A 982,163-nucleotide genomic window follows, 5' to 3' on the forward strand; every position below is an offset into this window, starting at 1 on the left:
GGCAATTTTCTTTACATCTTTGTATAGAGCCTCTTGAAATGGCAAAGGCTGAACATTTGGGCACATCAGAGAAAACGTCCAAAATAATGTCAGTTAGAAAAGATTTAACTACATTTTAATTCAAATGATATTTTCTATTAATGCCAGGGCAAGAAACCTATTGTACAGCGAAGTCCACTTCATTTGCTTTATAGAAGAGCTGCCCAAATACATTCACATTTGAGTCTTCTTTAGTGATCATTTCAATATTCACTCTACAATTAATGCTGCTTTTTATGAGATTGTGGAAGGTAAACCAATTCCTGTTCAGCTTCTAGGTACTGAATTTATTATAAAAAGTTACATACTTAAAACTCTCATAATGAAACTGAGGTCATCAAATGATATTAACCTGGGATTAATGTTGATTAAAGCTAGTTACTCAAATGATACCATTGTGTCTATTTTTCCTTCCTGAAATAGAATTAGCACCATCTCTATTACAATTCTAAAAATATTAAATCTATTGAGAGATTCAAAGACTGGTTTTTCAGGGTTTTTTCTCTTTTATCTTACTTTTCTTGAGACTGTGCCAAACAAGAAGTCAATAAATATTGCTTGGTGATTTAAAACAGAAAGCATACCATCTCATACATAGAGAGTGTCCAATAAGTATTTATTAAATAAGTGATTTTTTTTTCTATTGGTTAAAAAAGCTACTCCACTGTTTTGAAATGGTTGGTGAGGCTTGACAAAGCAAACACTTAAATTCTAAGAGAAACCATTGGACTAACAACATGACACCTCTGAGTGCTAGGCTTGGATCATCAGTTCTGATCTCACTATGATTTACAAGACCTTTTCTTTTTCCTTGACAAAGCTACAAATGCGATTTCACCATGTAAGGGCACTGACATTAGCCACTTTGCTTGTCAAAACACTGAAGACATAGAAATAGCCACTATTGTAACTACGATATTTTTAAATGGATCAAAACTACTTTTAAAATGTCCAATTTTGTCTACAGTATGAACAACATACTAAGTGAATCAAACTTCAAGTTGGTTTAACTGCAAAATGATTTCCTTTACTTGAAAATATTTTTTCCCTGTAATGGGTATCCAATATTTTACATGCTAGTAGTTTAAGCAGAATTTAATTTAAAAAGAAAATAAAACAAATGTCTTTATCCTCCAGGATTTTGGGATTTTTTTTTGTTTTGTTTTTTAGTTTTTAAAGAAGTCAAGGTCTACAACACAGCTGAAAATATCATCTATCCTATTCCCCAGCTTCTTAGCAAGACCAGGCATCCCTGAAAAATAATGGTTAGACCAATACATCTTAAGAAAAGAAAAGTCTTACAGGACTTAAAATGTAAATTCATCCAAATACTTAATCTGAATTCTTCCGACTTAAATCTAAGTCTATTTCCCCAATGGTGGAGTACAGGTTGGGGTAGCAACCAAACAATATTTCTTAATATCCCTCAATATTCTGTAATTTCTCTCAGGTAAAATCCTGGTAGTTATAAACATTTCATTAAACCACATTTCTATCTAATTATTAAAATTAGATAGAATGCCTTCAGCTTGTTGGATGTATTTTTATGACGGAATTTATGGAAATATATGAACAAAATCAGATATATGGAGAAGCTGGGGTCTATTCTAATGAAAGAAGTACCCATATAAATGAGATTAAGGAACCATCAAAATGCTAAGATGACCTTGTTTAGTATCACTACAATATCTTTCTAATACTTGTATTTTCCTTGATATATTAACAAAATTTAGCATGCCATTTTGCTAGAGGAGATACCTCCTTACTTTGTTTCATGTTTTTTCTCACATGTATTCTCAAAAAATTATATTTCATATTGAAATTTTTCTGGTTTCATAACTAGGCTGAGAAAAAAACCTTTCTGGAGAGTTTGATAAAAATCTATTTTACAGTTTTTGAGTTATAATGCTATAAAAAGGGTTTTTCTTGAAAAGAAATTTTGCAGATGCTTTCTGTTACTTTCAAGCAGTTGGAATAACTTTTTTTCTCAACATATTATTGATTTTCTATAAAAGGATGTTCAGAGATGAAGGACACAGACAAATATTATAAATACATACCTGCCTAGAAGAAAAAGAAGAGACACATGTTTTAAAATGACAAGCCCTACACTTTATTCAAGGGAGAAAACACCTAAATGGCTTAACCCCACCCCCACCCCGATTTAGTGTATAATCCTGAATAGGGATGTGTAATTTGCCTTGTTGAAAAATTTGTTTATGACACATAGTTATGGATGTTTGCCAATAGCTCAATGTGTTCGTTAACTTAGGAAACGTGCAGAATAGTATAATGCCTCAAATGTCTCTGTACTTCCATTGTCAGCACAAAAAAGGAACACGCTCCTGCCATAGACTGCATGGCATCCTGAGTTAGCCCAGAAAGTAATGACTCTCAGATCATCAGGACCAAAAACTACTGAACAATGAAGGGCTTTACAGGTTTTCAGAGTAAACCCCAATACCCATCCATTAAAGTCTGGAGAAGCACACTGAATGATGTGTCACTTCTTCTTGGTTCTTGGGCTTCACCCAAATTCAATAAAGAAATATCCCACTAAGAGAATTCTTTGGGTCTCTGTTGCTTCACCAAATAAGACCATTACTAATGAAGGAGAGGAGATGGGGGGAAGGAATTACTTTGGACTTGGAATATTTAAAGAGTATTGAATATATATTAGCTTGAACTACAGCTAAAGTTAACAGAACCAACTAAATATTTCAAACTCGATATTTGAAAAAATTTCTCTGCTAATTTAAAAAAGTAAACAGCATTGAGGATTAGAGTGAGAAAGTACCTAACTGTAATAAGAAGTCAGTAATAGTAAAATAATGGGTGATTTCATCAAGTTTGTCTTTATTTTTTTCCCTGATTCACACAGAATAGAAACCTTTTATACAAAATAGAAATCAAAACTTACTCCTAAGAATCCAAAAGAATTATCAGTAATGGAAATATATATGCATATATATATATATGTGTGTGTGTGTGTGTATATACGTATATATATGTGTGTGTGTGTGTGTGTGTGTGTGTGTGTGTGTGTGTATATATATATATATATACGTGTATATATATATTTTTTTTTCAACTTAAGTTCAGGATACAGAGGTCCATAAACTTAACTTTTTTTTTTTTCTTTTAAAGGGGTAATCTATTGTTTGATATTTAAGGTCATTTGATTTCCTGCCTTTTGATATTTTTGAAAGTTCAACTTTTTGGAGTTAAAGTTTGCTTTGTTCAAAAAAATTAGCAGCTAGAAACTGAGAATATTTGATATGAAGGAAGCACATATTTCTAAATTTACAGGTCACAAATACTGTAACAAAAATTCAGCAATAAGACTGGAAAAATGCTCTTCAAAGCAATTTTCCATTTAGGCAGATTTTACTTATAAAGAGTTTGGTGCCATACATGAAAAGAGAATGACCAAATCAAATTATTAAGACCCCAGGATTCCCAGACATGCTGAAGATGGACAGATTATTCAATAAAAATAGCTTTTTCATCACAAGTAATAGCAAAAGTTTTTCACCTCTAGAAAGCAGTTGAATCAATGTATGCATTTTATATACTTGAAAGCTACCTTTAGTTTGAAGTGATGAAACCACATTTTACATCCCATTAGTGCTACAAAGCCAACAAAACCAGGCAAAATCCAAGCAGGGTTCAGTTCTGGCCCACAGATCATCAACAAAATAGCCCGTTATACTTGAACCAGAGATTCTGTGTGGCAGATGAAGATAAAAGATGTAAAATAAGCAACAAGTCATTTTCCAATCCAAGGTTAAGTTGAAGAACGTGAAGCTGGGTGGGTTGGAAGTGGGAAATGGATTTGGAAATAGAGAAATCTGACCACATAAGACTCCCCAAATTCTATTTTCTGGCAAATCACTTTTAGAGTATTTAACACAAATGGCCTCACTTTCCCGCTGAAACCAGCTGTGTAGAACCAAGAGAGAAGGAAGCAATGCCTTGCTTCACACAATTCAAAAACCTCTGGGGAAATTCAGACTTGATTCTGTTTAAAATAAGAAACATATGACAAGAGGGCGTGGGGAATGGCAGCAAGAGGTTTCAGCATCCTGACAAGGACATCAGCCCATGAAAGAAAAGTGCCAGCAATAGGCAAGCAACCATAGTTTTTCCACCTGATAGCTGTCAGCCACAAATGGAAATGTCCTATTTTAAGCTTTGAGTATTGGTTTCTTTTAAAGGGAAAACAAATGGCCAATGTGTTAAGCTTATATGCAACACCAGTTCCAGGGAAATCATGATGGACAGCAAAATGTGGCTAAAATAAATGTAAAGGAATGATAGAAGTGGCAACATTAGTTCAACTTGGATAAGAATCAGGGCCACAGTTCAATCACAGATGCAATGATATTGCTATAGTTGTTGCTGTCAGTTCCACAATTATTTATTTTTTCCTTACTGGGGCTTAAAATTTCGTAAGATTTTATCTTGTTTCTTTCTAGCAAGTCATACAAAAGCTCTAAAGAAGAGATATATTTAAGGGTTAATTCAATGCTACAGAAGAAAAGACAGATTAATCTTTATATAGGTATACACGCACACATACATATATATACATATACATGTATGTGCCATTCCTTTGCTAAAAATCTTTCAATGATTTTCCACAGTTTACTGAATAAAGTTCAATGTTCTTAGCTTATCATTCAAGCTTCACAATCAGAAAGCTAACTAATCTTCCTTTCTGGCTTTATCCTATATTCCTCAGTTGCAAGTATCTCTAGCTTTACTCTAGACCCTTAAATGGCCTCACTCTTTCCTAGTTCACTATCTTTGTTGAAATATTTCTCAATGCCCAGAGTGCTCTTTACATCTATCTATTAAGGTTTTACTCATAATTTAAAGCCAACACAATTGCTTCTTCTTTTTTACAATCTTCCTTTATTCTACACCAAATCACTTTTCAAAGCACTTTAAGTTCACTATTTTGTCAACTGAACATATGTTATTTTACAGTACTTATTTGTACATGTAATTTTTCTTTCTTGTAGTCAAGAGTACAAAGAGTGTGTATTATCTAAATTTTTTGTTTTCCTAAATACCTAATCTCTTGAAGTTTGCAATTGGACCTGTGATTTCATTGGTACAGGCAACACTAGGATGATGAAACTCTATCAATGTAGGTCTATACAATCTATGACTTAAGAATCTCAGAAAGCCTTAGAATCTTCTAAGATGCATGTAATTTGTAATTGAATGTATTACCTTAAATGTGAAAAACACTATATATAAAACAAGTAATGTTATTACAAATAATGATGATATTAAATAATCAGACATAATCAATCATGGCTCAAATGCATTCCAGCCATAAGAAGCTCCCATAAGGTTTTCTAACAGATAAAAATCTTTTAACAAATGAAGAAATTATTTAATGGCCAGTGATTTACGAAGACCCAGAAAAGTCAGCAAACCAAGACCAAAAGATAAATTAAAATGATTTAGTTTAGGAAAGAGAAGGTTTGAAAAATCTGGACAAAAAGTTTGAAAACACTGTTAACAAACATCACATTTTCTTGGAATATGCATTGCTTAGGCTGAAGGTGACCTTTCAAATGGCCCAAGCAATAATACCAAATACACTGATAATGCCAGACCATGATTCTAAGGGGGTGGAAAAGGCACTTGACATTTCTGTCATTTAATCTCTCATTCCCTTTTCTTAATGATGTGATATGATTAAAGAGATAGTAGATAAAGAAAAGGGACTGATAATAACAGTAGATGAAGGAATAGCTTTTTCCTTTATCCCTTATCCTTACTCTTGTTGACTGTTAGCATGCTGATATCAGCTTTCAAGAAATCCGTGTCATTGTTATAGCATTTTGTATATCAAGGCCAAGATATTATTTTCAGTTGTTTCAACTGTATTTGACTCTTTGTGACCCCCATTTGGGTTTGGTTTTTTTTTTGATAAAGATACTGGAATGGTCTGTTATCACTTCTCCAGCTCATTTTACAAATGAAGAAATGAGGTAAACAGGATTAAGTAACTTGGCCAGAATTACACAGGTAGTGAATGTCTAAGGCCAGAGTTGAACATAGGAAGATGAGTCTTCCTGACCCCCTAGGGCTCGTACTCTAACCATTGGATCACCTAGAGTTGCCCACAAAATCAAGATGTGAGTACAAAAAAAAACAAAACAAAACAAAAAAATCACTGGTTCAAGATCAAGACTTTTTTTTTCCTATGGCTTTATGCTTGGCTGAGACAGTTCGTTTAAAATTAAACATACTTTCTTGGAACAAAGTGCCATATAAGATTACTCAGTCTTAGGAACCAAAAATCCATCTGAAAAAGATGAAAAGAATAAAAAGCTTTCTGAGGGCTTTAAAAACTTATGTTAAACAATCATAGATTTAAGGGCAAGTAACTAACTTTGACTACTAACAGAGGGATGAAAGCCCAACCTCTAATGCCTCTAATATATTGATATTCATGCTTTAATCATCCCTAATATTCAATGCCTCTAGACTTTATTACTAAAAAGTTTTGTGCGATTGGTTCATATACAATGATATGGCTGACCATGCTGTTTGTAAACTGACTAAAGTTTAAAATGGAAGTTTCCAACCAGAAGAGAAACTATAGATTATTCATTCTGTGAGTAGAAAATGCTACAAAAAATGTGAGGTAGTAGTAATATAGCTCCATTAACTAGTCACCATAAAATTCATCTATCCATATGTATGGCAAAGGATATATATATATATATATAGAGAGAGAGAGAGAGAGAGAGAGAGAGAGAGAGAGAGAGAGAGAGAGAGAGAGAGAGAGAGAGAGATTCAGAAGCTTCCAAGATTAAAGAGATGATCAGACCCTAGCTTTTTTCTTCACCATTTAGCAGCAAATGCTCTCTAAATAGGTGATTTTATTCTGTATTGAATCAGCATCCATTAAAGTCTACAGACAAAATGAATGTATTTGAAGCCAAATTTATTAAAATAAAACTTTGGTATAGTCAGCTAGCTTTTGGTCTTATGAAAAGTTACAAGTAAATAGCTTCTGAAATGATCTTCTGGGCATTTCCATGCATATGTTCTGCCCATTTTTTGGTGATTTAGGGCTTCAAGCCCATTGCCAGTCCCATTAGTATAATGCTCCACAACTAGAATGCATATTCACATACACACACAAAAAAAGCATTTACTCAGAGTTGGAAGTTCCTGATACTTCATTTAAAAAAATCTCATCTCCCAGTTAGGATTCTTACAAGGTACAAGGTAAGTACAATTGAGGAGACAGTGGTTAAATCTAGTTTATCATTGATTTAATCCTACAACAAATAATGGTTTCCTAGTGATATAATGATTTGTGTATACTCAGTGTTGGGGCATATAAGGAGGAGCTCTCAGGGCCAAAAAGGACAAGCCCACTAGAAGCTCTTGGAACCTCAGCCAGGATTTGGTTGAGCAGATTCAGAAGCCAGAGAAGGCAGTTGGGCAGAACTAAGGAAGACAGAGAAGTGGTGGCAGGCTGTCTTGTGGAGAACACTGAAACCAAGATCTGGAAGGCCTCTAGAAGACTAGCCGAGCACCACGTGAAGGAGATAAGATTTTGAAGGACACAATAAAGGGTTTGGACTTTAATACCTAGCTGCATTTGGGGTGATTACTCTGAACTGAAAGAAAGGCTGCTCCCAGAAGGCCCTCAAGTAACCTGCTCTCAGGAAAATATTACATTTTAGAGAATATTACATTTTGGCACTGGAACAGGGACAGACACAATCCTGATTTCAGTGGAAAAGTCTCTTTGACCTAGAAATTAGGGTGAGTACAATAAGGAAACTTTGTTAAGGGCTAAAGTAATATTTCAGCTAAAATGGGACAGATGTTTAGAAAACAGCCTTCTTTTTCAATTCAAGGAAAATGTGTAGAGACATTGTCAGACTTATAAAAAGCCAAGGTTTGATTATAATTTGGGAGCAGATCACTGAACTTTTAGAAACTGTACAGTACACATCTCCTTAGTTCTCTAACGAAAAAGAATTGGGTCCAAATGAGTGGAAATTAGGAGAGCAACTATGTCAATTCTACAATGAAAATGGATCTGACTCAATTTCCAAAGACACACTTAATACATATAATTTAATACAACTGGCTTTAGGAAATTATGTAATTTATAGCATAAGGAAAAAGACGAAAGAACAGGAGGGGGAGGAGCCAAATAAATTAGGTGAAGAGGATGAAGAATTAGATAAGAATGGAGTTAAATACAATTTTAAGTGTGATGCTTCACAGCAGGAGAAATTAGGTCATTCAACATCCCTTGACCTACTTCTCTCAATTAACCCTTCGTGGGTTGAGAGAGGAGGAGGAGAGGGAAAGGCAGTGACACAAACAGTACCACCTATGAAGGAGCCTATGACAAGATTACAAAAAGCACTGGTTAAAGCAAAAAATGAAGGACAGGGTATATCTGATTTAAAAATAAATGCATACCCTGTGATTAAAGAGCTTGCTTCTTCAGGTCAAAAAAGGAGAAGATATACTCTTTTTGATTTGGAAAAAATTAAGGATTTGAAAAAGGGTTGCATTCTTTATGGGGCTACATCATCTTATGTTAAGATGTTACTAGATAATTTGGCTTATGAAATCCTAATCCCCAGTGATTGGAAATCCATAGCAAGGACATGTGTAGAACCTGGACAAAACTTGTTGTGGCTTTCGGAGTATCATGAATTATGTAGGATTCAAGCCCAATGCAATAAGCAAACTGGAGTTAATGTACAAATCACCTTTGACCAACTAACAGGTGAAGGTCAGTGTGAAGAAAATTCAGCACAGATTATGAACAGCTTATGAACAGATTGCTACTGCTGCAATAAAAGCTTGGGGCATCCTCCCAGGGAAAGATGAAGGTAAGCCTTCACAAAAATAGAGCAAGGTCCCGATGAACCTTTTGATGATTTTGTGCGACATTTGCAGACAGCTGTCACAAGAACCATTGGAGAAAATGCAGCTAGAGAAATAATGATAAGACAATTGGCTAAAGAAAATGCCAATGAGATTTGCAGAAGAATTATATGGGGACTACACAAAGATGCTCCTTTAGAGGAGATCATAAAATGCTGTGCCACAGTGGGCACAAGGGCTTATTATACCCAGACTATAATGAACATGGAAAAACAGGGTCTCTTATGGCAAGGGACTTCTAAAGAAACTCATTGATGTTTTCAGTGTGGAAAGATAGGACATCTGAGAGCCCAGTGTAGATTTGGAGATAGAGTGAGAAGACAGTCTGAGAGAAAACCCAAAACCCCAAGTCCAAAATGCCACAAGGGCTTCCACTGGGCCTCAGAATGAAGATTGACCTAGGGAAATGAGAGGTGGGCCCAGCTCCAAGACTTCAATCAAAAGACAGATGGTACATGATGATAGTTGAGGTTACACTTTTAGAAGCTCAATACTCCGATGTGATCAATCAGCTGAAAAGCAATCACATGGCAGAAAGGGATTACATGATCTAGCAGCCAAAAAGCCATCAGATGGCAGAAAGGGATTACAATTGGGGAGAATACAGACTTATTTTAACCCAACAGAAAGGCAGTGTCAGTACGAGCAGCTCCAATGTAATTGCCAGGTGATGAAAAGAGATTTAGAAAGTGGTAAATAGAACGGACTAGATAGGTTAACTGCTTGGGGGAGAGGATTTGCTTGTATTCCTACAGATGGAGAAGGAAACAGATGGGTGGCAACAAGCACCTGGAGAGGGACACAAAAAGAGAAAAACCTCAAAACAAAGGAAAAGACCTAAGAACAAAATTTGCAGGAATCATTGGATTCCCTAACACAAGATGAGACTATTGCAGGACTTCAAAATTTGCAGGAATTATTTGGGTTCCTAGCATATGAACTAATGGACAATAGATTCCTTTTGGACTATTTCTAGGACTTATGGACATGTATAATTTCCTCATGTTGATTCATGTTATTTGTTACATCACTACTAGCCTGTGTTATATTGCTATGTGCTTATATAATTTATGTAATTATGTGTAATACCTCCCATATTGATAGATTTATGTATACCTGTTTCAAGTGAGCCCCTTCAGAAACCCGCTAATCTGATTTGATTTCCCATTTCCTTTGATGTTTTCATCTCCCTCCCTGAGATGTCAGGGAAGGCATGATCATTTTCTTTTTTGGGGTTCTCACCTCCTTGAGAAGTCAGGGAGGTCATGACCACCTATATTCTAAAAACAAAAGAAAGCAGGAGATGTTAGGATTCTTACAGCTCCCTTTGAATGCAATGACATCACTAACAGCTTTTCCCTCTTCTCAACTTTGCTTTAAAATTTACAACATCTTAAATATTGGGTAGATAATGTATTATCTGTCATTTTCATTCCTAAATCTAAGTTTGGGGATCTTTTAGCATTATAAATGTTCAGGGGAATAAGGAGAAAAGAAGAAAAAAGTGTAAAGAGGAACCTGCTTCATATTGTGGTTTTCATATTTTGGCCTAAGTTATTTGATATTCCCTTATACATACATTCTCATTATTAAAGGGAAACACTCTAACAAAGACAGCTATTATTACAAAGGTGTCATTAAGATCATCCCCAATTTATGATGTGATTTGTCTATTAATTTTTCTGACTCAGTTTTAAAACTTTAATGTATGCTCTATAGGTTCAATAAAAAGAGCACTACCTCCCAGATCTTTTGTTCAATATTTCATTGATGAGTTCTTCACTGATAATATGTATCTGTAATAAAGTCCAGGTGACTAACACTAAAAAGTCCATACGGGATACTGAATCAATAAGGAAAAATTAATTCCCTAGAAATAGGGATATAAGATTTATATGGCATAAATGCTGACTTTATATGCATATAGTCATGCAGTGAAACTTACTTATTCAGCTAGTGGTAATTCTCTAAATAAGTGATCCTTCTGACAAATAGTCTTCAGCCGTAGGCTTATATACTACTATTTGCCATCAAAGTCAATAATAACACAGTATTTTATTTTAAATGCAAAGCAGTATTTGATAGTATGCAGTGTCGATGATGCCCTTTTCATATAATACAATACTTTGAGCTGTGCTCTTCTACAATTAACACAGCTTGCCTTTTCCAAGCATGCATAACATGTAAGTCGACATCTTCAGTGTACATGCTGCACCAAACCTGATACAATGAACCCTGTGGAAATATTCATGGTTCCAGTAAAGAAAACAAGGATCTTACAGTCCAGGGGTCCTCAAACTTTTTAAATAGGGGCTAGTTCACTGTCCCTCAGACTGTTGGAGAGCTAGACTATAGTAAAACAAAAACTTTGTTTTGTGGGCCTTTAAATAAACTTCATAGCCCTGGGCGAAGGGGATAAACGTCCTCAGCAGCCACATCTGGCCCATGGGCCTTAGTTTGAGGACCCCTGATACCTTAAGGAATCATATTATCTTTACCCTTTTAGAAAAATTTATCTACTTAAAAAAGGATTATTGAGTCAAACTTGATCATAGGTACATTTCCAGTATGATTCTGATGTTTATTACTTATGAGGCAAGTAGTAGAATACACTAAATAAGAGAAAAGAGCAAACATGATAAATCTGTATCTTTTTAGGCTTTGGACTGTATGCAGGGACTTTTTAGCAGCAGACTAACTTTCTTAATTGTTTGGCTGAGGTTAAAAAATTAAAATTACTTTGCCTTCCCTGGAGCTCACAACAACAAGCCAATAGAATATAGGCAAAATGAGCCTAAAATTAATAATTCATGCCAAGTAACTCACATCCAAATGTGACCAATGTTTGATCTCATGACAATGCTATTTGGGAGGTATGGAGCAAAAATGAAGATGATCTTACATGTGAATCTGTTACAAACAAAGCCTAAATCTAAAATTAAATCCCTTTGGAGAGGATCCATCTTGGTGCCAATGTGTTTACTGTCTTCAGAATAACTTTATGATGTGTCAGACAAACTTTTCCTTATCACATTCACATACATCAGCAGTAGTACTTCTGCTTCTTATTCTTTGGCTACTACAATTGTCACATTGAATCTTTTACATACAAAGTATTACATTCTGATAGAATAATAAAATGGCTCCAGAAATTACCTATGATGTTACCAATAAGAACACCTACTGCCTCTGAAGTGGATCCATAAAACAGAAATCTAAAAATTACTAAGAGGACCCTTTCACTCCTGCAGTCATCCAAAACCAAGAAACATCAACATTATTAAGAATTTTTTAATCACAAAAGAAGCATAATGATCTTTTCTAGTCAGAGGCAATATTGCTTCTCATACTTAAAAGTACTGTAACATTTTAGTTAGACTGGTCTATTTGTTATTCCCCATACATGGTATTCTATCTCCTATCTCCCTGCTTTTTTATACAGTCCTTCATATCTGCAACATGCTTCCTTTCCATTTGTGTTTCCCACCTCTCAGAATCCCTAGCTTCCTTTAAAGAGTTTCATCACACAGGCCATCTCCTACCTTGGTGGGCCTTCTCTCTCCCCACTCTTTTGAAGCTCAAAGCAAAGGCATTTTTCTGAAATAGCAGTGTAAGGAAAGTAGTGATGAGACATCTCCCCCTAATCCTGGGATCTGTGCTCACAAATTCATATGGCAGCAGTGGGAAGAGGAGACCCACAGAGAGTCACATGTAGGAGAACAAGTATATCTCTTACCAGCATCTGACTCCTTTCTTCTTCCTTGACAGATATTGTCATGCCAATTGCTTGGGAAATCTGCTATCAGCATAGCATGTACTGGCTTTAAAGTCAGAGGACCTAGGTTCAAATATCACCTCTGACATTTAGTTCCTGTGTGATCTGGAACAAGTCACTTAATGTCATTCAGGCTCAGTCTTCTCATTTTTAAATGAAGGAGCTGAAGTAGAAAGTACCATGAGATTCCTGTTCTAGATCTCCATTTCCATGAGCCACTCTTTTCACTGGCCCTATCCAGGAAAGCTCTGGGAAGGTACTCATCACTATAGTACTGAAAGGAGACTGCATCCAGGTACCTTTATTGCTAATGACATCATGCTGACATTTTCTGTTCCAGAGGTTTCATGAATGGTCCTGGTGAAATCACCTGAGAAGGTGGATGACATAAGCCTTGAAGCTATAAAGGCTCTCTGACACTTCCATACCAGTCTTTGTAATATAGCACAGAGCTTGATGATACATTAAAGGTATGCTTTCATATCCTGAAAGACCATACTAACCTCATTAGACTCAACAAACATTATTAAGTGATTACATATCCAAATCACTATGCTAGGTATTGAAGGAGTAGTAAAATGAATAAGAAATGATGCGGGTCTTAAATTCTAGCAGGGAAGATAAGGCAACCAACCAATTCATATTTACTAAGAACCAAAGAGCATGCAAATGCTGGTGATTCAAAGTCAATCATCAAACTACGCGTGCCTTCTATTCTAATGGAAGAGAAAATAAATGTATATATAAGTATATAAGAGATATATACAAAAATAGATACAAGGTAAACTCAGAGAGGAGGCACTAGTAGCTAGTGAAGAAAGGAAAGGTCTCTAGTAAAACCTGACACTTGAGTTGAAGGAAACCAGGGATCCCCTAGAGGTAAGAAGGAAGAAGACTGCCAGTGTAAAAGAATGGAGCATCTTATGGAGGACCAATAGTCACAACAGGATGGGTGGACTACAGTGGGAGCTAAATGGCATAATGGATAAAGCACTGGGCACGGAAGAGAGACCTACATTCAAATCCAGCCTCAGATGCTTCCTATTTATGTGATTCTGGGCAAGTCAATTAATCATGGTCTGCCTCAGTTTCCTCAGCTATAAAATGACAGTAATAGTATTTCTCTCACACAATTACTGTGTATAGTATTCGATACTATACACATTTGTATATAAGAAAACATTTGTAATGCACTTGAGTGCTTAGTAAAGTGATTAGTAAATACTCATTCTTTCCTTTCCTCCTTCCTTCTTCATTGATCACAAAGTGGAGAAAAATATGTAGGGAAATGGGACATATAGAAAAATGCTAGGTTGTGATGAGCTTTAAACGCCAAAGAGAGGAATTTATATTTGATCTAGAAGGGACAGAGTCACTGGATTTTGTCAAATAGAGGAGTAAAATGACTGATGATTATGAGGAGATTAAAGTGGAGAAAGACTTGTAATAGAAACACCAATTAAGATGCCCCTCAATAGTCCAGAGGAAAAGTAACTAAATTATCCTGTGGCTGTGTTAAGTGGAAAGTCAAGGATGACACTGAAGTTGCAAAGGATTATTGGAAAGGTTATGGTGCCCTAAACTTAATAATGAAATTCAGAAAGGCAGTAGTTTGGGGTGGGGGAAGGAAATGAATTCAGTTTTGTATATTTTAAATTTGAGATACCTATGGAATTATCCAGTTTTAAATGCCAATAAGCAAATGTTCACATGGCACTAGACCTTAGGACTAAAACTAATTTGGGAGCTTTTATGGAAATAAGAAGACAAATGAGCCAGTTAGAATCTATAGAAAAAGGAGAAAAGGGCCCAGGATAGAGTACCAAAATATACATACATTCACTGTGGATGATTATCAGCAAAGAAGACTGAAGTATTGGTCAAAGAGGTTGGAAGATAACCATGAGAGAACAAGATTATGAAAATCCAGCAAGAATATCCAGGAGGAGAAACTAGTCAACAATATTTCAAAGGATATTACTGTTCTGTAAGAAATAACCAACAGAATGATTTCAGAAAGGCCTGGAGAGACTTACATGAACTGATGCTGAGTGAAATGAGCAGGACCAGAAGATCATTATATACTTCAACAAGAATATGATATGATGATCAATTCTGATGGATGTGGTCCTCTTCAACAATAAAGATGAACTAAATCAGTTCCAATAGAGCAGTAATGAACTGAACCAGCTACACCCAGGGTAAGAACTCTGGGAGATGACTATGAACCACTATATAGAATTCCCAATCCCTCTATTTTTGTCTGCCTGCATTTTTTATTTCCTTCACAGGCTAATTGTATGTTTTTTCAAAGTCCGACTCTTTTTATACAGCAAATTAACTGTTTGGACATGTATACATGTATTTAACTTATACTTTAACGTATTTAGCATGTATTGGTCAACCTGTCATCTGGGGCAAGAGGTGGGGGGAAGGAGGGAAAAAGTTGGAACAAAAGAATTTACAACTGTCAATGCTGAAAAATTACCTATGCATATATCTTGTAAATAAAAAGCTATAATTAAAAATATATATTTCAAAGGTGAATATAGGAGAAATGAAAAAAAGGAATTAGATTTATTCATTAAGAGTTAACTGGTTAGATAGGGACATAATTAACCATTAAAGAATACTAAGTGTGTCGGTCACAAAGCAATTATTAAACACTTTGCTAGAATACAAAGAAAGGTATAAGTACAAAGTACAACAAAAGCTCTGAGGGAAAAAAAAAACACAAATATTTCTGGTTTATTCTATATAGTCACTCAGAGATAAGGATCTAATAACCAATCACAGGATCACAGGGAAGGGAATCCTTCAAGACCCAACTCAAAAGCTCCTCCCTTTTCTGATTCCCTAACTGAAAGTTTTCTTTCACCACAGTGTCTAATTGAAAGCATTTAATAAATCTTTTTGACCAAATGAATCCATATTTCTAACAAAACATCTTCTTTATCTCTCCTTTTGCACTTAACATGTGTGCATCCTTGTTTCATGTTATTTGAGTTAATGTTCTCACTTCTTGACCTCCAACCAGCTCTTCTTCCAATTAGACTACAAATTCCTTCACGGTAGAATCTATGTATTATTTTAATTTTGTCTCCCTAGTGTCCAGGCACAGGGCTAAATGCCTATAGAGAAGGCAATGAATAAAGGTTTATCAAATTATTTTGTTAAATTGTTAAATGTTAAAAATGTTGTTAGATTTTCTTTCTCTAAGATAATAAGAAAGCATGAGATGGTGACTAGAATTCTAGCCAAGAGATCAGGAAACCTGAAGTAAATTCTAGGTAGGGCCCAATTGGCTAGGTGAGCTTGAATAACTAGGCAGCTAGGTGTTTCAGTGGATAAAGCATCAACCCTGAAGTCAGGAGGACCCAGTTCAAATCTAGTCTCAGGCATTTAACACTTCCTAGCTGTGTTGACTCTGGGCAAATCACTTAATCCCAATTGCCTCAGCAAAAAAAAAAAAAAAAGGAAACAAAGACAAGCTAATATGATTCGGCAGTTTTGTCAACCATTAGGCTAACTACTAAGATTACAGAATTAAGTTATTTTTTTTAAGTTTATTAACCACAAATTGTTATCTGTAGACTAAGAGCCTCAAAACTGGGTATAGCTGTTTTATTTTGTTCTTGAAGAGGACCAGAATCACATCAACATGTTGGAGTCAAAGTAAATGTGTCTGACTATAGCTGAGCTTAGAAGGCTCTACCACAGGTCAGACACAAGAATTCACATGAACATTTGGAATGGAGATGACTCTAAATTTGTAAATCTCACTTTTCTTTTGAGCTACTGCAATTCCACTTCACTCACTGAGCACAATGCCTTCTTTGATGTGAGCATACCATGTTGGATGGTCCTTTGCTAGTATCTCCTATGTCTCATAATCGATTTCAAAGTTCTTCAGAGAGATCCTGAGAGTATCTGTGCATTGAATATTCTGATTTTCATGTGACTACTTACCTTGTGAGAGTTCTCTGCAAAATAATCTTATAGACTAACATATTGTTATTTGAACATCATGGCCAGCCCATCAGAGCTCATTTGCTGCAGTAGAGTTGGAATGCTTGGCAGTCTAACTCAAAAAGTTAAACTTGGAAGTTTAACTCAATTACCCTATCTTACTACCAGGTGATCTTCAGAATTTTCTTGAGACCATTCAATGGAAGTGACTTGGTTTTCTGGCATGGCACTGCTATATTATTCAGGTTTAGCAGGCATGCAATAAAGTAGTTAACACAATGACTCTGTCAACTCTTAGTCTGATAGGCAGTCTAATATTTCTTCTCTCCTACATTTTTCCTAGTTGAAACTATGAGTTAGGTCTGGCAATGCATAGATCAATCTCATCATCTATGTGTACATCCCTGCAAAGTAAAATGACAGGATTAAGTGAACTTACCAAAAGCATTTGATATTTCTCCATCAGCTTTAATCACTATATTCCATAAATAAATTGTATGGTGTTCACTGGGGTAGAATTTGTATTTTTGGTGTTAATTGTTAGCCCAAAATGAGAACAAAGAGTAGGGAATAAATTCATACTTTATTGCATCTCACCTTCAGAGGTTGCATTGGGGGCACAATTATCTGCAAACAAACAAAAAAAAATCATGCAGCAAATTTCCCTTCACTTTAGTCTTGGCTTGTAGCCTTTTCATGTTAAATAATTTACTGTCAGTGCAGTAGCTAAGCTTGATGACATTTTTGTCCTCAGTGAAGTCATCTTGACAACATTGATGAAAATATCATATTAAACTGCATGGGAGCAAGCACACGATCTTGCTTCACTCTATTAGTCACTGAGAAAGTACCAAAGCATCAACCATTATTCAGAAGCCATAAAAGTATGCTATCATGGAAATGGCATATAAAATTGATGAACTTTTTAGGCAACCAAAATTTTGCCATAATTTTCCACAAACCCTCATGCTTGACAGTATCAAAGGTCTTGATCAAATAAAAGAATGTTATATACAGACTTCTGTTCTGCTTCTGGCATTCCTCCTCAAGTCTGTCAAGCAGGATTGCTGGGCTCTTTCTGAAGTCACACTAGCTTCTCAGTTAGATATTTTCCAGTTGAAGAATCAGCTTATTAAGGAGGACTCGAGCAAGAATTTTGTCAGCAATGACTAAGAAAGAGTCCTTCCCTGTGGTTGTCAAAGGTTGGAAGGATGAGAATATTTAAGATTACCTAGAATTAATAAGGAGGGGTAAAAGTGCAAAACACAGAGAATGAAAGATATTGATGTGGAAGCAAGTATATCATTAAAATGGATGATTTGGAAGCTAAAGAGCAGTTAATATGATTTCTAAGACTGTAGAATTAAGCTATTTAAAAAATTCTATACTGTCAATGATTATCTTTGATTTATTAAGTACAAATTGGCATTTGTCTATAGATTTAAGAGAACTTTAAAACTGGAAGATACTTAGGGATCACCTGTTTTATTGATCCATGAACCAGCAGCTTTCTGTAGTTAATTTTTTTATTGATTACAAAACTGATGTTACAGAAGTTCTTTTTTTTTTTCTTGCTGAGACAATTAGTGTTAAGTGACTTGCCGCAGGGTCACACAACCAGGAAGTGTTAAGTGTTTGAGGTCATATTTGAACTCAGGTCCTCCTAACTTCAAGGTTGGTGCTCTATCCACTATGCTACCTAGCTGCCTCCTACCCTAAATTCTTAAAAATTCATTTTAACAAAATGATTACTAATTTCTGTATTTTGGGCCTTCTACTACCAGATCCCTCTTCTCAACTAAAAGTTCTAGGACAATTAGTTAAAGAGAGGCTCTAAAGTAAAGCTGCAAATGGTGCAATAGTCAATGATAAAGAGTTTATATTTTTTACTGCTCCTCAGTACAGTTTTGCAGGGCAGAAGCATTGATTTAGTGCAATCTTTCTATCTACACCAGCCAGCCAGCTCACTGTTAAATGCCTTCAAAATCAAAATAAAAACAAGAAACTTCACAATCATATCTCTATGCTGCTTGAAGAAGACTAGTTTAAAGTATCCATGGAAACAGCAAGGGAGTAGGAGGTGGTTCTGAGACTCAATATTCCACAAGGCTGTAACTACCACAAAGCAGTTTAAAAAAAAAAAAGCCTCTGACTTTGAGAGGATTCAAATGATCCAGGAATTAAGATATTATTTTTAGCAAAGGGGGGAAAAAAGCATACACAGCAAAAACAACTTTTGTCCAAAATTTTACAAAAAATGTATAACAAATGATCAGATAATAAAATGGAAGCACTCCACAAACAGACAGACTGCTACCACACCAAAGGAAATATTCCTTTCTGGAAAACACTTATGAAGCAATAGTGCTCTCTACCATAGTCCACAACCTCTACTTTCTCACAGAAGACAAAGGGATCTAGAGAAAATGGTCTCTAGTCTACCTTTCAACATAAGCAAGCAAAGAATTTACCAAGAAGTGACATTATAAAGTTTATAACAACCTGAAAAATGAATTACAGTTAGAGACAGAAAAGAACAGTAAAGCCTAAGCCTATCATGCATGTCATTATTTTTTCAATAACAGGGGAACTACTCTATGCCCTTCCTCTCCAAACTCTCCCCCCTGCCCTGCCTTGGCTAAGTATGGAAGGAATACCACAAACTTTTCAAAAAGAAGGTGGCTTTGCCAATGAAACAACAGAGAATTTTAAATTTCCTGAGTTAAATGGGGAAACACTCAAGGATGCCAAAACATTAGAGTGAACCAATTCTTCTAGTCAACAAAGACAGAATGACAAATACTAAATAGAGTACTAGACTTAAGAGGGTGGAAGATCTAGGTTCAAAGACCACTTTGGACTTTTTCTGGCTATGTGGCCAATAGCAAGTCATTAACTTTTCTAAATTTCAGTTTCTTCATCTATAAAATGAAGATAAGAAACTTACTACATAACTCACAAGACTGTTATGAGACTAAATGAAATATAGATTGCATGTCAAATGTTTTGTGGGTAAGGGTCAGATTTCTAAAACTGCTAGCTTGGATAAGTAGATGAAAAGGACTTTTCCAAAATCTAAAGTATAAAACTCTGCCAAAGTAAAAAAATAATAGAGTAAATCCAAGAATTATTTACAAGGGAAGGGTGATAGTGAGGGTTGGAAATGATATAGGGAGAAGATGACGATTACAGGTGAGATCTAAAAATAAGATGAAAAATGATGCAAGGTTTAAGGAAAATTTGAGATAAAAACTCCCCTAGGAAGATTTCCTTTTATTGAAAATGAAATAGAAACAAATATGATATATATCCCACAAAGAAGCAAAATCATAAGTTAGAGCACTGCTGGTGAATTGTGGATCAAATGTGAATATGAAACAACCTATACAACCTAATCTAAACCAGACGGCAACCAACTTTAGGGAGAAAAAAATAAAGAAGTCCTTCAAAATCAAACGAATGCTTCACAAACAATCAACAGCTACCTTCACCTCAAAATATGGAAATTAGGTGTTTTTTTAAAATTATTTTTAAAAGGGCAACTACCTTGTTTAGGAAACCGATGAAAGTTTACATTTACCTGAAGGAAGGCTAGTCCTCAGGAGAGCCAACAGCTCAGAATTCTTTCCCCAACTAAAAACCTCTGGTTCAATCAATTCAAAGTCTATATTTTTCATTTGGAGACAAAAGATATGGTGTGGCTGTCATCTTTTGGAAACAGAGGTCTGGAAAAGCCAGACTTTTGATCTTTGTTGATCCCCAAAAATAGCTTTCTTGGAAGAGCTCTTATCTCAGGTTCAGAATCTTCAGAATGACTTCTGTGCCAAAAATGATTACATGTTAGGTTCATCCTTTTCCATGGAGCAAGAAAAAAAGTCCTCCTCATTGCAGTTCAGAGAGACTTTTTGACAAAAGTGGAAATAATGATAATACAACTATGCTCCGAGCTGGAATTAATCTGGAAATACTTGTGACCAAGCCACCAAAGGAAACAATTGTCTTATCTCCACCTTTGAATGATAAGGTACTTTAACTTTCAACTAACTTCATTTCCAAAGCAGCTAGGACTGAGTCTGAATCCATCAAACACTATCTAAGCACAGGACTTCTTGTCTCAAATAGTCAAAGTGACAACTCAGAGACTCTAAGACTTTGCTTATGCCAGTGTTTCAGAGATCCCTCTGGGACTCATAAAGGCTAGGCCAGGGGACCAAATGTTTTTGGCAATTCCTTCCAAGTCAGCAAGGATGCAAATATGGGCTCAGCCACCATCTAACTGTTGTAAGAGGACCACAATGCTTGACTTCAGGAGAAACCACACTAGCCAGAGGATAAAGCATTTCCCACCAACAGCTACTCACAAAAACTATCTAGTAATAACTAAAGAGGATGTGATATTGCAAGAATTGGAAGGGTTCCTTGAACTCAAAGGCATTCCTCTTTTTTAATATGTCTTTTCCATGCATGTGGCTTGTCACTGGCACGCAAAACACCAACATTATCACACTAGTAGGACAGTAGTTGACTGTCAACTACTGTTGACTATCTCTTTTCCCCTCTCACTTCTTTCTGACTCCCAACCTCTCCCAATTTGTAGATTATGGGGAGGTGGGGACAAGAAGCAGAGATAGAAAGGGATTAAGAGCATTTTGAGGCACTATTATCAACTATAAATCAGTCTCTTGTCAAATATATCAAGAAATTACTAGCTTAAATACAGACCACTGTCACACAATAATGACTTCCTGCTCTCCCATCAGAAACAAGAGGAAAAAATAGTTAGACCGCCTTATGTAGATGTCTTTGGAGCCCCCTAGTGACCATTTAGGGCCACTGCATTCCACAACATTACAGGAAAAGATCCTATCTGGAATAGGCCCTAAATCTCCACTTCATACCACCTCAGACCTGTGATTATAGAATCTTAGGGAAATATGGGCGAGGAGGGGGAGTAGGGGAGAGGGGGAATAGGAGGAGAAGCGAGAGAAGGAGGAATCAAGAATAGGAATTCCTCTCATATCTTCCTCTAGCATCCTTGAGGAGTTTGACCAGAAATAACTTGTCCAAATAACTGCCCTATTCAATATGACTGACAAGTGCAAAATATTTCCAGACATGACAAAAACAAGGTTATTTGAGCACTGTCTCCATCCCTTTTATGATGACATTGATTTTCATGCAGCAAGATAGAAAGAAGATTTAATAAAGAAATTTGGACTCAACTCTCACACCCCAGAAAAAGTAGCACCTTGAAAATTAAGGAAAGCACATTTCCCATTTGAAATATAGCATTTTAAAGAGGTGGGCTATATCAGTAAAGTAGCTGTGCCTGAAGTCTGACCTTTAAAAAAGGATATCCATTCAAAGAGGAGAAAAATAGTACATTATTCTTGTCATAACATGTCAACAATTTTAAAAAACTTAACTCTAGTATATACACATTAAAATATTAATCAACATGAACTCACAATACAATTTTTAAAACCCAACAGTTTTAGTTCATTTTCATATTTATATTTCATGTTCATTGTAAAGATTTTAGAGAAACAGCATGTCCACATGGGGGACACAGCAGAAGACATGGGTTCAAACTCTGTCTTCAACCACTATGAATATAACCATGGGCAAAACATTGAGGCCCGGGTAACTCTCTCAGACTTATAACTGCAAAAGAACTGTTAATCTGAAGAAATTACCAATGTAGTATCATTTGGAGGCAGTTTCCCAACTAGGAGTTTCACTCAAACAAAATCACAGGTCTAGGATCAGATTACTTGTTACTAAAAGGTCAGAGCTCTATGTGTTTATTTTGCAGAGGGAAAGGGGAGAGAGAAGAGGGAGAAAGTGGAAGGTAAAAGAACTAGCTAAAACAACTTAGAGTAACACTTTTACACTGCAAAGCACCTTGCTGGTCTTACCATCAGGGTCAAGAAAATGGAAGGTGAAAGATTCTTGCTTACCTGTTGCTGCTCCTTCACTTTAGCAGTGCCAACCTCTGAAAGGGACAGACTAAGCTTCTCTTGCTGTTCAGAAAGGTATTTCTGATAAAGACTCAGAAGTTCCTGGCACTCTCTATACTGTTGCTGCAAGGGTGAGATAGCAAGTTAAGGAAAAAAAAAAACAAAACTTCCCAATCTCCCCTTCAGATTATTTTCTAGAAAAGAGCTTCTACCACTGGAGTTCAGATGGATATATTAATATAAATTTTATATCTGACTTATATAACAAATAATTTTCTTTATTTTTGGATATATTTACCTTTGACCTTAAGTCTTTTCATTAATATAATTTAGTAATGATATATTAATAAACATATTAAACATAATTATCAGAAGTTACAAACAAGTTCAAGCACTGTATGTTAAGAATGCCTATTCTAGATTAATTTAAAGTTAACTTCAGGTGTCAAATATCAAGTGCAAAAAGCCATCCTAATCTATCTCAACTGTTAGGACCCCCTCCTTTCCAGATATTACTTTGGATTTTTAAATCTATATACATGGTGTATCTCTACCCACATAATGTATGTTCTTCAGAGAAAGACCACATTTTTTTTATCTTGTGTCTATTTTCAGTGTCAACTGAGTGCTTTGCACATAAGTATTTAAGAATCGTTCTTTGAAGTGAAAATTTAATTTTTTTCCAAACCTTTCTAAGAAATACAAAATTTTACCAAAATATCAAACTTTTGGCCTAATTTCAGGACCATCTTCATCTGCTGCCAGCCTTTCCCAGGCTTTCTTTTAGTATTTGACTTGATAATGACAATGAATTGAGCAAAGCTATCCCATTCAAAGAGACATTTTCCCCTAATTATCAAATACACAAAACTAAAAACAACTAGGACTAATGAAGAAGTAAAGGTGATTGGTTATATTTATTTCATAAGTTACAAACTATAAAAACTGCAATTCAACAAGTATTTATTGACCATTTTGATATTACATACCAGAAACTATGTTAGGAATTGGACATTTTTTTAAAATATTAAAATAAAAGTCTTTATTCTTAAAGAATTTAAATTTTACTTTAAGAAAACACAAACAAAAAAGGGGGGGCTTATAATTTAACTGTAAAAGTCAATCAAGGTAACATTTCATTTTTAAACCGGGAGGCAGAGAGAGTTGATTGTCTAGGCTCCCACTCAGATCTTTGTATTCAGTTATGAACCAAAAACAAACAAACAAATAAATAAATAAATGAAGACCATTGCCCACACACACAACTTCCTGGTCCCTTGAAACTTGGAAGATGTTCATTAAATAGAACTGTAAGAATACCCAGCCACCAAGGTCATCTCTGTGGGAGGCAGGCATTTGTGACCAGCAAAGAAATCTGTTCTTCACCTCTCACTGTAATTTCTTCCCTAGTCCCTTGTCTTACAGCAAATGATTTCTGAATCTCCCCCTTATATTTAATTATGCATACTGCTAGTATAAGGCTCATTGTCCAAAGGTATTATTCTGTATAAATACCTTAAAAACAAGTTGTCGTGATTAAGGGTTGGAATAGTATTTCTTAAATGTCAAATATAGTGCCTGGTTTCAGTATTCCTTAACATTTTCATGACCTAATCATTGCTTCTGGGCAGGTTCATGTTCTAATCACTTTTGCCAATCATGACTGCATAAATAACTGACTGCTTCATTATTCCTATTATCAACCTTAAAAAAAAAAAAAAAAAGCCAGAAATGGCTTGTAGGAAAGAAACTGCTTTTGGTAAGGGGTCAGGTTACTAAGCTTGGAAACTAAATTAATAAGGAGAGCTTGTGGAATACTTTACTCAGCATCTTACAAAAAATAACAGTATAAACAATGGTCTAAATAAGCTAATAGGTTTTCAGAGTCAATCCATCTTAGACTAGCCTGGTTTTACATTTTTGTGCATTTTGTCAGCAAGCTCCAAAAGACTGGAATGATTTGTGGTGGTCTCAGGAGCCTCTGCCAGCTATGATGTATATAAAAGGAATTTTTTATTTCAGCTGTAACCATAGGCAGTAATGTTTATAGAAGGTGAACATATTAGCCTGGACACAGGGTATGAATTTTACTCTCGAAAAAGCCAGTTCAATTATACAGCCTAAGAGTTAAATGTCAGTATTTGAAGACAAATTATAGGCAAATTCATTTAAACCCATGTTATGTGGCAGAATATAAAAACAGACAGTCCTATCTTTATCAATTTTTTATGTCCTTCTTAATTCACCAGATTTCCAAATTCCCCTTTCTGGTCACCCCACCCCCACAGCATAATAAGATTTCAACTCTTCATCTGGACAGTATGATTCATGTTTTTAAAAAATGTAGGTGAAATGTCTGCATCATTGATTTTAGGGGTACATTGAAAGAGGAAACAGATCTTTCTTTATTGTGATCCAATGAGAGAAAATGATGCAATAGACAACACTAAATCAAATTCAAGTGCAAGTTTTGTACACCCAAACCAAAACACCAGAATCTAACTTAAGTGAGCAATACAGCAATCATCACAAACCTATTATGGGAAGTGAAGAAAACTTTTTAAGTATCCATGGGAGCATAGGACCTATTGGACAGCAACCCAGATTTGGAGCCATGAAGACCTGTCTCCAAGTCAAATCATTTAGGCCTAAGGACCAAGAGGAACCAGCTAAGGCACTTGACTTCTCAGTGATCTAGATAACTCTCCAAGAACAAAAACTGAACAAAATGTACCGATATGCATTAATAAAATTTCTTCATTAAATGAAAATACATTTATTAGGCTTGTATATGCCAAGTAAAGTGCTAAGTACTAAGAAAGCAAAGGGAGAAGGAAGGAAGGAAGGAAAGGAAAAAACGAGAGGAGAGAGGGAGGGAGGTAAGAAAAAAAAAAGGAAAAGAGAAGGGAAGAGAAAGGAGAGAAAAAGGGAAAGAAGGAAGGAGGGAAACCTTATACTATAGAAATGTGACCTATTATGGAGAAGAAAGGGAGATTAAAAATATGAAGGTCATAAAAGAAGGAAAATTGTGAAGAACAAATCTGGGGTAGGAAAGAATTAAGTATTTCAAGGTAAAACAATAATCTGGAATAAGAGAAGCCACACCATGATTTCTGAAGCTACTTAACTTTTAATAAATAACTCCAAAAAGAAGAAAAAAATAAAGAGAGCAATTTTGTTTTATTTTGTCTTAAAGTTATCATTCTTAAAAACAAAAATAAAATAGTTATAATTCTTTTCCTTCATTCTTTATGTTCTTCTTTTTCCTCCAATTTTTTAATCAAAGATTTGGTGGCAGAAATAAAAATAAAGCACCAGTTTAAACACTATACTGAAGATCTTCCTAAAGCCCCACAGCCTAAGAGTTTAAGGGTGCAAAAGACTTAAGCCATAAAATGTTATTGTAATCTGACACTACAAGACAGAATTGACCATGCCTTGACCTGTTGCCAAAAAAAAAAAAAAGTTAAAAAAGGTAGTACTCCAACCCTGCTCATACTTTTGAACTTAATTCAACAAACATTTATTAAACACAGTCAGTATGCAGAGCACTGTGCTAAGAGCCAAAGAAGATACTTATTTAAGTAAGAGTGATATAATGGACATGAAAATAATTGTAATACAAATAACACAGGGTAAGTACAAAAGGAAAACACAAAGGCCATGGGGAACTAAGTGAGGGAGATTCAGAAAGGCATCATGGAAAAGGTGGCATTTAAATTGGACTCTACAGGACATAGTAGAGATTTAACAGTGAAAAAGGAGAAGGTATCTTAGGCATTGGGGAAAAAAAAAAAAAAAGCTACGTTTAGGAGGCTTTTAGGACACGTATTTGACAGGAGATAATCCTCTCACCATTCTGTCACTGCTCCCATATTAAATGGGTGACAAGTTATGCAAATTCCCGTTCAGCAAAAGAAGTTTTGGCAAAAAAAAGAGAGAATTGGTTTACCATGATCCACTCTGCTAAGCTTAGAAAAGGATACCTCACTTTCTCTAATACGTGTGTAAATACCCCCAAAAGAATCAGAGGTAAAATTAGGATCCCAAATGACTAATCAAATCAAAGGCTAAGTTAACAGAAAAGTTGCTGAATTGTCTATTCTATAATTGACCAAAAATTAGTTAATCTTTCTTGAAATTCATACTGTAGGTCCATAAAGTGAAATTTTAACTTTTAATTAAAAGAACAATAATTTTTAATCAGGTAAAAAAAAAAAAAACTTCACTAACATAAAAATAACATTTATCTATCTAATTGTTATTCATTTATTTTAATCATGACCAACTCTTCATGACCCCATTTGGAGTTTTCTTGACAAAGATTGTGACAAAGAGTTTGCCATTTTCTTCTCCAGCTTATCTTAATAGATGAAGAAACTGAGTCAAACAGAATTAAGTGGCTTGCCTAAGGTCACACAGTTAGTAAATGTTTGAGACTAGATTTGAACCATGAAGATGAATCTTCTTAACTCCAGGCCAGGCCTTTATCCACTGTGCCTGCCACTAATACATATCTATATCTATATCTATGTATTCATATAGATATAAATATACACACATCTATTTACATACAAACATATGTATACCTTTTTGATTATTCTGGCAAAGATCATATTTAAGCTGTTGAATCACACTACTTTCAGATATCTTTGTACCCCTTTAATTGGAATACAGATTTTTTTTTTCAAATATACTATTGAATTAAAAGTTTCAAAGGCACATACGTTTTTCCCAACATTACCAGAATATACCTCCTACTGCCACTTCTCTTCCCTCTCCCCCACAAAAAAAAAAAAAAAAAAAAAAAAATTACTATGCATATTCTCTGAGAACCTATAAAACCTATATATGAGGCCCAAATTACATAACCCAGCTTGGTGCTCACTGATGATATATGTAACACAAAATGGATTTCTGGTAATAATAAGAAAGATTGATTTCAAGATGAATTGGTTACCAGGGCTAGACAAGAACTCCACATGAATGTTCACGCCCTTTTATCAAGTTGCAGTCTGTGCCTTGAGTACAACCTGCTGATCTGACTTTGAAATTTTCCATTTAATTAAAAGAAAGTTTATGGGAAATGTGTAGCAGTAGTACAGGAAGGCAGCATTTTAAAATCTCTATTCTTAATCTTAAAACTCAAGGAGCTTATTCTGAATGTCACAAACATTTCCAAACAGGCACAGGACAATTAAAATGTTCTCTGAAACTAAAAGAGAGAAGGCAGGGTCTTCCTCAATTCTCCCCTTTTTCAATGTTCATTATCTATGACCAAGATATACAAAAGATGAGCCAAAGAAAACTATCTAGTTGAAAAGTTTTACACATGCTAACTATGGCATTATGGATAAATGGAGAACTGGTCTAGCCATCAGAAAAAACCTGGGTTCAAGTCCTACCTTTGATAAAAGTAGGCTGTGTGAGTCTGAACAAATTACTTAACCTTTCTGTCTCTCAAATAAGAGACATATTATTCACTAGGTGTTCTTCTATCTAATGAAATCAGAGGTTGAACTAAAAAGGAAAAATGTCTTTTAGAACATTTTGCATAATAAACTATACATGTAAATTATAGCGTGTCTATATATGTACATATATATGTTATAATAATTCTTGATGGTGCTCAGACATTAAGAACAAATTACAAGTCACTATACTGCTGTTAGTTTTGCATATTTATGTTCCATAAATTACTGCATAAGTGAGTAAAATAATTATTTTTTAAATTGAATAAAAGTATTGAGATGTAAGCTCAACTTTTTACTACTCAATTTTAATTCCACTAGGTCTCTATATTTTTAAAGCTTTTATTCCAAGAGCTTAGAGGTGAGTACTTGGCATGGCAACATCTATTAAAAATGTTCTTAAATTTATATAGATCAAGGTTATAACAAAATGGTTGTGGACAATTCAATTGTTCAATCTGTTTTGATGCTCCAGTTCCAGTATAGTTTGTGGTGAATTTTTAAGGTATTTTGTTTTTACTCTAGATATCCAATGGATGCTGATTTTTTGCACCTTGCAGTAAAATGCCATTTATATATACTTAGCAATAAAGATCTTTCCAGAGAACATTCTGGTAACCTCTGTTGCAGTGATCTGATTCTGAATCCACCCTAATAAATCAATTTATAAAAATAAATCCAACTAACTCAGATGTTTGACAAATTTTTGTCGGTTGAGTCCACAAAGCTATATCTTTACTTTCATTCTTGGTTTGTAGCCTTGGTTTAGAGATAAATAAATAAACAAATATATGTGGCATTTAAGTGTTTCTATGTGCAAGCCACTAGAGATACAAATAAAAAAGTAAGACAACTCTTTATTTCATGGAGATCACTTTCTTGTGGGAGGAGATAATCCATGTTGAAGGTTTTAGCTGCAAATCAGATGAAAAATTTGACACAGACCATTTCTGGCTAACATTAATAAATCAAATAATACTTAGTTATTTCCAGTCATAACCATTACTTTGTGTTCCAAAAGTATTTCCATACATTTAAAATTTATTGCAAGTTTTGAGAATTTTAATCAGGATTCTTCCTCCTTATTTATAAGTATTCTTGTGTCTAATTGTTGCCTTAGGCCAAAAAGACTATATTTCCTTAACACTGTGAAGATTTAAGGGGGGGGAAGGTCTATATTCATTGTCATCCATTTTACCTGCCAAAAGAATTTATTAAAAGTAGTACTGCATAGTTAGGTATTAATTCTTCTATGTTTTTTCTATTAATCTTTGACTTCCAGATGCCATTTAATCTCTTAACATACTTAAAATTAACTTGCCCTCTTGATAGTCTTAAACTTTATGTGCCTTTCCTGGAGAAGGCCTAAAGAAAGGAATTTACAAAAATATCCTTTCATTTATTGACTTAATTTGACTTTCAGGATGAATGCTCAAAGCCTTAAGTTTGCATTCCTTTTTGGTAAATATTAAGAATCTTACATTTATTGAATAGAAATGACATTTTTATATTGATGAAGAAAATTCCAAAAGATGAAGTAGCTATTTATTATGCTCTTCAATGGAGTCATATAACTTGTCATCCATATACATCCTATACTTAATACAATGTTTTCGTATAACTCCTTTGTCTTGAAAGTCATGATCAGTTTTGTTCACAACATATGAACATATAACTTTAAGATTAGATAACCATTACAACAAGCTTCAACACCTTCCAATACCATATGACAATTGAACATCAAATACTCAAGTGTTCTCATTAAAATTATATTTATTCTGCATATTTGCAGTCCATGACTAAGGTAGAAGTAAGAATCTGAGTCAAAGTCTTTGTGACATTCAATAAATCAATATAAGTGTTACATACAGCTCTTATATGTGGCTTATTGAAAAATCACTCAATAGATAATGATCTCCACTTCATACCTCTTGGACTTTTGGGCATATCCTTTTTACTCTTCAACCTATATATTGTTTTCCTATAAGTGTTCGTGGATCTTTTGAGTGATACATGCAGTGTTTTCATTAAATAAATGTATAACTGACCTAAATTTGGAGTGGTCACTGATGTTCTCATCTTTGGGCAATAAATATGTGATGCCTTGATAAGAAAGATAGATTCAGGTTCAATCTTGCATCAAAATGAAAATTATTCAAGTTTTTGATCATGGAAATCTGTTAAAACATTTGAACCAATAATTATGGATTTTGACTGCCCTAATACTTTCTAGTTTTATAAAGAATCTAGTTTGTCATTTCCCTAGATGTAATCATTAGATTGTTCATTATACTAATGGTACACAAGTTCTGTTTAGGTACTTGATCCAATTTTCATTTTAATCATGTTGGACTTTTTTAAGGCATAGAAATGAACAGAAATTTTCCACATTCTCAGTTTTTAAGAATTCTTCCTCTAATTTCTTTGCTAGAGTCTAAAGTATAATCTTGGGGGAAAAAATTGTGTCTAATTTTTTACTTTGTTCTTTGATTTATTGTTTTATTTTGGTTTACTCCCCCACCTCCACCCCCATCTCAATCTTTTGGCTTTTATTTGCAAGATTTTAAGGGCATCAAAAATCTCTTAAATTTTTATTTTTAGGATTCTATTCTACATGTTTCTCTTTTGTTGATTTTAAATAGGTGATTTTCTAATGTGCATTCTGAGTAGGTTTTGATGTAATCTTCCAATTTCTTTAAATAGGTCTTCAATAGTTTTCTACAATGACTTCCACTAGAGCAATGGTTATACTCTATATTCCTACAGTCACTATCCTAACAATGATCATAGCATAGACTACTGTGTACAGATTCTGAGATGATTTTATATTAATTTATATTTACATGTATGTATATAATTTTATATTTACAAATAATTTTATATTTTCTGGCAAACTCTATATTCATGCACAATGGTTACAGCTTTTACCAACTTTTTTGAATTAAACTTTGATATAATTAGCCTGTTTGTTGGTTTTATGCATCAGAGTAAAGAGGTTTTTTGAAATTCCATTCCAAAATTATCTTGTTTTCATATTCATTCAAGATCTTACCATTGTTTTTCCATCACATCATTATCTGGAGTTTGTAATAAGTATAAATTTATGATGCCTTCAGATTCTTCACCTTTTCCTTCCTGAGATATAATTCCTCAATTTCCATTCTGATCTCATCTAATATGGGTTTAAGAATCAATGTTTTTCCAAAGTATATCCTCCTCTCAAATGCAATCCATTACTGAGGATTCCATTAACAAAAAGTAATATGAAGCCTTTGCCTGTACCCACTAAGATGTTTCCAATTGTGTTACTATGTAGTATTGATAAATAATAAACAAATTCTTTAGTCCATTTCATATACATTCTTGGTTTGCCCACTTTCATGAGCAGAACCATCTATACCTAAACATTTTCAATAGGTGGCATATTTGTATTTCCAATTTATTTTGACATATATTGCCCTCTTTGTGGTATCAAAAGACAAAGAAGCATCTCTTACTATCCTCTCCTCTGTATTAAGCTGATCATAAAGATGATTCTTAAGTAGAACTATCTTTATAGAAAAAACTTGGTACAGCAGAGCACTAGACTTGGTGTTAGAAAGACCTGTGTTTGAATTTTGCCTCAATCATCTTAACTAGCTGTATGATTCTGGGCAAATCATCCAACCTCTCTGAGCCTCATCTTCAACGGATGTAAAATAAGGTAATTGGGCTTAATGACTTCTTAGAACCTTTTAAAGTATCCGTTGATTAGAATCCTAGAAGCCATCTCATAATGGTAGCTGAAACTTTAACATAATCACTGGCATTGCCAGATCTTGAAAGGCTTTCACTTCCACCTCAATGTTCTCAGGGCACAGAGAATGCCTACTGTATATCACCCTGGCTGGCATACTCTTACTATCTTGCCACCTTCATTTTCAACATGGATTGGGTTTTGAGGAAATCATAATACTATTATTACTACTAATAATAATTAAAGGAGCAATCCATATTGTTTCTCTGAGAAGCTAGCATTCCCATATCAGCTGAGATTAAATATCATATAAATTTGAACAGAAGTAGGCTTAAAACTGAAATACTTCTGACTCTGCTCTAGACTTAAATCTCTTGATCATGTCACCTTAAAATATTATGCTTAAATCTGAATTTTCATTACCAACATTAACTATTTTGCAAACTTCATTTAAAAAAATCTTTAAAAGTCATAGAATTCACAAAGTTAAAGCTGGAAGGGATCTTAGAAACATTTAGCTCAGTCTCATTTTACAGCTAAGAAATTTAACACCCAGTTTGGGGAAGGTACTTGCTTTAATACCACACAATTAATTAGGTTTTGGCAAATAGATATTCTAAGAACCAGGTCTAAATGTTAGTAAAATATTAAATCAGTCAGAAGTTCAGTCTCTTCTTTATAGATTCATTTTTATACAATGCCCTGGGATGATATATATTTTATGGCATTCATGGCAGAAGTTAGAGTCAGAACTGCAAAAGCATTTCCATTATAAACCCCTCCATTTTTTTCTTGCTTCCAAACTACTAAAAAATTCACCTTTTGTCTGAAAGTTTCTGTGTTTCAGCTAGACCCAAAGGAGATTTTTTTTCATTTGGGAAGTTTGATTTAAATCAGTTCGGCCCTTTTTTGAGTTATAGAAACTAGAAAAAATACACTGCCCATTTTTCTCTTCTCTACCTGAAGGGATTTTATTAGGTGAACTGTGTAACAATGGTTAAACTTTGAAAACCTCAAATTTCAGAAGGGAGCAATTCTTGGTGATGCTGAGCTGCTGAAACTAAAACATGAAAAAGTCAGAAAGCTAAACGACCTATATAGACTGACATGAAGATTCATGAAAACATATAGTGCCCTGAAAAAAAAAAAAAAAACAAGTATATTGGACTCTACAAAACCATTGCATATAATGTATATTGATGAAGTTAAGAGTATACTATAAGTGTATAGCACTATATCAGAGATCAACAACGTTTGAAAAAGACCTACTACAATGGTAATGAGATACAAAAAGATAACTATAAAGCAATATTAATGAAAACTACTTTTCAGAGTTGTAAAACAAAGTTATATTTTGTCCTGTGTAAATATAAAAGTATAAAAGCAGTGATTTATATCAAAGAGATTTGGATTACACGGGTCACATATTCTGTGAGCCTCAGTTTCCTCATTTGTAAAATAAAAGAGTTGTCTAGGTTTGAGGGATAAATATTGCTATTGGTCTAGGGACAAGGAAAAGCTAAGGTCGCACATGAGTTAAGCTTTAAAAGTTAGCCACAAATTCAACAGGCAAAGAAAGTGTTTCCTCTAAGCATAGTTAAATATCATAGGCAAAGTCATAGAAGTGGAAAAGAATAGGGTGTGTCTAGGAGACAGTGAACAGTCTAGTTTGCTTGGAGGAAACAATATGAAATGAGAGTGAAAAGTTAAGCAGGCACAAGCTTATGGAAGGACTTAAATGCCAAGCAATTTTACACTGGAGTCAATAGGAAACACTGTTGGTTTATGGATCAGAGAGTAGTTATGACCAGATCCTTGGAAAGGCAGTACAAGCAGGAAGACCTGTTAAGAGTTTATTACAACAGTGATATTCAAGAGGTAGTCTTGGGAAGAGAGCAAACTATGGATTACAGAAATATTGTAGAGGGAGAATTGCCAGGACTCAGAAATTCACTGGATATGAACGTTAAGAGGGAAGAAAAATTAAATGTACCCCCCAAATTTTGAATATCAATAAAGGATGGTACTTTATACAAAAACAGTTCAGTCAGAAGAAAGAGTAGAGACAAGAGGAAAAGATAATAATCTCAGAATTAGAAATAATGAGTTTAAAGTTCAGTGACACATCCTAGTAAAAATGTTAGGCAAACAGGTACTGATGTGGTTCTGGAGCTAACAAAAGAGGTCAAGAGTGGAGAAAATATATCGGGTAGACATTTGAGTAAAAGTGATATTAAAGTTATAGAGTTGAATGAAATTATAAAGTGACAAGAGTACAGAAAACTATGAATTCTAGCTACATAGAATCAATCTTTAGGCTTAAGAGTGAACTAATACCTACCTTTTCTAGATTATTACTTTCAAACCAAAGTATCCAGAAATTCACCTTTTTTTTACAAGGACTACACAATCTCCCTTCACTCATCCATTGTTCAATATACTCACTCAGGGTATTTATTCATAGTGTTTAAACTATATATATGATACTGCTATGAAAATCCATTTGTCTTGCAAACTCTGGTTGTTTTCTGCTATCCTCACAGGACCCATTTCTCATTCTTTTATAACTACCATGATACTTTTTTATCCCTGGTCAGAAAGACTATTCAGGTTGCTCCTCTGGCCATCTCACCAATGTGGTAATCTCATCAGGGATGCCTAAACAAATATATATATATATATATACACATACATATACATATACACACACACAAATATATATATACATATATAAATATATATAATTATATATATATATATATACATATATACATATATATATGCACATATATATATATATATGATTCAGTATAAGCCCAATATGCCTATGTGGAAAAATTAATCCAAGTGATGGCTACCATGAAACATCATCACGTGTGAAAGATGGGGCGTCATCTGAGATCAGCTGCTGGTTACTCACAAGAACTACTGGTTTTTGGTTTTGTTTGTTTTCTTCCTTTTTCTTTTATTTTAAGATGTCCATTTTTAAAGATATGTAATGAAAACAATATATGACAATATAAAATAATCCATTTTTCTTTTTTGGAGATGAGCTATTTTTTCATTGCAATGTAACTTATTTCTACTCTGGTTGACCAATGAAGTAACACCACTTGGTAATTTCATTAACTACGGTGCTTAGATAGTCACACTAAAGAAGAGTTAATGAAATGAGTTAGGATCTATAGTGTCCAATTTTCCCATTTTTATTTTCAGATGCATACCTACCACCTAGTTCGCAGTAGATACTAACTTTATTTCACAGTATTTCCTAAATCAGTTTAGCTTTTCCAGATTATGAAATGTGGCCTTGAGGAATAACAACCCAACTAGTCCTGTAAAGAATTTTTTTTTTTACACAAACTAAAACTATGCTCCACCATGAATACAGTTATAGGAATTTAAAAAAAAAAAAAACTTCCAAAATAAAAATAGAACTTAAAGCAGATTGAAAGGGAAAGCTCCTATAAGATGAAGACACTTCCAACATTTTAAGGTTAAACCTAAAAAAAAATGGTTAAAAAAGAAAAGTGAGCACTACTGCTCTCCACATGTAAATTACTGCTCAGAGAAAAGTAAAGCTAAGTAACTTCATGTGGAGGTTTATTATCTAAACTCAGAAGATGCTACAAAGACTGAAGGTAATAAAACATTTTATGAACAACTCCACTTCATTGATTCTAATAGAATGGAGCTTCTGTAGACAGAATTGTAGTAAAGAAACTGGTAAGGAAGTAGATCTTCACCTGAGATATCTACAAGTATGGATGGTAGAAGAATCTAATGTACTCAAACCTCCCCCCCATTCCCCACAACAAAATCTAACCCCAAAGTTTAAAAGTATCATTAAAAGCAAGAATTTAGACTTTTACCTTAATATTTTAATGTTATTGATTAGTAAATAAATGGATCTAAGTGGCAGCATTAAAGGGAACAACCCTGAGGCCTAGTTCTTTACCCAGACATGCTTAAGAAAAGAGAACTGAGCTTATTATAAAATCTACCAGACAAGAATAGAATTGTTAAAGATGCCAGATGATTTCTGTTATAACTATTTCTCTTCAAGTGCTCTTAATGTTCTAAGCAATTCTGCCTAGGGGCAGAAACTTTCCACATGGAGTCTCCATAGCAGGGTGATTTTTCTTGAGGGAAAAGATCTGAACCAAATCAATTTACCTGTTTATTTATTAAGGACATAAAGTATCGGGAGTTTCCTAAAGATATATTTTGTTGATCTCAAGATAAACATCTTAAAACAGTAAGTCAAAATAAAAGGTGAGTCTATATCACTTACAAAGAAAATCCCACAGGGGAATGGAGAGGGAGTATAAAATTAGCTAGAGTAATCTGCATCAGGAAAGCAAACAATTTACTCATTAATCAAAATGAATCCAGAATGCCAGGGTGGATGGTTTAATGTGTGGAATTTTATTCTGTGTCTCAGGATTCCTAGTTTCTGGTGTAAGATCTTGAATGACTTGTGTGACTGTTAAATACACTGACTTGGCCTTGTTATGTTCTGGTTTCTCTTTTCATGAAAACCAATACTAACATAATAAAAATATTGCTGGAATTCATAAAACTGTATTTCAAGGTTCAGTAGTTTTCTCAAGGATTATTTCTAGGTATAGTTTACTAATAAGGAAAGTGGAGAAACACAAAAGATTTTTTTCTAAGTTTTATCCAGACACTATAAATTAAAATGTATTTGCAAACAATGGTTTGTAAACTCTGCATATAATGTCTAACTTGTTTGATAACTTCATAAGTTTCACCGAAACTTTTTTTTCCTTTTTTTCTTTAATAAAGATGAAAGCTCATTAAGAGAAAAAAGGGAGTATATTGTGAGATATATGTGAGATAAAAGTAAAGTGCATGAATTTTTTTTAAATATTAAAATTAGGGATTACTTTAAAGTAGTCTCTCTCAGCTTTCAGTTGGCACATGTAATATATAAATTCAAGTTTCTATCTAGTGTCAATAAGACTACAAAAAGATAACTTACAAATTCAATCTTGAAATCAGTACAAGTTGCTTAAAAAATAATCTTCCTTGTTATTGTTCTGTAAGAAATGACGAGCAGGATGAATACAGAGAGGCTTGGAGAGACTTACATGAACTGATGCTAAGTGAAATGAGCAGAACCAGGAGATTATTATATACTTCAACAACAATACTGTATGAAGATGTATTCTGATGGAAGTGGATTTCTTCGACAAAGAGAAGATCTAACTCAGTTTCAATTGATCAATGATGGACAGAAGCAGCTACACCCAAAGAAAGAACACTGGGAAACGAATGTAAACTGTTTGCATTTTTGTTTTTCTTCCCGGGTTATTTTTACCTTCTGAATCCAATTCTTCCTGTGCAAACAAGAGAACTGTTTAGTTCTGCACACATATATTTTATCTAGGATATACTGTGACATATTCAACATGTATAGGACTGCTTGCCATCTGGGGGAGGGGGGTGGAGGGAGGGAAGGGAAAAGTTGGAACAGAAGTGACTGCAAGGGATAATGTTGTAAAAAATTATCTATGGGTTCTGTCAATAAAAAGTTGTAATTATGGAAAAAAAATAATTTTCCTATCTCCACCTATATTTCCTATCTCCTGTGCAATAATTGTTAAAACTGACTTTTCAAGAACTAAATAATCTTTTACATTGGTAAAAATACTGAAATGATTGAATTATGTGGACATATTATAATTACTATATTAGGTTTAAACAATTAACATTTTTAATGATCACAAAGCATTTTCCTGTTATATTTATGATTCTGTAATATATGTCTTGGAGGCAGCTAACTGGCTCAGTGGATATAGTAGTGGGCCTAGAATCAGGAAAACCTGAATTCAGATGTGGCCTCAGATGTTATTTGCCTTAATCCAGTGGAGAAGGAAATGGCAAACTGCTTCAATATCTTTGCCAAGAAAACCCCACCAACAGTATGGGCCATAGTCCCAAAATGTTGGACACAACTGAATGACTGCACCACAATATAAATCTTACATAAAACAATAGAAAAGAGTTCAAGATTTGCTATATAACAACCTGGTGAAATGTACCATTACTGCTTGCTAAGTAAGCAAAGGGATATGCCAAAGGACATGTCCCTTAAAGAGAACAAGCGGTTCTACAGCTAATTAATAGCCTTCTTCTAAACAACCAAAATTTTAGGTTTTTTGTTTCTACTTTTTTAATCTTGAGATACATAGTAAAGAATTTTAATCATTTCCCATATAGCAATCAAATATCACCAAGCTAGTCTTATTATGATCAATAGCAGATAAAATTTCAAACTTTGTTTACATAGGAAACTCTTTGCAACTCTTGTTTAGAATATTGTTAACTTTCCCACCTATAGGCAACATTTTTTTCCATATTTAACTTTAAAATGGTGATAGGATATAATGCATATATTTTAGTAGTGCAGCATTGCTGCACCTTGGATATATACCAGGCACTATGCAAAGCAATAGGGATACAAAGAAAGGTAAAAGTTTAAATTAGTTTTAGGAATTTATAAATGTCCTTTGGCATACCTCTCCTGCTGCTTCCCTGGCTGGATTTTTATAGATGAAATATCTGTGAGAAATATCAGGAGATACATCATTTCTGTGTTTATCCATCTAACTGATAATTATATCTAGCAATTCTACTGGATAGTAGGAACTATAATTATTTATTTTTATCCTCCCCAAAGAAACATAACCATGATATCTCAGAGCTGTACCCATTTTCTATCATGTACAGGAAAATGATTAAAAGAGACATATGAGATCTGTTGTGTTGGCACAAGACAAAGCCAGAGAAAAAGGCTACTTCCCACCACTAAAAAATTTTCAGGGTTTTGTTTTTTCATTATTTTTATATATTTCAAATACAAAATTAAAACAAATAAAAGGAACACAGCATAATTTAGCTGTCATATTCTATCAAAATTGCTCATAATTGTAACGATAAAATGTTAATATTCCACCATATGTGCATCTGCAAAAGGAAATAGCTAAGCATTTCCAAAGACCTACCACCCCCCCTAGTGTCCAATTCTATAAATTGCAAGAAAATAAAGGTCCAATTCTAGAATGAAATTTAAATAAAAAATGTTAAAACTTGACATTACTTTGCTATATAACAGGTAACACAATTATTCTCTAAGGTTACTATGAATCTCAAGTTTTTTGAATGAATCTTAAAACTCTTTGCAAATATACATAATTCATATAATCCTCCAAAAGGAACCCTAAACATTCATCTTTGTCTCTAAAATGGCTCCCCTAAGTTGTAGATCTTTGTCAGAATTCAGATAAAACCACTGTTATAGTAGCAAATGTTACTGTTTTCATTCAAGATATTAGTCATACCAATAGTTCTTGACACTCCAGCAGCTGTGTCTCTGCAGCTCTAATTTGACAACCAAGCTCTCTTTAAGTATCAGAGAAAAGAAAAAGTACATTTTGCCTGGGGAGAAACAAGCTATCTCCAAAAAAGAGGATTTCCTGGTGCTCAAGCCCCCAAAACAACTGAAATTAACTTATCAAATGCATAACACGAGGCATTAATAGCCAGAAGTCAGGACAAAATATAAGCTATCAGAGAAGGAAATTCTCCTTGAAAAGGTCCTAAGGAGATGGTCAGTCATAAGCAAAGTCTGATATAGACTTTTGGAAATTGATCTAATCCATCACTTAACTCATTAGCATGTCTTTCTATATAATGTGTACTGGGGACAACAGCTTTGTGAATGTCACATTTTGTCAAAATGTACTATTTAAGCCTAGCAGTTTGTTTATTTGTGTTTTAACCTTTCCTACATTATTAAACCAAATGTCCAGGTGGAGAGAGTTGAGAAAATATTCTATTATTAAATCTGATGTGCCAAGACAATATCCCATGCATCATTTCTGTCCACACTGCAGGACTATCTAAGGAAAGACAGCTTCCTAGCCACCATTATTAACTTTAATTTTCAAAAATACATTAGCCAATATGCTTAATGATTTTATTTTTTAAAAATCATTGCTATTTTGGCAGTCTTCTTAACCTTGTTAAAATACAATCTGTTTGCAACAAAGTTAATGAGAAACGACCAATGATTTATTATTTGAAAAGGAATAAAGATCAAATTGATAAAAATCTGTCTAAGTATTAATTCTCATTTAAAACTGTAGGAATTCTTTATAGTCTATTTTTTTAAAAAAAGATGCAATTTGTGGTATGAAAACCTGCGAGATTTATTCTTTTGGTCATATGCCTTGAACAAATCTTTTTAATTAGATGAGGATTTCTGATGAACATCAAAGAAATCACAAAGTTAGGGCTCTCGTCTCCAAACTGTAAATAAATATACCAAACCAAATGTCCTGGTTACAATGAATGAAAGCCAGTGAAGAAAAGATTTAATAACAGCCTCATTATAAGGTTCATTGTTGTAGGACTATTTAATATACAAGATTAACACATCTTATCTCAGAGTTTCACTGAAACCCATTATTACCCTTCATTAATACATGCATATTGCCACATCATTTACTTTGCCAAGTTCCCAAGAAGAATCTCATGAAAAAGGCCTGTTTTGGGTTTTTTTAAAACTTCTTTTATTGATAGGCTCAACACTGACTTAAATTTGCTTTGAATGATGATGAACCATCATGTAGTCAAAAGATAATTGGACCCTACTTTTCAAAGAATCCATTTTAATCTAACTTTTCAGAGACAGTCATTTCCAGCAGAGTGTATATACACTTCTCTGATAACCATTTTCTATGGATTCACTGAGTTCTCCACAAAGGCAAGATTCCCAAATGGATTGCACATGCCCAGTACCACTTGAAAAGCTCAAGATCTCTGAGACATTAAAGTATCTCACTTGTCTAATTTAAATAATTGTTTTTGTTTTTATTTTTTAGCAAGGGAAGAGGAAATCTGCAAGATGTAGGCAAAACAGGATACATAAAGTATTATAAAAGGTCCATACTCCCTAATCTTATCAATTTATTTACCAATTTATTTATCAAATTTATCAATTGACCATATTCAGTACTAGCAATAAGAAAATCAAAGAGAAAGCAAATAGAAAAAAAAAAAAAAAAAGACAGGAAGACAGAAGAAAAGGATATATGAAGGGAAAAAATATGTGCCTAACATATTGTAGTTTAAGAGACAGATCATCCAGTCCAAATAAATAAAAATTTTTCTTAGTTCAAAAAAAAAAAAAAAACACCAAAACTATCTTCGATTTTTTCTTCAATTTATCTTAAAAGGAAGAGAATGTTGGTCCTACCTACTTTGCTGAGAAAAGCAAATTCTGATATGAAGTGTATCAAGATGGGGAATCACTGTGAATCAGATATGAAGAATCTGGCTTCTAAGAAGAATGCTTCTCAGAGAATGATTTTTAAAATTTAATTTTTTATTTCTTCCCCAATTACACATAAAAATCATCTGAAACTGTTATGCCACAACGCTGGATTCTTTGGGTCCTGGTCCTCCAGCCCTGGGACCAATATGGATTCCTTGGTCCCAGTATACTTATCTCTGTCTGACTGGATAATCTGAGACGAGAGTCCTGTCCAGTCAATCTTACTCTCCCATTAATAAAATATTAAAAACTCTCTAATCTCTCTCCTGCCTCAGTTTCTCCGGCATTACAAAACATTCATTTAAAAAATTTAATTCCAGATTCTTTCCTTCCCTCTGTTCCCCACTCCCACCCCCATTGAGAAGGCAAATAAGGTTATCTATGGGCAATCATGAAAAAAACACAGTTCCATGTTAGTCATATTGTGAAAGAAAATAAACACAAAAACAATAACAACAAAAAATAATAATAATAATAAAGTGGAAAGAAAAGTATGCTTTGTTATACATTCAGAATCTACCACTTCTTCCTCTGGAGAGAATCAGACAGTCATTTATAATAAAAAGGTATTTTCTGAGAACACTGGGGAGCATTAGTCCCTTGAGAAATAATCATATATGGATATAACATAAATAAAAACACATGTTTATTATCAGACTATCTTAAACATGTGCCCATAATATAAAATGTTTTTTTCCCTAATTTCTTCCCACCCAACACTTATATTGATTTAATAGATTCAACTGCAGTTTTCCTCTAAAGAATACAAGGACTATCATTAAGCTGTTGAATAGAGAATGCCAAGAATTTTTTTTTTTTTGGGGGGGGGGAGATATAGGAATAGGAATAAAGACAAGGAAAAGGAAAGACAAAGCTAAAAAGAACAAGAAATAAAACATTCAAGGAAATCTAGAATCAAAGTTTTCCTCATGGACTTGCCAAATACTGCCAAGCTTTCCATGGAAAAGATAAGGGTCACATGAGCTAGAAACGTCTAATGAAAGGAATTTTAAGTTGAGTTTCCTCCATCTTGCAAAAGTTTCTGTCTTTTGTAACCTATTTAGCTTTAATTCTTTTAACATTGACCTGTTCGGGGTTTTTGTTTTGTTTTGTTTTGTTGGGGGGGAGAGGGGGAGCTGTTCTTGTTTTTGGCTTTCTCTGAAGTTAATCTTGCTCTAATTCAGGAATTCTAACATTTTTGTGTGTTAATGATCTTTTTGAAATGCGGTGAAGCCAAGAGACTACTCAGAACTGTTATTTTTAAGTGTGCAAAATAAAATACATAGGGTTACAATTTAAGCTAGTTATAATAAAATACTATTTGTTCTTACTCCCCCAAAAAGTTCACATATCTTATATTAAAAACCCTTGGTTCTAACACTTCTTTTCTTATATTCCCATATCATACATATTTAGTAGCTCTTAGAGAATTAAGAATGTAATCTTGTACAGAGCCCATCCTACTTCATTCCCTTTGTGGCTAGATGCTCTATTTCCTAATTATGTAAGAATTCCTTTGTATGCTATTATCGCCAGTACAATTTTTTGGTTTTTTTTTTAATATCAACAAGTCCAAGGGAATGTTTGAATTTGCTATAGGTCACAATAAAAGTTGAGAACAGCTATATTCAAAGAGCAAGCATCTCTTCTGAACTGCCCTCAGGTGTGAAAATGTGGCAAAACAATTATATTTACAATACTGCTATTATATAAGGAATAAGGAGACCAAAGGAATGAATGAGAAATTCAGAGGGCAGGCTAAGGTAGCCACATTTTACCTCATTTGTTCTATAATGGCCATGCTCACTAACAGAGTAATCCCTGATGTCCAATGGCCTGAGAAATATAAGTAGTATACATTAAAAGGAAAGGGGGGGGGGGGGAAGAGGAGGAGTGGGGGTAGAGAAGATAATGGGAATCAATTTTAATTTTTCATTCTGTTCCTTCCCTCTTAAAAAATCTCTATAAAATGACCAGCAGGTATTTCTTCAAAAAGAAGATAAAGAGGAATAGCTAGAGGGTGTAGTGGATAGAGCACCATGGAATCAGGAGAACCCTAGTTCAAATCTGGCCTCAGATAACACATCCTAGCTGTGTGAAGCTGGGCAAGTAACTTAACAGTAATTGCCTTGGACCCCCCCCCCAATAAAACTGTGCGCTTCCCTTCTCCCCTTTTCCCCTTTTGATGCACTTGCTAGAAGTCACCTAATCTTAGACCACCAGTTGCAAAAGTATATAAATCCATGAATAAAGCATCATTTTTCTGAGTTCCTAACTTAAATATTTATGTAGCTATGACCAGCAAAAGATTTAAAGTACTTTATAAATGTAGCATTAAAGGTTAACTACATAAAATATTTTTTAAAAATAATTAAATTTTGAAAGATGACAAATTTTTCTATTTGGGACCAGCATTCCTGAAAATACTTCTGTGTAATAAATGGGCACAATCTAATCATCACATTAGAATTAAATGAAAAGAGGTACTAGAAATCAGATTTCTTTCTCAATGCTTGTTCAATTAATAGTAGGATAGTGATTTACATAGAGCAAAGTATCTTCACTAGCAAAGGGACAAAGTCCATGGGGTCAGAAAAAAAAAGGAGTCTAAAAAAAATATGCTCAATAGAATTTATAATCTATTTTCTAGTTAAAGAAACTAATATTTGTACCTAAATTAAGTATACTAAACCATAGTATCTAGGATCAAAAAGTTATACTTGCTGACTTGAAATGAAAACTTCAAGGAAAACACAATTTTAATTTTCTTCATTTTCCTAAGTAGCACCTTGTATATCACTATCCCAATAACTATGCTTTTCTCTGAATCAACCCAATGTTTTCCCAACCCACCACCATTTCACAACAGAGGAAGTTCAGTTACAATTTGATTAAAACAATAAAATAATGCATACACCAGAAACATCAAAACACCCCACCAACAACTTCACAGAGAAGAATTTCACTAGGAAAAAACCATGAGTTTTCAGTTAAGTTAAAAACAGATTAACTGAAAAGGCTATAGAAAACACAGAAATAGATGTCATAGGTCTAAAGAACTAGAACATGACTAGAGGAATGTCACCCAGCTTCTGGTAAACCAATCACTTTACACCTTCACTTTACACAAAAGAAATACCTAAGTCCCAAACAAGGTTAGTCCCACATCTTTTATTGTGTGCCAGGCCTAGAGGACATAAGGTGACTGCAGAACCTGTGAAAAGTTTTCTGATTCCCTAGCAAGATCTATAGCAAAGCAAATATACTGATTCCTAAAAAATTCTAAAAATTCTTGGTTTCCTTTCATTTTATACTCATGGAGCTAGGAGGTGAAGGAAAGACATTCCCTTGCAATATACAGGAAGCTATAAAACTTCATAGTGTAAAATATTCTTGTACAGATACTAAACCCCAAAGCCAAGAAAGAAGTCACAGTTAATGGGCCCATTTGACTTCAAAATCCCAGTTGCCATGACTATCTAGCTTTAATTTCCTCACATTCCCAAGATCTCCCACAGAAGGATAAAAGGTCTCAAGATTGTGAGAGGTGTTTTATGGAGGCAGAAAGAAGACAAATTCTGGAAGAAAACAATTGTGAATTTTGTCAAAATTTGTGACATTCTGATTTTATCTGAAGTGACATTCTCTGAAACATTTTCTTTAGCAAAACAGTACTAATGATCAAGAGAACAATCCCCAACTATGTTCCCTTTTTGCTCTGAATCTGCTAAAAGTATAGATCATGTCTGTGTCTGCAGGTCTGTAAAATATGGTTTCCCAGAACTCAAAAAGCTTGAAGCAGCAACATAAGGTAGTTTGAGATGCTACATTACCATGACTGTAGCATGGAGAACACAAGAAGCTGAAAGATGAAATCTATAATTTAAGGCTCCATCTATTGAGATAGGAATAAGGATAAAAACGAGACCTAGAATTCATTGGGTTAGATGAGGAAACACTGTCAATATAAGTTAGCACCTTCTCCACAATTTACAGTGAGAGTTCCTTAGCATACTTAGAAGTTAAGTTCTTGCCGAACCATCATGGAGATATCATGCAAGAGAGGCAGAGCTAGAATTCAGATATCTGGCTACAAGGCCAGTTCTCTAACCCTTATACCACCCTGCCTCTCCTCTATTACAAATGGGTAAATATAGACAACCAGAAACCATTTAACCCTTGAAAAGAAACAAAAATTAGACCTATGATTTCCCTGATAGAGGAGGACACTTTCTCCTCTGTAGGTCAATGTCTCTACAGCTTGTCATCTTGTAGAGAGATCTAGAGCACTGAGTACTCTCCTTAACAAAGCCAGGATATCTTAAGACTTGAACCAGATCCTCCTTTCCTTGATTAGTTGCAAAAGAATATTGGGAGGAAAATTTGCAAGGGGAAAAAAAAATCACTTTCAAATTCAAAAAAGTAAAAATAATTAGCCTTGAGAAATAATACAATTTTTGACTTTAATGATAAAAATGTTCACAACAACATAGTGGATCATTATGCAATACAGAAATGCAAAAAGTTGAACAAATATAACTAATTTCTATACATGTTATATTTAATATATTGAAGTGAGGTTATATATTTTTTTAAAAAGATCATAGTAATTGTCAAAGTAGCTCACTCTGAAATACAAAATTTATTCAAAGGAAACTTCTAGAAGAAGTTACCATATTATAAGTATTATATGTTATAATAATGACAAGGAACAATCTATTTGGATATGGCAAGTATGTATTTCTAATATTGATATAATGGATCCACAAATACTTCACAATTTCCTCTTTCTGTATTAGTACACAACAGACCCCAACCCTCTCCATACCTCTTCCAAAATGCTTCAGTTTTGTACCTAAAATTACTATTGATAATTGATCACCAAGAATGAGAATCAGGGGAACAAAAATAATATTGAGACCACTAATGTTCAAAGTTAAGATTTTTGTATCAGAATATGAATATATTATAATTGTATATGATACCACACATATATATATCATTATAATCATATATAATAGGATTCATACCACATTACACTGAAGCCCTATGTGTTAAGTCCTAAGATCATAAATCTCAAGTGTTATCCTCACTCAGTCACGAGATATATTCATTTTCCCTTTTATATTCTCTTTCGTGGCATTTTTCATTTGAAAGGAGGGGAAAAGGGAAGTTAAGAGAAATAATGGAATAGCAATATTTTTTATATTTTCTATTTCTACTTCTACACACTATACCTTCAGCAAAATATCTATAGCATTATACAATGCAAAATACTTTATGGCACCTCTGGTTCGGGGAAAAGAGAAAAAGATGAAGCATGAAATAAGCAATGTACTAGCAAAACAGTCTTCATTGGCTCTGATAAACCAAATTTTCTATATGTCCCACTGCATGGAGGAGATTCTGTGCTTTTCACATTTCCCATCTAGCCATATGTGATTTTTCTGTGCCTCAGTTTTTTCTCACCCATAGAACAGACTTGAGAAAATGCTCCTCTCTACTTTGTAGAGCAACACAAATAAAAAAAATCTGAAAGCATCTACAACATGAAATGGCACATAAATGGTTCTCTGAACTACAACAAAGCCAGGCTACACAGTATCAGATGAGGTTTCTAATATAAACAGTTGATTAGATTGTGGAAGGATCCCCATGGGGAAATGGTGGAAGCCCCATTGTTCTGAGTCATTTAACCTAAGTCTAAACAAAGCATTGAAGAATATACTCTAGAAAACAATAATGGATTGGCAGGGAGATGGATTTTGAACATTTGAGAGTTTGGGGGGCTCCCTGTAGGAGCTAAACGATCGGAGCTGTTAGATTTATTAGTGTGCTTCTATCTGATTTTTGGAAGCAGATATGAAGAATGACCCTTTATTTGTGGACAGGTGCTATTGAAAACCAGTGGCAGAGGAGGATAATGGTGGAACTCTAATCATGGTCATGTCAAACACAAATGATTGAGACAGGCTGAGGAGATGTAGGCAATACTGTTGAGAAAGAAAACTCATTTCTCCCCAGCTCTTAACTCCACCCTGGAAAGCAAAAGGCACTAGTCCAGCTAAAGAAATCCCTTTTTGTTTCTCTTAGTATGGCTCTCCAATTTCATAGTGAACTACAATTCATTCCCCTGAGAGAAGTGTGGAAGTTCAGGTTTATTCTGAAATAGAAAATGAATCATGAGACCTATGAAAACTACCTAAGTAGGTATACACACACACACACACACACACACACACACACACACACCCAAAAGTCTTGATGACAACACCTCAAGGAAAAGGACATTTTACTGCATACTTCTGAATACTGAGTAATAATTTGGAATTGGCAATTTAATAATGCAACTACTTTCTATCATTCACTAATCTGTGATTATTCAAGGACATGTGCTAGAGAATACCATAATTGTTTTAACTTGGTAGACACTCTTCTGATTAAACTATGGAACCATCAACTAGTTTTAGTTCTCTTTGGGTAGACTATGCAACACACAATGACAGATTAAGAAATATTTACATTAAAATCCTCAAACCTATTTAAATAAATCCCAAAGAACTGATCACTTAGGGATGATTAAGGTCACTAATTTGTATAAATAAGTTCTGAACAATAAAGGTGTCATCATAAACTTATTTTCTATTACTAACTTACCTCTTTCAGGAAGCTTATGCATATTTTTTCTTCCTCTCCTCCTTGTATGTAGGAAGTGATCTGATGGAATAGGTTGTACTATGGATAGGGGCTGGGAAAAGGCCATTATAGTTAACCGCATATGGTTTGAATCTTTTATTACTGATTTTCTTGAATAATACATCACACTTTTTATGTAATGTAAAATGCAACGTAGAATTCTGATGTACCAAGAACATTCTTATAGAGAATAAGTATAAAGAATAAGTAAATTGCTGAATGTTAAAATCAAATAGAGCTAAAGTTTTAAAGATAAAATAGCTAAGCTCAGTAATTTTTATAAATTTATTATCACAGGATTTATTCTCCAAAGTGAAACGTTGCTAAAACACTAGAAAATAGTAAATACCATAAAGTTACTGACCACCTCTTGCCTGATTTAAAATGAAAGCCCTCAAAATACACTTAATATTTTACAACAAAAAACCATTATAGAAGTTGGAGAAAAAGTCAATAGAGAAGCAATGGAGTTGAGAACCTTCTAGAAGAAGGATAGATAGAATTCCAAAGAAAGCTCACTATTCCATTAAGGGAGAAGGTTGAATGACTAACAATGTCCTCATTAATCATTAATCAAAATACAATTTCAATCAAAATTCTAAACAAAAAATTTTTAAGTGTTTGCTACTATTTTGATCTTAATTGTGCTAAGACTATGCTAGGGGAAGGTAGAAATATGTATATACATAAGATTATATATCTATGTATATATTTTTACTCTATAAAACTAGATTCAGATCATTTGAATTCAGGTGAGGAAATCTATGAAATTCTAATATGACTATCAATTATCACCATCAGAACACTAAGAGAAAATGTGGGGTCACATGAATTCATAGTTTTTTTTAGAATTCACAGAATTTACATTTTTATAAAATTTACATTATATTACATTCTTTACAGAATGCTCTCATAACAATTATGCAAGAATATTATCCAAAGATTTAAAATCATAATCCCTGAACTTCATATCTTACCAAAGTTCTCTTAGTGAAAATAATTGGTTTAACACCCATTGCTAAAAATGTTATAATTAATGTTGAATTGCTGTGTAAAGCACAAAGATAATTTTATATTATAACATCCATATTCATTTTGAATGGCTCACTCATTTCTATTTTATAGCAAACAGCAATGAAATTAAGGTAATAAAGAATGGATCATTGCTTTTACCTAATTTAATTTTAGAATATACATTATCAATGTTGTATCTAATTCAACAAACATTTATTAAGAGCCTACTATGTACTATAACAAAAAGACTAAAACAAAAATAGCCAATAAAAAACTGAAGAGGTAAAAGTCAGAAAAGCCTTCCCAGATAGTTAGTAGTTTAATCTGACCAAAGAGTGTGAAGAAGAAAATAATGAAAGATAGGCTAGAAAGGTACATCAATGCTATATGGTAGAAAGTTTTAAATTCCAGGATAAGGAATATGGATATTACCTTAAGAGACAAAGGGAAATCACTTTTGAATAAGGGAGTAACATAATCAAATCTATACCCTAAGAAGATTAGAAAAGAAAGGAATACAGAAAAAAAAATAATAAGAGGCTGAGTTATAATTGTCTAGATGAGAAGCAATGAGGACCTGAACTAGGATAGGATTGGTAGTTAAAGGAGAAGAAAGAATGGAACCAATGCAAAAGACATTATGGCATACAAAGTAGATGTTTGATTTAATATACCTTGTACATGATATTAGAAGGCTCTCTTCTAACAATACAGAATTTAAAACATCTTGATTCCAAATTAACTTTGTTACAACCATACAAATGATAACATGTTTTTTTTTTAATCGTACTCAAAATGTTTAACTACAGGAACAATGAATTTATTGGGAACTTGCTCCTTCTCCTTTATTAATTTATCACTACTAGAAAAAAATACATAACTAATTCCAGAATCATAATCCCTGAAGGTAATGTCATGGCAATTGAATATTTTTCCTTGATGCTCTTTCTAAGAATTCTATTCATTTCAAAAACTAGAGTCATTCCTCATTTCTGAGTCTCTAAACTGTCCAAAAATCATTCCTTTCCTCTTTCTAGTCCCCAAGTATTCTACAATAAAAATCACTTTCTGTATTTTACCTCCTCCTCACCCTTCCAAACAACATCCTTAAGTAATGAAAAAAACACTCAATGGAAACTTTCTGCACTATCATGAGGCTGGCACTGAATATAAGCACACAATACTGTTCTTTCTAAATCAGATGAACTTCTTTGCAGTAGGAAAACTGGTATTTTAACTGTACTATATGTATTTTATTTATTTTTGCACTGATTGCACCTACTTGTTCTTTCAAGGGCACTCCCATTAGGAACACACTCCTCTATCCTTTCTCTCCCTTAAAGCACAGTGAAAATAATCATATCAAGGGAAACTTATTACTGCTTCCAAATTGTCTCTGGCTCTCAGCAGGCACACTCTCCAGGCAACACTTTTGCCGCTACATTATGACTAATTTTTTTTTTAGCTGACATTGTGTACTGTAGGTAGAAGGAATGGACTGATGATACTTGTGATTTTAGCTGAGATTTTGCCCTCTCGAACAAAGCAGAATAACATGCTCTCCCTTTCAGCCCAACCTTCTTGTAAATTTAAAGTGTCACCTTAGAGAAAACAATTTCACCCAGTGCATCCGTATAAAATTAACTCTGGGAAGGAAGGGTGAAAATACAAGGTCTTTCCTTTATTGGGGGAGAGGGGAACAGAATAGCATTCGATCTTTCCGTTACTGTGCTAGACAAGTCATCCACACACAAAAACTACTCAAGGTAGAAAGAGGAGAAAGAGGGAAAAGAGGTACAGAGAGGAAAGGTGAAATTGGTGCTTTCATTTCTTATTTAATAACACAAAAGCACACACTAGCCAATGCTGCCATCTGCTGTCAAAAACAAAATCTCTAGAATTCAAGGAAAGTTTGATAGGGAAGGAACAGAAAAACACAATTTCAAGGTATGATTTTGATTAACTATGTAGACTTTCTAATTTCCCCAGGTCATTTACCATTTTAAAAAGATCCTGTAACATCCTCAATTAATGAGCATTCATATATGGAATGGCCTACCTAGGGAAGGCTTCTTCCCACTACAAATCTTCAAAATGAGAAAAGAATGAGTACTTGATAGATATCCTGAAAAGGTCATTCTTGTTTGGATAAAGTTAAAAAAGATGATCTACAAGCTCTCCTTAATCCTAAAATTCTCTATATGAAGCAAAACACAAGGAACCTGAGTCCAAGATATCATAATAGGGCAAACTTTCCAGTTGTCACATAGAGGTTAAACACGAAGAATCTTCCCATACTGGAATTCTCTAGGAGTTGCTCTTATGGGGAACACTATCTCTCATTGTCATGGATATACTGATTTTGCTCTTCTCAAAGATCTTAAACATGAGTCAACAACATGACATGATGGCCAAAAGAAGCTAATATGACTTTAGGATGGACTAATAAAGGAATAGTGTTCAGAATTAGGGAGATAATAGTCCTCCTGTCTATGCCTTGGTTATTTTATAGCTGAAGACCTATCTTCAATATAGAGTGCCACATTTTAGGAAGGACACTGATAAAACTGAAAGACACAAAGAAAAGTGACATAAAAAAAACTGATGGCATTTTACCCAATGAAATTACTTTAATTATAATTACCTATAAATTTAAGTAGCTATATTGATCTAATATGTAGTTTTCAATAAAAAACTGTTATAGATTGCCATGTGAAAAAAGAACCAGTCTGGCTCTAAGGCCCCAAAGGGCAAAACTATGAGCAGTGGGTAGAAGTTGAAGACAGATTCTCATAACCAATATAAGGAAAAACTTCTTAATACTTTTGTCCAAAATTGAATAGATGATCTTGAGAGACACTGTTTTAAGAGGTTTCTAAGAAGAAATTAGATAACCACAGATGAGGAATTTTGTAGACCAGTTTATTGTTCAATGCAGGTTGGGCTAAATAACATTTTATATGCCCTTTCAGCACTGGAATTCTTTGAAGTAAAACATTCAAGCAACCAGCATCAACAATGAAATCACAGGTAGAAGGCAATAACAGCCTACACTTACAAAGCCCTGAACTCCAAAGCTATACTTCTGAACTCCTCAGGTAAAAAAAACTAGCACAATACCATCCTCTTTCCTATCTTTTTTTCCCTGTTATATTCCTCATTTCCTTGAGGCAGCTGCTAGTATTGTAGACAGGGCTCCAGGCCTGGAATCAAGAAGACCAGAACTCAAATCCAGTCTCAGGCACTTGCTAGTTGTATGACCTTGAGCCAGGCACTTTACTTGGGCTTTAATTTTTTTCATCTGGAAAATCAGTTAACAATAGCCCCTACTTCCCAGAGGTGTCATAAGATAGATAATAGTGTGTAAACATCAAAATGCTATATAAATGATGGATGTTTTATTATTTTTTAAAATCTTGGAAAAGTTACCATATTTTAAAATGTACAATGAAAGTTAAAACAGGTATAAACATATTGTAAACAAATAATACAATATGACTTTATCTGATAGCATAGGGCAATTGGTAGTGGCTAATCATATAGCTGGCACCAAGTTTCCTATTTTTTCTGCCACTGTGTAAGGCTCTGAGTCATTTTTCTCATTTCAGTCATATGGCAGGGGGAATTTAGCTATTTCTTCCCAAAGCCTACAATCTCACTACTCTCACACTAAGGGACAATTACACACTTATAGCAGCCTCTTTGAATTGAGAAAGCAACTTGTTTACTTTATACAATAATAATGAGATTCTAATTAGTAGTAAGTTGGGCAGGCAGAGGCAAATAGTCCATTTACTAATGGAGTATCCCCTTTGAATCTTGATCTAAATAAATGTGAATAATGACTATTAGTCCAGTTTCAATTTTTCCTGAGCTCTGCATGAAATTTATGTGTATCCCCCACTATCAGGCTAGTTTGTTTATCTCTTTTAGATGCCTAAAAAGATCCATTTCCTCTTAGCCAAAATTTTCTTGAGTAAATTCTTTTAAATTTCCCTAATTTTGTTCCCCTACAGCCCAACAGGCTGCATTTCTTTTTTGTTCATGGTTTGTTTTGGTTTTTTTTTCCCCCTTTTAGAGCAAAGCCTCAACTAGAATAGAGAGGATTTCACATACATTTATAACCAGTTAACTGCTACAATCCACAATATCTCAGTTATAAGACATAAACCTATCTGCATATTCCAATCTTACAAAGAATGGAAATAATTAACTGTAGCTCCAGTAAACTAAAAGTTTTACCTAAACTGTAATGTCTCCAGGAATTTCTGTTTTCAAGTTCAAGAAATGGTCTAATTAGATTTGAGGAAAGAAAAAAATGACTCAATAATTTAAGTTCATTTTGTTAATTACATCATTAAGAGGCAGCTTGAGATTGACAGTTTTATCACTGCCTTTTCAAACCTGATAACTTCGTTATTTTCATGAAAATCATACAAAGCAGTCTTTAGCTGTCATCTAATCCATCTCCCTCATTTTACAAGTGAAACAATGGAAGGTTTTGCAAGGAGCACACCAAGTTTTAAGTGAGAAAGATCTGAATCCAAGTTCTGTCTCAGACACTCACTAGTTGGGCAAGTCATGAAACTTTCTGAGTCTCAATTTCATCCTTTATAAAATATAAAGCAAAAAACCAGGATTCAAATAGTCCCTAAATATCCTTCCCATATTAAGTCAAAAGTTTCACTATTTGTCTAAAGTCACTGTGAAGGGGAAGTGAAACTGCGTTGCCTAAAATTATCATTCTGAAACTGTGTTCCCTTTTGATCTTGGAGTCTCAGGCCCTCCTGGGAAAACATATCTCCCCATAAAAGTGTTGTTATTCAATTAGAAATCTTGGTCAAAAAGCACCCCAATGATTTTCTGGGGATGCCAGACCCTTTTAAATTCCAATTGGAGATCTGGGCCCAATATTGATAAACATCTAGACTTGGGGACTTTGGCTTTCTTTTCAACCTGAAACCTGAGCCTCAAGATTGCTTTCTAAAAGGCAATTTCTGAACTCATCCTTTGCAGAAGGTCCAAAGCAGCTTGCTCTGCCTCTCTGGTATAGCTGCTAGGAAGGCATTCTCTTCTCAGTGCCAGCCTAATAGGACTTTGCCACTAAAGAAGTCAGTCTCTTAATAAAACTGGCTTCCTATCCAACAATAAACTTTCATTTTTGCCAATTAATATCTTGGGGTTCATGAATTCCTTCTCGAAGAACCTGAGTCAATTAAAACGGGATTTCCACAACTCTCTGAGTGCCACTAACCTCAACTGCACTGTATTTGGAAGACAAAACTCAATTATTCCATTCTTATTAGGATCACCTCTGGATCCTTACATTCCAGTTAGGATTCTTACAAGGTGCTAAGTAAGTGAAATTGAGGAGACACTGGTTAAATCTAGTTTCACAATGATTTAATCCTACAACAAATAATGGTTTCTTAGTGATATAATGATTGGTGTATACTCAGTGTGGGGCATATAAGGAGAAGCCCTCAGGGCCAGAAAGGACAAGCTTACTAGAAGCTCTTCGGAGGCTGAGACAGATTCATTCTATCTTCAACCTTTGTTGTGGCTGGAGGCTGAAGCAGAAACCTTTGGGAGTTGGGGAGAACTAATAAAGACAGAGAAGTGGTGGCAGGCTGTCCTGTGGAGAACACTGAAACCAAGATCTGGAAGGCCTCCAGAAAAACTAGTCGAGCCCCAAATAAAGGATACAAAACTTGGAAAGAGACAATAAAGGATTTGGACCTTAATCCCTGGCTGCACTTGTGTTTACTGAACTGAAACAAAGGCTGCTCCCAGAAGTCCCCCAAGAAATCTGCTCCCAGAGAACATTAAATTTTAGAGAAGAATATTACACATTCCCAATAAAATTTAAAAATAAGATAAAATACACCAAGCATTTCTCATGAAGTTCAGAAAACTTCTGTCTAGTGAAGTTAAGGAGGACGTTTTTATTTTCTCCTACTATGCTTACCAGAGTAATTAATATCATCAGAAATACTAAACTGTTGATTGAAATAGTGGATATAAAACTTCTTTCAAAGATAATCATATTTTTTATGACTTAGTTATAAAATTAAATGTTTACAGTGGGTAAAATATTATATTTCTAAGAATATATAAGTGAAAATCATCAAACACAATTGAGATCTGGAGGCCAGTCTTTATATTTTATGTAGAAATATCCTTGCCTTAAGGAGTTTCACTATATAAAAGTTTTAAACTCCATTTACAAAACATTGTTAAGTTTTAGAAGTCAAACTAGTCCAAACCCTACCCTTACTGACTGCATTTCCCACTTGGTTACCTAAACATATCCACTGACTCAAGCATTACAGTATTTACATCTCAGTTAAAATTAGATCCTAGGGCAGCTAGGTGGCACAGTGGATAGCACACCAGCCCTGAATTCAGGACTGCCTGAATTCAAATGTGGTCTCAGACACTTAACACTTCCTAGCTGTGTGACCCTGGGCAAGTCACTTAATCCCCATTGCCTCAGGGGGAAAAAAAATTAGATCCTGATATATTTTCAGAACTTCAAAAACATAAAATTTCTGACTTGATTTAAAAACAAGGCCAAGGAAGAAAATTAAACAATGTAGAAGTCAAGAAAGAGAGGAAAAACTTATCATTCAACTCATTTAATAACTCACATATTTAGTATTACTAAAAGCATATGGAGTAAGAAATTCTTCATAAATTAATAAAACTACTTCATCTAATTTAAACTACCCTAATAAAGTAAATAATTTCCCATTAAAGTTCCTATAATTTAACTTAGCATTCTCAAGTTCTTTCTATTAGAGTTCTATGAAGCCTAATAATGGCATAAAGTTGACCTTGGATTCTGAAAAGCTAGAGAGAAGTGCAATATCTAGTAGGTCTGAATAAACTAGAAAAACTTTTGAGTATGGGTGGAATATCTATTAGATAACAACCTATCATACTTAAATATGAATGCTAATTATTATAATAAGTACAGAAAAGCTTATCATCAGGTTGACCATAAGATAATGAGTCTTTCAGACAAGATAATTCATATAAGGAGAGATTTTTTTATATATATTTTTTATTTTATTTTATAATAACTTTATATTGACAGAATCTATGCCAGGGTAATTTTTTTACATTATCCCTTGCATTCACTTCTATTCCGATTTTTCCCCTTCCTCCTTCCATCCCCTCCCCTAGGATTGCAAGCAGTACTCTATATGTTAGATATGTTGCAGTATATCCTAGATACAATATATGTTTGCAGAACCGAACAGTTCTCTTGTTGCACAGGGAGAATTAGATTCAGAAAGTAAAAATAACCCGGGAAGAAAACCAAAAATGCAAATAGCTCACATTCATTTCCCAGTATTCTTTCTTTGGATGTAGCTGCTTCTGTCCATCATTTATCAATTGAAACTGAGTTAGGTCTCTTTGTCAAAGAAATCCACTTCCATCAGAATACATATAAGGAGAGATTTTAATATTGACAGGGTGAACCTTGAAACTATCCTCCTTGAATCTGTCCTCCTTGACTTTGAGGTGAAGCCTGAAATTCTCCGCTGACAGGGACCCACCCTTCAGGGCAGTTAAGTGATTTCATTAAAGATTAGCCCAGGACTAGTCCCTACTTAGCTCAAACTTAAGTGGTCCCATTTAGCTGGAGATCTGGACCTGCTATCTATTGAGTAGCTGTACCCCCTACTGAGCTGAAAATTAGTCCAGGACCACTCCTAGTAGCTGGAAATTCTTCCATTCAACTGGAAATCTAGGTCTGGGGGCGGCGACAACATTGATGGAATCTCATTCAATTGATTTCTTATAAAAAAGGCAATTTTAAACTCATATCTTTGCAGAATGTCTGAAGCAGGATTATGCCTTGTTAAGGAACCTCTCTCCTTGGCATAGCTGCTTTTCAGGACTCCTTCCCATTGTGAAGACATTCTCTTCTCAGTGATAACTCCTTTTTATTTCTCTGTCAGAATTTCTCTGCTAGGATCTCTATTTTCCTACCAGTCCTACCAGGACTTTGTCACTGAGAAAGTCTGCCTTCTTAGCAAAGCTGACTTTTCAATGCCAACAAAACTTCTTTTTTTTGCCACTAATATTTTGGATTTGTGAATTCTTTCAAGTTGGACCTGCACCAACCAGAAGGACACTTCAACTCTCTGCATATAGTAGGCATGGTGCTAAGTGTCTTGGAAAAACAAAGACAAGCAAGCAAAAAGAAAGACAGTTCCTTTTCAAGGCACTTACAATTGTAATGGTAAAAGATAATACATAAAAGAGGGTTGAAAAGTGAGAGTGGGGTTGGAAAACAGGATAAACTCATCAATCAGAATAGAGAAGATTCATACCAATGACATCATGGATTTTCCCAGATATTCAAATATTTGCTATATTAATATTACATATCTCATCTAGACCACAAAGACTTAATTCATCGTGGTCTATGAATTGATACACATTCTATCTATTAATGGTAAAGAGCTTTAATTCAGATCTTATCCCATGAAGAATAATCTATAAAAGTCTATTTTTTTAAAAATCTAAATATATGTTATATAATAAATAACATTTATTTCATACCACTAGGATTTATAATTTTTAAAAGAAAAAAAAAAAGAAATTTAAAATCAGGTTTTGTAGCGGGCTGGAACTCTGGAGATGTATACTTGAAACAAGATTTGAACTCAGTGGAATTGATGAGATAAAAGTTCTCTAAGGTTACCTGTGGCTAATGGCCTTTATTAAAATTCTAGCCACAAGCACTGAGTAAGGAGTAAAGCTTTGTTCTGGCTGTGCTGGGAGGGTCTCTGTGTCCTTGATGAAGGACTGCTGTGGGTGCCTCTTTTGTAACAAAAACTGATATTTCCAAGGATTTTTGAGTAACTCAATCACATTGGATAAAGCCAGTTCAACTTATCTCAAAACCTCTTGAGCTTCTTTTGTTTTTTAGTTGAAATGGGGCAAATACTAAGAAAAGAATCTCCCCCACCCCAAGGGAAATATGCAGAATGCATAGTTAGATTAATAAAGAAGCAAGGTTTATTAGTAACTTGGAAGCAGATCACATATCTAGCTCAAATTTTTCTTTTCTTATATTTATGTGGGAACTAGTGGGAGAGCAACTAATTGAATATTACAATAATAACGGTCCTGATTCAATTCCTAAGGAAATATTGTTTATATACAACATAATGCAATTGGCTTTAAGTTTTAAAATAAGGAAAAAGGAAAAAGAGGAGGAGGGAGATAGTACTGACAAAACAGCTAAAAAGCATTGAGAATTAGACAAGAACAGCGCTGATAAACTTAAGGGATGTGGTGCTTCTCACTTTCACAGTTCAGTTACACCCAAGCAGGCGCCATTAGGGCATTCCCCATCTCTTGACCATCCTCCCTCAATTTCATCCTCGTGGGTGGAGGAAGAGGGGTAAGGGCAGTGACACCATCAGCACCACCCATACAGCAGTTTTTATGTCACCATTATATAAAAGGTGCTGCTAATTAAAGCTAAAAACGAAGAGCAAGATACATCTGATTTAAAAATAGAAGCATATCCTGTGATTGAAGAGTTGACCCTTCAGGTCAAGAAAAAAGAAAATACACTGTTTAATCTAGAAATTATCAAAGATCTAAAAAAGGCTTGTACTCTTTATGGGGCTACACCATCCTATGTTAAGATGTTATTAGAGAATTTGGCTTTTGAAGTTTTAACCTCTAATGAATGGAAATCTACAGCATGGACATGTTTAGAACCTAGATAAAACTTGTAGCTTTCTGAGTAAAATGAACTCTGTATAATATAAGCCCAATGAAATAGGCAATCTGGAGTTAATATACTAGTCACCTCTGATCAACAAGCAGGTGTAAGTCCTTATGCAAACACTTTAGCACAGATTAATTACCCTATAGCAGCATATAAGCAAATTGCAGCACCCTACCAAGAGGACAAGATAGAGGAGGAGCCTTCATGAAAATAGCGCAAGGTTCAAATGAACCCTTTGCTGATTTTGTGGGATGTCTGCAGACAACTGTCATACAAACTATTGGTGAAAATGCAGCAACAGAAATTATAAGGCAACTTGGTAATAAAAATGCTGATGAGATTTGTAAAAGGATTATACTAGGACTACACAAGGATGCTCCTTTAGAGGAGATAATAAGATGCTGTGCCACAGTGGGCACAAATACCTTTTACATCCAGGTTATAATGAAGACTTTTCAAGATGTGAACATGAGAAGACAGGATCCCTTTTGGCAAGGGACTTCCAGAGAGACTCGTCAATGCTTTCAATGTGGTAAAGTAGGGCATGTGAAGACTCAATGTTGGCAGAGAAGACAGGGTGGGAGAACAAGACCCAAAATCCTATGTCCAAAATGCAACAGAGGCTTCCATTGGGCATCAGAATGTAGAATGACTCAGGAAACAGGAAGCGAAGGCCCAACTCCAGGGCCCCAGGCAAAAAACACTTGGGGTATGATGGCAGCCAATGTTACACCCAGAAAATCTTTAGAAGTTCAGTACTCTGACATAATCAATCTCATCAGCTGAGAAGCAATCTAATGGGAGAAAGGGATTAACTGATCAATCAACTGAGAAGGAATCTGATAGAAAAAAAGGGATTACAATTGGGAAAATAGAGTTGTATGCAGCTGGGACTACTGAGATATCCCTTGGAGAGGTGAAATCTCCCCGTCTGGTCTGTGGATCCTTTGCCTCTAAGCACTGTAGGCTGGACCATTTCACCTCCTGACAATATTTACAAAACAGTATCCATCCACACACTGATGTGGGAAACTAGGAAATGTGTAGCTAATATCCCAGTTACTAATACAGGTAGACAATGTGTGACTTATCAACCAGGAGAAGTAGTAGCATCAGGTTTACTGATACAGACTCCTAATAGGCAATTTGGTGCTTTTTGCCCAGATTTTGATTCCCAACAACAGAATCTAGGAATATTCTGGACAGCAGCAGTTACAGCTGACCGACCTATGCTCACTATCAATGTAAATGGCATATCATTTAAAGGGTTGGTAGACACAGGTGCAGATCGTGCAGTCATTAGAGGTGCCAACTGGCCTAGTCACTGGCCAAAGATTAAGGCAGACACATATGTCTGGCATAGGAGGATCAATAGCAGCTGAAGTTAGTGCTATCTTTTGAGATGGATATTTGAAGGTGAAAGAGGAGCTTTTATTCCTTTTGTAGTTGGAAAAAAAATCCCCATCAATCTTTGGGGAAGAGATATCTTATAACAGGATTACAATTGAGTACTTCAGCTTTTTAGGCAGGGCTGCTGTTGAAGGCTTGCCTGCACTCTTACCTGTTCCCATTCAATGGAAAATGGATACATCAATGTGGGTAGTACAGTAGCCCTTAACAAGTGGAAAAATTAAGGCCTTATTTGCCTTTTCAGTGCCCAGCATTAATGTAGCTGAGACTTAAAAAAGATATGAATGGACAGTTTTGCCACAGAGAATGAAAAATAGTCCTAAACAGTCAAATGTATGTGGCTGCTATTTTTACTCCAGTAAGAAAAGCATTTCTAAAAGTTATGTTGTTATATTACATGGATGATATCTTGGGGTGTGCACCTGATGAGCAAATGTTAAAACATGTCTATAAAAGACCATAAAAACCACTAAGGAACTAAAAATTGCATATAGCTACAGAAAAAATTCAAAGACACACTTTTCAATATTTAGGATATGAAGTATATCCTAAGATGCTTATAGTACAAAAGCTTTCTTTAAGAACAGAGAAGTTGAACACCTTAAATGACTTTCAAAAATTGATAGGAGATATCCAATAGATGTATCCAGTGTTAGGCTTAACTACCTATCAATTACAACCATTATGTGACATTTTAAGAGGAGACATTGCTTTAAACTCACCATGACAGCTTACAAAAGAAGCTCAAGAGGCTTTGAGAGAGGTTGAACTGGCTTTATCCAATGTAGTTGAAAGAACTACTCAAAAACCCTTGAAAATATTAGTTTTTGCTACAAAAGAGGCTACAAAAGAAGACAACAGGTCTTCATCAAGGACACAGTGTAATAAGAGTGGCTGACCCTCCCAGCACAACCAGAACAAAGCCTTATTCCTTACTCAGTGCTTATGGCTAGAATGTTATTAAAAGCCATTAAAAGAGTAGTACACTTATCTGGGATAAGACCCGACAAGGTATATACCTTTTATACTAATGCACAAATTAATATATACTGTGAAACTATTCCAGAGTGGCAAATTTTACACATGGGTCTCCATTAAAGATAACCCAGCTATTATATAATTGGCAATGGATTTTTGAAGAAAAAGTTTCTAAGGTTCCACTTAAAGGACCAACTAGCTTTATAGATGCATCCAAACATAACATTTGTGCTATATACTCTCATGACTTAACTATAAACAGAGTAGTCAGAACTCCTTTTCAGTCCACTCAGCAGAATAAATTGTATGCAATCATGCCAGCTCTTATTATCCAGGAGATATAAATATAATATCTGATTTGGCCTATTCAATAGGTGTGGTACAAAGAATTGCCACAGCCCAATTAAAATTTGTAGCCTCTAATATATATCAGCTCTTTAAAGAACTTCAAGAGCAAGTGAGAAAGCATCCAGGTAAGATTTATACCTTGCATGTCCACTCTCATACTGGACTTCCAGATCCTATTTTTGATGGTAATTCAAAGGCAGATAGTCTTGTAATCATGTTAGCTAATACTCCTTTATTTCAGGCAGCCCAAGAATCTCATTCTAAATATCCTTAGGCTGCTCAAGCTTTATGTTTGCAATTTGGGATAACAAAAAAGGAAGCTAGGAGCATAGTAAAAGCCTGTACAGTTTGCCTTCCTTTCCACACTTCTATTCTCCCTCCAGGGAAAAATCCTTGTGGTTTAAGACCCAGTGAAATTTGGCAAATGAATGTGACTCATTATAAATCTTTTGGTCATCTGTCTTTTATCCATGTTGTAGTAGACACCTTTTCAGGTTTTACTTTTGCAATACCAGCAACCAAAGAGACAGCCCAAATGGGTCACTGAATTCCTTATACAAGCTTTTGCTGTGATGAGTGTGCCACAAGCAATAAAAACAGATAATGGATCTGCATATACTTCTAAACATTTTGCACTTTTGTGCACAGTTTCAGATTTTACACACCACTGGTATACTTTATAACCTCAAGGACAGGAAATAGTAGAGAGGAGAAACAGAGGCACCAAGACTCCTCCAAAAACAAAAAAAGGGGGAGCTGCAGGTAACCCTAGAGAACTTTTCTCTCATCAATTCCACTGAGTTAACACCTTGTTTCAAGTATAATTCTCCAGAGTTTCAGCTCTCTACAAGGTTTGATAAATGTGTGGGCAACTCTTACCCAAATTAAAATCAGAGATTCTCAAAGTAAAAAACAAAAAGAATTTATTATGATCTGGCAAGAAAGAGCAACTTACAACAGACAAGGTATTATTGTCTGTATAGGAGTGCCTTATATAGACCTTAAAGAGGAAATCCCCACGCTCCCCTTTCCTGGTCCTTATTCCCACTGGATGGGATTCTGGACTTAAATTTTAATCAATCCAGAAACAAAGAATACTAGCCAATGAAACACTCGTTGCCGTATTAGGAATTTAATTTTAATGAAAAGATCGGGGAAATGGGGAAGAGACAGTAGGGAAATGTATGTTTATCTAAGATAATCAAACACCTGCCACTTATAGCACAACTTCTTATTGCAAAGTTTCAAGTTATAATTAATGTATTGGTCACGGCCACATTCTTAGGAAAGGTCTTCACTTAGTTTATTCCATTCACTAAATAATATACGTTTCACATTCTTCATAATCATGCAACTATCCTTTTCACTAAATAACAGATTAACCTAAAATTATGCAGTAAACAAATCCATTATTTTAGTTTATTATATAATTATTATAGTTAAGTATTATAATAAGTCTTACAAATTAATAGATCAGTTAAGTATTATAAGAATAGATTAATTAAGTGTTATAGGAAGTCTTACAAATTAATAGATCAATTAAGTATTATTATAAGAATAGATTAATTATTATAAGAAGTCTTACAAATTAACAGATCAGAAAATATTAATTTTCTTCAAGTATATTTACAGAAAAACAATAGCACAACCTATCCCTTGGCCAAACAACACATTTTTAATTTTAAAAAGTTTACTAATCTGAATTGAAACACTAAATACAATATTAACATATATACAAAGCACAGAGGACTGTATATGAAACCATGAATCTTTATTTTAAACTACTTGCTTTAAAATAAATCAAATTCCCACAATACTTTCAAAACTGTCATTTTTATGCTTCCTTCTCCTCCCTTCTGTGCATTTTAAAACTATTTCAGTTAACTTCCTTTTTTTTGTACCACCAGCTCTCCACTGCCCCTTAAAACCTTAAAAAGGGAGAGAAAGGAAAAAGGAAAAAAAATTTTTCGTGTAAAAAAATAAACATAGTCAAGCAAAACAAATCCACATAGTGACCATGTTTTAAATCAATGTATCTTTCTTCATTTTAGGTCTAGAAAATGAGTAACATTCTTTATCATATCTCTATGGGACACATGGTTGGTTACTGCACTGAAAAGACTTTCAATGTATTTCACAGGTATCTGTCTTTGCATTATTGTTGCCTTGATACAAACTGTACTGCTCTATCTGCTCACTTTACACTGCAACAATTCATGACCCAAGATTCTCTAAAAATCATCATTTTGATCATTTGTTATACAATAACCCATTATATAATAAGCTATAATTTGTTCAGATATTTACCAATTGATAAGTATTCTCTGAGATTTCAGGTCTTTGATTTTCTTTTTTGCTTTTTTATTACTATTTCAGGATATGGAATTTTTTTTTTTTTACTTGTAACTACTCCTTTCTTGGTACTATATTCCCTCTTAACCTTACCTCTTTATTTCCCTGCTTATTCCCTTATGAGTGTGATATATTTTTACATCAAACTTTGTGTGTGTTGAGGGTATATGTTGCTGTCTGCCTGTGCACAGTCTTTTTTAGTTTATGATAAGAGGGAGATTCATCTCTTGAATGCTCCCTCAAACTCCTTTTCCATGCCCGAGTTATATCTTTCTTATGCTTTGCAACTATAAGAAACAACAAATTCTACCCTCTTTCTCATCCTTTTTATCTATCTTTTACTCTCTCTTCTTTTTTCCCTTTTCAAAGCCCAAAAACAGATCAATCCACTTCCAGGATCTATTTTTCTTATTTAGCTTTTTAAATTTGGGGAAATAATCTTTGAAGATGTAAACACCTTCTCCCACTGTTAGAGTCTTCAATACAGCCCTTTCCAGTTGCTCAATAAATCCACCTTTTTTATGTTTCACTGTATTCTTGTGTTTTCAGAAAAGTTTCTCCTCAGTTCCAATCTTTTAATCAGAAATCCTTGAAAAAGTGTTTTATTTCAATAAAAGTCCATTTCCCTCCCTCTCCTCCATAGGATTATATCCATCTTTGCAAAGCAAGTTAATCTTGACTGAAAATCTCTTTTTGCATTTAGAATTATTATAAGGTTCTCTCTCATTTTAGAAGTAGTTGTCAGATCTTGTGTATTTCTTGGTACTTGAACTGCTTCTTCCCAGATATTTATGTTATTTTCTTTTATCAAATTAAATATTTGTAAAGGGTTTATTTAGTACAATGCCTAAAATAGAGAAGGTATTTGATACTTGTTCCCTTTCCCACTTTCCTGAAGTTGGATTTTGACTGTGATATTTCCAGACCATTTCCTTTAGAGGTTTCTTTCGAGAGGAATTCTGTGGATTCATTGTATCTTAATCTTACCCTTAAGTGTTAATATATCTAGGCAATTTTAAATAATAATTATTATTTGAAGTAAATTAATTAGGTATTTTTTTAAATCATTGTTTTCAGAGACTGCAACGATTCTACTTGAATTATTTCTACTTGACCTTCATTTGAGGTCAATTGTTTCTAATTTCAGATGTCTAAATTTTCTTTTATTTCTCAAAACAATTGATTTTGTTCTAATATTTCATGATGTGTCAGAGTTACTGGTTTTTATTTAGTCTCTTCTAGTTTTTGTGAAACCTGCTTTTTAAATTAAGTCTTATCCATTTCTTATCTAACTATTCTCTTTTCAATTCTTTCTAATGAAGTTATGTCACTTTTAAAAAATAATTTTTGCTTCATTTTTTTCTAGGTATTCATTTCTTTGTTGAAAATTCATTATTTTCCCTTTTGAGTTTATGCTTTCATATTCTCTGGGGTAATATTGTGGGAGAAGGCAAAGAAAGAGAGAGGAAGACTAAAAACATAAAATGAGAAAGAGAGCATCTTATTTAAAGGGGTTTGTACTTGTTAGGTTGCAATGTAAGGAGGAAAAAATGTGCGAGAAACAGGAAAATTAGAAGAATAATCTCCCAGCCATGATATTAGTACAAATTTGACTTGTTTCACTGAAAAAGCAAAATTGAGAAGGATGTAAAAGAACCAAATATTAGGGGAAAGAACTTATAAAAGAAGACTCAAAAAGAAAAGTGATATATATTGAAGACGTAGAAAGATAACTATGAAAAGATAAGTGGAATGATTCAGAGAGTAAAGCAAATTGGTAGGGGGGGACTGGTACATAGGATAATGATGAAAAGTTAATAATTATTATAAGGCTGAAGGAGAAGTGAATGTGGTTATGAAAATGCTATTTAAACTAAGGAAAGGAAGTTGAGTGGGTTTGTCAAATAATTAAGAAAGGGTAACTGGTTGTACAATATTGGAATAGAGAGATGACTTCTTTATGAAGAAGACCACTATCTTTGAAACAGATACATTCTCTGTTCTGGCATAACTGCTCTGAGAAGGAATAAATTGATAGCACAGAAATTAACAAATAAGAACATCTAAGAAAAGTTTAAGGAAAATTAAAGAGCAGTAGCGTCGGTGATTCCTTGTTTGAAGGAATATTAAGGGAGATATTTTGTTATCTACTTCTAGTAACTAAAGTAGGCACAAATGGTATTTATGGAGGAACCTAAACAGTATCAATAATTATAAAAAGTCTTAGGCAAGAAACTGAAGACTGTAAGAAATTTCTTCAAGGTTCCCTATGATCAGTTGGGGATACAAAAGAGAAAAACTAATTTAGAAAATGAACAGTGAGGTGTTTAAAAAGTGTTTTCTGGGAATAGAATTTTGATTTCTGGTTTTTGGTTTAAAATATAGGGATAACATTACTTGCCAGAGGTAGAGAACATTTAACAAAAATTGGTAAAAATATATTTGACACATCTACCCTGATAGCTAGATCCTACAAAAATTAGCTACAGTGAATTAGAAAGATGATAGCTAAAGCGCTCAGAATTTCACAAGAGATAAAATCTAAGAAATAAGTACAATGCCTCAAAGGACTCACATAAATGCCAAAAAGTTAAGCAACAAATAAGGATAACTAAAAGCTCCAATGCAAGGAAGTAAATATGACCTAATAGATATCATTGACACTAGTGGCATGAAGTTCATGGTATACTTTGGTATATTTGGTATATTGAACTGGTATACTTTATTCAAAAGAAATAGGATAAGTGACAAGTAGGAACTGGAGAGGAGAAAGATAGGATTGTACATTAAGAAAGTATACTTGTTAATGAACTGAACCAGCTACACCCAAGGAAAGAACTCTGGGAGATGACTATGAACCACTACATAGAAGTCCCAATCCCTCTATTTTTGTCTGCCTGCATTTCTGATTTCTTTCACAGGCTAATTGTACACTATTTCACAGTCCGACTCTTTTTATACAGCAAATTAATTGTTTGGACATGTATACATATATTGTATTTAACTTATACTTTAACATATTTAACATGTATTGGTCAACCTGCCATCTGGGGGAAGGGGTGAGGGGAAAGAAGGAAAAAGTTGAAACAAAAGAATTTTCAACTGTCAATGCTGAAAAATTACCTATACGTATATCTTGTAAATAAAAAGCTATAATTAAAAAGAAAGAAAGAAAAAAAGTATACTTGTGAGAAAATCCAGGAACCAGAAAGTTGGACAATAAGTTAATGACCACAATGGGCAAAGAGAATGAAAGAACTAAGTTGCTCTTAATGAATTCAAGCTATGTTCCAAATACTAAAGTTATATCCTTGAATACTTAAGGAAAAGACTATATTGTAAGTAATATTTTGAAGATCATACTAAATAGAAGAATTATAAGACTGGAAAGAGGCAAATGGCTTTATGTAAGAGAGAGAGAGATAAGAATAGAGTTGCAAACTCTAGGCCAGTGTTCATGACTTCACTTCCTAGGAAAAATTATAAATCAGATTATTAAAGAAATGTCTATTGCAGCTCTAGAAAGGAAGCAATGATCATCATCAAGGATCAGTACAGTTTCATTAAATAATATCATGCCATACTAACCTCATTTCATTTTTTTAAAAACAGGCTTGATATATTACTAAGAAAATGACAAGGATACAACACGTGTAGATTTTGGAGAAACTTTGGATAAAATATCTCATACCATTCTTGCTGAAAATATGAAGAAATGTGGACTAGAATATAACAAAAAGTAGAACAAATGATAATGCAATTAGGTAGATTCAGCACTTTAAGGACTGCTGGACTCAAAGAAAATTGACTAGTTACAATGTCAATGTAGTAAATGTATCCAGTGTACTATTTCAAGACTCTGCCCCTGGCTCTGTGTCATTTAATGTTTTGTTTTGTTAACTCTAAAGGTTGTGATAAAGATATAGATGTCATACTCATAAAATATGCAGTTAACACAAAGCTGAGAGGGAAAATTTGTACACTGATGACAAATTCAATCCTAAAAAAGATTTTGACAGACTAAAGCATCACAATAAAACTAATAAAATGAAATTGAATCAGGATAAATGTAAAGTCTCAGGCTTGGGTACAAAACCCTCAATTTTACAAGTATAACATGGGGTTATGGGGGAGGAGTTATGATTAGAAATCAGTTGGCCTGAAGAAGATCTGAAGGTTCTACTGGAATGCAAGCTCAATTATGAGTCAGTGGTAGAGTCATATAGTAACCAAATAAAATAAGAAAACTGAGAGTTGCATTAAAAAAGGAATAGCTAATAGGAAGAGTTGCTCTGTATTCTGCCCTTGTCAGCCTTCATCAGTTTAGTTCTATAGACGAAAATTTTTAAAGGATATTAATAAGTTGGAAATGAGGGCAACCAGGACATTGAGGGGCCTTGAGTCTATGTCATATGAGATTTGGATGATGGAACTAAGTGGGCTTATCCTGAATAAGAGAAAAAGATTTAGAGTTGATGAGGGTGGAGTTGTGGGGAAGAGGGTAGCTGGACAGGGAGAAGAATGACACAACAGCTCTAAGTTTTTAAAGGAGGGAGGAAGAGAGAGGGAGGAAGGGAGAAAAGAAATGAAGAAAAGAAGGGAAAAGGCAGGAATGGAAGGAAGAAGGGAGGAAGAGAAGGCAGAGGAAGGGAGAGAAGGAGGATTTATTAAGAAGCTATCAGGTACTAGACACTAGGTGATAGAGTGAAGAGAGTACTGGACATGGGGTTAGTAAGACCTGAGTTCAAATCCAGATATTAGGGGGCTTCCTTGGCTTACCCTTCTGTAAAACAGGAGATAGTAGTAGTATCTACCTCTCAGGGTATATTTGAAAGGCTCCAATGAAATAATATTTATTGAGCACTTAGCACAGTGTCTGACTTATAGTATAAAGTAAGGTTAAGTATTATTATTATTTACTTTACAAATATGTTATTTGATCCTCACAAAAATTTCTGGGAGGTATGTGTTATTATGATTTCTGTTTTTAGGTGAGAAAACTGAAGCATTTAGCATTCAAGTGGTTTACCCAGTGTCACAACTAGCAAAAGTCTGAGGCTAAATTTAAACTGATTTTCCTGATTCCAGGTACAGCACTCCATTTACTGCACTAACTGATATTTATTGGACTTAAAGCGCAGATCCTAAAGAAATGGATATAAATTAGAAAGAAGCACATTTTGACTTGATATCAGAAAAAAAATCCCAATAATTACGGTTTTCTAAAAATGAAACAAATTGCCCTGAAATGTGGTCCTTGGAGGTCTTTAGAATAGAGGTTAAATGATCCATAGGCAGGTGTGCTATAGCAGATTTCTTTTATGAAATCTAGATGGCATCTGAGGTCTCTTCTTTTATCTCAAATTCTATGATTCTGTGAATGATAGAGTAATATAAAGTGAGTAAAATGATATTTGTGCTCATTCTCATCACTATTCTCCATAAATAATAACTCAACACTTAATGTGTGCATTAGATTAGAATATTAGACTGCTATGTTATAAAATTACAAGAAGAATTGAAATAGTGCTATTTGATGCACAGTTCAAAGAATGTAATGACCTACGTCTGAATCTGGGATCAGCTGTCTGCTTTTTCATAAATCACTTTATCACTCCATGCCTCAACTGCCTCATCTGTAAAATAAGAATTATAATACACCAGTCATTTATTGTAAGGAAAGTATTCTATAAATCTTACAGCACACAAATATCAGCTATTGGTGGTACAATGACAACAATGACTTACAGAGGAAAACACCTTTTACCAAGTGATTTCAAAACATGAAGAAAAAAAGTTGGAAAACTATTTTTAAATGATTTGAGTATTTTGATCCCATGAAAACCACCAAAAAAACTTCCCAAGAACAAGAATTGATATAATTCTCTTTGAAGCTGGACTACAAGCAAATTTCATTAAGTCTGAGACTCTGTGTAGTAGTCAGTCAATGAAAGTTTTTCATAAACTGTAGCACTGATTTAAAAGGGGGGCGAGGGGACAGCTAAGTGGTGCAGTGGATAGAGCACCAGCCCTGAATTCAGGAGGACCCGAGTTCAAATCTGGCCTCAGACACTTAATACTTCCTAACTGTGTGGCTCTGGGCAAATCACTTAACTCCAATTGCCTCAGCAAAAAAAAGAAAGAAAAATAAAGAAAAACTTAAAAAACACAAGATCTTTTGTGGTAAGCTTCCTAAGAAATGAGGAATGTCAGATGTGGAAAGAAAAATGCAGTAGGTATAAGATTGGGCAAAGAAACATTGTTAGCAAATAAAATGTAAGCCTAGCCTAGTATACAATATGCACCATTGGGAAGCAACTAACTTGGCCTCTACTAAGAGACTCATATGCAAGGGGGATTCATTCAGTCTTAATCTTCTTGAGCCCTTGTTCAATGTGTTGACAACAAATCTCCTTGAAATCCTGAACAAGAACTGAGATATGATTGATCTAAAGATATAAACTCCTTTTTTCTAATATTGACTGGCACCTAAGTTAGATACCAATACTGATCTGCAACTTGGTGGACACCACAGAATGATAAATGTGAAATATGTTCAGAATACTTGTACATCTATTAGATTACGTACTGTCTAGGTAAGGAGGGAAGGGACGAAAATTTGAAACATAAGGTTTTTCAAGGATGAATGTTGAAAACTATCTTAGCATGTATTTTGAAAAATAAAAAACTATTGTTATTTTAAAGTTGGTTTAAAAAAAATTCTGGTGGACATCAATCTAAATCTCTAACTTACAGTTTTTAGGGAATTGACTGGATTTTGTGCTTAGAAGAAAAGTTATTATGATCCTTGAAAATCTTAGTTTAACAAGGAAATCATTATTATACAAATAATTTCACCAGCATGTGGCAGGCACAACTATTAAGAACTGACAATAATTTTCAGAACAGAACTGTAGTACTGCCACCAAGCTACCATCCCACTCTGTTGATTCCCTAATTGTCCCTGAACTTTGTAAGGAGAGCTTGTATCTTTTCCCAAATAATCAAGCTCTGTTTTCCCTATAGCCAATGCAACATTAAATCATTTGGTAAAAACTGAGTACCATGCAGATGAAGTATTGACGAGGGAAGCCTGAAACTGAAGAGGAGATCCCGAAACTCTCTACCCTGTGCCAAATTCTAAGGGGATTGAGGAGAGCCAAACCTCTTCATTTGATTCCCTGAACCTCGAACCTGCCACTAACCTCATCATTTAACTCCCTAACCACCAGGAATCCTAATCCCATCATTTTGGTTCCCTAACCAGGAACCCTGAAATGTAGACCTCATCATTTGATGACCGAATGGAAATCTGGCTGAGGTAAAAAAAATCTTTCTTGTTGTTGCCTTTTTCCTAGCTAGCAGAATTCCTGGGGTCTTTCTCTCTCTAGACTTGTTGTCTACTCTTTAGCTAGGAGACTCAAACTTTGAGTCAGTCTGACAATTCTCTCTTGCTCAGGGAGCTTTTTGTCACTCTCCTTCTTCAGAGAAGGATGAGGACTATAGAATGGGGGTGGGGGGCATTGTCTAGAATCAGGCGAATGAATCGAGAACACTAAAGCTTTTCCCCCCCAGAAAATCAAGGAATTCAGCCTTTCTAATGAAGGTTGACTTCCCATTTGGTAGCCCATTCACGAAGTTTCTTTTCCCTGGCTAAGACAAGCCCATCACCCCTTAGATGCCCTGCTGCCGTTTTCAGATCTCACACCACCTCCCCTCCGGGCATGAATCCCCAAATGATCTCAACAACCCTTGCCAGCTTGAAGCAGCTACAGAAGAAGACACCTCTGCCTTTTATCCCAAATAAATTTGGGGATGACTGCTTAAGGGGAGAATGATAAGGGGAGGCTGAAACTGAACGGGGACACTGAAACTCTCTGAAAACTCCAAAACAAATTCTGCTTAAACCCTGCCTCTGTGAGACCTGCCCCAAGAAACCAAGATAAAGTAGTTTATCTTGAAAGGACTAGTTGAATCTATTTATTTAGTGCTATACCAATCAGACTTCCAAGAAAATATTTTAATGATTTAGAAAAAATAACAACAAAATTCATATGGAACAATAAAAAGTCGAGAATCTCAAGAGAATTAATGAAAAAAAAAATCAAACGAAGGTGGTCTAGCTGTACCTGATCTAAAATTATATTATAAAGCAGCAGTCACCAAAACCATCTGGTATTGGCTTAGAAATAGATTAGTTGATCAGTGGAAAAGGTTAGGTTCACAAGACAGAATAGTCAACTATAGCAATCTAGTGTTTGACAAACCCAAAGATTCTAAATTTTGGGATAAGATTTCATTATTTGATAAAAACTGCTGGGATAACTGGAAATTAGTATGGCAGAAATTAGGCAAGGACCCACACTTAACACCACATACCAAGATAAGATCAAAATGGGTCCATGACCTAGGCATAAAGAACGAGATTATAAATAAATTAGAGGAACATAGGATAGTTTATCTCTCAGACTTGTGGAGGAGAAAGAAATTTGTGACCAAAGATGAACTAGAGACCATTACCAATCACAAAATAGAAAATTTTGATTATATCAAATTAAAAAGCCTTTGTACAAACAGAACGAATGCAAACAAGATTAGTAGGGAAGTAACAAACTGGGAAAACATCTTTACAATTAAAGGTTCTGATAAAGGCCTCATTTCCAAAATATATAGAGAACTGACTCAAATTTATAAAAAATCAAGCCATTCTCCAATTGATAAATGGTCAAAGGATATGAACAGACAATTTTCAGATGAAGAAATTGAAACTATTACCACTCACATGAAAGAGTGTTCCAAATCACTATTGATCAGAGAAATGCAAATTAAGACAACTCTGAGATATCACTACACTCCTGTCAGATTGGCTAAGATGACAGGAAAAAACAATGATGAATGTTGGAGGGGATGCGGGAAAACGGGGACATTGATGCATTGTTGGTGGAGTTGTGAACGAATCCAGCCATTCTGGAGAGCGATCTGGAATTATGCCCAAAAAGTTATCAAACTGTGCATACCCTTTGATCCAGCAGTGTTTCTATTGGGCTTATACCCCAAAGAGATACTAAAAAAGGGAAGGGGACCTGTATGTGCCAAAATGTTTGTAGCAGCCCTGTTTGTAGTGGCTAGAAACTGGAAAATGAATGGATGCCCATCAATTGGAGAATGGCTGGGTAAATTGTGGTATATGAATGTTATGGAATATTATTGCTCTGTAAGGAATGACCAGCAGGATGAATACAGAGAGGCTTGGAGAGACCTACATGGACTGATGCTAAGTGAGATGAGCAGAACCAGGAGATCATTATACACTTCGACAACGATATTGTATGAGGATGTATTCTGATGGAAGTGGATTTCTCTGACAAAGAGACTTAACTGAGTTTCATTGGAGAAATGATGGACAGAAACAGCTACACCCAAAGAAGGAATACTGGGAAATGAATGTGAACTATTTGCATTTTTGATTTTCTTCCCGAGTTATTTTTACCTTCTGAATCCAATTCTCCCTGTGCAACAAGAGAACTGTTTGGTGCTGCAAATATGTATTGTATCTAGGATATACTGCAACATGTTTAGCATATATAGGACTGCTTGCCATCCTGGGGGGGGAGGAGGGAGGGAGGGGAAAAAACGAAACATAAGTGATTGCAAGGGATAATGTCGTGTAGAAATTATCCTGGCATGGATTCTATCAATGCGAAGTTATTATTAAATAAAATAAAATTTATTATAAAAAAATAAATAAATAAATAATTTAAAAAAAAAAAAAAAAAAGAAAGGACTAGTTGAAGTAATCTCATTTAGTTGGACATCTAGATTTCTATTGACCCCTATTGTTGGCTCAAAACTACTCCCAGTAAGTGGTCTCATCTAGGCCTGGGGGCAGTGACAGCCTTGAGGGAATCTCATTCAATTGAAACTTCTATCTTAGATTTCCTTATAAAAATGGCAACTTGGGGCTTAATCCTTGCAGAGGACCTAACATCCCATGCCATGCCATGCTATGCCAGAGACCCCTCTGCCCACTGAAATGATAATTCTCTTTCAGCGTTACCCTCTTTTATCTCACCTGTTTTCTTAATACTTTATAGCTTTATAGCTATATAGCTCTTTATAGCTCTCTGTCAGGATTTTACTTCTCTGCCAGGACCTTGCCACTAAGGAATTCAGTCCTTCTATTCATGCATAGCTAAGTCTGCCTTCCCAAATGCCAATAATAAACTTCTTTATATCAGTCTAGGTTTTCGGGTTCGTAAATTCCTTTATGAAGGACTTTTGCGCCACCAGAAGGGGGTTCCGACAACTCACTACCTTGCGACAAATCCAAAAGGGATTTAGGGGAGCCAAACCTCTTCATTTGATTCCCTGAATCCAGAACCTGCCACTAATCTCATCATTTAACTCCCTGATCATGAGGAATCCTAATCTCATCCTTTTGGTTCCCTGAATCTAGACCTCATCAGTATCTTTTTACAAATTGACACTATTTATGATGAAATATTTATTCATTTATCTTTTCTATTTATTATCTACTCCAAAAAGGATTTAAAGAGGCTAACAGTTAAAAATATGCAGTAGTAAACATTTCTTCAAAAAAAAAAAGATATTTACTATATTGGAAAGTAGAAGAGTAAAGAGAACAAAAACTAATATAAAAAAATCTTTTTTCCTCACCAAATCCTTTTTTTCACACTTGACACATCACAAATCATATACCCTGAAGAATGTCTTAATAAATATTAATAGTATGGATTATACTCTAACTCCATGCTTTTTATGTTGAGTCCTTATGAAAAAATGAGCATTTTTATAATAATGTTGGTAATAAATGACACATATTATGATTTAAATTTTACAAAGCACTTTAAATACATTATTTCACATCATCATCACAACCAAGTGACATATTTCCCCATTGAAGAAATGAGGAAATGAAGCTCAGAGATTTCAAATGACTTGCCCAAGTTCACAAAACTAGTAAACAATAATGACAAATTTTTAACTCATGTCTCCTAACTCCACATCTGATACTCATACAAAACACTTCTTTACTATACTGTTTAAATCATGCTCATTTTATGGACTTGAAAACTTAAAACAGTGATCTATGTCAGAGATTTTACTAAAAAAATGAATAAATGCTACATAGTATATAATATATAATAAAAGCAGCAGCAGCAGCAATTGAACTAAAATACACATATCTCCCCCCAAATCCTAAATTACCACTCCATGCACTAAGGGATAAAGAGGCCCTTGAGGAGAAGAGCAGACAGGTTGGTGTACCACTATGTACCCCATGATCATTATGTTAGGGGAAAGACCTAGCAGAAGTCCTAAAACTAAGCACTAACTGAATTAATACAGTTTTACTAGATTCAAGTTTATTCTTCTAACTCTCAAGTCTAAGGCTCTGTCACCTTCCTAGACTTTCTTTTAAGAGTCAGAGAAACAGAGTTAAAGGAGGCAGCAGGGGTTGCCAGAAGACCTTATATGAAACTGTGGAAAGAATCTTCATGCTATTTATGATGCCTCCCATCTTCATATTATACAATAATATAACCAACCAATACATGGAAAATGTAGTAAGTAAATTCTTCAATAAACCCAGATCTGATAAAACAAAAAGTTGAAACAAAGAATTATGAAAATGCAAAGAATAAAAAAAATGAAACACCTACAGCCACTGAAGATTTTGAGGCAAATTTTGAATCTTTACATAATAATAAAACAAATAACAAAAATAGATATCAATGTCGCAAATAATTTAAAGGAAGTAATGGACAATTAGGAATTTAAAAAAACTATTTTTAAAATTTGATGGCATCTATGCAACCAAAAAATCAATTATACACAGTACAGAGAAAATTAATATAACTGACATTTCCTGTAATATAATAAAAATAAAAATAAAATAAAATTTTAAAAATTAAAAAATAAAAAATTATAAGAAAACACAGTATTCCATAATATGTAAAAATATAAAAACATTTCAGAATCTATACACAGAATAGATGTGTTCTCCAAAGCCATCACTGACTTCTTTATTGCCAAATCTAACCATCATTTGTCAATGCTCAGAAAACTCTAATACTGTCTTCTTTAGTATTCTCTTCTATTTATTTGATATTATTTTCTTCTCAATGTCCTTTATAAGATCTTCAGTGAAGGCAAACTTATTCATTGTGGGTTCTTAAGGGTCTTTAAAGGGATCTAATATTTTCTCCTATACTGTTTTACTTGATTATCTCATCAACTCCCATGGCTTCAATGATTATTTTCAAACCTACTTAATTCTCCCTAATCTCTCTCTAGACCTCCAGTCTCACATTTACAAATACTTATTGGATATTTTCAATCATAAATTAAGCATGCCCAAAACTGATCTTATTGTCCACAAAATCCTCTATTCTTCCAAACTTCCTTATTCCTGGCAAAGAAACCATCATCCTCCTAGACATCCAGGCTTGCAACCTATGACTCCTTGACTCCTCACACTCACTTGCAAACATTTGAAATACTGAAATAACTTACTTATTGGAGCTAGTTTTATGAAAGATAAATAAAATAGCGCCATAAGGTGTTATGATTTTTTAAAAACCAATTACCAGTATCAAAAATGAAAATATGTATTAATAAATAATGAAGAAGAAATTGATATAAACTGAGATTGGGGGGGGAGGGACAGGGTAGTCCTGGGTTATAAATCTCAAACCCCTCTGGGAGGGGGTTTGAACCCTCCTGTTCAAAGGGGAAACTCCCAGATAAGTAATCTCATTCAATTGGAAATCTTGGCCTGGGGCATAGTCAATGCCCTCTATTGAGTTGAAAATTAGTCCCTCAAATTCATCTGGAGATTAGCCCCTAGCTTGGGCCAAAGAAACCAATATATCAAATGCTGTGTGCCCAGACCTTTTGTAAATAATCCTAACAGGATTTTGCCTGTATTCACTGGAGTTACGAATTCTTTCACAAAGCCTGTGGACCCAGGGAACCTCATTGCTTTCAGGGGTTCTCTCAACCCTCATTTCTTACACCTCAACAAAATGAAAGCAATTATTAAGTGCTTTTCCACTCAACTATTATATCAGTAAAATTAACAATCTAAATTAAATGGATGAATATTTACAAAAATATAAATTATTGAAGTTAACAGACAAGAAAGATCTAGATGGATTTAGAAGACAAAAAGATAGAAATAAGTAAACTTAAGTACTTTTCCCTTAGAGAAAGAAATTGAATAATCCATGATAAATTTTTAAAAAGGGGGAGGGGAGAGAGTCTTAAAAGCCTTTGGATATGAAATAAAATTCTACCAAACATTTAAAGAAACATTCATCTTAATACTATATAAATTGTTTTTTTAAAAAAAGTTTTATATATATTTCTATATAATGGTTTAAAGAATCCTAGTGAATCTGTTGTATCAGTTTCCTTTTACTGTCCCGTCTGTTTCCCTAATTGTTCTGCTTCAGTTTCTTGAATTGTTCTGCCTCAATCCCCCTAGTTGAAAACCCTCCCTTTTTGTTCATTAGGACTGAGATAATTAGGACTGGGATCCTTGACCATTAACATTCCATAGAGCCATGAATTGCAGATAAGTTACTGGGAGATATGCTTAGTATATCTCCAAGTTCTAGATTTTCTGTGTCTAATGATTACCCACTTAACTCCCAATTTATCAGAATTTATTGTCCTACCCCCAACCTGTCAGAACCGAATTGATGGTCCCTGCCTGGAAATTCCCACCATATACCAGTGTTCTCACTCCAGCCCTTGCCTTTGTCTCCCCTGATCTTAGAGCCATATGTAAATCATTAGAATCTCACATTTGATGCTGATGCTGAATGCTTTAAGACATCAGCCCTGGGACCAAAATGAATCCTTTGGTCCCAGAAAATCTCTCTCTGAAACCTAAATAAAATACTAAAAACTCTCTAATCTCTATCTTGCCTCAATTTCTCCAGCATTACAAATCAATTAAAAGAATAAATAATTAACTTTAGGAGACCCATTCAAATCACTAATATTTATGTATATTAAAAACAAAATCTGGCAGGAAGAGATTGGAAAAAAACATACTATTTAAAATATCTATAGAGTGCATAAATATTTGGGAGTCAGCTTTCAAAGACTCACATAGAAAATGTATAAATACAAATGTAAAACACTCTTTACACAAATAAAGACAGATCTAAATAATTAATTACTCATGGGAAGTTAAACTGAAACATTACAATAATAATAATAATAAAAACATGACAATACTGTCCAAATTAAATTACTTATTCAGTGCCATACTAAAGAACTAAAAAAAAATAATAAAATTTTGTTCTGGAAGAACAAAAGGTCAAGAATATCAAGGAACTTAATAGGAAAAAAAGTAGGAAGGAAAGAGGTCAAACAGTATCAGATCTCAAACTATAATACAAAACAATAATAATCAAAACAATCTGGTATTGAATAAGAAACAAAAAAGTTCAGCTGTGGAAAATATTTGATACATAGTACCGAAAACCAAATGAGCACAGTAATCTAAGGTATGATCAATTAAAAATCAATAAACATTATTTAAGCACTTACTATGTGCCAACCACAGTGCTAAGCACTTGGAATACAAAAAGAGGCAAAAACCAGCCCCTATTTTCAAGAAGCTTAAACTTTAATGGAGGAGAAAACAAATGTATACAAGCTGTATACAGAATAAACAGGAAATAATTAAGGGAGAAACTGGAATTAAGAGAGCTTAGTGAAGGCTTCTCTTAGTCAGGTCACTAGTTCAAAAGGAAGAAGAAAAGCATTTCAATCATGAGATAGCCAGAAAAAAGCCCTGGAGTTGAGTAATGGAATTCATGGAATAGCCAGATGGCCAATATCACTGGTTTAAAGAATACCTTGTGGGAAGTAAGGTGTAAGAAGACTAGAAAGACAGGAGGGAGCTAACAGAATATTTTCTATTTTCTTCTAGAAGCAACAAGAACTCACTGAAATTTTTCTCTCTTTAAAAATTTATTTTATTTAAATTTAAGCAATAAAAAAAACATTTCATTATTTAAGAGGAAAACAAAAGATGATTGCACATGAAACTGCAAATCTACTATGTACAATTTTAAAAACATGATAAAGTCATCACATAATTTTTTTTTCCTTTTTCTTCTTTTCAACCCCTCTACCCTAGAGATGCCTATCATTAAACACAAATAGGTGTGTATATGTGTAATATCACTCTATTAAACTTCTTTTATCAATTCTTTCTCTGGAAGCAAATGTGTCTTCATGGTTCTTTGTATTTAAATTTAATCTTTTTTTCCCTCAGAGGCAATTGGAGTTAAGTGACTTACCCAGGGTCACACAGCTAGGAAGTCTGAGGTCAGATTTGAACGCAGCTTCTCCTGACTTCAGAGCTAATGCTCTATTCACTGCACCAACTAGCTGCCTCTTGAATTTTTATAATAGTCAAAATGATTTAATTGCTCAAAGTTGTTCTTAAAACAATATTACTGTTACTATATACAACATTCTTATTTCACTCTTATTTCATACTAGTCCACTCATATTTTCTAAGATCTTCATTTCTTATGCTATAGTAGTATTTATCTACAATCATATACCAGAATTTATTCAGCCAATGCTCAACTAATTTGTATACATGCACTTTCCAGCTCTTTACCACCACAAAAAGAACTGCTATAAATATTTTAAAACATATATATTTTTTTTATTTTTTCCCCTAATCATTTTTAAAAAATAGACTGCACATAATTCCAGATTGCTCTCCAAAATGATTGAATCAGTTCACAGATCCACCAACAATGAATTAGTGTTTATATTTTTCTCACAACCATCATCTGAAGAAGTAAAAGTTTTAGCCTTGGTTAAGGAGTAAGCCATATCATCATGCGACACAAGGATGAACAAAGAGAGAGTGGAAGAAAGCACCTGAGTGATGAGATGAAAAAGAGGGAAGAAGAGTTCATGGTAAAAAGGTTTCAATTTTTTCTGTTAAAAAAATGAGTAAAGGTTCTCAGTAAAAGAAGAGAGGGAGAGGGAGCCATAGGAAGTTTAAGAAGGCATGAAAAGATTTAGAAAAGCTGCTGGAGAATATTAAGAGAAGTACAGAAGCTTTAGCAAGGGCCCAGTTGAGATTTTATAACAAATTTATAAGTGAACCTAGTTAGAATAGTTATGGGATCTTCTCAATCTGCTAAAAAGCCAACCAACTTTGGTAGAATAAGATGATTTCAGAATTCTAAAACTTGGAGGTGGTACATTTTGGGGTGATGGCAACATCAAGAATATGATCATCTTTGTGATTAGATGAAGTGGGATGAAGGAGTAGCTAATGCAAGATCAGAAAAATGAAACAATTGAGGGATTAGGGCATGTGAAAGCGAATCAATGTATCTATTTGTCTATCTGTGTTTCTACTGAAGTCCTCTAGTATGAGAGCAAGAGTTTGGAAGAAGAGAAAAATTGTAAGCCATATACTGAACTCATTGAGAAAGAAGAGGATAACAGATAACAGGATTTTATTTGGATGATGGATATCAATAGTATGCATCTCAAAGTAAGATAGAGAAAGGGGGACAACCTGGAAGTAAAAATGAGAAGCAAAGACTATTCCACCTTCCTCAGGAGAATCAGTCAGCCCAGGAGAATGAGTGACATTATAGCCAATATTAGAAAGAGTAGCTAATGAGGCTGTGTCATCAGGCGAAAGCAAGGTTTTAGTAACATCCAGTATATGGAAGATCAAAAGAGAAAAATATTTAAAATGAAGGGAAATTTGTTGAAATGAAGGCATTCCAGAGGCTGGATGGAATTAGGATGATAACTAGGAGTTAGTTTGGAGATTAAGGGCGATAAGAATGAGGAATTAGGTGGCAGCGGTATGGAATGGGATGTGGAAGATAAATCTCTAAGAGTTCAAAATCACTTAATATGAAGGGTATAATCAAGTGTGAGAATAATAAATTCAACAAACTGACAAATTAGAGAAAGAACTATTTCTTCTTCCTCCTATTTTGACTCCTTGGTCAATCAGTTCAAATCTATGTCTTTTCTTGAATCCTTGGCTCTCTCATCATATCACTGATTATATGCAGCTATTATGTCTCACTACTGAATAAAACTTGTTGAGAAAGTTGGAAAATAATATGCCAGAAATTAAATGTAGGCTAATATCACAAATCATATACCAAGGTAAGCTCCCAATAGGTACACAATTTATTCATATATGATGACGTAAATTAGAGGATAGAAGAAATTACCCCTCAGATCTATGGACAGAGGAAGAGTCCACAACAAGAGAGAGAGAAAGAGAAGAGAAAGGGGGAAAGAGAGAGAAAGAGAAAGAGAAAGAGAAAGAGAGAGAGAGAGAGGGAGAAAGAGACAGAGAGAGAGAGAGAGAGAGAGAGAAGGAGAGAGAGAGAGAGAGAGGTAGGCTCAGAGCAAATAAAATGGACAAGACTGATTACATAAACAAACAAAATCAGTGCAGATAAAATGAGAAGAAAAGGAGGAAACCATATGGGGAATCTTTGCAGAAAGTTTCTCTGATACAGGTCTTATTTCTAAAATATAAAGAACCAAATCAATTAGAAGAAAAAGAGCCATTTCAAAACTAGTAAATGGTCAATAGAGAATAACAGGCAGCTTTCATAGGAAGAAATGCAAGTTATCAATAGCCATCTGAAAGAAAAAGTACTTTAAAATACTATTAGAGAAATACAAATGAAAAGATTTCTAAGACACCACTTCACATCCATCAGTTTAGCAAAGTAGATTTAAAAAATAAAGGAAAATGGCATAATGCATAGTTGATAGAGCTATTACCTACTCTAGCCAATATGGAAAGAGATTTAGAAATGCCCCAAAAACTATTAGACTGTTCACACACTTTGACTCAACAATACCAAAACTCATAATACACCCTAAAAACCATTCACAGAAAAATGCAAAGAACCTATATGTATAAAAGTATTTCTAGTAGCTCTTCTTGTGGTGTAAAAGAATTGGAAAGTGAGGGAGTTATCCACTAATTGGGGACTGGATAAACACTTAATATTTAAATGTGTTGGAATTCTATTGTTTTAAAAGAAATGGTGAAGGGAATGGTTTTAGAAAAGACAGGATGAACTGTTAAAAAGAAAAGTGAACAAAATGAGAACAATATATAATAATATCAATATTGTAAAAATCATCAGTTTTGAATTCTAATTAGTGGATTAACCAACAATAAATCCTGAAGGATTTACAATGAAACATGCTTTTGAGTTCCAGATGGAGAGCAGGTTAATGGAAAGTGAATCATACTTTCTTTCTTTGAACATGACTAATACAGTAATGAATTAGTTTTGTTTGACTATACATATTTGTAAAGAATTTTGTTTTTCTTACCTTCTCAACAAGGAGCTGGGGAGATAAAAGGAAAATTTGGAACTGGAAAAAATTTTAATTGAATTTTTAAAAAATAGATAAAAACAAGAACTTTATGACCTGACCTTTTCTACTTTTCTGGTCTTCTCAAATCTTACTCTTCCTCCACTACAATCTGGTAGTCTTCATGAACCTCCAACAAGTCACTACATATTCTGACTCCAGGCATATTCAGAGGTTGTCACCATACCTGGAATATTCTCCTTCCTCAACACGAACCCTGGATTCCTTGGTTTCTTGAAGACCCAATGAAAATCCTACAGGAAGCATTTCCCAACATCTTTAATTATAGCGTCTTCCTTCTATGGATTATTTTTAACGAATTTAGCTTATTTGTATGTGATTTGCATATCTTCTCCTCCATTAGATTGTGAATTCTTTGAAAACAAGACCTGTCTTGATTTTCTTTGTAACCATGGTACTTAGCACTATTTCTTGAAAACAGAAGGTGTTTAATAAATGTTCAATGACTAACTGAAAAGAGAAGCATACAGAAAATATTTTAGAGCTAAATATACTTGATCAGAATTTAATGATATTCAAAGACAAAGTTGCTCAAAGGACCAACTTGGGAAACTTAAACTTTTATTTTTGTATTTGATAAATTTCTTTGAAAAACATTATTTGAGTGACATTACTGATGAGAAAGCAAAGTGATAAAACAATTGATCATTTTCATTAATATATTCTGTACTGTGGGAAATGTCATAACCTGAAAATTTAATGGCAAATTGAAACACATACATACATCCTTTTAAAAATGCTCTACGATAAGATTAATGACTTTTAAAATTTCTAAAAACCTGAACCAATTAATTCAACTAGTCAGACCACAGAACTAATGAGCAAAATCTCAACTATGAAAACATTTCTGATCCCCAACCAGTGAATGTACCATTAACCAAATGCTGGTAGTGGTTATAAATAAAACTGAATGAAAAAAAAAGAAAGCTTAATACAAATATATTTTTATTTCTGGAAGCAAAACTTTATATTCACAACAGGTCAGTTGTATCATCTATGAACATGAGGTTATAATTGCTAATTTTTAAAAATTTAATAAGCATGCTGTACTCTTAGTACATACTACAGATCATTAATTACTCTTAAAATAAATGGTTATATAAAAGAAGAGGTTTTTCAGATTGTATGACTAAATTAAACTGGCTAGTCCTTACATCTTGAAATGCTTATCATTAAATCAGTAAATTTTTTTTGTTTCATCTCTTCTCTGTATAAAGGATATGCCTCCAATTGGAAATTTTCAATTAATTCAAAATTAAAGGAAGAAAGGAATGAAAACCTTTTTATTATATTCTCAATCAGGTCAGATCAGTACAATAAATACAATTCATCCAATATTACTGAAAATTAACTGGAAGAAATGATATTGAAAGAAAAAATTGTTTCTAACTTTATTTTCACTAAATGCAGAAAATTTGTTTTATTCATTTTCACTTCAAAATTTGATAATAGCATTATTAAGCCAGGATTCAAATATTTATTTGATTTGATTTTTATTTTAATCTCACAAATGGTAAAGAAAAAGTAAGAAAGGAAAAGATGAGTAGAGTAGACATTTTCTTGGGTATGAGTTAGAAGAAAGAAGGAAAAAAAGTAAAAGAATTAGAGAAAATGCATGTACATATGTGAAAAAAGAATGTTTTATGTGCAGTTAACTAAAAGCAATACAGTTCTCCATATGCAAGGAAAATGCAGGGGAAAATAAGAGTAGTAGCTTAAGTTTCTATAGAACTTAACCATTTAGAAGTACTTTCTTCAAAAGGATCCTATATTAGCAAAATTAATAAATGAAAAACTGGAGTTCAAAGAAGTTATCGGTTGTCTTCACTGACTATGACACCATAGTGTAAAGAATGCTGAGCTTGGAATGAAGAAGACTCCTCTTGCTGAGTTGAAATCCTGCTATGTGATCCTGGGGAAAGTCACTTAAATCAGTTTCATCATTGAAAAATGAACCAGAGAAGGAAATGGCAAAATATATGTGAATCAAATGCAAAGGTACTCTGGTATCTTTGCTAAGAAAACCCTAGATGGAGTCACAAAGAATTGGAACATGACTGAAAAAGCAACTAAACAACAACAACTCAATTTATTCATACTGTCTTTTTAAACAGGAATGAACCAGATGACAACAAAAGCCTGATATCATTTGGCTATTGTGGTATTCTCTTCTTTTTCTAAAATATGATGGTTCTCTCTGAGAGCAGGTTTCTTGGGGAGGTTTTCTGGAGGCAGCCTTAGTTTCTTCAGTTCAGTTCAGAGTAATAATTCACTTCAAATGCAGCCAACTGATAAAATCCAAACATTTATTTTCTCCTTCCAAGTTTTGTCTCTTTCCTTGGGCCCAGTTAGCTTTCTTAGAGGTCTCTCTCCCTCCTTGGTTTCAAGAGCTCTTGCAGCTTGTCTTTTGTCTCTGCCAGCTTCTGCCTCTAGCTCAACTCCGACTCCTGACAATCTTCCGAACTGACTGACTATTTGAAACTCTTTTTATGCTCTTTTAGAGGTGTAAACTCAAAGGGTGACTCCTTTTCCAAGAGTGGATTATAGGAGGTGTGAATTTAGATATCTTATACTGAACCCTGAAATCTCCCAAACGTGTGAACTAATGTGTGAGCTAATGTGTGAACTCTTGAAGGTGTTAACTTAAGCATTGTTTCTAGCAATATTAGTGACTTAAAACCTTGTAAGGATTTGCTCTAATATGTTAACCAATAAGCATTGTATCAATTCCATTGAGTTAACACTAGAATTCTAACAGGCTATGATCCAAAACATACAGAAAAACAAGCTCAAAAAGAATGAACATAGTACGCAATTTTTCATTTGTACTTAAAACTCAGGAAAGCACCTATATTATTGATTACTAGTCTGCTTTTCCAATTACCTGACACCTGCCATAAAGCACAATAGAATATAGGTAATGAGCTCAAACAAAAGGCCAAACTGACAATATGGCACCTGCAATTCTGGAAGAAAAGAAAACAGAGTATATATGATTTAAATGCTCACATGAAACAATCTCTATGACTACTATCATGCTTTTTAATAGCATAATAAAATTGAATTTTTCTTAGTAATATCTGCATTATAGAAGTTAGACTGATTTATCTTTTTTGCAGCAATCTATACAGAAACCTCAAATTATGAATATTACATTTTACTTAGCACCTCCATTTACTATCATAGGCAACTTCACTCTCTTTCAGGAACAAATAAAGAACCTGATCAATCATTTTATTTTCTGTGGGCTTCAAAGGAAGTAATATGATTGTGCCCCCATGCATATTAGATATTCATAGTACAGTGCCCAGATAAATAGCATGGAATACTCCAAGATGATCCCTTGTGTGCCAGATAACTTGTCCTTGAGAAGCAAAACGTTTCTTTAATGGGATGTGGCCTAAATTAGTAACTGCTCTAATGTAAAGGAATTATGATATTTTGACTGATTCTTTTAAGGCTCCCTTTCTGGTAGCTATAAATATGAGCAGACCTTTAAAAAAAAAAAAAAAAAAAAAAACACCACCACTACCAACAACAACAACCAAAAAAACGAAAAATGTTTTGCTCAATCTGGTCATTCCTTCAAGCTTTGCCCCATCTCTCTTTCCATTTCCAAGAAAGTGTTTCCACTTCCTCATCCCTCAACTCCTTCCAATCCAATTTTTAATTCCACCACTAGATTGAAAATGTCTAAATACATAAAATTTATGTGCATGCAGATTTATCTTATAAAAATAAAAAAAGTTTCGTTCATACTTCTTGGTTTTATATCAAGTCATTTACAGACTATCCCCATTACAGGGGTGGGGAACCTTTTATCTGCCTAGGGCCATGTGGATATTTATAAAAATATTCATGGGCCATACAAAATTATCAATTTAAAAACTCAAGCAGTAGGAAGCTGTTATGTGGAGCTTTCATTTCATCATCACTTGCAGCTGCCTTGGCAGGGCATCAACTTCATGTTCTTCTTCAAGAACAAAAGAAACAACAGAGGCCTTTCTACTTAAGCTAGAAGAAGTAACTGAGGAAAATGTAATCTTCCTAGGTTAGCTTATCAATGAGAAGATTCTTGCTATATAGTCCCTCAGGCATGTTATTGCTTCTGCTGAAATGGGAAGAATCAATTAAATAGTGGTATAATCAACCTATAATATAATTGCGATTATGGGTAAGCTCCTTTCAAATACTTCCCCCTATGCTTTCCTATCAGATGTCTTTTAAAACACATTTCTTCTAACATTTTATAAATGATATTTCTTCTAAACGACTGGAAGAATCTTACGTGCTCAAGGGTAGGCTGAATTAATATATAATAAAAATGACAGTTTTACCTAAATAAATCTACTTATTCAGTGCCATGCCAATCAAACTGCCATGAAATTACTTGGTAAAGCTTGGAAAAACAATAACAGAATTCATCTGAAGAATAAAAGGTCAAGAATTTCAAGGGAACTCCTGTAAAAAAATGCAAAAACAAATGGCCTAGCCGTATCAAATCTAAAATTATATTATAAAGCAGTGAACAACAAAACCATTTGGTACTGGCTAAGAAATAGAGTAATGGCTCAGTGGAATAGGTTATGTCATGAGACATAGTACCCAATGACAATAGTAATATAGTGTTTGATAAATATAAAGACTCCAGCTTCTGGGATAAGCACCCACTATTTGACAAAAATTGGTGGGAAAACTGGAAAGCAGTTTGGTAGAAACTAAGCATTGTCTAACACCTTATATCAAGATAAGGTCTAAATGGGTTCATGAGTTAGACATAAAAGGTGTTACTATAAGCAAATTAGGAGAACAAGGCACAGTCCATCCTCTCAGATCTAGAAGAAGGGAGGAATTTATAACCAAAGAACTAGAAAACATTATGAAATGCAAAATGGATAATTTTAATTATATTAAATTTAAAAGTTTTTGCAAAAACAAAACCAATGCATCAAAGATTAGAAGGGAAGCAGAAAGCTGTGGAAAAATTTTACAGCCACTGTTTCTGATAATGGCCTCATTTCTAACATATATAGAAAATGGACTCAAATTCATAAGAATACAAGCCCTTCCCCAATTAATAAATGGTAAAAACAATTTTTATATGATGATATTAAAGCCATGTCTAGTTATATGAAAAGTATTCTAAATTACTATTGATTAGAGGAATGCGAATAAAGATAACCATTTTACACCTCTCAGATTAGCAGGAAAAGATAATGATAAATATCGAAGGGGATGTGGGAAAACTGGGACATTAATGAACTGTTGATAAAACTGTGAAATGATCCAACCATTTTGGAGAGCAACTTGAAACTATGCCCAAAGAGCTATCAAATTATGTAAACCCTTTGATCCAGCAGTGTCTCTACTGGATCATATTCCAAAGAGATCATAAAAGAGGGAAAAGGATTCACAACAATGTTTATAGCACCCCTTTTTATAATGGTAAGGGTCAATAGACATTGAGTGGATGCCCATCAGTTGCGGAATAGCTGAATAAGTTACAGTATATGACTGTAATAGAGTATTATTGTACTATAAGAAATGATGAGTAGAAAAGCCTAGAAAGACATTTATGAACTGATGTTGAGTAAAGTGAGCAAACCAAGAGAACACAATAACAAGATTATGTGTTAATCAACTACGATGGACTTGGTTCTTTTCGACAATGTGATGAGTTAAGGCAGTTTCGATAGATTTGGGGTAGAAAGAATCATCCTCATCCAGAGAGAGAACTGTGGAGATTGAATGTGGATCAAAGTGAAGAAGGGAACCCAAAACTCTAAAAATCCTTGAAGGAGAAAAATCTCCTTCAACTCTGCCTCAGTGAGGAACCCCATCCATGGGAAACAAGTCAAACAGTTTCATTCTGTTATCTAAAATTCCAACCCTATTCAATTAAGACAATTCATTCAATTCAAATTCCAGCTCAAGTTGAAATCCAGCTTGTAGATGAGCCAACTTGGAACTCCACCCACTATTCCCCTTCAATTTGTAACCAAAACTCCTATTATAAAAGAGCCAATCTAAAATCCTCTCTTTAAAGAGGTTCTAAACATGCCATGCTATGCCATGATATGCCAAGGAAACCTCTGCCTGCTGGAATAATATTCTCTTCCAGTGTTATCCTCTCTTTACCCTCACCTATTTCCTTAATGAGACTAAAAAGAACCCCAAAACCTAAACCTCATCATATTTTGGTTCCCTGACTGTTGGAATCTTTACAAACTGCTAACTCATTAGAGTTGATGATTGATCTAATCTTACAAGGAGATGTTTTGGGCCAGAACTTGAAACAAGGTACTAAGTAGAACTAATTGATACAACACCTTTACTCATTAGAGTTCACACATTTGAGAGATTTCAGGGCTTAGTATGAGATATCCGAATTCACACCTCCCTTGAAGCTCTTAGGGCCAGAGAGCACGCTGGGAGATATCCCACAATCCCACTCTCTCATATATAAGAAACAGACAGAGGCTCTCAGAGAGAGTTCAGCTGAATTAGGTTGGAGAGGGAAGCATCAAGTGAGTTTAGCCAGAAGCCCTCTCTCTCGGAAGAGAGTTACTTCAGAACATAGACTGGGGTCGGAGAGGAGCACTCTGGGAGGAAGCCCACAAGCCTTCTCTCCGAGGCAAGAGAGATTCATTCCATTTTCCACTTGGCTGGCTGGAGGCTGAAGAAAGCAGAGGCAAAAGCAAAGGACAATCTGCAAGAGCTCTTGAAACCAAGCAGAGAGATAGGTCTCAATTAACTGGGCTATTTTGGAAGGAGAAAATAAACGTTTGCATTTTTACCAGCTGGCTGCATTTTGGGTGATTATTACTCTTAACTGAAACTAAGGCTGCCTCTAGAAAACCTCCCCAAGAAACTTGCTCCTAGAGAGAACCATTATATTATTATTTTAAAGAAGAGATGTGAAAGAGTAACATTCAGAAAAGTAATCCAGAAATCTAAAGACCAATTGAGTTAAAATTGAGCCAAAGAGGAAAATTAAGAGAATGACAACTCTGTCATTCTGAACCTCTTCAGAAGTGCAGATCAGGCTTAGACATGTAGGTCTGTGACTATCACCTGAAAGTGGGATTACAGATTCAATCTGTGAATGCAGATTAGAAGGAATGTGTTAGTTTTGTCACTATGACATCAGACAAAAATCTCAGACTTGACTTTGAGGAAAAGAACCAGAGAACCTTTGCTACTCTCAGCCTCCAAAATTTTCCAGCTAGCTTAAACAATCTGGGGAGAAAGAAATATTTTTCCTGAATCTCAACATCTTGAGTCAAGCCTGTAATTGAATTAACCAGAAACAAATAGGTCTAGGATTTTAAAAAAGCTCAGACAAGGAGGGCAGTAATTCCACCATGCATTAGATCAGGAAATATGACCTTTAGGGGAAGTAAAAGAATCCATATATCTTGAATAGATACAATACAAGGAAAATAAATCAACACCCAATGAGGTAGAAGACCCTATGGATTTCCAAGAAAGCATGGACCCACTGCAAGATAATGCTGAATGGCTCAAAAGAGAACAGCAACTATATAACCAAAATTTATAATTGAATGTAGAAATAATTGACAGAATAGGAAAACTTGAATCCAAACTGTCAAGCCTCACCAAAAGAAAAGCAGATGACTGATTAGGAATGAAAATACACAAAAGTAAAGAGCAATCTAGAAGAGAAGCAAAAAGCAACAACTTTAGAAGAAAACAGAATCTCTTTAAATGCAAATATTGATCTTGAGGACAGGAGGCAGAGAAACAGCTTAAGGATTATACATCTTCCCGACACACGTAGTCAAAAAGTTATATAATTCAAGGACTCTTTCCAGAATGTCTAAAATGGCTGGGAATAAGGGATAGGTGGTGGGAAGATAGGGATCCTAGGGAGGATTCCAATTGAAAGAATACACAGATAGACTGAAAAGAAAAATTCCTACAATGTAAAGTTCTAAATGCTTTGGAGTAAAATTTAAGAATTTCATTTTTAAAAAAATAAAGAAATCTTCCAAGTGACGAAGACAATGATCTTCAAACATAAGGAAAACAGTCCAGAAAATATAAGACTATTCTACATCCACTAACAATTGCTAGAAGTAGAATGAGTTCTGAAAACTGAAGGACCTCAAAGTAGAATCTAAAGGGATTTACCCTGCAAATCTGCGTCTAACCATCAATGAAAAATCTGGATGTTTAATTTTTTTTTCAAAGCAATTTGAGGGGCAGCTAGATGGTATAGTATATAGAGCACTAGCCCTGAAATTAGGAGGACTTGAGTTCAAATTTGATCTCAGACCCTTAACACTTCCTAGCTGTGTGGCCCTGAGCAAGTCACTTAACCCCAGTTGCCTCAGCAAAAAACAAAACAAAACAAACAAAAAAAGGAAGTTGAAACACTTATAAAAAGAAAACCAGATTTGAAGAGATTATTTTCCCCTAAAGTAGCACGAACAAAAATCCAGTAAATGAAAAACAAATCAATTAAGAATAACAAAATAACAAGAGACAATTAAGAGAAATTTCTGAATGTAAAGGAGAAGAGAAATAAAGCAAAAGTCAAATTGAAAGGATGGTAGAAAAATAAGCCTGAAATATCTTAGTTTATAAACATCCCAAATATTCTGTTTATAGGTCTATCAATGTTTTATTTTGTTTTGTTTTCCAGGATTTTAGGATTGGGGAGGGGACAGATAAAAAGCTAAGTGGGATAAAAAAATATAGAAGGCACTATATGATTTCCTTAAAAAAGGTAAAAGAGAATAAAGAAGGGAAAGTAACTTAAGTAGCCTCTCAGGAAAAGGGGAGTGCATAGGTCCATGGGCAAGGAGGCAAACAAAAGGAATTTTTTTAAAAAATCAGGAAATAGGGAAATTTTGTTTCAGTGGTGTGAGAGGTTTGATCAATGAGTCACCTTAGGAATACAGATACTCTATATTAAAGGAAGTTGGGGGATTTTATAATGGGTCTAATTTTCAGGGATTCGGTGCTTGAAGAAATTCCTCCTGCAACAAAAGAAAATTTAAAAAGAAATTAAGAGTTCCTGGGGATAAATGACACTAATAAGAGAGAACATGAACTCAGAAAGGGCATTTTAAAGATAATGGGGTGGGCAAAGATCAATTATAAATTATAGAACCAGGAATAGTAAAAAATTTCAATTATGGGGTATCTATAATCATTTACTAGAATTATTTGCATTTTAAAAAACAATAGAAAATAGATTTGGGTATAAGATTTTCGAGATAATAACAAATTATTTTGATGAGGATTGTCTCAAAAATAGATTAAACTAACAGTAAGACAATATGACTGGGTTATTTTTGTTTTGTGAAAGAAGGAGGAAAATCTAATTTAGAAAATAAAACATTAGGAACAAATGAAGGAAAACATAAACCTAATAGTTCTTGTAAGATTGAGTGTCAATAGACTAAACAATCCAATACAATGAAAGATTGCAAGATTAGATTAAAAACAACACAGTCTTTTAATTACACAAGAAACACATTTAAAAATCAAATCCATATGAAGAAAAAAAATTTGAAGGGCTTGGAAAAAATTTATTATGCATCAGATGAATCCAAAAAAGGAGGAACTGCAATCATGTTATCAGAAAAGCAAAAACATTCAAAAAAAGTTTTAAAGGGATGACAAAAAGAAATTATATTAAAAAGAACCACAGACCACAAATCAATATCCATTTTAAATGTACATCCTCCTAAATTCATAAAGAATAAACAAACAACTATAAGAAGACATAGGCAGTAACATAATAGTGACCGGAGATTTTGATATCTTTTTCTCAATTTGGGTTATGTTTAACAGAAAGATTTTTTTCAAAAAAGGAAAGACATAAAACTGAATGTATTCCTAGAACTAAAAGACTTATTGTATTTTAAAAATTGAACTATTAAAGAATATTAGGTATTTTTTAGTACCAGATGAAACTTTTACAAAAATTAATCATGCTATCAGGGAACAGACATGCCAAAATAAATACAGAAAGGTAGAAATAATATACAAATTCTTTATAAACGGTAATACACTAAGAATAGTAGAGTTCAGGGAGCACATACAAAAGATACAAATCCAAATAAATAATAAGTGGATCAAGGAACAAATAATAGAAAAAACAAATAATTTTGCAAAAGACAATGATATTAATGAAACAATATAACAAAATAGCTACAGAAATCTTCAAGGGGAAAATCAGATCCCAATAAGCATACATTAACAAAATAGGAAAAACGAGAATTAATGACAAGAATATGCATTGAAATGAATCAGAAATCTAAAATAAATTATTATTTCAAAGAGGAATAATTAGAAATTAGAGAAGAAACTGATAAGCTGGAAACCAAAATATAGAAAACATTTTTGAAAAAAATTTTAGAATACTAATAAACGTCAATTAACTTTTATATATACTGATTAAAGAGTCAGATCAAAAATCAGCAAATGAGTAAATGAATAGAAGAAATCATAAGTAAAACAGAAGAAATAAAAAGAATTATCCGAACCTATCAGGCAGTTATATACAAAATAAAAACAACACAAAGAAACCAAAAGCAAAAAACTACCTCAGAATAGAAGGAATACTTTCAAAAATATAAAATACCCAGAATAAAAGACAAAATAGAGATTTTTAAATACTTCAGTCTCAAAAGATAAAACAAAGAAATAAATTTCAAGTCTTAAGAATTCACAGAATAAAAGGGAACAAGAGGACCAAGTGAAAGTAAAAAGAATCTTTTGACTACTTCTTTAAATAACAGCCAACTCTCAACATTTGCATCTTTAACTTTTGTGATTTCATGCATTAGTGTTATTTTAGTAGTATCATTTTCACTTTCATATTGGCAACCATGAACATTTCAGCTATGCACAGTAGAGAAAAAAGCGAGAGATACAAATAAGAGGCTGTTATCCTACAAAGTACCTCACTGGTCTTATTCACCCTTCTGTAGTAGAATAAAGAGCTCTCCATGCATCAGGAATGTTGGAGATGATGTTGAGACCTTGCCATTCCCAGCATCTTCCAAAAGCAGTAACCCAATAACTTCTCCCTTGGTTTTCAGAGGGTAGCTGAATAGAGGGATTTATAGTAGTAGAATGTTTTATATAAAATCAATGTGCTGTTTGCTTCATCTGAGATGTTAGCACAAAAGATTACAGAATTCTAGAGAATTACTAATCAGAAAAAATGTTTTCTATGTTACCAATTTTGTTTTATGTACTGCATTTTATGGGACATTTCATAGTTACTGTATTAGGTGAAGTACATATTATGAGAATTAATGTTTTATTGTATAGAATTGTATGCAGAAGTCTATTTTGGGCAATTTCTAATGAGAGACTACAGTTTTGGCTGCTCACAGGTATCTAACTCTCTATGGGAACATAGATTCAATGTATCAAAATTTGTGGTTTTGACTTTCACACCATCTTTTAAGAATATTACTACCACAAATAGAGGATTGATTGCTACTACAAAAATACTCAATAATGTTAGTCATAATCTAGAAGTAAGAAACCCATGAAAAAAAAAATGAGAAACAGTCAAAAAGTAAAGATTTGGTAGCCACAATCATAAAGAAAAAAGAGTTTCTAATACAACACAACATTTCAAAAGGCAAAAGTTAAAGGCTTACTATTACTAAAAATTTGAAAAATTCTAAGGGATACAGAAGGAATATAATTTTTAATAAAATAGAGGACTTATAAACATTCTTGATGAAAATACAAGGACTGAATAGGAACTATGAAAGAAAAACACAAAAGTCAAGAAAAAATATGATAAAATAAATATCTACAAAGATTATGGGTTTACATTTTAATGGGAAAGATAAGTTTTTTTTTATATATAATAATTTTTTATTGACAGAACCCATGTCAGGGTAATTTTTTTACAACATTATCCCTTGCACTCGCTTCTGTTCAGATTTTTCCTCTCCCTCCCTCCACCCCCTTCCCTAGATGGCAAACAGTCCTATATATGTTAAATATGTTATGGTATATCCTAGATACAATATATGTTTGCAGAACCGAACAGTTCTCTTGTTGCACAGAGAGAATTGGATTCAGAAGGTAAAAATAACCTGGGAAGAAAAACAAAAATGCAAATAGTTTACATTCATTTCCCAGTGTTCGTTCTTTGGGTGTAGCTGCTTCTGTTCATCATTTATCAATTGAGACTGAGTTAGGTCTCTTTGTCAAAGAAATCCACTTCCATCAGAATACATACTCATACAATATCGTTGTTGAAGTATATAATGATCTCCTGGTTCTGCTCATTTCACTTAGCATCAGTTCATGTAAGTCTATCCAAGCCTCTCTGTATTCATCCTGCTGGTCATTTCTTACAGAACAATAATATTCCATAACATTCATATACCACAATTTACCCAGCCATTCTCCAATTGATGGGCATTCATTCAATTTCCAGTTTCTAGCCACTACAAACAGGGCTGCCCACAAACGTTTTGGCACAGACAGGTAGGAAAGATAAGTTAAGTATCTCCTTGGAACTCTATTATTATCAGGGGTCAAAGAAGTAGTTAAAATGAAACAGAAGATGTGAAAGTGGTATTATGTTTGGAGGACAAAAATCAGGAAAGGAAATGAACTGGAAAAACAAAATACAGGAGTAAGAAAGAAGAAAGAAGGGGGAAGACAGGGCATGAATTGCTATCTCATAGAATCAGTGTTTCTAAAGAGGATACTATGCAAACAAGGAGGAAGAAATAGTAAAGGAACATTATTTGAAGTTCACTTTGATAAGGAAGAATGCACTACAGATCTTACTGAGAAATACATTCAACTATACAGGAGAAAAGGATGGAATGGGGAAAGAGAAGAGTGAAAAACAAGAGGGGGAGAGTGGTTTTAGAGAAGGATTAGTCACAAGCAAAACAAACACTGACCTGAAAAGATAAATTGTAAAGAGAGGTTTTACATGGGAAAATAAGAATAAGAGATACAAATTAGAGGGTCTAATGTAGCTACTGTTGTCTGTGAGAAACACACTTGAAACAAAAAGACATTCAAGGACTTTTTTAAAATGGGGATAAAGCAAAACTTTTTCAGATTTTTTTTCTTTTTAAAGCATGAATAGCAGGTCAAAATTGTAACAGTAAAACAGTAAAAACAAAATTAAGAAATAAACTGGAAAACTACATCATGTAGAAAGATATAAATTACAATCAATATTTAACAAATATGTACCAAAAGGCATACCATCTAAATATTTAAATGAAAACCAAATTAAATTACATATGAGAAAAATGACAAAACCATAGTAGTTGGAGATCCCAATGTATCCCTTTTTAGCCATAGGCCAATCTAATATATAAGTACACATATGCATAGTCATACATATACAAATGTATATACATACATACAAACAAGTTAATTGAATAGAACTGGAGAAAAGTCAGATATGAATTGGATTACAGGTGTGGGAGAGGAAAGGAGGGAGAAAAATTTGGAATACAAGGTTTTGCAAGGGTGAATGTTGAAAACTATTTTTTGCATATATTTTTAAAATAAAAAGAAACTTTTAAAAAGACAGGAAAAAATTAAAACTTCTATTTGGGTCATGTATTTTTTTTTCCTCTTAGATTAAAAAGATGATTTTTAAAAATAAATTAGACATGAACAATCTCTGATATTTATTAAAGAAAGAGAAATATATATTTATCAGCCCTATATGGTACACAACAAAAAAAAAAAAACTAATTATATTAGAGGTTCTAAAAGTCTCACAAAGAGAAAAAAGCAGACATAGAAAATATATTCCTTACTCATAAATCAATAAAGAGTCTTTGAAGAAAAGGTACAAATTTAATTAGAAACTAAATTGTTTAATTCTAGGTTAAAAAAAGCAAATCATGGAAATAATAGAGAATTTCATCAACAAAAATGATGAGACAATAAATCAAAAATTATGGAATATAGTCAAAGTAGTTCTTAAGAGAAATTTTATATTTATGAGCAATTTCAAAAACAAAATGGAGGTTAAACAGATCAAAGAATTTTGTGTGCAACTTGTTGAAAAGAAAAATTTGAATGTATTTTACAACCATCAGATTTGCAAAGATGATATTTTTTAGAAAATGATGATTTAGGGACAATTTTGGAGGAAACAAGGATCCTGATACACAGTTGATGGAGCTATAAATCAATAAAAGGTCACTAAACTGTTTAAATGTTTTAATCCAGAAATACCATTAGTAGATTCAAACTTCAAATAAATCAAAGAAGTCTTACAAAAATATTTACATTATAAAAAAACTGAAAACTAAGACAATGTTCATCTAATGAAAATTGGAAAAAGGTATGCAAATGTAACAGAATATTATTTTATCATAAAAATGACTAGATAGATGGCTTAAGGAGAATATTTAGAAGACTGACATGAATTGATGCAGAGTGTACTAATCAGAACGAAGGCAAAAATTTAAATAAAACCATGAAAAAATAACTTTTTGTAAGACTTGAAAATTCTAATAAATTCAATAGATTCCAGAGATTCCAGAGAAATAAAGATGAAGCATGCTATCCCATTTCCTGTAAAATAGGTGCTGAACTTAATTAAGAAGGAAATACATATTTTTGGATCAATGTCAGAATGTTTTGTTTAATTATTAAATTTTGTAACAAGATCTTTTTTTTTCTTTTCTATCCCCTTCCCCTCCTATTTTTTTCATCAATTGGGGAGAAGAAAATTAGAGGGAGAGAATATTAGTGTTTATTTATTGAAATGAATTGTCTTTTAAAGGGGAGAGATCAAACTAAACTAATCTCAAGGCAGAATTTTTAATGCCCAAGGGAGGAAAGTATATTAAGTGAAAAAAGCAATGTCTCCAAAATCAGAGAACCTAAGTAACCTCCTTGAGGTACTACCTGTCTGATCTCAAACAAATTATATAAGTTCAGTTTCTTCATCTATAAAATGATTAGATTGAACTCTGAGGTTACTTTCTTCTAAATCTATGAAACTATGACTGAGAGCTGAATCAAGCCACTGACAAAGTCACTTCTTGAGCTATATTTGTGGAGAAAGTGAGGAGACTTGGGCTAAATGATAGTATAGTCAGGTAATCTAGGACTGCTAGATAGAAGGGCAAAACCCAAAATTCATCACTAATAAGAAATGCCATCTTGGAGAATCACAGTCTTTGGCCTTGTGCTATTTAACATGTCTATGAATAATTTGGTTAAAGTTCTGGGGTGACAAGCTTATCAAATTTGCATATGAAACAAAGCTAAAGGGGATAACTAATATACTGGATAACAAAAAAGAGAGAGAGAGAGAGAGAGAGACAAAAAGATCTCAAAAAGCTAGACTGAGTCAAGTATAATAAGATTAATTATAAAATCTTACATTCAACCTCAAAAAAAGCAACTTTACAAATTTGAAAGGGAACTATAGTTTTACAGTAGTTCATCTGAAAAGGGTAGTTCAATGATAGGAAAATGTGTGTGTGTGTGTATGTGTGTGTGTGTTAAGTGGGTATACATATGTAAATATGTATGTAAATAAAAGGAGATAGCAGTAAAATAAAGATTACTATGAAAATTTTTTGTGGGTTACCACTACAAAATAATGAATCATCACTACAAAATAAATCCTCAAATATTAACAGCATTTCCTATAAAATAAAATAAACATGTACACACATGAAGCAATAACAGAAAGGGAAATTCTGTGCCAAATAACTATAAAAAGCATATGCTACAACTTCCCAAAGTACATAAAAGACATATATTTAGTTACAAAGCAACCCTTAAGAAATAAAGATAAATCTAAATCTAATATGATATAATATTATAGTTGGGAATGATTTAAAAATTGTGATATGAATATAATTAAAAATAATTATACTGTATAAGAAATGTCTACAATGAATACAGAAAAGCATGGAAAGAGCTATGTGAACTGTTACAGAATGAATAAGCAAAATCAAGAAAATAATATACAGAATAACTCAACAATGTAAACAGAAAGAATGACACACCAAAACATCAAAAGTAAATGTAACAAAATTATAAATATCAAAGGATACTCAAATAAGGGGAAATGAAAAAAAATTTTTCCAAACTATCCCTTTGTGGAGGTGGGAGGTACATAGGTGTTACACATTGCACATGCTTTTGGACTTTTTCCTCCAATGTCTCAATCAGTTATGTTTCCTTTCTTACATACCTTCTCCTATAACTCTCAGACTAATTAGCAAATCCAGCCTCTGAATTAGCTCTGGACTGGCTTGTATCCCAAAGAGATCTTAAAAGAGGGAAAGGGACCCACATGTGTAAAAATGTTTTTGGCAACCCATTTTGTAGTGGCAAGAAACTGGAAACTGAGTGGATACCCATCAGTTGGAGAATGGCTGAATAAGTTATGGTACAAGAATGTTATGGAATATTATTGTTCTGTAAGAAACAATCAGCAGGATGATTTTAGAGAGGCCTGGAGAGATTTACGTGAACTGATGCTAAGTGAAATGAATAGAACCAAGAGAACATTGTACACAGCAATAGCAAGATTATAAAATGATCAATTTTGATGGACATGGCTTTTTCAACAATGAAATTATTCAAGTACGTTCCAATGATCTTATGATAGAAAGAGCCATCGGCATCCAGAGAGAGGACTGTGGGGAATGCATGTAGATCACAACATATTTTTGCTGTAGTTTGCTTATATTTTGTTTTCTTTCTAATTTTTTCCCCTTTTGATCTGATTTTTATTGTGAGACATGATAATCATGGAAATATGTATAGAAGAATTGTACATGTTTATCAGATATTGGATTACTTGCGATATAAGGGAGGGATTAGAGGGGAGGGAGAAAAAAATTTTGAAGACAAGGTTTTGTGATGGTGAGTGTTGAAGATTATTTATGCATGTTTTGAAAATAAAAAGCTTTAATAAAAAACAAATACTATATTTATTAAACACTAAATTATTTAAAGACAGATGATTTGGAGACAATCTCAGATGAACTTACAGTCTGGAAGATGAGATAATACTGCTCTATGGAGAAAGGGGGGAAAATTGCCTAGGTAAGTACATTACAATATGCTACAGAATTTGTATAAAGGAACAAAAATAATTCAGACTAAGGACAAGAATACAATGCAGTGGGGTTAATCAATAAAAAATTCTTGGAGAATTTTTGCTAGTTTGAAAAACTAGAGATGAGCAAAAAGGAAAAAAAAAACACGAAGAGCATTATGTTTAATTTTTGGCACACATTTTATGTAAAAGTGCTAGAATGGAAAGAAAATAAAAAACAAAACAGTGAAGAGCCTCAAGTATACAACATATACAGATCTACTGAAGCAACTACAGGTGTTTGCCTGGAATAAAGGACACTTTGGAAGGATGTGATGGCTCTCTTCAAATATTTGAAAAGTTGTAATTTGAGAGATTAGATCTTCTACTAGGACCCAAGGAACAGAAATAAAAATAATAGTTGAAAAGTGCAGAGAGGTAACTTTAGTCTTGATGTTAGGAAAAACTTTTTTACAATTAGACTTATCCAAAATTGCAGTGGGCTTTCCTGGAACATCATAAATTCATCCTTACTGGATGTCTTCCATTAAGGTCAATTACTAAGCAGTTATTTTGCAAAGGGAATATTTTTTCCTATATGAAATGAACTGAATGGCTATGGAAGTCTTTTCCCACTCTGACAATTCTGTGATTCTGAGTCTAGTAAGCTGGAAGTTATCAAGAATTCGTCAACATGGATTTGCTTGTGTATACAGCAAATGTATCTATCTTTTTTGGGTTCTTAGACAATTTAGAAAAAAAAAAGTGATTTTTCAGTTCTTGGTTTATTTATAAAGATAAGTTTAGAAAGATAAAATGTAGCCAATTCATGGAGATTCTTAAATACACAGATAAAAGGAGATCTTTAAATATACAGATGAAAAAATGAAGAACTTATTAAATGATCAAATAATAGATAAAACATTTATTAGCATTGGATATCTTATACCCAAACTTAATATGACTTTTCTATCATCTACCAATTTGACTCAGAAAAAAAGAGTTAGACATGACAACAGCATTTTAAAGACAACTTTGAAAGACTTAGAGAATTCTGATAAATTCATTGACCATCTATGATTCTACAGAACTGATGATAAAACATGCTAAAAATGCAAAATAAAAGACAATTGTAGACATTGCTAATGGAGGAATGTACGTTGTGGTCTATTACATGGATTTTCTTTTTTTTTTTTCAAAATGGGTCAGAGAAATTGAAAATAATGCTTATTAATCAGAAAAAATAACAACAAATTCCAAAGATGAAAGAGGTCAATAGCTTATTTATAGACTATACCACAAAGTCATGCCCATATATTACAAACACTTCTTTAAGAAGAGACTTTCAAGATGTAAACATGGTAAATATCAAATGATATTATTAAAAAATGAAGATGCTTATATTTTAATAAACAGGAAATGATTCATTACAGTGGCAAGAATCATTAGCAAATCTGTTCTTCACAGAACCACCAAATGTTCAAAAAAGAGCAAATGTTAATAAATACAAAAGAATACAAACAATAAAAATATAAAACAAACAATTAAAATAATTCCAGACGACCTATTTAGAGAAGTTATTGAAGCCTCCCCAAAAAGGGATAGAGGATTGAGATGAGAAGGAACTGAATCATATACTGAAAAAGACCAGAAGAATTTTGTACAGAAGTTAACTGACATAAATCAACTATGATAATGAAAAGCCTAAAAAAGCTGTAAAACTGTCTCAACAGACAAACACTTCTCAGTTTTTCCAAACAGTAATATATGGCAATCAAGAATCAATCCTTTGTAATATGTAAATTCACATGCAACATTTTATGGAAGAAGATGGTAGAAGAGCACAAGCACTGTAAATATATACACATATTAAAGGCAGTAGAGGGAAAAACAAGTATAACAAAATCTTGCTTAAACATATAAGTGATAAAAATTATACCTAAAAGCTTTAAGAATAAAACTAGGAGAAAGAAAACAAACACATGAAACTGAGAAAAATATAGATGTAAAGATTTTATAAAGAATTTTTTCTCTATCATAGATAGTAAAACTTCCACATTTGGATGTGCTGCCTGAAAAAGTAGAAATGACACTAAAGCAAAAAAGGGAAAAATAGCTAAATTAAACTAATACATACACATACACACACACACACACACACACACACACACGCGCGCGCGCGCGTTCATAAAGCAACACAATTTGAAGGCTTTAAAAAATCCATTTTCAAGCTGCCAGAAAGAGGGAAAGCATTTAAAGATGTAAATAATTTTCATATTTTTTTAAAAAGTCACTAAGAACATATGAAATGCACTATTCCATAAATTACTTTCACGGTGATCCAAAAATTTAAGAAAACTAGTCCAAACAAGCATTTATAAGTATCCTTCATGAAGATATAAAAAGTAGTAATAAAGAAGAGCAATTTTTACAATCACATTGTCTGACAGGTACAGAGAATTCAAGATCCTACTGTGATCACTGTTTGGTGATTATAAGAAAGCATTTAATCTAGGAAAAATGAAATCACTTTATCAAATGTCTCCCAAACAAATGTCAAATAACAGAGGAGGTTCTTTGAAAGAATTAACAACAGAGATAATTTGGTTTGACTACATTTTGATCCTTAATATCAAATGAAGGATAAAAAAGGGAAATGAATATTTCCCAGAAATATTTGGCATTGTTTTGGAGGAATTCCAATGCAAAATCCAAATAGGATTGCCTAAAAATGGTGAAATGTTCAAGATGTGTGGAAGAAAATGTGTTGATTGCCTCAAATCTCAAAGCAATCCAGTTTCTATGTAAGATATATAATCTCCAAAAGATTTTATCCTCTCTAGAAGAAATTGATCATAGAACGAATAGGATTATAGGATGAATGCCCAGTGTCTATGTTATATTATACATTTGAATAATTTTTATTAAGGTGTAATCCACAATACCAGCTTTAAAAGTGATCTCAGAAACATTTTAATCTTCCCAAGAAAACACATATAAATGGTCATTCAACTTTTTGCTTGATAACCTCCACTAAGGAGAAACCCTGTATTTTCTCAAGGAAGTAGTCTAATTTTTGGAGAGCTTAACTATAAGAAAGTTTTTCCTTATATCTAATCTAAATTTATTTCTTCTACTTCACCCTTTGTTCCTAATTCACCTTCTAGGATTAAAAAGATTAACCTCTCTACCACATAGTAAGTTTTCAAATACTTTAAAAGAGTTATCATATTCCCTCCAAGTTCACCTTTTTCCAGATTAAATCTTCCCAATTCCTTCAGATTTATAGATGATATACACTCAAGACCTTTACTATCCAGGAGGCACTAACCTGAACAATCTCCAATTTATCACAGACCTTTCAAAAATATGGTCAAAACAAGAAACAATAGTTCCAGTATGATTTCACCATGATATACCAAAGAGTAACTCTATCATCTTTAGTATATTTATCTTGTTGGAAAAAAAAATGCATATCTATAATGAGCTGGACTTGGAATTCAACAGATAGGAGAGGGGGCTAAATTGCCTTTGGAAAATAGTCAAGTTATGTTGCTATTGTTATTCTTAAATGACCTCAAACTTCTGGATAAAACAAAGTACTAAGTCTTTGTTTAGAAAGAAAAAAAATACATATTAACAAGTAACCTGTGTGTACCAAGTATTTTGTCAAGAAACTGTAGCGATACTAAAGAAATAAAAGGCAATCCTATTTGGATTTTGCATTGGTATTCCTCCAAAACAATGCCAAATATTTCTGGGAAATATTCATTTCCCTTTTTTATCCTTCATTTGATATTAAGAATCAAAACTAGTCAAACCAAATTATCTCTGTTGTTAATTCTTTCAAAGAACCTCCTCTGTTATTTGACATTTGTTTGGGAGACATTTGATAAAGAGATTTCATTTTTCCTAGATGAAATGCTTATAGTAACCAAACAGTGATCACAGTAGGATCTTGAATTCTCTGTACCTGTCAGACAATGTGATTGTAAAAATTGTTCTTCTTTATTACTACTTTTTATACCTTCATGAAGGATACTTGTAAATGCTTGTTTGGACTAGTTTTCTTAAATGTTGTCCCTATCCTTGAAAGTACTACAATCTGGCTGGGAAGGAAAAACTCACATTTTAGAAAAATTAAAATCAGAAAAAAACCCACCAAACATAAAACTTTCCACACCTACACTAGAGAAACACAAAAGAATGCTATAAATTAAATATAGTTAATATGAAAATCTTTTACTACAAATCAACTGCGAGATAGAAAGGGTCATATATTGGAAGAAGAGATCATTTTGTATAAATTGGCCACAAACCAAGTGGCAGATTTAATTCAGTGTTTGATACAATGCTAACACTGATTGCCCTGAAAATATTTCTTAACTAGTTTGGATGGACAGACTTCTTCTTTATCAACTATACAGATTTTAGATATTATATGTGAAGGTCTAAAAACATTTTAAATATTTTTGTAGAAAAAATATTAAGTTCTTCAACAAATTGATATCAATTAGAAATACTGAAAGGTAATAATGAAATAGTTGTTTCATTGAAAATGGTAGGGGAACCTAGATTTTTCTCAAGATTTAAGGAAAAACCAAGGTTTTTAAAAGACCTTAATGGATTTTTAAAAGTCACTTTTATATATGAATGTACAAAATAGTTACCTGCTTGGCATGCCAAATTCTAAAAGTTAGAAGGTTATAGATAAAAAGATATTCATTTTTTCCTTTCATCAAGAGTTTCGAAATAACACAGGTTTTTTTCTTAGTCACAGAAAAGCACCTGCACTGCTTTCCAATGAATCTGTTCTTCCTGATTCATTTCATTAGAGTACTGCTGTCTCCTCTATCCCAGAAAAAACCTGACAAAGCCTTTCTACAGTCTCAGTATATATAATAAAAGTGTTCTGCATTATTATAGCAGGGTCAAGTTTTTTATTGCTGATCTATCCGGTGATTGAGCATTTTGCTTAATGGCATTTTTTAATAAAAGAAAAAGTAACTATAAACTTCTTTTGGTTAGCTTATTATCAGAAATCTAAAATAGCCATTTTCTTTCTTCATAAATTAAATATTCTAAAGATGATCTTACCTTTATTTGATAATTAAGAATTATTTAGTGATTAAGGATCGCACTCTTTGAATATAAATAATTAGTTTTCAGTATGTAGATATAAAAAGCAGAAATAGATGATCCTAGGTCCTACACTGGAAGTTGTTTTTGTTGTTTGCTTATTAAAATAATAATAATGATTCCTAGTTAACAACTAAATCTTTTATTATTTCTTTCTTCTAAAGTAGAATGCAAGAAAAAAAAATTTAACTGAGAAGTCTGGTCATTTATATTATATAATTATGTATGAACATTACTACCAGGAATTGAGGAAACAACCAGAGAATAATTAAATATAATATAAATGCAGAAGGAATTTTATTTTGTCCCTAAAAATAAAATCAGAAAACTTCTAACTCTTCAGCTATTTAATTTATGGGAAATTTTCTCTTGGCTTTCTCATTTCAAAATGAGGATAAAGATATCTTCCTCACCTGTTTTTAAAGCTATTATAAAAATCAATTAAGAGTCTATTAACACTCATGATTTCATCAAATAGGGAACTAAGTGGAACTTTGTCTAATAATGAAGATTGTCACATTCCATACAATTTATAATCTTATGGAGTTGCAAATAAAATAACATATAAAAGTACTCTGAAATTAGAATGAACTATATAAATGCAAGTTAACTTTTTTACTTAAATTTTGCTGCTTTCAGTGTATGGGTCCAGACACAGTATAGGTTGGCTATTAAACTTATTAAGACATAAACCTTACTATTATTCTCCTCATTAGGCTGCTGCAGCATACCTGAAAAAACCTGAGGAAACCACCAGAAAAAAAAAAAGTTTTCAGAATTAGTATCTGATTATGTTTCCAAAAATATCCTGATGGGACCACTTAGTCAGATATACTCAGAACAAGCAGAGGAATTGATACGCTTCACAATCTCAGTTTAGTTCTACCAGAAGAGCTGAAGGGAAGCAATCTGCTCATCTCCTAGATTACATTAGAACAGCCTCATTTAATAAACAAGTACCAATTACAGTATTGCTCCAAAAAGGCCACACTTCTCTTTTCTCAAATCTAACTTATATGAAACCTGTGTGCAGCCCATTCACGCTCTGACTGGCTTTTTTCTACCCTGCACTTAACTTTCTGCCAAAAGAGGTATAAACTACCACTGTCCAAAAGTAAATTTGCTCAAGGTGTTTGCTTAGTCCTGTCACTATTTTAAAAAAAAGAAAAAGATGCTGAATCTCTTCCCTGGAGAGGTCAGCACCAGACTGGACTCAGTCCCTCATTTTCCTTCTCAATTACTCAAATGGTGAACTTTCACAATAAAAGGTTAATTATTTTAAAATAAAGGGCTATATTGTTTTCCTTTGAAAAGGATCCCTTTTTAAAGACAGATGATCCACATTCACATCAATAGACTAAATAATAAACAGCTAGAGGGATGGAAAGGAGTCTTTGACCAATTCCAAACAGGGCACCCTGAAATGCTTCCAAAGACTGAAGTTTCAAGAACATAAATAAGCTGACACACAAACAGTGGTAATATAAATTTAAGCCTTCCACAACTTTGCTCCCAATCTGTAACTTTGAAGCATCATGATAGATTACCAGGTTCTGATATCCAGCCTCACAGAACTCTGGACAGCCAAGACTTTAGTTGCTGGGAAGGAGCATTGATAAATGGAGTTTCCTATATTAAGTTAACTGAAGGTTTAATTATTATCCTTACTCCTATAAACTTACATATTTACTTGCTGCCTTTCCTGTTAAGACTATAAGCTTATTTCAAACACGAATTATTTCATTAGCTGTATTTGTATCCCCAATGTAGTAAAGACTTATAGTGGACATTCATAGATACTTGTTGATTAGTTGATTCTTTAGATAATACAACAAGAGGAATTACTAGGCAATTTAAAACATATTATCTGTAGACTATATGCTTTTTTATATATTTCACTGAAGAATTGATTACTAATCATCAGAAACTTAAAATTCTCCATTCTCTCAGCTCCTGACTAATTTCAAAAATTGTCTTCAGCAGCTATCTCCTGGAACTTCTTTCAGTGCCTGGAGCTTACTTGCCCAATTCTGCCAGTAGAGTGCTAATCTTAGAATATCCCTTGACCAAGTTTCATGGTAGACTATATCTGGAAAAATACCTGAAAACCAGGCGACTAAGGTTTAAATTTTATCCAATACCACCCCCCCCAAAAAAAAGCCAGTTTCAAAGTGGAATGAGATAAGGTATATAGGTTTTAGTGCTCAAGAAAAGACAAATGACCATAATCCAAGTACAAGAGCAGAGGTTATCACACAGGAGTGATTTGAAGGACAAAGATGCCCCTGTCTTCTGCTATACTTTTTACCAAGTGCATATGTGTTTCTCAACTAAAACACTGATTTAAACAGTAACTATAGAGAGCTATAAAATTATATATCCATCCCTTTGCTCTGATTTGCTTTGGTAATAGTAAAAAAGCTAGAGTTAGAGATGTATTTGCATATATAAGGAGGATTCTCATTATTAGCTTTAAAAATAAGCAATTGTCTAATAAATGCTTGTTGACTTATTGACAATGAGTGGACCTCAGTCTTAATGACAGAAATTATTTTTACTTCCAATAGAAAGCCTGGAAGGATACTGGGAAAGTATCCTATTATTCAGAAAAAAAATTTTTCTCCTTCCATATGCACTGGCCACCATTACCTAAAAGCCAAAACTGGGCTATATCATATCAACACCCACTCTGTTTATGTGAGGAAGTGATAATGGCATTTGGGAGGAAGAACTGAATTCAACTATGTACCTATGGAAGAAATACATACTGATATCAACACAATTTTAAAGATATTAAGTTATTTCAAAGAGAGTTTAAAAGATGTTTTAAAACAAATGATGGTTCTAGTTTTTCAAATGAATAAGAAGAAATTAGCAACAAATGACACATAACCTTGCTTTCTCAAAGCTATATAAACATTAATGATCTCTTCAAAGAAAATATCAAACACATTGGACAGGTTTTGCTTATGACATTCTATGGCAACCTACATCTTTATTGTTACATAAACGGCTAAAGGATACTAAGATTTTAAGAGCTGAACCTTATCTATTACTGATTGTTTAAAACATTTGATTCAGAAGAAAAGTTTTTTCTCAAAGTACATAACAAATCACAAGTTTCAAAATTTTATGAAAGATGTCATGAGAGAAAAGAACTTTATTCAATGATTCTACAAAAATTCTACAAACACTAAAGTGTTTGGCCAATATCACAAAAGATGCCCTTTGTAAAATTAGAACAAAGGAAAGATTCCCTAGTGGTAAGGTTCTTAAAATATTTTTATTCATAATTGTTTCTTTACTAATAACAAAGATTCAAGAGTTCAAACCAAAGCCAAGAAATCGGTCTCATTGAAGAAGCAAATAGATAAAAAATAAATTGCTAAGAATAGAATTCAAAACCAATTACTCTGTTACTATGTATAATTTTGCTAGATATTGCAAATGAACAGTAAATCAAGCACAAAATTGAGAAGATCTGGCTGCAATATATTTGGGAAAGTCTACAGTGTTTTAAGTGATTCTATATATGGTCATTTCTGCAAAAGTCTCTCTCTTTGAAATACATATTTTCTTGGTGATTCTATATTTCTGTGAATTATAGAACACCTCAATTTCAGAGAGTGTCATGACAAAGGAATTTGAGATTCTTCAGGGGACAGTTAATAGTACTGATAATCAGGGCAAAGTAATTTTCATTTCCATTCACCTATTTGCAGATAATTTTTAAAAAGGCATATACATCCTTTATTAATTGGGAAGGCAGAACAGCCGCCTCTTACAATATCTATTCATAAATGTAGTAGTCCATTACATTAGGAAGTCCTTGAGAGCATTCAGGTTTTTATCTTTCTTTATATCCTATGCACTTGGCACAATGACTGGCACACAGCAGGTACAAGTGCTTAATAAATGTTCACTGATTGATGCACTACTAATTAATATCTTTTATGATAGGTGAAAGGGTAAGCTTACTTATAATCAATCAAAATTACAAGGATTTCTCAGAGAATATCCAACAGTTTGATTTGCTCTGTGTTAGAAGGGCATGTCTAATATTCTGAATTTCATCTTTAAGGCTATCTAAACAGATCCATTTCCACGGATGAAATGGTAAGCCTACTCATTCTACTTTCATTTAAGTAAAGCCCAAAAGAGGTATATTAAAAATGGAGACTAGGTGACTACTTCTAACACTTCTGGTTTTCTCCCAAACTTCAATACCAACAATTCCCCAGGCTACAAAACTAGTCTTGCAAAACTCTCACTTGCCTTTTGACCTGTTAAGTCAAACAACATTTGTATCCAAATAGTCCTTTTATGCTATATCAGTTTTATGCTATATCAGTTCTAATATATTTTTAGCAAGCTATTTGGAGCAAGAAGCTTCTTTTAAATTTGCTCCTTTCACCCTAAGTTACTAGACTGCAAAGGATGCATTTTAGAACTGTGCAGAGTCAGCTCTGATATTGCAGGTCCACTTAGAGAAAATTGCAAATGGCCATGGTTGAGCCACCTTGAATACAGAAGCAATGGAGGGTGCCCATGGAGATGTAAAATGGAGGATGCAAATCTTGTAGTTTTTTTTTTTTTTGAAAGGTTTAAACTTTCTTTGTATAGATGTTTTTTTAAAACTCATTAAACTATCCTACCAAAATATCGACTTACCTTTTCAAAAAATCTCAAAACAAAAGTAAAATAAAACATCTTATCAGGGTCCTAAATTTAGAATTTCCAACGATCTAGGGTGTCATCTAGTCCAAATACATAAGTTTACAAGTAAAAAAAAAAAAACCTGAGGCCTAAATACATAACTAAATTTCTCAATACACTGGTAGTAAATTGTGAATTAGTATTCAAACAAATATCCAAATCCAGTATTCTTTCCAATGATTCATAATATATGCATACATCTTGGAAAGGGGTCTCCAAATCACAAACTTAAGGCCAAACTAATTTTTCCAACAAAACTGACATGGCCTAGTCCTTCCATACTGCATTATCTCTAAGGATCTATGGAGATGGGGGGGGGGAGGGAGAGAGTGATTTTTTAAAGGAACCTAGAAAGCACACAGGACATAAATTTGGAAATCTCACCCAATGGGCTTACAATCTCAAACAGACTCATCAACAGGATACAAACACAGAAAATATGTCCAAGGGAGATATCATGTCTCAAATATTCAAAAACACTGGAAAAGTTACCTCTGTAGATTAAGATTTACATAAACAGATCCATAAGTTTACATATGCAACTAGATATTTAGGAAGGCTCATCTCTTTCAGGACAATGAAATTAACCCCAGTAAAGTATTCAGAATAGTATATTTTGGAGTAACTACTGGATTACAGTATTTGACCCTGAAAGTTCTATTTCATAAAGCTATTTATATGGAGACAAACTCTATATCTAAAAAGTGCAGATATGCTTTTTTATTTCCTTTGCCGTTTGGGGGAGGGAAAAGCATTCCTGATTTGTATATTAAAGCACAAGCATCTGTCCTACTGATGATATTCTAGGGAAGCACATTAGCATAAAATTTAACGATGTCAAATAAGTGGATGTGAAATAGGGACTGCGTAAAGACACTATTTCCAAGGCTGACAGAAACATCACTGTTTAGAAATGCAAATGAAACCATTATGTTCAATAATTATATGAAAATATGAACAGTTCAGCATGTTTTCCAGCCCTGATGGCGGTTAATGGGATGTACGCTTATGTAAATAACTACTATTAAAGCTAATGCTGAAAAAAACTAATAAATTCATACTAAAGCAACTGATTTAGTACGCTTTTAAACCCCAGCAGTGCTCACTTATTAGAAAAGAGTGCATTATTATGTTTAGAACTCATTACTGCTACAAGTCACTGCAACTCCAACAATTCCCCAGGCTACAAAACTAGTCTTGCAAAACTCTCACTTGCCTTTTGACCTGTTAAGTCAAACAACATTTGTATCCAAATAGTCCTTTTATGCTATATCAGTTTTATGCTATATCAGTTCTAATATATTTTTAGCAAGCTATTTGGAGCAAGAAGCTTCTTTTAAATTTGCTCCTTTCACCCTAAGTTACTAGACTGCAAAGGATGCATTTTAGAACTGTGCAGAGTCAGCTCTGATATTGCAGGTCCACTTAGAGAAAATTGCAAATGGCCATGGTTGAGCCACCTTGAATACAGAAGCAATGGAGGGTGCCCATGGAGATGTAAAATGGAGGATGCAAATCTTGTAGTTTTTTTTTTTTGAAAGGTTTAAACTTTCTTTGTATAGATGTTTTTTTAAAACTCATTAAACTATCCTACCAAAATATCGACTTACCTTTTCAAAAAATCTCAAAACAAAAGTAAAATAAAACATCTTATCAGGGTCCTAAATTTAGAATTTCCAACGATCTAGGGTGTCATCTAGTCCAAATACATAAGTTTACAAGTAAAAAAAAAAAAACCTGAGGCCTAAATACATAACTAAATTTCTCAATACACTGGTAGTAAATTGTGAATTAGTATTCAAACAAATATCCAAATCCAGTATTCTTTCCAATGATTCATAATATATGCATACATCTTGGAAAGGGGTCTCCAAATCACAAACTTAAGGCCAAACTAATTTTTCCAACAAAACTGACATGGCCTAGTCCTTCCATACTGCATTATCTCTAAGGATCTATGGAGATGGGGGGGGGGAGGGAGAGAGTGATTTTTTAAAGGAACCTAGAAAGCACACAGGACATAAATTTGGAAATCTCACCCAATGGGCTTACAATCTCAAACAGACTCATCAACAGGATACAAACACAGAAAATATGTCCAAGGGAGATATCATGTCTCAAATATTCAAAAACACTGGAAAAGTTACCTCTGTAGATTAAGATTTACATAAACAGATCCATAAGTTTACATATGCAACTAGATATTTAGGAAGGCTCATCTCTTTCAGGACAATGAAATTAACCCCAGTAAAGTATTCAGAATAGTATATTTTGGAGTAACTACTGGATTACAGTATTTGACCCTGAAAGTTCTATTTCATAAAGCTATTTATATGGAGACAAACTCTATATCTAAAAAGTGCAGATATGCTTTTTTATTTCCTTTGCCGTTTGGGGGAGGGAAAAGCATTCCTGATTTGTATATTAAAGCACAAGCATCTGTCCTACTGATGATATTCTAGGGAAGCACATTAGCATAAAATTTAACGATGTCAAATAAGTGGATGTGAAATAGGGACTGCGTAAAGACACTATTTCCAAGGCTGACAGAAACATCACTGTTTAGAAATGCAAATGAAACCATTATGTTCAATAATTATATGAAAATATGAACAGTTCAGCATGTTTTCCAGCCCTGATGGCGGTTAATGGGATGTACGCTTATGTAAATAACTACTATTAAAGCTAATGCTGAAAAAAACTAATAAATTCATACTAAAGCAACTGATTTAGTACGCTTTTAAACCCCAGCAGTGCTCACTTATTAGAAAAGAGTGCATTATTATGTTTAGAACTCATTACTGCTACAAGTCACTGCAACTCCATCAATTACCATGCATTAATGAAAATGGGACACATACAAAAAAAAAAAAATTATTGCCTCTCAGCAGTTTTCTTTAAAGACAAAATCTAGGGGTATTACCATCATGGGGCCTTGTAGAGAACTTATCAGCAAGATAATCTTTATTACTAGAACTGTAGTCCCCATACTAACACCCTAGGGTATTTTGGTCCTAAAAAGGGCTAACCTTTATGCAAAATTACCAACATATTTACAACAAGCTTAGCCATTTAAACATCAAAATAAATGTTCAAAATTAAAAGTGCATTTTTTCTTTTTACTTTTATTAAAATCTTTATTTAGTAGACAAAAAAAAGAGGGAGATAAAAAACAGAAGGGGGAGGGGGAATTCATTGTTTAAAAAGGCAAAAATCCAAAATAGTGATGAAAACAGAATTAACTGTGGAATACAGATAGTAGGATTCTAAACTACTGTCTGATAAGCCCAAATAAATCCCATTCAGTTTTACATTTATGCCTATAATGACTTCCTGTAGAACCAAGGGATCAAGTTTGTAAGGATGCTGCATAAATTTCTGTTTCAGGAACAAGCCCAACTTTCTAACTATAATTCAAGGATTTTAGAACAAGATATTAGGCAGTCACCAAACCTTGTTGTTTAAAGTTCAAATCTAGTTGGCATTCAACAGCAAAGAAGTGCTGAAGGAGCAGAAAAATCATAAAGAAATCTCTTCTTTTTAGCTTCCACTTCTGTCAATTAATACAATTCATTCATTTTCTTTAACATCATTTCTTTTTCTATCAGGAAACAAAGCCACCATTTTGTTACTTTGTAAATTAATAGAAATTCACTTATTCACTTGATAACTGAGAAAGAATAGCTTTCAGTTTGAGGACTACATTTGGCTCTCAAAGAGGTCTATTCATTTTTTTTTTTAAAGGTAGTCTAGCAATCTGGATATGATACACCTACAGCCATGTTGTACTATTAGCAATTCAATCAATAAATTTTTACAAAGTATCTACTATTTAACCAAAAACTGTGCTAAATACTGAGGACATAAGAACAAAACACAATCTACAATTTTAAGGAGTTTAGTCTAATAGGGGAGACAATATGCAAACAAAGATGTACATACAGTCGACATCCAAAATTGGAAATAACTAAACACCAGCCATTAAGAGAGATTAGGAAAGGCTTCCAAATTGTAACAGTATCCAACTGTTACACAGTATCCCCTGTTAAATCCAACATATGTATACATATTTATATAGTTATTTTGCTACACAAGAAAAATCAAATCAAGAAGGGAAAAAAAAAAAAAAAACCTGAGAAAGAAAGCAAAATGCAAGCAAACATCAACAGAAAGAGTGAAAAATGCTATGTTGTGGTCCACAGTCAGCTCTCACTGTCCGCTCTCTGGGTGCAGATGGCTCTCCATCACTGACAAGTGGAACTGGTTTAAATCATCTCACAGTTGAAGAGAGCCACATCCATCAGAATTGATAATGGTATATAGTATTGTTGTTGAAGTTTATAATGATCTCCTGATTCTACTCATTTCACTTAGCATCAATTCATGTAAGTCTCTCCAAGTCTCTCTGAAATCATCCTTGTTGGTCGTTTCTTACAGAACAATAATATTCCATAATATTCATATACCACAATTTATTCAGCCAGTCTCCAACTGATGGGCATCCACTCAGTTTCCAGTTACTTGCCACTACAAAAAGGGCTGCCACAAACATTTCTGCACATACGGGTCCCTTTCCCTCCTTTAAGATCTTTTAGGGATATAAACCCAGTAGAAACACTGCTAGATCAAAAGATATGCACAGTTTTATAACTTTTTGAACATAGTTCCAAATTGCTCTCCATAATGGTTGGCTTCATTCACAGTTCCACCAACAATGTATCAGTGTCCCAGTTCATTCAACAATTTGCAGATTTAACATTCAACAAACTTGCCAATTTTTAGGTTTTCCATTTCAACCAAACCCAAACTTTATAGAAAATTTAACATAAAATAGTCAATATCAAAGATTAATTTCAAGAACTCAATGCTGGTAGTTACGAAAACCTACTTAAATCAGAAATAGGCTAAAAAGGGAACACACCATGAAAGGTATAGCACGCTGCAAAATTGATTTTAAAAAAATAAGGGGGGAGGGAATAAAATAAGGGGGGAGGATATGGGAGGATATATACATTTATGGCAATGAGACAAAGTGCGTAGATTAATGGGAAAGGGATAAAGGAAAAAGTGCAAGGACAGATGTGAGGAGTAATAGTAGTGGGACAAGATGTGTAGATTAGTGGGAAAAGGATAAAGAAGGGGGTAAAGATAGCATAGAATGTTTAGGCATAGTGGAGTTGTGAACGAATCCAACCATTCTGGAGAGCAATCTGGAATTATGCCCAAAAAATTATCAAATTGTGCATACCCTTTGATCCAGCAGTGTTTCTATTGGGCTTATATCCCAAAGAAATACTAAAGAAGGGAAAGGGACCTGTATGTGCCAAAATGTTTCTGGCAGCCCTATTTGTAGTGGCTAGAAACTGGAAAATGAATGGATGCCCATCAATTGGAGAATGGCTGGGTAAATTGTGGTATATGAATGTTATGGAATATTATTGTTCTGTAAGAAATGACCAGCAGGATGAATACAGAGAGACTGGCGAGACTAAGTGAAATGAGCAGAACCAGGAGATCATTATACACTTCGACAACGATATTGTATGAGGACATATTTTGATGGAAGTGGATTTCTTTGACAAAGAGACCTAACTGAGTTTCAATTGATAAATGACAGACAAAAGCAGCTACACCCAAAGAAAGAACACTGGGAAACGAATGTGAACTATCTGCATTTTTGTTTTTCTTCCCGGGTTATTTATACCTTCTGAATCCAATTCTCCCTATGCAATAAGAGAATTGTTCGGTTCTGCAAACATATATTGTATCTAGGATATACTGCAACATATCCAACATATAAAGGACTGCTTGCCATCTAGGGGAGGGAGTGGAGGGAGAGAGGGGGAAAAAATCGGAACAGAAACGAGTGCAAGGGATAATGTTGTAAAAAAAAAAATTACCCTGGCATGGATTCTGTCAATATAAAGTAATTATTAAATAAAAAATTAAAAAAAAAAAAAGAATGTTTAGGCATAGAAGGATGTTTAGGTTAACAAGAGTGGAATACAGTTCAGATTAATGGGAATGAAATAAAGAGGGAATGAAAGAATGGAAGAAAAGATAAGGGAGAGATTCATGGATGGGGGAAAGTTAAGTAATAGGAAGGTAAATTAAAGAGCAGAATTAGAGTAGAAGTTAGAGTTAGCAGGGATGGGAAATAAGATATAGATACAGATAAAGATATAAATACTACAACAAAGATCAGAGTAGAATTTATTAGAAAAAAAGACTAATAATGATTGATTTTAGGCAAAATCAAACTTAAAATTTCAATCAATAGAGAAATCAATATTATGTGTCAGCCATATTAATAGTTTTAGATGCATGTTTACAAGTGGATAAATGTATGTATGTTGCATGTATGAGTATATAGGGGTATATATGTATTTTGTATACATATGTGTATATATATTTCAATATATAATTATATTATTTACCTCTTGAGAGAAATATTTGTTCTCCTAAGTCAAATCCATGCTCTAAAAGGAATCTAGTGGATAATTACGTTATAATTTTACAATTTACTCTGACCATAGCCATTTATTCTAGTCTATGCTCTAAAAGAAATGCCTACTAAAACACACCAAACATCCAGCCTTTCTGAGAAGACTAGTAGTAATGGAAAATTGTGTCCAAAATAACCCAATCTATTTTTGGATAACTCTAGCAAACTAAAGCTGAAGCTTTTTTTTTTTTTTTTTTCCCTAAGGAAAATCAAAGGGAGAATAGCTTATCTGAGTTATAGGGACACATATTCCAAATGTTAAATTTGGACTGCTACACAACTATTGTGTGTAACTGAATTTGCTAATAGTTAAAAATTATGTGTTTTATAAACACAGAATTCTTTGGATAACTCTTCTAAAAAATAGCCCTGATGTTTTTCTCCACTTGAAGAATTCAGCATTTTATTATCAAAGCCATTCAACAATTTCATAAGTGAAGGCCATTCTAAGGTTAAAAACACTAAGACAAATTTGTTACTGATTAATAATAAAGCCATTCATTTTATTCTTCAAATCTAAAGCAATTACAAACTAGAGTATAGCAAATGGATTTAGCTGAAGAGATTACGTCAGAATAGCCCTTTAAAAAAAGAAGAGTAATTTAAAAGACTAAACGGAATAATGAACTCTCCTGAACAACAATTATTATGAGATTGATTATTGAAAGCCTATTTAATCATGCAAGAAACATTTAAACTTTGCAAAATAGTTCTATGAGATAACACCACGTACAACAGAATTAGTCCATTTTACACAGTGCATTTGGAAAGCAAAAAGATTTAGTTATTAAAAAAGACAAATTTCTTTGAATGTGAATATCTATTCAAATTACTTCATCCAGTCTTCTAAAACAAATGACTTTTTGTGAAAGATTAGGGTCTTCTATTCTTGATTTCTTAAATTTGGATCTCAATGTCCCTGAAAATACAAGCTAGAAAGATTTTTCTAGGGCTTCTAAGGTTTCAAATATTGTACCTACAACAAATTTAAGAAATTAAAACAAAGAAATATTAAGGATAATCACATTTAGCAGGTGGAGTTGTTTTACTGAAAAGTAAGTGCATATTATGGACATTTAATAAAAGAATGCTGATATAACAAGCCAAAGACTGGTCAATGCAAAACACTGAAAATATATCGAAAAAATGCACTGTTCAGAAAATGCATTAATACCTAACTATAAATGCAGATATAGGGAAAGGATATCTAAAGATAAAAGGGGGCTTTAAAAAATGTGTCCTTGTAACACTCAGATGGAAAGGTTTTTATACTTTATATTACAAAAGAATACAAAGAAATCTATATAATACCCTGAATAGGCAACAAGAGGAGGGCTTTATAAATTTAGTTGCCAAACAACACTGGATAAGAAGGCTAGTTCCTTTCTAAAAATATTAATAGCTTTTCCCTATGCAGAATTAAAAATATGCAAAAGAACAAAGTACCCAGGCAAGGAAACAGGTTTTAATTATTTTTTTTTAACTTTCATTCACTTTGAAGAATGAAAATCAGAATACATAGTAATACCAAAGCTTAGCCCTGGTTCTTTGATGGAAATCCCCCCAAATATTCTTTATTTTAAAGCAAAAAAAACTGCAAATTAGCTTTTACAAATTATTGCAATGGGAAATTTGTTTTTCATTAACTAGCAAGACTGTATATAAGGTAAGAAGACACAGTGAAGTTTTTAGGGAAAAAAATCCCCTCTTTATTGTAATCTTCAGTTTCTCTTTAGCTATTTACCAGCATACTATCTACAAACATGCTTTAAAAAAAATTCTCTCAAGATTATAAATAAATTAGAACAACATAGGCTATTTTACCTCTCAGACCTGTGGAAGAGGAAAGAATTTATGACCAAAGAAGAACTAGAGATCATTATTAATCACAAAATAGAAAATTTTGATTATATCAAATTGAAAAAGTTTTGTACAAACAAAACTAATGCAGACAAGATTAGAAGGGAAGCATTAAACTGGGAATACATTTTTACTGTCAAAGGTTCTAATAAAGACCTCATTTCTGAAATATATAGAGAATTGATTCTAATTTATAAGAAATCAAACCATTCTCCAATTGATAAATAGTCAAAAGATATGAACAGACAATTCTCAGATGAAGAAACTGAAACTATTTCTAGCCATATGAAAAGGTGCTCCAAGTCATTATTAATCAGAAAAATGCAAATTAAGACAACTCTGAGATACCACTACACACCTGTCAGATTGGCTAGAGTGACAGGGAAAGATAATGCACAATGTTGGGAGGGGATGTGGCAAAAGTGGGACACTGATACATTGTTGGTGGAATTGTGAATGCATCCAGCCATGTTGGAGAGCAATTTGGAACTATGCTCAAAAAATTATCAAACTGTGCATACCCTTTGATCCAGCAGTGTTTCTACTGGGCTTATATCCCAAAGAGATTTTAAAGAAGGGAAAGGGACCTGTATGTGCAAGAATGTTTGTGGTAGTCCTCTTTGTAGTGGCCAGAAAGTGGAAACTGAGTGGATGCCCATCAATTGGAAAATGGCTGAATAAATTATGACATATGAATATTATGGAATATTATTGTTCTATAAGAAATGACCAGCAGGATGATTTCAGAAAGGCCTAGAGAGACTTCATGAACTGATGCTGAGTGAAATGAGCAGGACCAGGAGATCATTATATACTTCAACAACAATACTATATGATGATCAATTCTGATGGACGTGGCCCTCTTCAACAATGAGATGAATCAAATCAGTTCCAATAGAGCAGTAATGAATTGAACCATCTACACCCAGCGAAAGAACTCTGGGAGATGACTATGAATCACTACATAGAACTCCCAATCCTTCTATTTTTGTCCACCTGCATTTTTGATTTCCTTCACAGGTTAATTGTACACTATTTCAAAGTTCGATTCTTTTTGTACAGCAAAATAACTATATGGACATGCATACATATATTGTATTTAACTTATACTTTAACATATTTAACATGTATTGGTCAACCTGCCATCTGAGGGAGGGGGTGAGAGGAAGGGAAAAATTGGAACAAAAAGTTTTGCAATTGTCAATGCTGAAAAATTACCCGTGCATATATCTTGTAAATAAAAAGCTATACAATAAGATGAACCAAATCAGTTCTAATGGAGCAGTAATGAACTGAACCAGCTACACCCAGCAAAAGAACTCTGGGAGATGACTAAGAACCATTACATTGAATTCCCAATCCCTATATTTTTGCCCGCCTGAATTTTTGATTTCCTTCACAGGCTAACTGTACAATATTTTGGAGTCCAATTCTTTTTGTACAGCAAAATAATGGTTTGGACATGTATACTTATTTTGTATTTAATTTATACTCTAATATATTTAACATGTATTGGTCATCCTGGTGGGGGGGAAGGAAGAGAAAAATTGGAACAAAAAGTTTGGCAACTGTCAAATTATCCATGCATATAATTTGTAAATAAAAAGCTATAATAAAAAAAAATAAATTAAAAAACAAAACAAAACTAAATTCTCGATTCTCTCACTAGCTAAGCAAACTTTCACAAAGGCCTAGAACAAAGCTGTCAACACTCACTACCTCAATTTCATCTCTACTCACTTTTCCATCTTTACATTCAGACTTTAAGATTAGCAATCAAATGAAACTGCTTTCTCTGTAGTTATCAATGATCGCTTAATTACCAAATCCAATGGTATCTTCAATCGAACATTTATTGAATGCCTAGATAGGAAAGAACTAGATGGCTCAGTGAATTGGGTCTGGAGCCAGTAAGACCCGAGTTCAAATCCAGCCTTAGACATGAATGAACTGCAAACCACTTCAGCATCTTTGTCAAGAAAATTTGCAGGACATATCCAACACATAAAGGACTACTTGCCATCTAGGGGAGGGGGTGGAGGGAGGGAGGGGAAAAAAAAAATCGGAACAGAAACGAGTGTCAATATAAAGTAATTATTAAATAAAAAATTTTAAAAAAAAAAAAATTTGCAGGGTCACAAAAAGTTCTGAATGACTGAACTACCTGTATCAGCTACTGTGTGATAAATACTAAGAACACAGAGAAAGAGATGAAATAATCTCTATTTGCAAGGAATTTACATCCTAAGTGGAGAGGCAACATGGACATATGTAAATATATATAGAAAACAAATACTGGGTAGTTTTAAAAAGGACTTTTAAAAATTTAAGGCAAAGGACACGAGTAACTGAGGGAATGAAGAGAAAGGGAAGAATTTTATGAGGTGGTAAAGGATAAATACATTCCAGAAAAGGAAGAAAGTAGCTGTCAGAAAGAGAAGAAAAAATTTAGAAAGGGCATGAGAGGGAAAGCTAGTTTGGAATCACAGAATCTGGGATGTGTTAAGTAAGGGAAAGTAATATATAACAATGTGAGCAAGACAAGCTGGGGCAAAGTTTTTTTTTTTTTTTTTTTAAATACCTTTTTATTTACAAGACATATGCATAGGTAATTTTTCAGCATTGACCCTTGCAAAACCTTCTGTTCCAACTTTTCCTCTCCTTTCCCCTACACCCTCCCCTAGATGGCAGGTAGACCAATACATGTTAAATATGTTAAAGTATATGTTAAATGTAATATATGTATACATATTTATACAGTTATCTTGCTACATAAAAAAAATGGATTTAGAAATAAGGTAAAAATAACCTGAGAAGAAAAATAAAAATTCAAGTGGACAAAAACAGGAGGAGTGGAAATGCTATGTTGTGGTGCATACTCATTCCCCATAGTTCTTTTGCTGGGTGTAGCTGGTTCTCTTCATCATTGAACAATTGGAAGTGATTTGGTTCATCTCATTGTTCTGTCCATCAGAATTGATCATCATATAGTATTGTTGAAGTGTGTAATGATCTCCTGGTTCTGCTCATTTAACTCGCATCAGTTCATGTATGTCTGTCTCTCCAGGACTTTCTGAAATCATCCTGCAGGTCATTTCTTACAGAACAATAAAATATTCTATAACAGTCATATACCACAATTTATTCAGCCATTCTCCAATTGATGGGCATCCATTCTATTTCTAGTTTTTAGCCACTACAAAAAGGGCTGCCACAAACATTTTTGCACATATGGGTCCTTTTCCCTTCTTTAAGATCCCCTTGGGATATAAGCCCAGTAGAAACACTGCTGGATCAAAGGGTATGCACAGTTTGATAACTTTTTGAGCATAGTTCCAAATTGCTCTCCAGAATGGTTGGATGCATTCACAATTCCACCAACAATGTAGCAGTATCCAAGTTTTCCCACACCACTTTCAACTTTCATTATTATCTTTTCCTGCTATCCTAGCCAATCTGAGAGATGTGTAGTGGTATCTCAGAGTTGTCTTAATTTGCATTTCTCTGATCAATAATGATTTGGAGCATCTTTTCATATGGGAAGAAACAGTTTCCATTTCTTCATCTGAAAATTGTCTGTTCATATCCTTTGACTACTGATCAATTGGAGAATGGCTTGATTTGTTATAAATTAGAATCAATTCTCTATATATTTTGGAAATGAGGTCTTTATCAGAACTTTTCACTGTAAAAATGTTTTCCACTTTACTGCTTTCCCTTCTAATCTTGTCTGCATTAGTTTTGTTTGCCCAAAAACTATCTATTTATTTATTTATTTATTATTCACAAAATAGAAATTTTTGAGATCAATAATGATCTCTAGTTCTTCTTTGGTCACAAATTCCTTCCTCCTCCACAGGTCTGAGAGGTAAACTATCCTATGTTCTTCTAATTTATTAATTATTCTAATTATAATTTAAATTATATCTTTATGCCTAGATCATGAACCCATTTTGACCTTATCTTGGCATATGGCGTTAGGTGGGTCAAGGCCTAGTTTCTGCCATACTAATTTCCAATTTTCCCAGCAGCTTTTGTCAAACAGTGAATTCTTATCCCAAAAGCTGGGGTCTTTGGGTTTGTCAAACACTTGATTATTATAGTTATTGACTATTTTGTCCTATGAATCTATTCCACTGATCAACTAATCTATTTCTTAGCCAATACCAAATGGTTTTGGTGACTGCTGCTTTATAATATAATTTTAGATCTGGTACAGCTAGGCCACCTTCATTTGATTTTTTTTTTTCATTAGTTCCCTTGAATGTCTTGATCTTTTATTCTTCCAGATTAATTTTGTTATTTTTTTCTAGGTCATTAAAATAGTTTTTTGGGAGTCTGATTGGTATAGCGCTAAATAAATAGATTAGTTTAGGGAGTATTGTCACCTTTATTATATTCACTCGATCTATCCAAGAGTACTTAATATTTTTCCAATTGGTTAGATCTGACTTTATTTGTGTGGAAAGTGTTTTGTAGTTTTGCTGACATAGTTCCTGACTTTCCTTTGGCAGAGAGATTCTCAAATATTTTATACTATCGGCAGTTATTTTAAGTGAAATTTCTCTTTGTATTTTTAGCTGTTGAATTTTGTTAGTGATATATAAGAATGCTGATGATTTATGTAGATTTATTTTGTATCCTGCAACAATGCTAAAGTTGTGGACTATTTCTAATAGCTTCTTTGTAGAATCTCTGGGATTCTCTACCATCATATCATCTGCAAAAAGTAATAATTTGGTTTTCTCATTACCTACTCTAATTCCTTTAATCTCTTTCTCACCTCTTATTGCTGAAGCTAGCATTTCTAACACAATCATGAATAGTAATGGTGACAGTGGGCAACCTTGTTTCACTCCTGATCTTAGTGGGATGGTTCCAGTTTATCCCCATTACATATGATGCTTATTGACAGTTTTAAATAGATGCTACTATTTTAAGGAAAAGCCCATTTATTCCTATACTCTCAAGTGTTTTTAATAGGAATGGATGTTGGATTTTATTAAATGCTTTTTCTGCATCTATTGAGATGATCAAATGGTTTTTGTCAATTTGGTTATTGATATAGTCAATTATGCTTATAGTTTTCCTAATATTGAATCAGCCCTGCATTCCTGGTATAAATCCTAGTCGGTCATAGTGTACTATCCTGGGGATGATTTTCTGTAATCTTTTTGTTAATATTTTATTTAAGATTTTTGCATCAATATTCATTAGGGAAATTGGTCTATAATTTTCTCTGTTTTTAACCTACCTGGTTTAGGTATCAATACCATGTCTGTGTGATAAAAGGAATTTGGCAGGAGTCCATTTCCTATTTATTCAAATAGTTTATATAACACTGGAGTTAATTATTCTTTAAGTGTTTGGTAGAATTCACATGTAAATCCATCTAGTCCTGGGGATTTTTTGGGGGGAATTGATTAATAGCTTGTTCTATTTCTTTTTCTAAAATGGGATTATTTAACCAATTTACTTCCTCCTCTGTTAATCTGGGCAGCCTATATTTTTGAAGGAAGTCATCCATTTCCCTTAGGTTATCAAATTTACTGGCATCAAGCTAGGCAAAGTAACTCCTAATTATTGCTCTAATTTCCTCTTCATTAATGGAGCGTTCTCCCTTTTCATTTTTAAGGCTAGCAATTTGATTTTCCTCTTTCTTTTTTCTAACCAAATTTACCAAATATTTATCTATTTTATTGGTTTTTTTATAAAACCAACTCCTAGTTTTATTAATTCAATAGCTTTTTACTTTCAATTTTATTAATTTTTCCTTTTAATTTTAGAATTTCATGTTTAATATTTGATTGGGGATTTTAAATTTGCTCTTTCTATAGCTTTTTAAGTTGCAAGCCCAGTTCATTGATCTTCTCCACTATTTTATTCAAGTAAGCCTCCAGAGACATAAAATTTCTAATATTTTCTCCTTGAGCCAAATCTGATGAGAGCAAGATTCACACAGTGTTCCTCACCCTTTCTTAATTCCCTAAGATATGATAGGTTTCCCTTGCCTCTTCGTGAGATAAAATTTCCTTCATTTTACCTTCATTTTTCTCTTTTTCTGATACAATCCTCTTTCCAAAAAATATTTAACAGTAAAACCAAATTATACATGTACTCTTTATGTATGCCCATAACAAACACACAGTTCTCAAGAGTTCTTTTTAATCTTTCTATGCTTCTCTTAAGTCCTCTACGTGGAGGTCAAATTTTTTTTTTAGCTCTGGTTTTTTCATTAGAAATAAATAGAATTCACCTATTTCATTGAATGTCCATTTTCTTCCCGGAAGAAAATGCTCAGCTTACCTGGGTATTTTATTCTTGGCTGCACTCTAAGTTCTTTTGCCTTTCAGAATATCGGTAATGTGGAAGCTGCTAAATCCTGAGTGATCCTTATTGTGGCTCCTTGGTGTTAAATTGTTTTTTTCTGGCTGCTTGTAATATTTTTTCCTTAGTCTCTGATAGTTCTGAAATTTAGTCACAATATTCCTTGGAGTTTTTATTTTGGAGTCTCTTTCAGAAGGTGTTCAATGAATTCTTTCAATGCCTTTTTACCTCTGATTCGATTACAAATGGGCAGTTCTCTTTGATGATTTCCTGAAAAATAGTATCTAGGCTTTTTTTTTCATCATGGTTTTCAGAGAGCCCAATAATCCTTAGGTTATCTTTCCTAGATCTATTTTCCAGGTCTGTTGTTTTTCCAAGTAGATATTTAACATTTTTTCATTTTTTTGGTTTTGCTTGACTGATTCTTGCTGTCTCATGAAATCATTCATTTCCATTTGTTCTGTTCTGATTTTTAATGAGTTATTTTCTTCATTTACTATTTTTATTTCTTTTTGTATATGTCCAATTGAGTTTTTAAATGAGTTGTTTTGTTCTATGGAATTTTTTTCCATTTCACAATTTTTTTTAATGAGTTATTTTCTTTTTCCAATTCACAAATCCTACTGTCCTGGGAGTTCTTTATCTTTTCCAATAGGGACAAATTTTTCAAATGCTTTAAAAGCTAAAAGGGGAAATTATGCTTGATTTTCAAACCAATAGGAAGTCACAGGATATCATTAATTAGGGGGGGTAACAGATATACACTTAAATAAGATTACTTTCAAATCAGTGAAGAGGGGGACAGGAATGCAGAGAGATTTGAAGCAGAGAGATTGTATGATAATCTGGACAAAAAATGATGATGATTACAACTAAGGTACTAGTTGTAATATGAGATGGGATCTGGTATCAGAAATATCACAGAAATTAAAATGTCAAGATTTTATAACTTTAGATATGTGGACTGAAGAGTGCTGAGGATTCAAAAATAATACTAAGGCTATGAATCTGTGAAAGTTATTGCCAATAATTAATTGAAAATGCAGCACTGAAGCCTAGGGGAGAGAATGAGAATATACAGAATAGAAATCAGTGACACAGAATGATATTGAAACTCATTGGAGCTAATAAGGTGAAGGAGCACAAAGAACATACAATGAAGTCTTGGGTAACACCCACAGTTAAAGTGTATGATCCAAATAATTAAGTAGCAAAGAAAACTGAGGAAGAATAGTTGATTAGAGCCCATCTCTTAAACTGTAATTTGAAATCCCATGGGGTGTCTTGTACCTGAATGGGGGTTTGCAAAATTATGATTTATTATTAGTAAATGTTTGAGCTATATACCTATTTTATACATCTCTCTATCTGGGGTTGCATAAAAATTTCTCAGGCAAAAAGAGATTATGAGTGGGAAAAGTTTAAAAAGCCCTGTGTTAATAAACAAGAACTTTCTTGATTTCTCCACAGAACTTGATTTTATGAACCACAATCTCCTCCAGAATATTATCCTTCTCTAGGTTTTCTTGAAACCATTCTTTCTTGGTTCTTCAATTTACCTAGTCCTTTCTCCTCTACCATCTCTAAATTATTTCACAAATATTACCTATATCCCACCCCCTAACTTGGAATATATTTCAAAACTCTCTCCAGAGCTACTTATCTTCTGTTTCCAAACTCACTTTTAAAAGATAACTTTCTTAGCTCCTATGTTTTTAATCATCAGCTTGATGTAAATGACTCATAGGTCAATATGTATCTCCAATTGCCTACTGAATATCTTGGACTAGATATCTCCTAGATATCTCAAAGCCAACATTGTCCAAAACTAAATTCCTTATCCTTTCCCTAACTGAACCCTCTTCCAAATTTCCTGTTTCTGTCCTTCCAAGTTATAACCCAGGTGTCAGCACTTCAACCAGGTAGCATCCTTCATAAGAGTGCAAGAATCAGCATTGTCTGAGTTCAAATCTAGCCTTAGACACTTCCAACTTTATGACACCTGGACAAGCAGCTTCAGTTCTTTTCATCTGTAAAACAGAACATCTACCACTCTTGCTACTATTGTTATTCCTCACTCTCCCTCATCAAATGTAAACAAATAGCTTTCAAATCACTCTCCAGACTCTCAATGGTCAATATTCTAGTTCAATCAATCAATCAACAAACATCCTTGCTTTTAACACCAATCACCATGATAGATGCTGTGAATACACTGACAAAAATGAAACTTCCTGCCCTCAAAAAACCCTCATTATAGTTTCACTGCACTCCTGAAATAGTTTTCCAACTGGCCTCTGCCTCAAGTCTTCCCCCTTTTCAATCCATTTTCCTCATACCAATCTCTTAAAGTGATCTTCCTAAATCATAGGTTTGACCACAAAACTACTAATTTGGTAATTTCAGTCACTCTATATTATCTCTGGAATTAAGTGCACACTACTCTGTTAGCATTTAAATACCTTTACAAACATCCTGGCTCCAGCCTAACTTTTCAACTTTATTTTTTTACAGTGTTCTCTTTCGTGGATTTGTAGGTCCAGGCAAACTGTCCTTTTTGTTCCTCAACTATGATTTGCTCCAGTTCTTGACTCTGCCTCATTCCAACCCTGGAAAGCACTTTCTTCTCACCTCAACCTCTTAGAAACTCCAAGTCCCCTTCTAAAATAAGCTCAAATGTTTTTTCCTTTATTAAGCTTTTCCTTATCTCTATAGGCTGGTGAGTCTCAAAACCCAAATACTTTATATTTATTTTATTTATACAGTTTAATACTGGTTGCTCCTACTTAAGATAAGCACTGTTTCCTCCTCTTATAAAATATAGATTCTTAACAAAAGATCAAGAATTTCAAGGAAATTAATGGAAAAAAATGCAAAGGAAGGTGGCCTACACATGCCAGACACAAAACTATATTATAAAGCAGCAGTCATCAAAACAATTTGGTTTAAGTCTTTAGTAGCACTTCATATCTCTAGACAAGTCAAGATGACAAGAAAAATAATGATAAATGTTTAGAAGAATTGCATGTGTTTAATCTATTGGATTGCTAGCTGTCTAGAGGAGGGGAAAGGAAGGAAGAGAGGGGAAAAAATTTGGAATGCAAGACTTTGCAAATAAATAAAATATAGCTTCTTGAGGGCAATGTCGCTATCATTTATCTCTTTGTATCCTTCATGGCACATAGAAGTGATTAAATGCTTGATGATAGAGGAACTCAGGTCCCTTTAAATAAAATCTAAATATTTTAAACATAATATGGCATTGGTACACTGAAAAAAGCTCAAATAGGAAGCTCTCCATATGGAGACAGACACTGGGGAACTTTCTCACTGTGTCTGGGAAAGCAGTGATGATGTGGAATGGAAGTGACTTGGTAAAACTAGAGATTTGCTTAAACTTCCTGTGATGTCAAGTCAGCTAACCATGCAGTAAACCATGTAGGTAACCATGGTAAAACCATGCTCTTTGCAATTTTCAGAAGAAGAAATTTAAACCATTTCTAATCATATAAAAAAATGCTCTAAATGGGTGTTGATCAGAAAAATGCAAATTAAGGCAACTCTGAGGTACCATTATATACCTTTCAGATTGGATAAAATGACTTGAAAAGATAATGATAAATGTTGAAGAGAATGTGAGAAAAATGGGACACTAATACAATTGTTGGTGGAGTTGTGGACTTACCTAATAATTCTGGAGAGCAATTTGGAACTATGCCCAAAGAGCTATCAAACTGTGCATACCCTTTGATCTAGCAATGTTTCTATTGGACTTATATGCCAGAAAGAACTTAAATTAGGGAAAGGGACCTATATGTGCAAAAATGTCTATGGCAGCCCTTTTCTGGAATGGCAAAAATGCAAACTAAGTAGATGCCCATCAGTTGAAGAATGGCTGAATAAATTATGGTATATAAATTTATGGAATATTATTGTTCTGTAGGAAATAATCAGGAGCATGATTTCAGAGAGGCCAGGAGAGACTTACAGGAACTGATGCTAAATGAAATGAGTAGAACCAGGAGATTACTATACATGTCAACAACAAGACTATACGATGATCAGTTCTGATAGATGGAGCTCTTTTCAACAATGAGGTGATTCAGGCGAATTCTAATAGTCTTGTGATGAAGATAGTCATGTACACCCAGAGAGAGGACAATGGGAACTGAGTGTGGATCACAACATAGCATTTTCACTCCATTATTTGCTTTCATTTTCTCTTTTTTCCTTTTTTGATCTGATTTTTCTTATGTAGCATGATAATTGCGAAAATATGTAAAGAAGAATTGCACATGTTATATACTGGAGAACTTGCTGCCTAGGAAAAGGAGTAGGAAGAAAGGGGGAAGGAGGGGGAGAGGAACCACAAGATTTTACAAGGATGAATGTCAGAAAACTATCTTTGCATATATTTTGAAAATAAAAGGCTATTATTTTATTATTATTATTATTGTTTTAATTATAGCTTTTTATTCACAAGATACTTGCATAGGTAATTTTTCAGCATTGACAATTGCAAAACCTTTTGTTCCAATTTTTCCCCTCCTTCCTCCCATCCCCTCCCCCAGATGGCAGGTTGATCAATACATGTTAAATATGTTAAAGTATATGTTAAATACAATATATGTACACATGTTCACACAGTTATTTTGCTGCACAAAAAGAATCAAACTTTGAAATAGTGTACAATTAACCTGTGAAGGAAATCAAAAATGCAGGTGAACAAAAATAGAGGAATTGGGAATTCTACGTAATGGTGCATACTCATTTCCCGGAGTTCTTTCACTGGGTGTAGCTGGTTCAATTCATTTGAACTGCTCTACTGGAAGTGATTTGGTTCATCTCATTTTTGAAAAGGGCCACGTCCATCAGAATTGATCATCATATAGTATTGTTGTTGAAGTATATAATGATCTCCTGGTCCTGCTTATTTCACTCAGCATCAGTTCATGAAGTCTCTCTAGGCCTTTCTGAAATCATCCTGCTGGTCATTTCTTACAGAACAATAATATTCCATAGCATTCATATACCACAATTTATTCAGCCATTCTCCAATTGATTGGGCATCCACTCAGTTTCCAGTTTCTGGCCACTACAAAGAGGACTGCCACAGACATTCTTGCACATACAGGTCCCTTTCCCTTCTTTAGTATCTCTTTGGGGTATGAGCCCAGTAGAAACACTGCTGGATCAAAGAGTATGCACAGTTTGATAGCTTTTTGAGCATAGTTCCAAATCGCTCTCCAGAATGGCTGGATATGCACAATTCCACCACAATGTATCAATGTCCCACTTTTGCCACATCCCCTCCAACATTGCGCATTATCTTTCCCTGTCATTTTAGCCAATCTGACAGGTGTGTCGTATCTCAGAATTGTCTTAATTTGCATTTCTCTGATTTATAATGACTTGGAGTATCTTTTCATATGCCTAGAAATAGTTTCAATTTCTTTGAGAATTGTCCCTTCATATTCTTTGGCCATTTATCAATTGGAGAATGGCTTGATTTCTTATAAATTAGAGTCAATTCTCTACATATTTTGGAAATGAGGCCTTTATCAGAACCTTTGATGGTAAAAATGTATTCCCAGTTTATTGCTTCCCTTCTAATCTTGTCTGCATTAGTTTTGTTTGTAAAAAACCTTTTCAATTTGATATAATCAAAATTTTCTATTTTGTGATCAATAATGATCTCTAGTTCTTCTTTGGTCATAAATTCCTTCCTCCTCCACAGGTCTGAGAGGTAAACTATCCTATGTTCTTCTAATTTATTTATAATCTCATTCTTTATGCCTAGTTCATGAACTCATTTTTATCTTATCTTGATGTACAGTATTAATTGTGGGTCAATGACTAGTTTCTGCCATACTACTTTCCATTTTTTCTAGCAGTTTTTGTCAAACAGTGATGTCTTATTCCAAAAGCTGGGGTCTTTGAATTTGTCAAACATTAGATCATTAAAGTTATTAACTATGAACCTATTCTATTGATCAACTAATCTATTTCTTAGCCAATACTAGTTTTGGCAACTGCTGAAAAACTATTATTTTAAAAGAGAGAGACAGAGTAAATGCTTTGAAAAGCTATAGATAAATTCAAAAAGGCCAGTGAGCTTCAATTCAGAGCTCTTGGTGAAGCTCAGTAACTTTTTTCCCCATAGCAGCAGAGAAGAAAATAGAGCCTACAACTTTGTGAATTAGAAAGATCCAGAGACATTTGGCTACTCCAAATTTGCAGAATTTTACTTTGCACCCAAATCATGACTAAAGTCCTAAGAAGGAAATTATTTGAATGATCTTCAAGTCACCACTCCTGTAAATAACTGATTCAAGAAATTATATGGTTGCAACACCTCTTTGGGAAGCTAGAAAGCACAGTGAATAGATTGCTGGGCTCAAAGTCAAGAAGACAGTCTTCTTTTGTTCAAATCTGGCCTCAGACACTTCCTAGCTGTGTGACCTTGGGCAAATCACTTAATTCTGTTTGCCTCAGTTTCCTCATGTGTAAAAGATGCTAAGGTAGGAAATGGCAAACTGCTCTGCTATCTTTGCCAAGTCCAAAAGGGATCATGAAATGTGGAACAAAACCAAAAAATTGATTAAATACCAACAACTTATGGGTCATCTAGGTGTTACAGTGCATCTAGTACTGGGTCTTTAGTCAGGAAAACTCACTCCTGAATTCAAATACTGCCTTAGACACTTCCTAGCTGCTTGACTCTGGACAAGTCACTTAACCCTCTTTGCCTTAGTTTCCTGTTCTGCAAAATGAACTGGAGAAGGAAATGGAAAAATAATTCCAATATCTATGCCAAGAAAACAGTAAATGGGATCACAAAGAATTGATCATAACTGAAAGAACAACAGCTCCTTTAAGCTATAACTTTGTGGAATTGACGCAAAGTAGGAACTGATCTAAATTGAACCTACTCTTTACAGAGAATGAGATAGTAAAGAGAAGAACAATACCTCCAACGACTTGGGGAGAAATTTTGGTCTTGGAATATATTTAAAATAATTATCGTTTAAAAAAAGCTAAACCATTTTAAAAGGTTAAATGGAACAATTTTGGTTTTAAAATATCTGAGACTGTTTTAAAAAGACAGTTGGCAAAACAAATAGCACAAACAAGATTAAAAGAGAGGATTGTTGAATACTTAAGAGAACAAATAAGTTTTCAAAACACTTTATAAGTATAATTTAAATTCTGATAATGTAAATTAGAATATGTAGAGGTTGGCTAGCTAGAGATTTGATATGTTAATTACAGATCAATTTGATACATTCATTAAAGGCTTGATTTGTTTAGTTCCAGTTATTTCAAAGTTAATAAAATTGTTTTTTTAAATAATATTATATTATTCAGGCTAGTCATTGGCTTTCACTCCCCAAAATAAGATTTTATTATGGTTGTAATGTGTTTTTTACAGTGTTAAAGCTGAAATTCTTGAACATTTAGTTTATCCATGTAATTGCTCTCTGTATATTTTAAAGAATTTATTTAAATGTGCAATATTTACTTGATATCAAGTTTTTATGGCCCAAAACATAAATGAATATTGAGGGTTTTTGCTTTTTGTTTTTAAACTGAATATTTAATCCCAGCATCAAAAACAAATTTTACTAGGAAGGAATTAATAGTTTTGTGTCTTCAGGAAGAGAAATGAAAATCAAGAAAAGGAGAATATTTTATTGGTAATTTTCCTTGTCACAGTTATCCCTTTCCTTAATCCTATTCAACCAAGTATATATATGAAGTTTATTATAATTTCTAAAACAAACATCTAAGCTCATTATAATGACTTTCAGAGGACACATTTGATAAGATGAAAGACTAGACATTTTCTTTTATCTCTACAAAGTCTCAACACTTTATATATGATTTCTTAATTGTGGGTTGGGATTAGGGAGAGAACCTAGAACTCAAAAATGTTACAAACAAATGTAAAAAAACTGTTTTGAATGTAACTGGGAAAAGAAAAAGAAAGAAGAAGAAGAAATTTATGTCCAAGAGATAAAGCAACTTCAGTTGTCCCCATGATCTAGGACAGGGGTCCTCAAATTACAGCCCTTGGGCCAGATGCCGAGGCTGAGGACATTTATCCTCCTCACCCAGGGCTATGAAGTTTCTTTATTTAAAGGCCCACAAAACAAAGTTTTTGTTTTTACTATAGTCCGGCTCTCCAACAGTCTGAGGGACAATGAACTGGCCCCCTATTTTAAAAGTTTGAGGACCCCTGAGGACATCAGGATCCCAATGAATATTTTTTAAAAGGAGCCAATTTCTACCCTGAGTTTGACAGGATGAATTGGGTCCAGCAAAAGACCGTGTCCCTGGAAGCAACTCAATTATCTGAATGGGCCTCAGTGAGGAACAAAATAATCCTATGTGATTATTTTGTTCAGAGTTGTCCTGTACTGACAACAACTTTATACAACCTGGAGGTTGAGTTGTAGACTCCAGCCCCTGAAGTTATCTTGTACAAGAACACGACAACCAGTTCTACCTGCTGACCACACAATTAGCACAGTTAGCACACCTTGCTCTAGCTTCTTTCCCATAAAAGGTCCTGCCTCTCCCCTTGAAAGCTGCTAGTTTCTCTAGGGAACTTAGGAGAGTTTTTAAGCATTTCAATAAAGTTTTGCCCCTTTACCTGGAAATAGCCTGAACTTTTGAATTCTTTGGGACAACTCCACACCTTCATGATTTGTACTTCTTCATTTCTGGTGTCCCATATGAAGATCACTCTGATGACTTACATCTTCTCCCAGAGAACTCTGGAGTTGAGTTGAACCATCAAGCACCTAGGAGATCATTGCTCCCACCTGTCAGGACTATTGTATACTTCCTTCTTGACAAGGGACACCTCATCTGGGAAAACTTGAGATTTAGTTGTCTCCCTCCCTGGGACACTGTAGTAAGTCAACTGAGTGATTATAGAAGCATACCCCTTAGAAATCTTCCATCTACTCCACTTTCTTCAGGGCTTCTGTCAAAGATCTAGATTCTGTTACCTTGAAAGATTTAAAATGCAACCAAAGAGAAAATCTTCTAACGACTTTAATTAGAACATTGGGAAATTTTTTTTAAGATTACTAATTCCCACTTTAGACTTTCCATGGGACATTAGGTTATAAGAAAAGAAGAAAAGCCCAAAATACTTTTTTCCCTCCTACGGTCCCACCATTGGGCAATCTGAGGCTACAGAAATAAAGTTACATAATTAAAGTAATAGAATACTAAAAATGTCTTAGCAGATTCTGGAGGTTTTGAAATTAATCATTGAGGGATCTGGTAATTAGTCATTTTAAGACTGCAGAAAAGAACTCCTGAGACTTTGGGATACTTCCAGGAATGCATCCCCTTCTGAAATATTGTATTAAGTTTTGAGGTACTGCCTTGTAGAATTTATTTTAAGGAAAAATAAGAATTAAATCTTATAAAATATTTAAAAGGTCTTTTAAAAAAACTGACAATAATTTTATTGTTTTAGAGCAGTAAAGGAAAAATAAGTCTCTTTCTTTTCCTCTCATCCTTCCCTGACTGCAAAAGAAATGGGGTAGATGGAAGAGAGAAAGAAAATATACTCAGGGCAGTGAAGATTATTGTATATATGTTTTGTAAAAGCAAGTAGAAGGTAGAAGTGTGGGAATCAGAATAAGAAAAAAAAAAAAAAAGGACACAATTTAAAAGAGGCTTTAAACAAAATCCACTAAAGGGATATGTATATAAATAGGGAAAAAAAAAAGATTAACATAAGCAGAAAGAAAATCGTTATCAATTTGTACTGATGGTGTGGACAGAGGATTTGAAAGTTTAAAAACTTCTGAAAAGAGAAATTTATTTAAGGGAGCCTATTTAAGGGGAAGTCTAACTCCTCCTATGAGAACTCTCAGAACTATAATACTTTAGAAGAAAATTTTACCAACTGAGTCTACTACTGTAGTACTGAGATTCAGTAAATATTAACTGCTAAGTAATGAGTTCTGATCGAGATTGCAGAACCCAGATTTGGCTTGTCATCTAGTAACCTGAATGTTTTTAAAGTATGAACTAAACTAAATGAATATGGAAAGCCTCTTTAAAACCTGTTACAGTATTTATTAGTCTTGTTAATAACCCTGTTTTGTAATGGTATGTTATTGCAATTTAGGGAACTGAATATTTACACCTTTGCTTGTAGCTAAGGGAAACTACAGCTAAGACAATTTTGCTATCATTTATGAAAAGTATAAGATTGTTAACTAAGTTATTTGAAGTTATTGTCATAATGTTAAAACCTAAAATTGGTGACAGAAAAGAAGTGAATGCTTATTCAGAGCAGTTCACTTCTATGTATGGGAAGGTGTCAAAGAGCACAGACCACAATAGCTCTAAGGATGGATGCGGTAAGCAGGCAAGAGTACTAGCTCAGACCCTTCTCTAGGAGTCCCTGTAGATTCCCTTTAATTTAAAAGCTTGCTATCTTCTGGGCAAGGTCATCAGCCCTAGGAAAAGAGCTAGTTGAATAATACACTTCCTCTCCACCACCACCCTCCCCCCACCCCCCACCCCAAAAAAAAAAAAGTAAGAAAATGGATTCACTGAGGGTTTGCAAGTTTGTTTAGTATATAGAAATGATGACCTTTACATCAGGATGAGTTTAAACATAAGAAGAAAAGAAAAAACAAGTGAAAGATGTCAAATTGTTTATTTGTTTGAGTCCTGTTATAGTTTTGTTTATTGCCATTCTATTAGAATAAAAATAACTCTATCTAGTCCTCAACTCTGATTAGTGAAACTTGCTATATGAAACATAATCTCTTGGGATTGTTACTAATAATGTTTTGAATTCAGCATGATTGTCTGATGGATCATTATGTCAATAATCCATCATTCCAGAGAAATGTCACAAATTTCTCAGAGGGATGTGATCCTTAAGTATTATTGAAGCAGGTTGTGGTCCCTTTAAGAAACTGTATTTCCTTTTGATCTGCAATGCCTTTCAGATTCTCAGCCCTCTGGGCTGAGGAATACCCTCCCTAGATAGGTTATCTTTCCAGGATGCCAAAGTCTTTGATTCAATTACAAATCCTGGTCAAAAGCATGTCTTTGAAATGTTGTTAATTCCAACAGGAGATCTGGGCTGTCCCAGCACCACTGGATCTGAGTTGTTTAGGCTGTCCAGCCCCACTGGTTCTGACCTGCTCCAGCTGTCCCAGTCTCCCCCAAGACATCCAATATAATAGCTTCCATCAACGAAGGTCTTTTGCAGATATACCTTGGCAGCTCCCTTTATTGCCAGGACCTTCTGGCCCCTAAGAACTGCATTCTCAGTGCAAAACTCCTTTTTCCATAGATCTGCCACTATAGAAGTCAGTCTCTTGATAAACTGATTTCTATCTAACAATAAAGTTTCATTTTGCAACTAATATTTTGGGAATGAGTAAATTATTTCACTCCTAAAACCTGCGACCGATTTAAAGGGGATTCTTAAGAACTCTCTTAAAACCACTAACCTCTAGACCACCAGGAATCTAGACCACTCAAATAAGCATCATTATAAGTTATAAGTATCTAAGCAAAAGCTGAGAGGCTAACCTTTGGCTGAATCTTAAAGTGGATCCTTTTGGCTCAGTTTCCCGTTGTGTTCCTTTGATCAAGAATGTTATGAGGTAGAATTGTTACTACTGACTGATTGTATACAACTATCAGTGGAATCTAGTTGTTATTCTATTGAATATTGAAACTAAATAAGAAGCATTCCCAGTGTGGTTTGGAGAAGAAAATTATACTACTATCAGGTTTCTTAGAGGATGTAACTTATGGAATATTTTGTGTTACATCAACGAAAAAGTCAATTTTATTCAAATTTATTACTAATGTAGAAATGACATGTTTGTGCTGTGTGTCCTGTTGTACAAACATGTATAAACAACTTATTTTATATGTATTGTTCTGTAACTAAATATATAAGTATCCTCCCAAATCTTTTATGTAATTGAAGTAATTAAATAAATTCATCTGTCTAAACATTGCACCTGAAGAGTTAGTTACTCTATACTCCTTTACATGTTTTTATGAATAGGATTGAACCCTCAATAGCAACTAATCCTCCTAAAGAAATTGGAATCTTGAATAGAAAATGTTGAGAAAGCTACAAATTCAGACAATCCTTTATGACAAATATAGATTTAAGGCAAAGACTTAAGTTCTCTGAAGTTTCAAGAGAACTATGGATTCTTAGTTTGGTGTTCCCCTTTTAGCTTTATTATTGATTTAGATTTAGAACTGAATTGATTTTCACAACATGAACTAATTAATGGAATAGTAAATTTTGAGGCTTATATCAATCTAACTCCCATAGTCCATCATCCTCTCCTTCAAGTACCAAGGAAAGGAAATTCAAATAACAAAAGACTATATCCAGCACCCACCAGAAAAAGCAAAAGTGAACGGATAATCTGTAACAAAGTACAATGGGGTTTAAGATGAAGATGACCTACACTGCAAATCTGAGTTTAGTCATAAATGAAAAAAATATAGACACTCATTAAGAAAGAGGCATTTGAAGTCTTCATAGGGGAAAAAATCAGAACTGAAGACATTATTTGCTTTTTAAACACCAAATAACAGAAATGCAGGAAGAGCAAATAAATGCAACAGTCAAAGTAACAACAGAGACACTAATAAGTCATTTCTTTCTAAATGTACAGAAGGAGAGTGGGGTGAAGACAAAAGTCAAGTAGAAATAACAGTAATAAAGAAGGATTAAGACACTCTGTAAAGAGCCCAGTGAAACCTTATCCACAGATTAAACCAATTTTGGGGTTACATTATAAAATATAAATCACAAGACTCCCCACAAGAGTGGGGAGGAGGATAAGGGATAGAGGGCAAAGATGGGGAGTTGGAACAATTGGGGGAAAAGGGGGAAGGAAGAGAGAGAATAGAAGGGAGTGTGTGATGTGCCTGAGTCAAATGAAGAGAGAAATAGAGAAATGGGGAAAGTCAACTCTTATAAATTCCCAAGAAAAAAGCCTGAAAGCCTAACCATAAGCAGTGAATATTTTCCCCATAATTTAAGTCTAATTTTGTTTTTGTAAATAGTTGTTTACAATTATATTTACATACTTCTTAACTCCAGAGGGACAATTCCAAGTATTTTGTACATTACACATTAATTTTAAATAACATTTCTCTTCTGTCTTCCTGCTGGGTTTTATTGCTATTATATAGAAATGCTGATGATTTATAAATGTATTATATATCTATCCTAAGCTACCTATCTATATATAATGTAAATAGTAAGGGAACTTTAGTCAATTATTCCTAGTTGGCATGACATTTCTATAACATTATACAATAAAAGTAACAGAACTTTACAAAATTATATACAACCATACAGAAAGTGAAATGGCCTCAAGCAGTCACAATTTAGAAAGTATAAGAGGATAATTATTAGATTAGTAAAACAACTATTGTCTGGAATATCTTAAATACAATAAGCTGTTCCTCCAAGTACAAAGAAATTGCTATCTCTGGATAATTCAATTTGTAAGACTTCAAAAATCAATGTAAATCCATAACATGAAAATCAGCATTCTGATAAGGCTTATAGCAGCACATTTTGCTATATTAGTATACAATGCTGCTAGACATCACAAATACTGTTTTCCTTGTACCATGGAACATTCAGGCAAAGATTTGTTTATAAATCCAGATGGGCAGGCTGGGAAATAATGCTTCTCTAAAAAGAGGTTCCTAAACATTAAAGGATAATTTGTCTTCCTGCCTCAAATCTTTCCATACTCCGATGCATTCTCCATATGACCACCAAAGTGATTTTCCTAAAGCACATGTCACTATGTGCTTTACCATGTCACTAAATGACTCAGTACTATTCAGTGGCTCCCTATTAACTCTAAGATCAAATATAAACTACTCTGTCTGGAACTTATACCACTGACACATGCTAGATTTCCAATGTTCTTATAAATTACTCTTTTTTATATACTTTACACATCTATCCATAATTGTTTACTTACTCTCTTCCTCCATTAGACTGCCAACTCCTTGAGGGCAGACATGTTGTCTCAAGTGATTTGCAAATTCTTTGAAGTACCAATCATACCCACTAAGTGAATAATTTACAATGGTGAATAGAATGATAGCAAAATTCACTTGAAGAAACAAAAATCCTGGAATCTCAAGAGAAATAATGAATAAAGGAGAAATTTTTGAGAAACAGAATATCTGGACATCATATTTAACTATAAAGGAGTAACCATCAAAATATATGGTACTGACTAAAAAAATTAGATAAAATCAACAGGGAGGCAAAGCCATAATGACTAAATAGCAAGACATAGTATAATAAGATTCCCTTATCCCCTCTTAAAAAGAAAAAAATGTTCCTTTGAGATGTAGACAACATATGAGACTTGATAGGGAAATACAAGAAAAAGTCATAGTGAGACATTTTTCCAGCCCAGGTCTTCATAAGGAGACAAACAGAGAGGTGTATGAACACAGGAGTTAGATCTAACTTGTGCAGAGAAAGTCTGCGTGCCAAATGATAAAAAGGTCAAAAATCCAACAAGAAGAATGTGTTGAAAAGTAGGATTGGCTAAATGGGAAAGAAATTTAAAAAATAATTCCATAAAAATTAGAATTGAGCAAATAAGAGGGTAATTACTCTATAAGACATTAAGAAACAATAAAATGAAACTAAAAGAATTAAAAAGTAAACGACAATGTGAATGCATCAGAAAAACATGGCCTAGAAAACAGATCAAAGAAAGATAATTTTAAAATATTGGACTTCATGAAAGCCATGATCAAAAAAAGAGCCTACAAATGATCTTTCAAGAAATTATCAAAGAAAAACACCTTGATAGTCTAAAACCAGAGAATAAAATAGAAACTGATCACCTTCTTAAAGAGATCTCCCAAAAAAATTCCCAAGAATATTATACCCAAATTGCAGAGGTGTCAGGTAAAGGAGAAAATATTTTAAACAGACAAAAGAAACAATGGCCACAAACAGAATAACAGAAGATTGAAGAGCTTCTACATTAAAAGATCAGAGAGCTAGGAACAATATTCCAGAGGGCAAAGGAGCTAGGATAACAAGCAAGAAGTACCTTCCCAGCAAAACTAAAAATAATCCATCAGAGGGAAAAATGGATATTCATTGAAGAGTTTCAAGCATTCCTGTTGAAAAATCAGAGCTGAATAAAAATTTACAAGACTCAGAAGAAGCATAAAAAAGCAAACAGGAAAATGAAATCATAAGAAATTTGATAAAGTTGAACTGTTTATAATCCTACATGGGAAGATGACACTTGTAACTCATAAGAACTTTCTCATTATTAATTAGGGCAGCTGTTAGAAAGAGTATAGCATAGAGGACACAGGTGTGAATTGAATATGATTGGATGATATCTAAAAAAAATAAAATTAAGGGTTGGGAGAAAGGGAAAGATAGAATGGGGTAAATTATTTCACATAGAAAGCAGCAGCTTTTACACTGCTAAAAGGGAGGGAAAGATAAGGAAAAGTTGTGGAGAACAGGCACTTGAACCTTATTTTAATTGAAATCAGGTCAAACAGGGAACAATATACACACTCAGCTGGGTATAGAAATATAGCTTATCCTAAATAAAAGTGGGGAGAGTGCTTATAGAAGGGAATGTAGATTCAGGAAGGCCACAGAAACAAAACACTTGAGAAGAGACTTTCCTTGTGAAAGGAAAAACAAAACAGAAAAACAGGTAGGAAGGGAATAGAATGGCAGAAAATACAGTTAGCAATTAATAACTTTAAAAAATTTTGAAGCAAGTTTATGTGATAAAGGCCTCATCTCTCAAACTATATAAAACTGAGTCAAATTTATAGAAATAAGAGATTTCCCAATTGATAAATGATGAAAAAATATCAACAGTCAGTTTTCAAATAAGGTAATCAAAACTATGTATGGTCACATAAAAAATGCTCTTAATCACTACTTTTTTGAGAAATCAAAACAATTCTGAGGTATTTCACACCATTAGATTGGCTAATAAGATAGAAAAGTTAAATGACAAATGTTGGATATGGGAAAAATGAGACACTAATGCATTACTGATAAAGTTTGAAATTGATCAAACCATTTTGAAGAACAATTTGAAACTACACCCAAAGGCTTATAAAACCATGCATATCCTTTGACCTAAAGATAACACAACTAGGTCTGCATCCTAAAAAAAAATTGAATCTAGGATGATTCTCAATCAGTTGGGGAATAGCTGAACAAGTTAAATCATATAAATATAATGTATTATTAAGATGCTACAAAAATGATAAAGAAGTAGTTTCAAAGAAAACTGGGAAGACTTACATGAACTGATAAAAAGTAAAGTGATTAGAAACAGGAATATGTTACACACCTATTTATCATCAAGACAAACAATTATAAAGGAATTAGGGACTCTGATCAATATAACAACTAATCAAATTTTAAGTGATCTAATTATAAAACATGCTATTTACCTCCTGAAAGAATAGTGAAGGACTTAAAAGAATGCAGAATAAGATATGTTTCTTTTTTTTAACATAATCATGTTTCTAGAAAAAATATTTTAAACTATACTTCAAAAAAAGTCCTATATTCTTAGATTAAGAAACTGCACTGGTTTAAAAGGGAAGAGAAGGAAGTAGGTGACCTTTACATACACATAAATTAACACTTTTTGTGATAACAAAGAACTGAAAACAGACAAACCCCAACAACTTCTGCAACAGCTAAACAAATTATGATAGATCCAAGTAATGAAATATCTGTGTCTTTAAAAACTATGAATGTGAAATGCAAAGAAGCACAGACAGATTCATATAAACTAAAGCCAAATAAACAGAACCTGGAAAAACAGTTTAAGCAATGATAAATATAAAGTATAAGAAAAAAGGAAACCAAGCATTATGAAATTATATTGAACAAACTTGATCCCAAAGAAGAAATGAAGTATGCACTTCCTTCTCATTTACTGACGAAGTGAGAGAACCACATAGGTGTCTAATAATGCATATATTAGGCAGCTATGTAGCACAGGGGATAGAGTTGATAGGCCTAAGGTCAGGAAGACTTGAGTTTTAATCTGTATTCATCCACTTGCTAGCCATGTGAATCTAGACCGATCACTCAACCTCTATCTGCCTCACTTTCCTCACCTGTAAATGGGGTTAATAATGTTGTGAGGATGAAATGAGATAATAATTATAAAGCCCTTAGTACACCATGTAGCACATAATAAGTACTATGTAATTGCTTATTATTTACTGTTATTATTATTATGTTGTTAAGTTCATTACATGGTTCTGAGTACTTTTACAGAACTACCTCATTTTACTTTTTTTTTTTTTGGACTAAAAATGTTAAGTTGGGGAAGGGGAATAAAAATGTGTAATTAAAGATTAATATTAAAAATAATAACTTTTTAAGTTTTAAAAACCAAGTGTTATAAACTTTTCCCCCCTGAGGCAATTGGGGTTAAGTGACTCACCCAGGGTCACACAGCTAGCAAGTGTTAAGTGTCTGGAGACTAGATTTGAACTCAGGTCCTCCTGATTTCAGGGCTGGAGCTCTGTCCATTGCACCACCTAGCTGTCCCAAGTGTTATAAACTTTAAAAAACCCAACAAAATTCTATTTTTATCTTACCACTCTAAATGATTTAACTTACTACTTACCTCCCCTTAGTTAGGAAATCCTTAAATTTCTATGATTTGAGATTCCCTGTATAACATGCAGATTCAGACTTAATTCATCAATCTTCCAACTCTAATGGTAAAGACTGCAACCCAGTCCATCAATGTCTACTTGTTCTACAAAGTTCTTGTCCATATTCTCCAAAAAAATTTCCATAAAAGGGCCATTCAATGCTAATATCTTGCTCGAATTCTTGTGGCATTCATTGGCTTTTCATCAGTTATCCTTTAACTTCATTGCAATAATAATCCTTTTTTTTAAGAGTTAGATTTTTAATAGATATAAAAAAGTACTAAAATATCCATGTGAGGATGATGGGTTATTTACTCTAAGGGAATAAGGATGAGCAAAGGGGAATCTGAGCAATATAGAAGCTGAGGGGGCAAGGGTAAAGCTGACTAGTTCCTTTGCTATGTCCCAACCCCCATCCCCGAAATTCCTGCAAAAAGACTCCTGTGGCCTGTCCTCAGAACCAGTGGGAAGCAGAAGGCATTTTAAGGGCTGGATTGGTGAATAAATGGGGAAAATGTTAAAAAAAAAAAAAAAAATACAACAGAGACTTAACAGCAATATGCTGGAATTGAGCTGCCAGCAAAGGTTGTTCTCTTCATGGCACAGGTGTCAAATTGAGGACAGCATGGGTCCTCCCCCAAAGGGAGGATGTGCCCTATCAGCAATATTTTTTCTTTAAAAAAAAAATCTTTTTGGTACAAAAGAAAACTCAAGGCCTTACTTACCTCCCCTGACCTCCTTTCCTGCTTGTATCATGGCAATACTCTCAGGTATGCAGTTCAGGTTAAGTAGAGTGCTACTGCTCTCTGGAGACTTGCAGGCTTGGCTGGGGGATAGTTGGAAGGCAGCTTCTAGTGGGTCTATGGACACCAACCCAAACTCATAGGTGAAGATGCCATGGAAAATGAAGATGTCAATGATGAAAACCCCATTGGACAGGGTAGCCGTGTGTTGGAGCTGCGAGTGTTCCTGGATGAAGAAGATACCACAGAGAAACATGGCCACAAAAGCAATAACGGTAAGTACAGCACAGAAGTGAGCCATGGTAAAATCATGGAGAGCAGCAGCATCACAGTAGCAGAGAGCATAGCAGGGACAAAGAGGAGGTCCTCTGGGAAGGTGACTCCTGCCCTGATATAGTATAAAGACTTCACTTAGAAGTTGCCAACAACCATCAGGCAACCAGCATTGAAGCAGCCTGGGATGGGAGCAGTGGTGCTAAGCCCAGAACTGGTGACTCTGGCCATGGTGGAAAAGAAAGACTAAGGCCATAGTTCTCCACGGAATGCACATGCTGATGCATTACTGCCATGGTATACACAATCCATATGCCAGTGAGGGAGAAAGCTGAGAGGCTGACAGGGAGGATGACCCCGAGGCCCAGCTACTTCAGGACCCTTCAATCACAAGAATCAGCCGGCTCTCAACCTCCATCCCTGCATTAATATTCCTAATGAAAAACTGCAGAGAGCTTTTTCAGCATAATGTTTTCATCTATCCATGACACACACAGGTGAGCCTCAAGTTTCATTCTTCAAGAACTATGGCATCACCAGAAGAATATTTTTCTTTAAAAAAGATGGCTCTTCAGTTTGGAACTATGCTCAAAAAGTTATCAAACTATGCATACCCTTTGATCCAGAAGTGCTACTACTGGGCTTATACCCCAAAGAGATACTAAAGAAGGAAAAGGGACCTGTATATGCCAAAATGTTTGGGGCAGCCCTGTTTGTAGCAGCTAGAAACTGGAAAATGAATGGATGCCCATCAACTGGAAAATGGTTGGGTAAATTGTGATATATGAATGTTATGGAATATTATTGTACTGTAAGAAATGACCAGCAGGATGAATACAGAGAGACTTGGAAAGAACTGATGCTAAATGAAATGAGCAGAACCAGGAGATCATTATATACGTGAACAACAATACCGTATGAGAATGTGTTCTGATGGAAGTGGATTTCTTCGACAAAGAGATCTAACTCAGTTTCAATTGATCAATGATGGACAGAAGCAGCTACACCCAAAGAAAGAATACTGGGAAATAAATGAATGTAAAGTGTTTGCATTTTTGTTTTTCTTCCCGGGTTATTTTTACCTTCTGAATCCAATTCTTCCTGTGCAACAAGAGAACTGTTTGGTTCTGCACACATATATTGTATCTAGGATATATTGTGACATATTTAACATATATAGGACTGCTTGCCATCTAAGAGAGCGGGGGGTGGAGCGAGAGAGGGGAAAAATCAGAACAGAAGTAAGTGCAAGGGATAATGTTGTAAAAAATTACCCAGGCATGGGCTCTGTCAATAAAAAGTTATAATTATGAAAAAAAAATTAAAAAGATGACTCTTTAAAGAGAAGCTTGGGATAATTAAATGTCCTATTTCCAAAGTCAATCTAGTTCATCAGATGATTCTTCTTATTCAATTCTGGGCTCAAATCACTCTCTATCTGCAGTTCTTATATAAGATATCTTTAGGAGGAACCAGAGCTCTATGAGCTATTCATCGAAAAGTTTAGGAAAAAGGAATTCTTAATCCATATGGTTTTCTGTATGATTAGTTTGGACAAATTCTGAGTGTTTATGAATCTCAGTTTGGAGGTTCTGCAATGTTCCAAGGATTGAGGTAGAGTATTGAGCTAGAAGCCAGGTAGATCAGAGTTCAAAGCACAGCAACCCAAGAACAATCACTAAGTTGGACAGAGTTTGCAAAGTGAAGTACAAAATCATAGATTCTTAAAATGATTATTTCTCTTACAGACAGGACAAAAATCATAAAAAATATTTCATTTTTTCCTTATATATGACAGATTTTTACCATAATCTCCAATGCAATCAGTCTCAGATTGTAAGATTAAAAATTTCCTAAACTTCCTAGTTCAATTAGTAAATACAGGCAGACCAAAACTCAGAGAGGAAACTATAAAAATATAAGTCAAACTGATTTCTGAAAAAGAAGAGGGAAGTTGTATGAGCATAATGGAGCTCTGCCATGGAGCCCTACTCTAATCTTCATTGACATTTTAAAAAAAAGTTCTTAATCCTGAAGTAGGTCAGCAAATACCCTAGAACTACAATCTTTACCAGATAAGGACTAGAAGTCGAAAGGACCCAAGTTTGGAGGATCCAAAGGATCTTCAGTCACTAACAAAATATAAAAAAGTTTACACAAAGAAATAAAAGGGGAAAAGCACCCAGAATCAAATCCCAGGTCATCATTAAGGAGGGCAATAGGCATGCTAGCATGGAGGTAACAAAGAAAAGCCGAAGTTTGATATACAAGAAATTTAACACAAATCAGGGTAAAGTCTGTGTCTGCAATCTCGTCAAGAGATTCTCGCTTAGGACATAAGGTTTTACATCAGTCTTTATCTGTACCTTCCCATGCTTCCTGAGTCTACTACAATATTTTCTACACTTTCATATATACTATGCTGGAAGAATCTGATCCTCAACCTCACCTTCTCTTCCCATTCCCACAGCCTAAGGTCAAACTGTAGAACCTCATGGATACACCTCATAAGGCATAAGGTGCTTGGTGATGGTCTGCAATTTATTTGTAGGCAGCTTTAACTATCCAGAGTTAATAGATAGGTAGAGGATTTCTTAGTACTAAAGAGGTCTGAGTCTTCACTATCAATACTTTATGGGGTTCCCACACACACACTAAGACTGAAGTCTGAGCAGTCAGATAGCACAGTAGATAAAGTGCAAGGTCTAGAGTGAGGAATACTCACTTTCCTGAGTTTAAACTTGGCCTCACACACTTACTCACCCAAGAAAAGTCAGCTAACCCTGTTTACCTTAGTTTCCTTGTTTATAAAATTAGCTGTAGAAGGAAATGACAAATCATTCTAATAACTCTTCCAAGAAAATGCTAAAGGGAGTCACAGAGTCAGACATGACTGAAAACGACTGAATGATAACAGAATAATGAAATTTATGACATGAAGTAGAGTGAGGGCATGAAAAATACACTTACTGGCTAAATGGTGACAACTACCACCTTTAACCCATCACTGACCCTTATAAGAGAACAGTCATAATAAGCTGTGCTGCACAGTGATTCCTTAGCACCTGAAATAAGGCCAAATTTGATCAATAGTATAATACAGTAGAGTAGAGCATAGACTGGTATATAACAGTATGGTATGGTATGATATAGTATGGTATGATATAATATGGTATGGTACGGTTTAGTATAGCATAGTGTAAAAAGCACTGAATTTGAAAATCCTGAGCCTTTAATGATGATGGCTCCAAAACTTAGCAACTTTATAAGCATGGGCAGTCACTTAGTCTTTCTAATCCTCATTGTCTTCATCTATAAAACTGAAATATTTGTACTATTTACATCAAAACTGTTATAAGGAAAACATTTTGTAAATCTTAAAGAGGTATATAAATATTACTTAATACAGAAGGTCATACAGAAGTTTTAGATGTTAAAGACAAAAGCTCATTAGATTCTTCAAGTTATAAGCTAGTGATTCCTCTATCTACAGGCCAATTCCTGACAAAATTAAAAGGATGGTTCCATGAGCATTTAGGAAAGGAACAGTGATCATTGAGAATTCATCTTTTCTTCAATTCCTTACAATTTGGAAATGCTTAGAAAGAAGACTATTAAAAGATAACATAAATGTATTAATAAACAAGCTTGCCAGTTTAAGTTCACTTCCTTTTCTGACAGAAATTTTAAGTTGCTGACTAGATGTCACAATTTGTGTAAAATATTGCATTATAATTTTTCACTAAAATTTTCACAATATTTCACTAATTTCATTATATCTTTGTGGTTAAAATAGGACGGAGAGATGTTGATCAAAGAATGGATATTTTGATAGATTAGATATATGTCTCAGTATTCAGTATTCCAGTCAGACTGAAATATGTTATTCAGTTCTAGGAAACTATGAAAGGTCTGAAAACTATGGCTCGAAAGTCATCATAAGAAACTGGAAACTGAGTGGATGCCCATCAATTGGAGACTGGCTGAATAAATTGTGGTATATGAATATTATGGAATATTATTGTTCTGTAAGAAATGACCAGCAGGATGAATACAGAGAGGACTGGTGAGACTTACATGAACTGATGCTGAGTGAAATGAGCAGGACCAGAAGATCAATACATACTTCAAGAACAATATTATATGATGAACAATTCTGATGGACGTGGCCCTCTTCAATAATGAAGATGAACCAAATTAGTTCCAATAGAGCAGTAATGAACTGAACTAGCTACACCCAGGGAAAGAACTCTAGGAGATGACTATGAACCACTACATAGAATTCCCAATCCCTCTATTTTTGTCCGCCTGCATTTTTATTTCCTTCACAGGCTAATTGTGTACACTATTTCAAAGTCTGACTCTTTTTGGGCCCGTATACATATATTGTATTTAATTTATACCTTAACATATTTAACATGAGTTGGTCAACTGGCCATCTGGAGGAAGGGGTGGCAGGAAGAAGGAGAAAAGTTGGAACAAAAGGATTTGCAACTGTCAATGCTGAAAAATTACCTATGCATATATTTGTAAATAAAAAGTTATAATAAAAAAAGTACAGATAGCAATTACTGATCTCAGACAAAAGTCAAACTTAAAAGAGTCAATAAAGAGAGAAATCTACATTATATGTCTGCCATATTAAGATTGTTTTAGATGCATGCTTACATATGTATATATGTGTATATGTAGAAGTGTGTATAGATATATATAACTGTGTGTGTGTATATATGGTTATATATGTGTAACACACACACACACACACACACACACATACACACACTCTCTCTCCTACACATAAACATACATACATAAATATATCTGTGCTTAACTATAACCTGCCTGGGGTACAGGGGAAGGATGAAAAGGAGAAAAAAATAATAAAGAGTGCACAATGAAGAACAAAAGAAAATCTACAAAGAATATAATCTCTTCTAATATTATAGATGTTTTCTTGAAATGGAAATTTATAGTTACATATTTTGAATCCTCCCTGATATTCTGCTGTTATCAGATGTGTTTTTCTTTTTCTTTCTTTTTCTATTTTGTTTTTAAGTTTTAAATCCATTTTTTAAAATTAATTCTTCCTTCCCCTTCTCTCTCACCTCTTGTTATCAATGTTTTACACTGATTCTATCTTCCCAATAGCTCTTTTATCTATCCTTTTTTTTTTCTATTTCCACTGTCAGCACTTTAGTGCAGGCTCTCATTACTATATACCTGGACTGCTGCAATATCCTTTTTTTTTTATTTAATACTTCTTATTTTCAAAACATATGCTGGATAATTTTTCAACATTGCCATTATAAAACCTTGTGTTCCAATTTTTCTCCTCCTTTCCTTCACCTTATCCTCAGATGGCAAGTAATCTAATCTATATTAAGCATGTTTTTAAAATATGTTAAATCCAATATATGCATATATATTTATACACTTATCTTGCTACACAAGAAAAATCAGATCAAAAAGAAAAAAAAAGTGAGAAAGACAACAAAAAGAGTGAAAATGCTATGTTGTCATTCACACTCAGGACACACGCAGTCCTCTCTCTGAGTGCAGATGGTTCTCTTCATCACAAGATGATTAGAACTGGTCTGAATGATCTTATTGTTGAAAAGAACACATCCATCAGAACTGATCATTGTACAATCCTGTTGCCATGTACAATGATCAGGTCCAAGAAAGAAAATAAAATGCAAGCAAACAACAACAAAAAGAGTGAAAATGCTATGTTGTCATTCACACTCAGGACACACAAAGTCCTCTCTCTGGGTGCAGACAGTTCTCTTCATCACAAGATGATTAAAACTGGTCTGAATGATCTTATTGTTGAAAAGAATACATCCATCAGAACAGAACATGTACATGTTGCCATGTACAATGATCAGATCCTGGTTCTGCTCATTTCACTTAGCATCAGTTCATGTAAGTCTCTCCAGGCTTCTCTGAAACCATCCTGCTGGTCATTTCTTACAGAACAATAATATTCCATAACATCCATACTCCATAACTTATTGAGCCAATCTCCAACTAATGGGCATCCATTCAGTTTCCAGCTTCTTGCCACTACAAAAAGGGCTGCCACAAACATTTTTGCACATGGGGTCCTTTTTCCTCCTTTAATATCTCTTTGGGATATAAGCCCAATAGAGTCACTACTGGATCAAAGGGTATATAGGGTATATAGACAGTTTGAGCCCTTTGGGCATAGTTCCAAATTGCTCTCCAGAATGGTTGGTGTAATAACCTTTTAACAACTCTTCTTGATGCTCAATGATGATGACCTTCTTAGGATCTCATCTAAAACTTGGTTGCATTTCTTTTGTGCATTGTGCACTTTTTAAAATTATCATTATTTACATGTGGGTCATGTCTCCCATTGGACTGCATATTGCGAGAATTTTACCTAAATGTTGTAACAACTATCTCGTATACCGTCATTGGAGTTCTACATGGTTCAATGAATAGATTGCAGGGCCTGGAGTCAGGAAGACTCATTTTTTCTGAATTCACATTTGGCCTTATGCACTTATTAGCTGTGTAATCTTCAGTAAAATTTACTTAATCTTGTTTGCCTTAGTTTCCACATCTGTAAAATGAGCTGCAGAATGAAATGGTATTGCTCCAATATCTCTGCCAAGAAAACTACCAATGGAGACATAAAGAGTTACACAGAGTCCAGTAACTCAACAATATTGCTTTATAAATGCTTATATACTAAATAGTCTAAACAAGAAAATGAGTTTTGAGAAAATCCCAGAAAACTTTTCCCTTTGTCCCTACTCTCCACTTTCTCTTCTTTTCTTTACATACAAAGGGACCTTTGGTCTCAGAAATCTGGTAAGAATCTGAATTTCCCTTGGGTTTAAAAAGTTAATATTCAGGGGCAGCTAAATGGCACAGTATAATATAAACTGGAGTTTAAAGGACCTGAGTTCAAATTTGACCTCAGACATTTATAACTTCCTGGCTGTGTGACCCTGTGTGTAGACCCCAATTGCTGTGCAAAAAAAAAAAAAAAAAAAAAAAAAAGTTAATATACTCACTCCTCCCAGTCATTCCTACATATAGTTAGAACCTAGATCACTACTCCTTTTAGAGAAATTAAAAAAAAAAAAAAAAAAGCAATGTCTTAGGACTTTCAGGTCACCAGGTACAGAAAGAAGAGTAACAAAATAACCCATCCACACAAATCATTAGCATTTCTAAGCCCATCAGCAAGAGATAAAAAGAAAAATTTCAAATTATTGTAGACAAAATAAAATACTTGGGGGGAGAGGGGGGGAGGGTCTACCTAGCAAGACACCCAATGACTATATGAATATAATTACAAAACACTTCTCACAAAAATAAAGTCAGATATAAACAATAGGAAAAATAGCAATTGGTTATAAGTAGGCCAAGTTGATAAAATGAAAATTACAATTAAATTGATCTACTTGTTCTGCCATACCAATCAAACTGCCAAAACATTATTTTATAGAATAAAATTCATCTGGAAGAACAAAAGGTAAAGCATATCAATGAAAAAAAATACAAAGGATGGTGACTTAGCAATACCAAACCTAAAACTATATTATAAAGCAGCAGTCATCAAAACCATTTGGTACTGGCTAAGAAATACAATGATGGATCAATGGAATAGATTAGATACTCAAGACATAATAATCAAGGCCTATAGCAATCTAGTATTTGATAAACACCCAAATTTCAGCTTCTGGAATAAGAACTCAGTATTTGACAAAAATTATTTGGAAAACTGAAAAATATTATGTCAAAAACTCAGCATAGACCTATATCTCATATCCTATACCAAAATAAGGTCAAAATAGGTATGTGGTTTAGACATAAACGATGATATCATAAACAAATCAGGAGAACAAGTGATAATTTACCTATCAGATCTTTGGGAAAAGGAGGAATTTGTGACCAAAGAAGAACCAGAGAACATTATGAAAGGCAAAATGGACAACTTTGATTACAAAAAATTAAACAGTTTTTGCACAAACAAAACCAACAGAAACATGATTAAAAGGGAAGTTCAAAGCTGGGAAAAAATCTTTACAGCCAATATTTTTGATAAAGGTCTCATTTCTAAAATATATAAAAAATGGTGTCAAATTTATAAGAATACAAGTCATTCCTCAAATGATAAAGGATATGAACAGACAATTTTCAGATGACAAAATTGAAGCCGTCTATAGTTACATGAAAAAATGTTCCAAATCATTATTTTAGAGAAATGCAAATTAAGAGAACTCTGAGATATCATCTCAGATTGGCTAAGATGACAGGAAAAGGTAATGACAAATGACAAATATTGGAGGGGATGTGGGAAAACTGGGACACTAATGAATTGTTGGTAGTATTGTGAAATAATCCAACCATTCTGGAGAACAGTCTGAAACTATGCCCAAAGGCCTATAATACCGTACATACCCTTTGACCCAAAGTGCCATTATTGATCCTGTATCCCAATGAAATCATAAAGGAGGGAAAAGGACCCACGTGTGCAAAAATATTTGTAGCAGCTCTTTTTGTGGTATCAAAGAATTGGAAAATGAGTAGATGCCCATCAATTGGAGAATGGCTAAACAAGCTGTGGTATATGAAGACAATGGAGTATTATTGTTCTATAAAAAATGATGAATAAGCAGATTTTAGAAAGGCCTAGAAAGATTTACATGAATTGAACAAAACAAGCAGAACCAGGAATATATCGCATACAATAACAGCAAGAACATATGATGATCAACTATGAAAGATTTGGTTCTTCTCAGTGGTTCAATGATCCAAAGCAATTCCAATAGACATTGTACAGAAAATGTCATCTGCATCCAGAAAACGTACTAAGTAGGCTGAATATAAATCAACACATGCTATGTTCACTTCTTTTTTCTGTTTTTTTTTTCTCTTTCCTATGTTTTTCCCTTTTGCTCTGATTTTTCTTTCTCAACATGATTCACAAAGCAATGTGTATTAAAAACAAATAAATTTACTAGGAAAAAAAATAATAAAATAACCCAAAGATTTGGTAGCTAGTGTTACTTCACATCAAAGAAGCTGTGCAGTCAGTGACATAGGGGCTAGTCAATCCTATTAAAGGCCCTCCCTTGCTCACATTATGTTTAGTACACACCAACAATTAATACGTTTGATTGATATTTTCCACTAACTATCGTCAGCTATCCCACACTCCTTCATCCCAAGCACAAAGAGTTTTAATTTAATTAGGAATTATATCCTTTTTAATCTTCTCAGAAATAAAAGTTGTTTGTACTGAATTTATGGTCTACAAATACTTCACTGTATTCTAATCTCCAGCATGAGTCCCTGTACTGGCCTCAGCTATACCTGGCCCAGAAGATGTGAACTTTTGTTCTCATGAATTCATTGCTATGATTTTGTAGTTAAATTCATTACTGAAGTAGAGAAAGGAACTGGAGTACAAAAGAACAGGAACTTGGTTACCTACATAGCTAATTATAAGGACCCTGTACCCTGTAGTAACAACATTGTTAGAGAACCTGCAATGCGAGGGAGTGAAAACCTCTCAGTGGGAAATGGAATGAGGAGGAAGTTCCCACACACTCTGTATGGTTAGTTTGATGGATACAAAGGAGCTTGACACAATGAAGCTAAAAGAGAAGCCCAATTTTCTTGGGCTGATCAACTTCTTTTGTTACCACGTTCCTATAGCCATGGACAAAAGAATTCCTATTGATGGAGAAATCTGCTGACAGAACCAAATTTTCTAAAATAATTAACAAATAGACATTAAACTGAAAAAGATCACATAGCCTTTACTAGGTACATATAAAAATGTTGGTCTTCCCTTTCTCAAAATAGTTTTCTACATCCCAAAATAACTGTTTTCCTCTTATATTAGTAGCACTATAGAGTAAGGCTTCTTAAACTTTTTTCACTCATGACCCTTTTTTCCCCTGAGAAATTTTTATATTATCCTGCATATATAGGTATATAAAATAGGCATACAAATCAAACATTTACTAAAACATAACGTGACAACCCCACATCTGGTTACTAGACTTCATATGGGGTTATGAACCACAATTTAAGAAGGTGGGCTTTAGAATACCTAAATATAAATATGCCTGGAAATGAAATTATCAAGTATTAAGGCTTTTAAAAGATATAGAAGACAAAGGAATTACTTTACATCTCTATGCTACTTAGAGGAAAAAACTAAACATTCAGGGACCTAATTTCACTTCATTCCCATTTCAACCCTCATGTCTGAGACTGCTATGATTAAAAAACACTACAAGTGAGGTTCCCATTATAAAAGCCTACCTTTCCACTTCCTTACTCCCACCCTAACCTCCACCCCAATTTATAGAAGCTTTGTGAGGATATTAAGGTTGTTTTGGAATATTTATCCCTTATATCTCAACACATCAAGGTCCAGAGGACTTTTTATTCTTATAACTTCTTTCTATGCCTTTCAGAACTCTCAGAGGTATGGAACACCAATTTTAAAAAAGCTTTCAACCTCAATTACAACATGAGAGAATTCAATAAGGTCCCCAAACTACAATTCAACACCAGAATTTCTTATTGTCAATTTCCATTGACAAATATATTTTTCCTAGCACAATGCGTTTGGTGGAACAGCTGGAGGGCCATTTCAAGCTCAAAGGAAGCAGCCACCCATGCAGACAAGTTGTCTCTCTGACTGCCTGAGAATGACAACACATGCCGATTAATTCCCTACCTAAATCAGAACAATTATTTCTGTGGCGTTCACAGTTTCTTCATGAAAGAATGGATCTGCCTACATTTTAGGAAATAAAGGATTTTTCAAAAGGATATCTTCCCTTTCTCTGATGATAAGCTCATTCTGCTCTTCTAGCTGTCTGATCTTCTTCTCAAATGACTCTTGTTCAGCTTTTAGGCGTTCTTCAGTCACTTCCTTTTCCTCACTTACCCTGAAAGAAATGAAACCCCCCCCAAAAAAAATGTTAGAATGAAATAAATTACATTAACATAGCTGTGACTTACAGAAATTAGGTTTATCATGTAGATTTCCACATAGTAAAATCTTTGAGGACACATATGTTCAATGAAATCACCCTTTTTCTTTTCCAATTTAGACTTTCATATAGCAATTTTCTCCTCCTTTTATACATATGATAATGATTTCCATCATCAGAAGTATTTCAAAATTATGAAGTCCTATATTGTAGGACAAAGGTTTCCAATCATCAACCAGGAGAGAAATAAATTTCATTTGAAAAGCACATGTTTTATTCTCCGGGATTAGAAGAGGAAAGTGTAATCAATATTTTTCTGATTGAGATTTTCCCCACATTTTTATTTAAATTCTGGCTGTGAAAAAAAAAAATTAAATTTCAAAATGTTTAAACCCAATATGTATATGCAACTTTACTTTTTTTTTTTTTTTGGCACTGAAATACCTCATTTCTCTGCAGTATATAAATAATTGGACTGTGATTTTCACATAAGGAAAGATGGCAATTAATTTATTTTCAGTCCAAGAAGAATTATAAAGATTACAAAGTAATTTTTCACTATTAGTATATAACCCTAAAACTTCTTTGCATTCAATTCCAGCAAATAGGTACAGCTTAATCACTAAGATGTATGAAACACACACACACACACACACACACACACACACACACATATATAATAGCTTAAAAAAAAAAAAGGACTAATCTCTATAAGGACAAAAATGGAAATTCTAAGACTGTCCTAATAGGTACAGCATTTTGCTGAATATTGACCTATTTTTCATTACATGAATAACAATAGTAATGTGATACTATGCTAAAAGAATTCAGTACTGAGTTTTAATTATTAGTAACTACTACTACATATGACTAACAATTTCATTATGTAAATAAGTAGATGTTATATAATTAAAATAGATAGCAAAAGCAAATTAAATCTACAGAAAATCTATGTTCTTTATAAAATGTGTTCCATACTCTAATTCTTTGCTCCCTTATCTTATTTTCATTCATATCTCTTTGTCCTTTTGCAAACCTCAACCAAGGAATACTCGCTACCATGCACATTCTCTGTTCTCACTCAAAGTGTGGTTCCTTGAGAAGTCATATACAATTGCTAATTAGAGCCATTACATATTTATGTTATCTCAAGTTTCTTTCATTGCAAAAATAAGAGAACTGTACTAGATGCCTTCACAAATCTTCAGCAGCTCTAAATCTATTTTGATCTAATCTCAACTAAGCCCTCACTTGTTCAACTCTTTTTTCAGTTAGTCCTACTCTTCCACAGACCATTCTAGGGATTACCTCCTCTTCCTTTTTGTTTTTTAAACTTTTTATTTACATTTTTTTTTTTTTACTCTTCCTGCAAAAGGCAGAAAAGGCTGAATCTCTGTAAATAATCCCCAAACCTATCTACTCTGAAGCAAGCAGCAAAGAGCATAGATAGGATTATAAGTAGACCCTTTTGATTTTGTTTAGGCCTTTATTTCTTAAGTTGTTGTGCCACGATTCTCTTTTATTGTCCTGACTCAGTTTCCCTTTCCCTAATTGTCTTGCCTCAGTTTCCCTGAATTGTTCTGCCTAATCCTGCAAAACCACCTCTCTCTCCTAATCATGATAATCCAGATAAGGAGAAAGACCTTTTATCTTAGACATCATCAGAATGTTCGGTGCCTCTCCCCATTCTCTTCTCCTAATTTATCAGAATGTCCTGTGCTTCCTTCCACCCCCTCAGAACTGGAGTGAGAGTCCTGTTCCTGCTCTCAGCACTCTGACTCCGCCTCTGCCTAGGTCTACCCCTGTAGCTGAGCCACCTGCACATTTATGTCACTGAGAACTCACTTTGTTGCTGGATTCTTGGAGACAATACTCTCACATTCAGCCCTCGTACCAAACCATGGATCCATTTGGTCCCAGTAAATCTCTCTCTTTCAAATAAAATATTAAAATTTCCTAATCTCTAATTTGCCTCAATTTATCTGGCATTACAAAGTAAACCTTTTCTTTCAGAGTACTTTTGATTAAAGTCTCACCCCAGGTAGAGGTCTCTGGTAACTCCACCTTACTGTATCCAATTAGAAAGCCAAGTTATGATGTAGAAAGTTATATTTTCCCCAATGAAAAAAATCTGCATATACTATAGATCTTAGCTAATATTTTCTACCATGCTAAATCTCTTTAAGGATTAGTCCACCATTCAATAATGTAATCCCCTTTCCCACTAACCTCCTTTTGAGGCTAAACTTCTCAATAAATTTAATCATAGATTGCCATGAAGAGTCTGACTTCACCCCCTTAACCTCAGCAGCTTCTAATTCCTTACACCTGCTGTTCCATACATTTCCCCCCCTCAAATATCTATTCCCACTCTCTCATCGAAGAGAATTTTGACAAGTTTTATTAACAAAAGAGAAGAAATAGAAAACATCAGTCATGAAATGAGCTCCTCCCCATTTAACATCTCAAAAGCCTTTGAGTTCAACATATAAGCTATCCTCTTTTGTTCCACATTCCTATTTAAAAAACCCTTCTTCTCATTGAAGTCAAACCTCTCTGCATTTTTCTTTTATCCAAGTCTTTCTTATATCTTGACCATCCAATCACCCCTTCCCCTCTCTAACTTTCAAACTCATCTATCTATTGCTCTTTTCTTGCTACTTATAAACATGCCCAGGTCTTCCACAACTTTTTTTTTTTTTTTAAATAATAGCTTTTTATTTGTGAAATAGATGCAAAGATAGTTTTCAATATTCACCTTTGTAAAACCTTGTGACAAATTTTTCTCACTCCTTTCCCCAACTCCCTCCCCTTAACAGCAAGTAATCCAATATATATTAAACATGTGCAATTCTTCTATATATATTTCCACATTTATTATGCTGCACAAGAAAAATCACATCAAAAAGAAAAAAAAAATGAGAAAGGAAAAAAAAGCAAGCAAACAACAATAAAAGTGAAAATACTATGTTGTAATCCATATTCAGTCCTCTAGGTCCAGATGGCTCTCTCTACCACGTATCTATTGGAATTGGTCTGAATCCACGTCTTTAAAAATCTTTCACTAAAGCAGAAAACCAGGGGTGGGAGGCGGGGAGTAGGAAATTTTTACATTAAGTTTATCTGATAAAAACTGCATTTCCCAAATATATGTAGAACTGAATCAAATTTGTAAAAATAAGAGCTATTTCCTCAATTGATAAATGGTCAAAAGATGTAAACAAGCAACGTTCTGAAGAAATCAAAACTATCTATGGTTATGCCAAAAAAAAAAAAAAAAAAAGACTTTAGAGAAATGCAAATTAAAACAGCTCTGAGGCATCACCTCTTATCAGATTAACTAACCTAAGAAAAATGCTGTAAAGGATGTGAAAAAACAGGGACATGATAGCACTGTTGATAGTTTTGTGAACTGGTCCAACCATTCTGGAACTGTGCCCAAAGGAATATAAAACTGCAAATATTTTGATCCAGTAATAGTATTAGATCTATATTTGAAAGATGTGGTGTTCTTCTTCTTTAAAATATAACGGTTCTCTCTAAGAGCAGGTTTCTTGGGGAGGTTTTCTGGAGGCAGCCTTAGTTTCAGTTAAAAGTAATAATCACCCAAATGCAGCCAGGAGCTAAAAGTTCTGATCTTTTATTGTCTCCAATATAGCCCGATTAGTTTTCTTAGAGGCCTCTCTCTCTCTCCTTGGTTCTAAGAGTTCTTGCAGCTTTGTCCTTTGCTCCTGCCTCTGCTTTCTTCAACCTCCAGCCAGCACAAAGGTGAAAGTGGAAAATGAATCTGTCTCCACTTCTGAGAGTGGGCTTATAGGCTTCTTCCTAGAGTGCTCCTCTCTGACCTCTGGGAATGTTCCGAAGTAACTCTCTCTAACCTGAAGCTAAGAGCCTCTTTATATATGATCTCCCAAAGGTTGACTCCTCCTTCTAGAGGCAGGGATTAAAGGAGGTATGAATTCAGATATTTTATACTAAACCCTGAAATCTCCCAAATGTGTGAACACCAATGAGTACTTAAATACATTAGTGAGCTAGAGGATTTGCTAAGTACCATGCTAATTTAGCATTTTGTAAGGATTCCAACAGAAAGAGATAAAAGAAAAAGGACCTATATATATATATATATATATATATATATATATATATATGTGTGTACATACACACATATCCATTCTGTAGTGATAGTAAAAAAAAAAAAAAAATTGGAAATTAAGTAGATGCCTATCAACTCGGGAACAACTGAATAAATTCATTATAAGAGTACTACTGTGATATAAAAAATGAAATAAGATGGTTTCAGAAAAACTGAGAAATCTTATATGAAATACTAAATAAAGCATAGTGAAAAGTGAGCAGAACATGGTCATCAAACATAGCAATTGCAATATTTTAAAAATCAACTGTCAAAGATTTAGTTACTCTGTACAATGTACAATACAATGATCCCAATTCCAATTCCAAAAGACTCTGAGTGAAAAATGCTATCCAAGTTTAGAGAAAGATGAAATCTTAGTCCAAAATTAAGTACAATTTTTTCCACTTTATTTTTCTTGTTTTTGCCTCTTTGTATATGTGGGAGGGAGAGGGAGCGCACGCAACATGGCTAATTTGGAATATGTTTTGTATGCTATTTAACTGAGATCATATTATTGAGGTGGGGAAAGGTACCCCAAAAGTTTAGGATCATAGTGTAGTGAGGTGTCTCAAACTGGAAAATGAGTGGATGCCCATCAGTTGGAGAATGGCTGAATAAGTTATAGTATATGAATGTTATGGAATATTATTGTTCTATAAGAAATGATCAGGAGGATAATTTTGGAGAGGCCTGGAGAGATCTACGTGAACTGATGCTAACTGAAATGAGCAGAACCAGGAGGTCATTGTACACAGCAACAAAAAGATTATATGATGATCAGTTCTGATAAGCATTGATTCTTTCCAACAATGAGATGACTGATGCCACTTTCATTGTTCTTGTGACGAAGTGAGCCATCTGCACCCAGAGAGAAGTCTGTCAGAAACTTCTATGGATCACAACATAACATTCTCATTCTTTTTATTGTTCACTTGCATTTTGCTTTCTTACTCATTTATTTTCTTCTTTTGATCTGATTTTTTTTGTGCAGCAAGAGAACTGTATAAATGTCTCTATGTATTGGATTTAACATATATTTTAACATGTTTAACATATATTGGATTTGGTTGCCATCTAGGGGAGGGGATGGGGGGAAGGAGGAGAAAATCTGAAACACAAAGCTATGCAAGGGTCAATGTTATCTAATTATCTGTGCATTTGTTTTGAAAATAAAGTTTTAAAAAGAAAAAAAATTTTGCAGATTTGAACCCATTTCCTAGTCAAGGGACAGTTTTATTGCAATTGTAACACCATTACAAGTAGATTAAGTTCCAAAAGAAATCAGCAAAGGAGACACATTTATACAGTATATATATATATATATATGCTAATTCTATGGTCCATAGGTAGGGCCAGAGACAAGTCTCCAGAATTTGGTTCTCACTGACCAGATTATCAGTCAGCAATGAATTGAGGAGTGGTCTATTCAAAATCAGACAGATTGTTGTTCTTAGATTGGGAGTGTGGGAAATCCCTGAAGCAGACACCAAAGCCAGAAGATTTAGGATTACTAACTTATTGTTAGAACAGAAGGGACCACCACAAAATCATTGCTATATTACATCAATATTGTTTGCCTTTTCAATATATGTTGTTAAAAAACCATAGGCCTACTTTCTATTTTCTGTTAATGAACATGCATTTCCTGCCTCCTTGTCCAGACTGTCTCCTATGGCTAGAAATCTTTCCTTCCTCATATCTGCCTCTTGGAATTCCTACTCCACCTTTATTAATGGAAAAAAAAAAAAAAACATTTATTTTTCCCCCTAAAGTAAGGTCCAAATGTCTCTCTTTAAATTACAGTATATATTATGTGCATTTGTTCATTTCTATATGTTGCTTCCCATGATGGAACATTTGTTCTTGAGAGCAATAACTTGATTTTTAAAAAATTTCTGTACACCAGAACATGAGAATTTCTTGCGCTTGAAAGAGGCTTGATAAATATGTTGAATTAAATTCTCGTCTGTTTAATGTGGATTATTTACCAGTGATCTACTACTGTCTCTAAATAGATGCCTGACAATTCTCTGTCTTTAGCCCTAGCTTCTCTTCTGGGCATTGCATTTCCCTCTATATGTCCTCTAACACCTCAAACCAACATGTCCAATGCTAAACTTATTATCCACTTCCCAAACTACATTTGTTCTTCCCATAACTTTAACATTTCTGTCCATAGCCACCATCATTCAAAATCTCCCATGTCAGAAATTTGAGTTTATTTTTGATTCTTCCCTCACTTATCATATATAATAGTTACTAAGTCCTCTCAGTTATACGTCTTTGATATTACTTTCACAACAACCCTCTCTTCTCTACTCTCAGAGACACAATACTATAAACAGTCTACGTTGCCATTTACCTGGACTACAAGCAATAGCCTAGTAAGGTTTTTTGCACTTTCTATCTTCTTTCCCCCCAAAACTATATCTACTCATGTGACTCCTCTATTTAAAATTTTCATTGGGTTCCTAATGCCTAATAAATCAAATTAAAATTGTTTTCATATTCAAGGTCCTCCACAATGAAAAAATATATTATTGGTCTCTCCTGAGCTCCTATGTTTTTTTTCAAAACCCACTTACTATAGTTAGACTTTCTTGACTCTCCTTCTTTAAAGCCCAATTCAAATATGCTCCTACAAAAACTTCCTACATTACCCTTCCCCTTCAATGACAAACTTCAACCATTAGAAATCAGTAACTTTATTTTTGCAAAACTAATGTACTAACTTTGTAACATTATATATTACAATTACCATGTTTTCATCTTTCCTCATAAGAGCATAATTCAGTAACATTAATGCTGATTGCCCTACCCATCACACAAGGCTGTCATAAAGATCGAATGAAATCATGTCATTAAAAAGGGCTTGATAAATGATAAAATACTATATAAATATCAGGTATTCTTACCAAACCAACAAAAGTTACACTTTTGTCCTGACTTTAGAAATGTAATCTATTCAATAGAACAATCAATCAAGTAACATTTAGATATTTTCTACATATGGATCACATAAAAGATATAAAGACTTGATAGAATTGTCCAGACATTTCAGAATTAATTTAAAATTACACCAAAGTAGTGACTAAATGGATATAACTACCTTTTGACCTGCTGAATGGCAAACACCTCAGAGAAGTTAGAGACAGGAAGAAATGTCACCTATACACATTAAAATATTTATAGAAGCACTTTTTGATAGCAAAAAGCTATAAAGAAAACTAGGTACCTCTTACCTGAAGAACAACTAAACAAACTGTAGCATATGAATATATGGAATATTACTCTGTCTTAAAATTGTAAGAGACAATTAATATGAAGAATTTGGAGAAACATGAAAATATTTTTATGAACTAATTCTGAGTGGAAAAAAAGTGAATATGATAACAATATATACAATGACAACAACAGTATAAACAAAAAGAAACAAAATTAAATGTTATGTAATTATAATGTGACCCAAGGGATGAGAAAATGCAATATTTTTCTTCTATGGGAGAGTTTAGGAGGCTTTCAATATGGAATTTTTTTTTGGGGGGGGAGGAGAAATGGGAGGGAAGAAGGGAAAGAGAGAAGGAACTGAAGGGAGAAAGGGGTGGAACATTTGATAAGTCTACTAAATGAGAGGCACTGTACTAAATGCTTTATAAAAATTAGCTTACTTAAGCCTCACAATCACCCTAGAAGCAAGTGCTATTAAAAGATCTATTTTATAGTTGAGGAAACTGAGGCTAACAAGTGACTCACTTACCTAGGGTCACATAGCTATTGAGTGTCTAAGGCTGGATTTGAATTCTGGTCTTCCTGATTCCAGGGCCCAGGGTCCTGCTTATTATATACCAAATAGCTTCCTCTAAGGACTAATGAATGAAAATTGTAGAGTAAGGATTAGCCAGTTATGGTACAGAGGTCAAAATCAAGTCACTGGTGTTTTTGTAAGGTCCACAAGCTAAGAATCATTTTATATTTTAAAATAAAATAATGCTGTATATTAAAACACTCCTAGCTCACAAACCATTTTTTAAAAAAGAGAGAAAAGAAAGAAAGAAACAGTGAGCTATGTAACATTTTGTCAATTCTGTTCTGCACTTGGATGAAGAATTAACAGCTGAGATTAACAATTTAGTATGAAGAGGTTTAAAATTTTACCCAAATACTAGAATCCCTGAAAAATATAAAAAAGAAGCCCTGAAGTCAGGAGGACCTGAGTTCAAATTTGACCTCAGATACTTAATGCTTCCCGGCTGTATGACCTTCACTCAATTGCCTCAGGGAAAAAAATTATAAAAAAGAAAACAAAAATTAATGCTCCCATGAGACAACAATAAATATCACAACAAAGTAAAAAAACTGAAAAAAATGAAAGAAAATATGTTATCACATATTAAAATGAAATGACCGTGAAAAACTTAACAGAAAAAAAATGATCACTAAATTAATTGAAAGCTAAAAATAAAGCAAAACAAAACAAAAACCTGTGATTTAGACCTATTAGAACCAATGAAGAAAGTTAAAATAGAAATTATCAAGTTGATGTAATAGAACTGTGTCCCCTGATCTTTGTGGAAAGTAGGCCCCCTGGCCTGGGGAAATTCCTAAAAATGATCCCCACCCTCCTATCTGGTTCCCATGGGAATCTCCTACCTCCAATCAATCTGGGAATCGCTTTGGTCTGGGAAACAATCACCACCTTTTATTGGTTTGAAAATTAGCCCCTAATGGCTCCCTAACCCCAAACCATAGAAGGCTGGATAAAAATCAAGATTCTGTACCCAAACTTTTGCTAATTCCTAATCAGGAAGCAGCCCCCTAAGGAAAATAGTGTCTCAGTAAATAAACCCATTTTTTGCCAAAATAACTTGCTTGGAGATTGGGACTGCATTCACAAAAACCTGGCTTGGGACCCCCATTGCTATTAGGGTATCTCTCATCCCTGAACATTTGGTAGCCCACTATGGGGAACCCTAAATTTCATACCCTCCTGGCCAAGATAAGCTCCTTTTGCCTCAGTTGTCTCTGTTCTATAGCAAAGGACACCTAAATATCCAGGAAGATTTGGGTTGTCAGGAGCTCTACACTTAGCAGACTTCCTTGATTAGGGACACAAACTCGGAATTCCTGCTTCTTTAGCAGAAGTACCCTTACCCAGGGAATCTCTGTTACCTTTCTCCCTCTCAGGGATTCCAGAGAGGATGGGGTGCTATAGAATCTGGAAAATCTAAGATTTGTTGCCAAAAAAAAAAAAGGGGGGGGGGGGGGAGGACAGTCCGGCTTATTCACTAAGAAAGTATTTCCTCAGGGAGCTGCTTCCTGATTAGGAATTAGAAAAAGTTTTGGTACAGAATCTTGACTTTTATCCAACCTTCTATGTTTTGGGGCTAGGGAGCGATTACGGGCTGATTTTCAAATCAATAAAGAGTGGTGACTGTTTCTCAGACCAAAGCGATTCCCAGATTAATTGAAGGTGGGAGATTCCCATGGGAACCAGGTAGGAGGGTGGGGAGCATTTTTAGGAATTTCTCCAGGTCAGATGGCCCACCCTCCACAAAGATCAGGAGACAAAATTCTATTACATTATTGTCACTTCCTGAAAGAAACACCAAAATGAAAACTTCCAAAAACATATATAGCCAACAGCCAAAGGTTTTAAGAAAAATCCCAAAGCTATCCAAAAATAAAGACTTCAAGTACCAAGGTATCATACTCAATATCACATTATATTTGACAACTATTACCAAAAAGAAGAGGATTGGAATATAATAATTCTGCTATAATGAAACATGTGTGTTCCTAAAAATCAGTGCATTGTGCAAAACTATCACAATAGAAACCACACAGTTTATGGGGAAAATGAGGCTAGGCAAACAATATTTGAAAATTTTATCAGTGCCACATTTAAAAAAAAAAAAGGAACAACAACACTGCAGCTTAATATATATTAAATGATTTAAAATATATAAATACTACAATAAATAAGGGCAAGCACATGCAGTTTAAGCTGCTACTTAGCTCAAACTTTAGTTCCCACAGGGTCAGGCTAACAAAGTCTTCCCGCAACTGAGTAGAGGTGGGAAGGGGCAGAGGCTTTAGCAGAACTTGAGAAAGGGAAAGATATGCACACCAGTTCTCCTCTAATTAGAGATCCTATTGTATCAGATGATTTACAATAAATATAGCAACTTACCTTGTGAAAGACCTGAACTTTCTTCTAAAAGTGGATAATGGAAAGGTTACAGTTTATGCATCTTTGTGAAGCAACACAATTTTCATCATTCTCACTGTTTCATGTGATAGAAATCACACACAAACCAACCAAAATTCATGTGATATTCAAAATGTTCCCTAATATATCAATAATGGTAGAAGATACTCACATTTTTGAAATGAACATTACAAAAGAAATTACTGTGTACCAAATGGCAAAAGATGTAGGCCTACAAGCACAGATAAATTACCTAGGAAAAATGAAATACAGGGCTCCTAAGCATTCCTGATAAAAAGAACAGCTGGTCAGCAGAAACTGTGAAACATAAATAGAAGGAACAAGAGAAATATACAGACATGTGAAGATATTATCTTATTATTTTATGTCTTATTATATTGTTTCTTATGTCATATTTTTAAAAATATAAAACAATATATAATATATGAAGATGAAGGAATTAGAAAAAATTATACTTAGATGGAATTTTTTTCAAATGAGAGGTGATAGGAAATGTGTCTTCAGTGAACTTTCATATCAATCGGGTAAGAGAATGAGTTAAATAAAATAAAAAGTATACAAGTAATTTTTGTGTTTCAGTGATCCAAAAAAAAAAAAAAAAGAAATAAAAGTAATATATTAAGGAATAAAAGGTGAGTAGACAGGTAACTTACTACCTCACAAAATCAGAGTATAAAAAGAGTTTAAAAAAAAAAAAAAGGAAGGAAGGAATGGGACAAAAGAAAAATATTGAAATGTTATTTTTCATCATAATCAGTAAAAATTGTATTGAATACATACACATGCACACATACATAATATTGTAAAAACCATGAATGTCTCATTCTGCATATTGGGTCTATCATCTTGCTATTCAGACAGAATTAGGATGCTTCTTCATTGATACTCTATAATTATAATTGGCAATTTCGTTGATTTACAGTGTTGTTATTGTATAAAATACTCTGCTTCTTCATACTACATCAATTCATACAAATCATCTCAGCTTTTTCTTAAACCATAGTTTTCAACATTTATTACAGCGCATTCATAAAAATTAATCTATTCCAGCCTTTCCCAGTCAGTAATCATACACTGACTTTAAAATTCTTTGCCACTATAAACCTGTTCCTATAAATATTTTTGTACTTGGCCCTTTTTTCTTTTTTATCTATCTCTTTAAGATATAATCTTGGTAAAGCTATCAAATTTTAGTAAATTTTTAGGCATCATTCTAAAACTGCTGTGCAGAATGGATACCTCACAGTTCTACCAAATTAACGTGCCTTTTTCCTACATTTTTTGGACATGTTCTTTTGGTTTTTGTTTTTGACAAAAAAAAAGATTTTGTTTGTTTCTACTGGTAAAGGATGGAAAAGACAGGGAAAAGTAAAATTAGGGTCTACTCTAAAGGAAATGAGAAAAAGAAGAAATGCTGGAAAGAATCGCAAAGCAATACAACTTTGAAAGTTATACACTGAATTTATCATATACTTTCAAAGAAAATCAAGCTCTACATAAATGTAATTTGTAGTTTTATTTACAATTCTTTTCTGTTTCCTAATACACATACAGAAATGCTCATCTTAGTTGCTATTAAGTTCAGAACAAAAAAAAGTTTAAATTTTAAAAGGAAAAGAAAATTATAGAATAAACCAGTTAAAGAGATGGATGGCAAATATTTAGAAAAGGAAGCAATCATTACAAAGACCAAAGGAAAAAAAATGTTATGGAAGACTAAATTCATTTTATTTTCAACAAAATTACTTAATAAGAAGATGAAAGAAATGTTCTAAATATAATTTACTTTGATTTTAACAAAGCTTTTGATGAAATATTTCATATTATTCTCATGATAAAGAGGTAAAGAAATAGATTAAATGAAAATACAAACAGATGGAATCAGAAAAGTTTGGATGGTTGGACTTAAGAGTAATTGCTAATGGTTTAATACCAACATGTAAGATTTCCAATAGAGAATCTAAGGGATCTATGCTTGTCCTTGAGTTGTTTAATCTTATTACTGATGATTTGGATAAAAACATGCTTCTTAAATCTCAGAAGACAAAAAAAAAAAAAAAAAAAGGAGGAATACCCCAACACACTGAATAGAAATTGGAATCCAAAGTGATCTTGTCAGGCTAAAAGCACCGGACTGAATGATGAAATTCCATAGGGATAACTTTAAAGTCTTACACTTGGATAGAAAAAAACCAAATTCACAAGTATAACATGACCATGTTCTTAAAATTCTGGAGGTTTGAGTTAACTGGATTAAAATTAATTTAGCCTGCAGAGAGAGAGAGAGATGACAGCCCTATTTCATTCATTGTGCTTGTCAGACTTCATGTACTATAAGGATATTCAGTTCTGTACAGTAGGATATTCATATTCTAGTTTAAAAAAAGAATCAACCAATCAAGTATTTATTAAATTCTTAATACGTGCTTCCCCCTATACTAGGTATTGGGGATAAAAATATAACTAATGAAACAATGTCTACTCCTAATAAGGGAGACAACAATTACATATGAATACAAGTACATAATGAAATGAATATAATTGAGAACAAATACAAAATAGAAGGTAGTCTGGAAAAATGACATAACTAAATTGTAAAGTATCCAAGGGAAGACAAATAGGATAGAAAAGGATCTCTAGTCTGTGCTATATGAGAATTCATTAAAAGAATTAAGCCTGTTTAAGCTTATAGAAGAATTAGTTCAAGGGGTTCATGACAACTACCTATTAGTATTTGAAGAGCTACCATGTGGAGGAAAGTGTAAACTTGTTCTGTCTGGCCTGAGATGGCAGAACCAAGAATGAGTGGTGAAAATTGCAGAGAAAAATTTTAGGTTGGTAACAGGGAAACTTCTTAACAATTGGAGCTGTCCCAAAATTGAATGTATTGTCTCAAGAAATAGTAGAGGTCTTCAAACAGAATGAATTCTTTGGGGTATGTATAATGTCTGGGCTAGTTTTCTGGAGGACCTTGGGACCAGCCTTGGTCTCAGCAGAATAAACACCACGAGAATAGTCAGGGATAAAGTCCAAAGTCTGTATTGTTTCTTACACAGTCTGTCACAGACTGACTCAGTCTCAGTCTCAACCAGTGTCCCTCTGTAAATCTGACTTTATCCCCAGTTTAAATACCCTATTACAATTACATCATTACTCAGCATAAGCCAATCTAGAGTGATTATATCATTATATCATACTAGATAAATGTGAACTAAGAACCATAGTAATGCAGGAGAACTGAGCAACACAGAGGTTAGAGACAAATTTAATAGTTTATTAAATGGAGAGATATACTTGATCCCAGGGCTGGATGAGACTATCATCTCAAAGAATCCAGCCCTAAGTATCAGGACAGCAAAATTTTTATAGGATAACAAGAACAATGACATAATGGAGGAGGTACTGGAGAGGTTACTAATATTCCAAAAGACATCTAAAATGGATAAACCTTATCCTGTCGAACATTAAGGAGGAATGATTATAACCTAAAGATATAAAACCTTTATCTCATCAACCATTTAAGAGGGAATGATTATAGCCTGGAGTTTTGGGGCAGAGCAACTGAGGTAGATCTTTATCTCATCAAACATTAAGAGAGAAAGGTCATAATCTGAGGCAGACTAACTAAACAGGACAATTAGGGAAACTAGGTCCAGACATCAAACCACAACACCATTTTCTCATTAATTCCACTGAGTTAACACTTTATTTCAAGTATACTTCTCCAGAGTTCCAGCCCTCTACATCACATCTCCTTCAGGTATGTTATACTTTTGCGGGTTGGACTTGATGGATGTTCAGGTCCCTTCCACCACTCAAATTGTGATCATATGTTATGATTCTGACTGTCAGGTGATTATTAGAGGGCATCACCACTGATACCAAAAAATTAACTGGGAAAAGGCAGCAGCTAGACAATGGAGAGTGCCATTGGGTGCCAATGGGGAGAGTCCTGGAGTCAGAAAAACATCTTCCTCAGTTCAAATTTAGCTTCAGACACTCACTAACTGTGACTTTGAGCAAGTCAGCATGATACAAATTGTGTCTCTCTTAACTTTTGGGGGGAAGTAAGGGAACTCAAACTCTCCTCTGACAGAGACCCACCCTTCAGGGCAGTTTTAAGTGATTTCATTAAGATTAGCCCGGGACCACTCCCAGTAGCTGGTTTTATTAAGTAGTTTTATTCAGCTGGAGATCTCCACCTAATATTCCTGTTGAGTGGATTAACCCAGGACCATTCCCAGTAGCCCTAACTCCCAGTTATTGAGTTATCCTAAGGTAAGTACTCTCTTTTCAACCAGAAATCTTGGCCTGCTGGCATTGTGTAGAGGGCCTGAACTCTGGAAAGGTATACTTGAATAAAGGACAGCAGAGTGCTTATTGTTAAGCAACTACACAGTGTGAGATAATGGTTCTCTAAACATATACTTAATGTGATATGGTGATTTCATGGTTGAACATGCTCAGTTGCTGTAATGATGTAATCATACTGAATTTTTTAAGGGCTGGGAGGACTGAGTACAAGCCTCTCAGCCACAGACACAGACAAAGATGACTCCTGACTTCTTTGACCATCCATCCTCTGAGTCTTCTGCCTCCTTCACTCCTCCACTAAGACCAAAGACTCAGTCTGATCCCAGCGTTCTCCAGAGAGCTAATCCGAACATTACAGCATTGACAATACAAATCTCAGTCTTGGACTTCTTATAAAAAGACAATTTTAAACTCCAAATCATTGCAGAAGTCCAAAGTAGGATTATACTTTGCCAAGAGACCTCTCCTTTTAGCACAGCTGCCTACCAGGACTTTTGCCTGCTGTAAAGACATTCTCTTCTCAGTGAAAACCTTTGTCATTTCTTTAACAGGACCTCTTGTCAAGAGGAGTCTGTCTTCCTAGCAAAGTTGGCTTCTCAGTGCCAATAAAATTTTGTAATGAGATCACAGAGTAGGACATAATTGAAACAATTCAGTCTGCTAGGGATGGGGAGTAACTGGAATAAAGATAGAAGTAAATATGGAAGATAGTGCAGAGGAAGCAACAAGGGAACATGCAATAATAGTCAACAATCAATAAAAAATTATTGAATGCTCATCTACTATGTGAAAAGCACTGTGCTAAGAGCTTAAGATATAAATAAGTAAAGATTCCCTGCCCTCCAGGAGTTTACAATCTAAGGTGGAAAGATAAAAGTATTAGGAAGAGGGAAGAAGTAGTAAATATATAATCTGACTTGAGGACAAGCAGAACTGCATAAAGAAAATGAAACTATCAATATATAATTAAGTCCTCTATAAAGGCAGGCTTTTGGAGGAGTTTATATCTCTATCCTCCAGCTCTCCAGAAGAGAAGTGAAATTACACTGATTGAATTTACTTGAGAATCAAAAGAAGTTATATTAACCACCACAAATATGAAATAAGACACCAGAGAATGTAAGAGTAGGAAAATGAATAAATAGCAAAGTCTATGCTACGTTCAGTCAAAGCTACTTTTATCAATCTCTAAAAAACAGTGTTAAGTAAACCAGAAGAAAAGGGGAAAGACAAGCAAAATATAAGAATGTCTTTACATGTAGTCATTCTTTTCTTTTCTTTCTTTCTTTCTTTTTTTTTTTTTTGCTGAGGCAATTAGGGTTAAGTGACTTGCCCAGGATCACACAGTTAGGAAGGGTTAGGTGTCTGAGACCAGATTTGAACTCAGGTGCTCCTGACTTCAGGGCTGGTGTTCTAACCACTACGCCATCTAGCTGCCCTAGTCATGATTTTCTTAATGCAGTTAGAAAAAAGCATTATAATTTAATCCCATCCATCATAGCAGCTTTAGTTGCAGAATTGCTATGAAGCTTTAGGTTTACTTCTGGATAGGTGCCAGGAGGCTACAAAGTCCCAAACTAAAATAGATTACTACACCTGCTTTCAAGAAAACCCAAACTTTTATGTCAATCCAAGGCCCAAATCAGATCTAGATGAGATATTCACAACATATCTTTCTACTCAAAAACAAACAACAGGTGTGCCTCTGGAAACCAATGAGGAGGCAAAGATGGTCAAAGATATTTGGTGAACTCTTGTAAACACAAGATATTATTTGTGAGTATATGTGTGATTAATTTTACTAGACATCAAAATATCTTTACCTGCCCAAAGTAATTTTTCAAAGTGTACCTCATAAGGCAAGTATAAACATCTACAACACTGAGACAATGAAGTCTTTTTTTTTTTTTTTTTTTTTTTTTTTTTTACTGCCATGGAATGATTACACTACTCTGTAATTATTATGCTCTAAAAGGCAGCAAAATTAACAAGCTATGTTAAACACAAAGACCAAGAATTCTTACAAAAGCCATTCTCTAAAGTTATGCATGGATTCCTAGAGACTATTACCATAGTTAAAATAAGAAAATGGATTATTACTGGCCTTAAATACAGAAAGTAAGCCACTAAAGCAATCATAAGATCTGATATTCATTTTGTATCCTTATCCTCTTCAAGCTATGGAATGAAAATAGTAAAGTGCTTTTCAAATTTTATAGAGCTGTATAAATGCTAGATATTAGTAACTAATAATCCTTTCCTTGGTACACAACAAATCTGGTATCAAAACCCACATTTTTCTTCTGTGTCTCCTCAGACTGAAGGGGGTCCTGAAACTCTAAAATTCCTTGAAGTAGAGATTGTCCTTGGACCCTGCTTCTGTGGGAACCTGCCCAAGGGAAACAAGATAAACAGCTTCATTCTATTATCTAGGTGGAACTAGTCGAGTCAGGAGTTGGAGTTTCTAACCCCATTCAATTGAAGATTTTTCTATTCAATTCCAGCTCAAGCTGAAACCCAGCTTGTAGATAAAAACAGCCAACTTGGGTCTCAATACTTGCAGAGGAGCTAATATGCCATGCCAAGGAAACTCTCTCTTCTGGCCTATTAGAAAACTGCCCACTGGAATGATATTCTCTTTCTTCATTACCCTCTCTTTATCCTCACCTATTTCCCTAATGAGATTTTATATGTCTCTGTCGGGGATTTCTCTACTAGAAACTTTACTTGCCTGCCCGGAGCTTGCTACTAAGGAATTCAGTCTTTCTATTCATGCACAGCAAGGGATGACTTCCCAATGCCTATAATAAACTTCTTTTTATCAGTCTAGCCTTTTGTGTTCGTATATTGCTTTATGAGGGACCTCTGCACCACCAGAAGGGGGATTCCCACAACTCCCTATCCATTTGCTGAATCCCAAAGGGATTTAGGGGAACCAAACCTCTTCATTTGGTTCCCTGAATCCCAAACCTGCCATTAACTTCATTATTTAACTCCCTGACCACTAGAAACCCTAATCTCATTTTGGTTTCCTGAATCTAATCTCAAAAATCTAGACATCATCAAGATCATAAATAATCAACAAGCTTTTTATTAAATACTGGCTTTCTGAAAGGCTAAATGCTACTGAAGATACAAAGGCAAAAACAAAAATTTGTACCCTCAAGAAGCTTACTTTCTAATGTAATATAACTGAGCTTTCCCAGATCACAAAGAAACGCTCAGAATTCATTTTACATTATATTTTGCAAAGCAAAATAATATCTAACAACCACAAAAAAAAAAGGAAAATCCTCATAGAATGTAAGAAATTTAATGCTATGGATACTAGGGCATTCCCTGGACTAATTGTTTTATATAGTGTCATTAAGTCACTTTGGTAAACAGGGTACTTATTAAATGGCAAAAGATATATGGCAGACTACTTCAATATAGATCTAGGATCTATTTCACTAATGAAAGTAGCATGTAAATCACAACCCAACAAAGTAAAGGTAGGTAAACAACAAAGAAAAAAAAAAATTATTCTGTTCTAACACCTACCAAAGATAATTTTATGGACAAATACAAATCACTTTTTTTTTCTTTTTTTTAGTTGTTGTTGGGCATATCTTTTCTTCAAGTTTCACAAATGGGAGGTGATAACTAAATGTGGTAGGTACACATTTCTATTTGATGAGAAAATTCATTATTAGAAAAGTGATACAATACATAAAGTACTGGACTTAGAATCAGGAAGGCATGAATTTGAAAAATGCCTCAGCCACTAACAGTGTGACCCTGAACAAGTCTCTCAGACTCAGTTTCCTCATTGGTAAAATAGGGCAAGACACTTAACCCTGACTGCCTCAGGGAAAAAAATGGGCTAGGGTTGTGAGGTATCTTGAAAGAGTTTCTAGGCTTAAACCATTTGCAAAACAAGAGCGCTAAAGATTGTCATGCTTTTGGCAGCAGGTTAAGTTCTAAAGGAGGGTTTAGCAATTAACAAGGTGAAAGAAATCACAAGGCAGGCAAAATTCCCAGAGAACTTGCTACCTGTGGATTCTTTTATAGGAGAAAAATCATCTCAGGGATTAACATCTATAACTTTGCCTTCTGACTGGCAACAGGGATCTGGATAATTTTGTCAATACAAGAAATCACAAGTAATTCAACAAGAATTCACAGAAACAAAGGTCACTTAAGGACAAGATAATCAATGGCCGTCTTTGCTTGCCTCAGGAAGAAGCTTTAGGAATTCAACTAGGGCCCAGGACTACAAAGCCCCATTTCAATTACATTTAAATTCAAGAAAAGCCTTCCTCAGGTCAATGATCCTCCCGGTAATCCATTTAGCTACCAAAGACCTTGGGTCTTTTTGCAAAGGGTCTTATTCACCCCAGCAGTACCAAATGATGAGCATCTTCAGATGGGGCCTTCTGTTAAGACACCAAAAGAAGCAGCAAACCAGAACAGGTCAGAAAAGGGAGTAGACCAAAGCTTCAGTGTACTCAATAGTGGAGACAAAATGGAAAGGCTAGAAAAGAAAAAAAGAAAAATGGGAAAGGGAAAAGGAAAAGGAAACAAAAGAGAGAAAAATTTAAATAATTCTCTTGGTAAAGTATTTTATATCCAAAGTCTATTGTAAAAGTTTAAAGCTCTTGCTAGCAAAATCTGCTGAGAAGTATTTAATGTATAAACTTTACTATTTTATAGAAATTTCATGAAACATTTAGGATAACTGTGAACAGCAGACTGCCAATGGGAAGATAACATTGTCTTTTGTAAGAGGAGAAAAAAATATTTTTTATTAGAAAAATACATAAAGATTAAGTTATTATCAGTAAAACAGAAAAAGAAAAACTAGTGACTATAAGCTTTTTTCACTTTTTATTTATTTTTGATGAGGCAATTAGGGTTAAGTGACTTGCCCAGGGTTACACAGCTAGGAAGTGTTAAGTGGCTGAGAACTCAGACTCTCCTGACTTCAGGGCTGGTATTTTTTTTTTTCACTTTTAAAAAAAAGTCTTTTAGAAAGAAGACATAATTCTCAGAATCTGAATGTTGATTAAGGGCATCAAAAATACAAGCAAGAATCTTTCAAATGATTAGCAAAAAGAATCAGTGCCTTATATTTAATTGGCATTTGTTAATTTGGAATAGTTTAAACAAATCTTAGAGAAACAATAAGGTTTGTCTGGAACCCTGAATTCACGCACATTTATCCAGGAAAGTACAGAAACTGGAACAATCTACTAATAGCTTGTGAATAAAATTAAACTGACAAGAACTAACAATGAGAAAGGTACCAAATTGTACCTAAGATTTACTATCTTTTTTGTTCTTATATTTGTCTTTTTAAATAAGCAGTCATTTTTATTTAGCAAAAGAGAGAGGTCAATTTATCTCTATCTTAGGCAAAAAAATCCCTCATAGAATTACAAACTGTGTGAACTACACAACCAAAACCCAGATATACATATATATCACTGCCATCTGGAGACAGCTTAACTAATTGCAATTCAGTTATGAATTAAAACTGATCTTTGGTACTGTCATGCCACAGTTCTTAGTTTCTCTAATTACCCTGACCTGACTCAGTTTCTCTGCTTCTCAGTCCTGCAAAACCTCCCCATAAAAGATCTTATGTTTTAGATCAGAATTCCTCTCCCCATCCCAAGCTACCAAAGTTAGATACCGTCTTATCAAAATGACTCCCCATCTCCGGGATTCCTCCTCCCATACCTCCCCCTCACCCTGTCAGAACCAGACTGATAGAGTGCCATTCCCACTCTTAGTACACTGACTCTGCTCCCACCTCAGTCTACCCCCCTTGAATCTGAGCCATATGTATATAGGTCACTGAGAACTTTCATTGTTTGCTGGTTCTTGGAGACTATAGTCTCATTCAGTCATGACCAAACCATGGATCCATTTGGTCCCAGTAAATCTCTCCCATTAAATAAATTATTAAATACTCTCCAATCTCTATCTTGCCTCAGTTTCTCTGGCATTACAGTATTAAACTTGCACTAAAGTTTAATCTATAAATTATTTGCAAACATCATGGAAACAAATTAATAAAAGTACACAATAGTAAGAAAGAAAAGAATGGAGAGGGGGGAGAGAGAGAAGGGAGAGGGACATGGATGTAGAGAGGACATTGTTAAGTGTCGTAATGTTGAGATTGGGAAGGGGACCCCAAAAGTTTGGGGTCACAGGCAGGTGTCACAAAGTATCTCAAAAGAATCTGCAGCAGGCTTGAACCCATATGTAAGTCAAGGAGCAAAGTTTATTGTAATTGTAATACCATTACAAAACGGACTAAATTTCCAAAAGAAATTACCAGAGAAACAGGAGATACATTTATTCAGCTTTCTATCTTTGACATGCTAATTCTGTGGCTCATAGGTAGGATGGATGAGAGGTCTCCAGAATTTGGTTATCATTGACCAACAGATTATCTGACAGTAAAGCAATGAATTGAGGAGTGCTCTCTAGAATCAGATGGATTGCCAGAATAGAAGCCCCCCAAGATCAGGGAACCCCAAATCACCACTATATTTTCCCAGAAGTTATACGATATCAGTAACATTTTCTAATTGAGAAAAACTGAGGATGTAGATATCAGAGAATTTTATTAAAGTTAAAGAGTAAAAGAGAATGACCAAGATTTGAACCACACAAAACTTTGTGGGGCAAAATTGGAAGGGAAAAAATGATACTGAGGAAAAAAGAATTAGAACATAAACAATTATAAGTTTGTGTGTCAAAAAAGTTAGAGACTGATAAACTAGACCTCTGAGGGGAACATGAGTAGTTCATGTTTCATCATATTCTGCCTGAGATAGCTGTGAGATCAATGAAACAGTTACTCTAAAGAGAGTAAGCAATGTATATTTAGACAAATGAATAAATCATAACAGCACAAAACTGAACTGGAAGAGCCCTTAGAAGTTATATAGAACCCTCATTTTTACAAATGGGGAAACTGAGGCCCAAAGAAAGCAAAATGCTAAAGATTCAAATTAAGGTTCAATTCCAAATTCAGTATTCTTCCCACTATCACTCTAAACTCTGTAATAAAGTGGATGTAGTGAGTCCAGAGTTTCTCCCATTTTCTTACAACTACACTAGTTTCACTAAAAGGGAACAAGGTTGATCCTAGGATCCGACTGACCTCTGTATATATGCCTGGGACACAAGCTTCCTGGTCATCTAAGGATATAAACCCAAGGAGGTGTCACCCCTCCAATTTGTATTGGAAGAACACAGTAGTCATCATATTTTGCCCTTCTAATCAGATTCATTTCCATATGGAGAAAAGGAAAACTGTATCTATAGACACTAGATATCACTGTATTCTTGTATCTACTCAGTGTGTTAGGATCAAGTGTTCAGTGACTTATTAATGGTTCATTTAACTCCAAAATTAAATCTGAACTAACAGGACATTGGTGTTAGGCCCACCCCTAAAGGAAGATTTGAAAAGTATCATTTGTTGTTTTAAAAAAAAAAAAAAAAAAAAAAAAAGGCACTTGACTGGATTCAAAAGACCTGGATTCCTGTCAAGCTCTTCTGTTTGTCACTCTAATGAAAAAGATGGAATGCATGGTCTTTTCCAGAGTCTGTTCCAGATCTAGCATTAGAGTCTGTTCCAGATCTAGCATTATAGTATTATGCTGTTGGGGGCTGGGGTAGGGATTAGGACTTAGTAACTGCCAAAAGAGCACAGATTTGCTAAACTCAGGATTGCCTTTTAAGGATGAAGCTATATCAGACATCCTGATTGGTGCTGTAAAAACCAAAAAGGCTATAAATACAATGTACTTCCTGGAGCACGCTCCTTTTGACCTGATGTAGCTGTGTAAGAATAAACTCCGTTTGACCTCTGGCAACTCGGCTCAGTGTGTCTAGTTCTTCCTCGGAAGCCGGTGACGACCGAAGACCCAGAAGATGGGTAAGTAGAGGGCAGATATTCCGCTCGTGAAAGGAGTCACGTTACATTATGCAATAATATACAGATTTTTATTTAAATCACAAGAGGACATAAGATTACCTGAGAACACAAAGAAGAGAAGAGATCATCTGCATATAAGATCATCTATGACATATGACCTGTAAACTGTTGGGATTGCCATAAAATTGAGAGGTAAAAATGTAAATCTAAATTAACTTACATGCTGAAGCTAAACAAAAGTAATAGGCAAAACAAATCTTCAAATTTTACCTTAATACTGAAATTATTTTTTTTAATTCCTTGTCCACAATTGATTATTTTCAATTCAATTCATATTCATGACTACTGTACCTGCTGATGAGGTAAAATAGGCACCAGGAGTGGTAAATAGATTCAGGAGAACAATAGAGATTTAGTTTACAACATGGAGTAACCACGACAAACCATCCATCATAAATTATAGAGTTTTGCCATGAATTAACAAGGGGAAAGATAAATTCTTTAGTGGAACTCACAATTAACCAGGAGGAAGAAGTCACTAGAGGGAAGACACTATAAGCTGGGAGAGAGAGCATCTCGAAGTGAACTTGATTCTAAAAAGGAAGTCAGCAAAGATCTTTATCATAAGGATACCTTTTATAGGGTAAATATAACCTCGGGGATTTTATACCATCTGAAGGGAGGAGGAGAAACAAAGGTGAGAACAAGGATGAGATGTTGAGACTTCCGAGAAGATATTAACAGAAACTAGTTTGGGAAAGCCTCAGTTTCCATATAAGTATCTTAAAGATGCTAAAAAGGCAGTCTAGGCAAATTATAGCTGCATTATCTATGATAATAAGACAGTCAGAAAATAAGTTCCAAGATGAGTGTTTTTAGCATTTTCTGACAAGGGGAGAGAATAAGCTGGTTTCAGAATTCTTATGACCTACCATTGTACATCACACTTCCTTTAAGAACACTGAAATGGAAATGTTACCTGGCATGTTTTCAAACAGAAAAACATGAGTCAAACATTTTGATTCCTGAACTGTCATATTTAAGATCACCAAAACTGAAAAGCTCCTAAGAGCCATTAAAAATGACTAATTTTTCAAAAGTCAGAGAACTATTAAATGATTAGGCTATAATATTCAGATGATAGATAGCACCTTTGATGCGGGAAAACTTCCTTTCTAGATTCCCACCCTCTCCTAGTTAATAATGTAAATTGCCCTTTAACTCACAAATCCTGGTCCCTTTGAATTCCAATAGAAGATCTGACCTGTTCCCAGTCCCACCCGGATATGAGCCAACTTTGGGGCTACACCTGAAAGCCCCTCGAGCTAAGTCTCCTATTATAAAAAGGCCATGCTGGGAACCCCTCTTTGCAGAGATTCCAAACATGGCTACCATGTGAGGACCCTCTGTCCACTGGACCCTCTGTCCAGTGCCCTCCTTATCTCTACCTTCGCCTATACTTTAACTTTGCTTATCTAATAATAAACCTTTTTTATCAATCTAGCTCTCCAGGCCAATAAATGCTTTTATTGGGAACTCACGCCACTACTAGACCCCCTTGCGTCGAATCTGTACCCCAAACCTGCCACTAGACCTTAACCCTAATTTCATTTAGGTACCCCAAAGCTAGACCTCAACACCTTGACATAATTAGCCTGAAACAGAAATACCAGTGGGTATTAACAATAACAAAGGGTATCATAAAATTGATCATCCCTAATAAACACTTAAATAGATGCTGTATTTAGAATAGAGAAGCTTATTTTCACATAATAAATAGTCAACATTTATGTCAGAATGTCAGAAATCAAATGCTCAAAACTTTTTTAAATGTTGGAAATAAAATATTTTGTAGATCAAATGCTAAACCAAGTAAAAACAAATAAATTGTCAAAGTTAAGTGTTTTCTCCTCGGTTTTGCAGAATGATAATTGATAGATCAACACGAGTAATCCTTGTCTTAACTCCTCCCATATTCAACTTTGTAAAGTATATTCTTAAATTTAGGTCTGAGGATTTGGGACCATTATGTTGGATCAGCTGGAGAAAGCAAGCAAGAAAAAAACAAATCAGCATATCAAAAGCCTATGGATTAAAGCCATTTTAATTTCAAAATTGTCTGAGAATGGACTGCATCACATATACATGCAAATTACATGCAAATATACTCTTGCTCTCCAGACTGCATACAGAAGGATGTAGCCCTAGGGTAAATCTAAATGGAACCTTCAAGTCCAAAAGAAATTACTTCCACCTGGCATTACATACATATCCAGATGCACTATAACGGAAAAACTGGAAAAGATGATCTTGATTCAAAAATCATCAAGGAATGGTCACAACCCCTTTGGAAACTCAGAGATCCAAAAAGAAAAATATAAAAATTCCAGATGACCAGATACATTGGAAAAACTGTGAATAATTTCAGATCATAATATATATGTTCATATTTTCCTGAAATGATTTGTGAACTATGGAAACTTAACTCTTCTTCCAGAATTCCAACATGTGTTTTTCAAGGGTTTTATTCTGTAATACGGTGCTCTGAATTTTAGAGATCAGAAAATTCACTTTCTGGATTAAGAAAAAGTATTTTTTATTTTTATGGTTTCAAATAAACCTTTATTCATTATTTTAAAATTTCAAATGTCACTAAAAACAATAGTATTCCAGTTTAAAAAAAAAAAAAAAATAAAAGCTTCCAATGAGGAAAAATAATCTCAACCCTCTAAGAAAAATTAAATTTTAAATCTCCTATCACAATGAAAAGAACATTATGTCAAATAAAAATATGATTAGGTTAAAATAGAAAGGAAAAGAATAAATATAAAATAATAATGTTCTACTAATTTTACCACAAGAAACTAATGTTGCTGCGCTTTCTATTTTTCTTCTCAGCAATGTCAGACAGAAATGACAAGTTGTCCTCTGAGAAAAATTGGTGCATTTAAACCTTAAAAAGGACCCTGCCCTCAAATGAGTTAGTACATTGTTATTCATTAGAGAGTTATGCATTATTTGACAGAAGAGGCATAAGATATAACATACTGGAAGCTTTTTAGATTTCTTAGGACATGAATATACATCAAGAATAGCAGTGGCAGCCAAGATTAGCTCAAAATTTTGCAGTTTTTTTTTTTTTCTTTTTAAACACTGAGTTTCAGTGCAAACTCTAACTTTCCAAAAAAAGTTTTTTTCTTAACCTTCAAGACAAATAGTAAAAATTTAACAGTGTAAGAAATTTTATCAAAGGGAGATTAGCATATTTATCACAACAAATTTTGATGTTTTATTGAAATCATTCATTTTCCAAATCTATACAACTGACCCTGATTTTTCTTTCCACACCAATTCACTGAAACTTTAAAGATGGAAAAAAAACTTTCCCAGAGAACTGAATATAAACATTCCAGATGAAAAGAATATTTTCCATTCTCAAAATCACTAGGCAAAATTCACAAAAACTCCACTTACTATCAATGTAAATACAGTATATCAACCCCTGTGGCAAAGGAAAGATTAAAATATAGTTTTAACAGTCAAACAGTTCAAAGAACCTAATGAAGCAGAAATATGTAATAGTATTATAACATTTACATTTTTCTGTATTTATCTATAAAGCCTTAAAAGCTAGGGTAGCTTCCAGTCCACTAAAGCATATGAATGTTAAGCAGCACAATATGGGGGAAAGAATGATGGCTTCATAATCAAGAGAAATATTGGCTCAATTTCTACTTGAAACATTTATCCACTGAGTTGACCATGGGCAAATCATTTGTTCTGATTCAAATGTAAAAGGGGGATAGTAATACCTAGTGTCTAACTCAAAGGTTTTTTGCAATATTCAAATCTGTTAAGATGCTATATAAAAATGTCTAATCCAATCAGACACCACACTCAAATTGAACAAGGGTCACTAAAGTTACATGATTATTTAGGGGGAAAATATATTTCCTAAATACATTTTAACTTGTTTTGGGTCACACTTAGGGGTAGGGCCACATGTGTTTGACATCCCTGGTCTAACTATTCAAAACTGACTCCAATTAAGGATCTCTAGATACACTCAGCAAACTGGTCCTCACTTTTTTCACTATTAAATTTCTCCAAAGACAAGATTTTAATAATAATAATGCAACTGGCATAAGACAATGACATACAAAGTGTTTTATATCCATTATTTCATTTGCTCCATACAATAGCCATGGATATTTGCAGTACAAAGAATCTTGAAGATCATCTGGCCCAATTCTCTTTTATATAATGAGGTGATTTACTTTAAAGTGATTTACTTTAAAATTACCCAGATGGCAGTATGAGGATTTGAATCCTGATCTAATTTTGAATGCACGGCTTTTTGCCCTATACAACACTCTACCTTGTTTTAATTATGCCAATTTCTTCTTGTTAAGTAGCTTGCAAAAAGTCCCTTCAAGATCCAAAAAATGAATCCAGTTACCCTTAGCTTTTCCACCATTTCCAAAATGAAATAATAATTCTCTTAACTTCTCCTTATAGAAACTCATTTTTTTCCCTTTCGTCCAGGAGTTCTTTCTGGTAAAACCCATAAACGCTTTTGCTTCATGTTTTTTGGTTCTAATTGATAACAGAATTAAATGTCTGTTTAAATTAGAAGTTGGTAAAAATAAAGATGTATTTTTTCTCCATCCAAGGTGATAGACCCCCCTGAGGGGTCTTTCTTTACCTACTTTAGTCATTTGAATCATTTATCTATGAAATCTCATTTCTTCATTTTTTTTAACCCATGAAAATGAAAACTGGCAAAATGCTCTTCAAAAGATCCTAGACCTTGAACATCACACTTCTTTTAATATATCTGTGAAACATGTTGTTCTTTTTTCATTATTAAACTGCTGGTCCATATTTAATGATGCTATTATGGTAGAGACATGGCATAGTGAATCAAGTGCCAGCCTCAACTCAAAATACCTCACAGTTCAAGTCATAATTCTAACACATGGCTCTCAGCCAATATACATTTTTGAAATGTCTACTGGGATGAAGGAAAATCCCCAAGAAAGCATTTCTAGGCAATTAATAATCAATTTATTAGGATAGCTGGCAAGCAATAAATTGATAAGTCTGAACAACTAAAAACACCAAGGGCGATCCTGAAATACCTTAAATCCTTTCTGAGAGGGAACTCCTCCACTAGCCAAACTGTTATTTGTCCTTCTTTCTAGAAGAGGACCAATGACATCAGAAGGGGGATGTCTTGACTTGTAAATAATTAGATCAGCTTCACTCTCTCCTTCAGGTCATCTCAGTCTAGTGACAAGCAAATGTTCAGGAGGACTAGAGATGATTCCAGATGAAATGGGAAATCTTGACCTTTTAAAAGTAAAGTCTTTAACAGGTCTCAGGTTGTCTGGGGCAACAGCCATTGAGTGACCTGAGAGGTTAAGAAAGGAGGGAAAAAATGGCCTAATAAGCCTACTCAACAACAAAAAAACAAAACAAAAAACTTTTTGGAAGGGGAAGACTCTCAGGGTTTCTCCCCAGAACAGAAACAATTGCTGTTTATTCTCACTCTAAGCCACCAAAACCCAAACAATTACCAAGTGAGGTAATTATTGGCCTAGGTCTTATTGACATAGTTTAGGACTTATCAGTGAAAGGCAGTGATTTGAATTTAAAGCTCAGAGTTAGCTTCATTTGAATCCCAATAGACTTTATCAAAGACTGTTTTCCAGAGCTCTATTTCAAGAAATTGAATATAAAGGGGAAAAAAAATCATGTATGAAAAAATACATGGGAGTTAATGTCCCAGTTTTTTTTTTTAATGATAGAATAATAATAATTCCTACAGTCATTCTGACCAGTGTCTTGTAACTTTCATAAAGTGTAGAAGAGGAAAAAAAGAATCTAGCCTACAAGCCCCAAACTATCTTGGAAGATTTATATTACTTTGGGGAAGAACAGGAAGAAGGCAGGAAGAAAGGAAGGGAAGGAGGAAGAAAAGTGGGAAGGAAAGGAGAGAGAAAGATGAAAGGGAGAGAGGGAGAAAAGAGGGTAAGGAAAGTAGAGAGGAAGGAATTAACAAAGAAAAACATGAAATGAAAGAGGGAGGATCTTTAGTTCCTGCTGCTAAGATGACTGCTTGATCTTCACATCAAGCCTCTAGGCATCTGGGCAGGGGAAGCTATCTCCATCCTATTCTCTTTATTTAGCTAGTCCTCTCCTTCATGAACTGGGTAACCCTAAATTCTAATGGAGGGGGATAAAGAACAAATATATATTCTATATATGAAAATGTATATTTATACACACAACATTCAAAGAAATGTATAATTACACACACTTGATAAACTCGGAATATTCAGCAGACAGAAAGCATTAAACTAGCATTAAGGAGAATTGGGAAAAGATATTCTGCAAAAGGTAAGATGTTAGCTGAGATTTGAACCAAGGAAGCCCTTAGGTAGAGCAAAGAAGAGAGAATATTCCAGATTCAGGAATCTGTGAAAAATGCCCAGCATTGGGAGATGCAAATATCCAAGAAAGAGCAAGAAGACCAGTGTCCCTGATCACAGAGAGGGATCCAGGAAGGGAGGCTGAGCAATAAAGAAGACTGGAAAAATAGTGAGACTAGGTTAGAGAGGGCTTTGAATGCCATAGACAAGATTTTATATTTGATTCCAAAAGAGTTGGAGAGACACTGGATTTTTGGTAAGGGAGTATGAAGAAGGCAACATGGTCACACCTTTGCTGTAGTTTACTTTGACAGCTGAATGGAGGAAGGGCTGGGTGTAAGAGCACATAGCAAATTTTTTGTTTTTAATATGGCCAATGCAGGATTTTACTTGACTATACACATTTGAAAGAGAGGATTTTGCTTTTTGGGCTTGCTCACTGGGGATGAGGGAAAGAAGAATGGAAAAATGGTAGATCCTCATATAAAATATATGTTTAGATAAAATTATGAGCAGAATAAAATTTAATAGGAATAAATGTACAATTCCAAATTTGTGTTTTAAAAAATCTATTTTGTCCTTACAGTATAGGGGAGGCATGGTTAGATGACTATTACAACAGAAAATATTTGAGGTGATAATGAACTATTAACTCAACATAAAGCAAAATAAAAGCCAAAACAGTAAACTATATATAGTATCACACATTTAAAGCTTAAAAGGGTACTTTACAAGTTATCAAAGTCATTTTATAGAAAGAGAAACTAAGATGTCACAAAGTTAAATAAGTTGAAAAAGCAAAAATAACAAGAGGAAGTCAGGATGCAAAACCAGCTCTTGATTCCATAAATTGCACTGTTTCCATTGAACCACATTTTTTTTTCCTATAGAGTCAAAGGCACACTGTCTAAATCAAAGTAGGAAAGATTTTTGCTATATACTGTGTGAGTCAGATAACATCTGGAATATTGTGTTCAGTTCTGAGTACTACATTTTATCAGACGCAGATTATCTGGAGACCTTCCAGAAAAATGCTGTCAGGATGTGAGAGAACTAGAGAATGTCATACAAATTTCAGCTAAAAGAACAAATGGGGGTTATTTATCTTAAAGGAGAAAAAAAAAAAAAAACTTCAGTAAACGATTTGTTGTCATTGAGAAGATTCAATTATATATGACTTTTCACAAACAATAAATTGGGCTTTTCTTGGAAAATATAGAGAAGTGGTTTGCCATTTCCTTCTCCAGTTCATTTTACAGAAGAGAAAACTGAGGCAAACAGGGTTATGTGACTTTCCCAGGATCACACAGGTAGTTCAGCATCTGAATCCAAATTTTTTGAACTCCAGTCTTCCTGACTCCAGGCTCCATAGTTTTTTCATTGCACCACCTAGCTGCACCCAGGGATGTATAACAACTGTCATTAAATATCTGAAGGTTTGTTTTAGGAAACAAAATAAACTTAATAACTCTGTTTGTAGGAGCAATAGAAATTGCCCAGGGGAGGATTTAGTCTTGACAGGAAAAACTTCTCAACAATTACAGCTGCACAAAAGTAGAAGGGCTGCCTTGAAAAAGAAGTAATGAGCTCCTGTTCACTGGAGCTCTTTGAGCAGAGGCTGGAAAACTTCTTGCTGGAGATGTTGCAGAATGGATTCTCAGTCAGGTACTAGTTGAACATAATGGTCTCTGAGTTCCAAGTCAGATTCTGTGAAACCAAATTAGATTTGTAAAAACTACATCACACCACTGTGAACGAATCCAACCATTCTGGAGAGCAATGTGGAATTATGCCCCAAAAGTTATCAAACTGTGCATACCCTTTGATTCAGGCAATGCTACTACTGGGCTTATACCCCAAAGAGATACTGAAGAAGGGAAAGGCCCCTGTATGTGCCAAAATATTTGTGGCAGCCCTGTTTGTAGTGGCTAGAAACTGGAAAATGAATGGATGCCCATCAACTGGAGAATGGTTGGGTAAATTGTGGTATATGAATGTTATAGAATATTATTGTTCTGTAAGAAACGACCAGCAGGATGAATACAGAGAGGCTTGGCAAGACTTACATGAACTGATGCTGAGTGAAATGAGCAGAACCAGGAGATCATTATATTCCTCAACAATGATACTGTATGAGGATGTATTCTGATGGAAGTGGATTTCTTTGACAAAGAGACCTAACTTAGTTCCAACTGATTAATGATGGACAGAAGCAACTACACCCAAAGAAAGAACACTGGGAAATGAATGTAAACTGTTTGCATTTTTGTTTTTCTTCCTGGGTTATTTTCTACCTTCTGAATCCAATGTTCCCTGTGCAATAAGAGAACTGTTCGGTTCTGCATACATATATTGTATCTAGGATATACTGCGACATATTTAACATATATAGGACTGCTTGCCATCTGAGGGAGGGGGTTGAGGGAGGGAGGGGAAAAATTGGAACAGAAGTGAATGCAAGGGATAATGTAAAAAATTACCTTGGCATGGGTTCTGTCGATAAAAAGTTTAAAAAAAAAAAAAAAACAAACTACATACCTAGGTTCCCAATCTGTTATTTCTAGAATTATTCAGGAAACCTTTAGATTTTATCAGATCATTGATAAATCTACCAACAAGTAAAATTCCACCTCCAAATATAAGACTAGGATATAGACATAACTATCCATTATGCTAGGATCCATTATAAGTCCGTTGCATTGCATTTAAGACCCTTCATATCCTGGTCCCAAACCACACTAGCCTTAGTTCACAGTATTTCCTTTGGTTTACACTATAGTCCAATCACACTCTCTTAAATAAAAAAATAAAAACAGCATTATCTTCCATTTCACTTTTACATCAATTGTTCCCCATTCCTCAAATGCATTTCCAATTCATCTTCACCTCTAAAAATTCCTGATGTCCTTCAAAATTCACTTCAAGCATTACTTTCAAGCATGAAGCCTTTACTGAATACTTCAGTCTATAGGATCCCAAAATTATCTTGTATCTACGTTAGGTAGAGAGATAATGTATTAGTTAAGTGCTTACTAAGTGCCAGGCACTGTGCTAAACTCTGAAGACAAAAATTAAGCCAAGAAAGACAGTCCCTAATCTCAGGAACCTTGTATTCTAATGAAAGACATTTTGAAATGTCTTCTTCTTTTGAAAGAAGAACAAGGCAGTTTAAAGGAGAAAGGCAAGAGATTAAACAGTGGCAAAGGTTGAGATGTCCTAGAAGTACAACAGAAGAACAGAATTGAGCAAGATAAAGTCAAAGATGATCTATCAAAGCTTGAAGTAGTTCTAGACAAGAGTAGTTGATGGAAATAGAAATGATGACCTAAGCAAGGTTGGCTGCACACGATTTTATATGTAAATGTACCTTTTATATTTGTAGTTTTCAGGATATATTTCTTTTTTTTTTTTTTTTTAATTTTATTTTATTTAATAGTAACTTTGTATTGACAGAATCCATGCCAGGATAATTTTTACACGACATTATCCCTTGCAATCACTTATGTTTCGTTTTTCCCCTCCCTCCCTCCTCCCTCCCCCCCCCAGGATGGCAAGCAGTCCTATATATGTTAAATATGTTGCAGTATATCCTAGATACAATACATATTTGCAGAACCGAACAGTTCTCCTGTTGCACAGGGAGAATTGGATTCAGAAGGTAAAAATAACTCGGGAAGAAAATCAAAAATGCAAATAGTTCACATTCATTTCCCAGTATTCCTTCTTTGGGTGTAGCTGTTTCTGTCCATCATTTCTCCAATGAAACTCAGTTAAGTCTCTTTGTCAGAGAAATCCACTTCCATCAGAATACATCCTCATACAATATCGTTGTCGAAGTGTATAATGATCTCCTGGTTCTGCTCATCTCACTTAGCATCAGTCCATGTAGGTCTCTCCAAGCCTCTCTGTATTCATCCTTTCAGGATATATTTCAAGTCTCTTGATGACAGGAACTGTTTCTTTTGTCCTTGTATCCCCAAAGCTTACCACAAAGCTTGATGATTGAATGATTAAGTACTACCCCTTCTGACTCTCATAAAGTACATTAAGTTGGCTAAGTACAGGGAAAGAGAAAGAAGTTATTCTACTGTGATTGATTCATTTGGTGTGAATTACTATAACTATCCCAATATTATAGAAAGAAATGGTCTACTTTATGCTTTTGCTTACCCCAACAGATAAGTGAAAAAAAATTCAAATTAATCAATATTGCTGCTAGTAATCACAAGTGAAAGTTTTATGGAACAGAAGGGGTAAAAAATTCTAAGTTCATTAAAATTTTTAAAATTATCTGCATATTCTCTAAGCCCAGTGTTTACAGATGGACCATGTAAACAGTGTTGCAAGAGCTATATTAAAAAACTAGAAACTTTTGACTTAAGAAGAGATCTCAAGAACTGCTCCTTCTTTTTCTCTATTGGTGGATCTTCTTTCAGATAATACCCTCTAACCATAGGTGTCCCTCAAGGTTCCATCCTGGGCTCCAACTTCTTTTCTCCCTGTCACTTGGTTTCCTAATGTTAATCAGCTCCCAATGGCTTTAATTACTATCTCTATAATGATGATTCTATCTTCAACCCTTCACAGGGATTCAGAAATACAGTTAGGGAAAAAATTAGTCTAGAATAAAGGAAATAAGCTAAATTAGCTTGGTATTTAAAGACCCTCCCCATCTGGCTCCAACCTATGTTTCCAAATTTTTTTTCCCCATACAGTATGTTCCAAACAAACTGGACTCTTAGGTCGATGTGCTCTCTCTCTCTCCTATCTCTGTGCTTTTTGAAGAGACTGCGAGATCTGAGTTCAAAACTGGAATCAAGACACTTTTTACTATGGGACAAGTAACTTCACTTCTGTTTGCTCATTTCCTCAAATGTAAAATGCAATGAAACTATATAGGAGTTAAGAAGAACAATGATGAAACATACTATTCATTTCCTGAAGAAAAGTGATAAAATATTGAACTTTTTTTTTTTTTTTTCCAGATCTGGCTAAAGTAGGAAGTTGCTTTGCTGGAAGACAGCTGAGTCTGTACTGAGAACTTTATATTTTTTAAAAAATTAGATCAATAAGGGGAAAGTTAGTGGGAATATATTAAAATTTTGAAATGAATATTTGAAAAAAAAAATTTTTTAAAGTAACCTATCAGGTGGTTTCATCATAGGGAGTTGGCCCACCAATACCGATTGGGATATCTCAAGTCTTCAAATCACTTCCATGTGAACAAAGCACAATTTTTTTGCACATAGTAAGCACTTCATTAATGCTTTTATTGTGAAAGGCTTGTGATATATTTCCCAAAATCAAAATCCTTCTAGTGAGATGTCCTGTGGTATACTCACATCACAATATCACTATTTTCTCTTTCACTGATATTCACCTAGCTTCTTTCTATTGTTTTACAGCACCTTCTCTTTTATTTGGAAATTTGTTTTCCTTGATTATGCATGTTTGTTAAAGGCATTTTGCTTTTTTTCCCCCTCAATTAGATGAAGACAGAACGAAGGAGAGAAGGCAGATTTTTGATGATTTTAAATAAAATAAATTTCTTTCAACAATGTGTCATCACATTTATATGTAATAACTTGTAAAACTATTACCCAATTAATAGGTGATCTCATTTTGCAATTTTTTTGCCTATTCCTAGTTTCTTTTACTCAGGACTAATGCCTACCTTAATAAGCACTCCCTCTAATTTCCCCTTTCTCCCTTCTTTTCTTTTTTTATTTCACCCATGAGTGAAAATATATTTCTCTATCCAAATTCATATGTGCATGTTCTTCCTTCTTTTGATTCTACTCCCCATTATAAAGTATCAGAAAGAAAGAATTCAAGTCTTGAAGAGTCAAAATCAGGATCAGATATGATTTAGCAGCTACCTCTTTTAAGAAGCAAAGAGTTTGGAATACAATGTCCCAAAAGGCCAAGGACATAGGCTTATAGTCAATAAAAATTTAACCAGCAACACTGAGTTTAAATTAATCTTATATTAGGGTGGAGGGAAGGGAAATGCACTTTTTATGAATTACAGGATTTCCAAACATTTCTGATGAAAAGATCAGAGGTATGCAGAAAGCCTCCAGTTTAAATTGAGGACAACTTAAGAAATAAGATAAAAAGCATAAACTGATAATTCTCTTTAATGGGGAGGTGAATCAAAAGAAAGAAGAATGTACATACACAAAGTTTCAGGTCCCTTCATATTGAATCTGAAATCTTTTCTTACCCTGGTACATAGACTTTTCCTGGTCTGGAATGCTCTGCGCGGTATGGTTCTGAAACTGTCTCGATTACTTACCTCTCAACCATGGCACAGGCTATCTCCCTGTGGCAAACTAGGACCAAAAAAATGATTGTTTTCTTGGATTTCCTAAACAGGATTCATTTTGTTGGATTTTATAGATCTGTCAGGAGGAGTTGGGGATGAAAGACTGAGGAGGAATTAGGACTTTTTATACTACTACTTACAACTACTGTCATCTTGTCTCCATCTTCTATACAAAAGCTTTTAAAACATGTATTCTTTGGATCATGAATTTCCCATAAAAGTATATGTCCATAAAATATAATTCTATTCCTATGAAAGCCACAAAAAAAATCAATGGATAAGAGCACTGGACTTGAAATCAAGAATACTTTGATTCTAAAAGCCAACATAGATACTTACTTGCCTGGTAACCCTAGCCAAATTATATAATCATCATTTGCCTCAGTTTCCTCAAAGATAAAACAGGGATAATTACAGCACCTACATCACAGGGTTGTTGTAAGGATCAAATAAGACATTATTTGTGTATGGCCCCAGTGCCTGGCACAGGGTAGATGCCATATAAATAACATTTCTTTCTTTTCTTCCCTTCATTCCCCTTTTAACTAATATGTTCCTTTTGAATGACTCTTCAATAACTAGCTTCCCATTTTGATTCACATGCCATCAAGTTATCTCAAGTTATAACATTTGGGGAGTGAGGGAGGGAATATAGGGAATTCAAATGCAACACTACCTCCACTGATATAGATCAGTAGAAAGCTTAAAATGTTACTCATATCAAGAGAATAGTGACATATCCAGTATATGCCAGAGATAAATGTGAAGATATCCTCACTTCAAGTTCAATTCTGTAGACACGTAGTCTCATTGCATGCCTCAGTTCATCTATGAGGCTGAAATTTATTTCTACTCATTAAATTCTGTAGTTGAACTTATTACCCACATTCTAGGAATATGAGAAGAGAAAACTGAATGTTTTTTTTCTTACTGTTTCTTTTTTTATATTTTATCTCCTGAGAATAAGAAGTATTCTCAGTTACTAATATTTTTCTTTATATACTACCACTACCAGCCTGTATACTCCTACTCACATTTCCCATTCCATCCCTCTACCCTTGACCTCTCCACTCTTGTCCCCAATTCATTTTTTGTTCAGAGCTATCTTTATTAGATTTAACTACTTTTAGGCAAATGACAGTTTTATTTTTAATCATCCTTCATCATATACAAATGATGTTACTGAGAATGCAGTGTATATATTAAGTCACAGTTCAGAAATCCAAATCCTCTCCTTGGATACCATTTCCATTAATCATTTGTTTGCTTCTTAAATTTACCTTTTTTTATCCTGCGGCTTCCACTGTCAATTGCCAACAAAAATAAAAATACTGCCCATTTCCCTAATTCAGTTTGTTGACTAGGACTTTATATTATTCCCATCAATGCTGCCAGATCATTTCTAATAATTATCAATTTTTCCTTGTGGAATCATCAAAAGTAGGCAGTAGCTGTCAGGTTTGCCAAATCTTAGTAGGCTCTCTTATCAGATCCCACATATATGTCTCAAAAAGGTAGAATACTTCCTTTTTACTATTTTGATAATACTCAGAGGAGATTCAGGAACCATAACAACTCAAATTTGCTTCCTATGAACTATAACAATACAGGCAAAATAGTATTGTGTTTAGTGTGCTAGATTTGAAATGAACCAGTCAATCAACATTTATTAAGCTGGAGATGTTGCATTAGACACTCAAGAAAAAGATCTAAGTTCAAATCCTACCTCCGAAACTTAGCAAGCTATGTGATTTTGAGCAACCTCTCCTATGGCCCTAGCAATTCCCTAGGATTTACCTCATTCATAAATAAGTCACAATTTGCTTTTGGTGGTGAGAATTACAATACCAAATGATATTCAATTATAACCACTGATATTAAATGTTTGCCTATAGTGACAATGGCTTTGCTGGTAGTCTCTTTTCCTACTTCCCATTGGATTCTATGTACCTACTGATACTGTTTGGGGGTAGAAGAGATCACTTACTATAGTTTCTTGTTAGCTTTCTTGATCCTTATTCAGTCTGTTAGATAGCTCAGGTTTTGCTCAAAAAAGTTGGGCTATACAACCTGATTCCAGTCAAGCAGTCTTGGCTGCAGGTCCCAAGTGCTTGTGTTTTGAGCTAATTCTTTGGATTACAAAGAATTACACACTTAACTGCCTATCTAACACGATTTACCTGTTCAGAAAATGCTATTGCCATAGTTGATAAATAAGGCCTTCTTTATTGTCATTTTTTTTTTCCTGGAGCTTCCTCTATGTTTGGGCAACTGATATGCATCTAAAAGTATAATGGGCTGAGGCTTGAGTTGATGCACTGAGGTCCCACGCACGTGAGGCTAAATAGTAATTGGACCATACTCTATTAATATATATGCTTGGAGAAAGAATGGCCCCCGTCCACTCTTTATGCAAGTCCTGATGTGTTGTATAGGAAATGACGATTTGGGTGGGTGGAGGCAGGGGAGTGGAAAGGGAAGCGGGAAGAGAGACTGTTGGCTGGCGTCTTGTTACAGCTGCTCGCATTGCTATCACAACTGCCCTTCACCTCCCATCCCCCTCTGCTAGCTGGCTTCCTGTCGGCAGCTGCCCATATTGCTATCGCAATCCTTCTTCACCTCTACTGAGAATAAAGATTGAAGATTTTTCCCTTAACCTGAATTCCTGACTCCAGCTGATTTTAAAATGAAAGTAAAACCTTATTATATAATCACATTGCTTCTTGGTATCCTTTTTTGCAATACACCAAATAGGAGTAGTAGAAAGAGTTCCCAATTAATATTTTCTATTCCAGAGTTTTCTAGTAAGTTGCTTGTTTTGAACTTGGAATATATTTTCTCTTCACTACCTTCCCCTCAAAAAAGTATGTAAAGGGCTGAAACTCTGAAAAAAGTATGTTTAAATCAGACAACCAAGCACATAAGGCTAATTACCTATTCACTGTGAGACAATGATTTTATTAGCATATGTTTGGATAAATGGCTCTTCTCACTGTTGGGTGCTTACTAAATGTTTGGTGTTAAGATAATCAGAGGCAAGGATTAGAGCGCAGAGAAAGGGGTCAGAAAGTCCCTTTGCAGCAGGAGGAGAAGGAGAGAGGCTGGTAGCTTTGAACTTGAGAATCCAGGATACATTTTTGGGCAAGCCTCATGGCAGTTTGTCTGTCCCTGTCACTTCTCCCCCTAAAAACCAAGGACTTTAATTTATCCTGACTCTGGCTGACCCTGAGGCCCTCCGAGGAACTAGCCATACTTCACAAAAGTATCCTGAAATTGTGGTTGAGTTTAAAGGTCAATTTAAGCCATAATGTACTTGTAATATTGCTTTATCTAATCATGATTAATTAATCTCTAAAAGTCTTTTCAGTTCTAACATTCTATGATTGTTTCTTGACACAACTGCAAAAGCTCATGAATGGCAGTTTTGGTAGATGTTTCTAGGTAATACAAACTAGTTAATTCTCTGACTTAGCAGAAAGTATTTCAAAAACTGGAAAAACAAAGGCACCTCTCTTTCATTTCTTAAACTGAATTTACAAAAAACCTTAGTCTTTTAAATAATGTGAAATCAAATTGTATTTTTTTTAAAAGCAACATATTAATAACATTCCTCCTAGAACGAGGTATGAAATTATTTATCCCAAATACTAATCACAACAATTTCCCATTTTGTTTCAAAACTTCCACAACCCCATTCATTTCAATAATCCCCATTACTCTAGACCAGAATCTATAGTATTAAGAGTTGTGAACAATCTTGGAGGTCTTCTCATTCAAATTCTTTAACTCACAAATGAAGAAAATAAGATGAAGAGATAAACTGATTTGTTATGTGTGGGAAAGCCAAAATCTGAACACAGATTTCTGATTACAAGTATGAGGTTTTTCTACTATGCTTTGCTACTCCTAAAATGTTCTATGGTCAAGTTAAATTGCCTAAAATGACTCATTTCTAGTTAAAATTTGAATACACAGATGATGACAGAGTTGTTAGGGTTGAGAACTCCTACTTAGAGATGTTTGAAGAGAGAGAGAGAAAATATGTATGCCTTCAAATGGCATAGATTAATAAGTATCCAGTAATTCAGAGAACATTTATCAAATGACCACTATTTGGAAGACACAAAGGGATAGAAAGATGATTTTTTTTTCAAATTCTCTACACTCAAGAAACTTTCATTCTGCTAGGAAAATATATGTGCCTTTATAAATGAGTACAAGGTAATGAGTGAAGAAAGTCAAATAGGTGAGAATTTTAGTGTGCTATCAATATATTTCTAACTATGAAATCTAGAACCTCCTTTCTCCTATTCCCAAGTAACCAACTGTAGAATGAAATTCAGTTCATAAAATAAAGGAATTTATTTTGGGAAAGAGAATGTGGTTTGATAAAAGTGATGAGATGCAAATGATGAGGTACGAAAATAGAAAGAGATCCCCTTGGCCGGTGGCAAGGCTTATGGAAAGAATTCACAAACCTCAATGAATACAAGCATGAGGTGGCAGAGAATGGGATTTAATTACACTAAGAAGTCAGCTTGCTAGGAAGTCAGCCTTCCTAGTGGGCAGGGAATGTAGCAAAAATGGGTTACACTGAGAAGAAAATATCTTCAACAGTGGCCATGATCCTGTTTAGGACTTCTCTGAAGATAGGTTAATCAACCCTTGATTATATCGGATAAATTTTAGCCTGGGGCTGGGGAATAGTTTGAGCCACTCAATAGAGGACTACTGACTATTAGATCTCCAACTGAATAAGATCACTTAACTAGGAGTTTGAGCCACTGGGAGCTGTTTGAGTGACTTAATGTTCAATTCAAAAGAGGGTGGTGATTATGTCCCTGGCCAAGATCTCCAATTGAATGAGATTACTTAGCTTGTTTGAGCCACTCAATGTTGATTATGCCTTGGAGGAGATTTCTAATTAAATGAGATCACTTAATCCTTATGGACAAAAGCGTGTGACCCTCCTAGGGGAGAGCTTTAAACCCTGAATCAGGGTTTTTTTTTTTTTGTCAATGATTCTAAAGTCTTCTGGCCTTAGAATAGTCCTAGGTTTGCTGGTCAGTGATAAATTCCTGAGACCACACCTCAGTTCCACCTTTAGACCATAAAATTAGCATATCAATGACATAAAGAACTAGACAAATGTGTCTCCATGCTACAGGTTCTTTGCTAAATTCTTTCGAATTTAGCTCATTTCAATTAGTTTTACAATTATAATAAACTTTGTCCCTTGATAGGGATATGGGTACAAGCCTGCAAATTCTTTTTTGAGATACTTTAAAACACTGATCTGCCACCCCCAACCTTTTAGGATTCTTTCCCAACATCAACACATATACATATGGAATCATTTCAATGGTCTAGGAATCCAAGACTCTAAAGAAGGTAAAAACTCAGGAGCAATTAGGTGGCACAGTGGATAGAACACCATTCCTTAAGTCAGGAGGAACTGAGGTCAAATCGGGCCTCAGACACTTAACACTTCCTGTGTGACCCTGGGCAAGTCACTTAACCTCAACTGCCTCAACAACAAAACAAAACAAAAAAAAAAAACTAACTACTCAGCAACAGCAAAAAAGGTTAAAAACTCCAAGAACTACTCATGAACCACTCAGCACTCTTCCACATCACCCCCCATTTTCTTGGTAGCAAGGCTGAACTGAAGAGAATTTCCTCCAAAACTCTAAAACTCCTTGAATCCTGGCTACTATAAAAGACCCTATCCAAGGGAAACAAGATAAACAGCTTCATTCTGTTATCCTGAGAGATGGGCACCACACCCATTGATAACATTCACTACTAATTAAGTTTCCCATTGAATTAAAGATCAAACCTAGAGATACTCTATTCAATTCTATTCAAATTCCAGCTTGAGCTGAAACCAACCCCCATGAAGAGCAAACCCCAGCTTGTAGCCAAGACTTATAAAATGAGCCAATTTGGGGCTCAGTCCTTGAAAAGGACCTAATATGCCATCCCTGGCATAACAGCAACTCTGCCCATTGAAATGATAGTCTCTTTCAGCAATACCCTCTCTATCTTACCTATTTCCTGAACAAGACTTTATACATTTCTGTTGGGATTTCTCTACTGGAAACTTTATATCTCTCTGCCAGGACCTTGCCACCAAGGAATTCAGTCTTTCTATTCATGCACAGCAGAGTCTGACTTCCCAATGCCAATAATAAATAAATTTAGTTTTTCAGGTTAGTAAATTCCTTTATGAAGGACCACTGAGCCACCAGAAAGGGGTTCCCACAACTCCCTACCTTGCGCCGAATTCTAAGGGGATTGAGGGGAGCCAAACCACTTCATTTGGCTCCCTGAACACCAAACCTATTACTAAACTCCCTGACCACCAGGAAACACTAACCTCATCATTTAACTCCCTGACCACCAGGAACCCTAATCTCATCATTTGGTTCCCTGATCAGGAACCTCGAAATCTAGACCTCATCATACTAGCTGACTCACCCTCTAAATTCCTCTGCTCCCCCATTCCCCCATCCCCATCAACACACACAACAAACACAAAACCCAACTCTCCTTCCTTTTGAATGCTTTGGAAATCCAAACTCTGAACTGCAGAAATTTGCTGAGGCTCAGAGCCTCATGGCAGAATTCTGTGCTGCAACAGAATTCTGTAGAAGAGTGGAGGAACGGAGCTGAAAGTGGAGGAATAGTACATGTCTAAGCTTACTATGGAGCTCTCTATGCCCTGATCCTAGTGTCTTCCTGGAGCCATGGAAATCCAAGCATCAAATGGCAGAAATGTGCCTAAGCTCTGAAAGCAGCAGAGTTCAAACATTCTGCATCACTAGCCAGATAACAGGAGACTGTAAGAAATGAAGCTGTATATTGTGTGTGAAAAGCTACATGGTATTCCACTAAGCCTGAGAGAAAGAGTCCAGCATCTAGTCAAGATTCTATTCCCCACAAAAGTCACTTTGGGCCGATACTTTGTAGCTGATAAACTGTAAATTGCTCAGCATGAAGGTTGAAACCTGAGATTCAATGGGGAAAGAGTAAGAAAGTAAAAAATAGAGGATAATAAGGAGGAAAAAGACTTAAATTTCCTAAGATCTCAGGAGTTAAAAAACTCAAACACCTTGAACAGATGAACCATTGGGAAAAATATTAACAGCAGAAATATGGCCTCCAGATCTAATAAATAAATTTAGGTATCTATTAATATATACTGTAAAAGAAAGGAAAAATGATTTAACATTCAAGATAGCAGACCATGTGGGTTTTCAGAACAATTGTTCCCTAATGATCTAAAAGAAAAATAGAAATTAGGAGAGCAAGATTTATGGCAAGCACAGTAGAAATAACTGGCAAAGTGAAAAACTTGACTATACCAAGGAAACAAACAAAAAGAACAATATATTGGGAATGCAATACATAAAAGTAAAGGAAAATCTCAAAGAGAAGCAAAAACCAGTAACATTAAGAGAAAATATTCTCTTTAAATAAACTGTACTAATCTCAAAGATTGTATGTGTAGAGAAAATCTAAAGCTTCTAGGTCTCCCAAATATTCTTACAAGTTAAAAACCAGAATACCATAATGCAAGAAATAAGGAGAAAACTGTCTTGCGAATTTCTGAATCCTAAAGAGAAAATACCAATTCAAAGAATTCATAAGTTGCCTCCAGAAAAAACTTAAGGCTGTACATTACAAATCACAGTACTTAAAATTTAATAAATCAATTCAAAAACAACATATTCTCCAAGTGGCTAGAAGAATTTCAAACATAAAGAAAAGGAAATCCAAATAGTTTATTTTGAACCCACTATAAAACTAAGGAGGAAACTGAGTAATGTATCCCCCCAAAAAATGAGACTTATGATGTAGCCCAAAGTGACCTACTTTGTAAAACTGAGGTTAATCATAAATGGGAAAAAATCAGTATCTAATAATAAAGAGGCATTCTCAACATTCTAAGAATGAAAATGTAAATTAATGAGATTATCTGCTTCAAAAGCACTCCAAACAACAGAAATACAAGGTAAATGATTAAAGCATATAAGGACAACACAAGACGACAAGTATGTAAGACACTAATATATTGTTGTTGAAGTTGTGAACGGATCTAACCATTCCAGGGAGCAATTTGGAATTGTGCCCAAAGGCTATCAGACTATGCATATCTTTGATCCAGCAATGTCTCTACTGGCTTGTCTCCCCCCAAGAGATCATAAAGGAGGAAAAGGGACCCACATGTGCAAAAATATTTGTAGCAGCTCTTGTAGCAAGAAACTGGAAATTGAGTGGAAGCCCATTAGTTGGAGAATGGCTGAATAAGTTATGATATGTGAATATTATGGAATATTATTGTTCTATAAGGAATGGTCAACATGATGATTTCAGAGACTGGAGAGACTTACATGAACTGATGCTGAGTGAAATGTGTAGAACTAAGATAACATTGTACATGGCAACAAGATTATGCAACAATCAGTTCTGATGGACTTGACTCTTTTCATCAATGAGGTCATTCAAGCCAATTCCAGTAGACTTGCAATGGAGAGCACCATCTGGACCTAGAAAGAGAACTGTAGGGACTGAATGTGGATCATAACATAGCATTTTCATTTTTTTGTTGTTGCTTTTTTTTCTTTTTTATTTCTTATTATTTTTCCTTTTTTGATCTGATTTTCCTTGTGCAACAAGAGTAATTGTGGAAATATGTTTAGAAGAATTGAACATGTTTAACCTACACTAGTTTGTTTGTTGTCTAAGGGAAGAGGAAAGGGGAAGGAAGGGAAAGGAATTTGGAACATAGGGTTTTACAGGGGGAAATGTTGAGAACTATCTTTGCATGTTTTGAAAATAAGTTACTATCAAAAATTTTTTTTAAAGCAACAAGATAATATATGAAAGCAGAATTCAAATAAAAGTGACAGTAAAGAAACAGTAGCTCACAACATCCTGTTTACAGGTAGATCAATGTTTTTTATGGAACTCAATTACAAAAAAGGAGAAGAGGATGAAAACTATAGGGAATAATATGAGATACAACCTAATCAAATCAGAGCCTACTTATAAAGAAAAATAACTCTCAGGAAGAAAGAACCCAATAGAAAGAAAGAAGCAAAGAAGAGCAGAATTTTAAAAGTAGAGGGAAGTAGAGAAAGGAGGAAACCTCATTTCAATGGTGAGAAGAAATATTATGAATACTAGAGATATTCCATAAATGGGGACTGGAATCTTATCATGGGAATTGTCTGCAGGTATATGTTGCTTAGAGACAACTGATTCTGCCTCAAAAATAACAGGAATTAAAAGTTCCTTAGAAAACTGACACTCAAAAAAGAAGGAAGGCATGGACCCAGAAAAGAAATTAAGAAATGGAAGGGAGAAGAATGACCAAAGAGAGAGTGAAGTTCAAATAATGAACTATATAATCAGGGACATAGGAATATTTCTATTTTGCAATTTGTCTGCAAGAATTGCTATTTTTCTAAGGGTAAAGCACAAAGAAAAAAAATTAGGACAAGCCCTACAAGGCAATTTACAGAAATCATTTACAAGGGAGAACTCAAAATAGATATCTTAAAAGTTTTGATTCCATTAAATACAGAGAATAAAGAGCTAAATAAGGTTAAGAGGTATGAACCTGTTAGAATCCTAGTGTTAACTCAATGGAATTGATACAATGCTTATTGGTTCACACATTAGAGCAAATCCTTACAAGGTGTTAAGTCATTAGTATTGATAGAAACAATGCTTAAGTTAACACCTTTGAGAGTTCACACATTAGCTCACACATTAGTTCACAGTTTGGGAGATTTCAGGGTTCTGTATGAGATCTCCAAATTCACATCCCCCATAATCCCACTCTCAGAGGAGTAGTCAACCTTTGAGTTTACACCTCTAAAAGAACATACAAACAGCTGAGCTCAGTCAAGAGAGTCCAGTTGAAAAAATTGAGAGGGGAGTGTCAGTTGGACATTGAGAAGCCACAAGTCGGAGTTGAGCTAGAGGCAGAAGCTGAATGAGTTAAAAGACAAGCTGCAAGAGCTCTTGGAACCAAGGAGGGCTTCTAAGAAAGTTAACCGGGCCCAAAGAAAGAGATAAGACTTGGAAGGAGAACATGAATGTTTGGATTTTATCAGCTGGCTGCATTTGAAGTGATTATTACTTTGAACTGAAACTAAGGCTGCCTCCAGAAAACCCCCCCAAGAAACCTGCTCTCACAGAGAACCATCATATACTATAGAAAAAGAAGAACACCACATGAACCAAAGAATAAAAGTCCAGAACAAACAGAAAGGGAAGATAAATAATAAGAAAGGGAGAAAAGAAATTTTTCAATAAAAAAAAGACAGAAAATGAAATTTACAGCAAAACAAAACAAATTGAAGGGGAGAAGAATGAGAAAAAGAGAAGATTTAAAAAGCAGAAAAAAAGCCAAAAAGGAAAAGAAACAAATAAGCAAAACTCCAAAAGATAAGTAAAATATTGGGAGTGGAGGGAGTGAGGAGAAAGAGGAGTTGAGAATGAATAAAAGAAAGCTAGTAGAAATAAGACTATCTTCAAAAAAGATCATATTAACAGAAGCAAAAAACCAAACAAAACAAAAATCCATACTGCCGCATTTACAGCAGAAATGGGGACGAAATAGAAAATTGGAATATTTTCACCATTAACAATTGAAAATTTGTCAAAAAACTAAAGGCTTTCTAAGAAAAGGTACAACTTTCAAGAAAATATCCTAAGAGATGTCCTTTATAAGCTTATTTTCCAAAATTACTTAAGAAGACTATTTTGAATTAATCATTATAGGAAAATATCTGATAGAGAATAGAGGCACTGACAGAAGGTAAGACTTTTTAGAAATAAAAAATGTAATTTAATTGGCCAAACTCTCAAACTTAGAGGAAAACCACAGTTACCATGGAAATGAGCTTGAGCTGTATGCTTAACTGTTTTTTAAAAAATACTTTTATTGATATCTTGGGATTTCATATTGCCTAAATTTGCCTCTGTAGTCTCCTACATTAGCCATTTGATGTAACAAAGACTTCTTAAAAGAAAACAAGAAAAGAGGGGAAAAAAATCAGAAAAAAACCCTCAATATTTCAAAAAAAAAAATCTGACAATAAATACATGATAGGTGTGGAAGGGGAAAGTGTTTTTGATGCCATTCTGGTTATTTGTATATATTTGAATTTTTGTAATGATTCTGTATGTCTGTATATATATATGTATATATATATATATATATATAATATTTTGTCTCTATTTCCTTCACTTTGTATCAGCTCATATAAATGTGTACTTCTCTATATTTGTCATATTTATCATTTTATACAGTCTAGTAATACTTTTAACTTCAGATATCACAATTTGTTCAACTGTTCCTCATTCATTTAGTATCCACTTTTTTCTAATTCTTAGGTATTGCTATAAATATTTGGAGGTATTTTAGGCTTTTAAAAAAATGGATTTCTTTGGGTATTTACCTAACAAGGTATCTCCATGTCAAAAGGTAATGGGCATTTTATTTACCTATTTTTGCGTTTTTTTGCTTGGGATAGCAACCCCTTACAAAACAACTAATCAAGAGATTTTTCAAAGTGAAGATCAGAAGCTTTATTAGAATCTCATGAGAAGCAAGCAGTCTGCTCACTGAATTCTCAAAGAAAAAGGAAGCCAATTTTACAAAGGTTAAGAGATGATTTAAACAGTCAAAAAACTACAGGAACCCTGACCTCCCTCCCCTCTTCTGGTTAATTTTCACTGCCTACTCAAATGGAAGTAGCAAAGATTTGCTAAATTCTAGTTAAGCCAATATAGTTGACTTATTGCAGATGTGTTTGCCCAAGTTTATTGTGGTCAGCTTGTTACACTGTTTGTAAATTCTTGCTTGAGCTGATATGGACACTCTACTGTAATTTCTGATTACAGTATTGTAAAGAATTTCATTTTTCCCAAATCCATCGGATTCATATACTAAAATTTAGGTTATAGATTGAATCTATCTTAATGATTTTATGAGAAACTATATAATCCCTCACAATAAAGAGACTTATTTAGAGGTAAGTAATCAATTAAGCCAGAGGAGCTAAAGGTTCCTAAAAATAACAGCCCTCTCTCAGCTTTGGATAAATCAAAAAGAAAGATAAACAAAAAGGAAAAAACAGATCTGAATAAATTGCTGGAAAAACTAGAGCAAAAGGACTTATGGCATCTCCTAAATGGAACTGCAAAAGAGTATTAGTCTTTTCCTCGCTCTCTGTATGTGTGCATGTGCATATATATACACACATGCACACATGTATATAATTTTTTTCTCAGCACTACATAAGAATTTTTACTAAAACTGACCAGGTATTAGAGCACAGGGAGTGCAAAAAAATGTAAAAATATAGGAATCTTACATATATCCTTTAGAAACTAAGATAATAAAAATAGGGATTGATTCAGGCACCACAAACATTAAAAAAATGAAGCTTAACAATGAAAGCCTAAATAATGATTGGTTCAAAGAACAAATAAAAATAATTTAAAATTTTATAAAAGAGAATGACAATAAAACAACATGCCAAAATTTATGGGATAATTATGCTTTTTAAAAAGCAGTTTTGAGAGGAAAAATAATATAGAAATAATATACCTATAAACACACATTATCAAAACAAAAGAGGATTAATGAACTGAATGTTTTTTTTATTAAAAAGACAAATTAAAAAAAACTAAAATAAGCAGAAATGATGAGTCATTAGGAGGAAAAGAGAAAGAAAAGGGATTTAGAATTTATATAGAATTGTGCTAGGTACTTTTGAAAATATCTGTACTAATAAAAATTAGAACACAAAAGAAATGAGGGATATCTTCATAAATAGAAAACATTCCTATGATCAAAAAGCAGATGCAGATCTTAAATAACCTAATTTCAAAAAGGAAATAGAATTAGCTGAGGTTGTCCCCCCAAAAAAACAAAACCAAAACTTTTGGTCCTGATAAATTTACAGGAGAATCTTATCAAACTTTTAAAGAACAATCAGTACCCCCAGTACACTAATCTTTAAAATTAAGAAAGAATCCTCCTGTAAATAAAATAGTTTTAATACCTAAAGAAGGAAAATTACATATCAATATCATTCGTGAATATTAATCCAAAAAATTTTAAACAAAATCTTATCAAACTTACCAAAGAGTGTCAAAAATCATTACCTATGATCAAGTTGTATTTATATCTGGGATACAAGGGAGATTTACAATGAGGAAAATAATCAGCATAATCCATCATATTAAAAAACAAAATATTCCAAACCACATAATATTATCTCAACAGATGCAGAAAAGGCATTTAACATTTAAGCTGATAAGTCTAAAATTATAAGACAAATTTTTTTTTTAAAAATATAAAACCAAAAACAAGAATCATATGCAATGAGGATGTACTAGAGCATTTTCCAATAAACATAGACGTCAAAGAAAGATGCTCTCTTTCCCCATTATTATTTGACATGGCTATGAAAATGCTAGCAAAAATAATAAGATAAATAAATTAAAAGCAGAAAAATAGGTAAAGTAAATAAAACTATGCCTATTTGTTGATGATATTTTGGTAAATTTTGAAAATCCTAGGCAATCAGCCAAGATACTCTTCATAACTTCAGTATATCACAAATAAAAGAAAATTAAACTGCCTTTAAGTTAGACCTCACACCCTGAAAACTATTAAAGATGACAGAAAAGACAAAAGTCTAAATAGCTTTTCTTATAGACAAGAAAACGTCAGTTCACAAAGGTTAAGTGACTTGTCCACGGTCATATAGGCAAAAAATGGCAAAACTAGACGTGACAAAGCCAAGATCTCAATCCAGCACTTTCGACTCTAAAATTCAGCACCTTTTCACTGAGCCACTTAAATTCTTTTTTTTTTTTTTAATAACTTTTTATTGATAGAACTCATGCTAGGGTAATTTTTTTACAACATTATCCCTTGCATTCACTTCTGTTCCGATTTTCCCCCTCCCTCCCTCTAACCTCTCCCCCAGATGGCAAGCAATCCTTTACATGTTGAATAGGTTACAGTATATCCTGGATACAATATACATGTGCAGAACCGAACAGTTTTCTTGTTGCACAGGGAGAATTGAATTCAGAAGGTATAAATAATCTGGGAAGAAAAACAAAAATACAAGCAGTTTATATTCATCTCCCACTGTTCTTTCTTTGGGTGTAGCTGCTTCTGCCCATTTTTGATCAATTGAAACTGAATTAGCTCTCTTTGTCAAAGAGATCCACTTCCATCAGAATACATCCTCAAACAGTATCATTGTTGAGGTATATAATGATCTCCTGGTTCTGCTCATTTCACTTAGCATCAGTTCATGTAAGTCTCGTCCGTCCTCTTTGTATTCATCCTGCTGGTCATTCCTTACAAAACAATAATATTCCATAACGTTCATATACCACAATTTACTCAACCCTTCTCCAATTGATGGGCATCCATTCATTTTCCAGCTTCTAGCCACTACAAACAGGACTGCCACAAACATTTTGTGAGCCACTTAAATTCAATAGTGCCACAGACTTTGTTATTAAATAAGAAAAAGATTTTCTACTATCCATAGATTTTTCTATTCAGTTTGATCCTTGATATCAATATGCCAAGTTACATATAATTTTTACAATTCAATGCTCTACAGGAGTGATATCCAAGGTGAAATATATAAAATGATATAGATTTTGGGGGGAAAAATTAACATTTATATTACAAATTTTATTATTGTAGTAATTACCATAAACTTCTATTATACAGTATGTTTATTGATTGATAATTTTTTATCCAAAAGTAAAAAGAAATTAAACTGCCATAATATTTAAGAGATGAATTGATACTGGAGCTTTGAATCTGTATGTTCAGATGATTTCATGTCACATGTGGGAAAGCTAAGTACCTAATAGAAGAATGGAGTGAATTTACAGCCTATAGTGTCTACTTCAAATTAACTTTCATAAAATGGACAAATGGCTTAAAAATATATCTGCAAAGAAATCAAGTATTGAAAATAATGTTAATACAAACACAAGTTATCAATAAGAAAACGTTAGTGCTAATATTCTTCCTATTCCTAATATTAGCTCTTCATCAGTCATATTACACAATATTAAAATGATGATGATGTAATCTGATCTGACAAGAACTTTAAAGTTATCAAGATCACCTGAAATATGGATTTAAATTCACTACTAACAATGCTCTCCATTATATCTTGAGATATTAGCTAATTACAAAATGAAGCCAACACAATTGCAATATTTTAAAACAGCTTTTTCTCTTATCGCCTATAAAACATGTCCCCATGTTTTAAAAATGGAATTTTCTATCTGTTTAAAACTTGTCAAGATAACATGAAGTTTGGCATAGGTTTTAAATGCATTTGTAAAAAAAAAAGTACAAAAATGCAACATCTAACTTTCTACAAGAAGCCTTTGTCAGACCCTTTTAATTCCAAAGGACATGTTCTCTATTGTCTATCTCCAACTTATCCTGTTTGTGTCCTATTTGTACTTAATTGCTTGCTTGTTGTTTCCCCTATTAGAATGTCAGCTCCTTTGAGGGCAGGGGCTATTTCTGCCTTTCTTTTTATTTCTAGCATCTAAAAGTTCCCACACTGGAAAATTGGGCTTCTGAGAAGTAAGAGTCTTTACTACTACTTCCCACCAAGCTACTTCCTGATTATCCTCATGCCACTTTCTCTAACTCCTAATTCTTCTATCTTCTCAAATGTAATTCTAAGAAATGTAATCAAATCAACACCATCAATTCCTGAAAAAGATATATCAATTTCCTTAAAATTTCAATCACTATCTCTCTTCCTTTTTAAAACTGTCCTCCTTGGTCACCACTTCCCTAAAGGATGTCTTCCCTTATAAGAATGTAAGCAGCTTGAGAGTAGGTTCTTACTCGACTATATCGTACAAAACACATAAGAAAATAATAAATGCTTTTTCATTTATTCATTCATCAACCACCCTTATATGATAAAGCTTTCCCTTGATTAAAGAATTTACAAAAGCAAACTGCTAGTCCTTTTTGTACTGGCAAGGAACTGGAAACTGAGTGGAGAATGGCTAAGTTATGGTATATAAATGTTCTGGAATATTATTATGTTATAAGAAACAATCAGCAGAATGATTTCAGAGAGACCTGGACAGACTTATAATGAACTGATGCTAAGTGAAGTGAGCAGAACTAAGAGATCATTGTATAGACACAACAATAAGATTACATGATGATCAGTTCTGATGGATGGGACTCTCTTCAACAGCAAGGTGATTCAGGCCAGTTCCAATGTTCATGTGATGAAGAGAGCCATCTGTACCCAAAGAGAGAACTGAAGGAACTGAGTGTGGAACACGAACATAGTATTTTCTTTTTCTTTTTGAAATTTATTTTATATTTTTTCAACTATATATCAAAACAATTTTTAACATTTGGGTTTTTTAAATTTTGAGTTCCAAATACTCTTAATCCCTCATTACCACCCCACATTGTAAAGGCAAGTAATTTAATATAATTTATACATCTGTGAGTATATACATGTGTGCACACACACACACATACACAGATAAATTTTTGCAAAACATATTTCCATATTAGTCATGTTGTAAAAGAACACAAAAACACAAAAAAATAAAGTTTAAAAAAGTATTCAGACTCCATCAGTTCTTTCACTGAATGTGGATAACATTTTTTCATCATTAAGTTCTTTGGAACTTCACAATTAATCATTATATAATATTACTATTACTGTGTACAGTGTACTGGTTCTACTCATTTCACTTGAAAGTATGCTTCTCTGAAATCAACCTGCTCATCATTTGTTATATAGCACAATAGTATTCCATCACAATTATATACCACAACTTGTTTAAGTATTCCTAAATTTCCAATTCTTTGTCATCCCCAAAAGAGCTGATATATTTTTTCACATGTAGGTCCTTTTACTTTTTTTTTTTAATCTCTTAGGTATACAGACTTAGTAGGGCTATTGCTGGGTCAAAGAGTATATCCAGTTTTATGGTCCTTTAGGAATAGTTTAATTGTTCTATCCCAATTTTCTTACATTTCCTCCAACAATTGTCAACTTCCTTTACGATCTGTGAGGTAGTACTTCAGAACTATTTTAACTTGAATTTCCTTAACGATGGGATTTAGAGCATTTTTATTTATAACTATACATAACTAATTTCTTCTTCTAAAAACTGCTTCTTCATGTCCTTTGACAAATTTATCAATTTTTTATCAATTGAGTTATGACTTATATTCTTATAAATTCAATAAATTCAAAAAATACATTTCTCTATATATTTGAGAAATAAAGTCTATCAGAAAACCTTTCTGTAAAAAATTTTTCAGTTATTATTATTGTATATTTCCCTCCATTCTATTTTCCCCCCATTTATACTTTTCTTTTTCTCCTTTCAACATGTACCTCTTCAAAAGTGTTTTGTTTCTGATAGCTTTCTCCCCAATTTACCCTCCCTTATAGCAGCACCCCCCTTCTCTTATTCTCTTCTTACTTCCCTGTAAGGTAAGATAGAATTCTATATTCAATTGAGGGTATAACAATATAGTATTTTCACTTTTTTGTTGTTGTTTACTTACATTTTGTTTCCTTTCTCATACTTTTTCCTTTTTGATCTAATTTTTCTTGTGCAGCATAATTGTGGAACTAAGAATTGCACATGTTTAGCATATATTGGATCTCTTGCCATTTAGGGGAGTGGGTGGGGGAAAAGGAGGGAAAAAAAATTTTGGAATACAAGGTTTTGCAAGATGAATGTTAAAAATTATATATATGTTTTGGAAATAAAAAGCTTTATAAAAAATTATTTAAAAAAAAAAAAAAGAAAATTGATGTTCCTTACTTCTTTAGGAATGCTCTCCAAGCAATTTGGAACTATGCTCAAACAGTTATCAAACTGTGCATACCCTTTGATCCAGCAGTGTTACTACTGGGCTTATATCCCAAAGAAATCTTAAAGAAGGGAAAGGGACCTGTATGTGCAAGAATGTTTGTGGCAGGTCTCTTTGTAGTGGCCAGAAACTGGAAACTGAGTAGATGCCCATCAATTGGAGAATGGCTGAATAAATTGTGGCATATGAATATTATGGAATATTATTGTTCGGTAAGAAATGACCAGCAGTTTGATTTCAGAAGGGCCTGGAGAGACTTACACGAACTCATGCTGAGTGAAATGAGCAGGATCAGGAGATCATTATATACTTCAACAACAATACTATATGATGATCAATTCTGATGGATCTGGCCATCTTCAGCAATGAGATGAATCAAATCAGTTCCAAGAGAGCAGTAATGAACTGAACCAGCTACACCCAGCAAAAGAACTCTGGGAGATGACTATGAAACACCACATAGAATTCCCAATCCCTATGGGATACAATTAGTCTGTGAAGGAAATCAAAAAAAATGTGCAGGCAGGCAAAAATAATCCCTATATTTTTGCCTGCCTGCACATTTTTTTTGATTTCCTTCACAGACTAATTGTATAATATTTCAGAGTCCAATTCTTTTTGTACAGCAAAATAACAGTTTGGACATGTAAACTTATTTTGTATTTAATTTATACTTTAATATATTTAACATGTACTGGTCATCCTGCCATCTAGAGAAGGGATGGGGGAAGAAGGGGAAAAATTGGAACACAAGGTTTGGCAATTGTCAATGCTGTAAAATTAAAAAAATAAATAAATAAAAAAGGAATGCTCTCCAATTCCAAATGTAATGGATCAGGATTACAATGGTCCTCAAGAGTCACAGACTAAGTTCCACTAATTATAATGGCATTTTAGCCTCTTTTGCATACATGAGATTAGACAATTACTTTTGTCCATTTGGGAAATAATACAACAGAGAATAAAATTCAAACATGAAGGATAACAACAGAACCTTTCCCCCCCAAAACACACACACACACACACACACACACACACACACACACACACACACACACACACACACTTTGTTTTCAAGGAAAACTTTACCCACAAGGGTCATATCTAGCCAAAAGAGACTAGATGAAAAAACTAATTTTTTTCTAGAGTTGTATTCCTATAGCAGAATATAGTACTTCAGACTTCTCCCCAAGTTTATCCCACCAGAAAACAATGCCTTTGGTATCTAGGTATTCCTAAGATTCTATGTGTTTAACAAGAAAAAAAAATGAAAGAAGTTGCAAAGAAAAATTTTTTGAAGAATTATAACAGCTGAAATAAAACTTGAAATATATGAAAATTCTATTTTAATCATTTGAAATTGAAGAAGCAAATTATTTTTTAAAAATTCAATGAAATGTATGATTTTATAGAAAATAGTTTTTATTAATTTTCAAATCAGTATTTTCTATGTTTCATTGCTTATTTACAAATCTTTTCATTTGCTAGATAACTATCTAAGAGCCACAGAATTGGCACACATATTTACAAAGAGGTCACACACAATCAGCAGCAAATATTAATCAAAAGTCCAAGTCCGGTTCTGGTTTTATACACATCCATGATGAACCTGATTGGTATTCAGTTCAGAAATACACCCCCTAAAAACTCAAAAATCTCCTTATCAAAGAATATTAATAGAAGTCATCAAAATGATAAAAGAATATTTTTACAATAGACAACACAATTTCTGTTCAGATAATAAAACAAGATTAACTAGATAGATCAAAAGATGACTGCTGTGCTTCTGATCACAGCAATACCAACTTACTTCAACAATATTGCTGTTTCCAAACTTTCCCTCATGATAAATGACTTCTATATAGCTTCATATCAACCAATCTGAACTTCAAATAAAAGCTAAAATGAGAGCAGAGGAATGTTGGCTTTCTGACCACAGAACATCTCTTTCTCAAATGGAGTAACAAGTCTGATACTGAAATATTTTTAGTTCCCACAAAATCAAATAGTGGTTCATATCTAGAATTACAGTTTCACAATTTTCTTCAAGAGAAATGCATTGCTCAGCACAATATCCTACCATATGAGGTTTAATCTTACCTGGCAAGTTCTTTAATTAAGTTTGCAATACGCCTTTTGTCTTCAGGACATAAGTCCTTCAAGCAGGCACTCTTCATTCCTCCATTGTGAACGGTCTAATAAAATAAAAATTTTTTGTTAAAAAAAAAAATTGATTTTTTTGTTAGATGTTAAATTTGCTAAATGTTAAAAAAAATTTCTTAGGTTAGTAATAGCTTATTAGGAAGAATTTTTTAAAAACAGGATTGGAGATGAAATTTCTTCATATATTTTTCATCTAGCAAAAGGGTCTTTGCTTCAATTAAATATATTTTTTTTCTCCGAATTGCTTGTCACTGGGCTTTACTAATTGTTATTTAACCAATTATATTCAATTCAATAAGTATTTATTTAGTGCCCGCTACATGCCAGGCACTGGGCTAAGTGCTAAGGATACAAAAGGAGACAAAAGACACTCTCCACTCAAGGAACTTGAAATCTAAACAATCGAGTAATTACCAAGAAAGTCTGCAAAGGATATAATGTAAAGAAGTACCTACATGAAAAGCACAAGAAAAAGTATAGTAAATGTATACCCTCTTTGATCATAAAAAATGGAAAAGTACCCAAATGTGCAAGAATGTTTGTAGCAACCTTTTTTGTAGTAGCAAGGAACTGGAAAGTAAATAGATGTCCATCAGTTGGAGAATGGCTGAATAAGTTATGTTAATTGAAGGTAATAAAATATTAGTGTTCTATAAGAAATGATGAGCAGGCTGATTTCAAAAAGCCTGGAAAGTAAAACAATAAATCATAGAAACAATCGATAATTTTATCAAAGAGAATGACATTAATGAGACAACATACGTAAAGTTTATAGGATGTAACCAAATCAATTCTTAGGGGAAATTTTATGTCTCCAGAAAAGCCTGGGAAGATTTACATGAATTGATGTAAAGTGAAGTGAACAGAACTAAGAGAACATTGTACACAGCAACAAGAAGATTATGTAATGATCTACTATGATGGACTTGGCTCTTTTTTCAATAATGAGGTGATTCAGGGCAATTTCAATAAATTTGTGATGGAGAGTAAGAACTGCATTGAGAGAGAGAGAGAACTATCGAAACAAGGTGGATCAAGACATACTATCATTACATACTATCATTATCTTTATTGTAGTTGTTTTGCTTATTTACTTTTTCCTTTTTTATGTTTTTTCCACTTTTAACCTGATTTTTCTTGGGCATCAAAATGAATATAGAAATATGTTTAGAAAATTGTACATCTTTAACATATATTAGAATGCTTGTTGTTTGGGAGAGGGAGGGAAAGGAGAGAGAAATCTGGAATACAAGATTTTACAAAGGTGATTTTGGGAAACACTCTCTGCATGTATCTGGAAAAATGAATACTATAAAAAAATTTTTTTAAAGAAAAAGGAATGTTGAGCAGACTGATTTCAGAAAAGCTGGAAAGACTTACATGAACTGATGCTAAGTGAGTGAAATGAGCAGAACCAAAAGAACATTATACACAGTAACGATAAAATTATGTGATGATCAACTGTGATAGACTTGGTTCTTTTTTTTGGTGATTTAAAGTAATCATTGATGGAATATACTGGAGCCACCTGACAGTAGCTGCTGGAGATCCAACCCAGAATGGATCTCCTCTTGTGAGAGGGATATAAGGAGATTGAGAGACAGTTGCTGTTCTCTGATCTCTCTCCTGAAAAGCCACTGCATTGTCTGACCTCTCTCCTCTTCCCTCTGCCTCCAATTTATCTCATTCCCAGTCCACAAACCATGTCAGCAAAAGCCGCCTTGCAACTCCTTCAGATGTTATGATTCACAGCTGTGGAGACTTTTGGGGAATTGACTTGTCCCTTAATAATTCCCCGTTTTTTGCTGTTATTTCCCCCACACACACAGCATGGTCCACACACTGAGCGATGCAAGCAGCACTATCACTTCTGGATAGTTGTACCAGATGTTGATTAAGGCAAACTTTCAAATGGAGAAGAGGACTATAAAGTCAGAACAGGCATTTAAGTCATCAGTCTCGTGGCTCGGCCCTTTGATGTGTTGGCCCATTTAATTACCTCAACTAAAAAAGTTTTACCGGGGCTCTTCTTCCTTAACTCTGGAAGGATCTTTCTCACGAACAGTTCTGGTTCTTCTTGAAATTCTTATGCTTCTTTACCCCATGTTCGGGCACCATATATTGGAATACATGGGAGCCATCTGACAGTGGCTGCTGGAGATCCAACCCAGAATGGATCTCCTCTTTTAAGAGGATGATACAAGGAGACTGAGAGGCAGTTGCTGTTCTCTGACCTCTCTCCTGAAAGGCTGTTGTGTTGTCTGCCCTCTCTCCCCTTCCCTCTACCTCCAATTTATCTCATTCGCAGTCTACAACACCTGTGTCAGGAAAGGCTGCCTTACAACTCCTTCAGATGTTATGATTCACTGCTATGGAGGCTCTTGGAGAATTGACCTGTCCCTTAACAAATCATGAAAGACTTGGCATGGAAAATGCAATCTGCATCCAGAGAGAGTATTATGGAGATCAAATATGGATAGAAGCATAGTATTTTCACTTTTTTTTGGTCTGTGTTTTTTTTCCTCAGATTTTTTTTCTCTTTTGGTCTGATATTTCTTACACAACATGACAAATATAGAAATATGTTTAAAAGAATTGCACATATTTAACTTATATCAGATTACTTGCTGCCTTGGGGAGGCAAGAGCTGAAGGAGGGAAGGAGAAAAATGTGAACACAAAGTCTTATCAAAAAAAAAAAAAGAATGTTGAAAACTATCTATATATGTATTTGGAAAAATAAAAAACTACTGAAATTTTTAAAAACTTAAAATATTCATTTTCTTTCCTTTTTGATCTGATTCTTCTTGTGCAGCATAATTGTGGAAATATGTATAGAAGAAATGCATATGTTTAACATATATTGAATTACTTGCTAAGTAAGGGGGTGAAGGGAAGGGAGGGAGACAAAATTTGTTATACAAGGTTTTGCAAGGGTGAATCTTGAAAACCGTCTATGCATATATTTTGAAAATAAAAAGCTTAAAATGACCAAAACCAAAAAATAAGTAAAATAAAGAAAAACAACAAAAAATATATAGTCATAGGCTATCCTCAGCTATCAAAAAGGCAGTCTTCCCTTTACGAATGTCAATTCAAAAAAGGTGGCCTCTAATACAAGTATTTAGAAAGTGCTTACTATATGCAAACCACTATGATAAATGCTAGGATATAAAGACAAAAATGAAAAACAGTTCCTTCTTCAAGGAGCTTATATATCCCCCTAAAATGCAACACATCTACACATCCTGGAAATAGTCACCATTTAGGAGCACAAATCACTGAAATAAATTTCTTCTCATGGCTTACTTACCTATTCTATTCTGCTATCCGTTGTTAAATTGGCAAGAGAGACCTTCAAATTTGGGTAATACAATTGCCATGAAAACAACCTCATTTGAGAGCTTATTATCCTAATTTGGATGCAGGCACCAAACAATGTATTGTTGACTAAAACTTACAAGAATCATTTTTAGTTATAAGTAGAATGGAAGTATTTAGAATTTTTCCTCCGTACATGTATTTTTTTTTAAATAGCTTTTTATTTACAAGTTATATGCATGGGTAATTTTACAGAATTGACAATTGCCAAACCTTTTGTTCCAATTTTTCCCCTCCTTCCCCTTATCCCCTCCCCTAGTGGCAGGTTGACTAATATATGTTAAATATGTTAAAGTATAAATTAAATACAATATAATTATACATGTCCTAACAGTTATTTTGCTGTACAAAAAGAATTAGACTTTGAAATAGTGTACAATTAACCTGTGAAGGAAATTAAAATGAGGGATTGGGAATTCTATGTGATGGTTCTTAGTCATCTCCCAGAGTTCTTTCGCTGGGTGTAGTTGGTTCAATTCATTACTGCTCTATTGGAACTGATTTGGTTCATCTCATTGCTGGAGATGGTCACATCCATCAGAATTGATCATCATATGGTATTGTTGTTGAAGTATATAATGATCTCCCGGTCCTGCTCATTTCACTCAGCATAAGTTCATGTAAGTCTCGCCAGGCCTTTCTTAAATCATCCTGTTGGTCATTTCTTACAGAACAAAAATATTCCATAATATTCATATGTCATAATTTATTCAGCCATTCTCCAATTGATAGGCATCCACTCAGTTTCCAGTTTTTGGCCACGACAAAGAGGACTGCCACAAACATTCTTGCACATATAGGTCCCTTTCCCTTCTTTAAAATCTCTTTGGGATATAAGCCCAATAGAAACACTGCTGGATCAAAGAGTATGCCCAGTTTGATAACTTTTTGAGCATAGTTCCAAATTGCTCTCCAGAATGGCTGGATGTATTCACAATTCCATCAACAATGTATTAGTGTCTCTGTTCTCCCACATCCCCTTCAATATTCTGCATTATCTTTCCCTGTCATTCTAGACAATCTGACAGGCATATAGTGGTATCTCAGAGTTGTTTTAATTTGCATTTCTCTGATTAATAATGACTTGGAGCATCTTTTCATATGGCTAGAAATAGTTTCAATTTCTTCATCTGAGAATTGTCTGTTCATATCCTTTGAAGTACATGCATTCTGAATGAGAACCTATGGTTACTATAAAAACATTTCAGCAAGACCTCTGAACTGAACCCTGGAGATAATAAAAAGTAATGGGGGAAAAGGAAAGCCTTTGCATAGTGAATGATAGTTACTGAAGTTTTCTCATGCTAAGAGATAATAAACTAACACCCTAAGAATCAACTTAGAATGGGTAACCTAAGATATACATAAGAACCTAACAACAACATATGATGAGCCTGACACAAATCCATATGTCCTCAAATCAGTAGCATCCATGAGAAACTTTCCCAAAGCACAAAAAGGCCCTAGCTGGTATATCACAGAGCTTTCACCAGGATCAGGCACCTTTTCACAAAGGCCAGTAAATAAATGCCTGAGTATCTGAAAATGGCCTATTGGTATTCAATAGTTTACCTTCAACTATATATAAGTATGAATTCACATTTGTACAGGGTAAATAAGTGCTTATAATTACAATAAGTAACCAGAAAACTGCATTTTTCAACTACTTCTAATATCTTTCAATATCTTCTAATAGGATTCTTTTAAGTTAAAAGCAAACTTTTATCATTTTTAATATTTAATATGCTTTTTAAAATCTTTTAAAATAAATCACAACTTTCAATAAGCATTGATAAATTATTCAATGAAAACTATCTTCAAGCAATCAAAATAAAATTTAAGTTATGGTTGTTTTATACAAATAACTCATTTCCTGTAGATATGATCAAATTACACTGAATACACCAAACAGGACTGATGACAATAAGAACTGCATGTCCACTGAATGGTTAACAGTATTATATTCTATAGTCTATATATATATATATATATATATTATATTATATATTATATTCTAAGAAAAAATTAATGACATGATATTTGTTATTAAGATTCAGAAAAATACAACTAAAACTTATGGAAAAATATGTATTTGGGATAATTACAGAGTCAGCATTTAAAAGGGGCAAGGTTTGAATCCAAATCTTCCTAATTCCCAAATTAACTATAAGTTATACCATAAGCATGCAAAATGCAAGAGAAAGAAAACTACTCAATTAAAGGAGTACATAAGCAATGGGGAGATGGGTAAAGAAGGTTTGCAAAACAAATGAATCAGTTATTACCTCTGACCCTTAACTATGACTTTCCTTGATCTCAACTAGGACTAAAGTGTAATAATAAAGCATGTGTACTCCTGTCCTCACTCTGTAAGGTACCCATCCCTCACAGATGCAGGACAAGAAAGAAAATGTGAACTCTAAGCTAATGTTCAAATACTACCAAAACAGGGGCAAAAGAAATATATAACTCTCCATAATAAATAGCTATTAAAATAGCCTTACTAGTAATATAATTTAATAATGTAAAATAATAATATTTTATTATTATAGAAAGCTTTCCTCAAAAGAAGCACTTAAGAAACTTTCTAAAATCTAAGCCTCCTGATTATCTCACCTTGGGAAATGCAGAGGTGGTATCCTACTCTCTAGGCTATATTATGGCTCTTTTCATGGCCTTTTGATTTTGCCTAAATTGAAAATAAATCCTCTGAAAGCATTTTGTGTTTCAGACTACAGGGGAAATATGTTAAATTTTTTAAAGCTTTTAAAGTAGATATTTGATATTCTATATACTATACAAAGAATACACGTGAGATGGTTGTCAATGTAAGCCCTAAAAGTTTCAGAATTTCTGAGGGTACAATGTACCAGAGTAGAAACTAATGAATTTGGAGTATTGAATTAGTAGCTCTGTACATTTTGCATCGGAGTGCTAGACTCACCATTAAAAAGACTTGAGTTCAAGGAGAGGAAAAATAGGATGGCAGAAAATAGTCATTTTAACTGTGAATATGAATAGGATGGATTCTCCCATAAAACAAAGTGAATAGTAGAGTGGATTAAAAGCCAAAATAACAGAAAGACTTGGATTCAAATGCCTCCTCAGAAATTTACCAATTTATATGACCATAGACAAACCACTTATCCTTTCTAGAACCCAATTTCCTCATTTTTAAAATGAGGGGGCTAGACTATTCTGTTTCTAAGATCCCTTCCAATCCTAAATCTACAATTTCCATCCATGACTTTTTTTTTTTAAATCATAAATGAATGCTTTCTTTTTTTAGAATTCTCAACAAGGGATAGTACACCATCTCAACTAGAAGCCAGATCATTTCAGCAGCATAACTAAAATACTAATAATAATTCATAGAAGGTAAGTTTTATTAATCTACTCAAGTCTCTAACCAGCACATGGCAAAGTAGATGCCAAAAGAGATGGCTCCTGTAGCAAATTCCTGTTTTAAGACTATAGCTCAGGTAGACAGCTTTTAAAGGTTTTCCCCCCTTAAATTTAAATCTCCCCTCCCCCGGTTAACCTCAATCCATAAACTACTCAAAGTAGGTATCTGAGTCTTACATTTTATAATCCAAATTACCACATTCATACCACACTAATGAAAAACTCTTCTCCCTAATAGGGATAGGGACCATTTCATTTTTGTCAGGAACTAGCACAATGCCTTATATTTAAATATTTATTGAACAGAATATATGCTTGAGACTAAAAGGTCTTTGAGGCTGAAAGGTGTGTCTTATTTTGTGTTCATTAACCAGTAAATCATAGTAAATAATATAGTAAATCTAATTCTTTTCAGTTGCAGAGGAGAAAAGTTGAGATCCAACAAGTACTTAATACATTATATAACATATATGTACATGACAAATGATAAATGAATTTTTAAAAATACAAATACTTGCACTGATCAAATCAAAATCAAACTTACCTAGTCTCCTACTCTAAGCTTTCATTTATTTCCTTAAAGGAAACCCTTAGCAGTTCAAGAAACGATAGAAAGAGCAAAATAATACTATGAGAAGGCCGTTGGATTTGAAGCCAGAGGACTTGAGTTGAAATCCTAACTCTGCCAATTACTATCTATGTGACAATGAGCAAGTCACTGAACCTTTCTGAGATTTGTTATCATCATCATCTATAGATGACTTTCAAGGGCCTTTCTAGCTCTAAGTCTATAATTCTATAATTCTATTAATTTTTCAAAACAATTACTTGGCTTTTAAAATATTTTCCCATCTTCTTCCTCCCTAATCCCACGTATCTGATATCAACTAATTTGAAAAGATTATTTTTAAGAACATGGATGAGAACAGGTGTGCTCAAATAATGTCCCCTCATAAAACCCAAGTGACCTGATCACTCAACTAACCAGGAAATTCAATTTAAAAAATTACCCGATATGGCAGCTAGGTGGCTCAGAGGATAGACCATCAGCCCTGAAGTCAGGATGACCTGAGTTCAAATCTGGTCTCAGACACTTAATACTTCCTAGCTGTGTGACCCTGGGTAAGTCACTTAACCTCAACTGCCTCAGGAGGGGAAAAAAAAAAAAGTCTGATAAAGGGGAACAGTCAATTCTCTTCAAATAATCCAAACCATTTATGTCCAGCTTCCCATATATGCGTGTGTTTGTGTAGCCAATAAGTAAAGATATGGCTACAGTAACCAAGCAACAGAGAAATATCTTTTGTTTACAAATAGACCAAAAAAGACAAATTTAAACAAATGTTTTTGTAATGAACACCCTTCTTCAATTATTGTGGTATTTATCACAAGACTATCTTTTAAAAAAAAAAAAAAGTGCAGCAATCTTTCCCTCTTTTTAGTACTCTTGGAACAGCCTGTTCTGCTGATACCTGCCCTAGATTTTTAAAGTTTTCATTTCAATTTATAGATCCATGTACTTAGTTTTGTTCCCGTATTTTCAGACACTAAAAAAGCACTGTCATTTTCTCTTATAATATTAATAACTCAAATTTAAAATCTGAACTAATTAATCATATTCTAACTTCCCTATACTAACTTCCTTATCTTAACATCATTTCTTTTTTAGAGGTATTAAAAGCAAGTAGGAAATAAAAAAAATGAATGCTTATCTCAAGACATGATGAGCGTTTTCTTCAATACCAAGAAAACAGAAAAATGTTCTCTTTTTACAAGTGTCTACATCCAGCTAAGTGGCTATCGTTTAAACTCCTTATAGCAAGTTGTCAACAAGAATCCCAAACTAAAAGCATCCTAAAATTAAAATAACCCAAAGAAAGGCAAAGCAGGGCTGGAGAGTTTAGAGAACACTCAAATCAGTCAGAATACCAAGGGTTTTTTTTGTTTGTTTGTTTTAATCAATTCTGCCACTGATTTAGAGTTGCCTGAGCAAGTCACTTCACTATTCAATATCTCAGATTCCTTCTTTAAGCCAATGAGGGATTGATATCCATCTTAAAAGCATTATCTAAAAGGAGAGTCTTTTTATTGCTCTGCATCTCTAAATATAATACAATACAATACGTCGTTTTGATTACTTCTAGTCAGTGCCATCAAGTCACCTCTTTGGGCCTGGGTTTCTTCAACTCCAAAGTAAGGGGACTGAATGAGATGCAGGAGCTCTCCCAGCTCTAACATTCTATGACACTGCAGTTCTAAGGTTCCATCTCTCAGAGCTTTCACTGCAAACAAAGACTGAGCTTGAGTCTGTTGTTGGTAACAGATCTTCCCTATCTTGGAAGAGAAAGATTTTTATAAAAAGCTGGAAAAGACAACTGGTAACAACTAGATCTTACAAAAACATTAAAAATTAAACAAATGAGGCCACATACAAGTGTAATGAGTGGCTTCTAGATTTGGGCAACTGTAGCATTTCCTGACAATTTTTAAACCCAATGGACACCAACAATTCCACTACAGCCCCTTTCTATCATGCCATGAAGGTAACCAATTAATAGGAAGCTTTCAAACATGCAGAATTAAGCTACTAAACCTCAAATCTGAGCCCCACAATGGAATGAAGGTCTCATGAAATATAAAGAAGCTCTCAAATCTAAGGGTTTGACCACTTTTTTGACAAATTTTTTGATCCACAAGAACTCATAAAAAGGCATGCATATATAGAGGGATAGGATCTGCATCAGTGAGAAACATGCACACAGACTAAAAGCACAGCTCTCTCAATGATTGAAAAAGCATACTAGGGAAATGATTAAAAGTATACACACACACACACACACACACATACACACAACACATATGTATGTATGTTCACACACACATACACACACACAAACTATAAAAAAAGAGAATACTACCAGAAAGGAGAGGAAAAGCAAATTAAAAGCTTTTTTTGTTTGTTTTCCTGAGCTGGAGAACAGTATCTTCTCAGAACTGAAAAGAAGTCAAGTTCTGGGACAGGATCTGGTCTGGTCAAGCAAAGATAAGAGTTTTTTTAAAACTCTTATTGAGTAGTATCTCTATTGTTGAGGCAGTTGAGGTTAAGTGACTTACCCAGGGTCACACTGCTTTTAAAGCAGTTTTTTTGGGGGAAAAGACTAAACAGTTTTAACATGTATTATAACAAATATTCAACAGAAGCTTATATACTACTCTATAAGATCAATGTTTAAAATAATAAAAAATATACAAAAGAACATCTTTCATTTTGTCATTCAATCGAACCTAATCTTATGATTAGGAATTAGAGGTGTCTTATATTTTGTCTTATACTCAACAGCAATTTAGGCCAATAGTAGACAATTACCATGATAAACAAATATTTAATGAGTATCTACTGTCTATAAAGCTCTGTGCTAGAAAGTGTGGATATAAACAAGTAACACATATCCTAGACTTTAAGAAACCACGGATATAATGAAAAAGATTAGAAATCATGCACGGATCATTAGACAAGCACCACTGCAACAGCTCAATTTAAGATTACAATGTAGAGAAAAAGAAAATTCTCTACAAATACAAAATCAAATTTATTTTTTCTCCAAAACCTACTTCTTCTAATTTTCCTATTTCTGTTTAAGACACCACCATTCTTCCTGTATACAGACAAAGTAATATGGAAGAGAGGGAAACAGCAGTTGGGGAAAGAAGGAAAAACAACATACAAGACAATGACTGATTGGGACTCTCTAGAGAGTTCAGGCATGGGAAACAACCAAGGAACGGAGTTGTATGTGAAAAACAGGGAGAAGGTAGGTTTAGAAAAATGAAAGAATGGAGGAGAGAGAATATCATCCAAACTAGAAAAATGAATTGAACCCTAATTATATAAAACTTTAAACAGAGAAATTTATATTTTATCTTAAAAACAACAGGAAGTCCCTGAAGTTTATTGAGTTGGAAAATAATAGGGTCTTTGCTCTTTCCTTCCCAACTTCCCTGTTCCATCCATCCAGGTTCATAACCTTGATATCATCCTAGACTCTCCACTCTCCTTCACTTCATAAAATAAATTGCAAAACCTCTCGTTTCTGATCCGTTCTCTCCATTCACACAAATCCTACTCTAGCACAGATCCAAATCACTTCTTACCTAGATTTTTGCAACAGACTCCTAGTTGGTCTCCTTGCCTCTAGCTCAGTATATTCTCCAGTATAGAGTCAAAAATAGTTTCAGAAAAACTCAGCTACAGAAAAGACCATCAGGTTGCCAATTAGAAACAATTACTCTTTTCCAGTAACTTGGAAAAGTGCAGTTTCACCTGGTTGATGAGGTCATTAGCCAGACTGCCACGAGCTGAATGAGAGAAAAGGCAGAAGAGAAAACCAGTAAAGTCCACTTTTTTTTCAAAGTAGACAGAGAAAAGGAAGAGAGATATGGGATGAGAGCCTGAAGACAGCAGAGTTCAGTAAAGGATGGGGTAGAATCAAATACATATGTTGAAAGGTCAACACTAGCAAAGAAAAGACATCAGAGACAGAGAAAAAGGAGTAGAGAGATGATGTTTTTGCAGCCTCAAATTTTTTCAGTAAGGTTCTCAGCTAAAACAAGAGAGAAGTATGGAGTGGAAGTCAATAAGGAAAGAAAAAATTTGGAATAACTTTTGTAAGGAGTAAAATAGGTAATCACTGAGTAACTAAAGGACCAACTCAGGTTCCTCATATAAAATGTGTATAGAGACTAAACTTGATTTTACCAGAAAAGAACTCCCAGAACTCTTTTTACTCGAGCAAGCAGAATCTTCTCACCAATTGGCTGTTTTAGAGCACTGATCTTGACAAAGATATAATGGCTTACCATTTCCTTCTCCAGCTCTTTTTACAGATGAAAAAACTGAGGTAAACAAAGTTAAGTGACTTGCCCAGGATCCCACAACTAGAAGTATCTGAGGCCAGATTTGAACTAAGAAAAATGAATTTTTTCGACCTGACTCAAGGCCTATCACTCTATACTTCAACTTCTTAAATTGCAGTTAGCAATCCCATATAGTGTCTCATAACTAAATGAAGGGATCATGAAATTGTGATTTATTATCAATAAATAAATATTTATTGATATCTGGGATCACCAGTGGGAAAAGTTTTAAGATGCCCTGCTCTATCCTAATGTGTGTGCCACCTAATTGCCCATGAAGACTTTGCTGTGATTTCATTCGGTTAAAGGAATTCCTACACTAATGAAATTACAATCCTTGACACACTGATTTTATTACAGACCTACCTCATCCTCTACCCATCTTCCCACACCAAGTAGAAGAAGAGCTGATTAAAAAAATAATAATAATAACATAGTAGAAAGAAAGTACATTGAATTTTAGAGTCAGAAGATCTGGGTTTTAGTCCCAGATTTTTAACTTACTATCTGTGTGACTTTGGTCAAATAAATGTAAGATTTTAAAGTTTTTGTTTCTCCATTTGTAAAACAAACAACTACAAAGACATGGAAGGAGTAGGATAGGGAAGGAAGAGAGGGTTGCATAGATCCAGTCTAAAGTTCATTACAGCTTCAAATCCCATGATTCTTTAAATTCATCTTCAGTCTAGTCTTTTTCATTTATATGTAATTAATAATGACACCTGTTACTCATTAATGGCAGATCTTTAAGTTTCATACATTATAAAGGAAAAAAATAAGATTAAAAACTCAGTTTAAATTGTTTTTTTTTTCAAAGATTTTAACGCACATAAATTAAACCTTATAATCTTGATGTGGGGAACCCTGAAATTGTATTGACTTGATTGGGGGGGGGGGGGGGGGAGAGGAGGAACCATGAGGTAAATGCTTAAGAACTCCTTGAAGGGGAGAAACTCATTGAACTCTCCTGGGAGAGGCCTGCCTTAGGGAATCAAGACAAAGTGGCTCCATTCTGTTATCTTGGTAGGACTAGTTGAGTTCAGACCACTTTACTTAGCCCGAACTGGAGATCTAGATTTCTATTGACCTCTATTGAGCTGGAGATTAGTCTAGGACTATTCATTCAATTGGAAAATTTCTATTCAATTCTTGAAGATCCCAGTCTGATTTCTACTCAAACTGCCCCCAGCCTCTAGACAAAGTTTCTTCTCAGTTCCAACAATAAACTTCTTTTTGCCAGTCTAGCTTTCATAAATTCTTTTATGACGGACTTGCCCTGACCAGAAGGGGTTCCCACAACTCTCTGCTCTGAGCTGAACCTCATCATCTGGTTCCCTTACTGGGAAACCCCAAAATCTGGACAAGGTAAAAGTCTACTCTATAGCTAAGACATTCAATACCAGGGTAGATTTGAGTCCTCAAGAATAGGCTCGAGCAGAATTCTTGGAGGACGTTGTTATGGGAATTCCTGTGGTCTGACAAAAGTAGAATTTTTGTTAAGCTTTCCATTTTTATAGAGGTCTAGAGAAGGACGAGAAGCTATAGAATCAGGGACACTAAGGTTTTTTCCTGGCAAAAAAGACAAAACATCTCTGACTCTAAAAATCCTTCCTAGAGCACAAATTCAACTTGAAAAAACCTCAAACCGGAAAACTTAAGATGGCGATTAGATTTGCTGGATGGAAATCAATTTCCCTCCTTCCAGCCCCTCTAGAGACAAAGGAGCTTTCCTTTGCAACTCAATGCACTCCTAAATCCCTTTCAAAGACTCTCTCCCAAATATCTGGTTATTCTGGGGACCCTGCCCAACTTTTTGAGGGGTTCAAGGCCAACACCCTCCTTGATCTGTCCTTGGGGGATAAACGGAGGAGAAGAAGCCAATTTTGAGCCCTCAAGTTTCTCCCACTCCATTATTACAAACAGCTGTTGGCTCTTTAACTCTCTCTCATGTGAACTAAATCCCAGGATTCCACAGCTCTTTTTCTCCTCAGGGCAACTTCTGCCTCCGGGGAAAAACACTTGGAACAGGGGTGCCTCTTTTAATGTAAATCCCTTCCAGACTGAGACCAGGAACCCCAGAAGTTCGTGCTCTTGGTGTCATGGAAACGGTGAAGAGATTCCCCAGTCCCTGTGCTGAGTTTGGGCAGGAGAAGCACTGGAGGGACTACCTCTCCATCAGGACAGCCCAACACCTGGTGGTTACTTGGTACAGAAATCCAGTTGCCCCACCACTCCCAATGTCCTGCCTTCCGTCAGGAATTTGGGGCTTGGTCAAGTTCCCTTTTGCTCCACCATGACAGCCCAACTCTTGAGGTCTGATAAGATGGGTGGGGCTTCTCCTTCATTCTCACACTGGTCCTCTGGTCTCTCTTACCCTTTCCCCCATAGCAGGAGGAGCTCAGGACCTGTCTTGAGAGCTCTCCTCTGCCTCCCCAGCTTGGTAACTTAATGATGAGATTGAGGACCCAACTCACTCTCAGACCTCCAGAGAATTTTTTTTTAAAGCACAAACTTTTAGATAGACAGTTAAGAGATTTGGAGAAGCTTAACTGCACTCTTATCTTGATCTGCAGTCCTGACAGACAGGGCCCCGTCCATTCTCCAGACCCTTCCTCACAGCAGCTGTGTATTTTCCTGCCTTAGAGCAGTGGCTGCTTTTAATTGAAAAGGCCCTTTTAATTGAAGAGGCCCCAAAACTAACTCTGAGACAGCCATTAGAGGTTTTTTAACTCCCCACCAGGTCCACAGCATGTTAAAAGCCAAAGGACATCAGTGGTTTGGTGAGAGACCTAATAGATATCAGGGTCTCCTATATGACCTGACTCTCTGGGTGCACCACACCCTTAATTCTGCCACCCTGTTTCCCTGACTGCACCCAACCAGGAGAAATTAGCTTTCCTAAAAATGGGAATGCAAAGGTGGGTTATTTTGTGGGGACTCTCACTGGCAACCTAGAGGCTAAACCATTGCCTCCTGGGACTTCTGCCCTAACCAGAACTTTGGAACTGGGGAAGGGAAGTGGACACTTATACTGAACTCCACTCTTATTAAACACTCAGGGGAAGTCCTGCAGCTATTGCAAGCTGTCCATGAAATTCCTCAACTCCCTGAAAAAACCTTTGCAGAAGAAAGGGGGTACACATCCCTTCTCCTTCTGGCTGGTTTCACCAGGCCTGCCCAATTTGTGTCCAAGTGAATCCTGAGGGAGCTATTAAAACCCCCTCCCTCCTGAAGCCAGTTCCCACATACCCAGGTGGAGAGTGCAAGGAATTTCAAACTGCTTTCAGTTTTTTTCTAACACTTCTGAAAGCCTCAAGGCACTTGCTAAACTCCTTGCAGAGAGACAAACAGTTCGGCTTTTACTTCTCAGTTATTTCAGAATTTTCTTGTGAGTACTCTGGAGAAAGGAGGGTAGAATGGACCTGCATCCTTCTTTCCCTCACTTTCACTCTCCTGCCTTTTTCACTTCAAAGATGGGAACTTTTTTTGCTCCTAACATTTTTTCTCTTACTTTCTTTGATTGGCATTCTATACCCCTGCCAGTAATTAACTCCTTAGCACAATTAACTCCTTAACTACCTAAGCTAGGGAGCTCTGTGAGCAGTGGGGGCATTCAGCATTGTGGGTGGTCTATCAGCATTCTTAAGGCAGCCCACAGACAGGACCTAATGCATTTTCTGCAAAAGGCCCCATTCCCAAACGTCATCATCTCAACCCTGGATGACACACCACTTTTAATCTGTCTTGAGATCTGTTTTCTCTAGGCTTCAAGATTTTCAACTGCCCTCCAGCCTGGAGAACATGGGATGATTGATGGGAACACACAACACCCCTTAGATGTCCTGCTGCCGTTTTCAATTCTCACACTTTCCTTCCTGGCATGAACTCTCAAATGAACTAAAGACATCTCTATGACCCTTGCCAGCTCGAAGCAATTACAGAAAAGACCTTAGCCTTTTTCCCCCAAAATTAATTTGGGTGGTAAGTGCTTGAGGGGGGAAATGATGTGGGGAATCCTGAAACTAAATTTAATCTGTTTTGAAGGAGGTCTTGAAATGTTTTCCTGTATACTTTAAAGGATACAAACAAACAATTTCCCATTTGAGAATGAAGAGGCACCTGATTTGGCAAGGTGGCATTCTATGGCCTGTTATCCACCCAAATAACACAATAAAAGCATCTTCATTAAACTTTCACTTAGCTGCATGACTTCGGCCACTGGGTAAGCCTTATATACACCACACCCCTCCCCCCTCTAGGTCTAAAATTCTAGGTAAAAACAAGAAATTCTACTAACCTCTTTATGTACTGAATCTCCTGCACCTCTGAAAGGATCCATGGGGGCAGAAGCCTCAGCTGCTTTGGAAGCTTTTAGTTTAACAGCAATTTTGGAAATTTTTGACTTGTGTTTTGCTTTACTATATCCAGTTGCAGAAATTCCTACAGAGGACCAAATACAATTTTAGAAGACAGCATTCACTATAGTGTGTGTGTATATATATATATGTGTGTGTGTGTGTGTGTGTGTGTGTGTGTGTGTGTGTGTGTATTCATATTAACAACATCTTCCTTAATATCTCCTATCTGATGAAGCTTGCAGGTACATTTAACCACTAACATCAAATTCTGTTAATTTCCTAAAAATCCTGAAGACATTTGAGCCTATATTTCAAATCACTAAGGCTTCTATTAGAAAAGTTAAAAATTAAATAAAAAACATTAAATTATAGGAGCAATGCCTTAAGAATTAGAAGGTACTCAGATTCCTCATGTGACACATGATGAAACCAAGGCCCAAGAAAGTTAAATGATTTGTCTAATGTGACATAAATAGTAAGAAAGATAGAATTTGTAGCTAGATCCTATGATTCTAAATCAGTGATCCTTCTATAAGACCAGATAACCTTATATCCTTTAATGTATTTTTTTTATTTACAAGTTATATGCATGGGTAATTTTACAGCATTGACAATTGCCAAACCTTTTGTTCCAATTTTTCCACTCCTTCCCCTATCCCCTCCCCCCCAATGGCAGGTTGACCCCCAATACATGTTAAATATGTTAAAGTATAAATTAAATACAATATAAATATACATGTCCTAACAGTTATTTTGCTGTACAAAAAGAATCGGACTTTGAAATAGTGTACTATTAGCCTGTGAAGGAAATCAAAACTGCAGGTAGACAAAAATAGAGAGACTTGGAATTCTATGTAATGGTTCTTAGTCATCTCCCAGAGTTCTTTCACTGGGTGTAGCTGGTTCAATTCATTACTGCTCTATTGGAACTGATTCGGTTCATCTCATTGCTGGAGATGGTCACATCCATCAGAATTGATCATCATATAGTATTGTTGTTGAAGTATATAATGATCTCCCGGTCCTGCTCATTTCACTCACCCTTAATGTATTTTTAAAAATAAAAATATTACCATGTTTCAATTTAATTCCACTTACTAACATTCTGACATGGATAACATCTGTGAATTATTTCTATTATTTAGAAATTATTAGGTAACACCCTCTTCCAACTGATAACTAATAAGCTTTAAGGGTATATTACCTTTTTTAAGGAGGTAGAAATTTTCCTTAAGAGATTTTACAATGTTTCCCCAAAACCTTCCTCTTCATTACTGTTAGGGCACTTCCATGCTCTCACATACCAAGGCTTGAAACTTATTTGACGCCTCACTCTCATTCTGCCCCTCTCCTCCCCCTGTATCCTATTAGTGGTAAAGCCTTGTCATTTCCATCTTCATAACATCCCTTGTATATGTCCCTTCTCTCCTTTGACATAGTCATTAGTGATCTCATCACTTCCAACCTAAATTCATTACAGTCTGCAAGTAGGTCTTCCTACTTTGATTTTCTTCCCACTCTAATCCATTCTCTATTCAGCTTCTAAAATGCAGACCTACCCATATCATCCCCATATTTGATAAACTCCAGTGATGTTTGATTATTTCTAGGCTCAAATGCAAAATCCTCTGCTTGGCTTTCAAAGTCCTTTCTACTTTTCCAATCTTCTTATTATCCCTTACCTATGCTGCAAACTAGTAACACTAGTCTCCTGTAATGTTCTCTTCTCTGAAATATAATGTTCTCTGGGAGCAGATTTCTTGCGGGGCTTCTGAAGGCAGCCTTCGTTTCAGTTCAGAGTAATAATCACCTCAAATGTAGCCAGCTATTAAAGTCCAGTCCTTTATTGTCTCTTCCAAAATAGCCCGGTTAGTTTTCTTAGAGGCCTATTTCTCTCCTTGGTTCCGAGAATTCTTGTTGCTAGTCCTTTAGCTCTTCTAGTTTCTGCCTCTAGCTCAACTCTGACTCCAAAGCTTCCAGCCAGCACAAAGGTGATATATGGAATGAATCTGACTCCACCTCAGAGAGTGGGCTTGTGGGTTAGTGGGCTTATCCTTCCTGACTTGTAGATCTCCTAGACTCCTCTCTGACTTGTGAATCTTATAGAACTCCAATGAGCACTAAATACATTAATGAGCTAGAGAACTGTTAAGTACCATGCTAAATTAGATAACTGATTTAGCACCTTGTAAGAATTCTAACAGTCTCCTTTCTATTCCTCACACAAAAAAATAGCAAGGAGGTATTGTGGATACAGTACTGAGTCTAGAGTCAGGAAAAGTTTGATTTCAAATCCAGACTCAGACATGGATTAGCTATATGATCCTAGGCAAGTCACTTAAACTGCTTATCTCAGTTTCCTCAACTGTAAAATGGGAATTCTAACAGCATTTATCTCACAGGGATAAGGATCAAATAAGATAACATTTATAACATACTTGGCACAGTACCAAGTTTATAATAAGCATTATATAAATATTTATTCCCTTCCCTACTCCAGTTATTTTTCCAACTCTGACTATTTTCACTGGCTGGCCCCCATGTCTGGAATTCTCTCCTTTCTAATCTCTGGCTCTTAAGTTCATTAACTTTCCTCAAGTCAGTTCAAACCCCACCTTCTCTAAGTCTTTCACAGTCCTCAATCTCAGCACTTTCCCTCTGAGAATACCCCCAATTTATCCTATATATATCTTGTTTGAATAGAGTTGTTTATAGAACATGAGCTCCTTAAGAGACTAATTTTTGCCTTTTTTTGGTATCCCAAACATGTCTCACAGCAGGCACTCAATAAATGCTAGCTGATTTTTTATATTTTATATTTTTATATTTATATTTTAATTATATCAATGAACAAAAAAGAATGGGAAAATAAAGAGAACATCATACCCCAGAGCATCTGTTCAAAAAAAAAAAGTTTAGACTCTGATGCTCTAGTTTAGTCAACTGGACTCTAAAAAACTTCTTGACTGCTATAGATTTTGTATCGTCTTCTATATACTAATATGAAATCATATTGTACACCCCCAATAAAATGTAAGCTCCATTAGGGTAGGGACTACAGGATACAACACTAGTTAATTTAACTGTAGCTGGAAAAAAAAGTTCTAATGTCTTTCCCCAAATAAATCCCATCCCACCCCCCTAGCTCTATTGTATTCATTTAAAGGAATCGTACCTGAATTATGTAGCACTGCATGGTCCTCATCAGAAACTGTGCATGAGAGCATTAAGGGAAAAAAATTAATAATTCAAATATCGCTCTTGTCCTATATTTCTAACAAAATTTATCATTTCATTTAACCCTGAAATGTATTACTGTCATCTAAACTGCTTTGCTGAACTACTTTGAAAGTTAAGTGGTATATTACTACATCTGTAAACTCATTTTCTCATATTATTATCAATGAAAATCTGTGAGAAAACTTACATTATGAAATCTATTTTTAGGTTTTACCCTGGCTTTTTAATTAAAGGAGTCACTTTCCATTTCTGAGTGCAGAGTTCATCAAGTGCTATATGTTTTGTCATTTTCATGTTTAGGAAGACTTGGCAAGTTCCTTTAGGCAAAAAAGAACTGATAATTTCAATAGTCTTTATCTCTGAAGTATAAACGGTATTGGAGGGCAAATAAATATTGCAGAAACAAGTGAAGTTTCTATTCCACTACATGAAATATGTAAAGAAGTTCTGCTCTTTTAGAACTCAAAGAAATCAAGGGGCATTTTTTAAAAATTTCTTAAAAGAGAACTTCAGGAAAGCCAAGATTACAACAGTGCCACAGAAAAAAGAATCAACATAACTTACAGAAATCTTCTACAAGTAACTAGAAATTCTTTCTATATTACCCAAAACTAAAGTGCCTTTTTACTTTGCCCTATCTTCCTGACTCCAAATCTAGCATTTTATCTACAGCACCAACTAGACTAACCGCTTTCCCTTCTCTTCACCTGTTAAATTATCTTTCTTTGCACTTTAAATTATATTCAGACATTATCTCCTCCTCGAAAGTCTCTAGAAAAACTTCTCTAGTAACGATCACCTTTCAGTTAATGATCTTACTCCAAGACCTTACTATCACTATGTAACTCTATAAGTACATAAAATGTAATATTGTGTCTTATAATTACTCTAATATCTTTGCCCCCTACTGGACTATAAACTATGTTAGGACAAGGAACTAAATCTTCTTTAAACTTTAAAACTGTGCAACAATTACCAGATGATAAATTTACTAACTGTTGATGTTTTAATTACTTTTGTTTTTGGAAGTACAATAACAAAGCAAAAATGGGGATCTTGAAAGGATTCCTGAAGAGTATGTCCAGTTCTCCCCAAAATATAAAGATTCTAATTAATAAATGGCACATGGGGGGCACAGTGGATAGAGTACCAGCCCTGAATTCTGGAAGACCTGAGTTCAAATCTGATCTCAAACACTTAAGACTTCCGAGCTGTGTGACCCTGCGCAAGTCACTTAACCCCAATTGCCTCAGCAAAAAAAAAAAAAAAAAAAAAATTTATACATATGGCACAGAGCTCTTTTCTGTAGGAGTAGGAGCCCCAGGGATTCAATTTCCTGTTCTGTCTAGAATTTTTTCAGCAGACTAATGAGTATGCATATAGCCATAACTGATTTGTTCTGCTTTTCCTTCCCTATAATCATAAATCTAGAGTAGAAAGGGATCTCTTAAGTCACCTAATCCAACCCTATCATTTTACAGGTGAGAAAACTATGGTGCAAGAAGTTAAATGATTTGCCCATTATCACACTAGAATTAATTACTGGAAGGAATAAAAGCCCAGGTCTTCTGGCACCTAAACCATTGTTCTTATTAGTGTACCATGTTACCTCTTTAATACACAATCATTCACAAACACTCCTTTCGTGTTATCCAATTTAATTTTTTTTAATAGCAAGACAAAATCAATTTCTAAGTTTTGACCAAGGTCTTTAAAGTTGATACTTAATATGTCGGATAAAAATTTAGCAACTACATTTTAGTAATCAATAGCTGACATTTCTGGCCTCACTAAACTACCATTTCACTGCTCTTGAGTTCCTTTTTAGTCAGAAGCCTGACTCCTAAGATGACATCATGTCATATCTCACATTGCTGACAAATTAGGTATGTAAAATTCTTGTGCAATATACCACAGCTAAAGTATATTGTGTAACAGGAAGAAAAGTAAAGAAAGCTGATAGTCACAGAAGGCCAAAGGTATAAAAGGTGATGATGTTTGGGGTTAGGGAAACTTCCATTGTGGAAAAAACAAACTTCAAAATGACTTAAATGAGAAAACTAGAATTTTGGCATCTTACTAAAAAAAAGTCTTTTTCTTTTTTAATGTTGTTTCTTTTTAAAGCTTAATTATAAAAGCTTTGGATAGTTGTTTAGTTATGATAAGCTGTTATTGTGATAAGCAATGATATACAATTAAATGATCCACAGATATAATCACCATAGCCTACCTTGAGGTGATTTGTGATCATTAATTTCCTAAATTGAATTAAACTGTTTTCTTTTATCTGCATATTTCTAAAGGACTAGTCACCACTATTTGTATCCCAACTCTTCACCACCAAGACAACTTAGCACTTTACATTAAAGATGAGAAAAAGAGTTGTATACATTACCCTATATGGTTAGACTATATTTAGGACACCATGTTTATCAGAACAAGATTAGGTTCAGACTTTGTACCTGACATTTAATTAACACTTAACCTTAAAAAGCTGATTCAGGACAACTAGCTAAGAATATGGCTTATCCAGCATAAATTCACAGTGGTTCCATTAATGAACATGTCCATAATGCTCTACAACTTTTTCAGATGCATAGTCTAGGGCAAATTCCTTAACTTATTTCCAGAAACTCATTTGGGTTTTTATTGTTGTTTTATAAGAACTATAATAATAAATATGTTTCATTATTATAGCATTACATATTATGTTATACATACAATAAGATATGTAATACACATATTATAACAATATATAATTCCAATATTGAGAAGGGCTTCACCAGTCTGACAAAAGGATCCATGGCACACAAAAATAGAGACTCCGGCTCTAGGATCACTACTACCACTATCCAGACCACTGCGCTCACCAACCCCCACCTCACCCCCATCCTCCCCCTGCTCACAGCCTGAACCGAAGGACCATCAGCCCCAGCCTAACCCGCCACCCACGGTGATCGCAGTAGCATAGCACGCTCCCTCTGCACCCCCTCCCCCCCAAACTTAGCACCACTCCTGATTTCAGATCATTCTATAATCACAGCAGGGCACAGCCAGCACTCCCTGGCTTCCTTGGCTCCACTGTCTCCAAACTCCGGGGACAACCTTCCTCCATCCCCGGTTGCTCAACGTCTTCCTCAGTCAACCACCCCAAACCCAATCCTCGCACCCTACTTTTCCCGCTCCTCCTTCCGAGGTCACGCCATCCCTCGGGGTCACTGCCAGCCCTGGGGCAGAGAGCCCCTCTCCCACCTCGGTCTGATATCTACCAGGATAGTCTTGAAAGGTTTAAATGGGGAAAGTGAGAGGGAAGATCGGGGGTCATTCCTGCCCCCTTTCCCGTAGTTCGGCCACCCGCAGGCGCCAGAATAGAAGAAATCCCCTGACAGGAGGGAGTGAGAGAGTCCAAACTCGGTCCCCCGCGCCCCAATGAGCCTCTGCTTTCTTGGCAGGCAGGGAACGCTCTACTCGCTCACCTGCCCTACCCAGAGGGAGACCTGTGGGGACCGGGGAGAGAAGGGGAACGTGACACCGCGGGCATCGCCATCCTCCCACACCCATCATTTCCCTCCAGACCTAGCGTGTGCACTAGCGCCCCCTGCCCGCCGGGTAAAGGATACGGTCCCGGCTCCAGTACGCCTCGACCCCCGAACCAGTGACTGCCGTCACATCCGCCATCTTGAAACAACCGCCACTCCCGAGGTCTCCCCTCAGCGGCACCGCCCCGGCCGCCAGAATCGTCCCCCAATTGGCTCTGCGAATTTTGAGGCCCGCCCCCAGCACTGTTGGGTCAGGGACCACGGGTGTGGGAGGGAGGAAGGGAAGGCGGAAGAGAGATGGTTTCTGGGAGTTGTGGTTTGATGACTTCTTGGCTTTTCTGACTCTGAGTGAACCGGAACCGAGAACGAGCACCAAGTCCAGAGCTGGGAAGGGAGAACTACGATTCCCGGCATGATAACAACCATCGTCTTTGAAGTGAAGGGGGCGGAGTTATGGAATTCCTTCTACCTCCTGTGCCCGCCCCCTTTCACGATTCTCCCTGACCTTTGACCCTTGTGCTCGCCTAGACTGGGGAACTGAGCCATGGAGGACCGATCGTTGCAGTGTTTGGGTGGCAACAAACCGCACCTGGAGAAACTAACTCTTGGGGTCGCCCGTATCCTGGGTCAGGGAGTGAGGACGAGGGGAGGCGGAAAAGGGATGATGTGGATGGGGGCAGGAAAGGATAGATTTGCAGAGACAGTAAGGGAGTGCGGTGTGGACTGAAGGGCAAGGAAGCATCCTAGGGGTAGAGGGGGATGGGAAAAGGGGATACTGGCAGAGTGGGAGGGACAGGGGACGAGAAGTCCCCATGAGTTTAGAAAGGGCTTTCAACATGATGACTCAGTATTGTAGGTAATCGATCCCAATTTCACAGAAAAGGAAACTGAGGTTCAGGGATTACTAATAACTGACTATTATATCGCGCCCCTTCTCCCCATGACCTCTGACTCCGAATCCATTCTACTTTGTACCACCCCGTCTGGCTAATATTGAGAATGATGTAGAGCAAAGGAGTTAAGGTAGAGTGTGGAGGTTTAAATAAAATTTAAGTGCTTGCTCCATGACAGCTGTTAGGAATACAAAGAGGAAACAACCCCTGCTCCAGGAGTTTTAAGTTAATGGAAGGAAGAGAAAGTACAGGAGAGCCATGGGGAAGGACAGGGGAAAGTGAGAAGGGCTTTACCCAAACTTTAGTCTTACAGGAATCAAAGAGTTGCCAAGGGAGTTTTGAATGTTTGTCCCTGCAGTTGCCAATAACAGAAGGAGAAAAAAGGGGTTTAGTAGCCCAACATGTAGAGTGTCATTCATTTGTTCTAACAGAATGGATAATGTGCCAAGGACTAGGGATGGGATGAGGACTGCGCCTATGATTTCTTTGGTAAATTGAACAATAATCAACAGCTCCTTCAGAAATTTATCTCATATATTGCCTAGAGCACTGAAAGGTTAATAACTTGCTCAAAGTCACAGTCCATCAGAAATAAGAATTGAAACCAGATCTGCCAAATCTATATTTGCCATACTGTCTCTGGAGGCTATGGGTACAAATAGAAAAAAGAAAATAATCTACCTTTGAGGAGCTTGCTTTCTATGGGGAAAAGGGGAGTGAGAGCCCAGGGCTCAACTGGGAATAGCAGCTACATAGGTAATTATATGCAAAATATTTACAAAGTAATTTGCACAAAAATGATAGTCTAGACTTTGAAGGATTAGAGATACTACCTTGAGCTATCCCGGAATAAAAGGTATTCCAGATGCAAGGGACAGCTTGTTCAAAGGTTTTTACACCTTTGTAAAAAGGGAGAATGTAAAGTATTATTTAAAAGCAGCATACAGACTACTTTGGCTGAAACACAGAGAACGTGAAGGAAAGGAAAGTGAAGTAAATTTGAGAAGGTAGACTGACTCCTGATTGAAGGGCAAAATGTGGAATTTGTATTTTACCCTTGATTATCTATCAGTATACATATAACTGGAACAAATTCTACAACTGTTTGGATGCAACAGGAAGAGAAAATGCAGGATCACTTTAAGAAAATTACAAAACTTTCATGAAGCCAAGCATTTTCCAGAAAAAGGCACCCATCCTTTAAATATCACCATTCTACAAGTATTGTGTGGCTGAGATGTGTGGAATATAACAGTCTCTGAAGAATTTAATTTACAGAGGGCAATGAAGTTGCATGATAGATATGAACAAACTACAACATATAATCAATGGGATTCTTATCAGGAAAAAAAAAAAAAAAAACCTTGAAGTAAGACTTTGGGAAAATGTAGCACAAGAAGAGAAGATGTCCTGATAATATGGTGAGAGCAAGGTATGAAAGGTGGCTAGCCCTGTTGCATAACTGATATTTTCATAATGAAAGGAAAAATACAAAAAGGACTCAGACACTTTGGCCAAACATCCCCTTCATGAATTATGGGAAGATATGTGAGCCACAGAAGATAAGTAGACTGGGATGGGTTATATGTTTGAAGGAAAAATCCTTATCAATGAGATTCCTTAGCTATTTAAATACTTCAAAAGAGGAAGATAATCATCTTGAGCAGAGGAATGATATTAAATCTCTTGTAACTTGGCAGCTACTTGGAACTTGAACTGGGAAGAGAGGGACTTGAGGCAAGAAGACCATTTATGGAACTACTTAAATGGTTCAGGAGATAATCATAATGAACATGGGAAGACAAAAGTCAGATGTAAGAATTGACAAGACTTATCAAATATTGGATGTGAGGAAAGAATTGAGGATGATTCCAAGATTTCTAATCTGTGTAACTGGAAGATGGTTATGCTCAACAGAAATAGAGAAGTTAGGATGAGGAGTGGTTTGGGAGGAAAAATAATAAATCCAATTTTATACAGATTGTATTTAAGATGTTGACAATGGCGTTGGGACAGAAATTAAGTGAAGAAATTAAGGTTAGTTATATCAATATGGAATTTGTCTATATAGAAATGATATTTGAATCCATAAAAGATAAAGAGAAGAGAAGACAGCTAAAGCTGATGATCCCAGTGTCTCAGATGTCATTATCAAAAGAAGATTTTGCCCAAACTCAGAAGAATCCAAGCTGCATAATTCCAGAAATTATTTTTAAAGTATTCATCACAAGTACTATCCAAAAGTTTTAGGACCAAACTATAACCACATTGGGTCATCCAAGAGTTATTAAATTAGGCAAGTGATCAGCCAGAAACAAGACCAATAATATGTTTTAGCAACTATAAGTCTTCAATTCCAGTGCAAAGGTTTTGGGGGTAGACTTAATATTTAAAAAAAAAAAAAAAGTTTGACACTACCTCATTTTGGCTTTAAAAGCTCTCCATATGATCTGGCTCCCTCATACTTAATGGGAACATTTTATCTTTGTACACCCAGAATTTAGCATCATCTTAACCGTGTCATATAAACATTTCATGTCCACCATCATTCTTCTAATCAAAATCCTCTTTGAAGGGTCAGCTCATTGTGGCACAGTGAAAAGAGCACTCACCCTCAAGTCAGAAGTGGATTCTCATTTTTCATCTGATGCTTATTTGTGTGACTTTCCATAAAGCACTTAGTCTTCCTTCGCTTCAGTTTTCTTATCTGTAAGAAGAGTAAGTTGGATTTAATGAATTCTTCCCTGCCTTAGATATATGATTCCACTTTCCCCATGAAGGCTTCCCCGACTATATCAGTCTTGATTGATTTTTCTTTTCCTCTTCACCCATATAGCATGTAGTATCCAAAACATATTATTTGTACTTTAGTTTGCATGTAATACACAACTAGACTGTACACTTCTTAAAGACCATGTTTCATGTTTCCTAAGTACATAAGGGTTGAAGTAGAATGGGTATTTAGTAAATACTTGGCAGCCTAATTTTTCCAGTCAGGAAGTTTGTATATTATGAGGCAAATAGGTTAGTCTTTTCCATGACAGTGAGCTTGAATGTCCAACCCCATCTAGTAATCTTGAGAATACATTAATTACAAAGTAGAGTGGTTAAGAGGGAATAGCATTACCACCACTAGTAACTATTGCCAGAAAAGCAACTCTAGTACAGTACCAATAAATTGATCTTTAATGTTATCTTGATAAAGTCAGTACATAGAAAGCTTGGTTTGCTTTCTCTCTTGATAAAATGCTCTGGAGACATGTTTATGTACTGTTTCTCTGCTTAGTCATTCAAGTTAAGGCTATATTTTCTGTTTCTTCTTTACCCCAGTTAGTACCAATACAACTGCATTTCAGTGGATATTCTGTGTTGATTGAATGAGACCCCAAGTGAGATGTCAGATGCTAAGTATCACCTTTCTGGATTGTCTCCATTCTCTAGCCATTAAGTTGCAAATCAACATCTAAACTAGTTGGATAGCCCAGTCTGAAATTCCAGCCAACTGAAATCATGCATATCTTACAACATGCATGTTTAATAGGCAGATTCCAGTAGGTAATTACTAATTGCCAGTGTGTGCTATTTATTTATTTATTTAGCCATCAGAAGATACCCTCTTATGTAATTTTACCACCCTAATTAGACCTTGTCATTTTCAAAGTGTCTTTTGCCTTGCTGAAATTTAAGAACCTTGAAAGGCTATCAGTGCTAATAGAATACAGTACTTGGTTGACTACTAAGTCCCTAGAATGCTCTGCTGTAAAGCATTAGAGAATCCAGTGACATCATTTAGCCTTTTCCACAAATGTGTATGTTTGCACACATGTATACACACACACACACACACACACACACACACATACATATATATCACTAACTTTTCCAAGAAAACTTCTGGAATTACATGCATTTTTCCAGAGAAGAGTGTCTTTGCAAAAGATATCTTATGCTATATAAATTTTTCTCTTCATTCAATTTATGTGAAACTCTGCTTATCCAGTCTATCTCTTCTATATTTTTGGTGTCTACTTGGAGTTACCTTTGATTCTTCCATCTTCCTCTCTATCCCACTTATTGTTACTCCTTCCTCTGTAAGTTCTACATCAGCAGAATTTTCCCCACAATTTTACATTTCTACTGCCATCCCCTTAATTCAGATCTACATTGTTACTACAATAATCTGGTATCTCTGCCTTTAGATTCTCCCTAATCTAATACTCAGTATTTCTACTTTTCAGAATCTTGAAGTTGGAAAGGATCATCTAGTCCAACCCACTCTTGAACAAGAATTCCTTCTTTAACATACTTGATAAGTGTCATTCAGCCTTTGTTAGATCCAGTGAAGAGGAATCCAATAAATCCAAAGACATCCTATTCCACTTGTGGATAGCTCTAATGGTTAGAAAATGTATCATAATATCAATTCTGAATTTGCCTCTCTGCATCTTCTACCCACTGTTCCTAGTTTTGCTGCCTAGGACCAAACAGAACAATTCTCATTCCTCTTCCATTTGAAGACAGATATCATTTTCCTGCTAATTATTTTCTTCTATAAATAACTATAGTTCCTTCCCTTAATTCTCAAATGGTAGAACTTTTTAAGGCCTTTTACATCTTGCCTTGTTTTTCAAATTTTTTTTTCCATCTACCTCTTCTGACCCCACATTGAGAAAGAGAAAAATAATGCATACATAGTTAAGCAAAACAAATTCCTGCAATGTCCAAAATTTTTACCCTTCAATCTCTACCTCTCAGGAGATAGGTAGAATATGAGACCTTATGAGATCACTATGATTACATTGAATAGAGTTCTGAGTTTCCTAAAGTATTAATCCTCATGATATTGTTATTGTATAAATTATTTACCTGGTTCTGCTCACTTCTCTTTGATGTGTTCATACAAGTTTTCTAGGTCTTCAAAAACCATAGTCCTTATAATTTTTTTCATTTTAAATTTAGAATTATGTACAATTTTGATACAGTTTCAGGCACGCTCCAAGATACTTCCTCTTCGTGAAAACCAGTTGTATTGTCTACCAAGAAGTATTTTGAGAAGCTATATGATCAAAAACCAGTTAAGCTTGATGAGTACAATTGACACTATCACAAAGGAAGGGTGTTTCATTTAATAGTGTTTCTTCTACTCTATGGTATTCATGGGAGACAGAATATGGCATGATTTCATTCATCAGCTTATCTTCCTCCTTTATCTTTTTCCAGACAGCTTCACCCCATTTGTCCCATTGTTCTTCCCTTTCAATTTATAATCTGCAACTTCCTCAAATTTCTTCAGTTTTTTTACCTTTTTATCATAAGATTGCCTCTCATTGTTACTCAAAATGTTACATGTTTTTCACCACATTTCCAGTGGATATGCCAGGATTTGCAGACTTAGTCTTGACACCCTTATAATTAAAGCTAAGGCCAAGAGAGGTTCAGTGATTTGCACATCATTCAAGTTAATAGGAAAGTCAGTAGTAGAAGCCAGACCTACTGATTTCCAGTCTTCTAATACTTGTGAAATCACCAGGCAAAAGGAAACAAATTTTGCTTTTTCAAAACACTTTTGTAATCAACATTATATATTCAAGTATGACATGCTTGAAACTAGATTTGAGTCCCAACTTAACCATTTTCTGTAACCTTGGACAAGTGACAATCTCTCTGGATCTCAGTTTCTTCTTCTATTATTTCACAAGAATGCTATTAATATCAAGTAAAAATGAGCTATATACATGACTTTTGTATCCAGAAAGAGCTATACAAATATAGGCTATTAGTATTATTAGCTAAATTGACCTTCATGCTATCCTTGAAGACAGGTAAGGTAAGTAGTAGTCTTTTTGTAAATGGAAAAGCAATAGCAACAATAATTAAGGGCCAGAACCATTAGATACCTTGTCCAAAGTCAAATAGGAAGGACATCAGTATGGGAGCTCTGACTTCCTTTTTCCAAACCAGAATGATAGTAGAGATCACTCACTGTAAGGTTAAAGTGATAAGTATTCAGTTATACCAATTAAAGTAGTAAATAAAAGAATACTTTTATTAGAGTAGATATCCCTACCCAGTTTCTGCAGGTTCTGAAAGTTCAGTTCATCCTACTGAATAGTGTATTCAGCAGTCTTTTGAACACAGAAACTTTGAGTTTACATTAGAGAGACCTACTTGAAATAAGCAGAAAATGAGATATGATGTGGCAATATGTATGGCATAGACACAAGTGCTTTGGAAGATGAGTCTAAGAAAACTTCAGAAAGAGAATAGATAAATTGAACCTTGCAAGGTGACTAAAGTGCTGCAGACTAGGGGAAATGAACAAAGTTAGAAATTAAGCACTGACTTTTAAGGTTACATTTATGTTTTCCAGGAGGGAGGACTTAGGTGGCTGGATAGGCAAGTTGGAATCAATTAAAAGAGGACCTTAAATGCCAAGTTGAATGGGTTAAAATTTATCTGATTAATAGAAATTATTTTCTACAGCAGAGAAACAACATTTTCATGGTGGTATTTTAGGGCTTAATTGCTGTTAGCGCTAATGAAATTACTAAAAAAAGCATTGGTTATATAAATAGGAAAGACAAACAGTACATTCTAATGTGTTGAAACCGTACATATACAGGATCTTGGCTTTAAGTCATATGAGAAAGCCACACTGTCCTTTAGGTTCTACAACAAGGCAAATGATACTGCAGTGTGTTTAATATCATTTCCATAAAACTATATTTCTGATGCTTTAATAGTATCAGGGACTTTGGCATCAAGAATTTTATTCAGTAGGTAGTCTGTAGTAGGGGGTGCTTCTATTTCTAGAGTTCTTAGGCTTACCTGTTTATCAGTGGCAGTTGGCCTAGGCCCCCTTCTCCCCAGAGATTACTCCTCTGGATAATGGGTATGGAGGGGCCATTGTCTTGAGAACAGTAACAGCGGCCTAGAGAAGGACTTCTTAAATTTTTTTTCATTTGAAAATCTTTTTTCTTTTGTTTTAGCCTAGGAAACTTTTACATGATCCTAGGTATATAGGTATAGAAAATAGGTATGCTAACCTAATATTTATGGATAAATCATAATTCCGCAACCCCCACATTCAATTATACACCCTATATGGGGTTGCAAGCCATAATTTAAGAAGCTGGAATCTACAGGACACTGTTATTCCCAGGGCTTTTGGGCATAGTGTCCTGAGTTGTTTTTATAATTTATAATAGTAGCTAGAAGAAGGGAGAAATCTGTTAAGGGACAGGTCAATTCTCTGAGAGCCTCCACAATTGTGAATCATAACATCTGAGGGAGTTGCAGGGCAGCCTTTGCTGACACAAGTATTATGGACTGGGAATGAGATAAATTGGAGGCAGAGGGAAGAGGAGGTAGGTCAGACAATGCAACAGCCTCTCAAGTCAGAGAACAGCAACTGCCTCTCAGTCTCCTTGTATCATCCTCTCACACGAGGAGATCCATTCTGCAGTTCTGGGTTGTATCTTAAGCAGCCACTGCTAACAGATTTCTAACAGAAATCTAAGTTTATAAAAGAGAAAAATGACAAAACTTGATGACATTGGCAAAAGAGATAAAGTGATTAGTAGGTAGTTCTAATGTTTTGAACTTGGATGACAGTGGAAATGGGGGATTAGAAAAGGAAAATTAGTTTATGGAGAAAAATGAGATTTGGTTCTATTCAGATTTCTGCTTAACTACTACTCTAGTGATTTAACTTTTTTCTTAGAGCCAGTAACTAAATATGACTGAAAGAATAGGCAAATGACTAGAATAGATGACCTCTTTAGTTCTCTAGTCGTTTTTAAGATTTGGGGCTATTTGTAGTTTTGTTCTCAAGTACATTCATCTGAAAGATGGAACCCATTTTTTATAATAGTACCGACATGGCCTGTTTTCTGAATTTCTATTCCACAAAGATTGTGTACAAGGCTCTTGCTCGAGTAAAGAAAGTAGTGAGAATATAACTGCTATATCAAGAATGGATGAAGTGTCATTCCCTTCCCTATTTCTCAAGAGTATATATAGGTTAAGATCTCAGCAAAATTCTGTATGATAGCATTTAAGCACACAAAAGGCAAAGAGAAGTTTAATGTTTAGTCAGTCATATTATTGGGCAACTACTATGAGTACAACAAAGTCATCCATCTTATAGACCTTGTAATCCTAGATGAAGTGAATGGATGCTTTGAGAATCCAGTTCTTTTATCAAAGCTAAAGCTTTGTTCTTAAAAAGCTTTCAGAAGGATTTATTTATTTGTGATTAAAATTCCTGTAACAAATATCAGCATATGGCCTCCAATATTGGAATATTTGTGAGCAATAGTCCTAGGAGCCCCAAAGAGGACTTCACAATATGGAGATATGATGGAATCTTCTTTTTCTCTTTTAGAAGCTTCCCCAGGAGTGACTGGAGTGTCAGTTATGGAACGGGAACCTGCTGATATTGGAATGATTACTGCATGGGAACAAGTAAGTATCTTCTTTAAAACAAATTACCTCTCACAAGACAGAATAGTCAACTATAGCAATCTAGTGTTTGACAAACCCAAAGATCCTAACTTTTGGGATAAGAATTCATTATTTGATAAAAACTGCTGGGATAACTGGAAATTAGTATGGCAGAAATTAGGCATGGACCCACACTTAACACCATATACCAAGATAAGATCAAAATGGGTTTATGACCTAGGCATAAAGAATGAGATTATAAATAAATTAGAGGAACATAGGATAGTTTATCTCTCAGACTTGTGGAGGAGAAAGAAATTTGTGACCAAAGATGAACTAGAGACCATTACTGATCACAAAATAGAAAATTTTGATTATATCAAATTAAAAAGCCTTTGTACAAACAAAACTAATACAAACAAGATTAGAAGGGAAGCAACAAACTGGGAAAACATCTTCACAATTAAAGGTTCTGATAAAGGCCTCATTTCCAAAATATATAGAGAACTGACTCAAATTTATAAGAAATCAAGCCATTCTCCAATTGATAAATGGTCAAAGGATATGAACAGACAATTTTCAGATGATGAAATTGAAACTATTACCACTCATATGAAAGAGTGTTCCAAATCACTATTGATCAGAGAAATGCAAATTAAGACAACTCTGAGATACCACTACACACCTGTCAGATTGGTTAAGATGACAGGAAAAAATAATGATGAATGCTGGAGGGGATGCGGGAAAACTGGGACACTGATGCATTGTTGGTGGAGTTGTGAACGAATCCAACTATTCTGGAGAGCAATCTGGAATTATGCCCAAAAAGTTATCAAACTGTGCATACCCTTTGATCCAGCAGTGTTACTTCTGGGCTTATATTCCAAAGAAATACTAAAGAAGGGAAAGGGACCTGGATGTGCCAAAATATTTGTGGCAGCCCTGTTTGTAGTGGCTAGAAACTGGAAAATGAATGGATGCCCATCAATTGGAGAATGGCTGGGTAAATTGTGGTATGTGAATATTATGGAATATTATTGTTCTGTAAGAAATGACCAGCAGGATGAATACAGAGAGGCTTGGAGAGGCTTACATGAACTGATGCTAAGTGAAATGAGCAGAACCAGGAGATCATTATACACTTCGACAAAGATATTGTATGAGGATGTATTCTGATGGAAGTGGATTTCTTTGACAAAGAGACCTAACTTAGTTCCAACTGATTAATGATGGACAGAAGCAACTACACCCAAAGAAAGAACACTGGGAAATGAATGTGAACTGTTTGCATTTTTGTTTTTCTTCCTGGGTTATTTCTGCCTTCTGAATCCAATGCTCCCTGTGCAATAAGAGAACTGTTCGGTTCTGCACACATATATTGTATCTAGGATATACTGCGACATATTTAACATATATAGGACTGCTTGCCATCTGAGGGAGGGGGTGAAGGGAGGGAGGGGAAAAATTGGAACAGAAGCGAGTGCAAGGAATAATGTTGTAAAAAAAATTACCCTGGCATGGATTCTGACAATATAACGTTATTATAAAATAAAATAAAATATTTTTTAAAAATGGAAAAAAAAATTACCTCTTATTCCTGGGAAAGATTGAGTTCATTGAGAAATCCTTCTTTCAATCTCAAATTGTCATTAAAGTATATATTTCATCTTTCTCCTCATTTACCCTTAAGGCACTTGAGCTCTACCCTGCCACTTTTATGAATTCTTATACTTGTTTTGGAACAACTGTTTTCCAAAGTGTCTTCACTCTATCTTCCTGTTTACAGCATAAGCCTTGACTTTCTGATCAGTTTTTCTTATGAGTGAGGCAGAGATGAAAGAATCTTTTCTGTACCATAGATAATAACATCAGCTCTGGAATCCCTTTGCTATCTTAGGTTTCAATGCAATATTTGGATAATCATAATTATGCAAATATGACATAAACCCTATTTTAATGAATACCCTGTTAAAAACCTGGCAGCAACTACAAACCAAATAGTCAAAATATTTCAATTAGGCAGAATAGCAAAATTAATAAGGGAACAATAAAGCAGAAGAATAATTTCCAGCCATCCATATACAAATATGTACATTATCTCTGGGAAAGTGCATAGGATGAAGAAAACTTAATATCAGTAATTATCACCTTTTGGTGTCACTGCTGAAACCTCTTGGATACAGTGATTAACCACCAGGATTCTTCTAGGTTTAACAATGCCATTCCATGTACAACCACAAGTCATTTTCCTTATCTCTCCTCTGATCTCCTCCTTGTCTGTACTTCTACTAACCTTGTATTCTTTTTTTAAAAAATGTACTGCTTCTCAGAAGACTCCCCACCAATAGTAACACTTTTCACTCTGTACCAAGTCTCCATGCCTCTTGGAAAAAGGAATTCTAGGAGACTTTGTCCATGAACAATGCTCTGTCTCTAACAGCTTCTACATGATTAAAAAAATAAAAACAAAAACCATTTGTAGTTCCTACAGCTCACATTGGATGAACAGGTACATCTGTAGAAATATAAGACGCTATTAGTTCTCATATAGTATTATTTTACTCAATAATTCTATACACATGCAGATCAAAGTATGTATATAATATTCTAAATAGATGGGAAAACATGTAGTGTATGGCATAGCAAAGTTGCATTCAGTAGACCAGATTCATTTGTTGTTTAGTTGTGTCCAGCTTTTTATGATTCTATAGCGTAATAATGCTGACCATGAGGTTTCTTGGCAAAGACAGTGGAGTGGTTTGCCATTTCCTTCTCAGTGGCTAAGGCAAAGAGAGGTTAAATGATTTGCCCAAAGTCACCCAGCTAGAAAGTGTCTGATGCCAGATTTGACCCCAGAACGAGTACTCTATCCACTAAATCATCTGCCTAGATCAGATACAAAGGCCACTTCGATTGCTAAATTCTTCCCTGGACCTTTCATTTGAGGAAGTATCCAGGGTAGTTATGCTTACCTCAAACCTAGCACACCCATAACTCCTCAGACTTAACCTCAGACTTAGTCTTCTCTGCCTCTGCCTCTGGCGCAGTGACCTCATGCTGGCAAGACCTCCATCCCTATAATCTCCTGCAACTTCCCAGAACCTCCATTTGAGGAAGTACTCATGCCAGCTGTGTTTACTTCAAACTGGGCCCTGCCCATGATTCTAGGCACTACTTCTCTTGACTGGCCTGCTGATGGTCACTGAGTCCAACCCATTCCCCAAGAGTAACAAATGTTTGTGATGCATCATCTTTGTAGAGATCCTGGCATGAAAGATAGACATAAATATTTCTTCCATAATCCCTTGGCTATTCCAGACACAGGATTCTTTGATAGATAACCAGGTACCCATCCTACAGATCAAGGAATGTATACTGTCACCATTAGGATGATTAATGACTAAAGATTATCCTATTCCATTCCAGAAATAAAGCCTATGTACACAAGCTTTAAAATGCTAATGCTTTGCTGTCACAGAAAATGCCATTAACACTTTCCTTGGCTTAAGTCTTATGGTTTTTGCATATTTGCTGTCGTTTGGGACCAATAGAATCTCTTCTGTTTCAGCTCCAGAATTTTAGCTACACCCAAGAGTCTATCTCACTGAGTGGCTTCATGCCTGTATATCCGTAGGTTAAGAATTACCTTGTTATAAAGATTTTTTTTTTACTGGACCTATGATTTCATAGATATAGGAGATGCCCCATGAGGAAATCCCTCTGTATATCAGCATCTTCTCTCCGTCTTGTAGACTTAAAGAGTTGGCTGAGGTATTGTAACATTAAGTGATTTACCTAAAGTCACAAGGTATAAGAGGCTGGGCTGGAACTCAGTTCTTCCTGGCAGCTAGTGGCTCCGTATATATAGAGCTCTGGAGCCAGGAAGGGTTGAGTTCAAATCTGGTCTTAAACTCTTATTAGCTGTGTTACCCTGGGCAAATCATTTAATTTCTGTCTGCCTCAGTTCCCTCAAATGTAGAACTAGGACAATAATAGAACCTCACTTGGTTGTCGTGAGGATCAAATAAGTAAACATATGTACAGCATACTTAGTGCATTGCCTGAAACATAATAGACATATATTAAATGTTTGTTTCTTTCCTTTCTAACTCTTGAGACAAGTAGAGCATTCCATGCAACATTATGCTAATTGAGTATATGCCCTGGAATAGTGAGTGTGAGATGAGAGATTTGAATCTATTTGTAAGTTCCCTGCCCTTTTATTACCCATGACACACGTTACCCATGGTCACCAGACTCTGCCCCTTTCTGCGTAGGGAGAGAGGGAAGTATATAGTGGAGAAGGGAAGAGGCATCAAGGAAAGGAAAGGCAGCACCTTGTTTAGCCAAGGTTCATTGCCAATCCCCTTCATTCCCACTTCAATTAACCCAGACTTTAAAGCTATTTCTTATTTCAAAATTATGGATGAGTTATATACTACATTTTATGGGCAATTCAAAAATTGCAAGAGAAACAGTAATTTTAACTATATGCTATTTTTATTTTATGGCCTGATTTGAGAACCTAATCCTTGGGTAAGAAACAATTCCACTATACCTTATGTTTGATCACTTATGATCTGGTACAGTGTATATTCCACTACATATAATTTTTGTCATACTCTCAATAGCAACATATCTTCTAAGGGACTAAGCTTAATCCCCAAAGATCATATTTCTTTTTCTTAATCTTTATCAGTTTTCTTAGTCATCTGAATTGTAGATATATTTGCCACCAATCATGCAAGGGTATTGAAGGCAAAGGAGACTGCTTAATTATATTCTTACTCCCCTAATAGCACCTTCATCTGGGGAAATCCTAGAATCACAGCTTTGTTTTCTTATGTTATTGACCTGGCTGTCTTTATCATAGATTATCTTCACCTCTTCCATAGCAATCAGTGAGATTTCTAATATATCAGGGCAATGAGATAGGACATATACTTCCATATTAGTCTTCTCTAACCAGTAATGCACATCAAACTTATAGTTGGTCTGTACTGTTTATCTGTTGTGGCACTCATCAGAATATAAATCAATGGATTGTTTTTTGTATAGTCTTGGAATTGGATTACCTGTACATATTCTTAGAATTTATCAGTGACAGTTCACTTCAAAGCCAAGAATTAAAATTGACAGATTGGATATCAAAATCTTTTTTTTTAATAACTTTTTATTGACAGAACCCATGCCAGGGTAATTTTTTACAACATTATCCCTTGCACTCACTTCTGTTCCGATTTTTTCCCTTCCCTCCCTCCACCCCCTCCCCCAGATGGCAAGCAGTCCTTTACATGTTGAATAGGTTAAAGTATATCCTGGATACAATATATGTGTGCAGAACCAAACAGTTCTCTTGTTGCACAGGGAGAATTGGATTCAGAAGGTATAAATAACCCGGGAAGAAAAACAAAAATGCAAGCAGTTTATATTCATTTCCCAGTGTTCTTTCTTTGGGTGTAGCTGCTTCTGTCCATCCTTGATCAATTGAAACTGAATTAGTTCTCTTTATCGAAGAGATCCACTTCCATCAGAATACATCCTTAAACAGTATCGTCGTTGAGGTGATATCAAAATCTTATGAGGAGTGCTCTACTTGCAAATGTAATTGACTTCTGGAAGTCATCATTCTTGTTATAAAACTTCTTCCAAAGCTCTCTGGGTTGGCTTCATCTATAATATATAAAGGGCTTGGATCTATAAAAAACAAACAAAACAAACATGTATAACCTTGGGTAAGGCAGTTAGTTAATCAAGTTCTTTAAGACCTGCTCACCTTTTCTATAATAAAGATCTCTCCCTGTTTCCAGAGGGCTCAGGTCAGTTTGTTAGTTTTTACCTTTTTGGTTTTGATTCTGCTTAGTCATATACTTATGAGTGAGGTCATTGTGAAACTTTTCAGTGATGGCATAGCTCTTCACAAATTTCTGAGAGGAATAGTATAATCCCAGAAAATTTGTCAGTTCTTCATAATTTTTTAAATGTGGGTTGTTGATGACTCCTCCTTAGATCTTCCTAAGATCTACCCATGTACTTGACAGAGGTTCTATCCAATGGGTACTTCTTAATTAATAATTTTAGACTAGAATCCCTTGCCAATCTAATACCTTTAATAGTCATTTTTAATGCTTTTACATTGTCTTCCCAAATATGATATAGTCATACAGACACATCAACCTCCAAGTAATTTACGTCACTAATGATTTTTCCATGAATAACTAAAAAATGGCAGGACTCCCAGAAATCCCTTGGGGTATGTACTCATTACTACAATTTCACTGGACAGATAAAAGCCATCTTTTCCTTATCTTCTTCAGCCATAGGGATCTGACAGGGATCTGCATAAGTTCAAATTTAACAAATAAAAGATTTCTACCAGACGGTCTTTGGCATCTAGGATTGGCATGTGTTCAATTCAATAACCATTAAGTGCCAACTGGAGATACAAATATAAAGAATTCTACCATACCTCAAGGAATTTAAATTCTACTCTAGATACAACATAAACATAGATAGGTCATTAAAAAAAAAGTTAACAAAACAAGCATTTCTTAAGCACTTACTTTGCTAAACACCATAGGTATAAAGGAAAAAACAAAAAGAATGCCTATCTTCAAAGAACTTATATTATCATGGGAAAACAATATATATAAACCAGAATGTTCAAGATAAATAGGGAATAAATAGAAAAAAGGGAAGGTTACCTTAAAAGAGAATGGCACCAGTATCTGGGAGGACCAGGAAAGATCCCCTAAAGGAAGTGGCACTTGATTTGCATCTTAAAGCAAATCAGAGATTTTAAAAAGTTGGAGATTGAGGAGAACATTCCAGGCGTGGGGAACAGCTAGAGCAAAAGCATAGCAATGGGAAATGGAGGGTAATGTCTAAGAAATCAAAAGTAGGCTAGTATATCTGTATGGTGGTATATATGCAGGGAAACAATATAGGAAGCTTGGAAAGTTACCAAAAGGTGACATTATGAAAATACCGGCCACTTTATGGGCAAACACCATAAAAGATCTGTGTAAGAAGCAGTAACTAATGTGATTTGAAAGAAGTTAGGGATTCTGAAAGGCAGTAATGATGAGAGAATACATTCCAGTCATAGGGTACCACCCTTGCAAAAGCAGAGAAAAAGGGGACAGTATGTCATAGAATAGCTAATATAAGAATTTGACTAGATTGTAGAATGTTGTTTTGACCCAGACTTATAATTTCAATTGTTTAAAAAACTTCCTATACTAAAACACATCCACATCTGCTCTGACATTTACAAGCATAGAAAGTTGCTTGGGGAGTATTGAAAGGTTGTAATTTGCCCAGGGCCATAATGTCAATATATGTCAGAAGTGAAACTTGACCTTAGATCTTCTTAACTGAAGTTGGCTTTCTATCATTATGCTGTGGATACCTTACAATTATATGAAGTATTCTTATATCAAAAGTGCTTCTTACTAATATGAAATAAGACTGGAAAGATGAATGGGAGCTGGATTAAAGAGAGCTTTAAATGCTAGGTTGCAGATTTAACCAACAGGCTACAAGAAGCCACAGATATTTTTGAGTAGAAGAGTGACCATGGTTAAATCTTAGTTTTTTATTCAAAGTCTGATAATCCACACATTCAAATCTTTGCAATCTTCTTCCATATTATATTGTGGGTAAGGTATAAGAACTATGAGATGTGATAATGATGCATTTAATTAGCAGTTTCTTCAGGTTTCTGAAATATTCCATTTATAAGGTACTCCAAAATTGCTCTCAAAATGGGCAGGAATTGTTGAACTGACATGTGAGCACCTCCATTCATGCAATAAGAACACTCTGACTTTCTCTATGAGAAATGATCCTCCTATTCCTCAGGTCCTGGAATCACCAAACTCAAATTTTTCTGTATTGACTTCTTAGTTGGAAAATTTAGTATCTCTTTTATGTGCCAGTCATTTTCTTTTTCTCTGTAAGTTTATGCAGAAGAGAAAGGAATTATTAGGTGTTTAGGTCCCAAGTCTCTATTTAATGCCAGCTGTGCACTGCCAGTATTTCAGATAGACCAAGGATTATTTCAATGGATGATGACATTTCAGAGACTTTTGTTAGATTTTGACATAGTTGAGTCACAATGTACATTTACTTCACACCCACAACTTCCTTAAGATTCCTATACCCACTATAACATAACTAAAATGTAAGCAATCATTTTCAACTAGTACCCAGAGAATTTGCCCCTAATAGATTGTAGAGATCTACAAGTTGACTGTAGAAGTATCTTTGATGTAAATATAATTGTCACTTGGGATCCACTGTCCAGTACAATAAGCCAATACATCTTTAGTCCTCAGTATGAGGCTTGCACAAGGTCCTATGAATCCATGTGTAAAGAAGCTAAAACAAAGTTGAAGAGGTAGGGATCTTTCCAGGGTCTGAATTCCAGTGTCAGTTTGATTGAAATTCAGATTTTGGCAAGCTAATGAGAAATTCCCTTTCTCAAATATGTTCAGCTTATCTCTACCATCTAGTCCATATTTTTAGCAATGTACTATTCTCAAATTGGGTCATCCTAATCTCTGGTCCTGTTTTTTGGTCAGGAAGAATGAGTGCCTGTCTGCATTCTAGTCTTCTAGCAGGGATAATCTGACTTTCAGTGAGGTCTGATTGATTTGAGCTAGTCTCACTTTTGGTCTTTTAATCAAAAGTGAGGCATCTCAAAGAAAATACAGGCTCAGTTTTTGTCCTTTCTCCTTACTCTTGGTTCTTCGTTATTATCTCAAGTTCTTTAACTAACTGTGGGATAGGAGACAGATAATGGAGTTGTGATATCAGTGGTATAGGAAACTTCCAGTCTCCAATCTACCAGTGTCGATCAGCATTTTCTCTGTGGCTTTTAGTCTTAGTAGCCAAGAACACTGAGAGGACAGTGACTTACCCAGGCTTACACACCTGAAACAACAGGTGTGTGCCACAGGCAAATCATGAACCAGCTGTAATAACTGTGGACGGTATTGGCGTTTGCACATCATTAGTTGTACCCACAGTGTCATACCATCTACTCAGGGCTCTTCTCACTTGTTCTCTCTGAACTAGACCCACTAGCCTCAAAATGAGAGGCCTTTTTGGAGGCCATCAAGAAGCTTTATATAGGTCTTTTGTAAGTTCTCAGTGCCACCATATTCTTTGTTTATATAGCCTCTGCAAATATTCAAGTACCATGACATTGGTATTTGGCATTTTCCATATACCCAATATCACAAATTTTCTTTTTGAGAATATCCCATAGTCCAAGATTAGACAACTAAGTGATATATGAATAGAGTGCAGAATCAGGAAAACCTAAATCCAAATCCTCCCTACAGTACTAGCTGTATGGCCCAGGGCAAGATGTGTAACCTCTATGCCTCAAGTTTCCTCATCTGTAAAATGGGGATAATAAAAGCTTCTATCTCACTGGTTGTTACAACATCAAATAGGTTAAAATATGTAAAGTGTTTTACAAACCTTAAAATGTAAAAATGTAAACACACTCTATCATTATTATTATTATACAATTCATATAGCATAATGACTGCCTCTTTCCCATATGCTTTTCTTAGTCCTTTCTATACTCCCAAAGGATCTATGGCATAATATAAAATCCCTGTTATATTTATCACATTCAGTGAGTAGCCACCAAATCTTTAATCCCTAATGAGGATCTTATTGCACAGTGGAACGTGGTTTCTCCAATAACAGAGTAGCTATATTAATTTTTATAAGCACATAAGTGTGTGGAATACAATAACCATATAACAATATCATTTTACAAATTATGTAGCTTTCTCAATATGTCACATTAATACAATTATAATTCACTCCCAATATTCTGTAGAGTAAACTTGAATATACTTGCCTGATGGGTAATAAAATTTGGGGAAAGAAAAATACTGCCACTTCAGAAACTATCCCTTAAGTCAGGGACAGGGAACATCCAGCCTGTAGGTCCTTTGTTAAGGCAATCACAAGCTAGACACAACAACCTCCCACTGCTTGAGTTCTGTAACTTGATAATTTAGTAAGGCCCAGAAATGATGTTATAAATATCCAAATGGGCATTGGCAGAAAAAAAAGTTCCCCATCCCTACCTTAAGAGAAATAAACAAAATCTAATCCTTGATGTGCCCTTATAATATAAGGGTTCTTAATCTGGAGTTCATGAACTTGGTTTTGTTTTGTTTTTAGTTTGGTAATATATTTCAACATAATTGACTCTTTGTAATATATTTAGTAAGATTCTGATAAAATTAAGAAAGATTCTGAAAAGGATTTATAGGCTTCACCAGGCTACCATAGGGATCCAGGACACACAAAAAGGTTAAAAATCTTTATTGTCATACTAATGTAGACAAATTCAGGTTAACTCATCAGCATCCATAAATGTTTTTGATAATATCATTTTGATAATTTTTAAGCTATAGGAGTTGATCTTATATACCTAAAAAGAAAAGCAAACTTTATATAATAGAGAACTGCAGTTTTATGTACATTGCTCTTTTTCTATTCTATTATACATATACTAATACCCATTCTTTTTGATATTTTAAGTTTATAATAAAAAATGAATACTTTTTAAAATATCCTGCCTGGGACCCCCCCACTATTTCCTCTTTAACTCTGCAATCTCCTTGCTCTCCCTACTTTTTGGAAAAAAGAGTCATGGAAGTTTCTCCTAACAATCATTGTCAGTGGTTAAATATTAAGGTTTGATCTAGCAGGAAAACTATTCCCTCTCTGATCCTCATTTATGTGTGCAGAGCTTCCCTTTCTCAAAGCCTTTAGTGACCCCATAGTCTTTACTTTCTGTCTAGTTTATACCCTTCAAAGAGTTTTTTTTTAACTGCCTGGACAGAAGAAATGGCTAGCTAAGGCACTAAAGGCCACTGCTCCTGAGGAAAGTGACTTCCAGCCTCCCATTCCTCAGTATCCCACTGTTTAGCTCATTCTTATTATCCTAGGGAATCCATAAGGTCAGAATTCAAGTTAAATTATCAATAAAATCTCTTTGGTTCACCTCGAGCCCCCAACTGGATATGTGGGTAATATGGACCTAGAAATTACTTTCTTTCTTGAGTATTCCATAGCAACCACAAGCCTCCCCATTCAAAGCTTCCTTTCTTCTCCTCAGGGATACACCCACACAAAAAAAGAGTTTAGAGAGCCTTGCTTCTTTTTGAGAACTCTTGACCAGTAAAGAAAATAGACTGGTTGAAAGGGAAAAGGAACAGAAAGTAGGCCATAAGAGGTTGGCAATCTTACTTATGGAGTTCTGTCTGTACCTTCTTTCATCATTCTCTCCTTCCAGCAAGTTCACTTTCATGTTAGCAGCCACAGTAAGAGAGGTACCCTCAACTGTCTTTTCAATTCCTCTCCCCTGCTTCCTGGGCTCAATCCCTATAAAGGAATATAAAAAAATCCCTATAAAAATCACTTTTTTCATTTCTTGTGAGATTTCAGATTCCTACCTCATCTCTCCCCAGGATGATGGCAAGGAATTCTTTTCAAGTATAGATAGAGTTTCTATGGCTTTCTATGGTTTATATAGACTTTCATAGAACTTCCCTCCTTACTTCCTTACCTCTCTCCCTTCCTCTCTCCCTCCTCTCCTTCCTCCCTTTCTCCCTTCCTTCCTTCCTTCCTTCTTCCATTCCTTCCTTTTCTCCTTACCTCCTTTCCTCCTTACCTCCCTCTTCTTTCTTTCTCTCCTTTCTTCCTTCTTCCCTTCCTTCCTCCCTCCCTCCTTCCTTGTTACCTTCCTCTATCCCTTCTTCTCTTTTTTCCTTTCCTCCTTAACTCCTTCCTCCCTTCCTTCTTTCTCTCCTCCCTCCCTTCCTTCCTTCCCCCCCCTCCTTTCCTTCTGTAATGCCAGAGAAACTGAGGTAGGAGAGAGATTAGAGAGTTTTTAATATTTTATTAATGGGAGAGTAAGATTGACTGGACAGGACTCTCATCTCGAATTATCCAGTCAGATAGAGATAAGGATATACTGGGACCAAGGAATCCATGTTGGTCCCAGGGCTGAAGGAGACTGTCATCCCAAAGAATCCAGCATCCAGCAGCCAGCCAGCCAGCCTCCAGCAATGAATGGAGGAACAACAACTTCTTAAATACCTTTTCTCTAAACAAAGGAAGGGGTAAGAAGCAAGGGAAAACCTCTATCAGGATGGGGGAGGCCACAAATTCTAAAAACCCAGAGACAGGATGTCTGAATACAAAGAAGTAAAGATATCAGTGAGGTATCTTGGAATATTTTAGAGGGATATTGTAAATTCTTGAGGACAGAAAAGAGTCAGGAGGTCTACTCTCTTGTTTATCTTGTTAATTTATAACCTTAGAGCAAATAGTCCTCAGTCTTAATGGGCCAGAAGGGGATTTACAACTAAAGAGATTTAGACAGAACAGTTAAGGAAACTGAGACAAGGGAAACTAGTGCAGGGAAACTGAGTCAGGACAGTTAAAGAGAACTGTGGCATAACACTTTCTTTTCTTCCTTCTTCCCTCCCTTCTTCCTTTCCTCCTTTTTTCCCTTCTTCCTTCCCTCCCTCCCTTCCTCCCTTCCTTCTTTCCTTTTTTCCTTCCTTTCTTCTTTTCTTCTTTCCTTCCTTCCTTCCTTCCTTCCTTCCTTCCTTCCTTCCTTCCTTCCTTCCTTCCTTCCTTCCTTCCTCCTTCCTATTTTGATTTTTTGACTAGGCAAAAAAGAGATCATTCTTGCCTCATTTCTTACGTGGCTTTAATCATTGAATAGGCTTTGTCTCAGTCAAACTAAGACCTTATAAAGACCTTAACTTAAAAAGACTCAGATCTCCCATTGCATCCTGGGTCATCTGTAGTTGTCCTGATCTATAGCTTGCTACTAGACTCTGATGGCTCTAGAGCAAGTGAAGTTGGTGGTTTTTCATAGCCCTCCCTCTAAATCCAATTTACTTGCATGTCCTGGCATCACCTTCTTGATGTCATGGTCCTCTTCCAGAACAAAGGAAAAACAACAAAATCAGACACTTAGTGAATTACTCTCTCAGTTTTTGAATCAGGAGAAATTTCTTAGAAGTAGATTCTGCATCAAGAATAATAAGATGCATTGATGGCTCTGGAGTATTATTTTAAAAGTCTCAGCATATGAGCAAAGGAAAATATGAATCTCAGATATTAATAGTAATTGTGTGTATGGATAATAACCACAACAACTAAAAACATAGCACTTACTATGTGCCGGGTATTATGCTACGAGCTTTGCAATTATTATCTGCTTTGGCCTTCCTAACAAACCATTTGCAAATGAAGAAACTGAGGCAAACAGCTTAAGTGACTTAGCCAGGGTCACACAGCTAATAAATATCTGAGACAGAATTTGAATTTGTATCTTCTTGACTCCAGGCCCTATCCATCGTGCCACAAAACTGTTTCTCATACCCATTGTGTCTTGCATTTTTGAAGGTCAGAAGGACATGAACTGACTCTGGAGAATGGAATTTCCTTATCTTCTCATTCTATCAGTCCAACATGGTTTGGATTTGGGTTCATTAGGAAATCATGCAGCATTTAGCTATTCTTGGTTCATAATAGCATGTTTAGATAAGCTATAACCTCGAGTACTGAAGGAACTGAAGAGTAATCTTTGGATCAAAGTCAATGATTTTTGAATATCTTAGAGAAGAAGAGAGATACTGGAGATTTGAAGGACAAATGTCCAAGTTTTCCAAAAAGTGAAAAGGCAGAAGTCTTCGAAGTGTGTAAACAGCAAACTTGACTTTTGTTCCTGGAAGATTCCAAAACACAATAAGAGTATGGCTCACAGTTGGAAAGGAAGATTGATCATTCAAGGACAATATAGCTTCAAGAACAGCTTATGCCAGGTTAACCTCTTTTCCTTTTTCTATCCATTATCTAGGTTGCTAGAACAAGAGAATGCTGTAGGCAGTGTATACTTAGACTTAAGTAAAGAATTTAATTAGCCAGTGTAATGAAACAAGCGTTTATTAAGTGTCTATTGTATGCAGAACATTGTGTTAGCAAGTTCAAAATGAAAACCAGACCCAGTCCACAATGGACATACACAATTTTGTATTTTATCCTAGAGACAATAGGGAGCCAATAAAATGGAATGACAAGGGCAGACTTATGCTTTAGGAAGATTATTTTGCATTTGTTTGGGGGACTGATTGCAGAAGGAAGAGACTTTATAAAAGCCAGTTTGGAGGGAAAAAGTAATAAGGGCTAATGTGGTGGCTATTTGAAAAGAACATTTTTCAATTTAATTTTTTTTTTAAAAGCAATGGAGTTAGGTGACTTGCTCAGCATTATACAGCTCAATAAGCATCAAGTAACTGAGTTTGGATTTGAATTCAGGTTGTCCTAACTCTAGAGCCAGTGCTATATCTATTCATTTTTTAAAAATTATTGTATTTATTTTGTGCCATGCACTGCACTAAGCACTTGGGATTTAAATAAGAAAGGGAAAGACTGTTTCTGCCCTCAAGAAACTTAAAATTTGATGGGGAAAAGAAGGGAAGGGGGAAGCAGAGTAATCTTTGATGTTCTATGGAATGGAAGCCAATCAGAGCTGCTGATGGACATGGAAATGCAACAGATGTTTATGGAGAATTGAAAATATTGAAAACACTTGGCAAGTAAGTGGAATTGGGGGACGAGGATATAGAAAGAGTCAAGGATAGCCCCATGACTAGAAGGATGGCAAGGAAATAACAAAGAAATTTAAGAGAAACAGAGATTCAGGGGATAAAAAAAGAAGAAGAATGGGGAGGTAGGAAGAGCTTCATTTTGGACATTTTTTTGGACATACTGAATTTGAGATGTCCATAGGCAATCTAGGTGGAGGAATCCTACAGGTAGTTGGTAATATGGTTCTAAAACTTTTTAGAAAAATTAAGGATGTGTATATATATGATTCTGGGAGTGATCTTCATAGTGAGAATAAGACTTATGGGAGGTAAGGAAATCACCAAGAGAGAGGACATAGAGAAAAAAAAGAGGGCCAGGAAGAACCTGGGATGCCCATGGTTAAGGGACAAAATATGGATAATAATACAGTGAAAACATGAGTGGGCACACTAGATTAGTTACTAATCCTGAGGAGAGTGGCTTCAGTTTAGTGAAGAGATCCAAAGCCAGAGAGGAAAGGATTGAGAAGCAAAGAGAAAGCATCTACATGTAGACAGTATTTTCTAATAGTTTGTCTTTGAAAGGGGAAGAGAATTATAATAGAACCAGCTGGGTGATACAGTGTCTGGGAGCCTAAGACTTAGTCAGAAAGGCTCCAGTTCAGATCCTAACACTTACTATCTGTGTGATCCTGAAGGCAAATAACAATCTCTGTGCTTGTTCTTTCTCTGTAAAATGGAGATAATAATATCTGTTTCCCAAGGTTATCAGAAGGATTCAACAAGTTAACATATGTAAAGCACTTTGCAAACTAAAGTGTTATCTAAATGTTAGTTTTTATTAAGATAATTAAGAAAAATTTAGTTTTAGAAGTGTCAAGATGAAAATTCTCATACTATGTTTGTTGATAAGCTGGTAGAATATGGACTATGACTGATCCAGTTAGGCGGATTTGGAACTGGATTGAATGACCAATCAGCCAATGGCAACTTGGAAGAAAGTCTCCAGTGAAGTTTCTTGAGTTTTGTCTTTGACTCAACATTTTTATCAGTGACAGGAATAGAGGCATAAATGATGTACTTACCAACTTTGCAGATAACAGAAAGCTTGGAGGGAACATAAATTTAGAGCTGGAAGATACCTTAGCAGCTATTGAGGCCAAACTTCTCATTTTATAAATGATATAACTGAGGCATGGAGAAGTTAATGATTCGTTAAGGTTCACATAGCTATTAAATGTCTGAAATAGCATTTGAACCTATGTCTTCCTGACACCAGCCCTCGGAGCCATTGTCCATAAAGATCTTAATAGTTTAGGATAATGGGATGAATCATGTGAGGAATTTAATATCAATCAATGAAAAGCTCTGTACTTGAGTTACAGAATTCAAATTCACAAATATAGGACAGAGGAGGCATGATTTAACAGTAATTCACATGAAAAAGATCTGAGTTTTAGTGGACTGCAAGCTTAATTTGAATCAATAGTGTGAAATGGTCATCCAAAAAACCTTAATGCCATCCTAGTCTGAAGACGGGCATGCTGTCCAGAAGAGAAATGATCATTCTGCCTTGCTCCATCCTGGGCATGTCACATCTCTAGTACTTGTTCTGTTTTCTGCCCATTTTAGGAAAAAAGATAAATTGCGGTATGTCCAAGGATGGTCAGAGAATGAGAGAATGCATAGTACAAGGGTTAGTTGAAAAAAAGGAGGCTGTTTAGGCTGAAGAAGAAAAATCTTAGAGGTAAAATAATAGCTGTCTTCAAGTATTTAAAGGATTGTTATGAGGGGAAGTAAAAATTGTAGCATCATCAAACTTCAGCCTGATCCAACACTGAGAGGTATCCAAGAATAGACCGTGTAGCTTGTTGTGGTGGTCGCTTCTCATTGTAGGCCTTCAAAGCAGAAGATAATACTTATTGTAGAAGTTATTAAAGGGATTCTTGGTTAGGATAACTTGGTCAGTATTCTCCTCCAGAATTTAGCTTCTGCAATTATGGGATTGAATTAAAGAACTAATCTTTACCGTTGCTTGTAGTTCTAACATTATGCTATTTAGTCATTAGTTTCCACTATACCGGATAACTGTCCTCAGCCTCTTATTGTCATTCTAGTAGTAGAATGCAATTTTAATAAGTAACCTTGTGCCAAGAACGAGGTTGGTTGGAGTGATGAGAGAGGGAATCAATTCTTTTGATGAAGTGAGGCCACACCCTGGCAAACAACCTAGTGCAGAAAGAGTCTACATATATTCTCCAGAGAACTTCCCTATGGCAAATGAAGGCCCTTAGGGTTACCCCCATTGATGAAGAGAGAAGGAAAAAAACAAGATGATACAGAATCAGGACTATTGGGACTGAAGAGGTTAAAATTTGAAACATGAAATGGTTAGGTGATTGATGGGATGCTCAGAAGTTCTCTTTTGACTTTAATATATTTCCCTTCATTTTATCCTCCAGAAAATAGTTTTCAATCTGCTGTATTTTGTTTTTTGTTTTTTGTTTTTTTTTGAAAATTTAATTTTACCCAACAGCAAGAGATACAAAGAGAAATTCCATTCAGAATAACTGTTGATACCATAAAATATTTGGGAATCTATCTACCAAAGGAAAGTCAGGAATTATATGAGCAAAATTATAAAAAAGTCTCCACACAAATAAAGTCAGACTTAAATAATTGGAAAAATATTAAGTGCTCTTGGATTGGCCGAGCGAACATAATAAAGATGACAATACTCCCTAAACTAATCTATTTATTTAGTGCTATACCAATCAGACTTCCAAGAAAATATTTTATTGATCTAGAAAAAATAACAACAAAATTCATATGGAACAATAAAAAGTCGAGAATCTCAAGGGAACTAATGAAAAAAAAATCAAATGAAGGTGGCCTAGCTGTACCTGATCTAAAATTATATTATAAAGCAGCAGTCACCAAAACCATTTGGTATTGGCTAAGAAATAGATTAGTGGATCAGTGGAAAAGGCTAGGCTCACAAGACAGAATAGTCAATTATAGCAATCTAGTGTTTGACAAACCCAAAGCCCCTAACTTCTGGGAAAAGAATTCAATATTTGATAAAAACTGCTGGGATAATTGGAAATTAGTATGGCAGAAATTAGGCATGGACCCACACTTAACACCATATACCAAGATAAGATCAAAATGGGTCTATGACCTAGGCATAAAGAACGAGACTATAAATAAATTAGAGGAACATAGAATAGTTTATCTCTCAGACTTGTGGAGGAGAAAGAAATTTGTGACCAAAGATGAACTAGAGACCATTACTGATCACAGAATAGAAAATTTCGATTACATCAAATTAAAAAGCCTTTGTACAAATAAAACTAATGCAAACAAGATTAGAAGGGAAGCAACAAACTGGGAAAACATTTTCACAGTTAAAGGTTCTGATAAAGGCCTCATTTCCAAAATATATAGAGAACTGACTCAAATTTATAAGAAATCAAGCCATTCTCCAATTGATAAATGGTCAAAGGATATGAACAGACAATTTTCAGAGGATGAGATTGAAACTATTACCACTCATATGAAAGAGTGTTCCAAATCATTATTGATCAGAGAAATGCAAATTAAGACAACTCTGAGATACCACTACACACCTGTCAGATTGGCTAAGATGACAGGAAAAAATAATGATGAATGTTGGAGGGGATGCGGGAAAACTGGGACACTAATGCATTGTTGGTGGAGTTGTGAACGAATCCAACCATTCTGGAGAGCAATCTGGAATTATGCCCAAAAAATTATCAAAATGTGCATATCCTTTGATCCAGCAGTGTTTCTATTGGGCTTATATCCCAAAGAAATACTAAAGAAGGGAAAGGGACCTGTATGTGCCAAAATGTTTGTAGCAGCCCTGTTTGTAGTGGCTAGAAACTGGAAAATGAATGGATGCCCATCAATTGGAGAATGGCTGGGTAAATTGTGGTATATGAATGTTATGGAATATTATTGTTCTGTAAGAAATGACCAGCAGGATGAATACAGAGAGGCTTGGAGAGACCTTCATGAACTGATGCTAAGTGAAATGAGCAGAACCAGGAGATCATTATACACTTCGACAACGATATTGTATGAGGACATATTTTGATGGAAGTGGATTTCTTTGACAAAGAGACCTGAGTTTTCAATTGATAAATGACGGACAAAAGCAGCTACACCCAAAGAAAGAACACTGGGAAACGAATGTGAACTATCTGCATTTTTGTTTTTCTTCCCGGATTATTTATACCTTCTGAATCCAATTCTCCCTACGCAACAAGAGAACTGTTCGGTTCTGCAAACATATATTGTATCTAGGATATACTGCAACATATCCAACATATAAAGGACTGCTTGCCATCTAGGGGAGGGGGTGGAGGGAGGGAGGGGAAAAAAATCGGAACAGAAATGAATGTCAATATAATGTAATTATTAAATAAAAAAACTTAAAAAAAAAAAAAAAAAAGATGAAAGCACATCTGAATAAAGTGCTATCAAAATTCACTTTATGGAGTAGGACCAGAAAGGTTAGATTCTGTTAATGTTTTATAATAAATGGTTCTCCTGGTGTCACTTCAAAAAAAAAAAAAAGAATCTGAAGAGCAAATCTTTTTAGTGATGTCAAGAAATAACTGTAAAACAGTTTTAAAAATATCAGATGTTCTAGCCAATTCCTATCAAAAAAAAAGAAAAAAAAAAGAAAATTTAATTTTATTTAATAATAACCCTGCACTGACAGAATCCATGCCAGGATAATTTTTACACAGCATTATCCCTTGCAATCACCTATGTTTCGTTTTTTCCCCTCCCTCCCTCCCCCCCCCAAGATGGCAAGCAGTCCTATATATGTTAAACATGTTGCAGTATATCCCAGATACAACACACATTTGCAGAACCGAACAGTTCTCCCGCTGCACAGGGAGAATTGGATTCAGAAGGTAAAAATAACTCAGGAAGAAAATCAAAAATCAAATAGTTCACATTCATTTCCCAGTGTTCCTTCTTTGGGTGTAGCTGTTTCTGTCCATCATTTATCCAATGAAACTCAGTTAAGTCTCTTTGTCAGAGAAATCCACTTCCATCAGAATACATCCTCATACAATATCGTTGTCGAAGTGTATAATGATCTCCTGGTTCTGCTCATCTCACTTAGCATCAGTCCGTGTAGGTCTCTCCAAGCCTCTCTGTATTCATCCTGCTGGTCATTCCTTACAGAGCAATAATATTCCATAACATTCATATACCACAATTTACCCAGCCATTCTCCAATTGATGGGCATCCATTCAATCTTCTGTATTTTGTACAATTATATGATTCATGGGCTCCCTGCCTACTGCTTTTTCATTTGTAATAGCAATAGTTACTAATGTCTAATATCTATTCCAAGCTCTTTATCTTCCCAACTCTGTGAAAGTATCCACTTATTCATTCTCCCAGTGTCCTTGAACAGGAGAGCTTTATTTCTATTAAGAATTTTGGTGACATTTTATAATGGTTCTTGATTAACTAGACTTCCCAACCCCCCAGCATGAGAGTTTGAAGCTCAGTTTTTGATGGTAGAACTGAAACACAGACACTGAATGGTATAACTGAGCCAGGATTCCATCTCCCCTCTATCTGAACACATGAAGCAAATTGGTTCAGAATATTTATAATAGACATGGCATGCATACTTGCTATAAGCCACCTTAAACATCTCTCGGCTAGAGAATCCTGGGCAAAAATGAATTTAGAACTGAAGTTCCAAAATGTCACTCCCAAGGTCACACAGCTTCTTAACCTTAACTATTTAAAATTTAAGTATCTTTCTTCAACTAAATACCAAAGTGATTTTGTAGCCTGCCGGGTCCCTTCTACTCTGCTAGAATGATTGTGTATGGAGAGATTTAAGAATTTCACTTCAAAAGAGGACTGATACTTTCCATTTTATAAGTAGTCTTGATTTTATCCTTTACTAGGTAACAAGCACATTATCATTGGAAAAATATTCTCATTCTGGACGGTACAGCTTTGAGAAATTCTAGTGACCCATTTCTTCAACACTATACTTGCTTTCTCTCCATTCCTCCTAATTGTAAGGCTGACCCTATTTCTTTCTTGCTTACTTCTCTCCTTATTCCATGATGTCTCCTATTTAAAAAGAGAAAGGATAGTGGTTATACAGGTTTATGAAACTAAAACTTTCAGGAGGCAGTAGAAATCTTTCACCCCATGAAGCTTTTGTCCTAATAGAGTTTGTACTTCCTTTTATCCCATATCTTCATCCTGTGAAGGTTTTGTAGGAATATTGTTCTTGACCCTATCATTTATAGAGCAGAAATTTATAGTAGATATTTCTTTTGATAGCTTTGTAAGAAGCGACACACTATATTTTCTTTTGAAGAAAATAAAAGCATAAGGACTGGGGATACAGACTGCTTTTGTATTGGATCAAGAGAATGGAATAATTTTTTGAAAAACATAACTAGGATTTGTCTCCCTATAACCACTAGATGGAAGTATTGTCCAAAATAATGCAGTATGTACCACAAAATAGGCAGTATTGTGGCCCCAGCTGATCTGGTAATCAAGAACCAAAAAGTAGTTAGTAATAGCCAAAGTTTTCACTACCACCAGTTTTTTGGAGCAGTATATTTAATTTGAATGCTTATTTCAATTGACCAGACAAACTTATTGTTTCCATATACTATCCAAATACTTTGTATAATATATTTATTGGAAACTCAGAGCAAATCTTAAAATCCAAATAACCTTGTAAGAAAAAGACAAATGAATTAATGCAAGGATCACCAGAGGCTTCTAGATTTAACATATTTTTGAAACTTCTGAGTGTGCAACAACAAATAATTTTTAAACATTTTATTTTTATTAAGTTACAGAAATGAAAATGATTTATTCATTTCTTTCTACTATGGTATTCTGGTATCTGTGCTAGCATATTAATATTGGCATTGTTTCATTTCACTGATTTATTTTTTGACATTCATAGCATCTATAGGGAAAGGATACAGTAGTAACATTATGAGTTTGGAAGGAGGAAGGAGAAAGAAGAAAGAACTTTGGCATCTTAATGTTTGCCAGGGCCATGCCTGTCCCTCTTGCTGTTGTGGGTTCCAGACTTGTGTCAGGCTGTGCTATGTGGAAAGAGTGTTAAGAAGTTTTCAGGAGCAGACTGAGGCTCAGTGGAGATTCAGGTCCTGAGAAATAGCAATTCCTGAATGCTTGAAGCTGACTTGCATCCTGGTGCCCTATTTGCCTATGCAGCTGCAAACAGGAGAGGGACCCTATGTTTTGATGATGCTATCTAAGCTAGCTGTGAGTTAATTGTGTATATCCAGTTTTTATTAGGATCCAGGATATTTATGAACAGATACTAATTCCTACCACACTGTGACCCAGACTTTGATAACAGTTGGAAACTGAAAGGGATGAGATGTGTTGGTATGATAATGCAATGAAAATCTCAACACTTAATGTGCTCTGCTGCTGTTCTGATAGTACCATGTCTATGTTTGTTACCATTTTGATAAAATGTTTTTACAAAATAATGACAATACTAGAGGTATTTTAAGTTGTTGTTCATCATTTGTTTTTGAAGAGTACTTCTGGTGTTGCAAAGTGATGTCTTGACTTGCATATGAATTGGATTTCAGTGAGGCAAAAAGAGGCAGAAGTAGAGTTGTCAGCCTCACTTTCTGTTCTAGAGTCATGCAAGTCCCATGGCCAATAAATAAATAAAACCAAGATGATTGCAAAGGCCCTGGGATGTGACTTTGGCGTCTTCAATTTCTGACCAAGCTCTAAGCTCTGCTTCTTATAGTGCCTGCTTCAACTGTCTTAAAATTGTTCTCATCCCCCCATTCCATTGGGGAAATGTCTTCACATTCTTGGGGTAGACATCCTCCTAACTCACTACAGTTTTGAGACCTGTTGGTTACCTTCTACTACTGAGACAGTTTTAGCAGTAAGTGACAGTATGTGACAATAGTATGCCAGAGCTTCAAGTTTCAGTCTAGTGATCCATCTAAGTAGTCTTGGATCAAGTAATACAATTACAGCAAAAGACCATATTAGTTACCATGTATGTAATTCTCACAGATGATCAATGTCTCTAGAAATTGTTTAACTTCTCTATAAGTAGCATCATAGGTGATATCTATGAAGCATTATAAGATTTGCAGAGAGCTTTACTTGTTTTAGCTCCATTAAGCCTTGTAAAAACCTCATAAGGCACTGGTATCCACATTATACAGATGAAAAAAATAGGACTCCAAGAAGCTAAGTGACTTGCTAGGAAAATGTCGAACATGGAATTCTAACCTAGGTGTTTTAGCTACTAGATTCAACAAGTTTTATTGTCCAAAAATTTATTCAAATTGATTTTAGCAGTACTTTCCTCTTCTTTAGGGTCTAACTGTGACTAATTTACTGCCTTTAGTGACTAAATAGTAAACGGCAACTAATCAGTTGACAGCAGAGCCAGGTGAAATCTTTCCATGTATCCTGTTTAGTTTCACAAAATAAGGATAGTAATAGAGGTATTTAAGTGAGTCATATTATGGAAGTGAAAGGAGGAGTTAGTAAGTGGTAGTAATTGAAGTGAGAGGTTGGATTAGAGAAGACAAAGTAAAACCTAGCATCACCCATACAGAGGCAAAGCCAAGGTGGTATTGCCACGATTAGCTGATGCCCACAGGACTTTCAGGTATTAGATGTCATTCTCTACATCTTTAAAAACCATCTCTACATTTGTATCCCTTAAGTTGTATGATTATCAAAATAGAACAGAATTCTCTCCTATTTTCCATAGTTTTTTTCTGGGTCTGTGGTTTAGAGAGGTTTTGGCTAGGATTAATAAAGTTAAAGGATGAAATCTTGGTTACATGTCATTGATACGTGAAAATATCTTCATTAACATCTTGCATGGGACTTCAGTCATATTATTGCCTTGGTGAGGATAGGAATTAGCATTTACTTTTCAGGGTGGTTTTTGAGACCAAATGATACCATTTAAGCACTTTGCTGCAACCTTAGCTCTATAAATGCTGGGTGTTATTGTATGATGAATTGAGTCTGAGCTCAGTCTGAGTCTGAACTGAGATCTAAGTAAGTATCCTTGAGTTCTGGCTGACAGAAAGAACAAGAGCAATCTGCAGGAGGACCTGATAGAGAGAGAGCTGAGCAAGCACAGGGACCAGAGAATACATCTAGGAAGGGAGAAGTTGCTGATCTGAGCAGCTCTTTCCTAAGAGTCCTTGAAGTTTCAGAAATAACACCATTGAGAAGCAACAGCAGAAGCTCTCGACAATTCCCAGATGGGGAGGCAGGTGAGTCTTTCAGGAGAGGAGGAAATCACATGGTTTAAGAGGTAAAAATAGTGATGGAGCAACACTCAACCTTGTGATGGACTGATGGAGTTCTTGGATCCAGCCTCTTCTGGAAAGAAGAGAAACAACCACAGCACAGGGATATGGATTGAGAAATGGTAAAAAAAAAAAAAAATCTACACCCAGAGAGAGGGCTATGGGAACTAAGTGTGGACCACAACATAGTATTTTCATTCTTTCTGTTATTGTTTGCTTGCATTTCCTTCTCAGGTTTTTTTTTTTTTCTTTCTAGATCTGATTTTTCTTGTGCAGTAAGATCAGTAAGATAACTGTATAAATATGTATATGTGTGTGTGTGTGTGTGTGTATATATATGTGTGTGTGTGTGTGTGTGTGTGTGTATACACATATAATTTAACATATTTAACATGTATTGGATTATCTGCCATCTAGGGGAGGAGGTGGGGGGAGGAAAGGGGAAATTTGGAACGAAAGGTTTTGCAAGGGTCAATGTTGAAAAAATTACCCATGCATATGTTTTGTAAATAAAAAGATATAATAATAAAAAAATTATGTAAGCAGAGAAAAAAAGCTGAGATTCAGAAGAATAAATCTGGACTTTGCCCTCAACTTTGTCACAGACAAAATATTTGAATGGTGCAGATCCAAAGAAAGAGGGTTGCTTCTGTATTCACCATAAATGCAGAATTTCCCTTTTAGATTTTTCAGGAAGTACTATATGTTCTTAAAACTATAGGTCTCTAGAGGAAATGGAAAGAGGGGCACTCACAAGAAAGTTAAGTATTGATCCCTTAACTCCAAATGAACATTTCTTTCTAGTTAAGTCTCAATGCTTATGGTAATGCTATGAGTCTAAAGAACTTTATAGGTCCCTAGAGGAAAAAAAAGATGTGGAGGTATCTATCAGCCAGCCTCAAGTTTATTTCCTTTCTTGAGAAATATAAGCCATAGGGTACAGCTGAGAAAACTGGTGGTGTTCCTGGGGGCAGGTAGGACTCAATGGAAAGAGAAAAAACATTGTCCTGTATAGGATGCTTTTTTTTTTTTTGTTTTGTTGTCTTCTTTCCATGGTAAAAAATAAAGTGTTTACTCATGGACCGAGAGTATGCTTTCCTACATATATAGAAACTTAGACATGATATCTATATTCTGATAATACCCAGTGAAATATTGGTGGGAGAAAAATAATTCACATTTTTATGCTACCTTGGAAAAATTTTGCATGGAGTTATAAGCCAAAGAAATGCATGTCCCCCAAGACCAAACCTGGTCTATGAAAAACTCTGGAGTTTTCTATCATAGGTTACATTGACAAATGGAGTAGCTAAGCCTGGGACACTTAACTATTCCCAATGCTTCTTCCACATTGTCCCCTACAAATCTTTTCACAGGTCACTGCTCTAAGTTGACCTCTAAGTTATCTTTGGCTAAACTTTCCATGAGAAACAGCTATTGTCACTATCAGGATAACTCAACAAGTGAAGAGTTTAGTCATAGATGCTGTTATATTTCTTTTTTTTTTTTTTTTTAAAGCAGGGTCTCAGACTTGCTTTGTCTGATAATGTGTCAACAACAATGTAATTGTTTCTTTTCACAGAAATATTTAGTAAAAGGCAAAAGATTTATATGATCTGAAGAGAAACTAAAGTATTTTTTTGCTTTCTTAACTATGCCCAGTGGACCCAGGAGGGAGATAAGAGATTCCATCCTACTGTTGATATCAGATTATTTTTTTTTTAATTTTTTTTGGTTGTTTTTGGTCTAGACCTATGATATCATTAATGAGGTAATTTTCTGGAATGAAAGTGTTATCAGAGTAGCAATTTATAATCTTGAAGAGTTGCCTGGGGCACTGGAGAAGTTAAATAAACAGCTAGTTCATGCCTGAATCAGGATTTGAAACCTTGTCTTAACTCTCAGGCTAGTCCTCTGGCCCTGTGCTATGTTTTTTAATGTTGAGATAAAAGATTTAGTAAGAAATACACATGGATTTTTTAATGTTTTATATATTTCTCAATTTTGATATTTTTTATCCATTAACAATCACAGAATTTCAGAAGGAAGGAAGTTAGGGCCATCTAGTCCTCTCCACACTGGAATAAGAATCCCTCTATCACATATCCAAGAAATGTTCCTGAAGACCAATAAGGGAGTACCCAATAACTTCTAAAAAATAGCCAATCTTAGATAAATTACTGTAATAAGTTTTGACTTACATCAAACAAATCTGTCTCTGTGATTTCAGTCATTGCTACTTTGGAGGATCAGGCAGAAAAAGTCAAGTATTTCTTCCACATGATGATCCCCAATTTCCAGTTTTACTTTTCTGTTTGGTCCCTAGCAAGGGGAATGCCTAGCAAGGAGAAAAACTAAACATTTGAGGCAAACCTCAGACCAGAAATGGTAGCAATGGTAGGGTAGTGGCCAAATGGCAAGGGAGTTTCTGGAAAGGAAAGTACATGGTACTACATGAGCCATCCCTTCTCTAGTGGCTTAGTTTGCTAGCAACACCTTAGAGATGTGTGGCACTGTCTCTTTTGTGCTGCTTGGACTAGAATCTCTTATTCCTGTCATTTGGTTATACTTCTCATTTCATTTCTCTGCTCTTTCTGGCCAAATCTCTGAGCTTTTGCCACAAAGGCCTCTTGCCCAGAAGAAGACCTATCATCTTAGAAAAAGTAGCAGTTGACTTTAACTAGAATAGTAGGTCCTTTACAAGTAGCAAAAGGATTGTCCATGAGGTGATGGAGAAGAAAACTTTTGCTCCTTCTACTATGCCTTTTGGATATCTGCTCCACAATTTTAAAACTTCCTTCACTTTGAAACTACTTCCTTCACTTTGAAACTTCTTCCTTTCTCCACTCTTCTAAGCCTCACTGGGACACAACTCCTTCCTGCTTCCCTTGTTATCCTTTCAATTCTGACTATGCTTTCGTATCTCCCCACTCATTGGTTGCAGCAGAAAACAAGGAATACTCATTTGTCCCCATTGTCATCGCCAGATTTCCCCTCTGTCAGTTGTACTGAGAAACCATTACTTGGAAGTTCATTCTATACAAATTTGTCACCCAATCTAGCACCTGGTGATTGTTATTTATTGACCCTCAAGATAATCTTCCTTTCTCAAAAAATTCAGAGCCTGACTAATGGTCTTTCTTACTAGAGGACTTCTCTTACAAGAGGACTTCAACATGTTTATATTCTTCTTAACCCCCTTACTTCCCAGTTTCTACCTACTCTTTTACTCTATCTCAGCTGTCACCAATCCTGACTTGACAAACTCCAATGCCAGACTATTTCCTAGTCATTTTCCTCCTTTCCTCCTATTCATGAAATGAAACTAAAGAAAATATAAAACTATGCTGACCGCTTTCAAAACAATCCCAAATAAACCTTCACTTGAGTAAGGCAAACACTTTTTCTATTAGGCTCCACAAGGGCCTGTACAGACCTTCAGTCTTATAATTTTTCCATGTAGCCTCACCTATGCAGGCCTGCAGTCTTATAGCCTTTCCATGTTTCTCAACTGTAAAATGAGAATAATAGCACCTACTTTACAGGGCTATTATGAACAGCAAATGGGATAACATTTGTAACAATAATTAACAGTGACTGGGATATGTATGTATAATTCTAGGCAAATTACTTAATCTTTCTGGGTCCATTTCCTTAATTTAAAATCCTCCAATCAAATAATATGTGAATGATATAACTCAGGAAAGGTATTTTATAAATGTGTGCTATAATTTTTAACTTTTTCACAAAATTGTGAGAAAATGCTTTGAAATTTTAAAAATACTGCATAAACTTACTTTAGTTTAAATCTTACTAAAGTTTTACTAGTTTAAATCTTTTTTTTTTTCTTTATTGGAGGGTACTTGACAGTTTGTGTTTGGTTCCAGGGTATAGGAAATGATAAAACATTTCTAGTTGGGTATGCAAACCTTTTGGTTTGAAGCACAAACACTTTCCTCCTTTACCCTTTTACTCTTTACCAATTCCTATCCAAATGATAAGGTGCTTTATGATTACAGGAAAATGATTGCGTATTGCCAGAAGATTTGAAGAATTTTTACCTGATGACAAATGGCTTCCATATGTTGTGGAATGTGAAACTAGATAGTAAGTTCACTCATCTACCAGTTTTTCTTGCCTCCACCTGCATTGTTGGTCTCCTTGAAAAGTCTAGAAGATAGGGTTAACTCTCAGCAATGATGAAAATCACATTTGCTTGCTTGAAATTCAGTCTCTGCTTGAAGTGAACTTCTCTCTGCTCAAAAGTCCAGCAACTACCTCTGTCAAACAAAAGGGCTGAGATCCTCAAAAAATCTTATAGTCTATAGAATATAGTATTTTCATAATCATTAAATATTGGAACTATTAAGGCTATTTAATTTTGTGAGTTGGTCTAACATACTTTAGTTATAAGTATGTTATACTTATATATATATAATTGGCCCACCTCTCTGAAAGGTGAAGCTAGATGACACATTGCATAGCTTGCTGGATCTGGAATCAGAAAGACTTATCTTCCCGAGTTCAAATCTGGCCTCAGATACTTACTAGCTATGTGACCCTGGGAAAGTCACTTAACCCTGTTTGCCTCAGTTTCCTCATCTGGAAAATGAGTTGAAAAAGGAAATGGCAAACCAATATCTTTGCCAAGAAAGCCTCAAATGGTATCAAGAGAAGTCAGACATGACTGAATAATAAGTGAACAACAAAATGTGTTTCAAAGAAATAGGAACTGAAAATATTGGATTTTTGTTTCATGCCAGTCTGCAGAGTTTTCAGCTGCCTTACCTTCTCGTTGCTTCATATATAGAAATAAAAGCTGAGACACGTGAGCTATATTAAAAACTAAAAAATACCAGCTGAAGGTACAGGCCACAGTCAAAAAGAGGAGGTGTGCAGAGGGCCCTACAAATAATTATTAGATTGTCTGGCTGGTATATTGACTTTTTCCTCCAATTAGGTGAGCCTCAATATTCCTCTAATTTTACTGTTCTTTGTAGACTTTATAAATTAAGAAGAATCATGTTCTTTTGGAAAAGAAAAGAAAAAGTAATAATAATAGCAGCTCACACCTGTCTAGCATTTTAAGGGCTATAATTTGTTTTCCTCCTAATCAATAATCCTGTGAGGTTAGTAGTAAAGTATTTTTTCCATTTAACAGGTAAGAAAACTGATATATAAAAAGATTAAGTGACTTGCCCAAAATAATAGATCTAGATCAAGGGAATACCATCATTATAATTTACCTAAATATTATCAAAAAGGTTGATAAAGTATACTATTTTTGTGGAAAAGAAATCACTTGATGGTACAATTGGATTGTGAACTTTTTGAATGATCATATTCAAAGTTCTAGTTTTAGGTCACCTTAGAGAGAGATATCCAATAAAATGCCCTTATAGTTGGAACTGCTGTTTAACAATTTTATTAGTGACTATTATAATATAGGAGGCAAGTTCACGGATGGCGCAAAGCAGGACAAGGTAACAGTCAGAATTCATCTCCCTCACATAATATATATATATATATATATATATATATATATATATATATATATATATATATATATATATATATATATTTGTGTGTGTGTGTGTGTGTGTGTGTGTATGCTTTACAAATACAAGATGGAGAGAGATCATTAGGCAGAAGTTTGTTTGAAAAAGACTTAGGGGTTTTAGTGGAATCTTGAAGGAAATAAAGGATTCTTAGAGGCAGAGATAAAAATGAACATTCAGGGCATGGGCCAAACAGGGCAGAAAGACAAAGATGGAAAATGGTATGCCATGTGTGAAGAATAACAAGACTTTTTTTTTTAGTTGAAGAGGGCAGGATGGGAAAACTATGGCTGAGCTTTGATTAGCCCAAAGAGGAGAAAGCTTATACTGTAGTCTTCTTTCTCAATTTTCATACAGATTATCCCATCCCATTGGGCAGCCTGATGATTAATAGTATCATGAAGTTGAATCAGCTCCACCAGACTTCTGTTTATTTGCTTCCCAATTCACCCAGTCTTGTGGACCTGGAGGAAGATGATGATGAAGGTGATAAATAGAATCAAGTGATAAATTCAAAAAGGATATTGCTTGGTTTTTGGTAAATGTGTTGTAGTACTGTGTATCTATTCAGTTTAACAAACAATTATTAGGCATATACTATAAGCATAACACCATACTAGATGATTGGAATATGAAAATAAAGTAGGACAAAGACATTGCCCTTAAGGAATGTATAATCTAGAAGAAGAAATGAAACATGAAACTAAATCACTATCATATAATAAGCATATAATATAGCAAGTGTAAAACAATGCTAAAGTATTTTGGTCAGGAAAGGTAGAGGGAAAGAGGAGATTAAAAGTATAAGCAATATTATCACCTTAAAAGCTAATTAGAAACTACTTATATGAGTAGTCTTATGCCAGCTCTATAAAATTATCAGAAGAATGATCGCATAATGATTAAGGTCATTCTTCATAAAATATACGTGAAGTGAGCAAGTTTTTGCAATAAAATCATACAATAGATGACATCTTTGAAGTCAGATGATTGTAGAGAAGTATAAAGAACACAAGATCTTGAGGTACCAATTGTTTTCTGATTATAAAAATAGGCTCTTCTCTAAGACCATAAGTTTCAGAGAAGGTGCTGACCATCAGTAGAGGAATCTATTTGTAGATATTTTATTCTAGGACATAGACAGGAGTTGAACCAAATGAGGGATGGATGGTTTACAATCTGTACCATGAAGGAACTGTTCACATTGATATTCTACTAAAATATGATTTTTAAGATCCACAGGATCTCTTCAGGATTCTGGGAAATTACTTGTGGTGTTATCTAGCCCAGAGGCTGGAATGAACTTTCTCCTCATTTCTGGTTTCCTTCAAGAGTTATCTTAAGTGCTGCTTTCCTGATCCACTGGTTATTTCATAGAGAGGTATATAGATGGACATATAGACAAACAAATGAAGCATTTTTTAAGTGCTCACTTATTTCCAGAAATCATGATAAGACCTGGGGATATAAATATAAGAAACAAGATGGTTCTCTACATTTAAAGAGCGTATATTCTAATAGGAAAAGATACAATATAAAAAGAAGCTGGAAAGGGTATATAGAACTACTAGTTGCCCATGAGGTGGATCAGTCCATAGAATCAGGTGAACTGAGATTGAAGTAAGCATATCTGGGACTCATTAAATGGCAAGCCTAGCCAGGGACTCATCAATCAAGATTTTTTGTGCTTTCTTCCTCTTGAAATTATCTTGTATTTACTTAGTTGTGTGATATGTTATATCCCTTCTAGGGGAATATAATATTAAACTTGTGAACAGAAGTTGTTTTATTTTTGAATTTATATAACTCCATTGCTTAACACCATGTCTTACATGCATTAGGGCTTTCTGAATGCTTATTAAATGGAGTTCCAGTATATGAGATTTTAGCTGGACTTTAACAGAAGTCTAGCGAGGCATAAAAACACAAGGGGCAGTCAAGTGGCACAATGAATATAGTACCAGGCATGGAGTCAGGAGAATCCAAGTTTAAATGTGACTTTAGATGCTGAGTGACCCTAGGTAAATCACTTAACCTGTTGTTTTGCCTCCCCAGAGCCAAACAAAAAGCAAGCTCTTGCCAGTCAAACAGATACTTTTCTTCTTTGTTCAGAAAAAGTTGCTTTCCTTATCAGTCACGAGAAAAGTTTTTTCCAGTGTATATCATGAAATACATGTCAATCTTCAAGAAAGTTTAAAGGGAAAACTTGATAATTTAAATCAAGAAATAACAGGATAAAAGAATAAATTATAAGAATACAATCCAACAACATTTATAAACTTCAGAAGATACAGATTTACAAGGAGGGTTTTTTGTTTGTTTACGTCTCTCTTATTTTTCTCCCTTTCTTTGCTTTCAAAAAGCAAAGTGAAGAAAGCTCAAAAGAGGCCTAATTTTGAATTCTACCCCAACACTTCTTGGCTGTTTAACACAAGCACGTCACTTAATCTTGTTGAGTCTGTTTCCTCATCTGCAAAGTGGGGTTAATGCCGGAGTACCTAGGTCATAGAGTTCTTGTGGGGATCAAATGAAACAAAATATTTAAAAGTTATTTTATATGACTGCCAGTTGTATTATAATTATTATTGTTGTTATTCAGTCATTTGAATTGTATCTGATCCTTTGTGACTCCATTTAGGGTTTTCTTGGCAAAGGTATTGCAAATGTTTTGCCATTTCCAAACTTCTCCAGTTCATTTTACAGATGAGAAAACTGAGGCAAGCAGGGTTAAATGGCTTGACTAGTCAAGCCAGAATCCCAGAATAAAAGAATAACTCTAAAACATCTACATGCAAAGTTTTAAAGAAAAACAAAGCTTGAGCACTAATTCAACTAGAATTCCTAGAAGAAATGAAGCAAGAGTTTAAAAAGTTTACATAGCTAGTAAATGTCTGAGGCCACATTTAACTCAAAAAGATGAGTCTTCCTGACTGCAGGTCCAGGAAACATTATACCGTCTAGCTGCCTTATTTTCATTATTATAGCAAAGGGCATTCCATGAAGAAGAGTAAAGACAGATCTGAGTCACATGAATTCTGGCCCTTTGCTAAAGAACATGTATAACTTCTGATAAGTCTTTTTGTTCCTTTTGGGGGGAAGGTATCTTTATTTTGGAAAAGATAATAGGTTCCTGAGTCAAAAAAAGTTAGATTGAGAGCTGTAACATTTGAAGAAAGATGGTTTCTGGTCTCATTTTAGGACTTTTTTGTAGTGAGCCAAAGGCAGCTCTCTCTTTTGGATTTGCAGAAGGTTTTCCTATTGTCTTTCTCCCTATTCCAGCTTATCTATAGGTACATATAATCAACTTAGATTTTTAAAAGTCTAAAATACAAGCAGGCTTATTTCCATCTATATTCCTATAAAATAAAGACCTTGGATCATCAATTAGTTTGAAAATTTTCTTACTTTTTTCCTTTGTTCATTACATCCTTGAGAATCTTTTATATAATGTCCTCCCTACAAAGCTCAATAATTTGGGAACATGCTAGAAAGAAACCCTGGGATCTGTTTAATGACAATATCTTTAAGTAATACTAAAATGTAGTCCCCAAAGATAACAAAAGTTTTCATTCTCTGTTGTCTCTGCTATACCTATCTACTTGGGATTATGAAAACAAGAACAGGAGACATTGAACAGGAGAGATCTAATATTCTATTATATGTAGAATTCATTTGACTAAAATTTGAAAAACATTTTGAAAAGATTTCTAATTTCAAAGCATCTGTGTATTATTTTCCTGTTATTTTCATCCTAGGAAAATCATGTATAGGCATTTAATCCCAGCATCTTCCTTGAACATTATTTTCAATTTCAGGGTTGGTACCTAATGGAGATGATCCAGAGAAACCACACTTTGACTCGAGAAATAGAATTTTTGAACTTGATTCCTGCAGTGGAAATGGGAAAGTTTGTCTTGTTTATAAAAAAGATAAACCAGGTAAGGTAAATTAAAAATTCTATCTTATAGGTAAGACTTTGGTTGGAATTCCTAATGCCACTGTTTAGCATTTACTTAATAATATCATTCCTCCTTAGCTTTTAAAAGCATTACCATATTTGACTTTGATTTTAACTTGAGATCTTTTTATTTCATTCTTTGAATTTTTCAGTTTCATACAATCCTGGGATTTAGATCTGAAAGTAAACTTGGAGGTCACATATTTCATGGAATTAAATGTAGAACTAGAAAGGGACCTTATATATCATCTAGTACAGGTTCTTCATTTTGCAGACAGACTCAGGGCATGAAAGAATAATTTGATGAGCCAAAGTTTGAATTAAAATCCTTCCAATCTCATTCCAGTGCTCCTCCCACCAATAAAGTAGATTCTTTCCAAGAAAGGAAAGATAAATCATTGTTAGAGCCTAAGGCAACTTACCCCACTTCTCTCCATGTACCAAAGGCTTAAGATCTTATGTCAGTAGAATGTTTCTCTACTTTCAATTCAGCATGCTAAGATTTTAGAACCTTGGCACTAACATCAGAATCTAAAATGAAAAAACTTTCAGGCTTAAAGAATAAGCAAACAAAAAGTGAATCTCACCATAGTGATAAAAATGCTTAAGACAGAAGAATCCCAGAATAAAAGAATAACTCCAAAACATCTACGTACAAAGTTTTAAAGAAAAACAAAGCTTGAGCACTAATTCAACTAGAATTCCTAGAAGAAATGAAGCAAGAGTTTTAAAAAGTGTTTTTCTTTTTTTTCCCTGCCCATGAAATGATAGTGCTAGAAGAAAAAACTAGAAAAGACAAGAGAACTGTAGAATAATTGGGGAAAGAATGAACAGCTTGCTACAAGAAGTATAAAACTTTGCATAAGCAAACTCCTTGATCAGAATAGACCAAATATGACTCCATGAGATAATAGCAATTATTAAGAAAAAATTGGAAATAATGGGGGAAAAAAGAAGAAAATACAAGGTTATCTCATAGCAAAAGCAATTGGTCTAGAAAACAGATCAAGGAGAACTACTATAATAATCACTGGGCTATTGACATGCATGAATAAAAGAAGAGCCTAGATTTGATCCTTCAGAAATCCTAAAAAAAAATCTGCTTGATTATCTCAGAACCAGAAGGCAAAATATAAATAGAAAGAATGCACAAGTCACTTCCTGAGAGAAACTAAGGAAACTTCCAAGAACATTATAGCCCAAATCTAGAACTTCCAAGTCAAAGAAAAAAACAAGCAGCCAGAAAAACTTCAAGTATTAAGGAGTCACAGTTAGAATCACACATGATTTTTTTTTCCCCTGAGGCAATTGGGGTTAAGTGACTTGCCCACAGTCACATAGCTAGGAAGTATTAAGAATCACACATGATTTAGCAGCCACCTCAGTAAGGAGCAGAGAGCTTAGAATACTATGTTCTAGAAGGCAAAGGATATAGGAGTACAGCTAAGAATAACTTATCCAGATAATCTTAAAGGGGGGAAAATTAAATTGAAAAAAAGTGAAAGAGAAGACTTCCAGGTATTCTTGATAAAAAGACTAGCATTGTATAGAACATATGGAGTTCAAACATAGGAGTTAAGAAAAACAAACTGCTTATATTTTAATGTGTTATAAGATAATGCATATGTCTCTATTGAACTCTATCTTCATTAGGGATCATAAATGAAATTTAATCAGAAAACCTAGTAGTTCTATTCTGTTTTATCCTGATGATCTTAAGAGAAGGCTACAAAGAGAAGGGAAGAAGAATATACTATGGGGCAAAGGGAAAGAAAAAGGAAAATCTACTGACATAATTCAGATGTGTGGGTAGACATCTATCCAAATGAGGAGAGTGTGATGGAGGGATCAGCTGACACTTGATTTGGTAGAAGAAACAGAAAATATTCAGCACAGTGGAGTACCAAAATACATCTGACTCAAAATATAAATAGAAGAAGAAGGAATTAGTGGTAGTTTAGGGGAGGAATTCATCTTAAAACAACATATTCTTAAGGATGTGTAAATATGTATACCTCTTTTTTTGAAGTCATGAAGAATGGAAATCTGCATGCCCATAAATTGGGGAATGACTGAACTAGTTGTGGAATGTTATTGTCTCATAAGAAATGACAAAAGAGACAGTTTTAGGAAATCCTGGAAAGACTTGTATGAACTAATACATCAGAAAATGAACAGAATGAAAAAATTTTGAGACAGTACTATGGTAAAGACAAACAACCTTGAAAAAATTAGCAACTGTCATCAATGTAAATATCAACAGTGATTTCAGAGAACTTAATGATGAAATATGTTACCCACATCTTGATAGAGAGAGATGAAGAACTTAAGAGTGTAGAATGAGATACATTTTCTTTGGACATGGTTAATTTGGAAATTTGTTTTGCTTGACTCGATATGTTTGTAACAGTAATTTTTCTTTCATTCTCAATATGTGGGTGGGGATAGGAAGAGGTAGGATTGAGTAAAGATGGATTTTTGGTGATTTAAAAAAATGTAATTAAAAAAACCTATTATGGGCCAGAACTCTGAATTTGAAACAAGGATTCTTACACGATACTAACTAAATGGAACCATTGTCTCATCAATTCCATTTAATCTAGTTTAGCATGATGTTTAATAGTTCTCTAAGTTCAGTATGATTGATTTAATCTTACAACAAATAATGGTTTCCTAGTGATGTAATGATTGGTTTATATTCAGTATAGAGCATATAAACTAGGAGCCTCAGCCAGATTCATTCAGAGAGTTAGAGAAGACAAGAGAACTGAAGGCAGGGGCTTAAGCTCTCAGAGGGAAGGAGAGAATTCATTTTCATCATCAGTCAGGCTCCTGGTGGCAGGCCCTCCTCCTGCATTTTCTCCACTGAAACCAAGACTCCAGAAGGCCTCTAAAAAAGCTGCCCAACCCCAGACAAGGAGACAATAAAGGATTGGCTGTTCTTATGGCGATTACTAAACTGAAATGAAGGCTATTCCCAGAGACCCCAAGAAAACTGAACAAAGAACACTACAGTAATTTTTCTTTCATTCTCAATATGTGGATGGAGGTAGGAAGTTGAGGGTAGGATTGAGTAAAGATGGATTTTTGCTCATTTAAAAAAACTTATAGTCTATAAGCAACAGTGTGTTTACCTTAAATAACCAAGGCACTAGTTCAAAGCAAAGGCACTTGGCTGAAATGATCTGAAACAAATAGTAGTGAGAAAAAAAATTATTCCTTTTAAAAACTTGTGGTACACTGTCCCACAATTACCCATGGTGTCAGTGGAAAGAGTAGAATATCGATATGATTTCCTAGTAGAGTTGGGGCTAAGGGAACTCATACCTCCAAGGAACTCATATTTGGTACTATGTATGGCCCAATTATCTTTTCTCATAGTATTCTCATATGTTCCTCTTGGGTGCAGCTTTTCTGCTGAGAATGTTAGTCTGTTGAGTCCCCTGAATCTTATCCCTGCTAGATATAATGTCTCCTTTTTGGGTGAGCAACTCTTCTGAAAGATGGTATGACCAATAGTAGGGCTAGGAAAGAGGATTCTTTGGTGTGTTTTCTTCTCAATTGTCTCTGTTTACCATGCTCGCCCCCTCCTCTTCCAAAATTGTCTTCTACACTGAAAATATCTTTTAAAGGACCACCAAAGGCATGCATAAGTATTCAGCCAGTCAATGGCTAGATCTACTTGATTAAAGAACTTCTTCACATCTCATAAAATGGTAACAAAATTTAGACAGTTCTTTGCACTATAAGAACTTAAAATCTCATTGCATTTGTTACCTGTACCTTACCTGTACTTTACTCATTTCATCAGCTATTCTGGGTGGAAATCAATTTATCAGGTATGTCATCTTCCTCCTCCTACAACCACCTTTGTCTCTGAAATTCATAAGCACTGTTATTGCCAAGGAAGAAAAGACTGTAGGGCAGCTAGGTGGTACAATGGATAGAGCACCAGCTCTGAAGTCAGGAGGACCCGAGTTCAAATTTGACCTCAGACACTTAACACTTCCTAGCTGTGTGACTCTGAGCAAGTCATTGCCTCAGCAAGAAAAAAGAAAAAAGACTTTTATGTTTGTACAAATGGTTTAGATGAAAATATAGCATACAGCTTTAAGGAAATGAGATTACATCTTTTTTTTTTTTCTTTTTTGAGAGACAATTGGGGTAAAGTGACTTGCTTGGAATCACACAACTAGTAAGTATCAAGTCTCTGAGTTCCAATTTGAAGTCAGATCCTCTGACTTGAGGACTAGTGCTGTTCTTTTATACCATTTAGTTGCCCCTGAGATTAAATCTTCAGATATGTAAACAGAATATTTTGGCAAGACAAAAACATTTTTTCCAGAAAAATTAAATTCCATTAATAATAATCAGTTCAAAAAACCAACTCTTTTTGAGAATCATGTTTGTTACATCAGGATTACTTACATTTCTCAAGGATGCTTAAAGAATTAATGTGCTAAAAGACTAATTGGCTAATAGAAATATTCATATTACCTATAGCTGTTGATATGATTAAGAGCATATGCAAAACAGCTTCGAATACCTCTTTTGGATATGCTACTGCAGGAAGAAGAATTGTCCATTTTTGTGAAGACAGTGATAAATTAACTGAGAAAATAAAATCTTCCTATTTTACAAGCAAATGAAAGAACATATGTAATTAAGTTTAGTCATTTTGCTACATATATATCATATGTTGTTGAAATTGTCAGAGATTTTATTACTTTGCAAAATTATTGAAGGCAATGCACCATTATGTGAAATATTCTATATATAATTGAACACATTTTAAAAATGAAAATGATGTTACATGGGTATTAGAATCTGCCCTGATGGGATTCAGTAGGAAGGTCAAAATGCAGATCTCTCAACACCGGTTTAAAATGTGGTTCCTCCTTTGTGCTTCATTAGACAATTACTTGTATTGAGAAAAATGACTGAGGAACTATGTTCAATTTTTCAAGTTGTTTTAAGACTAATTAACTTAATAATAATCCATTAAATGGAAAGGTCTTCATTATAGTTGTGTGATGATATAGGATGCAGAGGATAGAATTATTCTATATTATCACAAAATATGCTGGAGGTTTTGTGTAAAAGGACTCTAAAAATTACCTTAGCTAAAAGAAGTTTCCATTTATTAGTGCTAATAAAGATGAAGCTAAGTCTTTTTTTTAACAACAATTTTTCCTGAATGTATATTTGGTGGTTCTTTTTTGAAAGCTGACTATTCTAAATCAACTTCTTCAAATTTTATGCCTAAATCTAGAAAGTTTTCTAAATTTATAAAGAAATGAAATGGTGAAGGAAAATAATAGGGAGAGGGTTGAGAAAGTTGTATGGATGAATGGGAATGGATAGGGTGAGTGGGAAAGGATAAGGGAAGGATCCTTGGAGGGGAGATAGGTTAAATAATAGGAGGACAAGATATTAGATAAAAATAAAGCAGAAAAGCAGGAGGGGTAGGAAATAAGATATACATACAAACATAAAGAACAGAAGTAAAATTATGTTTTAAAAAACCCAATGATAATAATTGTGATTTCAGACAAAATTAAAACTAAAATAGATTTAATCAAAAGAGAAAAGTAGGGAAACTACAGTACATGTCAGTCATATTAATCAACTTTGTTTTAGACTATTTAAAATAACTAGACAGTATAAAATTGAAATAGTGCTTGGTGTTGGAAATGATGAGTTGATAGAGTTAGAAAAATTTGGAAACACTTGAGCTTATGAAGGAAGATATTATCTATCTTTAGAGAAATAGAGGATAAAAAAAGCATAATACGGTCTTACATAAACACATATGACCATATTTGTGTGTATATATATGATTATAGCTAGCTATGTATTTATGTATGCATATATGTATGCATGTATATACGTTTGTGTATATGTGTGTGTGTGTGTGTGTGTGTGTGTGTGTGTGTGTGTGAATGTGTCCATGGATATAGATATGTGTTCATATATCTATATCTGCATTTGATTATAGCCTTCTTGGAGGAAGAGAGAGAAAGAGGGGGGAAAAATAATAAAAAGTACACAGCAGAAAACAAAAGAAAACCTAAAAGGAAGCAAAAAACGATGATTGATTTATATAGGCTTTCTTGAAATGGAAATTTATTGCTTTATGTTTTGAATCTTCTCTTATGTTCTGCTGTGTACATGGAAATGCTTTTTCCTCCTATTTCTTATTTAAGTTTAAGATAAAGAAAAAAGGAAGGGAAAAAAAGAATAATAATTTAATTTTAGAAATGAGAAATATGGAAGAATGAAAATAATAATAACTTAGAAAAGAAGGTGGCAAAACTTATTAAATAAATTCCCTGAAAATTAGAATGTGTCAAGCAGAAAACAACTCCAAGGAATTATAAAATAAAGTTAAAAGATGGGGGAGGTGGGAAAAGGAAGGAAGTAACATAACAAGGTAAGATAATTTAAGAATTAATGGACTACCTGAAGACCTTGACCAAAAAAATCCAGCTTAGAAAACATATTTTTAAAACTTATAAATGAGAATTGCTAAGATTTATTAGAATCAGGTATTATCTCAATTTCCTCATCTGCAAAAAAGGATATAATAGCACCTGCATTACAAGGTTATTGTGATATTCAAATGAGATTTTTATTTTTTGCTTTTTTTTTCTAACATTCTATAAAGTGCTTTAACATCCTATAAAGTTTATAAACTTTAAGGTGCTATATAAATATTCACTATTAAACATTTAATACATGCTCATCTAATTAAAATATCAAATCTAAAATGAGGGGGAGTGATTTTGACCCCATTCTCATACATATAAGGAATTGATTCAGATACATAAAAACAAGAACCCACTCTTCTCTCCATTAAATTGTTAAAAGATACAGGTAGGCACTTTTCAAAAGAAATCTTCAAACACATCAAACACACAAAAATGTACTATAAATTACTAAAAATGGTTGTATGTTATTTTAGTCATTTCTTTTATGTCTCACTCTCCTTGACCCCATTTTGTATTTCCTAGAAAAGACACTAGAGCAGTTTTCCATTTCCTTCTCCAGATTTGGCAAATGAGGAAACTGAGGAAACAGGGTTAAGTGAGTCACACAAATAGTATCTAAGACTAAATTTGAACTCAAGATTAGTCTTCCTGACTCTAGGTCCAGTATTCTTTTCATTACACCACTTGGTTGCCCCCAACTAAAAATAAGAAAAATGGAAGTAAAAACATCTATGAGCTGATATATTCATAATTATATAATATATATATACATATATGTGTATATATATGCACATATATATAATTGGTAGAGGGTTTTTGACCTCTTTGGTCCAAATTTGATTTACAAACATTTAGATACCAGATTTCCTCTAAGAAGGCAATTATAAAATTCCTCTCTTCAGATTTAAGTTTGACTTGGCAGAGGAGAACTTCCCTTTATACTCTGTTTCCTTTTTCTGACCCACAAAATCCCAGAAATAACCATTTCATTTCAGTTATACTTAAAATGGCTATTCCTAACTTATTTCCCTTTTCTTTTATTGAAAAAGCACCCCAAGATGCTGAGATCTGGTTTCTGGACAGAGCTTTATATTGGCATTTTCTCAGTGATTCCTTTACTACCTACTATCGCCTACTGATTACTCATCTCGGCCTCCCCCAGTGGCAGTATGCCTTCACCAGCTATGGCATTAGCCCACAAGCCAGGGTAAGAGCAAGTGGATTTCGCCACCTTAGGGTCTTCTAGTTCCTAAGTAATTTCTCCCAAGACTTTGCCACCCTTCATGAGGCTCCTTTATTTTCCATGGCATTCATTAGTGGTCCAGCAATGGAGCTCCAGTGCTCCATTAGTATTCCAGAGAATAGTAGAGGAGGGAGCCAGAAGAGTAGAGCTTTTCTCATGGATTTGCTCCCTTGCAGGATGACCTTAGTCAGTCTACTTCTTCTGGGCTCACAACCACAAAGCTCTAGGTTACAACCACAATATCTGTTCCAATGACTCTTGGTGATACTGTGAAAAACTATTAAAATAACAGATATGGGAGTTCTAGAGACATGATTGCTGTCATCTTCACAACTCCTTAGAAATGTTCAGAGGTAACTCCTCTTTCAGATGACTTATCAGTTGACAAAAAGGCTTCTCTTAGCCATGATCTTAGCTCGTATCCACTGCTTTCATTTTAAGAGATGTGAGATATGATAACAAAAAATATGGTCTCTGGAGCATTAAAGATAAATAGGATCTCAATATCACCCCAAGGAGAATGATACTTTCCAGGTAGTTTATGGGAGTTTCTCATTTTCCTTTTCCTTTCCCTGTTTTCCTGCTAAGCCTCCTTTCTACCCCACTGTCAGTCTCCCTTCCCCTTTTTCTCCCCCTCCTCCTTTTTCTGTCTCTCTCAATCTCTCTCTTTTCTATTCTCTTCCACAGCAATGGTTCAACATGTACAAACCCATCACCTATAACACAGCTCTTTTTGCTGAAGAAGAGTGCATCTTCTTGAACAAGCTGGATCCAAGCAAGGTCTTCAAGAGCAAGAGCAAGACCTTAGTTTCTAAAAAGAGATCATCTCTACAGAGCTCAAGCTCCCAGAGAGGTTCATCAACTTCTCCTGTCATCAAGCCATCCCCCCTCCCTGGAAACTCTATCAGAAAATAAGTATTCCCCATCCCCACCCCACCCCCAGCTCCTTCAGACTTTTTGGCTCCCCAAGAATGAATGAATGACCCCAGGACCAAGATGGTGATCATGTGGCTTTCACTGGCTGTTTACAGATAATCAAAGGGATTTTTTTCATCTATACTGGAGTTCATGCCAAGAATCAGATACTGGGTTCTATCCCCAGGCCTCTGAGTTTATAATACAGCAAGTGGAATCATTGCATTGTTTCTGCCACCTAAATTCAATTTTAGTTCCTGTTGGGCAGGAGGAAATATCTTTTGAAATCTGGTATTCTTCCTCTAAACACACACACACACACACACACACACACACACACACACACACACACACAGAGTCACCTCAAGCTAGAATATTCCTCCAACACTTAAGATCCTATTATCAGATACTGATGATGCCTTGATTGTCTTAACATTCCTCTTCTATGAATAATCTACTGTAAATTCATTTGTGCTTTCCTTCTAAAACATCCAACTTTACTCTTTGCTACCAATTGTTTGCCTTCCAGTTATTTTGTGGACATTTGAATTTCTCTCCAGGCACCAGTGTTACATTTTTCCCTGAACTTTTTAAAGGGAAGAGGCAGTGCTGTTGTACTTTCTTTTAGTTGTGGCATTAAATCCATCTCAAACTATGTTTTATATGATTCCCTATGAGAAATGATGATGAAAACAATAATTAATGATTAATATGTCACTGATCACACATCACATAAGAACACTGAATTGCCAAAGCTACACACAGATAACATGACATCTTTACTACTGTGTGTTTTTCCCCTAAGTTTATTAAATCAACAAAACCATTGAAATGAACAAGCAAGAATTAAAAAAATGTGAGTAAAACCATAAACACTGATTATTTACTGCTGATTCTATAAAATGTTTGCATATTTGGGGGAAGGGGGTCTTCTGGTGCAGATTACAATCTATACCTGGTATCTTTCAGCATTATTTAAGGCACAAAGAAGTTAAGTAATTTGTTTGTAGTTAAGATCCAATTTTAGAACTGGAACTTGAACACAGAGTTTCCTAACTCCCAGTCTAGCAATCTATCCATTATATCACATTACTTCTTATTTTTAACAATATAGTTTACATAAAAATAAAAAACAAAAAACAATATAGCAAATAAAATTGAACTATTTGCTTCTGTGTTCCTTTCTGAGCCCTTTCTCCAAGTGTATTTTTCTAAATGATACAATTTCTATTTAAAACAAATCAACCAACCAGTTAGTTAGATTTACATTGCTCAATTCAGCTTTATCTGTTCTGCGTCACTTTATAAAAGTCTTTATATATTTCTCTTTATATATTTCTTTACTCTTCCTATAATCTGTGTACACAAAGAAACTGAGTATACTTAATGAGATCTACCAACTTTTCTGGCTTATTACTTTAATCTAGGAAATGTGGAAACTTAAATATCAGACACCAAAATGTAGTCACCACTAACACCCCCCCCCCCCACACACACACACATCCCATTCAAGCATTGAAACTCAGAAGCTCACAGGGCTCAAAAAATAAATAAATGTAACTATAGGCAAAAAGAAACAGAAGTCATATCAGAACCCCCCCAAAAAATAACAGGACTCACCAAAAAGCCTTACTTAGGCTTGTGATGTTCTAGAACTCAGTAAGACTCTTAAGAGGAGGACCTGGAGATTCTCCCTCTATACCAGTGCTTTCCCCCAGGATTCTCTGGTAATAAAGCCTTGTCCTTGCTCAGATTTCTTTCTTTCTCCAGTGGTTTTCAGCAGATGCTGCCTTAGTTATGGTTTCTTGTAGCCTATACCTCTCACAAATGCCAGCCTCTTAGCATTTGTTTTTTATCCTTCCCAAGATGTAAATTTCCCATCTCCAGAGTCCTTGATAGCCAAGCTTTGGTAGCCAGGGTTGCCTGTACATATGAATCACCTTATGTTCTACTATTCCTACAAGACTTATGAGGATTGTAGGGGAACTGACTTGCCTTTAAACCTTACAAATAAGGTTTTCTCTCCAATTTGGTGTTGGCTATAGGTGACATCACAATTTGAACTACCACATCCAACTGGGAAGTATTATTTTCCTTGGTGTCTCCATTAGATGAGGATCTCTCCATAGTTGTGTTTATTCTGACATGATGGGTTCTGGAGCAGTTGAATTGAATTATTCAAATTGCTGAAATATCAGTAATTTGAGAGGGAATGAAAGCTGTATTCCTCAAGCATTGTTAAATCCCTTTAATTTATATTTCTTAAAGCACATTAATATTCAACAAATACTAACTCTATAAGGATATATATGTTTACAGATATATTTTTTCCTTTTCTTTCAATATTATCCATAGAGATCACTGGATCAAATGGTATAAACATTTTTGCAGCATTTTTGTATATTTCTTTCCGAAAAGCTCACATAAATTTACAGTTCCACCTGAAGTGTAATAATATGCCTGTCTCTCCACATTTTAATTAGCATTAAATTTTATTGTTTTTAGTTAATTTTGCCAAAGGAAAGGATATTAATATCTCAGTTTTCTTCTAAATTTATCCAATTATTAGAATTTTTCAGCAATTCTAGTTAATAATTGTGTTTCTTCTTTAAGAACAGCCTATTTATGTTTTTTCACCTACTTATCTCAAGAAATAGATTTTGCGTTAATTCCTTATAGAGTTTTGGATGTCAGTTTTCTCAGCAATGATTAGTAAATGATTCCACATTCTCCCCCACCCAAAAAAAGAAAAAATCAGTAGCTTTCTTTATTTTTGCATGTGTTGGTCTTTGTTATGCAAAAACTATGTTTAGATAAATTCATCTATTTTGTATTCTATCCTTTAATACTTCAAAGGATCAATTAATTATCTGGGGTTTCAATGGTGTGGATACTCTCTTTGTCAATGCAGTTTGCAATATTTCTACTAGATAGACAGCATTCAAGAGCTGCTATGACTTTTGTCTTCTATAATTTACTTTATTTAGTGACCAGATAAGGATTTCCCTTTTATAAAACCTGCAGGAGATTTTGTTTTCTTCTCATTTTCTCTTAATCTGAAAATAATTAGATCATTGATCTATTTGGAATTTATTATATAATAGCTTTATAAGTTCAAGGAAGAAGAACAGTTCTTACTCTGGGAATATATGTGCCTACAATCTATTGACAACAAAATATGCAATGAAGGTATGTACACTTGTGTGACATAACTAGTGTTGTGTCCTGGCCTTTTGTTCTGATGCTGGGATATACTAAGATCTCACGTGTGAGTTTCAACCAGGGGCTAACTAGCTCTGCCTCCATTTATGTCTTTAAACTTGAAAGGAAACAAACTCTGCTGGCATGTTTCATGAATCACGAATAAGCCAGGAAACAGTGCTCACCTGAATTGGTTTAAATTCTCTGATGCTTATTGGTTGTGTAAATAACACAAATTTTTGATTTGTCCTCTCTTTTTGAGGGCAGGCTGAACATGCCTGTCTCATTTCAGTGTTTAACTGGTAACACACAGTAGAACCAATGAGAAATCTTTTAGCTATAATTCATTTTTTTTTTTTATATATAAAATATCCATTTATTTAGTCTTTTCTTCTTTTGTGTTGCAAACATTAATGGGAATTTCCCATTAGGTGAAACTATATTTCCAAAGAAATATAGTCAAATATATTGGCACTTTGGGAAGGTCACATTTGTTTAAATCACAATGAATTATATGGTGGTTATATGGTTATGGCCATGAGGAAACCCTAAAAGAAAGCGTTTTCCCCACCAAGTCCCAAACTCACTAATTTCCCTACATCTTCATCTCCATTTGTAGTTCCAAGTGGATTCCTTAGAACTATGTAACTTTTTAATATAGCTTTTTATTGACAGAACGTATTGCATGGGCAATCCCTTCTGTTCCAACATTTTTCCCTTCCTTCCCTCCACCCCCTCCCCTAGATGGCAGGCAGTCTCATACATGTTAAATATGTTAATGTATATCTTAAATACAATAAGATGTGTACATATTTATACAGTTCTTTTGTTGCACAAGAAAAATAGGATCTAGAAAGGTAAAAATAACCTGGGAAGAAAAACAAAAATGCAAGCAGTTCACATTATTTTCCCAGCGTTCTTTCTCTGGGTGTAGCTGGTTCTGTTCATCACTGATCAATTGGAACTGAATTGGATCCTTTCATTACCGAAGATAGCCAAGAAGTATGTAACTCTTGAATATCTTAGGATTTTATTCCATGAGTACCAGGTCACAGATACCATTCATGGGGTCTTCAATGTTAGGTGTGATTAGCAGAGGAATTGATAAAAATTGGGATTAATTTTGAGGCCTGTTGGGAGAAGCCTCCATGGTTTACCCTGTAAGGTCATCCAGTTTGAAATTCAAGTTGTGTCAAACTCCTGAAACCCACTCTCTGTAGAGGGCTTTAGCAGTCTCATCTTGCCATGTCCTGGCAGGAGTCCTAGTCATGTCTCTGAAGTTAAAATTTCCCTATAAAATCTACTTATGGGCCATCCCAGGGCTGCTGCCTTCCTTTGGATCAATCTCCATGGCACTCTGCCTTGTATCTTTCCCCCTTTCCATGCCACGTGGTATCTCCTTTAACTCCCAACTCCACTTCTCCTCCTTACAACTAACTCTTTTGGGATGCTTAAGTCCCTTTCAGGATTTAGCTGCCTGCTAAGGGCAAGCCCCAGCCTCATGGGGCACTCCCTTTCTACTGGGTAATTGTAAGTTCCATTGAGAAACGTACCTTTCTGTGCTCTGCCACTCTATTTCATATTTACTACTATTGGTGTCTATTGTATTCATTTCATCTGTAACCTCTTTCCTAAATAAATCTATCTTTTGTCAGAATGGCTATGGTGAATTCTTCATGTGACTGAACCCCAACTTTTGGTGTCTGCCATTGGATGAGATGGAGCGCTTGTTCAACTGGAGGGATGCCTGCTTCTCGAGAGAATGTATAATAAACTTCTTTTTTTTTCCCTAGAGATATTGACGAGGGGAGCCCCGAAACTCTTTCTCTTTCTTTCTGCTAGGACTCCTCCACTAGAAGCTTTACTTCTCTGTTGGGACCTTGCCACCAAGGAATTCAGTTTTTCTAGTAAAAGCTGACTTCCTAATGCCAATAATAAACTTCTTTTGCCAGTCTAGCTTTTCAGGTCCCTTTATGAAGGACCTCTGCACCGACCAAAGGGATTCCTACAACTCCCTAACCTGTGTCAAATCCTAGGGGAATTGAGGGGACCCTGCACTAAAATTTATCATTTGGGCACAACCCCAAACCTCTTCATTTGGTTTCCTGACCTTCAGGAACCCCGAACCTCTTCATTTGGTTCCCTCACTGGAAACCCCGAAATCTGGACAAGATAAAAAAAAAAAAAAAAAGCCTTTCTTGTTGTTGCCTATTCTCTAGCTAGACACTCAAACACGAGATTTGAGTTGTCAGGTACCCCAGGCTCAAGCAGAAATCCTATATGAGGATTCCTGTGGTCTCTTTCTCTCTAGACTTCTTGTCTACTTGATAGCTAGAACATTCAAATGCCCGCGTAAGTCTGGGTCATCAGAAGCCCCAGGCTCAAGCAGCATTCTCTCAAAAACGCCTCATACAAGAATGCATTCTGTGGCATTTCTCCCTTGCTCAGGGAGCATGTTGTCGCTCTCCTTATTTAGAGAAGGATGAGGAGCTGTAGAGTCGGGGACACTCTGTCTAGGGTCAGACAAAGAGCTATTGAATCAAGAACGCTAAAGCTTTTTTTTCCCCTAGGAAAAAATGAGGCAGAAAAGCCCTGCTTCTTAAATGCTTGAACAGAGACATTCAGCTTGAGAAAAAATCCCAAAACTCGAAAGCTTAAGACACTGTTTAGATTCTATTAGATCTTTAACTCTCTCTCACTGTTGGCTACAACTTTTAATGTCCTGATCCAGTTTCCCTAATTGTCCTATTCAGTTACTCTGCCTCAGGTTATAACCATTCCCTCTTAAAGTTAGGATAAAGGTCTTAGGATATATTTATTCCCTCTTAATGTTTGATGGGATAAAGGTCTTGATCCATTTTAGACACCATTAGGATATCAGGAACCTCTCCAGTACCTCCCTCCATTATGTCATCCACATCCAGGTACCTCCCCCATCGTTCTTGTTACCCTATAAAATAATCTTGTATCTGACATTCTTGGCTGGATTCTTGGAGACGATAGTCTCATTCAGCCCTGGGACCAAACAATGGATCCATTTGGTCCCAGTAAATCTCTCCCATTTAATAAATTATTAAATATTCTCTAATCTCTATCCTGCTCAGTTTCTCCAGCATTACCTGAACTAAAACCTGACACTCCCAGCTTTTTTCTTCTCCTCAGGGCAACTTCTGCCTCCTGGGAAAGACACTCAGGGCAGAGGTGCCTAATAATGCAAATCCCTCCCAGATTTAGGCCGAAAACCCCAGAAGTTCGTGCTATAGGTGTCACGGAAACTGTTTGAGGAGACTCCAGTCCCTGTCCTGAGTTCATGCAGGAGGAGTACTGAAGGGACTGCCTTTCCAGCACAGTCAACACCTGGTGGCTGCTTGATACAGGAGTTGAACTCCCTTCCTCCTTCTCTCCCTCCCTCCCCACCTCCCCCAAATGTCCTGCCCTGTGATAGGAATTTGGGACTTGGTCAAGTTTCCCCTTATTCCACCAGCTGAACATCTGGAGGCAGGTAAGATGGGTGGGGCTTCTTCACTCTGGCCCTCTGGGGTCTCTTTCCCCTCCCCTTCTCCCTTCCCCATAGAGTGGGGAATAGCAGGGGGAGCTCAGCACCTGTCTTGAGATTTCTCCTCTGCCTAAGCCAACTTGGTGATTTTATGGAGAAACCCAACCCTCTTTCTCAGACTTCCAAAGGAATTTTTTAAAAAAGACAGTTGGAGAAGCTTAACTGTATTCTTGATCTGCAGCCCTAGCTGGCAGGGCTACACCCATCCTCCAGACCCTGCCTCATGGGGAGTAGCTGTGTACTTTGCTACCTTAGCTGCTCTACCTTAGAGCAGTGGCTGCTTTTAATTGAAAAGATCTCAAAATTAACCCTGGGATAGCCATTAGCCCCTGGAGTTCAGAGCATTTTAAAAACCTAACAGATATCAAAGCCTCCTACCTGACCTGACTCTCTGGGTCCATCACACCCTTAATCCTGCCACTCTGACTCCACCCCAGGAGAATTTAGCTTTCCTAAAAATTGGAAAGAAAGGTTGGTTTATTCTGTGGTAATTATCAATGACACCTTAGACTCTAGGATACTTAACACTTTTACTAAGATGAGAACTTTTTGCTCCAAACATTTTCCCTCCTACTTTTCTTTGACTGGCATTCTATTAACCCTACCAACAATTAACTCCTTAACTACCTTCAGCTGTGGAGCTCTGTGGGCAAAGGGGATATTGTTAGCAGGACCTGATGCATTTTGTGCAAAAGGCCTCCTTTTCAGATGTCACCATCTCAACCCTGGATAACACCTCCCTTTTAATCTGCTCCTGAGATACTAGAGATTTCTCTAGGCGTCAAGCTTTGGATTTTCAACTGCCCTTCAGCCTGGAGAACATGGGATGACTGACTGGGACAAACACTCCTTAGATTTTTCAGACCTCACACCTCCCCTTCTGGCATGAACCCTCAAATGAACTCTATGACCTTTGCCAGCTCGAAGCAGTTATGGAAGAAGGGACCTTCTCCCTTTATCCCAAATGAATTTGGGGGTGACTGCTTGAGGGAGGAATGACAAGGGGACCCTGAAACTCTCGTTCTCTCTCTCTGACTTTGCGGGGGCGGGGGGAGAGGAGGGAGAGGACACGGGACCCTAAGCTCTCCCCTGAGAGACCTGCCCCAGGGAATCCAGATAAAGTAGTTTTCATTCCTTATCTAGTTGAGTCCAGGACCACTCCTAACCCTATTGAGTTGGAGATTAACCCAGAGACACTCATTCAATTCCAAGATTTTCTATTCTGATTCCACCTCAAACTGCTTCCAGGCCCCACCAAGAGCTGCCCCCACTTTCTAGCCAAGGTTTCTTTTTTTTTTTTTTCTTTTTAATAACTTTTTATTGACAAAACCCATGCCAGGGTAATTTTTTACAGCATTATCCCTTGCACTCACTTCTGTTCTGATTTTTCCCCTTTCTCCCTCCACCCCCTCCCCCAGATGGCAAGCAGTCCTATACATGTTAAATATGTCAAAGTATATCCTAGATACAGAAGATAGAAATAACCTGGGAAGAAAAACAAAAATGCAAACAGTTTACATTTATTCTTTGGGTGTAGCTGCTTCTGTCCATCACTGATCAATTGAAATGGAGTTAGATCTTTTTGTCAAAGAAATCCACTTCCATCAGAATACATCCTCATACAGTATTGTTGTTGAAGTATATAATGATCTCCTGGTTCTGCTCATTTCACTTAGCATCAGTTCATGTAAGTCTCTCCAAGCCTCTCTGTATTCATCCTGCTGGTCATTTCTTACAGAACAATAATATTCCATAACGTTCATATACCACAATTTACCCAACCATTCTCCAATTGATGACATCCTTTCATTTTCCAGCTTCTAGCCACTACAAACAGGGCTGCCACAAACATTTTGGCACATACAGGTCCCTTTCCCTTCTTTAGTATCTCTTTGGGGTATAAGCCCAGTAGTAGCACTGCTGGATCAAAGGGTATGCACAGTTTGATAACTTTTTGGACCTAATTCCAGATTGCTCTCCAGAATGATTGGATTCATTCACAACTCCACCAACAATGCATCAGTGTCCCAGTTTTCCCACATCCCCTCCAACATTCATCATTATTTTTTCCTGTCATCTTAGCCAATCTGACAGATGTGCAGTGGTATCTCAGAGTTGTCTTAATTTGCATTTCTCTGATCAATAGTGATTTGGAACACTTTCATATGAGTGGTAATAGTTTCAGTTTCATCATCTGAAAATTGTCTGTTCATATCCTTTGACTATTTATCAACTGGAGAATGCTAGCCAAGGTTTCAATTATAAAAAGAGGCAACTTAGGTCTCACTTCTTTAGAAGGCCTAAAGGAACTTGCTCAGCTGCAACCCTTTGCCTGCCAAAATGATACTCTCTTTCAGTACCCCTTATTTATCTTTCTCACCTATTTCCCTTATTCACTTTCTCTGCTACAGGATTTCTCTGCTAGAAACTCTCTCTTCCAGGACTCCTCCACTAGACTTTTTATATTCTTCTGCTAGGACCTTGCCACCAAGGAATTCAGTCTTTCTATTCATGCATGCAAAGGCTGACTTCCCAATGCCAATAACAAACTTCTTTTTGCCAGTCTAGCTTCGGGTTCGTAAATTCCTTTACGAAGGACCTCTGCACCGACCAAAGGGATTCCCACAACACCCTGCCCTGCACCGAATCTTAGGGGCATTGAGGGGACTCTGCGCCAAACCTCATCATTTGGGGACACAACCCTGAACCTTTCATTTGGTTCTCTGACTGGGAATCAAGGGGAGCTGAACCTCTTCAATATCTCCACCTTTTTTTAATCTCCCTTTTGCATCATTTTTTAAAAGTATGCAATTAAATTTTACATGTAACCTTAGAAATTTCTGCTTTTCTTCCTTCTAAATGTTCTCTTCTGTGCATTTAAAAAATATTTCAGTGACCTATTAATTTTGTTATTACTAACTTCCCTTATTCCCAACCCACCCACCACCTGTCCCCAAACCAAGCAGAAGAAAGAAAAAGAAAAAAATTGTAACATAGTCAAACAGAGCTTAATACAGTGACCAAGTCCACAAATAGGTGTTTGAGCAACTCATGTCCATGATCTCTGGTTCTAGAAATGCATATCATCATAAGACCTCTGGAGATATGGTTGTTCATTGCATTGATCCAAGTCCTTAAGTCTTACCAAATTGTTTTCCTTTCCAATGTTGTTGTCCTTGTATGCCTTGTTCTTTTGATTATGTCTATTTTACTCTGTATTGATCCGTACTATTCAGTGATGGGATTGGACTAGCAGTTCCTAGTTCAAAATAAACATGGGACAAATTTATAATGGACATTTTCTTATTATTTAGGAGAATAAGGTTACAGACAAAATGAAGAGCTACATCAGGAATGTTAAATATGAAATAGAATTGGGAGAGCATATAGTGAAGACTAAGCAGATTTAGCCAGAGTAAGGAAAGACACCATTAGAGGGAAAGCATTATGCAGAGGGAGAGGAGTAACCTCATAGTCCTGAAAGGAACTTAGCAAAGATTTTTGTTTTTCTTTGTTTTTTCCTCCTTTTTAATCTCTGCTTCAGTATCAAAAAGTTTATTTTCCTAGTTTCTCTCCCTTGGTACTAGTCTCTTTAACTCTCCTTTTATTGTTCAGTTGTTTTTCAGTTGTATCCAATTCTTCATGACTTCATTTGGGGTTTTCTTGGAAAAGATACTTCTACATTGTGTGTGTGTGTGTGTGTGTTTCAGTTTTCCATTGTCCTTCTCTGGTAAAAGTAAGATTCATCTGATGTCCACAACGATCTCCCCTTCTAGGGGAGACAGCAATAATTTTAAAGTTCCCTGACTTAGGGTAATCCTGTTTTAACAATTTGTCAGTGATTCTAAATATTCTGTCTTTGGAATCTGTGATCCTGAGCCCCTCTGACCTAAGAATGCTATTGTTCTGTCAATGAGTGTAAAAATCTTCTGGCCTAGGAATATAAGAATATTTCTTCCCTTAAATCTTAGGAAAGATGTATTAGTAATCCTGAGACGCTCTAACCTTAGAATTGTTATAACAATCTGTCAATAATTCTAAAGTCTTCTGGTTTTAGGATAGTTCTAGGTATGTAGGTCAGTGATAATCAGATTCCTTAGACCACTCCTCAGTTCTACATCTAGGCCATAAAATTCACATATCAATGACATGGTTCAAATGTAGTCAGCTCCAATTTGTGTTACAATTACAATAAATTTTGCCCTTGACTTGTACATGGCAGGAGTCTGCAGATTGCTTTGAGACACCTCGCAACATCAGTCTGCCACCTCCAACCTTTTAGGGTCTCTTCCCAACCCTAACACTTCCGTGTTTCTGTAGACTTCTTTTCATGTACCCCAACAATGACTACAATGCAGTAAGTAGTATATTGGTTTTACTCAATGCATTACTTGTATTCTTTCTTCTTTCCCCTCTTCACATTCTCAGACCAGAACTGTTATCAAAAGACTCTGCAGGGTTGTGGAGTAAGTCTGGGAAGAGCTGCCGCTGCCCACTACTCCCCCCACTGGCAAGCTAGTCCAGTTTAGTGTTACAATCAGCACTCTTTTAGAGTGAGAGAAGAATCCCTTAGTAGGTGATTCTCGTGGATGAGACATAGGAAGTACTACTTGGAAGCAAGCTTTATACTGTTGTAAGGGTCAGATTGGGCAGATTTACAGTCAGAGTCAGTTACAATTGGTCATCTGAATGATAATTAGGTTGGTTTACAATCAAAGTTACAATTGATTAGATCTACCATTTGAATGATGGATTGGCTTTATAATTCCTTTCCATAAATTCCATAAATCAAAAGGTTTGTGCCTCATCATTGACCCCAGCTGATTTGGGATGGTTTAACCCCAGGTCCCTTTGCCAGGAACTTTCTTGCTTGACCAGTTACTTGACATATAGGTGATTGGTTGGAGATAGCTTAAAATATTTCACTTCTCCCTTTATCCTGTTTTGACAATATCTGTAGAAACCCAACTTCTCAAACTTCTCACAAGAAACAACACACCTGTTGGGGATGGGGTACTAGACTCCCCACCCCCTTTACCCAAATTGACTACTCCAGATACAAACCGAAAGCCTTTATTCGGTTCTTGCAGGAAGTGGGTCAGCACACTCACTAGGCAGTCTTGTAGTGTGTGGCTCACTGCAAAGGCAGAAACTGGACTATATAACTGAAAACTTCAAGTCCCCCTTTATCCTGTTGACTTTTAAATTCATTGGTTGGACTGAATTCTTCATGAACATGGAAGGGGGCTATTAGCCGACATACAGCAATGTCTCTTTTTTATTTTTTATTTTTATTTTTTTTTGGCATAAGCAACCTGACTCTTGGGCTTAGGATCTGATCTATGCTACTCAACAGTCTCTGAGAAATTTTCACTTGTTCCATTCACGCCCCTTGGACCTTTGGCTTTCTTACTCAACAACCTCAATGCCCTTTAAAGACAGAAAAATTATCAAGAAACACTTGTTCCTCTCCCTCTCCAAGCCCTCCCTCTGAGAATATTAGCATTTCAGCATCATACAGTTCTTTTCAATTGCTCAAAAAATTATCTTTCTTGGTTTCTTTAGACTCTTACATTTATATTTCAAAGTTTCTACTCAGCTCTGTTCTTTTCATCAGAAATTCAAGACCTCTATTTCATTAAAAAGCCATGATTTTTCCTATCAGTTTTGAAGGGGAAGTTATTCTTGCTTGTTGTAATCCCATCTTTAGCCTTTTGGAATATTATATTCCCTTTCGTTTATAGTAGAAACGGCTAGGACTTGTGTTATCTTGACTGTCATTCATTGAAACTTGAACTGCTTTCTTCTTGCTGACAGTATTTTTTCTTTGATGTGGGAGCGCTGGATTTTGGCTATGAACATTTTTGGAACTTTTTCTTTTGAGCATTTTTTTCCCATAGGAAATAGGTAGATTCTCTTTACTTTTACAACATATTTTGTTAAGTACAATATATTTTGTTAAGTATCTTAGAGATGCACACAACCAGTGATAAGATAATGGGAGGATTTTCTCTAATAGGAAAGGAAGCTGAGCCCAGAAAAGATTGACTGATTTTACACTAATAAGAAACAATCAGCAATCAAAGAATGAACACTTTTCAAGCATCTGCTATATACCAGGCTCTGCATTAGGTATTCATGACACAAAGACAAAAATGAAATAGTGCTAGACCTTAAGAAATTTATTTGCATAAATAAGGGAGCTGTTAATAAAGAGGAATATTGTATCCTGCTATTGATGGAGTACATACTGTGCAGCTTTAGGGGAAACATAGCAGTTATCCTGAAGTCTTCTGGTCCTAGGAATATAATAATATAGTTTTATGTATATATATGTATGTATATACATAAAGCTATATTATTACATTTATTATATATTAATAACATTAAAATAGCATTATATTATACATATTATAAAATTATATATATTATATATGTACATATATATATTTTTTTACACTCTAGATTTTAGGGAGGATATAGTAGTAATTTATGAGGCCCCTCTACTCTTATGAGTGCTATTGTTCTAACAATGTATCAATGATTCTAAAGTCTCCTGGCCTTAAAAATACTATAGTATAGTCCTACAAACATTGCTAACTGTCAAATAAACAACTTGTGGTCAATGATAACCAGGTTTCTGAGACAATAGTATCAAACCTGCCTCTCTAACCTACCTCTCTAAGCCATAAAATTACCAAATAAGTAACATGAAGCGCTAATTTTGTCCTATAAATTTATCATCTCCTGGCTTTTTGCTAAATCCTTTTGGAGCTTAGCTAGCTTCAACTGGCATTACAATGTAATAAACTTTGCCCCTTGACTGGGAAATGGATTCAAGCCTACAAATTCTTTTGAGACACCTCACAACACTGGTCTGAAAACCCAACCTTTTGGGGTCTCCTTTTGAAACGCAACATTATGGCTCAAAAGTAAAGATGTTATAATTCCTCATATTTAAGGTGAGAGGCAGTGTAAGTAAATAGGAAATATCAGCATTCACTATAAAAGGACCAAGGGAGAAGAAGTAGGTAAGAGACTCATATCTGCAGGTATAACTTATCAAGGAACTACTCCAGCTTTCTGGCCTTGTAAGACTATTAGTAGAAAAGTCTTTTGGGGGAACTTCTATTCTTACCTGTATACATAGATTGAGCTATTAGTCTCCTGGCCCTGATACTGCCTTTATTCTAATGGTGATTATCTTCTAGAACCCCCACTTTCTCCTGGCCCCAGCATTAATTAAGTCCAAGTATTAATTAAAGCGTTAATCCAGTTAAATAAAGTCTCTCAGCTCAGACAGACCATTCTCCAAGTTATGGAAAATTGGACTCAGATTCAAAAATATTAAGTTAATAGATCTTACTGATGAGCATAATATTCAGCAAACTTCTGAGGTACAGAGCCTAAACATTTGGAATAAGATGGCTTTACTCTCAAGGAGTCGAACACTGGCAACATGGTCTCTCATTTTACAGATAAGGAACTGGAAGCAAATAAGATGAAAAAGCTACCCCATGGTCACACACCTATTAAGTGCCTGAGATCACATATGAACTAAGGTTTTCCTGATTCCAGGCCCCATGTTTTTCACATTGCACCTCCCTAGCTGCCCTGAAGGGAAAGGGGTAGACTTTATTTAGGTTGAGTTTTCAGCCAAGCACAGAATTTCCCAGACTGCTGAGCAGAACTCACATGTTCTAATACAATTGTCTCCAAACTTTTTTGATTGCTCATCCCTATCAGTAAAAAATTTGAGATACACACACATACATTTATATATACACATATATTGTGTGTATATAGAAATTATATAATTTGTTACTGCATTACTAACACGTAATATAAAACACACACCAAAAAATTGAAATCTAAAAGGGAAGAGAAAAAGACAAAAATGATGTATGATATCAGAGTAAACAGAGAGTCACTGGAATTGAATATGGGAGTGACATGGTCTGACCTGCACTTTATGAAAATCATTTTAGCAGCTGTCTGCAGGGTGCATCAGAGAGTGGACAGACTTAAGGCCAATTGTGGACTATCTGTATTAATTCTCTTTGGGCACTTTGCTTTACATGATTATCTCATAATTATTATTGGAGTTCCACAATATGAAGTCTTTGAAATTGGATGTGAATCTAGGCCTCCTGGCTCCAAAACTACTTTTCAAAGAATTTTGCATTGAGTTCCCTCACCTTCATCTTTAACCTTAGACACACGAGTGCTGACAATAAAATAAACAAGGACATGGTTAGTGTTTTATAAAGCTTTATTGCAAGGTGAGTTTAAATACTGCTGAAGAAAGAAATCAGCATCGCATTGCATATATCAAGAAATTTGGGATGTGAGTCTCAATTCAGATTTCCCAGTTGGACTCTATGTCAAGAAAAGCAAGACTGGGGCATTTTGGAAGAAAAAGAACATGGGACTGAGAACACTGAAAATTCTTCTCAGTTCATCTCCACATGGGATCAATGTGTCCAAATGGCTCAGTAGACAATTATGAATATGTTGGTAGATTAATAAATTCTCAAACACTGTTTCAAGTTCTTTGTAGAGTCACATGTTAGAATAACAAAACAGCAATTTTATAGACAATTTAACATTAAAAAAAACAAAAACCTTTTATCTAAAATGAGTAAACAACAGCAACAAAGACCAAGATAGGATTAACAATGACCAAATGCATACAAGAGTTTTATCTTTGACCATGCATGGCTTGTTTTTAAATTACAATTCACAGAATAACACTGTCAAGAAGTCTATTTTACACTATGCTACATATGAGTAGTAACATTTACACAATTGTACAGCTTTTATCTTTTTACCTAAGACAAGCATCCTTTCTACTTTACAATTAACTTTATTTTTTACAATTCTCAACTCACAGAACAAAAAACAAACAACCTAAAAACCCAGACATTGAGACCATCTGAAGGCTCTCTCCCAAAAGAAGAAAGTCCCTTGTTTTCCCATGAGGATTCCATTATTTCTGGTCTATGTGGCCAGTTAACACGTAGCCTTATAAGCACCTCTTGGGCCTCCCATTATGAAGACATAATTCAAATGAAGAGACAGTTTTTTTCTTTTTTTCTCCCTTCATCAAAACAAAGCTTTACTTATACATCCCTTCCCCATAGATGTCTCCTGTTTAGAGGGAACTCACTTTGTGTAAATCCACACTTACAAAAATAAGAAATTCAAGAAATAATTCTTTAAAGCAAGCCCCTATACTCTTATGTGATGACAATTAAAAAAAAAAAAAGATTTCTATTTCATTTTTTTTACAGCATCAAGAATTTACAAAGAATAAGGAAAAAAAAAGTATAAACACTCCCTTCAAATGTAGAAAATGTCAACCAAGCAAGGCAGAAAAATGGAAAATATTTGAATTATGGAAATGGATTTAAAGGCAACTGAAAACAAAGCTTGAGATAAAGCCCTGAAGAAGAAATACGTGGCCTAAGGCTGTGAGGCTGCTAGTTTTGTAGCATAAGATCTTCAGTTTCAACAGAGAATACTTGCTAGTTTGAGGGCTCACCTTAAACACTACACTGGGAGGACTAGTATTTAAGAGATCAGGAAGCCACCAAAGCACTTCTATTTCTTAGGGAGCTTCACTCAAAGGCTACTCAGTTCCTGGTATAGCACTTATGCTGTGTGATGTTTTAAGTAGAATGATTTTCGTTGCATCATAGATTTAGAGCCAGAATCAATTCCCTCATTTTACAAATGAGGAAACCCTATGTGACTTGCTCCACTAATGGTCAGAGGCAGAACTGGAAGCCAGATTTTCTGGGATCAAATCCAACTTCCTTTTCACTGGACCTTACTCCCCCTAATTGTTTTTTAAATAATATTGGTTCAGTTGTACACAGTAACAGCAATATTGTACAATGAAGAGCTCTGAATGACTTGGCTATTCTTAGCGATACAAAGATCCAAGACAATTCCAAAATATTTATGATGAAAAATGTTATCATCTGCCCCCAAAGAAAGAAGCGATGGAGTTGATGCAGGTTGAAACATACTATTTTTCACTTGTGGGTTTTTATTTTCTTTTGGTCAGTGTTTTCTTTCACAACATAATGAACATAGAAATTGTATAATTGCACATGTATAACCTATATCAAATTGCTTACTGTCTTGGAGAGGAGAGGGGAATGAAAGAGGGAGGGGAGAACTTAGGACTCAAAATTTTCTAAAATGTTAAAAATTGTTTTTATATGCAATTAGGAAAAAATAAAATATCACTTAAAAAAGAAAATATTGGCTCAAAAGGCTTATTGTAGTCTTTGTTATTATTTTTTTAAATTATGTCCTTAGGCCAATTAAAAAAAAATAACACAGAAGTGCACTTCCAATATTACAATGGAAGTCAAAGGGAAAATATGATTTGAATTATAGAATGCTGCTTTAAAGCCTTTCCCCCTTCTCCGAGCACAGTTATTGCAGAAAGTTAGCTCCAAATGCACATTTCATGGAAACTTGCCAGCACAGATGATCATCTTTCTGGTATCTAGGCAGCAGCTTAAATGTCTATGTTACATGTGGGGACACTTCTCATTTAACAGAGATAGTTGCATTCCATTTTTTTTTTCTCATTCATGCACAGAATATTTATTTCTTGAGTTGCATCATGGAGTCATAGTAGGTAAAAATATCTCCACTATTTCCAAGTTAGGTTTTTTTTTTTTTTTGAGCTGATTTCTCTACTCTTTTTTTTAGTGGAATCTCTCTCCTGAAGTGGAGCTGTGGGACAGCTGGTGTTTCTGTTCTGGGTACCACATAGTCCATGAAAATTACTTCTAAATAATTACTGTAGAAGGAATCACCTGTCTGTGTACTCAGTCCTTTGGCCATCTATCCATCCATCCTCCTTCCCCTTCTCAAGACTATTCTCATATTCTTCAGTGTCCTTTTAATTTTAAATTACCCACAAGAGAGTCATTTCTGAATGTCAAACTTTAATATTGAATACTTTTGTTTTTATGACCTAAATGACTCCAATAAAAACCAATAACAGTAACCATAACTAAAACCAAGATCAATAAATCTCACTTTTGCCTAACCCCCTACTCAGATACTTGGGGATTTTTTCTACCCTCTAATGTTTATATTTTGCAGACCACTGCTTAGCAGTGCCTGTTAGCTCTGGAGTAAGTTAGCCAGTTAATTTCTGTACAATTTCTGGGACCTTATTTCCTTGACACAACTTTCCATTTTAAAGGTGTATTCTGGACTGCCCAATCCAAAGGTGCTGGAGGAAAAAAAAAAGGTAGTTTCTCTGATTTCATAGTTCTCAAGAGCTAGGCAAATAAAAACTTATCATTTTCCCCAACCAAGATTCAGAATTCTTTTCCTGGACATGTTAGATGTAGCCAAAGGTCTTGCAGAAAAGGGCAAAATTATACACACATAAGTGTATGTCTGTATATGTATGTATGTGTAGTTAGGACTGAAATAGACCTGAGAAATCATCTAATTCAAACTCCTCATTTTATTCATGAACACATGGAAGTCCTTAAAGGGTGATGGATGGTCCAAAAAAGAGATGACATGTGCAGAGCCAAGTAGTGGAAGATCCAGGACTAGAATCTCAATCAACTGCCTCCTAGTTCTGTGTTTTCCCATTATTACAAAGCTGTCTCATCTAATAAACTATTAATAGAGTAAGTCAAACAGAAAAGCTAGAGCCACAATTTAGGTTACAGAGACATGGAAGATGAGGGCTAGCACTAACTTGTCTTTAATTGGACTAATTCACCTTGAGCTGATTATTTTTTTTTCAAGTTTTTTTTTGTTTTAAATGCCTACTCAAAGATACCCCAAGCTCTGTGTATATCCCTTACACATCTCTTTGATTATGTAATTAAGATGCAGCTGGTCCTATTCATTCATAGGCAGAATTGCGAATTTAGACCCAGACCAAATTGTGATTTCTGATGTTGAATTCATGCAGTCTCTCCACTGAATAGACCTGAAGGCTTGGTGGTGTTGTCAATTTTGGTACCACAGGATCCTTGAAAATGACTTTCATTTCTGCTTTGATTGCAGATAGAAGACTTTGTCCAAGTGTACTATTTCTCTCCTTCTTTTCTAAAGATTTGAAATATCATTTCACCAGGAATATTGTGCCTAAGCTCTTATTGGTGGTGGAACACATTTCTCGGTTGCATTCTTTATTCATGTATACATTTATCAAGTCCATTCCTGTTTATTATTTTCCAATGACAGGGTTTTCTTCCAATTATCCAAGCGGTTTAAATCTCAGCCTATACCTACATGATATGATAGCTACATATATAGCCAGCTGGTGCTTACCAAGGATTTCCAATGCATATTGAGGAAGAGCTCACAGTGGAGTATCAAGCAGAAATATCTGCTTTAGACAGTTGTTTTATCATCTCTTCATAGTAATAATACCTAGTATTTTATAGTACTAGGTCACAGAGTACCAGGCCTGATGTCAGGAAGACTCATTTTCCTGAGTTCAAATCCAGCTTCAGACACTTACTAGATGTGATCCTAGCCAAATCACTGAACTCAGTTTGCCTCAGTTTCCTCATCTGTAAAATGACCCGGAGAAGGCAATGACAAACCACTCTAGTCTTTTTGCCAAATAAACCTCAAATGTACTTGAAAAAGACTAAATGATAAAATATAACATAGGTACAATGTTAAGGCACTTCATAGATATTTCATTTGCTCCTCATAACAATCCCGGGAGATGGGTGCTATAATTATCCCCATTTTATAGTTGAGGTCCCATGGCTAGTAAGTATCTGAGGCTGGATTTGAACTTGACTGTCACCCAACAGCCTAAGAAAAGGAACTTACCATGTCCCTAGTACTCAGGAACACAGTGCTGGTCACTTGGCTCTGATTTCTTTATCCAGCTGGTTAAAAGCTTTAGTCACAAATCACTTTATTAGGAGGATCACTGTATCTTCATAAAGAAAACAAAGATGCTCGCTGGTTCCACTGGACCGTGGAGATGCCAAAAAGCAGCAGGGCAAAACAGAGAAGAGTACCAGACTGGGAATCAGGAAGACCTAAATCCAACCCTACCTCTGACACAACCACTTTTGTGGAACAGCTTTTTTGGATCTTAATTTCCTTATCTGAAAAATGGAGATAATATTTGTAGCAACATTTCATGGGATTCTATAAGTAAATGCTATTTATTATGGGGTACGGGGTTCACCCCAAACTTAATCTCTCTGGACAGCTGACCAGGGCTGCTGAATAAGTATATGAATATAAGTTGTCCTACAGACTTACAGAAAGGGCAAGTCACTTAACCCTGTTTGCCTCAGTTTCCTCATCTGTAAAATGAAGTGGAAAAGAAAATGGCAAATCATTTCAATATATTTGTCAAAAAAACCCAAATGGGGGCCATTAAGAGTTGGACACAGCTGAAACAACTGACCAACAACCCAATCTGGTGATAACTGCGCATCTTATTACCCTGGATGGATTTATGATCCTAAGCTTTGGTGGAGATTTCAGGCCCTGCTTCATGGCTGAATCAGTGAAAACAAGTGACCGGTCATCAAGTGATCCCAGGCCCCTGATATTAGTGTGAATCAAGAGGTTCTGACAGAATATTGATTATTCTCTCTATGCTTATGTATAGGAGGGTCCCAGAGCCTGGTAGGTCCCCAGAGGGCCTTTTTGACTTAAAAGTGTAACTCTGATCTCATTGTGAGTTATCATTCCTGCTAATTGACTTATTTCATTAAAGATTCCTTGGGGTGTAGAGATAAGGTGAGAGGAATTGAGAAGGGAGATTTAAGAGATGAGGGTGGCTTTATAAAAGGTTTTCCTAGAGGAAATTGATCCAAATCTTTAAGATGAATACTATATAAATGAGCCCTTGAAATATCTCAAACACAGACTTCTCCATCATTCTCAATGACAAAATATATCTGCCACTTCTGACAAGGTGCCTAGCCTTACCAGGATCCTGTCCCCAAAATGCCTTTTGTTAAGTTATTCAAAAGCAATACCTAAAGGGTGGGATATACCAAGAGGACCCAGTGAAAGTTAAAAAGCTACCTTCCCCAACTAAATGCAGCCCTAAAAGGGGCTTCCACAAAAAATGTATAACAGGACACTGAGGGACTTACAGTGAGGAAAAAAATTGTCCTATGAGGTCAGACCCTTTAAAGGATCAGTGATCAAGTTGATCCAGAGGACTTGGAAAGGCAGAAGTTGTGTGGGTTTGGAGTTGGAACCTGGGTTCATGTGCCAGTTCTATCATCATCCTCAGTTTCCTCTTAAGTGAAAAAAGGGAATTAATTAAGACAGCCTCTAAATTGTAATTGTGTAATCCCTCAATTCCATTGACTGGTACCTATGGAGAAAGAGGTTTACAAATAGCTGGATTGGGATGTGAACATGTAAACAATTATGTGAAAAATAATCATCTTTGTCATTTTTTGTTTGGTGACACCAGGTAAATAGCTTGACATCCTCCCTCACATGATGAACTGGGCAATTAAAACAAAACAATCAGTTTTCTATTTTATTTTTTAGACTGACATGCTTTTTGTATTTGGTAATCATTTTCATCCAAATCTTTATTGCAGTGGAGAAAGAGCCACAGGGTAACCAGTCAGATAGAAAAATCTTAGATTTTTATTCCAACATTTATTCATCTGTGAATATTTTATCTACTGGATAGGGTGCTTGGCCTGGAGTTAAGAAGATTCATCTTCCTTAGTTCAAATGTGGTCTCAGATACTTTGACCCTGGGCAAGTCACATAACCCTATTTGTCTCAGTTTCCTCATCTGTAAAATGAAGTGGAAAAGAAAATGGCAAACCATTTCAATATATTTGTCAAGAAAACCCAATGGGGGCCATTAAGAGTTGGACACAGCTGAAACAACTGACCAACAACCCAATCTGGTGATAACTGCGCATCTTATTACCCTGGATGGATTTATGATCCTAAGAATCAGAAGTGACTATAATGATCCAGAGCAATCTCCTATTTTAAAGAGAAGGAAAATAAATGCAGAGAAAGTGTCATGGCCAAAGCCACGGGCATTAGGGTTAGCCATATTTAGGAATAAGGCACATCTATAAATAACCAAGTTAATAAAACTTATTAAACCTACTAATCCATCAATCTAGTAAAATCACTTCAGCATTTTTCCTGCGTGCCTTATGAATAAGAGGAAATAGCAGAAAAATATTAATTTGGTCAGTTAATAATGGAACAAAAACTTTTTAAAGGCTATACTCTAAATGAAAGTGTGTGTGAGGGGGGGGCTCAAAGGTTATAAATAAATAAAACTCAGATCTTATCTTGCTTAGCAGTATTTACCTTCTACCTAAATTCCTATTCTGTTGCCTTTTTAAAACAATTTTAAAAATTTTAATCCTACATCAAGAAGATGTCAGGAAATGGTGTCCTAAATCTGAATGTGGGGAATAGAAGAAATTTTCTATAGATTAGAATATACGTTTTCTTTTTTAAAGCATTATTAGAAAGTTAGAGAGTAAATTCCTTAGGGACTAACCCAGTTCTGCCCACCAAATCTATATCTTAACAGAAAGATCCAGAAATAATGACAATCCTGCTCAGAGAGGAGAAAAGGTAAAAGGAAAAGGATATTTTCATTCTAAATGCACCCATCTTGAAGACAGATGAGGCTTATGATTTCAATGGGATAAGGAATGCCAGGTGAGGAAACCCACTTTGCCAAAGCAAGTTGGCACCTTTGAACACTGAAAGAGTAAGTAAACATACCCAGGGTCACCTAGCCAGTGATCTCAGAGAAGCTCACCATGTTGCTTCAAGGATCGATTCTGATAATGGATGAAGTGTTTCCAAACAGCAAAAAACAATGGTAAGTCAATGCCTCAAGTGGGAGAAGAGGAGGAAGGTCAGAGCACTTCTCCATGACTATAGCTATTGTACACACTTTAACTCACAGACTTGTTACTTTGGGGAGCTTTATGTACAAATTTCCTGCAGGATCCGCTACAAAGAAGTCTTTCTAGATTCTAAGCAGGGTTAAATAAATGGACTCATGTCTGCACTGAGAATAATTAATAGTAGGTCAGGACTGGTCTTTGATATTTTTATAAATTCTATGTTTTTACCAGCATATTCTATAATTCTTTTAAACCCCTTTCCTTTCTCCTCTGAGCCATAACTATTCTTCGAAGAAAGAAGATACTTAAATGGTTATATCATCCCTTCACTCAGTCAACAAAAGATGCCTATGTGACTAACCAGCAAGATCCCTGTGGATAGGCACCTGTTGTCTTATGGAGCTCTTGTACCCAGTGGCACCTGGGAAGGTTCAGGTGAGAAGGAGAAAGTTTGGCACAGGTAAAACTATGTCCTTCTTTCCAAAATCATGCTGGGAAAGCACAGGGAGGAAAGCCCTTTAAAACATTTGAATGATAAATTAGGATTTCGATTTTACACAAAGTTCACACAATCCTGTTTTTTTTGACATTTTTTCCTACTGTTGCAGACAAAAATCAAACAAAAGTGATCTGTTGTCTTATTCCCAAACTCCAGGAAAAATGCCAGTTGCCAGTCTCAGTTATCCATATAAACTTATCATAGAGCCTTGAGTTGGAGAAACAGTGAAGGCCTCTGCAAAGAATCCTGCATTTAGTCTGGAAGGACTTGGATTTGAATCCTACTTGCACTACTCACTATGTGTATGATCTTGAGTAAATCATTTAATCTCTCTAAATTTCACTTTTTTTCCTTTGAAAAAAGTTGGATTAGATTAGGTGGTCTCTGATGCTCTAAAAATTTAAAACAGGAAAGGATTTGGAGAGCCTAACATACAGGTAGGAAATATCCGAGCCAGGATTTAATATCCTTTCACTAAATCCCAAGAATTTTCTGCTGTGCCACAGTGCCGTCCTAACTATGCCTCTTATTTAGTTTTTACCTAGAAATTGGTTTTCCTATTTTCTCTTCTTTATGTTTTTCTTTTTAAAAAAATATTTTAAATAAATTATTAACTCTGAGGATGAAAATTGGAGTGTTCAGACATTGCCTTCTGAATGGAACTTTTGCTGTCATGAGAAAGATGCTATTTTCAGTCACGAGTGTGACATTTGGGATGTCAAAAGCTAAACAAACAACCAAGCACCTGACCAACCTTTCTTTCATTGCTACTGTGCTAGCCTTCCCCTCCCAATGAGGCTACTCATGTTATTATTCTGTGCAGAAGCAATAAGTACAGGTTAGAGCAAATTACTAAACCAGAAGCAAAATAATTTTTGCTTTTGAACCTAATAAATATCAACACCCTTTTTTTTGTTTTGTTTCTTAAATAAGATGATTAAGATCAAATAAGATAAATAAGATCAAAAGATTGCCTTTTTTATCCCTTGATTTTTGCAATACTGAGGTCATCCTGGGACATACATTTCATACACTATTGATAAATAGTTGCTTGAAAAAAATTCCACCTATTCCCAACAAAGTGGTATTCAGACAAGGAAAAAATTCCTCTCCCCCTATTCCCCACCCCCTTACCTCACCCTGCCTTGGTCTGGTTCCTGATGGGCTGCTGGTTAAAACTGATCAAAAAGTGTGACAAACGCTTTGTCAAAAGGAGTGATAGTTGATTACCTTTTGTGCATTTCTGTATGGATAGCTCTCTCAGGTAACTGAGGGAGGAGACATTACTCTGAAAGCTGGTTTGATTTTCGTTTTTTTGTTTTTTGGTTGCACACTTATTAAGTGACCTCAAATTAACTAGCAGAGTTTTTAATCACAGCATTTGATTTGGTGTTTCTGTACACAGACACTGTTTAACATTTCTTTTTAAAATCTGTATTAGTAGTTTTTTTGTTGAAAAGATGAGATTACAAGGAGCCTGAGTAGAGTTTCCATTTCAGACAGCCATAACTGCAGGAGGAGTGGAAGAAGTCCTGTATGTCTAAGCATTTTTTTTTTTTCATACAAGTTTAACTGTTATGATAAAGCCTTGGGCTGGAAGAATCTAAATGGAACTTTGGTCACTATGGTGTCCATCAGGGTGGCGTAAAAGATACTTTCAATGTTAATATTTAAATTGATAAAAAACGTGTAAATTCTTTCTGCTTTATTTCAAATGGGTAGAAATGTGTAAATTCTTTCTGCTTTATAAAATCAGAAGTTTATTAACAAATCACCTCAGGGTTACTTTCCTCATTTGTCTATGTTTTATCCCCTCCATTTCAGGGTTACTTTTTTCATTTGTTTAGTTGTTTTTTTTCCTCCATGGACTACCCAAAAACCAAACTAAAAAAGACTCCCTGTTTAGTGCAATGATCTTTGTTCTAAGACGGAGATTTCTGATTAATACTCCAAAGGAGGATTATAGACTCAATGATTGATTGTTAAGGACTTTATCCAGGAAAACCAATAATATCACTGAATTCTATTTATTTAATATTTGAAATGTGACGTGCATTTCTGAATTTGCATAAACATTTACAACATCTAGAATTCCCGAAACAGACATCTGGGCTTTCTCTGGTGTGCAACTTGAAAAATTCTGATCCAGATACTTTGGTGTTATACAGATTCTGTCTTACATGAATATATAACACATCATGGGAGTGATAACAGAATTCCTTTATATTTGAAAGGCCTGCTGCCTATACTGAAAAAATGTCACACAATAGAGCTATTGAACCAAATCACAGAGAAAACCAACATGAACAGAGCTGACACTGTAAATATGTGATGCAAAGGAGACGTGTGTACCCATGCCCATCTAGACTGAGAGAACAAGCTGTGTGAATTTGCCTAGAAATACAGACACTCCTTTTCATTGATTTTCGTGCGACATGCTCCTTTATCCCATTTTTTAACAACTGAGCCACATGGGCCACCACAAGGGGCACCCATGGGCCTAAGAAAGCCACGTGGGAGAGTTTATCTTGATCTTAGGGAGGAGAGAGTTCTTGTTATCACCTCTGCTGATGTCACAGCTGCATTTCAGAAGTGCTGACCAGGCCCAGGGCTCTGGCTTCTTCTGGTGTTAATCCACTCTTCAGAGTTCTTCTTACTACAGGTGCCGAGAAAACCCCAGGCAAAAGAAAACAAAAACAATGACAAAAACAAGAGATTAATAACATGAGATCAGATTGTTTCCTAAACAGATTATAAACCCAGGCTATAAGGACTAGGAGTTGGAATAATCTTCTCAGAAACTCTTCTTGCTCTCTCCCCACTCCCTACTACCCCTTATTTTGCCCCTTTAGAAATGTCTTTGGTCAATGGGCAAAGGGTGTTTGTAAGGCCGGTGGCAGAAAAAGAAATTTAAAATGCTAGTAGACACTAAGATTCTGCCACTAAAAAGAGCAGTCACTCTTCTTAGCTGTTCCCAGGTAGAGGATTCTCTCTTTTTTTAATCTACTTTAATAAGCAACAACTTTCAGAGTAGGGTAGGGTAGAGAGAAAGGAAGGAAGACAAGGGGAATTGACTCAACTTGTTTCTTTTTGCTCTTTCCTTCCATCCACTACACGAAGAAGAAATTCAGATTATACTCCAATTAAGGGAAAGGAAAAAGCATTTATATAGCACCATGTGCCAGACACTGTGCCAATTGCTTAAAAAAAAAATCTCATTTGATCCTTCTAACAATTCCATGAGGTAGATGTTATTATCCCCATTTTACAATTGAGGAAAATGAGGCAAAAAGAGGTAAAGTTACTTGTTCGGTATTACACAGGGATCTTTTGAGGCCATATTTGAATTCAGATAGATCTTCTTGACTCTGGGCCCAGCACTTCAGCCACTGTGTCATCTAATTGCCTCAATTAATTAACTAACAAGATTCACTACTTCCTGGTACACTAATTAGATGAAAAATCCACTTAGATTGATTTTAGAATCAGAGAATCAATCAAAGAAATAAATAAATTAGACAAGAACAATTTCCAAATACCTCTACTGAATCTACTGATCAAAAGCATAAACTAAATAAAGATAACCTAATTAATCAAGTTGGGAAGAAATGAAGTGCTTCAAAAATTGATTGAAATTTGATGATGAAACATACAGAACTGGTTGAAAGAAACAGAAATATCCCTGGATTTATATATATTAGAGAAAAAGATTCTATCAGAAGGATTCCATTGCAAATGTTTAACATATATTGGATTACTTGCTGTCTAGGGGAGGGGATGGGGGAGAAGGAGAAATTTGGAACACAAGGTTTTGCAAGAGTTAATAATGAAAATTATCCATATATATGTTTTGGAAAGAAAAGGCTTTAATAAAAAAAAATCATCCCATCATACAAAAAAATAAAAAAAAAGAAAAAGAAGGACTCCAGTCACTGCTTCCAGAATCAAACTTTGGGAGCTCTTTGAGAAGGAAAATCTCTTTTGCTTCCATTAATGCAAAACAAGGTGGGTGGGTGGGGACTGAAGTAAACATAGAAGGAGCATCATTCTTGCTCTTTGCTATCCCCTCCTTTGTATCCCCTCAGTGACCATGTCAAATACATCTAGCCAGAAGTTGAAAGAGGATAAATTAGGCATACTAAGGGAAAGGCAGCTCTGGGGACTTCCACCTCTTCAGATAAAGCATAAAAAACAGCTTTAAAGCCTTGGAGACCAGGAAAAAGCTGTGCCCCTAAGGAGAACTTTATGGAGAGCCCAAGAAAAGATAAAAGAACTTCTAAAAATTAGGAACTATGTGTTACCCTTGATCACATGTGTTCTCTAAACTTGTCTACTTCCCTTTAGACACTGTATGTACTCATATGAGAGTATATCATAGACTTTATTTTATTTAATAGTATCTTTTTTTTCCAAATATATGCAAAGATAGTTTTCAGCATTCACTTTTGCAAAACTTTATGTACCAATTTTTTCTCCCTCTCCTCCTCCCTCCTCCTTCCCCAACACAGCAAGCAATCTGATATAGGTTAAACATGTGTAATTACTCTAAACATATTTCCATATTTATCATGCTGTGCAAAAAAAAAAAAATCAGATCAAAGGGAAAAAAAAAAAAACTTGAGAAAGGGAAAAAAACAAGCAAACAACAACAAGAAGATGGAAATACTGCGCTTTTTATCACAGACTTTAAAAGGGAATGTAAGTATAAACCACTGGTAAATATTCCTAACTAAAAGCTAATCAAATCTGGATGGGTAATTGATATCAACTGGTTAACTAAGAGGAAGCATTAGTAGCAGGGGCTAATCCCATACCTTCAGGATTATTTCTGTAACCTTAAGGGAGAAAACCCTTCCTTTGGGAATCTGATTAACCAATATGAATTTTGAGTTGTAGAGTGTACTTCCAAGTAGATGTTCTAAAGAACTTTTTACCCAGTTTGTTCAGATATCAAGGAGGCTTTGAGCTAGAAAATGATCTTTGGAGCATTTAATTCACTTCTTCCAAAAGGCCAGGAGGGAAAATTCTTATGTGGTTCTTGTAACATAAATGTGGATTGCATAATTAAACCAGTTTTTAAAAACTATAGTAAATGGTACTAACATAAACTAGAGTTTATGTACTTTATACTTTGAGAGATTTGGCCACAAATTGGTAGACTGAGTATTACTACATACCAATTGCTAAAAGGTACATATATAAACAACATCCTTTGGTAACAGTGTATTTTGCAGACCTGCTCAGTGAGCTACAAATACCCCTAAAATATCAGAAACAGAGAATCCATTATACTCAGGCTTTTATTTAAGAGCCCTAGAATAATGACCATTTTCTTTTAGATCCATGGGTCCCTCCCTCTTTCCTTGAATGTCTTGGTTTAAACATACTTATGATTTGTGCTGTGTGGTTATCATTCAAAAAAAAAAAATGGAACTGATAAGTTACTTCCAACTGTGGTGTTTATGACTGATAGTAACTTCCTGTATTGTCCCTTTTGCAATTGTGTGATAATGCTAATTTTCTGAAATAGTGTGGTATCCTTGTTTTTTTATTGTCCAACTCTTCTTGCTTTCATTTTGGATTTCCTTGGCAAACATACAAAAAATGACATAGCTTTGTCATTTTCTTTTCCAATTTATCTTACAGCTAAGGAAACTGAGGCAAATAGAATTAAGTGTCTTGCACAGGGTTCACACAGTTAGGTAAGGGTCTAAGGTCAGATTCAAACTCAGGAAGACAACTCTTCCTAATTCCAAGTCCAGTGCTCTATCCACTGAGCCATCTACCTGTACCACACTATTCTTAGTAATGTTCAACATTTAATTCAAAGGGAAGAAATTCCTCTGGCAGAGATATAGACTTCATCAGTCAGGGCCTGTGGGAGAGCTATTTTGGGAGGGAGCATGCTTACCTGACCTCTCAGGTTATCCCATTTCCATACTGTCCACCCTAAATGATGTCCCTGAAATCTGAGCATTTTCCATTTGTCCTTTAGATTCCTGGCAGCTATAACAATCTCTTCTTCCTTCTTTGCCTTTAAACTCTAGATTGTATGTCTAACTTGACTAGACATAATATTTTGGCTCTTAAAGGTCTTGTCTCGAGGCAGATTACATTTAATTGAGTAATGGAATGCATTCTATGCAGTGGCAATAAAAGTAAAACTTTCTAATGACCTTTTATGTTTTTAAAGCAATTCTTAAAGCATCTGTTGAAGAAATAGACTTTAATAGGTTAGAATAGGATAAAAATATCCCCTTGTTCTTGACAAGAAAGGCCTGCTGAGATCTTTTAACTAAGACACAAAATACTGCCTTAAAAAGGTCAGGAGGCCATAACATACTGTACTTTGTGGCATCTTAAATTTAATTAAATTTAGCTATCTCAGTGGAACGTAGCATACAGATGTCCATGAATGGTAATCTTAGTTCATTTAATGGAAAATGCCTGGTCAAATAAGTAGAGAAATAAACTTCACAGATCTAGAGGCACTTTTGAATGTTCAGTATGCTCTGGGCAAAACATTGAGAAATGTTTGGCACTTGGATTCACATGGTGTTTAAGTAAGTATCATTATGACAGCAATGTTCTATTTATTTAAATAAATGGAAAAAAGTAAATGACTACACAGTGGTCTCTTTTAATAGTATAATTTTTTAAGCTTTACCAAAAATAGTGGCATGTGGTTCAGACTTGATTCACTTGGGTAGGTTTAAATGGCAGTCAGAAACAAAATGAATGCTTTTATTGGTCAACTTAATGACTGTGGAGGAACGGGAACAAGTATTTATTAAGCAACTTCTATGTACCAGTTGTTCTTTAGTGTTTTACTAATATTAATTTGCTCTATCCTCACAACAACTCTAATAAATAAATGTTATTATTATTATTATTATCCCCATTTCTTAGTTGAGAAAACTGAGATAAACAGGTTAAATGACCTGCCCAGGGTCATACAGCTATTAAAAGTCTGAGATGCATTTGATCTCAGGTCTTCTTCACTGAAAACCCCAGTTCCCTCTCCATTGCTTCAATATGTTCTATTCTTTTATCCTTTTAGATTTTTCTACTGCTGATTTCTAGGGATCATCACCCAATACCCTTTTGATAATGCTGCCAAAAGGGGAAGAAGGTGCAGCTCAAGCAAAAACATTAGATATAAATTAGGGCTTGTTTAATATAAATGAGCCACTATATACAAGCTCCAAATACACTACTGGACTCATGGGTTCTAACAGCTCAAAACAGCTCATAACTTCTTTCTTCTTTTTTTTTTTTTTAATTATTAATTCAATTTTATTTTTTTGCCCAGAAACAGAACTCTTGTGAAAAAAAAAAAAAAAAGAATGGGGATTCAGGAATGGCAATTTTTGTCCTTATTGTTAAGTAATGACATTTGGACTGTTCAGTTCCTTTATGCATCGACTTCTTTCTTCTTTCCACATCTCTCTGCCTGTTTATAAATTTCTCTTCCTCTAAAGTGCCATTTCTGTCATAGGACCTAACATATATATACCCCAATCTATCCATTCTCTTATTTAATAAATGACATCTAATGCCTTTTGTATAGACTTCCCTTTATCAGATTCTACCTTACGTCATGTTTATGTCATGTTCATTGTCTCTCATTCTTCCCCCCCTCCCCCCCCCCAGCCTCCATGAAAGCAACTACTAGAATATTTCTCACCTATAAACTTCCAGCCCTGGCACAGCTCCTTCCATAAAGTAGGTACTTAATGAATGAGAATTCAGCCTCAAGTTTGGGTGCGTGTGAGACAAATCTCAATGACTTTTTTTAGTTTAGCATTTTCTTTCCAGGTCACCAATCCCTTACATGGGAAGTACTTCTTCCACTCTTTGGGTCCCCTCATTTAAAATTGGAATGCCTTCTCCTTGAGAACAGGCACTAAGGAATTTCCTATCTGTATCTCCAGAGTCTGGCACATAATAGATGTTTTTTCATTAATTTAAGACCATATAATACATAATATTTATAACCCTTAATCCATCAACAAACACTTATTAAGCATTTACTATGTGCCAGGCCCTGTGCCTTGGGGATACAAAAAAGAGGCACAATTATAGTCTCTACTGTGAAGTAGCTTCACTTCCTAATGATGGAGACAATATGCAGATAACTATGTATGTGCAAAATACATATAGCATAACTGGTAGGTCTTTGAGTGAAGATGCTGGGGGATCTGGTAGAGAGGCCCAAGAATATATAGCAGTTTACAGTTTTTTGGGGGGGCAGCTAAGTGACACCATAGTGCATAGAGTACCAGCCCTAAACTCTCATCTTTCTGAGTTCAAACCTGATCTCAGGAACTTATTAGTGGTGTGACCCTGGGTAAGTCACTAAATTCAATTTGTCTCAATACCCTCATCTATAAAATGATCTGTAGAATAAAATGGCAAACCACTCCAATAGCTTTACTTAGAATTCCCCAAATGGGGTCATAAGCAGTAAAATGTGACTAAACAATGAGTTTTTCTAGGTATTTTATCTACATAATCTCCCTAAGAATATTTATCCCTCCAATATTCATGCTTATACTTAATCCCTCTCCTCACACTTGTAGAAAATGTTCAATTTAAACCCTATATTTGATACACAGACCTTACTATCTATTCATGTTATAACTAATTATTTTAATGTAAGAAGTGTATGTTCATGCAGGATCAATACTGTATGACTTCAATATGTCTGACTTAGAATTCTCTTGTTGCTGCTACAGATGGATAAGGAAAAGTTTAAACCAGGAGTGTAGCCTTTTTTTTTTTTTTTAACCTTAGTCTCTAAGGTAACCAGTATATATGATAATGTCTTTGGATCCCCTGTTTTGTGTAACTTTGACCTACAAAGGAATATAATACATTGTTTAGGAAAAGTAAGTGGAAATTGCTGACGCTAAACTCGGGAAATCAGTATGATCAGAGATGTTCTTAATGGGATATGTGGGCAGATTCCTGGATAGTATCAAATATCACGAGGAAGGAAAGTGTCGTGGTAAATGAAATGTTCTGGGAGACTGGTAGGCTCAGGGGACAGGAAAATGAAAGGAAAATCTTCCGTTTTCCCCTAGATTTCTCAGATTCCATCATTCTCTCTCTTTAGGAAATTCTAGTCATCAGATGTCACTGTTGTGTGTCTGTACTTGGATACAAAGGAGAAGGTCAAAAACAGATTGACTCAAATATATTTTGTTTATATGAAATATTTATTAAAGAAACCCTAGGGCCTCTAGACTTTTATAAAGGAGACATAATAAAGGTCATTAAAGGAAGTGAAAAGAAGTAGTATGGCACAGTAAAAAAGCACTAGTTCTTAAGACAGGGATCTCAGATTTAAATCCTCCCTCTGCCATTCACTGTTCGTGTAATCTTCAACAAATCACTTCATCTATCTCAACCTCAGTTTCCTCATTTGTAAAATGAGAATCAGACTCGAGGGCCTCTTCCAACTCCAAATCTATAATCCTCTGAATTGAGATGTCAGAGATTATGATTCCACCTCTGATACATGACATGACTCACCAAAGTCGCACTGGTTGTAAGGATCTGAGATGGTCTATGAATTCATTCTACTGCTTTCTGAATTCATATGGTTATGACACAAGCCAATCAGATAATATAGACTGGAATTTGGCCAGGAGCAAACTTAATTGAATAAGATCAGCCAGAAACTAACTAGACTGAATGAAAAAAAAATTCAACAGTTGGAAAAAAGAGGATTTATTGTGGTGATTTGGATGCCCTTCCATGTCTCCAAATTGAGCAAGTGTTTGACTTTTCACCAGGATGTCTGGCACTACATAGGTTGAGCCATAAGCTTCAACCCAAAAGCAGACATTTAATTATCTTAGCAGCCCTCAAATTGTTTTCATATCATAAATTCCTGGGTTATTGGAAGGATACTGTTCAGTTTCTTGGAAATGGTGTGAATGTTTCTTGCTAAAGCGTTAAATGATTCTCTTCTGCAGCCAAATGAGTTTATAGCCAGACTGTTTGTGTCATTCGTTATCTACTTCATTATTCTCTTACCTCAATGCCACTGTTCAGCAATTAAAGTCAATGAATTGAAGCCTGAGGTCCTGAACTATGGAATTTTACATTCATTTTTCAGTTGTTTTCCATTCACTGAAACATCCTGTTGAGACTTTGAAAGGCTGGAATTTATCAATCACATATTACAAAGGAAATCAGGGTCAACCTAAACTTTTACTGAAACTTGAGTTTTTCTTGGTGTTTCCACTACACTCAAATTAAAACCAGCTCTAAGGAAATAAACAGTTTTGCTGAGTGAAATGTGCTTGGTCAGATGAAAGAATAGATGATGCTTTTGTGCAAGAATGGAAGAGGACTGATAAAACAGAGAATTATCTTACAGAAAGGCAAACCACAGGCATGTGAGAACCAGATCATGGAATCTTAAGAGCTGGAAGGGACTGTCTAGTCTAACCTCCCACCCAGTGTAGAAAACTCATATGTGTTAGTCAACATGGGATTTCTTGAAGCATAGACCAAAAAAAAAAAAAACAAAAACAAAAAAACTGGGAGAATTAGGTCATAATTTTCTTAAATGGATCATCTCTTTATTAAAAGACCAAGTAAGAAAAGAAAATCTTATACATAATATTTACTGGTATATTTTTATGATGCCCATTCAAAGTGATATTTAAAGCAGCAAAATTTCTTATGGCTTAGTAGGAACTCTATGGAAGATATTACTCATGACTGTGTAGTTTAAGAGGCACAGCTGCTTCACATGCCAGTGAAGTGATTATGACTTTAATTTTCCAAATATCATTTAATATCCTGAAATGGTTAATGCAACTTTCATATTGTCTAATGATAAACCAAAAGGTATCTTCAACAGGGATAATTCTGATATGGAAAGGGTTGTATACATTGATTTTACAAGAAAAAAATTAATAAAGCTCTTGTTCTCCAAATTATCTCATATTTATGTTGTACATATTCTAATATCTATGTGTGTGTATATATATATGTATATATATATATACATATATATATATATAGTATATATTTATGTATGTACATATATACTCTCTTTTAGAATATAAGCTCCTTGAAGGCAGGGACTGTTTCCCTCTTGAATTTATATCTCTAGGCCCAGCACATAGTAGATGCTTTGATAGACTGATTGACTAGACCCAGCTGACTCAGTTTCACGCTTTCTTCACAAAAATGATTTTGGGCATTTTGTTGTTGCTCTTTTCTCAACAAGGGATAATACCTGTCTTTTTCCACTTTTGTGTGTTAAGTTTAAATCTTTCTTAAGTCTAAGCTTTTTGTTCTTTCCTCTGTGGCAAGCAGTAACTCAGTCTCTGTCTTTCTCCTTAAACTTCACTATGTGCCAGAAACTGGTGATTCCTATATGAGATAGGGAAATGACCAAGATGTTCTTATTGCTTGGCTACATTTTGGGGACCAGTAAAGAGAAAATAACCAGTGAATATAATCTAATGCTTTTGACAAGATCCCATGACAGAGGCTATATACAATTTTGAATCATAATGGGATTAGAGATTGGGCAAAAAAGTTTTGTCTATGATAATGAAGAATCTTAGGGAAATGAAAGGACAGAAATAATCATTGTAATAGTTAACATTTATATAGTGTTTTATAATTTTTAAAGCATTTTACACATTATGTCAGCTGAACTTTATCACAACCCTGGGAAATAGCTATTATCTATATCCCCATTTTGAGAGGCCTGGAGAGGTGAAGTGATTTCCCTAGTGTCACACAATAAGTGTCTGAGGCAGCATTCAAACTCAGATCTTGCAGAATCCAGTGCTACCTCCCTTGTGCCATCCAGGGATAAATCAGTACTTCTCTGGAAGGAAAAGTATAAAGATCTGCTTTCCTTGGGGACTGCTACTTGAATTAGTTTATTAGTTGTTATTTAGTCATTTTCAGTCATGTTCAACATTTCATAACTCATTTGGAGTCTTCTTGGCAGAGATACTGGAATGGTTTGCCATTTTCTTCTCCAGCTCATTTTTACAGACAAAGAAACCCATGTCAAAAGGGTTAAGTGACTTGCCGAAGGTCCCCCAGCCAGTTTGTGTCTGAGGCTGGATTTGAACTCAAGAACATGGGTCTTCCTGACTTTAGGCTCTTTTGCACTATGTCTTCACCTAGTGTCCCTACTGATTAACATCTTTATAAACTGACAGGAGAGAGCACACAGTAAAATCTCCACGTGCACAGATAATACTAAACTCTTCTGGGGAGTGGAGAGATAGAGAAAGGGCTGAGAGAGTGCACCTAGTCCTGCCTCCCCTCCCTGCTTTTACACTTGAGTAAATCGAGGACCAGTGAGTTCACACTCAGAGAGCAGAGAACTGATTTCCGCTACATTGTTTCTTCACTACATCACAGTATCCTGGCTAGGATGCCTGCAGCCTTCCTTGCCTAGAAGCCTGAGCCAAAGCAGGCTTAGGAAAATAGCTTCAGGCTGCAGCCCATGGATTGCACCGACATCTGGCACGGAGCTACTGGGGAGACCAGAGAGGGCTTGAGTTCTGTAATCCTGAACAGATTTACAGGACTTCTGCAAGCCCTCAGAATTCTAAAAGGGACTGAACAATCCTAAAGGCTCTTTGTGGCGACTGAGGCCGTCCAAGCTAGGGCCAGCAGGAGGATACGCTACATGTTCTTCCATCCTCAGAACCAAGAAGGGAGCTCTTGGCAGCAAAAGGCTGGCACAGGTCAAGCTACGGAACAAAGGCACAACTGCCCTGCCCGCGGTCCCTCTCCTTCCACTCTGCAAATGGGGACCAAGGCTTCTTGGAAAACGTGTTTTCTTCCGTCCCCACTTCCCTAACAGACTCACATGACTTTCTATTTGCTCGTGATCGTTTCCTTTCTCTTGGCACCACTCGTTGACTGGGCACTTGGGTGGCTGATTTGACGATGCGATCCATGATCTCGTCTGCTGCATCATCTGTAACGTTAGGTGAGTCGTCAGTGCTGGCGTGCCACGTGCTGCTGGTGCAGCCTGGGCAAAAAACAAAACAAAACAAAACACAAATGAGCCCCAATTTTTCATCTAGAAACTCTGCAAAAACTGAGTCATATCTTCCTGAGAATTATGCCAGTAAAAATCCAAATATACCCCATTCTCAATTATCTGCATTTAGAGTCACTTCAGAGAAGTACACCACCAGATCTTGTGGTGCTCTAACATACTCTGAATGCCTTTCAACTAATGTTTTATTTTGTTTAGTTTTCCTTCTCCAGGTGATTTTATTTTCTTTTTTCACTTAATAGCATTTTATTTTTCTGATTATACATAGATAGTTTTCAACATTCATTTTTTGTAAAATTGAGCTCCACTTATTTTTCCCTTTCCTTCCTTCTTTCCCCCTTTCCTTCTCCCCCCCAAAACTGCAAGCAATCAGATATAAGTTATACATATACATCAACTAGTAAATGTCTAAGCCCAGATTAGGAAGATGAGTTTTCCTGATTTTATCTACTGTGCAATGTAATTGATCAGGCAAATAGCTCACAAACACATTAGAAAAACAGTACACATTTCTGACTAGGCAGATGTTTAACTCTCAAAGGAGAAAAGTTCTTTCCTGGAAATTGTGCTATCATGACAACTATTTATGTGGCCATTAACTAATTATTCTTTCCTTATGTCGGTCATCATCCACATCCCCATGCTTAGACTCACACAGAGTCCAACCCTGCTTCCTTGCCACAGAGTTATAACAAGGAACAAGGGGTAGGGAGTAGGTTTAATGACTGGCCTTGTGCCATGAGGGCATTTCATAGGCATCAATTTAAAAACTGGTGTAATAGTGACTAATCCAGATAAGAAGATTAAAAACAAACCAAAACAAAAACCCAATGTAGACCTTTTCCCAGCAAATCACCTAGTTAGGACCAACCTAGTTAGGATGCATGCAGAACATGCTCTAAGTAATATCCAGCCATTAATTGCTGTTTTAAAGACCAGAAGCAGAACCAGACTGAGTCAGACCAAAATGTTAGCAATGAGGCTACCTTTCATATAAGCCAGGAATTAAACTGCCAGAAAGGACAGAGAGAAGGCTGGAAATCTAGACCTTTATTGACTATCCTCAGGGGTCCTTCAATAGTTTTTCATTGGCTTTGTTCCCTGACCAGGCTTTTTGAAAGCTTGCCACTGTTACATTTCCTTCCTTCTTCCAATTACACAAGAAAATATTTTTTTGTACAAAAAGACATTATAAGATGATTATCCCCATTCTTCAGGAGTCAAGGGCCAGGCTTCTGGGAGTACATCAAGGAAAGCTCTCTCCACATTGTCATTCTCTTTATTTAATCTATGCAGATCTTTAGGGTTGTACGAATTTTACAAGCAATTCTTGAGGAACAAAATGTATGGCCTACCTAGGAGCCCTGTGTGGAAGGGTCATCACTGGTGGTTTAAAGCTGACAGTTGGCTGCTAATTGTAATCACTCTCTGACCCACAACCTATAGCTAATTCCTTTGCCATTGCCAGGAAAGCCTCTGTATCATGGCTTTCCAAACTCACTTAGGGTTGGGTAGTTTTGTGAAATTACTTGTTTGTTTCCTCCTCTTCCCAGTTCACTTTTAAAATTTGTATTAAGATAAGACAGTCACATGTAAAAAGTTAAATAACAGGAGATGTCACAAGGCAGCATATCCACAATAAAAATGAGAAATGTAAATGAGAGCAATATGCAATAGTGAATAGAATTCTGGTCTTAAGAGTCATGAAGATTTAGATTATTCATATACTATCTCTGAGACTCACTAGCTAAGGTGGATATGACCAAATTATATAACCTTTCTGATTCCCAATTTCCTCATCTGTAAAATAGATCTAATAATACTTGGTAATACTGGGCTGTTATGAATCTCCAATGAGATAATATATGTAAAAAGAGCTTCAAAAATGTCAGTAATTATTATCAGTATTACTAGTTCAAAGGAGAGAAAGATCATTGTAATCTGGGTAATATGAAAACAGTGATATGAGCCTGTAAGGAGAAGTATTTCACTATTATAGGAACTCCCTGGAGAGTAAATTCCATCTCTCAATTCATTTGTCATTCACCAATGGACAGGAAGGAGGTTGACATTGGTAGGAGGTGGTATGCCCTGGAGAAGTAGGAGCAATAGATGCAAGATTTAGAACCAGAAAATGGAGATGATGGTTTTATTTTGCTGTGCATTTATTTCATTTCTTATAATGATAATGATTCAAATGTATCTTCATCTGTCTATGAAGATGATGCTTCCTTTTTATAAGCTAGTGTTTTTGATAAAGTTCTCATTTCTAAAATATAGAAAATGCGGTCAAATTTATAAGAATACAAATCATTTTCCAATTGATAGTCAAAAAATATGAATAAGCAGTTTTCAGATGAAGAAATTTTAAGCAATCTATAGTCATACAAGGAAAATCACTATTAATTAGAAAATTTTAATTAAAACAACTCTGAGATACCACATCACACCTATCAGATTGGCTAAGGTGACAGAATAAGAAAGTGATAAATATTGGAGGAGATGTGGGAAAACTGGGACACTGATACCTTCTTGGTGAAGTTGTAAACTGATTCAGCCATTCTAGAGAGCAATTTGGAAGTGTGCCCAAAGGATATAAAACTATGTATACCCTTTGATCCAATAATACTGTATCCCAAGAGATTGTAAAAAAGGGAAAAGGACCCACATGCACAAAAGTATTTGTAGCAGCTCTAAAGGAATTGGAAATTGAGGGGATATCTTATCAATTGGGGAATGGCTAAACAAGTAGTGGTATTTATATGTAATGGAATACTATTGTGTAAGAAATGATGAGCAGACAGGTTTCAGGAAAACTCTGACATAATATGAACTGATGCTGAGTGAAATGAGCAGAACCAGGAGAATACTGTACGCAGTAACAGCAACATTGTACCATTGTACCAAGACAATTCCAATAGATTTGTGATGGAAAATATCATACACATCTGGAAAAGAACTGTGGAGACTGAATGCAGATCAAAGTATGATATTTTCACTTATTTTCTTTCTTTTTTTTTTCTCCTTTTGTACTGATTGTTCTTTAACAACATGACTAAAACAGAAATATGTTTAACATGATTATACATGTAACCTATATCAGATTGCTTGCTATCTTGGGGATAGAAGAGGGCAGAGAGTGAAAGAGAAAAATTTAGAACACAAAGTCTTACAAAAATAAATGTTGGAAACTTTCTTTATATATAATTGGAAAAAATAAAATGCTATTGATGAGACTTCCTCTTCCATTGTCAATTGACCATGATAATACCTACATAAGTATAGAACTTTTTGCTTTTCAAATTGGGTTATAGCTTGATCTTAAGTCATTTATAATCTTTCTGGACCTCAGTTTCCTCGTATTTAAAATGAGATTAGACTTAGATGGCCTTTGAAGTTTCTTCCTATGATAAGGGCCTGTGTCATGGATTTTTTGATGTCATGGCCCCTTTGGCAGCCTGGGTGAAGCCAAGGAACTGCTCATCAGAATCACACTCAAGTGCATAAAAATCGAATATATAGGATCATATAGAAAACAAATTATAGGGGCAGCTAGGTGGCGCAGTGGATAGAGCACTAGCCCTGAAGTCAGGAGGACCTGAGTTCAAATTTGATCTCGGACACTTGACACTTCCTAGCTTTGTGACCCTGGGCAAATCACTTGACCCCAATTGCCTCAGCAAAAAACAAAAAAAAACCAAACCAAAACAAAACCAAAACAAATTATACTGAAATATAATTAAACTAAGTTCACAGACCCCAAGCTAGGAACTCTAGTTCTATGATCTGAGAGCCAATTCAAGTTTGCATTATAACAACAGTGCTATAAGGAAAGAAGTGGCAAGTTACCTCTACTGGCTCGGCTTCGTGTCCTTACGCCCAAAACTGAGGTGCCTTCTTCACCAATGGAAGACGTTTTCAGCACAGCCTTCATATTTTCATGTTCAGCTGCGTCTTCTGCATATTCCAATCCCTGTGGTTGGCTCTGAGAGGGAGTGGAACTACTAGAGAATTTTCCCGTCTGCAAAAAGACAGTCAGAGTCAAGATATATGTCACCTTTCTAGAACAGCTGAATTCTGTTCAAAAAGGGAAAAGAATTCCATAGCTGAATTCAGTTAAAGAAACAAAATTGAATACTGTTAGAGTACATTCTACTTCTGCAGATCCAACTATTATTGCAGTATATAGAGGCTGTTGCCTATTTATTTGGAGATAATAATAATAATAATAATAGGATTTACATAATTTCTTTTGAAACTGTTTCCCTATTTCTCTCAAAAAGAATGAAAGTAAAAGGGAAAGGAAAGAAGGAAGGAAGGAAGGAAAAAAGGAAGGAAGGAAGGAAGGAAGGAAGGAAGGAAGGAAGGAAGAAGGAAGGAAGGAAGGAAGGAAGAAAGGAAGGAAGGAAGGAAGGAAAGAAGAAACTCTACAAATATTTTGTGAAAAACATTTGTGTGACAATAAGTTCTGTTGTGAAAGAGAAGAGCTCTTGTTTCTTCTATTTGAGAGGGAAACAGGGAAGAGACTGGACATGTGATTTCACTAGCATGGAAACTTCCTGGAGAAAAATCTTCCATTTTAGCGTGTTATTTTCTTTTTAACTTATTGTCTTGGAGAGTTGTTTAAAAGACCAACAAATCCATCAACTCTAGTTGGTTTTATGTCATCTTCCTTTGTGAACTTTCTTAATTGGGCCCTGTAGGAAGACCTTAAAATTCAGTCAAATATATTTATCCCCAAATCCTCTCAGAATAATAAAACATATCTCATCATGCAGTCGGTTGAACATATTGAGCCTTATTATGGTAGATTAAGTGCTAACAAACGTAGAACAAATATACTTCAGCATTTGTCAAAGCCTTTTATAAAAATGGAGTTTTATTAGTGAGGATAAGAATTTTGGTGCTGAAAACTAGTCCAACTTTCACATTTTTATAGATCAAGTTACTGAGGCTGAAAGACACGAAATATCTTGTTAAAGGTTTAGTGAGAAGTGGGGCCAGAACTGAAACTCAGGTATTCTGACTCTCAAAGTCTCCTTTCATTACTTAGAGTTGCCTCTCACAGAGAGGAAAATTTGGATTTAACACTAATACTAATGTAGCCACATGGATAAATGAGATCCAGGAAAACAAAATCCTATTTGTAGTAGCAGAATCATAATGAGCCAGGACTGGGGACACAGAACAATGGAAGGTTTTTGATATCTTGAGTTTTACTTGGCCATAGTGTGACCACAAAGTATTATGACTGGCTTTGTTCCTTCTTCCCTCCTTTCCTCCCCTTTGTCTGTCTGTCTGTCTCTCTCTCTTTCTCTTTCTCTCTCATTTTTTTCTTTCTTCTTGAAAGAGATAGGGAGACAATTTCAAAGGAAAAAAATATGCATTGATAAATGAATACCAGGAGAAAGAACTTTTTTTTAGGGATTCTGTTTTCAGAATTTAACTAATTTAAGGTTCATCTTTTTATAGTAAAGAAGCAACATTAACATTGACTCAAATTTTGGGGACTAAGGAAAGGATACCTTATTGCTCCCACACTATGGAGACTTACATGACTTACATCAAATATTCAGTGAATATTAAAAAAATAAAGTATACATGAGTTTCCAAATATCTATGGTGAGATGTAGTGTTCCCCCACAACATAGGATAATTCAGTAATTCCAAATTATGTAAGTCATAATTTGGAAAAGGAATTTAATCTGGAGTAGTGATGGGGAAAGAATAAAATTTGTAGAAAGATGTTATATTACACGTAAACTCATGCTGAAACAGTGAAACAACACCCACTATTTCTGATAGTGACAGACATTTAGTAGTTTTAACAATCATTTATAAAAAGACATGCAAACTGATGTTCTCTTGTTCTATGAACCATAGATTCTAGGCCCACCATAGTAGTACTAATATTTTCTGTACTACTTCATATAGGGGCTCCATAATGCCAAATACATATATGAATTCTGAGAAATTCTATTATGTAGATTTTGGGGGGAGGGGATGGCATTTCTATAACTTGACTTTTCTTTTTTCTTTTATTTGGCATTCTACAGATCCTAGGTATGGCAGTAAGGTAGCTTTAAAAATCATTCTACAAAGCTTTAGGAACTTAGCAATTCCCTGAAGCCTAGATGGATGTCACTTGCATTTGCCAATGATAATCCCCCATTCCTATCCCCCTTGCCTCATTCTATTTCAATTTAAGTATATAACAAGCCATTTAGATTTTAAGAAACAAAATAGGAGAGTCAAAAAGAATAAATCTACTTAGATTTCTTTTCATATTCCTGGTAATATTTAATGTCCAGAGAATATTTAGAAGTTAAAATTCAAATTTTATATTCCTTATTTCTCCAAAAAGGCTTGGGCTATCCTTGAGGAGCATGTGGGCATTTTTCCAGATTTCTGTTTACTTCCAGTGGCAAAGAAAACATAATAGGATTCTGCCTGGAATTTCTGAAAATTCTTCCTGTTAAATAAATACAAGGGAACAATGCAAACTCTGCATAAAAGGCTGTTAACGATAAAACACTCGACCAGACAGAAAATTCCAAGTGAATGGTTTCAAGCCCCTAAGTTTCAAATGCTGAGCACTTCACGCTGCTAATGTTAGGAACAAATTTCAGAGCACACATTGAAGAAGTCAAAAAGATCATTCCAAGCATTTTAAGTAAACATACCTCAACTTCATCTTCTTCATCGGTCTATCAGAAGGGGACAAATAATACACAGAAGATAGAAAGGATTCTTAGCAGATTCAAAAGGACACCTTGTTCTTAAGAGTTCTTGACATTACCCTCATTTCAATAAGCTCAGTAAACACAGAAACAACAGCAGTTTTTCAAGTGGATCCCCACTGCCTACCTCATCAAGCATAAGATAAATATAAATGTGATGTGACAAAAAGTGTGATGAACTGATATTCAAGTCCTAGATCTGATATTAGCTAACTGTGTGTCTTTAGGTAATCTTTTTGGTCCTCAGTAAGGGCTCTCTTGGGTTCCTCCTCTATGAACTGAAAGTAGTGGATTAAATAATCTTTAACTACCTTTTTGATCTCAAATTTTATGATTTTCCATTTCCTACCTTTGGAGATTCTTCAAGCTGACAACATGCCCTAATTATCCATCTTTCAGTTATCGATTCAAGCCAACAAACATTTACTGGGTTCTCTGCTAAGTATTATATATAATGCAAAGGTGAAATACACATGGACCTTGTTCTCAAGGAGTTTGGGGTCTAAGATTTTATTTTATTTCCCACTGCTTCACAACAGTCTAGAAAGTCTCCATCCTGTCCTATGGACATGCCATGCTTACCTTTCCTCCTTGTCTTGTGCCTTTGCTCCTGGTGCCTGAAAGATTATCTTCAAGCTCTCCTTTGTGAATTATAACTATATAATCTATATTGGATTATTTGCTGTCTAGGGGGGGGAGGGTAGTGGGAAGGGAAGGAGAAAAATTTGGAACACAAGGTTTTTGTGAGGGTGAATGTTGAAAACTATATTTGCATGTATTTTGAAAATAAAAAGCTATTATCAAAATAAAAAAAATAAACATGGGAAACTAAAAAACAAAATAAAACTATAACTATCCTTCAATTCAAGTCTCATCCAAGATTTATAAGAAGCTTGCTTCTGGATCACCCATCCTTACTGATCATGTCCCTACCAGAGACCTCTTAGAGCATGTCAAGTCAGTGCCATATAATTCATCAAATCACCCAATACCATTCTGCCTTGTATGGCTTTTTCTTGAATCTTTATTTTGTTTCCCCAAGAAGATTATGAATTACTTGAGAGCAAGGCTTAGATTTTATGTCTTTTCAATATCCCTCACAGGAGATGGTACATACAGTGCTTGGCAGGAACATTGCTTAATAAAAAGAATCATTCTATCTTAGAATCTGAAAGAATTTGAAAAAGAGGCATTTAATCTTAATCTTCCATCCTGAGGCAGGAAACTTCTCCATCAAAACCACAAGAGGTGGTCATTTAATTGGTCATTGAATAATTCTGGTGATATTGTTATTTAGTTATGTAGTGTCTTTGTGACCTCATTGTGTGTGTGTGTGTGTGTGTGTGTGTGTGTGTGTGTGTGCATGCGCGTGCACTTGTTTTTGTTTTTTTAGGAAAGCTCATCGAGTAGTTTGCTATTTCCTTCTCCAGCTTGTTTTACAGATTAGGAAACTGAGGCAAATGGTTAAATGAGTTGCCCAGGATCACACAGTGCCCAAGACTGGTGCTTTATTCCAAGCCCACTGTGCCACCTAATTGCCAAACCTTGTAGTTACTGGACTAGGAGTCAAGAAGAAATGAGACCTGGATTCAAATCTCTACTATGCTCTTGCAAGTTACTTACAGTAATATCTCTTAACCCCAATTTTCTCACCTGCAAAATAGGGATAATAATGATTGTACTAATTAAATCAAAGAGCTGTTATGAGGAAAAGACTTTGTAATTTTTGACATGATCAGGAAATTTTAATTATTGTAATCTGCTTAGTTTTAATTTTTGGAAGCTCTTTTATATAAATGAGTCAATATCTGCCTCCAAAATCAACCATTTTAATTCTGCTTCCTGGAGCCACACAGAATAAATGTTAATTTCCCTTTCCACATGAAAATCCTTCAAATACTTGAAGACAACTATTATTTGCCTTATAAAAAAGTTTTCTGTCCATGAATGATATGGTTTTCAGATTCTCATCTGTACTGGTTGCCCTTGTCTAAAAGTATTTTAGATACTTTTTTAAGATACAATTTTATTTTAGATACAAAAGTATTTAATTTGGCAATATCCTCCTATAGGCCCCATCAACATTGTCACTCCAGATTGTCACTATGCCATAAGTAATAGTGAGATGAATTATTTCCTGAAATCTGGGCATTATACTTTTATTTATGCTATCTAAAGAACCTTTATCTTTGCATAACTTCTGCTGTGGTTGCCGGCTCAACCTGACTTTATGGCCAATTAAAATCCTTGTATCTTTTTTTTTCACAAAAACTACTTCCTAGGCAAGATCTCACACATTGTGTTGTTGTGTAACTTCACAGTTGTATGATCTGATTTTGTTTTAGTAAAAATGCAGAACTTTACATGTTTACCTTTTAAGTTTTATCTATGATTTGACCCCACATTCTTATTTATGGAATAATACGGTCCTTTTGCATAAAGTAGGACTTAATAAATTTATTAACTATTGACTGAATGATGTAATTTTTAATTTTAATAGTGACCCATGGATTATATTTTCTTCTCACTTTAAAGAATGTAAACTGTTTTCTTATCTAACATATGCCTATGAGATGTTTAACTGCTTAAACTTCTGACTGTGTGGTCTAATTTAATTAAGAAATAAACTTCTTTTGGTAGCATAAACTATAACATGGTTGAAAATAGCAGCATATACCACAAGGGGTTTATTCAACTCTCCACTTGGTCTGGCTCTGTGTTGGTTATTACTTCAAAAGGACATCAAAATGTTAGAGGCAAACTATTAAAATCTTCCTATTTTGGAATTTTTTTTTTTTTAAGTTTTACTTAGAATTTAGTTGAGCTGGTGATTTAATAAGCTTGGATTTTCTACTGTTACAAAGCTTATTTTTGGTAGATACTGAAGCATGATGTAATGGAAAGAGCCTTGGAATTGGAGTCAAAAGACTTGAACAAGCTGGGTTCAAGTTTGGGCAGAGCTAGAACTAGCTAATTGTGTCATTTTGGACAAATCACTTCTCCAATCCTTGGTCCACCTTTCACCCCAAACAATGCCTCTCCTGATGCTTTAGCATTTATCACCCCAGGCATAGGTGACTTTTTCCTGATCTGTCCTTTCATAAGCATTTTCTTTGCAGTCAGTCAATACTGCCAACTAGCATTTATTAGGTGTCTACTAGGTGCCAGGTGGTACAATGGCTAGAGTATTGGGCTTGAATCCAGGAAGACTCCTTTTCATGAGTTCAACTCTGCCTTCAGGCACTTATTAGCTGTGTGACTCTGGGCAAGTCAGTGCTATTTGCCTCAGATCCTCATCTATAAAATGAGCTGGAGAAGGAAATGGCAAACCACTTTAGTATCCTTAATCCTTATCTCTTATACCACATTCTAAGAACTTAGAAGGCATTACAGCATCCTGGTCATTTTTGTTCTCCCTCACTCTCTTGCTCAGTGTCTTGTGCATATGGACTTGATGAGTGTTTGTTAAAATGAACTAAAGAAGTTTCCATTGGCTCTCAATACTCAAGGATTGGACCTGTTTAATATTTTTTCATTGAATTAAATAAAGGCATAGATGGTATGCACATCAAATCTGCAGATACTCCAAACATGGAAAAATAATTTGAGAGATATTAAAAAATATCTTGAGATGATCTAGATTATTGGGCCAAATTTAACAGAATGAAATCTAATGGGATAAACATAAAAATCTTAGACTTGGATTAAAAAAATTAACATTAAAAATAGAAGACAAGGGAGGCAGTATTAGATAGCAGGTCATCTGGAAAATATCTTGAGGTTTTATAGACTACAAGTTCAATACACTTTAATTGTATGATATGGCAATCAAGAAAACTAACAATCTTGGGCGTCATTAAGAAAGGCAGATTGGGGCATTAGGTGGTGCTGTGGATAGAGCCAGCCCTAAAGTCAGGAGGACTTGAGTTTAAATCCGGCCCCAGACACTTAACAATTCCTAGCTGTGTGACCCTGGGCAAGTCACTTAACCCCAATTGCCTCAGGGGAAAAAAAAGAAAAGAAAAAAAAAAAGAAAGGCAGACTGCTCACAGGTCTCAGTCCTATTGGACTCTGTCCTGGTCATACTACAACTGGCATATTGCATTCAGCTCTGAGGACCACAGCAGACATTAGCAGGACATTAATATGTTGATGGTTGTCCAGGGATGGGTAACCAATATAGTAAAGGGTTTTAAGAAGATGCTGTTTGAAGTAACAAGAGATGATTAGAGTTAACAGAGTCATGACAAAGTGTGTAAAGGTATCATATGGAGGGGTATTTGTTCTGCTTGGCGTCAGATGCTAGCCACCTTAGGAAGGGAAGAGGAGAATGACTGAGGGAAGGATAGAATTTGGAACTCAAAACTAAAGAAATAATTCAGAATATTTTTACCACATAATTGGGGGATGAGGGGGAATAAAATATTGTTATTTTTTTTCAAGTTGCTAAAAACCCAAGTTTAAGTTTGACATTTAACCAAAAAAATCTTTTAAAACTGCCAGAACATTCAAAAGTAGAATGGACTGTTTCAGGAAGTAGGGGACTCCCCTTCATTTAGGTTCCAGCTGATCAGTTTGAGATTCTGTGATATTTCCTTTGAAAAGTCTCTAAAGGCAATATTCTGAAGATACAGTAGATGGGGCTGCAACTTCATGAATGAAAACTGGAGAGAGACAAGAAGTGAGAAATACTGCCTCTTTCCATAAGCAAGAAGTCTGGGTTTTCCTGCTTTGAAGCAGGATGAATTGGATCCTGGTCATGCCCTTCCCTGATTTCCTCAGTAATATCTGCACTTACAAATATTTTAAGTATATAGAATATGAGATATAAGTTAATATTAAAGTATCAAATATAATTTAATATAAAATGTATTTCATATAATATAAACATTTTAGAAATGGAAAAGGGAACATTTAGTAAGTTATATTTTTACTTTTAGTTTTATGGCAAAGAATAATGATTTAACCTCATTTGTTATATCTATATATCAGATGCTTTGAAAAAAGTCTTTTCACATTAATTTATCATGGTCCAGTGAACAGAATTCTGGGCTCAGAGTTAGGAAAACCTGAATTTATTTCTATTAATCTCTCCCTGAATATGATTAGGCTAAATCTTAAAGGACAGGCACAAAAAAGGCCATGGAGAGCATAGCCATTATAGTCCTTATACTTCATTAAGTGGTGTAGTGGATTGATTATGAAACCTGGAAAAAGGAAGACCTAAATTCAAATCCATCTTCATATACTTACTAGCCGTGTGATTCCGGGTATGTTACATAATTTCTACCTGTCTCAGTTTCCCTATCTATAAATGGAGATAATAATAGTACTTGGGATCAAGTAAGAGGATCAAGTCAGAGAATAAATGTAAAGCACTTAGCACAGTGCCTGGCATGTTTCAAGTGCCATAGAAATATTATTATTATTATTACTTTGTTAAATTTCTCCATTTCAGATTTGGTTTTGGTGCTACCTCTTCCATGCAACCTTCCTGTACTTTCTTCTTCAGTAATTTCTCCTCATTCAAAGTTCCTGTGGGTCAAGTTTGACTGAGTAAATATTTGTTTGACTAATTTGAGGGAAATCTTCTATTTTTTTTTTTTTTGTTTCCTTGAAATGAAATTTGGGCAAGGAGTTTTTCACTTAACCTATTAGTCTTCATATTATTTTTGGTCCTCAAGTAGAAGAATGCTTAGCATCCTTTGCATACAGAAGCCAAGAAATGTGAATATTAAATGGAAAAGCCCGTCAGTCACCTTTATTCAAGGAAGGTGTCCAAGCATCTATAGTAGGTTCCTTTGGATTGAATGATGCTTGGAAGCCTAAGTTTTCTCTTAATATTCTGAGGCTTCTCAGAAAGCAAGTTTTTTTTCTTGTGATTTTCTAAATTATCTTCTGCTGGTAATTTTTTTATTATAGCTTTTTATTTACGAGTTATACGCATGGGTAATTTCACAGCATTGACAATTGCCAAACCTTTTGTTCCAATTTTTCCCCTCCTTCCCCCATCCCCTCCGTTGACCAATACATGTTAAATATGTAAAAATATAAATTAAATACAATATATGTATACATGTCCTAACAGTTATTTTGCTGTTCAAAAAGAATCGGACTTTGAAATAGTGTACAATTAGTCTGTGAAGGAAATCAAAGATGCAGGCCGACAAAAATAGAGGGATTGGGAATTCTATGTAATGGTTCATAGTCATCTCCCAGAGTTCTTTTGCTGGGTGTAGCTGGTTCAGTTCATTACTGCTCTATTGGAACTGATTTGGTTCATCTCATTGCTGAAGATGGCCAGGTCCATCAGAATTGATCATCATATAGTATTGTTGTTAAAGTATATAATGATCTCCTGGTCCTGTTCGTTTCACTCAGCATCAGTTCATATAAGTCTCTCCAGAAATCAAGTTTTACTTTGACTCCCTGGCGGATGCTAGAGTTCCAAAGAACTAGAGATGAAGACATGAGTGTGTTAAATTTTGAGCAATGACTCTCACTAGCTCCAATAATGGTTGTCATCTGAAATAGTTTTTCTCTCTCCTGCCTGGGGATAGAGTCCTGATGGAAATCATTCACTAATATTCAATTAGTGGTTTTCTCCAGGCCTCTGGGGACAATGGTGGGCTTGATGATTGATACAGATCTTAGACCCCAGATTGTTATACCTGGAAAGGACCTCAGATTTAAGCTAGTACAATGCTATTATTTTATAAGTAATGAAAGAAAGACTAAGAAAGGTAAAAAGAACTCAGCCACAATCACATATGTTTTTAGTGGCTCTGTACCTGGGAGTATTATTATCCAGTTTTGGAGATTTTAAGGATACTTCAAGATTTTATTTTCTTCCAATAGATAAAAATAACCTTTGACATTTCTTAAGGCACAATGAACTGCCCAGTTTACCACGTAAGGGGGGGATAGTATATCTACTTGGAAATAAGACAATCAGGTTCAATAAAGATGCCTTTGATAGACAGAAGTCCCAATTTTATTCCTTTGGATACTTGAGGGTCCCTGAATGAGGTTAATTGGGGTTTTTCCAAGAGATATTTTCTGAGGTAATGAATATGGAAATCAGGGTCTAGTGTAGATTATATAAAAATGTTTTTCCCATTCTTAGCTTTATCAATTACTAGCAATAACAACCTTAGGCAGATCATTCTTCAAGACCAATTTTTTTATGTCATACATCAGAATCTTTACAATCCTCTCCTACTTCTTTCAGGCAAATTATGCAGCATTTTGTCTTTCTATAAGGTAATACAACATTGGACTAAATAATGGGTCATATCTAACATGGAGGGGGGGCTGGATTAGAGAGTCTTTGTGAGGAGAAACAGAAATTTAGTGAAAATTTTAATGAAAACAGATAGAATGCTAAAAACTTTAAACCAATTTAAAGTGGTCTGAGACCATCAGACCAGGTGAGCTTTACAATCTCTTCCAAGTCCAAGAATTTATTATTTTACCAGTCTATTAGTGGTATTTATAAAGAATCACTTTCAGAGGGGATAATCAATTGCTTATGCCTAGAGTTGTAAAAATGCAAGAAAACAATTAGTGAGAAAAAGTCCTCTACTTCCTTTTTGCCTAATTGATTCTCAAATATAAAAAAATGAATATAGAAAATTATCTCAGGATCAAAGTTTTTAATGAAGATACTGATTAATATGTACTAAGTGATCAGATGAAAGCTATTATTCATCACAGCAGGTAGTTCTCAAGAATATTTTAAAAATTTTCACAAGAATTTTCCAAATAAAATGATAATAATTATAATGGCTAGCATTTATAAAATGCTTTAAGGTTTGTCAAGTGCTTTGTATTATATCATCTGATCCTCATTCCAAATAAAATGATAATAATTATAATGGCTAGCATTTATAAAATGCTTTAAGATTTGTCAAGTGCTTTGTATTATATCATCTGATCCTCACGATAACCCTAAAAGATAGGTACTATTATTATTTCCATTCTACAGATGAGGAAACTGAGAAGACACAGTTTGAGTGATTTATCCAACTAAGTATATAGATTGGAATTGAGGTCCCTTGACACCAGGTCAAACACTTTATCCACTGCAACACCTTGCTACTTTTAAACCTGCCATAGAGTTTGATTCAAATACTGCCTCCCCACCCTATGTTAGATATGACCCATCATTTAATTTCTTTATTGATATATTCTACTTAGCCATTAGATATACTCTACATACTGAATTTGAGGGAACAGTCTTGATTCTTAGTCTAACAGTCTTTGAGGGAACAAAATGTATTTTTAATGAGGCTTTGAAAAAATAATATCATGGGATAATAGTCTAGAATCAGAAATTATTTTGGAAGTTATTTTTTCATTCTCCTCATTTAACTAAGGCTTCAAAAGATAAAATCACTTGACCATTATCAAACAAACAGAAAGAGAGATAGGGATTGAGCCTAGACCTTCTGTTACCCAATATACTTCAGTTAATGTCCTCTGTTAGAAAATGAGATGGAGAACGTGGCCACCACAATCCTGAACCATAAGTTTCTGGTATCAGAGGTAGAAGAGAGATGAGCTTACATGTGATTAAACATGAAAATAGGGTAATCCAGGGGTCATAAAATATAGGTAATAGATAGGGAGACAATGGTAAGAAGGCAAGGAAGACAAGGGAATCAAATGTAGAAATCAGTATATAGCTAAATTTTTCAACTACAGAGTTAAGAACTATCCCCTTCTACCTCCCACTGCTCCAATCTTCTTTCTATTCTTGAGAATGTCCAATTGAAGTTTGCCAACAGTAGATTTATTGATAGGGCAACATGTTGGGAGTATGTTAGCCCTATATTTTTTCATATCTGTGAAATGGCTAAACATCTCAATAAAATACATAGATGAGGAAATTTTTGTGCTCACCCAGTGAAAAGATTCATCCCTGTGGAATCTAGATGGCACAGGAGATAGAGTACTGGCCCTGGAGTCAGGAGACCCTGAATTACATTTGGACTCAGACAATTAACTCTTATTAGTTGTATGATTCTGAGCAAGTCACTTAACTCCAATTGCCTCATTAAAAAAAAGGAAAAATTCATCCCTTAGGTGTTCTTTGGGGATCAGGTGAGCCCTGATTGACCTCCAGAGAGTCAGGATTCATTCTAAATATTTAATAGAGAGATTTAACTAAAATTGAACTTATCTTTTTATCCTCTAAGTCTAACTTTTCTTTTGTAGCATTTTCCTCTTAGTAATCCTAATGATGACAGAAAACATTTATATAGATCTTTAAAGTTTTCAAAGTCAAGCATATGTTAAATGGTTTACAAATATTTCATTTTATCTCCACAACATTCTCCTGAGGTAGATGGTATTATTGTCCCCAATTTACAAATGAGAATGTTGAGGCTGATAGAAGTTAAATAATTTACCCAATTAACAAGTACTTAAAGTAGGATTTGAACTAGGTCTGCCCACACTCCAAATACAGTGCTCTTACCATCTAGTTAGTCCATCTATTTTTGCTATCTTACAGTTGAATCAATTGCAGCTCAAATTTTAACTAACTAGCTCATGGCCTCACAAGCTACTTAGAAAGTCACTGGACATATTTAAAGCACAGGCTGAATAACTCTTTCTCTTTGGGATGTTGTAGGAGACAGTCCTACTTTGGCTGGGAGTTTGAAGATCTCTAAGGTCCCTTCCAACTTTCTAGGTTTTGATTGTGTGACTTATAGAGCTATTCAACTTGTTATCCAAACAACCAAAAATAAATGAGCTCAGTCCTAAGTGAATAGCATTGTAATCACATTTAATATAAAGATGGAAGAGAAGAGAATGTGATGTGAGAAGAAGTATGAAAACAGAAAGGAATTTGACTGGCTATTGGATCACTATTGGTTCAAAATGTCTAACTTAATGTGACTTAATCTCTTCTGGTCAATTAGTCTCATAGTCTTCTTAATGCTCATAATCATAATTTTGTTATTGTTCAAATGACTAGACTAGGCTGTCCATTTGTCTGATCACAAAACCCCCCTGTTTGGAAGTTTAAATCATAAGAATAAATCCTTAACAGACCAAGAAATTTGTCATGGTACATGGACACAACTGCTCTCTTCATTTATTACATGACCTGACATTACCTTTAAGATTATTTCTCATGGATTATCCTAGTTGGGCCCATTAATAATAATAATAATAATAACAATAAAAACTCATTTATATGGTACTTTAATTTTTTTGAAATTGTACCTATATTTTCTTATCTGATTCATATAGACTGATATGGGGGGAAAAACGATATAGAAAAGATTCTGGATTGTTTCAATATGATTCCAAAGATTCTATGGGATTCTACATCTCATGCATATTGTCTGAGTGAAGAAATCTTGAACCGCTAAAAAAAAACCCCAACAAAAAACCCCTCAAAACTGCCCTAAGAAGATTTCCTATAGGGAACAAATTCACATGAGGAGCAGATAGGAATGGGAATGAAGTCCTGGACCTTGGAGAGAGCTTAGTTACCCAAAGTATCTTATAAATATTGGTTTAAAGTAAAGCTCTCAAATCCAAATGTTAGAGAGAGACTCCTGTGTTTGGCATTCAGAGAGCTCTGTTTATTTATTTTACTCAAAAGCAAACTCTTTGGCAGGAGGCTGATTTCTTGGCACTTACATCAGTGATCATTTTCCCTCGGGTCTTGTTCCTCTCTCTGTGGTTTGCTCTCTTCTGTTTCTGCTGTAACGCCCTCTCCCGAGTAGTGCGATATTCCAGGGCAAACTCACTGATGATTCTACAGAACTTATTAATGTTCACATCACGGATAGCATAGGGGGGATGGCCCATAAACAGTAAGAAGGAGTGGAATCTGTAATTAAGAAAAGAAAAAAAAAGAAGCAACTATTTTCTTTTTTAAGGAAAATTTTCTAAAAACTCCCAGCAAAAAGAAATCCAGCCCATTCCTTTCCTCTTTTCTTTGCTCGATACATTCTTTAATTGAAAAATCTTTTTTTTTTTTTAGTAGTAGTTGCTATTATAGAGATTTCAGGTAACAAATCTTTACTGGTATGATATGTTTAAAAACAAAATGCAATAACTAACAGATCTTGCTCTTTCTCAGATTTATTATGGTGATATTTCCAGAACCCATATTACTATTTGTATTAGTTCATTAATTCTGATATGTATAATATCTAAAATTTAACACTGAAAACTTGAACTCAGAAGTTCTGTATCTTAAATAACTTTAAAAGGATGATTAAATTTAGTGGAATTTTGGAGAAAAGCCCAAATGTTTTCCATGCCATTTCAGCAGCACAGGAAGGAAAGAATTCCTGCTTTACAGAAGACTATAAAATGGCCAAATAATTTCATATACCTTAAGTTTACGATTCTGACCTTAGTCAATACCATGTGTTCTACTTTAAAATAAAAAAATATATCTAAATGAAGTACCTGTTGCAGTTAAGTATGATCGAGCAGAGAAAGACGTTTAGCACATTCCCACATTGATTTGTAATTATTATTGCTGCAATGAAGGGAAATAGCTTAACTCAAATAAGACTCTATATCTGAACTATAAGCATCAGTTGATGAGTCTAGGTTCTTGCTCTAAACCCAAGACTACAAGCTTTATCCTTCAAAAAATAAAAACAAAATCAGAAATCAAATATCAACCACAAAATTCCCATAATGTCTATGGCAAAAGAATAGTAAGCTTCAGAAGTTCTTAGGACAAGGAGACTCATATAATCAACAACCCAGTCAATATAGTTTAAGAAGAATATTGATAATTTGGAAAGTATCCATGGGAGCTCGACCAGAGTGATCTTGAGTCCTTTTCCTATAAGGATGAAAAATTGAACATGGTCAACCTGTAGAAGAAAAGACTGGAAGTGGGCCATTTTTCAAGTTTTCAACTATGTAAAGGAATCCCAAGTGGAACAGGATAGTGGAGTTATTCTATTTGACCCTAGAAAGAAGAAGAAAGAGCACCAAATGGGTGCTGCAAAGAGATACATCTAGGCCTGGTATCAGCATTAATTTCCTAACAATTGTCATTCCTTTGGTCAGTTCAGTTTGTAACTGTGCATTATGCTGCCTATAGAGTTTTCTTGGCAGAGATGATATTTCCTTCTCTGGCTCATTTTACAGATGAGGAAACTGAAACAAACAGAGTTAAGGATTTATCCAGGATGTGACAAGTGTCTGAGGCTGAATTTGGAGTCTTCCTGACTGCAGACCCAATGCTCTATCCATTAAGCCATCTACCTTCTTCTTCCTAATAATCAGAGTTGTCCAAAAATGGAATAGGTTGCCAGAAGAAACAGTGGATTCTCTTTCCTTGGAAGTTTTAAAAAGAAGCTAAATGACCAGTTTGGAATTATTTTGTAATGATTATTCTTTTCAAGTAAGGGGTAGACAAATGGCCACTGATGTCCCATTCAAATGTCAAGATCTTTGATTCTGAATGATATCAAATATAATAATACTGTTTAATAAAATATTCATAATATTCATAGAGATGTTATGCTTCCAAAACTAGAAACAAATTTTTAGCTTAGTTCTTTTTTTAATAGAATATTTTGGACTATTGATTTTTAATTAATAGATATTTCTGCTCTGTCTCCAACACCTCCACCTCACACTAGCAACTTTGAATAAGAAGTTCCATTGATAATTTTTTCAGTTAGTATGTGTCTTAAGTAAGACACTCAGCAACAAGATGGCTCCATGGGTTACATCAGTACCCATTGTGAATTGAATACAACAGTGTGGTTTCACCATATAGAAATATGATCAGACTTACTGATATTTATAGACCATATCACTGTAGACAGGCAGTACTGATTTATCTGGCTATAGGTTTACAGTCAGAATGGCTGTTGGAACAATTCCATTAGGGTGTGTGTGTGTGTGTGTGTGTGTGTGTGTGTGGTATGTGTGTATGAATGAAAATGTCTAATATGGGTATAGGTTATATAGTTTTAATGAAGTCAGTGGAAGAACTTCTATTTTTATTTAGAAAACCAGAAGAAAGTAGAAAGACATTTTTGATGGATGGTCTCTCATGAAATAAGAGGAAAGACATTAGCTGAAAGAAATGGAGTAGTAGTAGAGGTAGCAGAGTTTTGAGAAGAGAGAAAATAAGGTTGAAAAACTCTTGAAGAAGGTAAGACAGATAATTAGTTACAAAAGAATAAAAATATTGCCATGCAGCATTGAGGGACCACTTAAGATTAGGTAATATGCATTTTTAGTGGATACAATTACCATAGAAATTTGAGTTCCTCCACTAGTGCTCTGAAGCTCAGAGGTAAAACTTGAGAAAGTAGACAGTGAGGGTAATCTAGGGGTCATAATGGATAGGTAATAGGTAGGGAGATAATGGTGAGAGGGCAAGGAAGACAAAGGAATCAAATGTAGAGAGCAGTATATAGCTAAAATTTTCAACTACAGGGTTAAGATTGTAAAGATAGGAACTATCCCCTTCTACTTCCCACTGCTACTTCCTCCAATCTTCTTTCTATTCTTCAGAATTTCCAACTGAAATTTACCAGCAGTGGATTTATTGATAAGGCAACATGTTGGGAGTTTGTTATTTTTCATATTTGTGAAATGACTAGACATCCAAATAAAATACATGGATGAGGAGAATTTTGTGCTAACCCAGTGAAAAGATTCATCCCTGCAGCATCTAGATGACACAGGAGGTAGAGTCAGGCCCCTGGAATCAGGCAAACCTGAATTAAATTTGGACTCAGACACTTAACTCTTATTAGCTGTATGATCCTGAGCAAGTCACTTAACCCCAACTGCCTCATTAAAAAAAAAAAAGGAAAAATTCATCCCTTAGGTGTTCTTTGGGGTGAGCCCTGATTGACCTCCAGAGAGTCAGGATTCATTCTAAATATTTAATAGAGAGGTTTAACTAAAATTGAACTTATCTTCTTATCTCCTAAGTCTAACTTTTCCTTCTAGTTCCCTTATTTCTGTTAATAATGCTACTTTTCTACCAGTCACCAGTACTAGAAATCTCTGTGTCATCTAATACTCTTCTCTTTTCCTTCTCCTACATCCTCTGTCCACATAAGGTATACCTGTGAGGGTAGTGTAAAATTTGATCACAGACACTCAAAAGATATCTTGGGATTTAAGGGCTATGTTTCTTTTTTAAGGACCTTGTGTATGTAAACTTTACTTGATATATAAACCCATATTTCTCTGCCTCTTATTTATTCACCAACAATAGGTCTCAGTCCAAACTTGTGGGCTTATAGTTTGGGCCCTGATTGCTCAGAGTGAAATAAATAGCAATTATTTCTGTGTTGGCCAGAAAACCTAAGTGTCTTCCCCTCCCAAATTGAAGTTTTTTCTTAACTAGGTAAAAGAGATCATTTTTTGCCTCATTTCTTACATACCTTTAATTACTGAATATGTGTTGTCTCAGTCAAACTGAAACCTGGGAAAGACCTTTGCTTAAAAAGGCCAAAGTCTTCCGTTGCATCAGAGGTCATCTCTAATCATACTGATCTAGCCACTGACCTCAGATGGCTCCAGAGAAGAGAGTGAGCTGGTGAATATACACAGCCCTGCTTCACTTAAATCCAATTCATTTGTAAGCCATGGCATCACCTCCCTGATGCTATGGTCTTCTCCAGGAATGGAGGATAAATAACAAAATAAAAGCAACCCCTCCCTTGAATGTTTTTATAAATTCTCTTTCTCTAATACCTTTAACATCTATTGTCTCCTTTCTATTATTCATACCATTACTTGAATTTAGACTCTCATCATTTCTTATTGAAATAATTACAATAGCCTTATAAATTGCTCTCCAGTTTTTCATCCCTTTAATCCATTCCATATAGCAAATCAGTTCAGATTGGCCTTCCAAATTGAAAATTTTTTAAGTTTGCTTATTGATTATAGTCTCAAATCCCTCTACAATCTGACTCCAACCTGACTTTCCAACCAGATCCTCAATATATATCCATGTATCTCCTTTGATTCCCAGAATGGAACCCTAAGTACTCAAAAAGCATTTTGGGAATCAATTTATAGAGTGATTGGAAACTGGCTAAAAAATAGAGACCTTTAGGGAACCTACTTTAACAAAAAGAAATAATTAGCAATTAGCACAACAGTTTTCAGTAAATGGTAATTCTTTAGTGTTTTAAGGTGAATCTTTAAGATTAAACATTCTTCTAGGTAATAGACAGATAAACTAATTTAGCTCTTGGCAGTTAGGTGGTATGGTAGATGGAGTACAGGGTCTTTATTCGGGAAGATCTGACTTATTAGTTGTGCAAACATAGGTAAGTCATTTTACCCTGTTTGCCTTAGTTTCTTAAATTATAACATAGAGATAATAAGAGAAGATGCTTCACGGGGTTTTTGAGATTCAAGTGAAATATTATCTCATATTTCCAATATTTCCAAATATTGGAATAACATTTCCAAAGTGTTTAGCAAAGTGCTTGGCTTTATAAATATATATTTATTATATTATATATATATAATATTTTATTATAATTTTAATATTTTAATATTAACATTGTTATATAATTTTATATATATTACATATAACATTATTATATAATAGAATAATAAAATAAATAGTAGACTCCATATAAATGCTTATTCATTTCCCCTTCCCGCCCTTTGTTTAAATATTTATATATTTTTAATACTGGAGCCTGAATTCATTAGGTTTAACTGTGTAATAAAATAAAAAGCAAATATTACTTTCAATGAGGATGAAAAAGATAAGAAAGAGGTGATAATACCCCTGTAGGATGGAAATCATGTTGATGAGGGACATTTTGATTGATGTACCAGTAAGGACAGGAAGTCAAAATCCAGGACTATCCTCCTCCCTAACGTAGGGTCACCTACAGTCTTATTTTTTATGGAATCTTTGTATTCTGCCCAGTTGTTATTCATCGGAACACAGGATAAGATTGATGGAGAAAAGAAATATATTGAGGGAATGAAGGGAAAGAACTATATAACTATATTGCTATTTATAAATAAAAAACTTTTAATTTTATTTTAATTCTAACTATTATTATATTTAAGGATTTTAAAACACAATTTCACTTTTCACATATATGCACATGCACATGTACATATATGCATGCATTTATACATATATACACCCAGGCATACATATAGGACATGCAGGAGTACCTCTCTGTTAGGAAGAGATATGTTCTTAAGGAGTTGATTGTAAAAGTTTTTTGGGGGGTGACAGTTACCAATACTTTAAATGTACCAGGCAAGTCAAGAACTTAAAAGAATACATGCTTTAACTTTCTAATAGAATTTAAGCTCCTTGAAGGCAGGAGCTGTTTTGTTTGTATCTTTTTATCCTAGGCATCTAACACAGAATCTGGTAGAGTTTATGGTTGGAGTGAAATGAAGTCAATCTGGTGAATGTTTGTGTAAAATCAAGAAGCCAGCATGATTTTAAAGAGGCAAAGAATAAGAGTCAGGAGATGTTCCTTCAAGTTTTAATTCTTATTAGTTCTATGATCTTAATATTCCATTTTTTCATCTATAAATGAAATACCTTCACAGACCATCTCATAGGATATTGTAAAGATAAAATGATATAATGTATATGGAAGCCATCAAATGCTAAAAATGTAGTTCAAAAGATAAGGTATATTAAGTATTTGGTAAAGTTAATAATTGCTCTATAACCTGGTATCTGTCTGTCTCTTTCAGTCTCTCTGTTCATGTCTCTCTCAGATTACTTTGTTCATGGAAAAAAAATAATCCAAACCATATAGTCTTTGTCTTTCCTTTAAAGTTCATTTTAGTGATACTGGAAACTTGATCTCCATACTGAAAACCTCATTTATATACACATAGATACTTCTAAGTCACGTTAGTTGCTGCTTTGAGAATCACTAATTTAAAACATATGGCGTCACATTAAATGTATGATGTTTCTATCTAATTATATACTCTGTGAAATTATACTCCTATAACATGCCCTTTTCCCCTAAGGAAAAAATGAGTTGTGCGTGTTGTCTACATGACAAAGTCGTTTGATCTCTGCTAAGATTGCTCTACCATTAACCTACTTTTAAGTACTTCATGACTTACTTAATTTCCTAGAACCTCAGTTTCCTCATCTGTAAAATGAGGGAGTGGATTAGATGTCAAAACCTCCATTTCTGCTCAATTACTTTCTAAGTGAAACCTAGGGAATGGAGTTATCTTTTTCTGTCATATCTGGAAAGAAATATTACCAAAACTCAAACTTTGCACAGCAAGATGAAGGAACAAAGTATCTGGTCAGAGACTTTTCCACACAGAGCTGAGCAAGATAATGTATATAATATCACACTTTTACTAGTAAAGAATAAAGTGATCTACTATTCAACTGAAATGGATCATGAAACCAAGTATCCTGCCAGTTCTGTCCTTTTTCTTTTTTCAACCTTTCAAAATTTTATTTTTTTCAAGTAACAAGCATTTATTTTCTTTTCCCTTAAATACTCTCTCCCTGAAAAAAAAGAAAATCTCTTTAAGACCCATGTCCAACATATATAAAGCCTGTCTCTTATTCTGAAAAGATGTGGATAATATATTTCATCATCAATCTGGAAAGTAAGGGATGCCCATCAATTGGGGAATAGCTGAACAAATTATACTATATTAACATAATGGAATACTATCGTGCTATAAGATATAACGAAGGGGATATTTTCAGATAACGCTCTAAGGACTTGTATGATCCAGACTGTAGTAACCAGAATCAGTAGAACAAATTATAGAAATTAAAAGCAATACTGTAAAGACAAACAACTTTGAAAGACTTAGGAATTCTGCCTTTGTTATTGTCCCCCAGAGACAGAATGTAGGCCATAGTGACCGACCCGAGAGGTGGAACTATTAGCTAAGAAGCTGGAAATCCCTTCTGCTCTTCAGGAGAAGGGAATCCCCAGGATAGAGAAACTCTAGTCAAGATTCTATTTGCACTGGAGGTTCCAGGTACCACTTTAACAATAAATTCCTTTGAATTTATGAAGTAATGTGATTATTTTCTTCAGAAGAAATCTATTGTGCAGGGGAATGACTGATATCCAGGACAAATAAGCACTTCTTATCTTGAATTTTCAACACAAATTCTAATAATCTTATTTACCACATTATACTTTAAAGAGTATTTTCAAACTATCAATATGTTGATGTTTCAACCCCTTTACCTATTAATTATTCTTCTGTGAACAATCTTCAGAATTATAATTCTTTCTGCACAGTCTTTCAGAAACTCAGACATTCTTTGCTTTAGAACTGGTTTCATTTCATGTTTAGCAATTGCCTTCAGGTGATCCCATGATGCTTTGCATCTTCGTTCCATCTGACACAAGTTGTCTTGAAGTTGATCAAAGTCAACCTGAAAAAAAGGGAGGATATATATTTTTTTTAACATTAATCAAGTCTTTGGAACAAATGATCACCAAATCTGTAAATGAGCCATTTGAGCTATAAAGTCCAATAAAGAGTCAAAAAATTAAAACAACAACAACAAAATTTTTTGATTAATGCTTGGAATAATAAGCACATTGAAAATCATTCATATGCACATTGACATAGGCAACTGGCTGTAAAATTACTTTCCAAGTGAAACGTAGAGAATGGAGTTATCTTTTTCTGTCATATCTGGAAAGAAATATTACCAAAATTCAAACTTTGCACAGCAAGATGAAGGGACAAGGTATCTGGTTAGAGACTCTTCTACATAGAGCTGAGCAAGATAATCTCTTCTTCTTTTAAAATGACATTTCACTAAATAAAGGTTAAAATGGGTAATCATTTGAAATTCATATTCATATGGCACTTAAGGTTTGCAAAATACTTTAGTATATTATCTCATTTGTTTTAAACAGACTGATGCAAAGATAACCATAAAAAAGCATAATATGTTTGTACTAATGTCCAGCAGCAAGCTAAGAGTTACCATTTGCAAACTCTAAAGGCAATAGGAAAATAAAAAACTTGGGTGTTCAAAAAGAAAACAAATCTCTCTTTTTATCCTCTTCCCTTTTCTATTTTCTTCCTTTTCTCTCCTCCTTCATGGAACACTTCATTCTAATGACTCTATTCTATAAAGGCCTGCTGCTTTCAGATCCCAAACTCCATGAACCCGATATTTTCTTATTCCCAAGGGGTTTGGAATTTAAGGGGTATGGGGAAAGGGAAGATGAGAGAATATAACTACTCCTTTTTATTTTTATGTCCTAGGACAAATTCCTGTGTTTGGGATGAACCTTGAGGAGAACCAATTTACAAAACTTTAGGATTCCTCATGAGAAATTTGGAAGAAGAACAGGACCTAAAAGATGCCATCTGGAAAATGTATGGTAGGAAGAGAAGATGGATTGGTCACATGACAAGAGTGAGGGATAATGGATGAATTGTCAGAGTGCTCTACTAGTACTTTCTTGATTTCAGGAGAAATCAAGGAGGATCTTAGGCTCACTGGCTGTCCCAGCCTCCCATTCCTTTCCTCTTATGATGAACTTATGGAGATTCTTGTTATGGATAAGGCTCAAACAGGATGGTTCAGCATGGATGGATCATAGTCTGAGCCAATGAAGGACGAATCAAGGATATGACAATTTATTTTGTTTATGAAAAATTAAACTCCAGATTTTTCAAAGAATTGTTATTGTGCCAAGACGCCAAGTAAAATTTAGGAAAGGGTAGCATGATTGTTTTAAAGATCCAGTGGGAAACAGTGAGCTAAGGAAGAGATAAGAGAGGTAAAAGAAATGCCTTTAAAGTTCATTAAGAACAATACAACAGGAAGTCATTTTCATAATAGGCACTACAGCAGGCAGACTGAAAGCTGTTCTGGAGAAAACTGTTAAAGATCCAACATCTGCAGCAAAGGCAAGACTTTTCTTCATTGTTCACAGACGTACCTTGGCTGACCTAGTGATGGCCCCAATCTCGGAATATAGATCTGTACTGTCTGGGAAATTTTCCACCACCATTGTGCACACATGGTGAAGAAGGGACTGTTTGTGCACAGTGTCTTTGACCTCTGGAACCTTCTCGAGGTAGCTCAACTCAAATGCTTTGGCCTGTTTGGCAAGAAAAGAAAAAGGGAATAAGTTTAAACCTGTTTTGTTTTACTCTGTCTCCTAAAGAGAACATAAGCTATACTGGGAAACTGTGTCTGGTTTAAAGATCTCTTCTGTTAAACCTTTAGGCATTACAGGGAGGACCATTCTACCATACCAGGTTTCTTTCAATTCCCCATTATCTCTTCACCAAAGGCTTTTGGTGCAGGGCAAATTAATTATGCCTTTGATGACCTAGTTTCATCCCCAGTATTCTCCTTCAATGCATGATGACTTCCCTCAAGTTCTCTACTACTCAGAAACCTGTTGAACTCTTTCTCTCCATCCTCCCTTCAATTTTAAACTTTTCTTTTACCTCTTTCCATTTATTATTTTTTAAAATTAATTTAAAATGTTAGGCTCTTCTGTAAACATAAATATTTTTTGAACATGCAGTATAGAAAAAATTGAAAAGAGAAAGACACTAGAGATGACTCTTTGACAGTAATAATATGCATTAAGAAAAAATCTGCACATTTTCCCCAAGATGATATATTGACATAAAAGCTTCAGATCTACATTAGAAGCAGTGGTTCTAAGAAGCATGTGTTTTCAGGATAACATTTCTCCCATATTTCCCCGAATAATGATGGAGAGTTTTTGTTAAATGGAATGTTATGAGAAATCTAGCTGCAACTTTTTTTAACAAATATTCCTACTACCAAGAAAACAGGGAGATGATAAGATGCTTACGTTAGAACCATTGAGGAAGTTACCAATGGCTAACAAAGTAGACAAAATGAAGCCCAGGGTTTTATTATTTTCCAATTGATCTATTCCTTCCTTCAAGTCCAAAAGTGGTTCAGCCACCTCCTGCCAGTAAAAAATAAAAGGATAAGAAAGTAGAATACATGCATAACATTTCTATTTTCTATTATTATTTTTACTGTTATCTATTATTATTAGCAGACATCATCCATAATATCCATAATGATTTTTAGCCCCTTCATAATCACAGACAACTAACTCAATTATAGGATCAACATTAGATTATTCTTCAACGCTCATAATTTTCCCCCTCCTTTTCTCTTTCTTGCTCTCTTTTTATTTCTTTACGCCTAATCCTTTAATTTATTTTGATCCTTTTCCTCGACACTTTTTTTCCCTAGCTTTGGGATCTATGCTTCCCTATTCTTTGTTAGATGATCCAAGCATGTTTGCTTTAAGTAAAACTCACTAATTTAAATCCTTTAATCAATTAGTAAATATGCATTAGTTAAGGGTTTACTTGGTGTCAAGGACTGTGCTAAGCTCTTGGGATACAAAGAAATGAGAAAACAGGCTCTTTCTCAAGGAGTTCATATGCTAGTAGGGAAGACAACTATAAACAATTAAATATACAACTAAATATGCACAAGCTACATACAAGTACATGTAAGGCAATCTTAGAGGGAAAGGTCAATTTGGGAGGCCTAGAAAGATCTCCTGGAAAAGGTAACATTTGAATCTTAAAAGGAAGCCGGGTATTTTAAAATGTGGAGCTTAAAAAGTTACGAGGAACAATCCAGGAATAAGGAACAGACAGTACAAAGGCATGGAGATAGAGGTTGGAGCATCACATTTGAGAAAGAGAAAGTAGGCTGTTATGTCCTGATTTGTGTATGTATATATGGAATAAGAAGGAATAGGCTCTAAAGAGCTTTGAATGCAAAAAAAAAAAAAAAAAAAAGGTTTTTATTTGCTCTTAGATGAAGTAAAGATCCACTGGAGTTTATTGAGTGTAAGTGTATGCGTAATATTTAAAAAATACTTTGGCAGCTGAGTGAAGTCCAGAATGAAGTAGAAGAGATGTGAGTTATGGAGAAAAATTAGGATATTGCAAGAAAGGATGAGGGTCTGAACAAGGGTAATGGCTGTGTCAGTGGACAAAAGATCTCTAAATGTTTTCAAGATAGAAATGACAAGATTTAACAATTGATTGGAATAGAGTTTAAGACTGAATAAGTTTAAGGCTTCCTTTTAAGATTCAAATGTTACCTATTGGGATGACAATAGGATTGCAAAGCTGGAAGGATGGTCATGCCCTAGACATCAGTGAAGAAATTTGAAAGAAGAGAAGATTTGGGAAGAAAGATATTAAATTGTCTTTTAAACATGTTAAGCCTGAAATGTTTGAAGATTAAGAGAAGAGAAGCTGTGGGAAATTTTAAGGGAAACAAGTAGGTTTGGAACTATTCCTGTGGTGAGAGAGGAGTTGAAGAATCACATTACATACAATACATAAGTAGTGAGGTTCTTGCTGAAATTACATAAATTTGTAGTGAACTCAGTAAACACCATATTGTGATTTTTTCCAGTGGGGCTTATCCACAGCTCATGGGGAGTAACAAAATAACCAAGTAGTTGTTTGGCTAAGAAGTCTAGAGTTTAGTTTTGATAAAGTGTGACTGGTGATAAGACAAGAGAAAATAGGACTTGAGATTATAGCATAGTGTAGAATTGAATTGATTCAACAAGGAGTCAAGATTGACAAAAGAAGAGAGTGCAAGTGAAGAGGCAATGGTCTGGGAAAGTACAAGATTAGAGTAGAGATTAGAGTGAGAGTGAACAATAGATCTAGGGGTCCTGAAACAAAGGGAAATATGGAATAATAAAATATTATGATCAGAAAAAGCAATTTTATAGTTAATGAACATAGAAGAAGAATATTTGTAACTGAGACAAAAGTAAGAGCATATTTACTTCTGTATGTGGCTAAAATGAAATGGAAAAGTAGGTCATAAGAACTAAGTAGACTGAGAAATTGAATTAATGGATATAGAATTTTCTCTTGGAGTCAAAAAAAGGCTCTACTTCTGACACATACTAATTGTAAGATCCTGACCAAATAAGCTCTCAGTGCCCTAAACATAACTCAATCTATGAAAGAAACAGATCTATATTGGTAGAGGGAGTTATCTCATCCAGAGTTTCCAACACCAATGACATGACAAGTCAATGCCTTAGCAGGCTCCACTCCTCTCCAAGAAATTATTTAAATGTGATAATTCAGATGGGAAATAGACTGAAATGAAATCTTATCTATCTATAACAAGTATTTGGTAAATATATTATTGCTATAAGTAGGCTTGCAAGGACAATGTTTTCTTCAATTTTAGAGATACATGGTTCCTTAGTAGCTATTGAGTCTAACTTCCCACCTTAAATAACAATTTCTTCTATAATATCCCTTAGACAGGCTTCTCTAATTCCAGATTGAACAATTCTGGTGACAGAGTTCAGTATTTCTGTTTGATTATATCTGTTAGGTTAACCTTTCCTTCCACAAAGTGAAAACCTACCTCTGAAACTTCTACCACTGGTCCTGGTTTTATTCTTTGGATCTATGCAGAATGTTTATTTCCTCTTCCTTATGAATTAAGGATAACCATTGTATTTTCCCTAAATCTTTTTATTCCCCATAGTACCTTCAACTGAAGCAACTTCAACTGTTCTTTACACAACTATGCACAAGACAGAATGAAGAAAGAATATAAGCTTTTGGGGGGCAGAGACTTTCTTTTCTTTTCTTTTTTAAACTTCATATCCCTAGCATCTAGCCCAATGCTTGGTACAGACAAGACACTTAATAAATATTCATTGATTGACTGATTGAAATATACCATCCAGACCGGAGCATAAAACTTTAGATGTGATCTGACCAATGGTAAACCTCTGGGAACTGACATGCTGGAGTGTGGAGATATGTTGCAAAGAGCAGTGCCACTCAAATACCAATTTTTAAGATAGCACTGTACTCTGCTTATGCTTAAGACTGGCCCAATTCCATAAATTTATGTAGAATTGTGACGAAAACTGGGCTGGATTTTCAAGTATTTATTTATGTTCATCAGACAATCCCAATTTCTACTGTATTGGAGTTGTTGCCTACTCAAGAGAGGAAGTCCAGGGCCTTGCACAAACCAGCTGTGATTAGAGCTCCCTACACCTGCAATATCCAAGCCTAAGGAATATTCTTATGTCATTTCCTGGAGTCACCCTTACTGCTCCTCTTCCCTTCCCCCCAACAGCCCTGTGTGCCAAAGGGAGGAATGGACCACAGGGCTGTGCTTTGACAATAGCTATCAGACTAAAAACTCTTTGGCAAGCTCCATTCTACACCAGTTTGCCATAAGGTTTCCAGGTTTTTGGGATCAGGACAGATACATTTTTATGTAAATTAATTACATTAAAATGACCCAGAGGGATTAAAGGAAGAATCCACTTTTAACAAGCAAAAGGAGACATCAAAATGGTTTTGTTCCTGTAGAATATCACTGGAATGGATAACTACTTTTACAGTGGACAGGGAGGATGGTGTTTACAGATAAAGCCACTTGGATTTATATTTGCTTAAGCATATGTTTGCTGTAGACTGCATCTGCAAAGAGTAATTACAGCCTTGAGGCTCCCTTGTGCATTTGAGAATTTGCATCATATACTGGAAGGAATGTTGGATGTGGGGTCAGAAAAGCTGAACCTGGCCTTGGGTCTGCCACAAAGTAGTTGTGTGACACTGACCTAGTCATTTATTTATTTCCTTGGACCTTCAGTTCTTTTTCTAGAGGATGATTTAAATGGAAGATTCAGGACTAGACTCATGTCTGTTTTCATCTGAACTGATATAACTACTTAGTCCTAACTGGTGTCCTTATTTCTAATATTTCCTTTTAAGTCCATCCTTCCTGTGATGCCAGATTTCATAATTTTATTTCTCCACTTAATAATCTTCAAAGGTTCTTCACTGTCTACTGAATAAAGCTATTTTTTGTTTCTTTTCTTTTCTTTTTTTCTTTTTTTAGGTCTGGTGATCAAGGCCCTTTAAAATCTGGACCTTTGTGCATAATGTCATATTTCATGGGATAGCAATACAAATTCAACAACAGTGAACATTTATCAAGGATTCATTTAGATATAATGTACTTTCCTAGCTATAACCATTAAAAAAAAAGACAATTGGCCCTCCAGGAATTTATATTGCCCTGAGAGGGGAATATGACATCTATATAGCAAAATACCATACGTTGTTGTTTTTGCCTTCATTCCATTCAAACTTCTCTAGAAAATTGCCTATACTATCATCCTCACTCTCTTATTTTTTAATTTCTCTCCATCTTCTAACTACTTCTTATTATCTATAAATATGCCTACGTCTTCCTCATTATGAAAAAAAATCTTTCATTCAATCCCAAATATATTGGTTGTTATCTCTCCTCATTGTCTAAACTATTTGAGAAAACCATATAGCTTAAGTTCCTCTGCTTGCTTTTCCTTCACTCTTTAATACCCTCTGCAATCTGGCCTCTTGCTACATCATTCAACTGAAATTGCCATTCCCAAGTCATAAGCTATTTTTTAATGACCAATTTTAATGGCTTTTCCTTGGTGATGCTTCTTGATCTCTCTGTATAGTTGACACTTGATTGCTTTCTCTTTTTGAATATGCCACGTATCAGTGTGATGAAGGTAAAGGAGGGATCTAGACAAAGTCTACTAAATGAATGAACTAGAGAATCCCTTCACCAGGGGAACAGATGGGATAGAGAATGGAGGAAAAAGGTATATGAGTTAAGCTAAAAAGTGGAAGTATAGAATATTTGCATTTCAGACTTGGGGGATGGCTTAAACCCCCTGTTTTAATCAGACCAGTTTAATTGGTATACCCACACTATCTCTCAAGCATGCATAATCTTTGCCCTTTTGTTCACCCCCATGCTTGGTTTGAGCTCTTATATTCTTATCTAAATCTTATTTTCATATCTTAAATCTTACCTTCAATAATAAGTATATCCTGATCTCCCCCATTTACAATGTTTTCTCCTTCTTTGGAACTCCTTGGAAATTTATCATCTGTTCCTGGTCATCCCGTGCTTTCTATGCATTATTAACTAATTGTATGTGCATATGTGTTGGATATCTTACTAAAATGTGCCATTTCTTCCCAATAAGATAGTATCACTAAATAGAAAGGGCCCATATCTTAGACTTGGCATCCTGCTAAACACATAATAAACCCATGATAAGAATTCAATAAATGTTTTATAGAATCACAAAACTTGAGAGTTGGAAGGAATCTTAGTGATTAGTCTTACCCACACATGAAAAAACTTTTTATTTCCTTAATTTCTTTTTTTAAATTAAAGCATTTATTAGGAGTTACATACCCAACAAGTGATAATATAACCAACAAGTGATCATTCAGCCTCTGTTTTAAGACCTCTAGAGAAAAGGAACCATGTATGTCTCAAGGCAGCCCATTATACTTTGGCATAGTTTTAATTATTACAAAGTTTTTCCTGACATCAGGTCTAGATTCCTTGCTCTCTTTGCAACTTTTCATCACTGAGGATAAATGGAAGAGGTACAGTCTTTTCTCCAGGTTATAGCTCTTCAAATTTTTGACAATAGCCATCATCCAGTCTCACTTGAATCTTCTCTTTTCCAAATTAAATATGACCACTTCCTTAAAATGTTCCTCATATGACATGGCCTCAAGAGCATTCACCATCTTAGCTGCTAATTTCTATACCTTCTCGAGCCTCTCAGTGTCCTTGTTAAACCATGGCTTCCACAACTGAACACAATACCCAGAATGATGTTTGATGAGAGCAGCAGGACTAGCACTTGCCTCTTCCTGGAAGCTATGACCCTTTAAGTAGAGCCCAAGTTTCTACTAGCCTTTGTGGTTGCCATATCATACTTCTAAATTTGCAATTTGGTAAAACATCCTGATTTTTTTAAAGAAAAATTGCTATATAATATGCTTCCACATCTTATTCTTATGAGGTAACTTTTATTGTTGTATGACTGTTGTTGATCTTTTGATTATTGGATTATTGACTAAGTTGATTTGCAGCAAATGATAGAAGTGTCCAATTCATAAGGTGCTTCACTTGCCTTTATGAAAGAATTGTGGTCAGTTTCCTGACAGTGGTGAAATACAGCTTGAGAGCATAGAATACAGAATTTTAAAAATAGAAGTAGCCCTGGAGATCAACTTCTGTTTATTGAAAGAGTTGCCATGATGGACATTTTAGCATTCCCTTTTTAAGGTGAATAATAACAGCATTTGAAACCAATAATCATTCTTCCAGCCTTCTCTTTCAGAAAGACTCTATCTAGCTTGACCATTGGCAGTTCTCCCCTCCCTTCCTTCTTGCCTGAAGATATTTGGCAGTTTTACCACTAAAACATGGAACTTTTCCAGTCTTTATGGTTTTGATAGTAGGGCTGATCTCTCTAAAGACTGGGGCCAAGGACAGGAAGGTTCTGTGTGCTTGGCAGAGCTCCACCCTCAGTGGTAGGAACTGTGCTCAAAGCAGGTTGGCACTCCCATAGAATTTCCTTTTTAGATTGCCTGTCTTTTTCTTAGGTACTAGGGAGCAGATTGGCTGATGGGCTTTTTTCTTCAGACTTCAACCTTCTTGACCCCTCTAGTCATTGTTGGCCACATTCTTTCTACTCTTGACTTCAGATACACTATTTTTTCCTGATTCTCTTCTACCTCTCTATAACATTATCTCTATCTCCTTCACTGGCTCCTTAGTTTCCCTACAATCCCTTGTCTCTGTATTTTATCTCTACATTCTCTCACTTGGCATTCTGATTCACTTCCTTACCTCTAACTACCATCTCTATTCAGATGACTCCTAAATCTATTGCTATCTCCCTAACCAGTCTTTTCTGTTTGAGATCCATATCTCTTAGTGCTTATGGGACATTTCTACCTCAGTGTTCTATCTTCCACCTTGATAGTTATTGTGTCCAAAACCAGTCCCTCTTTCTGATTTCACTATTTCTATTGTCCTTGGGAGTATTCACCCAATTTTCAATATGCCTATAATCTTTGACTTTTCTTTCTCTGATCTTTCTCATTACCAATCAGTACTGTAGAAATTATTTTCAAAATCTCTCTTAATCTGACCCTCAACTTCTATATTTTCATTGCCACTATCTTCCTTTATGCCTTAATTTCTTTTTTTAATTAAAGCATTTATTAGGAATTACATTGACCAATTATGTATTCAGTTTTTTCCCTCAGTAGTATTTTATTTTTCCAAATACATGTACAGTTAATTTTCAGGACTCATTTTTGTAAAACTTTGGGTTCTAAATTTTTCTTCCTCTCTCCCCTCCCCTCAATAGAGTAAGCAATCTGACATAAATATGTGCAATTCTTTGAAACATGTTTCCAAATTTGTCATGTTGTGCAAGAAAAATCAGATCAAAAGGGAAAAAACCAAGCAAACAAAAAACAAAAAAAGGATGAAAATATTATGCTTTAATTCATTTTCGGTCTCCATAGTTTTCTCTCTAGATTATACCTTTATTTCTATCTATCTGGACCAGGATTGTCCTACCCAGCCTGCCACCTATTTTTTTATAGCTTGCAAGCTCAGAATAGTTTTTATGATTTTAAAGAGGCTTGTTGGCCATGGTTTGCCAATCCTTTACTTATATTATTATGGTTATCTTTTTTAAGATGTACCTGTATCCACTTTCTTCCCAAGGAGAAGGAATGAAACAGTATCAACAACAATAGCTAAGTATCATACAGAATGGCTCAGCATGGCTCATTGGAGCATATAATATTGAGGATTGTTGATTCCTGTCTGGTCCTTGAGAAAATGGACATAATTTTTCAAATTTTGTCAACATACTCACCCATTCAAAGTCTCAAACATAACAATCCCCTACTTGCTCATGAAAAGAGTTAATTTCTCAAGAACAATGGTTGTATGTGACCTCTTCCTTCCTTCATTAACTATTTACCTTTTCAATGACTTCATAGTCCATTTTGAAAGCCCAAAGTTGGAGTCTGGCAGACAGTTCACTGATGGAAGAAAGTGTGAGGAGAAACTGCTCTGCGCTGCCGAGGGGTAGATCTGGGTTGGCCATTTGTGCTTCTTGGATTTTTTGTTTTTCCTCTTCAGTGGGAATCATGGTGAGAATTTTCTGGAAAGAGAAAACAATAATCTATTTTCTATTTCATAGTGTGGCAGGAACAACAGTGCCTTCTATTTTCATTCTCCTAGAAGCTGGAGATCCATTTACTGTTTATGGTGTTTCCTGACAAATGTATTTTCAGTATCGTGTTGCTCTAGTAATCCACGTTTCAGAGAAACAATAGAGAAGACACAGAGAGAGTCCTCTGTAGCTAGTATTTCTCATACCTGGGGAACATTCATTTGTGGAAGGAGGACTCAGACCTTGAACCAGGGTACCACAAACTAAAAAACCCAGGCCACTGTCCAGAGCATGAGTAGGGAACCAGATATCAGGGATACAAACTTATAACTGCAGAATTTAGAAAACTATTGGTGAAGGGAGCTGTCAAGGCAACTTGCATGAAGAGCATAGTATGGCTTCCCAAGTCTGGCAGCTTGACATTGTTTGACTGAGAGTGCGTTAGCACCCAGGTGATTGGTGGTCAATTCTTCAGCATTGGACCTATGCCAGAAGAGCACTCAATCTCTTTCTGCTTCTAAGGGAAAGGTCTAATGGTACAAAAGATGAGCCCCAGGAGAGGGAGGCTGTGACACCACTAGCAGCAGGTGGTGGTCTATGCCCATGGGAGAAGAGAAGTGCCCATTGGTCACAGGACTGGTGGATTTACCCACAAGATGTAGGGGAAAAGCACACTCCCTGTAGATTGGAAATCTGGGAACAAAGCCTCAAGTTCTACCTACACATGTAAAGACTTCCCCCCGGTAGAATGGACAGATGAGAACACTTTGTTTCAACAGCCATGAAGGAAGGTGAAACAGGTGTTATGGAGCAGTTAGAGCTTGGTTAGATACAGAAGAAACCAAGGTCATCCATTGCAATTCGAGCCATCACCAGGCAACTTGACTCTGTCCTGCTACTGGACAATGGTGGCTTTAGGAGAGATAGTGAGGCTGACGACTTCATGCAACTCTTCCTCACCTAAATCCAATTTACACATGAATAATAATCATTATTATAATACCCTACTATAGTTATATCTCTGGACACATATGTATTTGATCAAGTATTTCTTCATTTTTTTTGACTTTTGTTTTACAATGATCCTAAATAACTTAGAAGTAGAGCTTTGGAGCTGAGTAAATAGTAGTGAAGCGGTCCAGTAGTTAAAGAACCAGGTCAAGAATCATGAAGCTGTGAGTTCAAATCTGGTCTCAGATACTTACTAGATGTGTGATCTTGTATAAGTCATTTAACCCTATTTACCTCAGTTTCCTCATTATAAAGTGAACTGGAGAAGGAAGTGGCAAACCACTCCAGTGTCTTTGCTAAGAAAATCTCAAATGGGATCACACAGAATATGACATGACTGAAATGACTAAAAAAGATCAAAGTATCTAGGTCCCAATTCTGAGGAAGTAGTGATTTGCCCATAGTTATCACATAGTCAGAAATGGAGTTGTGACTAGCAACAGGATTGTATGGTTCCTGATGTTCCTCTCACTCACTGTTTGTCTAAGATTTCCATAGTTCTGAACATAGACAGCGTTCTAGCTAAGGCTGGAAAAACATGTGGGGAAAAGGAAAGAGAAATCAGGACATGCTTGGAAAAAGAGATAACAGTAAGAACATTCACTTTATAGGGTTTTTTATGCTTTTCATTTAGGAAATATATTTATTGTCAATAAATAAATTTCTACTTCATGTATGTTTAACTTCTTGCAGTTTTCTTTTCTTTTCTTTTCTTTTTTTTGGAATTCCTGTAGACAGATTTGCAAACTAATCCTATTTCAATTTTGCCCACTTAAATCTTGAGATAAAAAAGGTAAATGTAACCACCTCAATTAAACTCAGCTATATCAAGTCTTGGTTAACTTAAAAAGGATGATAAATATTGTTTGCAAAAAATCAAGACACAACTATGAATTCAAAGAAATTTTATATATTTTTTAACTTATTTCACAGAAAAATTGAGAGGGCATAGTATCAGAACAAGAATAATTTTTTGAACTGATCTATGAATTCTCATTGTTTTGTGTCATTTGGCTCAAGTTAGCACTTTTATAGGGATGTAAAAAAATTCTTCAATGACATTTCTAAAGCAATGTTTTACATGGCAAAATGAAATATCTTTTTTACAAGTGCTTTTCTTTTATACATTCTCTTTTCCTGTTCCCAACATACATGCGCATATGTGCACACATGCACACACACACATACACACACATTTTTTTTTTTTGCTCTTTATTTCTGGGATTTATATGAATAAACACAGATACTTTGGCTGCATATAGATAGCACCAAACATCTGGATAAAAAATGGGAAAGTTAGTCCAAACACCCAGATGTTTCTAACAAATTGAATATTTGGCAATATGTAGTCAAAACATCCAGATGATCAAATGGATTTTCATATGGATGTTCTAGTTCTAGTCCTCAGTAGCAGTGAGGTTGCTAGCAGGTGGGACTTGTTTCAGGAGTTCACCCTGAAAAAATGATTTAATAGATTTTCTTTGTGCTATTGTCGAACCACATTATGAAACACTTTACTTGTACCATCTTGACACCTGGTAGAATGGTTTGGATGAAAGTCGTTTGGTTATAATGTGAACATGGGCTAAAGACATCTGCACAGGCTGAAGAAAGCTCTTGGAGAGTTTTAGAATATTTAGAATTTTTGTTTCTGCTCTTTGGTAAACTATGGGCCAAGACTTAAGTTTCAAGTATTGGTAAGTTCTGGAGATTCAGAAACAATGGAACAACTCCTTCTGTTTCTAAGCAGAATGCAAATATTGCTCCTTAATGGTCAGGGGTTGAATTAGTTATATAAAGAAAATGCCTAATGATTGCACCTTGGCTAAGATGAAGGCTAAGTTTCACATACAGGGCCACTAAGAATTGGATCTAATTCAAACATCTTATGCTTCTGTGAGTTTAAATTAAGTTTGTTTTTGGCAACTTTCTATCTACCTTTTAAATTTTGTTTCTTTTTCCTCCCCTCTTACCCCAACTCTCTTATTCTATTTAGTTTCCTACTAAGATATATGCTAATAAGGGTCAATATGTTACTCCTATAAAGCAGTACTTGAATTTTAGCAGAGAACTCCTGAAAGAAAAACAAAAAAGGATTGGGGGAAAGAACTTTGGGAAAAAGGCACAGTGGTAGGACATTAGGCACTCTGGTAGGTGATGAGGGTAATGATTTGGGAGAATTCTTGCATTATATAGACAGCATACCTCAAGTATGTTGCTGACTATTTATGATGCTAACTTATAATGCTAGCACTTCTTAGAAACACATGGTTTGAAAACAACTATTGAATTCAATTGCAGTTATTTTAAACATCACTCCTGGGAGGTTGCTAACCATTTGTTTTTGTTTTTAAATAAATAGTTAGCTGTATCAAATTAATTTTCAAACTATCTGGCTTAGTTGAATTTTACCTTCATTCTTCCTCTCTGCTCCCCTTCCCTCTACAATATTTTGTACTCAGCCTAATTCTATGACAAAATCTTGTGAACAATTCTATAGGTGTACTGGTTCTTTAGTAGACAGGAAGAACAATCCTTGATATTTTTATGGTGATAATAACTTGCTTTCTTTGTTCCTGCCTGAGAAAGTAATAACACTCTTACTTTTGTTTTTTACTCTATGACTAATTTAAACCATTTGCTCAGTGTGGAAGATTTATGAGCCCACCATCTGCTAGTTGGTTTTATTTTATTTTATTTTTTTACACATCATTGACAATAAAATTACATCAAGACACAGGATCATGGCAGGATAAAGTCACCTCCCATGAACTCATAGTTTTTTTTTCTTTTCCAATTTAACAAACATCAGCAATAAAAATATTTAAATTAAATTTATTTTGTACATATTTTAATATAGTAATTAACACATTACTTTTGCTGATATAAATAGAGAATAAAAACTCTCTGATGGTGGGGACATTTTCATTATTGTCTGTTATGTGCCTTAAACAGAGTAGGGTCCTTAATAAATGTTAAACATTAAGTACCCAATATGTACAAAGACATGCAGAGGATCTAAAAATAGATATGCATAGGGCTTGCTCTCAGTGAGGTTGTAATCTAATCTACAAGTGTTGGTTTGTTATCCTGTGTTTATTTTAGTGAGATACTTGGCTTTATAGGGAAAAAAAACCATAACATTTATTGGGATTCCTAATAGTCCTAATTGTTAGATCTACCTCAGAACTAATTCAAAATGTGTGTGAACCTTGCTTCTAAGAAAAGTGAGGAAGTAAAAGTCATCTTTTTTATGATCATTAAAGTTGTTGGTTTTGGCCATCCAGCCCACCTGCAGATGAAGTCATGACTACTAAGTATTTTGCTTGTTGAGTCTGGAAAAGCACCATAGAATGTTAGCGTTGGAAAAGACCCTAAGATCATATCATCCAACCCCTTCATCTTACTGATGAGGCAACCCCCATCAACACTTTTGGAAAAGAAAATAATATCAGGCTTTTGGGGACAAGAGGCCCAGAATTCTTGTGCTTTGGATTTCAACTCTGTTGGCACCTTTACTTCAGTACTGCCAGGATCTGACTTCATCAACTATTACAGACCTCAGTTCTTTTGCCCCATGGAAGACAATCTCATGAATAGCCTTGGCTCAAAAGACCATCATCTGATAGCCAACAACCTAGCGATGTGAAGTTGTTTTTAACAATCTGTTTGCATGCAACTATCAAAATTTCATTTGATGGTACTGAATGAAAAAAGGCTTTTCAGTTAGCTCTGAGCACAGTTCCCTGCATAGAAGAGGAACTTAATGAATACTTGTTGACTTTGCTAGGTGGTATAATGGAAAGAATCCTACACTTGGTACTAAGGAGATCTTAGTACGAATTTCAAAGCTTATTTAATTTACCACCTTGAGCAAGTGTCTCTATTAGACTCAGCTTCCCCATCTATAAAACAGAGAGAATATCAACACCTACCTCACAGAGCTGATGGGAGAACAAAATGTGGTAATAGGGAATAATAGTAAAAATAGGGAAAACACTTCACAAACCTTAAAGTTCTTCAGAAATTATTGTTGCTATTATCATTATTATACTTCTATAAAATTATTATTGCCTTACATGAGTATCATTTATTATTTTTATTATTTTGCTTTTCCTAGGTATTTACTACATGTTATTTTTATCCTCAAAGCTGTGAGGTAAGTAAAGCAGGTATTATTATGCTTAATTTATTGATGAATAATCAGGCACAGAGGGTTTAAATAATTTGTTGAAAAGTTACATAGCTAATGATAGATCACCACAAGGGTTCTTTCTATGGGACATTCCTGACTTATAGAAAATTCCTTAATTATACTTCCTAGTTTGTTATTTCTCTCTTCATTTTTCACTGATTTTCAAGCCAAAATAAAAAAAAAATCAATATCCAGATTTCTGGGCTTCCTCTTTTCAGATAGGCCTGTGGATTAGCATCAGGAAGAGAATTCTCTAAGCATTTAGTTGCTTCGATTCCAGAGTCCCTTTTATTTATACATGTACGAGAGAATGATATTTCTATTTCCCACATATCAAGTGATCATGAATATTTGTTCTTACCTGTTTTAGCTATCTCCAGATAGACATGGTCCAAGAAAGCTATGGCAATTATAATAGCAAGAAAAAATATTTTCCTACATTTAACTATAGAAATGAAAATTTATGACATTTATTTGAAAAGTTAAGAATATAATCTAGTTCACATAGGGGCTGTGTCACTGTCCACATTTTCTAAAGTCTAAGATCCTTTAAAAGTAACTGGTGAATGTTTCCTCAGTGACATCTATTTGACTGCATGTTTTTGTTCAGTTTTTCATGATGATGCATGAATCCATGCCATTTGGCTGCTAAGAGACAACACAGAGTGGGATTAAGATGGCCTAGTAAGGTTCTGTTTAGAAACACAGATCATGTATATGCAGATCTGCTGAGCTTTAGTGTCATCCTGGAAAGCTAGAGGAGAAAGTATGTAACTTAAATGGTCTGCTGCAGTATAAATCAAGACCAACTGATTGCCAAAGAAGGAAGGAAGGAAGGAGGGAGGGAAGGAACAAATAGATGGAGAAAGGGGAAAGAGAAGAAAAGAAGGCAGGAAAGGAAGGAGAGAGGACAGAAAAAAGAGAGAAAGAAGAAAAATAAAGATGGATGGAGGAAATGAGAGAAGAAGGAAGGAGTGAGAAAGAAGAAAAAGGAAAGAGGGAAAAGAAGGTAGGAAAGGAGGAAAGAAAAAAGGGAAGGAAAGGAGAAAGAAAAAAGGGAGAAAGGGAGAGATGGGAGTAAAGAAGGAAGAGAAGAAGGAGATAGAGAAAAAGAAAGGAAAGGAAAAGAATGGAAAGAAGGAAACAAAGACAAAGAGAAAGGGAAGAAGAGAGGAAAGAAGTAATTAAAAAAGGGAGAAGAGAGGAAAGAGGAGAGAAAGGAAAAGAAAGGAAGAAAAAAAGAAAAAAATCCAAATTGCTTATATTCAAGAAATAGAGAAATTAGCTAAAGACCCTCTGGGTACAAGCTGAAAACCTTTTTTAGCAAAGTTCAATCAATATGCACTTAGGTTTTTCCAGCTCTGATTTCTCTCTTGATTAATAAGCAAGCTAGCCAGAGGGGAAGATGGCAAAAGATCATAGAATTGGGAATTGGAGGGGATTGTAGATGTCACATAATCAACCCCATCATTTTACATATAAGTAAACTGAGTCTCAGAGAGTTTAAATGACTTGCTCCAGATCACAGAGCAGAGCCTGGGTTTGAATTCTTGTTCCTTAGCTCCAATTCTAATATACTTTTCTCTACTCCATTCTGACTTCAATGCAGCTGGCTCCAGAAAAGTATTTTTTCACAGAGATTAATCCTCATTATTTACTGGATTATGATTGAAAGACTGAACTCAATTTAAAGTTTTCATATGGGTAGTCTATCTATTGAACTTTTTAAAAGCAGCTGTGCCCGAGAGGAACTTTAGAGAAGACTTGTCTGCAATTACTTTGGAAGCAAAAAGCCCACTTTGAAGGGAGCCCTTCAGGTATAAATGCTTGAAAGGATCTTGTTCCTGGTAGCATTGGTTGCAGTACTTTGAGGGAGGGTTAAATATACATTTACAAGGACCAAAGAGATGGAGTAAGATATGCTTACATTTGAAAAATAACTAAGAAAATTTCTGGCAATTGAGTCAAAAAAGTTGTTTCAAAAACCATCAATCAAAACTAGCCCAAATAACATCTCAAAATACCAATTGTTAATCACATTTTTGAAAATTAAAACATTAAAACAACACTGAGATCAGCTCCTTCTTTCTCCTTTTCCTCCCATGGCTACAGGAGTTTATGTGCAGTCTTAGATTTCTAAAGCAGATGGTCCTCTGAATTCTCTTTCCCACATGACTTCACCATTCCTGTTCCTTCTTTTGTTTCCTCTGCCTTCATTCATAAGGGAATTTCATGCTATTCTCTAGCTTCCTTTTGGTCTAGCCTTTCCCCGACCATACCAGGCAGCCAGTAAGCAAAGTGACCACTTGTGAGGTTAACCCTTCCTCCAAATGATTTTGAGGGAAAAGCTAAATTAATTCATAGTTATTTTAAAACCAACATAGTTAAAAATGGTGTGTATATAAAAAATATTTTTTGGCAAGGAGACATTCCTGATGTCCCACAAATCAGGCTGACTTTGCCTATGCTGGTCTTATTTGTCCATCGTTCTTATTGACATCACAAGGTAATGACAACTTGGCATAGCTCTGCTGTGCTTAAAACCTTTTCTCTGTCATGCTTGACACTGTCCCTTTTCAGACTTGTTCTTCACAAGGATAAATGTCTGGAATGGAAATTTCTTAACCTGTGACCCATTAATATTTTGTTAACTATATATCAATATAATTGGTTTCCTTTCTCAACCTATATACTTATGTTTAAGCATTTAAAACCATTAGCCTGAGAAGGCATCCATTAGCTTTATCATACAGCCAAAAGGGTCCATGACATTAACTTCTGAAAGAAATATTCTCTTTCTGTCTCTGTCTCTCTCTTTCTCTTCTTTCTTTTTTATTTTTCTCTTTTTCTTTTCTTTTTTCTTTCTTTTCTCCTTTTTTCTTTCCTTCCTTTTCTCCTTCTTTCCTTCCTTCCTCTCTCCCTCTCTTCCTTCTTTCCTCTCTCCCTCTCTTCCTTCCTTCTCCTTCTCTTCCTTTTTTCCTTCTTTCCTTCCTCCCTCTCTTCCTTTTTTCCTTCATTCCTTCCTTTTTCCTTCTTTCCTCCCAATGAAGAGATTCATAACAGTACAGCTATATCAAGATAAAGTCTAAGAGAGGTACTTTAAGAGATCCAATGAGTTGACTAGAGGTACTCAGCAAGTCTATGTCAGAAGTGGGACTTGAACACAAATCTTTACCCAATCTATCACTCCTCTCCCATAACCAACATATTATTGGACAGCCAGGATGAAATATCATATTTTCTCTTACCTCAATGCCTTCTTTGTTTAAGGCATACTCATCAAAATTCAAAATGGCAATCTTGATTGTCCTCGGAGGGGGTAAGACAGTCAGACCAATGTTAATAGCATTACTACGCTTCGAGTCCAAAACAATGATTTCTTGTCGTTTTCCATCTGCAGCAGTTTTCTTAGTGAGAAAGTAAAGGAAAAATTCAAGATTAATTCATAATTTTTGGTGCTGTGTGCCTTTCATCAAGGAACTGTTAAAAATAAGCCTTTCAACTTACTACTCATTTAGGGAGGAAAACCAAGGGCTCAAAGCCAGGACAGGGAAGGCCTGGCAACTGACCAGTACGAAGAGATCAAGGAGTCAGTGTGGAAAGCAGGCCAAGCTTGGGTCAGGCAATGGAACTTTGCAAGTCAGACACATAACAAAATCAAATTGATTTTCCTTTAATGGGGGGAGAGGGACAATTGTGGTATTTGGTAAGAAAAGGGCAAAATTTTTATTTCCAAAGCAATACTAGACACAAAACTAAAATCTGCAAGAAATCCCATGATGGGTATTAAGAAAAGTGCTAACATTTGTCTTATTTGGTTGTAGATTTTCAGGGGATTCACATTTTTGTTTATTAGTTTGTAATGCAACTGAGGTTAAATGATTTGCCCGGCTAACTTGTCTGAGGTTGGATTTGAACTCAGAACTTCCTGACTATACTATCCAATCAGTTGCCCCCAAGGAACTCACATTTAAGAGTTACATAGCAGTATACGCTTTGAGACTTTGAACACCTGGCTTAACAAAGCAGACTTTCAGAATGAAAGCTAGTATAAAATAATAGAGAGGAAGAGAAAGAAAAGGAGTGTGAATGTAAAAGATCTTTACTTAAGAGTAAAGGGCAGCCATCATGGTGTAATGGTCAGAGAGCTGACCTCAGAGTCAGAGAGATAAGGATTAAAATTCCACCTCCAAAAGATAATGAGATAGCAAGGCAAGGAATTCTCTATCAGCAGGTTCTGAGGTGATTTACTAGTTTCTTCACCAGTGAAATCACAGGTCTGGTCCAAAACAGACAAAATCTCCTCCAACTGATACTGCACTTTAGAACTAACAGGGTGTTTTCTTCACATAATCTGGGAAAGGAGGTAGTACATTTTACAGATATGGAAACAGATACATGTGACTTGCTTAGAGTCATATATCTACCAAAATGTAGAGCCAGATGCAGAACCCACTTTGCTCTATATCACAACATCTCTCTTTAATTTTTTGTTGATTTGTTTTAGTGGACAAAAACAGAGAGTTTTCGGGAAGACTATAGAGATTAGTTTATGCAGCTAAGCAATACAATGGCCATATGCTATCTAAAAGACATGATTTAAAATCCAAACTCATATACTTGATAGGTTTGCAAACCTGGGCAAGTCATTTAACCTATATCTGCTTCAGTCTTCTCATCTGTAAAATGAGGTTAATAACACTTCTTACCTAGGGTTGTTGTGAAGATAAAATATTTGTAAAGAACACAGCAAATCTTAGGGCACTAAATGAATGCTTCCTACTAATTAAAGAGTATTTTTGCTTGTGTTTTTGTGGAGAGCAAAGACACGCCAAAGTTTAGTCAATAAAGTAAGTGACTTTTACTTATTCCCATTCTCCTGGCAGTAGTAATTTGACTTACATGCATAGTGTTCAGGAAGAACTAAACATTTACAGGGCATAATTTACAAATTCAATCCTATTAAATGGTAGACTTGTCACACATAGTAATAGGAATATTTTATATAGCGCACAAGCAGGATAATGAATTAGGACTAGAAATATTAAATAAGATTAGAGAAGCTACAAAATTAGAGTAGGTGATGAAATTGGGAGACTTCAGTCATTCCCAGAGGCAAATGGAGTGGTTCATTGGGAAGAAATGAAGACATATGGGCTTGAATTAGACCAATTAATTTTCACTTCCAAGAACAGAGAGTTTTAGGGTCAACAAGGAAAACAAACACATTGGACTTAGATCTGAGAAGTTAACAAGGACTCACATAGTACTTATTTTAAAACTCTCTGATGCACTTATTTTAATTTTGAGTTATATAATTGTGAATTATAGCTATCTGTATATTTTTGATCTTTGATCTTCTATTAAACTGAAAATTCCATAAGGATGGGAATTATGTCATATCTAAACTTTGATTATGGTAAGCACCTAACATATGCTCTGCACAAAGTAAATATTGAATAAATATTTGCTAGGAGGAATTGAACAGGAAAATTTTGTGAGTGACCTACCACTAAATAAGCATTATAGTGTAATTAAGTTCATAAGTTCCTAGTACATTATAGAACTATTCATTTTAGAAAATTGAACTTTGATTAATTTGGATATTGGTATTATAGCGTTTAGAGCTATAAATATTCTTAGAATATATCTAGTCCACTCCTCTCATTTTATAGATGCATAGACTTTTCTAGCAGGAAAATAATGGTAAAAACAGTAAATAAAACTCATGAAGTTTGGAAACAATTTTTAAAAAAGACATATTGGAAGCTTAGGGTGGCAGAGAGGGAAAAGGATAGATGTGCTAAGAATTAAGAGTACCAAAAGCTCAAAAATATAAATCAAATCACTAAATAGTGAACTGATAATTTAAAAAAAAATTAATAAAAAGATTCTCCAGATGAGAAGAGAGAATTCCACAGTATGTGGCAGGTCAGATATAAGAAAATAAGTAAATTAAAAATGAATTTAAAGAATTGGCACCTTGCAATGAACTCCAAAGCCCATAATAAATGGATCTTTAGATGAAAATAAATGGCTCACCTTTGGATGGTGATTCCAAAGAGCAAAAAGGGCCTTTTCACCTCATTCTTATGGTATAAAATGATGGTTTGTCCTCCATGGAGATCACTTACAGCTCAAAGTGATTTTAGAAGCCATCACATATAATCTGCTCATTTTACAGAGAAGAAAGCTGAGGTATAGAGAGGTAAAAGGATTTGCCCAGCACTATACAGCTAGTTACTGTCTGAAGCAAGATATAAATTCAAGTACACCTGATTTTAAATCCAAGTTCCTATCAATTACTACAGAAGTTCTCGAAGCATGATCTGAAGACCTATGGGAATTGTTTTCAGGGTCTCTGCAAAGTTAAGGATATTTTAACTCCTAACGTGCTAAATATATAAAAATATATGTATGCATGTATAAATGCATATGTGTGCACATGGATGCATGTGTATAAGTGTGTACACATGTGTATATATATACTTATGCACATACACATACCTCAAGATAGAGAAGAAGGCAGAGAGAGTTAGTTCTTTGGGGTATTCAATACTCTTTTTTAGTATTCATTTCTTTAATCTGCATTATGCAGCACCATAGGCTTGAAACCCAAACAGCAGAAAAAGAATTTTGAATAAGAGAAATGTTAAAGAGGAGAAATTCCTTTTTGTTGTTTATAGGTTGGAGGTACTAGATTAAACAAGGGCCAAAGCAAAGGATTCCAAGGAAACTGATGTGGCCAAATCACAGAGAATAGACATGCTTGGGGCTATCTCTCAAAGCTTTTGTGTTTGCTGTCATGATGGATAATCAGGGTTTTCCACACAATTATTAATTAGTGCCAATAGCAAATATCACGGGTGTTGGAGTCCCTAGTGTTTTTAAAATTAGCTCAAACACAACCTTATGCACGAATAAGTAAAATGTAGGACATTTTCAGTAATATGATGAATTGAATTGAAGCCAACTCTGGATTTCCTGCAATAATCTAGATTAATCTCATTAATTCTCTGAGACTCAATTTCTTCCCTTGTAAAATAGTGCAATTACTTAATCTTCATCAGATAGTTATGAGGAAAGCACTCTATAAACTCTAATATTCTAGATAAATGTGATTTATTTCACATTTATCACAAAAATTCACATTTATCAATGCATTCATTTTTTCTTTTATTTCTTACACTAGAGTTCTGGGCAAATTAAAAAAAAAAGTCTCCCATTTGCTCAACAGATGAAATTCTGAAAAGGAGGCTATCATCATGATAATGGGAAGCAAAGTGGTAGTGACTGGGAACAAAAGGGAAGAAAGCAACTGCTTCTCCAAAAAGTAATCTTTCTCTAATTTAAAAGCTTCCATTTCCACTTCTCTTTTTTAATGTTTCAGTTTCTTATACTTCTGTGCTCTATCTTTTTCACTGTGGGCAGCTCAGTTTCTTCTACTACTCTATTTCTATCACTGAAGATTATAGCATGGGTCCCATTTTTTAAGATTTCTCTCATGTTTATAGTTCAGGTAATTATTCCTAGATGAAGAATGGTGCCTGGGTAGAAGTAGCATAGGCTTTGTGTGCAGGCTTACTTCAAGTGTGGATAGCTCAGGGAAGCAAATTTGTTAGGCTATTACCTTTATGTGGAGATGGACTGGACTAAAGTAGCTTCCATGGGATTGAACCTGGCTTCTTAAGTAGGTAAACATGTTCTGGCCCTTTACTAAAAAACCTTGGGAAGGGCAAGCAGGTGGGGCAGTGGATAGAGCACCAGTCTTGAAGTCAGGAGGACCTGAGTTCAAATCTGACCTCAGATACTTAACACATCCTAGCTGTGTAACCCTCGGTAAGTCACTTAATCCCAATTGCCTTAGCAAAAAAAAAAAAAAAATGAAAGAAAGAAAGAAAGAAAAAAGAACATGGGAGATCAGCAGTTCTTGGTTGCTACTCATGTGTCCCTTTGATTGATTAGGGACTAAAGGGTACTGGTCCCTAAGCAAAGAGACTCCCTTGAAAGAGTCTGGATGCCATCTCCTTTCTTCTTGTATTCCTCAAAGTGGATGACTCTTTACCACTTATTTAGAGGTTATCCATTTAAATCCCCCAAGAAAACACAAATTTAATAACTCTGAAGTCTGAGTCAGAAAACATGGGTTAAAATCCCAGTTTTTCCACTTAATAGGGATAGAACTATGAGCAAATCATTTATGCATTTGAGTTCCTGAAACCCTGAAGGTTAAGTGACTTGTTAAGGAATGAGGAGCCAGTATGTAATAGAGGAAGGACCTGAATATTAGGCATCCTGACTGAGAAACTGATTGCCCACTCCATCATCTGGCTTCTCATAATTAACTCTTTAGAACACAATATGATCAGAAGAGTGACTGAATTGGTGATGTCCCCTGTTGTAGGAATCCATCAAAAAGTAATTCCCTCCACCAATTCAGGTCAGCACCTTCTTTGCTCTCTTAGAGAGCTGCCTACAGCCAGGAGAGGCAAAAATCACCTGTTCTGGGTCATGCAGCCAGTGTGTGTGACCTTCTGTTCTCTATCTACTTATATACCCCACTGCCTCTATATAGCAGAATAATATAGAGGAAGAGCAAGATGTAAAAACAAGTTTTATTCAAAACTTTCAATGTAGAAATATTATATAAAATAATGTTTGAAATCTACACTTCCATTCATAAGTCGAATCCTAGTTTACCATTGTTGAGAACAGCTTGCTGTTTTTATTCTTTAAGAGACAAGAGAAAAATCTATAAAACACTATTGGAACAAAATTCCTCTGTGCATCCATCTGTTCTCTCTCTGTGTGTCTCTTTCACACACATATATGTGTATGTGTATATATATCTCCATATATACAGATATACATAACATATGTATGGGTATATACATATATAATTTTTTTAGAGGGGCAAGACAATGAGGTTGAATGATTTGCTCAGGATCACATAGATAGTAAGTGTCTGAATCTGGATTTGAACTCAGATCCTCCTGATTTCAGGATCAGTGCTCTATACATTGTGCTACTTGGCTGTCTGTTATTCTCAGTATTAGGGGATTCTTCCACCAAGAATTCATGTTAAATGACTTATCTATTTGTCATGTAACTGAGTTCTTGTTCTAATTGTAACGTTATCAGTATCAGACAGTCCTCAACCCAGATCCAGTAATTCACAATTTCTTCTCATCTGAATCTTGGCTGCTTCCAGAAGATTTGTCTCCTCTGAGACATGGAACAGCTCAACAGCATCAATCAAAATCAGAATTCTAAACTATAGTCCAGTGGTAAAGATGCAAAATAATGAAACTCAGTATATTGTTTATATTTTTTCTGTTAAACAATGTTAGAGAGGAGAGTGGCTTTTGAGATTTTCTACTTGAAGCCTCTCATTTTCCAAATGGGGAAACTGAAGTTTTGCTTATGATCTCAGAGCATTTCCCAGGTCTCCAGATCCTTCCTCACTCAGCCCTGGTTTCTTTCTACTAGTTTTCCACATTAGCTTGTTTTGAAGTAAACTTACATTTTTGCTCTCTTTTTTTCTTCACTGTGACTTCTCTGTCTCCCTCCCCTCTAATATCTAAGTTGACAAAACAAGAAGCAATCCATGTTCCACAACCCATTCAGACAGAAAATTACAAGACATATTTTTGTTTTCTTATCAGTTCTAATTAAGTCATCACCATAATCTTTAATATGGCAAATCAACTTCCTTCTTTACTGGGATGGGGAATGGTAGGGAGAAGGATATTGCTTTCATGATTATAATCATATCCCCATGACTCTCTCGGTGTAAGTTTTCTGTCCTAAATTACAAATGACTCCCCTGTGTTATATGCTGCCACGTGAAGTCTATTTCATTTTATTTTTGTACACTCTATTGTGTTTAATAAAAAACTTCTTGGGAGCTAGAATTAGGAAGTGGCTGTTTATAGCTGTGTTTTATGGAAATTCACAGTTAAGGATTAGAAACAGAAGTAAAATTGGTCACATCTGTATCAAGTAACAGAAGCCAAAAAAAATGGAGTGAAGCCTTTAGGATAACTTTTTCCCACTTTAATGTATATTAATTTAAAAATAAAGTTCATTTAATTTTAATTTCATCTTTATTTTCCATGCCCTTCATTAGGACCTACCCACCTTGGCTACACCAAAAAAGTGGTGAGCTGTGTTTTTATTTTTAGTTGTGGAACATCTTGGAATGAATTTCATTAAATTGATCTATATGTTTCCTTAATCTTACATTTCTATTCTACAGTTGAGATATGGAATATAATGGCATGGAGTAATAGTGGTAGAAGAAATCTTAGAATTCAAATAGTCAAACTCTTATCTAAAGCTTAGATCTACTATATATTGACAAGTTTGTCTTTATTGGAAATACAATTTTAACTCAGAAACTTTTAAAGGTACATTAAGTACTGATAACTCTTTTCCTGACCTGTCCTACTAAAAGTCATGTCATAATAAAACCAAGAATGCAGATTATTTATATGGACCACATATTCAGGGTTTCCTAGGGAAGTCCTTCAGTCATGCTTCTTCTTTTTAAAAAAACAAATAAAGTTTTATGTTTCCTCATTGCCAAATGGTTACTTTTTTTTTCTCCTCTTCTCTACCCTCTGCCAAAGTTAGCTTCTTCCTAGGATTTGGTGATTAGTAATCCCTCTTTTCACTAGTTAAACCATTTCTCCCCCTACCCCTACCAATGGGAATCTAATGACGTACAGTTAAATAAATGGACACAATAGAAAAACACTCTCTGGGTGACACCTGTGTAAATTAACTCAGTGGGTTAATGAGACCAAAGTTTAAAATTTGATCTCAGTAATAATCAATTCATTTTTAACAGCTAAAATATTTTCTATAGCCACAGATGTATTTTTATCCCTAGTCAGTTATCTTTTAAATGAAGGCATTTAGAATTGGGTGTAGTTGCCTTGTCCCTGTTTTTAGATAAATTTGAATCACTGTGACATTGGTCATAGGTCACTGGAATCATCTTTTCATGAATTACTTGATGTATAAAACAAAAATTGTGTCTTTAGTTACCTGGATGTGCAGGTTTTTGATAGGAATTTTTCTTCATCTTCTCCCAGAAGCCTCCACTAAATTCCTGTTCTGATACTTCATGGTGGTGTGGAGGTGAAAACAGAACCTCAACAACTAGACCATAGAGGGAAAACTTTGGCAGCTTTTGTCAGACCAAAAAGGCTTCAAATATAGCCTCAGTGCTGTCAAAGACTGGCCATTTCTACTTAGCTGTCATGTATCTCCTGAATTCTTTGGTCATTGGCAACCATCCAGCTAACAAGGCTTTCTAGATAAGTGATAGCGTATCTGCTGAAGGAAATTCCCTTTTGGGAAAATCTAATTACATTTCATTTTCACAGGGAGTTCTAGAACAAAAGTAGGTAATGCAGAATGGGTGATTTGGTTTTTCACTGTGTTTGTGTGTCTGTTTGTGATAGGAGGAGGTATTTGATAAAGGAAGAACTGGTGAACTAATTAAAGTCGATCACAATGAGTCTTTCTATATTTCTATTTATATATTCAAATGAGTTGTAGGAAATCATAGTTAAATACATGTTCCTGTTCTCTGTACTGTAAGAGCTTTAACTCTGGGAATTAATTTACTTTCAAATAGAGCAGATTTCCACACTAGTTGATTGGAAAATCCAAATGTGTTGACTACAAGCTTGTTTGAACTTTGAATAATAGCTGTATCTTACTAGCATTTTAAATATTAAATTGTAGAGGTAGTGGTGGGGCAAGTTCTTTCAGCTCCCATGGGAAATCCCATGAGGATTTAAAGGAGGAATATAGATGGGAATGAAGGAATTGTTGGCAGCTCTTGGCCATGTGCCTGAAAAGCAAGGCTGGCCCTCTAAGTCATTCCCTATTGCTTGTGGATTGTCAGCACTTTGCCCAATGCATTCAGCTGCATACTACAAGAAGTTTATGGAGTTCATACAGCATGGAGTTCAGTGCTTTACTCCCTTCACAAAATAAAATTTTGTATGCTTGACCTTTTCTATTTCCTTCTTTTTTGCCCTTAAGGGAATCTGCATCCATGGGGAAACATGGAATATTTTTGCTTAAGACTCATCTAGCAAAGATAATTATTGAAAGCAGTAATGTATCGCAGGAGGAAGAAGAATGGGTTAGTAAAGATAACAGTTGACACTTGTAGATGGCTGTGTACTTGGCAAAGTACTTCCACAAACCTTGTTTCATTAAGAGGGAGAAACAAACGTGGGTTGTGTCAAAGGACATTTTGCAGCTTGAATAAAATTTTGTAGATATGATAATTAAAAAGAAGTATTTTCAAGACTGATATAAACTGACTAAAACTTCTCAGCCTTCCTTTAAAGATGAGAAACCTGTGTGTCCAAGTTAGGATTTTTTAAATGCAATGAATCATTAGAAATATGTTAATCAATCTATTAGTGGAGTATTTTTTCTCAGTTCCCTATATTGTCATGCTTAATAAGTACCTTACAATGGAGCTATTTTATTTTTAGTAACTTGGAATACAAAGTGTAATTCATAGATGCAATACTACAGCTAAGGGCTAAAATATCCAAATATAAACCAAAAACTTCAATCAGTCACCCCAGTATAAACCAGAAATTTCAATCACCTCAATACATGTGGTGTCCACTCAATCCAAAACATATAGATAGATTAGGTTATTTGGAAAGCTCTATATTTTTGACAGTCTGTAAGTTTTCTCAAAGAATTACTTAAAGAAATTCATTCAAGATTTGACATCTTTTGTAGGCATAGAATTGCATCCTATAGTCAATGTCTAAACTGCCTAATGTTAAATTAGGATTGTTGGATCACCATATTCATTGACTGGGTAATGTCATTTCTAGGCAGCTAGACGGCACAGGTAGACAGGCTGGGAGTCAGGAAGCCTCATCTCTTTGAATTCAAATCTGGGCTCTAATACTCACTAGCTGTATGACCCTGGACAAGTCACTTAATCCTGTGTACCTCAGTTTCTCATCTGTAAAATGATCTGGAGAAGGAAATGGCAAATTCCTCAAGAATCTTTGCCAAGAAAACCTCAAATAGGGTCATTATGAGGTAGACTTCACTGAAACAACAGAACAACAATGTTATTTCCAGCTAATCAGTTGTTTTTCTTTCCTAACTAGTTGATCAATGAACTCTACCAGATCAATGTGTTTAAGCTTATCTTTTTCTTTCCTAGCTCTGATCATTTAGTTTCTTAGATGGCCATTTTTGTTAATGTTTCACTTATTACTGCCCATATTATCAACATCCACATCAACTGAAATAGAACAAAAATCACTAAACTTGTATCTAGGGTGGGAATGATAAATTAATAATTCAAAACCTAACATATATATGGCTCCTACTGAATGCATGAGCTACAGAGCTGTATGGTCTTACCAATGATGAAAAGAAATGCCACGAATTAAAGGAACAAGCTAGATGTGAGTGGTACCTTTGTGACAGACAGTTCCTTGGACTTAGACTCAAAGAGGTGCTCCAGTTTGGAAGTATCCACTTTAATGGGTTCCAGTTTCGACCACAGGAATTCTCTGCAGCGTTTGTTTTTACACTGCCACTCAAATGGCCGCACCTCATTCCAAAAGAGACGGATGGTTTTCTTCTTCTTTGTGAATGCTGGCTGACCCCTGGGAACCTGGGGCCACCCTAAACCCTGAGGAGTGCCATACATTGGGGGAGGAGCCAATAAATTAGCAGGGGCTGGAGTTGGAGATGAGCAATCAAAAAGAGGGGGAGGGGGAGGGGGAGGCAAACACAAAAAGGAAGGTGGAGGTGGAGGAGGAGGAATGAGTGAGTCTCTGGGACCCCAATCCATATCTAAAACATCTATATCATCCTCATCTCCTAAGTCTGTAAAGTCCATCTCTTTGATTTTCAGTTCCCTAGGATTCGCCATGAGCTGATCCCAAATATAGTCCGACTCCTTCTTTGGTTGTGCTTGTGCCTTTTCAGAGACCTGTTCACCAATTCCTGTCTCTGATGAGGCTGTGCCTTTGGAGAGCTCCCCATTGTTGAACTTTTCAGCAAAAGCTTTCACACTTCCCTGGTTCTCCAAGTTTTCAATCTCCATCTTTCTGACATTCTCATCTTTAACCTGGGCATTGGCCTGGAGAACAGAGATCCTACTGGCTACACAGGGGATGGACTCTTCATCTTCTTCCGTCCTCTTCTTCTCCTCCTCCACCTTCTCTGGTTCCTTCTCCTCTTCATCTTTGGGTTTTTTATTATGAGCATACAACATGTCCAGCATGAACCGCTTGTTGTTGAGAATGTTGCTACACTGCTCATTTACACCAGCATCCTGAATGGTCTGGGACCAGAGACCTGAAATCACAAAAGCAAAATTAATGAAAAAGTAGCAGAGGGGATGCAGATCAGCAGAAGCAGATAGTGATGGACATGAATGACATTTTGGCAGGTGTACATCTGGAACATCGATATCTGCATATATATATATATATATATATTTTGAATGGCTCTCTCTTGGAGATATGATGTACAGCCACTAATATATAACTGTTTCTCTCCTGGGCAGGTGGTCAAAATGTCATCTCTGTCCACTGACATCCCTCTGCCTGACACAAAATCATGAAGATTATTTAGTTTCAAGAACACCTGTCTCTAAAGAAAGCAGTTCCTCATTGATTTTCTTGAATGGCCACAGTTGGTGGATCTCTGCTTTAAGTCTCCCATGACTCTTTTTTTAATGATAACACATACTCCATTTCTTTTCCCCTGTTCTCAACAACGTCAGTTTCAGAGTTCTGAGATTCTTTCTTCCTTCCTTCCTTCCTTCCTTCCTTCCTTCCTTCCTTCCTTCCTTCCTTCCTTTCCTGTGGCAATGGGGGTTAAGTGACTAGACAAGTCATAAAGCTATGAAGTGTTAAGTGGCTGAGGCCATATTTGAATTCAGGTCCTCCTGACTTCAGGACTGGTGCTCTATCCACTGCACCACATAGCTGACCACATAAATTTCTTAAGCTAAGATCAGAGTCTCTGTTGTTAACTCAGTAAGGACAGGATCCTTAGGTACCCCCAATGAATCAAGGGTTCCCTGCACAGTTTCTTTGGGATACCTCCTCCCTCTTAGTAGAACAGGGAAATCATAAATGGCTCTAGACATTTTTACTTTGCCACTAACATGCAAAAACCATAATGAAAAGATCTTGTCTTACTGTTTTTTGATTCAAACTTATGAGGCATTTAATTCAAAAAGTCATACTATAAGCCACTCAAGAAGAATGAAGGCCTTCACTTTTGATATTTTTTAAAAGTATACTTTTGCTATTTCATGATCTGAAAACCCCTGTTCAGTTTCACAAATTAAATAAATTTAATAATAAATGATGAGCAGCCTATTTGAAATGGCACAGGAACTAAATCAAAATGAATCTTTTCACGGCTCTGAACAGCTCTTTTATTCTTCTATTATGTTGGCAATGTTTAACAAATTGTGCAGTATTTTAAACTTTTGGATTCTCTGCTTACTTTTTAAAAAATCTCTGTTATCAAATTTACATTATACAAAACCCCAAAGAAAAATATGAATGTAAGAGCAAAAGAAGAAATCACAAAGTGAAAAAAAAACCCAAAACACAGATGAGTTTCTTTCAAGCCTTATAATTTTCCCCCTTTAAATCTACAGATAATAATCAGAAATATATACCCATAAGGATCTGTCTTTGAGTTCCTCATGGGAGGAACTCTTCTTCATAAGAGGAAGTTTAGAATCACCTGGAAGTGCATCTGAACGGCAAGACTTACAGAGATGCTTTTTCCTATTTACCCTAGCTTGTCTGGATAAGCAGCAGGATTTCTCAAAGCCCAGTAATAATGAACTGCAGTGAAGTAGGAGGCATCCGATTATACCATAAAAGTATAGACAGACCCACAGCTTGTGAATAATTAGGAGCATTTGTTGATCTCCTGTTCTTGCTAAGAAGGCAGTCACTTGTGATTGATAGCTGAGATCCCACTTTGGGAAAGTTATCCTTATTTAGAAGAATGTTGGATAATCCGACCCGCATGAGTTCATTGGCTTACTTTTCTAATCCAACTAGTTGATGTATTTCAGTACTGCTACACGGGGTAATGATGACTAACTGTTAAAGCATAATAAACAAAACATGATGCAGGAAACACGAAGAAGGCTTGGCTCCAGAGAGTATGTGCCTGCAACTCTGTACATAGTATCTGAGCAAGCAGCAGTAAGATTCTCGTTAACTTGACTTTGAATAAAATTCAGCTTAGTGCTATGTGTGGTCTCATACCTTGCACTCATTCTATTGCAGACTCCTACAACTTCATAAATATAAAACCCGGAATTAAAATGCAAGGAGCATCCCTGAGATGCAAATATATCTCACATTTCTCCTTTGTTACTCCGTCAGGGTATGGGCAATAAATGTCAATACTGCCTTTTGACCAGGCAAATAATAGGTTAAAATGGAAATCCTAATTAATCATCATCTGACTATTATTTGACATCATCTATGTAGCCTTTCTCCTTTGTACAAAAAGAAGGCAAACCAAAGAATTGTTGCCACAGGAGTCTGTTGAGTGATACTCTCAAGAGGCTTTTGGAGGCCACAAGCCCCCAGAGATTCTAGTTTTAATGAACTTATATCATCTGGTTGAGGACTTTTAAAAATATTTCATGGGTTCACGACTTTACCAGCAGGGACACTCCCTCGTGAGTGCAAACTGACGTCCCACCTTAGGGCATTCAAAGACAATGTTTGTGAGTTTGAGAGAACACAATAATACCTGCTGGCCATTTCTCTGAGAAGGAGCCTCTCTAGGCTCTCTAAGCTGTTTCTTGGAGCTCAGGCTCACATCGTGGGCAAATTAGCTCAAAATATACAACTTAATCTGCTAAACACATGGCATTTGACCCCAAAAGGGTTTACTTTAAAAGAGTAATAATGGGCAACTATCATTATATACTTCAGGAATATAACTTCCTTTAAATTAACAGAGCAAAGAGCTCTGTTTATGAGTTAAGAAGTAATATCACGTTCACCATTACAGGCAGTTTTTACAGGATTTGCAAATTGTTTCTTACCTTAAATTTAGGAACCTAAATGTAGCATATTCTTGTAAATCCCATGATAAAAAAAAAGATCAAACCCATACTTTCAGTGTCCTATTTTTCACTTTGTGCAAAAATTTTCTCCTAGTTGTAGGGAGAGTTAGATTATGTATAATCCCCAAAGTGAGTAGTTTTAAAATTAAAACAATGTAGTCCATATGAGGGAAATGGCCTTAATCAATTCTTAGGGAATTCAGATGCAATATAATATAAAGAGCAGGAGGCATGACATTAGATCTGGGTTTGGATTCTGCCTCTTTTACTTATAACATACATGACCGTGGATGAATCACTTAATCTAAATCAAATGGGAGCAATAATGTTTATGATATCTCTTTCTCAAGATTGCTAAAGGGATGAAATAAGATTCCATATCATAGTATTTTATAACAGTAGAACACCATATATTGAGTTATAATTGAATATTGCTTTTTTCTTTTTCTTTCTTTCTTTCTTTTTGCTGAGGCAATTGGTATTAAGTGACTTGCCCAGGGTCACACAGCCAGGAAATGTTAAGTGTCTGAAACCAAATTTGAACTCAGGTCCTCCTGACTTCAGGACTGGTGCTCTATCCACTACACTGACTAGCTGCCCCAAATATTGCTTTTTTTCAATGGAACTGACTACAACAATGAGCATTATGATTCAAATATTGCAGAGGACTTCAAAGTCTCATCAATATGAGAACTTCTTCCATTGATTCAGACCACAAATCATCTGAGACTTTTCCATTTGTGTGAATTGTCCAAGTACTCCCATAAATGCATTAGGGGAGTGCATCTAAAGTGCTGTGGGCCTCTCTTGCTTGACCATACGATACCAGCTTCTCTCTCTCTCTAGAAAAGGGCTTCTTAAAATTTTTCCACTCATGACCCCTTTTCACCCAAGCCATTTTTACATTTCTCTAGATATGCAGGTATGTAAAATAGGTATACAAATCAAACATTTCCTGATAATAATTATAATTTTTCAATTCCCACATTCAATTGTGAGACCCCATATGAGGTTGCAATCCACAGTTTAAAAAGCTGGGTTCTGAATAACCAAATTTTGGGGGGGAGGGGAGAGGTGAACCAGACCTGTGGCTTCATTGGTTATAAGAATTAGTGGCGAGGAAACACTTTCTCCCAATGTAGATGGGCACTTGCTCTGCAACTAATAAGTTCCCTTGGGTACTGAGAAGATAAAAAACTTGTCATGGATAACAAAGCCAGATTGTGTCAGAAACAGGACTAGAACCCAGGATTTCCTCATTCTAAATCAAATATCTGTCCTCTATGTAGCTCTGCCTCTCAATTGTTTGTTACTCTGGGAAAAAGACAAATTAAGGATTTTAAGGAAAGTATCAAATTTCACAATACAAAGTAACCAAACCCATGCCAGCATTGTGTTATGATGTTTCTAATATTTTCTGTCAATCAATCAGCATTTACTAAATACTTAATATGTACCAGCCACTATGCAAGATACTGAATTAAACTATAAAACCTTGAATTTGTTGGTAACAAACAACCAATTACATAGCTCTTAATCTAATGGACATAAAGAAAGAAAAATTTCTTATTGTTTCACAAAGGGAAGGAAGGAGGTAAGAAAATAGCTTCTCTTTTAATAGCATATTTTAAAGATTTATAGCAATATAACAAACCAGCCTGGTGAAGTGTGCCTCCCCTCTGTCCTTCCTTTCTTCCTTCCTTCTCTAGTTTCTTTCTTTCTTTTTTTCCCTTCCCCTCCCTCTCTCTCTCTCTCTCTCTCTCTCTCTCTCTTTCTCTGTTTGTCTGTCTTTCTCTCTGTGTCTCTCTCTGTCTCTGTCTCTCTCTTCCTTCCCCTCTCTTTTTCTCTCTTTCTTTTTTCCCTTTTCTATATTCAAATCTGTAGTTTCTTGGATATAGGGAACTCTGAATGAAAAAAGCTCTTTCTTATTGACATACCTGGTGTACTGAATAGTTAAGTGATTTGCCCAAAGTGACATTATGTGTGAGAGATGGGTTCAGGACTTTTTGAATTTAAACTCACATACACAACATAACATTACCTTTGAAATAAAATAATAACAGAATTTTAAAGATTATAGTTAAATCAACAACTAAATCAATGAATTACAATGCTTATTTCTCAAGGGAAACCACTAGATTCTTTCATTATCAACCTGTTAAACAGAATTTCTGAATCTAACTCTACCATAAAGTGCTATATAGCTTCCCTGGGTCTCTTACCTCTGTACACCACAATAGTCTCAGCATAATGGAGTGTACAGAGTACTGGACTAGATTCAAATCCTGCTTCAGATACTTATTAGCTATGTGACTCTATACAAGGCATTTCACCTCTCTGTAGTTTCTCCACTGGGAGATCCCTTTCAGCTTTGAATTTATGATTACTCAAGGGAACTCAGTACTATTCTGTAGTCAGTTCAGCAGTTTACTTCTTTCCCACCTTCCTATTTTCTTTAGAATTTCTTTGTGTGATTGAATAAAAGACTTTACCAGCTTCATTATCACTTGTTAATTTGCTTTCTTTCTCTTCTCTCTCTAAAGTGCTGCTTGTGGAGGAAATACTGGAGGCTGAGCAGTTGTCTTTTTCATTCACTTCTTCATTTTGCCTTTCCTTCTCACTGAGTATTGCACTTTCTTCTGGTCCTTGGGTCCCTTCACTTTTTGGTCCCCCTTGGTGACACAACACTTCCTGATGCGGTACATCCACCCTCTGCTTCACTCCGACCTCAGCTTCCACTCCTCCTGCTTCCACTCTTTCTGTCTCAGGCTCTGCTTCAGGGTCAGGGTCACTTGCACTCACTGGTGGAGACAACAATGGAGAAAATATTCACTTAACAGTCATTTCTCGAAGGTGTCAAGTGAGAGTTGAAAAATTATCAGAGTGGGGTAGTCCCCCTTCTTTCCATTCTTTTTCCTCCTAAACAAAGGAAAAATATCCATGGCGAATGTACAACCTCATAAATAAGATGCTGATGGATAATGGATGAAACTGAGAGCTACCTGAGCAAGTCTATCATCCTTTGCTTCAATTGTTCCCACACTGAAATTAGCTCCATATTTTCAAAACATATTTAGAAGTTTGGCTATGGGGTTTTCAAAACCATTTATAAGATGATCAAACATGGAAGCCGGATGCTTATCTTCTAGTAAAACAGGGATCTCCACATCTGGTCTAATTTCCTGGCTATATAAAAACTAAATACATTACATCATGCCAGTCTGCTCTGGGTGGAATTTATCATGTGGATCAGCTCAATTTTCTAGGCATCCTGATCAAGTCCAAAGAATTGAAAAAAAAACTGTTTCAATCTTTCCTATACATTTTAGGGTAGAAGGTAGTCAGAAGCAAAACACTTTTGAGGAAGGACAAGATAAAAGGAGAGAGTAAAATAAACAGTTAGCAATAGTTATTGTAAAAAATATTTTAAAAAAAGTTTCTCTAATGAAGGTTTCATTTCTCAAATGTATAGAACTGAGACAAATTTATAAAAAATAAGAGCCATTCTCCAATTGATAAATAATCAGAAGATATGAAGTTTTCAAATGAATTGATCAAGCTATTTATAGGCATAAAAATGTTCTAACTCATTATTGTTTGGAGAAATCAAAGTAAAACCTACCATCTCATACCTATTATTGGTTAATAGGCAGAAAAGGAAAATAATAAATGTTGGAGGGAATGTGGGAAAAATGAGACATTAATGCATTGTTAATAGAATTGTGAACTGATTCAGTCATTCTGTAGAACAGTGTGAAATTATGCCTAAAGGGTTACAAAATTATGCACAATCTTTCACCTAACATTACTACTAGGCATGTATCCCAAAAGAGATTTAAAAAAAGGAAAAGAACATATGTGTACCAAAATATTTATAGCAGCTCTTTTCTCAGGGCAAAGAGATGCCTATCAATTGGGAAATAGCTGAATAAATTGTGGTATGTGATTATGATGGAATATTATTCTATAAGAATTGATGAACAAGTTGCTAACAGAAAAATCTGTAAAGTCCTCCATGAGCTCAAGCTAGGGAAATGTATCATATACAAAATGAGAACAATATTGTGGGATAACCAGCTGTGAATAACTTAGATATTCTCAGAAAAACAGTGATCCAAGACTACTCTGAAAGACTTATGATGAAAAATGTCATCCATATCTAGAGAAAGAATTGATTATATTTAAGCGTTGTGTTATTTTCTACTTTATTTTTCATGAAGTTTTTTTTTGGGGGGTGGAATCTATGTTTTCTTTCACATGACTTATGGAAATGTTTTGTGCCTTCTTGATGAAGGGAGAGTGGGGAGGGAGGAAGGGAGAGAATTTGGAACTCAAAGTTTTAAAAACATATGCTGAAAACTGTTTTACATGTAACTGGAAAAATAAAATGTCAAATTAAAATTTAAAGAATCAATCCTTGCCCAAACCAGAAATAATAGATTCAGGCAAAAAGCCAGAAGAAGATAAGGTCAATGATTAGAAGAGACAGTGACAAAGTATCCCCAAACCTTCCACATGCAGAGTCAGTGAGGTTGTAAAGGATAAATGTTTTTTCACTGACAAAGTCACAAGGACATGCAGACAATGAGAGTGTGCCTCTTATATGAGCACATGGAAGTGACCAGCAGGCTCTGTGTTGGAGGACAGGATGGATGTATACATTGCTTGAATGTAAGAATCTGTTTCTCTTTTGTATCCCCAATATCTGGCACATAGTAGGCACTTTAAAAATGTTTTTTGACTGACTGAGTCCCTGCTCAACAAACCTTGTCAGGATCTTTCCACCACTGATGACAGGTGGAATTCTGCTATTAGTTTCTGAATTATTCAAGAAAAATTATTTTTTTTCAAGGTTTACTTGATCCTCATAAACTCTTCAAACTGCCCCTTTCTAAGAAGGCCAAATATATGTACCTAGGAGTAAACACTTGCCTGTATATCAGGCCTTGAAAAGATTCTATATGTGACCAGCTTTCCCACTGGGGAATTTCTTGGGTTTCTACTGCATCATAAATGGATAATTTATTATTCTCCCTCATTTCTCTTTCCCTTGCTTTGCTAGCTTCAGAAGGCTTAAAGAATTGATGTTTTGTTAAGTGTCTATATATCTCTCTATATAAAATATAATTTACTTATTATTTATTAAGATGTTCATTGTGTGAATTTGATTTTGAGTAATATAGGGGTCATGCACAGAATATGGCATTTAGCATGGAGTTAGGTAATCAAAGGTATCCTATTACATTATTGTTATTCAAAAACTTGTTTTGAGACTCTGAAGACCTGGGTTTAAGTCCCAACTATTGGGGACCACCTGAAAGTCACTTAACCTCTGAATTTCTTCATCTGTAAAATGAGCATGATTCCATATCCACAGAGTTCTTGGAATACCAGTGTTTTATAGACTTTAAAGTGGCAGGTAAATAAGGGTCTACTTTATAACCATGAAAATTCCTGCCAAGTATATTGAGAAAGAAGTGTTGTGGGTCTAAGAGCAAAAAGCAACTTATTTGATTTTCTCTTCTATTCAGATATTCTGAGAGACAAGAGATACCAAAATAGCCTGTAACATGCTTTTTTTTACATGTATTTTGTACTATACAATTCTTTCCTCCAAAAACCAGAAATGAATTATTAATGAGACTGAAACACAGGTAAAAAGCAAGCAGGAGCATGCTCTTCAGTTTAATTCCCATTAGTGCTCAAAAGGCTTTTCTATGGTGATCCCTTTGGAAATCTGAAAGAAGTACTTTGCAAAGAGATACAAAGCCTATTAATTTTGTAAGTGGGGCATGCCAGAGTATAGAAAAATGGCTGTGTCAGACATTTGGCTGACAGAAAGCACATGTTTTTACACACATTTCCGACTTAATAGCCACATCAAAACTGAAGTGTGTTTCCAACAGCCTGGCATATGGCATCCGTTTCGCTTTTAATTGGCTGGCATATGGTGGGAACTGTTGGTGGTAGGCTCAGTCTCCTCCTCCAAGACAGTGAAATCCCACCAGTCATCTTCTGCATTTCTAGCTAAACCTGGTAAACATGCGATTTTTGCAGAGTGGGAAAGTAACAAGAAAATAGGATCTGGGATTTGATGGTTTGAATGACCAGATTTCCCATTTCATTTTTGACCACATAATTTACAGCAATTTTGGTTTTTCTTCAATGACAGCAAAGAATTAAGCCATATTAAGGTAAGCAAACTCATGCCTTCTAGCAACCACTTTGGCCAGTGTCTAGAACTGATTAGAATGACAGTAGAAATGTATGATTTGTAAAGGAAATTAGTAGAAATTGAGCACCAAAACCAAGCACTGGTTTTTAATGTTTGGGTAGCTCGGTGACTGGTTGACTGTAGTACCTGAACTCATCTTTCCTGAGTTCAAATCCAGCCTCAGACACTCTCTAGCTGTGTGATCCATACCCTGGTTTCCTCAGTTTCCTCATCTGTAAAATGAGTTGGAGAAGGAAATGGCAAACCCCTCCTGTATCTTTGCCAAGAAAATCCCAAATGGGGTCATGGGAAAACAGACATGACTGAACAACTACCCTATGGAAAAGAAATTAGGCTTGTTTTATCTGGTCCCAGAAAGTAGAATTAGTAACACTAGGTGGAAGTTACATTTTGTTGTCATTGGGTCCTTTTTCAGGTGTGTCCAACTCTTTGTGACCTGATATTCTATCCACTGGGCAAACTAGAGCCTGAAGGGCACACAGTAAGCACTTAATATTGACTGATTGTTGACAAGCAGATCTTGTGTCAATATATGACATTTCCCTAACACCTACACTGTAAAAAAAAAAATGAGAAGCCTTGGGAGAAGACATGAGCGCCTGATCACTGGAAGAAGTCTCCAAATATAACCCGGATAAATGACAGGGATACTGTAGAGTAGATTCTCCTCCTCCAATCCTCGCCCAATCTGAACTCAGGAAGGGGAGTCCAGGCCTGGTGCTCTAATCCCTGCAGTCACCAAGCTGCCCAAACATTAAAAAATTGCTTCTGTGACTAATTTCCTTTACACTTCATGCATTTCTATTGCCATTCTAATCAGTTTTAGTCACTGGCCAGAGTAATTGCTAAAAGGCAGGAGTTTGCTTATTTAAATATGGCTTAGTTCTTTGCTTTCCTTCAGCGAGGGATTGGACTAGATCTGCAGTGCCAAACTAAAATAGGAGTGGGGGCCACTACACTGTACATCAGGGTCTCTGCGGGCTGCACCCTGGCTCAGAACTTTGTACACACTTTTCCACACACATGTGTGTGTTCATGTGGACACACTCAATACACATATCTATACGTACATATACACACACACACATACACACATATATACTCACACACACACATATATACTCATATACAAATAGATATATATATACTCACATATATACACATAAACACATGCACACATATATAGACTCACATATATACATAAATATATATATATACACTCATACACATATACACACACATATATACTCATTATACACACATATATACATGCATATATACACTCACACAATTTATACACACATATGTATACATATAACCATATATACATTCCCATATGTATACACATATATACACTCACATACAATATACATATACATGCAAATATATATACTCACACATATGCACACATATATACTCACACACATAGGTATAGACACATACATACATATACACATATATATACATACACATACATACATATATAAATATATACTCACATATATACACATATGTACACTCTCACACAATACACATACACTCACACATGCACACAGATATACGTACACTTACCAATATACACATATGTACACTCACATATACCCACATACATATACACATATATACAGATATACATACATCCCTATATACACTCCCATACAAACATACATGTATATACATACACACATGCACACACGCTTACTTGTTAATATACCAAGGACAGACACAAACTACGTCTCCGTCTGGCTCGGACGGCCTTCCAGCGGGCAGGGGGCCATGTGTGGCCTGTAGGCTGTATGTCCGGCCCCCTCCGGCCCTGATGACCTCTGATATCCTTTCCCCTTCTGGGGCTCTGAAAGCCCCCGGCTCCGCCGCCCACTAGGACTTTGAGAAGCGCTTTCAGATCTCACTTTCTCTCTGCCCTTACATCTGTTTCCTGGCAAGCTGCCCGCCATCGGGCGGGTGAATGAAGAAGGGACAGGAAGGGCCCTCTTGATTCCATCCAGACAGCCAGAAAACAGATGCAGAAACAGCCCACAGTCAGTTACCAGGGACAAAGATGAGGCGACAAATGCCCTTGATTCCAGAGGCAGAAGAAAGACGGACACTGAAGCAATTGATGGAGTGACCTCCTTGGGGCTCATGACTTCTTTTCCTGAGGCAACCAGCAAGACTTTGGGAAATGTGTAGTTGCTGTTTAAAAAGGGAAGGGGTTTTTATATATAGAAAAGCAAGGAGACTAATTCTCCTTAGGCCTCTAGGTACAGAGAGTGATGGTCAAAGGGCAGGAACTCCAGGGGTCCCCCACGTCCTCGTTTTTCACGGGATCATAAATCTAGATCTAGAGGAGAGCACAGCGGTCTCACTGCCTCATGTCACAGAGTGGGAAGTGGAGGGGACTTGCCTGAAACCCCCCGGGGAGCTTTTGTCAGAAGCAGACTTCATGCCCAGCTCTTCTGATTTAAGCTCAATGCTCCTCCCACCGTACCATTCTCTCCCTCTTGGTTTGGCTGGCTGCACAGTCCTTTGTTTCCTCATCACTTTAGTACTGTTTTAAATGGAGATTTAATTAAGTATAATCTTACTACGGACCATAAGCAATAAACACAAACACATTTTAAAGCCCAAATCACATAATAAGCAAAATGTGATATTGATATATTGACACGTCAATGGCAGGCACACATTTATTAAACAGTTTAAAAAATTAATGTTACTTAGGTAACTGAAATTTTGTTTGACAATGACAAATTTTATGCTAGGCATTAAAATCAGCTTCCTACGGTGCTTAGTTATTATTTGGGAAATAAGTTTTTATTAAGCACTTATTTTTAAGCACAATGCTAAGTGCTGAGGATACAAAGAATAAGTGTAACAGCTTTTGCAATCAAGAAACATTAGTCTACTTAAGGAGACAACATGGATGCATAGATACAAAAATGCGGGGAAGATACAAGATACATTTTTTTGGAGGAAGTATTAATAGCTGTGCTGTTTGGCAAAGGCCTCCTATAAGAAATGGCATTTTAGCTAAGCTTTGAAGGAAACTAGGAATTCTAAAAAGTTGAGGTAAGGAGGGAGGGAGAACATGGTGAATTGTGTGTAATGAATAGAAGGCAAATTAGACTGAGGAATATGTGGAGGAGAGTAACATGTAATAAAACCAGAAGGGTGGTTGGAGTCAGTTTGTGAAGGGCTTTAAATACCAGAGTTATTTAAAAATAAAGTTGTGTTCTATGAATTATAGTTTGTTATTTTTATATGCTATTTTGATATATTGGAGGGAGACTCGTGATTGTGTTGCCCCAGGGATCTACTTGTTCTGAATCTGTCTGTGGCAGAAAATGAAATCAATAAGTATAATGTACAGGGGGGGCTGAATCTAACTTAAAAATAAGAACAAACTTGCTAATTATTAGACTTTTCTCAAAATAGAATGAATTCTCTTTATAGGTAGAAAATTCTCTTTTGTTGCAGGGTTTCACATAGAGGATGATCTACTGTCAGGGATAGCTGTTGTTGTTTGTCCTTCATTCTTGAAGAGGATGATGACAGTGGGGATTTGATGCCCTGACAAGCAAGTGATTTGGATTTCATTGAGGGAGGGCTGTGCAAGGTCACTTGCCTCATTTTCCCCTCTAGAGCCATCTGGGGCCAGTGGTCAGATATAGATCAAGATGAATGATGCTTTATGCTTTAGGAGGAAAGTGAACTAGTTGACTTACGGTCCCTTTCAAGACCTCCTATAAAACTCCTGTATTGCAAGAGCCATCTTGTCATTTGACAGAAAGAGAAAGGCAGAAGATTTGAGGGGTTATATTCTGGGGCTATACTCAGGATAATATATCCAGACTAATTAGAGAAGATGTAGCATTTTTTAGAGAAGAGAGAAAAAACATGGTTGGAGAAAAAAGACAAATAAAAACATTATAAGGAGGGAGACAGTCAACACTAAGGAAACCACACCAATGTTGAGTGAATAGAAAAATAAGGGAGAACAGATAACCCTCTCCCTTCAACTCTGTAAAACTTGGGCTCCTTAAAAGGTGTGAGGACTTTCTCAGAAAGGGTTGTAGAAATCTTAAGGAAGCTCCATCCCATCTTATACAGAAAGTGGATGACCTATGGATCATCAGCAGATGGGAACAATCTTTTTACTGGTCTCAGAAAGAAGAGATGTATCATGATATTTCGAAACTCTCTACTTAGAAGTAAATGTATCTTAATTTTAAAATGAAATAGAAGTAATTACATATTTAATGGAATAAAGTTAAAGAAGTAAAATTGAAGTAAATACATATTAATCTAACATAACAAATTGGTGGGTATGTTTTCTTTCATGGTATGTAGACAAGATGGGACAAAGAACAGGCTAAGAATCATTAAACCAGCTGACTAGTCATCTGCTAATTCATGTAAAAATAAATGACAGAAGGAACCTGGATTGTATCTTTAGATACTTTATAGTTCTGGAAAGGAAAATGAAGGATTTAGGAACATAAGTCATATTATCATCCAACTTGAAGTTTGTTACTTATGAAGAGAAAGAAATAAATAGGAAAGTGGATGGCTGGCTACATAGATAGAAAATGATTTGGTTTCTGGGATATAACCCAGGACTCTAGAACAAAGGGTCCTTATAAGGGACATGGTGCTCTTTACAGATATAAGCAAATAATGTGTTTGGCAGGAGACTGACCAATCTGATCAAGGCAGCTTCAAACTGAAATTCTACTGAGAAGGAGCAAAAGATGCAAACAAAACTGCCCATCTGGATAAGGTAGAAGATATCATTTAGGATATAGAAAGAACAGAGTAGAAAAGAAACTCAGTAATTCTCAGGAGGCAAGCGATAGAGACTCAGATTGAGAATGAAAGTGACAGACTTGGTTGGTTATACAATAAAAATACATGAAATAGAGGTAATCAATGAAGGGATGTCAGGGCTTGGTAGCACTGTATTCATGAATGAAATGGGAAAATTGAAAGCTAAGATTTTATTAGACAAAGATATACACAGATAGGTGTGATAGAAATGGAGTTGGGAAAGAAGCACATATAAAGAAGTAATGAGATTGAGAAGGTTGTAGGGAATATCTGGGTTAGATTGAAAGGAGAGAGAAAATGAAGAATTGTTCTAAATATATACTCTATCCAGATTGCTCTGCCAAGTGGAGAACATGGAATTTTAAAAATGAAAAGGGCTTTTAAAGTCGCTTAGAGATGTTAAAAGCAGACAATGGGCTACACACTGTCCACAACAAAATTTTGAAAATACAATAAGCATAGATGACACATTTTAAAATTATCAATGTGCAGCCTACAGGGATCCTTACATATAGATTAATGACCTCCCTTTTTTTTTCCAATTTTGGAAGAACTGACTAGATCCTGAGTCTCCATATGGAGAAAGGCCACTGCACTTTCCACTATAATGTTGCCTTCCCAGGACAGATGATAAAACCATGCAAGAAAGATGATTATGGTAGTAGAAGCAATGCTGTTATTTTAAAACATAATGCAAGTGTGAAGCATGATAATTTCAATGTAAGATCTTATCATTATAATACTATTTTATTCCTTGTTCTATTCCTATGCCTTCCATTTGCAGAACTCTGTAATTTACCAAGAACTTACACATAATTATCTTATTTGATCTACATCAGTAAGGGAAACATTCAGCTAAATCTGTTTCTGCCAAAAGTTGGTTGTTTAATCATTTTTCAGTTATGTTCAACTCTTCATGGCCTCATTTGGGCCAAAGATACTGGACTGGTTTGCCATTTTTTTCTCCAGTTCATTTTACAGATGAGGAAACCAAGGCAAACAGGATTAAATGACATGCCCATGGTCAAAGTTTCTGAGAACAGATTTGAACTCACCAAGATGAGCATTCCTGACTCCAGGCCTGGCACTTTGTCCACTTACCAGCTAGCTATTACTAAAAGTTTGTAGGGGAATAAATGGGAAACACACGGCTACATACACAGTGCTCAAATACAAGGGAAAGACTTGTATAAATATTATATATCCACCATCCAGAAATGGTAGAAACGATATTGCTATGAAATGTCTAAGCTTGATTGAAGACTTTCCTTTTGAGTCAGCTTCCCTAATAATTATTAAAAATTAAGCTACTGTATGATTTAAAGAGAAGAAAATTGGATTGAAAGTCAGGGAATTCTTGGATTCAAATATTACTCTCAGCACTTACTTGCTATATGACCATGGATAAGACATTGAACCTCTGTGAGACTTGGTTCCTGATTCGTAAAAGGGGGACAATAATATCTATAGCACCTACATGGAGTTATTATGAGTAAATGAGATAATCCCAAGGACATGACACTTTTTAAAGTTTAAAGACCCATGTGATGAGCTGTTATTATTGATATTTCTTTTCTTGTTAGTATTATGACTTGATGCAGTTAGTTCCATGCCATATGCAAATGGAACCATTCAAACATCTTAACCCTCAAAAGATCTTTCCTTTATTTGGACTCTCCAAAGAACATTTTCAGACACTCTGGAAAAATCTTATGTAAAAATGTCTTCCTTTTTGACATCTTCCTTGATGTCAATACTGATGAAATAATAAGAAAAAGTTATATTTATAGGTTCACCTCTAATAGATTTATACAATTTGAATATAAAAATAAGACATTAATAAAGGACAATGTCTAGCACTTAGTCAAATATTTTATAATGCAGACATTCTAGAACACTATTATACAGGAATGTGGCACAGTGGATAGAGTACTAAGTTTGAATTCTACTATCTTCAAATCCTAGCTGTGTAACTCTGCCCAAGTCACAACCTCTCTGTACCCCAGTTTCTTCATTAGTAAAAAATGAGAATAATAGTATCTTATCTTATAGGATGAAAATGTGTAAAGTGCTTTGCAATCCTGAAAGAGCTATAGAAATGCTAGCCATTATTAACCAATTTTTTAGATTATTTCATAGTAATTTCATTGAACCAATGAAGAAATTATACAATCAAACTTATTTGTCACTATAATTTGTTAATAAGTAGTAGCCCAAGAGATAAAATTGGCAGGAACTAAAAGTAAATATCTCTCCAAGAAGCAAATGTTATTGACTATTTTATGATCTGGCCTTCATTGTTTATTTTAACTCCAGAGAAGGACAACTTAGCTGTACCAAACATTTTCATTTCTACCTTAACATTCTTTTGACTCTAAGTGTTATTAAACTCCAATCTCATCAGAAACACAGTTGGAATGGTTAAGATATTAAAAGCATAAAGGGTTCCCAAGCTTGTTTTGTTATAACATACTTTTGTATTTGAAATTATCAATAGAAAACATAAATCCATTCTGAGGAACCTGGAAGAATGAAACATCTCTGTGATGAAGGATATGGGAAATTTTGGAACAGAATAGATGACATGTTATTTTGAGTGGCAGTGTGATATAAGTGAGCTCTGGGCTTGAGTTAGCTGATGATGGCTTTGAATTCAGTTCAAACACAGGATCATGGGAAAATTAATTCGCCTCATTTTCCTCATCTCATTCCTCCTGATCTTATCATGCAAAATACTTCCAATTAAGAAGCTACCGTAATAGTCAAAGAGAGGGAATAAGGGTGATATTTAGATAACTAGTGAGAAAGGAATGTGTAAGAGAGATGTAGAAATAAAAATGACAAGATTTTGTTACAAATTAGATATACGGTGAGTTAGAATCAGCAATTAAGCATGATACCAAAGTTGCATACTTGGAAACTGACCAAATGGTGGTATCCTCAACAGTAATGGAGAAGTCTGAGAAAGGGGAGGGCTTGGGGATAAAGATAATGATTTCTAAACCCTTGATAAAGGAATAATCTGCATAGAGATGCTAAAACTCCATAAGAGCTAATGAGATCTAGTGAAATATTTTAGATAGAAAAGATAAGCGATTCTAGTATAAAGCCTTGGAATGGTGAGTTAGGAGAACCAAGTAGTGACACAAAAGCTCAAAGAGGAAGGAGTATCTGCAAAAAAACGGTGATCAATAGGGCCCAAAACTGCAGAGATGAGGCAAGTAGGTGGTACAGTGGGAAGACCATTAGACTTGTTTCAGGAAGACCTAGATTCAAATCCTCCCTCAGAAATCTGTTTTTTTACTGTCTTGGGGCATTTCAAGGAAGTCTTCAATGCACAAATACATTATTCTTTAAAATTTTAGATTAATGGGAGAGCAGACAGATTGGTTTCTCCTTATTTTTTTTCCTCATTCACCTATTATTTATTATCAATAGCCAGATTTTTTCCATGACTTTGATATCTTCATCCAGTTATCTTGTAAATTGATTCCTCAACATGCTCACATTTGTGTCACCATTAGCACAAATCTTTATGTAAATTGGTCTCCATTCAGCTGCATTTTTTCTGTTTTTATTCTTTTATGCCATTTCCACTTTTTTCTGAATTGTGATGTTGGCTTTCAAATGAAGAGATTCTACTGTTCTCAATGATGAAAAATCTTGTAGATCTTTTCTATCTTTCTGCTATTTGTTGTTCTCCTTCAAGTTTTATATTTAAATAGCTTTGTGATTATAGCTGATTATATCCTCCATCTGTCTCTGTTTTCTGCGATGATACTGCGATGATCTTCCACAATTATATTCCAGAAGATTTTATAAATAAGTTTCTACTCAAGACTGATGCTGTTTTTAGCTGCCACATCTCTCTGTCTGACAAGTAATTGAAGTCAATACAGAATAAGGTGCTGTTATGCTTCTCGGTCAATTTCCTGTATAAAATTATCATAATCAATGGTCTATGTCCTTTTCTCAGTCATCTATCCTATTTTTTCTTGAATACATAGCTGACTAGATTTTTAAACTGTGTCATTTTTCTCATATTTATGCTTTCTTCTTGACTATATATGAATTTTGACACTTACTCTAACAAATGAAAAATGTAATAATATACAGGATTCAATAATGACTCATGAGTCATTTTCTATCTATTAAACTATAATTGATTTCATTTTTTTTGGAGGAAAGACATTTAATGATCACTATGAGAAATACCTTCTAATTCTTTCCTCAAAATATTCATGATGCATGAGACTAGGGTTTCTATGTAGTTTCCAAGTCTGGCATCTCTCAGTTCTTATTCCTGATCATATTTTCAAATGTGTGTTTGTTTTGTTTTGTTTTTGCCATTCTTATCTTTTGCCAACTTTGCACTGAAATTATTGGATATTATGATAATCTACTTGGAAGAAACTATGGAATTTTTTGTAGAATTTCTTTATTTGTCACAATAAATTTTGGCCCTATGCCACAATTATTTCCATGGTGGGCTTTGTTCAAATGCTTACCACAAACACTAAAATACCATAAGATCAGAATAGTCCCTGAAATGATGCTTCCTATTGCACATATTTGTCTCAGAAAAGAAGTACGCCATCCTTGTATTTAGTTGCAATTATTCTCTGTCTTGTGGTTTCATTTATGGCAAAAAAAAAAAAAAAAGTCAAAACTGGTGTGATTTAACTCCTTCCGTTTAGTGGCCATTGAATGAGGACCACATATTGGATTACCAACAGTCTATAGACCTTCCAAAGTTTATAGATTATAATTCTTCATATCTTCTCCCTTTCTATCGTTTTACCACTGTTACTAAAGAGGAAGCATTAGGGAGCTGCATGGTACTACATTCCATTTTGTCTTTTCTTTGTTTCATGAGTTTCTGTGACTAAAGAATTTATCACCAAGAAGTCAAATTCAGGCCACTTCTAGGACCGTGTTTGAAGTCTTTTCAGCAAGATAGAAATGTGCAGAGCTTGTGCTCTGCTGTTGTAGTTTTTGAGAGTCCAAGGTCATTTTCATTTCATGATGAAGTTTAATAGGGATGGGGCTTTATGAAGCTAACCTAGCATTAACTTTTGGCTCACATGCTACACTGTTGTTTCATGCTGAGTTTGTGTTGTATGAGAATCCTCAAATATTTGTACACAATTTCTCTAATCATCTGTTATCCTGTAATTGTTAAATTGATATTTAAAAACCTAAATATAATTTTACATTTATACTTATAAAATTGCATCTCATTAGATTCAATCCATGATTCTAGCTTTCTGAAATATGTTTGGAACCTAATTTTTCTCATCAAAAAGTTAATGCCTCTGAAGTTCATGTCATCTACAACTTTGACAAGCTTTTATACTGGTAAAAGCATTATTAAAAAGTCACTGATAAAAGAGATTTAAAAATATGATGTACAGGTTAATTGTGTATTCCACTAGAAACCTATCAATGATTTAGCAATGGCACTGTAATGACCATTTTTTGAATCTTATTCAACCAATTTTAATTCACAGAGCAGTTCCATCATCTAGTCCTCCTCCTCCTCTTCCTCCTTCTCTTAATCTCTCTCTCTCTCTCCCCCCCCCCTTCCTCCTTCCCTTTCTCTTAACACTTTAACACATTGTTACATTCTATTACAGACTTTGCTAACATGTAGTTATACGATTTATATAGCATTTTCCTGTTCTACTATGTTATTTTCCATGTTGAAAAATGAAGTTAGTCTGTCAGGATCTACTCTTGATGAAACCTTGACTGTCACTTTCTTTTCTAAATGATCAGAAATTACCACTCAAATAATGTTCTACAACTTTTCCAGGAGCAAAGGTCAAACCTACTGGCCTGTAATTGCAAACTTCCTTCTTTCCTGGTGCAATGTAGGCAAAGTGGGCTCCTTTCCCCAGAAAAATAGCCAGAATTATTGGTTAATCTATAATAAATATAATCCTTGATAATCCTTATTTATCCCCTCCATTATTGGTATTTTGGGGTCTTCTTACCCAAGATAGATACATTTGAAAAAGATTCTGCCTTTCTGGGTAAAAACATGACCCTACCTCTAACTGGTGGAGCCATTTGCAATCTACTGGCACAGAACAGGTCTGGGCTTTTTTTTTTTTTTTTTTTTTGGTAAATAGTGCATGAAATACTTTATTTCTCCAAGGCTTGAATAGACAGCAAAAACTTAGGAGGCTTGACAATGACAGTTAGCACATGGGTTCTTGTATACATCTAAAGATCTGTAAAATATTAATAAACTTTTCAGTTAGGATTAAGAAGTATGGGATTGTCTTTCTTTTTCTTGAGATCCAGGAGATAGCCAGGAGATTCAGGCTAGACCATTTTCTCCTTTTTAAAAATCAAGACAACATTTAAAGGCAAAATGGTGAACCAGAAGGAATCTGGAATTTGGGCTGAGAAAAAAATTGAGTTCAAATCTTTGCTTTGCTGCTTACCAGTTGCTTTGCTTCTTACTAACTAGATAAATCACTTTACGTCTAAGTGCCCAAGTTTCCTCACCTGTCAAATGAGAGGATTAGACAAGATGATTTCTAAGATTCTTTATACCTCTAAATCTTATAATGCTGTGATTTTTTTTACTAAGTCACGGAATACCTTTATTGTTCTTAGTGATCTTTTATAGGGTTTGAGAAGTGATTTAGCAATTACACCTGCTCATTTTTTCAGGATTCTAGACTATAATTCATTTATACCTAGTGACTTGATACCTACATGCTTCTTTACCATCTACTTTCTCAGCTTTATAGTTCATTTTCTGTTACCCAGTGCCTTATTGTTATATAGAGATGAGCATATTCATGAGCAGGTTCTCAAGATTACACTGTGGTACACAAGTTTTAGTAGCTCTTATTAAGCAGAAAAGGTTTTGAGTATAGTTTATGAATAGTCAGCTTGTTCTCTGTTAGTTCTCTAGGCTAACTAGATGTGGAAAAATTTATCACCAGAGGGAGAGGTGGTGATTTTATTTAAAATATATTAACACGTGAAGACATTTCTGTGGTGTAGAAGGGCAACAATAAAAACAATCTATATCCATAAATCCATAAATAAAATCCAATCTAATCCATAAAAACATATCTATAGTGTTTTAAGGATTACAAAGTTTTGGGGATTTCTGAGAGAAGTTGTTGAGCTGCTAGATGAAATAACCATAAGAACAAAATCAATGATATCCAGAAGTACTAAAATACACTCCTAAACAGTATCACCAAATTGTGTAAATTTGAGGAATCTCCAGCCATTTCAATTGCTCCAAAATAACTGATTCAGCAAATCAAATTTGTGTTGCAGTTCTAGAAATTGACATCAATGACAAAATATGAAACTAGTAACTGTTAGGGGGGCTATGAAAAATATCATCTTATAGATGGTGCTAATATTATTATTAATCTAAAACAACCTGGAATTATACTTAAAAAAAGACTAAAATGGTTCATACCAGAGATACTGCTAGGCACATATTTCAAAGAGATTAAAAAAACAGGAAAAAATCCCATAAATGTAAAAATATTCATAATATTTTTGTAATAGTAAAAAGCTAGAAATAAAACAGATGCACATTGATTGGGAATGATTAGTGAATGCCTAAACAAATTATAATACATGAATATAATGGAATTACTGTATGTGTAGGAAATGAGGAATATGAGGAAATCAGATAGCATAGTAAACATGATATAATGGATGCAGAGGGACAGAAGCAGGAGTAGGAAAACAATAAAAGGTGACTACAACACTGTACATAGGAAGAACAACAGAAATGAGATTGAATGCACTGTAATTATAAGGATTAAACTTGACCTTGAAGAGGAATTGACAAAAAGCAGACATCCTCTTTGTAAGAGAGATAAAAGCCTTTGGTAGAAAATATTTTATAAAAAAAGAGCGCCCAGAAATTTTAGTCAAATTATTCTCTCTTTCTTTACTTCCTGGGTAGGAATCAAGGAGGGGGGGAGAAAGAGAAAGGTAGTCAGAATTCAAAAATATGTGAACTCAAAATATGTCAACAAAAGCAAAACTTTTAAAATAGCTGATTAATCACACAGGACCAAAAATGACACTGAAGATTACTTGCCATCAGAATTGTTCAGAATCTTTCCTAAGGTATGGCTCAAATCTTTTCTAGCCTATTATAATTAACTGGACCAGTAGATACTAAGTGATAATGCTTGGAATTAGGGAGGCTTATCTTCCTGAATTCAAATCTTGCCTTAGACATTTACTAGCCTTATGATCCTGTGCAAATCACTTAACTTTATGTGCCTCAATTTACTCATCTGTAAAATGAGCTGAAGAAGGAAATGGCAAACCACTCCAGTACCTTTGCAAAGAAAATGCCAAATAGGATCAACTATGAGTCGGACATGATTGAAATGACTGAACAACAACAACAAAATGGTCTCTTTAGTATAAAATACATACACACACAATACACATATATATTCTACTTTATCTTTTAAAAGGGAAATCATTTTCTTTCTCTTTTTTGCCCTAATTACAGCTCTATTAATCTGTTGGGTATTCTTTCAAAACTCTTTACTAGCTTTCTTCTTGAGAAACTGCAGGACTGAGTTTTAAAAATTACATCTTTCATGAGGAGTGAGCAATTTCCAGAAACATGCAGTTTAGTGGTCCCTGGTTATCACCGTTGGAATAGTTAATCTGTCTCATCAAGGACATAGCTAAGAGTAATTTAAGATGATTTGCAGCATTCATCAACCTATCATCAGTCTTTGATTAAACAAACAGGGACTGTCTTTGGGCCAAACCATGTTATAGAATGCCAGTACTATTTTCCTCTTGTCTGGCATCTAAAACATGTGGCTTTCACCTTAACAACTGAGAGTATCTACCCTATATGAGCATTTGTAAGCAAATTCAGGCATAAACTATTTGAGCTTGAACATCTTCCCAAGACTTAGTAAGGACAACAAATATTTAAAAACCAGTCTAATGGACATAAAACAAGTGAATCCTTTAGATTCAGTTCAATTCATTAAATATATATATATATATATATATATAACTTTCTGTACTTCTGAATCATCAGAAATCAAAATACTTCAACCATATTCTCTTTTCCTGCACAAATTCACTGAAGAAGAAGTTAATGTTATTCCCTCAAATACCATGGAGGATTGATAGATAAATTCCCTCTTCCAACAATCTTCATATGCTTTTTTTATTGGATCACAGATTTAGAGCTGGAAGCAACCTTAGAAGTCATCCAGTCTAATCTCCTCATTTTACACATTAGGAAACTCAGAGAAATTAAGTGACTTGCCACATGGGCCCAGAGGTAGTAAGAGTCAAGACCTAGAATTAAAACCCAGATGCTCTGATATCAAAATTCAATATTCTTTCCACTACACTATTCTGCTTCTCAAAAATGAGAAGACATTGCTTATGATGCCGTCCAGCTCTTACTTGTGAGATCTTCCTTGAATTTAATTCCAGAAAAAAAGTTTCAGACAAAAGATTTCTTTTGTTATAGTGAAAGTTCTATGATTCAAGAGTTGTTTTTGAAAAAAAGTTCCCCAGGCATTTGGTGACTTTCCCAAGGTCACACAACTAGTAAATGATTTATGAATCTGAGATCACAATTCAGGCCCTCTTAACCTAATGACCCCAAGAATTTTTAATTTTTTAACTTAGCTTCTAGAAAACTTAGGGCCAAATTCAGTAGCAATTATCTTGACTAATTCGTAACATCTACTCTCTCTCATGTAATTCAGAAAACCCCTTTTGCAACATGTACTCATAGAATTGGACTTTCTTTGAGACAATTTGTCTCTAATCTTTCTTTATGCCTAATTATTTATTTTTGCAATAGTAATTCTCCCTTAATCCTCCTTGAAGTAAACTAGATATAGTTTCTACACAATATAAATATATAAAAGTGAAATTGTTTAAAAAAAAACTAACAAAACCTTAGGCTGCATTAATAGCAATATAATGTCCAGATCATGATTAAGTCAGATCTTATCATGTAAATAGAATTTTTCTTGTAAACATAGTTAATTCTGGATGCCACATTGCAAATTTTTACTGGCTAGATTACTTCTAAGGGAGATTCACCAGTAGATAGAAAGATCTAGAAACCTTATTTACAGAGTAATCCATATCACACATTTGAGCAACCAGTATTCATTAAATCCTAAGACAAGAAAGGAAGGAATCGAACCCCCAAAAAGTTGATTTCAAGTCAACCCCATAACCATTATGACTTTCTCAAAAATGGAAAAGTCCAAGGTGAGACAAAATCTCTGTCTTCAACAATTAGAAGAATATTTATTTAGGAAGAGGAGCGGTATTCTGCATTGCTACAAAAGAAAGAATTATGACCTGTGAATAGATACTAAAGGGAAAATATTTCAGTTTAACAGAAGTAAGGACATTATAACAAGTGGAGTAGTTCACCAAAAGAAGTATTCAAGTACCTGTTCAATGAGCACTTGTTGCTTGGAAGTTGATTTAAGCAATATGACATACTGAGAATAGTACAGGATTTAGCCCAGCAGCAGGACTAAACAAACAATTTGGGACAGAAAGGAAAGAAAAAACTAGAGAATTTGTAGAGGAAGAGTTTGTAGAGGCTTCTTAGTGATACAGGGACCATCCAGAGGGGCCAGGTAAAGCCAGGGTACACTTTCCTTTTCCCCAACTTCCCAAACCAGGTAATGGAATTTGGACCTTTATGTTCTTCATTAATTTTATTTATGGAAAAAAGCTCAAGCTATATCATTTACTTATGAAAACACATTTTAGCACTTTAGAACCAAACATTTCATACTCTTTAGATATAAAAATATGATGTCTGGACATCTGATAATAGGAAAGTCCAATATGCAATACTAGAAGTCTTTTTTTTTCATTTTTTATTTTGTGAATTATTTGAAACTATGTAAACAAAATCCTTAGGCTAAAAGAAATAATCTTTAGGTAGTTTAATAAAACTACCAGTCACACAACTTATTGGATATGTTCAACTATAATACATAAATATAAAAATAAGGATATGCCAGTTATGATATCAAAGTCATGCTAATTTATTTTATTTTATTTTATTGGCGAAGCAATTAGAGTTAAGTAACTTGCTCAAGAGTCACACAGCTAGTTGTGTTAAAAGTCTGAGGCCAGATTTGACCTCAAGTTCTCTTGACTTTAGGACTCTACCCACTGCACTATCTAGCTATTCAGTCACACTAATTTTAAAGAGAAAGTTCAGCAATATATGTAGTATTCATGATATCAATTGTACTCAAGTGTATGTTATTTACTTCAGTTTAATTTCTATGACATGAGCATTCTAATCCTGAAAGACAATGTAATTGTTACCTTGAGTATACCAACAATGATAGGAATATATAAGGAGGCACTATTGTATCTTTAGATGAGAAACAAATTGAAGAATGATTCCCAATTTGAAACTTGTGTCTATTTCTTTAACTAATATGAACTTACTGAAAGTTTCCATGGCTATGGACCAATTTAATGGATTAATAATCAATAATTACTTAATGACAACAGGATGAAAGATCAAAGATAAATCTCCTTTAAATGTGTAGGGTAGGGTAAGTGAAGACTAGGAAATTAGGAGATATCTGTGGTAAAGAGAAAAGAGCATGAAAGAAGGAGATAAGGCTTTTCTTTCAACTTATATGACTCTGAGTAAGCTGCTAAATTTCTCTAATAGCCAGTGTCCTCATCATTAAAATGAAAACACTTGTTGAGTGTGATATATAGAGGGGTTTCTTATTCAGATTCAGATTGGACTACATGATCTCCAAGGTCCCTTCAAAATCTGCAATTCTATCATCAGATCTCTGAGGTCTTTCGGATGCTACTGAGCTAAGAACTCTTATCAAAAAGAATAAGTGAAATATATTGTCATGCCTCAGAAATTGCATGAAACTGCAGGTAATAATGGAAGAATGAAATACTCCACAAATTTTCTGGGAGTTTTAGCTGGGTAGTTCAGCTAGTTGTAGCAAGATGATGATGAAGTCAAAGTTCTAAGTTGGAATCTAATTTGGGCTAGAGATATAACAGAGGGAGACATAAATATATCATGATGTTGAATTCAGGGCTGTTTTTGGAAAACTGCTTGTGGCTGACCTCAGGGAGACTAGTTGCTTATAAACAGACTAGGGTAAACTCTTCTCTGCTGGACAGCAAGTACCACCACTGGTTCATGATGCATGGGGATTAGGAAGATCTCTGGTTAAAGATTTGATTCTAAGGCATACAGTGGAGATTGGTGTTGGTTATTTTTATTATTGATGTAGTTCTTTTTCAGTTTTGTCAGATTCTTTGTGATCCCATTTGGGATTTTCATGGTAAAGATACTGGAATGGTTTGCCATTTCCTTCTCCAACGTATTTTATAGATGAAGAAACTGAGGCAAACAGAATTAAGTTACTTGCCCAGGGTCACACAACTAGTAAGTGTTGAACCCAGGAAAGTGAGTTTTTCTGACTGCAAGCCTGGCACTGTATCTGCTGTGCCATCTAGCAGCCATTATGTAGTTGTTGTTGCCAGTAACAATAATAAACAATATGTTTATTTGGTCCTCACAATTCTGAGAAGTAAGGTAGTATAAAATGGGTATAATAATACACATTTTACAGATGAGGAAGCTGAGACTGAAAGTATAAGTGACCTGTCCTAGGCTATCTTGCTTGTAAGCTTCTGAGATAGGATTTGAACTCAGATCTTCCTAAACCAACCTAACACTCAATTCACTCCATTCTGTGTTCTTTCTTTTAAGAATTTTCAGAAATTTGTGACATATCTGACAATGGAAGTTTTCTAAATGAGCTTATATTCTGAATAACAGTTCTGGGACCTTCCTTCCTCTCTCTTCCCCTCTTAGTAAGTATACTTTAAAAATATATACCACTAGGAGTTTTTCCTTTGCAAAGCTGGAAGGTGTGTATATAGGGTAATAAAAAGATCATGTAACCATCCCTAAATGATAATACATCTGGATAAAAAGTGAAAAACCCAGTCAATTATCTAGATATTTGGTCTACACTACACTAGATGTTTTTAGTAATTCAAATATTTGGGTGACTTCATTTTTCTAGATCTGATGATGGTACATCTATTAGGAACATTCAAAAGTTCAATTGAAAAAAAATTTGACAATGAATTCTGTTATATTAGACTAATAACAATTTACATTTATGAAGTACATTAAGATTTACAAAATGATTTCCTCACAATTCTATGAGACAAACAGACATAACTACACAGAATTAGACAAAAAAACCCCAAACAAATACACAAAAAAAATCTGAGTTAGCCAGCAAACAAGATAGTCAAATATTAAGGAGTATCTCCAGTTTTGCTAACAGCGGCACTACAGATTCATTGGAATTTATGCTCAGAGAAATTATGCTCAGTAGTCCCTTTTGTGTTCCAATCCACCATAATGTAATGTTAATTCAATGTGGTCCTCAAATAATTTTGCATTGAGGACAAAGAGAATAAACTAGATTCATTCCACTCAATAAGTTAATAAACATTTATTAGCTGCCAATGGGGATACAAAGAAAGTCAAAAGTTATTTTAACTTCGAATAGACTCATTCAGCCTATGGAAGAAAGTGAATATACTACTCCTAGGAATAAAGAAATTACTCTTTTTAAAAGAGTAATTATATTCAATACTGTTCTGATCTTCTAAATATTTCCTTTTTTTTTTTTTAATTCAGACCTTCTATTTCCAGGAAAGATTACAGAAAGGGCTTCCTGTTTGTTCTTGACAAAAATGACTTCTCACTTAACCTTATTCTGAGAGTAGAGGATGATGTGAGGGGGATAATAATAATAAATCCAAAAATTTCATATAAAAGTTTCAATAAGAAGTTACACAAAGTAAATATTTTATGATTCCTTAAAAAAGATTTGATAAATATCTTCATATTTATAAGGCAAGTCCTATGCTAGAACTGGTGCTCTGATTGCATGACCTCAGGGGATGAACTATAGCTGGCCAAGCTTAATATACAAAGCTGAAGTGGAGCACTCATTTATCCTTTACAATCTTTTAAGAGTTGAACATCAGGCAGTGAGATGGTTCAGTAGATAGAGCACTACGTCTGCAGTGAAGTTCATCTGACCTCAGACCTTTACTAGCTGTGTTAACCTGGGAAAGTCACTTCACCCAGTTTGTCTCAATTTTTCAACCTGGTCAAGTCACTTAATTTTGTTTGCCTCAGTTTCTTTATCTGTAAAGTGAGCTGGAGAAGGAAACGGTGAACCACACCAGTATCTCCCCAGTGTGTCCCCAGATGGGGTCACAAAGAGTTAGTTAGACATGACTGAAATGACTGAATAACACATAGCTGAACATGCTTTTTACTTTTTTTAGCTATTACCATCTGATCAAGGAAGAATGGAATAAGCTGTCTTTGCTGAGACTCAAATGAGACACCTGTGTGGCACAGTGGACTGGACTTGCAGTTGGAAAAACTTGAGTTCTAATCTTACCTCAGACACTTACTAGCTACATGATGCTGGGCAAGTAACTTAACTTGTCTAAACTCCTCTTTTTCAATTTGTAAAGGGCTGGTATGAAGATTAAATGAAAAATGCAAAGTATTTTGTAGAACATAAAGCACTATATTAATATTAGCTGCTATTACTATTTATTCATAGCTTAGACTGAGGGTGGAATGAAACTTTCCACTGGAATTTCTTCAACTGGCACCTGACAAATGTACTTTTGTCCTAACTGTTGGCACCCTTAGGGCCAGGTGATGAAATGGTCCTTCAGAATGGGGACTGGAATGTGTAGACTTGTGAAAGGACAATGTACCTGCTTCACATTCAATGCAATAATATTTCAAGATTAGATCTTTAGGGAAATGGCAATAATTTCTAAAATTTAGTCTCAGAGAAAGCTGCCAAAACTACCCTCATTTAGTCATCAGAGAATCATAACAGTGTTAGATGGGACTGAAATATTTGATCCAATTTGTCACTGCTTGTTGAAATGGTATTTCCAAGTCCCTGTTCCTCATGTAGTCACAAAAACAAACACAAATTAGACAGAATCAATCTTTTGATTCCACTGAATTCTGCAGCTGTATAGCCACCAATTGGCTTAAGCTAAACAATATTTTATTATGTTATATTTAGTAAACATTTCTAGAATAATGAATTCACTATCTCTCTTCTCTTTAGTTAGCTAGTTTGAAAGCAGACTATGCAATTAAATGAAACTATAATAGTCACTTCAGTGTTAATTAACCTTTCACTATACAGAGACCATATTGGATGGCAAAAAGCAAGCATGAAAAATGATTCATAACATGCATTAGAAATCATGAAAATCATTGGAAAATAAAGTTTGCAGTGTACATAGCATGCAATCAATTTTCTCTAAAAACAATAAAAAGTACACATAGAATTTCCCCAGGGAAATTCTGCACATATGTATACACATGCCATATGCTAGTAACATTTCTGAAAGCAAGGGAAAAAAACTCAAGCCATTTTTTTCTTTTTTGCTATTTGGCTTCTGTTTTTCTTTAGATCAACTTTTTTTTTCCTGTGCTACATTCAATTCATTTTAGTTTCAGTTAGAACAATTCAGCTTGCTTAGACAATCCTGTTCTGATAGTCTTAGTAATAAAAGTTCTTTTTTCATAACAATGGCATAAGATGTTTTATTATTATTCCATAACCTATAATTACTTCTAGCTTCAAAATCAGATGTCAAAGTTATATCTTGTTCCATGTAATGTTTTTCTTTTCAGATATCCTACATTACCACATATCATCAATAGATAGCATAAATATAGACAGTTATTAAGACACCAGAGTGTAGCTGAGTAAAGGAAATGAGGGAAGATAGAGGCAGGTAGAAGAAATCAGTATGACAGGCTTCAATTTATCCCTATTAGGTATATCAATATTATTTTGTACTGAAAAGATAAAACAGCAGGCTGTTGCTGCCCAAACAAAAGATAAAAGCTAAATGAAGAAAATTATCATTGTCACACGGTTCTATTCTAGTCTTTCTTGCACTCACCTTCAACAGGCTGGGCTGTTGCCTGGGATGTTGAAGTTTCTTTCACCTCCTCTTGGGACTGTGGAGATAGTGGACTAACACACTTAGGGACTGGAGAGGACGGGGCTGCAGGAGCACTCAGGTCTAAGCAGAGCTCTGTCCTGCCTCGGCTTGTATTCCGATTTCTCAGCTCCTTCTCATACTCTTCGGTTGCCAACTGCTCCAAGTATTTGTATCTGAAAGTTAAATTCCAAAGGGTTTCCGTAAAAAGAACGAAAAGGCTGTGATTGCTGCTTGTTTATGACTGAAACACCTGCAGAGTGAGCTGATTTCCTGATGCATGGATTACAGTGCAAAACTGACAGATGGGTCAGTCTGCCAGAAAAGGACCGAAAAACGAAGATGTTAATGATAAAGAAAAAACGCACTCCATTCATAACAGCTCAAATAGGGAGGGGAAAAGGACAATATTGCTCCATTCCCAGATAGTGCTGGTCCTTTCTACATTAATCCTATCTCTATCTCTTTGAAGCATTTGAATAAATAATCCAAACCACCATGCTCCCTCCTCCCCCAACAGTGAAGGTTCTAAACAGACAACTCTGAAAATGCACAGATGGGGAAAAAGGAGAATGGCTCAGTGCAATGGCTTTAAAAAAAGTTCCCTAGAAAAATACCAATAGTGAGAGTTTGGATTGAGGCCTCTGAGTTTCTGAACCTGCTTCAATGCTAACAGCAATGTGCTGGAATTCACTTTGTTCTCTCGGTGTCTACAATGGAAACTTTTTTTATATTCTAAAATATTTCTGAGCCGGACTCAGCCACCCAATAGCTTGGACCTGACGTCACATATAGTTGATTCATCAAAGTCAGTTTAAAAGAACAAAGATACATCTGTTTTGCATTTTAGGCAGGCAGAATTCACTGTTTATTAAGACCAGCTACCAATCATATTCTTCATACTGTGCTTTATAGAATCAGACCAAAATAACTTTGAAATATGTGCCTCTTCCAGATGTCTGCTAATTTTATCCACCATTATTTGCTAAGGAATAAGTTGATGAATATGGCTGTAGCAGGCTTATGACTACCTTATCTACTATTAAACTCCTAAAGAGCATCTTTGAGATTTTCTCTTCTTCCCTGTGCATCCTTACTATGTGGTTAGTAGTCAATAGCCCTTACTCAAGGAGCCCTCCAAATTCCTGTACACTCTAGCTTTTACAACATCACTATAGAACTACATCCTAAATATGCTTAGGACAAGGATATCATACATACTAATAGATTTTCTTGAAATCCATGCAAAGTTTTCTTGCTTCAGAGGCTCTAGTAATTCTCTCATTTGTAATATCCTTTCCCTAGCTTGCTATCTAGTCAAATACCACTTATCTTTTAAGGGTCAGCTCCAGTCCATACCTCCATGGGTATGGTGAAAGTAATTTTTTTCTCTACTGATAGTCCTATAACCCTAAATACAAGTAATCCTGATTTGGCATTTATGATTTGTTGTTTTATACTGTTAGTTATCTTTGTACATGTATATGGCTTATATCCCCATACTAACTGAGGATATGAATCATATTTATAGTTATTTGTAATGACCTCAGCACCTAGGACAGTGTCTGGCACATAGCAGATACCCAGTAAATGTTTGCTGCTGCTTGAAAATATATGCATCATAAAAATATTAAAAAAAAAAAAAGAAAAGAAATATGCCATACTAATGCATTGTTGGTGGCCCAACCATTGTGGAAAGCAATTTGGAATTTTCTGAAGAAAGTAACCAAAATGTCTGTATACTTCAACCAAGCAATTTTACTGCTAGGCATATACCTCAAGAAGGTAAAAGTTTTTTAAAAAATCACCATAGTATTTTATAATGGCACTTTTTATTAGTAACAAAGAACTAGAAGCAAAGTAGATAAGAAACAATAGAGGAATTGTTAAGTTACATTCATACTTGCTGGCAAAGTTTTTGATTTTGACTATCTATACTTGGAGAATAAAAAAAAATAGTACCTTATTTGATGACAGTTTCATTTTCCAGAAAGTGGGAAAAAGTCAATAAGGAGACCTGATTCTTTGGACTCATCAAGGAAAAAGAGATTGGGGATCAAGAAAAGACAGAAAAGGCAGTGACCAAAGTCATCTGAGAATTTATAATAGCCATGATAGCAACCAGTCAACATTGAAATATCTTTATCCTACACATTAAAAAAAAACAAATTTCTAAAAGTTCAGAGGAAAAATGACTAAAAATTCATGTTTAATTCAAGTCAATGTACTTCTGTTAAGTAACTACTCTGTGCTGAGTGTTATGAATAATGTAATGATACACTTGTAAAGTTTAGAATCTAATTGGTTGTCAGGATGAAATGTACACAATTAAATATGATAAAAGTACAATATGGTAAAAATCGATGTGTACTAGGAAAATTTGAGGAGGAAGAAATCAGTTTGGACTGGATCAGGCTAGACTTTATGGAGGAGGTGGTATCTGAGCTGAACCTTGAAAAAAGAAAAATTTCAACAGGCTGAGATGAGAAGGGCATGGGGGACTCTGCATGAATTCCAGAGGCTGGAAAAGTGTAAGACTAGATCAGGGGAAAAACTCACTGGAATTCAGAGAATGAAAGAAAACTGAAAAAGTACCAGAGCTAGAATGTAAAGGGTCATGGATAACAGACTCATTGAAGAGCTTAGATTTTGTCCTATAGGGGATGGTGAATGATTAAAAGCTTCTGAAAGGAGATTGATATGGCCAAACACATTTTGGGACAGTCCTTTTGACAGCTGTGTGAAAGATGGATTGGAGAGAAGAGACTCTGGTTAAAAATTTTTAACAAAATTAAAGTCTCAAAAGTAAAATTCTGATTTGTAACTATTAACAAGCTCAATAATGGAAAAAAATTTGGAAGCATGTAAAGAGAGCAGTAAAGCTACCTAGAAAGGTTATGAAAAAGCAAGATTTGAGAGAACAAATTACATAGTCAGAATAGCAGAAGAGTATAGAGAGGGTATTGTACTATAGAGGTAAGTGCATTAGACTGAAGGACAGAAGATCTGCATTCAAATTCTGTCTCAGTTCCTTACAATTTGTACAACTTCAGAAAACTCATTTAAACTCTTTTTGTAATTCAATTTCCCCATTTGTAAAATGAGAGGGCTGATCTAAATGTCCTCAAAGGTCCCTTCCAACTCTAAACCTATGATCCTATAAGTAGAAAAGAGGGCAAAAGAGACATATAATAAACACTGAATATGAAAGGACTACTTTAGACCAGTAATAATAGACTCACGAAGACTAAAAAAAGCCCAAAAAACAAAAGCAACCCAAATTCTTTGAGGATCATGACAAACATTAAACATTTTGCTAACTCAAGTTTAGGACATTACATTTATCTTTATTATGTCTGACCTGTCAAGATTTTTCTGGATCCAGATTCTGTCATCCAATTTCTTGGCCACTGAAGCTTTATATCATTTGTAAACTTGATAAGTACATCTTTATATTACTCAATTATGAAAGAATTAAGCAGTACAGGGTCAGTCTCCGAGAAGCCTCATTCCATAATAACACAAACTCATTAATGACTACCATTTGGGTTAAGTTATTCTATTAGTTTTAAATCTACATAATTCTAATTAGACAATATACAATAGGCACTTAATAAGTGTTTATTGACTTGAATTGATTAGAGAATCTAATTGTTCAATTCTCTATTTTGTTTTATAAGAATTTACTAAAATCTAATCACTAATATGCTGGATGAGAAAAGTGAGATTTAAAAACGCTTCACTAGGCAGAAGGTATGAACAATAAAGCAAAATTTACCCTAGATAAATGTACTTTATCTCCTAAATGGTGTTTTAGTTGACTGCTAAGTTGTTAGACTCTCTTCTTTCTTCTTTGTTTGAAAAATGGGAAATTCACTCTTTTATAGTCCTGTAGCTTTTCTCTTCTTCTCTATGATCTTTCAAAAGAACTCAACAATGGCAGAAAATCATAATGGCCAATTCATTAACTAAGAATGAAGATAAGGTAAACTCATTAATGGTAACTAGTTTTTTCTCTCATTACCTCCTTAGTTATTTAGCCATTTCCTGTCTTTTCCAGTCCAGGATCATTATCCTTGGCAGAGATCTCAATAAAAATTGAGAATAGTTTTGCCTTTTTGCAATGACTTGATAACATTATTCCATCTACTCTGGGGAGTGGTCCTATTTGACCTTCCTATTCCCCAGTATATAGAAAAAAATTCCCTTATATTGTCTTCGGCATTGTTTATTCATCAGTCTTTTCACTCAGATCTTTCTAAGTTTTTGTCCTCATTTTAGCATGCTTTTGGATTTGTGTCATGTTGCTTGCCCATGTTTTTATCTTCTTTTTCTTTTTTTTAAAAAAAGTTTAAGTTGATTAGTGATATTCTTATACATTCATATTGTTCTCTTTAAATGACTCCCCCCTCCCCTTTTCTTCTTCATATGTATGTGTGTGTGTGTGTGTGTGTGTGTGTGTGTGTGTGTGTTCAGATTTTAATTCTGGAGAATTTTCCATCTCACAGACTGACTTCTATACAGTTTTAGGTCATGGGAATTTACTTATCTTTTTTGAGAATTTTAACTATTTGAACTTGAGTAAGTTCACTGGAAATGAAGAAGCGAGATAGGTGAAGGTGAGAAGTTGTGGTTACATAGAGTATTTTAGAGGTCAACATCTTACAGGAGGAAGAACTCAATAATGATGAAGTACAAGACATGAAAATTAATACTCATGGTTAAACAGGGAGTTTTCCAAGTAGTTCAGATTTCAATAAGTTACTTAGGCACTGTGGGTAATGAAGAATAAAAAATGTTCAGAAGAGAGAAAGCTATATAATCATAGGTAAACAGAAAACGGTAGCATGAAATGGTGACAATAGAATAGTTTAAGTCTAGAATAAGACAAGGCTTCTGAAAAAGGCTAAGGGAAGGAAAAAGAGAAAAAGAAGCCCACTTATGGCATATTTTGCTTCTATCTTTTCTATCATATAAAAGAATGTTCATTTTGGTAAAGGTAGATAAAATATAAATATGCAGAATATGTAGAAATATATGTAGAAAAATATATTTTAAAATTAGAGTCACAATAGGTGAGAAAGACAGTAACAGAGCATTTATCTGCCTTAAGTGAGCTAAAATCTCCAGGCTCAGAAAAACATAATCTCAGATACCGAAAGAAATCATCTATAAGATCAAGGAACCACTGTCAACAATTTCTGAGAAATTGTGGAAACAGGACAAATTGCCAAAAGACCAGAAATGTACAAAGATTGCCCAATTTTTTAAAAGGGGGAAAAGGGTTGAATATAGAAATTACTTTGAAGGCAGTCCCTAGGAAAAAAAAGTACTTTAAAATTAAGAAAAGAAGATCATTGAAAGCCAACATGAAATCAATAAAAAAAGATGCAGCAAGATAGTTTTATTTATTTTTTGTCAGCGTTATTAAACTGGTAGGTTTGGAAAACCTTTGGGAAAATATACCAAATTTCAGAAAGGGATTTGACAAAGTGTCTTTTATAATATCCTTGTGGACAAATACAACAATTTGTACTAGATTCTGGAGGTTATAGGGAATCATTGTAGTTTATCTAACAGGTTACTGATATGAGCTACATGATATTTTAAGGACTTGTATGGAAGAGAGTGTAGAGAGGGTTAGACTTCAGGTATAGAGACTAATAAGAAATTAATCGCAATAGCACAGGAACAGAGTTGATGAGTCCCTGAACTAGGGTGGTAGCTATGTGAGTAGAGAGGAAGAAGAGATGTTGCAGAGAAGGAAACAATATTTATCAACCAGTTGAATATATTGGAGAGTATAATGTGCCTAAACAGAAACAGAAAGTTTGGAAGAGGGGAAGCTTAGTCAAATGTTTTTCTGGAATTCATATATATTATACATAAATAATATTTCCACCAGTATTTCCACTTTTACCTATAGTTAGTAAGTCTAGGGGGGAAGTTTGTAGATTAAAAAAAAAAATCCTATTTTACTATAGCTTGTTCTTAATGAATTCATATTGATATAGTGTCCAGAATGCTGGACCCAAGATTGGGTTTAAGTCAACACATCAATGACATTTATTAGGCATCCTACTTTAGACAAGTCTTCTAGATACTTATTGGCTTAGTTTAACTGGGCAAGTCATTTAAGCTTCTTTCAGTGTCAGTTTCTTTTTTTGTAAAATGGAGATAATAATTATGGTTGTTATGAAGATTAAATAAAATAATACCTTGTAAAGTATGTTACAAGCCTTGAAGTGATTTATAAATAGCTACAGCTAATGTCTGTATCATTATTAGTCATTATTGTTAATTCTTTTACCTGAATCATTATATTAGGCTCCAATGTATTTCCCCAATTCTGGTATTTTCCCTCTTATCCATCCTTTATGCAACTGCTAAAATGATTTTCCTAATGCACAGGTCTGATTATCACTTCCTTGCTCTAAAACTCTCCATAGCTCCTTCTGACTCAGATAAAATACAAACTCCTCAAACACTAGTTTTTATATTCTGGCTTCAAACTTTCCTTTCTAATCTTATTTCTTATTAATCCCTTTCACACACATTATGTTATAACTAAAATAAGTCACAAACTATTTCTCAGACTCTATATGCATACCATTTCCTACCCCTATTTATTTATTCATACCCTTTCTGGGATTGGAGGACAATATTTACATCTCTATCTTCAGTTTTTAGGATTTATATTCCTTTGAGAATAAGGTTAGGTACTATCTCTTTAGTGAAACCTTTCTCAATTACCCTAGTTCTAAAAACTTTCTCCATATTTTTTTGTGATGACTTATTTGTGTTCTGGCTATATCTTCCTAATATAATGTAATCTCCTTAAGGGCAGGGACTAATTTGTTTTTCTTTCAGATCCCCTATCACTTAGCATAGTATAAGACATATAGTAAGTAAGCACCTGATGAATGCTAATTGAATTGTGGGAACTTTATAAATGTTTGTGGATCCCAATGTGTTCAAGAGAACTGAGCAATGGTTGTCCTTCTATGAGACAGCCTTTTCTCTGTCAATGAAAGTGTTTAAGAAGAAGCTGGAAAATCACTTGTCAGAAATATTACAGAAAGATTCCTGCACTGCACTAGTGTCAGACTAAAGGCACTCTAAATCATTTTCAATCCTAAAATTCTATGAGAATAAACTGTCCTCTCATATTCCTTATCATACTCAGCTTCTCAGTATCATATAACATTATTAATCACCCATCATTTAAAACTCTTTCTCTCTTATATTTTGTGACACTATGGTACCTGGTTCCTTTGGTCTTTTTGCTATTTTTTCCTTCTATTTCTCCTTAACTGTATGTATCGTACAAGCCTCTTTTTTCCTTTAAATCCTCTCCTTCCTTAGTGACGTTTATTCATTGTTGAGTCTTCACAAGTTCTAACTTATAGGATATGAAAGAAAGAGAGAGAAAGAGAGAGAGAGAGAGAAAGAGAGATAGAGAGATACAGAGAGACAAAGAGAAAGAGAGAGATAGAAAGAGAGAAAGAGAGAGATGCAGAGAGACAGACAGAGAGGGAGAGGGAGGGAGACACACACACACACAGAGATAGACAGAGATAGACAGACAGAGAGATGCAGAGACAGAGAGAAACAGAAAGGGAAAAAGAGAGAGAGAGAGGGAGAGAGGAAGAGAGGGGGAGAGAGAGAGAGGGAGAGGGAGAGGGGAGAGAGAGAGAGAGAGAGAGAGAGAGAGAGAGAGAGAAAGAGAAAGAGAGGCGCTAAAGAGATAGATGAAATTAGAGAGAAATAGATATAGAATGGAGTGTTTCTAAGGCCCCTTTCAAATAGACATCTATGATTCTGCTCCAAAAAATGTGTCAAAGAATGTAATTATTATCTTCTATGATTTCTGTCTCAAATGGCATTTTCTTAAAGTGGTAAAATATGGCCCTATCAGTGTGATGAAGCATTAAATATCATTAGCTAAGACTGATTATATAATTTCTCTTGTTTCTGTGTTCCTTTTTAGGTTTTTTTTTTTTTTTTTGCTGAGATAATTGGGGTTAAGTGACTTGCCCAGAGTCACAGCTGGAAGGGCTGGTGCTCTATTCACTGCCCCACTTGCCCCACCTAGCTGCCCCATCCTTTCAGTTTTAACATCACCTGTCTCCCACTCCACACCCCGGTTTTTAGTTTGCTTCTACTTCCCAATTCTCAGTGAATTGGAATTTTCTTCATTTGTTCCCCAATCTATTAAAAATTCAGTAAAGGAAACCTTATTCTTCTGGTGTTATCCATATAGATCTTCAGAAATAAAGTACCCAAGAGGTACTTTATTTTCAAAACAAAGCACAAATTTAGACTGCTAAAAATATCTAAAACAATAAAGCACCAAATTGTAAAATCAAATGCTGTGGCTATAATTGTTTTCCAGTAATGGGCTATAGAAGCATAATATTTTAGAGACTGGGCGGGAGTTGGACAGCAGTTAAAAGAACAAATTTGGGCATTTGCGGCGTATCCTGGAATCTGGAAGGGTGCAAGAGGAAGGGGAAGAGAAAAGCAGGAAATCAGCCAAGCCTTCTGGACCATCTTAATTGTCTTATTTAGAGAAAAATAAGCAGCCAAAAATAATGAAATGAAATAGCTTCTTCCCAATAGTCTCAGTACATTTCAAGGTCTGTCAGAGATAGTTCAGACATTAACACACAATACCCTGAGACCTCACCAGTAGCTTTTAAATAATGACAGCTGTTTTTGTTTGCCGTATGTGGACATAACCTAAGAGTACAATCACCCAACCTAAAAAAGTTTGGAATCCGGAATTTTATCTAAAACACATTTAAACTTTCCAAATCCTTCAATTCTATAAAAACAGTGCAAGTCATCTCAATGCAAGGATTGTTAATGGGACAATTATATGTATTAAAATTAAATAAATCCCCTCAATAGAAAAACAATATGTCCAGAAAATCAGAAACTTCTTAGTTACTCTCTTGGTCTCCTGTTTACTCCATATTTCTTGGGTACACTGATTATTAGGCATGGTAATTATCTAGTTGGATGAGTCAATAGTCTATGTTCTGTAGTAGGTAGAAGAATAGTTTTGGAATCAAATAAGACCTGGATAGAGTAGAATTTATTATGTAAAAAAAATCAGGGATAGCAATAATGATCTTATACAAAGTTAAAGCTAAAATATCTTTAATGAAAAGAAAAAAACAGATTAGGCATACTATATATCAACCATATTAATCAATATTATTTTAAACTATTTAAAATAACTATACAGTATGAGGTTGGAATATTGCTGTGGTATAGTGGAGTTAGAAAATATGAAGAGACCTGGACTTATGAAAGAATGATGTTACTATCTTCAGAGAAAGAGAGGACAAACAAGCATAATATGTTCTTACATAGATGCATATGAATATATATGTATGTGATTATATTGATCTATGTACATATCTATGTATATGTAGATATGTATATTATATATGTTTGTCTGTAATAGATATATGTATATGTATGTATATATTTATGTGTGTTAATATCCATGCTTAATTGTAGTCTTCTGGGAGAAAGGGGGAAAAATGGGGGAAAAAGAATTTTTAAGATGCACCACAGAGAACCAAAAAAAACCTACAAGGAAGAAAAGAAAAGACAGATATCTCTAAACATAATGTGTAGTAGTTATTGTTATAGGCTTTCTTGAAATGGAAATTTATTGCTTTACATTTTGAATCCTTTCTTATGTTCTGCTGTGCACATGGTGATTTTTTTCCTTCCTATTTTGTATTTAACTTTTTAATTTTTTTAATTAATTAAAGCTTTTTATTTACAAAACATATGCATGGGTAATTTTTCAACATTGACCCTTGCAAAACCTTCTGTTCCAAATTTTCCCCTTCTTCCCCCCATCCCCTCCCCTAGATAGCAGGTAGTCCATGCACTTAAGTTTAAAATAAACAAAAGAAGATAAATTGGACTTGAATACAGAAAGATCTGTGATTTCACCAGGGAGAGGAACTTCCTCTACCAAGAGACTACAAGGCAATTGGAACTCAGGAGTTAAGTCCTAGGGAGTTTGCTGAAGCATTTCAAGGTTCAGTGTCTTGCTTAGGGTGATACTACTTAGAAAGCATTAGAGATGAGATTTCAACCTATGTCTTCCTATGCTCTATTATGCCATTGACTAACTTCTCTAGGCTACAAAGAACACAGTGGGGAAGGGGGAAAGATGACTTTTTTAAACTAATATTCCAATGACTTATTATGCTTAATTAGAGTCATTAGAGACAACTTTAACTTTGTATTTTTTAAAAAGTGTATTGATATTGAACTGGCAACCTGAATTAAGATTTTTATTTATTAAGGTTTTTTAAATTACATAATTAAAAAAATAAATAAAATGATCATAGGCAGTTTGGTAGTGCAGAGGACAGAGCACTGGATTTGGAATCAGGAGTTTCAAATCTGGCCTTAGAAACTTACTAGCTGTGTAGTCTTGGATAAATTATTTAACTTCAAGCTGCCTCAATTTCTTTGACTTTAAAATAGAGATAAGAATAACATCTACTTTACAGGTGGTTATTATGAGATATTTATAATACATATAGTACAGTGCCTGGGATGTAGTGGGAGCTTAATAAATAAGTGTTCCCTTCTCTCTCTTCCTTTCTCCTAATCAAACTCATATCTGTGAGTTCCGGAAATAAAAAAAAGTTCTTTGTTTATCCAGAAACATCCTTATGTTTAGCAATTTCATGCAATTAATCAAAATATCCCACTTCTTAGGCACACCCACTAGTTAACTGAGGTATTAGTGGATTTTACACAAACTGCAAACATATTAAAATACTTTATTTTAATTTTTACTTTAATAATTTTTCTTACATGCTTGGTTAGTTTTGCATTCAATTCCAAGAACTGTGTGGTTAAAAATGGGGAAAAGGACAGACACATTTACAAACCTTTCTTCTCTTGCTTGTTTTTGCTCTTCTCGTTTGTCTAAATAATCTCGGCTAACAGAAGCATACAGAATTTTTTTAAAAAAGATAAGGGAAATGATAGCATTAGATGATCAGGAAATGATAAAGAAATAGCTAAAGAAAACAATGAAAGTTTTCTTATTAATAATAGAAAACAACGGCAAATGGAAAAGCATTCTTTCTGTGTCAAACATTCTTAGATATGGATCCTTGCTTTGTTCTTATCACAATATAAAAACAAAACAACAATAATAACAATAATGATAGTAAATACATAATGGTTTAAACTTTGTAAATACTTTTACATATCTTGCTTTATCCTTAGAAGCATATATAAACTTGTGCTTTTCAGTGCAAAAGGTTCAAATACAATCAGCACCTTACCTCAATGTAATGGTTAACGATAAGTGGAAATAGGAATACATGAATAATAACTGGCATTTATAAAGAGCTATAAGGTTTGCAATGGACACTACATATGTCATAACATTCTACTATGTTTCATTCTCACAATAATTCTCTAAGACAGGTGTCATTATCATCCCTGTTTAGAAGCTGAGGAAACTGAGGCTGACATTAACTGATTTGTTGAAGATCATGTAGCTAATAGAATTTGAAGTCAGGTCTTCTTGACTCCAAGTCTACTATTCTATACACTACACCACCTCGCTACCAAATAAAGGAAAGGATCTGGGAACTTCAATTACTTTTTAAGTGTTCATAGTTCTTTTTAATTGATTTTTCACTTGACCAGACTTTCTCTATGGAATTACAGGAACTGTAATTCCCAGATGCTGTGGTTTATCCCAATGATCCAAATTCCCCCACAGAAAAAGGATGATTTTTCCATGATCTATTTATGTGTCTTTAAATAACTAACCAGACCAATGAAATACTGGCAGATTCAGAAAATTCAGACAGATGTTTCTCTATGAGGAAGTTGGGTTTTGATTCTCAACTTCTTTCCCCATTTCATTTTAATTACTTCATTAGGGAAATATGTAGAGAAATGTGTGCACACAGATATAAAGTATACCCAATCCATAATATAGGTGTATAGATATACATAGAATACATATTAATCACAAAACTTATAAATCATATTCTCTACATGTTATAGCCTATGTGCTTGGTCTTCTCTCTTTTACTTTTTTTCAATTGTTTATAAACTGTAAATATTTATAAAGAATATTTTATATTCTTGCCATAAAGTTGTATATATGTATATTTATATATGCATATGTACTATATAATGTGTGTATATCACACACACACATACATATACAGTATGATTCCTACCCAAAACCGGGGGGATGTGCTCAGATGAACAATTAGCAAGCAAACTAGTTACCATTGGACAATGATGGGCCCCAAAAGATAAGAGAGTTATCTACCCTCACTTTACAGATGACAAGACAAGCCTGGAGAAATGATTGTTCTAAAATGACACATCTCTTACTAACACATCTGAGATCTGAATCCAGGTTTTGTGATTTCTAAAACCAATAACTATTTATCTGTTTATCTATCTATCTGTCTACATTTTACACTGCATCACATTGTGTATAACAATTTATAAAATAAAAGATAGACAATTTGATCATACAACAGCAACAATAAATGTGAAATGATCTAGGAAAGGGAGAGATTGATTTGCTCTTGAGTTCTTTCAAAAGATAAGGGCTTGTGATTTGAAAAATAGGTAGAATATAAATCTTTGACATTATGTTTGGAGGAATAACTTTCTAAAGTAATTTCCTTGATTGATTCTGGACAAAAATATTTCTCCAGAATTGGGAGCCTAAGGCAGTGGTTCATAGAATTGTAAATGTTCTGAGAAATGTTCTCATTCTCTAAACTCCCCTATTTCTGCTGAGGAAAACCACAGACATCCTCCCAATCATCTCGGTTCATACCTGTGGCATAATCTTTGACTCTCTTCCTCACTGCCCATACTCACTGGTTACTAAGATTTATATTTACTTCTATAGTGTTTTTTCCATTCCTCCTCTTCTCTATATGCACATGGCCATAGACCTAATTCACTTCCCTTGCTATTTTCCATTGGAAAATGTAGACTCCCAATTGGCCTCCCAACTTCCACTTTTTCTCCTGAACAATTCATTCTTAGAAAAGCTGCCATGTCATTTCTCTATCTAAAAAAGTTTTTTGTTTTTGTCTTTTTGTACCCAGTGACCATCCCAGGGTCCAGAACACAGGAGGAACATTTAATAAGTATTTATTGATTTGAATTTTACTCTGAAGTTTACATCAACTTTCTTTACTGAGAAGTCTGAGATCAATTGGCAAGAGCCACTTTAATGTCTCTCCCTTCATTCCTTAAAGATCCAAAGGTTATTACTTGCTGTCCCTACTACCTCAGAAGCAGTCATCAATCAGTCCACATTTATTAAGTGCCTATCCTGTGCCAAATACTATGCTAAGCACTGCGGACACAAAGAAAGATTTTAAAAATTCCATGTCCACAAAGAACTCACAGTCTTTTGGGGGATACAACATGCAAACAACTATGAATAAACAAGATATTTACAAGGTAAACTAAAGAAATTTTTCTCAGAGGGAAAGCACTAAGAAGATTTGGGGAAGATTTCTTGCAGGAGGTGTGGACTTTTTAAAAACTTGGTATAAGTATGGAACTTGGGATGTGGAGATGAGATAGTGAAAATGGCTAGAGTTGGGACACAGAGCTCATGTGCAAAAAATAGAAGGGATAGCACTATTTTCATTAAAGTGAATTCCTCTACCTCTGCCCTTAACCCCCATCTTCTCTTAGTATTTCTAGGTCCTTATTTCTGAAACTTTTTCTCTTACTCAAAAACGTTTCATTTCTTTCTCTCTTCTGACTTCTTTCCATTTGTTTATATACATAACAAGTCCCACCAATTCTAAAAACAAACAAAAACTTCCCTTGACCCTTATACTTCATCTAGCTATTGTCTTATCTTTCTCCCCCTTCATTACTAAACTTGAAAAAGTCACCTATACCTGATACTTCCACTTTCTCAATAGAATGTAAATTCTTTGAAGGTAAGGATTATTTCATTTTGGTCTTTTTTTGCCTTTCATGGTATCTTGACTTTTCTGAATGGCAATGATGCTCTACATCTGTGGTTCCATCAGCGTTAGGAAGGATCAGTGAAAAAGCTCATTCCACGGATGCAGAGCAACCACTCATCTGTAACTTTTAGTCCTAGAAAGAAATCTGAAACATGGACAGCTGTGTCTTGCCTGTGGTCACACAGACAGTGGATGTCAGAGTCAGGATTTTAATTCATGTCTTTCTGGATTCATGGGTATTTCTCTAAACCCCTTTTACCAACTTTTATAAATAAATGAACTAAAAACAGTTGTTTATTTTCTTTTGGATCAGGATTTATTTTTCTTGAATCTTTCTGTCAAAAATTTTGTGAGAATTCATTCACTCATGGTGGTTATAGCATTGTTTTTATGTAGTTTTTTAGCTAGTTGGATTTATGTTATCAAACTTAAAAAGTGCTTTTTGAAATTCCAGTCCAAGTATGTCTGTCTCCTCTTCAAAATTATTTGAGAATGGTATTACTTTTGTCACCTGTTTTGTTAATATCCAAAATTTTAGGAGTTTGTGTTCATTTAAATTTTTCATCGACCTCAGGTTCTTTAACATTTTCCTTTTTAGTTTTTTAGCTCTTATTTTATCTAATCTGGCCTTATGGATAAAATTATTTCTTGCTATTGTCCTGCATTGGCTTATAATATACTATTGAATGCTATTGGAATTGAGGGTACTGTTGACAAAAAACAGCATGAAATCCTTGCCTATAACTGGAAAGATCTGTTTTCAGTTTTGTTAAGATTATGCTGGCACATAATGAAAGCATTCACATTCCCAGGTCCTTTCTTATGCACTAATAATTTGCTTGCTTTACTGGTCAGCACCATCTGTACTGAAGCACTTCCAGCAGGTGGGATATTGGTATTTTTTTTGGGGGGGGTTCCTCCAGTAAACACAAAGAGGCTCCACTTACTCAAAGCAGATCATCATTATGCTTTTTAATAGGGCTGATTTATAACCATATAACTTGTGTTTCTATTTTCTTTGACTCTTAGGAACAGAGTTATCATACTGCCTAGGTGGGAACCTATTTGACAATATTGCTGGACATCAAATTACTTTCAATGTTCTTGCTGTAAGATGGCCCTTACTTTAGTTCCCAGAAACATTAAGTCTTCACTGGACATTAATCTGACTGACATGAACTTGGAGGAGATTGTTATGATTATGATTATCACTGAGATGAAATTTAATAAGCAAATCCATATACATACCTACAACAATGGTGGATTTAAAAGTAACCAAAACAACATGGCCTTTGATTAAAAATATTAAAAATAGTCTCATAAATTGCAAGATTATTTCTGTCCTTCTACTTACATGATAATCGAGATGAACATTTTACCAGATTATAAAATTTTAGACTTCCAGGTGGGTAATCACATATAAGTAATTTTACAATTGTACTCATCAGATTTCAATTGGATTTTGATAATTTCCTCAGTTATCAGTTTATAGAAACATTTCTTGTGGCAAAGACAATCTGGATAACAAAAAACTTTTTTAGGTAGTGATTATGAAGATTGTGGATCATCTATAAATGAATATCAAACTTTCTCAAAAGTACTTTTTAGTTGCAGTATTCTATGACTTTTTCTGTGAAAAATTCTATAACATTCCATAATAAAACCTTCCTAGGGGCAGATTATCCAGTAACTAATATCCATAATTTTTCCTTCGTCAATCCTCAAATGGAACTATTCATAAAATCATAATTTTAAAGCTGGAAGGGATTTCAAATGTCTAAACCCTTAATTTACAGGTTAGGAAATAGAAGCACATGGTATGTCTATGACCTGTGCAAGTTCAAAAAATAGGAAAAAGCAGATTAGAGCGCTGAACCTAGATTGTAATTCCCAATCTATTATTCTTTCCAGTCTGGCTTCTATCTCTCCTGTAAACACATGATGTAGCATCCAGAATGTAAGATATGAAGACAAGTTTGAGTCCTATTTCATGACATTTACTAACTGTGTGATCCCAGTCAAATCACTTAATCTCTTTCAGTCTTGGTTTCATCTATAAAATAAAGCAGTACTATTATCTATCTCATGGGGCTGTTGTGAGACTCAAATAAGATAAATTTTGTAATTTTTTTTGCAAACCTTAAAGCCCTTGTATGAATTCAAGGCATTAATACTATTATTTTATTACATTCATGAATAATTGTATTGGCATTTACATTTTCAAGGTATCAAATTATATATCTCAAAATTGTTCCTTACTTGAATTTATTTCTTTCTTCTCGTTCTATCCTTTGCAATCTCTCTTCTCTCTCTTGCCGTCGCCTCTCTCTCTCTGCTGCTAATGATTCTTGGTGTTGACGAAATGATGATGTAAGGAGACCACTCAATGATGACCTAAAAAAGAAAGGAATCCCATTACTCAGAGATTAGTGATTTTAGTGATTATAGTAACAAAATGTATTAATAATCACAGATTATATTTTCACTATCCAGGGTTTGTTGGAAATAAAAATAAATTAATAATATGTTCATTTAACAATCCTTTTTTTCTACTATGTGTAAGGTTAGTTGGTTGTTGTCCTTCTTTCTTGAAGAGGACCAAAATCATATCACTATGTTAGCATCGAATTACAGTGGGTCTGACTGTGGCTGATCAAACCAATACGAGCTTGGAATGCTTTGCCACAGGTCAGACACAAATAGTCAATATGAACATTTAGTGTGGCTTCTCTAATTCTGCACATCTTACACAGGGTATGTTGGAAATTAAAAACAAATTAATAATATATTCATTCAACAATCCTTTGTAAGTGTCTACTACGCATAAAGCAATGTATTGGGAAAAGTACAAAGATAATAACTATATTTAATTATAAATTACAAACTATTTTAAATAATATTATTACTTAAATAGATAAGAAATAGTTTGCCTTTAAGAAGCTTACAGTTGACTACAGAAGTATAAAGCATATACACAAATATTTCTTTTTTTATTACAGCTTTTTATTTACAAGATATATGCATAGGTAATTTTTCAGCATTGACAGTTACAAATCTTTTTGTTCCAAAACATTGGAACATTCTCCCTACCTCTTCCCCCAGATGGCAGGTTGACCAATACATTACACAAATATTTCTAACACAAAATGGAATACAGTAAATTAATAATAAAAATGAAAAAGGACTATGAAATTAATTGAGTGATTTGTCACCTAGAAAGTTCAGGGAAATCTTCCCAAAAGAGGCAGGATTTCACTTGGGCCTTTAAGATGGGCAGATGAAAGAATTGAGGAAAGAGTTATTAAAAAAAACTATTAATATTCTCCAAAGAACCTTAGTGATTTAACTAAAATTTTAATCTACAAAAAATTTCCAATGACATTTACATACAATTCTCTTGTTCCCTCCACCACTATGATCCACCAGCCTCATTGTCCTGGAAGCTGCCTTTGCCACCATCTTCCTTCCACCCTCTCTTACCACCTCCCCACCCCACAATTCCTTATAATTATATAGCATTGAACACAGCAGAAGAAACAGCTTTAAAGGCTCTCTTTTATAAAGGTGTCTCCCATATACATGTCAAGATTATGTAAAATTCTGGATGCTTGCACAGAAATAATTTTGTTTAATGAGTAATGATCGATACTGATTGAGATATAAATAGCTAATGAGGACATTGGAGAAGACAGAGCAGAAATGACAAATTTCTATCTCTTGCTGCATCTAACTATGGAAACTGAAGGGTTTTGCAAAGATCTAGAAAAGGCCAGAGAACCCCACAACTTTGGAACCCATTTCCTGTCAACCTGGAGAAAAAGAGAACCCAAATCTTAATAAAAAAAAAAAGGCAACAAGATACAAAAAACAGAGTGCAAAATCAGGAATTTTAGGAATTAGGAAGGTTTGGATTTGAATCTCACCTCATAAACTTATAAGTTGTGGGGACCCCCTCCCAGCAAATCATTTAAACTATCTGGGCCACAGGTTTCTCATCTGTAAAATGGACTTGGTGACCTCTGAGGGTTTCTTATAACTAGTTCTAAAACCATGATCTTATTATGGTGTTTTGGGGAGATCATTTTCATGGGAATGTAGTAGGCAGGAGAGTTGTGGGTAGACAGCTATTATGTTTTCTTCATACAACAGAAAATGGGTGATACATTTACTACCTTAGGAGTTAGTTAGGAAAGTTAATTTAGCTCTAAAGTTTTCAATTCTATTGTCCCACTCTCATGAGTACTGTGACCTAACCAAATTAGCCTTTGTTTCAGTATAACTGAATGGTATCTGATTTCTGACTAAATTCTTTATTATAACATTTACATACATCTCGTCTTTTCTCCTTTTTTATTTTTAAAATGCAAATATCTGCTAACAAACATATCATCAAAAGGCCATAGGAATTTTTTGTGGTGTCCAATTAAAACAAGAGGCTTCTCTTTAATGTTGAAGGCTCTGGGACCACTTTGGATGAACATTGAGGCGGATACTTAGATTAGGTGAAGGCTTAGTTCCTGCCTGACTTTGAGACCAAAGAGTGCACATTTCAGCAGGTAGTTATCATTAAAAACAGATGTAAGTTTTCTTTCTCCTGAATAATTGAGTTCAGAAGAGATTGTAATGTAAACTGAAGGCACTTGAAGAATGAGTTTTTCTTTCCCTGAAATAAAACAAAACGCCTTGAACAGTTACAGGTTCCATCTCAGTGCCTTGAATATTTGGTTTGTTGCCTTTATGAACCCTAGCTTTCTTCCAATTCAGATAGTGGTAGGAATATGAGATAAAGGAATTTCTCCACACTTAGCTAATCTGGGGGGGGCATGTTTTTTGTTTCCCAAACTGAAGACACCAGAAGAAGCCATGTCTTACTAGAAGCACATTAGTATAAATATAATATGTCAATAAACTGAATTTTCTTAGGTTTTATCCCACCTAGATACATATTACACATGGGAGAACAAAACCTGATATCCTATAAATTTGGTTTCTGGAAGTATGCTAAAGCTACAACATCAGTGCTGGAATTTAATCAAAATCATAAAAAAATTTTAATATTACCAAGCACTATAAAAAAGTTTCATTATAGTCAACTGTACATGGTCACTCACTTCCTATAAATCTATCTTTAACAGATTTTTACTTTTCATTCTAAGTTCTCCTAAAAAGTACTGGCTGCATTAAATTAAGATTTTGTAAGACTAGTTTTGATTTTTTACAGAGGATAAGAGATGTGTGCTCCCTGTTGTTTCCACCAGACTAACTATAGAGAAGAATAATAATTGATAATTCTAAACTGTGATAATTCTAAACCTATAATGATAAGGGAAGGGCCTTAGTATCCATGCTCCTGTCTGAATTCAGCATCTGCTGGGCTCACTGCCCTGGGAATTCCATCAAGTCTGAAGTAGAGCCAAAGCCTCATTAATGGAGTGAAACCACACAGGACTGCATACCACATACAAGAAGCAGGTGGAACAGGATAAGGGGAGGTAATTTACAGGGGAATCTATAACCTATGCTGAGTGGAAAGAGGTGCACCGTTTAACTTTGGCAGTAACCAGGTACCAGGTGTTGTCTTGGATTCATTCTCCAATTGGAGCTTTATGATAAATCTTTATATTTATTACCATGTGATAGATCTTTATAATAGCTTCACATTGCATACTGGTGTGTCTGAAACAATCAAGGAGTTTTCCAATTTAGTCGGATTCAATAAGCATTATTTATTTACTCATCCATTTATCTGGCTAAACTTAGAACTTTATTGATAGAAGGAACTCTACATATTCTCTAGTCACAGCAGATTGGCAACTGCTCTGCAACTAATATTTATGCAAAATTGTCATCATTTGACTGAAAGATTCAGTCACTTTTCCAGGATCACACATTCAGCCTATAACATGGGTGAGACTTGAATCTAAATCTTATTGTCTCTGAAACTAGATCTCACCAAACTGTTTCTTGTATAATAAAATATAGCACAGAGAATTCAGGACTTCCGCACCTCTATAGGTGGTACATATGGACTGCTGGATTCACAGTAAAAGTACCACTGACCAATGCTTTGTTAGGATGGTTTTGTTATTTTCTATCACAGCTAAAAGAATCTTTTTGGATTATTCTCAAGATGGTTTGGAATTAGTAGAGTATATTCTGTGAATTGAGCTTTGGGGACATTACAAATATCATGCAATGAAAATGTGCCTATTTGTGCATTTCTTAATCATGTCTTAATGACTTCCAATATGGAAGTTGAATTGGAAGATTTCACTATTTATGCAGAATCTCTTTTTTCTCTGTATCTATTGCTGGATCTCTCCCTATGTAGAGTCCTTCCCTCATGATCTCCCCAGTTATTAGTGCTTTCTACTTTCCCTAAAATTAATACATATGCATTTTGTATTAATTTACTGTATATATGCCTTTCTTCCTGGTAAAAATGTATGGCAGAGGCTTTTTCAATTTTCTTTTTGTATCTTCAGTCCTAAGTGGAGTGCTTTATAACAAATGCTAGCAAATATCAAATCTATCTGAGAGCATCCCTAAACACTTTATTATTATAACCTGAAATCTATCCCTAACTTACCCTAAACACCTTAAAGCACCTAAGTTAGAGTGGTTTCACATGTGCCCGTATCTGCTCTTCCTTGCTGGATTATTTAAAAACATAAATGTTCTCATGAATCTAGAGTATCTCTGTAAACTATATAGTTCATTTAATGCCATTACAGTAGATGAGTCCTTTTGAAAATTTTAATGAGTCAATACTTGGATGAAAATGATAAATTATATGATTTAATGATGCATATCATGACCATAAGCCATATATTGATAATCTTTAAAAGTATATAAAATTTTAAGCAGAAATTATCAATTTCTTCAACCACAAATGCAAGATGCCTAATGGACACAATAATTCCAATGTGAAAAAGGAGCTCAAAAATGAAGGACTACAAATGGAACATTCTTCAATTCCTTGGATTTTCTAGATAAGATGACTTGATACGGCTTGCCCCAAATTACACAGGTGGTAAACAGGTGAGTTGTTATTCCAACCAAAAATTCTTACAGTTAGGTTTGAGAAATCACCTTAACAAGTATAAGATGAGGGAAACATAGACAGCAGTTTGCGTTATTTATTCTTCAGAGAGCTCTTCTGGGAAAATAAAATGGAGTGCTGTGGTTCTAATAATTCTAAAATTATATGAATCTGTATGCAAAAAGATTTGGGCTTTGGTGGGCTGCAAAAGTTAAGAGGAGTCAATAGTGGGAGAAGGCATCCAAAAAATTAATGTAATCCCTGGCTAGACCAAGACATGGCCAGCCTTCAGACAAAAGGAGATGACAGTCCTGTTGTAATCTGTTCTGGTCAGGTTAGGCTAGTCCTGGAGGACAATATTTGGAACTGATTGTGTGACATGGGAGACACTGGTACGGGACTGCCCAGCATAGTGTGCCCTCATTGGAGAAAGTGCTGTGCTCTACGAACAAAGCAAAACTGAAGTAATTCAAAAGAAATGCGAGACCCAAATTTAGAAAATCCCCCCCAAAGGTTCACAGAGACTATTTGTGCTTGACCTGGGGTAGAGATTCTGAGCACATATTGGTCTGATCAGCCGTACTCAGACACTGTAACTCGACTCTAACATAGCTGGTCCTTTTTGAGAATGAAGGGCAACAACCAGCCACCCAATGTTTTTGGAAGGGCATTGTGGAGAGTGTCCAGAGCAGTGCAACCAGCACGGAAGGATCTCTAGCATATGCCACGTGAGGACTGGAAAAGGAATGAGGATATTTACTTGGTGTCCAGGCAGTCAGAGAGGGGAAGAAGGGGAAGAAGGGTTTAGGGGAAGAAGAAGGTGCACCGTTTAATTGGGGAGAAGGATTTAGGCTGGTCTGTTTGAACCCAGAAGTAAGAGATGAGGATGGAGGTTGCAACGGGGTAAGCTTAAGTATTATATAAGGAGAAAATTCCTAATAATTAGAGCTATTAGAAAGGGAATGGACTTCCTTAGGAACAGGCGCTTCCCTTGGACTTTACAAAAACACCAACTAGATGACTACTTGTTTGGTGTATAATAGTAGAGATACATTTTTATGTGTGAATTGTACCAGATAACCAATGAGTTCCCTTCCAACCAATGAGGATTCCTCCTATTCCCAGATCAAAAGTTCAGGTTTCTACAATTTCCACACACCCACAAGGGGGATTTTTCTCTCTTTTAATATTCACAGCCATTTTCTTATATTTCTATTACATGTACTTATTGCATTTTGTTTTGTACTAGCTATTTACGTAGAGCAGTTACCTTCCCTTCTTTCCTGTGAGATGCTTGAAGTTAAAAAAAAGTTATCATATTTTTCTCTGTCTCCCTCAGGGCTGAACACATAACAGACAATAAATGTTTGCTGAATTTTAATTTGGTTATACTCAGTACATTTCATATTAAATTTCCTATGTGTATTCTTAATTTTTTTTTGTCAAGAGACAAAGAGAGAAAAGGAGGAAGAGAGGGAAAGGATTTGGAACTCAAAACTTAAAAAAAATAAAACAGTGAATGTTAAGAATTGTTTTCACATGTTATTGGGGGAAATATAATATTATTTTAAAAAGAAAATAAGCTGGGGAGACAGGCTAAGGATGACAAAGATCAAGTATGAAGGACTACTTATGAATAAGTTTTGGGAGGTGGGGGTGAGAATAGAGGTTTGGTTTAAGTTAAATTTGTCCATGGCTAAAGTGTGAGAGAAGGGTGAAACAATCTCAACTTTTCCTAAAATTTGAAAAAAAAATTCTGGTCTTAAGATTTTCTCCTCAAACCTCAAGTGAGGGTATGAATTGGAAATCCACAATGTTGGGTCTGACCCTTATGCTAGTGGGGCAAGTAAGGACAAAGTCACCCAATTTCTAGATACGTTTCCATTCAGCTTTCAGGAAAGACTTCTTTCTCCCTGATACTCTTCCATCCCCATTCATCATTACTGCTGCCTTAATTTTCTCTAGAGGCAACTAAATGATGCAGAAGACAGAGCACTGGACATCAAGTTCTCAGAAAGCGCTAAGTGCAAATCCATCTCAAACACTTGCTAGCTGTGTGACTCTGTGAACCACTTCCTGCCTCAGTTTCTTCAAATGTAAATAGGAATAAGAGACAGCTAGATTGCACAGTGGATAGAGCATTGGCCCTGAAGTCAGAAGGACCTGAGTTCAAATCCAACCTCTGACATTTAACACTTACTGTCTATGTGATCCTGGGCAAGTCATTTAATCCCTATTATTTTGCAAAAAAAAAAAAAAAAAGTAAGAAAGAAAGAAAAAGAAAAGACGTTAAATGAGGATAATATTAACAGCACCATCAGAGTTACTATGAGGATCAAAGGAAATGATGTTTGTAAAGTAGTTAACATAATACCTGGCACACAACTTGTAGTATAATAAATATTTATTTCCTTCTTTCTTCCTTCTTCCTTTTTTCTTTTTTCCTTCTTATGTCCTTTCCTTTCCTTCCTTCCTTCCCTTCTACCTCCTTCCTTCCTTTTTTCCTTTCTATTTTCTTTCCTTTCTATGTCCTTTACTTTTTTCCTTCCTTCCTTTCTTCTTTCTTGCTTTTCTCTCTTTCTTCCTTCCTTTTTCTTTCCTACCCCTTCCCTTCTTTCCTTCATAATAAGGAAACAAAAATATTGGCTGCATTCTTTATAGACAAAAATATTTTTAAAGCCGGACCATAGCAATCATTGAGTTCAAATACCACATTTTACACATGAAGAAACTGGTGTGAGAGATTCAGTGACTTATCCAATGCACTTAAGAAGTCAGTGAGTTAGGGTTAGGGCTGGGACAGGACCCTACACCTCCTGCCTGCTGGTCCAGTATCATTCCATAGCTCTGTGCTGTCTCCTTCAGGATTAGGAAAACTATAAAAGCTCTAACTCGGCAAGTTTTCTTTGTGCTAACCTCAGTTTTTCCAGACTGAAAAAGGATCTGCATTTTCTTTTCTGACAGGTACTTAGCACTGTCTCCTTAATGAAAATCTGGACAGAAAGTAAGTTTTAGGCTCTAGGAAAAGTGAAAAGAATCTTCTCTATGCTGAAAGACATTCCCTTAGATCTGGAAATAACAAATCCGAGTTTTCCATTATATAACAGGAGCAGTGATTGTTCCATTTTTCTTAAAATTCTCTCTTTCTTTAGTGGAAAAGTGATCTGCTGGAAGTATCATCACAGACAACTGGTCACAATAGACCTTAAGTAATTTAGAACGCTTCTTGGCACAACCAAAGCAAAACAATCGGCTCAGGCTAAAAAGACACTACAAAGGAGGCTGACCCGGCCAATATCCATTGTTCTTCACAGTTTCAGCAACTGGTTCTGTCATTTGTAGTTTTTTTTTTTCTTTGCTGGGCCAACCCTGTGTTGATAAAACAAGCTACAAAGATTGAACCTTAAACTGTAGGATGTCTTCATATAAATCAGTTTAGAAAGTAGGAAAATCAGATATTAATTTTCAGATTAACTTTTTTAAAAGGCCTCTTGAAGATAGGCCCTGTTACTGGAGAGTCTGAGCCAGAGTTTTTGAATTTGAATGCAAGAGTTCTGAGCTGCAGGTGCTAAGCTGATCAAGTCTCTGCAATAAATCTGGCACCCATCTGTTGCTCCCCTTTCCCTCCCCATCCACAACCCCCTGAGAATAAGGGACCACAGGGCTGGCAAAGAGTCATAAATAGCATATCAAACATCAGATCAAACTTCTATGATGAATAGCTTTGGGATAAGGTTTTGAGTGGCCCTTCTAGTTTGAGGGAGGTTGGGAGACCTACTCTTGAAACAAGTAAATAGAGAAGCAAACAATAATAATGATAAATAATAATAGCTAACATTTATATAGCATGTACTGTGTGCAAGGCACTATACCATGTGCTTTACAATTATGATCTCATTCTATGTTTTCTTTCACAATATGACTTTTATGGAAATGTTTTGCATAACTTTGCATGTGGTTTCTTAATTGTGGGTAAGAATAAGGGAGAAAACCTAGAACTCAAAAAAATTTTAAACGAATGTAAAAAAATATTTTTGGTTTTGAATGTAACTGGGGGTTTTATTAAATAAATAAAATAAAATAAATTTTGATTTCATTTGGTCTTCATAACAACACTGGGAGGTAGGTACTGTAATTATGCCCATTTTACAGATGAGGACACTGTGGCAAAAAAAGAAGAAATTAAACAATTTGTCCAAGATCACAAGGTAGCAAGTATCTGAGGAGAAATTTACACTCAGAGTCTTCTTGACTTCAGACCCAGCATTCTTTGTACCACACTACCCAGGCATTTGAAAACAATGTAGAAAAAGGCCTATCACTCACTAATAGTACACTATTTCAAAGTCCAATTCTTTTTGTACAGCAAAATAACTGTTAGGACATGTATACTTATTTTGTATTTAACTTATACTTTAACATATTTAACATGTATTGGTCAACCTGCCATCTGGGGGAGAGGAAGGGAGGAAAGAGGGGAAAAATTGGAACAAAAGGTTTGGCAATTGTCAATGCTGTAAAATTATCCATGCATATAACTTGTAAATAAAAAGCTATAATAAAAAAAAAAGAAAGAAAGAAAAAGGACTATCAGTTAGGCAAGAACTACCAAATGATCACAAGATATAAAGTCTGTTTTAATTAAAGTGCTTGGCTTCTGGTGTTTCTACTTGACCCATGTCAAGCATTTGAAGACTTGACATTGGGTATAACTTAGATTCAATATTCAATCTTAAAACAAATCACTGAAGTCAATAAAAGATGTGAAATTGACTCTTATTCTTCAATTTTTAAAAAGCTATCAGTGAAACCCTTTATGATCTGACCCTTCCCTTTTAAACTCATTCCAAAATGAATCTTTTTTACTAGTTGAGGCAGTTTCCCACTACTGTCTCCAAAGTCTGAAAGGTTCATCAATACTTGCAGGTCTTTGACTGTCACATTGACTGTCCAACTGGAAGAACTTTTCACTTCTCTTTACCCATTCAACTCTTATGAGTTAGCCATTCTCACTTCTTCATAGAGTTTTCTTGCATAATTTTAGTTCATATTGAGACTTTTCCCATTTTAGAACTCTGGTAACTAACTTTGTTTCACTTATTTATTATCCAATTGTTTTTCAGTCATGGCACACTCTTTGTGATCCTATTTGACAGAGATATTGGAGTTACTGGTTTGCCATTTCCTTCTTCAGCATATTTTACATATACAGAAGATTAAGTGACTTGCCTAGGTCATACAGCTACTAAATGTCTGAAGTCAGATTTGAAACCAGGAAACTGAGTCTTGCTGGCATTTTTTCTAATTAACAAGCATTTATTTTTTCTCCCACCTCTTCATATTTATAAATGAAAACACATACACACAACACCATAGTAAGAAATATGCATAATCAAGCAAAATAAATTCCTGCATTGGACTTGTCTGAAAATGTATTTCACATTCTGCATCTTGAGTCCATTAAAAAAAAAATATATATATATATATATATATATGTGTGTGTGTGTGTGTGTATACACATATATATGTATATATATATACATATATATTATTAGTTTCTACAATAACCAGCACTGTACTAGGAACAATAATGTATTTTCGTCATTGATTTTTAAAGTGAATTGATTATAGGATTACATAGAGTTCAGCCTTGGCAGAAGGAACTAGATTCATATTTCTCCTTTGATACCTGCTGGTTGTGTGACCCTGACTAAGTGACTTAAATTATTGTTGTCCCACACGTTGTAGGTTGTAGAATGGTACTGTTTTGGTGAAATGGAGTATCTTTGTTGGCAATTTCATCATAGTTTTTAGTATAAAAAATAAACCCACAAAAATGAGATACATCACAAAATATAGAAACTCAAGGCTAAAAATTGTTTCAGAGGTTATCTAAACCACTGAATTACATAAATAAGAATTCCTATCACAATATCCCAATATGTGATGAAGTCACACAAGGAAAGAATAAATCACAATTAAAATTCACAAGAGTCATCTAGTACTTGCTTTTCAGTTTACTGTCATATGATCATTCTCTATAGTCATTGATATTTAAACAATTTTTAACTCAAAAAAAATTAATAAATGTTCTAGAGCTTTGCCAAGGTTGTATTCTTCCTAACTACATGGCACAAATTTACTTATCTGACCATGGTTTCTGTAATAATTACTAATGTATCACTATTAAAGCGTGTTCTTTATGAGAACCATCTGGAATATAATCCATGTGGGCACTGATGTTTAGTAGATTTAAACTCAGGTAATTTTTTTGTTACTCTCCCAGGAGTAACATAAATAACCTCAACTGAAATATCTTTCAATAGGTAATATAGTAATGATGAGGGTGAGAGCTCTAGAAGTAGAAGAAGTAATGGCAGGTTTATTTGAGTGCTGGCATTTTAGTGGAAAGGATATCTTTTCACTCTTCTATGGGAGAGAGAAAAGGGATTACTGGGATTATAACAAAGGAGAATCCTCTTGTTTCAATACACATTTAAACTTTGAATTAGTCAGCTTTGTCTTCCAAACTCCTGTAGCATATAGATGGGGAGGTGGATGCAGGACAGGACAGATTTCCACTTTGTAATCTAGGGAAAATAGGCCCAACTGGAGTCTCTCTGTCCTTTCCTTTCAATTTTGTTGTTGCTCAGTCATTTCAATCATATCTGACTCTTTGTGACCCCATTTTGTGGTATTATTGGCAAAGAAACTGGAGTGGTTGCCAATTCCTTCTTCAACTCATTTTACGGATCAGGAAACTAAGGCAAAATTGAAGCTCTTACCCTGTGTTACCCAGTCAGCTAGGTCAAATTTGAACACAGGAAGAAGAGCCTTCCTGACTTCAGGTTCACCACAATACTCTAGGGCAGTGGTTCTCCAACTTTTTTTTCAGTATCTTTATCCTATTAAAAATTATTGAGGATCTATCCAAAGAGTTTTTGTTTATCTGGATTATATTTATAGACATTTACCATATTGGAAATAAAAACTATTTTTGAATTTGTAGACCCTCTAAAAGGGTTTCAGAGATCCCCAGGATTCTCTAGACCATCCTTTGAGAACCACTGCTCTAGGTGATGCTCTCTTTAGCTTCTCATTTTTTCCATTCTCTTGTTCTTTTCTTCTCTTCCTTGGCCCTAAAGACTTGACTTTAAATCAAGAACTTTGGTAACCCTCTCCATCATCATGGACCTTGACCACTTACAATATAGTTGGAGAGAGAGGTTAAGGAAGTGGTGGAAAAATGACTCACCAGATCTTTACTGATCCCCCTCATGTACTAAGCCCACTCTGAGCTGAATTGTAGGTGACACAGATATCTGCTATCAGGGTGATAACTGATAGGGCAGGAGCAAATGGGAGCCACACAAAGCATAACCACATGCCCCATTACACCTAGCCTTCGGGATGAGGATCTGTAACCTCTGGATGAGACACATGCCCTCTCCCAAAATAAAGATCTAAGAAGACCTTGTCAAGGATGCAGCTGTCACTGATTTTGTGACATAGTAGGCAGGGCTGATACCAAGACTGTAGAGATGATCTAATCTAAACCCTTTCATTTTACAGACAAAAAGTCACACTCTGAGCAGCCTGTAACTCATCCCAGAACTCAAGAGCTGTCCAGGCAGAAGAGACCACCAGCCCAGATAAAAAACCATTTGGGACCCCCAAAGCCCCAGAGCCATACAAGGATTTCAGGTGGAGGCTGCAACTCTCTTGATCTCTTTCAGAGAATAAAAGACTTTCAGGATAGAAGGAGGGACCTCACAGATCTGATCCAATCTATAGCTCATCAGAACCCCCGCCCCAAACACCCAAATTACCTTCTAGTCTCCTCTTAAAGACAGCAATGGGAAATTCATGGCTGAAGAAGGAAAGGCTAATGACATATGTTCACAATTCTCTTTTCCCTTAACAACTTATTGTGAATGTATCTGAACTCTTCCAGACTAGGTTGTATTTCAATATGTGCTATCTTACAGGACATAACAAGTCCCATATGCCTATGGCAAAGAAGAGCTTCCTTTTGTCTTATATTATCCTCCTTTCAAGATAATAAACTCTGAGGCAAGGTATGTTGGGCCACGCTGTAATGAAGAGGAGCCCCAAAGATTTTGCTCTTCTGGCTTTTACCTACTGGCAGTCTTATAACAGGAAGGAGTTTGGCAGGAGCTGCTGCCTTTACGTCCCCCCCAGCTCAACTGTCCTGGTTCCTTGCTAGGGGTAACCCTCATAAAGGAGGGTTGTTGCAAATAGCATCCAACAAAATAATATACATTGTAAAGAAGTAAAAGTTAAAAATATGAAACATGGGAGTTAATAAACAATTTTTCACTTGTTATAGAAGACAAATTAAACTCTATAATTTGCTATCTTTTGCCAGGGATTCTAATTATACATATATACACACACCCACACCTCCTCCCCCATATACACACATCTATCTATCTATTTATCTATCCATCTATCTAGTCATGGTCTCCTTTGACCATCTAGTGAAGTCTATGTACCTTTTTTTCAAAATGATGTTTTTTAATCATTTAAAAAGTATGGAAACGTTAAATTTCAGCTGGAAGTTAGTGAAAATAAGTAATTCTCTCCTCTCCCATTCAAGTTAACAAATTCTCTGAAATCCAAGGTTTAAAAAAAACCATTCTAGAGTGATTTCTTCTTATTTATTTATTATTATTATCATTATTGTGAGACAATTGAGATTAAGTGATTTTCTCAAGGTTTTAGTTGCTAGGAAGTATTAAGTGTCTGTACTGAACCCTCCTGACTCCAGGGCCAGTGCTCTATACACGTGACTGTCCCTGATGATTTCTTTGATTAGAGAATTCCAGCTTGGATTTTAATACTGGCTATGTAGTGATTTGAACAAATCACTTAAATTCTCTGGCTCTCAGTTTACTTATTTGTAAAATGAGGAAAGGTATTAAGATTAGCTAATCCCTAAAGTACTTTCCATCTCAAAATTCCTATGATGAGAATAAAATCTGCATTTAGAAAGTACTTTTCATTTGCAAAGTGCTTTTTTCTACAATGACCTTTTGAGACAGGAAGTACAAGTCTTATTATTCCTGTTTCATATAGGAGAACACTGAGTGTCTTAAAGCTTAAATTATTTGCTTGTGATTCTACAACCAGTAAATATCTGAGATAGTATTCAAACGCAGGTATATTTAATTGCCCCTCACAATTCTATAAGATCCAAGTCATGTCTCTTCTGTGGGTTTCAATAAAATGAGAGGGTTGAAACAGATAATTTCTTAATTTATAGGCTCATTTGATAACATAAAATCTGAAACTTTCAGGTCCTGTAAGAACTTAAATATTTAAGTTTAATTGATTTTAATGTAATATAATAAAAAAGATGTTACCATACTTTAAAAAATTTATTCTTTTGAGTTATTAATTTTTTCTAAATAGTAAATATTCATTTCTAGCATCCTCAATTCTTTCTCACTTGATTGAAGGGCCGCCCAATGTCACACTATGGTATATAAGTGAGTCTGAGTTTGCGAAGACAAGGCCATGAGAGCTGATATTTAAATAGCACTTATTATGTGTCAGGCACTATGCTAAGAGTTTTGCAAATATTATATCATTTGACCCTCACAATTACCATTATACCCATTTTACAGGTTGGGAAATTGAGGTAAATGGAGGGGTTTGGGGTTTTGGTGGGGCTATTTTTTAAGCATAAGTTTTAAGTCATACAGTTAGTGAATGAGTGTCTAAAGCTGATTTGAACTCAGTTATTCCTAACTCCAGACTGAAAGCTATATCTGCTGTGCCCTTAAATTATCACCTATCTCTGAGAGATCCTACCAAGCTGGAAGTGACTCTGTGTAGAGGCCCACAAATGTCTTATCCAAGTACCAGCCTATACAAATTCAGAGAGGCTATTTAACATGAAAAGGGTGAACATTTGGTGATGAATCTTTTGGCCACTGCAACTGTACACACACCGATGTAAAACTGGATCATTTTTAGCAAAGAGTTTCCTGCCAAGTGGAATTCCTTCCATGTTGCCATAAAATTCTTTTGCTCTTTTAGGATGAAATACAAGAACTTTCGGATCATTGCTCAGTGATATATTCTGGTCAAGCCTGCATTAATTACTAAAAGCAATTAATGGATGCCTGATTTCTTTATTTTTTTTAAGAGGTCTTCCCAGTAGAGAAATAAGAATGGACATATATGATAAATTACCTTTTTAAAGGAGCAAGTTAAATTAGCCAGATTTAATTTTTAATACTTACTTTCATGGAAAATAAATAAAAATAGGAATGCAAGTAACATCTAATATTCAATGAAATAATCCATAGAGAATCAAATGAGAGGGAAGGGATAAGATTGAAGGAATTTTTTTTTCCTTTTTGAATGGTTTTCTCTAAAGAAAAACACTTAAAATTCTGTCACTTTATCTTCTAATTTCCTCAATTCTCTATAATAATTTTACTAGCAATATTCCATTCTTAGACTTTCATTTTTTTCTTGCCCTGGATGACAGGGTAATTACAGCACTGATATATTTATCATTTACCAACCGTTCTGATTTGGCCTCTTGGTATGGTGAGAGGGATGAAGTAGGTGTTGTAGGTGCACTTGATCCTGAATAACCTCTTGTAGAGAGATAAGAGCTGTTGCCATAGTTGCTATATCTGATGAATCCAGGAGTCCAAGCAGAATGGGAAAAGAGAGAGAAAGAACATCAATCAGCAAATGAACAAGATATAGTAAAGTCACTTGGTTCCTACACAGAAACAAAAGAATGCTTCCTTACAGGCCAGTTCAAGTAGATCTAGATATTTACTGAACTTGCATTTTCACTGGGGAAGGTGGGGCTGTAGTTATAGAGCAGGTGGAGGGAAGGATTCCTGTAGGAGGGAAAAGCTGCACCATCTAGAATTTAATCCGTAAATACTTATCAAGGGGAAACTAGGCAAGGCTGGAAAAATGGGCCCAGTGGCTTACTCCAGATGAGTCCAATGCTTCTGCAATTAGGGAACATCTTCCTTAAACTGGAATAGAAAGACTATCTAATCCAGGTGGCAGTGGATAGAGCACTGGGAGTCAGGAAGATAAGTTCAAATGGGACTTCAGATACTAGCTGTGCGATCTTGGACACAGTTTTCTCAACTTTAAATTGAAGATTAAATAGAGCAGCTACCTCCTAGAATTGTTTTGAGGATTAAATGAGACAATATTTTAGAAGTGCTAGCATAATGCCCGGCACACAGTAGGCACTATATATAAATACTTATTCTTTTACCTTTGCTTTTCTCAGAAACCCAGTTGTTTAATGTTTAGTGTAAATCCCACAATCCAAAATATTACTTGGCACTTCTTGAAAAGCCCTACTTTATAAAATAAAATGAAATAACAACTGGAAAATGAAATTAAATGAGAAGCAAAGGAAACCACATAACTGAAAATACTACTTGAAAATCTTTGAGAGTGATTTATTAACTGGTTTGAGACTTGATAATTGATCATTAGGAAAAGAGCTGAAAGGACAAAAAACATGAGTCAGCAGGGTTCATTCTGAACAAATTAAAGAAAGCCAATGTATTATTACCCAAGCTTCATTACAAATAAACATGCAAATGATTGGGTAACACATATGTTACAAGTGAAAAGAATTCTAATTCTTTCCAGTTATAACATGAAGCATTTTCTCCCTTTCATAAATGCATGTAGGTATTATTCTCTAAGAAGTCTCTAAATTTTTTTTTTTTACTCATGGTTAAACACATCCCTCTGGAGAGAAAAAGAATTCACAAAAAACAGAGCTTTAGGAAGTTCAATATGCATTTCATTCATTAAAAACAAAACACACATAGACTCAAAATACCCAACTTCAATATATGTTTGTTAATCAAAGAGAAACTGTTTCCACAGCTTCTGGAATAACCATTTATCCTGCTAGAGGCTATTGTATCAATGTTTCATCCAGGACTGTGTACAAAACCAAAAGGACAAATGCTTAGTTGTCTTCCATTTTTATCACCCTACAATCATATTTAACTGACGTGACAGTTATAGGACATGTACATATATATCCTGAAGCTTCCTTTTGTTCTTCAGAAACAGATGTCCTTTATCAACTGGTTCTATTCACTAGCTATTAATCACAGCATGAAAAATTTCTATGAAGTAAACACAGATCATCATGAGTTACTGGCTAAACATATTAAATTTACTTTACCCTCTAGCCCACTCATAAAGCCTATATTGACTATTTCCCCTACAGAATAATTCTCACCTCTAGAGTCTGATTTGACTTATGAACAACTGTCTGGATATGTTATCATCATTAAAAACATACCCTATTCATATATCTTGCTATCCAGAAGAGTGATTTTTTCATACATATTTCAGAAAGAAAGTAATAATAATAAAATCTAATGCTTATGTAGTATATTAGGGTTCATAAAGTACTTAATATAATGTGAATACAAATATATGAATTAAATAATATTATACATAATACACATATATAAAATAAAACCAAATCCTTAGGACAATTCTGTGAGGTAGGTATTATAAATATTTACCATTTTATAGGTGGGGAAAACTAAGGATGGGAAAGGTTATATGACGTCTTAATATTACAGAGCTAGTAAGAATCTGAGGTAGGATTTGAATCTATGTCTTCCTAGTATCAAATTCAGCATCACCCTCATGATGTCTATCATTGGTTCTCCTCAAGAATGAAGCATGAATCACCACCAAATTCAGCACTCTTTCTACTCTGCTGCACTGCTGTAAAAATAAGTCAAAAGTCATCTTTATGAGGAGAGGGCAGGATTTTAACCCTGAGTTTCCATGTATATTAAAGTTAACATGAAGACAGAAAATCTTTATATAGAGAACAGATGTCCTCAACTGTCCAACGTACATCCCATGCCCTTGTCTTCCCAATTCCTTTATCTTAGACAATCTTGTATATTCCCTTGGATTGATAGCCTCAGCTTGCTGGGAACTTCCTTTTCCCTCTCCACAGGCAGAAACACAACACAGACCCTACAAATTCTGTTCTTTTTATTCTCTTCCCATCTGTTCACATACTTCCACTGAATCATGTTTGCTTCTTGTCCTCCGTGCAGAATTCTATAAACTATAAGCCAAATGTGTTAATTCCTTTTTCTTCCAAGGTCCATACATGGTCCTTTCCTTCTCTTGTTATAACAAATGATCCTGTTCCCTAAAATATTTTTCTGATAGCTTTCCAGACAGCAAGGTCCCCATCACTAGGGATAACACACTTCAGTCTGCCTACCATGTATCTTTTCAGGACCTCTGAGTTATTTAAATTTTTTCCCCCTGAAGTGATAATACTACACAGCAACACCAGGAGAATGTTGATATTTAAGAGAAGAGTTTTTGTGGCAGTGAGCAATATGGGATTTTAAAAGTCAAATTTACTAAATGAGATCCAGATAGATCTATTCACCCAAGTCTGGGAGTAGCTCACTGAATATCTGATTATATGTATTATGAATCTAGCTATTTATATGTTGTCTCTCTCATTAGAAGGTCTCAGAGAATAAGACTTTTCTTTTGCCTTTGTTGGTATTCACAGGCTTATTTCTTAACTTGGCATAGTAAACAGTTAATAAATGAATGTTGATTGACTAATTATATTTACATTGTTTAATCCCAGGTGGCTAACCTCAAAAGCAAGAGAAAGAGAAAAATATCCCAGAAGGGACTTCTTGGTTTTCCCTTTTTATTCTAATAATTCCTGAATTTGGGGACACAGTGGTGAGTTTAAGTAGATGTGTGGATGAGAAGTGGTTGTTGTTGCTCATCCTTCATTCATCAAAGATATCCCCATCCATACGCTAGGCTGAGACCCACCTTTACATTCATTTACATATTATTCATGTTATGCTGGGCTTCACTTCTGGTTCATATACTATGCAAGTGATTTCTAACAAAATACATCAAAATTGAATGTCCCTCAGAGATCGAAATCAAACATAGTTGATTTATTTTGGGGGGGAGGCCTACCAAGAGAACCAATTGCAAAGTAATTTATTTGATCATCTCTTGATCAGTTTGGTTGCTAAATCAGCTAAAGTCACTGGAGCATGATTAGACTTTAAAGTTTAATTTCAATTTCTACAAAGGAGAATCCAGGATTTTTGTCAAAAAGGTTGATGTCATTCCCAAAAAATTGTCAGAAAAAGGTCAGAGAGATAAGGAAAAGCATAATCACTGAAAGGAGAAAGTTGCAGGGGAAATTCTGAAGTCATCTTCAATAGAAAGGAAATGCTAAAGGAGAGCTCTCAGTCTGGGTAAACAAATGATCCAATCTGCCACACAGAAATGCTAAGACAGAGCAGAGCTGAAGCATAATAAGCCTGAACTGGGAGCTGAGATTTTCAGGTTTAGAAGCTTCAGGTTTTATTAATGCCATTATTTATGTCTGCCCATGGCTCATGGGGGATTGTGCACCTGTTCCACTTTAAAGCTGACTACATGGTCTAGTGATTTTCATTTTCTTAGTAACTAAAAAGAACCAGTATTGTAGCCATCTAATCAATTGCAGTCAATTTAACAAATGGTTAAACCAGACTTGCATGATGTAAGGATCAAACACTAAAAGATTAGCTATTACTATACTTGGTGAATATTAGAAAATTCAGTAGGTATGAGCAGTATTTATTCTATGCTCACAAACACTGTCAGAGATGTTATAAGACATTTGCAGATCTCTTCAGTAAAATATTACACCACATTCTTAAGCAAATATTAATCTTTGATTTTTATAAGCATTCAATGAGAAAGTTAATACATATTAAATTATTATCAATGATTTTCCAACCACCATTATGTTGTGATTATGGAGACAAAGTGGAATGTTTGGACCAAAAGGTACAATGCTGAGATTATGGTGATTTAGACTTTATTTAAAATACTCCTTGGATTAAAGTCTAATACCCCATATTGATATGGACATGACACAGATTTACAAAAAGTAAGACATGTTATCCCAAAGGCATTTGATCAAGAGATGAAAAATTAATTTTCAAAAAGAGGAAACACAATTACCAACAACCATAAAACAATATTCAAAATATCAATAATAAGAGAAATACAAGTAAAAAGAACTCTAAGATTCCATATAACATTAATCAAATTAATCCAAGAAATACAATCTGACAAAATCCAATGGTGGTAGGTACTGTGATAAAATAGCCAATGTTAATGGAATGGTTGGTCCAATCTTTTGGAAAGCAACACAATTGTATTCTAAGAGTTTTACAAATGAGAATTCTGATTCATTGGCCCTCTTACTACACTCTGGGGAAGTTATTGCTCAGAATACAAAACAAAACAAAACTTCTCTGTATAAATTTATTCCCAAGATCAATGTATATTAAAGGCAAAAAATCAGAAACAAATTAAATGTCCAACAACTGAGTATTAGCTGAATAAATTATAGTAAATGAATGGCATAGAATAGTAAAACATTATGTTGTTGTTGAGTTGTTTCAGTTGTGTCCAAGTCTTTGTGACCTCATTTGGAGTTTTTTTGGCAAAGACACGGGAGTGGTTTACTATTTCCTTCTCTAGCTGATTTTACAGAAGGGGAAACTGAGGCAGACAGGGTTAAGTAACTTGTCTCATATCACACAGTTAGTATCTGAGTTCAGATATGAACTCAAAAAGATGACCCCCGTTCTACTGTTCTATGCATTAAGGCACCACTTAGCTGCTCTTCGAGTATCCCATGTTCTGATTTTTTTTGGTTGGGAGCATGGTGAGTAAAATATTTAAGGACAATACCTGCTCTTAATTCCTCATCTACTTTCCCCTCTACAAAGAAGATTTGGGATATGCATTCAGGGATATGAACAGGGGTATAAAAATCCACTCAAAATTACCTGGAAGATTGTTGTCTTCACTTATATAGAAGCAGAAAGGTAGCACAGTAGATAGGACACTGAACTTGAAGAAGACCTGAGTTCAAATTTTACCTTAGACAAATTTGCTAGCTATGTGACTTTGAGTTAGTCACATAATTTCTCCTGGTCTCAGTTTCCTCACTTGTAAAATGAGAATAATAGGCTGCCTTTATCTCAAAAAGTTGCTGGTAAACTTAAATAAATAATGACTAAAGAGCAATTTGCAGTGTTATTTAAGTGCTTATCGATACCATCATTATTATCCTGGGAAAGGATAAATTCAGAAAAAATCCAATGAGATCATGGGCAGCATGTTAGTAAAACAAGGACATGGGCATTCAAAAGGGAGAAAGCTCACACCTTTTCCTCTTAAAGTTGTTCCTGAAGCCATGATGTTTGGAAGGTAATGGGGTTGGTTCCCAATTCTGTAGTAGATAAATCTCAAGATAAAGCAGAATTCTAATTGTTGTTTGCTAGCCAGGGTTTCTTTAGTGGATTCTGGATAGCAGCTGTCAGAAGTCTTATTTAGAACAGACAATGACCAGGGAGAATAAGGGCAGGGACTGGAACTTGCATTGTAATGGTTAACCATGCATCTGGATTAGTTCAAAGTGAAAGTATTCCTAGTCATCCTATCATACTAGTAGGAGCAATGGGATAATTTCCTTTCCTGACAAAAATGAACTTCCAAACATGCCTTGCATCCAGATCACCGGAGGCCATTTCTGATTCATGTGAATCTCAGATCCATGGAAGGGATGAAGCCCCAGATGCATGGACATTCCATGGCAGTCTCAACAGACAGGTTTTGACTTTGCAACTGAGGCAAAGCATTTCAAGGGCTTTGAAGGCTAGTGGTTTTACTAGGATGATGACCAAGAATCCAGAATAGAATCACAATATAAGGAAAGACAATGTTCAAACCAGGAAAGGAAAATGGGCAAAATCACACGTGTTCCTGAAATACAGCTTTATGTAGCACAGTGGATAGAGCTTGGACTCAAAAGGACCCAAGTTCAAATATGACCTCCAACTCTTATTAGTTCTGTGATTTTTGTGAATCACTTAGTCTTTGACTCAATTTTCTTATCCAAAAATGGGTTTATGAGAACCAAATGAAATAATAATTGCATAGTGCCTGCCATATGGTGCTATATAAATATTATTTAATATTATTATTACTACTACTACATATGAATAAAATGGAAAGCATGAGTTTGTACTTTTGTAGCTGCTCACTTTATTGGGTCAGAGTGTCACTTCTCACAGAATGCAAGTTGGATTGAGGCTTCCCTACTCTGGGGCTTCTTGAGCATTGCAGGGGTCACTATTTGAAAAGACACAGCCGGGAGGTGCTCAAATCAGTCTCCACCTGCTACAGCTATCAGAGCAGCTGTTTGGCTGTACAATGATTCAGCCACTGTACAAAGTGTGATTTCTGGGCTCTCATGTTTCCCTGGGTAGGTTCCAAGAGGCCAGGGGTTCTTAACCTGGCGTTTACATACTCCAAAAAAAGAGGTGAGATTTCAGAGTGTCTTTGACCTTAGGTAGGAAAAAAATTATATCTTTATTTTATGAAATTCAGCATTTCCTTCAATTATGATTTTTTTAATCAACTGTTCTGAGGAGTTCATGAGTGTTATCAAACTGCCAAAAAATATATAACACAAAAAAGGATAAGAAGTTTGGCAGGAGGCAGTAGAATTTGGCTGCACACTGGACTAACAGGAGGCCTTCCCTGACAAAGACTTTTCAGGGTATAGCAACAGGGTGGACTTGATCACCCTTTCAAAAAATCCACATAAAAAGACCTCCCAATGGACTATATTTCCTCATCTGTAAGATGGATTTGATCTCATTCTTAATCTTTGATCCTTGGTAGACTTGGAATATTCAAGATATTGAATTGTTTGGCCTCCAAACAAGTGGAGAGTCCAGGATCAAATTGACCTCAGGAAAAAAAAATTCAGAAAAAAAGCATGAAATTTTGCTTTGACAGATGGACTTTTCAAGTGATTTTGTTATAGGAGCTATCACTGATTGGCATATTACCAGCCTATTAACCATAATTTAGTAGTGAGCTTGGTAACACAGTGGATACACTGCTGGATCTGGAGGCAGGAACATTCATCTTCCTGAGTTCAAATCTTGCTTCAGACATTTACTAGCTGGATGCTAAGTAGACCACTTAACCTTGTTGACCTCAGTTTTTCATCTGTAAAGTAAACTGGTAAAAGAAATGGCAACCACTTTGGTATCTTTGACAAGAAAATCCCAAATTGGGCCACAAAGAGTTGGATGTATCTGAAATGACTGAACAACAGCAGAGGAGTTGCCAAAGGGAAAAGCCTTAATATTAGAGACAAACTGGGTGGGGATAAATTTCCAAACAAGCTTTGACCTTCTGCCTACAATAATGCTGATTATCTTGAAGGTTTTGAATTATAGGAAGGTAGATCCAGAATTAGAAGGAACCTAAGAATCTAATTAAGTCCTTCATCTTACAAATGAGGAAATGGAGTCTAGGAATGGTAATTTATTTGGCTGATTATAATTGATTTTCAAAGAGGCAGTAAATACTAGAGGTGGTATTGGAACTAAGGACTTTTAAGTGTGGAGCTAGTGCTCTGGTCCCCATACCATAGTGCCTCCCTAATAGAATAGCCATAGCATATGGTCATGTCAGAACTTTCAGTGGCGAAGATGGAAAGGACAAGAATCAAGGGAAACACTATGAGCTGATGACTTTTCATGGTCATTAATAACAGTCACAGGACATTTGGATACCAGAGGTGTCAAGGCTTTCCTTTTCTGCATTGTCTTTCTATTTTTTATTTATATCCCCAAAACTTAGTACAGTGCCTAGCATGGAACAGATACTTAATAAATGTTTGCTGAGTTAAATCGAATTGAGTATTTTGAGGGGAAAAAAACCACATGAAATAGGTAACATTTTAATTGAGTTCCTTGAAGCAAAGGAAAAAAAAACCAGAAAGTAGAAAACAAGAAAGAAAAAAAAGAAAAGACACCCACCTATTAGAAGAAAAAGACCGGAAATTGTAGGGATCAGAATCAGAATCAGGGTATTTGTTCAAATGTACAGGGTCTGCTGCACTGTTGAAGGAAGGAAAATATAGAGTATGTCATTCAGAAAGTTGTATAATATTATTTCTGTTATATATGCCCCCAAAGTGGTTATAAAATGTCTAACTCTGTTGGAATATCTTTTTGTAATCTTTTTTTTTTTTTGTCAGCAGTGCTTTTAAGTGGGGTTTAACAAAAGGACTATATCAAAGTGAATACTACTTACCCAGTCTTTCTGTAAAGTATACTTTTTTCAAACTCTCTACTGAGTCTTAAAGCAAGAATCTTTGTATAACTTAGAAAAACTGATGAAAAGCTGATTGTAAAGACATTTTTATATTGTAGTAGTTATTGATATCTAACCTAATGAAAATAACTACAAACACTGCAGAAGTCAAATAAATGAGCAACTACAAAGAATGTGCCCATATTCCCCAGATGAGTGTTTAAAAAAGCTTGTGCCCAGAGCACATGTGAAAAATCTACCTGTTTTCTTTCTGGACTTCTTTTTCCTTTTCTTTTGCAGTTAAAGGAGAGTCCTCAAAATCATAAGAGAAAAGGTGAAAAGGAGTATGTGGTACATAAGGCAACTTTTCTACCACTGGAGATGCCTTCTGATTGGTAGATGCTGATGAGGAAGTAGAAAAAGCTGATGCAGATGAGGATGGTGAATGAGAAACATGATGGGGGGATGATCCAGGAGATGAACCAGGCACAAATGATGAGTTGCAAGATGGGCTCTTAGATTTAATACTTGAAGGAATCCACTTTTCTTGAATCATTGCACTTGTGGAAGTTGAAATATCAGAATTCTTTGAAATGTTATCATTCTCAACTTGATTTAACTCTGAAGGAGAGCTGATTTCACTGTAAGAAAGAGTTGTAGTAGAGAGGAAAGAAAAGGGGTAAGGAATCCAGATTTGAGAATGGAAGGGAGAAAAAAGAAAAATCAAAGCAATCTCTAAAGTTAATACCACTTGAGTCCAGTTTTGTCCATTTAATGTCCATTTACTATCCATGCCCTAAAGAGTTTGATTATACATCTTTAAAAGCAATGAGGTCCTTAAATCACTGGGTTGTTTCTTTTAAGATCAAGGGAGGATATTAGCAAGCAAACCCAGTTTAATGAGTACTGGGAGCAGCTACCTACATGATGCAATTTGAAGGACAACTAGAAGGCTTAAAGTTCCTCAAATCCCCTTCTATTTTGTCAACTAAATTTCTTTCAAATTACATAATTAGAGTTTCATTCCTTGTCAACTAGACTTTATTCATTAAGGCAAGGAGAGGAAAGATAGCAAGTCTTTCAAGTGGCATATATGCAAACCACTCTATTAAATTATTTTCTGAAAGTAGATCTGAGGAGAAAAGCAAAGAGCGGAAAAGAACAAATAGAGAAAGATAGTGGTTACATCAAGTAGGGTAAAAGATACAGAGAGTGGGGACACTGAAAACCTGATTTTCATAACTTTGCCTTATGCTAATCATATCCATTGAGTCCAAAGTCAATCTAAATGATTAACTCTTAGGAATGCCCAATTCCACTATATTTTTATGAACATGGCATTAGAACAAATGCTTCATCTCAAAGCATCCCATATGTACACTGGGATATGTTCCTTCTCAGAAATTTAGAACTTTGAATGATTTTAAGCAAGCCACTGAATTTTTCCTGGGCTTCAGTTTCCTCATTAGTATGATTAGGCAGACTAAATGGCCTGAGGTCTCATGATTATCAGCTAAGATATGTGTTTTGGTTTTTATTCTCCATAGATTGTATTTCAGAATTCAAAGGATTTTGGAGTCACAGATTTAGAGGTGGAAGTCCTTGGAGGACATCTAGTCCAATCATTTCATTTTAAGGACGAGGAAAGAGAGGTTTAGGAGGGTTAAATACCTGGTTGAATAAGTAGTAAGTAGGTTCAAATCCAGGTCTTCTGACTTCAAAAAATTTTTTTCTACCACATCACATTATTTGTTTTTTAAATCAATTATTCTTTAGAGACTTGGAAGGTATTGAGTTTTTAATTGTATAGTAGTTGTTGGAAAATGACAAATTAATGTCTTACCCTAAAATTTACTAAAATACATACAAGTTTAGTCAGAGGATATTACCATCCCTACCTGTCTAAGTATAAGCAAAAGCTTATGAGCAAAAGGACTGTCATAGTTATAAAGAATTTTTTTCCAAGTCACTGTAATTTTCACTCAAAATTTCGTAAGCATTTACTTCTTAAGAACAAAGGAAAGAGGCACTTTTGCAACTTTATCTGTAATCTGTATGAGTTTGAGGATGTGATTTCCAGGGTCTATAGAGCTTCATGGGTATGAGAGAGTATTTGTATAAATGTATATGTGTTTTGGATATAAATGTTTATTTTTCCTCCTAGTTCTCAAATTACATTAAGAGGGCCACACAAATTTCCTTACTCTTTTCTACTACCATTCCTTTCAGTTATCTAGCTTTGTTCCCATAGATATTTCTTTCTTCTCCTGAACTTATACCTTTAGGGGCTGGGTAGCTCTATTATGTATTTAGCTGAGTATTTATATCTTTCTTTTCTTGAGAGGTTATGATGTAGTGAACAGAAAGACAGCTATGAAATCAGGAAAAACCTGAATCCATGTCTTGCCTCTGACACATATTGCCTGTGTGATGCTAGATAAGGTACTGAAATCATCCATGCCCCAGGTAATTCTCTAAGACTTGTAGAAAAAGTACCAATCTACATTCATATAAACCCTTCCCAATATCAATTAAATTACAGGTATCATCCCCTACTCTCTCTTATCATCAACCTTGTAATCTTTATCCCAGGAGGTTCTGGAAGGGATCAGCAGGAACTAGTTTATTGGGTCAAAAATGTTTCAGGACCTGAGAAAAAGTCACATGTTCATGGTTGGAAAATAGTCTCTCCCTTTTCCCAACAACAATTAAAAAATGGGTGTAAGTATTTAATATACTATGAAAGTGAGCATCTCTAATAATCTCATCCATAATATAATAGCTAACTTGAAAAAAATGGGATTAACTAAGTTACTAAAGATACATACATACATATATATATGTATATATATAACAAGTACTGTTGTAATACATGAAATATGTAGACATAGTTATATGTGCACATAACTATTGGATAGTTAACAAGTTAATAAAAATAAATATATGTATAAACTACGCATATATACATACAAATATAATTCCCTAAAACTATATATCCCCAAAATATAAAAGGAATAAATCCAAATCTCTCCAAAGTAACAGGTAAATAAATGCAAGGTAGTTTGGGAGGGAGAGTACTACTAGTTGAGAGGTCTAGGAAAGTTATCATGTAAAAAACTGACATTTCAATTGCATCCTGATGGAAGAAAAGCCTCTTTGGGGAAGACAGGGTATATCTACCTTTGGATTTTCCCCTACTACTCACTAGCACCTTTAATACAGTAGATGCCTAATAACATGTATTGAATTGAATTTTTAAAAAAACAAAATATGTGAATAAATGCAGTAGTTTTGTAATAAAAATATTTAATCATTTCTATAAACCAAGTTTGTGTAGAAAACTAACTGACAATGTTTTCATAAGAGTATTTTCTTTAGAATCAGAAGATTTGGATTCAAATCCCATCTTTGGTGTTTACTGTCTGTGTGACCATGCGTAAGACACCCATACTCCTTGAGCCCAATTCCCTCATTTGTACAATGAGAGTATTGAACTAGAACCTTCCAGTTCTTGTCACTTAATAAATGAAACATAGGCCAGTTTAATGTAAAAACAGCCAATGACAAATTAGTAAAGTGAATTAGTATTGAAACTTTTAGTTTTGAGTCCAATTAGAGAGTGTACACAACTGTGATACCTGTCTTTAACCTGACAGGAGGCATCTTCCTCTCCCTCATCCTCTGAATTGGGTTCTGTGATTGGTTGTTCTTCTTCTTCTTCTTCAAATTCCTCCTCCTCCTCCTCCTTTCTGATATAAAGTCAAGAAAAGAAACATGCACATAGAAAGAGACAAGGTGGAAGAAGGATGAGTTACACAAATAAATTGCAAAGAAAACTAAAGAAGGAAAAAAAAAGGTGGAATCGTGAAGACAACACATGTAGCTGGTACAGAAGATGAAACCCCTGCTAAGAAATCTTAAAATATAGGAAGTAGAGAGAGACAGAGAAGAGTTCTCAATTTGAAGGTAAAAGAACCTAAGCTGAATTCTTGGATGTTCACATATTATTTCTGGATCTCATTTCCTTATATGTAAAATGAAATGGTTAGATTAAGTGAACTCCTCTGGCTCAAACCTATGATACAATGATGGAGGTTGGCAGCCTCAGTCCAAAAGCCAGATAGCAAATGGACATGTATTCTCTGGTAGATGCTAAGATACAAAACTTTCTGAGGTTGGGGAGCTGCTGCCAGCAATGAGAGGTAAGCAGTTAAGCCTTATAACCATTCCGTGGTTTTTCCATTTGGTTCTAGGAGTCAGGAATCCCGAGTTTCAGTACTATTTTTTGTTGTTGTTGTTTTGTTATTTGTTTTTTGCTAGTAAATAGGTAAAGCACTTCAGCTTTCTAGACCTGCCTTTCTTCCCCCCTAACAAAAGAGGTTGAATGATATGGGCCTCCAAGGCCCCTTCCCATCTTGTCTAACCACAGATATAAGCTTGATTTTAAACAGATTCTTATTTCTAAATATTTAGTTCCTAAATTTACTAAAACAAAGGACTCTATCTATATATAAATTTAAGGGTTGAAAAATAATGCCATAGATTTGACCTTATACTTCATTTTTAAAGACCATTATTTGACCCCCAAATTGTCATCCCAGGGTTTGGCTTTTCTCAACCACTTCCCAGTAAAATATTTTGTTTCTTTGACTTCCTGATCCAATGGATATATTTTTGAGAAAATGACAAATCTGGCTTTTAAGACACGGAATCTGGTCCTGACACTGTTTTCAGCTAGTCTAGTCAAACACACACTTTTAATGGGTAATTTGGTTGCTGCTGCAACATACATTAGTACAAAAGGACTGCCTTAAAAGAATTGGAATCTCATAGAATTTTTAGAAGAAACACTGTCTTTGAGAGGTAAGAGTCTTAGAAATAATTTAAATCAACCTCCTCCATTACAGAAAAAAAAGGAATTTGAGGTCCTGGAGACATAAACCAATCAATGAATCAATCAACAATAATCCATTAAACATCAGATATATTTTAAACATTGTGCTAGGCCATGGGGAATCCAAAGACAAAAGGGAAGCAGTCCCTGCCTTCAAGGAACTTAGATTTAGGAACAATACACACACACACACACACACACACACACACACGTATATAGATAGAACCTTACTCCACCAAAAAATGCCACATAACTTGGGACAGCATTAACTGCTACAAATATCAGGAGAAGCTTAAAGTGCTTTTCATGTTCCAAAGAAGCACTTATATTTTATCCTAGAGATAACAAGTAACCATTAGAGTTTATTAAGTAAAGGAATGGAAATCATTAGGAAAATCATTTTTGGCAACTATGTAGTAGATAGATTGGAGTGGAGAGAGATTTGAGGCAGAGATACTCCAGTTGAGAGATGATAAAGATCTGAATTATAATGGTAGCCATGTGAGTAGAATGTGAGAGATGAAGTGGAGGGGAAAATGGCAATATCTGGCAAGAGACTGAATATGTGGAGTGAGTTAGAATGAGGAGTCAATATTTACACAAACCTGCATTACTTTGAAAATGGTAATGCCCTCGAAAGAAATCTGCAAGTTTGAAAGAAGGGCAGCTTTGGGAGAAGAGATCTCCATTTAGGATATGTTGTGTTGTGATTCACCTACAGTCACAAAGTCAGCAAAAACCAACCAACCAACCAAAAAACAGTGCTAGAAGTAGATTGTAGATGATCTGACTTTTAATTATATATCCATTTCTTAAAGATTCTTTGCCTAAAAATTTACATAAATTCTAAAGAAGTCTGAAAAAGTCTTCAGAACTTTCTTTTCAAGATATTGTGCCTACTTTGCCCTGAAGTGAATGACTTTGAACTGGTGCATTCTTGCAAAATCACATTTCCAGGTGGACCTTCCAGCTATCTGGTTATGCTGAATACTTGGAACAATGATAAAACCAATGTGGCTTCTTTAACATTCAAGCCTCAAAATATCAGTAGGAACTTCCAGCAAAATAAGAAGTAGATGTGTGTGGTTTATTTTAATATACTGATTTTTTTTTCTTTGTGTACAGAATCCATATGACTGGATTGTTCATTTGACTAACACTATCTGCAGGGGCAGAGATGAGGAATTACATGACCTAGGCTATAAACTGGTAAAAACATAATACATGGAAATGAATGTTGGCTCTGTGATATAGACCACCCCCCCACTTCACCCCCCGTCCTTATTCTACCTCCTTTAGTCTGGGTGCTACAGATAAAAACTGTGTGACTTTGAATATATTGTTTAATGTCTTTGAGTCTCAATTTCCTCATTTGTTTAAAAAAAAAAAAAAAAGATTGGATTAGATTATTTCCAAGATCCCTTTCCATCTCTCAGCTTCTCTGGTATTCACTTTGCAGGAATGCATGTAATGCTTAAAGTCAGACCAAACTGTATTAAATCTCAGAGTCCTCAGGGGATGTAGTTCAGCCCCACTTCTATGTTTCCAGCCATTTGGGACCATGAAGGGAAGCAAGAGCAGCAGTGAGCATGCTTGGAAATCTGCCTCCTACATCCTCTGCCGCTTGGCCTCCTTCCTATTGCCTGATCTGGTTAACCCCAAACACATGTTCAAATGAGCATTTAACTAAGTCTTGTTTTTAAAGGGGGAATCCCTTTCCGGGAAAGGTTTCAGAACTTTCTTTTTGGGAGTTATTTGTTTGTAACTGTGCAATGAAACCACTTAAAATCTGTTTTAAAATCTTGTTCATTTTTCTGTCTGAGTGTTGTTTTACAGAAATTCTGGTATCAAATTTGAGTGTAAAACTAGGTGTTCTTATAAGACAAGGCTGAGCATTATGGTCTCCAAGGCTGGAAAAGGTTCTTAAGAAGAGTTGCTAAGTGAACCAAGTGAGAAATGTTCAATGTATAAAAGTTGCTATTTTTCTAAAATTTTATATATCATCTCAGGGAGCAGGGGATAGCTTGAGAGTCCAAGTAGAAAGGGAAAGATTTCTGTTTTAAGTAGAGTACAAAATTACCTTCCCTCCTTTACTAATGGAATAGAAATTAGAGTATACATAGTTAATCCTTATAGAAACAAGTTAATGTGATTCCAATCTCCTTGGTCTTCTACTGCATTGAAAAAAGGAAGGGGAGTATCTTTTTCCAGTCCTTATGTGCCTTAACTTTCCCTTGAAGAATCTCATCTACCTTCTGCCCTATTTTCACATTTCTGCCCTTCATATGCCCTCCATTGTATTCAAATTAGATTGTGATCTGTCTTTTGAGAAAAGCATCCCACCTCTCATTGCTATTCCTTTGCACAAGTAGTTTACCCTCCTCTTCTCATCTTTGCCTCAAAGAATCCCTACTTTCCTCCATAGAACAATTTAGGTACCAGAACTCACCCAAGACATTATCTGATCACCTTCTCATTCCCAAACATCCAGCTATTAACTCTCTCTCCCTTTTGAAATTATTTTCTATGTATTTATGTTCATATTGTTAATCCTTCCCTTCCCCAAAATGCAAGCTTCAAAAGGAAGTGACTGTTTTGTTCTTGTTGCTGTTTCCACAGAATCTAACACTTATTTGTTGTCCTGTACCTACATCTGTACTTCTTCGTATTCAAATCTCATTGGGACTGGCTTGTTGGGTTTTTAGAGGAGCAGCAATGATCTTTTCTCTTTTTCTGTATTCTCTGGGTAATCCTCATGAGCGGGATTTCTAATAATATTATTTAGGAGCACCCTCTCCCTCCCCCACATTTTCTGTCAGCAATTAGTCAGCTGGACTTAATTAGCTTTTAACAAAGATCTAGGAAGATCAGAACAAATATTCCCCCCCTCAAAATCCTAGGGAATACTTTCCCCAAAATACATAGGGGTGCACGGGAAAATGAACTCAAACTTAAATGTATGATAGGGTATGCTATATGTGGCAAAAGTTAATTCAAAGCTTTGAGTTCTGAGCAAGTGCATTTCTCTGATACAAGGGGTCACGCTCCTTTTTTTTCTGAGACAATTGGGGTTAAGTAACTTGCCCAAGCACACAGCTAGGAAGTATTAAGTGTGTGAGGCTGAATTTGAACTCAGGTCCCCTTGACTTCAGGACTGGCACTCTTTCTACTATGCTAGCTGCCCCAGGGGTTACACTCCTTGATGCTGTCTCCCTTTTCAGTTAACCATTTTTTGAAAGTCCTTTGTCCTCGGCATGTCACTGCTATCAGAAGAGTATTCTCCTCTTTGTGGCTTTCTGATCCTAGGAGGATTCATCATCTGCTTTTTATCCACTTTTTTAATGATGTGCTCAGTGGAAAAAGGGGGAATGGGAAAAGGAAACACTCTCTTCCTCCAATATCAATTCTATCTCCTTGACTTGGCTCCAACCCTGAAACTAGAATCTTTAGATCTTGAGCTGGCCCACCTCTGGACTGAATGCTCTTTTTATATATGAGCCCACAAGTATGTCTGATTCTTTCAGCCAATCAAATATTTCCTATGTCATCATCTGCCTTCATCCAACACACAAAGTATTCTATTTTTTCCAATTGATTAAGGAATTGTTCATATTTTTGGAGGAAAATTCCTTAACACCCAATAGTCTACTGATTCAAATAATCTATAATTATATTAATGGGTTGGGAATAAAACCCCTGTATGTATTTACATACATCATCTGACAACATGGTGAATGTAGCATTTTCATTGATATTACCTCTTGAGAGCCCAGTCATATTTATATTTTCATCATGCTAAATCCTGTTTACCAACACCATACATAGGCAGACACTCATATAAAATTAGCCACGTGATAGAAGTATCGTGTTTACAACTCACAGATATAGGACAAATGACAAAATATACATTAAATGATCCTTTTACACAGGCTTCCCTCTCTCAAAACCATACAAAGTGCTGCTGGCTCTCAGAAACAGACCATTTACCCCATCTTTATTTGAGGTTGCTAGAAAGGCAGTGAAAGCAGCTTTTACTCTCAGCTCCAGAGAAGCAGTACATGCATTCTTAGGCAGTGCTGAAAAAGCACTTGTGCCTAGATGCATTCTGATACTCGGGGTCAATCATGGCTCTGCTACTTAATGTTTACTTGATTCTTAAGCAAGCTATTTCCTCTCTCTCTGTTCCTCAGTTTCCTTACCTGAATAATGAAGGATGATTCTAAGATCCCTTCCAGAGCTAAAGCCTATTTTTAAAAAATCAGATCACAGCCCAGCCTTGGCAACCAATTCCCCTACAATAAACATGCTCTTTGTGGGTCACAACAAGTATGTGACTTTCAGCCTGAGGAAGAGCTTCCCTCTTTGTCTTGAGAGCTTTGCTTTTATGATCAGAACAGCTTGAACACGAACTATTGTCATCTGGATCAACAACAATATTACATCAAGAAACAGCAAACAACATTGACTTAATTTTTATTCTTAAAGGAAAGCTTTGAAGGCAATAGAGAAGGCTGCCGAAAAGTCACCATGAAATAACAATAGCCAAAGAATGTTGCTGCTTTATTTGATGCCATTCAGAATCCTGCATCTGTCACTCTCGTCCTCATGCCCTCACGACATAAGCAGATGATATTTGTCAACTTCTCCAGTCTTTTAAGGGATCTCCACGTGCCAACTTAATTTAAAAGACCCAAATGAATCCAGCCTGTGCACTTAAGGACAAGTCACAAGACTGTTTCCATCATGTTTCATGAAGTTGTTTAAATCAATCAAATGATCAACAATCATGTATTAAGGACCTGATATGTTCCAGACACTAGCCTGGACACTGGGAATATGAAGATAAAAATGAAACCTTTGTCCCCAAAATTTTATATTCAATTGGAAGAGAGTTGCACACAAATATAAACTATATATAAGGTCATGTATAAACTATATAGAAGATTATGGGAGTAGGAGAAGTTCTGGCAATGCGAGGATCAGGAAAGGCTTTATGTAGTAAATGATGCTTGAGTTGAGCTTTGAAGAAAGGAGAGATAAAAGGGAGAAGACTGTCTGCTTTTCATAGTGGACATTAAAGCCACACTGACTTCTGTTAAGATGCTAGTCACTGACATGGATAGGTAATCTCTACAATGATATGTGTTAATGCCTTCTCTACAAAGAAGCACTATATCTCACTAGCAGTCACTGAAAGCACTTTCCTAGATAGATCTTTAAAGTTTCTCGAATATGTTCTTTTTCTTCTTGTTGTTGTTGTGGTCATGTCTAACTCTTTGTGACCCCATAGACATGGGGTTTACATGGCAAAGGCATTAGAATATTTGCCATTTTCTTCTCCAGATCATTTTACAGATGAGAAAACTGAGACAAGCAGGGTTAAGTGACTCACCCAAGGTCATACAGCTAGTAAGTGTCTGAAGTCAGATTTAAATTCAGGTCTTCCTAATTCCTGGTCCAGCACTCTTATCTATTGAGCCACCTATTTTCCTCCTTCTTTTATCTATATCTTGCTAAATAAGTACTACAAATTTATGGATTAACAGGAAGTTGGGGGAAATAACTAGGATCACTGTTGGACAGAATCAGGATTCAAAAAACTCTGCAGGCTGACAAAGGATTAACTCTAAGGGAAGGCCCAGTAGGAGAGAGAAAAGAGTTGGCTGTTAAATCAAGAGAAGCTGAATTTGAATTCTGATTGCTATTTATTACTGGTGACTTAGTCTAAGTCAATTAAAGCAGGGGATGACAAACCATTTAAAAGTATAAAAACCATTTTTAGTTTGTAGGGCATATAAAAATGGGCTAAGGGCTGGGGTTGACTCCTGGGACATAGTTTTCCAAACATTGATTTATATAATTTGGGTCTCAGTTTCCTCATCTGGAAAATGGGGGATTTACATAAACTTTTATATCCCTTCCAGTCTTACATCTATGATGTTATAATAAAATATCATTTAATGGGGGGAAATGTAAAGTATTACATTAGTTTTTACAAATCACTGGTATGAGTAGAGAGAAGAGATATGGCTAGGAGATAGTTTCTGTAAAGAGAGAGAGAGAGAGAGAGAGAGAGAGAGAGAGAGAGAGAGAGAGAGAGAGAGAGAGAGAGAGAGAGAGAGAAACGAACAAATTAATGATGTGCCAGAGTAGAAATTTTTGCTAGGTTATGTTCTTGGCTGGCTTCTTTCTATGTACACATTTGGTGACCTTATTCACTCCTTTGGCTTCCACTATCATCCCTAGGCAGTTAGGTGGCTCAGTCGATAGAATGCTGGATCTGAAATTAGGAATATCTGAGTTCAAATCCTGCCTCAGTCACTTTACTATCTGTGTGACTTTGGGCAAATCACTTAACCCTGTTTATTTTAATGCACTGGAGAAGTCCCAAACCACTCCAGTATCTCTGCCAAGAAAATGCCCTGGACAATATTGGTGGTCCATGGTAAAGACTTGACCCCACAACATCACTTCTAGACAAGTGACTTCCAAATCTATATCTCTAGCTCTGACTTGCTTCCTTAAAATGTCTCCACCGGATATCCTAATGAGACCTCAAATTCAAAAGCCAAGTTTATTATCTTTCTCCCCCAAACCAATCCTATGACTTCAGTATTTCTTGCTAATAACATCATCACTCACCTAGTTTCCCACATTTAAAAACTTGAGGTTCTTTAATTATTCATTTTCGCTCAATTCTCATATCCAATCAGTTATCAACTCACAACTGTATTCTAACTACCCCAAAACAATTATCTCCACCTTCTCTCTTCTCATTGATACTATCCTGCAACAGATTTTCATTATAACCCAAATGGCCTATCAAAATAGCCTCCTAAAAGGCTTCGTAACTTCTCATCTTTAATATATCTTTAATACTCTTCCCCGGTCATGTAACCCTTTTTTCCCCAAAAAATCTAATGGCTATCTTTTGCACATCTGATAAAGCTCAATTTTCTTTGTGTTACATTCAGGGCTTATTACAAACTGCAGCTGTTCTATTTCTTTACATATTCTCTGATCAAGTCAAACTAGACTCTTCTCTACTCCCTGAATGAGTTGTTGTTCTATGTTCTTCATCTGCTGAATTCCTAGCCATTCTTGTAATTAGCACCTTAATTGCCATCTTGTTCAGGAAGCCTTCCTTGATCCTCTAATCCAGGGAACCTTTTTTTTTTTTCTGCCAAGAGCCATTTGGATATTTGTAACATCATTCATGGACCATACAAAATTATCAACTTATAGAAGTCAAGCAGTGGGAGGTTATTGTACCTAGGTAGGAGTTCTCCACCACTAGCAATTGCCTTAGCAAATGATTTTGTGGGTTGGATGTTCCCCACCCTTGCTCTAACCTAGACATAACTCTTCTTACCTCCCATAAATGTATATCTCTAAAATGCTTCTCACTCACAATTGCATATTATAATTACCTATGTATATGTCTTATCTCTTTGTTGAATATAATCATGTTAGGACAGCAACTGCATCTTTTCAAAATTTTGCTACTCTCTCAGGGCTAACCAAATTGTTGTTGTTGTTGAGTTGTGTCTAAGTCTACATGATCTCATGGACTTATGTCCACAGAGTTTTTCTTGGCAAAGATACTGAAATGGTTTGCCACTTCCTTCTCACCACAAAATGTGTTCTCATTTTACAGATGAGGAATTGAAGCAAATAGGGGATAGATGACTTTCCCCAGATCTAGTATGTAAATAAGGTTGGATTTGAACTCAGAGTTTTCTGCTTTCCAGTCTGGTGCTCTACTCACTGTATCAACTATTGGATGCTTAGTAAATATTTTATTGAATTTTATTGAACTGAATTATTCCAGAAGTATCTTCAGAGGTATATTCTTGTTGAACAGATAGATGAGAATTTTTAAAATTATAACAATATGTGAAAGAGAAACATGTCCCCAAAACTCTTTAAAACATGTTCACGATCCATTTATTCAGACATAAAGAGAAGTCAGCTGGCTGTGACAACAGCTGAAATATATCACTCATCCATTACAGGGAAGATATTAGCATTTATCAAATTCCACAGATTAGTCACACATGTCAATGGCTAGTATTTTACAGGCATCAGAATTGAGAGTATCAACATATCATATTGCAAGTACTTTGCAAAGTGTTGGGTGCCATCAAAAAAAGTTGCCTTTGCAGATGGTGGGGACTGTGAAAGGAGAGGAGTTCCCCAAAATGAAGAGTGAAGACACTTATGGTCATTACTATGAAGAGTGGAAAACCTAGGAAAATCTGGTTTGGGGGCTTAGAAATTAAGCTTCTATTCCTGGCCACCATATTTGAAGATTTGAAGATATTTGAAGATGTTCTATCAAGTGAAAGTTTTTTAGTGGCACAAAGTATTTCTAATAACAGTGGTGATAAAGTAATTTCTGAGTTAATTTGGGTCCTAATAGTCTAATATAAGAAAATATGAAGAATATTTTATTTTTATAATCAGACCTATAATAAATTTGGGACTATCTGGGCTTCATAGTTCTATTAGTTAGACTATGATGCTAAAAATGCTAAGAGCATTAGATGGCCCAGTGAGCAGCTGGGTGACTCAGTAGATAGAATCTGGAGTCAAAAGATCTGAGTAAAAATATGGCCTTAAATATTTATAATCCATGTCAACCTGGGCAAGTCACTTAACTCAGTTTCCTCATCTGTAAAATAAACTGGAGAAGAGCAAACCACTTTAGTATCTTTGGCAAGAAAATCCAAAATGGGGTCACAAAGGATCATGACTGATAACAACAAGATGGCTCATTGTCTAGACTGTTAAAGCTGAAGTTAGGAAGAACTGCAACTTTTCAAACTTATTGGCTATATAACACTGAGCAAGTCACTTAATATCTATCTTACTAAAACCAAGACAAACTCTTTATTTGTAAAAATTGGGATAATAATAGTCAAATAAGGGTTAAATGAGATGATATCTATCAAATGCTTTGTGAACATAAAGTGATAACCAAATTCTGGTAATTATTATTAGTAATAATATTTAATTTTAATTATTTATTTTTAATAAGAAGAAGCACCTATGTGTGATATCCTATGCTAGAGGGGGGAAAAACCTATTCCCGTGCTCAAGGAGCTTATAGTCTATTGTGCAGATAAAGTATGTACATGCAAAAGTATAATGTGAGATAGGAAGTGAGAAAGACAAAGAAGGGATCAAACAAAATGTCCTAAGAATATCTGAGGAGGGAGAGAACACTAACAGCTGGGGAGGATTAGGCTTAAGTTTTGATCCCCATATGGCCCAGTTCGTGTAGAAGAAAAATAAACTATTAATGGATACAGACAACAGCCCTGGCTTCAGTCAACCATCTTTCAGATTCCTGGTATTTGTTACATGGTGGCCTGGATAAGAGATTGAGTGAGGCTGACTCATCACAATTCTAGTCTGGCTACTGGAAAACCAGTCAAGGCAATAGTCTGAGGATGGCAACTTTTAAAAAATTTTGGGGAAAGTACAGGAAAATCTTCAGAACTATCATGTGATTTTGTATTCTTGCTAATCATTTTGCCAAGGAACATATTTTTGAAAAACTGTTAACAACTAAGGATCAAAGATCATATGAGAGGAGGCCCAATAGGATCTCAAAATTAGCAGTAAGAAATATAGGGTGTAGAACAAATGGGTTACTTAGAATGAACAAAAAAAAAAAAACTTTCAAAGAATATAAAACTGATTTATTAGTTATTCAGGAAAAGGGAAAATTATTAAGATTCTAGCACACAGTAGGTCCTAAATAAATGTTTGTTGAATTGAACTCACAGGATGGAGATTCCAATAAAGAAATATTTTGCATCTGCCTAATGAGATTTCCACCTTATGAGTCAGTTACAAACCACATGGGAGGCAGATGGAATTTATCACCCACATCTCTTTTTCTCATATTAACAATACATCCATCAAAAGGAAAATTGAGCCAATAGTCTACTCATTATTTCCTTACATTTGTTTGGAATAAAAAATACAGAGGAAAAAAATGAAAAGTGAACGATGTGGATTTACAACAATTTAAAGATTATAAAGGTCAAGTCAATATCTATTTTACCATCCAAGAAATGTGGGTGTCTCTTGTAAGAGTGAACTATCCAAGAAGAGTCAAGTATCAAGTGATTTCTTAAGTAGGTAAATTCTGATTTGGATTTTTAAAGAGATGAGGCATAGAGATTGGCAGAGAAGAGTGGATAGGTTGTTCCAGGCAGACGGGATAGCATTGCAAAGGCATGAATAAGCTACACGAAGATGACAAGATGACTGAGCTGGTAATTATTACTAATACTAGTGCCCAGATTATGACATGAAACTGGATTAGCTGTCCACTGAGTCCAGCCATCAATATATATCATGGAGACCTGTTGCAAATGGGCAGTGAACTGGGCCCAGAAATGAGAAATAGGAGGAATAAACTGGATTTCATTTAGGAAAGTGCACTGTGCTTTTAATTATCCCAAGCTGCTTGATGTCACAAAGGTCCATCTATAATACTATGAAACTCTATGAACTTTGAAGAATCAAAATAGCAATTAACCCAAACAGCATTGGAAAGGAGTTACAGTCAAAGTAAACAGGTTGTAGCATGCTAGCAATGATGATTTGAATGTATGATCTTAAAATTATGTTAAGCCAGGAAAAAAAGAATCAGATAGGACAGTGACAGATTGGGGGGATACCAGCAGACTGGGTACATTCCTCTCTTATGGAAATAATTGTCCATGGCAGTGTGGGATCTGGACGGGGTGCAGGGGGTGGAAGGGCTCAAACTATGACGTCATACCTATGAGATCACAACTTTCTATAAATAGCTAGTCTTTTATTATTAAACTCACTAGAAGATAGTTTGGTAGTGTAATGGAGAGAGCTCTGGGTCTGAGTCAAGAAGACCCGATTTCAAATCCAGCCTGAAATGCTTACCAATCTGGGTGGTAACTTAACTTCTATGTGTCTCATTTCCTCATCTTTAAAATGGGGATAATAATAGCATCTACCTCCCAAGATTGTTGTGAAAGCATTTAGCACAGTGCCTGGCAATAGTGGGCACCCTGTAAACATTATCTATTATCATTATTAATATTCCTCTCAGTTCTCCCAGACAACTAAAACTATAAGTTGCAGACCTCCTTAAGTTCTACATCTGAGTAAAGAATTTCCTCACAGAACAGCCCCAAATCAACTAAATCATAGGTTAAGACTGTCCTCCCTTTTCTTAACTCTATACCTCATGCTTAAGGGGAAAAATGTGATAGAGCCCAGAAGTGTTGTAGTCTAATCATTTCTCCTCAAATTAGGCAGCCTTTCATGACTTCTCCATCAGCTACAAAGACAGGCATAGACTCCCACTTCCACAGGCTCGTGACTTAAATTTAGTTTTTTTATTCCTTCCTTCTTTGCTCCCAATATTCAGCAACTCATTTTTCTCTGCCATGTTACTTAGGCGCACTTCCTCTTCATTTCTTGTCACAGCTACTGCCCAAACTCATATTAATTCATATCTGAATTTATTCAAGTTTTCCCTACTGATTTTCTTGCCTCAAATACATCCTTTGAAGAACTTACAAAATCATCTTGGTCCTGCATTGCTCAAATCCCTAAGCTATACTATTATTTAATCAATATATTGTTAACTGGCAATATTATTCTATTGTCTTAGCTCTCTACTACCTTTGCTGCTAAAATCTCTAGAAAGCCATCTATAATGCATGCCTCCACTTCCTTTTCTGTCATTTTCTTCTTAATTTTTTGTAGTCTGACTTCTGATCTCATCATTCAACTGAAACCAGGCTCTCCAAAGTTACTGATATCTTCAGTGCCAAATCTAACTGTCTTTTTTCCAATTTGTATCCTTCTTAATAAAGGTTGACTGATTTTTAGATTTACTTTGCAAATATGATATAGGACTTCCAAGTCATTTTTAATATCCTTAACTGGTTTTTATAATCATCTGGATTGTTTTCATATGTTAAATCTCTTGAGGAGTAGTTAAAAACAACCATTTGGATACATTCAAATATTGTTAAACTTTTTGGTATCATGTAGCCAGCTTACTGTTACTATGTATTACTTAATATTCCATAGGCTTATATCCAGGGCTCTCTTCCCTCTGCCTTGGAAAAAGAAGGGAAAAATATACAGAGAATCTAGTACTTTTTCCCTCTACTCTTTTTAGGCCTTGGAGAACAAAAGAAAAAAATTTCTGAAGAGCAATACTTGTGACATAGTAATGGAAGTCATGGTGGGGATGGATGGGGCAAATCCCAATGGGAACCAGCATAGAGGGCATTTTATATACCTCCACCCATTACTATTCCAAACTCACTGACTGGGCTAGGGGCTTGGGCATGATATAAACTTTGTACACCAAGCCATTCAGGGATCACACTTATATAGAGTGTCAGACAAAGATGGGTCATTAATAAGAGAGACTTCCCATAATTTGTTGGGGGGCAAGGGGAGATAGATAATCTAGACCAAAGATGTCAAACAAATAATCCCTAAAACAAATGCTGCCTGAACCAGATTAAAATGTAGAGGAATACCTAACAAAATTAATAAAAATAAATATTATTATTAATTTTAAAGCTAAGTCAATATACAGCCTGAAAGATTTCTATGCTGATACCACTAGTCAAGAACACTGAAATCAACGTGTCTTCTAAGTTCCTTAAAAATAAATGAAAAATGAGAGCCAGGGACACAGGAAACTGAGCTATAACTGTGTCACAACAAACATGTGGCTGGGGAAAGGAGCAAGAGAAACCCAGAATGTAAGCATCCTGAGGGAGGGGCATATATGATTTTCACAGGTAACTAGCAAAGACAGTCTAAGAGGGTGAGCATCTTCTCCATATAAACTCTGCTCCTTCACTGTAGAAGGAGGTCTTCTGTGTGGTGGTGACTTCTCTACAGGCTTAAATGTTATAGAACCTCAAAAATAATAATGCTTTTGTTGATGTTCAGTTGTTTCAACTGTGTCTATATATTTGGGGTTTTCTTGCTGGACAAACATGCTGGAATTATTTGCTTGTTTTATAGTTCCGGGAAATTGAAGCAAACAGGGTTAAGTGACTTGCCCATGATCATATAGCTAATAAGTATCTGAGGCTGGATTGGAACTCAGGATTTCTTGACTCCACTGTGCCACCCATCTATCTAAAAATACTAGTTATCACTTCTGTAATGTTTTTAATCATTTTGAAAATCATTTTTATAAATGTTATGACTTTTGTTGTTATGGCAACTCTGGGATGCTATTTATTATCTCCACCGTTAGATGAGGAACTGAGGAAGGCAGAAGTCACTGACCACTTTCCTTGATACAACTAGTGTCTGAGACTGGATGTGAAATCAGGTCTTCTCAGCTCCAAATCTAGCCATTTATCTGACTATATTACTTGGCTGGCACATTGCAGGTGACTGGCCAGAACTATATAGAGTGGCAATTACAGAACATTCAACCTACATGTAGAAAAAACTGGCATATTCAACCATTTTAAAGGGAGAAAAAAGCATTGCAATTCCCAATGGCAGAAATAGAGATAATCCTGTTAATTCTGGTGTATATCAATCACCAAGATTGTATTTGATCACAGATTCTAATTTAAGTAGAGCAGTCAAGTAAACCAGCAGATTCTCCCCATCATGCCATCCCTCTTTCAATAGTTTCTTAAGATAAAAAAAAAACTGATTCAGCTGATTTTGCTTTCACTCTCATAGGGTTTTCCAAGAAATCTTTAGATTTCTTTTTTAAATCAGCTCAGAGGGGCTCAAGAACTCTGGGGTTTTGAGGGTTAATATTTTAAATACTCCATGACATTTATTTATCATCTGTTTGCTTACTGAGCAAATGTGTACTTTGGGTTGACCAGAACCCATCAGGTATATTCTCTGTTTCCAAAAGTAATCCTACACTTTGGGCCTCTTTTCTACTTGTCATAATACCCACAAGAGCCTGTGGCTTGTCCAAGTCTTTCAGGACTAATTTTTCATTTAGAAAAGTGTCTCTAAGGTTCCAGGTCAATTTCAATTCCAAGATGACTTAACAATTTGTGTATTTAGAGTGTTAGTCAGGGTTCAGACTTAAGAAACAAACAATCTTAACATAAGTGCCCCAGGCCTATTTCAAAGTAATAACACAAACACTGGAAACAAATAATTTTTCTTCCACATTCAAGAAGAATTAACCACATTTCACAGAAAAAAATCAGAAGAACTGAGGCAACTTAAAAAATATGAAATCTTCTGGGAAAGAGTGAAGTGTCTGGGATAGTAATGAAGTGTCATAGAAAAATGCTGAACTGAATCTTGGTTCTTCCACTTATTAACTATATGACTTTGGAAAAATAATTTAACATTTTAAGCCTGTTTGCTCAGTTACAAAGTTTCTCTATAAACTCCACTCTGAGGAAGGGTCTAAGACAGTCAACCTTCATTCCCTGGACTTTTTCACCATCACTCAGTTCCCTTTTCCCTCTACCCTTGCATAGTTATCTTCTCCCACTGGTGTACTCTTCTAAAAATCTCCATTCTGAAAAAAATTCCAGGAAAGTCACTCTTCATTTTCCTGATTTCATCACAAAATTGTGTGAATATTCTTGTCCTTCCCACCATTAGAATACAAGTTCTTTGAAGGCAAGAACTATTCTTTTCCTTGTACTTGTATCCTTACCTCTTAGCACAGTGCCTGGAACTTTGTACTTAAAAAATGCTTGTTGAGATTATGTGATGTTCAGCTGTGAAGGATCTGTCTCTTTTTAATATTGAGGTGATTCAGGCCAATCCCAATAGACTTGAGATAGCGAGAGTCATCTGTATCTAAAAAGAGGACTATGGGGACCGAATATGGATCACTTTTTGTTGTTGTTTACTTGTTTTTTTTTTCTTTTTCATTTTTTTCCTTTTTAACCTGATTTTCTTGTGCAACATGATGAATGTGGAAATATATTTGGAAGAATTGCACATATTTAACCTTTTTTGGATTACTTGCTGTCTGGGGGAGAGAATGGGGGAACAGAGGAAGAAAAATTTGGAACACAAGGTTTTGCAGGGATATTCAAAGATATCTTTACATGTATTTTGAAAATAAAAAGCATTATTAAAAATTAAAATAAAGTTTTAAAAATATTTGATTGATTAACTGACAAAACTTGTATTCTATCTAATAAGATTATTTCAGAGAAGCATTTTAGAGACATTAAAATGTCATACAATATGAGTAATTACTATTCTCAAAATGAAATGGCCTCTTGGGGTCCTAATTCTGGACTGTAAACTTCATGAAAGTAAGGATGAAGTTGAAGAATGATATAATGTATTATAATTGTTGTCTAACAGGTTTATACTCTAAAATCAAAACTCATTGGACCAGTAATATAAATTCCACAGTAACTGGGTTCATTTTCCATCTTCCCATCCACAACATCCTCTCTGTCTTTCATTCTGTCTCCATGCAGATGGCCTTGAACTATAAATTAGTTGCTTCTGACAAGTATTAGGTAAACATAGCTGAACCTTCTTGCTATAAAAGGTCATCAATTTTGAAGTTAAAAGGGTCTTTGGAGAGCAGCTAGTTCAAAATTCTTTTTTATAGAACAAAAACTGAGGACTAAAGTGAAATGACTTAATTAAGGTCACATAGATAGAATATAACTGTTCCGGAAAATAACCTCATGTTCTGTGACTAAATCTCATATTCTTATGACCAAAACAATCCATTGAGCAGCTGAGGCACATTAGAATTTGGTAATACCTCATATTCATATGCAAATTATAATTTCAAGCTGTTTTCACATCACTAATATCAACTGATCCTCACATAAGACCTGTACAGCAAGTCATTTTCTGAATCATAAAAGAAGCTCTGAATTTCACAATGAAGTATAAATCTGATAAGTCTGTTGTATCCATGGTAAGGTGATAAGAATTGTGAATTGGCTAGAGACCACATCAAATGACATTTGTTTGAAAGAACTGAGGCTCTTTAGCTTGAACCAGAGCAGACTTAGGAGAAGTATGATCTATAAATGTATGAAGGAATTAGATTTGTTCTGCTTGATCAAATAAGGCAGTGGTTGGAATCTACAAAGGGATAGATTTGGACTTACCCTTAGGAAAAATTTCTTAATTAAAATTATTCAAAAGCAGAATGAATAAAGAGCTTCCTCTTAATGGAGGTTTTTCAAAAGGAGGTTGAGTGTCTTGTTGGGAAGACTGTAGAATGGATTTTAGTTCATTTCTGAGTTGGACTATATGACCTGAATTCCCTTCCAGACTTAAATCTATGATTCTGTGATTCTTGCCAGATCTGAAGTTCTGTGATTCTGTATGCTTCAAGTGTTAAAAAGAATGAAACAACTTAAACACAAACATAAAGTTTTTTCCATATCCCCTAAAAACATATAATTAGATATCCAATAAGAAGAGATGACAATATTGGAAATCTTTCTGGAAATATTCTTGGGTGTTGTCCAATTGTTACAGAAACATAAGAGCCTAACTGTCAATTGTCTTTGAACTTGCTAAGGTCATGGTCACAAACATAATTTGAAAGAGAAAAATTTCTCATCTCTTCTCTCTGGGTGCATGACTTCCTGTGCCTTCGAAAAACCTTATTCCACAAAGAAGCTTGGAAAGGACCTTGTGTGGAATGCTTGTTTCTCTTTAGTGGTGCCATGGAAAAAAAATGGGGAATTTGGGAAGGGGGAGCTGGCTAAGAAGGAAAGAAGATGAGTATACTCTTGGACATGAATCTGAAGTGATGGCAAGACATTCAAATGGAAATGTGAAAAACATGTCAAATATTATTATGAATGTTATATTGCATTCAAATACAGTAATGAGAGAAGGGCAATGAAGTACTGATGCTCTCAGGTGTTGTGCTTTGGAACAACAAAATGCTTTTTGCACAATATTCCCTGGTTCATAATTGTCTGAATATAAAAACTAGAGGATATATTTAACTTTAAATTAACTTTTAAAAAAAAGGTAATATACTACTGACAAAGTTGTCACTTTCCAAATTTAGCCTTGCAGATTCAGTTCCCAAAGGGATTTATTCACCTTTTCAGAATTGCTCTTGCCATTAGGGCAGTAATGTGCAACATTATCAATTTTAGGTTTCAAAGACCTTTTGTAGATGGTGGCTCCATACTCAAGCTCATTCGGATGAAACCATGAATCTTTCATATCTTATTTTTCCAATAATATTGTCTCTTTATAAAAACACAACCCTAATATAAGGAAATATAATATTTAAGCTAAATATCAAAACTCCCAAGACATACAGGGATATTTTCCTTCCTTATGTGTTTTTGAAAGCTGTTTTCAGACCAAAGAAAGTCCTTCAACTTTTTTCATTTACTTATGTGCCAAAAGCTGTTTCTGGTTGTTTGTCCTCTTCTAGATTTCAGATAACTGCCTTTCAAACTTTATTGCTATTGTTCTCCTTTCATGTAACATTCTCATGAAACTCCATTAATTTTTCCTTGAACTATCATGCCCAAAGGGTTATAAAACTATGCATGCCATTTGATCCCGCAGTTTCACTACTGGTTCTGTATCTCAAAGAGATAATAAAAAAAGGGAAAAGGAACAATAAGTGCAAAAATGTTTGTGGCAGTTCTTTTTGTAGTGGCAAGGACCTGGAAATCGAGTGGATGCCCATCAATTGGGGAATTTCTGATTATGATATAAAGGTAATGGATATTATTGTTCTATAAGAAATGATGAGCAGGCTGATTTCAGAAAAATTTCAGAGAAGTCTGGAAAAACTTATATAAACTGATACTAAGTGAAGTGAGCAGAATCAAGAAAACACTGTACACAGTAACAGTAAAATTATGTGATGATCAACTGTGATGGACTTGGCTCTTTTCAACAATGAGGTGATTCAAGGCAATTTCAATAGATTTGTGATGAAAAGATCCATCTACGTGTAGAGAAAGAACCATGAAAACTGAATGTGGATCAAAGCATAGTATCTTTACTTCATGTTGTTGTTTATTTATTTGCTTTTTTTTCTTTTTTGTGTTTTTTCTCTTTTTGATCTGATTTTTCTTGAGCAGCCTGATGAATACAAAAATATATTTAAAAGAATTGCACATGTTTAACCTATATTGGATTGCTTGCTCTGTAGGGGAGGAGAGAGAAGAGAAAAAATTGGAACACAAGATTTTGCAAAAGTGAATGTTGAAAACTATTTTTGCAAGGATTTGGAAAAATAAAAAGCTATTATAAAAATAAATAAAAACAAATTTTCAGACCTAGTTCAGGTGGTATTAAGATATGGTTGTGCCCATTAGACTCTTCACCACCACAGTCACGTTGTAACATTTACCAGTTTTGTTTTACAGAGTCTTCTGGATCAAGACATGGCAATCTAATTGAACAAAATAATAACAATAATAACTAGCATTTATACATTGGAGTTTTCAAAGTGCTTTATAAATATTATTTCATTTTTATCATCACAACAATCCTGGAAAGTAGGTGCTGTTATTATTCCCATTTTATGTATTAGGAAATGGAGTCATAAAGAAGTAACTCTAGAGTCACACAGCTAAAAAGTGTCTGAGGATGGATTTGAAATCGGGTTTCTCTAACCTTGGGTCCCAACACTCTTCCACCCAGATGCCTTTATCTAAATCTCCTAGACCTTAAGCACCATAATTTAATGAGTCCATACATCCTGCTCCATCTTTGTGAGCAGCATCACAATCTCAATATAAAAAAAGAAAATTTTCAGTTTGAATGGAAGGGAACTTTTTATCACTGAAATAAACAGTCAACAGAAAGTCAAAATAGATCTCTAGAAAGTGGATGTAGTATAATCCCAGGAGGATTTCTGGATTTTCAGATTCATAATGGGGACCTGATCTTGCTCACAGACATACTCAAGATCCCCAAGAACTAGTTCCTGGAACTAAACATGAGTTTCTTCATTATTCTCTTCCTTACATACTCTGACCCATTAGTGGAGAAAACTACCTTTGGGGAGCAGCTACATGGAAGAATGGACACAGTTCCTGGGCTTCAATTCAGCCTCTCATACTTTCTAGCTGTATTATCCTGGGCAAGTCACTTCCCCCTGTTTGCTTCAGTTTATTCATCTGTAAAATGAGCTGGAGAAGGAAATGACAAAACGTTCTAGTAGCTTTGCCATGAAAACCCCAAATGGGATCATGAAGAGTTAGACATAAAATGAATGAACAACAATAATAACTCTTTTGAAATACAAATAGATACTAACCTCTTACAGAAGGACCTCAAAACTGACCCATTATGCCTCTTGACCTAACTACTACAGCAACATATCTGGGGCAGAGGACAATTTTGCCTTTTGGGAAAAGGAATTATTGGCAGTCAAGGTGGGTTTTGAAGCGTGAAATTACTACCTGGAGGAGCCACAGCATCTAATCACCACACACAATGACCACCCAAACAGAGCTTCTGCCTTTAGCCCATAAATTAAATTAGTGCCAGATGTAGTTGGCCCTTTTGTCAATTTGACTTCAATACTGAATGCTTCCCTGGAAGCCAGAACCAACCCAGCCTTTGGGGAAAGGCAATCTCTATTCACTCTCCACCATGCCGAAAATTTCATGGTCATTCAGCCTCACCTTGAGTACATTAAGAGGATCTACTAATACATATCAGCCTTACCTTGACTTCATTAAGAGATTATCCAGTAATGATGCAGTGGAACCCAGATCCACTTAGATAATTAAGTTGCCTGGACACAAAATATATCCCTAATGATGAAACAATCTTAGATGAGATTTCACATAAGAAGCATCCCTTAGGTAGTCTCCTAGATCAGAAAAGTAGGGAATTGTACTCCAATTGTGCTACTTAGATGGGAAAGCAAGTAAGATCAATGTAGCTTTCAACATTCTACAGTTGGTCATTTAGGACATTTGTGGGTTGGTGATCTGCCAATGCATTTTCTAGTATTTGCCCCACCTGTGAAGAATGTACCTAGACCACGGACACACCTAGAAAACTGACAGCTCTCCTCCTTTTTAGACTACAGAAACCATGGTCTTCCATCCCAAAGGACCTTATTGTAATTCTATCATCCTGGTCCAGGATGCTATCTTTAATCTGTTATCTTTAATCACTTTTTTCTTATTGTGTCAGATCTTTCTGTACCATTAAAGTGTCTTGGAATTACTCTTTCATACATTTGAAACTATGGTGCACTATGTTCATTGTCCTTTGAATTAAAAATCCACATGTCTACTACTAAGCACCCAACAAACCAAGGGACAGAGTATACTAGTTATTCCTCAAATAGGAGTCTTAAGCTAAACCTCATGTTAGCAGAATGATAGACAGTTGCTCTCTGCTAAATTTATTCACTCTTCTATTGAGAAAACATTTTTTCTTATTATGTGTTCCATGCAGGTTCTGTTCATCTCTCACCACCTGGACTTTGTGTTCCCAGTGGCAGATGACATTTGTTGGTATGTGACTGTTCAAGTTGCTGCTACTAAGGCAGTGTACAATGTATTAGTCAAATGTCACTGAGTCTTGGGAGATGTGCTAGAACCAGGATTATTAATCTGCAGTTTTGTCATCTTGCTTAAAAAAAAAACTGTAAAACTACATATTAATTTAATTGGCTTCCTATGTAATTCTGTATGTTTATTTTGTGCATTTATAAATATTTTTTCTGAGATAGGGTCCAGCGACTTTATTAAGCTGTCTGCTTACCTAAATTCTACCTTCATTCTTTACCTAGCTAACTACAGAAACTATTCGGCTGGGTCTTTGGGCTTTTCTCAGTCCTCATATGGAGAGTCTTCTAGTGTCACTAGGACACTTCTTGTTTCTCTCAATCTATCCTGTTTCTGAATGAGCATTTCTGCATAAACTGGAATCATTTCCTAGTTTTAGCAATTTGGCTCCCAGTTTCCCACCAATATTCATGGGAGGATAGGTGGACTTCAAAGTCTATGCCATCCTTCATTCTAAGAAAAAGTTAGATGAACTTTTATTCTCTGGCTAAATGGGAGTGCTATGACTTACCCACCTCCTAAAAGAGATATGAGGGATTAATAATGCAGATTTAGATAAGACACACTTTTTTTGGACATGGCCAACGTAAGAATGTGTTTTGCTTGACAATGTATATTTGTTATGAGTTATTTATTTTATACATGTAATATGTATTATTTAACAGCATAATATTAATTATTAATTATATAATATATACATACTTATATATATACACATGTATATATATGCAAATATAAGCATAAAGAATATAGATGCAAAAATATATGTATACAAATATATAAAACATATATACACAAATATATACATAATACTAATGAATAATAAATAAATAATAAAACAAATAAAAATAGATAATAAAACAAATAAATGAAATAAAATACTAATTAGTAAAAATAATAATTTATAATAACATAAAATGCTAATTTTATTTTGTTCCAATAAGGCAAAAGGAGAAGAAATTCATAATGTCTAAATTAAATTAACTTTGGACTACTATGGGATGGAGAATGAGACCTGTGAATTGGCTTTTCAGCTACATGCTCTGTCATTCTAAAGTAGAAATTTAATAAGTCTCACATCAGAGGGCTCCCTTGGACGGGCAATGGTGCTGCAGCATGCATATCTAACTTACAAAAAGTAGCTGGGTCAATCAACCTACAAAATGCTAACTGCCAGTTTTTTAGATAATTAGAGATAGTTGAAGAATATAGTTAGGAAGATTTTTTTTCGTGTTAGGGGTTTGTGGGTTAGGTGATTTTGGCTAGCAATAATTATTAGTGGAAGAAGTCAGCATGATAGAACTAGGAGTGACCCTGATAGGGAGTCTAGTGAGAAATTTTGTACCACAAATTATCCACTTCAAACACTATAGTATTCAATGGTCTGTTCTAGAAGCTTAACTCTTGTTTTCTGTACTCTTCCCTTCTTATTATTCCACTAGTCTTCAGCTTTCCTTGCATTTTGACCCAGCTTGTCAGCAGACTGTACCTGTCACTTCAGTTCTAGATTTTAAGTTGCAGGTTTTGAAACCATTTCCTAACTATTCAATGTCCTTTGTCACTATTTCCATTCATACCTGTTCTCCCAGGCTGGTTCTCCTAGGTATCCCTGAAAAGGGAAACTTCTGATGATCATCTTCTTATGATGGAGGGTCAGAGGACACTACAATATGCCAGGATCTGCGGTAAAGCATTACTGGGCATGTGTGTGTGTGTGTATGTATGTATACACATATCTACATCTATATATTTTTCCATACTAGAAAGCAAATCGTATATTCTATTGTGATAATTGTTGTTATTAATTCATTTCAGTCATGTCCAATTCTTTGTGACCCCATTTGAGATTTTCTTGGCAAAACTACTGGAGTGCCATTCCTTCTCCAGTTCATTTTACAGATAAGGAAATTGAGGCAAACAGGGTTAAGTGAGTTTCCATGTACAGATTCAAATTCAGGAAGATGAGTCTTCTTGATTCCAAACCCTTATCTTTTGTACCACTTAGTTGCTCATATTGTGATAATATGAAAGCTGAAAAAAAGCGTGAAAGGGATAGAGGGCCTAGATTCAAATTATGGCTCCACTACTTATTGCCTTTGTGAACTTAGATAAGTCATTAAAGTTCCTCCTCCTTCACTTTCCTCATCTATAAAATGGGAGAGACAGAATAAACAGATTCTGAAGTTGCTTTTAAGTTTAAACTGATGATCCTACTAGTATTACCTTTACAACATACTATATATCAGCAGGTGTTTGTAGGTTGGCCCAGGAACATAACCTCTATTTATTACATTTATTCTATGGGAAGTTATGTTCCAAATTCCAAAGATATGATTTACAAATGAACTTTTAGTTCCCTCATTTGTAGTTTGAGGGATGCCTGAATTACTGTTAGCTTGTTTACAGTAATCAATATTCCTTAAAACAAGAAAACATCTTCCTTTCTATTTCTAGCATGCTCCCCAGGCCTAAGTCCTTGCTGGCTCACATATGGATTATTGTGTTGCTCTCTTATTTTGTTTTTCCACATCTAATTCTATGGCCTTGTAGACCCCCAACTCATCTTCCCCCTCTATCTGCTCAGTGCTACCAGATTAATCCTGTTGTTGTCATCAGTTTGCCGATGAGACCATTCTGATTAAAACCCATTAGTGGCTCCACTAGCCCAGGATAGAACTTATTTTTTAGGCTAGAATTCCAAGACTGCTACCATCTGGCCCTAATCTATCTTTCCAGCTTTATCTCAGCTACTTCCTTACATTAGCCTTCTCATTTAACAAAACTGCCATACACACAGTCCCCTGGATATGCTGAAGACATTCCTATCTTAGGTTTATTCACATCATTCCTTCTTCTCACAAGGTCTTTACTGATGCTGGGACTTGGGCAGCAATAGGATGAATCAAACTGTTGATGTCTAGGGCCATAGACTAGCAAGAGAAACTGCAAGGGGGGAAGTAATTTGAGGAGAGTAATGTTGGAATGGGGATGAAATTGAGACAGCTGGCTTATCAAGAGATTTAGGTAGGAAGTAAAAGATGGAGGTTTGTGATGGATACCAGATGGGTATCTGGCAGATGAGTCAAGCATCAGGGTAAGGGATGGTGGTAGGCAAGCAGTGAAGGTTCAGATAAGCAGGCAGAATCCAAACTCTTACAAATGAGAGAGGACTTGGAGATTGTCCCATTCCTTTTTTATATGCATGTATACACACATGTATATTTATACACACATAAATACATATATGAATACATACACATGTAGAAACAAAAGATGTGTCCATATATGCTGGTTTGTATATGCACAAATATATAAATAAATACATACATATATAAACTGATTCCCAGAAAGTAGAAATAATTTGCCCGACATCACAAAGATAGTAAATTGCAAAATTAGGATTCAAATTGAAGTCTGACAGCAGGTAGCTGTCTCATTAGGATATGGTCTGATGGTAAGAAAAAGTAGGGATCCAAACAAGAAGCTGACTGGTATCATACTTTGCTGGAAGCAGAGAGAAAGCAGACCAAATAGTCTGGTATTCAGGGGGAAGATCACAGATCCGAGAAGCTGGACAACAACTACCCAAACTCCAAACAGCAGAGTTTGTCTTTTTGTGGTTTAAATTCAGATGAGTGAAAATGCCAGTTGATCGGTTCATTGTTTCATCTGTTGAGCTGATGGGGAAATTAATTCTAAGTAATGAAACCGAACTGCAACAGCATAGACATCAATCAAAAAGACAACATGATCAGTAGTTTAAACCACAGATGTATCCATGAACAAAAGGCAAATCAATGCACTAATTAAAGACAGTGAATCAAAATGAGCTTTATGGGAAGCTTGACATTTGCTTTTCTGTGATTTTATTTTAATTTTCTCCCTATAATTTAGTTTTAATCTAAGTTATAAATGTGGAATAAGGGTATCTGCAGTAAGTGTAGAAGAAGCCTAAACTTTTTTCAGGGAGTGTAAGGAGCGTAATGATAGTGACCATGAGAAACAAGGCTCCAGTTCTCCTAAGCAACAGGTGTTAGAAACAGCTGCGGCATTGAGAATCAGCTCTAGAGGGAGGATTTTAGACAGCTGCAGCTAAATTTGCCATCCAGAAACAGAGGTTCTAGCCCTGATTCTATTGCAGAATACTTGTGTGTCCAAGAGTAAGATGCCGTCCACATCTAAAAACAAAAGATATATATGGGATTATAGGATTGAGACTGACAGCTGGACATGATCTTGGCAACTAGTCTAATTTCCTCCTTTTAGAGAAGAGGAAATTTAGGCATAAGAGTCTTGCTGAAGTTCACATAGGACTGAACTTGGATTTGAATCTAGTTCTCTGACTTCCATTATCCACTCTACTGTGCCTTACTGACTCTCTCTAACTCTAAATACTTGTAGATTAAAGATTTTCATTATAGAATGCACACAAGGGTAGTAGAAAGAAAAATAGATTTGGAGTTAAAGGATGTAGGTTCAAATTTCAGTGAACATATCAAATGGAAGTTCATGAGCTTTGAATTGTTTCTTTTCTTTTCTTTTTTGAACAGATGAAGACATTGAACTGGAATTGTCTTTCTGGGGGACTCACATGTAAGAGGTTGGTATACAAATATGACAATGAAATTATGTTAAATGTGAATGATTTTTACTTAAATAACTTGAAGACTTACTCATGTTATTGAAATCAGACATTAAAGAGGTGGACTCAATACATACCTACATTTTAAAATGGAAATATTAAAGAAGGTTCAAATCATACTATCTTCTTTTCTTTCTTTTTAAAAAGATTACCTCATCCATAGCTATAGAATATGATTTTCTTTCTACATGGCAATTGGAAAGCAATTTCCATGAAAGATGAAAAGAAACAAAAAAAATTCTGTCAAGGAATATTTGGGTTCAAACTTTATTATACTGTCTCCTACCTAGCAGTACAGTGTTAACTTGCCTTGTTGCCATTCTTAGTCCTGTAATGTCCTCCTAAACTGTCTGCCAGTCATGCCTTATTCATGATTAAAGTTCAAATTTAAATGTCATATCTATTCCAAAGCATTCCCTACTCTGTCAATCAGAAATAACTTCACTTGCTTTGAAACTCACATACCTTAAAAAAAAGCCTATCTTGTTTTTATTTTATTTAGTTTTAATTTAAGTTATAAATATGGAATCAGGGTATCTACAGTAAGTATAGAAGAAGCCTAAACTTCTTTTCAAGGAGTGAAGGAGTGTAAGAATCACATACTTATCTTGTTCTTTCTTATTAATACAATATAATACACAAATAATTATTAGTTAACAATTGATAATACCAAATACAAACAGTCAATGGGATATACAAATATTTCTTGGTATAAATGGTTCCCTCCAAGATTTGAAGTTCTTTGGAAGAAGGAGCTATTTTTTTTTTCATTTCCCTAAAACCTTGCAGAAGACATTGCACAAAGTTGGCATCTAAGAAAATGTTAGCTGGATTTGCTATTAAGAAAACAACTTTGTAAGTCAGAATATTATTGTTATGATTGAGGTTATTACACTTTTATGAAATATCTGTTTTTCAGATGAAATGGATCTATTTAGGCTTGAAAATTTAGATATAATAGGCTCTAATGAGACTACCTTAACTATATGGCTATTCTTTGAATGACCTTAAATATGATATTTAAATATTAATGTTACAAGATTAGGAAAACTCTTTTCAATAAATTTATTTTATTTATTATAATTTATAATTGATTATAAATTTTATAATAAATTTATCTCAGATTCTCTAGAAAAACAGGAATATTGCAGTTGAGTAGTTGAAAGAATACTGTAATTTTATGTAAACTTACCTTATAATTCCTTACTCTTCTGGATTTTAAAAAAAATATAAACATGACCCATAAAAACTTGAGACAAAAGAGTATTTACATCTTGAAATAATCTGACAGATTAGATTAAGAGAACTAATTATTTTTCTATTATGTTAATAACCAATTAATATTTTAGGACTAAGGTGTTTTTTTTTCCCTTTATTTCCTCATTCAGGGACCAACTTCGATGGAGCAGTCAGTCAGTCCCTGAAGGACACTGCTGATAGATGAGATTGCTCAAATCCTTTGGATATATACTTTGTAATCTTGGGTGGCATTCCACCAAACTAGAAGACCTTACTTCTGTTTAGGTGGCAAACAGAATCTAATTTAGGTGAATTCTTGCCCTTAAGAAATAAGCCCATGCCATTTTACCTTTCCATTGGAGTTTAGGGTAACCCAGCTTATGAAGAGAAAAACCAATTAGCAAAATCTGTGTAGAGCTGGATTCCTGTGTCTAGATTGCTGGAGGCAGCTGAGTCTCATGATCAAGCTACATTCTCGAAGTTGAATATTTTTAGCTTTACCTCCTCATTAATATCCTTCCCCCGTTACTTGTTCACTAGTTAGGGTTGATTTTCACCTATCAAGGGTACTTCCTTTTCCAAAAGTATTTAAGCCTTTAGTGATTTCCATGGTTTTATTTTTACTTACTGAAAGAGACCACTGACCATCAATTTTTTAATTATCACTAACCTAATTATTAATTATCCAAAAACTCTGTCTCTTGGACTTTTCATTTGCTTCAAGATTAATGTTTGAATGTGATAGACATCAAGGAATAAAAGAAAGAGATCTCACCTTCCATACTATATTTTTCTGAAGAATGTGTTCAGAAGAGGGATAAAACAGCCTGACTGTTTTAAGTAGTTTGCTGAAAGAATTTTTTCAGTCATTTTTCTCCTTAAATATGTAACAGGATGCAATGTACTTATTTTCAAAAAGAGATATATTGCTCTCCTGGACTATCCACTTTGTTCTTTCCTTCTAAACACTTTTTTTTTTGACTAAGGAGAGAATAGGTCACACATCAGACATTCCTGTTAAGTTCAGCACATCTGAAGTACCATACTCATTTTGGGTTCCACACTTGAAAAGCACTGACAAACTGAACTGTATCCAAACAGAGGAGTGTGGGAAACATCTCATAAAAGAACAGTTGAAGAAATGGGGCATGTTTAGCTTGAAAAGTTAAGAAACACGTGACAGCTATTTTCAAATATATGAAAGGTTTGTCTTCTTGGAAATGGAGAAAACTTTTCTAAGCACATCTAAAAGGCAGAATTGAAGGGCTGGGTTTTTCATGATTCAGTAGAAACACAAAAGTCTTAAAGAGTTTTAGAATCACTGTTGTGAATATGTGACCACCAAAATGAGGGAGAGTAAAAGAGATTTTATAAAGAGTACTAGCTGAGTAAAGGCCAGACAAATCTGTTGTTATTTTACTTGTATTTTAATTATACTGTTATAAGAGGATGAACCAAGATGGCAGATTAGAGGCAGCAACTCAGTTGAACTCTCGATATTCCCCTCCAAACAATTTTAAAATAATATGTCTGATCAAACTTTGGAGTGACACAGTCAACAAAAGATCAAAGTGAGACATTTGTCCACCCCAAGAAAATTAGAGAGTCTGCAGGAGAGCAGGGGATGGAGACCTATCAGAAGGGTACACATGTGGTGGCAAGTAACAGCAGCTACAGCAACAGCTTCAGGAGCTCTAAACCCAGAGATGGAGGGGTTCAGACAATCAGCCAGAAAGAGATTACAGAAGGCTGCCCAGATTAGCAAACGATACAGAGTTCACAATGGCTAAGGGTGACTCCAAAAAACCAAAGGGCAAGATGTCTGCTTATACCTACTTTGAGGAAACTTGCCACGTAGAGTATAAGAAGAAGAATCCAGACGTTCCACTTACCTTTGCAGAGTTTTTTTAAAAAGTGCTCTGAGGTTATTGATGAGATGGGAAAATTTGACAAGATACAATAATATGATAGAGAAGTAAAAGACTATAGACCAGCAAAAGGTGTCAAGAAGAAAGATCTTAACACACCTTATAATAAAACAGCCAAACTGAAGAAGAAATGCAAGAAGGATATAACAGATTATAAATCGAAAGGGAAATTCAATGGGGCAAAAACGCAGGAAAAGGTAGAAAAAGCAGATGAGGAGGATGAAGAAGATGATGAAGGAAGCCATACCATGTTGTCTCCATGTGAATACCTTACAGTAGGGGAAACACTTTAAATGAAACCCCTCTCCTTTATAATGGTGTCAATTGACCTTATTAGGTTTAATTGGCTTCTGATTACATAGCTTTTGAAGTGTTCCTAGATATGCATTGTACCTGATTTACATGAAGTGGTCTTGGGCATCTCAGAGCACCCAGAAAACTTAAAAGATAAGTTGTATGTGTTTTTAAACATTTTTAAAAACGAAAAGGCATTCTCATGTTGTCTTCAACTTTGTGTACTTTTTAATAGCCAGTTTCTTTGATAACAGCCTAATTTCTCAAATATATAATTAAGTCAAATTTATAAAAATAAGAGCCATTCCCTAACTGTTAAATGGTCAAATGATATGAACAGGCAGTTTTCAGACCAAGAAATAAAGACTATCTATAGGCATGTGAAAAAATGCTCTCAATCACTGCTGATTAAAGAAATGCAAACTATAACAATTCTAGGGTATCACCTCATTCCTATTAGAAATGACTAACACTAGAAGGAATGAGGGAAAATAAATACAAAAATGAGCTATTGTGCAATAGAACTAATCCAACCATTTTGTTGTAACTGTATCCAAGTAAATATAAAATCATGGATCCTTTGACCATGTCAAAGAAACACCATTGCTATGATGCCTATATCCTAAAGAAATCAAAGAAAAAGGAAAAAAGACTTATATGTACCAAAATGTTTATAGAAGCTCTTTTAATGATAGCAAAGAATTGGAAATTGAGGCAATGTCCATCAATGAGAGAATGGCTAAACAATTTGTGGGTTATGACCATGGATGGAATACTATTGAGTTATAAGAAATTATGGGGAAGATGGGAGATCAGAAAAACATGGCCAGACCTATATGAATTGATTCAAAGTGAAGTGAAAAGAACCAGATCATTGTGCATGATAACAGCAACATTGTATTTCATGATAAACTATGAAAGACTTGCTGATTCTGATTAATACAGTGATCCAAGACAATTTCAAAAGACTCATTTTGAAAAAATGCTCTATACTTCCAGAGAAATCGGAATGCAAATCAGAATGCAAATTAAAGTACAATTCTTTTACTTTTTTGTCACATGACTAATATGGGAAAACATATTGCAGGCTTTCATATGTATAATTGATATATTGCTTATTTTCTGAGTGAGTGAGGAAAGAAGTGGGATGAAGGGTGAGAATTCGGAACTCAGAATTTAAAAAGAAAATAATGTTAAAATAACTAAATAATAAATTTAAAAACTCAATATGGCTGTTTTGGGAACCAATTCTAAATAATACATTTAAAAACTCAATACGGCTGTTGTGGGAACCAATTTAACTTTTTCTTACAACATCACAAAGTTTACAAAATGCCACTTAAAAAAGCAGGGGAAATGTTTTTGTGAAAGAACTTTTTATTTAGTTGTCTTCAATTCAATTTCACAAACATTTATTTCGTTCCTATCATGTTCCAGGCACTATTAAGTACCAGAGATATAAAGACCAAACAAAAAATTAAACTATTCCTGCCTTAAGGAAGTTTTCATTCTTCTGTCTGTAATAGATAAGATAGATAGATAAACCTAAAATATATAAAAATTACTATAAAATTATTTCAAGAGGAAAAAAGGACTAACAATGAGGATGGAGCAAAAACAGAATCAGAAGTCTGGCATATGAGATGGTTATCATTTAAAATAATAAACATTTCTTATATCTGGGTATAGTACTATGGCTTCTATCATAATCATCATTTGGCTGATGTTAATAAAGCATAGATTATGAGGCATAGCTACAAAAATATAGCCGTTGGAATGTGCCTCCCACAGGCATTGGTTTGTAATAGCATCTTTTTGGGGGAGAGAGAAGTGAGTTGGGTAATGAACCTCTGGGTGTTGGAATCTGTGGAAGTTTCTTCTTCCAAAGGAGATCAGTCACTCTTCTGTTTTATTGACCTGGGGGTTTGCCAGAGGCACCAACAGGTTAAAAGTGACTTGCTCATGATAGAAAGGATGTGTCATAGACAGGATCTTACTGAATCCAAAGCTGGTCCTCTATTCTCTATTTCTGAACATTAATATGTCATGACCTAATCCTGCCGTAATGTCACAAAGCCCTACATGATATCATCCTTTGGATCAAGCACTTAAAACATTGTTCCAATGGAAATGTCGTGTTATTTCACCTGTAATACTTTGTGGAACTGTTTAACAACCTTAGTTGGTGCATGCCTTTATTTAAGTACTTGGAAGAATATTAAAAAGAATATAAAAAAGTGGAAAAGCCTTTTATCAACCTCTAGTCTTTTCCTATTCTAATTAATCCAAAAGACTCCTGAAAAAATTAATTTTTATTGCAATGTGCTTTCTCCTACATGATGCCTTTCATTCATGGTTTCACTTCCTAGCATATTTAGACTGTTCCCAGTCTTCAAAGTCATTTTCTTAACTGTTCTCATCTACATCACCTCTCTTCTTGTCCACCTACTCCTCTGGTTTGAGTCAAGCACATCTGATCTCAGTCTCTTTGGCATTCATTGATTCCAAGATCTAACAACTTTTTCCATGCTTCATTCCAATCTAATTCAATTCAAAAGGCATTTATTAAACTGAAACTCTTTTCCTAGCACCATGCTAGGCAATGTGTGGTACAGAAAAGAAGCAGAAAATATAAAACCCTACTCTCAAGGCTCCTACAATTGAGTTGTGAAGATAAAAAAGTATATACATAAAACAAATTGAAAATACAAGGTACCAGAAAAGCAAAGGCTTAATATAGCTGAGACTTGCTAAGCTAACTTAAAAGTAAGACAGCCATTTAATATCTTGGTGAAGAATACCCAATGAGAAATTAGAGAATGAAACTTTTAATCCTTCATCTGCCACTAGGATGTAATTTGTCTAATTTCTATGGGTCTTCATTGAGTTATCTTTAAAATAAAGGAGTTGAACCAGGTTCAAGAAACATTTATTCAGTGCTTGCTGCATTCTATAAAAGCATTATAGATACAAACCTATTAAATGTAAGAGTCCAAGACCCACTTTTTATAGATGAGGAAACTAAAGATGATCAACTTCACTAGGGTCACACAACTAGTGTTTGAACTTAGGTTTTTCATAACTTTAAACAAAAGCTTTTTAAACTGTGAGTCATGGCTCCATATAGGATTGCATTACTGAATGAATGTCATGAAATTATGAATTATTATCAGTAAATGTTTGATCTGTATAGCTATTTTTTATTTCTACATACCCAGAATCACATAAAAATTTCTTTGGTGAAAAGAGGTTGAGAGGGTAAAAAAATTTTAAGAAGCCCTGCTCTATGTAGTATGCCACTTAATAGTTAAAATTTAATTTTAAAAAATAGAGTCATAAAGCTAGAAGAAATCCTAATTTTCTTATTTTAAAGGTGAAGAAACTGAAGCTTAGAAAGCTAACATTACTAGCTTAATGTCACACAATAAGTTAGTTGGTGGTGCACAAGAATATATTCAAATCAAGTCTTTCCACTACACCATGCTTAATCCCATACTAGCCTTGTAGCTGTTCTTCACACATGATGCTCTCTCTTCCATTTCTGTGCCTTTGCTTTGGAAATTACTCATGCCTCAAATGCTCTCCTGGGTCATTGCCACTTTCTGGATACTGTGCTTTCCTTCATGATTCAAATCAAGTGTGACCAACCATAGGAGGCATTTTCCAGTTCCTCGAGCTACTACACCTTTCAATTCAAAGTTAATTTGTCTATTTTGAAGGTGCATTGAATATACCACTTTACATATACCATGTCTATCATACCAGAATGGGGGCAGGGACCATTTCACCTTTGTCTTTATGTCTTCAGTTCTTGTTTAGTAGAATATATAAGGGACACTTAATAAGCACTTGCATTGGCAGGGCATACATTGTGAGCTGCATCCTCCTTGCTGGAGTCCACACTCTCTTTTCTTTGGACCTTGGCCGCCACTGCCTTTTAGTGCAGCTTCTAGACTGGCTCAAAGACTTTTTGTCACTAACTCAAAATCTGCTGCTTCTGACTCTCATCCCTCATTTCCACCATAATCTAAAAGTCTCATCCATCTTTCTCACATCTCTTTTCTTACTTACTTCTCCCTCACTCACTCCTGTTCCTTTTTTTTTTTTTTTTGCATATTCTTGAGACTTATGGAATTAAAGAGAAAAGTTATTTTACTCCTCTAGCAGTGACTCAGATACTTTTCAGGCTATTATAATCAGAACAAATAGGGCTAACCCAAAACTACCCAGTGGGATAAGAGGTCATATTCTCCACTTACTATATAGAAATGTCTCTGCCACAGGTCCTGAAGGCAATTGCTACAAGCTCCATTAAAACTCCAGAAAATGACCAAGCTGTCTCTCACTCATATAAAGAGTTCATCCAAAAGCTCTATTTGGATTAGGTTACAAGCAGAAATAGAATGCAAATCTGTCTGGGAGATAAGTGAAAGGAAGAACCTTGAACTAAGAATAGGCTAGATGTGTGTGTGTGTGTGTGTGTGTGTGTGTAATCAATAGGCTCACTCAAGTCAAAGAAGTATCTTACTCTGAAATTAGCATACTATTCCCATGTTATTTTCATATATCTTAATTATAGTACCTGCAAGAAAGCAGTTTGTACTTCATTCAAGAAGGCTAGCCTGCTCACATAGTGACTTCCTATGAGAAATAATCTAGCCTGTCAAAATGAGAGAAATATTCCTAAGAATAGTATCCTAAGTAAGAAAAGGGAGGCTATGGGTGATGACAGTAAAGACAGGAAGCCTTCCATGCTGCCAACACTGGTTAAAATGAAATTCCACTACAAAGAAAAATATTTGCATTCCCGATGGAGTTAGTTATAACAGGATTTGACCTGTACATTACTTAGACAAATTCACTCATGCTTTTCAGCAGCTGGAAACAATGAAATTATCATTTTGAAAGCAATGAAAACTATGGGACTCATTATTGGAAGACTGCTGGAATGAAGACTGAAATAATTCTATAAATTGACATTGGATATGGTACTGACCATCTATGCCAATCCAATGTAAAAAAACTCTGTATCTTTCCCTTAGTAACACTGATCAGGAGAGTCAATGTACTTTCTTTTTTTGAATCAGTTAGGCAAAATGAATATCTATTTTATTTTCTTTTAATTATGTGGTCCATCCATCCACATTTTATATCATGCATAGATTGCACCAGACCATATATATGACTCTTATGTGTTTCTGAAATATTATCATAATGTGGGATTTTGTATACTGATTATTCCATTACTAATTAAGGTAGCTAAATTCTCTTTTTGAATGATGAGCTATTCTCTTGACTGTTCCCACCTTGTCCTTCTTATGATCCTCTTCTTACTTCTTGCAAGTTCCTAGCTTCAAGACACCTGACTTATACATCCCTAGTTTGAATTCCTCTTCCTTCTTTCAGCCTTTAAAAATTTTGCTCCTTCTTCAAGAATTCACTTAAAGTTCCATTTTTTCTATATATTCCCTAGACTATCAATCAAGAAGTCCCATTAATACTTAGAGTGAGCAATGAGTCATTTGGGATTTTATTGCACAGTAATTTTTCTATTTGTTGATAGTTGCAAGAGTGAATCTCACCTATCACTAGACTGAGAGCCATAGGATAGTGTCACTATTTTGAAATTTTTCTGAATCCTCCAGAGTCACTAGCAGAGTAATTGTGTGATAAAGAGGCAGAATTAAAACTGACTACCACCACTTTCTTACCCATTTTAACTTTTTCCTGGAATGTTTTATACTTTGAGAAAACAGTCTTTTAAGATAGTCCCATATGCCTGCAGCCTTGTTACTTATTCAAAGCAACATGCTTTTAAAGATCTACTATGTTCAAAGCATTATACGAGTAGTCTAGACACTGAAGATTATAAAGATTTTTTTTAAAATGAAGTAGTCCATACTGTCAGTAGGTCTTCAGCACCAGCCTCAACTGACATCTCTTCTGCAAAAATGTGAAAAAATAGTTTATCTACAATGGACATTTCTAAAACATTCTGCTTGTGGAGTTGCCTTCTGGATACAAGCATCTATGACCAGGGTTGGTTTCTTCCTATTTTTATCTTTTCTCTAAGGGCTCTTCCAGGAAGAGGCTGATATGAAAGTTCACCTTCAAGTTGTTTTCTTAACAGTCAACTATAATGAAACACAGCCAACAGTAGAGAGGAGGTGTGTTAGTCACTTAGTTTCAATAAAAGTTCTCAGTCAGATATTATAAGCATGAATTCCTATCCAATTATAAGTAACTAGAGTGAGAATATATGCCCTTGTTTTTTTCCTCTAAATAAATTTATGAGGGATGATGGGCTAAATATCATAACTATTGTTTTACAATCCCAGCAAACTAATTCCAATTTTGTAAGCATGTCAAGGATTGCATTACATTTTACTGTGCTTTGTACTTTGCTATGATCGATAGACAGAATATGTATCAGAATTGACAGTATTTGACTTTTCTGTAGGCTGTTAGAAAGAATTGATGGGGTAGATAGTTAAGTATTCTGAGTGAGTTTGGCTTATTCCCTGCCAAGTATGTCACTCAAGGACTTCCTGACAAATTTAAATACATATTTGTGAGAGAAGAACAATCAACTGGTAGTTATAAAACGTCTTTGACTCTCTTCTCCTTGACAGAAGCACTATTTTTCATTGCTCCCCCCTCCCCACTTCATGACTGTAATCATGAAATTAAAAGATTCCTTAGAAAGAAAGCCATGGCAAATCTGGACAGCAGAGCCAAAAAGCAGAGGCATCAGCTTGCCAATAAAGTCTTTATATTCAAAGCTATGTTTTTTCCAGGAGCAATGTATGGCTTGTGAGAGCTGAACTCTAAGGAAAGCTGAGTACTGTAGAATCAGTTCTTTCAAACTGTGATGGAAAAGACTTTTAAGAGTACCTTGGGCAGCAAGGAAATCAAATCAGTCAATAATTAAAGAAATTAATTCAAGCTATTCACTGGAAGGTCAAATACTGAAACTGAAGCTCAAATACTTTGGCCACATAATGAGAAGACAGGAATCATTAGAAAAGACCCTGATTTGTTTGAGAAAAATTGGAGGACAGAAGGGTCTAGAATAGTCCATGGTATCACAAAGAGTTGGAACATGACTCAACAACTGAACAAAACAACAATAAAAGAGGGAATGGATTCCAGCCATGTAGGCTAGTCATTATACATTCATGGAAATGGTAGATGAAGTATCATATGTGAGGAATAGAGACAGAAAGATAGTTCAGCTAAATTGCAAAGGATAGGAGGGAAAATAAAATCCAAGGAATCTAGATAGGTTAGACCCAGGTTGTGTAGAATTTTAAAAGCTTTTTCCCTATTAAAATAAAAGCTCCTTAAGGCCAGAGACTATCTCATTTTTATATTTATATCTCCAGTCCTTAGCACAGTCTTTGGCACAAAGTAAGAATTTAATAAATTATTTTTTTCTATTTCTTTTGTCCTTTTATTGTCTTTTTACCTTTTTCCTTTCCTTCCTTCTTCCTTCATTTCTTTCTTGCTTTCATTTTTTTCAAGATAGCTATTACAGATCCATTGTGTTTTCTTTTCTCCAAGGAATATATCTATACATCTTCAACCAATATTCATATGACATAAGCTGGAGACACTTCACAATTCTAGTTGTCATTTTAAAAACACTCTTCAGTTTATCAATATCTTTCCTGAAATGAGCACCAGCGTTCAAATCAATATTCCATAATGGGTCTGACCAGGGAATAGTAAAATGGAACTATCATCTCCCTAAGCCCAAACAGTAAATCTTGGAATTAATACATCATAACATTATATTAGCTTTCCTGGCTGCCATTATTAGGCTTTTGGAGTCCCCAATCTTATGCTTGTAAAATTGATTTTTCACTCAAGTGAAATGATTTACCCAATTAAGTTTCATTTAATTAAATTCAGCTCAATGTTCTATCTAATCTGTCAAAATCATTTTGAATACTGATCCTGTTGTTCAATCAGCATATTAGCTATTCCTTCAAGCTTTGTGTCACTTACAAATTTGATAAGTATGATAAAATCTGCTCTTTATTCCAAGTCATTACTAAAAATGTCTAATATACATCTCTAGGACACTCTAATGAAATCTCTTTACAAGTTGTCATTGAACCAGTGATCACTGCTCTTTGAGTCCATTCATTTAAAAAGCTATGAATCCACCAAACTACATTATCAGCATGTCCTATCAGAGCACCATTAGAGACTATGACATGATTTGTTAAAATTGAGATTAAAATATAGTTATATAATTTCCCCTAGTTGTCTTGTTAAAAAGGAAATCCAAAATTAATCCATTATAACCTTTTTTTTTTTTGCTAGAAGGAGGATTTTTATTACTATTCTTTTAACAGGTTAAAAAATAAATGCAACAATGTTCCTTCCAATGTTCTTTAAGCAGAATTAGGTATCATCATTTGGGATCACCTTTAGGTAAAATTAGAATCAATTGTCATCCAATCCTGAGTTCAGGTAATACAGTGCACACAGAACTCTTCCACGATATAAAGCACAAGCACATGATCACAAGTAGCAAATATAACACAACAAACAAACAAAAAAATCAGAATAAAATTTCATGAAACCCATTTACAGATAATGAGTATGATCCAGTTTCCAGAAGTACAAGTCATATACACATAACTACATTATGTTACCAGTCTATACACAGCAAGAACTTAGTTATTTCCAATTATAATATACTTCTTGATGAAGCCATCTCAGCCCAATGTGATCACCATTTGTTTTATATTAGGACCTAAGCTTCAAAATGATCTTTTCATCTTTGACTCTCCGGGGTCACCTGCCTGACCTCTTTATGTAAATCTTTTTTTAGGTTTTATTGCAGATTATCTGTTTACATGTATCAGCTTCCTACTGGATTATAAATTTCTTCAGGACACTATTTATTCTTCAGTCATTTCAGCTGTGTCTAACTCTCTGTGACCCCAATTGGGGATTTCATGGCAAAGAAATTGGAATGGTATGTCATTTCCTTATCCAGCTCATCTTACAGAGGAGAGAACTGAAGTAAAGCTAGTTAAGTGACTTTCCCAGAGTCACACAGTATCTGAGGCTAGAAAGAAGATAAGTCTTTCTGATTTCATGCTCTGCATTAGCTTCTCTGAGTACACTGTAGTGATCATTACATAAATGCTTAAACCATTCTCCCCATCTCCCCTTTGCTGGTCAAAACATACTGAAGAGCTATAACCAGTTCTAACTGGTTACCACATTTTATGATAGTCAATCTAGAGCAGTTTTTCCCAGTGTAAACTGTGTGTTGACTAGTGAGTTTTATATCAGAGACCAGTCTACTCATGTCAATCTCAGTATAGCAATTTAGAGAATGGGAAGTGGGTTCCAGGGACAAAAGGGGATCAGGGTAGGAGAGAAGCAGCATGCAGGAAGAAGAAATCACCATTTTTTAAGAGAACAACAGATTTTTGAGAAGCATAGGCATTTGATAGTGAAAAAAAGGTGGATAGACAATTAGGAAATATTAGTACAAATTTAGGAGGTATTTGGAAAACAACAAAGCTAAAACAAAACCAAAATAATAACAACAAAACCAACCAGAGTTCAGAGGCCTTCTTGTTGGTCATCTTGAAGGATGAATTTATGGTCATTAAATTAAATATTTCACTCATTTTTAATAAGCTCTTGAAAACCTTAGTTTTGCTTCCACAAATTAATACATACAAACAATATCAGATGTTTATATCACAAACTGATATAAACTGAGAGATAGAATAAAATAATGGACAGAGATCCAACCTCAGAGGCAGAAAGAAAGCTCTAACTGGGTGGCCCTGTACCAATCTCAACCTCTTTGCATCTTAGGAAACTTTCTAAGACTGATCATCAGAGAAGTGCTGAACCATATCTGGAGGGAGAATTCTTTCATTTGCGAGTTCCTCATACCAAGAAAATCCTGTGTCTAGTTCCCAACCTGCTGACTGATTAAATACATAAAATAAAAATGTATTAAGTAGACATGATTAATTTTTGATTAATGAATGAGCATGCCTTTAAAGAGGCTGTTCTGCTAATGATTTTATGTTTACTTATGCCTTAAGAGAAGCATTGTAGCAAAGTGGAGCAAGCGCTAAATTAAGAGTATCAGAAAAATCTAGGCTCTAAGGTGCTAACACAAATTGGGTAACCTTGGACAAAGCATTGAAGCTTTCTGCATCTTCATGTTCTTAGCTATAAAAGAGGAATAAGACCTACTTCATAGTATCATGGTGATGAGTATGGGTGAATGTCAAAATGCCTTGAAAATTGTAAATGTGCGGGATTTGGAGTCAGGAAGACCTATATTTGAATTCTATCTTACTAGTATATAGTCCTGGGCAAATTACTAATTCTTACTGAGTCTCCTTTTCTGTATCTGTAAAATGAGGAATGATAATATTAATTACCTCACATGTAGTTGTTGTGAAGAGAAAAGCATATAAAGTTCTTTGCAAACCTTAAAATGCCATATAAATGTCAGTGCTCATTATTACAAATAATAATAAAAGTAAAGTATTGTACTTTTATTAAGTGGACTATAAAGTATCTTTCTAGTCTTTAATATAGTTTCATTTTTCTTTAGAAGAATTAAGAGTTAGTTGGATCACACAATTGTGAAACTTCATCTAAAATTTCTTCCATGTGGTACATACAGTCAAAAAGGAAAAAAAAAAAACAACTCAAAAAGTTAGCAGTAAGTAAAGCCAGAAAATTCACATAGATTCGAAGAAAAGAAATCTAGGTCAGGCATGCTTCTGTGTATTTTAAGGTCTACAGGGAATTCAATACAATGAGCTACTTTATTTTAAGGTATTTTTTTTAAAGCACAGATGTTACACAGGTGACTCAGCTATGCATGCAAGAGCCATTTCCCACTTTGCTTCTTATTCCCCCTTTCCCTCCCACTCTCTATTCACAAACTATATAGTTGCTCTGGGGGTCACAGAACAAATACCCTTCAAATAGGCATTTGAGATGAAGCTATTCCACAAGCACTAACTTCTGGAACATGATTCATCTTTAAGAATGTGGAAGTGTATAATTTTTAAAAAACAAATAGCATTCAATAAACTAGGATGTCTTAAGTAAATCCGGAAACCAGGATAACATCGTCCCATGTGAAAAGAGTAAGATGTTTTATAAACAAGCTGTTGTTAGTAGTATGTTTATAATTCAGTAAAGAAACACTGGCCACACAGCTTTGCACTTATGGAGGGCCTAACACCATGAAACTAATGGTCTGTGTCCAGCAGGTGGCTTGCACACCTGTTCTTACACAATCTGCAACTCTAATACTTTGTCTTTATCCTTTCCAGCCAAAAGGTTACTAGGCTTTTCCACCTGAACTCACAACATACCAAGCCAGTGAGCAGTATTCAAGGCAAGACTTAAGAGTCAGAATAAGCAGATGGAAAATTAATTAGGTCAACACATCTCTATGGGATGCAATACTGATACCAACTTAACCCCCTTTCTTTCCTTCAATAAATGTTTTTTTTGGTAATACCCATATGTAATGTAATATATAATGCCATCTACATACTCTTTCTCTAAATCTCCAGACATCCTTAATGCCTTCATGGTGATGCTTCAGTGCAGTGAGAGCCCAGATCAGTTAGTTAATATCACTGAGAGTTTGATTTCTCTCATGATTACCTAACTGCTCTTCCTAAAGAACAGGTCTAATTTTCTCTTTAAAAAGTTTCAGTGATTCTTTTTAAAAAGAAAAAATATAAACTCCTCTGTTTGGCATAAAAAACCTTTTTCAATCTGGCTCCAAGCTATTATTTTCTGGCCTGATTTCATATTCTCTTCCTTTAGCCAAACAGGATTACCTCATGGGTCTCTTTATTATGCGCAATGGATCATCCCATTTCCAATCTCCACACTTTTGCCCAGGTTGTTGCTTCCTACCTGCTGCCTCTTGGAATCTCTATCTCCCTAAAAGGGAGTTCAAGTATCATCTTCTAAAGAAAGTGTTTTCTGAGCCCTTGAATTGTTAAAGCTCTCTTCTGAAATTACCTCATATTTGGTTTTGCCTATATGTATTTACTTATACATATATATTGTTTTCCTTTAATAGCATATAAAGTTCCTCAAAAAGAGGAACTTTTTTTTTTTTGCCTTTGTATCCTTAGCTTAGTAGATGCTTACACATTTAATGAATTGAACTTCATGGTTCTCTAGTTCTCTTTAACATGCTGGCCCTGAGGGCTCATGCCATCTGCACAAAAATAATGTTGGATTATAAATTCTCTTTAAAAGTCTTCTATGTCATTTTCAAGATGTTTAAGAACTCTCAAGAAGAGCATCCCTACTATGATGGGGGCACCACTAAGAATATGCAATTAGAACTGGGAAGATGAATGTGATATATCAGAGGAAATCAGTCAAACCACTCAACTATGAACTCCTTTTGGCCCTGGTATGAAAAAACTCTTTGAAGTTTAGCCTATTTTAAACTAAGATCATCTCATGAGTTCAAATCTGCTCAGATCATACGGTTACTACATGGCACAGTGGATAGAGTGCCTAGTCATTTTCCTGAGTTCAAATCTGACCTCAGACAACTTAACTGTGTGATCCTAAACAAATCACTTAATCCTGAGTACCTCAGTTGAGCTGGAAAAAGAAATGGCAAACCAGTCCATTATCTTTGCTAAGAAAATCCCAAACATGGTTGTGAAGAATTGGACACAAGTGAAAAATAACTGAACAACAACAATAGCAGATCATCCCCAGAGAAAAGGTGGGTGAAGTTATATTAAAGAAGTTCCTAATTAAGTGTGGTCTGATATAATTCTAGAGCTAGCAGATCATTCCCAGAAAAAAGGTGGGTGAGGTTATATTAAAGAAGTTCCTAATGATGTGTGGTCTGATATAATTCTAGAGCTAATTCTGGACACAGCAAACACAGAGAGTCGTAATCTCTTTGTAATGAATTTCCAAAGGGAATGATAGGGAGGGCATTGACAGTCCTTTAGTTAGCAAAGTGTTGAACTTGGGGGCATGAAGAGGTAGGTTTAAATCCCATTTCAGACACTTTTTATTAGCTGTGTAATCTTAAGTAAAACAGTTATGATCTCTGAACCTCAGTGTCCTTATTTTTTTTAAAAGGAAGTGAAAAGCAAATTGTTATAAGGTTCAAAGGAGATTGTATAATGCTTTGCAAATCTTAAAACACTAAAAAAAAATGCCAATTGTTCTGATCAATGAAGGTATGCAACATCTTCCAAAGAGGGTTCAAAGGTAGGGAAAGGAGGAAAACTTATAAGCCAAGCTTCAAGCAGGTTTAAAAGTTTAAGATATAGTGAGCCCTGTAGGAGCATAAAACATGACTAAAGCCAACTTTACTATCTAATAATGAAAAGAATCAATTAAAAAAAAGAAACTAGGTTAAAAGAATTCTATTTAGTTCCTCCTAGAGAATTAACAATAAGGAAAGCTTTCCTCTGAGAGCAGCAAGGTAAGCAAGGTGAAACTTTTTACCTCAATTCCCTTCAGACTGGCCTTTTTCTTCTTAGAGAAGGAAGCAAAACATTCTTCTTAGTCCCTCTGAGGACTAGTAAAGGACCTTATCCTGGCTTTAACACATATCTACATTCTAGGGAGATCGAGGTTTTTAGCCTTTTCAGCAAAGATGGTTAGGGAGATAAGGGACAGAGCTTGGAATTGATTTCTTGCACTTCCATCTGACAAACTGAATAATCCAGAATCCTCTTATGGTAAAGCATCTCCTCTTATGTGTAAAGAAATATTGGAGTGAATACTGGGGATTTGGGAAAAGGCAACACTAATCAAGATGTGCTCTTTGTTTGAATGGCAAAAGCAAGATTGGACAACTGAAGTTTTCAATTCTAGATCAGAAGAAAAGCGTTAGGAAGAGGAGAAGCAGAGTAGGTATACCACTATACTACAGCTGTGGTGAGGTGAAGGTTTATAGATCACCTTATTTTTAGTTCAGAAAAAGTAGGTATGAATTTCAGCTCAGCCTCTAATTACCAATGGACCATGGAAAGTCAGTTTACTGAATCTAAGTTTACTAACCCCTTCTATGGCTAAATCTTAGGAGATGCATAATTTTCTTTCCCTTGCCACCCTTCTCATAAAAAGACTCAATTTCTTCCTCTCTACCCCACTGAATAATCCCAGAAAATTTCCCAATATTCTAGCTTTTGCAGCCTTTCTGCCATAACTAGATCCCACTTGATGAAGGCTCTGCTTCCTGGAAACTCCAATGATCAGAATAGCTAAGCTGTCAGTTTAATTTACCTCTTCCAAAGCCACAATCTAAACATTATTCAGATGTTTTCAGTCGTCACCATTTACTGCTCATGTAGCGTGGCTGTGAGCTCATGGAACACAATCATCAGCTCATAACTTTAAAAGAATTAAAGGTAATGCATACTGGGTTGAAATCTTGTTTTTTCTTTCAAATCAAATCCAGTTGTGGTTTTGTCTATCTAGGTTTCAGTATTTATTTAACTTTCCTCCCACCAGGAAAGAAAGGAAAAGGCAAAGAGATTAGGAAAAGGAAAGCCAAGTAATTTGATGAAAAATAAACTTCAGGAACAAACAGGTTAATCAATATGATTAGTTTTAGGAAGATGAGTGATAGCTTTGTGCAGAATAGCTTGAAAGAAGGCAAGGAGTGGAGAAGACAAAAAGAATGGTGTGAAGACTTAAAATGATTCCATAGGATGATGTAGCAAAAGAACAAGGTTAATTAGTATGCACAGGAGATCACTTGGAAAACTTGGGAGGAATAACAAGGGGAGGTGTTATCTGTCTCAAACAATTGTCAGGAGAGAATCCCTTCTGGAGGAGGCACCAAAAGAGAGCCCTGAAGAAAGTTCATGAGAACAGGGGAGGAGGGAAAACATAGCAGACATAGAGGAAGTGGGAATGGAGACGGCTCATTTAAAAATAAAAGGAACACTCTGCAATGCAGGAATGATCACTAGGACAGCAGCTGAAAAGTAGTTTTAGAGGAATCAGGCATGGAAAAGATCTCTGTATATAGGCAAATCAGAAACTACCTTTAATCTAGAAAGCAGAGTCTAAGTCAGAACTTACAACTCATTTACTTATCATTTTTCAAACATCATTAATTCTGCCTATTTTCAACATTTCTGCTTTCTCTTAAATGATTTAAATTTTGGATTTATTGATGATCCTATGATCTAAGTAATCATATAACTTTTGTACTCGGCTAGTTAGATGATTCAAAAAGAATTCTTATTTATGTAACATGTAAACATGTAAAATATGTAGGTTCATTATATATATATAGACATACATACATACATATATACAAATAGATGATAGTCAATCATAAACATTTAATAAATAATTACCTTGTGCCAGGCACTGTGCTAAGCTCTAAGAATACAAAAAGAGGCAAAAGATAGTCTCTGTCCTCAAGGAGTTCACAGACTGACAGGATATAAGCAAACAAAAATGTACAAAAAAGATCTATACAGAATAATTAAGAAATAACTAAGAGAAGAAAGGTACCAGAATTAATAGGATTGAGAAAAGCTCTTGAATTTTAGTTGGTAGTTGTAAAAATCCAAGGAAGACAGGAGGTAGAAATGAAGGGGGAAACCATTATAGACATGGAGGCACAGAGACAATCAGACAATTCTCAGAGCTGAGAGATTGTTAAGGTTCGAAAGGAGACCCCAAGAGGGTGGAGTGGCAGACTGGTGTCCTGAATTATATCAAAAGAATGTGCAAGTTTGCACCCATCTCCAAGTCTAGGGACAAAGTTTATTGTAATTGTAACTTCAATTGAAGTAAGTTAAGTAACAAAAGGATTTAGCAAAGAACCTGGATTAAGAAGATAAATTTATAGGTAAAGACTGAGATTCTGTTCTCCATGTCATTAATATGATCATTTTATGGCACCAAGGTAGAACTGAGGAGTGGTTTATTCACTATTGTTTTAGGAATTTGATTATCACTGACCAGCAGATTATCTATCAGACCACCAAAGTTTGTAGGACTATCCTAGGACCAGAAGACTTTAGAATAATTGACCAACAGATTGTTAGAATAATAGCATTCTAAGGTCAGGGAACAGATAGGAAGATAAATGATATAGATAGATAGATATGAAGCTGGAGGGAACTGTTTCCTTTACTGAAGTTGTGTTCCCTTTAAGAAACTGAATTTCCTTTTGATTTGTGATCCCTTTTGGAGTCTCAGCTCCTCCTTGGGAAGGCATATCACCCCAGATAAATTATCTTTCAGGGATGCCAGAGCCTTTGATTCAATTAGAAATCCTAGTCAAAAAGCACCCATTTGAAATGTTGTTAATTCTAATAGGAGATCCAGATTGAAAACTGATATGAATCTAAGCCTGGGAACTTCGGCTCCTGAAGCCCCAAGACTCCTTAAAAAGGGCAGTATCTGGATTTGCTTTTTGCAAAAGAGGCCCAAGCAACTTACTAGGATCCTTTTGCCCGCTGAGAAAGCATTCTCAGTGCCAAATTCCATTTCCCTAAGAGGTCTTTGCCAAGTCCCTTAGCAAACTGATTTCTATCCAGCAATAAACTTTCATTTTGCAACTAATAATTAGAGAATAAGTGAATTCTTTCACTTTTAAACCTGTGTCCAATTAAAGGGGATATCTAACAGCTCTCTTATTGCCACTAACCTCATGACCACCAGGAATTGAGGGCATTCAAACCACATCAGACAGACAGACAGATAGATAGATAGATAAGAGACAAATAGGAAGTTAGATGATAGATAAGCAGATAGGAAGATAATTGATAGATAAAGAGATAGATAAATCAGCAGAGTGGAAACTAATTCACACCTGAACTAGTTTTAGAAAGTTTATTTGCCCATGGCCATCCAAAAAACAAAAGGACAAGAATCCTTTTTTCCTGACTTTTCTGACTTCAAGGCTAAGGCTTTATTCACTATGCCAAAATGACTCAAAATGTCTCTGTGTATATATGTGTAAATGCATATAAAATATATACTTATATACTATGTATGTTTTCTAAACAAATATAATTAGTCTAAAAATACATTCTGGAGATACTGCATAGAGTACTTCAGGTCCCCATTTAAGAATTAACTATTTATTTCTATAATATTGCATTAACCTTAAAGCCCATTACTCCTTGGTGAAGTGAGAAAATTAAGTTGCTTTTTTTTTAAATTCAGTCTGCAAAACTGGGGATTCATACACATACAGATGTACACACCTCTACACACACCATACATCTCCATACTCCCTGACACACACAAAAATTGTGTCTCATACAATACAGCCTGACACAGCCATCTACACTTAAATGTATCACATAATAATACTTTTACATCAGAAAAGCCATTGCTTTTCTGAACCACCTATAGTTTCTAAAACATCTATTTTAAGTTCATTTTCCTGCCCTACTCCCCTTAGTATCTATAATTTCTCACAGACTTGTGAAGTTTTGTATTTCTCACAAAGAGAAATTCTCCCTCATGATCCACTAAGCTAAAATCATCAGAGACTTTAGACCTGAAGTTTTCTTCCAAAGTGTATAAAAATTGTTTTTCAATCACCTCTTATTAACTTGGAGACCAGAAGTACCAACTCTTTCCCATCTAACAAAAGTACCACAAGGCAAATAAAGAAGAAAGTTATTATAGACAAAATCAAGAATGCTTCAGGCTGGTGAAATGAGGGCTCTCACATCCCACACCTGAGTAAGCAGTCTTGCCTGCCCTGGACAGCTTCACAAAGAGATTCTGCTCCTGGTTTACTTTAGATAAAGATCTACATGAGAGACGAGGTAGGAATTCCTGACCTAGAATCAGGTCAGAAAGGGTAGGAGATGGCTTAGTGGGATCTCTCCCCTCTCTCCCGATGGCCATCAGAGAGTCACCATTTGAGGGAAAGCAGAACTTTGGATAAATGGACTTACTTTTCACTGAGATCTCCAACAGGATGGCTTTGGCTGAGTTTGAAGCTAGGAGCTGGTTGGTTACAGGGACTAGTAGGAGCTGATAAAGTGCTTTTAACACTCTGAACTGAGTGTCTCCGGCTCCTTCTTCGATTTAATCCCCGATGTTCACTTGAACCCAGACTAGCCCTTCGCCGGTCTTTCCGTCCATTGGGGGGAGGTTCAGCATTCTCATCACCATCTTCGTGCCTCAAAGTCATCTAAAGAAGAAAAAAAAAGGGAAAGACATCAATTCAAAATCATTGTTGAGATTTTTGAAAGGAATGTGGAATACAATAGCACTGGCAAATACATGGTGAATGTTGCCGGGCAATACTCCTGAGTGCAGCCAGAAACAGAAGTAAAATATAACCGGGCAATACTCAACAATATAAATAAAAATACATTAGAACATAGGTAATGTTAATATTTATCAAATGCATCCTACAGGAATCCTTGTTATATTTTTAATGACCCCCTTTTCTATTGAAGGTGATTCCACTGACTTATGGGATAAAGCAGTAGTCTCACACTTAAGAAAATTGGATTTGAATCTTGATTGCCATTTAATCACTTTGAATCTTAGTTTCCTTACATATAAAATGGGAATAATAATACTTGCCTGCCTCATAGGGGTCTTGTGAGGAGAGAACTTTGTAAAACTTAAAGGTTTATTATTGTTAAGTTTTCTTATTAGCCCTAAATATTTTATTTTGACTAGAAGGTATCTGATATTCAAAATGTTTCCACCCAGGCGATAAGCAGTAAGTTTCACTTCTTTGTTAGTTAAAAATTAGGGAAGTTACATAGGTATCTAATACTTCAATAAAGAACATTCTTTGGAGCCTGATAACTAGGATTTTTGTCTGCATAACTTTCTTAAATTTTGCTTCATTTAAGTTCTTATTTTCTCTATCAATAGGCTTTACCCTGGCTCAACAATTTTCAAGTTCTTCCTATATCTTTATATAGAACAGACTGGGAAACCCATAAATTCTTTTATCACAAAGAACTAGATTTAAGACAAACTGAAAAAAAAATTAACCAAACAACAGAACTAAGATTATCATCTTAATTTTCATCAATTGCAATAGTATTAGTGGAATAGAAACTGTAGAAATGTATAAAGTAACTCTCACTTCCAAAGCTAAATAGATATATTTTCTCTTATCCGGAGACCATGCGCCTGACCACTATGCACAGTACTTAACCTGGAACATACCAGAATGAAGAAGTCATTACAAAAAACCATATCTTTTTACTTCCTCTCTAAATTTAATATTATCTGCTTGGAAGATTGCCAGATATTAGAGAATGAACTCTATAGTGTCTAAATAATTGAAACTTTCCCCCCCCATTCCCTATTCAGCCACCTGGCAAAGTATGTGATTTGGAGCAAATTATTTAACACCTTTATCCCTCAGGCAACTCCTAAAGATTTACTGAAACCATATTTGAACTCAGGCCTTTATGACCCTAGGGCCAAGTTCTTTTCACTATGGTGTCTAGCTACAGTGAAGTTGTAATGAGAAGTAAAGGACTATGGAAAAGCAAGAGTCTGGCTTCAACATAAGTACATATAGTTTCCTGTTTGTTTTTTTTTCTACGTAGGTGGGTCAGGCTCTCCAAAGTGGAAGGTGTTCACACATTAGTAGTTCCCTATAAGGATAACATCTCAGATCCTATGGATTTGAGAAATCATAAATTAACAATACAAACTAATCCCTTAAATATTCTAACTCAATTGATAGTTTCCTAACTATTAAATTATCTGAGAATTATCAGTTATTATGATGATTTCAGAACATACCACCAGGCTTGTTAATGAAATTTAAGATTGTTTCTATAAGGGAATCTGAATTGGAAAAACTACTTCCTTATTGGACATAACAGCAGAAACAACTTCTTAAACTAAAGAGGGAAAAATCCCAAGCAAATTAATTTTGAATTTTCTCAAATTCTGAAAACTCCTCAGTTAATTTTGAATGCAACTCCTTGGATAAGTCTATGCTAAGATCCATTTTGCCTATTAGAATAGTTAGAGAATAGAAACAAAGGATTAAGAATTATTTATAAGGATTTATTTTTAATTTTTATTTATAAGGATTATTTAATTTATTATTATTTATTGTTATTATTGTGTTATTATTTTCATAATTGGGAAAAAATTAATGCTCAAAGGTATAAATAATTGCTAGCATTCCATATACATATTCTTTAAAGAGATATTTCCTCATTAATTCCATACTGTAGTAGGTAGATAGGTAGATAGTCTCAAAAATAAGATTGAAGAATAAAAAGGTCTTTTTATTTTGTCTTGATGAAGGCTTCCAGAAAGCCAAAACAACAAACGATAAAATTATGAAATGAATTTTAGTTGAAGTCAAACAAAGATTTGTTAGACTTAGATTATATATTTTTGTATATGTGTGTATATATGTATATAATGTCACCAAATAAGTAAATTTAGATTATAAGAGGCACTAGTGGTAGAATTTGGACTTGGACATAGGGACAATAACAAATACAATCTGGGATCAGTGTTAGGAGTTGGTAGTTTTGATAAGGAAGGTAAAGTAAGGAAAGAGAAGAAAACGGAGAAATAAGAACATATATGTTACATAGAAGCCAAATTCTTATTTGCACAGTCCTTTCTTCACTGCTCTTTTCAGTCTCAGACCTTTAGACAATATAATGTGGTGGTGTAATTGATAGAGAAGTAGGCTTGGAGTCATGAAGACAAGAATTTAAATCTGGCCTTAGATCTTTACTATATGATCTTGGGCAAATCACTTAATCACCGTTTCTTCACATTCCTGAACTGAAAAGTGAGAATAATAAAAGCACCCACCTAACAAGGTTGTAATCAAATGAAATAACATTTGTAAAACACTTAGTATGTGGTAGGCAACTGAGAAATGTTAAGTATTATTTTTTGTATTATCCTCCTTGTGTATCTTTGTTTTGAAAACCTATCCCAAATTTTTCCCTACTTGTGGAGATTTCTACAATTACATTCCTTCCATACTTTGTCCAATTATAAAGGACCTTCTTTTGGGGAGGAGGGAAGAAGAAGTTTAGTGAGTTATGAGTAATTTATTTATGCCAATATCTGGAAAAGAGTTTTTCCTAATCTGGGAAGTGACCATTTATTCACTTTGGGAAGATCTATTCCTAGAGACCCTCTGTCTTCTCATATTCTATAAATTTTCAATGTTTTCCAACAGTTTTCCTGTCCAAATGCTTTCCTGACATTCTAATCTGGAATACTAAGATATTATATCCATGGTATGGCCTTTCCTTCCTATCAACCAATCCCTTATAATGTCCTGTGACATATTATTAAATAGTACTGATGTTGATGGGCAACTAGTTGGCACAATGGATAGAGTACTGGGGCCTGGAGGAAATCTATTCTTGGATATTTAATAGCTATGTGACTTTGGTTTAGTCACTTAACCTTTTCTGCTTTAGTTTCCTCATCTGTGAAATGAACTGGAGAGAAGGAAATAGCAAACCACTCCAGTAAAATTCCAAATAGAGTCCCAAAGAGTCAGTCATAACTAAATCAACACTACAGCAACAACATTAACAAGAGTGACTTTGATAATATATGCATTTCAAGAAATATCTTTTAAAAATCTTTATGCATTTTACATTGCAATCTTGCTCTTGCTCTAACTCAATATCGCCTATCTCCGTTTATTTGCATCAGCTGCACTTTCTCTTAGAACAACTCTTTAATCTATACCCCAGAATCCTTATTTTCCTGCAAGTCTCCTTTTATATGGGTGTTACCTCCTTGTGTAATCTTCTCTGGTTTCCTTGGTAGGAAATGTTCTCTCCTTTCTTAAATAAACAGTTATTGATTAGCAAAGACCAGATTAGCTGTTGGGGAATATAAGGATAAAGTGAAAACAGGCATTAGCCTGAACGATCTTACTGGGAGACAGGAATGAGGGGAGAGAAATGGTAGGGTAGGGAGAAAAAAATAAATATAATAAGTAAATTTGAAAAAAAATTGTATAGAGAGTAAATATAAAATAATTTTGTGAATAGTATGCTACCACTCCTCGAATGCAACAATTGTGTCCTTTTTCATCTTTGTAGTCACAAGCTCATATACATATATATAGTATCACTTAATAAATGTTTATTGAATTGAATTTTTCAAGATCACACCACAGAACATGACGGCCATTTGGTTAGGAAAATAACATAAAGGAATGGATTGGTTATATATATCTCACTACTTTCAGTGATCCCAAATGTTTCAGTCACTAAAGCTGCCAAAATAAGTCTATCTCTTCTCATCTTTTTTCCCCAGTAACTGTAACTTTAAACCAAGGAACCAATTTTAATATTGGAAGAATTAAAGTGATGATCTATGTAAAGGCTCAGATAAGAAATGGTGTATAGGAAGGTGGAACTGGTCTATGAATCATAGAACTTTGGGAAGTGACAAAATTACATATCATCCACTCAAAGTAGAATAGAAATATTTTTTTCAGACTACCACATTCACTTCTGAGCCATGTCAGGAATAACACTTAAGTAATTCATACCAATCAATATGTAGCCAAGAGCCTTGAAAAAATTTAGTTAGTTCAATATATAATTTTCTCCTAGGAAAGAATTGTAATTCTGGATCCAATTTTTGTCAAAGAGTAAGTGTTCATCTTGAAAAAAATTGTTTGTGCAGTATATAGTTCTATACTCTCTACATTCACATAAGGAACTTCTGGTAGCTGTTTCTCTCTGAAAACAGGAGACATAAGCTACTTTGATTGAGACAATGACCCAAGGCACATCCAAAAGATCCATGATGAAAAACGCTCACCACCTCCAGGGAGAGAACTGATGACCTCTAAGTGTAGACTAAAGAAGACTTTTTCACTTTCTTAATTTTCCTTGTTTTTTTTTTTTAAATAGCTAAAATGGGATTATGTTTTGCATGACCATGTATATAATCAATAACATACTTCTTGCCTTCTCAAGAGTGGAGAAGTGTGAGAAAGTGAGAGGGAATTTGGAATCCAATATTTTAAAAAATTTGTGTTAAAATTTTTTCACATGCAATTGGGAAATACTTAATGAAATAAACAAACATACATGTTATGCATATATTTTAAAAAAGAACAGGAGAAATAACCAGCAAAGTTTTCCTTAAGTTATGTTTTCCTTCCATTTTTTAATGTTAGCATATGGATAACTAAGGGCAGACTTACCTCATAGATATTAAATTGTTCCACCAAATCTAAATCTGTGCCTTTCTTGTTCAAATGTCTCTGAGAAATAGCTTCAATGCCGAGCTCCTCCAGACAATCTACCACATCATAGAAAGCATCTTGATCTGGCAAACCTGATAGAGTCTGAGGAGAGAAAAAGCATTCACAATTTTAAAAGATTTCAACAAATCTGCCATGAGAGGCTGATCTGGCAAAAAGATTTCCTAACAAGCTTTTTTTTTTTTTTTAAACATGGCAATCCTTAATCCCAGTCAAAACAAAGTGAACAGCATTATCAAAGCAGAGAAAATTGGGTAAAAACCATGAACTCATTTGAGCAAACTGCTTTAAAAATGTATAAAAAACAGATTTAGGGCAATAAATCCCTCTAAATTACTCTCATTTTTTCCCCTTTTTTGGTCAAATTATCATCATTATTTTTTGATTAAAATTCAACAGAGAGTTTTCTGATCTATACAACTTAAAATGGGAAAATGAAAACAATTTAGAGCAGCAACAAATATAAGAAAGAAATCCAACTGATAACTTCTATTCATCTACTGAATCATTAGAATATCTATGCCATACTAAGCAATCATAGAAATCATGTAATCTTACTGAAACTCAGTTTCCTCATATGGAAAAAGACATTCAAAAAACAACCTTCTTGAACTCTTTTGAGGTTTTAAAGTTATTTATATGTCTTAAAGTGATATAAAATATATAGAAATACCCATTTTATTTGGTGTATGTTAAAATCAGAATAAAAATAATTAAGATTTTTATTTAATGCTGAATCAAAGATAGATTATGAGATGAATTAGAAACACTAACAGGCCTTCCCAAGTTTTGGTTTCACATTTGCATTCTGGAATAAATACATACTTTCTTGTATAGAAAACTGCCAAGACAGTGGCCTTTAAATTATTAAATCCAAGCAAATATACACTTGATTAAAATGCTGAGCACTAGTTTTTATTGTTCAGTTGTATTTGACTCTTCATGACTCCATTTGGATTTTCTTCACAAAAATGCTGGAGGAGTCTTGCCATTTTCTTCTCCAATTTATTTACAAATGAGGAAACTGAAGTAAACGGAATAAAGTGACTCGCCCAGGGTCACATAGCTAGCAAATATCTGAGATTCCATCTCAGTTTCCTTAATTGTAAAATAGGGATGACTTATCTTACAGAGTTATTCTAAGGATCAAATAAGATAAAATTTGTAAGGTGCTTAGCACAGCACCTAGCACATAGAAGGCACCTGATTAAGTACTTGTTTCTTTCCTTTTCTTCTTTCAATAAGCCTCTTTGGCTCTTTATTACCTCTAGGATCCAATAAAAGTTCATGTGTTTGACATTTAAAACACTTCACAACTAGTGCCTTCCTACCTTTTTAATTTTCTTACATGACACTTCCCTCCACACTCTCTAGATAGAAATATGCTGACTCTACTTCCTATTCTTAAAACCCAATACTCCTCTTTTCATCTACATGCCTTTGTCCTGGCTGATCCCCATGTCTAGAATGCTCTCTTTCAAAACTCAGCTCAATTTCCAACTTCTAATGAAGCTTTTTCTGATCTTCTCATTACTGGTATTCTCCCACATCAAAATTATATTGATTTAGTATATATTCTATATTTTATATGTTTATTCATGGACATGTCAGCTTCTTGTTAAAAATTTAAACTCCCTTTATATATGCATGTATGAATGTATATATGTTTATGATTATAAATATATATATTCCCCAATACCAGAAAGATCCTATATTTTGTCGCTTTTCTTGTAAATATGGTGGCTTTGCCTTTAGTGCTGACTGCTTGAAGAAGAGGCTTGAAACTCCTTCCCTCAATGGCAATAATTTGTTCTCAGAGGAAATAGGATGGAGAGACACAAAACCTGTCTGACCCTCATACAGCCTTCATTATTTTTTTCTCTTCTTTCCCCTCACTGGTTTCCTTTGTTCTTCTCTCATCAGCCACCAACCAGCACTGGCCCTCTCTTTTTTGAACTTAAAAGTCACAATGTTGATGCCCTTTTTCTGGACTGATTGAGAAAGGCAACAGCATGATTTACAACTTGGAGTGAAATATTTGAAAATCCCTCACCTCTTTTTCAGAGAGAGAGAGAGAGAGAGCCATGTAACCCCTCAGTGACTTTGAAGAAAAAATGAACTTGACTTAGAAAAACCATATAAAAAGTGGCAGGAAAAAACAATTTGTTCAACACATAATAAAAAATGATGATAATAAAAACTTATTTATATACTATGTAAAGATCTATAAAGTGCTTTAAATTATCTCATTTGAAGCCTCACAACAATGTAGACAGAAGGTAGTACATGTACAAAATGTTCTAAAAGTTGGTGTACTTTTGAGCTATGTAAGCCAATAAGTTATGAAAGCTTAAAACTGCACTATGACTTCTGAGTTATCCTATATGATCAACTCCCTATTTCAGATGAAAAAACAGGCTGAGAGAGGTTGTAACTTGCCAACTCTCACATAGCTAGTGTCTGAGATGGCATGAAGCACATACTCTGAGCAAGTCACTATGCTAGATAATAAGAATATAAAAATGAATAAAAGAATCCAGTTCTTATTTTTAAGAAACTTCCACTCTAATAGACATGGCAAAAACATAGGTAAATAAATAATACATGTTAAGAGCCATTCAAACATATTGCTATAATTAACGAGAGCAATAATTTTTAGGTTAGATGTAAGAAAAGATTTTTGGGGAAGATGGCTTTTTGAAGCAAGAGAAAGATTTTAGCAGGTGGAGATGAAGAGAGAATGTGGTCCAGGTATTATGACTTTTGCACAAATAGACAGAGGCAGTAGGGGGCAGAACAAGACCAGAGCAATAATTCAGTTCAAACTGAACACCTAGAGGCAGTCTTAATCAAGTAAGACTAAAAGAGCAAGTTAAGAGCAGATTTTAGAGAGCTTACTTCATTAGGATAAAGAATTTGTAATTTACCCTTTAGGCAAAGGGAATACACTAAATATTTTTGAACATGTAAGAATTGTAATCAATATTAAATACTAATAAAAATTATTTTAGCAATTATTTGAAGGATAGATAGATGGACAGGTGAGACAATGGGGTAAAATGACAGATCAATATTGAGCACTAATAAAAATATTTTAGCAATTATTTGCTAATCTAGATGAGGGGGAAGAAGAGATTAAATGGGGCTGACTTCAGAATGGTGAGATGGAGCCAAGCACACATGGATACATATTTTTATATATGTATATAGCTTGAGAATGTCAGCTTTTAAAGCATGATTTCTCTACCACTATGATCAGACACAATATTACAAGGACAACATTAGTAACACCTTGGGTTTCCTTATTTCCCTTCATGAAAGTTAGAAATTATCAAAGAAGAAGAAAATAGAGAGGTATTATAATCTAGAAATGGGGATCATGGATAGATAGCTATGTGAAGCTATATATCATTGTGGCTACTGTTGCTGCGGCTACTGCTGTTATTACTATAGCATTTATATAGCACTTTAAAATTTGTAAAGCATTTTACTTATATTAACTTATTTCATCCTCATTGTTTTCATTTTCAATTTATAGATCAGAAAACTGAGGCAGAGAATGATTACATGTCTTGCCCAGGCCACCCAACCAGGGAGTATCTGAAGCAAGATTTACTGAGTTCTTCCTTGCTACAAGTCCTGTATTCTATCCATTATACTACCTATTATGCCTCCACTATTTTCTGTGCTATAGTTTGGAACAAAAAGTCAAATTTAAAATAGAGACCAACAAGCATTTTAATTTGAAATGAAGATAAGCTTTTGAATTTAGAAAGAAGTCACAAAAAAAATCTCATATCATCTGATCATAATATCTTTCCACTCTTTCCCTGAATTAATTTCATTTTCTTTTCTTTGGGGTGAAGTAATTTATGTATAAGTTTTAAAAGCTGCCTGATATGGAGAATAGGGGATTCCACAATGATGATTCCTGTTAAGATAGAAGGATGAATGAGCTTAAGTGCCTGAGATTAAAACCTGTCCCCATCCTGAGACCTAGCTGGGTTCTAGGTCAGGATGTGGGCCAATAGTCAAAGGGTATCTTTGGATTTATAACTGAAGAATTTAATAGAGGATGTAGAAGAGGAGGCAAAGTGGAAGTATAAAATTCCTGGTGGAAATTATAAATTAGAGTATAGAAAAGGGAAGAATAAAAGATTCTTTTCTTATTTTAGATATACAATTTCAAAGTCAGAATTTATTACACAATAAAAAGTAAAATATTCTTAAGGTTTTCCTAGGTCTCATAGCATTTCCTAGGGACATGTTGCAAGTTTCTATTTTTAAGGGAAATTCTTTTCAACAGTATGATTTTAGTATTCAAGGCAATTAAAACTTATTACAATCATTACTTCATTTTAGAGGAAATCAATAGATACTCTGATGAACTCTAGATTACACTGCTGATTGCATTAATATTTTATCCTATGTTATTCTTGTCATTGTCTTTCCCTAAATCCTTATAGAGGATAAATTCAACATGCTTGAAACTTTCCTCCAATTCTTTTCATGGGGGAAAGGGGAAAAATCAGTGCAGTACTTAGGTTCCCCAATTATTCTCTCTCACATAAATGAACTATCTACTTTTCTAGCTCATATTTCACTAATTTTTTCAGCCACCCAAAGTGTTTATATATGTGTGTAATATACAGATTAGTTATGATAATAAATATATATTAACTAATATACAATATTGTTTCATGATTTCTGCATTATACTATACTCACTCTTACGTGCAATTCATCATACCATATCATATCAATCATGTCATATCATGGTGTATTATCCTTTAACATATCATAATGTATTATATATTATGTTATATGTCCTTCCTCAGGCCATCCATTAGAAGGCAAACAACCCACATTTTTCCTTGAATTTCCCTATTCTTGTTCCTATTCCTCTCTCTGCCTGCTTACATGTTAGTGATCCCCAGTTCAAATAAAGCCTTTCCTAATTTGTAACTATTCCTTCTCCCACCATTTAGAAATGGTTCTTCCTCTCTTGACCTCATAGTATCTCGTAGCCATGTACTCATTCTATTATAATAGGTAGTGTATTTTTCTGGCTTTATGTTTCTCCTTCAGCTACTATATTAAGCCCTACAAGAGCAGAGAAAGCACCATTTAAACACTGCATATGCTTCAGTGCCTAGCACAAGGAGGGGGAAAAATTTCATAGATTTGGGTTCTTAATAAAGGTTTGTTGAATGAAGGGGAAAAAAAGTATGATATATTGACCCTGTGTTCTTATCACAGTGGGAATATTTATCTGGTTTGGCTCCTATCCTATTAGAATTTCATTCTAATTGTGTACCAACCTTATTTATTAAAGTCATGGCATAAACCAGCAGCTCGGTGTCAACCCCATCTTTTTCTTCCAAGATCTCCATTATATTAGACCATGGCTTGACTCCTATCAGAGAAAAGCACAAAGTATTAGAAATAATTGTTCACATTCTGATTTACTGTGTTCAATGTATATTATCGCACAATTTAAATCACATAACCCCTAAAGCGACAGCACCCAAAAGACTGTGTTCAAATGGAAATTTTCAGAGGTGCACTTTTAGCTAAAATATATTATGATGAAAGTAGAAGAAGCCCCAGGTTAAGGGTTCCTCAAAAATTCCAAAGGCCTCTGACTAGAAATTATACATTCTTTTTGTATATCGTCATTCATGGAATCACAGAATTTCAGTGCTGGAATAGACTCAGAGGTTATTAAATTCAATTGATTTACTTTGCAGGAAGCCCAGAGAAATGAAGACTTTTTACCCTAAAAGAAGGTGTTATTTTATATTATATTAATAACCACTTATTAATTAGAATTCAGGTTTTTTATTTTCTCATTCATGGTAACCCCTGTGGAAGATCAGTAAGTCTCTGAAGGATATGGCTGATTGATGAGATCTCTAACTCTCAGAGAACATGCTTCTCAATCTTGGGCTGGATCCTACCTAATCAGGATGGGGTTGGGGGGAGAGATATAAACAAAATCTAGTCTGGGCAAGTTCTTACTCCAAGGAGAACAGCTCTGTCCTTGCACCTCTCCATTAGAATTTAGGGTGGCCTAGCTCACAGAGGAGAAAACTAACCAGGATGGTCTGAAAGGAGATGGATTCCCCTGCCCAGATTGCTGGGGTAGAGATTGATTAAGTCTCATGATCAAGTGACATTATCAGCAGGATTTGCTGAAGACTTCAAGCCCACTTCCTCATTAAATATCCATTAATCTGGATTGATTTTCTCTTGCTAGGGCACTTCCTTTTAGAAAGGTATTTAAAGCATTCATTGTCTCCTTGGGGGTCTTTGATTTTCCAAGAGAATCTAATTATCATCAATTTATTGATTGTTAACTAGCCTAGTTAATGATTTAATTATTAATTACCCAGAAGCTTTTTCATTTGTCACAGCCCACAGGAGGAGGAGAACATGTGGCTCTAGCCAGGACATACATCCAGGGCATCTAATCCATAACTTTCCATCCATTCCCCTCTAGTTGTCCCTGTGAATTTTAATCATTACAGTCTACCTACAATTGAAGAAAGAGGGAAACTTCTGAAGTTAGTGCCTCTTATTCTCATTCTTATTTTTGAACTTAGACAAGGTCCTTATCCACTGGCATATATTCTCACCTTTAAATAGACACAGTAATGCTGGCTAACTTCACACAACCATCATGTAGTATGGTTCATTAAATAATAAGAGTTTACAAGTTATCTAGTCTAATTTTTACCAATATCATAAAACTGATTAATAATGATAGGTATAATTAGGGGTGAGTGCAAGAACATTGGGGTATAAAAGGGAGAAGCATGTACTCTGATGGAGAGTACAGTGTAATTCTTCCTATATAGTACTGCATCTCATAATTCTGAAAATATACATATAGACATTAAGTGTCTGTTTTACAGGTGTGCCTTACTTTAAGAAAAGAATACATACAAATTTAATTCTAGACTATTACAGTTTATATTAAAACTATAAGCTAATAAATGGGAGAGATATTTTCCAAATCCAAATTTCTGGAACAGAAAAATTAGCAGATGATTATCATACTAACCAATAATCCTTCCTTTAACATAAGGATTTAATATTTCAGACTACACAGGTCATCTAATTCTAATTCTCCCTCTACCCCCATTATACCATTATGAATATCCTATTCAATTTAAAATACAATTTAACAAGTTACCAAGAATGAATTCACTGGCCACTTTTAAGGCGCATATCTAATTCATTCATATTATATCAGTAAATCTGCATATTTATAAATAATGTCCCAACCCTCAAATTTGCTATTTTAAAAGAAGGATAATATGTACTGCTAGAATCTTCTAATTCACCACATGGCTAATTCTTGTTACTTAACCATCTTCCTCCCTATCTATTCTCTGCCTTCTTGCAGGAAAATATTTTTGTGGAACATCTATTGTAAATATATTACCATGTTAGGCACTATACAATACAAAGCTAACTATGATAAACCTCTTCTCTCAATTGTAAGAAAAAATTACAGCAGAATATATATCTCACTGTAGCACATAATAATCTATATGGTACTTCAAAGTTTGTGTTATAATCCTGAAGCTCACCCCCACTCCACTCAATGATAAATGTCCTTCCAAGTTCACATTATTTTATTAATAAGCACTCTTGACTGAATGTTCAAAATGTCCAAATCCACCTAATTGAGCTATTATTCAGCACACATCTCTCCATCTGTACATCAGGATATCACAAAAGATTTAGTCTGACTGAACCTGAGGCATACAATGTTTAAAGAATTCCCCACTGCTCACAAGTATTGTCTAATCATATCTTAGATATTGGGGGAGCTGCAATTGGGTGATTTATTGTCACTGTGTGTAGCAGTTATCAAAGAACCATAGCTTGAAATTCAACCATCCAGAAAGGGGGTTTGCTTCCAGAATATGATACCACTCCTGTCAACAAATTTCCACATGAAGAATAATTGAAGAAATAGGAGCTATTTATCCTGGAGTGTGTTTGGTTAAGAAGAGACTTGATAGTTATCTTCAAACATTTGAAGGGCTGTTGCATAGAAGAGAGAATCAATGGTGCTCTGGATTGTTCCTCAGGGCACTAATAGGATCAAGAAGTGGAAGATATCTGGAGAAAAATTCAGCATAACAAAAGAAAGAACTTTATAATTGCTGGAGCAGTTCAACAATGGGACAGAACCAAAGATGGGCTGAAGTTGGCTCAAGCTAACTTGTCAGAACAATTGTTGAATGTTTCATGTGAGCACTGATGCTTCACAAAGTGGCAAGGCTGGAAAGCAAGGTTTGATTTATTGTTTTACTGATCATCCTAAAGTTAAGAAAATAATGAAGAAAATGTGAGTAATAAAGATATAACATAAAAGTGTGCTGTTATACCTTTTCTTCCGAGCAAGTTGGTAAACATTTACCAGCATACTGTTGCATAATTTTGTTTATAAGTAATTGGATCCATTATCATTGGTAATGTTCAAGCATACCCTGCATAGAAATACTTTGAATGTATTGGGGTAGGGAGACTTTCTATACTGGGAGAGAAGTTAAATTAGATAATACATAAGATCTTTCACTATGTAAGATTTTATTTTTGAAAAACAAACAATATTTAACTCTGAAAGAGGGATTTTCCCCCAACTTCTTTTCTAGATAGAAAAATATTACTCCCATGCATTATAATTTTAACAAAAAAAAAGTGACATTCTATAATGGAGTTTTCTAATTCACAGAATCATATATGAAGAACTGAAAGGCCACACAGATGTCTTTTAGTCCTATTTCCTAATTGCATTCATATGCTTCTTTCAATCATAATTGGCAAGTAATACTAACAAGTATAATTAATAATCTGGAGACTTGAACACTTTGAGAGATATAAAGAAATGTTAAACATGGCACCTTCCTTTAAAGGGCTCACAGTTTAGGTGGAGCAGGCAGGAGACAAGCAAGTTACTATATCAGTCAGCATGTATTAAGAGATGACTGAATAGAACAAATATTGATTGTTATTGGAATCAAGTGCTGGAATGACTCCCTGTGGAATGGGTAAAATCAGGAAAGACTCTTGGAATTAGTTTAGAAGGTTTTGAAGAAGTATAATATTTATATAAATACACAAAGGATAGGGAAATCATTACTGGATAGAAGATGGGGGGATAAGGTGGAAATTAATTATGCATATCATGCTTTATCAATGAGTAAGCTAATTTGCCTACAGGAAGAATTTGTGGAAATCTATAAGAGACAAAAATAAAGAGGGAAAGTGGGAATGGGCAATGCAAAATACTAAATGCTAGAATAATCATTTGAGACTTTATTTCATAGTTAATATGGAGTCATTGAAGATTTCTATAAAGTGCTATGATCATGCAAAGCTGTGATTCAGGAAGATGAATCATGAAGATGAGTCAGGAGCAAGAAAGAAGTATCAGGACATGGAGAAATTAAGTGCACAAAGTTCAGCTAGGAATTTGAATTTGTTGCTCTGGATTGTTCTCAGGCAAAACTAGGATCAACAAATGGAAGATTTTTATGAATTTGTTGAGAGTGTCGAACAGGATTAGTGAATCATTCAACAAATATTTGTTAAGTGCCAATTGTGTGCCAGGCACTGTGCTAAGCACTAGGGATCCCAAGAAAGGTTTTTCAAAAGTCAGTAGGGTGATGGTGCATGTAGATGATGAGGAAGAAAATGGAAGAAAGAGCTAATGAGAAGTCAGAATAGGCAGAAATTGATGAATAATGACTTGTGGAAAAGAAATAAAAAGGAATCAAATTTTTGAAGCTGGATAAATGGAAGGATAACGCTACCTACTATCAATGGAAATAGGAATGTATAGAGAGAGAACATGGGGAAAAGATAATAGTTTGGTTTTAGACATAACAATGGAATAGCCAAGTAGAAATATTAAGCAGGCAGAGAGAATGAGAGTAGGAATGAAATCAGGGCTGGTTCTGTAGACTTACATATGATATGTTTTAGTTAGTGATATTTGTAACCATAAGAGGAGCCATTCTTCTGAGGAAGAACTGACATTTTAGTGCACTTTTCACATGTTCCAAAAAAACATGTGGAACAGATTTATGAAGTTCAAAGAAGATACATAATCAGTTAAAAAATCCTTACTACAATATTGTCTCCTTGTGGTTTTTAAATGAAGGGTAAGAAAAGAAAGGGAGGAGTGAAGTAGATCAGAATGGAGATTCCAAAAACCCAAGAACATTCCTCTGCATTATTTGGAAGGACATATCCATGCATGTCTACATGTTTCATTTGTACATACATGTGTTGATTTCATATTTTCATATATATATATACAGATGTTCCATATATAATATATCAATATATACATTCACAGCTCCTCCCTTGACTGACAACAGAATCAAATGATTCAGATGCCGAACACTATTGATTTTTCAGCAAGGCAGCAATACTACCAATTCAGCAGTCAAGATATTAGAGCACTTCACCATGTGTGAACAGTTTGTTGCTAACTTGGAGGGAAAGCTAAGCAAACACATGGTTGGCAACTATAAGAAGAAAAGGAGTAGGCAGTTTTCAGAATTTTCAGCTTTTCAGGTTTTTTTCAGCTTTTCAGATTTGGTGTACAGGACTGCATCTACTCATCTGGGTCAGAACACTCACAAACATCAATATTGGTTTGACAAAAAAAGTTGGGAAAATTCAACAGCTGCTAAGTAAAAAAAAATTCCGCAGGATTCACCAGCGGAATAGTTCATCCATCTCTTAACTCTCAAAAATAAAGTGCAAGTGAAGCCTAGAGATATAGTATTCTTGGCTCAGTAAGAAGGTAAATGAAATTCAGTTTTATGCTGATAGTAATCCAAAGCACTTTTATGAAGCCCTGAAGGCTATTTATGGGTCAAAGGTGTATGGTAAATCTCAACTATTTAGAGCAGATAGAGTTGAATTGATTAGTGATAAGGACATGATCCTAAAGGGATGGGCTGAACATTTCCACAGAGTTCTCAACCTATCTTCATTAACTGATGCTGAAGCCATTGACTGTGTATACCCTTCTATATACCATCAGCTTCTCAGATGAAGAAAAAGTTTTGAATACCTTTAGGCTACTCTTATTTGGCAAAACATCTGGTGCTGATTCTATTCTAACTGACTTACATTGTGGGGAGTTCACTGTTCATATGAAAGCTGGCTGAAATCTTCCAGATTACATTACAAAAGGAGGTTATCCCCCAAGAGTTCAAGGACACCTCCACTGTCCATCTCTATAAAGGGAAAAATAGATTGTTCTGTGACAATCACAATCTGTCTCTTCATTACTGTTGGCAAGGTTTTTGCCAGAGTCCTTCCTCCTTAACAGGTGAGGAATCAGCTTGGAAAATGGCCATGTACCTGAGAACCAGTGTGGCTTCAGAAAGAGCCAGAGAAAGTACACAATATCCATCAATGACCAAGATCTTTGATACTGTCAGCCATGAAGGCAACATGGAAGACATGTCAAAATTTGGTAGCCAGAATTCATTGGTATTATATTCCAGTTCCATGACAGCATGTTAGCACAGGTTCTAGAAACTGACTTTCTAGTCACCAAGGAGTGAAGCAGAACTGTGTGCTTGCTTCTGTGTTTTTTAGCATGATGTTTTCAGCACTGTTGTCTGACACCTTCAATAAGGATGAAAACAGCTTGAAGGTCAGTTACCACATTGACAGTAAATTATCTTGAAAAGGCTATAAGACTAAAATGGAAGGAGAGCTTGACCCAAACAAATCATGATATCATTTTAGTCCTCTTTGAGCACAAAGAACAACCATCATCATGTCTACATATTCCAGAAATACATACAAACACATACACAGCAATTCTCTTGTCTGAAAACAATGTCAAATGTCATCCTCAAGCTTTCTCACCTACTCATCTTACATAGGGAGTCAGTTGCCAAAAACCATCAATTTTTCAGGGCAGGTAGATGGCAAAATAGAGTATGAACCCTAAAGTCAGGAGGATCTGAGTTCAAATCTGGATGGGAGACACTGTATAAGTCTCTATTTGCCCCAGTTTACTCATCTGTAAAATGAGGTGGAGAAGGAATTGGCAAGCCACTCTAATATCTTTGCCAAGAAAACCCCAAATGGGGTCATAACAAATCAGATAAAAGTGAATGAACAACAAAGTCTCTCACATCTGTCTTCTTCACTCCACATACTGTAGCCACTCTGGTTTAGGTCTTCTCCCTCCCATGCCTGAACTACAGCAATCACTGTGGAATTTGTCTCTCTTCTCCCCAATTCACCCTCCACAAATGTGCCAAAGTGATAAACTAGTTCTGACCATATTCTTTCCAGCACAATAAACTACAATGGCTTCTTTTGTCTCTAAAATCAAATATGAACTTTTTTTTTTATTTTGCTTTTAAAGCCCTTTACAAGCTAGTTCTAACCTACCTTTCTAGGCTTTATATATTACTTCCCTTTATACAATTTTCAGCCTAAAATAGTGTTCTTACTGTTCCTCACAGTGATGCTATATTCTGTCATCATTTTTGCACAAACTAATCCTTTACCTGATCTATATTCTTCCTTCATCTCTGTTTCTTGGAATCTCATCTTTCCTTTGAAAGTTTAGCTCAAGGATTACTTTCTATGTGAGACCTTTCCTATCCCCACCTCCTACTAATCTGCCAGTGCCTTCCCTCTTAATGATCTTTTATGTATTTTGAATATAGTTGGTATGTACAGATAAATATATGTATCTATACATTCATGTATTCATAGTATATACACACATATATCTAAGTGCAACTACTTTTATTGAATACATATATATGTATGAACATACATGTGTATCTATATTTTGTTGTTCAGTTATTCAGTCTTGTCTGACTTTACATGGCCCCATGAACTTTTATCTATGTGGTTTTCTTGGCAAAGATACTGGAGTAGTTTGCCATTTTCTTCTCCATTGTGCCCCCATTTTATTGATAAGGAACAAAGGCAAATAGAGGTTAAGTGACTTGCCCAGAATCACAAAACTAATAAACACCATAGGCCAAATTTGCACTCAGATCTTCCTATTCGAAGTCTAATGCTCTATATGCTCTATCACTGTGGCCACCCAGGTGCCCCAAACATGCATACACATGCTGTTTCCATCTAAGAATCACACATACATTTTATTTTCCAATTATACTGCACCTTATGCAATATAACCTCCATGAGGGCAATGGCAATTTCATTTTAGCTTGTTTATCATCTCCAGAACCTACCAAATAGTAGGAACTTAATAAATATTTATTGATTATGTCAAGTGCTATGTTCCTTTGGGAATCTATAAGCTCATTTTTCACATCTTCTGTTCTTGCAAACAACTCTTTAGAAAATTCTTGTCATTAATGAATCTGTCTTTAAGAGAAATCTGCAAAGTTTTGATTTCTGCCCTCAAAGTATTTCTTCTCAGTTCTGGCACAAGATTCTCCTGCATGGAGACTTCTACATGTAATGGCCTTGGAACACAATAGAGAAGACATTGGTTTTTAAGTCTGAAAACCTGGTTAAGAGTATAGCTCTACTACATTCTAGCTCTACAACTTGAACAAACCATTGAACCTCAACAGGTTTCCATTTCAGTATGTGCAAAACAGAGATGAATCAATCAATCAACTAATAAGTATTTATTAAGCATTTATAATATACCAGGTACCATGTGTTTACATAGACTTTGAATGCTGATGATTTCATTGAGATACATAGTCCAATCAGTAATAATCTTTGTGAGTTGTTTCAGTTGGAAAATTCTTCACCCAGTGGTCAATTTTTTCTTGATGCGTCTCTGAATTTAAAGGTTTGAATCCCAAGAGGAAAGAGATAAACACACCGTATCACTGGGTGCATGCTCAAAGTCCTTTAGGTTGGTAGCATTTATCAGGGCTTGCTCTCTGCTAACAAACCTTTTAGGAACTCAGGATTGCCTACATACTATAATAAGTCACAGGAGCAAGGAATATGATGATTTAATAAATATTTGTTGAACTGAAAAATAGGAACAATTATCCAAGCATTTAAAAGATTTTGCTTTCTCTTTTCAGGTACTTCCAGAAGCACTTCGATAATAATGGAAACAGTAAAAACAACTAATATCTACAGAGAGCTTGCTACATGCCATGGACTATAAAATTATTATTTCATTTGATCTTCACAATAAACTTGGAAGGTAGGTATTATTTTACGATGAAGAAATCCCGGTAGAGATGAAGTGACTTGCTCAATCACACAACTAGTAAATATCTGAAGCCAGATTTTAATTTGGGTCTTCATGCACTCAGGCTAGCATACAGAAAACTAAGAAGCAAATACACATATGTACATACATGCATAAGTCCTTTAATTTGAACATATTCAAAACAGAACTAATTCAAAATTAACTAAACAGGCCAATTTAGCTCAATTTTTTCTTTAAACTATAGAATCACAGCTGATATATCCATCACATAATTATGATTTATATAGCCTTCCCTTATCTCAAACGATATTCAAAATTAACTAACAGAAATTATGAGTATTGAGACAGGGCATTAATTATCTAATTTGTACAGTGCTATACAGGTTTTTAATAAATAGATATTGAACAATGCTGAATGAGTGAATGAGTGAATCTTTAGACTATTGGTCTGGACAATTACTTTTCTACTAAAAATTCAGTGACTTGGAATAAGGAAAGGAAGAAAAATGAAAATCAGGTAAATTTTGTCTCATCATTTACACACACACACACATACACACACACACATATACATACACACACACAACATCTTTATCTATTGTACAATGGAAAGAACAATAACTCTAGAATCAAAGGATGTAGATTCAAATCCCATTACTAATGATCAAATCTCACTGATGCTTTTGACTAATGTGCTATTTGGGAAATCTTTTAATCTCTCTGGGCCCAAGTTTCTTTCATCAAAAAATGAGAGGATTGGACCAGATGGCCTCTTACGTCCTTTTGATGGTTAGTATGTAATGCTAAAGTCTTAGGACTAATGTGAAGCATCCAAAGTTTCAGCTTTTCTAAGAGTTGCCTTTCATCAGGGTTGATATCAATGAAAATTTCCTATACTTCTTCAGTATTTTAGAAGCAATCTATTCCAAACTGTCCTTATGCAGAAAGAAGCTATATAAAAATATTATATAAACTATATGTAAATAAACTAAGACAGGGAGAAATTACATATTGTCATCAAAATCACAGGGAAGTCAGTGGCAAGATTTACACTAGAACTTAAATTTTTTGATTTCCCGTTTAGTGTTCTTTCATCTTTCTATGTTTTCTCTTCAAAAAATTCCTCAGGTTTCTTTCCCCCAAACTCAGAACCAAAATTTTCTTCTCATCATCACTGACCCCAAAGGAAAATAAGACATTTGGCAAAACATCTTTTACATGTGTTTGTCTACGTTAGTATAGAAGCTAGTCGGGGGCACATTCCATGCCTTTCAGCATGATTGATAAATACACTGCAGTCCTTTAATATATATATGTATGTATATATATATATTTCTACTATAAATAATAATGACATTGTAGTCTGATTTCTTGCATTCATTGGCTTCCATGCTGCTTTGTACTTTGCTGTGCATGTGGAGCTATTCTAGACCTGGAACCACAGATGGGATCACTTGGATGAAGAGCTGAATTATGATTTTTTTTCTGTTAATCATGTGTGGTACACATGTTTAAGAATTATGTCATATCTCATCACCTTACATTTGAATGAAAAATGGCATTTTTTCAAAAGCAGTGCTGAACCTAATTAGTGAGCTCCACGATTTATGTTTAAATTCCAGAAGAAGCCATTGCATCTGGTCTGTCCCCCTGGCCTACATCTGATAACCAAGATCTTATAGGTTAATGAAAAGGGTTTGTTTACTCTGAAAAGAAGGGGATTGCAAATGAGACTTGGATTCACTGAAATAAACCTATGAAAGGAAAACACTCTTGGTTGACTTAGAATAGAATTGAACAGGACTTTAGATAGAACTTCAGACACTATCAAGTCTAGCTCCCTTAATTTACAAATGAATAAATTTAGACACAGTAAGGTTAAGTACATTTCTCTCAGACCCCATCCCTCCACTATCAAATAGCCAATAAGTGTCTGAGTCAGGATTTCAACTTATGGTTTCCTGCCTCCAAGTTTGGTACTTTTATCCACTATCAATCAATCACCATTTATTAAGTACCCACCATTGACAGGCACTAAACCACTTAGCTGCATGTGCTCCCTTGGGGATACATTATTTTCCTTTGTCACATGTCATACCCAGACAAAACAAATAAAATGTATGTTTTGGCTCTCTTATTTAATTGGTTTGATATATCATTCAATGGTATAGATTGAAACCTCTTCATATCTTCTCATTCAATAGTATTCTTCTTTTCATAAGTACTGAAAGTCCAGTAAAATTCAACCCAAACTTTTATAGGAGCATACTATACAAAAGATATACTTCCTGATGCTAATGATACAAAGACAAAACAATATAGCACCTGTTCTCAGGGAACTTAAATACTACTGAAATCTAAACTTTCTATAATTCTTTTAATTTCTCAAAGGTATCAATGTAGCATTCAGCTCTCAATATTTTTTCTTCTTATTCCAACACAAAATTCCTACCCTACTACATCATAGTAACATGGCGATAACCCTGGGTTTTTTTTTTTTAAATGATGCCAGTGGAATGAAAGTTCTGACAAAATCTACCACAATAGATTTTGTACAAATCTGGTATCAGAATGTGTCTAAACTAATTAAGTACAGTGAGAGTCATTAATAGACAGCGGACCACCAACTTCTGATGGGGCACAGTGACCCACAGACAGACAAAAATAAAGATGCAAAACAAACAAAAAGGACATCCTCCAATTAAATGTATTAGTCATCAGGAAGTGCTAAGGATGAAATCAATTTTTTTTTCACATCTGCTTCTTAGTTGAAAAAAAAAAAGTCAAGTTAATTAAATTGAGTGGGTTTTCTTGCTTGCTTATTCTTCATATATTCAGCAGATATTTCATGAGTATCTCCCATGTACTCTGAACACTATGTTATTGCCCTTTCTCACACATACTGCTCCCTCCTAGCTGGAGTCATAAAATTAACTATTCCTTTAAAGGTGATTACATTTTCTTTTTCTCTCTCTCTTTTTTAAGAGGCAAGTATGGAGACTCACGGGGTTTAATTTTCTCTTGGACTGTTCTTTTTTCTTTTTAAGGAATTCTTATTTGTTTACTGGTTCTGTTTGTTTATAAAGTCTAAAATTTCCAAAAAGAGATGTAGCTACTGATTCCTTAGTGACCTGACATTTACACAATGTAAAATGAGTCCTCCAACAGAGCTTTCTGTTGCCTCTGACCAATCTATTCATTTTCCCCTCTGGGAGGTTGACATAAAACAACAATAAGGACCAAAATTCTTCATTTACTTCAGAAACTTTGCAGAGGAAAACATGATCACTCCCCCCGCCCCCCACTTCCAAGTTTCTATCTTTCCTTGGGCTTTTATGCTTTCTTTTTTTCCACTTCAATTTTTCCTGCGGTAGGTTCTGAAATAATTTGAATACTTTTCTCTACCTCAGGTCCTTTTGAAAATTAATAGATAATAACATATTAATGAGCATACCAGCATTGGGTTCCTATGGTTCTCCACTTCGCTTGAACTAACATATCACTACTAAAAGTCACCACTTTCAGACATTACATATTGTTAGGCTCTTGTCTCTTGAAATGGAGGTTTGGAAAGTATCTAAATTGGCTTAAATTGGGATGCACTGCACATGGTAGCATTTAAAAACAGGATTTGGTCCTCAGGAGGTTGGTCATTAGTGGTTTCAAATATTCACAGTTCAGTGTGCCATGCCATGATGACTTTTTTGTCTCAGTGAACCTTTATAGACTACACTTAGAAAGGTGAGGAAGAGGTAGAGAGTGGGTGGCCTGTGGCTAGAATTCTGGGAACATTTGAAAAAAAAAAAACTCTAGCTGACTCCTTAAGAAAGGAATAGGGAATTGGGGTTTATGACTTATTTAAGCAAGAAACATAAGAAGCATATTGAAATACATACATTATCTCATTTGATCCTCACAGCAAGCCTATGAGGTAATTATTATAATCATTATAGGTTTAGAGACTTTTGCTGGTTTACATAGCTAGTGAGAACACAAAACCCTTGAGAATGTCAAGAATCTATCCCATTAGAATATAAGCAATCCTTAACATTAAGATGGGTTACCTCTCAAAAGTTCATTTGGAAGTCAGGTGTTTGGAACTCAGAATGAATTTTAACCCTAGAAACCAAACTATACTTGTTCTTCCCACAAAATTCTATTTTAGCTAATTTGCCTTAAATATAGTGTTATAGTAATAGTATTATAGAAACTAACTGCCAGTGTTTTTCATGGGAAATTGCATTCAGACACGACTGTCCAGAAGAAAATTCTCCTTACTTCTGCATAGAAAACAGGAATTTTAGTATTTTACATCATCCCTCCAAGCTCCCTTTTTCCCCATACCTATTCCCATACACATTGTAAAGTAAAGGAGAGTAGAGTTCCCCTTGTTCAAAATATTATTAGTGTCAATGAAAATAAAATGAATAAAAGTTTGTAGGTTAAAAAAATGCAAACCATGCTTAATGAATGTTAAATCATCTAGTTTGGGTAGAATTCAGAATTCTTATAAAGACTCAACAGGAAAAAGAGCAAAAAAAAATCATAGATAGGGTCATTTAGTCTAATTCACATTTTGTAGATGAAGAAAATAGAAATCAATGTCAGAGGTGAAGAAAAGGGAGGGACTTTAACTATTGTTGCCAAATTAAGGAGGCTCCTGAATGCTAAACTCAGATATTTGAATTTTGTTCAATAGATAACAAGAGAAGCATGAAGGTTTTCAAACAGAAAGCAAAATGACCAAAGTGGAGTTCTGAAATGTTATTCTAGAAGTAACTACTCAAAAGGAATTAAAAGATAGAAAGAATGAAGACAGGGAGACTAATTAAGAAACTATTGCAATAATCTGAATGTGATCTTATAAGAATTAGAACTAGGGTTGTAGCATTAGAAATAGAAAGGAAGGGATAAATTCATTAGATGTGAAATAACATAGAATGTGATACTTAAATACGGGAAGCAAATGAGAAATGCTAAGTATAGGTGATTGGAATAACTGTAGACATCTATCTGATAAATTTATGTTAAAAATGAAATAAAACAAGGAAGTCAGAAGCAAAAGCTGGTTTTGAGTACAAGATTAAGAGTTTGGGTTTTAGAGATCATAATTTTGAAATATTGACAAAGCATCCCTTGTAGCAGGCAAACGGACAAAAAGATTTGAGAGTCATTGGAATAATGGATACAGTCAAAGCCATAGGAGTAGATGAAAATACTAAAGAGAAGAAAGAAGGTTGAATTTAGTTGGTGTTGTAGAAGAGTGAAGGAAGAAGAACCACTCTGGAGAAAACAAAGAATTACTGGTAAGAAAAATAAGAGAAAAATAGGAAAAGGCAAAATAATAGATAAAAATGGAGAAACTTTGAAAAAGAAGTGAGTGAACAATAGTGCCAAATGCATCAGAGAAGCCAGAAAAGCCAAGAAAAGACCACTGGTTTTGGTCACTGATGACTTCTTATTGAATAATTTTAGTAGAATGGAGTGGACAAAGGCATATCACAGTAGTCAAAGAAGTTTGTGGACAGTGAGCAGAAGCAATTACAAACCACAAATTTGAAAAATTGTCTGGTTTATTGAAATTATAACAAACTATTTGAAAAATGTCAGCAACAGTAATTGTTCCTTCAACAAAAATGAAGATGCTTAACTTTCCTATTTATCAGATAATGACAATGAGTAATTTTTCAGAATGTTTTGAGAAATATTTAAATGATTTTATTTGAAATGATTATCCTCAACTTGGCATTATTTTTGTGAACATTTGCTCTATTTTTGTTACATGTAAATTTTAATTAAACAATTTTCCCTTGACCTAAAGCTTGAAGGGCATAAAGAAAGGGCAAATGAACATACATTTAAAGGCGAAACAATGGATGTAATCTACTTGAACTCTCAAAAAGCTTTCGATAGAATTCCATACTAAATACCTTTTTTTTTGGAAAAAAAAAACTGAATCACTTAAAAAGATCCCAGAAACAAAGCCAGAAATTAATGAATCCAATTCTGAATGTTACTAAGGAAAACATAATATGAATTGTCTTATTTAACATGTAGAAATGAAATGAAAGTCAATATGTTCAGTGAAATTTTCAAATTTCTGGATGATAAGAAACTCTAGGGGAAATGAAGGAGGGCAAAGCAACTGATAGATTTGGTGAATCTGTGCATGGGCAGAAAAAGAGCAAATAAGTTAAGAAGACCACAAAATAAACATGAATCTACACATCTAATCCACAGAGTCAGGTCCTTATTGGTGCAGACAACAAATCCTCTGAAGAGAATGCATTAACTGAATTCATACTACATATTTCTACTAGGCTGGAACTATTTATCAGAATTGTACATATTTGACCACATGTGACCACTTCAGGGAACTCTTTATTTTCATTAATCAGGATCTAGCTGATATGCAAAATTAATTATAAGAAAAACTACTGAGATTTCTAGAGTGCATCAGTGATTATGAAGTATTTTATTCATATTATCTCATTTGAGCCAGCAACAGGTACTACAGGTATTGTTATTTCCATTTTTACAAGTTATGTAACAAGCTTAGAAGAATAAGCCTGTTACATGCCCATGTCTATGATCATAAGTAGCTAATAAATGCTAGAGGCAGCAGTTTGATTCTAGGCCCCCTTGAATGCAAGTCAAGCATTCCAATAACTATCTAGATGGTACATTAGATAAAATAGCTCTGAGACTCTTGGGTACAACCTAATTGTTATTGTATATTATTTTCTGAGTACATTGTTTCAATGTGTGGTGGAAAAAGCCAACAAAATACTGAGTATTAAAAACAAGGCAGAAAATATCATTTCATTCATAAAAAAATCTGTATTTGTGAATATTTATTTCCTTATCTAAAAAAGTTTGAGGTTTACATTCTTTTAAAATTGTTTTTAATCATATTTATTAATTTTTAACCTTTCTCTTTAAATTCTGAGTTATGAATTCTCTTACTCTCCATATCTCTGGCTTTATTCAGAAGACAAGCAACAATCAATCAATAAATATTATAATAGATCAACAAACAATAATGATTATACATGTGAAATCATACTAAACATATTAGTCATATTTTAAAATCGAAGCAAGAAAAATAAATAAAATGAAAAAATATGCTTCAATATGCATTTAAAATTCATCAATTATCATTCTGTAAGTAGATAGCATCTTTCATCATAAATTCTCTGGGATTGTCATGGACAATTTGTATTGATCGGAGCATCTAACTATTTCACAATTGATCATTGTTAAAATATCACTGTTACTAGATACAGTATCTTCTAATTCTATTCACTTCATATAAGTCTTTCCAGGTTTTTTAAAATCATCCTTCTTATTATTTTTGTAGCAATAATAGTTCATCACAATTATATATCACAATTTATTCAACCAGTCTCCAATTGATAAGTATTCTCTCAATTTCCTGAGTTTTATAACCCATTGGACACCATTCCAAATGCTATATACATTCTTTGTATGAATAAGTTGTTATATACTTTATTGTGATGGAATACTACTATGCAATAAAAAATGATGTGTTCAGTGACCTTACAAAAACATGGATAAACTTATACAAAATGATGAAGAACAGAATGAGCATAATCAAGAGAATATCAAATACAGTAACAGCAACATTGTTTTAAGAACATTGAGTGAATAATTCATCTTGACTATTATAAATTCCCAATTAGCTACAAAAAGACATATGAAGGAAATGTTATCTGCATTAAAAGAAAGAAGATAAATAGAAGTATATCTAGAATGATTTTAATACAAACATATATACATACATATTTTGTATGTTCATACAGAATGGTTTTATAAAATGATTTTATAAAAAAATAAATAAAATTTCAAAAATGTGTACATAGATACACATATATACACACACATCTCTAGAATGGGGAAAGGAGGGAAGAAAGAAAAGTTACATAACTCATATATAGATAGGTTTATATATATATAATATATATATGTTAAAGGAATTTTAAAAAGGAATAGCAATTTATATGCAACATATTTGCAATTTCATGTGCAATCATATGTTTTCTATTCTATTATCTTATGGAAATGCTTGTTTTATTCTTAAGTTCAGAATAAAATACTTTTTTAAAAAGGTATAATGGAACTAGGAGAGAAAATGTGGTATAGTGGGTAGAGATGAATCACTTTCCAACCATTTAGGGCTTTTGCTCAAACTCATTTGTAATTCATTCCTAATTCTTGCTTATATCACATTTTAGGGTAATGAGAAGCATGAGAATAAGAAAGACCTGGGTTTAAATTCTGCCTCTGACCCATATTGGCATCACTGACAGGACTCTGGGCAAGTTGTTTTGATCCTATGGTGTCCCAAGTAATTTTCTACATCTAGAAATTGCAGACCAGATGGTGACCTGTATCTGTGGTAGAAGTTTCTACTAGGGGAATTTTTCACATCAAGGATCATCTGTACATTATATTTTAAAAAAAAGCAAAGTCCAGAAAAGAACATTTAGAACAGATAAGGCTCTACAAAATGAGAACAATCCAAAAGATTAGGGTTTTCAATATGTAAAAGCAAAGACCAAGAGAAGGGAAATGGTAGAAATCCATAAAATTGGAAATACATGGGTAGAAAGAACAGAGATTTGTTCACCAAATCACAAAATACTAGGCTGAAACTTGAGTGTAGTAAATTTAGGACAAATAAAAGAAATTCTATTTCACAAAGAAAGGAATGAACTTATGATGCTTATTACCCTAAGTGGTAGTAGAGGGAAAATTACAAGTGGGTTCCAATTAGGTTTACTAAACCACCACTAAAAAAAAATTGGAAAACAACTAACCTTTCAAATTAACCAGGCCTTCCAGACCTCCCTTGGCAACAGAATCCTGGCTTAATCCATCATGGGTCAGATCCAGTGTGGCAATTTCTGTATTCCTACAATTCCTCTTTAAGCATTTTTCTTTTAATGTGAAACTATGTGGTCCAAAATAACCACAGATTAGTGAGGTTTTTTTTTTTAAAACCAAAACACTAATGCTGTCTTCTTTCCTTTTGGCAGCTACATTTTATAGATGCATTTTGCATGCCGGCTTTTATAATCAGGCTTGGTATGATGATAATTCTGAAATACTCTCCCCATGATTTCTCCAGAGGGCTTAACCATTTTTATAACTTCAGCTATCATTTCAATGGCAGGATACTAGGATCAACCCAATTTCTAATTCAACACTTTCAATTGCCTACAGGACAGACCTACCAGGTCATCCTGCAATCACTTCAAACGCATAAGAACCTAGAGTTAAAGCAAGAAGGGAACATTGAGGCTAAATAATCCATTCCTGCATCTGAGAAATAAGAGAAGAAAAGGAAAATTTTAAGGATCATTTTTATTGATATTTGATGAGCCAGAGTTCAAATAGATTGAATATACAGATAATTTACAAGGATAATAAAACTCAAGAAATAAGCAGGTCCCTCATCTTACAAATGGGGAAAAGTGATTTTCATCATGTCCTCTACCTCCAAAGCCAGTGATTTTTTCACTATCCCTTATTCCAAGTCACCCAATAATGGAGAATGTTAGTACTGGAACCCAGATCCCCCAATTCCCATCCTGGTCTTTGTTTATCACAACATGCTGTCTTGGGTATTCCTTCTTCTACTTAAAAAATTATTTTTTAATTTTTAATTTATGAAATAAAACAATATGAAATCTATAACATAGTAGAAAAATGACTATGAAACTACACATCTATTATAGACAATGTGTCACAGACAATGTGATATATTCAACACATAAAATTATCATGTAAATTTCTTCATTTTCTCTTTTTTCTGTCCCCCTCCCATTGGTTTCTAAGCAGTTTAGAAGAACAAGAACATTACATACTGATAATTTCAGATGAGAAATAATTTTATTTAATACACACACATATGTGTATATGTAATATAATGTGGTATTCACTTCTAAGGAAAATTTTAAGGATCATTTTTATTGATATTTGATAAACCGGAGTTTAAATAGATTGAATATACAGATAATTTTACAAGGATATTAAAACTCAATAATCCTCAGGACAAGGGGCAGAAATCTTGCCTTGAAGGACCTGTTAACAGTATTTCCCCTCTTAGGAAGCTTTTGGAAGACAGGAATAAGATCAGATTTAATCATAGAGATACAGTGTAGTACAGTGTCTGAAGCCTCCAACTTGCATTAAGGAGACTAAGATTCTAATAAAGAGGGAATTGAATAGAATTAAGAAAATATTGCATATAGTAACAGCAATATTGTTTTAAGAATAACTTTAAGAGAATGTCATTTTAACTATCATAAATATCCAAATTAACTATAAAGGACATATATGAAGAAAGATGCCACCTGTATTCAGAGAAAGAACTGATAAATACAAGTATGTATAGAATAATTTTACATATGTATATATACATATATATGTATATATGTGTGTATATTTATGTGTATATATGTGCATGTGTGTGATACACACACACACACACACACTCATATACCTATTTTGTCTAATGGTAGCCATCTTTAAAGTAGATAGAAAGAAAAAAGGGAAAAAAGAAATTTACATAATTTTATTTTATTTTTAAAGAACATAAAGTACATAATAAATTTGCTATTTTGTGTATAGTCATTTTTTATTCTATTATGTTAAGAAATTTTTTTTATTCTGTAAAAGTAAAATTAAAAAAAAAGTTTTTCAAGCCTCTTGTGCAATGATGATTAAGTCACTTAAAGCACAGATGTGTCTATAGAGGCGACAATTCTTGCTATAATCGAATAGTCAGAGAAAAGAGCTTTTCTCAACAGTGATGAAAATTATATATATATATATATACATATATATGTATATGTATATATACACACACACACACACACACACACACACACACACACACACACACACATATATGGAAACTACTGCTTAAAAGTTCTATCCAAATATAAGTTGTTTTGTGGCTATAATGGTGTCAATAGAAAGCCTTTCCTAGACTGGAAAAGTTCATTCTGTGGACAGCTCCACCTGATGTCAATTCCACCAAACAAGATGCAGATATACACTCCAGTGTCCTATTGTTACTATCCTATCTCATTCCCTCCACATATCATTTTAATCCATTAACATTGTCCTCCTTACTTTCCCTGGAACAGTATTTCATTTCCTGAGTCTGTGCATTTTCACTGGTAGCCCCCATGCCTGAAATTCCTCCATCTCCTGACTTGTCTACTCAATTAAATCCCTCCCAATCACTCATTTTTTTTAGTATTTTAATTTTTCTTCAATTATATATAAAAAATTTTAAACATTTTTTAAAATTTTGAATTCCAAATTCTGTCTCCTCTTCCTCTCCCACCTTATTAAGAAGGCAAACAATGTGGTATAGTAACACATATCTAGTCAAGCAAAACATTTCCATATTAGTCATATCGTGAAAGAAAATGCAGATCCTCCTCTCCAAAAAAATTCCAAACCTTATTAAGGCCTTTGTTCTTTTGATCACCTTCAATTTAAGTGGTACATCTTATTTTTACATAGTTATTTCCTTGATATCTCTCTCACTTGATTGTGAGCTCCTTAAAACCAAGGGCTCTTTTTTTCTCCTTTTTTTGTATTCCCAATGCTTAGCATTGTGACCACTGGAGAATAGGAGCTTAACAAATAATTACTGATCTGACTTAAGGCAGCCATAGTGCAAGTGTTCTTCATGTGGAGTATACCTTGTATATGAATTTGTATTTACATTTTGATAATGGTATGTCAATACAATTTACTTTCTTTGCAATTCTGTGTTTTATTTTGTGTATTTAAAAACATTTTTCTAAGATAGAATCCAGAGCCTTCATCAAACTGTCAAAAGTCTACAGACTTTTAACAAAAATGTTAATACTTCTCATTCTATCTGTTAAAATTACATGACCTCTAAAAAGACCAGAAGCATTATCATACAAGAGGCTGCTATTAACATCTTCTTTTTCTTCTTCTTCTTCTGTTTTTTTTTTTTTTTGAGGCAACTGGGATAAAGTGACTTGCCCAAAGTCACATAGCTAAGAAATGACTAAATTCAAATTTGACTACAGGGCTAGTAATTTATCTACTGTACCACCTTCCTGCTCCCACTTACATTGAATTCTAAGAGTTTAGTAGTATTTATCAAAAATCATAAGACCTGCTAGCAGTTTTAAATTCTCTGTTCTATTGTCCTCAAAGAGCAATCCAACTGTGCATACCCTTTGATCCAACAATACCACTTCTAGATTTGTATCCCAAAGAGATCATGAAAAAGGGAAAAGGACCGAGTTATATGAGAATATTTATAGCAGTTCTTTCTGGATTGGCAAAAAACTGGAAATTGAGGGAATGCCCATTATTTGAGGAATGGCTGAATAAGTTGTGAGAAATGAAGGTGATGGAATACCAAATGTTATAAGAAATGACTTCAGAAAAGTCTGTAAAGACTTACATGAACTGATGCTAATTAAAGTGAGCAGAACCAGTAATAACAGTATATAACAGCAACATTGTGCAATGATTAATTATAGTGACTTAGCTATTCTTATCAATACAATGATCCAAGACAATTTCAAAAGACTCGAAGGAAAATCCTATCCACATCCAAAGAAAGAACAATGGGGTCTGAATGCATACTGAAGCACACTATTTTTATTGATTTTTTTTGTTTTTTGTGTTTTTTCCTTTTTGTTCTGTTTCTTCTTTCACAACATCATTAATGTGGAAATATGTTTAATAAGATTGCACATGTATAATCTATATCAGATTGCTTGCTGTCTTAAAGAGGAGAGAAGGGAGGGAGAGAGGGAGGAAGAAAAAAATGGAACTCAAAATCTTATAAAATTGAATATTGAAAACTTTGTTACACTTTAAGTGTAACTGGAAAAAATTAAAAGAAAACTATTTACAAAAAATTATCTGTTCTAGAAGCAGAATTGATTTTTGTCCCCTACATAAGTACCAAAGAAGCTATTCTCCTCTTAGCCTGCTGGTCTTCCAGTATTTGATCTCTTAGGACTCATTTTTAGAGACCATGAGGTGGTACGCCTAGTGAATCATTTCACCCAATTTCAGATTTATTAAATTAATAATTCTCTGACCATGGACAATGTGCAATGAATTAGCTTACTGGAAGAAAAGCTAATTTGAAGTTTTAATTGAACTCTGAATTTTCTGCCTAAAAGGAACTCAGCCCAAAGATTGAAAGCTGAGTAAAAGATCAGCAAATATCCAAGAGACTGCCATAATCTCTAAGCACTTTGCAGCACCTGCCAAAACCTATAAAGCCTTTAGACACTCTAGACTATTATACTGTCAATGGTTCTTTAACTTTAATAGCCAGTGTTTCTCAAACACTTCTTAGTTGTTTCTAGTTAGAACCCTAGTTAAGAAGTGACAGTCTACTGGCTTTTTTGCTCTGTAATTATGTTTAGAGCCCTGGTCTTTGCCTGATTCTGTCTACACTCATGATTTGGGAGCAAGGGAATAAATCTAGAGATGGTAGAACCACTTAGCTAAGACCAAGTGTTTGCACATGTGCATATGTGTTTCAATATCTAATCTTTGAAACTCCATAAATGAAGCTATAACTATGTCTAAAAGGCAAAGCTTGCAACTCCGCAGAAAAAGGATTCTTGCTTGCTCTCTTCCTTCCTCCAAAATGCATTGTCTACACTCATGATCAGTCTTCCTCAGTCTATCTACTCTACTATGATTTTTAGAACCATGAGACAGTATTTCTCAAACTTTTCAAGAATGAAAGCTTTTAAAAATATTACAATTTTTGTGGCTCTGTTCAACACTGAGGTGATGAGATGATTCAGGCCAATTCAGAGCCATCTGCATCCAAAGAGAGGATTATGGGCTGAATGTGGATCACGACATAGTATTTTCACCTTTTTCATTATTTGCTTGCTTTTTGTTTTCTTTCTTTTTTTTTCCTTTTTGACCTAATTTTTCTTTTGCCCAATAAATATGGAGATATATATAGAAAAAATATTACAGGCACTATATTGTCAGGCACAATTGTCATATCACTTGCTATTACTTAAGTGCTTTCCCCCCTCACATTTTTGTTTAATTTGTTAGAAAGGATGGCTTGTTAGGTTGAACAGGGGAGATAGGAATATATTTAGAAATGAAAATGACATAAAAACAATTATCAATAAAAAAGTTTTAAAAATTGGCCAATCCCTACACGACTGAAACTATCATCTTACGTTGGAGTTAAATAAAAACTGAAATGGTAATATTTGGTAGGCACATAGATAAGAGCATTCTTTTCAATAATTTTTTCTCTTTCCACACCTCAGAAGACCTGGGAACACAGAAGCTAAGAACCACAATTCTGAATAATTTTCCTCAAAGCTACCTAGTGTCCTTATTCTAAAAGGAAAATGCTTCTCTTTAGTGAGTCATATAAAGGAGATGATCTAATGGTTGATTGCAATGCATGTATCTTACCCCTCCATCAAAACAATGTGCAGCTTTTATGTGCCAAGTCTCTTTCATTAAAATATTGTTGTTTCTCAATCAAATGCTTAGAAGAAGAAAACACTTTACCTCTTTCTGTATCAACTGAGGAGACAGCCTGAATTAAAAGAGGTGCATTTGACTCTGTGTACTCCACAAACACCAGCAGTAATTTCAGGGCAGTCTTCACCACAAGGCGGAACTGGAAAGAAAAATTAAATTCATTATGCAGTTTGAGAGAGGAGGGGAGAAGAGAGAAGAATTCTGAAGCTGATTTGCATTATTTCAGTTTAGTGTGACAGCTAGAATTAAAGTTCTACTTACTTCCTACTTTAAAATCTTTCCTTTTTTTTTTTTTTTTTTTTAATCTACGGGGTTTCCTGCCCAGTGGATACTTTCAGTTCCTAGCTTATTTGTGAAGCAGAGTCAATTGAAATACCCTGAATCCAAGGATACCTTCCTTGGTTGTGATTATAATATCTGATTGTTTCACTGGTTTTCTGTATCATATCTTTATACTTATATCTTTATCCTATGCTTCATTTTTTCCAAGGTCAACTTGCTATTTTCTAATAATTCTCCATGCTTTATGATTTAAACCTACCTTACTGGCTCAAAATTTCTCCTTCATATTTTCTGCATTCCTACTAAATAGAAATTCACATACATTAACAGTTATCTGTTAACTTTAAGAATATTAATTGGAAGAAGATTGTTGGTCATTCACACTTCAGTGAAAATTAGTTTGTCAATTTCTTAACACCTACTTGAAGTACGAGGAAATTTACTGAGGGAATAATTTTAATATGTGGAATGTGATGGCGAAAATCTAAAGAAAATTTGGGGGATGCCTGGCATAGGCCAAGAATTGTTAACTTGGTATCTGTGAAAATGATTTTTAAGTAATTTATTGCATTCATTACAACTGGATTCCTATGTCGTTCTGTGTATTTCATCTTATGAATTAAAAAGAAGGTCCATAGGTGTCATAGGCTACCAAAGGGATCTATAGCACAAAAAAAGTTAAGAACCCCTGGTATAGATAGAATTCAGAATTTGGGCTCTAGGTACTTAAGAGAGGCAAAGAAATTGAAATTGATAGAATGAAGAAAAGAGATGAATGCTTTGCTTTGAATCTCCTTCTAAGCAGAGATTATTGTTGATTTGTGTTTTCTATTTTGTCATAAGTGCTTAATAAATTCAAGTGCATTGATTATTTGCAGGAGCTGTGATTTCATCAGTTTGGGGTCTACTTCACTCTAAGTAGAAGATGTCAAGAGAGTCTAAGAAGGGGACAGAAAGGACAAAACTAAATGGAAAATGGGAGGGGTATCTGAAACAATATTTTCTTACTAAGATTATTTAGATTTTTTTATAGCATTGAAAAAGACTATATGGAAAAGCCCACCTTTAGTCAATCCCTGCTAGGTATAGCTCAATAGGAAAAGGAGGAATAGGAAAGGGAAAACGGTCTTTTGCTTTCTTCCCTCAGAAAACTTAATGAGCATGCTCCCATACTTCCGTGGATCTGTGATATCATCAATATTCTCTTCAATACTGCATGCTTGCCCAACCAAGAGGCAATGTGGTTCAGCAGCAAGAGGTTGGAGTCAGGAAGCTTGATTTCAAATCTTGTCTCTGTTATTTACTCCCTATGGGAATTTGGATTAGTCACTTGAAAGTCTATCAGTTTGTTCAACTAGATATTCTCTTCCAGTCCTAGATCTATGGTCTTGTAAACCTAATTAATATCAGTTCATTAAACTGAGAAAGCTAAGATGACAGGAAAAAATAATGATGAATGTTGGAGGGGATGCGGGAAAACAGGGACACTGATGCATTGTTGGTGGAGTTGTGAACGAATCCAACCATTCTGGAGAGCAATCTGGAATTATGCCCAAAAAGTTATCAAAATGTGCATACCCTTTGATCCAGCAGTGTTTCTATTGGGCTTATACCCCAAAGAGATACTAAAAAAAGGGAAAGGGACCTGTATGTGCCAAAATGTTTGTAGCAGCCCTGTTTGTAGTGGCTAGAAACTGGAAAATGAATGGATGCCCATCAATTGGAGAATGGCTGGGTAAATTGTGGTATATGAATGTTATGGAATATTATTGCTCTGTAAGGAATGACCAGAAGGATGAATACAGAGAGGACTGGCGAGACTTACATGAACTGATGCTAAGTGAAATGAGCAGAACCAGGAGATCATTATACACTTCGACAACGATATTGTATGAGGATGTATTCTGATGGAAGTTGATTTCTATGACAAAGAGACCTAACTGAGTTTCAATGGATAAATGATGGACAGAAACAGCTACACCCAAAGAAGGAATACTGGGAAACGAATGTGAACTATTTGCATTTTTGATTTTCTTCCCAAGTTATTTTTTACCTTCTGAATCCAATTCTCCCTGTGCAACAGGAGAACTGTTCGGTTCTGCAAATATGTATTGTATCTAGGATATACTGCAACATATTTAACATATATAGGACTGCTTGCCATCTGGGGGGGGGAATGGAGGGAGGGAGGGGAAAAATCGGAACATAAGCAAGTGCAAGGGATAATGTTGTAAAAAATTACCCTGGCATGGATTCTGTCAATACAAAGTTATTATTAAATAAAATTAAATTAAAATTTAAAAAAAAGAAAATAAAAAGCTTCAATAAAACTAATTTTTACAAAAACAAAAACAAAAAAAAACTGAGAAAGCAAAGAAGAGAATTGCGAAAAAAAAAAAAAGATACCAAGATGTAGTTTTATCGAAAGTGGTGATTCTGCATAATATATATGCCCAATATTACAGTAGAAGATATTTTATGAGTAGGAAGATATTGTTTCTGTAATAGGAATTTCTTAACATTCTTTTGCAACTTGGCTGGGAACAGAGTAAAACTCCAGAACTCTTTATCTAACAATTAGAAGATAGAGAGAATTAGAAGCATGTAGAAAAATGAGAGTTAAAATTTTTATTTTTATTTTTTGCTGCAGGGAATTACTTTCAGGTAAACTAGGAAAAATAAAAGTAGCAAGCAAGATTGGGGAAAATAAAAGTAGCAAGCCTAGGCCTGGATTCCATCCTTTTTCTCTAGAGGGTGTACTATTATTATGAACTTTAAGCCTTTAAATACTTTAATGGGAAATAACCTGGCTGCTTCCCAGATCTTCACTGCTGCCTTGTCCCAACAGGTACCCACATTATGCTTATGTAGTAAAGGGTTCTTCCAAAGTCCCTCTACTCTAAGGTAAAAGCACGTTTGCTACAAAGGCCAGTACTTCCCATCTCTAGGACACCCTCTCCTAAAATGTTCTCCAGTTACAGGGGCATTTAATTTTCAATTGTTCTGGGCATGTCATTTCACGTTTTCCGTTTGTGAAGAATGTATGCCATTAACCCAACATTCTACCCTCTATTCTCAGCACTATCCATTTCATGTTATTTGAGCTTTGCAAGAGGGAAAGCACTAGGCTGTCCAGTAAATTTTTTAGGTTTCTGGGTGGTGTCAAGTGAATAAACTGTAAGAAGTTAATCCAGGCTTTTCATGTTACAGGTGCCTCTGACACAAAGGTTACCTATCATGAAATGGGAAAATGATCACTTTCAAACATCAAAGTTTTCACACCATTTAGAGCTATGGAAATGAACCCTAAACATTTGCTGACCCCTACAGAGATAATGATCTAATTTGAGATTATGGACCCAGAGCAGGAAGTGCCCTTAGGGGCTATTTTGTCCATCTCCCTCATTTTCCAGAGGAGCAACTGACATGGATGCTCAAGATCACCCAGATAGGAAGTAACAGAGTTAGAATTTGCACTCAGCTCCCATGACCTCAAGCCAGGACTCTTCACTATACCACAGCCATGTTTACTTAAATAGCTCTTAATGGTGGAACTGGTGGAAAAAGAACAAAAATACAACCATGTATGTTTTATATCAGTAAAATTGCCAGTAGTATTTTAATTTCTTCCTAGGTTTTGCAAGCACAAAATAAATCTTTTATTCACAACCTTAGCTATAGACTGAGTTGTATAAATCATGAAAGGTTTTGCTATTGATTATGAAGATGAAGGAGGATAATCTGTCAGGCAATCCACAGAGAAGATACTATGCTACAATCTTTTGGGTAAACACAGAATGTAGTCACCAAAGTTAGAAGGGAGGGATACGAGAGCCCAGAAAAAAGAGAAGACATTTTTCTGCCAGTTTCTTTGCTAAGGAAAACATAACAACTAAGTTTCATAAAGTAGATGAAAGTGCTGTTTGCTAAATCAATGAATCTTCTACTTATCACTGATCATTTTAAACAACAATAACACTCCAAACAGCAATAATGATGAAAGCAACTGAAAGATAAAAACAAATATTCACAAATGAATTATGCTTAAATAAAATTTACTAATTGCTTGGTGCTTCATCTGGTCAATTTCTCTAGCAGTACAGAAAAGCAACTCTTTAGATAGAACTCAAAAGAATGTCATTAAAAAATGAGTCATCAAGCATCTATTAATTACCTCTTGTGTGCTAGGTACTGCATAGGAACTGGGTATATACAAAGACAAAAATGGAACTGTTTCTGCTTTCAAGAAGCTTATATTTTATTTCATAGCGCTAATACTCTTGGTAAGATAGTTAATTGATAAATCAAGATATATGAATGAGTTTTAAAGTTTTTCTTGTCTAATTTGAAAATTACCATAAATCTCTTTGTTTCAGACAAACCAATAAATGCCCTAGAGGAGGCTTTGATATATAACCAAAAAGAAATGTGTGAGAGAAATAGTGAAAGCAAGAAAGAAAGACAAGAAAGAAAAGAAAGAAAGAAAAGAAAGAAAAAAGAAAGAAAAGAAAGGAAGAAAAAAGAAAGAAAATAAAGGAAGAAAAGAAAAAAAAGGAAAGAAAAGAAAAAGAAACGAGCAACAAAGAGCTAGATAGCAGGGGAATGAAAATGGATTGTCGTGTCATAAAAGAGATGAATGATGAAATAGACAATGAATGATGGATAGTACAAGATTCCACTAATATTTGCACAATGTCAAGAATTCTATAGGAAAACCTCAGATTTTATTGGTTCATGGAATATTTGGGAAGAATACAGAAAAGAACAACACAAGGTAGGAAGACAGTGATGGTTGACAATCTGTCCCACTTCAGAGATAATTACTTAATGAACTGATAATAGCTAATATTTATAGAGTACTGACTGCACACCAGGTTTCATGCTTGGCACTTTAAAAATAGAATTTCACTTGATCCTAACAAAAACCTTGCAAGGTATATGCTATAATTATGCCTATTTTACAAATGAAGAAACTGAGACAAATAGATTAAATAACTTGTGCAGAGTCATACCTTACTCCATACTCAGTAATATGTTCATTGTATGATCTAGCTACCCCCATGAATGAGACCTCTGTCAATCACCCTGATTGACTGAAGTATAGAGTATCTCCTACTAGTGGTGTGCACACAAGTGCCTAATAAATGTTTCTGAATGAAGCAAAAATATTTTTGCTCCATAGACTTAATTAGATGGAAAATGAACAGTTCTCCAATTTCATGCTAGATAGCAAAACATATATAGTAAAAGAAAAAATAAGGTCTCTAGGAGGATACTGTCTTACACCAATACTAGTTCTCATTTCAAAAAATGCCAGAACTTGAAAATAAAGAATTAACAAAAACAAAAAATATTAATAATCACTTGAAAGAATTCTTCAAATTCTTAATAATAAGGGAAATGCAGATCCAAACGATTCTGAGGTTTCACCTTGTACCCTGAATATTGACAAAGATGAAAAGAGTTGATGTTGGAAGAATATGGGGAAGTTAGGAATACTGGTGCATTGTTGGTAGAGTTATGAACCATACTGGAAAACAATTTGGAATTATGCAACTAAAGAAACTAAAATGCCTATACCCTTTGACTCGTAGATTTTATTATTAGACTTATACTATATAGAGGACATTTATAAGAAGAAAGTTCCCTTATACACCAAAATATTTATAGCAAAACTTTTTGTGAGAGTGAAGAATTATAAACAAAATACATGTTCATTGATTGGGGAATGGCTAAACAAAATGTGATATATAAGTGTAAATGGGTTGTTTTGTGTAGTAAAAAATGATGAATGTGATGAATACTAAAAGGTATGGGAAGGTCTATATGATGAGTAAAGCTTTCACAGCCAAGAACATTAGAGAATAGAACCCAAAGATGAAGACTCAGGGATAAAGATAAGGTAGCTGGAAAGATAAAAAGATAATTAAGAAATGTGGAAATATTAGAGATTCAGTAAACAGACAGTGATGGGAGGGGTGCAAATTGGTGAAATAGATACAGAAGGAATATGAGTATTCTTGTGCCTATGAAGAAAGCAAATCAAATGACATTGTCTTTATAAAGTTTTAACTAGATATTTAAGGATGAAATATAGAAAGATATCTACAAGTTGTTTCAAAAAACATGGCTGAACATCTCAAATATTATGGAGAACAAAGGTAATTATACAGTGACTTGAATCAACAGTATAGTGTTTGCATTTCTGCTATTTGTGTTCCAAGAGTTTGCTGATCTCTTTCCTAGAAGAGAAAGTTAAAGCACTCAGTGAATGACACCTCTCTGTAATGGAGGCTGTTAGGGAAAAAGAAGAGTTCTTAAACTAAAAGTAAGTTTTCAATGAGAAAGAAAGAGTTCTAAGATTGAGCAAAGATGTCTTCCTTTTAAGGACAAGAAAGGAAAAAGAAAAGCTGTTTAATTTAGAGCTTAATGGAATTGAAGTTCTTCCTGAGAAGAGAGCTGGCTGCTTTGAAGAAGTTGTTTGTGCTCCCATTAATAATATAATAGAACCACATTATATCATAGCAAAGAAAGAAGAAAAGGCTAGTAATCAATGGTAAATTCCTGGCTTAGGGTTACTCGGGCATCCATTTGTGCTCTTAATAAGAATAAAGAGTTTTGTTGTCTTCATGGAGCATATATACAAGACATAATAGAGAACTTAACACAAAACTTATCAAAATGCATGGCAATTACCTACTTATAATGATTCACATGGGCACAAATCACACTTCCAAAAGGAATCTAAAATATATTGCCAAAATTGTGAAGTCTTGAGAGACCATTGGGAGACAGTTGAGATAAAGATGGTAAGTGAACAGCTGGCTAAGAAAGTTGTGTCTGAAAACAAGATTTGGATTTCTGAATCATGGCTTACAACACAGAATTGATAGATTCCTGGCCAGAGATGGAGTGCACATAACAAAGGCTGGTAAGAATGTAGTTGGAAGGTATCTTGCAAATTTAATCAAAAGGGTTTAAAGCTTTAAAAAAAGATGGGAAAAACAAAACTCCTTATACATATGCCCTAATTTAGATATTATAGAGAGTAGCAATGAAGAAAGAAGGTGAATAACATTTGATATACCCTGAAATTCACAGTTCATAAAATTCAAGAAAGAACACAGCAATAAAACTCAAAAATCTAGATTCAAATGCTCAAAGATAAAGCAACAAATCAGTTGAACTAGAAGTCTTGATGCAAAGGGATATCATTGGTGACATGCAAATTTAGTGGCAGAAAACTTATGACTAGACTATGGCTCTAGATGAATATACTTTATCAAAAGTTATAGGATGGGGTGGGTGGGAGAAAATATAATAGAGTAGCATTTTAAGAATATTTAATCATGTGAGAATATTTAGAAACAAAGGGAAAAAGCATTAAGAGTAAAAGTGAAAAGGGGAAAACTTCAATGGAGTATATTATAGGCTACCTGGACAATGAGGAAATAGATGAAGAGTGTGGGACACAGATCACAAATCTAACAGAAAGGTATGATATATTAGTGACATAGGACTTCAACTATCCAGACATCTGCTGAAAGCAATGATTATTTCATCCTTGAAAAAGTGGAAGAATCAACAAGGGGAAATTTCATTCTGGATCTGATTCTTACTAAAAGTTAAAAACTGGCTTCTATGGTAAAAATGATGGAGTCCTTAGAGGAAAAAGATCATTCCATTCTAGTTTGTGATAAAGAAGAGAGGTAATATGGACAAAGTCTGAAATGTACAATAGAACAAAACCTTCAGAAGAAGGGCAGGAAAGAGCCTCTGCACTAACATGTTTCAAGGGAAGTCAGCCAAAAATTCTTAAAAATGAAATTCTTCAGTTTCATTTATAAAACCACATCCATTCATATTGAACTGTTTGATGGTGACAAGGACTATTGTGAAAGGTTTTTTCTCAGTTTTTAAGTAGTTGTGGCTGTTGAGAAGGCAGGGACTATAGTATCTTTAAAGATAGCTATCAGATTGACTTTCTACAATGTTGCTCTCCTGGTCAGTGGCTCTAGGTTGTTGCAGAATGGAAGCAGTGCTGCTGGTCTGTTGGGGAACTGCTATTTCTAGTACTTTAGGAAAACCTGTCCATTGAGGGTTTTTGGACAGTGGCTAGTGTTGGTGGTGACCTTTCTCCAAAAGAGTTGCTGTCCTGGACAATAGCTTGGAGGCAGTAGTATGATAGCAAGGTTAGTGATCTGCGAAGTGAGACTTTTTTCCAGGACTCTTAGACACATGGTCCTTCAGGGATTTTGCAGATGGTAGTAAATTGGAGTTCTCATCCTTTAAAGTTAAAATATAGAGGTATACATATCAATATGCATACCAGAAATATTTTCCTCTTTCCATTATGAGACTCCTTTAAAGTGTGTTTGATTCTTAGAAGGTCAAACTATTTTTATTTATTTGCATTTTTGAAGCATCTATTTCTTTCAGTTTCAAATTTATATTGTTTTAATTAACTGACTTAAATGACTGATGGATTTTATATTCACATCACAGTAATTTCTAGATATGTCCCTTTATTTGTAATAATGAAAATAACTTAGGTGAAAATGATTGATTCAATGCCTAGATCCAGAAAATACATGCAAATATTTTGTCCCTGTAATCTCCCACCTCACTGACAATAAAAGTGAAGTATATTTCTTATCTGTTTCCCAGGACCATTATTAGTTTCACATGAGTTTGCATAGATGTTTCCTTTTAGTGATTTTTCCATTAATACTGTCATAGTCATTGCACTGAATTCCTCGGTTCTGTTTTATTCTTCATGAGTTCATATAGCTCTTCCCTTATTTCTCTAAATTTGTTATAGCTTTTAATATTTTAAATTTCTTTTCAAATGAAATTTGAATTTATAATTTTATGAATTATAATTAATATTTTTTCAATAATAGCTCAGATCCCAAAGTATTCATTGATTTTGGTTAAACCTTTAGCCTTCAAAAAAACCTTATTATTTTAAAAACTCTTAAAAACTTTCCCCTCTCAAACAAATGAAGAAAAACACAAATCTTGTAAGAAACAAGAATAGTCTACAAAAACAAATCCATATATTTGCCATGTGCCCTGGAGTGTTTAAACTTGTTTTAAATTAGGCTTCCCTCATACCTATTGCTTCTCTCCAGGGGCTGATTTTTGTTTTGACTTCCATAAACAGCTACAAACCACAGTCTGAGAAGCAGGAAGCTGTGCTCTGTACTGTGGATGCTAAGCTAGCAGCCCAGACTCCAGCAGCATACTAATTAAGATGAATGAGATATGTCCTTTCTGAGAGACAGTTTGAACTCTTGACAAGGAGAGTAATCAAGTTTAGAACAGAACCACAAGGTAGGATTCCAAATGTACACAAAAGTGAAAAAGCTTGACCTTGAATCTCAAGACTTGCCTAGACTCTTCCATCTTGCTCTTCCTGCAATGTCTTTCCATCATGTTCAGTGAATATTATGATTACCTACTGGACCTGCCTTGTCCTGATTCAGACATTTTCCATTCATTTTTCCTACCCTTTTCAACCCTGAGACAACTCTATTTGAGGATGAGCTCCTGTGGACTCTGATAATGTGGATTCATTTCCAAACTTTCATTCTCACTCCTTTACAGTGGTTCTGAATGACTGGTTGCCATTATCCAAATCTACTGACCTCTTCCTTATTCCCATGCTCTTTAATCCAATATTCCATCCCTACTCCCAATCTACTATTCTAAAGCTACTCATTCCTTTTACCATATATCTATTCCATAGGTAACAAACTAGACTTCATTTTAAACCTTTTCCTTTTTCATTCCTTCCATCTTGCACTCACAGAGATATGGCTCCCTCCTTATAACACAGCTTCCCTGGCCACACTTTACAATTCTAGTTGTATTTTCATTTATTCATCCAGACTCCCTGGTTGTGGTGAGAGAACTGGACTACTTCTTGCTTGAAATGATTACTTCTAAGCTGTCCCTCTACCACCATCACTCAGTAATATATTGATCTCTGAGGTTCACTAGACACATATTTATCAGCCAGTTAAGCGTCTACTATTGTCCACAGACCTCCAGGATATTCCTTTCTTCTTTAATGAGTTCAGTGCTCAGTTCAATCTTTTTCTCCTCCCTTCATAACAAAGGAACTTCAACATACATAAAGATAATCCCTCAAATACTTCTCAATTTTTCATTTACTCATTCTCCATGTCCTATTCCTCTACCATGTCATAATTATACACAGAGATAATCATATTCTTGATGTTAACATCACTCACAAATTTTCCACATTATGTTCATGAACTCTAAAATTCCTTTATCGTCTCTCCTCTTCTCTTCTCTTCTCTCTCTCTCTTTCTCTCTCTCTCTCTCTGTCTGTCTGTCTCTCTCTCTCTCTCTCTCTCTGTCTTTCTCTCTTTCCCTTACAACTACAAAATTTGTTTTTCATCCTTATTGTGATCTGCAATTCCTCATTCTCTCTTAAACCATTAGCTCTATATTGGCTAGAGTCTCTCCCTACTGACCCCCTGAAGAACCAGTTAAACCCAACATGTCCTCTTTTCTCTCATTCTTTCCCTTTTTCCCTATAGTATATCTTTTCTTCCAATATCCCTCCCTGCCTTTGGATTACTCTCACCTGCCAATGCCCTGACATCTACTCACATGCTATTGAACAAAGATGTGGAAAATCATAAAACCATGCGGGTAGATTCCACTGAAATTTTACATCCCAGAATCTCAACTGGGACCTTATTACAGCAAGGCAACACTTTTATATCTACCTTATTCACTCACTATCCCACTCAACATAGTGACATTTCCAAACTTTTTCATCCTTCTTCAAGCCCACCCATCCAGCTCTCTCTCTTCCTACCCCTCAGCTGAGAACCTTGTCTCATATTTCACATGAAAAATTCATGCCATGGGTTCAGAAATCTCCTCTTCTCCTGTTTCTTATTTCACATCACTCAGAAGCCTTCTGCTGCTATATCTTTCTTAATCTTTGATTCATACAAACAAATATATTTTTTCTTGCCTACACAAAACTCTACGTATACAAGTGATCCCATTCCATTCTGCATTAGATTGTCCTTCTATCATCCCTACTCACCTAGTATTAATTGCTGCTTCTCTGCTGCTACAAACATGCCCATGTCTATCTTCTCCATCTTCAAAAAATACATCCACCTCTACTAGCTATCTTCCCATAACTCTTCTCCTCTTTGTAGTTAAACTCCTTGAAGAAGTCATCTCTAATATGCTTCCACTTCCTTTCCTCTCATTTTCTTAACTCTTTGTAATTTGGCTGCCAACTTCATCATTCAATTGGAACTGTTCTCTCCAAAGTTACCAATGATCCCTTAATAGACAAATCTATTGGCTTTTATTCAACATTCATTCATCTTTACCTCTCAGTATCCTTTGGCATTATTAATCATCCTTTTCCCTTTGATACCCTCTCCTCTCTAGGTTTCCTATGCTGCTGTTTTCTCCTGGTTCTTCTCCTATCTGCCTCTCTGGATCATCAGCTATGTTTTGCCCTCAAGCATCAATATTATAAAAAGGCAGCCCTTAGAAGTCCTTCCCTCCCCCCATTCTTTTCTCCCTCCATACTATTCCACTTCATGGTTTCATCATCTTCCATGGTTTCAAATATTATTTCTTTGTATATAACTCTCAGATATTTCTTGAGATGCCATAGACATCTTAAACTCAACATCTCCAAAACTGAATCTATTATCTGTCTCTAAACTCTCTCCTTTCCCTAACTTTTCTATTACCATCAAAGATCCCACCATTTTCCCAGTCACCCAGACTTACAATATAGACGCATCTTTGACTCTCCGCTTCTCATCCCCCCCCCCATATCCAATGAGCGGTCAAGTCATGAGCATTCTACCTGGGTGACCCTTCTCATATATACCCCCCTTTCTCTTTTGACACTGACATGACTGAGGCAGTCCCTCATTACCTCATGCTTAGACTATTGCAATAGCCTCTAGATTGATTTCCCTGACTCAAATCTCTCTCCTCTTAAATTCATCCTTACTCAGTTGTCAAAATTGATTTTCCTAAACACATATCTGACCTTATCATAACTGCCTTTGCTGCTTCTCACTTGTGGTTGAACAAAGATGCAGACAGTCACAAAAACCATGAGGATGGGTTCTACCACTTCTTACATAAACTCAACTGGGATCTCATTATACCAGTGTAATATTTTAACATCTTCCTTATTGATAAACTACACTCTAAGATCAAATATAAAATGTTATTTTCAGCTTTTAAAACTCTTCATAACTGTTTTCCTCCTCTTTTGCAGACTTCTTATACCTTCGATATTCTTTAATATAAACACTGTTCTTATTACTTTCACAAGACTCCATTTTTCCAACAGTGAGTTTTTTCTCAGGCTGTCCCCCATGCCTTACTTCCCTCAAGTCTTAAGTTCCACATTCTGCATGAAGCCTTTCATATTCATTTTAATCTTAATGCCTTCCCTCTGAGACTATTCCCAATTTATCATGTATCTTGTTTGTACATAGTTGTTTATATGTTGTCTCTTTTATTGGACTATGAGCTTTTTGAAGGCTGTAATTTTTTTCCTTTTCTTTATATTCACAATGCTTAACATAGTAACTGGCAGAGAATAAACACTTAATAAAGGCTAGATGTCTGGACTCACACTAGAATAAGATGGACTATATTTAATCAAAAAGTGATCCATCTCCCATGACAGCCTTGCCTACAAAAAGATTCTTTGCTTTTGGAATCCATAGTCCTTTGCAGTTATCTCTGTCCTTAATGTTATATGATTAAATTATTGAACTATTCCATAAGCAACAAGCTACAAATATTGAGCCTAAATTCAAAATGGTTTACTTGACATAGAAAGAAAAAAGTATATTGGCAGTCCATCTCCTCCTATTATACCCTACATTCCCAAGATACAGAAGTGTCTGGCAAATTAATGTCTACCCCTAGAGGGTATGGTATTATTAGGTCAACAAGACTGGACTGAACCTCAAAATGATCATTAACCTAGAAAAGTAGAGATCTAAAGGCCAAAGTTACCTAATGAGCTTCATCTTACTATTATGAGAGAAAAGCATTAGGGTTTAATGGGGAAAGGGAAAAGTTAAGAAGAAAGAGGGAATGTAGGATCTGGGATAAGTAATAAATTTCAAGGGGTCAGCTGTAATGAATGAAGAAAGTACCGAGGCTTATATACATATCCTGGGATTGTTATTTCAAGGGGAACCCAAGTGATTAGGCCTCCTTCACTTGCATGGGATACCTATGGTCAACGCATTTCAGGATCCAATGTCCTATCTTCCACTACTCTTAGCCAGTGTCCAATCCCCTGCTTTTACTTTCCTTATTTTTAATCTCCCTTCTGTTCCAGAGCACACAAATCTTACTTTTACTTTCTTGAATAAATTCAACACTTTCTGTTTTAAAATCCATTTCTTTCTTGAATAGCTATATTCAATACTTTAAAAAAATTATATGCATGAAAGAGACAGAAAAGCAAAGAAAATTGGGTGGGAGAGAGACAGAACTGGAGAATGAGAGAAGGGAAGAGAGAAAGACAAGGAAGGAAGAGGGAAAAGAGGGAGAAGAACAGAGATAGAGAGAATAAGAGAAATGGGAAAGAAGGTGAGGAAAAGACAGAGAGAGAGAGAGAGAGAGACAAGAAAGAGAGAGAGAGAGAGAGAGAGAGAAGAGAGAGAGAGAGAGAGAGAGAGACAACAGAGAGAGAGAGAGAGAAACAACAGAGAGAGAGAGAGACAGAGACAGAGACAGAGACAGAGACAGAGACTGAGAATGAACCGAATTATACTTGGTACTGGCTATAATTGTTGCACTGACAATATTTAAAATTACTAGAGCAATACCCAGAAAAAATAAAGCAGCAGAAAACTAGTTTGTGCAAAACTAACTGCTTACCAATGATGCCAAATTAGCATGAAGTATAACAATAATAATGCCTGTCATTAAGTTTGGATCAGATGAATTTTGGTGGGAATTTTATTTAATTATAATATCAAACTCAGTTCACACATGCTAAGTTTTCAGTTTATTTGCTACAAGGTTGTAGTTCACAAGTATAAGTAAATTATAGAGGAAACATGGCTACGTAATTGAAAAGCTGGGCAGGTCTCACTATAATCTTACACACAAAAAAAGGTATGAAGTGGCAAGAAAAGGATTAAGAATGAGAGAAGAAGTAAAAATTAAATTATGTTAAAATATATAAATAGCTATTTCCCGGTTCAAAAGCAATGTTATGTCATTTGTCAGTAGAATCATCTTTTTAAAATCATGACTTGTCTTTTTCTATTCTTCAGATTTTAATATTTAATTCTTTCTCTAAGTAGTTCATAAGTGTTTTATAAACCTGTCTAATTAATCTTCACAACCTCACAGTCAGATGAATACGAAGCAATTTTATTATCCCTATTTCACATGGGATTTACAGAACTGCTCAAAGCCAAATAACATCCCTGTGACCAAAATGGGACCAAAACTTGAGAAACCTGGCTCCAAATCCAGTGTCCTGGTCATAGCTAAGATTAGATCCTGATGGAATGCTTCAGAGAAAAAGCAACTAAACACATAAACACACACAAATGCACTTTGAGATATGAGATTCAAATCAACTATAATCTAGTTGAAATCAAGGAATAGTAATTTCTAATAGTCATTAGCACCTGAATGAAAATATTAAATTAAATGAAGTTTGGTAATTACAAGATTAACTCATAGTTTCTTTTATTCTAGTAAGGCTACATAAGCATATCATTAAAACTCTAGGAATTTTTCCATAAAATTCTCAGTGATAAGCAAAATTTTCCATTAAGCTATAGAGAACAAAAGCTGCCTTATGAAAATGTTTTTATCAAGATAGCTGGTAATGATTTTATTTCTAAAGTAGGTTGAGTAATCAACTCACTAAAAAGAGAAGAATCAGTGGTATAGTAGAAGTCAAGAGAACCTGGCTTCAAATCTGTCTTCCATTCATTACATATATGACATCTTGAACTTATTTAGCCTAATTTCCTTTTTAGTAAGAGGGTTGAATTCAATGGCCTTTAAGATCCCTTCCATCTCTAAATTTGTATGTTATTGCTTTGTCATTTACTTATTTTCAGAAGTTTCTGACTCTTCAATACTCCCTATTGGAGTTTTTTTTTTTGTTATTGTTGTTGTTTTGCTTTGTTTTTGCCAAAGGAGGAAAGTGAGGGGTTAACTTTGGGTTAATTTAGTAAGTGTCTGAGGTCATATTTTAACTCAGGTCTTCCTGACTTTAAACACTAGCTGTCCAGTACTATGTTAAGGTAACTAAATTATGGGAAGTAGCATGGCCTAGTGGACCAAGTATCAGCCCTAGAGCCATGAAAATGGTCATTCAAGTCTTCCCTTATATAGTGAAGTTCTCAGTTGAGTGAATAGGAAGTAGGGGAGAGGGGTGAGAGATTTGAGGAAAGAAAAGATTTAGAATAGTTTCTGTGGGAACTGGAATAAAGACCATAGTAGGGAGGGGGTAAAAGGATTGCTTTCCTTCAATAAGAACCCAGTGAAGGTTTAGGTATAAATCTGTATAAATTCGACCAACTCAACTGCATGATTTCCTGTATTGTTCAAAAGTATGAGAACAGTAGAAGAGACAGATAGTAGGAATAATTCAGGACTATATTTTGAAAAGGCATCAGCAAGAAGATCAAGGCATTCCAGAACAGAAGGCATATTGAATTGAAGTGTTTAACTACAAGACTGGGATTAAAAAAGAAGAAGAAAAATGACATTAGAGCATGGATGATAGCCTGAGAAAATATTTCAGTGCTGGAAGATTAAAGGTCAAAGTGGGGACCAACGACAGGATTTGGATGAGAAAAAAATAAAGAAAGGTAGACTGGTAAGCAGTTATGATCATTTATGGGAATGTCAGCCAACTCATGTGCCATTGGTGACTCCTGCACCCAACAATCAAATGCAAAGAGTGCTCCAAGTTCCATCGTGACTCCAGTCCCCAAATTATGAGTGGTAAGGCTATGAGCACGCAGTCACATTCCTCACCAAAATGTCAACAAGCTGAATATCCTGATGCTACAGGCTAAAGCAACAAGAATCCTCAGTAAATTTGTTAGGCTTTATTTAAGGGTGTAGTATTACTCATGCAACCACAGAACCATAGATTTAGACCAGAAACCAACTTTAGAGTTTATCTAATGTAATCCACTTATTTTTCAGATAATAAAAATAAGGCTCAGAGAGAAGTGAGTTATCTGAGATCATATAGAGAGTAATAGTTCACATTTATTTATGCTTTCTTCAGCATAGTTTATGGAGATTCTATCTCAAAACTAAATGATTTCTAGTTTCTTTCCATTGTAAATACTGCAATCTTTGGAATTTATGAATTAGTGAATGGATGAAAAAAAGCATTTCATAAATGTTTATTATAGTGCCAGGTAGCATGCTAAGAGCTGAGGATAGAAATATAAGCAAGTTAATAGTTGTCCCCAACTAACTTATTTTAATAGAGGAAGACAATACACAAAAGGTAGTTAGAAATTGGAGGGAGAGAGGATAAATGAAAAGGCATGGTTTTAAAATGGCTAAGAAGGTATCCTAGAGTCAAGAGAGAGTAATAAAGTACAAAAATTTATCTAAAAGAACCCAGAATCTCAGGGACAGTCTGACTTACACTAGAAGGAGGATAGGGTAGTCAGAAATGAGATCTGAAAATGGGAAGAGCCATAACTAAGGAGAACTTGTACTGGCAATCTCTATACTATCTGTCAGAATAGGCTCTTTATCATCTTTAAGCTTAATTAATAAGTGAATCAACAAATATATCTTGTGACTGATGCTAGGTACATAAAAATCAAAATGAAACTGTTCCTAACTACAAGGAGTTTACTTTCTACCAGAGAAGGGAGATGCATAGTTTGTTTCCATATTAGTATTTTTGTAATAGAAACTCTCAAGTTAAAGGTGTTATCGGGTAGATTAACATATTTGTTTTTTTCCAAAAAATTGTGCAAAGTACATCTTAATCCTGTACAATAAATATAAGATATACCCCTTTCCTTTTTGAAAAAATAAATTTATACATATGTGACTTATTGAATTAAATCTGCCAAGATGTGCCCTTGCCAGAGTAAGAAGATCCGTGGATTAACAAAGCTAATTCTGCTGAAGAAGTCTGGGAATATTCTTGGTGCAGTGTTAATTCAGGTCACTTGGAAGTGAATTGAGAAAAACAAAAACTGTGGTGGTCCAAAAAATCCTCTTGTTTCTTGAGTATAGGGCTTTTTACAACAGTAAAGCTCACCTCCTTTTTAGTATCCTCATCCTGTCCCTTACTTAGAACACTCCCCCTAAAATCTAAAGTCTTTTTTTGCTGCAAACTTACAGCTTACTAGCTAATTGACTTAAACCTACTAGTAATATCAGAGTCAAGAAACAATTATACATTTCCTGTTCCCTTTTCCTTTAAAACTCTCGATGCTCTTCTGTATCATCAAACAGTCCTGCTGTATGGGATATCCCAGATGTGCCTGCCTCCAACTAAGAGAAAGGGAGAGAGTCTGTCATAACCTGGATGCTGGTTCTGGAGAGAGTTTCTTACATAATCATCAATCCTCTTCCTTCTCCAGCCACATCTTCAAAATGATTTTTCCCAAACTCCTTGACTTCCCTACTGGTTTAGTGAAGCACATATACTCCTTAGGTGACTGTGATCACAAGGTATCCTTCCTCTTCTTTCCTTTCATCCTGTCTCCCTCTGGGTATCTCAAGTTAACACCAAATCTTCCCTTGTGTGAGTCATAATATTACTAAATAAAGACCTTTTGGTTTTTGCTTCAATGGCTAGTTTCTTCTATGCAAAGTTCTAAGTTTGCTGTAACAGACTGGGACAAATTCTAAGGGTCTGTTTTGGGTCAATATTATTACTATACAAATAAATTTAATTTTTTAAAAAACAAATTCTATTGGATTTATAACCAAGACAATCTTAAGTGACTACATGATCACAAAATTAAATTGTGTAGGGCAATTTAGTTTTCCTTTGCATCAGTACTTAAATAGTTTCTGATATTATAAGTTCTCTTCAGGAACAAAGGATGAATAACAACTCTCACCCACTCTTCTTTCTTCTATCTTCTTGTGCCAAGCAGAAAAAAGCAATTCCCTCTTCTACGTAAGAGCTATTCAAATATTTGAAGAAAGTTACAATGTCTACTTCATATGTTCTTCCTCACATTCCCTATTTCTTCCACCTATTCTCTTATGACAGGTTTTCCAATCCCCCTCAATATTCTGGCCAACTTCATCCAGTCAATACAACAATTTGTCTGCCTTTCCTAAAATTAAACTCCCAGAATTGAACAACTAGAGAGATGATGTAAGCAGAAATGTAAGACAATAAAATTAAAGCTTTCCTTATTCAGACTACTATATATCTTTTAATGCTGCCTAAGATTTCATTTGATTTTCTGGTTGCCCTCTTGTTCTTATAATTACAACTAAACTTGCACTTTCCTCATAATTTTTTCCCTCAATCCATATTTAGGAAGTCTAATGACGACTGACTTACTGAATACTATTTCTTAAGTCAAAGTTATTAAATTATAGAATAATTTTAAGGAGTAAAAATTCATGAAAATAACTTTGAAATCTCAAAAAAGTTATATGTAAAATAATAATATAATCGATTCACAGCAGCAAAAAATCAGCAAAAAAAAAATAAAATTTACTTTTGCCATATATGTAAAGTACAACATTATTTATAATTTAACATATTGTTCAAACAACTTTTATCACTGCTTTTAGTGATTATAGAAAGATTACGGAGAATGGGAGAGGTTCTAAAATACTAAAAACTGGCATATGTTCTAACTTTTCTTTAAAAATGGGGAAAAGGTAAATGATTACAGAAATTGACTTCTGAGCAAGCTTGAAATTAGTGTTCATTTCTACTGTGAATAATTTTAAATACATGGCTTGTGAACACTTAGAAAAGAGTGATCATTGATAGTCTACACAGATTCATTTCATTTTATTTTCTTATTCAATCAATGCAGATTCACCTCATTTTCCTTTCTTATTGACTGACAGATGAGAGATGCTATAGATTTATTTTTTTTATTATAGCTTTTTATTTACAAGTTATATGCATGGGTAATTTTACAGCATCAACAATTGCCAAACCTTTTGTTCCAATTTTTCCCCTCCTTTCCCCCACTCCCTCCCCCAGATGGCAGGTTGACCAATACATGTTAAAAATGTTAAAGTACAAATTAAATACACTATATATGCTATAGATTTGTTACATTTTTAATGCAACAAGGCATTTGAGAAAAAAGTCTCTCATGATATCCTTCTGAACAATATGGAGAGACAAATTGCTGAAAATCACAGCCAATGTGTATGGATTAATAAATTAACATCAATCTAGTGAGATATAGCTGCAAAGTCTATCATTTACCTAGTTTATCTACAAACATGATCTATAATTTCCCTTCCATCTAAAATGGAATAAATGATTAGCTATAAAAGACACACCCCTAAAGAAAAACTTCAGTGGTTTCCAAGTCCCTAAAACACAAACCTTCAAGTCCATTTTATTATTACTTAGTTCCTGCTATGGTCCTACATGAACCAACTGGCTGATATTTTGTAACAACAACTTTATTAGCTTTTCCATTGAGACTATATGTATTACTTTAGCTCTAATAAGCAATAGTCAGAGGGGACAGTTGGGTGGCACAATGGATATTGCAACAGTCGTTAGAGTCAGTGGTCTCAGACACTTACTACCTATGTGACTCTGGGCAAATCACTTAACCCTGATTGCCAAAAACAGTAACAAAAACAAGGCAATAGTTTAGTGTGTCCAGCATTGTGTTAATTTTGAGACACTATTAGCTTGCATCATTCTGGAGATAGTTTATTTTTCGTATGTACACTAAGAAAGAAAATGAAGAAGTTTCTTTCCTGAGAGAACTACTTTAAATCTTATATTTGATGGAAACATTTCAAAGTTGAATAATTGATGATATGTTTCCAGAATTGAAAAGAACATAATTTTAGTGATCAGTTAAAGATAACTCTGGCTGTGTTCTTTTTCATAGCTGGTACTCAAAGTAGGGTCCAGAGAATCCTGGAAGTTTCTAAAACCTTTTAGGAAGGTCTACAAATTCAAAATTAGCTTTTTATTTCTAATATAGTGAATATCTATCAATATAACCCATATAAACAAAAACTCTTTGGATAGATTCTCAATAATTTTTTAATAGTATAAAGATACTAAGAACAAAAGTTTGAAAACCACTACATAGATGATAAATAATCTTAGTTTCATTGTTATTAATAATAACAATTGACATTTATATAGTGTTTCAAATTTAGCAAAGTGCTTCACATATATTACCTTGTTTGATTCTTAACAAACTTTAGATGTTATTATTCCATTTTACAAAGGAGTACATTGAAGTTGACAAAGGTCAAATATTTTATTTATAGTCAAGTGCCTGGAATGAGATTTGAATCTAGGTTTTTCTAATATATTTATTTAAGTCTAGGAGGTTGCTGCTCTTAAGATATACATTCATTCTTATGTGAAGATGTATATGTGTATGTGTGTAGGTACACACACACACACATACACACACACATATATGTAATGAAGAGAGAGAAGAGGAATAAATAAAAGCTTAAGAATAAGGTAAATAATATTTAAAAAATTGTGTTGGGGCCTCAGTTTCACAGAAGAAAGAAAATAACATCAATAAACATAGCAAATTCATTAATAAAGAAGGCAGTTTTTCTCGTCATGGAATCTGTTCTTCAGGCATGGCTTCCACATGGAATATTGTGAGTAGACACTATGCTCAGTCTTTATTTTTCTTTTGAAATAATAATGATTTGCTTGCAAAAGTCAACACTTTTCTCCCTGCTTCTTGGTTTCACATATCTGCAAGTATGCATTGTGTAAATGCCCTTTGGCAACACTATAAAATCACATTTTGTTGCTCTTCTTTGTTCATGGAAAGAAAATAGATTATGATAAAAATGGGATTACATTATTTCTTCAACACTGAAATTCAATGACCAATTCTCATCCTATTTGAGACAAAAAAAAAAAAAAAACGCACACCAAAACAAACAAAACAACAACAACAACAAAACCCAGGATCTTGAGGTTAATCCTTCTTATTAAGGGAAATTTGACTCTTCGAGGAGAAAATTCTGGGAGCTCTGGCTACCCTAATTTCTTAATTTAATTTGAACCATGGAAACATATTGTGTTTTATTATCATTTCCATAATCTTAAAGTACTTATTATATGTGGCTGGGTAGATATATAACCTGTGAAAAACAAGTCCTTGTTCTCAAATAACATATCGTCAAAAGACAAACACGTAAAAATGCCTTTTCTTTTTCTAAGGTAAAAACGTTTTTATTTAGTTCTTTATAAAAAAAAGGAGTTACTATATGCTCTTTCCATAAAATTAATTTTTGCCAGTCAGTGTTAGGTGGCTCAGAGGAATTTATATTTTTCAAATTTTAAAAATCAGAAATGATTTCTTTGAGACCACATTGTAAATACATTCCATTTGGTTAATTAATTCATTTATTTAAGGTTTGTTTGTATCCACCTGCCACTCTGAAATCTGGCACATGTACATGCGTGTGTGTGTGTGTGTGTGTGTGTGTGTGTGTGCACATTTAGAGAAAGAATGAAAGAAACTGTTACAAATAAATAGTACAATAAATAGTTTCAGATAGACTGTCTTTCTTACCTCCCCTGCCTTTTTTTTTTTTTTTTTGGGGGGGGGTAGTGAGGTAACTGAAGCAAGTGACTTGCCCAGGGTCACACAGCAAGGAAATGTTAAATGTCCAAGGCCAAATTTGAACTCAGCTCCTCAACTCCAATTCTATGTTGTCTTTTTAAATAAAATTAAGAGCTGCTAGAAAATGTGAACAGTTAGGGGCAGCTAGATGGCACAATGGCTAGAGCACCAGCCCAGAAGTCAGGAGGTCCTAAATTCAAATCCAACTTCAGACACTTAACACTTTCTAGCTGTGTGACCCTGGGCAAGTCACTTAATCCCAATTGCCTCAGGGAAAAAACTGTGAACACTTCGCAAAAGAATTGCAGAGTATTCACAACCACATGAAAGAGTGCTCCAAATCACTAATAAAGGGGAAATACAAATCCAAGTGATCCCGAGGTTTCACTTGATACCCTGCAAATTGGCAAAGACCATCTCCCCCAAATGGCAATATTCAATGTTAAAGGGATTGTGGAAGGATAGGAGAACTATACTTTGTTGGTGAAGCTATGGAATGGCACAATTATTTTTGGAAGGAAACTTGAAATTTGCAAATAAAGACTAACATATCCATAATCTTTGATCCAGAGAGTCTATTACTGGGTTTATTCCTCAAAGAGGCTATCAACAAGAAGACAATCTCTTTATACAACAAAATTTGTATAGTTGCACTTTTTGTAAAAGTAAAGAATTGGAAACAAAATAGATGTCCATCAGTTGGGAAATCAATGTACAAATCAGATGGTACCTGAATGTAATGCAATATTATTATGTTGTAAGAAATGATCTAAGTGAGATACAGCAAAGCCCAGAAAGATCTACTTAAACCTGATGTGGAATGAAGTTGAAAACAACATATACAATAACTACAATATAAATGGAAAGAACTATATTCCTCTCAAAATCAAAAGTGATTGTAACAAATATATAAAGATCAAACATGTCTTAAATGAAGAAATATAAAAAGAAAGCCTCAACTCACTCCTTTGTGGAGGTGAGAGGTGCATAGTATAGGAGGTTGGACATTATAGATACTTTTGCATTTTTTCCCCAATGAATCAGTTGTGCTGATTTATCCCTCTCTTTAATATAATAATATATAATGAATAATAAATATAATAATACTCTTTATTATATGGGATAGCTTTCTAGGAAGAGGAGAGGGAAAGATACTGGGGATAAATGGAATAATTTAAGAAACAGAAGACAAATAAAAAACTTTTAAAAAGAGCATTGTGAATAAGCATCTGGAGTGGGGGAAGAAACATTCCCAGAGAAGAAATATTGATGTAACATTGTTATTTTTCCAAAGAGCTATATCAGATGGGAGTCTGAGGATTTTTTTAAAACAGATAATTTCAAATCTTTTGGTATTACTTTTTAGAGTAGGGGAAAAGGAACATAATAATGGAAAATCCATTTGGTTAGTGATTCCTTAGTAAGCTGGGGAACAAAATTAAATGACTAAACAACCTTCCTCACTATACTAAAGAGCTAAGCAGGGAGAAAGGATAGGAGAAATTGAAAAAGGGAGGAAGGAAAGGAATGCAAAAGAAGATAAGAAAAGAAATCCTCCCAGAATGTGTGTATGAATATGTAAATATGCATACTTATTCATACACATACATGAGTCCATACTACACATTAAATATGTACATATGAAGAATTTGTATAATACATTGTATATATATATATATATAATTATGTCAGCATATGTGTGTCAGCAGTAAGCAGAACAGCCAACAAGACTGGCTGAACAACCTTAACATATATAGTCAACTTATGTAGAAACATACCTAAAACATATAATTATATATGTATAGATGTATAATACATAATCACAATAATTACACATGCAACTTATAGTGTATATATTATGACATCTATCTTTATTTTTTCCTTTTTCTCTTTTCCCTTTTCACTCTTCCTTTTTTCTTTCCTCTCTCCTAATCTCTTTATTTTTATGCCCTTCTCTATGCCCTTGTCTATTTTCCTTCTTTCTGTCTGTCTGTCTGTCTCTCTCTTCCCCGTTTCCCTTATTTTTCCTTTTTCTTTATTACTCCCATATTTCCATTGCATCTGCCCATTTCTCCCCTTCTTCCTTGTAATTCTGCTATTTCTTTCTACAGTCCTATTACTCCTCCTTTTTAATCCAATATTGCCATGATTGGAATATGATTATTCTTTTTTTCTTTTGAGGGAATGAGGGTTAAATTATGTAACTAGGCTCAGACATGGTTTTTCATTTCAGGTGAACATTTCATTGTATTTTAGAAATAGAAATAGTTGTTTCATATACAGCTATACTAACTATAGTGAAACCAATTATGATGATATACCTGCTTAACCAGCATGATTCTGACTATGCCAATGTCAATTTTATAATCTTTAGCAGTTGTAAAAAAAATCTGCCAGTTTTCCTGATGTCATATGGAGTCATCAAAGGTGACTGTCAAATGAATATAAAAACTAAGTCTCACAAAAGCAAAGGCAATATCCAGACCAGTCAAAGACAAAACTAGGAAAAATTAAAACAGTATGTGAGATATAAATCTTTAATCAACCTAGGCTGAACATTCCACTCAGTCTTCTGAGGTCACCCAGCATCAGTTTGAAAATGGATTAATTTCCATTTTCCATTGAAAATAAAGCCAAAAAGGAGTTTCAAATCTCTTGAGGGAAACTGCAGCAGCTTCCAATATGAAATAGGGGAAAAATTAACATCATCAATTACACAGTGAAATGGGGAAGGGGGAGAATTGCTAAGAAGTGTAAAGCTGTTATGGATGTGGGAATACATAATGCTACTTTAAGCATAAATTCTAAGTTGTAAGAACAGGGAGATATATTTTTGAGTTTAAAAAGAAAAGAAACATTTACATACTGCAATTCCATGTTCTAGAAACCATGAGAACATGAAGACATATAGACCTAACTAGGGTAAGTCTAGTTAGGAACTCCCTCTCTAAAGTATCTGGAAAAGCTCAGACTAGGTCTCTGCTTTCCTTGGGTTCAGCTGATATATCAATATGTTGGTAATTTTTAGTATAGAAAATATGAACTCAAATGTAAGACAAGAGGGTGTGCTCTATCTTGAGGCAATATAATGTCTTTGTGTCATATGAAGCTTTGAAGTTCTGTCCTGCCCTTCTAGATTCAATTCATATCTCCCTTCCCCTCTTCCCTTCCCCCCCCCGTCTCTCTCTCTCTCTCTCTCTCTCTCTCTCTCTCTCTCTCTCTCTCTCTCTCTCTCTCTCTCTCTCTGACTCTGTCTCTTTTTTCTCCCCTGCCTGTCTCTATCTCTGTATCTCTCTGTCTCTGAATTTGTCTCTCTTTCTATATCCCTTCTTCCCTTCCTCTTTTTCTGCCTCCTTCCCTTCCTCCTTTTCTTTCCTTCTCCTCTTCCTCCTTTTCTCCCTCCTTTGTTTCCTCCCTCCTTCCCTCCTTCTCTCTCTCTCTCTCTTCTCTCTCTCTCTCTCTCTCTCTCTCTCTGACTCTGTCTCTTTTTTCTCCCCTGCCTGTCTCTATCTCTGTATCTCTCTGTCTCTGAATTTGTCTCTCTTTCTATATCCCTTCTTCCCTTCCTCTTTTTCTGCCTCCTTCCCTTCCTCCTTTTCTTTCCTTCTCCTCTTCCTCCTTTTCTCCCTCCTTTGTTTCCTCCCTCCTTCCCTCCTTCTCTCTCTCTCTCTCTCTCTCTCTCTCTCTCTCTCTCTCTCTCTCTCTGTCTTTCTCTCTGTCTCTGTCTCTATCTCTGTTTGTCTCTGTGTTTCTCTATCTCTCTGTGTCTCTGTCTGTGTGTCTTTCTCTGTCTGTCTCTGTCTTTCTGTCTGTGTGTGTATGTGTGTGTGTCTCTCTCTGTGTCTTGATCTCTCTGTGTGTGTCTCTTTCTCTCTCTGTGTGTGTGTGTGTGTGTGTGTGTGTGTGTGCTGGGGAGGCATGGAGATCACAGGTAATTCTAGGTTGGCCTGATGGTCTGAAAGAGCTTCCAAAAACAGAATCATAACTAGGAATCTTTCCACCTGGGACAAGCACCACAAACTGCCCCTGGAGCAATTGGCATAAACATGCCCTTATTGGAGGCAGGGTGAAAGAAAACAAGGGCTGTGGAAGGCATACAATGACACAGTGAAAAAATCTCAAACATGTTGACAGGGCGCTGTTTCTCTGGGTAGGGGAAGCTTACACTAATAAAGGTACATAGAAGATTCCTATTTTAGTTAATTATCTCTACTAATTAAGTGTTAAGTTGTTTTGCTTCTACAATGGAGGACAGATGCCTTTTCTGATCTTATCCCCTTCTGGTTAGAGTTCTGTCCAGAGACCAGGTCAATTCTATAGCTTATCGTTTCAAATCCAAAGTCTTTAATCTGGTATTTAAAATTATCCTATTCACATCAAGGGACATTTAGATGGCACACTAGATAAGAGTTCCAGACCTGAAGTTAGGAGGAACTGAATTCAAATCTCACCTCAGAAACTTAATAGCTATATGAGCTTGGACAAGTCATTTCACCCTATTTGCCTCAGTTTCCTCTTCTATAAAATATAGTAGAGAAGGAAATGGCAAATCCCTACAGTATCTTTACCAAGATGTCAGTCACATAGAGTTAGAACTAATTGACTGAACAACCACAAATCTTAAATCTCATTATGCTTCAACATATACTCATTTAATATAGTCATTTCTGTCTTTTCCCTACCCCATTATATTCATTTTTATTTTCCCTTCTCTCCTATTTCATGTATGTTGTTTCCCCATGTCAGTGTCAGTTTTAATTTTATCCCTCCAACTTTTTATTCTGGCCCAGTTAGTTTCCTGATCAGCTTCCTAACATAGACCACGATGGTCACTTGCGATTAATAGAGTTGGTTATACCAACCAAGTAACAATTTGTCTGGTTAAGAAGTCACCTTGATAACAGTCTTCTTGCTTCTTTTACCTTATACCTGCTTCTCAAATACTGCCTGGATGCAGACTCCACTATCTTGCTCAGTCTAACATGTTGCTTTTCTCTTTCTGATTTCCAATTGCCAACCTAGCTTTGAGATATATAGATATATCTGTATATCTATATCTATCTATATATTTATCTATATCTATACATCTATATCTATGTCTGTCTGTCTATCTATCTATCCATATCTTTCTTTAAATTGTAGCTCAGCAGTTCTCACATTTTTTGGTCTCAGGACCCTTTTATTTCTTAAAAATTACAGAAGACCTCTCCAGTCCCCAGAGCTTTTGTTTATATTAATTATATGGATATTGATCTTCACCATATTACTAATTAGTAAAGCGCTGGGATAGCTAGGTGGTGCAGAGAGTAGAGCACCGGTTTTGGAGTCAGATAGTCCCGAGTTCAAATGCAGTTTCAGTCATTTAACCCTTATTGCTTTGCCAAAAAAAAAAAAAAGAAAAAGAAAAGAAAAAATCTCCTGCCACCCTGAAAACTTTTTAGTTCCTATTTCTTGGGCATATTTTCCATTCTTGTCCTGTTTTTCTCATTTCAACTTACTACTTTACCCTGAGATGGACACTAGATGGCAGCATCAATTAAGATAGCATGGTGGTTAGAATGGCTCCCTTAAAGTACACATTTTAAAGTTGGGGAGCAAAGTTTCCTAGCCATGGGGACAGGGAAAGGAGATGGGGATAATGGACAAGTAACTGTGTGTAAGAGATGCATAAACTTTACTGTTTGTATCTTAGAAATGGCTTGCTGCCTTATTTAGCTACTCAAGTATTTAATCAGTGTCTATCTTAGCTCATCTAAGATTTAATCTTTTTTTTTCCCCCCACAATGGGGTTTTTGGTCTCACACTCTTTTTCTACAAATATCAGTACTGTACACCCAAGCATTCAAAAATACTCATTGAAAAAGTGAAAAAAAACATGCGTTTTGAACAGAGCTTTTAAGTGGTTTCATGACAGTATATCTAAAAATATTCAGAGGAAGGCAGGTGTTTTCTTTAAGAAAAATATTTTCTAGATATATTGGTAAGAAATACCAAAAAGTCAATAGTTATATTGAAGTTATGACATGTCTTGTCATAAATCAGAGTGCTATGAATCCCTTGTGGGAATATTTAGAAAATGTTAAATATCTTGCTTTCTCCTCCTCTTCTACTAATATAGAAGTATTGAAAATATTATAAAACAGTTCATATTAATTTTACTTAATAGTTTGCATCTTAAATGAAGTAAAATGAATATAAACTTTCATTCCAAATTGCCTTGTACATATTTATTGTTGTCATGAAGTGAACTATTTTTCAGACATAAACCATAAAATGACATTAAACTTTACTACCATTATGCTTTTATTTGAGTGTATTTTAAGAGAAAGAGAAAGGGAAAGGTTGCTAAAGAAATCTATGTGGCCGCACAGGAAACTCTCTAATTAGCCCAAATACTCAAAAGACATGTGAAAAATTACTGGAGGACCTTGTAATAGAAAAATAATGGAAAATCCAGCATGAACTGTAAGACTTTATGAACAGCTAAGCCCAGAATGAATTAAGATTTCTGAAAAACTATTAATGACAGGAAAAAGGCCTTTTAAAGAAAACCATAAAAACATGTTTAAAAAATTATTTTAATAAACATCTTTTAACTCTCTAATACAAGTATCATTTTTCCTTTTTCTCAGAGCTGATTTTTAATCACATAAAATTAAACATTTTTAAAAGCAACCAAAATATAAATAACCTTTTACCTTTAAAAACCTATAATTCACTATGACTGCAAATTCATAACTTCTAACAAAATAGTGATACTGAATAATATTAAGGTTAAGTACTATAATGCCAGGAAAAGTGTTTTATTTGAACTTTTTATTTTTTATTAAACTAAATTAAATAAGTAAAAGAGAGACTAGAAAAAGTATTTCATCATACACACACACACACACACACACACACACACACACACACACACAGAGAATTTGTCTTTCCTTTCAGCTTCTAACATTTCTCCTTCCTCCTTCTTCCCTCTAGTACTTCTCTCTCTCTCTCTCTCTCTTCCTTTCTCTCTCTCTTCTCTCTCTTCCTCTCTCTCTCTTTTCCTCTCTCTCTCTTTTCTCTCTCTCTCTTTTCCTCTCTCTCTCTCTCTCTCTCTCTCTCTCTCTCACACACACACACACACACACACACACACACACACACACATACACACACACACATAGAATTTGTCTTTCCTTTCAGCTTCTAACATTTCTCCTTCCTCCTTCTTCCCTCTAGTATTTCTCTCTCTTTTCCTCTCTCTCTCTTTTCCTCTCTCTCTCTCTCTCTTCTCTCTCTCTCTCTGTCTCTCTCTCTCTCTCTCTCACACACACACATAGAATTTGTCTTTCCTTTCAGCTTCTAACATTTCTCCTTCCTCCTTCTTCCCTCTAGTACTTCTCTCTCTCTCTCTCTCTCTCCCTCTCTCTCTCTCTTCTCTCTCTCTTTTCCTCTCTCTCTCTCTTCTCTCTCTCTCTTCTCTCTCTCTTTTCTTCTCTCTCTCCCTCTCTCTCTTTCCCCCCCTCTCTCTTTTCCTCTCTCTGTCTCTCTCTGTCTCTCTCTCTCTCTCTCTCTCTCTCTCTCTCACACACACACACACACACACACACACACACACACACACACACAGCTTAATTAGACTCAAGCCTGAGATCCCAGAGTAGAACAGAGGCTAGTTTAGACAGAAATGAAAGAAGACAAACATATAAAAAACCACATTCTTTCTGTTCTCCCCATGTCTTCCTAACGCTACATATTCTCTACTTTTGCTCACAGGGATGCCCCATACCATCAACACAGCCTGAGGAAATGAACAAAAAAATCCAGAAATACCAACCTGAGATGAGAACAGTTTAACTAAACATGTACTTACAGGAAAGGTTGGAATACAGACAAAAGTACAAAATTATACAAATTGTGTTCATTGTATTTTATTCACATTGAAATTCAAAGAATTCTCTAGCCTGACCATAATGGGTAATAACAAATATTAGCCACAGCTTATGTATATACTTCAGTATATATACAGTTATGTATACAGTTCAATATTTTAAAAAATAAATGCACTGTATTAGTGAACAAAAAAATCAGTACTGTATCCATATTCTCAGAGAAAATAAAGGAATTTAGTTCTATGAAGAGTTAGATTAAGTAATCTCTATGGTCCCTTTTAACATTCAATCCTGTGGTGCTAAAAACACATATATTTATAGGTTTTTAAACTATAAGAGACTAAAGATGACCTTAGCGATTATAAAATCAAAGCATCCCAGAGTTATAAAGGGCCCCAGACACTATCTAGTCCAACCTGTCTGTACCTGAACAAGGATCTTCTTTTTATTGCCCATGAATGATCTTTCAATCTTTGCTTAAAAGCCTTCAATGATGTGCAAATCACTCCCTCCTCAGGAAATTCATTCATTCTACTTTTGGATAATTCTGAATGTTAGGAACTACCTCCCCATCCCTCAGTCTCCCAACATTAAGTCTAAATTTACCTCTCTACTTCTCCAACTTTGACTCATTCATTTTTCAATCTCTTGCAATCTGGCTTCCAACTTTTTTTTTTTAATCACATTGAACTTGTTTTATCTAAAGTCACTAAAAAGCTCTTTGTGGTAAATGCAATGGCTTTTTTCAGGCCTCATCCTTTTTGCTCTCCATTTAGCTTTTGATATTATTAACCAGCCCTCTACTTGGAATGTCTTTTCTTTGTCAGCATTCATGGAGCTCTCTTGATTTTCCAACCCATCTGACCACTCCATTCTCCTTTGCTATATGTCATTCGTGTCTTACTCCATTAATGGCATAATGTACTTTCTGAGACATACTTCTGGACTTCTATACTTTCTCTCGATTAACTCACTGGCAACTGAGGTTTAAATGATCATCTCTATGTGGAGCATTCCCAGGTACTCATATATATATATGCATGTGTATATATGTATGTATGCATGTATATATATGTATATATATACATGTATGCATCTCTCTTTCCTATTCTGTAGATTACATCACCATCATTCCAGTTCCTTACGTTTACAATCTCAGACATGCTCAAGCTTTTCGTGTACCCTCAACTCCACCCTCCATTGCCAATCATTTATCAGATCTTATCAAATAAATATATTTCCTTGCATTATCATAAACTTGAGGAACACTAGCAAGCATGAAAATTTCCCTAGATTAAGAACAACAGAAAAAGAGGAGTGTGTATATAAAACCATAAATTCCCACAATGTATGGCTTAATTTTCTTTTGCATATTTCAAATTTAATGTGGTAATTTTAATATGTTGATCTACATCACCTTCTGAATTTCATTTTGAAGTCTTATGGGTTTTTTATTTTTAGTGGTACATTAACGTATTTTCTTCCTTTTTTTGATAAATAATCTGTCTTCTCTACTCAAGATCCCATCCTAGTTTAGATTACCTGGCCTATTGTAATAACTTCCTTTATGGTTTTCTTTCTTATAGCCTTTCTTCTCGAATCTATTTTACACATGAACAACAAAGCAGTCTTTCTAAAGCACATGTCATTCCTCTGTTCAATAATCATCATTGACTCCTTGGTGCCCTTAGGTTAAACTACATGCTCCTAACCCTGGCCTTTAAAGCCTTTTATCCATGTCTTCATGCACTAAGCCAACCATAATTAATATGTAATTTGATATGAACAATTTTTTTTAGGAATGTATAACAAGTATATCTCACTTTATGTTTTTAACCATAGAACTAAGGCCATTCACTTTGGACTTTTCACTGATTACTAATTTATATTATCTATTATTTTAGTTTTAGATAGATAGATTTGAGGTCTGATATCTCAGAGGCTCCTGTGAGAATAACTTTATTATCTTCCTATGTAGAACTGTAATTAAATAAAATCTCATTGAATAATGTAAGACTGTTGTTGACTCATTTTTCAAACATGTTCTACTCTTCATGACCTCATTTGAGGTTTTCTTGGCAAAGATACTAGAGTGGTTTGCCATTTCCTTTTCCAGCTTATTTTACAGATGAGGAAACTGAGGCATACAGAGTTAAGTGCTTTGCCCAGGGTCATACAGTTAATGTCTAAGGCCAGATTTGAACCTATGAAAAGAAGTCTTCCTGACTCCACGCCCAGAGCTCTCTCCAATGCAGTGTAAAATACTAGATGTAACTCTGAAATAAAAATATTTGGCTCACACATTTATCATGTTGAAGAATATGATCATTTATCCAGTTATCTCTTCATCATTGCTGTAAGCCTCAATTAACTCACATGACCCTTGCTGGCTTACCTGCCAGCTAATTCAATTAATTCCTATCTAACTTCTGTTTATTTCATCTAATTCTCTTATGCATTCTTATTATCTCCTATTCTTCTCATGGCTTCTCCTCCAAATAAAGTGACAGGTACCTCTCTTTAATATCAGCTACATAAATCATTCTTCTTTCTCTCCTACCTAGTTAATGCTTCATGGATGACTTTTTAAAGTTGAGATTCCAAAGAATCAGAGAAACTTAAAATTGAAGAAGAATTTCCTTCAACCAGCTACTATTTCCGGCAAAGAACTTTTTAAAGTCAATCACTTACTTGAAAATCATAAAAACAAGAATATTTAGATCTAGAAAGGTTCATAATTTAACAGATGAGGAAACAAAAGTGCAAAGGGCTATATTTCTTTACTAAATAAAGACCTTTAAGTGGCATTTTTCAGTTTGTGGAAAGCTTTTTGAAAATGAACTTCCTTCAATTGAAAATGATGACAGAAAACCATATTTAGAATACTATGTTGAGTCATCAATGGGTGTCCCATTTGGCAAAAAACATAGTATTATACAATAAAACTTGTAATCTCATATCAAAGAGACTAGAGTTATTCCCAATAATAGACCTTGAAATCTGTCAGACCTAAATCTGTATCCAACATTTAAATGATGGCACATACAATTTTTAGACAGAAAAGAATGAACAATTCCTAGTTATAACACATAGAGTGAAATATACAACTTATCTGTTCCGAAAGAACAGGACTTTAGAGCAAGAACACTGGTGAACTGGGAGACATACAAAAAGTAATTAAGAAGGTGCGAAGTCTCAAGATCTTTCCATGGTTGAAGGAGCTAAAGTTATTCTGCCTGAAGACCTCTGGGGGAAAATTATATCTCTTTGATATTTGAAGGGTTTTTACATAGGGAAGAGGAAGTCAACTTGTTTTCCTTAGACTTTAAAGACCGATCTAACAACCATGTGTGAAGATGCAGAGAGCCAAATGTGCAGTTGATATAAGAGAGGATTTATAGGCAAAGAGATCCAATTACAGAGTGGGATGCATAGGGAGAGTAGGTTCCTCTTCACCACAGGTCTTCTGTTATTGGCTGCAGGGCTTCTTTGCTACTGTGTCATAAAAGAGTTGCTTTATGCTTATGAGTTGGATTAAATGGCCTCTCGGATACCTGAGCTAAGATGAGTCTTAGGGGACAGATTATGGCCAAATACATCCTCAAAACCTTTCAAGCTTTGTGGGACCTGCTTGAGTTTATGTTTTGTGCTGGCATAAACTTTAAGAACCCAAGATCATTTCTATGCCAGAAAGAGGCAGCAGAGTAGGGCTCTGGTTACAGAAAATAAGATCAGAAGGTAACCTGGCAATTATTCATATGGATTCTGGGCCAAAAGGAAGGATATTTATCACAATGAAATCCAGAATTTAGTAATATAGTCACTAATGACTGTTTTAAAATTTTATTATCAAAATATTAAGTCAATCACTTGAAAATCATAAAACCAAGAATATTTAGATCTAGAAAGGTTCATAATTTAACAGATGAGGAAACAAAAGTGCAAACACTTTTATTATAAACACACAAATTCTTGAAATAAAAATCAATAGAAATGCTCCCAAGATTCCATTGTAACTTGTTGAGTTTATTTCAGAGGAAGTTAACGTTCAGAGAAATATTAGATTCAATAGGATGGCTTCGAAGGTCCTGACTAATCCTGAGTCAGTGATTCTTAAAATGTCACATTTCATTTATTCAGCACTTATTTAAAAAAATCCAAAAGGTAATCTCCTATATTTTTACTGTGGCAAGCCTGAAGCAAAATAACACAAGATTTTTTTCTGAGTATAAAAAAGGGTTTTGGCCTATACATTACATGAAATACATAACCTTGGCATTCTCTTACCTTTGAACCAATGAGAGTATACAGCCATTGAATGGTTTCATTATGATTTATGACTCCATTCATCCCGTCTACATACAACATAATCTGGCCCAAAGCTATGGAAAGGAAAAGAGACAAGGAGGCATTATGGTTTCTTGTAAAAAATATTTCTAATCTATGGATATTACAAATAAGCATTCATTAAATATTATGATATTAATCAAAAAATTTTCATTCCTTGAGCACTTAGATTCAACACATTCCAGGAAGGATTTAAAGAAAACTGATTAATGAACTTTTGGCATTGGATGTACCTCATCACCAGAAATAAAGGCAGCAGATTGCAGCAGAGAGAGAGATTCGTTCTGGCATCAGTTATGTGGAATCAGTTGGAATCAGTCTAGGGCAAAGTCCAGGGTGAATGCCAGAAGTCATGGAATGACAGGACCCGTGTAAAAAATGCTTGTGTCATGTGAAAAAGGTTTTAGACTTATTCTGTTTGGTCCTGAGGGGCAAAATGGGACCAAATGGGGAGAAGCTACAGAGAATAAAACTTGCCTATAGCTCAGTTCCTGAATAATTACTAAATAATACTGAGTCTTTCCAAATGAATGGGCTGTCTTAGGAAGGAGTTAAAATTCTTGAGAGTGGAGGTAGTCAAGTAGAAGCTGCAGATTGGTCTGAGGAAGATACTGAAGAGGGCAAAAGATGGAGTAGATGTCTTATAAAATTCTTCTGACTTCTCCATTTTTATGATTGTATGAAGTCAGGCCCAGGAGTTAAAGCAAACATCCAAGAAAAGCAAAAGAAGTTTCAAGATCAACAGAGCAGAACCAAAGACTGGTGGAATCAACAGTTTTCTCCTTCTTCTGAAACTAATACCAGACAGTGACTAAGCTCTTTAATTAAAATTAGCAGGATCTTATAATCCAAGAGCTTTGATAATAAGAATTCTGATTTTTGATAGCTCTACAGATTAAATTTGGAAGAAAAATACCAGAAACTCCATATACACATATATATGTCTATACATAGTCTACATATATACACATCTACTATACACACATATATACAATATGCATTTATTGGGGTACATATGTAAATGTGTATCTATATATGTAATGTGTGTATATATACATATATATATTTATGTATATATACACACATACACACACCCTCACACAGTTGCACATACATTAATAAATTTTTTCTTTATTTTCTGTGAGTCTATCAACGTAAGCAAATTCTTTCTCTTAAATTAGGACAATAACTCAATTGTAACTTAAAAGCCTTGGCTGGCTAAGACAATGAGAGGTTAAATGACTTGCTTATGGTCACACAGTATATGAGGCAAGACTGGTTTTAGATCCAAGCCCATCCCTTTTATCCATTATGTCTTCTGCTTTGTATGTGTGCATATGTATTATATATGTGTGATACACATACCTATATCTATTTACATGTACATATAAAACTATATACTTTAACCAGTTCCATCATATAGTCTTAACAATCAAAATGATTGAAAAGAGCTAGATTGTTTTAACTGAAAGAATATATGATAGCATTCTTTGATGTTCATTCTAAATTGGCTCACTATAGCCTGTTTCATCTGTAGCATTTGGCTGAAAAGATTTCTCCCCCTAGGGATACTTTAGCTTTTGCACAAGTAAAACAAAACAAAACTAAAAACCACAGATGGATAGGTAAATGGATAATATAAGAATGACCTATGGGTCAATTCATACCAGAAATGCATCTCCAATATTAATCTGTACCCCAAATGGCCTCTTTAGATGGGATCAGAACTAATGAAACATTTAAGGATGGGAGAGAAAGATCAGAATCTATTTGAATACTTACTTCATCATTCTCTTAGTTGTATGAATTTCTTACCATAAACAATCCCATCCCACAGCAAAATAGTTATTTTCCAACCACTAGACATATAATCACCAGTCTCAAAATAAAAAGAAAGAATAAAGAAAAGGATCGGAGAATAGCAAATTTTATTTACTTAATTAAAAAGTATCTAATTTAATAAATATTTGCTATCTTCAGTATCTTATATGTTGCCCTGAGACCAGGGAGACACAAAATTTAAGTAAGACATAATTTCCAGTCTCATTAAATTTACAGATTAGCAGAGCGGTAAACTTGTATACACAGTTAACTATAAGTACAGTTACTTACTTGGATAGGCCTGTGAGATAGATAGGAGTAAAACAGTGCTATGTGAGATCAAAGCTAGAAGGGCCTTCAGAAGGTCATTTAGTGCTACTCCTTCATTTCATAGATAAGGGAACTGAGGCTCAGAGAATCTCAAAGCCAGTAACTGGCACATCTGGGAACTGAATTTACATTAATCCAGGGCTTCTTCCATTATACTGCCCAACAGAGACATTATAAGAGGTTTGCTTCGTGAAGGATGCAAAAGCATCATATGAATTTGGATTATAAATGATGGATAATAATTTAACTGACAAAGAGAAAGAAGGATATTACAGCACAGTAAGTAGGATGGAGTTAGGAAGGTGTAAAGTATATTCAGGAAATAGTCAACTAGCTTTTATTAACTGCTTATTGTATGTCAACACTGGAAATACAAAGAATGGCAAAAAAAAGAAAAGAAAAGAAAAGCCTGTGTTCTTAAGGAACTCACAGAGTAATGAGAGAGACAACATGCAAACAACTACATAATACAAGATCTATACAGGGCGATTTGGAGATAATTAACAGAGGGAAGATACTAAGTGAACTTGAAAGGAAACCTTAAGGAAGCCAGGGAAGCTAAGAGGAAGAGATGAGACATAGTTTAGTTGGAATAGGAGAGTTGGCAGGGACTATAAATTATGGCTACAGAGTATCCCACCTGGCAGACTCTCTTAGTGTAGTATAGTATCACTGACAGGAAACATATTACAACTCTTCTTAGAATGGGAAACAGAGTAGGCATCAAAGCACTGCTTAAAGTGCCTCACCTATACTTCCAGGAAGTTAAAGTGATCTCTTCAGGGATAAGCAGAAACTGGTGCTTTCAAAGGCAGGGGATAGTGATCAATAGTATGTAGATGTGGGGTTTGAAAGAGGATAGAAGGTCCTTCAGCTGATAAAGCAATGGTGGCACAAAGGCACAAGACAATCAGAAAGTTAAATAAGCTGGCAGATGTGTGCTAACAGTTTGAATTCCCCTTTCTGAGAACCTTCTGGCTTTAAACTGGGAGTGGGGGTCCAGAGGTGCATATTGTTCTGGCTGTTCATGAGCTGTTTAAAAGAACAGAGAGGTCTCCTTGACAGGAGTTTGGAACATAAAAAAATGTTTAATTGGTGTGTCTACTTCAATGTGCCAGGAAACTTCTGATCTGAGGAGTAGGTGGGGAGGGAAGTCAAACTAGTCAATACTTCAATTAGACAGTCAGCTCTTCTTGGTTTCATGTGGAAAACCTCAGTTCAAACAATCTGGCCAAATTTTCATTTTTAACTGGATGTTTGATCACGTGGAGACACTGCCTTAAAGAAAAATTCATTCCACTAAAGGACACTCTAAAAAACATTTTTTAACTTCTTTTTTTTTTTGGGCAAGAGACTTGGCTCTTCAATAGGGCAAGATCAAACTAAGATATAATCAGCAAATAGTTTTGCTTTATAAAATTCTTTGGATGAGAAGATAAAGATTAACAATGAATCTGGAACCAAAGTGAAATAAACAGCACGTGTATCTGTCACATTTTGAAATAATATATATGTATGTATATTTTAAAATCAATGACAACAAGAACTTTCCTTTGAAACAGGGCAAGGGGCAATGAAGAAAGATCACATTTCCTTGGATGCTTTTAATTCTGCATACTCACTTAAGAGGAGGTGAATTTTTTCCAAAGAACTCTTCCCACTGACTTCTTTTCTTCCCTATTTGATTTAGATATGAAACTTTCAGTGCAGAAATTTCTTTTGCCAGTTTAGCAACTCCAATGCACAATCTCAGAGAGATGCTGTAGGCATTGAGAAATAAGCAACTTGTCCAAAGTCTCACAACTAGTAATGGGGTCTGAGTAGGGACTTAAACTCAGGTCTTGTCTCCACTGCCCCCCTTTTCTTGTAAACACACATATGCATGTATGTTTCAATGTATGCATACATGCATGTATATATGTGTACATAAGCATCATGTTAGTGTATGAGTATGAAAGTGTTATGTGTGTATATGTCATGATGTGTATACACATGACTATATTCTATTGTGTATGTATATGTATTTATACATGTATACATATACTATTACAAATATGTTATCTAGTATCCTAGTGAAAAATAAAGATCAAAAGAGAAATGAGCAGTTATGGAAATGAGGAAATATTTTTTCTCAAATTCAATTGTTACTTCTCCATTTCCTTTCTTAGTGTCCATGATTTTCCCTCTCAAACTTAACACAAGTATTTTGTCTTGTACTTCTCTGATATGCTTATCATCTCTTATTACATTAATTCCCAGCATAGTATCGGGCACATTGTAGTTTCTTAATAAATGTTTATTGACTGACTAATATATATCTGTGTGTGCAAATTCCCAATTTAAGAACTATGAAAGCAAGAAGTTTAATCTAAATTTCTTATCTACTTTAAAATCTATAACAAGTCTTCCTTCTATCCACTCCACCACCTGAGTGTTTCAGATAAGGTTAAGGACAGAGAGGATGTGTACCTGAATTTGTGAAGTCATGTATTCTAGCTTACTTCTCTTTTGATTTAGACTCAGAATCAAAACATATTATAAACTACTTTGACAAGATTACTAGTAATATATCAGCAGGTATCTTCTAAAAATCACTTTTGCAAAGTCAATGAATAATGTTAGGTGAGATAGTTGTTATTATTGAAATATATTTTTATTTATCTATCTATATATACACATATATATGGGAAAGAGAAGGAAGAAAAGAGCAAGATTGAGAGAAAAAATCAATAAAATCTTTCTCTTGGTATACATATGTGTATTTCACATATACAATGCAAGTTCATTATATATATTCACAGTGCTTCCTAATGGGAATCAAAATCTCTAGAAAACATTTATGTTTTTTATAGTTTCTGTTCCATCTATAGTTGTTACTGCATTTATATATACACCACATAGGGGTATACAGATATACTTAAACCAAATGACATTAGTGATTTAGGAAAAAGATGACTTTAGGAAGAGTAATTGGAAGGAGCTGCTAGTTCCATAGCAATAAGTTTATAAAAGCAATATATTGGAGAAAGCAAAAATTCAGACTATAATAGTTTTAAGATCTATTTTTACAGAGACTTGAATTGACAAAATAGCTAGGCTTGTTGGGGCTGGGCAGTCAGGTGAACCCACTTACTGAATTAACATGATGCTGAAAAGACACTGGTTAAGGAAGGTAATGGGTAATGTAGAGAATATCCTAGGACTACATAGCTTCATTTTTGCAATGTAATCTTCAAGGAACAAGGGTCAATGAAAAGAATTCCTTGTGGAATTCACAAACCTCTTGTGAGGGGTGTTCCACCTACATATCTGACTAAATCTCACTAATGAAATGAAATTAACTGATTTTTTTTCATCAAGAGGACTACTACTGATTCACTGAAATTTGGTTCTTGTTTCATTTCTTTAAGGCCACCCTGACTGATAGCTCTGTCCTGAAGCCCTCAAAACTAAAGAACTTCTTTCTATAAAACTTTCTCTAGACACCGGATGAAACCAGGAAGAGTCGTGTCCAATACTACTGACCTGGGAGTTTCCTGAATGAATAAACACTTAGAGCTCCCTTAAAAAAATACACAGGCCACCTCCCAAAAAAAAGGAAAAGAAGAGAAAACAAAAAAAAATTAAAAAAGAAAGTAAAGGGAAAAGTAATAAGAGAAGAGGGAAGAAAGGAGGGAAGAAAAGGGAAGAGGGAAGGGAAGGCAAAGGAAGAGTAGGAAGGAAGGGAAGGGGAAAGGAAGGGAAAGGAAAGAATAACAGGGATGTTGAGAGGAGGCATGAGGAATTACTTCTCTGTTATCTATCTAATAAAAGAACATACATACAGCAAATGTCATTAAGATTTTAAAAGAATGTGAGATTAGGGATAAATATATAAGCTATATCAGAAGCTTTAATAGGACCTTCATGAGAAAGAATTCAACTTGACTATGTTAGTAAGTACATGTTAATGAATTGCAAGTGGAGTAGAGGATATCATGGCCTGAGAGTTTAGGTAGTTTAATGCTAACTGTGTAATTCTTCATAAGTCACTCAACTGCTGAGTGTCTGCTATTATACACTTTCCTCAGAGGTCAATGCAGGTGGTCATAGCAGCTAGATGGCCCAATGGATATTTTCATTTCTATGAATTTCCACATTATCTTCTTTTCCTTAAAACATATTCAGTAGTATACCCAGGGATCTACTGTCAGCTTTAAGATAGGGCAGCTTTATCTGGGCTTAAATGAGTTCAAATTTAACCTAACATTAGCTGTGTGATCTAGTCACTTAATCTGTTTATTTTGCTTTCCTCAGTCAGTTTTCCTCAGTTATTTCCCAGGGTTGTTGTGAGGATTAAATGAGATAATATTGGTAAAATACTTACATACTAGGTTTAGTATAAATACAATTCCTTTACCTTATGGCAAAAGGAGCTCTCCAGCAAAAAAGAATCTACCTGAGTCCGGAGAGTGAGGGTTACTATTGAACTCTGGAGCTTAAAACTCACTCCTGACAAATTGAATCCATTTTCTTGATGCAATTTGTCTTTTTGCCTTTTTACTATGTTTTCATACTGTACCTGGAATATTGCTACTCCTCTTCCCTTAAAACTTGTGAATGTCTGATGTTGATCTTGCTTTTGCTTTTGTCCAGTCAGTTTTTTATGTTACCTTCTAGTCCCTTTCTCTTAGTTTCTCTAGTTTCTCTCTCTGTGTTGCTACTTCTATTTTTCTTCCTATTCTTCCAATAAAAGAATATTTAGTCCTTCTAACTCTACTCAGCTATAGTTCTCCTCCTCAGACAATAACTATGATGAACACTATTCTATACCTGCAATCAGAATAGCAAGATATGGGCACTATATAGAAGAAAATCTCCCTAGAAAGTGGGATGGAAGAGGAAGCAGGGATGGGGAATGAGTAGCATCCCAAGATGGCAATAGATCAGGGACTTCTTGGATCCATTCCCCAAATAAAATTAGTCTAAATCTTTGGCATTAGGTCTGAGCATACCCACTGATCTTGTGTTGATGGAGTCATATCTTATTTGACAAGGTTCCACCTTCTGTTATCCATGAAGGAACTATGGGAGGCTTTCAGTGACTTACCCAAGTTTTAAATGCTAAGTGATGGATCTGTCCCATTGAACATAGGAAAAAGCTCTGCATTAGAATATGCCAGCAGCATTCAGAGGCTAGCCTTTGGGAGTAGCAGCCAACTCTGATAGAACAATCTGGTGAAGGTTTGCATTGATCTGGTCCAGAATGAGCTATTGAGAATCAAGTCATCAGATTATTTTCCTAGGATTCATTAAATAATATACCATAAAGAAGAGGCACCTCAACTCCCAATCACCTTTGATGATGATGTTTATATTTTTCTCTACCAGTTCTCACTTTGTTCTTTACCCTCAATTAATCCCTATGATTACAGCAGGGGTGGGGGAAGCTCCACCCAGAGTGACATCAGGAGAACAGGTTCAGTGCATTTTGGTTGAGGCATGTTTACATAGGAGCTCACCCAGATGCCACAGAGACATCTGTCCAGCCAATGGCCTAGGAAGGCAAGGAAACCACAAATTTCTATGATAATGGGAGTTTTGTCAATGAAACAAAATCTTTTATCTATCCCTCACCCAGTTAGAAAACCAGCTTTTTTGTTCCTGCCCCTTGACTTGAAATGACTGAGATACCAGATCACAGCTTTAAAGTTAGAAAGGACCTAAAAGCTTAATTATTACAGATGAAGAATAAGGGCCAGAGAGTTTGATTTGCCCAAGAATATATAATAGTAAGTGATATTTGAACTCAAGCCATGTGAATCCAAATTCAGTGATAGATACATTGTACTTTCATAAATCCACTAAAGCACAAGGCAGCACAGAAGGAATCAACCATGACCACCCAGGACTGCCATCACTACCACTAACTTCTGCCCCAGGAAAACAGGGATTGCCACAATTCGGAATGAAGAAACACCTATGTATTTGGAGGAAAAAAAGCAACCATGGAGGAAATAATTGAAGCTTGATTTCATCACTTAGAAGAATCCCACCACTTTGTGATAGTCCAAGCAAACCACAACTATCTAAATCCCGTCCAACAGGCCAGAAACTCAACCTATGACAGAAAAGGTAGCCACATTTCTTTACCTGGTTTAATTTCTCTGTAGTTATCAGTTGCTTTAGATTGTCCCATTATATCTCACTCTTTGTGACCCCTTGGAACACTACCATTCATAGTGTTTTCTTGGCAAAGATATTGGAATGATTTGCCATTTTCTTCCCCAGTGGATCACCTTTAATGAGAATTCTCCACTATGGTCTATTCATCCTGAGTAACCTGGAATGGCAAGGCTTAAAATTTTATTGAGCAAGGCAGTACCTCTGCCATGAAAGGCAAGTGATCAAGGAGGGTCCACTGTAGCCAATGCTAATTAATGAATCCTCACCCCATCCTTTGAAGCCTGACTCTGATACCACTGTCTCCACAAAGCCTTCCTTTATCTCTAAATCTTTCCTTGTTCAGATTTCATGTAGTATACTGCATGTCTCTGATACAGAGATTAGGCATTTTTGTCCCATAATTATTTGTGTATGTGACATTGCTTATCATCTCCCTCTAATATTGGGTGGCTATAAACACCATGAAACATTGAATGCAGGGACTACACATCTAATCTATATTTTCTATCTGTTCAAGTGCCTAGTACAGAGCTCTATACACTGTAGAAATTTAACAAATATTTGTTTTTTTATAAATAAAGAAATAAATTTAAAAATTTAAATGTGAACTAAATAACATAGTTGGGAATATCTGAATCTAAACAACTAAACTTGTAGACTGTTGATTATAATCAAGAGCCCATTCTGAAGAGTCCTTTTGATGAGCCTACTTGAAATTTTGATAAGTAATTAAGATGAAAGCATAGGTGAATTGCAGATTTTTTAAATCTGCAGATGATTTAAAGTTGAAAATATAGCTAACATCCATGATAATTGAAAACAAGTTCAAGATCATAATATATGACATTTTCACAGTGCTTTAGAGTTTGAAAAGTATTTTATATATATATTATCTCATTTGAGCTTTACAATAAGAGGAATGGCTATAAAACCCTCAGGTCAAGCTCTTATAATTTCTGGCCTAGATAGAGCAGTTTCCAAATTTATCTCCCTGCCTCATTTCTCCCCACTCCAGACCATCCTAAACAATGCTACCCACATGATTCTCTTTAAGCTCAAAAATTTTCTTTAAGTCAAATGCTAACATGATAATCCCTAACCAATCATCTCCATAGATCCTTCTTGCCTCCAGATTAAAATATAAATTCTTCTACATAGCTTTTAAAGCATTTCATAGGCTGACTCCAAACTAGACATTATTTTTCAATTCCTTCACTCTGAAATCCAGCTAAACTGGTCTTCTCTCTGTTCCTTTTCATATATATGGTCCTCTACCATTCATCCCTTCCTATACTTAGAATTCATTCACCTCTAGCCCCTTTACTTCTCCTTCATTAAATTCCTTTTCCATCAAGATATATGTCTTCTACTTATGAAGTTTTTTCTGATTCTCCTCACAACTTCTAGTGCCTCTTATTCCAACATATCTTTGATTTAATTATTTCATATTTAGTCTCTATATTGTTCTGTTAAGTGACATAGTAAATATAATACCAGGACTAGAGTCAGGAAGATTCATCTACCTAAATTTAAATCTGGCCTCAAGATACTTACTATCTGCATGACTCTGGGCAAATCACTTAATCCAAAGAAACAGCAAACCACTCCAGTATATGGGGTCATGAAGAGGCATACATGACTAAAATGACTCAACATCAACAACAATAATATTTAATTTGTATGATTTAAATATGTACTTATTGTCTCTTCCTTTAGAATACAAAATCTTCATATGTGCACCTAGCGCATATAGGGGATATTTATTAAATGCTTGCCGAATGATTAATTGATAGTTCTATTGTAATCTCGTACAAGTCAGATCTCATTTGAAATTCCATGTTAAATTCTGGATGCCATATTTTAAAACAGACACTAACTAACTAATGTGTTTTCAAAGGTTAGAAATCAGGATAGTATAGATATGCTATAAGAAGATGGGAGAAAGAACAGGGAATGTTTAGCCTCGAAAAGAGAGAATTTATAAGATGGGAAATATTTCTTCATATGTGAAACATACATATGTGAAATCTGTCTTCAAATATTTGAAGGGTTGCTATACAGAAGAGGGAGGTTTGTTCTGTTTACCTTCACAAGGCCTAACAAGAGACAACGGTTAGAAGTCATCAAAGTCTGATTCTGGTTCAGCTTTAAGAACTTTATAACAATTATAATTGAGCAATGATGAAATGGCTTAACCTTCATGGATAGGAGCTTTTCTAATCCAAAATAATTTAGGAGTAGTTTTTAATAACGTAAAGGAGGCTGTACTAGATGAACTATTCTTAATTCTTCTTCAAAGATGCACCTTCAATCCCTTTTATCAGAACAATAATTACTTTGCAACATCCTTGTTTTATATAGTATTCAGGCTTTGCTTGAATTGTGAAGTAAAAATTCACTTCATTCACAAAGAAGACAATTAATTCTTGGAATGGCTTAGGTTTGTCAGTGTTCCTCTAAATAAATTCTCATGTCCTTTCTTGTTCTAAGATCCTTCCTATCTATTATTGATAATGTCAAGAGAATGATTTTGGACCTAGTTTGTTAAAATTTTTGTACCTCAAGGAAATTATAAAAGTAGAAGGCAGTAGTAATATGTTCTTAAAAAAAAAAACACAAACATCACCTTTTCTTGAATTACCAATACAGACCATTTATCTTATGTTCCATCTATTAACAAATATGTATACATGTATTTATACATGTGTGTATACATATGTGTATATATATACACATGCATACACATATATGTGCTGTTTCAATAAATTGACATCAATATGTCAATATAGAATTGGGAATCTGAGTTTCTTCTATGCAGATCTCCATTCATGCTTTCTGATTTTATTCTGTTCTTGCCAATTCAATTAACAAGCATTTATTAAGTATCTACTATATGTATTCTACTATGCTAGACAATAAAGATAGAAAGAAAAAATGAAAACAGTGCCTAAATTAAAAAACATTAACTTCTATCAACAACACAAACACATAAAACTAAATAAAATATATATAAATTTAAATGCTAAGTAATTTTGGGGGAGATTAGGAAAGATTCATAGAAGGTAGCATCTGAAGTGAGCTTTGCAAAGAAGAAGGGATTCTAAGAGGTGTGAGTGAGATAAGATAGTGGCAAAAAATCACCAATGCAAGAGAGGGAATGTTGCATACAAAGAATTGCAGTAGGAGAAATGGTGTGCTGGGATTGGACCATTCTGGCTAAAACAGTTTGAAGAACAGTTTGAACATGTAGACTAGAGAAAGATTGTGAAAAGCTTTACAAGTCAAACACAAGAGACTGTATTTTTCCTAAAGGTATTAGCAAAGCAATGAAGCTTTCCAAATGATTCTGCATTTTTCTCAAGCAAATATAATAAAAAGAAATAAAATAGTTTATTAAAATTGACAAAGCATCTGCTTATATATTCAGATCATCTATTGAAATTTATATCATTAAATACTAACCCAACCAGATATCACTTAAGAGAACTAAAACTTCAAATATTAAATCAGATAGTCATATCTTTTTTTTTAATTCAAAAGAGTACAAATAGAATTGGTTTTTGGTCTCCCTAATATGTAATTATCCTCTTATTTTCTGGAAAGAAGTTCTTAGTGTGTTGTGGAAATACAATCAAATTTAGTCTGTAGTCCCAAATCAGTTATCTGCCTGCTTGTTCATGATGGTTTCCACTGCCAAGGATGTCAGCAAAACTGGGGAAAGACTTGAAAAGCAATTCCTTACTGGCACCATAATTGAACTTTGTTTTAACAAAGAGTTCTTAAATATTGCTATCCTGTTTAATCCTTTTCATAAAACTTCTGGCCCGCTATTCCTTTTTCCTGCTGATAATATATTCCTTAAATGGGCACAAAAAGATTCATCAGCTAGAATTTCCTTTTTAGTGAATTCTTCAGAAAGGGACAATGTTATTTTCATTCCAGAACTCATAAAGGCAGGCATTATTGTCAATTGTGGGACTCCATAGACAATGTGGAAATATATCATATTGTTCAAACAAAAGGGCAATTTCTGTATCAGCTGGGACTTTTGTTTTTAAACTAAGGATTCATTCAATACTTGGGGTCCATAGTTTAGCCCAGAAGACAAAGGCTGTGCAAAGATTTCTCCCACTGAAGTGTCAGAACTTTAGTACAAACCTAAATTAAATTTCTTCCTACAGTTCCATCCTACATTTCTGGCAGCATTTCTTTTCAGGAAAAAAAATCATCTAAAAAGCTGTTCTCAAATAGAGATATTAGTAGAAATATCTAGTAACAAATAACTTTTTCTTCTATTAAAGCTGGAGTAAGCAAAGACAGAATATTTAATTTTCTTTTCAATTTCAACACATTCAATTCAACAATACAGATCTAATATGTGTGGGGCACTGTGGTAGACTGAGTAGGTTACAATGGAAATATGAAGCACTCTCTAGCCTCACGGGGCTTACAATCCAATGGAAGAGATGAGTCAGGCATACATGTAACTCTTTATTGATACAGATAACAACAGTAATAATAGTAGCTAGCATTCATATAGAATTTTAAGTTTTACAAAGCACTTTGTATACCCTATTACATTTGATCCTTACAGCCACCCACCCCAGGAGGTAGATGCTATCAAGATTTCTATTTTATAGATGAGGGGGTTAAACAAGTTGTCCAGGGTCACACAGATAGTACGTTCCCTAGATTTAAACTTAATTTCCTAACTTTAAGCCCATCACTCCATCCAAGATGCCACCTATCTGTGTTAGGATGAAGGGACAGGCTTCATGGTTGTGTATTTAAATTTCATAATCCTCTGAGATGCTTCAAGGATGTTTTTGAAAGAAATGGTCTAGAAAATGGGCTCTATTGAAAATGCCATAGGAAAGGCATAAAATGTGATGAAATCAAGATCAGATATTGCAGGGAGAAAGAGAAAGACTTGAAATAATGAAATCCACGGCTGCCAACTACAAACAAATGCACTAAAGCTTCAGAATAAATAGAATAAACAAAAAATGTTTACATGATCTTTAAGAGGATAAAAATGTTTTTTAAAACATAAATTTAAAGAGTCAATTCCTTAACAAAACACATTCTTGCTTGAGATTTGGACTAGGAAGGGGGAGAGACACATATTTGAGCACCAAAATTTATATTACTTTAATTTAGCTTGCCACTACACAGACATATTCTTTAAAAGGGAAACATCATAATGGGGAACAAAGCAATAATATCAGCAGTGTCACAAGAATTTTATCATTTGGGAAGACTGAAGAATTATTTTAAAAATATTTTTGACATTCTTTTATTTAAAGAGAATATGTGTTGATTTATTTTAATCAATCCACTAAAACTTAGTATTCTAAGCATTGTTCTCCGAAATAGCTCAGACTGGCCTTAATTCTCTTTATTTATCAAAAATTACAGGAAATATTGGAAAGAGGTTTATAATTTTGACATTCCTGGAACAAAATGGAAACTGTTGGGTACATGTTATTATTATTCCGTTCCACTTAATTGTCTGTCTTAAATAATAACCTCAGTCCTATTTTTCCCCAAGGGCAACCGTCAAAGAAATACTCTTTCAACACTGATTACTGCAAGAAAATTAAGGCGAATAAGCTGCCAATTCTAGGCTGGAGACCGGAATTTAATCTACATGCAGAGAGAAAGCAAGGTGTCAAACTTTTGAGAGCCTTACTGACATTGGAAGATATCTGCAATGCAAATTTTCACAAGTATTCCCTGGAAAATGAAAAACACTTTCCTCTATTCCAAAAAATCCATTCCCAAGGAATCTCCCTAAGATAAATTTAATAATAAGTTAGATATAAAAGCCACTCAACACTTATATGCTTAATTAATAACTTGCTGTTGGGGAATGGGGGTGGGAAGAAGGATAATAGGGTGTGCCCTAGCCACCAACTATTCTGCAATAGAAAAATTATTCTAGTTATTTCTGAGTAACTTTTCCACAAAGGCATTATTGCAACCAATCCCTGTCTCTTCCAGACATCTAATTGCCCTACAGAAGATAACTTTGTCTCTCTTTTAGTCTTTTCATTTTCTTACCAATAGCCAAAATTTTGGTCCTAGAGCCACGTAAATTTTTTTTTTCAAGAGAAGCTCATTCTCTAAATTATTGTTGATTTAAATCAAAACACTTTGGCAATATGCATGGGACTATAAAGTTCATCGGTGGCTTTAGATCCCAAGACATTAACTGTTTTTATTATTCTGGCTGATTTGACAAATTAAGAGAAGTTTAGGGGATGATGAAAATCAGAAAAGTAGCAGAGATTCTAAGTCTCTTGATAAAAAGAAAAATTTTATCTTAAATATCTATGGATCCTGAGCAAAGATCTAAAAGTAAGCTCTGAAGTATAAAACAGACAGGTTGTACTTGAGATAATGGAGAATAATGAATGAATGATTGATGGATCATATGAAATATCATAGAAAAGTTCAACTAAATACCTCTGGAAAATGTGTATTATCATAAAAGAATCCATAATATTAAGAAATGAAGTGATACATAACTATAACCTAAGAATGAATATTTTGAATGATCAGTCCAACAAAAAAGTATCAATTCTCTTTTGTGCTTCAAACCAAACGACAATATAGATCAAGTAGACCACTTTTCCCCTTCCCTTAGAGCTAACATTTTCATGGAATCTTAGAACTGAAAGGGATCTCAGAGGTTAGTTAATATTGATAACTAGAACTAGAATATATAAAATATAAATTATGCAGTGAGAATGAGAATATAAATGAGAAAATTCAGAGCAATCAGAACTAAATTGTGGGTGACATAAGAGTTCAGATCAAGTTCAGCAGGCATAGAGAAGGTTGCCTACAAAAAAGGAGTCTAATTCAGACTTTAGGATTTCGGTAACAAAAGCAAGGTGGAAGTACTACATTTTACCTGGAGAGAAAAAAAAATGAGGAAAGATCCATAGATGAACAATGAGAGATCAGGCTATCTGAAACTGAAGGTAGGTAGGATAGAATCCTGAGAAATATATTTAGATACCTAAAGAAGAATTGATTGGGAGAAAATGAAAAAAAAAAGGCAGAAGAAAATTTGGACTTTGTTAAGCAATAGAAAGGGAGCTATTATTTTGTTAGGCAATAGGGAGGAGCATACTATATTTGCTTGAACAGGGTCATAATAAGAAAATGGTATTTTGGGAATGTTGCCCAGTAGGAGTTTGTGGTAGGGAATGAAGGAAGTAAAACTATAAGCAAAGAAATCAGCTTTTACCTTAATCTAGACTAGAGGCTATGAGGACCTGGATTGATTTTGGAATAAAACATAAACTCCTCTGTTTGAGCATTTAAAGCCCTGCACAACTTGGCCCCAACCTATTTTTCCAAATACAAATTTATTTATTATATAATTCCAATTATAAATTTCTCTCCTCTATTAGTCAACAAGCATTCATTAAGCACCTACCACATGCCAAGCACTATGTTAATTGCTAGAAATACAAGGAAAGGAAACAGAATTTCTACTTTCAAGGAAGACACACAGTCTCATTGGGAAAGACTATGCAAAGAACTATGTATAAGCAAGCAATAAATGGGAAAGACTGAACAGAGAAGAAACTAGAATTAAAGATGATGAGGAAAGGATTCTTTAAGAAGCTGTGATTTTTAAGAGGAACCTGAAGGAAGCCAGGGAAATTAGAAAATGAAGATGAGAAGGTAGAGCATTCCAGGCATGAGAGACAGATAAAATGCCTGGAGTTATGATTTAGTGTGTTTTGTTCAGAGATATGAAGAGGATTTTCAGACTTTTACTGTTCCTCACACACCATAATACTCATTTCCCTTCTCCATGCATTCGCATGTTTGTTCCACATGTCTAGAAAGAATTTAATCTTTACATTAGTCCTAGAGAATCTATCAATTTCCCCCAAAAGAATTTAAATTACTTGAGGGTAGAGATTGTTTTAACTTATATTTGTATCCCTGGCACTTTGCAAGGTGGTCTGATACATCGTAATTGCTTAATAAATGCTTGCTAATTGATTGGTCACACAATTAATGAAAAAAAGAAAAAGAAAACCCGTGGACCCATTCTCAAAATAATGTTTTTAAATATACATTTATATTTATAAGTTATATAAGGGTTATACAGGGATTTCAAAATAAGTTATATAGGGATTAAAAAAGAAACAATTCATACTGAAATGCAGTTATACATTGTGTGTTTGTATGTGTGCATATGTGTGTGTCTGTGTCTGTGTATGGGTATATTTTTTCCCCAATAGAATGCAAGGTACTTGAGAGCAAGAATTGCTTCACTTTTTTTTTATATCCCTGGCACAATGCATGTTTATGGATTGATTGGATTGATGAAGGCAATCAAAAAGAATGAGATAAATAGAGAATAAAAATAGAAAAGGAAATTCAAGAAATACTTCAAAGAAAGACAACCCTTAGAGGTAAATTAGCTATAAGGAATTATAGAAATCAATATATTAAAGCTAGAATGTATACTTCTTTTGCTCAGCCTCACATTACTAGTAAGTGTATGAAACAAAATTTGAACTCAAGTCGTTTTGACTTGGAGTCAATCTTCTAAACTACTTAGGTGCCTACATTTCAAGTTTGGAGGGGAGGAATGGAATAGTAAAAAATGAAAGAAATTTGTCATTTACTTAAAAAAATTTGGGGGGAGAAAGGGCAGACCTCCAATTTCACCAGCTTACAGACTTCCTCTACCAATGCAATCTGACAGCTGTTCTGCAACTCATATTCTTAATGTAACAAGTTCTTACCCTTATTTGTGTCTTTGGAACACCTTTGGAAGTCTGATGAATTCCCTGGACTCATTCTCAAATAATGTTTTTAAATACACAAAACAAAATACATAATAATCACAAAAGAGACAATTTTTATTGAAATATAATTATCATTTTAAAAAATGCAGATTCTAGGTTAAGAACCTAATCTTAGAGAACTGTCCACAGAACAGAGAAGTTAAATTACTTTCTCAGGGGCACAAAACCAGCAGAGATCAAAGGGGATGTGAATCCAGATCTTCCTGTCTCCTAGTCCAACATCCACTACACCATGCTAGTCTCTCATGACACTACAACTGTTAACTGGATAACTTGTGCATCTGCATATCTATCAGAGCTAGCTAAATGGCTTAGTGGATAGAGTGAGGGAGTCAGGAAGACCTGAATTCAAATATGGACTGTGATACTTAATAGCTGTATGATCATGGGCAAATCATTTAACTCATGTGCCTCAGTTTCCTCATTTGTAAAACTGGGCTAATAATAGCATCACCTCCCAGGACTATCATGGGGAACAAATGAAATAATTGTAAAATGCTTAGCACAGTTAAGCACTGTATAAATATTAGCTATTATTGTTATTATTATTATTAAATGACATCATAAAGTGTTTAGCACAGTGCATGGCACATAGTAAGTGCTATATTAATATTAATTATATTAATATTGGCTAGTTTTCATCATCATCATCATCATAATATGACAGTAGAAGAAATATATCTCATAACAATATTCTACATAACAAAAAAGCTTAGGTACTTTGAAGTACTCTTTGGATAATGATTTTGTTCCCAATAAAGTATTATCAGAATTGCAACTTACCAATAAGTCATCCCAGAATTTCGCTTTATTGTTTGTTTTTTCCTAAAGCCTAGATTTGCAGTCTTCCCTCTGCACTTCCCCATTTACAGCCCCAGGAGTGGTTTTCCCTTGGGCACACCCTGATAGCTATGACTAGCCAGTTTGGGGTTTCCTGCTTCTTTGAGGATTGCAGCATCAGAGATGAACATGAAGCAGGCTAGCTGTTGTAACCTATCAATTAACTTTAAACATGCTACTTACTAATGAGTCTGCTCTGAGACAGATATCAGCAAAGACAGGGCTTTGTAAATGCCCATACTTGTTTTTCTAACTGTCTAAGCTGAACTTAGCTTAGACACATGTACAGAGCACCCAGGACATATGGATTCCCCTCACTTCCCTGAGGTACAAAAAGTTTCCAAATTCTCAAGTAATCTCTGTGTTTCTCCATCTGTTTGTCACCCTTTCCAGTTAGAGTTATTAAAAAGAATTCTTTACATTCAGTCATGGAAAGCTGGAGATGAAAGTGACAGATATTATCCGGTTTGAACTTTATAGATAAAGAAAATGAATCATCAATATCTGGCAAATTAAAGGCCCAGGAAAACCAGACTTCCACCCAAAGGCAAATCTGCTCATTAAAACTCTTTTCTCTTTGCTATTTTATTAGCTTATTTGGTGCATTTTCTGCTTACAGAAATTGTTCCAATGAATTCTTCTCCCCCTTTAAACATCGTAATTGTTTAAAGGCAACATGATAGTTCTTTATTACATAAGATAAGAAGAGAGATTTTAGACATATATGGAACCCTAGTTTCTACACAAAATCTAATCATGAGGGTTTTATAACTGACCAGTGCTTAGCATATTGCCTGGAATATAACAAGAACTTAAAAGATACTAGCTGATTTATTGGATCACCTAGAAAGTCTTCCCTATCATGATATCTTTCTCTAACAGTGGAGTTGTTAATAAAATTGCAGAGTCAGGAAGGGCTGAGTTAAAATGTTGCTGCAGATACTTCATATCAAATCATTATCTTAGTTTCCTTATCTGTAAATGGGGGGTGACAATAGTGCCTACCTTCAAGAATTGTTATAAAGATCAACAAAATAATATTTGTAAATCATTCAGCACAATGCCTGACACACAGTGAATGTTATATAAACATTAGCTATTCTTACTATTGTTAAATGAGATAATAATTATACATTTTAGTAACAGTCAACCTATGACCTAAAAGAGAACAGTGTAGCTACAGATTCATAAAAATCATATGAATAAAAAATTGAATTATATCTATCTTACAGCATGACTTTTGAAAGTAATAGAAAGGCAAAGTTAAAAAGAAAACAAAAAATAATAAAAAATGAAAATATATTTTATATACTTTTATATAATATATGTATTTTTATGTATATTATGTATAATATATACATAAAATTAAAAATTTAAAAAAAATTAAATTCCCTCAAGTTTAAAAGAAAAAAATCTTCCTGCCAAACAGGGCAAATCCAAATTATTTTTTATTTTCATCCTGATGCGAAAACAGAATTAACAGAAAATAGACAATAGAAAATAAATTTTAAAAGCATAAAGACATTATGGTTAAACACTTGTGGCTTAATATCTAAAGCAAAAGTTTCATATTCACAGCCTGCAAAATTTCTGAGTACAATCAGATTAAAATATAATTGGAAATGTTTAACAAAATAAAGAAAAATACAACATAGATAATGTTAAGTCAATCTGTCATCCATAGGGCTCCATTTCTATCTTAATACCACTAATCTAAAGCAAGAAAGAATATTTAGTAAACAGATCAATTAAGATCCTTTAAAAATTTCTATTATCAATTATGCTAATTTAAATCATTGTTCTTCAGTACAGTCATTAGTCTCCACTAGTTAATTCAGTAGTTTTCTAGTCATGTCCAACTTGGCAGAGATATTTGAGTGATTTCTGCCATTTCCTTCTCCAGAGGCAAACAGGGTTAAGTGACTTAGACATGACTGAAACAACTGAACAATAATAAAATGTTCCACATATGTTCTAAGTTTTTTTTTATAAATATTATCCCATGGAGGCAGTAGGTAAAAGAAAGGAGAACCAGTTCTAGAATAGATCACTATAAAGCTCTTTAAATCTTGATGACAAAATGGTAAACCATGGAGGTAGCTCACCTTGAGCTATGTTTGTGTTCCTTTGTATTAGTCATTGTGTATAGACCATGCTCTAAGCTGGAGATCTTAGGCATGGGAGACACTGGAGGTTTTTGAAGATTCTGTTCCACAAATTTAGTGACAACAACGTCTTTGACAAGGCTTTCTGATTAATTTTCTGTCTTCTTGGGCATGTTGGTTTTGAAGTTGTGAGAATCAATTATAAAGTACTATGCAAAAGTAAAGTATTCTTATTAATAGAAACAGGTTCTATTTTGTAACATGATAGTTCCACAAAATAGAAGTTTCATATCATAAAAATTAAGCACCCTACCTCAATAATTCATAATTTATAATTTTGCATAGCAGTTTACTTCTTTGAAGTTTAATCTAGATATAATAACACTAACAAGAAAACTTTACCTAGAGGTTTAACAAATATATGTTTTCAAACAGGACTTTCTTTCCTTCAGTGTTAAATGCCTGAAGTTTGGGTTGGTTTTGTTTCTACTGGCTTCTAATCATTTTAATAGTATTTTATTTTTCCAAATACATGCAAAGATAGTTTTCAACATTCACCCTAGCAAAACCTTGTGTTTCAATTTTTTCTCCTTTTCCTCTCTCACCCCTCCCCAAGACAGCAAGCAATATGATATAGGTTAAACATGTGCAATTCTTTTAAACATATTTCCATATTCGTCATGCTCTGGCATCTAATCTTGATGGTGAGCTAATAATGATTTAATGACTGTGAAATTACTTTGAAAGCCTATACAATTGTAAGAGATTAAGGTAAATGTTGAACTTGCCAGGAGGTCCTGTCTTAACATATTTACTTAAAATAGCTAAGGTTCACTTGTCCATTATGAGTCATAAATAAAGGCACTGAATGTAAACACAAAGCATTTAGGTTAACTTCAATTCCATTTCTAGAATTTATCATTCAGGGGACAAAAAGAGCTTTGAAAATTTTAAGTTTCTAAACAAATATTGGCTATTTTTATTATTGATTCCCTGTGTGCCTTAAATTTATCTGACATTTAGATTTATATCAGGAAATGGGATAACAGTGCTAAGGACTGATAATGATTTTGAAAAAAATAAACATGTTTTAAGAGCCTCCTGTGTTCTAGACACCATGAGAAGTACTTTATCAGATTTCTCATTTGACTCTCATCACAAGCCTGGAAAAGTATTATCTCCATTTTACAGTTGAAGAAACTGAGGCACACAGCAGTTAAGAGATTAAATGACTTCCCAAGTCAGGAAATATCTAAGGTAAAATAATGATGATGATAATGAAAATCTAATATTGTTTAGCAAAATAGCCATATCAGCCACCTTAGCTGAATCTTTATTTAAGATATGCCCTCTAACCATGGATGTCTGCTATCACTCTGTCCTGAATCTTCTTCTCTTTTCCCTTTATATTCTCCTTTATATTTCCCTCTATCTTATCTTGCTTAGTGACCACTTCTATTCATGTAAGTTTAATTGTCATTTCTATATAAGTGATTCCTATAATCTATATATTCAGCTCTAGTCTCTCTAGAGCTACAATCCTCTATCACCAATTGCCTCTTGGAACAATTCAAATTAAACATATGTAAGACAAAACCCAACATCATTCCCTACAAAACTCTCCTCTTTCCAACTTTCCTATTAAGGTCAAACTCATCACCCCCTTTTCAGTTCCAACCTCAATATTATTCTGGACCCTTTATTCTTACTCATCCCACATATCCATTCTATTGTCAAACAATCATTGCTACCTCAACAATTATATGTACTTCTCCTTGTTATTACTCAGAAAGCTACATCCCTGGTTTAGGTCTTCATCACACTGCATCTGGACTATAAATGTAGCCCTCTACCTGATCCCCTTGCCTAAGGCCTCTCCTCATCCCACTCCAACCTCCACTCGGCTATCAAAGTGCCTTTCAGAAAATATATATTTGACCATGTTAACCCCTTAATCAGTAAACTCCAGGGGCTTCCTGTTTCCTCCAGAATCAAATATAAACTCTTCTGTTACCATCAAACTCTTCAAGCTAGGTTCCTTCCTATCTTTCTAGTCTACACATCTCTATAATGCAGCCACACTGGCCTGCTACTGATAGTTCCTCAGTCAGGACACTCCATGTTCTATCTATGTGCCTTTGCACTCACTGACTGTCCCAAGCATTTAAAGCTCTGTCCCAATATCTTTGCCTTTTAGCTTCTTTGGCTTTCTTCAAGATTCAGTTCAAATCTCATTTTTCAAAAGGGACCTCTTTGAGATTATTTTCCATATGCTTTGTTTATATCTTATATGATAATAATAATAATAATAACCAGCATTTAATGCCACTTAGACTTGCAATATATTTTACAAATATCATATTTAATATCTATTATTAATTAAACCTATTGGAATGGAGGAGGTCACTGAGTGAGATAATATAATGGATAAAAAAAAAAGGGGAAAAGGGAAGAGGATTCAAGATGGAACCTTAAGGAACATCCAGTATTCGGCAAATGTAGCTGATATGGATATGTTGCTATGCTCCATCACATGAGAAATGGGATTGGGATTAATGGGACTAACAATAGCATCTATCTTTCAAGGATAATGAGAAAACAGCTACAGAGAGGTTAAATCTTGATTCTGAGCTAATAATGATTTAATGACTGTGAAATTACTTTGAAAGCCTATACAATTATAAGAGATTAAGGTAAATGTTGAACTTATCAGGAGGTCCTAACTTATTTATTTAAAACAACCAAGGTTCACTTATTCATTATGAGTCATAAATAATCTAAATGTAAATGTGATGCATTAAGATCAACTTCAATTCCAGTTCTGCATTCATTGTTTGGAGGTGGGGGGGGGGGAAAGTGAGGCAGGAGATGTTGGCAAAACTTAGTATGCTATATAAATGTTATTCCTGCCACTGTCACATAGCTGTTTATTAAATAGTTGTTCACTAACTAGGAATAAAGCAAGAAACATGGAAGAATGTACGAACAGATTGTATAGAGCAGGTCAAGCCAAGAAACTCATATCTTATGCTATTAGCAAAAAGGAGTCACTGAAGGTTTTTTGAGCAAGTAAATGAAAGAGACCCTTATATTAGGAAATTATATTGGAAACTTTTTCAAAGAAAAGCGGCAGAGGGAGATTAGTTATGTGATTATTACAACAGTCCAGATGATAAGTGATTGAATTAGGAAAATGTTTGTGTAAATGTAGAGAAAGGCACAAAGATGAAATATGTTTTTAACTTGTAAACTGATTGGATGAGGAAGAGGGGAGAGAAAAGAAAAAAAAGAAGCATTCAAAATGGCTCCAAGATTTACAACCTGGGGGGAATTGGAATGATGATGATACCATCTGAAAAGAAGAGTTGGACTCTCTTGACCAGGGAATTTATGGGTTCAAGATTTAGAGAAAATAAAACTTTATTTAGGATAAAATAGTATGTATAATGAAACCTATACACCTGAACATTTAAAAAGAATCCAAGGTTTTTAAAAAATCACTTTCAAATACTTCTCAGAAGAATTTGCGACATTTTTGTTTTTCCTTTCCCCTAAGTGTTAAAGAAATCTTTAAAGCAATTTGACTAATAGATAAGTCATTTCACATTATCTCAAGATTGTTTGAACTGAAATCGACACTATGACCTTCATTAAGTAGGCTAATATTGTCCTTTTTTAACACTACTTATTTCCTTAGAAAAAAATCTGGTAGTTTCTGTAATAATTTTTCTTATTCATTTAATAATGCTACAAAATTCTTTATTGTCATGCTACTTCCAGGTTCTTAAGAATGAGAATAATAACAGTCAGATAGTGCTGGAACCAGAAAGTAGATAGATCTCCTTATCTAAAAAGAATATTTCTGTACAATAAGTTCTGGTGTCTCAAGCAGCCACTGGAGGATTGCTAAATCTAATCTATCCCATTCAGACACCTTAGCTTACAAATACTAAAGTTTCCCACTGTATCCAGGGTTTTCTCCAGTCATCTTAATTTATATCTAGCCACTGGACCCAGATGATTCTGGGCGAAAAGTGAAGTAGGTGACCTTGAACAGCCCTCCCTTACTTAAATCCGATTCACTTGCATGTCATAGCAGCATTTATGGAATCTCCTGATGTCATGGGCCTCTTCTAGAATGAAGGACAAAAAACAACAATACTGTTCAAAGCCAAAAGACTAAAGAATTCAGAATAAAAGTAATGCAAGAGATTGGGACAGTGATTAACATGGATCATTAAGACTGCAAAAGGTGGAAAAAATATTCAACATCCTCTCCCCTAAGAAAAGTATTTGCAAGGTAGTTTACTAATATTTTAAAACCCCCCAAATCTCCCCCCTTCTTCCTTTCTTCTATCTGTTTCTCTCTGAGGCAGCTAGGTGGCCATGTGCAAAAACTCCTGGGCTTGAAGTCTTGGGGATATCTGAAGTCAAATTTCACCTCAGACATTTACTAACTCTGACACTGGAAAAGTCACTTAACTTCAGTTTTTCCAATGGTAAAATGAGGATAGTAATATTTCCTGTTTCCCAGAGTTGTTCTGAGGATCATATGATATAGTATTTGAAAAATACTTAGCACAGTCAGTGCCTGGCACATGGTAGGAAGTTATATAAATGGTTATTACCTTCCCCTTCTCTGTAGCTAACTCTTTATTTCCACATTTAGTTCTCTCTCTTTTGTACTTTTCTCTTTTCATCTTTCCCTTCATTCCCTCCTCCCCTTTTTTAAGTAATCCATGGTACTGAATTTCAAAAGATTTTCAATATTCGTATTATTTAAATTTTTGCTTCCCATTATGTATTGAATAGTTCCCTGAATATGTTCCCTGTTAAAACCAGGTAAGCTTAACTTATTATTTCTCTTTTCTCCTTTACCCAAGAGGTTAAATAAAAGAGCTAAAAAAATAATAATTTTTTACTAGTATGTATATTTGATTTTTCTGATTTAATGAGAACACAAGGCCCTTGGGGAAAAAACCCAAAACCAACATTTTTTATCCATACTAGAGGATAGAACGGGCTCTATTTCATTATGTATTATGTAACTTCTAGCCTTACTTTTATACCTAGGTTTCTTAACTTTTTGTGTGTGTCTTGAACAATTCTGACAGAAGGATAAAGCCTATATGTCACTTTTCTCTGAATATTGTTTTTTTAATGCAAACATAAAATATATCAAATGACAAAGGAACCCAATTATGAAGTAAGTTATAAAAAAAATTAAGCTCATGGTTAAAAACCAAGTTAAGAAACCTTACTACCTGTGTTTTCACTGGCTGACTTCTCAGTCACATGAAAGTTACTATGAAAGTTAACAATTTTAATTGGCCACTTGCTGCTTCCTCTGTCATGACAAAGTCCTGGAAATTTTCATAAGCAAACATCTCAGTGAAGTGGGCTTAGATGGAGGCTATTTTCAGCATCCTTCAACACTAGTTCACCTTATTTACTAGCTATGTGATTCTGGGCAAGTCACTTAACACTGATTGTCTTGCCAAAAACTAAAACAAAACAAAAAAATGGCAATCCATGCTCAATCCCCTATAACTCCTAGACCTATATTTGTGCTGTGTAGGGGAGTGGCTGCCTATAGGAAGAAGAGCACTGGAATTGGGGTCAAAAAGTTGGCATCTGAGTTTGAACCATTTATCAGCTATGGACAATGGAAAGAACCTTGGCATTAGAATCAGAGGATGTGGGTGCAAATCCTGTCTCTGATACTTACAGTCTCATGTGACTAACCCCAGGTTGTTCCCTGGATCTCTGCTTCTGGAGTTGCTTTTAGCCAGAGATCTACAAACTGTAGATTTCAGCTTTCTCTTTTGTTATTTACACTATGTAGCTTTGCAGGACTGCTATGAAGAAAGGTGTTTGGAAATCTTCAAGCACTCTTCAAATATGGGATGTTATTATTTTTCTATATTAAGGTTACAATGAATCACATTCGTCTTATAGAGTCAGTCACTAGTCATAAATTATAATTTCATCTCCTATAGTGATTTCCTTTTTAATTTGTTAGGGATGGATTGTCAGGATTAAATGAATAAACATTGCATATTCTAAAAGAAGTAGTAAATAGACACAAATTATTATTTTTTATTCAATTCAAATACTATGTTTACCTACAGTAGCTTCTAAACCTTTGGGGCTCTTTCAACCTCATCTTTTTTTTAATTTATTGAATTTTCCTTTTACTGCTTCTCTGTGACATGAATTTGCATAGATTAGGAAGTCAGACTGTATGGCAGAAGAATCATTTTCACAATATTTCATTTATATACATAATAAATTATATTTTAAGGAAAAATGTTGCTGAAAAACAAATAGATCCATAAACTTTAGCATATAGAGATTATGTTTAGCTCTCAAAGTTATAAGCCAATGATAATAGCCCACTTCATATCCTGTCCTATGAGCCAGTCTGTTTTATTTTTTATTTTTTGCAAGGCAATTGAGATTAAATGATTTGCCTAGGTCACACACAGCTAGTAAGTGTTAAGTGTTTGAGGTAATATTTAAATTCAGGTCCTCCTGATTCCAGCGCCAGTGGCTCTGACCATTACACTATCTCACAGCCCCACAGTCTGTTTTATCTTATTCTTGGTGGATCAGTTAAAGAATCTGAAGCTATTTCATCTAGAAGAGAGAATTAGTGAGGACAATTTTTTATTAAATAGCTTTTTTGTTAAATAATTTAACAGGCTGTCATTTAGGTGGGAGTAGACTTGTTTTTAGCCTCAGAAGGCTAGGCCAGAAACAATGGTTAGAAGGTGTAGAGAAGCAGATTTGTCTTAATGTATCAGAAAGAAGTGCCCAGAAGAGGAATTCATTATCTTAAAAGTAATTAAGTTCCTTGTCACTGAAGGTGTTTCAAATGGAGATACTTTGCCAGTTATTGAATACTGTGCTGTAAGAAAAGCCTCTTTTTCCTTATTTAGCCCAAGATGACTTCTGAAGTAGCTTCTCACTGAGATTCCATGAACAAACTACTTCTAGTTTCTTTTCCATGCTCACTCAGTATATCAGGTTGAAACTGTTATTTAAACACTTTGAACTTCACGGTATCATTCATGAATGTCACTGGCACTTAAGCAAAATAATAAACCAGCATCAGAAAAATGAATGGTTCTCTGGGTCACTTTCCCCCTCTCCACAACCTCACCTCCTCAAAATCAACAAACTAATTATACTGATGCTTTGAATAGGAAGTAACCACAAGCTTGTTTCAGGCTTGCTGTGGGTTTGCCAATTTTATTTTAAAATGAAACATTCACACTCTTATGTTCAAATGAAAGTTGCTGCTGAGGATTGAACAAAAACATACTTATCTGGGAAAAGAGAGTGACCAAATAAACAAATTCATGATTAAAATGAGACCAACTACCCCCCAGGCATACATGGTATATAAGAAGTAAGCAAATATATGAGTCCCCAAAAAAATCTGTTTCTGTCACCAGATAAACCTGAGGTCAAAAGAATTGACTTAATAGCCTAAGGAGACTCAAAATGAATGTGATTTATTCTCCATAGCACCACTAAGTTTTCCTGACATAAAGTATGTGAATCATCTCTTTATATGAAGAATATGCCTTCATCTATCCACAGGTTCCACAACAACTTGCATTGGTCACATTCCAAAGAACAGAAAGGTATAAAACTCAATTTGGAAAATTCTCTTCATGAAACAGATGTCCACAGCAACCCTCCACACCTCATTCTGGTTTTTTTGAAACATTGATCTGGTTTGTTACTGAAGTTTTCAGGCTTATAATATTTTAAATGAAAAACTTCTACATCGAATTAGCAACAGTATCCAACTAAACCTCATATTATATCCCAACTTGTTTTAGAAAAAAAATTTCAAATCAACAAAAACTATACACTGCTATAAATGAGACAATACTCCAAAAATTGGTAAGAGACTTTGAGAGCAGCATGCTTTGTTGTCAAACACAAATCACTATATTGATTGTGTGTAATTGTTTTCATTACACAGGAAGCTTCAATGTTTGGTGTGGGTCAGTTACTTGGGGTGAAATAAATTATTGTATAATTATGCTATAAGAAATGACAAAAGGCACAGTTTCAGAAAAAAACCCAGAAAATTTGTATGAATGGATGCAGAGTGAAGGCAGCAGAATCAGAAGGATAAATATTTATACCACGGTTTCTTAAACTGAAGTTTGTGACCCCATATGATCTATCATCAGTAAATGTTTGGCTTGTACACCTATTTTATATACCTCTATGCCTATGGTCATGTAAAAATTTCTTGGGCATAAAGGGGTCTTGAGTGGGAAAAATTTAAAGAAGTCCTGATCTATAAACAGCAATGACACTTTAAAAACAATGAATTTCCACAAACTTAAGAACTCTGTTCAGTGCTATGACAAAACACTATTTCAGAGAACCAGTGTGAAACCAGCTATCTCCTGGCAGAAGTCTTAACTTATATTGCAGAGTCAGACATACTTTTTGGATATGGCCAATGTGGGAATTAGTTTCACTTAACTAAACAAGTTTGTTTTCCTTTTTCCTTTTTAGCCAGAATGGGAAAGTAGAAAAAATAAAGAAAACAATGCTTATTAATTGAAAAAACTTGATTAAAGAAATGACTATGATACAAAACCAAAAGTATTAGTAAAACTTACTTCAAAATAAAATTGATAACCTTTCAATCATGGAATAACAGCATGAAGGAAAAGGGATGTTAGAAACTACCTTTTCTAATCCCTGTATTTTATAGACTAGGAAACTAAAATCCAAAAGGAGATAAGGATTTGTTCAAGGTGAAACAGCAAATGATATTTGACATCCCCCACTGGTCATTAAGGTTCTTTCATCACACCACAGTGCCTCTGCATATATAGAAATGTTCACACAACCATGCCATCTACTACTTTATCTAAAGAATCTTCTGAATTTTTATAAATATAATAATTTTTCAATAACAACATTCCCTGAACCTTTCTATGATCAGCATTGTTTCTGTGGATGTCAGAAGCTCCATGAAACATTTTATTTGAGAGTTTTCATCTATATGAAGTCACCAAATAATAAACAATCATTTTTTAAACTATCTAGTAATCAAAAGTTTAGAAATAAATAAAAATTCATACCAGCCATTTGTATTAACTGATTGCTATTGACAATTTAAATTCTGGCAATGCAGGAGATTTTTTTAGCCCACTAATCCCAGAAACATTCTTGTCACCAACCAAGGATGGCCCTTTCTCGTTTCTGGACAATCAAGAAGGGCAGGGGCTAATTAGATTATAACTATGTTACTCTGTCAACAAAAGAAAACAAACTGGTAAAAATGCAATCTATTTAGTCAGACCACACAATTGCTACCCACCAACACCAAGATGACAGTAGAAAAAGCAAGGAAAAACAGTACCCCTCAAGAATCATTACTTACAGTCCATTCTTATCAGCAGATGAAGGAGACTAACTACATCATATGTCAGTTAAACTAAACTCAGATTTTGACTATGGCAAAATTCAATTCTTCAGACAAATAACCTGTCCTAAGCCTCTAGGTGTACATTCTATGCTTCTGTGATTAAGATTCTTTGCAAAGAAGGAATGATAATCTTCAACTTCCTCCTCTTTGGGAGCATCATGAGAAATGACTAGAAGGTCAGGATTGTGAATTTTTAGGGAATTACTATACAGAGTGCTAACAATAAAAAAATAATGACACTAGCTACAAAGTGACAGTAACGATGGACTTATATTGGGGAAAAGGGTGAATAGACTAGGAAACATCTGAATAGATCTCAACATAAATGTAAAAGCTTTCAGGAATTTATGAATGGAGAAACACATGTAAAACCTAATTCTGACTGCTTTTTTTCCTCCTTCTCCCTTCACCCCCTGAGGAAAAAATAAATAAAAGTAAACATTGAAAGTTGTGGAAGGAGAGCTGTACCAAGTTGTTTTCAACATTTTTCTCAAAAGGAAACATCAGAGAGACCAAGCTATAACCACTGAAATAGACAGCAGAGTTCTGGTGTGATTACTCCAACCAGCACAGGAAATGTCTTTCAACACTTTACAGTTGGGGACAGTGGGGTTTCTGTTTATCTAGTAGGCAGTCTAAGCAATTCAGAAGAGAGATTTAAAAAAAAATTAAAATGATTCAGATTAAGTAGAATTTCTCTGATGTATTTAAATATTTTTACATGTCTTAAAGAAACAAATTTATTGAAAGAAAATCCAGAGAAAAAGTCAGGGATAGAGAAATGGAATTGCCCCAGAAACATTTATAAATGTCTCTGTAGACATTTATCTTAAAAATATGTGGGTGGAACTCATCTACCTATGCCCAGATTTGCTCATCGATACTCACCTTATTTCAAGTTCCTCCAAAGCCCTTGTCTTGTTTCCCTCCAGACGATCCACCACCCAGATTGGTTCTCCTTGCCCCTCGACAGCTGACTAGTCAATTTTTTTTATTAGTTGTTTCTTACCAATCCAGGTGCATTGTGGAGGATTGGTTACTACAAGACAACTGGCGTCAATAGCTGTAATTACTGAATGACTCTAGTCCGGAAGCATTTTACACACAGAGTTTTGGCTATAAATGTGAAGGAGCTAAGAACACACCACACAGAAAAGTACATGAAGCTAGTTTTGCCAAATGAATCGTCACCATTCTCATACTATGAAAACAGAGTAAGATCAATCAATTAGCAAGCATTTATTAAATTTCTACATTCCAGGCACTACATTTTGGGAAAGACATAGCCAAGCTGAAATGTGACCAAAGAAGATTATCCAGGAATATTAAAGGAATAAATATCATTTCAAAGGAGAATTTAAAGGAACTGAAATGGTTTAATCTAGAGAAAAGAAAACTGAGAGAAAATGTCTTTAAACATTTGAAAGGCTACCATGTCAAAGAAGATTGAGACTTATTCTGCTTGATCTTAGAGGGAAGAACTCAGTAGTAACAGTTAGAAGTTTTTGGGAGGAAAATTTAGACTTGATGAAAGTAAAATTTTCTAACAATTAAGGATAATTAGAAATGAATGAATTGGGAAGGGGAAATGCTTTCTACAGTCATGCCCAACCTCGATATCGTGGGAGACAGTGGATAGCCCCTCATTGTAGGTTGTCCAACAGAGAGGCTGGATGTCTACTTCTTGAGCTGTGGACATTCTCACTCAAAAAGTGGATTAGACAGGATGGCCTTTGAGCTTCCTCCCACATTTTAAATTCTGTGATGCTAGATTTGAATCCCAGTTTATCTATTTCCTATATCCATGGTGTCACCATGGACCAGATACTTGATATCTCCAGTCCTCAGTTATCTTATCAGGAAAATAAGGGGTTAAGATTATGATCTCTAAGCTTCTTTTCCTACTCTAAATCTAAAGAACAACACCTACTTTACTAACATTCCAAATTCTCACACTGTAAGATTTATGTGGAAAATTAAGACAAAAGTGCTTGCTTCTGAACCAACCTGATGGGCAGGCAAGTCTAGAAATTTAATATATATTAATATAAAAAGAGTTCACTCATAAATCTTATATTGTTGTTGTTTGTCCTTCCTTTTTAAAGAGAACCATGATATCAGCCATGACATTCAAGTGAATTGGATTAAAATGAGGGAGGGCTGTGCAAAGGCATGAACCTCACTTTCTTCTCTGAAACCATCTGGGGTACAAAAGCAAGATGTAGATCAAGAAGACTGGAGGTGATCCTGGATACAATAGGAGGGATTGGCCTTTTTAAGCTATAGTCTTGTTTTCCATTTCAAAGTTGCATAGTCTTTTTCTGACCATAGTTTTCATTTCTAACTAATCTTTTTGGAAGAAGAATTAAGTACCTACCCTCTTAATTTTTTTAAATTCATTAGCTGCATGATAAATGTTGCATGAAATTTAATTCAATAACATATATAAGGAACTAAGGTAATATGATAAATGAAAGTGTTTTAATGGCAATTAAAGAATCCTGAGTTCTAATCACAGCACTGCCATTTAGGCTTCAGTAATACAAAGTGGGTGGATTATTAAGGTTTCTTCCAGTACCTAAATTCAAGAAGTTACCTTTGTCAATATGAAACTTCCAGAAACTATATTTTACAGAGCTTCTTCTCAGAAAAATCTTTATTTTTACTAGGGATTATTTTACTAGGGATTTCTCTTCTAAGAGCTGTTTCTATCAAAACTTAAGTCAGTTAAACAAACACTTATTAAACCACTACTATGTTCAATGAAGTCAGTACTGGAAATATAATGACAAATAAAATAATTCCTGTCCTTGAGAAGACTTCATCCTACTGGGAGAATTCAATATGTATGTGAATAAGTATAATAAAAAGAACTATACCACGAAAGAGCACTAATGGATATAGGCAATCCACATGCATTTATGGAGTGCCTACTTTTTGCCAGTCAACGGGGATATAAAAATAAAAGTGAAATTAATTCTGACCTTACATTCCACCATGGGGATACAACACATACCAAAGAAGTGGTGGCCAAAAAAGGTAGAATAGAGATGCGTATAATAGTAGGGCAGATGAAAGAGGCAAATAGATTTTCGTTCATTTTTTCTCTCAAAGGAATGGAATTTCTAGGAGTTTGAGGATATCTTCTGGAGGATAAATATAAATTATTTTGATACCGATGATTTGGAGTTGGAATAAACAGAAAATGTTGATAATGGTTAGGCCGGCAACATGAAATCACCCATTCAGAGGGACTGTGAGTGGAGCTAAAGAGTAGACATTTGTTACACCATATCCAGTAGTCATAACCTGGAGTCAGGAAAATATCTTCCTGAGCTCAAATCTGGACTAAAACACTAGCTGTGTGATCTTGGTCAAGTCACTTAACTCCTTCTGCCTCATTGCCCATCTGTAAAATGAGATGGGGAAGGAAATTGCAAACCATGCCAGTATTTTTGCCAAGAAAATCCCAAATTTGGTCACAAAGAGTCAAAAACAACTGAAAATTAACTGAACAACAAATCCAGAAGCTATGATAATGCTGATTTGATTACTGTTCCCCATATAAGAGAAAAAAAAAAGCAACATTCAAGCAAGAGATGTAGACTTCATAAAATGGAGTATCAAACCCATTTATAATATAAAGTTTGTTATAGAGGAGCTTATGGAATAAAGACGGAAGCCAAATTATGGAGGAACTTAAATGACAAAGGAATTACTATTTTATCTTACAGGCAGAAAGAAACTTCTACTCTTTTGAAGTTTTTTTTTTCTGTTTAAAATTTTCTGTTTAGAAAATCTAATGAGGTTTTTAACTCTCCCACCAAAAAAAGCATTACTATTCTGAGTTTCTGGGAAAGCTATCATAGTTCAGTGATAAAAGGACCAAAGTAGAAGATAAAATACTGGAGCTAAGAAACTAAAAACAGACAATTAAAAAATCTACATTGTCCTTTATCACCATGTATTCACATTTAAAGGGATAACACTTTGTAAATTTGGAAGAGTTCTTTATTCAGCTCTTATGATATTGTGGACAGACCACTCAATTGGAAATCAGGAGAAACCCGAAGTCAATTTTTGCTTCACACACTTAGTTGTGAGCATGGGCAAGTCATAATCTGATAAATTTCAATTTGGTTGATAACAATAATGATGATGATGATGATGATGATGATGATGATGATGATAGTAGGAATCAAAAGAGATATTTTATACAAAGTGCTTTGTAAGCCTTAAATCACTATATATGATGGTTATTATTAGTTACATGAACCTGAGCAAGACAGTTAGCTTGTTCCTTAGTTTCCTCATTTGTAAAGTAAGCAGATTATATTCAATGTCCTTTAAAGTCACTTCTAGATTTAAACCTATGGTCCTATGCATTCATGTTAATATTGAGCAAAAAAAGTATATTTTCTGTTCAATACGTTATTACAAAGTAATAAGCTGCCAGGATGTACCATAGTGCACAGAAAGCTAGGTTAGAGTCAGGAAAGCCTGAATTTAGGCTCAGAAACTTGTCATCTATGTGACTCTGGGGCAAGTCATCTAACCTATGTTTGCTTTAGGTACTTCATCTGTAAAATAGGAATAACAGCACCTGTCCATGGTTTGTTATGGGGATCAAATGAGACAATAATTGTAAAGTGCTTATCACACTATCTGATACATAGAAGTGCTATATAAACATCAGTCATGATAGTGATGGCAATGATGACAATGATGATATAAGAACTCATTGTTTCCTATGGATCTTCTATTTGCAAGAGGAATATTGGATGCCCCATTTTTATGTCCTTTACTTTGTTTTTTTGGTTTTGGGATGGTTTTTTGGCTTTTTACAAGGTTTGTAAGTGTAGATATTCTCTCCTTTAATTCAGATTTCAATCAGAAAAAGACTCCCATTTTGTTCTTTATTTCTGGCCTTCATATAATTATAAAGAGGAAGTATGGCACAGGAGATAGAGTGTCATTAGGTTATTAAAAATTTAAGTATTATGAGTAAAGAATTCTACAAAGTGTGAGCAATCTAAAGAAAGGCAAAAGACAATTCCTTCTTTTAAGACACTCATAAACTGGTGGAGATGACATACAAACATGATATAGATAGAATCAACAGAGAAAAGGCACTAAACATTAAAAAGGTTTCCTGGAAAGTAGGATTTTAGCTGAAACTTGGAGGAAACCAGGAAAACTGGGAAGTAGAGAGAGTTCCAGGAATAAGAACAGCAACAAAAAATTCTTGTAATCTAGAGATGAAGTATTCAATTCAAAGAACTATAAGGAGATAAATGCCATTGGATAGCAGAATATGTGGAAGGAGTAAAGGGGAGAAATAAAAAGGCTAGAAAGATAGGAAGGTGCTAGATTTCAGAGAGTTTTAAAAGCGAGAGGATTTTATATTTGATTCTGGAGGCAACAGGGAGCCATTGGAGTTGACTTTTGGCCATGAGAATAGGGCATATGTGGAGAAGATGACTTAGTCAAACTTATGCTTTAGGAAGATCTATTTGACAGCTAAGTGGAAGATGTACTGGAGTGGCAAGAGATCTGAGGTATGAAGAGCAACCAGAAGATCAATGCAATGATCAAAGCTCAAGGTAATGATGGCCTTCATTCACCAAAATGGTAGTATGAGAAGAGAGAAAAGGGATTATATGAAAGATATTAATGAAGAAAAAACAAGATTTGGTAATAGTTGGATTTGGAAGTGAAAGAGAGAAGGAGGGGCTCAGATTGACACCAAAGTTGTAAGCCTGTGTATGATTTGGATAATGGGGGTATAAGTTAAGAAAGGGGAAGGTTTTGGGAGAAAGATAATAAGTTCATTCAGAAGATATCTTAGGAGACATCTAGTTCAATAGGCAGAAGTTTGAGAGTTGAAGTCAGAAATTCTCTATACTCTAGTTTCTTAGACTGTGGTTCATGATCCCAAATGGGGTTTTATAACTGAATATAAGGGTTGCAAAATTAAGATTTATTATCAGTAAGTGTGTGATCTGTCACATAAAAATTTCTCAGGTAAATAGGGGTCACAAATGGAAAAAGTTTAAGATGTCTAGCTCTAAGCTACAATGAAGAACTTATCTCCCTATGTGTAACATTTCTTTTGATGACGATACTCTAGGTAGAGTTGAACAAAGTTATTGTGATCTATAATCAAATGATGTATGTTTTCACAGTGCTTTAAAAATCTTTGTGAGCAATGAGGATGAGCATAATGATCTCAACAGATGAAATAGATGAATTTAGGAGTGCTTATTTGGTTTAAAAAGATATTACCTACATTACAAAAGTATTCACCTTTAGGTTTCTTTAAATAGAGAGCTCCTCTAAGTGGACTTTATGTAGTTGCTTACCAATTCTTCACTGCTTGATCTCAAAAGCTTGGGATAGAGAAACTCAAAGCTAAGGGAGGAGTGACTGCCAATTGAAGATGAATCAAAAATGATGAAAAAGGCTTGTTTAAATTATGATGTAAGCCAATTTGAAAATATGATTCAATGACAAAGCTCCCTTACATGCTCCTCAAGCCAGGCACCAATTGTAGAAATTGAGGAACCCTATATTTAACTTCCTGTTTAAGTTCCAGCCTATGAGCCATCTAATTTGCACCATACCACTGTCTTCATAAAAGTATAAAGGTACCACTAAACGTTCAAAGAGGTGTAGGGAATCTCATTAAAGCCATCCTCATTATAAATAGCTATATCCCATAGTGTGTCAGTCTTTTAATTCTGGTATATAAACCAGGGTCCAAATTCCCATTCGTAAAACTGTCTTTGATGTGGGCAAACAGCTCAGAAATGGAATGATGACTGTGAATGTTTCTTGTCAATCTTGGGATTCTGGCAAAGGTAAACATACACCTTCTCTGCTTCCCCCAGGGAATAATACACTAATAAAAAGCACTTTATAAGCATAAAACATTGTTATCTGAAGATCTCTATGCAGAAGCAAACATTAACTTCTCAGTCTTCACCATTTGAGACAATCTGGAGAACCAGACCATTATATAGTCCCCGAAGAGGCAGGTTAGGTTGAATACAATTTGCACAATGAAATGACCATCTCAGTATGACTGAAATGAACTGGCAAGTATAGGCAAACTGTAGAAACTGAATTGGGACCACTCTTTCATTTTACAAATGAGGAGATAATAATCCATGGAGGGAATTTATCATACTTATGATAACATAGCAGTTACTAACTTAGCTGATTCTAAGCCTGAGGTTCCTGATTCTCCATATGTTAGTAATTGAAGACAAAATTTTATTTTATTAGATGATTCTTAAAATATGTACTGAAATAGAGGAGTTGCAAAGGAAGAAAGACATAGGGGCAGGTAGGTGGAGGAGAGAATTGAGAGCTGAGCCTGGGGTCAAGACAACCTGAATTCAAATATGGTCTTAGATCCTGATTAGTTGTGGGACCCAGGGAAAGTGTTTCCATTTCCTCAACTGTAAAATGGCGATAATGATAGCATTTACCTTCTAGGGATGTTATGAGAAGCAAATGAGATAATATCTATAAAGCACTTAGCACAGTACTTGGCACATAGCAAGTGATCTATAAATGCTACTGAATGACAATGATGATGTCAGGATATAATTTATTGTGGTAGAGAGAGAAAAGAGGCAAAGAGAAAGAAAAGGAATATGGGGAAATGGAGAGGACACCGGGATTCAATTCTGACTCCACGTTTTATGCTTCCTCATTGTGTGACTTCTAATCACTTGGCCAAGCTCAGTCTTATAATATATTATTATATTACTGAGGGGCTTGGAAGTGTTTTCACCAATAGACATTATGCAGGAATAGCTTTCTCAGCAGTTTTTTTAAGCTTCAAGTTTCATTCGTGCCCTAGCCCTCTTCTACCTGACTTTAGGATTAATACTTCAATTCAAAAAGTAATCAACAACTATAAAAAATATTCCAAGTCATTAATAATCAGAAAAAATGATACCCTAAGGTTTCATCTATCTCACAACTCATAAAATTGACAAAAATTGTGTAAAAAAAAAAGAGTGGAAAAGTCAGTTGTTGGAGAAGCTGTGGAAGAACAGGTAAACTAATTCACTACAGATGGTTTTCATTCTGGAAAACAATTTGGAATTACACAGTTAAAACCACTAAGCTGTTCATACCTTTTGATTCAGTAATCCCATTAACTGAGACTGAATCCGAGGAATCCAGTGACAGAAAGTAAGACACTATATGTACCAAAATATTCAAAACAGCACTATTTGCAGTAATGGCAAGGAGATGAGAGACGTATGTGAAGGTAACTCAGGTTAATAAAAATGTCAGTTAGATTTTTTTGCTGTTATTGTTGTTCTTAACTTTCTTTTGGATTCTAGGTTTTCTAGACCATGGAGACAGCTGATGTTGCTTTATCTTTGCTGCATAATTTATGTTTTACAGAGGTTTTAAGGATGGTGGAGACTGAAGAAAGTGTCTAGCCCATCATCTCCTTGCTTGTGTGACTCAGAATACCCCAATAAATGAGAATTCACAGAAATATGGAAAGACTTAGGTAAGGCAGCTTATTGTGGCCATTTTCAACACAGGAATACCTCTAGGCAAAAGTAAGGCAATGACTTTGGATCACTGAGCTGTTTTATCCCTTTTTCTTTTCCACTTCTTATTCATTTGCAAGGTACACAAAAGAGTATTAGGTTTAAGAAAATAAGGTTTTTGAAATCAAAAAGCCCTTAGTAATTTGCCAAGAGATCCACTAAATTGATACTAATTGGATACAGTTTAGCAAACTGAAATTAAACAAGGAGCTTCAGGGAATGTCTATACCTGAGTAAGAATAAGGCTTCTCACTGACTGAAGACACTAACCTTGGTGACCAGAAATCTGAGATTAAAAAAGTAACACTGAAGATACTGGTTAGCTAAGATAAGCAAGATCCCCCTCTTGGGGAGAGGAATTGTTTTCTGCAAAGAAAAGTCACAGCTTTAAGAAATAAAATGAGTCCTCTTAAAAGAAAAAAGCTTTTAAGGATTTTGCTTCTATTCTATTCTGATAAGTATATGCTGATCAGTAAGGTGATTCAGGGCGATTCCAATAGTCTTGTGATGGAGAAAGCCATCCGCATCCAGAAAGAGAACTATTAATGTGGATCACAGCATAGTATTTTCACCTTTTTTGTTGCTGTTTGCTTACTTGTTTTTTTTCTCATTTTTTTCCTCTTTCAATTTGATTTTTTTGTGCAGTATGCTAAATATGGAAATCTGTTTAAGAGAATTGCACATATTTAACCTATACTAGTTTACTAGTTGTCTGGCAGAGGGAGGAAGGAGAAAAATTGGGAACACAAGGTTTTGCAAGGATGAAAGTTGAAAACTATCTTTTCATGTATTTTGAAAAATAAAAAACTGTTATTAGAAAAAGTTTTAAAAATAAAAGAGCTCTATTCTATGTTAAATGAGCAGTGGCAAAGTCTATTCCTTCTCCTGTTTGGAAAAAGCATTTCAGATGAGGGCTCTCTGTAAAGTAACAAGCTGGAAGAAGAAATAAATTCCCCAGCCTGAGGACATAGGTCCAGCAGCAAGTAATGACTAGCTGAGACTATATTTCATGCACATATACTCAGCTAAGATTATATTTCAATGATGTGCAGGAAAAAATGCAAGATCAGAAATGGTAGGTCCAAAAATCAGAAGCACTAAGAAATCCACAGAAGACATCAGTGATCCCACAGTACTTGTATTGTGAATTCTTCCTCTCCATCATCAGTACATGTTCCTTATATGTGTCCATTCTCTCCACTCAGAATATGTATTGGTGGGAGAGTACAGCCAAGTTTTATGGGGAGATTGCTACTCTTCTTACTATGATGTTTTGTTAAATGTCTTTTCTTTGAACATTTTCTATTAAAAGTAAACATATTCATGGGAGTTCATGAGCCTCGGTTTTAAGTGAATATAGTACCAAATAGTATTCTGACTTGTGAATAATCTTGTCCAGAGGACCACATATGAAATGAAAGGGAAGAAACCAATAGGCATTACATTTATATGAACATATATAGAAACATGCAGGACCTAAGAACAATATACATGTCTGTGGAATAAAGAAAGATAATTTTAAAAGACAATAGAATTTAGGTTAAATACAATAACAATGTTTGATCTAGATATGTTAAAACATAGATCTTGATTTTCTGTTAACAAATGACAAGCTATAAAAGTAAAAAAAAATACTTGTCATATCATAAAAAAGTGGTTTTGTTTAACTTCTTATAAGACAGTAATATGGTGACGTGTAAGTTTTTGTTTTGTTTTTAATAGGAAGTGAAAACAAAACAGATTAAAGGAAACAAATTTCTATAGAAAATTTAAACCAAGGACAAGCTTCAGTTAACCTATTGCACTGCTATCTTCCTGAACTAGTCTCACATTTTATTCACTGCCAAATTAGTTCATCCCCATTAAAAAAAATTAGGAAAAAATTTTTTGCCTTATTCCAATCCTTCTGATACATAAGCGACTTTAAAATACAAAATTAAACTGCTATGATAAAACAGTTAGTTAATGAAAGAGTCAAGAAAAGAGTTTATCATGACATTGACCTTAATGTTAAAAAAATCAAAACAAAGATGAATTCATAATTTATTGGCAAGCAGGATGTGGAACTAAGTGGACCTGGCCATGGAAAGCAGTGACTTCAAATTTACTGATTCAGCTACAATTTAGCAAATTAACGTTTCAAAATAACATTTTTAAACCATAATCCCCTCTTTATAACATGTTGGAATATTTTTAAAATTTATATATATAAATAATTTATTTTTATATTTTATTCTACTCTTACTGCCAATATTGAGATTTCTGTACGTTGATGGAATATAACTTTTTAAAAAATCTTTTAAACATTTTTATTTAGTTTTGAGTTCTAAATTCTATCCCTCCTTCTCTCTATCTTTTCTCCCCTCCCCAAGGCAGTAACCAATTAGATATGGTTCGTATATGTGCAATTATGTAAAACATTTTCACATTAGTTACTTTGTATAAGAAGACTCTAATAAAGGAAAAAATGGAAGATAAAAGTGAAAAAGCATGCTCAGACTGTTTTCAATATCTTGGAACAAACACTGTATTGCTGAGAATAGCTAAGTGATTCACAGTTCCTCATCAAACAGTATTATTGTTATTATGAACAATGTTCTCCTGATCTTGTCCATTTCTCTTTGCATCAGTTCATGTAAGTCTTTGCAAGATTTTTCTGAAATAATTTTGCTTGTCATTTCTTATAACATAATAGTATTCCATTACAATCATATACCACAGCTTGTTTAACCACTGGTGGCATCATTTGATTTCCAGAAAAACAGTTTTTGTTTTTGTTTTTTAACAAAGATGTGTCTATACAAACTGCATATCCACTTTGTGCTACCAAAGTCCAGTTTCATTTCCATACACATAAAAAAGGAGAATTAAAGGAAATTACACTGGGCTACAATACATTGTGTCAACAGAACAAAAATGATCAGTTATTCTCTTAGCATTTTCCACATATATCATAGTTTGAATCTGGCTATATCAGAGAGGTTTGTCATAGTGAATTTCCTCTGTTTTTAAGTACCCTGTTTGTCTGCCTAATATTTCATACTGACTCCACCCCACACCTGCAGTACTCTATGTCATCAAGGAATTCACTTTGATCTGTTAGATCCATACTTGTTAGGGCAAAATAATGAAAAGGACTATTATTTAAATGCAACATACAAAGCCAAAGACAGCATGAAAAGTACTTCATCCTGAAGTGTTTCTTCTTGTCTCAAATCTGTCTGATCTGCCTGTATCATTATGGCCAAAGCAGCCTCATAGACTCAGCATCCTTTCATCCTGGTTCACTTGTTTTGGTGCAGAGAACAGAGCACTAGACCTGGAATTAGGAATACCTGAATTCAAATTTGACTTCTGATTTTTATCAGCTGTGTGTCCCTAGACAAATCACTTAAACTATTTTGCCTCAGTTTTACCATCTATAAAGTGGGGATAACAATGGCACCTACTGCCCTTGATTGTGGGGATCAAAAGAGATAATAATTGTATAAGCACTTAACACCATACATGGTCTATAATAAACATTACACAAATATCAACTATTATTGTTGTTGTTGTTACAAAAGGTCTGAAATTTTTTGCCACCCAGTTCTGCCAATTAATTTTGCAAAGCAGAGAAACAAAGTGATATCAGCATTTAGCACAGTACCTGGTATACAGTAAATGCTTAATAAATATTGATGCATTGATCTAGAAAATCCCATTTGCTCTGAAACTCTAAATTCTTTTTTGCTAGTAAAATCTTACCTGTTCAGAACTCATATGGGACTTCATTTTGCCCCTCTGTGATGTAATGAAATGTCATAAAATAATTGCATTTATGCCTTATTTCTTTTCTAGACTCAGTTTCTAGTGGTTTCCATTTACTGATATGAAATCTAGAGAAAAGTCCTCAAAATGTTGGGTGGCCCTCTTGTGGAGGATTTGCTGCAGCACATGGACAAGAGTCACCTCAGGAAAGGAGGCAGGAATTAGTTCTGAACTGTAAGCTGGGAGTGAATATAACAAGCTGGGAGTGAATATACACATAGATAAAATTCCCGTATTGAAGCCCATAAACTACATGAGGGAAGGACTGAGGATTATCTATATTTTGTATCCCTCTCAGCATCTATCACAGTACTCTTCACCCAATGAGCACTTGATTACTTAATAAAAAAATGAATGATTCAAACATAGAATCAAACTCTTTTTAAAAAAATTAGCACTAATACTTTTTAATTTGAAATCTATATTTTTAGAATCAAACTATTAACAGAAACTTCTGACACGTTTATTAAATTGAATCTCTACAAATTCTCCAAAGAGAATTTTAGTTTCCATTTTCCCATATCTGTCTGGGCTTAAAATTTTTATCACTGCAATAAAGTTGATGAGGATAAACATCTAACACTGTTCATGTCTTTAGCACATAACTTTGCTTCCTGCCCTACACTTTTCTCCCTCAGATTCTGGGTGTGTTCCTTCTGGAAAGGGATAGGACTGATCTCTTTCAGATTACAGATAGATTCCTCCTACAGTTAGACTTTGGAAGTCTGGAAAGGAAGCAATTGAAAAGTATTCTGTATGGATGGAGGACAAGAATATGGTACAAACCAAGATCAAGAATAGTATAAACTGTTGTCCATAAGTTGGAAGCCATATCTGAAATTCTAACTATCAAATGGATCTTGATTCTCAACCATTCCTTATATTATGACTTCTAGACCCTTTCCCATCCTGTTCATTTTCTTCTGAACATGTTTTGGCAGAAAATGACTCAGTTGTTTATCAATCACTGCACCCTTCTTTTTTTGCCAGTTAAAAAGACAGCATGCCCTAAGGGATAGGAAACTTGTACTTGTACACCAGAAAGATATGAATTCAAGTTTTACCTTGAACATATACTGGCTCTGAGAAGGTCATCAACCTACATCAACTTTCCTCAAAAAAAATTTTTTTAAATCTAGTCTCTCACAGTTTAACAGATTTTAAAGGTATGTGCTGACATACCAACAAAAAAGGAAACATTTTAAAATACACTTTTGTCATAATAACAATGATAAAATAATTATGTCTTATATTTGTATTTTTGTTTTTAATCGTTTTCAGTAATGTCTGACTCTTTGTGACCCCATTTGAAGTTTTTTGGCAAAGATACTAGAAATTTACCATTTCCTTCTCGAGATCATTTTACAGATGAAAAACTGAGGCAAACAGGGTTAAGTGCCTTGCCCAGGGCTGCATAACTACTAAGTGTCTGAGACCACATTTGAACTCAAAAAGATCTTCTTGACTCAAAAGCTCAGAAATCTATCCAATGTGCCACCTAACTGCCTTTTTATTTGCATATCCCTTTATAATTTTCAAAATATTTTCCTATAGAATATCTCATTTTATTTTTACCTGGGAACTAGGCAGAGCAGGGATTAGTATTCTTATTTCACTCACAAAAAAACTAAAATTTAGTGAGATTAAGTGATGTATCATTAGGTGAAACACCTAATGAAAAGAAAAACAGAATTCAAAACCAAAACTTCTAGGATCAAGCCCTACCTTTCAAGTAGAGCATGCTACCTCCTTCTCTTCCTTCTATTGTCAGCTTACCACCATACCAATAGAATGAAATAGAATGAGGATTTTTAACCTAAGGTTTATAAACTTTTAATATTTGGATAACTGTATTTTGATAAAATTGATTCATTTTGTAATCCTAATACATTTAATGTATTTTAAAAAACATTACTATGGAAAAGGGTCCACAGGTTTTACTGACAATGTAGTCCAGGACACAAAAGGGTTCAAATCCTTTGTAACCACCTAGGATTCCAGCTAAATTCTTTAAGCTATAAATTGAAGAATAGGTACTGATTAGCCTTGATAAAAATAAATAATTATAATGATTATTAAGGATTTTAATTCCTCTTTCTTTTTTCACTTAGCAAGAAGTTGGTATATTGTAGGCACTTCAAATGACTGTTGACTTTTGGCTTAATTTCAGCAGATGATGATGACTGCAATATAATTTTAATAAAATAATATAACTATTTCCCACAAGCCTTTAAGATACGCACCAGGATATAATGCCATACAAATAAAACTCCATTATGAAGTTACAAATTTCTGCCAACATCCACATTTTCATGTGAAGAAATTTCCCCAAGGCAGACATAGGAGGAGACAGATATTTTAAATCAGCAAACAAGATAATTTTTTTAAAAAGATCTATCACCATGGCAGGGGAAGGAGGAGACAACAGATAATTATTAAGACTTTAGAGGGTCACAAAAAAAGATTTCTTTGATCCTCTACTCCTATACTTCTGGTTAATTTCCACAAATGTCTTTCACTAACCTCATTGCTAAGAAAAGCAAACTGACAGTTAAGAGAAAGCAGTACATGTTACTCACTAATTAGTGCTAGATAGGCAACATGTACAAGCTGGTATAGTAGTAAGCTTTGCAGAACAGGGCTAAATATAAGTCAGACTAGAGATAAGACAGGAAAATTCCTATACAGTATCCAATAGTCTTGTAAATAAAAGGCAAACAATAGTCACTCCAAACAAGTAACAGATACGCCTATCTTATAAAAGTTCCTTACAAGTGCCCAACATAGATAGCTTGGGTCCATCTCCAATTTACTTCGAAAACAAGAATTTCTCTTTCGTTCTCAGTCCCACCCTCCCCACCAAAACCTATTTCTTCCATACTAGTTTTGCTTCTTAGAGATTCCCCTCTTCCCTCTGCCTGCTCCCTTTCCTTCCCATTCACATCATTCTCCCCCCCATCCCCCAGCTCTTTTTCTTTCATTGCTACAGCGAATGCCCAAAACTAGTGGCATGTTTTCAAATGCCCTAATCTGATGAACTCTCAACTCTTGCTTGCTTTGACCTTCAAGATTCAATTATTCCTCCTTAACTTCCTCACTTTCAAGGTAATTCTAGATTTTTAGACTGTCTTTGGCCATAGTAAATTCCTGATTTCCCCAGGCTCTGCATCAATTTGATTATTCTTAGCTCTTTCTTTTTGGAAATTCTCATTTCCTTCAAGGCTCAATTCAAAAGCTAGATCCATCAGGAGATTTTTCTGAATTTCACAAGTTGTCAGTAGCTCTCCACATTGACCCCCTCATATATTCCATATTCATTTCAAATTCAATATATATATCCTTCTAATATAATGGAAGCTATTTGAAAGCAGGAATTATTTTTTTAATCTCTGTGTTTTCAGTACCTGCAAGAATGCCTAGAAAATACCAAGCCCTTATTTAATGCTTGTAGAATCAAATAGAATATCATTTCTTTCATTTGCATTGAACAGGTTCTCTAACCAAAAGACCCAATCCCACTATAACCTACAAGCCAATATGATTCATAGCATTCCTTAAATCTTTCTCTAGACCGTGTTTGTTACTTAAATATTGCATGCTTTGATATTTTATTATCATTATTAAGAAAATAATCCGCAAACATCTGCCTTGTACATAACTGATGAAATGTTGTCTCCCCCATTAGCCCTTGTGTTTCTTGAGAGTAAGGATTGTTTTTGGTCTTTCTTTTTTTTTTTTTTTTTTTGTATTATTAGTGCTCCATACAGTGCCTGCACACAATTGTGGTTTAACAAATGCTAGTTGACTAACTGCTCCAATATGCTAAAATTTCAGAGTTCCTGTGCACGTCTTAGACAATTTTCTATTTTTAGTTACTGCTAAAACAGAGGGCAGGAGATATAAGAAAATGAGAGGAGATATTCTGATCTGAAGAGAGCCCAGAGTTGGAGTTCTCTAAAGCAGTAGTAACTTTTGCAGCAGCAGATGAGATCTTGATAAGAGAATCTGATAAGGTGTGAATACTGTTAAAATAGCAAGATAATATCCCTGGCTAGGAGGTGCTGGAACATAACCAGTCTTAGCCACATGAAAACAAGATCTACTCTACAACTACTAGAATAAATATTTTCAAAGGAGCCCTTTATGTTATCTGACATAGTAATTATAGTGAAGTAGAATATGCACTGGAGACATAGCTTGAAATCCTAACTCTGTTACTTGCTATCTTGTTGATCGGGAAAGTCAGTTAATCTTTGTGCCTCAATTTTCTTAGCTGAAAAATGGTTGGATTAAAATAGATGATCTCTAAATTCCCTTTCATTCTAAGTCCTACTGGCCTAATCTAATGTATTTTACTTGGGTTGAATATTTGCCTCAAATTCTTTTAAATAAATATTTAAAAATTATATATCCTATATATCTTATTAATAATAATGACAACTAATATTTATCTAACACCTTAAAGGTCTATATACTTATTTTGTAATTAACCAAAATGAGGTCCAGAGAAGTTAATTACTTGTTCTTGGTCACATGACTTAATAGTTTCCCATAGCTCCTGCCTTCTAATTTTTTTTTCATTTTAAACATATTTCCATGTTAGTCATATTGTGAAAAAAATTAGAACAAAAGAGAAAAAGCAGGAGAAAGAAAAAGCAAACAAAGAAAGGTAAAATAATATGCTTTGATTCACATTATCTCTATAGTTTATTCTCAGGATGTGAATGGCATTTTACATTCCAAGTCTATCGGAACTGTCTTGAATTACTGTATTGCTGAGAAGTCTATCAAAGTTAATCATCACATCATCTTGCTGTTACTGTGTACAATGTTATCCTGGTTCTGCTCACTTCATTCGGCATTAATTCATGTACATCTTACAAGGCTTTTCTGAAATCTGCTCATCATTTCTCATAGAACAATATTATTCCATTACATTCATATACCATAACTTATTCAGCCATTTCCCGACTGATAGGCATCCACTCAATTTCCAGTTCCTTGCCACTACAAAAAGGAGCCATTGCTTCAATAAAACTTTAATAACACTTCACTTAGTATCACTTCATATAAGTGTTTCCAGACTTTTCTGAAATCAGTCTGCTTATCATTTCTTATACAACAACAACATCTCATTACATTCATAAAAATTTTAAAAATGGGGCCTTTGTCAGAAACATTGACTGTAAAAACTGTTTCCCAACTTTTTTCTTCCCTTCTAATCTTCTGCTATTCATCTTAGCAATAAAATAGCTTTGAAAACAGAAAATTTTGTCAATAAATATAGTGGTAATCTTGAATATATAGTGTAAGCCTAATAGCATTTAAGAAAATCTTCCTTTTGGCTTCCACTTTGAAAATCAAGGTCATTTATTATTCAATGAAGGTATTTATCTGTAAAGATAAAAGGATTCAATAAAAACAATAATAACCACTAACACTTAAACAGATTAGGCACTGTGATAAACACTACAAATTTTATCTCATCTGAGCTTCCTCATAATCTGGAAGATAGATGATATTATTATCTCCATGTTACAGTTGGGAAAACTGAGGCAAAAAAGGTTAAATGACCTATCTAGGGTTATACAGCTAATTAGTGACTGGAACTGGATCTGAACTCAGATCTTCCTGATCCCAGGCTCAGAACTCTATTCACTGCACCATCTAGTTTTCTTGATCAAACAAGCATTCATTAAACATATACTCTATATCAGACACTGTGTAAGAACTACTCCAGACTCTTAATTATGCCCAGAAATATGTGGTATAGGCTTGTTATGAAATACCAGTCTTCTGTTGTGCAACCAGCATCCTAAAACCATATCCAGAGATGTTTATCATTCCCATGAAAATTTGGTATTTAAAACCAGCATGTTCTTTATAGTTTGTGAAGTTTCCAAAATGAATTTGGAAACTTTATATCAGTTAGGATGCTAACTTGTCTCCAAAGGTCTACAGATATCTGGGGAAGCAGTTTCCAAAGCCTGTGTGAATGTCACCAACAGTTACATCTATTTATAAAACATCAAGTTAAGCAAGCCAATGCCTGTTCTACAGACACCCTCTTTAGAGCAAATGTCCGTGTTTGCACGGTGTCAGGCTCAGTTTGTGGCTGTGTCATGAAGAATGCCATCTGGTTCATACCTATCAATCATCAGAATAGTTAGAATCCAAGAGAAGGTGAGATGAATGTTTGTCAGCATAGAACAGTGAGGGTGGATTTCCTCATGAGAAGCAGGTAACAAGGTACATTAGTCTTGCTTATCCCAGAATTCGATTTTTTCTATCCAACAGTTTCCTTTGCATGACAGAGCCATTAGAGAGTAAGCTGAAAGATAGCTGCTTGTTATTTTGAATGCCTTTAGGAGGAAGCTTTAATTTACACAGAAAACCAGTACTTTGCTCTATAAATTGGGGGTGATGCTGTTTAACCTGCCTCAAAGTCTTGGGAAGGAAAACACTTTGTAAACTGTGAAATGCAATAGAAATGTGAATTACAGCACCTTAGCCATTCACCTCAAAAAACGCTGACAGAAAGATATCAATTATGTCATAGGGAATAAGAGATCAATTTCACTGAATGACATAGTAGGGACTGTACAGTTCAGAGATAAGAAGGGATGTTCAGAGAAAAAAATACAAATAGAAGGCCTGGGGATAAAGAGAGGAGAGAGAGAGAGAGAGAGAGAGAGAGAGAGAGAGAGAGAGAGAGAGAGATGGATGAAGAGAAGGAACATTTCAGGGATGGAGCTCAGGCTCTACAAAAGCATAAAAATGATAGATGGAATGCTGCGTTAGTTACCAAATAGGTAATTTTGGCTAGAATGTAGAGTTTATGAAGGGAAGTGATGGGAATGTCTGAAAATGTAAGTTGGATCCATACTGTGGGGAAGCTTTATATTCTAAATGGAGGAATATATACATACATGCATGTACATTCTATATCAAGGAATACATGTGTGTATATACACATTCTATATTGTGGAATAAAATTTGTGTGCATGTGTCTGTCTGTCTGTCTGTCTGTATATACACATTTTTATCTAAGGATCAATAGAAAGCCAGTGAAGATTTTTGAGCAGGGGAGTAGTTTAGTAAGACTTGTGCCTTATGAAAATTATTTTGGCAGTTTTGTGGGCTGAAGAGAAGTAATATTTAGGAGGCTATAACAATAGTGCAGATGAGAGGTAATGTATACCTGAATTTGCACAATGGCTATGGATAGGAAGAGAGGGAAGCATATATGAGTTGTGTTGCAAAGGGAGATATTACAAACGGGATAGCAGAAAGAATCTCTATATTTAGATCCTTATTCTGTACTGCTGCTGCTTAAATGAGTCAGAATGATATTGTGCAGATCAAGCTCCATCTAATTGCATTACATTCATAAGGACACAATCATATTTGTGAAAATACTACCCCTGAAACACAATGAAGTCATCAATTTTGCAAAAGTTTATCACATTATCTGCTCTGTACAAGACATCATGAGCTATTATGTCCTAGAACTATGTTGGTGTTCATAATTTGTTAACTATGCTATTTTCCCTCAATTTTGTGTCTTTTATTCACTTTCTAATATGAATTCAAACATGCTATTGGCTTAGATAATTTAATTTACTGAAAATATTTTTATAACTAGCCTGAGAATGAATCGATTGCCTGTATTTTTTAAAAAATATTTCATTCAATAAAAATCTGGGCCTCAGCAGTAAAGTCAAAAAACTGGACTAGATAACTTCTAAGTTCCCTTTCAGGTCCAAAGCTATGCTATGAAAACTTTAATTTCATTATTTATCCATTTCTCCTAATGAAAATGTACAATTAAGTGGGATTTCTGCCTCATTCCCAAACCACAAAATACAATAAAGAAGATAGCATATAATTTTTTAAAGTTTGATCCTGGTGAATACCAAGTTACACACACACACACACACGTATATATCAAGAATCCAGGTTGGGCTGAATTTGCTTTAATAAAAATTTTCATTGTCATACATTTAACTTAAGCAAATAAAAGTTGACATTGAAATGGTGTAAGATCTAGAGTGTGCCAGTATAACAATATGTAGTAAAAGGAAGGAGCTGTATTGGAGTTATACATAGACAAGCAACCCTTTTCCTCCCTCCCCTCAATGAATTATGAAAGATGGGTCTTCAGGATAACAACTTGGAACAAGTATAAAATTGAGTCTTTGTCTTGGCAACTTCAAAGGAGTTCTATATTTTGGTCTCATATAACCAGAGATTTCTGGCTGGTCCCCATGCAACATTACCTTCCACTCAGCGAGCAGGAGACCAATGAATAGCAAGAACTGATTACTCAATAGACTTTACAAGAGAAATTTATGTTCTCATTCAGCATCTTTCTCCCTTAACCAAGAAGCCAATAGTTAATATTTCATCAGTTGTAGACAGTATTTTCCTGAAGCCATAGCTTTGCAATATCTTGGAGCAAGGAAACAGAGGACGAGGTACTCAAAAATCCAATGTGCAACTCATCCTTCTCATTACACTTCCTTCTTTGGGGCAGATATAAGAGGGACAAACTCTTCTGGCTTTTCTCTTCTAGGTGTCTCCAAAAGCCAAGGTCAAAAAACAAAACAAAACACTTAACTATGTCTTCATAGCAATGATCTATGGGAAAGCAATCCAGGTTAAATGCATGGTCTATGGAGATATAGAATCATAAATTTACAGCTGGAGTAAACTTAGAGTATCTAAAATAACCCCTCTCACAACATAGCATTTCCACTTCTTTTGTTGTTGTTTGCTTGAATTTTATTTTCTTTCTCATTTTTTCCCTTTTTGATCTGATTCTTCTTGTGCAAGATAATTGTATAAATATGTATGCCTATATTGGATTTGCATATATTTTTACCATGTTTAACATATTTTGGGATTACTTGCCATCTAGGAGAGGGAGTGGAAGGAAACTGAAATACAAGGTTTTGCAAGTGTCAATGGTGAAAAATTATTCTTGCACATGTTTTGAAAATAAAAAGCTTCAATAAAAAAATAAAATAAAATAATCCTCTCATTTTACAGTTGAAGAGTTGAGACCCAGTGATGTTCAATGTCTTTCCTAAGGTGACAGTGACAATAAGAGATAAACCTAGAATTTGAGCTGATCCCTCTGAATTCAAATCCAACATTCTTCCTACCACACACCTTGCTACCTCCCTTATTAATATGGAAATACTGGAATCTTCTTTATCTCGCTACTTGAGATTGCATTTACATAATATTTCTATATGTGATTTAGAAATTTTGAAAAAATAATAATGCAACCTCTAAAAAGTTTCTAAAAGGACAGAAGGTTGCTACCTAGGACCAACTGTTCATTGTTCAGTGATTAAAAGATATATATTTGTCATGCTTCAGTTATTCATTTTTCACAGGATCAGTTTGGCTCAAAGTATTTCATGGAAATATAATTAGGCAGAAAAATCCATACTGAAATGAAATTTTCATTTTTATGCAAGCAAAATGATCACAGAAGCTTACATTTCTATAATATTTTATAGTTATAATATAAAATATTATATAGTTATAAAAACATTATAAATATCATTTTGCACATACACACACAACATTGTATCCACTACACCACTTAGTTGCCTAATCTCATTTTTTCCTCACAATAATCCTGGCAGGTAGCTGTTATAATAACTCTCCTTTTACACATGGGAAAACTCAGACTAAGAGATTAAATTTTGCCTAGAGTCATCCAACTAATAAATGTCTGAGCCTAGATTTGAACTGAAGTCTTCATGATGACAATACTGATGTACTGGAAGCTGACATTCTATCTATCTGTGATACTACTCAGCTGCCCAAGTCATAACTTCTCCAAGCCTCAGTTCCCTTACCTATGAAGATTTGATCCTATCATTTCCTTACCACTGGCCTATGAGATAGATTTAGATGATACTTTTATCCTTACTTTTCAGTTGAGGAAATAGGTGAAGTGTCTTAACAAAATCACATAGAGAGGAAGTGGAAATGTCTAGTATTAAACACAGAAGTTCTAATCCCACTGTAGCCTTCCAAACATTACACAAAAACTTTGGTTATCATAAGGACTGATAACAGGGAAAATATGTAATTCTCCTGCTTTATTTCTGAATCCCGCAACAACCCTATATATAATTATCAGTAGTACTAATGTGAAAAGGTATTTTATAACTGAGACTCAATGGCTCTGTAAATTGCAATGTGGACACTAAATGAGTAATCCTAGATTAGAAGTCATGTCAGTTTTTGTTCCTGTCTAGATAAACAAGCATTCCATTTAGTCTGCAATATAAGGCTATGATACCCTGTGGGTGAATGACAAGACTGGAATTCTGTTTTCTAGGTCTTGTGGGAGGGACACGTGGGGATTTTTTCCATCCTAAAGAACATTCCTTCTGTTTCTTTAGAAAGTCACCCAGTAATGCATTTGCAAGTCCTATAGTCCACCTTATACTGGTTCAAGCAAAAAAAAAAAAAAAAAAAAAAAAAAAGCACAGTATCTTTGTTTAAGATTATATGTTGTACAAAGTTAATATGGAGAAACAAAAGGTCAAGAATTTCAAGGGAATTAATGAAAAAAAATTCAAATGAAGGTAGCCTAGCTGTACCAGATCTAAAATTATATTATAAAGCAGCAGTTACCAAAACCATTTGATATTGGCTAAGAAATAGATCAATGGAATAGGTTAGGTTCAAAGGAAAAAACAGCCAATAACTTTAATAATCTAGTGTTTAACAAACAAAGACCCCAGCTTTTGGGACAAGAACTCACTGTCTGACAAAAATTTCTGGGAAAATTGGAAATTAGTATGGCAGAAACTAGGCATTGACCCACACTTAACACCGTACACCAACATAAGGTCAAAATGAGTGTAACTTGATTTCAGAAAAATTTGAAAGTATACACCTGTAAGAGCATGAGGCTTCTAATATTCTTCTTGTCCTATCTCAGGCTGCCATTTGATGTTTCATAGAGAAGCAACATATCTATTGCCTCTTGGGTAAAATAAAAACCCTCTGTCTGACATTTAAAACCTTTTGCAATCTGGCTCCCATTTACCTTGCAAGTCAAATTGAACTGCTTGTAGACAAAATTTTATCTCCCATCTCCCAATTTCCATGCCTTTGTTGAGAGAAATAGATCTTTATGTCAGAATTCATGTATTTCTCTCTTTTCTACCATCTAGAATACTTCTTTTCCTTCAAAGCATAGTTCAGATGCAATATAATCTCTTTCTCAATCCTCTCATTTGTTAACATCCTCTCACTCCTGAATTTATTTTGTATACATTCTTTTTTATTGCTTAATCAATCATTTTCATTTTTTTTATTTTTTTATTTTTTTTAAATTTTATAATAACTTTTTATTGACAGAACCCATGCTAGGGTAATTTTTTTTTACAACATTATCCCTTGTACTCGCTTCTGTTCCGATTTTTCCCCTCCCTCCCTCTACCCCCTCCCCTAAATGGCAAGCAGTCCTATATATGTTAAATATGTTGCAGTATATCCTAGATACAATATATGTTTGCAGAACCGAACAGTTCTCTTGCTGCACAGGGAGAATTGGATTCAGAAGGTAAAAATAACCCGGGAAGAAAAACAAAAATGCAAATAGTTTACATTCATTTCCCAGTGCTCTTTCTTTGGGTGTAGCTGCTTCTGTCCATCATTATCAGTTGAAACTGAGTTAGGTCTCTTTGTCAAAGAAATCCACTTCCATCAGAATACATCCTCATACAGTATCGTTGTTGAAGTGTCTAAATTAATCAATCATTTTCATTCATTTTTCATGATCTTGTAGACCTCTGCCCATGGGTTTTGTTGGCAAAGATGCTGGAGTGATTTGTCACCTCTTTGTCCAATGACAGAAATTATGCAACTTGCCTGATGTCACACAACTAAAAAGTGTCTGAGGCTATATTTGAACTCAGATATGGCTTGATTGCAAACTTAGTACTTGCACCATCTGCTGCCTCACAATATATGTGGTCATGTTGTATTCCTCTACTAGAATGGAAACTCCTTGAAGATAGGAAATGTTTCATTTTATTCTTTATGATAACATGCCATGTTCCCAGCAGACTTGTTTGTACACAATAGGTGCTTAATTAAAGTTCATGACCCAAAAAAGTACAATTTGAGTTGAAAGTACATTAGAATGCCCATCAATTGGAGAATGGCTGAATAAATTGTGGTATATGATTATCATGGAATATTATTGTTCTGTAAGAAATGACCAACGGGATGATTTCAGAGGGCCTGGAGAGACTTACATGAATGATGCTGAGTGAAATGAGCAGGACCAGAAGATCATTATTTACTTTAACAACAATACTATATGATGATCAATTCTGATGGATGTGGCTCACTTCAACAATGAGATGAACCAAATCAGTTCCAATAGAGCAGTAATGAACTGAACCAGCTACACCCAGGGAAAGAACTCTGGGAGATGACTATGAACCACTACAGAGAATTCCCAATCCCTCTATTTTTGTCTGCCTGCATTTTTTAATTCCTTCACAGGCTAATTGTACACTATTTCAAAGTCCGACTCTTTTTATACAGCAAAATAACTGTTTGGACATGTATACATATATTATAGTTAACTTATACTTTAATATATTTAACATGTATTGGTCAACCTGCCATCTGGGGGAAGGAGGGGGAAAATTGGAACAAAAGGATTTGCAACTGTCAATACTGAAAAATTATCTATGCATATATTTGTAAATAAAAAGCTATTTTAAAAAATGAAATATAAAAAAATTATATGTTGTAAATTAAACGTTTTGATTTTAACATCAGGAACTGACCATAATTTCCTTTTTTCCAAAGCATTCTTAACAATCTTCAGGATCATGGCTATTCAATAGAAGTATCCAGTGAGTCTCTAATATAAAAGATGCTTGATATTTTCTTGTTGGCTCCAAATATATGTTGTCTTTCCCCCAAAATCTAGCTTTATTATGTGCAGCCTATAATTATTATTATTTTCAGTCTAATTCTGTGTATGTATGTGTAACAATATTTTCTTTCAAAGAGATCTCATTTGAAATGTAAATCTATACTTAGATCAATAGAATATTTTGGTAACTTTTAAAAATTATTTTTATCTTTTGTTTTCAATGCCACCACAATTCTAAATATCTCCATAGTCATCCCATCACCATAAGGTCAAATTTTATAATACGATAAAAGAGAATGAAAGAGAGGAGTCAGGAAAATCTAATTTGAAAAATTAGAACAAACCTTGAAATAATAACATTTGAATATAGTGACGAATACCTCCTCTCTGCTTAATATCATTACAGTCTCATAATACTTAGCTGCTTAAAAGATGCAGGAGAGGATATGAGACTAGTTCAGTTTCCCTATTGTACCAGTTAAGAATAGTCATAATGTAGTGGTTGAACAAAATCTCATCATGTTAACAATTATATCAAACTATATTACATATACACACAATAAATTATATTACAACAAATTATATTTATAACCTTTGACTCCAAGAGAACATTGTCATAGAAAAGTCAGTCTCTAAAAATGGCAAAGAGACATTCTCTTATAGAATTCACCAGTTTGGTAGCAAATTTCTGAGTTTGACTTCTGGAGACTTCTGAGAAAGAAAACAGAAGAGACCATCCATCTTGTATGTACCACACAGGAAGAAATATGACAGAAAGGCATGAGCTGGTTTCTGGTTGCCTGCTCTCCTGATCCCCCACTCCAGGATGCTGTGCCTACAGGACAGTGATGGGATTGCTATCAACCCCTTATTTTTCCTTGGAGGTTAGGAGAAGAAGATTTAAAAGTAATATAGAAGGTACTAATCCCTTTAAAATCTGCTGGGAGGGCCTCTGAAAGGATTTTGGAGCAACAGAATCCACAAACTTTCGAAGTGTAATAATTTTCTAGCCTGAGAAATCTTGGAAGAACTTCAGGAAAAGTCTGTCTAAATGGGACAAGGGGAAACATGGCTCAGGGTAAGCAGTGCTGGACATCTAGCAGGAGGCTCTTAGCCAAAATATAGCAACACTGGCCACTCTGTTTTAGTTTAGAGGGCCAGTAGATCATCAGCCATCTGTGAGCCTCCAATACAACCAAAGAAGGCAAATTGTGAGTCCCCAAAACCAATCATAATTGGTAGGCCTAGGCAGGCCAACCTAGTGCAGTGGGAAAGCCGGCAGCAGAGCTGGCCCCAGCATGGTGAAAGTCGGTGAGAAGTCTTTGATCCCCTAAAAAAAAATAAAAAGCTTGAGACAATTTTCCCTCTGCCCAACTAGCAGAATTCAACTTTAAAAAAAAAAAAAAGCAAAAAGAGTCCTGACCATTCATAGGTATTATGGCAACAGGGAAGATCAGAACATTAAGCCAGAAGAGGACAGCAATGGCAAAGTACCCACATGTGAAGCCTCAAAGGAAGATATGAACTAATCTCAAGCTTAAAAGGCTTGGAAGAGCACAAAAAGAATATTAAAAGAGAGAGAGAGAAGAAAAATGGGGAAAAGAAATAAGAGTTAATCATGAAATTTTATAGCTTGTAAAAGAAAGCACAGAAATTGACTGAAGAAAACAACTTTAAAAAACAGAATTGGTAAAATGGAAAAAAGAAAACAACTTCTTAAAAAATAGAATTGGTGAAATGGAAAAAGTCTTGACTGAAGAAAACAACTCCTTTAAAAGTACAATTGGCCAAATAGAAAAGGAGGTAAAAAAGATAAATGAAGAAAACAATTCACTAAAAATTAGAATTGGACAAATGGAAGTAAATGACTCAATGAGACATAAAATTATCAGTCAAATCAAATATAAAAATAATGAAAAATAAAAGAAAATGTAATTAGAAACAGGACTAATTTAAGTGACAAGGGCTGCAGGAAAAACTTCTTCCTTTTCCTAAAATTCAATCCAATCTACACCAAGCATAGGGGATGCAAAGTGTCATGAATGACCACTTGTCTTGGCATTGGCTTAATTTAGATGCCTGCTGAGTTTCCTCCTAAAACTATTTAACATTTTTACATTTAATCTGCAGTGTTAACATTATCCCATCACTTTATTAAGTCTAGATAACCAGAAAACAACAAATCAAGTCCTGATTTGTAGTATTTAGCCACTTTCGAGGTATAATCTCACTAAAAATTTAACAATCAGCTCCCAAACAAGTACTAGCTTGTAAGGGCTGGATAAAGCACACCCCTCAACTCAAATTTCAATTGCCATATCCTACTATGACATCCACTATGCTTTTTATTCAAATTGAATTTCCAACTGTAAAGTCATTTATAACTTGGATAAATTCCTTCAGGTATTTCCCAACCTTCTGTATTGCATAAATAATAGGAACTTGCTAAGCTAATTAGCATGAAGCATGAAAACTAGAATATACCTTTCCTCTTTGAAATGTTTTTGCTATTCACAATTTAGAACTGCTGACTCCCTTCCAGACTCCATTCAGGAATCACCTCTCACCAAAAAGAAGAAATAAGATGCAATATATCTATTTATATGAACACATACATGAGTTATTTGCTATATAAAAATGAGTTTCCAAATAGAAAGAGATATTAGAAATAACTTCACCTAACTTCCTTATTTTAGCATGAGGAAAATAAGACTTAAATTAGAATGATTTGTCAAAGGTCTTGGGTAGGAACCACAAGTTAGCTAATGATTAATTGGATGACTTTAGGAAAGTTGTTTTTGTTTAACTTTACTGGGTCTCAGTTTCCTCATCAGCAAAATAAAGGACTTGGATAACTTCTGAGGGGTTCTTTCTAGCTCCAAATCTTGGATTTTATCATTCTAAAACTTTTTCTAAGGTTGAAAGGATGTTTAGTGGTAATATCTGAAGTAAATGCCAACTTTTCCAATTCCCAGTCTAATATTCCTTCTACTACACTAAGCTGGGAACAGGGAGAAAACAGAAAAGTAAATAAAACACATCCTTTTTAAAAATTCAATTGATTTCAATTCAGTATAAATTATTTAATGTATATTATATTTTTAGAAACTAGTAGGTATGATAAAATATAAACATATAATGCAAATTAGAATTATCGATGTTTAGTCATGTCTGTCTTTTCACGAAGGTGACCATGAACCCATGAGGTTTTCTTGGAAAGTATATTGGAATGGTTTGTCATTTTCTTCAAAGAAACATTAAATGAGTTGCCCAGAGTCACACAGTTAATAAGTATCTGGTGCCAGATTTGGACTTCAGGCTCAGCTGAGCCATCAAGCTGCCCTACAAATTAGAATATTCACTTTTTAAAAAAAGATCTAAGTGCTCTGAGAATAAATAAGGCTATTTTGTAATATGTCTGTAACCATATGACATGGGAGCTTCATCATATAGTGAGAGCCAAAAAGTAACACTGTTACACACAGAATGTATGTTAGATTATCTTTTTGTGGAGGGCTGATGAAAAGAGATACACAAAGATTTCAGAGTAACTATGAATGGGTTGAGATATACATAACTAGAAGATACCTATTTTAATGAGATTCTAGATCTACTGGGAGATAGCTGTGTGTATATAAAAAACAAGTGTGTAATATATAAAAGGGAATTAAGTACTTACTATGTAAGGGCAGCTTTGTAGTGCTATAGCACAAAGAATACTGGGGCTGGAATCAGTAAAAGTCATCCTCCTGAGTTCAAATTTGACCTCCAACACTGAGAAACTGTGTGATCCTGGGCAAGTCATTTAATCCTGTTTGCCTCTGTTTCCTCATTTGTAAAATGAGTTAGGGAAAGGAAGAGCAAACCACTTTAATATCTATGTCAAGAAACTCCAAGGGAGGTGAAGAAGAATCAGACATAACTGAAAAATGACTCAGCCACAACCACAAACTTACTACGTGCTGAGCACTGTGCGAGGAGTTAGGGATGTAAAGACAAACCTGACATAATGTGTACTTGTATTCTAGTAAGGGACAACTCCACATGTGGGAAAGCAATGGCTTCAGAGGACAGCTTGGGTTTGGAATGTCCTGGAGATTGTAAGCAGAGTCATACATCACTTGATTTATTGAGCCCTTTCCAGTGATAAATAGTATTAATTTATAGTTCGGAGAGAAAAATTTATCAAGAATAAGGCTGTCTCTGGTAGTATATAGGCCAGCATTTCTTAGTTCATGTCTGGATGGCATGTGAAGCATGGTATGAGACTGGCTAGATATAGGAGGCAAGGAAAATTTGCATTTTCTTGAATATGTACTCTATGTAAACTTCAACATATCAATATGTGAATTCCATTAAATATATGCTCTTCTTTTCTAAGCAATTTCAAATATTTTACTTCAGTTATCAAAGCCATGAGCTAATAAAAGACCAAATTAGATTTATATTAAGTACATGGCTATCATGAAAGCTTTATAGAGTATCTACTACAGTCATCCAAAAATAATAAGACAGATAAACATTATTTTTACTTGTTGTGCATTCGATGTTCTTCTTAAAAGCCTACTCATGTTTGGAGAAATTTGGTTACACTATAATTCAAAACCTATCTTTATCTCTCTGCAGATACAACCTTAAACTGAAAGCCCACAGAGATTCCTGGAACGAGAAAAGAGCTGACATAGAATTGAAGTTATAGCTTTAAAATATTCAGGATAGGGGAAGGGGAGAAGAGGAAAGATAAATTCAAAGTATTTTAAAAACAGATGTGGGAAAATAATAAAGATTCTACAAATGTAATTTCCTTATAGAACTGTGTATCCATGTATACTCCTTCATAAACCCACAACTGGAGATATGTTCTGATTGTAGTTTTAAGAAATAGCTTAATATTAAACTTTTAAAAAAATCAATCCCACCAAAAGTTGCCTAGTAGCTAGATAATTGGGGGAACAATTCAAGGTAGCCATATGTTTTCCATAATTATAAATATGACTTTCCATCTATATATTGAGCTGCAAGTTTTAACATAGAGAAACAGACATGAAACTCTAGTTAGGAGTAACAAAAATAAATCAGGCATTACAAAATAGGAATGCAAAGAAATATCTTAATTTCCCTATTTAAAAACCCCAAAACACAAAGTGATCTTTTAAATTCCTCAGAATTTATTTCCCTTAAATATTCATAAAAAGGGCAAAGTAAAAATATTATTATCAAGAAATAAATTTTCCTTAATTTTGAACAATTATTTAGACACAAGTGAATTAGTTTTAGCACCTACACCAGTCTATTCAATAACCTAACTATTCTTTGATGGGGTATGTTCATATTTAACTGTCAAGGTGATATATTGGGAGATTTCCTATTTCCAGGCACAAAAATGTAATGATTAGACTAATACAGAAATGTTGAATTACCAATATCTTTAGAAAGAGGAGTTCACACTAGTGACTGTATATGTAATATAAATCAAATGCATCCTCAGTAATGACAGCTCCTAATTAATAACTTGCAACTGATTACTTGAACTTTGGGTGATTATTATATTTGTCTTGTTCAATGCTATTTATCTTAGAAGAGGCAATATGGCATAGTGGATAAAAAGATGACCTCAAAGCCAACATGAAGGGGTCAATCCTACCTTTAACATATTATGGCTGTGTGATGCTGGGCAAATAACTTCACTTTCAATTAACAGTTTTGGTGCTATTGGCAACTCTCCAAGAATAAATGATAAAGAAGATGCCCTTCCTGAATCGGAAGTATTCCCACCATGCGAGTTCTCTTAAACCAGTAAAATCACTATTCCACTGTTAATTTATTTATTTGGACTAAGCATTGGACTGCTAAGATCACTTAAAATTTTGATTGTGTCATAGTGTTTAGTAATCATTTACTAAATGGAGTAAATTTTCATCCAATTTGACAAAATATTGACTAGCACAATTTTATCTATTGACAAGAATACCCCAAGTCCACATTCTTCTCCCTAGTTCAACTTACTTGAAACTCTTCTAAGAGAAGAAAAACTAAGTCAATGATTACAAGAGATAATTATTTTATCAAACCATTAAATAAGTGTTATTTAAATGCTTACTATGTTCCAGCCATTGTGATAATCATGGGGGACAAAAAGGAAAAAAAAGTAGGATCTCCTCTGCCTTCTTTGGTTACCCAGAAAAAACATTCACCATCTATTTATTGATTTTTAGTGAGCCTAGTTAATAAATTTATAATCCATAAACTCTGTCTCTTGGGATTTTTTGTCTCAGTGTACATGTATATAGACATATAAACATACATGTCTATATAAACATGTATGTATGAGTATAGCAATCTCTCCCCCATTACAATGCAATAAGCTCATTTAGGACATAAAGTATTTCTGACTTCCTTAAGGGCCAGGAGTAATCTCATCAATCAGCCATGGCCTTCAGAGACTGACTGATCTTAACAGGAGTTGTGTCTTTACAGAAAAAAATAAAGAAAAACAGTTGGATTAAATTAATAATTAGTTATTAATATGTTATTATAATAATTTCTTTCAACACACATATACAGATATATGTATATACATATGCTGTGTAACTAAAAGACATCCAATTAAAGGCAGCTTGCTACCTCCAATGACAGTCCATTTCATTTTGGAAAATAAAAAACTTTAGAAAGTTTTTCATTAAATCAAGCCTAAATTGGCTTTTTTATACCTTCAACCCACTGGTCTTTGTTCTGCCTTTTAGGGTCAAACAAAATGAGCCAAAAGACTGGTTTATGTGACAAGCCTTTAAAAACTGAAGGTGGCCAACACTCACACATACACACTTTACCTCATCTCAGATTTTTTCTTGATTAATAAATAATAGGGCTTATCAGCAAAGCATCACCTTTAACAACTTTTTTTTGATATTTCACCATCAACATGACGGAACACAGGAAGAAGGAAGAAGAAGGAGAAAGAAGGAGAAGAAAAGGAAGGAAGAAGAAGGAAGAAGAAAGAAGAAGAAAAGAAGAAGAAAGAAAAGGAGGAAGGGTGTGGGAGAGACAGATTGCTAGGCCTTTTGGAATTTCTATTCTAAGATAGGACAAAGCAGAACAGTAATCAGGGATAGGTTACAAAACATATGCATGACATTTAATGTGTTTATCTAAAGCAAAGAAAACACTAACGTTTACTTTTTAAAAACTTTTCTATTTTTCCTTTGTGTTTTTCTTTTCTTTAACAGAGGTTTCTGTGCAAGGCAGTGTAAAGTAGAGAGAGAAGGAAGAAGTAGTTCAGGGAGTTGGGTAGAGAAGATAATGACAATGCAGAGAAGATAATAACAGCTGTGGCAAGAGGACGTGCCAGGAGTTATGGGAGGACAATTCAGTTCTGACTGCCTTATAATTCTAGTCAACTTGATCTTTAATCACACATTACCCAGACTTATTCTTTACCCAAGATATAGCAATGTGAAGAGTTGACATTTTCCATATGGGAATATGTCAGACCCTGCATTGCCAAGGCTTTGCCATGGAGGCAGAGGTACCATACAAATCACTGGTGAAAATTACCTCGAGTTTGGGGTTCTTGGTGACTGTCAAGAAGCCAAAAATATCTTCCACTGGGCACAATATACCAAGAACTGATTTAGATTTCCTTTATCCTGGACACCCCAAGTAATGAAGACTGAGCTTCACTGAAACACACTCTTTAACATTGTAGATGTTCATCTAACAGGAACTACTGCTATTATTCTCTTGAATACTCAATGTTTCTTTCTCTTTCCTTATTTCATTCCTTATTGAGGGAACTTATAGAATTATCTTTGAGTAGGAATAATGGTTCACCACAAAGATTTTTCTTTTGCACCATAAGAACCTTACTATGGGAATTCTCCAAATAATATGGGAATTCTCCAAAATGACAGCATGACAGAATGAATAGAGAGCTTGCCTCAGAGTCAGGAAGTCCTAGGTTAAAGTTCTGCATTTGATGCATCCTGACTGTATGACCCTAGGCAAATCATAACTTCCAAAGCAATTTTTCACAACTAAATGTTGGAAAGTAGTTTCCTATCTGCATGGATATGAGGAATTTTCTAGTCAGATGCCCATTATGCCAGTGAAAATGGACCTTAGACAAGTCCAGATCAGAAAAAAAATGTCAGATAATTAATCCTTAAATAAGAAAAACTGCAATGTTCTTCAAGAGAGTCATGGAAGTAATCCCAGTTACTTACCTCTAAGGATGTAATTTTGATAATTCTGGTCTGCCTCAGCTCCCACTTTTATCAAGCACGTCAGACCTTCAGCCACAACAAATTCATGCACCAAATCCTTGTCATCCTGATAAGAAAGGGGGAAGAATTGATGTCATACATGGTTCCTCTTAAGATTACATGTTAAATCAAACTTAAACCATTGAACTGAAATTTTCACCATTATTTCTTGTTCTATTTAAATGAATTTAATTAAATATTCCCAGAAGAATTGAAAAATCTATTTTTTAATTATGACATTTGTCTTGAAGAGAGAAAGATAGCACCATGTTATCTGTTAATTTTCCTTTTCAGTAACAACTGCAATTCAATTCTCCTCATCTCCAGTATCACAGAAGATATGGATTCTAATCTCAGCTGGCACTAATTAGGTAAGTGATGCTGGCAATACCCAACTTCTCTAGACTTAAACTTTTAACTTCTTAAACTTTTTAGCTTCTTAAACTTTTTCCACTGGTGACCCCTTTTCATCAAAGAAATTTTTACATGACCCTGAGTGTATAGTTATAGAAACAGATATACAAATCAATATTTACTGATAATAAATTATAATTTCATGCCCCACCACATTCAGCTATAAGACTCCATATAAAGTCATGAATCACAGTTTTAAGAAGCTGGGTTTTACTATGCCCAAAGGGCTATCATACTATATCATATTCTTTGATGCAGCAGTGTCTCTACTGGGTCTATGTACCAAAGAAATCATAAAAAAGGGAAAAGGACCTATGTGTTTGTTAACAGCCCTTTTTACAGTGTCAAGGAACTAGAAACTGAGTGGATGCCCATCAGTTGGGGAATGGCTGAATAAATTATGGTATGTTAGTATTATGGAATATCATTGTTCTATAAAAAATGATCAACAGGATAGTTTCACAAAGGCCTGGACAGACTTGCATGAACTGATGCTGAGTGAAGTGAGTAGAACCAGGAGAAAATTGTAAACAACAATGACAAGATTATGTGATGATCAACTCTAATAGATGTGGTTCTTTACAACAGTGAGGTGATTCAGGTCAATTCCAATAGCCTTGTGATGGAGTAAGCCATCTGCATCCAGAAAGAGGACTGTGGGGATTGAATGTGAATCACAACATAGTATTTTCACCCTTTTTGTTGTTTGTTTGCTTTTTTTCTCATTTTTATCTGATTTTTCTTCTGCAAGATGATAAAAGTGAAAATATATTTATAATTGCATATGTTTGGGCCATATTGGATTGATTGCTGTCTAAGGGAGGGGAGTTAAGGGAAGGAAGGGAGAAAAATTTGGAACACAGAGTTCTGCAAGGGTGAATGCTGAAAGCCATCTTTGCATGTATTTTGAAACTAAAAAAAACTATTATTTAAAAAAAGAAGCTGGGTTCTAGTCCTTAAGTTTTTCATTTGTAAAATGACATCAGTATAAATCACACCAAGATCTCTTTTAGTTCTAAAAATTCTTTGATTATTACATAATGCTTGTTAAGAGGTACTGCAGAGATGATTTGTGCCTCACTCATCAAGGTGATCTCTAATCCTTGCATTTCCTTGCAGTTCCAATATTCTAAGTCCTCTTCACTGTCATTCCATTCTATAAATAAATAAACCAATCAAATCCTAAATCAAAAACTGCCTAAAGTCCTCAGTAACCTATAAAACACACATGCACATGCACATGCATATACACACACAAACACATACATACACGAGCACTACTATCAATACAAAAACTTGCTTAAGGAAAGGTAGAAAACTTCCTTTTTTACTGGCTTCAAAGTATTTCCTCTAATTTGCCAATTCACTACAGAAAACCTGGTATGAGGCTGGTCTTCTCTGCAGATTCTGCACACTGCACATGACAGTGATCATAAATGGTTAGTAATGTATTCACTATAATGAATTTTGTCCTAAAAATTAATTTAGAGCCCTCATTATATTCACTGAAATTGTCTTTAGTTGTATAACTCTAATTCATTGACAATATATATGACTGCACCTTTGTATTTTTACTTTTCAAACCAATTTCATTTGAACATTCAGGTATTAATTTTATAATAAATCTGTTCTCACAGTAGAAATCTCCTTGGTGGAATGGCATCTATCTAGAAATTCTGTTTTTTTTTTTATTTAAGGGCTTTTCTGATTAAAATATCCATAAATATTTGTTGAACGCTGACCCAGGTGCCAGAGCATATCTGAAGAAGAATAAAACATAATCTTGGCCTTTAAGTAGTTTATTATTTAACTGGGGGAGAGAGAAGACAAGCATGAAAGGGTAAAAATTAAGAGCAATATAACATTTCAACTTTTCAACAGAAGTAATGTCACAAAGGACTCCATAATTAATTGCTCAATAAATAAAACAATGAGGGATACAGGACTTTCCAGGTAGTAAGGTTGAGTTAGCTTCTATAATCTTAAATATTAGCTTTTCAACTTAGTCCCTCACCTCATCTTTGTTTTTCAGTCATTTCAGTTGTATCCTGTGCTTTGTGACCTCATTTGGAATTTTCTTGGCAAAGGTTTACCAATTCATTTTACAGATGAGGAAATTCATGCAAACAAGATTAAGTGACTTGTCCAGGATCATACAGCTACTAAGCATCTGAAATAATATTTGAACTAAGGTTCCCCTCATTCCAGTCCTGACACTCTATCCATTGTGCCACTTTGATCCTTGTGGTATCATTGAACCTCTTCCAGAAGAAGAACAAACAAGCAATACAATCAGCCAGCTGCCCCAACTTTTGTCTACTCTTCCCCTAAACCAGGTAAATAACATCCATCCAACTTTGTGGATCAAAAGTTCTCTTCTCTGACTCTTCATTCTTTGCCTACTACAAAGAATTAGTTGCCTCCATGATACTACATACATGTAATTTGGGGAATAATTTTGGGAACAGTCCCAGGTTAAGAAATGGAAGATATGTAGTTGCATATCTATCACTGGCCAAGAACTATAGAAAAAAAAATATATATATATGAAACTGAACATAGCAATAGTTGGTCATTTATTCCATTTTCATAGCTCTCCAAAAAAGATCTCTCTCCACCATCTATTTCAATATTTATTCTCCAAAATACAAGGAGAAATGATAAGCTTGGTCACTTTAAAAAGTTGAATGAGAAAGACAAAGAGAGCAAAGTTGAAATTTTTCCCACTTTCCAGACTCAGATATTTATTTTTTATTATGTTCTCCATACCCAATAATTCTGCTACTTAGTTATATTTACTGATTGCCTCCATTCCATTTAAACAAGAGATAAATTTATTGAAGATGCTTTAAAGTGAATTCATACATTCATCCTTGGATGTGAGTATGAAGGTTATTATTATATTGCAGATTTGTTCTAATCCTGAGATTCTGTGATATGATAGCCCTAAGAAGAATAAAAAAGACAGCTCAATAGGAATTTTAAAATTCAAAGTTCTGACATGGAATAATAAATTAATAATCCTGAAGAAGAATAAAAGGGAGAGAAATTTGTTAAGAACAATGTGGTGGTGAAAGGAGATGCTTGATGCAGATTTTCTAAGATCATATACAGAAATTGGAAAGAGAGACACATAATCAAGGTTTATATATTTTTTAAAGAGTGACATAAATCTCTAAGAATATTATCAGGAAAGCTAAATGCAAAAATTATCTTAAGCTTCTAAATAATATTATAAGGACACAAGAATAAAAATAAGGACTAGACTTTACCCAATATTTAGGGTGGATTTGATAGTTTTAATAGACAACTGAGAAAAAAAACCAAAGTAATTGTAATTTTGCTTCCATAGTTTCTATCAAATAAAATTCTTAGCTTAAGAAGAATAATTCATACATGACTAAGAGGGAATTGGAGCCTCAAATAGGTAAAGAGATAATAAAAGATCATCTAGCAGCTCTGAACGAGGTCATGTGCTGGCCCAGAAAAATTTTATACTGATCTAGGGTAAGAACGTATGAGATGATATAGATGAACTGTGGAATTGTGGAAAATGTTTTCTGAAAAAGTAAAAAGAAGCAAATTTTGCCCTAGTTTTCACAAGTAGTTTGTAATCTCAACATGCATATATGGATATGAGGAAGAGGGAAGAGAGAGAATAATGTCAGAAACAAGAAAGCTGACACCTTATTCTGCTGCCTAATTTGACTATATCTGAAGTATCATTATCAATTCTGAGAATCACAATTTCAAAAAACATATTTATTTAAAGTTTTGTTTCTACCCCTTCCTCTCTCGCTTCCCTAAGATGGTAAGCAATCAGAAACAGGTTATACATGTGCAATTATGTGAAAATTTTTCATATTGGTCATTTTATACATGATGACTCAAAAAAAAAAGAAAAAAATGAAAGATATAAAGTGGAAAATAGCATGCTTTAGTCTGTATTCAATCAATATCCAGAGGTAAAGAGTACACTTCATCATTAATCCTTTGGAATTGTCTTGAATCACTGGATTGCTGAGAATAACAAAATTCTTCATACTTCTTCAACAAATTTTCTATTACTATATACAATGTTCTACTGATTATGTTCATTATGCTTAAGTTCATGTATGTCTTTCCAGTTTTTTTCTGAAACCATCTTGCTTGTCTTTTGTTATAACACAATAATATTCATTATAATCATATACTACCGCTAATTTTTAGCCACCACAAGGAAAAAGCCCATTCCCTTCATTTCATACATGAGGATAGTTCAGATGAGGGCATTTAACTGACTTGGAAACAAAGAGGTTCTCCTGTTCTCCTAAAAACAAAGTATCTAATGGATCACCTCACTGTGTTCTGTCCTCCCTTGGAGCCTCAGATTTTGGGAATCCTCTTCTTCCTTTTCAACAAATCAGATCCTTTGTTCTGTTTATCCAAGGCCTTTCTAACTTTTAGAGTAAATGTTACCTAATCTGATAATAAGCCATGTTAAATGGAGGGGGTCCACCACCCCTTCTGTAGAAATTTATGCACAGTTTAACAATGGGTTTCTAGAAACTATTCTTTAACAAAGAATATGTATGAAGATGTTGCTCTGGCTATTGTGGCAGATGTTTCTGGATGGCTATTTATTCTGAGGTACATAAAGATAGGCTTGTGTGTTTGATTATGTGACTTATAGCCAGCTATAAGAAAAAGAATTTCAGTGTCAGATAATAAAGAGAGCTCAGTTTGGAGTCAGATGCTCTAGTTTCTTTTTTCCTGAACTTTAAAACTTTATTTTTTCCCAATTACATATAAAAACAATTTAACTTTCTTTTTCTTTTTTCTTTTTTTACAAATCTGAGTTCCAAATTCTCTCCTGCCCTCTCTCTCTTCTACCCTCAAATCAGAAAGCAAGCAATTTGATAAAAGTTATACATTTACAACAGAGGATCTAGTTTCAAATATGTGTTTTGCCATTTGCCATCTGTGTCATCATGAAAATTACACTTCTTGGGGAGCAGGGCAAGATGTCAGTTTTTTCTAGGACATCTGCATTACAAGTGATGCCCACCTATAATCCCAACTACCAAAGATAAAAAAGTAGCAAGGAGATTGAGGATGGAAAAATTTCTTCCATAAGGGAAGTCAAACTGCAATAGTCTCTGCAAAAGAGTCACTATACTGTCTATCATCAATATGGTGAACTTCTCATTCCTAATTGCCTAAGAAGGGGCAAAACAGTCCAAGTTTTAAATGAAGTAAGTCAAAGCTCATTTATTTATCAGTGAATAGCCTTGAACTTCTTGCCTGGGCAAGGAGAATCAGTATTTTAATGATGATGATCATGATATTAATGACAAATAAAATGAGGACATTGAACTAAATTTCAATGTTCCCTTCCACTCTAAATTTACACTTTTAAGATTCTTCCTTTATGTTTCTGTACATTTCCTGTATAAAACCACAACTTAGATTTAAATATGTCCAGGATAAGATTGAGGTATTTGGCCTAAATTATAAGAACAAAGCAAAAATAAAAACCTCAATGATGTAAATACTAGAACTCCTAATGGGATAATGGAAGGTTGGTGTTAAAGGAATAGTCAGTAACTATGGTTTATCTCCAAAAGGGAAAAATAATTTGAAATGACTGGCCTAATTCTCCTGGCCCTATATGGACCTAAGCATTTATTTGAAGTCTATAATATTTTTGAAATTACATGGATGAAGGAGTAGGGCTAAATTTGGGTAGACACTAACGACGTCACCTCTTGAACCAAGAAACCATAGGGAAAGCTCTAATATGTTATTCAGGTGGGGGGAAAAAGTTATGTGCAGTGCCCTACAAGTAACGAAAGACATATGTGCTTAATTCAGTCATTTGAGATAATCATGGCTTTGGGAGAAAGAGAAAATGGGAAGATATCATGAATTTTTGGAAAATTACTTTACACCCATAAGTAAAAAGGAAATAAAAAATAATTTTCTCTCCATTCATATCCCTTTCCACCACCATATGTTAAAAATGAACATTTTAGATGAGCTCATGTCTAGTCAGAAAGTTTTTCCAAGCATATAACAAATGTTTATTGCCTTAACTAAAATGTCAAATCACACATGGCTTCATTGTACAAAAGCAATGACTGGTGCTCTCATGTAATATCTCCATCTAATCACCAAAACTGGCATTATACACATTTTTTTTTACCAATTGTCAGAGGAATATTTGTGAAAAAAACAACCCTATACTACATAGGTAAATTCATGTTTTATAGTACCTCATTGTTGTCAATAAATTATTTTGGTTATAATCTGAGGTGGTTCTGGCTTAGAAATGAGAAAACTTGACGTCAGTAGATCTGTCTTTAACTCAATGAATATCAGTGGTTAATCTGACTTTTATGTATGGATGACAATATTTGCCCATCCTGAATTTTTCAATGATATTGGAAAGATAAAAATAATTTTATTAAAGTTGTTTAAGATTTCAAATGAACTATAAAATATTTAAACCAAATTAATAAATATAGAAATAGCATGCCATATATTCCTCAGAGTCAGGAAGACCTGCATTCGAATAATGTCTCTGAATCTCTGAAAAATGTATTTAACTCCTTAGTGCCTGGTAAGCTTTCTAAGATTATAATTTGATTCCTCTAATAAAGGATGTTGTGTGGATACCAGTGGAACCTTGAGGGTAATCAGTAGTTATCTCTTATACTTGTTACTTGACCAGATTACTTCTTTTTTAAATCTGCTAAGTCATTAATAATAACTTTTGTGGTCCTTTTCCTGCTCAAGTCTTCATTATGTTGCAGCATACTCATGCCTATAATTGATCTTCTCATCCTACTTCCAGTGATCTATAATTTTAATTCTTTGGCCTGAGTTATTCCATGGCTCACATTTTTATGAGATATTTGAAGAATATTGAAGTCCTTTGTTTCAGAAAGAAGTCTAATGTCAATAAAATCACTCTATAATTTTTTCAAAATAATTCAACCTGCTCTCTTTCCCTTAGTTAATTCCAGGCCCACTTTATTGTCCATTCACATTGCCTGTACCAAGTGTTCTGGTGGACTAATTTTTATGGTTCTATTCAATTGTTATTTTTATCTGGATAATACATATTCTTCATCCAGTTGGTATTTTCTGTATGAATGGTTAGAATTAAAGGTTTCCATTATTGTGAAGCTTCTTGGACATTCTTTGCAATGATCTGGGGCTTGATTGTTGATGTGTTGATACACATTTTTTGTTACTTGTGATTTCATTGGTGCAGGCAACTCCACCAATGCAGATTTAGAATATTTCGAAACTTAATCTTAGAAAACTTACTGGGTACTAAAGTATGTATGAGAAGGTTACTATACTTATGGAAATTGCTGGGATAAAAAGATGAGTAAGACATCACCCCCGATCATAGTTAGCTTATTAAAATAACTATTGGGATAAAACAAATCACAAAAAGAAAAATTATAGCACAAAACATAACAAAAGAAGAGCCATTAGTATGAATGAATGCATGAATGGAAAAGCATTTACTACATGCTTATTACATGCAAAGCACTCTGTTAGAAATTAAGGATACAAATAGAATGTAAAATAGTCCCTGTTCTCAAGGAGTTCACATTTTAATGGCGAAATAATAAAAAGCTATGGGATTTCAAACGAGGAAATATATCCAATTAGTTGGGTGTGGAAAGGATTCATGAAGGACATGTTATTTGTATTGCTCTACAAATAACATTGAGGGATCTGTGATCTTAACACTCTGGGCACTTCTTCTGACAGTGCATACTGTACCTTATTCACACTTTTTCAGCCTATATGATTTTTTGCCCTTTGCTCTTAAATAATCCCTATTCCGGAGGCCTCCTTTAACTCACGATGCTATATGAATACCAATGAAGCACTGAAGTTAATCAGTAGTTATATCTTGTACTTGCTACCTGACCAGAATACTTCTTTTTCAAGTCTATTACAGGATTTTTACTAGCATAAGTAAAAAGCGTGAGAAGAGACGAGGAAGAAGAGATTTTTTTGGCTGAAGAATAGAATATATGTAGAAAAATAATATGAAATAAGGCTGAAATGTAGGTTGGTGCCAACATAATAGATAGGCTTGAATGACAAATTAAGGAATCTGGACTTTTTAGGCAAGATGGAGCCTCTGAAAGTTTTGGAACAATAGAATATGGTGGTCAGAGTAAAGGGGCCTGATTAAATAGTGGAGGGGCACAATGTTCTATCAGAATTTTTCATTATTTTTCCAAATCATCTACTGTATGTCTTCAGAAAAACTAGATCCCCAAATAAAGAGTGAGGACACATACTGGTATGAGACTAAGTCTTTCTAGGTGAACTTGACCTTCTGCCAAAATTATTTGCTCTAAGCACAGGAGAGCAGGGAAGATTTAACCTTGCGCCTCTATAACAACAGATGGTAAAAATTCGTTACTGACATTGAGTTTTGCATAGCATTTCCTTACTAAATTATAGGCAACTTTTCCTATTTTTTTCCTAGATTGAAATAAAAATGTTTCTACATTTTTTCAGGCAATACAATTAACACAATTTAGCATTCTCCAATAGAAAATTAATTAAGTCAAATCTTTTTTACCTGAAATATCTGCTTCAAGGAGAACAGAGCCCGTCTTAACTCTCGTCCACTAGAGTTATACAGCTTTTCTGAAATTAACAATATAAAAAATAACATTAATTTCACTACCTAAATGGATAATTAAGACACACTAATGTTTTGGGTTCATCATAAGAATTTACAGTGTAAAAGTAATTAGAACTGTGAAAGGACATATATTTTAGCCTTCTAACAACATAAAAAATTCAAATTATTCATAATTAAAGATAGGATAAAGAGATAAAACATTATTTAATCATATCATTCACTCTCAAGCTTTCAACTACTATTAATAGCTCTCAGATAAGCATCACTCTGACCTCTCTCTCTGTGTCTCTCTCTGTCTCTCCTTCTTTCTCTGTCTGTCTGTCTCTCTCTCTCACACACACACACACACATATATTTCCAAATACTTAAAATCAAAAATGTTCATTTTCTCCCTCAAATAAAAATCTCTTCTCAATTTATCCATTATTTTCTTTAGACCACTATTTTCTCAGTCTCTATTTTAGTGATTCTTTCCTTCATGCTCTACATTAATCATTTAATCAACAAGGGTATTTCCTATTACTTTGCTAAGTAGCCATTATCAGGTTCACAAGAGATGTATAAGACAAACTTGGTACCTGCCTTCTAAGGTCTTATGACCTAAAAGGAAAGATAAGACACAATTACAGAACAATATAATAACACATAATTAAAAACTACAGAAAATTAAATTAATCAGTTTAGAGAGGAATCTCAATAAAATATGAAGAGTTAAGTTCATTCTCCAATATATGCACAAAATCTCTCTGAGGGATGACAAAAGAGGAACTTTGCAAAACATGAACAGTAAATTGATTAGAGTCAGTCCATCATGTAAAAAAGAACAGCTAAGTGTGCAGTGGATAAAATAACAGAATTGGTATCGGGAAGAGGCATCTTTCTGAATCCAAATTTGGCCTCAGATATTTGCTAGCTGTATGACCTTGGGCAATTCACTCAACCCAGTTTGCCTCAGTTTACTTCTCTGTAAAATGAGCTAGAGAAGGAAATGTCAAACCACTCCAGTATCTTTGCCAGGAAAACCCCAAGTAGGGTCATGGATAGTCCAACACAACTTTAAAACAACTAAACAACAACAAATCATGTGAAAAGATAATAGAAAAGCACATAACAAACATATCAGACAACAGATGAAATCCCCAATTAACAATCTGGATCTCATAGGACCACCAGGAGCCAAACAGAAGACTGAAAACAAGCTATAAAATATGGATAAAAATGGAAATACCAAGTACAGGATGAAGGATGTTCAAGTTCAGTTAAGTGTGCTTGAAATGGGATGTGATAACAGATGTGGTTGTGAATATAATTAAGTGTTAGGTTATGTGGTATTAACCATATGTACACTCATGTTAGATTTGACAACTCCAGGGGGGGAAGCAGACAGCTGTGTGGATTGAAGACATTGTGTTTGTTCAGCTGTCCTCATTTGCTAATTACTGCTCCCATCCCTCCAGCAATAAAAACATTAAGACATGTTCTTGATCATTTTAGGTATGATCTTGCTCTTTGGTGACAAAATACAGAGGGTTATCAGAAGAATTAGGAATGACAGAGAGATAATGTAGCAGGATTCAGTGTGGATATGTGTGTGACCTGGAGGGATTGGATACTTGAGTTTGAGTGGATGAATGAAAGAGAAATCAAGAAAGAATAGACTGCAGATCATTTTGAATGGCCAGTGGAAAATAGAAATTTGGAAGACCCTGGAGAAGAGAGCTTTCATTTCAATTTGAGAAACTGTGATAACTGTGAGAGGCTGAAGTCTCCCACTCTAGCTTTGAACCCCAAGATTTTGGTGCCATCTCATTAGGCAGTAATAGAATTTGGAAAGTCAAGAAGAGAGTACCCTAACAGATGTAGCTATCAGACAGGCAAGTTCTAAAACAGAAACAGTCTCTGAAATGGGAAAATTAAGGGAAACACCAATGAAGCCAGAATCTGGACGTCAGACAAGGCAGAAGGAGGGGTGGAAGGAGGAGGGAAAATAGGGGTCTAGACAAGGGAGAGATCAGTGTGACTTGCTATAGTAAAGGAATGCATCAAGAAAGCATATGGGCTTAGAAAGAAATAGTGGGGAGAATTGGAAAATAATATGAGCAAAAGGTTTAAAGGGAAGGATTAGCCCAATGGGGGTACCAGTGTGCTGTAGTGATCTGTCAAGTTTTCTGCCTGTATCCACTAATTCTGATTCAGGAATTAACTGAGCCCCCACCTATCAGTTTAACTATGACCTATTCCCTGGAACCAATCCTGATCTTAGGGTATAAGGATGTTAGAAGGAACCTGACCTCAACATTATTTAGATTAATTGTTCAATTAATCAATTAATAAATATTTATCAAGTGCCTACTATGTGCCAGCCACTGTGATAAATGCTTTACAAATATTACTTCATAAAAAGCTGGAGCAGAATCTATTATGTTTCAGGTAAAGTAAAAAAAAGTCAGGGGTAGCGAGCCTGATCTCAGATTAAGCTAAAACAAAAATAGATGTGATTAAAAGAGATAAAGAAGGAAACTACATTTTACTAAAGGATACTATAATAATGGAGTAATATCAATGCTAAACATATATGCAACAAGTGGTATAGCATCCAAATTCCTAGAGAAAGAGTTAAGAGAGCTACAAGAAAAAGCAGACAGCAAAACTATACTACTGGGGATCTCAACTTCACTCTACCAGAAGTAGATAAATTGAACCACAAAATAAAAAAGAAAGAAGTGAAGGAAGTAAATAGAATTTTAGAAAAGTTAGATAAGTTAGAGAAAATTGAATGGATAAAGAAAGGAATATACTTTTTTCTTGGTGGTACATAGAACCTACACAAAAATTGACCACATATTAGGGCATAACCTCTCAAAATCAAATACAGAAAGGTTGAAGTAATAAATGCATTTTTTTCAGATCATGATGCAGCAAAAATTACATGTAATGAAACATCAGGGAAAAAGAGACCAAAAATTAATAGGAAACTAAATAATCTAATCCTAAAAAATGAGTGGTTAAAACAACAAATCATAGAAATAATTGATAATTTCATCCAAGAATAAGACAATAATGAGATAACATGCCAACATTGGTGGGATGTAGTCAAAGTAGTTCTTAGGGGAAATCTTATATCTCTAGATGCTTATTTGAATAAAATAGAGAAAGAGAAGATCAATGAATTGGACATGCAACTAAAAAAGCTAGGAAAAAACAAATTAAAACCACCAATTAAATATCAAATTTGAAATTCTAAAAATAAAAGGAGAGGTTAATAAAATTGAAAGTAAGAAAATGATTGAATTAATCAACAAAACTAAGAGTTAGAAAAACCTTAGTTAATTTGATTAGAAAAAGGAAAGAAAATGAATCTGTTAGTATCAAAAGTGAAAGGAGTGAACTTTCCATTAATGAAGAGGAAATTAGAACAATAATTAGAAGCTATTTTGACCAACTGTATGCCAATAAATCTGATAATCTAATTGAAATGGATGAATACTTACAAAAATATGGATTGCCTAAATTAACAAAGGAGGAAATAAATTACTGAAATAGTCACATGTTAGAAAAAAAGGAATTGAACAAGCTAGTAATCAACTCCCTAAGAAGAAATGTCTACGGCCAGATGGATTTACAAGTGAATTCTACCAAACATTTAAAGAATGATTAATTCCAAAACAGATTGTATTTCATTTGATGCTCACAATAACCCTGAAAGTAAAGGTGCTATTAATATCCCCATTTTACAGTTGAGGAAACTGAAGTTATATGATTTGGTAGTTAGTGTTTAAGGTCAGATCTGAACTCAGAATGATGAGGCAAGATCTGAACTCAGAATGAGCCTCTCTAATTCCAGGAATGGTTCCTTATCCATCTTTCCACCTAGCTTCCCTGTGAGCCAGGTAGTAGAATTCTGACTCAGATACCTCACTCAAAACTTATTTCTTTTTCTATCTATCAGAAGCAATCTTTATTCCCTTATTCATCCCCTTAATTTTTCAAATTAAGAAAAAAAACTGAGAGTCAAAGATCAAAGGCTCAAATCAATTCAAGGTCTATATCCATTACTGTCGATAACTAAGCTCAAAAATTTCCTCCTATAAGTATTCCCTAATTGTAGCCCCACCTCAATCCCTCTAATTGGTGATTACTTCAGTATTTAAAAAGTCAAATGATTCAGAATAATACAGAAAAAACATTTTTTCCCTTGTATCTAGAACTTCTTTGTAATATAGCATGGAGAGGTAATGGAAAACCTGACTTCAACTAAATTATAAACTTCTTGAAGGTAGAAACCATGCATCAGAATTTCAGTATAAGCCCCAAAACAAAGTCTTGAACATTCAGTGCATGCTTCTTGAATAGTTATGATCTTGGTTAAGAGTAAGTGAGAATTCAACAATGTGAGAATGACTAATTCCTAAAAACAAAGCATAAAAGAGGCTCACAAGACACCATGACCTTTCCATATGAATAAAGCTCATTTACCATCAAATATCAATGAATCAAAGACAAAAATGACCCTTTGAAAGCAATCTAGAAAATAACTTAACTGCTATTAAATTTCTGAAACTAGACAGAAAAACTAGACAGAGAGTTATCTCTCTGCTAGATTTACCTACAATAGATTGCTCTAGCTCCCTAGGCTTATGATTTCTGCCCTAACTTGATCACTCACAAATTCAGGACAAGAAGTCTTTGCCACCACCACCACCACTAAATGAGAATGCTTTACCAACGAACTCCACAAGCCACAGATCATTCATTTGAAAATATGGGGCACTGTGTCCAACAGATGACATTCAAAGAGAAGCCAAACTTTCCTCCATTTCTTTCTAAATTATGCTACAAGTGTTTTCAGGAAATATGTTCAATTTAGGGTGACTGATTATAATATACTTTGGGGATCAGTCAGAATTTGGATTGGCTTTATTTGGTAAGCAGGTACTATTACTACTACTGCTGCTGCTGCTACTACTACTATTACTATTATTAAAGATAATAATAGCAATAATTAGTATTTAAATAGTGCTTTAAGGCTTACAAAGTACTTTACATGTGTCATTTAATCCTTACAACAACTCTGGAAGGCTGATATTATTATTATCATCCCCATTTTACAAAATGGAAAACTGAGACTGTTAGTAAGTTAGTAAGTATCTGTTACAAAATTTGAACTCAAGTATTCCTGACTCTAAGACTAGTCCTTTTTACATTATATCACTAAACTTCCAATTAAGGAGTGGTTCACAATCCTGTATTAATTAATGTTTCCATTTTCTACTATTTCCCTCAGTATCCTCATTCCTCTTATTTCTCTGCCAAGAACAAGTCAGAACTTTATGGAAATATCAGCAGCAATGAAGGTATGAATGCCTTCTCCTAACTGGACAATTTAGGGAACTGTTTTTCAAAAAGGCAAATTCACTATTCTAATAAATAGGTTAATTGCCTTAAAGACAACATTCATTTATTCCTCCTGAAGAAATGAAAAGGTGGACACACTTAAATAAAGCTGTCCCTAATTCTTCATATGCTCAGTGTCAGTGTCCCATTATAATAGGTATTAATTAGGATATCTATTCATTTTTATGACAGTCTGGACAAAGAACTCACAAACAAAATGCAAGTCCCTGAAAAAATACAAGAAAAAGTGACTTTTTTCTATGAACTGAAAGTAAAAAGAATACAAGAATAACTATTTTAATCTGAATGTTGAATCTATCTCAAAAAAAGAGGTAGGGTAATATGACTAAATGCTCTGGTTAATGGAGGGTCAAGCAAAGTAATACGTTTTTATTAATGTGAAAATCTTTCTAAACCATGATTTTCATTTACTCACACAGTTAAACTTAACAAAGATTTATCAAATGTTTATCATGTTTAAGAAAATATCCAATTTTATTTCAATAAAAAAAATTTAATGATTTTTTAATACTATAAAATCCCTTTATCTTATGTCCAAGGCCTATTCCCTTTTCCATTGACATTCCTTAATTCTCTACTAACTTTAATATGCTATTTCTATCTGATTTTGAAATTTCTTCTAAAAATGTGTTTTTGAAAGCAAACTTCAGTTCAACTGGACAAGTCACTTTAATTTTTGGATACCTCAGTTTCCTTACTTGTAAATTAATGGTGATACTATCCACATTCTAGGATCATTATGAGGGACAAATGAAACAATATTTGTAAAGTGCTTAGCACAGTTCCTAGTACATAATGGCTACTAAATAAAACATCTTCCTTCCTTTTCCCTGAGAAGTCTAAGTTTTCTTCAAAGTTTGGCATAAGGATTACCTCTTATTTGATTCTTTCAGGTGCTAATTCTTCTCAACTTCAAAACGCTCTATATTTACTTTTCCACATATTTTGTGTCTTTTTATATGAATATATTATCTTCCCCTCTCTTCCTCCTTACACAGAATGTTAGCTGCTAGGGACAGGAATGTTTTTTGGGGGGAGGGAGGTTATCACAGTGCCTGGCACAGTTCCTGACATAAAGTGAGCATTTAATAAACAATGCCGATTAATTGATTGGATTCTAAATCTAGTCCTCTAATCTACTAAACTGCTTCTCACCAGAATATTTTATGAAATTGAAAACATCTTGCATTAATATCATATCTATGGCTGTTTGATAAGACAAGCTTATTCAGATTACTTAATAGTACCATTACTTCTGAAAGGAATTACAATTGACTATGTAATGTAAAAAAAATTTTTTTTCACAAAACTTTGAAAGTTAACCTACTGCTGATGAACATGTTAAAAAAAAAACCCTACCCAACCTTTTGCAAATATTTTCCATTTTTCTAAAAAGAATCGTTAGTCCCTTTTTTAATTACAAGGTGGTGTTTGTTTTTGAAAAACAGATAACATTTCCAGTTGCCTTGATTTTTTTTCAAAGTAAATTTTTTTCCACTCATTTATTTTATCCTTTTAAATGTGCCCGTTTTAAACAATGTTGGCTCTTACTACTGAATTATATACTCCTTTTTTGAGGGAGTCTTCCTCAGTAACTACTCGTGAAAGTAATTTTACTTAAACTCTAAAGTTAGATTTGCTCTTTATAATTCCAGTGTTCAAGGATTCGCTAACATGCAAAAGAATATTTTGGCTCAATGAAAAAGCATGTCAGAAATGATTTTTAAAAGGCTATTTTAAAACCTTTTTTGGTTTTATGTATTATAAATCATTAAACTATTCCTATACCAGAAATTATTCCATCTGGCATTAGTTATATTATGGCATTTTTCCCCTTTGTTCAAATCACTGGCAATGAAGTTTCATTTTAATCATAAGGGACACCATCTCTTAGCATGCTAGAAATCTTTGATTTGCCTTTTTTAATCAATTTCTTAACAGATTTCATGTGTTGGTCTCAGTTCTCACAAGAGAACAATATTGACATTCCACCATGGATGAAATAACAATTAAAAAACTCATAGAAAAGAACAGACCAGATAGAGCAGACCTGTGCTATTCTAAAAAGAAGACATCCTTTTTTTAAAAAGAGATTGAATACCAGATAATTAAATGTGACTGGAAAGGCTAATTCAAACTCAACAAACCTAACTTAGAAAAAAATCATGCTATCCAAAAAAAAACCCCAAAAAATATTTAGAAGTTTCATACTTAATTTCCTACTTCAGCAATTTTAACATATATTTTTAAGACACCATCATTTACCCTGTGGAAAACAGGTGGTGACTAAGTTTATTATACTCCAAAAAGATTTTTTAAAAAGCAAAGAACCCATATGTATAAAAATATTCATACCTGTCTTCCTTGTAGTCGCAAAAAAGAAACAGACTTGGAAACTAAAGGAATGTCCATCAATTGGAGAATAACTAAAAAAAAAAAATCCTCTTTGAATGTAATAGGGAGAATGGAAAGAAAGGTAGACCTAGAAGCTTGTTAATTTTTTTAATCTTCATGGAACCTATACAAAAATTGACCATATATTAGGACATAAAAACCTCAAACTCAAATGTAGTAAGGCAGAAATAGTAAATGCATCCTTTTCAGACCACGATGCAATGAAAATTACATTCAACAAAAAACCAGGGGGAAGTAGACCAAAAAATAATTGGAAACTAAATAATCTCATACTAAAGAATGATTGGGTGAAACAGCAAATCATAGACATAATTAATAACTTCACCCAAGAAAACGATAATAATGAGACATCATACCAAAATGTATGGGATGCAGCCAAAGCGGTAATAAGGGGAAATTTCATATCTCTAGAGGCCTATTTGTATAAAATAGAGAAAGAGAAGGTCAATGAATTGGGTTTGCAATTAAAAATGCTAGAAAAGGAACAAATTAAAAACCCCCAGTCAAACACTAAACTTGAAATTCTAAAAATAAAAGGTGAGATCAATAAAATTGAAAGTAAAAAAAACTATTGAATTGATTAATAAAACTAAGAGTTGGTTCTATGAAAAAACCAACAAAATAGACAAACCCTTAGTAAATCTGATTAAAAAAAGGAAAGAGGAAAATCAAATTGTTAGTCTTAAAAATGAAAAGGGAGAATTTTTTTAATCAAAGGAAATAAAAGGTTGACTTGTTAAAAAATAGGTGCTCTTAGGGAAATTTGTGAGAAAATACTTTTAAACAAATGTATTATTATAATTATTATCACCATCATCAAAAGAAAAGCTTAGGGTGGAGACACAAGTAAATATAAGCAGTATGCTTATCTTCCTCTGAGAAATAGTAAGAAATCAAAGGAAAAAAAGAAAAGGCAGTTCTAGAGGGAGAAGACAAAGGATCCTTTTTTCATCCTTTGTTAGAAGTTGTTAGAAGACTTTTGCCACACTGGTTAAATCTTCTGGGGAAAACTGATGAGAGGAAATAGGCCAGATTTGCCATTATGGGGTTACTATTTGCACTCTGAGAAGAAGTTGCCCCCATTTGATAAAATCCAGCATCTATTCCTATTAAAAACACTAGAGAGTATAGGAATAAATAGACTCTTCCTTAAAATAGTCAGTAGCATCTATCTAAAACCATCAGTTAGCATCATATGTAATGGGGATAAACTGGAACTATTCCCAATAAAATCAGGAGTGAAACAAGATTGCCCACTATTACCATTACTGTTCAATATTGTATTAGAAATGCTAGCTTTGGCAATAAGAGATGAGAAAGAAATTAAAGAAATTAGAGTAGGTAATGAGGAAACCAAATTATCTTTCTTTGCAGATGATATGATGGTATACTTAAAGAACTGCAGAGAATCTACTAAAAAGCTATTAGAAATAATCTACAACTTTAGCAAAGTTGCAGGATACAAAATAAATCCACATAAATCATCAGCATTTTTATACAGCGCTAACAAAATGTAACAGCAAGAGATACAAAGAGAAATTATATTTAAAATAACTGTCAATAATATAAAATATGTGGGAATCTATCTGCCAAGGGAAAGTCAGGAACTATATGAGCAAAACTACAAAACATGTTCCACATTAAAAAAAGTCAGATCTAAACAACTGGAAAAATATTAAGTGCTCTTAAATAGGTCAAGCAAATATAATAAAGATGGCAAAACTACCTAAACTAATTTATTTATTTAATGCCATACCAATCAAATTCCCAAAAAACTATTTTACTGACCTAGAAAAAATAACAACAAAATTCATCTGGAAGAACAAAAGATCAAGAATTTCAAGGGAACTAATGAAAAAAAAAATCATATGAAGGTGGCCTAGCTGTACCAGATCTAAAGCAATATTATAAAGCAGTGGTCATCAAAACCATTTGGTACTTGCTAAGAAATAGGTTAGGTTCACAAGACAAAGTAGTCAATAACTATAGCAATCTAGTGTTTGACCATTAAGTTTATATATTGTGCATAAATTCTTGGATGCAGGTAGGAAATGACGTCAACATTCTTAATGACTTTTGTCATTCTAAGTTGCTATAATGTTCTTTATCAATATATACTTATCCAGAACTTTTATGCCAATATAGCCTTGGTAGGTTGAAATTATTTATCCTATATTATTAATTGGGGATAGTATACAAAAGCAATTTTTGTGAAATAAAAGAGTTTGAATATTTAGTCCTAAAATCTTCATGAGAAATAAAGCCTAATTTAAAAAAAAATCTTAACATTCAGAATGAAGAAATAAGTTTGATTTTGTTTTTATTAAATCAGCTGCCACACACTGCCTTGATTGCTTGGTAAATCAATCTTTAAATTAAGGGGAAAAGGTTGGAAATTTTTAAAAAAAGAGTTTTGAAATGTTTTTACCTTGTACAAGAGAAAAGAAATGAAAAAAAATCATAGACCATGCTACTCTCCTCCAAATTCTAATTTCAAAAAATAAATATCTTCCTTCAAGAACTGCAACAAATATGCTACAAAGAATTAATAAGATACATTGGAAAGGAAACTAGATTACAAGTATAGTGGTCTGAGTCCTAAATCCTATACTTACTGGCTTCAGACCAGAGGCAAGTCACAGTCTCTCTGAATCTCAGTTTCTTCATTTAAATATGGGGATAATAATGTGTACATTTTATAGTTGATAGCATGGCTGGAAGGAAGGAACTTAGTAAACTTTGAATGTTATGTAGAAATGAATTATTGTCCAGGCAAATTATCAGAAAAATGGCAAAGTAACTTGATACTTTGGATTAGAGAGCTGTCCTTGGAGCCAGAAACACCTGGTATTAAGTCTATCCTTTGATATAAAACAAAAATGGGCAAATTCTTTTAGCATCTCAATGATGTGTTTGAGGTACAGGTATCATTTAATATGATGAGACTTAGAAGAGCAACTGACACCAAATGTTGGGATTTGTTCATGTGAAGAATTCATATTGGTCTTTCTCTCTGGTAAAAGATAAGTTTATTTATGAGAAAAGGTTACAGACAAAACGAAAAGATACAATAGCCACCAAGAGTCTTAAATATGAAATAGATTTGGGAGAGCATATAACAATTAATAATGAAAAAGACAAATTTCCTAGTAGAATTCACAATTAATCAGGAAAAAGGAAATACTCCTTAAGATGGGAATATGCTATTGACTGACAGGCTAAATCCATTGAGGAGTTTAGCTCCCTAGAAGAACTTAGCTATAAAAAGAAAGAAAAGGGAATGGGGGCAAGGATAGGGTAAAGAGAAAGACCCCAGGAGACATAGGTGTGGGTGTCAGGAGGATGGGAAGAAAGATACCAAGGGACAGAATGTAGTGGTGGGCTAACCCAAAAGGGATTCAGCAAAGATGCTGTGAGCCATGGACACATTTATAAGGAAAATTTAACTTCAATAGTTTGACATAACTTTGTTTTCTGATCAGATACAATAAGGTGAGGTTACAGGACCTCCACAGGTGATGGGACTTTAAGGTTGAGCTGATTCCCACCAGTGATTTTCCCTGATTATCTTAGGAAGTAATCTTATCAATAGACTTCAGGCTTTCTTTGCCAACCTCACTTTATGATCTGGGACCTCACCATCAGGGATCCCATACAATTAGTCACAAATATTTATTCTCACCAAGACTATAAATTACAGAAAATTCTGCATAATTTCTGGATTTTCTACACTAGGAATTTCCTATACTAAAGAAATCACAGGTACAGACTGCCCTTACTTCCATTCCACTCCAAAACAAATGAAGGAATAAAGTCATATTTTAACTAAAGGATGCCTTTAATATTTCTTCATTTCTCTTTGAAAACCATTTATAGGTGGTAATGATAGTAGCAGCTCACATTTAAATTCACATGCCTGTGATATCCTGAGAGATACATAGTTGTATTGTTATTTTCTCTATTTTTTTTTTTAGAGGAAGATACTGAATATCAGTTACTCGTCATACTGCTTATTCAGTGGCCTCTAGGAACTAAGGTATCTGGGTTCTCCTCTGGGCTCTCCTCCTGTACAAATAAGAAAATTATGTAAACTTTCTGAGCCTCAGTTTCCTCATCTGTAAAATGAAAGAATTAGACTAGTTCCAAATGTCAATGGTTTTGTCATATTACACACAGTAAATATCCGAAGTCTGAGGTTTAAAAAAAAAAAGCATCACACTGGCTAATGACAAAAATGAAAAAAGACAATAAAAGCTCTTACTTTTAGGGGAAAAAAATCAAAATGACAGGAGGGTCAGTTACAGAGTCAGAGTAAATTAAACAAGGAAGGGAGAGGGAGATCAATAGAGATGGAAATGGAAGAAAGAATTCACTTTTAACTAGCTCACTTTAGAAAAATTTTAAAAAGAAATAACTTACATCCATAAAACTACTGGATATAAAATGAACTGTTTTACTCTTCTTTTATTTACTTCACTTTACTTCTTTTATTTAGTGTCAAACATTAACTGAGAACAGTAAGGAAAAACCTGGACTGACACCAAAAGAAGTCTTTTCTTTCACCTGGTTAGTCAACCTAAATCCTTGTACTTCTAAAACAGCCCTGTGTATAGAATTTGAAAGGGGATTTGCTGATAGGCAAATTATGCTCTATTTTGAATTTTTTAAATACTTTTCCCACCAGCTGTTTTTTAAAAGTGTTGTTTGTTGTTATACAATGGGAAATATGAAGATAGTCAGGTTTTTCAACTATTTAGTGGTGCTAACATCTTATTCTCCTGAGGAAGCTTGAATCTCTCATTTATCAGTAAATTAACTGGGGAGGAGGAATAGAGACGAAAAAAATTGTGAAATAGGACAAAATTTGACTTGAAAAAACTAATTAGCAGATTTTCGATTATAGTTCTCTGCCAGTAAGTCAACTTACGGCAACTCAAGTTATGGTCAGCATTTAATGTTTCTAAGAAATTTGCCCTGAGATTTCTTGCCAGAAAGTCAAAATGTGACACATGGCACACTAGTAATGAAGAAATGTATTCCATTTTAACTCTCCATCTAGACTCAGAACTGTGATATTATTTTAAAGAGAATCAGAGAGGTACATATTACCATTCTTTAATGGGGAAAAAAAAAGACCAGAAACAGTCCCTTCAGTTTCCCAATACAAATTCGTGATTGTCACATAGGATACAGAGAAAATTATTGTTGTTATTATTATTGTTCAGTTATGTCTGACTCTTTGTGACCCCATGGACCATAGGATGCCAATACTGTCTAGTATTGCCTAGAAAATAGGCAAAGACACTCTCATGGTTTGCCATTTTATTTGCTAGTGGCAATCAGAGGTCAAGTGATTTGCCCAACATCACACAGGTAGGAAGTATATGAGGATGGATTGAAATTCAGATCTTCCTGACTCCAGATCTGGTACTCTGTCCATTGAGCCATCAGTGGCCTCTAAAAACAGAAGTGGTTGGAGATAAAAAAAATCTCAACTCTAAAAATTTGTAATAAGTAGTAGGGATAGCACTGGAAAACAAGTGCCTCCCTCTAAGCTTAGGTAATAAAGGAGAGTTTAGAGATAAACACTCAGTGGAGAAGGTGCATATAAAGATTCAAGAATTATGTATTAAAAATAAGAATAGAAACTATGAAATGAGATCAACAAAGAAAAAAGAATGAAGAGATTCCCAGAATAGATCCTAAGATGATTACTTAACATTGAAGAGGCAATAGGAAGAAAAGAAGCCAAGTAGAGAAATATATGGGGAAAAAAAAAAACAATCAGAAATACAGGAAAAGTTCAGTGTTACAGGAGAGAAAAGAGAAAGAGATTTAAAAGCTGAGATTGAAACTTAGTGTGAAAAGCTTCATAGAGATCAATAAAAATGAGTACTAAGATGTTACCACTACATTTGATGCTCAATAGTGATGTTCAAGATAACAATGTAGTAGAAATGGAAATCATTCTATAAGAAGTAAAAAAGTAGAAAAAATAATATGAGAAATAGAATAAAAGGTATTTTTTTGTATTCAAAATCCTTGGATGGTGAAGAAGTGAATCTAGATTCAATAGTGCCAAAACTAAGCAAGATGATCACTATCAAGAATCATACATTCTCCCAAGACTTATGATTTGTGTATTAGGTTGACCAATGTAATTAAATCTAGTCAGACTAACAGATATATCACAAAATTAAATGTCAAAAACTTATTGAAACTGAAACACATTTCATTTTCAGAGTTTTTGTAACCACAAAAATTTGTGTAAGTCAATTCAGTGAACACTGATTAAATACTATGCTAAGCTCTAGGGGTAAAAGGATCAGGATTTTTAATTGGGAAAAAGTATATAAACAAAAAATTGATAACAAGGATAAGGAGATGTGTATAAAAAGAAGCCCAAGCAAAGGATAATGGAGAATGCAAGGAAGAAGAACCCACTTTGGTTGGGAAAAGAGGAGATAGACAGGGACTTTGGAGAAGGGAGATAGAGTTCTGAGGCAGATATGAGTTAAACATTGAGTAATGTTAAAGAGTTCACTCCTGGGATGAATGATGGTATGAGAAAAGGCATAAAAATGTAGAAGACAAAATGAAAGAATAGGATGGTAAGTAATAGAAATATAATGGAATATTAAGGGGAAGTATTATGGAATGAGATGGCATTTGTTGGGTGGGTGGAAGACAGCATTACTTTTAGTAAATAAGTAGCACTTAAAAGTTATTTGGTCAACGAAATGACCCATAAGAACATAGAGTAAATCAACAAGCATTAATTAAGCTCTCTATCATGTACTAGACACTATGTGATATTCCATAGTTTTGGACATCCATCTTTACAAAGAAGAGAGATAGCTTTATTGAGTAGATTTTGAAAAGAAAGTTAAAATAAACTGTTCTTATCACAACTTAGTTGTCTCTTGCTACTTGGGTTTCTGAGGCATTATTACCTTTGACATGCTAATTAGCTGATTAATTCACAATTCAGCCACCATTCATGGAAGTCTGACAAGGTCTAACCTCTTAACTCTTCTTTTGGCTGGTTGCAGGAGGGAATAGAAGGCATATAGTCTGTGAAATGATAACTGACTGGGAAAGACAGTGAAGCTTTCTGCACTCTATGTTCTTCATTTGAAAAGTAAGAGGATTGTCTTCAGTTATTTTTCTCTATAGTGTGTCTCCTAAAGTCTCTTTTTCTTCCCTACCCACACATTTTCCCAGTTCATCTCTTGCTGGAACTATTTCAAGGTTCTTCATGTTGGTTTCCCTGCATCAAGTCTTTCTCCATTCCAGTTCATTACTCACACAGCAGCCAAATTGATCTTGCTAAAATATAACGATTCTGATCATATCATTTCCATACTTTATAAACTCCAATGGTTCCCTTTTACTCCAGGGCTAAAAGTAAAGTCCTCTGGAGAGAACTCAGATGTAAAAGAGAAAGAGTTCAGTTAACCAATGATCAGAAAGAAATGTAGGAAGAATTTCCAAATCCATCAGCAACTGAGGCATCTCCACTGACTGAAATTAAGCAGAAGCCTCTAGAAATGGTAAATGGGCTTATCTAGTTTGCCCTACTGGGCAAAATGCAAAGTAATGAGGGGTTGCTGTGTTACCAAAAATGGCATTATAAGGATAATGATCAGAATAGCAGATGGATTCCCAAGAATAAAAAACTGAAAGGCTGAACTAGCTTGAAGAAGTTTATTTAGATATGAAGTTAGTCAGATTAGGTCCCAAACATCCCTAATGTATCATTATTCCTTAATTTGTGTATTTTCTTTTTCAGTAGCAATAAACCCTGAGCAATATTCTCTTTGGTCTTGAATATATAACATTTGGGGATAATAGGGGAAAGATAGGGTAGATTCTAGAATTGGGCATCTGGTTACAGTGCCAGGGGCAGAAGAGAAAGGGTAATTAAGGTTTAGGTGGTAGATCTTTGAATGCTGCTTTGTTTCAGAGACTAGAAATAAAGGAGATGGTCTGGTGGCCAAGAAGAGCAAAATCCCTTCTAATAGAAAAGTGTAAAGTTCAAGTTTAGAACTTTTACCCCATCTTTGAGGATATTTCTCAGATTCTTGTGTTTCTCTTCCTTTTAAAAAAAGGTGACATTTATTAAAAGTTTATACATTTCTTTAGCTACATTATCTCATTTGGTTCTTATATTACTGTGATGAGGTAAGCACTATTATTAGCCTTGCTTTACAGATAGGGAAACTGAGATTAGTGAAGTCAGAAGAAAGAATCAGCTCTAGATCTCATCTAATTCCGGATCCACCATGCTCTGTACCCTTATATTACTTGGTTCCTTTCTCTTGCACCATCCCTTGTTCATAGAATCAGCAGGTCACAAAATTGGACAGTTAGAAAAATTCTCAGGAGCCACCTGATTCAAGCCATCAACAGAGGAAACTCCCAGCAGAACATATGCAACAGATGGTCATCTGTGTCCTACCTTCTCCACTTCATCTTTTCCCCCAACTCTCCTACCTTCAAAGATTATAATTTAGAACTTTTGTTCAGTCATTTTCATTTGCATCTCTTTATGACCCCATTTGGAGTTTTCTAGGCAAAGATGCTGCAGTGGTTTATTGTTCCTTTCTGTAAAAGTTCATTTTACAGATGAGGAAACTGAGGCAAACCGAGTAAAATTATGCTGGCTAAATATTATTCTATTCACTGCCACCACTGGAAGGCATAAAGAAACTTTTTCTCTGTAAAAATCCATCTTCTGTGCTCTCCCTAATTCTCTACCAGTACCCTCCCCACACATACTTTGTTACCTGGCACCTTGTCTTCAGAAACTGTGATGCACAATTACTCCTTCAAAATGACAGAATATTGGGAAGGACACAAACTCTATATTTGAGGCATGTCCCAATTAAACTGTAGTCAGCTTCAGTCAGGTTTTAAAAAAATAACATTAAGGAAGACTAGGAAAGGTTTCTTGCAGAAGGTGGGATTTTATGTGGGACCTTAAAAAAGCCAATGAAGCTAGAAAAGAGATGAATGAGAATGGAGGGCCAGGCATGAAAAAGTTCTCATCTTTTTAGCTTTCTATATACTGGATTTCTGATTCCTTCCTATACCAACAAGGCATGGTACAACTAAGAAGCCCTGAATTTGGGATCAGAAGATCTGGATTTGAGTTTCAACTTTTTGCCTTACTTCCAAGTAAGTCATTTTCCACCTGGGCTTTATCTGTTAGTACAATAAACTTTGGAGTCTCTTCTAGCTTAAGAATCCTATTACTACAATTACCACCCTGTCCACCTTTTGATACAGTGCACCTGGCTTTTTGCATATACTTCCTTCAGGAGAGATAACTTCTTAGTTTCACAACAGACATTTGCATTTCAAAAGCATTCCTCTAGGGTTTTACTCCCTTACAAAAATGTCCAAGATCCTATTTTTATATATGAAGATAGACAAATGCGGTTAAGGTCTGGAATGCCTGTCCCAAAGTTCAAGAGAACTTCTCCCTTACTCTTAAGGGTTTTCAATAAGAAAAAATGTTCTCTGTCTCTCCTTTTAAAATGTTGGTGAATTTCTAATCATTGGGGAGAAGGTAAGGACCATATTTAGCTGGGGTCAAAAGCAAACACTGTGCTATTTATCATTTCATAAGGACTGAACATGGTAAAGACTCACTAGCTCATCTTGTCCGCACCACAGCAGCCAATGCTGAGTTGTTGCTTTTTCCCTAAATTCTATTTCAAGAGGAAAGCAGTCATTATCCTGAATCAAGTATTACATAATCTGAAAAAGTGAAGCCAGAAAAAAAAATGCCTTTAAAAAACAAAACCAAATGGGGGTTGTTTTTGGTTAGGATTTATGCCATCCATTCTGTGGCCATAATTGTAACATATTGATCTATAACACAGTACATATACATATATGTGTAAGTACATACACACACATGTGGACATGCAGTACACATGCATGCAAACATGACACAACATGGCGTGTGCTTATGTATAAATGTATAACATGTATTTGCAAATATTGATATATGGAAAATCTTAAGTATAAGCAAGTCTGAACTACAGATTTATGTATATAAAACAGGAAACTAGAAAACAGAGAAGTTCATAAACTCCTGGTAATCTCAGTCTGCTTTCCCTCTGCAAATTATCTTCTGGGTTGGATGCCAAAGTTCTGCCAATTCCATTTACAAGGTACATTCTCTAAGCCAAGGATGATGTGCGGTTGCAGCAAGTTGTTGCAATAAGAATGAAAAACAATTTTAAGCTCAATTTTTCAATTGCTATGTGGTAAGAGTTAGGTGAGTTCAGAAATATTTGAAAGCAGAGATGGATCAGAGGGGAATTATAGTGTGTTCCTGAATTCCAGTAAATTTTCAAGAAGAAAAAAGGTGACATCCAGGGTTGGAAATGGCATGGTAAAGATTATTCATTTCACCTGCCCAACCTGGAGCAAGGAGGTTAAGTGTTAGCTTCTTTTCTTCTCTCCCATCTATGGATTTCTAGGAAAGTATGGCAAAAAGAGGCACTCGTGGTGAGGCACTGCCCAAGATGAGAAGGAAAAGTCCAGAGCTGGCAGTTTAAATATGGTGGAAGAAACTAGGTTAGAATGTCTGAACTTCAATCTCAGCTATCACTCTCAGATACTTGACAATAAGGAATCTATGGGATCCTCCTGGGCTGTAGTTTCCATAACCGAATAATAAGGATGCTAGACAAATGTCTTGGATTTGTTTCTGCTACAGAATTTCTTGAATCTATGATTAAATCTAAGTTTTACTAGAAACTGATGTTAGTTACCTTCAGTAATATTAATGTCTCTTTTCATACAATCATTTTCCAGGTATTTAGAAATAAAGATGACAACATTGGTTATCTACAGATAATAAGAAAGTTTTAAAGAATAACAAATGAATCACTCTACAACAGTCCATAAATAAAACACGTCATGGAAATACTTGGCAGCATGGAAAGCTGATCTAGGTTAATGTCCCACCTCAGATTCATATTGGCTTTGTGATCCAGGACTGAATCTTTCAATGTTTTATGCAGCTCACTAAAATTATATAAATTGAAAAGAAGGACTTTACCTGCATTGATAAAGAATCTTTTCTCACTAGAGAGCTCCCCATGGTAGTGAAATCAGAGGTCCAGAATATATCTCTATAAAATGATTACTGATTATGAAAACAAATCACAATATTAAAATCCTTGTCAATAGTACTAAGAAATGGAGAAAGAAATGGGCCAAATGACTAAAAGGAGCCAATTACCATTTAAGAGTTATAATTCCATGATTGTAACTACATTAGTTCTACGCTATTAGGATCATAGGAGCCAGGAAGTTGGAATTAATACAGATGAAAGTGAAACACTGCATTTGGAAGACATTAAGAAAAAGAAATAAGAAAATTACTAGTGGCTGGAAAGTATAAAAAGTAATAACATGGTCATTCTATTTCAAATTGCCAAAATGCTCAAAAATAAGTGTCATTCTGCAAATACAACCCTGCTTCTAGTCTCTCTTCTCTCAAATCCATTTCTCATTCAGCTAGCTACCAAAAAACATAACATGTGACTATGTCAGAGGAAAGAAACATATTACAGAAGATGAAGCTAGACAAATTCAGGAAGACCTGATTTCAGATATCATCTGTGATACTTACCAACTCTGTGAACAAACAGTTTCTGAATCTTAAAGACTTTATCTGAAAAATGAACTTAATTACTTGTACCATCCTTTCCAGTTCTAAATCTATGACTCTATGGTACTATTACTACACATAAGAGGCTGGTTCCCCATTACTTCTAGGTTCAAATATGGATTTCTCTGGATGTAAGTCTTTCACAATCTGGTTCAAATCTTGAGTCAGTTTCCTAGATTTATTATACATTACTCCCATAAATGCACTCTACAAGGTAGTGAATCTAGTTGATTTGCTACCACACAGCATTCTATTTTTGATCCCTGTATCTATACATAAACCATCACCCATGACTTCCTGGATTTCCTTCTCATCACTGGTTCTTCATGTTCTTAGGCTCCTTCAAAGCTTAATTCAGGTGCCAATTTCTATATGATTCTTTCGCCGATCTCCCTAGTGAACATTCCATCTCCACCAAAATATTTTGTAGTCATTTTGTATATATTCTGAATATACTTAATATGGTGGATAGAGTACTAGCTCTGGAGTGAGAAAAACATGAGTTTCTGTTAGCCTTCACATACTTACTATCTATGTCTCCCTGGACAAATCACCCTCTGTTCCAATTTCCTCAACTGTCAACAGGAGATCAAAACAGCATCTACCTTGTAGGGTTGTTGTAAGGATAAAAATGAAAAGATATTTATCAAGTGCAAAGCACAGCTGACCCTTAATAAATCTCCCTTCTTCTCTTCCCTTTTACCTTCATTACCTCTTTCTTTCTCATCCCCTTACCTCTATGTTTCTTCTTCCTTTTTGTTTCATCTTTCTCTTTCTTCTACTTTTATGGGTACAGATTGTTTACCTAGATGAAATGTGAGTCCCTTTGTTGAATGCAGAGATCATTTTGGTCTTATCTTTATACACCTAATACTCAGCACATTACTTGGTACACAAAAGGCTCTTAATAAAAGCTTTTTGATTTAATGACTGATATACAGAATTTCAAGAAGGAACTCAAAATTCAACTTACCAAGTAACAACATTATAAAATTTTAAAACTACACTGACATAAAAATTATTCAAGCAAGCAGAGAGAAAAGACTCCATGTATAAACAGCGCCCAGAGCTGTTAAAGTTTGAGTTTTTTTTAAAATAAAAAATACCTAAAATTACATCGTAAAATCATTGCATTTAAAGTTAGAAGGGACCTTGTAAATCATCTACTCCTATCCTACATCTTTACATATAAAGGAATTGAAGAGTTTTTGAAGGGAAGTGAATTGCCCAAGTAATAAATAAAATATTGAGATGTAAGCTCTTATTAAAGAATAAGATTCCACAGACACTGAAAAAATCTATTTTAAAACCCCCAAAATGGACACTTACATAGCAAAATATATCCCAAAGTATTCTTGGAGAAAAACAAAATAAGCATATGTGAAAAGGGCACATGGAATTGAAAGGTAAAATGAGATAGTGTAAAGACATTTTTTGACTGATATAGTAGCTATCCTCATGCAAAACCTCCCATTACTTTTTAATGTTTGTAATAGTTTATAATGGTTAAATTACTTAATGACAATTGATATAAAAATGGTAGAGATAAATAAGAATAAATAATGCAAAGGAAATTATAAGTAAACAAAGAGAAAGATCAGGATAATGAGTAGGAGAGGGAAAACAAAGGAAGCAATGATATTTATAATGGAGTTTCTATATAAAAAATGGGTGCAGAAGAAATGGACAGTTGATTTTAGAAACACAGTTGATAGTATATATAATATAGACATTCTGCTTAATATTCTTTCATTCAGCTTTGTTTAGCAATAGAATGATTTTTTAAAAGTTTATATTTTTGTATCAAAATTTAAGCAAAATGTAGCAACTTAAGAATTATAAAGTGTAAATCAAATTAAACTATTAACAATGCTAAATGTAAATGGATTCAACTCACCAAAAAAATCAATCTAAAAAAAATAATACTATATTACAAACCTAGGTAATACCAAAAAACTATGCATTTTAGCACATTACTTTGTAGATCAAGAAAATCTCAATAACATTAATGACATGTGAGAAGAAAAGAAAAATCATCATGAACAAGAAAATGAATTTACAGATAACACTGAAAATGAGACCATAACAATTTTTAACACTAAAACAACTATTTAAAAAAGAAAATTTTGCAGCCTTTACAAAAGAAATAAAGAAGAACTAATAATAATGAAGAGTTCAAAACTCCTTTATTCAATATGTAATGGAAAGTAGGATAAGTTCAAAGTAGCTCTGAAGGAACTTGGGAATCCTTCTGAGAGAATCACAATGTCATAACAAATATGGCTTAGAGAAACTAAAGAATTTATAGACAATCTGTAATGATTCTATTCAAATATGCAATAGGGATGAATAGAAAATTCTCTGATTGATTATGGAGACATTTAAAAAAGTAAGAGACCAGAGCCTCAATCAATCATTTTGTTGTAAACTGCCCTCTCTTAATTTGATTCCTTTATTGATAATGTGCAATGAAAGAAAATTATTTAAAGGAAAAGGCTTTATACCTTCTTCCTTCTGAGACCCACAATATGCATGTAATACTATTAGAATATCTTCTAAATTAGTCATCACAGGCAAGAAGATAGTATATAATAAATGTGAGGATGTTTTGATATTAGAAAAACAACTGATATAGTAAATCATATTAGTAAGAAAAAAATCTAATTAGGTCATCAAGATATACACTACCAAGTTAGAAAATTTCAAAATAATGTTTAAAGAAATAAATGAAATAATTAACAATCAAAGATCAAATACTAAAAATGAATGGATAACCAATATGACAAATATGCTAGTCATTTGTTCCAAATTGAAGTTCAATAAAATATAAATCCAAATACCAATTAGCTACTTTACAACATTAAATAAAATAACAAAATGTATATAAAAACAAATAAGACCAAATCCAAAGGGATCTGTGAAATAAAACAATGAAAGGCCATTGTGTTGCCAGGCTTTTAAAATAAACTACCAGGTAGTAATTATCAAAAAAATATCTGGTACTAAAACTTTTATAAAGAAAAAATAATGCAATGGAAAAATACAAAATCTACGGGGGGAGGGGGGAAATAAATGTGTATAAAAACTTAACATTTTATAAAACCAATATTCTAAAATAATAGGGAATGGAATCATGAGCTAATAAAAATATTAGGAAAATTAGTTAGAAGTATGGCAGAAAATTAATTGACCACATATTATATATCATATGTTGTATAACACATATTGTATATATGGAAGAAAAATCCAAATTTTATCATCTAAATTTGATGTTCTTACTCTTTTTTTAAAAGAAAAGGAATAATACATGTATATTAACTATGGAGAAGAGAAATGTTTTTTATCTATTATATTTGTAAAAGATGGTATTATGGAGAAAAATGAATGGATTTGATTCCACAAAAATAAACAATTTTCTTGCAACAAAAAATTATGTTCCTAAAATTAAAAAAGAGGCTAGAAAGTTCAAATATCTGACAAAAATACATCTATAATTAATAAGCAACTGGTATAAATTTACAAAAGTATTACCCATGACTATGATTATATAACAATAATGACAAAAATAAAATATTCTGAATTCACAGAAAGAAAAAAAGTAAAATACTGAACTAGAAAAGCAAGCAATATTTTATTAAAGTTTCTATTTGATATTTTATTGAAGGATCAGTAATTTTCTTAGGATATGAAGCGCTAGTTTTGAGTAAGGAAACTTCCTCTAGTAAAAGAGACTAAAATCTACTGAATTCGCAGATAAGTCCTAGAAAGGTGTTTGAAGCACTACTAAGAGATTAAATGACTTGTTTTAGAGGAAGAATTTGAAACCATATCTTCCTGGCTTTGAGTCTACCTCTTTCAACTATTTCACACTGCATCCTTCTATGATTTTATTATTTTATTGTTCATATTAATTGAAACTGTTATTAAATATTTAATGAATCATAATTTTAAAAATATAATGGAAAAACCCCATGACTTTGGGTTGTACCCTAGGGTTACACTGACTCTTTTATAATGCTATTTTATTGCCAATTTCCATTTAGAGATCCAGAGTTTCTGTGAGCTATAAGGGAGAGTCCAGGACAAAAATTCTTTCCAATAAACATCTTATTATCAGGTGTGCCTTCCAGCAACAGGAGCAGATGGCTAAGAAGACAACCAGCTAAAATACCATAATAGAATCATTCAGTGGAAATGAGATTCCTTTAGGTAGAGAGAAAAAAAATTAATTTCTTGAAATGACTTTTGTATCTTCAGGACTCCTTTATGTGAGGAAAATAAGAGGTTTATTTGCAAATACATATCAGCAAAGAAGAATGAGAAAATATGACATGGTAACATAGCAAATAGATCTTTGGACTTACTATAGCAGAACCAAACTAGCTATACCTCCCCTCAGCATTGTAAAATGAAGGTGTTTCTTTTCTTCAGCTATAAACTCAAGCCCCTATTCCAGGAATGTTCTCTTCCATTTCACCATTTAATATCAGTTGGATTTTACATAGAGATATTTATTCTAAAGATATAAATATTTCCCTCTAAAATTACCTCAAAGGTATACTCTACTCTAAATTAGGATTAGGTTTCCTCCATCAATTCTCCATACTAAGAGAGTGAGCTCCAACCAGTAAGGTCAGTCCCACTTTCACATGGAGAGGCTGCTTAAGTGGTGTTATAGCTATATATAGCATCCTTTTATGCTAAAAAACATTAGAATGCATAGGAATAAGTGGGATTTTCTTTAATATGGTAAATAATATCTATTTGAAAACAAGAATTAGTATCATCTCTAAAAGGGAAACACTAGAGGTCTTTGTAGTAAGTTCAGAGTTAAAGCAAAGATATCTGTCATTACCACTATTATATGATAGTGATAGAAAAGCTAGCCAGAGCAATGAGCATCACCAATAGCTCCCCAAATAAGCAAAGGCAAAGAATAAACAAGATTGCTACTTTTTGAGATTATATTACAATATACTTAGAGAATCCTAAAGAGTCAAATAGAAATCTATTTAAACTATAACTTCAGCAATTTAATAGAATTTAAAATAAACCAACAAATATCATTAGTTTTCCTGTACATCACCAAATAAACTAAGAGGAAAGATGAAAAAGAAATCCAAATTAAAATTATAGCATCATGTGTAAAACATGTAAGAGTCCACATATTGACTTACATAGGAATTATATAACTATAGATACAAAATGCCCTTTACATAAATAAAAGAAGACTTAAATAATTGGAGAAGTGGAGAGGGACTATTGACAATTATTGGAATGGTTGGACCATGCCAGACTATGATTGACACCTGTGATTTCACTGGTGGAGAAAGCTCTCAGCGAGGAACTTCCTCTATCTTCTTGAAAAGTTTACAGTTTTGTATGATTTCCTAGAGCACAAAAAGATAACATGAATCAGGGTCAGATAGAAAACTCAGGCTTTCTTGACCCCAGACCCAGTACTTTCTCCACCTTGCCACCTATGTCTCTCTAGTTTAAGTGACTTGCTCTGCGTCACACAGCCAGTAGGTGGTCCTTGAATCTTGGTGCTTGTGGCTTTCAGATCTGCTCAATGTCTTGAATCATCCTTAAGAATCCTACTAAATTAGTCAATGACAGTCTCTCCAAAAAGGATGCTCAATTCCTCTACCTGGCACTGGTTAGAGGGATCCCGCTCTAGCATGCATATGGACCTTATTCACAAAGAATTTTTATTTAGCTAAATTTGTATTTGTGTTTGTATTCAAACACTATATGGGGGTGTCATCTCAAGATTAGGATGGATGGCTAGTCCCAACTAGTCCACTGGGTTTTAAACCAGTTTTGACACATGCAAACGTAAATGTGAAACACGGACAAAAATTTTGTGGTGGCCACTAGATGGCAGACCTGAAATCTAAGAGCCCCTCGGCTAAATGCAAAATCCAGTCTATATTATCCTTGTAGAATGAAAGGGAGAATTAAGCACTCGTCTCAGTATTCCAGATCTTTAAAATGTTTTTACCTAAAACTACAGAATTATGATGAGAATGGGAGTTTGCCTGAGCAAAGGAAGAACTAGCAACTACCCACTATTTTCCTTACAGAATAAAAGGGAAGTGGTAATCTCCCAGGAACACATAAGCACCTGTTAAGACTAGCACATTTTCCAAATCTCCTAATCACCTAGGTAAATAGAAAAGAAGAAGTTACTCCATGAAAATGAAATCATGGATCTGATTTTATAAATAGATCAATAGATGATAAATAGATAAAGAGAGAGGCAGACAAACAGACAGATATACACACACAGTTTGGATGCATATAAGTGTGTATATTAGGGATAACAATGTATCAGGTAGAATTAAACATTTCTAACATAGCCCTGTCTTGGCTTATGATTCATTGCCAACCAAAACAAATTAACATCAAGGAAATAACTGAATCCTAGAAAGGTTCATTTTATTTTATTTTATTTTTGCTCTAGGAAACTATCTAAAACTATATTTTCAAGAAAGTAATGGAAGTTCCTCCCTCACTGAGAGCTTTTTCCACCAGTGAAATCACATATCAACCTGTTAAAGAAAGGAGAAGAGAAGGAATATGCTTTGATGGGAAGATGGGAATATTAGCTCATTTACATTTACATAGGATTTATAATTTATAAATTTCCTCACACCCACCCCATAAGATAATGAAGACAAGTATTATGTTGTTATTTCAAGGAAGAATGAGAGAAGTTATCAATGACAAATTTTGTCTAGTTCATAATTTGGTTTATACTTAATTTGGTTGGAAAACCTGAATTTACTTTACAGCCGCCTCAATTCTCCATGAAGCTTTCAAGATATAGATCCAACTGTTTATAAGAAATCACGGTATTGTAGAGAATCCTAGTCTCAGGTGTGAAAGGCAGGTCAAGAGTTTCTTTCATTTTTCCCTATTCAGATAAGATCTATTCAAGATCTAGTAGCAAATAGCTGTAAACTGACATTCATATTTAGGGGAAACAAATGTCTTTATTAAATTTAATCAGAGGCCAAGAGGTGTACTAGAAGAAGCACTAGATTTATGAATCACAAGATCATAGTTTGGGAGCTGAGAGATCATCTCAGCCAACTATTTCATTTTTTAAGATGAGGCAACTGAGGCTTAATCAATCAGTATGTATTTATTAAATACCTACTATATGCCAACTCTTCTGGCCCAACAGGCACTGACTTATGTAAGGTCACTCAGGGAGCAAATAATACAACAAAGTTTGACTACAAACCTATTTTACTGGTTTAGAACCTAGTTCCAATGTTTACTAACAGTCTGAGTAAGTTTATTTAGCCTCTCTGAATAAAGAGGGTATATGAATAATATTTTAAGTCACTCCTCTGACATATACGGGCTGTGTGCTTGTGTGCTTCTTAATTTCTCAATGGCCTGAGATGATACCAATCTACTTTGGAAGAGGAAGTTACTCCATGGAAATGATATCATGGATCTGCTTTGATAAATACATAGATAAATAGATAAACAGATATATATCTATAGATAGATAAAGTTATACACACACACACATACATACTCAGGGATTTAAATGTATCAGCTAAAGTTAAACATTTCTAACTTACAATCTTAGCTGATGACTCATTGCCAAAAAAAAAACCCAAAAACAAATCAACATTAAGGAAATAACTGAATCCTTGTTGTGTTTGATATTAAGCTGATTCAAACCAAAGAATGATTAAATAATTTTGGGCAAGTGATAGCTCCACTATGGCTCAAGGTCCATCAAATTAAAATAATCCATTAAAGGATTATCATAATAATCACCATCATCATCATTTGCTATCATCATTATTCCATTATCATAAATAAAACAGTTGTTCACAATTGTCAGAACATAACACCAATCCATAAAAATTAACAGTTTTAAAAGCTGTTTCTATGCCAAACACTCATAATTTCCAAGATACATGGAATAGAAAAAGTTTTCAAAATGTAGAGAGAGATCTAGCAAAATAATTGAAGGTCAAGAGGTGGCAGGAACACTCCTGTCATCATGTCTATTACTGAAATGGGCATATGTGTTAATGTATTTATCCCTTCTTTGTATTTCCAGCTCCTGGAACAGTGCCTGGAATAGAGTGGGTGAATAATTTGATAATAAATAAATAAATGATTGTTGACTGACTGATTAAATGAAAACCCTTTACATAAATCATCTCATCTTCACAATAATTCTTTAGGTAGATACTATTGCCTTTATTGCACAAATGAGAAAACCTTGAGACTCAGAGAATATAAGTGAGAATAATCTGTGTATCCAGAGCTATTAAATAAAAGTGGCATTAGAAATCTGGTGCTCTTAACTCCAAATCCAGTAATCTATTCACTATAACAGACCACCTTTATGGAGAGTATCACGCAGAGGTCAGCAAACTAATCTGGTCTAGGGCTCTGGGAGCTAAAAATGGTTTTTACATTTTTAAATATTTAAAAAATATAAAAACCATTCTTAGCCCGAAGTACTAAAACCAGAACTACAGTCTGTAGTTGGTATAAAGTCAACTTGGAAATATCAGGGTGCTGCTAATTCCAATTCTGACACAAGGCAGGTAATGCTGGTCAGATTCCAGTTATTGCCTCATCCATAAAGTAATAGTTTCCTGGATAAGTAATTAAGCAGCACTAATCCATGACTGTTAGCAAATCCAAGACAAAAGGTATGTCAGTCATCATGAGTCAATCCATATAATGTATATAATTCAGAGGTCCTCAAACTACAGCCCGTGGACCAGATGCAGCAGCTGAGGATGTTTATCCCCCTCACCCAGGGCTTTATTTAAATGCCCACAAAACAAAGTTTTTGTTTTTACTATAGACCGGCCCTCCAACAATCTGAGGGACAGTGAACTGGCCCCCTATTTAAAAAGTTTGAGGACCCCTGGATATCATATATTTGTTGTTGAGAGTCATTTTTCAGTCATATCTGATTCTTTGTGACTCCATTAGGATTTTCTCCACAGATACTTGAGTACCTCCCGTTCATTTTACTGATGAGAAAACTGAGGCAAACAGGGTTAAGGGACGTGTCCAGGGTCCTAGAGCTAATAAGTCAGAGGCCAGATTTGAACTCAGGGAGATGACTGAGGCTTTCCAACTCTAAGGCTGGCACTCTATCCACTTTCCACTTAGCTACCTACATATATAATGTATAGTGCCACATATATACATTTGATGTTATATAAATATGTATGCATACATGAAATACATATGAATCATATGAATATGCACATGTATTTGTAGAATTTATATTCTTAGAATAGTTGCAAGGTGAAAGATGAGTTACTAGAGGTTTACCTAGAAAAGCAACATAAAGTTTAAAAGATATTTAGTGAAAGGAATAATGTATACAGAAAGTTGATTATATATGCATACATAGTCATACATGTATATGCATAGGATATATACATATATGTACATATTGTCGTGGATATGTTTCCTATATGTGTGTATATAAGTTCTGCTTTGATAGTTATTACATCTAAAATTCTGTCCTTTTATTTAGAGGTTATTTCCAGGGAGGTTAGAATTGTAGGAATACATGTCATACATATAAATTATATGTGAATGCATACAAATACAGACACACATATATGTGTGTATATACATAAATGTATGTGTATACATGTATAGGTGTGTTACATATAGACATATATATGTATGTATGTATATATATAATATCAAAGCAATTTTCCCTTTGCTTCTTTCTTCCTTGCTCCATATGTCCCACATTGTAACACAATGGATAGAGCTTTGAGCCTGGAATCAAGCTAGGAATCTCTAGCCTCAGACACTTCCTAGCTGTAGCTGTGTGTCATGGGCAAGTCCCTTAACATTTACCTCATTTTTCTCAATATAAAATGGGAATAATAACTACTTATTTTACAGTGTGGTTGTGAGGATTAAATGAGACAATATTTGTAAGGTACTTAGCACAGTGCCTGGCATATAGTAAGTTTATTCCCCCCCCCCTTTATTTTATAAATGATATAACAGACTGAGAGAATAAGTTACTTCTCCAGGGTTACATACCTAATGTGCCTAGAAAAAAATTTGGACATAGGGCATCTTGACTTCAAGCAGAATATTCTACCCAGTAGGACATTTAGATGTCTCTCCTAAATAACATTTCTCTATTAGATTAATTTGTATAAAACTGCTTCAATGATAGAGCAATTATACATGGTGCCTTGTCCTGATGCCTTGATATCCTGAAATGGTAAAGTATATGCTAACATAGTGACTGGTACATGGTAGGTAATGGGACAAATAATGATGAATTGACTTGAAACTTAAAGATAGGATCATTTGTGGTGGTAGATTTCCAGAACTCTCTCTATGCATACTACTAATTTACTTAAATCAATGAATGAATAATTCATCCTCATTAAAATGTTTGATCATCTTCAACTGACATGAAAAATTGAGGACTATATGCCAGCATTGTGCAGCATGATGGAAATAAAAGTATTACAAATGTAATTCCTGCCCAGGAAAAGTTTACAAGGTACAAGCTCATATAAAACAGTGAGAAACCATGCAACTGATGTAGTAACACACAAAGTGGTGTCATGAAATTCAGGCAAGAGACTGATAAAATCTGAAATAATCCAGGACAGTTTCTTGAAGAAAATAGGATTAAAGTTTGGTCTTGAAATATGAAAAGCTTGGTCTTTGAGTAGGATTTAGATGACAAGGCAGGAGAAGGGAACAATTGGTAGGGGAGTGAATAATAATAGTAAAGCCATAAAATAGAATAAGTAAAAAATGATGGGGAGACAAATAATCTTTCTACTATACTATGCCTCATTTGAATGAAGAAAGACTATTTGGAAATAATGAAAAACGAGGTTGACAATGGAGAACTTCAAATGTTAGAATAGTTGTAAGGTGAAAGATGAGTTATTAGAGGTTTACCTAGGAAAGCAATATAAATTTAAAAGATATTTAGTGCAAGGAATAATGAATGCAGAAAGTTGACTAGGAATCAGGCAGTTACGACTGGTTTGGAGAAAGTCTATGTGTCTGTTTTGGATATTTTCAGTTTGAGATGACAGTAAGTCAAAATGTAGAAATATCCAGAATTGAAGCACTGGAGCTGATAAAAATTTTTGATTTTTTTCTTCAGTTCTGGGCAGAACATTTCAGAAAGGACAATGACAAAGTAGATCATGTTTAAAGAAGGATAAATAGGATGATGAAGGGGCTGCAGATCATGCCCTATGAAAATCTAGTTCACTGGGGATATTTATCCTATAGAAGATAAGATTTATTGGGGAAATGACTGTGGCCTTCAAGTACCTGAAAGTATGTAACACAGAAGAGTCTTGTTTTGTTTGGCCACAGACAGTGAAATAATAAAAAATAGGTGGAAGATGTAAAAGAGGAGACCTAGGCTTATTATAAAGAAAACTTTCCTAATGATTAGAGATATCTTGCAAGATAATGTGTCTCTACTATAGTAAAAGTGACGTGCTTATTTTTTTAGGATTTTATAGAATGTAGAGTACTAAATCAAAACTTCTTAACTTTGTCTCATGAGCCCACATGGGATCATCTAATTGAATGCAAGAGGTTGTGAAATTATGATTTATTATAAACAAATATTTAATTTCCATGCCTATTTTATATATCTATGGATTCAGGCAATGTAAAAATCTCTTGGATGAAAAGGGTCATGGTTTGAGATCTAGCAAATCTAATCTCTCTTCCATAAGACAGCTTAAAATATGTAAAAATAAAAAAGTCCTCTCTACTTCTCATCTCCAACCCTAACAATCATTTTTCATCTGACATATTTCTAAGACTTGTAAACATCCTTTGCCACTCTCTTCTGAAAGTTCTTGTGTATCAAGCCCCTTCTTACAATATATCAGAAATGAACATCACTTTAGATGTGGCCCTACTAACCCGGATTCAGAACACAATAGCACCATTCACTCTGGTAGTTTTACTAATGTGGTATAAGAGTCCATTAGTTTCTTTTAGTGGCCATTTCACACTGTTGATCCATAGTGAACTTTTGGTCAGTTAAAAGTTCCAGGTCTTTTCAGTAGCAGTTGAAAACTACAGTCCCTGGAACAGTGGTTGACTCTCCACTTTGATGCAGCCCAGATTCCTCCTTCTTCCCTATTCACCAGGCATTGAACTGAGGACTAATCCTGAATGACCCCTTAGAGATCATCTAATATAATCCTTTTATTTTTATAGATGAGAAAACTGAGGCTTATAAACTTTAAGTGACTTATTCAAATTCCTAAAGATAGTAAACAGCAGAGTGTGGCTCTTCTGACTCCAAATCCAAAAATCCTTCTTCATGGTGTTGCCTCCCTGAACATACAGGGAAAGATTTTAGAGATTTGTTAACTCTACCAGCACTCTCCATCCACCTTCTCAATTGTTAACATAAGAAACCTGAGATTCAAGAGATTAAATTATTTATCTATTGGCACATAAGCAACATGCAAATTTGAAAGCAAAATACCAATTTTAATGATATCTCTGATATATCATATTCTCTTCTGGGCCAGGTACATGGTAGAGGAAGGATTTGAGATGTTTGCTTGTTTAGTAGAATAATGGTTCTCTGCCTAGAGAAGGATTACTGTGTTCATTGATTTATATTTAAATCCAATTTCAGATACTTATAAGCTATGTGATCTTGGGCAAGTAACTTAACCCTGCTGGTCTCAGTTTCCTCATCTGTAAAATGAGATGGAGAAGGAAATAGCAAATCATGCTAGTAAATTTACCACGTGAACCCCAAACAGTATCATGAAGAGGTAGGCATGAACTGAAACAGCTGCACAATAACAAAAATTTTATACTTTCTTCATTTATTTATTCAGTGTTTTCTGAAAAAGGAAACAGTGTTACTTTCCTGGATTAGTTGTTCTTTGTATGGGCAAGTCACTCAATTTTATCACATTTGTACTTTCTGTAACATTCTGTTACATTTTTTAAATAAATGATGACCTTGTAATACTGTTAATCATTTAAGTAACATACATAAATATCACTTTCCCTAGTGATTACTTGAGTAAAGAAAAGAAGCAGATCACATACACTAAGGAATTATACTTTTCTACTTCGTGCAGTGTTTCAGTTTTATTCTTTTAATGACTTTAGAGAACTAGGGTTGATTTATGAAATTCTTTAATAAAGCTGCAATATAGAACCCACCATCACCACCTTGTCTGTTTCTCTGAAAAATCAAAATAGTAACAGGAGTTATTCCTATGTGAATTTTGGTTACTTAGAGTTGTAAGAAATTATGAATTAATCTAAGCTATCTTTCATTTATACAAACTAAAGAAGTTTCAGGATTTCAAAATTAGGTCAAGGCAATTTATTAACTTGATGGAAGTTACAACTTATAAAGAATTCCAGATATCTGACTCCCAAAATCATCTTACCTTTTAGTTTGTTTATTTAAAAATTATTTCAAAAATAATTCTGTAAATTTCATTGTCTTTGGAATCAACAAATAGAAGCAAAATTTTTACAATTTATATTTTCTCAGTTATTTTGAGGTGAGTTTCCATTGGAACGTGTTGAGTGACAAAGATAATGCCTGTGGGGTATCTGTCCATGGTACTAGTGCTATACATGGGTATATACTTGGCTAGGAGATATCTGAAAAATCTTGATCATTGCCCTCAATACTGCTGTTAATACCACTAGAAGGGGGAAAAAGCTACAAAAACTCAAACTTTCACAACCAAAGGTTCATTTCCTAGAGGACATTTTATAATCTTTTCAACAGGAACCACTTTTATTAATAACAAACCCACTTCCTCTAAACACCAAAGCACTCGGGAAATTTTGAGATGTTTGAAGTCAAAAACCGAAAATTGAAATCAACTATATAGATTGTCTAAACTAGAGCTTCTTAAACTTTTCCCATTCACAACACTTTTTTACCTGAGAAATTTTGATTCAACTCTCCATATAGAAGTATATAAAACAGATATACAAGTCAGTTACTAAAAATAAATCATAATTTCATGACCCCCAAATTCAGTTATACAGCCCTATTTGGAGTCACAATATACAGTTTACAAAGCTTTGGTCTAAATCATTCTGTAAATAGGAAAAATGATGCCAAAAGATGTCAAGTGATTCATTCAAGATTATATAATTTATGCTAGACTCCGAACCTAAGCCCTCCTCCCACCATACTATGTTGCTTATCAAGAATGGGTCGCAACTATGGGTAATGACTAAGTAAGTTTTGGTATATAAATGTTTTTAAATATTACTGCACTATTAAAAAGATCAGTCTGAATGAATGAAAAGTAAAGAAAGATTTAGATGAACTAATGCAAAGCAAAGTAGAACCCCCAAACAAAATGTATACATATATATGACTACAATAATATACATGGAAAGAACATCAACAGAACAGCTGAAAGTGAATGATGCAAAATCATTCTATCAATAGGATGGTAAGAATGACAAGTTGGTTTCTATGTTTCTCTTGTAATGTAGTTGCTAATTTATTAAATTTTATATTAATTAGCAGGCAAAAACACAACTTTGATTGTCTAACAATTGGAAATGTAAGGGAAAATAATATTGAATTGGTAGTTTTAGACCAGATAATAAAGGTCTTATATGCTAAACACAGGAGTTTAGAATTAATGTGTTATGAACTAGGTAGTCATCACGTAGATTTACAAAAAAAGAGGTGACAGACTGGCTAATATATCAGAAAAGAAAAATGGCAAATGTTAGAGGAGATATCAGAAAATTAAATTAAATTATTGGTGAAGGTGTATACTGATTCAATTATCCTGGAGAGCAATTTAGAACTATACCCTTTCAAAGGACTGTGAAACCACAGATGAATTTTACCACAAAGAAGAGATAAAGAAGTACCTCTGTTCACTTCTGCTTACAATATATGATGATTTACTGTGAATAACTTATCTATTATCAGTAATAGAATGATCTAAGACAATTCTGTGGGACTTAAGATGAAAGGTACTCTCCATCTTCAGAGAAAGAGTTAGTAGAGCCTGAATGCATATCGAAGATACTTTTTTCCTTTATATTTCTTGGGGGTTTTGTTTGTGTTTTCTTTTACAAAATAACTTACATGCAAATGTGTTTTGCATGACTACAAATATATAACATGTGTAAAAGTGTTTGCCTTTTCAACTGGAGGCAGGGGACAAAGGGAGAGAACTTGGAAATCAACATTTGAAAAAAAATTAAAATTTACTTGTAATTAGGAAAAAAACATAAGTAAGCTTTTAAAAAACAAAAAGACTGGGAAGGTAGTGGGAATAAAGTTGTAGTAAGGGAGTAAGGATGAATTAAAACATTCTCTCTTCTCCCTCCAACATTAGGCCATATACAAATGCAATCCTCCCTGGATATTCTAAGCTAGGCAAAAGTGAGAAGCCTGATTTCATTTCAATTCAATTCCAATCAATTTAATTCATCAAGTTAAGTATTTACTATATAAAATGCACTATATTAAGCATTGATATATAAAAAGAAAAGAGTGGATCAGTCCCTGCCCTCAAAAAGCTTATATTCTGCAGGATAATATAACCTCTGAATAGGCAAGTGAAAGATAATTTAAGAAGAGAAAGCACTGATAACATGAGGAAGAGGAAAGGAAGCACCTTAGTCAAATAATACACCTAATTTTGTAATACAGTTGACTGAATTAGATGTGATATGAGACTACAACACCAGAATAGTGAATTTTCTAACCTAATCAACCCTCACCAAAGTGCTGCCCTCCCCCATTCTTGCAGCTGTTCCCAGTCAATTCTTTCCCTAGTACTCCAGCTGCTAGCTCATGTTACATTCTCTACCTCATCACCCGTTCTTCTCTTATGCTATCCTCTGGCTCCACCCCCAACTTAAGGTCCATGACAACATTTTGGGTGTCTTTCTCCTCAGTCTTCCTGGCTATTTTTAGTATTACATTCTTTCCCCAATTATCCTGTCTACTCCATCACCCCATTCATCTGGTTTCCTTAATGCAACTGCAAAACTGGACTTCCTAAACAGGAAAAAGACCCCCAATTTTCAGTCCCTGCAACCAAGAGTAGAATTTCTGTGCTTAACAAACCACCTAATCCAACACCTTCATTTTACAGATGAGGAAAATGAGACTCAGGAGAGTGAAAAGATTTTTCCAAAATTTTCATAGTTATTAGTAAAGCCAGGATAAGAACAGAGGACTCCCAGCCTTTTTCCATTATACTAATTATTTCTGTATTGACCATCAGCAGGCACAGAATCACAAAATTTGAGAGCCAGAAGAGATCTCTGTAGCCATCTGTGAAAGGAATTCTCAATTATAATCTAGCCATCAAGCAGTCCTTCTGTCTACACATAAAATCTACCAGGAAAGGAAGGCCACCACCTCCGAAAGCAATCCATTCCACTTTGGGACAGCTCAAATTGTTAAGAAGTGTTTGTTTGGCTTGGTTGTTCTTTCCCCTGACATCAAACTTAAATTGGCATCTTTGTGGCTTCTACATATTGTTTCTAGTTCTGCCTTCTGAAGCCAAATAGAACACATCTAATTCCTCCTCCCCTTGACAGCTGTTACATATTTTAACACAGTTATAATCTATCCTTCCCCAATCTCCACCACGTCTTCTCTTTTCCAGGCTAATCATGCTCAGTTCCTTTGATAAATCTTCATATGATAAAGACTGAAAGTCCTTCACCATCCCATTTGTTCATCTCCGATCACGCTCCAATTTATCAACACTATTCTTAAACTGTGGTACTCAGAATTGAAATAAAATGTCCAACAGAGACCAAACTGGGCAAAGTATAGAAAAAAAATTTACCCTCCTATTACTATGTTCTTCTCAAATATAGTCCCAGATTATATTAGCTTTGGTGCTTGGTCCATCACACTGCTGGATTACATTGAGTTTGCAACCCATAAAAGTAACCTCTAGACCTTTTTCAGAAAAACTGCTCTCTAGCCATGCGGTCCACGTTCTATATTTGTAAAGTAAATTATTTGTTCCCAATGCAAGAGTTTTTATCCTTATTGAATATCATCTTCTCAGATTCAACCCAAAGTTATATAGCTTTTCATGATCATTTTGGAACCTTATTGTTATCCAGTTTATTAGGTATATCTCCCAGACATATGTGATCTATGAATATAATGAATATATCATCTATATTTTTACACAAGCTATTGATACAACAGGCCAAACACAAATCCTTGGAGTACCTTGCCCAAGATTTCCTCCCATTTTGATATAAAATGATCATTTTAGAAAAGTTCCTTAGCTGTATAAAGAATAGTAATATAAGCGTTTAAGAAAACAGTGCTATTTGATCTCCAATGAATATGATTTTTTCCTCTGGTTAAAGGATCAATAAGCATATTCTCTCTATGTGTCTCTGTCTCTGTCTGTGTGTGTGTGTGTCTGTCCGTCTCTTTCTAAATACTAGTAAAATTAGTTCCTCCTTTGACCCAATGATATTAGATCTAAAGAGCAAAAGGTCTAATATGTGCAAAAAAATTATAGCAGCTCTTTTAGTAATAGAAAAGAACTGGAAACCAAGGGAGTACCCATTAATAAGGGAATGCTGAGCTAATTATGGTATATGAAACTAAGAGAATATAGATATAATTGTGCTATAAATATTATGGAAGAAAGTTTAATGTAAACCTAGGAAGACTTGCATGAACTGAATAAATGTGAAGTGAGTAGAACCAAGAAGCAAATTTGTACTATAATAATAACACTGAAAATATAAACAATTTTAAGAAGACTAAAAGAACTCTCATCAATACAGTGATTGACTCCAGACAACCAATGATAAAGAATGCTGTCCATCTCTGAGAGAGAAATGATAAGCTAAATATCCATAATGAAATATTTTTGGACATGGTCAATTTGGGAATTTCTTTTGCTTAACTTTGAATAAGATTATTTTCTACTGGGGGGTACTGAAAGAAAAGAAAAATGCCTGATAATTGAAAAAAAGTAAAATTCATTTTAAAAATATATAAGTTCATGAAGAGTAACAAGTCTCATGTAACTTCCCTATGAATGTTGTCTTACTAAGTAGAATATTCCTATTCTGATAAACTTTAATGTGAAATAGCACTTTTTTTTTGCTGAGGCAATTGGGGTTAAGTGACTTGCCCAGGGTCACATAGCTAGGAAATATTAAGTATCTGAGACCGGATTTGAACTCAGGTCCTCCTGACTCCAGGACCAGCCCTTTATCCACTGTGCCATCTAGCTGCCCCTGAAACAGCACTTCTTAAACTACTTGTGAGATCTGTAGCATTTGGTTGCTACATTTCAGAGAGGATAAAAGAAGCACCTTTGAGATGGCATGTGTTCAACTTTTTCTCAAGATCAATAGTCTACAATTCCCAGCCTACAATTCACAATAGTGAATTGATTATTCACATGGCCACTTGATAACAACCACAAAAGAAAGATAACTGTCAAAAATTCGAGGAGACCCCTGACAATTTTAGAATTTTTAGAAAGCCTAAAGAAAAGACGAAAATAGAAAGAAAAATAAAGTTTATCATTTTGAAATTCTAAAGGTTGCAGAGTGATGACATATAGGAAGCAATGATCAAGCAGTCTAATAGTTTTAGGTGGGACCACACACATGCTTCACCTCACCAAGGTCACCACAAGTCCAGTGTCTTGTTCCACTGCTCTGAAATCTAGAATTAAAATCATCAATTTCTCTTTGGGATCATCATCAAGCCCCAGGAAAACTGCTTTGCCACTTCCAAATACAGTTAGGATTATCTTATAAGCCTGAATGCCAATTTACAAATTTACAGTCAGACTGCCAAGCAGACAGGAATGTTCATGTTGGCTAGTCAGGGCACCCTTTCCCCTGAACAATTCAACAGAAGCAACGATAGACATGATCTTACCCTCCAGGTCTCCATTTTTTTAGATGCCATGATGATAACCTTTCAGTTGACATGTTGCAATTTTCAAGTTTACAGCTGAATTTACATCACGTCTCCTGACATCTAGGGCAACACCTTAATTTCACCTTCTCTAATGGATAGTTAGCTTCAATCAAAGAGAAGAGCTTTTCCCTGGTCCTGCACTTTTCTTGACCTTCTTTCCTTGATTTTGGGGACCATCTTACATTTGAGCCTGTGACTCTCTGATAAACTTAAAATGGTCAAAATCCATAAAATCCTAAAATATAAAGACAAGTTGAATGCCAGCCTAAATATACCAAAAATTCATCAGAATGAAAAGGAGGAGTGTTCATTTATTGTTTAAAAATATATTTTGAGAAGATGCTACTTTACAAACAGGATCACCAAAAGATATTAACTGAAAACTTGCTATATATTTAGTTGTACAATTTCTAAATATTTTTTTCCAAATTACCCTTGGGGAAGAAAGAAGAGAGATCTACATCCTTCATTATTTATTAAAGAATATTTATCTTAAGTGAAATAAGACATTAGAAAATTAGCATCAAAATTGATACAAATAATGCAAAGCAAATAAGTAGAACCTTCATTATCCTTTAAGATTTTTAATCTCTGCATTTTAAAGAACAGTAAGTTACAGACTTAGTTGCATTTTATATTTGTTTCTTTCCTTTAACAATTTATCTCTGCATAGAGTAATGTGTTGTTACCTCCTCTAGGTTTTGATATTGGCTTACCTAGTAAATAGCTGTGTGCCGCTGGATAAAATTACTTCTCTTGCATCTTACAGTCAGTCCAAAGAGGACTGATTTATTCTGACTCATATAACTAAATACTGATTTTACCAGCTAGGACCTACAAATATATGTGGATGATTATACAATACTTGGTTAATGACACAGGAATATTAGAGTACCCTGTTATTCTTCTGATTAAGCCTCATGGAGGGAAAGTCAAATATCCCTTAGAGTGCCTGAAATGTGGCATGGGATGACTCAGGAGATACATTTATAGACATGGAGAAAGAATATATGAAATTAGATTTGTGCTGAACAGGAAAAAAATATGAGGGGAATTTTAGGGGAAAGAGACAGAGACAGAGGAAGAAGAAGGGGGGAGAAAAGGAGGGAGGGAGAAGGACAGGGAGAGGGAGGGAGGGAGGAAGGGAGAGAGAGAGAGAGAGAGAGAGAGAGAGAGAGAGAGAGAGAGAGAGAGAGAGAGAGAATTAGTTTTCACATCAATATGTTGAAAAGAAAAATGGAAGGTAGATAGTAGATTTGTATCTGAGGATCAAGTTTCAAATCATCCTGACTCTTACTATTACTTGTGTGATCTAAGATTCATTTCTCCAAGATTCTATTCTCATATGCAAAATGAGATAATTTCTCACCCATCCAATGATCAGAGAAAGTTCTTGAACCCCAACCAATCTAGAGGGTGGAGGTGTTTCATTTTGGGAATTCCATAAAGGGAATGATAAGGACACTAAATGCATCTAGGACCAGGGAGAAGAGAAGAAGGTTATGGTGAGATCAAGGTTCAGAAGGGGACATAAGAGAGTGCCAAAACAAATTTGCCATTTTGCCCAAGGCCATGATCAGAGCTGCTTAAAAACCCTCTTTTATGCTATAGGCTACAGATAACCAGAAGGCCTCTCAAGATCCTGCTAATGCTAAGTCTATAATTTATGAAATATTTTGTTCTAAAATAATTTGCTTGATTGCCCATTTATAACATTGTGCCTATGGAAATGATTGTGAAGTCATTTCACTTATTTTCACCCCATAAAACCAACAGTAGAGCAAAGATATCTATACTCCTGATCCTCATGTTATTATTTTGTCTCTTCATTTTCATATCTGATTATTTTTCCCTACTTATTATCTCTTTCCTTTTGCTCTACATCACTAGACCTTACTCTTTTCTTCCTCTGCACTCATTTATCTCCTTACCAATTCTTTGAGGCCAGAGCTTCTGGGCTGAAATATTTTAGAGTCAGAACCCTTTCTTAAAAACTAATGCACACTCCAACAAATATCCATTTATCTATGTAGGCTATATCCATCAATATTTACTATAACAAAAGTTCAAACAGGTAATTTTAAAACTGTCATTAGTTTATTTAAAATAACTATAATAAGCCAATAAATAGCATGTTTATAAAAAAAGTTTTTTCCAAAACAAAAAAAAAATTAGTGAATGGCATTGTTTTGCATATTTTTGCAAATTTCTTTAATGTCAGAGTTGATAAAAGATAGCTAGGTTCTTTTATTTGTTTCTCCATTTAATCTATTATGTTATTTTGGTTGAAGTACATGAAGAAAATCTAACCTTATAGAGATATCTAGTTAAAAGAAGGAAAAGTATTTTAATAGGCAAATAATGTCTTAGTATTATTATGGCGATAGTTTTAATTCACAGACACTGAAAGGGTCTCAAGAACCCCCAGGATCCACATACTCCACTTTAAGAACTTTTGTTTTTCAACTTTTGGTGCCCCTCCTACCAGCAGCTCTAATTCAGATGGCACAATCCCATGGTAACAAGAGATGAGAAACTGAGAGGTGGGAGGAATGTTAAAGGAGGCATTTAGTCTAATTTACCTTATTTTAAGGAAAGGAAACTGAGGCACAGAGAGGTGATATAACACCCTATCAGTAAGTAGAAATCAGAATTCGAACTCAGAGAGTTCTCTCTCCAAATTAGATTATATGTGTGTTGTGCTTTACAATTTACAAAATTCTTTTTTTTTTTGTCTCATTTAATTCTCACAACTCTGGGAGGTAAGCAAAGATGGTATAGTTATCACCATTATATTTTTTATTCAGTCATTGATTAATTCATTCATTCCCTTGACAACTACTTATTAAATGCCTACTAAAGGCCTGTAATAAAGACATGTGGGGGAGCATTGTGTTTTCCCTACTATAAGTATAAATTGTAATGTCTGCCTACAGAGTTATAATTTATCCCACTACCATGACAATTAGTTCCCCAGGCACAAGGAGGTAAATGGATTTTTTTAGAATCACCCATAAAATTAAAGGCAATATGCAATTTAGCTCACAGACCCACATTATTTCCCATATGAAATATAATTTTAATATGTAAATTGGGGAGGTCCACACTTGTGATTGTACTGATATAGGAAATGTTCTATATCAAAACTCCCTCCCTCAATTTATATCAGAAGTTCTGTTAACTTACAATCTTAAAATAGCCTGGAATCCAAGGTCAACAGTTAATACACTATATCCACTATGCCATAAGGTCTAATAACAACCCCAATTCTATATACTATTAGACAAAATGTTATAACTTTTTGTTTTCTTTAACCTCCCAGAATGTCTTGCTTGTCCTTGAATGTCCTTCACTTTTGTGAAGTTGTACTTCATGATATCCTCGAATTAGGAAATTCATGTCTACAACACTATGCAAAACAAAAAAGGAAAAGGAAGAAATAGGAAAGAGAATACCTATAAGAAGAAAATATTATGATAGGAGTTGTCAAATATGCTTCTCCCCTGGTGTTCTGTAATCTTTATCTTCTCTAACTCTGTTTTTTACCTCCTTTTTTCTCTCTTCTACTAATGACACTGAGACAGGGATGGGAAAGATTGTACAGTAAAATACAGGGCTGAATTGAACTAAGGGAAGTTGTGGTTTGCAACTTTCTGAATTGATCTGTATTATCTCTGGTATCAACAAAAACAGCATATATCAACAAAAACATAAGAAATGGTTTTTTAGGGGCCATGACCATGGCCTTGGGCAAACTTACAAATTTGTTTTGGGCATTCTCTTACCTCCCCCCTTCTGAACCTCAATTTCATCACAACATTCTTCTCTTCTCCTTGGTCCCATGTGCATTCAGTGTCCTTATTGTTCCCTTAACAATATTCCCAAAGTGAAATACCAAAATACCTCCACTCTCCAGGTAGTATGGGATTCAAGGACTTTCTTTGATTCTTGGACGGGTGAGAAAATACTAGGTGATGTTATGGTATTCCCATGAATTTCTCTTAAAAATTCCATTTTAAAACCTGTTGCCTGATGGATTTGTTACCAGGAAAGAGAGACCTGGATAGGTCTAGTTACTTATCCCCCTGAGATAGAAAAGTTAAGGAAGATTTTAAAAATTATCAGTCTTTATTGGATTTTTTTTTTATTTTGAGCAACAAATGAGTTAGAGGCAGATTCTTCTGAATATTCTAATTCCAAACCAGAGACCAAAGAATTAATGAAACTATCTTAAGAGAGAACCAATTGAAACAGATCCAATTATTGAAGGATCTACTTCACAAAAACAGCTGAAAGATAGATGGGAGATTCAAATTTTATCAAGTGCCCACATAGTATATATCCATAGTATAGCATGAATCCAAAAACAAAAACAATAATGAGTAGTTCCTAAATAGGGCTATCAGACCTAGGATAAATTTTTTCTCATTTCTAAAATATGAATGAATATACCTGCCCCACCAGCCTCTTAGGAGAGTTATAAGAATCAAATAAGGTAATGTCTATTATATTATTATTTCTATACCTGAGTGCAAATGTTCTCCTTGTCTAGAAGGTTTCTCTCTCCACACACCTAGCTCTTTCCCTTCTACCAAAAAAAAATTTTGCCCTTATAGACCTAAGTCAATTCTTCCTCAGCCCTTCCAAGCCACTGTGATCTTTCTATCTTCTGAATTCATAACACTTAATACCTGTAAAAGACATTTTGAAATTGTGTCCATTGTTGTGACTATGCATTATTTATGTTTATTTACTTATTAATTAGTATTTGACAGAGTACTAGGTCTGGAATTAGGAAGACTCAACTTCCTAAGTTCAAATTCAGCCTCAAATACTCACTAACTGTACAACCCTGGGAAAATCACTTAACAATGTTTGTCTTAGTTTTCTCACCTGTAAAATGAGCTGGAGAAGGAAAAGGCAAACCACGCTAGTATCTTTGCCAAGCACAGCTATAGGGTCATGAAAAATATAACTGAAATGACTGAATGAAGGGTATAACTGAAATGACTGAATAACAAGAAGTCTCTGAAGGCAGGACTATATCTTCTGTTTCTTTATATATTCCACAACACCTAACCTAGCACTGTTCACATATAAGCAGGGAATAATTAATATTTGGTGATTTGATTTAATTAAATTCCCTCTTCTCTAATTCCCTCTGCATTTCCTATTGGTACTTTATATGCTATTTCATTCACTGTACTGTGCCTTTGAGAACTTTATTGCAATCTGACTTGTTCACTGTTCACTGAAGTCTATGCTGTTACATTCATGAGTCTGTAAGCTCATTTTGAATAGGGAGGCTTGAGATTCTTACCCCCACTGTACTCTTACTTGTCTTTGGAGGCAGTTGTGGTGTAACAGGGAGAGTTCTAAATGTTAAATTGAAGAACATAAGCTTAACCTCTCTTAAACTAGACACTCATTTGTAAAATAAGAATAAAAACATTTAGATTATCAACTTCAATGAGTTGTAAAGATCAAATGAAATAATTAATGGAAAGTACTTTAAATGCCTTTTAAAAGTTAGCCACTAGTACCATTGACTTTGTATCTTCTGCAAGACCTACCTCAATGGCTGGTACAGAGCTGGAATGCAATTAATATTTGTTTAATTGAATTGAACGGTACAGTATTTGTTCAACAAATACTCGTTGACAGATTGATTGAATATGAAAGAAAGGAAAGGAAATTAAGGTGGTATATATAAGAAGTATGGGATGAACATTCTGACAAAGGAAGGTTAAAGTAAGCCAGGAAGCATGCAGTGAGCTGTTGGCTGTGTTCCTAGTACTGTACTAGGCTCATTCATGCCATTAGCAAAAGCTCTTTCCGATGAACAGCGAGGGTCAAGACACATGGAGAACAACTGAGAGAAACAACAGTTATAGAGTAACATTTCATATGGTTCTGAAATTTTGGGTAGTATATATAGAGATAGAATGGTAGAGCTGAAAAAGATATATATTTAAAGAGAGAAACTTTTTTGAAGATGGAGAATAATAATATGTATTTGAAAGCTACTAAGAAAATAAACTGTTTTATTTTCATGCTAGAGAGACATATGACTGGAAAAAGAAAGTGGGCTGATCATGTTACAAATCATGGATAAGAGAAGAACAACCTCAGTCCTCCATTAGTATCTATGAAATATCTAGGGACCCAGAAGAAGGGCCTAAGCATGTCTCATATTCTGTCTGTTGCAGGTTTTCAGGAAGACATATCCAAGAGTTGTACAGAATGAGACAGAGATGGGTTGCAATCTGAACCACAAAAGTATAAAGGAAATAAGCAAGAGCTATCCAAAACCCCAAAAAATGATCTGAATAAAACAGAGCAAAGCAAGCAGCTAGAGATAATCAATAATAGTTGTCTGAATTGGGAGAAGCAGGGAGAGAACTAATGTGCTTTTAATATTAGAGATTTGAGAACTTGGTAGACCTAGTACGGGGAATATAATCTTGAGCTGAGTGAACTAGGAAATGATTTCAATGTCCCAATGCTATTAAAATAACATTAATAGAATTCTTGGACCCAACACAGAAAGAAATCCATTCTGAATGGACTCAAGGCCAGGTAGTCTAGAGAATCCCCTTCCAAACATACTTTGACTCCTCCAAATGAATAAAACCTTCTTCTGAAATTTATCTTCAATGCAATCATAATCTTTTTCCTATTTCCAAAATGGAACTATTTCCACATTGGGCTAACCAACCTGATTCCTATTCTTGCTTCACAACACCAGAATATATAAGAAGAAAGAGAGAAAAAATGAGCAGTGGCAGAGAGGGGTGCATACCTCAAATTTGTACTTTTATTTTTAACAAAGAAGAGCTCCCCTATTCACATGATAAATTCTAGATTGACTCCTTCATATATCAATTCATATTTTCAATTGGCAATGAAGCACTCCTGGGGAAAAAAAAAGCTTTTTTGGTAAACATAAGGTTCCAGCACATTAAGTATGTTTCCCTGTGGATACATGGTACTAAAAGTTGCTTGCGTGTATTTTCCTCCTCTGCTAGACTTTTTGGGGTCAGAGAGAGGACTGCACAGATCCCTCAAGTAGACCAGAAGACCCTCAAATCAAGACATTTTCCTCATTTCATCAACTGCAATATCCACTTGTGTTATGGTGGGTTTTTAAAGTCTTCCACAAGGCTCCAAGTACTCCCTGCAATTAGTATAAACTGCTTTGATCAGTTCTATATCTAAATGAAATTAATGTTAGAAATTGGACCTTTTGGCTTGGTTAAAAATAAAAGGGGGGAAAGACTGGAGAAAAGTGGCTAGACTAAGTTTTCTCTTCTCTCAGATGTTGTGCCCCACCACTATCTCTTCCTCCAATTCCTTCTTCTCCATGTTATTATGAGTATTTTCCATACTTCTTAGGAATACGGAGACCCCAGAAGCTATCCCCTACAAATTTCTAGAGCATTCTGTCTCATCCATATGTCAAGACAGAATAATAGCAAATCTTTAAATAATGAAAAAAGGCCAGCATACAAATTATAAGGCTGTAATACATCTAACTACCAACTATAACTTTAGGTACAACATAAATATATGATTAACCCGAAACAAAAATTTTCTTATACCATTTCCAGGCCATGATTTCCTGTGGTCAATTAACTGCACTAAGCACTGGAGAACTCTTTCAGAGAAATCAAGAAAGAGTACTTAGTGACTCAGAGGAAATGAAATTCCCAAAAACAGACACATCCTTCTTCACCTACTCCAGCAATTTCTGTGGTTTTCATCATTTCTCTGCTATCAAACAAAACTGTCAAAGTCTTTGGAACCAGATTCAATTCTACCAATAAAGTAGATTTACAAAAGCTGTTCCTTTCTTCCTCAAACATACTGCTTTCTGCTCCTGAATTCAAATGCCCACTTTTGTTGAAATTAAGCCAAATTTCTTGTAAAAACCAGATGTTCTCTTTCAGAAGCCTGTGTTTACTGCATGATCTTCTACCACATCTGAAGGAGGTCTTCTAAATGGACAAACTATCAGCTCTTATGATCAGGAATATCATTCAAGAGTTTACAGTGATGACCTACAACAAATCAATCAGTATTCTGAAACAAAAGTTCTCGGTTCCTCAGGCAGTAAGAGCCTCCAATGGAACAAAAATATGATATTAAAAGAGTTATTATATGTAATTTTGAAGTTACAAAAATTATGAGTAAACTACACATTTTATTGGTTTAACTTAAACCTACAAAATCTGTCCATCTCCTGCAATACCATTTGTGGCACCAGGGTTGTAAGTGGTGTTAAAAGTGTGAAATAATGAGCAAGAGAAGTAGAACAGGGAGCTTGAATGATGAGAAGACAGTTTCTGTATGTTTACAATCTAATTCATAAAGAGAATTTTGCTTTACAGATAATTTTTCAAGACTACATCTAGCCCACACTATAAATGATCATTTTATTTTCTCTGTGACTTAATGAATTAATGATGGGGGAAAAAATCTAAGAAAATAATTGATTAATATCCAGCATGATTAAAGTACTGTGCTGGGAACAACATAAACAAAGATAAACAACAATGCAGTTTCTGACAACAGGAAGCCTATAGATTACTGGGAATTGGAGAGAGGAAACAATTAACTGTGTCTGTGTCTGTGTGTGTGTGTGTGTGTGTGTGAGAGAGAGAGAGAGAGACAGACAGACAGACAGACAGAGACAGAGAGACAGAGACAAAGACAAAGACAGAGAGACAGAGACAAAGACAAAGACAGAGACAGAGACAGAGACAGACGAGAGAGAGAGAGAGAGAGAGAGAAAGAGAGAGAGATTGTGTATGTGTGTGTACAGATTTATATAGACACATAGAGAGAGAGAGACATACGTATATGAAAAGCAACTCTGTTATATATACAACTTCATAACCAGTGTGAACTGAATTTAAACAGTTAAGAAAATTTGAACCATTAGTACCAGTTCGAAAATTCTGCCAGCTAGTTCAGGCAACTTTCTAAATCATCTTGTCAGATTAGAGAGCTATCAGAATTTCCTAGGTGGAAACTGATCAGTCAAGTAGCAAGAATTAATAACTGATGGCTGGGCAACTCAAGCAAAGACCTAAGAAGCTCAACATAACTGCTAATAATAGAGAGTATGGTAGGTGAAAGCAGACTCCCTTCCCATACAGAACCCAAGTACCAAAGTTAAAATGATCATCTATTAAATACCTTTCTCCCTAATTCCATCAATTCTTTCTTTCAACAAGCAAATGAGAAAACTGAAACAAATGATTTCCAAGATCCTTTTCTTCCATCTCAAAATTCTATGTTTCATTTTATCATGAGTTTATCATGTGGGATGCAAAGATTGACTTCTCTTTTTTTGCTGTTCAGTAGTTCAGTCCTTTCTGACTCAGTGTGACTCCATGAACCATAGCAAGCCAGGTCCTTCTATTCTCCACTATCTCTCAAAATTATTCAAGTACATGTTTATTGTTTCCATGACTTTTATCTATCCATCTCATCCTCTACCATCACCTTCTCCTTTTACCTTCAACCCTTCCCGATATATGATACGTTCCATTGTGTCTTATATTCTTATTATGTGGTCTAGGTATTTAAGCTTCAACTTCAGTGATTAGTCTGAATTTCTTTAAGTATTGATTGATTTTAATCTCCTTGCTATCCAAGGGACTCTCAAAAGTCTTCTCCAGCACCACAATTCAAAACCACGGATACTGCAGCACTCAGTTTTCCTTATGGTTCAACTTTCCCAAGCTACACATTGCTAACAGTTCTCTCTAGTTATTTATTTATTTATTTTTTGCTGAGGCAATTGGGCTTAAGTGACTTGACTAGGATCACAAAGCCAGGAAGTATTAAGAGTCTGAGGCCAGATTTGAACTCAGGTCCTCCTGACTTTAGGGCTGGTGCTCTATCCACCACACCAATTAGCTGCCCCCTCCCATTAATTATTAATGGAATCATGATCACTGAAAGAGATGGACTGATCCAATAACAAAAGAAAAAGACTAAACCAATTTGAAACTACTAGGGCATAGAAACTATAGGCTGAGGTGAAGGAAGTGAAGCAAGGAAGAAAGGATATAGTTATGGGAACAATTGGGAAACTTGGCATTTTTACCCCTCCCTAAAGGCTGTTTTCAGCTGTGATTCCATAGCTTCACTGGTTTGATTGAACTTTTTTCAGGTCTTTCCTAATTAGAAGATGTATTTCTCACTATAAATAGCTTTCTGGGACAAACTAGTCTCATGTGGGTCTAGGGAGAGAGGGAGGGATGAAGGGAAAGAGGGAGGAAGGAGAGGAGAGAAGTAGGGAAGAAGGAGGGGAAAGAGGGAGGAAGAGAGGGAGGAAAAAAGGGAAGGAGAGGGGGAAGGAGGGAGGGAAGAAGGATTAAATTAAGATAATACATAAGGTCGCTTCTGACTAATGCTTAATGTTTGTAGTCCAAGAACAAATGATGTGTGTCTAAACCATGGTAATGGTAGTTGAAATACAATTCACAGAGATAACTGTAAAAAAAAAAAAAACTAATAGGAATTTGAGCTTGGATGATAAAGTACAGAAAGAACATCATGAAAAAAATCAAAGTGATATCTGAAGTAACCTATTTTTTATCATAGAGGAATTTGTTTGATTAAAACAAACTGCTAAAATAAACATAAAAACTAAGAATGTTTATTTTTATTCTGGTCCAGTATAGCATGGTGTTCTTGACACTGACATAAAGGGACACATTCAAAAGATCAGAGATAACCAGAGCATCTTTATCTAATTTTCATCAATTATCCATTTGAATTACTTATTTATCTATTTATATAATTCCCTTATAAATTCGTTTTCATTTCTTGCCATTGCTATTACTCAGAATTTGTTTCACATGTATGCTACTGTGACCAAATAAAGTATCTTTTCTTTTATTTATCCTAAAACTAAAGAAGGAACATGTAAGGAACATGTCAAGTATGTGATTTGTGTTCAGTAAATATTTGCTGAATAAAACAAATTAATAGAAAACTACCTTTTACCCTTCAAATTTTAGAAGGAGTTCATAGTTTTAGTATCTCAAGATTTAGTGAATGAGTCTGTTCATTTTTTACGATCTTAATAACTCTGATTGTATCTCCCTCTTCAGCTTTAATTTTTCCAGATTTGAGTCCTAAACTTTTCAATAAGTTAGTCAATATGAGCATGTTCACTTTAAATAATCCTTTTCAGAAATGTATCTAAAACATAAAGCAAAGTCATTTAGTAGCTGCTTGTTCTCCTTGTTCATTATCTCTATCACTTTTCAACCAATTAAAATTCCTGCACAGCTGCAATGAAACGCTTTAAATCTTCTGCTCTGCACTATGAAGCAATCTAAAGATTTGAAACCTTTAAAATATCCTTTGAAGCCTTCAGCTTTATCTTTAAATTTTTTTTCAAAGTGTGGAAAGGAAAGTCTGTCCAAATATTTCAGTGACAATATATTTTCCTAATTTTAATTTTTCAAAGTTTTTTTGGTTTGGCTCCTTTAATAACTTTTCAAACATACAAACATACAAAAACAGGCAGCTGGTGGTAGTGAATAGAGCGCTGGATTTAGAATTCAAATCTGGATTCAGATACTAACTAGGAGACCTTGGGTAAACCATTTTAATCTTTAATTAGTTTCCTCAACTCTAAAAAGGAAGTAATAATAGAACTTACCTTATTATTCAGTTATTGTAAGGATCAAATGATGAGATGATATTTGTAAAGCATTTACCATGGTGGCTGACAGTTAGTAGATGCTTAATTGATGCTTTCCCCCAATTAAAGGCAATCTCAAAACTCACAAAGTGACAGAATATTGGGCACAATCCAATACTTCCTACACTTGTATGAGCTGAGTGACCATAGGCAAATTAGTTACGATCACTCAGCCTCAGTTTCTTTATAGTAAAACAAACAAAAAAAAAAACTATGTTAGGAATAAAATTAAATAAGATATGCAAAGCTTTTTAAAAACACTATATTTTTGTGAGCTATTTTTTTTTTAGTTTTTGCTGTTCTTTTCACCTTGCAAACCTATCCATATCCATATCTCCACCTATTGCATCTAAAGACACTGACTTCTCCCTAAAATATTTTTTTCATTACAAGGTCAGTTTATTCCATGTTTCTATCTTATACCCATAGATGTTTTCATATTTCCACCTGCATATCTTACCTTTACCTCAAATTCAATTCATTTAAAACCAGTTACTACCTTCTTACTAATAGCTTAAACTACAGGAGTTTCTGATCTCACACATAATTTAGCCTGATTCAAAATCATGAAGTTGGCTATGTTTAATTCATCTTTCTTTTTAACTCTGATTTCTTCTCTAGTGTCTCCAAAAATCGTCCATTCATTATAATTTCTATGGCTACCACCAGAATTCAGGACCTCATCCTATCCACAAATCTTTTTCCCATACATTACTCTGCTGCCCATCTCCAGGTACATCTCTTTATTTATCTCATCCCCTAGTCTATTACTATTACTCCTAGCATTCCAAACTATAGCCACACTATAAAGTCTAACGTGGCAAAATAGCAATTTTTGTGATTTTACTACCATCATCTAAGATTTGGCATTTCTTGTGATTATGATTTCAAGAATGTATTTTTTGTTGTTGCTGTTTTATTTTGTTTCCAGTCCAACTCCTCAAAATAAGTCAACAAGATTTTCTTAAGTGCAAAGAAAATATTTTTATTACACACTTAAAATTTTATTTGAGAAAAACTTAATGCAAGTGAACAACTGTACACATATAGAACGAGTACAGAGCTCAACTTATTCTACTTTAAGAGATTCATTCAATCATTCACTAGACATTTATTAAGTACCTATTGGAATGCCCATTGTTCTAAAATGAAACTGAGATCTAGTCCGAGAATTGCCATTAATAAATTATGTAACCTTTGGCAAGTCATTTTCTATCTGGACTTCAACTTCCTCATATATAAAATAAAGTAGATTGTCCTATTTGGTTCCTAAGGTTCTTTCTAGCACTCACATTGCATGATGCTAATTTGTATAGAGGGAGAAAGCTGTCCAATGTTAAGGGAGACAGAAATGAGACACATTGCATGTCCTCAGACTTCAAAACCTTCCTGGATAAAGATCCATGATGGATATTTACATCCAGCTATCTGAACAAGGATTATTTCTCTAGTTTTATTCATTCCTGTTTACCCCTTATCTAAACTGGACTGTTCCTTTAAGTCTCCCCTCCTCATCCCTAAACCAGGTCTCTCTTCATACAGATTTATACAAAAAATTCACAACAACTTAATTCTCTTTGCTTGTCTTTTGCCTACTATTTGGTTTCCTGAATTCAAATTTTAATCTAATATTTAAAATGGAATCCAGTCCTCTTCCTATTAACCATGCATCTTTCACACAACCGGGTGGAAGGAAGAGTCAAGATCTTATAAAGAAAACTTCCCAATGACTAGATTTGTCCAGAAATAGAACAGACTTCTTTGTAAGGTTTTACTGGAGAGAATTCCTATGCAGGTATAAATTGGACTACATAACCTAAAAGACTTTTCCATTCTACATGTCTATGATTCCATAAAAAAGGATAGTATCATGTCTATACTAGAAAGGAGTAATTGGGGATTTTTTCATATACCCATCTCAAGTCTCAACTTCCTTATAAACCTCTCACTTTATTTCAATCTGACTTTTTTCCTTTTCTGAGTTAAAAGTATTATCTATTCCATTACAACTTAAAATTGGATCTTTTTTCTGTTTTGTATTGTTTGTTCATTGTTTCATGCTTATAAAATCTCTCTTCCTGCTGGTTGTTCAGATTACCATACTCCCAAAATAGATTATGATTTCCTTAAAAGTAAAGTACATATATATGAGGTATGTATGCATGCATGTATATATATATATATATATATATACATATAGACATATATATACATATATATACATATATACATATGTGTGTAATAGCTAATATTTCTATTGTGCTTTGAGACTTGCAAAATTCTTTACAAACATTTGATCATAATATCCCTATTAAGTAAACTCCCTGAGACTAGAGATTTTGTATTAGTATCTCTAATGCCTAGTAGTGTCTTACACATTGTAAGTATTTTTAAAATGATTGTTGATTTATTGGTTGATCTTTGTTTTACACATGGAAAATCCAGGATTCAAAAATCTTAAGTGATTTGCTTAGCGTCATATACTAATAACTATCTGATTCAAGATTTGAAGCCAGGTCTATCTGACTCTTGGTCCATTATCTTATTGATGTGGGCAATAATTCAATGAGATAAGTAACAAAACTTTATGATCTCCACTGTACATATAGAGAAATTGAGGCTTAGAAAATTTTAAATGATTATGAAATAACTTGGCTGATTGATCACTCATATATGTAACTTTATTATTATAGAACTAATTTCTTCCTTGCAAAATCATTTAACTAAATATATTTTCACGAAAATAATCAGTGATTACCCTTTTGGATGCATTCAATACAAAACTTATAATTTTTTATACCAAAATATCTTCCCTGGCCACCTCACTCCCTTACATGTGTTGTTTCTCCCAGACTTTCTTAATTTTTGTTTTTCACTTGGCATATAATAAGCACTTAACAAATCATCTTTAAAATTCATTCACTGTAACAAAAATTAACTAGAAAGCAAAAAAACTGATCTTAATAAAACTTGGCTGATTGATCACTTATATTTGTAACATTGCTGTTATAAAATTATTGTTTTTTTTGTCCTTCGTTCTTAGAGGGGACTATGAACTGCCTCTTTGTAACATGATTTCACCGAAATACCATATTTTCAGAGAACTAATAAGTAATAAAGATCAGAGCATGCATTTTTGTTATTGTTATTATAGGTATTTGTGCATAATTCAACAAGTAAAGGATTTGTACCTGGAAACCCTGGGTTTGAAACCTTATATTACCAATTACTAGTTATAGGACCTTTCATAATAGTCACTTTAACTTTGCTAAGTCTCAGTCCCTTCATAGGCAAAATAGAGATAATACTTACTACTAATTATCTTCCAAGATTGTTGCCAGCATCAGTAAGATAATATATGTAAAATGCTTTCTAATCTTCAAAATGTATAGAAATGTCAGCCATTATTGTTGCCTTCCTATAGTATCCTGTTGGGAACATTTCAATTAAATGTGGGTTTTTGTTTTCATGATGACAGTGGAAAAGGTGAAATCGTTTTCAGATACTAATCAAATCACATTGAAAATGAAATAGTTGAAAGTATGCTCTTTTTTTCCTCTTAGAAATACATAGCTTACTAACCTCATGGGGTTACTCCTTTCACAGGTCAGCACATAAATTTGCAGCCATGCACTTTTAAAGCTGATTCAGCATGAGCAGGATCTGAAGATGTAGTACTGCCATATTTAGGTCTGCCATTCATCTAGTCATCTTCTAGACTGTCCAAGGCCTAGACTAGAGGAAACTTGCCAAGGTTTAAAACACAGCAAAAACAGGCACAGCCTTCCTATCTGATGCAAGGGTATTCTGCTGTGCATGAATGGGTCAAATAACACTGAGCTAACCAGAAATCTCTATTCCCTAACCAAGACCATAAATTACATAATTGTGTGTCATAAACAAGCTCAGGGGGATTTTAGTAGTTATAAAGCATATAAACTCAGTTATGAGTCTATTTCTGTCACCTTTTCAAAGTGTTAATGTTGGGTATCTTCCATTTGGTAACATTCTTCTCCTCTGGGATTCATCCTTTTCCCCCTATAGATTCTTCTCATGTTTGAGGCATCCTTTCTAAGAAGGAAGCTTATCTTAAATTATTACTTAGCAAGCTATGAATCATCCTACAGATCCAAAAATCATCTCAACAAGCCAAAATGCTGGGCTAATACCAATAAGATGAAATTTAACAGGGTTAACTGTAAATTCCTGCACTAGGAATAAAAAAAATTAGCAAGTAAAGGACTCAAATGGACAGAAGATCTAGTGAAAAAAGCTTAGTGTAATTCAATGGTATAATGTAACTATGAAGAGTTAATGAAAACTTAAGACTATAGAGTTTCTGAATAATGGAAAATACTATTTCTTTTGTATTTTCAACTACCCAGATCACTTAGAAGAATGTCTTTCATATTCTTGATCTCATAAAGAAGAATATGTGAAGAAAAGTTCAGTTAGGATGTCAAAGGATACAGCAATCGTGTTATATGAAAAAATTGAAAGAACTAGATTTTCTCATCTGTAAATAATAACTGTAGTTCATGTTTTTATAGTGCCTTGCCATTTATAAAGCACTTTCCCCATAATAACGCTATGAGATAATTGGCTCACCCTGTCATCCTGCCATCCACCTTCCCACAACCCTTTCCAGACCACCAAACCTCCTTCTGGGGAGACAACCCTCTCAGCTTTAGAGCTCTCTATCTTGATTGATGTGGGAGTGCAACCTTACATGACCTTCTCTATCTAGTCAGCTCTATGCATGTCTCACATTCCACCCTGGCTCCTTTCTTGCTATGCTTGTATCACTAAACCTTTTCTAATTCTTTCTCTAGGAACATTAATCAAATCCATACTGCCTTTTGCTATTCAATCTACTTCTTTATGGCGCCACTTATTATCCCTGTGACTTCTCAAATTTAAAAAAAAAAAAAAGTCACTCCCTGATCACCACTCCTTTACACATAAGTTCCTTGAGGACACTTCTATATTTGTATTCCTTGTGCTTAGTATAGTCCTTGGCAAATAGTATTAACTAATGAATGCTTAGTCATCCTTTGAATCATCTAAGTATCATCCATCCCATTATAGAGAAGAGAAGACATTTATCCAGTCATACAACTGGTAAGTTTAGAGCTAGAGTTCAAAACCCAGTCTTCTAACTATAATCCATGACAGCATGTTATTTTGGTCATTGATTATTTAGCTCTTTGAAATCTTCTAGAGTTTTCTAGTGTTAACATTTAATGATCCTATGAGTCTAATCAAACAATGAGTGTGGAAAACAGAAGTCAAAAGGTATACATGAGATGATCACTAAATTACTTCTGGCCAAAAGCTATTCTAAAGATTTGATCACTACCTTCTAACATATAAAGGAAAGTCACATAAAAGAGGGAACAGAGTCATCAAATTGCTTCAAATGTCCAGACCAGAAAGCTTGGGTAGGAATTATGGAGAGGTTAATGAATAAAGTTCCTCAATAGTGGAAAAGGAAAGTCTGAAAGATTGTGACTCCTTCTACTTAGGAAAATGAAGTTGAGACTGAATGGCCATACATTAGAAATGCAGCAGAAGTTCCTGAGTTGGGTGGAAGGCTGGACTAGATGACATCTAGGGTCCTCTTCAACTCTGTTATTCTAGATCTCATATGACTGTAAGGCTTGAGCGATGATGATGATGATGATGATGATGATGATGACTACTTTTTTTTAATAACTTTTTATTGACAGAACCCATGCCAGGGTAATTTTTTACAGCATTATCCCTTGCACTCACTCCTGTTCCGATTTTTCCTCTCCCTCCCTCCACCCCCTCCCCCAGATGGCAAGCAGTCCTTTCCATGTTGAATAGGTTACAGTATATCCTAGATACAATATATGTGCGCAGAACCAAACAGTTCTCTTGTTGCACAGGGAGAATTGGATTCAGAAGGTATAAATAACCCGGGAAGAAAAACAAAAATGCAAGCAGTTTATATTTATTTCCCAGTGTTCTTTCTTTGGGTGTAGCTGCTTCTGTCCATCCTTGATCAATTGAAACTTAATTAGCTCTCTTTATCGAAGAGATCCACTTCCATCAGAATACAGACGATAACTACTACTAATAATAATAACTAGGATTTATATATCACTTTAAAGTTGGCAAAGTGCTTTACAGATTATTTCATTTGATTCTCACTAAACCTCTGGGATATAGGCACTATATTATTCCCTATTTTACAGATGTGAAAACCTCTACAGAGGTAGATAGAGGTTAAATGACTTGGCCCAGGATCATATAAATAAGTGTATGAGGCTATGTTTAGTCAGGCTTTCCTACTATAGGTCCAGCATTGATATCCAGCTATCTCTAAGAAAGTAGGAACATACACCAGAAGTGAGAGAGTCAATGCAAAGTATTCTGAGCTTAGAATTCAAATCAAAGCATGGATAGCAGATAGGAAGAATAGGCAGAAAGGCAAGATTTGCACCCTAGGCAAGTTATTAAGGTCAGAAAATATATAAAGGGATCAGGATTCAATGCAAGACAAACCTGCTACAGGTAAAAAGACTCCTATTCCCTTCCTTTTACAATAAGAGACCAAGATTAGCCCAATAGGATATAGGTAGCTGAAACCCCTAGATTTTTCTCCTCCTCTATCATCCCTAAAACACACACACACACACACACACACACACACACACACACAAAATCAAAAAAATCTATCCTTACAGATCTAGAAAATCATGCATATATATATATATTACCCTAACATATGTGAGACCAAAAATTAGATTTTTAGGAAAAAAACCTTTTTTCAAAACAAATTCTTCATTACAATAGCCTTTTTTGTTACCTTCACCAATCAGGTTAAAAAAGGAGAATTCAGTGAAATAGTGAGAGAGGTGCCCTAAAAGTGGGAGCAAGAACACATACAGCCTGCCTAAAAATTCTACACTTAGTATAATCAACAAGCTTGTTAAAAGTCTCTCAGACTCTTTCCAATCACTATCCAAAGTTGATTAGTCACATACCATCAGAAAGTTCAACCTTGAAAAATTATGCATGATGAAAGGATTATGCTCAAGGCCCAGAGGCTAATTAGAAATGCAATGGAGTCATAGAACTGAGCTCTACCTGTCACTGTTCAGTGATCGGCCCAAGAGGTGTTCTGCACTTCAGCACTGACCACTAGCCTGTCATGTAAAACTCATAGAAACACCATTAACTCAGCAGGGGGTCTGACAAACACTGGAAAAGTCCAGATTGGCCAAACAAATATTAACTCTCATAAGCTTCTCAAGAGATGGCTGATCAACATTCCTGAGCAAAATTCCACAGAATGTCCTACAGAGTGACATACATTCTTTGCCTGAGACTCAGGGCAGTAACTCAGGGATACTGTATATATGTAAATAAAATAATATCTACTCATATATATGGCATATTGTTATTATAAAAGCCTTCACTTATTTTCATCCTCCAAAGAATGCATGTGATGTAAGCAATGCGAAGTGTTATCAGTCCTATTTTTTATAGAAGACAAAACTGAGTTCCAGGATTTGTACACAAATTGCTGGCTCCAAATTCAATACTTTCCCAATAACTGTTTTAAAGAGCCAGCAATATTATTTTCTTTTCCCACCTTGCTTGGATTTCATTTATATTATCTTTTATTTTTAATTTCTTTTTATGTTTAGTTGCATTTATGTTTTCTTAAATACTATAGATTTGCTTTGTAAATAGTATTTTATTTTTACAATTACATAAATTTTTTATAAAATTTTGAGTTCCAATGTTTTCCTCCCTTCCCTTTCTTATACCCTCCCTAAGACAATAAGCAGTTTAATATAGATTATATATGTACAATTATGTAAAACAAGTGTATGTATTAGTCATGTTATAATAGAAAAAAATTCAAGAAAAATTAAAATAGTATGCTTTGATCTTTATTTTAACTCAATCAGTTTTTTCTCTGGTACAGAGAGTATTTTCCATAATAAGTCTTGCGGAACTTTCTTCAATCACTGTATTGCTGAGAAGTGCTAAGTCAATCATACTTGATCATCCAACAGTGTTATTCTTATTATGTTCAATGTTCCCTGGGTCTGCTCACTTCATTTTGGAGATGCTTTCCTCCCCATACATTACTGTCACTGCCCATTTAAAAGTAACATAAAAAATGAACTAATATGAAAAAAAATACAAGAAGATTATCTTATAAAGGCCTTATTTCTCAAATATATTGAGAATTGAGTCAAATTTATAAAAATGAGTCATTCCCCAATTGACAAATGGTCAAACTGCAAAGGCAGTTTTCAGAAGAAGAAATCAAAGCCATCTATAGTCATGGGAAAATGATCTAAATTACTATTAATTAGAGAAATGCACATTACAATCCCTCTGAGATAGCACCTCATGCCTATCAGAAATGACAAATACTAGAGAGAATGAGGGAAAATAGATACATTAAATTGTTGATAGAATTGTGAACTGGTCCAACCATTCTGGTCTATAATTTTCTTTCTCTGTTTTCAACCTACCTCGTTTATGTATCAGTACCATGTCTGTGTCATAAAAGGAATTTAGTAGGGCTCCTTCATTGCCTATTTTTTCAAATAGTTTATATAGTATTGGAGTTAATTGTTCTTTAAATGTTTGGTAGAATTCACATGTAAATACATCTGGTCCTGGGAATTTTTTCTTAGGGAGTTGATTAATATCTTATTCTATTTCTTTTTCTGAAATGGGACTATTCAAGCAATTTACTTCCTCCTCTGTTAATTTGGGAAGCCTATATTTTTTGAGGTAGTCATCCATTTCACTTAGGTTATCAAACTTATTGGCAAAAAGTTGGTCTAAGCATTCTGGAGAGCAATTTGGAACTCTGCACTAAGGACTATAAAACTATGAAAACCTTTTGACCCAGCAATACCACTGTTAGATCTATATCCCAAAGAGATCAAAGAAAAAGGGAAAGGACTAATATGTACAAAAATATTTATAGCAGGTTTTTTTGGTAGCAAAGAATTGGAAAATGGGAGGGGGGAATAACTAAACAAGTTGTACCATATAATTGTAAGTCCTCCTTATAAACGTGCTATAAGAAATGACAAGAGGAGTTGTTTCAGGAAAAAAAAAAAACATGGCAAGATCTATATGAACTGATGTAAAATGAAGAATAATTGGGAGATCATTGGACACAGTAATAACAATTTTGTGATGATGATCTGATTAACTATAAAAAACTTAATTGCTTTGATCAATAAATTGATCCAAGACAATTCCAAAGTACTCATGATGAAAAAGCTCTATTTACCTCCAGAGAGAGAGAAAGGGGAAAAGACCAAGGGTTAGGCTTTGCTTTTTCTTGGCAGCTAACAAGTATTACCACTGAAGTTCAGTTTCACCATAACCACAGCTCCAGCCCAAATACCTAGACAGGAAAATGATACAAAATATGCTTTAAAGAATTTCAAATGCATTTGGAATCATTGCTGACTCAAAGGAAAAGCTGTAAGAGGCAGACTCATTATCCTATTAGTTCCTTTTTTTATTCTTTGGCTCCTCTCCACTGGCAACTCATTTTCTTGTCATCCCTATGTAAAAGTGAAGGTTGATTGATTAAGTCAATCAAATTGCTCCCACTATTTAAAGCAAATGTCAAGATGCTATATTTATCTAGTGAGAATACATACAGATTGTTCACTAGGTATGAATAAAACCAGAATCTAAATGAAATATATTCCCATGATGGAGAGACTTATTCATACCCCTTGGGACCTATATAAAATCAGTAATGCTAGATAGAATTGGACACCTCTACATTTGCTATATAAAAAAAGTCTTTCCATCCAAACCTCCTGAGAAGGGTAAGGGAGAAGACCTGAGGCTCATCTTCAATCTTTATCTCACCCCCACTCTTAATTGAATTTGGATTTTGTCATCAGCATCCTAACTGTTCTCCAGATAGGAGCAGTTAGAAACACTATGCAGCCAGATCCAAGGACAGACTGGATGAGTTGAAGGAAGTAGATCTGAAAGCTCAATAGAGAGCTTAGCAGAAAAGCCATACCATAATTAACTTGAGGACTCCAGAAAAAAAAAAAAGACTTCTAGAAAATGTGAGTTACTTCTTTGCCATATGTGCTCTCTAAGCATGAGCCCATTTTCCTGGATTTCTAAATGAATGTGTCAGACTTCTAAAAAGATGCTTTGCATCAGCTGTTGTTCCTATACTACCTTAGTAAAAAAAAAAAAAAAGCAAATAATGTCTGATTGACCAGTTTATATCATCTGATAATCATGGCAGGAAGTATGGGGTGAGGGAGAAAAATGTTGTGAGTTTATAACATTACAAAAACAATGTCTTTAATCCCTTTGGACTCTGAGCTAGACAAACTCTCCAAGTACAGCTTGAAAGTTTCAATGGGTTCTAGGAAAACATCTCAAAGGCACATTCTATAACAATATAGGTATAAAAAGAATCACATTTCACTGATAACAACAGGACCCTCTCTAACTGGAAGTAAAACTATTCAAAACCTTTTAAAAAACAAATTTTCATTGAGCATTTTGTTATTATATTTCTTAAATACCCCCTTCCCACTTCCTTTCCCCTTTCAGAGTCATCTCATATAATAAATAATATTTTAAGAGAATAAAGAAAAAAGAGGAAGAGTGTGGAATATTGCATATATTTCAGATTTTTTTTTCAATAAATTGATTCCTTTTGCTGATTGTCTTTTCTCTTTCTCCCAGGTTGTTGTGAGAATCAAATAAAATATAATTATAAAGCACTTAGCATAGTATCTAACCCACTTTAAGTGATATATAAATGTTAGCTACTACTACAACTATTATTATTATTATCACAAATTATGATACTGAGGCCTAAAAATGTTAAATAATATGTCAAGGTCACTCAAGTACCAATAAGCAAAGATAATACCTGAAACCAGATCATCTGATTGCAAATCCAAAGCTCTTTCCTCTCTTGACTAGAAAGTAAATGAAATTAATTATGTTGATTCCACTTTGCTCTTGTTCACAGTTCTCCCCAAATAAGAACACCCCTCATCTGTGCCTATTTACACCATCCCCATCCTTCATAACCTTTCTCAAGTGGAGCCTTCTTGCTTCTTTTAAATCCTGTAGATGATCCTCCTCTTCTTTCATTTTACAATTTTTGTCACTAATACTTAGCACCTCTCAGTACTTAATTACATCCAGCCTCAGTGGTTTGTTCATTCCTTGTTTGAAAGCTTTGTTGTAATAATCTCCTCAAAGTTATTACAGAGCTCTTAGGGGGAAGCCTGGCCTGGCCTAGAAGTACCATATTCCTTAGTCTAACAGGCAATCTTTCCTGTTCCACCCCCAGTGGCTAGCACCCTCTCCCCCAAATTCCCCTGTATTCATTTTACATGTAGTCTGGCTGTGTGTGTATGTATGTGTGTATATGTGTGTATATATATATATATGTGTGTGTGTATGTATATGTGTAATAAGTATATTTGTATATGTATATAATAAATACATGGACATATATGTGCACCTATACATATGTACACACACATATACATCTTACATACTGTCACCCCTGTCATTGAACATCAGATAATTCTCTAAGACCTCAGATTACGTTAGAGATGAGTTGTACCATTTCTAGTAGAGAGGAGCTCCTCTACTATTCAAGAATGACTTTTAAATTAATTAAAAGGTGTGATACTCAAACAGTTACTATAGTTTTGGTATTTAAAATTTTTCAACAATCTGGCCATTTCCTACCTTTCTAAATTCCTTGAGAGCTTGAAATTACTTGCTTTTTCTTTTGTATCCTACACAACAGCTTGAGGCACATCATAGGTGTTTAATAAATGTTTGTTGATTGATTAGTTGAAAAAACAACTTGCAGGTTGGTTGAGTGCCAAATAGATTTAAAAATATACCTGAGTCAAAGTCTATATTTTGTTTTTATGCACTTTTTATGTAAAATAAAAGACATGATTTAGCAAGCATGATTTCTCTTCTAAAAGGGTATGTTCATATATGTTTCTCTAATAATATCAAGAAATGGAAGTCTGAAAATTAAAAACAGTGGAGAAAGATAAGCAGAAAACTGAGTACCTGAAGTGATAAAATACATCTGATATTCTTTTCAAGGAGGAGAAAATCTCCTATAGACTATCAAAAAAGATCCACTAGTCATTAGTATGAGGACAGGTAGAATGTTCTGGGAAGAGTGCTGCACTCAGCAGAGATTTCCCATTTCTTGCTGCACTTATTTAAACAAGCTATTTGACAGCAAGCTGGTCTCTTGATTTCTCTGAGCTGCAGCTCTGTCCTCAATAAAATGGAAAGAATAACCATAAAGTCAACATCCCACAAGGCATAGTAGTGGCAAGAATCAACAAGACAGTGTACACAGTGTTTTGTAAATCTTCAACTCCAGACAAAAGTCACAGATATTACAAAAATTATTGTTGCACTCAGTAAAGAATATATAAGTCCTAGTGGTTATAGGAGAAATAAAGAGATAAAATATTTTTAAAAAAAATTTTTGAAAAAATGATGGGAGGGGCAGTTAGATGGTGCAATGGATAAAGCAAGTCAAATCCTGAGTCCAAATATGACACTTAACTCTTGCTAGCAGTGTGACTCTGGGCAAGTCACTTAATTAGAAGAAGAAGAAAGAAGGAGGAGGAGGAGAAGGAGGAGAAAGTGAAGGAGGAAGAGGAAGTGGAAGAGGAGGTGAAGGAGGAGGAGAGTGATGGAAAAACAGATTAAATTATATGATTGAAAAGTATCAAACACTCAGTAATTAAGTTCTTGTGGGTGGCAGAGAACTGTTCAAGGCATAAGAAAGATTAATATGGGGTAGGAGTGGTGAGAGATAAAAGGCCAATTGGAGGAGATACTAGAAGCAAAAAATGAATCACAGAATCTTAAAGTCTCTGAAGTTAAAGGGACCCCAGAGGCCATCCATCTAGGATCCATCCAAGAAATTCCTCTATAGTCTACTTGACAAGTGTTCAGTCATATAGCCTTTACTTAAAGACTCTAGGGAGGTAAACCTTCCACTTCCAGTGGTAGTCTCTTCTACTTTGGGATAGCAATATTGTTTGGAAGTTTTCCTTTCCTTATATCCAAACTAAATCTTCCTTTGTACAAGTTTCCCTTACTGTTAGTTCTATACTCTTATATAAACAAAAGATGAAGGAGGATCAGTCATTCCCTCCCTATGATCCTCCTTCCCTATGACATTTCTCTAAATACTTGAAAATGGCCACTTAAGTCTTCTTATCTGCTCCAAACATCCATGATTCATTCAACAAATTTTATATGGTATGGTCTCCAGTTCACTCACTATCCTGAATGTTCACTCTCTTGTGTGTGCTTTTTGAGTAGATTAAAAGATTCCCAATAGTGAGGAAAAAAATTAGAAAGGCAAAAGAGAGCACTAGTCAAAGAACACACTTAAATATGAAGAGAAAGGGCAGGTTCAACTCTACAGTAAAGGAGTTAGATTTGAAAAGGAATAAGGATACTTCTTCCTTTGAGGTATAAAGGAACTGTGAACTTTTAAAAATTTTGACAGCAATTTCATTGTGATTGGTTTTCTTTGTTAGCCTATGCATATTATTTTATACATCTGAAAACATTATATTGAGAAAAGTTGTCTTTGGCTTCATTAAATTGCCCACAGATGATAGAAAAAGTTTAGGAACCCCTAATACTGAGGGGAAGGCGATGGGGGGAAGGAGGGGAAAAATTGGAACAAAAGATTTGGCAATTGTCAATGCTGTAAAATTACCCATGCATAAAACTTGTAAATAAAAAGCTATAATAAAAAAAAAGAAAAGAAGAAAAGAACTCCTTGAAAATTAGAATTGGCCAAATGAAAGTTAGTTAACTCCATGAGACATCAAGAAATAATAAATTAAAAGCAAAAGTCTGAAAAAATAGAAGAAAATGTGAAAAATCTCCTAGGCAAAACAACTGATCTGGAAAACAGATTGAGAAAATATAATTTAAGAAGCAATGAACTGCCTGTAAAACAAGAACAAAAAAGAAGCTAGACATCACATTTCAAGTTATCACAAAAGAGAACTGTTCAGATGTTTTAGAAACAGAGAGCAAAGTATAGTACATTTAGACATTAAAGAGATGATAAAGTAATTATTAATAGCAGAGATAGCCAATGTAAGTACCAATTGTAGGTTTCCTCTAATCCCCACCCCCACCTGATCTTTCCTGTTTTATAAGGAATAGCCCACTTTCTATCATATTGAATATTTTCATACTTTTCTAGAATAATATGATTCATCATATCACTTCTGTTTGACCAGAAATCCTGAGGGTCTTCCCCTCCAAGATTTATTTTTTTTTTTTTACTAGTAAAAGAGGCCATTCTCTGTCTCATTTCTTACCTAGTCTTAATCACCAATTGGGCATTGCCTCAGTCAAACTGATACCTATTAAAAACCTTAGCTTAAAAAGACCAAGATTTCTCACTGCATCCAAGGTTATCCCTAGTCATCCTGATCCACTGCACCCCAATGGCTCCAGAGGAAAAAGTCAGGGTGATGACTTTGCATAGCCCTACCTCACCTAAATCCAATTTACTTGCATGTCATGGCATCATTCCCTGCTATTGAGAATAAAAAGCAAACAACAGCTTTTACTAGAAAGCAAAATCTCTATATAAACATAAAGGGTAAGAACTGTTTCCTTTTTTGTCTTTATAGTCTCAGAAAATAACAGTGCCTCATATATAATTTGTACTTCATAAATATTTCTCCTTATTAATTGTATTTTTCCAATTCCTGATACAAAGGAAGGGAGGAAAGATAAGAGAACAAAATTAGCTAAGCAAAGTACCACAGTTTTTCTTGTCAACATCCAAGGCAGCCCCAAGAAATTTCCTTTCTCAGATAAACTTTTACCTCGGCTTCTGTCATCTCTTGGACAAGAAAATTAAACTCTCATGAACTCTCCTTTCCAGCCTGAGATGCCATAAAGTCATGCCAGCATATGGAGCTCCAATGAATCTCTTTCCTAAGGCAGGATGACTGACTGAGGTGATGAGGGACAGTAGTCTGAAAATGCATAAGCTTCTTTCACTGGAGAACACTGTACTCCCTGGCTGGACTCTGGTCTATCTTCTGAACAGAAAAAGCAATCTAGGGGGCAAGCCCAATCACTGAAAAGCAATCAGCATTTGTCTACAACCTCTCAATGGACCTGCAAATACCCTCTCTAAGAAGGAGCTTTCCTGGCACCTGACAGAAGCTTATACTTCTTATGAGCTGATACTCACCACATGCAATTTGATGGAAGAGACTATCAGTATAACTGAGTAGATAGCACATTGGGTTAATTAAGATGAATGACTTAGAATCACATGAATATGCTTGAGCAGTCTGGTGACTAGGCCAATATATTTGCAATTTAGAATGTTAAGTCAACAGTGATAAAGAAGATTTCCTCTTTATGATAACCAAAACCAAGCCCCCTAAATCTCCAACTGTAATTGTTTCTGTTCTAAAATGTATAACCAAAAAACACTGAAACTACTCCTCATAAAATTAACACGAGTACATGCAAAGAAAGGTAGCTTGAATTTGTTAATAGAATAATTTTCATTGTTCTTAAAAATAATTATTAATTCTTCATCTGCTGTACACATGCAATGTTGCTCAACAATTCTACTCACCAGTTGGGATAAAATAGATGACTTGGAACAATAAAATGGGTACATGACCATCTGTCCCAGAGCTAACACTGGCTCATTTGTGAGAAGACATTTGTAATGTCCTTACTAAGTTTTTTTTAACTACCTACTCTTTTTCTTATCTTTCTAAATTAGAGAAATTTAGTGATCAAAGAGATCAACATTGCTCCAAGTCAAGTAAAGAGATTTTAGGAAGATCATTGAGAAGTTTCTTCATATCAGCTACCTTTTAGTATTTGCCAGAAACTCTTTTCAATGCAGAATTCTCGTTTTACAATGAGAAATAAGATTAAAATTGCAAACGCTCCTGAGAGGAATTTGTTGATAAATTCATACTAAGGTGTAAATCATAGATTCCAGATTATTTTTTTCAAGTAGGTTGTAGAGGTAGGTTGAAGAAGGGGAAAACAAGAGAGTGTTAAATCCTTTTGGGATAAGAATTACCATTTAGAAGGGGAGAAGAACAGAAAATATAGTTTATCTACTTCCTAAGGTGCCTTTCTATATAGATAGTATATCTACATATGTAGATAATATATTTAGTAGATAGATATGTAGATAATAAGGATGGAGTCTGGCCATCACAGCAATTAACTATTCCTTCATTCCTGCCTATCTTTTTTTTTTTTTTGCCTCCCCACTGCCTGTCATGAGCCCAGACACGTCAGCTAGAGCTGACCTTGGACGGGCACTGGGCTTGAGGGGAGACAATGATTCCTGGCCTCTAAGATGAGATTTGCAAAAAGGAGAAAGGAGGGTTAGCTCCATTTCAAAAAAAAAAAAAAAAAAAAAAAAAGGACGGAGGGTAAATGAGTTCTGGAATCATTTAGCTGGGAATGTTATTCCAATGTAAGGCACTCACACTTTGAATGAATGAATGAACAAATGAATGAATAAATGAAGCATTTATTAAATGCTTACTATATTGCAAAGTACTCTGCTACATGCTGATAGAAAATATCAAATATACTTGATACAAATAGCCTTCCCGATAGAAATACAATATACAAATAGAAAAATAGAAAAAATAAAATAGCCTTCTTTATATGTGTATTTGTCCAAGTCTGAGACTATATCTACCCTGTTTTGCCTTCTTTATTTTCTCCATTCTATTTTTGACTCCTTTAGTTGTTTTTTTTTTAAAACCTCCTTATCCATGAAGAGTGCTCAGAAATGTTCATCTCTTGGCTGAAATTAAGTTAAATTTGCCCAAGAAAAATGTGTTATGATATTCCAGTGCCAAACTACTCATGCAGTGGAATCAAAGATTGCTGCTTCAACTCCCAGATTTCACTTTCACTTATCCTAATATAACCTTCCTTCACTCTGTAGTACTATACATGCAGCTGAACTACAACCACTATCATCTGTTTCTGTTTTTGTATGCTTCTCAGAGAGGCTGATTAACCTAGACCATCCACTCTGAATCTGATCATTCTGGATTCTTTTGCCTCTTCAAAAGCCTCATTTTTCAAACCCCCTCTTCCAAGGATCACACTGTTCTACCTGTGATGTCCCTGAAGTCTCCTTTCATTCTGCAGGAATGTTTACTCTAGGACAGCATAAACATGTCTACAAGCAAATATGCTTTAATTATTCTGGTACCAGACAGATGTAAAGGTTCCCAGTCCACAATGATTTGTGGGATGGATAGATGGATGTGTGTATGTTTAGACCATAGACATATGCAAACATAGTACTTTGTTTTACAAATTCTTTATGTAAGCAGTAAATATGTGAATGCTTTAATTTCATCAGTGAGGAACTCCATCCACTAACTCAGATAATAACCCATCTATGAAAGTATATAAGTCTTTGGGAATCACCTGAACTACAAAGTGATGAAGGGACTTGTCTAGGTTCACAAGCCAAGTCATTGTCAGAATCAGGAAAGACCTAAATCTTTCTGCTTCTGAGACCAACACTCTACATACTATTTCTAGAAGGCCAATAAGGACTTTAAGATATCGTGAGAAAAAATAAAGCAAAGATATCAGTTATTCATAAGTATGGGAAAATTCTGGAAAGACAGGAATTTAAGAATTCTTCAAAGAATCATTTCATCAAGTGATGCAGCAAATTTGCACATATTTTGTTGTGTTGTTTTCAGTCATGGCTAATCCTTCATGATCCTATCTGCAATTTTCTGGGTAAAGGCACTGACATGGTTTGCCATTTCCTTCTCCATATTATTTTACAGAGAAGCTAACTGAAGCAAATAAGGTTAAATAACTTGCCTACAGACATACACCTAGTAGTGTCTGATGCCAGATTGGTCTTCATAATTCCATGATCTATGCACTGGACCACCTAACTGCCCTTGTACATACCAAAGGTAGTATGATCAAAACTTAAAATCATAATATGAATAGGATACCTTAGGAATAAAGGACTTCCTCCCTTCACCAGAATTCTTTAAGCAAAAGATGTTTTCTCATTCATTCATTCATTCATTTACTTCTTTAGCAGGAGTAGTAGTTTCTAAAATCCCTCCCCACTCCAAGATTCTTTGGTTGGGTCATCAATTACAAAATCTTCATGACTTTTCAATAAATTGGGTCAGTAGAATGAACTCCATTAAGCAGTAGCAAGAATTAACCATCTCTACAGTCTACAGGATAATATCCAAATTCTTTGAATTGGCATTCAAGGATCTTTTCATTGAGTCTTATCTTAAGATTGCTAGATTTAAAATAAATAGAACAGAATCTGAATCTCAGTTCTCCATTTTATTCCTTGTGTGACCATAGACAAATAATTTGGCTTTTCTGGGCTAAACTGTCTAAAAACTGAGAGAGTGGAAAGAGATGTTTTCTTTTTGCACAGACAAAACCAATACAGCCAAGATTAGAAGGGAAGAAGAAAGCTAGGAAAATGTTTACAGCCAATGTTTCTGATGAAGGCTTTATTTCTAAAATAGAGAACTAACTCAAAAGTATAAGAATACAAGTCATTCCCCAAATTATAAATGGTCAAAGGATATGAAGAAACAATTTTTAGAAGAAATTAAAGTTATTTTGAGTCATATGAAAAAATGTTCTAGGGACAGCTAGATAGCACAGTGGATAAAGCACCGGCCCTGAAGTCAAGAGGACATGAGTTCAAATTTGACTTCAGACACTTAATACTTCCTAGCTGTGTGACCCTGGGCAAGTCACTGAACCCCAATTGCCTCAGGAACAAAAAAGTAAAAATGCTTTAAATCACTATTGATTAGAGAAATGCAAATTAAGACAACTCTGAGATACCACTTCACGCTTCTCAGATTAGCTAAAATGACAGAAAAAATGATAAATGTTGAAAGGGATGCATGAAAACTGGAATACTACTGGTAGAGTTGTAAACTGATTCAATCATTCTGGAAAACAGATTGGAACTATGCTAAAAGGGTTATAAAACTCTGCATATCCTTTGATCCAGCAGGGTCTCTACTGGGTTTGTATCCCAAAGAGATCCTAAAAAAGGGAAAAAGACCTATGTGAGCAAAAATGTTGTGGCAGCCCTTTTTGTAATAGCAAGGAACTAGAAATTGAGTGGATGTCTATCAATTGGGAAATGGCTGAATAAGTCATTATAATGGAATAATACTGCTCTATAATGAGCAGGCTGATTTCAGAGAAAACTGGAAAAACTTACAAGAACTGCTGCTGAGTGAAGGGAGCAGAACCAGGAGAACTGTACCCAGTAACAAGATTATGTGATGATCAACTATGATAGACTTGATTCTTCTTAGCAATGCAATGATTCAACACAATTCCAATAAACTAGAGATGGAAAATGTCATCTGCAACCCAAGAGTGAATTGTGGAGATTGAAAATGGATTGAAGAAGCATAGTATTTTCACTTTTTTGTTTGTTTATTTGCTTTCTTACTTTTTCATGGTGTTTCCTTTTTGGTCTGATTTTTCTTTCACAACATGACAAATATATAAATGTGTTTAAAACAATTGCACATATTTAACTGATATCAGATTGCTTGCTGTCTTGGGGAGGGATGATGTAAGGAACAGAGGAAGAAAAATTTGGAACACAAAGTCTTACAAAAATGAATGTTGAAAACTATCTTTGCATGTATTTGGAAAATAAAATACTATTGGGGGGGGAGGCTCATCAACTTTATAGCAATATATCAATACATTATCTCTGTCCTCCCATAGATCCTGAAAATTTTCCTTCTGGAATTTCTTTTCTCTGTGATCTCAACCTTTGCAGACTACTTGAGCTCACATTAACCTCTCCCTACTCTCACCTTTTCTAATAGTCCTTATTTGTTGCTGTTCAGTCATTTCAGTTTTGTCTGCCTCTCTGCCACCTACTTGGGATTTCCGTGGACAAGATACTAGAATGGTTTGCTATTTCTTTCTCCACCTCATTTTAGAGATAAAGAAACTGAAGACAGGATTAAGTGATTTGCTGGTGGTCCCACAGCTAGTAAGTATCTGAGACCACATCTGAAGTCAGGTCTTCCTGACTTTAAGCCAGGCAATCTCTCTACCATACCATCTAACTCCTCCTCTTTGTCTATACTGCTCACTTTGTTATTTGCTCATGTATATGAATTTTTGCTGTTTTTTTTTCAACTTTGTTATGTCCTTTCTGAGGATACAGTAAACTCCTGGAGGGCAGGATCTATGCTTCTGAATACTTCCTGAATCTCCAAAGATATATATAGCACTGAGCATTCACAAAGCACTAGATAAATTAGGATGGAATGGAGTCTGGCCCCTTTATTACCCTATCTTTCACAAACTCTAATCTAGCCCAGAGAGATTTTTTAATGGAATGCTCATTATTACTTAGAGATTCAGGGTGATCAACCAAACATATTTGAGCTTGACTGAAAAATAACTAGTGAAATATTGTTCTTTCAGTTCACAGTTGCTGGCATTTTTGCTCTTTTATTATTCTCTATAAAATAATAATAATGATAATAATGATAAACAGGTAGTATCTACACAGTACCTACTATTCTAGGCACTGTGCTGAGTGCATTACAAATATGATCTCAGTTGATCCTTACAACAACCATGGGATGTAATTTATTATTATCCCCATTTTATAGTTGAGGAAACTGAGGCAAACAGAGATTAAGTGACTTAGCTAAGTAAGTTGCCCAAGATCAGAGGACTTAGTTTGAATTCAGGTTTATCTGACTACAAAAAGGTCTAGCACTTGTCTACTGCACCAACCAGCTACCTATCTCATGATTTCTCAAACCATTAGCAAAGCTTATTCACACTGAGACTCCAACGTAAATTGTAACTAAACTAGTCTGACATAAGTTTACATTCCCTTTTCATATTAGCTTTTCATTAATGTTAAGGGGAATGTTCTTACATTTCATTCCATCCTGCAAAAGGATTTCTCTTTCTTAAGAAAATAGCTGTTTTAGTGGTTTAAAGCTATTTGCCAATAGCACTGACACACAAGATTAAGACCAATAAATTCATTCATTAGACAAGCAAAAGAGCAATATCATGTATCTGTCAACAACCATGAATAGTTGTTCTTTGTTCTAGTTGATAGTAAAGAGTTCTAAAATGTAGGCATCATATACAATTTGTTTTCCAAGTCATCACAAAAAAATTAGTAAAAGTTAAGTAGCTCATTTAATGAGAGTTGGAGGAGTAGGCCTGTGTTTAAGAAAGAGTTATACAGCAGGGAGCAGCCAAATAAATACCATTTACTAACTTGTAGAAATACCAAAATGCTGAAAAAGAGTGGTCACTTTTCTTCAGCCTGTGAATTCTTATGTGGTTGACATTTCAGAAGACAGATGTGCTTTCTCAAAAGATACCACTTTAGCTAGAAAAATTTCTTGTGGAGAATGTGGCCCAGACTGGCACATAGCTTTATAGGAAAGTGACCACTCTTTGTAAGCTTCGACTGCAATTTTTAGAATTCTTCTTGAAAGTCATATAATCTAAAAGTCTGAAGAACAAGAGTACTAAAAGTACACAGATGCTGAAAAATGAAACTGGTTTGAAAGACCATAAATAGAGCAAAGGTCATTGATATTTGAAATTAATATAGTTTTTATTTAAATTTTTTTGTTGTAAAACTTATGACCATGTTTTATAACCTTCTGTAAACACCTTGACAAACAGATATTTCTTGTGACAAATTTTAAAAGGAAACAAGAAAGTTTTAAAAATATCTTTTTATTTCCTCAAATATAAAAAAGATTTCATCAATTATTTTTAAAATGTTATAACAGTATTCCCCTTATGTCAGTGACCCTACTAATGTTTGTGTTAAGTTATTTTCCAAATTCAGAATGTCTGCAATACATGATTCATTATGAGATACAGACGAGATCTGTCATTTCATTGGTATGAAACTCTCAGTTTAGGAAATTAAATTCCCTGTACAATTTCAAGTCTGTACCTTCTCTGAAGCTTAGAGAATTGTCCAATGCTAATGACTTGCTCAAGTTTATAGATCCAGTATGGGTTACAGGTAAGACTTGACTGGGCCAATTCTTTATCTACTACACCAAGATGCTTCTTATAATGAAATGTAACTTCAATTAGCTAATCATCTCCATATTCAATCTCTCCATGGAAGATTATAGAAAAACTCCAAAGACATCCTCTTCTAACAGAATGGATGGGTGCTAATTCCACAACACTATTAATTTTGCTTATAGAATGAATCCTAGAAACTTGCCAACAAAGAACTTGGAGGTGGGGATGGTACAAGGAAGGCTGGAAAGGGAAAGTAGGAGAGAATATGATTCGTGATTGGCTATATCAATCAATGATGCAGATATAAAGAAAGCTAACATTCCTATCTGGATGGCTAACAGAAAATGCCCAGTAAAGTGGGACTTGCTGATATATGGAGTATAATTTACTTTGATAGATACAATCCATGGAATGACAGATGAGTTAGAAAGATACCCTTTACTGCTAAAAAAAAAAAAGGTCCTGTGAGAATTGCCATGTGTAAGGTAATTTTCAAATTTAGGAGCCAAATGTAAATTTTTAAAAGTCATTTAATTTCAATTAGTAAAAATGACATTTTAGTTAAAGTGATCTTATACAAAACCAGGTTTTTTTCAATATAAATTAAAAATTATTTCAAATAATAAAAGTCATTGAATGTTTTCTCTTCTTTTTTTCATGTATCTGGAAAATAAAAATTTATCATAAGTAGGATAATATCCCTTGTTAGGTTATTAGGGAACTTCATACAGTGGAAATAGCTTTTCATTTTTTACAGTCAGGGAAAAGAGGGAGAGTTTGCTAAGCAAACACTCATTATTTGTATAAACTAGGGACAGTTTGCCTTTCTTATTTCTTCTTAATTAATGAATTAATTTCAAAGACCTCAATTATCAAAGAATCATAGAACAAGAACAAGAAGAGACCTCAGAGATCCTTAACTCCAGTTCCCTAATTTTATAAATAAGCAAACTGGGCATAAAGAAAGTCAGTGATTTGCTCAAAGCCACATAACTGTAATGGAAGCAGGACTAGGTCCCACAGCTTTTCCGTCTAAATCTCCCTGAGATACTTAGCCAAGATTTCTCTTTCCCTGTGGTACTGCTCTTTGGGTTGTGTTACTTCTGAACTTAGAGCACCTGAAAAGTATCTCATAACTAAGCTTTCTCTAATTCCAACTGGTCTTTGCTAAAGTCCCCAGTTGCAAGGATGACAAGAATACTTAGCCCTGAATGCCCTTTCAATAAAGGCTATCTGACTTCAATGCTATCTTCCAGATGATTTCACATGTCAGCCAATTTCCCTATCTCCTCCTACATATAATTTGGAAATTTCATAGGCTAAATGTTGTGTCTGTGTTCTATTGACTTTGACCTTTGGGCTTAGATCACTCTTCTAAGTGAAAATGTCCCTCCTCTTCACAACCTACATTTAAAATCCCCCTCAACTATGCAATCATGATTCTTGCCATGATCTAGAACATTTGCTAAAGGGTTCACCATATAAACAGACTCAGTAACTGTATAAGAAACTTGTTCAAGAAAAACACTTATTTCCTCCCCTTAAGGAGTTTACATTTTTAATTTGTACACATTGGATATGTCCAACAAGGAATGTCATAAACAAATATGCATTTGTCAAACATAAAGTCAGAAAACTTTCTTGAGTTTTATATATTAGGTTGATTTATAAGGAAATGGGGAGTAGCATAAGGTAAGGCATGATGTTAATCATGTTATAAGAGGAGAAATCACTGACTACTTATGTGACTAAAATTTTTCCCCTCCTCTTCTTAGGGAACAATAATTATATAAAATGAACTCTTTATTATCTCCTGGTTAAGCAGCAACCCTGGTCCTTCTTATATTAGTTCCATCTCCCTTCATCTATGATCTTTGTTGTCCCCTAAGTCTTGAATGCTCTGCTTTCCTCCACTTTTTCCCTTTGAGTTCCTCTGTCATCCTTCAGAATCTGACCCAAATCCCATTGTCTGCAGGAGGTCATTCTCAGAGGACTAATGCCTTCCTCTCTCAGATTACCTTCCATTTATCTATCTATCTGTCTGTCTATTATAAGTAATTATTAAATAATTATAATGTAATAGTTGTATATTATTTCCTCTGTTAGAATGAACAATGCTTTATTTGCATTCCAGCACTTAGTGCAGTACCTAGCATAAAGCAAACACTTAATAAAGACTTACTTGCTTAACTGACTGACTGCTAGAACACTGCAGAGGTAGAAGAGAAAACTTTGTACTACAATGGGAGAAGGGACAATAGAAAAGGTGTCATAAAAAATCTACCCTTCCTATCCCCAAACATAGCACTAAACTTCAACCAATAGAGATCTGCTTTGATTTAAGATATTTCCATGATAATCCACTTAAATACAGATGAAAGGAGAGGATAACTCTTCAAAGTGTTAGTGATTTTATCAAAGGAAATACAAAAGGAATGGAACTTTCAAGCAGAGGGAAAGAAAGAAGATAAAGGGACAGTAATATTGGAGCCTGGGACAATGCCAAAATGAAGTAGACCTACTTCAGTTAGTCACCGGGCAGCATGGGGCACCCAGAGGGGATAGAAAGTTCAGAAATGCTGCCAAGGGTGGATTCTACCAATAGGGTTTGACTTAGAATACCAGGACATCAAGTTGCTTTCAACTTCTTTGCTGAATTTTTCCCTTCTTTAGTAGTCTCATTCCCTAGATGACTCTGCATGTAGTCTATAACCCAGCAAGAGCTGGAAGAGAAAGGCTAGTGGTTTGAAGTCCCAACTCTCAGCTTCGACTTAGAGCCAAGAAAAACGACTTTTAAACAAAAAAAGCCCTTGCTAGTGCTTAGAGAGGCTGTGTGAGCTGGACAGATAGCAAATTTAGAATGAAAGAGGGCAGGCAGCTCCACTCCAGGTTGGGGGGAAAAGGGACAGAGTGGGAGGTGTGCTGCCCATCCCTAGCCTCAGCATGGAATGAGGGACAGACAGGAGTCGAAATGGACTACATATAAGGAAATCTGGGCAGGATTCCGGCTTCTCCTGAGCTTGGTCTTCAGCATTATTATTTTATCTGTGTGGTAAATTCCTAGAATGTCAGGCACACTGAAGAAGAAAAATTCACTCCAAAATCCAATATAAAGTATTTTTAACGATACCTTTCTTTGGATCAGCTGCACTATTGCTTTCCTCCCTCTTTTCTCTCTTCACTCCCATTTGCATAGAATCTTGAAGGTTGGCTATTTCTAGACATAATGTTAACACATATGCTTAAGAAAACACTTCAGTCCTTTTTTCTCTCCCTTTTGGAGTTTTAAGGTGGAGACTGAGAACTTCATTTTACCTTACATTCTAAAACCATCTCTAGTGCATTACTACTACTACTACTACTACTACTACTACTAATAATAATAATAATAATAATAATAATAATAATAATAACAGCAACAATATTTATATGAGCTTTATAACTCAACATATGCCAGGCACTGTGTTAACCACTTTACAAATATTATCTCAATTGATCCTTACAACCACCCTGGGAGGTAGGTGTTATTAGGACTTCCATTTTACAGTTGAGAAAACTGAGGCAAAGATTGCCCAAGATCATGCAGCTAGTAAGTGTTTGGGACTAAATCTGAATTTAGGTCTTCCTAATTCCACACACCCATCACTCTATCCACCACCACCTCATACCCCAACAAAAGACCTGACCAGAAAATATAATCATTAAGCAAATACATACATACATACATATAGTTAGTTTAAACGTGTATTCATATGTATATACTATATATAAGAATGATCAAACTCTGTGATTATCAGACACTTCAAATCAATGTTTGTTAAACTGATTTATCATGTCAGTGTTAAAATAATTTGCTTAAACCGATTTGATTTGATTAAACTGATTTATGTCACAAAACAGAGTCATAAAGAAAATAGGGACATATGATAGATGCCTTCAAAGTGTTTAAAGATGTTCACATGGAAGACATAATTAGGTTTCTTTTATCTGGCCCTAATCTATCTCTTAGAACTGGGATCAATACTTGGAAAATGCCAAGAGGTCAACTTGAAGAAAAACTTCCTAACAACTAGTGTCATTCAAGAAGGTAATGAACTGCCTTAGGAGACACTGGGTCCCTCTATCCAAGGCTTCAACAGACTAGTCAGGTATATGATGGAGAGCATTCTTGTTGATACAGACTACTATTGAGTTCCCTCCTAAGATTCTGTGAATAAGGATTTTAAAGAGACAAGTTAGTTCCCTGATCTACCTGCCCTCTCTCTCAACCCTGGCAACAATTGTAAAACCCTTAGATTATTTATGTCAAACTATCTTAAATTCAAAAGAAAAAAACATTTAGGATTTTAATCTCTTTATGTTACCACAGCAGAGTCCCAGGGATCCTTCAGTCAAAATGAAGACCTTTTCCTCCTCAGGGAGTAGTATGGGAGCATCCTTTTGGATACCTCATACCCTTAGTCACCTCAAAGTGGACTAAATCAAGCTTATCTCTAGGGTTAGTTTTAAGTGAAGTGTGCTTCAGAACCTTTCTTTCCCTTTTTTTTTTTTTTTGCCAAGGCAATTGGGGTTAAGTGACTTGTCCAGGGTCACACAGCCAGGAAGTGTTAAGTGTCTGAGGTCACATTTGATCTCATCCTCCTGACTCCAAGGCCAGTGCTTTATCCACTGTGCCACCTATCTGCCCCAACTTTTCAAAGCTTGAAATTCCTTTAAATAGTGCACAAAGCTTTGAATTAAAGATAAAAGATTTAAAAAGCCTAGTTGAGGTAGCATGCTGATGGAAACACATGTACACTGAAGCATAATCAGTTAAATAGTCAACAAGTATTAAATGACAGATTCCTTTTTTCATATAGGGAGAGAAGAGTAAGTAGCAGAAGGTATCTGGGCAATTAAAGTGGAGAGAGAGAAGGGAGCCTTACAATGAAAATGATACAGAAATAAATCTATATCTGTTGTACTATACTGGAAAGGGAAGGGAGGGCTGGGAGCAATGAGGCAGTACAATAGAAAGCTGGGGTTTAGAATCAGAGGTGTGTTATCATGAGCTTTCAATCATCTCACTCTTTGTGACTCCATTTGGGCTTTTCTTGGCAGAAACACTGAGGTGCTTTGTCATTTCCTTCTTCAGCTCATTTTAGAGAAGAGAAAACTGAGGCAAACAGGATTAAGGGACTTGTCCAGGGTCATACAATTGTCTAATTCTGACAAATTCTAAGGAAGAATTTGAATTCACATCTTCTTGACTCCAGACATAAGCCACTTAGCTGCCCCAGAATCAGAGTTTCCAGTTTCAAATCCTACTTCTAATGCTCATTACTTATGTGACCTAGGATAGATCATGGAACAAGCCTGTTTCCTCAGCTATAAAATGAAAGAGTTGCCCCAGATTGCCCTTCCTCTCACTCCCAACTCTAATCTCTGCTCCTCAGACAAACTTTATACTGTGGCTCTTTATGCTCAGCTATATTCATACAACTAGAAGCCATGCTTGCAAGCATCTTTTTGTATCCCGAACAGCTTAGTGGAAATGTGGCCATTTACTCAAATGCCACCATCAACACTTCTTGGCAAGACTAAAGATCTGTTTTTATTTTGTTTTGTTATTTAATGTAAACATTTTTATTATAAAGGAACTTTTAAAGGCTGAAAGATTCACCTATAGGAAATCACTGACTGAATATTATAGAATATTTTCTAAAGGGGAAAAAAGGTTGACAAAAATAGTTTTTAAAAACTATGGCTTTCTTTTTTGGAAAACCACTATAAATTAATATTAGCCACATTGTGTAAAATATGAAATAATACAAGAATAAAAATAAAATAATAATACAAGTATATCACATACTATTACAAGTATAAAACAATTATAATTAAGTAGTTTGTTTAAGCATGTATTACCTTAGTTTCTCATTGTTTCTCTGATATGCCTAGAAGACATCCTCAATGTTAGAACAATGGGCCAGTCACTGCTGGAGTCAAATTCAAATGCAAAGGATTCCTGTTAGCTGCATGGTGACTTAGAAAACCACAAATTAACAATAACTATGTTATGTTTTATTTTCATTTATTTTGTTAAACATTTCCCAAAGTCATTTTAATCTGATTCTGGTCACAACTGGAAGTGAGTTTGACATCTCTGCAAAATGATAAGGGCCCTGGACTTGGAAGTCAAGAGGACCAAATTAGAATCTTAACTCTGACAAATAAATTATAGAATCATTACAAATCTCAGCTTCCTATCTCAGATAAGAATAACAGTTCATGCACTATCAAGTACAACAGTCACTGTGGTAAAAGCATGTTCACTATAAGCCTCAAAGCACTAAAGAGCGGGGGATTGAAGTTAGCTGGAATCACTGCTAAATTTTCAGGTGGAGCATTTACACCCCTAGAAATTGGCAAACACCAGATGAGGTTAACTGTCTAAGTGATGGAAAAAAATGAGTACTAGTTGCTAAACATTAACTAGCATTTTGTTTACAAATTTGTCTACAGAGATGACTATTAAATGAATCTGGACATTGTTTTATTTGTTTATTCTTTCATGCATTCTTTGATTCATTCATTTTAGATCTGTTAATCATAGATTGGAGAAGGTAAAATGCAAATCACCAGGAAAAGGAAGCCCTGGGAAAAGACCAATCTCTAGCTAACTGATTCAAACTTAGGGAAGAAAGAGGAGTGCTGTGTTCAGAAGCCAAATCTTTTTACCTTCTATTCTATAACAGACTAGATATGAATAGAAAATCAAATGGGACAGTGACTTGGAATTGGGCTAAAAGTTACACATTTCTCAAAAATACTATTTCCTTTTCTTCTTTTCTTTGTGTTCCAAAAGCAGAGAGGTAGAACAGTTCTCTGAATGTCTCCTTTTGTGAATAATTAAGGCAGCTATCAGAATCTCAGAAACACAGACTTTTTAAGAGACCTCAGAGGTTATCTAATTGAATTCTCACTCCAAGAATGAATACTGTCTATAACATCCCCCCAAATTATCCATTCGGTCTTAATCTGAATACTTCTAGCAACAGAGAACTTAATATCTATTGAATTATTTCATTATCTTTTTTAACTTTATTTATCAAGAAGTTTTTTTTTTCCCTTAAGTTGAGCTACAATCTACTCCTATGAATTTTCCATCTATTGCTCCTAGTTATAGCTTCTGAGATGGAGACTAAATCTAATCCTTCTTCAAATATGATAATCCTTCAAATGCTTAAATACAGAGCTCATATCCCATTGAAGTCCTCTTTTGCAAGTTAAACATCTTCAACTGAGTCTTTGTATAACATGATTTTAAGCCCCCCTCACTGTCTTAGTCTCAGAATCTTAGTCATGGAGAAGTAAAGTGGCCTATCAGTATTCACAATACTAATAGCAGAATCAGAATTGGAAACTGAGTCTCCTGCCTCTCAGTGCTATGCTTTTCCTCCTTAAACCACACAGCCTCCCTATCTACAGACAAGGCTTCATAATAAACTTTTTGTCAATATGGAAAATTTCTCAGTTGTTTTGATCAATCATCATACTCGGCACTGTGGACTCATACTTAAGTCTTGTAAGTTCTAGAGGTATGTGCTATTAAATGTTTAACCACTAGGACAAACACTTATATTTAATCTTCATTATCAAGGTTTTCTCCATCACTTTTATAAATCTAGAAATCAACCAAACAATATATCAAGCTCCTTGATTTCTAAGATGTAAATGTTCCTATGAAAAATTTAACATTTGACTTGCAGCCCTAACAAGTCAGCTCTGGCACACTAATGTTTGTAACTCTACAAAGCAAGAATTTAAAATCTTTGAATGTGGAGACAGGCTTGAAAACAGGGAAAAAGAAATTCCAGAAAGAAATCTTCAGGCAAACAGAGATAGGCTGGCTTAAGGGTGTTAAAGCAATATTTAAATCATGATACATGAAGAATCAGGACAAATCTGCAAGTACAGGAGATATCCCTTAATTAATAATCTGAGATTATTAAAGAGGAGTGGGGTTGAGCCAGAGACAATTTTATATCCATGAAACACAGACATAAAGTTGGTGTGGGAAGGCAGAGATGAGATTGTGAAGGAGAAAAAGAATCAATTCTTAGATTTAAAGCTGCCAAGGTCAAACTTGCTGGGTTATTAATATCTAATGCTGCAAGGGATTTGAAAATGAAATAGAAACAATCCTATCATTTTGAAAACACTAAGGAACTTAAAGGGCTATGGGGCAGGCAAATGTCTTATGATTTGGAAATCCTATCCTTAAGCTTGAGTTACTGCATCCCTTTTCTGGGAATGATTTTGATATCATTTTTCTCTATAGAGAAACACTATAGGGATGATAAATGGCATTTAAGGAATTATTGATTTTGGAAAAGGTCTCAGGCCATCCTGAATACCGTTTCCTTCTTTCCTAACATCAAGGACACTTTGGTTACAATTAGATCAGTGATCTAGCCAAGGAATCGAGAGAATCATTTAATCATTTAAGACCTCATCTGAGGTAAACCTTTGCTCAGGTCCATCAGTGCAACTGACTAGGGAAGGAAAACCTAAGTCAATGAAGTTTTTTAAAAGACTTTACCTTTCTGGATATAATCAAGAACAATAGGGATATTGTTATAAGATATGATGGAGCTCTTAATTTGTAGTTGGCTTTTCAAGGTCTTGAAGACCCTGCAAAAAAAAGTGGTTCAGTGGCTCAATCTTGGGGTAGTTACTGAAAGTGTGAGTGGCAAAAAAACTTAAGATCAGGAACTAACTAGTAAAATCTGGGAGGAAATCTGGAAGAAAAAAGAAAGTTAAAAAAGGTTTCAGATTTAAAAAAGAAAAATTCCTTCTATTACCACAATTAGAATGGCAGGGTAGTTGATGTGTAGGGCAGGAAGGCAGCAATTCCTGCCAACATCGCTAATGATTTGACCAGCCTCTCTCCTACCCTGTGGCTGCCTGAAGGCAGCATATAAAAAAGCAGGGAGAGTCTGCATGCACAGGCTTGTTATCTTGTCTGGCTCAAGATGCTGCAGGGCAAGAGCTCTGCATTAGAAAGAGAACTAAGTAATGCCTTTTTGTGCCAGAGCATGGCACCTCTTGGGATGGCTGTCCCTGTGTGTTCCCAACAACTGCCTGAAGTGTGGAGTATAAAAAAGGACTATGAGATAATAACAATAAATTGTAACGCTTGTGTTGTGTATGTGTTAAACAACAAGCATCCCTTAACTCTCTATGCCATGTTACCTATGCAAATTTAGTTATCCCTTCTACATAACAACTTTCTCCATTGTGGTTCTGATATATCAAGAGTTGGTATAAAAAATTAAATGGGAATTTTGGGGAAGTTTTGTGGAAGCTGCAGAAAACACATGAAGGTTATCACATGACAGAAAATGTTTAGAAACTCAAAAATGTATAAAATATAGAGTATTGTATAATATCAAGATATTTTATCTTTTAATATTATAATATTTCAGACTTTTTTTCTGGTACAAAGGGAAAGATAAAACTTTATGCAGATTTTCCAGATAATAGGGGCATTGCACATCTAATCTCCCTGATGTGAAAGGGATAACTGTAGTCATAGGATCCAGGCAATAACACTAGAACATTGCAGAGGCTGCTTGTCCCACAGTATCTAGTGTCTGATGTGGTGAACATGAATACTGGATGAACAGTCTAACTTAGTGGTTGCTTAATTTGAGATACACAAGGATGCTGATTAAGATGACAGAGGTGGTTCTACCAGAACCTCAAGTTTCAGGAGAGTTGCTGCTACATAGGTCTGATTATTTTTCAATACCTATCTCTAAAGGAGAAGCAGAATAGATACTAACCTTCCTAGGATAGCCATGAACTAGGCTTCAAAATTCAATTTTTAACCTTTTCAATAAATACGGCAAGTACTTAGTGTTTGTTAAGGAAAGACCAGGGGAGAGATTCTGTATTTGGAGTCTCCTTTAATGGAGGAGTGAATCCCCTGCTAAAGAATAATCATTAATGATGCCTAAAATAATTATTCCTGAATGATTTTGTTTATTTTGATTGTTACTTCTAGAATAATTTTTACCTTTTAGGACCCTTGAACTCCAGATATATTCTATTTATATTTTGCCCCCCCCCCAAAAAAAAAAACAACCTTCTAGGGTCTATGAGAGATTTTAAAGTGCTAAAATTATGAAAAAGTGTACTTGAATCAGACAACTGAGGACTTAAGAGTAGGTAAATAAAGGTATTTACTCGATATGAGACAATGACTCTATTAGCATATGTTTGGGAAAATGGCTCTTCTCACCATTGGTGCTGGCTCAATGTTTGATGTTAAGGTAATCATAGGCAAGGTTGAGAGGGTAGGGTGATACAGGCCAGATTTCACTTTGCAGCAGGACAAGGAGGAGAGAAGTTGATGGCGAGCCTCATGACAGTTTGTCTGTCTCCTTCACTTCTCCCCCTAAAGACCAAGGACTTTAATTTATCCTGATTTTGGCTGATCCTGAGGCCTCCAGGGAGCTAGTTTGGACTTAATGAGAGACCATGAGAATAAGAACAAAGTTTCATGAGAATAGGAATCATGTCCCATTTAATGTATTTTCCCTTAGTGTCCAACACATTACCACACATACAGAAAACATTTAATAAATAATTGAATTTAACTGACAAAACTGAAGTTTAGGACACAGTTGAAAGAGTATCAACTAAACAATGAAACCATTTCCATATAACATAATTACCATGAGAAGTCATAGTTGTAAGGGGCCCAAAATATCCTCAGATATTTGTTCTCATCTTTCCATAGTTTCTTGGATGTTCTCAAAAGTCAAAGAAAAGAAACATCATGTTTCTCCTCTGTGGCTGAAAGCAGAAGACATTTGTGATGAGGAAACTATATCCCAGAAGGTATGGAATGTAAAGTGGAAGCATATGGCTTCCTATCAGAAACTGAGAAGTTTCACATCCATCGACTTGGATTGCCTGGGACCCGGTTCACCTCATGCTGAATTCAAGTGTCTTCCATGTTATGTAATCAAAGCTTCCTCTGTTCCAGTTACAGCAGTTATCTGCCTATTGATATTTTAACAACTAAACAGAACTTTCTGATCATATTTCTCTCCCCAATGTTTGTGAACATAAGTCTTCTGATCTCAGTTGGCACAACAGTTCTTTTGGAGATTGTCAGTTATTTGTTGAGCTTTAATTAATATCTGTTCCTGACCAACAAGATAAAGTTAGAAATGACTGGAGAAAGCAATCCTTTCTCTTTTGGATAAAAGTCTTCGGTGTTCTGGTCTCATAAAAAGTTGAAAATTATTTTGCTGATCTCTGTGTCTGGGGTTCCAAACTTCATATATATTGTAACTTTTCTTAAGGTTTTGAATGACAACCATCTTGACACTGTCCTAGGTGATCAATACCTGGATTGTTGTTTCAGAACTAATTTGGAGGCTGAAAAGCTCAGAGTCCCCTAATTCAGTCTAGTAGCCTTATTCTAGACTAGATTTGTCCAGGCTTTCTAACTTAATCCAATTTTTAACCAGCCATCTAGTTTCTATATTCTGCTAAAATGGAAGAGAAAGATAAGAAAAGAAAAAGAAACATGGATAGTATTTCCCTACCTTTCTTTCACTTTTTATTTGTATAGTATGCTACAGTGTTCAGAGGCTTTCTCAAGATCATAAAGGTTTACTAGAAAATCAATCAACAAGTACTGATTAAACATATATTATGTGACAGGTGCTAGGGACAAAAAGGCAAAAATGAAATTGTTTCTTTTCTCCATAAGTTTGTATTCTATCAGGAGAAACAAGATGCATATATAGGATTGTTTTCAAAATAAATAAAAAATAAATTCAGGTTAGGAACTAATAGTTGGAAGGTTTAGGAAAAGCCTCATGGTACTTGAACTATATCTTGAGAAAAGTAAGAGAAACTGAGGTAGGACTACATTTTAGGCCTGGAGTGGCCAATTTAAAAGTACAGCAATAAGAAATAAATGTCATATGGTGAGGAACAGAGAAAAGGTCAGGTTGGTTGTTTCACAGAGTTACAGGAAGCACAGGACAATACAATGAAACTTGAAAGATAGTTTGGAGGTCTAGTTGCATTGTAATCTTTTAAAAGGCAAAATAAAGAAGTTCATATTTTAAGCTAGAGACAATATTGAACCACTGGTGTTAATGAGTAATGAAGTAACATGGCAAGATATTCATTTATGGGAAATTGATTTGGCAGCTTTATGGAAGAAAGATCTAAGTACAGAAAGATTTGAGGAGGGGAGACCTGTTAGGAAGTTATTAACATCATCTAGGCAAGAAGTGACCTAAATTAAGGTGCTAGCTGGGTGAATAGGGAGAAAGAAAAATATGGAGGTAGAATTGGTCAGACACATTAGCTATATGAGATGAGGGAAAGTGAGGAATAAGAAAGACTTGAAGGATGGTGGGACCCTTAACAGATAACAGGAAGAAGTTGAGGAGAGAAGTAGGATTAGCAGGACCTTAAAGAAAAAATTCTAGTGTAGGAATTAGCAAAAGAACAAATTTTCAGTATTCAGTCCTCATGGAATGAGGTAGAGATGTGGAACAGAGAGAAGTTCCATTCTCTATTTAAAGAGTAGAAATTACTTTCTTTAAAGTGGGAAGGAACCCACACACTTCATACTTGGTCAGCAAAGGCAAGGCTACCTTCAAACATTAGATTTCCAGCATCTCAGAGAGAATAAGAATGGATACTGTGAGAAGGAAAAGAGAAAGGTTGGGTTCTCCCAAATGCATTCATGTCGATCTCTTTCTGATCATTAAGTAAAACCGTACACACTGGCTATACGGTACTTACTCTAATTCTATTTAAGTCTCCCAACAAATCTTTTTCAACTAGGAAAGCAAGCTGTGTCTACCAAAAGGAAACAAGAGTAAGTAAGTCAAAGAAAGAGATGAAACAAAAATGAAAAATAACAATGAACTTTTATTTAATCAGTGTAAAGCTACCAAGTACTGGCACCCTAAGAAAAATAATATTTAAAACTAAAACAATGTAGACCATCCCTAAAGAAATAAGAAATAAAATGCAAACTGGAAAACCCTAGATAAAAAAGTTTCCTACAGTTTTTACTGATTTTTAAATTATAAATGTATTGTGATAAATATACCTTGAAAGGAAAAATGCCAGTAGAATTTCAGAGAATACTTGGATTTAATAGGAGCCCACATTTCCCTATAAGGGGTGTCTATATCTCTATATAAAGAGATATAGATATATAAAATATACATGTATGTATGTATATATGTATATAAATATACATGTAGTATAATCACCCAATTCTGGTTATCTTTAATGTTTAATTTATTCTGTGTCATTACATTCAAGGAAGCAATATATCTTTTAAGTCCACAATAAGTTTTATCTTGGAACTCAGCATACTTAATGTGAGGGTGCCTCACATTAGTTGTATTCCTATAAAAATACTCTTGGCAGAAAAGCTATGCAAGAAATTTCTATAAAGTGAATCATATTTTAAATGTACTTGGGGAAATCATTATTTATAGGAACTACTTAAACTTTAAGTCCTTCTTTAAGTCTAGAAAAATTCCTTCTGTAGAAAGAATAAAATTTTTGTAATATTAGCAATAATTTAGATGATTTGTTTTGTAATGTTTTTCCTGGTCAGATGGTTCTTAGAGTAGAGCCTATCTGTACTATTCATCTGCTAGTATTAGCTTTATTTCACAAAAAGAAAATGAAAAGTTCCATTACAAAGAAACATTGCTACCTGGGAAGAATTTCTTTAGGATATAAATACTCCTTTGCCTCCTTTGTGTCTTCCTCTTTTCCAACTTATTTCCTCAGATTAATCAATCAATAAACATTTATTAAGTTCCTATTATGTACCAATATTTGAAACCAAAATCTCACAGCTACAACAAATGGAATGATGCAAGGTCAGGCTAAGAAGATATTTGGTATGGCCTGAAGGGCATAGTTTCCTAGGAGGTACAAGTTCATGGACACAAAACTTCTGATTTATGAAAAGCATCAGGACATTCTTCTTCATGGTTGACAGAGAGAAAATTGTCCGAAACCAGTGATTTTAAGTTTTCTCCTCTTGCTTTATTTATCTCATAGAAAGAATCCAGAAATCTTGGACTAGAATTCTTTGCTTTTTCCCCCTTTCTATCTCTGGTCTTTCCCAGTGTACAACGTGTCACTGTAATTTGACTAAGGTCCTTTCTAGCTCTAAAATAATTCTATGATTTTATGACTAGGTCCACGACTTTTTTTTTCCATTGTGAAGGCCCTATGTCCAAAATGTGATAGGGAATCAAACTACTCTTGACCATGATGTATATAATTAAGGGGCCATAAAGGCAATTATATGGTACAGTTGTTTGTGGAAAGCTTTCCATGGAACATGTGGTATACCCTAAGAACCAACTACTTATCTGGACAATGACTCTGAAAATAAAATTAAAAGAGCTTATTGGCAAATACTAGAATTAGAATTTTTTCTTTGTAAGCCAGTGCTATGCTTATTATAATGTCTAGCACAAGGCTCAGCCTCTTATTATATATATATATATATATGTGTGTGTGTGTGTGTGTGTGTGTGTGTGTGTGTGTGTATGCGTATATACATATATATACGCATACACACACACACACACACACACACACACATATATGAAACAATGTGAAACTTCTTAAGAAGTACTGAGCATCAAGGGTAGGAACAAAGCCCATACCCTCCCAAAGCTATGTTAGAAGAGAGAAGTGGGAGCTGTCGTTGCCAACAACTTTAACCCCAGATGTCCCCCTTCTTATACTTTTTTTTGATACTTCTCCAGGGCATTCTAGACAGGATTGGGGCATAGAATTGTCTTGTGTTTGCAGCTATGGTTACTATTTAGAGCACAAATCTCTGATGCCATACATCAGGACCAGCCTTGGGGATTTCAAAGCCAGTCACTTGCCAGTCTTTACTAAAAATACAGAGAAAAATTCTTCACCCTCCTATCCCCACCTCCATTCTGCTAATCCTATGCAGGACATGAGCGGGTACTGTCTTTTGGGAAAGGAATTCAGTTTTCAGCCAGGAGCATTTTTCTCACATTTTTTAATCTCCAGAGATCTTAAGATCACAGAGTTTAATGCATAAAACTTTACTTTTATAACAATAACTTTTTATTTTCCAAAATATATGCAAAGATAATTTTCAACATTTATCCTTGTGAAATCTTGTGTTCCAAATTTTTCTCCTTCCCTTCCCATATTTCCCCTCCCCTAGACAGCAAGTAATCCAATACAGGTTAAACGTGCCATTCTTCTAAACATATTTCCACATTTATCATGCATGTATAAAGCTTTAAACACTCAATTTTCAAACATATTAATGAAGACATCGGGAAGAACAGGAAAATGAGTAATTTTTTTGAACCAAGTGACAAAGAACAAAAAAAGTACCCCCAGTCCAAGTTCTAAATTTTTTCAGCTAACATCATCCATCTTAGAAATGGGAAAATTGAGGATCAAAATGGGTAACTGACTTGTCCAGGATCATATAAGATATAAATATAAATCTGACTCCAAGTCCAGCTCTCTAGCTACAATCCCACTCTGATGCTGCTCATGGGAAAAGATGACAGAAGATTTGGGAGTCAAGAAACTTGAGTTCAATATCTGGTATTGCTATTGACTTATTCAGTGGCTTATGAGAAATAATTGAGGCAAGTAGGTAGTACTATAGACACTTACTAGATTTAGTGGGCAAGTCACTTGACTGCTATCTAAATCAATTTCCTTAACTTTAAAATGATAATAATAATAAAAAATAAAAATAATAATAATAGCTCCTTCTTCCCATGACTGGTGTGGTAACCAAATATGATAATGTTTGTAAAGTGCTTAGCACAGTGTCAAAGAACATGGTAAGTGCTTAATAAATAATGATTTCCTTTCCTTCAATAATGCTTTTATACATTTTCATTTATTTGACTTTGAAGAATCAGTCTATTGAGATGTATACATGTGGGTGTGAACTAGATAGATAATCCCACTAATTTCATGACTTAATTTGTAAGAGAATATCTCTTTTAAAAACAGAAAAAATATTTAAAATAAAAAAGAAATTCTCAATGCAAACTAGAAATTGGGTAGACTTTTCCAGATTTGAAGAGTATATTAAAGGATGAGTACTGTTCAAATGACAGATCTTCTACTTATTTGTATGATCTTAAGAAGACCACTTCTCTTCGATGACTATCATGTTATGAGATTATGAGAATAGATAAAATGACACCTCATCTAGTAAATATGCTAGATTGAGTCAATAATAGCTAAGATCCCACCCAGCTGTCCCTATAGGAGCTTATAATTCTAAAGTCATTTAGGTATTTTTAAATACATCTAAATGTGGAGAGAAAGAAGAAGAAGAAAGGAGGCCAGCCAGTGAGGCAATCAGTTTGATTACTGTGGAACAAAATATATTTTCAAATGCAAAATGGAAGTAGCTAAGACTAGTAATTATTTTAAGTTTTAGCTTTTTATCTTATCTTTCTGTCTACTTTCTTTTTCCTAATCAAAATCTATTTTTGCCTCCTTCACATCCTCCCCCCCAAAACAATTTCACATTGTCAATAAAAAGTACTTCCAGTATGACAATATTATACAAGTGTGCATATGTATGAATGAACTTGAGAGTTAATTCCATAGGTGTGTCCAAAAAAATTGGCCCCTTTCAATTAACAAAGGAAATGGAGATCAGGAATCTAAGATAAAAAACCACTATAGGGCTTACAATATGTCTTCCCCATCTTCATTCCTTTTCTTTTTAATCTTTCATAAGACTCTGAGGATAATCTTCTTTTATACTAAGGTCTGGTCATGTCACTCTTTAATTCATGTCACCCTATTTATGATCCCCTGAAAGAGAGGACTGGTGCTCCTCTATATTCAATCTCCTATTAAAATACCACATATATAGTACGATTGCACATACTGACCAAAAGAAAGCTATTTCTAAGGCTATCTAACAGGAATGGTGATTCCAGAAAACTACAGGTTTTTTTTCCTATCTGTGCAAATTCATCACATGCAGGATTTGAGAACTGAAAAGGACCCCGAGTAGCCATCTTTTCCGAACCATACCCAAAAGAAATTCCCCTATAAAATCCAAGACAAATGTACATATGGCCCTTGCTTGAAAACCTCCATTAATCACTATATTTGATAAAGTGGTCCAAGAGCTCTGTGTCAAAAGTTTGGTTTGGTTTGATTTGGCTTTCTTGACATTAAGTCTAAATTAATATTTTTTTAACTTGAACACATTGCTCCTGGTTCTACCAGTGGGGCCAATCAGAATAAATCTAGCTCCTCTTCCAAACAATATCCCTTTAAATATGTGAACACAGCTTACCAGATTCTCATGTAGATTCCTTTCCTGCTGGTTAAACAAGTCCTATTCCCTCAAACGATTCCATAAGCAAAACCCTTTACTATTCTGTTAACCTTGCTCTGGAAGCTCTCCAGTTTCTTAGTGTCCTTCCTAAAAAGGGGCAGCCACTGAATCCAATACTTCCTAAATGAAGGACCCCCCTCCCCGGAATGCAATACTTCAGAAATGACTTGACCAGAGCAGAGTAAAAGGTACTATCACTTCTCTATTAATATTGTCCATGTCATCCCCAGAAAAATAGAAGCATTTATGCTCATCTTAAATTGATTATATTCTTTTCAGCTCCCAAGTGCTGCAAAAAGGATAAGGAAACTGACAAAAAAAAAACCTTACATACCTTTAACAACAAATGAACTAATAGGCTGAACAATTCTATTTCCAACAAAGAGAAAGGAAAGTATTTAAACTAGTATCCAGCTGGCACTCTGTATGGTGGATTTAAAATTACAGAGCAGAGTAAAACAACATGGGCAAAAATAAAGAGCAATCAGGGTCTTTTTCTGAAGAAAGCATCCAGAATGGCCAGTGGTACCATTGGTTCTAAGGGCTGTCCACATCAGCTGTAACAACTGCCTTACAACATATGGTTCATTGAAAGATGCATCTCTTTTTTTGTTTCATCAAAGCTATGATTACTGGAAAGAGGAAATGTTCAAAAAGGATCACCAAAGAAGGCAGATTTAAAAAAAAATTCTTTGTTTTTATCAAATGGAGTGTATCTTTGCTGACTAAATGCAAAACATATTCTGTGGAGATGTTATTACCACATGCTATGTTGTTTCCCTTGTACTCACTCCAGTCACCATACATTTTTAAAGTAACAAGTTTATTTTATGACCACAACTCTATACAACAAAGCACAGTCTCTGTAGCAACTGAAGCTTGTCTTGCTTCTTTGGAAGCCTGCTTGACTCTTCCCATTTAAAGGTATACTCTTACCAAAGCTTCCCTTTATAATAATTATTCTATAACCTAAATTATAATGATTACAAACCATCACTGAAGTACATGGTGGAGATTCTTAAATTAACATAAATTGAAGGGTCCTATATTTTTTGCAGCAACTTAAGAATAGGAAAGGACCTTACGGATCCACTAATTGAATCTCTTACCCAATACATTGATCCTTTCTATGGTCAACCTGATAAATGTTTACAGTTTACATATGAGTTCGTTCTATTGAATCTTATGATTTATATGGCTTGATCTCTTTGTCTTAACATGCCTCTTTAGTTCTATTTTGCATATGTTTGCTTCAGTTGTCCTATGACACATATTATACACTTTGAATTTAGCCAAAACCAAATTTTAAACCAAAACCAAAAAATTAACCAAAATAACACACTGGTGTTTATATAAGATCACACTGATGACCCTATAATTGTTACACTATTCTCCTTAATTACCTTATTCCTCCTATTTTTATATAAATATACATATGTATCATGTATGTCTCCATATAAAATCATTAATTTATAAATATACATGTTTATGTAGCTACCCCCAGTATATGATTTTGCTATTCATGCTTGAGTTTAATCTCTAAAATAAGTTCACTGTGTACCAGTGTTGAAAACAATTCAATTTAATGGTGTCAAGACCAGTCCCATTTCCAATTATTTCATGTCTCTGAAAATGCTATGGTAGAAAGAGTGATTGATTAGAAGCTGAAGAATTTGATTCAGCTTCTGTTCTTGCTTTTTTTCCTACAATCTTTGTAGTCTTAAACTATTCTCAACTAACCTCAGTTTTCTCATCTGTAAAGTGGATGAGTGGGAAATCAGCCCAGATTTTTAAAATCCCTTTCAGCTCTAAACCTATTATGAACTTTGTAATTTAATTCCACTAATTATTGTTCAGCCATGATTAACTCTTCAAAACACCATGGACCACAGAATGTCTATACTATTTATTGAGCTTTCATGGCAAAGATACTGGAGTGGTTTGTCATGCCCTTATTCAGTAAATTAAGGCACGCACACGTACATACATACACACACACACACACACACACACACACACACACACAAAGTGACTTGCCCAGGTCACACAGCTAGTAATTGTGTGAGATGAAATTTGAACTCAGGTCTTCCTGGCTTCAGGCCTAGCACTTTATCCACTGAGCCACCTATTTCCCTCAATATTACAAGTTTATGAGGTCCTGGGGAAAACAATGATAAATATAAGTCACTGCTTAGACTCTAAAATAGGGGCATAAGCTAGATACAATCAAATATTATATTTTATTGTATGTAGCTCCCACTTAGAGTTGTGAAAGGGTTAGCTTTAGTGGAGTTTCCTATCATTCACATCCACTGAACATGTTATTCCCTTTTTTTTTTTTGGATCTTGTGTTCTTTTTGCTATTAACATTCTATCTATTGAAGTTGCAGCATTTTCCAAATTCAGGACACATCTGTGACTAATGACTGCTAAACCCTTTTCTTGGAATTCACTATCATTCCCATTCTCACTGAATTTTCAGGAATTCTTATCCGATTCATCTTGAGCAAATTTAGTCTATATTACTTCATCTTTTATAGTTTCCTAGCAGCTGAATACATTGAAGTAGCTGTAAGTATTCAACATGTTTGAAAAGCTTTGCTTAAATCCAGTTTAGCAATTTCCAACAATCCTTTCCATATGTGTTCCTATATCCCAATCACTATTTAGTCTCTAACAAGGTTGCAAAATTATACACCACAACTTTAATTATTTAATGTTATGGAGTAAACTATTAGCTCTTTGAGGACAAAGGTCATGTTTTAGTATTCTTCTATCCTAACAAGCACATAGAGTATTGTATGAATTTCTTGGGACAAGGGAAAATAATTAAATGTATTTATTTATATAGTAAACCTCAGAACTTTTTGTATCTTTAAAAAAATTTCCATGTTTAATATGTTTTCCTATTCACTTGTTTTACATAGCTTAGTATAAGTTGCTCAGATTTTGACACAAATTTTTTAAATTCTTTGTCATGAAACTGCATTTTTCATATTAAATATTAAACCTTTCTTTGCAAACAGTCCATTTTTCCAAGTCTAAGCTATATGGTAACTCATAGATTTCAATGAGATTTAAATCAGCTGAGTTCCCAGATCATTGAAGCACATGTATCTCCATCTCTTGAATAAATTTCTTATGGTTTTATCACATGAGACACGGTCTAAGATCATGTAGCAGGATTATATATCCTTTTGGGAACTCCTATATGTCTGGCATAATTTTACTTTTCAGAATATCAATATATTTATCAGCGTTCATCATGCCTTCAGTGGTCTCAAGATATCTATGTCCAATTGAAGTAAAAAAACCTCCCAATTTTTTTCCTGGATGTTTTACCTTCTGATAAAGATATTAAGATCTTACAGGTTCTAGCAAGGAACTAGAAACTGAATGGATAGCCATCAGTGGAGGAATGGCTGAATAAGTTATGGTACATGAATGTAATGGAATATTATTGTTCTCTAAGAAATGAACAGCAGAATGATTTTAGAAAAGTTTGGAGAGATTTATTTGATGCTAAGTAAAGTGAGGAGAACCAAGAAGACATTGTACACAGCAACAAGAAGTTTATATAATAATCAATTGTAATGGACTTGGCTTTTTTCAAAATGAGGTAATTCAGACCAATTTCAATGTACTTGTGATGAAGAGAGCCATTTGTGTTCAGAAAAAAAGACTATGGGGACTGAATGTGGATCATAACACAATATTTTCACTGTTTTTTGTTGGTGTTTGCTTGCTTGTTTTTTGATTCTCGTTTTTTAATCCTTTTTGATGTATTTTTCTTGTGCAGCATGATAAATATGGAAATAGGTTTAGAAGAGCTACACATGTTTAATCTATGTTGAATTACTTGCTGTCTAGGGAAGGGAGGAGGAAGAGGGAGGAAGAAAAATTTGGAAGACAACGTTTTGCAAGGGTCAATGTTCAAAACTATCTTTGCATGTTTTTTGAAAAAGAAAAAGCTATTATATGTGTGTATATATACATACGTATGTATGTATAAAGATTTTACAGGCTCACCTGGATTTCTGACAATGGCTTTAACATAACCTTTAATGAAAAAAATCATCAGTAAAATTTACCATTTTCCAATCTTCAATCCTTCAATCTGTGCACTATTTTGATCATTACAAGAGTTTTTTTTTCCTTCAGAGAGATATTTTTAAACTAGTCTTCTAACCATTCTTCCAACTTCAAAAAGTCTATGCTATACTAGAAAATATCAAGAACAAGCACTTCCAGATGCTCATAAAGATCTTTGTTTTCTGAGGATTTAATAGACTGTTTTGGAGCAATAATTTGTCAATTATTGATATCATTTTTTATTTTTGATCATACTTTTCTTTGCCCTTTAGTATGATTATTCCTATTTCACTATAGGCTTGAATGATATTTCAAATACTGACTTCCCCAAACAACAGCACTGAAATATCTCTAATAGTCAATAATAAAATCTGCTGTTTAAAAACTAAAACTTGTACAATTTTTCTTGAAGTCACATCCATTTGCAAAAGCCACAGAATTAAAAGCACAACAAAAGAAAACAATGCTATTCCTGTATATGGCATGAAATCCATTCTTCACATCACAGACAACCAACTAAAAGTGGGTAAACCAGCTCACACCTATTTCATCTGAGCATGGTCAGGTATTCTGAGACAGTCTAAAGTAAGTAGAACCACACACAAAGGAACTAATGTTTTAACAAAATGAAATTGTGCCAAATTATTGTTTATCCCATAATTCCCACACCACTACATTATAATTCAAATAATACTTGTTAACCAATTTATATTCTATATATTCTAATATTTAACATATTGTATGAAATTTTTCTTTTATGTCTTATTTTCTAGTAATCAATTATTTAATTATCAGTTTATGATAACACTGATCCAATTATTAATTAAAAGTAGAATACCTACTGCTATATTAAAAATAATACAAAAAAATTAGTAGCACAGAAAAATACTACTATATCTATGTTAACTAATCTTTTGGGGAGGCAGATAATATTATTATGCTTTTTTAGATCTTCCACCAGCACCCAGACATGGATCTATGAATATCTAAAATCAGAAAATTCCAGAGAAAGCTTTAATGATTGCCAGTCTAATTCCTTAGTTGTATAGAAAGTCAAAGACTTTCTGCAAGGTACAACATCAAGTTAAAGGTAGATCTTGGATTACATGGACAGCTAGTTGGTATAATACATAGAGAGTGCCAAGCCTAGAATCAAGAAGACTCATCTTTGAGAGTTCAAATCCAGCCCCAGATACTTACTATGTGACCCTGTTTGTCAGTGTTTTTCTTCTGTTCCCTCCCTTCCCTAGTCCTCTCTCTCCCTGGCTTTCTCTACCACCTGACTTATTGCCTTTGCTGCATTCTAACAAATAAGAGGTCAGAGAGGGAGGAGAGAAAGCAGAACAATGGAGGCCAGCAGTGAGTGAGACTAATGGGTTTTTTTTCAGTAGAGTGGTCTAAGGGGCATAGGAACAAATATGGCATCACCAGCAGATTTCCCCACCATTCCTTTATAATACAATTCAAATGACCATTCTATCACAGAACTCCTATGATATAACAGATTATGAGAAGGCTTGCATATCTAATCCTTTCTTCATAATGCAACTAGAGAATTTAGATACAACCTTCAAGTCCTACTTACCTTAAAACACAACAATTTGATAACTCTATAGCAAAAATAAAAATTGACCAAAAAAAAGGTAGAAATCCTACTTACATTAGGGACATAAGGAAGCAAGGCATAAAGAAAAGAAATAGTTTTATGATATTAAACATAAATGTAAAATAAATTCTGGAAACCCCTTTCACTGGAATTAGAACTAAGATATTGTAGTAAAAGAAATAGCCATAAGAATATGAAATACTACCTTGGCTTTACTCCCTATTATTTTACACATTAGACCAAATTAAGTAGTTATATGCCCTACAATAACAAAAATAGATTTTTTTTCAACTCAACACAAACTTTTAAAACAGCAAACCTTTAACTAATTATTAGTTTTCCTAGGAGAAACAAGGTACAATATACTATTTGGAATAAAAAGATGTAGGGACAAATTCCTGTTCTATATCTTTTAACATGTGTGACCTTAGGTAAGACATTTAATCCCTTTGGGCCTTAGTTTTCTTGCCTGTAAAATGAGGGAGAGACTAACCTCCACAGTCTCCTTCAATTTTTAATATATCAGCCTATGATTCTCATGAGTGGGTTTGTCTCAGGCCATTTAATTGGCAAAAGACAGGATTGTGAAAAAGGTCTGAAGGGAGAATATATAAAGAAATATCATGACAGTTTAATAACATAATAAGAGAACTTGTATGGATGAATAAGTAAGTAGTTTGGAGAATTACATATTCCAATGGAGATTCAATAAGTCAATTCTTAGTGACTTCTAATTCAGTCCTCTATTTGGGAATGTTCAATGTTCATTTCATAGTAGATCTTATAAGAGCTTTTTCCTCAGTATGGAGAAATTCCAGGTAAGGAGATTCCATTCCATTAATGTAGGTCAGCATCCACTTTCCAACTTATGTCAAATAACTTGTCCAGAATCAGTAAATTCCAGAAGCAGGACTTAAAACACAGTTCATGCCTCCAAGTTCAATACTCTAGTTTCTATTAGAAGCTACCAAAACTCATGGAGTCTCTTCTTTTCTGAAAACCACAGAGACACAATGAAGTAATGTGGATAAAAAAAAAATCTAATTGGAACAGAGCAGTTCCAATGATCTTGTGATGAAGAAAGCCATCTACATCCAGAGAGAGAACTGTGGGAACTAAGTGTGGTTCACAATATAGCATTTTCACTCTTTTTGTTGTTGCTTGCATTTTATTTTCTTTCTCATTTTTTCCCAGTTTGATCTGACGTTTCTTGTGCAGCAAGATAATTGTATAAATATGTATACATATATTAGATTTAACATGTATTTCTACCATGTTTAACATATATTGGACTACTTGCCATCACAAGATTTTGCAAGGGCTAATGTCAAAGAATTATACATGTATATATTTAGAAAAATAAAAAGCTTTAATTAAATAAAAGGAAAAAAAAGCAACTCTCATTTAAGCCAGAAGTATAAACCCCACTCCTAACACATGACTGTCTACTTAACTCTTGGGTAAAATACTTCTCTCCTCTAATGATATAATGAACTCTCTAAGTCGCAGAGAAAGTGCTGATTTGCATTAATAGAGGGAGTTCCCTATATCAGTGAGATCACAAATTCAGTCCTTATTCTACAATCCAGGAAATCATAGAACCAATTAAAAGAATGTGTGACTTTTGTATATCTTTCTTTCCTCACAAGTGAATGTTTGGAAATATTCAGTGAACATATCATAGTTTTACTGATATGATAATTTTCCTTAATGTGATAAGTTTGTTAATGGCAATTATAACAACCATGCTCAGAATGATGCAGCATCATTTTTACTCCGGGCATCGTCTGTCCTTTGGCTTTCTGTATTCTTCCTTGATTCCTCTGACATGAAAATAAAATATTCTTCTCCTCTCTCCTCCCTGTTTGAATCTCTTTCTTTCATTCTCAGTCTTTGCTCCATTCTTCCTTCTCCATGTCTCTTTCCTCTTCCATCTCTCTCTCTGCTTCCATTCTTCTCTTCAATTTCTCCCATTCCCTTTCCCTTTTTATTTTTCCTCTCTCTCCTAAGTGTATGTCTGAAGCAGAAATAGAATTTGAATTCAGAGCTTTCTGATTTTAAGTCCTGTGCCTTAATGACTGCCTCTCTAACTAAAAGGCCTCAGAAGTGACTTTTTAGCTCTATATATATGAACTTATGATCTCAAGAAAGTCTGAATATGGATGTTCTAAGTACATAACATAGTGAACCTTTAGCAATAAATCCTAGGGAGTTGCCTGAGGCCTATGAACTTTGAATTATTTGTCTGAGATCACACAGGACTTAAGTTTTAAAGGTGGTATTGGAACTAAGGTTTTACTGGCCTACAACATCCCACTATACTATATATTATTCTACTAGATACCTCTTACCTCATTAACACAAAAAAGACAGTGCTTTTCCAAGTGTTCTTTTCCAAGGCTGACACAAAAGAAAGAACATGTTTAATTTCTAGGATAGTGAAATTAGCATATAGTGATTGGTAAAGTGGCGGAACCTAGAAGGGGACATAAGAAAAAGGAAAGCCTTGAAAAAAGAATGTCATGAATTTACTGATCCATTCATTCATGTCACAAAATAACACATACAAGGCACCCTCTTTTTATTTAGAGTTACCAGGATCAGCTGAAAGGTGGGAGGAACCATTATTCCTTTTGAGGATGCAACATAGTGCTCATGGGTATAGCTGAAAGTATAATTCTTTCTCTGTTTTAGAACTCTCCAGGAGATTGGGCTCAAGGTCACAACTGCTTGTTTGTAAGCTCATTCCTTCCAGTATTGATGTGTTTTCTCAGTGCCCATCTCCTTCTATTTTGTTCTACTCTTCTAGAACCACAGAAGAAAGAGCTCACTGAATGCATATTCCTCCTGCCCTTGGTGTCTCCCAGAAAGAGTAACTTACCATTTATAAGAGGCCCTTTTGTCAGGGACCCTGCAAGTGTGAGGGTTCTAATCCAATAACAACAGAGATATGGGTTTTCTTTTTACATCTCATCTCAGAGAAAGACTAAAAACTGCAAGTAGCAGGCTGTTATAGGCTTCCTACTGAACATCAACATTCTCTCCTTCCATGGTTTTATGTCAATTCACAAAAACATGTGTGAAACATCTGCCTTTTATTTAAACAAAAAAGCAATAGCTAGGATTGCTATGTTGTGGCATTTTATGTACAAAACCAATAGGCTAAATTGGGCGCCCTGTCCATGTGAAAGCACTTAGTTCTGTATGTAACTATTTCCTTAGGTCACCACAATTGCCCTGGTCACTAATTGTGCAGAGGCCTCAACTTGGATTCACTGTGTGTGATGTTTAACAGCAGGACAGAGTTCAAGTTCAAGTGCCCCAATCATAGCATGACAAAACAATCAAAGAGAGCCAAAGCTCTGTACAATAGCCAAGTGAATAGAAAAAGCCAAGAACTGGCTGATCCTTGAATGGTGAGAAAATCAGTGCTAGGTATATTGTTTTTGATGGCTCTAGTAAGGGAATAAGCATTTATATGCCATTTATTTTGTACCAGGCCTTGTACTAAGTACTTTAAAAAAAAACTTTTAAAAAACTTTTCAAAAAACTTTTAAAAAAACTTTTAAAAACCCCTAATATTAATTTTATCATCACAAAAATTCTGAAAGGTAGGTGCTATTATTATCTCCATTTAATAGTTGAGGAAACTGAGGCAAAAGGAAGTTAACTGATTTGCACAGGATCGCACAGTTATTAAGTGTATAAAGCCAGTATTGAATTTAAGACTTCTTGATTCCAGGCCAAGCATTGGATCCTCTGTGCCACCAGGTGCCTCTAGTATTTTATAGTTTCTTGAAATGTTCTTTCATTATCTTCAAACCTATAATGAATCATTTGACTTAGATGGAATTACCAATATATGGAAGTGTCAAAACAATTACATTATTAACCTTACTTTTAAATTACTAAATTCCTCTCTTCTCTCAATAATAGCCTAACAATAACAATAACAGGCCTTTGTAGAGTGCTTTGGGGTTATGAAACACTTTACCCATGTAATCTCATTTGATCCCTTTAGAAGCTTGCTTAAACACATATTGAGCATTCCCAGTAGATTAATAAGATGGAATGAAAGGTCTTGAAAAAAGGGCATGTATGGTGCAAGGTGTTGGGAACAGAATGATGACTTTCTCTGAACCAAAGGGAAGATGAAGATTCCTTCTGAATCTCATCTGGCACCTAAGATTGACATATTATGGGCATATCCATCTTAGCTTGGCTTAGAAGATGTTGGCTGTGGTTTCAGTTCTAAATTACTGAAACAAAGACTTTTAATCTGGAATCTGGAAACTTATCTTTTTATTTGTTTTTATATTTTATAACAATTTCCACATAATTGTTTCCTTTCTATTTTTAGGCATTTTATTTTACTTGTTTTAAAAACTTTATTCTGATGAAACAAAAGAAACAAAGTAACAGCAATATTGTACGATGATCAACTATGAACAACTTAGCTATTCTAAGCAATACAATGATCCAAGACACCTCTGTAGAACTTGTTGTGAAAAATGTTAGACATCCAGGAAAAGAACTGATAATGTCTCAATACAGATTGAAGCTTTTTTTTTTACTTTATTTTTCTTGAGGGTTTTTTGGGGGGTGTATGTTTTCTTTTACAACATGACTATTATGGAAATGTTTTGCATGGTTATATAGGTATAACCTATAATCAAACTGCTTGCTTTCTCAATGAAGGAATGTATGGAAGAAGGAAGAGAGAGAATTTGGAACTAAAAGTTTTAAAAATTAATGTTAAAGATTGTTTTTACATGTCACTGGGGGGAAATAAAATACTAATTAGTAAAGAAAAAACACTTGAAACTTTTTCTGATAATGAAGAGAGAATAAACATTTATATATCACCTCATATGTGTGAACCACTAGACTAAATATTTTACAAATATTATCTTATTTAATTTTCACAACAACTCTAAATAATATATGCTATTATCATCCTGTGACAGATGAAGAAATTGAGGTAGACGGTAATTTTGCTCTGGGTTTGCAGGCCAAATGTGAATTCAATTCTTCTTAATTCCAAGCCCATGAGCTTTCACAAGTCAACCAAAATGGTCCATGTCAAAGAAATAAAAAATAAAATCTAAGAATGCTGCTCCAGTGGGTGGTGGATGACAATTACAGATGACAGAGATCTCATTTCTGTGCTGGACTAAGGAGAGTGACTTCATTGATTTGGCCAAAGTCAGGACGGATTTGAACAAAACATGGATTCAAGAAACATATTTCTTCAACTTTTCCCTAGACAGTGGTTTAACCAGTGGCCTGTGTTTTGGCTTCTCCTCCTTTCCAGACCAATGAATCTGTATCACATGTGTGAAATGTGCTGAGGGTCTCAACACTTCAGGAGCTGGAAAGAGCATGGGAGACAGGAGAGAGACAGAGGCTTTGAGATTCTCTGGTCAGTCTCTCACATCACCTACATCACTACTATCCCTTCTGGGCAGTAGCATGGATTGCTCTCTTTCTGCATTGTTGCTCAGAATTTCCAGACTGTGCATTTGTGTCTGGATAAGAATAAAATTCAACCCCAAAATAATCTTCCTTGTGTTTGGTGGATAGATTTTTAATATTCCATATTAAAAGTACATCCTCATGTATAAAATGTAAATAAAATCTAAATAAAATAATAGGATTTATGTAGTACCATAAGGTTTGCAAAGTACTTTACAAATATTTCATATTAGCCTTGCAATAATCTTGGGGTTTTTTTTTACAGTTGGGGAAATTGAGACAAGAAGAATTATGTGACTTGTCCAAAATCCCTAGCTAATAAGTGTCTGAGGCAAGATTTGAATTTAGACCTTCTTGACTTCAAGGCCAAGGCTCTATCCATTGTGCTGTCTAGCTAGTTCTAAAATATAAATATAAAAATAAATACAAAATATAAATATAGAACTGGAATAGACCTTCCAGTTAAAATAATTCAATCTGATTTTTGAAAGTGAGGAAACTAAAAACTGGTAAGGTGACGTCAATTGCTGAAGATCACACCATAAGTACCATAGCTGGTATTTGAAACCAAGTTCTATGATGCCAAATCCAAGAAGTAAGAGCTTAAATTAAATCTTGTGCTTTTTGCTTAGCATAGCAAGTTCCTAATACATACACATTGACTGACTAGCTGATTATAAAGAAAATATAGCAGAAAACATAGGATAAAACTGCTTTCTGCATTTGGGAGCTTCTTCATAATCACCTAACTTTATTTGTTAAAATGAAATTTCTGGAATAGATGATTAAATTATGACCTATTAATGTAAGTGAAAGAAATGATCCTATAAAAATGAGAAATATGACTATAAGACTGTGGAAATCTATATATATATATAAAACAAGTGTAATCCTACAAAAATAAGAATTATTATTTTAGATGGGAATTGAAACCATCATAACAAATGAGAGAAAAGAGAGACTAAGGCAAAACAGTGGGGCAGCTACATGTTTAAGGGGTGAGAGGAATAAGGAGTCAAGTAAAAGAGATAAAGTAAGAGTGATGAGAGTGGAGGAGTAGGCGCTTTGACAGTACTTGTGAAGAAATAAACCACAGGTAAGATAACAAGGAGAGGACTAGTCAACAGGATTGTAGGCTCTAGAAAGATAAGAATGATAAATACATTATTAATTTTTTGTTTGATTTTGTATACACATATTTTATGTGTTTTTCTTAAGAATAATGAATATATTCTTAATTTTTTGTTTGGTTTTGTGTACAGACATATTTTTTAAATATGTTTTTCTTAAGAATGATGAAGATAGAAAAATTGTTTTAGAAATTAGCAATGAAGAGGTCAGCAGTTTGGTTTTGCCTACATACCTTATATATATATTTCTTTTACCACCTATTTCCAACTTTATGTTTGGTTTTGCACATATTGTAAAATCACACACATATTTTAAAAATATGTTTTTCTTCAGAATAATAAAGACAGAAAAATGGTTCTACGAATTAGCAATGGAAAGGTCAACAATGACACTGTAGAAAGTTTTTTGGATGGAATAGTAGAAGATAAAAGTGAAGTTGCAAAAAGTAGAAAAACATGTGGGTAATGAGGAAGGTGGTGACAGGGAATGATATGTTCTGAGGCAAAAACTGATCTAAGGACAGAGTACACTACAAAATTTTGATATCTATTAGGGTAAATGATATATGAGTCCCATTCTGACATGAAATATGAATTATTTTGATATTGTGCATGTGAGTGAGAATGTAGACTAAAGAAATTCAAATAAATGATAGTCAAAATTAATCAAAGGAAGCAAGATTTCAATTTCTTTCATTTAATCCATGTAAACATTTTTGACTGCTAGCTAATCTAAAAAAATGCTATTATATAGGATAACAGTTGTGACATAGAACACAAATAAGCCTAAGTTGTATGATTTTGTGAAAAAACAAATCATACATGTTTAACTAAAATTAGAAACTGCTAAAATACTATTATTCTTCTAGAAACAAAAGAAATTGCTAAAATATTCTGAGACTATAAATTATATCTATCTGCCTTCCTTAAAAGTTCTTATTATATAATGAAACAATCTTCCATTCACAGAGTTGCTTAATCATTTTAATTTTATTTTAAAATATAACAATGTTTGGGCATCTGTCCACCTTTTGGTTTCCTGCTTTTCTGCATTTTTCATCTTACTTTTCATTACTGACATAATATACAGTATCCACATTTAAAATGTAGTTTTAATAAGATTTATCTTTGTCATCTGGCATAAGCATAAGCTGAGGAAATCCACTAAGGGGAAGCTACTAACTTATTCTGCCTAACCTTCAGTAAGGAGATATGAACCAAGACAACTTTAACTTTTTTCATAAGGACACTTTTCCCTGATTCCCAGAGCTAAAAGCATCTGAGATTCTCCTAATCTATCTCTCCATCTGATTTGGCAGGTAGTAAAAAGCAATGGGCAGACTGATTGTTCTTGGAGCACTCACTACTAGTATGTCTCTTTAGAAACAAGTTCCTAAAATTAACAAAGTCCCTAGTGGGTCATCTGCAGAGCCAACAAATGTGATCACTGATATATAGGAATTCAAGTTCCCTCATATCATGTTTTTCATGCTTGTCTAATTATAAACAGGAATAGAACGGAGCAAGAGGAATATGAAGGAAGGGAGATCTATGTGGAAGAAGGAAGAAAGAACAAAAAATCGTTGGAGACCATTTGTGAGATTTAGAGCCAAGCTTTCAATTTGCCTCAATTTTACAATAATGCTATCTGTAAATTTCTTCAATCCCACTTTTATTCCTCCAATTATTTTGCTCTTAAATCTAGTACAGTTGGTGGTAGGTTATCAGGGTTTTTTCTAGGGATGAATAATGATTAAGACCTTGATTTCTGTCCCATCATCTTCCACCTCCAAGAGCATGTATGTTCAGTGCTTATGTGCACGTGTGTGTGTGTGTGTGTGTGTGTGTGTGTGAAAAGTAACCCTGACAGAGTTGAAAAAAATCTATTCTGACTGGTCCCCACATCCTCCTTCATAGCAAAAAATAAAATAAAAAAGCCTTAATTCTGAACATTTAAAATGAAGTAACAATGACCAATGGAAGAAAATAAATAAAACTTTCACGGAAAAATTAATAAAATTCTAATGGGAAACTCTGCTGTCCTCAAAACAAGGAAACTAAAATGCTGCTTTTTTTTTTTTTGCATAAAGATCAGACCAAGTGACAATCATTAGAAACAGCATTGTCCGAAACTTTTTAGGGAAAAAAAATCTGTATATCTTGGAAGGTAGTTCTGAATCTTTCCTCATATATAATAAGCAAGTGCTATTTCTGAGGAAGAATGGTGCCAGGTCTACTTTTTTTTTCCTAAACCAAGACTTACAAGGAAAGAGAAGAATTTGCCCTTAAAGCATTTTTTAAAAGTCAAAAGCTTTTGCTGAGTTCACTTCAGATTTTCTGATACAGTAGTTGTACTAAGAGGAAATTTGTCCCATCTTTTAACATAGGAAAATGCAAGAGACCTCACCATTGAGCTGTCATCAAGGTGAGAAAGAAACTGCTTAAGTTGTAGTATAATTAAGAAAAAATTAAAGAGCATGAAAGAGTTGGAGAGAAAATGCCAAAATGTAGAAAAATGGGTTAATTAACCAAGCTTAAGTGTTACTTGTTATATCTGATTCCTCTGATTTTGATTTTCTGCCACATAATCCTCTAGACCACAGCTTGCAAATTCTATACATGGAGAGCTGGATTGTAGATTTGGTCTCCAACCCACTTCACTGCTTCCCCAACTTGGCTGGTGACTTTAAGTGACTGAACTTTACTCGGTTCCTGATCTGTAAAATAAAGACATTGTTATGTCTAGACGATGATTTCTAAGCTGTTTCCCAGCTCTGATATGTTATGAGTCTACATATCAAAACTGCAAATGGTACAGAGGGACAGCATTAACAGTGGAAATGTTATCCACCTAATGTTGATACCCAGCAGAAGGCCCTTTTTCATGCTTCATAATCTTCCTGTAGAGAAATTACAAAAGAGTAAGGTCAAGAATTGTGAAGGCTGAGGGTTTAGATGGATTATAATTTTCATCACTGAAGTAAGGACCCATCTCAGTAAGATCACAGATTCTTTAAAATATGAAAAACCACAGATAGTACCAGTTGCAAAGGATTTCACCTTCCCCAGATGCCATCCCCAAAAACTTGGATTGGGTGATACAATTCCTGCACAGAGAACAAGAATGTGCTATTTTCTAACATCACTTCAGACATCACGATTTCCAAGACATGTCAGAGACTTCCAGCCAAAGAGAACAGAGTTTAAAATGATCAACTTTTTCAATCCCATTTTCCAAGATAAGTCATAAGACTAAGACCATAAAACTAAGTCATTGTCAATGTCTGTTTGAGAAAAGGGACACAGAGAAATCTTGATGGGGTGAGAGGTTGGCAATATGATGTCACAGCATGACACCAAGAAATGAGAGCTTTATTATTCATAAGCTGAGCATGTCAACACCAGAAGGATTTGGAGGGGCAAGCTAAAAAGCAGGCACAGACAGGGTCCACCTGCAAGAAACATGAACCAAATCCCTCTGAGGTTACTTTCTTAGTCAAAACAAAACAAAGCAAAACTGTGTGACATGTCCTCATTTGGAGCATGGAAACATGATACAATAGGGGGAAAGCTTCTGTCACTGCCAAATACAAAAACTCTGTTTCTGCTGCCTTTGCTCTGAGATTGGGCTGGCCATGTGAAACAGGCTCTGACTTTTTACTTCCATCTATGCACCTATGAGATGATGGTTATTGCAAGCTGCTGTCAGAAGAGATGGAGAGCCCAGTTATCATTTCTATAGCAGATCTTCATCTAACAAACACAATTGTGCACATCATGTGACCAGGTGACAATTAGACATGTTTGGTTTTCCTTATAGACCTATTCCTTCTTCACTGGAATACTTTATGATTACGCTGTCAAAATTCTTTTTCATTATTTGGAGTTTTTTATCCCTAGAGAGCTAAATTTTTTCATCAAGTTTCTGGCCAACCAAGCTTTCCTATGTTTTCTTTGAACTCTTAGAAATCTGCTTTTCTAGAGTACGTGTCTGACTATGTTCAGGTTTCTTTTCCTTTGCTAGGACGTGCTTTAAAATATTATATTTACATTTGCTCTCATAATTTCTCATAAGTGTAACAGCAGAAAGGACAATGCTGGCAGACTGCCTAGCACACCCACAGCTAAGGTTTCCAGTTCAGTAAGTATGAATCATGATATCTACAGCCACCCACAGATGCTTATTGGCTATCCAGGAAATATCACCTGTGTGGATTTGGGGTAAAAAGATAGCTATCCCTTATCCTGCAAGAGCAGGATATAAAAAAGATTTTATTCCCACTCTGTATCTCTCCCATCCAAGACCTGGTTCTGAGACCAAGGATTCTACAATTCCTGAGTTGGTCCTTCTTCTTGGATTAAGTAATGGGTGAATTTAGATGCTGTATTCTAGACAGAGGCCCCACTTGAACCAGAGGTTAGTGACATTTAAAGAAAGAGTTTGCCAAAGTTCAGGCACTTTTTTCCTTCCAAATTTCAGAAATGTTTGAGCTGCTGACTCCTGCAAGGAAGAGGCAGAGGTGTACTGGATGCCAATTCCCCTTGGGTGGTTAATGCCAGGAGGTCTCAAATGGGAGTTTGGCAATGGTAACTGGTATGCCATCACTGGTATAGGTTGCCAAAATGTTATCTAAACTTACAAAAACTTGAAGTGGCAACAGATATTTTTAAATGTTTCACTCTTCCAACTAAACCTGATTCACCATTTCCATTCCTAACCCAACTTGGTCTAGGTTCTCAATGCCTCACTCCTGGATAACAGTCTCATAATTAGGCTACTTGCCTCTAGTTTCCTCCCTACTCCAATCTGTTACACTTAACATTGTCAGTTTAATTTTCCTAAAATACCAGTTTAATAATGTTATTTCCTTGCTCAGAAACTCTTAGTAGCTTCCCATTGCCTGGGGGAAAGGGATCTTAGATCTTTTTTTTTTTTTTAATTTGAGTTAAATCTGATCTGGTGACCAGTCTGGTGAAATTTACATACTCCTCAGAATAATTTTTAAATCATAAAATAAAATACATAACATTACAAAAGAAATCAATTTTATGAAAATAGTTCATCATTTTTTAAGTTCATAAGTCCCAGGCTAAGCTCTCTTGAGTGATGCTTAAAATGTAATTTGGAAATGGATTTTTAAAATAGATAAAAATACAATACAATTGTTGTTGTTCACTTGTGTGATGGAATTGTCCATGAGGTTTTCTTGGCAAAGATGCTAGAGCGGTTTGCCATTTCTTTCTCCAATGTCTCTATTTTAAAGAAGGAACTGAGGTAAATAAAGGTTAAGCATCTTGCCCAGGGTCATATAGCTAGTGTCTGAGATCTGAATTTAGATCTTTTTGACACCAGGCCCAGTGCCCTAACCACTGCACCATCTTGCTGCCCCTAACATAGATTTAATTTGAGGTTTTCTCAATCAATATGAATCTGACACCTTTGGACTAGAGAATCAAGTATAAATGACTCAGGATGGTATGGGAGATCCTCAATAATCTATTCCAACTAGACTTAGTCAATCTCATCTTTCCAACAGAGAGGGAGGAGAAAACAGAAGTATAAGAGGATTCTCTGAAATGAACAACATCCTTATCTTTGGGAATGAATACTTCCCAACTTCATGCTATTTCCCGTGTAAAATATTCTCTTATTCCTTTCTATCCCCGTATCCAATCTATTCATTCATAAATACCTAACACAAGTCTCACTCATCCTACATATTTCTATTACCACCACCACCACCACCACCACCACCACCACTACCACCACCACCCCCAGTCCAGAACACAATAAACTCTTTTAGGTCTTACTATTCTCCATCATTCGACTTGGCATTTAATCAGATACTTTCTCAAATTGTTACTTGTGCACTACCTCATGAAGATGTCTCCTCTCTTAAATTCAGAAAGCTACTAGGAGATAGAGACCCTTTTTATATCTGTCTTAGCTTGTAGGATTTTTATATAAATTTATATAAATATTCTCCCAGCAGTCTCCCTCAATAAGTGGTTTCTTTTTGCCAGATTTAAGAATAAAATTGACACTCTTCTATTTGGCAATCAAAAGACCTTCACTACCAGATTCCAGTCTACTTTCCCAGATTTATAGCATTTTATTTATCTTCATACTTTTTATATAATCTGTATTCTAACCACAATGGCTGATGTTCCTATGAGGGGAAAAGATAAAAAGCATTTATTGAGACGCTACTATGTAGCCAGTAACAAGGCTAAGTGCTTACAAATATCATCTCATTTGAATCTCACAACAACCCCACATAGTAGGTGCTATTAGTGTCTCTATTTCACAGTTAAGAAAACTAGGGCAAATAGAGATTAAGCGACAACTTGTGTTTGAGTTGAGATTTGAACGTATCCCTTCTTTTATCACCTAACTTCAGGGAACTAGACAGACTTTTGGAGAAGAATCAAAGGAGAATATATTTTGTCTGAAATAGAATACATAGTAGGAGTAAAGTGATTGATTGCAATTAATTACAAAGTACATGTAGGGTACTTTGAGTACACTGAAGATTTTTTGAACAGTAATATGTAAAGAGATTTAACTGAGAAACACAAAACAAGCACTATTTGATAGATAACATTATGCAAAACTGTCAAAGCTATTTGTCTAATTAGAGAATTAAGGAAGACTAGGGGGAACAGTTAAAAGGTGTGAATAATTAAGTAGAAAACTTCTCAGAAATGAAATACTATGAAAAAATACAGGTAACTACTGCACTTCACTGTTCCTGGCATTTAAAAGCTGACTCAATAAAGCTTTTGGAAAGAAAGTTCAAGGGAATAGCCTGTAATCAGAAAATCAAACAACTAATGATTCAACGCATATCCAAAGTTAGTGACTCTAGAAGTTGATTGTATTGAAATCTCCTTAGCTACCAAGATAAGCTGAATTTCCCTCAGTGCCATATTTCAAGCAGGACTAAGAAAGCAGTAAGATTTGACAAAGTGTTGGATAAACACTGATAAAATAATACGTGTATAGAGACAAAGAGGCTTTCTCTCACTTAGATGCTTTATTAAGTTTAGGTTGTTCTGTTGCCCTAATGAGTTTTTTTTCTTGGAAAACTTTATAAGACAATCTAACAGAGTACAAACATGGCATTTTGATGGCTGATATTTTGTAAAGTGAAGCATGTCACTTATAACCTCATTATTCTAGAGATGACCAAGAATGTGAGACACATGGATTTATTCAGACTGGCATTTTTTTTTCCTCTAATAGCAGCATGAAAGGCTAGAACTGATGAGATCTAGCAACAGGAATGAAACATTTCCAGAATCAAAATCATTATATTTGCCCCTAAACCTTCTCCCCTTTTTGATTTAATTCCTCCTAACACCATCATTTGCCAGTTTTCCAAGTTTCAAACAATAGCATTATCTTTGAGTCTTCCCTCTCACTCTGTAACTAGCTACCAAGTTCTAGGGAATACCATCTCTCTCTCATGTCTCTTCTCTTCTTATTCTTCTCACTGCCCTCACTCATATTCAAGACTTCATTACAGCTGCCTGGCCAAAGAGGTGTATATCTCCTGACAAATTTTCCCAAATCTTCTTCCTTCCCATTCTACTCTATCCTTCATGTCACTGCAAACTAATTTTTCTTATGTATTTATCCAATCATCTCTTTCCTTTGTTCAAAATACTTGGGGTTTTTTCTTGCCAGTTAATTTCACACCTTTTTTATCCTGGCATCCATGACCTTCCATAATTCAATATCACCCACTCCCTTCTATACAATCCCCACTCCAAACAAAAGGGATTACTCTTTATTGGATGATTTTCTGTGTTCCCTTGCTGATATTGTTCCTTATTCCTAAAATGTCTTCTCTCCTTATCTTGACCAACTGGCTTCATTCACATTCACCTTTTAAACTTTAACTCAAAGAGTCCCTCCTTCATATAGCCTTGCCTATATATGCCAACCAGAGGTAAAGATATTTCTCTGTAGACTTCACATCACACTTTATTTGGTACAGTTAAGAGATACAGTGGATAGAGTGTCAGGTTTAGGATCAAAACTAATTTTCCTAAATTCAAATCTGGTCTCACTTATTAATTATGTGACACTAGGTAAATCACCCAACTCTGTTTACCTAAGTTTCCTTATCTGTAAAATGAACTATATAAGGAATGTCAAACTATTCCAGTATCTTGGCCAAGAAGATCCCATAGGAGAATGTATACAAGACAACCCAGAGTGAAAGCACTATCCCATATGGAGCAAGATAACTCAGCTAAACCAAAAGTGTCCTGTATCTCACCCAAAAGGAAACTCCATGTCTATACAGTAGCAAGTTGGGAACAAGACATAACAGAAACTGTCAGCTCTTCTTATGTCTTGCTAGTCTTTTCCTTCAGCAACTTGAAGTAGAGTTAGTTTCTTCCATTCTCTCTTGAAGCTGAAAGATGACTCTACACTCAATGAACACTTGAAGCTTGACCAATTCCAAAGACAATTGGCCCTGAAGAATCCCAACACTAAACTCAAAAGGTAATTTTCATTTGCAAAGCATAGAAAGGTACTGATAATGGCTAGAGCTCTCTTGCCTCTCATTGATTCCTCCTGCCCTTCAATAATGCAGGGATTACATTTCTAGTAATAAAAAAAGAGTCCCATACAAATAGACTTTGGGACAGAACTATACATATATGTGACTTTATTTCCTTTGTGGACTAGGGCTAGGTCTTAATTAAATTTTATATCTTTCTTAGCACACGGCACAGGATTATGTGCCTAGCAGAGTTATAAGAAATATTTGTTGAACTAGTTCAAGTATATCATGTCTCTTTTGTATATCATGTCTCTTCCCTTGCAAAATAGTTTGAGAACAAAATTCACTATATGGAAGTGAGGAAAACAAGTGGTTCTAAAAGGGTCCAGATATATTTATAGAATCTTTCATTCATAGATGCAGAACATATTAAGGAAGTGAGACTCCTATCCTTGATACCACAGTCAGAGGTAGTTTGAATCTTATGGTCAAACATTTCTATTTTTGTGAGCATTTTCTATCAGGAGGTTAGAATTAACAGACCTCATTTTAACAAAAATATCTGGCCCAAAATATTTCTCCACAGATTGCTAATTTTCTCCAACTTTTTTTTTGCAGGTAGTAAAGATTTTTCTTTATCATAGGGGCTTCAGAACCCATTTAAAATGAAAATGAGATCAAATATGCTTTAGCCACACCTTAAGGAGGAGAAGAAAGCCTTTACGAAATAGGCTGCCTAGGAATTATACTCACAAGAAAAGCATAACTGATCCTTTTAAAATGCTTAGATCTCTTAAACCAGACTAGGTACTTTTTATCATTCACTTTAAAAATGCTTATTTTTATTTTTTAATTTGACAATCATATTTATATTAATTTGTCCCTTCTACTTTCACACCATTCCTTGTTTATCATTTTAAAAAACCTCTCTGAAAAATACCTTTAATACATAGTTGATAGTCCACCAAAAGAAATTTCCATATTAGCCAAGTCCAAATGTGAATTTCCGAAGTTATTCTCTAGAAGACCACTATTGCCTGGTCCCTTGCAAATAAGTAAGTAGACATAGGGATTACTCAGAAAAGATTTCTTCAAAAGATCAAATAATTTTTCTATTCTAACCCTCTTACTTTACAGATGAGTAAGCTAAAGCCTCCAGATCTTAAATACTTTCCAAAGATCTCAAAGATAATAAGGAATGAATGTGAATCCAGGGTCTCTAATTTGAAATCTTTTTCCTGTACTATGCTTTTGAGCATCACAAAGGAATATATTTGGAATGGTCACTTTTATTTCTTTTCTCTAGGAAAATAAAATTAATTTTATGACTAAAAATATACATTACACTTAAATATCAACAATACTGTCAAAAAAGTTAAATAATCAGCCCAAGAACCAAAATTTTACCTCTATTCCTTTTGTAGCACTGTAAGTGTACCACTTAAAAAACATTTATGAAGTTAAGTCTATTTTTGCTGATCAAATAATTTTCTTTTTTATTATAGCTTTTTATTTACAAGATATATGCATGGGTAATTTTTCAGCATTGACAATTGCAAAATCTTTTGTTCCAATTTTTCCCCTCCTTCCCCCCACCTCCTCCCCCAGATGGCAGGTAGACCAACACATATTAAATATGTTAAAGTATATGTTAAATACAATATATGTATACATATCCATATAGTTATTTTGCTGCATAAGAAGAATCAGACTTTGAAATAATGTACATTTAACTTGTGAAGGATATCAAAAATGCAGGCGGACAAAAATAGAGGGATTGGAAATGCTATGGTTCACACTCATTTCCCAGAGTTCTTTCACTGGGTGTAGCTGGTTCTATTCATTATTGAACAAATAGGACTGATTCATTGTTGAAGATGGCCACATCCATCAGAATTGATCATCATATAGTATTGTTAATGAAGTATATAATTGATAAAATAATTTTCAAATAATCAAATATTTTCATTGGTTCAAGAGAAATGTCATTGAATCTAGAGTCAGAAAACCTGGTTCAAATCCCAGTTCTGCTACTTACTACTTGTGTGATTTACCTTTTTAACTTTCCTTGTGCTGTACAATTTCTGAATTCTCACAGACTCCAATGAATTTGGTGCAAAGACCACACTTGAAAATGAAGCAAAACTTTTTAAATCATCTCTCTTAATTTTACTAACTTTCTTCTGTTAATCATTTTCTATTTGTCCTATATATAGCTTGTTTTATACCTATTTGTTTGCATATTGTCTCTTTCATTAGAATGTAAGCTCCCTGAGGACAGGTATTGTCTTTTGCCTCTTTTTGTGTCCCCTGTGCTCAGCACAGTGGATAGCACATAGGAGATGTTAAATAATTATTGACTGATTGATTTTTAATCTCCCCCAAAAAAGACTTTCCAATAAAAAAAAGTAACAAGCAAAATAGTTTGAAAATATGCTACTCTACTACATAGTACAGCACCATAAAGCTAAGTCAGTAAAATGTGAGACTGTTTCAAAACTTGAAGAAATGTATAGTCTATCTTTTAATAGGAATTATTTCTACAATATAAAGCAAAAAACCACTCAACCTTTTTTTTAGTCAAAGACCCACTATCTTTAAAGGCTTTGGCCATTACACTTTTGTACATTTTTGATTGTTAGGTAGTTTTCCTCTCTGTAATTTCTATCCATTCTAATTCCTTTTCAATATTATACCCCTTTAAATAGCTGAAAAAAGAGAAAAAGCTTTACAGGAAAGACATAATTATGTCTCTACCCATCCTACTCCCCAAAAATATTTTTTCAAGAATAGATATTTTTAAATATGTGTTTTCTTTTCATAAAATTCACATCTTTAATAAGTTATATCTTTCATATTCCAACTTACATTCACAGTCTTCCCTCAACCTAAGTGTATTTCTCCAAATAAAGTTCTATTCCTTTCTTTCCCACTTCTGCCAGTGGTACCATCATTAACCCAAAATCACTGGGACTATAAACCTTCTAGTACTCTGCTACTCTTTTTACTCTATCACTCAAAGATTTCTGCTTCCTTTATCCATCTTTCATATACTGCCATAATCTTAACCATGGCAGTTCTCTTACTTAAAAATCTACACTGGCCACTTCAAACCCAAATTCCTCTTCCTTGCTCTCAAGGCCTTTTTCTTTCTGTCTGAAATTATTATCCACTATATCCTCTCATCACATTCCTAAATCATTTCTTTTCCTGATCCAGTAAATGGCACCAACCATCCTCTCAATTCCTAGGCTTAAAACTTCAGTCATCTGTGGCTTATCCAACATATAATAGGTCTGGCAATCCCTTCCTTCTCATTCCTAATGCCAACATCATAGTGCTAACTCTGATCACTTCTCACTCAGACTACTGCAGTAGCTTCCTGATTTTCCCCCATCTTGAGTCACTGCTTCTATAATCAATGTAGCCAACATCCTAGAGCCAAGTTAATTTTCCTAAAAGATGACTCGAATGTCATCATTCAACTGCTCAAAAGCTTTAAATGACTCTCCATAGCCCAACAAGTCTAAATTCTCCTACATTCAAAGCTCTTCCATAATCTGCCCACAACTTGATTTTCCATCATTATCTCTGGTCACAATTTGAATGACTTAGCCTATTCACCCTGCTTATCACTTCATCCCCTAGCACTTTCCCCAGTGCCTTATACCTTGTAGATATCTAATAATTGCTTCTTGAACTAATATTATTTCTCTTTCATCAACGGGTTTGGTAAAAACATTATTGTCTAAAGTTAATTTGGAAACTATAAACATCATCAAATTCCATTGTGATACTAGAATTTCATGTTCATATGTCAGACAGGAGTTTAAATCTATAGGTAAGCTTCTTGAGGGAAAGTTTTATATGTCTTGGTATCCCCACCACCCTGATCAGTGCTTTGTATTTATACAGCAAGCACTTAAAAAAAATCATTGGACTTAACTGAATTGAATATGATTTTGACTAGAGCTAAAGCATTTAAAGATCAGGCAATCATTTCTGATACAAAAGAACTGTTTTTTGTACCATGATAAGGTTGTATCAGAGATTATATGCCCAATACACAATCCCATTACTAGGAGAGAACTTGATACAAGATAAACTCTCATTTTTAATGTGCAGGACTGTTTGACCTATGGCTTAACTGAGACAAACCAATGACATCTTCATGTAGAATTTCTTCAATATGCAGAAAGTGCAGTGGAAAAGCAGACCGTCTAAAATCAAAACAGGCATAAAAAGTGTGCAAAAGCCAACAGTTATGGAATACAAGATGAACAAAGCATACATGCCTCATTGCGCTCTTTCTAAGCCAAATGTGAAGAGATTTTTATATGTGACCATAAACATTAAAATATGGAACAGATGTGTTTGTTTCTTTTATAAATAGAAGAATAAACCCAGTTTGGAGCAAAAAGGTTCATGTATACTGGGGGAATTATATAATACTGAGTTTCCTTTTCCCTCAGTCATTGTTGACCAGAAGAGGAAAATTAATGCTCTGCTTCCACTCAAAGGCTTAGTATTTCATATTTGCTTATCTCTCCTTTCCATGAGTTGAAAAACTCCTACAACAAGTGTCCCCAGTCAAGACAAACCATGGTAGGATTCTCCAAGAATACCTGTTGACAGAGCAATAGCCAGCATTTACATAGTACTTTAAGATTTGCAAAGCTAGCTACAAATATGATCTTCACAACAAAATATGATCCTGAGAGGTAGCTAGTAATATTAACTCCATTTTACAGATAAGGATTGTGGCAGTCAGAGGTTACTCTGGGGTCTAAGACTGAACTTGAACTCAGGTATTTCTGATTCCAGGTGTTGTGTTCTATTGATTGCTCCACCTAGCAGGACTGATTTTATGAAACCAGAAATTGACCAAACTTTGATAGAGTATGAGACTTTGGTAAAGGGTGGGTTGATATACTTTAAATGGTGTTCTAATCTGTTGTCTAATTATTGTTTTAATTACTTTTTTGGCCTAGATTTGTGATTTTATTGGTGAAGGAAAATCTTTATGAAGAAGCTCCCACTATTAATTCAGATTTACAATTATTCTGCAATTTCTAATCTGAATTTCCCAAAATATGAAGAAATTAGGTGATTTATTACAGTGATAATATGTGTGAGAGCTTAGACTAAATTCAAATTTTCCTGATTTTGAAATTTACTTTTTATTCACAATGCTATGTTTACTATCTATTATGGTTACTACTAACAATCACTTTCAAGTGTGCATAATGATCCTAACAATAACACAAACAGAGTTTGGAACCTAGAGTACTTTAAATAAGAAGCTTTTTTTACTTTTTTTTTTGCAAGGCAATTGCAGTTAAATGATTTGCCCAGAGTCTCACAGCTAGTAAGTGTTTGCGGCTAAATTTGAACTCAGGTCCCCCTGACTTCAGAGCCAGTACTCTAAACACAGCATGATCTAGCTGCCCCTAAAAAGAAGCTTTTTAAAATAAGTATAAGCTTATAAATTAGTAGCACTAAGGTATTTAAAATTTATTTACTTACACTGAAAAGTTTTCTTCTGGAATCTCATTCACAATCTTCATCTTCCTTCTACTTATGATAATAATTATATTATTTTATATATTATAAATAAAAGAATATCTAATACAGGATAAACATTATAAATGTTTACAAAGTAATGACTTTTTCATAATAACTGTGTCATGTCAACACAGGAAATGTTATTTTTCTCATTTTTCTGATACAAGAACTGAGATTCAAAAGATTAAATGATCTTTTTTGTCTGTATGTTCATGATCACACAGCTGCCAATAAGGTGAGATAGGAATTTAATTCACATCTCTGAATGTGAAAATTTCTATCCAATCCTTGCAACAAGGATTCTATCCAATCCTTATTGTCATTTAAAAATTTTTACATTAAGAATATCTATAGACATTTCATCTCACAGGTTTATGCTCCAAAAAGGTATTTTTTATTAGAAATTTTGCAAGAAGTACCAAATGCCTCTTAGCCTATCCCATCCCTATCAATGGAAGAAAATGTAGTTTAGTGTCTCCAGCAAATGGAAAACTTGAAGCTTAATGTACCACTGAGTGAAAAACTTAGGAATCTTTGTTTTGGGAAGTTAGAAGGGACAAACAAGATTATTAAATCCAATCTCTTCCTTTTTAGAGAGAAGAAAGCAGATCCAGAAAGGTTTGGCTTTTTTTCAAGATCAAACCATCCAATGAATGACTTATTAACTTTAGAACTGAAAGAGACATTTAAGACCATTTTACAAATGAGGAAACTAAGGCAGAGAAAAATGAAGTAATTTGCTAGAGTTCAAACCACTAGTGAGTGACAGCACCAAGTTCACCACTTTTTCTTACATATCAAACTGTTTTACTATTTTAATGTAATTTACGGGTATGAAATATTCTTTGGTGAGACTTCTGGCTTTATATGTAGGAGAATATAAGAAAATATCAACATGTATCAGTGTGTGTCCGTGTGTGTCTCTGCATGTGTGTCTGTGTGTACATATGCAGACACAGACAGATAAATGAAATAATAAAATTCAAATAAAGATTATAAATGCTATTGAAATAAAAATCAGATTGCTAGTAGTATACAGATAAGTTGCTAGTTTTTTAATCAAGATATATTTATTGTAAGCACTTTTTTCCCCTTTTATTTTCAGTACCTATTAGAGCATCAAAGTGTACCTTTAGAGTTAGACTGAGTCTCAGAAGTAATTTGATCCATTGTCTTCATTTTGCAGATGAAGAAACTGAGACCCAGAGAGAGAAAGGAATTTTTGCTCAAAGTCTGTAAATAAGAATTTATACCCAAGTTTTCTGACTAAATTCCTTGTTCTTTCTATTCTAGTTCATTGTTTGGGTATTACTCTGGGCAACTATGAGGTGTTGAGATATTATCTCATTTCTGATATCATTATAGAATATTAGTGCTAGAAGGAACTTTAGAGATTTTCTAGTGGTGATGTCATTAAAGGTTTTGCTGCAAAAGGAATGATCTAGTGAAGCTTATGGATACCTCAGAATATTACTAATTACATAAGATAAACACTTAGAATTACAAAGACCAATTACATTGAAATACAGGCATCAAACCATTAAAAAGAATGTTCACAGACACTCCTGAAATTTATCCTTGGGAGTCATTAAACCCCAAGTTAAGGATCTCTAATTAATCTAATTACCTTTTTCTATAGTTGAGAGAACTAAGGCTTGGGAAGGAAAGGTGACCTCCTCAAAGTCACCTGACCACTGAACCACCACGTATTCTGATATTTCTTTTTATCAGAATCTTCACCTCATAAGCCAGAAAAAATATAGACTTGGGAGGGGAAAATGTCCTGAGATTTCATGATAGGCAGACCAAATCCATACCCAGGAGAATTCTTTGCCAAAGGTTATAGTACATACAATTTGAACAGAATCATTGCTCATTCTCCTTTCTTCCAGGAATGAGCACAGCTGCCTGCCAAGGGCCCCACAGAGCTCTACATGTCTGATTTCAATGGTTTTCAATCTCTGCAGCAACTCTGATGAGGTCACCGGCCACATCAAGTGAAAACCACTGAGTAACTCTTTCCATAGTTCTCCCAGACCATCAAGCTTGAGTTCTCTCATTACTCTTTTCTCCACCACAAAATATCTGTCTTTTCACTAATCCTTTCTCCCTTCCCACCTGTCTCATAGGAAGAGGTCCTTCTTCCATTGCAAAACTGACTTTCCACTTAATACCCCTCCATCAATTATACTTCCATCCCCATCATTCTCAGTTTCTTCTACTCCAGTGGCTTTCCCTTTTATTGCTTAAAACCAACATAGTTCTTCCCTGTCCTGAGAAAAACTGCAGTTCATTCTCCTGTCTCTACAAGTTACAAACAACATTTTTCTTCCTTTGACTATTGAACTCTCAAAATAAGTGGACTACTCTACTGTTTCCATTTCACTTCTTAAACTTTCATAATCTGTCTTAGCTCTTCAACATTCTGCTATTATGGTGAGCAGTAAGCTAATTACAAATCCCTTTGCCACTCCCCTCTTCTTTTTTTTCAAATATCCTTCTTCGTTTCTTTGAAGATTATGATGCTGTTAACCAATTTCTCTTGATTTTCAGTCTCCCATTACACTATTTGAAGCATTCCTAAAATACTGATTTCATTATATTACTCTCTTGCTCAAAAATTTTCAGTGGTTGCTATATGCTGACTGGATCAAGGTGAAGCTATTCAAGGCCTTCTACAATCTGGCTCCATAATTTCCTTCTACTCTTGTGAGAAGAAACTTTAAGTTTTTTGAGTGTCCTGTAAAAATCACCACTATCAACACCACTCCTACCACCTCCCCATACAAGTCATCTAGTCTAAGAATTTTATTTTTTAGATGAACAAACCATGTCCTGAAAAAAATGAAGTTTCTTGCCCAATGTCATAGAGACAGTTAATGGCTTAGAACTAGGATTTTAACCTAAATCTTGACCCCAAATCTATTGCTTTTATCTTGTACCTAGAGGCAGCTTGGTGAAACAATGGAGGGGATGCCAGACCTAGAGTCAGGGATATCTGAGTTTAAATCTGTAAAATGGGAATAATATAATAATAGTATCTATGACCCAGGATTATTGTGAGGACTAAATGAGGTAATAATTGTAAAGTACTTAGGATAGTGCCTGGTACTTAACAGATGCTTAATAAATACTTGTTCTCCCAATTCCCAGGAACCCTGGGGAGTAGATGCAATTATTATTGTTATTTAACAATAATAGGAACTAAGGTTCATGATTTCCCTATAGCAACACAGCTAGTAAGTGTCTGAGGGAAGATTTGAAAACATGTCTAACTGGCTCAAAATCCAACATTATACCACACAGTAGACACTCAGTGATTTGAATGAACAAAAAATCAATCTTTCAAAGAGGGGGGAATCTGAAATTCACCTACATACCAACATATATTATGGATATACTTAATCAATCAATAAACAGTTATTAAGTGCCCTCCATATACTAGATACTATGATAAGCTTTGGGAATACAAAAAGGAGTAAAAGACAGTTCTTGCCCTCAAGGAATTCACAATATAATAGGGGGAGGTAACAAAAAAAGTGAACAAATAAGTTATACACAAGAAAAATAGGAAATAATAGAGGAAAGGCACTAGAATTAAAAGAGGTTGAGAAAGGCTTCCTATAGAAGGTGAGGTTATTTAGTTCAGAAAGGAAACCGGGGAATTAAATAGGTGGAAATGTGAAGGAAGAACATTTCAGACTTGGGGGACAGCCAGAGAAAATGCCTAGAGTTGAAAGATGAACTGTCTTGTTTGTGGAACTGCCAGAAGGCCAATGTCATTAGATCAAAGAGTACATATTGGGGAGTAAGGAGTAAGAAGACTGGAGAGGTAGGAGGAGGAGAGATTATGAAGGAATATGAATGCCAAACAAAACAATTTATATTTGATTTGATCGTGGAGGTGATTAGGAGAGACTGATGTTTACTGCATAGGAGTATTCATAATTTTGTATACAGATATGTGCATATATATCATATATATCAACATATTGTGATATATCATTACATATTGTGATACATCAACATATATCACAATATGTTATTATATGTATTTATACATATGTACATATATAACCATAGTAAATATGCTCAACTGCTCAAAAAACATTCAATGGTTTCCTAATGCTTTGCTGGGAACTTCATATTCTTTTGCCTGCCTTTCAAAGTCTTCCACAAGCCGCCTTACCTCTCCAGCCTGATAGCACACTCATTATCTTCTGTGCATTCCATGTTCTATAGTCAACTATCTGTTCCCAGAACAGGTTTCTGCATATTTATTCAGGTTATTCTCTATACCTTACGCACCTTTCCTGGTCTATTTTCACCTACTAAACAACTAAAGCCCAATTCAAATAACACATCCTCCAGGAAGCCTTCTCTGATTCTCCTGGTAATTATTTGACTTTTTTATGTGTTAAATTTGTGATGTATTTTCTATATAATAATATATGTTGGCCTTTTATTTTTTTTCCTATTCTGAGTCCCATCAGAATAAGAGCAATGTCTAATCTAAACATTGTATATTTCCCATAATAATAATGTTTATTTATTTTTAATTCAAATATACTCACTGAACTTTATTTCTCTCCTAGTTGCATTACTCAAGTAACTAATCTATTAAGCAGATACAAGAGGAAAGGAATTTACCAGAGGAGATAGTATCTGTTTGCTTGTTTGTTTTTTGGCTATTTATCTACTCCACTTAGGAAAAGTGATTTAAAAAATATCAAAGTAGCCTAAATGGGAGATGTGTGTGTGTGTGTGTGTGTGTGAATGTGTTTCATACAACTTTGTGTCATTCCATGGCAATTAAAATTTGATTTATCTTCCTCCATGTCACTATTTCAAAAATTTGTTAGCAAAATCCATATTTATTTTCACATCTGTATGTGCATTTGTATATATTTTTTTTGTTTTTTTAATAGCAGGTAAAGTGCCTAGGTTATTAACAGCATCACTCTGACTGACAAGTCATTTTTAAAGAATCATTAGCCTTCAAAAATTCTTTTCAGCCCACAAAATTTGTTGTTCTTCCTAATATGAAAAACCCCAATCCCAAATCCTGAAATCCCTTCTGTACACCAAAACAGTGGTACTGATTGGTTGCCACTAGAAGTCTATTTTAGATTGTTTTTACAGTGGTCATAATATGCTTTTGCCAGCCACCCACACATTATTACTTGGTTTCCCTTTGTGATCACAAAATAGCACATGTTAGTGAGATCATAAAAGCGTATTAGAATTGCCAAACTGGATGAGACAAGTGTTCCATCCATCCCAGTATTTTGTCTGGGCCCCAAGTGATGTTTTGTGGGATTATGTGGTAGTTGCCATGCATGATCTCTCCTATGGGGCTACTTTTCTAACCTTTTAAACATTCTCAACTCCACCCCCACCCCTTAATGCTTTTCAGGTCTATCATTCAAGGAGATTTCTTTTACTTATTTATATTTTCAACTGGCACTAGTTCTTAGAATAATGACTTCTTCAAAAAACAATTTCCTCTTTTCTTTGAATAAACTGGGGGCTCTGAGTACGGAATACTGCATAATCAGATCCTGCTATTATGTATTATGGGGTTAACATAGAGAAATGACTATGAGTAAACATTACTTTTTTTTTTAATTCTCCAAAATTAATACTTGCTGTGTAGAGTGATTTCATTTTATTTGAACTCAAAACTCTTTCAAGAATGCTACTGTAGTTGTAATATTTAGTTACAATATTTAGGGATGAACTAGTCTGGATTCACACAACTTATTCCTTTCATGACTAAGTAGATTGTGATCATATCCAATTATAATTCTTCATATCCCCAGTCTCGTGGTATCTTTCCTAGTCCTGTGGCATCTTTTTTATGCTTTCAAAATCATTTTAAGTGCCTTTCTCTGGAGCATTTCCATATTCACCATATCTTTCTTAAGATAAAGTCTTTAATGAGACAGACAGTATAAAGGATTGTGTAGATCAAAGTTTCATACTTTGGTGTGATTATGATGACACATGAAACTGGAAGCCTGGAGATTAATATTGTAAGATAAAATTCATTAGGAATAAATATAAAGTCTTACATTTGGATACCAAAAAAATCAATTTCACAAGTATAAAATGAGGGACTTAGAATAAGCAGCAGTTCTGAAAAAAGTAGGTTGCAAACTCATTATGAATCAGCAGTATGGTGTAGTAGAAAGCAAAGATAAAGTAATCTTGGGCTGCATTAAAGAAAGGCATGACAATGTGGGAAAACAGGGGCACTGATACATTGTTGGTGGAATTGTGAACACATCCAGCCATTCTGGAGAGCAATTTGGAACTATACTCAAAAAGTTATCAAATTGTGCATACCCTTTGATCCAGCAGTGTTTCTATTGGGCTTATATCCCAAAGAGATCTTAAAGAAGGGAAAGGGACCTGTATGTGCCAAAATGTTTGTGGCAGCCCTGTTTGTAGTGGCTAGAAACTGGAAAATGAATGGATGCCCATCAACTGGAGAGTGGCTGGGTAAATTGTGGTATATGAATGTTATGAAATATTATTGTTCTGTAAGAAATGAATACAGAGAGGCTTGGAGAGACTTACATGAACTGCTGCTAAATGAAAGAAGCAGAACCAGGAGATCATTATATACGTCAACAACGATACCGTTTGAGGATGTATTCTGATGGAAGTGGATCTCTTGGATAAAGAGAGCTTTAATTGATCAAAGATGGACAGAAGCAGCTACACCCAAAGAAAGAACACTGGGAAATGAAAAACTGCTTGCATTTTTGTTTTTCTTCCCGGGTTATTTATACCTTCTGAATCCAATTCTCCCTGTGCAATAAGAGAACTGTTCGGTTCTGCACACATATATTGTATCTAGGATATACTGTGACATATTCAGCATGTATAGGACTGCTTGCCATCTAGGGGAGGGGGTGGAGGGAGGGAGGGGAAAAACTGGAACAGAAATGAGTGCAAGGGATAATGTTGTAAAAAAATTACCCTGGCATGGGTTCTGTCAGTAAAAAGTTTAATAAATAAATAAATAAAAATTAAAAAAAAAAAAAGAAAAGAAAGGCATGACTCCCAGATATGGCCAGTGATCTGGCCTCACTTGACATACTGTATTCAGTTCTAGACATCACATTTTAATAAATATATTGATGAAAAGAACAATATCCAGAAAAGTCTACCTGGAATGATGAAAGAAGGGCCTTGAGTCTATGTCATCTAAAAATTGGTTGAAGGAATTGAAGGAATATGAACTGAAGAATAAAAAGAAGAAAAAACTGAAGAATTGTCACATGGAAGAAATATTTAATTTATTTTATTTGTCTCCACCAGGCTGGAATTAGGAACAATGTATGAAAATAACAATAAGGTAAATTGAGGATTGATGTCAAGAAAAACTTTTTAACAATTAGAGCCATCCAAAAGCAAAATGGACTGTCTGGTGAGGTGTCTGTCCTCTTAAAGGTCTCCAAGCAGAGGCTGGCCACTTTTGAGGTAGGTTACAATTTCCTTTTCAGGAAAGGTTGAATTAGGTGATAGCAAAGGTCCCTTCCAACTCTCAGACAAGACCATGAAGTAGGTAGGAAAAGATACTTGATGAAAAATCCCTAACTACTAACCAAAATACAACTATATTCCAGAAATATGCAGAGGACAAGGTAAGCAGCCTATTTGTTTAATGGCAGAAAATTTTATTCCCTCTGGCACACATTTCTTTGTTTTGTGACAAGCTGTCACATTTGTAACATTGAAGGCTCAAAGCTTTTGGTGAAACAGTCATGTCCTGAGGCTCCAATTTCTAATTTTAATCTGTGCCTTAGGCATAGCAATGCCTTATCTAGGCTTTGGCCAAAACACATAATACATGGATCTGGGAGCCTTGAGGCATAAGCAAGAGATGAGGGTTGTTAAGGTTAAAATATGGAGAGAATAGATCCCAAAATGTATCTAGACAATGATAGAAGAGAAAAGGAATAGGAAATCTGGAGAAAGGCTAGATATTGGTGGGCAAACCTGTGCCTAGACAAAGGAGTGCTCTAAGTTCTGAAATGAGCCAGTGAGAGGAAGGTACATATGTATTCTCCAACAACAACAGCCAGTCTCCCCAGGAAAGTGATCAAGGACTGTTTTCCCCCAACTCAATCCATACTAAAGTACCAAATCAAACTATTTTCAAAATTATCTAGAGGAAGCTCAATACAATTTCCAAGATCCCACTTCCCTCTTCATCTTCCACAAAATCCATAAAAATCTCCTCTCTTGCTTAGAAATACTAGAAATTTCTAAAACCAAGCTTTTCATTCCACAATTAGAGATAAAAAATACATATAAAATTCCTTGTTGATGCACCACATTAAATGAGTTTGAATTAAATTATAATAAATCAATCAATTGGTTATCAGAATCTGTCAGAGATCAATATGGGAAAAAAATCCAAAATGAGAAATAAATGTGATTTATAGTGGGAAGAGACCCTAGCATTCATCTGAACAGAGGTTCTTAACCTGGGATTCATGAACTTTTTAAAAAGTATTTTGATAATAGCGTTGGAGTATAATTGGCTTCTTTTCTAGTTTCATGAATTTTATTTTATATATTTAAAAACATGATTTTGAAAAGGAGTCCCAAGGCTTCACTAGGCTATCACCAAAGGGGTCACACAAAACGACACACATAAAAAACGATAAGAAAGACCTGTTCTAAGTTAGAATAATTCCTCTAATTATTCACAAATGAGGACTTCAAGGCCCAGAAAGAAAATCCATCTAAAGAAAAAAATTATTATGGACAGACCTGAAGGGAAGAAACTGGAAGTAATGGGCAAAACTTGCAAAGATGCCAAATTAAGTTGTAAAGGAACAACTTTCTATGGATCAAAGCTGTTCCAAAAGTAGAACTGGAATTAATGGAAAGCTAACAAACACATTGGATGAAAGAAGGTCAGGATCCCCCAAACTTATGACAAGTAAGGCCACTGGGTTGAATCTAATTTGATAAAATTTAGAAGAGATAAAAATCAAGTCCTATAATTAAGTTTAAACAAATCAATTTCATAAGTAATAATAATAATAACAGATAGATAAATAGATAGATAGATGGATGGATAGATGAGTGTATGGATAGTGCTTAGTATTATGTTCCAAGTACTAGGCTAAGCTATCTACAATTATTAAATGATTTGATCCTCACCATAACCTTAGGAGATAGGTACTATTATTATTCCCATTTTACAGATGATGAAATTGAGGCAAACAGAGGTTAACTCTTGCCCGTGGACAACTATAAATGTCTGATGCCAAATTTGCCCACAGTTCTTCCTGATTCTAGGTCTGGCACTCTATTGCCATTAGCATTATTTCACTGCTTGTATAAGACAAGGGAAGCAGATAGGACTTCATTTGAAAAGTATGTTGATTTTTCGAGAGGCCACAATCTTAATATCAAAGGGTATAACAAGGTATCCAATATAGCTATAATACTGAGAGGTATACTCTTCAGAACAAGGCAAGAAATCATCCTTCTAGAGTACTCTATTATGACCAGATCACATCTAGAGCATTACATTCATGTCTGGGTACCACATTTTAAGAAACACACACAATTTGAAGAGCATCCAAAGAGGAGCAGTTAGGGATGGTTAAAAGCCTTGAAATTGTGACGCAGGAGCACAGATTAAAGAAATTGTAGGTGTTCAACCCAGAGAAAAGAAGTCTTCAGATACATATGATAAACTGCCTGGTTTCAAGTATTTGAAAGGCTATTAGTCAGAAGAGCTATTAGACTGGCTCCTTCTTCCTGAGTGGCAGAAATAAATGGCTGTTGCTAAGAAGCAAGTTCAAGCTTAATATCAGTAAAAACTTCAGTAGCATCCAACAGCATTGCCTCAATGACCACTTGTCCAGAAGGTTGTAAAAGGGATCAAAATATCCCAGATTTATCCACTTGGGCAACAAGTGGCAAAGCTAAGATTAGAAGTGAGAAACTCTAATTCCAAACTCAAAGCTCTTTCCATTACACCATAGACTCTGTTATTCAGGTATGAGCCCAAAAGTCTCTTCCAACTCTGAGGTTCCATGATTCTAATTCAATGAGGACTAGACAGTTTTGAGAGATTTTTTAGAGATGGAATCAACAGGATCTGGTGACTAACTCAAAATGAACTCAATCTAACCAATTACTGCTTATGTCCAAGACTTGGGGAACAGCACACCTCACAACTTTGAAGAGCACATGTGTAATTCCTCAGAGTTTGGCTGCATTACAGAACCATGCTAAAACGGTAAAGAGAGAGAGATGTTTTTTAAACTGAATTAAGAGCCCCTTCATTACATTAAAGCTATCCATTTTACCCTAATTTTAAACAAGAACAGAAAAAATGGCACATGGGAAAGAATGGAGAAGCAAGGACATCTTTGTACCATTAAACAACTCCTTTCCTTCAGATAATTTAAGTAAGGTGTACAATGGTACTGTTTGTTCTGACTATAAAAAGAAGCCAACCAAAAAACCCCAAAATGCTCCCATGGGAAATTGTATCACACAGATAGGGGAATTTCTAGAGGAAGAAGGGAAAGCAGATAAAACAGGAATGCCCAGAGTAGTAGGGAAAGACCCTAGACACCATACTAGTATAGAAATTAACAGTCACGTTTCAAGGAGGAGGTACTAAATATTGTCACTGGCATCACAAACTCTCTGGATCTCTAGATTTGACCAAAAAGGAGCATTAGTGATGTTCAGAAAAGTAGATCAGCAAAGAGGATAAATTAGGAGGAAGTCAGGTTGTACAAGGTTGAAATTGAACATAGGAAATTGAAAAATGAACTATAAACTGTGATGTTGCTGATTTGTCCATGTTCCTGGTAGAGTACTAAATTATGTTGTCCATTTAGGCATTAATTATATAAAGTCATGCACTACACCTGAAATCATAGAAGACTATCATTTCCTCGCAATGTCAATAACTTTGAAAGGGAAGAAATTTTAAAAAGTCACCTTGATTTTCATAGTTTTTAGAAATGGAGAAAAACTGGACTTTAAAAATTAATGGTTCTCTGTGAATTTCAAAGGTACCACTAATAACAAACAGGTTTTCTTTCCTCCTCTAAAATAGATTTAAATAGATCCAATTTGTCTGCAAACTGAGAAATTCATCAAGAAAATTATATGTTTTTTCTTTATATAATTTTAATTACATCATATCAACTAAATTAAAATTTGTTTTTGCTCATCATATCCTCTATTACACAGTAGGTGTCTAAATAAAGGAAACTAAAAAGTATAGATAAGATTTAACAAAACCATCCTTGGGAAATAAAGAAAAAAATTAAAACTGTCTTTCTAATCAGAAATTATAAAGCATGTAAAACACTTTACTTCAAGGTAGAAGGATAATTTTCTGATTATGCAACAAATGAAATAACGATTGTTCAAAGATGATGCTCAAAGAGATTAAACATGCTCATTCCCTAAGTCAAAGTATGTATATGTAGATTTTTGCTAAAATCTGATCATGTTGAGATGATAGCCATACTAGTTAATTTCTCTCTTAAAAATTAATTCATTCTTTGTTTAGTTACACTTTGAATCTTGAGACGTAGAAATAATCTTAAACTAAACTATTTCTGGTTCCTTGGAATTGACTCTTTGGAAAGAATATTATTTATTTAACCCTTATGTCAGTGGCTCCCTCCTAAGAGCCTATCACAAGGTACTCTTTCTGATCACTAACTCCTAGCTTGTCAATCTCTTATCTAGCATTGCCTTTAAGGCAGCCACAAGTTTCTTTTACAGGCCCTCAGTTTCACAAGATTTATAAACATGGAACGATTTTGATTTCCCAGAAAAATTAGAGACTCCTCAAAGCCACAAAAATTATACTGACAGTAGTTTTCCATAGGGACCAAAATGTCCTTCATGACTTACAGTATTATTTTGTGTATATCATAATGAAATGATTTACATAGTAATCTATGGATTACACCTTTCCAGTCACCAAGCACTTTTTCCCTCCAGGGATCTATATAGTCAATGAGATTTACAGTACTATTATAACGGGGCTTAATAAGATAGAAGTACTTAATGTTTACTCTTCCACTTTGGTTCTCTGCTGCCTACACTGTTCTTTCACCATCAGCTCCTCACCCTTGACAAGTTGCTTCTTTGCCAGCATCTAAGTCTCTTTTGCCACGCTGTTCTTCTATTGGTACTCCCTGCTCCAACTTCTTCAGGTAACAGAAGTTACCTCTAGGGTCTGTCTGGAGTAGGAGCCATGGTATCTATTCACAGGATATTGTATAGATTGAATGAAATATGTAAAGCTCTTCACCAATATTTAAAGAACTATAAAAATATTATGTATTATTAAAGTGGACAGATGAGTAAATACAAAATTGACACAAAGGAAATAAATGTCAATTTTAGGAATAAAAGAGGACAGCACTAAGAGGATCAAAAAAAGTTTGGAAGATGACACTTTAAAAAGCTATGGATTTCCAAGAGCTGAAGAGAGAGAAAATTCCAGACATTGGCAGACAATAGGATTATTACTTTATGATTTACTATGAATAAAAATATATGTCTTCTGGACCTACCTCATAGAGTCATATATCTCTCTTCTACACTTTTTACTTCGGAGGACCTCATTATATGCTTGCTCTGAATAGCTGAAACAGGTGTGTAGGGGACTGTCTCCCCATCTTTCCTGGGTGAGGAAGAAGGGGGGAAAAGAACAAAATTCTCCAAGTCCACATCCACCTCAGAAAGGGTTTCCCCCTCCATCAGTTTATGTCAGTAAACTCACATTTGGAAGATCAACAAGAATTTAGGCTACAAAATCAGATTTTCATAAAACACTTAATATTTCACTTGAAATATTTTAAAATTTGATTATTTCTTCACCCTCCCTGCTCTTTCCTAATACTATTGCTCTTGAAAGTTTTAGACACACTGTCATGACTTAGCATAGTCTAGCTAAAGAGAGCTTTCCTATGGCCCAGCCAGCTTTTATTTCTAACTCACGTCATTGTTGGCCACTGCTTCAATCTAGGGAAACAAGTCTCCCAGCAGATGTGAAACCAAAGCTATTGCAGTGTGCAAATGTTTGGTTTTCTTCAGCTGTTGGAAACTCACTGTGGTTCAAGTTCAGATACTTTGGAAACTGAAACATATTTGTGAAGGGCTTCATATTACAAAAAGGTATCATATCCCAGCTCCCCCCAGAGGCATTATTCCTATGTCTTCCTCCATCTATTCACAAGAAAGGAAATGGCCCAAAGGTTTTGAGAGATTCAAGTTCTTTTTAATTTTTGACCATCATAGTAGAATCTTTGGATTTATTCCATTCCAAGAGTTCTGGAGAACTAGTGTAATTAGCGGGCAGAGTCTTGGACTAAGAGCACTATATCCATCACTAGCATAGCGGATAGAGTGGTAGGTCCAGAGTTAGTGAGTTCAAATCCTGCCCAGACTAGCTATAAGACTCTGAACAAGTCATTTAATATTGTTTACCTATTTCCTCATCTTACAGATGAGAAAGTGAAGGAAATAGCAAACCACTCAGTATTTTTACCAAGAAAATCCCAAATGGGGTCACAAAAAGTTGGATATGCAACAACAAAATCCATTAATCATACCAAATGAGGCTCTCCTGGAAATGGCTTAGGAAATTTCACATGATTCTTGTCTCCAGGCTCTAGGTAATTAAAAGTATGGAAATAGTTTCAGGTACTAGATATTATATCTTTCTCTGTTTAGTATGTCTGTCACCTGTTCTCTTTCTAGGTTTCATTGTGTTCATATATCAAAAGAAGGGGTTAGAAGAAATAATTTTTCCTCTCTCTTCCTGCTCTAAATGTATGTGAATTATAAGTCAGTCTCATTAAGGATTGCTTCTCCCACTTGGACAGTGTTGGTTCCCACTTCAAATTGCACTGACAAAAAAAAAAAGAAAAGAAAAGAAAAATGAAGCAAAGGAATGCTGGATGAGAACCATCCATTAAAGGATAAATGAGTAAAAATCTCCTCAATATTCCTCAAACAGGACTTCCAAAAGTACCCTGTGATTTTGTATTATCTGCAAAAGATAGTTTCTTTTTACCTCCTATATCCTGAAATGGTAATACAGAGATGTATCTATTCCTTTTCCAATCTTGTCTCTCTGATGTGTTATCTGCTTGACCTCTTTGACTTTTGATATGCTTTAAGAATAAAAATTCTATTTATACCATGCCTAAAGGATTCCATATAGGTCCCTGAAGTGCTATAAGGAAAGGTGCTATATAAAAAAGGAGGATTGAATTAGATGATGACTAAGGACCCTTCCAGACTTAAAATTCTATAAATCATCTCAGCCCCACTAAGACTTAATAAATGAATTTTTTTAAATGAACATATGGCTAATCAAACTTTTGGCACTCAGTGGTACAAATCTTTACTTTTTTCTATCTTTCTGGCATAGCAATATCCTATAACAGCTTTCCTATGCAGGATTCCCTGTGAATTTGCCACACTAACAACTTAATTCACAATAGCTAAAACTCCAGACTGAGTTAAATCCCAACCTTCCTTTATACTTCATGCAGCGCTTTTCATATTACAAGTGCATTCACAAATTATTTGCTCTTGACAATTTTATTAAGTGGGCAAACTGAGTTATTATTTTATAAAGGAAGAAACCAAAGCTCAGTGGCCTTAATGTCACATAAGGACAGATTGTGGAAACTTGGATTGGTTAGCCTGAAATAGAGTCTTAGAAAAGACCTGATAGAATTGTTTAAATATGCAAAGGTTTTCATGTGGAAAATAAGATTAGATTTTTACACAGAGCTCTAGACAATACTACAGGTTGTAAGCAAACAGATTTTAGCCTTGTGAAAGGAGCAAGCAGCAGTATGTAGCAAGGAAGTTGGGAGGGAAAGGGATGAGAGAAGAAAGAGAGTTACAGAAAGAAGGATTTCTGACTGTAAATGACAACAGCTTGATGCTATTTATGACTAATTAGCATGCAGTATATGATAATAGTCATACATTTTATAAGTGTGCCTTCACTTCACTCTTGCCTCAAACCTTGATAAAAAAAGATCTGCCCAAAACAGATTCCTAGCTTATTGATATTAATGTCATTCTATAATATACATTACTCTCAATTCTCTTCCCAAGTAGACTCTTTCCTCCTAAGAAACAGTAAGCTCCATGTGAGGGAAGAAACTGTCTTAACTATAACCTATACATCTCAGGATTTAGAACATGTGTTCTGCACATATCAGGTACTTCATAAATATTTGTTGCACTTGAAATTTCTTGTTCAATCAGAATTTCCTATCAAAGTGGTACTGCTCTTATTGGTTTCTGGTCACCTGTGGAAGCATACTAAATAGAGAAAGATACAGCATATAGTACCTGAAGCTATTTCCATATTTTTAATTACCCAGTCTGGAGACAAGAATCATGAGTGAAGTTTCCTAAGCCATTACCAGGAGAGCCTCATTTGGTATTTGGCATTTAGTTGCTTTCCAAACACAAATTCCTCAAGGTCTGAACTGAATAGGGGAGATAACTGAAGACTAGGGAATGATCTGAAGCCAGCTTGGTTGCATTTCCAGCCACACAAGACTAATCACATGGAGACTGAGCCCAGTGATGTGGGAACAAAAGAGTGGTATCTTCCACCAATAGGACAAGAAACTTCCCTATGTGGACAGCAGTTTGGCAGGTGCTATCTAACATATCAGATAGTCCAGGTTTGTTGGGATAGAAATAACCCTATAGCATGATAATTCTTAGATTTGGGATAACAATTACTGGGGTTCATCCAGAAACTAAAAGGAATATTACATTCATTCAAAATTCAATTTTTAAGATTTTTGTTCCGACTCTACTTATTTTTCTGAGTAAAAGTGTACTAGTGAAGGGATGCCTTTCCCTCAGAGAGTTCTGATGGAGAAGGGAAAGGAACTCTAAGATTACATCCTGATCTCACTTTGAACAATTTCTAAGCTATTAAGAAATTTCAGATTCAGAAGATGGAGGGAGTAATATTTCTCCCCGAAGGAAAATGATGATAGCCCTAAACTGGACAAATTAAAGCTTTAAAAATCCTTTTTTTAGGGAAGTAAGGGAGAAAATACAGTTCAGAATCATTATAGGGTGTCCTCATGCTCTACCATGGCATTTTTATGATACATCAGGAGTCTTTTGATTCATGATAATTTTCTTTCTCATAATACTTAATAAAAGAGATTAAGGGAATGAGCTCTAGATAGAGCAGTTACCATGCTCAAAACCACTCAAAGGCCATATATATGTGATTGATATTTGAAATATTTTCCTAATCTTCCTTATTCTTTGTGAATAGGAAAAAAAGAATTATTAATGGTATGTACTTCTTCAGGTTGAATACAGAGATATTTATGTCTCCCCTATGAAAAGATGATTAGACTATAGGAAATGAAGTGCCTACCTCTACATACTAGATGAGAATGAGTCCTACTAAGAACTAACAGTACCTTTTATGCCATAACAGAAAAATTGTAATCATCATATTTTTGCAAGACCATCCCAAAGAGAAGTGAAAGGAAAAAAAGAATATAATATTTGAATTCTCATTGGTTATAAATTGCAGTAAAAAAAAAAAAGAAAGAAAGAAAAAAAAAGAAATGCCAATGTGATATAATGGATAAAGAACAGAACTCCAGAACTCCAGGTTCGATTCCTGCCTGTGATTCAAGAGGCTGAATGACCCAAGATCAGTCACTTAGCCACTTGCAACTCCCTAAGATTATAAATTTGCACAATGTTTAATGATCTGCAGAGTGGAAAAAGTATCTTCCTGATCAGGAGTTCCCTACAAAAATAAGAATAATAGCTCTAGTGAAAAAAAACAAAAGCAATATAACAGTCCCCCTCATAATTGTGGTTTCACTCTTCCACACATTCAATGAAAAGAGTAGACCTTCAAAAGCATCATACATGCAGTATCTACATATGAAGAACATATGGAAGCACAAAATATCTCTTACCTGGCAAGTCACCATACTATGATGTTACTGTGAAAGATAATGCAAATGCTTCCTTTCTTAAAGGCAAAGTTTTCCAGGCTTAGTCTTTTGGTCATTTTCCAGTGAAAAACACTAACTTCCCTCACAAAGGAAAACACACACAGAAGGAAGTCATACAACCAGGGCATACTCCTGGAAGAATAACTCATTTTTTCAATACTACAAAACTGCCAATTTTTAAGCCTTTTAATTTAGTTTTTAAGTTTAATATATGTGTTTTGTTTACACTGGAAATATTTACCAATTGCTCCCACTTCATAACAAAAGAAAAGACTTGAGCAAAACTAATAGTACAATGACTTCATTTGAAAGTGCAGGCAACATTTCACATCTGTAACACAACTCCCCATCTCTCTAATTTAAAAAAATTATAGAAACTTTTTTTTCATTCCCTCCCTACCCACCCTACTGAAAAAGAAAAAAAATATTTTTATAGTATTTTATTTTCCCAAATGCATGCAAAAATATTTTTCAACATTCACCTTTGCAAAACTTTGTGTTCAAAAATTCTCCCTCTCCCCTGAACTCCCTTCCTTAGATAGCAAGCAATCCAATATAGATTAAGCATGCAGTTCTTCTAAACCTATTTCCATAATCATGCTGAAAAATCAGATTAAAAGAAAAAAAAAACAAACAACAACAAAAAAGGTTTAAATACTGTGCTTTAATCCACATTCAATCCTCCACAGTTCTCTTTCTGGATGAAGATGACATTTTCGATCCCAAGTATATTGTACTATCTTGAATCACCTTGTTGAAAAGAGCCAAGTCTAATATTTGTTACAGTGTTGATCATCACATAATCTTGTTGTGATAGTGTATGATGTTCTCTTGGTTCTGCTCACTTCAATTAATATCAGCTCATATAAATCTCTTTAGGCTTTTCTGAAATTAGTCTGCTCATCTTTTTTCCCCCCTGAGGCAATTGGGATCAAGTGACTTGCCCAAGGTCACACAGCTAGGAAGTATTAAGTGTCTGAGACAGATTTGAACTCAGGTCCTCCTGACTTCAGGGCTTATAATCTATCCATTAAACCAACTAGCTGCTCATTATTTCTTATAGAATAATAATATTCCATTACATTCTTATACCATAATTTTTCAGCCATATCCCAATTAATGGGCATTCATTCAATTTCCATTTCCTTGTCATTACAAAAAGGGCTGTTACAAACATTTTTGCACATGTGAGTCCTTTCCCCTCTTTTATGATCTCTTTGGGATATAGGCCCAGTAAAGACACTGCTGGATCAATGGGCTTACACAATCTGATAGTCCTCTGGACATAGTTGCAAATTGTTCTCCAGAATGGTTGGATCATTTCACAATTTCACCAATAGTGCATTAGTGTCCCAGTTTTCCCACATCCCTCCAACATTTATCATTATCTTTTCCTGTCATTTTAACCAATCTGAGAGCTATAAACAAAAGAAAAAATCTTATTAACAAAGATATAGTCAAGCTAAACAAAATGACTATATAAAAAGAAATATATCACAGTCAACAGCTAAATCCATCATCTATCTGTCAAGGAAAGTATATTTATCACCAGTCTTCTGGTGTCATGAATAAAGCTTTAAAGTTTTGTTTTCACAGTGTTGTTATTATATAATTTCTCTCCTGAATCTGCTCATTTCATTCTTCATTGCTTTATAAAAGTCCTCAAAATTGCTCATTTTTATAATACTGATGTTTTATTCTGTTGTTCTGAATCTACTTACTTCATTCTATATCATTTTATATTAGTCTTTTCATGTTTTTTAAATGTATTCATTTCTTCATTTCTTATAGCACAATAGTATTCCATCACATTCACATATCACAACTTATTCAGATTTTTGTTTAATTGATGGACATTTCCTTAATTTACATTTTTTGCCACCAGAAAAAAACAGTTGCTATAAATATTTCACTTTTTTCTTGGATTTATTTTGGACTTAAGTCTAGCAATGTATATAGCTGGAACAAAGAGTTAAGTTTTATTTAGTAACTTTTGGGGCATAATTTCAAGTTGCTTTCCAGAATACTTGTACCCACTCACAGCACTATGTCTGTTTTCCCAAAATCCCTGTAATATTTATCACTTCCTTTTTTTGTCATCTTTACTGTTCTTACGGGTGAAAGATTGCATCTTAGAATTGCTTTAATTTCCATTTCTCTAAGTAGTAGTGATTTGAATCATTGTTAACATGTATAATTTTTAATATGGCCATTTATATCTTAAATAACTTATCAATTAAGGAATGGTTCTTTTTTGAAATTTTGAAATTTGAATTTGTTCCACATATGTGTGTGTTTGTATGTTTTTGTCCGAGTGTATATTTGCATGTATGTTGGAAATAAGACCTTTATCTGAGAAACTCCCTGAAAATACTTTCCCAGTTGTTTCCTTTTTGATATTAGTTTATTAGATTTATTAGTGCAAAAACCTTTTAACTGTATATAATCAAAATTATCCATTTTGTCTTTTGTGATCTAATGTTCCCTACTGGTAACTTCATGCTAATCTTCACTGATCCCTGGTGCCATGACCCTGCTCCAATTGATCTACTTGACAATAGCCCTTCCTGTCCACTGTTTAATAAGTCTCTCCCCAACAGGGAGAATATATTTTCTATAACACTGTTCCTTTAGATTTCTTCAGATGATTGCCTTATCTCTAGATTTCAGGCTAAAGTACTTTTTTTCAGAGCTACTTACAAATCTAACATATTTTCTGGAAGCATTGTGGTTAAATAAGCCTCTCTGCACAGAAAGCTATCGATTTCTTCAGGCAGCTAATAACCAAAAGCTTTGTCTTTCCTAGTCCACTCTCAGTCAATGGTTCAGGAATTCTTTTTCTCATCTAGATTGTACCAGTAAGTGTAGAAATTCAGTTTACACTTTTTTATCTCTTTTTAAAAAATGTTCCTGTTACTTATATGTATTGTCTAAATTCTTCTAATAATACTTCTCTCAACTTCCTTAACCCCTATTATCTCCCCAAATGTCATTTTTCTTAGGATCATTTTAGCCTAAGAAAAATATGCCACAAGATTCAATTTATTCAACAGAAAAAGTTGTGTGGTAGAGAGAATATAAGTGTTTTAACTTCCTCCTGTCAGCCCTTATATTCTAAATCAGTGGTTCTCAAACTTTTGTTCTCAGTATCTTCATGTTGTTAAAAAAAAAAACTATCAAGGATCTGTTCAAGGAGTTTTTGTTCACATGGGTTATATTTATAGCTATTTACTATATTAGAAATAAAAAATGATTTTGAATTTGTAGACCCTCTGAAAGGGTTTCAGAAACCCCAAGAATTCTTTGGACTACACTTTGAAGACCACTGTTCTAAATGAATAACAATGAATTAGCTGCTAGAAAAGGCTGAAGGTTGTTAAGATTTGTCCCAATTTTCCTAGCAATGTACAGTATCTTTGTCTCTCTCATGTCTTCCTATGTTTATAAAGTACCTCCTTTTTTATACATAGCACTGTGCTGGCACTAAGAATAAAAAAATTTTAAAAGAAAAATCTCTGCTTTCAGTGAGCTTATCTTCTACTATATGATAAAACATTTATATAGATAAGCAAATGAAAGTTAATTTGAAGACACTAACAACTTGCAGAGGAAATAATTGGACAAAACCATGTAGAATACAACACCTGAGCATCCAAGATGACTGCCCCCACCACACATACACACACACAAACACCCAGAAACCTATTCCAGACATAGAGAAAGGCCTGACTGAATGCTGAATTGAGGGAACTGCAAGTTTAGCTAAAATATAGATCCTGCAAAGGGAAGCAATACTGAATCAGGTTAGAAAGGTAGTTTGTAACTAAAAGGAAAAGGTCTTTAAAAACCAAAATGAAGAATTTATAATTTATTCTTGAAGCAATGGGGAAGCAACTGACAACCACTAAAGTTTTTTGAGCAAGGAAAAAACATGTTTGAATCAGTCTAAAAGAATACTTGGAAAAAGAGGAGCCTGGAAGTGGGAAGAACAATTTCAGAAGCTATTAGAATGATTTAGGTGAGTTGTGATTTAGGGTGAGGAAATGAATTGAGGGGTGAAGAGTGGTAACATATGTGTGTGTGTGTGTGTGTGTGTGTGTGTGTGTGTGTGTGTATGGACATATGGATAAGAGGAGAGATATATAGATGAGTACCCTTTGAGAAGCTCCAAAAGCTGAGGACATTCATTTCAAGAGAAGCAAATAGCTTTTCCTCTTGAACAGAAGAATCACTTGTCTTTTTTGAATGTATCTATCCAATTTATCTATTCTGCTACTATTAGACTTAAACTAATATTAACCTATTAAAATGCTGACAACATGGTTTTAATTACATGGATGTTTTATGATAAGAAAAAGAAGACCCTGATCATCTTCAACATTTCAGAGTTTTTAGCACTTCTCATTATTAAAGATAAATGATTGAAAGAATTAAAGATACAGCATTGTTGAAACCTGTACTGACAAGTAATTCTTTGCATTAAAAAAAAAAATCACTGAACCACTTAGAACCTTATACAAAGGTTACTTTGTTAATGCTCTACACATCTCTACAAAGTTGTTGCCAAGAATTATTCCTAATGTTTTTTCCTTGAAGGGAAGAAAAGTACCCTCCCACACAACTCATGACACTGAAAAATGCCTTTACAATTTGAGGGCGAGAGATGTGAATAAATGAGAATATACTCTGGATAGATGAAGGCAGGGGTAGGTATGAGGAAAATTCCTAAATAAACAGCCCACTAATTCATTTAATTAGAAAATAAGTAACTTTTATTTTCTCTATTTTGGAAACAAAAAATGTCTGGCAAAAATGGGATAAAATTTTACATTCACAAGGCTTTTTTTTCCCTATCCATCTGACTTTGCACAGAAAGGGAGCAAACAATAATTCTATCTCCTGCTACATAAGATTGATTCTGCCCAGCAGAAAGTAAAAAGTCTAAAAAATGCAAATCTTCAGAGCATAGCCTAAATTTGAGAATAAAAAAGTCCTCTGTTATCCATATTTCCTCATGCTTCAAAACATGTGTCTGGGTCACATAGCTTTTTTAAACCAAACATATATGCATGTGTAAAACTATATTTATACTTTGTTTATATGCACATATAGATAGCTTTAAGCGATATGTAAAATGATAATTGCTCAAAAACTCACAATCCTTTAAATAAATGTTAATAACATCCTTCTAAGGGCATAGATTTTTATTATAAATTTAAGAGAAATGTCCCAGGAGACACTATTAAAAAGGATCAAATGGCAATTTTTTCAAAGATAAAGGAAGTTAAGCATCTGAACTATGGTGCCATCAGTATCTTAAGATAAAGTTCAATTCACAGTTTTTCCTGTGTTTTTATTTGCAGAGCAGCAGAAATTTAACAAGAAAAATATGTTCAGATTAAAATCATACACACAACATCCTTTTGACTTCCTGCATGCTGACTTGATTTCTGAGTCTTCACTTATAAGAAAACAAAGGAAAATAACCCACTACTCAAGGAACCTGCCCCTCTCAAAAATCATCCTTCACAATCTTTTGACACCACTGACCAAAGAATGAATGAATGTTTAGTGGTATCAAAAGATTATTCTGATAACTACAAAGTATAAATCCTCAGCCCTATTCTCTCATTTATACATTAATATCAGATTTCCAACTGAATACAGATCTCCCATGAAAGGTAGCATAGCATAGTACATACAGAATCTGGCTCAGAGTTAACCAATCAATCAGCAAATATTTATTAAGCACTTAATTTGTACCAGTCTCTGTGTTAAGCTCAGAGGAAATCAACAATAAAATGAAACCGTCAATACTCAAAAGTTGCTTACAGAAAGACTTGGATTCAAGTTTTGTCCTGCCTTTGATACATACTGCTTATCTTGGCAAACCGCTTAACCTTTCACTTCCTCTGAAAGCTCTTTATTCATAGAATGTTAGAAATGGAAGGGTCCTGAGACTCCCACCTAGTCCAATCCCCTTTTCCTACTTAGCAATAGCTAGTGGACTCAAAGATCTGCATTCAAAGCCAGCATCAGAAGTCATTTAATCTCTGTTTGCCTCAGTTTCCTCATCTGTGTGGCAGCTACTTTCCAGTATTGTTATAAGGATCAAATGAGATGAATATTTATAAAACTTTTCAGAAACTTTAAAGTTCTCTCTAAATGCTAGTTATTTGCAGATAAAGAGAGTGAAGGTAAAATGAAGGTAAAAAAAAATGACAAGATTAACTGATCCCAGCATCTCAGTTATCACCAATATTTAATAAACAGAACAATAGTTTCCAGATCTTCTCTTCCCAAATCCAATACTTTTTCTACAATATGAAGAGGACCTTAAATTTCTTTTCCTAACTGTAAGTCCTCTTTAATCTTAAAATACCATAACTATGCAACCTTATTTACCATTCTCTCCACGACTGCATCCATTAATTTTGTTTCATCTCTTCCCTGTCCTCTTCTTCAGACCTCAGAATCTAAGCCAGCAAAGAGAGATATTCTAGAGCAGAAGCAATCGAGTGTTGTACTGAGGAGGGAGCTGACTGTGTATGAAGAGTGCAGTAGAGACTTAACAATAGCTGTCATTAAAAAAAGCAAAGACAGAAAACAGAAACAAGAACTAAAAGGAATTAGGAGCAAGTTCTAACTTTTTGAATGAGCTAAAGGACTCATGATGGTAAACCAATCAGGGAAAGAGTACATTTAAAAGATATTAACATAATGCTCTGATGGCTCTTTTGAGTTTCGTATTGATGTCCATGTATTGATCAATGTCCCTTCAAGTTTTTCAACAATAGGGTTTCCTATACTACCTTCCCTCTCACTTATCCCTGTTCTCCCTATTTAGCTAAACCCACTTTCTTCCTCCATAAAGATCCTTTCTCTTATCCATAGCATCAAGATAGCATGTACCAAAAATAGTACTACACAATCTTGTACTTATATTCTGCTTCATAATGTTTTCCAGTTATTTCTTCTGTATTTTTCTTATCTATCCCTCATGAACTGTTAACTCTTCAAAGACAGAAAACATATTTAATAATTTTTTGCAACCTCCACACTGTTTCAGATCTAGTACAAGCTCAATGTTGATTGGCTGATTGATTGACTGAAATGTTGAGATTTGGTAAAAGATGATGTAAATTGTAATTTTAAAAGAAGCCTTGGTTTTAGAGAGAAATCAAAGAACCCATCAGCTCCTTTGATTTATATTCTTCCTTTATATTTCTTTTACACCTATCTCTCAGCTTGGTTACTTCTGTTCAGGGAATCAGTTCAGTATGACTCCTTTTTTAGTTGTCTGGTTTCTAAGGATTCATTCAATTATTTCTTTTTGTTTTTAAACTGTTCATTGAAATGTCCTATTTTCACATCAACTTCATATTACAATATGTCTCTCTTACCGACACTTCCCAGAAAGCCATCTCTCTCATAAAGGATAAAAACAGAGAAAAATAAAATAGTTTATCCTAGGTTTTTTGGAACTAAGTCCAAATATATATATATATAGTATTCTATACCTATGTCCCTCTATCTCTGCACAAAGGCCTTTTCTTCAGGTCAAGCCTGGTCATTATAATGTCAAGGAAGCCAGACTTACTGAAGTAAAAAGACCCTAAAGGAGAGACAAAAGATAGTTTGTATCAGGAAAGTTACTACACTCAACTGTACCACCATTTCCCTCAAATTCTTTTAGAGAAAGACCAGTTCCCTGAATCCAAGAGCTATGAAAATAGCAAATGTTCTGTTCAATACTCACAACAATTACTGAGAGAAAAAAATCATGGTGTAATGGCCCACCTCTCTCACCACAACCATTAACAACTAATAACCAATGACAAGCTGATAAGCACAAGAACACTAGGAGTAGCAGCACCCCTCCAGATCTCTAGTGCAGTTTCCAGTCCAGTTCTCACAGCCATACTAAAGGAAACACCTCCTTGGAGAAGGGGTCAACAAGACCTACCCATCCACCAAATGATTACCATATACAGGGCCAAAAAAAAAAAGCCAGCTGAAGTAGTAAAGAACTCTAAGGGATAGGTGCAGCTAGGTGCATAATGGCTACAGCACCATTTCTGAAGTCAGAAGGACTCTGGGCAAGTTACTTAACTAAGAATGCCTCAGCAAAAAAATAAAGGAAGGAAGGAAAGAAGGAAGGAAGGAAGGAAGGAAGGAAGGAAGGAAGGAAGGAAGGAAGGAAGGAAGGAAGGAAGGAAGGAAGGAAGGAAGGAAGGAAGGGAGGGAGGAAGGAAGGAAGGAAGGAAGAAGGAAGGAAGGAAGGAAGAAGGAAGGAAGGAAGGAAGAAGGAAGGAAGGAAGGAGGAAAGAAGGAAGGAAGGAAGGAAGGAAGGAAGGAAGGAAGGAAGGAAGGAAGGATAGAAGGAAGAAGGAAGGAAGGAAGAAGGAAGGAAAGAAGAAAGGAAGAAGGAAGGAAGAGAGGAAGGGAGGGAGGGAGAAAAGAAGGAAGGAAGGAAGGAAGGAAGGAAGGAAGGAAGGAAGGAAGGAAGGAAGGAAGGAAGGAAGGAAGGAAGAAGGAAGGAGGAAGGAAGGGAGGGAGAAAAGAAGGAAGGGAGGGAGGGAGAAAAGAAGGAAGGAAGGAAGGAAGGAAGGAAGGAAGGAAGGAAGGAAGGAAGGAAGGAAGGAAGGAAGGAAGGAAGGAAGGAAAAAAGGAAGGAAGGAAGGAAGGAAGCTCTAAGGGAGAAACAAGAGATAACATATGCCAATGAAAGTAATACTGCCACCACCATCTTGACCACACATCTTGATCCCTTTTAGACCCTTATGGAGATAATCCAAGACCGTGATTCTAATAACCTGGGGAACAGCAATACTTCTAAGACAGTGCTTGCAGGCATTCCTCAGGAAAGCAACCCCTATAGAAATGCAGCCTGGCAACTGCTTCTGCAGGTGAAAAAGTCACATCTATTAAAAACTCAAAAAAGAAAGTTCTTGCCACCAAAGTCCTTGATACTGTCACATAGTTCAATATCAGAAACTGATGGGATTTTATCAGTGGAGATAACATTTAAAAAGAAAATATACCATCTACTTTACCCCAACACACCCTAAAGGATCATGAGACCATGCCATCTAAACTATAGTCAAACCTTCCATATAGATTGTTTCTCCCATTAAAATTTGACCTCCTTGAAATCAGAAAGTGTCTTTCCTATGTGCATCTTTAACGCTTGGAATAGTACTTTACACAATACTAAGCACAATGTGCTTACTTAATAGATTTTTAAATTCATTCATTTTTATAAAATCTTCCATTTCAATTTTCTAATGATTTCTATTAACTATTACATTGTTGTAATTGTTTTTACTTTCCCTTGTTCTGTTTATTTCTCTTTGCATCAGTGCATATAAATCTTCCCATATCCCTCTGTAGTCTTCAATTTCATCATTTCTTAGATTACAGTAATATCCTATTATATTCATATACCATGATTTGTATAACTAGTTGGTGAGTATTTAAAATTTTCAAGTTCTTTTTTACTACAAAATGCTGCTATAAATAGTTTGAGGTGTGTGTGTGTGTGTTTGTATGTGTGTGTGTATCCTTTCTATCTTTGATCTCCTTGGTATGTGATGGGATTTCTGGGTCATAGAATATGAACATTTTAGTCATTTTCCCAGCATAGCTCCAAATTAATTTTCAAATTTTTTTATTTTTCATTCACATAATAAAACAATCAGTTCCATAACAGTATAATTTTTTTTAAAAATACCTGCACATGAAACTGCAAATCTATTATATACAACTCATTATTCCTTTTAAATATGTTATCATGTAAATTTCTTTTTTTCCTTTTTCCTTTTTTTCCTTCCCTCCTGCCTCTTACTCCACCCAAATTGACTTACCTCTTTCTTCATACCCTATTTCCCTTGTCAAAAGACACCAGAGAACGACACATGAAGGCACTAACATTTATCCTGTTTCCCATTTTCAAAACCTTTGATTTCTCCCTTTCTCATCTCTCATATTCAATTTAATTATTATATTCTATCAAGTCTATCTACACAACATCTTTATCACTCCTAACTTCTCCAAGCTATTGAATAATAGCTTAGAATAGGAAAAATGCTCCAAATAACTAACAATTTAAAGATAAAAATTAAAATAACTCTGAGGTTGCATCTCACATCCAAAATTTGGCAAAATCAATACAAAAGGAAAATAAATGCTAAGGTACTTATGTAAAAACTAATATATTAATGCATTGTTGATAGAGATATAAACTAATCTGGCTATTATGGAAGGCAATTTGCAAATATTCCCCCCAAACCTATTAAATGGTGCATATATACCCTCTGACCCAGCAATACTACTACTAAATCTATACCTCCAAAAAGATCAAAGATAGATGAAATGACTCACATGAACAAAAATATTTATTGTGGCTTTTTTCATCATGATAAATAATTAGAAAGTAAGATGGTAACTATCAATTGAGGAATGGCTAAACAAATACAGAAATGATGAAGGGAGTGGTTTCATAGTAACATAGAAATACATGTATGAACTGAGCAGAACCAGAAGAATAATTTATATAACAGCCACACCATTATAAACAACTTTGAAAGACTCAGAAACCCTGATCGAAACAATAACAACCACATTTCTAGATGACTTAAGCTGATCACCTCCTGATAGAAAGGTGAAAGACTCAGAGTACAAATTGAGGCTTTTTTTGGACATAACCAATGTACAAATTTATTTTACTTGACTCTACTTGTTTGTAACAGAGGCATGGTTTTTCTTGCTTTCTCATTTGTCAGGGGCGAGAAAGAGAGAATGTAGACTTAAAAATAAAATAAAATTTAATTTTAAAAATAGCCATAATTTCCTCTATAATTCAATGCTGATACTTTGGTATTGGTCCTCATTTCCATTTGAGTTACATTAGTGACAAGGTTTTCCTGCCTCTACTTCATCACTTACAAGATTCTTTATTAATAAATTAATTCTTGGCTCAAATCTTTTTTGTGTTTCCATATTGTCTACCAAGAAGAGTTCAAGTCTCTTTGACAATCACTTAATCCTTATTATCTCATACAATCTACCTTTCTAGCTTATTGCATAATATGCCCCTCTACTTATTCTATGCTATAGATAAATTGGACTATTCTCCATCCCCTACACACAAAATATATTTTCCAACTCTTGATCATGACATTCACTATGCCTGAAATGTTCTCATATTTTCTTCTATTAATAATTCAATCAAGCAATCTATATTCAGTATGTCAAAGGCACTAAGAATTAAGAATACTAAGAGAAAAATACAAAAGTTCTAGCCCTAAAGGAATTACAGTGAAATGATAACATATCAGGTTTATAATAAAGAAGATAATTCGACAGTAAAGAACAGAAGAGAATAAAATAGTTCTATATTGTGAGGAAAACCATTTGCCTCTTAGCTAGGCATGATGAGTCAATGTGGTCTTATGCAAGGACTTTACACTTAAAGGAACTCAGAAATATTTATGGGCACATAAATAAGTAACTCTGGGGGAAAGAGCTGCTTCAAGTTAATGCTAGACATCCCCAAATGCTCCCAAGTGTCCCAGTGTGGTTAGCACCTTGTGGGAAGAGAACTCCAGTACCAATTTAGGAGCCCCCTTATCATAGAATCATGTAATTCACCCTCTAAGCTTTTGTGGTGATTCCCCTGTAGAGCCATAATCCACATTTTCCAAGTCACATTTAATCATTTAATTCCAGGATAAAGAAGCTTGGTCCGTTCTTCCTGTCTCAGCCTTCGCCTGCCACAGACATTGCCTGCATTCATGTCTGATCACATCACAGCCTACTTTAGCTTGGCAGGAGTTGTTCTACATTCTAATTTTAATCACACACACACACACACACACACACACACACACAACTCCTTTTCCAAGGTCATGAATATTTTCAAGCCTATTAGCACATGCATAGGATGGTCAAGATCTACAAGTGTTATTTCCTATCTAACAAATTATAGTAATCACTAGTAAGCCAAAATCTTTGAACGATAAGAAGACAACATAAACATTGACCATTTTTGTCCCATCATTTTCTAAAGTGTTTCTAAATGGAATTTAAATTTAGAATTTAGAAAATTTAGAAATTTAGAATTTTAGAATTTAGAAATTTACCACCATTTAGAAATTTAGAAAATACCACCAAAAATGGTGACCCTGAGCAAGTTACTTGACCACAATTGCCTCAACCAAAAACAAAACAAAACAAAACACAAATGTAATGAACTGATGATAAACATAATTATTTGATTTAGCAATCATGTTTGAATTGCAAGATGCTGAACAGTTAGAGCTAAATATATGTTTATATTGTTGTTGCTTTTGTTGCACACACACATACATATATTACATATATATATATATACACATACATATATGTGTAATAAAAAAAAATAAGACAAGCTATTTACTGAAGGATGAGGAAGATCAGATGGAAATCAGAAACTTCACAATCCATTCCCACTGGTTCTGAAATGAAAGCTCCATTCAAAATAGTAAGTCTCACCTTTCCAGTCTCTGAAATACAGGAAGCTTAGATTGATAAGGCAGGACAAAATCAGGGAACTGCCCTGGTGTTTGGTTGATCCATATCTTCTAAAAGGAAGGCTAGATAAGAAAATAGTGACCCTCATAACTCATCTCCTAGGACAGCCTTGTGCAGAGCATTCTAGTTAGAAGCAGATAGCTAGGAGAAACTTATGATATGAATTTGAAGCCTTTCAACACCTAGTTCAGCCTAAAATTCTAGACTAATCATCATTCTCCTTCCTACCCACTATGGTCCATACAAATTGATTTTATTATTATTTCTCATATACAACATCCTGTTTCCTATTTTTGCCTTTTCACAGTCTGTGGTCCATGCCAAGAATCTACCCTTATTAATCTTTATGTATTAGAATCCCTAATTTTTCAATTCAAGGGTAGTGTTCAATATGTAGCCTTTCTTAATCCCATCTCCAAACTATCTGTACTTCCTCCATAAAATTTGTAATTCTATAATTTTATAATTTTACTCTTCATGACCCCATTTTGGATTTTCTTAGCAAAGATACTGGAGTGGCTTGCCATTTCCTTCTCCACCTCATTTTATATAGATGAGGAAACTATGCAAATAGAATTAAGTAACTTGCCCAGAGTCACAGTCTCTAAGATTAGATTTGAATTCATGAAGATGAGCTTTCCTGACTTCAGACCCAGACACTCTATCCATTATGTTATCTTGCAACCCCAAAATTTTAAAAAATCTTTTCATGACTACATTTGAGGTTTTCTTGACAATAATACTGGAGCAGATTATCATTTTCTTTTGCAACTCGTTTTATAGATGAGGAAACTGAGGCAAACAAGGTCAAGTGACTTGTCCAGAATCCCACAGCTAATAAATAGTTCAGACCAGATGTGGTCAGATCTTCCTGCCTCTAGGTCCAGTATTCTATTCACTGTGCCATCTAGTTGCTTAATGACAAGTTACTTTATATTTCAATATAAACTGTTCAAAATCTTACCAGCACATTCTCTTCACTTTCCCATCTTTGCCTTTTTGCTCATGTTATTCCTTCTACTTGGAATACCATTTCCCTGTCAAAACTCCACTACATTTCAAAACCCAGCTCAAATGCCACCTCAACCCATGAGACTTTTCCTTGTCCCTACTCTCCTCACTTCCCCAATTCTATTCACTCATCCAGAAAAGTTCACTCCATTTTCTGAATTCCTCTAACCCTAGAGCCCCATAGTCTTTGTTCAAACCATTCATATGGCACTTGGAGCATTCTACACTGTTTTCAGAAGCAATGTGGTGGAATACCATGTCTGCTGAACTTGATATCAGAAACATGGGTGCAAATGTCCAGTCTGGTCTGAATTTAGGCAAATCTATATAATCTTGGGCAAACTGCATAACCTCTCTGGGCTACAGATGACTTCTGAGGTGCTTTCCAGTTGTAAATTTATAATCCCATCATGCTTCTTTTGTAAATGAATCCCCCCCTATTAGATAGCAAACTCCTTAAGGGCCAATATGTGTTTTGTTCATCTTTGTACACAATAAGTCATCATATTGGCTTATCCTTTGGAGGGGCTCAATGAATGTTGACTGAATGAATGTGTTTTAATAAGGCTTTTGACTCTATTCCATACAATATTCCCATCAACACCTAGGAAAGCATGCTACATGAATGAACAGCCAAGCTATATCCAAAAGATAATTATAATTAGTTGGGAGTAAACTTGGGTGGAAATATTGCATTACCCCACAATAGGGCAAACTGTTACATAAACTGTTGATGATTCAGATGAAGCAAGTTATATTATTATTGTGTTAGGGCCAGGAAGCCTAAGGTGCTGGCTGAGGACTATACAGCTTCAGGTCAATAGTCTGGGTCATTAGGGTGAAGTTTGAAGGGCTGAGCCAGGTATGTGGTAGAGCAAAATTAGTCATAAGGAAACCAGGGAGTATAGAGGCAATGAATGGATTCAGAAGTCAGGGGATGAGTTCTTAAAATACTCTAGCAAAGTGTATTCTTCATCTACAAGGTCTAAGGTTAAAAAATTAATAATGAAGCCCAAGGTAGCAAGAGCCAGGAGAAGTCCCATGATGAATGGTTCTTGTTCCAAGAGAAATTATGAGCTTCTGTCAACCTTTAAGCTGAGACAACTAAGGAGCCAAATTGTCCAGACTGAAAAGAAATTTGCTAGCTCCCAATCAGTTTTTTGCTGTCAGTTTCCTCAGGTAAATAAATCTTCTCCAAGTGAAGCAAGGGATTAGCCTATAGGAGAAAGCAATACTCTCAAGTGGCATCCCTGTCACTGTTGCTTTCTACCACTAATAAGGGAAATTTCTTGTCTTCAGAGATTCTAATATGCTCATCAAAATTACATATATTAAATTAGACAAGAATAGCAATTCTTGCAAAAGAGAGGCATGCAATTCAAAATTACATATATAACTTTCCAAATAAAACATGAAATGTGAAGGTACAAGTACAATATTAAAAATATAGGGATGCACAGAATGGGGGTTGGGGGAACTGATTCAATATAAATATAAAGTTAAAAGAACAAAGAGTTAACTCTAACTTTAAATATAAATTCAAAATGTAGTGCTTCTCCATGTGTTGGGGGATATGAGTGAGGAGGGAGAATCAAAATAATTCTGTAATGTAATACACATAGATTTTTACATGGAAAAGTCAGAAAATAATCTTTCCTCAATTCTCTTCATCTATTGATAAATATTAGAGTACTATCCAGCTTTGGATACTGCATTAAAAGATGGGGAAAAATTATAGAGGCCATAAAGAATAAAATGGCACCATGATCAGCCACTGCCAACTTTGTCTTTCTGAGGACTAAGCCCCATATTAGATCATCAGCAGCACTTGTTTCTCTGTTTCTATCCCAATCTTTTTTTTAATTCTCAATAAGGCCCCAGTCTCCATACCACCTCTCTTTCTTCTTCTTTAAGACTAATCCCTACAGATGTCATCTCTTCTTGACTCAAAGATCATGCTTACACTTATTCCTTCTGATAAATCATCTTTCATTTTTTTTTCTCTTCAGACTAACTGTATACTTTCTGACTTCAAATATGTACCTGTTTTGCTTATCATGGAAAAAAGTCTCTCCTTTTCAATACCAACCTTCTTATGGCTTATATCTTCAGCTTTCTTCATTTTTCTATCTGGTCTATTCTGTCTGGTCCTCTATAAAACCTCTATCCCAGCCTAAATAACTTCTTCCCTGAATGAACTCATTAATTAATATTATTACCAGTACTACTTATGTGGCACTTATCATAAGGTACCCTTTATTCATAGGGTCAATAGCTAAAATAAATTTAAGCACACTTCAAAATACTCTGTTATAAAATCATGAACAAAAGTTTTTCTAGCTTTATTTTACAGAAATTAGGAAACCACCATGATTCGATGTTAACAAGTAGGATATAGATCTCCAGGAGCGTTCCCTAGGGATTAGTGTTTGATTCTGCACTATTTAACATTTTTCTCAATGACTTGGATGGCACAGACAACATGCCAATTAAATTGCACATTGCTAACCCACTGGATGAAGAATCAAGATTCAGATAGGCCAGTACATTAGTATGAATCTACTTATTGAATGAATTAATGAATCTAATAAGATTCAAAATGGATAAATATGAAGTCATAGATTTGGTTTTAGAAAATCAACTTTGCAATCCCAAGATGTAGGGTAGCACAGTTAGACAACAGTTTATCTGCAAAATATCTAGAGATTTTAGTAATTATCAAGTATCGTAACAGTAAAAAAAAAAAAAACTAATGAAGTAAATAATTTTAAAATAATAGTTAATAGACATGGAAGCTAAAAGGACTTTTTTTGTTTAGTTCTTGGCAGCACAGTTGAGAAAAGACATTGATAGGGTAATATAGTCAACCAGAACAGTCAAAGGTCTTGCCATGCCATATAAAAAGCAAATGAAAGAACTAGAAATATTAAACCTATAGAAGAAAATTACTCAAGTAAAAAAAATAATGATTAAACATTTGGAGGGCAAGATATGGAACAGGGATAACACTTCTTCTGCTTAGATTCAGAAAAGACCCAACAATTAACTCTAAAAATTAGAGCTGCACATAATTGAGATGCACCACCTCTGCCTTTGGATGTGGTGGATTCCCCTCCTTCTAAGACTTCAAGCAGAGGCTAGATGACAGTTTGTTGAGTATTTTACAACAGGGTTTTCTTTTGTCAGAATGGAGTTGTACTTGGGTAATAAGGTCCATTTCGGCTCTAAAATTCTGAGGTTCTATAAAAATACATAGAAAATTCAGAGACAGTTATGAAAATAACATAATGTCTATGAAAAATGAAAATGCAAGTTATTATTATAGTGGTGGTAGCAATTGGAGAGTAAGAGTTATTCCATATTTAACTTTGTACCTTTATTCCCCATGATACAATGTTTTGACATAAGGGAGATTCAATAAATATTTATTAAATAAGTGATCTGTCTTCCCAAGTTGATTGTAAGCTCCTTGAGAGGGACTAAGTCTTAATCATCTCCATCTCTCTCTCTCTCTCTCTCTCTCTCTCTCTCTCACACACACACACACACACACACACACACACACACACACACACACACATATATGCTTAGAGCCTTCATCCAATGAAAAAGATAGTTAATAACTGTTAGTAGATTAATTGATCTCACCACCTATTCCCTCATCCATCTTCTATCTTGTTTTATATCCAAGCAAATTCAACAAGGATTTCTTACCTGCTTATTATGGGTTAAGAACTAGGGAAACAAAGAAAAAAATGAAAAAAATTTCCTATCCTCAAGGGATATAACATATAAACACATAAATAAATGCATGATAATCTAAGAAATACAGAAAAAACCTGATAACTAAGGCAAGAAAGGTTTCTCTAGAAAAGTTGGCACGTGATCTGACCCTTGAGAGAAACGATGGATTCTAAAAGACAGAGGTGAGGAGAGAGCATATTGCAGGCATGGGAAACAATCTAAACTTAAATCTAAAGCATCCTAAACTTAAAGCAACATAAAAGCATCAATCTGAGGGATGGCATGCCAAATTCTGGATTTACATTAATCAAAATTATATTAATGATTGTTTACATGAATCAAAAAGGCACATATACTATGTAGCCACAAATAGCAATCCAGTAAATGTGTCCCAAGAAAGGAAGGAAACTGTGTCCATCTTAGAGCCATGCATATCGTCTGTGCTCATGCTCTCAGAGGAGCACGGAGGAAAGGAATTATACACATTCTTCTCACTTGTAGCTACCAATATAGAAATGTGTGTGCTATCTTCCCCCTCCTCAAAAGAAATCTCTTTGCATTAAAAAAAAAAACTCTCTATCTTTAACTTGAACTATACAGTGGCCCTAAATAAGAAAGAATTCCAGGGCTTCTACTATATTTAATTTAACCACAGACAGCCAAGCTCTCCCAAGAAAAGCAGGAGCAGCTGGCTGTCATCTTATTGGGATGGGATAGTCATTATCTTCATCTGCTTAGAAAGCTCATCTGTCTAACCCACTTCACAAAATAAGCTCTCTTACAATTGAGAATAGGCCCCAGGGTTATAAACTCTTGAGTCTTTATCAGTTAAGAATCTCCACAGAGATACATGCTAGAGAATGGGCACAGGGAAATCACAATAAAATAAAATGATCTCATCCAGTTTCTCCTCAAGTACCACCAATTCATATTAATTTGCCCCCAAGAAACCAATAAACAGTTCCTATGTGATTTCATGGTGGAGGTCTAGTTCTAACAATCTGAAAGTCAGAGCATAGGCGTGCATAATAAACCTGTTCCATGAGCCCACACTAGACAACAGGAGGGAGAGGAGAGCCATGGTTGGCCCTGGCAGGAAGAGTATAAGCTATGGCATGCCCACGCCAGTTCCTAACCTGCATCCATGCTGTGGAATGTTCCCTGAGCACTAGCTGAGAGCGGAGCAATAGCTTCTAAAACCACATTCTGCCCCTTTCCTTGCTTCCACTCTCCCTGGGAGAGAGAGACGGGGCCTGCCTTCTGCATTCTACTCAGTGTAGGTTTAGGGGAACCAAGAAAGGAGTGGGAAAGCGGGAGATTGTCTCTCTTCCATGGGCTTTCCAGGAGGTCCAGGGCCTTATTAATGTGCAAGGCAGGAAAACAAGTAATATAATTATTGTTAAATGAACAAAAATCCTTTAGGAGGGCAAAACAAGAAAAAGACAAAACAAAAAAAGACAAAACTCAAACCTTTACATAATAAAAAATTAGAAAACTCACAATGAAAACATTACCAAAATTTTGAGGATGATAGAGTGTTACTATATTGTCAATGTATCAGAAAGCTTAATAGAGTTATTCCATATAATGCATTTATTGCATTATTATCATTCATTCAACTGAAACAGGAGCTGTTAGGGGTTGCAGTGGATAGAATGCCAGGCTTGGGGTCAGGAAGACTCATCTTCCTGAGTTCAAATCTACCTTCAGACACATCCTATCTATGTGACCCTGGCCAAATCAATTAACCATGTTGGCTCAGCTTCCCCATCTGTAAAATAAACTGGAGAAGGAAATGGCACACTACTCTCGTGCCTTTGCCAAGAAAACATTAAATGAGATTGCAAAGAGTCGGGACTGAAAAGGACAGAACAACAAAATCTGCTATCCAAAAGTTAATTTATAATTCAATTGCTTATAATTCACATGGCACTAAAATATCATCAATAATGATTAAGTTTCCAGACTAGTCTACAAAATCCTATTTAATAAATTGAATAACAAGTCTTTAATTTGGAGTTACGAGTTATAAATCACTATGATCTCTCCCTAAAGAACCTGACAATCTCGGCGGATAGAAAAGACTTGTACACAAATAATCACAATTAAAACACAAGAAAGTACATGCGAGAGCTCCTGAGTGCTAGCAGGATTCAAAGGAAAGAGATTTCTTGCAACTCAGAATAGGGGAGAAGTATGTCAAGGAAACGTGTGGAAAAAGCAGCATTTCAGCTGGATCTTAAAGGATGGATAGAATTTCAAGGGGAAAGAGAGTGTAGAAAGAATAGTAGAAAGAAAGAAAGAATAATGAATAACTCCAGTTTGGTTTGTGCACAGGACACACAGAAGGATGAAATTAGTGGACAGAGAACTGGATTTGAAATCAAAAATCTTGCTGTTTAAATTGACCTCTGGCTCATCTTGGCTGTGTGACCCTAGTTCAAGTTATTCCACTTTTCAATACCCTATGACAATGGTATCAAACAAACAGAAAAGCACATGGGGAGGTATTAAGGAGAACTCTGGTGAGTTCTCTAAAATATTCATCCAATCTCTCTCTCTCTCTCAGACACTACTCAAAAGAACTGTGAAAAAGAAGTCAGAAAATGACAAATTATGGAGGATCCTAAAAGCTGTACTAAGGAATTTGGATTTTATGCCACAAAGTATCTTCCACCCAGGCATTAAACAATTTTCATTCTATTCTCTAAAATATTGCTGAGCAAGTATGGAGTTGCAACAGCCATCAAATGCATTTAATCTTTTAAAATCCTTTCCTCTCTAACTATGGGTGTCACCAAGAGCTCTCTCCTAAGAACTCTTGTCTTTTTTCTATACTATTTTATTTGGTGAGCTCCTCAGCTATCATATGAAGAAAATTCCCAGCTTTATGTTTTCATTTCTAGTCTTCCTTCTAAGCTCCAATAGTATTATCAGTAGCCAAATAGAGATTTCAAACTGGATATTTCAGAGATATCTTACAATCAACATCTTTAACTAATACATTGTTGGTGCAGTTGTGAGCTGGTCCAATCATTCTGGAAAGCAATTTGGAATTATGCCCAAAGGGCTATCAAACTGGGTTTATATCCCAAAGAGATCATAAAAAAGAGAAAAGGAAACACTTGTGCAAAAATGTTTGAAGCAGCCCTTTTTGTAGTGTCAAGGAAATGGAAACTGACGGGATGCCAATCAGCTGTGGAATGACTGAGTACAAGTTTTGATATATGAATATTATAGAATATTATTATTCCATAAGAAACCATCAGCAGAATGATTTCAGAAAGACCTGGAGAGACGTGCATGAACTGATGCTAAGTGAAATGAATAGAACTAAGAGAACAATGTATACAACAAGATTATGTGATGATCAACTGTGATGGACTTGACTCATTTCAATAATGAAGTGATTTAGGCCAAGTTCAATAGATTTGTTGTGATGGAGAGAGCCATCTGCATCCAAAAAAAAGGACTGTGGGGACTGAATGTGTATCACAACATAATATTTTCACTTTTTGTTGTTCTTTGCTTGATTTTTTTCTCATTTTTTTCCCTTTTGATCTGATTTTTTTTTGCAATATGATAAATGTGAAAATATGTATAGAAGAACTGCACATGTTTTACATATATTGGATTGCTTGCTAACTAGGGAAGAGGTGGAAAGAAGGGAGGGAGAAGGATTTGGAACCCAAGCTTTTACAGGGATGAATGTTGAAAACTCTCTTTGCATGTATTTTGAAAATAAAAAGGTATTTTTAAAAATTAAAAATAGATCATCTTTTAAAAATCAACATGTCCAAAACTAGATTATCTTCCCCCCACCCTTCACTACCATCATCACTCTAATTCCCTAGCTCTTTCAAAGCTACTTTAATATTAGTTTCAAGGTACCCCTAACCCAGTCAACCATATTCTCAAATTTGGTATCACCCTCAACTCTTTATTCTAGGCTTCTCTACATATCCAACCAGTTACCAAATCTTTTTATTTCACCTTTGAAACTCTTGAATGATAAATATAGCTGACTTTGTATTAGTAAGCTAGGACTGCCTATACCAGCAGGATACATCTTTTTACCCATCTTATTTAATTCTGCTCATTATTATTTCACTTGGTTAAATGGGAAGGCTAGCATTTGTAGTCAGAGGATGTGGATTTCATCCCCAACTCTGTTTCCTGCTTTATGACCTTGGACAAATCATTTACTTTTTCAGGTCATCGGTTGATTCATCTGTAAAAATGAGATAGGAGGATTTAAAAGTCCTTTATGAATCTGACTTCATTCTCCTGTATTGCCACTTTTCCTGGTTTTTGCCTAAATCCAAATAAAGTAAAGCAACAACATATGTGAGGATATTGTCATATGTTTGCCTGGGAAATTCTAGAAAGGAATTTTTAAATTTTTATTTTATTTTCAATTTAGGAAATAAAACAAGCATTTCTATAACACAGTATAATAAAAAAAGATGATTGTAGATGAAACTGCAAATGTACCTTGTATAATTTGCTATTTCCTCCAAATATAGAACAAAATAATGATGGAAATTTCTTTCCCACCCCCCTTTTTTACTTCCTTACCCTATCTTCTTCCTAGAGATGACAACCATTAGACAAAGGAATGTTTTAAAGCTCTCTTTTTAAAAGTCTCTAATAGCCAATGATTATATTTACATAATTTAAATATATGTGTTTGTGAAGTCCTATGATCACTATCACATAGAAATTTAGGCTGGAAAAGGATCTTAACTATCAGATACTTCAATATTTTATCCAACAAAGAAATCATCTCTACAACATTCTTAAAATATATGCATCCAGGCTCTCCTTGAATACTTTTTTGATGATGAGAAAGTCATTACTCTTTCTGGTCATCTTTATTTATAACACTGATGATAAGAAAAGAAGTTTTAAATAGGGCAGCTAGGGGAAGCTGAAGCAAAACAAAGTTATATTTTTGTTTGCTCTTCTAATTTCTTTATTGGGGGATGGGAAGGGAAAAAACACTGCCTGTTCTATCATCATTAGTAACACAAGTGAAATTCTTTAAACTTCAGAAAGTCTTTGTGTCTTTGTGTCACTTTGTGCTTAAACATTGAATGCATTCCAAAAATCCCTGTCCTTTTCTGCAAACATCTAAGATTTTTACACTTCTAAACTTCCATGCTCCATGAATGCATGGAGAAAAGGGATAGAGGTTCCTTACTAGCCAATCCCTGCTGTCTCCCTTCCTGTAACATCATATATGAATAATTAATCAGATGACTGAGAACTCATCCATTCCTTTCCTTAAAAAGTCATGGACACAGAAACTAGGCATTGACCCACACTTAATACCATACACCAAGATAAGGTCAAAATGAGTTCATGACCTAAGCATAAAGAATGAGATTATAAATAAATTAGAAGAACATAGCATAATTTACCTCTCAGATCTGTGAAAGAGAAAGAAATTTATGACCAAAGAAGAACTAGAGATCATTATTGATCACAAAATAGAAAATTTTGATTATATCGAATTAAAAAGGTTTTGTACAAACAAAACTAATGCAGACAAGATTAGAAGGGAAGCATTAAACTGGGAAAACATTTTTACAGTCAAAGGTTCTGATAAAGGCCTCATTTCCAAAATATATAGAGAATTGACTCTAATCTATAAAAAATCAAGACATTCTCCAATTGATAAATGGTCAAAGGGTATGAACAGACAATTCTCAGATGAAGAAATTGAAACTATGTCTAGCCATATGAAAAGATGCTCCAAGTCATTATTAATCAGAGAAATGGAAATTAAGACAATTCTGAGATATCACTATACACCTGTCAGATTGGCTAGAATGACAGGGAAAGATAATGAGGAATGGGGATATGGGAAAACTGGGGCACTGATACATTGTTGGTGGAATTGTGAACACATCCAGCCATTCTGGAAAAAGATTTGGAAGTATGCTCAAAAAGTTATCAAACTGTGCATACCCTTTCATCCAGCAGTGTTACTACTGGGCTTATATCCCAAAGAGATTTTAAAGAAGGGTAAGGGACCTGTATGTGCAAGAATGTTTGTGGCAGCCCTCTTTGTAGTGGCCAGAAACTGGAAACTGAATGGATGCCATCAATTGGAGAATGGCTGAATAAATTGTGGCATATGAATATTGTGGAATATTATTATTCTGTAAGGAATGACCAGCAGGATGATTTCAGAAAGGCCTGGAGAGACTTACATGAACTGATGCTGAGTGAAATGAGCAGCACTAGAACTTCAACAACAATACTATATGATGATCAATTCTGATGGACGTGGCCTTCTTCAACAATGAGATGAACCAAATCAGTTCCAATAGAGCAGTAATGAACTGAACCAGCTATACTCAGGGAAAGAACTCTGGGAGATGACTATGAACCACTACATAGAATTCCCAATCCTTCTATTTTTGTCCACCTGCATTTTTTATTTCCTTCACAGGCTAATTGTACAATATTTCAAAGTTCAATTCTTTTTGTACACCAAAATAACTGTTTGGACATGTATACTTATATTGTATTTAATTTATACTTTAACATATTTAACATGTATCGGTCAACCTGCCATCTGGGGGAGGAGGTGGGAGGAAGGAAGGGGAAAACTGAAATAAAAGGTTTTGCAATTGTCAATGCTGAAAAATTACCCATGCATTTATCTTGTAAATAAAAAGCTATAATAATAATAAAAAAAAGTCATGGCCACAATTAGAGAATACTAGGATGAAACATGTTTTTCACTTCTGCATAGAAAACTGATAGAGAAGAAATGCTTCAGTCTATTTCTGAGTCTTTCTTTCCTTTCTTTTTTCAACACGGTTAAGGCAGAAATTTATTTTGTAAGACTATATGTATATACATACATCTTTCTATGTATGTATAAATACATATGTATATTTGTAATGGTTTTGCTTTTCTAGACTTCTCAATGTTGGGGGAGAAGGGAAAGCATAGTGCTAGTACTATTACCCTTTAAATAAAGTCAACAACATAAAATTGATTTTTTATTTAAAAAATACTTCCATGGGAGGCAATCAAAATAAAGGTATGGTTTCAGAAAATTTACCAAAAGAATTATAAAGATAATATCTAGCTATTATAATAAACATCTATAATATTCCCTAATCTATTAAAAACCAATTAACAGAAGCTATAAAATCCACCACTAGAGTAAACGTCAGCTAAGAGCCATATACTCCGCTGAGACTGCAGAACCCTACCTAATATAACCTCGGTCTTCAAAAGCACAATGCTAATTGATATTACTAATCTAATTATGGGGGTAATTATTCACATAAGAACAATATTACAATGTAGTAAGCAGGCTACTAGCTGAACTATTCATAATACAGTAAGGTTTTATGATTCTGCCTTGCAATTCCATTAAAGCTTCTTATATTTCATGAAAATTTTTCTTAGTGATATCATTGTGGCAATATTATAAAAGTAAGGCATGTGGATCTATCACTATTTGTAGGGTATTTGGGACTCTACAGCTGTATGGCAGTTCTATTTTATGTAATATAATTTAACAGAAATTCTATTTTATATATAATGAAAGAGACTACTACTAGTTATAGCTTCAAATCTGATTGATATCAATGCAACAGCAGCTATCAATAACTTTCTTCCATTGAAAAGGTATTTTCATCACTCAAACTTCTGTCACATATCTGCTACTTTCCAAAATTACTAAGTTCTTATGAGAGAGAAACTATCAATTGATTTGGAACTGGGAAGCCTCGGTGTAAATCTTCTCTGTCCCTAATTCCTTCTATGACCTTCAACAAATCATTTAAGGCAAATCACTGAGGCCTCATTTTCCTCATCCATAATATTAATACACTGAATTTTAGATCATCTCTAAGGTTCCTTCCAGTTTTAGGACTGTTATACTATGATCCTTATAAATACAAGACCCTTATTCTAACAAAAATACTATTATAACTTTCAATTTTCTATTGAGAGTCTATTTTCAAGCTCTGGGTCATATCAATGACAAGAAAGTATCTGGATATTTTGCTCCATTCTCATAACTTTTCAAATCTCTCAAAAATGGGAATTATGTGCAAAAGCTTAAGGCAGTGGTTCTCAAAGTGTGATCTAGAGAATCCCGGGTATTTCTAAAACCCTTCTAGAAGATCCACAAATTCAAAATTAATTTTTTATTTTTAATATGGTAAATAGCTAAAAACATAACCCTCACAAACAAAAACTCTTTGGACAGATCCTCAATAATGTTTCATAGTATAAAGGGATACTGAGAACAAAAGTTTGAAAACCACTAGCTTAAGGTATCTACATAGTCAAAGATACTAAGAATCCAAATGAGATAATTCAATGGATTAAAAGCATAAAAAATGAATTGCTAACACTCACTCAGCACTCCTACCCTCACCACCCATCATACTCAGGTAGCAGCAGGGCTGGACAAGTTAACCTACAAGCCTGAAGTAAAACTCCTACTACTTTTTCCCAGTGCCAGAGAAATCCAAAAAGCAGAAGCTTGCAAAATTCAGTGAGATTATGAAGGGAACATAAGGATTTGGGGCAGGGCATATGTGTGACTGTGTAGTACTCCTCTAGGCCTGAAGGAAAGAACCCAGCATCCATTTGGGGCCAGTTTGTCCCGGCAGAAGTGATTTAAGTCAGTGGTTGGCGCTAGTTAACCATAAATTGCCTAGTCTAGGCAGCAACTAAGACATTTGAGGTCCACTCCCCAAGAAAACCATCAATAAAGGAAAAGGCATCAGAAAGTGAGCAATTAAGCAACTGCTTTGAGTGAAGAGAATAGACTGAAATTACTTTCTTAGGAGAAAAAAAATTCAGCTAAAGATCTTGTACATCCACAGATAGACCAACAGGAAAGATACTAAAAATAGAAGAGAATATGGCATTTAGATCAGGTAAAGGAATCCACACATCTATGAATAAATATTTCAAGACAAAGGAAAATGAACCAGTATATTGAGGCAAGAGACACTGTGGATTCCCAAAATAGCTAAGACCTATAGCAGGCCATTTCTGAATAATTTAAAAGAGAAGTAAAAATTATGAAAAAATAATTTTTTGGACTGTACCACAAAAATAATTGGCAGAACATATTTAACATATATAGGACTGCTTGCCATCTTGGGGGGGGGGGAGGGAGGGAGGGGAAAAAACGAAACATAAGCGAGTGCAAGGGATAATGTTGTAAAAAATTACCCTGGCATGGATTCTGTCAATACAAAGTTATTATTAAATAAAATAAAATTTAAAAAATAATAATAATAATTGCAGAATAGAAAGGTTTGAATATACAATGACAACTCATTAAAAAAGAAGATTGAGAAAGCAAACACACAAAACATTTATTTTAAAAGAGGTTTTTGAAAATATTCTTCAAGATAAAGGGAGGCATTAAAAGATGCTTTTTTTCAAACCAGGTCAATTCTGTATTCCAGGAATAGCTCTTAGCTTTCAAGTTATATACAAAATTTTGTTTTGGAAACTACCATAGAACCAATTTGAATTTAGATATAGGAATTAGAGACAATGTGATTGAATGAATAAAACATTGGACCTGAAGTCATAAAGCTCTTAACTGAAATCTCACTACTAATGTTTATCACTAAGTAACTAAAAATAAGTGACTCAAGCTCTCCAAGCAGTTTTTTCATCTGTGAGACAAGTGATAGATAATACCTATAGCTCTTGTCCCCCAGAGCTATAAAGATAAAAAAGATAATGAATATAAACAATCTATAAACAGTGTTTCCACTTCCTCTCCTTTTACTTCTAAATTTTCTGCATTTTGGCTTCTTCTGACTTTATCGTTTATTTAAAACTGTTAACAATGATTGCCAAATCAAAAAAATTCTCTTCTTAATATGTATGCTTCTTGACACTTCTAAATTCTCTAATACTGTTGATCAGTAAGAAATTTGATATAGTTTACATATGTGCAATTCCTAAAACATTTCTATATTAATTATGTTATGAAAGATCACCCCATACATCTGTTGACAAGTTTTGTAATTTCTACAGTATCTCTCTTAGACATCCCCTTTTCTATATTCCACAGCCACCACCCTGAAGCAGGTTCCTGCCTGAAGTCTTTCCCCATTTGAATCCATCCTGCATTCAATTGCCAAAGTGATCTTCTTAAGCCCAGATCTGACATGTCACCCTCCTATTCAACAAATTTAGGTGGCTCCTTCTTACCTCCAAAATCAAATATAAAATCCTGAATTTTAAAGCCATTCCCAACTTGACCTCTTTGTATATTTCTGATCTTTTTGAATTATATTCCTCTATGGACACAGAAGCACTGATTTTATTGCTATTCCTCTCATATGACATTCTATTTCTCCACTGCATCTATTCACTGGCTGCCATGGCTTAAAATTCTCTGATTCCTTCAAATTTCAACTCAAATTCTAACTTTTATAAGAGCCATTCTAGATTCACTTCACTACTTCCCTCTAAGATAAAGTAGATCCATCTACTTTATATTTATCTTACTTGTATATAATTGTTTGAAAGTTTTCTCCTCCAACTGAATGTGAGAACCTTGAGAGCAGGAACTAGGTTTTTGCTTTTCTCTGTATTTCCAGAATCTGGCAGAATTGCTACATAGGACACACTTAATACATGTTTGTTGTCTGGTTCCAAAAACTTTAAAAGATTATAAATGTCAATTATTGTTATTCATTCTATCACATTAATTGATTTCCAATTGAGTTCCTCAGACCAAAAGACAGAAAGTACTTCTCAGGTTTTTTTTAATAGACATTCCTGTCCTTAATCACCATCACCCCATTTTAGCACCAAACAAAATCCTGAGATTTTAGTTTTCTATATTTCCCCAATAAAATCAACATTAACAAACATGTTTAGGTTGCCCTCTCTTAATAATGTTTCTTTATCTGCTGCATTCCTCTCCTCTATCCTATGAAAACAAGTGGTACTTTTCCCCTTTCAACTCAGAATCTCTTGTACAGAAACAACAAAACATTCTCTTAATCTCTTCCCAAGTCTAAAATGTTTTCTTAGGATGAATTAGCAAATTACTGACTTTTGCTTTCAAAGAAAGATATCCTCCATTTTTATAAACTGAATGAATGATCCTAGAGCTAATTAACTCTCCTGCAAATGGGATTTCACTATGTATGCTTAATGAATATTCAGTCCATTTATTCAACTTCAATAAATAGTCCCTTTGTGACTATAAAGGGTTAATGGGGACACCTTAATTACAGTGTCCTAACTTACTATCATGGAATAAACTCCAGCAATTCAATCCAATAGGTTATGTTGCAATCAGAAATGGACATGCTCAATAGAATAAAAACATGGCTGTTAGTATTCAGAAGGAACTAAAAAGCTGAGATCAAGTATACATTTTCTAGAAGAATTTACAGAATTTTTAAAACATCAGCAAGACCTAAAAGCAAAAGAGGCTGAGGAGGGGACCTTACTGGCTTTCTTTTTGTCCTGAGGAATTCTTGCTGGGGTAAGTTGGTCTTAACTCTTGCTATAGTCTTTTCCATGGCCATTTTCCTTTAGTGATTTTTTTAAATAAGGGAGAACCTAATCTGTCCCTTGTTTCTTTGAAAAACATTTCGTATGAGGAAGAGAGTAAGATATTACTTCTCTTGAGCAGCTGGTATTAATCTCAAAAATGAAGAAGCTATTAGTTTGCCCTGATATTTGCAAACTAATGTTTAAAAATGGACCAAGGTCACATTATAGAAGGATACTGTAAAGGAACTTCAATTCAATTGCTTGGACTTCTAAATACCAGTACTTGCATCCCTGAAGATAAGTTCAAATGACAGAAAAATCATTGTGATCCAGTATTGTAACCGTAGATTTTCTCTAACTATAGTTCATGACAACCTCTCCAGTAGTGGTAGCTCTCCCTCTCAATCTTTCCACTTTGACAATGCCATGAAAAGGGTTGAAATACTCTTTGCTCCCCATGGATACTTCTTTTGTTGTTCAAAAGTCTCTCTGAAGTATATTCCTTTCCCTTTATCCATTTTTTTGTAATTTGCTCACCTCCAAGACTCTATTTTACCTTCTTCAATGGTTTTAGTCCCTAGCTCATACTCTTCTACCTCATTTACTGACAACATTGTCAAAGCTTCAACATATACATGGATAATAAATCACCCTCCCTCCAGGGGAGGGTCTCCTTAACCTCAACTTCCATCTCCACCCCTCTTTTATAAGTCATATGCAAGCCATATCTTAAATATCAACAACCATAGCTAAGTATATTACCACCATAGCTAAGTTATCATTATCATCACAGCTAGCACTTATATGATTCTTTAAGGCAAATATCTCATTTTATCCTTCCTTGGAAGGTAGATGCTATTATTAACCCCATCATATAAATGAGAAAAATTGAAGCAGAAAACAAACAATTTGCCCAAGCTCACAAAGCTAGTAAGGGTGGTCAGAATTGAACTCAGGGAAAGATTCCAAAGCCAATGTTCTATTCAATGCTCTATTCATTGCATGCCCTATCTAGCACCTTCAAGTACTTGAATTCTGAAATTCTATTTTCTGACCACAACTTTCTGTCCTTCTAGCTCTTTTTCCTTCTCATTTCTACATAAAGCAGCCACCTTAATCTTCTTGATCTATATATTTTATCAGGCCATTCCATTAGTTAGAAATTCACAATGGATAAATCATGCCCGTCATCTAGGTTCTGTTATGTTGAATGGCCAACCTGTGTGTGTGTGTATGTGTGTGTGTGTGTGTGTGTGTTTATACATATATGTGTATATATCAGTATAGATAGATTAATCAGATTATTAATTATTAATCAGATATGACAAATGAGCAATTAGGCTCAAAACTGGACAAAGGAGAAACTGAAAAGCTTTTTTAATGATCCCAAGTTTTGCATTAAAAAAGGGGGTTAGCATTTTGGTACCAATATTTTACTAATGGTGTCATATGGCTGTGAGTCATGAATGCTATATTCTCTAAAAAACTGGAATTGGGGATCATTCAAAGGCCATGAGTATCACTCAAAGGATAACAGAGAGACATCTGGTGAACAGGAGCAGACTGCAACACAAATAAGGAATTACAAAGGAAAAGAAAGGAAAGGATAGATAGTCTTTTTTTGTCTAGTTCTGTGATTTTATCACTGTAGCATGCTCCCTTGTGTGGTAATTCTTTACACTGATGCATGCTGACAAGTACCCTGAAACTTATAGACAAAGAAAATTCCCTGACTGCTGAGTTCAGTGACTTGGTTATGATCACACAGCTAGGAGTTGTCAGAAATAAAACTTAAGTCCAGGCCTTCATGACCCTAAGGCAAGCCCTCTATCCATTAAGCCATGCTAGATAATAGCTGACTTTATATAATATTCCAAATATGAATATAATTTGATTTCATAAAAATCTGGGAAGGGGAGCATCATAACTCAGATATTTTTGTCTTCATTGGTAAAATGAGGAAGCTGAGGCTCAGAATGTGTCACTGTTTGCTCATATGAGTCTATTTTTTTCAAGATATATGATTATGGTGAAACAAAACAAAGCAAAAAACCTTTATTAACCTAACCAGTCCTATGTACTAGTAGGCTTTCAAACTAGAAACTTACAGTTTACCAAACAATCAAGAATGGAGATTATTTTCCCACTAATACTATTGGAGAACTTTGAATTTATGTAGTCTAAACTCCTCTCCTAATGTCCCATATGCCTGATTCAAAATAGCAAGCACATAATATGTCTTTTTAGTTACACATATCCACACTTCCATTATCAGATTGCCTTAATCTTCTGGTCTTGAGTTCCAATACAAAAAGTAATTTGACTTTATTAAGCCAGTCTCTGTGATAGATTTCTCTCTATCCCAACCTTACTGAGAGACAAAGGAGAAAGGAGTTAGTAGAAGGGAGTAGGTAGTATCCCACTTAGACAAGAGAATAAAGAAAGTGAGTATAGCTACCTACAGAAAACACTATACTGATTTTCAGATACAACACAGTCTACTTTCTCAAGAGAAAAAAAAAGACCCTTTTAGCTAGTATTCCTTCTTTGTCTCTTTATTTTTTTCTTTCATTTCAATTTATATTCCTTCTTTCCATAAGCACTTATAATATATCTACTATGTGCAATGTACTGTGTTGACATCATAAATATTTCCAAGGTCAGAATCCAATCACAAACGTCTGTTTACAAAGAATTTGGCCTCTCAGTTCCAGATCTTCCTCATTATTTTGGGGCAGCTTGGATTTAGTCCTTTTAAGAAGGTAATGATTTCAATAGGCAGAAGGACAAAGGACTAATTCCCAGGAAGGTACATCTTTACTAATGTCTGAAATCAGAATAAGATTGTAGGCTTTAGGTTAGGACTGAAGGCATAAAAGAAAGCCAAGATGAGATATGCAGGAAATCTGGACTGAAGGAAAGGAAATGTAAAACCATTAGTAAAAGCAGGCAGTTTCTTTATTAAAATGGAATCAGTTGGTTTTATTTTTACGCTGACTTATTGTCCTAAGGCAGTTTGTGAACCATACCAAAACTTAGCCAAAACATTTGTGCTTTGAAGCCCAGTTAAAGTTTACTTAAATAAGGGTAAAAATTTTCAAGTGTGATTTTATTTAAATGTTTTTGGCAGCACTCTTCTGGTACTTTATTCCAGAAGGGTTGCATCAGATCTTCCCAATCACATCTTGAAAAGAGGAAAAGGCTAAAGATGCTTCAACACGGGCATCCGGAGTTCTAATTCTAGCTTTCCTATGTGACCTTGGCCAAAGCAATCACTGGTCTAAGTTCTTAGTTTCTTCATCTATGGAGTGGTACTAATAATGCAAGTCCCACCCTCTCCCATAGAAATTATGAGAGTCATATTATTCAAATACATGTGAAAGTGTTCTGAAAGCTAAACTATGTTGCACAAGTATAAGGTGTTAATGCTGATCTTTCACTGATATTTTCTTAATGAAAAAGTTTAATATTAAATGTTAAAATGTTTAAAAACTAATCATCTGTAATCTTATATCTATATAGGTTGTTATTGTTTCAAAGCACTTTTGAATACATTATCTTATTTGAAAGTAATGTGATTAACTTCACTTCAGCTGAACACACAAGGCAACATGAAGTAGTGAATAGAGTTCGAAGTCCAACCTTCAAAGAGAATGCAGGTATTTAGAGTTCTAATCCTGGCTTTGCTGTGTGACTTTTGGCAAATCAATCTATGGAGTGGTACTAATAATATAAATCCCACCCTCTCCCATAGGGCAACAGTAAGAGCCATATTATTCTGATGCAGTAGCCAGAACATCAGGAAGACATGAGTTCAAATCTCACCTGTGACATCAGTTATGTGATCCTGGACAAATCATTTAATTTTTCAGTGTCCCAAGTGACTCTCTAACAATTTAATTTACAGAACAATTACTGAACTACATTGTTAGAGAAAGTTTCTTCACCTGGAGTTCTTTATGCCAATGAAATTTAAAGTCTGGTCAAAACAGCAACAAACTAAAACAAACAAGTGAATCCAAACTAGAACAAGAATAACCAGCAAATACTAAGAACCTAGCAGGGTACCAGCATCAATAAAAATATATAATAACAACTGACATTTGTACTCAGTTTTCTAAAATGTAAAAAGGAGATAATAATAGCACCAAGGTTATTGTGAGGATCAAATGAAATGATATTTATAAAAAGTTCTTAGCACAATCCCTGGCAATATATAAATGCACATTCCTTTTGCCTACTCACAGGACCCTAAAAATCAGGTTATAGAAATCTACTAAATTACAATTCAATCAATATCATCTTTCTAGCTAACTATGATCAAGCTATTTCTCCTTTTCCCCCAATTATGCTGAAAAGTAACTTAACAAAGGATACTAAATTGCCTCATGTTACTTTGTTGGTATCAATAAGCTATACAAAAGCCTGAAACCACAGAACTTCTCACAAATCCTCAAAGCACCTTTTTTTCGTTTAAATTAAATCTGAATTAGTTGCACGTTTTGTTGAACTGCTAACATTGTCCACATGTGTTTTTTTTCTTTCAAGTTAAAAATGTTTTCTATTAGATATTTCTAACACAATAGAAATCTGTAAAATGCCCATCAAAGAACTCAGACAACTACTTTTCTCCAAGTTCTTCATTTGGAGCCATAAATCACATTTACAAAAATCAAATCCTTAAAGAACTTGTATGAAGGCGGGGAAGAGGAGTGAAGCAGATTATAAGATTTCCTGTATCCTTTTTTTGCCTTCATTCCTAATGAAGAGACTATGGATATTTGCTTTCTAATATACTTTGATTATGTCCTAAAAACAAAATTTATAAAAATGAAAACCTACAGATTATTCCTAGAAGTTATCAGAAATTCTTGTGAACCTGTAATACATTGTTCTCCTAGGTAGACCAGTCAGACACACCAAGAAAAGGTAATTTGGGAGAAATTTTATCCAGTCTATACCAACTCCTCTTTAAGAAATGTGGTTCAGATTAACAGAGTTTTATTTTCTTGGCATAACTAAAGTTTCCTTGTAAATATTTTAATGAATTAACTTTTTCAATGGATAGCAACTCTGTGGTTCTATTAGCCAGAGTATGATTCAAACACATACTACAATCCCAGCTATGGGAAACAAACCCACAGTCCCCATGACCATGACTGAATCATCACCAAATGTGTTGCTATATTTCAGATGTACTATAAAGGAATAATGGCACATACTTTAGGACACTGCAAAGTAAAGACACATAATAAACAGGTCATCAAAAAATACCCAAATATCATTGTTCAACAATAACTATTGTTACTTTATAGATATTAGGAAATAAAGTCATGAAATAATGGCTGCAGTTATCCCAGCAAATGGATAATATAGGGATATTGTAGTTATTGTAGCAAACCTCAAGTTTAGCTCTAAATTTGAGATTCTATTCTAGACTATGAGAAAGACAGACTGACAGATCGATGAATGGATGGAAAGGCAGACTGAAAAAGAAAAGTGAAGGAGAGAAAGAAGAAAGAGGAGATAGAAAAAGGAAAAAGAAGCGAGAGAGTGAAGAAAGACAGAAACAGAGTTGTGGAGGAATAAAAAGATAGGGAGAGAGAAAGAGTTACTAAGAGACAGAGAGCTAGAGAGAGACAGAATCAGAAATACAAAGACAGAAAGACACAAAGAGATAGAGATAAGAGACTTTAAAAATATAAATTTTCATTCACTGTATTTGTATCCCCAGCACAGTGTTTGACACAGTGTCTGACATATTAATAAATTCTTATTTATTGGTTGACAGATACATATATGTGTACTGTGTACGTGTGTATGTGTGTGTGTGTGTTTCTTATAAGACTTGCAATTCTCTCTCTCTCTCTCGGTCTCTCTCTCTCTGTCTCTCTCTCTCTCTTTCTCTCTCTCTTTCTTCTCTCTCTATAATTGTACATGTTTAACATATATTGGATTACCTGCTATCTAGGGGAGAGGGTGGGAGAAAAGAATTTGAAACACAAGATTTTGCAAGGGTGAATGTTGAAAATTATCTATGCATATGTTTTGAAAATAAAAAGATTTAATTAAAAAATTAATTTCCTCTACCTATGTAATTTATAGTCTTAGAGAATGCCTGGAGAACTTTTAAAAGGGACTTGACTAAGGTCATACAGCCAGTATGTAACAGAGAGAGTTCTTAAACCCATCATTTTGCCTCAAGCCTAGGTCTCTATCCACTTATCACTGTGATTTTTAAAAAGTCTTTTAAACATAGAATAGTAGAGCTAGTCAGTATTTCAGAGATAATCAAGTCAAATCAATGTCTTCACTTACACTACTAAGTCTTTTCTTATAGATTAAATATTCCCAGTTCTTTCAACTATTTTTTGTTTGGAATGGTCCACTCATTCTACTACCTTCCTCTGGATGTGTTCTAGATTGTCAAGGTCTTTTCTACAATGTGGCATCCAGAGCTAAACTCAATCCTCCAGATGTGCTATGATCAAGGGAACATCTCATTCTTTTTTCTTTCTTTTGTCATGGATTTTTGTTTGTTTGGTTGTTTTTGAGAATAGGTCTCTCTTTCTCACTCAGGATGGAAGTACAGAAATCATTCACAATCCTAATCTCAGGAATGATTACCATGCAAGCTTTGATTTGTTCTGGAACAGTTCTCCCCTCCTGAGTCAGCCTGATGGCTTTCTACTCCAGGGATCTCATTACATTAGTGCCAAACTCAGTGAAGATATCCAAATAACTTTTAGCCCTATTGCAGCTCAAAATGCACCATCCTCACCTTCCTTAGTATAAAAAGATAGGTATGCTCTACAAAGCCTAGTAGCACTATTTACTTTCTACTAATACAAATTTAGCTTCCATATCACATGGTTGGCTCATATCTAGTGTCTGGCCATAACTGTCCATAACTCTCTGGTTTTTCACTTGATTTTTTAAATGTAAATCTAGTACTTTAAATCAAACACTATTTTTTCACTATTCAGTTTCAAGCATCAATTAAATAAATTGCTTCCTATTAGATCCAACCCATCATTCTTCCTTGGGTTCCAAATTCTAGGTTCTGTCCAGTGTGTTGGCTATCTCTTCAACTTCTATGTCACTTACATATTTGAAAAACATGCTAATGATACTTTCATCTAAGTCACTAATAAAAGTATCAAATGAGATAAGGCCATGGAAAGATCTTTAAGAAACTCAATTAGAAATTGCTCCTTAATTAACATTAATTCACTTATTTCTCTTGAGATTCAGTTATTCATTTAGTTCTAAACATATCTAAAGCTTCTGTCACTTGGCCCACATCTCTCCATTCTGTCCAGAGGGATACCATGAAATACTGTGCCAAATGCTTAGCTAAAATTCATATACACTGCTTATGGCCTTTATTTGCTCACCAATATAATTAGTAAACCTTTTTATTAACCTTTCATAAAAGGTCAGTATGGTATGATCCATTCTTAATTTTACATCATCATCTGTCCCTCCTTTCCCCCTCTCTCTATCTCTTCCTCCTCCCTCTTCTCTCTCTTCTCTCTCTCTATTTTGTCTCAGCACTTAATGATCTTTATTCTTCTCTGTCCTACTTAGCTTCAGAAGAGAGAACTAAGAACAATGGGTAAAAGTTAAAAAGATGTAAATTCAGGCTTGCAGAAGGAAAAACTTCCTAACAGTTGGGTCTATTCCAAAACAGAATGGACTGCAAAGTGGACATCCCTTCCTCATTAGAGACCTTCATACTAGATGACCACCAGTCAGGTATATTAAATAAGGAATTTTATTCATGGGGATGGCCTTTGAGCACCCTCTGAGATTCTTTACTTCTGTGGCATCCAGGGTCCAATGCTCTTCCAGCAATAGCACATTTGAAGTCTTGTAATTTGGTTCTTCTGCCAATGCTGTATGCAATAGCCTCGGGGTAATAGTGAACTGTGGAGACCCAGCTCTTTGAAGGAAGACTTCAAACTTTGAAGTAATTGAAGATAGGCTAAGGAGATTTCTAATGTATCACCAGACTGTATCCTCAAAGCCTACAGAGCAACTGAGTTGGGGCAGGAGGAGGAGGAGGAGGATAGTTTTAGCAGCTTGATTCACTTTACAAAGGAGAAAAGGGACAAAAATCTCATCTTCTTCCTTCTTGCCAATCTTAAAAACTCTTTCCATGACAAAACAATTTCCAGGGAGTAAAGGTTTGTCCAGTGGAAAGGGGATGGAAGAGAGGAGTGAACTAAATAGAAATAGCTAACATACATCTTCTAAACCTTTTTATGTACCTGAGAACAGCTGATCTGTAATAATTTTTATGAAAGCATGAAGCTTGTTATTATAAATTAGTATATAGAGAAAGATCAGGGAGAGATATCAATAGGTCATTAGGCACAAGGAAAAACTAAAAGGTTTTTTTTTAATTTGAGGTAAAGGTGATATTAAGTACTGAAACTGAATTTTGAACTCAGGTATTATGACTGCAAGATCAATGTTCTTACAATCTTACCATGGCATTCTGTTGCCTCTGAGAGCCTGCTTTTCACCTGGGCCTGAACCTATACTGTCCAACCCTTGAAGTGACCTCACCTAGGTCCTGGCAAAAGCTAAAGGATAAAGAACATCCTCAAATTCATCTCCCTTAAGTAGGAACAGAAATGTGCCCATTTTCTTGACAAACAGGTCAACCTCTGGCCCACTACTTTTCTCTAAACTAACCAAAATAACAAATTCTCCTATGACAATATTTACTTTCCATGGTAGATGGTATTTGTTTATGTAGAAATATAGTGCCCATTAAACTACCTTTCTCTTTGCCATGTAAGATGCTACATCTATCCCTGAAAAGTATCCCCTCGATTTCTATGTCTTTTTTAAAATTTTAATAATTTTTTTATTTTTTTCAAATACATGCAAAGATAGTTTTCAACATTCATCTTTGCAAAATCTTATGTTTCAAATTTTTTCCCTTTCCCACTTCCTTCCTTCCCAAGACAGCAAGCAATCTGATATAGGTTAAACATGTGCAATTCTTCTAAACATATTTCCATATTCATCATGCTGCACAAGAAAAATCAGATCAAAAGGAAAATAAACAAGCAAACAAACAACAAAAATAAAAAGGTGCAAATACTGTGCTTTGATCAACAGTTAGTCTTAATAGTTCTCTCTCTAAATGCAATGGCACTTTCCATCACAAGTCTACTGGAATTGCCTTGAATCACCTCATTATAGAAAAGATCTCTATGTCTTTGGTATCATTAGTCTGTTAAGAAACAGACAGAGCACACTAGGTCTGGTATAAAAGGACTTGAGTTCAAATTCCAACATTCCTTAGGCAAAATAATTTAATTACTCTTGCCTTCATTTTCTCATCAATAAAAAAGAGAGCCTGACTAGATGGGACACTCAATCCAATCCAACAACCATTTGTTAAGTACCCAATATGTACATGGCACTGTGCTAATCTGGGGATTAAAAGACAAAAGAAAAAAACAGAACCTGAGCTTAAGGAGCTTACATACCACTGCTCAGATTTGGCATGTAAAAAAGACATTTACATGATAATTTGAGGAAAAGGAAGAAAGCACTGACAATTAAGAGAACCAGGGAAGAACTTCTTGTATATGGCTCTTAGATGGCAGAAAAGGTGAGTCATACAAGAAAGTAGGTATTCTAAGAGACTAAAGTGGACAATGTATTCCAGGCACAGGAGAAAAATCCATTGAAGAAATACAAAAGCAGAGAGAAAGAAAGATGATGGTAATCTTATACAAGTAACAAGGGGGCCAGTTTGGCTGAAAAAGTGAAATGGAGATCTACCTACTCGACACATTGAAGGTTTCCCTTTGAGTGTTATATAGTCCATAGATTTCAACCAGCAAAACCCTTACTCTTGGGCTATTTATCTGTTATCCCTCATTCTTGCTATATAACTAGCTCACTTCCTTCTCAAGTTATAAATCTCCTAGATGATAGTAACAAACTTAATACTTGCTCTCTAACTCCTCACATTTCATAGATCTTTATAAAAATAATAACTTTTCAGTCAGCATATCCATTAGAATCATTTGTTTGTTCTTATCCTTTGTCTTTTGAGTTCATTCTGGTCTGCTTCAGATTTTTCCCTCAGTATATTATATAAAGGTCTTTCAATATTTCTTTATATTCTTCATATATGTCAGCTTTTAATTGCATTGTAGTATTCCATTACATCAACATGCTATAATTTAATTAAGCATTTTGTTTACTAATTTAGCAATACTGTTAGACATTTAGGTCACTTCCAGGATGTTGTTTTGCAATTACAAAGTATGTTACTATGAAAATCTTTCAACAGATAACTTGCTTTGCTTTATAACACTTTTAGGGAACTGCCTAACAGTGAAATTATTGTATCAAAAGGTATAATATCTTTAAAACTTTTACTAGATGCTGCAAGACTATTCTCCAAGAAAATTATTCCATCAATAGCTAAGTGTACCTAATTCTCCATATTCTTGCCAATAATTCATTTCATTGATCTTAATTATTTTTGCCAGGTTGGAGAATATAAGATGGCACTTCACAGGTGTTTAAATTTACATATCACAATCATAGGTTAAGCACTTTAAGTGATTTTTAACAATATGCTGCTTCTTTTGAAAATTATCTATATCATTTGGTCATAAATGCTTGATAATTTTTCCTTTATACATTTTAATGATGCCCCATATGTTCTAGATGTCATTTTTATCCAATATATGCCATAGATATTTCCCCAATTTTTTCTTTTAATCATATTTTTGGTATAGAAACACTTTACTTCATGTCATTGAAAACATCCATTTTCTCTTTAATAATTCCTTCTCTTGTTGAATACAAAAAGAATTATCTTCCCTCCACAACTGAGGTAACTACATTATTCCACTTCATCTTTTTAGGTCTATAATGTGTTTTTTATAGCATCTTTAAGCATTTCTCCATTAGGAATATGCCTTCCAGCATACCACCATACATGTATCTTTCTTGATCTTTAAAACATGCTTAATTTTAATTATTAACATTATCTTCACTAAACTTAGCATAATTTAAAGCATAATTTAATCTTTTCTTAATGACTCATTCATAATTATTGATTAGTTTTTGCAATATGTGTTAGGTGCCGGTGGGTTGAACACTGGATAGATTAAGTAGTGACATTAGCATACATCCCAAAACTTGTTTTCCTTAAACAAATGCCTATTATCTACTTGAATCTTTGTTATTTCCATCTTTCTCACAAAAGCAGAGTACAGAATGTACAGCTGCATGACCTGAGCAGTGTAACATGGCCTTTGTTCAAAATTAATTATCAAATCAAAGTCTGAAATTCAGCCTTCTCCTAAGTTATCTTCAAGCTGTCAATGACAGCATTCTTTTCACTATCTCTATGAGCTCTGAGCAACTTTAACAGCATTCAAAATATCCTCTTAATGCAATGTCAGTGACTGTTTCATCCTCCTACTCAGCTCCAAATTTCTCCTTTGTTCCTTGGCTTTAGCTTCACAAGGTAATATGATAGTGTGACCTTTTAGAATAATGTTGATGAAAACCATTTAGACCAGATTATGGTTTTTTTCCACTACCACTTTCTTCTGCTATTTGTTTGCTTCTTGGTTCCCCACAGTTCCAGACACTTGGAAGTGGCAGTGTGCATGCCAGACGATGGACCTTTTTATTTCACTCATGGAAGGAACTGGTTTGCTTGATTTGATTAAATTCAACAAATTTTACTAGGCATCTAAAAGACATTGTACACTGGTGCAGGGAATATAAGGACCAAATCAAAACAATTTTTGCTCTCAAGGAGTCCCGGGAGAAGAACACGTAGAGAGATAAATAAGGAAAAGAATTTAAAGAGGTAAAAAAAGGCTAAACAGTTATAGAGGGAGAGAGATTCTGATTAGGAAAGGCTTCATGTAGGAGGTGTCCTGAATTGTACTTGGCAAGAAGTCAGGGATTCTATGAGAAATGACAAGAGACCACTTGGGCAAAGACACCAAGATGAGAGTTGAAATGTCGTGGGAAATAAACAACTAGCAGGCCAGTTTGAATGGAATGAAGAATGTGGGAAGGGAGGAATATGAAGTAAAAATAGTGGGCAGGAGCTAGACTATAGAGAATTTTAAATGTCAAGCTAAGGATTTTCATATTTTGTTCTGAAAGCAATAGGGAATTAATGAAGTTTTTTGAGAAAAGGAATAACAAGTTCAGATCACTGTTTTAGGCCCTGTGGGAAGGATGGATTACAGAGGGAAGCAAACTAAATGGTTTATTCAGGTTATTATAATAGTCTAAGGGCATCTAAGTGACATTAGATAAAGTACCAAGGTCTAGACTTCAAATCTGGCTTCAAATACTTACAAGCTGAGTGACTCTGGATAAGTCACTTAATCCTAGGAGTTTGTCTCAATTTCCTAATCTGTAAAATGAGCTGGAGAAGGAAATCGCAAGCCATTCTAGTATCTTTGCCAAGGAAACCCCAAAGGGAGTCACAATGAGCTGGACATGGCTGAAAGGACTGAATAATAAATAAGCAAGAGATGATGAGGTCTTGATTTAGAGTAAAATCTATATAAACAGAAAATGGGTGATACATGTTACTGAGGAGGAACAGCTAAGAACTAGCAATTGACTGAATAGAAATGGAGTACAGAAGAGGAAAGAGTTAAGGACAACCCAACAGATGGAAGCTTAAGTAAATGGTGCTCTCAACAGAAATAAAATCAATCTCATAAATAGAGCTATCAAACAGAAAAACAGACTTTTTCAATTAAAGTCATTGCTATAAACTGCACATACTACTATGAGGCGATTGATCCTTAAAATCTTCCATTCATTTCTTTTCTTACAAATATTCTCTAGTCCTTTTTCTTCCAATTCTTTTCTTCAACAAATCTTTATTAAGCACATCTGCCAAACACTATACTAAGTGCTAGAGATACAAAGAAAGACTCAAGAAGATCTCTGTGCTTGAAGAGTTCATATTCTTAGAGGGAAACATCATACAAATTGCTGAACATGCAAGATCTATGACATGCAAATACAGAGTAATCACAGAGGGTGGAAGTGGGAGACATGAGGAAAAAACTTCCTCCAGAAAATACATCCTTGTGATACCATTGGTCCTCTTCAAGAACAACATCATCATTTGAAAAGTAAGATTGACTGTCTGTGAGATAAGCCATGTTTCACCCCTCTTCTCTGCTCATGCTCTAATTACATTGTAACCATGTAAATTTAAGTTATTACCTTTCTCCTAGAATATAACCATCTAACTGGCCTAAGAGCCTCCAGTTTCTAACCCTGACTAATTCATTCTTTGCAGAGATTCTTAATATTTAAGTTTGACCATATCATTCCCCTGATCAAGTTAGTTAATCCTGTTTGCCTCAGTTTTCTCATCTGCAAAATGAAATGAAGAAGGAAATGCCAACCCCCTCCAGTATTTTTGCAAAGAAAACCCCAAACAAGGTCTTGAAGAGTTGGACACAACTAAACAATCACTAAAGATTTTATAACACATCAACATTATCCAATGAAAGCAACTATTTTCTTCTTTTATCAATAATTTCACTTGATATTTATCCCAAAAAAACACAAAATAAAAACAAAAAAGGCGATTCCCACCAAAACAACTATATAAAATTGGGTCAACTTATATATTTTTGAAAGAATATAAACTTAACAACATAATAATAATAACGTATTAATGCTTTTAGATATCTTTCCTGTGTGTATATATAAAACAAAGACTACTGTTTTGATAGAAATTTTCAGCATTGCTATACAGATTTATGTATAACCTATAGAAAACCTATAGAAAAAAATGAAAAACAAAGTAAACATCCTTTAAGCATAAACAAGTCTTTAGCCCATCCCCTTTATATTTTCAAACTGCTTCACACACACACACACACACACACACACAGATACAGAGAGAGAGAGAGAGAGAGAGAGAGAGAGAGAGAGAGAGAGAGAGAGAGAGAGAAAGAGATACATGATAATTGTTTTTTCCTTCAACTATGACTACTATAAACTGAGGCAACAATGGACCATGAAACAACCAAAAGGGGTAAGAGCTAAATGACTAGTACTCTTGTACCTCTGCATCCCTACAAGAGAAATTGTTATTCACAATTGAAATGTATTGTTAGACCTCCAGACCCTAAATATCACCGGGCTACAAACTTTATGACTCTAACATGCTGTTTGGAATAGCTCTAGTTAAACCAGTGGCTACAACTAAAGATTAGAAGAAAATCTTTCATATATCAAAATAGAGCAAAATCGCATAGGTTAGCTATGAAGAGCCACAATTATTCATCTCCTGTATTCTAAATTTAAACCCAAAATACCAAAATGGAAGAACATGGAGAATTCCAAGATATAAGGATTCTTTTCCAAATCCTCATACAAGCAATTTGTGAGTCTATTCCTGATTTACAAACAAAAGCTATTTACAATGCAAAAAAAGATACATCATTCAGGAATGAAAACCCTCTAGATACTATGGGGATTGTAATTACTACCATTCTCTTCTCTTATTTTTAAAATACCATAATATTATCTCTAAAACCAGGGATAAATAAGTTCATAGTTTTACAGGTGATCCAAGACTGCATCTACACAGCATCACTGTTTCTAAAAGTATAATTGCCTGATTGGTAGACAAGCAGTGAATAAATGATCCAACTCATGTACATGATGGCCTGGGTAATTCATACTGCTTAAATCACTAAGCAAGTAAAAGATCATGCTTTTTATAAGTTATGAATTAATTCTTCTGATTAAGAACTCTCTCACAGACACTCTCATTTGTTTTCCTATCATAGTATTCACTTTGTACTTGAGAATCCTTATTCACTACAATTCACATGTAAGAATTTACAACTATCTTTGCTATGATTGATCTTACATAAAAAGATGAACTTCACTCTATCTTCTTTGAAAGGAAAGAGCAAATAGGCCACTTAGAAAAAACTCAGAAAGATCATGGAACTTAGTGTCCCGTAAAAGACACATTTTGTACTAGACAGAAATGCACAATGGCACTCTTTGCTCACTGTGACTCTGACTTGAAACAGAAGTCCATTCCCTCCGAGAAAGCTGGGGTCATAGGTCCGTGGTTCCATGGGTCAACTCCATCAGTGAAGCATGGATCAATATAAAGGAGTATCTGTCTTATTCTGCTCCCAAAAGCAGTTTCAGTAACTTAGCTGTTTCTTTTAATCTAAGCTACATGAGCTAAGCAGATAAAGATGGCACAGCTAAAATGGACTTTCAGCATTCTACTTTTAAGTCTATAACAACGAAAGACAAAAGTTACAATTAACTTAAAGAAAACAGGCACATAGAAGTGACAAAAACTCTTTTATTTTACTCTCAGAAATGTTGGTTACCAGAAGTACATTTCACTAGTCACTATGAAGACAAAATTCCTCTTCCTTTGCAAAAGAATATGAAGTTTGCTACTTACCAATGCAGGCATGGACTCTCACGGAGAGTTGGGTCCTTAGGATTATACTATGCTTCTTACCCCTCCTAAAGAAAGTGAAAACACACTATAAGTAGCAGAGAAAAGTTCTGAGAGGTTTGTTCTGGGCAATGCATAGGAACTGACAAACACAACACTAGTTCTTTTATTAATAACAATAGCTAACATGTATATATCACTTACGTGCCAGGCACTGTTCTAAGCTTTTTACAATTATTTGTAATTTCATCATTTCATCTTCACAAAAATCCAGGGAGTTAAGTACTATGATTATCTCCATTTAACAGATGAGGAAACTGAAAGAGGTTGATATGCCCAGCGTCACACAGCTAGTAAATGTTTGAACTCAGTTCTTTCTGACTCCAGGTCCAGCACTTTAAACATTGCAGAAAGAATGCTGCATCTCACAGGAGCTCAGCCTCAGTGCATACTTTAAAAATAATAAGAAGAATATATCTGATAACTATACAACAATTACAAGTAGTAAGTGGTTTCAATGAACTTTTGAAGTTTTTTCCTTTAAAATTATTAAATCCTGAGAATTCAAGAAAACTTTACACCTAATGTTCTTTTCCAATTTCTTCTTTTTAAAAAAAGAATTCAAGAGAGTTGAAAAATGAAATGTATTCAGATGCTAAATTTAACTCCAAAGACTATATTAAAATACTGTTTCATAAATGGCATGTGGAAAGAAATAGTTAATAAGGATTAGCATTTTGATCTGGTTGCCAAACTGAAAATTATATTTAATCTTCAAGGCTTATATGCACTCGTAGCTTTACCATTTGGGGAAAATTTTAAATTCTGCTTTCAACACGTAAAATCCATGAACTGTTCAAAACAAGTCATATTTACAACTATTTTTACATTTATAGAAATAAAAAATTTTAAGGAAATGCAAGACACTGCAATTAGAAAAGTAATCAATATAGGAAAATACAGGTTGCACTAAGAAAGATTGTGAGTATTAAACCACTTAGTGTCATTGGTTACTTCTTGCTTCACTTATTATTGAAAATAAACAAAATCTAAGAGTCTCTCCTCATGCTGAGCTTTCAGGCACTCCTACCCAGGGTGTCACTTGTCATTTTGTTTTTGAAAAGCACACAGTTTCCATTGATTTCATGGAGACCAGAGTAAGTCACAAAACAAAAGAAAGTACTGGATACCAGAAGATTCCACGATCCCCCTAAAGAATGCCCTGGCTTTGAGTGTTAATTTTTAGAAATAACACAATTTCGTGAAAGAAAATTTACCACTCTTTCCCTAAAATAACTTCTAGAAAAGGAAATACAACATTAAAGAAAAGGATAGTGAGACCAGATAGAAAACAGTTTTGCTCTGTGACACATGGCATATATAAATTTATCTTTCAAGTTTAAGATAATCTCCTTCAGCCTAAATTTGTTTAACCTGTATCAGGACTGCTTGCTTTTTTGGGAAAGTGGAAAAGGTAAGAGAGGTAGGGAGAAAAAAAATTGGAACACAAAGTCTTACAAAAATGAATACTGAAAACTATCTTTACATGTATTTAGAAAAATAAAATACTACTGAGAAAAAAAAGATGATCTCTTTCACTGTAAATATTTTAATATATATGCCCTCCTCACACTCACTCTACTGACTACTTTATACATATCATAGTAACAACCTAAGATATCAAGGAATCTTCCTATCATTCCCATTTGCAACAAACAAAGCCTAATACGATTTATCCTAAAAGTAACTCAGAATAAGTTGTCTCTCTGCAGAGTTCACTGTTAATTTATTGGGCAAGGTGCTTGGCATTTCTCTGAAATCAGGCAAATATAGATGGAGCTCTCAGGTTTTCAAATGACCTTTGGGAGATTGTAGACTTGTGATTTCATTATTCTAGAGAATTCCAAGTAAAGAGATTCCCTATACCAATAAAAATTAGCAGTTGTTGATCTGAAATTTTTAATCTTAGAGAATGGCCTAGGCACTGAGATACACAGTCAGTATATTTCAGAAGTGAACCCAGGACATTGCTGACTCTCCAACTTTGACTCTTCAGGTGAATAACTGAAAATAATTTGCTTTCTCTTTTTGTAGGAAATAAAATAATCTTCTTATTCCATTAGATTCCATAATTAGTTTTCAAGTACCTCAAGATACATAAAGCACTGTCTTGGATGCTAAAAAAAAATGAAAAATGACAAAAACTTTGTCATCAAGAAGCTCACAAAATGAAGAGATGAATCACATGCACAGGTAACTATAGCAAAAGCTAAAAAAAATCAAAAGCATAGGAAAAATCAAATAGAGTAGCTTAAGATATTTAATAGGGGAAGAAACCATTAATAGCTGGTAAAAATCATAAAGTGTCGTGGAGTAAATGGCACATGAACTGAGTGTCTTGAAAGAGAAGAATAGAAGATGGTACACTCAAAGGTACAAAACTAAACAAGTACAAGAAAAGATCAATAAATAATCAATTTTTTTCAATGTATCTTTGATCAGAACCATATGGATATTCTTTTTAATTAATGTATGTACACCTGTGAACACTGTCATTCAAAAAAATGTATAATCAATAAAGGAGATATACCAAGAGTGAATGATAAATGGATATAATGAATGGTACTTTTATACCCATGGAATGTTAAAAAAAAAATCTAGAGAAAGGCCTTCAACAGGTTGAGTAAATTCTCTCTGGAGAAATTATAGGAGGACATGGGCACAACATCACACAAGATTGGAAGGTATGCATGGGCTGTAATCAGCCCTCTTTGAGAGTGATCAGCAATTCACTAAAGCATTTAAGTTTTGTAAAGCACTTTTCTCACAAGATTCCTCTGAGGCAAGTCATTATCATGACTTGGAAAAGTGGAATCAGGCTTAAGAAAATTAAATTACTCACCCAGAAAGATAAAATTAATAAATAGATTATTAGAGCTAGAAATTGAACCCAGGGTTCTTGATGCTACAACCAAAGCCAAACTATCAGCTAAATTTCACACTAAAAGGATAAGTAAAAGCAACATCTTCAGGCAAAATTAGTTTAATGTAAAAGAATTAGTGGAGTCTCTCAGAGGTCAAGATTTCCCACAAGTATAACAGAAACAAATATTCCTAGGTACTTCACTGATTTTTAGAAATCTTATGTCACTACAAAAAGTGTAAGTTTTCATTACTCTTCTACCAAGTAGTAAAAGAGACAAAAGAGGACCAAGAAGTTAGAAAATGAGGGTAGAAAGGTACCAAAGAGATCAAAAAGGAAGGGATTCTCAAGAAATGTTATGCTTAAATTATCATAGGTCTTCTGATTAATCTTGCTGTCATCTCCTAACTTCCTGTCCTAATCTATTGGCCTACCCACTAACATTCATTCTATGCAATACTGACAAATTAAACTTCCTAAAACTCTGTTGTTAATGGGTCACTACACAGTTTCAAAATGTTTTATGGCTCTTCATTAGATACAAGATAAATTCCACCATAAATTTATGCCATTTAATATTAACAACTGGTTCTTTACTGCTCTTAGAAGAAATTTATCTTCATGTCTTATCAATTTCCTACTACAATCCCTGCAAAAATTTTCAAGATTTTTCCACTCGCATTAAACCAAAATTCTGCTGTACCTAAGGCCCCTATAATCTCAGTTTCTGATATTCTCTCCTATTTTCTTTTTTTTATTAAAGCTTTTTATTTTCAAAATATATGCAGGATAATTTTTCAACACTGAACCTTGCAAAACCTTGTGTTCCGAATTCCCCCCTTCCTTTCCTCCACCTAGATGGCAAGTAATCCAATATAAGTTAAACATGTTAAAAAGATATGCTAAATCCAATATTTACATATTTATACAATTATCTTGCTGCACAAGAAAAATCAAATCAAAAGGGGGAAAATGAGAAAGAAAATAAAATGCAAACAAACAACAACAACAACAACAAAAGAGTGAAAATGTGGGGGAGGGGGTAGAGGGAGGAAGAAGCAAGGAAGAAAAATTTGAAAGACAAGGTTTTGCAAGGGTGAGTGTTCAAAACTATTTGCATGTATTTTGAAAATAAAAAGTTATTATTAAAAAAAGGAAAAAAGAAAATCAAAATTGAGCAAGGGGAAGGCAACAGAGTTATGAGACCAAGAAATAATAAAACAAAATATAAGGAATGAAAAAATAGAAGAGACTATGAAACATCTTATAAGAAAAATAACTGATCTGGAGAACAGATGAAGAGAAAACACAAGAGAAGTCATGAGAATGGGGGGGATGTGTTGTAATGTGGATAAATGATGATATAGCAGATCTAGAAGTTAAGAAGACCTGGGTTCAAATCTTGCCTCAAATACCAGGTATTTGAATTTGAGTAACTTCTCAACTTTTCTGTATTTCAATTTGCTCTTCTATGCAATAAGTGACTTGTATGATAGCTTAAAAGATTGCTTCAAGCTCCAAATCTGTGATCTATGAGTAAATGCCCTGATTTTAAAAGGGAAAGGTGGGGAAAGTGAGTATTCTTGAAATTATAAAACAATTAATGTGATGTAAAGTTTCAGCAAAATTCTAAAGTAGATTATTAAATAAATGATTTGTAAGAATAAATCTCAAACTAACTTCACTTCCTTCACTGACAGATTTACTAACCTGGTGAATTAAGGCAATGATTAGGATACATTATAACAACATCAGAAAAATATTTAAACTTGCGAAAAGAAGGGAGAAACATCAACTGTGTCCAGTTAGTTTGATTCATAGTTGAATGACAGTAACCAGGAAATGTTCATTAATGAATGGAATCTAAAGAGAGTATTCTAATGGTTTTCCATTAGACTCTTTTTCTGCCTTCTTGTATACCCTTTCACAGGTGGTGTCCAGGCAACGGTTAAATGTGATTTTGAATTAAGTGGCTTCAAGGGTCCTTTCCAACAAATTATTATTATCAACACTAATTCTATGAAAAGCAAATGATATAGAAGTAGACTAGAAGTGAAGGTCAATATATGCTGGAATCACCATCATGTGACAAGTCCAGACAGGTTTTTTAAATATGCTCATTTCATTTCTGTTTCTAAAGCGTCAAGAATAAGCATCTTCTTCAAAAGATCAAAAAGCACACATTGGCAATTTATTATGATGAATTCAAGTGATCATTAGCATGTAGAGGTCTGAAACTCTGGAAAGGTATACGTGAATCTGAGGCAGCCAAGCACTTAAGGCTAATTGCCTGTTCAATGTGAGATAATGGTTCTATATCCATATATTTAGATGAGATGATGATGTGATGGCTCTCCTCACCATTGGTGCTTGCTGAATGTGTGGTGGTGAGGTAATCTTAAAAGGATTTGGTGGGTTGGGGGAGACAGCTCAGAGTCATTGGGCTGCAGGACAAGAAGGAGAGAGGTTTGAGGCTCTGGACTCCAGAGTCCAAGATTCATCTTTGGCAAACCACATGGCAGGCTTGCCTGCCCCCTTCACTTCTCCCCCTAAAGACCAAGGACTTTGACTAATCCAGACTCTGACTGATCCTAAGGCTCTCCAGGGAGTTAGCCTGGACTTTATATCAGCCCAAGAAAAGCTTTCTCTTTTTTACTTTGGGAAATACCATGTAATTTCATCTGAAGAACTTAGACTAATTATGCAAACTCCCTTTCCAAATTAAATTCAGTTCTCAGTCTTGGCTGCACACTTGAGAATTCTAGGCTAATTATTCTCCCTTTCTCTATTTTTTAATTCTATTCATTATGATGTATCATTTTATTAGCAACAGTAGCACAGTGGAAAGAGTCAGGGGACCTAGTCTTTGTTATACTACTAACTAGCTATGTGATCTTGAATAGGTCTCTTAACTTCTCCAGGTCTCAATTTCATCATCTGCAGAAATGAGGGGATTAGACTAAATGATCTCTAGGGTCTCTTCCAGATATAAAATGCTATGATAGCTAACAACTAAAACCACCTACCACATCATTTTATACATTGCCAGAAATTCATAGATACACATAATGTATTTTGTTGAAAATTAGGGGGTTGTTGTGTATAATTTAGGCCCCAAAACCTTAATTATGAACATCAATTTTAAAGTAAGGTCTGTATAGCTGCCATGAAACCCACCAAAACCAATCTCCCAACTTGTGGGTTGAAGAATCCCAGTCAGAAGAAGAGAATATAGACACTATTTTCAAGCAAAGCATTCTGTGCAAATATTATTCCTTGCCCCTGTTCGAAAAAATAGTGCCCTTCAAGTGTGGTATGTATTTTTTAAATAAGGTAACAAAAAATTCATCATTTTAAATAATTAAATGACAAGACTTGAAATAGTTTAAGATACTCTTGAATGCAGGAAAAGCTGAGTTTAGAATTATGATCTTAAGGACTTACCTTTTAACTTGATGTGATGCCCTAGGAAACATTAAAAACAAAAGTGGATATAGCATTTCATTTGCTCAACTCTAACAAAGAATGGTCACATCAAAGCAGCAAATTGCAATAACTTCAATACACACAAAAGAAGTTAAAATTTTTCTAACCCCATCATAGAGTGGATGAATAAAGAGAAACAGAAGTTACACTATTGGTTGATGACACAATTGGAATTAGAACCCAGGTGCTAATATATTCTAGACCTTCTAACCCAATACTTCCCAATATCTGTGGCAAATATCTATTGGCCCACAAACTATTTATGACCCAAGATCTTCCATTCTTAAATTTAAAATACTAACTCTTCCCCCCATCACCCCAGCTTCCTTTCCTTGACTCCTGGTTCCTGCAACTGAGTATCTCTGGATGGGTTTTGATAGAGAATTTAGATATTTTAGAAAGCTTTAATATAATTCAGCTTGAGAAATATTGTTCTAATGCTTCTCTTTAAATCTCTTTCTCTAAACACTCCAGTGTTCCAGGTTATTTTTATGTACTTTAGGCAGCTTAGTCTTAATTAGGCAGGTGTTATAATCATCCTCCCACTTCTGGGATATTTTTTCAAATGTAGAAAAGGATCAGTGGTTGTCCCTTGGAAAGACTGAAGAATGTTTCTCATGTTGAACCTATCTTGAGTTCCCATTGATTGACTTCATGTTGATATTGCTTAATTCTGTAACTTCTCTCTAAAATTATCTTTCATTTACTCTGTATATATCTTATATCTACAGAACTATTTGCATTTTCCATTGGAATATGACCTCCTTGCAGGAAGGAACCAAATTTTTGTCTTTTTTATAGCCCTTGTGCTTAGCACAGCTCCTGGAATATATGTAAGTGCTTGATAAATGCTTATTGACTGATTGAACTAGAACTGAAGCTCTACCTCAGGTATTCTAGGTTAAACTATTGCTTTTACAAGTCAAACAAATTATGCAAATATTAAGTGCCTAGAATATGCCTGGCACTATGAAGTAAGGCAAAAGTTAGTCCCTTCTCTCAAAAGACCTTAGTGTAAAGAGGCAGATTATGTAAACTATGTACAAACTAGACACATATAGGCTAGTAAGTAATCAAAATGGTAAGTAATGGTAAATAAGGCACTACTAACAGGGTTAGGGAGGTCAGGAAAGGATTTTTCATAGATAATGGGCTTTTTTCTCGGACTTGAAGGAAATCAGAAGATGTAAATAAGGAGAAAGAGTATTCCAAGCATAAAGAACAGCCGATGAAAATGCCTAATCTGGAGATGGAGTGCCTTAACTCTGGTTTTCATCTCTCTAGATTGTCATCTTCATTCCATCTCTGACTCACTCCCAGATAATTTAATTTAATTTAATTTATAAACTTACCCTAATGAAGGGGAGAGTTGAGACCATCAATAATTATCAGACAAGTATCTAACATGTAGACACTATGCTAAAAACTATTATAAATATAAAGAAGTATAAGAAACACAAACTACCTTCAAGGGTTATTACAATCTTGGTAAAGTAATAAGAGAAATATATATATATATATATATATATATATATATATATCACTTGTATTGTAATTTAACTTTGCAAATATATATTTCATATATGTGTGTGTACACACACATATATGAAATATATATTTGCAAAGTTAAATTACAATACAAGTGATATATATATACACACATATACATACACACACATATATGAAATATATATTTGCAAAGTTAAATTACAATACAAGTGATATATATATATATACACACATATACATACACACATATATGAAATATATATTTGCAAAGTTAAATTACAATACAAATGATAATTCAACATGTCTACAGTGAGATATCCCCTGATATAAAAGGATTCATTGTCAAATGAATGAAAGTTTTAAAATGATGTAATTACTCAAAGAAGATTCTTTTACTAAAGATTGAGGAAGTTGAAGGAAGAAGAGGAAGATGCTAAGCTCTGCCTTGAAGAAGAGATAAGATAAATGCTAAAAAGGCATTCTCAAGAGGGGAAATGATAGGAACAAAACTTCAGAAGTAAAAAACACAAGATATGGTAGGAGAGCGGTGCACAGAACAATTTAGCAAGGGCAGAGGTTCAGAAAGCAGAATAACAGAAGATACAACTGAAAAGATAGTTTGGGACTAAATGGGAGAAAAGAGACTGAACTTGATCCTATAGAAAATAGGAAATTCTTAAATGTCATATTTTGTTTTATTTAAAGCAGGAGAATAATATAATAAAAATTAGGTTTTTTTAAGATTAGAGGGTGTGTGTGTGTGTGTGTGTGTGTGTGTGTGTGTGTGTGTATAATGGACTAGAGACAGAAAGAACAATTATAAGAGATTCATAGAATTTCAGAATATGACAGAGCCTAAAAGCATAGGTTTGTACAGGAATTCCCTTTACAATAACACTGACAAGTGGTCATGTAACCTGTACTTAAAGAACTTCAATATAGAATACTAAGAATACCTTGTAAGGCAGTATTTTAGGACAAGTTAATTATAATGGCTCACATTTATATAGCACTTGGAAGTTTGCAAAACATTTACCTTATGTTAGGACAACTAGGTGATACAGTGCTGGACCTGGAGTGAGGAAAGCTAATCTTCCTGAGTTCAAATTTGGTCTTAGACATTTACTAGCTGTGTGATCCAGGGCAAGTCACATAATGCAGTTTATCTTAATTCTTTATCTGTAAAATGAGCTGGAGAAGAAAATGGCAAATCACTTTAGTATCTTGCCAAGAAAACCCCAAATGGGGGTCATGAAGAGTTGGACATAACTTAAAAAGACTAAAGAACTACAATTATATTATTTATCTTATCTGATCCTCACAAGAACCCAGCACTATGAATGCCCTAGTATCCTATCCACTTAATTTTTTCTGTTTTATTTTACTTATTTAATATATTCCCCCAATTATATTCAAAACAAAAAAATTGTTTTACATTTGTTTTTAAAATTTTTGAGTTCTAGATTCTCTCCATTATCCCTACTCACAATTAAGAAATCACTTATGAAGTAATGCAAAACATTTCCATAAAAGTCAAATTGTGAAAAAAAAAAACATGAATCTCCCATCTTAATGAAAATAAAAACCCTCAAGAAAAATTAAGTTTAAAAAGAGAGATAAAGAGAGAATGCTTCAATTTGTATTCAGACACAATCAGTTCCTTCTCTGGGTATGGATAGGATTTTTCATTATTAAGTCCTTCAAAGTAGTCATGTATAATTGCACTACTGAGAATAGCAAAGTCATTTACAGGTGGTCATCCTAGAACATTGCTATTACTTTATATACAGTATATTTCACATTGCTTGAGTTCATAGAAGATTTTCCAGGTTTTTTTTTTCCTGAGAGCATCCTACTCATCATTTCCCATAAAACAATAATATTTCATCATAAACATACCTCATAGTTTATTGAGTCCTAATTTATGGGCATATTCTCAAATTTTTTACTCTGAGAAGAGAGTTGCTATGAATATTTTTTATAAATACCTTTTTTAAAAATCTCTTTTGCATACCCACTTTATAAATGAAAAACTGAGGCACAGAAATTAGGTGGATTGTCCAAGATGACATGGCTAATGTCTAAGGTGGAATTTGAACACAGGTTTGCCTAGCTTTAAATCCAACAGTCTGTCTACTATACCAAGTCTTTTAAAAATATATATTGATTTAAAATATACTACTCAGAAACTTCTACCCCACTTCTGGGGACAAGGAGAACAAGTTTAAATCATAGTCTATGTAATAGTCCTTAAAATACTTGAAATAACTAGCCAAAGTATTCTGTTCTCCAAATCAAACATCATGAGTCTCCTTTTCTGTTTTTTCCCCAGATCGGGCTGGAGTCTAAGACTCCATTTTGTTTTCTTTTCTCTATATACTCTCTCACAGTATAACTCTCATCCACTCTAATGAACTATTATAATCTGTATGCAGATGACTTTATTCAGCTTTAATCTATCGCGTAAGTGCTAGACCCATATCATATTCTTAAGTATACCAAATGTGATTCCTCATATGTTTTCCAAACTCAACACATTTGAAACAGAAATCATTATCTTTCCCTCTAAAGCCACTTTTATTTTTGCAGGGGAGACTGAGTCTCCCTATTGCTCCCTATAGCTCAGGCTAGAAGTAAACTCGAGGGAGTTTACTATATCAATGCTAAATTTAGTGCAGGAATAGAAAAAGCACATCTCACTGCATCTCACACTCCCAAGTTCAAGAAATACACAAGCCTCAGTCTTCTCAGTAACCTGGATTACAGGTACCATGTACACTTTCCCATTACTATCAAAGGCACCAACTTTCTTCTAGTTACCCAAACTCACAACCTCCAGATCATTCTTAAATTTTTATTTTCACTCACCCCACATAATTAATATGCTGCATAAGCTTGTCATTTCTAACTCTATATTGTTCACATATGTCCCATTCTCTCTTCTCATACCCCCCTCAACTCGATCTAGGATATAATCATATCACCTTGATTATCTCAATAATTTCCTCATTACTTTCCCTATCACAAAAATTCTCCCCACTCCAATCCATCTTAAATAAACTTCCAAAATGATGTTCCTAAAGTTCATGTACGACCATATCATATCTGATATGTAACAGCATTTTTGCCTATTAAATTTAATATTGTTACACTGTTAAAGCCTGATCTGCCATATTTTTTAAATTACAACTCTGTGATTTAACATTATCTGTTACTCCTAATGTGATAGCATATACAGAGTTACCCAGAGAAATAAACTTTCCCCTGGTATTTAATTCAAAAAGAAATTTATTGTAGGAAGTTTCCTCTAAGGGATATTAGATAACAAAAGCAACTTTTCAAAACAAATAAAAAATTTTATCAAAAGGACCCTTTTTTTCTATCAACTTTCTAATGCTGAATAGAAGCATTTAGAATCCCAAGACTTTAAAGATGATGGCAATTAACATAATATGATCTAGGTACATTTCTTTCAAATGATCTAACTTAATAAAGATTCCAGTTTAACAAAATTAGAGAAATAGACCGTTTACCCATCCAAAATGTGCATTCTTTCAAACAGCATATATCTCAAGTGAGCTTTCGGCAAGTGCCAGATCCCAGTCAATTAATAGTTGAAATCTTTGATGAGTGCTCCAATGGTGAATAATTTTGTTGTGAATTGAAGGATTCATTTTCCTTTGAATATTAGACAGCAGAAGCTAGCTGATAACCCACTCTGAATATTCAGGCCTGACTTATATTTTTGTTCGGATTGAGGGCCATCTTATTATCTTTCAGAGATGGATTAAAAGGTGGCTATAGACAGGGTCAAACTTTTATCTAAAAGTATAAAAGTGCTTGAGTCTTTAGAAAAACACTTAAATTTGCAGAGTTCCATGCATCACAAAGCACAGAAGTAACAATGTGGGTTTGGAAAATTTTACAAACAGGTGTTACCAATTGACCACCTCAGCTGTAAAAGAATCTTATTATTATGGTCCCTGACAGATGTTGAGTAGGACCATGCATATTAATAATCTGTTCATAACAAGTTAGCTGCAAAATGCATCCTTGCCAAATAACTGAATGAATTGGCCAGTTGGACTGGGTTGTTTGGTATTTAAATGTTAGGAAGTGCCTGACATATAGAATGCTCTTAGATTTTTAGCATAATTGAAACTAATCTTCTCTCTCTCTGACAATAATTAGTGAAGGGGTTTGCTGAAAATTTATTCTTCCAGAAAACAAAGCAAAGTTCTCAGTAGAGAGGAAAATCCCCTTTGCTACGACTGGAGATCAGGAATCCAGCTCATTTAATAATTCTACCAAGTTATTTTTAAGTGTAAATTACAAAACAGGAGGGGGAGTAAGACACATCTCCTTTTATGTCATTTAGTATTAGCATTTTATCCAAAAAGAGATTATGCTTTCTAACACTGATGCTGACAACAGTATCATGATAAAAGCTTATTGCAAGAAGCAATAAGTCTGGAATTTATCCAGAGATCAGACATTTATTGTATTCATCAATATCACTATCACAGCCTCCTGGTTACCTCAATCCAATTCCATTTCTTTCACTTCTCCAGCTCTAGTCCTTAACTACTCATTGGGATGGTAATATTGTGTACGTGTTCTTGTTCTTAAATGACATTGATTTGAATGACATTCTGGTGGTTTCCTCAAAACCTTCTAGAAGAAATGTGTAACCCTTCAAAAGAGTTTGGCTTGATAATCTAGTCAGAAAAGACCAAATGGATAAGAAGTGTCTATTACTAGATTATAAAATGTATTTGAATGAAGAATGTACAAAACTTGTCTATCAGTATGCCTATACTGATGATAGATAATATAAATGGATAATAAGCTGGGCCCAGAATTAAAAAGACTGGGTTGCCTTCAGGACACAGAAAATGTTCTCTAATGACCACAAGTTCTATAATATTTTCCAGCATTCTGCTGATGTTACTTTATGGCTGTAATACATGAAGCACAAGAGATATCATAGAATTGAAACTGAATTCCACACAAACACCAATGGAGAGATATACCTATTCATCGGTTACAACATATAAGCAATATGAAATTTTGAAGACAAGCATTATTGGGCAAAAAACAAAACCCAAAAAACCGTATAAGGTAAAGAGAAGAGCTGGATCTGTGTGTATATGTATCAAGGGCAAATGATTAGATTAAAAGCCTGAATGATTCATTGGTATCCTCACAATGTCAAAAGAAGATTTCCACCATGTTGAGTGGTTTCCGGTCAATCAACCTGGGCAAGGTAGGGCAGGAAAATTCAAGAGCCATATGAACAAGAGAACTTGCAATCCATGTCACTGGAGGGAACACCTGAAACAATTACTCATGCATCTACTCAATTATTTGAGTCCTTAAATCATTTTCCTTGTGTATTTGTAGTCCTCAAGAAAAGAATAAAAAGTAGGTTGTTCACTGATGCTATAGAAATTATAACTCTGACTTCCAATTAAGATGGTGAAATGATCTGGAGTAAAATAGCCCAGTCTTTCACAACTACCCACATACATAAAGATTTAATAAGGGTAGGGGGTCTCCTAATCAAGTAATGAACAAGAAACTCAAGAAGAAACTACAGAAAATGTATTTCTGCAGCCTGGGTCTACAAAGAAAGAGCCAGAAGTTTGAAAGCAGTAGGGAATGGGTCAAGCTAGATATGTCCAATTTGTAAGTACATCATAGAAAAGCATTCTTTCTGTGTGTATTAGGAACAATCCAAAGAAACCTTGAATCGCCTTACCATGTGCCCAGGAATAGCAAGGTATGCTTGTGGATCAGGAGGAAATGGAAAAAACTGGGGTCTACAACTGTGTCACTCTGAACTCTAATAAGAATCAGGAGGCTTCAAATCTTAGCCTGGGAGGACGATAATCAGCCATAGCAATATTGTTCCCTTAGAGCAGTTAAAGTTTGCAGCCTCCTGGCCTCTGCTCCCTTGAAAATAAAGAGTTCAGTACTTTGAGGAAGCAGTGAAAGTATCCTATATAACAGAGATCAAACCCAAACATGACTACCTCAGTTCTTCTAGAAGTATACAGAACCTAGATCTGACACAAAGGCACAAAGAAGTAGGGCTGAAAAAATGAGTAAACAGAAGACAACAATGATTTTTTTTAAAGATCTAGGGACTCCCAAGCCATATACTGAGAAGAAAACAAATAGGTAATGTTCCAAAACAAGAACAAAGCTCTCTCATATCATTTCTATAAAGAATAAAAATTTTAAAATGACATTATAAGTGAAATGAGAATGCTAATAAAATAACTGGAAATGAAATGAGAACTCTAGCGGGGGAAAAAATTCTAAGGAGAATGAATAATACAGGAGATACAATATCTTACCTAAGTACCAAATTTCCTAAAAATTAGAATGATTAAGCAGAAACCAGTGGCTCCATAAGATCATAAGAAATGTCAGAACAACATCAAAAGACAAAAAAAATAGAAAATGTAATTTATCTCCTATAAAAACCTGCCTGGAAAATAAAACATGAAGAGTTGATCTAAGACTTTACTGCACTACCTAAAAACTATAACCATAAAATACATCTGGATATGGTATAGTTAAAAATCATAAATGAAAACTTCTCAAACATATTAGAACCAAGGTGGGAAATGAAAAAACAAAGAATCCATGGTCACTTCCTGAAAAAAAAAATTCTCAGGAATATTACAGCCAAAATCCAGAGCTTTCAGGTCAAAGAAAAATACTGCAAGCAGCCGGAGAGTTCATGTATCAAGAAAGCCACAGTTGTAGTCATCATTATCATCATCAATAATATTGATAACACACTATATGCCAGGCATATATTCTAAACACTTTCCATTTATCATCTCATTCAATCTTCCTAATAACTTTTATAGGTAGGGGCTATTATTATCAATATTTTACAAGTAAAGAAACTGAGACAAACAGATTTGCCCAGGGTCATTCTTACTGAAAGGAACTAGAGAAGCAAAGGAAGGAAGGAGAACATTCAGGAAATCAAGGAAATCAGTACCATTAAAAAAGCACAGTTAGGAGATGGAGTGAGGTGTATGAGGTCAGGTGTTGTAGGAAAATAAAATGTAAGAGGCCTGGAAAGAAAAAAATGGGAAGACTGTGACAACTTTAATTGCTAAATAGAGCATTTTATATTTGATCCTTAAGATAACAGGCAATATATAATCTTTTTTTTTCTTTTCTCCTGTCCTTTATATATGGAAATGCTCAATTTTGGGGTTTTTTTAAGTGTTCAATATTTTAAAATAAAAATATATTTTAATAAATATTTCTGAGATTTGTTTAAAAAATAAAAATTGCAATTTGGGGTTTAATGGAAAATATGGGTTCGGATTTCTAATCAGTTATGGAAAAATTATATTATCACATTAGCTTGGTAAAACTCATTAACTCTTTCTCAGAATAATGTTTTTATGTGCACAAAATAAAAGATATAGGGGATTACAAAGGAAATCAACTCCATTGAAATAGTTATTTTAAAATTCTAAAATAATAAATTCATGGAACCTAAGTTGAAAACTTTTATTCTGATAGATGAAAAACCCCAAAAAAGTTCAGGTTTATGATATCATCACTACCTCTTTAAAACTGATTACTCTAATAAATGTTTTCTCATGTTTCCAATCAAGCTTTTTTTTTAACAACCCATTTTATAGACTTCTTGAACAGTTTACTTTTTACCTCTGGGCAGTTTAGAGAATAGTTTTTTTTTTCTTTTTCCACTTTGCTAAAGTCATCAGACACAGCTCTCATTTTATATTTTAATAGGGCTTCATTCAAAGTGTTGTGACAGTGAAGCTAATAAACTGGCTACTTGAATGAAGATTTGCACTTGATAAAGTTCCTGTTTTTCTGAAAAATAAATAATTGAGAATACAACTAAACTAAAAGAGAGAGAAAGACAGATACAGAAACAGAGAAAGAGACAGACAGAGAAAGGGAGAGATAATGGAGGAAGAGAGAAAGAGACAGAGATAGAGAGAAATAGACAGAGAGACAGACAGACAGAGAAGAGAGACAGAGATAGAAAGAAGACAGAAACACAGAGAGACAGACAGACAGAGAGCATGATAAATAGAAACAGAAATAAACAAATGTAAAGATACAGAGGGACAGAGAAGAAAAAGGGAAAAGAGGGAAAGAGAGAGAGAAGGAGGAAAAGAAAGGGAAAAGGAAGAAAAAGACAGGGATATAAGATGAGGTGGAGGAAAGGGAAAGGAATAGGGAGGGAGACAACAAAAGAAAAAGAAAAAAGGAGAGGGCGGAAAAGCAAGAGCCCAAAACTAACTTGAGTGCAGAGCTTTAAGAAATTACTGTTTACAGGCAATAGACAGAAATTCATACTGGAATGGAGCTCTGAATGAACTGCTTCTCTCCAAATGATATCCATGAATACCTTGGACCACTATCCCTAGAAACTCTTGTTCCACTTATGATTGACATTTACCCATTGGTTATTAAGGGGTCATATCTGCTCTAAATCAGGCAAAGGTTTTTGCAAAAGCTAAATAAGAAAACCAGGCCCACAATGGCAATGTTCATTTCAGCACTTTTGAGCTAACGAGCACACAGTGAACCATAACTTCCACTAGTTTAATCTACTCATCATCAGGGATTTGTTACCAAGAGGCAAAGGATTAGAATCTGGGGAATTCTAACCTTGGCTGGGTCACACTGACTTACAATGTTAGGTTCCAAAAGCCACATAATGTTTTTATACCCTCCTGTCTCTTCTCCAAAATAGATATAAACAACCATCATCATCACCATCACAACAATAAAGCTAAATTAACAATTACAAGCAAGTTTAATGGACTTCATAAATATTTTTAAAATGGTATTGCTAAAGTTATAACCACATAGAGAAATTTGAAGACATTATCCCATTTGGAGATGATAGGCTTCCAGCTAACTGCTTCCCTCTACCCGCCCCCCCCAAAAAAAAATTTACATTTGATATAAATCATGTGACTATTTCTGGGCCACATAAGGACAAAATTCCCATGTGCTGCCTGTAATTCTGCAGATGTGGTTGCTCTCAATGGGTCTTTTTTTGCCTAACTATTTCTCCTGCAAATCAAGGGAGCAGTTGGGAAATGGAGGGAAAGCACCAAATTGTAAAAGCAAAAGGCATCAATAAAACTCATTTTAAAAAAAGTAATGCTGAAGTGAAAAAATTGATAAATTATTCCATTCATTTATTTTGTTTAAACTTCTTTTTAATCTTCTGATTTCATTTCTAGAATGTACAGATTAATAGAACTGCATGTCTACAGAATTAGGTCCATCCATTGGTCATTGGAAAAGGACGATACCTTTCAAATTGGAAGAAATTTTAAAGTCCATTAAGATTAGCCTCCTCAGGATATACTGCAACATATCTAATATATATAGGACTGCTTGCCATCTAGGGGAGGGGGTGGAGGGAGGGAGGGGAAAAATCAGAACAGAAACGAGTGCAAGGGATAATGTTGTTAAAAAAAAATTACCCTGGCATGGATTCTGTCAATATAAATTTATTATTAAATAAAATAAAATAAATAAAAAAAGATTAGCCACCTCTGATTTTCAGAGAAGTTTAATTACTTGTCCCAGGTCATAAACTTAGTGGAAGAAACAGGTTTGGAAGCTTGTTCTTAGTACCCTCAGGTTATTTTTCTACACTTGGCTACTGACACTGTGAAAGCTGAAGAAGATTATATGAGACCCAGGGCAGGCCACTGTGTTTTTCTTTATATTGTGAATCACCATAGACAAGGATTCAAAAGGATCCATCATTAAGTGATAAGAAACCCAGGAATACTGGTGATCAAAAAAAAATGTATCAGTACTGTCTATTTTTGAATCTTTTTTTTTTCTTCTGTGAGGCAACTGGGGTAAGTGACTTGCCCAGGGTCACACAGCTAGGAAGTGTTAAGTGTCTGAGGCCAAATTTGAACTCAGGTCCTCCTGAACCCAGGGCCAGTACTATATCCTCTGCATCATCTAGCTGCCACCTACCAGGTTTTTTTTTTAAGTGAGACAGAAAGACAGAGAGAGAAAAAGAAATCATTGGGGGAATGGGAGAGCAAGAGAGAGAGAGAAAGAGAGGGGGGAGGAAGGGAGGGAAGTAGGAAAGGAGGGAAGCAGGAAGAGAGGGAATGAGAGAGGGAGGGGAAGAGAAACAGAGAAAGAGAGAGACACAGATAAAGAGAGAGAGAGAGAGAGAGAGAGAGAGAGAGAGAGAGAGAGAGAGAGAGAGAGAGAGAGAGAAAGAAAGAGAGAGAAAGAGAGAAAGGGAGAGGGAGGGAGGGAAAAGGAGAGGGGAGGTAAATATACTGATGTACTACAAAGAGGAAAAATGTGAATTTGCCAAACTGTTTACTTCTTTTGCTTGGTATAGAACATCCTTAAAACACGGAACTAATTAAGAGTCAGGTGATTTAATCAACATTAAAATAATTAGCTCCTTTTTAAAACAAATATTCAACAAAACTTCACCATAAAGTATTTTGAGAATTGCACTGCTGTTATTGTGATTTTTTCTCTCTGGGAGTCCCATTTGCAGTGTAGAAGGAATACAATGTATCAGGTAACAAAATGGGATCATCTAGCAATCAGCTTAGCTTGACCTGAACCTCTCTTGAGAGAATCAGATTCTATTTCTATCACTCTGTACCACTACTGCCAGAGGAAACTTGGTTGGTTTCTGACTCAAATTATCTTCCTGAATCAGTAGCATCAGCCTGGACTGCCCATACATAATGCCAATGAATGACACAACTCTGCCATTATGGGATGACTATCTAAAACAGACACTAAATTCAGGGAAAATTTAATGCAAAGCATATGTGCCGAGTACGTGATTGCATTGTTAAAGGAACCTTTCAAGACACTCAGATTTCTCAGCATAGACAGTCATATCCTATAATAATTTTTATGGTCTTAGATGGAATGAGTTTAGCCAAATAGCATTTGCTGGAAAATCATGTGTACTAGTACCAGTTCTAATGCCTCTCTCCCAAGGGAACATTTTTTATAAGAAATGGCACAGGAAGTCCCTTTGTGACTGAATCACAAAATATAAATCACAGAGCACATGATATACATTTTTTCATTAAACAATATATGAAGTTCAACATAATTTCTATTCTAAAAAGCCCATTATCCAAAGATGAAAGGGATAGCACTCAAAACCTTTTCCATATTTAATTTTTTTAAGGTATAAATTTTGCCTCCTAGAAAAGCAAAACAATCTTTATACCCAGGGCAGGAAAGTTTCACCATGAAGGTTATATCTGATACTTGGCCTGATTTCATCTAGCCCAGGCAGATGATATTGCTCTGGCCACCATAGCTGTAGCCAAGAGAATAATTTCCCCCTTGGGGTCATGTCCTGCTGTGGTTATTATTTTCAAGGCAGAACATTTAAAGATCGAAGGGGAAAAGAGGGCAGTTGAAAATTTTGAACAGTAGCTAATCATTATGTTGAAGAACAGTGTTAACATTCCAAAACCTATGATTCAAAAATTTTTTTGTTCTTATAATTAACTCAGAAACTTATACAAATATTTCTCCTTGTTGCTGTAAATATCTTTGGCTATGCTTCTACAGGCCCTCTGTTTTTCTGTCCTTGCATGTAGATTATATTCAAAGCCTGAAAAGACTTGAGGCATAGTATATATGCATATGTTAAAGGCAGAAAATTAAAGTACTGAAGGAATATACCACCAAGCAGTTTTTCCTGCATCTCTTCCTTTATTCCTTCTACTCACTTGCATAAAAAACAAAAGAATCCCAGAAATAAGAAAAATCAAAGATCTCAAGTCCAAATAATTCTTGATTATCTTTTGGAAAGGCAATCTCTCAAGGTTACTGATACTGAAGGGGTACAGTCTGACAATCAGATGTTGAAGGGATCTTCTAACTTTAAGTCAAATAAGATGGAGACATTGTCCTTAATGATAAAGAAGTTAATGATAGAGACAAAATCTATATGCATTACTTAGCAGGTGGCCTGATCTGTTTTCTATAGCTTGACACCCAGAACTAAGAATCTCCTTTTGGAGAGGAAATGCCTAATATAGGCAAGTTAGAAAGAGAAGACAGACTCACCTAAAAGGGAATAAAAGGCATTTTTAGGGTTTTTATTTTGTTTTACCTTTCTGATGACTAGTTGTATGATATCTCTGCTTTTCAAAAAGTGCTAAAAGGTAGACAGAAGAACCACACACAGCCCCCTCCCTTTACTCTTTAAGGGTAAGAAGGAATACCTAAGCTGAAAACTCTAGCCAAAGCCAATAAGATGTAGTTTCACAGTGTCCAGTGTCCAATGTCATTAGTGTCCAATGAATCTACCTAAGAGGGAGCTATAGGAACCAAAGGACCAATAAAACACCATAAAGCAATGTCTACAAGAGACAAGGAATGAGAAATACCTGGATAGGGACTACATGTCATTTGCTCAGAAGGGATGATGTTAGCTAGTAAAGGCTGCATTCCAGAAAAGAAAAACGAAGAGCAAGCCCAATGGGAGCAATGTAACAATATCTGAAGACATAAATGGTTCTGCTGTCTCTGAGATAGGAGATACCTCTCCACAAATGTACACTCAAGTGTTCCTTCTGTGTGTCTATTCTTCCCAGTGGTGATTTATAATCTGTGATCAAATATGCAGTGTTTATGAAGAAAAAGTTCTATTGCTACTATTCTTGACTGTACAATTTTATTCAATGATTTTGCTTTGAATTAACTATATTCTCTGGGTGACTGACAATAGTAAATATTTAAGTGGAAGTTTGTGAGCCATGGTTTTTTAAGTCAATGTATAGCCACAGAGAATTTTAAACTTGTGATAGTTTCTCCAGCTCAACACACATGCAAATTGAAAAGTACCAATGGGTGCTTTATAGGAATATTTTCTCAAATTCTACATGTACCTATTTTCTGGTTTTTCCTTCCTACATCTTTGTCCTCCCCTTTTCTGACTTCTCTTACAGTTTTTTTTCCCTCTTTTTAACAATCCCACATCTCTCTCCCTTTACTGACATAATGGATATATAGCAGCAGGCCTGAAATCAGGAAGACTTAAATTCAAATTAAATCTCAGATACTTACCAGTTATGGAACTCTGACCAATCACTTAAACCTTTTTATCCCTATTTCTTCATCTGTAAAAGAGAGATAATAAAGCATCTACTTCCCAGGGTTGTTTCGGATCAAATAAAATAATAACTGCAAAGCATGTTTGGCATAAACTAAATAATACATAAATTTTAACTATCATTATTATTTACTGGCCATTAAGAGGAGCTAAAGTATTTTAAAGTAACTGACATTTATTGAATAAAGTTTTCAGTTCCCTATCCTTAATTTTAAAAGCAGGTGGGTTAAACAATTTTTTATGTTTTTCTAGGAAAGAAAAAAATAATTAAATTAACTTGTTTCTTACTCATACATGTGGTCCTTTATTACTTTTTTCCTAAGGTTTGTGGTATTCAATAGAAGATTCCTCACCCACACTTCAAATAAAATATACAGTTGAACCCCAACTTATATAAAGAATACATTCCTGAAAAAAGTACTGTGTAATATGAAACTGTGTGACTGGAGGTATTAAGCCTATAGACATAATTGGTCATGGGCTACCAGGAACAGATTTAACTTGAAAGTTACTGTTATTGAGTGTCTAAGGGTTTAAGGAGGTGGGGCAGGAGGTAAGTATAGTATTTTGGAGGGGAAAGAGAATTGAACCTATAGCTAGCCTTCATGCCTTCTTTTGCTTCTTGAATAGCAAAGGGCAGAAACATAGAAGTTATTTCCTTTTTCCCATAAAAATTCTCCCATATTTTCTATTAATTCCTAGAATTTATAATTTCCTTTTAAAAGAAGTATAATGAAAACAATAGCTGACATATATGTAAATAGTGGTTAAACCTTTCAAAAGAGTTTCTTTTAATTAATCAATTATTTTGACTAAATAAACCCAAGGCCTAAAATCTGAGATATAAAAAAGACAAAATTGACATTTATATCTCACTAGTTTTAAATCATTTTACATACATTTCTCTCTTTTGAGAAAAATAAATGAAGGCTTGAATGTGGAAATTGAAAATGAAGAGACAATGACATGAAAAGGAGAAAGAAAAGGTCATTTTGGTGTATAAAGCCCTCAAGAAAATCAATGGGGCCAGGAAATATAACTAAGTATTACCCTTTCAAAGGGCATTATGAAAGACCTGAGCTCCTCTGAGGAAAACATAGAAGAAACAAGAAATGAGAAAGACAAAAAAAGAAAATTTATTTTACTATTCCATATTGTGAAATGGGACTAAAAAAGAAAGTATGATTCAACTAGATTACTTAATTTAAAAGAGATCATTAGGTATATTTTTTAAACAAAATCTATCTGTTCTGAATCTCTCCTGAGAACTCAATCAGCAAGCGATTATTATTAAGCAATTCTCTGTGCCAGCCACTGTGTTAAATGCTAAAGATACAAAGACAAAAATGAAATAATTCTTGCCTTCAAGAAGCTTACATCCTAATAAAGGAGACATGTACATAAATAATATACAAAATAAAATATAAAACAGTAAGGGAGGACATTAGTGGTTAGTAACATGGAAAAATAAGTCATGCAGATAATTCTTATCCTTTTATAAGACAGGGTCCTTTTATCAGATAATATTTTAAATAATTGAAAAAAATTCTTGAGGTTAAAGAAAATAAAATGTAATTTTTTTCTGTCCAAGTTTACACCCCCAAAAATCCATCTAAAGACCCACAGGGGGGTTCAGTTTTGCATTTCTTGTCACCATTAACTAGTTGTGTCACTTTAGACAAGTTATTTAATTTCCTTCAGGTCTTAGTTTCCCAATATATAAAGTAAAGTATTGGGCTAGATGATTTCTGAAGACCTTTCTGACTCAATATGTCACAGCAAACTTGAAATATGAAGTTTATTATTCAGTCACGTCTGACTCTTGACCATATTTGGGATTTTTTTATTAAAATACTGAAGTGGTTTGTTATTTTCTTCTCCAGCTCATTTTTACAGAATGAAGAAACTAAGACAAACAGATTTAAGTGACTTGCCTGGAGTCACACAGCTAGTAAGTATCTGAGCATTTTTGAACATATGAACTCATAAAGATGAGTCTTCCCAATTCCAAACTCTTCTAGCTGCCCAACTAACAAGTAATTAAAAGCAAGAAAACCTGGATTCATATCCTATTATTGATACTTTCTAACTGAACAGGTTACTTTACCTTTTACAATCTCTGTTTGCTTATTTATAAACAATAAATAAGAGCTTCAATTAGGACATAATTAATTGGACTTTCTTCAATTGTAGGCTTTAACTGATAACTTAGTTGCAACAAGCCTTCTCTGCTCACTGGTAGTCAGGTCTCTACATGAAACAATCTAGTCTCTCTTTGCTACTTTATCCAAGTGAGAAATTTGTTTTGTATTCTGTGAAACTTGACTAAAGTCTTTAAATAAAAAATTACAGATCTACTTTGCCATTAACATGATTTCCCAATGATGAGCTTTTCCCAATTATAAAGGATGCCTCCTAACAGATATTGGCTTCTCTGTGTTAACAAACTAGTAACCCAAATCTATACATTTAGTTTCAAATCCTACATCAGGCTCTTACTACCTATGTGATCCCAAGCAAGTGATTTAATCTCTCTGTGCCTCAGTTTCCTCAAGTGTAAAATGAAGGTATAGCAAAATCTTGATGCAGCTTTAAGTTATTAAAGTCTTGCACTAAGACTTTTGGAACACTTTACAAAATAATAAAAAGCACCAAACATTAAAAAAATTAATCTAACCAATTAAAATTGCTTTTTTGTGGCCATTTTATATTGGGCACACAATGTAAGTCTCCCTTATAGGGAATAACACAAAGCTGTGGGCCCCTAACACTCATTTCGTAATAAAAAAAAAACAGTCCCAAATATACTAGAAATGATCACACAGAATAGACAACAGTTTTTTGTATAAAAGATCTGAAAGTTTTTAATGAAATACAAGCTAAAATGAGTCAACAGCATGACACAGCAGTTAAAACGATACTAATGTGATCTTAACAGATCCAGAATGAGAAAGTGAAGAGTTCAGTCATATTCTCTCCTTATTAGAGCATATCTAGAACTCTATGTTCAATTCTGAGCAGCACATTTTATTAAGAATAATGATAGGCCAGACAAAAGCTGGATTAAGGAGAGCAACCAGAATGGTCAGTCAGTCAATAAGCATTTATTAAGTGCTTTCTATGGGCAAGACACTGTGCTAAGCAATGGGCATATGAAGAAAGGGGGGAGGAAAGAAATTGTACCTGCTTTAAGAAACTTCAATTCTAATAAGGGAAGACAACATGTAAATAATTAAGTTGGGGGGGGAGAGATATACAGACAAAATGGAAGGCAATCTGAGAAGGGAAGGTATTAGGAGCTGGGAGGAAAAGGAACAAGGCTCCCGCAAAAGGTGGGATTTGAGCTGAGTCTTGAAGGAAGTAGGATGATAGGGTAGGACATTCCAGACATGGATGTAATTGAAAAGGCAAAGCAATGGGAAGGAAGGTGTTGTTTCAAGAGCCACAGTTAAGCCAGCATTGTAGATTGCTGCAACATAGGAGACAAGAAAGATACAAATAGGTCTTATAATGACTATGAACATCTTTAAATGCCAGAGGATAGTAGAAGGCTTCAATATCATTCCAAATAAGGATCAATTGAAGAAAACAATGGTATTTGTTAGATAAGAAAAGATCTCAAGGGAAGACAATAATTGTCTTCAGGATTTGAAAGAGATTGTGTGAAAAGGGCTTATATTGTCCAATTTAGCTCCAAAGAGCAGAACTTAAAATACTGAGGGGAAAGGTACCAAAAAAAAAAAAAAAAGTGAGTCTTAATGTTAAGGAAAAAATCCCTAACAATTAGAACTATCCAAACTCTTTTACTAGAGATCTTTGTGCAAAAGTAAAGTAACCATTTATCAGGGATGTTGTAAAGAGGATTCTTGTTCAAGTATGGGCTAGCCTAGAATGACCTCTGAGGACCTTTAAACCTTCATATTCTATGTTATCAGAGGACTAATGAATTGTAAGGGGGTAAGTAGTAGTAGTAGTAGTAGTAGTAGTAGTAGTAGTAGTAGTAGTAGTAGTAGTAGTAGTAGTCCCAAAAATAAGGAACTATTTCTACAATAAACTGGATTACAACCAAAAAAGTGTAGGTAAAACTAGCTACATTCTAAATCAGTAAAATTTGGGAAGATGTTGTATACCTCCAAAAGTCAAGAGAACTTTATGACAAAATTGCATCAGCTGCAGGGAAACATATAAAATATGAAAGGTCCTGAATACAAAATTAGAAGATGTAGGTTTGAGTCACAATCAAATCAATTAACTTTTCCGAGCCTCATTTTACCTGTCAAATTCACAAGATCTTTGTGAGGACCAGATGAAACATTTTGTATAAAGGTATCCTGCAACCAAAATGCAATATATAAAAAAGATTTTTTGTTATTATTAAAGTCAAAAGAGTAAACAGAGCTGCCTAATACCCACCTAAAATCAACTTAGCTAAGACTATATAGATATAGTAAAACTATATCAAATTTGTGACTGGGATAAAGTATATTTGGTGAGACTGAAGGTTTTGTTAATGCTGATTTGGGACATAATGACTAAAATTTTTTCACACATTTATAAAAAAGGGAAAATAAATTACTTGACTAAGGATTTTAACAGCAGACATTATAATGTCACTTAAAATTAGATAAAGCTACTAGGTCTCAAATATATTTTTAAATTATTAAATGTAAACTTAGGAATACTCTAGAAAATGAGCTACATGATGTGCTACAATAGAATTAGAATGACAGTCAATAATAGCAACAATCAGAAATTCTGCTATGTCATAAAACTACAATACAATTAAACTTAGTGATATATCTGTCACACTGGTACATATTGCCAAAAAATAAACAAAAAATCATGGAACATTGGCAGAGCAACAAAAACAAATGTGGAAACCAAGAAATATCAAAGTAAAGCCAGTTATTTTGGTTATTGGAATGGTTTCACACACATTTGTTGGCCATATCACAGACATGAGGATTTCACATATTTTGGTGGAGTGAGGGATATTTGGAGATTTCCTTAATAAAAGATGCATGCTAAACATTTTAAGGCAGTGATTCATTTTAATGTTTTGGGGGATTAATTTTGTTCCATAAAAAAGAATAGAACTATTTTCAAACCTAAATTTTATTTAATAGTGTTCCTAGATTCACAGGTGAAGAAAGTTGGAAACTTTCAGAAATCTCCAGCTACAAATCTCAAAGGCCAGGTTGTAAAATGTGATGACATTTTGCACAAATGCATCTAAAGAGATTGATTAAGGGAAATCTGTGAGTGAAGGTGAGTTTCTGAAAATGAATTGACAGAGAGTATTCTGGCCTTTGAGCAAAGAACTCTGAAGGCCTTGAAATGCCTTTGTTTGAGCAAAGAGCTGTGTATCAGTACTAAAGGCAATCCTCCAAGTGAAAGCAAATAAAAGATTTTCCACAAAGAATATAAGAAACTCAAAGTTAACCAATGCCTGGTTTTTAACTACCACTCTATTTGGAGAAAGGAAAAAGAGATTTCTGTAGGCAACAAAATACTGGGTTAGATGGAAAATGGCAGATCCTTCAGCCTATGTTCCTGCAGCACTTGGGTTTACTGACAAGAAAATTTACATGTATATGTTATTTAGATCTTTTATTCAATTCTAACTAAAGTATCATTGTATCATAACATCTAATGTGCAAATTGGAAATTAATCAATACATGAATGTCATAATTTTGAAATTTTTATTTCCTTCTAGGAAAAAAAAAAGGAGCAATTGGAGAGACAGTTCATTATAGAAATGATTCCTTCCATTATCCATATCTAAAAGAAAAGCCTAACCCTAGGCTTACAAAGTCAGATATCAGTAACAACATTTACCTGGTAACAGCTAGCCAACATGCCTAGAAAGGATTAACCATACTCCATGATAAAGTGATATAATCATTCCAAGTTCTACATTTTTGGGGACCAATGCAATTAACACTGAACTGGGCACACAGTAAGCACTCAATAAATGCTTATTGCCAACCTATAACTTATCTCAGACAGGGAAAAAAAGGGAAAGAAGACAGTTCAGGTGACATTTTTTTTCCCTTTTTTAAAGGAAACTCAAACCTTGTATAATCTATAAAATGATGAGACTGCTTTTTATTATAGTTTGAGAAAAATCAGCTTTAGATGTATTATAGACCTGGGAAACACCCTAGAGATCATCTACTCCAACTTCCTCATCTTGTAGGTAAGGAAACTGATACTCTGAGAATCCAAGCAACACAGAAAATTAGTAGCAGACCTGAGCAAAGATCAGAACTATTTTCTTAACATGAATATACACAAGAGTGTGTGTTTATACATATACATATAGATGGATGATGTGTGCACATAACTATATGATAGTACATGATATATGTATATATACTTAAACTAATCACTTATGATTGTATTGTCCCTATACATATATATATATATTTTTGTTGTTGTTGTTCAGTCTTTTTGGTCATATCCAACTCTTCCTGACACCATTTGGAATTTTGTTGGCAAAAATACAGGAGTGGTTTGTTAAGACCAACAGGATGACCTGCTCAAGGTCACATAATTAGTGTCTGAGACAAATTAGAACTCAGATTCTCATGATTCTCAGTCTGGCACTCTATCCACTCAGCTACCTAGCTGCCCATGTGTATACACACATACAATTAAGTATATGGAAGAGTAAACCTCAGACTTTACAGGACAAAGATGTTCTTTGTTCCAATTCTTCTTACAATATGATCTCAGAAAATGCTCTTTTTTAAAAAGTTAATTGTATAACTGAAAATTAATGGGAAGGATATTGGATGGGGGTTCATGAATTATAACACTAAAAACTCCAACCCTTCAGGGTTGGAACCATAATGAGAGAAACAGTCAGCCACCCTCCCAAAATCTAGCCTGATAATCCTAGTGAGATCTGGGGAAGGAATCCCTGAGGGGCTACTATACGTAATGGATAGTATTTCTGTACTTTATCTGTGGTCACATCATATCATATAATTAATTCACAAACTCACACACATCACAAAAAAAGAGGATGGGGGTTGTCCTTTTTTAGACTAATTTTTTTCACTTTTTTTTCCAGCACAAATCTTCATGTTGTTTCAGGTTTGAAAATAAATAAGAGATTTGAAAATAAATAAGAGATTCAAATCCAAAGGATTCCTCCTATCTAAACTTTGACAATTAAAGTCTTAAATGAAGCTTTCAAATATTCACATATATTATGTATGTTCCCAATTATGACACCAATGGAAATATTCTGAATATGTGAGCCTCCTACAATCAAATCAGGTAGAAAAAAAAAATGAGACATAAGTTTAAATGTACTTGCATGACTTTTTAAGAGACTTTAATTAGCCCATGTAAATCATCCCCTTAAAACTACCTTTAAGTTTTCAGAAGCTTATTAGTTGGATACATAATCATTATTCATTATAGCTAACATTTGAGTTTAAAAATGTAAAATTTATAATATATAATAAAATTACATTTTATGTCCTGCTATGGTATATGTATGCTTCATAATAAATTAAGTTGTCATATAATCATAGTATTTAGAATACTATAATTTTAAAACTAGTAGAAAGCTTAGAAAATAATCTGACACTTATCTATTATCACTCTACAAATAAGGAAACAGTCCCAGAAGATCCTGGGATTTCAAATTTACAGCTGGAGAGGTTCTTGGAAATCTTCTAGTTCATCTTCAGCATTTTTACAGATGAGAAAACTGAGGGATAAAGAAGTTTTTAAGTGACTTGCAGAAGATCTACTTTGCAGGAGGCAGAAGAAGAAGAGCAGATTGGTCCCTAAAGCCAGTTGTTATCAGGTGAAATTGTTCATTAGTAGGAAAATCCAGGTTTCTTCCTTCCTAATATTATTTTTGTTGCACATTTTACTTAAGTGTAACCCTAGGAATAAATTAACATATTTTGCTCTACTTTAATATAAATAATTACTTTGTCCTTCATGTTTGAAGGTCTTTTCCTTCTACCCTTCATTAGTTAAAGAGATGTGGCTTGAATGATCACTCAGAACAATGAGAAGTTAATTTTTACCCAGTTCATTATAGTCATAACTAGGTTAAAGGCAAGAAACAAGGAAACACAAAATCCCTCATAAAATTCACATAAAATATGCATGGAAAATATTACCACTTTTATATGGCCTATTGTACTTATTCATTTTGAATTTAAAAAAAAATGTTAGCCATCATTTTACTGCATGAAAAAACATTCCATAAAAAATTTAATGGGTTAGAAGTTGTAGACCAATAAATATGATTTACCTCATGAGGGCTATTTCTAATTAAGAAGAAATTATTCTTTAACTCAATGAGTTCTTGAGTAGCATTGACCTTATCAACAACAAAATAATTAAAAGTTGTGAGGAGGAATCCCTAGAACCATTGTCTTGGGGAATGCGACAATTCAGCTTCACAAGAACAAGGCATTGTGCTAAACCCTAGGGTTACAAGTAGACAACAATCATTTATAAGCATATATTACACAAAGTCCCTGTGTTCTAGCAGCATAAGTACTTTGCTGAGCACAGAGGGAACACATGGGAACTGTTAATACAACATGTATATATAAAATAATTTCTAGGAGAAATTAATAAGGTGAAGAGGAGTATATCCTGAAAGGACAGCATTTGGCACTGGAGCAGTGAATTAAAATATGCTAGGGATTAGTATAACTAAGAGGCACAGGTCTGGAGTCAGGAGGATTTATCTTCCTGAGTTCAAATCTAGTTTTAGACACTCATTAGCTGTGTGACTCTGCGGAACTAATTTAACTCTGTTTGCCTCAGTTTTCTCATCTGAAAAATGAGCTGGAGAAGGAAGTGGCAAACTGCTCTGGTATCTTTGCCAAGAAAACCAAGTAGGATCACAAAGAGTTGGACACAACTGAACAGAGGGATTTTAAGATACCAAGGTGAAGAAAAGTCCATTCCAGACTTGCAGAACCCCTTTTACAGAATGTCATGGAAAGGGCACAACTAAGCTAATATAACTAAAATAGAGATTATGTAAAGGGGAGTACCATGAAATAAGACTAGAAAAATATGTGGGAACTGAATTGTGGAGAGTTTGAAACACTAGATTGAAGATTTTGTATTTTATACTAATATAGAATGCTACTAATGATTTCTGGATGAAAGTATTACATAGTCCCCAGCTTCTTAAACTGTGGGTCACAATCTATAGGGGATTACATAACTAAATGTGAGGACTGTAAAATTATGATTTATTAGCAGTAACTGTTTGATTTGTATACTTCTTTTATATACTTATATACATGGGTTATATAAAAGTATCTCAGACAAAAAAGGGGGTTACAAGTGGAAAAAGTTTAAGAAGCCCTGACATAGTCAAATCTGTATTTTGTAGAGATCGCTTTGATAGCTAATATATAAGTCAAGAAAGAAATGCCATTGATATCCCCAGGCAATTTGCCTTCATGTTTCCAGGGCCTAATGGAAACAAAAAGGAGAATAACTAAACTGGTCTCCTAGCCCTTTGACATGGAATTTATAGTTAACTCATTAAGGGATAGCGAGTATCAGTTCAGAATTATTAAGAAAAAAAAGGAATGAATGATACTCTGGCTACCACACTATTAAAATCACTTTATCAACAAGTGTTTATAAAGCACTGAATGGCAGGCACTGTAAGCAGCCTAGATGATTTAAAGACAGTATGATGAAACAGTTCCCTCCCTTAAGGAGTTTACATTCTACTGGGCAGAAAATAAATAATATGTAGAAAATAAATAGTTTTGTAGCAGTTCTTTTTGTAGTGATAAGGAATTAGAAATTGACTGGATGCCCATCAGCTAGAGAATGACTGAATAAGTTACAATATGTGAAGGTAATAGAATATTAATTTTCTATAAGAAATTATGAGCAGGCTGATTTCAGAAAATCCTGAAAAGATCTTTATGAATTGGTTCTGAGTAAAGTGAGCAGAATCACAACATTGTATACAATAATAATATTATATGATGATCAGTTGTGGTGAACTTGGCTCTTCTCAACAATGTGGTGATTCGAGGCAATTCCAATCGACTTGGAATGGAGAGAGAGCCATGTGCATTCAGAAAGAAGACTATGGGGACTAAATGTGGATCACAACATAGTATTTTCATCTTTTGTTTGTTAATTTTTTTCTTTGTCATGATTTTTCATCTTTTGATCTGATTTTCCTTGCACAACATGACAAATATGAAAATATGTTTAAAAGGGTTGCATATATTTAACTTTATCAGATTTCTTGCTGTCTTAGGGAGGGAGGAGGTAAGAGAGGAAGAGAGAAAAAATTAGAATACAAAGTTATATAAAAATGAATGCTGAAATCTATCTTTAAATGTATTTGGGAAAAGAAAATGCTATTGAGAAAAGAAAATAAATAGTAGATAGTTTGAGGAATGAGGGCTAAAACACTTGGGAGTATCAGGAAAAGCTTCATATAGAAAGTTACACCTGAACTGAGTTCCAAAACAATCTAAATATTTCCAGAGTGAACAGTAAAAAAAAAAAAAAAAAAAAAAGACATTCTGCCATGAAGGGCAAAGAGAGTAAAGGCATAAAAACAAGAAGTCCAGCATTATATATTCACAATAGCAAATAAGCTAAGATGGCAGAACTGAAGAGTTACTGCACACTGCAGAGATGAAAGAGGAAAGAAGGGATTAAGTTGTGAAAAGATTTAAATGCCAGACGAGGAGTCTATATTTGATACAAGAGGTAATAGGAAGACACTGGAGTTTACTAAGAGAGTTACATGGTCCAATATGCACTTTAGGAAAATCACTTTGGCAGCTCTATGGAGAATGGATCGCAGTAGAGAAGAACTTTAGGGAGAGGGCCAACTAAAAGGCAATTACAATTATCCAGAAGAGAGATGACAAGTGCCTGAACCTGAGTAGTACCTAGAAAGAAGGGGCATCTGAGAGAGATGATCTGTAGACAAAAACAAGATTTGGCAAAGGAATGGAACTTCCATTCAGTATTCCAAGGCTTTCATAATCTGGCTCCTCCTTATCTTTCTAGTCTTCTAATACCATACATATCCTCCTCACATACTCAGATTCAATGACCCCAGTCTCACTGCATAAATCACTATACCTCCTGATTCTCCCGGCATTTTCACACAGCTGTCCCTTGCCTCCTTGGAATGCTCTTTCTCCTCACCTCTGCCTCCTGACTTCCTTCAAAGTTTCAACTAAAATCATACCTTCTACAGGAAGTTTTTCCCAATCCTCTTTAATTCTAGTGCTTTCCCTCAATTGATTACTCCTAATTTATCCAATAGGTAGCTTGTTTATACATAGTTGCATCCAGCCCATCTTTAGTCATCCTGATCTAGATCTAGCCACTGGATACAGATGGCTCTAGGGGGAAAGTAGGGCAGGTGACCTTGCCCAGCCCTCCCTCACTTAAATCCAATTCATCTGCATGTTATGGCATCCCCTCCCTGATGTTTAGGTCTTCTTGGAAAAAGGACAAACAAATTGTTTGCATCATCTCAATCAACTGTAAGTTCTTTGAGAGTTGGTGATTAATCATTTTCAGTCCAGTCTCTTTGTGACCACTTTTGGAGGTTTGGCAAAGATTGCTGGCCTGGTTTGACATTCATCCTCCAGCTTATTTCACAGACGAGAAAATTGAGACAAATAGAGTTAAGTTGGTCCATGGTCATATGGCTTGAAAATATCTGAGGCCAGATTTGAACACTTTCTTCCGACTCTAGAACTGGCACTCTATCCACTGTGCCCACCTATCTGCCCGAGGTGAAACCTAGTCTCTATAGGGACTATCTTTGGCTTTTATTTATATCCTCAGCACTTAATACAGTGTCTGGTACACAGTAGGCATTTAATTAATGTTTATTGACTGAATAGTGGCAGGAGGAAGAGGTTAGAGTAAAAAAAAAAAAAGGCATCAAGGTTTTGAGCTCAGATGACTAAAAGGATAGTGACACTTTTAGGAATAAAGGGGAAAACAGAGGAAGGGAAAGATTACCAAGGCTTCAAACAAGATTTGTTACTCAGGCAATTCCCTTAACCAAAAGTTTAGTTTCTTCCTATGTAAAGTGAGGGAACTGAACTAGCTGGTCCCATCTAGCTCCAAGTCCATAAGCCTATCATCTTCAGGCTGAGGGCAGTGGTCACCCCACAAAGAATAGGTGGAAGTATCATTCCCACTACACTCATAGCAAGCCCATTCTGAGGTACTTCTCTATACTCTGGTAATTATATACATCATGATTTAAATGGTAAAATGAATCCAATGAGAATAAACTCTTAAATTTAAAACTGCTCATTTTACAACCTTCAGGTTGTTTCTGGAGAGAGTCAGTCTAAGCATCTTTCACAAATATTCATCTGTACCTGCAGAGAACTGACAATAGTAGTGATTCTTACAAATTATGTACACAGGATTAATATTCCAATGAGGCAATGGTTCAGACACTGCTGACCAGTGGGTCAAATCAAGAATTCAAACTACCAAGAAGCAGTATATCTAGCTTGGTGAGTAAACTATTCTAGGACTGAATGGTGATAAAAGATCACAGGATCACAGATTTTTAAACTAAGAATTCATCTACTTCAATCTGTCCCAACTGCATTTAACAGAAAAGAATATTGAGGTTCAGAGAGGTTCACTGACTGACTGGAATTCACAGTTATGAAATAATCATAGCAGGAATTCAAGTACAGATCTTTAACTCAATCTACCATACAGGGCTTCTTTGCCAATCTGGTGAAGTCTATGGATTACTTCTCAGAATAAAGTTTTGTAATGCATAAAATAAAATATATAAGACTGAAAAGGAAACCAATTGCATCAAAATATATTTATCAAAAGTCAAGTTCACACACCTCCAGTTAAGAATCTCTCTCTACCCCAATGTGCCTCCCCCTCCCTCCCCCAAAAAAACTTTCATCATGAATTATAAGCATACTTTCTGCAAAGGTGCATGCATGGCTAGAAATGAAATATATCTTACCACACCTTATAATAATGCAGACATAGATGAAGATAAACAGCCCTTGTCAAAATTGTATAAATCAATAAAACTTATCTCCAACCTCCAGTTCTCCCTTTCCCTTTCTCCCATCTTCAAACTCTAAGCAGGGGTGTTTTATAATCCCTTCCCCTTTATTAAAACCGGAAAGGATCTGATAACCATCAAATACACTTTAAATAAAACATTTCACACTGTTGGCTGTTCACAGATCCCCTAAGGATTTGTATTTTAAAACCTTTTATCTCTAAGACCTGTAAGTCTTTGTCTATGTTAAAAAGAATTTCAAGTTACAGTATGGGAGATAGATAACTTTGGAGGAAAGGAACTGGGAAAACTTCACTTTGCCTAGAAAATCCCAAAGCATCTACCCTGAAGATAAAGCTGATCTACTCTTTCAGGGAAGGAAGAATCAAAAGGAATGGTAAGATGCTTAAGTGAACCCTCTCCATTCCCATCTGTTTGACTATAAGATAACAGAAATACTAAGTTTATTTTCATTGTGCTCGCTCTCTCCTTTTCTAGATCATTATGCTAATCACCCTGACCTGGGTCCTGGGTCTCCTCCCTCAGCGACCAATAGTGAGGCATCTGAAACCCAAACTATCCAGCTCTGGATTGATAGAACATAGATTATAATAATGCTAATAACAGTGGTGATGATAAAACATTCTGTGATATGGTCATAGGGCAGGTATTAAACCCTGGAGAAAAAACAAATAGACCTTTTATTGTGTGAAAGATAGACTGGAGTAGGGAGAGGCTTGAGGCAGGAAAACCAAATAAAAAGCTATTTTATTATAAATATAATGAGGTCCTGAACTAGTGTGAATGGAGCACAGGGGATGAAAAAGAGAAATCTGAAAGTAGAAGTGACGAGATTTGATGACTGGTTGGATAAATGAGGTAAATTGGTGTGGTAGCTATAAGGAAAGGGGGAAGGGTACATGAGAGAGATGTTGAGATAGAAACAATTATAGTTGGCAATTACTAGATTATAGAGTGAGAAAAAGAGCTGATTTTGAACTTGGGTGACATGTAGAATGGTGATGCCTTCAATAATCAAAGAAAATTTTGGAAAAAATTAATTTTGGAGAAATTATAATAAGTTCTGTATTAGAAATATTGAGTTGAATATTGAAAGGATTAAGTTCTATTTTAGATGATGAACTTGGATCTTTTCAATAAAAAGGTGATTCAAGCCAGGTCAATTCCAATGGACTTGTGATGGAGAGACCATCTGCATACAGAAAGAGAGGACTATGGGGACTGAGTGTGGATCACAACATATTATTTTCACTTTTTGTTGTTTGTTTGCTTTTTTCTCATTTTTTTCCTTTTTGATCTGATTTTTCTTGTACAGCATGATAAATGTGGAAATATGTATAGAAGAATTGCACATGTTTAATATGTAGTAGATTGCTTATTATATAGAGAAAAGGGAAGGGGAAATCTTAGAACAATTTTGCAAGGGTGAATGTTGAAAACTATCTTTGCATATGTTTTGAAAATAATGAAAAAAATAAAGAAATAAAAAAATTTTAAAGAAATTAACTCATGTACTAAATCAGAAAAAGACTTCCTTAGTAGAGCAAGTTCCCATACCAGAGGGAAATTACAGATCTTTTCCATACACTTTTATTTTTAAAAAAATAATATTATCTGATATTGAAATAATACCTTGTCATAATGAAACATCTTATATTCACTATTAAATTAAATCCGCATAAAGCTTTATAAGAGAAAGGTTTGTAGCTGAACTTGTGGTTCTGTGGGAACTCTCAGGAAGGAAACTCACTCAATTATTACAATCATCAGTTGCACCATGATTTATAATCTTAGCTGTATGATTGTGCCTAGGATCAAAAACCAAGATGTGTAAGAGAAAGAACTTGAACCCAGTTCTTATTAATTCTAAGAGCAAAGCTTCTTAAGCTGTGGATGGAGGTCACATAACAAAATATAAGGATTACAAAATTATGATTTATTATAAGTAAATGTTTGATTTATATACCTACTTTATATACCCATATACCTGGGATTGTGTAAAAATTTCTTAGGAGACAAGGAGTCATGAGTGGAAAAAATTTTAAAAGCCCTGAACTAAAGTAAGATAGAGATGGGATTATTATATCCATTTAACATATAGCAAAAAAACCTCAGCAAACTCAGCAAAATTTAAGTATTAAATTGTGAGGTTCTAGAGGACAAAAACTATCTGTTGCTTTTCTTTGTATTTCCAATGCTCAATACAATGCCTGACTATAGTAAGTTACTTAATAAATGTTTGTCGACTGACTGATTCATTGAAATGGCTAATTTAAGACATTAACCCAGGACTTTTAACTCCAAATACAATGTTCTTTTCAATTAACTGGCCACTTGAAATCAAAATACTTTTTTTGTAACTTAACCCCAATTGCCTCAGCAAAAAAAAAAAAAAAAAAAAAAAAGGAAATCCTATTGGTTTAGTATGGCTTATTATTATTATTAATTATTCTAATATCTGAAGGACTTTTAAAAATTCATCTTTTTTAAAAAATCATCTCATTTGATTTCAATAGCATCTTTTTTTTTTTTTTTTTGCTGAGGCAATTGGGGTTAAGTGATTTGGGTTAAGTCACACAGGTAGGAAGTGTTAAGTATCTGAGGCTAGATTTGAACTCAGGTTCCCCTGACTTCAGGACTAGTGCTCTATATACTACACCAACTAGCTACCCCAATAGCACCTCTTTAAAGTAGAAAAAGCAAATATGAACTCAAATTTCAGTTGGAAATGACATCACTAAGGTAGTTTCCTACCCCCATTTTTGTATTGTCCTCTCTGCTCTCATGGACCAACCTGCATCAGAGCCATGTGGTAGCTCCTGATGTGAGCAGGCAACTGAGGATACATTGGATGACAGCAATAGAGATCCTAGACACAAAAAAAGAGGGAGCCCTCTGAACCATGGAGAGAATGAGGAATTGAGAAAAGAGCACTAGGCTTGATTATTAGAGAATCATTAATAATCCCTCCCCCCCAAAAAGTGCAATAGATATAGTTGATTGAGAGTCTCTGTTCACACCTTCTTTCATTATAATATATCATCTATTTTCTACATATTTTATCCTATCTGCCACAGAAATAAGTTTTATGCTACAATATTTGAGGCATAGTCTATATATTCATAGCTTTACTATATTATTTGTTTGAAAACTATTAGATACTTGGAAAGTTAATTTTTTAAAAATAATAACATCCTACATTTATATAGCTTTTTAAGATTTTCATTGTGCTATTAAATCTCTCCTAATCACCATGCTGGTAACTCAAGCCTTTACTGACACCGTTTCCCTCTACTGTCTCTCCTCTCTATTGGAGAGTAGAGTACGAAAATCTTCCCATTGCCTTTCTTTATGGAGTGCAGAAATTGGACTTTTGTATTCACTCACTTGGCATCTGTTGAATCTGGTCTCAACTGCATGGAACAAGATGCCCTCTCCCTAGTTATTTCATGGTCTTTCTTCCTTCCCTTCTTCCCTGTGTGTCTCCCTCTATTAGACTGTAAAGTCCTTGAGGAATCATTAGAAGTCATGACTCTGCTTTACACAATAACTGACACTTGGTAGGTGCTTAATAAATGCTTATTGGAGTTGACTGGATTAAATCAGTACCTAGGACATGGGCCAGAAGGAAACAAAGACTCCCAATGCCAGGCAGGAGATAGTTCTCAAAAGAACAAATCCAAGCAAGAGCTCTCCAGGGACTCCAATAAAGTTATAGAGAAGCTAGACTCAACAACTAACAATACCCTAAGTTTGGAGCAATATTTCACAGTCACTCCTGGCATATCCACTTCAGGAAAAGAAAAATGGTTCACTTAAAGCAAGGGTAGAGGAAATCAGGTATGGCCTTTATGCTGAAATACAAGACTATTGGGATATTTTTTCATTAAAAAAAATAAAGTTTCATTTTTTTAAAAATGAACTAAAAGATCCAGTGGATAGAAAGCCAGATCTGGAGTGGGAAAGATCTGAATTCAAATCTAGCCTCAGATACTTCCTAATTGTATTACACTCTACAAGTCGCTTAACTCCTTAGTTTTCTCATCTATAAAATGAGGATAACAAGAGCACCAAATGAAATAATAATTAATTATAGTACATGACTGGCATATAGTATCATATAAATGTTGGCTATTGCTACATTATATTATAACACTAATTAGTATTATCATTATTACTATATATAATTAGTAGATAAAAAATATAAATCAAGAAGAAGATAATTTCAATTAAAAATTACATGTAATTACATGTAAAAGCAGTAAAAATCAGCTTTTTAAAAATAAATATGGAAGTTCTACATATTTGTTGAAACCATCATTGAAAAAATAAATCTTTCCAGAATAACTTAATTCTTCAGAATTACTTCATCAATTACTTCAGAAATCATAACTTTCTGTCATACAACAGCAAGAGGAAACTGATCCCAAACTAACCCCAACTAAGCCATGGAGACTACTTATCCTTTATGTTTATTCTTTTCTCCAGTAATTGTGAGTGATGAAACAAATAAAGATAAGACTTCAGACATTTCTTTTCACCATTTCAATGCACTAAATTTAAAATTCATTTTCATAAATGTAATACACATTCCCCCTGATAACATGATATTTTACCAAATCTACTGAGAACAATACTTACCCAGCATCTTCCTGGAAACCTTCCAGTTCATCTCTTTGCTCAGCTAAAGTTGATTCCAAATCCAAATATGTGCCATTATGAGAGAGCTGTAGTGTGCAATCATCAAGCTATAAAAGAAAAGAATATGGATTGATATAATCTGCTATTGGGGAAAAACCCAACAACTTTGTCTTTTTAAAAATCTTATTATGTTTCATTTAAACATTTTAAAAGTTATATTCTGGTGAATTTGCATTAAAACTGAAATCTCTACTACTAAAACATTTTGAATTTTAAAAGTTCCAGAATAATAATACTGGATGTTATATAATAATTAAAGTTTGCAAAGTATCTTACAAATATTATTTCATATGAAAAACAAAAAGATAAATGAAGAATTTGTTTCACAGATAAATTGTAAACAAGACTTTGGTATCCTTTTGAAGTAAAGCTAATGCTTATAGAAAAAAAAGGATTTTGTAAGGGTTTTTTATTCCAAGCTGTCCCGAATCTCCAAAACAGTTGATCTAGAGCAACAGGGATAAGCTAAAAGTACTTTTTATTTCATGCATAACTATTCAGTGTAATTAATAAGTGGCTTGTTTAAAGTTAAGCAAATAAATAGCCAACCCAGAACACAAATCTATGGACTTATCTCTCTAATAAAATTTCTACTTTGCCATTTTGTACTAGGTTCTGTAAAAGACACAATGAGATCATAAAACAGCCCTTGCCCTTAAGAAATTTATAATCTAATTGGGAAAGTTAGTGTTTCCATAAAAAAGGTAATAAATTGTAAGTACCAAATATGTCTTACAATATATACAGTAGAAAACTGCTATATCCACACACATTATTTAACAATTAATATTTTTAAAAGAATTCACATTTTAAAAATCACCCAAATAATGTTTTACGAAAATAGAAAATGATTTTTAGTTAATCTATGATTCTATTTTCTACTACCATCATTAATTGAGCTTGATTTCAGAAACCTGTTCTTGAGTAGTTTCTTTGTACTCTGCATACCATACTCATCAGTTTTAGCATAATTGTGGAAACAACTATTTCTGAAGGCAAGGGAAATTAATAAGACTTGGTTAGGGAAGAACAGAACAATCAGATCCTCTGAAGAAAGAGAGGTAGGTAGAGTTTCCTGTGTGAACCCTTTCCTGAATCCCCCCACCCAATTGTTAATGTTCTCTCTTATTTGAAAAAACTTTGCATTATCTAAATAGATATGTAGGCTTCTTGAGGACAGAGACTTTCATTTTCCATCAGCACCTAGCTTAGTTCTTCTGATTGCATTTAATAAATGTGTACTGAATTTTTGCATTTTTGTTGAGGAAGTGACCATAACAATAAGCAATAATGGGGCTCTGGAAATCTGAAGAGGTGAATGTTTCAACATGTGTTAGAAGCAACATGTCAAAGAAGTCTGACTTCAGGCAATTATGCAAAGGCTTAGATAAGAAGACTATATCAGAAGATGTGACAGCAATATTCAGGAAGACCAAAGGGAGCAAAGAGGAATCGAGCCTTATAGAATTTGGAATAGTAGGCAATAATTAACAGGAGAGACTAAAACAAAGACCAATTATTAGAACTGGTATAGAAAGAATTTGGCTACAAACAACAAAGGAAGGGGCTGAGTTCCTGAAACTAGGTACTAAGGCAAAGAAAAACCAGTAAAAAGCTAAACATTAATAAGCCATCAAATTATAAAATGAAAATTTTTAGCTTCCCTGCCTTAGGGCAAAGTTGATAGAACTAACCCCACAAATGAAGATTAAGTGACCCCAACACTGATAATGGGAGGGGTTTCCTGATCATAAATCAGTCAATACAAGTCCCAACTCTATGATAATCACGAGTCTTCTAAAGTCATGATAAATCATTGCATTGATCAAAGTTCTTAAATCTTTCAAAGTTTTTTTAATTTTACATAAGTTTAGTTAATACATAATTATCCTATCAGCACTTTTTGCTTCACTCTGCATCAATTTGTGTAAATCTTCCCAGATTTTTATAAATTTAAGCTTTCATCAAAATTTTTTATGATACAATTCTATTCCATTACACACAGATACCATAATTTGTTCAGTCATATTCCAGCTGACATAGCTCACTTTGGTTCCAAATCATTAAGATTCTTAGCATCCTCTACCACCAAAAAACAATGAACCCAATTTATTACACACTCTCATTTTAAATTGTTTCCAGAATTGGAACTGGCTATTAAGTAATCCAATTTCAGTTATTTCAGACAACTGTTTGTGAGATAGTCTGCATCAAAAAGAATACATAATTTAGATCTAAAATGCTCTGGGTTCTAATCTTGGGTCTGCCATTTAACCCCTATGTGACCTCAAATAATGAGGCAGCCAGTATCTTTGAATTGATTGTTCATTCTTAATTCTGTAAGGGTCCTTGGTCCAAAGCCCTCCTATGACACCTACTTAATATTTGTGTTATATTAGGTAAACATTCAACCTCTTTCAGTCTCAGTTTTCTCATCAGCAAAATGAAGGGATTAGGTTAGATGATTTTTGAAATTCAGCTTTATATTGATAATCTATATCAATAATTCTATAAATTTAGGAAGAAATACCTGGCATCATAGGAAAAAAACACATAAAAACATCAATCTCAAAAAGTATCAGAGAGGTCATTAAAATAATTATAGATATCCCAGAAAAAAAAAGACAGATTGAGAAATGAATTCTTCCAAATCTTCAGTGTAAAACTTTCTACATACAGAAAAAAGATGAGGCAAGTGTGCTATTTCTAACACAATCCTGGAAAAAACAAGACTAAAAAAATATGGATCAATATCACTAATGAATATTTAAAATATCTCCATCTGCAGAAGACAAGATCACAAATCTAGAAAATCAAAAAGATATAAAAAGTTGAAGTAATAAATTACTCATCAGATAATGAAGTGTGAAATAATATGCATTTAATTATCTCAACAAAAAATAGAAAAACTTATGAGAAATAACATTTACAAAAATACAAAATTTCAAACATTCTACATTAATAACACACATGAAACCTATTGAAAGAAAATCCAGAATTTAATTAAAAAAAAAAAAGAATAATTGAACAGCTGAAGGGTTATCTCTTGCAAATGCTTAGATGAAACTAATTTAGTAAAAAATGTGAATTCTTTCCCAGTTGTGTTATAAATTTATTACAAAAGCTATAAAGAATAGTAATTTTCTTTGTAAAGTGAAATACATGATAAAATTCATAAAGGAAAATGAATATTAAGAGAAACTACAGACTAAGAGATTGAAGAAATGGCAATTGTCCTGCAAATTTCAAAATATGTGACAAAATAAGCTTTAAAAGTCTATCTGGTAAATGGTCAAAGGGTTGAACAATTTTCGGATGAAGAAATTAAAGCCATTTCTAGTCACATAAAAAAATGCTCTAAATCACTATTGATTACAGAAATGCAAATTAATCACAACTCTGAGACATCATTACACATTTCTCAGATTGGCTATGATGACAGGAAAAAATGATGACAAATGTTGGAGGAAATATGGGAAAACTGGGATACTACCATTATTGGTGGAACTGTAAACTGATCCAACCATTCTGAATTACACCTAAAAGGCTATCAAATTGTGCATATTCTTTGACCCAAAAGTGTCTCTACTAGATCTGTATTCCAAAGAGATCATAAAAAAGGGAAAAGGATCCATATGTTTGTAGCACACCTTTTTGTAGTGGCAAGGAATTAGAAACTGAGTGGATGTCCATAAGTTGGGGAGTAACTGAATAAATATGAATGTAATCCTTTTTAATCTGATTTTTCTTGTGCAGCATGATAAATGTGGAAATATGTTTAAAAGAACTGCACATGTTTAACCTATATTGGATTGCTTGGTGTCTAGAGGAGGGTGTGGAGGAAGGGAGGGAAAAAAATTGGAACACAAGGTTTTGCAAGGATGAATGTTGAAAACTATTTTTGCATGTTTTTGAAAAGTTATTAATAAAAAATTTTTTAAGTGAGAGGAAAAATATAAAAGTCTATCTAAGGGCACCTCATTGGCACAGTGGATAGAGCATTCACTGGCCCTGAAGTTAGTGGAACTGGAGTTATAATCTGACCTCAAGATACTTAACACTTACTAACTGTGTGACTCTGGGCAAGTCACTTAACCCTAACTGCCTCAGGGGAAAAAAAGTCTATCTGGTATCAGATAAAACATATGAGGAAAGGGGTCACTGTAACATAATACTAAATCTATTAACAGGTCTTCATACACACTAAATAAATATTTGATAGAAATCCAAAACTTAATCCAAGATATAAAAAATATTAGAGGAAGGAATCATTCAATAAAAATTGTTGGCCAAGAGTTCACAGCCTTCAAATCAACTTTGATTTATTACTCTCCTCGAATCCCGCATTCCATCAGTTGCCAAGTTTTGTCACTTCTGTCTTCATGACATCTTTCCTTTATGTTCCCTTCTTTCTATTCATACAGCTTTTAGTTTAGCCTCTCATACTTACTGAAACAATGTTCTAATTGGTCTTTCTGCTTCTAGTCTCTCCCCACTCCAATCCATCTTTCATACAACTGCCAAATTGATAGTCCTAAAAGAAAGGTCTGACCATGTCACTTTTCTATTCAAAAATCTTCAGTGGCTCCCTATTGCCCCTAGGATAAGATAGAAAGAGTCTAATATGGCATTTAAGATCTTCCACAGTCTACCACTGATATTTTAAGTCTTATTTATTTGCTTTCTTATTCTCCATTCCTATCCAGCTGGAATGATCAGTCATTCTTCCATGACTTTGCAGGGGTTATTCTGCCTCTCTCCTCTCCTGGATGTCACAGAATTAATGCCTAGCTTTCTTCGAAGTACAACTGAGGTACCATCTCCTACACAAAGTTTTTTCCTAATCCCCTCTCCTCCCTGGTAATGCTCATTCTTGAAATTACTTTGTATTCATTTTTATATACTTTGTATATCTATAGTACAGCCTTAGCAACTATTTGCTTTCCAATGAACAAAGGTCTGTATAAGAACAAAGAAGTTTATCATCAGTGCAATGTGCCCATGCAAAATGTCCTCACAGCCCTCTGAGGACTCCGTCATTTTCTATAGTAGCAGTGGCAAAGGATGGAAAAGGGTGTCAAAGAATGCTAAATATATTAACAACCTGTAAGCAAACACTCAAGTGTACATCAAGTAGGAAACAGTTAGACAAGCTATGGTAAAGGAATGTAACAGAATATAATTGTATCATTAAAAACTTTTGAAAGCATAGATTTAGAGAAACCTGGGAAGATTTATATGAACTGACGAAGAGGCACAGGTAGTGGAACAGTCTACAGAATAACTACAATAATGTAAAATCAAAAACTCTGAAACTTAAAAACTATGATCAGTGCAGTAAGTAATCATGACTTCATAAGACTGATAATAAAACACACTTCCTGTCACTTAGCAAAAAGGCACCATGCAGAATGGAACATACATATATAAACCATGTGTATGGATGTGTTTTGCTTAATGATATTTATTTTGTTATAGGAAAGGATTTCTATTTGTAGAAAAGGGAATTGTGGAAAGTGGAGAGAAATAGTGGGTAGGAATAATGATTTTTTTAAAAGAAGGAAAAGAACATCAATGAAAGTTCTAAAATAGAAGAGAGCTGAAGGAAGTTCAAAAGGAGATAGACAATTGTGTTTAATTTAACAAATATACTTTTTAAAATTGTGCAACAGAAGTTCAGAGTTTTCAATACAAATTTCTCTTTCTCTTCCTTGTGTGTTGAAATGTTCATAATTGTTAATGTCTTCTTTGTCCATAATAATATATAAAAATGAAAATTATTTTAAATTTAAACCACCATGATATTATGGAAAATATTCCTGATGATTTCTTTCTGGCCTAGAAAATGTAAGCAAATGGTAAAAATAAACGTGTCCTTTGAAAAGAGAAAATGTGCTGTGGACTATGTTGACATCAGTCTGTCATTTTAATAACTGTTTTTAAATGAAGAAATCAAAGCTATCTATCATCAATATGGAAAAAATACTCTAAATCACTATTGATTAGAGAAATGCAAACAAAAATAACTCCCAAGTACCTCCTCACAACCATTAGATTGGTTAATATAACAGAAAAGGAAAATGACAAATACTGGAGAGGATGTGGAAAAATGGTAGAGTTGAGAACTGATCCAAAAATTCTAGAGAGCAATTTGGAACTATGCCCAATAGGCTATAAAACTGTGTCTGACAAAGGTAGTGCTGTTTTTGGGACATGGCTGCCCTCATTTGTATCTTATTTCCTTTTTTCCAGGACTTAATTAGATCTGAAAAGCTTGAAAGAGCCCCTACAGATCCAGTAGCAAGCCCAGGAAGAAACCAATCGTGAGGAGTGATCTAATTAACCCAGCAAAGTATAGGAGTGAATTTAGCCCGCAATTAAGACACCGAGTCCTATAGAGAAAGCATCAACCAGCACATCCAAAAGCTATGGCACCTCTAAAAGTGAACTTGATCAGGCTAAGACTTAGTAGTATATTTGGAGGAGGATTTTTTTTTTACTTTAGTTCTTGCTATATCTTTTCAGGTAGTATCCCTTGACATTGGATGTTAATTGGTTAGCAATGATATTGAAAAACTATCAACAGATTAAATTGTTAGTGGGATTCTAATTCCTGGCTTCAATGCTATTGAGGAGATATTAACTGAGGGGGAAAGGAAGCTCATCCAATAGCATTAGAAAAACCCACTATCCCTCAAGTATATCACCATAATTCTGAGTGGAGTTGCAGCTTCTGAATTATATCTTGGGAGAAGTTCAGAATCCATTATTACTCACTAGGTTTCAATTATAACTCAGAAAGTGGATATGGGAGTAACTGTAGACTTTTCTATGAAGACAATCCTTCATCCAATACCATGCCTTATAACTCAATGCTCTACAATAGATTCTATTATCAATCTTTTCCATAAATGATTCTTTGGACACCAGGAGTTTTTTTCTCCATCATGCACTTCAAGAATTCTACTACTGATATTGCAGTGGACAAAATTCTGACCATACCATGGCAATGCATTGGCTAGAATTTCTTTTCTTTGTTCAGGGCTTCAGTAGCCATGACACTCTCAGGGCACTCTAGGACAGCAGACAAAGTTGTAGGACTATAACAGAGGCTCAAATTGCAGCATTAACAGTGGGTTGGTGGGAAGGATTTAGGAACAGTGATAATAGCAGCCTAAGAGGATTTGAGATCAGGTTGCAAAATGACTTAAGAAGTTTAGCACTATAAAATCTGCAGCCTGGATTTCAAGGGGTGAAGATAGTAAGGACTGATGAAGAAATTAATGATAGAATGAGAAAAGAAGCTCTTTCACACTCCCATTATTGAGTTACATTCAACAACAAATATTTATCACTGAATCAGATTTACAATTGCATGGTCACTCTCTGTAAAGGGGTCAAGGTGGATCATTAAGCAGCCTAATTTTCTCTGTGGAAGTAGACAGGCTCTTTACAGAAAGGGGACACAAGGTCACTCTGGGATTCTTTTTACAACCCTTGTGATAGACAGTCCACTTAAACAGACAGGACAGAAGCAGACTTAATAAATAACAAGAGAAAGGATGATATCTCATCTCCTGGATAATTTATACTCTTCTCTTTGTGCTTTAATCCAGAGAGGTGGAGAGTTACAGGGGACTATTTAATGACTACTATAGTTTGAGCTGCAAGTTCCATGTAAGATAAAGTGATCCTTTGTGCCTTCAATTAAATATATGAATAACCCCTCGACTTCATCTGTATGAAAGGAATTGAGATAAATATAGATTAGCTTTAGTAACAGTATTTTTAATACTGTTTTTCAGAAGTTTAAAAGAAAAAAACTGACAATTCTAAGTCAATGTCCCTTACTTTTGCTGTACACAGTAAATTTCTTAATGAGGAAAGTGGATTCTGAAGACAGAATTCTCTATTAAAATCACATTTCAAATTCTTGTCTTCTGAATGGTCTTCCTCTCCCTGTTCTCTAGGCTGGGTCCAGAACCAGCCAGTAACATGTAGGTTGCATATCTGAGGTTTGGATGTCACATACCCGCATCCTTCCAGGTGAGCAAGCTATATGGTCTGAGACAGCCTTTCCCCTCTACCTGGACAAGTTCCTGTCTCACACAGTACCACTACATTTTTCTACCAAGCTACCGCAGCCATTGAGAGTAAGATCTAGCTCCAAAGGTTGAGTTTGTTAAAAAGTCACCGGTACTCAAAGGATTTATTTATCAAGGAGTGGTGGGGAGGAGGTGTGGAGGTTGTGGTGGGGAGTGAAGGGAGGTATGGGGGATGTGAGAGAGAGTATGCTGGGAAGGTAGCTGTGAAAAGGGTGAAGAGATGGGGAGATGTGGGAGATGTGGGGGAGGGTGGGGGAGGGAGATGTATGTATTATTATCTCCATCTTTTAAGACAAAAAGAAATCACTCAACATGCTGATCCTTAATTTTATTCAATTTATAGTGGACATTTCATAAATAGAATTAACTGATTTCACAACAGAAATAACAATGAGTTTCCATTTATACAAGACTGTACATTCACAAAACATTCTTGTCTTTTATCTTAGTTTATCAAAACATTCTTGTCTTATCTCTTATTTTTTTGATAGGGTCCTTGAACCCTATCAAAAAGGTGGTTATTTATTATTATTCCCATTTTATAGAAAAGGAAACTGAAGCACACAAAGAGACTAAGATGCTTGCCCAAGGAGATAAATAGTAGAGTAAGGCATCAAAATGAGGTTTTTTTATTCTAAACCTAATAAATACTATCTCAGAGTCAGCAGGACTTTTCCTTGATTAAAAAAGTGGGGCAACTAGATGATACAGTTGATAGAGTACTCACTCTGGAGTCAGGAGAACCTGAGTTCAAATCAGGCCTCAGGCACTTAACACTTACTAGCTATGTCAATCTAAGTAAGTCACTTAACCCTGTTTAACTCAGTTTCCTCCTCTGTAAAATGAGTTAGAGAAGGAAATGGAAAACCACTCCAGTATGTTTGCCAAGAAAATTCCAAATGGGGTCATAAAGAATCAGATATACCTGAAAAACAACTAAACAGGAAATCTTGATAAAAAGAAATTAAATCTTTTATATCCATTTTGAAATTGATTTTTCCCAGAGTTTCTTATATCTATAGCTAACAAAAATTCCAGAAACTGTAATACTTATGTAATGTCTATCATCAACCTAGCCCCAGAACTGACCAATATATTGCCATATCCAGCTCAAGTTACTAGGCTGTACACAGCAGGAATATTGACCAATATCAATGGACCAAGCCAGAACTCTGATTTCTAAATTCAAGCCAAATTTAAAAAGAAAATTCTAAGGCAATAATAATAGTATTTTGCTAATTATAAAGGGTCTTGAAAGGAAACACCAAAAGTTCCTTCCATTAAAATAACAATTTTCAATAGAATGTCTTTTGACTCTAAAATGATGCTCATCGCAGGGTTCTTGAGTTCCACTGGGCCCTAGTAGTTTTAAACAGTGCCACAAAAATGATCTGGATTTTTTCAGTTGGTCAGTTCTAAAAAAGCTTGGGCTCTGTTTTTGCTGAAATGGTGCTTTGGTTGCTATGCAACTGTGAATCTTTCAGCTTTCTGAAACATTGTGGTTCCTTCTAAATACACAGTAGAAAACACCCAGATTCAAGATGACCAGCAGAGCAAGCAAAGACAATGCTCTTAAGCACAACTTGCTAAAAAACAAGACAAAACATCATTTTTACATTTCTTACCAAATATAATAAAAGTTGTTTTAGTTCTTATCTTCAAGTCTTTCAAAATGGAGAAAGCAACCCTCAACAAATCAAAAAGAAGAGTAGACAGAAGCACTGCTATTTCTTCTACTAATCAATGATTTTTTTTAAATGCCTTAAATTAAATACAGGCAGTGTCCCCAACTTACAAACATTCAGTTTATAAGGTACTCAGATATATAAATGAGTAACATACTAATACCTGACCATACTCCTTTATTCTTTAATTCATAACATTTGGGTATTAATCACCTAAAATTTAAGTACTCAGACCACTTTAAAAAAAACAAATGTTATTAGTATCAAGAGATATCCCTTTGGAAATTCCCTACAATGATACAGATAGCAACCCAGCCATCCTTACCCATCCGTGACTTTGTCCATATGAAAAGAGAATTTTCAGATGAAGAAATTAAAACTATTTCTAGTCATATGAAAAGATGCTCTAAATCACTATTGATCAGAGAAATGCAAATTAAGACAGCTCTGAGATACCACTATACTCTTCTCAGATTGACTAAGGTGACAGCAAAAGGTAATGATGAATGTTAAAGGAAATGTGGGGAAAATGGGACAAATTCTTATAGAACAATAATATTCCATAATATTCATATATCATAATTTATTCCACCATTCTGCAATTGATGGGCATTCCAGTTTCTTGCCACTACAAAAAAAGCTGTCACAAACATTTTTTGCACAAACTTTCCCTCCTTTAGGACCTCTTTGGGAGATAAGCCCAGTAGAGATACTGCTGGATCAAAGAGTATTCATAGTTTTATAGCTCCTTGAGTATAGTTCCAAATTGCTCTCCAGAATGGGTTGGATCACTTCACAACTCCACTTATAGGATGATTTCGAAGAGGCCTGGAGAGACTTGCATAAACTGATGCTGAGTGAAATGAGACCGACCAGGAGATCACTGTACACAGCAACAACAAGTTATATGATGATCAATTCTGATGTAGGTGGCTCTTTTCATCAATGACATGATTCAAACCAGTTCCAGTGATCTTGTGATAAAGAGAGCTATCAAGACCCAGAAAAAGGACTGTGGAAACTGAGTGTGGATCACAACATGGCATTTTCACTCTTTTTGTCATTCTTTGCTTGCATTTTTTCTCATTTTTCTTCTTTTTGATCTAATTTTTCTTGTGCAACATAATTGTATAAATATGTATACATATATTGAATTTAACATATATTTTAATATGTTTAACATATATTTGATTGCTTGCCATCTAGGGGAGGATGGGGGGAAGGAGGGAAATTTTGGAACACAAGGTTTTGCAAGAGCCAATGTTGAAAAATTATCCATGCATATGTTTTAAAAATAAAAGGCTTTATTCTCCAATTGATAAATGGTCAAAGGATATGAATAGACAATTTTCAGATGATGAAATTGAAACTATTACCACTCATATGAAAGAGTATTCCAAATCACTTTTGATCAGAGAAATGCAAATTAAGACAACTCTGAGATACCACTACACACCTGTCAGATTGGCTAAGATGACAGGAAAAAATAATGATGAATGTTGGAGGGGATGCAGGAAAACTGGGACACTGATGCATTGTTGGTGGAGTTGTGAACGAATCCAACCATTCTGGAGAGCAATCTGGAATTATGCCCAAAAAGTTATCAAACTGTGCATACCCTTTGATCCAGCAGTGTTTCTACTGGGCTTATATCCCAAAGAGATACTAAAGAATGGAAAGGGACCTCTATGTGCCAAAATGTTTGTGGCAGCCCTGTTTGTAGTGGCTAGAAACTGGAAAATGAATGGATGCCCATCAATTGGAGAATGGCTGAGTAAATTGTGGTATATGAATGTTATAGAATATTATTGTTCTATAAGAAATGACCAATAGGATGAATACAGAGATGCTTGGAGAGACTTATATGAACTGATGCTAAGTGAAATGAGCAGAACCAGGAGATCATTATATACTTCAACAATGATACTGTGTGAAGATGTATTCTGATGGAAGTGGATTTCTTTGACAAAGAGACCTAACTCAGTTTCAATTGATCAAGGATGGACAGAAGCAGCTACACCCAAAGAAAGAACACTGAGAAATGAATGTAAACTGTTTGCATTTTTGTTTTTCTTCCTGGGTTATTTCTACCTTCTGAAGCCAATTCTCCCTATTCAACAAGAGAACTGTTCAGTTCTGCACATATATATTGTATCTAGGACATACTACGACATGTTTAACATGTAAAGAATTGCTTGCCATCTCGGGGAGAGGGTGGAGGGAGAGAGGGGAAAAATCAAAACAGAAGTGAGTGCAAGGGATAATGTAAAAAATTACCCTGGCATGGGTTCTGTCAATAAAAAGTTATTATAATAAAAAAATTATTTAAAAAAGGAAAAAAAATAAATAAAAGGTTTTAGTAAAAAAGGAGTCAAATAAAAATAAAGATATAATTTTTCCCATCCAAATTCAGGGCTACCTGAAATCTATCTATAGACAACATATGGGGTCTGTACACTCCAGGTTAAGAATCCTAGTGGCTCACTGAGATTTCCAAGTATTATCTAATAAACATACAGGGATGACCTGGAAATATACATATTACTAGTTGAAGCATCTGTATGTATATTTACAAACATACATATGTGTATAAATAAAATACAGATATGCATACCTTCATTCTTCTACATACTTGTGCATGTATATGTGTATGTACACATGCATATGCATACCTTTGTATGTAAATCCCTGATATATACATACTGTATACATATATGTATATGAACATGTTTAGAAATATTATTAAAGCGATTTACAGGATATAGGATAGTGGAAAAGATACTATCTCTGGATTCAGATTCTGGGTTTAATTCCTGTCTCTAAGGCTTACTAGCTGACTTTGCAAAAGTCAGTGAAACTTCTTTGATGTCTGTTTCTTCATCTGCAGGAGGAAAGGGTTCTCCTAGAAGATATCTAAGGTTCCTTCTAGCATTAGATCTTTGAAATGTAATACTAAGAGGACAACTACAGCTGAACTATAAATACAGCTGGACCACAGTCATCTGTAAAATGAGAGGGTTAGGCTTAATAATTGCTAAGATCACTTCCATTTCTAAACTCCAATGATACTATGGTCCCCTAAAAGTGAACTAAACCAGGGGGTGTTGGGACAGAAATCTATGAAATAAAGCTTGAAAATCTGAAAACAATCAAAAGGAGACATAGATATGAAAATATTACTACAAATTTGTTCTACTCTTTCATTCTTGTTCAGGAACTAAACCAACAAGCCAAAGAAATAAACTTATATTGAACGTAAGCATTTTTTCTATTTTTAAAATTTAGTTTATTTTTAATTTATGGAACAAAACAAGAATTTTCATAACATAGTACAACAAAAAATATGATGGCACATAGAACAGCATATCTACTATCTATAACTTGCTATTCCTTTCAAATATATAACCCAAATTATCATGTAAATTTTTTTTAACCTTCAAAAAATCTAACACCATATCTAGTTAGTCAACAATCCGAGAGGAAAAAAAAGTAAATTTATGTGCACAGTAAATTCCATTCCATCCAACAGAATATAAGGACTGGTCCATTTTAGAATAGACACATGAATCAACACACTGGCATCCAATGGAAATTGGAAAGAGGCCAAAGAAAAAGGGAAAAGATAAGTGACATCCTCTTCAGAACTTGTCACACTCGTTAGTCATCATATATATAATACTATATTAATAGATTAGATTAATCAATAAATAGTAATGTAAAAATGGGAGGTATTCATTTACAAATGCCCCAGATAGAAGACTCTTCTCAAGGAGAGTGACTTTGGACATTTTAAATAAAAAGCATCAATCTATCAACTCATAATCACTAATGGATAGAAGGAATCTATTTCTGGGAAAAGGGTATATCACAGTGACTGATGCTTCTTTAATAAAAAATATAAAGGAAGTTGTGAACAAACTCAGTATAATAAATCTGAAGATGTTATCCTGATGAAAGTAATTTTTAGGCAGCATCGGAAGTAAAGAATCCCAAGTCTGATGTTGCCAACATACACATAAATTCACAAGGAATGGGTATTTAGGAGATAAAGACATATTCAAGAACATCAAACTACAAGAAAAGTTATCATTTGTTGGAGATGTAATTTGTTGTCGTGTAGAGAATAATGAGATGGAAGTCAGAAGATTTATGTTTTTGTCCTGGCTCCCCTACAAACTAACTCTGTAACCTGGAATAAATCACTTCATTTCCCTGAGTTTCCATCTCTTCATCTGGAAAATGAGAGGGTTGTATTAAATCTTAACCTAGGGCCTTTGACCTTGTTTTTCTGTTTTCATAAAATACTCTGTTATCTGTATTTCAATATAACTAGTTTCATTTGAAATATTATATATTCTATTTAAACCCATTTAAATCCATAGTCCAATGTATACATATATTGTATTTAACATATACTTTAACATATTTAATATGTATTGGTCAACCTGCCATCTGGGGGAGGGGGGAAAGGAGGAGAAAAATTGGAACAAAAGGTTTTGCAACTGTCAATGTTGAAAAATTACCCATGCATATATCTTGTAAATAAAAAGCTGTAATAATATAAATAAATCCATAGTCCATACCTTTCATCAAACTGCCAAAAGAGCTTATCATGCCAAAAAAAAAAAAAAAAAAAAAGGAAACAGAAACCCTTGAATTTGATGTTTTTCTATGGCTCTTTCCAGCCTTAGTATTCTGTCTAATACATATCCCAAGGTTCAACAGAGATGACAAGATTCATCAAACTCACTGTCTCTATTTATTTTGGGGGTTTTAGGTAGAAACAAATTATACAGTTATAACAACTAAGGACAGACTCTAGAGACTGAAGGTTGAAGCAGAAAAGTGAAAAGCTTAGGAACACAAATGGTGTTCAGTTTATTTTACTTTTTTAATCTCTTCTGCCTTTTAATGGCAGAAATTATGGAAGAGAAAGGAAATTGTGGGAAGTGAACATCTATGTAGGAAGATGATGCTGATGAGATAGATTTGTTTTCTGTGATCGTTGCAACTATTCCTAGCAATGAATGGTGCCCTTCAAAGACTAAAAGGGAAGAATTTGACAAACTTGCCCATCTGATCAAGAGGGCTTAACACTAAATTTTAAATGGGAATAAGAAAACAAAAAGCTTAGATAAAACTACAAAACCAGCTATTGTAAAGAAATCACATAATCACTGCAGTGAACAATCAGAGAAATCCATCCCCAGCAACTCACTGAGAAGATTTCCTGTCCAAATGCCTCAATTCAAATCCTAAAATGGCTGGTTTTTGTCATTCAGCTGTTTTCAGTCATGTACAACTTTTTGTGACCCCATTTGGGGTTTTCACAACAAAGATACTTGCCATTTCCTCCTCCATATCATTTTATAGATGAGAGAACTGAGTCAGAATTAAATAATTTGCCTACTGTCACATAGCTAATTTAGATTTGATGTCATATCTGATTTTAGGAAAATAACACCAGGTCCAGCACTCTATCCACAATACCACCTAATTGCATAATCTTGAGCTGGTGATTTCATCTTCGTAGACCTCAGTTTCCTCATCTATAAAATGAGACAGTTGAACTAGATAATCTCTGAAATGTCTTCCAACTCCAAACCCATGATCCTTTGATCCCATAAATATAACAAGGTGTTTGTTAATCAAGGGTAGAAATTAGAATTTTTTTGATCTATACATGTGATGAAATAGCAAATAACAAAGTACAAACTTTAAGTAACAAATAGAACAATATTCTGAAAACCAAGGAAGACGTCTCACAAAGAAGGGGGTGGGGAGGATAGAAAGTGAAGCTGCTGAGAGGTCAAGGAAAATAAAGTTAAAAAAAAAAAAGCTTCTGTCTGACAACTGGGAAGTCACTGAGAAATAACTAAAGAGAAAAAATTTAATTAAAGTAGTAGTAATGGAAAACACATGGCAAAAGGAAACAGTGCTGGAGGGTAAGCAAAAGCGATAGAATAAAGGCTAGGAAAGGGAAAAAATATATACAGAATCTCAGGAATGAAGGAATCACAGGGATCATGTAGTTCAGCATAAAACTGACTCAGGTTCTTAAATATGAGTTAGTGGAATGAATGTTAGACTTGGTCCAAATACCCAAATTTGAAACCCAGTATTGACACTTATATGGTACATGATCATGGCTAAGTCATTTAAACTATGAGCACCTCAATTTCTTCATTGATAAAACAGGTACAACAATACCTACATTAATTGTGTCACATTGTTATGAAGCACTTTCCAGTTCATTAAGATACCATAAGAACATAAATTATCATTATTCAACATCCTGGCTTATCAGTGACCTGCCTAAAATATACTCAGATTAAAATAATCTAGATTAAAAACCAGGCCAGAGTGCACAAGAATTATCACTTACTCTATTCTAGACACTGTGTCTCTTTTAATGCAGCCTAAAGTTAATTCAGAATTCATTCTTTTGGCCCTCATGTCATGATGTTGAGCCATACACAGCTTGCTTCTCACTGATCTGAAAGTCCTTTTTCAAGAGAACTTTTAGCTATCTCAAATCTCCTGTCTTGTACTATACTTGGTTGTTGTTGTTGTTTTTAAATCAGGAATAACATTTTATATTCATCTAGATTAAATTTCATGTTGTTAGATCTGACCAAATTTTAGTATATGAAGATATTTTTTGTTTCCTTATCATATAAATGCAAAAAAGTCAACTATACCTCTCAGTTTTGTGTCATTTACAAATTGGATTAAACATGTCAACCAACAATTTATCTAAATCATTATTAAGACTGTTTAATAGCACAGGTCTGTCTACTCCTATAGTAATCTATAAACGACAGATCTTTCAGTTCCACAATTCAGCCAGTTGTGTTTCCAACTAATGACACTACTATCTAGGCTACATCCCTCTATCTCATCTATAGAACAGCAGAGGAGATTTTTAATAAGGCCTTGTTTAAAAATTCAGTAATAGCTAGAGCCGGGATAGGGAACGTTTTTTTTTTCCTGTCAAAGGACATTTAGATATTTTTAACATCATTTACAAGCCATACAAAATTTTTAACTTATACAACTCCAGCAATGGGAAGTTGTTCAATCTAGCTTTCAACCATCATCAAATGAAGTTCCCCACTCCTGAGATAGAGGATCAGCATTGTGAAATTACATGATTGGTTAGTTGTCTGGTTTTTTCCAATACAGAAAGAAAGCAAAGGAAAAGGGGAATGTTTAGCATCAGATGGAAAGGGGTAAGTGAAGAAAGTTATCAGTAAGTTATAACCCCCTAAGATCACATTGACACAGTGGAGATAGTGCTGTCTCCTAAGTCAGACTTAGAAAATTTCAAGAGTGGCAAATGATGAAGGAACATTGTATAAATGATGAAGGAACACTGTATAAATTATGAAGAAACATTTTATGTATGTATGTATGTGTGTATATATATATATATGCATGTATGTATGTATGTATTATATACACACACACACACACATATATATGATGTTATAAATATCCAAATATCCTTTGGCAGAAAAAAAAGATTTCCTACCCCAGCTCTAGCTGTTACTAAATTTTCAAATGAGACCTTATTAAAATATATATATATTTATATTTATATGTGCATATCTAAATATGCATGTGTTTATGTATATATTATACATATATATATATATATATATACACACACACACAGACATAGATAGATAGATAGATAGATAGTTATTGATGTTATAAATATCCAAATGTCCTTTGGCAGAAAAAAAAGATTTCCTACCCCGGCTCTAGCTGTTACTAAATTTTCAAATGAGACCTTATTAAAATATATATATGTTTTTTGTATATATAAATATATATTTATATATGTGTGTATATGTACATATATATATATATGTGTGTATATATATATATATGTATATATATATATATATATATATATATATATATATATATATATATAGTTGCCAGATTGGAATGGATTAACTCCCTTACTCTAAATTAAGAGTGCCCAAAAAACCTTGAGCCACCACATTAAAAAAGAAGCAGCTGACAGTAAGCTTGCATCAAGTGCCCAGAATGCACAAAGCTGTCCATTTCAATTCCAGTAGCATTTTTTGAGTGGCCCACTCCAGTGTCCAGTTTGGCCAGGACAGAAAATAAATGAAAGGGAACAATATGATGTGAGATTGGAAAGGTAGATTGGAGTCAAAGAGTGGAGGAGTTTCAGTGTTAGGCTAAGACGTCTGCATTTTTATTCCATTCTATCAGGAACCATTCTAAGTTTCTGAAGAGAGTAGCCACATGGCCAGCCCAGTAGTGCTGGTCAGGGAAGTAGTTAAGAGTAAGTGAGAGGCAGAGACTGGATTGGCTTGGAGGACTTGTGAACACATGAGAATCAGATATCTGTAGATGAAATCTTGGAGGACTTGGAAGGAGGAATACAGACTCTATATTGACATCAAGAAAGAGCAACTTAGTCCAGATTATTAGGAATGAATGAGGAAAACAAATTGCCAGCCACATCAATTGTCTGATAATTATCATTCCTGTATTATTTCCTACTAATTCTTATGACAACATCTCAAAGTTCTCTGAAGAGGGTGATTTATGATCACAGTCTCTCTGTGAAGTTTTAGATATTTGCTAATAGGCCTATCCCTAGTCTGAGTGATTTGAGTACAATATTAAGAGCAATTTTGTCTCTGTTGAAACAACGTTTTTTAAAATTTATGAATAAATAGGCATTTTCAAAAGCCTTCTCTGATAAATGAGGGGTGTTCAAAGACAAAAGAGAAACAGTTTCTTCCCTAAAGAGTTTGCAAGCTAGCCAGGGGAGACAACTGAACTGTGGTAAATCTTGGTAGCAGGAGTATGATCTCCTACTCTTCGTATTGTTGCTATCCTTTCCTCCATAGTCTGATTTCCCAAAAAAGAGTCCAAGGTAGAAAGCTAGGGAGCATGAGGCTAAGTTGGGGGTGGAGTAGAGGGAGAGAGAAGATTTAGATAAAATAGTCTGCTGCCTTCATGAAGCTCAGAGTTTAAAAACTATAGAGTGAGAATCTTATATGATATTAAGATACTATAGAGAATCATAATGCACACTATTATGGAATAGATGAAAAAATAATAGTATATGAATGAATGGGTATTATTGCACTGTAAGAAATGGCAAAAAAAAAATGTAGTTTCATAGAATTTGCATGTACTGATAAAGAGTTAAAATAGAACCAGGAAAATAATTCATATAATGACTTCAGCTTTGTAAAGGAAAATAACTTTGAATGATAAAGAACTCTGAGGAATGCTAGGACCTACCAATTGATACTTCCTACCTGGTCATAAACTAGAGATGCAGAATGAAACAGAATTTTGAACAGGCCAATGTGCGGATTTGTTTTGCGTATTATCACAAGGAAAAAAAATTTTTAAGTGCTAATATGACAAAAATTGATTAACACAGCATATATATTTGTCTTCAATGTCTGTAATACTATCTCCTTTCCTCCTCCCACCCACCCCCCCAAACACTTTAAAAACTAAAACATCTCTGACACAGTAGGGACTACACTCTTTGAAGGTCACCTATTTTACAACTTGTACGATAGTTACTTTTATATTTTATATTATTAGTTCATTATGAGCACATTTAAGTATAGAGAATGTGGCTTTATTTTCATCTCTGAGCACCTACTCTATGAATATAGGAAACTCAGGGTGGAGTTCCTAGGTACAAAAGGTGATCTATGCATATAGTCTGTGCCACAAATGTATAAAATCACAATTGGGTATGCTAGTCTTGTAGCCATGACCAGAATAAAGATTCTTCAATTCTTGTGTCATGGACCATTTTGGCAGCCTACAGAAGTCTATAAATTCCTCAGAATGATGCTTTTAAATTCATAAATATAACAATAAAAATCTTTTATGATGTATTTTTAAGGCTTGTCTAGTGCTTTACATGTTATCTCATTTGACTCCCAACAGTCATGTAAGGCAGACGTCATTTTCTCCCCATTTTACAGATTAGGAAATTTAGGCTGAGAGATTAAGGGACTCACCCAGTCATATTAAAACAAACAAATAAAATTATAGAAAAAAACACTCATATTTAAATATTAAATATTTAAATTATTTTAATGTAAAAAAAACATACAAAAAGTTCACAAATCCCAGATTAAAAATCATACATTAGGATTTAACCTCCTCAGTAGCATATGTTAAATTTTTATATCTTTCAAACCTTTGTCACAGATAATACACAGAATAAACATTTAATAAATATAATAAATATTCCTGACTTCAGCTCTCATGCCACAAATACCTTTGAACCCACATTAATCAGAAATTGTCCTATAAATAACCTAATCCCATTTCACAATTTATACAATTAGCCTTAAATGTATGCTTAAAATAAAATACTGATATAATCTGGTCTACACATTTAATATTTGAGCAGCTAGTATATGCCAGACACTATGCTAGAAAAGGTATATATAATGACAAATGCAAGAATTCCTGCCTTCAAGCAGCTCGCATTCAATCAGAAGGAAAATGAACAGGAGTTTCTACAAAGTTCATACAAGCTGGGGGAAGTGCTAGCAATAGCAATATCCATTTTCAATCAGAATCAAATAATCATCATAGTTAATTGGGATTTTAGTAATGATAGATTAATACTTTCATTTTTTTTTAGCAATTCCCTTAATGTTTCAACCCCCAGAGGTCTCAGAGAACCTCATCAACGTCCCTTATTCCTGTTACTCTAGACTGATCATTGAAGCAAGTCTGGCTTTGTTTGGATCAGCCCAGAAAAGTTACTCTTCTAGTTTTGAATAAATAACCACAAATGGGTGGAGGCTTAAAGTGGGGAAATTCTTCTGTAGTTTTCTTTTATAATATAAGCAGTATACAATTAACCAATGAATTTTACTCCATTCTGAATACTCCGATACTTAGTGGAAAAAAATTTTTCTCATGGAAGTAATGTTATAAAAGAGAATTAGATTGCCAGGTTTGTCCACAACTGTCTATTTAACCCATATTTTACTGTAAATACTGAGATAGCACCATCCTAAGTTCTAGGTGTGTGGAGTAATAAACCCACATTAATATAGAAATAAAGATAAGATAGAGTTTATTTACTCTTTTCTGGTCAGGGGGTCATCCTTAGCAAAGTTATTTATTCTTTTGCTATACCCTCTGCATTTCTTTCCAAATTCTTCAATTTCCTAAAATTTCTTCAACTTTAAATCTACAATCCTATGGTCCCCAATTTCCTCCCCTACCTGTTTTAATGTCTCTAGAAACTTAGTCTCCAACTTCACCAACCCCCCAGAAGCCTCTACCACCATCTCTCCTAAGTACTCCCTATTACAAAAGTACTTATTACCTCTTCCTTTCAATCAAGATACCAAACTGTGCTTGTTTCTGAGTGCCTAGTGCTCTCTGTTTTGTCTTATAGAGCCCTCGATACCTGGCCCCTTTCCAATCATCTTATACTTTTTGCAACCCTCATTCCCATATATTCTTTGATCCAATGACACTGGTCTTTCCATTTCTTGAACAGGACACCGATTTCCTGATTCCTGGAATTTTCATTAACCCCCCTCCACCTGAAGCATTCCTTTCTTCATTTCCATTCCCTTCCAGACTTCTTTGGCTTCCTCCAAGTCTCAGCTAAAGTCCCACCTTCCTAAATAAACCTTTTTGGACTTTCCTTAAGAGTCTTTCCTCTGCTAATTAGCTACAATTTATTCTATATACATTTCCTACATATATAGTTATTTGTATGTTGTTTTCCCCCTTAACTGTGAAGTCTTTGAGAGATGTACTATCTTTTTGCCTTTTGTTCTATTGATACCGAGCACCTACTACAATGTCCAACATACGCTAATAAATATTTGTTGGCAGACTGTCCTGCACAAGAAACTATATAACAAATATTTTTAAATGAATGAATATTCCCATTATCAGATCATCTATATAGCTAAGTGATCTATTTCATGTCAATGTGTGAATAATTGATGGGTTTATTTCTTCCAGAAAATAGCTTCTCAACCTGGGGTCAGTGAACTTTTTTTAAAATTTTGATAACTATTTCAATATAACATCTATTTTCTTCATAATCTTATTTATTTTTGAAAACAGCTCCACAGTCTTCACCAGATTGCCAAAGAGGTGTAGGAAACATAAATGGTTAAGGGTCCCTGTTTTAAAGTAATCTCCTTGCAGGATATTGCCAACCTTGCAGAGCTATTATGAGGAAAGTCCACAGATACCATAGAAATGTGACCGACCTATCATTATTAGTATTTGAAAGAGGTGTCTTTTCATCCAAGTTTAGTTTTAATTGGTGGGATTAAGGCAGTGAGGGAAAAATTCAGATAGTATTCAGGAAGATGTTTGCAGGAAAGGAATGTAGAGGCAAGTCAATCCTTCCTGGGAACATACTCCTGAGGTGATTTTCTCCTATGCATCCCTGCATTATTACTTTATCTACTTCCCAATTCATAAATTCTTTCAAAATTCTTCAGGTTTTTTTTCCACGAACAGTTTCCTTGATGACTCCTTTGACAAATGGGGATTAGAGGAGAAAAAAAAATAGGGGAAAAAAATTATCTCCTATAAAAAGTATTCCCTGAAAGGAAAACCAAATATCTTTTGCTACTATCATTTTTACAATATTTGCACAGCAACATTTGGAGGGAAAGTCCTCCAAACATCCCCTCGAAAATTATTCATGTACTACTCAGATGACACAAGGACATGACAACTCAAAACTAGGAGCAGAAATCCTGTAACCATGGCAACTAGGTGTTTTAGAATGCTTCTCAGTATGCTGCATTTGTACTTCAACAGCAAAAAAGAAAAGAGTGTAATTCTCATTCTATCACTTGGGGAATACCATGAGTTATAAAAGATGAAAATCTGACCTTTACTGTGAAAAAATGTTAAGAAGATATTTTTTTTTCCTAATTTAGTAAATTTACTGGCAGAAATCCATTAGAAAATTCTGGTCTATATTGATTATTGGTAAGATCTAAACAAGTCATCAGAATTCATTTCATCCACAGCTTTTCAAAAAGACAACTGAAAGTCATGTTTAAATTTTATCTTTTAAAGAATGAAATTCAAATCTTTTTTTAAAATTTCAGGAGAAAGAAAAAAAGAGGGAGGGAGGAAGAGAGGGAGGGAGAAAAAGAACACATTTCAGCTGCATATAGTAATGCATGCTCAAGAGGATTTATACTATCCTTTGTGAGTTTGCCACTTGATAAAAGAAGAATGCTCAAGGTTCTTCCAAAAATGTATATATGTATATGGTTATTTTTTTCATGCTATATTCAGTATAGAGAAGACCTTAACATTAACCGAATTATCCACTTATTTTTAAATCTAAGTGCAAGTATCTTGTGGCTCTTGGATTATTTGGTTTAGATAGAGGGCTAAACATTTCCAGCTGTTTTAATAGAAATGCTCTGGCCAAGAAAGACCCTGCCCTACCAGATGTCTCCAGTGTATGAAAATTCTCCAAGGTTGCTGCGAACATTGAAATTATTCCTTCAACAAGAAGCCCGTAAAATCATGTGCCACAAATGCAACATGCTTGGTATGTATGAAGCCTTGATCTGGACAAATGATTGCCGAATAGATTGGCTCTTAATGATTGGCTTTTTATTATCTGTGTCTATTTTCCAAAGCATTCCATTCACCCACACAGGCTGCCTATAGATATGATCGCTTAAATATAAAATGTATATTTGAATTTCATCCAGTTTAAGGTAGGGCGGGGTTTGCAAATCTGGATGCTCATGAATGATGGAAGCATCTGAATGGATAAAATTGTCACTTCCTCATGGTGTCTGTCTCTGTGCCTTTTGATTCAAATAAATCCATATTAAGCACTTAATTATGTGCCCAGAACTGTCAGGCAAACTGGAAGAGCTAAAGAAATTGAAAAGTTTCCGCCAAGGAGCTCACCAGATTAGGGAGACCATTAGACACTGAGACCCTATAGCTAATTCTACTACCCAGCATTACCAAAGAGTAGGGACCGGAGAATAGAAGATTCTTGGTCCATGGTTGATCTAAAGAATTATTTGAGCAACTACAATTGCCCAAGACTACAATATCAACAAGAATAAAGTTCTCAGGACAAACCTTCTGATCATCATGGATTATACTGAAATAGGAGGGTCAGAATACCAGAGATGACTCAGGTGGAACCAGGAATTCTGGTTACTCTCTAGCTACCAGAAGAGGGATGGTAACTGAGCCTGTTATTTCTTTATTATAGAAAAAATCTTGATAAACTTCTTTACCAGTGAAAATCAGCACATTTTCTGTAACTTCCACTCTTAGAGAGAAGGAAGGAAGGAAGGAAGGAAGGAAGGAAGGAAGGAAGGAAGGAAGGAAGGAAGGAAGGAAGGAAGGAAGGAAGGAAGGAAGGAAGGAAGGAAGGAAGGAAAGAAGGAAGGAAGGAAAAGAGAAAGGAAGGAAAAGAGAGTGAAGAAGGAAGGAAGAAGGAAAAGAAGAAAGGAGGAAGTAAGAAGGGAGAAAGAAAGGAAAGAAACAAGCATTTATTAAGGGCCTATTATGTGCTGGCTACACACTTTAAAAATACTTTCTCATTTGATTTTTGTAACCACACTGAGAAGTAAATAAAATTTCCATTTTAAAACTGAGGAAATTAAGGCAAACAGATTAAACAACTTGTGTCTAATACTGAATTTGAAATCGGGTCTTCCTCACATCAGACACAGTGCTCTATCCTTAACACCATCTAGCTGCATAGAGTTCTGAGAGTTTTAATAATTAATCCAGGATCACCAGCCATTGTGTTGGAGAAGCAGGATTTGAATCCAGTTCTTTCTGACCAATCAGCTCTCTATCCACTAGCTACATAGCCTATTGGTCCGTTGGCCAGAGTCTTTGCCAGAGCTGTGAAAATTAGGGAATTTACATGCTAAATGCTGCTTTCTCTAACTCTACACCTAACATTTTTATGCAACTAAACACAGGCTAAAATTTTTTTACATCAATGAAATCAGTAGTTTTTCATTGTTAGAAAATTAACTTCCAAGTGCAAAGTACTCTGACCTGAGTTTGGCTCTCAAAAGCTACCCTTTCATAGGTCCTGCTCTCCCTGGGATTAGCTGATCATTGAATCCCTAATCTTGGAGAAATAAAGGGCCAGCCCTCAACCCTTCTTAGATTCAGCATTCCATGAGGTCTGAAAGCCTGACTCCGATCCCTTCCAGTGCAAAACTGAAGAATTCTAAATCAGGCTTAATGAAGACTACATGACATAGTAAAGCTAAGAATTCTGAAGTCAGTTGAATCATTTACAGCAAGTTGGTAAGTACCTACTCTGTGGTCATGTACTACTGTAGAAAGATTGCTATGTCTGGAGTCAGAGATACAGGTTCAAACCCCAACTCTGCTATTTACCATCCATGTGGTGCTGAGGGATCACTTGCCCTCTTGGGTCCCTCAATTACTTTATCTGGAAAACAAGGAGGTCGAGTCATATTATCTATTTATAATCTATGTACAAAACTCTCTAAATCAGGGCTATCAACCTCAAAGAGAAACAGAGGCTACTAAACTGTACATAAGAATCCCTTTAGACACATTCTGACTTAGAAAATCACATTTTAATATTTTTGTTGTTCAGTCATTTTGGTCATATCTGACTCTTTATCACCTCATTTGGGATTTTCTTGGCAAAGATACTGCTGTGGTTTGCCATATTCTTCTCCATCTCATTTTACAGATGAGAAACTGAGGCAAACATGGTTAAGGGACTTACCCAGAATCACACAGCTAGCAAGTATCTGAGAGCAGGATAAAACTCAATCCTTCCTGACTTCAGACTGGGTGCTCTAACCACTGTACCACCTAGCTGCTCTTATCTTAATCCTATCTGTTCTAGTGTACTTTTATTTCTTTTGTTCAATATTTCCCAAATACATTTAATCTGGTTCAGGCCACATTCAAGAATTTTGTAAGCCACAAATAAGCCCCATTTTTTACATGTCTACTCTAAATGATGCAAAGATCAATAAAATATAATTTCTGGCCATGAGAATCTTGCAGAGGAGATAGATATATATAAGAGGCAGCATTGCACAGTGGATAGAGATCTGACCTCCAAGTTGAAAAAATCTGGAATTTAAGTCCTGCCTTTGAAATACACTGACCCTATGACCCTAAGGAAGTTATTAGTGTAAGAAAAAAGTTCTGTAAATATGTTGTCAGAAACTTTTTCAAAATCTGAATAAATTTTATTGATGAGTTTTGTTTTTAACAAGTCACTTCATATTATCTCCTCCATCAACTCCATTCCCCCAAAATTATTTCTCTTATCACAAAGAACATTTATGCAAAACTAACTAAAGTAATGACCATATCTGACCGTGTATGTTGCACCTGAAAACTGCACCTACCGTTTCCCACCTCTGTGCCAAAAAGAGAGAGAGATTTCCTTTTTCTCCAGAACCAAGATTTGTTATATCAGTTACTGAGTTAGGAGCTTGTATTTTAAAATTCTTTATGTTTATATTACTATAGTCCCTGTGTATATTGTTCTCTTGATTCTTCTTAACTGAATTCTGAATCAGCTCACACAAGTTATCCCATACTCAGAATATTGTAACTGGAAAATAGGATGATGTGAGGAATTCAATTACATTCATATCAGACAATTTGCTCACCTATTCCCCAACAAATGAACAATTACTTTTTTCCTTTTTTTTTTTTTTTTTTTTTTTTTTGCTACTTACTGCAAGTTCTATTATTACTATTTTGATGTATATGGGGCTTTTCCATAGCTGACTTCCTCTTGGCACCCACACCCAGCAGTGTATATTTGGGTCAAAAGGCATGGGGTATGAGCAGTTTAGTGATTTTTATTGAAAAATTCAAAATTGTTTTCCAGAATGGTTGGACCAATTCACAGCTCTACCAACAGTATATCAGTGTGACTTGACAGGTTCTTTTAAACCTCTCCTGATGACTTTGCCATAGTCCAGACAAACAGAGGAAGAGATAAGAAGTATGGTAGACAAATTTGGCGTTCCCCTTACCTTGGCCCAGAATTTTGAAAAAGGCTCAAATACAAAAATTATTTTTAAAACACTGGAATGAATTTTGCTATCTCAGAAAGGGTTGGTCTTGGTGTAAATCACTGGGGAAAAGGGCAGCTCCAGGGGATTATTGAAATACTAGAGAAGCATTGTTAAGGCAAGAAAAATTTAACCCTCATGGGGGCATATGGCCGGGCTTCATGGTGTAAATATGAAGGAGATGATTCCAGAGATACTGGAAAGCAAGGAAAAAAACAGAGAATGTATACAGGACAGATCCTAAAGTATTTTAGTTTAAAACACACACCCTTCAGGGAGCCAATGAAATGCATTGAGAAAATCGCAGCACAGGACTAAGCTTTAAGAAGTTGCTTTTTTTTTTTTTAAAGACGTTGCTTTTTTTTTAAAGACATTTAAATGCTTTTTAAAAAACATTTAAGACATTTACCAAATCACAGAAGAAAAGGTAGAAGATGAGGCTACAAGGAATTAAAGGCTTGAGTTCTGTTAATTAACTTGCCTCTAGGAAACTTAGGGTAATTGGCCTACATAAAAAAATGAAAACTTGGTCATTTTTCAAAGTCCATACTACATGCTAAAACTGGAGATCAGGAATCTCTGGTGGATAGATAAGCTCTAATGTAAACATCTACATTTTTCAAGCATGTAACAGTGGTCCTAATGACACCTTGCAGGAATAAAGTCATAACTTTGAGGAATGAATCCTTCCTGAATAAAATTTTGAATTTCATCCTTAATCTAAATTTCTGAGAGAAATTTCTCCTATTCAAGTTTTAAATTTTCAGGTAATGGACCCTAGCCAGCTGGCATACATACATATACTCAAAGCTGGCAAAATCCACACAAAGACTTCTATGCTTTCTATTAAAAAAAAAATCACTAGACTGAATGGTTTGAGAAATCAACTGGCCTATCCATTTCTACCATCAGACTACAAAAAGCATTCACCAATCCCTGATAGTCTAAAATAGAAACAATCCTTTCCAGAAATTAATAAATTACCATAGTGGTATACTGGAACAGGGTGAGAAAATGGGAAAACTGAGATCAATTATCAAACAGTTGATGGAGTAAGGAGACCTTGACATAATTTTTAAATCATGTGCTGCCTTTGGACAATTTCTTTCTAATAATTCTATCAAGATCAGAATATCTTTAGATGGTACCAGAATTACCAATGACCAGGAATCATTTTGGATAAAATTAGCACTATAAGATATGGAAGACATTGATTAACTGGTGGAAAGGGTCTGATAAAACTTATTCTAACATACAAAAACTGAGAGCAGCTTGGTGGAGTCAGGAACCTGGAATCAGGAACATATCTTTCTGAGTTCAAATCTGACCTCAGACACTTACCAGCTATGTGACCGTACCGGTCTCTTGATTATTGGTAAAAATGAGCTGGAGAAGAAATGGAAAACCACTCCAACATCTCTGCCAAGAAAAACCCAAAACGGTCCCAAAGAGTCACAACTGAAACAACTAAACAACCACAACAAAACCCAAACAATTACAACAAAACCCAAACAACCACAACAAAACTCAAACAACCACAACAAAACCCAAACAACCACAACAAAACCCAAACAACCACAACAAACCCCGACCGAAGCTTCATCACTGAGATACAATCTGCATGACATGGAACCTTTCTTTTCTGATGGTTTCTCTCCTAACCAACAATGATGCTAAAAGAGGGAGGAAAAGCATTATCTGCCAAAAAAATCCAACTTATTAGGGAGCTGGAAAAGAAGGGAACAACCTAAGATGTGATTCAACAATTCAAGTTAATAAGCATTTATTAAGCACTTATTATGTACTAGGCATTAGGGGCAACAAGTCAAAAATGAAAGTTCCTGACCTCAAAGTGCTTAAATTCTACTGGGAAGACAAAGAAAAAGGGAATGAGATAAGCATTTACATAGCGCTTTACCAATATTATCTCATTTGAATCTTCACAACTCTAAGAGGTAGATACTATCATTATCCCCATTTTACAGTTGAGGAAGCTGAAGTAAACACAGGTTAAGTGACATGTCAAGGATCATAAAGCTAGTAAGTGTCTCAAGTTAGATTTGAACACTGGCATTCCTAACTCCTGTTCTAGTGTTTTGCCCACTGTTGCAGCACCCAGCTGCCTCAGAAAACAAAAAAGTAAATATGTCTAAAATAAATACAAATAATTTTGAGGGCACCAATTATTGGAAGAATCATGAAAGTTCACTTGTAGGAAAGAAGTAAGATACAAAATAGGATGCCAGGTTGTATCACCTTGGGAATAACTAAATAAATTGTGGCATGTAAAAGAAATAAAATATAATTGTATGAGAACAAACAAGGATGAAAAATAGGCAGTCTAACATAGGCAGAGGGATATCATAAGTGTCAGGAAAACCTTCATTCAAATTCCAGTTCTGGAACACTGGCTATATAACCCTGGGAAATCACTTAACCCACTCTCCTTAGCAATTCCCTAAGACTGTCTTCAGTTGCAGAGCAGTTGTTTATTTGTGCTGCTAGAAAATATTTTTTCACCAAGACCTCCTAAATCCAGTGAAATCATACAAAAAGAGAAGATAAATATGGGTAATTCTGAGAACCATGGGAAGATTAGTATGAACTGAAGCAGATTTAAATATACAGAAACTAGATAATACATACAGTAACTATAATAATGTAAACAAAAGCAACACTTTTTGCAGCTGAACTCAGATTAATTGTGATAACTAACCTTGGTCCCCAAGAACAGATAATAAAATATGGATCTCTCCTCTTGGGGAAAGGAAGAGACTACATAGGAGGAATGCTGTAAGAATTGTTAAATATGATCTTGTAATTGTTCAATTTTGCTTGACTATATTTCTTAGACATACAGAAGACTGGCAGATAGTAGATAATGAGTGTCATGTTTAAAAAATCATAACTAAATTATTTAAGTAATTTAATTATTTTATTTAGCATATTTATAACAAATTATTTAAACAATTCTAATATCTTGTCAAAGTGAAATTATTTTATTTCAAAATATATTTAATTTAAATATCTTAAAATTATTTTATTTAATTTAAGCACTTAAATAATTTAAATAATTCTCATCATATATCCTTCTTAGGATGAAATGGGACATACTATGCCTGGTAGTCACCACAGAAGTGGCAGCATCTCCATGATGATGATCCATGGAATACAAACATTGGGTATTATAGCATCATTATATTTGGGGAATGAAAAAGATGGAGTACAAAACAATGAGATAGCTCTTTGTAGCTTGTGGAAATCATTCTTTATAATTATAGCACATATAAAACACATATTCAAAAATATAAACTGGTTCAGCCATGCCTCTAGAATATTCCCTGAGTCAATAAATAAGTATTTTTGAATGTACACTGTACAATCAACTGTGGTCTATGAATAATACTTCAAAGGCCAGTCTAACAAAATATGTCCATGATCTACCCTCCCCCTCTCACCCAGGCTAACACAACTTTATTTGAACTCTCCAACAAGGAAATCAACTATGCCCATTTTAAAATCTAATATGTGATAAAACTATCACACTTTGATGAGTATCAATCAGTGACTCTAAGGCATAAAAATAATACATCAACCACTTGAATAAAGGAATACACAATAGACATATAAAATTCGCAGATAATATAAAGCTGGGAGGAATAGCAATAGCAGGGGATGAAAGAGTCAAAATCCAAAAGATTATTGAGAAGTTAAAGCAAAAGGTTGAATATTAATAGAACAAATTCAATAGGAATAAATGAAAAATCTTGCACTTAAAGTATAAAAAATCAATGTCACATGGATACAATGGGGAGGCATTGCTAAATAGCAGATATTGTGGGAAAATATCTGAGTAGCTTAGTGGACTACAGGCTCTATATGAGTCAACAGTAGGATGTAACAGACAAAACAGCTAATGCTATCTTGAATTCAGAGGGGCACGGCTTCCAGTAGGGAAGTGATAGTCCCACTATATTCTTCTTTTATCAGACCTTATCTGGAGAATGTTCAGTTCTGGGTACCATGGTTCTAGAAGGATAGTGACAAACTGGAGAGTGTCCAGAGAAGGGTAGTAAGATAAGGTTCTTGCCTTAAATCCATGTCATTTGAGGACAGACTGAAACAATTAGGCATGTTTAGCCTAGAGAAAAGATGATTAGGAGAGGGGGCACATGATAGTTATCCTAAAGTATCTGAAGGATTGTTATATGGTAGAAAAATTAGTCTTGTCCCATTTGTTCCCAGAGAGCAGAAATATGAACAATGTTTGGAAATTGCAACTAGGTCATTTAGAATTGATTTCAGGATAAGCCTCCCAACAAAAGGTGTCAAAAAGTGAAATGAGTTGCCACCTTCAGAGATGATGGAATCTCCTTCCTTGGAAGATTCAAATTAATTGTCATATATACTGTAAAGGATTCTTTTACATAAAGATGGCTGCTAAAGTCCCTTTCCTCAGATTCTGTGACTCTGTGAGAACAAAGGCCATCTATGCAAAGATTTCCTGAATAGCTTTCAAAGAGTCGAAGAACTTAGGAAAAAAATTGCATACTTATTTTCACTAACCTCTAAGTGAAATTTAGCATTTCTTTCAATTATTTAAAAGCAGTAGTCAAATTTATTATATATGTATATTATAGAATATTATTGTTCTATAAGACATGATCAGCAGGATGATTTCAGAAAGGAGACTTGCATGAACTGATGCTGAGTGAAGTGAGTAGAACCAAGAGAATATTGTACACAGCAACAAGATTATGTGACGATCAACTCTAATGGATGTGGCTTTTTTCAACAATGACATGATTCAGGCCTATTCCAATAGACTTGTGATGGAGCTATTTGCATTCAGAAAAAGGACTATGGGGACTGAATGTGGTTCACAACATAGTATTTTCATCTTTTTTGTTGCTGTTTGCATGATTTCTTCTCACTTTTTTTTTTCGTTTTTGATCTGATTTTTCTTGGGTAGCATGATAAATGTGGAAGTATGTATAAATAACTGCACATGTTTAACATATATTGTATTTCTTGCTGTCTAAAAAAGCAGGGTGGGAGGAAGGAAGAAAAACTTGGAACATAAGGTTTTGCAAAGGTGAATGTTCAAAACTATCTGCACATATTTTGAAAATAAAAAGCTATTATTTAAAAATAATTTTAAAAAATAATAAAAAGCAGTATTCGGTGATGGAGTCTGTTAACTTCACTAGACTATAAAGAGTCCATGAAATACTTTTTCAAAAGTCAATAACACATGATCCTAGATAACTTAGACAAGTACCAGACCCTTCTTGTTAACCTACATGAATTGTCCCCTTCTCTCTGGCAGGTGCCCAGGACTGTTCAACTAATCCTTGTAATCTTTTCTTCGGATTTCATATACATTCAATTAGGAAATATTTACAGAGTGAAGACTAAATACGTTACACTGTTTGAGAGTACTGGGAATCTGGGAGACATAAATATATGATACAGTTCCTGCCCTCATCAAGTAAATTTCTCATTTTGATTTTGTATGCCTAAGTATGATTCCCTTCTGGGAATAGAATGAACGACATATATATATATAATATATATATATATATATATATATATATATATATATATATATATATATATCAGTATGTTAAGAAGTTATATTTACTATAGATCACTTAATGGGGTTTTGCTTCAAAGTGGTCTCATGTTTCTGGGTAGCAGATAGGATGTGGATAGAACAAGACAGTTTTTTTTTTAAGTTGATTGCTGACATCAGTAACTGGGTAGTTCAAAAGAAAGATATCCTAAGCTGTAAATCTATGATCCTACAACCTTCTTTTTAAAAACCTACAATTTTTGCTTTATTTCTCTCCAAAAGAATTATATGTCAAGCTAATGAACCAGCTCAAGTGCAACAGAAATCCAGAACACACAGCACGACCTCCCCATCAACCTTGTGAAAATCTCTCAACCTAAGATGAACTACATCCCCTAAAGCAGGGATGTATATAATAACCTTATACTAACAAAACCCCCAAATTAGTTACAGGAAACATAAAATTGAAGTAATTAGGTTGGAAATGCATCTAACTAGGACTCAGGAATTTCCAAATGGAGCAATGAATGTAACTATGGTCCCCAGTGTAGTGATGGCTCTACTTCAGGATGTAACACACATGGAAATTGCTTATACCTGAATAGTATCAGGCTCCTAAAAGTGTCCCACAATAATTTTTGTTTAGGGATCTGTTGTCATGTGCTATTCCCACACTCTGAGAGTAATGGGCTCTGGTGCTGACATCAGGGTATCTTTGGGTCAATGCATATGTATCAGCATAGAATTATGGCACTTTCTACTCCAACTCCTCAGAATTATATTTTCTAGAAAAGGGCTCACTGCCAATCAGGGCTGCCTACTAAGACTGAAATGTCATCAACAGAGGATCTCCTCAGGGAATCAGAGTTATTTCTAATCTTGGCCATAATATTAATGAATCTCAACTAAGAAAATTGCCAAGTGTAAAAAAAATTTCTTCACAATTAAGAATAAAGAGTTTACATTATTGTCAACTTAAAACTGATTCCAATGCAAAAAGAAAAACATTTTTGTTCATTTTTTCCAAATTTTCCATTGAGCAATTTTATTTTTTGACTATAGTTTTAAATATAGTTTTAAATCAATCAGTAATAACACCAAAACATTGTCGGACATTTAACTATTTAACTAAATATATTGTAACATCTAGTTTAACCTTCAGTTTGGAGTTTTGAGAAATAGTGTTTCTCCTATTTGTTTTAAAGGTAAATATTGGAGACAGAATTAGTTCTACTGTTTAGAAACAAATGACAGATGACTTTGTACTAGTCTATGCCAAGGGAATTATCAGATAAGATGAGACAAAATAACATCTTACCTAAGTTCTGGATGAGGAAGCTTTGAGACATCAATCACTCGATGGGCAGAATGCCTCATTTGTCAGCTGTCTGTGTCATCACATCACAAAGATCAGAGGTGTCAAAAGGGTGACCCATAATGCTTATTAATGACACCCCAAGCCAAATCAAAATGATAGGAAATATTTAACAAAATGAAATACAATAGATTAAAATATCACATTTTAAAATTAAGTCAATATATGGCCCACTGGGATACTTATGTATGAATTAGCAAGCCCATGAAGTCAGCTCGAGCAACTGGGGAAACCCCTAATGCATGGTGTCATATGGCCTATATTAGACCTATAGACCTTAGTATAGGTGGAATTCTGTTTCTAATTCCACTAAGCCTAGTACAAATGATGTAAACTTTACATAAGTTTTAGTATTTCATACACATCACCCAAGGAGGCAGTATGTAGTAGTTGTAGTAGTAGTAGTAGTAGCAATAATAGCAATAGTAATAGTAGTAGTAGTAGTAATAACAGTAGTAGTAATAACATTAGTAGTAATAGTTGTAATAGCAGTAGTAGTATTAGTACTAGTAGTAGTAGAAGTAAGAGTTTGTAATAGTAGTAGTAATAGTAGTTGTAGAAACAGTAGTAGTCGTTATTATAGTAGTAGTAATAGTTGTTGTTAGAGCAATAGTATTAGTAATAGTAGTTGTAGTAGAAGTAGCAGTGGTGGTGGTGGTAGAACTAGTAGTTATTGTTATAGTAGCAGTGGTAATAGTAGTAGTTGAAGTAGTATTTGTAGTAGTAGTGGTAGTGGTAGTAATAGTAACTAACATTTATTACTGGATTAAGATTTTCAAAGTGTTTTACTTCTATTATCTCATATGAATCTTATAACAATCCTGCAAGATGAATGCAGTTAATATTTTTATTTTACAGGTGAGGAAACTAGTATTCTAAAAAGTTAAGTGACCAATCCATTGACAACTAATTTAAAGCTATAAGCAGAATTCAAATCCAGGTCTTCCTGACTCCAGCTCCAAAGAGTATAAAAAGCATTGGATTTAGGAGTAAAAGACCTGGCTTTGTCACTTACCCATTGTGTAACCTAAATATATCTTAATATATTTTACTATTTGTAATATAATATATAATACTATCTTAAACCCCTTCCTCATCTGTAAAATGAACATTATCACACTTTTACTGCATAACTCAAGAATTTTGAAAATAAAGTGTTTTGCAAACAAATCTTAAAGTGATACAAAAAGGTGAGCTATTAAGAGGATATAGTCTTAAATTTTCTGAGTTCAAGCAAGCTGCCCAATTTCTTAAACCCTCATTTTTAAAATGGAAGGGGAGTTGGACTAGATGATCAACCTCTAAGGTTCTTTCTAGATTTAATACTAGATGATTCTATGAACAAGTTATAAAGTTTTGCTTTTATATAGAAACTTACTACCATTTTAGGAACAGAGTACAAATACAATTCTTCTTGCTAGATCAAAAAGTTCTGTGAGCTTGCAAAGTGTGTGTGTGTGTTTTATTTTATAAGCATGTCCAAAGTCCATGGCTATTATTAAATTATTATTCCATCCCCTCCTTTCTCTTTCTGTCTGTTATCTTTGTGTATCTCTGCTTATATATGTGTCTCTTTGTCTCTGTGTCTTTCTGGGGGTGGAGGGAGAATGATTACACCTGTCTCTATCTGACTCTCTGTCTCTGTCTCTCTCTTTGTCTGGCTCTCTGTATGTTTCTGTCTCTCTTTCTCTATGTTTGTGTGTGTTCTACAAACTGTAGCCCACAACCTATTAGTATAATGGAAATGGATGACTTTTCTACTAGACTAGTAAACTTTAATACCAAATATTCCTTGCATTCATTTTTCTTTTCCTTCTAGCTAATATGCAAGCTTTCTACCTGATTAAAGTAACCTGTAAAAGCACCCCTATTCAGCATTACCTGCTAAAATGTAATTAATGTCAAAACTTCAGTCTCACAAATAGTGGTATAATTATTGCCCTTTTAACAACTCTGCATTTGTACAATGAAAAAGGCCCTAAGGGATCTATATTCTGGACAGAGGTAAGGCTGAAGAGGCATATAACTAGCATCAGAGAAGCTCTATATTGTGGTTTTCAGTCATGTATGACTCTTCATGACCCCATTTGGAGTTTTCCTGGCAGAAATGCTGAAATGATTTTCCTTTTTCTTCTCCAGATCATTTCATAGAAGAGGAAACTGAGGTCACCAGGATTAACTGACTTATCCAGGGTCACACAGCTAGCAAGTATCTGAGGTTAGATTTGAGTTAACGATCTCTTGATTCCAGAGCTTCTGAACTTCACCCAGAGCAACAATTCTTTCCTTCCCTACCTCTCTCCTTCTCTCCCACCCTATTTCACCTCTATACATAGATAAAACCAGTTCACATTAGGAGCAGATCAAGTCCACTGTTCCCAGAGTTCAATCTTCCCTTTTACAGTCTTTATTTGGCTATGAAAGGCAATTGCCAAGTAGAGCACATTTTGCTACTAAAAACATTCTGAGTTGTTACTTGGGTCCTTCAACAGGCTGAATAAACAGTCACTCTCTCAGAATTTAAACCTCATCTGCTGTACAAAATACGGCCAAAAAAACAAAAGGGGAGGGGAAAGGCTCACACCATGATTTTAATGTTGTTGGGTGGAAGGGAGGGGAAATATTTTGATTCTCTGTCTTGGGTTATCAGAAAAAAAAAAAGTAAGTGCCAAAGGATGTAGAACAACATAGATGCCCGCTGATGATAAAATCAATGTCATTGGGCCAGCTCATTTCCCAAATTAGCCAAGAAAAATGTCCCAATACAAACCAGGGACAGTCAGTGGAGATACCATTAAATGTAATTGATTGTCGTGCCTATTTTGGGCTTGCTGCTGAGAGCTCTGCTCCCTGCCTTCCAGGGGCCCACCTCTTGAATCACTTGATAAAAATTGCCATTGAAGTCAGGGCTGAGAAACTGCAGGGTCCAGGGCAGCTGAACTTGGCTCAGAATCTGTTCCCAACTAAGTTCCTGGTTCCTAAGCCAATAAAATTATTGACTTTCTTCATTGTTGTCTTTGCTTTCCTCATACCCTCCTCGGTAAATGAGGTATACTACAGTCAGGAACTGATGTCCCATAATTAACACAGAACTAGAAGCCGTGTATTAATTTCTCCAGAGAGTTTTCAGCCTGGTCTATTTTATTCATGAAAAATAAAGTAAAAAAAGAAGCAATGTTTTAAAATGTGCTCCACTGGATTTGTGAACAGACTAACTTTAAAACAACCTTAATTCATTAAAAGTAGAAGTAAACAAAACATCAGTAAATTCTCTCACCTAGTTCATAGTTCTTTCAGAGACAGATTTTCATACATTAAGCTAAAATAGTAAGGTGAATTGTGTGGAGAGAGGGACTTAAAAACATCAATTTAATTATGTAGATGTAGCTTCCATTGTATCCATAAAACAAAAAGGTATTTTTCCTTTCCTGTTGTCAATTATATCAGTTCCAGAATGACAGGAAGATGAAGTATAATTGAAATGGGACTATTCTTACCAGGAGAGTTAATCAGCATATTAAAGGTGGGAAGGATTAAAATTACTCAACAGTGCATGAATGTTTGTGGCACCCCTCTTTGTAGTGGCCAGACACTGGAAACTGAGTAGATGCCCATCAATTGGAGAATGGCTGAATAAATTGTGGTATATGAATATTATGGAATATTATTGTTCGGTAAGAAATGACCAACAGGATGATTTCAGAAAGGCCTGGAGAGACTTACATGAACTGATGCTGAGTGAAATGAGCAGGACCAGGAGATCATTATATACTTCAACAACAATACTATATGATTATCAATTCTGATGGACCTGGCCATCTTCAGCAATGAGATGAACCAAACCAGTTCCAATGGAGCAGTAATGAACTGAACCAGCTACGCCCAGCGAAAGAACTCTGGGAGATGACTAAGAACCATTGCATTGAATTCCCAATCCCTCTATTTTTGCCTGCCTGCATTTTTAATTTCCTTCATAGGCTAATTGTACAATATTTCAGAGTCCGATTCTTATTGTACCACAAAATAAAAAAATAATAAATTACTCAACGGCCTAGCTATGGGGACTAATGTTCAGAGGTCAAATTAACCAGCAGCACTATTGGCCTATGTATGTATGTATGTATATGTGTATTTGTTGAGTATAGAATCTAGTAATCAAATTAATGTTTTCCCTTTTCCAAATTTATTTCAAAATTTTAAAATGAAAGGCAGTATGGCCAGAATATATAAAGAGGTATCCTTGGAATCAGAAGACATGGGTTTAAGACCCATCTTAGATATATCCTGACTGTGTTATTTGAGACTAATCTCTTAACCCGTCAATGTTTCAAGCAGTCTTCAAAGTTTGAAGAACAGATGCTACTATGCTTAATAAGGAAAAATTTCTCACTGGAAGTCCCGTCCCTATGCCAAAAAAAATAAATAAATAAATTTAAGTGAAAATGAAGTTACTTTAGTTTTTACATTTCAAAACTTTTTTTCATTTAAAGAGAAGTCTGTCTTCTCAATTAAATTGAAAGATTCAGAATACAGGACAAAAATTGAGATGAGAGAAGAGAAAGAATGTTCTCTTTCTTCCATATTCTAGTGTTCTATACAATCAATTACCATTTAATGTAATAGTGTAATAGGAAGATGTGATTTGGAAAACCCCTGATTTACTTCAATAGAGTGCTTCCTTAGGATATGATTGAGGTAAAGAGGGAACATGTACTATCATCATAAGGCAAGAGTATATGTGTCACAGGAGATACCCCAATTCCAATAGATCAAGGAGGTTCACCTGATTTCCTGCTAATACAATAAGGACTGTCTATCCAGGCAATTACTAACAAAGAAAAAACTCTGTGTACTGTAACTTAACAGCTGTAACTGAGGGGAACTCCAGTTCAGATGGGGAGGGGAAGAAAATTAAAGAATCAATTGATTCTAAAGCTATCTCTTTCTTCCAAAGAATGTGGGCTGTTTAGACTCCTAGGAGAAAGAGGCAATTCATATTGCTGATAGCCACCCTGGTAACTCAACAAATTCAGGCTTAGCCTCTATACTGAATCAAGACTATAATCAGTCCATATCAACAACTAGTTCTAGTACAGGGACAGAAATATGAGCAGTTAACAGAGAACCATGTCTTTTCAACCAATGAAGATGATGGAGAAATTGTAACTTATGTATTCAGATACTATTAATGTTTATCCATGTAAAAAGAGTCTTCTATACAGTGGGATATGTTCCCTGATATTAATTACTGCTATTGTAGTGGTTATCATACATAGGAATTACTACTATTTTCAGTGGGATCAATATTTGCTTGTTAGTTTTATATGCGTATATATATATATATTTGTTATGAATTATTTTTTTCTCATGTACTAATTTTGTGGTTCAGTCATTTCAGTCATATCTGATTCTTTGTGATTCCATTTGAGGTTATCTTGATAAAGATCCTGAAATGATTTGCTATTTCCTTCTCTAGTTCATTTTTCAGAGGAGGAAACTGAGACAAATAGGGTTAAGCCCAGGGTTATACAGGTAATAACTGTCTGAGGTGGAATTTAAACTCATGAAAATGAGTCTATAGTAGATATCAAACTAGATTAAAGGAGTCAAAGAACCTTACTCTGCTACTTACTACCTATGATATTTGCTACACTGGGCAATCAACCAACAAGCATTTGTTTCATGCCCTCATGTGTCAGGCATTTTTCAGAAGTCTATTCTAAATTTTAGTTGCTGCATCAATAATATGAACTAGATTTCCTATGAGGTCCCTCCCAACTATAATCTCATGACTATTTGAGCATGAATGTATTTGTTCTAATAAGTGAACAAACACTATCATATCTGAATATGAAGGATTTGGGGGGCAGGGAATTTTTTTTTACTATGATTCTGGTACCAAACCTAGCTTTTCTGCATACCTTTGCCTTCTGAGTCAGGATTAGAGACTCCTAAGGCAGAATGTTGCATCCATTGTCAGAGGTGTTTTCACTGAGCTGTTTTTCTTTGTTAAAAGGAAAGATTCAATTCTAGAGTTCAGAATATGAGGGCCACAAGGGAGGGGGGGAATTATTCTCAGAAGTGACTTAAAGGTTTAAAAAAGCATCCATAAATTTTATTTAAATAATAACAATAAATAGGTTTTTTTTTTATTTTAAATAGCAAAACCTACGGCTTCTCCCTTCCCTTTTCATGAAAACTAAAAACTCTTTGTTGTACTAATGGTAAAAATGCTTAGAAATAGAGCACCTCCATTTCATTTGGCTTTTCATTTGAGATCTGTGAGGTATTCTGGATTACTCCTGAGACATAAGGGAAACCAGCCTATGCTATAAAAATAAAACAGTCTTCCCCTGGAGAGACTGGATAGCTAGGTGAATCCAAGGGCTTTTACTCTATCCTGATCCATTTCCTTAGTAAAATACATTGACAGCACATTGTCCCAGAAATGTCTATTGTTTCATGGCTGCTTCTCTGTCTTTCTTATACAATTGTGGATAAACATAGGATAAATAAAGAATGACTTTTGTCTTTCATTTTTTATTACAGACTAAGTAACTGGGTTTTTTAAAGTAAAAAATCGAACAAATATACAAAATGAGGACAATCTTACATGAAATCCTTCATATCTAATAAGAACCAAATGAATCGACTAACAAGTTAAAAAATGCTTTTGTTCTGCATGCCCTTCCATGACATTCCAAAGTTCTACAATTTCTAACTTTGTTTTTCTTGTTTCTTTTTAATTTATAGTTATAGACAGTGTGCTCACAGTCCAGGCTTTGTTGATTTTACTTTCCAAATTTTATTCTATGCTTCATATTTATTAGTTTTCATAGTACAATAATGTTCTATTACAATAACATGCTATAATGTATTCAATCATTTTCTAATTTTTGAACTTAAAGTTCATTCCAACATTTTTCCTATTACAAACCAAACAGCTATGATTTTTTTATACACATGGACCCTTTTTTCCTTTTTATGATATTTTCAGTATCGCAATGGAATCACAGTTTTGTGATCGTTGCCAATCTTGGTTTTGGGTGCAGGTATATAATTTTATCATACAGCAACTTCAAAAGGCACTTTCTAGGATAGAAACTTTTTCCTCTGGGTCAGATTAATGATCAGTAATACATTGGGATCGTGGACCTAGAGTTGGAAGAGATCTTGGAGACCATTCAAGCCAACTTCCTCATTTAGTAGATGAAACATCTGGGATCCACAGAACTAACCCATGTTAGTTCCTTATTGATCTATTTCCTCACAAACTGTACATCCTAAAGTTGCTTTAATTTGTATTCTGCAACTATTAAGCAAATTGGGCATCTTTTCTTGTGATTATTAATAGTTTCTATTCCTTCCTTCATAAGTGTTAGTTTTTCATATCTCCAAACTTGCTCCATTTGGGAATATGTATTATTAATCTTATTTATACATGCATCAGTTCCTTATACAATCTAGTTATCTGACTGATATATTTACCATAAATATTTTCTCAACATACTTCTTTTCTTTTAATTTTAGAGATACCTCTTTTTTGTTATATAATCCTTTTATCATTTTATAATTGAGGAAATCAATTTTATCACCAATAATTTATTCTATGTGTATGAATGATAAAAATGTTGTTTTCCTTTATGATTGAGATAAACGTAATATTCATTATTTTTCTTCGTTTTACAAATAAATCATATTACATTTTTGGTATTTATGTAGCTTAAATTTCCCCCTATATCCTCTATCCCACCCATAGTCATCCAGTATAAAAAATAATTTCTTAAAAAGAAAAGGAAAAGAAAAAATCAGCAAAACCAATCAATACATCAAAAATCTAACAACATATGCAATCTTCTACACCTGTGAACTCCCATCTCTACAGAAAAAGCAAAGAGGAAGTCTATTTACATTTCTTCAATGTAAGTTTGTTCTTTATAATTCTGCAATATTCAATTTCAGTTATTTTTGTAATAAATGTTCTATTTACAACATTATAGTCATTGTGCATCTGTTTTCTTGGTTCTGCTTACTTCACTTTGGATCCTTTCATATAAGTCTCTCCATGCTTTAGCCATTCCCCAATTGAATAGCACCTCATTGTTTTTCTGAGTTCTTTGCTCCACATAAAGAGTTACTCTATGTTAGTTTAGCTGGAGTGTTTCTTTTTATCAGCTTGGATATATATATCTTGCAGTAGGATCTCTGGATAAAGGGCATGAACATTTTAGCCTTTTTATTTTCATAATTTTAAAATTCTTTGCAAAGTAGTTTTATCCACTGACAGTTCCACAAACAATGTATTGCCATACCCATCTTCCCACAACCTTGCCAACATTGACCATTTCCATCCTTTTCATCTTTGCCATTCATAGGGTATAAAAGGAAGTATCAGAGTTGTTTTGCTTTGTATTTCTCATATTGTGGTTAACATAATTCAATAATTCAGTGTTCCATAAACTTGAAAACATAAAATATTTTAGGAAAGAACTTCCTCCTTGGTAAGAACCTGGAAAACTTGGAGAAAAATTCTAGAAAAAATTAGTCTTAGACCAAGACCTCATATCATATTCAACAATAATGTTCAGATTATACTATTTTTAAAGTCTAGAAATTAAGTAGATTAAATACCTCTCATTTCTATGGGCAGACGATGTATTCTTAGCCATAAAAGGGAGAGAGGTACTTATAAAAGATAAAATGGAGAATTTTGAAAATATGAAGTTGAAAAGCTTTTGCCAATACAAACTTAATGCATCTCAGATAAGAAGGTAAGTGATTCAAATGGGGAAAAAAATCCTTGTATCAAATTTCTTAGACAGAGTTCAAATCTGAACTCAGAAACTTATTAGCTATATGATCCTGCATAAGTCATTTGACCTCCAATTGCCTATGTTTCTTTAACTATAAAATATGAATAATAATAGCATCCTACTCTCTGGGGATTTTGTCAGCATCAAAATGTGATAATATTTATTAAGTACATTCTTAATAAATGTTTCCCCACAAACCCTTGATCAATAAAATGCTTACTCTATAAAAAAGAAATAATTTCTCAGATAAAAGATTGATATATAGGACATATGGACATCTAACTGAAATATGCTAGATAAAAAGCCATTCCCCAAAAGACAAGTGATTGGATGATAATTCTCAAGAAGAAAAAGTTTCAAACTATTAACAACCTTTTAAAAAAATTTTAACTTGCTGATCTGATGATCCAAGAAACAACTATCTTTCCCAACACCAGAAAGACTCAGTAGGAGATGCTTACCCAAGAGGCCACAATACAACCCGGGTTGTGGACAATGGAGCAAGTGAATAGGACCAAATCACCATTAGTTGGTCAGGAGGGGAAAATGTGTATGTTTGATTGAACAGGATGAATAGGGTTCCCACAATTGCCTAAGGACAGCTATGATGCTAATTGCACTTTCTCTAGAATTCCTCCACAATCCATTTGCTCAGGAGTCAGTATCTTTCTCCTAAGGTAGAAATGCAATGCTATTGGGTGAGTGCTAAAGAAATGATACCAAATGAGGGCAATTGTTCGGACCCTTGGGTTTTTTTTTTTTAAACACAGAACAGCCACCTTAATCTAAAGGACCCACAATATCTGCTGGAAATGGATGATCTCAGCTGCAGAAAGTCAGAACTTAGATGAAAAAGGAAGAGCAGGGTTGCAAAGAAATGGAACACTGTGGTAAACTCTACCACGGCAAAGAAAGAAAGAGAACCCTCAGGCCCAGAAGCAATGAGGCAAGGGTTCTGATAAGGAGAAAAAAACCTAGACTTCTGTAAACTTGGTGTCTTCTCTCTGAGACCAACCTCTCTTTGTGTGTGTGTGTGTGTGTGTGTGTGTGTGTGTGTGTGTGTGTGTGTGTGTATGTGTGTGTGTGTGTGTGTGTGTGTGTGTGTGAGAGAGAGAGACAGAGAGAGAAAGAAAGGGAGGGGGAGGGAGACAGACAGAAAAGAAAGGAGAGAGAGAGGGAGTAAGGGGAAGAGAGAGGGAGGAGACAGACAGATAGATACAGACGGATGGATAGATAGATAGATGGATAGATAAAGATTTCTATATACATGTATGTTTTGTTTTTTACTTTTCTTTGTATTACCAGTGCTTAACACAGTGCCAGGCACTTAATAAATGCTACTCTGACTATGACATTATCTTTTGTAAAAGTCCCATTCAGGGAAATCTTGCAAGTCCCTAGGAGGAACTGATCCAACAAAAAGAGAAGGCTTCTTGATTCCCTAGCACATTCCAAGTTCTTTCCATTTATGGTTGGGAATAGGAACCCAGTTTAATCCTCTAAATGCAGAGGGCTTTCTATATCCCTAGGGAAGGGCAAGTTTCATCAAAAAGAAAGTTTCTTGATTATTTATGGGCTTAAATATGAATGTTTTCTGTGTTCTTTTCAATGGACATAAAATCAATGTCCTGTTAGTCTGAATGCTTATATGGTACCTAAAAAGCCTAAAAACCTAGGTTTGCATTAGAGCAGTTAGGTGGCTAAGTGAATATAACATTGGAACTGAAGTCAGAGAGATCTGACTTAGAATCTGACTTCAGACACTCCATCAGTCACTTAATATCTGTTTGCCTCCTCAGTTTTTTCAACTGTAAAATGGGACTATAATAGCATGTAAACAAAGTGCTTAGCACAATGGTAGATACAGAATAGGTGCTTAATGGTGCTAGTTCCCTTCCTTCCTCCCTGTAAAATGGGGATGATAATAATAATACCTACCTCCCAGGGTTGTTGTGAGGATCAAATAAAATATTATTTGTAAAGTGCTTAACCCAGTGCTTGGCACAAATGACTGCTTAATAAATACTTGTCTTCTTCCTTCCTCATGTCTGCCCTTAGGGAAGTGACATTTGGCAAAGTTCCCAGGTGCCACTGAGGTAGGTAAAATTAGCCTGGCTTGTGAGGCCACAAATTGACTGCCTCCTCTTCAGGAGCATCAAATACTAAACAGCTATCACTACCTTTTTTCATTTAAGTATGCGCAAATGAAAAAGAGAAATTAGAAGAGTCCCTTCTCCTCAAAAGACGTCCAAATTGTCCATGTTTTTTTTAAATAGCCTTTGACACAAATATTACAAAAGTTGTAAGATCGGAGGGAAGAGGAGGGAGAAATGGAGAGCTAGGATAAAATGGGGCTCACAGCACATGTACATTCAAAGCAGCAAGCAAACATGTCATAGCAGCGTTCTGACAGGCACTAAATGCCTGAGTGGGGCAAGGATACAGCGATGCTGCTACTGTGGCTGCTGCTGACTACCCAGGTGTGGGGAGAATACGTTGGTGTCTGAATTTAGCCTGTAACATTCTGCAGTTTCTGCCCTAAAAGACACTTCTGATACTGTTGCAAGATGGGTGAGCAGACCAAATTATAAAACCACAGAGAATGTTAAGTGCAAGAACAAACTTTAAGAAAGTCTCTGATCCAAGCCAGTCTTTAGGGAGGTAATTGATTAGACCACCTAAGACAAATGGAAAGAATATTCCAACTACATCAAGTGCCTTTGTAAAATACTTGAGCTCAGGACTTGGAATTATGCTCACGTTACCAAGCTCCACTGCACAAAAGGCTGTATAAATTGGCATCAGGAATAGAATTAGATGGTAATGAAACCGCTAAAACATAATCACCACAAACAGCCATACTTCCAAGAGTAGGCACATAACTATGTGGTTTGCATAGCCAGGGCAGGGCCAGAACACCTCCCCTGAGCAGAGCCGGCATTGTTCAAGATGCTGGGAGCAGGACAAAAGTAGCAGCAGGGATTCTAATGATGGATGGTTTCGAATGCTGTTTCCCTCATAAAAGCTAAATTCCTGCTGAGCAAGGAAAATCTCCTAAGGCATCCATGGTATAGAGGTTTGGGAGCACTGAAGAACCACTGTCCTGACACAATACTTTCTTCCAGCAGCCTTTATACTTCATATAGGATGGTGAGATCTCCAAGGTTCTATTCTAGGTCCTATTCTATTCTCACTCCACTACCCACTTCGTGATATTATCAGTTCCTATGAGTTTAAGTACCATCCCTAAGCAGGCGATTTGGGAATTCCCAAATATATATATATCCAGTTCCTAGTCTCTCCTGAGCTCCAGCCCAGCATTCCCAACCGCTTATTAGACATAGAAACTAGATGTTTCTTAAACATCTCAAAATCAACATGTCCTTAAAAGAAAACTCATTATCTTTTTCCCTCAACACAAGCCCTTTCAAATTTCCCTATTTCTGTCTGGTTTTCCAGGTTTATGGTCTCAAAGTTACCCTCAACTCCTTCCTCTTCCTTTTCCCCCATATTCAATCAGTTGCCAACCTTCTATTGTACCTCCCTAACATTGCTTACATTTATTCCTGCTTCTATATTCACATAACTACCATCTTAGTTCAGGCTCTTATCACCTCTTTCCTGGACTACTGAAATGGCTTCCTAATTGATCTCTCTGTCTCAAGTCTCTTCCCAAGCCAAAGCATCCTCCAGAGAGGTGACAAAGTAGTTTTTCTTAAGCACAGATTCAGTCAGATCATTCCCCCTCTCAATAACTCCAGTTACCTCTGGGATAAAATGTAAATTCTCCTCTTTGGTTTTTAAAGCCCTTAATAACATGGCTCCAACTTATTTTTCCTATCCTTATCACATTACTCTCCTTCCTGCATTCTATGGTCCAAATGCATAAGCACTTCATCTCCTGACTAACACCATTACTCACACCTGGAATGCACTTTCTCCTTAACAATAGAATTCCAGCTCTTCAAAAGGAGAAACTATTATTTGTCTAGGTAGCACAGTGTTTTAGGGCACTGAGCTTGGAGTTAGAAAGACCTGAGTTCAAATCTAAACTAGTTGTCTGATTCTGAGCAAATTACTTAACCTCTGTCGCCCTCAGTTTCCTCAACCAAAAAAAAAAAAGATAATGATGATGATAATAATAATAATAATAATAATGTCTACCTCATATGGTTGTTATATTTAGAGAGATAAATATGTATAAATGCACTTAGCATAGTGCCTGGCATATAATGGGTACTTAGTAAATGGCTGTTCCCTTCCCTTATTTCCCCTTTCTTTGCATGCCCAGAGCTTAACATTGTGACAAGTACATATTAAGTGCTTAATAAATGCTTGTTGACTGGCTACTTCATAGAATATCTCCCTTCCTTCAAAACTCTGATCAAAGGCCACCTTTTACAAGAAGTCTTTCTTGTAGTGTCCAACTTTTAGTGTCCTTCCCTCCCTAAATAACTTTTTTATCTTTTATCTATGCTGTATATACTTATATTTACAGTATCAGATTTGTCTTCCCCAGTAGAAAGGAACCTCCCTGAAAAAGTACTCTGTCTTTATAGCCACTTGCACAGTGTTTATCACATAGTAAGTACTTACTCAATACTAGTAGATGGGCCAATACTGATTCCCTTCCTACACTGTTCTACCCATTGAAGCTCTTTATTAGAACTACAACTATAATATGCTTTCTTTATTTTTCTCCCCAATCTTTTTTTTCTAATCAGTTACCAGAGGAAATGAACACAAAAGCATTCACAACAGTTGAAATTATTACAAAGCAATAAGGATAAGTTAAATACAAATTTTCCACACAAATAAAACTATAAATGTGCTTCAAAATTAATTAGCAACAATAATTAATTAAAACATGAAGCTACCATGTAGAACCATATCTCTTCTTTCAATCCTTCCCCCATATGCAACCCAGCTGGCCTGCTTCCATCCTTGGTCCCACCCTCAAATAGTGTCCTAAGATCTCTCTCTATACCAGGTCTTACATTTTTGGGTGCTTTCCAACTCAATTTGTCTTTAACATATTATTAGAGAGTTTGTTTTTGTGTTGCTCACCTCAGGGTCCTGCCCCAGGTATGTTTTGTGAAATTCCCCTCAGGTACCACAATGGTGCTTATGTATCTGGTACCAGAAGAGATACACAGGTCATCCTACACAGTACAAATTCATTTTGTTGCTAAACAGCTTCTACAGCCAAACCCCAACCACCTTTTATAGCTTTCTCTTCTCACTACTATACTATACTATACTGCTGTACTCATTACTATAATCCTTGACTTCAATAAAACCAGTCTACTCACTGTCTCTTAAACCATCTTGTAGCTTTCATTTTTCCACTTTTCTTCACATTGTTCCATATCCCTAAAATTCCATCTCCCTCCCTTTCCATCTACCCTGAGCTATTTTTCCTACCATTCTTTAAAAATTGAACCAAATCCCATCTCTTCCATAAAGCCTTCCTTGAGCATGTCAACTTAAAGCACTCAAGCAGTTATTGCCCAAATAATTTATATGGTACTTAATAGAATGCCATGCAATTTCTACTGTTGCCTTGAACTGTCATTGAACTTTTTACCAACCAGCTATAAATTCCTTGTAGGCAAATACCCTGTACTACATTTCATTGTATCTTCACACTATACTGCAGGTATTCAATAGGAAAATGTTGATTTGATTTTCTCATTCTAAATACTTCTACCCAGTATCCCAAGGTCAGTCTATTTCTAGTCAACTGCTCTAGCCTTTAACAGAGTCTTATCACATCATCTGCCAGAAGAAAAATTCACTAGGAATAATGTGTATCTGAACTAATTTTTTTTTTACTTTCTCTATCTATCTCTGCATCTTCCACTGTCTACTGAGTATTTCAAACTGGATGTCCCATAGACATCTTAAATTCATCTTATCCAAAACAGAACATATTATCTTTACCAAAAAAAACCCTCCTCTCTTCCAGACATTTTTATTACATCACCCTCCCAGTCCCAAAGATTATAATACATTTTGCTACTAAAGCTCAAAATATGAGTCAAAAAACATGTGTTAAATCTACTAGTTCCAGGAACTATGGTAAGCAGTGAAGATACTAAGAAAGACATAAAATAATCTCTGCTTTTATGTTCCTGAGTTATAAGGAAGTCATGAACCTGAGATGGGGTAAGAGTTGAGGAGGTGTGAGTTTCTGAGTTGATTTCTTGTAGAATGATGAGTTTCTAGAGATGATAAAGCCCTAGCACTTGGAAATTTCACCCACTGTTTCTCTTGATTCTTGTCTGGTTCACCTTTATAAATATTATTTCTTATATTTGCATTTAAATGTTTTCATTCTTTCTTCCTTGTAGGTTCATGTATGTTTACACATGAGTCTATGCAACACTGCATAAAATGCATTATTATAAATATAAAATGCATTTTTGTGTAACTGTCTTAGAAAGTCTTGAAAAAATATATTATAGGATATGAATATAATGTATTTGAAATAGGAAGGATATAGTATTGATGCAACCATCTAGGAAACATTGCTGAATAAGAAGCCCAGGAGCTGGAGGTAGGCAGATACTGAAAGGAAAAGTCCTCAAGGAGAGCAAGATATATATATTTTTTTTAATTAAGTAGCTAGAAAAATTAAAAAGAGGAAAGGGCCAAAATTAAAGTAGCACAATGGATAGTGCTGGACTTGAATTTGGGGATGATCTGAGTTCAAAAACCACCTCTGACATTTACGAGCTACATACATTGCCAAGACTCTCTAAGGTATAGTTTTCTCATTCAAAATAGGGATATAATACCTAAAATACCAATCTCTCAGTATTGTGAAAATCACATAAGATCATGTACATGAAGCATTTTTCAAGCCTTAGAGTCTATACATATATCAGCTATTACTGTGAATCCTATTACTTCCTCAGTCTAAACTCTCCTCCTTCCAACATAGTAGCTATTTATGTCAGGAGACTTTCCGATTTCTCTAACATGAGCTATTGAGGCAAGTACCCAAGTGCCAGCTTAGGTGGGTCTCCTGTAGTCTAAATACCCACATTATTTTTTATATTGTGCCCTTTCACTTAAAAAGCTGGTGGATACAAATTTAGACTGAAATTAAAATCTCTAAATAACAGAGCTATTGGAAACATGAGAATCAGATGTTAAACATTCTCAGCGGAAAAATGCTGATGCCAGGGATCATTTACTTGCGACTCCTACAATACAAAGCCATACTGACAACACTGGTTATATGAAGAACGTTTAAGGAAAATATGCCAATCTGCAAGTGACTGTCCTTGATGCCCATAAAAAAATGGTAAAGTTAGAATTGAGAGCAAAGAAAGGGAGGATCAGAACTATGCACTTTGAAAGTAAAATGTCCATTTCCTATTTAAGGTTCACACACACACACACACACACACACACACACACACACACACATTTTTAAGAGAAAATTAAGTCACAAGAAAAGAACATAACAGTACTATTTTTCTATTCTAATGGGAAGAACTAAATGAGCAAGATGGAAAATGCAGCAGAGTTGCCCAAAATGCACTCTCCCTTTTTTTTTCTTCCTTTATAGTAGTTCCTCTTTTCCATGTCTTGTAACTTCTCAAAAAGTTTATATCAATGAATAAGGAAATTAAAAGGACTGCCAGTTCAGGAATCAGCCAATTGGGATTCTGAATATCTCCTCCTACACATTTAGGAATTAATCCATTAATTCTTCTGCCAAGGATATGCTATGACTTTTTTCTTTATTTTTCATGTATGAATTGTAAAACCAACTGTATCTCCTAACTGATAATAGTTGTATTATAATGATGAAAGTCTTCATGCCTTATTTCAAGATCAGTCAACATTAATGTTCATCATGTACAGCAAACTATTGTATTTTTCATGTTATTAGTTCTAAGGACTTCTCTTTACCTGTGCCCTGACTGTATTTTCAGTCCTAATGATTCATATAGCAAGATATTTTAAACTCAGAAAACCCTCCTTGAAATTTTCCAATTCTAACAATCTCAATTGGAAAATTTCAAGGAGGATTCCTTGAAAGAAAGGTTGAAGTTTGAGAGAGGAAGTATGAGCCCTTTTTTTTTCTATTTCCTAGAGTCTCTCCTATAAAGACAAGCTTCAATCATCCAAAGAAAACTTTACAGAATAGCTCAATTCAAGTAGTCTAGACTTTGTAGAGCCTTGTACATTAGTTTAATAATGTTGGAATGCTTCAGATTAGCAGAAAAAGTTCATTGATGAATATAGTTTAAAACCACAGCAGTGGTTCAATAAAAAACATTAGGTAAGAAGTCTGAAGAAAATAGGGTGCTCAGATACAGAAAGAAAAACCTCAGCTTTAGGAGACTCTGATCATTTTCTTTCTTTTTCTATCTCTCATTAGTTTAGGACCATCTTTCCCAGGTCATCATGAACAATAGTGTAAAAATAAAGTCAACTAATGAATGCCCTACTAAAATCCTACTAACTCATCTATAAAAATATAGAGGTGACCTGAGGTTTTTGAAGGCTATACTATTGAAATCAAATCTCTGGCTTCCTGCCAATGTGGAATGCGTATGAGCCAAATGACATACTATATGCCTGTTGTCTAAGGAACAGCTTAATAAAGTTCAGAGACTCATCACAAAATTAGTCATTAAGAGATAAATTTTTCACCCACAGAAATCCATTCATTTATTAGTGAACACAAGGAGCTGCCCCTTGGAGTCAAAAAAACCTTGATTCTAGTCTTGCTTCAGATCCTCAGCAAATCTTGTTATTTCTTCAGGTCCCAATGAGCTCTCTGTGACTATAAAGCCTGTGTTGCTCTCCAATGGTCCAAGGAAATGTCTCACTTGGAGCGCTGTCAATTTATGATCACCGAATAGTTTTTACTGTATACTATATCAGAAAAAAATAGTATGCACACATCCCCAGTGCATTTACTCATGACAAATTATATGCATGGACATGTCCACAGATTCAAAAAGAAAGATCAAGAAGGACAAGAATTGAGAAAATATATTAGATTTGGCAATTAAATTTTTTGATGGGGGAGGTGGAAATAATAGTACAGGATAAACAAGCACAGATGGGTTGTGATTATATTACCACCATTTCTTGATTCTAAGGCCAACCTTGCCTCCCTCACTCCAGGCAATGCATATAACCATTCTTCTGAATATACTTCTCAAAAGGTATATTGTTAACAAAAAAAAAAAAAAAAACACAAATGACTCTGGATATAAGAACACTATATTAAAGAAGAAAGATTGTTAGTTCAGTGGGAGCCAAGGCATAGAAAAGGACAAGGCTGAGGAAGGCCAGATGAAGACCAAAAGATGATTGTAATTAGAAAGAGAACAGCATCCAGATATCACAGGGAGCCTGGAAAAGGGATTCTTGGCAGATAACTAGCTACTCTTGGGTGTCTGTTCAGAGTTATGCAAACCAAAAGATCTCAGGAAAACTAAGTTTGAGCCAATGCCATAAAAAATATCAAAATTCCTCAAATTAATTTATAAAACTAATGTTATATTAAACTATCAATAGACTATTTCATGGAATTAAGAGAAAATAATCAGTTTTTAAAAACCTATCTACTTTATATATCATTAAGTTCTATCTTCACATAGTCTGTAGAGTTCAGTGTAATTAAATAAATGGTGAGGCCAAAAGAAACCCACAGGAATTCTGGATTAAGTCACAAAAAAACTTAACCCATGGTTTGTTTTGGGTACCTAAACATGAAAATGTCATTGTAGCTCCAGTCATCTCCTCATTTTTTCCTCCAATTTTAACAAAACGGTATCTTCCATTTTCAAGGCTTATCTCTGTTTCCAATATTGTCCATCACAGATGCAAATCACAAAATTAGTCTCTCAAGAACCTTTAGCCTCTCCTCCATTGGTTTCTTCAATTTTATCTACAAATGTTCTCAGATTTCTCCTATCTTAAAAATATATAAAACACTAAACTTTACTGTGAATTGTAACTACTGCCCTACTTATCTCTTTCTTTCTCTGCTAAATGTCCTAAGTGACAAATCTATATCCACTGCTTCTATTTCCTGACTACCAACTCACTCCTTAACTCTCTTTAATCTGAGTTCTATTTCTATCACTCTATGGACAAGTCAACAATCATTGCCTAATGGGCAAATTCAATGGCCTATTATCAGTATATTCTCCTTTTATTTTTCATAGCGCTTGAGGTGGTTTGACCAACCTCTCCTTCCTGAAACTCTTTCCTCATTTGGTGTTTTGTTTGTTTTTGCAAGATTACATGGTACTGGTTCTACTACATTCCAACTCTAAATGTTGATGTATCCCACAAGAGGGTAGCATAGTGGAATAGAGTGCCAGATCTGGAAGTCAGGAAGACATCCTCTTGAGTTCAAATTTGACTTAAGATACTCACTAACTGGGTGATCCTGGGCAAGTCATGTAATTCTATTTGCCGCAATTTCCTCATGTATAAATTGAGTTAGAGAAGGAAATGGCAAACTACTCTAGTAGTACTCTAGTAGCCAAGAAAAATCCAAATGAGATCATGAAGAATTGGACATGACTGAATGACAACAGCATCCCACAAAGATCACTGCTATTTTGTTCTTTATACCTTACTTATAGAGATGCCATTTGATCTCAAACTTTCAACTACCACCTATATGAAGATAAAACCTAAATCTCCCCTGATTTCAGTTCTCTCTCCTACTAGATATTGCCTCATCAAATTCAATGTGTTGAAAACCAAATATATTAGATTTACAGTCAAATCAGCTCTCCCTCCAGATCTAGCCTGAAGTCCATCATTTCCCCACTCAGTTACCCAAGCTTCCAATCTTTAACGCTATCCCTCTCCTTCAAAATATAATTTTCATATTCTTTATTATCTGCCTTATCTATTTCTTCCTTTCTGATTTCACTGTCACCACACCAGCCAAAGACCTTTTCATGTTTAAACTAGCATTTCCCATGTTGCATTAAGCAAAGTTCTCATATTCTACTCAATATAAATAAGGATTGTGTAAGTGAAATTTCAACATTACTGATATTTTCCCCTCTAATAAGATATCCAAAATGCTCATGCAGAACAATCTTTCAATATGAAAAATAGACTGGATTTTCTTTGTGTTAGTCTAGACCTGTATTTCTTTAGACCACAGATATTCTGTGTCCCTAGACCCCTCAAACTAAAATTTATGGGTTCTAGTGATATATTTCAAGCTCCAAACTTTTGTGAACAAGTCAGTTTGAGAAACAATAACCTGGACTATGGTAAATGTCCTGACAGATCACCCTGTTTTTAATCTCCCTATTCCAAACTCTTTAATGTTACTCCAGATTTGTGTTCTTAAAATACCCCCTTCAGAAATACCACACCACATTAAAAAATCTCTGACACCTCTCTATTGCCTACAATATAAAGTTCCCATTCCTTTGAAAATACTCAAGCCCCTCTTTCTAAGATTTGTCTCTAAATTTACCTGCTAATACTGTACTTATTGTTGATCCAAGAAATTAACTTCTTTCTTTTCACGGTTACTCTTTCTATTCTCCTTACCTGGAATACACTATGCTCTCTTCCACTTTTATTAAAATCATCCCCTGTCTTGCATACCATACCAGCTTTCAATGATTATTCTCTATTCTAAGTGGCTCCTGTAACACTTATCTATAACAAGACTCATTTAGCCCCCAATATATGTTATTTTCTACAGTAAAGGCTTGACTAGCAACAAAATAAAAATATAAATTATGCAGAGCAAAAAAGGGATCCTAGAGGAACATGAAAATTAACTTTTGCTAGTTCATATTTTATTAAAGTTAAAAAGATGTTCTCTATAACAAACTGTAAACAATTTGGACTTTATGGTTTAACTTACAATCATTTTTATTCTATTTGTTTAAATGTCTTATTTTCTTAATGATCATTAAATTTAGAAATTGTAAAAAACATTGACTATGTGGAAACCAGCAGTGTGGACCCCTCAAACTTCCAGGATTATTCCAAAACCAGAATTAACAAGAAATAAAATGTCCCTTTGGTGACAAAGTTGCCATCTCTAAAAATCTAACAAAAAATAAACATAAGCAGGAAGAGCTGAAGATTATAAACTCAACACACTATGATTAGATGGGCTTGCCAAAGGGAAGGGACATTCTGAATGATAGGTAATAAATGTCTGTAATATTCCAGCTTGCTCTCATTAAAGTTGAGAAGTGAAGAAGTGACAAGAGACAGAAAAGGCTCAAATTAATAAAAATCAAGGAAAACTGCCATATGGGCTCTACCATTTCAGTAAAGCCTGCAGGCATCAGTCAGGGTGAGATCCAAACCACAAAGTTCAGCATATGAGAGGAAGGCAAGGGAATGAGATGGTTCACTCTACACAGAAATAAAACATTACACCTGTATTTCTATGCTCCCTAATGATGACCGTTAGTCATTAATCTCTTCATCTTTAAGAGAAGAATAAGAATACTTATACTACATCCCTCAAACGAGTATTATGAGGAAAGAGTTTTGTGGATCTTAAAGCTCTATATAAACCTGAATTGTTATTCTCAAGAAAAGTTTGAAGTCTGTTCAGCCTAGTATGGTTAAGAAGACAAAGAAGTATATAGTACATTTTAGAAAGATATCCAAGAAAAAATGCTAGAAACAAACAAGTATCAGCATTTATAATATTAATCATTAACAATATGGGTATTCCCAAAGGGGTTCAGATCAGTCAGTCATTCAACAAGAATGTTTTAAGTAACTGCTAAATACTAGGCACTGTGCTAAACCTAGAGATGCCAAAACAAAGCAATCAAAAAGAAATTGTCCCTGCCTTCTCAGAGCTTACATTTATCTATTTTTAGATGTATAAACCATTTAACAATTGGTTTGTAAATGCCCTCAAGAGCTGGCACTATTTCTGAAGCCTCTTTGTATCCAAAGTGCATGGCATAGTTCCACATAGAGAGAATGTATTCCATATATTTTTATTTTGATGATGATAACTATATGAGTTATAAATCATGTTTTTTTTTTAAATATATGGAATTTCTGAAAAGAAGTCTTAGTTTCACAGACTTTTTCATCACCACCTGGCAATATGAAATATTTCTTTAACTTCCTTCATATGGGTAATCACAGGAATAATTTATCCCCATTGGTTCATTATAAGGTAAGGCTTGGTATTCTAGCAATAAAAAGAGACTTCAACTCTCCTGACATCTATAAGGAGTCCAATTCTGCTGAAAGCAGAATATATGATAAATTACTGAGTGCCTTGAGGACAATTTAATCTCTCAAAAGGTAGTGAAAGCAACAAGGAGAACTTTTGCTAAATCTAAAATAACAAGAAGGGTTTGCTTGTTGAACTGGAAGTTAGGAGAAAGGGATTAGGTCATCTTGGGTTCATAATAATGAAGAAACAGACACTTGACATAGTTAATTACATATGTACTCTAGCTTTCAAGCAACCAAATTTCAAAAAGGTTCAGAGGAAAAAGTAGTATGATTTCAGTCAGAGATATTAAAAGTTCAGATCAAGAGAAAGGGTAAATTCCAAGAACAGATATTATAGTTATACAATTGCAAATACTATCTAACATTTATTTTGTGCTTCAAAGTTTACAAAGCATCTTATACTTAGTTTCTCCTTTGTTCCTCACAACAGCCCCATGAAAGGGATGGAGATATTATTTCCATTTTGTAGGCGAGGAAACCGAGGGGGAGTGACTTGACTTTGTGACTGAAGGAGGAATTGAATTCTGGTCCATATGACTCCAAGTAGAACTTTCTAACCATTGTGGCAATAGCAGTTTCTAAAAGAATTTAATGGTATTTTATCCCATTAAAAATAGTCATTACAATGAAGATGAAAAAGGGAAGAAAATAAAGATGGCATCAAATGAAGGTCTCTGATCAGCTTGTTTTTCTTTAAATACACACACACACACACACACACACACACACACACACACACCCTTGATGCTTTTTGTCCTTATAGTAAATTTGAGATAGGAAGAACTCAGGCACAATTTGTAAAGCTTGAGAAACATCCAGTTTTGTACTAAGCAAGTGAAATTTCCATATTATTTTTCCCATAATCCCTCATATCTATTAATTTGTTATTGTCCTTGTAAGCAAACAACTTTCCAATTTAAACTGCCTCAGTTTGATGAAGAAGAAAAGAGGAGACTGCTGAATAAAAATCATTATTAGATATGGCAGCCACTGCCAAACTGGATAGAGAATGCTATAGGATCAGAAAAACATGAGTTTTGAGGAGACAAAGGAAATGAAGTAGCAAAGCAAGTAGCACAATGCACACAGTGCATGCTAGGAGGATCCAAATACAAATGTGGTTTCTTAAACAGTGGTTCTATCTAGCAAAACCATGTCTTTTCTGACATTTTTATTGATGTATTCTGTTTTTATACCAAAATAATACCAATCCCAATAACATCAATCCACCAGTGAATTTTTACAAAAAATGGTTACGTGAAGTTTAGCAGACACACCTTCCTCACAAACATATAGTCTTTTACAACCTCCAAAAAAGAGGAAAGTAGAAAAATGTGTTTCATCATAGAACTTCTTAAACAAAGATTGGTTGTGGTGTTTGATCTGATTTCTGGAGTCTTTAAATGTTTTCATTTATATTACTGTAATAATTGTGTCTATTGTTCTCTTAATTTATTTACTCAGTATCAGTTCCTATAATTCTATGGGGTTTTTTCTTCTGATTACCTTATTGTAATGAAATAAAATCCCATTAAATTCACATCCCATAATTTGTTTCCAGATTTTTAATATCATAGAAAGAGTTGCTATGAGTAATTTGTGATATATGGAAATTTTCTCTCTCCCTGATCTCCTTAGTATTTTTCCCCATAGAAAGCTTGCTGAGTCAAAAGATATTAGTAGTTTAGTAACTTTTCTCAAATATTTCCAAACTATTTTCCAAAGAAATTGGTCCAATTCACAGCTCCACCAACAGTATATTAATGTGTCTAACTTCCCATAACTGTTCCAACATTTACTATTTCTGGATTTTTTTCATCCTTGCCAATTTGATAAGTGTAAAGTAAATTTGAGGCATTTTAATTTGTATTTCTCTTTTTTTTAACATCGTAACTATTTTTCACATAGTTGTTGATAATTTGCATCTTTTCTTTAGAAAACTTATCTTTTAATTATTTATCTATGTGACATTTGGTTAAATATTTGTGGCAAATCCTTATATATTATAGACATTAGTCTTTATCAAACAGTTAATGCATATATTTTCCCAGTCAGAAACGTCCCTTTTAATTCTAATGGCATGGATTTTATTTGTGCAAAAAAAAAAACTTTAAAGTTATAATTTTATAGCATCAAAATTGTTTATTTTTTTAATCTCATAGATGCTTTGATTGGCTATTAATTTTCTCCCTAAACAAAGCTGTGAAAAATATAAAGGAATAAATCCAATTCAACAAATATTTGCTAAATGATTACTGTATTAGGGATAGACAAAAGCAAAAAGCTAGCCCTCCACTCAAAGAACTTATATTCTAAGACAGAATATATACAAAGAAAGCAAAAAAAAAAAATCAATCATCAATGAAAAACTTAAGAGCCCTAAATTTATTTTAGAATTCAAAGAGGGATCTAGTAGGATCAGAAAAAAATTTCCATGACAGATATCACCTTAGCTGATTCTTGAAGAAAATTATGATAAGAGGAAAAGGTGAGAAGGGAATTTATTATAAACCCATAGAGTACAATCCAAGCAAAAGATATGGGATACTGAATTCAAGTATACACCAATGATTGGAATGGTAATATTCAGAGAGGGGAGTAAAGTGAGATTAGACTGACTTGGGGTTCTGTAATCAGTTTTTAATAGGAAACAAACATATGTGCTGCTACAGTGGGCAAAAATAGGACCAATGGGTGGAAGTTACAGAGAAAGCACTAGATCCCAGTTGCCCTAGGAATGACCTTCACTACAGTCATTTTCTACCTCATCATCACTACTGCTGCTCCATCCTCTGGAGGGAGCTCTACGCCATTCATCTCTGAACTCTTGCAATGGGACCATGTTCCTTTACCCCAAAAGGAATAACAGTCTACTATCCTATTATTCCACTCACCATCTCTATAACTTCCCTGACCAAAATATCTTTCCCTGGCCAACACTCCTCGATAAGTTTTATCAGAATATAACCTTCCTTGAAGGAAGAGACTATTTAAGTTTAGGAAATATGTGTATGAGTGTGTGTACATGTGCATATATATGTATGTATATGCATGTATAACTTGAGCATTTGATACAGTGACCAGAACACATTAAGATCTTAATAAATATTTTTCTCTCTTTCATTTACTGATGCTCAATCTACCTATGATGAAGATAAATGGGTGAAAAATAAATCTCAGTTCTACAAATGTAGAAATTTCAACCCTTCTAGAATTGTTTTGGTTATTGTTAATAAATGCATTAGCCATAATGGCTATAATTATGATTAATAATCTGACATTACTAATAACCAAATAACTATATGGAATATTTGATTTTTAAAGTTCTTTAACATACTTATTTCTTCTATCTGAATTATGTAGGCAAGGAAAATATTAACCTAACTTACCACAATCCTAGCTTAGCTTACATCAATAGTGCCATAGAATCTGGTTCCTCACTTGTAGTTCTGGGCAACGATACAATAAAACATTAGCCCTTGGGGCTTCCCCAAACCTGGCAATCTCAAATGCAAAGAATTCTTTAGTCATGGGATCCCTATCCCTCCCATCTAAAGATGCCAGATGACACCAAAGCAGAGTCCTGGAATGTTATACAACCTTCCTGGGTTTGGCCCAGTCTAGAATCAATGTATGTACCATTCTTTTCTTTGAAGTACTGTAACATTAAACTAATCACCTATCATCCTTTATAAGAATAAAGAAAACTGACTGACTGGCTAACCAGTATGGAAAAACACTCTCCAGAGGTAAGTGCATTTCAAGGGTCAGTGATTCAGTACTGAATGGGGTATATTAGTAATATATACCGACATACAAAGAGAACTTGTAAAGTTAATACAGCCATGAAAAACATTTAAAGTCCTTCTACATGGAATGTTAGATAACAATGTTGTATTTTTGAATATCCAGGGGGATTTTCACTATTAGAATTCAGCTACTTCTAAAACATCATTGAGGAAGTAGCTGTTTTTTCTGTCAAGAGTCCTGTTCTATTTTATATATGGCAGGGGAGGGGAACTGCTGAAGAGTCTCAAAAGTTTTAAAAAAAATAATAAGTTAAATGAGGCTGATACAAATACTGGGGCACACATTTTTTTCTGTGCTACTTTGATAAAGAACATATATTTTTATGTACATATGTAATATTAAATTTATCTGCTTTTCACATTAAATGGTGACTAAGTTTAAATAATTCTATACTGATTGATACATTTTTATTGAGATATTCAATATTCATTTTGAGATCATTCAAGAAATACTGTGTATCATGTATATAGATAACTCTAGGGAATACAAGAAAAACATTAAGACATTTTAAGTAGAGAAGACATATATCCCAATAGTACTAGGTAAAAACCTTCATATAGGAAATAATTAAATAACAACATTCAGGACTCAAAAGAAGCCACATGACCTCTCAAGACAGTGCTCTCCTTTCCTAATACTCCATTCCTATGGTCTCATAGCTGGACTCCAAAATATTTTCATAAATGAGTTTTCAGGCTTCCAATCTTTTCCCATTATAAGTGAGTACTGCAGAGTTTAGAGCAGAGATACATCCATGCTTCTTACTATGGCCAGAGAAGGCCCAAAGAAGAAGAAAGCTGGACATTATAAGAGAGGTTAGACATTTTATAGAAGAAAGAATATACCAGGTTTCAGGGGACCAGAGTTTTCTTCTATACTAAACTTTTTGCATAACATTGAGGAGGCAGTGTGTAATGGTAGAAAAAACATGATATAACATCAGAACATGTGAATCCTGAATCTGCAACCTCTATAGTTTCCTCATCTGTAAAGTAAGGGAATGGAACTGGATAATTTCTAAACTCAGATAGGATTTAAGTGGCTAGGTAGCAGAGTGGCTAGAGCATCACTCTTGAAGTCAAGAAGGCTCATCAAATACAGCCTCAGACATTAGCTCTGTGACCCTGGGTATATTACATTTTCCTCAGTTTTCTCATCTGTAAAATGATCTGGAGAAGAAAAGGCAAACTACTCCAAGATCTTTCCCTGAAGTCACAGTTATACACAAATGAAAAGACTCAATAACAATAATATCATCATAAGATTGAAAACTCAAAGGGACCTTAAGAGATCATCTAATCCAACCTCTTCATTGTTAAAGACAAAATGTAGGCTCACAGAGATGACAAGACCTGCCAATAGTCACAAAGGTAGGTAGTAACGAACAGAATTTAGATTCAAGTCCAAGTCATTTTAAGCACATTTTTTTCCTATCACACATAGTTTAAAAGTAATCTAGCCCTTAGAAAAAAGCAGGGCTTGGGAGTGACCCTCAAAATCTTGCATAAAGCTTGAAGAACTGTAAAAGGTGTTTTATGTGAGATGCTTCGGGGACACAAAGCCACAAGCTAAAGAGAGACTAAAGTAAATAATGACCGACTAAATGAAAATTAGTGGAAAAGACACAGGGAAGTTGACCATGTTGGATGTGGTAATTCCCCCTCTCTGGTATTTTCTCTTCTTGCAACCTAATAATTTGCTACGTAGGTCCTCTCCCTGCTCCCTTGACTTTTTTAAAAGTCAAATCAGCCTGTCTCCCACCCTTAAAATGCTATGCCAATCATATCCAATGGGATTCATCTAATTTCATTCTCTTTGCAAGACATATTTATGTCTATACCCTTAAGCTACAAGTTTAAAGAAATTATTCTCACCCTATTTAAGCCATTTTGATGGATCTGCATGCTTGTGGTGAATCAGAAATTTCACTCCAAAATCCAAATAGCTCCTTCTATCTTTAGATCTTATGAACTAGGGCAAATCATTTAATTTCTCTCTATCTTGGATTCTCTTCTGAAAATGAGCATAAAGTTACCTATTCTACTAACCTCTCGGTTTTTATGAATATCAAATTTAAACTAAACATGAAAGCAACTTGAAAAAGATAAAAAGTGGGGAAGCTAGGTGGTGCAGTGGATAGAGCACCTGCCCTGAAATCATGAGGATCTGAGTTCAAATTTGATCTCAGACACTTAACACTTCCCAGGTGTGTGATCTTGGGAAAGTCACTTAACCCCACTTCATCAGCAAAAAAAAGAAAAAGATGAAAAACTATAAGCACTGCTGCGGGGCTTTCACAGAACCTTAGATGGGTAAAATCTGGACAGACAAAAGGAAGAGGAGGAAAGAACCTCAGGGAATAGGAACCAAGCAACTGGCTGAAGTAGGGAATGAGTTAGAATGAGTTTAGGGGAAGATAAGGAGATTATTAGCACAGAATTTCAACAAATAGGTTCAACTTATATACAGCCTCAGTCCAGCTAAGGGAGAATGGTACTTAGAAGAGAATAAGTTTTAGGGAGAGAAATGAATTCAATTTTGAACATACTGAAATTAAGATGTCTTAAAATCCAATTCAAAATGTCCAAAAGGCATTTTTGCCTTTTAATAATGTGATAATGTGAGATAGGAAGGCAGTAGAGAATTAAGATGGATAAAGAGATCTGGGAATCTTCAGTACAGAGATGATAACTGAATCTAAGAGAGCTGAAATCACTAATGAAAACTATTTAAGAGAAGCATAGTATAAGGAAAGAGAACTTAGGAAAGAGCTTTTGAGGAAAATTCATGATTAGTGGATGTGACCTGGATGAAGTCCAACAAAAGAGAATGAGGAGTAATAGCAACAAGAGGAGAACTAGGAAAAAGTAGGGTCATGAAAAACTAAAGAGAAGAGAGTGCCAAGGAGAAGAGGCTCATGATCAACAATATCAAAGACTACATAATAATAAAGAATTGAAAAAATCATTCAATTTGGCAATTCAGAGATCTTTGGTATGAGAAGGGCAGAAATCAATGATTTTTAGCAATTTCAGAGTAGCTGATTGAAAAGGTCAAAAACCACACTACAGAGAGTTAAGAAAAGGGTGAGAGAAAATGAAGAGAAGACATTCACTGTAGATGATTTTCTCAAGAAGTCTGGTTCTAAAAAAAAAAGGAGATATTGGATGAGAGCTATCAGAGGGAGATAGATCACGAGGGGGAGACTAGAGCATGCTTATAGGCAACAAGTAAAGTTAGTAAAAATTAGGGATGAAAAGGGAGCAACCTTTGGAAGAAAACAAGTTGAAATATGATCAAATATGCAAATAGAAATGTGTGTCTTGTCCAAGAGAAGGGCCATCTCTTCATGTGAGCCAGAGATGAAGGAAGAAATAGTAGGAAGAAAAGGAGAAGAGGAAGAAAAAGAGGATAAAGGAAAGAGAAGAAAGGGAGAGGAAAGAATAACAAAAGTCCATAGAAAGGGAGATAGTAAAGAAATACATATAGTATATTTATATATTATGTACTACATATATATAGTATAGAAAAGATAGGGAAAAAGTAAAGGTAGTAGGACAAATGGAAAGAGAGAAATGGATAGAGATAACAGATCTAGCCCCAGACAATCAGCAAAATAAGCTGTAAATAGCAAAATTCCCTCCCTCCAACTAGCTCTCTCCCTCAAATAGAAATATGATATCCTATTCTTATTTTTAGTTGGTCCTCAGCTAATTCCTTCTAACACTGTCAAATGATTACTAAGATGCTGGAGATGACTGCTTAGGATACTACTCTTTCCCTGAGGTATCTGTATTTTTAAAAGGCAGATCCTAGTAGTCAGAAACCAAAACAAATGAAAGGCAATTGAATTAATAATTTTAGTTAGTGGTCTATGCTCCTCCCCTTTCAAACATAGCAAAAAGTAGGGTCCTACTACCAATGCTACTCCTAGGAAGTAAAGATCTTATGACACCCCCTCCTATTCACTAGATCTCAAGATAACTTGAAGAAGTTACCTTAATAATGAAAACTGACTAGTTACCTAGGAACAGTGATTAATCAACTTTATCTTTAATCCTTCAGAGACTTCTGGAGAATCTCTCTCCTAGGAAGAAATTATTACATGTTCCAGCCATTCTGGAGAGCAATCTGGAATTGTGCCCAAAAAGTTATCAAACTGTGCATACCCTTTGATCCAGCAGTGTTTCTATTGGGCTTATACCCCAAAGAGATACTAAAAAAGGGAAAGGGACCTGTATGTGCCAAAATGTTTGTAGCAGCCCTGTTTGTAGTGGCTAGAAACTGGAAAATGAATGGATGCCCATCAATTGGAGAATGGCTGGGTAAATTGTGGTATATGAATGTTATGGAATATTATTGCTCTGTAAGGAATGACCAGCAGGATGAATACAGAGAGGCTTGGAGAGACCTACATGGACTGATGCTAAGTGAGATGAGCAGAACCAGGAGATCATTATACACTTCGACAACGATATTGTATGAGGATGTATTCTGATGGAAGTGGATTTCTCTGACAAAGAGACTTAACTGAGTTTCATTGGATAAATGATGGACAGAAACAGCTACACCCAAAGAAGGAACACTGGGAAATGAATGTGAACTATTTGATTTTTGATTTTCTTCCTGAGTTATTTTTACCTTCTGAATCCAATTCTCCCTGTGCAGCAGGAGAACTGTTCGGTTCTGCAAATATGTATTGTGTCTAGGATATACTGCAACATATTTAACATATATAGGACTGCTTGCCATCTTTGGGGGGGGGAGGGAGGGAGGGGAAAAAACGAAACATAAGTGATTGCAAGGGATAATGCTGTGTAAAAATTATCCTGGCATGGATTCTGTCAATACAAAGTTATTATTAAATAAAATTAAATTAAAAAGAAAAAGAAATTATTACATGTAAAACACTAAGCCATAGGAGCCATTGGGCTTCAATGAAGAACAATACGAACTTGTACTCTCAGTGGCCTGGATGAATTCAAGCCAAAGATTAGATCTTTCCTGTGAGACTTTTGTTCTATGTTCTAATATTTACCCAGAACCCTTCAATTCTATTTAACTCAACAAACACTTTTAGAGTATTCTGTTAGAAATGATAGAGCTAAGACATAACAAACTGCCTTCATGTGAGCCAGAGATGAAGGAAGAAATAGTAGGAAGAAAAGGAGAAGAGGAAGAAAAAGAGGATAAAGGAAAGAGAAGAAAGGGAGAGGAAAGAATAACAAAAGTCCATAGAAAGGGAGATAGTAAAGAAATACATATAGTATATTTATATATTATGTACTACATATATATAGTATAGAAAAGATAGGGAAAAAGTAAAGGTAGTAGGACAAATGGAAAGAGAGAAATGGATAGAGATAACAGATCTAGCCCCAGACAATCAGCAAAATAAGCTGTAAATAGCAAAATTCCCTCCCTCCAACTAGCTCTCTCCCTCAAATAGAAATATGATATCCTATTCTTATTTTTAGTTGGTCCTCAGCTAATTCCTTCTAACACTGTCAAATGATTATTAAGATGCTGGAGATGACTGCTTAGGATACTACTCTTTCCCTGAGGTATCTGTATTTTTAAAAGGCAGATCCTAGTAGTCAGAAACCAAAACAAATGACAGGCAATTGAATTAATAATTTTAGTTAGTGGTCTGTGCTCCTCCCCTTTCAAACATAGCAAAAAGTAGGGTCCTACTACCAATGCTACTCCTAGGAAGTAAAGATCTTATGACACCCCCTCCTATTCACTAGATCTCAAGATAACTTGAAGAAGTTACCTTAATAATGAAAACTGACTAGTTACCTAGGAACAGTGATTAATCAACTTTATCTTTAATCCTTCAGAGACTTCTGGAGAATCTCTCTCCTAGGAAGAAATTATTACATGTAAAACACTAAGCCATAGGAGCCACTGGGCTTCAATGAAGAACAATACGAACTTGTACTCTCAGTGGCCTGGATGAATTCAAGCCAAAGATTAGATCTTTCCTGTGAGACTTTTGTTCTATGTTCTAATATTTACCCAGAACCCTTCAATTCCATTTAACTCAACAAACACTTTTAGAGTATTCTGTTAGAAATGATAGAGCTAAGACATAACAAACTGCCTTCATGAATACTCCTTAAAATCAATTTGACTTGGAATGCATTTTTCCACCCTTCACTGAGTGCAAATCACCAGAAATTCCAAAGACCAATTAGGAAAGTATCACAAATAAATCAAGCAGCAAGCAGTCCCAGAAAAATAATGTTTTCTAAGTAGCCAAAGTTCCTTTAGGAATTCCTGTTAGATAAATGCTAACAACTCATCAAGTACTGTAGTAAAAATATTTATTTGTCTTTTGGTTTCAAATGTCTGTCAGGTCACAATGCAGACCTAAATCTAAGGTAAAAGGCACAAAATATGGTAAAGGTAGATCTTTAAACTTTCAAGGAAATTTAGAAGTGAATATGTGAAAACGACCAGCTTTCTGGAAGAATTTGTTTTTGTTTTTTAACTTGCATTCACTAATAAAAAGCTTAAAGTTTCTCTGGTCCATATTTGTTGTACATTCCATATGTGCTCAGCTGAACAGAATTCCCAGCATGGGCATAGGAATGCAAAGTCACCAAGTCTTTCCTCTAGATCTATTCTCAGATCTAAAGGGCTAACCCTGTGATGATAGGGACATGTACTGTTCTAATATGAGGAGGAGGGAAGAGGGAAAGGAGGCACATGCAGTAGAAGGCATAGTTACATGCAAGGAAAATGTGGGAGAGGAACTGAAAAAAAATCTGAGAAAAGAGGGCCCAGAATAGGATGAGAAAATATATCCAAAACACTCCTCTCTCCTCTCATCTCTGCTCATAGAGGCTAAGTCTCTTCAGGGTTCAGTACAAGTGCCCCCTCCTATAGCAAGACCTCTGTGATTCCCCTCTCCTTACTGTTGGTGTCCTCTCCTCCCCAAAATTGTGTTATTTTGGTTTTGTAGCTATTGGCTGCCTCCCTGTTGCTTTCCATATAGAATGTAAGTCAATTTGTGTTTGCATCCCCCATACCTGGCACAATACCTGACCAAAAAAAAAAAATGTGCTTAATAAATGCACATTTAAAGAAGTTGGGCGTGGTAGTGCACACACCTGTAATCCATGCAGCCAGAGTGGATGAGGCTGGCGGAGCTCTGAGCTCGAGCTAAAACTCATGTGTGCACTAAGTCCTGGAACAATATAGTAGAGGACGTAGGGAAAGGGGGCTGGCTTATGATAGCGAAGGAGCTAAATGGCCAAAGTAAGGAGTTGAACTGGTCCTGCACTGATCGTGAATGGAATCTGGCAGTGAATGAATGATCAAATGGTCATTATACTTTGAGCAAGGTCAAGACAGGAAGATCTCAACAATATTCAGGAGAGGGAAGTGAGAGAAAGAGATAGAAAAGCAGAGATAGAGAGAGAGGTCAGGGAGAGGGAAGAGACGGGAGAGAAAGAGAGGAAGGAGGGGGACAGAGGGAAGGAGAAATAGAGAGAGGGAGAGACAGTAAAAGAAAGACATACAGAGAGACAGACAGACATATAGATAGAGACACAGAAACAAAGAGAAAGAGAGACAGAGACAAAGAGAGTCAGAGAAAGAGAGAAAGAGAAGAATTAGAAGGAAGAGGAAGAAGAGGAGGAGGAGAAAGAGAAAGAGGAGGAGAGGAAGGGAAGAAAGGAAGGAAGGAAGAAAGGGAAGGAAGGAAGAAGGGAAGGAAGAAAGAAAAGAAGGAGGAAGGAAGGAAGGAAGGAAGGAAGGAAGGAAGGAAGGAAGGAAGGAAGGAAGGAAGAAGGAAAGAAGGAAATGAAGGAGAGAACAAGGAAGGGAGGGAGAGAGGGAAGGAGGAAAGACAGTAGACAGCTATAAATGCATCTTTAATGATGGTTTAATGAAAGTTGATTCCATTTAAGTATCTACTTTCTCAAAGCACAGTGCTGCACACTGGTAATACAATTTTTAAAAATTATTCTTCAAGCATCTCCATGTTTGAAAGAGTGCTGCTATACAAGATTATCAGACTAAAAATTAAGGAAGAAAAAATCTTATAATTTTAATTATATTGAAGTCACTATTTCACTTTACATAATTCAATGGAAGAAGCAACCAAACAGAAATCAATGGTTTTTATATACCTGAGAGACTAATGTCTTTTTATGATGGATATGCCATTGATTTATATCTCTATTACCAAAATTCCCTGTGCTAGTGCCTACCTTTCTAAAGTTACCTTTTATTTGTTTTGTATGCATCTAATATATACTTGTTATCGTGTTTAGTCATTGTCCACCTCTCTGTGATCCCATTTGGGATTTTCTTGTCAAAGAAACTAGAGTGGTTTGCCATTTCCTTTTCCAGCTCATTTTACATCTGAGGAAACTGAGGTCAGCAGGGTTAAGTGAGCCCAGAGTCACACATCCACTAAGTGTCTGAGGTCACATTTGAACTCATGAAAATAAGTCTTCCTGACTCCAAACCTCCTCCTCTATATACTTAGATATCTAACTGCTCATATTAATATATATTTATATACTCCTTAAGGGTAGAGATTTTCTTCTTCCTTCCTTTTATTTTTTTAGGGGGGGATAGAGAATAGTGTCTCCAACACTTAACACAGAACATCATGGCACACAATAAGCAATTAATAAATGCTTATTAATTGATTTATTGACTAGGTGACTTCTAAGGTCCTTCCCGAAATGCTTGTAAGTCTCTTCCCTAAATCTGTGATTTCATAATCCTATGCAGAATAAAGATAAATATAATGCTATGGGTATTTGATGGTGCTATACTAGATTAGAAGATTAGAAAAATACAGTAAAATCAGACAAAAAAGTACATAAGGAATTTGGAGTTGTAATTAGATGAATGTGGGAAAATACCTTAAAACTTACATATCACATTTCCTGCCTAAACATCCATTTTTCTAAATGACTCCAAGGTCAACTAAATCAAAGGAAGCAAGTAACTTAAGATATTTTAAAACTAAAAATTCTACACTACTGGATTTAATTAATTAAAGAATTTGCAGAACACAGCCAGACAATGAACTTTGGAAGTAGTTAATTATAAATCATAAGATCATAGGCACAACTTTTATCTTAGAATATCTAAATTCCACTTAGGTCAAAGGGTTAAAAGGAGGAATTTTAGGATAATTTCTTTGTCCCTTTCCACCTTTGTCCATAAACTAATAAAGTCCATCATTCAAAGAGAAGATTAAAAGTACAAGAATACTTTATTTATTCAGAGTTCATTTATCCAGCTAACTTAACTACAAGAAATACAGACATGAACAAGAAAGTAAATAAGATTTTTGACCAGACAAAATCTATAAAGTCTAAATACACTGTAGCCTAAACTATAGGTACTTAATGCACATGAGACAGTCATATACCTTCACTTAGGACCTATTTACTTTTACTTCAGAAATAATTCTAATAAACAAGGTGATATAGTTTCCCAGTCTACAGACGTGAAGGAAGATAATTGGTGTAATTAAAAGCAAGCACACTAACAGCTATAAGGAAGGTAGTTGAAAGCTTAAAATTAAGAGGGAAGACAGAAAAGTTGTTTGTTGTTTTTTTAACCTGAAACAAGAACTCAACAATTACGGAAATCTAAATTAGGATAGGATAAGATCATATTTTCAAAGCACTTACTTAGCATAGTGTTTACCACATTATAAGAACTTAACCATAATAAGAATATTTAGGGTTAGGATTAAGGTTTTCCCTCTTTTTCTTCTTTTTCACTTAAATAGCTGCCATCATCACCTTTCACCTGCATTCGCAATAATTGACCTTCCATTTTCTTCCCTTTACAATCTCTCCCCCATACAGCTGCCAAGTCACCACAGTTCTGAAGGCTCTGGAAGCTTCCTTAACTATTGTGTCTGGGATCAAGTTCAAACTCTTAACCTGACATTGAAAATCCTTCATAGGGAGGCTGCAGACTATCTGCTCATACTTATTTCACACACTGTTCCAGCTTGGGGATGCCCAGAGATACCATGCCATCTCATCTCTCTGAACAGGCTGTGCCCCATGCCTGAAATGCTATCTCTCTTCACTTATTCTTGGAACTCTTACTTCCTTTTTCTTCTCCCTGCCTCCCTCCCTCTCTCCTTCTCTCTCCCTCCCTTCCTTTCTCTCCCTCTCTCCCTCCCTTCCTTTTTCTCCCTCTCTCCCTCCCTTCCTTTCTCTCCCTCTCTCCCTCCCTTCCTTTCTCTCCCTCTCTCCCTCCCTTCCTTTCTCTCTTTCTCTCCCTCCCTTCCTTTCTCTCTCCCTCCTAGCCTCCCTCTCTTTCCTCCTTCCCTCCCTCTCTCCTTTTCTCTTCTTCTCCCTCCCTCCCTCCCTCCCTCTCCCCCCCTTTTCTCTCTCCCTCTCTCTCTTTTTGGTAAGATAATAAGGGTTAAGTGTCTTGCTAAAGTGTCACATAGCTAGTTAAGTGTCTGAGGTCAAATTTGAACTCATCCTCCTAATTCCAGAGGCAGTGCTCTATCCTTTGTGCCACCTAGCTGCCCCTTAACTACTACTTCTTTTTAAGACCCAGAGCAGATGCTACATTCTATCAGGGGTCCTTCTTGATTTCCCCTATTATTAATTTTCTCCTACCTGCCCCCCAAAATCACTTTTTTCTTACTGTGTTCATGTTGAATCTTCTCATTAGAGAGGGCTTTGTCTTTGTAACTCCCCTTTCCCCAATGCCTAACACAGCTATTTAACACACATTTAGTCAAGTTGAACTGAATGAAGGCTAAATTATGTTCTGTATCCTATATTTAAGGCAGCTAAGTGGCTCCATAGAGCACAGAGCGCTGGACTTGGAGTCAGGAAGATTTATCTTCCTGAGTTCAAACCTGACTTCAGATACTTACCAGCTGTGTGACTCCCAAGAATGTCACTTACCCCCTTTTGCCTCAGTTTCCTCATTTGTAAAATTTTCTGGAGAAGGAAATGTTAAATCACTCCAGTATCTATGCCAAGAAAACCCTGAATGGGTCATGAAGAATCAGATATGACAAAAATGACTGAGCAACAATATTTCTATATTTAAGAAAAGACATGTATAAAAATAGAGAAAATGGTTAAAATTCAACAAGCACTTATTAAGTGCAAAAAAATTGATATTCTATTGGTGGGAAACAACAAGAACATAAATAAGTAAATACAAAGTTACAAGAGATGAGAGGAACTCATCAAAAAAGGAGAAATCAGAGTAAGACTTTTGCAAGAGGTGGCACTTGAAACCTTGTTGGCAGGAAAATCCTTTCTGGAGAAAATCAAGTCCACTGAGTATCAAAGAAATTCACAAATGCCTTTATCCTTCCTCTCCTAAAAGAAATTTAGCTCAAGAAAAACCAAAGAACTCATTGCTTTCCTTATTCTTCTGCTGCCTAGTAAAGGCATGACACATCTAAAGCAGAATCCAAGTAGAGGTAAGACCAGGAATTGTTGTTTCAAAAGAAACAAAACTTTAAAGCTTAAAGAGGAAAGCTTCATTTATCCAGAAAATTCACTTATGAGAAAGAACTTCATACTCCCAGAGTGTCAGATAAAAGAGTTCTCATCACAGTGGCATACTTCACATTCCCTGTGAATTCCAGCAAACTGTAATATCTTCCCTCTTCTGAATTCTCAAGGAACCAATTTAGGATACATTCGCTTTAGTTGTTGAAGTTTTATTTTTTTAAATAAATTTTATTGATTTGTATTTTGTTTTATCATCTATATTTCTCAACAGATCTCTCCCCTTCCAGAAAATCATTGTTTATTTTACCATTTTTATTATTATTCATATATTTCTCTTATTTTTAACTTCATTTTTCTTATCATCATAATCACATTGACTGCTCAAGGTTGTAGAAGATTCCCTGTTTGAACTTCTCATTTTACTTATAAGAAAACTGAAGCTAAAAGACAGAATATACCTTTGATAAGACATCACTAAATACTTAATGAACATGAATTTCATCTCCACAGATACATAATAAAATGTCTTGAGGGTAGGGAATAAGTAATACACATTGTTTTGCATTCTCCAAGACCCCTGCCACAGGACAGAATACCATGAGAGTTGGATATGGAATCAGAAAAATCTGAGTCACTTAACCTCATCCTGCCTCACTTCCCTTATCAGTAAAATGAGGATAATAATAGCAACTAGCTCCCAGGATTGTTGTAAGGATAAAATGAGATATTTGCAAAATACTTTGCAAATCTTAAAATACTATATAAATGCTAGCTATTGTCATTATCCACATATATTTGTTAGTGAGTTTAAGGTGGATTTTCAGTAGTACCAGATGTGTGCATAAAATTCATTAATTCAATTCAACAGATATTCTCTTTTTAAAAAACGTTTAATCTTTTGATATATAATATATTATGTAATTTTTTCATATTTAAAAACTTTGTCCTCCTTTCATTGCCTAAAAAGGCAATCACCTTTTTATATGATTTGTCACTGATATCATAAAATTTTGGTGCATTTTAAAATTCATCATTAAAGCACATATCATACTAGATTCAACAAATATTCCTGAGCACCTACCATGTGCAGAAGATGAGGCTAAGTGCTGCAGGGCATGCAAAAATGTGTAAACCATTGTCTTTGCCTTCAAGATTTTTATAATGTAGAAGAGATTGGTATTCTCATTATTTCAAACACAAAAAAATTTGTAGATGGATCAAAACATTTGATAAGCCAGTACTGCAAGTTTGAAAGATGCCAATTGTTTCAACAGATGATAGAGTCAAAGTGCAACATGCAAATTTAATCTGTAAAGCTAAGCCGTTATTGAAATGAGTCCTGCTAGAGCATTTCTTGAATCTATCTGTACCTGCCATTCATTCCCACTACCATTATCCTTATTCAATCATGCATTTCACCTTACCAATATTACCATACTACAACAGCTAGGAAAATAGAATATCATAGTGTAGTGATTCCCAAAGTTTGGTGTATCTTGAACCCCTTATAATTAAAATAAATTGGTCTTGAACCTCCAGGATAAATTAATACACTAGTTAAAATTCAATGATAACTTTTATACAAAAAAAGCTCCAAATAAAAATTCACATTATGTAACTAGAATTATAAAACATAAAATTTATTCTATCTATAATTATGAAAATCAAACATAAAATTATAAAACTCTAAATATTTCACATGAAACAGTCTGTAAAAATTAAAAGAAGTAATCCCACAAGCTATCGCAAACTTAACATTATCTGAAAGACTTCATATTAAATTTATCTCAAATCTTCTTGACAATAAAGAACATTTTTATGAAATAAGTTACAACTTAGAAGATATATAATATAGTAGAGTAAGCACGCTTAAGCAATTTTGATGTTGGGCTTTTTAAAATAGCAGTGTGTAACATTTAGCTCAATACCAAACAGCCTTAAATCTGATATTATATTGTATTTATTTATGTATTTTGATTTCAAACAAGTAAAAAAAATTGAAAATGCTTGATCACAAGGATATGCAGTAGAAATAGTAGAATTTTGCAAACTCTCTTGCTTAGAGATCGAAATTTTTTAAAAAATTTTAACCACCTAACCAATTGATAAAATAAGTAGCCAATTAAAATATAAAATATTCACTTTACTACTGGCTAATGACAAGTCTTCCGTTAAATAATAAATGTACATGAAGTTCAATTGCAAATACTGCTTAATTTTTAACAATGTTTATATAGAAATTAAACTTTGTAAAGAAAAGCATTTCTTCAGATGTGACTTTTTTCCTCTCTTCTTTCAAGGACTTATTGGCTATTCTCTCACAGAAATTCTATTGAACAACTAACTTGATTTTGTCAACCAGTTCATCTGAAAATCTTCCAGACAGAAGAATAGTACCATAAGTAGAGGATGAATTTAAATTAGAAATAAGCCTTAATACTTCAATGAGAGGCAATATAAGATTTGTTCCTACAGAATGTTTGTAATCATCCATGATGGTTTCAAAATGCCTTGTAATTCCAGCCAAGAAATCATACTTTGAAAAAGCCTGACATTTGCACTGAAAGAATGCAAATGTTTATAACATCTTGATCATGTGACTATACAGCTGATGAAGCAGAATTACATGGTAACATTGGGGAATGAGGGAGCTACTCTAGTGCAGTACACAGAATGCAAATGAGACTGTGCACATGTGTATGACCATCTGTTGAGAATCTGTTTACACTCAAATTTTGGATCCTTGTGTTGGTTTGGAAACAATTTGATGACAGGTTGAAAAACTGCAAAAATATGTTACACTTAGACAGACATGGTAACAGTTTGAAGTAATTGCCGCACAAACACTAAAATTACTGTGTACATGATTGTGAAGATTTTGAATTGCTATAGAAACAAACCTAGAATGCTTCAAATGTACACGTGTTTATTGTCATAGAGGAAAAATTTATTTGTGACATAATTGAGTAATTATTTGCTACATAAGGTATCATTAAAAAAATTTTATTACCAACCCTTGGTTCATATTCAATCAATCCACTAAATGGAAACCATTATCATAGTGGATAGTGAGCTGTCCTCAAAGCCAGGAAGACCAGAATTCAAATTCTGCCTCTGACACGTACTGAATATGTGGCTCTGAGCAAATGATTTACCTTTTCAATCTCTAGGCAACTCTCTACAACCCTAAATTTCAGAGAAGGTGCCCACCTGCATCTCAGAATTCCCTGTTAAGGATAACCCAAGGTTTGTCCCAACCTATCTACCATTATACCAGTTTCATAATTGATTCTACTACTTCTAATCCAACGGCTACTAGAATAATGTTACCTATGCACAAATGTAACCCACATCACTATTTTGCTCAAAATCTTTAAATGTTTTTCTATTGTCTATAAGATAAAGTCAAAACTCCTTATAATAGCATTCTAGGCCCTCCTGAATTGGTTTTTAATCTGTTTCCACTCTTATTTTGTACAATTTCCTAGTTGTCCTATTTTTATCATAACAACATGTCCTGGATTTTCTGTCAAACCTCAATATTGAGAAAATAAACAATTTTAATATGGTTTCACAAAAGAAACTTCCTTTGTCAGACTACATGTCAGTAGTTGAGGTTCTTTCATTATGGTCACTATATCTATATTCTGACCAAACTGCATTATTCTACAAAGTCATCAATAACATCCTAATCCTCAGATTCAATGTCATTTACTTTATTATTCCTGAGTTTCTTTGAGATCCACCTATGCAGTTTCTGATGCCCTTCTCAGCCCCAAACTCTACATACGCTTTCCTTCATCTGCTTTAGGTAGTACACTTTCTTTATTTCCACCTCTCTAACTACTCCTTTAGTTCCATTAGTTCACTGCCCTCTTTAATCCCTGGAGTACAGGACTTTTTTAAGTGGCTAAAAAGTTGGATTTCTATAGAAAACCTTACATACAGTCTACATACTGTTTGCATTAAGGCTGGACATGAAGGAATCTGTAAATTGCAGCCCAAGCTCCTGAGCTAATCGTCGAGAACAAGAAAAAGACAGAAGGATTGGGGGAGAAGGAAAGCTTGCCACAGATATAAAAACAAACAAATAAACAAAAACCTCCTGGTAGTACAGAGGTTCAATGAGACAATGAAGAGACATGATATAGAGACTGATGTTTAATCATCAGAAAGAAAGCGTAAAGAAAAGAAAGGAAGAGGTAAGAAATTTCTAGAAGTTGGATTTCTACAGAAAATCTCAGTGGCAACAAATAAGGGCAGTTACTGTTTGCATTAACATTTGTCAGAACAATTGGCCTAAGCAAACAGTCTCATATAACAATAGAAAATCAGAAAAGTAAAATCCCTGGAAAACCACTCAGGGAACTCACCTTTCTTTACTTTCTCTGTCTCTGTCTCTGTCTGTGTGTCTCTGTCTCTGTATGTGTGTGTGTCTGTGTTTCCGTGTCTCCCTTTCTCTGTGTGTGTTTGTGTCTGTGTCTGTGTCTGTGTCTGTGTCTGTGTCTGTCTGTCTGTCTGTCTGTCTCTCTCTCTCTCTCTCTCTCTCTCTCTCTCTTTTTCTCTCTCTCAGAAAAAAAGTAAAAGAAAGAGGATCAGCTCTTCTGGGCCTGATTCTCACCAATGAGTTTAAATGGATTGCCAAAGTAGAAATGAAGGAAACTTTTGGGAGATAACATCTTTGAATTTGTGATAAATAAGGGGAAAGTTAAGCATCTTTCCAATCACTCATGTTTGTAACTTCAGTCACACTCCATTCTTTACTTTCCCTCATTCCATATATACAATCAGTTATCAAATCTTATTGATTCTACTTCCAGAATCCTTTGACCATTCAATCTCTCCTCTCTAAACAAAAGCAGAAATCCTAATCCAAGCCCTCAGGACCTCTCACCTGGATTTCTGCAGTAGCTTTCTACATTGGTCTCCCAGTTACTTTCTTTTCTCATCTCCTCAACAATTCATCCTCCACACAGTCTCCAAATTGATATTACAAAGTAACAGGCCTGACCATCTGCTTTCGTTATATAACCTTCTTGTTTCTAGGATAAAATACAAACACCTCTATTTGATTTTTTAAATTCTTCACTCCCTGGCTAAAATCTCTATTTCTAGGCTTACTGAACATTTTCCTTCAAGCACTCTATTCAAGCTAAATTAACCTTTTGGCTATTGTCCCCATCTCCTTTGAAGAGGCTGCCTCCCTGTGCCTGAAATATTCTCTCACACAATTACTAGTTTCCTCAGGTACTACTCCAGGAAACCTCTCATAATTCTCCTACTTGCTCACCTTCCCCCAAAATTTTTTTTTCTTCCCTATTTCCTATTTTATTTTTATGACTTTTACTTGTTTCTTCTCAGTGCAAATTCCTTTAAGAGAGAGTTTCTTTTTTTTAATCTTTGTATCCTAGTTCCTAGCATAGTGTCAACAGATATTTAGGTGCTTAATAAATGCTGCTTCCTCTTCCTTCTCTTCCTTGCCTTCTTCCTCTTCTTCCTCCATTTTGGAAGAGGATCTTGATATGGGAAAGATAATGCCATAAATTGCAAATGAATAGGATTTAAGTGAGGCCCCTGCAGTCACCAGTCTCACTCCTCCAGAGACATCTGGGTCCAGTGGGAAGATACAGATCAGGACAACTGTAACAATCCCTGTTGCAATGCAAGACCTTGATCTTTTTAAGCTAAATTCCTTCCCAGGTCTCAATTTGTCTGAGGCAACAACCATTCAGTGATTAAGGCTAGGTAAAAATGAAGCAAAGAATGGACTCTTTTACCTAATCAGAAAAAAAATTAATCTCAGAGGGAAAGACCCTCAGAGGTTTTGGCCAAAATGGAAACAATTACTATTTATACTCACTCTAAACAATCAGAGTCCAAACAATGCTTATTGAATAAATCAATGAACTGTGGGTTTTTAAAAAGCAACCAAAGAAAGGAGAGGTATAATAGGAAAGTTAATCTAGGTACATTTTACAGGAGAAACTGGAGTAAGGGAAACTTAATTATTCCAGAGAAACTAGAGTAGGATGCTCTCAATAATTAAACTATGACAATAAAAACAAGTGATTCTGATGAAGGAGAAAAAAAAGGAAGAACTACCTTAAAAAAAAAAAAAAAACTAGTGAATACGTATGGAAATATCTGATTACCTTAGATGGAAGTAATGGCAGGTACCTGAAAATGAATGTTAAAATTTGGAACTATTTTTTAAGGATGTCAAGAATATGAAAACCCAGACCAAGAGCTATATTCTAGTCAAGAGAAAGAAAAGGAAGTGATGAGATGACTGCTCAGGAGGCGAGAGTAACTGATAACAAAAAGGTAAAGGACAGAACTATTCAACTCTTACCTTATTTCTGTTTTACCTGATGCCCCTATTATTAAGAGAGCCCCTAGTTTTTCCCAGTGAATTCAAATCACCAGGTCTGGGCAAACAATATACTGGCATCCAGGGGAAATTTTTTTTAAGTTATTATTCTTGAACTTTAGTCCATAGTCTTTGAAAATTCCTTGAGAAAGAAAGAGGTGGACTGTAAATAAGTATATGTCCCAGTTTTCAAAACAGAAAAGAAATGCTGTCTTCAAACAATAGGTTGGTGAGCTTAATTTTAATTCCTGGTAAAATTCTTAAACACATTATTAGAGGGAATGGTTTGTACATTTAGAAAAAGAAATAATCATCACTAACAACTCAGTATAGCTCTTTTTTTGATAGGATTACCTGACTAGGAAAACTTGGCATTGTGGACTGAGTGCTGACTCAGAACTGAAAAGATCTGTGTTGGAATCAACCTCTCACATTTACTAGTTATATGAACCTCAGCAAGTCATCCATCCCCTCAGGCACTTCTCCAAAACATATTTACTAAATTTCAGGGCTGTAGGTAGAAAGCTGGTCTGAATTCACAGGCTCCTCTCCCTCTCTCCTCATATCCTCCTACCACCCAATTCTGTATTCTATTCTCATTCTCTCTCTCTCTCTCTCTCTCTCTCTCTCTCTCTCTCTCTCTCTCTCTCTCTCTCTCTCTCTCTCTCTCTCTCTCTTTCTCTGTCATATATGTATATATGTATATGTGTGTATATATATATATATATGTATATATATATAAATATATACACACACACACAAACACATATACCTCACCCTCTATTCTGTATCACATCTATTTTGCCAGCCTAGCCCCCCCTTCTAGAGTGAAAGTCCAGTACAAACCCAAGGCTATGGATGGTACACCAATTCACTGGAGTATTTTGGTACTTTTAAAGCATTTAATATATATAAAATTGTACTACCATTTTTATTAGGTTCATTTTTTTTTATTGCATCACTAATGAAGTTTCTGAGTGCTGTGTCCCTAATCTCATTTTCCCCATAAACCCTGTGGTTTTTATTGTGAGATTTTACATTACACAGTAATTTATAGGTACTCATATGCTGAACAGTAACAGAATTGATTCCATGTCTTTTCTTTTTTTACCTTTTGTTTCCTTTGAAATTTTGTTACTTATTTTTTTTGTTATTCATTTAAAAACATTGTTCTGAAAAGAGTTTTATTCATATGCTTTGTCAGACTTCCCAAGGAGTACAGTACACACACAAAAATGCCTTGAATTTATCATGTAATAAATGTTGAAAAAATAATTTTAGTGTCTATACAGATTTTTAGAAAAGTAATCCACAAAATTTCAAGTGTCATCATTCATATATTAGGAGAACACTGGATTAGAAAGAAATAACATCAGTACTCTTCTAAAGGAGACTTCTTTAACTACCACTCATTTTTATTATATGACTTTTCTTCCTAAACTCTAAGGATCCTTTTACTTCTAAAATTTTATTAATCTCTGGACTGGATTCTAACTTACTTTGACCATCTCTACAAAGGAAACATTTGCTAAAAAAATTAACAGTATAAACACAATCTCAGGAAGTATATTTAACCTTCTTAAAAGAGCCAACAACTTTTAAAGATTTTAGCAGATTCATTGCTTATATGCAAATGATAATTACAGATGTTATTTATTTATTAAGTAACAAAGAAAGTAACATGTCTACTGTATTTTGCCCCTTTGCGAATATATTTAAATACACAGACTGATAATCACTGTTAAGAATATTAAAACTATATTTTAAAGACATTCTATAATTCAAATTTTTAATAATTCAGATGATTGGCTCCCAACTTAATCAAAATTATAATGGCATAATCATTTGTTATCATTAACAATAATGATTGTTACAACAAAAAATATGATTGGATATCACAATATGCTGTCTTTTTTTTTCAAACTTCATGCAGCTTCAATGCTATAAATTTACAACTTTCAGCACAATTTTGTCATCAGCTTATATCTAATCAAGCCCCCACAAGGTACAATTAATATAAAAGAATAAAAACTCCATGGTATACTGTGACTTCAAAGACCAAACACTGCTGGTGGGCCTAGCCAGGACAGGAGGATCTTAGAGCAATAATGAGCCCTCTGAAAATTACCTCCAAAAGACAAATCCCAAAAGAGTATCCTTTGATGCTTCAAATGCAAAACCCAAAGGAGCTAAAGCCCCCAAAAATTAAGCCACCAGCTTCAAAGGAAAACTGCATTCCATAATCCAAAAGTGGACCATCCAAGCATGCAGCCAGGGAAACGGGGATATAAGCAAAAGTGTTCAAATTGATTTAGTTTTCTTAACTACTCTTTTGAAAAAACCCATTCAGTCCCACAATCCTTTGGGAATAAAGATTAAAATCAAGGAAGGGATCCTATAAATTAAAATTATCTGCTACATACCTCCTCCCTTATGGACTCTGGTTTTCCCCCTCCTCTGAAAAATTTTTTGGGGGGTAAGAAGCTTGAGTGCATCAATTCTGAAATTCCTCAATCTTACCTCTTCCCTAACTTAAGATGTCTGTTTCTACACTTATTCTTTCCTGCTTCTTTTGCAAGGTTTACCTTTTGTTACTTACTACCTATCAGATCTTCAACCAGTCACTAAATGAGAGGTTTAGTCTAGATGGCCCTTCTTCTAAAATCTGCAATCCCTGATGATCTATTTGCTCCACTATACTCAATACAACAAACATTTAGCAACTAAATTTGTGTGTGTGTGTGTGTGTGTGTGTGTGTGTGTATAAATATCTATTACATAAATAACACTGTCCATGACCCAAAGGAGCTTATAATCTAAGGGGAAACAAGGACTCATGAGAAAAGTGAAGCATTACATAAATAATTATGATGAATACAAAAGAATGCTCTTTACTAGAGCTACTCTAAGAAAATTTGAGAGAGAGACAAAGAGACAGAAAAAGTAGGGAGAGAAGGAAGATGATAAATTCCCTTACGTTGGAGAGCTAGAGGAATATGGAAAAGTTTCATGAAGGCAATAGTATCTAAATAGGGTTATAGATCAAGACTTCTTAAATAAACCTTCAAACTAAATCAGAACAGGACTATCCAGATGTATTCTTGTTCTATATTCTATTAACTGTATCCTTATAAGTTAAGCAATCCTATTCTCTTACATCCCTTGTTCATGCCGGATCAACCATTTGTGCCCTCCTAATACCTAGGCTTAAAATTGCTTCACCTGAGAAATTTTTACATGACTTTGAGTATGTAGGGATACAAAATAGGCAATCAAACATTTACTAAAAATAAATCATAATTTTACAACTCCCACACTCAAACTCCCCAATAAGGTCAAGACTCACAGTTTAAGAAGCTTTGCTCTACAATATCTCCCCTCACATGCCCAGAGTACTCAATTGCTCATTTCTCTCTCTCTCCATCATATCTAATCCCTCTCTCCACTAGCACTTTCCCCTTTGTCTTCAAACATGGACAAGTCTCCCCTATCTTGGGTAGTGGGACAGAAGTTCCAAATAAACCAACAAACTCACCATTTTGGCTTGCTATTCCCTTGGCTATCATCCAGTGCCTTTTCTTCCTTATCTCCTTTCCAGGCAGCTAGGTAGCACCATGGATAGACAGGAAAACCCTAATTTAAATTCAACCTCAGTCCTGTATGATCCCAGGCAAGTCAGTTACCTCTGTCTATCTGTTTTCTCACCTGTAAAAATAGGGATCACAACAGCACCAACCTCCCAGGCTGTTGGGAAGATTAGATGAAATCATATCTTTGAAGCACTTAGCATAGTACCTAGTACATAATAGTCACTTAATAAATGCTTGCTTTCTTCCTTCCTGTCACTACCAATGCTTTGCATCCATGGCTTCTATTTCCTCCCTACTTATTCTTTTAATGCCCTATTACTGCATCTCCATTCACCTTGATCTATATCTGGTCACTAGACCTAGATGGCTCTGGAGGAGAAAGTGAGAAAGCCCTCCCTCCCTTAAACCCAATTTACTTTGTATGTCACAGCATCACCTCCCTAATGTCATGGTCCTTTTCAAGAAGGACCATGTTGTTTAAACAACAATAACAATTGACTCACACCACTACCTCCACTGGAAATTTTACTCCCAAAAGAAACCAATGACTTCTCAGTCTTCAGATACAATGGCTTTTTATCTTCCTTGCCCTTTTTTTGTCATTGATACCACTCAGTTCATGAAAAATTTCCACATACTTTGGCGTTTATAACTCTCGAAAAGCCTGGCTGTCCATCTACTTCTTCACCTGCCCCTCTGACCCCTGCTCCTTCAATGTGGGTATTCCTCAGAGTTTTGCCTTCAGTCCTCTACCCTTCCCTGACTGTATACTCTCCTTTGAAGATATCAACACCTTCCACAACTCTATTATCTCAGTATAAATGGTTACTAAATCTAAAACCCAAATTATCTTCTCTCCATCTCTATCTTTCTTTCTCTCTTCTCCTCCCTCTTGATGTAAGTCCTTCCTTTCCACTGGCTTGCTGAATATCCCACCCTCACTTCAAATTCAACACAAATAAAGCTAATTCTATCTTCCATCCCAGGATAGGCCATGGCCAGGCTTCTTCACATAACAAGGGAGGAAACAGGTCCTGGAAAGTTGTTGTTTGTCCTTCATTCTTAAAGGGGTTATGACATCAGAGAGTATCGTGATACCATGAACTGCAGGTGAATTGGATTTAAGTGAGAGAGGGCTGTGTCAGGTCACCTGCCTTGCTTTCCTCTCCAAAGCCATCTGAGTCCAGTGGCCAGATAGAGATCAGGATGACTGGAGATGGCCCTGGATGCAATTTCAAGGAGGAAGTTTCGTAGGCTATGTTATCTGTAGGAGTTCAAAAAGGAAGTCCCTAGCCTATACAACCAACAGAATTACAATCTACTAGAAGTTGTAGGATGCTGTTATGCTGTAGCCCCCATCCCAATGAGGCAGCTAGAACAAACTGGTTTCTTTGTTTAAAGCAAAAGAGAAGGCTTTGAACTGGTAACGTGCTTCTGAGCCCCTTGGACATATAAAACTGTCCAGCAAAGGCAATACAGTTCTCACATGCCATGTGGATCTACACCTATTGTCAGATAAAATTGCAAGTGTTATCTCCATGGAAGAAAGATAAGGAAAGTTGTTAAACATCAACAGGACCAGAACTAAATTAGAACAGGACTACCCACATGTATTCTTGTTCTATATTCTATTAATTGTATCCTTATAAGTTAAGCAATCCTATTCTCTTACATCCTTTGTTCATGCTGGGTCAACCATTTGTGCCATCCTAATACCTAGGCTTAAGATAGCTTCACCCAGCCTGCCATCATATACCCAAAAGCATTTCCACTTTGATTTTTCTATTGTTAATGATAGCAACTTTCCATAATTAAATCTGGGATTTGCCTTTGAGTACTCCCTCTTCCTTGCCTCCCTCATTAAATTACATGGTAGATTGAGAGATGGAACAGACCTTAGTGGTCATCTAGTTCAACCCCTTTAATTTATAGATGAGAAAACTGAGGCCCAGAGTGTTAAAGTGATTTGCCCAAGATTATAATGGCACAGAGAGATTCAGAATCCTAATCCTCTGACCTCAAATCCAGCACTGATTCCACAGTCTCACACCCCTCCAGTCAACTAAAAGGTCCCTTGGAATAATATAGGGAAGTTACCCTTTCATAATATTTCAAATTTCTACCTGAACCTTTCCACTCTTATCACTGCTTTCATATCATATCACACTTAGACTACTTATAAATTCTAATTAATAGACTTCCTACTTACAGTCACTCCTTCTTACAATCCATCCTACATACAACAGTCAGATTGAACATCCTAAAATAGTACCTCCATCATGTCACTACTCAACACCCTTTACTGGCTCCTCATAGCCTACAGAATAAAGTCCAAAGTCCTTATCCTGGTATCCAATGTCATCCAGAAGCTAATTCCAACCTACCTAGCAGTGTGATGTACCAACTAAAACAGTTCATGTGATCTTAGGCCACACCAAGGGACATAGCTTCCAGGAATACTGACATCCAGCAATGTCAGTCCTAGTATGTTCTGCCCTGATCAGACCTCATCTGAGCACATTTAAGGACACTGATTAAACTGCACAGTATCCAAAGAGCAACCAGGATGATGAAGATCCTTGAGTCCATGTCATACAAGTATTAATTTAAGGAACAGGGGATACTTAACCTGAAGAAAGGAAGACTCAGGGGAGACATTAGAACTATGTTCCATTATTTGAAGGGCTGTCATATGGAAGAAAAATTAAACTATTCTGTCAAAGTCCCAGAGGGCAGATCCAGGAGCAAAGGGTAGAAATGCAAAGAGGTCATTTAGACTTGATATGGGGGGCGGGGGGAAGTCTTAACAATTAGAGCTAAGTAAAAATGGAATTACCTAACTTGAAAGATGGCAATGAACTCCCTCTCCTTGGAGTTCTTCCAATAGAGACTCTCTAAATGACATTTTGAGACAGCTAGGTGGTTCCGCAGAGCAGAGAGTGCTGGACCTGGAGTCAGGAATAATCATCTTCCTGAGTTCATTTCTGGTTCCAGATACTTACTAGTTGGGCAGATCACTTACTCCTGTTTATCTCTGAAACTAATGAACAAGAAAAAGGCTATTTCTAAGATATGTCATATTAGAGACTCCTTTTATATACTGTTTGAACTTGACTAGTGAGGTTCCTTTCAACCTTTAAAATTCTGTGATTTTACTTTTTGAAATTTCTTCCAATTCTAGTTATAGTATGCCTCAAATAGTCATATATTGACCTTTGCTTTCTTTGTTCCTTACTCACACTATCTGATTCCTGGAGTGCCTTGCCTACCTCTTTTATATCTTCCCAAATCCCATCTATCTATCAGGGTTCCTCCAGGAAGTCTTGTCATACCACTCTAATTCAAGATAATCACTTTCTCTCTCAATGTAGTATTTATGAAATTATTTCAAAATAATTCATGTACTGATTGGTGACATTGCTTGCATTGCTATCTTGAATTGTTATGTAACTTTTCATATATCTCTGCCATGTTGCTCCTATTCAGCTAAAGAGCTCATTAGAAACAGAAATTATTCACATTTTGTTCAACATATCACAATGTGACTTGCACAGGTCACAGTGTTCAATAAACACTGATTCACTAATTGCATTTAAATAATTACATCCTCAATACAATATAAGGAGGAGTCAGCTTAGAACATACTTTAGAGCCAATTAGGTGATACAATGGCTAGAGCCTAGACTTGAGAATCCAGCATTTGATACCACCTAGCTGTGACATCTGGACAAATTAGTTAACTTTCTCCCAACCTGAATTTTCTCAACTGTAGAATGATTCTCACCTTCCAAGATTGTTGTAAATATAAACTGAGATAATATTTGTAAAACACTTAGTATAGTTCTTGAAATATAGTAAGTGTTTAATAAATGTTTGTTCCCTTACTTTTCCCTTCATTTGTGAAAAAAAAATAGTATACACTATAACATAGTAAAAAAAAAAAAAAACTAATTTAAAAATAAGATAAAAACTGGATTCTTGAACAGCAGTATTTCAAATATTCAAAATAACTTATGCTAAAGGGAATAAAGTATGGATTACTAATTCTACAAATTTAAGACTTCACTTAATAAAACCACTTATAACATTTGAACTATATCAACATACTGTTGTTATATACAAGTGTTTATAGAAATCACTTAAAACTGATGACTATCATTATAATTCCATAGAGTAGACTCACCCACAAATCTAACCCAGGACATATCTTGATACCATCCAGTGGCATATATATTTCATTAAAATTATTAAAATCAAAAATATCATGGAACAAGCAGAAACACTTTAGTTTTCCAATTGGCAAATTGAAGTCATTTCACAGTTCTGGGTCTCAGTTTCCCAGTCTTAAGAATGAGTGGTAAGATCTTTAAGGGCCCTATCAGCTGTAAAATCAAATTGGGCCAACCAATAATTTTCAGACTGTGTTATTTAAGAAAAAAAAAAAGGTCATGAAGTTGTGAAACACAGTGAAATTCTCCAGGAATATCCCAATCCTATGTCTTCTCTAACAACAACCAAAAAACCCTCCATCATAATTTGTCTTGAGATTCTAGAAATCAACTAAAAAAATATGCCTTGAATCAGTAAAGCATTTCTTGAAGAAAAGAAGGTAGTTGAAACTCTGCAACTCTATCAATTATCACAATATTTATGGCACTAACCAAGCATCAGGGGAGTTTTCCAGTTTCTGTGCAAGCTAAATACAGAAAGCAATGCTGATAATTATTTGTGCCCACTTCAACTTTCACTAAATTCCCCATACAAATGGAGAACAATGTCATGTATCTAGAATTCTGGAACGTTTTTAATAATTCTATGTGAATGAGTATGTCCGAAGAAATTCACAACACTTCAAATAACATAATTCACTTGATTTTGAATTATTTAACTTTTCATATATCTATGCCATGTTGCTCCTATTTAGCTAAAGAGCTCATTAGACTCATGATGGAGTACACCTTATTGCATGAAAGTGGAGATATTGCATGAAAGAGAGATGAGATTTGTTATTCTTATCCCCAGAAGACAAATCTTGATACAGTAAAGTTTTCAAAAGGAAAAATATAGGATTGATGCAACAGAAAACTTCCTATCCAAAAGTGAAATAGGCTATCTTGATAACTGGACTCCTCACTTAAAATCTTCAAACAATGACTGAAAGACCATTTGCAAAGTAAAACTGAGAGGGGATTCTTGCTAAAATAACAGGTTAGAATGATACTGTTTGAGGATGTATTCTGATGGAAATGGATCTCTTCGATAAAGAGAGCTAATTCAGTTTCAATTGATTAAAGATGGGCAGAAGCAGCTACACCCAAAGAAAGAACACTGGGAGATGAATATAAACTGCTTGCATTTTTGTTTTTCTTCCCGGGTTATTTATACCTTCTGAATTCAATTCTCCCTGTGCAACAAGAAAACTGTTTGGTTCTGCACACGTATATTGTATCCAGGATATATTGTAACCTATTCAACATGCAAAGGATTGCTTGCCATCTGGGGGAGGGGGTGGAGGGAGGGAGGGGAAAAATCGGAACAGAAGTGAATGCAAAGGATAATGTTGTAAAAAAATTACCCTGGCATGAGTTCTATCAATAAAAAGTTATTTTAAAAAAATAAAATAAAATAAAATAACAGGTTGGATTACATGGCTTCTGAGTTTCTTCCAACTCTGAGATTTTTTAGCCATAATTTAAAAGATGTTGCGGCAATGTATGAATGCTTGTCAGTCAAGAGATTTTCTATCTCATCTTCTGCTCATGTTCCATCCATGTGATCACTGATCAAGAGTGAAAAGAAGATTCTTTCCTAAACCTCATCCCTAACTCGCCCTTCCTGGCCTTTTCCCTACTAGCTCTAGCTTCTCTCCCAGCCAGTAATACTGTTCTTCTTTCTTCTCACCCCAAAATATATGGGCATCACATTTAAGGATGCCCAAAGTCACAATATAATTGTGTGAGGAGGGATTCAAGCTCACATCTTCCCTGCTGTTCAGAATATACAGGAAATTACAGTACATAAACACAGCTTAAGTTTATTACAATTATAAAACTAATTTTACTCATTGATCCAAACATACAAATATTAGAAACTTTCCCTAAAGATGCGATTTTTAAAAAGCTATCTGTGCCAAAAATATTTAAAATTGCATTATCTATAAAAACAAAAAAAAATGGAAACAACTTCCATATCTAATGACTAAGAACTCTAAACCTACTAGGAGACCTCATTGTACTGGTAGATTTTCATACCATTAAAATGATAAAGCAACTATTAAGAAATAGGGAAAAGATACCTGAAAAAATGCAAAGTGAAAAAAACAAAACTGGAAGAATAGTAAAAATACTGCCTATAGAAAAACTTAAATATATGTGAACAATGTCATATCAATCAAAGAAATTAGTAGGCATGGTTGACATGCTACTGTTACTTACATATTAATATAAATTTGTATTGCTAATCATCCCAAATACACATTCAGTGATTACTTACATAAACTAAGTTCATCATAAAATGTGACAAATTTTGCAATAACATGTATTTTATTTTACTAATTGTAGCCTAATATTGCTATATCCCTTTAAGATTTACAAAGTACTTTATCTATGTTACCTCATTTGATCCTCAAGAGAACCCGATGAGGTAGGTGCTATTATTATTTGTTGTTTCTTTGTTATTTGTTGTTATTTGCTATTATTACAAATGAGGAAAACAAAGCTGAGAGGTTAAGTCGTTTAAGTCACACAGCTAGCATCTGAAGTAAGATTCAAATTCGGATCTTTGGCTAATCTTTTAATCTGCCCAATCTCCACCTTTTCTCCACCAAATCATGCTGATACTTTGAAACCTATTTTCCTGCTCCTAGTTTAGTTTCACTCTACCCTTTGTAGAGGGAAATCATAGGATGGCAGATTCTGGCTGTTTCTACTAGAAACTATAGGAAGCTGTCTCTAACTATAGCTGCTGAAAAATGAAACAGGCTGACTCATTAATTTGTGGGATCCCAACCACTGAAGGTTTTTTTAAAGCTGAATCTCTTGAGAATGCTGCAGAAGAGATCCTAGATATAGATAGATAGATAGATAGATAGACAGACAGATAGATAGATAGATAGATAGATAGATAGATAGATAGATGATAGATATAGATAAATAGATAGATAGATATGGTTAAACTAAATGATCTCTAGGATTCTAAAATATTTCTCTCTCTCTTTTCTCTCTCTCTCTCTCTCTCTCTCTCTTCTCTCTCTCTCTCTCTCTCTCTCCTCTCTCTCTCTCTTTCTTCTCTCTCTCTCTCTTTCTCTCTTCTTCCTCTCTCTCTCTCTTCTCTCTCTCTTCTTCCTCTCTCTCTCTCTTCTTCTCTCTCTCTTCTCTCTCTCTCCTCTCTCTCTCTCCTCTCTCTCTCTCTCTCTCTCTCTCTCTCTCTCTCTCTCTCTCTCTCTCTCTCTCTCTCTCTCTCTTTTCTCCCTCTCTTGGTCTCTCTTTTCTCCCTCTCTCTCTCCTCTCCCTCTCTCTCTCTCTCTCTCTCTCTCTCTCTCTCTCTCTCTCTTCTCTCTCTCTTCTCTCTCTCTCTCTCTCTCTCTCTCTCTCTCTCTCTCTCTCTCTCTCTCTCTCTTCTCTCTCTCTCTCTTTCCTTCCCTTTTCTTTCACAACTTTCACTGATATCTCTTAGATTATAGCATGCTAAATATTTTCTCTTCTACAATCCCTGATCCTTTTCTTTCTATTAATGAGCTATCCTACTAATTATTATGCTTTTTTAACTTTGGTTTGAATTCTTTATCCCTCATTTTACTGAACTGAATCCACTCTTCTCCTGCTTCTTCCTTAGGGTTAGAGGCAGGCTGCAAAACCACAGTTAAAATACACTTTTTTGCTCTGGCCTCAATTTTCTAATCTGTAAAATGAGGGAATAGGGGACAGGGATAGGGATAAAATAATAGGAAAATTACCATCTCATGACTCAATCTATAGTATTTTTAAATTGCTTTAGATGCTAAGAACTTTTTTCTTGTGTTAAGGAGAAACCTATCTCTCTTTGACTTCCCACTCCAAAAGGTAGAATATCACTTTGGCATAGGCAAGATACACAGTGGGATAAAGTGAGAAAGCCATAATTAATCATAAGAAAATTTTCTCTTCTGCTTAATGATGCCAATAGAAACTTGAAAGCCAGATCTTCATGGAATAAAACTCAACTATATTCATTTTTGCTGATGTTTCATTAAAAAATATAAAGGCAAGTTAGCATCTGACACTTTTAAAGTATGAAATATTATATGATATGGTAGTTGTTGCTGTTCAGTCATTCCAACTGTGTCCAACTTTTTGTAACCTCATTTGGGGTTTTCTTGGCAAAGATATTAGAGTGATTTGCCATTTCTTTCTCCAGTTCATTTAATAAGTGAAAAAACTGAAACAAATAGGGTTAAGTGACTTGCCCAGGATCACATAGCTAATAAGTGTCTGAGTCTAGATTTGAAATCTGGAAGATGAGTCTTTCTGACGCCAGGCCCACTATTTCACCTACTTGCCCACATGATATGACAGTGATATCTAAAGTCTTAGTTTGACAATAAAAGTTGAGCTCCAATAAAGTGTGTGTATATACTGTTTATATGTGGATATTGATGAAAAAGTCCATAATTTAACATACATAATAACTGTCTATCTTTGAGTTAATAGAATAAAGTTAATTTGACACTTGAATTCTCAACTTTACTAGGTTATTTAATTAGAGGTTTTTTTCTTCATTAGGTAAACCTTTCAAACTGTTTGTAAGGTCTGTCAAAGGCAGATTATACTTATAGTGGTTCTCTTATTCTCCGGGCTAATTTTTTAACATATTAATGAGTACAACCATCAAGGTGAGCATAAAAAGATGAGTGCCAGGAATAGTCTACAAATTTACTAATGGTTGACTGACTTTAGCTGTATTACACACACACACACACACACACACACACACACAATAGAAATTTAATTCTAAGAATTATCTTGAAATTAATTTTAGCTTAAATATAACTTTTTTCAAATTCTGTCTTTTTTGTTTTGTGTTTTTTTTAGCAAAAAGCAGGGAAGAAAAATATTCCTGTAATGAAGCAAAAAGCAAAAAATCTCTAAATTTCTTCCCCCAAAAAAAAGAATACTAAAAAACTCAAAAGTCTAAATCTTCCACATGAATTAAAAACTACTTTTAGTGATGCTGACTTGGAATAAAGTTTAAGTTAAAACATGTAAGGATAATGGCCAGTGATGGTAATTTTTAAGCCTGTCACAGCCAATAAAGAAGAGAAGCAACGGGGAAGGGTGCCCCCCATTACCAGTAGTTACGGGAACTGACGTCTGTCCTCTTTCAGATGACAGAAAAATCCACACTATTCAAGAAGTTCTGTCTTTGGATACACAAGCCAACAATGGAGAGGGGTGGAGAGGGGAGCCAGAGGTCTTTCAGTTGGCCCCAGCACGTTAATCAGTTTCAAGCCTGCCACCAATGACAACCAGTGTTTTTTAAGTCTTTATAATTTCTAGGTGTGAATGTAAGTATAGTAGATCAAGTAACAGAGTTTCTAAAAAGAGAATATTTGCTACTTTATGTCTGACCAAACAAAGCCCTCGATGCAACTGTCTGGCTCACAATAATATGCTGTTTGTATACAAAAATGACAAACCAGACTTACCATATGGAAATCATTATTTTCCAGGAGTAGTGAATTGATACAGCCACATTCTCATATCCATTCATCCCTGAGATCAATATCATATGTATCTGCAAGGAGTCTGACTAGGGTTAATAGTAATAATGGCTCACATTTCTCCTAAGGTTACACACAATATTTTACATACATTACTTTTTTTAATGCTCACAACAATCCCATGAGGTAGTTATTATTATGCTCAATTTAGAGATAAGAAGACTAAAAAGCTTAGAGATGGCTATTTAACCAGGATCATATAATTTGTGAGTACTGAGTAAAGATTCAAATTCATTCTTCCTGACTCCACATCCAGAACTTCATTCTTTATACAAAGAGGTTCTTATCCTGGAGTCCACATATCCCTAAAGGAGTCTGTTTGATAAATTTCAGTGGATCTATCAACCTGAATGAGAAAAAATCACTACTCTGTTTTCATTAACCTTTCATTTCCATTATAATAATATATATTTTATTTTATGTATTTAAAAACATTACTCTAAGGAGGGGTTCACAGGCTGCCAAAAAAATCCATGACACAAAAAAAGCAAAAATCCCTACTCTACATCATATTGTATCCAATAATAGCTGACATTTATACAGCCTTTAAGGTTTGCAAAGTACTGTATATACATTATCTTGTTTGATCCTCACAATAACCCCATGAAGTCAGTGTTATTATTATAACCATATGACAGATGAGGAAAATGAGTCCCAAAAAGGTTAAGTGACTTGGCCACCATCACAGAGTTAGGAAGAAATAGTGACAGGACTGAAACTCAGGTCTTCCTGATTCCAAATCTAGCACACCATCTACTATGCCATCCTACCCTTCTAAGGCTTAAAGATATACAAATACACCCTCCTAATTCATTGGTTCATAAAAACTGGAAAGATAGGTGAAATGATATTACACAGGGAAGTTAGTTCTACACGCACAATGTTTGAAAGAGAGAATTAGCTGAACAATATTCCATCAGGATTTTATAATTATACAGGGAGATTGAGATATCAGGTATTAATGTTAGTATCAAAGAATGACACCTTTTATGGAGCATTCCTACAACCTGTAAGCCTCGCACAAAGTAACATTAAAGACCACTCATCGGTTTGAATCCACGATAATGGATTTGTTAGCATTCTCTCAATCTTCAGTGGAAAATGTTTTCAGCAAGGGACCTGTATGTGCAAGAATGTTTGTGGTAGCCCTCTTTGCAGTGGCCAGAAACTGGAAACTGAGTAGATGCCCATCAATTGGAGAATGGCTGAATAAATTGTGGTATATGAACGTTATGATATATTATTGTTCGGTAAGAAATGACCAACAGGATGATTTCAGAAAGGCCTGGAGAGACTTACATGAACTGATGCTGAGTGAAATGAGCAGGGCCGGGAGATCATTATATACTTCAACAATAATACTATATGATGATTAATTCTGATGGACCTGATCATCTTCAGCAATGAGATGAACCAAATCAGTTCCAATGGACCAGTAATGAACTGAACCAGCTACACTCAGTGAAAGAACTCTGGGAGATGACTAAGAACCATTACATAGAATTCCCAATCTCTATATTTTTGCCAGCCAGCATTTTTTTATTTCCTTCACAGGCTAGTTGTACAATATTTCAGAGTCCAATTCTTCTTGTACAGCAAAATAACAGTTTGGAAATGTATACTTATTTTGTATTTAATTTATACTTTAATATATTTAACATGTATTGGTCATCCTGACATCTGGGGGAGGAGGTGGTAGGGGAAGGAGGGGAAAAATTGGAACAAAAGGTTGGCAATTGTCAATGCTGTAAAATTACCCATGCATATAACTTGTAAATAGAAAGCTATTAAAATTTTTTTAAAAAAGAAAATGTTTTCAGCAATGCAGACATGTTAGTGGTGGTGTTATGTGCCTATTATCCAAACTTCTTGGAGAGGCTTCATCTGTAGCTCTCTTAGTCTCAGAAGTTCTCAGGTGCAATAGCTAAGAGTATTAAGAATCTTCCTTGAGTCATTAATATAGTGAAACTCAGATCAAATGGTTCCTAAATTGCCTGAGGAGGGACAATAGCCTCTGTACTTCTAGCTTAGATAGGAAAGTCCAGTCTTTTTTTTTAAGCTCTAAGATTCCATGACACAAAGGATATGTCCAATATGCTATGAATCTCACACTTCAGACAGCAGGTGTATGAGAGAGACTTCCCTGTTAAGCAGATTTTTAGAAAGGAAAAATTGAACCTTATTAAAGTAAGGTAGATGTATTAATCTTATTGTACTAACTTCCACCTTACCTTTCTATATACCCAACACTATATTTAACCCTGTGAGAAACACAGGATATGGCCTTTGCCTGGAGGTACATTCAGTCTACTTGGAAGCAAAAGCCACAGCCACATGAAACAAGAGCAAACAACGGGGGGACTGTATGATTAGGTGTGAAATTGCTTAGGAATGATTCTGAGTACTTGGGAGTTCAGAAGGAAATAAATGAAGGATAGAGTAGCTGGAGGAAGCTTTAAAGAAGAGGTTGCCCCCAAAATGGACCTTGATGATTGCATTAGATTTAATTAATTGATTGACTGAGTAGTTGGAGGGAATGACATTTTAGATGTGAGCAACAAAAGCAAACTCCTGGAGACAAGAACTAAAGAGTGTTATGTTCTCAGGGTTTGAACTTAACCAAAGGCAAGAGTAGGTGTTAGGTAGCACTTGGAAATAAGATTGGATCTGTAAATTAGGAAAGATTTAAGATATGCTCAAGCTCTACTTATACTGCAAAATCAAACTTCCCATTTTGATAGCGACCTTTTTTTAATTCATTTCTGTGATAACTTTTTATATATCATTTTTGCCTTGTGAAAAAACTACCATCAAATGAAACATTCCTTTTATTAATTATTACCTATACAGGATAAGTGGATAGTTGTTGCTTAAAAATAATTACAATGTAGTCTTTAAAACCTTTAAAGCAGTAGTGAATAAACCAGTATTTGTTACCTAATGGTACCTGTGTGGAGAAAAGCAGTATATTGTAATTGAGAGTGCTGAAGTACAGTGAGGAAGAAAGATCTAGATTCAAATCTTACCCCCATACCAGAAATGACCTAATTTTTTATGCACACTGATAACTGCCACAAATCTGATGGGTTTCTATTGTGTTCAGTACAAACCAGTTTCCCCTAAAAAACAAGAATAAACAAAACCATAATCATTTTGTTGAGCAAATATCACTGTAATGTAATAAGAACCCCTAACGAAGATTGTATCCATCTGTCAAACAGTAAGATAGAAAGGAAAACCACAGAAAAAGAAATTTAAAACTCATCTAGCCAAACTCTTTCAGATACAGGAAACTAAAATTCAGAGAGGGACAGGGAGTTACTTGCTCTTTTAGTGGAAGTTAGTAGAAATGCTCTTTTATTAACACAAGTACAACCTAATAATCTTGTGATAGCCATTAGCCACTTGTGCAAACTATTAATATGTGCACATTATACAATAGATTCTGTTTTCTAAAAGAACCAGTTCATACAATCAGTTGTTTAGTTTAAATCAACATAGGAAAAATAGTCACATGTACTATGTAACTTGGATGTTTATAGCTATGTAATTTGTATGGGATACACACACACACATATATATTTTTCACATCTGGAATACACATAGGATTATAAGCATGTATATTCCATGTAAAAAAATTCACTTATATTAATGATTTTTTCATTGAAAAGTCAATTTCAGTGAATATTCTGAAAGATTGTGGTTATAAAGACTTTAATTAATCATTTGGTATAAGCTTATGTATGGATCCTTCTGCAGCCTTTACCTAAAAAAGGTTTTCTCCAAAAATCTGATGTTAAAGTAAATTATGGAATCTACCTTAGAATCTGCGAGCAAGACCTAAGCCTAAAAGTATCTGTCACTCAGGCCAAAGGGTCAGGAATCTCTGTGGTCCATCAATTCGGTCCGTGCAACTCAGGACAATCCAGGAAAGCTGATAGAGCCATAAAAGCCATTCTACTTTTCAATTCTGTCTCTTGCTTGGGTTGCTTAAGCACACAGTTAGGCTCACTAAAAAGTGTTTATATAAAATACCCACATTCCACTATTGGTTGAGAAGAGTAATAATTTCTTTCAAAGTTTTCATACAGGAGATCCCCCAAATCACAGGAACTGTAGGCTAAGATACACCATTATGTATGGCAACCCACCATATGGACCGATTTCCCCTAAAATCTTAAATTAAATTATAATTCTTTAAGGTCAGAAAGTGGAAATTCTTTCTAAAGCCCCCTTTTAATTGTTAGCAGATTATAAAAAATAATCTCCATTTCCCCAAACTATTCTAATAAACAAAATACATATATATGTATATGCACATATGATCACAGGAGCATAGATTTAGGACTGGATGCACTTTAAAAGTCATCTATCATCTACACACTTATTTATGTCAACCTGTTAAACTAACTTTTTACAAAGGAACCTGTACAGAGAATTTACTGAACTCTTCTAATTCCTCATTCCTTAAGAAGGATTACTTATTAAAGAATAGAATCAGTGACATACTAACAGAGTAAGAAAAACACTACTACCAAAGTCCAGAAGGCTCCATGTATTGTCTTCCCTCTACTTATGAGACTGGTAAATATTATACAGGAACCTAAAACCCCCCAAAATGAATGTTTCTTTGGCATTTAAGTTATTTTCCCAAAATATTTATAAATATCCAACTCCCAAAGAAATGAATTATCTAAAAGTTCAGGTATAGATTCCTGCAAAAATGGGGCTCCTGAAGTCTTTTATTTCCCAAGTTACATTCAGTAATTCTAAGTGGAAGTCAGTTCCACTTATTTTTTTTTTAATCTATAGTCCTTTGCTATAGACAACATCTTACACAAATGTCTGTCTTTCTGAGTAGAGCTTTAAAAAAATAACTATCTTTTGGACTGCTAAGCTATTCTTCCCAGGAGACACTTGCTTCTGGCTCAGAGGCCAAGAGCCTTTGTGTATGCTCCACCTCATCCCACCCCACCCCCCAACAACTGATAGTCCCTAAAAAGGCCCGGTGCCCACTAATGGCCTGATATTCCTTGGAAGAAAATAGAAATACTCCAGTAAGTGACAAAGGCGTGGATTCAGGCAGTCTATTCTGATGCTCTTTAGGACTATTACTGCAGTATATTTAAACAGAAGAATATCAGACTGTGTGAGCAGAAGAAGCAAACTTGATGGCCTGGTTCACACACTCCAACACTTACTTGATCGATTCCTCTGGCTGGCCTGGAACTGCATACATTAGATTATGGCACTACTTTTAAGTGAAATAAGTGACCTCTGTTTTCTCTTTAATTACTCGCTGTCTATGTTCTTTTCACTTATATACCTCCTCCTCCTTCGCTGCCTCTCTCTCCCGGGGAACGACAGACAGAACCACTTTCAAAGTGACTAGTGAGTTATGTCCATGCACTCCTCCATCATTAGCCCCCACATGGGCAGACCGTGCTTCTCACTCTGGGGACTACTTAACGAACGTGGGGAGCTATGCTCAAGACCGAAGTTAAATCACTTAAAAATCCAACACCCGATCCCAAGGGAGAACTTTCGAAATCCCTTCTAGAGGTTGGAAAAGCACCTGCTCTGGAGCTCCCATCCCCCACCGCCCTTAGAACCCGAGACAAGCATCCTCAAGAAAGCTGCTCTTCCCGGCTAGCCTTGGGGCACTCCGAGGTCCACAACCTGCAAGGCAATCTCACGGAAGCCACTAAGGAAGCAGCTTTCTCTATTGCCATCCAACACAGGTTTCTAACCTCCATGCTGCAGCAATCCCCCCACCCCCACCCCAACTTCTCCTCCCACTCATTGAGAATATAGTACAACCTAGTCGTAGGAAAAGTTTCCAACCCTTAAGACCTGCTGGGGTTCTCCCCCCAGCTCGCTCATCTCCACACACATACCCCCGGTCCTATCCCACCCCTGCCCCCCGCGGGGGGTTTGCACAGCTTCCCCTTCGGGGCTACCTTGTGGGGTGCCCGGAGTAATCGGTGAATCCCAGCCAGTTGGGTAACAAGGGCGATATCCTCCCGGAAAGTGTACAGCGGAGGCCGGCTAGGCTCGGGAAAGTTGGTGCTGTTGAAAGGGTCGGTATCATCTAGGAACTGCACCCTGCAAACAAGCGTAGCCATGATGTATCCATGCAAGAAGCTGAGCCGGGCCAGGAGGAGGCAAGCCCCCCGAAGTTAGAATAGCCCCGAGGGCACAGGGTCAGTCCGTCCAGGCCCCCAGCGCTGCCCCAAAGTCCCCAGCTCTCGGCGGGCAGTTCGGGGATGTGCCGCCGCCTTCCCCCCCTTCCCGCCTGGGCTGAGGCTTGGGCTCTGCAGCCGCCGCAGCAGGAGTCGGACTCGCAGCGCAAAAAGAAAGGCACGGACTGGCGGAGGAGTCCCCTCCTCCCGCCAGCTCCTGCCGCCGCTCCAGACTCCACGAGTCCAGGACTGGGGGCGGGAGCGGGGGAGGGGCAAGCTGCCCTTTTCTCTCTCGGGGCACCCGAAAAGGCGGCGGCGGCAGCGGCAGCGGCTGATCCGGTGTGGGGTGCACGGGCTGGTCCTGACGTGCGTTAGAAGAGCAGAAGAAAGGAGAAGAGAGAAAGAGCAGCGGTCGGAGCAGCAGCGGGGGCGGCGGCGAGCCCGCAATCCACTGCACCAAAATGGGAAACCCAGGCTCTGACCAGGCTGGCTGGTGAAAGAAAAGCCCCAAGCCTGGCTGGAGCCGGTCCCACGGAGCCCGAGCTCCAAAGACAGGCTCGCCGACGCCCTCCAGTGGGCCCGCGGAGCCCGCCTGGCTGCCCGCCAGCCGGACAGCCCGGCTGGGCCCTCCGCTAGCTGAGCAAGCCAGCAAGTGGGGCCTGAGCGCCTACTACGCGCCGAGGCTTAAGTGGGACACAAAGCAAGCGCTAGGGACCGGGTAAAGCTTTGTGAGCTTCACAGTCCAATCACTCTAGGATCTGCTTGCACCATCCTGAAGAGGATCTGGGATTAGCGGAGAAGGAACCCACTTAGAAATCTGCAAATTGGCAGTCCGTTCGTTCCAGGTTGATAAACTCAGGACTGCAAACGTCTCCCGGGCTGCTGGAGGGAGCGGGGAGGGGCCGCTTCCAGGTGAGGGGCAGTAAACGTGGGACCTGAGAGAAAGGGCAGAGGCGGTTTAAAGGAGGTTGGAACCCAACGGAGGACGATGGGAAGGTGAAACTCCCCTCTTTCCTGTAGGAAAGGGATACTGAGGAACCTGAAATGGGGGAGAGAGATTGTAGGAAAGATGCTCAGAGAACATTTCATTTCAGAGTCAGCCTTTTTGCCTGCCTGCTTTTATATCGATTTACTGCCGCACTGATCTCCCCAATGTGACTGGGCCACTCCCTGATCATGGAGAAGCAGGATTCAGTCATCCTGTCTCCTGTCCTCTTTTCCCCTACTGTAACAAGTGGTTCCTTTTTACCTGAAAAACTGATCTTTCCCTTCACTCTGCCCTTCATATTCTGACTAAAGCAAAGTATATTACACCGATTTGTCCTTTTCTTCAGGGCTCTCACCTGGGGAGAGAGGGGAACATCTATTCTGTACCCTATCCCTCAGGTCCCCACTCTTAACTGTCAAACCTTCCTTAAGGTTATGTAATGGTGATTAATGGCATTTTCAGAAGTATTTCCATTTTAATAGCTAGATTTTGTTCAGCCTTTGTAGCTCAAATGACTAACCTCTCTAGTAACCATCTACTCTTCCTATTTTAGCTCATATCCACCACCATAGCCACGCTATTTTTTTTGCTCTGTTCCCTTACCGGTGTTGTGGTCTTCCATGAAGGACTAGTAGTATCTCCTCCATTCAAACCCATTTTTCTTCCCACTTTCTCCTCTTTCCATTTAAACAGAAAACTGGTTCTATTTGAGATGTCTTACTTCTTGTCTAAAAAAAAAAAAATTCCCTGTTTCTTCTGCTGACGTCTCCATTTTCCCATTCCTCATAACTCAGTGTAAGAGAGGGATTGAACTTCTTTGTTCCCCATTAACCCACATCTGAGATTCTCTCTATTCAAATTTTATTCAAGTTTATAGTAGCCCTTTTTGTAGTAGCAAGGAACTGGGAAATGACTGAATAACTTATGATATATGAATGTTATAGAATATCATTGTTTTATAAGAAACGATCAGCAGGATGATTTCAGAGAGGTTACATAAACTGATACTAAGTGAAGTAAGTAGAACCAAGAGAGAACATTGTACACAATAACAGCAAGATTATGTGATGATCAATTCTGATGGATGTGGCTCTTTTCAACACTGAGGTGATTTGAGCCAATTTCAATAGACTGGTGATCGAGAGAGCTATCTGCATTCTGAAAGAAGACTGAATGTGAATCACAACATAGTATTTCCATCTTTTCTATTGTTTGTTTGCTTTTTGTTTTCTCTCATTTTTTTTCCTTTTTGATCTGATTTTTGTCATGCAACATGATAAATATTGAAATATGTATAGAAGAATCACACATATTTAACAAATATAAAATTTATTCAAATTGGCATAGCTGTTGGTTATAATTTTTCTCTACTTTTCAAAAGAGTCACTCTCATCTCCCCAAAAGATCTCATTCTGCCTCATCTTATTCCTCTCTATCAGCAGGAAGAACACTTGGTGTTTGGTCATTTTTTTTTTTTTGGTCATGGCAATATATAAAACAAAGTAAGACATAAAAAGGCCCTCATGTGCAGCCTTCAACTTCTCCAATGACAGAGGTAGAGTGGGAAAAAAAGAAGTATAGTTTTAGATAATCTACATATATTAATTTAGCTGTATTCTGAATGTGAAATCTCTGACAAGAGAAAATAGATTTGAATTCAAAGCTAGTCTTTGGGAATCATGGGCAAATCACATAACTATTTGCCTCAGTTTCCTCAATTGGAAAAAGGGGATAATAATAACACTTAGTTTGCAAGATTTTTATGTGTGACGACTGCGTATTTAAAATCAGCCGGAGTCAGGAATTCAGGTTAAGGGAAAAATCTTCAATCTTTATTCTCAGTAGAGGTGAAGAAGGATTGTGATAGCAATATGGGCAGCTGTGACAGGAAGCCAGCTAGCAGAGGGGGATTGGAGGTGAAGGGCGGTGGTGATAGCAATGTGAGCAGCTGTGTCAAGATGCCAGCCAGCAGTCTCTCTTTCTGCTTCCCTTTCCACTTCCCTGCCTCCACCCACCAAAATTGTCATTTCCTATACAACACATCAGGACTTACACAAAGAATGGGCGGGGCCATTCTTTCTCCAAGCATATATATTAATAGAGTATGGTCCAATTACTATTTAGCCTCACGTGCTTGGGACCTCCCATTACAGTTATGAGAGAGAATAAGACAATATTTGTAAAGTGCCTAAGATAATGCCTGATACATATTACTTAATAAATGCTCCCCAATAAGTAGATATAATGGAAGAAATGAATTGGGTCAATCTTACTTTCTCACTATAAATGAAATAAGAAGAAAGCTGCAAGCAAAATGATATCCAGCTTTTCCTTGGAGAAGCAAAAAAAAATCAGTAGTGTTGATTTTATTGTACATACAAAAATCAACATAAAACATTCCATGAAACTTTTTGTATACCTTATTGCAATATTTGTGATAAACATTTGCCTCCCCCCAAAAAAACAAAAGTCACCATGAAATAATTGCAGCTTATCCAACAACCTTTATTACAAAGATATAAGGGAATTTTAAGTGCTCAGTAAAAATCCTCCAAAGTATATAAACATGTTTTGTTTATCTGTGATAAACAAAATAAGCGATTTGAATACAAAGCCGTAAAAAAGACAAAGGTGATAACAATGAATTGGAAAAAAAGTAGCAAGGAGAACAAAGAACTTCCCCACCCCTAACTCCTCCAAACAGATCTATATTTTCTAGATATAGAACAGCAGAATGTTGATGGGGAAATCCAAAGAAAAATCACAGTGAGTCATTTTTCCAGCTCAGGTCATCAAAAGGAAAGAGAGGATGTTCTTTGGACAATGGGAACTCCCTCAAAATTAGAAAGGAACAAAGAGAAGCTAAGAATTTCATGCAACAAAAAATATATATATATATAAACAAATGAGAAAGACTGAAAGTATAAAAGGAAATGTAAGATGTCTCAAAGCAAAAATAACAGACCAGAAAAACAGATTGAAAAGGAAAAAAAAATCACAACTGCTTGAAAATCATGGCACATCACCCCTCCAAAAAAAGCCTTAAACCATCATATTTCAAGAAATATTAAAGTAAAACTGCCTAAATCTCAGCATTTTAGCACTCAAGGACTAAAAGAAGTTTAAGTATGCACCAGGACAAGAGTAGGTCCCAAACCTATACAGGGCATCATAATCTCAGGTAAGGTACCCAATAGCAGCTTTGTCACTCAGTACCCAGGACTAGATTATAAATACTGAATGTACTAAAGAGAAGACCATGTCTAGGCTTAACATTATGGAGGAGCTCCAAGTCCTGGATTCTGCATAGAGAGAACAAATTAAAAAGCAAATAGCAACAGTGGCTCAGACTCCCACCCCACCTCCAGAGCAGAGTTTGGTCTCAGTTCCAACTTCCTAGCCCAATCACAAACTACAAATGAATAATAAAGACATGAATATCATATCAAAGGGAAACCTACAGTTTTGCCTTGAATCCAACAGTTTTCCACCTGGCAAATAGTGACTGAGTCCAGCATCCAAATCAAGCAAGAACTTGCAGAGCTCAGAGTAAGGGGGTAAGCGATTAGATTTTGCCTTGGAATCACACTACTTTGAGAACACTGAAAGCTCGGTGGTCCCTACCTTGAACTATCCCTGAGATCCTGAAATAACATAACATTCAGAACTCCCAAGAAAGCAGCAATAATAACAGCCCAGACCTTCCCTGCAGAATTGTAAGGAATCCAACTCTACCAAAGTCCAAAGTCAGTAAGTAGGTTACTAGAATAAGCAAACAAACCACCAAAAAAAACTATTATGATGACAGGGACATTCAAGACAAACTCAGAAGATGACATCAAAACATCTAGAATGAAAAAGCCTCAGAGGGGAAAAAAACTAGTACATAAATTTAATTAGAATTCTTGGAAGTAAGAGTGTTTTTTAAAAGTTTAAAGAGGTTTTTTATAAAATGAAATGAGAATACTAGAAGAAAAATTGGAAAAAGAAATGATAGCTATGAAAGAAAGAATTGGAAAGGGAATTAGCTGCTTGGCACAAGAGGTATAAAAGCTTGCCCAATCCACAAATTCTTTGAAAATTAGAATGGATCAAATAGAAGCCAATGATTCCATGAAACAAAAAATACTAAAATGAAGTCCAAATACAAAAAGAAGAAGAGGAGAAGAAGGAGGAGGAAGAGGAGGAGGAGGAGGAAGAAGAAGAAATTGAAAATTATAACCAAAATAAAAAGAGCCCAAACATCATGTTTTTAAAAATCTTAGAAGAAAACTGAATCTCCTGGAATCACAGGACAAAGTAGAAATGTAATAGAAAGAAAGTGATTATCACTCCCTGAAAGAAATTCCCAAATGAAAATTCCCCAGCTTTTCAAAATCTAGAATTCAAAGACTGAGAAGCTACAAACAGGATCACATTACTTAATAACCTCTTCATTACAAAGAAAAGAGGAAAAGAAAAGAAAGAGGGTAAAAATGTAAGTGTTCTGATCCTTCTGTTCTTCTACTTTTCACACAGCCTTGAAATCAGTTTTTTTTTCCATTTTTTCAGTCTTTTTAATTTTCCTTTTAGGATCTGCCATCCAAAGCTGAAGTTTAATTTATTTGTGACTATTTCCACCTTCTTAAACCTGTCTCTTCTTAATTAGACTCTAGGACCTTGGCCTGAAGCATGTGTGATGGGTAGGTTGGGACAAGAACTCAGTTCAGGCCATGTATTGGATCAAAAAGACAAGACTAATGTTCACTGTACTATCCTTAAAAATATGAAAACAAAAACTTTAATCTAATCCTCTCCCCAGTTTTTCCAAATCCAGAATTTCTAGAAATAAATATTTGAAATACTGAATAATCTCTTAGGAGATCGACAGACAAATAGATAGATTTGAAACACTGAATAATCTCTTAGGAGATAGACAGACAAATAGATAGATTTGAAACACTGAATAATCTCTTAGGAGATAGACAAATAGATAAATAGATTTGGAGCACTACATAATATCCCAGAAAGGATACGCACACACACACATACACACACACACACACACACACACACACACACACCCCTAAGATTTTGCCCTAACTATGCACACAGGGGAAAAAAAAGTGAGAAATACATATTATCAAAACAATGCTATGCAGTTGAGTGATTGACCTATAGTATTTGTCCTTCAGTGTATATATACTTGTATATCTAAAGTCTAGGGGGTGAGCAGAAGCACTAGTAGCTCCGGAGTGAGAGCTTGCTAAACACTTTTCTCAATTGTTCATCTACTTTCAGTGTCACGTATCACCCAACTCTCACCTGCGGCTCCAAAATGCTGCAGCATGCACAGCAGCCAAATCCTGATAAATTTGTCTTAGCAAATGGGCTAAACTAAGTTGAAGGTAAATGACAGGCCTCAAACCTGTTGATGAGTTAGGGTATATCTGCCCAAGCATGTGAAGACTTCCCCCAGCAAAATGGGAAGAAGAGAGCTCTTTGTTCCAATGGCCATGAAAGTAGCTGAAGGAGGCTCTGGGCCTTGGTCAGACATCAAAGTAAGGTCATCCGCTGCATCCTAGGTTGAGGACTCTGTAAGAGAAAGTGAGATTGATGAATTTTTGTAACTTAAATCCAATTCATGTGCAAATCTAGATATCATTCCATGATGTCACTGATCCTTTTTGAGAACAAAGGACAATTTGTGCATCTATACTATCAATAATATATTTGTATATCTATAAATATTTGAATAATCATATTACATCTATCTATTTTGGATAGACACTGCATTGGACAATGAATTGGACTGGAAATAATTAACCCAAGCTTCTCCTTAAAGGCCTACTTCATATAATTACACTACTTTATTAGGACTATAGAATACCAAAGTCTCTGAAGAACTACAATTTAAGTTTGTTTAATTCAGAAGTCAATGGGGTGGTGAACTGTGATCTTGAATGGCTGTATTATGTAACAAAGAATGACAAAGGAAGCATAAAAGAAAGGAGATCATTAAAGAAATGTATGAAAGAGTAGATTGGTCATGTGTCAAAAGTGATGGATGACTAATGAGTGCTCCATTGGTATTCTTGCAATATAAAAATTGAAAAAGGAGGACATATTAAGTACATCCCCTGTGATGAACTTGTGGAAAAGTCTTACAGAATATGCAAGCATGGACAGATTTTAATCTATGTAAATGGAAGGGAGATCCACATTGATGAAATCACAGATCTATTTGAGTATTTTCCTTTCTATCCTATTCCTAATCATAGTCAGCAACTTCAAGGTATCTTTTGAGTCAACAATATGAATACTGAACTCATAGCTGTATCTTCCCTCCCTAATTGATTATTTCTTTTCAACATTATTTATAAACAGGGTCATGTTCATCCCTCTGAGATTTAAAACCTGATACTTTCTTTTAACATTATACCTTCCAATTCTCTACACTCAGAACCTTAAAAACACATCAGATATATTTTGTCCTTCTTCCTAGCTACACGCTGGGCTCAACTCTGGACATCATTGTAGTTCCTTCATTGCTGCTCTCTCTCCTACATCCTATTTGATTATTCCACTGAGATAATCTCTAATCCAAGATTACCAAGTACCCATAATTAATAAGTAGCATTGCTGAGATTTGAACTCAGGTCCCATGTTTACAAAGCTAATTCAAACCCTCTTCCCCTTTTCAACTCAACATGTCACTGACTCCAAATCAACTCATTCTTTGTTCTAGATTGAGAAGGAATATCTCATCTTCTCTAAAACTAAAATTCTGGTTCTCATTCCTCTGCTTTTACCAGCTTTTTTCATAGCTCACTCTTAAATGTTTTGTTCTTGTCTTCAAGAGTGCAAATGTCTCTCCTTTAACCACTCACTTTCATCTTACCAAGAACAAAGAGAGAAGGAACAAGGCTAGAAACACAAAAAACAAAGCTTAGATCCAGCTAGAGCTGGAGAGAGATTATAACTAGAGTGATTTCCTAGTGGGTTACATCACTTTCTGGAAGCCATAGAGACTTAGATCCAGCGCTGAGCTAGGTTTGGTGTGTTGTATCCTGTCCAAAACACCTCTTTCTACCTCTAAGTTGGATTGAGTTGAGGGAATGAGGGATATTGGACATCCTTTTTTACACCCTCACCTGCCACTATATATCCTATATTCATCATATCTGAAGGCAGAAGCATGAAGACAAGTTCAGAAAATGGATCCCAGGGATCTGGCTTCTTGAACAATATCTGACCTGAACTGAGTCTCTGTCTCTTCTCACCCACAACTTATGCGTCAGGATGAAGTCCTACACACAATTAAGGGGACAGAGCAAGGAGAGGGGGCTTAAGGGATGAGAAATAATCACAAAATAAGCTTCATCTTTGGAGGACAAACCACAAAAGGGGAAATTAAAAGGAAAGAAAAAGTATATGAAATAGTGATTGATTTCAGGACTGTATAAAGAATAAAGTGGAAGAGTAGGATCAGAACTAAACTATATATTATTCATGTTTACTCCAACTCTTTTCTTTTCTTCTCTTCTTCATAAAGAAAAAAATCATAAAGATAGAGGGGAAAAAAGCACAATCATCACTAAGAATGTGGATAAGATAAACTTCCCCCAAAAGGAGAGGAAGCTACCTACCATGTGCCAGATACTCTGAGTGCTTTATAGATACTATCTCATTTTGGGGAAGAATTAATTATGAAACAGATTCCAATAATGTTGTTTACAAGAAATACACTGGAGGGAGGAGGGATAGAATTTGGAAATGAAAACTTTTTTTAAATGTCCTTAAAATTGTTTTAACGTGTAATTGGAAAAACATAAAATATTTTAAAAAAGAAATACACTTGAAACAAAGCTAGAATTAAAATGAAAGGTTAGAGTAGTATTTATTATACTTCAATTGAATTTAAAAAAAAACAAAACATGGCAATCATGATCTCAGACAAGGCAACCGTAAAAAGACATGGTCAAAGAGAAATTTTTTTATTGCCAGGTACCATAGATAATTAAGTGATAGTGATACCATAACACAAAAACACATAATGCACACATATGTATTGTGTAAATATGTGTGTATATGCATATACACCTATATGTATATACTGTATATGTAGATATATATTTGTATGCACATATACATTGAATGAAAAAATATCTAAGTACTAAGGATTCACAGCAAAAATTTCACACTGGAAAGTACCTTAGAGATCATCAAGTCCAGCTCTATCATTTTATACATGAGGAAACTGAGGAGCAAAGAAATTAATTTGCCCAAAATAGATTAATAAATATTAAGTAACTCCAATGTGCCAGCAATTGTGCTAAACTCTAAGAATAAATTCAGGGGTCCTCAAATTACGGCAGCGGGCCAGATGCAGCAGCTGAGGACGATTATCCCCCTCACCCAGAGCTATGAAGTTTCTTTATTTAAAGGCCCACAAAACAAAGTTTTTGTTTTTACTATAGTCCGGCCCTCAACAGTCTGAGGGACAGTGAACTGGCCCCCTATTTTAAAAGTTCGAGATCCCCTGCGATGTCACATAGTAACAGAGATAGAATTTGAATCCAGATCTTCCTAAATCCAACATTCTATCTACTACATAGGACAGCCTTTCATAAAATTATAAACACCGAAAATACACTAGAGAGTTCAATGTGCTCATTTCAGATCTAAAAAATTAACAAAAGATGAACAAGAAATTAGGAACCTTTAGAAAAGCCAGACATTATAAATTACTGAATGAAATCAAAAGCAATATACAAAATTGTCAACTGTGATAAACACCTTTATAAAAGTTGGGAATATGCTAAAGCATAAAAATTTCTCACCAGAAAATGCAATAAATCAGAAGTAATAAATATATCATTTACTAACTACCACAAAATAAAAAATAAAAAAATGAATTTGAGAAAAAGCTTCAAAGTTAAATGGATATAAAGTAACATAACTTAAATGAATGTTGGTCAAAGAAAAAATCATATAAATATGAATAATTTCATTTTTTTAAATAACATTTCAAAATTTCTGGGGAGTAACTAAATTTTTCTTAGGAGAAAATGTATCTAAGTGAATTGGATTGTGGCTATAAATGCTTCTTAATTAACACAATTAAAAAACAAAAAAATTGGGTATGCAATATAAAGAACTTAGAGAGCAAGACTTTTTTATAACCTATGGAGTAAAAAAAAAATTATAATAAACATCTTACCAACAATAGGGAGAAATAAAGTAGAGGGGGAGAAACAGAGACAGAGATAACAGACAATTATTTCTAATGAATATTAATACAAAACTTATTGATTAAAATATTCATAAAGAGGCTACAGAAACATATTGAGAATACTATGACCATTTGAATATATATCTGAAATATTGAGATTATAAGCAATCTAGAATTGTGCCAAAAAGTTATTAAACCGCCTATACTCTTTAACCGACCAATACCATTACTAGATTCATTTCCAAAGATGATTGAGGCAGAGGGAAAAGAATCTCTATTCTAAATGTTGAGAGCAGAACACTCTATGATGGCAAAGTTCTGGACATTGCAGGGATGTCCATCAGTTAGGATATGGCTGAACAAGTTGTGGTATATAATTGTGATGCAATATTATTATGCAATAAGATTGAGAATGAAGTTTACCCAAAAAAACCTCAGTGATGCTTTGACTTGCAAGTGAGTTAGATTTAAGTGAGGGAGAGCTGTGCAAGATCATCAATCTCCCTTTCTCCTGTGGAGCCATCTGGGCCAAGAGGCAAGGTAAAGATTTGTACAACTAGCCATGACAAATGACAAGTTCAATGACCTTAAAAAAACATGGAAAGACACACAAAATAAATAAAAGTGAAATGCACAGAACCAAGAGAATATTATATACTGTAACAGCAAAAGTGATTTTAAGAACTATTGAGTAAATAAGTCATTTTGACTATTTTAAATACCCAGATTAACTAGGAAGGACACATGAAAAAAGACATAATCTGTAGCCAAAGAAAGAACTGATAACTAGAAACATCAATAGAATGGTTGTGTGTGTGTGTGTGTGTGTGTACATGTATATGTGTTTTTACATACATACATATATTTGTATCTAACAGTCATCTCTTGGGGAAGGGAAAGAAAAAAAGCTTCAAGATAACTTTAATATATATTTCAAAAGAATAGCAAATTGTTCATAATAGATTTGCAGTTTCATGTGCAATCATCTATTTTTATTACAGTGTTACAGAAATGCTTGTTTTATGCCATAAATTGTATTCCATAATTTTTTAAATTAATAATTAATTTAATTTAATTTTTAAACAAAAATATATTATTTTATATTTAATGCAGGGTTAGGTTGATATTAGAAAACTAGAAACATAATAGACTATACTAATAATAAAAACAATTTAGAAATCATGTGACTATATCAATACAGAAAAGCTCAGGTAAAATACACTTACTTCTCTTAAAGAAATATATAATAAAGAATATGCCTTTATTCTTATGCATTTTAGATACTATTTAATTAAATCCAAGAACTTACATATAAGAAAGTTATAATTTAAAAATTGCCAAGTAGAATAACATTGGACCATTGAAACACAAAGGGAAAAAGCTAAAGTTGACTTTAAAAATATATCAATGAGAGTACTTTTAAAATAAAACTATATGGCAAAATTACATGTAATAAGAGTTAATGTTTATATATCTCCTTAAGGTTTATAAAGTACTTTGTGTATGTCTCATTTTATTCTAGCAAACAGTTCTTTTAAGATGGTGCTCTTATTGAACCCCCTTTTATAGATAAGGAAAGTGAATCTGAAAGAAGTTAAATGGCTTTTCCAAGTCACATAGCTAGTCTCTGAAGAAGTATTTGAATAAGAATTAACTTGACTTCAAGTATAATATTCTATTCACTATGCTACTTAGCTTCCATCATGATCATTTTCTTTGAAAATAAAGTTTACTTCCTAAAAAAACAAAATATGCTGCAATTTATCAACAATTTTTTTATTTTAAAATTTAGCGACAAAAATCCATAGATAAAGAGATTTTTATATGCAATATAGGCAGAAACCCAAACTAACTGAACAATAAGTAATTTATATATAAATATATATATATATATATATATACACATACACATGCATATGTATGCACATATGTCATATGTGTGTGTTATTCTTTGAATTAAGATGTAACAGCTAGATTTTCTGGCAAATGCCTGTAATCCTTGTTAGGTGGGAGGCTATAACTGGCAAATTACTCCAGTTTAGAAGTTCTAAGTAGCAGTAGGGATAAAGTAAATCATGTATTGCTCTAAATCTGATACTAACACAGCAAACTCTCAGGAGAGGGAGGCCACTAGGCTGCCAAAGGTAGAACAAACTGATCCAAAACAGAAACAGAATAGGTCGAAGTTTCAATGCTTATATATAATATGTGTATGTAATACATAGAGATATAAGAATGAAGTTTCTAATATTTTATAATAATAATGAAATAGTTTAGAATTTTAAAATCTGTGTTATAATTATCATCACAAAAGGATATAAAGTAGTTTCTAAAAAATGTATCTACTATTTTCAAAAAGCATTTAAAACAAAAAGGTAAGAGTAACAAAAAGGGGAGGAGCTTAGGAAAGAAATTTCAAAAGCAAAATATCATAAAAGTTGAAGTTCAAAAAAAGGCAAAGGAAATATTCAAATTGAAAAATAATGGAAAAGGACAAATCAAAGGCCCTATGTAATTAGAGGAAAGATAAATTATATGTGTTTACATTATACATGTATATTATATATAGATTTTTCAATTAATCAAATCATTTGCAAAATTTAAAATAAAATATTATCAAAGAGATTATAGCAATTTATCACCAGCATAATGCACTATAATCAAATGAGGCTTATAACAGGAATTCTGGGCTAGTTCAATATTAGGAAAACCATATATATATATACCTGGCCAAGACAGATTTATAGCACAATTTTTTCTGACATTCCAAAAAGTAATCATTCTGTCGCCGAGATGATTCATAATCAGAAGGAAACAGAGGTATCCAATACCTTTTATGAGGCATATAGAGCTTGGATTTTAAAACTAGGTTTTAAAAGCAAGAAAATTATAAAGCAATCTCAGTAGTTTAAAAAAATTTCAAAATTCTAAGATATTAATTAGTACAATCCCACAATACATTGAACAAATGATTCATTATTACAATATAGGACTAAAGAAGGATAAAAAACTGGTTCAACACTAGTAAAACTCTCAACATACTCAAATATAAAAACAAACAAAAACACCTTTTTGTTATATTATAGTATCATAGATGTAGAGCAAGTAGATATTTCAGAGGTCATCCATTCCAATATACTAATTTTACAAATAACAAAACTGAGGCCTGTAGGGACTGATATGTCCAAGGTCACAAGTAGTAAATGGAGGCAGGATTTAAAGTCATATTCTACAAATCTAAAGCCAATATTCTTTCTAATGTATTAACATCAAAATTAACTCTTAATAAAAATAAAAATAACAAAATTAATAATATACTTATGGAAGGATTTTTTCCAAACTTATTTAAAAGTGTCCACTTTAAATAAATTGCCAATATAATATATAATGGAGAAGCACTAGAAGAAGTATACCCACTATATGTAGGTACAAAGCAAATATTGACTTTTATTTGACATTTACTAGAAATTAGAAATCTGTTCGAAATATATTGGAGATTCTAGCAATTGCAATAAGATACAAAAAAAGATAGAAGGATTACTATTGAAAGTCAAGATAGAAAAATATTTTTATTTTAAGATAATATGATAACATATCTAGAATAAGCTGCCTCAATGAAAAAGTTAAGGAAAACATGAACTCAGTATTATTAATAGAAGGTTAATGTACAAAATCACCCACATTCCTATTTACTATCAATAGAAACCAAGAAAATATCATTTTAAAAGAGCCATTAACGTGGATGAAAAAAATTTAAATATCTGGGAATCTATGGACCAAGGAATACACAGGACTTCTACAAGGGCAATTGTAAAAACTATGTAATGAATGAAATGACTAAGTAATAAAATAATGGAAGAAATATTCAATATTAATATTAAACTTAATATAGTAAAAATGGCAAGATTCTCTAAATTAGTCAATATAGTTTTTAAAAAACCCATTAAAAATTCTAAAGGTTTTAGATAAAGTAATGTACTACTGGGTCTATTACTCAAAAGAATCAAAGAAAGAATAAAAGAACACAAGCACAAAAATATTTGTAGTAGTTGTTTTCATAGTGCCAAACAACTGGAAACTAAATGAATGCTCAACAGTTAGGAAATAACTAAAAAAATTATTCCATGTGACTATACTACTTTACTGTTAAAATGATAAAGGGAATGGTTTCAGAGAAACTTGAGAAGACAAAATGAACCAAGAGAGAATAAAGTTAGGAGAATAAGAATAATTTATATAATAATAATGACAAAAAAACTTTGAAAGACTTAAAAACTCTTATAAATGCAATGACCATCCATGATTACAAAGGACCAATGAAAAGACATGATCCCTCATAGATGGGATAAAAATTAAGATCCAGTGTGAGACATAAATTTTTGGCTGTAGCCAATGTAAAAAAAAATTTTTTTTGACTGACTATACATGTTTAGTTTTTAACTTCTTTTTCAGAGGGTAACATAGGAAGAAAATAGAAGAAAAGTTTATCATATGAAAATGTAAATAGTGACTATCTATGGGCACAGTGAAAGGAAAAGCTAATATAGGGAGTATTCCAGTTTAAAATATATTATAAAGCAGTTATCATTAGTCACATCTGGTACTGAGCAAAAATATAGAGAAATAGGTCAACAAAGTAGATGTACCAAACATCCAAACAGATGCCTTTATAAGAAACATTACTATTTGGTAAACTGATGGAAAGTAATAAGGAAAAGATTCATTATTTAGCAAATTACTTGGGAAAACCAGTTGGCAAATCAAAGGTAAAGAGATTTCATACCCTATATCTTGATGAATTCCAAATATAAGAAAAGCATAAAAAAACGTAGAATTCTGGGTCACTATCAACAAGATGGTAGACTAGACATTTCCTCTGACCTCCATGACCTCTCAAACCTCCCCCAAATAGAAATTATGCACCAATGTTAAAGCAACTTCAAATATTTCCATGGTCTAGGACCATGAATCCAAGAATCCAAAACAATATTAAAAATTTAAAAGTCAAAAACAATACCCAGGAATGCTTATTGACCCTGAGCTTATTCAGCATCTCTATCCTATCTCCCATACTACCAACAGCAAAACTGTATTAATAGACCTAAGGAGATGATACAAACTTACATCAAAACATATTCCCATGCTTGGTCCCCCACATTTTTCCTACTGGTTCCAGTCTGGGGAAATTTTCTTTGGTCTCAATTAACTCAATCATAACCCATGAGAAGCAAAAGGTTGCCAGAGTCTACAACCTATAAGCACCAATGCTGCAAAGCTTTTACAGTAACTATAAATTGCCAGTGGGAGGGAAGACAGGGTCTGAACTGCCTCTGCAGGGCCAAAGAACTAAAAAACAGAAGGAATGGGACAGATCACCAGGACAGGACACTGTATGTATTCCACGAAACCTGAGTTAAGAACACAGCATCCTGTTGGGGTCAACTGAGACAAAGACCTAAATTGGTTTGTATGGTATGATAGAAGGTTCAGATGCTTTGAGATCCAGACCCCCCCAAAAAAAATACTCAAAGAAAAGGTAGTGAAAAGTGAGCAATAAGGACATTTATGGAGAGAGAAGTAGACTGAAAGTATGAAAGATTCCAGGAAGAAGAAATCTCAAAGACCTTGAACATAAAGGTAAATCATAAAGAAAAACAGTAACAACAGAAAGAAATATAACCTCTAGATCCAATAAATGAATTTAGGCATCAATGAATAAATACTGCAAAATGAAGGAAAATGACCTGACACTTGATAAGACAGAGGATTCTGAAAATTAAGGGGAACATGAGACCAGAACATGCCATTTTTGAGTGGTTCAAAAGAGAAACAAGACTCATGAGAGCAGAATGTATGTTCTGCAAAGCAAAAATAATGAATAGAACAGAAAAACTTAATCCACAATGGCAAGTCTCAAAGAAACAAAAGAGAGAATATATTAGAAATGCAAATGTACAGAAGTAAAAGAATCTTTAAACAGAGGCACCCCAAAAAACACATTAAAAGAATGTATGTACACCGTAAGCAAAACATATGAATTTTGAATTGAGAGAGTATAAAGATAGCCTAAGGGTTATAACTCTCCCAAAAGAGCATAATAGGACAAAAAAATCCTCAACTTTATAATGAAAAAAATATTGAAAGAGAACTACTCAGAAGTTCTCAACATAGAAAATGACATTCCAATTGAAAGAATTCATAGATTTTTCTCCAGAAAAAAAATGAATGTCTCAAACTCCATAATACATAGTAGTTAATTTTAAGAATTCAGAAACAAATTCTGCAAGCCATCTGAAAAAAGACCTTCAAATACAAAGAAAAGGACTTTTGAATAACGCAAGAGTATTCTGTACCCACTAGAAAAAAAGAGGAGGGAATGGAATAATATGTTCCCAAAGGCACAGGAACTCAAGATATAGTCCAAGGTGACCTGTATTGCAAATCTGAGGCTAAACATATAGGAACAAAATATGGACTTTCAATAATAAAGAAGAGTTTGAGATGTTTTTAGAAAGAAAATAAGAACTGAGGAGATTTTTTTGCATCTCAAACACCCCAACGAACAGAAATGCAGCAAGAATAAATAAATGCAGAAAGCAACAAAGTGACAACAGAATGACCAGTAAAAGATATTTTTCTAAATGTACACAAGAAGACAGGAATGATGGGAAAATCTGGGAGAGACATCAGTAAAGAGATGCTTGATGGTCAGAACCTGGTGGCACCCTGCCTATAAATGAAGGCTTTTTTTGTAGGATCCTATCACAATATGGGAGAATATATGATGTGGGGTGGGGGGGAGAGAACAAGGGGAAAGAGAAAAGCTTAATTCACTGACTCAAATCAAAGGCTAGAAATAAAGGGAAAGTGACTTTTGTGATCTCAGAAAAAGAAGAGCCTATAGGGGAGTGGATGAGGAGGAGGGGGATGGGAAATTGAAAAGGAAAAGAAAAGAAGATAGAAAGAGGTTCATTGATAATGTTTCATCTTCTTTGGAAGGGAGATGAGGATTTAACATCTACAAGCCTAGGCATTTTGGTGGTTGTGCAAAAGTCTATTTGCCCTGGAAGTGGAGGTGGTTGGTACCCCTGAAAGTAAATAGCCCTGGAGAAGTAGAAAGAACACAGACCCAAGGAGATTTCCAGACATATATAAAGAAAAAAAGATCAACACGAGATTATATAGATAAGTGAGGGGAGAGGAGAAAAAGACTATGCCTTACCATGAGACAGCACCCTCTCTGATACCTGCAATAACCAACATTGTTCTAAGATCCAGACACAATAGAAAAAAGGTATTCATTGGGTAAATCCTATAGGTCAGTGGCAAGAAAGTACCTGGAATAGATACCTTGGAAGCTTTTGATTGTAAGAAGAATACAGAGAAAACAGAAACTAAATGAGAATCATGATAATTAAGGGCCAGGAATCAGACAATTTGACTCTAAGAAATACAAAAAGAGAAAATGGATAATCAAGAGTGAAAAAAGTCCTTTTTTCAAAGAGGCACAAAAAAACGCAATTTTAAAAATTAAGGAAAAGGACTAATTAAATAGGAATAAAGCAAAGGAGAAAAAAGGGGGGAAGAAAAAGTAGAAGAGAATAATTAATAAACAAAATTCTAAAAGTAAAGGGATAACAAATGAAAAAAAATGGCATCAATGGTAAAGGGAAGAGAGACAGTGGAAATAAGGCTATCTTTTTAAAAAATTAAAATAAATGAAGGAACATAATACTGTATTTACAACAGAAGAGGCAGAAATTGTAACCTTAAAAAAAAAGTTAGGCATATATGGAGGAAAACCTAATATCTTTAGTTGTAAATTAATTCAACCACCCAATAAAGTAAAAATGAGTGACAGACTACATAAAACTCTACAACTTGTTGCTTACAAGAAACATTTTTAAAAGCGACATATGCAAAATAAAACTAAAAGCATAGGACAAATTTTATTATCAGTAATACTATTCACTATCAAGTGAATCCAAATAAGCAGTTGTTACCACATTAATAAAGAAAAATCAATAATAATAATTCAAAAACTAAAAAGCATTCAAGAAAGAAATCAATTTTATGCTGAAACTGTAGATAATAAACCAATATCAGTAATAAGCTTATATGCTCCAAATTCTTAAGTATCCCAATTCATAAAGGAAACTTTTTTTCTGAGCTTCAAGAAAACAGTAACACAACTATGTCAGACTATCATTTTTTATTACTTTTTAATTTTCAAAACATATGCATGGATAATTTTTCAACATTAACCCAAACAAAACCTTGTGTTCCAATTCCCCCCACCCAAGACTATCATTTTGGGATAAGTGTAACAGAAAATTAAACAAACTTTTACAAATGTATCCATATTTCACAAGTTATTCTCAAAAATTGAAAAATCAAGAATCCTAATAGGATCCTTTTGTGAAACAAATAGAATCTTAACACCTAAAGTGGGAAAAGATAAAACATAAGGAAAACCATAGAACAATACTGTGAACATTGAGTCAAAAATTTTAAATAAAATCTGATTCAATAAATCACAGTGATTTATGCAAGAAATAATTTAGTATGATGAACTTGAATTTATGCCAGAGATGCAAGGATGGTTCAACATTAGGAAAATAATCAACATGATCATATTAAAATCTAAAATCTAAAACATTCCATACCATAATTATCTCAACAGATATGGAAAAAAGTCTTTGAAGTACTCAACCTTTTTATGCTTAAAAAAAAAACTTACAAAATATAAGCATAGAGAGACCTTTTTTAGTATCATAAAAAGAATCTGTCTAAAACAAAAAAGCAATTATCATTTGCAATGAAGATATAATAAAACCTTTCCAACAAATATAGGAAAGAAGCAAGGATGCCTACTCTTCCCACTATTGTTTCTTATAGTACTGGAATGTTAGCAATAGCAATAAACAAGAGAAAGGAATTAAAGGAATAAAGATAGGTAAAGAGAATAAAACTATCCCTTCTTGTTTACGATATGATGATTTATTTGGAAACCCCCTCCCAGGGAATCAGCAGACATTAATTGAGAAGATTAATAACTTTGACAAAAATGTAGACTACAAAATAAATATGTAAAAAGCAATACCATTTCTACATAATACCAAAAAAACCCATAAGAAGCAATAATAGAAAGGTAAATCCCATTTCAAATGACTATAAAATGCAAAATACAAAAATGCGAGCCCCCAAAGCACATCAAAGACTTGTATAGATCGAGTTACAAAGCATTCCTTAAAGAATTAGAGAATGCTCTAAACAGTTGGAGGAATATTCAGTGTCATGGTTAGGCTGTGCCAACATAATGAAAACAACAATACTACCAAATAAAATTAATGCTTTAGCAATAAATTACCAAGGGGATGCTTTATAGGGCTTGATAAAATAATAACGAAATTCATTTGGAAAAAACAAAAGATCTACAATATCAAGGGAATGATAAAAAGGAGAAAAAGGGGTAATAGCACTTTTCAGTTTTAAATTATATTATAAAGTAGTGGCCATCAAAACCATCTGGTATTGGTTAAAAAATAGAGAGAGAGAAATCAATGGAACAGACTAGACAAGGGAGATTTAGAAAAAATAGAACTCAATAATCTAGTGTTTGATAAAGTGGAAAACATGAGTTACCTCTAGGGATATAAAATGCTGGGAAAATTAGAAAAAATCTGGCAGAAATAGTTTAGGAAAATATTTATGGAAAAAGATTAAAAACTTGACACTTAAAATACAAAATTAACTGTAAAATCATAGTGGTAACTTTTAGTCCTCAATGGATAGTTAAAGTATATGGAAGTTAAAGTACAAGGAGGAGGAAGAGAAAGAAAAGAAGGAAGAAGAGGAAGAAGAGGAAGAGGAGGACTAGATATGCAATAATAGAGGAAAGATTAAATAAATCATGCTACATTGACATACATTAATTAAAAAGATATGAAGGGAAAAAATGAATGAAAATAAATAATCAGAGAATACAGGTGGATTAGAGAGAAAGACTAAATTATTGATATTACACGTTGAAATGAATGTCATTAGCTGTTGGGAATCTCCACAAAGTCTTAGTCTATGGAAGTGGTCCTGACTTCTCAAATGCTTTACAAGTAAAGCAAATCTTAATTATGAAGGAATGACAGTATAGCTGTGAACAATTAGCTAATCACAGAGATACAGCATCAGTTGGCTGGTACACTGATAAGACTTTTTTTTTCCCTGCTATCTCAATTCACGAAACAAAGTCAGCAACTAGCTGTCTTAGTTGCCAATGGGATAAATATGGCAATATGGGTCAACAGCATTTTAGAATATGAACTTATTTATAAAATAAAATGATGCTAAAATGTTATCAGCCAACATTATGTGAATGAGGGTAAAATATGGAATAAGTATTCAGATTTCACCAAATATAAACAGAAGGTGTCTGGGTAGAAAGGAATAGTTTTTGAGAACTAAATAAAAACAAAAATATATGAAAATGGTCTTTTTTTCAACCTGTTCTCTGCTATTTTAATTGTAATAATGTCTATCACATGTCCAGATACCTAAAATGAGGTCATTCACATGGATAACTCCAAGAACTTACTTCTCAACAACATATGTGTGGACAATCTATACTGGCCTGCTGTGCAGTTGGAAGAAGTCTCTCTTGGCTACATAGCCTGAATTACCTTCAAAGGAATTGAGTCAATACCAGCTTTAGCTTTTATGGCATTCACATCTAAGAATGGAAGTGACTATCACACATATTAAGTGATAAAACGGGGAAATCCTTTGGTGGCCTTCTTCCCCCACTTAGGAAATGTCTCTGACCTTTTCATTCATTCTTTTCTGTGCTAGGTGGAATTTCCAATCTGATTCTCTAGCCACCAGAAACCAAGAGTGCACAAATCTAGACCAAGTGTTGTAGCCAATTCAAGAACTAAAACTGAAGAAGTCTCCTGGACTCTAGATGGCATGGATGCCAGATTTATATCTGAATATTCCAGGACCAATCCTATATAGAAAATGAGCTAAGCTATGAACCTAACCCCCACCATCGCAGGGATTCAAATGGAGTGCATGTTTTTGGAAGATAGGGGAGGAGTATACAACCAAGGTATTAGGGACAATATTTTGGGGTATACAAAGCATTCAGGGAAGACTAATAGCTGTGGTGTAGGGTTCAATGAATACTTTTCAGGGCTGCTCATCCACCTTTGGTGTCTATTACCCAATTCTCACCTGTGGCTCCAAAAAGCTATAGCATGCACAATGGCCATACTCTGGTTGTTTAAAAAATAACTCAGCAAAAGTTGAGGGAAACTGACAGAGCTCAAATCTATTTCTGAGTTAGGGGATGTCTACCCCAAGCATGTGAAAGCTTTCCCCAACAGAATGGGAAGTAGAGAACAATTTGTTCCAATGGCCATGAAAATAGCTAAAGCAGGCTCCATGGAACACAGAGCTTGGTCAGACATCAAAGTCAAGGTCATCCACTGCATCCTGGGCCATTGCTGGTCATCTTGACTTTTGTCCTATTACTGGACTTTGATGCTCTGTAAGAGCAAAGAGGGAGCGAGGGAGCGAGGTTACTGAATTTGTGCAATTTTGCAGCACTTAAATCCAATTCACATGCAAGTCAAGACATTACCCTATAAGGTCATTGGTTCTCTTCAAAGGCAAAAGATGAGCAACAGGAAACATTTTGTAAGTATGTTCTCAGTGTCTTTGAGGTAAATACTAATCTGATGCTAAGTGATTAGAAGGAATTGTGATGCTAGTCACTGAATTCTTAGAGGGAAGGAAGTTGGTGACTCAGTTGCAGAGAAAAGGGACAACTCCAAGACCCTCAGAGTCAGTGAACCCAAAGGGGGCTGAATCATAGTTACCCAGACTGTTGAAGTATGAAGCAAGAACAACCCTATTAAATAAATAAAATTATATTTTAACATATAAATGTTAACCTTGTCTTTTCTTCCTGGAGCACTTCTCTCCTTACTGTTCATGCCCTATAGCAAGTTGAAGAAGGCTTCCTTTCCTGCTGATTCTCTTCTCCCTTTTATAGTGAAAATATGTAATGGCAATCTGCCTCAACTGTTTTCAATTAAGATCCCCACAAGCTGTCTCTAAATAAATGATTCGGCATGATTCAGCAATCTAACTTTTTTAAGGGGGCTAAAAAAGTGACATATATTAAATAAGGTTAAATCATTTAATTAAAAAAATAAATAACAGTTAAACATCAGCAGGTGTTTGATGGCTATATATTATGGCTAGATTTTAGGTCTCTTTGTGTGTGCCTGACATTATTCTTTTTTGTTGGGGGGAGCACATTACTCATACAAGATTCCATCAATATTTCTACCTCATTTCTTTCTCATTGTCCCTCTTTCTACCCCTTTCTTCCTTTTTTCCCCTCCTCTCAAAACTTCCCCTTTGAAACTATGTGTAACCTAGGCACCAACCCACCTGATTCTATTACTGATAAACAAAAAAATCTTAAATCTGGTTTGTTTTTCTTTCCTAGGCTGGTTTGCTCTCCTTGGACAGCCTGATGGGGCCCTCTACTCCTGGAGACTCACCATGTTGGTATTGGATTTACAGTAGACTGTAATCCTACTCTAGTTTAGAATTCCTGAACTAGAGCAATCAAACAATTTCAGCCTCCTGAGCAACAGAGACTATAGGAATGCACTACACATTTAGCTGACTTTTAGTTCTTAAAGGATCTTATTGGTCCTCCCCTTCAAACATTTTGAATACATTTGAACAGAGTGAAACAGAACCCAGGTGGAGACAATCCTTAGTTTGGATTTGGGGAATTTGAGATTTTTGTTTTTCGCCCTTACAAAGTATTCTTAGAAGTTGCATCAGAAAGCAAAGCTTTGTAAAGTAACTCATTTTTTTCCTTATGAATAAGTAATTTCCAGATATGACCAACAATATGTCATAAAAACAAGGATAATAATTGGAAACATCCCTAAGCCTTTAAACAGCAAAATTATGCTGGAAATCATAGAATTTTAGAGCTAGAAGGAATCTTAGAGATATATCCCAAATTTTCCCAAACAAATTTGACCCCAGAAGATTTTTCTCCTTTTAATATATTGATAGAAAGTATGTAACAGTGGAGGGACAAATAAGCAAGAAATACACATGGCTCGGATGCATGCATAAGGTTAACTTACACCTCTGACATTTCATTATTTCACTATCTTCTAGTTATCTAGTTCGGTTATTACTGAATTCTCACTGGACCTGAACCTCACTGGTCTAGAAAGACATAAACACTTTCCTAGACTTAGCATCCTACTGGTCTTGAATAGCCATTTCCAAAAGGTACTCCACTGATCTTGTGGTTACTGCCAGAATATGAGATATTTGATTCCCTTTTTACTTCTAACTTACAGATTCAGCTGGACTCCTCCCATGGACTTCTCATTTCTTTTTTCCACCCCACCCTTCCCTCCAAAAAATTAACAATAGGCATACACATTGACCAAAAATTCAACCCCAATACACAATCCCCCCCAAACTATCTACTTATATTTTCCTAGGTTAGAAGAATAAATTCATAATCAAACCATGCATATCTTTGGTCCAGTAATACCTTTACTCCATCTATATTCCAAAGAAATCATAAAAATGGAAAAAGGATCTAAGTGCACAAAAATATTTATAGCAGCCCTTTTTGTGGTAGCAAAATATTGGAAACTGAAAGAATGCCCAAAAATTAGGAATAGTTGAAAAAGCTGTGGTATATAATGGAATAAGTGCAATAATAAATAATAAACACACAGATTTCAGAAAAACCTGGGAAGACTTATACAAACTGATACAAAGTGAAATGAATAGAATCAAATAAAAACATTGTACACAGTATCAGCAACACTGTATGATGATCAACTATAAATGACTCAGATCTTTTCAGAAATACAATGATCCAGAGCAAGTACAAAGGAAAATAATATCCACATCCAGATAAAAAAATTGATGAACTCTGAATGCAAGTTGAAGCATTTTTTACATACTTTATTCTTTTTTCATGTTTTTGCCCTTTTTTATCTGTTTCTTTTTTTTTTACAACTGCAAAAAATATATAGAAATATGTTTTATATGATAGTACACATACAACATATATCAAACTGCCTGCCATTTTCAGAGAGAGAAAAATTTGGAACTCAAAATCTTGTAAAAAAATTATTAAAAGTTGTCTTGATATGTAATTGGAAAAACAATATTATTTTTTTAAAATCAAAGTTGGAGGGGGAATGTTTGGGGAAGGAATAGCATAACTTTTCATTTAAACCCAGAAACTGAATGTACAACTATTTTAGAAAAGCAAGGATTTCATATATCCAGTAATAAGAAAAGTTGTAGGAAGTTACTTTTTCTTCCTATACCTGTATTAAACCCATCTGTATAAAGGAAGTTACTTTTTCTCCCTATACCTGTATTAAATCCATCTATATAAAACCCAGAATTATCAAGGGAATTCCAGACAGTGGGATAGTTTACATCTATGTGGATAAGAAACTTAGAAAACATGGAAAAACAAAACCTTAGAAATTCCATAGCATGTGCACAGCAAAACATCAGGGAGGATTCAAAATCTATAACAACAAATTACTAGTTCAAGAAAATACATACATACATATACACATATATATCAGTAGAAGAAATTATATTCATGAGTGTCCATTTTTCTTTACTTTTTTGTAAATTGTTCTTTTGCTCATTGTTGTGCACCTTTTTTACTTTATTCTTTTTCTTCTTTTCATCTCCCTCCCACTACTCCCAAGCAGGCTGTAGTTAAGAAAGGATATATTTATGAATACATATGTAGATATATACATACACACACACACACATACACACCCCATACACATACATATAGATCTATGTTGGCTCACTCTAATTCTGCTCCTTAACTTGCCTTGTTATTACTTAACTTCTCCACCCATGGATTCTCCCCTCCTTGAAAGTCTTAGAAATTCCAATCAAGAATCATGGGAAATGTAGTTGGACAAGAACTGCAGTTTAATATGTCCCTATTACACACATATTCAGATCCTATCTTATTACAAGTCTTCCCTTCCAGGAAAGGGACCTGTATGTGCCAAAATGTTTGTGGCAGCCCTGTTTGTAGTGGCTAGAAACTGGAAATTGAATGGATGCCCATCAATTGGAGAATGGCTGGGTAAACTGTGGTATATGAATGTTATGGAATATTATTGTTCTGTAAGAAATGACCAGCAGGATGAATACAGAGAGGACTGGCGAGACTTACATGAACTGATGCTAAGTGAAATGAGCAGAACCAGGAGATCATTATATACCTCAACAAGGATACTGTTTGAGGATGTATTCTGATGGAAGTGGATCTCTTCGATAAAGAGATCTAACTCAGTTTCAATTGATCAATGATGGACAGAAGCAGCTACATCCAAAGAAAGAACACTGGGAAATGAATATAAACTGCTTGCATTTTTGTTTTTCTTCCCGGGCTATTTATACTTTCTGAATTCAATTCTCCCTGTGCAATAAGAAAACTGTTCGGTTCTGCACATATATATTGTATCTAGGATATACTACAACATATTTAACATGTATAGGACTGCTTGCCATCTGGGGGAGAGGGTGGAGGGAGGGAAGGGAAAAGTTGGAACAGAAATGAGTGCAAGGGATAATGTTGTAAAAAATTACCCTGGCATGGGTTCTGTCAATAAAAAGTTATTATAATAAAAAAAAAAAACAAGTCTTCCCTTCCAGAAGCAAAATGAAATGTGTTTAGCAAGTATGAACTTGCAGGTAAAAGAATGTGACTTTTTAAAGAGAAGATTAAATAAGACAAAAAGGGCTAAGATATAATGCTGTGGATTTCTCACATCTCTGATTTTCACCCAGTGTTTTTATCCAAAAGATGTGGTAAATACTATATGACACTATCCACTGTGTAGTCACCACTGTTCACAAAAAGTACAACTTTTCAAGTGCATGACTGGCTATGGAGAAACATTGTCTTCTACCACAGACTAAAGAAGAAAGATTTGAATGAAAATAATCAAAAGGAAGATGCAATAGATTTCAGGTTCTGACAATGAATTAATTTTGAGGAAAGGGACTAAGGAACCTCCACCCCACTTACTTGAAACCAGTCCAGGTAGGCAAGGAATTTTTTAGACTTTGGTCAGTGGGGGAAGATGAGGTTATAAAGTGCCACCACTATCCCTTCCCTCAAGCCTACACATCCAGGATGGCAGTTCTTGGAGTCTCAATCATTTTCCTTTGCCCTGGTTCCATGCAGGATCTATTTACTTGATTCAGGTTGGGTGCCTGATACAGAGTTGATAAGCATTCCATCTAGCACTCGACCAATTTGTTGACTAGCAAGAGAAAAACCATAGATCTGCAGAGCATTCCATTAGATACCTCCTTTCATGCTAATATTCACCTATTAATAAAGATATTTTGACTTGACTATTTTACGACTTTTAAAACTGACTTTACTATCATCTAGACTATATCTCTCTGGCCTATAAGAATAATAAATTGTTTTTTGTTGAAAACCACATGCTACTATGAATACAATCTAATCTATTAATCAAATAAACTTATCAATAAAGGAATGAGATCAGTCTGATATGATTTGTTCTTGACAAAGCTATACTATTAGTGATCACTATTTCCTTTTCTGAATGTTCACAGACTACAACTTTAATAATCCAATCTAAAATTTTACTAGGAATCAATGCTAAACAAACCTGAACACGATCTATAGATTCCACCTTCTCCTTTTTAAAAATATTGAGATATTTGTACATCTTTAATTCTGAGCCACCAATCCACAATTTTCAAAGATCACAGTCATCATTCCTTTCATTTAGACCTCGTGACAAACTTATTGAGATAAATCAAATGTTCTATTATCATCTCCTTACTTATATTGGCTTTCAACTCCTTGTTAATTTTTTTTTTGTTCTATTCTTCCCAGTTCAGTGACCTATCTGCTCCACGTTCAATGATCATTTCTATGCAGATGCCTTCTAACATTAAAGAACTTCATTATTCCATTGTAATAATGTGACAAAATTACCAATTTGAACTATTTACTTTATAAATCTCTCCAAGAATCCCCACCCATGTCCCATGAACAACATAGTACAGCAGAAAGCAAAAAACAAACCAAAAAAAAAAAAAAGAAAGAAACTTAAGCATAGAAATTTAAATTTCCACATTGCTGTTAGCTGTACAGTATTTCTAAGTTATTTAATCTTTACAAGTCTCTGTTTGTAAATTGCATATAATCCTGTTTCATTGATCTCATAAGTTCACTTTATAACCTTAAAATGTTTATTATATAGTGAGAAGGAATGGTTAAAAAAACTAACTGGTAACTAATAGTAAAAATTATAAACTCAATTGGCACAAAGTAAATTCATCACACTTCTCTCTAAATTGTCCCTTTTCCCAGCTTTCCACCTAGACTCCCTAATACATATTTAAGAAGCAGCCTCTTGTCCATTCATTGAAAGGACAATCAACTAGCAGCACAGGTGAAACATTCCTAAACTGATCCCTTGAGGAAAAGGACTAAGGAACTTCCACCCCACTTACTTGAAACCAGTCCTATGCCTAGTTCAGACCCATTTCACCTCTTGCTTAACTGCTTTGATGATTTCCTAATTGTCTCCCTGCTTCCCTGATTTCTATTACTATAGTTTATCCTTTTTATGCTTGCTGGAATAATTTTCCCAATGCATAGCTCTGTTCATGTTACATCCCTGATAAAATATCTCAAGAAGCTCATTATTGTCCAAAGGTTGCAATAGAAACTCTTTAGCATGAAACTAGAAGTCCTTCATAAAGTAGCTTTCATCCATATATCTAGCTTCATTTGATAGGATTTCAATGAACCCATTCTCTCTGTTCCAACCAAACTATACTACTGATTTTGCTCTGCTCTCTCTTACCTTGGTGCATTTGCACAGGCCATTCCCTATTCTTAGAACTCACACCTACCATCAGTCCTTATTGAAATTTCTCTCTTCCTTCAAGGATCAGTTCAGGTATCATCTCCTCCAGGAAGTTTTCCTAATCCCCCTCCTATCCCAGTTGAAAATTATCCATTTGTGGTCATAGTTGTCTCAGATGTGATAGCTTCAAGATTACAATGGGGTACCACAGAGCTTTTGATTTAGGTACTGAAAGCTTGAGACTAGGTTCTGGCAGCCATTTATGCCATGGTAATCAGAGGAAGCATACCTTCTGGAGAGAGAGGAATGACTTGGATCTACACCATATACTAACCCCAAAGCAACTCCAGAATCTAAGGAGAACCCCAACCTGATCTCTTCAATGAATAGTGAACAGGGACAAATGAAGAGTGGATTGTACCTATGAACAGGATAATATCATCTTTAAAGTGGTGAAATCCAGGACTGACCTAACTGTGGGACCCATTACAAGCTGTTGCCCTCCAGCTGAGTTACTGAACCCCTGGATCAGTTTATTTAAGATATGTTGAAATGCTATTTCCCTCTTCAATAAAGGTTAACCATTTGCATTTCTATGGCTATGGTTATGGCTATGGGAAAGGAAAGAAAGTAAACTATCTGTCCTTAATGCAAAGTTTCCCAGAACATTTTGGATAACTCCTTTTCCTCTATGACATCATTTCCTAGATTACTTATTTGCATATATTTATGCATTCCACTTTTAAGATAACTCTAATTATTAAGATTTTTTTCTTATCTTAAATTTTACTCTTCCTTTCAGCAACTTCCACCTAGTATACATAGTTCTGATCTCCTGGGCAAAGGAGGAATGAAGGAAAGAAGGAAACAAGCATTTATTATTATGTGTCAGACATTGTATCTAAGAGTTTTATGAATATTATTTCATTTGATCCTAAAAAGGATCCTAAAAAGATGAATATACTATTATCCCCACTTTACACTTGAAAAAACGGAGACAGACCCAGAGACCCATAGCCAGTGATTAAAATGGAATTTAAACTTAAGACATCCTGATCCAGGTCCAGCACTCTATCACTGTGCAGCCTAGGTGTCTCAAACAAGTCCAATCTCTCTTCCACAGCCATTTTCAAATATTTGAAGATATCTAAATTATCCTCCCCAGGCCTTCTCTTCTTCAGGTTAAACATCTCCAGGCCCTTTAGCCCATCTCCATATAGTATGACTTCCAGTATTCTCATCAGTCTGATCAGCCTTCCCTGAACCTTACCCAACTTGTCACGGTCCTGCCTAAATGTAGCCCCTAGAATAGAACAAAGAGCTCCATTGTAGTCTAACCAGAAGAGGACTGTCCTTCCATATTGAATACTGATATGTTTGAAGTCTAACTGTGCATCACTTAGCTTTGTTATCTGCCAACTCAAACTGGTGATTACCTGTGTAGGTAACAAAATGGATATAACACACTGGGACCAAATCAGGAAGACCTGAATTCAAATCTGACCTCAGTCATTTAGTCATTGTGTGACTCTTGGTAAATCACTTTAACTTCTCAGTTTGCCTCAGTTTCTTCATATGGAAATAAGGGGATAATAATAGAACCTATCTCCCAAGATTGCTACAAGATAATAAGAGTAAAGTGCCTAGGACAATATCTGGCACATAGTTAATGCTATATAAAAGTTATAATTTTATTATAGAGTTTGAAGTCTGCCAAACCTCTCAGGTGTTTTTCACACAAGTTATTGTGTAATGGTTTGCTTCTCACACTGTTCCATGAAGTTAATATTTTTAACTCAAGTTTAAGATAACATTGATCTCCGTTGAATTTCCTTTTATTGGATTCAGTCCATTCTTCTAACGTGTTGAGAACTTTTTGGATTCTGAGTCTATCACCCAACATGTTAGCTATCTACAATCTGAGCTTCACGTCATCTATAAACAGGATAATATGCCAGCTATAACCTGTGTCCTAAAACTGAAGCTCTGAGTATTCATGGGCTGTGTTCAGTTTTATGAATTTCTCATTAATCATCTCTTTTGGCTTGTGCAACAATCTATAGTAAATAGTTCATGGCCCAGAACAGAAATTCTGAGTTTACACAGAGGGGGTTCAATCTTGGGAGCTTTGCACTCGTCATCTTATTTGGCTCTTGCCCCGATCCAGGGTTTCCTCTAGGAATATCAGAATTTGGTTCTTTTTCGCCTCCACCCAACCTCCTTCCCCTTCTCAAGGAACGCTAAAATTTGGCTCATGCCTAGATCCCTAGAGAAAAGAAAAAAATATTGTCATAGAATACATAGAAGCGAGGCCATTTCATCCAACAAAAACAATGCAAGGACTTACCCAAAATCCTATAAAAAGTCAAAACAACCCTGCCTCTTTTCCTAATAAGCCTTACCTTGAACAGAGTTGCATATAGTTCTGCAGACTTATAATACTCTCCTTAGGTTGACACTTTCCTGACCCAGAAGGAAAATCATTTTGGAGTTGCTATTTAATCAAGCCTCCCTCTTTTTTGAACCTCACCTTCCACTGGTTCCTAGGCATCCCTGGAGACTTACCACACTATCTTGGGGATAAGGAACTCTTGCAAGAAGAAATCACTTGATTTGCTAAAGAGTCAGGAAATCCCCTTCCTCCACTGAGCTGCACCTCTCTCCAGAGACCTTTACATTCCTACAGATTTATAGTACTATCCTGGGGTTAACTCTCCCATCCCAGAAAGAATTTTGAGTTGCTAAGTAGTCAACAATAGAACATCATCATTCATATGATTCAGAAAGAAAGAGTAATATAAGATCTATATTTGCACTATTTGTTCCTTCTGTGTCTCTTTCTCTGTATGTTTCTGTGTAGCTTTTCCCCTCATCCTCTCCCTCTCCCCCTCTCCTCCTCTCCCTCCTTCTC

At 34.7% G+C, this 982,163-nt stretch overlaps 3 protein-coding genes, 1 non-coding gene and 2 pseudogenes across 12 annotated transcripts in view; 2 read left to right on the forward strand and 4 right to left on the reverse strand.

The window, feature by feature from the left end:
• KIAA1328 (KIAA1328 ortholog) overlaps nt 1-232,202 on the reverse strand; it is a 527,008-nt gene extending 294,806 nt beyond the window's left edge. For both annotated transcript variants that reach the window (XM_051969744.1, XM_051969743.1), the window contains exons 1-6: nt 232,063-232,202; nt 228,378-228,413; nt 225,142-225,284; nt 209,083-209,177; nt 153,487-153,602; nt 22,696-22,826 (exon numbers count right to left, since the gene is read on the reverse strand). In XM_051969744.1, coding sequence (XP_051825704.1) covers nt 22,696-22,826; nt 153,487-153,602; nt 209,083-209,177; nt 225,142-225,284; nt 228,378-228,413; nt 232,063-232,120 — 579 coding nt within the window. In that variant the 5' untranslated portion in view covers nt 232,121-232,202. The remainder of the gene's footprint in view (nt 1-22,695; nt 22,827-153,486; nt 153,603-209,082; nt 209,178-225,141; nt 225,285-228,377; nt 228,414-232,062) is intronic.
• LOC127545949 (transmembrane protein 150A-like) lies at nt 141,950-145,162 on the reverse strand (annotated as a pseudogene).
• Nucleotides 232,203-232,422: 220 nt separating the features above from the next.
• On the forward strand, nt 232,423-283,576 carry TPGS2 (tubulin polyglutamylase complex subunit 2). Its single transcript, XM_051969745.1, has 7 exons — nt 232,423-232,607; nt 241,261-241,340; nt 269,359-269,446; nt 271,255-271,383; nt 274,713-274,835; nt 282,396-282,553; nt 283,277-283,576. Exons 1-7 carry the CDS (start codon nt 232,526-232,528, stop codon nt 283,502-283,504), a joined length of 888 nt encoding a protein of 295 aa, XP_051825705.1. The 5' UTR covers nt 232,423-232,525; the 3' UTR covers nt 283,505-283,576.
• Nucleotides 266,855-266,975, reverse strand: LOC127546173 (U5 spliceosomal RNA). The gene has a single exon (XR_007950007.1). It is a non-coding gene; the product is annotated as a U5 spliceosomal RNA (small nuclear RNA).
• Nucleotides 283,577-298,515: 14,939 nt separating the features above from the next.
• FHOD3 (formin homology 2 domain containing 3) lies at nt 298,516-951,128 on the reverse strand. 8 transcript variants are annotated; one of them, XM_051969747.1, is made up of 30 exons: nt 950,866-951,128; nt 853,939-854,045; nt 815,142-815,206; nt 637,446-637,513; nt 628,394-628,499; nt 565,216-565,310; nt 530,952-531,063; nt 507,451-507,545; nt 502,071-502,214; nt 496,825-497,063; nt 448,975-449,085; nt 445,597-445,977; nt 445,060-445,140; nt 436,657-436,770; nt 421,315-421,449; nt 415,960-416,010; nt 404,987-405,201; nt 380,358-380,666; nt 374,215-375,104; nt 363,983-364,141; nt 355,334-355,516; nt 347,276-347,395; nt 346,382-346,543; nt 344,660-344,850; nt 337,113-337,305; nt 326,397-326,420; nt 323,563-323,734; nt 319,519-319,683; nt 309,216-309,309; nt 298,516-305,061 (listed from the first exon to the last, which is right to left on the reverse strand). In XM_051969747.1, the coding sequence occupies exons 1-29, from the start codon at nt 951,028-951,030 to the stop codon at nt 309,227-309,229; spliced, it is 4,935 nt and encodes a 1,644-aa protein (XP_051825707.1). In that variant the 5' UTR covers nt 951,031-951,128; the 3' UTR covers nt 298,516-305,061; nt 309,216-309,226. The 8 variants fall into 8 exon arrangements, with proteins under 8 accessions (XP_051825707.1, XP_051825706.1, XP_051825710.1 ...); XM_051969746.1 differs by lacking the exon at nt 298,516-305,061 and having other exon boundaries at nt 308,665-309,309; XM_051969750.1 differs by lacking the exons at nt 298,516-305,061; nt 415,960-416,010 and having other exon boundaries at nt 308,665-309,309.
• On the forward strand, nt 478,431-478,869 carry LOC127545950 (high mobility group protein B3-like; annotated as a pseudogene).
• Nucleotides 951,129-982,163: the final 31,035 nt, after the last annotated feature.

Source organism: Antechinus flavipes, chromosome 1, assembly GCF_016432865.1.
Source record: "Antechinus flavipes isolate AdamAnt ecotype Samford, QLD, Australia chromosome 1, AdamAnt_v2, whole genome shotgun sequence".
NCBI lineage: Eukaryota > Metazoa > Chordata > Mammalia > Dasyuromorphia > Dasyuridae > Antechinus > Antechinus flavipes.

Coding starts and splice junctions, on each gene's coding strand:
- FHOD3 (XM_051969747.1), bottom strand. CDS start 951,030: ATGGCTACGCTTGTTTGCAGGGTGCAGTTCCTAGATGATACCGACCCT. Junction 497,064..502,070: donor AACAATTTAATATCTATGAG/GTAAGTCTGCCC, acceptor TTTCTTCTTTAG/ATGACTTTGAGGCACGAAGA. Junction 346,544..347,275: donor ACTTCCTCAATGGTTCTAAC/GTAAGCATCTTA, acceptor CTTGCCAAACAG/GCCAAAGCATTTGAGTTGAG.
- TPGS2 (XM_051969745.1), top strand. CDS start 232,526: ATGGAGGACCGATCGTTGCAGTGTTTGGGTGGCAACAAACCGCACCTG. Junction 269,447..271,254: donor GTGGAATGTGAAACTAGATA/GTAAGTTCACTC, acceptor ATTTTCATACAG/ATTATCCCATCCCATTGGGC. Junction 271,384..274,712: donor GGAGGAAGATGATGATGAAG/GTGATAAATAGA, acceptor TTTCAATTTCAG/GGTTGGTACCTAATGGAGAT.